This window comes from Urocitellus parryii, chromosome 8, assembly GCF_045843805.1.
Source record: "Urocitellus parryii isolate mUroPar1 chromosome 8, mUroPar1.hap1, whole genome shotgun sequence".
NCBI lineage: Eukaryota > Metazoa > Chordata > Mammalia > Rodentia > Sciuridae > Urocitellus > Urocitellus parryii.
This window is the reverse complement of record NC_135538.1, coordinates 148937057-150090489: the sequence shown is the minus strand read 5'-3', so window position 1 is coordinate 150090489 and position 1153433 is coordinate 148937057. Positions and strand designations below refer to the sequence as shown.

At 45.3% G+C, this 1153433-nt stretch overlaps 3 protein-coding genes across 6 annotated transcripts; 1 reads left to right on the top strand and 2 right to left on the bottom strand.

Moving 5' to 3' along the window:
• Window positions 1–201231: 201231 nt before the first annotated feature.
• Cdkal1 (CDKAL1 threonylcarbamoyladenosine tRNA methylthiotransferase) lies at window positions 201232–795931 on the bottom strand. 4 transcript variants are annotated; one of them, XM_077801468.1, is made up of 16 exons: window positions 795872–795931; window positions 789683–789726; window positions 769543–769717; window positions 767813–767925; window positions 694168–694252; window positions 615578–615674; window positions 602724–602772; window positions 583051–583171; window positions 529495–529598; window positions 438100–438266; window positions 410328–410473; window positions 361235–361415; window positions 332519–332581; window positions 254023–254106; window positions 251137–251301; window positions 201232–201576 (listed from the first exon to the last, which is right to left on the bottom strand). In XM_077801468.1, exons 2-16 carry the CDS (start codon window positions 789708–789710, stop codon window positions 201412–201414), a joined length of 1743 nt encoding a protein of 580 aa, XP_077657594.1. In that variant the 5' UTR covers window positions 789711–789726; window positions 795872–795931; the 3' UTR covers window positions 201232–201411. The 4 variants fall into 4 exon arrangements, with proteins under 4 accessions (XP_077657594.1, XP_077657595.1, XP_077657596.1 ...); XM_077801469.1 differs by lacking the exons at window positions 789683–789726; window positions 795872–795931 and adding exons at window positions 777545–777588; window positions 778459–778543; XM_077801470.1 differs by lacking the exons at window positions 789683–789726; window positions 795872–795931 and adding exons at window positions 777545–777588; window positions 778035–778444.
• A 23475-nt stretch (window positions 795932–819406) lies between these two features.
• On the bottom strand, window positions 819407–889738 carry E2f3 (E2F transcription factor 3). Its single transcript, XM_026402189.2, has 7 exons — window positions 889361–889738; window positions 830520–830631; window positions 829114–829333; window positions 827882–828040; window positions 824865–824979; window positions 823817–823952; window positions 819407–822919 (listed from the first exon to the last, which is right to left on the bottom strand). The coding sequence occupies exons 1-7, from the start codon at window positions 889736–889738 to the stop codon at window positions 822657–822659; spliced, it is 1383 nt and encodes a 460-aa protein (XP_026257974.2). The 3' UTR covers window positions 819407–822656.
• A 150356-nt stretch (window positions 889739–1040094) lies between these two features.
• On the top strand, window positions 1040095–1141572 carry Mboat1 (membrane bound glycerophospholipid O-acyltransferase 1). Its single transcript, XM_026402200.2, has 13 exons — window positions 1040095–1040325; window positions 1089494–1089639; window positions 1090703–1090780; window positions 1103227–1103322; window positions 1115213–1115268; window positions 1117413–1117467; window positions 1121097–1121280; window positions 1122196–1122388; window positions 1126829–1126932; window positions 1129664–1129728; window positions 1131000–1131132; window positions 1133646–1133797; window positions 1140368–1141572. Exons 1-13 carry the CDS (start codon window positions 1040227–1040229, stop codon window positions 1140492–1140494), a joined length of 1488 nt encoding a protein of 495 aa, XP_026257985.1. The 5' UTR covers window positions 1040095–1040226; the 3' UTR covers window positions 1140495–1141572.
• Window positions 1141573–1153433: the final 11861 nt, after the last annotated feature.

The window sequence follows — 1153433 nt, the reverse complement described above, 5'->3', positions numbered from 1 at the left end:
AATGACGTCTATTTCATTCCACCATCTTTCCTACCTCCATGCCCCTCCCCTTTCCTCCCTCCCCTTTGCACAATGTTCCTCCATTCTCTCCAGGCTCCACCCCCCATTATGGATCAGCATCCACTTATCAGAGAGAACATTCATTTGCCTTTGGTTTTATGGGATTGGCTAACTACACTTAATGTGATATTCTCCAACTCCATCCATTTACCTGCAAATGCCATAATTTTATTCTCTTTGAATGCTGAGTAAGATTCCACTATGTATATATAACACAGTTTCTTTATCCATTCATCTACTGAAGGGCATCTAGGTTGGTTCCACAGTTTAGCAATTGTGAATTGTGCTGCTATGAACATTGATGTGGCCACATCACTGTAGCATGCTGTTTTCAAGTCCTTTGGACATAGACCGACGAGTGGGATGGCTGGGTCAGATATTGGTTTATCCCAAGTTTTCTGAGGAATCTCCATACTGCTTTCCAGATTGGTTGCACCAATATGCAGTCCCACCAGCAATGTATGAGTGGCCTTTTTCCCCACATCCTCACTAACACTTATTTGTTGTTTGTATTCTTAATAGCTGCCATTCTGACTGGAGTGAGATGAAATCTTAGAGTATGCTGCAGTCCGGCTGCAGCAAAATAACCGGGGGGTGACAAGCAACTTGTGTAGATCGATACAGCAGGAGTGGGAGCCGTTTATTGTAGGACAGGAGGGGTATAGATACATTCCTCACAGCTTATCTAATTAACATAAACTAGATACAGCAGTCAACCAATAAGGAATCTCCACACTTAATGGCTCCCTGGCATTACTTCACAAACCACTCCCTTTGGCAAAAAGCCAGGTGCCATCCTGACTTGTTTACAGACCTTGACAAGAGTAGTTTTGATTTGCATTTCTCTAATTGCTAGAGATGTTGAACGTTTTTTCATATATTTCTTGATCAATTGTATTTCTTGTTCTGAGAAGTGTCTGTTCAGCTCCTTGACCCATTTATTGATTGGGTTGTTTGTTTTTTGGTATTAAGTTTTTTAAGTTCTTTATAAATCCTGGAGATTAATGCTCTGACACGTGTGCTCTTAAAATGTAGGCTTTCTATTCACCTCATGGATTGTTTCTTTTGCAAAGAATAAGCTTTTGAGTTTGGATCCATCCCATTTATTGATTCTTGATTTTATTTCTTGCGCTTTAGGGGTCTTAAAGAAGCCGGGTCCTAATCTGATGTGATGAAGATTAGGGCCTACTTTTTCCTCTGTTAGGTGCAGGGTCCCTGGTCTAATTCCTGGGTCCTTGATCCACTTTGGGTTGAGTTTTGTGCATGGTGAGAGGGTTTAGTTTCATTTTGCTGCATGTGTATTTCCAGTTTTCCCAGCACCATTTGTTGAAGATGCTATTTTTTCTCCAATGTATGTTTTTAGCACCTTTGTCTAATATGAGATAACTGTATTCTTGTAGGTTTGTCTCTGTGTCCTGTATTCTGTATCACTGGTCAACAAGTCTATTTTGGTGCCCATACCATGCTGTTTTTGTTACTATTGCTCTGTAGTATAGTTAAGGTCTGGTATAGTGATGCCTCCTGCCTCACTCTTCCTGCTAAGGATTCCTTTAGCTATTCTAGGTCTCTTATCTTTCCAAATGAATTTCATGATTGCTTTTTCTATTTCTATGAGGAATGTCATTGGGATTTTAATTGGAATCACATTGAATCTGTATAGCGTTTGGGGTAGTATGGCCATTTTGACAGTATTGATTCTACCTATCCAAGACCATGGGAGATCTTTCCATCTTCTAAGGTCTTCTTCAATTTCTTTCTTTAGTGTTCTGTAGTTTTCATTATAGTGGTCTTTCACCTCTCTTGTTAGATTGATTTCCCAAGTATTCGAGGCTAGTATCACCCTGATACCAAAACCAGAAAGAAAATTTCAGAACAATATCCCTGATGAACATAGATGCAAAATCTCTCAATAAAATTTTGGCAAATTGCATACAAAAACATATTTTAAAAATAGTGCACCATGATCAAGTGGGATTCATTTTAGGGATGCAAGTTTGGTTCAACATATGGAAATCAATAAACATAATCCATCACATCAATAGACTTAAAGATAAAAATCATATTATTATATCAATTGATTCAGAGAAAGCATTTGACAAAATACAGCACCCTTTCATGTTCAGAACACTAGAAAAACTAGGAATAGTAGGAACATACCTCAACATTGTGAAAGCTATCTATGCTAAACCAAAGGCCAACATCATCCTAAATGGAGAAAAATGGAAGCTATCTCTCTGAAAACGAGAACAAGACAGGGTGCCCTCTTTCACCCCTTCTCTATTCAACACAGTCCTTGAAACTCTAACCGGAGCCACTAGACAGAGGAAAGAAATTAAAGGGATGTGAATAGGAAAAGAATAGATCAAACTATCATTATTTGCTGATGACATGATTCTATACTTGGAGGATCCAAAAAATTCCACCAGAAAACTTCTAGGATGAACAAAGGAGTTCAGCAAAGTAGCAGGATATAAAACCAATACCCACAAATCAAATGCATTTCTAGACATCAGTGCTGAATCCTTTGAAAGGAAAACTACCCCATTCACAGGAGCCTCCTTGTGCCATTTTATCGTCAAGGAGAAAGAAACAAGAGCAGATAAGGGACAGCCCACATTAATTCAGATTGGAAGAGGAAAACCACCAGCCAGCAAGACGAACCATCTTAGCAAAGCATCCTACCAAACCTGACTCGTGTTGCTCGATGCTGAGACTCATTGCTCTAGGCCTCCTCCAGACAAGGATGAAATGAGCTTCTGTGCAGTTTTAAATGCAGGAGCCTCAGTTACTCAGAATGGAAATAAGGGAATGAGGAATAGATACACACATGGGTGCACTGGATGATTAAAACGAGGTCTTTCCAGCACCAAGCCTTTTGTAGGTTCACCCCTTGGGGTGAGGGTCCTTCTGAAACGTGCCGAACACTCTTGTGCACTAGTTAACAGACGTACGGACTTGGTCCAGCCCCTCTGAGGAGGTTCCTTTGAGACAGGGGAAGCTTTCCCTGAGGCCGACAGACCAGCGCCTTCGCCACGGGATGGGAGGGGTTGTCTTGTGGGTTCTCCCTCGGTGTCACCCCTCCCCACCTTAATGAGTTGAATTTTGTCCCCTCAAATTCACATGTTGAAGTCCTAAGGCTTGGACTTGTCAGGAGACAGGATCTTTCCAGGGGCAACTAAACTAAAATGAGGTCTTTAGGGCTGGCCCGAATGCCCCCTGACTGCGGTCCTCAGAGGGGAGAATTAGGACTGAGAGACATGCACAGAGGCCATCTTCAGCCCAGGAGAGGGCCTGTGTGCCCGCAGTCCAGGCAGGGAACCAACTGTACCCAGCTTGACCTCAGGCTTCCCGCCTCCAGGGATGTGAGACATGGATGTCTGTGGCTGAAGCCCCTCGGTTTGCGGTACCTTGCGCTGGTGGCCTTGGAAAACTCACACAGGCCCTCAATACCAGGAGGGCCGAAGTCCCCTCTCCCTTCCTCCTGTCCATCAGCTAGAGTCAGAACAACACTGACCGCACCATGTTCTCACCAGGACCTGGAAGCTTCCTTCGCGTCGCGCTGTGCGAATGGCAGAGTCTATAGGAGCAAGTGCTGTCAGACCACTCTTCCTGGATGGAACAATTCAAGGAGTGAGTTACTGTGGAGGTGGTCACCACTTGTGAGCCCAGGCTGCTGTAGCAGGTGCTGATGCTCAGACAGACCGGAGCGTCTACACCGCGCGCCAGTAGTATTCCAATGAGGTTTAAAAACAGGCACAGGCAGCTTCTTGCTTGAGAAGTGTGAATAACGGGACGGCCGGTCAGCAGCCTCCTCGCCGCTCCTTTTTAAAGTAATTTTCAAGGCAAGTGCCAACACAACCCTCTCAGTTGGCTGTTGGGGTAGTTAATGACTCCCAGCTCAAAAGGAATGACTTTTTTGAATTACCCACTTGACAGGACTCCCGGAGGCAACACCTTCCCCCCGCCCAGCTCCCCTGGTGGAAGCCAGCAACTGCGTTTAGTCAAAGCCAGTCCTCAGGATGCGCTAACCCCTGGCTTTGCTTTTCAAGAAGACCAGGTCCCCATCAGAAAGCAAATGAGCTTCTTGCTGTTTGTACGGAAAGTTTCCTGGTGGATAGTTCCTGCAGGCTGCCCGGCCCAAGGGCCTCTTCCTCTCGGTAGGTCTGAATGGCTCTCTGTGAGGGTTTTGGGGAGTCACTGGAAAGAGATGGAAGGAAGCTAAATACAAATTTCTGCTGGGTCAGGTTTGGTGGCCCTGTCCCTGTAGCAAAGTGACTTCTCCATGTGCCTCTTGGACGTGGAGAACAGTGACGCTGTAGGGATCAGGGCCAGGAAAGGACTTGGGCTCAGGAGCAGCCCGTGCAGAGGGAAGGGAAGCCTCTCGGGCTCAGGACAGGGGCGTGGCCGTGGTCTAACATCTCTCTTGTCTGGTGACATCCAGGGGACCTAGGGCCAGCTGCATAACCTATGTCCCAGGGCAAAACGAAAACATAGGGCTGTTTGTTCAAAAAGCAAGAAAAAAGGGTGATGGAAGGTTTTAAAAGAGCAGGCCTTTTCCTTTCTTCCACGGTGTCTCTCTTCCATTGTCATGGTGTATCTTTAAATGCACTGTTTGATTTTAATCAGAGGAAATCGACATTTTAAGTTATCAGTATGAATTTTACCATTCATCTTTCTATAAAGCAACGACACTTCTAAAAGGCATTTAACCATTTTCATCACTAACGTCATGCAGTTTGTACGTGAGATGAGTCTCGGCTGCTCTTCCCCAGGGACCCTGAGCGAGCCCCTGGGCCAACTGCCTCACCTGACTTTAGGTCCACTCCACCGGGCAGTGTGGGAGGAGGGGAGGGAAGGGGCCAGTGCGACCTCGCTCCCCGCCCTTGGCGCCCCCATTTCCAGCGTGTGTGTCTGCTCACGGTGGCAAGAGCTGGGGGTGGAAGAACAGGAGAGGGCTGCTTGGTCACCACTGCCTTAGGGTGCATTTGAGGAATCTCTGGTTGGAAGGGACAAGGTTCCCAGAGCCTGCCTCGCTCAGAGGGACAGACCTCACTGCTTCCCACTCCCTGGGACTCTGGCTGGACACTCATGCCCAAGGGTCAGCTGTCATTCTCTGCCCAATGGGGGTGGGGTACTGCCAGTAGCCAATGACCGTCCAGCTTAACCATTTTTTGGCTGCACTGTGATGTGGGAGCAATGTGTCTTTGATAGAAACCACACTGCAAACGGAATTTGGGTCTCTTCCCAGGCTAGCCATGTGTGGCACCCTCCTCTTTCCCGATGCTGCGCAGTGGCCCTGAGCCCCAGCTCCCAGTGACACTCCACAGTGTTTGATGGCACTGGACGAGGAAGGCCAATACATACCTAAGAGCATTTTTTAAATGGACGAGACTTCCAACCTCCGGAGGGCTTGTCCAGATGAGACCCCGCCAGAAGCCCAGAAGCACCTGTCTGAGACGGCGGGAGACACGGCTCCTGCTGCCTCTGCTCAGGGGTGCTCCCCGAAATTATCAAGACTTTCACAACAGAGACAACCTGGCATTTAAGCAAGTGGCAGCCCTGTGAGCTCAGGCCACTGCCCTGGGCCGCTGTGGGCCATGTGAATGTCCACTGCCGCCTAGATGGAGCAAGGCACCCAGCGGTCACCCAAGCTGACCCAAGGCTCTCACTTAGTGACCCGCGGGCCACCTCCCACGTTCCTCCCTCACCACTGCTGATGTCCCCGCGGCCTGGCCCCATTATCTTCCACTTGGTCTCTCTTCCCTTCACTCAGCACGTCTCAAGGTGCAGTAGCTCTGCTCTGAGGACCTGGCTTCTTTCCTGGGCTATTATTTTTTAGTTTGTCCTTCTGCCCCACCCCCCAAAGAAACTGTGTTGAAGTTCTGAGCCCCAGGACCTGGGACATGACCTTCTCTGGAGATGAGCATCAGGTCTTATATGCACAGACTCGGTTCTTAGGACCACTTTGAATTTTAACGCACACACCTGAAGGACGTCAGTGTTGATGTATCCCCTTTTACAGAGGAGAAAGGTAAGGCAGAGAGAAATCGGGGCCTTTCCTACAGATCACACAACTTCTCAGGAAGAAGGGGGATTTGAACTCTGACAGCTAGACTCCAGAGTCTCAGCTGTTACCCGCGGTTCTATGATGACAAGATATTTAATTTTAGATTTAGAAAGCCAAAAGGAAGTTGGAGCCCTACCTCACACCATATACAAAGAGTAACTCAAAATGGATTGAAGCTCTAAATCTAAGAGTCAGCTATGAAACTTAGAGAGGAAAATAGGTGTGAATCTTTTTTGATATTTGATTAGGCTACACCTTCTCAGACATGATACCAAAAGCACAAACAACAAGAGAAAAAAATAAAGTTGAACTTTATAAAATCTAAAAACCTTTGTGCACCAAAGAACACGATCAAGACAGTGAAAAGACAATCTACAGAACAGAAGAAAATATTTGCAAATATGTAGTTTACTAGTATGGTAAAGATTTAGTAGCCAGAATACATTTAAAAACACTTACAATTGAACAACATAAAGATAAACAACCCTATTTTAAAAATTGGCAAAGGACCTGAATAGATATTTTTCCAGAAAACTTTTCATGATAACTTACAAGCACAGGTAAAGGTGGTCCACCTCATTAGTGACTAGGGAAATGCAAATCAAACCATGATGTCATGGCTCCTTATACCCATGAAGACGACTTAAAAAATAGTAATAGCACAGGTCAGGTAGGGTGTGGAGAAATAAGAAGCCCGTAGCTTACTGATGGGAGTATAAGATGGTGCAGAAATGGTTTGGCTGTTCTTCTAAAAGCTAAACATAGAGTTATCAGATGGCTCAACAATATCACTTCTTGGTATATACTCAAGAGAAGCAGATATTTTTCACCGTGATATGCAAAAGCTTACGTATGAATGTTCATACCAGCACTATTGATACTCACCAGAAAGCAAAACAAACCATCCATGGGTGAGTTTATGAACGAAGATGGCACATCTATGTAATGGAAAAGTATGCAACCACACAAAGGAATCAGTCATTGGCACATCCTTCACCGTGGATGGGCTTGGGAAGACTTTACCATGTTTAAACAAATCAAGCACAAAAGGTCACATATCTTGTGATTTCATTTAAATGAAATAGATGAATCTCATGAGGTAGAAAGTCGAGGAGTGGCTGCCAGACACTGAGAGAGACGGGGGTAGGATGACTGACAGCAGACGGCTGTGAACTGGGTGCTGGCAATGGGTGTGCCGTCTGGTGAACATACTCGAGGCCACTGAATTGCACACCTGAAAAGAGTGGATTGCATGCTGTGTGAACGACATCCTCAGAACAGCTGTCACGGGTGCTGATAACACGATTACGTGCACGTGGTTGGAGAAGGTCCCTGCGTTACCTTATGGAGAAGGCAAGTTTCCTTTGCTTTGGACTAAAACTGCCCCCAAACAATTGAGGATTCAAACCACAAGATTGAACATGGATGCTCTGATTCAAGAGGCTTTAAGAGGAGTAGAAATTGAAAATGCAATGTTTGTTCTTATTGTCAAAAGAGACAGTGTGTTGACTGTTGGGTCTGGAGGTTTCTGACCCCTGGATTTGAATTTCTGTTAACAATGGGATGCAAACAGGTGATGCTGAAGCTCTCTCACCTTGGTCTTTAGTTAGGGAAAACTAGTACAACAGATGGCATGGAAATCCCTACCACTGCCCCTGAGTTCCCCCTCCCATGATTTACACGAGTGTGTCCACTCCTACACAGCTCTGAACACCCCGTGTAGTGACACGACTTTGTGGTCACACCTGAACTTTGACCTCCATGTTCCCACTGACAAAGGACTTTGGGCAAGCTGCTCCATGGCTTTGAAAGTGAGTTTTCCTACTGATCAAATGGGCAAAAATCATGTCTCCTTTTCTAGGGATGTGCCAAGATTCAACAAGGTATCTATCTTAAAGGACCTGGTAGAGAGTAGGTGCTCATTAAAGGGGCCGTATGGTGATGAGGGATGAGTGGGAGAATTTCCTACAGACCAGATAATGCAGGCTTAGTAAGTAGATGCTAAACAAACACACAACTGGATCACTGCCTTCCTTCGGGAGCACACCCATGAAAACACTCATCTGGTCCAGTGTTCCTACAGGGATGCTGCCACCCTTGGCTGCAAGATGCTCTCGTGACCTTGGAAGGTACCAAATGCACCTTCCAAGGTCACGGACACCAGCTAGGGGCAGGCTGCTCGGGGACATCATTTTTCTTTTGATTATATTTTCCCCTATTGAAGAAAATGCACTCGCACCGTGTTTTGCCAAACCGCATAATTTGCAGAATGAACTACAGCGCCACTTGGAAAGACCTCGTTGGGTCTGGGCCACTGCTGGAAAGTTGTCGTCCTCATTTAAGACCATTGTTTTCTCTGGCCAGTTGCCTCTCGTGTCCAGATGAAGAGCCTCTCTGTGGTGCCTGGAATCTTGATGTTGTTTTCACTTTTATGCTAAATTTCACCAAATTAACCCCCTCCCCCTGCCATCAAGCTCACCCTTGATTTCAGAAATAAAAACTGCTCTGATTCCCCGTTGCAGAGGCCTGAGCTTGTGAAAATCTCTCTCCCCCATTGGCCTTAGCCATCTTTGGCCTAACCCATCTGACCATCTGCTTCCGTTGGCAGAAGGAAATAGTACTTTTCTCCATTTAGAGTGATGCTGGCCTGGGGCTTCGCATCTATAGCATTTACAGTGTTGAGGTGTGTTCCTACTATCCCCACTTTTCCTAGTGTTTTGAACATGAAGGGCGCTGTATTTTGTCAAATGCTTTGTCTGCATCTATTGACATGATCATAGGATTCTTGTTTTTTGAGTCTGTGAATATGATGAATTACGTTTATTGATTTCTGTATGTTGAAACAACCCTGCCCTCCCGATGAACCCCGCTTGATCATGATGCACTATCTTTTAAATATGATTTTGTATGCAATTTGCCAGAATTTTATTGAGAATTTTTGCATCTATGTTCATAGGGGATATTGGTCTGAAGTTTTCTTTCCTTGATGTGTCTTTGTCTGGTTTTGGTATCAGGGTGATGCTAGACTCATAGAATGAATTTGGAAGGGTTCCCTCTTTTTCTATTACATGGAATACTTTGAGGAGTAGTGGTGTTAATTCTTCTTTGAAAGTCTTCTAGAACTCGGCTGAGAATCCATCTGGTCCTGGGCTTTTCTTGGTTGGTAGGCTTTTGATGGACTTTTCTATTTCATTACCTGAAATTGATCTGTTTAAATCATGTATGACCTCCTCATTCAGTTTGGGTAGTTCATATGTCTCTAGACATTTGTTGATGTCTTTGATATTTTCTATTTTATTAGAGTATAAATTTTCAAAATAGTTTCTAATTATCTTCTTTATTTCAGACGTGTCCATTATGATATTTCCTTCTTCATTTTGTACTTTAGTAATTTGAGCTTTCTCTCTTTTCTCTTTGTTAGTATGGCCAGGGGTTTATCTATTTTATTTATTTTTTCAAAGAACTGACTTTTTGTTTTGTCAAATTGTTTCAATTTATTAAAACAATTAATTTTTTTATTAATTACAGCTCTGATTTTAATTATTTTCTGTCTTCTACTATTTTTGGTGTCGATTTGTTCTTCTTTTTGTAGAGCTTTGAGATGTAGTGTTAGGTCATTTATTTTTTATTCTTTTAATAAATGCACTCAATGCAATAAACTTTCCTCTTAATACTGAATTCATAGTGTCCCAGAGATTTTGATATGTTGTAACAGTGTTCTCTTTTACCTCTAAGAATTTTTTTATTTCATCCTTGATTTTTTATTTCATCCATTCATCATTCAGTAGTGTATTATTTAGTCTCCATTTGATACAGTGGCTTCTATTTTTATTTTATCATTTATTTCTAATTTCCTTCCATTGTGATATGATAGAATGCACAGTATTATCTCTGTTTTTGGGTTTTTTTTTTAATTTACTGAGTTTTTTTGTGGCATAAGATGGTATATTTTAGAGAAGGAGACATGTGCTGCTGAGAAAAAAGTATATTTGCTTGTTGATGAATGAAATATTCTATAATGTCTGTTAAGTCTAAATTATTGATTGTATTATTTAGTTCTATAGGTTCCTTATTTAGTTTTTGTTTGGAAGATCTGTCCAGTGGTGAGAGAGGTATGTTAAAGTCACCCAGTATGAGTGTATTGTGGTCTATTTGCCTCTTGATATTGAGAAGGGTTTGTTTGATGTACATAGATGCTTCATTGTTTGGGGCATAAATATTTATAATCGTTACGTCCTGCTTATATATACTTCCCTTAAGAAGTCTGAAATGTCCTTCTTTGTCTGTTCTTTAGCCCGTGGATGTCTTCGCCCATGAGGTGGGCCTCTTGAAGACAGCATATTGCTGGGTCTTGCTTTTTAATCCAATCTTCCAGTCTATTTTGATTGATGAGTTTAGGCCGTTAACATTCAAGGTTATTATTGAGATATGATTTGTATTCCCTATCATTTTGTTTTATTTCTGGTTCTTGATAAAAATCAGAACAAGACAAGGATGTCCTCTTTCACTACTTCTATTCAACATCATCCTTGAAACTCTAGCCAGAGCAATTAGACAAAAGAAATTAAAGGGATATAAGTAGGTAAAGAAGAATCCAAACTATTACTATTGGCTAATGACATGATTCTATATCTAACAGAAATTAAAAGATCCAAAAAATTCCACCAGAAAACTTCTAGAACTAATAAATGAATTCAGCAAAGTAGCAGGATATAAAATCAACACCCATAAATCAAACACATCCCTATACATCAGTGATGAATCCACTGAAACAGAAATTAGGAAAACTACTCCACAATAGCCTAAAAAAATGGGAATCAATTGCACAAAAGAGGTGAAAGACCTCTACAATGAAAACTACAGGACACTAAAGAAATAAATTGAAGAAAACCTCAGAAGATGGAAAGATCTCCCATGCTCCTGGACAGGCAGAATTAATATTGTCCAAATGGCCATACTTCCAAAAACGTTATACAGATTTAATACAATTCCTATTAAAATCCCAATGAAATTCTTCATAGAAATAGAAAAAGCCACCATGAAATGTATTTGGAAAAATAAGAGACCCAGAAGAGCTAATGCAATCCTTAGCAAGAAAAGTGGAGCAGAAGGTATCACAATACCAGACCTTAAACCATACTACAGAGCTATAGTAATGAAAACGGCATGGTATTGGCACCAACATAGACTTATAGACCAAAGGTACAGAAGAGAGGACACAGAGAAAACCCCAAATAAATACAGTTATCTCATACTGGACAAGGGTGCCAGAAACATTGACTGGAGAAAAGACAGCCTCTTCAATTAATGGTGCTGGCCAAACTGGAAATCCATATGTAGCAACCTGAAATGAAACCTCTCTCTCTCGCCATGCACAAAACTCAACTCAAAGTGATCAAAGACTGAGACACTAGAACAGAGAGCTTGTGCCTAAAAGAAGAAAGAATAGGCCCAGATCTTCACCACACGGGCCCAGGATCTGACTTCCTTAACAAGACTCCTAAAGTGCAAGGAGTAAAATCAAGAATCAATAAATGGGTTGGATTCAAATTAAAAAGTTTCTTCTCATCAAAGGAAACAATTAATAATGTGAGGAGAGAGCCTACAGATTGGAAGAAAATCTTTACCACATGCACCTCCAATAAAGCATTAATATCTAGGATATATAAAAACTCAAAAAAAACCACCAAAAAAATAAATAACCCCATCAATAAATGGCCTAAGGAACTGAACAGACACTTCACAGAAGAAGAAATACAACTGATCAACAAATATATGAAAAAGTGTTCAACATCTCTAGCAATTAGAGAAACGCAAATCAAAACTACTCTAAGATTTCATCTCCTGTCAGAATGGCAATCACCAAGAATATAGGCAACAATAAATGTTGGCAAGGATGTGGGGAAAAGGTACACTCATACCTGGCTGGTGGGACTGCAAGTTGGTGCAGCCGCTTTGGAAAGCAGTGCGGAGATTCCTCAGAAAACTGGGAATTGAACCACCATTTGACCCAGCTATCCCACTCCTTGGTTACCCAAAGGACTTAAAATCAGCCTGCTGCAGTGATGCAGCCACATCAATGTTTATAGCAGCTCAATTCACAACAGCTAACTATGGGACCAACCTAGGTGTCCCTCAATAGATGAATGCATATAGAAAATGTGGTATATATACTTAATGAAATATTACTCAGCTTTAAAGAGTGAAATCATGGCATTTTCCAAAAAATGGTTGGAGTTGGAGAATATCATGCTAAGCGAAATAAGCCAATCCCACAGAACCAAAGGCCATATGTTTTCTCTAATATGCGGATGCTAATTCACAATAAGGCAGGGGGCACTAGGGAAGAATAGCGTTACCTTAGATTAGGTAGAGGGAAGTGAAAGGAGGGGAGGGGAGGGAAGAGGGGACAGGAAGGACAGTAGAATGAAACAGACATTATTACTGTATGTATATGTGTGACTGCATGACCAATGTGATTCTGCAACATGTGCACTCAGAAAAATGAGAAATTATGTCCCATGTATGTATGATCTATCAAAGTGCATAAATGCATTCTACTGTCATGGATAGCTAATTAAAACAAATTTTAAGAAAGGAAACAGTATTTGCTTAATGTTCATCCATTTGCTCAGAGGAGCCTTGTGGTGTTCAAGTTCAGACCACACCTATGACCTCTAGCTGAGCCAACAACCCAGTGTTCTGTATCAGATGGGTTTTGGTAGCATGGGGGTGTTCCAGTGCAGCAGGTTCAAGTTGATACTGTGTGCTCTGATCCCCACCCCCAAATTATAAATCACTCTAAAATCCAAAAGTAAAAACATAAACTAAGGTGAAATCATAAAATGGAAGGTATGGTTTTGCCCTGGGTATCTAATCAAACTCAGTGTTTTGAAACTCTTCTGCTAATTCTCAAATGCTCCCTGGTAATTAACTGAGCTGTTCAAACAAACAAACAACTAAGGAAATACAAAAACTTGACTTTTGTCTCCTTCCAAATAAAAATGTGAATCTACTCTTGGTAACAAGGAAAATAATGTGTTGGTTTTGATGAAATTCTCTCCTCTGTCAGACTCTTGCATCCAAGTTATGAAAGAGTCAAAAGTTAGAAAAACATCAATGGCCCTTGGAAGGCCAGGCTCATTCACAGCGTGTGAGATTGGGCCTCCCCCACACTGAAGCTGAGTGTACCCCCAGGGAGGTTTGCCCAAGAGACAGGGTAGCAGATCCACGGCTGGCATCGCCCTGGGCCACTGTAGCCCGGGACACGATGCCCTGCCCACGAGGGGCATTTTGCAGGCGACAATGGTAACCGCCCTGGATGTCAATCCCTCTCCCAGACCCTCTCACTTGCTCGTTATTGATTTATTATCCCTAGCTTGTCCGGACCCTAGAGCTATTTATCTTGTCACCATGGCAACAACTTCGGTATGTGCACAATCTACTACATAAATAGGGCTTCTCTTTATTTTCCCCTTAAACTGGCTTTTTTAAGCTTCAAAAAGATTCTGAGATCTGGGGAGCAAGTTCTGACACGTGTCCCCCTCCTCTCATGACTGCATGGACTTTCACCAGTCCCCTCCTCTTTGTCTTTGATGGCTGATGCTTCAGTCCCGGATGGAGCCGGAGGTGGGCAGAGAGGGCAGACTGGGAGGGAGACGGGAACAGGAGACACTGAGGCCAGGCGGCCAGGTGACGGCCGCTGGGTACCGCACAGGCCAAGGCTCACTGACTGCTCCCAGCACCCTGTAAGAAAGTTCTCCATGTTGATTTGTTTGGCTTTCTCAAGGGCCTGTACTCAGAGAAAGAGAACTGGGTGAATCTGCTGCCGCACACGTCCGTGGGATTAAATATAAAGTCCTGCTATAATAGAGACTTTCTCAGTCACATATATTAAACCTCATTGACAAAACGTCACATGTTATGCAATTCCACTTAGATGAACATCCAGAATAGGCAGATCCACAGAAATGGGAAGTGGAGTAGTGGCTGCCAGGCCAAGGGAACTGAGCCATGGCTGTGTCATGGGCACCAGGGCTTATCTGGGGGCGATGAAGATGTTTGGAAACTGGGCAGGACAGTCACACCAAATTGTGGATGTGCTAAATACCATTGAACTAATATATAGTTTAAGACGGTTGATTCTGTGCTAAGTGAATTTTAACTCTACCTTTCACAGGTGCAAACAAAACAGAAAACCTCTCAGGATGAGAAGAGAATCTGGACTCATCACTGAGAGCTCCCTGTAATGAGCTTAATCGTTACAATGCACATGAGATTCTAAAAATTAGAACCCCCTAAAATGCTGTTTGGTTATCTATAATGCACATTATGTATAAAACGCATATTGGATTGAACATAAAATATATTGGGTTTAAGAGATACCTGCCTGCCGACGTCAAAGCAGCCACTTTGCAACTATCCCCAGTGAATAAGAAGACTGCCTCCCGCCAGACGGAGTTCTCGTGAGTCAGGCATGAAATCGTGGTGCAGGGGAGCAGCCAGGTTGGAGCCTGGAAGCCCAGGTAGGTAGGAGCAGGGGCCAGGACCCGGATGCAGAATTCCAGGGTGACTCAGACCTCACAGGAGGACTGTTACCTGCAGTACCACGAGCCAGAGGAAGAGGGTCATGAAATGTCCCCAGGAGCATAGCTGTGGCCTGTCACCCAGTGGACAGTGACACTCTCAGATGGGAGGATTCGGATGATTTTGAGCAGAATGGCAGCCTTCAAAGGACTCTTCTTGCTGCTTTGCTGAGAAATAGGGCTCCCCAGGCACAAGCAAGAGGTAGGGAGGTGAGTGAGGATGCTGTTGTGTGTAACAGGAGAGACACAGGTGGCTGGGCCAGGCACACATGTGGGAGCAGCCAACATGGCCTGACCCTCCACAGACGCTCCTGGACCAGGGAGCCAACAGTTGGTGGTGGATTGAACATGAGAAATGTGATTGTGATACAGAAGTTTATAGCCCGAAGGAATAAGAGTGGAGTAAAGGAATAAGAGCTGAGGTGGGGAGACTGCAGGAAGAACAGGTTTGCCAGATGAGAATCAGGAACTAAGTTTCCGAATGTGTCAGGTTCAAGATGCCCAGGGGACATCAGATGGCAGTTAAGTCACAAAACCGAATGAGATCACCCAGAAGCAAGTGGCCCCATGTTTGAAAAATCAACTAAAAACCAGACAGCCCCAAGTGCTACACCAAGCAGGTCATTTATGCAAGGAGGGAAGAAGTCCTCACAGAGCTTTGGAGACTGAGCAGGTGTTGATAGGCCAGATCCAGTTTTCACCAGGCATCTCGAAATGGTACAAGAAAGAGGGCACCTACATGCAACAGGACGATGGCAGACCTCCCAGGACAGACGGGCTGATCCAGCGGGGAGAGGTGGGACGGTCACCGATAGCAGCTGGCTTCCTGCATGGCCTCATCTGCTGCAGGGACCCAGGGAAACTCAGCAACCTCGTCCCAGCTCACAAAAGGTGGAGGCACCCGTTGCCCATGTGTTTGTTCCATTCTATTTTATTATCTGGAATAAACACGTGCATTTGAGCCAGACCTTTGAAAAAAAAAAACTGTACAGAACACACAGCATGAGAATTACCAACAGGGTCATTTCTTACTCTTTTCAATCAGCAGATTGACAAGGTCCAGCTATAACGAACCTGATGATTGGCTACAATGAGGTAACAGTGGCCCCAAATGCCCATTCCCTTCTAACCAGCCCAAGTTCTAGAGGACCCTTAGGACCGGGCTCCCCCACCCCAACATGTAGCTGACGACCTAATTGCATTTGCAACACACACAAGAGAGAGAGAGAGAGAGAGAGAGAGAGAGAGAGAGAGAGAGAGAGAGAGAGAGATTGATTTTGCTGCCTGTTCTCAGAAGGTTTCAAGGAAAAAGCTCTTTGGGGCTCCCTGCAGGGGGTCGGTGGGTCCGTCTTACTAATTTCCCCCTTTCTTGTCTCCTACTTGCACAGGCTCTGAGTTGTTGACCCAGAGCTCCCACTTTTACTGGTAATTTTGTTAAAATCAGACTCTGCCTTTCATTGTCTGTGATGGTAGCACTTTAATTTACTGACTCGCTTAACAGGACCAAAATTACTTGGGCAGAAAGCTCGGCGAGAACCACTGATTGCTTTTCTTCCTTTCCTGGGGCAACACTCTTCCTTCTCCGTTAGATGGTCCTTGTCTTAGGAGCCAGATCTGTTGCTCAGCAGAGCCGAGGCGCGCTCTGGCCCTCATGGCCAGTGACTAACGGGAACTGGCGACAGGACCTGCTCTCCCAGAGCTGGCCACTCCAAGGCAAGGACGGGGGCCGGGGCCAGAGCGACTTGAGGACAGTGGAGAGGTCCCACGCAGCCGCAGTTCACGGAGCCGTGGCTTTATGTTAAGCTTGGCCTTCTGGGAACATCCTCCAAAAGGGCATCATGTTGAAGTCACTGCGGTGACCAAGATGATGTGCGGGTGGCACCACAGAAAGGAGGGAGTGACGTCCAGGTGACCTCACAGGGCTGACCGGTGGTGATGGTGCGGGCAGCAACCATCCGAGGGTGGCTCCCACAGCTCCCACCCTCCCGTGTGGTCTCAGGGTTTGTTTCTGTGACAGCTGGCTGTCCCGGGCTCACTAATTATTGAATTGCAGGTTTCGTTAGGCCGTGATTAAGATGGTGACCAGTGCTGTCCTACTTCCCAGAGGCTATTGGCAGTCTCTGGAGATATTGTGGGCTATTCCAGCTGGGGGAGGCAGGGGAAGTCTCCTAAGGTTGGTGCGTCGAGGACAGGTATGTGGGTCGGTAACGCACAGCCTCCCCCCCAGAAGGACTTTCCGACTCAAGATGTCAACGGTGCCGCAGCTGAGAAACAGTCAGAGTCACGGGCCAGTGGCCAGACTTGCGGAAATGATAGACCATTAGCGTAGCAATGTCTAGTTATCTTTTGCTCACGAACAGAAAGGAATGGATAAAAAGGAAGAATGTGAAATGTGGCCCTTGAATGTGGTTCTTCTTTGGAAATCCATCCCTAGGTTCGGGCCCACAGCCTGCTATCTGAAGAGTTGGCTTTCACTTCCAATGTTGATCTATTTGCCACCACCTCAGTAGCCACAAGGAGATGCCCATTCACACGAAGAGATCCTGTACAGTGCCCTGTGGTCAGTAAGTTCTGGAGAAAAACCTCCTAAAAATAGTCCAGTTGATGCATTCCGATGAGGTGCAAACCCGCCTGTCACAGCACCAAGGCTTCTAGACACATGTTGTATACTTTTTCACAAATATCTACTGGAACCTACATTAATACTGGACAACTCTGTTTCTTTTAGTGTCAGAAGTACCCTGAGTTAGCATCACAGAACACTCCATTCTCCACTATAGTTTCTTTTTAAAATGATTTCTTTAGTGCATGATAGTTATGCATAACAGTTGGATTCGTTTTGACATAATCAGACGTGCATGGAATTTAATTTGCTCCATTTCAGTTTCTGGTGCCTCCTCTTCCTCTCCCCTCCTCCCTCCCTCTCTTCCCTTTCTTCTACTTGACTGCTTTTACATCTATTTATTCATCTATTTATTTTTATGATATACCTACGGGTGGAATTCACTGTAGACTGTGCATTCATGGTATGTTGTGGTATAGTCACACGTGCACTCAGCATCGTCTTGTCAGATTCCTTCTGCATTCCCTCCCATGTCTCGCCCTTCCTTCCTCCCCCTCAATCTCCTCCTTCTACCCACTGCTCTTCCTTATGATGGCTGGTCCCTCCACCACAGTTTTCCTCCTCCTTAGCTCTAGCTTCTGCACATGAGAAGAAACATTCGACCCTTGATTTTCTGGGCCTGGCTAATTTCCCACTTAGCATGATGATCTCCAGCTCCATTCATTTGCCAGCAAAGGACATGATTTCCTTCTTCTTTATGGCGGAGTAAAATCCATTGTGTACATATGCCATATTTCCTTTTTCATGTTTGCTGATGGTCACCTGGGCTGGTTCCGTAACTTGGCTACTGTGAATTGTGCTGCTCTAAACATGGATGTGGCTAAATCCCTACAGCATGATGACTTTATTTCTTTTGGAAAAATACGTAGGAGTGGGGCAGCTGGGTCATATGATGATTCTATTTCCAGTTTTCTGAGGAATCTACATACTGCTTTCCTGAGTGGTTATACTAATTTGCAGTCCCACTAAAAATGTGTGAGCCTAGTTCCACCCACCCCACATCCTCACCAGCACTTATTATTTGTATTCTTGATGACTGCCATTCTGATTAGAGAAAGATGAAATCTCAAGGTAGTTTTGATTTTCATTTCCCTGATTGCTCTCAAGGTTGAACTTTGTTTCATATACTTTTTGAACATTTGTTGAAAAGTATTCATTTAGTTCTTTTTCCCATTTATTGATTGATTGTTTTGGTGATAAACTTTTCGAGTTCTTTATATATTCTGGATATTAATCCCCAGTCAGAGGGGTAGCTGGCAAAGATTTTCTCTAATTGCGTAGGCTCTCTCTTCATGCTGTTAATCATTTCCTTTGCCATGAAGAAACTTTTTAATTTAATGCCATGCCACTTTTGATTGTTGTTGTATTTGGGTGGGGACCCGCCAGGGATTGAACCCACTGGTGCTTAACCACTGAGCCACATCCCCAGCCTGTTTTATATATTATTTTGAGATAGGATCTCCCTAAGTTGCTAAGGACATTTCTTAGTGGCTGAAACTGGCCTTGAGCTTGCAATTCTCCTGCCTCAGGCTCCCAAGCCACTGGGATTACAGGTGTGCACCACTGTGCCTGGCTGATTGTTGGTTTTATTTCTTTAGTGTTAGGGGTCTTGTTGGGGAGATCAGTGCCTGCACCAATATCATTCATCTACAAATGGATATGCAGTTTCCTAGCACCGTTTGTTAAAAAGGCAGTCTTTGCTCCAACATACATTTTCAGCAGCTCTATGGAGTATCAGATGACCGTACCTATGTGGTTTTCTGTGTCTTCTATTCTACTCCAGTGGTCTCCGTGACTACTTGGATATTGATACCATGCTGTTTTTATTATTACAGCTCTGGAGTATAATTTGAGATCAGGAATTGTGATGCCTCCAGCATTGCTCTTGTTTCTCAGGATTGCTTTGGCTATTCTGGATCTTTTCTTCTTCCAAATGAGCTCCAGGGCTGTTTTTCCTAGTTCTGTGAAGGATGTCATTGGTATTTTGATGGGATTGCATTGCACCTGTGTAACGCTTTGGGTGGCACAGCCTACAGAGTTTCCTACTCTGATCATCATGAAGGGTGTGATAAGCTGGGCCCCTGGCATGTGCCCTGCTGGTGATGAAGGCACCACGGTGCCGCAGTCCTGATGGGAAGCTGACGTATCTTAGGATAAAAGAGAAATGCTGCTGAGCAGTCAGGAGAGCCTGTCCAGACCCCCAGCCAGTGGGAGAGGGGAAGGAGGGCAGAGGGGGCAGGACGAACCCTCATTCTGCAGACAGAGGCTGGACAACGTCTCCTCCACCACAACCAAACCTGGTCCCCTCCTCTGCTCCTTTCCATGAGGCATTTAGAGAAGGAGAAAGTGCAGTCCCTCTTCCCCCTCGGCTTTATTCTTTGAGCCAAGTTGTGACAAGCCACTGATTCCTACCCTATAAATTATTTAAAGTTCTACCTTCACATCGAGATGGAAAAATCAATCTCCCTGATTAAAAAGTGCCCAGCTTCACATGGCCAAATGTCTCTTTAATCTTTTAATTATGTCTGGTTACAGACAGCGCAGGCCTCAGAGAAGCAGCGAGGTAGGCTCCGGGATAACTGGGCTCAGAAGTCCCTGGAGTCCACCAGCCCCTCTGCTTGGCCATCAGTGCTTAAGGAGGGGCTCCTGTCGGGTACACTGCCAGACAACTGCCACCCCCCCTCAATACATCATCTCCCGTCACTCTTTCAAGGAAAGTTCTGTGGATTCTAATTTCTTCCATTAAAATAAAAATCCTAAGACCTACCTGGAGATATTGCTGGTGTGAAGAAAAGATCCGGGGCACTCAGTGTTTGCTCACAGGCCTGAGAATCCAACCACAGCTCACGGGCACAAACACAGTGAGCTGAGGCAACTTAGGCGAAGGCACATGTGTGCACGTGGACTCAGGGCACCGAGATGTCGGGGAGAAGCATGAGTCACTTCAACAGCCCACTCCTCGTGACAACTGCTCCTCCCTAGGAGCTAGATGGAAGCCAGTCCCAGAGGCTCTCCAGTGTCAGCAACAGATCACTGCATGCAAATCGAGAAGAGAATGGTCCAGGTGAGCCTTGCTGTGACTCTTGGAGAAGTCATTTATGATGTGAGTGGTTTGAAGATGCAGGGAGGTCTGTGATAACGCAGCTCAGAACCCACAGCACTTCAGATCCATAGACACATGGCCTGCTCTTGCTGACCCCACCTCAGCAGAAACCCTGGCTGACCACGCAGAGCTCCTGCACGATGGAAACCACTGTTGTAAAATATCCTCCACTGAGACGAGAGGCACTGTCAACTTCACAGCCCCCTCCTGGAGGGTCTTACAGGGGGTCGGCACCACTCAGCCCATGAGCCCTAGTTAAACAGAGGCTGGACCACAGGCTCCAGGAGAACTGCAGAGTGGACCCGCAGATGGCTCCCCTCACTTGTCCGTCTTTCCACTGTTGGGATGTTGGGCACCTAAGACACCCGCGAGTCCGAAGCTTCTGGGGTGACTGCAGGCGGCGGGCGTGGGGGGGGTTACTGGAAGTTCTGGGGTCCTCCATCAGCCAGCTCAGCTCTGCTCTGTGTAACAAGGGGAACGAGGGTGCTCACGGCTGGGGGCCGCATGGCAAGGTCTTGCTCACCAAGACCCTGGATGACAGGAGTTCATGTAGCCCTTGCTCTTAAAGGAGAAAAGCTTGTCTATTCTTGAGTTTTTCTAATCACACACACACAAAAAGATAATTTAATTCACATCTTCTATATGATGCTCACAATTTTTCTAATTTCAGCACCAGCTGGCTCAAAAAGCCAACCTTGAGCTGATTGAGACACCAGGTAAGCTGACATGGTTACACTGGCCTGATGAATTCCCTTGTAAAGCCAACTTTAAACAGTTGTATATTCGTGTACTTAAAATTTCATTGTATACCTCTTTTGTCTGAAGCCCTGTGCTAGTCTCTGGAGAACACATGCTGCACTTGCCTTTTCCTGTGGGATCGGAAGGACCCATGCTCAAGCGTGGCCCTCTGGCCTGACCTTATTAAAGCCTGCAGATTGACGGTAGTTAGCGCAGAGGTAATACCTGGAGTCCAGGGAGTAGACAAAATCCCTCTGGGGGAGGGTAAAACCCAAGCCAAGACCGTGCAATATCAGAGCTGGTAGAGGACCACCAAAAAGCATAGGTTCAAAGGGTCCCCACAAGGGAGTTTATTTTTAACAAAGGGGGGGTGGTGGTATTTAAAAGAGCCGGTGCTACAGAGCACTGAGGAATCAGTAAAAGAGAAGCAGCCATGGGTTTGTGGGTCCCTGGGAGCAGGGTGAGCTGAGCACCAAGGGGACTCTGTAAAGGAAAATCAGCCCTGGCCTCTAACTGAGTGGACAAAGCTGGCTAAAAGCTTGGCATTAAAGTTCCCTATTAAACACCGCATTGTCTGCTACCATTTACAGCCGCTGGGGCCTTCTGTAGTGGCCACGGTGCGGGCTGCCAAGGACTCTGAGCCATGGGGAGCAGAGACATCGCTGTCCAGACTGCAGCTGAGAGAGCAGCACCGAGGCCAGGGTGGCCGTGCATCGCCCAGCTACAGCATTCCTGCCTGAGCCAGAGGGTGACAAAGGAATGGTGTGACCACACATTGCTCCCGCCGTCACCATGTGGCCTCCAATGGAAGGTGTGGCTAGAGAACACCACGTCCAGCTCCGTGGTAAAAGCCACCGGCACAGGAGAAAACACATGGCCTCCGCCGGCCCCTCCATGCAGGGTCCCCAGCCAGAGCCCTCTTGTCATCGGAGGGGCTGCCGAGGGCAAGATCTGCCAAATGGACTCTTGAACTACAAATGGAGACAACCTGGGGCTTGGGACGCCTCTTACTTCACGCGCTTTCCCTGTTCTTCGCCGCGGTGTGCACCAGCATGGCCGGGTCTGAAGCACCACTGGGCACTCAGCTAAAGGGCCAGTGTTCCCGACCTCTGTGAGCATCCCACAAAACTGCAACCCAGGGGCTCCGAGAAGAAGACTGGCAGATTAGTACAAGCCAATAACGAAGGAAGTGCACTCCAAAGGAAGCAAGGGGCCCAGAGTGATTGCTATAGCAGGGAAATGCCCCAGCCCAGGGAATTCAAATATCTACTCACTCATCCATTCCACGATACGCACGAAATGCCGACATCCAGCCCGGCGTCACGCTAAGGAGGTTCTACGAGATAGCAAGAGGTCTCTGCATCTGAGAAGTTCACACCAGGATGGTAAAAGAAGAAAGAAGAGCTACCATTTATTTTACACTCATGTCCTCTCAAGAACTGCCCGTGGCCCTTTACCAACATGTGCTTGTTTGATAGGAAAAAAAAAAAAAAAAAAACAACACGAGTTTGGTATGATTACTTAGTCTAAAAGAATAGGAAATGGAGGTACAGCAAGATCCGGTCACTTGACCAAAGTCACAGACTCAACACACGGGATTCAAGCTCAGCCTTAGTGGCTACAAAGACCAGGCTCTTTCTCCTGCCCCATGTGGCGTCCCCAAAATTAATGACCTTCAACTTGCCCTCAGAGATTGCACAGACACACTCACAAACAATAACAGCAACACGCGTGTCACCATATCACTTCCTCGGGACTATTCTTGGCACTGCAGATGGCTTTGGAAGCCACACATGCCACTGGATCAAGTTTGAAGGGCAAAGATGGGCCAGTCCTCTGGGGAGATGTGTGGCTAGTGTTCCCATCATCGTTGGTGATGTCTTCTGTAAAGAACAGGACCACTAAGACATTCAGCGACTCACCCATTTCCACCTTCCCAGGCCCCTGGATTCCAAAGCTTCCCCCATGAGCAGCATCAAGAAAACTTGACCTGGGCATTTTTATGCCCTTAAAGTGGTTTTATTGCTCCGTAGCTTTGGGTTCACATTTCTTCACCAATACTATTTTTTTTTGCATAATCCTTTTCTATTTTCTTGTCAGTTTTCCTCACTAGATCACAAACCAGGGTCCATTACACGTAGTAGGTAACCACTAAAATGTTCACTGAGGGGAAAGGTAAGACCCTACTGATTCTTTTCCTTTTTGTTTTGTTTGTAAGGTTATTTATACGGTTCATGCTGAGTCCTGGGAGAATGGTCAACCAGAACCGAATGACAAACCCAGGCCTGGTCAGAACATCCAACTTCCCCATGTTAGTGGCTTAACTCATAAAGGAAACCTGTCTTGGCAGGTATCAATCCTGAAATAAGTGCTATAAAAATATGGCATCTAAACCCCCCACTCCCATTTCATTTATCAATATGTTAAGGCCAACATCCTTTTAAAAGTAAGCTTCAATGGGGCTGGGCACATAGCTCCGTTGGTAGAGTGCTTGCCTCACATGCACAAGGCCCTGGGTTCAAACCCCAGCACCACAGGAAAAAAAAAAAAGCTATAATTCTGAAACAATCATCAACAAAATTATAAAATTCATAGCCACTTGAACAAATGACACATGTCCCCCCCACATGCGCGCACGCGTGCACACACACACACACACACACACACGCTCACTTATCTCCACTCCATCCTGGAAGCCCACTTAGGTGTCAATAAAAGAACACAAAAACATAAGTCCACAAGAATGAACAGATCAGCAAAGAGGAAGGACATCCATGGACAAGAATGTCAACAAATATCTGCTGGATGGAAAGCTACTGAAGGAGCCATAACAACAGAAAAGGCTGCGCTGAGCCCACGGAGGTGGCACAACAGTACACAGACTTGTCATTCTTTGGAACAGAGGCAGGGGCCTGCAGGAGCTGCAGGCACGAGGTCAGGGTGGATTGAAAATCCATGTCCAGCGGTTACTCTTTAGATCCGGCTATCACCATTACTTCCTATCTCCAGGTGGTTTATACTCTCCAAAAATTGAACAGGCAGGCGCTGGTCAGGGACCCAAGGCTCAGAAGACGGAGAAAGAGGGCCCATTCCTAGAAGTTTGCTTATCAAATTCTCCTAGACATCTTCCTCCACCCGCCATTCCAAGGCTTGTGGTTCCCAAGGTGTTTGAAAGTTCCTCCTGTGGAGAAGTTAAAGGGCTTCAAGGAAAGACACACAGACTTCAGGGGGCCCAGGAAGAACGGGTGTCTCCCTGCCTTTCACGGAATCCCTCAGTCGTGAGCCCTGGAAAACCTTCACTCAGCACGTCGCAGATTCGAGAAGAGTGTCCAACACGAGAGAAGCCCAGGCAAAAATAAGGAAAGGGCAAGAGAGGCAGTCAGAGGAAGACACGCAAGGTAGAGAACACTCCAGAGAGAGCAGCTGATTCCCACCGAGATGAGAAACATCCCCTCCTTAAAACCAGAATAGGGCCATGAAAACTGGAACAATCCCAGAAGATGAAGATTTCCTAGAAATCAAAAATAGAAGCCCTAATATTAAAACTTTAGTAGGAAGTTGGGGAGATAAAGTGGACGAAATCTTTCAGACGATGGAGCAGGCATCAGGACGGAAAAGATAGGAAAATGTGAGTTTAATGATCTAAAGGGCCAACAGATGACCCATAATAGCCCCTCCGAGGAACGGGAGGAAGCAAGCTGACCCAGGAACAGTAAGGGAAAATGTCCTAGGTTTTTGGAGTGAAGTAAGGAAGAAAGATCCAACCAAGGCACATATCTTTGAAATTTCAAAACTCCAGGAAAAAAAAAAAAAAACACACAGTGCTCACGTAAAAACAGTTTAGGTGCTTGGAAGATCTGCAGAAATCAATGAAGCACTATTTTCCAAGTGATAAATGCATGATGTTACAAAATCACTCAAAATCCCCTTGAAGTACACAACAGGCCAGAGGATGAATGTGACCCAAAACGAAAAGTTCATCGATCTGACTTTAGATTCCTCATTACAACTCACCTTTAAGAAACTATCACACGTTGAGTTTTGGTGAGGTATCAAAGACTGAATCCCACAACTCTCTGAAAAGGTGATTAAAATATTCTTCCATTTTCCAACTACCTATCTGAGGCCAGATTTCCTTCCTGTTTTTCAACTAAAGCAACAAATTGCAACAGATTGAAAGCAGAATCCAGCTGTCTTCCATTAAACCATGCATTAAAGAGATTTGAGAAATTGTAAAAGCGATACTCCTCTTCCCACTGATTTTTAAAGTATTTTTCCATTGATAACACACTGTTTATGTTAACAGGAAACGGGGCGATGACTGTTATATCTAAAGGACTTCATAAATGGATAAAAAGTCATAGGCAATCCGAACGACATTGGACTTGTAAAGAGAAACATTGAAAGCTAGAAGATAAGGTTCAATGCCTTTAAATTCAAAGTGAGAGTTATTTTTAGCTGAACTTCCAAACAAATGCCAGGGCAGAATCAAGATATTTTCAGGCAGGAAAGTTCCCAGTAAACTTACCTCACATGCACTCTCTCTCAGGAAGGGTGTGCCACCAAAATGAGGGCACACAACAAAAAACATGGGAACCAGAAGGGAGAGGCTCCAACGCAAGAAGGAAGCCAAGAGGGTCACCAGTCTGATGGCATGAGGACGGCCTGGGACAACGGTGGTGTGCACCCCAAAAAACCAGTCGAGGTTGGACAAAAGACAAGGGTCTCTGAAAGGAGATCTGGACACACTGAGCAACTATCTGTCATATATGAAGATGTGGAAGATTTGGGGAAGAGTGTTGGAAGACTTAGGGACAGTTGTAAGCAAAGCCAAGCTGGTGAAAAACAAGGCAATTATTAACTCCAACAAAAACAAAAAGCTGTACAAGAAAGGAAAAGAAATTATAGCATAGTGTTGGGTCGGCAGAGAACAGTATTTACATAGTTATAATAATATAAACCTTGAATATTGATTTAACCAAAAAGAGGAACAAGAGGAAAGGAGACTTAAATTGTCACCAACTAGAATAGTCACTAAACAATGAACCAGTAGGGTAGGTAAATCATTTAAAAATTCAGAGGTAAATACCAGAAGAAACCTAAAGTTTCTTAAAAATAACTGCCTCTAGGAAGTAGAAAAGGTGATAAAGAGAGTGAGCCAGGGGAATGACTGTGTTTTTTCTTTGCTTTTATTTGTTATAGCCCTTCAGTAAAATTTTATTTTTAAAATGTGTGCATTTGTTCATATAAATTTAAACTGATTTTTGAAAATATTAAGGAGGCTTATGACCAATAAATTAGGTGTGTTTCTGCTCTAGAGGGTCATACCATGTAAACACAAGTCTAAGGAAACCGTGTGGACCGTTTTCTAATATTACAAAGCCTAGGAGATTTCCAAACCAGTCCAAATGTATTTGCCTCATCAATTGAAGAAACACTACAAATGCAAAGAGGTTGCCTAAATGGATAGCCCCACGTTTTCCCTAGATGTTCAAGAGTAACCCCCAAGGCTTCACCACCATCTGAGTGAATATTCGGACATGGCGGCAGGGAGACCTTGGGTGTTGGGAAAACCTGGAGTGTCTTTATGGAGTCCGATTCCACCAGGGAAGGCCCCAGGGACAGGTCAGTTAAGTACAGGAGTACATGTGCAATTTAACGGGCAGGAAGGAACCGTTCTCTTCCTGGTTCACAGAGGTCAGGTTGGAAAGGAGGAGAGTTGTAGAATGGCCCTGGAGGGTTCTCAAAACTGCAAATCTTCAGAAAACAAGACGCTAGGTCACCGGGATGTGACCTGCCCATTCAGCCCCAAGCTGCAATTCTGTCACCACGGCAGACATCCTTGGTGGACTGTTGACTGCCTGGGGCACATGGTCACCGCGCAGCAACAGCTAGCTGCTTTGGATGAACGGTGAGGATGTGTTAATGACTTTGATCAGGAGGGTCCATATCATTATCACCTCTTAATTACCTTTTGGGCAGTGGGAAAGCAACTGTAGAATATGAACATCAAAGATCTCTGGGACGAAGTTGCCCTGAAACAAGTCCCATCCTGCAAACAATCTTGATTTTGTAACGTTCTTCCTTCATTAATGGTCTTTTTTTTTTTTTAAGAGGTTACCTGCCATTAGTTAAGAAGCCAAGCTTGTGATTGATTTGGTGTCTGACGGTGCGAAGTTGGTTTCCTTCAGGCTGTATTGAGTCCTCGAGTCCCTGCAGGTAGCCTCACATTTATTTTGCAAATCAAGATCCAGGAGACACCTTTTAGGGCCACGATGACTTAAGACAGCAAACCCCGGTTTTCATTTGCCACAGCACCCAACAAAATGTGGTGCCTGGAACTGCCACACAGTGTGTCCCAGTTGTTTATTTCGGAGTTTATAGCAGTCTCACTATTTTGGGTTGAAAGTGAGTGCTTTTGAGATGCCTGTCAGGATACCGCAGTTGTATGAGGAAATGGATTAGACAGCTTTTCGTTACTAAAATGAAATACCCGAGGCAATCTACTTAAGAAGAAAAGGTGCTTATTTATTTAATTCACCATTTTAGGGATTCAGAATGTAAGATCAGGTGGTCCCTTTGCTTGGGCCTCTGCTGAGAGTGGTGGATGGTGTCACATCATGGCAGGAGCACGGGTTTGTGTGGTTTTGAATCAGAAGCACAGAGACAGATGCACAGGGCCAGCCTTCGCCTTTGATAACACCTCTCCCTGGAGAGCTACCCAGGGGACCCCAGGAGAGCAGCCTCCATCCCTCCAGAGGGCACACCCCCAATGACCTAAAGACCTTCTGCTAGGCCCCACCCCTTACAGTCCCACCCCCTCCCAATACCCCACCCTGGGAAACAAGCGTCCCACACACCAAGCTTTGGAGGACCAACCACTTCCAAACCACAGGCAGCTCTAGACCGTCTCTGCTTGCTCCACGCCACGGTCACCAAACTTCGTAAGCAGAAACACAGGAATCCAACTTGCTCTGTGAGCTTCACGCGCCCTCCCAGCAGGGTGGGGTCTCACTCTATTTCTTCTCACCGAGACCTCCTCAAATTCACACCCCGTCCTTTACCCATGGGAAGGGAGGAGCCCCCAGAACCTCAGTCCTGAGGTGTCCTGGGCCTGAATCTGCTGAATGGCCCGCCGGGGTGCCACGTGCCTCTCTCCTCTCTCCACAGCCAACCTCACTTGTTACTGTTGTGCCGCAAGGAGCTCTGGGGGCTCAAATCCTGAACTCAACTCCCATTACCTGTCCAGGATGCACCTGTCCTAATGTCCTCTGGCCCTCAATGGCAGCATTTCCCAGCTGTATAAAATTCCCTCTTCCGTTTTCCCCGTTATCTGTTATCATGTTTTTGTGTGTGTGCCATACTGGGGATTGAACCCAAGGGAGCTCTACCCCGGAGCTACACCCCCAGACTCGTTTATTTTTATTTTGAGACAGGATCTCGCTAAGTTCCCTAGGCCAACCTTGAACTTGGAATCCTCCTGCCTCAACCTCCCAAATCGCAGGGATCACAGATGTAGGCCTCTGGGCCTGGCCATCAGTTATGATACTCAATTCTTCTTCTCAGACAAATGATTTCTGTACGGTTGGAAAAATCCATTATCGATGCTACCAAGAGAAGTGGGAGATGCAGGAAAGAGAGAAAGAGGGAGGATGAGAGAGAGAGAGAGAGAGAGAGAGAGAGAGAGAGAGAGAGAGAGAAGACCAAGTTGTGGACATGCTGGTTCTTGAACTTCACCTTGATAGCTCTATTTTTACTGATTTTATCTGCTTCCTGGTTTTGCCTGGACCACAAGAGGTAAAAGAGTTATTGAAGTCCTTTACATTCACAAGCCCAGAGCAATCTAAGATTATCCCTCAAATCTGAAGTCACCATAAAACCCCACATGAGGAGTGGGCAGCTGAGATGACCGCAGACTCTATTATTTGCATAGGATAAAAATAGTTTAGAAAAAGCATCATCTAGATCAATAGTCCCCCTGATCTGTCTTCAGTGTTTCTGCATTATGTGTCTTTAAAAAAAAAAAAAAAAAAAAAACTAAATGGGTCATTTGAATTCTGTGGGAAAATAAACCCTGCAGAGAAGTGCGACTCTCTGGTCCAGTTTGTGTCTGTTCCTCACCCACGAGCAGGCCCCGAGCTCAGGCCTGGGCACTTGCTCTTTCCTCTTGCTGGTGGCTGCCGCCAGTGGACCCCTCATCACAGCCAGGCTGGGCCAGGGGACAAGTGTGACGTGTGAACACAGACAGTGCAGGAGAAGCCGGGCCTGCTCCTCCACTCCGCCCGCAGCTTCTCCCAGGGCCCACCCACAGCCTCTGAGGCTTCGTTTCCCCTGGAAATTTCTGGAAGCAGTCCTCAGTCGTGCCTGTGGCTGGTATCCGACCTTAGAGGGTGGTGTTTGAGACTGGCCCTCAGTTAGAGGATGTAAGTGAGGGCACCTGTCTCCCAGGTTTGCTCTGGGCATAAAAACCCAGGAGAGGAAAGAGATGAAGGAGAGGGCACTCGGGCTCCTAGACACCACCTAAGCAGAAACTGGGAGTGTGAGGTCAGGCAGGTGCTGCAGCCGAGCAAGAGAACTCCCCATGTTAAAGATCCCGTTCTTCTGGCCCTACAAACAGTAGCAAAAGCTAGAGTGCTGGACTCTGGCCTCAGGCTGCTCAGGTCTGAATCTCAGTTTTGCTACTGATTTGCCTGGTGACCTTTCCTAACCTTCTCGGTTGTTTTGAAACTTAACTGTTTGTGGGTAGTGCTGGGGATGGGACCCAGGGCCCCAGATATCCATGGGAGGCAAGCGCTCTACCACTGAGCTGCACCCCCAGCTCCTGGCTTTGGAAATTAAAAGTGATACTATAATAGAAAGTTTAGAACTGAATCCATCTCTTCTGATACTTAATACTACCTAATTAGTAACTGTCAGTAATAATAAGCTCTTGGTAAATTCAAAACGTGTTTGGTTGACAGTTACCATTTCCACACAGGCAAACCCTTGACATACATTTTCTCCAATTCTTATAACACTCTTTTTCTAAAAATAGTTTAGAAAAAGCATCATCTAGATTAATAGTCCCCCTGATCTTTCTTCAGTGTTTCTGCAATTTGTGTCTTTTTTAAAAAAACAAAAACTTAAATGGGTCGTTTGAATTTTGTGGGAAAATAATCATGTTGTTCCAGGAAGGAACAAAATGGTTTGCAATTCTACAAGTTGGTGACAAAAGGACACCTCCAAATTGCTTCTCCACCAAGCAAACCGTGTAAGTCTTCTGTCACACTGTGTAGCCTCCTTTTACGATGTCCAAATGTGGTACAGAGCTCTCAATCTCCTTCCGTCTCCTCCAGCAGCCCCCTTCAAACTTTGGTCGCAGGCTGGGAGACTCCTGTTCCCATGCCATTCACGTGGAGGACACAGCTCCAGGTAGGTGAGGGAGCCCAGGGAGACCAGGGATGAAGGGGTGGGGTGCAGAGCAGGTGAAGGGGCGGGGTGCGGAGTTGGAACCCTATCAGCATCTGAACAAATGAGTTTACCTGTGGTTCAAGGCAACGCACTGAGATTACACTGCACAGCACTTTAGGTACACAGTGGATATAATAGGCTTTTATGTGCTCCTAGACCAAGGACATAATCACCATGCAAAACTTTGTTTGAATTGGAAAAGGTGTTTGTTCCAAAGTTCCAAAAAACATTCTTAGCAATGAACTGTTAGGGCACAGCTGGCTCCTGGTTTGCAACTTCCTGTGTGATTGTAAGTCAGCCTCCTTGTTTCCCTCCCTGGGCCCGGAGCAGGTCTGACTCCACCAATACCGGCTGAGCCCAGCCATGGTCTACTTTGAACTTAGCGGACTACAAAGCTGACGCCACGGAGGCAGCCAGGTGCTCTCAGCAACCTGAACCCTGCCCCTAGCGCAGTGGTTTCCCAGGGCGCTGTGTTTGTTGGCTCATCTCTCCAAGAGACTGTGCCAGACCTTTGTAGCCCCAGAGATGAGCAGAGGCTACCGCCAGCAGGTGCTTAAGACTCACTGTTGAAGGAATAAATTAATAACAGGTACAGAGGGAAGGGTTTCCCTGCTGTCTAACTGCAGAAGGGGGAGGGGGAGGAGAGAAGGCATAAGAAAGGGCCACGGAAGCTGTCACCTCAGCGTTTATTTGCTTATTAACTGGGTTTGAAAAATCCCAATCACATCAGTGAAGATGGTAGGTGTCCAGTAAGAAGAACAGGAAAAAAAGAGAAGAGTTTATCAAACAGGCATCAGTCACAAAACAGGACCACGTTCCATTAAGGGAACGAGCCAGGCAGAACCACAAGTTCCCACTTACATGGAGCATCACATAATGGAAGCTAAAAATGTCCATCTCCTGGAAGTCGAGGGTGGGAGAGTGGAAGCCGGGGCCTGGGAGGGGGTGGAGCCGTGAGAGTCCAGGAAGGCCTGGTTCACAGCTACCCTGGGTGCAGTTGGGCAGGAGGAACCACTTCCTGGGTCTGTGGCACAGCAGGGTAACTGTGGTCCACCAGGGTACATCGCATATGCACTTCAGAAGAGCTGGTAGACAGGACTTTGAGTGTTTCCAGCACAAAGAAATCATAAATGTTCAGGCAATGCATGTGCCATCTACCCTGATCTGACCCTTGTATAGACGATGGTTTTCACCTGGAACCTTTTAGGCAATGACTGGGTCATGGGGGCTCCGACCTCATCAGTGGATTAATCCGCCTGTTGGATTAATCCATTGATGGCTGAACAGACTACTGGGAGGTAGGACCTAGGTGGAGAAGGGGGGTCACAGGCCAGGCCCTGGAAGGACTTATACATGCTCTGGTCTCCCTCCCTCTCACTGAGCGGCTTTCCTTGGCCACACCCTTCTGCCATGAGGTTTCCACCTTGCCTTGAGCCAGCCGTGGTCTGAAACTGTGAGTCCAAATAAACCTTTCTTCTTCTGAGTTGTTCATGTCAGGTATTTTGGTCACAGGTATGAAAAGCTGACTAAAAAAAATGTATATGTATTTAAATATCATACTGTACCCCACAAATAGGTGCAATTATGTCAATTAAAATATGTGAAAAATATTTTAAAGAAGCTGTTCCTAAGGAGCTGAGAGTTTCGCTGGTGACAAGGATTGTCTGTTTTCTCCCATAGGCAGAAGCCAGAGAAGACAAAGGGAGAGAAAGGGTGTTGGGGGGATTCTCATGAAAATCAACAGGAGGTCAGCAGAGGAAAGAGACCAGGGGTGGGAGGAGGGGGAGGGGGAATTGTGGGGAACAACACTGGCCCCTCTGTGTTGTTCTATTGTGTGCAGACATGAATGTGTAACAACAAATCTCACTCTAAAAAATGTGGAGAGAGGAAAAACAGTAAATAAATAAAAAGAATGTCGCTAGGAAGCTAAAGTTCACACACGACGGACCAAAGGACAATATAGCCTCACACACAATGAGTCTTGAAATTAATTGTTAGAGATGGAAGGTCAGAAAAATGTGAGGTCGGAAAATGCATCTAGCAGCGTGAACTGGAGGTCGGGGAAGATCTTGCTGCTGTGTGAGACTTGGGCTGGCCCTGGGAGGACACAGGGAAGAGCAGTGAAGAGGCAGAGTGGAGTCTCTCCAAGCATCTGTGAGACCAGTGTGTCCAGGGAGAGACACAGGCAGGGCATGGTGTGAAGCATTTGCACAGGACGTGGTAGCAAACAGAAGCAGCCCGGGAGGGTTTGGGCCAGGGCTCCCTCTCCATTACTCATCTCCTCCGTCCAGTGGACAAGGTGATTTGCACTGGCTGGAATCACCCGTGGCTGATAAGTTCACAGGGAGGTGGCAGATCAAAGTGGTAGTGGCAATGCCAGGCATCTCCTCCTGCATCCCAGATGTTGAAAAATCTCTCTTTCCCCAAGTTCTGTGACTTCCCAGAACCTGCAGGTAAAAGGCTGGGGACGGGCCGAGAGCGGGTGTGTTAGGAGAGGCAGATGGTGCTGGATGGGACCTGGGGTGGTTTCTACCTGTGAGCTTCTTCTTGGGCCAGATAAAAAAGCAATCAGAGAAGTATCCTCTGCACCCCAGAGCTGGGAGAAAACCTTCCAGCTCTCTAGATCCCCAAGATTTTCTAGAGGAAGTTAAGGATGAGTTTTTCTCTTTATCTCCAGAGATGAACTCTAATACACTTGATGGATTGTGTAATAATGGCTATCCACGGAAATAAATTTACCACCACACTTGAGATACCGTTAGACCATCCTGATTAGCTCAAAACAATAACTGTTTGGAGCCATTGTGATATTTGCAAAGTAGCAGAGCTTCAGCAAAATGAAAACATGCCATGCAATAAATACCTTCAAATTTTATGCAAATGACTCAATTTGAATAAAATAAACATTAATTAAGTGTACATATGCAGATTAATTCTAACTAGCCCTGTTTCCATACTTGGTTATTAACCATAATCTTATTGCTATTGGCCCTATCACTTAGAACATATTAACAAAGAATGCTTTAAATTTCTATGCATCAAATATGAAATATTATTCAAACAAAAATGTATTTTAAAATATACTATGAAGCAATAAGTAGTGATTTTATGAGACTAATTTTATGTTAACTTGAGAGTTTACTTGGGAATAGGGAAGCTCATGTATTTGTACGTATCTCTACTCTATTTATGCAGTCCTACTGGGTTGGAGTCTTAAGATGATTTCTTCTGGAATAAAAAAACAGGGATCTTCCACCAATAAATAAGCCTGTCAGAGCAGGTTTGGGGAAAACTTTAAGAAGCGTCTGATCTTTTGTTTGTAGACCAGTGTCGAATCATAATGGTTTTAATGAATGTCCGCTCTGCAGCCTGAATACATTCCAAATCACATTTCCCACAGACACGAAGGAAGAGTCATTGCTTACAAAATCCATTTTGCAGATAGAAAAACTGATTGCAAGAATAAATGACCTGGCCCAAGACAGATTGCCAATAACACGCACAATCAAATCAGCTGTCTTGACTTTGAGCTCCAAGTTCTTTTCACAAAATCTCATTTACGTCCAGGATGTCACCAGCACTGGGCAAGATCTTACTGAGCCTGGAGAAGGGTTCACAGGGGGAAACAGAGGATCTTAGGATGCGTCTCCGCAGCACATACCCCTTTTCAAGTTCAAATGGGGTCGATCATCAAAATCACTCAGAGGCCTTAAAGACGGGCAGAAATTGTGTCCTACAGCAGAGCAGTTAAATAGCATGTCGGCAGGAGGAGTCCTCTTACGCTTCAAGGAGCCAGAGGAGTCATGGCTGGCCGGCACAGCTCCCTGGTCTGCTCCCGTTTGGAAGCGTCCTGCTCCTGCGACCCTCTTTGTCTGTGTTTTTGTTTCCCACTTGCTACCTTTTCTGTCCCTTTAGTCTTATAAAAGCTCCCCGCAAAGGATTTTGAGGCTCAGGCAAGTTTGGGAAGCAGATGATCCTGGATGATTTTTTAAAATTCCATTTTAGAAAGAAAGAGGAGCAACTGGGCGGGGGCCTCCCTCTGGGGGCGGGTTGGCATTCGTGAAAGCAGTTGTCTGGACAAGAAGAGTCAGAAATAAAGGACACCACAGCGAGCATCCATGAGGAGGGGAGGTCGTCTCTCTCTCTCTCTCTCTCTCTCTCTCTCTCTCTCTCTCTCTCTCTCTCTCGGTGCTGGGCATGGAACTCAGGGCGCTCCACCATGGAGCAACACCCCCATTCTTTTTTCTTCTTTTTTGAGACAGGATCTCTCTAATTTGCCCAGGCTGGACTCAAACTTGCGGTCCTCCTCCCTCAGCCTCCCAAGTCTCTGGGATTTCAGGCCGTGCCACGGTGTCTGGCAAGAGGAAATGACTCTTACAAAGAAACAGAGCCAGGCTCCCCAGCTGATTTTCAAACGTCATTCTGTGACCCATGTTAATTCTCTGAGTGGTCTTCGGTGGGAAAAAATGACTCCTGATGAGGAAGGGAGCATGGTTTCTGTCCTCTTTCTTGCACGGTTTTATTAACTAATGTAACAATGAAATCCACCCCAAAATGTAATGAAATGAAACAATACCAAAAACCTCTATTTCTCCAGAAGGCTTGGTAGGGCGGATTAATTAGTCCAGTTTGGGGAGGAATGGGTAATGGGTTACATCCACATCATGCATTTACCAGTAAACCCACCCTGAATACAGTCATATCGATGAAGCACGCCGTTGGTGGTCATCCGTAGCTTCAGTCCTCGTTGTGCAAATGGACCCACATGTGACAGGCACAGAGTGACCACGCGGGAACATCTGTGCTCTGTCTGCCCTTTCATCACGGCAACAATCGAGAGGTGGAGTTGACAGGAGGACCCATCACCCACGCGTGCATGCACTCGGTCATCTCCTTCAGCAACGGGGGCTGCCTTGGTGTCAGGCGTGGTGCTAGGAGATGAGTGCAGCTGAGAATACGGTGGGCATGGCCCTGCCTGTCTAGCGTCCAGCCTCTGGCACTCTGGCTAGGGAGATGGAGTACCAGGCTGCTGGAGTCTGGATCTGGAGTGTCCCTCAGAGGCCCCTGTGTTCAAGTCTTGGTCTCCAGGCTGCTGCTGTGGAGAGATGATGGAAACTCAAGACGCAGGCCTGGTGGGAGGTTTGAGGCCAATGGGGCATGCTCTCAGAGGGGATGAGAGTATCAGCTCTCTCACATCCCAGCCAGGAGCTCAGTGATGTCGGCCCACCACGCACTCTCACCATGAGGTGCTGCCACGGGTCCAAAGCAAAGGGCCTCTTTGGACAGAAACCTCTGAAACTGTCAGCCCAAACAAACCTTTTCTGTTTATAAGCTGATCGTCTCAAGTATTAATCACAGTAACAGAAAGCTGACTGCCACATGGCATCCAGACTGTCAACGAGCAGAACACTGGGGGAAGCCAACCACCGCCTTAGCGGGTTTGGGCTGCTTTGACAGAATCCCATAGACTGAGTGGCTTAAATGACAAACATTTATTTCTCCTGGTTCTGGAGGGTGGCAAGTCCAAGAACAAGGCACTGGTGAAGGTCTCTTCCTGGTTTGCACTGTGTCCTCACAAGGCTGAGACTCTAGAGTCCTGCTCTTCTTACAAGGCCCCTAACCCCACAGTTGGGCTCTATCCACATGACTTCACCAAAACATAGTCACCTTCCCAAAGTCCCAGCTCCTAATACCATCTGTTGGGACTCGCCGTATGAATTTGGGGACATAAACATGCAACTATCCAGATGTACATTGTCCAAGAAGATAGGCTCCTCCCGGCCCAGATGCATCGTGAGTATAAACGGCACAGCAATCTTGGAAAACTCGGTGCACACAAAAACAGAGGAAAATATCGCATTAATCATTTTTGGACTGACGATATGTTTCATTGAGGATATTCTAGGGATATTTGTTGTGCTAGCTAACTTCTGTTTCCCACATCCTCTAGAACATTTAAAATCACTTCTGTAGCTTGCATTTACGTCGTACGTTCTGTTGGGTACTGGTATTCTGGTCTAGTGGTTCTCAAATGGGGAGACTTGGGTCCTCAGGGGACACTTGGTAGTATCTGGAGACATTCTGTGGTTGTCAGCTGGGGTGAGTGGGTACAAGTTGTTAAAAGCCCAGGATGCCGCTCGGTATCTTACAGAGCACAGGACAACCTTCCCCATAACAAAGAATTAGCTGCCCCAGTTATTGACAGTGCCAAAGCTGAGAATCCCTGGTCCAGAGAAATCAGTGAATAACATGCCAAAAGAGCTTAATGAGTGGAGGTGACGATCTACAAACCTGTGGTAATATGGAATATTTGTGACCCCGTCATCCATAAGTATGTTGTAGCATGGCAACATAGAGGGCCTGAGGCCAGAAGCATCCTGTATGTGTGGCATGGGACAAAAGGACATGGCTTCACAGAAGAGAATCCAGAGCAGCCCAGCTCAGACCCCCCAGGTGACGCAGTATCAGCCCAAGGAAGAACTCTGCCCCGTGGCAAAGGTTTGTAGTTGGGGCCCACGCTTGGGGGCTTGAGTAGTCCCGAGTCTCATCAAGTCCGAGGGTAAAGGCCTCTCTGCTTATGATTCACACAGGTTGGGAGCTAATGGAATAAAGATGTTGCAGTTCAGAAAGAGCCAAGTTTGGTAAGCAGCTCCTCCCAACCAAGTCTGTTTCCACCTGTGTGTGGTTTAAGGAAGACATTGGTTGAAATCAGTCCTCACCCTGGAACATTCTGGAAGGTGCTTCTCTTTGGAAAGCGTGTCCGATTTCAGCTGGTTATGTGCCTTGTGTCCTTTCTTCCTCCAAAGCACTACGGAGTTGTGACTATTCCAGCTTTCCGGCTGTTTGGATTTGAGTGAGGAGGGAATAACGTACTGGGATTGGGTGCACCCGGTAGTTGAAGGTGGGGATCTAAGGGTTGGGGAGCTTTGGCGAAAGGTCTGGGTCCCTCACTTCTCCCTCCCGTCCTCAGACGTCCTGGTGCACGGTGCTTACACAGAGGTGCCTCGGGCGCCTGCAGGAAAACCCTGGCTCAGTGCGTCCCCGGGGCTGGGAACCTGCAGCAGCCCTCTCACACCACAGCTCCCTCCCGCAACTGTACTTCTCCGACCTTCCCCGCCACAGGTCCTGCGCCCCTGCACGTCTCCTTCTCAGAGTGTGAGAGCTGCTTTGAGGTTTCCATAAATACAGCTCTCCCCCTCACGCATTTGCATTTTAATTTCCAGGGCACCTCGGGTTATTTCTCAAACAGGCACAAGGTGGTGTTCCTTCGACTCACCATCTCCAGACGTCAGACTCCACTTGCAAACAAAAACAAATGGGTTAGTGATGGGTGAAGAAAACGGTTATCTTGTTATAGAAACCACTTAAGGAAGACCAGGATTGGTCTGTAAATACTGGACTTCATCGTTCAACCACAGGAAGAAAAAAAGAAGCCACACTGCTGTACCTAACCCGAGGACCTCAGATGACCTCCAGCCCCCACCCTGGCAGATGCATCCTCTGCCTCTAAAGCTAATGATTCCCTGAAGCAGAACACACGGAGGAAAAGCAGAGTTTGGATAAAAACAGATCTCACTAAATTACATTGTACCTGTCACAGAAGAGCAAAGGGGACTCCCAACTGAGTGGCAGCAGTCCCCAAATACCCCAGGCTCCTCCTGCCTACATGGAAGGATTGCATTTCCCCACCCCTTGAATTGAGACCAAGCCTGGGGAGTGGCTTTAACTAATGAAACATGAGCTGAAGTGATGAACGTCACTTTGGGTCAGTTTTGAGACAAACAAGGGCAGCATGAATCATCCTGGATAATCAGATTCCCTCTGCAGACCCACTTTGTGTACCGCAGTGTGAAATGCTAAGAAACAGGGATTTGGGCTTTTTCCTCCCTGTGGCATACACTCACCTGTCCTGACTAATAAAACACATCACTTAATACTGAGCATCTTGTTTTGATCTTCTGTAACTTTTTCCAAACCATAATATGTGTTCCTCTGAAGCTAACCTGCAGGGGAAATTAATAGACACTCTTGAAAGGGATCATTTCAGAGAGAACAATACATTTAAAGCACAGAGAGCAGTGTTGGGAACAGTACAATGGTATTCTGATAACCGTCATTTTGACTGCCATGGGGTAGTTTTGTCTGTCTCGCCGCGTTCAACCTGGTGGCTTGCTCCACTTTTCATCGATGCCAATCCTACAACATTACTGAAGCCTGATTTTTTTTAAAAAAAAAGAATTTTTTTTTAGTTGTAGATGGGCACAATACCTTTATTGTACTTATTTATTGTTATGTGGTGCTGAGGATCAAACCAGGGCCTCACATGTGCCTGGCAAGCGCTGCACCACTGAGCCTCAACCCCAGCCCCTGCGGGATGATTTTTAATGGCCCATCTTTCCGTGCCCTGATTTTGGGTACAGCCAGCTCTCTCACTGTTTCTGATGTCCATGGTCTTCCCTGGACACTAGCAGAGGGGAGACGCTGGCCTGAAGATCACCCATAGCACCCGAGACTCGGCGTCCACTTTCCCATGCCCTTTTGCCCCAGTTGACCCTGAGCACTAACACAGTCACGCAGGCATGGAGACGGGATGCGGATCCACAGGGAGATGTGGCCCAGCTGCGGCACTGTCTTAGCTGGACGTCCCCTGGCACCAGGGCTGGTGTGGGCAGATGCCAGGCACCGCTGCCTACCCATGGCTGGAAAGCTCTTCTTCTTTCTGCTTTCCACTTAATTGGCTGTTCCACCAAGATGAAATGTGTACCTCATTAAAGAAAAATCAGACCATTCCACTACGTCTGTAATGAGGACGTGCCCTCCACCGTCTGTCCCTCCCGACCCTCGGCTCATCCTCTCTGGATTATCCACTTGAAAAGTTGGTCACATTTTCCCCGTGTCTCTATAACCTGCTTCTGCTCTGTTCCACGACTTCTCAGACTCACACCAATGTATCGATTTCCCACTATAGAACACAAAAAGTAGATTTGCCTTATTAAAACCTTACCCACATACAGCTTCAGTTAGTGTGTGCTGTGCAACGATCCAGCCCCAAACCTATGGGCTCAAAGAAACCATTTCCTTATGATTCTGCCATCAGCCACTGGAACTTGAATTTGGTCTCTGTGGAGCTCATTCCTGCAGCCGGGCAGTTCTGAGATGGTGGGGGCTGGACCATCTACGTGGCCCCCGGTGGGATGGCTGTCCCCTGCTCCTGGGTCCTCTGTCCTCTCACAGCCAGGCCTGCTCGCTCACACAGAGGGCGGAGGGTGGCAGGAGCCAGAGGATAGGTGCACAGGCTCAGAACTGGCTCCTGGGGACTCTGAACTCCTTTGGAAGGCCAGCTCTGTTGGAGGGTGGGGAGAGATCAGCTGCACCCCTCAACAGGAGCCATTAACTCTTCACAAAGAATGAAAAGAGAAGAGAAATTATAACTCTGTCACATGCACAGATAACATGCCGACCTGCTGTGGTGGACTGGCTCCTGGACATCCCGGGACACCTGTGGGACCCCTTGAACCTGCCCTAAGTGGTGGGATATTTGCATGTAACCCGTACACATCCCCCTCCACTTTCCATGGCTGTTACGTTGTGTGGTTTAGGGGATATGACAAAGACGTGAAGCTGCAGATGTTCAGCACAGGTGCAGTTGTTAAAAACATCGATTGGATTCAAGGTTGGTTGAATCCACAGGTGTGGATCCCACCACAGGAGGGCAGGAGGCCAGACCGCGCACACGCCACCCTCCCCTGGGCCGCTCCTTTACAGCTATGACCTCGTGGATATCACCACCGGATTGAACCGGCATTCAGCATCTCACCTGGAAGGATGGTATTTATTTACAATTAGACCTCACCGTGCCTTAGAGTCACTTTCCTTACTGAGGTTTTCCGCTCTGATCTACAGAGCCAGTGATTGTTTTATCTGTTTGCCTGGTTTGGGGCTTGGGCTCAGAACTAAGTCAGCTCCACGCCCTTGTAGTCAGCACACCTGCTCTGAGCACAAGCCCAGTCAGCGGCTCGGCAGGTTCTTTCCTCCACCATTATCCCTTCTTGGACAGTCCCCTCCCGGAGCCCTCTGTCTCTGGGGCCTGCCACGTGGCAGTCACTCCCAAGTCCCTTCAGTCATCTCTTCCCTAGATACCCTATTTCATGGCTTCTAGCATCTTATTTCTTCCTCCTCATCTTGGAGCACCATATCTTTCAAGAGAGTCCTAAGAAATATAAATTATTTTAGACTTTTTTATGCCGGAAAATGCTGACCCCATGGGCAGACTTGTTGGAGAGCCTGCATGGGAATTCTGAGATGGAAGTTATTGTCTTCAGAATTGTTAAGGCATTGATCTCCTTCCTGCCAATATTTTTGAGACCTCTGAGGCCAATAAGAGGTCTGATCCTTTGTAAATAACCACATTTTCTTCTCTGGACATTTTTAGGATCATCTCTTTATTACTGGAATTTGGAAAAGTGATACTGAGATGTCAATAGAGATGATTTGTGTGTTCATAAAGGTACATTGACTCTTTCAATCTGATAACTTTTTTACTTTACTCTGAGACTCCTCTTGAATATCCTTTATAGATACCCTGATCTTATTTTTTTCTTAAAACAATTTGTTTTGTTTTTCAATTTTTTAAACTTGATTTCTCGCTTTTTTAATGTAATATATTTGATGTGGGTTCTTTTCAATTCTAAGAGCTCTTTAAGTTTTCCAAATATTCCTTTTTAAGAACACTCTGTTCTTGTTTCATAAGTACAATATCTTCTATACCTCTGAAGGGTTTTCTTTTTTTTTAACACTGTTCCCTACATGGCTTCTTTTCTCTGTTATGTTTAATAATTCTGAACTTTGCCTTTTGTGTTGGGCATTTTGTTCAAATATCTGTTACTCTTTGACTGTCAATACTTAAGAGAAGTCCTAGACTGTTAATGGTATCCCAGAGTATACGGATGTGATTTGCAACTTTTGGGTTCGCTGTAGGGTGATCATGCATTTTGCTTTCTATTGCAGCATTAACAAATTTCCACAAACGTGATACCTTAAAACAGCACAAATCATATCATCCTACAGTTGAGTCCTACAAGTCAGAAGTCTGATGCCATCTCACTAGACTAAAATCAGGATGTTGACTGGGCTGTGTTCCTAAAGTTCTGGGGCCTCCTGAAGAGAACTCATTTCCTTCCCTTCACCAGCTTCTACAAGCCTCCTGCATTCCTTGACTTTTGACCCGTTTCCTCCATCTTCAAAACCGCAGCAGGTGTCACACGATTCTCACATCACATGACTCTGACCTTCTCCGTCCCTCTCTTCCATTTCTAAGGCCCCTGGTGATTGCAAAGAGCCCACCTGGATAACCTCGGGTGCTTTTCCAATGTAAGAGTCGGCTAACCATCTTAATTCCATCTCCCGCCTTAATTCCCCTTTGCTGTGGAACATACCATCTCCCAGGTTTCAGGGATGTGGACAGTATTTTGCTGAGCGCACGTCTGTAGACACTTTCTCCTGAGCTAATCAGCTGACGCGGGGAGGAAGCCCCTCTCCTCCAGCAGTGCCCGCAGGAGCCTGGCTGCCAGCATCCTAGGATGCTAGCTGGTGCTGGTGGTGCCGCTGTTTGGTTGGCAGATGCCCTGGCGGTTTCCAGATGATACCAGCACCCTGACCTCTGCCCAGTGTTCCCCAGCCCGGACCCTCTTAGTCATGGCCAAGGGGGAAGGATGGTGGCTGGAAGCGCCAGATTCCATGGGCAATCCAAGGGCCCAACTCACCCCTCACCACTCCTCCTATCTCCAGTGCTGCCCACACCCTGCAGAGGTTGCTGTGCCGGGACTTCTGAGCCTGTCCAGGGCTCTGTGACCCCATTCAGCCTAATCTGTGGCTTTGCTCATCACAGACTCTCCTGTGGCCTTCTTCTGTCCAGCGGGCCAGTTATTGCCCATCCACATACTATTCAGCTTTCAAAATATTGTTCTTTCCTCTTTTTTTCTTAATCCTTCTTATTGAAGTGTGACTTTTCATTCCTTCCTGTCTTCCCAGTGGGGCTCTGGGAGGGACTGGAGGAAAACTCATTTTCTTAAAGCTTCTGTCCTGAGCTGGACGTCCCCACGGTGTGGTTTTGAGAAGCCCCCAGTTACTGTGGCACCAATTACATCCTCTGTGTTCTGCCTGGCCACCCGTTTCCATTAGTTCTCATTAAACACCAGTGACAGGAGTTTAGATGTTTTTGTATTCCCTGTGAAGGAAAAAAAATGGATTAAAAGTGGCCATTACCAAGCGGCAACCTCAAAATAGTAATGTGAAAATAGCCTCCTTTGCCTGGTCCGAGGAAGGAGTTCCACGGGGCATCTGTATGAATTACCAGAGACCCCCGGGTCCAGGCCTTCATCCCAATACCTCTGAGCACAGCCCCAGGTGTACGTGATGGAGTCACTAGTGGCTTCTCTCTGTGTTGAAGCCAGGAGGACCAGCTCACCGCTCCTTCCAAATGTCCTGAGTGGGTGCTGAGAAGTCCCACCTCCCCATCAGTTTCCATGAAGGCGACATCGAATTCTCTGGAAAGCACTGGATAGAGTTTGCTCTGTCACATGCCGGTTCCCCTGTGGGAGCTGGTCAGATGAGTCACCTGCAGTGGACGTGGGTCTTCTTATCTCCTGGTGACCCTGACTGTGAGCGGCTTCCCCTTTCCACCAGCGCACGCCGTTTCTTTCGTCATACTCTTTCCTGCTAAGATGGAATGAAATTCGGTCAAATATTATTTTGACAACCCAGGTGGACAGGGTCCCGTGGGACAGCATGGCAGCTACCACATCCACCCCTTCCTGCAAGTATCTGCTGCCCCTCCTGGGTGCCAGCAGTCTATACCAGGAGGATGTCGGCGAGGGGAGCTGGGGCCAGCGTTGAGCTACCAGCGACCTTGGACACACGCACAGTTTGCTCAACACAGCAACTTGGCAGCCCTATCAGAAGATCTTGGCTGCTTCCAGAAACCTCCCACCCCTGGGCCAGTGTCCCTAGTTGTGTTGGGCTTTGTTGACGCCTGAGAGCGGCAGCGGCCTCCAGCACCGCGGGGACACAGAAGCCTGTTGCATTAGCAAGATCTGCTTCTCTGAAATCTCCTAATTAGATGTTAACACATGACATTTCACATAGCTCAGCGCCCAGAACAGGCAGTTCAACCCGCGCACTCAAAAGTTGACAAGTGAGAAACAAGGAAAAGTTGACAAGTGAGAAAGAAGGAAAGGTTATGATACATTTTGCTCCTCCAAAAAAGTTAGGAGATAAATTGTATACAGTGGTACTCTGTGAAGCCAGATTTACCGCTGCAAACTAGAACCTCATCTGGAATGTTTGGAGGGTGAGAAAACAGAAGGGGGAGGGAAAATCTTTCTGTTTAATCTGCTCTGCAGACGTAAAAGGAATGCAAGAGATACTTCTTAAAACCTCAACTAGCTGGGTGACCTTGGGCACAGTCTTCTCTGGAGACCTCGATCTTTCTCATTTGTAAACAAGGAGCTTGGATTATTTATACATTGAACTAAGAGGCTTCTTCCAATGTTAAAAACCTGAGATTTCGACTTAGGTGATTTTCACAAAGGCTCAGCTCCATGATACCGGCATTGATAATGGCATCCAGCTTGGAGTTAGCCCCATTGTACAAAAGCAGGTGTGAGAAATTTGTAATGAGTCAGGAATACACTGAAAGATTTAGCAGAAAGAAATAACATAAGGTTTTTTTTTTTATTTTAAAAAATGGCAATAGGATCGATTGAAGAGCTCTGTGCTTTGGGAAATTGCCATCCAGTACCAAAGGAGAGGCTAGTGATACCAATTCTTTCATTTCATTATCCAAGGCAAAACTCTGTACCTGCCACTGTGATTGGCCCACCTATCGTCCCTGTCCCCAGGAGATCTGGGAGTCCACAGGAAAGACACGGTGTGCTGTGCTCCACAGGCACCGCACCTCTCAGCAGGTAAATGCTTCATGACAAATGATCTTACAGCCAGAAAGATGGAACTTGAAAGAATCTTCAGCAGAAATTTTGAAAGCTAGATTTCTGTCTCGTGGGTGGCCGTGAAAGCCTGCAGGTTCGCTCCCCTGGACTGACGGGAAGGACGAGCCGTCCACTGCAGGTCAGCGCAGTTTTCCACGGCACCAGCAACTTTCCTGATTAGGAGTGAGTTCAATGGGCAGACGGAACAGGGTGCTGAGACAGAGCTGCCCAGGAGCCTCGGGGCGCAAGTTCAAAGCCCTGCTCTGTGAGTAGTAGCGAGCAGTTCAGGGAGAATCTCTTTCCTATTTGGACCCCAGTTTCTCTCCCGGTGTGTCACTCCAAGTTACATTCTTGGCAAGGACCTCTTGGGCAATGTGCTCTGGAAGAACCTCCAGCTGGACACAGCTTAAAGAGAAGAGATATCCAACTGCCAAGCTACCCTCCTATGCTCATTACCATCCACGAGAATTCACTCCACGGTCGGGGAACACAGACACCACGCTCCCAGAGCCCACGTCGTGCATGTTGTGAACCCAGTCACAAGGCCAGCGTTCACTCCACTCCTCGACACCCCATTCCTCTTGCTCACACTGCTGCCTGCCAGTGCTGGCTGCCTATCCAGAATCTTCCATCTGAATTATGAACAGTGGCCCCAGGGGGTCCTTCAGTGAGGACCGTGAGGCTTCCAGCACGTGAGCTGACATCCCTACGCTCCCCTTAGCATACGATGCTGACCTTTCCCTCTCTTTTTTAATGATTCTCTATTTTCCAGACAAGGTATTAGTTTGGGTCTCACTCTTCAAAATTCTTTAAATCTTGTTCTTTTCTATGACTATACTTACTCAGGATCAGGTGAAGCTGCAAATGATGAAACACTAAATAAAAAATAAACACTAAGTAAAAGAAGGGAAATCTTCTTTCTTTTTTTCTCATAGAGAAAAGCTGGAGGTAGGCGATGTGGAGGGCATTTTCAGGAAGTCCATCGATGGCTCTTCTGTCTTGCTAGACTGCTGTTTGCAGCACAGGACGTCTATCTTTGAGCCCAAGGTGGTTGCTCCAGCTTCATCCACACCTCAGCATCCTGCTCATCCTGAAAAGTGGTACCTATTCCTTTAAAGGTCGGCTCTGGGTGGTCACGTGATACTTGCATTTACATCTCATTGGCTGGAACTCAATCACGTGGCTGCCAGGAGGCTGGGAAATGGAGTCTTCATCTCAGGCAGTCAAGGGCAGAACTTCAAGGGCACGTGGTGGGGAAAGATCCCAGGAATCCACCCCAGATCACGCATCCTGACGAATCCTTCCACCGTCGATGTGTATGAGATATTTTTCTGGAAAAACGTCAAGATTAAATTAGGGGATATTCGATGGATTTAATGCCAACACATCCAGGCACAACTGTGTCCACCTGCCAGGGTGAGGCAGGTGAGCAGTGGCTATGGGTTAACCAGAAAAGCGTTCATGGATATATTTTACCTAAAATAAAACGATTAGGTAAAGGTAAAATTTGGCAGAATAATGAGGAAGCTTCTTTCAAGAATGAGCAGATTTTGCACTTTGGCAAAAAGAACAAAGTAAAAAGAGTTTTGTTTTTGTTTTTTTTCAGCGTCCTTCAATTCTAACTGACACATGCCCGCTCCTCACAGATTGCTGTTCCACCAGTATGGAATGGTGGGTGCACACATGTACACACACACACACACACACACACACACCCTGCACTGAGGTGTGCACTAATGTTTCCATGAACCACAATGTAAAACTCTAACAATCTGCTCTACTAACTCTCAGCTCCTTAAGGCAGCTGGCTACACATGCGGGAGTCTTGTACCAATTAAACGGAAATTAAATCTCCCAGGAGTGAGTGTGATTTCCATTCTAGTCCATAAATGCCTTGGAGATCATTTCTTGCAGAACACTATGAGGATCACAAAGAACATGATCCGTTTCTGCCTTCGAGGAAGTTCTACTCTGGTGGAGAGAGAGCCATATGCACACCTTCCAAGGAAAACACGCAACACGTTCTCCCACGCGACGATTCTGGGGGCCCAGGGGAAGCAGAACCTGGTCCCAGCGTGGGAGAAGGAGGTGAGAGATGGCCATAGTCAGGGGTGGAGCTGACCTACCTGGAGAGAAGCAGGTCGTCCCAGATGGACGCGGCAGACGGCAGAGGGCTCAGAGGGGGACCAGAGCAAACAGTCCAGGTGAGGGAGCCTGAGGGTCCAGAGAAGGTGGAGGAGACGCGTCACTCACAGTGTGGATGGAGTCCTTCCACGGAGGCCCTGGGACTGTGGAGATAATGGACATGGGCAGCTCCAGAAAGTTCAGTGGGGGAAACCCAGGGCAGGGCTGGTCCATGAGAAGGTCCTCTGGAGGCAGCAGGTCAGGAGCGGGCAGGTCGGACACTCCCTGATCCAGACAAAAGGCAGCCCAGACCAGAGCAGGCCACAGGGCGGGAGAGACAGTCACCAAAGGTGAGTGTCAGCTGAGAATGCGGCAGGGCCTCGGAGGAGGGGACCACTACATCAGCCACCAGGCCCCTCCCAGCCCAGGGAGGACAGTGCAGAATAGAGAGCAGGATCGGAGGCTTGCAGGGGTGAAGGGGGTCCTCACGCCATCCTCAACAAGGGGCGCTTTTTCTTTTCTTTTTAAAGATGAAGAAACTGACTTCAGGGCATCCTGGTGGCAGAAGAGTGTGCACCTGCTCTCCCTGACATGAGTGGCCTTAGCAGGGAGATCCATATCACCAGATGGAAAACCCCGAGTCCATCACAAGCTGGGAATCACCTCCAACCCGTGTCCCAGCTAAATGGCTGATGTCCCTAAGAATAAACGCCCACGTGACAGAAGGAAAAAACAAAGCACCCCCCAGAAAACGGACAAGGAACATGGACGATGATCGACACAGGGAAAAGCAGAAAACGGTTCTGATGCACCTGAAGAGGTATTTGACTCACTCACAACCAGAGAGAAGCCAATTAAAACAGCACCGATGGCCGTTCTCATCTCCACCCAGGAGGAGCACCGCGTCACTGGCCAGGCTGAGGAGAAGCAGCCTGCTCTGCGGGTGTAAATGTGAAGCAGTGGACCCTTGGAGATGATTTGATGCAGAACACGATGAGGATCACAAAGAACAGGCAACATGGTGGTTCAGACCAGCACCACTGATGCTCTGGTCCTCTCACCAGCAAAGCAAGCCGGCTTCGGTGCAAAATAACATAGTTCATAAAGTAGCACACATGCAGATGATAGGGCATCGTTATTTGTTACAGCAAAAGATTAAAATCAACCCAACAGCCAGCATGGGGAATAGAGTAGTTACTGTGGAATACAACGCAGCTGTGAAAAGGAGAGGGGAGGTTCTTTATGTCCTCACACTCAGCAGACTCCAGAGTATTTGTTAAAGGCAGGAATTCAGGAGGTGGAATATGGAGATATATGTTATCTTTGGTGTCACAGTAGGGGAATTTTCTGATGCAGGGAAAAAAAATACTGTAAAGATAAGAAACTAATAAATAATATTGACCTCTACAGGATAGACTTTTGGGATGAAAAAGAAAAGGAATCAAAACTAGATGGTTTAGCATAGACTTTTCTATTTTACTCATATTTCTTTACTATTTACGTATGTTAATAATGTCAAAAGAACTAACACGACAACATTTAAAATTACAACTGTAGCCAAGGTAAAAACTAGATGTTCATGGTCTTATCACGGCCCAGAAAGGTTTGAGCTAGTCAGACTGGTCAGGGAGCTCTTCCTGGAAGAAGCAGCACTTGAGCTGGATCTGAAGAATAAACAGGAGTTACGGGATCAAAGAGCAGGAAAGGCCTCGGAGTCACAGAGGGAAGCCTGCACAAAGGCCCTGGGGTAGAGGAACAGCTCTTATAAAGAGCTGAAAGAAAATGGCACAGCAGAGGTTGCCTGAGACCAGTAAGGCTAGACCCATGGGAGCAGGCTAGACCACATGGAGCTTATAGGCCACTGGGACACATCCTGCTGCTGTTCTTTTTTTGGGGGGTGGGGGGGGTACCAGGGATTGAACTCAGGGGCACTCGACCACTGAGCCACATCTCCAGCCCTGTTTTGTATATTTAGAGACAGGGTCTCACTGAGTTGCTTAGTGCCTCCCTTTTGCTGAGGCTGGCTTTGAACTCATGATCCTCCTGCCTCAGCCTCCCGAGCTGCTGGGATGACAGGCGTGCGGCACCACACTCAGCTCTGCTGCTGTTTGTTTATTCAAGAGTGTGAGGAACTGCTGAAGGGTTTAACTGAGCAGAATGAGAGGGCCAGGGGGGTTTTACTTCATTCAGGGCACAGTTTAAAGTCATTGTGGAAGAAAATAGTCACTATCCTTGTTCACAGAAAGAACCGTCGCTCGTCGGCCCCGGCCTCCCAACTTCCCCTATAAAATCACAGGCGATGCTTGCTAGCAGCATTCTACATATTCCAATTATGATCCATAGGTTGCTATTTGCTAAAAACATTACACAAATTGCACCAAGGATGAAGTTGTTATCGTCTAATTTACATAACTTCTCTTCGTCTCTAGGCAACATCATCACCCTGGCTAATGATGGCTCCGACCCTCGGAATCTTTCACAATCCGGTGAAATGAGTGAGGGAGCCCATTTCTCTGTGTGCAGGCCGGTATCACAGTCTATTACACCCAGCCAGGGAGGAAAACCATTTTTAATGCACCATTTGATAAGAACACTTAACCTCAGTATGTGTTGTAATTAGAGAGATAATTAGAACTGTACCAGAACCTCTTAAGACTAGCGACACATTTGATATTCACCTAGAATAAAATCTGCATGAACAGAGGCCAATCCCAGGAATGTTTCCCCTAAAACAACTTTCCCTGGCTTCCTCTCCCCACCCTAAAGCTTTGGCCGTCTAAGAAATGTAAAGAGAGAAGAACTTTATAGGTAGTGCTTATCACAGAAGGCTAATGGGTTCAATTCAAAAATGCTTTACAGTGATTTGAAAAGGAAAAAAAAAATCCTTAATTTTAAAAATCAGCTTCAGAGGCCAAGCCCAGAGAAGATGAAGGGAGCCGTGCACACAGGCAGCAGAACCTGCTCTTGCACGAATCCACTCGTAAATGTTAATATATGCATAAGAAAATTGTGTTCCTTAATCTCAGAAGAAACACTTATCACTAAGAACCCTTTAATTCTTTTCCTGTGCTTGATTTATTAGCTTATGAAATTATGTTAATAGCCTTCATGTTAATGGTTTGGGGGCTCAAATGACCTGATTTTAATAATGAAGTAATTTATGCAATAAATGCAATCAGCATCTATGAATCTCACTTAACAGAACATATTGGTGATGAGCCAATGCTAAGGCGAGTGACAGTCAGCAGGGGGCTGAGCGGGCCTGCTGCACAGAAAACAGGGCTCTCTGCAGGGCTTGGCGGTGGGCCGCTCAGGGCTCCTGACCTGCTCTGGACCACAACAGCTTTGCCAGAGAGGTTGAGACGGAATCAGAAATGAACTCACCGCTGTTCAATGAGTCGGATGCACCAGTAACTGGGGAGTGCATTTGCCTGGGAGGTGCGTGCCTGAGGGGAACACGAGGGTCTTTGTTGGTAGCAAGAGAGTTTCCTGCAAGACGTTTCCTGCACAGCCCAAGACTCAGCAGTGGACGCACTTCCCAGGAGTGTCCCAAGAGGACACCGAGGGAGACAGGAGGAATGGCCAACCCTGCATCTGTAAGATCCACACCGAGAAGGAGATGTGGGTACCAGAATCGCAAGCCGCTTTGGCTGTTGACAGGAGTGTGTCGAATGGTTCGAGTTAGTTGGTTTGTGGAGGTGGTTTTTTTCCCCCATTCCCTACAGATCTAAGCTCAGAAATAGTGAACATACCCCGACGTGTGCCCATCTTAGAGCGAGACGCGCTCAGCCCTGCTGGAGCAATGGTGTTCTCTCCCCTCTGCCTTCAGAGGTCTCCAGGGAGTAAGTTCCCGTGTTCTTATCTCATTACTTGGGTATTCCTCCCAGGAACTCATCTCCCTCCCAGATAGAATCCGCTAGACTGAGCTCGGATGTTCTGGAAATAAAGACACAGCCCACTCACTGTGCCACCCCCCACCACCCCCGCCCAGGTTGAGAAGAGCCAGTGGCCTGACAGAGCGTCCCCTCTCCAACAGGGTCCACAGGACAGCACCGCCCCCTGGCCCCGGTTCTCCACTCTGGACACGAACATCCCACAGATTTATTTACTTACTTATTTGTCGTAGTTGTAGGTGGACCGATGCCTGTAGGCACTTTTATGTGGTGCTAAGCCAGGGCCTCACACGGGCTAGGCCAGCGCTCTGCCACTGAGCCACCGCCCAGCCCTCATGCGTGACTCTGAGGAGTCTCCTTCCCGCCGCGCCGGTGTACTTAGTAAGAAGGAAGATCGCGCTTTCCCGGTCACCAACATGGAGAGACAGTACAGAGACCTAACCCCAAACTCAACTCCAAGTGACGGTGCTGGAGGTGGAGAGCTCCCGCTGTTGAGTTTTGAATGGAATTTTGTGGCTTTTCATTACCCCTTAATTATGATTTTTAGTTCAAGTGACATTCCCCTCAACTATTAGTACTCTCAAGCTCACAAGGATGGTTTCTTCCATTTTTATGGTAAACGTCATCCCCCAAGCAGAAAGAAAAAGGGAGGGGTATGATAGCCAGCTCGGGAACGGCCATCTCTGACTCTCCTTCCAAGTCCCTGGCTCTCCACAGCCCTCCCCTCCTTCCCTTCCATCCCTTCCCTAGAACGCCTGTCTCTCTGGACTCACACAGCACCCCACCCTCAAGGAACACTGTCCCAGGTAGAGGCTCTCTGACCACCTTGGGAGGGATGGCCACTATGCTCAGCCGGGGTGCTGAGATGCCCACGTGTCCAGAGACCCTGCACTTCCTGTGGCCCTGACGGCTCAGCTCCCTGCTTTCTTCCAAGAGTATCTTTGGAAACTCGGGAGAGTCCCACGCCTCTGACTGGCATCCTGGCAAACATGTTAAGAGTGTCACTCACCACCGCATCCTGTCCAAGGAGAGGCTCCAAAATGAGGCTTTGAAATCAGTTATTCACAGTTCATCTCCACCTTTCAAAAAAGGACCCTATAAAAGTCACCCTGCTCAGGCCAGGGATGCAACCCAAGTCCCTCCTGAGCGTGGGCTTCTCGTCTTCAGTCCACACCTTGTTGTGTACTCTTTGGGCAGACCCCAAGACTCCAGCTTGTTTTGTATTTAAACTTGTTCTGAAATGAAGGGGTGACAGAGAGGAGATTTACTATTGCTAAAATAACGATTTCTGGGTTTAGTGAATATATTTTTCCAAAACTGGCCAGAAATAGATCATTTTTAAATTTTCAGGGCCTATATATAATGCAGGACCACAGTGCTGTGGTGGAAAGGGTGGATTCTGGAGCCACGGAAGCCTGGATGGGGACCATCCTGCCCCTCCTCTAATGGCTGAGTGAGCTCCGGCAATGACTCAACCTCTGCGGCTCACTGTTCTCATCTTTAAAATGGGGATAAGGAGACCTTCCCTTTTTGACTGTAGTGCCACCAAAGCACTGGCAGTAGGTCTGGTATCGACTCAATGCCCAGGTGCTTGCTATCATCTGCTCTCAGGATGGTACAGGGTGCCAGGCCCCATGCTGCCAATCACAGGCCACTCACTCCCAGGCTGCAGAGCAGACCCTGGGACTCTCCAGGTAGCAGCAGAAGAAAAAAAAATGTCCTTCATCTTTTCACTTCCTCTCTGGGACTCATTCCCCTTGTTACCACTTAGGAGCTTTTTGACTCAGCGAGATCTTGAAAAGATGATCATCGAGACGCCGGTCCAGGGAGTTGGAGTTTCTGCATGTGGTGAAGAGCCGGCCGGATGAGCATGTGACCGCCACGGCAGCCCTCGGAACTGGAGCCCAAGTCCTGTGTTCTAGCCCCAACCCAAGTGGGTGGCTCTGTCAGCCCCTGCACGGAAACCAGAGCCCTCCGAGTCCCAAGAGGTGGAGCCGCTGGCCTTCTCCCTGCTGGGACCCCTTCCCACCTCGGAAGGAGAGATTGTGTCACAGCTTCAGGCTCTGGGGAAATGATGACAGGGCTTGTGGAAAGAATTAAAAACCATTCATCCAAAGCAGTTTTGCAACGCCGTCTGTGGGGGGAGGGAGGAAAGGTCAGCAATTCTCTCATTTCCACCCCAACGTGATGATTCCCCAACCTGACATTTCTTAATCTGAGTTTATTTTCCAGGTCATTAATTTGATTTCTCAATGTTTTGCAGCCTTTAAGAGTCTCAGTGAAAAACAACATCCTCAATATCTATCATCATTTCCACTTTTTTCCTTATTTTTTTTTCTCTTGTCATCTTTGATTAAAAAAAAAAAAAGATTCTGTTTTCATCACTATTTTGGCATCCTGTCTGACCTCTCTGCATTAACCCAAGCTAATTCAACGTAATAAATCAATTTCAGATCTCCTAAGAGACACCAACTAAAAAGCAAGGCAGGCCTATTTCCTAGACTGGGGAAGCCAAGAACAGGCAAAATTGAAGCTTATTTTTTTTATCTCTGTGGCTATTGTGCTGAAAAAACAAAAAGCCACGTTACCCACAGAACATGCAACATCACAAATGGGAAGCAGAAGGTGTGCGAAGTCGTACATCCCCCCAACATGTGCCTAGGTGCCTCCCAGCTCTCCTCAGCTGCCCGGGCAGGACTTTTCCCTGGCCCTCACCGTGACCAAGTGTAACTCCAGTTACAATCCAGACGACTCCCCTTGGCCTCTGATTTTGGCAAATCCATCTCCTAGAACACAGAAACCCCTAGGTGCACAAGAATTTAAATTCAAGAAAAGAGGGAGAGCAGCTGAATTCCAAGCACTTCACTGGCCCATGGTCCTGGTTAATTTGAAAGGTCAACTCCACAGGATTCAGGGACGCCAAGGTTTAAGGGCTTCTGGGTGTGGCCATGAGGGTGTGTCTAGGAATGATTGGCATGTGGGATAGCCAATTGGAACGGAGACCCTCCTAGGCCTGGGCAGCCCCATCCCATAGGAGGGGGATTGGAGGCCATAAAAGTTGGAAGAAGAAGGCAGCAGCAGATGATTGCTGCTGTGATCCTCTGAGGATGTCAGACCCCCCCCCCCCCTTCACTCTGCCAGCGATTCCCCTGTTGTTAGAGTCTGTAAACAAGTCAGGATGGCGCCTGGCATTTTGCAGAGGGAGTGGTTTGTGAAGTAAGGCCAGCGAGCCATGAAGTGTGGAGATTCCTTATTGGTTGACTGCTGTATCTAGTTTATGCTAATTAGATAAGCTGTGTGGAATGTATATACACCCCTCCTGTCCTGCAATAAACGGCTCCCACTCCTGCTGTATCAATCTACACAAGTTGTTCGTCACCCCCCCAATCCCCCATCCCCACCCCAAGATGTAGCTTTTGACTGAGATGTTGTTTACAGCAGTGTATACGTCTGTCAAAAGTCCTTGTGCTTAATACGTACGTTTCACTCTATAAATGTTTACTAAATTAGAAATGAAACTCAAGAAAGCCACCAGAACATAACTGAATCAGACATCAATGAATTCAAAGTTTGACTAGAAATTTGTCCTCAGTATCACACAAAAGGAGAAGAGATGCACAATAGGAAATATGGAGATAACAGATCGACAAGTGACAAACACCTTTGTTGTATGATGTGTTCATCAGCTTTTCATCACTGTGACCAAACTACTTGACAGGAGCAACTCAGAGAAGGGAGGTTGATTGGGCTCACAGTTCCCGAGTCTCAGTCCCTGGTCGGCTGGCTCCATTGCTTGGTCCTGAGTAAGCAGGAGGTGGTGGCAGAAGGGCACAGCACAGGGAAGCCGCTCCCCTTACGACAGCTGGGAGAGAGAAGGCAGGAGGAGCCGGGAGGAGAGCCGGTCCATGGGCATACCCCCTGTGGTCCACGTCCCCCTCCATGTCCCTCCTGCCTACGTTTCCACCACTTTTCATCAGTCCATTCAGCCTTCAGTGGATTGATCCACTGGCGAAGTCATTGCTCTCATGACTCACTCACTTCCCCAAATTCCACCTCTGAACACTGTTGCACTGAAGGGACTCAGCCTTCAGCTCAGCCGTGAGGGGATTTCCCAGATTCAGACCATCACTCACAATTTATAAATCAACTCGATACAGAGGTTAAAAGAGCCAATGTTTCAGAACATAATAGAAAAATATTTTTCCCAATTTCGAAAGAAAACATTAGGTCTTTGTCTGAAATCAACTCTAGAATGAATATGGTAAATCATTTTTTTACAAAAACCCTCTACCCAGATATTTTATGGCAGAGTTTCCAAGGCAATCATAAGAGTTTCAAGAAAGAAACATATAAACCTACAACAGAACAAGAATCAGATTCACATTAGACACTGGTAATACTGACGAAAGAATATAATAGACAATAGCTTCAAAAGTAGGAAGGAAAACTGTGAGCCAAGGGTCCTATACCCAGCCCAACTATTGCTAAAGTGTGAAGATAAAGATGTGTACAGGATATAAAGATAACCACTAAAGGCTTAGGCTTTTGTTTTGTTGGTCCTATGGATTGAGCCCACAAGCACTTTACTACTGAACTACACCCCCAGTCCTTTTTATTTTTATTTTTCATTTTGAGACAGGGTATCACTAAGTTGATGAGGCTGGCCTTGAATTTGCAATCCTGCCTCAGCCTCCCAAGTCATTGGAATTACAGGTGTGCATCACTGTGCCTGGCTTGCTTTTTTAATAGTTAAAAAATGAGAAATGACATAAGAAATCCATGGGTTATAGATAAAGGATGGCATATTCAAGTAATAATGCACTAAGACATAATTAAATGAAGGGATTAGATCTACATGTAGCAGTACTGATAAATCTCAGAAGAGCAAGTTGTCGCAGGATATCACAGCATGTGCCATAAGTGCACACTGACATCATCCACATCACAGTCCACATCGTCATCACAACGAATGCTCACGTAGTTCTTCCTGTGTACAGGCACAGGATAAGCCCTTTCTGTATTTTAACTCATTTAATGATCACAAAAAGCTCTGGGAAGTAAATTATTATACCATTTTATAACCTGGAGAACTACAATTTGGAGAGGTTAGATAATTTGTCCCAAGTCACAAAAACTAATAAATAATAAGATTAAATGTGAATCCAGGCAGATGAGCTCAGAGTGCACACGTGGTCCCCCACAAAACATGCTGTGTGCTCCTCGTGGAGTCACCTTCCACAGCAAATCTAGGAAAGCGTGGGCAGGAAGATAGACCAGCTTCAGGACGGTTGTTACCTCTGGGAGGTGCAAGAAGGAATAGAATAGGGAGAGATGCCCACCCCAGCTGAAGTGTTTCATCTCATTAAAACAAATAGAAAGCAACTGTAGCAAAGTATTGTCATGTTGAATCAGGGTGCTGGATGTGGAGTGTCTATTATCCTCTGAGATTAGGTACATGTGTAAAATGTCTTAAATAAAAATAAAGTCATAAATACCATGAAGTTAAAAAATGTCTCTCCAACCCAGCTTGTACCCTTCCAGTGAGGCAGAGGTCAGAGATGGGTGAATAAGGTCCTTGTTTCAAAAAGACTTCATGAAACAGAAATGCAGAGCTCCTGACCTGTGTCTGAAGAGCTGTAACACTCTTGCTGTTTGGTGCACGAAGTAAAATCTGTATCTCAAACCAAGATGGCAGTTCCCAAATTCATCAGGTTCATTACCGAATTATAAATCCTATCAGCCTCTACTCCACCAGATGAGTCAGGAGAACACTTTCTGGACTGCCTTTGGTTCTCATTTTGCTGTGAATTTGGGCCTCTGACTGAAAACCACAGCCAGGCCACCAAGATGACTTGTTTTTACAGTTTAAATGCAAACAGGTCTCCCAAGGAATCCACACCATTGTTCACAGTGTAATCCAATTATGATCTCTAGATTTCATTCCATCAGACCTACCAGAGAGATCTATGGCTAAAATTTAATTCTAGTACACTTCTCATGTGGAGGTGACATTTTAAGAATCAGCTGCATAATTAGTGTTCTTACTTTTATTATTGCACCAATTCATTTTTGCTGAATTCACAGAGAATGAGAGGTAAATCAATTGAGTATTAGCTGATTCCCTTTAACCAACTTTGAGTGCTTTATGCGAAACACAAGACTCTGTTCTAAGTGGGGGTGAACACAGAAATACACATGAAAAAAAGTCCCTGTTTTCAACAACTCTCTAGTTGGTAGACATGACATCCATATAAATAACCATGACGCAAACTAGAATATTAAAAATGCCTGTGAGACCAGGTGCAGTGGCCCACACCTGTAATCCCAGCAGCTTGGGAGGCTGAGGCAGGAGGATTGCAAGTTCAAAGTCAGCCTCAGCAACTAGGAGGTGCTAAGCAACTCAGTTGGCCCCCTCTACCCATGGTTTCTGCTTCTGGAGATTTAATAGACTGTGGATTGCAATGGGGAACATTGCCTAGTTACTGAACATGTTCAGACATTTTCTCTTATCATTATTCCCTAAATAATACAGAATAAGAATTTCTATGTGGCATTTCCATTGCATTAGTTATTGTAAGTAATGTAGAAATGATTTCAAGTCCATGAGAAAATGTACATAGGTTCTAGGAAAATGCCATGACATTTTACCAAAAGGACATAAGCATCCTTGGATTAGGTGTCCTTGGGGGTCCTGGAACAATTTCCCATGAAGGCCAAGGGAGGAGGATACATAGTAATCAGCCCACAGGATTCAGAGATTAGAAGACTTTCTGGCTGCTGAGAATTGAAAGCAGGTTATCAAGAAAGACTCCTTTGTGGTAATGAGGTTTAGGGGAGGTTTCCATAGCTACAGTTTCAGGAGCTGGACAGAGAGAGGAAACTTGGGGGCAACAGTAGAGAAACACAAGTGTGTTGACTGAAGATTCCAGGTGGGCATGAGGCTAAAACAGAAAATGAGGGTAGAATGGTGTATGGGTCCACTTTCAGTTACTAAAACAAAATACCTGAGGCTCTTACTTAGAAAAGATTGGCTCATAGTTCTGAGGTTCCAGTCTGAGATCTGGGACGGAGGGCGTACAAGACACCGCAGACTGTTCACATCCTGAGCAGGAAGCGGGCAGAGAGTGGAGAGCAGGGTTCCACACTCGTTCCAAGGCCCACCCCGGGACCCTAGGCCCTGCGGTGAGGCCCCCACCTCCTGAAGATCCACAGCCATTGCCAATGGCACACCCTGTGGACCACGCCTTGTGGACCACGCCTTCCACCGTGCCCTTGGGGGAGTACCCATCCAAAGTTGACAAATGTTACTGTGTAAATTGCTTTGGGCTGAAATCTCTGGAAGGCTGGCTGTAGCTGATTTAACACGAGGCTCTGTGGGGTCCCCTGGGAGGGTCCCCAGGGCTGGCCTGTTGGTGAGTGAGCTGCCCCTGAAACTTGGCTCCTGGAAGGACCCAGTTTCTTCCCCTCTCTGCTCTCCCACCTTGGGCTGGCTCATGCCCAGGAGTCAGGCAAGCCCAGCAGTGTCCCAAGACAGATTTGCCCTGTCCGTGACTCTGGAGAGCAAGGGCATCTTCACCATGGCTTCCAGAAGGCTCCGGCATCTGAGTCACACTCCAGAACCAATCTCTGACCAGTGGGTTGGGATCATTCTTCCACCTATCGGCACCTGCCCAAGAAGTCCTGCTCTGTGTGGGATAAGCAGATTATGAATGCTCCCAGGGAAAAGGAATGAGGGCAAGAGCTGGCCCTGGGGGGCACCCACAGTGGCCACTCAGGGCACCAGCGGTTGCCACGGGGCCTTCCACGAACTGTCAAGGTGGGCTGTGTTTTAGTTCGTCTGTCACACATGTGACCTAGATGGGCAAGTGCCTCACCAGGACTGGGCAAAGGCAGCCAGACTCTTCGTGGACACTAAGAGACACGCAGGACTTCGTTTAGGGAGATGAGAATGTCAGTGTTTGATATTCAGAGACTTGAGAGGAAGAATTTGTAGAAATAGATGGTTCATGTGCTCAGAAGGAGTGTGGCTTCTCGTCAAAACCACGACGTCTGGTCTCTCTCCCTGCACATGGGCCTTCCTCTGCCGTCTCTCTGCCTCTGGGTGGCCTGTCGTGAGGTGGGCACTGGCTGAAGGACAGCTGTGGCACTCAGGTCCTGTTCAAAGGCAGCGGGTCCTGCCCTCTCCTCCCCTTGGGCACAGAACCGCACTCTGGGTTGGACCTGCACCTCCTTTCGGAGGTACTCCGTCTCCCCGAGTGGGTAGCTCTCTCCCGCTCCCTTTTCTTGGCTCAGTTCCCCCAACTGGGCTCCGCTCAGCTCCTGCTCACCCCTTTCCTCTGCTCTTGCTGTGCAGACTGCCCCAAGGATGCCGAGGCCCTTCCAGGCACCCACAGGGTCTCTCCTGCCTCTCACTCTCCCTCCACTCACTGTGCCCAGGCACATGATATCCCTGCTCCTAGGCGCCCCAGGAAGTAAGATCGTGTAAATTTATTTTTACTTCTTACATCTCTTAACTCATCCTTGTCAAAGTTTTTCCCAGACTTTAAAAATGCCCACAGGGTTAAATTTAGAACTGAGGTCACCAAAGCAGCTCAGATGCTGGCAGAGAGCCAAGGCCTGAAGAAATCATGCTGCAAACTTGCATCTGCGGTCATGAGTGGCCCGTGTTAAACCACAGCGAGGACGAGGATCACGTCCCCTCCCTCCTGGGCCACCTGAGAGGCGTCCTTTCTCTCTGGCCTTCTCTAGTGGCTCTGCTCTGGGCCAGTTTCTGCCTGGGAATGGACCGTGGTGACCTCCCCAGGGGACAGGGAGGAGGAGTGCAGGCCAACTTCTGCCTAGCAGCTCTCCCTGCTCCATTTCCATTTCCCCTGCAATTTCACAAGTCCCCAAGGCTGCGGCCATAGCAGGGGGTGGGGGAGCCTCACGGGACAAGCTGTGGGGAGGGGAATGAGAGATGGCTGGGGAGAGAGAGGAGGGACAGCCAACCCGAGGCTGGTGGACTGCAGCTCAGCCAGGGAGCCAGGAGCTCCCCCGGCCTCAGGGACCCCTGTGTGTAGGAACCCCAACGCTGCCTGCTCTCAAGGCCCTCTCCAGTCCTGGCTGGGACCCAGCAGCATCGAGATGGACCCGTCTCTCTCAGCCCCTCCAGGGCAGAGATGGCGCTGGGGGCTGTGCCTTCCCACCAGCCCACGCTGGAGACTTGAACATACCTCCCCCAGGAAGAGGCTCCACGGGCAGGTAGGCGGGGTGCTTCCGAGCCTGGACTCTAGGGAAGGCCGCACACTCTGTGTAAGGCAGAGTCCATCCCACCGTCCCCACCCCACGGCGCCTGAGCTGCAGACCCAGCCTCCAGCCCAGCTGCTGCTCCTGAGGTTACTCCAGATGGCTGTGCCTGGCAGGGCAGAGCTGGGCCCCGAGAGGAGCCAAATGGCCCCTGGAATTTAGACCCATCCCCTCTGCTGTGTTGAGATGGGACGTCCCGTGCCGCACCTGAAGATTTCCTTGTCAGCCTCTTCCCCTAAGTGCCTCCAGCAGGTTCCTCCTGGTCCTGGACAAACACCAGTTCTGCCCATGTCATGGATTTCATCAATGGAACTGAAGACAAGCCTGTGGCTTCTCACCGCTCACAGCTTTCTTCATCATCCTCTGTCCGGATGGGTCAACAGCACGTTCCCGTGCACTGTTTGCTCTCTGACCGCCGCAGAGTCACCATGCTCTGTGGAAGCACAGGACACTGGCCCCAGGTTATTTTGTTCTGCAGAAAGAAGGTCAGGGGATCCTCCTCACCACAGTGAGATCCACTTCATCCCTAGCTCTTCCTTCTCATGGCTCTGCCCAAGCCTTAGCAGCCCTTCCCTAACTCATAACTTTCATCATAGAGACCACTAGTGATAAAATGTGCCTTCTCTCCACACTCGGTGTGTTCCAGCAGATTTCTAATCTGAAGCGAGGGACCAGCAAGTCACCCCTTAGGGTGGCCCTAGCTGGGGTGTGGGGTCCTGGGACCCCAGCTGTGGGAGCTGTGGGAGCTGAGACTCTCTCTGTATGGGAGGCCCCATATTCAGGATGAGCACAGCAGAACAGCACCCGGCTTTCCAAGAAGCCTGTTTAGAAAGTAACAAAGTTAAAGACACTATTTTCCAGATTTCAGAGAGTTCCCAGTAAAACCCGAATCCTTCATTTCAGAAAGTAGACCAGGAGAGTAGTGCGGCTGTTATTAAAAGATCCAGCCGTTTAAATTGCAGGCATCAAAAATCATCCAGGACCAGCCTGTCCTCTGGCTCTGTGCCCACAGTGTCCTGTGATTAATAAGAACATACATTTCCCTGTCCTGCAGGCTCTCAAGTCAGTAAGGAGAAAGTGTTGAAGGCCGCGTGGGGCCCAGGAACAGAGGGACTCTACTAGTGACCGTTTCAGCTGCACCTGTGGGGACTGTCCCGTGCTGGGTGCACACGTGCTGAGAAGATCAGGCAGTGGTGGTCTCTTCTAGATTCTTCTGCCTTGGGGCACAAGGCCCCGGCTTGCTCTCCATGATGTCTAGCAAAGCTTCCATTTGTCTCCTATGAAAATCACTCAGCTCCCCGCCCAGGGTGGTGCTGTGGGTAGACGGGCTCACGCCCAGCCCCCATGGGCAGTCCGTGGTGGGCCTGCACCTCTCTCTCCCAGGAGAGGGGAAGCAGGAAGGGCCGTCCACAGCATGTGGCCACCATATGCAGATGGAAGCTCCAAGTGGGTGGCAGTGTCCACCACCCATCCTTCTGTCATGGAGATGGACACTTGCTACCCACAGATTAAAAGCATTTCCCACAGACTCAGCTGAAATGTTGGATTCTGGCAGATGATTTGCAACTGGTGACGTCATCTGCTTAGTGGGACGCCGACAGACAGAATGTTTACTTCTCAGAGTGAGATTTCCTCATTGCACCGTTTGTGCCTTTTTTTTTCCTCTTATGGTTGTTAATCAAAACCTTTTAACTTTTAATTTTAAGTGAAAGAAGATAGCCTTTGAAAATGTGTCAATCACTTCTCTATCCCAGAGCTAGCAAATCCTCTGGGAGGTTTCCCTTGATCTAGGACACATAACTTAAAGTAAAGGAGTAAGTCCACAAAGACTCTCTGGTGAACTGGAGTGAACTGGCTGTGTTAGTCTATTTTCAATTACTGTAATGAAACACCTGAGGCTGGGTACTTATAAGGAAAAGAGGTTTATTAACTCCTGGTTCTGGAGGTTCAAGGCTTGGCCGCAGTGGCAAGGACTTCCCAGCACATGACATCACAGTGGTGGGGGTGCACGCAGGGGAAACCACATGGCCAGACAGAAAGCCAGAGTGCAAGGAGGGGGTGGTTGGCTCTTTTTGTAACAACTTTCTCACCAGAACTAACTCCAGGCTCCACAGGAACTACATTGTCCCTTTCCAGAGAAGCACCCACAGTGATTTATGGAAAGTCTAGAAAATAAACCAAACCCTGCTCAGCAGAGGGAGAAAGAAGCCCTTCTGGTATAGCTGTGGCCAGGCCTGCAAAGTTCTCCAGGCCAGCCAAGGGACACGAGGGGTGTCCTGGGGTCACCACTGAGCACAGAAATGCACACCAAGAGCTGTAGGCCTCGGGAGCCCAAGGTCTGGGCCAGCAGGGGTGGCGTCCCGGGTGGCAGGGTGGCGTCCCTGGGGGGCAGGGCACCCCAAGCTGCAAGTGTGGGCCTGCAGTGAGAGGGTGGTAAGGGCCAGTGGTGGGCTGCCCAGGGACTGGTCAGGTACAGCTTGTATTCTCTCCTGGAGGTGTTCCTGCCAGAACTAGTGATCCTGACGATTTAAAGGGAAGGATTGTGTGTCCTGCCAACTTCTGGAAGCTCCAGTCAAGTTTAATTTGAAAAACAAAAGAACACAGCCTCATTGCATCCAGGTGGGACTCTGGTCACTCAAGCTAAGTTAGAATTATAAATAAATAAATAAATGAATAACGACCCATAGTTCTGATTCGGCACAGAAGAACTGACCAAGTCCATATTCATCTACACCCTTCACAAGTGCTGGGAGGTTTGTGCAGTAGGACACAGAGCCAGCTGCCAATCTAGTCACTTCCATTGTCAACACTTGCAAACCCTCCTAATGCGTCTTTCTTTTCAACTTTAAAGAATGTGAGAGATGTGGCACCCGCCTGTGATCCCAGCTACCTGGGAGGCTGAGGAGGGAGGATAGCAAGTTCAAGGCTGGTCTGAGCAACTCTCAGCCTTTCACCAAGAAACTGAAAAGAACTGAGTAAGAAGAACCCCTGAGTCCAATCATCAGAGCTGAAAGAAGGAGAGAAAGAAAGGAGAGAGAGAGAGAGAGAGAGAGAGAGAGAGAGAGAGAGAGAGAGAGAGAGAGAGAGAGTCTGAGATTTAGGAGGATGCTCTGTACTGGGATTTGGAGACTAAGGCTGGATTTCCAGTCGGAGACCTCACTAGGAGAGCGCTAAGATAACTCCAGAAATAAATCTCGGCTTTTACCCTGCTCCTGGATCTCTCTCCCAAGCCCCTGCCCTCTGCATCTGACCACCAGGCCATATCTCCCCCAGGATGGCGCCCTTCAAAAGCAACATGGCCAATCGAGTCCAGATTAACCTTGGGTTTGGTTTATTTTCTAGACTTTCCATAAGTCACTGCGAGTGTTTCTCTGGAAAGGGACAATGGTAGTTCCCAGTGAGTTGCTTCAGGCCGGCCACCAGCCTCTGCCCAGCCAAACCGCTGCCCCTCCTCCGGGTTCTCAGGTGAACAGCTCCTCCAGCCTCCCCTCTCCGCCAGACAAAGCCCTAGAGTCTCCTGTCTCCACTCCCGCCACCGAGGCCTCGGGGACCTTCTCACCTTCCTCTTGGTCTGTCCGCAGTCTCCTAACGGGTCCTGTTCTTTCCGCTGTCTGTCACCAGAGCCATCTTTGAGCACCTAAGTCTGGTTTTGCCATTTGCTCCTGGGGTTCTCCGGGAACTCTAGAGGGGCTCCCTGACCTGGGCTGTAACGAGGCCTGTGGCCTCTTCTCCGGGTGCCACTCACCCCTGCCCTCAGGGCGACCACTCTCCTCCTTCCAGCTCTAGGACCAGCCTCCCAAGCCCCGGGAGGTCCCCCCCAGCCACCTCTTTTGCGTGCCCTTGTTCTGTCATCATGGCCCTGGGTCCGTTCCTCTGCTTCTGGCCTGGTGACAACCTACACAAGAATCCAGGAAGACCCTTCTCTCTGTGAAAAGGAGCACCCCAGATGTCCCCCACAGAGTGCTGGGTGGGTTTCTGTCCAGATCTCCGCGTGGAGTCCACCTGTCCGTCAGTCCCTGGGGACGGCTGGGGGCAAAGGGCTCGTCTTGTTTATCTAACATCCAGTGCAGCCTGACTTACGATCAGTACTTGGTCAGCATTTTTGGAAGGGAGGAGAGGAAGGGAGAGAAGGGGGGGATGAAGGAGGAAAAGGAAAGAAAATGAGAGGATGAAAAACAGATATTGTCCGGATGCTATTACCGCATTGTTTTCCTCTCTCCCTCTCTCTCTCTCTCTCTCTCTCCCTCTCTCTGCTGGGGATCGAACCCAGGGCCTCGTGCACGTGAGGCAAGCTCTCTACCAACTGAACTACATCCCCAGCCCTCCCTTCTTCTTCTATAAAACCCTTTCTACAGAAACTATTTTTATAAAATTAGGTGAACCTGATTACCAAAAGCAGTTCAGGAATTCAGTTAGTAATATTTTTAAAAGATAATGGTTCATATTGTACGATGTGGCCATTGGTGGAATACCTTGATACTCAGGTTAAAAACAAACAAACAAACCTGTTGTGACTATGATGGACATTGGCCTGATTCTGGCATCCAGACGCCCTTCCCGTGTCTGGAGGTGGCCCTGTGCCTGAGCCTTCTGGGGAGGCACAGCAGCATCCTCTCTGGTGCTACAGGGTTGGGTACCACGTTCCCAGCATCCCTTGCAGCAGGACCCAGCTCACGTGTCTAGGGCTCTCCAATGGGACGTACCCATGCGGAGCAGGAGCCTCTGATAGGACGACGCCAGGGCAGCACAATTCTGCCCGGTCCCCAAGTCTGGTCCTCCAGCCATCCTAGAGGCCTCTGGGCCGACTAAAAAGGGAATTCCACCATCTCCTTTATGCTTTTGGTTCTTTCTGTTGCCATGAGCAGACCCTGAACTTCCAGGAACTCGGTGGCAGTTGGTGAGTGCTTCTGAGTTCTCCAGGCCTTCCCGCGTGGTGATGGACACGGTCTAGTGGATCAAACAGGGAACGGAAGATTAGCGAATTCCTCAGTATTAGAGGAATTTTTCTAGGCAGATTATTATTCACCAAAGCTTCATTAGGGCAAGTTTTCTTGCTTTAAATAACATCCCTCGGTGCATGGTATCTGGCACTCAGTAAATACTCAGCATGTACTTGCCCAGTGGACTTATGAATAGATGTTTTTAATTCAGGACACTGTCACTGAATGTTATTATGTCACATGGATATGAAGATAAAGCCCTACACTTAGAAGAGAACCAACTGAACGGTCTTCAGGAAATCCGCTCACACATGCGATTCAATGATAAGCCCGCTCAGGAGTGATGCTTGTAGATGTTCTAGTGACCTGTTAAACTCAGCAGTTATTTACTGAGGGTTTCCTGGAGATGTTCAAGGTGGTCGCAATCGAGTTAGGACTTCTCCCAGGCTGCTCCTGACACCTGGCCAAACTCCTGATCTCTATGACCCTCGGTTTCTTCTTCAGTAAAATGGAGATGACAATCTTTCCTTGAAGGTTTGTTAACAAAAGCAAATGGCGTTGAGACCCATTTCCTTCTGACTTTATTATTCCTTTTCTACACTAAGTATCTTAAATTCATCTTGGCAACACCCCTGAGCACCTCTCTGCTCATGCACTGTGTTGCTGTGGATGGGAAGGGAAATAAGGCGTGTTCCTATTCTGAAGGATTTTGTGCTATGGTCAGAGGGCTGGATGAACCCAGGATCAGGAAATACCGTGAGGACTGTGATGGAAGCCAACCCAAGAACCATGGAGGAAGGACAGAGGATGGGCATTTAACAGAGGGAGGGGGGACAACTGGAAAAGGGTTGCAGAGGAGATATCCTTGAGGGCAGTCCCAAAGGAGGACAGTCAAGGGAAAGAGAAAGGAAGGGACCGTCTAGAAAAATGAGCGGCATGAGCAGAGGCAAACACGAGAACAGCTCTTCGGAGTTTCTGGGGAGTGAAGTTCAAGATGGCGTCGGAGGGAGCCAGGTGTGTGGAGGGAGGAGGGTCCGGTGGTGGATGGCTTTGTATGTAAGTTGAGGATCGTGGGGTTCTGAGTGACGGGGAGCCCTGGGAGACTGCCCACAGGGAGGTGTTCTCAAAACCTCAGTCTGGCGGTAGTAACGGGGAGGAACGTGGCACACCAAGACTGGGAGAAGGGGCCTGTTCGGGGCCTACATCCTGCTCCAGGTGAATGACCGCGTTGCTCCAACAGGGGAACCGGGTGAGAGCCAGAGATGAGGGAAAGAAGGGGCCTGTAGGGGGGCCGAGGGTCTCCTCAGGGCTCGCCTGTGTTCTGTTCCTTCACACTGTTATGCCCTGAAGAGGTTGGGGGATCGATGGCTGCCACGTGGTCACTTGGCACACACTCCCCACCACCACAGCGTCCATGGGATGATAGCCCTTCAGACGCCGTGCCCAGCGCCAGGTGTGACCGCATGGTGCCAGACATTGTCCTCTGAACTCCAAGATCACCAAGTCACGGAAAGGCCTCCAACACCTTTCCGTGTCAGCACGCGTCTCCCCTGTGCTATAAATCATCCATCTGTCTGGGCTTCGGGATAAAATATCTTACACTTTCCAGACAATCTTACTCAGAAGCTCAAATGAGTCTCCAGCCAGGATTTCTTTTCTTATTCTCACGCAACAGCGTACGGACATTAAAATCAAATGGGAAAAGGAGAGCCGACAGGATGTCAGGGTGAACGTGGGGGGACTCGGGCTGAGACCTGGGCTGTGGCTGCCCAGTCTGTCCAGTGGAAATGAGGCCAGACGGCTGTTTCACAGGGATTCACATTCCCCACCCCCTGAAGCCAATCTAATCTCGTCCTGGGGCTCACAGGCCCGGTCAGCAAGGAGACGGTCTAAATTCAGAGCCCGAGATTCAGATACGCTGGCTCAGTTCCCAGGAGGCCAGGTCAGGCTGAGAACCAATATTTCAGTGGCTGGGGATGAGGAAATACACATATCCAGTGTTGTCTGTTAGAGAAACAAACACGAAACCGCGAGACATTCTGTATTCCGCAGAGACTGATAGGGAAGCGTTTGGCTCGGCTGCAGAAATGCATCACTCTTCTCCGGCTTCTGGACTAGAACAAGTTTTGCAGAATATCCTCAGACTCAAGCTGAGATCTCAGAGGATCTCCGTGAATGAGGTCCTCGCGGCCCTGCCGAAGCAAGGCCCTGGCTGGGTAGCAGCAGGACCGGGCAGCTCTCGGTGTGATTGTGTAGTTCCATGTTGTTTAGCGAATGAAAACTCACAGAAATCAGAAGGGTACCTTTTGGCTTGGGGAGGAAGGTGGCTTTGCTGAGATTTGGCAATCCTCTCCGGGTCTTCTCTCAACAGACACCTGGAAAATACAGGCTACCAAAAAGTCAGTGTCTGCCGACCGGTGGCTTTCCTACTTATATCAGAGGACAGGGGCAGAAACCACAGTGTGACCGAATCTGCTCACCAGGGCAGGCTTTGGCAGGTATAACCGGGGTGGGGGCGGGTCACCTTTCCCTTCTTACCCCTCAAAAATAATGAATGAAAGCCACTTATTTATAAAAGGGGTTTTCCTCAGGGAGAGATTATGTCTGTGGAGCCCCGGGGGGCCCCCTTGGATTCCCCACAGCCACCGGCTTTTTGCAGGGCAGGCTTTGGCCTAGCACCTCCAGGTGTCCACAAGAAAGAAGAGACTAAGAAGGGAGGGAGCGGCTGCAAGATTTAATTGCAACTCTGACAAGCATCAGATCAAAGGAGTCTCTTCTGGGCTCTTTGATCTCTTGATAACCACATTTAGCACCCTCCCCTGGCCGTGCCTGGGGCAGACAGCCCTCCCATCCAACTCCCTTTCTAGTTTAAATAATTCAACTGCTAACCATTTTCAAAGGGGTGAAAATAAGCCAATGCTCTAAGATCCAACTTGCTTGCTAGATGGAGTAAAGCCCCTTCACCCTACAAATACCAGCTTGAAAAATAAAAATAAACACAGACAATCCTGCAAGGGGAAGCCTTGCTCCTCTACCTTATCTGCCTTCAACTTGGGTGGCAGAGGCACAGGAATGGGGTGATGACCACAGCTCAACCTCCAGGGGACTGGGTGGCTTCCCGTCCTGCTGCTGGAGATGAGGCACGGTGACCTGCACCAGCAGCCTGTCCCTCCAGAGTCCCAAGACAACTGGATGGATCCCCTCTTCCAGCTCCACACTGCTCAGTCTGTCCAGGGCTGGGTCTCACCACCAGGTGTGCCCGGAAGGTTCCATTCCAACGTAGCCTTATTAATAAAACATCAGGAAGGAGGAGAAGCCATGGCCCGAGAGTCTTTCCACCCCATGGTCGCCAGATTTTGGGAACAGAAACACAGGACACCCAGTCAAAGTTGAATTTCAGATAAATGACAACCAATGTTTTTGTCTAAACACTATTTGGGCCTCCCCAGCTCACAGCTGTCTCCTTCCCGCTCCCCAAAGGAGCAGGGTAAACCCAGAGGCTAGTGGAGCTGATCCAACATAAGCAGGCGTTTTTCATTCCAGATCTCTCTTTTCAAAAGCTCTAGATCTTATCCTCTAGAACGCTCTGTTCTGCCTTTAGAAGCAGAGCAGTGTGGGAAATCCAATCCCAGAATGAGGGGAGGGGGTCTTAAAGCCAACTGCAGGTAGTTACGGGGGTTCCTCACGCAGGTGAACCAGGGTCCGCTCACGATCTGCCCTGAACCCAGCCAGCACCACCGCGGGTCATCAAATCCTGACTGCCGTATCCCGAGGGCCAAGGTTCTCAACCTGGAGCTGCCTCCCGATCTCCAGGGGAGCTTGCTCAAGCCCAGGTTGCCGGTCCCCAAGTTTCTGCCTCGGTGGGTTTGGCGTGGGGCTGGAGAATTCCCAGTTCTTAGAAGTTCCCAGGTGAGGCTGTCTGCTGGACTGGGGTTCCACTTGGCGACCCCCCACTCTAGGACCCGAAAGGGGCCTTTACCAAACTGACAAAAGGTACTTGGACCTGAAGTCCAGGTACCCCTCTCATCCCCATTTGAAAACATCCCTCTCCACCTCCTTCTCCCGTGTGCAGCCGGCACCCACAGCGCAGCAGACGCTGCGTGAGTCTCGGGACCTTGGGTGAACGAGACCTGCTCTGCAGGAGCCCGGGGAGGCCAGGAAGAGGAGGAAGGGAAGGCTCTCAGGGCCTTCACCTTGAGGGGACTCCGGAAGACGGGGGATGGGGTCACCACCAGGGCAAAGGGCAGTGAGTCCACAGGCAGGTGGAGACCAGCACGCAGGCCCAGGGCGGCTCGTTCCCAGGGCGGCTGGACGACGAGTCGACGAGTCGGTGAGGGTGAGGTGGTCAGGCGAGCCACCGGAGATTGTCTTTATCTTCTTTCTTTCAAGCCAAAGGTGAGGTATTGGGTGGTTTTTAAATAGAGGGATGACTTCATCAGGCCCGTAACTCGGAGATATCTGAGTGGAGGGGGTGAGGGTTCCTGGAGGCAGCTGTAGCAGAATACTGTAAACTGGGCACCTCATAAAACAGATTTATTCCTCAAGGTTCCGGAAGCTGGGAAGTTCAAAGTCAATCTGATATGGAATCTGATGAGGGCCCAATTTGTGAACATGGCACCTTCCGAGGGTATCCTCATGTGGCCGGGGCCAGAGAGCACTCAAGGTCCCTTTAACAAGGACTAATCCCCATCAGGAGGACGATGGCCTAGTCGTCCCCAAAGGTCCTGCCTCCTGACCAGGGGGCTCTGGGGGTGCACACATGGCAGTTCACAGCAGGGATATCCAAGTAGGCGCTGTTGCATTTGGAGCCCCCTAGAGGTGACGAGTGTGGATGACAGCGGGACTTAGGAGCCGCGCCGGGAGCGAATACCGCCCTGGGACCACCCTGTCTCCCACCATCAGAAGGGGCCTCTCTGAATCTGAGGGAAGAGGATGTGAGCATATTTATGCTCCTGCCTAGTCTGTGCCACGAACCGTGCATTTCCGCTCCCGTAACATCCGTCTTCTTAAGGATTTTTTTAACTCATTACTAGTTGTTAAATTTACTTTCCGTCTCATTCCCAGACATTTATTTATTGTTCCAAAATCATCTCACGACTTACTCCCTGGGGCAGAAAATGGTAAATAAGTGACTGCTAAAATTCAGTGTGGCACATGACAGAATGGAGATATCTGCAAAGATGGCAGAGGAAGAAAAGAAGACAATTTCCAAATGGCTTTGAAATTAATTTTATGGAATTGAGCAGAAAAAGTTATTCCCTAGATTGAAAACTACCTCCAAGAAGATCATGTACTTTTCCTTTTTTTAAAAAATATTTTCCAGTGGTCAATAGACCTTTATCTTATTTATTCATATGTGGTGCTGAGAATCAAACCCAGTGCGTCACACGTGCTAGGCAAGCGCTCTACCATGGAGCCCCAGCCCCAGCCCTACTTTTTCCTTCTATGGTGCCTGACGTATCACTCTAGCACTGCACTTAGACAGCTGTTGGCAACTGAAAGAAAAAACTTTCTTAACATAGCAACCTCATTTGAATATCAAAATTCTAAAATAAATAGAGCAGTCTTCATGATCTGACTTTCCCTAGATAAAATTATTTTATTTGCTTGAAAACATTTTTAACTTGCTGTGAATGCGGCTGAGAGGTGTGGTATTCCACTACCGAGGACAAAAGCCTCACCTTGCAGAGGGGTCTAACGTCAAGTGGGGGTGGGTGGGCCTTGTGGAGTGGCTTCATTGAGGACACACAAGAAAAACACGCCCACGTTCAGGAGTTAAAATCTTAGAAGACAGACAGGTTTGTCTGAAGTGGCGGCGTTCATAGGAAAACTCGGTGGAATCTCTTGGAATAAGGCGAGTTTTCAAAGTCATCTTGCACTGACCTGATGCCATACTAAAAGGACAAAACCTTCTCAGGTCACCAGGAGTCCTGGGCAGCAGCTCCTGCCCCTGCATGGTGACCTCTGGCAAGTCGCAGGAGGCGCCACCCACTGTGGTGTCCACCAAGGGTCATTGTCTGCCTTGGAGAGCGGCCAGCTGTTCTGTCCATCACCAGACTGAGAATTCAAGGGTCCTTCAGAGCCCAGCGCCCGGCCCCAGAGGGGAAACCCACACCCCGCAGCCAGAAAACTTGCAAAAGGGAAGTCAAACAAAACTGATCGGGAACAATGCGAGAGAACAGACCAGAAATGGAAGGACTCACTCTCCCTCCTTCTGGCTCTTTCTGCTGCACTGATTCATGGTGGGGCCAGTTCCTGACTCATGCTTTCGACGTCACCCCTGCTCGTCCTGAGCTCAGGAAAGCCACTACTAGGGGGTTGTCCTGGTGCCACACCTCCCAGGGGCTGGCTCGATGTGACAAGCCAGGCGGGGCTGTCCCCCAGGCCCCCACCGGCAGCCTCAACAGCTGCACTTTGCTGGTCTCTCTCAACCCCTGGGAAATGGCCCCAGGTGAGTTTCTGGCAGCAGGCACCTGGGAGGGCCAGAGTGTCCAGGAAACAAATAAGAAAAAAACACCACTGCACATTTTTAGCAGCTGGGCCCCAGGGACGTTGTCACTCCTAGGGACATCACAGGATGACCCAGGTTGGTCACCGCTCTCACGTGCCCTGCTCCTCATCCTCGCTGTCCCTCACCTGGGGACTGCACGGGGCCCTCCAGCAGCCCGGCTATTTCCATTTTCACAACCGTCTGCACCTGAGCTCCCCACAGGCCCCTTTCCTTCAAGTACACAACGTGCCCAGGCCATCTAATTCCTCGTGCAGCTCTCTCTGCAGCCTCAGCCCCCGTCAAAGATCCCTTTCTTGTGGCGTCACCAGTTTGGGGCCAGAGCCACCAAGGAGTCACTTACGCTGAGGTGTGAATCAGGCCTGGAGGCAGCTGGTGGGAGGGGGCTGCTCCTGCTTTTCTTATCCCAGCTGAGGCTGGGCTTCCCAGCCTCCTCCTCAGCCTTGGGTGGCCATGAGTTACAATCCTGGCCACTGAGAGGAGGCAGCTGGGGTGTCCTTGACAGCGTCTGCCTCCTAGAAACAGACGTGGCGGCCACGGCGCTGCCCTGGCTCCTCCCCTCCCTGGTGGGCCCTCCCTCCCCTCAGGGTCTTCCTCTGGGGCTCTGCCCACTGGTCCCCCCCAGCTCCACTCCCTGCTCTTCTCCCTCAGGCCAGCCTGGAAGGAGTTGGCGCCAGGTTGATGGACTCACCACCTGGAATGTCTGTGGGCTGCTTGGCGCTTGGTGATGTGAGACTGACCGTTGACAGGTGCTTCCAGGGACAGTTTGGTGTCGTGAGCTACAGGCACAACACTGGCTTCCAGAACTTGATGGCCTGGCCTTAAGGGGACTTTACACCCACTGGTTCACACCCTCCGCTCCCCTGCCCCTGCCCCTGGAAACTACCAATAGGTATTTGGCTATTTAGATTTCTCATATAAGTGAAATCATGAAGTATTTGTCCTTTTGTGACTGATGTTTTCCTGGATCCAAATGCCTTTAGGGCTCATCTGCGTTATTGTAGGTAGGGAACCTCCTCCCTTTTGAAGACAGAGTAGTATTCCGTGGTGTGCCCGCCTCTGAAGCTCTACCTTCAGTTTTCACCTTTCTCCAGATTCCCAGGTAGACAGAGTCCCAGTCACCCTTCCCTGGAGGTCCAGGAGGATGGCCAGGGCTGGAACCTTCCCACGCTCCCAGCACTGCCATGGTGAATCTTGAATAAATCTGCTCTCGCCTCCCTGCTCTCCCGGCGCTTCCTCTGTTATCACTGGTTTGGGGCACAGTGGATGGTCAGGCCAGAAAGACCTGGTTCCTCTTCCACTGTGCGGGGGCTGGGGACTCGCGGGGCCAAGTCGCCTCATTCCTCTTGCCCTCGAATTCCTGGCTTGCAAAGCGGAGCCCTCTGTGACGTACTGCAGTAGAGCAGAGGCAAGCATCCACGCAAGCACGGGCCACGAGGGTAAGAGACATCAGCCACTGTCCCGCAGGGCAGACCACGGGGCAGGACACCTGGCCCCCAGGGCCACCTCCCCACACAGCTGCACCTCGTCTCCACAGAGCCCTCTCATCCCTGGGAAGGGAAACAGGCTTTGTCAGAGCCACACGACAGTCACCTTGTCCTTAAAGCTCCGTGATCTCAGCGGAAGAAGCTGGGACAGAAAGACAACTGTGGAAAGGAGACCAGGAGAGAGAGCAGGACCAGACAAGGGCACGATGGCCCAGAGAGGACCCGGATTCGTGTCTTTTCTTTGTTGCTGTTTTTGTTTCCTCTGTTTTAAAGATAAAGTGTCCTGTTCAGCTCTGATCACGCCTGCGGTGTTCACATTTATCAGGTTGAGATGCGTAACCGGCTGGGCACAAACCGCCATCAGGGGCCCCTGCCCTGTGTTTGGGCAGGAAGGGCCCAGCGGCCCGAGGAGGCAGGAGCTGAGTGCGAGGAAACCCTGTTGACTTACGTTTAGGACTGTTCCCAGGCAAGAAAACCACCTTAAAAACAAACAAACAGACACTCCGGGGTGTTCCCAGAAGAGACGCAGGTCGCAGGTCGCTTAGTCAGCTGGGATTTGGTTCTGCTCCTCGAGCTGCCGCAGGTGGCAGGGTCAGCCCTGAGTGGCGAGCCACACTGCCGCCTCCCGCAATCCGGACCACAGCCCTCGGGAAGCCGGGCCGCCTGGCAATTAGCAAAATGAAATTTCCTTCTCTAAAGGCCTGCCCCTGGATGCCGTCAGGAGTTACTGCTGACTTCTAGAATGTTCTGGAAAAACCGTGGTGGTTGGGATTTCAGAGTGGCTTCCTTAGGAGGAAGCCGTTAGAACTTTTCCCTGAAGAGAAGGGCGTGGGGTGGGGACGGGGACAAAGTGAGCCGCCTGACCTGAGGGAGGTCTCGGGGCTGGGAGTGGCCGGGGGCGGCCTTGTGAGTCACGCCACCCTCTGACCTCAAGCAAGAAGGCAGGTGCAGCCCAGCTCTGCCCACCTGCTCCGTGCCCCAGTCTGTGTCCAGCCCAGGGCACATGCAGCGGCCTGGGTCCTGAGCCTCCAGGCAGGACTGTCACAGCTCTGTCCACAGAGGGTGGCCCCCCGGGGCCCCATCTCCCCACCCAGGGCCCAGAGCAGAGCCGGCCACCTGCACACTGTCCATGAAGCTGGCACCCCCACCAGCGGGCGTCTGCTGCGAGACAGCACATCACACACGGTGGGTGGCAATATCAAGTCGGATGGCGATCCTGACTTCGTCCTTGTCATTGCTATCGAGGTCTGGCATTTTAGACTTCATTCAGCCACCGCCCCACACAGACCTGAAGGAGGCCGTCTGCACACACCGTGAACTCAGAGCCCCATTTCCAACCCATCCCAGTACGCAGGCTTAGTGCAGTGAGAGAGACGCGTTGGCCTGAGCGCCCCATCTTCTCCTCCTCCCTTCCCCTGAGCGCCCCATCTTCTCCTCGCTTCCCCTAGGGCTTATCCTAAGAATTGGGGCAGCAAAATGATGTGGAAGGGGTCAATCAAGAGCCCAGATGACCAATCACCTGGTGAATCAGCTCCTAAGTCAGGAGGCTGACTCTCCTGTTAAGGGTCACGTTATGTGGATCCTCACCCCAAATCCACACGCTGAAGTCTTTGCCCCCCATACCTCAGAATGTCACCTGATTTAGAGATCCGGCTTTCAGAGGTCACCAAGCTACACTGAGACATCGGTGGGCATTGTGGGGTGGGGGCCCTGATACAACCTGACTGATGTCCTTATAAAAAAGGGAGATTTGAACTCAGACCCAGGCGCACAGAAAGGACATCGGGTGAGGATAGAGACCAGGTGCTGCTTGGACAAGCCGAAGGTCACCAGAGATTAGTAGCCAACCACAGAGGGGCGAGCAGCGAGCAGACCTCTCTCACAGCCTCAGGAAGAACTGATCCCACAACACCTTCATCTTGGACTTCCTGGCCCCAGAAGAGAGAGGGGCGAGCAGCGAGCAGACCTCTCTCACAGCCTCAGGAAGAACTGATCCCACAACACCTTCATCTTGGACTTCCTGGCCCCAGACCATGTGTGAGGAAGCCACCCGGTGTGAGGGGCTTGTTACAGCAGCCCTAGCAAACTCATACATCTCCGTACTTCAAAATCCTGTCACCTGTGAGCAGGGCACTCTCATGACCAGAGTCACCAGACAACTTTCCACAGGTTTCAAGGTCAGCTCTGCTCTTCGAGAATAGTCTGTGACAGTCCCATAGAAATGAAAAAACCTCTTCATTGTTTATGATGAATCAAAATGTAAAGTCCCTCCCCTCTGGGGAAGACGTGTCCACCTCAATTGTGACCAGATCGGCTTATATCCCACACAACCACACAACCGTGGCCTGATAAGGATGGAAATGGTCCTCTTAAGCCCAGGAGAACCCCAGAACCATCCCCCTGGGTTCTTAACCTCCTTTATCCTGTGCTGACCACCTCCCCAAAGAGCCGTGTAGATGTGAATGAAAATAAGGAAAATATGTCCCGGATCCGTGACACCCACATCTCCTCCTCCAGCCACAGCGGGCTGCTTCAGACCCTCCGGTGCATTAACATCTTCATCGCTGATGGCTAAGGGGTGCCGCAAGAGTCAGGAAGAGGCAGGAAGATTCAAAGCACAGTTGAATCTCTGGGGCCTAGGATTGGGATTGCCAGGGTTCCAACGTGTGCAGCAGATTCCAAATGGAACCAGGTCTCCCTTCCCCGAGGGAGACTGATCTGGGAGCCTTCCTGCCTGGAGTCACACCCCCTGTGCCTCTTAGGAGCCCTGGGGCTGGAAAACCCATCTGCAGGAAGGCCAGGGGGCTGACTGGGTGCTGCCAAGTCGATTTTCTGGATTCGCTGTGGCAGACATCATCCCTGCGGTGACTATCCACGTGGGAGCCAGGCTTGGAAACGCTGCTCTTGGAAATGTGCCATTGGGAGGACGGGGTTTCATCATCCTCTCCAGGCCCTGTCCCCAGCATCGCAGCCGCCACCAACCCCAATATTTACATTTCCTCACATTACTTCCCTTTGATGTGACTTTTCCCTTCCAAGCTCCCAGGCTGAACTTTCAACAGAACTCCACCCAAAAGCCGCTCCCAACACGCCGGAGCCTGATACTGTTCATCACAGAAAACAGCTAGAGCATTAAACAGGGATAAGAATCGTGCTCTCCCTTCCTGTCCCTGAGGGCAACACCTCCTGTCCACCCTGCCAAGGGCCATAGCCAACACTTGGTCCTTGAGAGGGGGAGAGTGGCTGTGGCCGGTGGGACTCACGATGCAGTCCTCCAGGGGTCTCCAAGCAGGGAAGCCAGCAGCCACCGAGGCTGTTTCTGGGCCATCTTCAAGATTCAGGCCACAGGCAATGTGGCCCCGGATGCGGTGTGTGCCCCAGGAGCACACTGCAGACATGTCTTCCTCAGGCCTTCTCCATCCTCCCTGCAGTAGCTGTGGGGCTCTCTGAGCAGGAGCGTGGGGCCCGGAGCCCTTGGAGACAACCAAGTAGAGGGAAAGGTGTCTGTGGACAGACAGACCTGGGCTGGGGGGGCCTCTGCCGTCCGCTTACTGTCTGATCTTTAGAAAAGCACTTACCTTCAGGTCTGTCCTGAGGACTGAGGGGCTGAGGGGGAAAGTCCTAGGGTGGGGCGGGCAGTGGCCCACACCTATCATCCCAGTGGCCCGGGAGGCTCATGCAGGAGGATCATGAGTTCAAAGCCAGCCTCAGCAAAAGTGAGGTACTAAGCCACTCAGTGATACCCTGTCTCTAAATAAGATACACACTAGGGTTGGGGAGGTGGCTCAGTGTCTGAGTGGCCCTGAGTTCAATCCCTGGTCCCAGGGTGGACTCAGAGCAGGGCTCAGTAGTTGCTTGTACTGCTGGTGTGTTCCAGACGCTGGGTGTTAGGCCAGGGTAAATCCAGAGAGAGAATCTAATGGGCCTTTTTGGCCTGAAAACCCTCAATTTCCTTTGCAGAACACAAATATGAGAGCAACACAGGGATTCACATCTCTTCTTTGGGTGTTTTCCCTCGGTCCACTCCAGGTCCTAGTGGGCTCCTATGTACCTATGTTTTGTTCAACTCCAAAACTCCGCCCTCCTCCACTTGGTACACCACATAGAAAACCAGACATGAGACACAGAGAATTTTCCTGATGAGAGTGACCGTCCCTCCCTCACTTACAGGTGCTAGTAACCCAGCCCAGCCACCTCTCCCTGGCTTCCTGTCACCTGCACCCTGGCCTTCCGAACCTGTCCTCCACTGGTCTGCCCAACATCCGGGGCCCCTTGCCTTCCCAGCTCTCATCCCCAGTCCTGGGTGGTCAGCGCCATCTGCTCTCTGTCCTCTCATGCCCACGCCGCTGGGCAGTGTTGCAGACTATCAAGAGGCTGATCTTCCTTCATCATTCAGCAGGTACTTCTCAGGCTTCCCCACGGGTGAAATCTTTACTGGGCGGAAAAGGGAGACCCATCCACCAAGGCATCCAGTGAGCAAAGCCAAAGGGCTCTAAAGGGCACGGCGCAGGCAGGAGCCCTGGGGAGCAGCCGGCGTGCCTGGAGCCTGAGAGGCCCCGGCTGAGTCTCAGGGGCAGGGTGTGGGGCAGGGCTGGAGAGGCAGGTGGGTCCAGCCACCGCCCATCCCCCCAGGAACTCCCGGCAGGGTCAGCATCCTATCCTCAGAGAAGTGGGCACCATCCACAGAGGTAAGCAAAGGAGGGTCTTGACGGGATTGGGATTCCCTAGAAAAGCAGGCTCCCCCTCCTCAGCCCTGCAGCTGCCCACCCTGCAGCCCGTTCGGGGGCCTCCTAGGCATCCTGGGGGGCCTCCCATCTCCCCTCCGTTGCTCTCACCCTCAGCTCTCACCCCACCTTCCCCTGGTGGAAAGACCCAGGCCACTCTCTCCCTTCAGATGCATCCCACTGTGCAGCAGGACGGCACGTGGCCATCCTCACCGTCCTCATGCACCCCTCGGTGGCAGTAGTACGTCTGCAGCACCAGGCGACCCCCCACCACCCTTTCCAGGACCTGCCCATCGTCCAGCCTGACACTAGCCCTGCGCAGCCTTTCTCATTTGACTCCCGTCCTCTGCAGACTCCCCAGTAGCTTCCGTCCTGCCCCTGAAGGGAGGGACCTGTCCCCTGCCAAGGCCGGTCCCTCACACCTTCTCCACCTTCTCCAGCCGGCTCAGAGCCCTGGTCCTGGACACGGCCAGCTTCTGCCTTCAGTCTCTGCACTTTCCTTACCCCACTCTGAGAAGGGACCGTGTCCTTCCTGGGCCGACACCTGTGATGAATGAGCTGGCGGTTCCCAAAGCCTTCCTGCCTCGCGGCTGCTCCCTGGCGTCACCCTGAAGTCCCCCTCACTTCAAGACTCAGGCTCCGAGTGATCCTGCACACGCTGTCTGTCCTGCGAGTGCCACTACGTCTGCAACCCCAGGCACCATCAGCCCTGGCCGACCTCCTCCCTGACCCTCTGAAATTCTTTGACTCCTCGGCTCTCCATGCCGTGTCCCAGCTGCCCTAATACCCGATGCCTCCTCGTCTGTCTCCTTCCCTGCCCCAACCAGGCAGCTCCCGGGGGCAGTCCTCTCGCCCAGTGCCCGTCCACCAGGCTGTTTCTCCAGCAGCCAACTGGACCCTTCCACAGGGACAACCTGTTATCACCTCAAGTCAACAGCTCCCAGACCAAACTCATCCTTCCCTGAAGTGCCAGCTTCGTCAGCTCACGTCCCAAAGACCAGCGTGGCCACTCCCTAGTCCAGGCCCTAACGGGCACTTCCCTCAAGTGTCACAAGACCCTCTCAGGACAGACTGCATTCTGGCCCTGTGTGAGCCAGCCTACCTGTGCTCCTAAAACATGAGCTTGATTATATTCCAGTCCTCCAAGATGCCAGGGGATTGCAGAAAGCACATACGGAACTCCGAACAGTCCATGTTTTACCCCCTGTGCCCCACAGTACTGCCACCCAATCCCCTATTCATCTGTCCCTCTGTGTCTTAGCCCTATTCTTGTGTCATTGTTCGGTAAAACAAGGGTGACTTGAACACAAGCTCTGGGACCCTGTGACCATTGATCTGATAACCAAGATGGCTGCTAAGTGGCTGGTGGGTGGGTAGCATATACAGCATGGATACCCTGGACTGAAGGGCGACTCACATCCCAGGAGGGACAGGGCTGGATAATGCACAATTTCATGATTTAAAATCTATGAATTCTATATTCTGGAAGTTTCCGTTTGATATGTTTAGACTGTGGTTGACTGCAGGTAACTAAAACTTCGGAAAGTGAAACCTCAGATGGAAGACTACTGTATTCACCTGTTCAAACACAGACTCAACCCACATGGACACACCTTAAAACTGCCCAACAAAGCCCTGTGCTGGCCCTAGCACTCTCTCGGCCTCACCTATGACAACAAGCAATCCGAAACATCTCCAGTGTTTCCACGGCGTTCTGGGCTTCCGTCCCACCCTGCTCCCCGGGACTCCGATGTCCCTCGCACTCTCCAAGTTCCCTCCAGCAGATGTGGCTCCTTATGACCTTCTTACGTTCTCCCCTACTGACCTACCCTGTCCTTGGTGGCTCTGATGGGTGCCAGCAACTTCCCCTTCCGTCTCTTCTGCAAACCCCTCTTCCTTGTTTATAAAGGTGCCTGGAGACCCCCCATGGCCTGTCCTGGCTCCCCCCCACCCACCAGGTCTGTGGTTCCAGCAGGGCAAAGCCTGGGGCAATAGAAAGGACAAAGGGCCAAGGCCAAGGGCCCAGGGTCAAGGGCCCTGACCAGTCCCACAGGCTGCTCCAACACAACCTGCCATTGGCCATCCTGGGACTTCGCTTCCTCGTCTGTGACCCTAATGACTCAGATCAGAAAGTCTCCCAACCGTCACAATCCAACCTTGTCACTCCTGTGTCTGCCGCCCCCTGCGACAGTGCCCCTTGTTTACAGAACAAGTCTGCTGTTTCCCGGGCGGGTGACGAGGTTCTTCAACCAGGGACACGCGTCCACGACACGATGACACGATGGCCTTTGTCAGAAGGAAGAGTCGGTTTTCCCCCAACTTTTTCCTCATTGGCCCCTGACTCTGATTTCAAATGTGTGATCCAACGTGTGCTCTAAAATAAGTCATGGGCACAATAGGGACTTTGACACACAAACTAAGCTGCTCCAGGTTCATCAGCACAAAACAACCTGTGTACCCTAGAACCCATGGGCGTTACGCGGAACAAGCTTCAGAGAATGTCCCCATCCCTGGACTTGAGCACTTAGTGAGCCACAGGGGACACCTGTGGGCATCAGCCCATGGCCAGGTGGATACATACGGCAGAGGCGAGAAGCTTCCGGTGCTGGGCCCAGGTCATTTCTGGGTGAGCTCCCCGCACTTCTCCTCTCTGGAGGTCCCTGGGCTCCCAGTTCTTCCGGGGCCCTCCCTTGCAGCCTAGCAGAAGCCCCGCTCCATGCCCCAGCCCTGCCGAGGCCTGGCTGCTCTGGAAAGTCGGATGCACACTGGACCTCACAAGCAGACTCCGTCAAGCGTTCAGCCACAGATTCCTCTGGTGAAGTGCTGTGCCCTCAGAGTCAACTCTAAGTGTGCCTGCTCCTGGAGAAGAAGGAAGAGAAAGGATCCGTGCCCCACTCGCTCCCCGTGGGGCTCCCATCTCCACGTCCGCTGCAAACAGAAAGGTTTCCACCTGACCCCTCCTCCCCCCAGCACAAAGAGCCCCGTCACATGATCCTATCCAAGCTGAGTCTTGAAGGAAGTGAAGATCTTTTCCTCTTATTTGTTTTTTGTTGCTGTTTGTTTGTTGGGTGCTGGAGGTGGAACATGCTAAGCCCACATGCTACCTCCGAGCCACACCCCCAGCCCTGCTTGTACATTTCCAACTCTTGTCTGGGACAGAGGGTTATCTAAGGTTAATCTTGAGAAAAAAAAAATGCAAAGGAAGAGGGTTGTGATCCTAGCCTGCATATCCCTGCCTTTCTGCAGGATGTTTGAGCACAGGGCTCCCACTTTTTCTGGAGAAAAGACCCAGAACCAGGCATGCACACCCCAAGGAAGAACTGTCTCCACCGGTAGTCCCAGCATCACCCTCATCAGAAACTCCTCGGGGGCTTGTTAAAATGCAAACTCCGGACTTCATAGGGTAGGGATGTTGGAGGAGGGCTTGAGCGCTCGCTCTTGAGCACAGCGTGTATTTGGGCCCATGTGCTGACACATCTCAAGGACTCTTAATGGAAAGCACCATCCTGTCTTACAGGAACTTGAAGATTTAGGGCCAATTTGTAGGGAGTGTGGGAGACCCAGGGTCAGGTGGGGACAATTTGAAAAACAGAGGTTTTATTCATCACGTGAACGCACCACCTTCAAGTCATACTACCTGAATCTATTAATAGGTTCTACCTTCTCTGACTGGCTGGCACCCCAAACCTGTGCCAGTTTAGAAACTCTGAAAATAGGATTGCTGCCAGGCATTTGAAATGAGAGGCGGGCGTCAGGAATGTGGCCACCCCTCCTCGTGGGTTTGAACTTCCGCCCACAGTCACTTTGGGAATCAAACTCTGTGCACTGGTGGAGGAACAAGGGACGGAATCAAAGCTCTGCAGAGCTGGGCTCCTCCTCCTCCTAATATAGATGCCACTTATGCACATTTTTATATGCATACGACTTCCTTATGTGCCCGGAACCGGGAGACTTCCTGCCACAGTCTCCACCACAGATTTCTAGAATTCAACTAAAAGAGTCTGAGAAACAGACCTCTCCTGGTTTTTTTTTTTTTTCTTTTTTCCAAAAATAGTTCTCATATGGTGCATTTAGCAAGAGGGATGAATATTTTCCGACCTTGATTTACACAGATGTTGCTTAACTGATGGTGGGGTCATGTCCCAGTAGACTCGTGGCAAATTGGAAATATCACAAGTCGAAAATGCACTTCATACACCTCACCCCCCAAATATCCTGGCTCCGTCTGGCCTTCCTACACCCGCTCTGAACACAGACTTGCATTAGGGTGATCTCACATGCAGCCTGTTTATGATTTCATCGAATACTGGACAGAAAATAAAAAGCAGAATGGTGGTATAGATGGAAATCCTATGTTGCAGGCCAAGCATCTCTGTGTCTCTGTGTGGTCACCTCTACCCCCACACACATGCCCAGAAGACCACTATTCCTCAAGTCCACTATCCTTCAGTGCAAAGATAAGACCGAGCAAACTGTGCTTGCCGGAGCTGAGCTCTCTGGCACACAGTATCTCTGGTGTAAGTGAGCCAGCTTCAATCAGCTGTGTCTGCAAGCCGTGGGTCCCCTGGAAATCGGATTCCTGGGCCCTACATCCCACTAACTAGATTGAAGTCTTTGGGGGTGATGTGCCAGTAGTCTGCATTTTGCGGGGCGGGGGGTTCCCACAGATTAAACCCAGGGGCACTTAACCACTGAGTCACATCCCCAGGACATTTTTATATTTTATTTAGAGACAGGGTCTCACTAAGTGGCTTGGGGCCTTGCTAAGTTGCTGAGGCTGGCCTTGAACTTCCAATCCTCCTGCCTCAGCCTTACAGGAGTGCACCACCCTACTCAGCTGCATTTGAACTAGTTCCTCTGGGGACTGTGGTCATTGTGATGCCCCATTCCAGAGCACACGCCTGTAGGATGGCTCATCCAATGGGTAGACATGTTCTGTCCCAGAATCTGGGTCTGAGCAGCAGCTCAGCCTCCTAGTGAGGCTAGGCAGCCAGGCAAGGGCCCCGTCCTCCTGTTTCTGAAGTCTCTTACAGCACTGTAGTTGCTCAATATGGATACGAATGGAGAGAAGAGGTGCTTTTGATGGAGAGAAGAGGTGTTGGGAAGTCCCAGGGAGGGAATGGGCGGGTGAAGGGGCTCACGCTGATAGCGTTTTACTGTGACTCTCATTTGATCAGCCAGTCAATGGTGATTTCTGCCCATATTCTAGAGCCCCTGGGACGGCGGGTCTGGAAAGGCAGGCCCTGTCTGAGCACGCATGGCAGGCCCATCTGTATCTGGAGTCGGCTCCTGCGGACTTCTGCTTCACTCTTCCTCGTGGCCGAGGCCTCTCTGACGGCAAACTGACATGTAAATTCTCCTTTGGAAATTAAGTAACATTCTGCAACCTGGACACTCAGAAAAATGAAAAATCACATCCCATCTGATTCAAGTGTATGATATGTCAAGATCATTGTACTATCACATGTAACTAATTAAAACAATTTTTTTTAAAAAAAGAAATTAAATAACACTTTGGAGAGTAAGTGTAATAGATTTGTGACTGGGTATCGTCCCTGAAAAAGAGAATACTTTTTTTGTGGACTTGGAATCATGCTCATCTTAATGAACCTCGATAGCCTATGGAATTAGAAGTTCAGAAAAAGAAACATCACAACATATTTAGCGGCTGAAAATGGTCATCAGGACCAGGAAGGGCCCTGGGTAGTCAGGGAAGAGAAAGACTACTGCTCATGAAGTGGCTTTCCATACTCGTGATTCTGAGAACTATAGTCCTGCTTAGAAAACTGAGGAGTTGAAGTTCAGTTCTGTGTCCTAGGAGGAAATATTGGGCTTTTAGGATCACCTGACTGGTTTTTTGGAGTTCTATTCCAGTCACCACCTGACGCTACATATTTCAAAACAATAACGCTAGAGATAACTTTTTAACAAAAGAAATCATTTTAAAGGTTCATGTTGAGGAAACCACATGAGGAGGGCCTTATTCCAAAATAAATAAATAAATAAATCTCATTTTGGCTTCCCCTAGTCGCAGGATTATATGCCTGGCTGGAACTGCAGTTTTCCTTTAGTGCGATGGTGGAATTTCCACCAAGGTCAGAGTTCATCCCCCTAGCCAAGGTCAGACAGGGCGATGACTTGGCAGTAGAATAAAGGGCTCAAGAGGGATGGAAAAAACGAGATTATAAAAAACATTAAAATACCTCTGCCTCCCCCCAAAGTAAAGCATTTCAGCCTAAGACTCACATATATGATCCAGATTAGCAGAAATTTTTAGAAGCCACAGGAAAAAAAAAAATGGTTTGCTTTTACTGCTTTTTTCCAAAGATCTCCGAGTCTGTGCAGACACACCCAGTGCATTTGGCTGGGTCCCCAAACTCCAGACTCTGGTGCTGCTATAAAAATAGCTGCAAGCTACGAGGAATGAAGGGTGGGAAAACTGTGTGCCTCTGAAAGGGGCCTTGTTTGGCTTCGCCCTCAACGATTTTTACAAGTACCAACTCATTTGTCCACAAGGATAAATACAGTCACGACGATCGATCGTCACATTCGCAGGGCAGAGAGTCACAGGAAGGGAGAATCTCCCACAGTGTCACGCTTTGGGGGAAAAGAGAGAGAGAGAGAGAGTCCTTCCAGATGTTGCTAGATAATGCTGAGCTGTTTCCATCAAAGCCGTAGGAAGGGCATTAGCTCACATGGAAATAATGTGTGAAGGGGCTGGGAGGGGTTCCTGGGGCTTGCCCTGCTCCTGCCTGCAGCTGACCCCCCCTGGGCTGCTGCCCAAGGCTCACCGAGGTACCGGGCTGTGGACGCGGGTTAGCAGAACTCTGGTAGAAGTAACCTCTGTTGAAAAAGATAAGCAATTAACACCATCGGTTGGGCGGGAGTAAAAATGCCTCAGAGACTTGAGAACAGAAATCCCAGGGCTTCAGTTCCCACAAAAACGCTGAGAACACCACAGACGTGCCCGGGAGAAAGGTTCAGGAAAACCAGGTGGACTCATGTTCCCTCGGTAGAGAGAAAGCTGTCTTGCCTCCATGACCACTGGGTGAAATCTGCCACTGTCGGGTTGGACATTTTTATTCCTGTCTGTAATGAACAATCTTAGTAACCTGAATTGATCTTACATCATTTTAATTCTAATGAAATGTTGAGATTGTCAGCTCAAATTAAAATCTCTTTATTTCAGGGTGAGTAAATATGAAAGGGTTCTTTGGATTTAAGCTTTGAGCTTGAGTTGGGAGCTCCTAAGAAAATTATGCAATGCCCCCCATTCTGATATTTATAAAATAAAATTCATAAAAATACAGTCTTAGCAAGGTGTGCAGGCCTCCACCTTAGCCATGTGATGGCCAAGGACGGCTCCTGACCCCTGCAGGGCCACGTCCACACCCCGTGGCTGTGAGCAACCGCCCAGAACTCAGGCCTGATGAGACAGCATTCTGGAAGAGCAACTCCTGTCCTCGTCGCGACTCCAGTGGGCATGAAATTCTCGATTGAGCAGTTGGGGAGGATCCATCCGACCTGTCTGGTGAGCCGGGTAAATTGGGTGCAGAGCACTCGGGGCCCGTGACCCGCAAAGTCAGCTGCAGCTGGCAGCGGGCAAGGTTGCTCCCCGCTGTGGGTGTGTGGCAGCGGAGCCCCAGGCTGAGGGGAGGGTGGCTGGGAAGCAGGAGCCCTCAGGGAAGTGAGAGGTGGGAGCTGGGAGGAGGGAAGGAAAGGGCCAGCCACAGGGACACTGGCAGGTGAGATCTGGAGTGTTTCTCTAAGCTCTTGGTATCCAAGGGAAGGGGCTCTTACAGAGAGATGAGGTGGTGCAGCAGGCGGACGGGTCAGTCAGACCAAACCACAGTGGCCAGGTGGCCTTCAATATGGGCACTGTGAGGCCCACAGGAGGGGCTGAGAACGTCACGGCTCTCCAGTGACAATTAGGTGGAGGATGAGTTCTCGGTATGTCGGAAGGCTGTGGTGTGGGATACACTGACGCTAAGATAATTACCCATTATCTGAAATTCCGACTTAACTGGGTGTCTTCACCGGCTGAGCCTCGCAGCCCAGATCTACTTCGCTCCGCACACTGTGACCCTTGACGGCATGAGCGGTAAGGTCTGCAGCAGGGTTTTGACACACACCTCCAATTCCTTTCCTTAAGGAACTAGGGGATGAGGAGGGGACAACCTCTACTGGTGTGGCCTGGGAAGCAGCCTCCGTCCCTCTTGAGCTTGGACACCAGTGTGCACCCCATAGGTGGTTTGCAAGCCACCAAGCACACAGTAGGCCCTTTACTGTTCCCGGCCATGATGGCTAAGGTTTCATCTCCCTTATGCATTTATTCAAGCACAGTTGTTCAGAACAAAGTCTGCAAACCTTCGTGTATTAACCGCTACGGAAGCCTCTGTCTGCCTCCAGAAGACGCTTTGAAAGGCTTAATAACCTGTGTTCCTCAGTCATTCGGGAAAAGCTACACAAAACACAACACGTTCTTTTTTCTGTGTTTTCCTGTGCACCCTCTGCGTGGTGCAGGCTCCCGATGGCTGCACTCTGTCTCACATCAGGCTTCGTGGAGCCTGTCCCCCTGTCCCCGAGGATTCAGGGTACCGTGGACATCTTCTCCACTTCCCTTCTCCTCAGCTGACAGTCTCACCCTCTGCTGGGAGGTCAACAAACCCAGCTCTGCAGCGATGGTCAGAACCGCCCCAGCCAGGCTCCCTCTGCTGTGCCCCAGGCCGACATAACCAGCTGAGCGCAGGGAGCTTCATCAGGAGCAGAGCCAGGAAAGCACGTTGACTCCACCACCTGCAGGACACTCCTCAGAAAGCATGGTGGGAGGTGCAGCCCCTGCCATCGCAGAGAGGGTGAGTGCTCCAATGGGGGCACCCTCTCTGGGGACCCTGGAAAGAGGGTAAGAGGCTGTGGAAGGGAGTTCCACTGTGAAGGGCAGATGCAGGGCAAATCACCCCATTGTCTGAGGCAGAGGGGCCCAGGACCCAACTCTTTATGGTCCAGGGAAATCTGCCAGAGCCTTGATATGGAGGCTGGGTGGGGAGGGGAAGGAGCCGACGTGGGGAGGGGGAGGCCGGAATGAACCTGGAACTGGGGGCTAAGAAGGGCTGTCCCTCTATTTTTCTTTTATATGAGCACACATGATTTTTTTTTTTTTTGGTTTGGTTTTTTCCTTCCTACGCAGTCTTACGGGGCCAAGGTTGCATGGGTGGCTGCAATAGCTCGATACATCCTCATTAAGGACGGCAGCCGGAGTGTTCAGCCAGTTCCGTGCTTTGCAGAAACGGGAGGTGGGACTGGGAGGGATTGGCCACCTCCGTGGGGTGACATCTGAAAAGGCTGGCTGGGTCAGCACAGCAGATTGTTCGCAGCTTATAGCTTCAAATTAGATTATTGATTAGGTTAATTTTCCGTGGGATATTGGATTTGGTTTGCATTTCAACATCAGAGTTCATTAAATTTGCATTGCAGTTGATTATCTTCCATTAAGAAGCACATCTTGAAGTTTCATTACTGGGAAATGTATGTGCGTTGACACCCCCTTAGTTCCAACGCTGAGAAGGCAAATATAGGCGCTTCCTATTGATTTCATTGAATTTTGCTCCACAGCCTAAACCCATATTTCATTTTCAACCCCCTTTCCAGTTTCTTGAAAAATCAGCACTGCTCCCTGCAGCACAAAGTGGGGCAAGCCCAGAGACTACTGTTAAGTCCCATCAGTCCCTCACATAAAGGACAGGGAGACCAGGGTGCCCGAGGGTGTGGCTCAGAGGTAGAGCGCTCGCCTCACACGCATGAGTCTCTGGGCCCAATCCCCAGCACCCAGGGGGAAAAGCATCAAGTAATATTTCTGTCTAACTTAGAAAATACTTGACTCAATAACTTTTGAGGGCAATTTCACTTAAAAGTCTAGTTGGGAGTTGGGTTTTTATTCATTGGTTGGTTTGGTTAGGTCTTTGTGTTTCAAATACAACCATACCTACAGGGTGCTCTGTTCGGGGGTTTTGGTACAGGATATTGAACTTAGTGAGGCCCTGAGCAACTTAGAGAGACTTGACTTTACTACTGAGCCACATCCCTAGTCCTTTTAATTTTGAGACAGGGTCTCACTAAGTCGCTCAGGGCCTTACTAAGTTGCTGAGGCTGGCTTTGAACTTGTGATCCTCCTACCTCAGCCTCCCGAGCTGCTGGGATTACAGGTGTGCACCACCACGCCCAACCAGACCTGGGTTTGTCAAGCTGTATTTCAGGTAGATAACCCAGGGCTGATACATCTGATCACCACCACTTCACACTGCAAAAACTTTTAAGAAAGAATAAAAAGATGGTGAGTTACGGTTAGTTTTACAGATCCGAGAATCCTTCCCCCGGCCTTGGCTTTGGGAGAGGCAGGTGGCTTCCTCCTGGAAGGCAGAAGTGTGTGTTCAAAAGCCAATGAGAATTTCAAAGAGGAGTTCACAACCTCTGGACTTGTCTTCAATGCTCACTTGCGATAGACCAGTCCTCCTGGGGGTGAAGCAAAGCCGTGGAGACGCAGAGAACCCTCACTTGCCTTTTTCTTCTTGACGGTAGCACCAAGGAGGTGCTTGTGTTTGACGATGATGACAGACACCAAGCAGGGAAGGCGCTTGTGAGGCCAACCCGGTGTCTAGATCCAGAGGCCACACATTGTCTTGGGGCCTCTGATGTGAAATGGTGAAACACCAACCACACACAGGAACCCCACAGTCCAGCACAGGCAGGCGGTCAGAGGGAAGAAGCCGAAGGGCCTCTCCCTAAGGCACAGAGTGAGCTCGGATCACCGCTCTGTCTGCCTGTGCGGCCTCCTGTAGGAACTCCAGTTCCGAGCTGGAGAAGCTTCCAGACACATGCCCCTCCCAGGTCCCCCCAGGGCCCAGAGTGCAGGAGCTGTGTTGATGGGGAGACCCTGAGGACAGGTCACACCTCCAGGGCTCCCTAGCCCTCCTGGTGTATTGTCACAGCCACAGACTGAACGGGGGGGGGACCGGAAAACATGACCTGGTGACTAGAAGCGGTTTCTACTGCAATGCCTTCTGACATGACTGAGTGTTCTCCAGGAGAAACTGTGTGCACACAAGCTACGGAGGCCACGCAGGGCGTCCCTACACCAGGCGTCCCTGCAGACAAGGCCCGGCGGTGAGTGGGGTGTGCCCGCAACAAGATGCTTCCAAAGGTTGGAGCCCAGGCAGCAAGGGTCTGTGCAGGCTCAGCCCACTGCAGGAAAGCACAGCTCAGACCCAGATTCAGTTAAGCAACGTGTTCAGCCTTGACCAAACAGGGTCACCTGGGCTGGGCTGCAATCCAAATCCAATACCCATCCCTCTCCATACCAACTGATTCCAAATGTGAAGGGGAAGGGGACTCACTGTTTAAAAGTCTCCCCAGGTGATGCTAATTGAAGTCAGTTGAGACAAGCAGAGCTCAAGATGCTCTTAACTATTTCTGTTGGGGCAGGCAGAGCTCTTCTGTGGTGGACAGCAGGAACTTGGCCCTTGCTAGGCACAGGAATGAATGGCACCTGTCTAAAGGGGAGTGGAAGGCGGCAGATGAAGGTAGAAGTTGACATAGATGCTTGGGCAGCTGTAACTAGTCTGGTTATGAAACCTGGCTTTGGGTCCAGGAAAACAGAAGAGGGTCTGATCCCGTCTGCAGTAGGCAGATGGCTGTGGTTCTCCCTTCAAAGCCAGGTGGCCCGTGGCCAGCTCTGCTCCCTCAGTGCCAAGCTTCTCAACAGCGATCACAGCACATGCCCCCCCGTGCCCCATCACCCCAGAGGCTGAATTCATGTGGGCCCAATTGTCCCATGAAGTACCCTCCCTCTCCCATCACCCTTCCTCCTCTCCATGGATCCAACACAAAGATGTGCTAGATCTAGCAGAGGACCTAGCCCAGGCCTGTTTATCCATCCTGCAAATCCTGTCACCTTCCTCCTGTGCAATTTTGGGTATGTTGAAAACAATTAGTCTGGCAGACCGATCCCAGCTTGCCGTGCGGAGGAGGCAGAGCAGACCCACCCAGGCGACATGCGGAGGAGGAGACCGACCCACAGCAGCCCCCCATCTACCAACAGGTGGCTGTCCCAGCCCACTTCCGTCTACAGACAATGACCAGGACCAGGAAGACCAAAACCAAGGTCCCTGTAGGCCTGGTTACACCGGAGGCGAGATATTGGGGGTAACCTGCGGGAACACTACAGGATTACAGCATAGAGACTGTAACCCCGCAAACCCACACTGCTAGAGAGGCAAAGCAGGAAGTCCCATCAAAGCCATTTTGGGGAGGTCAGTCACCACGAAGCGATGTAGCATTTCCAGCCATCTGCAAAGCACCTAGGAGACGACTCCCTCCATCAGGGCTTCCTCCACCTTCAGAGAGCAGCAGATCTGTGTCCCCCGGTGGCTTCTGTGTCTAGCACAGCCTTCTAGGACTTGGAGATCATGAGTGCCTTCCCACGTGGCTGGACTTGTCTCTTTCACCATCTGAGCATCGCTTGGGATTGAACTGGTCTGCTAGCGAAAGTTCTCCTGCGATAGCTCTGGATTCTATGATTAAACCAGTTTAATCACCATCTGCTTCGAGTGTTGACATCAGCATTTTCTAGTTGAGGGGCACAATAAGGCCACGGGGTGGGGGGTTCACTTCTAGCTCTAACGATATTCTCAAAATTGACCACAGCGCTTCTCAAACCCTTTTCCCTTTGACAGTCAGGTTCTCTTTCATGCTTCTCTTTGTCTTCACTCTCAGAAGCCCCCCAGAGTTGTTCCAGAGACGCCCAGAACACAGCTTAGCCCCTCTCCGTGTCCCTTAATAAACCCTCTCAACCTGGGCTTGGATGATTCCACTATCTCTATGGATGTCGCCAGGCATTTGTGGGCTCCCAGGAAGGACTCACATTGCAGATCACACGGCCTTCGACTGTCTGACTGTCCCGTCTGTCACCTTTATTTACCCCCTGGTGCCCTGAGCTAAAATAATCAGCTAAATCTTCAGAAAACAGTGTTTTTCAAGGAACCATCGTGAAACTGTGGGATCTCTCTCCCACCACTGCTAACCGAGGACCTTCACAATCCGTGGGCTCCCTGCTTCCTCTGTTTCCTCCCCAAACTCCAGTTTCCAATGACCCAAGGTCTGGAGCATCCTCAGATACGCACTCAGGCCCTAGCTTTCGTGACAGCCACCCAAAGTGCCACAGCCCTGGTACTCTTGACCCTCCCCACCATTCCCAGGGAATGAGAGCTTTTGCATTTTCCAAGCAGACTCTAATGTTTAAATTAGGTTTTTGTGCACAGCAAAGTTGAGAGGAAGGTCCCCCGCCCCCATTCTCAACAGCCCCACTGAGGGATGCACTTGATACCGCTTGTGAACCAGGGCGTGCACGTGCTCTCCTGCGCCAGGGAGATCTGCTGGTCTCACTAAGCAGGGCCAGGTGCAGGGCGTCCAATGCAAGCTGCGTAGTCGTTGTGATAGCGTCCAATGCAGGGGGACGAGTTACGAGAGTTGCTCAGAAAGAAGAGAGCCTTGTCCCTGCTTCTTTCATTACATCTGGATTCCCCACTTCTCTCTGAAACACTCTTATTTCCAAAGCAAACACACCTCAGTCATGGCTCCCTGGTGAGCTTCCCCGCAGCGGGTGGACCGTGGCCGCCTGTGGACACTTGGATACTACAATGACTGCTGACTTCCTCAGTGTCCAGTTGGAAGAGGCCTCATTTTTAAATGATTCCAAAGACAGAACTCGTTTCAGAGAATGGTTTCTCAGGGAGCTCAGATGTAGCAAAGTGTGAGAATTTCGAGGAAGAGTTCAGCTCATTATTGTATAACCCCTGAAACTCCTGCTAAGCCACCAAGGTCAGAAAATATAACTTTTGAACACTGGAATCAAAGACAAGAAGAGGGCAATTGGCACTTGCTTGACACTTGTGGAAAAGCAGGTTTTTGTTTTTGGAATTAGGGTAACTTGAGTGACCGTGAAAGACTGAAAATTCTTCCTTCCATTTGGCCTCCCACAATGAATAAAGCTCATCTCAACAGGGTGAAGGAGAGTGCTTCCCTCTTTTTGTTTTCTTTCTTAAAAACAAAACTGGGTCAAGCAAGTGCAGTGGCACACGCCTGTATTCCCAGCCACACAGGAGGCTGAGGCGGGAGGATCGCAAGTTCAAGGCCAGCCTCAGCAACTTATGAGTCTCTGTCTCAAAGTAACAATAAAAAGGGCCAGGATGTAGCTCAGTGGTGGAGCACTTGCCTGGCCAGTGTAAGGCCCTGGGTTCAACACCCAGTGTGCAAATAAATAAGTAAAACTTGGCCAAGCAACTTAATTTTGCAAATTTCTATTTCAAAAAGTGTTATGCTTAGCTGGTAGAACTAAAGATGATATTTTCCAGATGTTAAAAAAAAAATCTTTTCTGTGGCTATTATCATTTTTGGACTTCGTTAGCAAGTACACATACACTGAAAAATGCTACAGTTCTTAAAAGACAAATTAAAATCTTTCCTGGGCAGCATCGTGGGCTAAACATAGAGGTAAGCGGGTTAGTTTATTTTAGTCATACGTATTGTCAGCTTTCCTAAACCAATTTGACCGCTCACAGGTGGCCTCCCGGGGCTGAGGCGGTGGTATGCATGTGAATGCGTCATCACCAGCTTTCCTGGGACAAGGGAGCCCCGATTCGTAGCACTGACTCATTTTTGTGGAGGATTTCCAGGAAAGCAAAGCTCATGACGCTGCTACAAACATTCACTAGTACACAGCACCCGGACACCCCCAGGTTCTGGGAGGTGGGTGCCGTCCCAGGTCTCTGCCTCTTTGGACACCTCACCAGCAAGTTTCTGGAAAGACTGATTTGAAACCTGTGTGGTTTTCCCAAACTCAGCAGCAGAATTCAGTTTCCTTCCCAGTGGGTATCAACCAGGGGCCACCAAAGTGCCATTTTGAGAAATGGAGCTCGCTCCGTCCCTGCACCTGCCTAGCCAGCTCTCACAACCTGAGCCCTCCCCTCCTCGACAGTGAAAATGCTTTCCAACATCCCCTAAGCAAACATCACGAAGCCTCTGTGGCCAGCGGAGACAGCTCGAGGCAGAGGATGTCCCTCTGGGCCACGGAGCAAAGGACAAGGAACGCAGCACCCCGGGAGTGGGTGTTCCTGAGTGGTACGGACTAGCCATTCCCGGGCAGAGCAAGATGCCCATCTGTGTACCTCTCGGGCTGTTCTTGGTAAACCCGCCAGACCCCAAGGCTAAGTACAGCTGGGTCCTCACACTCCCTGGGACCTGCCAGCTGGGGCACGGTCACTGTGTCCCCTTCAGACCGTCCTTGGCAGGGGAAGGGAAAGCCAGCCACTCTCAGGACTGTGAGTGGACAGATGGGTCTCCCCACCACACTTGCCCGGATTCCTCGCTCCAGACTCACTAGAGGACAAGCCCCTCTCTGTTTGTGGGCTTGGCTAAGTAGCCAGGAGTTAGAGGTGGAGGACGCACTCAGCGCAGGATTCTGAGGACCCGAGGAGGCTGAGGGCGACGGAACTCGGCTGAGCAGCCCAGGGAACCATATCAAAAGGAAGACACCGCGGCTCGTTCCCTGCTCCCTTGGTCACCCGTGGTCACCTGGTCTTGGGCGCTTTACCTAGTCTTCATCTGTAAGACAGGGAGTGTGAGCCGCTTCCTCGGGGAGACGCGCATTGAGTGGTGAGGGAGAATCCCCACCTGTTCCAAGGTCTTCGCGGGCCACGCACAGTCCATGTTGTTATCCATCTCGGCTGAGCAGGGCCTGGCCAAGACTCACAGCAAGCCCTCTAAGACCAGGGAAGTAGGCTGATTTCTCCAGCGTGGCTTCCTGTCTCCTCCCCCAGCCCTACCACTTGCTCTTAACCCAGTTTGTCAAATCCATGTATCAGTCTACCCGTTAATGACCTCTTTCTTCCTTTTAACATAGCATCGATTCCAGGCTGGAGGAATACGGAGAAGCTCTGGGCAAGAACCAGGAGGCAAGGCGTTGTCAGGGGGGAAAAAAAAATTAAAGCTAAAAATAGTTCATTGATTATCCAGGGAAAAGAGGATCTAGATTTGACTCTCGGCAGCTGTCATTTTTATTTCTGCGAGACGATCATGCCTCCTGCTGTTTTAACCCAGTTTTTAAGATTCATTTTACACAGTCCAGCGGCCGCCTGCCTGTCAGGAGTAATCTTTATTGCCCTGATGTATTTCATGCCAAGAGATTTGTCACTGCTGAGAACATCTTCCGGGGTCCATGATTTAATGAGTCAGCCTCTGTAAGTCGGTATGTAAGCAAGAACAGACCATCCACAGACACCCTCACATTAGCAAAGAGATGTCTTGTTTTTTCTTAATTCCTAAAACTCAGCTCCCCTCTCAAGATTCCTTTTTTCTTCCACTTGGGAAGTTTCCCCTCAGGCCCTGATGATGCACTCGGCAGAAGCGTCCGGAGGGGCCTGGCTGCAGGCTGAGGACCACAGACTCCCCACCCCGTGGGCACCAGCCTGCCCAGGGCCCGGGCCTGGAGGAGGTCAGGAGAGCACACAGGGCCCAGAGCCACACCAGCCAGGGCAGGTGGGATGAGCTTGTTGCCCTGCTCCCTCCGCCCCTTAGGATTGCCTCTGAGACCACCTGAGCCTGGTCCCGTCACGAGATCCCCGGTGGCCTGGCTCTGCACATCCCCCGGCTGAGGTCTCTACAGATGCCATCCACCTCTGCAGCCTTCTTCAGGTGGCCTCCTGGGCAGACCCGACGTCAGCCTTCCACCCTGGCTGTCCCCCCAGAAACCAGATCAAGGACCCAAGACACAAATCAGCGCATCCAAACCAAAAGGCAGAGGTAGTCTATTTGCCGTGTTGTGTCAGAGAAGGTGATGCCCGTAACCCAATGAGAGCGTGACAAAAGGGCTCATTGGGGACAGTTAGAAGTCAGCTCAGCCAGTGCAGGGACAGTCAGCTCTGACCCCCAAGTTCTGCCAGGAATCGGAGCTGTTATCGTCAGAGGAAGCAGCTGGGAAGCCCATCCCCTGCCTGGTAGGCCGGTGGGGGTGGGGTGGGGGTGTTCATGTTATGGTAGAAACGGATCTTTCCTCCTAAAGCTACAGCAGGGTGCACCCCCTGACGGCGCGGGGAAGGCCAGGATAAAGAGCAGCAGAGCAGGGCTGGGGTGTGGGCAGAGCACTTGCCTAGCATGGGCGAGGCCCTGAAAAAAATAAAAAATAGAAAGTGCAAGGCCCTAGCACCCCACAAATGACTCCGTTCCTAAGTGGGAGCAAAGGTCATGCAGTCTCCGATGCAGGGGAGCCCTCCTCGAGAGCTACGCCACCAAAGACAGGGTCCACAGGTGGTGACAACGGGTTTTTAAAAGGTCCTCTGCAGAAGTGACAGGCGGGTTTGGAGGTGCAGGAGACTTTGGGGCTTTTGTGGGGATTTGGTTTTGTCTGTTTCGACACAGGGCCTTGCCTGTAGCCCAGGCTGGCCTAGGACTCCTGGGCTACAGCAGCAGGCCCAGGGCAGGGGAGCCCTGAAGCAGGTAGAAAGGGGGTGTCCCTCAGGGTCTCTGTGCAGGCTGACCCCCCCCTCCAAGGTGCTGGGGGACAGTCCTTTCCACCTTTCTCCTGCTGCCGCTGCAGGGCCCCACTCAAGCCTCTTCCCCGGCTGCCCTCCCGCTCCAGGCAGGGCGGAGACCACGCCATCAGGGGCCTCGGGTTCCAGTCTGTGCAGGGACAATGGCCCAGAACCTCCCCTGCTCTTCTCTCCCAGCTCCCAGACAGTGCCCTGGCTGGTGTGTGCCTAGTAAAGGATGCCAACAGCAAGGCTTGATGAAGACCTGCTATTTCCTCTGACTCAAGAGTTTCAGATCAGCACTTACTAAAGGACCAATATTAAAGGAAAACCCCTCTGTTGAAGATGCCTCTTGTTATTGTTGAATTGTACCCCAGAAGTTACACCCCAGTCCTCATCCCCGGTACACGTGAATGAGGCCCTGTTTTGGAGGTAGGGTCTCAACGCAGGCGGTCAGGTGATGCTGAGGGCAGTAGGCTGGGCCCTCAGTCCACCGTGACTGACACCCTCCCAGAGGCAGAATGCCCTGTGTAGACACAGCCCAGAAGGTGGCCATGAAGATGGAGTGGAGATTGGGCTCACACTGGCACCACCTGGAATTGCTGGGGACAGACACTGGAAAGGCCAGCCAGGGTCTTCCCTAGAGGACTCCAAGAGAGATGGCCCTAACGACATCTTGATTTCAGACCTTGGGCCTCCGCAAGTGCAGGAGGACAGATGATTCTTGTTCTGAGTCGCCCGTCCGTGCTGATTGATTATGGGTGGTCCCAGACAATCAATGCACCTCTCCCAGTGCTCCCCACAGCCTGGGCCACGTCCCAATGCCACGTCCCTTTACATCCCTTTACTCATCTTCCCGAGGATGTGCTCCTTCCCCAGAAACTCCAGCCTCCAAAGTCCTCACTGTCAACAGTTTTTCCTGACAACTAAACCACACACTCACTGCCATCTGAGACTGGTACCGGGGGGCTCAAGTGGTCTCTGCCCTCAAGGAGCTGATGCTCTTGCCAGAGGGGGGCGGGGGGAAAGTCAAATCTAGATTTTAAAGAGTGAAGCATAAACAGTAACATCCAATTAAATGCCACAATGCAGGACAGCGCTCGGGTCCTGGGGGGGTTCAGAGAGAAGGGCTGAGAGGTGGCAGGAGGCTGGTGAAGCAGGGATTGTCACAGAGAGGACAAGGACGAGGGCTTGAGGCCGGACCACTGCGTGGGGGAGAGTCGTGCATCCACTTCCAGCTGTGGGAGGAGGGGAGTCCCAGGGAGCATCCCTTCTCCTGGGCTGTGGAGGGACTTGGGTTCCAAACAGGAGGGAGACCGTTGACCTCTAACTTACAAAGGGATGTGGTGGCTGGGCCAGGGGAGTCAGACTGATCTTTATGGCCCAGAGGTAAGTATTCACTCACAAAAAAACAATTCTCAAAAGACAAGGAGCAGCCAGGCCAGGTGGCAATCTGGGAGGCTGAGGCCGGAGGACTGCGAGTTCAAGCCAGCCTCGGCAACTTAGCAAGGCCCAAACCAACTCAGAGAGACCCTGACTCTAATAAAATACGAAAAAGGACTGTTGATGTGGCTCAGTGGCTAAGTGCCCCTGGGTTCAATCCAAGGAACCGAAATAAAAATGACAAGGAGCACTGCAGTATCATAGTGAGGTTGAAACCCTTCATCCCTCCCTGCCATGAACATGGCCAGCCTCACCCCCGTGCTGGGCAGGGAGGAAGGCGGAGGTGTCCAAGTGCCCACTCAGAGATACGTGCCACAAATAGCCCAGCAAGCATTCCTCCGCCAGGGGTTGTGGACGCCAGATGCTGTTAGCAGCTCGAGACCAGGGTGACCAGAAACAGGGACTTCGAGATACCCTGCAATCCAGCCCCCGGCCTCTGACTGCCATCATGCCTCTTGCCCATCTGCTGAGTGGAAAATTCTTCTCTCCAGGAATGGCCTCGCCGACTCCGTGGACATGCACCAGCTGCGTTGAGGCTGCCAAGCTCTAGAAAGTCTTTAAGATGAATTTTCAGAACATGGCTCTGAGTGTTTTGGTCATTCCAAAATCGGGCCCCTGGCCATTCCCAGGGGGCCTGGGGATGAGACATCTGAAAGGGTCACTGATGTTTCTGTGTCTGGCTGATCCTGTGGGATGTGCTCCCGCAGGCGACTCTCTGTCTTGGGTCCCTAAGGTTTTCAGAAACTCACAGCTGTGACTTGCAATGCACATCTGTGGCAGAGGGTCCCTCCCGCCCTCCCCACAGCCTGGCGCTCCACGCCCTCTGGCGCCTTCTCCTCGGGGTGGACTGGGCAGCCCTCCAGGATTCGCCACGGTGTCCAGGCAGTTCACCACCCACACGTTACTGTCCAGAAAGTCTGTGTGGTCACTTCACCACCTTCCTGCCAGGCCTGGGGAGGGGACTGAGCCACGTGGGCACCCTGAGCCGGGGATCCAGTGCCCTGTTGCCACTTCTGCCCTGTTCCCACACGTGGAGCAGAGCCACATCCAGGTCATCTCTCCTCCCTCAACACATGTCCTTGAATATGAACTATTTCTTACTGTAGATCAGGATCTAAAATTTTTTTTTCTGTAAAGGCCATATAAGGAAACACTTGTTGCTTTCTGAGCCATATGGAGAAAAAAGTTTTTTGTTCTCTGTACTTTGCCACCGCCGTGCTTCTTCGCCTTCCCAGGAGTGACTGGTCTGTCTCCTCGGTACTCAGTTCTGACACTCAGGCCTAGATGAGCATGGCTGTGTACCAATAAAACTTTATTTATAAAATCAGACAACGGGCCAGATTTCATGTGTGGGCCACAGTTGGCGGACTCCTCTTCATCTGATATGTGCATCTAGGTGCTGATGTTTTTGAACAGCCCATTACTATTTTAGGGAATTTTCATGGACAGCTAAGGGAAGCAGGTGGGGCCAGTGTTGTACATGCTCACTTTACATATTAGGAAACTGAGGCTCACCAATAACTTCTCTGATATGAACAGTCAGAAAATCACGGTGGAGACCCAGCCACAGGCCTTTTGTTTCCAAGTCCAATCCATCCACTACCACACCAGTATTTTTCAGAATTTGTCTCTCCCTGTGTAATAGGCACTAGGTGAAAGAGGAGTTCTGGGGTCAAATAAGTCTGGAAAACTTCACATTCATCAAGGTCATGGAGAATGTTCGTGTTTTCTGTAGATTTCTAAGAGGGGATTGTAATGCGCTGAGTTTTCCCCACACATCCGACACCAGATCCTTCTTGCTTCATGTCCAAGAAGCTGTTAGGATCCATTTTCCTGGACTGGAGTCTAGGAGACCCTTCACTCAGCAGAGAGAAGGGCGTCTGGGGAGAAGTGTCAGACGGAGACCCAGACAGACAGGTAGAGGCCCCTACAGCAGCCCACCTCGGACAGCCCTGGGGAAACTGTCACACCTGTGCCCAAGTTCAACCCAACCAAAGCCACCCAACCGAGCAGGGGGGAAAACGCGTGCCACCCGTGGGACACTGTGACCGCCCCTGGCGTTGTTCGTGTATCTGTTTTTGTTTATTCCATCCTGGAAGAAATCGATAATCTGATTAGTCACAATCCAAACTGACGGTCAGACCTCTTTTTCCCCTTTCAGTCCCTCACGCAGAGGGGACAGGCCCCGACTGGGATCTAGAGTGCAATTCAGTTAGAGTCCTAGTTCCTGAAGAAATGACTGCAATTAGTAGGATACCTCTCTGAGCCCATGAAGTGGGTTTTGATGATATTCTGAAGGCGTATGACTGGGAACCCAGGGAGGTCAGCCCCTGGACTGCAAACACCCCATCTCCTACAGGATTTGGGCGGGAGCGGTGCTCAGGGAACGGGATCAGGATGAGAATCAAAATCCACAGGCTCACTAGTGGCACAAGTGCCCGAATCCCCAGTGCTGGTCTTTCTGACAAACCAGGTTGGAGCCATAGCCAGGGCTCCCTTGATTGGCCTATTCACGGGGTCTCCTTGCTGGTCACCTGCACCCCCTCCCCAGCCCAGCAATGCTTCCCTGGAGGTCCAGGGGATGCCTCTTTCCTACTTCAGAGTCAGGAGTCTAAAGACGTGCACCTGCAAGTGTGACCTCATTTGGAGACAGGGTCTTTTTATACATGATAAGGTCTTGAGAGGAGGAGATTCCTCTGGATTATCCAGGTGGTCCCTAAATCCAAAGACAGGGAGAGGCACACAGAGGCAGAGGATGGAGTCACAGACTGGGGGCCCATGTCACCAGTCGCCTTGGCCAGCGAGGCCCCCACCTTCCCCTAGAGCCCTCAGGGGGAAGCTTGGGAGTGTCTTGATTTCAAAACTTGACCTCGGAGACGGGGAGCCAATGAACCTTTGCTGTTCTGAGCCACCAGCTAGCGATCGTCTGTCACAGCGACCACAGGTGCCCAATTGCTTAAAAAATGAACCCAGGTGCCCAATTGCTTAAAAAATGAACTTTTGTTAGATTTCAAAGACCGCGACGCACGCAGCCTCGAGTGTCCTGACCTGTGGTTCTGGGCTCCAGGTAGCACACCCTCACTCCAGGCCTGTGGACAGTCCTGGCCTCAGCTCCACTCCTGACTCTGAAGTAGGGCTTCCAGGGAAGCATTGCTGGGCTGGGCTGGGGGGGGGGTGCAGGTGACCAGCAAGGAGACCCCGTGAATCGGCCAAATCCAGTGGAGCAGGAGGGGTCACAAACGTTCACCAGGGACCTGTGTTTCACAAAGGGACAATCATGGCAATGCCACCAAACTCGGCTCGGCCTTGTGTGCTCAAGACAGCAGGCACATCTGTGCCCGCGGTGAGCATCTGAGCTACCATTCCGGGATTCTATCTGGCCCACTTCCTGGATCTGAAATCTGAAGTCCATCCTCCTCTCCCTCCCCATTTAATCTAGGATAATATTTTAATTTTGTTTGTTTCATCATCCCAGGGAGAGAAAAAAAAAAAAAAAACTTTACCCAAAGTTGATTCTTGTCTCCTCTGAGAAACCACAAGGGCCAGGGAGAACCCAGGAGCAGCACTGAGGAGGACGATTTGGCTGAGAAAATGACCTGGGTTCCCAAGACGCACTATTACACGGAGGGCTTTTTTGTTGTGTTTTGTTTTGTTTTAATCAAGTAGGTCAAAAGGCACCGCAGATTTCGAAGGAATGAAATGACCGAAGGCAAGTGTCCCCCAGGATTTGAACGGGCCCAATTCAATTACGTTTCCGGCAGGAAGGCACTTAATTTTTCTAATAAGCAGGTGTCCAGCAGGAGGCCCGCAGTAAGCAAGCTCTAATAAGAAAGCAACCGGGTGCTCCCAGTGGTCCCTTCTCAACTTTCGGGGTCTCGCACTGTATTTTTCCATTACAAAAGAGAATGGGAGGAAAAAAGAAAGAAAAAGACACAGAGGGCGGAGAAGGGAAGCTGGAAATTCCTGCCAGAACAGATCTGTTCCACCAAAGAGGCACCGAAGAGCACTCTTTCCCCTGCCCTGGAAATTCTAAATGCCACCGTCTCCCGGGAGCTTTGTTTCCCACTAAACATGCAGAGCGGAGGTGGGGACTAGCTGATAACATGGCCCTGTGCTGCGTTTGGCAGAAGCACTTCTTTTTCTTTTTTCCAAGAGCCGAACCAGGTTCTGGATCATAAGACCGTTAGAATGAACAGCCAGCAATTTTTTCCTCTGCAAAAATGTGGTGCCTGCCTCTTCTCTGACCTCACACTGGAGACGGGCCCTGGGGGCTGTAGCAGGGCTACACGGTAGAGTTTTGTAGACATCGCCGTTGAAGAAGGGGGCGCATTCATATTGCAATTGAATTTTGCCCAAGATGTATGTGCGCATCCCTCTGTGACTTCATAAATATTCCAGAGCGTTGGACAGAGAAAGGAGTGACAGTTGCAGTAATCACAGCCTCGCCATCATAAGGGCCGGTGGCCTCGAGGCCAGTCATGATTTGGGTCGAGCTCAGCCTGCTAAGAAGCCACCAGCAGAAGAGCCACGCCGGTCCCAGCACTGATGTCCCCCTGAAACTAAAGTATCGACTCCTGAATGGTAGACTCCAATAAAGGCCATAATTTGTCTCCAGCTGGTGCAATTGTTAAATTAGATGCCTGATGGGTCTCCAGAAGTAATATTCTCCTCTCAGCCACAGTGAAAACCATCCTGACTTGGGGACCACTAACTCAGCCCAGGCAAAAGGTTCTCAACTTGAAGCCTAAGATTTTCAACGACACTAATTTGCCATATGGAGGCATGAAAAAAAGTTCCAGAGATACATGGTAAACTAGGGGAGGAAAAAAAAATCTCAACAGAAGGCTTAAGCCATTTCACTATTGTAATAATTATTCTTCTAATGTTTTAATCAAAGGAAGCAGCCTGTCTCTCTCCCTCATCTATATTCAAGCCACCACACTTTGTAGGTGTTAATCTCCACGCCTTCGGGCTGTTAGAAGGGAGCGGAAATTGGCAGTCCCTGAGCCACAGAAGCCTGGAGAACAGTACCTGGCACTGCCCTTAATTATCTCGATTATGGTAATGTGTGTTGTTTGTCAACAGCTCGGGAGAGAAGAGCCGGGACTGCGAGGCAGTCGGGGAAATTGGTTTTTAGATGTAGGTTTGGGCAATAAAGGTTTTCTTTCCTTTGTAATTAAAAAAAAAAAACTCATTAAAAATGGATTTTGTATTTATAAGAGTGAAAGAAGAAACTAAAGGTGCCCCATAATCCCAGCTAGCATGTCTTTTCTTAAAGCCATTTGTCCAATGTGGTTTCAATAGTTTACACACTTCTTCCTCACAAGTGACCAAAATATATGTATGTACGTGTGTATGTGTATAAACACAGAGGATATAGGAGACGAAATCATTTATTTTCTGGGAGCTAAGTAAATACATAAAAGTCGCACTAAATAAGGTATAAAGTCAGTATCGCATACATTCAAAACCCTCTGGGGCTAGGCATTTAAGAACATAGAGATGCGATTTAGTATTCAGAACCCTGACCTTGGTTGTCCTCAGAGCAGAACATAGAACAGGATTCCTGGGTCCATCTTTTCGTTCCCAGTGCAAACAACCCTTCACGGAAGTGAATTTGACTAACAGCCATGGGACCATTGCCAGGCACAAATCGAACACATGCAGGTGGGTCCCCGTGTCCACGGTGGGCAGAGAACTACCCGTGCCCATTTCCTCGAGCCCTCGCTGAGGAAGGAGTGTTGAGCCCTTCGGTACCTGTCCAGATTCAACCTTTTCCCAGAATAATTTTCGTGTTCCCAGCATGAACACGGGTGGAACAGGACAAGCTGGGTTTGTTGGAGAGCTGAGGCTCCTGTTTCAACGACCCTCTGTCTGTTGGAATGAGCTAACCAGACGGTTGGTTCCCACCTGCCAGCTCGGGGCACCCCTGTGCTGCGGCTGGCCCGAGAGCCCGGAAGAGTAGGGAGCAGACAGGGCCTGCGTGGACAGGGGCACGCTCCCATTCTGCCCAAGGCACCAAGGGCACTGGCATCTTCTTCCTGAGGGGCCCTCTAGATGTGTGACCGCCTGGTGAAAGGGTCCCCAAACAGCAGCGTCCACACAAGAAAGAGCAAGGTGGCCGTGTGAGGCCTGGATCTAAGCCCCACATCCCCACGGAGCAGCTGGGGGCCTGGGCAGCTCACTCTCCACTAGCTGACCGGGTTGGGTAAGGCCTTTCATACCTTTCACCATGTTGAGTAAGTCCCCTAGCATTTCCAAACCACGTTCCCAATGCAATCTCTCCCGCGGGGTCACTTGTAAAAATTAAAACCAAAACCAGACAAGTTTTATTTTTAAAACGTTCCCAGCTCTCACATGCTGAGTGGATATGACGTTCCTCCCCGCTTCCTTTCAGAGCAACCCTGCCTCTTCACCCACAGGGCTCTTACTGCCACGGGGCAGGACAGGCCACCCTCGCTGAGCCATTCTCCTCCAGTGTCTACACACCAAGCCTCCCTGTGGAGCAGTGATCCGCTGCCTGGGTCCTGTGTCGGAACTTGATTCCACACAGAAAAAACAAGAACTGTCTCCCTGTAAAGGGTCCAAGAGAGCCGACTGAAGACCAGGGGAGTCAGGCACGGCAGCCTCTGCATCCACAGGGACCCGCAGATCCCAAAGTGCAGAGGGAAAATATCTGGGAAAAAATCGTGTCTGAAGTGAACGTGTACCAACTGGTCCCCGACGCCGGCTCTAACCAACTAGTTACAGAGCATCCACGTCCTGTGACCCAGAGATGCTGGAACGTACACAGGAAGACGTGCACGGGTCACATAGGACAAAGCCACCCTGTTCTATATGAGGGAGTGGAGCACTGGCGGGTGCAGCATTCAGGAACCGCCTATCACAACCCCCAGGATGCCCAGGGACCGCCACGTGACACCAGATGTCCTGACTGAGCACTGGGGCCTCGGGTTTGCCAGGTCCCCTGCTGGAGAGAGGCTGGGGGGCGGGGTGGAGGGTTTTCCTGCTCTGCAGTGGGTTGGCGTGTGGTGCACCATGACATCTGGGGTGGGAGGGGACCCATTCTCACTGTCACCTTCATTCTGTCCCCCTGGCTGCTAGGGCTGGGGGACAGAACAGGGGTGTCTGCTCTCTTGTCAGTGATAGTCTAATTCTGATGGGGTTGTCAGATACAATACAGAACGCCCAGGTAAACTGGAATTTCAAATAAATGACGAATAGTTTAGAACAAGTGTGTCCCAAAGACTGGTAAACCTATCCCTCCTAAGTGACTGCCGGGCAGAGGAACCATGGAATCATAGACATTTTTTTTTCTCTTTTTCAGGAAGAGGAACCGCTGAGCTCTCCTCTCACTTCTTCCCCTTATGTATGGGAACAGCCGTGGAGCAGGACGCCTTCGCTCACGGTGACAGAGCCAGGCCCAGAACCCCACAAAGGGGCCATTTTCTACGGGAGCGGTTTTGTGACTGACTTTTTTTTCTAAAAGCTATTTAATACAAAGCGTTCTCAGTTTTTCTGAATATTTGTACAAATGGCTGAGCTGTGATTAGGGGGTGCTGTGGGCACGGAGCCTTTGTGCGTTGGTGGCCCCCAGAAACGGCAAGGACTAAAAGGTTCGTTAAGGACTCCCAGGAGTCTGCTGACCACAGGAGGAAGAACAGGAGGGCGTTGTTCTGAGGTCACTTCCCAGGGTTTCCGCCACCCTCACTGGAGATACTTGTGCCTCCTAGTAAGGGGCGACTTAGAGAGCATTAGGAAAGCAAGTTGGCCAAGGCAAGACTTGTACCCAGAACACCAAACCTGAGTGTCGTGCTTGCTCTGGGTCACAACCCTGCCCTCTGCCTAGACCTGCCTGCAGACCCTGGACACTCCCGCACGGCGAGGCCCCCGTGGGCCCCCACCCACCACACGGCTCACGTCCTTCACTTGGGAATACGGAGACTGGGGTTGGTTTGGAAGCAGATCTCTAGCTCAAGGTCAAAGCATACAACAAACCAAAGTGTGAGGCCTAGTGAAAGCTGGGTTTGAAGGAAGGCAGGAGCCCACTGTGGGAGACTGGGGATGTTCCAGGCCTCGGCTGTGTGAATATAAACCAGGACTGTTTTCCTCTTCAGGTGCCTTCCACTGTGCCCTGGGAGATGCTTGCGACACCCAGGACATGATGAAAAGAACGCTGGGTGACAAGGTGGGTCTCGTCACTTTTCCCCACACTTGGGAGCTGGCCCAGCAGTTTGACTCCGTCCTGGCTGGGTCTGATGTCTGCAGAGTGCCCCGGGAGCTGTGTTGATGGCACCTCCTCCAGACTCGCCTTTAACAGCCCACAGCCCCCGTGGGACTTTCCCCAGAGTGTCCCACGGTCAGCCCGAGGCTCCCGGGCAGGCCCTGGGTAACTGCACAATCTCACACCTGCCAGTTCCGGAAAGTTCTGGAAACGGGGACTCTGTGCCAGACACTCCTTTGGAGCCCTCCACTTAATCCGGGCCTCGCTCTCCTGGCCATGGGGTGAGAAGAAATTCCTTGAACTAGTGAAACGTTTTGCAGCCACAGTTGGCGACCAGCAAATCCGAGAACCGATGCAGATGCGAGGCCCCGGGAGGTCTCGCCTGGCCTCTGCCGCCGGCTCGGGGCCTCTCTCCCAGCCTCACTGTGGGGCGACCTCCACCTCAGGCTCCCTGCCCTCTGCTCCTGGTGACCCTGAAAGACAGAGCCATGTGCACGTCCTCCCCGGTGTCTTCTCTCAGGGGACCCTCTGGCTGTCCCGGGAGGTGGGAGGACACACACAGACGATGAGCCCGAAGGCCAGAGGGTGCCCTTCAGAGGGGAAAGTGACCTTTCCCTGGACTACACATGTCCTCGCAACACCTCACAATCTAAAAGCAGCGACCAGGGACTATGGCCACAACTTACGTCTGGGCCCACTTATGGCCTTTTTACTGCTGGTCAAGGTCTGACCTGTCCAGAGCCCTTCAGAGGGACCGGACACCCTGAGATTGGAGGAAGGAAGCAGGTGTCTTCTATGAGCTTCCAGAACACCGCCCGCCTCCCCATAGCCTTGGTCATGCTTTGTTAGAACTGGTGGCTGAATCATCTTCGTGGGATATTTTGGAGAAGGAAGGCCCAGTGGGATGGAAAACCACCTCCCTGCCCTGACCAACACCGGTGTGCACAGGGGCCTGGACACAAGCTTCTCCCTGACCATCCGAATGTGCCTGCTTCTCATGTCTCTAAGAATTTGCTTCTTTTCCCCTGGAAGACGCTCACACCTTTTTTGCTACGCTGTGACTCACTCACTTTCTCTTTCTTTTTTCTTAAAAGTACATCCTATTATCAAACTCCACGGGGCAGAGTGATGGTGATATTTCTTATTCACCTGGCAAGGTTTATGGCTGAGATTCAACAGTAAAACAGATTCATGGAAAAGCACAGTCAACATATGTAGTACAAGTCTTGTGTGACCCGGGAGCCTTGAGCAAGGAGACGCAGCCCCAGGTGCCTTCAGCAATGGAGGACCCGGTGGAAGAAAGCAGGCCAGGCCTTGGGCTTAAGATCCAAAGGTCTGCTGGGGACCACAGTGACGGTGATTCGTTCAGATTCTTCCCTGTCTCAGTCTTCCTCTCCTGTGGGGAGGGGCAGGACACTGTCACATGAGAGTTTCCAGGGGAGCTGGTCAAACGGCCTTCCTGCTTCTGCCGTTTTCTCAAACACCAGGGAGCCAGATTTTGGGGTAATTTTTCCTGCACTTCTTTATCAGGATATCCCTGAATCTAATTTTCCCTAATTTTACATGCATACATAAAAAATAAACATACTAGCACCTTTATGGGATACTCTCATAGGAGAACTAATGAATGCCCAGAAGTTCTCATGGTGTGATCGTCTCAAAATTCTTCTTTGGATCTCTGTTTCCTACCATCATGAGCAAGTCTGCAAAAAATCACTGCTGACTGTCCTTAAATACTATGTCTATGGGGCAAATTCCCTGCAGTGCCCAGTTAAAGTACATCTGCATTTTATTTTTTAGAGGTGTGACCAGATTGCTTTCCTAAAGTCCCGTAACAATCATTCTCCTTCCCGTCCACACGAGGATCCCGGAGCACCCTCTCCCCGACAGCTGGCGGGTGCTGGAGGTTTGTCCGTCTCCTTTCCCTGGTTAATGGGTGTACAGTGGCACTTCCTGGTTACTCTGCATCTCCCTCACTACTGGGGCAGTTGAACATCTTTTCAAAGTGTTTCTGGAATATTTGAATTTTCTTTACTTTGAATTCTCTGAACTTGCTTAATGGCTTTTCTCTCCCAGGAGCCCAGACTCTATCAGGGCAGGGGCCAAGTGCTTCCGTTAGTCCGGTTATTTCTGGTTCCCAAAATATTTACTGGCAAACAGTAAATGCTTGATGAAAAATTATTGAGTGAACATATGAACATCCTTCCGTCCCTGCCATCCTCCTCCAAGGAGCTATATTACAGACACCATGACAGCATGTGCAGGGATGGACCAGCAAAGACGATGGCCACAGCACGGCCTCCACGGGAAGCCACTGGACGGCTGGACAAGGGTGTTACAAAATAAAACAGATAAGAAAGAAATGGACGATGACCACAACACTCAGCTTTTATTTAGCACCTGCCTTAGGCAGCACATTAAAAGTTTTTAGTAAATTCTTTTGTTTAATACTCACAATAAACCTATTAAGGGCTGGGGATGTGGCTCAAGTGGTAGCGCGCTCGCCTGGCATGCGTGCGGCCCGGGTTCCATCCTCAGCACCACATACCAACAAAGATGTTGTGTCCGCCGAGAACTAAAAAATAAATATTAAAAAAAATTCTCTCTCTCTCTCTCTCTCTCCTCTCTCAATCTCTCACTCTCTCTTAAAAAAAACCAATAAACCTATTAAATTTAAAAAATAACACTGTATGTACAAGTGATCCTAATCATTTAAGGAAATGCTTGTATAAGCATAGATAAATAACTGGAAAGATACACACTGAATGACTAACAGGAGTGTATTTCTCTGAATAGAAATGTACGGATCATCTTTATTGTCTTTTTTATACCTCCTTTTCTCAGTCTCTTTCACCTTCTATAATAAAAAAAAAAAGAAGGAAAAATTGTTAGCTATCCCTTAATGGTATTTTAACATCTAGTTATTTCTTTTTGTTGTTTTTAATAAGTAGTATATATATAATTTATATATCTTAAGAATATATATGTACTCTCTTGTACACACACACACACACACTCACACACACTCACACACATTCACACACACTCACACACAATCCTGCAATCGGCTGCTGAATACCCAAGGAAATAGCTCATAGCTCACTGGCCACCTCATTTTTCCTAGGTAATGTATGTCCCGGGGCTTGTTTCCCCGAGAATGAGGAATATTTGTCTCCTCTGTCTTCTAGGGTTGGCCTCGGGGCCATTAATCATTCTGTCTGGAGCCCAAGGAGAAGCGTCCAGGAACAGGGGGAGGGCCAGAGCCGTGGGCAGCGGTGATGAAGGTGCCCTCCGCGGGGAGGCGGAGGGGCCCTGATGGAGAGGCCATGTCCCACCTGCTGCCTGGCCACACCCTCGAGAGCGCTTCCTTCCCTTCTGTCCTGGGACGTGGACGGGCTGTTCTCTGGGTGTTCACGGAGACGGGAAAAGGACTGGAACCAGACTCCAGAACGGAAGTGCGGGACTGCCCACCCTCCACCTCCAAGTGGACACGTGCAAACAGTAAAGGCAGAACCCCTTCCTCCGGTGCTCTCCGGCGTCCTGCACCCTCAACAGAAGCTGCTGGGCGCGAGGCCCCTCCCCGCCCCGTGGACATCAGGCAAAGCCCAGGGTGAGTCCAGGGGCCCAGGGAAAGCCACACCCAGACACAGCAGAAAGGCCACAGGTCAGCCCGAGGGAATTAAAGTCTAACAGATACAAGAAGGTCCTCCGAGGACCCTGCAGCAGAGAGGCCACCGCCCCTTCTGCTGTGTGTCTTTCTGATGGCACACACCAGTGTGAACTCAGGTCAGGGACCAATGAAAGGCCACCTGGGGGCTGGGACCCGCACCCACCTTGTTATAAATCTGGGCCTGGGAGTTGTGTCTGCGGGAATTAACCGTCCCTCCTAGACACAGGGTTGTCCCAGTGGGTCAAGGTCCTCACCCAGGTAAGTGGGGAAGGGTGACCCTGGAGACAGGTCTTCAGCTCTCCATCGCCTCCGTCTCCTCCCTTAGCAGTGTAGCCTTCCTCAGAGAAGATGCCATTCACGGTTCACCCTGCACAGCAGGCACATCAACCCGAGTGTCCACTTGTGTTTCATGGAAATTCTACATAACATGGGAACCTTCCAATCTGAGGCCCCAGAGGACCAGGGACAGCTGTGCACTCTCATGCTTAGGTTGGATGAGGAGTGGACAGGGTCGGGGAACGCATGCTCGCAGAGCTCTGCTGTGATGGGAGTGAGCTGGGAACTCGGAGCCTGTGTCTTCACCCATAAGGACATGCCCTCCTCTGGGCACACAGAATCACCTCTCATTGAGGTCTCATGGCCTGCTTCAGGAGAAGGTCAGAGAATCCTTCCAGGGCCTGCTTCAGGGGAGAAGGGTGGGAGAAGGTCAGAGAGACCTTCCTGCCTCTGCTGTTTTCTCAAATGCCAACTGGTCCTACTTGGGGATGGCATGTCAGGAACTCTATCTCTGCCACGGTCTTCCTCCAGCCGATCCCAGGGCCCACTCCTGACTCCCCTGGCACAGTGCTCGAGGGATCTGTCCCTCACAAATGGGAAGCACCATACGCCATGGGCCCAGGAGGTGGAGCAGCAGTGGCCACCTCTCCCTGGGAAGCCCCTCCAGTGCCCGGAGCGCCCAGCACACACCTCCTTCATCCTTGCTCCTGAAAACACAGGTGCCGTGGGGGGCCACCTGCACCTGCACCTGCTCCGGGAAGTCTGGGAGCCAGAGGGATCCCCCCAGGGTCTGACGCAGCCATGCTGCCGCCGGGCTCTGGTTTATCCCAATGCCTGGGTTCCCCTCCCAGCCTTCCGACCACTCATGTCGAACACAGGCAGTTCCCAGCCCTGTGCCTGTTCCCTCGCGGCAAGATGGTGGTGCAGATGGCCCCCGGAGGACTGAGCGCGCTGACCTGTTGAAAACACGAACAGGTGTGCTGGGCCCACTGTGGTCCTGGCCTTTCACTGTTTGCTTTTAAGACTTCAGAGCACAGAATGGATGGAGGAACGCTGAATTTTAAAAAAGAAAAAAAAAAACTAAACTAAAACAATCCCCCCAAGCCAAGCCACCGCACAGGTCAGCTGTGGCCTTCAGAGACCTCAGGGGCCAGATCCCTTCAGAGTGAGCCAAGAAGACCAGCAGAAACCGAGAAAGAGATTTGCAAATTGGAGCAGAAGAAATCAGGCTGCGGGAAATGCAAAACTGCGTGTGGCTATAGTGTGTCACCTGTGACACCCCCACCCCACCCCACACACAGGTGTAGGGAGGAAAGGCCGTCACCTTAGGGGACATCCCAGGTCGTCTGGGAAGCTGAATCCCTCCATGGCAGAGAGTCACAGGATGTTTTTGGCGTTTGTAGAAAGAACTCCAAGAGCATTTAATCAGCAGATGAAACTTCAGGACCTTCGCATGCACTTGCTGGAGACCAACAGCATAATGAGGAAGGGGTGAGGGGTCCCATGAATATTCAGGGTGTTTTTCCACGGGAAGAAAGTTCCCTTTGCCCAGGGCTTCCTTCGTCAGGCATCCCAGGCAGACGCTGTAACCCGGACTCCGTTCCCCTTTATTCCTCGTGCACTGGGGCCTCTGCCTCCTTCTGGATTCCCGACTCAGGATATTCATCATTTCAGGGACTGACTTTGCCAGGAGCACTTCGGTATCAAACAGAAAACAAAAATAGATGCACTTCACAATGATCTGAGTGTTGTTGTGTTTCTGAATGTTTGATCCCCCCGATCTTTTTTTTTTTTTTTTATCCCTGCTGTTTGAAATAATCACCGGACTCTCCTGAGAAGCTTTAACTCACGTTAGACAATTAAACAGATCCCTGGCACCACCAGGGCCATCTGCCATCTGGGTGGCACGGGATCAAGGTGACGGAGCCAGAGGCGGTGACGGAGAAACCTTGCAGCTGTGAAGAGCTTTGAAGATCCATCTCCCCACAACTTCTAGTCCACATGACGCCCCTGGAGCAATCCTGCAGAAAACGGCCTTTTGTGCTAAGATTGCGTGGGCTCTGGCCTCAACCTTCTCTCTCACGTTTCTTAAATTAGAGGAAGACAGAGCTGAAGACGTCACTCCAAAGACGTAACTTTCTTGTCCACTATCATCACAGCATCGTGTGTTCCTGAGAACCCAAGGAATTGCCAGGGGCATATCGTAATGTGACAATCCAGGGACCCAGGAGCATCGGGGAGCCCCACTGCTCTGAGCACAGCCATCTGCCTGGACAGGTAACTCGGAGCCCTGAGAAGTTAACAAAGGTGCCAAGATGTGTGAAGGTGCAGGGGGATTCTTCTGCCTTAAAAAAAAAATAAAATCCTGTAACCGTACCTCTGCATCTATAAAAATAGGTATGCCTCTAGAAGCAATGGTGGGCTTTGTGTGCCGCTGGTATCAGTAGACACAATGAAATGGTAGCAATGCAGACACTTTAGATATTTGTAAGTAGTCTGGTTCCAGAAAAGATTTGGGCAGCTCAGAAGAACACATAATTTAAAATGAGATGTTAGTTTGCTTTTTAAATTGAGGTAGAACACATATGACAGGTGAGATATAGACCATCTTAACCATTTCTAACTGCAGAGCTACAGAGTGTTAAGCATATTCACGTGTCTATGCAACCAAAGTCCAGAACCTTTTCATCTTGCAAAGTTGAAATTCTATATCCATGAAACAACTCCCCATTAACAAGTTGCTTTTTGTAACCAGTTTGTGGATTACTTAATGAAAATTAAAAATACTTTTAAAAACATAGCATAGTAATGGTCTTTGCTGGTCTTTGCTGTTCCTTAAAGCTTTGGACTTGGGAGCATTTTAAAAAAGGTCAGCAAGGAAATCAAATTCAAAGACCAGCCCCGGAAGCAGTAGCATGAAGTCTGTTGCTCTAATATGTAAAATGCATATGCTGAGGTTCCATACGTTGCCAGAGCCAGGCCACGGATTTCACGGGAGGCCTGTTAGCAGGCTGGTGTAAACAGAGAAGGACAGGCAGTTACAGGGAGCCACAAGCAAATTTGCTGCCCCTGAGACCAGCCAGAAAATTAGTTTCAGGAAAGGCAGTGGGCAAGAGGGGTGCACGTGATTAAGGGTGTGTGCGAGAGGGGTGCACGTGATTAAGGGTGTGTGTGAGAGGGGTGCACGTGATCAAGACAGAGGAGCTGCGGGGGTGGAAGTAGATAGACCCTGGCAGGAGCCTGAGGAAACCAGAGTATCCTCCTAGAGTTCACAGATGGTAGGATTGTGAGCACTTTGTTTGACTCAGGCTGGGGTGTGAGAGTTTGAAGTCTCCAAATACTAAAAAATCATAAAGGTACAAGGAGACAGAAATGCTAATTACCCTGATGCCCTTATTGCATATTGGGTACATGTGTTGAGTTTTCACACTGTGCCCAGTGTTATAGTTAAAGCTTCGTCCCGGGGTTTCATAAACTGACTTCCAGACCACTCACGAATCATTGAATCAAGCCTTTATTGAAGCACACTGGTGGCGGCTGACCAGAACATAAAGCTGTTCCCCTGATCAGCCCCGAACAATTGCAAGGGCACTCCTTATAAACCTGAAAACCGCAAAAGGGATGTTCGGGGGTCCAGCCAATGCAAGCCAGCCAGGTTACAGAAGCGGGACAGTGCAGTCAAGCGGAGGGAAGCCTAACCAATCACAGGTAGCCCAGTCACCCCAGTTACAGAAACAGAGCCCCGTCACCCTAGTTACAGAAACAATGCCCCATTAGGTAGTTCCGTGTTCTTAAAGGTTTCTATAGCAAAAGGAAAAGAACATCTTGCCCCAGTCATGACTCTTCTACTTGGCATGGTTGTTTTACAGGATGAAGTCACAAAACAAAATGGAGTCACATTTGCTCCTACTACCACACCAGTAAACGTGCACAATTACTTTGCAACAATTAAAAGGGAAAACTAAGAACAATAGAAGATGCTGATTATAGATTCCAGAGCATCGAGGGGCGAGTTAATTCAGAGCAGGGTCACAGTCAACTGTTGCATGAATGAGGGAAAGTTCTGCTCCCCAAAGGGTCCTCCTTCTGCCTAAACCAGTGGGGACACAAAGAAAACACTTTCAAATCTATTCCTAAGCTAAGCACCTAGAATCCATATCCCAGCAGATCCGGTTTTAAATCGTATATGATTTTATGACATACAGCAATGTAGCGCATTATTTACGAAAATATACATGCATAGTGAGTGTGAAAACACACGGGAGGGAAAACAACTTCAGAATAGAACGTCTCTCCAAGGACAGAGAAAAGGTGGGGAATGGCTTCCACAAGAGATCTGGAAAGAGTCAATTGGATATTTACCATTTCTTATAAAATATGAAATAGATATAGCTAAATGTCCACATTTAAGCATCTGCCTCAGTCCATTTTCTGTTAAATATCAAAATACCTATGACCAGCCAGTGTGGTGCACTCCTGTAACCCCAGCTACTCAGGAGGCTGAGGCAGGAGGACTGCAAGTTCGAGGCCAATCTCAGCAACTTAGCAGAGATCCAGCCTCAAAGTCAAATAAAATGGGCTGAGATGTAGCTCAGAGGTAGAGCACCAGCTTAGCAATTCCCAGTACTGCAAAAATAGATGAATAAATAAATATCATCATATTATGTGCATGGACGACTACGTAACAACAAAGCCCACCATTATGTAAAACTATAATGCAGCAATTTTAAAAAAGAAAAAAAAATAAACAACAATAGCAAAAACCCCTCTGACCAGGTAATTTATGAAGAAAAGGAGTTTATTTGGGCCATGGTTCCAAGGCTGGGAATTCTACAATTCCCTCTGCTGAGGGCCTGGTGCTTCATCCTGGTGTGACAGGGGTCATCACATGATGAGACAGAGCAAGCTGCTAACTTGAGTGTCTGCCTCTTGTTAAAGCCACCAGCACCATCACGGGACTCTCCCTCATGACCTGGTCTAATCCTAATGACCTTCAAAGGCCCACCACCTTCAAACACATTGACATTTGACTTGGGGGATTGAGTGAGCTGGTGAGGGACACATTCAAACCACCCCAGTGTTCACGGTGGGTATCACTTATTCTCTGCTCTTGTTCTGCATGTCTGAAGTATTTCAAAGAAATTTTGTTTGTTTATGTAAGAAAGTGGCATTAGAAAAGAAATGTTCCTGGCTATAGTAAACTCTAGATGACTCTGTCAGCTCAAGGCAACGTCAATTTTGTTCAGGTGAAGATGTCCAGGATGTGCCGGGCCCTGGGCTCAACTCAACACCACAGAATAATAATAATAATAATGATAATAATAATAAATGCTTCAAGGGCACCCAGAGGCAGGGGCCACGGGAAAGGACAACAGCGAGGGCTGGGGCAGGAGCGAGGCCACACTGCTGAGCATGGGAATGAATGTGCTTGTCAGGCCAGAGTCCAGGAGTGGGAAGATCAGGCTGGCTAAGACAGGCGGAGAGGTCCACAGCACCCTGAGTGGAGGAGATGGTGCCAAGGTCAGCAGGAAGGACGAGGCTGTGCCCAGGTGTGGGAGAGACCCGGGGAGCCAGGCCCAGCAGTGCTATCCAAACAGACAGGCATCCAAGGGACACACTTGCTTCAGGGAGTGGGCCAGCATGGGAAGCTGGATAGAAACTCTGTTTGGCCGCACAGGACTGGACTGGCATCTTGCCTTCGAGTCCAGGGACTCTCCCTTCACACCCGATGCGTGGAAAACTGACTGCAATTGAACAGAGGCCCCAAACTAACTGGGGTGATCACAGCTTTCCCCGATGCCCAGGGAAAATGCCAGCAAAAGAGAGAGAAGGGGGTGCATGGGACAGCCCTGACCTAACCCTGCCTAACTCGAGAGCACTTCACCTTGGCCAGGCTGGGAACTGGGTCACTCACCTACGTCCAACAGCTCATGTAAGACTTGCAACCACCCAGTGATCTGGGTACTATGATCCCCATTTAATAGCGGAAGAGATGGAGGCTTAGAAAATGGGATCAAATCCCCACCTGCCTGAGTCCAGAGCTCACAGCCTCAGTCCTGGTTATTGATAATTTTCTTTTGTTCTCATCAAAAATCCTCACCCAGTCGCCCGCCTGACCCTGTTTCAGGTAGTGGAGGTGGATCGCTGCAGCACTGATGAGCTCGCTGTCCTCTCAGCAGGTACGTCTAGCTCGCCCTCCCATTCTAGGAGGGAATGTCAGAGTGGGGGCTGTTTTAGAGGGTGCCCCAGGAAACAGTCTGACCTTTTTTTTGAAGCGTGATGGGGGACTGCAGGGCTTACTCCAGCAGGACGCCTGCCCCCGGAGAGGCCGGCATTCCCAAGAGACACTTGCAGTTGCTTCTGATGTGACAAACCTGTGACGAGGACCTCCAAGCTAAAAGGACAGGAAGGGGACTCATCCGGTGGAACCCTGCAGACGGGAGGCCCGGGTCCGGCCAGAGCAGTGATTATTATTCAAGCCTGGGGAGAAAAAAAGTCAGCTCAAAAATTGCTTGTTCATGTCATGGTAAATCCTTAATGCTTTTAATGAAAATTCTTCTCCTTCATGAAATATTTTCTATTTTAAAGAACAGCAAATTAATACAGCGTTTCCAATAGCCTTTAAGTCAGGTTTAATTGGGGCAATTCCCTCCAGTGAATCGAAAGGTGACATTCGTCTTCATTGCCGGGTGGAATGTTAAACTAGAAGCAGGGATGAAATGTCAAGGTAAAATAATGCTAATAATTATTCTGAATGTTACCTTCTCCTTGACCTTGGAATTTAAAGGGCCAGAATGAAGGCTTTTTGTCAAAAGTCAAGAAGTCATCCAGAGACACTGCTGACATTTATGATTAATGTAATCTGGGATTATTGGGAGAGAAATGCAGAACATGATTAGCATCTAGTATCTCGGTAATTCATTTTTATATTATTATAGAAACCATATAGTATGTGAACATAAAAAGAGTGGACACGCTGTGGATATTCCTAATCTTCAGAAATTCAAAAAGGAAACCTCGAAAGATAAGTAAGACTTTTTAATTAAAGCAGCAGTGACCAAATAATTAAATTTATAGCTTTGTAGTAAAAGAAGGAAGAAAATGACCCCAGTCTCAGGAGAGATAATGATTTCTCATGCATAACATGTGCACACACCAAAAAAAAATGTGCACATAAAAGAAATCAAGCCCCTATCTGCCAGGACCCATCGCTTGGAGAATTTTCTGGTTCATTTGCAGTGACAAGAGAGTCGGGCGCAGCTTGGGGAAGGCTCCTGGGCACGGCGCCCTGAGCTGGCAACTCAGCCGCGCTGGGAGAGGAGGTTTCGGCTGAGCGCAAAGCACTTCTGCAAGGAGAAGAAGCCTTTCCATCAGCTGCGGGTCAACCATAGCTCTGGCCCGGCGGAGGGCAAAGGTGGGGCACCTGCCCTCTGTGACTCGGCTTCCCGCTCCCACACACCTCAGCATGGTCCTCCAATGATCAGAAAGAAAAAAAAAGATGACAGCTCACCAATTCAAAGCCAAAAGGCTCTGAGACAGAAAGACGGGAGGTAAAATGGGAACAGGGAGCGTGGGCACGCAGTCCAGCAGCATGTGTGTGCGTGTGTGTGCGTGTGTGCACCCGTGTGTGGCTGATGAGTGAACCAACACGTAGCACTTGGTGTGCCTAGAAGTTGGGTCCTCCATCCCCACCCCTCAGGACAGATGAATGGCAAGGAGGAAGAAGAGGAGAGAGAAAGAGGGAGGAAGGACGGCAGGAAGGAGAAGCCAGAGAAGAGAGACATACGGGCAGCGGCTGTGCCACCCACACCAGAGGGGTTTTTGATCATCCTTGGTGTCTCTGCAGCCGCTGAGACTGATTCTCTGGTCCAAGCCTCCACCTCCTGCCCCAGGGCAGCCTCACTGTGATGGTGTGTACATCCATGCGCACACCCATGCCCACGCATTCCCGGCGTAAAATCCAGTGGGCTGTGGAGAAGGCACTCCCCTCCTGGGGTCTGTGCTGCCTGCCTCAACCTGCAGACCCCCAGCACCACAATGATAGCTCAGGGAAGGCAAGAGAGGCATGATTTTGAAAGGGTCAGGAGCATTTCCCGTGCTGCATGCTATCCTGAAGATGTTTGAGAAAACAAAAGAAAGTAATATGCTTGCAAAATCCCAACAAACTTGCGGGAATTATGTGCAAAAATCTTACTACATCAGTAGAGCCCACACGAGGACTAGAAGAGCTTATAATGCATCCGGGATTTGATATGCGGCAACCATCACAGCCCTACTTATTCCAACCCCAGATGTGGCCACCTTAGATAAACACATCCTCCAACCAACGTCACCCAGACACAGTCAATGCTGAGCAGATGTAAGTGTGCAGGTCTCTGAGCATCAGACTCTATCATTGCCACGTGGCAGGTAGAGGTGGCTGCTGGAGGCCACCAAGACCTCAGCAAGTAGCTTTGTTCCATCTTAACAAACACTGGCTGCACACACGGCGGGCACTGCCCATGGCCCTGGAGTGTGGTAAGGGACGGGCTGCGGGCCCGCCACCCCCATGGTCTAATGGAGGAAGCAGAAAAGCAACACCGCCAGAAGAAAACATGTTGAGAGTGTGTGGGCATGAGTGGCAGAGGCCAATGACAGGTGGAGGGACGCTCCCCTGCGGGGGTAGGCAGAAGGACCAGGAGACCTTGCAGGAGGGAGCTCTTGAGCCGCAGCATTAAAGAAAGACTAGGCGTGAGCCAGGAGGAGAAGAAGCGGGGTGGATGGGGCGGGGGGCTGGTTGCCCCTAAGAAACACTGTGCACCCAGGTACAGCAGCCCCTGTCTCTGTGAATGGCACAATGGACCTGGGCCGTGGGACCTGGGGTCCATGCTCTCCCTGCTCTTGGTCTCTGTTAGAGTTTAAATGTGGGCAGTGTCTCCCAAAGTCTTGGTCCTCAGGATGGCTCTACTGAGAGGCGGTGGAAACTGTAGGAGGCGGGGCCTAATGGGAGGTCTCTAGGTCATTGTGGGTGTGGCTATGAAAGGGCTGAGGGAACCCCACACTTGCCCTTGCTCTCCCCGCTTCCCAGCTCACAAGGGAAGCTGTTTGCTCTGACAAATGCTCCCCACCATTGCCATCCAGAGCCCTCTGACCCAGGTGGACAGGGGCAGCAGTCATAAGAGTGTAGACTTAAGAGCCATAAAAACTTCAAAGTGAGAAAACACCAACTTATTTTAAAATATCACTCTGAAGGCCAAATAGAACAGGCACCCAAAGTCTGAGCCTTTGAATTCTGAAAAATCACCACATTCTCTAAATTCCAGCTCAGTTTGATAGATGATTTTTATGATTCCCAAGACTTATAGGGTAGCTAGTTGCTAGATTAATTTAACCTCACAAGGAAACCCCTCTCCATAAAATAATAATAATAATAAAATTTAAAGAGGTGCTCTGAGGCCTACAGATGTTACCATTCCATAAAATAATTTGTAAACCATAAGTAAATGTCCAATAGTTAACAGGAATATTCTGTTTTCAACTAAAAACTATAACCTCCATCCTGATAAACCATCTTACTCATGGCCCTAGAAGTTTCCTCAGTTGTTTCCAAACATCAAGTCAACCCACTAAGGGGAAAGACTTGTCAATTCTACTCTTTTTTAAAAAAAAAACTTTGAGACAAATTTGGTCGGCATGTTTTGTTTTCAAAAAATAATCAAAACTGGTTTTAGCAACAGAAACATTTGAGAAACATTGTTTGGATAAGTTTATTGTCTTGGGAAAGTGACAAAGTTGTAGAGGTCACTGGGATGTAATTTCTAGCATATGTATTTTTTAAAAGGCAGACGTGATTTTCCATCATATGATATCCTCGGGTGCACTGGAATGATGGAGATACAAACAGAGAACACAAGCATTTCACGTACTAGGGACACAGTCAAGATCTGATGGAATGCTCTTAGAATCTCATTGTTCTTGAGGTTTTAGGCCAAACAAAATGTAACTAATGCATGCAAACCAGCCATGTCATAACCAACTGTCCATCTGGTTGGGTTTTTCTAAAAAATAAAGAAAGTGATAATGTTTCTTATGTTCAGTTGTTGAAATTCCTCTGCTTAAATAATGATGCCAACTTTGGTACATCGATGGACATCAATGCAAGATCTCTTTAAAACCTCACAGTGAAATACCAGTTCCCACCCCACATCCCTTCCTACCCAGCCCACCATGACACCAACCACTCAGGGGGCAAGTTTACCACTGCAGTCTGTAAGGTTGATTCTTCTGCTGTCCACCAAATATATTCTCCTACAAAACTACAAAAGGTCATTTATAAAAGTCAACAGTAAAATTCACAAAACCTTGGTAAAAGAAAATCTGCTTTTGGAACTAAATATATTTTCATCAGAATCTGTACCAACGACCCCATTGCACAATACATTTGGTCAGTTCTATCCATCCCTACATGGCAAGGGATGGCCTCAGAGCAAACTTTTTAGCTGCATCCAGCCCTTAAAAAACAACTGAAAGACTTTGAGGATTAGAATATTTCTTGGTACCTCTACCAAGCAAACCCCTCTCCAAACATCTACATAGGAATTTTTTTAAATAGCTTTATTGAGATATAATTTGCATCAAATTCATCTGCTATAGGTTCAAAATTCAATGATGGCTGATTAATTTATGTAGTCATATAATTATCATATCACCATCATGATCCAGTTCTAGAACATTCCAAGAGGTTCCCATGTGCCTTTTTAGAGTTCATCTTTGTCCCATGTCCACCCTCCTATTTCCTTCTCTACAGAATCCCCCTTTCTGGGCACTTCCTTCCTAGTGCTCAGAGCCCTGTGGCTTCTCCTGCTGCTCTTCTTCACTGGGTGTGGTTTAAGGTTCACGCCTGTCATACTGTTAGGGTCTGTAAACAAGTCAAGATGGCGCCTGGCATTTTGCAGAGGGAGTGGTTTGTGAAGTAACGCCAGTGAGCCATGAAGTGTGGAGATTCCTTATTGGTTGACTGCTGTATCTAGTTTATGTTAATTAGATAAGCTGTGTGGAAGGTATATATACCCCTCCTGTCCTACAATAAACGGCTCCCACTCCTGCTGTATCAATGTACACAAGTTGTTGGTCACCCCCGGTTATTTTGCTGCAGCCAGACTTCGGCATCATACTGTATCTCAGTGGTTCCATTTCAATTGATCAGGATTCCATTGTGTGGATTTGCTACATTTTGTCTATCCATTCACCAGCAGATGGACATTTGTACCGTTCTTGTTGGGTCTGTTATAAAGAATGATGTTAAAACACCGTCAAATCTTTGCATGGACATCGGCTGTTATTTTCCCTTGGGTAAATACCTAACGGTATAATTGCTAAGTCGTATGTGAACTCTGTGCACTGGGTCAAGTTTCTCCCTGTTTTCACCAACACTTGGTATTCTCAGATTAGTGGGTGTACTATGGTAGTTTACTGTGGCTTTCATTTACATCTCTCATTGAGAAATGAGAACGTCCTTCCAAGTTCAATTTAAAAATTGAATGATTGTCTAGTTGTAACAGAGTTTTTTAGAAAAGATATAGCAGATATACAATGTATACAAATACATAATTTGCAGAAAGGCAGATTGATAGCTTGACTCTGCTGGCTTATTCTCAGTTTCTTAATGGTGTCTTTTAAAGCTCACGGAGTTTTAATCTTGATGAAGTGCAAATTATGGTTTTTTAAAACGAATTGTGACTTTGGACGGTACTTAAGACACCATGGGCCAACCCATAGTCACAAAGCTTCTCCTCTCTTTTCTTTAAGAACCTTTAGAATGGAAGCTCTTATATTTAAGTTTATAATCCAGTTTCAACTGATTTGGGTGAGTAATGTAGGATTTGGGTGGAGGTTTGGGGTTTTCTCCTCAGATCCCATAGAGAAAACTGCCAATTATTCTGGCATTATTTGTGGAAAAGTCTGGTCTTTCTCCACTGATCTGACTCTGTGCCACAATCAAAGCCCAGTAGAATGCAAATGTTAGGATTTATGTTTGAACACTCAGCTTTTGTTCTATTGATCTGGACACTTATCCCATACCATAATCTTAGTTATAGAACACTTATGGTAAAAGTGGAAATTGGGAGGTGTGAGTCATTCATCTGTGTTCTTCCTTGTAAAAGTTGTTTTGACTATTCTAAGTCCCTTGCATTTTCTTATACACTTAGATAAGTTTGCCAATCTCTATCAAAAACAAATGAAAAAGTACTAAAAATGAAAGCACCCTGATTTATCCTTTTGGAAAGTATTGTGCATAAATTTGTTCCTAATTTCATTTCTGGATTGTTTGTTGCTATTATAGAGAAACAATTAATTTGTGTATCATGATCTTATATCCTGGGACCATGCTGAATACTGTTACTAGTTCTGGTAGCTCTTTTGGACGGTCTAGGATTTTCTGCATGTAGGATCATGTTGTCTGCAAACAAAAACCATGCTGCTTCTTCCCTTCAGCTCCTCGCTGTTGGCCTGTTTTACTTCCTTAGTTAGCCGCTGCACAGAGGTTGAACAGGAGTGGTAAAAGCCTTCAGTCTCTGCTAAGCACGCCCAGCTGAAGACGTTTTTATACATGCGTCAGGTTGAGGAAGCTCTGTTGTTATTCCTTGTTTTCCTGTGAATGAATGGGTGTTGGATGCTGCTAAATGCTTTTCCTGCATTTAATAAGATTATCATCAATTAATCATGTGGGTTTGGTTTTTACTGTGTTAATATGGTATGTGACATTAATTGACTTTTTGATATTAAGCCAACCTTGCATCTCTGGAATAAATCCCATGTAGTCAGAGATATCATCTTGTTTTGTATGCTCCTGGATTGAGTTTGTTAATTTTTTAAAAAAAAGATCTTTGCATCCATGTTCTTGAGGAATATTGGCCTAACGTTTTCTCTTCCTGCGATGACATTGTTCAGCTTAAGTATGAGGATAATACTGTCCTCACAGAAACAGTTAGGGAGTGTTCCTTTTCCCCTATTTTCTGGAAGAATTCATCTAGAATATGTTTCATTTCATTTTTAAATAGGTGTTAGAATTCCCCAGTTTTTTTTTAAATGGGGGGGGGATTAGGATTTTCTTTGTGGGAAGATTTTTAGTTACTATTTCAGTGTTTTTACTGACTGTACATCTATCAGATTTCCCGCTTTTTGTCCTGAGTTAATTGTGACAATGAAAGCCTTGCTCCCTATCTAATCCGTCCTTCTTATTGCACTTATCTATGCACTTGTTCCCCTCGATTCTGTTCCTCTCTAGGGGATCAGCAGTGAGCTCTCTCTTCCTTCCAACTCTGATGGTTTCTGTCTCCTCTGTTTTCTTCTCCAGTTGGGCTAAAGATTCACCGGTTCTCTTCAAAGAGCTGGTGTTGGCTTCATGGTCTTTCCTATTGCGCTTTTTATTTTTTGCTTTTTAATTCATTGATTTCTTTTTTCCTTCCTTCCACTTCCCGTGGATTTCACTTGCCCTCCTTTTCATGGTGGAAGGCTAGATTGTGGATTCATGACTTTCTTTGTTAGTACAAGCTATCACTTTCTCTCAAAGTACTGATCTAGCTGCATTCCCAATTTTTGGTATATTGAGTTTTCATTTTCATTAAACTAAAAATATTTTCTAATCCCTCTTTGATTTTTTTTATATCCATATGTTACTGGAAATTGCTTTATTTAGCCTTTACATATTTGGAGGAGTCCCCAAAATTATTTCTTTTATTGATTTCTACTTTAATTCTTGTGATTGAATGATTTCAATCCTGTTAAGTTTTTTAAAACTTGTCTATCTTGGAAAGTATTTCCTTTGCACTTGAATATATATTATGCTGTTATTGGGTTAATGTTCTTTAAATTCCATGTAAATTAAGTTTGATTGTTCACATCTTCCATATCTTTACTGATTTTATGTTTGGTTGTTTCATCAATTATTGAAGGTAGGTTATTGATATTTTCAATTCTGTTGAACTTAACATTTCTTCTTTCTTCTGTCAGTTTTGGTTCATGGATTTTGGACCATTGTTATTAGATAGGTATACATTTATCATTGTTATATCCCCTCAAATGTTGATCCTTTTGTCATTATAAAATGTCCCCTTTGTCTCTGACAATTATTCTATTTTCTTTTAATTGAAAAATAATAACTGTATATATATATATATATATATATATATATATGGGGTATGATGTGATGTTTTGATATTTCCTTACATTATAAATCAAGCTAATTAACAGATCCACCATCTCACATATTTATTTTGTGGTGAAGACATATAAAATCTACTCTTTCAGCAACTTTGAAATACACAATGCCTTATCCTTCATCACAGTCATCACTCTGTGCAGTAGATCACTGGGCCATCGTCCCTGCCCCAGACCCCCCACAGCCCCTGGTACCCACCATTCTACTCTCTGCTTCCACAGGTTCAGTGTTTTTCAGATTCTACAAATAAGCGAGAGTGTTCAGTATCTGCCTTTCTGAACCTGGCTCATTCCCCCTGAGCCAAATGGCCTCCAGGTTCATTCACGTTGTCACAAATGATGGAATTTCCATGATTTAAAGGCTGCATAGTATTCCATTGTGTGTAAATACCACACTCTCTTTATCCATTCTTTTAGGTTGCTCTGTATCTTAGCTATTGTGAATAGTGTTAAAACAAAGGTGGAAATACTCTATCTGCACCCAAAGAAACACAGATATCTCCGCGGCACACTGACTTCCATTCCCCTGGATATGAATTCAGAAGCAGGATTGCTAGGTGTCTAATAATAATTTTTTCTACAGCCTACTTTCTCTAACTGAACACAACCATTTAAGATCTCCTATGGTTATACTATTTGCACGGTATATATTTTTCTACTATTTTCCATTCAGTCTGCTGGTGTCTTTGACCTGAAAGTACATTTATTCTAGATTGTCTATTGTTAGATCTTCCTTTTTCATTCATTCCAGGAAGCTCTGCCTCTTGATTGGAGTATTTAGCCCATTGACATTTAGTAGAATCCTTGATGTGGTTAGACTTACATCTGTCATTTTGCTACTTGTTTTCCATGTTTCAAGTCTTTTTTGGTCCTCTGTTCTTCTTCAGGATATTCTTTGTGTTAAATAGCTATTTTCTGGTGTTTTATTTTAATTGCTTCTTTTCTTTTTAGCTCTTTTTTTAATAAGTTATTTTGTTAATGGTTGCTCTAAAGATTACCTTGAGTGTCCTAGCACATAACATCTGCTCCCATTTGCTTCTGACTTAATTCTGGTACAGCATGGCAGCTGAGCTTCATACAGCCCCACGCCTCCCTCCTCTGTTGGGCTCTTATGACCCCAGGTATTACCACACACCCACAAGACCGTGTGGTAGTTCATGCTCCAGGCAACTTTAAATGTCTTTAAAGAACTCAAGAAATGAGAAAAGTAAATGTCAGTGATCTCTCACATTTTCCATTCTACCCTTGGCTTTGCTCTCTCCCCACATACTCCCTACCTCGACCTTCCCTCCCACTCTCAAGTGGCCAGCACAGGAAGACATGGCCATCACCTCAGAAAACATCAGACATCAGATTTCTGACGTGGGTCCTGAAGGAAGAGACTTTTCACGCTCATTTCAGGCGCCATCCTCGTAACTATCCCCTTCCTAGAATTGGTCTCCTGCACAATCTGGAGGGGAGCACTGCAGCCTGTAGTCAGGGTCATCTGTTCCCAGGGCAGCTCCGTGCCATTCCCGAGCCTCACCCTTGGACAGGTGCTGATTTTCTTCCTTCTGCACCTGTCCCTGGCAGCCTCGTTTCCTGGACATTTCTAACAGGTGGCATTTCCCTCCACCTCTGAGTGGCCGGTCTATTTCCTGGCTGTGATTCCTTAGAATATTCCTCCTAGACATTTTTGAATAAAGGGTTAGCAGGAGGATATCTTTCTGGAGTGCAAAAACTGAGCCCAGACTTCAATCTATTATAAACAACACCCAGGGGGAAGAATCCTTCTGAATTCCAACTGTTTCAACTCTGGGATAATGAATTGAACTCAGACTTCTAAGTTTGCATTCCACAAAGAAGTGTAAAATCATTATTCTTGGGCCTGATAAAACCTGACTAAATATTTCATCAAGATAAAATTATGGTCATTAAGAAAATATTCCAACATGCCATCCCTATTTAAAAACCTATGTATGTAATGGCTTCATCAGCATAAATACATATGTGCTTTCTGTGTTGTTCTGTTACTGCTATTACTATTGGTGGTTTGGGGTTTCTAAAAATATCGCCCATGTAACTAACTCCTCCCCTCGTTTAAAAGTGTGAATCCAATGTGTATATTTACGATATCCTTGATGGTAAGTTCAGTATAGTCAAAGCAAGAGAAAGACAAGAGAAGAGAGGGAAGGGAAGGAGACAGATATAAGCTGAGAAATGCTAATGAGAGTTGGGAACAATGTCCTGGGTCTGAACCCTGAACTTGACCTAATTATCACCCGAGAAAGCAAAACCTTGGGGCCCTGAAGTGAAGGAAAGGTAGAGAATGGGGTTCAGGAAAGTCTGCAGAAATCGTAGATTAGTTACCAAGATACTTTAATTTAAAAAAAAGAAAAAAGGTTAAAAAGACGTTCTTTGTCCTGTGAAATTAATGCCCTAAACAAAAGGCCCATTGAAATGGAAACCAGCGATATCTTCAGGAAAACAGAAGGTGTTTGATGCAGAAAATCACTAACATCCCACACAGCCATATTTTGTTATTGGCAAACAGAAAGCAATAGTTCAAAATTTATCAAGCTTATCAGTTCCACCTAATTAAGGATATAGCCCAGAGGGCACAGAAAACAAAACTCTAATAACTCACTTCTGAGCTCCTGGCCCCAGTGAAATCTAATATCCTCCTTGAAATGGGCTTGGTGGTCTCTGCTCATCTTGACCTTCATCAGGAAGGCGACCACTGGAGACTCGCTCTGCTAGGCCCGGGTGGGATGATGGAGCGATCCCTTCTCCTGTCTGCAGACCCTCTCCGGCAGGAGGGCTGCCAGAGGATGCATGAAATGTGTCCCTGGTCCTTCCAGGAGAAAGACGCCTGTGGGATCCGAGGGGAATGACTGAAGGCATTCCATTGCAGTCCCCGCCGCCTTCTCCCGCTCAGTGGACGTTTTCCCAGGAAAACCTGCCTGGTCCACCCACGCTCCAGGGTGAGGCTTCTGTGCTCCTCGGGGGCTTGGTGGGCGTCAGAGGGGTTCTGTAGCGCTCAAGTCAGAAGCGCTGGGAACATGGAGGGCTGCGGATCCCCACACCCAGAGCCTCCCCAGTTCCCTGCCTGCTGTGCCCACGGGGCAAGCTCTTTTCCTTTGGAAGCCACTTCATAGAGACCCCCCATGGAGGGACGGTCCACCTCAGGGCGCAGGTCTGTGAGACGGAGGCCGCTGCAGAGCTGGGGCCAAGTCAGGCTCCAGGACCTCGCTGCCTAGGGGCTGAGACTGGAAGAGCCCAGACCAGGGAGAGGCCAAGGCAGCCAATCACTTCAGGGACCCCAGGACAGGGGAGACCGGAACAGGCACCGACTGGGGCAGAAACGGTTCTGTCATCAGGACCAGGGCCGCTGGTGAAGGGGACCTGCCTCCCAGCAAGGTGGCAAGGACCCTGCACTCTACCAGGACAAGCTCTCGGCAATGTCCCTCACGTCATAACTGACCTCATTAGCACTCCTGGGAGCAGGTCCCCAGGAGGTGATGACCTGGAATCACCAGGCCCAGAGCCCACAACTAAGAACCATCAGTGGTGACTCACCCCGGGCTCCAGAGCCTGTGACCAAGAACCATCGGTGGTGACTCCCCTGGGTTCTCTGGACAGTGAAGCTGAGCCCCAGAGGCTAAGCGCACAGCACCTACGGTTACAAAGCTGATGTACAAAACGCAGTGCCCCCCTCAGTTCCTCCCTCGCTGTCCCCCGAGTCTTCCCCACACGAAGCTCTGACACACCAGGATGCCCTAGGCGGCCCGGGCCCTCCAGGTGCCCCTCGGCTCACAGAAGTCACTCCTTCGTGGAGAAGGACCTGGGACCGCATCCCGGAAGACCTGGAACACAACCTTAAGGAATTCGTATTTGTCCCATAGTCCAAGGCTCTTCGTATGAAAAACGTTCAAGGTCCTAAAATCATAAGAGTGTGGCAGGAGGTGGGGGTTGAAGAAGGGCTCTCTTCCTTGGAAGAACTATTTTTTTATTGTTTATTAATGAATTTTTTTTTTCAGAAGAGCAAAGTGATGATTGAGATCATGGTTTCCCAGGGACGAGGGTCCGGGGGTCCGAGGCCTGGTCATCTGAGGGCTGACACGGCTGTAGCTAAGCAACATTAGATGGAAGGGCTAACAGAGATTCTTCAGAAAACACTCCCCTGTGCTTTTCAGGTGAAAGACAGTCCTGACTCCAGATGACTTTCAGTCATAACTTGAACCTCAAGGTGCAGAGCGGACGGGACCTTGACGTTCTCAGACATCCCAGAGGGAGAGGCGCGTGGTTCTGTTTTGTTTCCTTTGTGGAATGGGGGGCGGGTGGAACCCAGGGTGCTCTCCCATGGGGCTACACCTCCAGCCCTTTTATTTCTTTATTTTTTATTTAGAGACTGCTCTTGTCCCAAGCATTGGGTCTCACTAAGTGGCAGAGTGTTTAAAAAAGAAAATTCTCAGAGAGATTGCTGTAGCTGTAGATAAAGAGCAATTCCACGTTTGGAAGCTGGAGAATGTCAGGACCACATCACCTTCCCTCCTGGGTCACAAGGAGCTTGGGATTCCACTTCTAAATCACTGTTTCTAACAACCGTCCTTACTTTCTTCTAAAGAAGCGGCTTTCCTTTTCCGTCCCTTCCACGCTCTCAAAGAAGTAAATGTCATCTTCCTTAGTATCAGGAAATCCAGTGATCCTGTGCTTCTGCCAATGTGACTCCCATCCTTCCCAGCTGGAGCTACCTTGTTAAGAGGAGGAATGCACACACACCTCCAGCCAAGTGCACTGGGGACTCAGGGACAGAGGGGAAGGGGAAGGGACCTCCCCCAGAGGCCACCAGGTGTCCTGGGAAATCACCCCCCAGGTCTGATTTGCTTCCCTGACTTTCTCCTCTTTACCAAAGACAACAAGGTCCGAGGGGCCTGCTTCCCCCCTCCTCCATGTGCAGGGCTAGCCCTCAGCAGAACTGCCAAGTCAGAAAAGTTTGCCTTCATCAGCCTCTGCCAACTTTCTGGCTTTGGGGCTTCTAAACATTGAGTCTGACAGCTAAGGAGTTTGCGGTTTTCAAAATATATTGCCTGTCTGGCGGTACGGTCCTTCCTTCTGCCCTAACTCTCTCCTATTTGATTGACATTTCCAGCACCCCTTCTTTGTCACTCCTGTGCTAAGAAGTGCATCTCACAATCAGGTCTCAGACTTCGGAATGTGGAAAAGTTAAGGCATCATCTCTCCCAGTGAGGCCGAAAGTGTAGAACACAGCTCCAGTTGTACAATAAAAGGCTTTATCAGAGATGATATCTTTAATCAATGATTTGGAAAGGTAAAGAAAGCAGAAGAGTGCTTTGCCCAAAGACACCTGTAAACTGGGCTACTGGGAATTTTCCTGTAAAACAAAACACTCGGGACAAGAGCAGACAACCCTGACTCCAAAATGGTTCCACAGTCCTTCGTATTTCTGTCTGTTGACAGTGCTTCTTGAAGCACTCATCTGTTTATATGACAAGTCGATCGATTTAGCACTGAAAACTGGCTGAAAAAGCTTCGGTTTCTACATACAAAATGTTTATTGTTAAAGAAAAAAATGCAGCTGTTGCGTGGCTTACAGTTCCAGCCAGGCATGTCGAAGATCACTTTACACCAGGACTCCCACAGGGAACTTGAGGAGCCAGGAATCATGGGCTCATTTTTCACATGAGCCAGAGAAGGGTTTTAAATCCCTTCTACACAATTTGCAGAACTCCTGCTAATGCAAACCATACTGTCTAAAGTTGGGTAAATAGCAAACACAAAATGACTAAGGCTTTTCAAAAAATATTCTCCTTTCACCAACCTTTAGGGCAGGAACCAGAATAGTACTTTGAACCCTCATGGATCCCGAAGCCAAGTCCCAGATCACTGCCTGGCTCAGGAACACTCTCTTTCACCTTGACTGTTTAGGAGGGAAAAATAATAATAATCTGCTATTACCAGCATCAACCTAATAGGGTTGTTCCTACTCTGCTTCATCCCAGCCAGAAGAGCTTGGCCAAGATTTCTGTTTTTCTAAAGGCTGAATGAGAATGGCTTACAAAGATTTGGTCTGACAGTTAGCGAGTCGGTGGACTTCAAATCACATTGTGTGTCTTGCTGTAGAATTAAAACATTGTAATCGAGACGTAATGTTTCTGTGAAACCTAATTTTGACCATCTAGTTACAAGCAACAGGCATTGTCAAACAGGAAATTCCATAATTCAAACAGACCATTTATCCATTTCTGCATTTCAGAAAAATCCTCGATGGGATTTGAGTTTTTCCAGTTTTCTTTTCTATCCATTGCAAAGTCCCCCTCTTGGCTTGCAGTTCCGTTATCTTGACAAAGGGATCATTGTGCCTGTCTCTGCCACCAGAAAAGCAGCTCATTTGAAAGGTTTAAGATGGCAGTGCTCCCACCCTCAGATGGGACAACGGACAGGCTCCCCCAAAGAGAAAAGATACAGGAACCCAGTGTCTACCTGCAGTGGAGCCAGAGAAATCCATGACCACAGCTACAAGGCAGGGAGACAGACAGCAAGGGGGAGGGCTGGGCAGAGGAGGGACGTCCATGGAGTGGAGAAGCAGGCCAAGTTGCCTCCTCAGAAATCCAGAGCGCCTGGGGGTTGCAGGCTTCCACTCCAGTCCCAGGGAGGTACGGGCAAGGCAGGCAATGAACGCAGGGGGTTGTCTGCCATTCCACCTGGGAAACAGGTTGACCCTGGTCTCCTTCTCCACCCACAGCCAGGGAACCTCCAGAACGGAGAAAGCTATCACCAGATCACTCCCCCGGCCCCACCGAATCCTCAAGATCCAGAGAAGATAAAAGCAATTCAGAGAGCAAAAGAAATCTTTAAGATATGACATTCCTGGAGCCAGAATAAGATGCTACTTTAAAATGATATGATAATGCTCTGCAGTTAGGAGCTTCTGGGAACTAAAATACAAGAGTCAGATGTACATATTCAGTAAAGCAGAAAGATAAGGCAGAGTCTCTAAAAATACATCTTGAAGAGGACAAAAAGAGGGAGAAAAGACAAGAAAATCAGGGATATGACGAGAATGTCTAATATTCACATCTCAAGAGTTCCAAGAGTAAAATAGAAAACATTGGAGAGAGCATTACATCATTATGATGATGATGATGATGATGATGATGAAGATGATGATAATCATCATCATCATCATCATCATCATCATCATCTAAGAAAAACTGCAAAACTGAAGTAAATGGAACTCAGCTCCGGTGCTCTGTTTAGAACACTAGAAGCAAAGAACAGATCTTAACTGCTTCTGGGAAGAAAAAAATAAATAAGCAAGGCTCCCCACCATGGGGCTGGACTGGGGGCAGCACCGGGTCTCAGCACCAGCATTAGAGGCTGGGAGGTCAAGGAGGACGCAGGCAGGATCACCAGGAGGAAGGGCAGCAAAGGAGACTGTGCAGCCACAGTATGGTGCCTACCACCGCCCAGTTGGTAGCATCACCATGAAACAGAACACCACCCAACACACGGATACGGTGCTTTTGAAAGTAATGGGACTCAATCAGGGAACTCAGTGACAACTCATTGTCAAGAGGTGCCAGGTGAAGTCAGGTGCACTCTAGGGTGGTCCCCAGCCTGCCAGACCCTGGGTCGTCCTCCCCTCCAACGTGGGAGCGCCTGTGACTCCCTTCTACCTACTGGATAAGGCAGTGGGGGAGGAGGTGGCTGGCGCCATGCAGGCCCAGATGGGCTGGCTTGGAGGTAGCAGGAAGGAGGGGCTGGATCTGCCCAACTTCACAGGTGAAAGCCTGAAAGAGGTCTTTCTGTTGGCCTCACAGATGTCAGCTTGAAGGTGGCAAGGGACGTGGGGTGGCCCGGAGGGACTGGGAGCAGTCTATGCCAGCAGCCAGCAAGAAACAAGGATGCAGGGCTACGTAGCTGTTGCCACGAGGCTCCTATTGTTATTATTACCATTAGACTCTGAAAATCATATCCAGGTATGATTTGAGTGAAAATACGATAATCTTTACAGAAAGTACCAGAGGAAGATTTTAAAGACTACAGGATTTGTTTCAAACAAAATAGGATAATATAGATAAAAGTATTTAAAAATTAAAAGTGCTATAAAGAGACAGGACCTGGTAATGAACTTCCAAAATCTCAGTCCATTATTGAATGTTTGTAACCGTACCCCAGCATTTGCTGTTGAGGCCCCAACCTCTCGGGTGGTTATATTTGGAGATGAAATTTGTAAGGAAACATTTAATGTTGAATGAGGCCCCAAGGGTGAGGTCCTGATCAGAGACTGTTAGTGTCCTGTCAGAGATACCAGGGGACTCAGCCTCCCAGAGGGTATGGGAAGGCCAAGAACAAGGACAAGGACAAGGACAAGGCCAAGGACCAGGCCTCAGGAGACCACGCCAACAGCCAGGAAGGGAACCTTCACCAGAAACTGAATCAGCTGGAACCTCGGGCTTAGACTCCCAGCCTCCAGAACAGGAAGAGGTGGCCTCTGTTGTTGCAGCCTCCCGTTGGATGCTCTGTAACAGCAGAGCTGAGACAGGTCCCGCTCTCCAGTATTTTGTAGTGGAGTATGATTATTTTTAAGTTCATTCTAATTAAATAAATTTACAGGATTTTTTAAGATAGAAAGTCCACTTGCTTCACGGATGGGAACAGATCAAACAAGAGCACCAGGATACAACGGGAATGAATGCGTCCGCATGGGGGACGGCAAAGGGGGGAAGGACAGAAAGGAGTCGTCTGGGAATCAACCACAGTCCCACACAAGGATGCCGGCCAGGCATTGTTTATCAATGAGAAGCTGGAGACCAACAAATGTCCACTAATAAGAAGGCCAGATAAATACGTCACGGCCTCACGTTGAAATAGTAAGCAGTCATTTAAGTGAAATATTATACAGTCATTTAAAATGGGGTTTAGAGGAATAATTAACGATTTAAGGAACTAGTAACAATGTCATCAAGGGGAAAATGCTATAAAACTGTGTGAGCAACACGATCCAAAGTGGGGTGTGTGTGCTCGGGTGTGGGCTCAGGAGCATTGGTGGATAAAAAATCCAGCAGCCCCTTATCCACAGGGGATATGTCCCAGCCCTGGGACGTGCCTGGAACAGCCCATAGTATGTCATACGGTAGCAACTGCTAAGCCTGAAGTCATCTGGAAGCCGCGTAAGCAGGGCCCTATCTCACATATCAGGAAGGCGGAGACTGCATTCAATCCCAACTTCACCTAAAGCGACCAAGTAAACCTTCCAATGAATGGTGTCTGCTTCCAGACCTCCCCACCTACCACACCCCTCTGCCATGCCCCGCTAGACTAGCTCTCTTCACCCCGCCCAGAGACAAGCCATCCTGCCATGAACTGCCTGCTGGTTCCAGACGTGGCAATGCCAGTGTCCCTCCCTCGGGTATCCAGCACCATCACCTCCTCCGAAGCAGGAACCTCAACACGTGGAGCTCCATCCCACGGCTGAGCACCTGCCCGCTGTTTGTTCAAGTGCACAGAGGGGAATACGAGATCTTGACCTGCTCTCTGAGCTCAGGGCACCCCGTGTTCCAGGAGCATGTAGCCTCACCACCGCAGTCCTCAGGGGGAGGGGAGGAGCATGCCCCCTCCCCCAGAAGGTGGCATGGGAACACAAGGACCACATGGGTGGCTGGCAAAAGCATACCGAGTTGATTGTATGTTTATCAACAAAACCCACCCAAAGTAAAGTTCAATGTGCTCAGCTGGAGGGGGTACCCAGAGATAAAGCAAGGGAGCTTGTGGGTGTTTGAACAGGTTGGTAAACACTGTAGCATTGCAACTCACCAGAGCCCACAGGGCATAAACGGTTACTGGGAAACCCCCACCCGCCACACACTGAGGAAGCCACCACGGAATCAGAAATGCCGTGTCCCTTCTCGTGCAAAGCCCTCTGTGATGTGCTAGGTACCACGATACACAGTGACAGCCCCCCACTCCCTACTTTCTAACAGTCCTTGGGACGTCGTCGTCTCCCCAGGGATTTGGCGGGGCCAAGTTCAGGTTTTGAACATGGAAAAAATCCATCAAGTGGTTTCGTGGGGTTGAACTGTGTCCACCCGTTCTCCCCAGAGGACACGATCCAGTCCTAACTCTGAGGGCCTCGGAATGGGGCCTTTTGGACACAGGGCTGTGGCAGACTCACTTAGGAAAGTTAGGATGAGGGCCTACTGTGTGCTGTGGACCCTGCATCCCGCGAGACTGAAGAGGAGGAGGCGCACAGACGCCTAGAGCACCAGGTGGCCTGGGAACCAGCCTGCAGCGCTGCATCCACCAGCCCGGGAAGGCCAGGGGCTACCTCGCTGGAAGCAGGATCTTCCCCGGGACCTGCAGAGGGCGAACCTAGGAACACCTGGAGCCAGAACTGCGAGGGAACCCAGCTCCGTTGACCTAACCACCCAGCGAGCGGCCCCGTGTCACAGCAGCCCTGGGAACACAAGATGCACAGAGGGAGCATGCTGTGGGGCTGCTGGACTCCAGCGGGTCCCGTCGACACAGCGCAGTGGAGCTGCCGGAGATTACGAGGAATAGGGCTGTCGGTGAGTTTCCTGTGCTTACACACAAATGTCCCATCTTCAGACAAGGGCAGCCAGGGTGCTGCGGAAGGAGACGTCCACATAGAATACAAGCATTTGGCAAATTGTGCTCCAAAACCTGGCCTATGTCTTGGTCATTAATATCCTCTCCACACAGAAAATAGTCCAAGTCCCCTGACATAGACTTTTGCCAGTGCTTTCAGAATTAAGGATGATGTATTGGGCAGCTACTGGGATCCAGATTACTTATGAGCTTTCTTTTATGTATAAGTTTTGCTTAATCACATGCCTTGACTCCAGGGTATGCTATGCTGTCGTAACTAAGGTGCTATGACAATGACCTAGAAAACCAGTGCAGCTTCTCTGTGAAAACCATTCTGCACAGGTAGATAAATCATGTTCCTGTTTGTGAACCACTGGGTCCCACATGACGCTCACATGCAGAATCGGGCCAATTTGGGATCTTGTGCTAATTAGTGCAAAAGTGGGCCCAGGAGAAGTTCCAAAGCCAGAATCTATGGTGGAGGTGGCGGCCACATCTGGGACCTGCAGCAGTGGGGGGCCAGGGCATTATTATTCAGCTTTGCTCATTTAGGCTTTCCACCGGGCACGGTGCAAACAGATGCTGTGCCGCGTGCGTGGCGATCTCATTAAGTGCATGGGCTGCTTTCCTAAAAGGAAAGGCAATTATTGTCCATCTCAATTGTCCCTGCTCGGCTTGTGTGAGGCATTTTAAGAATGCATTGCAAGACCGGAACCTGTGCGATTTTTTTTTTTTTAAAGAGAGAGTGAGAGAGGAGAGAGAGTGAGAGAGGAGAGAGAGAGAGAGAGAGAGAGAGAGAGAGAGAGAGAGAATTTTTAATATTTATTTTTTTAGTTCTCGGCAGACACAACATCTTTGTTGGTATGTGGTGCTGAGGATCGAACCCGGGCCGCACGCATGCCAGGTGAGCGAGCTACCGCTTGAGCCACATCCCCAGCCCTGTGCGATTTTTAAATAAAATTCAGAGAAGGTAGAATTCATGCCATAGCTAACCCCTATGTTCTCACCCCCCAGTTTCAGAAGCTTTAACTTTTTTTTTCTTTTGATCTCCTCTGATGTAACCGCCGAATTCTGAGAACTACATTAAAAGAAGACTTAGGAGTCTCCACCCCCAAGGAGGAGCTGATTAAAACTGACCGAGACCTCTGTAAACTACAGAACAGAGTGCCCAGGGGCCCTGTTCCTGTCTGGGACACTTGCTCTCCTTCACAGGTTCCCAAATCTGCTCACTGTAAGCAGAATGGGTCTCACTGTGCTTGTGAGGGTGTGGGTGGGACGCACCTCTGCCCACACCAGCCCCAGGCTCCTCTTCTCAGACCCTCGGTCGGGCTCTCTCGTTGTGGGTTCTCCAAGCCCAACAGTGCGACGGAGCCGTGGTGATGTTGGGAGACATGGAAAGCCAAGCATGAGATGTCCATGGTGGACATGATGGAAGGCCAGGAGTCGTCACGAACCTCAACAGAACCCCAGCCAGGGTGCAGCCTCCAGAGACGTGCAGCCTCAGAAGAGTTTCTGCACCTCTTCTCAGAACCTCCCAGGGAGCTCCCCACCGCCCGGCCACACAGCACCTCCAGCCCCGAGGCCAGGAGCAGGAGGATCCCACAGAGTGAGAAGATACGGTTTCTCCGGGTAACCACATCTTTCTGTCTCAGCATTTTAGAAGAAAAAGATGTTGTGGATCTAGCTCTCGGCAGAGTGCCTGTCTATGACCAACCAGATGAAAAGAAAAGAACTCCATCCCCAGAGTTTAGTCATGAATGATAATTATTATGAATATAGTCATCTCCTGATTAGTTATAGATGTTTCAAATACTTTCAATTAATATTGTCGTTAATTAATGTTAAAATCATTTAATGTAAGAGTCTGAGGCAGAATGGCTTAAACCCAGTATCCCTCAACCAGCCTTGGCAACACAGTGAGACTCTGCCTAAAACATAAAAAATAAATAAACAAAATAAACTGTAACCTGCACCCTGCATTCATCAGCTGAACATGTAGCAGATCCATATAAGGGAATATCGTTTGGCCATAAATAGGAATGAAGCACTGATGCGTGGATATGGAGTCCACACAGGTGCCCTGAACACATTATGCTAAGTGAAAGGGTCAGGCAGAGGAGCCCAGATCCTGTGATCATCTCTACACCAAACATCCAAAATAGGCAAATCTGGAGAGACAGGGAAGAGATTAGTGGTTACCACGGGCTAGCGGGAAAGCAAACAGCAAATGACTATTTCATGTATATGGAGTTTCCTTTTAGATTAGTGGAAAGTTCTGGAACTAGACAGCTGTAATGTTCACACAACATTGTGGACCTATCACTAAACTGAGCACTTGATGATGGCAAAAAGTAGTAAATTCTGATACATGTATTTTACCATGATTTTTTTTTTTTTAGAAAGGACTTGACCCCTGATTTTCCATCTCAGCATGTTCTTGGGTCTATCTTCTTGGATATGTTGCAGGAAATCTCTAACAAGCTACTTTGTGAAAATCTTTGCACAGGGACGTGTGTGAGTGGAGCAGAAGAACACTGTGTTGAGCACACCCTTGGTAGCCACAGCCACCCGGACACCAGGCCACAGGGACAAGATGGTAAAGGGGCGTCAAGGGGACGGCTGCACCCAGCGCACATCACAGCCCCCTCAGTATTCTCCCTCCACCCCAAAGCAGCTCACGAGATAAATTGCTAGTCACAATTTACAACCAGAACCTGACGCAGGAGCAGAACCTGTGGTCGCGTGTTCCTACTGCACAGTAGGGACTTCTGATGCAGAGGGCACGAGAGGCTATCCACAGGGTCTTGTAGACCCTGTCAGAGGCTCAACGTGGACCTGAGAGCCTGGTGGGGAAAGAAGGGCAATTTGCTTCAACATGCTGAGATGTTTCTTTTATTTTAAATCGTTTATATTTCAAACTCCATCTCTTATTTTTCTCAACAACACAAAGCATCAGCGTATCACTTGCCTCTCCGTTTTCAGGAATGGAGACTGGAAATCTTCATTTGAAACATTAACTCAGGGGGCCAAACTGGCAGCGTAATAGATTTCACAACTGCAGTGGCAAAACCTGCCTGGGCTTCCTCCAGTCAGGAGAAAGCTCTGTAATTCTTTGATTGATCCAGGAGCATTTAAGGCACAAATATATCTATGCAGAAAGCGATTGTGTCAGCTCCTCAAGTAGATGACGGGAGGAACCATTCATGCCAGCCCTGATGGTGCCTGTGCTAAAGGTGAGAATGATTGGCTGGGTGAGAAAGGACTGCTCAGACCCAGAGCAGTCAATGACACCTCGGAATTGCTTGTTTGAGCTGTGATCACTCTTATTTCACATGCAAAGCACACTGCATTAGCAACCAGATGGTACCTGCCTTTTCCTTGCTGGACTTCCCCGGGTTTCCAAAGATGCTGGTCTGAATGCGTCCACTTTCTCTGCAGCCTATTAAGGTTCAGCCAGCTGACAAGACTCCACACAAAGAAAAATGAATCCCAGCAGACAAGCACAGCTATCTAAGGGACTTAATCAGAAGAAAGGAGAGAGAGAAAGATCAGCTTGGACGTCAATATGGCCAATACCTTCAAGTCTCCTTTCTAACTCCTGAAAACTCATAAAATACCAAATCTGAGAGGGATGTCGGGGCAACGATTCCGTGTGCTGGATTTGGTCCTTTACTGACACATAGCAAGCGACCCACAGCTTAGGAACTTGGACCAACCACACCCATTATCTCACAGTTTCCGTAGGCCAGGGATACAGGTGTGGCTGGCCTGGTGTCCTCTGCTACAGAGGCCTCTGGTGGCTGCAGTCCAGGTGAACTGCAGGGTGCCGCCCGTGAAGGCTGCACTGGGCGAGGGTCTGCTCTCCAGTCCACCCCTCAGCATCCTGTGAGCCCCTCCTGGGCCGCTGGGCTCAGGGCCTTTGTTCCTCAAGAGCTGTTGGCCAGGGACCCCTGTCCCTTGCCACGTGTGCCTCTGCATACAGCAGCCACACAGGGCAGCTGGCTTCAGCAAGCAACGGCAGAAGAAGCAGGGACAGGGCCGACATCAGGGTCAGCTGCAGACCAGCCTCGGAAGCCGTTGCCCACGAGTTTTTCTGCTGAGCAGGAGCAGGAACCCGGAGCACAGGAGGGGAACTCGGCAGGGCCTGGGCCAGGGAGGCCAGTCACAGGGGCCGTCTGAGAGGTTTCCCACGCAGTTCCCCGTAGACCTGCCCCACAGCACCCTGCTGGCTTCCGCTTTCATTTCTTCTGCCCTGGAGACTGGTCACCTCCTGAGACGTCCAGCCTATTCCATTTCAGAACCCTAACTGCTTAAAGAGTTCTGATAATCAGCCACCTTCTACCGTCTGGACCCATGAGATCCTGGTAAATGCCCAGGGATTCTCAAAAGAACCTTGAATTAAGACATTTATGAAGGAGACGTTTAGAAAGGGGAATTTCACTCCCAAGATCTGGGAAGAGGAAAGAGCAAGAGTTACTGCTGGGCAGCTTCTCTGGGACCTCAAGCGTCACGCATGTCACAGGCCGGCTGCGGGAGGCACAGGCAGGCCCCGCGCCCACCCTCCCAGCCAGCCCTGCCTGGGTTCCCCAACTGCTTCTGGATGCCTGCAGGCTGACTGATTGTCCTCAGCGTCACCAAGGAACGCTGATCCACCCTCGACTGTGTGTCCTTACAGGTTCGGAGGCAGGCGAGGTGGACAGCTGCCTTGAAGCTTCAGGGCTACCTACAAAAGGGGACTCTTTGTAGCTTCAGAACCCTGGACATGAGTGGGTCAGGCCTTTCCATCAGGGAAAGCCCAAGGACCGCACACTTGAGGACAGGCCACATCACGAGCTTCTGGTCCTGTTCCCCAGGAGGCCGGGGACGGGGAAGCAGGGCTGTGGAGCAGGAAGGGCAGGAGGGAGAGGGGCCTGTGCCCACTGGGTCCACTCACCCCCCCCCAAAGTCACACAGGGTTTCTTGTGGGCCATGCACTCCCACGGCACCCCAAGGACCTGACCAGCGGACTGTGACATCATCCTCCAGCTTGGAGGGGGTGACTACAACCAGCCACCCAAGGCTGTCAAAGTCATGTGTCGTCAGAGAGCCGCTGGGTTCAGATGGATGTGGGGTGTGGAGGGGAGGCTGCAGCAGCTGCACCCAGAAGCAGGTAGACCCCGCCCACCGGCGCCCCCGATGCTGGGAAGGTGGCTCCGGCCGACCTCCAGGAGGGTGGTCGGTGAGGATGCCGGTTGTTGCCCTTGATTTGTTTCTCAGCTCCCCCTGCCACCCACCTGACACCCTCGGGAGCTGCGACCTTCCTGTCCAGGATGCCTTTCCTTTGCTTCTAAGGTGATGGTGAGCCTGAGGACGCCCCTAGAATTCATGTGTGGAACCAGATTCCTCAGTGCTGACAGCGCTCTTGGGTCTGGGCCGTGGGGATGAGCGGGTGGCTTCATGCCTGCCTTCAGGAATGAGTTACCTGCCGTGGGGTCCAGCCCTCCTCTCCCTCTGCACTGCCTGTTAGCCTTCATGCAGCACGTGACCTTTCACAGATGAGGCTGCCTGGCCCTGGACTTCCCGGCTTCCAGAACTGTGAACTGGGATAGGCCCCTCCTCTTTTATCCAGCTCTGGTGCTGTGTGACGAAAGTGGACAGTGGCCAGACACAGGGTGCACGCCCGTAATCACAGCAGCGAGGGAGGGTGAGTAGCAGGTTCAAAGCCAGCCTTGGTGACTTAGTGAGACCCTGTCTCAAGATAAAAAATAAAGGGGGGTGTGGCTCAGTGGTTACAGGACCCTGGGTTCAATCCCTGGTACAAAAATAAAAAAAGAAAAGAAAAGAAAATGGACTAAGACGGGTTACTTCCCCAGGATGTTCTAGTAAGAACAAATAAGGCAGCCTTGAGCCCTTTAGAGACATGTGAGAGTATGTGCAGGATAAGACTAACGTGAGCCCGAACCTGCCCTTAGATACCCTAAGTGCACCGTAGCGACTCTGAAGCAGTTTGGGAGAACAGAAATATCTGCACAGCAACCTAAATTAACACATGAGCTGTAGGCTGAAGGTTTCCAGAACCCGAGGATTAGCCAGGCCAGCCAGCTGACATCCCCAGTCCAAACAAGCCGACCTACACTCCCCACCCTGGGTTCCAGGTCTGCAAACAGCTCAAAAATTCAAGAACAGGAAATTTATTTCAAGTTTTGGTTTCAAAGAAAATCAGGGTAACTTTAAACACCCAATTTAAAACTGAAGCAGTCTCCACAAATTCAGAGTCAATGTTTCTTTTATGAGCCCCTCACTCCTGTTCACAAGAAACTGATGACAATATAGTACTTTTTACCTTTAGGTAAAGGCAGCCATCCGTTGGTATCCACAGGAGATCATACCCCAACCCTTCAAAGATACCAAAATCTGAGGATGTTCAAGTCCCTTAGATAAAATGACTTAGTATTTGCACACACTCTATGCACATTTCCCCATATACTTTCTCTCTAAATAACTTACGATATGTAATAAAAGGTTAATGCTATGAAATTTGTTGTTTCACTGTGTTGTTTAGGGAATAATAACAAGAAAAAAATCTGTACACATTTAGAACCCACACAATTATTTTCTGGAGAGTTTTGATGCACAGTTGGTTGAATCCACAGATGAAGAACCTGCAGGTATGGAGAGGTGGCTGCACTTTATAGAACACCCCTTGGCAAAGAAGAAGGGGCCATGGGAGTTTCTTCCCAGTCTTTTTTTCTAGAAGATAATGCATGGTGGGCTTCTCCAAACGTAGGTTGCATAAATCCTCGTGGTTTTTCAGCTGGTCTCTTGTAAGATGTGAGATGACAATAAAAACCAATCCATGCTTCTGTTTCTAGCCTGACTTAATAACTTACTAATTGTAATGGACTAAACACCAGGCACCGACTCACACCTGTCAGGGCTCATTTCTGTCACCATTCTGGATCCATTGTGTTCTGCGGAGAAGCATGCCGGGAAGAGCCCAACGGGTCACCCAGACACGGCGGACCCAAGCTTGATATCACAATCCAGAACATGAGGCCAGGTGGTCCGAGAGCTGGGGGACAGGAGAGGGGAGCTGCGAGTCAAGCAGGCACAGCAGGAGGAGTGCCAGAGGCCACCCAGCCTGGGCCAGTGACTGCGAGCTCTCAGTGATGTGTGATCGAGTGAGCCACAGTTGTGACACGGAATTGAGGGGTTTTTAGATAGTGCTGAGCTCAGCCTTAGATAGCCAACCTCCACACCATCTTCAAGTGGTGCTTTCTGGATACCCTGGTCTCTTCCGTCCTCACGGTTGGATTTGTGGGGTGACAAAAAGAGGGGACTGAGACAGTCTTCTAGAAATATGAATCCCCTAGATTGAGAAGTGATGAAGAGGTGAGGAAGTAGGACCCAGGGTGGCTTGATGAGCCCTGGAGCAGCCTCCTCACCGTCAAAGCAGCCCATCCTGGGAAGTGGGGCCAAGAGGGGTCAAGGGTGCTGGCCAGCAGCCAGGAATGTAAAACACGGACATGGCGGAAACGTACATGCTCTGAGTGTGATGCTCTTTCCAGGGCTACCTGAAACCTTTACGTGCAAGATGTTAGGTCGCAATGCCTCCTTCCACTGCCCAGTCACGCTGGTGAGATGCACCCAAGCAAGGCCAAGCGCAAGAAATGCCACTGAGTGGGGCACGTGTCTAGGGCCACTCAAAACAGCAGACAGAAAAAGCAAATCAGAGCTCACTTGCTCTCAGGAAGACTGCTCTGGGACAACACACTTACACCCTTGATTCAGATTCTGCCTATAGATACTATTTTTTTTTAATTTTGGTAAAAGGCACGTAACATCAAGATCGGCCATCTTAGCCACTGTTAATTGCACAAGTGAGCAACACAAAGCACATTCGCATCATGGCGGGACCATCTCCACCACCCATCTGTAAAAGGCTTTTCTTGCAAAACTGAAGTTCTGCGTGGGGTATGTTTCAGAGGTGCCCTCCACAGGGACCAGTACTTCCTTGGCTTCTGGTGGACAGGAAGCCTGGTTATTTATGGGCTCCGGTCTCTCCTCACCCCTTCCTCCCTCCAGCTCACACAGGAGGGCACGGGGCCCAGCAACCACCTTCGTTCTGTGTCTGCACATTGTCTGCAGAGACTCAGCACCGTCTGTCCCCACCCCCGAGTTTGCTAAGACAGATTTCTCCTCTCAACACTGTATTTATTACCGGGGTGTGAAGCGCCAATCTGCAGATGCCTCTTCCACCCGCCTGCTGTTAAGAGTCTGCTCAGTCACTGAGCCCTTCTGATTCCCTCGGCTATTGCATGGACAGGACAGGACCAGGTCCCTTCCACCCTATCTCCTGGCCTCCTGAGCTTGCTCTTGTAAGCCTTGGCTGGTAGCTGTGGGAACAGCGGCAGCTTAACCCTTGGGCTGCTGTGCTTTCACAGAGGACTGACTGTGCTTGCTGTCTCCCTGTGAGATTATCACAGCAAATTGAAGTTACTTAAAAAAAAAAAATAGGTGGGGGACAGGGGTGACTGTCACAATAGGAGACCAAACACTGTCAACAGATAGAACAAAAGGAGGCATGGAGCTCTTTAATTAAGGTTCTCCAAGGCAGGAGAATCCTCGCTGTAGTGACCCTGCTGTGCCTCTGCCTGATTAGCTTCCATGCATCTGCTCCGTTTCCTGGTCTCCATCTGTACTGAAGGAGAAATTTATTCGGGTGCCCTGCTTCCCCACACGATGACTCCAAGGCATCAGCTGGAGAGAGACTAATGGTGATGCGTGTTGACAGGGCGTCTCCTGAGCGACTGGCTGTGTGGACGGGCAGGATGACAGTGCCTTACACACACCTGGGATTCACACGTAGCCACGCGGTCCACCCAGATGTAGTGCCCGCTCCCAGGAATACCAGGAGTAGGAGGATGGGCCATGGCGCTGTGGAGTGTTCACAGCTGGAGACGGACCCCAGCTATCGGCTCGGCAAGGTCCGATGCCACAGAACTCCTCCTCACTTAGATCAAAAGGGCGTGCGAAGCTGGGGCTTTCTGCAGATCACAACGCAAGGGGCTTCTCATGTCCATGCAGGACGAGCGTGTGGCTTGTGCTGCAAGGATTCTTCCTCACCAAGAAAAGGACATCCAGGGCCCAAGGACTGGTCAGAGCTGTGCGGCAGAACCTGGTGTGCGCTGAAGATGTTTGGCTCGACGACTCGGGTCTTCAAAGAGCTCGTCTGCCTTTTTTGTAAAGGTGAGGATTTATTAAAAGTAATGCTCCTGGGGCTGGGGGTGTGGCAGAGCACCTGCCTGGACTGCGCCAGGTTCTGCATTCCAACCCCAGCCCTCGAAAACCAACAAAATAACAGAAGCAGCACTCCACAAAGAACCTAGACCTCTTCACTAATACGACATTCTGTGATTCAGTAGAGTTGATCCCATAAACTCAGGTTGTCAAGTTTGAAACAGGTAAGCTGATCTCTCTGTACCAACAGATACCTGGAATGTAAAACATTCTCCTAAAGTGGCAACTTGGGGTTTAGTTAACAGCAATGTGTATGTGTTGACTTCTTAGTGTTTTTTTTTTAATTTTTTTCTAGTTGTAATTGGACACAATGCATTTATTTTATTTATTTTTATATGGTGCTGAGGATTGAACCCAGCACCTTGTGCGTGCTAGATGAGTGCTCTACCGCTGAGCCACAATCCCAGCCCCTTCTTAATGTTTTGTGTGGTTAGGATTTTTTTGTTTAGTTTTGTTTTTTTACTGGAGATTGAACTCAGGGGGCCTTAACCACTGAGCCACATCTCCATCCCTTTTTGCCCTTTTTATTTTTTTGAGACGGGGTCTCACTAAATTGCTTAGGGTCCTTCTAAGTTACTGAGACTATCTTTGAACTTGCGATCCTCCTGCCTCAGCCTCCAGAGCCACTTTGATCACAGATGTGCACCACCGCCCCGCTGACTTCCTAGATGGGCCAAATGTACCATGGTAATGGAGGATGTGGGCATCCACGGAAACGGCTGAGGGGCATTTGAGAACTCTATCACCTTTGCATCTTTCCCATCAGCCCCAAATTATTCCAAACTAAAACATGTATTTTAAAAATTAAAAAGAAATAGATTTTTCTCCATATGTAAACAAAAGTGATATTTGGTTATACTGGGCATTACAACATAACGTCTTGCAGGCCCTCTGATCTCAGAAAAGACACCAATAGACCAGTATTGACCTTGCCACAGCTGTAAACATAACACGACCTTAGATCATGAAGTCACCACTTCAGCGCTTCCTGTTTTCTTGGAGGCACAGGAAGAACCTCCACCTTTGAAGGAGAATTCTAGATTCCATGCTTGAGCTTTGAGGGTAGGAACTGGCTCAAGGTACGGGGAGAAGACGACTCATCAGGTGACCAGCCTGGGAAGTCTCAGCACGAAGCCTTCTCAGCACCGGGAGCTCCCAAGCCCCGGTTTGCCTCCTGCACGCTGGGTCTCCACTTCTTGTCCACACTGGCATGTAGAGTAGGTGAAATCTGGTACAGGTATCAATAGTCTAGCCACCTCCCCCCCTGCTTTATAGAATTCATAATCGGTCACCTCCTAAGGGACTGAGGGATGGCTTCACCCATTCTCCACCGGAGACCTAAAGGTAGGTTTTAAATTAAGCAAGGATGCACAGGCAGAGGTACTTTGAAGCTGCATAATTACAAGGTATAATCACCACTGATATCATGACTCGTCACTGGGCCAGGATCACCCAGCTGCCTAAACCCGAAAGATTCTAAATTCCAAAGAGCCTGGCCTGGGTCTTCATGATTTAATTATGGACAGCCCCGAGTCCCAGGTGAGGCTGTGTTTAATAAATGAGCAGCTGACTATAAGCCCGTACACAGGCTCACTCTCCTCTTCGGAAAGAGAAAGGGTTTGCTTTCCAGTTTGAAAAGGGAAGAGAGAGAAGCCTGAGTTTATTCCTGGGAGACAGCAATGCAACTGTTACGTTCTGCTGTGTTCCATTAATTTTAAAGTAATTTTTCTAAATTAAGAGAAAATTGAGTGGCAAATGCTTCCTTTTGGAGACTGGTTCTCCACCAAGGGTTCCTGGGCTCAGACTCTCCAGCTGCCTGTGGGCAGGAACATCACATCTTCTCCCCTCTCTCCTCCTACTCTCCCATTCCCCATTTCTCTTGATCTCACCAAACCCCCAGGCGACTCCTTAAAAGCAGTTCAGGACAAAATAATAAAGTTCCATGCTGAATATCAACAAAATCCACCACGATGAATGGAACGAAGGAGAACTTTTCATTTCATATCTAAGATGTTAAATTGGGTGCTTACGATTCCCCCGATTTAGCTTTTTTAATTAAAAAATTCAAGCTTTATTCAACATTTGCATATTCATGCCTCTATAATATGCACTGATTGCATTAAAGGCAGGAAAAAGCATGTAAGTGCAGCACAAATATAGTTCCTCATCAGTGCACCGTCTATGTGTGCATAGATAAATATTTCCAAACAAATTAACATACGCCCGGCACAGGTGCTCCGGCCCCACGGCTCCCTCCAGCTATTTCCATCCCACAGTCCCTTCCACCAACTTCCAAGAGCCAGAGCATCAGTTTCCAAGTTGTATGACCTGGTGATCTGTAGGATTAGCGGCACCCCTGGCCACGATCAGAGGTCAGAGCCAAACAGCAGCAGTCAGGGGAGAAAGACCTTCAGCTGCGCCCGCAACGAAAACCCGAGCGCCCGAGCGCGGCTTGCACGGGCCTCGAAGAGCGTCAGGGGCGTGTGGTTGTTAATCACATCCCTGAGGAGTGAGGGCTCCTGGCCAGGTGTGGCAGCCACTGTCCACGGCCCACCGTGAGCCCTCTGACCTCTGCTTTCCGGACCCGCGAGTCTGTGTGAGGCCACAATGTGCTCAGCTCTTAGAAACAGGCCATCTTCCAAGTCAGGGCTTCGCAGACAACCTCGGGCCAGATGCAGCCTGGATCCCAAACAAAGGCCCTTGGAACGCGCACGCCCCGTTGGGACCTTAGCTCGACCACTGCCCCTGCTCTTCTGAGGGAGACTTGGACGTCCCAGCAGAGACCACTGACCTGCAAAGCCTAATGTCTACCCCCGGCCCTTGACAGAAGACCGTTGCCAGTTCTGACCAACTTCCCAGCCTCCCTCCTGCCAGGACGTCTCAGATCCTGTCCAGCAGGGGAGGAAGGGGACATTGCCTGGCTACTCCTGGGTAACGTCGATGTTAGAATCACCACTGGAACAGGAGCCAGGCAGGGGCAGCGCATGGGGATGGGGGGAGGAGGATCTCAGCTCAGGATGTGGGAACACAGGATTCGAGGTACTTCTGGGAAGTCCCATAAGAAGAGGCCTAGATGGAAGACCTAAGGTCAATCCAGGGTCAATTGCTTGTTTAACTCACATAGGCCTGCTGGGGTGTCGAGGGCCTCACAGCACCCGGGCAGAGTCCAGGTGCCGGGAGGAGCCCGGGCCTTGGGCCGTGATGGTCATTAGGAAAGCCTGTGCCTTCCCCGGCAGCCGGCGCCCACTCTGGGCTGATTAGCTCTCCACGAGACGAGCAGAGCCTGCTGCTATAAAGGGCTGGCGTTCCCCCGGCCGGCTGCCCTTCTCCTGTGTCCTCTTCTGCCACGAGATGCTCTCACAAGGCCACCAGCTCCAGGTGCCGTGTCCCTGGACTTCCAGAAGCGTGAGTAAGCTCGACCCCCTTTCCTATAAGTCGCCAGATCTCAAGACTCCTGGTAAAGAAACCGAGAACGGACCCAGACAGGGCTCTTCTCCTCTCTCGCTCCCTGGGAGCCGTGAGTTTGGATTCTGTCCTCACCAGCCGCCTCCCTGGGCTCCCGCTCCCCGGATCCCTCTGGGGTTCCTCCCGCACTCCTCTGCCTTCCTCCCCACCCCGCTGGCCCTTCCTCCTCCTCTGCCTGCCCTCGTGGTCTGCCGTCCGTCCCTGGACGGGGAGTTCCTTCCCCCGGCTTGGGTAGGTCCCCACAGTCTCCCAACAGCCCTGTAGCTCTCCACCCCGTGGCTCCAAGCTGCAGGTTCCAGGCTGGGTGTTTCCTAGGTCTTGACCTAGCTCCCCTACAGGGGAGCCCTGGTGGCAACTGAAAGTCTCAGGCACTTGTTCTTCCTGGCAGCAGAGAACGCTAACCCGGGACTCTGAGCCGCCGGCTCTGCATCCTGGCTTTACTTGCTGCGCCAGCTTTTCAAATTTCTTAATTCACCTCAACTTTGTCATCTTTCTTGTGCCTCAAAAGAGGGACAAAGCCCTGTTGGACCGGGTGTCGTCATGAGTGAGCGAGGTCACTAACAGACCAAACAGTTTGTGTCTTTCCAGGAAGCCAGAATTGGTGAATCACAAAGTCACGGGGGACCACATAGCCCGCCTCAGTGGCGGGTCCCTGGGTGCTGGCGGGTCTCCTGGTCCATAAGCTGGTGGCCTGGCTTTGGTACTCCCTGTACCATGTGCTTCTGATTAGCCTGATAAGCTCCCAGCTGGTCATTCTTACTGGGGTGGTTAACTTACCAGTTTGTGCCTTTATGGTCTGGCCAGGCAGATGGCGTGGCTTGGGCACTCGGGGGAAGTGGAGCAGCCTGGGGAAGGCCTGCTGTAGGGGGGAGAGGCAGGGGTGGGCAAAACGCTTGTGTTCCCCGCCTGTCCACTGGGGTCCTCCACCTGGATGCGCTCTGGGGACGCTGACTTCTGGCCCCACTGGAAAGTGAGGTGATGGAATGTGGCTGCGCTTTTCCCTGGCTCCCAACTCTGTGCTACAGGCTGAATCCTGCCCCTTCCTCTGGCTTCCGGGGTGTGGGAAGCTTACTTCACCTCCTGGCTTTTTCGGAACTCGAGCCTTCACGGAGGCTCAAGGCTGGCCTCGGGCTTACGTCTGCTTCGGGAGGGGAGGGACTTTGCTCTTCTGACTCAAAAGCCAATGTGGCCCAAGTATGGATCTTCAGAGGCCGACTTCAGAGTGAGCCCTGGGTCTTGGGTACATCGGCAGATGGGAAAAACCAGCGGCCTCTGGCCCTCCCTAGGGGTGACCCCGGCTGCTCACTAACGGGGGCATCTCTGCACCCCAGTTTCCGGCACGTTCCTGTGTTGGCGCTTGCCGAGGACATCCTTCAAGCCTTCCCATCTGATCTGATGAATCTTGCCCCCAAATGCGTTTGCTGACTTGAAAAGCACCCAAAGGCTGGGGTGGAGGACCCTCCTGCCCCTCCAGAGCCTTCCCCAGGGGTCGTCCTTGGAGCCCGCAGTGCACCTGTGTATTCCCACCCACAGGAGACGGCAGGAGGGAGGGGGAGCCCGATTCCCCGGGCAGAGCCAAGGATCCCCACGTAAGGATGGGACTCCTGGCGCTCTTCTTGACGGCCACCGTAGGACCAGGAGCTGCCCAGGAAGCTGGAGTGCACCCGGGAGCCGACCCGTCCCTGAGTCCAGGGGCAGAGCCCGCTGTGTCTGGCAGTAGGTAGTGGGGGCCGGGCCTGGCATTTGAACGGGTGTGGCCCAGCCCAGGTGAAGTCACAGGTAAAGGAGGAAAATGAAGCCTGACGCACAGCTCGGGCAGGGTGGTGGTCCGCCGCCTGGATGTCGCCGCCATCCTGGGCTTTGTACAGGGGACGTGAGGAGTTGCTGGGTGCCTGAGGCTGGGGAGAAGAGCGCCCGTCTGTGCTGGCCAGGCCCACCACATTGGAAGGGAGAGCACCTGGGGAGGACGTGGACGGGCGGCCGAGTGTCTCTGAAGGCTGCCAGGAATCGGGAAGCTTCCCATCCCGACTCCCAGGTCTCCTCCCTGTGCTTTGTGACCACAGCAAATGACTCAAAATGGCGCCTTCAGAGAGCCAGTCCCACTGGGAGTCGGAGGCCGAGCTCCCGTGCTGCCTCCCCTGGCGTGCGGGTGGGCAGCCTGGCACCGAGAGCTGAGCTGTGTGGGTGAGCGGGCGTCCTCCACTCGGCAAGGAGGCCGCAGGAAGAAAGGGCGGGCGGGACTGGGTGTCGCAGGCTGGGCAGGCCAGGGCCTGCGGGATGGTCAGGGCTGAACCAGTACTGCCCCCCAAAGGGGTTCCAGCCGACTGCTCCCCTTTAGGTGACGCTTCACTAGGAAGTAGAGGTCTATCTAAAAGGACAGCTCCAAGTCCAGGCCACCAGAACCTGTGAGCCTTATTTAGAGAATGTTTCCACCAGTGGGATTGAGGATCCAAGATGAAGTGACCCTGGACTGGGGGCGGACCCTAAGTCCAATGCCAGGTGTCCTCAGGAGCAAGGTGTTGGAGATGCAGACACAGGAGGGACTGGAGCCCTGCCCAAGTCCCATGCCCAGAGCCGCCGTCCGGAAGAGGCACGGGCCGAGCCTCACAGAGCCCCGCTCTGGGACGTGGGTTCCAGCCTTTGGACCCCCAGAGCTGTGCAGTAAGTTGGTCCACTCTAAGCCCCTGTTGGGGGAGGTCAGTTCTGGCAGCCGTGGGAAGCTCGGCAGCCCAGCCTCACTCGGGCGTGGGACCCGGGGGTGGGGTGGGGGGGTTTAAGTCCTTTGGGTATAAACCGGGGAGTGGGATAGCTGGGTCAAATAGTAGTTCCATTCCAAGTTTTCTGAGGAATCTCTCTACCAATTTCCAGAGTGGTTGCACCAATTTGCAGTCCCACCATCAATCGGTGTGCCTTTCCCCCCACATTCTTAATATTTATTGTTCCTTGTATTCTTGATGGTGGCCATTCTGACTGGAGTGAGAGGAAATCTTAGAGTGATCCTTATTTGCATTTCTCTAACTTCTAGAGATGTTGAGCATTTTTTCATAGACTTGTTGACCAACTGTATTCTATGAAGTGTCTGTTCAGTTCCTCAGCCCATTTATGGATCGGACTGTTTGTATTTTGAGTTCTTTACCCTAGAGGTGCAGGTGGAAAAGGTTCTCTCCCATTTTATAGGCTCTCTCCACGTTTTTGACTGTTTCCTTTCTGTGAAGAAGCTCTGGAGTTTGATTCCATCCATTTATTGATTTTTGACTTTCTTGTGCTTCTGACATCTGGTTGAGGAATTCAGTTCCTAGGCTGACATGATGGAAAGTTGGGCCTACAATTTCTTCTAGTCGGTGCAGGGTCTCTGGTCTCATGCCTAGGTCCTTGATCCACTTGGAGTTCTTTGTGCAGGGTTGGAGGCAGAGTTTTAATGTCATTTTGCTACATATGGATTTCCAGTTTCCCAGCACTATTGGTTGAAGAGGCCGTCTCTTCTCCAATGTATGTTCCTGTGCTTTTGTTTAGTATGAGAACTGTATTTGTGTGGGTTTGTCTGTGTCCTCTATTTTGTACCATAGCTCTCCATGTCTATGTTGGTGCCAATACCATGCTGTTTTGTTACTGTGGCTCTGTAGTATAATTTAAGCTCTGGCATTGTGATGCCTCCTGCTTCACTTGTTAAGGATTACTTTAGCTATTCTGGGCCTCTGTTTTCTTCCAAATGAATTTTATGACTGCTTTTTCTATGAAGAATATCATTGGAATTTTTATCAGAATTGCATTAAATCTGTATAGCGCTTTTGGTAGTATGGCCATTTTGACTCTTAATAATGCCAAGAATAAGGAGATCTTTCCATCTAAGTCTTTATTTTATTAGTATTCTGTAGTTTTCATTGTAGAGAGCTTTCCCCCTTCTGTTGGCCTGGGAGAAAAAATTGGGATTCGATCTATAGTGAATGGGACAGTTTCCCTAATTTCTTCAGTTGATTCATCACTGATATATGGGAAAACAACAGATTCGGGGGTGTTGATTTTATATCCTGCTACTTTGCTGAATTCATTTGAGTTCTAGAAGTTTTCTTGGAGTTTTTTTTTTTTTTTTGCGTCTTCTAAATATAGAATCATGTCATAAGCAAATAGGGAGAGTTTAAGTTCTTATTTGTTTTTTTTATTTTTTTAATTCTAATTAGTTATACATGACAGCAGAATGCAATTCAACTTATATTATACAAATAGAGCACAGTTTTTCATGTCTCTCGTTGAACACAAAGTAGTGCCACACCATTTGTGTTTTCATACAAGTACTTGGGGTAATAATGTCTGTCATTCCACCATCTTTCCTACCCCCATTTCCCCTCTTCCCCTTCTTCCCCTTTACCCTTATCTAAAGTTTGTCTATTCCTCCCATGCTCCCCCCATCCCCATTATGAATCAACATCCTTATATCAGAGAAGACATTCAGCATTTGTTTTGGGGGGATTGGCTAACTTCACCTTGAGTTCTTATTTGTGTTCCTCTAATTTCTTTTGTCTAATTGCTCTGGCCAAAGTTTCCAGGACTGTGTTGAATAGAAGTGGTGAAAAGAGGACCCTTGTTACTTTTTTTTTTATTTAAGAGGGAATGCCTTCAATTTTTCTCCATTGAGAATGATGTTGGCCTTGGGTTTAGCATAGATAGCTTTTACCATGTTAAGGTAAATTCCTGTTATCCCTAGTTTTTCTAGTCTTTTTGAACATGAATGGATGCTGTATTTTGTCAAAGCCATTTCTGCCTCTTGAATATCATGTGCTTCTCTGAGTCTATTGATGTGATGAATTATGCTTATTAATGTCCATATATTGAATTCCATCCTTGGGATGAACTCTACTTGATCACGATACACTCTTATTAATGTGTGTTAATGGAATTTGCCAGAATTTTTGCATCTATGTTCATCAGGGATATTGGTCTGAAGTTTCCTTGATGTCTCTGTCTACTTTTGGTGTCAGGGTGATACTAGCCTCAGAAGGAGTTTAGAAGGGTTCCCTCATTTTCTACTTCATGGCATAATTTGAGGAGGGTTGGTGTTAGTCCTTTGGTCGTCTGGTAGAACTCGGCTGAGAATCTGTCTGGTCCTGGGCTTCTCTTTGTTGGTAAGCTATTGACGGTGACTTCAACGTCATTGTTTGAAATTGATTTGTTTTAAATTTGTGTCCTCCTGATTCAATCTGGGTAAGTCATATGTCTCTGGAAGATTATCAATGTCTTCAGATTTTGTTAGAAATTATATTAAGATGTTCTAGTTATCTGAATTTCAGTACTCTCCATCATGATATTTCCTTTTTCATCATGTATTTTAGTAATTTTAGTTCTCTATCCTTATCAGCTTGGCAAAGGGTATATCAATTCCATTTTTTAACAACTTTTTTATTTTGTTGAATTTGTTGTTTTTTTAATTTCATTTTTTTAGCTCTGATTTTAACTATTTGCTGTCTTCTACTGATTTTTGGTGATTTCCCCCCATCCCCCAGAGCTTTGACATGTAGTGTCGGGTCATTTATTCATTGACCTTTTTTTTTTTTTTTTAATGAATGAGCTCAATGCAATGAACTTTCTTCTCACAACCACCTTCTAGTGTCTCAGAGGTAAATGAGAAAAATGACACAACCTATCAAATTCTCTAAGTATTTTTAAATTCGTCCCTTATTTCTTCCGCTATCCATTGGTCATTCAATAGTGTATTATTTAGTCTCCAAGGGTTAGAATAGCTATTTTTTATTTCATAATTGATTTATAATTTCATTCCATCATGGTGTGATAGAATGAAAGGGATTATCATTTTTGTGTGTATTTACTAAAAGTTGCTTTGTGGCCTAAGATATGGTCTATCTTAGAAAAGGATCCATGTGCTGCTGAGAATAAAGTGTATTCAGTCATCGATGGATGAAATGTTCTGTGCCTATTAAATCTAAATTAATCATATGTACTATAGCGTCTTTGTTTTGGAGGATCCATCCAGTGGTGAGAGGGGTGTTAAAGTCACCCAGTATTGTTGGGGTCTTTGCTTCTTGAAACTGAGCAGGGTTTTCAATATACATAGATGCCCCGTGGTTTGGGGAATAAATATATACAATTGTTGTCTGGTTAATGTAAGATTCCCTTAAGCACTGTGAAATGTCCTTCTTTGTCTCTTCTGGTTAAGTCTGGCTTGAAGTCCACTTCATCTGAGGACAGAAACCCCTGCACACTTACGAGATCCATGTGAATGATGTTTTTCCCATCCTTTCACCTTCAGTCTCTGGGTGTCTTTGCCTATGGGGTTGAGTCTCTTGGAGAGAGCATATTGTTGTCTTGGTTTTTTTTAATACAATTTGCCAGTCTGTCTTTTGATCTATGAGTTTAGGCAATTCACATTCAATGTTATTAATGAGGAATAATTTTTATTCTGTCATTTTGATTTATTTCGGGTTTTTCTCCTTGTTAGCAATGCAGTAAACCGTTTGTCCTCTTTCTCAAAACTCTGTCCTGGTTATTGGATGGGCATCTGGGACAAAGACTGAGCTTTCAGCAACAGCTTGGCTCTGGAAGGTCCCCCAAAGGCTCGTGAGTGGAAGTGTTCAGAGGTGGGCTGTTGGGAAGTTATGGGGATCAGGGCTCTGACCTATCAGTGGGTTAATCCACGGAGGGACTCATATTTGATGGAGGAATCAGGATGTGGTGGGAAATGTCGGCAGGGGAGGCAGAGTTGGAGGAAGACCCTCGCTGAGAGCAGGTTCTTGGGGTTCATACCTGGTCCCCTCTTCCCTTTCTCTGTTCCTGGTTGCTGTAAAGGGAGTAGTTTTCCTCCACCACACCCTTCTGCCATGATGCTCTGCCCCACCTCGGACCCAGAGCAATGGAGCCAGCTCACCAGGGACAGAGACCTCTGAATCTCCTCCTGGAGTTGCTCATGAAGGTATCACAGCAACAAAAGCCTGGCTGTGAAGCACAGGCTATGGCGTCATGTGATGGGGTAGTGTGTTTGGGGGAGGGGAAGCCAGAGCTGATCCACCCCAGTTAATTATCTGACCTGGGAAACCTTGATGAGCCTCAGTTTCCTCACCTGCACAGATGACCTAGTGATCATGACTGTGTCATCCTGGACTGGGAGGATGAGGCGAGGAAGCACACATCAAACACTTGGCATGGCGTGGCACAGGAGAGTCGTGTGAAATGAGATTCTGGGTCTTGGGTTGGTTTCCTTGGACTATTCCTACAGTGCACCTCCTCCCTTTGCTGGTTTTCACCTTCATTTTTCATCTTCATCAAATATCTTATTGTATGTTCTGTAGTGCACGCTTTCTAGTTGTGAATTCTCTTAACTTTTCCTTATTATGGAAGGTTCTTATTTCACCAATTCTGAAGCTTGATTTTGCAGGGTACAGTATCATTGTCTGGGATCCATTGTCTGAGTTGGTGTGTATGATCCCAAACCCTCCTAGCTTTGAGGGTCTGGGTGGAGAAATCGGCTGAGATTCAGATTGCTTTTCCTCTAAATGTGACCTGTTCTTTTTCTCTAGCAGCCTTTAAGATTCTATCTTTTTCTGTATTTTAAGCATTTTCATCATTGTCTTGGTGAGGATCTGTTATAATTTTGTATATTTGGGTCCTGTGTGCTTCCTGGATTTGATAGGGTTTTTTTTCATTTTATTCTTTAGGCTTGGGAAATTTAATGAGATTATTACATTGAAAAGATCGTGCATTCCTTTGGTTTATATCCCCAAGCCTTCATTTATCCCAATAAACCTTAAATTTGGTCTTTCCATGCTATCCCACATAGCTTTGAAGTTGTATTTATGGTCTTTTAACATATTTTTCTCCATGGTAAACTTTATTTTCAAGATCATATATTTTTGTCTTCATTGCCTGAAACTGTCTTCCAAGTGGTCTACCACGTTATACTTTCCATTGATATTTTAATTTGGTTTATCATTTATTTCATTTTGAGTATTTCTACTTTTTTTCAGAATTTCTTTCACTTTCTGTATCTTGATTTCCTTCCTTTATATCATCCTTTACCTTGTAGATCAGTTTAACTATGTACATCTTAAATTCCTTATGGTATTTCTTCCATGTGGTATTGGTGGACTCTGTTTATTGGAGTATCTTGGTTTATTTGGGGCAATTTGTTTCTTTACTTTTGTACACTGTTTGCATGTCTACCCATCTAGGTATGGCTTTAAGGCAAAGTTTCTATCCTGTGGATGTAGTGTCCCTTAAGGTTTTTAGTATCTTACTATGTAAAGTGAGACAAATAATAAAAAATGCAAACAACATACAACATTAAGCCAAATAGTTCCTGCTTTGTCTACAATGTTACTTGTCATAATAAAAAATATCATTTATTGCCTACAGTAATAAAAACAGTAAGTTTGCAAAATGGCTCACAATTTCAAATGGTGGACAGGGAGAGAACAAGTGATGTAGGATGGGATGATTATGAGGGAGGAAGAGAGGATAGAAATCAAAAATTAGAGGAGGAGAGAACAATAGAGATTGGCTGTTAGCAGAAAAGAGAATGAAGGGAAATATAAGTATACAAAGTAAAAAGTTGAAATAAAAATAACAAAACTGGAATATACTAATCAAACATTCTAGTCCTCAAAATACTCATGGAAAAATAACTGGCCTCAAAAATAAGGAAAAAACAAATATGGATATACATAAATATCCATGAGCTATTAATGTCACAATTAGAAAAGAGAAAAATCACAATTAGAATTTTAAGAATTGTTAGAGTTCAGAAAAGATGGAGATTTTCAACTTCCTCCCTGCCCTCCCTCCCCCTCCCCCTGCCATCTCCCAGCCTCCCTGCCCTCCCTCCTCACCCCCTCATTCCTTACCCTCCCTCCCTCCCGCCACCCCTCAGATGTGCCTGGCCCTCCCCAGCCCCAGGGGCACTCCCCTGCTGCAGGGACCAGGTCTGTCTTTGGCCTTGGGGGCCATGATACTCTTCCCCATGCTCTGTCCTCTCTGCTGAGCAACCAACCCGGCTCCCTAGATGACTTGACTTTCTGGGGGACTAGGTGTTGCAGCCCCTGCCCCCACCTGGTGGGAAGCACCCTCCATCTTTGAGCGTAGTCTGCTGTCTTGTTGGGGTCTGGTTTAGGGTGCAGAGGCTGCTGCCCTGCTCCCTACTTGGCACCCTGAGCAGGTGTAGGGTGCACAGTGGGTGCTCCACACGCCCTAACGGCAAACGCTCCCTGAGATCTGTAACACTTGGACATTTGTGCTTCTTCCTTCTGGGAATGACTTTTGGGACCCATTTTTCCCTCGAACTGTGAAGAGACTGCCTTTCAAAGTCCTCCACCAGGCTGTCGGGAATGACTTCCAGCTGACAGTACCACCCTCTACCTGCACTGCGTGAAACTTATGCAGTAGGTTAACTTCAAACATCTAACCCCCCTGGCAACGTCCTTCATGAACACCTCACTCTAAACACGTTAAAGCTTATGCAGCCATGAAGGTTGATTTTTTCCAGCACTTATGCCCCTTACAAGTACTCCTCATATCTAGTACTGTTGGAAGCACTGGGTGCCCCAAGCCATCAAACACCTGATGGACAGAGCTCAGCAAGGCAGACTCCGCAGAGGGGCTGGCTACCCCACAAAGCCTGGGCAGCAAGCACACCTGGGCAGGTAGGCCACCTGTTCTTACCCCTAGGCAGCACTGCCCCTGGCTCTGATAGGAGGAGCTCAGGGGCAGTCTATGCTATTGGCCGATTTTAAATTGGGGTGGGCCTAGGGATGGGCTGTAGTTAAAATGGCTGTGATGGGCTCTTGCATCCCAGTGAGGAGGCTAAATCCTACATTCTGAAAAGGGACCAGTGGACCTTCCGTTTCTCATAGGACCATCCAGGTCATCTAACAGTTTCAATTTTGTGTAATTTGGTTAATTCACCAAACCTTTGTTAAACACTGGGAGGCATCAGAGAAAAACGAGGTAAGGAACACAGTCCCAGCCCTTGAGTATTTCACACCCTACTGGATGACACAAGCTCCAACAGGAGATCTTGCCACAGAGGTGTGAACAGAACTGTGGAAAAGGAAACGGAAGACTGTGCAACTCCTTCTGCCTCGTAGTCGGTGAAGCCTTACAGAGGGGGCTGTGAGCAGGGTTCTGAAGGATGGACACGCCACAGGTTTGGCAAGTCAGTAGTTCAGGTGGCTGACATAGTGTATGCACTGTCTCGGGAAATAAGGAAACTTGGCAAAAAAGTGGGCTGAAGCCATGTGACCAGAAGACCTGACAACTTTGGAGGAGGAAGAGCTTATTTGGGGCTCATGGTTTCAGAGGCCTCAGTCCTTGGGTCCTGAAATGAAGTGGCACATCACGGTGGTGGAAGGGTGTGGAGAGGGAAAGTGGCTCAGGTCGGGGCAGCCGAGAGGCAGAGCCCTGATCAGCAAGGACAAGATAAACCCCAAAGGCACACTCCCAGTGACCCGCCACCTCCGGCCACACCCTACCTGCCCGGGTTACCACGCAGCTAATCCCTACCAGGGGATCTGTTTGCTGATTGGTTAAGGTTCTCATGACCCGTCCACTTGCCTCTAAACCTCAGGTTGTCTCATGTGTGAGTTTTTGGGAGAGCCCTCACATCTAAACCATGACCGACCTCAGGTGAACAGGAGTGAGTTGATTTGGAGAGGACTGAGGGGTTAGTTTGCAAGGCAGCTCGGTGGTGTAGACAGGAGTCCAGATGTTACGTGGCCAGCAAGCAGCTGCCAGTCACAGCTCATAAAACTGCCTTTAGCTTTAAGGTGTCTTAGTACAAACAACTGGAATAAGTTTATGGCTTGGAAATGATGGTTGGCACATGCACGAGGCTTGGATCAGTCCTGGACGTCAGAAGGCACTAGAAGGATCCCCCCGAATACATGCCCAGAGAGGCAGAGGGAGGGACCGTGGAAAGGATGGGAGGCCTATCACTTTCCAAACTTAGCCGCTAGTGTGCACATCACCAAAGATGCAGTGACACAGATGAATGCCCTCCAACAACCCAGTGTTTCTGCTGCTGCTGTGGAAACTGCAGGCCCTACCCATGCACCATGTCTGCTCTCTAGGGGGAGCAGAGAAGCTCTGCTGCTGAGGACCCTGGACACAGGCCACTCATTCGTCTGCCTCATGTAGGGAGGGCCCACCGTGACGCCCCCAGGCTCACCGCCCTGGTGAAAGTCACACCCCACCTCTAGAAATAAATGTTCTGGAGAGTCTCGGGTGGAAATATGTCCGGAAGATCAGGTGCAGATTGTTGAGCATTTCTGTAACACTTCTCAAACTTCTGTCTTCACTTTCCTTCTCTAAAAAGTTGCAGTAGGGGGGAGCCTCGACCTCAGACCCGGGCTCTGTCACTGTCTAGCCACGTGGGCTCAGTCACCTCACTTCTGAGTTCTCCTGTACAACAGACTATTGTAATGATCAGAGACTGGGCAGTAGAACAGCGCCTGTAACGACACTGTGCTTAGTACTAACACTGGTGCTGAGTACTGGGTCATTCTTACTATAACAAAGTCCTCTTGAGAGCCCTAAAGACCTCCAAAGTCTAAGGACAAGTTTTTAGAGGGACCGGCCTGTGGATGAGTGGTCAGGGTGACATCCTGAGGACTGGTCCCTGAAACGCCCTCCTCGGGTTCGCCTCCACCCTGACCGCCACATCTGTCCCTATGTCAAATCTTCCCTTTGTGGTAATTCTGTCTCAAGTCGTCTTTCAACCCTGCTGTGGAACTGACTCTGCTTCCCCAGAGGGGCCTGTGCTCAGCCTGGCCCTAAAGCAAGTTTTGGGTTGACGTTCAAGCTCTGGAAATGTTCTGAGTTCTTCTAAAATCACAAGCTCTCTGAAGTGAATCTATCGGCCACACTCTAAATCTCCCAGTTCAGGAGTAAGTAAAGCCATCGCATCTTTCCATTTGTCACAGTGACTTAACCACGTATTTCCTCGCCTCCTTTTAAATTAAAAGCAGCTGGGTTGTGGTGACATCCTGGCCCATCCAGACTCCTCAGGACGGCTCGACCAGACAATTCACTGAAATCAAAATCCTCAACAGGAGGATCCGAGATGGACAGGATGCCCCCAGCCCCGGGGACGTCGGCACCCTCAGCCCCACTGCCCACCCAGCTCTGGAGGAGGACCCCACTCGGAGCTCCCTGGGAGAGTCCAGCCCTGAGCAGAGGACGGACAGGAGGGGAAGGAGATGGTCTGCTAGGAGGCTTGCAAGGCCAGCCTCGGAGCATTTGGGATAATTCCCTCTCCAGTGTGGTCGGTTGTTTTTTTAGTAACTGAGGCAGAGTTGGCAGGAGACTGGGCAGTGAAGCTGTGGTCCTGCTGTTGACAGCCCCATCACCTGCTGTAGTTTCTTGTGAGGAACAAACACCTGGTAAGGGATGTGTTTTCTTGGTTATCCGAGTTGTTGGCCTGCAGCTGTTCACAACAGGCTCCAGGGACATGCTTTTCGGTGCTGTCCACTGCAGCATCTCCCTCTTCACCTGACTTTCTGACTTGAGTCTTCTCCTCGTCTGAGTCGGGGCTCATCAATTTTATCTCTTTAAAGAACCGGCTCTTTGTCCCTTTGTATTTTTCAGTCTCTTGGTCTCTATTTCACATTTATGCTCTGATCCTCGTTACTTCTACTCATCTTAAGTCTGGCTCTAGCTCTTCTAGCTCCTCCATGCAGCAATAGGTTGCTGACATGGTTCTGCTTTTCCCGATGTAGGTGTTGACAGCTGTGACTGTCCCCCTGGGCTGTGTTTGCTGTATCCTGCGGGTTTTGGTACATTGTCTCCATTTTCATTTGTCTCAAGAAATGTTTCTTTTTTGATCTTTCTTGATCTATTGATTGTCCAGGACAAGTTGTCTAATTTCTGGAGTTTTTCTTATTTTTAGTCTTACTGCATTGTGATCACAAAAGACACTTGATAGGATTCCAGCTTTATAACTTGTTGAGCCTTATTTTGTTGCCTGTCATCTGATCCACTCTGGAGAGTGGTCCATGTGCTGATGAAAATGTGTTTTTCATCTGGGGTACAATCTGTTCTTGTGGGCTTTGTCTAGATAACCCACTTTCAGCAATGGACAGATTATTAAAGTCCCCAACTATTATTGTAGTAGAGTTATTAATCACCCAAGGGAGATATAATTTTCATCATCTATCTGGGTCATGTGTTTAGAACTGTTACTTTTGCTGAACTGACCCCTTAGCGTTGCTTAACGACCTCCCCCGTATCTTCGGGCTTTTTACTGAATGCCTGTCTCACCCAGTGTGAAGTATGGCTCCTCTTTCTTCTGTATTCCACTCATGTGGAATCTCTTATCCCATCCTCACTTTCAGTCTTTTTAGAGATGAAGGGAGTTTCTTATAAACCACATACAATTGAGTCTTTTTTAATCAATTCACTCTACATTCCTTATTTGGAGAATTTGTCCCTGTAACATTTAAGGTGGTTATCGGTATGTCAGTTGTTACTGTGGTCATTTTGTAACTTGTTTTCTAGTTTCATCGTAATTCCTTTCTTCTTCCCCTTCTCTTAGTTTTCCCTTGTGGCTGTGATTTGCTCTAGTACTATGTTTTAAATCTTACTATTTTTGGTATCGCTATTAGTCTTGCTTTGTGGTTACCATGAGGCTTACAAAAGTTTCTTTTGATTATTACAAGCTGTTTGGAAATAATAGCAACTCAACATCATAAAGGGAAGAACAACATCAAAAAAAAACAGAAAATACACTGACTTTCAAAGGCTCTCTTGGCTGAGGAAGTAGTTCACCGTTAGAACACTTGTCTAGCGTGCACGAGGCGCTGGGTTCAATCCGCAGTACTGTCAAGGAAAAAATGCCAGTTTTTTTTTTTTTTTTTGTACTGAGAATTGAACCCAGGGGCTCTTCACCACTGAGCCACATCCCCAGCTCTTTCTCATAGTTTATTTAGAGACGGGGCCTCGCTGAGTTACTTGGGGACTCTCTACATTGCTGAGGCTGGCTTTGAACTCGGAATCCTCCCCAACTGCTGGGATTACAGGCACGCACCACTGCTCCTGGCCACACTGGAATTTTTGGTGATCCATTTTGATCTTTCTATACTGCTTGTCTTTAAACGTTGATGTAAGTTAACGTTTAGACATTTGGGGTTTTAGTTTTCATCCAAAAGATGTGGATGGCTTACCCACGTGTTCACGATACTGGGGCGTTCTGGATTAGTCTGCATAGTTACCCTTACGAGCGAGTTTTATACCTCCTGGGGGCTTCTGCTTACTGACGTCTTCCAATTTGAAGAACTCCCTTTAGCACTTCCTGACTGGTTTGTGGTGCCGGGAGAGACCCCAGGGCCTCATGCGTGCCAGGCAAGGGCCCTGTCACTGTGCTACACCCTCGGTCCCCTGCAGCGTTTCTTATAGGACGCGTCTGAAGACATATTCGCTCAGCTTTTGTTCAGGAACGCCTTTTCCATTCCTAAGGGGAGTTTTGATGGCATGGTATTCTGGGGTAGGAGGGGGCTTTCTGAAGTACCGTGACGATCTCTTGCCATTCTCTTCTGGCCTCTAAGGTTTCCTCTGAGAAGTCACCTGCGAGGCAAACTGGACAGTCTCGTGTAATCTGTTACATGCAGCCTTGGACTGCTTGATTATGATAGATTATAATGTACCTAGGGATAACAGGAGCGATGGCCAGTGTCCCATTGGGGGGTTCTTCTTCCTGCCCCAAAGAATGTAAGCCACCCTAAAATGTAAAGTCTCCACTGTGAATAACAAAACAGGTATTCAGAAATGATTCACAGATGCAAAGCCCCACATGGATCCTCATGGGCTCTGGAACTAGACAAAGAGAAGATGGCTCCGGTGGTTTATCTAGGGGGGTACATCAAAGGCGGGGGAGAGGTTTCGGGGGTGGAGGCTTGCTCTGGGATGTCTTGCAGTCAGCAGGTTGATGGGCATCTTCTCGGTCCCACCCATCTCGGGTGCAGAGTGGGATCTCTGGCAGAACTTGAGGGGGAAGTTCACTTGCATCAGGCCGTCAATCCCTGTGGGGGTGCCACGGGACATCCCCAGTGCCAGACTTACCCTCACAAGGCTAGAGTGCACAACAGTCCACACACAGCCCAGGGACGGCTGGTGACACTGGGTAGACTCTGGTGACCTTTGACTTCTGGTACCTGGACATTTATATTCTCCAGGTTCAGGAAGTTTTCTGTTCTCTTTGTATAAACTTTTCCTCTACTCACCTGGCACTTGCAAATTCTTCCCAACAACTTGAATATTTGCTCTTTTATTGTTTTCCCATGGTTCCTCTTTCATTTTTCTCTACTTCATGTTCATCCATTTTCTATTTGCTGTCCTATTGGTGCTTTTTTTGTATTTTTAGTTTCACTTAGTATATTTTTCAGCTCAAGGATTTACATCTGATTTTTTAAAACTATTCCCCTGTTTTTCCTTCTATTTTTCCAATAGAACATTGAATCTTTTCTGTTCTCTTGCAGCTCTTTGAATCTCCTTTAAAAAGCTACTTTAAGTTTTCCATCCAAGAGTTGACCCATCCCCGTTACTGACTGCCCATTTTCAGGCACTTTGACCACTAGATGAGGTTGGGTTTCTGAAAGCTCTTGATGCTTGGGGTACCTTGTCTAGGCATGGCGAAGGACTTGGTATTTTTTCTTGACTTCGTGATCTGCCCCTCTTTCCAGACTCTAAGCAGCTGCTGATTTTCTCCAAGCCTGTATCACTCCACACTTCAGCCCTGACCATACCTGCCGATGTCTTGGGGGGCACCAGAATCAGGAGGCACCACACAGCTTTGTAGGTTCAAACAGCAATTATTTATTCCCGATCTCACACCAGCCTCCACACACGTTCAGGGGCAATTCCAATATGTCCGATCCCAAATCCTACTCCAGGAGGCTTTTTCCAAATCCCATTTTTATCTCACGAGAACTCAACGGGAACAAGCAGCAGGAACACCCTAATCCCAGCAGCAATAATCTTCAACCTCAACTTCCCTAAAACTCCTATTGTCACGCCCTAAACCCAAGGATGGAGATACTTCCTGCAGGAATACACCCTAATCCTGGATCCACCCTGGTGATTGAGCAGGGTCACCTTTCCCAAACACACAAGCAAGGTCGCAGCAAATTTCCAAGGCAAGTCCATTTAACATGGGGTACACTGGCAAGGATTACGATGCGTCATACCTACTTGGTAATGGCCCTCAGCACATACCCTAAGAGCAAGCCTCCCTCGAGTCTGCTTTTAGTGCAATGTCTCTGGTGGGGCACCCGAGTGATGCATGGGACAGCATGTTCCAGAGTACCTGAGCAGAATTGCCTACCCCCAAGCCTCTGGGTAGCCCAGACATCTCATTCACAGTCAACAGGCTGTGGTCAGACACCGGGATTCTGCCTGGCTCTGGGCACAGTCACCATGGAGTGACCAGCCCAGTCTCCTGTGCCATGCCTGGGCTACCAGTAATGCAAAGCAGTGTCACACTGAGCCCACAGTCCGCTAGGCATGGCACTGGGGGATAGCCCTGTGATGGACTACGTGATACCAAGGTGGACTCGCAGCCCAGGACTTCTGCAGCCATCTACAGGTCTTCAGAACAGACGTCTGATAGACTGGGGCTGCATGTTTCCACTGGTACCAGGGATGTTCCAGAGGCTTTGACCGTGGGTTAGATCTTACAACAGCTCCATTCTGGGTTTCAAGGCAAAGTCCTGAGCTTAGTGCCCTCCTACCCTCTGTGAATGGAGTCTTGCCCTGTGCTTTGCTGCCCAAGGTTGGGGTAGTATTGGCAAGGCATTCCCCTTGACCACCAGGGCTGATGCAAAGCTGGCTCATGCCGGAGACTCACAGTTTCAAGGACCTGCCTAATCTTGGGGGGTACTCCCAGGCCCAGGTCCATACCATAGCTGGTGGTGATGCAGGCCAAAACACAACTGTCCCACCATGATAACAGGTCTTCACTTGGAGCCTCCCATTCTGTCCTAGCATATCTGTGAGCCATGGCAATGGCTATTCTGTCCATAGTTGAGGAATGGCAGGTGGCGGAGAGAGTCCCTCATCCACCAAGGCTGAGGCTGATCTGGGTCATGGCTGAGCCTCACAGTGTAGTTGGGATAGGCAACAGATTGCCCCCGACCAGCTCCAAGGCTAGCAGTAAGACAGACAAGACTGAAATCTGTCTCCCCAGCACACAAGTCCCCATCTGATGCTGGAGCAGGTCTGGAGGCTCCATCTGTGAGCTCTGGCTTGGGGATGAGGCCTTAATTTTCTGCCTGGTGCCACATCTCGCCATGGTGGACCTGGCTCTGAGCTCCAATGTGAAGTCTATGCCATCTTTTATGCCCTGCTCTCCAGTAAGTGGAGTCTCACTGTCACCTCTGCTGCCAGAGGATGGGTGATAGGTAGTGAAGGCGGTAAGCCACCTAGTTTAAACAATCCAGACTCACTCTGTAGGTATTGGCCTGGTGTTAGGGGTCATTAGGCTCTGCCCAGGTGCTGAGGTGGGACTGGTACTGGGTCTTAAGAACCAGTGCCCAGCTGATTCCCTCTCCCTCCCCCAACCAGGAGGCATCTGTCTCCATGCCCTTTGGAATTGGGGGAGGGGTGACACAAGGAATTCTTTCCTCTCTGCCTTTTTCAGTCTTTATTAAATTGGGCACCATCATCTCTCACTTGTGAAGATAGTTCAATGCATGAATATTTATTCAAACTGGTGTCTGTTGGAAGATGAACACGGCTGCCATCTTGCTGTCTCCTGGGTAGAATAGTTTGTACACAACTTCCTTTTCTGGCCAGTAGGTGGTGCAGTTGGCCTCAGACAGCTTAGTTGTCCAGCCTGCGTATGGAATGATATATGGGACACATAAAAAGTTAGGTCTTTGTAACTAACACTGTTTCATTGTGGAGTTCAACTTCTCTCTGCTTCTAGGCTTGACCGCTTTTGTCTGTCCCATTAGCAATCCCTCTCTCAACACTGTGAATTAATAACCTATTTCCAAATTTTGGTAACTTCAAAGACTTGTGTTCCAAGAGATGACTCCTGAACAGTGCCTGACCTCCCTGGTGGGAGGAAAAGTGCATGCGGGTTCTTCCCACTGAGAACACTCCATGCCTGCTAGAGTAGTCCTCCAAGTGCTGGTCCTGGTTGCTGACAGGTATTGGGTTATTGGAATATTACTCATCTGGTCCTACCATGTGCTGTTTCAAATTCTTTGAAAAAATTATCAAAAGAAATAACTGAATTAAATAGACCGGGAAAAACATTTTGATTTACTATCTCCCCCCACCTTTTATTCTTTTTTTTCTAACAGGTGACAGATTAAGTCAGAATAGGTGCTGGGGAGTGGCTGACAACTGGGGGACAGCAATTCTAGGATTTTGTCATGAGTGATGGCGGGCCTTAGTCTCCTTTCCCTGGCTGCCTCCCTCATGTGAAAGGGCAGTGAACTGACTCCTGATGTTTTGTGGCTCACGACATCAGAAATTAGTTCAGAGAAGTAAGAACCTCTAAGGAAAAAGCCAATGATGAATGGAAAAGTAAATTCGTTATTTCATAAATGCCAGCGATGGGAGCAATGGGAAAAGCTCGGCTCTTCCAGAAGTAGGTGGACTTCACCTGTCACAGCGCTGGAGTCCAAGTGAACCTCGATTCATTCAGTAGCCCCAGCTGCAAGTGTAGAGCCAAGGAAACACCGGGGCATAAACCCAGGGGGCACGGCTACTCTGGCACTGTGTGGTAGCACTTCAGGGCACAGGCAAAGGTGATCACAGGGTTGGGACTGCTGGAGGTGGGAGGCATCCACTGGTGGTCTTGCAAAGCACCCCTGTGGATAATGGGGACTTCTGTTTCAGACCACCCCCGTGTTCCTCGGGGATGAGGATATCAATATTTTGGCAGGCCTGGGTGGGTGCTGAGAGCCACAGCCCAGTTGGAATGGCCCCTGGCATTTAGCCAGAAGTAATGGTTGAGAGGCAGCCATTAAGATAATTAAGTTAAGCTGTCTATAATTGCTGTGACTGGATGATGCTGGATTGAAACAGGCTGTGTATTCAGTTGTATATAGACCCCCGCTGTCTGCCTCAGGCGCCTGCTACTTTGGAGTTCTTGCAGGGATTCCTGGGGAGTTCGTGTTGGTTGGGGAAGTTCTGGTGGAGGGAGTTGTGGTTGGTGTGTGGTGTGTCCCAGAGAAGGGACAGTTGGGGGAGTTGGGAAATAGTTTGTTCCTGCTTGAGTGGCTGGTGATTTGTGCCCAGCCAGACTGCGGCAGTGGGAGCCTGAACTTAGTCATTTTACTGAATAATGAGGTTGTAGTCATTTTACTGAATAATGAGGTTGTAGTCATTTTACTGAATAATGAGGTTGTAGTCAAGTTCACGTGGTTGAACTGGAGCCAGGGACATGGGTGTTTGCTTCTGGACTGCCGAGGGGAACTTTATGGTGGAACTATGGTTTCTAATACTGGGTCAAGTTGGCTAGCTAATTAAAACACAGGATTACAAAGCCAGGCGTGGTGGTGCATGCCTATAATGCGGCTCTGGAGGCTGGGATGGGAGGATCACAAGTTCAAAACCAGCCCCAGCAATGGTGAGACACTAAGCAACTCAGTGAGACCCCATCCCTAAATAAAATACAAAATAGGGTTTAGGATGTGGCTCAGTTATTGAGTGTCCCTAATTTCAATCCCTAGTATCAAGAAAAATGCAACCCCCTTCCCCCAGAAAAAAAGTTTAAATACATTTGTCCATTCACATAACAATCTTTCCTGTCTTACCACAGTGGTTTTTGGTTGGTTGGTTTGGGTTTTTTTTTTTTTTCCCTGTACTGGGGATTGAACTAGGGCACTCAAACTTGGAGCCACATCCCCACCCCTACTTCATATTTTCATTCAGATAGGGTCTCACTGAGTTGCTTAGTGCCCCACCATTGCTGAGGTTGGCTTTGAACTCCTGATCCTCCTGCCTCAGCCTCCCGAGCTGCTAGAATGACAGGCGTGTGCCACTGCGCCTGGCTTACCACGGTGTCTTGAGTGTGGGTCTGCCCACTGGAATCGAGTGGTCATTCTGGTCCAGAGCACACCCATGGGCAGCGTCCTGGGCTCTTCTAAAGAGTGGGGATTGGGTCACTTGGTGGGGGGCAGATCCTTGTACCATCACACAGCTTTACCCCTTCAGCTATGTCTCCATTTTTGTTCAAAGAGACCCGAGGTCATGATTTATCAAACTCTCGTTTGACTTTGTGATGCGGCCGAAGCCCATTGTGCGGTTACAGTGAGTAGGTGTCCTATGGGGGGACGCGCGCTCCTGTGCAGCAATCGCTGAAACGAAGGGTAAAACAGTATCTCCCAGTTATCTTTCCCCTCTTTATTTCTTTTTCTCCAGTTCCTTCCTGCAAGGAGGTGACAGATGATGTCGTGGGGTGGTGGGAACCCAGCTTGGTGTGGAGAGAGCAGCTTCTGAGCCAAGTCGGCCTCGGTCTGCAGATGGCCACCTGGAAGGAGCCGGCCAGCAGGGCCAACAGAACTTGTGCTGAGCCTCCTGTTTGGAGGTGTGGATTTTGATGGTGTGTGTTCTGGGGACTTCATATTCTGTGTAGGCTTTTTCCACGTTTTTGCATCCGGTATGCAAGGGACAGACGATTGGTCCTGCAGCGGTTCAAAGTGCGTGTGCCCTGGAGAAGGGGTGGGGGCCGAGCAGCACCGCTTGCCTGCAGAAGGGCTCTGGGTTTTCAGACGTCGATGGCACGGCAGGGGCGTGTAAGAGGACTTGCTCTCTAGACAGGCAGAGGGAGTCCTGGGGGAGGGGAGTTGGTGACTGATCTGTGATACGGGGCTGCTCTACCATGGGGTGTTCTGATTTGTCTTCAGGCACTTTTATGGTAAGCATGCCATTTTGGGGACCACATCCACACTAAGAGTCCTTGGCTGTGAGCTGGCCCTCTGTGGAGTCTGGGGTGAGATGTGAGGAAAGGGACCCTGTGCAGGGTCACCGGCAGGGTGATCCAGCTTCCAGAGCTCCTGAACTGGGTGCTAGACAGCAAGACACAGGGTCCTGTGCCGTCCTCCTCCACAGGACGTACCTTAGTGCCACAGGCACCACTACACAACCGCTAGGATGCCCCCAGATTTAAATGCAAAAGTAAAAAGGTGAGGATGTGGAACCTCAGTATCTTTCCTTGCTGGTGGGGATCAAAATGGCCCAGCGACTTGGAGACGGTGTGGTAGTTCCAGGAAACTGAACATCTTGGACCAATGATCCAGAAATCGTGCTCCTTGGTATTCACTCAAATGAGTTGAAAATGATCAAGCGCACACCCCTGCACACGCATTTACACCAGCTTTCCAATAACTGCCCAAATCTGGAAGCAACCAAAGGGTTCTACAGGTGGAAGAAACAGTGGTCTGTTCACACGATGGGGGTAAAAAGAAACGAGCTATTGATCCACAGCAGTGTTGACAAACTTTAAGTGCTATTGCTAAGGGTCAGAGAGAGGAGAAGCCAGTCTAGAAGAGCTATAAGCTGTATGATTCCAACTTGGGACATTCTAGAAAAGATGAAATAGAGATGAAAACAGATGGTTTCCAAGGTTGTGGAAGATGGGCAAGAGGATTACAAAAGTTAAGAATCGGGTTCCATTCCCAGTTTTCCAAGGAATCTCCACACTGCTTTCGATATTGGCTGCACCAATTGGCAGTCCCACCAGCAAAGTATGAGTGGCCTTTCCCCCACATCCTCGCCAACACTTATTGTTGTTTGTCTTCTTAATAGCTGCCATTCTGACTGGAGTGAGATGGTATCTTAGAGTAGTTTTGACTTGTATTTTTTAATTGCTAGAGATGATGAACATTTTTTTTCATATTTGTTGATTGTATATCCTCTTCTGAGAGGTTTCTTCAGGTCCTTGGCCCATTTATTGATTGGGTTATTTGTGGGTTTTTTTTTTGTGTGTGTGTGTGTGTCTAGCTTTTTGAGTTCTTTTTTTTTTTTAAAGAGTGAGAGAGTGAGAGAGGAGAGAGAGAGAGAGAGAGAGAGTTTTTAATATTTATTTTTTTTTTAGTTCTTGGCAGACACAACATCTTTGTTGGTATGTGGTGCTGAGGATCGAACCCGGGCCGCACGCATGCCAGGCGAGCGCGCTACCGCTTGAGCCACATCCCCAGCCCCTTTTTGAGTTCTTTATATGCCCTAGAGATTAGTCCTCTATCTGATGTGTGAGGAGTAAAGATTTGCTCCCAAGATGTAGGCTCTCTGTTCATCTCAGTTTATTTTGCTAAAAAGGTTTTTAGTTTGAATCCATCCCATTTATTGATTCTTGATTTTAATTGTTGTGCTATAGGAGTCTTATTAAAGAAGTTGGGGCCTAATCCCACATGAAGATTGGGGCCTAGTTTTTCTTCTATTAGATGCAGAGTCTCTGGTTTAATTCCTAGGTCCTTGATCCACTTTGTGCATCGTGAGAGAGAGGTGTTTGATTTTATTTTGTTGCAGATGGATTTCCTGTTTTCCCAGCACCATTTGTTGAAGAGGCTATCTTTTCTCCAATGTATGTTTTTGGCACCTTTGTATCCCTCTCCTTAGTCTACACTCAACAACTTAAAAACAGCATACTACAGGGACACAGGCACTATCAATGTTTATAGCAGCACAATTCACAATAGCTAAACTGTGGGACCAACCTAGATGCCCTTCAGTAGATGAATGGATTAAAAAATGTGACATATTCACAACGGAATTTTACTCAGCAATAAAAGAATAAAATCATGGCATTTGCAGGTAAATGGATGGTGTTGGAGAAGATAATGCTAAATTAGCCAATCCCAAAACAAATACGGAATGTTTTGTGATATAAGGTGACGGACTCATAATGGGGGGGTAAGGAGAGGGAGCATGGGAGGAATAGACGAACTCTAGATAGGGCAGAGGGGTGGGAGGGGGCATGGGGTTAGAAATGGTGGTAGAATGTGATGAACATCATTATCCAAAGTCACAAATTGGTGTGAATATACTTTATATACAGAGAAGAAAAGTGCTTTATAAGTGTAAAATGAATTGTAATGAATTCCACTGTCATATAAAAACAATTTTAAAAACCTACAAAAGTTAAAAAAACTGTATGACACTGTCATGATGAAAATAAGGCACTGAGCATTGTTTAAAAAAAAAAAAAACTCAGAATGAAGAGTAAACCTCAACACATGAAAACTTAAATTATCCCAGAGGTCAGGACGGAATGCAAAATGTTTCTAAATGAATCCCCAATACATGAAACAGCTTCAGTAAAGGGGTGACAGAATAAAGTGCTCAACAAATGAACTTTGGAAAGGAGTGGGGCCTAAGAATGAAGGAAAGGAACCGCAGAAGTAAGCTGTACTCTAGCCGATAACCTCCCCACGGGGTACAGGCTGACGATTCTGAGACTGCTGTGCACGTTTGTATCCTGGAGCTCAACGGAACTATCCAGGGGGTAGAAGATGGTGGGAGTCAAGTTCTCAGTGTTACGATGGGGATTTACACTTAAGCAAGAGAAGGCTAGGACTGTACCCGAGGTACTGGTTTAGAAGACAGTATGAACACACGTTTAACCTGGTGTAGGGACAGAAGGCTACATATAAAGTTGTTTCCATGAGTATACAGTGCAGTACGCACACGTTCCCTTAACATAGCTGAGGGAGTCTAAAAGCAATGTCACCCCAAGAGCAATAAGCACACCTAACGCCAGATCTTGGTTTCTAAAACCACTGTCTAAAAAGAAATTGGGGGTCCTTGGAGAAATGGATCCTCTTAAGACTGGTACAGGAAATGTGTAAGACGATCATGGAGTACGACGTCGTGCCAGGAGTAGAATGACCAGACAAAAAGCACCAAACTGACAGCAGTGCCTCAGAGGAACGGGATGCAGTGGAGACCAAAGAGCTCTGAAAGGCTAAAGGGGCACAATATGGGCAAGAGTAAAGGAAGTCCTACTGGCTTATGACCCAACATGTAGAGTAAGTCCCCAGGGGTCCCCACTAATGGAAACAGGACTGGACCAATGAGTGTCCCGTGCTGGAAAATTCCATACAACTTGTGTAAGGCTCCCCTTAGGTGGGTGCACACAATGGCTTCCTCTCAATGAGGGTTTTCACCCAGAGTTGGCCGGCCCCTGGGAGCTTACTGCATCCCCAGGATGGTCCCCGGGGGAGTTGACTATAGAGGGCCAAACTGTGAAGAAGGCAGTATGTGTTTGTCCTTGCTGGGCCCTCTGGCACCTGGGAGCCCTTCAGCAGGACGGAGCTGCTCCTGGATGTGGAACAGGGGTGACCTGACAACACCCATTACCACAAGGGTGGTGCTCCTTCCTTGTAGTCGGGGACCACCTGCCTCCAAATGACCTGAGGGGCTGGCTCAAGGCAGGCTATAACAGACCTCCTGGGTCACTCTGGGTTGGGGACTGTGGGTGTGAGGGGCATCATTGCCAGGAATCTGCATTTTTGTAAAAGTATCTCGGTGGTTCTTATGGCCATGTCAAGGCTGGAGAGTGCAGCCACAGGCTCTATCACGGACAGAAATAAAATGCTGTCTTTAAAAGTACATAAGCCATGCCACTAGGTAAAATTAGCTGCTTCTACAAGACCACTGATCTGGTTTTCCTCATAAGCCAACATCACAGATAACAGGAAGACAGATGAAAGCCAACTTCAAGGGCGTATCGGTTGGAGCTGTAGCTCAGTGGTGGAGCGCAAACGCATGCTTAGCAGATGTGAAGCCCTGGGTTCAATCCCCAGCACCAAAATAAGACACTTCAGATATAACCTAATCAAATCAAATAGCCATTGTCTGGATCTTGATCCAAAGAAACCAAAGGCAAGATGGCATTTCAAGGTGACCAGGGAGATGTGAACATGGTCTCTGAATCGATGTGAAGGGATCGGTTTTAATTTTGTTATGGTGCCTACATAAGGAGAGGCCGCTTCCCACTTTAGTTGAAGATGGAAATTACATGGAGATCATTTGCTTTAAAGTACTCGAGCAGAGACTAAGTGGTGGGGCCATGGGTCGGGGAGTGGTTGCTACAGTTGTGGCTGCTGAAGATGAGGGTGGGGTGCATGGGATTTGTTCTCAAGTGTTTAAAATGCTTGAAAATCTTCATAGCAAACCATTAAGCAGCTCTAAGGAAATGGAAATTCATGAGGCAGCAGAGTTAAAGGTGGATTTCTAGGAAAACAGTTTGGTGGATCCCCAAAAACCTAAACACAGAATTGCCACTTGACCTGGAAATTCCACTCTGCTTTAGATCCAAGAGGATTGTAAACTGGTACCCAAATACATGTGCACATGGGCTCACATGCTGTTCACAATGGCCAAAAGGTGGAAGAAGCCTGAATGTCCACCAATTGATGGATAAACCAAGTGTGGTATATACTTTGGAGTACTATTCAGCCGTACAAAACAACTAGCCATAAAAATTCTGAAGTTCTGATATGTTGCATCATGGGTGACCTTGAAAACACTACTCTAAGTGGAATAAGCCTGACACAAAGGAGAAATACACCTTAAGATTCCATGTACATCAGGTATCAAGGGCAAATTCATAGAACCAAGAACTAAGTTCCCCAAAATCGGCATAAGACTGGGGTGAGGCACAATGAGCCACTGCTTGGTGGAGGCAGAGCTGTGGTCTTGGGTAAAGGAAACACCTGGAGAAGGGTGGTCCCTGGCACTGTGGACGTACAGCGGGAGTTCTCTGTACCGTGGCCAAGTTTATGCCGCTTCACCCCAGTTTAACAATGGGAGCTGGCGGTCCAGCCCTGGGAGGAAAGGCTGAGGTGGGGTCATGACCTGCAGGTCTCGTCTCTGACCCTGGAAGACGTGTGGGCAGGTGTCTACAGAGCACTGTACTCTACAGGTGGACACAGCCTCTCGATCCACTTGAGCTTGCTTGATTCCTTGGAGAAGTGCTTTTTTTTTTTTTTATTTTTAAACGTGATTGTATGAAGTCAGGTCCAGAGTCTTTACTCGGGAAAAACTGTTGGTTTAATTGGACTAAGTCCACAGAATCAGACCGTGTTTCAATGTTAGATTATCACGACGCCATGATGCCCCTTAATTATTCTGTCAGATTTTTACTCCTCCTCCTCCACCTATGGGCACAAATGCCCTCCCTGATACGAATGGGCTCTTCAAAGTCTGGTGTCTACAGAAGTCTTGACATGAAGTAGGCCCAAACAGTTTGAAAGCTAGAAGATGCCCTACTCTGTGTCCACCCAGACCATAGCTAAGGTGCCATCTGGTACGCCAAGGGCTGGTACTTCATGGAAGTTGGGTCTGAGGCCTGCCTGTGTCCAGGACCGACCTCGGTGACTCTGATCTTTGTGTCCTGCAGGACAGTTTGGGCGTCTTTCCGTCCTAAACCTCAGTCTTATTCAGCGTCATGAACACTCCATCCACCTGCATGATGACCTTCCCTGGGGTTCACTCTGAGTTCAGGTTGTGGACGGGGAGACGTGCAGACTCACTCCGCAAGGCATGCGGCTCAGTGGTGACCTGTGAGGACACACCAAGAGGCCAAACCAGGAGCCAGACAAAGGCAGCTGTGGAAATGCAGAGTTTCCATTGTCCAAACCCTGTTACCCCAGGCCCACTAGGGCCTTTACCTAAAAATGATCTTTCTTTAAATGCTGTTTTGTTGTGGTAACATGGATGGAACCTAGGGGAGCTTAGCCACTGAGCCATATCCTCGGCCCTTTTCATTTTTGAGACAGGGCCTTGCTAAGTTGCTTAGAACCTCAATAAGTCACCGAGACTGGCCTTGAATCATGATCCTCCTGCCTCGGTCTACCAAGCCCCTGGGATGACAGGTGTGCCCCACTGCGCCGGGCTCAAATGCAGTTCTTAAACAAGTGAAACAGCTCTTTACTCCAAGAGTGGACAAGGCTTTAGCGGGAAGAGCTTAGAAAAATTCTTGGAAAAAAATCAAATTGATAAATGATAAAATCCCACTGTTAAGTTTATTCTCCTCCAACTACCAATTAACAGGAAAATTAGGGGTTTTTTTGTTTTGTTTTAAATAAAAGCACACCCAAGCCTGGGGTGGGCTGGACAACTGGGCAGTGACCGAGAGGCTCAGGTCTGAATCCAGGGCAGGGCACTCAGAGGGGACGAAGCCTGTCTGGGAAACGTGGCTGGCTGTGCTCCACCTGACCGCTGATGCCCAGCAGTGACGCGGGTGGTGCTGGATCCCCCCAGGAGGGTCTGTGGGTGCTGCAGATTTCTTCACGGGAAAGGAAGTGTCGCTCGTGGATTTCAGGAGGGGGGGAGGAGAACCTGAGGGCTGGACCACTTCTGGGCTAGCTGCTGCTTTCCCGGTTCCAAATGGCAGAAGAAACTGACGGTACAGGGGACAAGAACCAGAAGCTGACATGATGGAGCAGGCCCACAAAGTCCAGCAGGCGGCCAGCTGCCAAGGACGGGGGCGGAGACCTGGGCTGGAGGCAGAGGTGGGCTGGGGTGACGCCTGTCAGCTCTGTCTCCCCGTTCTGGTTGGTGGGTTTTAAACTGAACACCATTGGCCTCCAGCCCCGAGTCGGCCTCATGCAATGCCCTATAAGTGGGATTTATTAACACTCATTTCTCACCGTTATTGGTGACCTGTACATAGCAAGAACTAGAGGTTTTCCACTCATGATGTCAAGTTTTCCTTTACAATAAATGGGCCTCAATAATTCATGGGAAACCATGAAGTAAACAATTCTGGTGGCAATTAGCTATGCCAGAAGTCGTGAGATTGGGGGACCCTCTTGGTGAGTTCTGCCTCTGGGCCCTTCCCTGAAGAGAGGAGGCTGCCCCCTGATTGGTGAGAAGAGCTGCTTCCAGAAGGCCCTCTGGAGAACCCATCACCAAGGACATTTGCCTCTGTCCTTCCCAGGTCCTAGGTCAGGAATGGTGGGCTCCTCTGTCCTTCCCCAGGTCCTAGGTCAGGAATGGTGGGCTCCTCTGTCCTTCCCCAGGTCCTAGGTCAGGAATGGTGGGCTCCTCTGTCCTTCCCAGGTCATAGGTCAGGAATGGTGGACTCCTCTGTCCTTCACCAGGTCCTAGGTCAGGGATGGGGGACTCCTCTGTCCTTCCCCAGGTCCTAGGTCAGGAATGGTGGACTCCTCTGTCCTTCCCCAGGTCATAGATCAGGAATGGTGGGCTCCTCTGTCCTTCCCCAGGTCCTAGGTCAGGAATGGTGGACTCCTCTGTCCTTCCCCAGGTCATAGATCAGGAATGGTGGGCTCCTCTGTCCTTCCCCAGGTTTAGATCAGGAATGGTGGACTCCTCTGTCCTTCCCCAGGTCATAGGTCAGGAATGGGGGACTCCTCTGTCCTTCCCCAGGTCCTAGGTCGGGAATGGTGGGCTCCTCTGTCCTTCCCCAGGTTTAGATCGGGAATGGTGGGCTCCTCTGTCCTTCCCCAGGTCCTAGGTCAGGAATGGGGGACTCCTCTGTCCTTCCCCAGGTCCTAGGTCAGGAATGGGGGACTCCTCTGTCCTTCCCCAGGTCCTAGGTCAGGAATGGGGGACTCCTCTGTCCTTCCCCAGGTCCTAGGTCAGGAATGGTGGGCTCCTCTGTCCTTCTCCAGGTCATAGGTCAGGAATGGTGGGCTCCTCTGTCCTTCCCCAGGTTTAGATCAGGAATGGTGGGCTCCTCTGTCCTTCCCCAGGTCCTAGGTCAGGAATGGTGGGCTCCTCTGTCCTTCACCAGGTCCTAGGTCAGGAATGGTGGACTCCTCTGTCCTTCCCCAGGTCATAGATCAGGGATGGGGGACTCCTCTGTCCTTCCCCAGGTTTAGATCAGGAATGGTGGACTCCTCTGTCCTTCCCCAGGTCCTAGGTCGAGAATGGTGGGCTCCTCTGTCCTTCCCCAGGTTTAGATCGGGAATGGTGGGCTCCTCTGTCCTTCCCCAGGTCCTAGGTCAGGAATGGGGGACTCCTCTGTCCTTCACCAGGTCCTAGGTCAGGAATGGTGGGCTCCTCTGTCCTTCTCCAGGTCATAGGTCAGGAATGGTGGGCTCCTCTGTCCTTCCCCAGGTCATAGGTCAGGAATGGGGGACTCCTCTGTCCTTCCCCAGGTCCTAGGTCAGGAATGGTGGGCTCCTCTGTCCTTCCCCAGGTCATAGGTCAGGAATGGTGGGCTCCTCTGTCCTTCACCAGGTCCTAGGTCAGGAATGGTGGGCTCCTCTGTCCTTCCCCAGGTCATAGGTCAGGAATGGTGGGCTCCTCTGTCCTTCCCCAGGTCCTAGGTCAGGAATGGTGGGCTCCTCTGTCCTTCACCAGGTCCTAGGTCAGGAATGGTGGACTCCTCTGTCCTTCCCCAGGTCATAGATCAGGGATGGGGGACTCCTCTGTCCTTCCCCAGGTTTAGATCAGGAATGGTGGACTCCTCTGTCCTTCCCCAGGTCCTAGGTCAGGAATGGTGGGCTCCTCTGTCCTTCCCCAGGTCATAGATCAGGGATGGGGGACTCCTCTGTCCTTCCCCAGGTTTAGATCAGGAATGGTGGACTCCTCTGTCCTTCCCCAGGTCCTAGGTCAGGAATGGTGGGCTCCTCTGTCCTTCCCCAGGTTTAGATCGGGAATGGTGGGCTCTCCGTCTGTCTTCACTGGGGTCCTACAAGAGCCGGGGCCCCTGTGTGTGTTCAATCTCTCAACCCTTCTCCCTCCCAGCCTCCGTTCGGCTCCGTGGTCACAGACACACCTGCCTTCCTCCAACTAGGGCACCACGAGTCCCGGGGACGGGAGGCGGCACAGGCTGACCTCGGTGCGAATCAAAACACATCAAAGAGGCTGAGCTTTAAAGTTGTCGAGAAGAGGAGCTGCCAGAGATCAGCAGCTTGAAATCACGCTGACAGTGCAGGGGCTCTCCTGCATACCACGGGGAATTCTAATTCCAGTCTGTGAAATTGTAATTGCCTCTCGAGGAGCAGTGAGGGATCCTGGGTAAGGGACACAGCCAGGCTGCATGTCAGAGTTGCCACTTGCTGCCACATCCGATATCACTTGCTGTTACTCAAAAATCACTCCCGCCTTCCATATGGGAAGTGAACTGGGGAGTGAAACTAAATTAACAGAAACTGTCAGCCGCTCAGAGCGGCAGAGACAGCAGTGTGACAGGGGTGGGTGACTCTCATCAGAAAAGGCAACTTTTTCCCCTTTCTTTGGTTAAGATAAGGAATGGAATTTGTTTGTAAAACTCTTTAAGGTCTGCGGTTAGATGATGTCATTATTAAGCCCAAAACTCTCAGTCTGTGGCATGATAAGATTAGAGCTACCAGTTTCTACCCAGTGCTTCCTGGATAAGAGTGGGGGGCGGGGATAGGGGGGCTCAAAGAGTAATTAAAATAATGAAGATAAAAAGTGTCGAGTTGATGTTTGCGATGGACTCAAATTACCTGCTATCAGAGTTAAACTGTCTGAAAAATCGCTTCCTGGCCACGGTTGGCATAGAGAACCTGAGCTCCACATCTTGTTACGAGACACTGGAGACGGGGGTTACCTGCCTAAGGGAGGACCCCACCTGCCGTCTTCTAAACACGGAGCTCGAGCAGCGTGAAGAGGTTCTGAAATCGCACTTCCCCCTTCCCCAAAGAAATTACTTGGCTCCTTTTCTAGGAAAAATTTGAGACTGTAGCACTACATCTTTCTTCTAGAAATTCCAGAGAAGTCGGATATGAGCTTTACTTTTCCTCCTCTGACGGATTTTTGGGGTGAATTCCACGTGGTAAAGTCGACTCCCTGTTAAAGAAGGCTGGGCTAAGAAGATGCTGGTGCCCACTGTGGCCCCTCGGGGAAGACCAGTGGCCAGGCTCTGTCTTGCTTTGGTCACTGTTATTTTTGAGTGCTACTTTGTCATTACTGTCATAAACTAAAGTTGAGTGGTTTTTAAGAGACGTTTATACTTCTTTATGGGGTACAGTAGGATAATTCAATACACATATAATGTGGGATAATCAAATTGGGGTAGAAAGTACTTCCATTGCTTCCAAAGTTGAATTCCCTACTAGTTTCCAGTCATCTTGAATTTTTTTTTTTTAACCAACAGACACCTTACTGGGCTACAGGAAAGCCAAACTCGGCCTCCTCCTGTGCTTTGACTTCTCCTCGCCCCTCTTGTAGGCTTGCCATTCTTCCTCGAGGTCAACTCTGCGGCTCTGCTGAGTTAGCACGGGCAGCATTGGGGTTTGTGTTGGCTCTCCATCCCTTTCCTGTCAGGACAGGGTTTCCTGCCTCATCACTGAATGACAGTGTGTGTGGACACACCATATTTTCTTTATTTACCCACCAGCCTACTCCTGGTGGGCTTCGAGGCTGACTCTGTATTTGAGTCACTGAGAAGCCCCAGGTACACGTGGGAGGGCAGGTATCACCTGGGCAGAGTGAGTTCATCACCACTGATGCACACCCCATGGCAGGATGGCTGGATCACATAGTGGGCATGTTTTTAGTTTGCAAAAGAATCTCCACACTGTTCTGCGTAATGGCTGCACCAGTCTACATTCCCACCAGCAGTTTGTTGTTAGAATCCTTTTTTTTCCTTTGGGGGGGGTCCTTTTGATGATCTCTCACCCCAGTTATGAACGGATATCTTGGGTTTCCATTTGCATTTCCCTGATTAATGATACTGAGCATTTTTTCATTTGCTTTTGGCCATCTGCATGTCTAAGAAAAGTCTATTCAGATCCTTAGCCCAGTTTTTAAATAGATGTTTTAGCTTTTTAAATTCCTCATATATTCTGGACATGAATCCCTCATGCAATGAAAAGTTTGCGAATATCTTCTCCCATTCTGCAAGCAGTCTCTGATGGTCTCCTATGCGGTACAGAAGCTTCTTAGCTTGATCTGGTCTTCCATTTGCCTATTTTGTAGCCTGTGCCTTTGGTATCCTTTCCCCACCTCAAAAAAAAATCATAGCTCACCCCAGTGTCTTGAAGTGTTTCCCCTGAGAATTCTTGCAGGGATTTCGTAGTTTCAGGTTTGACGTCCAGGTCTCTGACCCATTTTGAGTTGATGTAAATAGTGAGTGAATGGGATCTAGTTTCGTTCTGCAGATACAAATCCAATCTTGCCAGTGCTATGTATTGAAGAGATGGCTGTGTGTGGATTAATTTCTGGCTCTTTTCTGTTCCGTGGGTCGGTGTGTTTTTGTGCGAGTACCCTGTTTTTGGTTACTGTACCTTGTGTTTTGAAGTCAGGTATTGAGATGTCTTCTTCCAGCTTTGCTTAATTTTCTTGCTCACATTTGATGTGGCTATTCTAGTTCTTTCATGGTTCCATGCAAAATCTAAGATATTTTTTTTTCTATTTTGGTGAAGAAAGTCGTTGGTATTTTGATGGAAATCACAATGAATCTACAGATCCCTTTGGGGCATATGGTCATTTTAAACAACATTAACTTTTTCAGTCCATGAACACGGTCTATCGTTCCATTTTTAAAATGTTCTCTGTAATTTCTTTCATCAGTGTTTTATAATTGTCATTATAAAGATCTTCCTCTCCAATTTATTTTTTGTGACTACTGTCCGTGGAATGGCTTTCTTGACTTTTCCAGCAGATTCATTATTGGTGTATAAAAATGCTGGGTTTTTTTGTACATTGACTTTTTTTTTATTGTTGGTCGTTCAAAACGTTACATAGTTCTTAATACATCATATTTCACAGTTTGATTCAAGTGGGTTATGAACTCCCAATTTTACCCCGTATACAGATTGCTGTATCACATCAGTTACCCTTCCATTGATTGACATAATGCCTTTCTAGTGTCTGATGTATTCTGCTGTCTGTCCTATTCTCTACTATCCCTCCTCCCCTCCCCTCCCCTCCCCTTTTCTCTCTATACCCCTTCTACTGTAAATCATTTCTTCCATTTGTATTGTCTTGTCCTACCCCTCCTTTCCTCTTATATGTCATTTTGTATAACCCTGAGGATCGCCTTCCATTTCCATGCGATTTCCCTTCTCACTTCCTTTCCCTCCCACCTCTCATCCCTGTTTAATGTAAATCTTCTTCTCAAGCTCTTCGTCCCTACCCTGTCCTTGTTTACTCCCCTTATATCAAAGGAGTCATTTGGTATTTCTTTTTTAAAGATTGACTAGCTTCACTTAGCATAATCTGCTCTAATGCCATCCATTTCCCTCCAAATTCTATGATTTTGTCATTTTTTAGTGCAGAGTAATACTCCATTGTGTATAAATGCCACATTTTTTTTTATCCATTCATCTATTGAAGGGCATCTAGGCTGATTCCACAGTCTTGCTATCATGAATTGTGCTGCTATGAACATCGATGTAGCAGTGTCCCTGTAGCATGCTCTTATTAGGTCTTTAGGGAATAGACCGAGAAGGGGAATAGCTGGGTCAAATGGTGGTTCCATTCCCAGCTTTCCAAGAAATCTCCATACTGCTTTCCAAGTTGGCTGCACCAGTTTGCAGTCCCACCAGCAATGAACAAGAGTGCCCTTTTCCCCACATCCTCTCCAGCACTTATTGTTGTTTGACTTCCTAATGGCTGCCAATCTTACTGGAGTGAGATGGTATCTTAGGGTAGTTTTGATTTGCATTTCTCTGACTGCTAGCGATGGTGAGCATTTTTTCATGTACTTATTGATTGATTGTATGTCCTCCTCTGAGAAGTGTCTGTTCAGGTCCTTGGCCCATTTATTGATTGGGTTATTTGTTATCTTATTGTCTAATTTTTTGAGTTCTTTGTATATTCTGGTTATTAGGGCTCTATCTGAAGTGTGTGGAGTAAAGATTTGTTCCCAGGATGTAGGCTCCCTGTTTATCTCTCTTATTGTTTCTTTTGCTGATAAAAAACTTTTTAGTTTGAGTAAGTCCCATTTGTTGATTCTAGTTGTTAACTCTTGCGCTATGGGTGTCCTATTGAGGAATTTGGAGCCTGATCCCACAGTATGTAGATCATAACCAACTTTTTCTTCTATCAGATGCCGTGTCTCTGATTTAATATCAAGCTCCTTGATCCATTTTGAGTTAACTTTTGTGCATGGCGAGAGATAGGGATTCAGATTCATTTTGATGCAAATGGATTTCCAGTTTTGCCAGCACCATTTGTTGAAGATGTTATCTTTCCTCCATTGCATGCTTTTAGCCCCTTTATCAAATATAAGATAGTTGTAGTTTTGTGGATTGGTTTCTGTGTCCTCTATTCTGTACCATTGGTCCACCCGCCTGTTTTGGTACCAGTACCATGCTGTTTTTGTTACTATTGCTCTGTAGTATAGTTTGAAGTCTGGTATCGCTATACCGCCTGATTCACACTTCCTGCTTAGTATTGTTTTTGCTATTCTGGGTCTTTTATTATTCCATATGAATTTCATGATTCTTTTATCTATTTCTACAAGAAATGCTGTTGGGATTTTGATTGGCATTGCATTGAACTTATAGAGAACTTTTGGTAATATCGCCATTTTGATGATGTTAGTTCTGCCTATCCATGAGCAGGGTATATTTTTCCATCTTCTAAGGTCTTCTTCTATATCTTTCTTTAGGGTTCTGTAATTTTCATTGTATAAGTCTTTCACCTCTTTTGTTAGGTTGATTCCCAAGTATTTTATTTTTGGGGGGGATATTGTGAATGGAGTACTTGTCCTCATTTCCATTTCAGAGGGTTTGTCGCTGATATACAGGAATGCCTTTGATTTATGCGTGTTGATCTTATATCCTGCCACTTTGCTGAATTCATTTATTAGCTCTAATAGCTTCTTTGTAGACCCTTTTGGGTCTGCTAGGTATAGAATCATATCATCTGCAAATAGTGATAATTTAAGTTCTTCTTTTCCTATTTTTATGCCTTTAATTTCTTTCGTCTGTCTAATTGCTCTGGCCAGTGTTTCCAGGACTATGTTGAACAGAAGTGGTGAGAGAGGGCATCCCTGTCTTGTACCAGATCTTAGAGGGAATGCCTTCAATTTTTCTCCATTCAGAATGACGCTGGACTGTGGCTTATCATAGATTGCTTTTACAATGTTGAGGTATGATCCAGTTATCCCTAATTTTTCTAGAGTTTTGAACATAAAGGGATGCTCTACTTTGTCGAATGCTTTTTCTGCATCTATCGAGATGATCATATGGTTCTTATTTTTAAGTCTATTGATGTGGTGAATAACATTTATTGATTTCCGTATATTGAACCAGCCTTGCATCCCATGGATGAATCCTACTTGATCATGGTGTATGATTTTTTTGATATGTATTTGAATCCAATTCGCCAGAATTTTATTGAGGATTTTTGCGTCAAGGTTCATTAGAGATATTGGTCTGTAGTTTCCTTTCTTTGAAGTGTCTTTGTCTGGTTTTGGGATCAGGGTGATGTTGGCCTCGTAGAATGAATTTGGAAGTTCTCCCTCTTTTTCTATTTCCTGAAATAGCTTGAAAAGTATTGGTGTTAGTCCCTCTTTAAAGGTTTTGTAAAACTCTGCTGTATACCCATCCGGTCCTGGGCTTTTCTTAGTTGGTAATCTTTTGATGGTTTCTTCTATTTCCTCTATTGCTATTGGTCTGTTTAGGTTGTCTATATCTTCCTGACTCAATCTGGGCAGATAATAAGACTTAAGGAATTTATCGATGCCTTCACTATCTTCTATTTTATTGGAGTATAAGGATTCAAAATAATTTCTGATTATCTTCTGTATTTCTGAAGTGTCTGTTGTGATATTGCCTTTTTCATCTCGTATGCTAGTAATTTGGGTTCTCTCTCTTCTTCTCTTCGTTAGCATGGCTAAGGGTCTGTTAATTTTATTTATTTTTTCAAAGAACCAACTTTTAGTTTTGTCAACTTTTTCAATTGTTTCTTTTGTTTCAATTTCATTAATTTCAGCTCTGATTTTAATTATTTCTTGCCTTCTACTTCTTTTGCTGTTGTTTTGCTCTTCTTTTTCTAGGATTTTGAGATGAAGTATGAGATCATTTATTTGTTGGTTTTTTCTTTTTTTGAGGAATGAACTCCAAGCAATGAATTTTCCTCTTAGAACTGCTTTCAATGTGTCCCATAGATTCCGATATGTTGTGTCTGTGTTTTCATTTAACTCTAGGAAGTTTTTAATTTCCTCCTTGATGTCTTCTAAAACCCATTGATCATTCAGCAACCTATTGTTCATTCTCCAAGTGATGCTTGATTTTTCCTTCCTTCTTTTATCATTGATTTTCAGTTTCATTCCATTATGATCAGATAAGATGCATGGTATTATTTCTACCCCTTTATATTGTTTAAGAGTTGCCCTGTGACATAATATATGGTCTATTTTTGATAAGGTTCCATGTGCTGCTGAGAAAAAAGTGCAACTACTTGATGTTGGGTGGTATAGTCTATATATGTCAATTAAGTCTAGGTTGTTAATTGTGTTATTGAGTTCTATAGTTTCCTTATTTAACTTTTGTTTGGTAGATCTGTCCAGTGGTGAGAGAGGTGTGTTGAAGTCTCCCATGATTATTGTATTGTGGTCTATTAGACTCTTGAACTTGAGAAGAGTTTGCTTGATGAACACAGCTGCACCATTATTTGGGGCATATATATTTATGATTGTTATGTCTTGTTGGTGTATGGTTCCCTTGAGCAGTATGAAGTGTCCTTATTTATCCCTTTTGATTAACTTTGGCTTGAAATCTATTTTATTAGATATGAGTATGGACACTCCTGCTTGTTTCCGCAGTCCATATGAGTGGTATGATTTTTCCCAACCTTTCACCTTCAGTCTATGAATATCTTTTCCTATCAGATGTGTCTCCTGTAGGCAGCATATTGTTGGGTCTTGTTTTGTGATCCATTCTACTAGCCTGTGTCTCTTAATTGGTGAGTTTAAGCCATTAACATTTAGGGTTATTATTGAGATATGGTTTGTTCTTCTAGCCATATTTGTTTATTGATGTTACTAAACCTGATTTGTTATCCTCTTTGACTACTTTCCCCCCTTTACTGTCCTACCTCCCATTGTTGGTTTTCAATGTTATTTTCCATTTCCTCTTCCTGTAATGTTTTGCCAAGGATTTTGTGAAGAGATGGTTTTCTAGCTGCGAATTCTTTTAACTTTTGTTTATCGTGGAAGGTTTTAATTTCATCTTCTATCCTGAAGCTTAATTTCGCTGGATACACGATTCTTGGTTGGAACCCATTTTCTTTCATTGTTTGAAATATGTTATTCCAGGATCTTCTAGCTTTCAGAGTCTGTGTTGAGAGATCAGCTGTTATCCTGATTGGTTTACCCCTAAATGTAATCTGCTTTCTTTCTCTTGCAGCTTTTAAAATTCTCTCCTTATTCTGTATGTTGGACATCTTCATTATAATGTGTCTAGGTGTGGATCTCTTATGATTTTGCACATTCGGCGTCCTGTAGGCTTCTAGGATTTGGGATTCTGTCTCATTCTTCAAGTCTGGGAAGTTTTCTCGTATTATTTCACTGAATAGACTGTTTATTCCTTTGGTATGGAGCTCTGTGCCTTCTTGTATCCCAATGACTCTTAAATTTGGTCTTTTGATGTTGTCCCATAATTCTTGGATGTTCTGCTCATGGTTTCTTAGCAGACTTGCTGAACTGTCTATGTTCTTTTCCAGTTGAAATACTTTGTCTTCATTGTCTGATGTTCTCTCTTCTAAGTGATCTACTCTGCTGGTAGTATTCTCAATTGAGTTTTTAAGTTGGTTTATTGTTTCCTGCATTTCTAGGATTTCTATTTGTTTGTTTTTTATTACCTCTATCTCCCTGTGAAATTGATCTTTTACTTCCTGGATTTGTTTGTCAATGTGATCTTTCATTGTCTGATTTTGCTGTCTCATGTCTTCCTTGAGACTCCAGTTCATCTGAAGCATGTATGTCCTGAGCTCTCTATCTGACATTCCATCTGTTGCAGCTATTACCTCTTCTAAAGTTGAGTTGACCTGCATTGCCTGTGGTCCTTTCTTTCCTTGTCTTTTCATACTGCTGGCGTTTCTTTCTGCTTGGTGAAACTGTTGTGTTTTTGAAATTTTCCCTCTATTTATTTATATTGCTCTTGTATAGTTGAAAAATCACCCTTGCAGGGCAGGTAGTGGCTGTGATCCTCCTCCAATTGGTGTGATCCGTCTACCACGCTGGCAGGCCCTAGGTCTGCTCTGCTGATCGGTCAAAGGTCCGCCTACCCAGCAGGCACGAGGGGCACCTCTGTCACTCCGCAGGTTGCTGGGCCTAACCTCCCGATGGGTCGCAGGTTCGCCTAGCTTGCAGGCACTGGGGGGGGGGCCGGTTCCGCCCCTCAGCAGGCCGCTCGGCCCGATCTGCAGGTGGTCACAGTCCCTCCTACCTTGCATATACTGGGGGAGGGGACGGGCCTGCCCCTCAGCAGGCCGCCGGCCCTGTCCTACTGGTGGGTCCTGTCCGCGTTCCCTGCAGGCGCCTGTAGCTGTTCTGTGACTCCGCAGGTTGCTGGGCCTGACCCGCCTGCCCGTGGGTTGCAGGTTCGCCTAGCTTGCAGGCACTGGGGTAGGGGCCGGTTCCACCCCTCAGCAGGCCGCTTGGCCCGATCTGCCAGTGGTCACAGTCCCGCCTACCTTGCAGACACTGGGGGAGGGGACGGGCCTGCCCCTCAGCAGGCCGCCGGCCCTGTCCTACTGGTGGGTCCTGTCCGCGTTCCCTGCAGGCACCTGTTGTACATTGACTTTTGTACCTCAATTTCTGTTTCCTGCCACTGTATGGCATTTATCGGTTCTCACACTTTTTGGTGGAATATTTATGTATAAAATCACGTCATGTGCCAACAGATGATTTAACCTCTTCCTTTCCTTGCCCAACTGCTCTTGCTGAGACTTCTGGGCTCTGTTTACTAAGAATGGTGAAAGGGAACATTCCCGTCTTGCTCCAGACCTCAGGAAATGGGCCTTTCCCTGCTTGGTATGACATTGTCTGGGTTTTCCTATGGGCCTTGGTATTCCGAGGTATGTTCCTCCCATGGCTAATTTGTTCAGTTTTCATTATGAAGGAATTTGAATCTTATGCTTATTCTGCTTCTACTGATCTGATCATGGTCTTTGCCTTTCATTCTGTTAATGTGGTTTATCATGTTTTGTTTTGTTTTTGTTTTTTTTGAATGTTGACTAGTCTTTGCATCTAAAGAATGGATCCAGCTTGATTGTGCTGTAGGAACTCTTTTGACATGACGATGAAGTCACTTTGCAAATTAAAAAAAATTTATTATATATGACTGTAGAATGCATGTATGCATTTTGATACATCACATATATATATACACACACACACACATATATATATATAAATGGGGTGTAATTACTCATTTTTCTGATACCAGTCATGAAGTGTGTATATGTATATATGCATGTGTGCGCATTCGTGCATGTGCATGTGTGTGTGTGTGTGGGGGGGGTGTATAGTGGTAATGTATCATTCTTCTATCATGCCTATCCCCATATCCCCTCCCCTCCCTTCACTCCCCTCTATCTAATCTAAGCTAACTCTATTCCTCCCTAGTGCCCCCCCACCACCCGCTAAGACATGACAATCATAAATATTCAAACCTCAAAATTTGCAAGTTTTTTTATTGGTAATGTTTGTATTAATGTTCACTAGAGACGTTGGTCTAGGTTCTTTCCTTGTTTTTAATTATTTCTTAATGTTGTTGGTGCCGGGGGTTTCACCCAGGACCTCATGCATGCTGGGTGAGACTGTACCACTGAGCTATACCCCAGGCTAGCTTTCTTTTTGCGGTGTCTTCGTCTGGTTTTGGTGTCAGGACAATGCCAGCCTCGTGAAAGGAGTTGAGCAAAGTTCCTTCCAATTCAATTTTTTCAAATAGTCTAAAAGGAATTGGAATTAGTTTTTCTTATGTTTTGTAGAATGTGGCAGTAAAACCGTCAGGTCCTAGACTGTCTTTTTTTTTTTTTTAGACGGGAGACTTTTAATTCTTCACTTACTATTGATGCTCTTTTGTATTTCTATGTGATTGGTGTTTGGGTTGTATGTATTCAGGAATTTGTCCATTTCTTCTAAACTTTCCAGGTTTTTTAGCACATACTTATTCAAAGTAGTTTCTTATGATCGTTTGTGTTTCTGTGGTATTTATCAGTTATAATGTCTCCCTTTTCACTTCTGAATTATGTAGTTGGGTCTTTTCTCCATGGTTTGTTTCACTAAATGTTAGCTTTTTGAAAATAGAAACAAACTAACTATTTCATTGAATTTTGGGGGGTGTTTTTTCCCCCTAAATACTGTGCTCTGATCTTTATTTCTTCTTTAGGTTTGGATGGTTCTTGACTTTCTCAGTCCTTGAGATGCATCCCTAGGTCATATGTTTGAAGTCTTTCTAGTTTCTTGTGTTTTACACCACTTTTGCCATATTCCACAGATTTTGATAAGGTGTGCTTCAAGAAGCTGTCTGGTTTCCCTTCTAATTTCTCCTGTTACCCATGGGCAGTTGAGTTTCCCAGCACAGAGGGTCAAACCCGGGGCTTTGCCTGTGGGAGACAAGTGCCCTACCCACGGGACTGCACCCCAGCCCCCCACTCGAGTTGAAGAACATGTCAATTTCCATGTAACTGTCTATTTTCCATTATTCTTGACTATGTGGTCTGACAAGACACATCATACTTCAGTTTTAAAAAACTTACTGAGACTTGGAGTTGAGAACTACCATGATCTATCCTAGAAAACGGTTCATGTAATGATCAGAAGTGGGAGTAGCGTTCTGTATCTGTTGGATGAAATGCTCTGTAAATGTCTGTTGGGTCCATTTGCTATTATCTCTTGTGATAGTTCAACATGGATGTTTCTTTGTTGATATTTTTCTCTGGTTGACCTGTCTGTTGAGGAAACTGGGGCATTGAAGTTCCCAATTGTTATTACACTGGAGTCTCTTTGGATCTAATTTCTATATTGCGGTGGTCCTGTATTTGGTACCCGTGTATTTACAGTTGTTACATCTTTTGGCTGAACTTATTCTTTTATTAGCATTTAATGAATTTGCTGCTGTTTCTTGGTCTTTAATATAAAGCCTACTTTGTGTGCAGCTACTCTGTTCACTTCTGGTTTCCATTCACATGCTATATTTTTTCCATGTATACACGTGTATTAAAATTTATTTTAGGCAACCTAGAGTTAGGTCTTTTATTGAATCCTGTTGGGATCCTTTTAAGCTTGAATATTTCAGAAGTTTTCACCTATTTTATAAAAATGGAGTTTTAGTGCCTTTCTCCTCTTCTACTTCTATAATTTGTAAACTTTTCTTCACATACGCCTTGTGAACTCCTGGCTGTTTCTGTTGTTAATATCGGGGATTCAATCCGGGGCATTTAACCACTGGGCCACATCCCGGGTTTTTTTTTTTTTTTTTGTATTTTATTTAGAGACAGGGTCTCGCTGAACTGCTTAGGACCTTGCTCAGTTACTGAGCCTGGCTTTGAACTTGCAATCCCCCTGCCTCACCTCCTGAGCCACTGGCCTGTGCCACCATGCCTGGATGCTGTTTTTCTATTTGGGGCTGGAATAATTCAAAAGACCTATCCTCAAGTTCAGAAACTACATCTTCCATTCATTCTAGTTTGCTGTGAGCTCTCAACTGGAATCTGTATCTCACTGACTGAGGTTTATAGCTACAACGTTTCCACTTGGTTCTTTGTGATTTCCATCTCTTGGTCGACTGTCTCATTCCACCCTGAGTTGTTTCATTCTGTGCTGTCCACAGGTATTCTCGTGCAGTTCTGAGTTTTCATAGGATCATTCTATTGAATTTGTGTCCATAGTTCGTAGGTTTCCTTTAGACTGGGCTCTATGCCTGGGGAACTTTTTTCCTTTGAAGTACCTTACTTCCATGTTTCTTGGGTTCCCACCTTGATGTCTGTGCATCAGGTGTCACAGTCACCTCTTCTGATTTTTTTATGGGGTATCTTTTTCAGGAAAAGGTCTTTTCATTTAGACGGGACATAGTCATTTGGCAGGTGATCTGGCTCTGGCTGAAGGTGAGCGCACGTGCAGCCCTGTGTGACTTGCTCAGCTGTGACTGCTGTCAGTGTCTAAGTGCCTCACGGGCAAGACTGAGCACGGGTCCACCTTTGCAGTGAACATGGTCTTCCAAGGCACATGTGCTCCGGTCCCATGAAGTCGAGCTCTGAGGGCACTGAGCTTGTGACGGCAGCTGCCATGGTCTGTGGTGCAGGATGCAGAAGACTGTCCCCAGGTGACACAGGGCAAGCACAGGTGATCTCAAGGGTGGTGACACCAGCATCCATACCCCCAGAGCCATATTGTGTGAAGGACACTTTCCCCATGTCCCTTGGGATGAATGTGGGAGATGCAGCCACATGATTGGGTGGGGCCTCTCCCTCAGGTCCTGTGGGATCAGCATGGTGACGTTGGGGTCTCTGGCACTGGCAACCACAGATTCAAGGTGGTGGGATGCAAAGAGGGCCTTCCCCAGCTCCTGTGGGTGAACGTAGTGGCACTGAGGCTTGTGGCCCAGGCAGGGTCTTTCCTGGAGCCGCAGGATGTGGATGTGGACTTCTTCAGTTCCCAAGGGACAAGCATAGGTGCTGGTGGAGCTTTGGGAACTGCCGCCTGTGGTCCCAAGGCTGTGGACTACGGAGGAGACCTTTACTGGTCTTGGGGCACGTGGGGCTGATGTAGGCACCTGCAGCACTGGCATGTGGTCCTGGAGGGTCAAGACAGGGAGGAGACCTCCTCTTGGTCCTGTGGAGTGAGTGCAAGTGACACTGGGGCTTTTGACATCTACCTGTAACCCTCAAGCTGTAGGACATGGAGTGTCCCCAGGTCTGGGGGAGCAAGTGCTCATGAGGCAGGGTCTCCGACATTGGTAGGCATGTGGTCAAGCTTCAGGACGGAGAGGACCTGCCCCAGGCCCCAAAGGATGAGCATCAGTGATGCCAGGGGCTTTCTGCTCCAGCACCACAGCCCCAAGGGGGGGGCTGGGCAAGAGGCCTTCCCTAGTTCCTGAGGGGCGTGCATGGGTGGGGGGCCCGTTTGTGGCTCTGCGAGCTGCCAGTCCTGAAACCCCAGGGTGCCGAGGCTTGTGAGACCGTCAAGCTCCTGCTGCTGCCGGGGCTCTGCCCGCTGGCCCCCAGTCGGGTGGAATCGAGTCATGGCTGTTTCAGTAGCTGGGCTCCCGGGGTCGGAGGGCCCATGCAAGGTTCTCCTCCAGGGCAGAGCAGTAGCTTGAGACCAGCCCACTGCCACACTGGACGCAGCCTGAGAACTGGGAACTCCTGCCGTCAGGGCTGCTGGCACTTCCCACCTACCTTTTGGGATGTGAGGTGTCCCCCAAAAACTCACGTGTGAGACGATGCAAGAAGGTTCAGAGGAGAAATGATGGGGTTACCACAGCCCGAACCCAGCCAGTGAATTAATCTCCCGATGGAGACAGACGAGTGGGATCTGAAGTGCTGGGTCTGGCTGGGGAGGGGGAATTGGGGCGTGGCGTTGGGGTGTATATACTTGTGTCTGGAGAGTGGAGTTGCTCTCTGCTTCTTGAACACCATGATGTGAGCTGCTTCCCTCTGCCACGCACTCCACCATGATGCTCAGCCTCATCTCGAGCCCCGAGAAATGGAGCTGGCCTTCTGTGGACTCAGACCTCTGAAACCGTGAGCCCTCAGATAAACCTTTTCTGATTGTGCTGGCCAGGTCATTAGCCACAGCAGTGAAACAGCTGCCTTACACACCTGTGGTGTGAAACGCCCTCCACCCGCAGAGCTGGAGCTGGCTGAGGTCTCCACTCCAGGTGGCCTCTCTGACTCTCTGTGCTATATAGGGTCCCCGTCACTTCCTTGTTGATTTCCAGATCCCCCTTAATGGCTGTCCTGGAAGGAGTATTTTCTTTCCAGGAGCAGTGGCACACACCTCTAATCCCCACAGCTTGGGAGGCTGAGGCAGGAGGATTGAGATCAAAACCAGCCTCAGAAAAGTGAGGCGCTAAGCAACTCAGTGAGACCCTGACTCTAAAATACAAAATAGGGCTGGGGATGGGGTTCAGGGGCTGGTCCTGGAGTTCAGTCTCCGGTGCCCGGGGTGGGGGGACAGTATTTGCTGCCCTGGCCGTGCTCTGGGGCAGAGCTGCCCACCTCTCGGCCCCCTTAGATCCTGTTTTCTTTTTGTGTGTGGTGCTGGGGCTTGAAGGCCAGGGCTCTCCCACTAAGCCACCTCCCGGCCTCCTGACTTGGGAATTTAAAGGCTGACTCTCGCCTGCCGGTGCTGAGTGAAGTTTTGGTTTCTCCACGTTTCTCTGCCAAGAAGTATTTTCCCCTCTCCAAACAAAAAAATTTGTTTGACATGGAAGCATTTTTAAAAAATCCTGTTTCCCTTTTTAAATCGCCAAATATGATCTTGCCAAACTCGATCTGTTGGTGGTCATGTGGCAGGAGCCACGTGAGGCCTCCTGGTTGGCCAGCGGGTCTGGAGTACACACAAGGAGCCAGCGTGGGACCGTCGGCTGAGGTGTGCTGGGTTTGCTCACTCCACGGGGAGGACCACGAGATGCACTGGTGTGTGTAGTTACACTGTAACCAGATCTTGGGGCTCGAGGGATGGATATTCAGTGTGAAGAAGAGAGATCCAAGCCAGTCACACCACCCTTCGCCATTTCTTAGCAAAACCGGAAGCCTGGGCCATTCAGCCCTTATTTTTTGTTAATCTGGTATCCAAATACCCGGAGACTGGTTCCTGTTCATTCATTTGCTCGTTCGTTCACCTGATTTCTCTCTCCACGCAGGAGGAGAGGCTCAGTGATGTAATGGGGACTCTCTTAAAGGCAGTTCAGGAGTGGAGCCTGTAGGTGAGCCCTGAAGCATCTCAACACGAGGACAATGTTGGGCTCCTTGTTCGGAAACGGTCCAAGCTGGAAGGTTGGCCTTGGACAGGTTGCCTCGCTTGCTGACACTAGTCTCCACCTGTAGGTAGGAGGTTCACCTCCATGGTCTCTGGGCCTCTGGCTCTTCCCCCAAGCTGAGGGAAGACTTTGCCATCAAGACAGGCCAGGTTCCCGATGGGGATGGGACAGACATGCACAGACCCCCTCTGCCATGTACCAAGAGGGCCTCTGTGCAGCCTTCCCAAGTCTCAATTCTAATTTCCAATATCACTGTAAGAAAGCGTCAGTTTCCTGACGTGCGGAGAGACAGAGGCTGTTTAGGATTGAGCACCAGAAGGCAGCTGGTGGGAATTTCTGGGGCTCCACGTTGGTGATTTCAACGTTGGTTCGCCTGCCACAGGGTTTGCTTTCAATAGGAATAGTTCGAGGGAGAGCTAGTGTCAAATTGCCTTTTTTAAAACTTTTGATTTGTATACTTCAAAGTATTAATTTCCTCAACGGGAACTACCACATTTTAGCTATAGGATTTTCTTATAGCTTTTAAAAATTCTGATGGCCCAAGGCAATCTGTTTTGGTAAGGTAACATTTTTTTGAGCTAGCACTCAACCAACTTCTCCCCCAACCCCAGCACTGGGGACTGAATCCAGGGCCTTGTGCATGCTGGGCAAGAACTTCACCACTAGCTTCTGCCTTTCTTAACATTGCTTGGGAACTCTCAAACTTTCTGCTTTAAAAGATCTTGGAGGATGTTGGGTTAAGAGAAAGAGAAGAGGGATCCAAATTCAAGGCTGGAAAATCTTTGTATGGAGGTCAGAGATCTTACACCTTAGTTTCTCTGGTTGTACATCCTCCTATTGCAGACGAAGACCTAAAACCAGGGACAGATGGAATAGTTAAGGCCACAGCGTGGCAGACCTTCCTTTGGTGGCTCAGCCATAGAAGGCTCAAAGCCCAAACCAGCCTGGGTGTTTCTCCATGTGAAACACCTGAAAATAGCATTCGAAAGACCTGGACCTCTAGGTAAGCCAGCCTCTGTAGGCTCCCCTCCTGCTCATTTCTGTTTGATTTCTAGTTTTACTGTCAGTCATGGGGACAGATGAGACGTGATGACGACTGCTCACTGGTATCTGCTGGGTGACACAGCGCCAGAACTGGGCTCACTCACTCAGGCCCTGAACACGGAGCCGAGACTGAAACCTGGCCTCTTTCTGCAGCTTTGTAGACAGGACGGGCTTTAACACTTTAATGGGTCAGTGATCAGGAATGTGGAGCTTCCTATGAAGTTTGGAATTGAGGGCAGTGGACCACAAAGTGGCATCTACAGAAAGCAGAAGCCCTTCTCTTACCTCTCCAATGACACCAAATAAGGATGTGGAAGTCACACAGGCTAGGGAACAAGACACAGAGAAACAGAAAACCAGGAACATCTGCCCTCTAAGATCCCATCCTCAAGATAGTTATCGCAGGTGGCTTTTCCGTTACGCATTCGCATCCATTTATTAAGAGAGTGTGTTCTTGGCAGGTGAAGTTCCAAATCCAGAGAGCTGGAGTCGCTCATTTAAATGGGAGCAGATGAGCAGAGAAGGTAGCAGGTGCTGCAGGGATAAAGGGTTGCTAGGGCCCCAGAAGCCATTCAGGGTGGAAGAGCCAAAAAAAGATTAAGGATCAAAGATGCTGAACTACAAAGACGGGAGCTGCCTCTGACGGAGGCACTCTCCTGATTAAAACAGTGGTGGGACCCACACCTCCAGCTTGAGCTTCGCGTTACAGCCACACTGCAACACCAATGCACCCCAGAGCCGCAACAACCCCAGTGTCGGTGACAGCAGTGCCCAAGACAAGAGCCGCCCCTCTGACTGAGCGGGGCCACTAACACTCTCCTGGAAGCCGGCCTGTTGGGAAACTGGGTCACAGACAATGCACAGAACCCAAGGGCAGAGGCTTAACTCTTCCTAAGCCTGGCACCGTGGTCCCCCAGTTGTTTCCCAGGGTTGGTGGTTGGTGTAGGGTGAGGACGGGGAGCTCATTAGTGAGAGTATCGGCCCCTCCCTGCCGTCACAGGTTGTCTTCCCAAGCATAGAGGAACCTGCAGCATGCAACACCTAGGAGCCCGCTTAGAAGCCTACACTAGCTCATCTTTAGCTGTTGGACGAAGCCCAGGCTCTTTAGCATGCCATCAAAACTCTTAACAGACCATGAACTTTCCCACGTGTATAATTGCTACTTACAGCTTTTCATCATAACAATACCTGTGTCCCCTTCCCTCAGCTGCAGGAATCTGTCAATTTGCCTATTCTAGGTACTCCATGTAAGTGGGTCAAGGCAGGGAGATTAGGGACCCTGTCTGCAGCCCTACTCCACCTTGACTAGTGGAGCCGTGAGGCTAAGGAACTCCCTTTCATCCTGCCCCTGGGAGTTACAAGAAGTGGGAACTTCCAAACAGCATGCCCACCTATCATAAGGAGCATGTGCAGGGACCCAGGTTTGACTTGGAGGTTTAAGACTCCACACGTACTGCTTCCATGCACCTGATGTAGAAGCCGGGAATGGACATCAAGCACAAGTGCACAAGGCATTACGGGCAAGTAACGGGCTCTGCCATCACCTCTTGGCATAAACCACTCCTAACAATAAAGCCTGCCAAAGGCGAACAGAACTCAGGAGCACATACAGTCCACGGATGGGTCTTGGTCAGCCTTGCTGTCGGGGTGCCGAGTATCTTCCTCCCACAAACTCTTAATTGCTTCTCTTTGTCTTGGTGAGTTCTGGTCACCACTCGCGTGTCTGCCACCTCCTATCACATGACAGGGGTCATATAATATTTGTCCACGTCTGGCTTTTTTCACTACAAGTTTTTTCAAGGTTCACTTGGGCTAATGGTGCAAGTGTGCTTAGCACGCAGGAGGTTCTGGGCTCCATCCCCAGCACCAAAACCCAAAAAGCTTTGTGTGCATTATAGCACACATCAGAATTTCACCCCTTTTCAGGGCTGAGTGACATCCCATTTTATATATGGACTGCACTTTCTCCGACTGTCCATCAGTGGACAGTTGGGTTGTGTTCGCCGTTGGCCATGCACAGGACACGGCTATGAACACTGATGTAGACATCTGAATCTCTAGTTTTAATTCTTTTGAAAATTTACCTAGGAATGGAATTGTCTCATGGGAGTTCTAGGTTTAAACTCTGAGGAACCACTATGCCATTAGCCAGTGACGACATTTGACATTTTTACCCCTGACTTGAGGGTTCTGATTTCTCCCCATAACTCGACATGTTCTTCTCTCTTCCCTTGTAGCCATCCTAATGGGTCTGTAAGATCTCACTGTACTGTGGGTTTGCTTTTCCCTGATGACACTGACGTTGACCATCTTTCCATGTGCTTATTGGCCACTCATATCCTTTTTTTTTTTTTTTTTGAGAAATACCTATTTAAATCTCTTACCAATTCTTGAATTGGGTCATTTTTTTTGAGGTGTATTTACTATATTCTGGATGTTGAGCCCTTTAAAAATGTTATTTGCAAATATGTTCTTTCACTGTATGTCATCTGCATTCTCAAGACCGTCCTTTGCGCCAAAGTCATTGAGTCCAATTTATCTTTCATTACCTGTAATTTTGGTGACAAAGTCATAAAATCATTGTCAAATCCAATGTTGTAAAGAATTTCCTTCAGGGTTTTCTTCTAAGAGTTTATTATTCTGTTTAGGTTTTTGTTTGATCCTTTTGGATTTTTAAGAAGGTATCGAGGAAGGTACAAACTTATTCCTGTGCACGTGTATATCCAGTTTTTTTCAGGAGCATTTGTTGGAAAAGTCTTTATTGTCTTGTTGAAAATGAATTGATCGCATATGTGGGCATTTGGTCTTACATTGGCTCTTCTATTTCACTGGTCTATATGTCTGTCCATATGACAGTACACCCTGTTCTAAGTAGTGTGGCTTCACAGTTGGGAAGTGTGAGTCCTCCAACTTCTTTTTCAAGGTTGTTGTGGTTACTTGGGTCCCTTGGCAATTCCAAATGAACTTGTGTTGAATTTTCCGAAAAAAGAGATTGCTTTGAACCTGTAGCCCTTGTGGAGCAGTACCGACAGCAGTGCGAGGTCTTCCTCTCCATGAAGGTGGGATACCTGCTTATTTTTTCGGTATTACTAAATTTCCTCCAGCAATGACTCTTGGCGTTCAGCATACAAGTCTTACACTTCCTTGATTAGATTTACTCCTGAATATTTAATTAAAACAGCCAAACACTTTTTGGATACTCTTGAGAATGGAATTATTTAATTTCTTCTTGGATTATTTATTGCTGGTGAAGAGAAACAATGATTTTTGTATTTTGGTCTTGCATAACTGTAACAAATTCACTTATTAGTTCTAGTGAGTTATCAGTTTCTTTGGGATTCTCTAGACATAGAACCATATGTGTCATCTGCAAATACAGAGAATCGTGTCTTCCTAATTTGAAAGCCTTTTACTCCTTCCACTTATCTGAGAGTGTGAAATAGTAAGTATGCATTCTTGTCTTATCCCTGATCTTAGGGGGGAAGCTTTTTAGCCTTTCAACGTCAAGTATGATGGTAACTTCAGGTCATAAATACTCTCTATTAGGCTGAAAATTGTCCCTTTTATTCCTTGTTTTCTAATCTCTCTTCATCGTGAAAGAGTTGAATTTTGTCAAATGCCTTTTCTGGTCGACTAGATGACCGTGTTCCCCCAACCCCTTTTGTTCTATTAGGGATGTGCTACATTTATTTTCTTGTGTTGATTAACACTTCAATTGCTAGGATAAATCACTCTTGGTCATCATAAATAATTCTTTTAATATGCATTGGATTCAATTTGCTAATATCTTAATTTTGGCATTTATATACTCATAAGGGATATTGGCTGGTTACTTCCTTTCTTATACCGTTCTTCTCTGGTTCTGGCATAAGGGCAATGCTAACTTTATGTAATGAATTTGAAAGCGTTCATTTCAATTTTTCGAAAGGAAGGATTTGTATTCCTCAACTAGAATTCACTTCTATAGCCATCTGGCCTGAACTTTTCTTTGTTAGGAGTATAATGTGTCTTTCATGCTGCTCAGGGGGGAACCTAGTTTAGGGGAAGAAAGTCTTGTCATGAGACATTTCCTTAAGAGGATCAAGCCCTGAAAACCAGAATTGTCCCAGGAACCCTCCCACCCCCAATATACCTAGTTCAATCTTAGGTTCACTTGTCAGATAGATTTACATTATTCCTGGTTATTTCAAACAAACTACTCTGCAAAGGTAAAGATACCAGACAGTATCCTTCCACAAGGTGGACCAGGACCTACCTTCAGGGCAAAGAGTATCATTAGTCACCTCAAGTGACCATGAGGGAGACAATACTCAATTTGAAAGCAGGTTGTGGGGTGTGATCGGAATCCCTACCTACATATATTCTATGTGGATGGTATGCTATGTGGTTCATACAGTCGGGCTGGAGTACAAAAGGTTTTAAGTAAACAAACATGTCTTATATCCTCAGATCTATTGAAAAACCATAATTTTATTGTTTATGGATATTGGGGTAAATACAGAAGTCAAAAGGTTAGGCCTTGGAACAAGTCTGGGATAACACGGTTAGCTATTATGATTAATTAGGCATATTATAAGCAGATTAGATAAACATAGGAGTTAAGATTTCTAGTTCGGCAGGTTTTTCTGGACTCCAGCTTCACCCTTACCTTCCCAGGGGCTCCCCCAACCTTCCCTGGCCCCCCCACCTTCTCTGGCCCCCCCACCTTCTCTGCCCCCCTTCCCTGGCCCTCCCCCCCACCTTCCCTGGCCCTCCCCCCTTCCCTGGGCTCTTACCTCATCAGAACACACAAGTGTGTTCAGACGTCCTTAGCTAGGAGAGCCATAGAGACCAGATGCACTCCTTGCTTGGACTTCCCCACAGTTGGGATGTTTGGCCACAGAACTCCAAGAAAGGTTTTGGGAGGAAATAATTGACAGGAACCTACTGAAGAATAACATCTGTATTGCCTTTTACCCTCTAGGCAGGCTGGGGGGGGCATGACTTGGAGGCCTCCCTACTCATCCGGCTCTTTTCATCTTGTGCCATAGAAAATCTCCTTGATCTTGGTTCGACACCCATATCTGTGCTCTACACTGTTCATTAATCTGATCTTGTCAAATACAGCTGGAATCAGTTTTCTTGGAATTTTTTTTCTTGACTGTATCTGTGAGATTCGTGCCTCAAGGAACTTTGGATAACTTTCTATGCTATATGGAATTGTGGGTGGTTATGCATTTATCAGAATTTAAAACACCCAACTATAAAACTGGGGTCACCTTTAAATAGCAGAAGTTATCAAGAAATGGGAGGAAATGGTATATCAATGGTCAAAAGAAGAGGGACAATCTTTGGACATGATCTCATGTCATCTTTCAATGACTCTCATTTTATAGGCAAGGCTCAAAACGAGGAAGTGGCCTGGCTGGAATTTAAACCAAAGTTTTGCTGGTGCTCAAAACCCCAGCTCCTTTTCCTTATATATCTGCCTAAAATTCATATTGGCAACAACTAGAACCTGAATCCAATTGATTCAGATCTTTAACTCCTATATGGTTTCAACACCATAGAAATCAAATTCAGCAATAAGCCAAGTGTAACTTATCAAAGATGTGCTACGGCCAAGTCAACTTGAAAGTAAGGGGGAAATATTTTGAGAAGTGAGTAGGACCCAAGATGAAATGTTAAGCATGGATCTTGTAAATTAGGTTGCAACCCTAGAGCAGACGTTTTCAAACTTCCTTGACTCATGACAAACTGGCGTTCTGTTAAGTAGGTAGGCTCTAAGAACTTACTAAGCACTTGTATGTGTCCTAAAATATCATAGCTATTTCTTAGGAAAAAACCTGTATCTTAAAGTATTTTTACTTCATATTAAAATGACCGCAATTATTAATGGCAGGTGTACATCTCCCAGGCACTGGGCCCCATCTCAGATCTTGGAATATGACAATTGTGTCCACTTCTGCTCCACATAGGTTTTTTTTACTGGATATGTGCTTCTTAATCCTAGCAGCCACTAAGAATAGAGTCTTACAAAAACATGGCATAAAAAATTGCATAAATTGATATTGAAAACTAGAAACCATTTTGAGCTATGAGCTTACATAGTATCTCATGCTGTTTCTTCAAAAATTTAAAATATCCCAGGGTACTCCTGAGCTCACCGCAGCAATCCAGGGTGCCTTTGGGCCTAGGTAAACCTCTTCATACACACACTTACATATTCTGCAGGATGTTTTGATTTATACAGTGCTTCTGATGTACCATTCAGTTTCTACAGTTGGATGGTTGTGCCAAACTTGAGGATCTCTCTTCCCCTTTTCCTTGGTCTTGGCTCTTCATGACTTTCCTATCTCCTACTTTACCTCATTTTAAAAATACAAGACTTCTTGCAGCTCCATTTCTAGCTTGAATTCTTCCCCCATAACATCTAACGTACCTTGAAATTTTCAGCCAGGCGTAGAGGCATACAAGTAGTGTTCTGACTGAAGCATACCTGAAAATCTAATTTTTAGACACAGGTTCTCAGTTGCAAAGCAAAGTTTTTACTAAGGAATTCTTTAGAGTCTCAAATTGACTATTTTAGGCTTAAAGCAGGGAATAAAAGAAAAAGATACTATTTGTTTAAAACATTTATCAAAGACCACATACATTCCCAGAGCAGGGCAACAGAGTTGAGAGTTGGGCTCCCCAGAACCCAGGGGTTCACGTGGTCAATCCTAGGTATCTGTGCTGGCAGCTGGTAGTGTTTAGGCCAGATGGGGGATGAGCAGGAAGACGTCCCACTGCACCAGGGCTGGCTTGGGAGTTGGGCTGGGAGCAGGTTCTGCCCCTACAGCTTCATAGTTTTCTGCCCTTCTGCAAGTTAACTTTTGAGTTTTAGGGTCTTCCCCTGCCCCCCCCCCATTAAATGGGAATAATATCTATCCCAAAGCTGTTTCTTCAGGACCCATCAGCACCAATAAAATGCAGGTTGTAATGTCTAGTGCATTTAAAGGCTGGACAGGTAACAGTTACCAACATTAAAATAGAGCTGGCCCGTTGAAGGGGAGCAGCAGAGCAGGTCTGACGGAGAACGGAAGAGGCACTAAGAGAAGGCAGAGTGGCCAGGTTCATGTCTTTTGCTGGTGGGGCTGTGGAACTGCTTCAGAAAACCATTTGGCAGTGTCTACTAAAGTGGACATGCTCAAGTGCTAAGGCCCAGTGGTTCCACTCCTAGATCGGAGTTCAACATCCAAACACTTAGTTGTTCCAGAACATCTTTATAGCAGACAATCCACGGTAGCCAAGAAACTGGAAACGACTCAAATGCAGATACATCAACACAACGTGGCCTTTTAGCCAGCAGGCTCTTCAAGGAACGTAAAGGAGCCGCTACTGCCCAAGACCCAGACGCATCTCCTTCAACACGTGAAATGTGTTTAGCGTATGATTCCATTATGCAAATGTCATAAAGGGGTGAAATGTCTCCAGGTAGAAACTGGAGATAAAGGGTAGCAGTCACCTTTTGGGGGTGAAGTTCAGGGTCAGGAGGACACAAGGAGCTGTCTGGGGCTGGCTGCAGTACCTACTCCTATCCTGAAAATCACTGCCCGTTACGTACCTTTTCGTGTTTCATGCTAAGTTTAAGAAAAACGACTGGCCAAAGCCTTGGTCTCTTAGCGAGGAGAGAGAAATAAGACGGAAAACATTCTGGCGCTTAGAGAACATAAAAGGAAACGTGAGGCACAATGGCCATCACCCTACAACCTGCAGGCCAGGTGAGGTGCCGCCATCCTCCTCTGGATGAGCTCACGCTTTAGCGACAATCCTTCCACCCCAGCGAGAGGCGTGCTGGCGGGGACTCCGCTCCTGGCATTTATTTAAGGACGCAGGTAAGAGACTGGTAAGTTGACAACATGTAGCCAGGGCTGATGATGCACGCCTGTAATCCCCCCATCGGTATTTCTTCTTCACAGATGAGGCAGGAAGATTGGAGTTCAGAGCCAGCCTCAGCAACTCGCCTGTGGAAGGTTTCACCCTGCCATGGTCGCAGCAGCAGCAAGAGCACGCAGCCCCGTACAGGGCTCTGAAGGTGACTGTCCTGGAGATGGGACTCTGTGCTCACATCCCACTGGCTAAAGAAGCCCCAAGTGCTGCCTAAGTTCAGGGTAGACGGGCTGCACTAGGGCAGGTAGGGACAGGTAGCCCCCTGGGGCCACACCCCCACCGCTCAACCCGTTCAGGTTCTTGTCTCTGGAGAGGTATTGTCCATCCTCCTCCCCCACCCCCAGCCCTCCAGCAGGAGATCTGCAGACCGCTGCCACCACCAACAGTGTGGCTGACCTGGTCTGTGGTCCAGGCCCTGGTGCAGGACGGTGGCTTTGCTCCCTCTTTGCACCAAGTACAGACTGGAGTTGCAGCCTCAGGAGGGTCCCCGACCCTTGAAAGGATCCTTGAGGAGGATCCATGGGGGGTGGCTAACAGTGGGGCTGGTGAAGGGATGGGTGTGCCCTTTCTTTCAGGCAGAAAGAAGGACAGAAGAGGAAAGCCCAGGGTGGGGTGGGGTGGGGGAGTGAGAAGGGGCGCAGGCTGCATGTGGACTCCTGGGAGAAGGCCTGCTTGGGACACCAACACCTTCAGCTATGGAGGAAGTCACTAGGTGAAGACTGAGGCATCAGACGGAAATAAAAATGTGACCTGATTGATCCAAAATACCCCAAAAGGGATGCCGTTTTGGACCAACCCACTCTTTCCAAGTCTGCTGTTAAGCGGACGGTTCTCGCCTCTCAACCCTGCCCAGAGTCCCTGAAGTAGCGGGTACTCTCCCGTCTAAAGGGATTCTTGTTCCCAAAATGGGTTTGTATATAAACTTCTCAGGTAACTGAAAAAGCACGAAGAGGAAGATACACTTAAAAATGTTTGTTAGGGATCCCAAATCCTTCCACCTGAGGAAAACTAGAGTTGCCCTAGAGTTGGGGTCAGACTCGACGGCCGCATTTTTGTTTCCAATCGCTTGCGTGTCTTACAGAAAAACAAACCCAACCCTTTGGCTTTTTTTTTTTTTAATTTGAAAGATGTGCTACACCAGCTGCGATTTGGTTTTGGGTCGAACAGCCAAAGGGCCCAACTCGGTGCGAGACGGGGTGAGCCTCGTCAGAAAGAGGCCCCGCCAACCGGCTGCCCTGGAGCCCCGGCGGGTGGCTCTCCTGTCCGCTGAGCATCTTAATTTCTCCTTCACAGACGCTCCAGCTAGCTGTGTCCTAAGTGTAGACCTTGACCAAGAACGCCAGAAGCAGAGCCAGCAGCGCCAGGCCCACGGCCACCCGCAGCGCAGGGTCCGGATGGAGCCCCTGCAGAGCGGCTCTGGGACTCGCTGCAGAGGTGGGGGGCATCGAGCTCGCAGCCCCGAGCCGCCTTCTGAATTCCTGTAAGAGAAACAGAAGGAGAAATGTTTTTTTTTTTCCTTTTGCAGGCAGAGTGAGCCCTGTGTGGTACCAGCCAGGTGCTACCTGGGTCCTTCAACACGGGCACACCTGAACACCCACGTGGTCCCCACAGGCAGTAGTTCATCACGTTCCAGAGCCTCACATGACTGAGACAGCGTTTATGCAGCATCAAGGCACAGGAGATGGAGTCGCCTCACAGACGGATCTTTTAGGAATGTGACTTTACCCTCTCAACAGAAGAATGAAATGGCTTCCAGGTTTATGTTTCTCTTCCTGTCATTCAGCAAACACATTGCTTAGGACAGCTTTGCAGCCAGTCTGCAGCAGCAGGAGGGGTCAGAGTCTCTCTGTGGACCCTGGCATACCGCACAAACAACGATCTTCTCCCAGACAAGGAATGGGTGGGAAACCACTAGATCAGGAACTGACCCTGCTGCTTTTTAGGTTTCTGGTGAGGGGCACAGAGAGGGAGGAGTCCCCGGAGACGGAGTGGTTCTGTGTGTCAAAGCGTACCTTGAGTCCTGTGGGAGGAGACTTTCACTTTCTGTATCTCCCTGGGAATCCCCGACTTCCCTCAGCCCAAACCTCATGGTGAGATGGAGGTAGGGAAGGGGCGGCTGAGAAATACTGCATAAAGGCACACGGAGGAGGCCACCCAGAAGCAGGGGGAGAGCAGGAACTCCACCACCCACGTCCCAAGCCCTGCACACCTCTGGCTTGGGTGGGGAAGCAGGACTTCTCCAGGCACAGCAGAGAACTGAGAAGCAACTGGTAAGTGTCCATGGCAGGGGGAGAGGACGGCAGAAAGGACAGAGAGAATGGAGCAACAGGTGAGTGAGTAAGGAGGAGAATAAAATAGGAAAATTCATGTTTACGACCCAATTTCCGAAGGCTAATATTTACATGTCATAGATGTGGGAAGAATTCTTATTTCGACTGTAGGAGACTAATTGCAAAACCAATAACGCTGTTGGCTACCAAACCATTGTTTACCTCTGTTCTCCTCAGGCATCTGGGCAAATACCGTGCAGGTCTCCCTGCACTCGGTCCTTAACAAGGAGCCAACTTCCCCACAGCGGGGGAGGCGATGGCAGGAGCTCCGTAGTGCACCCACACTCTTGCCACCTCTAGGAGACGGCACTTGTGAGGCCGACTTTTTGTACCATATTTTGGAGCTGGGAATGCACTGATGAGTTTGCACTGTGAGTTGTGAACAGCCCTCACACATACATGGCAGAGTACTCGTGGAGCTGAAAGACGGAAGGTATGTAAATTCCTCAAGAGCTGCATGGGCCGCATGGCTGGAGGGGGGCCTTGAGCAACGCTGGCTGTCACCTGAGCTTGCAAGGGGGGAATCTTGGGTAACTTTGGGTTCCTGCTGAGCCCCACACCTGCCCATTCTCAGATGGCATGGCACTATGAGAGAGCTGCCTAGTGCCCCCAGTGCATGCATACAGCGAAGGGGGTCCAAATGCACTGTTGCTGAGGTCCTGCTCCCAGGAGGAACTGTCACAGCACTGGAAGAGGGGAACACCACAGTTCTGCCCACTCTGGTCAGAGGACGGGTTTTTCAGGTGCCATCAGGGCAGAGACTCTTGCTGCAGAACTAGCTTCATCGGTGTCCAAGGACATTCCCATTACAATAGGAGACACAGGGAGCACCCCTACCTGCCTAAACTGCTAGAATGCTAATAAGACCAGATGTGTGACCTGCTGAGAGGGGGGGTCTCTACCTTTGATACCCGCAGTGAGGGTAAGGAAGACAATTCTGTGGTGTCCAGCTAGAAACAAAGGCAACACCTCCAGGAGAGAGCTGCCTTCTGAGAAGGAATCAACTATTCTTATGGGGTATGAACTATGCTTCCAAAGGAATATAACAGTGGATACCACAAACACTGAAATAGATGAGATCTTTAAATTCTTTATCAGGCATTTTAATGGGATAGAAAATAGTTACAGGATTTGAGGAAAATAAATGAGGATCTGAATTAGAAACAACAGGGAGATGCTGAAAACCTCAACAAAAGACAAGACAAAGTAGAAGAAAAAATATCTGTACTTGAAGGCAAGTAGATAAAGTTTAAGGGCCTAGAAAAGATATGGACAGAGATACAGGTCACTAAGAAAGCCCCAAATAGATAGACTTGTGAAGATTTTTCTGATCACATTCCAGTCAAACTGAAAAACACAAGATAATGTTCAAGACAAAAGTGCCAAGGTCAGACATAATAAAGGCATCCCCAGCAAAACAACAGCAGATGTATCAGGATGTCGTTCCCTCACCGTCTGGTAAGGTTTCTACTAAGAACGCGAAGAAAATAACCAAGATTAAAACTGGGAATTCAGGACCATCAGACCAGGCTCTCAAAAGACACCCGAGGGAGTCCTACATCTGGAAGTGACAGAAAACATGAGAAGAACAGAACTTTACTAACAGTCAGTAAACCACCAGGTGAAAGAGGGAATGGAAATAAAGAATCCTGAAAAGAGAAAGTCCTTATTGTAATGACACTGAATGTAAGTGGACTAAATTCTCCCACTAAAAGATACAGATGGAAAGTTAAGTTTCACCCTCTAAGACTGGGAAACCATGATCCAAGCAAGTGGAACCCTAAAGTCAGCAGGACCAGCTACAATGACCTCCTTCAAAATAGACTTGAAGATGAAAACTACAAGAGAAACAAGGTAGCCGTACACTGATGAAAGGATCCACAAGAAGATACAAACCCACATGCACTTAATGTTGAAGCAGCCAATTTTACCAAAACCTATTAAATCTAAAGAGACAGGCTCTGATAGCATATGGATTTCAACATGCCCCTTTTGTTAATGGGCAGACAACTTGGACAAAACAGACTCAAATGGACTTGATAGACATTTACAGAACATCCCAAGAAAATTCAAAAACACTGAAGTCATATCCTGTACCCCTTTGGATCACAATGAAATGAAACCAGAATCCAACAAACTGTAGGACTTGTACAATGCATGGAGACTAAACTTATTTTTGAGGCATTAAAGAAATTGGAAGGAAGATTTTAAACATTTCTCAAAGCAAATGAAAATAACAGTATACTAAAACTTGTGGATTCTATCTAAAACAATATTTAAAAAAGGACTGGGGATGTAGCTAAGTGATGAAGTGCTTGCCTAAGTAAAGCCCTGGGCTCAATCCCTGGTACTTTTAAATCAAGGAAATCATGTCCTGTTTTCCTTCTGATCACAATGAAATGAAACTGGAATCTAACAAGTCCAAAATTAAACTACAAAGATCAGAGCAGAACTACAGATTTTAAATATCAATGATACAATGATTTTTGTCTTTGAAAAGATAAACAAAATGGACAAGCATTTAATTATAATAACCAAGAAAAAGACCCAAATAAAGATGAAAAGGGAGACATCAAATGATAATAGAAATACAAGAGATCCCTGACAAATGAGAAGCTACATGCCATTTATGTATGTCAAAATGCATTCTACTGTCATGTATGACTAATTAGAACAAATACAAAAATACGAAAGATCATTAGGAATTACTACAAAAGACCATGGCAAATTAGAAAAGTAGACAAATGAACAAATTTCTGGACACAACAGGACACCTGAATGAATCAACACTGAGATAGGATCAGTAATAAAATCTCTCTATAAAGAAAAGTCCAGAACTGATGGCTTTACTGCTGAATTTTACCAAACTCAAAGACCAACACAAATGCTTCTTAAAGTACTTCCCAGGATTGGAAAGGAGTTTGTTATACAAGGCCAGCATAGGACACACCAACAAAACGATAGAGCAAAAGTTTCCACCAAAACACTAACAAGTAAAACTAAACCATGCACCCCGAGGCTCACTCACCAGGGTCAACTGGGATTCATTCCAAGGACTTAAGGATAACTCAGTCAATAAATGTCCCATTTATCATGACAACAGCTGCAGAAAAAGCATTTGATAAAATTCAACTTCCCTCTGTGACACAAGCCCTGGACAAATCGAGTATAGAAGGATCATACTTCAACCCAAGAAAGGCCCTACATGACGGAGCCATCCCCCCAGCCTACTGCCTGGGGAAAAGCTGGAAGCATTTCCTCAGACCAGGAACAAGACGAGCGTCCACCCCACTGCTCCGGTTCCGTACTCTAGGAGGAGTTTCTCCTGCCCAACTTCTTTGGCTAAAGACGCCACCAATAGACTACGAGAACTGAAACGAAACGAATTTGGTCAAGTGGGCTGACATGAAACCGGCAGCTTTTCTCTACTCCGATAACAATTATAAATTGCTTTATAACAAAGCAAAAACCTGCCCAAGGAAGCCTCTACAATGGAAAAAGACTACTAATAAAACAAACGGGAAAAGGGCTCCCATCGTCAGGGACTGGGCAAGGTAATACTGTTCAAATGGCCACACCACCTACCTCAACCTCCAGCTCAAATGCCATCCCATAAAAACACCGTCACAGGATGAAGAAAAAAATCGTACAGTTCATACGGAGACACAAAAGAGCCTGAATAGCTAAAGCTGCAGACATCTCAATTCCCGACTTTTAGACGGAGTCGCAGTGACCCAAACAGCGTGGCATATAAAAAAAGGTCACAGAGCAACGGAACAGAACATGGATCAGCCAGCAAAGGCCCAGAGCTGGAGAAGGAGGTGGAGCTGGAAAAACGGAACATGCACCTGCAGGAGCCTCGACTTGAGGCCCAGCCTTCTGTACGCAGACTGACCCAGAATGAACCCGATGTCCAGTCGCTTTGAAACTAGAAGAAAATATAGGGGAAACGTGAGGAGACGGGCTCAGGCAGTGATCTTCTGGACGAGACCCCAAAGCACAAGAAACAAACATGATGAATGGGATTACTTCAAACAATCTTACGCATGAAACAAAAAATAGTGAAGAGAACCTATGAAATAGGGGAAAAATGCCAGCTATTCATCTGATAAGGTGAATATCCAGAATATATAAAGAACTCAAAATACTTAAATAGTAAAGTTAAAAATGGGCAAATGATCTGAATAGACACTTCTCAAAAGAGCATTTTTCCATCAGTGCCACCAGGGAAATGCAAACCCAAATCATGTTATCCACTAGTACGATGGCTATTGTAAGTAGCAACAGCAAATGCTGGCCAGCATGTGGACAGGCCAGACACTGTTGGTGGAAATGTGAATTAGTACAGTCATAATGGAAAATAGGGAGATTCTCGAGAGAAAAATGGAACAACTATGATTCAGCTACCCCGCTTCTGAGTATATATCCAAAGAAAATGAAACCGGCACACCAACAAGCACTTACACACCTGTGTTCACTGTGGCACTATTTACAACAGCCAAGATGGGAACTGGCCTTGGAGAGCTGCCGCCCACAGATAAGGAAACTCTGGTTACGTACAAAATGGAGTATTAACTGGCCATAAAGAATGAAATCCTTTACTACATACATCATTTGCATTAAATGGGTAGAAGTGGAAGTCACTGCATTAAGTTAACTAAGCCAGACACGGCCAAGCACCGCACCTTCTCTCATGGGGAAGCCAAAACGATGCTGATCTGAAGAGAATGAGCACTAGAGATGAGGGAGTGCAGAGGAGGACCAGTGTGTGCTCCTGTATGGAGCACACCTGTATGGAGTGTATCAAAACTCAGCTGTAAAGCAGCGCTGCTCGCTTATCTCTGAGTTCTTGGTACTCAGGGTTCAGGACTGAACAACTGATCTGGTGGAGAAAATGAGGGCGTGTGATCCCATGAGAAGTGCAGCCATCGCGGATGTGCAGAGCTCCTGGTGGCACACGTGACCTGTGCTGTGTTTGGGGCCCTATTCCACATGCCTCATGAGTGGCTGCTCTGAGCAATCGGGAAACTGCAATTGGGAAGTGAAGGGTCTAAGGGGAGAACCGAGGCCAAGGAGGACGAGGGCCTCGTGCTATGTCATTTAGAGAGTTCACAAATGCCCTCCCTCAGGACTGAACCCAGATTTGGTAAGTCCTTCAGGACTCCCTCTGAGGGGAAAAAAAAAAAAAAGAAAAATTATGGGGCCTTTTTAGAGATACTGTACCTAAAGTAAGAGGGCCTGAACCTTCAGCTCCACGAGGTTTGGGAAGGACCCAGCCCTGTTCCCAGTTCAGAACGCTGGACCTTGGTTCTGTGTGTGCAACTGAAGAAACTGCCACTCGTGATGGGTAGGGCCAGCCCAGGGTCAGGCTGAGCCCAACGGGACTGGGCGAGTCTCAGCGTTAAGCATCTGGCAGGATTTAGAACGCATTCTGCTCCACAAACCTGCAGTCAGGTAACGGGCCCTTGGCCCCTCCTAATACCCTGGGACTTTTGATGACAATTTTATAAAATTTCTTCTTTGACTTCTTCCAACTCATTTGCCATAAAATTTTGCTCAAAATGTAAATCGCCCACTAAGCTGCCAGCGTAGGTTATCTGTCCTCACGTTCACCTTCGTCACTCTTCTCTGGGCATTAACTCCTTTATTTTGCTCAATCACTCAACATTTTAGAACCTAACGGACCTGCCAAGGTATTCTGATGCTGAGCCTCTCTCCTGTGCCTGGTGGGCACATCTGTATCCTGGAATCATGCAGATGCAAGAAGCCCCCCGACCTGCCACCCCTGCAAGATCAAGGCAGGTGTGACAACCAGCAGGGAGGGACAGGGCCCCCTACTTTGCTACTTCCATTATTCCCACTTCTTCCTGAACCAAGATATTGACTAAAGGAGACTGACACTGATTTAGTACAAGACTGAAAGTTTCTCAGATGACAGTGCGTTCCCCAGCCAGCTTTGTTACTAAACAAAAGCTGATCTAGAAATGTGGGTATGAAGGTATTCGAAGATGTAAATGCACAACCATGGCAGATTTGAGTCAGACGCAGGGGTTTTGAACAGAAAACAAATGTAGCACTGATAGAATAAAAAGTGCTTATAAGTGAAATTATAGAAAATGAAAGTTAACACAATGCACAGGGTGATGAATGTTATTAACTGACTTCAGAGGAAAACGTACTGTGACCAATGGTCCCTAAAAGGAAAGAGGAAGCTAAACCTTGTGGACAGAATCAACATTACCAATTCCCTCAAATTCAAGAAATTTTATTGCTTATTAAGCTGTCAACTTTAAGTTCTTAAAAAGCTAAATCTCAAACACTATCTACTTTTTTCAAAACAAACTTGAAACCAGGCCTTTGTTCAAAGAGATCGATGTATTTATCCAGTTTTAACAGATGAAGGGAGTAGCTGGTCTTCAGGGGGTCCCTTATTGTAGTCTAATGTGAAAGCAGAGCTTATCAAGTACTATCACAGCAGAAGCAAGCATGTACATGAAAATATAAAGACCTGTTAAGTTCAGAAACTAAGGCTCAGAATCCCACCAGAGATGAGGGCATTTGGAGCTACACCCACAGTCTTGTTCCCTCCATCTCTAGCAGGTACACATGTACCACTGGAGAAAGAAGTAGTGCCTTTACCTGGAGCACCTTCAATGCCATGAGGGGGACACAGGACCAACTCTGAGGGCCACTAAGTGCTTGAACTCCTGGGCTTCAATGCCAGGCTGCTCTGAAGGTTCTTATACAAATCATTTTTTCTCTATTTCCTCACTTGGAAATGAGAGCCTTTGTGCCTCACAGGGTCGTTAGTGGCATGGTGTCCTGAGCACTTAACGCTGCTCATGTCTTGTCAAGAATCTCTGTCTATGCCAGGGCCATGTTGTTTGGGTCACTACATAGCTTGTCTTGGAGTCAGGAATTGGGATTCTCCCAGCTTTGTTCTTTTTGTTCAGGGATTCTGTGCTGCTTTGTGAATTTTAGGATTTTCCTGGTTCCTAAAGAGCATTGTTGGTATTTTCTTGGATCACGGAATCTGTAGCTTGCTCGAGGTAGTATAGACATTTTAACAATGTTAATTTGTCTAGTCCCTGGAACATGGATATCTTTCCACTTTTTGGTGTCTTCTCTAGTGTTATATATACAAAGCAGTCTGTTGCTCAGCCATAAAGAATAAAACACTGACATCCAGGTGTGGTGGCACATGCTTGTAAGCCCATAAACTGTGGAGCTAAGGGAGAAGAACTCGAAGTTTTCAAAGCTAGCCTGGGTAACTTAATGAGATATTGTCTCAATATAAAATAAAAAGGACTGGGGATGTAGCTCGGGACTTGTCTGGCATGAGTCAGGTCTTGGGTTCCATTCATAGTATCACAAAAGGAAATACTACCATTTACAGCACAGTGGCTGGAAGAGGAGGGTCATCATGCAAAGTAAGGCAGACGAGAACTGCTGCTTCTCTCAGTATGGGGAAAGTAAAAATATTTGACCTAAAGTACCATAAAGACAGTCAATAAGACAGTCTGCTGGCTGTCTTATTAGATCGTCAGGTTGAAGTGACAGTCGTACATCACTAACAATAGGTGGTGAAACACAGCAGCATTGGGGCAAAGCTTGCGGTGGAGAAGTGACAAGGTATATTAGCATCTGCTGCTTCTGAAAATTACCTAAAGTACAAGGACTACAAAGTGTGGTGGGGGGAAAGTAGAGACACAGCGTGATGGGAGATGACTAGAGGGTGCTGAACACGTATGGAAAGATCACATTAAACGTCATGAAGGTGTGTTAATAACAGAAGAGTGCAGAGAAGAAACGCACACCCCAACACCTCAATTAACATATTCCATGGCAGCTTGGGTTCTAAGAGAATGTCGATGGTTTCAGGTATTCTCTTGCAACATTATAAAGTGACTGTTGTGTTTCCTTCTCAGACAGGATTGGTCCCTCCAGGACAGCTCTGTTCCTCATGCAGCATGCTGAAGAGCTTGGGTTTCGATTCTGGCAGACTAGAAAGGGGGTCCAAGTTCAGACGGCTCCATGGTCTCTCGCAGGAGGACTGAGCTCTTTGCCTAGTTCCCCTTCCTCTGAAGGAGCAAAACCAACCTCTCCCTTAAGACACTGCTGGAACCCGGAGGTTCGTCCTGGAGGGCTGCCCTTAGTTATGAACAGGAGTGTGCCTGGAAGACAAGCTCAGAGCCTCCTGGGGCGCCTGGCTGGTGAGGTCCTGTCTTGAGGAAGCTACACACGGTCTACCCCTTGCTCCCTGGGTTTCTGAGCAGGACTGTGGAGGGAGCCTTCTGGGAAAGTTCTTAATAACTCGAACCATCAACTGGGACATGAACTGTACAGGAAAACCTGTCTCAACTGCCTGCCCGTCCTGTGCTGGGGCCTGAGAGCTGTGTGGCCACAGCGGTGAGGTCTGCCCTCCTCTCCACTGATGTCCAGGACGGTGCTAGCTGAAGGGGGTCTGGCATTACCACCTGTTCCTATAGAATCTCATTTTATACAGGTACAAATATTCTCTTCATGTGAAATGCCACTCTTCTGCTGGCTGTCTTATTAGATCGTCAGTGATGTACGACTGTCACTTGAACCTAACACTACGTGGTGTAAACCCAGCAGCATTGGGACAAAGCTTGCGGTGGAGAAGTGACAAGGTATACTAGCATCTGCTGTTTCTGAAAATTACCATGAGTCAGGGCTCTGAACAACGCAAACTTGTTACAATTCTGTGGTCAGAAGTTCTAAAATCAAGGTTGACGGGGATGTGTGCATCCACGGGCAGGTGGCCCTTCCCTCTTTCAAAGCCGTAGCAGCAGGCTTTTTATTGTGACCTGTACATCAGAACCATCTTCCCATCTCAAGATCCCGAATCACTTTTCCTCCATTAGGTAACTCGTTGGCCACTTCCAAAGCCCAAGACATGGACAACGTGGGAAGAAGGTCACTACTGTGACCAATCTCTAGAGCCACCAGTGGTCCTGCAGGCTCAACCCACCAGGCTGCATGATCAATCCTATCTGCACCAGAGGATGCCCTCCAACAGAGGTGGGGCACTGCCAGGGACTGGGGCAGGCGGGAGCGTGCAGGCTCCGCATTCCCTCGCTACTGAGCTAACAGACCTGCTGGCCCAGCTGCTTACAGAGAAAACGGGCCTCCAGGGCCACCCAGATTTGTCCTGCTCCCAGAACTTCCAGCCCCAAGCCAGGCCTGTGGAGAGGGCAATCAATGGTGCTGAAAGGTTGTTAGCCTTTCTACTTATTCTTCTGCAGGAGATATTTGTGCTCTTTTCTTGGGGACTAGCTGGGTCTGCACCCCCAGTGGAAGGAAGTCATGCCATTCAGAGAATGCTGCAGTTCTCCAACTTCTCATAGAAATATTTATAAACTAACACACCTCTGGTTCTGCAGCCTCTTCCATAAGAATTCAGCAGGAAAGGGAGAGGACTGGTTCCTTGTGGTATTTTTTTTTTAAACCACCCGAAGTAGAAGGAAAGTGCCCTATATGCATTCTCTCCTCTACTCTCCAAAGTACCCCAGGAGTCGGGGAGTTAGCCCTGTTAAGTCACTTGCCCGGGAGAGAATTGGAAGATGGCGGCGGGGAATGAGTGAGCTGCTCTGTGCTCCTCGCCACCGCCGCCGCAGCGTATGTTGCTGCTTCTTAAAAGAAGAAGTAAAGATCATCAAAGGACTTCTGTCGACAAGGATTCAGCACCGTGTCAAGAAAAGGGCCTAGATGGAGTGAATCCGCCACGACTTCAGCAAGAGCAGTAAGGCTGCAGCCCCCGAGCTGCCGGGCTCCCTGGGCCCCTTCTCACTCCCCTCTCCGCCTCTCCGCTTCGCTTCTCCCCCGCCATCTCTCCTCCCACGCTCACTCCCTAAATCTAGATCTCAATCTCTTTCCCCCACCCCACCCGCTCTCTCGCGTGCCCAGTACCCAGCCCGCGCGGGGCCCCGAGGCGCTGCCTCCCCTCCCCCAGCCCGCACCCCCTCCACGGGGGTCCCGAAGGCCACAGCTTTGCCGCCACCGCCGCTGCCGCCGCTGCAGCCACCACCGCTGCCGCCACCGCTTTCCACGGAGCACCTTAGAACAGACTCTTAACCGAGTAAAATGGAACAGCTGATGAGATGAGTGACAATTTAAAATCTAAATGATCCAACATGGCGGCGGACGCGGAGAGATCAAGTCTCTAACCCCTTCAGGACGCGGAGAGATCAAGTCTCTAACCCCTTCAGCTGCACGGGCATAGGGAGAAGGAAACTGTCAAAATACTGTTCGCTCAGGACCACTAGGCACGGTTGAGCTGAAGTGGACCCCGGGCGAACGGTCTAGCCTTCTCAGAACACACCGAGCCCGAATTGGCTGCATTCTAGCTCAGGTTCGCCTGCTTCATGGACTCAACACTAATGATCCCGCTGAAATAACTAGTCGGCCCGCCTGAACTCAAAGAGGTAAAAGCCAACTGAGCACCACAGCCAGACCCAGGGAATCAGGAGTGACGCAGGACTAGCGGTGCAGGACTCCCAGCTATTGCTATCACCAGTGCTGACAACAGGTCCCTTGCACCAGCTATCAGGGGAGTTGCTGCTACCTGAGGGCAAATAAATTCGCTGGGGGCCCTCAGCCCCAAGCCCTACAAACTTAGGGTCTGAGGGAGGCAAACAGAAAGGGTGTGCCCAGGCACCCATGAAAACAGGGCTCCCAGGAGCAGCAGACCTGGCGTGTAGTCAGTATTGTGGTGAGTGTCACAGGTGAGCGGGGCCTGGCTTGAGGAACCACAAGAGAAGGCCCTAGGCACTCAGGATTAGAGACCCACACAGTCTGGGAAGAAGAGCTGAGGCACAGTGATTGGTTCCCACCTATCAAGAAGAAAAGCCTGGCCCAGTGGGCATAGCTCCACCAACTGGATGAGAAGTTAATCGAGCTATATGACTGCATTTATTAATATTATTATTTTTTTAATGATTATTATTAGTATTTTTTTTAATTTTATTTTCACTTTTTGTTGTTGATGTAGTTGTTGTTCTTTAACGCTCCTATTAATGGTTTCATTTTTATAAATTCTTTTTATTTTATTAGTATTACTATTATTTTTTAAACTTTAATTTCCATTTTTTTACTATCATTATAAAATTTTTTCTTTTTTTCTTTTTTTTTTTGTTGTTGGTTTTAAATTTTTATTTTTTTTATTTTTTTTTTTATTTTTTTTTTTCGTTTCTTCTTTCTTTTCACTTTTTTTTTCTTTTGTCTTCTCACTTCTTTCAATTTTCCTATTCCACCTTCCTTGAATTCTACCTGCCTACACTCATTCTCTTTAGTGACTTCTTCCCTCCCCTTCTAATATCTCTCCTCCCCAGAATCACACTAATTGGAGGAGGATCACAGCCACTACCTGCCCTGAAAGGGTGACTTTTCAACTATACAAGAGCAATATAATTAAATAGAGGGGGAAAATATCAAAGACACAACAATTTCACCAAGCAGAAAGAAACGCCAGAAGTATGAAACGACAAGGAAAGAAAGGACCACAGGCAATGCAGGTCAACTCAACTTTAGAAGAGGTAATAGCTGCAACAGATGGAATGTCAGATAGAGAGCTCAGGACATACATGCTTCAGATGATCTGGAGTCTCAAGGAAGACATGAGACAGCAAAATCAGACAATGAAAGATCATATTGACAAACAAATCCAGGAAATAAAAGATCAATTTCACAGGGAGATAGAGGTAATAAAAAACAAACAAATAGAAATACTAGAGATGCAAGAATCAATAAACCAACTTAAAAACTCAATTGAGAATACTACCAGCAGAGTTGATCACTTAGAAGATAGAACATCAGACAATGAAGACAGAATATTTCAACTTGAAAAGAACATAGATAGCTCAGCAAGTCTACTAAGAAACCATGAGCAGAACATTCAAGAACTATGGGATAATATCAAAAGACCAAACTTAAGAGTCATTGGGATACAGGAAGGCACAGAGCTCCAAACCAAAGGATTAAGCAATCTTTTCAGTGAAATAATACAAGAAAACTTCCCAGACTTGAAGAATGAGACAGAATCCCAAATCCTAGAAGCCTACAGGACGCCAAATGTGCAAAATCATAAGAGATCCACACCTAGACACATTATAATGAAGATGTCCAACATACAGAATAAGGAGAGAATTTTAAAAGCTACAAGGGAAAGGAAGCAGATTACATTTAGGGGTAAACCAATCAGGATAACAGCTGATCTCTCAACACAGACTCTAAAAGCTAGAAGATCCTGGAATAACATATTTCAAACGCTTAAAGAAAATGGATTCCAACCAAGAATCGTGTATCCGGCGAAATTAAGCTTCAGATTAGAAGATGAAATGAAAACCTTCCACAATAAACAAAAGTTAAAAGAATTCGCAGCTAGAAAACCATCTCTTCAAAAAATCCTTGGCAAAACATTACAGGAAGAGGAAATGGAAAATAACATTGATAACCAACAATGGGAGGTAGGACAGTAAAGGGGGGAAAGTAGTCAAAGAGGATAACAAATCAGGTATAGTAACATCAATAAACAAATATGGATAGAAGAACAAACCATATCTCAATAATAACCCTAAATGTTAATGGCTTAAACTCACCAATTAAGAGACACAGGCTAGTAGAATGGATCACAAAACAAGACCCAACAATATGCTGTCTACAGGAGACGCATTTGATAGGAAAAGATGTACATAGACTGAAGGTGAAAGGTTGGGAAAAATCATATCACTCATATGGACCACGGAAACAAGCAGGAGTGTCCATACTCATATCTAATAAAATAGATTTCAAGCCAAAGCTAATCAAAAGGGATAAAGAAGGACACTTCATACTGCTCAAGGGAACCATATACCAACAAGACATAACAATCATAAATATATATGCCCCAAATAATGGTGCAGCTGTGTTTATCAAGCAAACTCTTCTCAAGTTCAAGAGTCTAATAGACCACCATACAATAATCATGGGAGACTTCAACACACCTCTCTCACCACTGGACAGATCTTCCAAACAAAAGTTAAATAAGGAAACTATAGAACTCAATAACACAATTAACAACCTAGACTTAATTGACATATATAGACTATACCACCCAACATCAAGTTGCTACACTTTTTTCTCAGCAGCACATGGAACCTTCTCAAAAATAGACCATATACTATGTCACAGGGCAACTCTTAGACAATACAAAGAGGTAGAGATAATACCATGCATCTTGTCTGATCATAATGGAATGAAACTGAAAATCAATGATAAAAGAAGAAAGGAAAAATCAAGCATCACCTGGAGAATGAACAATAGGTTGCTGAGTGATCAATGGGTTTTAGAAGACATCAAGGAGGAAATTAAAAAATTCCTAGAGTTAAATGAAAACACAGACACAACATATCGGAATCTATGGGACACATTGAAAGCAGTTCTAAGAGGAAAATTCATTGCTTGGAGTTCATTCCTCAAAAAAAGAAAAAACCAACAAATAAATGATCTCATACTTCATCTCAAAATCCTAGAAAAAGAAGAGCAAAACAACAGCAAAAGAAGTAGAAGGCAAGAAATAATTAAAATCAGAGCTGAAATTAATGAAATTGAAACAAAAGAAACAATTGAAAAAATTGACAAAACTAAAAGCTGGTTCTTTGAAAAAATAAATAAAATTGACAGACCCTTAGCCATGCTAACGAAGAGAAGAAGAGAGAGAACCCAAATTACTAGCATACGGGATGAAAAAGGCAATATCACAACAGACACTTCAGAAATACAGAAGATAATAAGAAAGTACTTTGAATCCTTATATTCCAATAAAATAGAAGATAGTGAAGGCATAGATAAATTCCTTGAGTCTTATGATCTGCCCAGATTGAGCCAGGAGGATATAGACAACCTAAACAGACCAATAACAATAGAGGAAATAGAAGAAACCATCAAAAGACTACCAACTAAGAAAAGCCCAGGACCGGATGGGTATACAGCAGAGTTTTACAAAACCTTTAAAGAGGAACTAACACCAATACTTTTCAAGCTATTTCAGGAAATAGAAAAAGAGGGAGAACTTCCAAATTCATTCTACGAGGCCAACATCACCCTGATTCCGAAACCAGACAAAGACACTTCAAAGAAAGAAAACTACAGACCAATATCTCTAATGAACCTTGATGCAAAAATCCTCAATAAAATTCTGGCGAATCGGATTCAAATACATATCAAAAAAATTATACACCATGATCAAGTAGGATTCATCCCTGGTATGCAAGGTTGGTTCAATATACGGAAATCAATAAATGTTATCCACCACATCAATAGACTTAAAAACAAGAACCATATGATCATCTCGATAGATGCAGAAAAAGCATTCGACAAAGTACAGCATCCCTTTATGTTCAAAACTCTAGAAAAATTAGGGATAACTGGATCATACCTCAACATTGTAAAAGCAATCTATGATAAGCCACAAGCCAGCATCATTCTGAATGGAGAAAAATTGAAGGCATTCCCTCTAAGATCTGGTACAAGACAGGGATGCCCTCTCTCACCACTTCTGTTCAACATAGTCCTGGAAACACTGGCCAGAGCAATTAGGCAGACGAAAGAAATTAAAGGCATAAAAATAGGAAAAGAAGAACTTAAATTATCACTATTTGCAGATGATATGATTCTATACCTAGCAGACCCAAAAGGGTCCACAAAGAAGCTATTAGAGCTAATAAATGAATTCAGCAAAGTGGCAGGATATAAGATCAACACGCATAAATCAAAGGCATTCCTGTATATGAGCGACAAATCCTCTGAAACGGAAATGAGGACAACTACTCCATTCACAATATCCCCCAAAAAAATAAAATACTTGGGAATCAACCTAACAAAAGAGGTGAAAGATTTATACAATGAAAATTACAGAACCCTAAAGAAAGACATAGAAGAAGACCTTAGAAGATGGAAAAATATACCCTGCTCATGGATAGGCAGAACTAACATCATCAAAATGGCGATATTACCAAAAGTCCTATATAAGTTCAATGCAATGCCAATCAAAATCCCAACAGCATATCTTATAGAAATCGATAAAAGAATCATGAAATTCATATGGAATAATAAAAGACCCAGAATAGCAAAAACAATACTAAGCAGGAAGTGTGAATCAGGTGGTATAGCGATACCAGACTTCAAACTATACTACAGAGCAATAGTAACAAAAACAGCATGGTACTGGTACCAAAACAGGCGGGTGGACCAATGGTACAGAATAGAGGACACAGTAACCAATCCACAAAACTACAACTATCTTATTTTTGATAAAGGGGCTAAAAGCATGCAATGGAGGAAGGATAGCATCTTCAACAAATGGTGCTGGGAAAACTGGAAATCCATTTGCACCAAAATGAATCTGAATCCCTATCTCTCGCCGTGCACAAAAGTTAACTCAAAATGGATCAAGGAGCTTGATATTAAATCAGAGACATGGCATCTGATAGAAGAAAAAGTTGGTTATGATCTACACGCTGTGGGATCGGGTTCCAAATTCCTCAATAGGACACCCATAGCACTAGAGTTAACAAATAGAATCAACAAATGGGACTTACTCAAACTAAAAAGTTTTTTCTCAGCAAAAGAAACAATAAGAGAGATAAACAGGGAGCCTACATCCTGGGAACAAATCTTTACTCCACACACTTCAGATAGAGCCCTAATAACCAGAATATACAAAGAACTCAAAAAATTAGACAATAAGATAACAAATAACCCAATCAATAAATGGGCCAAGGACCTGAACAGACACTTCTCAGAGGAGGACATACAATCAATCAACACGTACATGAAAAAATGCTCACCATCGCTAGCAGTCAGAGAAATGCAAATCAAAACTACCCTAAGATACCATCTCACTCCAGCAAGACTGGCAGCCATTAGGAAGTCAAACAACAATAAGTGCTGGAGAGGATGTGGGGAAAAGGGCACTCTTGTTCATTGCTGGTGGGACTGCAAATTGGTGCAGCCAATTTGGAAAGCAGTATGGAGATTTCTCGGAAAGCTGGGAATGGAACCACCATTCGACCCAGCTATTCCCCTTCTCGGTCTATTCCCTAAAGCCCTAACAAGAGCATGCTACAGGGACACTGCTACATCGATGTTCATAGCAGCTCAATTCACGATAGCAAGACTGTGGAACCAGCCTAGATGCCCTTCAATAGATGAATGGATAAAAAAAATGTGGCATTTATATACTATGGAGTATTATTCTGCATTAAAAAATGACAAAATCATAGAATTTGGAGGGAAATGGATGGCATTAGAGCAGATTATGCTAAGTGAAGCTAGTCAATCTTTAAAAAACAAATACCAAATGACTCCTTTGATATAAGGGGAGTAAACAAGGACAGGGTAGGGACGAAGAGCTTGAGAAGAAGATGTACATTAAACAGGGATGAGAGGTGGGAGGGAAAGGGAGGGAGAAGGGAAATTGCATGGAAATGGAAGGCGATCCTCAGGGATATACAAAATGTCATACAAGAGGAAAGGAGGGGTAAGACAAGATAATACACATGGAAGAAATGATTTACAGTAGAAGGGGTAGAGAGAGAAAAGGGGAGGGGAGGGGAGGGGAGGGGAGGGGAGGGGGGATAGTAGAGAATAGGACAGACATCAGAATACATCAGACACTAGAAAGGCAATATGTCAATCAATGGAAGGGAAACTGAAGTGATACAGCAATTTGTATACGGGGTAAAAGGGGGAGTTCATAATCCACGTGAATCAAACCGTGTAATATGATGTATTAAGAACTATGTAATGTTATGAACGACCAATAAAAAAAAAAAAAAAAAAAAAAAAGAATAGATTTGAAAGAAATTCTAAATGTAAAATTCCCTTAGGGTATTTTTTGATAAAATGAAATAAAGCTTTAATTTGTCTTATAAAAAAAAAAAAAAAAAAAAAAAAAATAAATTTAAAAAAAAAAAAAAAAAAAAAAAAAAAAAAGAAAAAGACAAGTGATCCAATAGAAAATTGTTCAATCAGGCAATTGGCAGAAGAAGGAATCCAAATGGCCGGTGAACATATGAAAAAAAATGTATCATAATTGGCAACCCAAGTGAACTCTCAAGCACACATGAACTGTTCAAGAGGCAGCAGGCACGGCAGGTAAAAGGTGTAAAGAATTGATGCTGGCAGAAGTGAAGAATGCCACAACAGAGTAGCGACAGAAACTGGCTGTGTTACATCAAAAACAAACTTCAGAGTTTGCAAATAGAGACTGTGACCACTTTTGAGAATATGTTTATTGAAATAAAAAAAGAATGTATGTAAGGACTTTTGCTGCATCATTTTGATAATGGCAAATATGGAATCTGCTTGATCATCTGCCAGCTGAGAAATGAATAGATGACTTATGGGTGTGAACAAACTGCATGCTCCTCCTAAAAAGAATCAGATAGGGTCATATTGATGAGCCTGCAGGGATGTCCATCTGCAAATTAAAAAGCAAATTGCCCAGGGCTATGTATATGCTATGATACCACTTGGAAATAAAACCTAAACTTTATGAATAAAAGAAAGTTATGAAATTATGCTAAAAAAAAAAAAAAAAAAAAAAAAAAAAAAAAAAAGTCACTTGCCCGACTCACAGGAGGTGGACTGAGACGCTGGGTTTAGTCATCCTGGGCACAGCCCCACACCAGAGATAAATTTACAATCCAACATGAAACACCAGGCACTGCATGGTCACTAAAGTGACCCTCAGGATTGAGACCTTGTGGAGGCCATGGCGATTTATTTCCCCACAAAAGTTCATTCCAGGAAAGCCAGCCTCGGGTGATGCAGATGCACCTCAGCTGCAGACACTGTCTAAATGTCTGAACACACCCATGGGCGCACACGCACACACACGTTAGACGTGCTCACGTTAGAACACACAGAGAACGTGCTTAAATGAGGAACAGTGGCTCTGGGTCTGCTCAAATAGGAGCCCTGCCAGGGAGCTGCCACCTGTCTTCCCATCTTGCAGGGCAGCTTCTAAATGAGTTCTTCTGTCCCCAACACCTGCAAGTGCACAGCACGTGCCAGCTCCCATCCTCGAATTGAGAGACACCCTATCCCTATGCTTCGTGTCACCACCAGATACCAGGACACACAGGGGATTCAGGGTGCCTAGCTTTCTTTCTCCATTATTCTTCTAGGCACCCAAGCATCTTACTATAGGCTGGAATGCACAACTTGTCTCCAAGTCAGAGGTGTCGGTATGTTATAGTTCTTGAGCTCTGTTTAATAAATGTCACTTGTATAGCCCATCAGCATTATAGGCACCTGGAATATAAGAGGATCAACAAAATTGAGTTTGCAATTAATTAGGCCTTTTCACTTACAATTTGTCAGTCTCACAAGAGCACGTCGTCAGCCTTTCTGTCTCAGTTGAACATATACACAAGAAAATTACCCTGTTAATGTCTTGGATGGGTTTCTTTTGATAGGAAAGTAAATAAGGGCTTTGCTTATACAGCTGAACATAAGCTATCTACAGTATGATCAAATGAATTTCGGATTATATTCTGAATAACTTTGCCTCGACGTCTACCAAAGGACCAGATCTGATATGGCCTCTGCCCAATCATTACTTCCGTAAGATCCCATCTGCTTTGCGATGTGAAAACACTCTATCTCTGGGCTTATTTTAAAGGGTTCAAAACCTCCTGCGTTTTCCTCAGGGCTTGCTCAGACACTGAAGAGTTCGAAGAGGCAGCTGCTGAGGTTTGAAGACTCATGTCAAGATAGACAAGGCTTTGTAACAGTACCCCCCACACCAGGGCTCTGCAGAGCACCTCCTTCACCAAGCATGTGACCAAGGTAAGGACAGGATCTTAAGACACATTCTGTACTGCCATAAACTAGCAAAGGACAGTAACATGTTCTACTCATGTGAACTGCAGTATGGGTCCCTGGCAATAAGGAACCAACAGAGGTGGCTGCTTCATGAAGACTGGAGATTTCCCTCCCGTATTGGCACTGAACCCAGGGGTGCTGTACTGCTGAGCTGCCAGGCTGTCCTGGAACCCCCAAGCCTCCTGCGTTGCTGGGATTACAGGTATACCACCACACCCTGATAATGTTTTTAATTGGACACAATCTTATTTTTATGTGGTGCTAAGGACCGAACCCGGTGCCTCACACGTGCAAGGCAAATACTCTGCCACAGCCCCTGATAATGTTAACACTTTGTTAGCAAGTGAACTTAGACTGTTCCAATTTTTGGCCTGGTACATTTACCTAAACGAGGGAGGGGGCTTGGGGAAAGTATCAGATCTAGCATTAATAACAGTACAAAAAACTTTGCCAACAGTGGTGCATTACCATTTGTTTATATATAACTTCTCTAGATCCACAAAAGCTGCGAGGTGTAAGCTTTGCCCATAAGGTGTGTGTATTGGCAGCTTGGGGTCTCACCTGAGGATACGTTTACTTCTTCCTTGCCAAAGAGAAGGCATAGAGGTTTCCCTTAAAATTATTTGGGGCTGGGGATGTGGCTCAAGCAGTAGCGCGCTCGCCTGGCATGTGTGCAGCCCGGGTTCAATCCTAAGCACCATATACAAACAAAGACATTGTGTCTGCCAAAAACTAAAAAAAATTAAAGAAATTCTCTAAGTTGCTTATTTACTGGGTCAAAGTTTGGAATTACTTAGAAAATGTCATGTGAATCTCTTACTAACTAAACCTCAGCCTCAAGAGTGTATACATTCGAAGGCTCAGCTGGGCAGGACCTGATTCTACACTCATTCATGGGGGCTTCTGCATAGGGCATGAACAACATGGCAGCCCCCAGATCAAGTAAGCAGAAACCTAAGTTTAGCCTATAGTCGAAGGCAGGGTATTACCTGAGGGTTTGAATACTGGACCTTGACATGGTGCCCAAAGGAAAGCTGCCCCAGAGGTGCTACAGGGAGAAATGAGCAGGTAAAGCTGCTGTGTGATGCAGTTTTTCAATGATCTCTTAAACCACACCGGAAGCCCTTCTCATCCATAGAATGTGCACAGGAAGTGGATAATGAGGATGTTGATAAGCATAACAATTGGGTGCACTGAATTTAATCAATTCAACTCAAAATAATTAGTCCTAAGAGTTTCCTTCCACCTAGGTAACCAGGAGAGAGCTCAGTGGCAGATGTTTGGTTTGTTTTAAATGAAAAAGCTGCGTGTGATACGAGCTGTTATTGTAATGCCACCCTCTCCTAAGTTCCAAGTATCATTTTCAATGATACTAGAAATATGGTTTTAGCCTCATTGAGCTCCAGGAACTGCATAAAGCGAATAAAGGAGACAGCAGGTGCTTTGTTTTTTGTCTCAGAGAGTCTTGTAATTGACGAGCTAACATGTAAAAATGTTCCCTGCAGATCATCATGATAGGTAAATGCTGATAAGCCAGTTAAGAAAAATTACATACTATAATTCACTGAACTCAACCACTGGAAGAAAGCTCACATCTCTAAAGTTCCTTTATGCATTTTTCCAAAAATCGATTCCAAGCTATGCCCACTCCCCCTCATTTCTATTTTGAATACAGATACTTTTAATAATCTTTCATTTCAAGTGACTTACGTTTATTAAAGTGGTAGGCGGCCTTGAAGATGGCCCCCTATATTCAAACCCTCAGGTAATACCCTGCCTTCGGCTATGGGCTAAAGTTAGGTTTCTGCTTACTTGATCTGGGGCCTGCCATGTTGTTCATGCCCTATTCAGAAGCCCCTATCAATGAGTCTAGAATCAGGTCCTGCCCAGCTGAGCCTTGGAATGAGACTGCACACCTACAGCCTCACCAGACCTCTCACCCTCAGATACTGTGTGTGGTTTCAAGCTGCTAAATGGAGATAATTCGTTACATGGCAAAAGATGCCAAGAACAGGGCTAAAAACCAATTCACACATGCAGAAACTTACTTTATAACAGAGGCATTGCAGACCAGTAGGAGAAGTACACTTTGGATAAAATGTTCTGCAACAATTGGTGTATATGCCTAAAGCAATGAGATTTAACTCCAGGTATTTAAGCCACAAAATGTACTCTAAAAAGTCCTAACGGGAGGTTATGACAAGCCTCAAACAGAAACAATTGCTTTGTAAATAGCTGACTTTAGAGTACACACAGGAAGACAACCTGGAAAAAAGAACACAAGCAAATTTCAACCACCTCCTTACAGAGGGGGACCCACGCTGCCCCGCCGAAGAAAGTAGGGAAAACCCAGCAGCCCCGGTCATAGCATAAGACTGGTCCTCACAGGCTTCCCCTCCAGTGTAAGGAGCTGGCTGGTCTAAGAACCACTGCTCCAAAGGAGGTCACTCTGACACCCCTCAACCCAGAAGCCAAGCTAGTGCAAGGCTAGCAACTGGCCTGCTGGTGTGTCCTCACAGGCCCCTGGCTGTCCTGTAGCCTCAGGACGAGGGTTGCCATAGCCACAAGCCCACATCCCAACTGCACAAATGAGAACGTATTCCTTGAAGTTCAGAGCCTTAAGACTGCAACTACTACTGTAAAGGGCATGGTCACCTGCAGCTCTGGGGACATTCTATCAGGACCCTGGCTAGCACTGCACAAAACATGACACCACCTGCACTTGCCCAGCAGAATCTCAACATCTCCTGTCCAGCCCCTGACCTTCAGACTGAAACTGCTGGTGCAAAAGCCCAGCATTTCTCAGATGGTGCCTCGGAACCTGGAGAAGACCCCTGTCTGGGTTCTGCAACTCCAGCAAAGTGGTAACCACCGTTATTAAAACCATTGCCCCCCACGACCTAGAGAAAGTCCCCCTTTGGTCCCAAGGAACATCCCATTCTCTGGCTCTAGAACTGTGGCTGCTACAGGCATCTCCCACATTCATTCTGGGTGACTTGGGGAAGAATCCCCTTCCCATCCTCTGGCGCTGGGACGTGGCTGCTGCAGCCACAATCCTTGGTGTCACCTGTGCGGGACAGTCTTGTTCATGTCCTGCATCACTGAGACTGTGGAAACTAAGGTCAGAGGCTCCAGGCCCATCCGTGCCTGACATTACAAAGCTGCACAAGTATGTTCATGATTCACTGCAGGCCACACGACAGAGGCACTCAGGGACACGGCAGGCATTGGCCTCAGCTGGGAACTCGCCAAGGCTACACGTTGAAGTCCATCTATGACCAAAGGACCTACCCACCTGGTACCTAAGTTTCCATCTAAACAAAAACATCTTCTGAAATAAACTCCGTAAAAGTGACACAACTGTTCTACCTTTGCATTGATGTCTGGTATAAGAAATTTGAAACACAACATCCAAAGGAACACAGTAAGCTTCCAGAATATTCATACCAGTTGGAAGAATATCTATGAAATTCCTGACAAAATAATGAATGATCCTAAGTAGGATACAAGAATATGAGAAATTCACCAAAGAAATAGAAATCACAAAAAAACCACTCTGAAAGGCTCGAGCTAAAAACTTCCAATTGACAACAGGTACAGTAGACTAGAATGACCACACTGGCCTCTGCAGGGCCCAGGCAGACCCTGGAGCCTAGCCTCTGGTGCAGGACCCCCCTTCTGACCAGTGCACTCCCGCGAGAGCTGAGATACAGCCCAGAGAGCTCACAACAGCCCCCTCGGGATCCAAGTTTTCAGTAGGCAGGTTCACCCCTCCCTTGTCAGGGCCAGACACTGCTGAACCTTTGGCACAGGACCACCCCTTCCTACCACTAGACGACAGTGGGAGGTCAAGCCCAGCGGCCTACATCCGCCAACTCCAAATTTACACAGGTCCCAGGATGCAGTAGCATCCACTGAGGGACAGCAGCAGGTCTGGAAGCCCAACATCAAGGTGAGCTACAGACAATCTGCGGGGGTACTACAAGAATAGAGGGAAGAAACTGTAATCTCAGAACAAGAAAACACAAGGGAGGAAAGTGCCCCAAACCAACCAGGACACTGTAATAACAGAACCCATTGGACAGTGGAGTTGATGAAATGTCAGGAGTTCCATAATTAAAATGATCTGTGAATTAAAGAATGACCTAAATGAGCAAATACAGGCAAAAATTGATCACTCCAACAAGGAGATGAGAGACAAATACAGGTAGCAAGAGATTACTTCAAGAGAGAGAGAGACCCTAAAAAACAAAAAGTCAGAAATCCTTGAAATGAAGGATACAATAAATCAAATAAACTCAAAGCATCACCAACAGACTAGACCACTTGGAAGACAGAAGGTCAGACAATGAAGACAAAGTACAATCTAGAACAGTGAAGAAAGTCAGAAACCATGATCAGAACAGCCAAGAATTATGGGGCAGCCTCAGAAGACCCAATCTAAGAGCCATTGGGATAGAGGAAGGCAGAGTTTCAAACCAAAGGAATGCACAGTCTCTTCAGTGAGATAATATCAGACAATTTCCCAAACATGAAGAACAAATTGGAAAATCAAACACAAGAGGCTTACAGGACCCCAAATGTACAAAATCACAACAGAGCCACACCAAGGCACATGATAATGACAATGCCTGGCGTACAGAGTAAGGATAGAACCTTAAAAGCCACAAGAGGGGAATCAGATCACATATAGGGGGAGACCAATTCTTACCTCAGCAGACTTTTCCACCCAGACCCTCAGAGCCAGGAGATCGTGGAACAACCTATCCCAAGCTCTGAAAGACAATGGTGCCAACCAAGAATCTTATATCCAGCAAAACTAAGCTTTAGATTTGATGATGAAATAAAAACCTTCCAAGATAAACAAAAGTTAAAAGAATTTACAACTAGAAAGTCTGCACTATAGAACATCCTCAGCAAAATATTCCAAGAGGAGGAAATGAAAAACCGTGATGAAAATTAGCAGAGGGAGGAATTACACTAAAGGAAAATCTAATCAGAGGAGAAAGCAAGTCACGTTAAATACCAAAAATAAACAAAAATGGCTGGGAATAAAAATCGTGTCTCAATAATAAACCTGAACGTTAGTGAGCTAAACTCATCAATCAAAAGACAGACTAGTAGATGGGATTAAAAAAAGACCCAATAATATTGCTGCCTCCAAGAGATTCATCTCATAGAAAAAGACATCCACAGACTGAAGGGGAAGGATTGGGGAAAATCATACCACCTAAGCAAGCAGGGGGTTTCCATCCTCATAGCAAATAAAGAAGACTTCAAACTAAAGTCAATCAGAAAGGATAAAGAAGGACACTACATACTGCTCAAGGGAACCATACACCAACAAGACTTAACAGTTATAAATATACATGCCCCAAACAATGGAGCAGCCATATTCATCAGACAAACCCTTCAAGTTCAAGAGTCAAACAGACCACAACACAATAATCTTGGGTGGCTTTAACACACCTTTTTCATCACTAGATCTTCCAAACAACAGCTGAACGACAGAACTCAATCAGTAACTTAGACTTAACCAACATATATAGAATATTCCTGCCTTCAACGAGAGAATGCACTTTCTCAGCAGCACATGATCCTTCTCTAAAATAGACCATACACTATGCCACAAAGCAACTCTTAGCAAATATAAAAAAGTAGAGATACTACCCTGCATTCTGTCAGATCATAATGGAATGAAATTAGAAATCAAGAAACAAGATCCACTCCAACTCCTGGAGACTAAATATGCTACTGAATGAACAATGGGTTACAGAAGACATCAAGGAGGAGATGTCTTTTTAAGTTTTTAGAGGTGAATGAGAACACAGTACAACATATTTAAATCTCTGGGACACTATGAAAGCAGTTCTAAGAGGAAAGTTCATTGCATGGAGTTCATTTCTTAAAAGAAAAAGTCAACAAATAAATGACTTAACACTACATCTCAAAGTCCTAGAAAAAGAAGAACAAATCAACACCAAAGCAACAGAAAACAGGAAATAATTTAAATCAGAGCTGAAATTAATGAAAGAGAAACAAAAGAAACAATTAAAAAATGATAGAACAAAAGGTTGGTTCTTTGAAAAAGTAAATAAAATGACAGACCCTTAGCCATGCTGACGAAGAGAAGAGAAAACCCAAATCACTAACATACATGATGAAAAGGGAATATCACAACAGACACTTCAGAAATACAGAAGATAATGAGAAATTATTTTGAAAACCTGTACTCCAATAAAATAGAAAATACCGAAGGCATCAAAATTTTTCTAGAGTCATATAATTTGCCCAAATTGAATCAGGATGATTTTCACAATTCAAATAGACCAATTTCAAGTGATGAAATAGCAGACACAGCGATGGTGGAATGTGATGGACTTCATTATCCAAAGGGCACATATGAGGACATTTTCAACAGCCTCAAAAAACAAACCAAAAAACCCTTGGGAATCAACGAAAGAGGGGAAAGAGCTATATGATGAAAATTACAGAACCCTAAAGAAAGAAATCAAAGAAGACCTTAGAAGATGGAAAGATCTACCTTGCTCTTGGATAGGCAGAATTAATATTGTCAAAATGACCAAACTACCAAAGCACTATACAGATTTAATGCAATTCTGATCAAAATCCCAATGGCATTCCTCATAGAAATAGAAAAATTAATCGTGAAATTCATCTGGAAAAGCAAGAGACCCAGAATAGCTAAAGCAATCCTTAGCAGGAAGAGTGAAGCAGGTGGCCTCATTCTACCAGACCTTTAAACTATACTACAGAGCAATAGTAACAAAAACAGCATGGTATTGGCACCAAAACAGACTGGTACATTAATAGTACAGAATAGAAGACACAGAGACTAACCCACAAAACTACAGTTATATTAGGCAAAGGTTCGAAGAACATGCATTGAAAAAAATGGTGCTGGGAAAATTAGAAATCCTTATTAATTAAACTCCTATCTCTCACCATGCACAAAACTCAACTCAAAATGGATCAAGGACTTAGGAATACAACCAGAGACCCTGCATCTAATAGAAGAAAAAGTAGGCCCCAACTTCCTTATAAAACTCTTTTGGCACAAGAATTAAAATCGAGAATCAATAAATGGGATGGACTCAAACTAAAAAGCTTCTCAGCAAAAGAAACAATCTGTGAGGTGAATAGAGAACCTACATCTTGGGAGCAAATTTTACCCCTTTCACATCAGAGAGAGCACTAATCACTAGAGTATATAAAGAACTCAAAAAGCTAAACATCAAAAAGCCAAATAACGCAATCAATAAACGGGACAAGGATCAGAAGAGACACTTCTCAGAAGATGATGTACAATCAACAAATACATGAAAAAACGTTCATCACTAGCAATTAGAGAAATGCAAATCAAAACCACTCCAGTCAGAATGGCAGCTATTATGGAGACAACAATAAGTGTTGGCGAGGATGTGGGGGAAAAGGTACACTCATACACTGCTAGTGGGACTGTAAATTGGTGCAGCCAATTTGGAAAACAGTATGAAGATTCCTTGGAAAATTAGGAATGGAACCACCATTTGACCCAGCTGTTCCTCTCCTTGGTCTATATTCAAAGGACTTAAAAACAGCATACTCCAGGGACACAGCCACATCAATGTTTATAGCAGCACAATTCACAATAGCTAAACTGCGGAACCAACCTAGATGCCCTTCAGTAGATGAATAGATTAAAAAAATGTGGCATATACAATTTGGAAAGCAGTATGGATATTCCTGGGAAAGCTGGGAATGGAACGACCATTTGACCCAGCTATTCCCCTTCTCGGACTATTCCCTAAAGACCTTAAAAGAGCGTACGTACTATAGGAATACTGCTACATCGATGTTCATAGCAGCATAATTCACAATAGCTAGACTGTGGAACCAACCTAGATGCCCTTCAATAGATGAATGGATAAAAGAAATCTGGCATTTATACACAATGGAGTATTATTCAGCACTAAAAAATGACAAAATCATGGCATTTGCAGGGAAATGAATGGTATTAGAGCAGATTATGATAAGTGAAGCTAGCCAATCCCTAAAAAACAAATGCCAAATGTCTTCTTTGATACAAGGAGAGCAACTAAGAATAGAGCAGGGTCTAGGAAGAGCATGAGAAGAAGATTAACATTAAACAGGGACGAGAGGGGGGAGGGAAAGAGAGAGAGAAGGGAAATTGCATGGAAATGGAAGGAGACCCTCAATGTTATACAAAATTACATATAAGAGGAAGTGAGGGGAAAGGGAAAAAAATAAGAGAAATGAATTAGAGTAGAATGGGTAGAGAGAGAAGATGGGAGGGGAGGGGGATAGTAGAGGATAGGAAAGGCAGCAGAATACAACAGACACTAGTATGGCACTATGTAAAAACGTGGATGTGTAACCAATGTGATTCTGCAAACTGTATACAGGGTAAAAATTGGAGTTTATAACCCACTTGAATCAAATGTATGAAAACCTTCCAAGTCTTCAAAAAGACGTTTACATCCAAATACAAGAAGCTCAAAGTATCCCAACTAGCTTCAACCCAAAAGACTTCCAACAAAGGCGTATTAGAGTAAAAATATCAAAAAACAAAGAATTATTGGAACAAGAGATAAATGTCAAGTTGCATAAGGGAATAAACGTAAGACTTACAGAAGACTTCTCAGCAGAAACCTTATAGGTCAGAAGAGAGAAAACAGGATTATATATTCATAGCCTTGAAAACAAAAACTGTCAATGAAGAAGAATAAACCCAGCAAAACTATCCTCTAGAAATTAAGAAGAAATGACTCATTTTCTGCTTTTCTGGGAATACTAATTCCTGACCACCAGAACAGTCCTCCAAGGGAGCCTCAAGGGAGTCACAAGAACACAAGGATGATTTCCACCATCATGAAACACAAAGGCACAAAACTCACCAGAAGAACAGTACATAAAGGGAAAGTGGAAAATAAAATCTCAGCATGACAGAAAATTACTAAGTCACGAATAAGAAGAGAGAGTATATAAAATAAGCGTATATCATATATCTTGTCAGATCACGTGGAATAAAAATACAATAACAGGAATAATGGAAAATATACAAATGCATGAAAATTGAATGCCTGTCCTAAATGACCCAGAAGTTATGGGGGAAATTAAAGAAAAATGCATGCACACGTCACAACTCATCTATGGAATATGGCAAAAGCAGTCCTTGGAGGGAAGTTTACGGCAATCCATGAATGTATAAAAAACAAAGGCTTCAAATAAATGACCTAGTGATGTGTCTTCAAGGACTTAGAAAACCAGAAATAAACCAAACCTACAGTGAGAAGAAATAATGAGAGCACAAATAAATAAAAAGCTAAAACTATACCAAAAAAAAAAAAATCAATGAAATAGTTGGTTTTTTGGAAAGCAAAAACCCCCCAAACATTTAGCTACATTAACCAAGAAAAAAATAAGACCCAAATAAGTAAATTCAAGGAGGAAAAGGGAGACATTAAAATTGATCCCACAGAATTACAAAGGATCATAAGAAACTACTATGAACATTTATGACAAAAAACTGGGAACCTTAGAGGAAATGCATAAACTCCTGAGTACACACAAGCCTCTAAAACGTAGCAAGAGAAACAAGAAATCTCAACAGACCAATCATGACTAGTAAGATTGAAACAGTCATTAAAAATCTTGCAGCTAAATAAGCCCAGGTCCTGAAGGTTTTACTACCTAATTCTACAAAGCATACAAAGAGCAAATTTAAGTTCTTCTGAAACTACGACCAAACAAATGAAACAGGGCTGGGGATGTGGCTCAAGCGGTAACGTATTTGCCTGGCATACACGGGGTGCTGGGTTCGATCCTCAGCACCATATAAAAATAAAATTAAGATGTTGTGTCCACTGAAAACTGAAAAATAATATTAAAAATTCTCTCTCCCCCCCCTCTTAAAAAAAAAACTTAAAAAAATGAAATAAAAGGAACTCTTTTGTGAGACCAGAATTACTCTAATATCAAAACCAAACAATGATACAATGAAAATTATAGACCCATTAGCTGATGAACATCCTGGCAAACAGCACGTCGAGAAGACTGTACACTACGATGCAGCGGATTCATCCAGAGAGGGAAAGATGCTTCAACGAACTCAGATCAAGGAACACGGCTCAACACATCTCAGATCACATGGTCACCTAAGTAGATGCTGGAAAAGCATGTGATAAGATTCAAACTCCCCTCATGATAAAAACTTTTTACAAAGTGGACAGAGAAGGAACACACTTGAAAACACTAGAGGTGTCCATGAAAACCCATGGACAGTATCAGGTTGAATGAGGAAACGCTGAGAATATTTCCTGGAGGTCGAAAACCAGATGAAGATGTCCACTTCACCACACTGAGTACAAGAAGTCTTAGCCGAGAAATCCATAAAGGGCAAAATTCAATTATCCATGCTTCCAGGTAATGTGATTTTATACACAGAAAAATGTAAATGTTCCTCACCCAAAACAGCCAGAACTGATAAAGAAATTTGGTAAAGTTGAAGGACATAAAATCGACATACAAAAAACAGCAGCATTTTTATATACTAATACCAAACTTCCTGGAAGAGAAGTAAAAAAAAAAAAATCCCATTCACAATAATTAAAAAATAACAAGAGGGGCTGAGGCTGTGGCTCAGTGGTAGAGCACTTGCCTAGCATGGGTGAGGCACTGGGCTTGATCCTCAGCACCAGATATAAATAAATAAAATAAAGGTCCATATATAAAAAAAAAAATACTTTTAAAAACTACAAAAAGAAAAAAATGTATAGAAATACATTTATCCAAGAAGTAAGATCTATACAATTAAAATCACAAAACATTGATGAAAGAAACAGAGGTCACAGAAACGGGAAGATATCCTGTGTTTTTACATCAGAAAAATTAATACTGTTAAACAATTGTGGCTTCTCGGCGGGGATTAGTGGGCCAGCTGCGCCGTTTGGCGGCCGGGGAGCATGTTGACTGGGGGGTTTGGCGACACTGCAGGCCCTCTCGGAGCTCCGTTCCCTCTGCCAGAGCCAGAAGGCGGCGGCAGCGGCGCCTCCGGGCTACCGACCGCTGGGACCCGGACCTGCATCTGGTCGCTTGGGAGAGACAGTCAGGACCCACCCGTTGCATTGGTCACCCAGCAAAGTGAACGAACAGTCACCATTTGCATGGGATACCACCATGGCAGAGAACTGACGTCACGGGCAGAGGAGATAACTTCATTAAAACCAGCAGCAACAGGTGTGTAATCCCCTAGCCTTCCCTCTCCACACAGCGGGGAAACCTTAAGGGCCCCTCCCAGCTCTCCCGTAAGAGCCCCTCCCAACTCTCCCATGAGTGCGATAGCCAGACCCAGGGAATCAGGAGTGTCGCGGGACTCGCGGCACGGAAGGAACTCCCGGCTACCGCTCCCACCAGTGCTGACAACTGAGGTCTCTAGCACCAGCTACCTGGGGCACGGCTACCGGAGGTCAAGCAAATTCGCTGGGGGTTCTCAGCCCCAAGCTCTACAAACTTAGGGTCTGAGGGAGGCAAACAGGGAGAGTGTGCCCAGGAGTTCATGAAAACAGGGCTCCCAGGAGCAGCAGACCTGGCATGTAGCCAGTATCGTGGTGAGCGTCACAGGTGAGTGGGGCCTGGCTTGAGGAAACACAAGAGAAGGCCCTAGGCACTCAGGATTGGAGACCAGCCCAGTCTGGGAGGAAGAGCTGCTGCACAGTGATTGGTTCCCACCTACTGAGAGGAGAAGCTTGGCCCAGTGGGCACAGCTCCACCTACTGGAAGAGAAGTTAATCGAACTCTATGACTGCATTTATTAGTATTATTATTTTTTTTTAATTTGGGTTTTTTCTTTAATTTTCATTTTTTTTGTTGTTGTACTTTAACTTTTTTTTAAATGTTTTTAATTTTTTTTTTAAATTTTGTTTATTATCATTATTTTTTTAAAATTTTTTTCTTTCTTTATTTTCTATTTTTTTTCCTCTTTTGTCTTTTCATTTCTTTTCAATTTTCTTATTCCCCCTTCCTTGAATTCTACCTGCCTACTCTCATTCTCTTTAGTGACTTCTTCCCTTCCCTTCTATTATCTTTCCTCCCAAGCATCAAATAAATTTATAAGAGTAAACAGTAATTCAGCAGTCAAACAGAACAAGAAGTAACATGAGCAGCATAAAAAAGCAAGGAAGAAAAGGAGTACAAACAATGAAGGACAGCCTAAATATTCAGGAGGACCTAGAGTCATCAGAAAAATGGTCATATGAAGAACTCAAGGAATACCTTAGACAGATGGAATGGAACCTTAAAGAGGATATGAGACAGCAAATTGAAACAGTGAAAGAACACATTGAAAATGAATTACATAAACAGATAAAAGAAGAAGTTAAGCATCTTTATCAGGAGATAGAGATTATAAAAAAAAATCAAACAATAATTCTAGAAATGAAGGAAATGATAAACCAAATTAAAAACTCAATTGAGAGTATCACTAACAGAGTGGAGCAAGTAGAAGCCAGAATGTCAGATAATGAAGACAAAATATATCATCTTGAAAAGAGTCTAGCCAACTCAGAAAGGCTGGTAAAAAATCACAAGAAAAACATCCAAGAGATATGGGATAACATAAAAAAACCAAACTTAAGAGTCATCGGGATAGAGGAAGGTACAGAGCTTCAAACCAAGGGAATGAGTAACCTGCTGAATGAAATAATTACAGAAAACTTTCCAGAAATAAAAAAGGAAATGGATATACAAATTATAGATGCATACAGGACACCGAGCACACAAAATCACAGTAGACCAATGCCAAGACACATTGTTATGAAGATATCCAATACACAGAACAAAGAGAAAATATTAAAAGCTACAAGAGAAAGGAGGCAGATTACATTCAGGGGTAAACCAATAAGGTTAACAATGGATTTTTCATCACAGACGCTGCAAGCGAGAAGATCCTGGAACAACGTATTTCAAACACTGAAAGACAATGGATGCCAACCAAGAATTCTGTATCCAGCAAAATTAAGCTTCAGGTACGACAACGAAATAAAAATCTTTCATGATAAACAAAAGCTAAAAGAATTTGCAGCCAGAAAACCAGCATTGCAAAGCATCTTGAGCAAATCACTACATGAGGAAGAAATGAAAAACAACAACCAAAATCATCAGTGGGAAGTGCCTCGGTAATGACAGAGGGCGAGGGGAAAGATAATCATGGAGAAACAAACTAAATAAAAAAAAAAAAGGATAAATAATCAAACATGGCTGGCAGTACAAACCATACATCAATAGTAACTCTAAATGTTAATGGCTTAAACTCTCCAATAAAGCGACATAGGCTGGTAACATGGATTAAAAAAACAAATTCAACAATATGTTGCCTCCAGGAGACACATCTGATTGGAAAAGACATACACAGGCTGAAGGTGAAAAGTTGGGAAAAAATATACCACGCACACGGTCCTCGTAAACAAGCAGGGGTGGCCATCCTCATCGAATAAAATCGACTTCAAGACTAAGTTAATCAAAAGGGATAAGGAAGGACATTATATACTGTTAAAAGGAACCATTCACCAATAAGACATAACAATTATCAATATTTATGCACCAAATAATGGTGCTGCAACGTTCATAAAACCAATTCTCCTCAAGTTCAAGAATCAAATAGACCCCAACATAATAATTATGGGTGACTTCAACACACCTCTCTCACCATTGGACAGACCCTCCAAACAAAAGTTGAATAAAGAAACTATAGAACTCAATATCACAATCAATAAGCTAGACTTAACTGACATATATAGAATATATCAACCATCATCAAGTGGATATACTTTTTTCTCAGCAGCACATGGATCCTTCTCAAAAATAGACCATATATTATGCCATAGGGCAACCCTCAGTAAATATAAAGGGGTGGAGATAATACCATGCATTTTATCTGATCATAATGGAATGAAACTGGAAATCAATGATAAAAGAAGGAAGGAAAAATCCTACATCACATGGAAAATGAACAATATGTTACTGAATGATCAATGGGTTACAGAAGACATAAAGGAGGAAATAAAAAAATTCTTAAAGATAAATGAAAATACAGACACAACATATAGGAATCGATGGGACACAATGAAAGCAGTTTTAAGAGGGAAATTCATTGCCTGGAGGTCATTCCTCAAAAAAAGGAAAAACCAACAAATAAATGAGCTCACACTTCATCTCAAAGCTCAAGAAAAGGAAGAGCAAACCAACAGCAAATGTAGCAGAAGGCAAGAAATAATTAAAATCAGAGCGGAAATCAACGAAATTGAAACAAAAGAAACTATTGGAAAAAATTAACAAAACTAAAAGTTGATTCTTCGAAAAAATAAGATCGACAGACCCTTAGCCATGCTAATGAAGAGAAGAAGAGAGAGAACTCAAATTACTAACATACGGGATGAAAAAGGCAATATCACAACAGATGCTACAGAAATACAGAAGACAATTAGAAATTATTTTGAAAACCTATATTCCAATAAAATAGAAGATAGTGAAGACATCAATAAATTTCTTAACTCATATGATTTTCCCAGACTGAGTCAGGAGGATACACACAATTTGAACAGACCAATATCAATGGATGAAATAGAAGAAGCCATCAAAAGACTACCAACCAAGAAAAGCCCAGGACCGGATAGGTATACAGCGGAGTTTTACAAAACCTTTAAAGAAGAATTAATACCAATAATTTTCAAGTTATTTCAGAATAGAAAAAGAAATAGAAAAATAGAAATAGAAAAATAGAAAATAGAAAATAGAAAAAGAGGGAGCTCTGCCAAATTCATTCTATGAGGCCAACATGACCCTGATTCCGAAACCAGACAAAGACACCTCAAAGAAAGAAAACTACAGACCAATATCTCTGATGAACCTAGATGCAAAAATCCTCAATAAAATTCTGGCAAATTGGATACAAAGGCACATCAAAAAAATTGTGCACCATGATCAAGTAAGATTCATCCCTGGGATGAAAGGATGGTTCAATATACAGAAATCAATAAATGTTATTCACCACATCAATAGACTTAAAGATAAGAACCATATGATCATCTCGATAGACACAGGAAAAGCATTCGACAAAGTACAGCATCCCTTTATGTTCAAAACATTAGAAAAACTAGGGATAACAGGAACTTTCCTCGACATTGTAAAAGCTATCTATGCTAAGCCTCAGGCTAGCATCATTCTGAATGGAGAACAATTGAAGGCATTCCCTCTAAAATCTGGAACAAGACAGGGATGCCCTCTATCACCACTTCTATTCAATATAGTTCTCGAAACACTGGCCAGAGCAATTAGACAGATGAAAGAAATTAAAGGCATAAAAATAGGAAAAGAAGAACTTAAATTATCACTATTTGCAGAAGACATGATTCTATACCTAGAAGACCCAAAAGGGTCTACAAAGAAACTACTAGAACTAATAAATGAATTCAGCAAAGTGGCAGGATATAAAATCAACACGCATAAATCAAAGGCATTTCTGTATATCAGCGACAAAACTTCTGAAACGGAAATGAGGAAAAACACTCCACTCACAATATCCTCAAAAAAAAAAAAATAAAAATAAAATACTTGGGAATCAACCTAACAAAAGAGGTGAAAGATTTATACAATGAAAACTACAGAACCCTAAAAAAAGAAGTAGAAGAAGATCTTAGAAGATGGAAAAATATACCCTGTTCATGGATAGGCAGAACTAACATCATCAAAATGGCGATATTACCAAAAGCTCTCTATAGGTTTAATGCAATGCCAATCAAAATCCCAACGGCATTTCTTGTAGAAATAGATAAAGCAATCATGAAATTCATATGGAAAAATAAAAGACCCAGAATAGCAAAAGCAATTCTAAGCAGGAAGTGTAAATCAGGCGGTATAGCGATACCAGATTTCAAACTATATTACAGAGCAACAGTAACAAAAACAGCATGGTACTGGTACCAAAACAGGCGGGTGGACCAATGGTATAGAATAGAGGACACAGGGACTAATCCACAAAGCTACAACTATCTTATATTTGATAAAGGAGCTAAAAGCATGCAATGGAGGAAGGATAGCATCTTCAACAAATGGTGTTGGGAAAACTGAAAATCCATATGCAACAAAATGAAACTGAATCCCCTCCTCTCGGCATGCACAAAAGTTAACTCAAAGTGGATCAAGGAGCTAGATATCAAATCAGAGACTCTGCGTCTGATAGAAGAAAAAGTTGGCTCCAATCTACATATTGTGGGGTCGGGCTCCAAATTCCTTAATAGGACACCCATAGCATAAGAGTTAATAGCAAGAATCAACAAATGGGACTTACTCAAACTAAAAAGTTTTTTCACAGCAAGAGAAACAATAAGAGAGGTAAATAGGGAGCCTACATCATGGGAACAAATTTTTACTCCTCACACTTCAGATAGAGCCCTAATATCCAGAGTATACAAAGAACTCAAAAAATTAGACAATAAGATTACAAATAACCCAATCAACAAATGGGCCAAGGACCTAAACAGACACTTCTCAGAGGAGGACATACAATCAATCAACAAGTACATGAAAAAATGCTCACCATCTCTACCAGTCAGAGAAATGCAAATCAAAACCACCCTAAGATACCATCTCACTCCAGTAAGATTGGCAGCCATTATGAAGTCAAACAACGATAAGTGTTGGTGAGGATGTGGGGAAAAGGGTACTCTTGTACATTGCTGGTGGGACTGCAAACTGGTGCGGCCAATTTGGAAAGCAGTATGGAGATTCCTGGGATAGCTGGGAATGGATCCACCATTTGACCCAGCTATTGCCCTTCTCAGACTATTCCCTGAAGACCTTAAAAGAGCGTACTACAGGAACACTGCTACATCGATGTTCATAGCAGCACAATTCACAATTGCTAGACTGTGGAACCAACCTAGATGCCCTTCAATAGATGAATGGATAAAAAAAAATCTGGCATTTATACACCATGTGGTATTACGCAGCACTAAAAAATGACAAAATCATGGAATTTGCAGGGAAATGGATGGCACTAGAGCAGATTATGCTAAGTGAAGCTAGCCAATCCCTAAAAAACAATTACCAAATGTCTTATTTGATATAATGAGAGCAACTAAGAACACAGCAGGGAGGAAGAGCAGGAAGAAAAGATTGATATTAAACAGAGACATGAGGTGGGAGGGAAAGGGAGAGAAAAGGGAAATTGCATGGAAATGGAGGGAGACCCTCATTGCTATATGCCAATGTCTCGGCTTGGCACAGAATCATGAGCCACCACACACTTGTAGATTCAAACAGCAATTCTTTATTCCCGAACTCACACCGGCCTCTACAAACACGTTCTGGTCTAATCTCCAATAAGCCGCCGCCCCAATTTACCTACTCCACGAGGCTTTTTTCCAAATCCCATTTGAATCTCACGAGAACTCAAAGGGAACAAGCAGCAGGAACACCCTAATCCCAGCAGCAATTAATCTTCAACCTCCAACTTCCCTAAAACCCGTATTGTCTCAGACCGGGAATGCCCTAAACTTGTCTTAAACTGGGAACGCCTTAAACTCAAGGAGCGGGAAACTTCCTCAAACCTGATCATCTCTAAACCCGGATCCGCCCTGGTCTTTGAGCAGGGTCACCTTTCTCAAACACACATGCAAGGTCACAGCAAATTTCCAAGGCAAGTCCATTTAACATGGGGTACCCTGGCAAGGAAATATCGATGCGTCATTCCTACTTGGCAATGGCCCTCAGCAGCTATACAAAATTACATATAAGAGGTTGTGAGGGGAATGGGAAAATAAACAAGGAGAGAAATGAATTACAGTAGATGGGGTAGAGAGAGAAGATGGGAGGGGAGGGGAGGGGAGGGGGGATAGTAGGGGATAGGAAAGGTAGCAGAATACAACAATTACTAATAGGGCATTATGTAAAAATGTGGATGTGTAACCGATGTGATTCTGCAATCTGTATTTGGGGTAAAAATGGGAGTTCATAACCCACTTGAATCTAATGTATGAAACATGAGATGTCAAGAGCTTTGTAATGTTTTGAACAACCAATAAAAAAAGAAAAAATAAAATAACTTGCCTAAAGTGCAGAGATTTAACAAAGGTTTGTCTGATCTATTTTTTTTTATTGTCCAAAGTGAATTTTATGTTGTTACTTGTGAAACATTAAACAATCACATGACAGCAAACAAACAAACAAACAAACAAAACCAACAATCGTGCTACCCTATGTGATTTATATGGTCAATGGCTTCCATCAAATATCAACAACTTTCTTCACTGAAATAGATAAGCACTCCACAGTGAACTGCGAAAGACCCAGAGTAGCCACAGCGACCGTCATGAAACACACACCCCTGCGAGCTCGGAAGCCAGCTGATTCTCAACAAAGCTGCCAAGAACATCCAGGAGAGAGGACAGTCTCTTCAGTAACCAGTGCCGGCAAGACTGGACACACACACGCCAAGGATGAGACCAGTAATGAATGTCACTTACTATGTTAATTACATTAGTTAGTTTACTAAATGGTGCAGGCTCCACTATTTCCAAAGTCTGTAACTATTAGGAAATAACTGACCAAGCAGAAATACAAATGGTCAACAAACACACAAAAAAATGACCCACATCACTAGCAATTAGGGAAATGCAAATCAAAACCATGCTGAGATGTCTTCTCACACCAGATTGAACAGCAGTCATCAAGGGTTCAAATAATAATAAATGCTGGAGAGGATGTGGAGAAAAAGGAACACTCTTACATTGTCGGTGGGACTGTACATTAGTACAACCACTATGGAAATCAGTAGGAGATTCCTCAAAAGACTAGGCATGGAACCACCACATGACCAGCTATCCACTCCTCGGTATTGATCCTGAAGAATTAGTCATCTTACTGCAGTGACACATGCACACCCATGTTTACAGCAGCATAGTTCACAATAGCCAAACTAGGGAACCAGACTAGGAGTCCATCAATGGATGAATAGGTAAGAAAATGTGCTGTATCTACACAGACGAGTTTTATTTAGCCATAAAGAAAAATAAAATTATGGCATTTGCAGAAAAATGGATAGAACTAGAGGTCATGTGTTAAGTGAAATAAGTCAAACTCAGAAGGCCAAAGGTTGCATATTTTTTCTTTCATATGCAGAAGGTAGAGGCGGGGGGAGGAAAACAGGTGGGGGTACATCTCATGACAATCGAATGGAGATCAGTTGAGGAAAGGGACCAAGGAGTGGGAGGTGGGGAGGGAGGGGGAAGTGCTGGGGGGGGGGGGAAATGATACTGGCCAAACTGTGTCGTCACGGTGTGTGTATGTACGACTGTGTAACAAGAAACCCATCACTAGGTACAGCTGTAATGCACCAATAAGACATTTTTTTGGGGGGGGGAATAACTGGGCAGCCCCACTCCCACCCTGCTAACTTAATGGGCTTCCTGTCTCATGACTCTGCCCATTCTAGACAGCGTGCACAGTGTAATCAGGTGGTGTCTGTCCTGCTCTGGTCTGCCTTATCCACGGCAGACTTTACTTCTCTTTCTGGTTGGGTGAAACTCCACGGTATCACACACCACATTGTTCGACTGTCCATCTGCAGGGCAGGTGGTTGGCTACTGGGAGTAATGCTGATGTGAGGGACGGAGTCCAGACACCTGAGGGTGATTCTCCTGGGTACGTATACGGGAGGAGAAGTGCAGGGTCACACGGAGCTCTAGGGGGTTCTGAGCAGAGGAGAGACTCCACCAGGCTATACACATGGTACAAAAGGGACACTAGACAGGCAGAGGGAAATATTCTCAGATAACCCAGCACACAGCTGGGAGATCACCTCTCTCCAGAATATTTAAGAAGAAGATTCCTGGTGAATGCCACCAACCATACCGTAGAAGCTTTGTGGTAGTTCAGAGGAGTTGAACCTCAGATGAAGTGTGCAGAAGAAACAGCCACTCTGTGTCAGTGGAAAAGGGAACTTAAAACACCATTAAAAAAAGAATTTTAGGCAACCACCTTAGCAAATGCTATTATTGCTTATAAATATACCTGAAAAGACCAGTGACCACAACTTCTTATGGTATAAATGTGACTCAATTAATCAGGCTCCAAATCAACCTTCACTGACCATCAGTCATGCTGCCAATCCCACACCACCTAGTCACTGGCCACTGTCTCACATCATCGTCAAAACAGCCTATCAGCAGTGGCCCACACCTCAATCCCACATTGGGAGGCTGAGGCAGGAGGATGGCAAGATTGAGGCCAGCTTCAGTAAGTTAACAAGACTCTTAAGCAATTCATCAAGAGACTGTCTCAAGATAAAAAAAAAAAAAAAAAAAAAAAAAAAAGGGTTGAGGGATATAGTTCAATGTAGCTCAGTAGTAAAGCACCCCTCGGTTCAATTCCCAGAATCAAAACAAAACCAAAAAAAACCTATCAAATAAGTTTTATTATTCCCAATTTATAGACGAGACATACCTAGCGCGGCTGACCAGGAGATGCTGATGCCATCAGCAGGGGTAAAGCCAGAATCCCAAGAGCCACTGTCTGCCCCAAAGCTCACGTGCAAAAGGACTATGGTTATGACTGAGATATGGAGAATTGAGTCCAGGGTCTGGTGCCCTTTTCACTTTGTGACAGGATCTTGCTAAATCGCCCAGGCTGGCCCTGGGCCTACGACCCTTCTGTGTGCAGCCCGTGCCAAGCTCTGTCTTTTAAAGAGAATGTTCACAAGATGGAAGCCTTGGGCTCCAGGGGCCCATGGAGGGAAAATGCTAATCTTGATAAAGTCGGTAACAGTCTTTGCTCTTACGGGTCTCAGATCTCCCTCTCAGGCTGGAGAACTTGAGAGGCACGGCATCCTAATTTTAGAGGCTGACTTCCTACCAGATAACTGTCCCTGATAAGTAGCTTGACATACAGTTTGACTATGTTTTTCAGTGATTCACTGAAGAAAGGAGAAAATTTGTGTTTCCAACACTTCAAGTTTAAAACATTCAAACCATGTTAGAAATACACTATTTCTTTAAGCATGCTCAGTTTTATTTATTTAAGGCACAATGCAAAGTCAGGATTCAGAGTATGAGAGGAGAAGCGGACTGTGACTTCATCATCAGAAACGAGAAAGGAAAGGAAACTAAAATTTATGGTTAGAAGCAGGCCCTGCTCTAAAGTACTCATCCTTACGTTCCCATGAAAAGAATTTAACCTAACAAGATTGCTATCAGTTTAAAAAGGAGCTTTTGCAATCTGCTTATCAAGAGGTAAAGTGACTTCAAAGAGAAGGTTGAGTGGCTTGACTGATTTGTTTAATGCTTAGACTATATTAGTGTCCTAAGTTGAAGCAACAGAAAATTCCAACATATTATGTACTGCCTACTTCCCTGCTTCTAGAGAGTCTACCATTCCACCCTGCATACCACTGAAGGCCAAGTTCATTCAAAAAATAGGTGCTCAGCATCGACTCTCAGGTGGACAGTGTTCGGGGCCTGCAGCAGGTGGTGAACTGCCCTACAGGTTGCCCTGCTCCCATGAGCTTTCCCTCACATGGACATCTTACGATATGATTCTTGTGCTCAAAATCTTGCCCGCATGCATGGTAGAAGCTTCTAGTATTCATATATATCCTCTCCTTTTTGTTTATACAGAATGTATCTCCAAGACTCTTGAAGTCAGTGGGCCATGTGGATGGCTCTGGCCAATGGATGTGCACAGACACACCACGTGCCAGTCCTGTGCCGAGGCCGGGGGAGGCCTCCAGCATTTCTCCTGCTATGAAGAAACACAGTCCACCTGGGTCTCTCCCTGAGTGTGGACAGACAGTCCTCGACTCCAAAGTGCCCCTAAATAGTGCCAGACACCTGGTGTAAGCAGAAAATCTCTCTGTTGGGTGGCCAGGATGGGGGTTTCAGGGTTGATTTGTTCCTGCAGCACAGCCTAACTGATCTTGGTTAATACGTGTGCTTTGCCTAGTGTGTTAGGCACAAATCTTCTCTCTCTCCAAAACCCCGTGGTCCATCTTGATACTGAACATTATCTCTGTCTTCCAACTTCCCCAAATTGCTCACAGATATATTCCTGGGCATTCTCTCACTTGACTTATTTTCCTTTCACAGCGAGAAAAACCCCACCGTCACTTGTCTGATAAAGTCCTCCGTACTTCAAGGTCCAGTTCTGACCCCACCACGTCCAGGAGACTCCCTGTCCTGGAGACTGTTCCCCGTGTTGTAGACGTCACCATGCCGGCTTAGATCCAAAACACATCACCCAGCCTCCTTGGCCCCCGTGTTCCACAATCCCCTGTCATACCTGAGCGGCGCTGACCGGAAGGTGAGGAAGCGGGCAGGTGTGGGGCCTCCCCTTGGAAGCCCCTGTGTGGTTCTGGGTTCTGCTTCCCGGCTCCTCCAGGGATTCTGAACTAGCCGGTCTCCCTTTACAATCCACTTTCTATTTAAACTAGTGCAAATCACCCGACCCAGCGTTCCCCTACAGTTGCCAAGGACCTTCCAACCCCATGTGACCCGGTGCCATCCAATTTAGGACTTGACACATCATTGATTTTGTTTCATATGTACTTTGTCTTATTTTTCATTTGAGCTAATGTAACAGAAATGCCACAAGCTGGATAGCTTCTGAACAGCAGGAATTTGCTTCTCACAGTTCCAAAGCCTGGGAAGCTCAAGATGCCACCGACTGGTCTGGTGAGAGTGGCTTCCTGGTTCCTAGACCACCTCTTGCTGTGTCCTCAACAGGTGGAAGACACAAGGCAGATTCTGGGGCCTTTGTTATCAAGGCGTGGCTCCCCACCATGGCGGCTCCACCCGCACACGCTAGCCACCTCCAAACCCCCACCTGCTCACATCACCCTCCTGAGGAGGTTCCCAGGGAACTGGGAGACACCACATTCAGACCACAGCACCTATTTTCTCTTCCCAACTCTCCTCAGTGTCCCTCAGGGCAGGATCACTTCTTGGACCTTCGAGTTCTAAGCAGGGCTTAATGGGGCTGCATGTACTTTACCATCCAGTACGTTTGGGGAGTGAAAAAAGAACTGTCGTAATGACACCAGACCAGCAGGGACAAACTGGGACAGGGCCATTCTTGGCACTGATGACTGAGTAAAAGGCCAGGAGAGACATCTGAAGAAGCGTCCCTCAAAACGACGGCACTGAAGGCACTTCTGGACACCTGGGGTCATGGCACCAGGACACAACATTCTCCAGGCATCTCCCTCCTCCTGCTGCCAGTACGTCCTAACTGTTCTGTGACATCAACTTAGCATATGGGTAGTAAAGGATTTATTCACATAATTTTTAAAATAAACTAAGAATAACAAGGAACTGGAGAAACTTTTTGGGATTGGAGCCAACCTCTTGGCGTGGAAGGAAAATAGGAAGGAACACACCCTCATTTGCTTCTAACATGGTTAGCTGATCTGTTTGAAATTAGATCCACTTTCACCTGTGTTCACTTAATTATTAAGCCATTCTTAACCTCCTCAATGCAGTTTTCATATGTTTCAAATCTGACCCTGAACTAACAGACCTTTCACGCCAGTGGTTTTGGATGTAGGCTAGGTGGGAAGTGTTTTACTGGTGTTTTTCTAAGGGTCACAGGTTTGAGAACACAGTACAGTCTGTACATAAAACCCAGTGCACCGAGTGTCCTGCTGGCCCTTTGTCTGTGATGAGGAAACAGGCCACTCTTCAAAACTTCTGTTTCCTTTCAAAGTGTGGCCGGCTGCGCTGGTGCTGAGCCATCTAACCACCCAAGTGAATCCGTTATTGGGATCAAAGTCCTGCAGGAAGAGAAACAGGGGCAGCCAGGCACTGGGGGCAGCCTTGCCTTCACTTCGGAGACACACAGAGGGGCCAGGTCTCATTTTGGAATATCCTCCTTAAGAAGGACCCAAAGAATGGGAGGAAGAAACACCCGTCAGCAAGAACAGCCAGTGCTACGGGATCGCAAGCGAATCTCGGTCCATTTGCTCTTCTCAGTATGGGCAGGAACCTCCAAGTGGATCGGTTTTAGCTGCCATTTTGTAAGGAACCAATGGTGGTGAATACATTTGAAATGATACAACAATATGCTCTTTTGACCTTCGTTAATTAAATAGTGCCTTCACATGCATTACAAATAACGTCAGTAATGATGACAGCAATGCAGCAAACATTTACTGACTGCTAAGCTGTGTCTGTCTGATAAAGCAGGTGCTACAACCTGTTTGCAAAGGGGAGAACTGAAGTGGACTCTGTCCAAGATCATGTATTTTCATAAGTGGTGGAATAAGGACTCAAATGGTAATGAGAATCCCTGTTTTTAATTGCTATACTACACTGTATAGTGAAAACCAAAGGAAGCAGAGAAATTTTTTAAAAAATTAAAGTATTAGACATCAAAAGCCAAAAAACTGCAGCTTTCTAAAGCTATTGAGTTCTTTCATCACATATTTAATATACCTATTATGCATCAGGCACTTTGTCGACATTATCTAATTTAATCCTCTGTGAATCAGCTGTTATCTCCATTTCATAAATGAAGACACTGTGATTCAAAGAAATTGTACAAGATCATAGGAATTTTCTGTTGTTGTTTGAGATTGAACTCAGATTTACCACTGAGCTACTTCCCCAGCGTTTAAAAAAAATTTTTAAGAGAGGGTCTCAGTGAGTTGCTGAGGCTGTCCTTGAACTTGGCTCCTCCCCGCTCAGCCTCCTGAGTAGCTGGATGCGCACCACCATGCCTGCTTGTCATTTGCACTCCAACCTCGCAGACTCCAAATCCTTGAGCTTGTTCACAAAACCACCCCATCTCTTTCCTTAAAGTGATTTATTAGCTGGGCACAGTGGCACATGCCTGTAATCCCAGCAGCTCAGGAGGCTGAGGCAGGAGAATGACGAATTCAAAGCCAGCCTCAGCAATAGCTAGCAATGCAGCCAGATCGTGTCTCTAAATAAAATACAAAATAGGGCTGGGGCTGTAGCTCAGTGGTAGAGTACTTGCCTCGCATGTGTGAGGTACTGGGTTCAATCCTTAGCGCCACATAAAAATAAAGACACTGTATCCATCTACAACTTTAAAAACAACAACAACAACAAACAACATAGGGCTGGGGATGTGGCTTACTGGCTGAGCACCCCTGAGTTCAATCCCCAGTTCCACCCCCCGGCCCAAAAAAGTGACTTGATACCTCTAAGGAATGAACTGAAAAACAGAAAACCTTTGCAACAAAGCGATTTATACATTTAAAATTAGAAAATATTCTTCTTTCCAATATTTCACCAGGCACAAAACAGCTCCCTTCTTAAGTATTAACTTGAGAAATGCGAAGATTCAAGTGATCTGCTGTAAGGTGAGTGGTACAAGGAGACAGAAGGGTAGCAGCACGACTAGTTAGCCCTGAACAGGACAGGCAGGCAGGTGCTCCCGGGCTCTTGTCTTCTAGGGCAGGCACCCTCTCCAAGGCCGTGCTAAGGATCATCACCACTGATCCTGGTTTCCTCATCACTCTCTCTGCACATCCAGTCCAAGCTCACTACTTCCTGCAGTGGTCAAGGAAGACCTGAGGCAGGAGAAGCCAAGGAGCGGGCCTGGGCTGCACCCAGGGAGGGCTGCTGCCCATGGGCAAGCAGGCCGTGGCCAAGATGAGCGCCTGGAGCCTGCGCACCGTGCACCTCACAGCAGAGAGCGCAGGAGCAGCTCCTCACCATCCCCAGGGAGTCAGGAAGGACCCGACCAGGCAAGCCAGCTTCGGAGTTGAGAGCAGGAACTGCAGAGGGACGGGCGCTCCCAGGGTCCGGCCAGCATCTTCACGAGAGCCAAAGGCGGAAGCGACAGGTGTCCCCGAAGTGAGGGGAAAGGTGGACCGCCGCGCGCACCAGGACCACCGCTCAGCCCGAGAAGGGCCAGTCCGCCAAGGGCCAGGGCATGGACGCAGCGCGAGGGCCTCGTGACGGGGCAAAAATGAAGCAGAGCCGCTGACCGATTCCAGGTACGGGAGGGGCCAACGCAGACCCGGAGACCACCCCGGGGCCGAGGTGGGCGGGGGCGAGCCTTGTTACCCGTCCGAGCTTCAGGTGTGCAAGCTGCGCACAGGTCTGGGTCGGGAGCACCGTAGGTGACAGTACTGAAGCTGCGGAACCGTGCGCTTCAAAACGGTTCCAGTGGCAACTGTCAAATGTGCAGCGCATTTGAACCCAGTGAAGGGACCAAGGCAGAAACGTGGGCCTGACCGTGGGCCTGACCGTGGGGAGACCTGGATCTGACTCGCGCTCGCCTTCCCCACTCTCTGCTTTTGTGATTCTGGTGAAGCCATCATCCGCGTCCATTACTGCTCAGGGTCCTTTTGATCCTGATAAGCACCCAGAGGTCCAGGCTTGGGGGCTCTAGCAGCAGCACGCAGCATTTACCCAGTGAAAACTAAGGATGATTATTCTGAGATCTGATCATGGATTTTTTTAAAAGGAATCTTCAGCTTTTAGAGGTATTTATCTAAATGTGTCTAGGTAAAATAAAATGATAAATGGAATTTCCTTAGGGAAAACCAGGGTCGCGGTGCAGTGGTAGATGTGGATACAGATGACACTAGACTGGCTGAGGCGACGGTGGTGGTTGGCACCGCTGCATTCTTCTGGTCTGTATGCAGGGAAGTTTCTGCACTGCTGAGCGGTGGGGGGTTGGACAGAGGCGACACCACGTCGCCTCCCACAAGTTTTCCTCGGATGGAAGGACTGACAGCACAGTAATCTCCCAAGGAAATCTCAACCATCTAGAAGGATCATCACAATAATCAGGTGGCATCGAGTGCCCAGAAAAACCATCAGGCACTACTCTCGACATCCCCACACCGTGTTTCTCTCATTTCCTGTCCCTCTAGGCCCCTTCACTTAACACACATGCCCTTCTGCCATCCCCACATCATCTTGTCACCCTGTGAGGAACTACTGACACATAGACGGAGACATCTCCCTCCGAGGACGTGTCCTGCTGTGGTGTCTGAGGTGGCCTGGGAAAGCCGGGAGGTCAGCATCAGACACGAACACTGCCCCGGGGATGCAGAGCCCTCCTGCCCACGTGAGACTCATTTCCTAGAAAAGTGTGTAACAGTGTCACCAGAGAGCTGGCTCAAAAGTAGATCGGCAAGCTCTGCTCCCAGAGTTCCCGACTCAGGAGGCCCAGGCTGGGTCTGAGCACCTGGAGTTTCCACAGGTTCCTAGATAATGCTGCTGCGTGAGTCTGGGAACACACTTGGAGAATTACTGTCCCGCAGAATCTATGACAACTCTATGAGCCAGGTGTGGTGGCACAGCCCATAATCCCAGTTACTTGGAAGGCTGACGTAGGAGGATGGCAAGTTCAAGTCCCACGACTTAGCAAGAGCCTGTCTCCAAATAAAATGAACACAGCTAGGGATGCAGCTCGGTGGCAGGGCACAGAAGAAATTCTGCTGGGACTGGTTCCCTGGCACTGAGCACAACATCCAAACAGAGAAACACCTCTACTCCTGCCAAAGACAGCTCGCACTGCATGATCGTAGCTCAGATAATTAACAGAAATAGAAAATGCTGATACTGAGGGAGTCTTCAGTCTGCTCATTTTTTAAGGACCAATAGACTGGAAAGAAGGGAGAGACCTTCACATGCTGTGTACAGGGACAGCAGTGGGTGTCTCACACACACTGCTAAACATACACTCTTGCATCAACACCAAGACAGATGCGACTGTTGCCATGTAACAGGGGAAACAGAAGCCCTGAGGAGCTCTGGGCAGGGGTAAATTGGCGAGTCCAGGTACAAGCTGAGGTCCTAGACCCCAAGGCCACATTGCATCTGCACTGAGTTAGGCTGATGTCCCCACTCAAGAGCTCCTGCACCTTTACCCACTGTCAAAGAGCTCAAAATGCGTAGACACGATTATGACATCTATCAACCCCGTTAAACCCTATGAAAAGAGCAGGTTGTCTCTTCCTCGTTCATTTGTTTTGGTTCTCTTATCAGCAGAAACACATGTAATACTAGGAGCAATTCGCTAAGAGGCCCTTTTGATCCAGAAAGTTTGGCATATCTTTAAAAACTGACAGTAATGATGCAGAGTGAGAACAATGTCCATTTATCTATAGGAAGTCACATGGTGATAAAGACTGGCCTGGCATTTCCCTGAATGCACATCCCACAATGTTCCTGATTCTATGGCTCCACACAAGAGATAAGAGTCTATTTCTAGAAGTCCAGGTGGGACAGCAGCCACCGGACCTTCCTCCCCGTCGTCTTACCTAGGGCCCTGGGGCCAGGTGCTGAAAAAGGCTGGTGGCAGGGTGGGGCGGAAAAGTCTGGCCCCCAGAATATAAGTGAGGTCGTCCTTAGCTGTAGTTGGGGAGGGGTGAGAAGGGTGCTCGTCTTCCCTGTTTGTGATCACCACAATGTTTTAGAATGCCACCCTTCCACAGCACATAGAAGGGATTAAACCTGGCAACGTCTTTGAGATGATAATTTGCCATTTGTTGTGAAGTCCTACTCATGGAGACAACTTGAAATCAACCTATAAAAGTGCTCTATGTAGGAAAATGAGAAATAAAAAACTAGCCCACTTCCTTGAAAAATTTCAAAAGGATTAGCTAATATACAAAAAGCCAAGTTTCTAGCAATACAATTTAAATGCTAGATTACTGTTCCTCAAAGGACATCCATCCTAGCCTGTAAATAAGATTTTTTTTTTTAAATGAAACAACAGCAAGGTGAAAGGTTATATTTATCAGGTTTTTGCAGGATGACACCCGTCAGGATCTTGATGACAGACAGTCCATGCTATTCCACTGGGGTCACAGGGCCATGCATAGGGTTCCTTCTCCTATACCTGTCATACCCAAACTCCACTCCTGCTAGACATGAGCCCTCTGCAGCACATCAGCGAGAGCACAGATGGTCCTACCCTCTGTGTCACTCACTATTGCCCAAGCAAAGCTACTTTTTCTTCATTTTAATTAATATATTCTTTCAATTCATTTGAAGGGAAAGCTTTACAGAGATTAAAGCAATTTTGGAATCACCTGGCCAGGTAAATGTTTTTCTGTGTGTTAAGGCATTGCTCTGGACTTTTTTTTTGGAGCACTTAACAACTGTGATGGAGAAGGGACACCAAATGATGCTTAGAAATGCGATATACATTTTCATTTCACACTCCATCAGCTTTTACAACTGCAGTTCAATGAGATGTAAGAGAGGACTTGGCAAACAGCCACATTTACCAAGGTATAAAATAAGGGTCAGGTTACTTTTTCATAGAAAGAAAAAAACACATTGAATTTCACTCTCCAGGACGTTAGTGGTTCCCTGGCTCAACCCCAGCCAAAGGCACCATGCGGCTCAGCCTGGTCAGGGCTGCTCTAGCGCAGGCTCCTGCTGCGCCATAAACGGCTCCGAGGCAGGAGGACATTCAAGAGAACATTCTTTTCCTCATCCCCTTCAACTCAGGATCTACAGATACAGAAACAACGGGAACGGATCATCCCTGGTGGTTACATCTTTTACCTGCAAATACGGTGCCTGTCACCCTGTGCTGGTGGGAGCAGAGACAGTTCATTCCCTTTGCAGGCAGGGAAACAAAGCCGTGGGCATCCGCAGCAACACCCCTTTCTAATGCAGGTTTCAATCTGTCTGAAGGGACAAAGCCTCGTGCTATGTAAGAAGGGACTCCATGATGACAGCGGGAGCCTGGTCTGGAGTCCCATGCTACAGGCTGCCGTTCCCTTGCCAGGGGGAAGAAAGCGCCTTTACTTACCTGTGCCAAGCCGGAGACCTCTCCTTTTGCTAGCGGTTTGCTGATGGATGGCGTGAACACTTTGGCATCCGATACTGGCTGTCCTTTCATAAAATGCTTTCCTGATTCATAAATGTCCACTTCAACCATCTTCCCCATGAATGGAGGGTTCTTTGGCACTAAAACCTTTAAAAATTAGTTGTAAGAAAGATTAATTTTTAAAATAAACTTTTAGAACAGTTTTAGATCTATAGAAAAATCACAGAGTTCTGGTATGCCCCACACCTAGTTTCTCATATTATTATTAATTTCTTACATTAATATGGCACATTTGTCATAATGAACGAATCAAAATTGACAGAGTACTACTAACTAAAGTCCTTAATTGATCGTTTTTTGTTTTGTTTTTTTTTTTAGTTGGCTCCTCATGTCCTCTTTCTACCCTGGGGTCCCATCCAAGGTGGGCCCTCACTTGCAGATGCCCCGGATGTGATTCTGTAGGGTGGGAGGCATTTCTGGGAGGAGCCCCCGGCAGCAGGCAGCGCTCTCCAGGCCAGAAGCCTGTCATCCTCAGGCGTGTGGCAGGCAGGCCGGGGAAACCCCAGCAGTCAGCCGGCCACTCCTGGACAGGCCTTTGAGTCACTGCTCTGCTGTCCCAGGTGATGAAGAAAACAGACAATTATGATGAAAGCTTCTACTTTCAGTTCCTTCCAAATGAGCTGTCAGAGTAACAGTTGGAGTTGACACTTCAAATGAAGGCTGTGTGTGTGTGTGTGTGTGTGTGTGTGTGTGTACACGTGTGTGTTCCAGGAGAGGAAGGTTAGTTAACAGCAACTTCCTCAGTGACACCTCGGGCTGGTGTTCAGTGCTGAATGATGTCCCTGCTAATGGCCGCCACTGCCTTCTTTTGCTCTAGGAGGAAACGCAGTCCTGGGAGCTGAGCTCCCTGTAGAGCCGTGGTGCTGAAGGGAACTTTGGCTGGTTTGTAGGAAACTGTCAGATGGTCTCTTTCCACAGGAGATCACTGGTAAAAGTACTTGTTTACCTTGAGCAAACGTTCCCCTCCTTGGGGACTAAGCCGTAGTTTGTGTGCACAACGTCGCCTCACACTTCTATTTCAGTACTGGAGCAACCTGCCAGTCTTTTCAAGTTAGGATCCAAAACAACGAGGCTGACTGTAATCCAGCAATACTTTGATATTTAGATACAGTCTTCATCTCTGAAACTCATCTCATTTAGAAAGATAATTTCTATGACATTTCGGGCTTAGCTGTAGAGAAAAAAAAAATCCGACCAGAGCCAGAAGTTCCACGGCCAGTTTCTCTGGGAAGCAAAACTGGATCTTGGTCTTTCTGAGTTTGGTTTTCATGACCCTTGAGTATAATGCTTCATCAAAGTCTCCGAAAAAGGTCACCTGCGTGTGAATCACTTATGACAAGCAAACGAACCGAAAGAACTTCCGTTTCAAGATGTGAGAGTCCTTTTAAATCAGTTTTTATAAAATAAGAAAATCTCTAGAGCCAACTGTCCCTGCGAGATTTGGTACCACTCCAGGGGAAAATAAGTCCCCTGGATCTGCTGCCTTGGTCTGAACCAAGGGTTTTTTCTCCTCCGGTTTTAATCATTGGGAAAAGCCTGAAATGGGAGGAGGTGGCTAAGGAGGCAGGCCACTGCCTTTAAGATGAGGGGTCCCCTGCTGAGGCCAGACCCAGATGGCAGGGAAGGACGTGGAGAGGCAGCCCCAACACAACCCAGTCCCTCCCCGGCTGAGCAGAAGGCAGGCAAGAGCGTGAAGGCGCTCTCTGGGGGACGTTTCCTAATGAGGCTCAAGGCGGACTCACTGCTGTCCACTGGGGGCTGGCCTTGGGGAAGGTGTCCCCAGGGTTACCACAGACCCACGGCCAGTCTGAGATCACCGCACGTGAGCCACCAAGCCGAGGCCCCCTTAGCTACTGCGTCCGGCCTGCTCTCTCAGGCAGTGGCCGCCCCTGCCCAGCCCCTATCTGACCGCCCAGGCTGACCTCAAGAGCCTCCAGGACCCACAGCCAGGACCCACAGGAGAAAACAGTCTCATCTGACGAGGAAGAGCGAAAAAGCAGGAAACCCCTCGTGACTCTGAGAAAAGTAACTAGGATCCAGAAGGATCCACGAGTGTCCCTGACCCCCACAAGAGGCGCCCTGCCAGGGAGGGGCATCCCGCCTCCCCGATGGCCTCTGCCTGTTGGGCCCTGAGGGAGGCCCGTCTCCTTCAGGTGCTTATGGGTGGCTTTCCCACCCGGGGAGGTGGACCCACGAGGGCTGACATGGAAGTCAGGCTCCTGGTGGGGCGGGCAGGGCAAGGAGGCTGGCCGGAGGGAGCCCCCAGGGAAGGAGGCTGGACGATCCTCACACGGAGTCAGGAATGGGCCCTTCTCTGCTCCCAGCATTTGTATCAAGGCAGAAGTTAAAACAACAAATGCTGGAACTAAACAAAGCTGCAAGCCAGCCCACTGACCAAACAAAGACGCTGTGCATGGCTGGCAGTGAGAGGAAACCCTGCCCTGTCACGCCGATGGCACCCACGCAGACATCCTTCCTGTCTCTGAGCAGGTCTCCCCTCCCCAGCTTTGCCAGGCGGCGGGGATTTGGAAAAAGCTAACCGCCGGGTTCCAAACTCCCCAAAGCCGAGGGCTGTCCTGTCAAAGATAAGGAGGACTGCAGCACACTAAGGACTTACTCCTCTGTATCAATCGTCCTGGAGAATAAGCCACAAGACAGACCCCACAGGAACTTGCCTGGATTGATGCTGCAGAACGGCCTCACTGTGGCAAGATTCGACGCTTTCCCCTTCTGAATCCCTTCACTTAAACTTCCAAAACCCTTTCTAATTTTGCAGAAAACTCAAGAATTTATTGAAGTGCCTCTTACCTGCTCATAGAAGCGATTGTGTGCAACATAGAACTTGGAATCAAAAGATTCTTCTGTTACTAACACTTGCTGTCGTTCACCAATCTGTGGAAAGAAGGGGAGAGAAAAAAATGGAAAGATGAAGGCAAAAACCTGAGAATCCAAGAATAAATCCAGCCCAAATGGTCCTGGTCGCAGTCATGTCCAGCTGCATCAGACAGCAGACGGGCAGATACTCAGCCTCACACTGCTCCCATCACCGACTCAAGCTTCTTGAGAAACATGAACTGAGTGGTGATTTAACATTAGCATAGTATAAACTCTTATTTTCTTACATAGCTACAAAAAAGAACTTGACTGTATTTCTTCCTTCGGCATAGGATAATTAAAGCTTCTAAGACATACAGAGTCTTCTAGATATCACTTTGCTTCTTGAAATAAAGTCACAGAACAAGCCAGAACTAGCTGCTTCTAATCCAAATTCATGAAAATATTTTGGCGCTAGGAAAGGGTAGTAATAAACATTAATTTGAGTTATGAGGGATGGATCACTAAAGGAAGTGCCTCCCAAGCTAGTCTCTGGGTCTTTGTGTCCAACTCAACGGCTCACGTGATGCCCAGGTATTTACTTATTATATACATTTTTCTCTGCCACAGGCAACTGTCTCTGTTGCAGCCCAGACCTTGTGTTTATTTTTGTTTTTGAGAGGGAGCAAATATATGGGACTACATTTACAACCTAAGCATACATTTTTAATAAACCGAGAAGTCAAATCAGCCAAAACAATGGTAGAGTAATGTAACTATCCAAGAAAAAGAAAAAAGAAAAAAAGTCTACCATTCCCAAGTGTGTTCCACTGTGAGACACAGCATTTCAAGTGACAATGGCTTCCCCCCCCACCCCAAGATGGTCAAATGTCTGCTCTAGCAAACCATCTGTATTCAACCATGGTGCCTGGATTTATTTCTGCTGTTGCTACTTGATAAACAGACCCTCCCAAACTGATACACACCGGTAAGATGGTTTTTAAAGAGAAATTCCTACCCCCATCTGCAGGGACTTGTCACCACACACAGGCAGTTATCATCTAGGAAACACAAACACAGCTGCACTACGGAGGAACAATGAAGAAAGTCCAGCTCCCCTCGCCACTGCACAGTGCCAGTGTCCCAACATGCCACAGAGCACTCCCAGCTTGCACTCCTCCAGAATGGAGTCCTCATAGCAAAGGCCACACCGTTTCTGAGAGGATACTTATCAAGACTTTAAACCAAACTGTAACATTTATCTCCTTCAGAAAATCGGGTAGCCCAAGAAGAAAGTTCCAGAGCTTTCATGGCTCTGCATGTCAAAAAAGACGGGTGACTATGGGGTTTTGCTGAAGTGTATTATTCTTCTAGAAGGAAACCTGGGATGTTTGCACATTTCCCAGGGTGAGTTGCTTGTGACTCAGGATGAGTGTCTGTTGATGATTCTTAAGGAAATGTGCAATTAAGCCTCATCTAGCATGAGGTTTTCAGGAAATTAACAACAATGTGAGAATAGAGAGCCCTGCACACACACACTGCTTCTCTGCTCTCACTAGAGAGCATGTGGACAGCTGCGGCCACATTTTTGGGCTGTTCCATTTCATCTGGAGATAAGAACGACAGGGGCACACACACAGACAGAGGCCTGGGCTTTCCACGGGCAGGGAACTATTTGTAGGTGACTATCTGATACTGTTTGCCAGAGGGCTCGGGGACCTGTGTGCAGTGACTGATAGTGAGGGAGGACTCTTTTCCAGCCACTGCCCTCAGCCATGGACCTGGCCTCCCTGCTGAGGCCCTTCCAGTTCCCCAGGGTGTGGAGGAGGGGGCTGGGGCAGAAAGCCCAAGGGGCACAGGAGGCTAGGGCTTTGACCAAAAGCTCCTGCAACCCATCCCTGTTGCCCTAAAATACACTAAAAAACAAAACCAAACAATAAAGAATCTCCTGCATATTTTTTTATGAGTGAAGTTGTGTTGGAGTGAATATCAAATACAACCTTTAAGAGAATCAAGTATTTCAACAAATCTTAAGAGCAACAAGAATTATGAAGGGGGTGGTTCAGATAAAACTTTGGAAGAGGCAACTTGGCCTGGGTGATGGGGAAGGGGCCTATGGGATGGCAAACGTGCACAAGCCTCGATCCCTCTTCCAAATAAAGCACTTCCCTGCACTTCCAACTGCTGTCTCCCGGGCCCACAGGATAACAGTGTGGTTCAAGAGCCTCAGACAACGAGATTACCGTCATGAGCCCCAGTGTCCTAGGAGTCTTCTATTACCATGAGCAAGTCCCCAACCCCAGAGAAAAAAGCAGGGCATCTGGAGCCAATGGCTGAGCCAACTCTCCAGAGGCCACCAGGACCTCACCACCCAGCCTCCTATTATGCTTATGACAGGGATAATTCCTGGAAGGGGCAAAGCTCCTTTTATAGAGAAAGATGAGAGGACACGGGCCTCATCAGCATTGTGCCACATGTGCACTCACATGACATCTGCTGAGCAGCATCCCTGGCCACCTCACCACCATGGGGGGATCGTGGTACCCAGGCAGAGCCATCCACAGGGATGAAGGGTGCATCACCTTGAAAATGGCCAAACAAGATCCTACAAATACGCAAGAGGCTGAGAATCGTGGTTTTCATAAAATTCATGGTTGGCAACGCCATGTAACTGTCCAGCAGGGCCACAAAGCTGGCACGGGAACTGCAGGGCCACCGAATGCTCTGCAGGGCAGCTTAGGTGGCCCACGTTCACAGTCAGGAAGGCGCTCGCTCAGGAGCAGGAGCAGTGGCTCCAGCAGGGCCCAGGAGAGGACACTGAAGAGGGCTTCCAAAGCCCCGAGTGCCGCGTGTCCAGACTGGACGGGAGGGAGGGGGGGGAGACCAGGGTCTGTCTGTGCCTGGGCCTTCGCTTCCCTCACCTGAAAGCTGGGGAGCAGGGCGGAACTGAAGAGGAGGGAGATGGCCACACAAGGGCTGAAGTCTTGTCAGGCCCCAGGGTTCAGGGACTCGGGTGGAGGAAGGAGCTCTCTCCTCACGGCTTCTTCTTATTGCTCTTAAACCAGCAACTTGAGTTTTAACACCCACCAAAGAACACTTACAAAGTCAGCCAAGACTTTTCTACAATCCTAGGAAAGATGCCTCTCTTACTTCTTGTTTGCTTTCTTAAGTGAGCAATATTCCTAGTTGCTCAAACAAAATGCTTATTTAATGTTTTGTAAAGTGTCAACGCTGGAGAGCTTTCCCTGGGGACTTGACCCCACTGGACTATTCCTGCGGGGAACGGTTCCCTTCACAAAGCCCAGCTCCCGCACATCTGTCAGAGGACTTCCTAGGAAAAATCACTTTCTCCACTGACAGCTGATGAGTAATTCCAGGGTCTACCTAGCTTGTTAAAGTGGAACAAGACTGGAGGCACTTTCAGAAGTCCACAGAGCTAATTAAAGAAAGGGACGAGCTCCACAGGTGAGAGGTACAGATGCCCAGATCTCCACTTAGTACAGCTTTACCTTACTTTAAAAAGCCATTGTATTAAAAATCTGAATTATAGTCTTGTAAAACCACCTCTGCATTCACAGGTGATGAAATGGTCTCACTGGAGAGAGACTGTGCGTGACTGGGGAGCTCCTGGAGCTGCTGCAGGAAGAGTGAGTGTGGTCCCGGGGCTAGGCCTGGGTGAGAAGATTCCAGAAAAGCACCGTGCTTCTCTCTAAACCCCGGAGGCACAATACAAAGGCAGTCTCCCCTGGACAGCCCAAGACTAAGAACTTGGAGGGGGCTTGGCGATCTGTTTCAGAAGGAAGCAAGGTCCTCAAGACAGGTGATGTGCTCAGCCCAGAGAAGAGGAAAGCAAGTCTCGGAACCATTCTGCCACTAACTGCCTCCGGCCTCAGGGCTGGCTGTAGAAGACTTACAACATCACCGATCTAATTCTGCAGCATGTGACTTTTCCCTAAGTAGGGAAACAGCTGTGACAAACAAAAAGCAAAGTTTTTAAAATTCAATCTCTGGGTGGATTTTCCACCATCTTACATAATTGGCTAGCTGTGTCATTTGTGTCACATCTCTGCTTAAAATTTCCCAAGTGCCTGAAGTTGCAAGAAACATCAGTTCTAACCATATGGCCAAAGAATATGCATAAAACACACACTTGCATTAAAAAAGCAGTGGTTTCCAATAGAATTCGGTTGCTGAATGAATGCGCATTCAAGTACACTCTATGTCCCCATTTGTCCTGAAACCAACAAAATCCAAAAGGCTATATAAGGATTTAAAGAGAGGCACCGGAAAGAATGGTCTGAAGAAAGGCAGATGCTGCCCAAAATTAAACCAAAACATAAGAGCATTTGGGCTAATACCATCAACTCAGTAGGAAATGTTACTTGCATAAGCACTCTATACTAGAAAAAGCAAAAGGTTTCTTTTAAAATTATATATGGCTTTAAGCATCAACTTTGCATAAAGTTTACTTTTTTTCTACCTTCTCACCTTTGTTTTATATTTGGAAAACCTGAGATATGGTTTTAGAACATAATGTCAATTCAATTTCTATTTTCAAATACTGAGAAAAATTTCAATATTTCAATTTGACAATAGTAACAAAAAAATTACAAAGGTCAGATTATATGTATTTGAGGATCATGAAAGATAAACATTTCTTTCTTGAAAATAGTTATAAGGTAGTAAAGAAATTATTTTGCTTGCCTTGGAAAGTTTCTAATAATGACTTTTCCTATCCATTATTTTCCTAAGGCAAAAAAAGGAGATTAAAACCATACATCAAAAGTTCTTATGGTCATTTATATCATGTCCTAATAAATTTGAATTTTATCTGTTTATTCTACAAAGTATTCTGATATGCTACTTCTGTAGCTATTTTTTTAATTGTAGATAATAAAATACAACTTTTCTGTGTAACTCTGGGAAATGTCAAATGTCTTCCTTTAGCTGCAATCAAATTAGTTTTATTTTTTTTTCCCTAAGCTTCCTGGAACATGTTAAACTCAAGGCTGTGACCTTAAACTCTGAAATAATATTTCTAGTGTCTGTACAAGAGCCTGCCTCACTCACACCTTTAGACTAATTACTCAGTGTGCCGTGGCCAGCGAACGGCTGTGGTTACACTAGGAGAAAGTCTGGTCTTGTTCTTTCCCAGCAAATGAAAATGATAACCTTTCCATTTTGACTCATCACTCACAACAGGCAGAGCATTCGATGCTGGTCTCCAGGGTACCCTGTCATTTTCCTGGCTGTTTCTGTGGCCCTGCAGATGCTGGAATTAAAGAAGCAGGCCTAGGGCTGGGGATATAGCTCAGTTGGTAGAGTGCTTGCCTTGCATGCACAAGGCCTGGGTTCAATCTCCAGCGTGACAAACAAAACAAAACCCCATCAGGCCTCTTTGTGTTAAAAACACTCAACAGTAATAAGAGCAATGCCATTTAAAGTTTTTAAGTATTTATTTATTTATTTGGGGTACCAGGGGATTGAACTTAGGGGCACTCGACCACTGAACCCCAGCTCCAATCCTATTTTATATTTTATTTAGAGACAGGGTCTCACTGAGTTGCTTAGTGCCTCACTTTTTGCTGAGGCTGACATTGAACTCGCCATCCTCCAGTCTCAGCCTCTCAAGCTGCTGGGATTATAGGCATGAACCACCGTGTCCAGCTTAAATATTTAATACAGGCTCAATGGTTAGGTGCCATGAGTGTCTTAGTGGCTCTATTAATTCTTCCCCACATTTCAGAAATAACCCACACATGAAAATAAACAAACTACAGAACAGTTTGACTGTTCAAGAGTCTTTCCTTCCAAACCAGTGGTGCAAGCCACAAAGGCCAGATTCAAGGCAGTTCAACTGCATCACACTGATCTAAGAAGCTGTGGCTTCTGTGAACCCTGTGCTTTCTCTTCAATTGCTGGCTGGTTTTCTTCTAGCCATGTGCCCACTCTAGTGAGAGAAAGATAACTCATGGGAATCTCCTCCTAGTTGGAGGCAAAAATCTCGTTCTTCATAACAGAGCAGTTTTCACCTGCTGATGGAGAGTTCATAACAATGCCACGTACTTAAGTGACAAGCGATGACTGATCAGCCTCAAAGACCTACACTGAGTGCTGGCTGTACCTCCAGCTGGAAACACTGCCAAGTTTTAACCAATGCTGGCACATTGGAGATTCTAGAACATTCTAAGGCATTACCTACCATGCTTTTGTGGAAGTTTCAAATGGTGGTAAGAACATAACATGAGACCTCCCCTCTCCTTGCCAAGACCCAGCACAAGCACCTGCATCTCCTCTTCCCCACACTGTCAGGAGTACGGGAAGGTGCTCACACTGGAGCCAGGTCCTGTGGCCACACAGTGACAGCAAAATCATCCTGTGAGTTCTTACTGATGAGACCACGCGGGCCCTCGTGAGATGTGTGTGTGGAGCCCTTTCTGACTGAAAGCTCCTCCTAAAATGTGGGCGCACTCTGTTCACACTTCCCCCTCCTGGTCTTCCGCCGTGGGCAAGCCTGGACCAATCTGCTTTGGTGGGCTTCTCACTAAAGGCACAAGAGTGTGCTGTATGACTCAAGTACAATTTTGTCAATTATACCTCAAAAAAAAAAAAAAGAAAAAAAGAAAAAAAGAGAAGAAACTGCCAAATACTCATTTTTTAACCATAAATTTTATGTTGCCATAAAATGAGAAACTTTAAAATACTGTTGAAAAAATAGTTTGCAGTGATCCCCCCTCATCTGTGGGTTCACGTTCAGCAGTTTCTGTTATTTTTGGTCAACTACAACCTAAACATGTTAAATGGAAAATTCCAGAAATACACCATTTCTGTTGTTTGAAATACACAGTTTTCTGTGCTTATTTTACACAGAAATAAACAGTTTTCAGTTGTGTGCTGTTCTGAGTAGCATGACGAAATCTGTGTTAGCCACTCTACCCCACCCAGGACATGGACGGCTCTTTGTCCGGAGTGTACACACGTATGTGCTACCTGTTCCCAGGTTCAGTGGAATGAGGGATTGAGAGAGATGGTGAGGCCTCATCACAAAGTTTTTAACTCTACTATATTGTTATAATTGTTTAGTTTTGCTATCAGTTATTATTGTTATTCTCTTACTATGACTAATTAATAAATAAAACTTCATCATAGGCATGCACAGGGAAAATAAAAATAAGAACAGCATTTGGTACTATTTCTGGCTTTGGACATCCACTGGGGGCCTTGGAATGTATCCCCTGTGGATAAGGAAGGACTGCTGTATATCAAGTACTGTAATAAACAAAGTTTGAAAGTCACGGAAAGCCTATTTGCAGTAACGATGAGTTTTATATATACATAATGAGCTAGAATGCATGTAATATGTTATCTATTACTTACGTATTATACGTTACCTAAATAAAGAGGTAATATATAATAGGTATATATTATATAATTTATATAGGCATATGTAATATATAGGTATATGTATTGTGTGTATATAGTGCGTATATATAACTATACATTAAATATAGTATATATAATAGGTAATATATGATAGGTATATGTTACATATATAAAGACGCCTTACCAAACAGTAAGAAAACAATGGATGCTCCCCATAGAGAAGTAATTTAAAACAGAACATGCTGAAAAAGCAACCTAAAACATAAAAATCCAGATCATTTATATACATATGTGAAAAAGTTCTACCTCACTCTTAGCAAAGAAATAAACACTGAAAAAAGAAATACCCTTTTCCCCAAATGAGCAAAAGTCTGAAGAAGGAGGGCTGTGCTTCCAGGAAGAAGGGACACGGACGGACGGACGGACACACACACACACACACACACACACACACACACACACACACACACACACACACACACGGCACAAGAGGACACACTGCTGTCAGAGCTCCTGTTGGAAGTCCCTTCACTGGTGACACAATATGTGAGACAAAAACAAAGGTGGGGGTGGGGTGGGAGTAAAAAGAAAGGAAAACAAAAGAAAGAAAACAGGCCAAAGCTGAGTTTGAGAGCAGGCCAGGTCACCTGCAGTCACACTTGCAGTCTTTGCTCAGGCCTTATCCCAGGGCACTGCGAGGGGGCTGCAGAGAGCCCAGCACCTCCTGGCCACCACCACACTGTCCACAGCACAGGACCCAGAAGCATTCAAACAAAGATCCAGGCATCTGGAGGGCTGGAGAGAGAGGGAGGGGGGGAGGGGGGGGGGAGGGGGGGAGGGAGGGAGGGGAGAGGGACACTTCCAGCCCCCCTGGTGGCCTGGGGCAGCTCCTTCCATGTACTAAATTATAAGAGGCTGCGTAAACTTTGAGTGAATGTTTTAAATCATTAATTCAGAGTTGGTGTGGATGAGGGAAGAATTAACAGATTATTAGTTCAAATTCTGATGAGAAAGCTAAGGCTCCTTAGAGAATGTGACTTGGTCAAGGTCACGCAGATCACAGTGCCTAATCCATAATATTAAAAATGGATCTTGTCCTGACAGGTGTACTAAGCAAGGGGCAAATTGCTCAATTACTCTGAAACTGCTCAGTCCAGCACTGTGGCCACTGGCTACACACAGCTATTAACTACTTGAAATGTAGCAAATCCAGATTGAGATGTGCTAAGCAGCAAGTAAAGTGTACACCAGTTTCCAACACTCAACAAGAACAAGAGAATGTCAGACATCCATTAATGTTTACTTTGTTTACATGTTGGAAAGAATACTCTTGCCACATTGATCTCAATTAAATATATTATTAAAACTTATTAAAATGCCACCTTTTAAACTTTTCTTTTTTAACTGTGGCTACCAGATCATTTAAAATAACAACTGTCATTCATACTGTATTTCTATTATCCAGGGTTGTCTTAAACCATTATGTTGTTGTTTTTAAGGACTTAACAGATATCCCTTATTTTGCTATTTAGAAAGGATTTTTTTGGTCACTTTTCAAAAACAAAAATTTTAAAATTCACCAGAAACAAACTATCATTGTGGCAATCATGTGAATGCAATGCTTTCTTTGATTTTAGGAGAGAACATATACTTGTCAATAGATTATAGATTTGGGGCTGCTAACTTCCTCTGCTTCCATTTTCCTGGCTGAGTACAGTCGCCCTAAAATCTTAAGGCAAGGTCTACTTGCTGGTCGTTTGAGGAAATCCAGGCGGCCAAGGAGAGGCTATCTGAATCTTCCAATCTGTCACTTGCCATTTTGTATGGCTGCAAAAGCAACCATATAAGGGACAATGGCTGGCGTTTGGACTTCAAAGGCAGAAACTGATCATTTCAAATTAAATTTTCAAAAAAGTCAAAAATAAATGTCCAAAATACACACTGCCTTTGGTAAGGTAAATTTTTTATGAATCCCCCCTATTACCAAAGAGCTCAGCAGAGATGTGAGCCCTAAGTAACACGTGCAGCACAGCCCGCCATCTTTCAACCATTTGCCACTGGGGACTGCAGTGGAGGGAGCAGAAAGGGTTAGGCAGAAGTCACAGAGGGCCAGCTCTAATGGTGTCTAATCAGCATAACAAAGGACACGGCCACCATCTTTCAGCAGAGGGCAATACATCTCATTAAAGAAGACTGAATGACTATTGTGCTCTGGGCTCCCTCCCAGCCCCCCTTTCTTGGCTGGGCTCCGGGGACCCTGAGAGCTGACTGCAGAGCTTCAGCTTTATTGGCCAGGCGTTCAGGCTGCAGGCAAAGAGCCCGCTTGTGTTAGGTGCACCTGCATCTCCATGCTTTATTCCCATTCCTCTCCCGCTGCGAAAATGTCGCTTCCTCAAGCACATACAAGTCCTGTTATGCTCTTTATAGGAACATAATATGGAGAAAGGTCAACGGCCACCCAAAAAAACCCCGGAGTAGTCCCCCTTGAAATATCTTTATTTAAAAGAACACTGATTGATCTATGTTTCACTTCTATTTTGATTTTCTCTTTAATGTTACTTCCCCGTCTTAGACTCAATGAAACTAAACTGAAATTCTACCAATTTTAGTGCAACCAGTAATTAGCTGGGTGCACACGAGTGTACATGTGTACACACACACACACACACACACACACACACATGCACGCACCCACCGTGTGATATAAATGAGGTAGTTTGGTTCAGACCTCTCCTCCCTATTTCCTCTTATGACAAAAGTAAGAAAATACATGAAATGACCACAAGGAAGTGGAGGCAGCAGATAAGCAAATGGGTAGCTTTTGTATATGTTAAATCAAGCATTAAAGATGACACCTATACCAAGAATTTTTTTTTTTTTCTTTCAGGGAGATTATGAAGAAATTCAAGGAATTCAATGTAGTTTTTCATATCAAGCTACTTTGGGAGGAATACTGAGTGGGGAAAGGCGAAAAAGGATCAGTTTTTTTAATTTTAAAAAATATACCTTTATTTATTTGTTTTATGTGGTGCTGAGGATCAGCCCAGTGCCTTACACACACCAGGCAAGTGCCCTTCCACTGAGTTACAACTGCAGCCCCAGGACCAGTTATTTAATCTAAATAAATTTTCAATTCTGGTCTGTAGTTTTTGATCAGTGACACTCTTCCAAAGGGCATTTGGTAGGAGAGATGCTTTGATATATTTTAATGGCCTCTCCAGCCAAACACAATGCTGCATTGCCTACCTTCGCCAGAGCACTGCCATGGCGGTGAGCTTCTCTAGAAGGAGCTGTTTACCACAGACTTAGACAGGAACCCTGCAATCCTCCCCAGACTAAATAGCAGAAAGCCAGCCAAGTCACAGGAGTGGTGGGAAATCTCCTGAAGCCGTTCGGTGTGCCTGGGTTTCCAAGACCAGGAAAGATGTCTGCAGCACAGGAGCTGAGGCCTTGAGAACTTTCAAAGCCATGGCCTGGGGACCTGGGGTGAGCGGTTCCATGCTGTGATACTCTGCATGTGACAGCATACAGCTAAAATAAACCTTGGGATATCACTGAAATCCCAGAATGCCCTTCTCTACATGGTGAAATTTTCAGCATCAAAGAGTCGGTTTCCGCCTTCCAACCCCCAAGTGGAATTTTTGCTTCTCTCCCCCACTGAATTTTTCCTGTTAGACAGGAAAAATACATACAAACATGTACATATATTTACTTCTTGCCTTGAAGTCTTGTCAAAGTGCAGCATGCAAATGGAACACATTATAAATTCTATATTGCATTTTTTTGAGGGTGGGGGGGTACCAGGGGTACTTAACCACTGAGCCACATCCCCAGCCCTTTTTATTTTGCATTTTGAGACAGTGTCTCGCTAAGTGGCTTAGGTAAGCCTTATTAAGTTGTATTTGAACTTGAGATCCTCCTGCCTTAGACACACAATTTTGTAGTTTGGTCCCCAATCAGTGACCAGATCTCTCAAATGAACCATGGTCCTAGGGGGTAAGTAAGTAAGATTGTCTTCTATTTTGAGGCAGAACTGAGCCAATGGACAAGAACCTGAAGGTGACTAAACAGGGAGTCAGGGAACCTCTGGTCCCTTCTACCTTTGCCACCACACTAGCTTTTTTAACTGCAAGCAAATTATTTCACTTTTGGTCCTCAGTTTTTTTACCTGAAAAAAAATGAGGGAAAGGTAGGTGGGCTATCAATAGCTTGTAAAGTTGTTTCTGGGTCAACTATTCTGTTTCTAAACTAGGAGAACAGCAAAGTGTCCCAGTGCGTGCTGGAAAAAGGGAAGTATTCCTAGCTTTGCTGCAGTAGCCCTTCCTGTGGACACAGAAAGGGCCACTCAGCCTGAGAGTGTGAAGTCAGCTGTTAGAGTCTGTAAACAAGTCAGGATGGCGCCTGGCATTTTTCCAGGGGGAGTGGTTTGTGAAGTAACGCCAGCGAGCCATTAAGTGTGGAGATTCCTTATTGGTTGACTGCTGTATCTAATTTATGTTAATAAAGATAAGCTGTGTGGAATGTATCTATACCCCTCCTGTCCTGCAATAAACGGCTCCCATTCTGCTGTATCAATGTACACAAGTTGCTCGTCACCCCCCACCCCCTGGTTATTTTGCTGCAGCTGGACTGCGGCAGTCAGCCTCCCCACCAAAGCTCCTTCCTTTCCCTTCTGGTGCCCACAGAGTTTGAGGTCAAAAATTTGGCCAAAGGATAAACAGTGCAAAGCAAGCCCAACAGCAGGTGATGGGAAGAAAGGGAGACAATTCCTGGAAAAGCATCCGAGAGCTTTCCTGCTGCCTCCAGGTGGGGTGGGGGTGGGGTCTTGTAAGGAGCACATGCCATAGACATGCTGGGACATGCTGGGACCACAAAGCTGCTGGCCATAAGGAACAGCAGCCATAGGCATACTTAGTCATGTCTGGTTGCAATTGATAAGGAGCTGTAAGGGGCATTAGCCATAGGCACACTTGACAATGACTGGTTACAATCCATAGGGAGCACAGCTCTGTGGACATGCGCAAAGAACATGCCCTGTTGCAATTACATCACTTCACCACCATACACCACCGACTTGCAACTATATTTAAACCACTTGTCCTGCCACATCCATGAGGACATCAGTGAGACTGGCCGCCTTGCTGTCCATCCTCAGGTGGACTCCACCATTCCCTGATGTCCAGCCATTGGCTGGAGAGAACCTCTGGACAATGACAACATCTGCTCTTCAGCTAAGAGAAGTTGCATGGCATCGGAGGAATTTTAGGGCTCATGGTCGCTCTAGGATTGTGTGCTGTGCGTGTATGTTTAATCAGTGTACATTAAATGCTAGTTGGGGTGCTCCAGCACACCCAACAATTTTGCATTTGATGATTGGTTTGAATATATGCTTGCATTTAAAGGCAATCCGCCTCCAAGAACCTATTAACAATGCCACGCGAGATAGGTCTGTATTCAACTAAGGCCCAACTTTCAACGCATCTTCCATTTACAATAAAAAGATAGCTCTGTGAGCCAGACTAGATGGTGCATGCCTGTAAATCCCAGTGACTCAGGAGGTAGAGTCAGGAGTATCACAAGTTCAAGGTCAGGCTTAGCAACTTGGAGATACACTATCTCCAAAAAAAAAAAAAAAAAAAAAAAAAAAAAAAGAAAAAAAAAATTAAAGAAAAGGCCTGGGGAAAAAGCTCAGTGGTAGACTAAACTGAGGATTTAGTCAACAGTTCCCCCAAAAGAGGTATCTCTTTTTGAAATATATTCATGATTTTGATGGTACTCCTGGATATCTTTACTTAAGTAGTCAAGAGAAAATTTTAAGTCTAAAATTGGCTCTTTCCATTTGTTGCTTCAGAGCAGGAGTAAATTTAGAAAGCAAAGTAGTATGAATATATAGGAATTATTCAGAGTCCAGATGATTGTTCAACATGCTAACAAAGCAGAAGGCTGTGGGAGGAACAGAATTCTGGCCCCGAGGAGCACAGCTGGGCATTCCTCCCTCCCTCCTGAGGGACCAGTCCCCCAACCAGACAGAACCCTCTTGCTCCCATCTCAAAGTCATAACTCAAAAAGATGGTGGATAAGACAAAAAACATTTAATGCAGAAAAAGAGGAAAATTTTCCAATACTGATAAATCTGCAATTCAGTTTTCCAGAGCTAATGGAAAGATGAATTGTGCCGTGGGGAAAAACCCAAGCAGCTTCTTGTCATTTCTAAAACATGATCCTGTGCCCGCCTGAAAGAGTTAAGGCTGTATGCTGTATAAATATTTATCATTCTTCTTTCAAAAAGATAAGAAAAATTTCCTCTGCATACATGAATTTCAGATTGCTAAGCAAACATGGAGATATGGTCAGGGGGCCCATCCTCTTAATGAGGATATGGTAATGATAATGATTTTTTTTTAGCCTGCTTATATGTGATCAAAACCTAGAGTTTTGATTTTATACCAAGGCATGTGCAGAGCCAGAAGCAGTTAATGCTTTTAGAAGCATATGGATGGGATGACAGGAATACCATCAAGGGCTTAAAGTGGGACCAGGGTGAAAGATTCATTAAAAGTGATAAATAGGATATGCCTTTCCTAATGCTCTGCAATTGCATATTCAATACAGCAGACCAGTGACTATGCATTTTAACTGTCTTTATTTTTAAGAGAGCTGCCAGATTTTAATTACAGATTAAACAGTTATTTGCAAATGAGTACCTCTTCATTATCATATGAGAATCCTAACAATCAACAATTTTCTGTTACTAAACAGCACGTAGGACAGCATAAAGTTTAAGAGTAGGATGGGGGGCTAGGAGTTACTGCAGTAATCCTATTTAATTTGAGCAAACCGATTACCTTGACATTTTCAAAAATATTTATTTTTTAGTTGTAGTTGGACACAATACCTTTATTTTGTTTATGTATTTTTACGTGGCACTCAGGATCGAACCCAGGGCCTCACACGTGCTAGGCGAGCGCTCTACTGCAGAGCCCCAGCCCCAGAGCTACCTTGACATTTTTTAAGGGAAAGAGATGACCTGGAAGAAAGCTCCCAATATCCACAGTTCCACGAGTAGAGACTCTTCTTTACTCACTATTTCTAAAACAACACCTGGCCTATGAATGGTTCTTGAAGATTTGTTGAGTGAGTGAGTGAACTGCTATTAACAGGTGAGTAGCAGTTCTATTGTCAAGTAATGATAGTTTAAAAAAAAAATTCTAAATTGGGATCTGATCATCAATGGCATTTTTCTCAAAGGACTGAATTCTGTAATTTACTCCTAGGGCCTTAGAAGAATTTCATCCTCTGCTACCACCACAACAAAGAACAGCTCTACCAATCTTATTTCATGTAATTCCTTATTTGTCATTTTTTACATGTGAGTTTCTGATTCAAAGATGCAGCACAGAAATTGAAATAACTTGCTCAATGCTACTATGTGAGTTGGCCAGAGCTACCAGGTGGTGTTTTCCATAGTACACGATACCATCCCATCTCTTCGCTGCACAAGAAAGCATAAAACAAGCTCTTTAGGAGAAAAGAAAAGGTACTCTAAGAACCACTAATGACATATCCTCTATCAATACCATAAAGTAGAAAAAGATGGAAAATGAAAGGAATTTCCATTATTACCATTCACTCATCAGTAGAGAAAAAAAATATGGTCTCAAAAGGGCCATCTAGAATTCTCTGCTTTTTATTAGGTTAGAACATATCAACTACAGAACTGTTAATGTCAAAATGTGAATTAAGGAAATCTACATAGGAGATTTGCAGTTACTTAGTTCTCTTGTGACGCTATCACAGAATATCAGAGACTAGGTAATTTGTAAAGAAGAGACATTTCTCTCTCTCAGTTTCAGGGACTGGGAAGTCTAAGGTGCGGCACGACGAGGGCCTTCCTGCCGTGCCATAATGTGGTGGAAGGTAGGATGGCCGGGAGAGGCCAAGTGTGCAAGGGACCTGTGCACATCCTGCCCATGGGAACCCGCCTGCAGTGACAGCACTCACCCACCCACTCATGGGGCTGAGCCCCCACCGCCTGAGACTCCCACATTGGTGGTCAAGTTTCAAGTTTCTTGTTTCTCCAAACAAGAGCTTTGGGGGACACATTCTAACCACAGTGCTCTCTAAATTAACTTCGGCAAGATGTAGATACAGGGGCTTTCTCCTGTCAGGTTGGGAGAACTGGGGAAAATGGAAATCAGACAGAAATGGTCCTTGCTCATCAGGAACACTCTGCAGACAAAACCACAATTCTCTAAAAGATGCAACTGTTCCCTCTTTTTTTGTGGGGAGCGAGGGGACATACAAGATGAATAAAAATTAATGAAGCAACATGGGTAGCCAGAAGGGTCACTCATACCTCCCTAGTCAAAAAAGACCTGGGAAGAAGTCTTTAAATACAAAATAGGAAACTAGCTTCCTGAACAGCTCATCTGATTGCTTAGACAGTGCTCCTGAGGCTTTCTAGAACTCAGAGAAAGACCAGATAACTGTATTGAGGAGCAGACAACCCATCTCGGGTTGGCTGGCTTCTGAAAAACACCAGCAGGTGAGACCCCTGACTCCCTGGCCCAGGGTGTGTTCCAGGCCTCACAAGGACTGGCAAAAGGTGCTTCAAGTGTTGCACACTCACTCACACGAAGGCGGAGGGTTGGAAGGACTGATGAGAAACTTGAAGCCTCGAGTGGAAAAGTTTAATTCTCCTCCTCTGAACCACCATGACCAGGAGCCCGGGCACCACCAGCAGCACCTCTGTCCTGTGCTTATGGGGCCCGCCTCGTGGCACTACCAAGGGCCCCACAGGGCAAGTACTGTGTTATCTTCACTCGACACTCAAGGAAACCAAGGCCCACAGGGGTCTTTGCTAAAGCCACACAGTTTATGACCGCAAAGGTGGGTGATTTCCATGTTTTTAAAACATTCTAAAAGTCCAGGTGCTAGTCTTGGATTACTTTGGAGTGTGCATGGACAGAGACTGACTTGTGTAGCGGACGAAAGACGGTTTAATGCAGGTAACAGCTGACAGCTTAAAATATTCAGTCCCTAAAATTGTATTTCTGATCTAAAATTACAAATGTATGTTATAAGAAACAACTAGTCATGTGCTGCATAGCCACACTTCAGCCAACAGTGGACCACGCATGTGCCACTGGTCCTAGCCACCGGAGCCCTCTTGGTTGTATAAGCTCACCTTCTGATGCAGACAAAACTGCCTGACGATGTGGTGGACACATGCTAGGTGACACATGACCATCTTTCCAAGTCCTTTATAATTGCCAGAAAGCTACTAGGCAGTAAGCAAAGAAAAACCCCTGACTTTATTAAATTATTAAAACCAGCACCTTGAAAACCTACGAGAGCCTCTGGGGAATGCTTCCACTTGCTCTCACTAGACACCTCAGGTTCGGAGCCTGGCCTTGTCTCCCGAGGTTAAAGGGCCTAGCCTGATCAAGGAAGTGTTAGAGCCTGTAAACAAGTCAGGATGGCGCCTGGCAATTGTTAGAGTCTGTAAACAAGTCTGGATGGTGCCTGGCATTTTGCAGAGGGAGTGGTTTGTGAAGTAAATGGCCAGCGAGCCATTAAGCGTGGAGATTTCTTATTGGTTGGCTGCTGTATCGAGTTTATGTTAATTAGATAAGCTGTGTGGAATGTATCTATACCCCTCCTGTCCTACAATAAACGGCTCCCACTCCTGCTGTGTCAATCTACACAAGTTGCTCGTCACCCCCTGGTTATTTTGCTGCAGCCGGACTGCGGCATGGAAGGAAACCCCTGTATCTGCCAGCCCTGTAACGACAATGGGGCGGGTCAGGGCAATCTGTTCTACAAGCCTATTCCGCTGTCCCCTGCCCCAGCCTGGGCAGGCACCTCCCATCCTACTTTCTTAGCAGAGCTGTCCTGGCCTCCTCTCCCCTTGAAGTCGTGAGAGAAGACCAGGGTGCCCTGCAGCAGGGAAGAGCCCCTGCCCTCTGGGTGAGTTTACAGCAGCTACTGGGAGCACCGTCAGATTTCACTGTAGAAATGTTGTTGTCTGGTTCAGAAGTAGGAGAAACACTGGCAGGCTGGAGCCACCGTCCCCAGCGCCTGCTTGCTCTGCTGGTGGGCTTCCTCAGTGTGCAGAGGAGCGCCGGCCCTGTGGGCCTGGAGTGGCTCTGGGCCTGCTGCACTCCCTCCTGGAGCTTCCCGAGATCCACGCATAACCAGGTCTCTGGACAAGAGAGGACAGGCGCCGCCCCTTAAGACACTGACAGATGCTACGGCAAAGCAGGTTGTTGGGGTACCCCGTCACCTTATGCCTCCAAAGGTCCAGTGAGGGCTCAAGTAAGTTGTTGTGTGGAAACATTGTTTTGCTTATCAGTTTCAATCAGACTAATTCCTTTTGCAACATGACCACCTCCTTTTATCCAAATAGAAGGCCTTATATACAAAATTGAGTTAAAAACAATTTTTAAAAATTGTTTCAAATAAATGTTTCCATGTTTCAAATAAATATGGCAGCCTCTTGGGTTTAGAATTACACAGAACACACCGTGCTCACAGCACAGGCATACTGTGTCCACTGTCCCTGGAGTTACAACATAAGTGGCGGAGGAATAACCAAGAAACCACAGTCACTGTGCAAGAAGTAAATTATAAAAGATCCTCAAGTACGTAACTCCAGTCACTTCAGAACGAGGATGAGAAAGGCAGGCTCTGTCATCCTGCGTTTCCCCGGGAGACTGTCCTTCCCTTGGATACTGTGTGCTGGTCCTGTACTCTCCCCCTCTCCTCTGCCCTCTGCTGACACCACTGGCTGGAATTCTACTTTAAGTCCCGTTTCCTCAGCAGTTGACTGGAGAATCACCACCGGGTGATGAGGTTCGATGGAAGTGAGACTCAGACTTGAGGCGAGCTGCTCAGTTCTGCAGCTGTGACCTGGGAAGGGCTGGCGTTATCAACTAAAAGGCTGGAGGAGGCCCTTCAAAGTCTCATTTCAGAGTTGGTCTATTCAACGTTCTGGGTAGGTGGTAGGCTATGGGGAAATTTTTATCAAAAGTATCCTATTTATAGCACGTGTTTCCCTCATCAATTTTTGGAAAATCATCGAGTGTACCAGTTAATGAGGATTCTTGGGTTTCCATATGGAACCAATGTTTCAGGAGATGGAATGGTTCTGAGATACTGTCTAACAACGGAGCTACTGAAGAGGAAAAAACAGACTCGTTGAAAACCTGAAATAACGTCCAGCCAGGCCGAAGGCTGTATCTCACTCTTCAAATCAAGCATCTCGTTTTATAAATCAAGAGCTCGGCTGTGTTCAAAACGCCCACTTTCCTCATGTGTTCAGTTTTAGCAGTTAATGAAAGGAGAGTAGAAAAGACATCTCATGAATTGAAACTTCTAAACAGAATTCAGCAGTGAAATCAAACCTAGGAGCAATTTATAACCATTACAACCCAGAACTCTCTCTTCCTGTATCTGATAACAGATATAAGCTCTGCAAAATAAAGTGTGTGTGCAGGGTTGGGGGGGGTGTTGGTCAATTTATGAAAACAATCATTACCATGACACATAAAAACTGAATGTCATAAAAATGGAAATAAGGTGATACATCAAAGTGGAGGGGAAACCTCTAAGCAGAAGGGAAGAGACCTGGCCTGAAACACAATGTAGAATTTTAGAGATTTGCATTCTGCTCAAGTCTGCTTATATGAACTGAGAATACCCCCAAGTCTAAAATCGTATTTCAGTCTGATTCTAATTTAAGGAGAAGGAGCCTTGCTTATGCAGATAACTCAAGTGAACACCAAAGCTGGGGAGTTCTCCAATCACCCTTCTCTGAGGTTTGCTTTTCAGAGACCGACTTTCATCTGTGATGTCCTCTGCGCACTGCAGTGGCAGGAAGACCCTCTGCGGGCGCTGCTCCAGAGCACACCCATCACCCTTTATAGGCAGGCAGCTTCTGCACAAATGAATTCAAAGTCATATTTCTGTCTGCTTTATTTAGACTACAATTTGGAAAAGAGACCAAGCTGATTCAGACTCGGCACTGAGCAGACGAGCCGCTGAGTTAGCAGCCCTGTCTGTGGTAACAGCACATCTCTTAAATATCATCCTGGCCACCTCTCTGGACCTCGCTGCTTGGCCTCATTGCTGTACCACCAAGGTAATCCCCATAAACGTTCAAACAATCCAGGTTTTAAACCGATTAATGCAGAGAAAACTGTTCTTTACTTACATGCTCTATTTGGGTACATGCAAACCAAAGCCAAAGCCAAACCTTTAATGGGTCCCCTCATCATATAGTTTTAAGTGACATACTTAACTCCTGTTCATCTAAAGATATATGCCAGGAAAGGATTTCCATTTTGTCTTCTCATTTAACACATAACAATAGTAAGCACTGTACTGGCATTTGCAATAGGAATGCTTGGAACCCCCTCATGCAGTGTGAGTCTCTGGATGAGTGCTTGGAGATCCTGAAGGACTAAGTTATGGGTTGCACAGCTAGCTTTCAGGTGGGACAGTCTGGCTCCAAGTCTAAGCTCTAAGCCATCAAGTTGTGCTGCTGCTTTAATTTTAGAGCCAAAATGTAGTTACAGAGTCACACCCAAATCCTGACCTAATCCTGGGGCTGATTACTACAGGTGATTGGCCATGGAGCTACAGCCATTCCTATCTTAATAGAAGACCTTTGCTAAACCAATATGAAACAGTCACAGCTGCAGTAGATAGAAGTCAATGACACCTTTAAAAAGTCACAAAGGGATCAAAGAGACGATGGAGGAGCTGCCCAGAACACGTCAAAAGAGAATACCAAACGCACTGCCACATCTAAGTCACGGCGGTTGGGCTGGGTAAGAGCAGTTCAGCTCCTCCATGTCACGGAGTGTCACCGATGCTCAACTGGATCAACAGCCTCCTAATGGGATTCTTGACTCTATTTTATGTCTCTCTGATCCATTTTCCATAATCCATCCAGAAAGAGATTTTTGAAAACTCAAGTCTGGTCATGTCGAGGCTCCACTTGAAACTCTGCAGGGGCCCCCCTTCAGGAGAAAGCCCAGCACCTCACGATGCTGCACGAAGCCCTGCTCCATCCTCAGCTGAGCGCCCGGGAAGCCGCATGATGAAGACACCACGATTCATTTAACCACTTTCCTATTAATAGACACCTGGCCGGGTTCCAAGTTCTGGCTGTTACCAACGGTCACACGCGTCTCTTTGGATACACGGGTGAGCCTTTCTCTAGAAGTGGAATTACTAGGTTGAAGGAAGAATATTTATGCTTATGATTTTCACATGCACAGTTAAATTGCCTCCTAAAATGGCTTTATCAATTTGTACTTTCTCACATCGCTGATGAGAGCTTTTCTCCCTACAGCCAACAACACTGTACACTAGCAATTAAGAAAAAAACAACTCTTGCCAACATAAAAGATGAACAAATATTTTTGTTGTAATTTTCATTTTCCTAATTGCCAGTGAGAGGAAACACCTTTCATAAATTTATTGTATATCTTTGCTCTTTCTTCTGTTGTACCTCAATTACTGGATTATAATTATTACAAATATTTTCCCTGGCTTACTGCTTATCTTTTAACTTTGTTAGCATATCATTCATTATGTAGACGATTTTAGTATTTTTGTGCAAAAATTTATCAAAAACCCTGTTGGGCTTTTGATTAAGATTATACCAAATATGAATAAACCACAATAAAACTCACCATTCTGTATAAATAATATATCAATTAAAAAAGATTATACTGGCTCTGTAGCATAAGGGTGGGGAGAGCTGATGAGAATACTACACTGTCCTACCCAAGAGCATACTAGGTTTTCTTGTTTAAGTATGTCTTCTGTAATCTTCAGGAAAGTATCAGTTTTCATCACAAAGGTCTTGGACATTTCTCTCTCCTGTTAGATTTGTTTCCTGGCACATTTGCTCACTTTCTTCTGGGGATGAGGTCTTTTCCGTTGCATGCGTGTGTTTAAATTGTCCCTTTCTGGCAGTCTTACTTTTCCAGGGATTTCGTAGCCGGCACACATTCAATTGTCTTACTGTTTCTTTCAGTGAACTCTGTAGGGTTTGCTGTAATTGTCTGTGTGCTTCTCTGGACTCAGACTATGGAGGAGAACGAAAGCCATTTGCACACCTCAGTGCCCTGCTCCACTCCCCAGGACAGCTCTCTACCCAGTGTGCAGTGGGTGACTGATAAGTGCTTGGGCACTAGATAGAACCGAGTGCGGATTCAGCTTTCTTTTCTCAGAAGTGGGTTCTAATGCATGTCCGTTTTTCTTGACAAGAGTTGTGCTTCTTGAAGGGTTGAACCTAGAATTCTGCTATGAAAATGCCTAATGATAAACCTATGAGAATACAGAGAGGAAACGTCAAAAGCACTCTCCTAAACCATCACCGATGTCCTGTTCAAACAGAGCAAGGGGGCCAGGTCAGGTGGTACGGCCTATAATCCTAGCTACCGAGGAGGCTGAGGCAGGAGGGTGGCAAGTTGGAAGATAGCCTGGGCAAGTTAGTGACACCTCCCTCAAAACAAAAACTCAAGAAGACAGGCAGGAGCGTGGCTTGGCGGTAGATCTTGACCGGCACGCACAAGGGCCCCTGGTTCACCCTCCAGTGCTGCCAAAACAAAACCAACAGGACAAAACACAGAGGAAACCCACCATCAGCACCGTCCTCCCGCCATGGCCGAGATGCTTCCTCCAGACCTTGGGAAGGAGGAGACCTGGCGGCCTCTGTGAATACCGTATGCGAGATAAGCTAACCACTAAAGCCACTTGTCACTTTGCCCCCTCACCTGGGCGTGGCGGGGTGTGTCTTCCTTGGAGCCCAGCACAGACCTGGTCATCCACTGGGGCATGTGCCTGTCATTTTACGGGACAATGCTGAAGACAGGCGTCCACTCACTCCATGGGCTGTGTCCTGCACGGCAGCCCGTCTTCACTGCAGCTTTGTCTCTCGCCCTGTTTGTTGGGTATGAGTTTGTCCAGACTCATCAGATGTGGACGGCTTTTCTGTCACTAAACTGACAAAGCCACCACGGGCCACGTGAGTCAGGTCACACAAATTCCTGGTGGGGCCCAGCATTCGGAACTTCTGCTCACTTCTGCCACCTCGGGTGAACTTGGTCATGTCCTTTCTGTTCCTTCTTGGCGCCCGCCCTGAAGATTCCCTCCCTGACTTCTCTTGTGCCTGCGCTCCTTTCACCTGGTAAGAGCCCCCCTGCAGGGTCCTGCTCTCCTGATGTACGTAATTCCCTCCTTGCTTCTCGGGTGGCCTGGAACTTGGTCTTGCGTCCACCATAAAGCAGGCTTGTCTCGGGTGGAAAAGAACACACTTCACATTCATGTTTGGGTGAGGGAGGGTGCTTATCCACAGGCAGAGAGGAGGGGCCATGAGACAGGGAGAGACTGAGATGGAGAGGAATCAAAAGAAAGAGATGAAGAAACACGGAAGCTCTGTTGGTTCGTGGGTAGACATTACCTAAAAGAAAACTGCTTCAGAGCCTGCTATTTACAGGGCTGTGGGGACCACAGTGCATCAGAAGTTGTTTCATAGCTCTCTGAAACTACCCTGATTTTTAAATATTCCCTTCAGCCCTTAGAAACAGATGGTACACTTTTTATTTTCGGATTATCCCTTCTGACTTTTCCCAACTGAGGTGTATTACTTTCTGGTTTGTAAGACAATAGCTCTGAGTCCAAAGAAATAAGCAATCACACATAAATTTTTTTTGCTCATGTGTAATGAGGTCGGTTAAGTATTAAGAATTCTTCCCAGTAGTGAATTGAAATGAATCTGTCTGCAACCTCCAGTGCTGTCTGTATAGCATCCGCCCAAATGAGCGGTCTTTCCAGCCTGGCTGAGATTTAGGACCCTGAGGATGACCCCCTCTTGATTTCATTTTGGGGCCCTTGGTGAGCAATGCTGTGGAAGCAACTGCCACGTGGTGTCACCTGTGTGGGGCGTGGTGCTCCTGAGCCAGAAGAGGCTGGTGCATGGTGCTACACCAAGGCTGCTGGATCGCGTTGATCTCGACCTGACGATGCTCAAGCCACCAGCCGGTTCTCTGGAATTGGCTGCAACCTTTGGTGACACGCAAGATGTCCAAATGCAGCCTGGAATTACCACCTCACCATTCCTCAGGTTTGCTGAAAAATGAGAATGCAATGTCGGCCAGCCACAAAGCATTTGTAACCCAGCAGACCCTCCTGGGTGGGCGCAGCGGGAGTTTCTTTATCAGCACACGACAGTTTCAGGGGCTTCTGTAGAATAAAATGCCTGAGAAGCTCAACCATGTATTCTGACGTCAGCTCGTAGGTCCCCGAGCCTCTGTATGGCTCATGAAACCACTTAGAAAATAGATTTTATTCAATGAAATGAATTGATGACAGTCCTGACTTATTTCATTGGTACGAAGAGTGTGTTAGACAGGACACTGTCACCTGGCCATCCATTAATAATACACCTAGAATTTTGGTCACTTAATCAATTTACAGGCTTACAAGTTGTCTCTGAATGGACAGTCTCATGTCAAGGGAAAGTCAAGGACAGAATATGGAAACCCTTGCACTTGCCATAAATTTGATGTGAGAAGAGTGTGTGCTCTTGGTCACAGTGAGGCCTAAAATCATTAAATAACTGGTTATGCAGGGTAAGCGATATTGGGTAGCTGATTTTTGCTACAATCCTCATGTCTGTTCTACCTTGGTTGCCATTTTCATTCTAAGCTAATTAAATGTTTGCTGGTGCTTATAGAACAGTCCTCCCAAGTTCAATCATGATTACTTTTAGTGGCACATTCATCAGAAGTGGTTAAGTCAATCGACTGTCAGCTTCGACAGTGCACCGGGCAGAGTATTTTGGAAAATCAAAATCTAGCAGAATCATTACTCAAACTCCTCCCTGCGTGGCTCTAAAACTCCACTGAAACCTAAATTCATAAAACCTGAGAAGGGACAAAAGCTGATCACAGTCCACATTCCACGTTGGGCTCAGCGAGCCGCGGGGCCTGTCATGCTTTTCTGATCTCACAGGGTTTCACCCACATCATCTCTGCTCTCCGGGACAGCCCTCGGTAGCACCACCATCTCAGGACACAGACAGGAAACGGAGCTCCTGGGGCTCCCGACAGGTGGGGGGGAGCCGGCTGGGAAGTGGTGGAAGCAGGCGTCCCTTGGGGCTTTCGTCTCCAATGTCTCCAAGGGCGATTCCCTTCCGTCTTCACACCTGTCCTGGAGTCCGCGGGCAGTGATGTGGGCGCGAACAGGAGCAGCACTGGGACAGACGGCGTGCTGTGGTGGACGTAGCAGCTGCTCCTCCACCAAAGCCCACGTTCAAACACTTCATTGGAGGTCCACCTTTCCCTGTCAACACTCTCCTTGGTTTTTCCACCTAACAGTTTTCAATAGTTCAGTGTCAGATGACAAGGTCTGCTTTGGCTGATGTCCAGTGGACCAACGGACCTGGCCCATAAAGGAGGAGCTCAAAGAGTCGGCCTTCCACACACCGGGTGCACACGGCCACCGTGCACACGGCCACCGGCTAGGTCTACGCCGATTCATGCCCAGCATGTTAGATGTGATCCACTTGGTGCTACCCTCAATCTCTCCCTCTCCCTTTAATTAAGCCTTAAAATAGACAACAGGATTTCCTTCCCACAGTTCAAATCTCACAACCTGAAACTGGTTAATGGTCTCCCCTGACCTGCAGTCAAGTTCAAAACCCGCCTCCCACCACCCCGGCTTGTGCAGCTCGGCCTCGCAGCGCTCGACCTGCAATATCCTGCTTCTGGGCGATGCCGGACGCGGTGGGCTCTCTCTGCACCTGGGCCTGCAGCTGCCCTGCTCTCCTCCTTGGTTCAGTCACTAGGTCAGCCGGGACCACAGTGGAAGCTGATCCTGCACCAGGTGTTTTTCTAAGTGGTTCCCATGTGGAAGCTGTGACACACCTGAGTGACGCCAACGGCCCTGTGAGGTCAGTCTGCTGTCAGTCCCATGTTACGACGTGGAAAATACCAGCACAGAAAGGTCAGTTTCCAAAGGCCACAGCGGAACCCAGGGGAAGTAACTGCCAGGGCCTGGCTATGAGTCCAGGCAGTGTGCTGCCAGAGTGGCCTCTCACCAGGGAGGTGGCCTTCCAGCTCAGGCCTCTCCTCCTCCTGAAGACTCCCAAGTGGCCTGTCCTCAGGGGGGTGAGGACACTCTTCTTGGGACACTCAGAGCGGACATGGATTCCCGCCAGCCTCCTTGACCAAGCATTGAGCATCTCCCAAGCTCCCAGCACATGACCGGTGCTATGGAAAGGCCTTGCTGAATCCAAAGGCGTCACGAGAAGTGACAGTAGTATACTAACTCCATCCTTTACTAACACAGCTTTTTCTCAATGAGACTGTCGAACATTTCCTGCGGCATCAGGCAGAATAAATAAGACGGATAATTATAAAGAGTTTTTAAGACCCCAAGATGTACCGTGAAGCTATTTGTGTATCTGTTGTACCTATTAAGAACTGCTCCGAGTAAACAACAATCATTTAATCTTTTCATTAGCCTCCAACTAGTTTTGGCTCTTCTCGGGTCAGCCCCAGAACTCACAGGGTGATGTTCTTTTTATTGTTAAGGCAAAAAATTCAACACCAGGCGTTAGGAGGGCCAAGCAGTCACAAAGCCGGCCTCAGGAGTGGAGCAAGTGCCCGGAAACCCTTGGGACCACAATCACTGCAGCAGGCCGGGTGGCCCCTCCTCTCAGGACACCAGGGAGGGAGCCTGGGAGCAGCAACACGGGCACCGGATGCTCAGTCCCTCTGCGCTGGGCCTCGGCCCGGGAAGGCAGGCTGCCCCCCACGGACACGGGGGAAGGGGACAGGCTGTGCATCACCCTGATGGGCCACAGGGAGGCTGGGACTCATTCATTCCAGTCGTGAACGACCTTCCCGATGTGTGCTGTGGCCACGGGGACGAGGGGACATTCCCGTGGTGGGGCTTCACAGCTTAGTGACAGACATAAGCCAATGTCACGCGCACGTGCTGGCAGTGCAGAGGCAGACATGGGGACAGTGGCCTCTCTGGTGGCCCAGGCATGGCGCTGGTCCAGGGATTCACCCTGGGGTTTTTCTAGAATCTTCAGAGCCAGCGAGTGCCAGGACGCTACAAATACGCCATGGAGTCTGCCTGCGCCAGGTGAAAATCTCCACCAACGGAACTGCCAACCCGAGTCCTAGGGCCAGAGCTGGTCACAGGCCAAGCCCTAGAATGATCCTCAGCTCTGGGCCTCGTTTACAGAGGCACCGTTTTCTGTTCAGTGTCTCTTAGACTGTAAAGCCCTGCCTCTGTGCATTTTCAGGACCCAAGAGAGACTGAGATTTATGGGTCATTACAGTCCCCGGGGGATAGGTGGGAGTTGTAGCCTGCTCTGGCTTGAAGAGGGTCCCCTCAAAGCATGTGCTGGAAACTTGAGCACAACGGTGTTGGGAAGTGGCAGAGCTCAGGTCAGGAGGCCACCACTCCCATGGGTGGCCCAAGGTGATCACACTGGCCCCTGAGGGGGAATCTCTTGCACAGACACTCTCTCCTGCCCTCTGCCTTCTGCCTTGAGATGACATAGCAAGAAAGCAGTCATGGGGTTTGGGTCCCTTGACCTGGACTTCCTCTCCTCCAGAAATATGACAAATAAATCTTCTTTATAAAGTAACCTGTCTCGGGTATTCTGTCATAGTAGCACGAAACTGAGTAAGACAGATCCTGATCTGTTGTCCTGAAAACAACCCTATTAGGAAATGCCTCTGGATGTTCTGTAGACTCCTGGGAAAAAGCTGTAAATTAAGGAATCTTGCAAAGTCAAAATTTCGAAGAATTTAGCGGGGTTTGCAATTTCAGTACCAAAGAAATTTAGAAAAGAGATCCATAAGAATCAAATAAGCCATACTCATCAAAACCTAATTTAGAAATTTAGAAACAAAGACTCAAACTATAAGGACACTCTGTTTAACCAAGACAGCTGCTCAGAGTTACTGATCATCGCAAGATTCATGCAGCAGAGCCCTGGGAAGCTCCCAGTGTTCTCCTTGAGTCAACGGACAAACTGAAAACCCTCTTTATCAGGCTGAAGTTGGCTTGCAAGTGGCATTTTTGGAGTTTGAAACCAGTCTCTTTCCCAAGTGCATCTCAACCTCACCCCTCTGCTTCCTGCAGCGGACGCTTCTTCAGGAGCACAGCAGCAGAACCCAGTCCTTAGGTAGGGCCCAGTTACTCAGGGCCTGATGCTAATGCCACACACACTTACATTCAGGGCTGAACCAGTGACAGCGAGTGACACTTTGCATGTCCCACTCCAACATGCCTGTCCCTGCACCACAGCTTACCTTCTTTCCAAATGCAGCTTTTAGTAGAAAATGACAACAATCATGAGTCCTTTGAGACTTAAAATCTGAAACACAAACGTTCAAGCCTTAATAATAGCCTAACAAACTCCTCTCTGGGTCATATTATGTCTGCTTAATCAGGCCCAGCCGCCAGGGAACAGACGGGAGGCAGGGCTGGCATCGGCTTGACAGAGGGTGAGTTTTGAGGCTCTCATCTAACTTTACCTTTCATGTGTACATTTAACTTATACAGTCAAAAACGGAAATCTGAAAGATCACTCCCGTGAACATATTCAGGGATAAATCCTGCTGAAAGGTAAAGAGCAATTAGATCTCCGGAGCAGCATCTCACTGCGGCAGACACCTTCTTCCTTGCACTGATGGCGAGACGTAGTGTCTGCCCAAGGACAACTCCACTCTGCTTTCTCCAGGACACACGTGGTTTACAACGTGGCACTAGTCAGCTGCTTAGACTGGTCTTCCTACGTCTATTGCTGTGTAGAGACCCACCAAGGAACATGTCAACTGTGACACTGTCCCTTGTGCCCGACATTTGGAAGGAGGGGGAAACGCCGTCCTGTCAGGCACACGAGGAGGACAGGCCGTGTAATGTGAGCGTTTCACCAGGCCTTGGACCTGGACGAGCAGGTGGCTGCTCTGAGCCACTGCAGGCTGGTCTGGTGTCCCAGGAGGGCGGGCATCCTCCTCCACTTGCCTCCACGTACCGTGACCAGGAGACATCCTGGACCACAGGTGACTCATATTTTTCCTTAATTTTCATTTTCTAATTTTCCAAGGTCTGTTTTCTTATTATTTATTTATTTGCTTATTGATTGTGAGTTAGGGATGGAATAGAGGGTCTCACGTGGATGTGGGCCTGCTTACACTACCGATGAGCTACACCCCCAGCACAGTCTGTTTTCCTGATTCAATGAACCACTGTTTTCTGTGAAAGTAGATGTGTTCAAACACTGTAGTGAAAAACCACCCTCCTGCACCTCAAACCCAAAAGATAGAATGTAAACAAAAAGGAGGGCCGCTCCTGAGCCCCTGTAGGGCCCAAGGGACTTGCCTATTCCCCTCCACTGCAGCTTTCAGACTTTCATATACATGACTGATGGATTTTTTTTTGGTACTGGGCACTGAACCCCAGGGGTGCTCTACCACTGAGCTACATCCCCTGCCCTTTTTATTTTGAGACAGAATCTCACTAAGTTGCTGAGGCTGACCTTGAACTTGTGATCCTCCTGCTTCAACCTCCCAAATGCAAAAATATTTATAGGTCATCAATATACTACATTTTGCCAAAACGGTTCCTCAGAGAATTTTCAAAACCAAAAAAGTGAAAGGTAATCCAAAACCACAGGAACAATCCTGCACATTTGGCGCCCCTGTGGACTTCTGTACATTTCTTCTGGAAATACAGAATATGAAAAGGATCAGGCGCTCATGGCAAAGACCTCTTCTAGAGGACCAAGGGACTCACTGACCTCCATGGTACCTGTGAGGTAGACACACCCGAGACTCCATCTGTGATGAGAGAACCAGAGGGAAACTCCTCAGACTCTGCCTAAAGGTGGGGTCTCATTTTTCAACATCGACTAAGAACCGATGTAAGATTTCAGGGAAGCCATAACCAAGTGAAGCAGGTGTCACTGTGGAGCATGGAGGCTGTGGGCGCCGTGCTGGCCACACCGTCACGCACAGCACCTCACGGAGCAGGCAGAGGACAGGCTTGTCCTTGTGCTGGGCTTGAGTCTAGCGGTGGACCAAATGCTAGTGAGCAGAGACCAGACACGCCCACAAGTGTGAAGCGGTAACTGCCCTGGGAGCTGCTGGGGAGGGCTGGTCATCCTGGGGAGGCCCTCAGGACGAAGTCTGCAGGGTGGCCTGGCCCGGGTGGGCAGCAGTGCTGGGGCCCGAGGAACTGGAGAGAAGCCAGGCACTGCCCTTCCCTGAGGCGCAAGGCAGAGCCCCCGCAGGACCGGGCGGGAACGAGGTGGCAGGCTTGTGGGCAGGGAGCCCTTCCAGTTTCCCCTCGGGAATGAGATCTGGGCAAGGGCCCTACCTGTCCCCGGCCCCTGGGGCAGCTTTGAGAGGAGAGCACTAAGAAAGCAGCTGCTACGCTAGGCCAGACAGGAGGGCGGCCGGGCTGGCACTGGTGCCCAGGAGACCAGGCTGGCCGGCTGCCATCAGCATGGCGCGGGCCTCCTCTTCCGAGAGAGACAGAGACAGAGACAGAGAGAGAGAGAGAGAGAGAGAGAGAGAGAGAGAGAGAGAGAGAGAGAAGGCGCATTCCCTCGGGAGCTGCATCTATTTCTCTCAGGGCTGCTGCACTCGCTTTCAGCCATACTTTAGCAATTAGCCTGCTGATAATGTTGCAGACGTCATTTAAAAATTAAAGAATACATACATAAAACGGGTTCAGAAAACAAGGGTCGAGAGCCCAGTGGAAGGCAGTAAGTAAAATTCTTCAGATTATCCATTAGGCTGACAATGGTCAAAACAAACATATTTGGAAAGCGCGAGCTGTCACAACAAGTACTTCTCCTGGACAGATAGGTCCTGTTCAATGAGACATATAACTGCAATTGCAAAAAACTAAAAATGCGTAATTAGGGACATGTATTTTTCTAGCTGAAAAATAACAAATTGAAAACTTAAAAACTCAGTGGGAAATTCATGTGGATGCCAGCCTGGGGTGCTTTGCACAGGGTGTTCCTACTCGAGTAAGTTAAGTGCTCAGGTTCTAGAGAACATCTGTCTTGAGGGCTGAAAGTGACAAGGAGTGTCTAGAGGAGTGTCCCACAAGCTCTGACTGTTCTCACTCAGGTTTCAAAATAAAGAAGTGGGAATGCCCAGGACACCGGCGGACAGTCATAAAACTAACTGCATATCTGTGGCCCTGGGAACATTGCGGCAGGGGACAAACTCTTCCTGAGCTTCAGGGAGGAAGTGAGCCAGTGCTCGAGGTGATCTGGCTTGCAGCCTTCTTCATGCTCCCTGGAGGCTGCAAGCTGAGGGCAAGCTGAGCAAGAGGCTGACCTGTCACTGGGACGCCAGGACAATCCGCTACAAGGGGACCTTACGCCTCTCCAGATGCTGAACTCACCTAGGTGGGAGACACAGGACGGTCTTGCCCTTTCTGAATGAGGCAGGTCACCAACAGGCAATCCTCAGACACAGCCCCAGTCACACGCGGACTGTGTGCAATATTCAGCCACCTTAATACACTCACGTGAACATCGCACTTTCACACAGGCACATAACGCCTTGTCTGCTGACCTAAGGAGAGGGGACGGTAAAGCCAGGGAGAGGAACAAGCGCTTGCAAACAACCCTGGAATGGAGAGGGTGCGCTACCAGACCAGGCGATCGCTCCACAACTACCAAGAACAACACGCCTCTGAATGCCATTTCTTCCCCAGCCAACATGCACAGCAGATGCAGACCAGACTGCAAAGACATGGCTCAGAGCAGGAGGGTGCCACTGTGGAGTGCGGGGCGAAGTCCTGGTCCCTCTGGGCACACGGTGCTCCGCCAGTGTCCACAGCCAGGGCCAGGGAGGCGCTGCCTTTCTCAGAGGCAGTTTGTCTCAGTGAGGCCAGTTCCGGGGACTGGCAGATGTCGTGAGGAGGCAGAGGGCCACCGAGCAGCTGATTTTGGTGAGGCTGACTCAGAACCAGCACAAGCAGCGTGACTTCTCTGTTAGGGTCTTGACTTCGCCATTTTCTTCATGTCACTTAGGCAAAGACTATCGACCAACTCCAGCGAGGTATCCCCACAAGCACTCGGTTTCGTGATTTTAAGACACACTGTGCTTGCTTCATCCAGACCAACGAGAAGAGACCATCTGAAGGGCAAATGGTGACCTTCAAGAGCTGTTTACTTCCTGAAAGGCACAGAGCTGGAGACTTCGCTTACATTTTCCTTGTTTAAAACCCTGAAAAGCGATCGTTCCTAGCCTTGTTCCAACACTGCGACCTAGAGCGGTGGAGCCAATGTGCCCAAGGTCACGCAGCTTCTGGACCACTGAGCAGGTCAAACCGTATGCTTGCTGAGGTCTGCCAAGCTCGAGAGCAGCTCTTTCTGCTGCCGCCTAGCACCTCCCTAAACAGCAGAGCAAAACAGAGAACAGGATCCAGAAAAAGAACCCAAGGAGCACATGCTGGAAATCCCAGCCAGGGGGGCCGTCCACTGTGCTCCTGGGCCAAACACGCCGGGTGGCCAGGATTCTGATTCCCAGAGCTCCTACGCTGTGACCCTTGGGGTCGGGTCAACGCAAAGAGGACAGCACACCCCACTCTTGCTCCGGCTGTGAAGAGGGGTCTCTTCACCCCGCTCCAGTGGCTCTCAGGCCAACAGCCTGCCACACACCCTCGCTGTGCACCCTCTTCCTCAGAGGCTAGCTTTTCCCGGCACAACCCTTCCAAGTTCCCGCTCCTGACAGACGGGCTGAACCATCAGTCCATAAAAGAACTTTCCTCTCCCTCCCTCCCTTCTTTACAAAAGGAATACTCTGTTCAGAAATTTTTAAAACTTTAGAAAGGCATAAGAAGGAAACAAAACCACCTGGGATGTTGCCACCTGGACTGAACCACTGTTAACACTATGCTGTACACTCACACCAGTCTTGTTGGTCTAAGCAAACGTGCAGTTGTATACACCTGCTGGCTGGCATATATGTGTGTTATCTTAAATACTTGTAAAAGTCTTGACCTATCATCAATAAACATTCCCTCCCATCATTAAACATTCAGCTATAATGTAATTTTAGTGACTGCCTGGCATTATGATCACGAATGTGGCTGATTTATTTAACCCACCACCTATTACTGGGTATTTAGGTTGTTCGTTCTTTTCAGTACTGGGATTAAAGCCAGGGGCACTTTACCACTGTTACATCCCTAGCCCTTTTTGTTAAAAAACAAAAAAAAATTATTTTGAGACAGAGTCTTGCTCAGTTGTGGAGGCTAGCTTCAAACTTATAATCCTCCTGCCTCAGCCTCTTACAGAGCTGGGATGACAGGTTTGCTACCACACCTGACTTTAGGTGGTTCTTTAGGTAGCATTTTCTAACAGTTCCATGATAAACATCTCAGAGATTTGTTTACTCAGCTCCGTGGCCAGTTTTTTCTAACTCGTTCCTAAGCACATTTGGAAGACGCTGGTTCACCCTATAGGCTGCCCCTCTTACAGGGTTTACGAGCTTCATTCCTAGAAGGACTTACTACTAATGCAGGGGACATGGGTCTCTTAAACACAACGAATAATCACGAAACTGCAAAGTGACTTATAAGTGATTGAACTGATTCATTCAACAAATGCTCACCTCTACACATCTGGGGTCCTGGGGACAGAGCAGCAGTGGTGGCCCTGGTTGTCACGGAGCTTCAGCTGTCTCCAGACAAAAGACAAAGCCTTGGCAGCAGCCTAGAGAGGCCACAGCAGGCGGCGATAAGAGGTGACCTGGTGACCAGTCTTCCCCACCCCGCCTCAAGCCAAGCCCCAGCCTTCGCGCCACACAAGGGTCACCTGGCCTCCTGCCTTGTCCTCCTCCTCCTAGCTGGACTGGGTAAAACAGTCTTGTATCTCAAAAACTCCTTCCAACTGTGAAAAGAATCGCTACTAAAACAGCCACTTCTCAAAACCATCACACCCACCTACACCCCAGTGACAAATAGGGTCCTTTTGGAGGAAAACTAGAAAAAAAAAAAAAAGAGAAAATGTTTTCTAACATTTAAAAATATAAATTTAAATGTTTTCTAGATTATGAGGATTTGAATTATAATATTTTCATAACTAAGTTTCTACATGTTATAATACATAAACAATTTTAGTGACTATAAATGGCTACCAAAATTGGTCAACAGTCAATGGCCAACAGGTTTTAAATGAAAACAATCAAAACACATGGCAATTATCTTCTTAAAATGTCATCCTTATATTCTGATATTTTACAATTTAGCATTTAGCCACCACTGAAGCCTAACCAGAAAGTAATTTACTTTTCTATTACATGTAGATAAGAACCAAATGATCAAAACTTTTAACATCATGTCTAGTGGGACCCAGCTACATCTCTGCTTTAGGAACAGCAATACACTTTCTCTCAAAGAGTAAATACAGGGCTGGGGCTGGGGCTGAGTGGTGAGCACTTGCCTAGCATGTGTGAGGCACTGGGTTCGATTCTTAGCACCACATAAAAATAAATAAATTTTAAAAATTATTTTAAAAAAGAGTAAATACACAAAAACTAGAAAATTGAGACAAATTTTGGTCTTCACAAATACATGATGGAGATCTCCAAAATGGGCATACATGATCCCTTACTTGATTTGTTTGTTTAGGGTATATATAAAACACTATATAATTAAGGGAGAAATGAAGTTGTTAGAAACAAGGGGTACTGGGCCTCCTCTTTCCATAGAATGGGTTTTTCTGTATTATATCTTCATAATTAAATTACAAGCAAACCCAAGTCTTCTATGGTGTGTTTCTCCAGGATGCAGGTGATGAGCACGGTGTTTATCCACTCTTAGATGCGAAACACTTCCCCCATCTCTTTACACCTCACTGAAAACACATACTTCGGCTATTTCCAGTTTACGGATGAGGAAACGGAAACCGAGGAGGAGAGGAAGTATCTCTCCCAGAGGTGCACAGCTAGCTAACGGTGAGCTGGGAACTGAGCAGACACCAGCGTGCCTGGAACTCCCATGCCTACAGATCTGGTCCCCCCCTGATGGCCCTACGGGAAAAGCGCAGTGCCCTTCTGGAAATGTCTCGGAACATCTAGGAACCCCGAACTGTCACGGTCCCCCCCCCCCCGCCCCCTCCCCGGCCTCCAACGTCTAGTCCTCTGATTTACTTCTGTGATTCAGATCAGGAAAGAAACGCAACCAGCTAAAGCGGAGTACCCTCTCTTCCTCTTCTCATCACGCCCTCTCTCCGTGCCGGAAGGTTCCTCTGCACTGTAGGCAGTGCTTCTCTCATGAGCTCCCCTCCTTCCAGCCGGGCCCTCGGGTCCTTACCTTGTCCACCCAGCAGTTTACTAAGGGAGTTTTCTACGCAAAGCCAGTGCTTCTGAAGATAAACCCTGCTGCTAGGAGAGAACAATTGTATGTGCACACCAACGGAGGTGAGCCGTCCCATAATGTGATTAATATAAAGTATTACTATTGATGATTAAACAGCTGCTGTAATAGAACAAATCTGACATGTGCTCACTAACTTATCAGAACAGAGGCAGAAGCAATCCGCGTTCAAATGACATTAGGTTAATTCATTAACGTCTTAAATAAGCCCATTCAGAAGCAATTATTTTCTTTGTATTTCAGAATCCATGGTTAGAAATGACAATGCTTAATGATAAGAAAAGGAAATCGCCTACCTCCACCCTGCCAATGAGGTTGTCAATACAGATGACAGTGCTAAAAAGTCGTGTCAAAACACCATTAGAAAAAACAGGTTAAGAATATAATTGGGGGCACATACAAGTTACTAAATCATATATGTCTAGTTCATATAAAAATGAATTTTCAAAACATCACCTACTGCTGAACCAGCGAAATATGAATTATTCACATGGCTTTATATAGTAGGGGGATCAAAAAGAGAAGAAGAAAAGACTCAAAAATAAGTTTCAGTAAATGGAACAGGGTTTCCAACCTGCTGGTATTCTCAGGCAAATGAAAGAGCACCCACGTGCAAGACCACAGGCCCCAACACATCTGGTCCCCTGGAGCTGTGCAGCACACAGCTGGAATGGCCAGAGGAGGTGGCACAGGTCAAGGGTGCCCTGTTGCACAATGGTCTTGCAAGATAAAAAACGATTCAGTTTTTGAAACCAGCCCTTGCCTTCAAAATGATTTTCTGGTAAATGGAAAAAAATGGCATTAAGCATGTTACAGATATGACCAAACATACGTTATAATGTGGGGCAGTAAGTAAGTTCCAAGGTGCAGCTGGCAGAGGCTCTGGGGATGGCATAGCGCTGTGCTGCTGAGAGCAAGGACTGCCATCAGTAGTCGCTCATCTCCTGAACCTGACGCGGTGAGGCTTGATGAGCAAAGGTGCGGGGGTGACACAGGAAGGACCCAGGTGGAACAGGCTTGGCACGTGCAGCAGTTTAAGGTGAGAGCACTCTCTCAAGAGTACACCCTCAGTACTGGCTCCGTGCTGCACCCACTGTGCGCTCAGCCCACGGTGAGCGAAGCACGGCTGTGAGAGAAGGTGGCAGGTCCAGTTGGGCTGCCCTGCCCACCTGAAAGGAGGGAACAAGCCATCATCCACAAAGGACAACACGGAGACTACTGGGGACAACAGGCAGGACTCCAGGAAAGGCTGGAGAGACCTGAGAAGAGGAGCAGAAGCTCTGCCAACGAGAGAGGAGACCAGAAAAGACATCACGCAGGAAGCACCGAATGCTTTGCAGAGGCAAAGGAGAGACCAAAGGAGGCACAGGTGCCTTCACCTTCTAAGTGAAAGCCGCACTCGACTGCAGCGTGCACAGGGCATCGTCAGCAGAGATCCCACTCACCCAGTGGGGTGGTGACAACGACAGAGCAGGCAGATCTGCGCCCTGACAGTGGCCAAGGCTGAAGGTGGCCTGTGTGCCTTGGGGAGAGCCAGAAAGGTAAAAGCGTCACAGATTTCAAACCAATGCTTCGACTGTCCCGTGATCTCATCAGGAACTGTGTGGGCACTGTGGGAGACTGAGACAGAGTCGAGATATGGCTCTGGTCCCTGAAAAGTTACACACCACCCAAAGATAGTTCATGGTAAAATGTGAATACTTGCCTCCCACCTCCCCAAAGGGGAAGCAATGAGGGTGAAATGTTCCTGTTCGTTGCACAGTACCTCTTTTTTAGAGTCTAATTATGTTTTCATTGACTATTTTATTTATAATAAATAGTAGGGGCTGGGGATGTGGCTCAAGCGGTAGCATGCTCGCCTGGCATGCGTGCGGCCCGGGTTCGATCCTTAGCACCACATATAAAGATGTTGTGTCCACCGATAACTAAAAAATAAATATTAAAAATTCTCTCTCTCTCTCTCTCTCCCCCTCTGTCTTTAAAAAAAAATAGTAATTTTCCTGCTTTTATACTGGAAATAGTTAATTTAGTAGATATTTGAATTCTTTTGTGAAAAATACTGTCTGCCCTCAAGGTTCAGTGGACAAAACAGGCCAGAGGGCTTTGGCTGGTCAGGGTCATTTCTTAGGTAGACGAGATAGATGATTTAAGAGGAAAACACCCTTCCTGTCACCTCGGGGCAGTGTCCCAGAACCTCACAACACAATCTGCTTTTACCCTCCATCCACCCTGAGGCTGGGCCAGAGAGGGTTAAGCTCAAAATCAAGTTATTGTCACTTCTCTGGTTTAGTACAGCTTTTCTATAATTCTCCAGAGCTAGGCAGCTGACAGCATGGATTTTTATTGAAGAAATGCTATGACATTTGTTCTAAATGTCACATTTCTCCCCCACAAACTAAAAATAGCATGTCGCCATACCCTACCCCTAATAAAATCGTTGGCTTAGAAATGACGTTGATAAGCAAAACGAAGCATATAACCTTCCCACTCCCCTCCTAGAGATGTTTTATTTATTCCTGAGTAACATTTGGTGTCTTTGTAGGCTGAGATCAAAGGGACAAATCAGTGGATCTCACTGCTGAGGCACCCTGACAGTACGGGACTGTCAATTTAAAGCCTGTCTCAGGCAGGCACGGCTGTCAGTTGAGACGTGATCTAGTGAGTGACAGGAAATATCTGTAGAAATAATGTGTGCTTTCGTAGTAATGTGACATTTCATGAGCAGTTCGACTGTTTCCATTACTCTGATTTGAGTCTGGTGGAGAGAGGTGGAGAGCCAGCAGGGGGTATGGAAAGCCTGGCGGGATGGGACAGGCTTCCGGGCCACCTGAAACCAGGCTGCTGTATTCAATGAGACTTTGACCTGAGGCTTCACCAGATCAATTCCAAGGTCACTGGCTTCAGACACTGAAAGTCAAGTTTCAAGCCAGCTTGACGGAGGTCTTGGCGACACTTTCCTGTGTTATCATCTCAAGTGGGTTCGAAGAGGTAGCTGTGCCGGGAGAACTCAACGTGGGACGACTGCTCAGCCGTGGTGGAATTCCCTGGAGAGTGGTGGAACACAGGCCCCAGGGGCAAGGGCAGGCCATGAAAGCCAGATGGTACCAGGTGCTCCCTGATGAGTCAGGAGCCAGGAGTCAAGGGCGTAGGGAACCCTCTTTCCTGGCTTCTGGAAACCGTGCTGCTTGGCAAACGTGCAGTTCACGTGGCTGTGGTTGCCCACGACTCCTTACTTGAACAGGGATGCTTGGGGCACGCCTCCTTGTTTTGCTGAGGCGCACTTGGAATTTCCAAATTTCTTTCAGGGGAGAGATGGAATGGATGCCACTTCCCGGTGTTTGCACCTACCAGGCTCTTGACCTGCCTGGGTACAGTCACCGTCAGAAAGTTGGGAGGTGTCACCTGATTTTCACCTACTTTCATTAGCATAACTTAGGGAGCTATGTACCATACCAAGGGCTGTCAGGAATTTGAGGGCTCACAAAGGTGTGAGATGCATCACTAGCAAAGGTCAAAAGACCATTGCCCACAAATTATTGCAATCAGATAAGAAAAGTGCTATTTCTGATGTCTACTACCAAAAGAATTTCACTATGTAAAAAAAAAAAGTGAATTACATTTCCTATTTTGTGATAACTCCTAGTCTCCTAAATGTTTGCTTCCTGTAAGCTCCGAGGGAGACGGAGACATTTGTCTTAAGTATTTGCCTCCCTGGGCACCCAGCAGATATGAATACACACAGATGTGTCCTTTACAAGACTAAAGCTAAGACCTCTGATCCTCAAGATGTAAAAGTTCAGGCAGGATGAGGCAGGGGGATTGTGAGTTCAAGGCCAGCCTGGCCAAATAGCAAGGCCCTGTCCAAACAAACAAAACAAACAAACAAACAACAACTTCACCTTCTGCTCTAGGAGTTAACTAAGAACCCAGAACTCGTATAGTCTGCAGTTTCTGGATCAGGATCAGCGATCTTGGTTTTGGTCAGTGGCCTGTCTGCAGCCCAGTCCTGCCTCTCCATTCTCCTAGTTCTTACTATGTACTCTAAGAACTTTCCATCCGTATACATCTACTCTTCCAAATCACAATCAGATGATTAAAACTCTCACCATTTTCATTAATTTCAGAAATATAATCAGCATTTTGAAAAAGCCTGCAGCAACAGTTACTAGTTTAAAAAAAACACACACAAAAAAGAAAACCTATAAATTAAAAAAAAGGATGAAAATGTTTTTTTCTGGAATTCTATAGTATTCCGATCCTGTGCTTTCTTCAGAATAAACAAAACATTACAAAATCAGGTGCTTCTGCATTATGTGAAATAATCACACATTCTTCTTTATTCTGAGAAACTGGGCATGGATGAGGACATTGGGACTTTGATGACTTGGTGGTTAATGCTTCGTATTAGGTTGGATTTTCCCCCAGAGACGAGTCAGGAGCATCTTCCCCACTACCTGGGCCAGGGAAGGGCGGCCTCCAGTCCATGGGTGGAGGCCCAGCATCTGCCTTTAGGGCCCTGGGTGGAGGTGGTTTCTTTGACTCACAAACCTCTCATCCTGTCTGCCTTCCCATCCCCCTCACAAAAACCACACATTTATTAACCGAAGCTCCCAACTGTGACAGAAATCATAGTTAGGTTAATGGTACAGATGGTGTGAAGATGCAATCTAAAAGCATGATTAGAAACTCGGGAGCTAGGTAACCCAGGTTCCCCTTGGTTATGGCTGACCAGACAGCCAGGAGGAAGCAGCACGCTTTTGGTAATTAGCTTGCTTTTATCCACCCCTGTAATTAGAACATGCTCTTTCCCTACTTAATCCTAAAACAGTCATTAGATTTAATAAACCTTTCTAGATTGCCACAAATGAGAAAATGAATTAGTTAAAAAGTAAGCATTAAGCTGTATTAGCAATGTGAATATAACATCATGTGAAGAAAAATGTTTTTGTTTAATTATAAGGAATAAATACATCATTTTATAGCATGTTGCAAAAGATTCTTCAGATTTTTTTCTCCCTTCTTCCTCGAGGCGGTTCACGCAGTAGGGAAAACATGAGTGTTGCCTCCAGACCGCTGGCCTCCACGTGGAAGGGGTCGCTGATCATCCTGTCGCCAGTCAAATCAAGTCCCCTGACCCAGGGGAGAGGGCGGTCTTAGTCGCAGGGCGCCAGTGAGGGCTGGATGAGCTGGCCTCCCTGACCTTGAGACCTCCCCTCCCAGCCCTGCGTGACATCTCCCTCCTGTCCTTCAGCTCCACAGGCCTCCTGCCCCCAGGACACTCTGACAACCTGTAAGGAAGTTAGTTACCTACTGGTGCTACTTTTCAGATGATCACAGGTTAGACACTTTCAAAGGTAGAAGAGCCAAGAACCCAAGTTCTCCATGCCTCCATCTAACCACGCGTTCTCTGTACCGAAGGATTTTTTTTTTTTTTTTTCTTGCAGAGCTGGTGCTGAAACCCAGGTGACACACCTGCTAGGCAGGAGCTCTACTCCCAACCCAGGTCTGCTTCTATGGCAGAAGTGTCTGAATCACCCCAGCTCTGGGTTAAAGACCCAGGCGTGTCCTCCCCTGACCCTGGTGACGCACATAGTGGAAACCCATCTCTCGGCAGATGTGGTCTTGAAAGGGACATTGCCTGCTCCCTCCCCTGCCTGGGCTTGCTGAAGAAGCCCTCCTCGGTCACATCAGTAGACATTACCGCTGATGCACCATGGACACCGGCAGGCTTCTAAAAATGTAGCTTTGGGCCTGGATCAGAAGAAGGAATTAGAGAGGAAAGCAGAGGTTTATTCTGATCACAAGACTGAAAGAACCTTGGGTAGGAAGGCAAGTTAGAGAGTATCCTACAGAAGTCCGGCCTGGTGGTGCACGCCCGTAGGCCCAGGGACTTGGAAAGCAGAGGCAGGAGGACCACAGGTTCAAGACCAGCCTGGGCACTGCAGCAAGACCCTGTCTTAAAAATAAAAACTAAAACGGGCTGGGGCTGTAGCTCAGTGGTAGAGTACCATGGGTTCAATCTCCAGTACTGAAAACCCCACATAAACAAATAAATAACAACAAACCCCAAATGAAAAAAGCCTCTTACAGAAAGCAGTCCATCCTATGAATAACACCAGACTAGAAATGATTCTACATATGTTCCTTCTCCTCCCCAAACTACGACGATTCTGCAGGAAGGCAACTGGGCCCAGTTGGGACTTGGCACTCTATTTTGAGATGAACCTACCTGGAATTTACAGGCTAGATTGGAAAGATGAGAATCAGAAATCAGAACCCCTTCCCCCTGGGCTATGGGCACATGAACTTTTTTTTTTTTTTAATTTTGATAGAGGAATGTCACTCCGTGGAGATATAGGCTGGTTGTGTCAGCTGCACTATTGTTCTGATTTCAAAGTAGGAAAAAAACCTGACTCAGAAAATATATGTTGGAGCTGAGACAACTGCCTATCCCTGACACTCAGAGCAATGTTTGATGACGTTTTCTTTCACTAGGTGACTGTGTTACACATAGTGCAGACTTAGGGACAGTAGACAGATGTCACATTGGATGTTAGAAGAAGCAAATACTCTACAAGCCAATTCTCATGTACATTTATTTAAATAAAACCTTTACATCACTTTCTGATTGCTGTGCCAACAAACAGCTAGCCATTTAGGGATTTCTTTCCAGTTCTTTTGTTCTGCACTACTGAGGATTGAATCCAGGGCCTCAAGGGTGCTATGCAAGTGCTCTCCCCCTGAGCCACACACCCTACCAAGGAACTTCAGAAAGAGATTTAGCTCCTCTGTTCTGCAGAGTAGTTAGATAAGATGACGTCTGTGATTCTAATGCAGAGATCACTTGATTTCACTCTACTGTCACTATCACAGACTGCAAATGCAATATATTGTTCTCCGCTGAGATTGTCCTTGTCCCCTAAAAAGAAGCTGGGGATTGGGCTGGAGACGTAGCTCAGTGGCAGAGCGCTTCACACACACACACACACGCACATAGAAGTTGGGAATAAAGTGCTGCTTCATAGATGAGGTGGAATACAAGAGCTGGGTGTGAAGACAGGTGCTTGACCTACGGCATGGGAGAGAGTTCCAATTTCCTTGGATGCTGCTGATGCAGTCTCACAGGAGAAAAAGGAAGAAAACCTCTTTTTATTATAATGTGACAAAGCTTTGGAATTTTTACTCCAAAGCAGTTTTTTCTCAATGTGCAAAGATCAGCCCAGTAAATAAATATATCTACACTTTCACCCTATCTTACGCTTCCACAGGCCTGTGCTCTTCATCACTGGGAACAAAGCTGAGGACCGGCCCCTCTGACAGTGAGTGGGGAGAGCTAATCTGGAGTGTCAGCCTGTGCTATGCCACCCAGAGCTGCAGCCCCATGGCACGCGGAACACATTAAGCTCCTCAGGCTCCAGGTCAGCCCAGGGGATCTGACCAACTAGGGCTCCAGCCTGCACAGCAGAGCTCATTTGGGGCACCTGATGAGGTTGAAATCACTTTGTGTAGATCTCAGTCGCAGAGGGAAGGAGACGTCAAATGAAAATCTCTGAAAATACGTGAAGCCGTGGCATTCTCCTTGCCTGCCCTCTCACCCACCCCAGCTGTCCTGGGCTCGCTTCCTGGGTGCTCAAGAACAGCTGATCCAGGTGAGCGTGCACACTCGCCCTCGTACTTGGCACATGGAGCTGCTGTACAAGTGCTGTCAATTCCAGGGACTTTCCTTTACCTAGAGCACATGAGCAGGCTCAGCAAGCTCCCCCTCATGCGCCCTCCCAGCTCCAGGGGCATCAGGGCAACTTGCAACTTTATGCCCAGTTTCTCAGATCAGAACACCCAGGATGGAGGAAATTAGAGAACTTGTTCAAGAAAGCACAGCTGGATGGCGAGGTGATTCTACAAAATTCTATGCAAATGAAAAATCGACATGACAATTTTGGCACAGGTCTATAAGGCAGGATCTACAATTTGACATAGAATGGTCTTTCTAGTACACCATGCCCACTAAAGTCTTGCTGGTTCCCACTCCACACTCCTTCATTAGCCATAAAGAGTCCTCACGAACTGGACGGTGTACAGCCTGAGCCCTTCCAGACGGGCCGTCACCAGCGATCAACAGAGAGCAGCAACACACACCTCTGCCCTCCTGACCAAGGTCCCCGGAGACACAGGTTCTGCAGAACTAGGCATTAAGAACCAGCCTTGGTTCAGTCAGCAGTATCTTGGGTCAACTGGAAGTGCGAAGAAAGCACATGAAATGATTCCGTGGCACGTGTTCTATACATACAAGGGCGCAGCTGACCACGTTCACGGTCTCTAAAAGTGTATCAGTTTCTGTTTATTGCAAATACACCAGGAAACTGAACATCCACCGCAGGATGGCTTGGCTGGCAAGACCCAGCTAGAAGCAAAAGCCTGGCAAATTAAAAAACACCAGTTTCTAATTTGAATAATAGCATGTCGATTCTGTTTAAAAACAAGAGCTCAGCTTTGGTCTGAGGCTGCTATTCACCCTCATTTTTCTTCGGAAGGAAAATGAGAACTTTTGTGATGACATGCAGCAGTCAGGGTCTGCTTTGCACTCAAGAGGCAAATTTATCATGATAGACACAGTTGCTTTGATGACACACCACTTAAACAGAAAAGACAAAAAAACCCTTCAGACTTGAGAAACGCCGAGAGAAAAACAAACTTTTAGAAATTTATTACTGTGTGTCTTTAACTTTCCTAACACAGGACACACTGGCGTTTGCTATTGGCTGCTTTTATATTTGATCTTCTGGCAAAATTGCATTTTTAACTTCTAAGAAATAAAATATGACTAAATGAAATATGAATTTAGAGATTTCTGCTGCAGCATCTGAGAATAAGGATTAGGGCGAATCAGCAAATTAATTATGTTCCATCCACTCTGAGCCTGATAGGATGATTATTTGGCTGCGAGCTGCATAGATCATGCTTTCTTCTCTGTAACAACGCAAATTAGATATTTATGCTTCTATTCCAAACAAAGCAGACATGCTGTCTGGCAGGATTTTTTTGTGCACTACTTAGAGCTCTTGTCAGTAAAGCTATGAGTTTGATCATGTGGCACTCCAACCCGGCTGTACATAAACAATCTTTATGAGGGTCACCCTGCTTCTCATTTAAAAGTCAATAAATGTACCACTGCCATTACCAACTTCTAATAATTTTGTAAAAGTCATGTCCCCTTGCTTGCATCTGCACACAGGCTAGTTCCCATTACTCTTTCAGGCTGCTTTATGCCTTTCATCCCCCTTCTCCTCTGAAGTATTCTCTGTGTGCTCCCACCTGCTTCTGGACCAAACACGGCTCATCTGAAATCTCCCCAATGCCCAGCACGGACACGGAGCTGCTCAGATACTGGGCAACCAGCCCCTGTCTCCCGCATCAGCCTATGAACCCGGGCAGCCTCACTCACTGGGCACTGTCAGGGTGGAGAGTGCGCCTGGAGGTAGGGCTGGCCTCGGCTGAGCCCCACAAACCCTGCCCCAGGCGCTGGCCAGACTGGCTCCATCCACACAAGGCTGCTTCGGTTTTCCACCTGATATGCAGCTCTGCTCAGCACTGCCTGCCCTGGAACTGCAAGGAGAGGGGACCTAATCCTACCCATTGCCTCCATCTCAAGTCAGCGGCTCCTCTGTCAGGAGGGCAGGGAGGCCAGGAGGACCTGGAAGCGGGCTCCTGTCCTGGCAGTGTCCTGCCGGAGCCGGAACAGGCCAGCACATTACTGGGAACAGCCACGCAGCACTGGGGGCCTTCCCATGGCAAAGACCGGCTGAGTAAAATGTCATCCTCCTCCTTTGGAAAAAAATTCAGATCTATCAGGAATTAATTTATTTATAAAACATAATAAAAATTAAGGACTAGAATAATGGAATTCAAGAAAAATCTATTATTCTAAATCCATTATTCCATTTTACACTAAAAGAGACTTGTCCGCTTCCTGTCCAAGTCAGCCCTCTCCCGAGGTTCTCAACCAGGGTCAGGGTCACTGGGGGGGGGTATGTAGAATGGGGGTGGGGGTTGGTTGTTGGTGGGTTCCTGGCCTTAGTGCCCAGGGGCCAGAGATGCCAGATAACCTAAATGTTGTACGGTCCGCAACACAAAACATTGGGCTTTGGTGTAAATTCAAGACACATAAGGTTATCGGTCAAATGCCTGACCGCGTATTCCCACTTCTGTAGTCACCTCATTGCTGACCCCCACGCCGAGGACCTTCGAGGCTGAGAATTGCACTGACGGCTGTTGGCCACGCCTGCTGGCTGCCATGCCCACTCAGGGCCTGAGCTGGCTTCGCACCTCCTGCCTCCTGCACCCCGAGGCTCCCGGCCACGATGCCGGGGCTGCTGCTGGGCAGGCACATGTCATGCCGGGTCCCTGCCTTGCGATGGAGAGGACAATGAACGTTTGTTGAATGACAATTCCTGCCTGACGATGTCACCGACTGATTCATTTAGTGAAAGTCATTTATTAAGCACCCACCATGTGTGGGCGCCGAGTGAACTGCTGGGGCACACAGCTGCTTCTAGTCCAGTGCCAGAGGCAGAATGTCACCAAATAACCACAACCCCCTGCACAACCCTCAAGGCAGACAAGTCCAGAGTGCTCTGAAAGCACCTAAAAGTGCCCGTGAGCCCAGTGTGCATGTGACCGGCAGAGGTTCTGTGGAGGAGATGACGTCTGGGCCCGTGCTGCAGGGTGTGTGTGTGTGTGTGTGTGTGTGTGTGTGTGTGTGTGTTTGCAGGGTACTGACCTGAGGCCTCACACCTGGCAGGCAAGCGCTCTACCCTGAGGCCCGGCCCCAGAAACATGTGCTAGAGGAGAAAGAAGAGATGGAACCCACAGAGACCCAGAGGCAGAGAGAGCCTGCAGGATCAGGGACGCAGCAGCACATGAGGGTGCAGCGTCCCTCACCTGTGATCCCGGGGGCTCAGCTCAGACAGGAGGACCACAAGTGCAAGGCCAACCTCAGCAATTAAGTGAGGCCCTGAACAACTTAGTGAGACCCTGCCTCAAAAACTAAGGGCTGGGGGTGTGGCTCAGTGGTTAAGTGACTCTGGGTCAATTCTCAGCACCCAAAAAAGAAAAGCAAAAAGTATGAAGCAGGTCTGTATCCTCAAGTACAGAGTAAAGACGGGTGGCAAAATGAGAGGCTTGAGGAATCAGCAGAACAAAATTTTACGGAATCCGGTGTTTATAAATATGTTGGTGGTACCACGAGCACCCAACGTCTCGTGTGGCAGACCGTTCAACATTGAGGTTACTGAGCATCTCTGGCCCCTGGGCACAAAGACCAGCAGCCCCATCACCAACCAACACCCCACCCCCCGGGAATGACAGAGTGACACTGACCTGGTGGAGAACCTCGGAGAGGGCTGACTTGGTCAGGACGTGGACAAGTCTCTTAAGAAGGTGCTGTGGTTCAGTCGGCCTGGGTTAAAGCATCACCTTAAAGCTACATGCAAGGGAGGGGAACACGACAACCAGATGTGTCCAAAGGAAAGCACAGCAGCCTCCGCCAGCCTTCCCCTCTGGCCTCCACGCAGGTCCCGGGTAGGCACTGTGCCACTGATTGAGCTCCACTCATAAGCTTCTCCTTGGAACCTGCTGAATGTCAACTACCAGCATCAGCCCCCTGAGGGGCATCTGAAAACAAGACCCAGTCCCCACCTTGAGAAATTGCAGTCTGGTTGCTAAGGTAAAAGGGAGCCAGCACGCAGGGCAGTACATAATACCGTGTCTGAAAGGGTATCTTCCTCACGTTTCTGGGGCACGTTTGGCAATTAAGTGGGCCCTCTCTGTTCCTTCTTGATTTTTCATATTTGACCCAAATCCCCCGTTGGAAGAGTACACAAAGAAAACAAAGAAAGAAGTCAACAGAAAGCCAACCGAGCAGTGCTGCCTGCAGTCCCGGTCTTTCCCTCGCAGAGTTGTGAGGAAGACACCCCGTCACTCACCCGAGTCGGGGCAGGTGGCCTTCCTGCTGTGCTAGATAGTTTCGTAATCCACCCTTCCACTTGCTTTCAAGTATTTTCCACACGTGAAGCTTTTAAGGAAAAGCTCAGGGAAAATGATTTTGCACTGAATATAGACTTTCCCTCTACCTTCTTCAGCTTTATTTTGCTTTTCTTGGGACATGCTGATGACGGGAAATGACCCCTTGTTAGTTCTGCTGCAGTGCCGCCCTCTGCTCCGTGCGGTGCCCTTCCTCGACGGCACTGTTTTGCTGGGCTACAGGATCAGGAGGGGCACTGCGCTTCTGCCTCAGGGACAGTTCCCAGAGACCTGCGGGTCTCGGCTCAGTCACCAGTCATCAAGAGTAACATCTTCAAGGAGTAAGAGACAACTAAGAATGAGACTTGCCAAAGACATCCTAATGGAAAAGTTCTAGAAAGTCCTGTTACAAAGCAGAAGCGGTCACTAACACATGGGAGAGGACGGTCCGTAGTTCACACACTGGCTTGAATCCTTGTCTCTTGAGTTAAAATTGAGAATGGCCCGGAGACTCTCCTGTTGACAATTCTCCATGGTTCACACATCATGGTGGAGGGGCTTCTCACACCGCCTCCGAGCAGGCCTCACTGTGGAGGGCTGGGGCAGTGGGAGCGGGCAGCACCCCACTCTGCAGCAACAAGAAGGGTACCCACAGAGGAAAGGGGAGGTCACTGCTGGGTGAGGCAAAGTGAACGCCAGCTTTCTCCAGGCTGGATCTGACTTGAACTTACGCACGACAGCAGCACCCACTGAGCGAATCCGTGTGCGCGCCTCCATTATAGTATGTCTTTCCTTCATCTGCCCTGGGGAGACAGGAGGAGTGAGAGATGGGCACGAAGATCCTCATAACCCGGTATTTCCAACTGTCTAGAACACGGAGCGCATTACACAGCGATTGTTCAGAAGGAAGGGAAAGAAAACAGGCAAGAGATTTTATGAGTTCTTACCACAAATCGGCTATTTTCAGATTCTATTTCTCATAAAGAATAGAGAGTAGTTTCCCAATTTCTGAGAAGGTAAATGAGGGCCAGGCAGCCTAGGACGGTGCCACAGTTCTGAACAGTCAATAGGAGGATGCACGTTCCACGCCAGTCCCCCTGCTGCAAAGCTCTGGCTCTTCCTGCCACGTGACACTGCTGGATGCTGCAGTGCATCGCGAACACGGAAACCTTAAACTGAAGTCGTGCCTATTACGGGACGGCCCCCGGGAGGCCCTGGGTCACGTGGTGGAGGCTGACCGAATTCACCTGAAGGCATCTCCCTCTTCCGCATGTCAGAACATAGGTACCCAGAACATTTACCCAGCCTTCTCGGGGCAGAGCTAAAAGTGTCATGTGAAACAGAAATATGGCTCCCATAAAACACAGGAAAGGAGACCGCTGGGCTGACGCGGAGGAAAGACAGGGAAGGGAGTGGAACAAGAGTCCAACTGGAGCAAGACTAAAGGAACAGGGAGAGCGCCCTGAGCTGCTTCAGGAGTGTGTCCCCCATGGTGCATGTGGACCTGGCTGCTGTGACATGGGGCCTGCCCCCAGAGGGGCACCTGGGCACCCTGGCTCAGACGATCCTCGATCCTCGGCTCTGACAGGCACCTTCCCGGCTCCTCCAGGGCTGCTCCTTTCCTTAGTCTGTGTTTCTGCCACCTGAACATAACGAGCCTGAACAGCAATCCCGCTGTCACTTTACCCCATGACCAGGTCCTTGATGAAGAATTGGAATGAAATTATTGCTTTGGGGAGAAAACCCACCATTTTCTATAAGCGTTTGATTTAAAGAGTTCCCAAATCATAAAGATTCTCTCAAAAAGCAAACATCTCACATGGCTAGAGAATGACTCCAGCCTACTTTAGGGCTTCTGTGTCCTTTAATGACCTTCTAGAAGCCGTAACAGGCTGTGGGGGAAAAACACCAGGAAGCTGAGGAGTGGATGGCTCCTCCTTCCTCTGGTCACTCTGCAAATAGATAAAATCGTTCATCCTTAGTGATATGCAGGTGGATCAACTCTGATTAAAAATAAAGAGGTGTCTTGTTTCTAGCTTCAACCAGAAACAAAACAAGCTCAGGGTAGTAGGCTGACTACGAAATGAGGAATTTTTTAAAAGCCTCTCAGATTCATCATGGATCCGAGGTGAACCTTGGTTTGTGTAAAGCTGACTGACGGCATGATCCACAGCTGCCCCACCACAGTTAATCTGCATTCTGCAGGGTGGGATGGGTGCTGGATGGTAGTGGTCCACACTGACCCGGGCTATCAGCGACCTTGGAGACCTCTGGAAAGGGCAAAGGGCAAATCACTTACTGTGCAGCACAGGAGAGAGAGCTCAGAAGGAATTCCTCAGTGTTATCTTTATGATTTCTGATAGAGGCCAAAGAACTCACACACGAGTTCTGTGTTACTAAGGAAAACACTCGGAACAGTTATTGGGTGGGTATGGGCTCTTTTTTTGCAGGGGGGTTACAATTTAAGACAGGTGTGAAAATCAGAACAGCCCCTTGGGACCATCATGCTCTTGGTGAAGTGGACTAAGGGCCTCAACAATTCTACAAACCTCTGAATACGGACCCTAGAGAAAATAGTGGACACTTTTAAGTCTAAGGAGAAAGAGGGATGAAATGAACGGCGTCCTGGTTCTCGCGACCCTCTTCAGGAATGTGAGTTCTGAACGTGGAACGAGGTTTCAGATCCCCTGCTCAGTCACAGTTGCTAATGAGGCTCCTTCACCCACGTCATGCTTTCTGTTGAGGCTGTGGCTCCTGCCGAGCACAGGACTGGTGGCCCTGGTGTCCCTGGCATTACACATGCTCTCCAGAATCCAAACGAGCCGGTCCCCTTTACCCTCCTCAGTGCACGAGTGTTAACGCGAGGGACCACGCAGAGCTGGGCTCTCAGTGCCTCAAGCGGAGCCACTGACTCCAGGAATGTGACTCGGAACACCCTACGTGACGGCGACCGAGTCCCACTCACAGACACTATGGGCACACACGCAGATCTGCTGACACGAGGGACAAGTGGCACGAGGACGCTGACTTCACCGGGGGCTAACTGAGCAGAAAGCTCCTAGGAGGAGTCACTTCTCCCTGGTTTGGACGACCACACGCATGTCTGGCTGTCCTCTGGAGGAGTGGCAGCCGTAGAAGGTGCTGGAATACGTCCACAGATACCAGGATAGACACTCATAGGTTGGTTATGATGCAAAGAAACACAACAAGGTAGATGTGTGAAGAGTCGTAAATGTTTTGGGGTTTACATCCCTGAAAGAAGTTCCCTGGCGTTCTGTGGGTCTGCTGCACCCCCTTGGTCGACGGAGGGCGGCGGAGGAGGAAAGCCCAGGCTGGCCCACTGGCCCCTCTGCCGGCCTCCCTGCTGGACCCCGCCAGCGCTGCCGCAGCAGTGAGGCCCTGGCCTCCCAATGTCTGCCCTCCTCCCTGAGCTAACCAAGGGGCTTGCTTTAAAAGGTCTCCCTCCCAGCCCTGTCCACGCTTCAGGATGGATGTCCTTAATTTTAAAGACACACAGCCCCATAGTTTATACATTGCTTGAAGAAGGAAATTAAATTATGTTGTATTTCACTAGCATATGGTCCCTCGTAGGGGAAAATAGTTCTCACCCTCTGCTGTAGACCCTAGAGGGAACTTGTATAAGAAGAGAAATGCAGGCCCCAGGAAACACCGGTATTCATCATTCCACTGCTTCTTAAAATGGATTGAGACCCAGGAGGAGAACGTACCACTGGGCGCGCCTTATAGCAGATGGAATTCAGGAAGCTACGCTGACAAAACAACGGCACACGCGTCTTCAGAGTGCCGAGAAGTTCACAAGCCGAGGGCAGGTAGAACCGGATGTCTCTATTTCCAAGGCAGGAGACCAGGCTCAGACTGTTATATCCTAAAATGAGGGCTAACCTGGAAACAGGCTGGCCAGTTTGCACCATCTTTAGGGCCATCCAGCTGGCTGAGAGGCAGAGCGAGACTCCACCCCTCTCTCTCGCAGCAAAACCAGTCCTCTCCCAGGATGCTAGGACCGAGTCAGTGCCCTCGTTATATATGGGTTCCTACTTGGTTAAGTCAATGCAGCATTCTAGACAGTGGATGTACTTTCTAAAAATCAATCAATAGATGGGCATGACGTCATATGCCTGTAATCCCAGCAACTCAGGAGGCTGAGGCAGAAGGTTTGCAAGTTCAAGACCAGCCTCAGCAACTTAGACCCTTTCTCAATAAATAAATAAGTAAATAAGATGTAAAGTACTCCTGGGTTCAATCTCCAGCACTAGAAAAAGAAATCAATTAATATGATGAATTAAGCAATAATGGGATCTAAATTTTTGGAAAAAAATATTTTTTTTTTTAAAAAAAGTAGTTTTAAAATAAGAAATAGATGAACCAAGTACTAAATTATTGATTTTACTCTCAGAGTTATGTTTTCCATCTCAATATCTTCAACTCTGAGATGACAGTTTGTGCCTGGGTGTCGCGCTTTACATACTCTCTCTGTTGGAGCTGCTCCCGGTGTTTATGTGCCTAATTAAACTCACTGCAATCCCATTTCAAACAGAGGCACACTCACCTATTTCTCAACACAAGCCGCGATCACTTCTTGCTTCCCACGCATTATCCCATGATTGATTACTAGTACAGTGTGGGCCGCGTTCGCATTCTGTGGCTCACAAGCATTAATCTTCGCTCACTCCTCAATAGTATAATTCATTAAAATACATACTTTGAATTTGGGGCACATATAGAAGATGTAACCACACAGGAATACAGTGCTGTTTCAACAAAACGTAATTAATAAAACATAAAATGTGTTTTATGAAGTTATAGTTTTAATTTGCTACCTCAAGAAATATGCTCTAGCAATTTTGTACAAGGTAACTTCCCAGGAGAATTTAAATCCCTTACCCTCCCTCCTCTGGGTACTGAAAGGATTATGATTAATGCACACTATGTTTCTCCTAACTGGAAAAGGGCCTAGCAAATTTCAAAAACAAAATTTGAGCTACTGATGGGTACGATGGTCCTCAATCTGGAGCAAACTTTGTCTGACTTGTAATTCCTATCCTCCCTCTCTTGGCTTCTCTTTTTTTCTTGAAGTTATCACACAGCAGGGGACAGTGTGTCAAGAGTGGATCCAGCCAGAGGCAGCACAAAAGAGCAGAGCCACATGGGTCCCAGTGACCCCTGCAAATGGATGACCTACATTTGGTGCAAGTAGTTCACATGAGAAAAAACCAATCTGTGTTCAGCTTGAGTTTAACCTGTATTTCCAGAGGCAATCAGAGGGCCAATAATGCAAAATGGGTAAATAAGTGTGACAGGCACAACCACTCTAAATTCATACACGACGCAGGCAAAATTGTATGTGTTCATGTAAATGTGCACATGGTCTTCTTTCTCTTAATTCCTCACTCTTCATAAACAAATGTACTAGGGGGAGGTTAGTACCAGCAGAAACGGCATTAATGGGTCGCATATTAATATTTATGTTTTACTATATAAAGACCTTGCATACATTATGACTCTGCTCTACAAGCTGAATGAATAACTAATGTTACATTATGTATGGGTACATATTAGGCAGACATGTCTACACCGTCTTAGTTCGGGATATGATGAATGCGGCCTAGCAGAAGCCAGATGGTGCAGAACCAGAACCATCAATCAAAATGAAAAGACCACTGCGTGCTCCCCACAATGAGGTTCTCACAAATGGAGATTCTGCTCACAGACCCTAACTGGTAATAGGCAGGAAACGCCAAGAACCTCGCCGCCCTGCCCCACTGGGATAAAAAGTCACAGCTCAGGCTTGGCTAGACAAAAAATCTGGTACAGGAATACTGATCCTGGAGTCCTCAGATCCAGAGTCGGAAAATCCAAACAAAGCAGCAGCTCGTCCTTAAGTTAAAAAAAAAAAGGAAAAAGAAAAAGAAGAAGCTGCTTTTAAATTATTTTAATAACGTTTGCACTGATGACAGTATCTGTCAAACAGTCCCCATTTCCCTTTGATTTAGGATGGGACAGTGCCACATAGCAAGAAAGCAGCTGCCACTGTCTGCTTGACACGTGAGCGGCCTCCTGCCCCTTTCCACAGGCTTCATTATAAACAACCACATGCCTTCGGGTGCTCTGCAGCCATGCTCCACGGGTCCACGGGACACCATCTCAGTCTCTGTTATGTTTAATAGGAACGACTATTTCTGGGGCAGTTGCAGGCAGAAAGGCAGCCGAAAGATGTTTCCTGTTCCTTTAACATCTTTACATAAAAATAATATAGAAACACAAGGTGCTTTGTCTTCGCAGATGGCTCATGTGTGCTTAGAGAAACGTGGAATAATCCCCAGGTACAGCGGAGCCTCACAAAAAAATTTAGACAAATATAGAGGCTCCACCTTCTAGTAGTGGATGAAAAGGCACCTCCGAGTTCTCATTTTGTGAAGTTCTGAGGGGTGGACAGATGTGCAAGTGAGGAGAAAACTGCAGGAAACCCGGCTTCTTCCAGAAGATAATAATACATTAACAGTTACACACCTGAAGGACCAGGAAAGGGACGCACACGTTACTTAAAGACACTTCTGCTTTAAGGCAAAAACTGCACTGTGACCCTCGTAACTCGGTGTGCAATACAGTTTGAAAAGAGAACTTCTCTCCTACTTACAGCATTAACAGAAAAAGGACTGACTACTCATTAACATAAATAAAGATCTTAAGTTAGATCAATGCACTAAAGAGATTTGTAAATTTTTGCTATTTCCTTCTCTATTTATTATTATGTAGTTCTAAAATAGGACTGGCTTCCTAACATACACAAAATTTTGTTACATCATTTCCTTTAACAGCATGAGGATTTTGCACACCAGTAAAATTTTGCATGAATAATATCAGTTATTATTCCATTACTTATGTAAACTGTGATTTACTTATATAATTAATTTCCTTAATAGCAAATATTTGTGTTTCCTCTCTTACTAATAATAATGCAGAGAACATTTCATGAAGAGAGGTATTTCTGGTTAAGATAATTCTAAGGAGAATGGATTTTCAGAAGGTGAGCTACTGGGCTGACATGAACTTATGGCCCTCTCTAAAATGTATATTTTCATGAAACACTCTGTAGTTTCAACCCAAATCTCTTTGGCAATTTTATAGGTGAAAATAATACCATGTTACAACTGAAATTTGTATCACTGTAATTATCCATAGCTAAATAACTACTTTTCCTTTTAAAGTTTTATTGATGGCTTAAAAATAGATCATTCTTCTCTATTAATTCAATGATTTATAAAGTTTCCCACTTTGAAACATTGAATTTGTCCGATTACTTGGAAGTAATAATTGCACTCCTTGAAGATATTTTAAAATAAAGACTTTCAGATAGGTGTCTCCTGAAGCCGCTTCAAAGTGGTGAAAATCGGACAGGAGTAATGGCCCTGAGCTAATCAATAACATTTCTGCCTCTTTTTCAGCGTCAGGAATGTTAAGTGACAGCTGTCCTTCTCACTGACCCCTCCCGCGGAAGGAGCCTGGCTGTGGACAGCTGGCAGCCTGCTCCTGCCTCATCTGGGGCTCTCCAGCACATGTCAAGAGGCCACGCGGGTGAGAGAGGCACCCCTGCACACAGCAGACGGGTGGCCGAGGTTTAAGTGCACGCGGGAAGGTCACCGAAACATCCCAACAAATGGAAGTTACTCGGGTGGGGACGTACGCACTGTTTGGAACCAGATGTAACTGAGGCAAAACCCCTAAAAGGAAGCACCTATAGTGAGTAACTGGGGTTTCCAAATTCAAGGGTGTTTATGTCTAAAGTAGACGACAAAGAGGAAAATCACACGCACGTGCACACACTCACGGATCAGAGCTTGATCAGACACCCAAATGTTTTCTCACACAATCAACCTTTTCAAAACAGTAATAGTCACAACTTCTGCTCCTCGCCCAGACAGCACTGTCTCCAAGGTGGACAGTTACGGACAGACACCCACGTGGCACGGGCATCAGACTGAACCCCGGTGTCTCTCAGGTGCCATCCTGCACCACCGTGCAGACCTCAGACCCCGGCTTTTACCCTCACGAGGTGGCGGGTCAGGGGAAAGAGGCGCAAGAGCACCAGGGACAAGGGACCCAACTCCCCGCTTAGGGGTAGGGGTCTTCTGTGCGGACACGGGGTTTCTGACAGTAGGCCACTCACCCCACCCACTTCCCAACGAGCCACACTCTCCCTTGGGTGCTGGCTGCGAAGAGGCTGCCACGAAGCAAAGAGCTCCCCGGCCTGGCCACTTGTGTGGCTCTGAGCTGGGGGAAAGGGGCAGGCCGGTCCCAGACACCACCGCAGGCGCAGCGCCTGGCCACACGCTCCAGGGGCTGCAGCAGGGCGCAGGCCCCAGCCAAGGCAGGCAGCCAGGTGCACAGGTTCCCCAGCACAACCCCAGGGCCTCGTCACAGGGCAGAGGGCTGCTGAAAGGGGGAATGTGCTAGAGTTTCCATCACAAACTGGAAATGGAGGTTCCCCCGTCCAGTAGAAAGCAAAACTGGAAACCAACAAAAGTTCAAAAGAAAAATAAACAATGAGGGGGAAAAATAAACCAAACAACGAAACCACAACCGACAAAGAAGGAACGCCCCGTAGTGAGGGGCCGCAGACGGAGAGCACCCAGCCCCTCTGCGGTGGCCAGCCGCTGGCCGGCCGGGCACTGTCCCCCCCGCCGGGGAGGCGGCGGCGGATGGGCTCCATCCAGCTGGCCAGTCAGCCCCTGCTTCCCCTGCGCCTGCACTTCATGAGTTCCCCGACTACACTTTGCTACTTGATCATCTAAGGGACAGGTCTGCCACCAACGCCCAGAGCGCCGGGAGTGCTGTAGGGAGGCGTGTTTGGGTGGCGGCGTCCAGCGTTGTTAGGACAGTGCCTCTGCTTTCTCCCCTGTTCTTTTCAGGGATGGACTAGAGCTGGAAGGTAGCGCCTCGTACACCTTCATACAGTGGACAGCTGGCCTGTGTCCCACGACGGCCACCTGCTGAGCAGACCACGTGAGGAAGCAGCTCGTCCAGTGCAGGTGGACAGGGAGTGGACTGTGGCTCCCTCTGCGCTCAGGCTAGCGAGCTTTCTGACCCCTCCCACCTCGGGCTTGTCACTGAGGTGGCTTCTGGGAGAGTTTCAGTGCTATTCTAAAATGATTTGTTTCCCCAAACAAGACAACTTCAATTGGTTCAGAATACCATTTTCATTTTTCTCCTTCAGGGTTCTAGCAGGTTAGATTTCTTTTTGTCTAGTTGAAGGACCCTGGTAATATTTTTCAGTATTCAATCCCATGATTTCTTTAACAATGAAGACATTATCTCACTGCTAATATTCTTTTATAGATATTTAATTAGAGCAATAAATGTTTGATACAATTTGTAATAATGATCATTATAATAACTGAAATTTATTAAGCACTTACTGCATTCAGAGCACTGTCACACTCTTTTCAATACGTATTCCCTTATTCAAACCCAATGATATCTTCAAGGGAGAGGTACTACCTTTTAATTCCCGTTTTAGATATGAGAAAGCTGATCTCAGAGAAGGCGAATCATCTGACACACACCCAGGAGACAGTGGATCCAAATCCTGCATCTCCACTGAACAGGATCCAAGAGTCTCCCGGCCTTCCCTGGGCACAGGTCCTCACTACTTCTGAGCTGTCTCCTTCCCACTGTCACAGAACGTCAGCAGGGCACTTAGTGTGCTTGTCTTTTTTTTTTTTTTTTTTTTTTTTTTTGCAGGGGGAGGAGGCACTGGAGATTGAACCCAAGGGCCACCACTGAGCCACATCCTCAGCCTCTCTCATCTTTTTTCAACTTTGAGTCAGGGTCTTCAGTTACCCAGGCTGCTCTTGAACTTGCAGTCCTCCTGCCTCAGCCTCCCCAGTAGCTGGGATTCAGGCTGTGTTTGTCTTTCTGCCTTTGTTCCCCAGAGCCCAGCTTTTCTCTTCAATCACAGCAGTGACTCAGATTTTGTGTTTTTCTTATTAGACTGTGTGTGTCTGTTAGTGGGCACTGGGTCCTGAGCCTGGCAGTTTCCAGTGATCTGACACTGCCAGCCCTTCCCATTTTATTTGGAGATAGGGGCTGGCCACGTTGCCCAGGCTGGTCTCAACTTTGCAACCCTCCTGCCTTGGCCTTCCAAGTGGCTAGGATTTAAGGTGCACACCTCCATGTCTAGATTTAATATACTTTTTTTTTTTTTTTGAGAGAGAGAGAGAATTTTTCAATATTTATTTTTTTTAGTTCTCGGCGGACACAACATCTTTATTTTATTTGTATGTGGTGCTGAGGATCTAACCCAGTGCCCCGCACATGCCAGGGGAGCGCGCTACCGCTTGAGCCACATCCCCAGCCCTAATATACTTTTTATATAAGCTATTCTGAGGTTTCTTTACACAAAATAAAAACAAGTTTTAAGTAATAAAGCAATGTATTAGTAAGATGAAATCGCATTTATGTGCCAGGTAGTCAACCTGCAGAGGTACTAAAATGAACAGAAACATGTAACTCTGCGTTTCCATTAGATGCTTTAACACAAATGGTCTCACCTGATACACATTCCATGAAAGGCATTATTTAGATATGCATTTAGCAGTTAACAGAACCAGTGATCAGAGAAAACAAGGAACTTTTCAAGGTCATCCAGGTAGTTAAATGGCAAAGCACAAAAGCGGGTTCTTCACACTCTGCCGTACCATTCTTTTTATATTTAGTGGAGCAAGTTATAATACTTGTAAGAAAATTGCACTCATAAATTCAATGACAAGTTATTTCTTTTACTGTATATAAAAATAGAACATGTGTTTATTCACTTCATTAGAACTTTAAAATGGTCCAGTACAACTAAACAAGTCTACTATATCTGCATGTATGACATTTCAAATTAAATAGATATTGCTCAATGTTGGTAAGCCCATACAGATGTACGGCATGATGACAATTGCTGTATTGTGAACATTTGGGTTGTGCCCTGCTTCCCTCCTCAGAGAATTCTCTGCTCTCAGTCCCTCACACCTTGGTCAGGGAACCTCACCACCAGATCATGGGATGAAAACCTTGACTGGGTTTTCAATCAACACATGAGCCCACTGTCCCAATTCAGGGAAGTACCATGACCCACAGGATCAGGTGTAGTGGAACTCTGGTTGGCTTTCCCAGGGCAGAGGCCTTCTCTCTTTATACTTGTTAGAATGAGGAATGAGGTGTGGAGGTGCAGCAGCCACTTTGCTACCTCTAAGGACAGAAGCCTGAGAACAGCTGAAATACCAAAGTCTGCCAAGTGAGGCCTCCTGGTGACGCGACTGGAGCCCTGAATCAAACCCTGCTTAATGCAGAACTACCTTGACAGTCCAGTTAAGGAAGCTAATAGATTATAAACATAAGTTATCTCTGTTTAAAAGAGCATGAGCTAAATTGTTCACAACAGAGTCCTGAAGGAGCCAACTAAGACCCCCAGGGGAGTGTCGCATTCTTGGATGAAGAACGGTGTGGGTAACACAAGAAATTCACAAAGGCGGTCGACTCAGGACTGCTGCTGGAGTGGCAGAAACAGAAAGCAACTTGCGAGGGGGCCGGGAGGCGGCACGCAGAGACCTAGGTGAGGCAGGCGGGCCAGGGGAAGGCGTGAGGCTTTGAAGGGACACCAGGAGAAACGGGAAAGGGATGTGACTGTAGAAGCAGGCAGGGGCCAAGGTGGGGTGCTCACTGAGAGGGGAATGAAGGAAATGAAACCAATCTGTATATCTGTTCCCCTCCAACTGTTAGAGGCCATGCCACAGACGGGTTGCACAGACACGTGGGACCCAAGCACCCAGGTGACAATAGTGTGCCATCGAGTTGGAGAATTCTGAAGCCAAGCCCTTGTCCTAGAGCTGTGGAGTGGGGGCCCAGGTGAGCTGGAGGCCAGGTGCGCGTGGAGCGCAGCATGCCGGCGTGGGCCTGAGGTGCTGACCTGTTGCACTCAGGCAGCCGGGTGCAGGCCTGGTGCAGACGCTGCTCCACAGCCTGGAGCCCCAGGCATCACAAGCAGGAGAGCAGCAGTAGGGAAGGAGCGGTCAGGACGGCAGGGCTAAGCAGCAGCGTTGGTGCTCCTCCAAACCCGACTGGCACAAACACGGAGCAACGGTGTGGACCCAGGCGCTGCGGAAAGCCCTAGACCAGCTGGCTTAGGGGCCCTCGACCCCTGCAAAGTCCTTCCTCTATTATTCACACTTGAATAAACCCTACTCCTTTCACTCTTGCCCTCTGTCGTCCCATGAATTTTATTCTTTGGATTTGTGAGGCAAGAACCCGGAAAGAAGCTGGTGGTGATCTGCTGAGGTGTGTCGCACACTGGGGGCGCAGGCCCCTCTACAGCTGCACCAGGCCACTCGACGGCGTGGAGAAGAACTGAGACCCTCAGAGCGACGCCAGCATCAGCTGTAGCCCTGGTGGCTCTCACACTACAAGGTTTGTTCAGCTGCAGAGGCCTGCAGGTTACACAGACCCCACCCAACAGACCCCTGCCAACAGCAGTGGAGAATCAAGTTTCATCCCAACTCTCATTTTGTAACCAGGAACAGAAGAGAGAGATTTTAAGTACAGAATGTGGAAATCCTGCGGAACCACTGTCATCCACATACGCCGTTTCATTTCCTGTGAGTGCATGGGACAAAAAGATGCTCTGGACATCTGTACTCAAAGCACCTGTGTGGGAGAGAATTAGACCTTGGACAACAGACCCATTCTTCAAGTGAACTTTCTTAAATATCCACTCTGTGTCGACCACCGCACTAGTCCTTCAGAGCTTCCCAAGCAAACCCCGTCCTCAGTCTTGCAGGGAAGACAGACCAGGAGGGAGGGGAGGCAGAGATCGTGGGAGCACGTGAAAGGGACATCTAACTTTCACGAGAAGCTGAGTACAGAAGCCAGACAAGAGAGAAGGGGAGCTCTGCGTTCTGAAGGGGAAAGTAAAACAGGGCGCTGGAGCAGCAGCAGCTACTAGAACAATCCGCAGATTCGAGAACAGAGTGTAGTCTCATTGCATTTTGTACGTATCCTCATCAAAGCAGCAGGAGAGCAAAGTGGGTGTGGGGAGAGGTCGGTCAGCATGGAAACAGGAACAGCAGTTGGAGAGATAAGAAATCCAGGAGAGACTGCTCAGGTCTCCACGGAGGTAATGACCATGAAGAGGGACAGCCAGCTCTAGGTTGGTCATGGGAGTGATGGGGGAAACCTGATCAATCAGAAGTCATGGGTACCCGGCGGAGGAGCCCAAGATGGCATGGGCTGGGGCTTAGCTGCTGGGAGGCTGTGTTGACATTAGTCCTGGTGCTGACAGTGCCCGGGAGCGGGGCTGGGGCAGGCTGGGGAGGACAGTTTGTGCCCAGAGATGGTGAGGGTGAGGCTCCACCCAAAAGGAAAGGCAGATACTCTTCTCTGCTGTACGCACTTCAGGCATGCCTGGGAGCCAGGTGGGCCGCCTGGGAGCCAGGTGGGCCGCCCAAGAACTGGAGAGAGATGGCGGGAGAGGACCAGGATGAGGGTGGGATATCAACCCCCGGCGCACAGGACTGTTTTAATCCCTCACCTGAATACTGCGAAACATACACACTGACAAGAGTGCTGTAATCCTGGAGGGACGTTATTATACGTTCAAACTTTATTATCAGGAATACTCAGTTGGAAAGACAGTTTTTACAATTAGCTCAAAACCATTTGCTTTATTTCAGCATGATTCCAAGTGCTGAATGTTTAGATCTATCAAGGACAAAAAGCAAATATTAAGTCAGTAGTCAGTCTGGAGAGGTGGGGCAGACCAGAAGTGGGGCAGCTGCTGGCCTCTGGGGACACTCATCTGGTGACAGTGCTGTGCCCATGCTCTTGTTGTTCTGGGCCTCCCTGCAGACTTGGATGGTGGTTGAGTGGGAGGTATCGGGGTCCCCTTAATTTTTCAGAGCAAACTTTCAGGGTTTGATCTTATTGTCTTCAAGCAGTGAAGGGAGAGTGACCACACCGTCAGGCGAACACCCTGGAACATATTCTGCTAAGGATGGACTTGTGGGACAGGGAGAGGGGACCTCAGCCTGGTGCAGGTGCTCAGAGAACCACAGAGCACCTCCATTCCTCTGTGAGGTCTGTGAGCGGGGCCTGCAGGGATGCAAGGCACAGGACGAGCTTCCAAGAAAACCGGCTCATGGTGGTCAGCGACTTCCAGCAGCAGGACCAGGCTTAACCCCACGCACACTGTGGGTGGTGCACAGTGGCAGGGCGTCACAAGACGGGGGACAGAATGCAGCCAGAAGACAGGTGCTACTCACATCAGTGAACGCTGATTCCAGCCAGAGCCCAGCGTTAGGCACAGCAGGTGCATCTAAAGATGTAGAGAGCTCCACTTAAAATTCTCAACATTACTGTTCTACACCTCTTCAAACAACTAAACCGGTATTACTATTTCTTTTTGGTACTAGGCATTGACCCTGGGGACACTATCACTGAGCCACATCCCCAACCTTTCATATTTAGTTTTTATTCTGAGACAGAATCTTCTACGTTCCCCAGACTGGCCTCGAATTTGCGATCCTTAGCCTGCTGTGTGGCTGGGATTGCCGGGGTGCGCCACCAGGCCTGGCAGTTTATCTTTTATAGTCTCAAAGATTCAGAACAGAGACCTGTGCAATATAGAAATATTTAAATACCTATCACCAAGGTAAATAAAGTGTAAGTACAGAGGAAGCTGCGGAGTGAGAACACCCCGAGTCAGAAGGAAGGTCACCACTGAGTGGACCGCAGGTGCGAGGCCGTCCTCCAGCCCGCGCCTCAGTTAAGGCAAAAACAATGGATCATCCCAGCTCCAGCCGAGAAAACCACGGGACTTCAAAGGTAAGGTTGTGTTTCTCCATTCTTTTTGTAGTGGAATTACTGCCTGAGACCACATCAGTTGCAAGAACCGCATAACCATGTATTGGGTTTTAAACATACAAATTCCAAAATGTAGGATTCACAGAAATCCTGTCAAATTCTTATTAGGATTTCATACAGACTACGGAAAGCACATTGTGACCCAGATCTGGGAAAAATTATTGATCAATAGTATTTTCAAGAAACCATGAGCAGAACATCCAAGAATTATGGGACAATATCAAAAGACCAAATTTAAGAGTCATTGGGATACAAGAAGGCACAGAGCTCCATACCAAAGGAATAAACAGTCTATTCAGTGAAATAATACGAGAAAACTTCCCAGACTTGAAGAATGAGACAGAATCCCAAATCCTAGAAGCCTACAGGACGCCAAATGTGCAAAATCATAAGAGATCCACACCTAGACACATTATAATGAAGATGTCCAACATACAGAATAAGGAGAGAATTTTAAAAGCTGCAAGAGAAAGAAAGCAGATTACATTTAGGGGTAAACCAATCAGGATAACAGCTGATCTCTCAACACAGACTCTGAAAGCTAGAAGATCCTGGAATAACATATTTCAAACTCTGAAAGAAAATGGGTTCCAACCAAGAATCGTGTATCCCGTGAAATTAAGCTTCAGGATAGAAGATGAAATTAAAACCTTCCACGATAAACAAAAGTTAAAAGAATTCGCAGCTAGAAAACCATCTCTTCACAAAATCCTTGGCAAAACATTACAGGAAGAGGAAATGGAAAACAACATTGAAAACCAACAATGGGAGGTAGGACAGTAAAGGGGGGAAAGTAGTCAAAGAGGATAACAAATCAGGTTTAGTGACATCAATAAACAAATATGGCTAGAAGAACAAACCATATCTCAATAATAACCCTAAATGTTAATGGCTTAAACTCACCAAGCAAGAGACACAGGCTAGTAGAATGGATCACAAAACAAGACCCAACAATATGCTGTCTACAGGAGACGCATCTGATAGGAAAAGATATTCATAGACTGAAGGTGAAAGGTTGGGAAAAATCATACCACTCATATGGACTGCGGAAACAAGCAGGAGTGGCCATACTCATATCTAATAAAATAGATTTCAAGCCAAAGTTAATCAAAAGGGATAAAGAAGGACACTTCATACTGCTCAAGGGAACCATACACCAACAAGACATAACAATCATAAATATATATGCCCCAAATAATGGTGCAGCTGTGTTCATCAAGCAAACTCTTCTCAAGTTCAAGAGTCTAATAGACCACCATACAATAATCATGGGAGACTTCAACACACCTCTCTCACCACTGGACAGATCTTCCAAACAAAAGTTAAATAAGGAAACTATAGAACTCAATAACACAATTAACAACCTAGACTTAATTGACATATATAGACTATACCACCCAACATCAAGTAGCTACACTTTTTTCTCAGCAGCACATGGAACCTTCTCAAAAATAGACCATATATTATGTCACAGGGCAACTCTTAGACAATATAAAGGGGTAGAGATAATACCATGCATCTTATCTATCACAATGGAATGAAACTGAAAATCAAAGATAAAAGTAGGAAGGAAAAATCAAGCATCACTTGGAGAATTAACAATAGGTTGCTGAATGATCAATGGGTTTTAGAAGACATCAAGGAGGAAATTAAAAACTTCCTAGAGTTAAATGAAAACACAGACACAACATATCGGAAAGCAGTTCTAAGAGGAAAATACATTGCTTGGAGTTCATTCCTCAAAAAAAGAAAAAACCAACAAATAAATGATCTCATACTTCATCTCAAAATCCTAGAAAAAGAAGAGCAAAACAACAGCAAAAGAAGTAGAAGGCAAGAAATAATTAAAATCAGAGCTGAAATTAATGAAATTGAAACAAAAGAAACAATTGAAAAAATTGACAAAACTAAAAGTTGGTTCTTTGAAAAAATAAATAAAATTGACAGACCCTTAGCCATGCTAACGAAGTGAAGAAGAGAGAGAACCCAAATTACTAGCATACGGGATGAAAAAGGCAATATCACAACAGACACTTCAGAAATACAGAAGATAATCAGAAATTATTTTGAATCCTTATACTCCAATAAAATAGAAGATAGTGAAGGCATCAATAAATTTCTTAAGTCATATAATCTGCCCAGATTGAGGCAGGAGGATATAGACAACCTATACAGACCAATAACAATAGAGGAAATAGAAGAAACCATCAAAAGACTACCAACTAAGAAAAGCCCAGGACCAGATGGGTATACAGCAGAGTTTTACAAAACCTTTAAAGAGGAACTAACACCAATACTTTTCAAGCTATTTCAGGAAATAGAAAAAGAGGGAGAACTTCCAAATTCATTCTACGAGGCCAACATCACCCTGATTCTGAAACCAGACAAAGACACTTCAAAGAAAGAAAACTACAGACCAATATCTCTAATGAACCTTGATGCAAAAATCCTCAATAAAATTCTGGCGAATCGGATTCAAATACATATCTAAAAAATCATACACCATGATCAAGTAGGATTCATCCCTGGGATGCAAGGCTGGTTTAATATACAGAAATCAATAAATGTTATTTACCACATCAATAGACTTAAAAATAAGAACCATATGATCATCTCGATAGATGCAGAAAAAGCATTCTACAAAGTACAGCATCCCTTTATGTTCAAAACTCTAGAAAAATTAGGGATAACTGGATCATACCTCAGCATTGTAAAAGCAATCTATGATAAGCCACAGGCCAGCATCATTCTGAATGGAGAAAAATTGAAGGCATTCCCTCTAAGATCTGGTACAAGACAGGGATGCCCTCTCTCTCCACTTCTGTTCAACATAGTCCTCGAAACACTGGCCAGAGCAATTAGGCAGACGAAAGAAATTAAAGGCATAAAAATATGAAAAGAAGAACTTAAATTATCACTATTTGCAGATGATATGATCCTATACCTAGCAGACCCAAAAGGGTCTACAAAGAAGCTATTAGAGCTAATAAATGAATTCAGCAAAGTGGCAGGATGTAAGATCAACACGCATAAATCAAAGGCATTCCTGTATATCAGCGACAAATCCTCTGAAACGGAAATGAGGACAACTACTCCATTCACAATATCCCCCCAAAAAATAAAATACTTGGGAATCAACCTAACAAAAGAGGTGAAAGATTTATACAATGAAAATTACAGAATCCTAAAGAAAGATATAGAAGACGACCTTAGAAGATGGAAAAATATACCCTGCTCATGGATAGGCAGAACTAACATCATCAAAATGGCGATATTACCAAAAGTTCTCTATAAGTTCAATGCAATGCCAATCAAAATCCCAACAGCATTTCTTGTAGAAATAGATAAAAGAATCATGAAATTCATATGGAATAATAAAAGACCCAGAATAGCAAAAACAATGCTAAGCAGGAAGTGTGAATCAGGCGGTATAGCCATACCAGACTTCAAACTATACTACAGAGCAATAGTAACAAAAACAGCATGGTACTGGTACCAAAACAGGCGGGTGGACCAATGGTACAGAATAGAGGACACAGTAACCAATCCACAAAACTACAACTATCTTATATTTGATAAAGGGGCTAAAAGCATGCAATGGAGGAAGGATAGCATCTTCAACAAATGGTGCTGGGAAAACTGGAAATCCATTTGCATCAAAATGAATCTGAATCCCTATCTCTTGCCATGCACAAAAGTTAACTCAAAATGGATCAAGGAGCTTGATATTAAATCAGAGACACGGCATCTGATAGAAGAAAAAGTTGGTTATGATCTACATGCTGTGGGATCGGGCTCCAAATTCCTCAATAGGACACCCATAGCGCAAAGAGTTAACAACTAGAATCAACAAATGGGACTTACTCAAACTAAAAAGTTTTTTCTCAGCAAAAGAAACAATAAGAGAGATAAACAGGGAGCCTACATCCTGGGAACAAATCTTTACTCCACACACTTCAGATAGAGCCCTAATAACCAGAATATACAAAGAACTCAAAAAATTAGACAATAAGATAACAAATAACCCAATCAATAAATGGGCCAAGGGCCTGAACAGACACTTCTCAGAGGAGGACATACAATCAATCAATAAGTACATGAAAAAATGCTCAACATCGCTAGCAGTCAGAGAAATGCAAATCAAAACCACCCTAAGATACCATCTCACTCCAGTAAGACTGGCAGCCATTAGGAAGTCAAACAACAATAAGTGCTGGAGAGGATGCGGGGAAAAGGGCACTCTTGTTCATTGCTGGTGGGACTGCAAACTGGTGCAGCCAACTTGGAAAGCAGTATGGAGATTTCTTGGAAAGCTGGGAATGGAACCACCATTTGACCCAGCTATTCCCCTTCTCGGTCTATTCCCTAAAGACCTAATAAGAGCATGCTACAGGGACACTGCTACATCGATGTTCATAGCAGCTCAATTCACGATAGCAAGACTGTGGAATCAGCCTAGATGCCCTTCAATAGATGAATGGATAAAAAAATGTGGCATTTATACACTATAGAGTATTACTCTGCATTAAAAAATGACAAAATCATAGAATTTGGAGGGAAATGGATGGCATTAGAGCAGATTATGCTAAGTGAAGCTAGTCAATCTTTAAAAAACAAATACCAAATGACTCCTTTGATATAAGGGGAGTAAGCAAGGACAGGGTAGGGACGAAGAGCTTGAGAAGAAGATTAACATTAAACAGGGATGAGAGGTGGGAGGGAAAGGGAGTGAGAAGGGAAACCGCATGGAAATGGAAGGCGATCCTCAGGGTTATACAAAATGACATATAAGAGGAAAGGAGGGGTAAGACAAGATAATACAAATGGAAGAAATGATTTACAGTAGAAGGGGTAGAGAGAGAAAAGGGGAGGGGAGGGGAGGGGAGGGGAGGGGGATAGTAGAGAATAGGACAGACAGCAGAATACATCAGACACTAGAAAGGCAATATGTCAATCAATGGAAGGGTAACTGATGTGATTCAGCAATCTGTATACGGGGTAAAAGTGGGAGTTCATAACCCACTTGAATCAAACCGTGTAATATGATGTATTAAGAACTATGTAATGTTTTGAACGACCAATAATTAAAAACAAAATAGTATTTTCAAGAACCCTTTCAGTTCAGGGTTTTGGTTTTATAAGCTAAGGATCTTCACATTGAAACCATGCTTAGTCGGGCTAAGTCATTTTAACTGGAATCACGCAGTTCACGATGAGGTCCAGAAGCCCTGGAGTGTGGGGTGGGGAGAGGGCAGGCAAAGAGCACAGAATTCCTGCAGCTGTTCCTCAGAAAAAATCAAGATTCCTACACAAACTCCACTCGAGTGTTGAGGAGGAAATGGTCAGTCCCTCCAGTCATCAGTATTTACACGGCACTTCCATCTGCCAAGCACTGTGCCAGGTGTCAGAAATCATGACTCAACAAACGGACGGAACTGCTGCTTATGCTGTAGCAACTACGACTCCACACTAGCAAGGGCCACTTGGTCACTTACTGAGAGCTCACCGTGTGGCACGAGGGGTAGAGTCAGCATGACTATCAGTTACTTACTGAGCAGGTAGCCCACACTGGCACTATCCCAGATGCTCTCCATCTCACTGTGACAACCCTATAAACAGGCACATTTCTCCGACTCGGAGACACACATTTTCCCCTTACATTTTAGTTTCTCTGAATTGGAGAAATTCTCACCACTGTAATGATCAGTATATTTTTTCTTCCTATTGCCCTATAAACTAATGGCGAGTCTTAGAATTGATAGTGTTCTAGAGACTGAAATAGAGCATGACTTTCATTTTATACTTTCATTTCTCTTAATACTTCAGGAGAACACTGAAGTATTAAGAGAACTTATATCTCTTCCCAACATCACAAAGCTGACAGGTAGAAGAGTCAGAGATCTGAGACACCCATAGACAAACATAAATCAAAACCACCATAAGATGCTTTTTCCCCTATAAGGAAGAGATTTCTTAAAAGCTGGGTGATGCAGTGTGCAGGCAGGGAGTGGGGACGCGAGATTCCCACCCTGCTGGTGGGAACGTGTGTGCACTCAGTCCTGTTGAGCAGGCAGCAGCCACCTGGTTTAAAAGCGCCAGCTCCCCTCCAGCTCCACGCTACCATGTGGCACATGCATGCGATGACATGTTGTGACGCTACACTCTGCAGCATTCAGATTAGAACACTAGGAGACCCATCAATGAGTTTAGTTAAATAAATACAGTAAACGTCTAGTATAGAACGTATACCTGTTTTTTTTTAAAGAAATGAGGCAGCTCTTTGCACACTGACTGAAATTATCTTCAAAATACACTGAAAAGCAAGAAATAAACAGAAGATTTCTAGTATGTTGTCTGAATTTTAAAAAGGACATCTCTATACCCACAAAATGACTGTAAACTGGACCCAGTGGTGCACCCCTATAATCCCAGTGCCTCAGAAGGCCGAGGGAGGAGGATTGCAAGTTGAAGGCCAGCCTCCGCAACTTAGTGAGACCCTTTCACAAAATAAAAAGGGCTGGGATTGTAGCTCTGTTATAGAGTGCCCCTGGGTTTAATCTCCAGTCCCAAAAAACAAAGCAAAAACAAAAATATCCTCCAGAAGCATACGCAAAAACCCAGAAATAGTGGCTCCTCTGGAGAGGGAAACAGGGCTCTAGGGCGGGGTTTCCAGGGGGAGTGTCTGAATAAGGTATCAAGTGCACTTGTGACCTATTTCGTAATTAAAGCTGTGGGTCACTATAGGACATTCCCACATCCCACTCTGTTCCCATAGACAGAGCCCCAGACTGGGAATTAAAGGGCTGAGCTTCAGTTCTGTGTTGGCCGTGGGATGACAGGAAAGGCCTAGTGTAGTACGACCCAGAACCAAGAAGAGTAGAATACTCACATCACCTCACACACATCAAATCCCAGCCCACAGGGCTGGGTGGGAGGGAGGGAGAGGAAGAGGTGACCTCGTGCCTGAAGCCACCCACAGCCTGACAGTGGTGTCAACAGACACACACCAAAGCAAAGCAGTCACCATGCAGCCATCTCGGCTTTGCCCCCTCGATGGCAAGCACCTGACCCCAGCTGTGGGCCTGTCTGTCTCCCAGCAAAGGAACCCAGCTGTGAGGACGGGACAAGTCACACCAGGCGCCCTCAGGCCACACTGGAAACAGACAGACGGCAGACTCCACATCAGAAGGCAGAGTGACCCTGGTCTTGGAGGACGAGAAGAATGACGGCAGGAGACAGCCCTTCCCGTCCCTTCCTGTCCAGCAGTGGGGGGTCCAGGGGTCCCGGGCCCTCCCCACCCAGAGGGCAAGACTCACTGGGGAGAGAAGAAGCTGCACCGAGCGTTCCCGCCGCGGGAAATGGGTGCCACAAGGTGCCCCAGCGAACAGCCCACCAATTCCACAGCCAAGCAGCAGCGTGACGAGGGCAGACAGCAGGAGCACCCAAGAAACCGCAAGGCAGGCCACACAGGAGTGGGAGGAGAGTGAGGAGCACACACAGAGAAGGCTGGGGGGTGGCAAGAGAAGGGAGTGAGCTGAGAACAGAGGCCGTGGACAGGAGGGAGGACAGACGGCAGGACGTCATGAAAACACTCCATGTACCAGCTTCAAATTTCATTTTAAATCAAATTATAAAAGAAAATAAGAAATAAGGGGAATGAGGGCACACACCACTTCCCCAGCACGCCAAGGCCCTGCGTTCCGTCCTCCATCCCTAGTACTGCACTGAGAGAGAAAGAGAATACAAAGAAACACTTTAGAAGATCCCTCCTTAGGTTATGGATTTGTCTTACGGTTACTATTGCACTTTCCAGTAATTAAAAACGGAAGCCTCCTTTCTAACTGATGTCTGACATTCTGCTGGCTGTAGTTGTTTCGCGGCACCAGGGACTGAACCCAGGGGTGCTCTTCCACGGAGCCACATCCCAGCCCTTTTTGTTTTTCATCCTGGGTTAGAGTCTTGCAGAGGCTGGTCTCAAACTTGAGCTTCTCCTGCCTCAGCTTCCCCAGTTACTGGGATTACAGGCATGCACCACCTGTCTGGGTTACAATGGTAGTGAAATGAAAAGAACTTGAATCTTTGAAACTCCTTTACTTTTATTTGACATGTGCAAGTAAGATGCCTTTGAATTCTGAAGGCACCTGAAGGCAGAGTGTGGGGTCGTGGGAGATGGTAACCTCATCAGGAGAAGATGGTTAATGAATTTTCTTCTCAGATGTAAAAACTCTAGTTCCCAGTTCAAGAGAAGAGTGTTAAATGTATATATTTATAAGTTCCATAAAGGCTAACTCTAATTATGTCTTCCTAATCTTGCAAAAAAAACCCTAGAGGGAATGAATATTGGCTGATGAGAACATTTTGGTTCACTAGTCTTTGTAGATGATTCTGGAAGCTGTCTGATGCAGGTCAGAACCCAGGTGGAAGGCCTGTGGTCATCTGGGAGCCCCACACAGCTCGGGCCTGGTGAATAATGTGCTGTGGAAGACGAAGGCCAGGCCTGGGGCCTTCCCCTAACAGCCTCAGCCACACTTCACCAAACACTGGGCTCTCCACAGCCTTAGACTTCACAGTGGAGCTTAAAAAAAAAAAAAAAAAGAGACCTAAACATAGATTTCAGATGATCAATGAATAAATTTCTAGTATAAATACGTCCCTTATATTGCATGAGACATACTTCTACTGAAAAACACTCACTGCTTACCTGAAATTCAGATTTAACTGGGCATCTTTTATTTTTATTTGCTGACTCTGGCAACCTGCACGCCACTGGCCTCACATACCAAGTGGAGCGTGCTGGCCGTGTGTTACCGCAACAGGAGGGAGAGAAGCTGGTTGGTGGTAGTGCATGTGGCTGGGGAGACGCAGAGGAAGACGGCTGATGGGGCAGGGATGGAGCAAGCCCGGGACTGTCAAGAAGGAAAGGGAATGGTGCCAGGAGCGGTGACGGAGGACACTGGTGAGTGGGGGCAGAGTGGCAGGCCAGCAGCCTAGCAATGGTCGGTGCCCACTGTGGCTCCTGGTCCAACACAGAAACCTCTCTGAACCTTTGCTGGCCTCCTCCTGTGGAAGAGAACTTCACAGAGGCAGTAACTAACCCACGACAGCAGAAATGGAGGTACCTTTAAGCTTGACAAATAATCTGAAAACACAGGAGGTATTTATCTATGTGAGTATTTGGGTTAACTTTTAAAATCAGCACTTTTACAATGAATGTTGTAAAGGATTTGATCATGAACTTAGGTTTTCCTCTATTACTGATATTCCTGGGAGTGCTTGGATCACATGGTAGAGGGGAGAGAATATTCTACGAACTACTCATTCTTAAACCATGGCCTGGCAAACTCACTTCTGCATTATAATGGCTAATATGCCATAAAAGAAGTCACAAAGTTTACCTACTTATTTTCTTCCTGGAAGCTAAAAACCTCTGGTCTCCGGATGGCAAGAGAAGAATGTGAGTGCATACATTTAAAAAGTGCTATGAATGCTGACTATGATCATGGCTGCTTACCTGCACACAAACCCTAGAGAAGACCACTGCTGCTCTGTGGAAATACCTTCCATTCTCTGTTCTCTGTAAACAGAGTTCTGGAAGTTGTTCTGTGCAGCAGGATTTGTACCACAGGCTGGTGATTAGCACAGCTGGGGTCCTGGTCAGGGGAACAGGTCAGCACTTTGGCCGCTCTCACTGGCTCTGCTGCACCTCCCCATCTCCCGGCCCCTGGCCCCAGCTTTGCTTAGTGCTTTAAGCTTAGCCTATTTCTTTGTCCTTTAGCCTAAGGGTATCCCCTGCAGCCTGGGCTCTAGGAACTCAATGTCCACTGGACACTACGCTGCCATCCAGCAGTAAGAAGGCCCACTCTGATCCTGACATTCCCCCTTCCATCAGAGAATCTAATGCTGGGATTGTCATCCATCACACCTTGTGACGCAGTGGCTTGGAGGTGATAAGCATGGGCGTGGAGTGAGGCCGCTCTGCAACAGACCTGCTTTTATTTTAGTCTTGAACGTCTCTCTGTTTGCTAATGTGTAAAACAGGAACAAGAAGCACACTCACTTTAGAGAGCCGGTATAGGGTGAGTGAGTTGGTGTAGCACACAGAAAGCTGTTAGAATAGTGCAGTTATGTGGTGGGCTTTAGAAGGTAGCATCATCATCACCATCATTTAAAAAAGATCTCTGCAGCTTTCCTTCCCTTTGCCAATTCACGGGGTGACTGGCAGAGCAGATTCTGGCATCTGTAGTGCCTGGATACATCATTTCAACAGCATCAGACTGTGCATTTGTACATACTTGCCCGCCACCCATCCCTGCAGTGACACCACTGTGTATAAAATGTTGAAGTTTTAGAACTGTATTGCATTAAAAGGAAAAGGGAAAACATACAGGTACAACTTCAAAGTTAGGTCCAAGGCAACAGGATCTGCTCTGCAACTTGAACCACAAACTGATGAGGGTTACAAAGGGGAACAAGCTGTGGACCCTGGCAGAGACCAGAAGCAGGGCGTGGGCAGAGACGCTGGCTGCCACAGCTCTCAGCTGAGCAAGGCCTGCAGCTTCAGCAACCACTGTAGGGTCACCTGGAGAAGTGACATCTTAATAACCACAGGCGGATTCCACGCCAGGGGAACGCTTCGGCCTGTCTTTCATTCCGAGGCTGGGCCACTCATTTGGCCTGAGAGTGAGCCTGAGAAAATGGATTTCATGTTTACTGCAGTATTCACTGCCCTGTATCCCAAGGCCTCGACCTGAGCATGGTTTTCACATGAGGACACTCCATCAATTAGACATGTATCCAATATTTAGCAACATCCTTAAAATTACTTTTTAAACATTTTTTATCTTTGCCAAGGATGGGAAACAGAGTTAAGTGCACAACTGGCTTTGGGCCACCTGCTGCAGAGGACTGTTTTCAGCATGGCGTAAACACGCCAAATCCAGGCTTATTTCCTTATCTGCACACGCCATGAAAACCTGGTTATCTTAGGGTGCCTCATGCATTCAGACTATATTTGCTATTTCCAGACAGCAGATAGCTCAGAGCTCCAGGGGGCCAGCAGGCAGAGGCCCAAGATCACACACACTCTCTAGGGCAGCTCCAAGCACCCGGGGCAGGGGCACGTGATGTGATTCAAAGCCCAGAGGCTACTGAAGGCTCCACGATGCTGGGCCTCCTCAAGAGCCAGCAAAGGGCCCTCTGTCTCCAAACTAAAGAGTTGGGTGAAGTGACTTTTGATATCTTAAATTGCCAGAGAAATCTGATGAACAGAGAAATATAAATCAATAAGTGATTTCTGAACTGAAACTGCCTCTTGCATATGAGGTATGACCAGAGTATTTCTGAAATCTGATGTCACAGAGATTTACTAGGCTCTCAGGGAAGGAGGGATGGTAGAGTAACCCAAGACCTCTGACACACAGTTTTACTATATGCTTCTGCCCAAGCAAGGCCGCAGAAAACATTATTTTACATTTGCATTACATAATACTTCACTGTGCCCTAGTAGAAATGAATCCCAGATGTATCTGGAGTAACAGTTCTTAAGGTAGTTTTAGGAAGTGTGGATTACCAAAGCACATATGGATACCGTTTGTGCATTTAATACTGCAATTAAGAATTAATTGCGCTGATATGGTACTCACAGTCATTCCATTCAAGTTATGTCTGCAACAATCTTTCCTGAAGATAAAAAATGTAATAATTCTCAAAGATTTTAGTACTTCTATAAAATCTAATTATAAGTGAATCATGTGGGCTACTCTTGGTTCTGCGTCCTGTGTCTCCTGAGCACATATTTGCTGTCCCCTACCTGACTGCCCACACATGTTCGCTCTTTGTTTGTGTTAACCCCACCACTCTCTACAGCTCATTTACCCAATCTTAAGAACTAGTTGTTCCTAACAATTTTTAAGAGAAGTGCAATTTGTTCCTAAAACACCAATGTTTTCAAAAATAGGATATGTACATATTAATGTTTCTAAACAAAACATCTGCTTTTCAATGTAAATTAATCCCAATTCTCTCCCCCTGGGACTACTAGCCTGTACTGGGAGCTCTGGGCTTGGGTCTAAGTTAAGTGCTCTGGGACGCTGCACTTTTCGAGTTCCTCTGTTAACGACCTGCAGTCTTTACAGCCTGTCCTTGCTTGCGTTTAGTGTGCTGTCACTGCTCTCTGAAGCTCTGAGTTCCTGAAGCAATAGCCACCCTCTGTTAGGCTGACTGTGGCGCGGGTAACCGGGACTCGACCTTTGTAGAACTGATTTTTTGGGAAAAGAATGGGGTGTGGGTAGATGGGGGCTGAAGAAGTAATGGGGTCGGGGGAGAGAATGAAATAATGCTTTGAACGGCCTGCCTGGCTTTCTTGCAAATTCCAAGCTGGGTTCGAACCGCCCAGACCGGCACAGTGCTGGCGGAGCACAGCATTAGCTAGTTCTCCCTCCTTCCACGCAGAGTGACCTTACCAAGAGCACTCACTCAGAGCTGCCCCCTGGACACGCATGAATTTACTTAAGCTTAGCTGAGATAAATCTAGGTATGGAGAAAGATAGTTAAAATAACGGTCGATCACCAGACAGAGAGCAAAGCCCAACACGGAGCTATGAACCACATGACCCCTCAGCACACCTTCATCTATGACTGTACCTGTGAGAAGATGCCCTCTTCACAAGGCACATACAGCGCAACAGTGACAACCTATTGAAGGCTCACTCTAATGGTGGAGTAGATGTTAAGTCACACCGATGAATTGCATTTAGGGATTTACTCAAATGTCCAGATGTTGTAAACAGTCACAGAGTTAAACAGAATTTTCTTTTTCCTTCCAAGCATTTTCATATTTTATGATTTTATATTAGATTCTAAACATCTGCATATGGCTAATAAACGTAGATTTCCCCCTGAACACAGAATTCTGATAAAATCGAACAAAAAGAAAGAAAAAGAGACACTAAGATTTTCTTCAGGCCAAGGACACGCCACACATGGCTGGCATAAAGTGCTGTAATTGTAGCCTTCTCTCACTTGTGACTTACTTGAAGGAAACCCACGGAAGGTTGACCTTCTGTGACCTGGAAGGCCTCTGCCCTGCGACCTTTCCCGGTAGGGATTACCACATGCCTTCAGAAACCACAAGCCATGTTTGCTATTTATTAAAATCACGTGGGAAAGAATGCCTAAAATACAATCAGATTATCTACTCTTTTGGATTACATTTACTCATGTTCCCTTTTATTACAGATAAATGGGAACTGGCTCTGGTCAAGACTTTCTGTGCAAGTTTTTTTTTTTTTTTAAAGACTAGAAGAATTCCTGAAAACAATTTTTAAAAATTGGACATGCAATCAGAGACAAAAGTCTGAAATAAAATTCTTCCAATCTGGAGCCACTTTTCTTAGTGTGGGGAATGATGCATTTCCTAGGACTTATTCTGGGTACACTTTTTGCTTTGAGCTTTGTTTGCTTTTTGCAACAGCATTTCAGAGAAAACCAACTGACCACTTACAACCTCAACAAGGGCTTTGGGGTATGATTAAGAAACGCACCTGGACTCACTCGAACAACACGTTTGTTTAACCTGGTGACTTTCCTGTGTCTGGGGTGGGGCAGGAGCAATCTGGGCTGGGGGCAGGAAAGAGTGATATAGCTGACTCACCAAGAACAAAACAGTCGCGCTGGCTACCCCTGTAATTAGAACCGTTTTAACAGTTTCTAGGAGGCAAGGCTAGCATTTAAATGACCCACTATAATTTGGGATGAAATCCCAGGAAATCAGGCCAACTTTGGAGCAGGAGTGGCATTTTTTAGTTTACTCAGCATGATGAACCCACTGAATGCTGAGTGTTCCTCCCCTGGGACAAATGTAGGTCAAGGGGAAAATTAACTCTAAAGGGGTTTAGCCAGCAAGGAAGAGAATCGGAGCAGGCGCTCCCCGGGGCAAGGAGGGTTCATTTTACTTTTGCATCTTTCTTATTATGGAAAATTTCAATCATATGACAAGATACACAGGAGAAGCCACCATAAGCCCATCCCTTACCATGGTTGATCAGCAGTTGTCCCCCTTATTTCACTGTCCCAACTCACCCCCTCTTTGACTTTCAGAAAGCAAATCACAAGCAACTGGTTTGTGCTTTATAGAAGCTTTCATTTACAATTATGTGTGTTTTTCTGAGGATCACTCCAGCGAGCTCATTGAGCATGAGATGTTAGAACCAACGTTAACCACACCTTGTAAAATGTTTTCACAATAAAACCTATCTGCCTAGAACTAATTTGCTTGAATGTAATTGGGTAATTAAAATGACAAAGTAACTTGAAACACAACCCTCTATTATTTTATTTATGGGGAAAAACAGCATGCTAAATTGAGAACACAGTGCCTGTTACTTTATATGGTTCCAGTCTTGGTGGACAGGCCAAACAAGAGAAGAAGTCAAAAGTAACCTGGTTAGAGCTGCCTGGACGCTGCCTGAGAAAATGGGAGGAGGTTACGAAGGGCCCAGGGGCTGCCTACAACAAAAGTTCCCTTTTTCCTTCAACACACACACACACACACACACACACACACACACACAAACAACAACAACAACAAGAAACAGAAAGCCAGCAGACCAAACCTGGAGCTTCAGAAATCACTCATCAAGCAACCTACCTACTTACAATAATTTATGACCAAAGTTAAAGCAAAGATCAAAGGGAACTGCATCCAGCAGGGATATCCAACTCTTCATTGCCTGATGACTAATTTGTAGGGGAATGAAGTCTTCACAAGAGAAGCCAAAATAATCGGAGGTGACTTTGATACAGTGCCACAAAGGATATGAAGAGGAAGCCAGGAGGGCTGCAGATGGCCAGGTTCCATCAGGAGTTCTAATAAAAGAGTCATGGAATTTCCCTGAACTGCAAATTCAGGAATGTTAGAAGTGGGCAAAAGTTAGGCAAGCCAGGCCAAACCTTTGATATGTCACAGCCTGTGTGTGTGTTGCTGTGGCTAAATGCTAACTTTAGCCAGTGCTGTGGTTAATTAAAGCCTTTATCTCCCCGCTCCCTCCCCCCCAAAGGCAACAGCCCATCAGTAATCTGGCCAGTGGGGTTCCTTCTGCTGTTGCATTACCCATCAGCCTGCTCCGACCCCGGCATGGTCAGAGGTCACTGGCTCTCAGTCACCAACAAAGTTCTATGCTCTGCAAAGTGACTGATTTGGCTTCAAAAATGTTAAGTTGAAATGACTTAGTGTTGCCTGGCGCTACAGTCGCGTTCACATAAACATCTTTTACAAATTTCTGGTTCTTAAGTCAATGGTCATTTTAGAAACACCAGAACCATTCAGTCTCTTCGCTTCCATGAACAACTGGCATGAGCGCCTCCTCCCGAGGCAGACAACTCTGCTCCCAGCTGAGGGAAGCGGCCTTCACACCTCTTATTTTGACAATCCCCACCACATGTCTGCCTATAACTCCATAGAATAAGATTTAAGTTTATATTAGCATTTCAACTGTGCACATTTTTCCTTTGCTCCTGAAATCACCTCAAATTAGCAGATTTATTGGAACCTTACTTAGCTCAGAAGCTTAACACGAGTCTTACAGATCTTGTGATATGTTCCCATGAAGAGTTAAGCATTTTCTCAAAAATGAATTAAAGTATGTGATTTTTTTTATAAGGGAGTCCTTATCTTTTATAAATATAGAGTAAAATACTTAGAAATCTGGGAACTCTTCAAATGGGGAGGGGGTGGAAAGTGTGGGGTATAAAATGAAGCAAAAATGACTGATACTCTTCATAAAGCAAGCCATGGTACAGGGAGGCAATGACAGTTTTTGGTCTTATTCTGTCCAGAAAAACTTTCTTTTTAAAATCTGTTTATTTATTTATTTATTTTTGGTGCTAGGGATTGAATCTAGGGGTGCATTACCAGTCAGTTACATCACCAGCTCTTTTAAATTTTTTTTTTTTTTAAATTTTGAGACAGGGTCTCACTAAGTTGCTTAGGGCCTCACTAAATTGCTGGGGCTGGCCTTGAGTTTGTGTCCTCCTGCCTCAGCTTCCCGAGTCACTGGGAATACAGGTGTGCACAACCACACCTGGCCCAGCAAAACTCTTAATAGTAAATATTTCAGATATAATGCTGCACACGTTTTGTAAGGATTATCATTTAGCCAAATAACAACCAGAGCAATGGGTAACCAAGATTTGGCAGTCAATGTTTCAACTACCTTTACCAATCTAAAAACCTAGCTTACTCACTAGACTGTTTGGAAATAATACACAAAACTAACCAAAAACAACAACTACAACAACAAAATAGCAAAAACCAAACAAATACCCCAAATCTGTCTTTTCAGTTTTTGAGATGTCACTGGCATGTTGATGATTTTTTTTGGCGGTATTAGAGATGGAACCCATGTGCTAAGCAAGTGCTCTACCACTAAGTGACAGTCCCAGCCCTATCAATGGATTTTAATGTAAATGAAATATATTATTTTAGTTTAGAAATTCAAATTTTCTGTTATCTTTATAGGTGTTGACAATTTAAATTGAAACATAAATGTAACTGGTAAGCGTACTTTAAAATACGCATACCTTGGTAAAAACTGTGCTCTATGTTCAGAAAGACCTCAGTCTGAAGGTATCATTACTGAATACAATCCTGGAGGTTTTCATATTAAAATGCCAATCATCACCAATAACCAAAACCCGAGGCATGACAGCGTGCTCCTCTTACCTTGTGAGCATACGGACTGTAGGAGTGAAACACCCGAGAAAGGTCTTTGGTCCTGTGTTTCTTCTGTGGAAGAAAAAGACAAGCGTTGAGGTTGATGGTGGCACAGTCCACACGAGGCACACAAGCCTGCATCCATCTGTACAGAGATTTATTCAGAGATTCTTCCTCTGTGCAAGCTGAGGGGACACATGGGTAAGAGCAGAAACCAGTGATGTGATGGTCATGCAGATCACAGTCACAAAGCGGCTGTGCACCCTCTTTCTAAGTTTCAAAATTAAAACCAATTATCATCAAAAACTATCAAAAAACGCATGACTCAGAGACTGAAAGAAAAAATAGTAAAAATAAAGAAAACTCAACATGCATTTTGGTCACTTTTAATTTCACTGTAGCAACAAGTGCTCTTCCTCAGAACTGGCCACATGCATCCCCTATGGAGGCTCTGCCACTTGGTTCCCTGGCACAGCCTGAGCCCGTCTGCCTGAGTCCACGAGGTGAAAGTACTTTGTTCTTTCTCTGCTGCAGAGCCCAGGTGCTGTGCACAGTGTCCCTTACAGTAGGCACTCAATAAATGTTGGCTAAATTAATGAATAAGTACATCTGAGTTAGGCACACGACCTGACATCTGTAATGATGAGCACCTTTCAAGCTGAACAGCGCTATTCAAGTCCCCTGTCCACCTCCTGTGACAAGTGGGAAGTGTGGGCGTCTCTCATTACAGCCAACTAGAGCCACGGCTTTCTTTCTCCTCCACTGTGGCCTGCCCTCCCACAACCACTAGGAACACCTGGGGCCGAGTCTTCCACGTGTCCATGTGTGCACGCACACATCTTTAGAATGGATACGAAACGTTCTCAGCTGCTGATAATTTATTCTATGTAATTCTTTTCCATCTAGAATTAGCCCGCTGCCACATCTTAAAATTCTGTCATGAAAGCAGTCGTCCATGTGTCCTTAACCCTGCCCCTGTCCTGCTTCTGCTTCTCCTCTGATCTCCCAATCACCAGGTGCTGGGGCTGCTTCTGTCTGGCTTGGGAGAGAGTCCTTGCCTGGTATCCACCTGGCATCGGGGAGCATGCCCGACGTACTTGGTTACCCTGGTGGGCACGTCACCACACCTCCCCACACCTCCCCAGTGCTGGGGGGTCACAGCAGATCCCCTGCAGGGTTCTGTGCAACTTCTGCAGCCACCCCGCTCAACAGCACCTCTGATGTTCAAGTCAGTCGTCACACTCATCGTCTCCCAGAGGCCAGCGCACTATTCCAGAACTACTTTCAATTTGTGATGCCCACCGAGAGCCGTCCCTCCCAGATTCTGCCGAAATTTCTGCCCTGTGTGTCCTGCTCTTGGATGGTCCTTCTGACCCCTTGGCTCAGGAGTCACTTAGCCCTCCTTCTCCCCTGCAGAGTGCTGCCCAGTGGAGCTGCACCTTCCAGGGACTGGACGCAGCTCCCTTGGCTATGAAAGGCTGCTCTGGGGGCCTGGGGATGTGCTTTGAACAGATCACTTGCCGTCTAAGTTTTCATGAGCTGGCGATTCTCTCCCCCTCTCCTTTTACACACTTAGCTGATGTAACTATTCTTGGCTTATACTTCACGAATACTAACACTTCCCTTGTTAGAGGATTTGATATACCACACTGGGGAACATTTTATGTTTTCCAGAAAGGAAATGGTGCCAGAGAAGATAAAATAGGCAGCATATCAATATTTAATTTAGGAAGTGTCCCAAGGACTCGTCGGTCTTAGAAATGGTTGAGCTACTAGTTTAAGGTGGCAGATAGATAAGCAAGTTGCTTTGTGTGATCTTTGTGTGACCTTGGTGTGTGGGTTTGGCACCTCCGTGTTCACAGCCAAGAACCACATGCCCCCTACTCCTTCTGGTTTTGGTGCTGAAATGGAACCTGGGGCCTCACGTGAGTTAAGCATGTGCTCTACCAATGAGCTACTCCCCGAGCTAACGCCTTCTATCATAAGCGACTTTGCCTAAGTTCGGGAGGGAAGTACAAAGCGACTTGGAGTGGCCCAGGAGAAGCCAGCAGGGAAACAGTGTCCCCCAGCCCCGTTGTTACTGAAATCAACTTGGTCATACACCAGTAGAGTTGGCTGTGAATCATAAAGGCGGTGTGTGTTCACCCGTAATCTGAAAGTCATTGAGGTTCAGAAAGAAACACCCTGAAATCGTGAGTAACTATCCAGTGAAACCCCTGCTCCTTCCACTTGCTCGGTGACGGTGGTTCCAAAGCCAATCCTGGCCTCTGTCCTGAGTGGATGAGGATGAGGGGGCAACCATCAGCTGTCGTTTTGGGGATTTGCCTTCAGCATGTTCTCCACTCAGGCCGGGGGTCCTGCAAGCTGACAGATGGGGGCTTCCAGCCGCTCGGGAGTCACAGGGGCACAGCTGATCTCAGAGGCTCTGAGAGGAGCTCCCGCACCAAGTTCCCGCACTGCGGCCACTGGGAAGCTCACAGGTAACCCAAGACCAGGCCACTGTTACCAGCGAGCCCACTTCCCATGTAGCAGCTGCCAGAGGGCTACTCGGCAAGACCTGCTGAGCTTTGCCATCAGCAGTTTTAACTGAAACCCAAAGCTGAGCCAAAAACGGAATAATTGGGTATTTTCCTATTGCATCAGAGACATGTCTAAGTTACCTCCACCTTTCAGCCTGTTAAAACAAACACCACAGTCATGCAACCACCTGTTCATTCTCCAAGTGTTTGAAAAGTAAACACGTGAAACAAGTGCGGGATGAACTTGAGCGACTGTGGCCAAAGTGCCGTGAGGGCCACAGACGTTTCTCCCAGAACTGGACCAGGTCCCTGGAGTCACCTTCACCACTGAGCCAAGGCATGGGCCATGGTGGGGAGAAGATGTGAAAAGTGCATGCTGGGTGCTACGGTCTCCGCCGGGTCCCAAAGAGAGGCGTCAGTGTGCAGGTCTGGTAAACCCGAGTATCCTGGGAGGCAGGACACCCTCCCCCACAGGGACTGCACTTCACAAACTGCTTTTATTCCACTCTGAGCACCCAAGACGCTGATGACCCCGTTTCTTCTACTCATGAGTAAACCACCTTTCAGACAAAACCACACAAGACCAAAGGCCCCAAGGGAGCATTCTGAACAGCCCAGTGGCCAGATGACGTAAGCACTTCAATTTGACCAGAGGTATATACCAGAGCTCTGACCCAGAGGTGGCTTCGGATGAGATGAGGAGCTGCCGTTTGAACGTGAAGACATAGTCAACTGAACTTGACCAACAGTCACATACTTGTTCTGGTTTCCCATACAAATGCAATGATTTCTGTGCCCTTTCTCTAGTTGCAGATTACATCTTTCTTAAATAAAATACTGCTATAAAGTAAAGCTATAATATGGCCATGGACTTCATTAAAAAAAAAAAGATTTTCAAATGGTGCAGCCCAAAGGCTGAGAGCCGATATATCTTCGGCATGTTGGAACAGCATTGGGGTGTTCAGCAAGCCTGCATCACCCTTTATGGTAAGAAGCCCAAGGAGGAGGCTTGGGTTTCAACACACTCATTAGTTCCGGTTCCCTTGCTGGCAAAGACGGTAAGAAGTGGTTAGCTGGTCAGCCGGCAGTTAGCAGCAGAAAGGTAAAGATTAGGAGCCAAGACAGCTGCAGAATGGACACTGGGGTTCTGCCTGGCGTACCTCTGTGCCACGCAGGGTGCCCGACACACCGGGATAGTGATGGCCCTTGGGAACAGGGGAGCTGCCTTCTAAAGAAGTCCCAAGAGATACAGGGGTCAGGGCTAAACGGTAAAGGCTGGGAGTCCAGGACTTCTGCGACCCACAGTGGGGAGGCCATACCCTAAGGCATGGGGTGGAAACAGCTGGGAGGTCAAGAAAAGACAAAGTCCACATGGCGACAGCCAGAAGGCCGCTGGTGAAGAACTGGTCAGGCCTGGGAGAGCGAAGGCGAGGACAGGGGCTTAGCAATAGGGGTACTGGAGTAGGGACAGGAAGTGAGGTAGCCCCAAACCCTTGCCAAGCAAGGGAAGGCTTCAGGACCAAAGATGTGACCCATGCTGAGGGAGCTCTGAGTCTGCCCTGAGGTCTTCTTTCACACTTCCTGAACGGCAGGTTCCCGTGGTAGGATGTGGACATCCTGGGCCCATTAACTTCAGTCTGCCATGTGACAATAATTGGTTGGAGAAGAAAAATATTGTTGCCAACTGGACAGTTTCTTGATAAAAGTAAAACAAAACCCAACTGAGTCTACAGCTAGGTCACGCCAGGTGAGGTCATGCCAGGTGAGGTCACGCCAGGTGAGGGCTGTCAGGAAGCAGACTCACACAGACACAGGGGACAAAGGGAAGGGGCGAGGCTGATTAAGGAGCTGGCCTGCAGACACAGAGGGATCACCTGTTATCCCACCTTGCTGTCCCAGCAAATTGGAAGGCAGAGGCAGGAGGATCTCAAGTTCAAGGCCAGCCTGGGTAAATCAGCAAGGTCCTACCTCACAGTACAAAATGAAAAGGGCTGGTGACGAAGCTCAGGGGTAAAGCACTGGTTCAACCCCCAGGGCTGAGTGGGGAGCATGGCCAAGTGATGAGGACACATGAAGGGGCAGATGAACGGGCGATGAACAATCAGACTTGTATCTCCCAAAGAGCTTCCTAGTGGTGCTCGAGATGCAGGCCACGTGGGAGCAGGCTGGAGACCAAGGACAGAGGCACCCGAGGCTACCATGACTGTGCTGAAGGAAAAGATGGCCCAGAGGAGGAGGGCCAGGGAGAAGGTGGGCAGACTGAGAACTAGCCAAGAGGCGGGAGGGACTACAGTCGGCAACTAGTTACAGAGCAAGAGGGAGAAGCAGAAGACAAGGTCGAGGTTTCTGGATTGGCTCATGACAAGAATCTAGAATGAGAAGTAGGTCTGAGGACCTGGTTCAGTCTCCAATACCATGAGGCTGCAGTGGCTGGAAAACAGGAGAGGGAAGGAGGAGTCGATGTGAGGGCGGGTGCTCAGAGAGAGATGTGGCCACAGACCTGGGAGTCGTGAGCACCCTGGGTCATTTAAAGCAGGGCAGGGGCGAGATGACAGGCGCGTACAGAGCCAGGAGGAGGAGACGGGTTGAAGTCCTTGGAAGCAATGGCTCTGGACCCTGGGCGAGGTGTCCACTCTGAACTTCCCACACAAACTGAGGGAGGCTGGCGGCTCTCGGCCTTGCTGCAGGTTAGGTCGCCAGGAAACCCTCAGAGCACACCGGAGTTCCTTCCTGCCCCCGGGCTCTGATTTCACTGGTTCTGTGGACGCTGGCAAGCTTGAGGGTATTTCCAACATGTGGAAATGAAGCCACCAGCCAGGATCATCTCTAGGGCGACTTCCAACTCTTTAACCTCTGAGCTGCTAGAGCACCCGCTGCCTTTCAGCTGCTGCGCTCTGCCTTCTGGAGCCTACGGGCACGTCCTGCCTGGCCCCTCATGCCTGAAGCTCTGCCTTGACCTTTTCCTCGACTTAAAGATGCACTCCACACGTGGGATTCCTCTGCGGACACCGAGGCTTCGGCTGCAGGACAGGCTACTGCTATCTATCTAGTCCCTCAGCTGGTGAGTGCTTCTGTAAAATAAATGGAAAGCTACTTTAGCAAACCTGAACCTCTACTTTGTTATTCATGTACAGAACACCAGAGCTGCCCTAAGAGCGCTCGACAATACCAGCACTCGATCTCAGTCTTACTATTCTATTGTGCTGTGCTGAGGGTGTCGCTAAGATGGTAACACTCAGTCAAGATCCAGGTCGAAGAGGGGGGGATTCATCAACTTTAAAACGATGAACCACAAAGTTTAGAGATCAATTGTAAAAATCAATAATGTGAAATATGGTGGTGACAAAACAAAACACACAGAGAAACAGGCAAAGCCCACCACCTCACCTGCTGTCCCTCTACGCAGGGACTGAACCAGCCTTGTACCCACAGAGCACCCCCCCCAGCCCCTCTGCTTTTTCCATAAGGCATATAAAATACTTTCTTGTTTTTCTTTGAGAAATAACCCTCTGTGACAGTAGGGAAATGGAAGAAAAACAAGCTTAGCCTCTAGTAAGACCAGCAAAGTAACTGAGGTGGCCATAAGGCTTGGATGAGTCTTGAATTTCCTCATCTCCACCCAGCTGCAGCGAACTCAGGGACCGGGGGACAGTGTAAGCCTTTCTTAGAGGACACCCACATGGCCAGAGTCTAAGAGCACAGGTTAGAAAGTAGATGAGTCCATCTGTTCACCCAGCTGTGATGGTATTCGAAGACAATGACCAGGCCCACGTGGGAGTGCACAGCTGACTGTAAAGCCCAGCAGCAGGTCTCAGCCTTCTGGTTTCTAAACACACCTCAGTGGAAGGAAGGTGCAACCGTCAGCCCCTCAGGCTCCCAGGGCCAGGGAGTGGGGTGGAGGCAGAGCAGGTGCCACTTCCCTGGTAGGTCCTGAAGGAGGCGGCAAGGAAGGCGAAGGCGAAATCGGCACTACCTCAGGGTACCTGATAAGATAACGCAGAAACAGCCACACTTTGTCCTGTCAAGCTCACCTTGTTTTCTAAAGAGAACAGTAATTTACAAGAAAAGGTCATTTTTCAGCAACAAGGGCACGGGAGGCACCGAAGGAGAGAAGGTACTAGTTGTTGCTAAAATGAGCAGCCATTATAAGCAACGGGACAGAAACAGGCTTTCAACAGACTCAAATCCCTGCACAGCAAATGGACCAAGTCAGAGGGCACCAAGAAGCACACACTGCACAATGGCTCATTCACACGTCCTTTGTAGGGCAACTTCTGGGCGCCCAAAGTGGCATGCAAAACCATGAGTCACTATAAATATCAATTCCATATCACTGACCTTCACTCTGCCCTCTAAATGACCACAACAGGAGAGCAGGTTTGAACTCTTATCTGGATGACTGTAGCAATGCTTTCTTTCCTGGACTACCTGAGCCCAATCTGAAATCAGCGTTGGCAAAATATGGCCTAGGAGCCAAACACTGCTGGCCTGCCCGGCTCCTTTTTTTAAAATTTGGCCTTGGGAATGGAACCCAAGGGCACTTAACCACCCAGCTAAATTCCCAACCCTAAAAACAAACAAAAAAATTTTGTTTTCACATTTTGAGACAGGGTCTCACTAAGTTGCTTAGAGCCTTGGTAAGTTGCTGAGGCCTTCTTTGAATTTGTGATGGCCCTGCCTCAGCCTCCTGAGTTGCTGGGATTACAGGCCACCATGTCCAGCTGGCCTCTAGTTTTATACACTGTCCAATTGTTTTTACAACTTATGTAAAGTTGAACTGGAACACAACCACATTAGTTCCTCATGTTATATCTATGCTTTGGGGCTATACGGGCCAGCAAAGCGGAGAACATTTAGTAGCCGGCTCTGTTCTAGACTTTGCCAATCTCAGCTCCACATTATTCTTTTGCATTCCTGCCTGCAAAATCACCTGGGAATTGGGATTTGAAAAATCTCCCGAGGTGAACGTAATGTGAAGCCAGGGTCAGAAACTTTGCTTGGACCACCCCTTTACTGAGGCCAGAGTGAGTTTTTCTAGTGCACAGTCATCTCACGTCTTTAGGAACCTTCAAGGATTTCCTATTGTGCAAAGAATCAAGTTTCCAGTTAGCATTAAACCTTGTCCCACTTTTGCCACTGACACAGAGACAATGCCTTGCTCCTGACAGACCAGTGTCGTCCTGACTCCACATCTCACTAAGCCACTCCTTGGCCAAGAACCTCTCCACCACCTTCTCCACGTGGGTTCCTCCAAGCTGGATCCTCTACCCAAAGCACACTTTTTAACTATGGATTCCTGCAGCTTCTTAGCTGCTTTCATTGTGTTGACTCCTTGAGGAGGTGCTTGCATGTGGGAGATGTCAGTGAATCACTTGCTGGCCACCCCTTCATCCCACATTTCAGGGTCACCTGCAGAGGGCCTTCTACTTTCTCAATCTCTCAGCCCGGGGTACCCTTGCTGACGAGACCTAAACTCATGACACAAAACCACTTTTTAGTAACCTTGGCTTCCCTGTTTCTTTGTCTTCGTTCACGCTACAGACTCCCACCCTCATGCATTCTCCCAGTCCCCCGATCCCTGTGTATCTGTGGACTGAGACCACCTGAGCACCACCTGATCACTGCCCTCTGCATTTATATTCAACTGTGTTTCTTTCTCTTCCTCCTATTCCCAGCCAGGGTTCTGCCTCATTCTCACGTGCTCCATCTAAAATCCATTCTGAGTTCTACCACGTAATCCATTAACTGGAAATCCCATTCACACATCTCATTCCACACCTGCCGACCACACTGTAGACCCTGTACCAGTGCGTACACCAGACGAGGCTGCTGGACTCAACAGAGATTAAGAACCTGAGGAATACCATCAATGGATGTCCTTAACCAGAAACCAGACACAGCGAGTACTGAAATGTTTGCGTGTTCCTTAAATTCTGGATATTAATATTCTGCTCATAAAGTGGCTATGGCAAAGAAAGACCTGTTCGTGGTACTTAAATAGGTTACTAAATTAAATGTAAATTTTTACTGTGGATATAATTACTACTTTTAAAACTACAAATGGTTCTTTCAGGTGAGAACTGTAAAATACTCTGAATTTGAAACATGTTGCCACGGGATGTTGCTTTAATTCAATTCATACTGTAGCCATGAATTTATTAGCATGTTTGTACTCTCAAACTTTTTTCTCCAAAAAAGTTCTACATAGGATAAGGGAATGACATCACTTGGTATCTTGTGCTTGGTAGAAAAATATTAGGAGGGACACAAATTTTAAGTTTTTATTGTGGTTTACCTTACCTTAAATAATAAACCAACCAGTAACAGTTTGGAATGTAGTTAGATGACTCATCATCTCTCCATGTAGTGGATGCTGGTTTTGTTTTTACAACATACCCAAGCACCTGAGAGTGTAAGGATAAATATTGTGTCCCACGAAGGTCCTCCCTTCCCTGGGCTTACTTTGAAGAAACTGTTTGTCAAAGCAAAGAAAGAAAAGTTTAATCTAACTAAATTTTGTTTCCAACAATTTCAGTACTGGTTGAGTCCAAAAATCTGACATCCTTGGATTTCAGATTTCTGATTAGAGATATTCAGCAGTTAAAGTCTATAAAAATATTCCAAACACTGAAAACCTTGAATCCTGGTGCAAAGCATTTCAGGTGAGGGAATCCCAACCTGTGTTTCCCAGGTACAGCATTACCCAGGCTGGAAGAGGTTTCACTGTTACTTCTAGAGCATAAGACATGGCTCTAGTGTATGGCATGTCTTCCCTGGTGACATTCAGGAGGGTTAATAGTGCTAGTGGTGAAACTCCAAGGTTGGCTCCTTCCTCAGACACAGCAGGCAGCTTGGGGCCACAAACGTGCCATCTGTGTACTACGCTGCTTTCATTTCTGTCTTTAAGGTTCCATGTGATAAATTTTTTGAAATCAGGGAGGTAGGGGAGGTGATTTTAGCTTTTTTCCATTTGCTTAATAATGGTGTCTGATAGCTGTAAATTAAGTAAAGACTGTTTACAATTAAGCAAAAAGAAAACAAAAAAATGAAGTCAAGTTAGAGTTGTACCAAGGACAGAGAGTAACATTTTGCAACTGGGTAAGATCAATGCATGTGGGTTTTACTAATCAGCCTCCTAGAGTTTTGTGCACTTCTAAATTGTTGCTAAAGATAATCTGACTTACGGAGAGATGGCAATGTGTCCTTAGTGAATCCACCATTCAGGGATTGATCTAGGCGTGCAATGCAGGATTGCACAAACCCTATTAACACTCGCGCCTGGGACCAGCCTTCCAGAGGCGAATCCACACAGTGCCCAGGGGTAAGAAATGATGAAAAAAGAATAGAGAAAACGAAATTTCTGTGACCCACAGATAAGCTGCTATACAGCTCTAAAAACTGATCAAAACCAATGCATCTCCTTCGTGACCCTGAAAAGCCCCTGGGGTCACCCGCATTTGAGGAGAGCCTGGAAAACTGTTGTGTGCCAGTTATTGCTGCATCTATGGATAAGCACGCAACTCGTTTTTATGATGATCCCGTGACTGGGACCTGGAAGGTCAGACGTGACAATGTCGGTTTGATAACTCTCCTACTTTCCACATCTAATTTAGCACCTACTGTAAAAAAATCATTTCTATCAGCAATGCAACATCTCTGATATCGCCTCTGCCCCAGCACACCAATAACAGGAGTCTGAAATTCATTTCAGGGGTGGCTGGGCTTTTTGACCTATCTTCTCCTCAAGTACTAAGTCCAAAATAGACTTATTTTTGTTCCATATATTAAACATACATATTTTCTTTTTATCTTTGGCCTTTATGACAAAGGAGTCTTTATTTGATAACCAGCAGACAATTTAATATACAGTTCTATCTTCCCCATTCTCTCGTCTTTATGTCAATTCAGAAATCAGTCCATTCTATTTTATGTACAGCGAGAGGTCACCACAGAGATGGCCAGTGGGTGGAAATGTCTGAAGCTGGCTTTTCACAAAGTGGTATTTTCAGCCAGAGCAGGAAGAGTGCAGGTGTGTGTGTTGGGGGGAGGGCAGGGGAATGCAGGTGGGGGCCTAGGAAACAGGAGAGGCCACAGTGGGAAGAGAGAGGCTGAGCTCTCCCTGTAGCCTTGAAAAATCCCAGGTATGTACACAGCTCCTGTTAAAGACTGCTTCCTTGGGCTGGGCTGTGGCTCAGTGGTAGAGCACTTGCCTGGCAGGTGTGAGGTACTGGGTTCCATCTCAGCATCACATAAAAATAAATAAAGGCATTGTGTCCACCTACAACTAAAACATATATTTTTAAAGATATTTACTTTTTAGTTGTAGTTGGACACAATCCCTTTATTTTTTATGTACTTTTACGTGGTGCTGAGGATTGAACCCAGGGCTTTGTAATGTGCTAGGTAAACGCTCTACCGCTGAGCTACAACCGCAACCCAAAATCATATTTTAAAAAAATGCTTCCTCGGAGACTAATCCACATTCATCTGAGTAAGAAACAAGACGCCGGACCACGCAGATTCCTACACTAAGTGCCAGGCTTGGCCATTTCAGGAATGAAGAAATGGGCAGAAAATGATGCTCCCGTAGCCACCCCAGAACCCCAAGGCTGAAGCACTGCCGCTCTCTCTGGGGCCCTCTCCTCTCTGAGGGAGTCTGCAGATTGTCAGGGGCTGCAGCCCCCAGCTCTGCCAGTCTCCCCACCCGGCCCCGCTCTCCCTTCCCAACATCTGCAAGGGAAGAGCTGAGGGGAGACACGGCCCTGCCAACCACTTCTTGGGTGTCACTTGCTTTCTGCTTTCTCACCGGGACAGGATTCCAAGATAGGTGTGTGTGGTTTTCCTCAGAGACAAACGGCTTAAAATACATACACGTCTAGGATGGAAAACGACAGGAGTCTCTTGGCTCACGGCCTACCTGCGATGGTTTAAAGGAAGTGAACTTAAAGTGAGTACAATCAATGTCCAAGGCTGAACTTCTATTTCTCTTTCACACTTTGTTTCAATTGGTGCATTATAGCTGTATACACGGACTGGATCTGGGGTTACATATTTGTACGTGAACACAATATACAGCACGACAGTATTTGATCAATTTTATTCCCCAGCACTTCCTCCTCCCTCTCAACCTCCCCCTCCCTTGTCCCTTTCCTCTATTGATCTCCCTTTGATCTTCATGCAACATCCACCCCCATCTTCCTTTTCCTGTTTCCTCTCTAGATTCTACATGGAGAGAAAACATGGGACCCTCAACCTACTGAGTTTGGCTTATTTTGCTTAATATCATGGTCTCAAGTTCCAGCCATTTTCCTGAAAATGAAATAATTTCATTTTCCTTTATGGCTGAATAAAACTCCACTGTGTCTATCTACCACATTTTCTTTATCCATTCATCCACTGATGGACAGCTAGGCCGGATCCCAGTGAATCGTGCTGCTGTAACCATGGAAATGCATGCATCACTGCAGTGAGATGACTTCAATGCTTCAGGGTAAGCACTGAGGAGTGGTGTAGCTGGGTCGTATGACAGTCCCATGCCTAGACTTCTCTGACCTCCATATTGACTTCCACAGGGGTTGAACAGTCCCCCCAACAGTGTAAAGGGATCCCATTTCTCCATCCTCCCAGCATTTTTATTTACTTTCTTGATGACTGCCATTGTGACTGGAGTGAGAAGAAACCTCAGCATTGTTTTGATTTGTATTTCCCGTTTTGTTAATGATGTTGACCATTCTTTTATGTATTTGTCGGCCATTTGTATTTCTTCTTTTGAGATGTGTCTATATAACTCATTTTTTCATTTATTAATTGGGCTATTTGCTTTTTTAGCTTCAAGTTTTTTGAGCTCTTTATATATTCTAGATATTAATCCTCTGTCAGAAGAGCAGCTAGAAAGGTTTAATCCCTTTCTGTAGGATTTTTATTCATATTCCTAATTGTTTTCTTTGCTGTGCAGAAGTTTTTTAATTTGATGCTACCTCATTTATTAACTCTTGACATTATTTCTCGAATTTTAAGGGTCCTGTTGAAAAATACATTGCCTGCGCCTAAAAGCAGGAGAGTTGACCCTATATTTTCTCCTAGGAGTTGCACAGTTTCTGGTCTAATTCTGAAGTCTTGGATTCAATTTAAATTGATTTTTGTGCAGGATGAGAGATAAGGGTCCATCTAATTCTACAAATGGATAACCAGTTGTTTCAAGGCTATCTTTTCTCAAAGTCTTTGGTGCCTTTGTTGAGGATCAGATGATTACAGATGTGTGGTATGTTTCTGTGTATTCTGCACCATACAGTGTGTGTCTGTGTGTTTATTTTCATGCCAGTACCATGCAGTTTAGTTAGGTATTATGATGCCTCCAGCAATGATTTTTTGGCTTAAGATTGCTTCAGGAATTCTGGGTATTTTATTCTTCCAAATGAAGCTTAGGATGGTTTTTTCCTTAGGTCTGTGAAAAAATTTAATAGGTATTTTGATGTGGATTGCTTTGAATCAATGTATTGCTTTTGGTAGTATGACCAATTTAACAACATTAACTCTGCCTGTCCATAAACATGGGAAGTCCGTCCATCTTCTGACGACTTCTTCTTCAATTTCTTTCTTCAGGGTTCTATAGTTTTCATCACAGAGGTCTTTCACCTCCTTCATTGGATTTATTCCTAGGGTTTTTTTTTTTTTTCCTTTGAGGCTACTGTTAATGGAATTGTTTCCTGAATTTCTCAGCAGGTTTGGTACTGGCACACAGGAAAGCTATTGATGTTTGTATGTTGATTTTGCAACCGGCTACTTTGCCAAGTTTGTTCATTAGCTCTAGCAGTCTTTTGGTGGAGTTTTTGTGTCTTACAGGTATAGGATCATACCTTCTGCAAACAGTGATCATTTGACTTCTTCCTTTCCTTATCCCTTTAATTTCCTTCTCTTGCCTAACTGCTCTGGCAACAGTTTCTAGGACTCTATGAAACAGTAGCAGTGAGAATGAACATAGTTGTTTTTTTCCAGATTTTAAAGAAAATGCTTTCAGCTTTCCCCACTTACTATGAGGCTGAGTTCGGGTTTCATACGTAGCCTTTCCAGTGTTGAGGTAGGTTCCTTGTACCTGTAGCTTCTTCAGTGTTTTTATCATGAATGGGTGCTGCATTTGGTCAAAAGCCTTCTTGTCATCTATTGCAATTACCATGTGATTTCCATCCTTAATTCTGTTAAGGTGACAAGTTACACTTACTGATTTGTGTACATTAAGCCATTCTTGCACCTCTGGAGTAAACCAAATAGGCTGTTGTGTACGTCTATTATGTTGTTGAACATGACTTGCTGATACTGTATTAAGGATTTCTGCATTACTAAGTTCATCAGGATATGTCTGTAGTTCTCTTTCCTTGATGAGTCCTTACCTGGTTTTGGTGTGAGTATGATACTGGCTTCATAGTATGAAGTTGGAAGTATTCCATCCCTTTCTATATCAATTAATACTTTGAGGAATATTGGCAAAGTTCCTCTTTAATGGTTTGGTAGAATTCAGCTGAGAATCTATTGGGTCCTGGGGTTTTCATTTTGAAAGACTTTTTATTACTGCTTGTACCTCATTGCTAGTTACTGGTCTGTTAGGTTTTCTATGTCCTCTTGATTCAGTTTTGGCAGCTCATATCTGTCTGGAAATGTGTCCATTTCTTCTAGGTTTCCCAGAAGTTGGGTATATTTTTTCAAAATAGTCCCTAATGATCTGCTGGATTTCTGAGATGTCTTAGTTGATTTCTCCTTTTTCATCTCTATTTTTATTAATTTGGTAGGTGTCCCTTTTTCTTTTGGCTGGTTTGGAAAAAGACTCATCAATCTTTCTCTTTTCAAAGAACCAACTTTGTTTCATTGATTTTTGGGTGGGGGAGTGGGGTAGGGTACTGGGGATTGAACTCAGAGGCACTCGACCACTAAGCAACACTCCCAGCCCTATTTTGTATTTTATTTACAGACAGGGTCTCACCGAGTTGCTGAGGCTGGCTTTGAACCTGCGACCCTCCTGCCTCAGCCTCCTGAGCCCCTGGGGTTACAGGCCTGTGCCCCTGCACCTGGCATCATTCTTTGTTGTTGTTTTCTTTTGTTTTTTGCTTTCAACTTCATTGATTTCTGCTCTGATCTTAATTACTTCTCTCCTTTTACAGTTTCTGGAATTTGTCTTTTCACAGGCCTTCAGATGCATTATCAGGTTGTCAATTTGGATCTTTCTGATTTTCCTGCGTAGGCACTCAGGAGCTATACACCTTTCTCTGACTCTGCCTTCACAGTGTCCCAGAGGTTCTGGAATGTCAGGCATATTATACCACTATTCTCACTGGGGACTATTTCTCCCTTGATTTCATCTATCAAGCACTCATCATATAAAGGAGCATTGTCTAATCTCCCTGTGCTCATACAGCATCTGTATGGTCTGTGTTGATTTCTAACCTCATTCCATCATGATCTGATAAGATGCAAGGAATTAGATACTATCTTTTGCATTTGCTAGGAGTTGCTTTGGGGAAAGGCCAGACTTTTGTGGCCTCTCTGTAGAGGCTTTATATTTTCAAAGTGTTCATCACTATATTTTCAGGATAAGATTCACTCGTTCACTCAAAGATTTGTAAATTCTGCTCCATCCATTTTATCGGTGATTTAGTGTCCTTACCTTCATCCAGAGTCTGAATCCATTGGCTTCCTCGATCAGTGAGAGCCACTGCCCACCAGTAACTTCTTCACCGACCTTTTTATTTCTATGAAATGTCGGAGGTTCTTTGTCAATCTTTGCCTAGTGGCGGGGAGCTGTATGTTCTTTTTACTTCTTTTTCTTATTCAATCCCAGCATCTTCCAAGGTCTTTATCTTCACATGCACCTACATTAGTCCATTTTCCATTACTATCATGTAATGCCTGAGGCTGGGTAATTTGTAATGACAGTTCTAGGGCATGGTGCTGGTATCAGCTCCTCCCTGGTGAGGCCCTCATGGAGGATGTGACCACAATGGTGTGAACACACACGTGAGAGGGAGAGATCACACTGTGAGGCAGAAAGCCAAGCACAGAGGGCTTCCGCTGGGCTCCGCTCCCCTCCCCCGCCTCCCAGGGAGGGCAAGTGACTCTGGGCCTCCACTGAGCTGCAAGACAAAATTGCCATAAGAGCAAAACGTCTTGAAAGTCAGTATCATTTGGTCATAATAGTAAATAATTATATCAGAATTTCAAAATAATGTCTATAACATCAAGGAACAATAGTCAGAAAAAAGGAGTCTCCATCATTTTACTTAGTGGCTGTGCAAACGAGCTTCTCTGGGCCTCAGCTGACTGGTCTGCAGAGCACAAGGATGAGGATGAGGGATGTGGTGGAAGGCGACCAGGAGACAAGCAGGGAGAGGCTCAGAGCTCGCTGCTGCTGACACTCACAACTTTCAAGCTCTTCTCATGGTTCCCTGAAGACACTTCATTATGACAACCAAAATGAAGAATCGGGTCTGACTCCTGGGTTCTAAGGTCTCGGATGGAAGACGGTCCAGCGCACTTTACCCTCCACACTGCCTGCCTGCTCACACTTGATGAGTCTGTCCTTAATTATGAAATGCACATGATCCCAAAGGGCAAGAGTGAGCCAAGAGTCACATGTTAGGATGCCGGTATGTCCTGTTGACCTGAATACACGTTTGGCCTTAGCTCTGATACCTGGAGCTGTATTTTTAAGTCCCTGGGAAGATTATAAATAGAAAGATGTTCAACAAACCACAGTTAACACAGAAAAAAATATAGGATCAAAAAATAAGATATAGCACTGTAAGATTCTTTAATTTTGGAACATACTCCAAAAAGTCTACTCACTTCTCAAGTTGCTATTAAGGTAATAAAAATGAGTTCAAATTGAATATTATAATTTTAATAAATCAAGTTCATAAAAAGGCATAAAATAATTATGTAAATCCTTGCAATATTTTTGAAACTTGTATAAACCATGTAATCACTGCTAGAAAAAAGTTAGATTGAAATACAATAAAAATGAGTTTTCAAAGCATAGAATTTACATTCTCTATATTTAATATAAATCCCCTCTTTCTCAACCCTAATATTCACCACTATATGGCATCTTAGGAAAAAAAATTATAACCACCAATCTTCTTACTCTTTGGCAATTAAAAATTCATAAGAGGGATAGAAATAAATGCCAAAAGGAAAGCCAAAAAGCAAACATTTATAATAAGCTGGTTGAGTATTTCTTCTATGGGTTTTGTTGGTTGGTTTGAGCGACTTTCCCCGAGCTCACACAGCACAGATGAGGCTGCCACACTGCACTCCAGGTCCTCAGAGTGCACCGACTCTATAGTGGACGGCTCAAGACAACTGAAGTGCTGGTTCCCATGGCCATCCATGAGTCCCCAAACAGGGCCATCACTGACTTCTTCTTGAAAAGGCTTATGACTAACGAAAGACCCGTAGGAAAAAGCTCTCCACATCAAACAAAAATCTGTTTCCACCCTTATCTTTACCATCCTGAACAAAAACCAACCCAGGAACAAGTGGCTCCATCCTGGGTTAAGTCTACACCCGCTGAGTAAACAGGCTGGCTCTGGTCTGACTGCTGGATGTTTTACAGGGCACCGGCCACCTGTTACTGCCCCTACCGTGGGCTGCATCTCGAGGTTGCTTGCCACTTAATGATCAGATTGTAGACTCTAAGCAAGATGCTCAGGAAGGAGGAGTTTCTTCTCCAGAAGGGGCGAATTGGGTGTGCGTGGGGGGCTTCTACTTCAAAGGCCTGGTCCAGGAAGCAATCTCAGGACCCTCGGGAGCAAGGCTGGGGCGAAGGCTCGGTCTGTGCTTGGGCACTGCCCACCAGCCCTGTAAGATGCTCTTCCCTCCCACGTCTGCTCTGAGGGTCTGGGGGACACAAAAAGCCAGTGAAGGGACCTTCTGTTCAGTGACTTAATATTCCCATAGAACACACAACAGCGTTGCTGATGAGCAGCTCAATAAGTCTAGGGCTCAGAATCATTAAGGCCAAACAGGAATGTCTGTCTAGGGTTTTAGAATGAGTGCAGAGATCCCTAAAATCCACTTACTACATGATTTCCAACCCTGTCCTTTGCAATATCTCCTTCGCCCCCTCTCCACTTCATCCTCTACACAGTACTAGGATGAACTTTCTAGAACAACACATGAGCACTACTACTTGGTGCTCTCTACTGCGTCAGGACAGTTTAAAGCTCCTTAACATGGCTTTCACAGTGATGGCTTCTTGCTTGTTCTCTGGTACTGAGTATTGAATCTGGGGCATTTTACCCTGAGTTCAATCCCCAGTACATTGGCGCTCCGTCTCCAACCCTTTTCGTTTTTATTTTTTGGACAGGATCTTGCTAAGTTGCTAAGGCTGGCCTTGAACTCGCAACTCTCCTGCCTCAGCCTCGGGGCCATCTTCTCTAAGCCTTGCCTGGAGTTCCTGACTCATTGGATAATAGCAACTTTATTTTTGCATGTTGTCCTCCACCTCACCCAAAACATACATCAACCCCAGTAACACACCTTACTGCCCCAGATAAATGAATTTCATGCTCTTTAAATGTCCCGCATTTCCTTGATGCCCAGGTCTCTTGCCACGCTGCTCACTGTAACGGGCAAGCCTTCTTTCTCTCCCACACGGGTGCCCTCCATTCCTCAAGGATGACAGCATCTCAGCCTTTAGAAGTAAATTTTATAGCATCTGTTGGTTGAACCTGTACTTGTGAAGCCAGATTTAAAGTTAGGTAGTCAGTGTAGTTAGGTAAATCGGGTCTAATACCGAGTGAAATCTAAAATGGAGGCCATGCTGGGAATGACTCTGGGAAAACACAGAGGACAACTCATGGAATGTTAATGAAGTCCTGAAGAGGCCCTAGGCCAAAGTCCACCTGGAAGAAGTATTAATGAATAGCCCCCAGCAGATTTGGAGATAGCCCATCACAAAGGAGTGATAATGAAGTCCTTCCTGCTCAGACCACTTCTTTGGCCCACCTGTGTCCCACCCCTCAGGCCTTCCAACCTACATTCCATCACTGAAAGAACTATAAAAAGGGGAGACAACTGCACTTCCACGGATTCCACCCTTTGGGTCCCCTTCTTCCTCCGGGAGAAGTCTTTTCTGCTGTCCTTTAATAAACTTCTAATTTCTACTCTGACCTTGCCTCGGCGTGCTTCTTTGGTGTTATTCTTCAACATCGGGGAGCAAGAACTCGTCACCGGTCAACAGCGGTAACACTTGGTTTCTGTTGCGTACCAGGTATTTTATAAAGCGACACAGAAAAATGGCCTCGAAATTTCTAAAAGCCTAGAGATATAGGGACAGTGACCGCAGTTCATGATGAGCCGTGGTATAGATGTGGGCAGAACCTTACTGGGAACACTGAGGAATAGGATAACGGGGCTGGGGTGACCCGGGAAGACTAAGTGGAGGCCTAAATGAAGAGCACAGATGATCCCACTTCTGCTGGCTGCCCTGTCCCCAGACACGCAGGAGGGTGACAAAGGAGTCTGTGCTGAGAAGAGGAATAGGGAACAGGCTGAGCCCTGCACAAGGTCAGAGGATGCGGGTGCAGGAAGTGGCAGGGGGTGGGGAGGCACGGTTAAGACAGAGGGGTGCAGAGGCAGGCGGGGGCTCTTCTGTGTGATGTTTGGCAGGGGAACTCCTTGCTCTGAGCTCAGTCTCCTGGTACGTAAAGTGATCTAACAGTGGCCTTCTTCAGGGCTGCTGTGAGAAGGAGCTTCCATACTATATACAAAGTGCCCAGAGCCATGCCTGACATGCTCATGGCTGAACAAATGCTAACTCTACAAGCTCTGTTCTGTCCCTCTGATTGGGCCTGACAATCACTGTGCCTGCAGGGAAGCGTCTTGCTAAGCCCTAGGGTGATCGTGAGTCCAGTGGCACAGCAAACCCTGGGAAATAGAAGGAACCACAGATCAAGCAGCCCAGCTGTCTCCAAAAGCCAGACAACACTCTTAGATGGAAATACCCCAGAATGGGTCACAAATGTACCCCTGCTGCAGGGACAGGCTACCACAAATTTAGTGTTTCAAAACAGTCAATCTCTTATCTTGCAGCTAGAGGTGAAAAACAGAAAATAAATTGAATGCGATAAAAGCAAGGCTTTTGGCAGGGCTGGGCTTCTGCAGGGTCTGGGGAGAACCCACGGTTGCCTTCCCAGCTTCTCGAGCCTCTCTGCATGCTCGACCCACGACCTCTTCCTGGACCTGCAAAATGCACCCATCTGACCTCTGCTTCTCTCTCTCTTTAACTGTGACCCTCTTGCCTTCCTCCTGCAAGGATCCTGGTGACTGCACTGAGCAGCAACTGAGCATGCCCAGACAGTCCACAGCCTTCTCTCCACCTGAGTTGAAATGGAGTGACAATTCCACTGCAGGGGGTACATTCCAAAGGAACAGAAGCAGCAAGCCAAAGAGCTATCTGCCCTCCTGCTTTTCACAATAGCCAGGATATGCCACAGTCTGGGTGTCCAGCTACAGGTAAATGAACAAGGAAAATGTCTCTGCCTGTCCCTCCCACAGACAAATGCTATTCAGTCACAAAGAGAATAAATCCTGTCATTTGCAGCAACATGGATGGGAATGGGAGACACCATGTTCACTGAAATAAGGAGGGTCAGCAAGTGGGTGGACTTACCACCACAGGGAAACACTGCTAACCCTTCTGGCAGACCCCTTGACACCTGGAGGGGTTCTCCAAGTCTTGGACCTCTTAAAGATTTCATCACAATTTATTTCTCAAACTTTTTTACCAAGGTGAGTCAGGAGTCGATCGCACAGGAACAGAAGAGTTTTTAGACGTCAGTGCCTTTTCTAGTAGGCAGACTCAGAAGCCCAGCCACAACTGTAGAACACTGTTGGAATTAGGAAGACTTATGAAGGAAGACTTCATGGAGCAGGGAAGGCATACGTGCACAATTTACCGTTCATCTCCAAGTCTTACTTGGTTCAAGTGATTTCACTATCAAATATCTTAAATACAACTAATCTTGCAAAAGCTAAGAAAAAAAGTAGTTTACCCAGATCCTGACAATGCATTATCTACTTTTTTTTTTTTTTCTCATAGAACTTAAGAGTGTTCCACTCTTTTTTTCAGAACACGGTAAAGGACTGGCAAAGAATTTACCCCTTGCCTTACACAACTGCAAGTTTAGACCAGCCAGTACTTTATCCCTTTGGTGATTTACATGATTAAGAAAAATACATAATCCAAGTCACCTAGCAGATCTCTATTATAATACTTTCAAACACTGAAATTAATTAATATTAATGATAGTATTTATGTAAAAGTAGTTATGAGGAAAGGGGGAAACTATTGAAATCTACTTTCTGACACAGGAAAAATATATTTGGAGATTTGTGCTTAGCAGAAATGAAATCTCTCTCTAAAAACAGTGTATCTCATTGTCACGCTACAGGCAGAACAGGAAGCCGTCACTTGAACACGGGTGGTGGGCTCCACCTCCAACAATGACTTAGACCTCACCCTCACTGTCTCTCCTTGGGGCAGGGGAGGAGGGCAGGCAAGGAAACTAGAAGTAAATCCAACAGGACATAATTGTCACCATGCTCCAGCAGGGTTGTAGTTTAGTGGATTCTAGTTTCCAAAACTACCTGACACAGGCGAATAACAACTACTAATTTTTGGTAAATTTAGGAGTAGCAATAAGACTCACTGTACAAGATGTGTCTTGTCTTGACTGCAGATCTCTAAACTTCCATCTCTAATACTTAGTTCTTTTATGTAAGCTTCTGAATTGTATAGAGATAAACCTCCATGCAACAGTTTACTTATAGCATCATTATAGAAATACAGAGGAGTGCTGGGATTAGAGCATATCCCCCCAAAAGGTTGTTTTGAAGTCCTATATCCTAGCACCTCCGAGTGTGACATTACTTAGGAATAGGGTTTGGTAATCATTACCAATTAAGGAAAAGCAAACCAAAACTACACCCTAGATTTCACCTCCCTCCAGTAAGAATGGCAGCCATCGAGAGTACATACAAACAAGAAGAAATGCTGGAGACGATGGAGGAAGACACACTTTAACCTGTTGGTGGGGATGGAAATGAGGATAACGACTATGAAAATCAGCATGGAAGCTCCTCAAAATCCTAGGCATGGAGCACCTTACAGCCCAACTGTACCACTCCTGGGTATTTACCCCGAAGAACTGAAGTCATCACACTACAGTGACACACCCACACACCCACGTTTACAGCAGCACAATTCACAACAGCCAAACTAGGGAAGCAGCGTAGGTGTCCCTCAACAGATGAGTGGATAAAGAAAATGTGGTTATATATCAGCCATAAAGAAAAATGAAATCATGCCATTTGCAGTAAAGTAGATGGAACTAGAGACCATTATGTTAAATGAAATAAGTCAATCTCAGAAGGTTAAAAATCCCATATTTTCTGTCATATGTAGAAGCTAGAAAGAAAAAAGAATGTGCATGTGGAGTCTCATGAAAAAAATCAAAGGGACATTAACAGAGTAGTGGAAAGAGATCACTGACAGGAGAGGGGAAAAGAGGGAAAATACTGGGGAATGATATTGGTCAAGTTACTGTCGCACATGTGTATGTCCAAATATGTAACAACAAACCCCACCATTGGGTACAATTATAATGCACCAATAAAAAAATGGAAAAATTTACATTAATATTACTTATGTACCGATATTTTTGCAATTTATTTACCCATAAACATGCATATTAACACTATAAAATAAAAGGAACTTAAACAAGTCCAAAGATTTAGGGTGTTATGGATAGGATGAGTTAAGGTGAGGAGCAGGTGGGCCCGAGTCCAAAGGGACTGGTGGTCCTAGTAAGAAAGAGTCACGTAAGACACAGGACAGCGTATGACAGTCAGGCAGAGGCTGCTGTCACAGCCAACGAGCACCAGAGACAGCCGGCAAACCTCAGGTGCCGTGAAGAAGCCAGGGGGACTCCTCACAGGGGGTGGGGGTCAGGGGCCTGCCTTTGTACCTCTAGCCCTGGAGTGAGAGAAAATTTGTTTGATGTCTCCCAACTTCAGTGGCCCTGGGAGAATATCAAATAGGTTTACCAAAGCATCAGCTTCATGGGGAAGTGACCCATCCTAAAAACTAACCAAACCAAAAATTCATTAAAAAAATCCTAAGATCTTGATCCCTCAGGACAAAATAGAGGAATTAAATGATCAAGTAAAACCACTTCACAAGAAGGTCCCCGCAACCCGAACCTACAGCTGCTGCTTCGATCTGAAGTGCAGTCGAAAATAGTAACTTTCCCAGCAAGCGCCCCCCAAAAAGATTCTGCTTCAAGAAAAGGACAAGACAATCCGCACATCTAAGAAAGGACTGCTGTCCAAACTGCACAAAGAACTCCTAAACCGATCAGTAAGGGAACACAGATGTGCAAGGGACAGGAATAGACACCTCGTCTAAGAAAAAATACACAGGACAAGCCCAGGTGCGGGAAGACAACGCAGCATCAGCGCATCCCGCATTACCATACAACGTGCGGGTGGAGCTCAGCGAGAGGGAGCAAGCCCTGCTGGATTCCCAGTGCAGAAAACACTGGCCCAAATAAGAAGTGAGCTGCACACCATCCCGCACAACTACAAGGGCTAACACCAGAACACCGAGAGCGGAATGTCGCGGAGGATGTGAAGAAACAGAAGCGGCGCTCAAATGAAGTGAGCTGCCAAGCCAGGAAAAGCCACGGAGGAGGATCACATCCATTTGACTAAGTGCCAGAAACCAGTCTGAGAGCCACACACTGCTTGTTCCCAAACATGGAAGTCAGGAAAAGGTGAAACCAGGCCCACAGTAAAAGGGCCAGTGGCTGTCCAGGGTCAGGGGAGGAGGATGACCATGCAGAACAGAGGACTTTCAGAGCAAAGGAAGTGCAGGTGCTAAGCAACTCAGAGAGATCCTGTCTCTAGATAAAATACAAATAAGGTCTGGGGGTGTGGCTCGGTGGTTGAGTGCCCCTGGGTTCAATTCCCAGTACCTACGACCCCTCAAAAAAGTAAATTAACTAAAATTAGAAATTCTATGTGTGCGTTTGACAGCAGACCAAAGCAAATGAAGAAAGGATTAGTGAATTCGAATAGCACTTCACAAATTTTAATGATGCAATAATTAAATAATTAACTTGATTATTCAATTAATCTTTAATTAAAGATTACGAGGGATGGGGCTGGGGATGTAGCTCAGTTGGTAGAATGGTTGCCTTGCATGAACAAAAGGCCCTGGGTTCAATCTCTAGCATCACAAAAAAAAAAAAAAAAAAAGAGAGAGAGAGAGAGAGATCACGAGTGAGCAGGTACAGGACAGGACAGGGCACGAGAGTCTGAGTTTCTAGCAGTTTCCTATAGTTTGGATTTTGAACACACCCAAAGGCCCAGGAGTGGAAAGGTTGCTTCCCAGCTTGTGATGTTACTGGGAGGTGGGGGCAAAAAGTAGTCAGGTCACTGGGAGTGATGCCCTGAAGGGGACCCGGGGACCCTCATCCCCCTCTTCCTCTCTTGCTTCCTGGCTGTCAGGAGGTGAACGGCCTCCTGTGCCACACAATCCCACCATGGTAAAAGTGCAGCCACAGCCTGAAACCAGAGGGACCAACTGAGCATGAGCAAGGACATCTGAAACCACGAGCCAATATAAACCTCCCCTCTTTATAAGTTGATTAGCTCAGGTATTTTGTCACAGTGACAGAAAGCTGCATGACACACAGCCTCCTGGGTGGTAACTGGGGCTGCTCCTCAGGGTCCATGATGCCGTCGCCCTGAGGGCTCTGCTTTGATTCTGAATATGAAGTAACTAGCAGGGAACAAGAAAACATCCAGATAGAAATACAAAGAACAAGTGTGCAGAGTATGGGAGAAGACATACCAGACACTGAGGGACATAATGAAAATATCAACATATACAACTAAAATCCCAGAGGGAGACATGGGAGAAAATGAAGCAGGAAAAGAACCTCTGAGGAGGATGGTCGAGGTTTCCAGACCTCGTGAGAGAGCCCAAGGAAAGTCCTCCCAAGTGAGATGCGCCTGAGCAGCAGGCCACGCAGGGAGGGGCCGTCTCAGTCAGACCTGTGGGGGCAGCTTCCGTCTCACAGAAACCCAGGAGACCCTCAAGAGTTCTTGAGAGATTACTTCAGAACACACACACAAGAAAATAAAAGTGCAAACACAGATTAAAAGGGGGCAGAGGCTGGGATCGAGCTGTGATGAGCGCAGGCCCAGCGCAGGTGAGCCCCGGGTTCCAGGCCCGGCCCTGCAAAACCCACACAGGACAGAGCCCAAAAGGAAGAGAGGCTGCTGGACCCCTAATATTGATGGCAGTTCAGGCTGAGAAATCAACCCACTGCAAACACGCACTTCCCTTCATAAAACCGGAAAGTCCTCTCCAGAGGGCAGGCCAAGGAGTCGGAGGGCAGCCCGATGTCAGATTCACAGTCCCACGTGGGGTCATGTGGGGACGGACCTAGGGGTGAAAGGGATGAGGGAATTTGGGGGGCAACTTAGGATCCAGCTTACCCCAACAGGCAACTCTACAGATATTGAAGGAAGAAATAAACCAGTTCTGTGCAGAGTCTTCTAGAAAAATGTAGAAGAGAAAATATTTCCCAAGTCGTTTGATGAGGCCAATGTTACTCTGATATCAAAATCAAGAAGAGATTACAAGAAAACTACAGATCAATACCTTCCATGGACAAAAGTGCAAAAGTCTTCATAAAAATATTTCCAAACTCTCAGAAAACTAGGATGAGAAGGGAACTTCTCTAACCCCACACCTGCCACAGCTGACTTTTACTCTCATGCTGAAACGCCCTGCCCTCAGGTTTGAGGAAGATGAAGAGGGTCAGTTCCATCTGCCGGCACGCTGGCCATTTTGGCCAACACAATGAAAACAAGGAATAAAAATTCCGAGGATTGGAAAGGATAAAATACTACTATAACCATCAGATGACATAACAGCATACACAGAATCTAAAAATCCAGAAAACAATTAGAATTAAGTTAACAACACAAATAAAAGGTAAATACTTTTAAATCAGTCCAATTCTAAATGACAAACGTGAAAATAAACGCTTTTAATAATATCAAAGAGAACCAATAACCTTCACTAAGTTATGAGACTTGTGTGCAGATGGCTCTAACACATGACTGACACAAGCTGGGGAAGATCAAAATTGATGAAGACAGATTCTCATTCAGAAACAGGAAGCCTGATATGCCCATGGTAAGTGCTCTCACAATGCTCCACAGGATCCTCATCTTAATTAAAAGTCCACAGAATTTTCAGTAAAATTTGACAAACTTAGAAAAGCAGAGGAACAGGAATAAGTACAATAATTTTCAAGAAAAGTTGAGGGGCTGGGGATGTAGCTCCGTTGGTGGAGCGCTTGCCTCGCTTGCACAAGGCCTCGGTTTCGATCCCCAGCATCACACACACACACACACACACACACACACACACATTTACGTGGCAGTACCAAGACCTATGATGAAGTTATTGTGATCCACTTTGTGAGCTGACGGAAAGAGTAACAGAGACTGACGTTCCCAGATGGACCCTGGCCTACACAGACACCCAATTTACTATAAAGGTGACCCAGCAGAGAAGCGAGGAAAGAATGAAATTTTTCAATAAATGATGCTGGCTCAGGTGGAAGTCCTCCTGGGAAGGCACCATGACCAAGCCCTGGACCCCCTCCTAGTGCACCTGCTGCCACAGAGGAGTGAGCTCCAGGAGGCCACAGGTCCAAGGGTGGAAGCTTTCTAGAACAGTCCAAGGGAGGGTCTCTATGACGCCGTGGAGAAGGACACACAGAACGCAGACGGCAGGACACTAACAAGATGGGAGCGAGCGGCACCAGGCTCAAATGAGGAATGTCGCTCTCAGAGCACCAGGAGGAAGGCGCGGACAGGGCCGCAGGGGGCGGGAATCTAGAGTGGCCTCGATGTCACATACAACTCCTGGGACCTGGGTGGGGACAAACCCAACCGCTAGGCACGCAGGTGAGCGGGCAAAAGACCCAAACTGCACCTCAGGGGAAGGTACCCAAGTGGCTAGTGCACCTGTGCCCCATAGCACAGCTACAGGGGAACGTACAGCCGAGGGGATGCCACCACATGTGGACACAGAAACAGCCCTGCCAAGCGCTGCCACGTACATGGAGCCTTTTTTGTTTTATGCCTTGCAATGGGGACTGTAAAGTCACTCAACTACTTGGGAAATTTATTTGTCAAATCTAGGAAAGTCAATCCATTACATTTCCCATGACTCAGCAATTACACTCCTTGCTAAACACACAAAAAACCTTCTCACACCAGTGAGTAAAAGCAAGAATGTTGCCAACTGTATCAGTGACATTATTATTAACATGCTGAAAATATCTACTTCCATTTTAATAAGACGGATAATTCATGCTGTTTGCAATGGAACACTATCTGCCCATGAAAATGGTTAAGTTACAGCTACATTTAAAAACAGCCTAGATTCACCAACCTAATATTTAGGAAAAAAAAAAGTCAAATTCAAACACTGATAAATTCTTCCATTTACATCAAGTTTAAAAACAGTTCAAACTAATTTACAGTATTAGAATGATGGCATGTGCTTCCTCTGGGGATGGAAGAGGAGAAAAATCCATTTACAGCACGATGGGACCCTCTGCCAGGCTAGTACAGTTCGTGTGTGTGTGTGTTAATGGGGATGTACCTAAGCATTCACTTTATGACAACACCACTACAGATGCTGTGGGTGATTTAAGGCAGGAGGACCACAAGTTCAAGGCCAGCCTGGGCAACTCAGTGAGACACTGTCTCCAACGTAAAAAGAGTAGAGCACCCTGAGCTCCATCCCAGTACTATAGGAAGGAGGGAATGAAGAGAGGAAGAAAGAAAACCATGTGGCCTATTTACCAGATATCATCTTACCCCCCATCCACAAAAACCTATGGAAATAAATTGAAAATTGAGAAGGGCTATGGTTTGGTTTAGTAGTGGAAATATATTTATTTTTTGGTACTGATAGAATTGAGGGGCACTCGACCACTGAGCCACATTCCCAGCCCTATTTTGTATTTTGTCTCCGAGTCACTTAGCACCTCACTTTTTGCTGAGGCTGCTTTGAACTTGCTATCCTCCTGCCTCAGCCTCTCGAGCCGCTGGGATTACAGGCATGTACCACAATACCCCGCTCATATTTTTTTTTGATATTCATGTGTGACATAACAGAAAAACGATAACAACTCTAGTTTATTCCCTCTTCTATTATTTATGAAAGCATTTGAGGAACTGTGATAAGAATGCATAATTTTTTAAGTTACTAAAAACAATGGAAAATTTCCAGTATGAAAAATTCTATATCCTTTTCAGTTCAAAAATATTCTACATTCTCTTAAGGCTCATATTACACTTACCCATTTTCAGCCAATGAATCCAGAACTTAAATATTTGTTTCGAGACCATTAATCTCTGAGCCTTCTGAGAAATGGATTTATTGGATCTCAAACTTTTTCACACTTACCTTGAGTCCTATTATTCTACCGTATCTATGAATGTGAAGGGAGGAAAGTAAACTGTGGTTTGCTGTGAATGCCACATACATGGGACAGGTGGACGGCCAGACAGATGAGCAGCAGCACATCTGTTTCATGGAGAGGTAGGAAAACCATGGGGCTTGTAATAAATTATGAAAAGAGTCTTTTAAGTAGCAGGGAAATACAAAATCTTACTTGCTCACAGATGTGTGTGTGTGTCTGTGAGTGTGTGTGTGTGTGTGTGTGTGTGTGTGTTAATGGGGATGGAACCTGGGGCCTGCTAGGCTACTGCAACTCATGCTCTCACACACAGATATTTAAATATTTAAATGCTGCCTAATTTTGAAACATCCAACCATCTCATACATGCAGGCAGATACTGCATAATAGTTAATTTTTTTTTCAGGATGATATTTAAGCCTCTCTCCTCAAACGAAGAAAAAGGTGACATTTAGCCATCTTTAGTCACCGAAGGTCATTTGACTCTTCTGTGGTTCTTCCCCCTACCCTCTGCCTGATTCCAATTTGGGATTCTCAATTGAAACTCAAGGGTTACCCCATGAGCCAGGGCCCTTGGGTGAGCAAGACAGTTGCATTGCATTGGCACCAACTAATGCCTTAAGAGAAAACTATCTTACCACTTGTGCTGGCACCTGCTCCAGTTTTGCAGCAGGAGTTCCGGGTCTTGGGTAAAACTGGTTAATAAAGAGGCTTGGAAATTTGTACTCTTCAACCAGCTTCACCGTTTCTTGAAAATCCTCATCTGTTTCTCCAGGAAAACCACAGATGATATCTGTAGCAATAGTTATTCCAGGAACTCTAGAAAATAACAAGGCAAGAGAGTAAGAGGTTGACACGGCAAGCCCTAATTATTCCATTTCTCTGACAGGTTAAAAAAACCCACAACATTATTCTTCACATTTTATGAAAAGGAAATCTGCAAATCAGTTTTAAAAGTCCTAAATATTAAAATGTTGAGGCCGATCTCAAATTTGGGATCTTCCTGCCGTGAGAGTCCAGGGGAATAAAGGCTTGTGCACACACCTGACTACGGTTCTACCAATAAAGGAAACAACCACTGGTTGCCGTGGAACACTTGAGGAAGTTGTTCAATTTTTAAAAATTGGCGCAGAGTTTAGGACTGAGAATGTAACCTCAGATTATCGGAGAGACATGCTGTGGTTGGTCTTCCTTAGCTTCACTTTGGTCCATTCACACAGAACTGGGTACTTTTCCAAAGAGGGTAGCAGGAGAGAGACCGATGAGGCCCCACACACTTCTTATAGGTGCTCCACAATCCTCTCTTTGTAGACTTTCAGGTTACAAATTTTCAATGTTTTAAAATTTCATGATTTTAGGTCTCTAAACTTTCACACAAGGTAAGGCCCAGCGTAATCATTCTTTCAGTCTAGGAAACTATCTTATTTAATTTCTTCTGTAATTTTTCTTTCCTAAGGACTCCACATTTTTGAATGTTGAGACTTTAGGATTGGTCCTCAGTTTGTTCTTATTTTTCATGTTTTAGCTATTGTTCTATTTTCTGGAAGATTTACTTAAGCAACTCTTTCAACTGTAACTGAAAAAAAAAAATAAAAAAGCACTGACTCACGCCAGCAGTCAGTCCCTTTGTCCTCCAGGTGCTGGTCCTGGGTCTCCCTCATGGTTTGAGACATCCTATGAGAGGACAGTGACTTCTGCTCTCCCTTCATTTATAAGGGCAAAGCATTAAGAGCTTTCTATCCCAGAGTGACTGGGTAGCAGGCTGCCTTTGTCTATCACAGGCCCAATGGGAGGGTCTCCAGGTCATTTCTCTGTGGGCCAGTTTCTCCAAAGTATGCTACAAAGTCCTCTCGTACTTCAACAGCGACAACTTAACATTAAACTTTTGAATAAAAAACGTTTTAAAAGAGTTCAAAAATTTAACATTATTCTGAATCCATGAACAAGAAGAAAAAACCATTTCAAATCACACAATAAAAACCCATATCAGATTTCCTATCATATAAATATAATTCTATAGAGATGATTTCAACAGTTTGGGGGCAGAAGAGAGAATAGGGATGTTTCAGGGAGGAAAGTCAAATCACTAAGTTCTTCATACAGGCACCATCATAAGAACAACAGTTTTCCACAATTTGCACCCTCAAAGAAGCATGAGAAATTTATTTAGGAAATATTTCACTTCTGATTTCTGCTTTGTCTCATCTAGCTATTAATTTGGCCAAACTTTAATTAGTAAGACAAATTCCAAAGACTAGAACTTTTCTCTGTAGCAATAGAAAATTTTTTTAAATTTTACTGATATAAATGCATTTTTCTTCTTTAAAGGGCAATTATCAAAACTGCATTTTAAAAAGGCATAAAATCATATGCTTTCTACAGTAAGGTGCAATAAAAAGCCCACTTCTCTGGACTAACTGAAGCATGTGGAACAGGAAAGTTACATAAATAATATTCAATTAGCCAGACTTCCACTTGCCTTTTAACTACACCTAATCAAAAGAAATTCACAACTAAGAATAGAAGTAACAGATCCCAGCAGATAATGACAGAGAAGCCCGTCTCCCCTGGGGAATTAGAAGAAAAAGAATGCCAGTGAAAGACTGCAGAGACAGAGACAATTGGTCATTGTCCCAGCCTATGAATTGGAATGAACTTGGCAACAGGGCGCAGGGTATTCCCGCAGGAAAGCCCCATCCTGAGTCCTGATTTCCTCTGTCCTCCTTGATCCTGCCCAGCCGAGCTGGTAGCATTAAGCAACACCTGCTGACTCTGGCCTCGGGGCCCAGTGGAGTCATATGTTAACAGAGGGGATGTTCTGTTCACCCAGGTATTTGATAACTGACACAGAAAGTGGGCCAATGACTCAGGAGGGAGGGGTTGGCATGATGTAATGACTTATTCTAGTCAATATTTTAGAGCAGAAGCAGTTTAATTGGTTTCAAAGTATATAAGAACATAAGTTAATTTCTTTTTTAGATTTATATCAGCAAGTTTTTATTTAAAAAGAAAACACATGGCAGTAAAACAAAAACAAATCCCCCCTAAAACAAACGCAAGGCCTAGGGTCCCATCCACTAAACAAGATAAGCTAATTTCTTGGACCATGTTTTGAAAGTGAAGGCTACACAATAGCGTGAGGTGAGGCTCATCTATCTAGACATTAATTTTATATATGCAAATGATGCTACTTACACTCTTGAAAATCATTTGGCCCCTCAGGAACGCAAATCTCATACTGTTAATTTACGTAGGAAATAATTCTCCTATGTATGGGAAAATCACAGAAATTTGAAGTGGAGCAAATTCTAACAATATCACATGATTTAAGTAGCAAAGAAGAAATCATAAGGAGTGTAAAACAGAATATTAATCCAAATATGCAACGTGCTAATTCTGGATAAACACTGTGCTTAAGATGCTATGAATTTTCAAAACAGTCAAATTTTTAAAATTATCATTTCCACAAATTTACTGAAGCTATGAGTGCAATGTATGAGATCATTAGTTTATGTTTCAAATTTTTTTTAAACTTTCTATATTCATGTTTTCATAGTAGTTTCAGAGAATAATTCTGAAAGATAGAGATAAAAATGTTCAATTAGTTTAAGTAACAGGGAAATTTTGACCCATTCTTTTTTCTATCTTACATTATACTGGCAAAATTGGTTTGTTAAATAACTTGGAATGGAATAAGAAAGATTACAATTATGCACCTGACCTTATTGGAAGTAGTGATATGCTCAGGTAGGAAAATCTATCAGGAACACATAAAGGGAGGACGTACTATTTGCAAGCTCTAGGCTGGTATTAAAGAATCCTTAAATGTTTCAAGAGTTTATTATTTTGCCTAGAATAAAAATATGTAAATGTACACACTTTGAACACCTAAAATACTACTTAAAAGGTACTTTAATTCATCTCAAGACTTCCATTTGCAATTTGTTGTTTTACTGGCAAAAACATGAAAAAGGCGATGCTACTTTAAATCAATAAATTATGAGCTCTGAATTCCATGTGAAAAAAAGTAGGACCAATGCAAAGCTACTTATCTCCAAAGCCAGAAATCAGAGCCATCAAAATTATTAGGCATAACTAAAACATAATTAAAAGACATCTTTTTGAGTCCTGCCAAGATTTATTTCAGGACAATTATTCAAAACTTTTCATAAAAGTAAACTAGAGGTAGACAGGGAACACAATATCTTGAACTGAGTAGAGTTGAAAATATATCTAAATATGTGGTATGCAGTTAATGCACTTTTTAGAAATTCATAGAACTGGTAGAAAGGTATAGTCAATAATTTAAGGTATAGTCAATAATCTAAGCTTTTGTCTCAAGAAGCTAATAAAGAGGAGCAAACCTAACTCCAGGTAAAACAGAGATGAAAAAATAAAGGTAAGAGAAGAAATCAATGAAAACAGCAGGGAAAAAAATCAATAAAAGCAAAAGTTGTATTTTTGTAAAGAAAACTTCAATAACTTACTAAGGTACTAGCTGAGCTGAGAAGGAGGATCACACAGATGACCACATCAGGCATGAAGGAGAGGATGTCACCACAGATGCCACCAACATTAAGAAAACATTCAGTGTATCATAACAACTATGTCAACCCATTCACAATTCAGAAGAATTGGGCAAATTCTTTGAAAAATTAGGCTATAAAATGGGCTCCAGAAAAAAAAAAAAACAGAAAATCTGATTATACTATTACAAAATCGAATTTGTGATTTACCATCTTGTCACTGAGACAAAACAAGGCAGACTCAGGTGGCTTTAGGGTGAATGCTATTAAACATTTAAGAGACAGTAAAATTGACTACAGAAACTATTAAGAGAGACGGGAAAAAGAACCCATTTATGAGTCCAGCGTTACCCTGCTATGGGAACCCAAGATGAGCAGTGATTCTAGACCAGACTCCCTCAGAGCAGGATCAGGGATTCTTAACAGTATTAGCAAACAGACTCAGCGACAGCGAAGGAGGACTGTATGCCATGACCCATTTAACAAACAAGGCTGGTCTGACGCAGGCAAATACCCTCAATGTGATGAACCATACTCAAGGACTTTAAAAGGCCTCCTGGGAGTCTAAGAGATTCGGAAAACTCCCACGACCCAGCAGACATCCATGGCACCCGCAGCCCCTACACTTATATGTGAGAGACCCAGAGCGTTTCCAGGAGGACTGGCGATGGCCAGAGCATCTCCGTTCTCCTTCGTCAACCCAACCGACCACTGGGCGTGTCAGCACAGAGGTGGGGGGGGGGGGATGAAGGCATGTGCCCCCAGGGCAGGTGGCATGAGCTCATGCTCAGAGACTCTAAGGAACCCAGTGACCTTCCAGAATGAGAGAGTTGAGAGGCAGAGGACGAGGCCAACACGCAAAACTCAGCTGAATTTTTATATCTCAGGAATGATCCATCTGAAAATGAAGTCAAGAAAACCACAGAAGAACTAAACCTCTGAATAAATTTGAGAAGTAAAAGTGCTGTATGCTACAAATGAAAGAAATTTTTCTTAAAATTTGCAGAGAGAAATCAAAAAGAAAAATAGAGCATTCTCACTGAGTGGAAGATTGAAATCTCTTTAAAACTGGTTTATAGATTCAATGCAGCTGCTATCAAAACACCAGCATGTTTTTCTACACAAGTTGACAAGCTGGTTCCAAAATTTATATAGAAAGGCAAAGAACTTCAGAAGAGTGAAAACATTTTTTTTAATTGGTATAATGAATGAATCCGATGTAAATATTTATTATAAATTTTAATAAATACCAATACAATGTGGCAGCAGTTTTCAACAAAAGTGCCAAAGCAACTCAATGAGGGAAAGGAACACAGTGCTCTTGTTAATATGATGCTAGAACTGGGTGCCACATGCACAGCCCCAAACTTACTAGGCCCTTACCTAATACATTAGGTATCACAGACCCAAATGTAGGAGCTAGAATTATTTAACTTGTAGGAGGAAGTGAGGGAGAAAATCTTTGTGGTCTCAGGTTAGGAAAAGATTTCTTAGCTGTAACACCAATTGCAAAAAGAAAGAAAGAAAAGCTAGATAAACTGATAAATCTCTTTATAAGAAAACACTAAAAACTGAAAAGACAAGCCACAGATTAGGAGACAATATTCCTCAATCTTTTATTTCATGAAAAGACTTATTCCCGGGATTCATTCAGATCTCTTCGGCTCACTGACAGGATGAGGAATACAGTCCCACATGGGGAAAGGCCTGTGACCAAGGGTTCTCCACAAAAGTCTTAAAGAGCCACCAGTCGCCAGGCGAGGGCACCACGCCTGTCAAAGGCCACACACAACACAAGGCTCTTCAAAAAGGGCTGAGAAGTCGGTGCACATGCAGAGGAACTGAACCCAATCCATCCTGGGCAGGAAGGTGACCTGATGTGGTCACCTTAGAAAACACTGGGGCAGTTCTTAAAGAGTTAAACACAAAGAGAAATGAAAACCTACGGCCATGCCCCGCTCTGCACGTGGATTTTCAGGGTGGGATTCTTCCTAACAGGCCCAACCTGGAAACAGTCCAAGTGTGTGTCGGCTGTGCAAAGGAAAACAAGATGTGGCGTGCACACACAGTGAAAAGGTGCTTCAAGTAAAAGAGCCACCGGTGGAGCCTGCACCAGCCCAGATGGTCTCAAAAACAGGAGATGAAGGTGGACAAAAGGGCTACCTATTACTCCACTCCTCTGAAACTCCAGAAATGGCATACCTTGTAGGAGACAGAAGCCAGTCAAGGCTGCCCGAGACTTGGCGCCAAAGAAGGATTAAATAACACAGCATCAAGAAGCACTGTGGAACAATCATCAAAACCAGATCCTGTTGGTAGCTGCACCATAAATGCATTTACTACGAACCTTCACACTCTCTGCTCAACACTGGGCGAATGTCTGATGCTGTCTAGGTGAGACCAACAACAAATCTGTCAAACATTTGTGTGGGAGGCAGACTTTCTGAAGACACGGAAAGCAGGAATCCTCCATAATATGTTCTTCTAACAGGTCTCAGGACTTGAACTTTTGATGGGTATAGTCAATTAAATGTGGACAGAGAGGGACTGAAGGTAAGGATGCTGAAAGGCCAGGCTAAGGCTGCAAGGAATTACGTTCAGAGCCAGAAATCAGCAATAACTTGGAAGAAAACTTGGACCTATTTACCAAATACTATCATGTGACACTAATCAAGCAGTTCACTGACAGAGGAAATCTGAGAAACAATGCAACATTTTCACATCAACCTAGGAACTTTTTCAGCAGTTCTAAATTTTTTCATGATTTTATGAAAAAAATTCTTAAACAACTGGGGCTAAAAACAGAAAAAGCATCAAAACATTATAATAAACGTTAAAAAGCCATGAGTCACTCAGACCAAAAAAAAAAAAAAAAAAAAAAAAAAATAGGCTAGGTGGCTTGGAGTCCATTCCTGATCCCTTAACAGGGCTGGTAGTAAAACCTTCCCTCAGGTAAGTAAGACCTTCCACCCGAACTTCCTGCACACTATTCAGCCTTAATATGCTTCAGTTTTCTCTTCCATAAAATAGGTATAGTTAAAGGCATTCATAGAGAAGCTTAATTAATACATTGTTCAATATGGGGCCGACCACACAGTGCAGAACTGTATCTGCTACATTACTGTAACTAGGTCAGAGATGCTACCAAGTACCATTTATTACAGAAATACTAAGAGTCAGGCAATACGCTAACAACTTATACCTTCTTTAATACCACCTTCTTGTGAGGTAGATTCTATTTCAGTCTCCACGAGACATGACCATAATAACCTTAGATAACTAAGATTCAGAAAAGTAAATTACCGATAGTCACAGACAAGCTGGGGTGTGGAGGAGGGACCCATTCTGAAGTTTTCAGTCCCCATCCACAGCCATCTTCCTTTTCACCTGACTCACTGATGTGCTCCCTGCTTTGATGCTCTATGAGCACTAGGGGATCATAAATTAACAGAAAACAAAACCATTATTAGTAACAATACTTATATATCAATTTGCTGAAATACAGTACTGCCAGCTGGTATATTTGGAATTGCATTTAAAAAGAAGGTAATCAAGGTCCATCAAAGTCAAGTGAATTGTAAAAGGTCACCCTGAGTACTGCTGGTGGGACTGGAATTCCTACCCAAACCTTCTCACCTAGTCTGGGCCGGCTCTCTACTGGCCCTGTGAATACCAGGTGATGCAACCCCAAGATGGCTACTGGCTGAACTTATTCTTCCTAAGGTCATTGATTCTTTTATTCATTCATTCATTCTAATTAGGTACATATGACAGCAGAATGGGAGAGCAAGTGGCCATCCAATCACACCTGCTGGGTGCTGGCTGCTGTCCTGTGTGTCTTGCACTCAGTTGACCCTCACAACAGTCTAAGAAGGGATGTGCCGTTATCCTCCTCCTGAGGCTCAGGTGAGGAAGACACCTGGTGCTAATTTGCCTGGTACCCTGGGTGCACATCTTCCTGGGTCTCAGTTGCCTTCCTCGGACACTACTGCTTCCTCCTCTTTCTGAGCCATCCACAGACAGGAATACCTACACTGACCTGCTGCTTGATGAGTGGGAACGTCTCCCCAACCTAGGCTCTCCCCTGCCAGCACACATACGGCTCATGTTTCTGTTCACGTGCCTTGTGACCTGGTGCCACAGCTCCGTATTAGGAAATTATATAGAAGGATGCCAGTGTGGTGGTGCACACCTGTCAGTCCAGCTACTCAGGAGACTGAGGCAGAAGGATGGCAAGTTCTAGGCCAGCTTGGGCAACTTAGACTCTGCCTCAAAATAAAAAATAAAAGGACCCTTCAGTTCAAAACAGAAAAGAATTTATAGAAGGGGTATATAATCAGAATATAAAACATACTTACAGAGAGCTTATATAACAAGTTTGATTTTCTTACCACAAACAATATTCACTAAAATTGGAAGACACTGACATTTGGTGAGCTGGTTTATGTGTCAAGAAATTTTTAAAATGCTCTAGATCTGAGCAACATTCTGGCTGAAGCGAAACCTGACCAAGTCCTCCAATATCTAATGAAGAATCATACTTTGCATTTTTTTTTCTGTTTATGAAAGTGAATTATGATAAAACTGACTGCACTAGTAAAAACAGATCAATAGAAGTTAAAAACTAAAGATGATCTAAACTCAGGCAAATTTTCATTTAAAAAGTAATCAGCTAAAGCAGCAGTTCTACACAATATTTTGTTTTGAGAAGTTGCAATGCAGGAGTATTTTCCCATCCATCAGTTCATGCATCGTCCATCCACCCATCCCTCTGTCCTTCCAAGTATGCCACTCACTGCTGAAGGACACGGAATCACGCTCCTACTACAAGCTCATGGAAGGACCTGTGGATGTACAGAATATAATTCCGACAGCCGTACTTGTAACAAGTACCAACCTCGGGCATGCAAAATAAACAAGGGCATTGCCAACACTGCTCTTTTTAAAAATTTCACTCTAAGGTTCATTTTCTTGGTGTCTGGGCCCCCCAAAATTACACATAGAAACGTACATATACTTTTATGGAGAAAGTGTTCATAGTTTTCTTTTGAATCTTAAAGGCTTCTGTGACTCAAATACAATTAGTAAACATTTCTGTAATGCTTTTGGATCAACCAAAAAATGTAAGAAAAATGAACTGCAGGATACTAGGAAATCTTTGACTTAGAAACAAAAACACACAGATTTCATTAACATAGAAGGTAAAGTGTCTGAGTAATCTGAGTAGAAATGATCATCTTCATACAGTTAACCTAAGAGAAGATCACAAATGTAAAATGAGGCACCCTCCTGCCATTTATTATGTGACTCTAAGAGATGAAAACTGGCGTTTTCTAGCTTTCTAATGTCTCTCTAGCCCATTTCCTATATTAACATTCTCTGTTAGCAAACAGCAGTTTCTCTTACTGACGACACCCTGATTAAGACCATCAAACTCACTGATGCTGAACTCCTGCCACTTCAGTGAGGCCCACCGACACACTCCACATTCTCCTAGGATAAAGTTTCAAAGAGGAAGATAATAATAAAAAGACATTCACAAAACAAAGCCTCAACCTGATTTGTCTGGAAACTGAAAACAATAGGACTATAAATGTATTCCTGTTAATATATATCAAGTGTGACATATCTCACAGAACACCTCCAGCAATTTCTGCCCTGTACAGAAGTTTAAATCTACTTGTTGAAAGAAACTGTTTTCAAATATAGGCAAAACCTGCATGCTACCGAGTAATTAACATATTGTCATGATGTTTATAATTAAAAGTAGACTTTCAAAGACCTCTCCCTGACGAAAATTTGGTAGTTTTTAATTATTCCCTTTCCAAAATTTTTAGTTGTAGTTGAACATGATACGTTTATTTTATTATTTTTATGTGGTGCTGAGGATTGAACCCAGTGCTTCACACGTGCTGGACCAGCTCTCTACCACTGAGCCACAAACCCAGCCCTAATTATTCCTTGTTATTAAAAGTAACAATTCAACTTATAATAAACCAAAATAATCTAGGTGAGTCATTTGGCTAAATTTGGTAGAATTTTACTTTTTTGAAGAAAGAAGGGAATATGTGCGACAGGAGTGAAGGAAGAAATATACGGGGAAAAAAAATCAGCAAGGGTCTGGTAACGTTTCATAAATGTCTGGATACTGAGAGATCAGGATTAAAAGTGACAAAACAACAAAACTATTAAATTCCTGTAGCAAAAACTTATCAAGTATATGGGGAAATTGTTTCCCAAACTCAGAAAAAAAAACAGAGGCAAAAAATAAGGGGGCAGGTAGGGACAACCCAAAGATGTGATGCCACTGCATCTCGTGTCACCCATGACATTTCCAAGCCTCGTATAAATCCAAAACATACAGCTGGCTTCAAGCAAAACCCAAATGAATCATCGCTGTTAACTAAAAACTAAATACATACTGTGTTAAGTAAGTTTTTCATCCTGTAACATCATGCTTGTGTTCCACAGCAAATATTTTGGAATAAAATAAGCACAAAGACTTACAGAAGACCAAAGATACTGCTTTAAAAATTAAAAGTAAGCACACTGCGTAACACTGTTACAATATTTAAAAGGAGCCAGATTAAATTTCACGGAATTTTTACACATCTGTTATTAAAATCATTTTTATGGCACTGCTGGTTAAAGTGAAGGTATTTACTGTCTGCGGTACTGTTAACACAATTCTTATATGAGTTTTCCCGTTTCTATGGTAACGTGAATTATAAGGTTCAATGAGGCCGGATTCAGTGATGTGTATTTTTCTGTTATTCAAGGTGAAAAGGAAATGAAACATTTCTAACATTCATAAACGGCAGCAAATGTCTGAATTCCATTTGGAGATAAGATGATAATTACTAAAGTAATTAGAATTCTTCCTGGATGGAATTATTTTGCCCACAGTGGAAATTTACATTTGGGAATGAAAGCAGGGGCCGGTGTACATTCAGCATCAGTAATTAATTACAACCAAAACCAGGTCGCCGTTCTGATACCCTGGAACAGACTAGCTCCGCTTCCGCCTCTGCCGACTATATGAAAGGAAACTGGTCCCCGCCCCCAGCCCTGAAGTCAGAAAGATAAAGTGGGTGAAATCATTTTATTCAAGAGAAAATCCAATTACAGAAATAATCAACTTTTCCCTCTTGCTTTATTTTTTCATATTTGAAAGGGCATTCACATTAGCAGAACCAATTAAACGAATATCAGGACAGGGCACAAAACTACAGAGTTGGGCAAGTTTCTTAAATCTTTTAAAATTAAACTTTAAAAAAAACCACTTATTGAAATTTGAGAGACTTAAATCCAAAGCATAGCTCTCATTCTGGAAAGCGTAAATGGAAAATGACTAACCATCAGGACTTAGGAAGAAATAATTTATAAAATTATAAAGACAATGCAGTTGGTCCTAGTCTCCAGTTTACTGGTAGGAAGAAATTGGGCCAATTATTACTTTTTTTTTTTTTTTAAATTGGGGATTGAACCCAGGGGTGCTCTACCACTGAGATGCACTCCAGCACTTTCTATCTTTTGAGATGGGGCCTTGCCAAGTTGCTAAGGCTGGCCTCAACCTGCAACCTTCCTGCCTCAGCCTCCTCAGTGTCTGGGGTTCTGGGCCCTTGCCCTGCGCCCGGCCACATCATCACTTGTAATGGTGTGTTGTCGTCCAGAACTGGCACCTGGAGACACTGTACTGCAAGTCATGTGCCATTCTAAAGTACAATCTGTAGGGTACCATTACACTGCTACTGGTAGACACATACAAATGGGAATAAGTGTTGCACGTTTGCACACACATAAGGAGAGATGAGATGTTACACCTGAGTGATAGAAATGAAAAATTCTCTAAATCTAATACAGAATGCTTCATCATTACTTTCTTTATTACTTATTAGTTGAACTCACTTTGCTTTTTAATTCAGTTGACGCTGATCAGGTCAGAGGCTGGTAAACTAGAGCTCCTATGCCAAGTCTAACTGATGTCTATTTTATACATAAACTTTTTTGGGACACGCCTTGCCCATTCATTTACATGCTCTTTACTGCAGTTCCAAGTGAGAGCTGAGTGGATGTGACAGTTGCCACAGAGACCACATGGCCCACAGAGCCAGAAACACGGGCCGTCTGCCTAGCCTCCAACCGACCTGGTCCAGGACTCTGATCTTGGACATATGCTCCCAGGGACCTTGCAGGGTGAATTTGAGGGGCAGTGGCACACATGGCTCTCTAGTACCTGCTTTCTGAGTGACCTCCTGAGACACATCTCAGCACCTTTCTGGACTATGCACCTGGGGCCCAGCTCTGATGGACTTTCCCCGGGCACCTTACTTCCTCCCCGTTCCCTTGTTACTTCTGCGACATCCCATGAGGATCCAAGGGGGTGCTTCTCCCCTTCGTTCCTTGTCTCAAGCTTGAGGAGCTCCACGCCCCTGGTGGACAAGACTGAACCACACTCATGTCCACTGTGGCAACGAGGCAGCAACCCCCCAGGAAGCTGAGCTGAGCAGAGGTGCAACCAGAACTGGGGCGACGTGCAGGGGGAGCCGGGAAGGGCGGGGAACTGAATCCACGCACCCAGTGAAGCAAGTCTGTGTGCCTACTTAGTGGTTATAGTGATTAGTCTTTGTTGTGACTAATGTCAACATGAACAGTCTAAGGCCTGGAAGTTAAACTGCAGCAGAGGAGGCAGGCGGACTTCACAGGGCTTTATACACAACGAGGTTCTTCTGGGGGAAAGTCTGGACAGACATTACTGGAGAAACACGAGATGACCAAGCTGCTTACGATGGCGGCATCACTTTCTAAGTGAACATTTTTAAAAAGTGTATTGAGTGTTCTTGCACCTTAAAGTTCTATATCTATACATAATGAGAACGGCGAGGCCGAGCTGATGCTTACATTAAATGCATGAGTTCATGTGCAGAGTTCAGTTAAAACGTGGGGGAGCAGGTACCCCTAGAGACTGGGGAGCTGGGCAAGAGCTGTGGGGCGTCTGAGACTCCAGGTCACTGCTGCTCAACTCTGCTTCAAGACGGTGACCCCAAATTCATTCACTAAGCGGAAGACACGTTCTCCGGCGGCCCTCAGTCTGAGCATCCACCAGGATGGCTGTTGCCACAGAGACAGCAGGTGGCCCAGAGCCCTCCCCCTCGGAACGCCCATGACGCGCCTGTTCATCAGGCACTGTGGCTTGATGTCAAGGGCCTGGGACGCTTCAGGACACGGCTTCCTGGGTGCCTGTCGGCTGCCATTGTTCCAGCTCCTACGGCCACACAGCCACCCGGCGCTGCCCAAGATGGGCTTCGCTGACCTGCATGCCCTCCCCAGCTCCCGTGCACCCCACTTGCTTCCCGCCACCCAGCTGCTCGGGGTGGCTGCCTGCTTCCCACACTCCTTGTCAGCAGCCATGCTGGTGGGAGCAGATCCCAAACCAAGAACAAAGCCACTCTCAGGCAGCATCAGGGACTACAACGACCCCAGGCTTCGTGAGGGAACAGCACAGCCTCGGCACACAGATGCACTAGCACACTGACAGGGCACTTCCTGAACCTAGGAGAACAGGTGAGTCGGCGAATGCTGCTTGAGTGCTTACTCTGCCAGGTGCTCTGTTAAGTGCTGCTCATATCGTGGCTTGTTAATCCCCAGAGAAGTCAATCACACTGGAAAATTTTTCCTCAATTTATAGATGTGGCAGAAGCACAGAGAGGTTAAGTTACCTACCTAAGATCACACAACATTAAAGGTAGATTCTGGATCCGAGTCCTCACTGTCCATTTAGTGAGTCGGCGATCTGAAGTGATGAGCCGCCTCCCCTGATGGAGAGCTGTGGATACTGACTAGTGCTGGACACATTGTTCCAAAACGCCTCCTTTCCCTGAAACAGTGACCATCAGGTGCCTCTGTACAGTGCCTTTGAGACCCTTGCTAGATGCAGGAGAGCTGGCTGACAACCCACCACTGCTAAATAAAAACCCACTTAACGCTATCTTCACATGCTACCTCCTTCATCACAGGTTCCTCTAGTGTTGCAGAGCAAGGGCACTGGGAGAAGGTCCCTCCTCCTGGGGGTCAGAGCCACTGTACAGCAGAGCTGCTCTGGGATTTGGACCTCTGGCTCCTGATGCTTTACCCACACATTTATCATTGAAGGCAAGGAGGAGAAGTACAGAACACCTCTCCACAGAGCCCACTCCTGTGCCAACAGCCAACACAAAGTGAAAGATCAGACGCCAACAGGCTCGTTTTCAGTGGTGCTGAAACAAGGGAAAGACGGAACCCTGTGTGACGAGGGCCATTAGTAGGCAGAACTCACCCCTGGCTCAGCAAGAACACAAAAAATCCTGTTAATGTTTAACACTTTACTGCATGTCCCAAATAAAAATGCCATGGTTCTTGGCAGAGAAACTTAAGGAACATTTAGGAAACTCCAGTGGTCTCGAAGACAGACGCACAAACCAAAGCACCTGTCAATCATGTGACTAGAGTCAGCATGGCCACTGAGGCCCTGGAAGGGTCACTCACAAATGGCCCTTTCTCTACACTGTCTCCATCAGCAAAACAGGTGGCATCACGGCGTCCCTTCCAAAACTCATGCTGAAATTCAGTCTCCAGTGCTACAGCATTCAGAGGTGTGCCTTCAGCTTCGGGAGGGGGCAAGGTCCTGAGGGTCAGCACTGGTTAAGGGACCCCCGTTGAAGGGAGCCATCTCTGCTGCTGTCTCTTCTGCCACATGGGAACACCTAGATGGCTTCACCTGTGAGAAATTCAATTTCACTAGACCCCAACCTGCAGTGCCTTGACCTTGAACTTGTTAATCCCTGGAACCATGAGAAATAAATTACTATTGTGTCTGAATTACCTAGTCTCAGGTTATTTTGTAAGCAGCACAAATTAAGTATGAGACTAAAACATGAAAACCACCCTATAAAAGCAGGTGATATGTTTACTTTGCAGAGGTTCAGAAAGGCAAAGTTTTGCAAGGAGGAATCAGAAGTTGAACACTAACTCCTGCCTCTCAACACTGCTGATTCAGGCTGGGGGGGCCAGAGGTAGAGGCTAGAATGTGTGGGGCCCTAGGTTCCATCTCCAGTACCATGAGAGGAAAAAAAGGCTAATAGTCCTCGCAACTCATTTAAAATAATAATTAATGATTTTATTATTTAGTACAATTTATGAAGATTAATTAGAACATAATTAATATGCTGGTATTAATTTTTGCACGCACAGACAACTTTTGGTTTATGATCTGAGACCAACGTTTTGCCTGTGACCACCAGTGTATACACACAGCAAGGGTGTGAATGCACCCAAGGCTGCTGGCCACAGGCCAAGCGGAAAGGTCTCCAGGGAGACGCCTTGGTGTAAAGATGGTGGGCTGACCAAGTGTCTGTCAGCTTTTTCATCACTGGGACCAAAGACCTGATGAGAACAATCAGAGGAGAAGAAGTTCATTTGGGGCTCAACAGAGGTCTCAGTCCATAGATGGCAGACTTCATAGCTGTGGGCCCTAGACGAGGAAGAAGCAGAGAGCTCAACTGCCCAGAGTCACACCCCCAGGAGGGGGGTGATACCCACCTCCTCCAGGCACACCCCAGCTGCCTACAGCCACCACCCAGCTAATCCAGAGCAGTGGACTGACCCATCATTAGGTTTCACCTCTGCTGGCCCAGCACCGTCCCTGGGCCAGGGCCTGTTTAAATGCTTTGCACACATACTCATTTAATCCTCAACATGGTGGGTATTCTATTATCTCTATTTTTTTTTTAAAATATTTTTTTTTTGTTGAAGCTCAGAGAGCTTACATGACATCCCCCAGGTCACAAAGTTAGTAAATATCAGTGGTGTGATCTGAATTTAGCAGTGTGGTTCCAGATGATGAGCTCATCGCTCAGGACTGTGCGACCTCCCGGTAAATAAATATAACTCAAGTCATCATGTGTAAGTGAGAGCTTTAGAAAACAGACCACACGACACAGTGTGCAGGAGGCAGAGATGCAAGAGGCTTGTGTGACAGCGGTGTGCTAGTTCAGATTTGAGCAGCTGAGGAGGACAGGGCAGAGACAGGTGGCACAGATGCCCACGTCCTATAAAAATACAAGAGATGCATTCGATTCAAAGTTTTTCAATAGTCACAATAAGAGAGAGGTGAAATCAATACCTTCTTAAGCCAACATGTATACGATATCATTTTGACATGTAGTCAATATAAAAACTAATGGGAAATGTTTATATATATATATATATATATATATATATATATATATAGAGAGAGAGAGAGAGAGAGAGAGAGAGAGAGAGAGAGAGAGAGACTTGAAATCTGACATGTCATTTATACCTATGGCACATCTCAATCTGGACTATCCACAATCCACACGCTCATCAGACACGTGCCACAGGACTGAGTGGCCCAGGGACAGGCAGGAGCGAACACTCTGAGCAAGAGAAGCATGACGAGGGCATTCAGGTAAAACCCACCAAGCCCCGCCACCATGGGCCTGGTGCACACAGACAGGAGCCCTGGGCTCCAGCTAAGGACAGAAGCAGCATCAAGAGGAGCAGCTGAAGGCTGGCACCACAGGTTTTGGGAGGAGCAAGGTTTTCACAGCTGGGCATCAGGGAGAAGATTCTGGAGAGAACTTTCCAACCGAGCACAACCCCTGGAAGTGTGATGGACTGGGGCGAAGGCTGGGTGTGGGCAGGAGGTGGTGGGAAGAGGTGGACACAGTGATGCAGGGAAGCCAGACAACGCCAGGGTTCCAGTCCTGGAAGTGACCCAAAAGAGAAGGAGGCCATTAGCCCACATACCTACCCAGTGCGGAGAGACGGGAGACAGGTGACAGCCAGGGTTCATCTCCCAGGGCTGGAGGCCCAGGGCTGCTGAAGAAGTGCCCGAAGAGAAGCAGAGGGGAGGTGTGGTGGGGGCAGGGAGGCTGGAAAGAGGCATGAAGTCCTAAGATAAGCCAGAGGGCAGATGAGTGTGTGGCTGGATTTAATGAGGGAAGAAGAAGCCACCGCAGTCTCAGAATGGATTAAGACCGGGACACTTCGACTCGAAATGTTCCCTGGGAGTGGAAAAAACTGGAGAGAGAAAAATACTGCAGAAGAAGGGGGACGGGGAATAAGGAAAATACTTTCACCAGGAAGCTCAGAGCTTTCTAGTTGAGCATTATTTTATTTACCAGGTTCAAAATGCACACCAAACCCCCTCTACTCTTGGATTACATGCTTCAAAATTAAGTTCCACATTAAAGATTTGAAAAGGAAATATAAGAAGCTAACACTGTTTCAATATAATTTCTCAAAATCGACTTTACTGATGACCACAAAACAGAAAGGAAATTTAACTATAATAATGTGATTTTGCAACTATCCACAAATATGGTAGCCCAGAGATAAAACTGAACATCAAGTTCCTATGTGTCAAAAATTAAAAATGCTACCAAAAACTTTCATCAAATGATCCAATACCAAATGTGCTAAGTATTTCTATGCTAAATGGTAAGAAACCTTAAGAAAAAACTGAAACAAGAAAAACAAATATCATTTTTATAACTATCAGTGATAAAAAACCCCACATAGAAATTTGATACACAAATTTGTATAAAATTGGAAATTGTTTAAAGGCGTTAGATACAGATGGACACAACACAATGCCTTTAATTTTATGTGGTGCTGAGGATCGAACCCAGGTCCCGCCCGTGCTAGGCGAGCACTCTACCGCTGAGCCACAATCCCAGCGCCACGTTACATGATTTTAAGCTTGAGTTTTTTATTCAAACCTTCTGTTTCGATTACTTTTTACAAATTCAAATCTGCTGATGGTGTGCATATTCCCAATAAATACAACAGCGTGAGATTCCATACCGGCAGGACACCTGCTAACATCTTTTATTCATGTACGTGTTCTCCGTGCAAAGCAATTATATTATTTCAAATATTTTAAAATGTTTTCTATTACTGCCTAACATAACTGCAGGTTACCTAACAAATCATCACATTCCTTTCGCACTCTGTCTAAATCTATGAGAAAAAGACTTATTTGTGGTGGTGTGTACAGAAGTCAATAATAGCTTCCAAGTCATCTCAGCCTGGTTTACTTGCAACTGATTGCAGACATGAGAACACAGCTTCCTATCAAATGCAGGAGAAAGGTAGGCAGGCAGAGATTTGGTTGTTATTCTTGATCAGCTCGTTGGCACTGGTTCCCAGTGTTACAAAATCTGGAGAAGGTAGTGAGAGCTAAGAGCCAGCTGCTCCAGCTCTGCAAACCCTGTGGCCATCCCTGGAGTCCCTTGGAGGTCTACCATCACATGGGCGCTGCCCTCTCTGCAGCTCCTCACCCGCAGGTGAGGGCATGAAGGTACGTGAGGGCACGAGGCTTCAGAGGGGTGCTAGAAATTAGGTACCTGTCACATTCTTCTACATTTACTGAAACGACAGTTGTTTAGGTACAACCTGTGATAGAAACTGGTGAATCTGAAAAGTAATGAATTTCTGTACATTAACTCCAGGTCACATCTTACGGATAGATGATGTCACATCTTCCCAGTACAAGCATTTGAGGAAAGAAAGGCTAGTTTTGAAGATTAATAAAGAAATATTACTTTGGAAACTGAAACAATGATCCAAAGCATAAGATGGTTTAATGTACCTAAAACGATTTGTTGACGTCGTCCTCAAGCAAATAAGCATTGATGGTGAGGCTACTGGAGCCACCTGCATCTATAATTCACATGACATGAAATATTAACTGGAGCAAGCAAGGAACTGTTAATAGCTTATTATGTATTCCACCTCGTTCTCATCTCACTTTTCACAGTGACGTTGACTACTCAACAAAAACAGCATCGGATGGATCCCAACTTGACTGACATTCATCTCACAGAGAACAGGGCACACTCAGGTTTATCATGGGGACTCAGGCCTTTAGACCATTATTGTTTTATGACTGAAAAATGAGTGACTTAAGACAAAAAGCTCAACATCCTTAAACTTCATTTCTATTCATTCTCTAATAAATACCATCTGCTGTGTACTTTAGGGATATAATACCCGTCAAAAACTCCATCGTATTATGAGAACCGGCACCACGTTGATCTGAAATGCATATTTGAACAGATGTGTTTAAATTACATCTCCGTCTATCCACATGCATAAATTCAGAGCAAGCGTGTGTTGATTTAAAATGCATAAAAAAAGGGATTTGGAGATGCATCAAAAGTGAACAGCATCTCAACGGATCAAGGCTCACATTACGAAAGGTCATTACTAAAAATAAAGTCTGCATTTATTAAGGGTTGCACCGGGGGATGTTCATGGGAACTGACTTAATGTTTGCTGCACAAAATCAGCCACTGAAGCTATACTAATTTTTTACAACTCCTCATGTCAGACATTAAAACTGTCATGCATGAACAGAAAAAAATGGAGTAGCAGACATCAAAAGAGAAAATTACACAGCGTGTCTTCTGACTGACATTGGTTTATATGGTTCAGTCCTCCATGTTTCAACCACATTTTTGCATTATCTCTCTTTTTTTGCCTAACACTAACTCATTCAGAATGTAGTATTGTTCAGAAATCATATTTTTAAGATATCCTTTCAAAAGTTAAAATTGATCAAATCCTTTTGGAACCACAAAGTACATTAATGTTTAGCAAGAAACTAAACATACAAAAATATACAGATATAAAAGTATCCGACCTCTATCTGTCCTTTCTGTTCTATAAAGTGATCATTCCATGCTGGATTCTCTCAATGGCTGCCGATTCTCCTGAGATTAACAGTGTAAGAACAAGAAAACCAACTGCTGAGTGAAATTGGGGGTAGCCACGTCATCAACATGGACTAAGCTCATGCCACTTACATGAGACATGTATAAGCCCCTTCAGAAGACTCAGCTCTCAACTGAGAGGCTGAATGTGAGGATAAATGTACACTACTAATTCCTGAATATTCATTGCTAAATCATGCTATTACTACTGCTGGATATACCAGATAATATTTTCTTTAATCATAGGTGAGAAAAGTAAGGGTTAAATATAAAACAAGGAAGAGCTCTTTAGATTGACCATCTTTCAAATTCACCTTTATGGTACTGTGCTCTGTAAGGGCAGTTTGAGAAAAAAGGGATGGCCATGACAAAGGAGTTTCAGATGTGTCCAACAAGGGGATCTCTGAAACGCAAGAAGAAAATCAACATTTGCAGAGCATATCTAGTCTCTTAAGATGTAGATTTATGCTCTACTTTTACTGATACTCAGAAATTTCTGTGAAGCTTGAATTAATTAACCAAGGAATTGTAGTAACACAGGAATATCGCTGTAGAGATTTTTAATTAAAACCCTAACTATCTTCTGGGTTTATGTGCTGTGCTGATTTTTCCCTTCCAGCCCCAGCCACTCCATGCTCTCTCTGTGCTGCTGGGTGCACAGGAGGCTGGACCCCACAGAGTGGGTCCCAGGGGCACCAGACCTTGCACAGCTCTGCCCACTGAACTTCCTTTCCCTTCTTCAGACCCCAGGCTTTCTGCCTGGGCCTCCACACATATAGCACTTTCTCTTACTGCTCTTCTGAGTCTATTTGACTGGACTAGCTTCTGCTCTATTCAGACCTCAACGAGCTTTCTTCTAGAACATCCTTGAATTTAAACTTTACTCTGTGCTTCTTTCAAGCAGCTAAACCCTCTGTATTTTCTAATGTTCTATCACAATTAATTATTACTTGTTTTATTTCCCCCACTAAGACTCAAGTCCCTTGAGGACAGTGACCATGTCTGTCTCACATGCCACAAATTCCCAGGGTCCAGAGCTCAGTGCCTGGCACAGAAGAGGTGTTTCATACACTAGTAAGTCAATGGAAGACTTCAAAGTTCCTTTATAAGGAAGAAAAATCATTTTCCATAAATAATATCTACTGAGATGTGACTCTCAATTTTTTATCTGGGATAGTTGAAATTAAATATTAATGTAATACATTTCATATTTTAAGGTAAATGTAAATTGCATAATAAGCCTTCAAAGCAATTAATAAACTAAGGATGAACTATTGGAGAATGAACCAGTTTGAACAAGGCCATTAACTAGAGCTGAACTGTCTAACACAATAGGAGCTAACTACATGAGGCTATCCAAATTAAAGTGAGCTGAAAACAAAGTTTACGTTTCAGTTCCTCAGTTGTCCTAGATACCTTTCAGGTGTCCAACAGCCAGTATACCATATTTGACAGCATCGACGTAGAATATTTCCATCCCTGTGCAAAGTTCTACTGGATGGCATTGTACAGAGAGTTAGCAACTGTAAGTGATAGAACTTAAAAACAAACCCTTAAATTTTCCTTTCCTCATTTTATAAAAGTGAAATACCCAATTACCATGAAGAGTGAATGAAATGATGCTCAAAAACACCTGCTCTTTGTCTAACACAAGAGGGAGGATCAAATCAGCACCCTTCCTCTCCTCCCATAATGCAAAGGTACTCTGCTCAAACAACACACATCATGTGTCCCCTCCTATTTATGTTTAGGGCTGAAACACTGGTTTTCAGCTCATTCTGCAGGAAAGGGAAAGAGCTTGAAGGGCCCTGTAGAGACGTGGTGTCACAGGCCTCCTGTTTCCTTACTCAACAAAAACAGCTTCAGATTTAATCCTTATATATGGAGCTTCCCCTTTAGATTTTTTCCCCCATTAAAGAACTGTTAGTGAGGCAAAGCAAACAAACTTTAAAAATCCCCAAACCAACGTCCTGGAAGCTGTAACTTCAGGCAGGCGTTGTGAACCCAAGCAGAAAGGCCCAGCACCATCTGACTCCCCTGGCATCACCTCCTTCCCTACCATCCTTTAAATGTGCTACATGCACTGAGTTCAGGACACTGGAACGAACATCAGCAATCAATTCAAAAAGAAGCAATTATTTTGAGTGGTTTTACTTGGCTTTGACGATTTGACGAATTGACTAATGTCACTAATACTGCTAAATTGCTATTTGTAAAGTCTATGTCTAAATGGAAATGAGTAAAATTTGCCTGTTCAAACAATTTTCATGGAACAACTACAGAGAAGATTTTCAAAGCAGTTGAAAGAACACTAATTCATTACAATCTGACGTGGAATCTGCTATGATGTGCTACAACTGATGGTGGCTAAAAAATACATGAAACACAAAAAGGTTTAGATGAACGAATTACAAAGTTTGTGAAATATAAGCCTTTGTATTATTCCTCAGCAGGTATTTTGTAAAATATTCAAATATCATATATTATTACGTCGAAAGTACATTTCATTCTCAGAATAACTTTCATCAGTTCTGTAAACTTTTGTTTAAAAAAAAAAAAAGACTATCTTAACTCATCCCGCTACACAGTAGTTTGATGATTTAGTACTAGTACACTTTATAGGACTTTTTTTTTTTTTTTTTTTTTTTTGCTCATGACCAAGACTGAATTTTTTCCTCAGGTAGAGAACTGCCTAAAACCATTATTAAGAATCACTTGTAAGTTAGTTTTTGCTACAGACTTAATGTTTCTTAAGAAATTAAACCTAAAATAAATTTTGCATTCATGCTAAATGTATATTACAGTAAAGTCATTTTAACAACTAGTGTTAAATTCACAAGCGATATCAAGCTTCATTATACATTTACAATGACAACAAAGTAAAATGTATTCTCCATTCCCACAAAAAATTGTTGCAGATATTTTCTGAGCTCACTTATAGCATATTTCAGATCTCAATGCAAATGCAAAGGAAATGTCCATATTTAAAAATCCATTGAACTGTACCACTGAGAGAAGCTTACATCTATTTTCAATTGAAAGTGACTGATCTAATGTAGAACAAATAGAAGAATCTAGTAGAATTCTATAAATGCCTTTCAGTTGATAAATATGCTTAGTTCAAATAATGATATGCTTTGATCACAAATTGATACTAACATTTGGCAGCATGCATCTGTGTTAAGAGACATTTTCAAAGGTGAAATACATAAAACCTCATTATTTATCAGCACTGAAAAATCAATATTAACAACTGATTTTGCTGATAGGGAATATTAAACTTTTAACTGCATTGAGTAAAATGTTATCCCAAACAAAGCAATCCCATTCTTAATAGCAGACCTATATTTTAAAAAATCATATTAATATTTTCAATTTTATCAATACAAATGTGTTTTCCATCTTTAAAATATATATGTATAAATACATACATACAGTTTTTTACACATACAAACCCATCAGTATACATACATATACTGATGGGTTTGTGTGTGTAAAAAAAAGTATGTGTTCAATTTTTTTTTTTTTTAACCAAAAAAGCCTGCTGAGTAAAGATTTGTTCCCAGGATGTAGGCTCCCTGTTAACCTCTCTTATTGTTTCTTTTGCTGAGAAAAAACTTTTTAGTTTGAGTAAGTCCCATTTGTTAATTCTAGTTGTTAACTCTTACACTATGGGTGTCCTATTGAGGAATTTGGAGCCCGACCCCACAGTATATAGATCATAGCCAACTTTTTCTTCTATCAGACGCCGTGTCTCTGATTTGATATCAAGCTCCTTGATCCATTTTGAGTTAACTTTTGTGCATGGCGAGAGAAAGGGATTCAGTTTCATTTTGTTGCAAATGGATTTCCAGTTTTCCCAGCACCATTTGTTGAAGATGCTATCCTTCCTCCATTGCATGCTTTTAGCCCCTTTATCAAATATAAGATAGTTGTAGTTTTGTGGATTGGTTTCTGTGTCCTCTATTCTGTACCATTGGTCCACCTGCCTGTTTTGGTACCAGTACCATGCTGTTTTTGTTACTATTGCTCTGTAGTATAGTTTGAAGTCTGGTATGGCTATACCGCCTGATTCACACTTCCTGCTTAGCATTGTTTTTGCTATTCTGGGTCTTTTATTTTTCCATATGAATTTCATGATTGCTTTATCTATTTCTACAAGAAATGCCGTTGGGATTTTGATTGGCATTGCATTGAACTTATAGAGAACTTTTGGTAATATCGCCATTTTGATGATGTTAGTTCGGCCTATCCATGAACAGGGTATATTTTTCCATCTTCTAAGATCTTCTTCCATATCTCTCTTTAGGGTTCTGTAGTTTTCATTGTATAAGTCTTTCACCTCTTTTGTTAGGTTAATTCCCAAGTATTTTTTTTTTTTTGAGGATATTGTGAATGGAGTAGTTGTCCTCATTTCCATTTCAGAGGATTTGTCGCTGATATACAGGAATGCCTTTGATTTATGCGTGTTGATTTTTATATCCTGCCACTTTGCTGAATTCATTTATTAGCTCTAATAGTTTCTTTGTAGACCCTTTTGGGTCTGCTAGGTATAGAATCATGTCATCTGCAAACTTCAGATAGAGCCCTAATATCCAGAGTATACAAAGAACTCAAAAAATTAGACAAAAAGACAATAAATAACCCAATCAACAAATGGGCCAAGGACCTGAACAGACACTTCTCAGAGGAGGACATACAATCAATCAATAAGTACATGAAAAAATGCTCACCATCGCTAGCAGTCAGAGAAATGCAAATCAAAACCACCCTAAGATACCATCTCACTCCAGTAAGATTGGCAGCCATTATGAAGTCAAACAACAACAAGTGCTGGCGAGGATGTGGGGAAAAGGGTACACTGGTTCATTGTTGGTGGGACTGCAAATTGGTGCAGCCAATTTGGAAAGCAGTATGGAGATTTCTTGGAAAGCTGGGAATGGAACCACCATTTGATCCAGCTATTCCCCTTCTCGGTCTATTCCCTAAAGACCTAATAAGAGCATGCTACAGGGACACTGCTACATCGATGTTCATAGCAGCACAATTCACGATAGCAAGATTGTGGAACCAACCTAGATGCCCTTCAATAGATGAATGGATAAAAAAAATGTGGCATTTATACACAATGGAGTATTACTCTGCATTAAGAAATGACAAAATCATAGAATTTGGAGGGAAATGGATGGCATTAGAGCAGATTATGCTAAGTGAAGCTAGCCAATCCCTAAAAAACAAATGCCAAATGACTTCTTTGATATAAGGGGAGTAACTAAGGATAGAGTAGGGACGAAGAGCAGGAGAAGAAGATTAACACTAAATAGGGATGAGAGGTGGGAGGGAAAGGGAGAGAGAAGGGAAACTGCATGGAAAGGGAAGGTGATCCTCAGGGTTATACACAATTACATACAAGAGGAAGTGAGGGGAAAGGGAAGAATAATACAAGTGGAAGAAATGTTTTACAGTAGAGGGGGTCGAGAGAGAAGAGGGGAGGGGAGGGGAGGGGGGATAGTAGAGGATAGGATAGAGAGCAGAATTCATCAGACACTAGAATGGCAATATGTAAATCAATGGAAATGTAACTGATGTAACTGATGTGATTCAGCAATCTGTATACGGGGTAAAAATGGAAGTTCATAACCCTTTTGAATCAAATTGTGAAATATGATATATCAAGAAAGATGTAATGTTCTGAACGACCAACAATAAAAAACAAACAAACAAAAAAAACAAAAAAGCCTGCTGATTCCTAGACTAGATGCTTATCTAATGATCCTAATTAGCTTGAAATTCATGTAAAACCTTCCTCTCAAACATTAGTTATGCTCAAAACAAACTATGTAGATGCTGAATAATGTTCTAAACAGTAACAAGACATCACTGTGCAGGAGATTCCCACAGGGCACTGGGCTGGATGTGTCTTATTTTCATGACAGTCAGGATTTATTCTGAATAATTCTATAAAGAAAAACTGAGTGGGTTTTAAACCATCCCAGTCTTCAACCTCAGACTCGGACTCTTGCTTACTGAAAAACTAACTCTTGAAGCCATGTTTAATTATACTTTGCCATGACTACTTGAGATTGCTTTAGATAGAGAGATACTAAAATAAAATCCATACAGAATCTCAAGTATAAATATCAATATGCACAAACATTAACAGAATAAATATTTCGATATGAAAAATTCTTCAAATGCCATTTCAATTTTGTTCTATTTCATTATAATAAGCCCGGTAAAGACAGTATCTCCTCATATGTGATGTGTAATAATCTACTGTACTATAAACTTTGTAAATTAAAACATTTTTTTTGAAGTAATTGAGTTTACAATTTACAAATAAGATTCCTAAAATGAATTTTCGTCACCTTGTGGCCTTTTTTTTAAGATAGGGAAAATGTCATATTTGACTTCTACAATTGTATTTATCAAGTCAAACCAAGATTGGTTATTTTTTAAAATACAAGCAACAAAAATAATTTGCTAAGATCAGGTTACTTTTTTCTTTGCACTTACCAGCTCGTCTGTGAGCTGCCTTAGTTGGCCACTTACTTAAACTTAGCACGTGTAATTCCAAACATGGCGTTTTATTTTATAAATATTTTTTATTGAAAAGACTTGAAGGATGTTAAAGTCTCCTGTGATAAGACATCAAAGGCTCAAAGGTAAGACTGGAGCTCTCAAGAGGGACGATGACAAAGCCAACGCGAGGCTACAGAAGATGACATTGTCTCCACAGCCCAGAGGACAGAGACCACCTGGCAGCCCCAGAACTCCGCCTCACCTTCAGAACCCAGCGTGGTTTGGCTTAATTTTCTGTAACTTCTTTCCAGATTCTGAAGACACATCTGCTGAGGAGTCTTGTTTTGAGCAGCCGTGCTCTGGATCCCAGGCTTCTAGAACCCGAGCTGGGCTCAGTCCTTGTCCCGTCTCCTCTGTTGCCTTGCAAGTCCCCTCATGATTCCAAGCGTGCTATCCTTACACTGAAGGACCCCATCAACCCAGCTTGTCTTGTGGCTCCTCAAACCCTTTCTCTGGCTGGTTCCAGACATTTTCTGTTCCAAATTTCTACAGGGACAGGCTATAGCTGCTGCTTTTTCTTCCTCACTTTTAATTTTCTGGTAAGCACTCTATATCCTGGCTCCTGCCCCATCATGCTGATAAAATTCAGATCTCATTCCCGGCAAATCCGCAGATGCTCCTTTCTGTCCTAATTCTACCTGACCTACTTACCTACACTTGACACTACTGAACATCCACTGTAGCCGCCCATTTCACAAATGTACCGTGCACCTACATCCCAGCCAGGTCTGGAGCAGTGCTGATGGCCTTGAGCCACCATCTGCAAGTGCAGTGAGGAGGGACAGAGGCGGCAGGGCCTGGCCCACGAGGCAGGCAGGGAAGGTACCCAAGAAAGTGACACACCAGGGCCTCCTCTTGCAGCACTCCTTTCGTAGTTTGGCTTTCAGGCTGACTTGAAAACTACTCCCAGTGCTTCCTTCCTGAGGTTCTCCAAACCTCACAAAGTCTCTCCTCCACATCCAATGGCCCCTTCTCTCTCTTTTAAAGATTTTTGGGAACCTTTTTTCCAATGATATCAATGGTTTCTGTTCACCCGTGTTAGAAAACCTGGTTGATTTTAACTCATCTGTTCTGTTCTTTATAACTAGTCAAGCATTAGCTTAAAAAGAAACCCTTGGACATGTCCGCAGAGCTTGCTGTCCTCCCTACTTCCGCTGCCAGCTCGGAGCTCATCTGCAGACCCAGCTCACTGCTCAACACCTCAGCCTGCAGGAAAACATGGTCGCTTATTCACTGACTGTCCCGAGTCTAAACACACAGGCAGGGCTTCTGAGCCCTTCAAAATCTGGGTCCATCACAGTTCACCAGCCTGGCCTTCCACAACTTCCCAACTACAATCTCTTCAGAAACCCAACCAGGTTCCAGAGTGGCAAACTAATGCGCCCTGATGATCATGCTGCAATTGGCATTGGGGACACCCTCACTGGAGGCACCCCTCCTATCCAGCCAAATGCAAAAGGCAGAAACTCTTAGGAGATGATCTTCAATGGAAACCATTTGTAAACATTTATTAAGTGACTACTACAGACCTGGGATTATTTAAATGTTTGGAATATTTTTAAAAAATTACTTAATTTTTACAACAAATTGATGAAGACCGGTATAATCAGACCCATTTAGGAGACCAGAGAACTGAATGGTTAAGTAACTTGTTAAGCAAAACTGGACAGAGCCCCCAGCCCGCTTCTGAGCTTCTGGGGAGTAAAGAAATGATATGGAACACCTGAGCCTTCGTACCTGCAGCTCTCTCCAAAACTCAGGCCAAGCCACAGGCACCATCCCGCCCTGCACAGAAACCAAGAACCACAACTTCCCAACTACACTCCCAGCTGCCGACAGGCGCAAAATGGGCTGGGAGGTTCTGAGCCTGAGACGAGGTTGGGCTGAGCCAGGTCCACAGGTTGTCAGCACAAGAACAGCACCAGGACGGCAGGAAGGAGGGACTGAGGGGACAGGGCTGGCAGGAACCTCCACAGCAAGATGGCATTTCTCCAGACGGTCCCAGCGCATGGGCCCTGGCATACAGGGCTCTGCTCCTGGCTAGACCACCCAACTCCAATCTGGGTAACGCTACACAGGGGTCTTGGGAGTGCTACCAAGGTCCCAGGTCAGGGGACATCTTAAGACAACCATATTAACCCCAAGTACTTCCTCCCACTGCTGGCTGGGGGAGTCAGAGACGGGCTCCTCTGGCCTGGAGGGAAGCCAGCCTCCGGTGTAAACCAGCAGGGGGCCACGCGGAAGGCACCTGGGGCTCCTCCAGGAGCTAAGGATGCTCCCAGCCAGCCCACCGGCAGGAAAAGGCCACAGAACTGTCATGACATGAATTCTGTCAATTCCCAGAGGGCAGAGTCACCATCTGCAAGTGCAGTGAGGTGGGACAGAGGTGGCAGGGCCTGACCCAGTGCAGTGAGGTGGGACAGAGGTGGCAGGGAGACCACCTCTGTCCAGACCAATACCTTCATTCCAGAACCACGAGACCCGGAGGAGAGGAACCCGCTGGTACTAGCCAGACTTCCATCCACACAGACGGAGATGACGTGTGGGTACTATCCTAAGCCCCTCCATTTGAGGCAAGAAATAACAAACATGCAGAGCATGAAATGGGGCAACTCCTCCTGAACCCTGGCTTTCAGTGACACGGGACAGGCAGAGTGAGATTCGATGGGCTCTTTCCCCCGCCCATCAGGGCGAGGGGATGACTTTTCAAAGTGCTCCCTTTTAAACTTCTTGAAAAAACTTCCCATAGGCACACTTTGTTTCCCCTGTGGGGCTGGGGATTGAGCCCCAGGGTGCTTTACTGCTGGGCCTCAAGGGCCCTCCCTGCTCTTTTTTTTTAAAGCTGTAGTTAGACACAACACCTTTATTTTATTTATTTTTATGTGGTGCTGAGGACTGAACCCAGGGCCTCGCACGAGCTAGGTGAGCGCTCTACCACTGAGCCACAGTCCCATCCTTTCTCATTTTTGAGACAAGTTCTTGCTAAGTGGCTGAGGCTGGCCGTAGTCTTTTGCCTCAGTGTCGGAAGTGCTTGGATCATAGGGGTACTCTAAAACGTGGGGTTGATGCTGCCACGTTACCTAAAAGTTGGGGAGACTGACCCCCGTGTCACCACCACACTCTTGAGGGTGAGTGTGCTCCCGACTCCCACTGCCTACTTTCACTCTTACAGCATCTCTCTTCTGTTCACGTTCATTCTAAGAGTGATTCACATTCAAACCAGAAAAAGAACAATGAGGGGCTGGGGCTGGGGCTCGTGGCAGAGTGCTTGCCGAGCATGCGTGAGGCACCGAGTTCAATCCCCGGCACCACATAAAAATACACAAGTAAAATAAAGGTACTGTGTCCACCTACGACTAAAAAAAAAAAAAAAAAAAGAAAAAGAAAAATGAGCTTGAAGCCTCTAGTGAAATGCTGGATACAAGAAGCAAAAAGGAAAACAGGGCCAATCTCATTATCTCCACATTTTAAGTCTTGATCACTTAAAAGCGGAAGAACAATGAAGAGAAATCACAGGGCCCTACTATGTGCGTCTCCCTCTTCTCAGGCAAGCTGAATCTGCAGTGTCATCCAGTTACGGCCTAGCAGGCACCTGCCACTAGCTATGTGACTCAGAGCCACTGTAAGTCTCCGTTTTTGAAAGTGCAAATCGAGGACAATACCCAGCCAGTAGATGGGACTTCACCCCCATGAAGTCCATGCATCGAAACCCTAACCCCCCACACATGGCTCGCAGCCCGAGGTTGACGGAGTCGTAGGGGCGGGACCTGGCCCCCAGCACTGGCACCCTAACAAGGAAAGGGAGACGCCAGAGAGATCGCTTCCTGCGCCACAGCGGAGGACAGGCCAAGGGAGGACACAGCGGGAAGGCGCCAGTGCAGGTCAGGAGAAGGGCTCTCGCCAGAACAGAACCGGCCCCTGCCCTGACCTGGGACTCCAGCCCCCAGAGCCCTCAGGCAACAAGCCTCCGTGGGCTCCCTGGGTGGCTGCAGTCTGGTGGCCCGCGCAGACCGGCCAACCCAGCTGAGCGCTGAAGACGAGTCCTGGTCACTGGCCCAGAGCAGACTCCGACCTGGGGGGCGCAGCACTGCTGGGATCCTAGGAGGCGAGTCAGACTTGGGGAGGGCGACCCAACGGGAAGCCCTTCCAGCAGTCCAGAAGGACGTACAGACCTGGGCTGCCTGCACCCTGTGCCCCAAGGTCCCGCCACTCGCCTCCTGCAGACGCCTTAGCACCTGGCCACCGGGTCTCCCCTCTGCCCAGAGGGCCTTCCCCACTCCTCCTCCACACCCCCAGCCCCCGGGGTCCCCCAGATGCCTTCCTGTGTTCTCCACCCTACTTCTCCCCTCTGGTCGTACTCAGCAGGGGTGGCCCAGACAGTTCCACCTCAGAGTCCTGGCCAGGGCCTCCTGCGGACTGTGCCCTGTCCCCGACTGTTTTCCAGAACCAGGCTGATGATCAGTCTCCCGCTCTGTCCCGCCACCTCTCATCTCCCTGCCATCAGCACGTGCCTCGGAGTGCTGAAGGGAGGGGGACAAGGTCCCACGCAGGGAGGAGGAGAAGCTGGCCAGCGCATCCTGTGACCTCAGGTTGAGGAGCAGGGCACCTGAGGTGGCCTCGCTGGGAGGCCCTGTGTGGCAGCCAAGGACAGATTAGGCAGTCAGCACGGAAACTGGGGGGAACTGACCCCATGGTGGCCGATGGCACGCTGCAGAGGGACAAAGGAGAGCGGAGCAGCGAGCCACAGAGAGGGCTCAACAGAGACCCACTGCCACGTTCTCTGGCGAGGTTCAAGCCAGATGCGAAGAGTGGGGGTGCTGGAGGAGCCCGGTGGGGTCAGGATGAAGGACGCTGGGCTGCCGTTGGAGCCATGACCACACAGGACCACAGGTGCAGGCTGGCAGAAATCCAAGACCAGAGAACGGGGAGAGGCCCAGGGATGGGAGCACGTGGGGTGGCGCTCGCTGAGGAGTCTCCAGGCACCTCGAGCAGCGAGTCACCACTGTGACCAGCAAAATAACGCATAGACTCTCGTCCAATAACAGATCAAGATGCCCAGATGACCTGGGTGTCTGGAGAGGAAGCGTGTCCTCTGATAACATCCCAACAGGCACGGCACAGGTGTCTGGTTCCACACGCAGGCCGTCTCCATCTTCCTCCCCAGGGAATTCCTGGAACGTGCTCACGCAGTTGGCCTGCTCTCATGGGAACAGTCAAACACCGACCGTGACTCGACAGCAGGCCGAGTACGGTAAGACATCAGGCAAAGATGCAATCACAACCCTACAGTCACTGGGTGAAACGGTTCCAAGTTACCCAAGTGGGGAATTCTAGAACAAAGGTGAGCCTCGGAGTTTGCTTCACCCAATTCTCTCATTCCAAAGGTGGGACTCGGGATGGGGTTGTAGCTCAGTGGAAGAACACTTGGCTGGCACGTGTGAGGCACTGGATTCAATTCTCAGCACCACATTTAATAAATACAATAAAAATAAAGGTCCATCAACAACCAAAAAATATTTTTTAAAAAAGATGGGACTCAAGTGGAAGACAGAGTCATTTCTCCAATTCATCAATAAAACCTATTTCTTGCCTTCCAAATGTCTTCATTACCTATTTCAGTTGAACTCCACAAAATGACCAAAATTTATAAAGATATGCAGTGAATTTACAGTGAACCTAGAAAACAAATCGCAAATGTGCTCTACGCCAGCTTTATATTATCTACCATTAGTATATTACTTGCCACAATATGACACATAGACAATTAATTTTAACTTGCTTCTATGGTCTCTACCTTGAAAAAATAAACATTAAAAAACACCCTCTTTCTATGATAGTTACAAAATGAAACAACCCACGTATTTGAGGACAATGCAAAGACAGGAAGTAAACTCAACAAAACATCACACAACCTATAAAGAATCGTCTGACTCTATGGAATAATACTGGGTCATAGAAATGATGAGGAATGAATACGAATTAATAGGGATTCAGGTGTGAGTTCAGAGAACAACATCAACAGATGAAACTTAATATTCACTGTATTCCTTCTTCTCTAAAGTCTAAGCCAACAGAAGAGCAGGCAGAGGAAGAGCCTGCTGTCGGGCAGTGCGGGAGGCAGCACTTTGTCGGGGCGCACTTCTCTGCAGTCAGAAACGGCGACGGGGACTTGTAACACCCCTCTAGGGCTCGGGTCCAAGGGAATGGCTGAGCACCCAACTACTCCAAGAACACCCTGGGAGGGTCAGTGCCACGGCCTGCAGAAGCAGCAGTCTGAATTCTGCCTTTGGTCACCTCATTTCATCGCTCATTACCTTCCTATCGCCAAAAAATAAACAAACCAAAATCCAAGTGTGGAAAGAGAAGCCAGAACGGATGGCAGAAAGTTCTAGATGAAGACAAATGGATCTTTCCCAACCTGTGCTGATGCGGAAGAAAGATCCTCAGATTTGCTTGGTTGGCCGAGGCTCGGGCCACGGGTCACCTCCCCCCACTCGTCTTTCTTTTCAAACTTCTCTTTGGTTTTCAAACTATGAAAATGGGCTAAGAGAGTACCTTTACCAGTGTCATCAACAGCCAGACACGTTTTTAATTAACTACTCTTACCCACCTGCTTTTGTACATGGTTTTGTTTTTTCTTAAAGGTTATATCTGTTCTAGCTATTTTTTCTTATTTTTATTGTACTGAAGTAAGTTTTAAAGAATGAAAAGATGGATGAATATCCCTTCCTTTCTTCTAGAACTTTCAGCGCATCCCTTCTTTTGCCATTTGGAAACATGTACAACTGACCACGAGACAAGTGTCCACCCCAACCCTGGGTCTCTGTCCTCACTAGCAATGAAAGGCATCTTTTTCCCAGGTAGTACTTGGATAACGTAAGACCAGGTTTTCTGCCACTCAGTACTTGATGAAGATGTCAACAGATGCGGAAGAATACGAGGTCTCTGGTCCCAGCTGACTCTGTTCTTGATTTAGCCCGGCTCTGAACACACTGTGTGCCTGGACTTTTTCCTGCACGTGACCCGACACCTCACCTGCAGCGAGGGAGAGGGAACAGCTCCCCGGGGCCCAGCGATGAGGACAGGTGTGCTGTGAAGGGGTGGCAGGAGGAACTGTCTCAGGAATGGCCAGCTGTGACCCTGCATGCAGACACGTCAGCCCTCCGCATGACTCAGTCCTGTAACTGATGGCACCTGGCCTCTCCGACTGGCTTCTAGAGAGCCTGGGTGACACACAGTCCCGTCTAACGGTGTTTGGGACTGGAGGCCTGGGGCTGGGATAACTACCTTGACACTGGAGTCTGCCTACAATAATCGTGTCCTTTGGTTTCTTCGACTGCATTTTTTAAAATTCCTACACCTCACATGTGTCTCTGTAAACTGCTTTGATTCCCGAGTGCAGAAAAACAAATTCTGTTAATACATCACGATCGCACAGGCCCATGTCACCTACCAAACTGCTCTGTACCCTGTCTCAGGAAAGAAACTGATAATGCTTGTTGTTTTGTTTTTTTTTTAATTGACTCATCGCTAAAGTGAATCTTCATCTCATAACAGTGATGTGAAACGCAGCAGATATCAACTAAGAGAAGCTGTATTTCTTCTTTTCTTGGTTAAAATGTAACTGCCAAGCCTTGCTATTTTATCAAATCTTCACCTTTTTACTTAAAAATAAGAAAGGAAATGCCACCTATTACAATTCAACGGCAAGCCGAGGCACCCCGAGACACAGAGCCAGGTACCAACAGGAGAGCCTAGGGTCACAGTCACCTGGGCCCCTCCCCATGAGGTTCCGCCCTGTACTGCACTCACCTTCAGACCAGGCACCCTCTCATCTGACCGACACACCCACACCCACACCCACACCCACACCGGGGCTTTAACTCAGGGCAAGAATGTATCCCAAGGGGCGACAACTTCCATTTGTTTGTGAATATATTTTTTTAAAATAAAAAACTGCTACTATTGATGTCAAAGGCTAATGGTAGAAAAAAATGAATAAATTATGAGAAATATTTACCTCCAAACATTATAAGGAAAAAAGAATGTGAAACAAACTGCTCTTCCCCTGTATTTTTCCTCATGCCTTCACCCCGAGATCACTCTTCCCACCGGTGTTAACCCCGTGATCTCATCAACAGGCAGAGAGTGATTCATGCTGATACGATGCCATTCCTGCTCTGCCCTCGCCCAGAACAGGCTGGACAGACAGGAGTTTCTGTGAACCATGAAGTGTAAGGGTATGGACGAGGATTACGAAACAGAGAACAATGACGCCTTTCTCACGAAACCTCAGCAACAAGGAACGGCTAGAACTGAGCAGAAGTCACTCGAGCACCAGGCACCAGCGCTGCCCACAGGCCCCCGAGATGACCGGGCAGGGCCTGCGTGGTGTGCAGAACCTGAGGTCTCAACACAGCAAAAGGCACCGGGGCCGCAGGGCCAGGCCCTGGAGTCTGCAGGGACACCAGGAGGGAGAGCTTGACCTGAGGGGTCACCCCCGCCCTGTGCACACACACAACAGCAGCTGGGCTTACTGGTAACGGCTTAGAGCTCGGCCAGCTGACCCAAGCCAGTGTCAGGTCTGAGCATGAGTCAAGTTCTTGACAACCTGAATCAACAGTGTGGGTGCAGCCAACCCGCCACTGAGCTGAGTTCCCGCCACAATCTATTGTTAGAATTAACTGAAACTGATTACATCTCTCAGGACTCTGGGCAGCAGCCAGTCCATGAGACTCTTAAAGATGATTCACCCCCTGCAAATAATGCTCAAAATTAACTCTGTAACTAGGCATGAACCTGTAGAACAACTTGGAATAAACACTGTTTATTTTTATTTATTTTTAAGCTAACAGTAGGATGAGATAATGTTTAACACTATTTGAAGATCAAAGAGCTAATGCTGATTTTATGTGTAAGTAATTTCACACCAGCAAGGAGGAAGCAGCATTGGTGTTGGTAATCATTACCCTTCCACAGCCTGGCAGCTTGTCTAAAGAGTGCTGGTGCGTCTATCAGAAGCACATACAATTTCTGCCCAGGGACCACAACTGATGAAATTTCTTTCTAAACAAAATGTCTTCCTGTATTAGTCCTTTTTCTGTTGCTATAACAAAATAACTGAAGCTGACTACTTTATAAAGACAAGACTAGTTTATTTGGCTCATGACTTTGGGAGCTGGAGGGTCAAAACAGCATGACATCAGCTTCCCAGCAATGGATGCCTGGTTGTCTCACCATAGGCAAAGAAGCAGAAAGAGAACTGGCTGTGTGCAGAAAGGAGTGGTCACATGGAGAGACAGGAAGCAAGGGAGATTCAGAGGCCAGACTTGCTGTTCTCTTCTGAGGATACTGATGCCAAAGGCCCTCTGCTGGGCTCTACTTCCTAAAGGTCCCTTCACCTTGACACCACCACCCTGGAGGCCAAGCTTCCAGCATGTGAGCGTTTGGGGACACTAAACCATACACAAACGGCATCTGCACACTGGCCACCAGAGTCCCTTCCCTGTCATTTTGTTACTTCTTTTGCTTTAGGCCCCCAAAGACCCCGGTCAGACACAAATTACACTTAAGAAAGATAATGTTCCAGGTATTCTCACCAACAAAACTGTAATGGAAATGACGTTATATATGAGATGAGCCACCCGGGACCAGGACTGCAGGTGACCCAGGAAAGCGACGTTCACAAGAGGACAGACGGGCATGTCAAGAGGGCTCCAACTACTGGGGGTGACTTACAGTGTGGGGCTACGTCTGGTGACCAAAGGAAGGAGGGCTGCAGAACGGTGATAAGACTCTGGTCTTGAAAACAAAGACCCCAACTGATGACATCGTTCCCACACAGCCTGGTGGACATTCATGAGTGCACAGCTGTTGCAGGCACCTCACTCGCCATCCTTGGGAAATTCCACCTGCGCCCTAACAGCACACATTCGAAAACTCGGAGAAAACAAAACAGGAAAATGCTCTTGCTGGTTTTTTTCCTCCATACTGTTTCATGCATCTTGGAGTAAATGGTCCCGGAGTGTTGGATTCCACCAAATCTGCACCAGATTCCCATCTTCCAGGTGTTGATGGTGCCGTGATCCAGGTGGAGCGCACCCAGGTAGGCCAAGTCAGGAAATGTGATCAAGATTACAGATTTAAACCAGCTCAGCTGACCTAGGCCTGCACTCCATTCCTGCATCACCACCATTCTGACTGCAGTTACCACCACAAGAAGCCACGCTTGGGAGAACGTTCCAATGGTACTTCACCTTTCCCAGGTGTCTGGGCTCCAAGGATGAGGCTTTCAGCATTTTTCCTTTGGTCTTCATTTTTATTTAGATAATAGCATCTAGGACTCTGTTAGAGACCCCTTCTGTCAAAAACAGCCAAAAAAATTAAAAAAGCCACTGAAGATACAGGCTCTTGTCAGTAAGACCAACCGACTCCCACATTCCACTGACATTCTGAGTGAACAGACCCGGCCATAGACGTGAAAGGGAGGGGACAAGTCCATGTCTCTGGGTTTCAGGAGGAAATGAAATCAGACAGTGCATGCCTTCTAAGCTTCTCCTCCCTGGACATGCTTGTGACCTGCAAGGTGAACTGGCCAAACCTATCTTACCTTGAAGCCCCCACTCTCTTTAGAAGAAGAAAAGACAATTCCTCAGACTTCTAACTACGTCATTTAAAATACTGGTGTCAGAGAAGCACTTTTCCTCTGGAGATAAAGTATGTACTGGGTAACGTGTATTTTATTGTTTGGGGTGTGGAAGGGAGACCATAACCACTGTGCAGATAGAACTGTCAGGGGGCGGGGGGAAGCAAAAAGGTGAAAAACTAAGCAGGAAGACACTTTTAGGATCATTTCCTCGATGCTAGCAGAAACCAATTATATGGCCATGTTGCTATTTAGCATCTCCTAGTGGCCTTCTGGCACATGAAGCATTCTGAAGCATGAGTTAACTAGGCTCCATTTCGTCTACCAGAGTTTGGATAATGTTTCCTATGTACATCCAATTAATTGAGTAGGAAGGCTTTTTTTTTTTTTTTTAAGGAAAAACAAAAAAAAAAAATCACTGCAAGGCAGAGTATGAGCCCGTGTATTAAATCACCCACACCAGCACAGCCACAGGCTGTGTGACAGCTGAGTGACCCTCTGAGCTTGTGGCAATAGTATCATTCAGACTCCTACACCTACATCACTAATATCTGTGCTACGTAGCCTCAAGACTATCTTTTAATGCAAAATGAAATCCTGCCAGGAACTTGACATCTACACGCAGCACCTGACCCAGCAGCACGAAGAGTGCAACAGGGAAGCTCATTAGGGTCATGTGCTGGGTGTACAGTATTGGAACAAACAGGCACCCGTAGAAACCGTGTCTCTTAAGACACAGAAAGAAAAGGGACAGTTCATGGACTAGGAAAGTAGACACCAACTCATTAAAACAAAACAAAACATAACAAAAACCCACCCTAACAAACAAGGAGCACGGCAGGGGAGAGGGCAAGGGAAGTGGGCCATTTGCCACTGAAAAAGCAAACCTCCTTCACATGACATCTCTGCACCGGAGCAGCTGCAGAGGGTTGCAGACCACCGGCCCGCCCTCCCTCAAAATCCAAAAGTACTGATTAGAAACAAAAGTTTGTCGTGATCTGAATGAGTCCATTTTACCAAAAGCACCCAACGAGGACATCCCACCTGTACGGGAGCAGACCATCTGTGTGCCAGCGATGCCAGCCCCTCACAGGAGGCCGAGGCAAGCTCAGAGCAGCTGCGCAACCTACTGAGGCCGTCTCCAAATACAAAGGGATGGGGATGCAGCTCCAGGGTGTGGCCTAGCAGGTGCAAGGCCCTGGGTTAAGCCCCAGTCCAGGGAAAGAAAAAAAAAAGCATAAGCAATCCTTCCATTTATAACTTTCAGTATATAGACAGGAGCTAATCCAAGACTTAATAAAAGGCAATTTCATTTTTATAAAAATACATTCTACTAAGGCGACATGAAGAAAACAGAAATCAACAAAAAATTATAACATTACATGTTCATGTTTTAAACGATTTAATGAATTTTGGTTTTAGCACTTTGTTTCAGGCAAATTAGCAGGCAACTGCTTCATTTGGAATCAATTTTCCTTTATTTTTCTCAGCAGTTCTTTCATAAAAAAGAAAAAGAAACTATCTGCAAATACACCAGTGTAGAGTGCACAGCCTAACTGCAGGCACTTGACTGAATTATTAGGTGTATTCTCCTGGCTTGATATTATTTTCTGGAAACAGTCTTGGATTCTATGTTTAGCTACCTATGTAAGAAGTGCTGTTAATCCACACCTCTCTAAAGAGGACAACATTGTGGCAATTTGTTCTGGGGAAGGTGGAAATTCACATTACCCTATTGCTATGCACCCACAGGCCCTCCTCTGTGGCCCCATTGACTGCTGGCCCGCACGAGCACAGAGGCTGAGGGCCCTGGCAGGTCTACATTAGCTTTGAGAAGGTGGACATTATTCTTATTCATACAAATGTCAAATTCCTGCTGGTCACCTCACCTAACAGTGTTCATAACCCCAGCCTACACGCTTGAAAACATCTCAGAAGGATTAGATTTTATATTCTTTTAAATTAGGCACCCAAGAAAGGGAATTAAGAACAATTTTTGCTGCTAAACAGGGACAGCAATGCAGTATGAAAGTTGATCATTTAAAAAATACAAAACAGCTCAGCGGAACAAGCTTGCTTACAAAAACAATAACAAATCACTGTCGTCCAGAGAAGAATTAACAAGCCAGCTCCGGGGAGAAAACACTGCTTTCTATTCTACTGAACACCATTATTTTGCTCTGAAGCACGGGCCTGTCCGTGTGAGGCTCTGGAAGCAGGTGGCACCTACCAAGCCGCACCCTAGGCACAGGCATCTCTGCCCACCACTCAGAGCCTGCACATTTAAATGACACTGTTGTCACCTAGGACTGAGTGGTATCAGGAGTCCTAAAAGCACCAGTTATTTGCAAGAGAAAAAGAAAGAAACCCAGTGGAGTGGGCCAAACTGTCAACAGGAGGTCAAACTTGCTGCTCAATGAAAACATGCCTCCAGGAAGAAACTTTTAAGAAGTCAATATTTTGCCCATGATACAACTAAAAGACTGAATCACTAGGAGTGTATAAGAAACAGTCATCACTGGGCAGCAGGATGAAGGCAGTACTTTCTGAAGGATTTCCTTTTGAGGGGTCTCATGCGCACTTGGCAAGCGCTCTAGAGACACTGGCAGGAGCCTGTGTGAGGCCAGGTGTAGCGTCAGAGAAACCAGGTGCTCGGCGTGATTATTAAATTCATTCTTCTTAGGGGCAATTGCTAACTGAAACATGAGAAATTTTTAAAAGTTCATGTTGCAGTAGAGACTCTGGTGGCTGTTAGGATGAAGACATTGGATGTTCCCCAGAAGCTCACGTGCGAGACGTGGGAGGAAGTTCAGAGGTGAGAGGACGGGGTTGGGAGATCTTGGCCTCAGCACGCACCAGCCCTGACAGGGTTACTGGAGGGTGACGGTGGGCAGGCAGAGTGTGGCTGGAGGAGCTGGTCCCTGGGCATGCACCGGGGTTTCCAGTTTTCCCTGGTGAGCAGAGTTCTCCCTGCCTTCCTGTTGCACGTCCTGAGCTGCTTTCCTCTCCCACCACACCTGTCCACCTGATGTTCTGCCCCACCTCAGGCACACGGCAACAGAGTCCGCTGTCTGTAGACCCAGACCTCTGGAACCAAAGTCAAAGAAACTTCTCCCTCTCTAAAACTGTTCTTGTCAAGTCTTTTGGGCACAGTGGTGAAAAAGCTGACTAAAACAACGGCCCCTCCATACCCGTTCCCCTCTTCTTCCAGAAGAACAAAATTTGAGCTAGACACATAGACGCCTGGAATAGATGCTGTATTTCCAGGCTAGGAATGGCCAACGCCAACTAAGTGGAAGTGCCACGTAGGACATCTGAGGTGGTAGGAGGGGGACGCACTAGCTGGCTAGAATGCAGCCTTGGGGGTGGGACTTTAAGCAGTAGCCTGGGACTGGAGAGAGAAACTCCTGCTGAGGGGATGGGAACAACAAGGCAGAATCCTAAGACCCTGGATACTCTGGACATGCCACCGTAATATATATATTTTTATGTGAAAGAATAAAATACATCTTGCTTGAGATAATATTTTATTTTTGGTCACTCGCAGCTCAAACAAATTAAATCTAAGGTGTGATACTCTAAACCTAAAACTATGGCCTCAGTTTAGCCGGGCGGTAGGTTACCAGGATTCACATTGCAGAATGGAAAGTTAATTATTGTAGTAGGCTAGCAAAATGCTAGGTCAAATCATCACCTGCTAAGACTCAGAAGGCCAACTAAGGGCTACACCTATGCTGTAGCAGTGTCAGAAGAAAGAATGTCAACCGTCATCGGGGTCCTTCTGATTGCACTTAGCAATGAGGAACCCAGACAGGGTTACAGAGACTTAAGAAAATAAAACTTTAGCAAGGCACAGTGGGACACTCCTGTAACCCCACTGCTTGGGAGACTGAGGCAGGAGAATCACAAATTCAAGCCCAGCGTGGGTGATATTAGCAAGACTGTCTCTCAAAAAATAAAAGGATCTCTGTCTCTCTTCTCCCCCTCTCTCCCTCTCTCTCTCTCTCTCTCTCTCTCTCTCTCTCTCTCTCACACACACACACACACACACACACACACACACAGTCATTCCCTTGTGCCGCAGTCTGGTTGGGCACAAATCACGAGCCACTCAAGCAGGAGCAAACTTTATTTCTGAACTCCACCAGCACACTCCACACACGCTCCCCAGGAACTCTCCCAAACGCCATGTGGCTCCTCCAGGAACCACCAACCGGAAATCCCTCCTCCGGCACTTCCCCAACCAATGAGAACTCTTCAGGAATCCCTGCAAGAGCTCAACCGGAACTCAAGGGGAACTCCGTGAGAACTTAAAAGTCATCATCTTAATGGCTCGTTGGCGTCACCTCTCAACCACTACTTCTGGCAAAAATGCCATGCGTCATCCCGACTCGGCTGTGGCCCTCAACACCCTTGAAGACAGTTAAGACAATCACCAAGTTTTACAAATCTCCTATTGTTAATTCCTGTGTCTGACAGTCTAGAACAAATAAATATTAGTCAAATAAATGTTCAAGTTATGTCTTTGGGAAATTAATGTTGATTCATGAAGATTTTATGGGATCTCACTTCCAGAATTTAAATTGGCCAGATCTGGGGAATCTGAGGTTCACTCTTTAAAAACAGTCACTGTGGTCCACCACCAGCCTTCTTCCTACCGTCCGCTGTGGTCTTAGTAACAGTGCCTGCTGCAAAGCCAGGAGAACACAGAGGACTCCATGCCCCCTTGATTACCTCTTGGTTCTCAGAAAGAACCCAAGGTCCCAGAGTCGAGCACATAGGGAGGACGTGCCCCAGGAGCCTCCAACAGCACCAAGAGCCGACTCTCCTTGTTCCCTGACAGGTGATGAGGAGGGGCAGCGCTGGGAGCCATGACTGCAGGGGGCTTGAGCTCCATCTGCATATTTGGCTTCTGGATTCTGGGGGAAAAAAAGGATAAGGAGGATAAAGACAGGAGGACTTTGGGAGAAAGCCCTGGGACTTGGAGCAAGCGTCCCCAGGGCACTTGACTCTAAACAGGCAATTTTGTAATTCAAAACATCCTCCAGATTAAACCCTCATTGCTTGCTTTTAAGGTTTTCTTCTTTTGGTCCTGTTCTCATGCAGCTTCTTTATCTCTCCTAACCCAGCAGCCCTCAGCCTGAGGGAGGGGGAGAGTCAAAGGGAGGGGAGGGTGGCAGAGTAGGGTGCATTAAGGCATGTATAATTATTATTTTTTAACTAATGAGTCTTTTGTTTTAAATATCTTTATTTTATTTATTTTCATGTGGTGCTGAGGATCAAACCCAGTGCCTCATGCATGTGACGCCAGTGCTCTACCACTGAGCCACACCCCAGCTCTAAGGCATGTATAATTTTAAAAGTTCTGATTGATTGCATGGTATTGTTTTTTACAAAGTTATTGGTCTCTACAGTTTCCAAACATTATCCACTCTGGAAACAATCACAATGATAATGAATAGAGTTCGCAGAGTTAGAGGCTAGAGGCCAACTCTGAACTCTGCCAGCTGTCGGCTCTGTGACTCTGGGCAAGTCACTTAACCTCTCCTTATCTATAAATAGGGGTGATAATATTTTCTAACATGTGCGGTTGTGGGGATTAAAGGAGTGAGGCCCTGCAAAGCACTTAGCTCTTTGCTTTCAATATATTATAGGTTCAATTAATATTGCCTAAAAAGTATGCTAGCTATTAGGCAGCAGGGGATCACAGAAAACAAAGTCTCTAGAAGGAAAAGTGGGTTCCCTGAAAGGGAATACATCAGTTTCCCTGCGAGGAGCAGGATATTTTCTTGTTTATGAAAGAAAGCACAGCTTTAATTAAAACACTGAAAATATCACCCTGTCTTACTCTTCTGGGTTCCACAAGTGCATGCTTCCCAGTTTCTTGATTTGGGGTCTCTTGTCAGCAGTGTAGAAAGGTGTGGTGGGGGCGGGGATGTCAGAAGACAACCCGAGTGCTATGCTAGGAATCGGGGACACAGCTGTCAACAGGAGACCCTGAAGACTTCTGAGTGTAGACCTAGGACACTTCAAATGCTTTTGAACCCCTGTGGTGGTTGGGATAGAGAATAATTGGACTTTTTTTTTCTTCTTAATCCCCAGAGCACGTAGCCCAGCGCTTGCTTACAGGAGGTCACTCTGGTTGACAGGTGACCATTGGCACCTCCTGTTCCTAGAGCTGCACCATCCCTTGGCTTCCATCGTGCTATCCCTCCTAGGTCTCCTGCAAAGCCCGGCTCTGCAAAGCACCTGCCCAGAACCTTCCATCTCCTGAACTCGGGCTCCCTGGTCTCCTTCCTCTGGATGACCTCGATGTCCCCAGCTTTCTCCACTGCTCAGGTCTGGTGATCCCAGTCCCCGCCCTCCTCTGCCTCTGGCCCCCCACCCTCCCTATGTGGCTTTCCAAGCTCCAGCCTGAATGCAAGCCCAGCTTTGCCGCGCAAATGCCTCCTTCTCATTACCCCCATCTCGGTCACCCACATTGCCACGTCCTAAGACAGGGGACACCAAGGAGCCAGGTGGGCACCTGGTGGGCACCTGTGCGGCCCTCTTCCCCCTCTGCCGGGGGAACGCCCTGTGCCTTCGCTGGATGCAGGTTCCTGCTGAGGGGACCAGGTGGGAGGCGGTGGCTCAGCAGGGCTCACCTGAGCCTGGCTAACTGCAAGGCCCCGTGGGCACCTCAGATGTGGCCTTCCTCCTGTGTGGGAGCGCTGTCGCTGTCGCTGCAGGTCCTCGACTCCAGGCAGACAACCACAACCTGTGCGGCCAGAACCGGGAGGAGCCATGGCAGAAACTAGGGCTGACCCCTGCGGCTTGGCCCTGTGGCAGGCTTTTTGCCATTAGGAACCCGGACATTCACACCATAAAACGCAGAGTCCGCCAGCTACATGTGGGGGGCCATGTGCGCTGCACGAGGAAAGCACCCCAAGACCAGAGAAGGGCTCGCTGCTCCACAGACGGAGAAGGGACCCTGGTGGCTGGGCCACAGCACTCAGGAGGGAAGTGCCCCAAGGTTAAAGGACAGGAGCTTCTGGTTTCTGAGAAGGAGAACACAGTCATATCCCAAAGAAAGGATTTAGGGTGGAAGGAGCTTAGGAATGGTAGATTATTCTCTTGACCAAACTAGACACAAAATGGAAAGCTAGGCTGTCTGGAAGTCTGCTCACATTCAACCCGTGGACTAACTTTGGGGTAGTCCTCAAATCACATGGTATTGAGCACAGGATGCCAGAATCTATCTGGCATATCATCATCCGCATACAAACACAGTGCTGAGTTGAAAAGAAAGTGCATGTGTTTCCCTATGAGATAACTGTTCCCATGCTACCGTCATCCTCTTGAGAAACTCAGGGTGTGGCAATATAGGAAAGGGAAGAGAAGCTCTCTCCTTCAGAAGAAATCTGACAACAGATACAAGAGGGCCCCATCCCTCTGGGACACCTCAACCACTAGCTATAGAGACGACGAAGGCCCCCAGGGAACAGCTGTGAGGGGCTGCTCTGCCCAAGTCCCTCTGGAGGTGCCCACTCGGGGGGCAGCAACCCACCCGGGGGGCAGCTGGAAGCAAGCTTACTTGTCTAATCCTTGCTGAATCCTTCTTTTTTATTTTTTCAAGATCTTTTCTCCTATTCTGATAAATATTGCTACTTCAGTTTCTAAGCCACTAGGAATAAATCTGGATGGACAAATGGAATAAAATAAAAATTTAACAACTTTCATCAGATTCTGTTCCCGTAAGAGCACAGGGCAGCCCGACTAATGACAGGAAAGGAAAATGACTTGGGATGTTAATGAATTAGCATTATTATTTGCAGACAGACTGGAAAAGTAGGTCACCGGATAGGATAGGCCATGTGAGTCACCACTGTGACTCTGAGATCTCCTGCCAGCCTGAGCCCAGCTTCGTGCCCTTGTGCCCCTTCTGTGCATGAGTGCCAGGCGGAGAGGTCAGAGGATGACCAGCTCTCAGGGGAAAGCCACCTCATGGGTCCACCCTTTCTCTTCCTCCCCACGTGCTCACCAATTGTTAGCTGTGGCAATTCCCTGGGTAGTCTCTGTAAACTTAGATGTATGAGAACCCGTGTCACACACTAAAAAGGGTTAATGTTCTACAAGAGACAGGACAAATAAACTGAGAGGTGCACAGGACTTTGACAAGTGATCATGGCGAATTCTGACATTAACAATGCCATGGGATAAAAAGTCAACACAAGTGCTATAATAAGAGGCAACCTGCTACTGCTCACTAACTCATCCAAAATGTCTCCAAGCCCAAGGAGGACAGAGATGTTGACTGTTAGGCTCTAATTAACATAAACCAAAAAGACACTGCTACATAATCTGATTCACTTCTTAAAATGTATAAATCAATAGGATATCTTTCATAATTTTTTTCACACTTTTATGTGTGAATTTGAGGTTTCAGATTCCTTTACTTAGCTTTCGAACATATGCTTGAGAGAAGCACTCTGCAAGGTGTTGATTCCTGACCGAATGCTATTATGTGGCTTATGCTGGGGCGGGGTTTTGTGCAATCACTGCTGTGCAAAAGAGGGCTCCCCAGTTACAGCCCATGTCCAAGGCCACACAGCTTGGGAACCCTAATCATATCGTACTCCTCATAATGCACTCTAAGAATCCCAGAACTGCAAAGTAAGTATCTCAAAATCACCCTCCAAATTTTACACTTGAAAAAAAAAATCCCAGTAACATTTTAAAAGGAGAACAGTGAAACCAGTTGTGACAATTTATGAATGTAGTAAAATTAATGAGGTACTTATTAAAAAACATAAAACATTTTTTTTTGAATCAGAACTGCACCTCTTACTTTGTTCTAAGTAGTTTTTTTCCATGATCCTGTAAATCCCATTATGTACTTCAAGAAATCATCTTATTCATTTAAATAAAAACATCTAATTACTTAATGTTCAACTGGATTAATAAAACTGAAAAGAATCATTTAAGTCATGAATGTCTGCTCAAGACCAGCTGTTTTAAATTAGTATATTAAGTAATTTAGACACTCTATTTTCACAAAGGTTGCATGATTTAATAAATCCCCATATGCTTCAACATGTGCCAACACCACCAGGTTATCTTCAATCCAGCTGCTGTGGGGAGGACGGCTGCCAACGTTCCAACAACTGCAGAGAATAATGACTAGGCTTCAAGTTGGCTCAAATGTCAGCTTCCATGGCTCCCGGCTGAAGGGGGGCCATGTGCAACATCAGGAACATTAATTCAAAAGACTTCACCTCTACTGTTTGAGACACAGGGCTCACAAACACCAATGGATGCAGAGCTTCAGGTGAACTCCTAGTTTGGACTTTTGCCTTGAATCCTACAGGTTCTTCTGAAGATGGACTTTTGGTGGAAACAGTCGAGGAGATGCCTCCTCCTTCATTCCCGAGTGAAGAGCCGAGAAGCCTCTCGAGGAGGGAGAGAAAGGCAGAAGCTCCTCTTATTAGTGAAAATTCCATTACAAAAACCTAAAAAAGGTCCAAAGACTTTAGGGGAAAAAAGAAGGAAATGAAAAGGGCCACATTTATATGGGATTCATAGAGCAAACAGATAAGAAAGGAGCAAAGCTACCATTTTCAGTTGGGTGTGTTATGAACAAGTGCTGGGCGTACCAACAGGTCACCTTCTTAGGATGAACACACAGGGCACATCCAGACTAGTGCCTCCACAGAAGCCCTGAAACTGCGGTGTTTCCAAAACAAGCACTGATCTATCACAAAGCTGCACTAGTCTAAAGTAAGAAAATAAAGATCAGAAATCTGCTTCATATACTTCACCTCTGTGTAAACATCCACCATAATGGAAAGTTATTCACTGGGTCAGGGTCCTCCCAAGAGGACAGGAAACTTCCTCCCACTGAAGAGAGAAGCTGGAACACACCACCCCATGGCAAAGGGCTGTACTACTCCCACAAGCAACAACATGGACTGGAGGAAATAGACAATTTTAGGGTTCCAATGGGCTGCCTAAAGCTATGCAATGATCACTTCATTACATTAACAGCAATAATTGGACTTTTTCCAAGTAGAGAACCTGAAATTTTCTCAGTTATCTGCTATACAAAGTAAGTATATCATATTGGCTGCTTGCTATAGTTTTCCAATATATCTTAGTTACTATCTAAATGTGAATTTATACAGCAGGGTTGATTCTGTCCTTGCACACACACAATACATAGTTAATTTTAATCTGTTAACAGGCTAACTGGCTGGAGGTTTATCTGTATTCCAGGAATTAACAGCACTTAAAACTGAAATGAAGCTGGGCTGTATGGGAGGAGGCAAGGTCTTCTCCAGGCGTGTCCATCATCCTCTCAGACTTCTCTGCTCTGGGGATCACTGGGCAGAGAACTTTGTTCTAGGATCTCTAGCTAGTCACATACTTCTAGAAAAGCTACTCAGATGCCTCAGGTAGTTGAGAGTCCAAAGAAAAGACCCTGAACTGAATGTAGTCAATGAACGATGGGAAGAAATCATTTTCTAACGCCTCGATGTGCTCATCGTCTCTGACCTCCACAAAGCTCAAGGAGGCTGCTCAGACTGTTCAAGAAGCAGCAGATTCAACATGTCCATCTACAGAGCAATTGAAAGGACTGAACTTGTTGGCAAATGCTGTCCAGGTAAATAGACACAGTAATTCCACAAACTGAGTCAGTGCTCGCCCAAAGGGAGGCCAGAGCGGTGATGATTCCTTCAGCTCACTCCACCGCACAATGCAGCAGCCGATCTGGGAAGCCTCCGGGTCTGTTCCTCACCAGGGATGCATGTCTGCACTTGGCAAAGCCTTGTGCAAGATGTGCGAAGTGTGTGCATTACCGGCTGCTGTTTCAATAAGCAAGAGAAGGAATCTCACAGGTGTAACAATTTTTTTTTTCAATTTTGAACACATTCCATTCACCAGTGCCAGCGTGCCTTCAACGACACTCCTACATGAGACAAGTTACCTACAAAAGCTTGAATAACATTAAGGACAGGCCATAGACCAACAAGAGATGTTTAATATAAAAATCTGTATTCTTTAGCCTTGACCAGTTCTGTTAGAGATCCAAGAGTATTAGACATGGTAGACAGCATTGTTATTCTGCTGTTTTGAAGGCTGTATGTATATACGGACTATAATCATGATATCTTGGAATAAATATGCTTTCTTTCCACTACATTGAATATTTGAATGATTAGCTGCATTTGTGTGGATGCCCACCAAGTGCCTATTTCTAGGGTTAGGATAATCAAGAAAAGTCTAGAGGTGGAAAAAAAATTAAGAGATACATAAAGGAAAGATGAGAAAAGAAGAAAAGAGTAAACTGCTTACCATCGGTACAGAGCAACCATATCCATGTAGTTCTTCGACATGGCACAAAGGTACGTAATTATAAACAATAAGATGGAAATAAAAAGTTGTAGCTTAATCAAGAAAAACAGCAGTGGAAAAATTTATGGAAAGCGAGGAGACCCCAAAATACACCAAGATGAAAGACAAGTTCCCCGAGGGTGAACCGTGGCCTGGGCTTGGGAAGGTCTGGGGCCTTGGCTGGCACCTCTGCTCCCTGCCTCGCCTGATCACAGACCCTTCCCCGTTTAAGCAGGACTCTGAAGAACATGATTACGGGCTGCAAGTGTTCTTTACGGAAACTAAACCACCATTCACATCTGGGACTATGAAAACATGCCTTAACTTTGGTAAGTAGGAGTTTGAACTTGAAACACCAGAATCCTCCCGCCCCCTTGACATCACAAGTACTCAAGTAAATAACGGGGATCAGTGGGTAAAAGCAGCGACGTTCCAGACACTCCTCCAAAAATGCAAGTCGGTAGAAAATCACCCATTTTTTAGTGCCACGACTTGGTCCCTACGTCCATGTCAAAACCCACTCATGACTTCAGAAAGCCTCTCGGGGGACTTAAAGCAGAGCAAAGCCCATGCAGGTTTCATCCACCAGGTCAGGTATGAAAATAACCACGGCTCACACTTCCTTAGAGACTAGACAACACATGGGGCGACCTGAACAGGTGGCAGGGGACAGGAGAACCCACAGTGAAAGTGCCCAAGGGAAGGAAGGCCTGCAAGCCTCGAGACCCACCTTCTCCCTGCACCTTTTCCCGTGAGCTGCGCTAAGTTCCTTGTCCCCACCCACTTCTGAAAGAAGAGAAATGGTGACTTTCGAGAGCGCCAGCAGACTTACTTCTCCTTCAGGAAATCCACGACTCTCCGGAAGTCAGCCACGCAGTATTCTCTTTTCATGGCCATGAGCACGCTGTCGGAGGCGGACTGGACGGGTATGTGCAGGAAAGAGTAGACTCGGGGATGGTTCAGGATCTTCGCCATTTCCTTAAAGAAACGGAAGGAGAAGACATTAATCCCTGCAGCAAATCAGGGTGATTCCCGGAGATCAGCACCTGGTGCGTGCACAAAACAGCTGAAAATGGGCTTGAGCGCTCTCCCAGGGAGCCTCGGCTAGCGAGTTCTACCATGACATGTGGCGAGTTAGTATCCCTTCCAGGAGCCCAGAGAAGAATCCCTTCCTCAGGTTCACTCCTCACCTTCACTGTCCCTCTTAGGTAACCAAAAAAAAAAAAAAAAAAAGATATAGAATCCAAAGATGCCTAAAGAACAAAAGGATTTTGAAGTACTTCAAGGTAAATATCACTCCTCCTTCACCTCCCAGTTCCCGATTCTGCTTTATCAAGCAAGAAGGAAAACAGCAAGATTTGAGCAGCAGTTGAGACCTCGTAATCCTCTGCATTTGATTGGAAGAAGTTTCCAGATTTAGGTTAAGTCAACACATTTGTTGTTGTTAACATCACTTTATTATTTATAAAGTATTGTTAAATTATTACTTAATATCTTTTTTTTCTTATTGCACTTGGTTACTGATCAGGTATAATTTTGGTACCTACTATGGAAAGGCACGTGACCAATGAGATGTGCTGGTTCGACACTGGGTACCTACAGTTAAGATGCAGAGTTGAAGAGAAGGGAAAGAGAAGAAGAATCTCAGACACAAAGTTGAAGAGAACAAATTACAGTGAATGAAACTCGGAAACTCAATGTTTTAAAATCTCCGAGGATCCTACGTGGGTACAGAAGAGTGGCAGACGTAAAGCCATTTGCCCAGGCCGTAAGCAATGACAAACTGGGCCCTTCTCCGCCGCACACGGCCAGGTCACCCACGAGAGATAGACCACGCACAGAGTCCAGGAGGGACGAGCTGCTCCTTAATACCCTGTGTGCGCCCAGTGACTCCCAGCTTTGAAAGTTCGACACTTGCACATGTGTTATAGCCTTTGGTCCTCAAGACGACGCTGTGAAGGATCTTAGAGCCAAGAGCTGGCTGATTCTCATGGTTACCTCTTGGTTACCAGTCAGCCCTGCGCGGGAATCAACCTGGCCCCCTGCGTCCCCATCTTCCTTCTGCTCACTGGAAGCTCAGCGTTTCTACTGAAGTACAAGGAGACAGAGGAACTGAATCAGTCAGCTTCTTAGCAGAAGTTCAGTTGTTTTTAGGAACGTTCTCTCCATTAAGGAATTTGTATTACCAAATACAAGTACTCACAGCTATCCTTTATCTACAGTTTCTCCTCCAGAAATCCTGGGTTCCTGTGCCAGGAATCTCTGCATTACTAAACTGGGATCGCAGCTCACTCCCCACCCAGTGGTAAAACAGCGGTTCACCTTCACGGACTCCCATTTCCAGGCTGAGCACTCGGTAGCTGTTCATTCTGGCTCAGCACCGACTGCACAGGCACTGCTGGCAGAATGGCCTCGTCCCGCGTGCCCTACAGAAAACACACTGCCCATCCGCGCTCTCTGCTTCTCAGGCTTTCACACTGAACAGGATCCCAGCATGCTTGAGGAGAATAACTGCAAAAAGACCTAACGGGGTGGGGCAGGTGCACCAGCTTTATAGGCCTTTCAGTGTATCTACTATGGTGACAAATGACGTGTTGTCCCTTTTCATTGATTTTTTCTAGTTATATATGACATCAGGATGCACTTTTACATACTCACAAAGCATGGAATATAATCTGCTGATTCAGTCCCCAGCACTCCCCTGTCCCTTCCCCCTCTTCCTGCTCCCTCCCTCTACTCCATTGACCTTTCTGCAATTTATTTAGTTTTTTTTTTTCTATTAGTGTGGTGAACATATTTGATGTTGGGATCCATTGTGGTGTATTCATCATGTGCATAGAAAAATTCAGAGAGATTCATTCCCCTGTTCTTCCCTAATCCATCCCTCCTCCTTGCCACTCAATCTCCATGGTCTGTTCTACAGATCTTTCCTCTATTTTGATGAAATTCCCTGCACCCGTTTTGTCCTTTCCTCTCACCCCATTTTGGATTACCTTCTGCGTATCAGAGAAAACTTTTGACTTAATATCATTCTTCTTCCTGACTAATACTTCACTGTGTGTGTGTGTGTGTGAGAGAGAGAGAGAGAGAGAGAGGGGGGAGGGGGACAGAGAGAGAAAGAGAGAATATCACTTTTTCTTTATCCATTCATTTAAGGGCACCTAGGTTGGTTCCATAACTTTGCTATTGTGAACTCAGCTGCTATAAACATTGATGTGGCTGCGTCACTCAAGTAGGCTGATTTAAATCCTCTGGATATATACCAAGGAGTGAGCTACCTGGATCATATGGTGGTTCCACTCCTAGTCTTTAGACAAATCTCCATACTGCTTTCCAGAATGGCTGTACTAATTTGCAGTCCCACCAACAATGTATGAATGGACCTTTCCCCCTACATCTTTGCCAACATTATTATTACTTGTATTCTTAATAATTGCCATGCTGACTGGGGTGAGATGAAATGTCAATATTGTTCTGATTTGCATTTCCCTAATTGCTAGAGATGGTGAACATTTTTTTCATGTGTTTGTTGACCATTTGTATTTCTTTTTTTGAGAAGTGTCTGTTTAGGGTTTTTGCCCATTGGCAGACTGGGTGATTTGTTTTTGGTGTTAAGTTCCGAGTTCTTCGTATATCCTGGATCTGAACGCTCCGAGGAGCAGGTAGCACTCCTACATTTTTCTTCAAGCAGTTGCAGAGTTTCTGGTTTAATTCCCAGGTCTTTTATCTACTTTGAGTTAACTTTTGTGCAGGGTGAGAGTCGGGGTCAAATTTCATTCTCCTACATATGGATTTCTGGGTTTCCCAGCACCATTTGTTGAAAAGGCTTTCCTGGGCCGGGGCAGTAGCCCAGGGGCAGAGCACTTGCCTTACACATGTGAGGCACTGGGTTCGATCCTTAGCACCACATAAGAATAAACAAAATAAAGACATGCCGTCCATCTACAACTACAAAATATTTTTAAAAAGGCTTTCTGCCAATATAGATACCCACGACATTCTTCACAGAACTAAGAACACAGTTCACAATTCATTTAGAAAAATAAGACCATAAGACCCCAAATATCCACACAAGCCTCAGCAAGAAGAGCAAAGCAGGAGGCATCACAATGCAGTCCTCACGTTATACTACAGAGTTAGAGGGACAAGAACCGCATGGTACAGACACGGGGACCAGTGGAACAGCACAGAAGGCCCAGAGGCCAACCCACATGCGGCTGTCTCATACTAAACAGAGGTGAAGTGAGAGACGACATCGTAACACTTTATAAAACGAACTTGCCCGTAGCTTCTGTGCCTTGGTTTCCTCATCTATGAAGTAGAGGTACTGATAGTACCTTCCTCACAGAGCCCCTGGCCTACTGTGCAAGTAAACGATGGTGATCAGGTGTGCCTGTGGAGAAGACTGACACAGAGTCCCAACCTGCTTCCCATGAGATGATGTGGGGTCCAGGCTCCCGAGGCTGGGGAGCACCTAGCTCTGATGAAGCATGGATGCACTCTGCTCCGAGCTGGCTGAGCGCCTGGGCAGAGGGCAGGTAGTGGTGGCACGACTGTGCACCTGCGTGTGTATGCTCCCATCATTGGAGCTCTGACAGTGAGCAGCATGGAGACAGCGTCTATTGGAACATAAGGCCACTGATAATTCAGAGGTCCATGTCTCCAGGCTTCTAAGACACAGATGGCAGGGCCTGGGGAACTGGCTCCTCCCCGATCAACATGGCAGGGGTGCTGTCCCCCTGACCAGCTCATTTCACAAACTCCATGTCTGCTATGTTCCCTTAATATACTAAGGAGGGAAAGTAAATACTTGAATGCAAACAGCCTTCTTTTAAAGAACTGTCCTATACGTGGGTATGTTCAAATTAACCACCATATTTTACCTGGTTTTGAATACTTATACTACTGGCTACCAAAGTCCTCAGGATGTGAAGGTATAACGTGTGATACTTGGTCAGATTCCTTTACACTCACATTGACGACTCTCAGGGAAAGGCCCTGCTCTCCTGCAGCCTGTGATGAAGTCCACGCACGTGCACAATCCTGAGCTCTGTGCTTCTGTACTGGTTTAAGGTCATCTAAGACACTTTGTTAAGAAAAAAAAAACAAGGCATGGTGGCACCCACATGGAATCCCAGCAATTGGGGAGGCCAAGGCAGGAGGATCACAAATTCAAGGCCAGACTTACCCATTTGGTAAGACCATGTTAAATTGAAAAAGGGCTGAGGGCATTAGCTCACTGATAGATTACCCTGGTGCCCACAAAAACAAACACCAAACCAAAAAATAATTAGTTCTTTTAAAATGAGAAGAATGAGATATAGATGATATTATGTGGGTTTTAAAATTCCTGTTTTTGGCAAAATATATATTACACTTAAAATTTCAACTATGTTTAAGTGAACAGTTCAGTGACATTAGGGACAGTAAAACCCCGTACAGCCATCACCCACTAAGCATCTGCAGAACATTTTCACCCTCGCAATCTGAAACTCGATGCACATTAACTGCCACTCCCACTCCCAGCACCCCATTCCTGGCAAGCCCCCATCACCTGCTACCTCTGCATCAGACCATTCAAGGTGCCTCGGAGCAGCGGCACGCAGACTTTGTGCTCTGGTGCCTGGCTGACTCTGCTGAGCATGTTTCCAAGGTTTCCAAGGCCCCTTCCTGCTGTGGAAATGTCATGTTACTGGTTTTCTATCTGTTTTTGTTCAGACAGCTGGAAGCTCACGGCTCAGTGCCCGAGCTCACCACAGTCTCCACGTCTCTCTGCCGCAATCGCACCACACACCTTCTTGCCCAGGGCAGAATTTGCTTATCTTTACTTCTCTGTCTGCTTCTCAGTGCTGGCATGCACCCTGGAACTACAGCATGAGCAACGAGATGACACCATCGTGCAGCACGGAGGACGATTTCCAGCCAGTCCTGCAACACACCCAGGGAACAGTGGAGAAAGCAGTGCCCGTGTTCTCCGAGGTCCTGTTTCTAGAGTCACCTTCAACAGCCGCAAAGTCACACAAGTCCAGACAGAACAGGACCCGAGGCATATTTCATCCATCACTTAATTAATATCATTATAACAGCCATTAAGTGAATCACCAGGACCTGCATTTACACTCGGAGATTTAATAATAAATTACCACTAAAAGCATCTGAAAGGGGAGGAGAAAGGCTCAGAAGGGAAATTCCCATCCTTACCTCCAGAATGGACAGGACTGGAGGAGTGAACAGTCTAATCTACAGGTGACCTGTAGATTATGTAATAGGAAATTCACTTTTAAACTCTAAAGGGTTCACATCTTCAGGATTTGCGGTAAAGCAGGTTGAGAGAAAACATCCCTTTTAATGAGCTTTCTCAGACCTGGGCACGCGGGCGCCCCTCCCCCACACCTCTCCAGCTCAGCATCAGCCAATCTTTCTGCACATCAACACACAACGCGCAACTTCATGCTAATACCAAAAGGCTGAAAGTTGTGGTTGTACACACAATTTATTTTGAACTGACATCATTAGCATTTTATCTTATTTTAAAATTATTATTCTGCTCCGATAAGACCAAAGCCAAGAAAGCTCTTGTATCATGTCATGATTGTAGGGGCAGCTGCCCAAATCTACATCAAAGTCAAAATTCATGAAACTGAACACATACCAAAAAGTTATCAGTACTGTATTAGCTTAAGACAACAAAGAGAAAAGCTAACAGCAAACTGTTGTGATCCAAATGCTATCTATAACATGAATAGATACACTTTCCAAAAAGAGGCACAATCCACCTAGAATTGCCTTTTTTTTCCATTTAAAAGAAAGACTGAGGATGTGAAACACTAAAAGAACAAATTGACAGCTGATCAATTTAATGGGGAAAAGGCAGTTAAACAATCAGCTGAGATAGTTCTATTGGCTGCTCTAAAACGTGACATAAATAATTAAGGAGTCTAATGGAAAGGCAGATGCTAAAGATTCACTTTAAGATCACTGATCTATCTATGGTCTGATTATCCAAATTGAGGATTACCTTAGGTAACTGTACCTTCTTGTTGAAGGCAGAACACAGTACCGAGAATGGCCTAGTGATTTAACTGCTTTAGTTATGAGTGACTTGGTATGTATGCAGCTAAGCAAGACTTGGGGAACATCAAACCGTCTTTCTAGGATTTGGGATGAAAAGCTGATAACACGCCCCTCTACACTGTATGAGCAGATGAATGAATACGTAATCGCCTCCTGCTCAATATCAGGCGCTCTGCAGGAAGCTCCGAGTATCTCCTCCAGCTCCTCACCATGCAGGAGCAGTGCTCAACAGGCACTTCTGGGATTTCTTTGGCGATTGTATTGCTGTGTGCCAAGGACTCTGTAGAAGCAGTGGGATCCCATCTGTGCTCCATCTCTGGGGTGCAGTCTACTCCCCCACACTCAGGAGTAGCATGTGACTTGCCATGCCAATAAAATAGGGAAAGAAATTGCATATGCAGGCTACATCAGGGCTTTTCTCTTTCCCCCTTCTAAATTCTGGAGAGGAGACAACTTGTATGTGGACAATCAGTCCATGATGGATGTCCAGCCTGAACAAGAATTTTTGGTTGATATAAGCCACTGAGTTTTAGGGGTCATTTATTAACAACAGTTACCTTTACTGGCTCTGATAACTCACATTAAATGTCAACTTGATTGGGCTACGGGATGCCCAGATAATTGGTGATTTTTTATTTCTGGGTGTGTCTGTGAGGGTGTTTCCAGGAGGGACTACCATTCAGATCAGCAGACAGTAAAAGATGCTCTCCCCTGGTCAGTGGGGGTGGACGTCATCTAATCCACGGATGACCCAAATGGAACACAACAGCAGAGGAAGGGGGATTCTCTCCATAGATGAGACTGCCATCTTCCTTACTCTGGACACAAGTACTCCTGGTACCTCGGCTTTCGTTTATCTGGACTTACACCAGCGAATCCCTTGGTTGTTAAGTCTTCTGACTCAGGGCCAGCTACACCACTGGCTTTCCTAGTGCCCCAGTAAGCAAATGGGAGATGATTGGGCTTCTAAGTCTCTCACTGTGACAAGCTCATTCCCACAATAAACTCTCCCACCCGTCGGTCTACCTACCCACCCACCCACCTGTGTGCATGTGCCGTGTGTGTATTGTTTTATGGATGGAATGACGCATCTCACCTTACAGATCAAAAAACAAAAGCATTTAGAGACTGTTCAAATTCAGTGTCTATAATTGAGAGGAGGAGACTCAGTGGATTCAGAACTGAAGCCTGTCCAGGGAAGGTCCTTTTTCCTAACAGACTTTCAGTAAGTCTTAGAGTGGAAAAGCACTTCATTTACCAAGGTACAATGGGGGAGGGAAAGCAGGAATTCTGTTAGACCGGCAGCCAAGGTTTCACCCAAGGGAGAGCTCAATTTTGAATCATAAACAAAACGTTTTCTAGGCAAACAGCAAGAGGTAAGAGATGTGAACTGGCAGAAATGAAAACAGAGGCCAGAGTTCAGCAGCTCCAGGCCAACTGATCATAGGAAATTCTGGTCCCACCCCCAAACCTAACCATAAACACCAACAAAAAACCAGTCTGAGTTTTTTGTCCTCATCCTCATGATGCAATGAATTTAAACCACTCAACTATAAACAAATCAATTCACCAGTTTTTTTTTTTTTAAATCATGACTGATCATCCTGAAAAAAGGCCCAAGTTGCCCTCCTTTATGCCCAACAAACTGTTCTGTGACTGACATGAAGTGGAGACTGCAGGCCACTTTTTGGTTTGCGGTTTCCCAGTTCACAACTGTTCTTCGGTATGGAAAACAAATGCTTAAGATCCTAAATTGACGTGACTTTAATTTTGACAAATATATGTTTTATGTCATATGTTACATAAAATGTTTATTTAAAATTATTGTATATTTTATGAAGTAGCCCAGTGACATGCAATTTTTTTAGACTTCTATTCATCACTTATCTTGTACATTTGGAAAAAAAAGCCCATGGGGAGTAGTTAATGATTCTCTATGTATTTACTCTTGTAGTAAATGCACTTTTGTTTGAAATCATTCTAAAGAGAAATTTGTCCATTTGATGGTTGGGCTTATAGGATTTTACAGGGCTAAACTTGTTACATTCCTTTAGAAAAGGATGCATAACCAGTGCACATAATATAACAGGAGAACATTAAAAAAATAAATGATTTCCCATAATATAAAAGAAATGCCATATTCCTGTTAAGATGTTTGAAAACCAAAGATAGAAGAAATGCTAATCATCGCCCCTGCCCCCCCCAAAAAGAGATTATTAAAAGAAAAATTCATTACTCTTACATCATCTTGAAAGAACTAAATTATAAAAATGTATCTGATTCTATCGAGTGGGCTTGGGGAATGTGAAATGATTTTCAAAGACCAAAATATTAAGCTAACAATATTTCTTGACAATTCATCCTCAGGGATGAGCTCTATTTCTTCAAAAGTAGAGGAAGAAAACCTTTCTTCTAAACAGGGTCCAAATCACCCAGGCACTTACACCCAGGGGCTCCCAAGCTGGCACATTAGCATAACAGGAGGGAGAAATCTGAATATGAACACACACAGAGAAGCTGCAGAGAGAGAAATCAGCAACACACCTTCAACCAGTGCTGGGGTTCTGCACATCAGAGAAAGGGGGTCCCTGGAGCTCAGACAGGAGAATGGAAAGAATAAACAGACATGAAAGGAAGGGCTTGTGGGAGAAGAGCACAGCAATGAAGAGGAAAGAGAAAGGAGGAAGGAGGGCCCCCAGCCGGCCCCTCCCAAATCCACCTACTGTGAGCCAGGCTAAAACCAGGGACCTTGAGAAGTCCTTTAGATGGGGGACTAGTGAGGAACAAGAAGGCCCCTCCCTTCCAAATCACAACAGGGCTGCAGTGACGCTGGGGCTCAGGAAGCAGGCTGTCACATGTGACACCCCGACAGGCTGAGGGCTTTGAACTAAGGGACACAGGGCTGCATGAGGAGCAGGGTCTCTAACAGGCCCTGGTTACTCCCCCCAACCACAGGGTAGGGCTCTCTGGAGTTCCTGGTCTGAAGGAAATTCTTCCAAAAGAAGTGCTGTTGCCTTGGACTCCATCCCTAAAACCTCATCTCCCAGGGAGAACCAGTCACCAGAGGAGAGACACAGTCCCGAGTCCCTGACAAGCCCAGGCCGACTTTACATCCCTTCTTCTGGGGGCGAAGCAGAAGAACCACCAGAGAGACTGAATCTGTGCAATGAGACATTTGTCCCCAGGTGCTTTCCCCTAACTTGCCACCACCTACCCCAGAACCCTGAGGGAACGGGGTACAGGCCATGGCCTGTTACTGGCCTCCTAACCCCACTAAAGACCACTGGACAATAACAGCAGTGTAACAGTGATATAGCATTTCGCATCTGTGTCAGTCTGTTACCTGTGGCTGTACTCCATACCAAAGCTGGGTGATGTATGGTAAGGCCACAGCAGGAACACCAGAGGGCTCGCCTCTACCACAGAGCCCCTCTCAGGGAGCCCTCTGCTCCACTCTCCCATGAATGGAGGAACCAAGTGCCTCAGTCACCTCCCAAAGCTCCTCCTCTCAAGATTGCTGCTCTGGAGACCAAGCTCCCAACACCTTACACCTGAGGGCAAATTCAAGGATGACCAATTCTGTGTGCTGGATGCTGTTCTGAGTTTCATTCAGGAGCCACCGAGGCTCCGGACACCTCTGGAAGGTGGCATCTTTCTCATTTAAGACTCAGCAAGTCCATCACAGGCCCAGAACACAATGGTGGGGCGAGAATGTAAACGTCTTCCTTCCTGCCACTGCCAGAGCCAATGGGTCTCCAAAAGTCTACTTCCTGTGGACGCATCCATCTGTGGTCCTTCCAAACCCTGTCATAATTCTTGGAAAATAGACGAACTAATTTGCAGAAAAGTATTCACAACAAACCATTTCTGAGAGTTGGGGAGGAAGGAAACATTGGAGAGCAGTCTCCACAAAATGAGATAAATGCAGATGTTCCTCAGCTCACACTGGGTTAGATCCCAATGAGCACATCACAGAAAATATCAGAAGTAAAAACTCCACCCAACAGTCTACCCAACATCCTAGCACATCAAACACACGCTTGAAAGTGATGGGCAAGGCCAACCTTTACCTCTGGGTGGCGAGAGAGCTAGGAGGGGTTAGCGGGCGCACCCAAGTGGGCAGACCACCTGCTTTTATCTCAAACCTAAGGCAGGGCTGCCCTTCACTCCGATTGGAGGAGCTCAGGTGATGACCTACAGGAATGGATAAAGGCCAATTTTACAATTAGGGCAGGAAAAAGAAAAGTGCTACAACTGATTCAACGAAGGCTGAATGCTGACCATGCACCTGGGCACTCTCCAGGTGCAGGCCTGGGAGTGGTACAGCCTGTGCTGTCACCCCAAGAGTGTATCACAGGGCGCACCATGTAGCCCAGTAAAGAATCAAAATTCAAAGTCTAAAGTACAGTTTGTACTCAGTGCTTACTGCTTTTGTACCTTTGTAAAGTTGAAAATCATGCATGAATCCATCATGAATCAGGAACTGTATGTACGTGTGCATATATTTATATACCATATAATACACATTAAATGTAATTTGCAAATTTTACAATCTGCAAAATTTCCTTCGGTCAGTGTATCAGTCCATATTATAACAAAATTTCTGAATGCTTTATTTTAAAAAAAAAAAGGCTCTGGCTTACAAATAGAAAATCCAAGGGCCACATCCGGTGATGGCCCTTGTGTGAGCAGAGTCCAAGGTGACTCTAGGCATCACACGACAAGAGCCCGGGAGTGCATGTGTGTTCTGGTCCCTCCCCCTCTCCTTTAAAGGGGGCACCACCTTATCTGGTCCTCACACCTCCCGGAGGCCCCACCACTACACACCCCAGATAAAGTAGTTTCTGCCCTGTTAACACCCCCACTACTGGGACTAAGTTTCAACACAGGAACTCTTGGGGGACATACCTAAGTCCCATCCAAACCATAGCATTCGGTTTTATCAGAAATGTGTGGATACTTCAAGTACTTCAAATGCTTAAACTAAATGGCTTTTACTGTGACACCTGAAATTAGGTGACAAGTTCATGAGAATCTTTTGCTATTGAACAACATGAATTTTAAGTATAAATTAATAAAGAAGAATATAATGTTTTATAGGGCAACAATGAGCAACATATCTTCTCCCTGTTTCTACAACGTTTTCACTTGGTGAAACTGCCTTCCCACGTCGGCTCTTCAATTGGAACTAAAATGTATGCATTTCCAGTAAGCACGTGCCAGGCCAGCTCGTCTCAGAAGACCTTGTCAGGTCGTTTCTGAGATCAGAACCTGCTGCTTTTTAAACACTTGGGCTTCAAAGATAAAAATCAGACAGCTCTTCTGGCATGGGCAGAAAAGCCAGGAGAAAGTCCATTCCATGAGCCGATTTACTTTTTAAGACTTAAGCCTTTACAACAGTTATTTTTTTTAATCAGATGAAAATTGTAATTTCATGCAATTAAAATACACTTCTTCAGTTGAGAGGGAGAAAGGAAGACTTTTATTTTCCTCTTCTCTGTCATTCTGTAGCCTCTACAAATATAAATATCTAATGCACCCTCTTGGCAAGGTTCTGCCTAGTGATAACAGAAGCAGTCGTCTGATCACAAGCATTTGGAGATGAAATTTCATCACTGTTGTGGTTTGGAGATAAAGTGTCCCTCCAAAGCTCCTGATTTAGTGCAGGGAATGTTCAGAGATGAAATAATTCCAATATGAGAGCTATAACCTAGCCAGTGGATTAATCCATTTGATAAGACTACTGTGCTGGGAGTTAACTGTAGGCAGGTGGGGTGTGGCTAGAGGTGGGTCGTGGGGGTGTGCCCTTGGGGACTGTATCGAGTCCCTCCTCCTCCCGCTCTCTCAGCTTCCCTGCTTCAAGAGCTGAGCAGCTTTCCATCACCATGTGCTCCAGCTAGGATGCTGTGCCTCGTCTTAGGCCCACAGCAACGGACCAAGCACTGAACCTCTGAAACCAGGAGCCAAATCAACCTTTCTTCCTGAGCCGTTTTTGTTGAGTAATTTTGTCAGAGAAACAAAAAGCTAACTGATATAAAAATTTAGATAATTGAGCTTGATTTGCAAAGTTCTCTCCAGTTCTTTCCAATGACGGAATATTTCCAGTGATCAAATGCACTCTAAATACATAATATCAATGCATTCTACTTCTCGAACGGATCGGACAAACACAGCAAATCACAATGGAGATTTAACATAGTGTAGTAGACTCTAAGAATCTCCTTCTACATTAGGTGAGAAAAAGTGACTGCCAAATTAAACAATCTGGCTTTTAATATTTTAGAAGATGGCAGGAGTCTGAGAACACAGAAGACAGAGCAGCAAGAAATGACAGAACAACGTGTGACGCGCTGCAGTGACCCAGGACGGAGACGGGGGAGAACCACAGGTGGTTTTCTGTGTGTGCAGAAGATGACTTTGTCCCTTCCTCAGATGTCTCTAGGTCACTCTCCGTGGAATCCACCCACGTGCACAGTTCACCAGAGCAAAACGTGGGTGTCCCTGGAGGAATGGTGCCAAGCGGTGGGAGAGCATGTCCCAGATGAACAAATCCACACAAGGGACGGGTCCACCTGAGCCAAAGGAACACGTGGACACACTGTCAGCTAAGTGCAGGGAGACAGAGCCAGCCGTGACACCTGACACAGCTCACCGGAACTGAGGCGAGTGGGAGATTGACATTTGGGTGTTTAGCTTGATTTTTTTTAATAAACTAGTAACTGGATTTCCGTCATCACGGAGGACGCCAGGAACGTGTGGACTGTCTGCCCAGAGAAGCTGCTGGCTGCAGAGAGACAGGGTAAAAAGGACACAGTGTGGGTGGCAATTAGGCCCCAGAGGGGGCCACCAAGCCCTTCAGAGAGCACACACCAAGCTGAGGGTAGGGCTACGTGACCCGTTTGCCCAGCTAGAGTGTGGTCTTACTTTGGGTCCCATCCCTTCTTCCTTCCTTTGGGGATAGGAACATTCACTCTGTGCGCTGTATATTGGATATATAGCTTCCTTTTGATTTTTTTTTCTTTTGGTACCATGGATTGAAACTCAGGGGTGCTTAAGCACTAAGCCACATCTACAGCCCTTTTTTATATTTTATTTTGGGACAGGGTCTTGCCAAGTTGCTCAGGGCCTTGGTAAGTTGCTGAGAACTGACTTTGAAACTCACAATCCTCCTGACCAACTGGATTACAGGCAGGTGCCACCTGGCCTTCCTTTTGATCTTTACAGGTGCTCACAAGAGTTTGCCTAGAGCCTCAGGTGAGATTTTGGACTTGAAGTTGCGGAAAGTGATAAAACTTTCAAAACTATGGGATCCTTGGAGATAAGATAAATACATTTTGCATTGTGAGACGAACATGAGTTTTGAGGGGTCAAGTGGAGAATGTTATGGTTTGGATATGAGGTATCCCCCAAAGCTCCTGTTAATGCATGAATGTTCAGAGATAAAATCATTGGATTATCAGAGTTGTGCCCAGTCACAGCTTAAATGAGTGGAGGTAACGACATACAGCTGGGGTGTGGCTGGAGGAGCGAGCCACTGGAGGTGTGCCCTGGAAGGGTGCATCCTCCGGGTCACCCCCTCCTGGTTCTCGCTCTCGATATGAGGGAGCAGCTTTCCTCGGCTGGGCCCTTCCTACATGATGTGCCGACTCCTGTTAGGCCCACAGAAGTTGAGTCAGGCACCTCTGAACCCAAGAGCCCCAAATAAACTTTTCTTCCTCTAAGTTGTTCTTGTTGGCTGTTTTGGTCACAGAGACAAAAATAAAGCTAAATAAAACAAAGACAAATAATGAATATTACAAAGTATATACAGAGCCTGAAAAGAAACCCTTTTCAGGGTAAACAAGATGCATGATCAACTAACAAGATAAATCACTCAAAGAGGGAAGGATACTATTCAAATACCATGTTAGTGCCTAATCTTCTTTTAAATTTCCTGTGCAAAATAGAAGACTTTCAAAATAAATAAAAATTGTTTCTTAAAAAATTTTTAAAAACCTAGGGCCTGGGGATGTGGCTTAGGCGGTAGCGTGCTCGCCTGGCATGCATGCGGCCCGAGTTCGATCCTCAGCACCACATACCAACAAAGATGTTGTGTCCGCCAAAAACTAAGAAATAAATATTAAAAAATTCTCTCTCTCTCTCTCTCCTCTCTCTTTAAAAAAAAAATTTAAAAACCTTACATTCACTAGCCATTTTACTCTTGATATCCTTATACCAATTATAAAGTCATAATTCAATTCATCTTTTTCACTGAACATTAAAATATGCAACATGAGAAATTCCCGAAGTCCATTTCCAAGCAGATATACCGTGTGTCATCACTTGGTAATAAAACTTTTAGCCTGTAACACTAAAAGAGCATGAGAACACCGTGGTTTTAAATACAGCTCAACTTCACAGAATCTGTATGCCTAACCTCTGTTTTCTACTTATGTATTCATAGTACTTTGCATTGCTAAAAATAATCATACATTTCTGCAGTAAGAAAGAGCATAATACCAAACCCCATTTAGACTCCTGTGGATGTAATGAGGGAATCAGATTTTAAAATGGCAAGACTGTGACAGGAAATGTCTACCTTCAATCATCACAGAAACAGCTAACGGGCTTTTCCGTACGCCCCAGCACCTCCTGAGAACTTTAAGGAAAAGTCCCACCACACGTGAAGCCCGTCAATGAAGGGTCTGAAGAGTCGCACTTGTAAGCATCTCAAGCTGACTTTGTCAACCCTGTCCAACCTGGAACCTTCGCAACCTTCCAAGTGGACTGTCCCTCAGGATTCCCACTATGCGTAGCTGAGGGGCCACATCTGTGACACATTACAGAACCAAAGAAGTTGCCATGAAGTTTTTAGTGTTATTTTCAAAAACACACAATTTTTAATTTAGTATACCCAATATCATCTCAGTAATCTAAAATTTTAGATTCACTTTCATGACTTCAAATCATGTATTTATCTTTTTTTCTTCAGTCAGCGTAATTTAATTAGATTAATTTTTAATTAGATATGTAAGGAAACAGAACACATGGATTTTTTAAAATCATAGAATAAAGAAACTGGAGAGAAGCTAAGAGATCACATGGACCAGACTCCTGTCCATCATGCCAATGTTCAAACAAAAAAATTAAGATCTAAAGGGGTCAGCAGGGGACACAAAACTTGCCTAAGCCTCCAAGTTACAGAGTGCAAGAAGCAGAGTTAGAAACCAGTGGTTCCAGATCTTCAGCACAGTGCTCTTGAAGACAATGTGCACCTTTTAATTACAGATTTAAGTAAATTGCACTGACATGTATTCTAATAAAGTATGTGGTTTAATTATTGTGTGGTTCCATCTGCCATGATACAGTCAACAAAATTCTAAGTTCTGAATTATTTCCTTCTCTTGGAGGCTATATTCAATAACCCATTAGGAAAAAACTCACAACCAACCACAAACTCTTGTCCTTGTTGAGGAAAATACACTGGGTAATTTCTTGAAGGATATTTTCTAATTCTCCTCAAAAAGTCTATTTAACAGCAGCAACTCTTACACGTTTGCCAAGATTATGAAAGCCCAGTATATGTCGCCTAAGATAAATGATTGCATTATCCACTAAAAACGTGTGCAGAATGTTCACAGAAACACTATTTGAAATCATCAAAATTTGGAGATGAACCTAATACTCACCAGGAGAATGAGTAAACGAACCACGGTGTATTTCCACCACACAACACTTAACACCACCAAAATGGAAAATAAATTACAGAGACACACAACACAAACGACCCCTGTGGACTTTCCGTCACGCCGGAGAAGCCGACTCGGCTCAGCGCATGCCTCAGGACTCCACTGAGGAGGCACCTGCTAGGAATGGGCGAGAGGAGATCACACGCGGGCCTGGACACGCTCCGAGTGTCCAGGGGCTGGTCACAATCAGGAGAGCATTTGTAAAGATTCACAGAGAAGTGCGGTCACTGCACTTTGCTATATTTGTTTACCATACAGAAAAGAGAAAAACAAAACAAACGGGAAGGGGACCCAGAGGCTGGCTGGTGTCAAGCATGAGCCCTGGATGAAGCTGGCAGTTTGGGTCCATTGCCATGAGGGAAGAAACAGATGGACTCATTTATTCTACCTCCAGGGGCAGATTTCAACCACAGGAAGTTTTTCTTCCTTTGCACTACATAAAATACTTTTCTAATGAAAAGTAAATTTTATTAATACCTAATGACAAATGTGAGTTAAAAAATCACCACTACAGTTATAAGCAGTGATACATTTATACAATGGAATATTATTTAGCACTGAAGACAAATGGGCTATCAAAGGAACTTTAAATGACATTATGAAGTGAAAGAAGCCAGTGTGAAAGGCTGTCACTGCGGGATCCTAACTGTATGACATTCCTGAAGAGGCTGGCCTTGGAGACAGCAAGAGCAGATGGTGGGCAGGGCGGTGGAGAAAGCAGGGATGGACAGGTAGAGAGCAGGGCTTTCTAGGGTGGCCAGACTGGCCTCAGGATATTACAGTGGCAGATGCACACCACTGTGCACCTGTCAACAACCAGGAATGTACCTGGCAAGGCAGAACCCACTGGAAACAATGGACCCCGAGTCCACTGTCAGACTCCACTCACACCCAACTCCCGGAATCGCAGCCCTTTAGAGCACAAAAAGTCAACCAAATCCTCTCAGGTATTTCTGGTTTTAGCTAAAGATTCTTCAGGTCACTAATTTACATGGGGAATGTTTATTCTTTCCATGCTCAGCAGAGTTTTCAAATGTCTGACTGAAGATCTCCAGAACTTCTAGCAAGTTTTTAGTTATACTAACCAGTACCTACTTTATAAAATGACTAAGTCGAAAGGACTATTTCTACACTAGGAACAATACCTATTGCTTAAATATTACTTTGTATCCACACACCTTGCAGAAATGTTGTCCTGATGTTGCTGAACACATTTAACTTATGCAATGACATGTAAATGAAAAATCATCACGTATGAAACATGTACTACGCATGTAGAACAGATACTTTCAGAAAGAAGTCCTAAATATAGTGATGGGCTTGTAGGAAGAGGGATACACATGAAAAACACGAACTGGATGGTAAAATCAGGCACTGGAAACCTAAACTGAATGTGGGTAATTGCAGCAATGATGTCTACACTGCAGGATTCTCACATGGAGAAGATGGAGGTTCTGTAATTGGTCAGTGGGTTCATAGTGAGTTGGCTTGGTGGGGATGAGTCCAAAATAAAAGCGTATCTCTAATTTATCTTCCCAGTTAGCTCCAATTATAAACAAATAGATTTATCTTGAAGGAGACACAGGCATATAATAGAAATATCTATATTAATGCATTGCTAAAAACTGCCTTCCTATTTTGGAGCCACAGTCCAAATATCTCACTTCTAAGCTGTAACTGATTGCAAGACACAGTCAATAATAGCTTTTGTGGGGAGAAACAAACAGAATCATCACTATATTAACATTATATGTTAATTATAGACAATAATCTGAGCCTGAGTGAAAATAAAGAAAAAGCTTTGAAAACAAAACATGAATCATTATCAAGGTTGTGTGCCCTCCCCCCGCTAAGTGCCGTGGATCAAACCCAGGGCTCTGCCACGGAGCTGAGACCATGTTCTTCTGTGGCAGACTGCTGGCTGCCCACTAAGGTCTTCAAGAGCAGAAGTCCCATTTCCAATGAGACCAGGAAGACCCAGCTAGATACTCAGTCCCTACATGGCCCTAAGACCAAGACAGGGCCAGGAGCAGAAGAGGTCCTTCATTCCTGGGCACACCCATTAGCAATGGCGTGCCTTTCCTCAGCCTGCGACCCTCTGCTGCCCTGGATACAAACCGGGTGGTAAGACAAAGAGCCACCTTTGACCCAGAGAAGGAGCACGCAGTGAAGGGAGCAGAGCCTGCTTTCTGTGAAGTTCACTGTTACACTATCCTCTGCAGCTCCTTCGGGCGAGGAGCACCTACCCAAAGCCGTGCTGCAGGGAGGGCTGCAGTCCAGTGAGCGATCCCTCCGCTTGCTCAGGGCCGGGGCCTGCCACCCTGCCAACCTCTGACACAGGCTGACCCAATATGAGGCACGCCTGTCAAAGCAAGTGTCAGGGGGACCCTCTCACATCGATGGCCAGATGAGTTGGCACAAGAGCTCTGCGACATGTCCCCCCCCTCCCCTTTGGATTACATGTCTCATCAAGAAAAACGAGTCTCCAGGGCTTTAGAAGGCTCCGAGTTAGAGACCAGATGGAAAATTTTACATCTACCTCATTCAGCTCGATCCATTCAAAACAGAGGCTCACCTGTGAATGGACTGATCAAGATTCAGCAAATAACCCTGATCCAGATTCCGACCTTCTACTTTGGGGAACACTTTATTCAATCCATGTACGTGGACAGATAACAAAATCATCATAAAGATATAAGAAATGTGTTGGTCAGAAGATTGAGGGATATTAAAATCTGGGTTTACCTCCGCGATGGGGAGATGATGTACTGTGAATTCCAAATGACTCTTTGAATTCCTGAAACCAGACACCCAAAAGGAACGATATTTACCAAGCCCATATTACAAATTCTGTGCTTTGTAGATGTTAATTTCAAGATGGGATCTTTTTACTTTAGTAAAGCAGCATCAATTCCAAATGTCTTTTCTCCGATTCACAGAGGATCAACTGACGACCCATGTGCCCAGCGTTCCAGAGTACCATGAAGGCGCTAGGCCAGGTGCCCCACACCTGTCAGCCACCCAGGAAGCCGAGGCAGGAGGATCACTAGTTCAAGGACAGCCTCAGCAACTTAGCAAGACCCTGTCTCAAAATAAAAATATAAAAAAAAAAGGGTCAGGGGTGTGGCTCAGAAGTAAAGCATCCCTGGATTCAGTCCCCAGTAAGGGAAAACGTGTGGGGGGTGTGTGTGTGTGTGTGTGTGTGTGTGTGTGTGTGTTTATAAAGATGATGGCGAAGCAAAGGGCAGAATATCTATCAAAAAAGCTGGGGCTGTGGCTCAGTGGTAGAGCGCTCACCTCACATGTGCAAGGCCCTCAGTTTGGTCTTGAGCACCACACAAAAATAAATAAAGTCATTACAAAGTAAAAAAGCAAATTGGAAATTGAGACCAAGCACCTACAGGACACGCGGCACAGTGAGTGGGGGACCCAAGTCTTCTACCACAACAAGAATAACAAGATAACACTTTGTGGCTTTGGAAAAAGACTCAGTAAAGGAAAGGAATGAAGCAATTAATTGCCCTGGGCAGTAATGCAGGTTACTTTCTTGTGTGGTGTATCTAATGTAGTAAGCATTTTACTCTGTGAATCTCTGTGCTCTCTCTGACGGTGAATCAATTAACAGTGTTCTTCTGCTGTCAATAACCCACTAATGACAGGAGTTCTTCCTAAAAAGCTTTACTAGGGTGGAGCATCGTAGTGACCAGAGGCACCTTTGACACAGAACACAAACATTAAGAAAATGGATTTAACCTCACTTAGGAATGGCCTGACCGAGAGGCAAGCCATTTCCAGGCATAAATGACATTCCCTGAAGTAGCAGGAATGGGGAGGTAAAGACCTCTGAAAGTCCTCTCCTCCTTCAACACAAAGAGGACATGTCAAAAACTGTCAGCATCCACTTCTTCAGAATGCTGGACACAGACTCCAGGCTTGCAGCAGTCCACAGTCTTCATTCCAGGAAAATCAAGTGGCGTTTGCACCTGCCCCACTCTCCCCTCCTACTCCCTGGCTCCATGGAGCCTAGAAAGTCCAGAGGCTGCCAACATGGTAGAACCAACGGCCTGCCAGCCAGAGGATGGGAACCAGGGGGCTGGAGCTCTTTCAAAGTCTCATTCCCAGAAAATTGTCATTATCTGACCTGACTGGGAGTCCAGGACCTCTCCACTTGCACAGCTTGCTGTTTAACATGACCTGGCACTCACCCAGCAGGAACAGCCTTTGGCCCAGGGGCATTTGTCAAAAATAATCAGTTGTAATTGTTTATCATCAGAGTTGTCTATGGCTGTGTGGGCCAAACAGCAAGCAAACCAAAAAGCTTAAAAGGAAAATCTGGAATGTGATATTCATAGGGGACCTTGGAAACAGCGCCTTCTTCCCAGGGATCTTGCAGGTGCAGGTTTTACACGTGCTCAGTAAGGACCTGAAGAGGCGGTAAGCGCTCATCTTTGGATGAATCTGAGACTAACAGGGAGCGAAGGTGAAGGCGGAGCTGTGAGCTACCTGCCCTGGCCCTGCAGGCAGGCTCTCACGTGACATGGAGTACAATCTTACAAAATGAGTTCAGAAAAGTCACTAAACAAAAACAGCAGCAAACTCCAGGGAAGGGAGAGAATCTGGTTTCCAGAGCTACTACTTTATATTATTTCCAATGCCCAATTTCAATGCAAAAAAAAATCACAAAGCATGCAAACCAAACAAGAACAAACAATGCTTCCAAACAAGAAGAAATTATGGGCTGTTATGGTTTGGATGCGAAGTGTTCCCCAAAAGCTCATGCATGAGCAATAAATTTTTGGACTTAAGTTTTGAAAGCTGTCTTAACATTTTCAGGTGGATTACTTTGTGGCTGGAAGGGAAGATGAGGGATGTCGTGGTTCAGATGTGAGGCTCTCCAGAAGCTCATGTGAGACAATGCAAGAATTTTCAGAGGCGAAGTGATAAGAATATGATGGTATAACTCAGGTGGTGGACCCATCTGCTAATTAAATGGGCAGGAACTGCAGGCAGGTGGGGGTGGTGAAGGAGGGGGGTCACTGGGGGTGTGCCTTTCAAGTTCACATTTTGTCCCTGGTGAGTGCTGTGCTCTCTGCTTCCTGGTGCCACATCCCGAGCCGCCCTCCCCTCCCCACCCTTCCCCATGATGTGTGCCTCACTCGGGGCCCAGAGCAGTGGGCTCAGCCATCTATGCACTGAACCCCGGGACCATGAGCCCCAAATAAGCTTTCTTTATTGTTTTTGTTTCTATATTGTTCTTGTCAGATCTTTTGGTCACAGAGACAAAAAGGATGAGTAAAACACGGGGAAAACAGAGACATCAGAGCTACAAACCACTACCAATTTAGTGGATAATAGAAGCGGCTGAAGAAGTGAACTTTTCTTCCTGCAGACACGCACAACGTCCCTCCTCTACTCTAGGACCCCCGACTTCATACCAACTTTCCTCTTCTACACCATGAACCACCCGAGAAGCCGACCACCGGCCTAGTATAAAATATGAAGATCTCATTTTGCTAAGTTTCATTTTACTAAGTGCCGAGTTAGCAAGTGCCCGCCACAGCCTTCACAGGCCCTCAGAGCAACGCGACCAAGGCAGAGCGCGTGGCACCGAGGACCAAGCAGGAAGGAAGGAGCGCGGGTTGCTTAGGTGGCTCCACTCCCTGTGCCCAGGAAGACTTCACCAGAGCGTTCCTCGGTGGTCTCAGGTAACTGGCTTCCAGATGAACGAGGGAGAAGAGCCCACAATGTGGAGCGCGGAGTGTCAACTACACTGATCTGACAGTGACGTGGAGGCCATCTTAGCTACTCTGGTTAAATCAAGGATTCCCGGAACAGCACAGTGAAATGCCTTTTAGTTGCAAATTACACCATATACATCTCTAACGTCCTCCCGAATAAATGTAAATCTATACTGGACCACTAGAAGATGAAATGTGAATATCTGTATGTAATAATTCAAATAGGTCAATTTTCACGTTTCTCAAGTATGCTAGAATGAAAGCTATACACATACATACACATAAAAATAAGTAAAATACCACATATGTATATAAACATAGCTGTTAAAAAATACACGGTGTGGCATGGCTTCAGATAGCCGACTATGGCAACCATTTGCTCATAAAGGATTTGACTAAGCACTTTTCACTCACCACCTGACACCCATTCTATTCCTAGGTTCTTCTTTTCCAGACCAGAAAGTCATCATCTCTTCTGGGATTGAACATCTATGTGTCACTGCCTTTCAACAACAATAGGTAGTAATTTAGGCCAAGGGCAAGAGAAAAATAATCAATGATATTAATCTTTAAGAAATCCAGAAAAAATATACCACAGTGTGGACTAAAGAATTCTAGGATATCCAAAAATAGTTTGGACATTTATATTCCCACAGTGGAATATACATCCACGCACATGTCCACATAATCTTTGTAATTTAGAAACTGATCAGAGAGTTGCAGAGGGGCCCCGGGGGAGGCCTCCCTATGTAAGAATTAATGGCCATAAAGTAACTGGTAGGCATGGCATTTTCCACTGTGCTCCCCGGGAAGACAGAGGAAGCCAGTGTTTTTGACAAAGCATTCATCCACATTCTCCTCAGAAGACACAATAAGGATGGCAAGCACAAAGTAACAGCAGGAATGAAGAGCAACCGGCCCTGGGACCAAGTCCGTCTGTCAGTGAGCTCATTTCTCTTCTGGGTCCCTCAGTCAACAGGGATTCGGCCTTGGTAATGTCACACACCGAGGCCAAGACAGAGACAGCTGCAAGCTATGGACCCAGATGAAGGAAATTTGGCTTCGTGGGCAGGGCTGGAATTAGGGATCTGGACAGGGTGAAGTGATATCACAGGGACAAAGAGGCCGAGACTCCTGTATGGGCAGGGGTGTGAGCTCTTTGCTTTGGATTTGGGGTTTCTGGTGGAAGGGCCTCACTGAATCATTGCTGAGCTAAGAGCCAGATCCATCCAGGAAGCTGCAGCACTAGAATGTGGGGTGGAGCCTAAACCCTTGCAGGTGGGGATCAGCATGTCAATTTCACTTCTATGGGAAGTAGTCAAATCACTCAGCTGGCCAGGGGGGCCACTTCTTTGATCCACATCCCCTCCAGGGGGCATTCTCTGGACTTTGAGAACCAGGCTCCAGTAAAGCGCTGTGAAGTGGACACACGCGCACCCGCTTCCTGCACGTGGGGAGTCCCCACCTTTCAGAGGCACTTTGGTTCCCACTTTCTGGGTCTCGCTGACCTCTTGATATTTATTCCTGAAGCCAAGGTAAGGATGAAATGGACACGGGTGACTATAAATAGCAAGGAAATGGGGGCAACAGTCGGTAGAGGCACAGCCTGAAAAGCCTCAAAGCCCCGCAGGGAGAGGATGGCAGAAATAAAGAATGCCTCATTTTTATTTTCTCGCTCAACATAAATCATCTGATAGCTCACCCTTTTATTCATCAAAAAATGGAAAATACTTTGAATTCAACAATAAAGAATCTATTTACATATTTTTCTATTGTTCTGGAAAGGATAAAACCTTTGGAAAACAAATTTGTAAAGAGCCTGTTTGGACTGTTGAGTTCAGTGTGGAAATTCTGTACTGCTTTGATGGAACATAAGCACAGCGGGCACTAGTTGGCTATTATTTTGAAACTAGGAGACACTTTTCAGAAGTCTGCCAAGCCAAAGGTATTATCAATGTTCATAAACTACCTTGCAACAAAAGTCCTGGACAGGTATCTACCATCTTTCAGCAGATACATTCATTTTGCTAAACATACAATTAGGTTAGAGCAAAAACTCAGTGAACTAGAAGCAAATACAAATATCCAGGGTAGCAGGAGGCTGGCGGGTAGAGTGAGTCAAAGATTCCAACCAAAACCAGATGGAATATTTAAAATATCACTACTTGTGGTTAACCTTTTGATGACACGTAACATAAACATATTAAACCTAAGTCTTTACAGTGCCAAATATTTTAATTCAAGCTAAATAAAATATATAGCATAATATTAATGTAAATGTTAGAGCCAATATTTTCCAGCAAAATTTTATAAAGTAACATAACTTTTAACGTGAATATAGGAATAGTCCTAACTAAACAAATACTTCATTTAGAGTAATTTTTTAAAAAAATATTTATTTATTTATGTATCTTTACTTCACATTATTCTGTTTTTATGTGGTGCTGAGGATCGGACCCAGTGCCTTATGCATGCTAGGCGAGTACTCTACCACTAAGCCACTACCCCAGCCCCATTTAGAGCAATTTATTGGCCCTTCTTGAGGCAACTTGTAAATGATCACTAAAATTCTGATACCACTTTGACACAGGTCTCTTAAATTATTCATCATGTTACAGGGAGGATCAGAATAGCTTATGTAAAATTCAGATTGTTCTTATTTTCCCTCCTGCTAAACAGCTTTAATACCTTTTCCTTACCAGCCAACCCAGAAAACTAAAACTTCTAATAATTTCTCCTCCTTGAGTATCCACTGTTGACTTCCCTAGTAAAGAATCTAAACAGCAGTTAACAATGAGGAGGAGGAAGGGAAGAAGAGCCTACAGATAACAGAGCCTATTCCATGAGACTTGTAGTCAAAGGACAGCTAACAGGCAAGACCAGAGCTGTCTGCATTCAGTGTGCGCGGACTGGGGTATTAGCCCACAAAGGAAATGCACCTCCTTAAAGGTGGTACCAGCCTGGTGGAGCCCAGGGCAGTAGGGAGTCATGGTGCACCCTGATACAGAGAGAGGCCTATGGTGGGAAGGTTCAGTTAGGTTCCTGGAACATGAAGGATACTGGTAGAAAGCACAGTGGAGCTGAGGAGACCAACAGAAGTTCCCAGTCCACTAGCAACTGGGTCACCTGGTCACCTGGCGTTTCCAGGACTTAGTTTGTCATCAGTAACATGGAGGTGGAAACACCTGCAGAGCTCCCTTGCTGTGGGAGAGCGAGCACATGGGGAAAGCAAGCGCATGGCTTCCTGGGAATGCTACGCATGGGGTAAAGTGTGCTGATGTTATTACTGTTGCTCCTGTTGTCCAGTTTTGAAAATAAGTGACCAGAAACTCCCAGGGTCTTGCTGGCAGCAGCCACCACCACACCACCATCACCGGTCTCACCACACCTGGGCTCACTTGTTACTCTCTGACTGAATTAACACCATGGCTGGGGGCTGCCTGCTACCAGGAGGGCAGGGCTAAGCAATGCAGTTTCAAGAGGGATCAAATGCACAAGATGCTCAACCTTCTCTAGAGCCAGAGTCCCCCGAAGGGCAACACACCGGGATTACTGCATGAGGGGAACTGATGGGAAAGCAAACTCAGGGAGACACTGGCGGGCCCACCCCTGCCTTCGAAGCACACAGGAATCGGCGGCTTTCTCAGGGAACCTCTCACCCTCCGTCACCTTCTGCTGCCTGTCAAGGTCAGAAACTTGAGGGGTCAAAGCTGCTGACTGGGCTGGGGGCCCCAAGGACTTTAGGAAGGAGCTTCCTCCTTCATTCACTCCTTTACACTCATTTCTCTAGAACTAGTGGCAGGGTAGACACAGGGATGACAGGACCACATATGTCCTCAGTTCAAGACAACACCATTGTGACAGGGAAGGCCAACATCACACCCAATTCAAGGCAAGGATTTAGAAACCATCACATGTGACTATCGACTTGTTCCCAGACTCTCTGAGCTCTATGAACTCAACAGTATTTTCCAGGTGAAGGATAAAGTCATGCTTAGCACCTCGGGCTGATTCTGAGCAGCTCTCCTGGAGCATCTGTGGGAGGCCAGCAACGGTCACTCCTGTAGGTGGTGAGCAGGAGGACTGGATCTGGACGCCGCAGGGCTGCTGTAATCTTGCAATCAATTAAAATGCTGAGTTTATTCCAAGAAGTACTTGAAGTCACCTCAGAGCCAGAACGTGATTTTTCCCCCTTGTGTTTACAGTTGAACTTCTCTGACTTTAGCTTGCACTGTCCCTGAATCCATAATCGTATTTTTTTCTTCTCTCACCATGCCATCAAAAACCGCACACTGGAGGGGCCCAGCTCCCTTCCTACCAACCGCGTACCCAGCACGCTGCTGGGTCTTCCACGATGCATGCTCCACATTTACTGCAAACATGGCAAGACTGCCACAGCTTTTAGCATATTTCATTTTTACACAGAATCACTTGCTTTTTCAAGTGTTGAGTGAAAGTGTTAAGTGAAAGTTGACGTGTCTGTGAATTATTTTTAAAAGCAAATCAGAATCATCCCACAGGCTGTGAGGGACCAAACTTACCATAAAATTCCTATACCCTTTACTAGAAAGACCTAGCTGGGAAAATGTAAATAACACAATTGAAATTGCTATATTTCTTCATTATATATTTACAATTAAGAATCATATTGTTATTAACACTGTTCTCAGAATTTCTAAATTACATTGTGGATACTAAGGTGGCTATTTAACAAAAACCTCACAAATGTAGAACGAAAATCAAATCAACATGAATAACTTAAATGTTCAAATACGTATTTGCAATTTATGCATTAACTTTCAGCAATTTTGGTTGATTTGTTATTTTTCTGCACAAACATACAGCAAAGGTCACACCTGATTAAAAGTAAGAGACTTCCTTCCCCACTTCACAAGACGTTCTGAGAGCTCCGGACTGAGGTCCAATGTCATGAACCTATGGCAATTTCCTCTCCAATAACGCCCTGCATCCCAGCATGCACACTTCTTTGCCATGCTGGGCACTGCACGCAGGCCACTGCACAGGCCAGACTATGCTCCACCTCTCAGGTGAGGGAGCTACATCTGTGGACCTTTTAGTTTTTTGAGACAGGGTTTGGCTAAGTTGTCCAGGCTGGCTTTGAAATTGCAACCCACCTGCCTCAGCTTCCAGAGTAACTGGGATCATAGGCCTGCACCACCACACTCAGCTCATTTCATTTACATGGTTGTTCCCCTGTCCACACTCTTTCCTCAGATATTATTATTATTATTATTAGTAGTAGTAGTAGTACCAACACCATAAGGGATTAAACCCAAGCTATATCACCAACCCTTTCTATTTTTTGAATTTTGAGTCAGGGTCTCATTAACTTGCTTAGGAACTCCCAAAATTGCTGAGGCTGGCCCTGAATTTGTGATCCTCCTGCCTTCCAAGTTGCTGGGATTACAGGCATGTGGGCTCAGTTTACTATGGCATTTGTCATCTGTAACAGTTGCTATTTTTTCTAGTTTGACAACTAGATATGTAAGGTGAACGTCCTGGTCTGTGGATACAAAGATGAGACCAGGGGCCTGAGGGACTCCTCCTTCTCTGCTCTCAGTGATCACAGATGAATCCAGTGGAAGGGCATCACTCTGTGTTTTTTGATTCCAGTTTGTCCCTGGACAAAGGGACAAACTCAATACACCCCTCAACATAGGGTGCAGTATTCTTATTAACATGGCTGAAGGCGTTTGGATGACGTCATATTGGCTGTTGATTGCAAAATTAATACAATGTATTACCAGTTCTGAAGTAGGCAGGGAGGGGTGGAGGGGACCTTGGGTGTGGGGAACTGAAGAACTGCAAGGAGCAGACAAGCATCCGGGAGAAGGGGTCCAGTATTGGAAAATGTAAGGAGCATTCATTGATGAGGAGGAACCAGCAGCAAACCGCGTGGACTGACACAAGGGGATCTGAAAGACTCATTCACTGCTGTGAGGTGCCACCACCAAGGTGAAATGGCTTCCAGTGAAGCTGACGAGACCATCCCAGGCAGCCTCAGGTCGGGTGGGCGATGGTGTCACCAGGTCACTGTCCTTACCTCCAGATGCTCTAGGATATAGGGGGGGTTCGTCATGCCGAGCCTCAGCATCGCTCCCTCAGGAATGACTTCAACCAGGCGCCACAGGAGCGAGGGGAGGTCGGTGCCAATGTCCTTGCCGTAGGCCCCCGTGTCTTCACTGGTCAACCAGATCTCACAGACACCCTCTGCGAATCAAAGGAGATAATGAAGAGATCTGTTCAGAGCTGCCGCAGCCTACAGCTGCTCACCCTCCTAATGCAGCCTCCGACACCATGATGCAGGCAGTCTGCGCACTCGGTTGCAGGCAAAGCAGCCATCCCTTCGTGGCAGGGGTTATTAAGTTCGGTTTATGAACACCCCCAAGTCACCAATGTTGTAAATTGTCAGTGTGTCCTAGGAAGTGATTAACGCACACAGCCAACCGGTTCAACTGAGCTCCCTCCCCAGCACTCTGGTCGGGGCTAGGGCTTCAGGCCCACCTCAGAGAATACCCAGCTTATTGAACACCGTGAGCCCTGGAACTGAAACTGTCCCTGGAGAGAACAGGTACTGTCAGCAGTCAGCCTACCACCAACCCAAGGAAAAACGTCAAGCATAGCTAAGGATTAACTGTCAAATTACTAATTCCAAGGAACTACTTCCCTGTAGTAGTTTATTCCAATCTTTCTTCTCTATTCAGGTAAAAATACTGTTCATTTTATTGCTGTGTCCAAAAATGTTGGTTGCAGCATAAACGGTGTTTGTGTTGGAAGGCCATTCCCAGACTTTGTGCTCCCTATTTCCCACCAGTCAGACTTAAAGAAAGTGCATTTATATTTTTTTTTATAAAGAATCCTCTCATCAAATATTACAGCTTGCAAAAACATCCTTCCAAAAATCAAGAGGAAATCCTTTGGATCACCTAATGCCATTTCAAATGAATAAAAGAGAGTGAAGGAGAGTCACCCAGGGTTTCCTGTGCACACACAGAACACGTCTGAACCCATACTCAGTTAAAGGGTCAGCCTACTGCAGAAGGCCACGTGGCTCGCAGGCTAGCACAGAGGAACCAGCCTGTGGAAATGTCCATGCTCCATGACTTCCTGCCTCTGAAGAACCTCAACACACAGGCAGGCGCAGGAGCTAGGACGTCAGCCCAAACCAAAGTAGAAGTTTCTAGAAAGTGTCTTGACATTACCATTTTAAATTGACTTTAGTGGACAGAAGAGTTTCAAAACTGCATTTGAATTTTCCGAGCCAAGAAAGACAACAAATACAACATATGGCATTATAGGAACATGGATAAAATTTACAGTATAAAAAGGCAAAAAAAAAAAAAGATTTTTCTACAGCTTGGAGTTAAGATTTCTAATCACTATTCTTTGCTTTAGAGAAAGGGACAAATTCACTTTATTTAAAAAAAAATCTAATCTTCTAAAGCTCATATCCCCACCCCCCCCATGCTGGGATTGAACTCAGGACCTTGCACATGCTGGGCACACACTATCACTAAGCTACACTCCAGCTTTTCCCTAGCTTTCTGAGACATACACAGCCCCACCCACACCCACACAACATGGAAAATACAAAGATAGAAATACAATTTTAGTTTTCCAAATTAAAGTATCACTGTTTAGCAATGAGAACAGAAGATCTCAAAAGAGGGCTCCAGTTAAAAAAAAAAAAAAAAAAAAGATGTTTTTAGTATAAAGTCCTAACCAGGCCTCATGGCACATGTTATGATCCCAGCTACTCTGTAGACTCCGAAGTCCAAGTTCAAGGTCAGCCTGGGAAAATTAGGTGAACCCCATCTCAAAATAAAAAAAAGGGATGGGATGTACTCAGTGATACAGCACCCCTGGATTCAAATCCTAAGATCCCCTCCCCCCACAAAAAACCAAACAAAATAACAGTTGTGTTGTGAATATAAAGGTTTTCTTTAATTTAAATATATAAGCTCCAGAAATAATCAATCTTTGTCTAGTTTTAATCATTTCATAAGAAGAGTATGGCATATCACTGGCTACCAAGAAAGAGGCTGGCATGTCTACTGGCTATCTTTGTAAGTCTTAAAATTTTTATAAACATACTCTGTACACGAAATAAATACTTTTCTATTTAAAAATGAACTGCAATTAATGGTGTCATTTTAAATTCTTAATATTATATATGCCATCAGACTCTGGACTCATGCAACCTTTTAAAAAAATACTTTATCATAAAATCCACTCCAGGAAGAGAAATGGTGAGCAACAACACAAACAGATCTCAAACATTCTCAAAGAGGTTACAAAAACAGGACATTATCCATGATTTTCCAGTTACTGGCATTTGAGCAACACAATATGAATATTTTAAAATGAACAGAATAATTTTAATTTATAATTTTTCCATCCAAATGGTTCCATGTTATGCCTCCTGTGCAGAGCGAGATTCTGGAGCAGTGCCTTGCTGCTGGAGAGGAATACAGAGGGAAAGTCACCCTGAACAGCATGGAAACAGCAGCCATGCAGAAAACCAGTCAGCTCTGGGAATGGCAGGGGTGGGACCCACGGCCCCCTGGTGGGCTGAGACTTCAAATCAGATCACCTAAGGGGGAAGAGCTGTAATAGGAAATCAGCAACCACAGGAACAACAGTCTTTACCGCTCTCATCAAGGCTGCTAAAGTACCCCATGTAACAAGGACCTGGTGGAAAACAAAGAACTGAGAGCCTGTGCAAGTGGGAAGCCCTGGACTCGAGAACCCTGCCAATTCAATCCAAAAAAAGTGTGCCAGTAGGTCCTGCTGCTAATCAACGGGAGGAAGCCCAGGTTTCAAGCATCAGTTCTAATGAGATTCGATTCTTCCAATCGTTGGGTCACAGAAGGCATTTCATACTAAGGTAAAGCTAAGTGTGGAATCCCCAGGCCCGACATCCTTTTTTCTTGGGAAGTCCCGTGATTACTCATCTGGCAAGCAGTTCCTGTCAGGCCAGGCTTGCAGAGGATATCACTGGGGAACCTGCGGGCTGCAGCAATCAGTAATGGACACACACTGGGACACACTCATGCTTAAATCTGCACACTTAATTGGCCATACTTATGGACAGAAGCACTCGCCTCAACAGCTTCGTTCCTGAAGGACTTCAGTTAGCAGCTATATTCCTTTGCACATTCATTTCTTTGTACGTCCATCAAAAATTTATCAGGCCCTTACCTACTATGTGCCCTGCAGCTCTTCCAGCTCATGCCAAACGTAGAGGTGCCACTGAACTTCTGCTATCTAAGGCTGGCTGTCATCCAGGAGCTAGAAAGGGGACTGAGAGTCAGACAGGGGACCTCGTGTGCAGCCCTACTGGTGGTGGGGCTGGAAGGGGTGGCCTTGTAGAAGGACTTAGATGTGAGCCAGCTGGGCTGCCCTCAAGTAGATCTGATGTCAGTCCCAAGGAGAGGGCCCCACCCTGCACTGTAACTTGGCCTTTGATTAATCCTTGTCCAAAAAACCCCCCAAAAAAACGAACACATGAAATTGAAAAAGAAATACAAGAAAAACTAAGATATGCAAAGTGTAAGTCCAACTAAAGAAATACATGCAGCCAAAGAAGTGCCGGTGGGCAAGTGGGAGACAGAAATTAGCTTTCCATTCAAAGAAGATATATCACTTTCTGAAAATTGTTGATCTCTCCAGTTTGGTTCATTTTCCCCAAATCATCCAGTCTACCTGACTTTTCTAATGTCCATGAGGTTCATCAGATCATCCATCATTTTTAATCCCATCCACAAGGCGTTAATTTTGGTAAGAAGCAAATACGAGGAAGGTAAGTGATGCACGGTGCAGGAGGAACCCTTTGCAAAGCTGAGTTACCAGGCTCTACTCTCCTCTCACAGGCAACTGCAGATCAGCCAGCAGTGCAGACAAGGATACTTTTCCCTGAATAGAGAGCAACCTCAACAGCTAGCTAGATTCCAAACTATGCTCCATAGTAATTTGATATGGCAGAAAATGGAAAAAAACAGAAAACATAAAAGGTTAAAATAATAAAAGATAATATTCGATAAAATTGTCTCACAATAACAAAAAAATCAAACTTTGCCAAAACTCAATTTTAAAAGCTTATGACTGACTGCAACTTTTCCTATGTATGTGCTTCACTGTAATAAATTAAAATACAGGTAAAGACTGGTTTCAACTGATAGAAACAGGATGCTTCTCTGGCAGCTCTTGCTTTATGGCTGGGGAAAGCTTCCACCATAAATTGTTTAATTATTCCACAACGAGTTTCTGAAAGTAAGGGTTGCAAAAATATAAAAGCAGCAAGCCACGAGAGCGCGGCAGTTAAAGGACACTAGATGGCAAGAGGACCTGCGTTAATCAAACATCCTCAGAAACCTCCTTCCTTTCTCCAGCTCACTCTTTCCCTCTGCCTCTGACTCCTGTTCTCCATTCCCACCTTTAGCTTTTCCATTCCTCCTCTCAATCCCATCCACGATTCCTTCCCAGTTCCTCCAGTCTTCATTCCCCCAATAAGGAATACAAATCAGACTTTATGGGCTTTTTCTTTTTAAAAATTTACAGATTCCAGAAATAAATATGACCCTCTATTTGAAAGGTCTGAAATTTTCTTCAAGAGAAACTTCTATGTTACACACACACACACACACACACTCTCTCAGGTGCCTCTTCAGCCTACTTATTTAATACCAAGTTAGATAATATAATCCTTTTTGTCCCTTTTAATACTAGTGGACACTCAAAATTTCCATGCTGTTCTGTAGGTAAAAAAGGACTTAGATAACCTTCTTAGGCCCAGTTGTAAATCTTGAGCCACATCCCCTTGGCCCATGCCCTTGTAAAATGAGGGACACAGGCAAGTGCAGGGAAAATGGGCACAAAATTGTGCAGCTCCACCTGGCCCCACCTCCAGCCCAACTCCTGATACAGCCCTTCTGTAAATATCGGACCCAGCCCAAGGTGGGGCTGCTTACTCGCACACAGCTCTAATTCTCCCTTGAATGTGCATCAGCCTTTCTAAATAAACCTCCATCTATGCCTTAAAAAATTATTAATGACATCATAATAGAACCAAACTATGCTGTTATATAATTGATAAATCTGACAGTAACCTATCTCACAGGCCCCCATACAAGTTAATTGTTAACTAGCAAAATCCCCAAATATATGTTTATAGTACCTTTACAAACTTTCTTAAAAAGTCTTAGTGACATCAGTGTTTTCTCCTCCCTCCCTCACACCCTCCCTCCCTTCTTTCCTTCCTTCCAGGTTCTGGAGATTGAAGCCAGGGTCTCCTGCATTCTAGGTTAAGAGCTCTCCCACTGAGCTACATGCCCTGTAATTCTTTTCATTTTGAATAATGTGAAACACAGAAAAGTTTCAATAGAGTCATGAACACCCGCACCTCCGTCACCAGCCTCTTCAGTAAGGTTCTGCCGTGCTGTGGGCCCCCTCTCCATACCCACGTATGCAGGTACCTTTTTTCTGAACCATTTGAGAACAGATGTGGACATTATGGCACTTTAAACATGTCACATATATCTTCTATGATCAAGAGCATTTTCCCTCATAAGCACAACCCCACATTGCTCTCAGCAAGCCTAACGGTGGGGAAAACTCACTGCAGCCAGAATACCTGTATCCCTTGGGACTCAGATAATCTTAATAGTCACTGCAGTTAGATCTCTATGCTTTAAGCACATCTTGTCTTCTCTATCTAAAAGGCCTCTGTACTCTTATTTGCATAGTTAATACCTCTCCAAAACCCCTTTGTGACCACTCAGACCAGTTTAAGTGCTCAGTTCTCGTCCTCTCCCCCACCTTGATATAACTCTGTAATCCAACATGTTGCAGTGATTGGTTTGTCTGTCCTGAACAGGATACAAGCATCCCACGGGCAGAGACCTGAAACTCTTACTAAAACACACGTCCCTGGGGTATACAGTGGTGCCTACCACATGGTAAGCTCTTGCTGAATTTTGGTTCCATCAGTCTATTTAAGAGGTTGCTTGCTATAAAAAAATCCATGTGTTTGGATCAACTAAGTTCACTTCAACTTACATTTGAAAGGCCCCTCCTCCTACCCACAAACACAAGTAAACACATACGTATACACACAGAGAATGTGCACAGGAGCGCAGGAGGTGGCGGGATAGGCCTTGAGAAAACCAGCACAGTAGCTGGTAATTTCTGTAGATCAGCCATGTACACAAATTTACTCAAGTTTTAGCACTAACTTAAACAGCTATAGAATAATTTAGAGAGCAAAGAAAACTAAAGATGTAAAGGGCTTTTCATTATTTGGACTATTAAACCTCATTACGAAATGAAGGATAGAACTGAAAATTTTCAAGAACAACTTCTTCATGACTCAGGTTTTCTGGTCCTGAAGGTCTTTCTCAAAAGTGACCTCCACCCAAAGTATAAATGGACCCTGATATTCTTTCTTTATCATTAAGGAAGTTCAACTCAACATCAAGTCTTGTTTTCTGCTTTTTACTATATTCTTTTGGGTTCAGTTTGAAGGGGCATCAGGTATACAGTTTAGGTCCTCATACAAGTGAAATGCCTTTCATTCATTCATTCCCTCCTCTGACAAGCAAAACCGAGTGCTTGTTATGGGCCAGACCCTGCTCTCAATTTGAGAGATAAAATCTGCCTTCATGAAACTGACTCAAGCAGGAAGGGCAATAACTAACACTTCAATTTTAAAAGATAAAAGGTATGGGTGATAAAGGAATGGAGGAAGACACTGTTGTTTTGTGACAGGAACAGTGGAGGAAGACTTGTGATGACACAAAACCCGAGGGAGCCAGCCAGACTAGCAATCTGAAAGAACAGCTCTCCAAGCAGAGGGCCTACCAGGACCGAGACCCGGCGACATGTGGCAGCAGTTCCCATGCCACACCAAGAGGTCAGCGTGGCTAGGTCGAGTGAGCGACAGGCTGGGTTGGGCTGAGGCGTAAGTGTGAAATGGGAGCCTGTGTTACAGAAGTCGTTACAGGAGGCTCAGCCTCCCCGGGATGGCCAGGTGAGCAGAAATGACAGGTGATAAGCTCTGTGTGGTCAGGTGTGATAAAGAAGCCACCGTCTACTATGCTCGCCAGCAAGAGCTCTCAGGGACTCCAGGTGCAGACAGACTCCTGAACACCGAATGCAGTTCTGCACTACAGGAGCGGGAGAAGAGGACGCAGCCTCACAGTCTCTCTAAATCATGTGAGTTTCTTTAAATTTTATGGGGGAGGCACAGGGAATTTAGTAAAATTGAACAAAACGTATGAAACAAGAGACAAACAGAAATGGGCAGGAGTAGAAGGAATCCCGGCCAGCACCACCTGCCTGCCTTCCCCACGGTGTCACCGCAGCCGAAGGGAGGGTGCTGGTCTGTTTCTCCTTTTCATTCTTCCTTCCTGGCACACAGCCCCAGGTGCACATGTAGCATCATTTACATTGAAAACCCACAAATAAACCAACACTTGCCACAAACTTAGAGTCTCACAGAGGTCGAGCCACAGCTACAGCTTCTGGAGGGACAAATTAGAATTTGTAGAACAGAAGGTCTCTTGGGAGGAGAGAAAAGGAAAGGAAAGCAGACTGTCCTCAAGCCCCTGTTAACCACCCACCAAGCAACAGTAACTCGGGTCACACCGACTCTCCCGAACTAACTGAGGTGGTGAAGGTGACGGGCCACAGGTGTATGTATGGGCACGTGCTGCTCCTATACAATGCAAGAGCAGAGAGCAGCTCTAGAACAAAGAACCAGTCAAGTCTGAACGTTCTTCAAAGCAGGAAGGAGTTCTCCTTTGAGGAAAAGAAGACTCATCAAGACAGGAAGGTTAGGGTTATCATGCATCCCGTTCCCAAGGATTGGACCACTTGCCTCTTCAATGTAAAATCTCTAAGAACAAAGCACTATAAACACTTGCAGATGGATTAATGAAAGGTGCCTTTAATATTTATTAAGTTAGGGGCTGAGACAACTCACAATAGCAAGACTGTGGAACCAACCTAGATGCCCTTCAATAGATAAATGGATAAAAAAAAAACTGTGGCATTTATACACAATGGAGTATTACTCTGTGTTAAAAAATGACAAAATCATAGAATTTGGACGGAAATGGATGGCATTAGAGCAGATTATGCTAAGTGAAGCTAGCCAAACCCTAAAAAACAAATGCCAAATGTCTTCTTTGATATAAGGAGAGTAACTAAGAACAGAGCAGGGAGGAAGAGCATGAGAAGAAGATTTAAACAGGGATGAGAGGTGGGAGGGAAAGGGAGAGAGAAGGGAAATTGCATGGAAATAGAAGGAGACCCTCAGGGTTATACAAAATTACATACAAGAGGAAGTGAGGGGAAAGGGAAAAATAATACAAGGGGAAGGAATAAATTACAGTAGAGGGGGTAGAGAGAGAAGAGGGGAGGGGAGGGGAGGGGAGAGGGGTTAGTAGAGGATAGGAAAGGCAGCAGAATACAACAGACATGAGTATGTCAATATGTAAATCAATGGAAGTGTAACTGATGTGATTCTGCAATCTGTATACGGGGTAAAAATGGGAGTTCATAACCCACTTGAATCAAAGTGTGAAATATGATATATCAAGAACTATGTAATGTTTTGAACAACCAACAATAAAAAAAAATAAAAAATAAAACATTGTTGTAAAAAATAAATAAATAAATAAATTAGGGGCTGAGATTGTGGTACAGTGGTACAGCACTGTATGAGGCACCAGGTTCAATCCACAGCACCACACAAATATAAATAAAATAAAAGTATTGTGCCATCTATAAGTAAAATTAGTTTACAAAACATATTCATTACAATAGAATAACCTGCACTCCAATAACCAGCTCTATAACTTGTCCAAAGCTATGCTAACCAAAGTGGTATCTACAGACCTACTTGCTACCTACAGTGCAAACTCTGGCCACAATGACGACAACACATTAGTTTAATTAAAAGGAAATACTGTGAGGACTTCCACTTGCACACCTAAAGGATTAACTGTTACAAGAACTACTTCAATACTGCGAGTCATAAGAACAACTGGCAAGGGGATGGGGATGTGGCTCAAGCGGTAGCATGCTCGCCTGGCACGTGCAGGGCGCTGGGTTTGATCCTCAGCACCACATACAAATGAAATAAAGATGTTGTGTCCACCAAAAACTAAAAAATAAATATTAAAAAGAAATCTTTCTCTCTTAGAAAACAAAAAAAATGAACTGGCAAAGTCCATGACCCAAAAACCAGACAAGGAGCAGCCAGCGGTGCACAGGTGCCATTCTTGAGAGAGAAACAAGGTGAGCAGTGACGTTCCCACCACAGTGTGGAGGTGTTGCCCAGTGCAGAAAGCGGGAAGCTGAGCAGAGCCTGCTGACCCTGCTGAGCTGATGAGGTCAGCACTGGAGTTCAGAAGGCAACGATTCACAGGATGGAATATTACAGAGGAGAAGAGCAGAGATACACGCCCAAAGAGCCGCACGCGCCACTGAATCCAGCTTAAAGGGAAGAGGGAGGAGGACTTGGTGTCAAACTCTGCAAGCTGCAGTGCAGTGGGCAGTCACCCCGGAAAACACTGCAAACATGAGGCAAAACAGACTCTTCAGACAGACAAGGCAGAAAGAATCAGAAACCAGAAGACTCCATACACCCTAGGAGAAAACACATCTTTATGCAGAAGAGAAATAACACAGAAAGGAAAGGAAAATATCAGGTAATACATAGAGGAATAATTTGTATCAGAAATGGTAAATGAGTGGGAATATATAAAAAGTACTTTTCCCTCAATTTTTCTCTCTCAAAATATAACTGATTGTTTAAAGCAACACACTGTTGGGTCTGCTGTCGGGAGCTGCCACGTAGGAACCAAGTGCCCCTTAGCCTTGAGTGACAAGAATGTGCAGGTGGGGCAAGCCAGCCACAGGCTGCGTGGGTGTGAACTGTGGGTACTGAGCGCACAAAGTGGACTGGATCGACATTGCCCCTCTTTTGGGGCAGGCCTCGCTCTGCCATGATCCCCACACAGCTCATGAGATGAGCAGGGCCTCCCCAAATGTCAGTCCACCTGCTGACACCAGACATCATGAAGCCAGACTCAACCCCCTGAAACCTGACCCCTCGCCTCACTTGAATGGCTTCTCCCCGTAAAAAGGTTCAGAAGCACATGTTCTCTCCTCCTTTCTTTCCACGGATCCCTAAGGTCAGAGGAGCCGACGCAGGACCCAAAGAAAAAGGTATTTGTCTGTCTCTGTGTGGTTATTTCCTCAGTGTTTTAGTTGTGAGACATCACAGTCTATACATTATTTTAAAAGAAAAATAAGCACAAAGGACAAAAGAAAGGAAAATATACAATTATATATCACACACTATAACTAAAGTAGTGAAATATTATTTAAAAGTAGTTTGCAAAGGTAAAAGGTATATATTTCAACCCTAGAGCAATCACCAATCAAACGAAAGGTACAGCAGCTCGGGAAGCTGAGGCAGGAGGATCCCAAGTTCAAAGCCAGCCTCAGCAACAGTGAGGCGCTAAGCAACTCAGTGAGACCCTGTCTCTAAACAAAATACAAAATGAGCCTGGGGATGTGGCTCAGTGGTCGAATGCCCCTGAGTTCAATCCCTAGTTCCCCCACCCACCCCAAAAAAGGTACAGCTAACATGGAAATAATAAAAATAAACTTGAACTTTAATACTCAGTTCAAAAGAAGGTAGGAAAAGTGGCAAGAAGGAAAAATGGTTTATTATAATCCATGTCATTTCTTTAACTCCAGAGAGAGAGAGGTGGAATGGGACCAGGGAGCATGAAAATTGTTACCTTTAATTCTTTCTCCAAAAAAAGTTTGACATGAATAAGATAAAGTGTTAAGATATGATACAGACTGTAGTTTTTTAAATTAAACTGTGCCAATTTTTGTAGGTTTTATGTTGAAGTCATTTTTAACTTAAAATTTTACTGACAATAATCTCTGATTAAACAAATGTCAGTGATCTTCATTTTTCTATTTCATAAAATGCTTCAAAAGAACTAAGCCGGCCAGTGTAGTCAGTGTGTATTGAAATTAGTGGCCCTATGAGCATAACTGAGTGTAATCCCATTTATTAAACTTGACTATATGATGCTAATTGAGAGAACTAGTAGTAAACCTGAAAATAGAATGTTAACTCTCCTCCAGCCCAAGGGGAAACCATAATGCTATTTAAAATAACTCCCTCGTAGGGGGAAAAATGATAATTTCTCACCACTAAGAACTCAACTCCTCAAAGAAAGGTCAAATACAGTTGCCTGGTGACACCAATGAAACAACAAACCAATGGTCTGGCCCAGGCCTCACCTCACCCATCCAGGGCTCCCGTGTGCACCTGGGGATGAGGTGAAATTTTAATAATTCTGGACCTGGAAGAGAAGGGCAGCTACATCTCTGGGCTTATCACCCTATTCACTAACAATAGATTCTGTTGCATAGACATGTTTTGGCACTATGCCTAACACAATGCTTATTGGAGGGATTCATCAATGTGTTTTAATAATATACACACAATTATGGGGGGAGATGTACTGGGGATTGAAACAGGAATATTTTACTACTCAGCTGCATCCCCAGCCTTTTTATTTTTAATTTTGAGACAGAGTCCGGGTAAGTTGCCCACGCTGGCCTCAAGCTTGTGGTCCTCCTGGCTCACCCTCCTGAGTGCCTGAGAGTACTAGACGTGCACCCCTGTGCTTAACCTCAGAGGTAATTTTTAAAATCAGAATTAACCAGATAGAAAATGCCAAAAGGTTTTATCTACTTCATTTTACAAGCACCAGTTCTGAGGATCAGAAAGGCTGAAAGATTTATCCAAAGTTATATAGTACCTTGTAGCAGAGGAGAAATTAAAATCAGTCTTTTAATTCCTAGAAGGATCTTCAACATAATTGTTTGTATGTCAATTCAGGGACTAAGGAGAACACCTATAAAACATCGGCTATAATACGGTGACATGAGACTAACCAACCAAAGACTCAGAAGACAGATTTAATATCATTAAAAATAAGAAATGACCGATGAAAAATCAAAACAATGTGTAAAAACATGAAGCACATGAAAGCATAAACCAGCACTAGCCCTCACAAATCCCAAGCACATGGGCTACTGAGCACGTGAGGTGCACGCAGTCCAAGCTTAGAGGTTCTTCTAGGTAGAAAGCACACACCAGAGTTTGAAGACTTGGTATGAAAAAACCAACTCCAAATATTTGATGAAGTCTTTCTATATTGATTATGAGTTGAAATGATTACATTTTGGATATACTGGGTTAATTAAAATGCCTAGCCTAAATAAATTTCTTCTGTACCTTGTGACCTCTTAATATAGCTGTTAGACAATTTTAAGTCACACACATGGCTCATAGGAATTTCTACTGGACAGCACTATTACAGACTGTACAACAACCTGGGATGAAGAACTAAGAATTAACATGAGCTGGACTCAGTGGTGCACACCTATAACCTCAGCAGCTTGGGAGGGTGAGGCAGAAGGATCACAGTTCAAGGCCAGCCTCAGCAACTTAGTGAGGCTTTGTCTCAAAAACTAAAAAGGGGTAGGGATGTAGCTCCATGGTTAAGTGTCCCTAATTCAATCTCTGTTTAAAAATCAAAGAGAATTAAACTAAATTTTAACTTTAGAACTATATTACAAATTATACTTCCTTCTATATAATTATCCTACAAAACCAGAAAATTCTTCATGCCTAATAATTTGACTAGTAGACATAAGCCACATACTTTAAAGAATTTGTACGTCATTCACAGATATTAGTTTTTATTTCCTTGACTGTTGACATTTACTGAAATTCAGAAAATTATAGAGTTAATAAATAAAAACACTCCATAAACAAATCTCTGGCTCTACAATAAGCTTGTTGTGTATTATTTTTTAACTTGTCTTGTTCAGAAAAAAATAAATATCATTAAAGCACTGAGGTTGACTTAATAAAACCTCAGTGTTCTCAACCCTCTCCTAAAACCCATTACAAGGAAACTCTCTACCTTTCCTTCCTCTTTTGCAGCCAATGTTTTACTGTGACCCACTCCCACCACAATTTTAAAAGACAATTGGTACTTGTGGTAATTGCTCTGGCCCCAAATTAGCCAATTACAACAAAATCATTTTTTTCTTTTGTAAGAGTGCTGATTGTGTTTTAAAAATGTTTGTTTACCTCTATCAAGTCTGTCAATTCTCTTCTAAGAAAAATAATTTTGATACTGCAAACTTGAGTTCACTTAAATATTCTACAAAAACCTTGTGAAAAAAACAAAGTCCATTGTATATTCTGCAACTCCCCAGTTGTTTTGTGTTATTTCATGTCGCCTGGGCTGGTTCAGGAGTAAGCTGAGGTCCTAGAGGGTCTCTATAATTCATCATTTGTCTTGAAGATTTCCAACAGTGTCCTATGGAGAGGAATCACTCAGTGAATGCACAGGAGGGAGGAGTTGGCAGAGAGGAAACAGCGCTGGGTGACCGACCTCAGATGGCGTTGATTGTGTAGGGCCCCTTCCCTCATCTTCAACTGAGTGACAGCTTCAACAGACAAAGAGATTTTTGTCAGTTTTGTTCACTAATGTGTCCCCTGCAATGCAACACTGTGGGCCCCAGTGAGGGCTTGTTGACTGAATGAGGAATTAATTAAAAGATGGGAAGGAAGAAAAGCATGAGGGACTGCAGAAAGAGACGACACTGGACCAGAACCAGCGGCACTGAAGCCAGAGCCTATAGCTGCAGCTCTGGGATTGGTTCACTGAGCAGGAACACAGGAGAGTGATCGTATTTCAAACAGAACACAAGACAGATATGCTTATTCCTGATACAGAATGAATCACAATCAGAAAATGCCTACCATGTATTTATTAAACATAACACTAAAGAAATTGTAGAAATAAATTGTCTATTATCCCCGTTTCCTACTTATGCACTAATTATCATCTTTGATAGACCCAAACGTGGCACAGCCACCAAAACAGTAAGAAAAATTTTTGAGAAATATGAAAAATTGAGACGATCTTAGCCATTGAACTAATCAATTTTCCCCCTGAAATGAGGGAAAATTTATTTGAGTTGGAAAAAGACAAGAGATTTGTTAGACAACTACTTGAAGGACAGTCTAGACAGAACTGCACTGGCTACTGCTTTGTTCTAACATAACTCCAGTGTTTAGGTTTGGGTGTGAAGTGTGCCCCCAAAGCTCAGATGTAAGACAATGCAAGAAAGTTTATAGGTAAGAGGACAGGGTTATAAGAGTCTTATCCCTATGGGGGATTAATGCACTGATTAGGTTAACTGGGGGGTCACTCCAGGCAGGAAGGGTGTGGCTGGAGAAGGTGGGTCACTGGGCCTGCCTCTGGGGTGCGTGTTTCTTCCTTAGTGAGCAGTCTCTCCTTCCCTCTCCCTCTCCCCTGCCCCCTGCTTCTGGGTGCTTCCCTCCACCACACTGATGTTTTTGCAGTTGGCCGTTTAAGGACTAAGACCTTGGAAACCATGAGCCCCAATAAACTTTCCTCCTTTAATTACTTTTGTTAGGCCTTTGGGGCACAGTAGCAGAAGAGCTAAGATACCCAGGAATTTGACATTTAAAGGATCCATCCGGAAGATGAAATGAACCAGCAGCCAGATGTGAAACCCATCCCTGATGGGAAGCCCAAGTGTCCCCACCTTTTAGTACTCCCTAGAGCGTACTTCACCTACACTCTGTTCTTCCTAAAGCTGCTTGTTTTCAAGATGCAATGAAAGTGGAGCGCAAAAGACTTTGGAAAAAAGAAGGGGAAACTTTTAACTGGTCTTGAAGGGGAGAAAAAAATAAAAACACTAACCCAGAAGCTTAAATGGTTTATGTAAATTGACCACAACATACTTTTCATTATTACCTTTGGTTATCTCATAGACATCTACCTTTGTATTCAGAAAATACTTTGAACTAAGTCTGTAATTTAGTAATTTAATAATTGTTCTCTTTTGTACATACTGGAACCCACTTCCTGACCCACTCTTCAAGGTTTGGTGACTTTTAACTCATCTAATTGATGTCACATGTGTAAGCCAATCGATGTTCCCAAACTGTTGGATTGGCTTTGACAAGTGAAATATACTCTACAAAATTACTGTAACTTGATATGTATTTTTGTTAAAATTTTTTGTTAAATTATTTACCATATTATTTGAATGATTTATTGTAAATACGATTAAAATATATCTGTTGTTTTGTGTATCTATATATCAAGGTTGATTTCCCGCCCTCCTCAATAAAAATACAAGTGTACCTTAGAAAAATAAGAAATCCCAGGGATCGAAGTAGGAAGACTACAAGCCAGCCAGGAATATTTTCTAGCTGATAAAGTAAGAAAGTGCTTGAAAACTCTGAAAGAAATCAAAAGACCACAGGAGCCAAATTGAAGAAGCTCTCAATGGTAAGTCTGGGACAATCTGAGCAATAAAATCAACCACAAAAGTAATGGACTATCAAGTATAGAACAAAATAAATACTTATGAGTCCACACTTATAGAAATAAATATTCAAAAACAAAAGTATGAGGGCACAGTTTTTCCACATTATCAATTGGTAAATGTAAAAGGAAAGATTGAAAAATAGCTGTCAGCAAATATCCCAGTAATTACTTGTAGGAGAAAAGAATCAGCAATGTATGGCAAAGTTTGTGGGCAAGAGTGAAGAGGAAAGGGCATTTGTATAGTGTTTAAGTTTTTTTCCTCCTAAAATACTTAATAAAATCAGAAAAAAATCACAACTTCATACGGAGAAACTGGGCCCCTTACCTAAGTGACGAACATCAAGCCCACCAGAAATGAAGTGCTTGCTCATCATGGACCCTGCAGCCTGGAAAGCACTCATCAAAAATGCCCAACCTGAATTTAGTCACATGGAAGCACCCACGGAGGAACCCATGTTGAGGGAGGTTCTAGAAATAATGGGCCGATACATTTAAAAAATATCAACATTATAAAAGAGTAAGAGAAAAGACCTGTTTCAGACTAGAGGTGACGAGACTCAGTCATGACCGTGGATCCTGGGCTGGGTCTGGGGCCAGAGAAATGATGTGAGTGGGACAGCAGGAGAGTTTGGGACAGGGGTGGCAGATGACGCAATAGCATGCTGCAATGCCAAGGTCTGACAACTGTTCAAGGTCATATGAGATACTGACATCCTAGGAAGCTGGAGGAACAGTAAATGTAGACTCTTCACCTATTTTTTTTTTGCACCACTTTTGGAAGTCTGGGTCTTTTACACAATAGAAGTGAAGTAGGCTGAGTACTGGGTTGAGATGAAGGGACAGGAGGACATGGACCTTTCCCTTCCTCTTTACTCCAGAGGCTGCAGGCAAAGTGCGAGTAGCACAAACCCAACAGTCTTTCCAATTCATATCCCAGCACCAAGTCAAAGCTTGTCAATTTAAAGCAGCTGTTAGGGCACTTCCCAAAATTACCACCTTATTTAAAAAAGAAAAAAAAAATTATTCTTCTTCAAATAAGAAGCATCACACAAAGCAGAATTCTTTTGTTCCATATCTACAAACAGAAACTAAAAGACCAGCCTTTCAAATCATCACAGTACTGTCCTCATCACAAGCAGATGGGGTTCTTGAAGCAGTTGCCCACAGGCCCCTTGAGAACTACCCCAAGTGTATACACACTTACACACGGGCGACACAACTTCAATAACACACAACTGAAGAAAATGAATCTGCACAAGATTTGAAGTTAAATGTTTACAAACTAGGTAAGTGACACTGTAAACAGGGGCCAGAGAGGAGAAAGTGGTCATGTTAGCAGGTAGGAAATGAGGCATTCCATGTTTTTGAGGTAAATTCAAACCATATTACATCTCCACATCTTATGTCTTCACTAATAGAAACAAGACTGCAGGGGACAAGATGTGGTCGTGTGAAGGAGTCAACACAGTATTCCTCTCTTCCAAAGGGAGAGCCCAATCACTGGCAGGCTGGCAGCACATTTCTTCATGGAAAACATGGGGACATATAGCATGCAGCTAGCAGAACATAATGCCAAGTCCGCACACCACGCAGGGCAATATTAACGGTCACAGGATAGAAGGGAAGAAGGCGGGGTTGGAGAGTATCTGACTACCTAACAAATGTAACACGATTCAGCCTGAGACAACCAGGCATCCATGGTAACTACTGATTAAAGAAGAGCACATCTAGAGAACATTCCTTATAAACTGCAAAGCTATCAAAAGCCGTTAGCAGTAAAAATGATGTGAAACATTTGATTTAATAAAGTGTATGTAGAAAGCAGAATTAAATTCAGGACTTGAAATATTACAATGGCTTGATAATAAGCCCTAAAGGTCAGAAAATAGCCTCATGAAATGAGAAAGGAAAGTTCACAAATGAGAAAAATCTGCATAGAAGGACCTTCCACTTCCTGGTAGTCTGCTCCTTACTCATTAGAGATTCCACTTATGAATAACCCAGTGAGCACCACGTGCTGGGCACCATGCAAGAGCACAGCGGGGAAGAAACCCTGCGCACAGAGGGCAGGGCCACCCCAGTGTCACACAGCAGCAGAGGCAACTGTATCAAAAACGCTCAAGTCTGAACAGGTGTCTCCATCTAACTCCACTCCTCCACCGAGAGATGAAATCCACTCCAGTCCTCTGATTTGAAGACTGCTCTCAGCGTGCTGCTCTCCTGGACCCTCCCAAGTACTCATTGGCCTCGCCCCCTAGGTCAAGGGAGGGAGTCTACCTCCTGCTCCTGGTCTCTGTCTACCCACTGGGATCAAGGCCATAGTCCAAGTAATGCCTGGAATGTTACTGGTATTTCACACATTAACCAATTGTATTTTACCACGCAAATAAACTAGCCTGAATTGTAGAATTTGCTATTGACCACAGAATTGCTGTCAGGGACACCAGAGCTATTTTTCTATAAAAAGGCCCTCAAATTACAAAATATGCAAATTATCTTTATACCAGCAATGTACCGAACAGTCTAAGATTCTGAGTGCTTAAAAATATTCACCCAACTGGGATGATTTCAGATTAAAGAAAATAAGGACTGTGCAATTACACACACTTACCTTGACAAATAGAAAGCAATCTGTGATTAGAACATGGCAATTAGTTACAAAATGCTTCACATGGATTTAATTACCCATCAGTCTACATGTAGCTTAATTACTTTTATCTCATTGCATCAGTAAAAGATTTCTGCCTGAGGCAACTGCCAGTCATATATTTATAAGGCTTCTAGACTTTACAGTGAATATATTATAACATTCAGGCAAATGTGCTAAAGTTACAGTCGCAGACATTCTTAATTTTAGGCCTCTGGTTTTAGTTCATGACTACCTCATCCTTTTTAAGTCAACTACCACCAGCTTTCAAACTCATAATGTCACTTATTTGGCTAAATAACTCTCAACATAAACTTTACCTTGGTATACTCTAGTCCTATAAGAATCAGAAGGAAAGATCTTTGAAACCCAAACAAGTATCTTTTTGCCCTCAAGCCAAGGGCACAGTATGCTCCTGCAGGAGGTGGACAATCACATTCACAAAGAAGGTGGCCCTCTTTCTTCAGGATGGCAGAAGAAAGTCCTCTTAGTCCATGCTACTCTGCTGCTGATTTTGGAAAGATGGGGGCTTCCTGGGGTGAATTTTTTGAGATTCAGAATATAATAACTGTCTTCTTTCCCAAGCCCCACCTCAAGCAAAAAGCTTTGAAATCCAGCCAAGCAGGGTTTGGTTCCTAGCTCCTCTGCTCATTAACTCAGGTCCCCAAGCAAGTCACTTAATGGGCCTGAGGGAAAATACTAACCATCTCCTCTGACTGCTGAATGCAGTAACACAATTAACTTCAACAACACAAACAACATCGAGGCCTGTCGCCTGGCCAGGATGTAACAATACTGTTGGGGGGTTCCCCAGGAGAGGCCCGCGTGGACCACAGGAACCCATCAGAAAACGTGCTCTCACTGGAACCAAGTTGGAAATGCCTTCCAGCGTCTTTCTTTCAGGAAACGTGTTTGAGATTGGTTGGAAAATTCATTTCTCTAAAATGAACTTCGGGACTCCAGAACTTGGTATGAGGGGAATCTACCTTCGGCCTCGTTCAGATCCCCTGAAGACCTCCCTTCTGTTCAGGAGGGCAGATTTTGGGGCAGGTGGCCTGGGCCAGTTCAACTCAGGGACTCCAAGGAGGCTTTCCTCAGGGCTCACAGGTCATCAGGAACCCTCTCCAGTTCCTCTTTTACCCAAAGTTCCTTTCTACTCACTTAAATATAAATAAAAATGACAGGAGACGGGTCGGGTGCTCCTGTGTGGAGAGCACGTTAAAAAGTTCAGATGGGGGCTGGGGGGCAAGATTGAGCAGGCCGCGGTGGGAGGCATCTGGGGTGAGTGTGAGCCTGACAACCACATCTTGACACAGCAGCTTGGGGCTCATGAGAGAGTATACAACAACTTAATTACAGTCATAGAAACCCTAAAAAATTTTAATTCCTTTCAAAACCTTTCAAAATTCCCTCCTTGAATACATTTAACTTTCATACTATGAATTCATTTTCCCCATTATTGACCCTCCATTGTCATGGCTTGGAACTGGTTCACATGTCACCATGATGTTTTCTACTACATTTGGAAGAAGTAATTGGAGAGAGAGGTACATGATGCCACGTATTATGGTTATGGGTGGTCACTAAAGCAGAGGCAGAAAAACCCCGATGTTTGAGATGCAAAATAAATAAATGGAGATGATCTATATTGTAAGATCAATCCATTGAGGATTTTATGACTTTTACTGCATTTATAACTTTAAAGCAAGCAATAGATAGTTGTTGAAAAAAATATCAAGTCCCCTCAGGTAAAGGTCATTTTTTCTTCCCATTGCAGGTCACCTAGCTCTTAGCACAGTGACTCTAGAGCTTTATTACTACTGTCACTAAAGGAAGGAAAGCAAAGGGGCAGAAGTGAGGGAGACACTCAAATACTTCACCTGTTACAAAAAGCACTTAAAGTTTTCCCCAGTATTACTGTGGTTAAGGAAATCATGTTTTAGAGGTAATCAGAGTCACAGAGACAAACGCCACCCACATGTAAAAAGAGAATGTCCTTGCACTTTTTACTCCCATTGGTAGCGTGCTGGCAGGGTGCTTACCAGCAAAGGTGTAGTTCTATGTGGAGGGCGACTCCTGGTTCTACCTCTCCCGGGCAGTGAAGAGCACACACTAATACACCCTGTGAATGTGTCTGTGACGGGCACAGTGGTACTGGATGATTGTCCTTCACTGCCCACAAGTCTGCAAGTCAATAACACAGCACAGCACCTGGTACCCGCACAAGGCCAAGGGTCTTACAGTCCCTCTCCCAGGGGAAGTGACTTCAAGGGTGAACTGTAACTAGGAAACACCTCACAGATGGGAAGGAATGCACATTCCTATATGTCCTGTGGAATGGTGATTCAGGGTAGAATAGGCTTTAGCATTTGCTTGGGGATGGGGGCGGGTGTTCTGGCCTGAACACTTACCAGCTCGGTAGCCTAGGCAGCCCTGACTACCTGGACTTAGGTCTTCCCACCTGTGATATAACAGTAATGGTAATACCCCACCTGGAGAAGTGGATATAAAGGTTACATGAGATCACTCATGTAAACAACAAATGTCAGCCACTGTCCTTAGTCTGTAAGATACCAAAGAACGGGGAGGGGATAAGAATCCCTTCCAGGTCACAACATGGGTCTTCTTAGCAGGACCCGGGATCATTGCTTTTGGAAATAGGAAATGACAATTTGTTTACTAAGGCATTTGAGTTACTCTGGAATTGCAATTTGGAGGAGAAAACTACTTCTTAGACAGTAAAGTTACAATAAAAGGGATAATTGTGGCATAGCCTGTTCAGACCTATAGGCAGAAATTGCCCCGTCTGCAAATGGGAACTACCCAAGCACAGAAATAGAGCTGGGTGCAGGGCTTGAAAAACAATAAAGTTAATTAAAAGAAAAAAAATACTTTTTATAGAGTTCAAAAACAAGTTAATTTTTCTCAAATTCACATTTATGGTGCTAACAGTCAAGGAGTTAAAAAAGCAATGAAATAAATGCTTAAAACCACTTCAACTGACTTCTCTTAAATAGCTTTCATTAGTGTGGTTTGAATCTTTTTTAAGTCATTAAGTGTTTACAAAATTAGATTTTTGTTTGAATGCAGTTTCTCTTGGTACTTTTTGTCATCAACAGAGAAGTTCAGAAAGTACTTACACTTTTCCTCCAGAAAATGCAAATCAACTTGATAAAGAAATTACCCTGTAAACCAACTTTATGAAAATAATTTAAAACTAATAAGAAAACACAGTTTTAGAGTATTTAAACAAACCCTGGAGTCATAAAGCAGAAACTGAAACCCTTTAAAAAACAATGTACAAAGGCTTGGAGCCTTTTCCCTTTGTATTCTGTGCATAAAAGGGGAGGAGGTGTTGACTCCAGTCATGGCTTGGCTGATGAGCCCTAAAGGGGGTTATCAGGGCCCCTGGCCAGTGGGTGGACACATCTGCTAGTGACCCTAGAGGTGGACAGGTGGAAAATCTTCAGATGTCATCTAGCAAAACTTAAAAATAATACATTGGCCTGCTCTCTGGCGGCCTCAAAACAATAATAATGCCTAACTTGATGATCATGAATTTGAAAGAAAAAGCTAAATATAAAGCAAATGTTCCTGCTAGTAACATGAAAACACACAGGGCCCAGACAGGAAGTCTCGTCCCTGCCCCTTCCACCATCTCGCCTTCCGCCCCACGGCCCCTGGGGCACCACCTCTGTTCTCCTTTTCATTTTCTGTTATGCTGGGCCATACAGCAGATGCTCTCATTGGCGCCCAGGTGAGACTGTACCAGAGGAAGAATGGGGCAATATCTTTACATGCCCCCTCCTCATGGAAGACCTGGCTTTCCCCCAAAGAAAACCCAGCTGACAAATGGCTGCATACATTAAAGTCATCTGTTGCCACCATCTGCCCAGGGAAGATACCCACTCAGCTTAGACCCTTTGAGTGGGGATTTTTGCCACCACTGGGAACCCGCCATATGGAGGAACTGCCAGGAACTAACAACGGCTGGAAGGAGAGGCTCACTCCTACTTCACAGCGCTAAGACTGGGGTCGGTGGATTTTCATTAGAAGATGTCATGAATATTGACACATCAGCTTTACTGATATTATCCTCAAGCTCAGATGCAACTCAAAACAATATCCCAAGATAATATGAATCAGGACTCAAGTTCAAGCATAATTTGAGTTGAACAGATTTCTGTATGAAAAAGGTACTCCCCTGCCCCCCCACCTATTCTGGGTTCTCAGCATCTGATTTATAGAAGAATTTCAGACATCTCAGAGACAGTCTCTGGAGGGAAAATGATTTTAATTGGAGCTTATCCAGTATTGCCACACTTTAAATATTTGATTGTCAGGTCTTGGTTTCTTCATCTGAAAACCAAGGAGTGTAGACCAGACTATCTACTCAAGGTTTCTGGGTTCAAGATTCCGTTGACAGGGACATAGGGAATGGGTCCACTTCTGAAAACAAGCCCCACGTAACACATGGCCTGATACTTCAGGTGACTCATGGATCCTCGGAGAACAATCTGTAGAAAACTCCTGGATTGTAATGTTCCAATGGGATGTTATGATCAATGTGCCTAACGAAACATTTTTTAAAACAAAGGCATACTGAATTTCTTCACATGCCCGTTTCATGAATGTTGAAGGATCATTTGCAAGACGCTATTTCCTTACAGCCTGCCTAGGGCTCCCATGCACTCATTCTGCATGACTGTAACATAATTCTCTTTCAGGCAAGGATGGCCAGTATTGACTGGCATAGGTCTTAAGTATTACATAATCTCCCTGGCCTGAGACTTTCAAAGCTCTCACCAAACATTAATAACATAGCTAATGAAAACTAAATAAGATCTTCAGAGACAAACTATTCCCCTTTTACATCAAACACAAGCTATTCACTTTGCAAAACAGAATTAAGACTGGTTAAGAAAGAACCAACTACCAATAGATGATAGTTCAATTAATATCTTCTAAGATTTTAATAAAAATTAACAAAAAAATTATATTAAGGTCAAGATGACTATTAAAGAAAATAGAATGTAATTAGGATGTATAGTTCTTCTGAATTTATACTATGAAAACACCCCAGGGTCAGGGGAGAATAACTCTTATCCCTGGATTCAGGCCTACCAGTTACCATGGCAAAGAGGAAATAGTAAAGCAAAAAAGCACATCTCTGATTTTAAAAAATCCAGGATGCAATTATTCAAATATCCTTCACAGTCCAAAATCCTAGAGCCTACAACACATATTCCTGTCCAACATAGGTCAAAAATTTTCATTTTCCACATAGCTATACTAGTGCAGTTGAAAATTGATTAAAAAGTAATATTAATGCAAAAGAAGAGTACTGGAATTGAATTATTAATAGGCAATACAACTGTCAATGTTTTTGTTTACCATTCTTCACTGCCCTTGCAAACAATTTCAAAATGGGAGGCGCCGAAGCATGAAGATTGTTTGCAGCCATCAGATTTGAAATCACAGTGCTGGGAATTGGTGGGATTCTTGCCTCCTTGGGTTATCAGACAGTGTGAACTCTCTTTGAAAGCAGACTATAAATTCACAAGAGAGTCCCTTGCCTTCCATCAAGGACATGTTTTAAATGACCCCCATCTGCCATTTCAATGTATTCTTCCCAAAGAATTCCATAAATATTTAAAATAAGAAAGGCACTGTTTAAACACAATGAATAGCTTATGAAATTAAAGTTGGCTGATGGATTACATTGTATACATAATACACCATAAATAATGACAAAGAAAAGATGAGTAGCATTACTAAACGCATCTCGCTTCTCTTGACATTTCTTAAGGAATATTCAGAAGACACTTAGGTATGAAGGTCGAACGAACTAACTGACATCACAGGGTGAATAACTCTGTAGAGCCACACCATTCCAGCTGTGCATATGCCCTCTTGGTACAATGTTCCACTGCGAAGGCCGACACTGGCTTTCCAGCTCTCAAGAAGTGTCCACCTACTACCCATATGCAGAAGAGTCACAGTAGTAGTGGGGCACAGATCTCGAGGCCTGGGTTTTAGTTTCTTGTATTCAAAAGGAAACAACATTTAACACTGGACATTTCTACTGACAACATTCGATGTGCATTAATTAAATGAGTGTGTGCAACTATTACCAGGTCCAACCACAGGTTGCACTGACAATTTCTCAGGAGAAATGCTCTTTTTCTTCCTGGATCTGGTCCGGCAGCCGGCTTGCAACCTTTCCACTCTGCTGCGCACCCCCTTGTTCTAACTCCACCTCAACAGAAATGAAGAACTGGCACCTCTTCTCCTTGGAAGTCCTGATCATTTGAATTTTCTGTCCAATCAAATAATTTCAACATCTTTTAAGTTTTCTCAGGTCTCTTTTCTAACCCATTTTCAATGACTTTCTCCAGGGTGTAGCAGAAAAATTATTTCTCAACATTTACACTGCATACCCCAGGGTAATGTTAAATCTTTCAAGAACAATATCTCCTCGACATAATCTATGTGTACTACCCAGATTTTATTTCTCCTTTTGGGTGAGTGCCAAGCCCCAATTTTTTACATAAATAACTCTTCAGTTCAACATACCATAGAGCTATTGATGTGCTTGACCAAATTTTCCACAGCTAATTTAATTCTTCTATTCTCTTGATGCCTCCAATTTCTCCTATATTCATGTCATGCTTCAATACCCTTTGTATGTTTTCATTCCATTTACTAAATAAAATGCAACATTGTTCCAGTCTAAAATCATCTGCAGAAAACCAACCTCAGCCTGCTAACAAGCTCTGATATCATCCAACATTCATGGATTCATTTCTCTAAAAGTTTTATGGGAAGAAAATGCTGAAACTTATCAACACTTTTATTTATGTCTACATAGTTAACACTAACTTCTTCCTTCTCATTTAGATAGACCATCACCACTTCCTAGAATAAAACAAAGCTGGGTAAAGTATTCCTCAAAATGCTGTAGAACTTTCTAGCCAGTACCTTCAGCTAGATACTTTGATTACTAGTAAAGGGTCTAGTAACTTCCCATTTGCTATACACTATTTCATGGAACAGATTCCATCAATGCAAAATACATCTTTTGTTTCAAAATGCACTAAGGAAAAAATGTCAAAAATGCTTTCACCCATTATAAAATTTCACCAACTGCAAGATGCATCTTCATTTAGATGTAAAAATAAGTGCACCCTAGAATTTACTAAACAAGGTGCTCTGATTTTCTGCTATGAAATAGTAATGTTCTATTATAACTATATCCTTGAGCATACTAACATGGTATTTAAAATGTAAGTTCCAGAGTTATTGACATGACACAGGTCAATCTACTACTAAATCAATACTCTCTTAGGTATTAAGATGTTCAAAATTCTAACAGTTTATATGTATATACTCCCCCACACCCAATACCTTTTAAAGTCACTTTCTTTCTTCTGAAACCTCTGGCTTGTCTCAATAAAGTATATTTTAGTCAAATACCATCCCTCCTAACAAAGAACTTATGCCTAAGGCTTAATTGAAGGCATGTGCCTTAAATACTATGCACCTATCACAACATGCCGTCTCAGATGATATACAGATGCAGTTTAAATTATAAAGTATTTGGTAAATGATGGACATTTCATTCTATACATTATTTAGACTCATCAACCCAAACTTTACACAATTAACAGTACTCTAAGAAAAAGTAAACTTTAAAATCAGGATTTATTTATAGCCTAAAATGTCAAAAGGCTTTATAATGATTCCTGCTGTCTGGTTTTGAACGTGGATTCATGACGGAAGTGCAGTACACCCTTTGCATTTTAGTGGGCAGTGATTCATCTGAATATAAAATTTGTTCCTCAAATAGTATCACAAGGTTGAATTAAGTCTGATAAGGTTTTGTCCCCCCCCCCACTGGCTAAGGTGGTATGACTTCACACAAAACCAGTTTGAAATATGTGCAAATATCCTGTTACACGCTATTCAAAGTGCCTGGAAGAACCCTGCTCTGGAAAGCCCCTGGAGGTACTTCACCGAGAGCCACAGCATTGGAACAAACCAAGGCCTGCAGAGGAGCTGCACATCAGGGCCAGCGCCTCCTGGCCTGAGGAGAGGGGTCTGACGTACTCTTCCAGCCTAAAGGAGGAAAACAGCTGGAGTCTGCAGCTGTCGAGCAGCTAGTGAGGGAGGGGTTGAGCTTCCCAGAGCATTCTCTCACCTGGGTGCTGTTTCAGCCATGTGTGAAGAACAGAAACCCTAGAAGGTAAAGCTCAAACCCGAGAAGTTACTTCACCAACAGGAATGAAAAGAAGTGATTCTCAGTAGTTGTTGCCAGATGTTAAAAGGTAACCTTGAAGTCAAGTCACAGAGCTGGCCGGGAAATTAAGGCTGACAACTGTCTGGAGGAAAATAGGCAATGATGGACCACAGGGCCCTCCGACTTTGATTCTGAGGTCAAGTTGACAAAAAGTAAAAAGTCAAGATTCCTAGAAAATGCATTCAGGTTCCTCTCGTTTCACTTGAAATTACTGTGAGACATAAGCTTAAAATAGACCTGGAAAGCCAGAAGCAATGACATCTTGGGGCCTTAGTCATATCTTCACATGAAAGGAATAAGCACCTGTCTTGCTGGGGTTTGAAGGGCTGAAAGATCCTGATGTCAGGCATCTACCAACACCCATACCTAGTCAACTCTTCATAATGTCCAGCCATTATCATCACTATTTATTTATGTTGCAGTTCTGGGGGTCAAACTCAGGGCCTTGAGCATGCAAGGCAAGAGCTTTACCACTGAGCCCCATTATTATACATATTATTTTTTCTTTTTTCTAATACTGGGGACTGAATTCAGGGAACTTTGCCACTGAGCTGCATCCTCAGCCCTTTTTATTTTTTGAGACAGGGTCTTGCTAAGTTCCTTAGGGCCCTGCTAAGTTGCTGACGCTGGTCTCAAAATTGCAATCCTCCTGCCCCAGGCTTCCAAATTGCTGGGATAACAGGCATATATCACCACATCCAGCTGGTTGCATTATTTTTCAATAAGAAAATTTAAAGAATACTTTAGATTATAGATCCACTATATGGAGTGCAGGAAAGGCAAACAATGAGCAGAGGTCCACAGATTCTAGAAGCAGTTTTTTTTTTTTTTTTCATTCTAACTGCTTTCTTGGGCACATGGTCAATAAACAATGATAAACTAGCATCACTCTTTAAATACTAAATGGAACTGTGGATGCCAGTAAATAACCCTAAAAACAACAAAAGCAGTTTTGGTTTAGTTACTTCCATATACAGTCAACAAAAATGTGATTGTTTGAACCTATTTTAAGATTTTCGGATAGAGTGCCAGGGATCGCAACAACCTGCAGCAGGACCCGGGAGATCCAGGCCAACTAATTCGCGTGGCCTGCCCTGCGGCTACAGAAGGCGTGGCACCTCAGTGAAGCCATTAATTAGCAAGCAGGGAGGTTAGGGACTGCCATAGGTGGAATCTCGCCAGCCAAGCCCACCGCCCACGCCCGGAACAGGCCCAGCGTCCTGCCAGCATGGTAGTCACGACACCCCAATTGGAATAGGGACAGAGCAGAGCCGCCTTCCACTCCCGGAACAGGCCCAGAGAGACGCCAGTGTGGTAGACACGTCACCCCAATTGGAGTAGGGGCACAGCCGCCGCCCGCACCTGCAAGGGAGACTTTTCAACTATACAAGAGCAACATAAATAAATAGGGGGTAAATTTCAAAAACACAACAGTTGCACCAAGCAGAAAGAAACGCGAGCAGTATGAAAAGACAATGAAAGAAAGGACCACAAGCAATGCAGGTCAACTCAACTTTAGAAGAGGTAATAGCTGCAACAGATGGAATATCAGATAAAGAGTTCAGAATATATATGCTTCAGATGATCTGGAGTCTCAAGGAAGACATGAGACAGCAAAATCAGACAATGAAAGATCACATTGACAAACAAATCCAGGAAGTAAAAGATCAATTTCACAGGGAGATAGAGGTAATAAAAAACAAACAAATAGAAATTCTAGAAATGCAGGAAACAATAAACCAACTTAAAAACTCAATTGAGAATACTACCAGCAGAGTAGATCACTTAGAAGAGAGAACATCAGACAATGAAGACAAAGTATTTCAACTGGAAAAGAACATAGACAGCTCAGCAAGTCTGCTAAGAAACCATGAGCAGAACATCCAAGAATTATGGGACAATATCAAAAGACCAAATTTAAGAGTCATTGGGATACAGGAAGGCACAGAGCTCCATTCCAAAGGAATAAACAGTCTATTCAGTGAAATAATACGAGAAAACTTCCCAGAATTGAAGAATGAGACAGAATCCCAAATCCTAGAAGCCTACAGGACGCCGAATGTGCAAAATCATAAGAGATCCACACCTAGACACATTATAATGAAGATGTCCAACATACAGAATAAGGAGAGAATTTTAAAAGCTGCAAGAGAAAGAAAGCAGATTACATTTAGGGGTAAACCAATCAGGATAACAGCTGATCTCTCAACACAGACTCTGAAAGCTAGAAGATCCTGGAATAACATATTTCAAACACTGAAAGACAATGGGCTCCAACCAAGAATCGTGTATCCAGCGAAATTAAGCTTCAGGTTAGAAGATGAAATTAAAACCTTCCACGATAAACAAAAGTTAAAAGAATTTGCAGCTAGAAAACCATCTCTTCAAAAAATCCTTGGCAAAACATTACAGGAAGAGGAAATGGAAAATAACATTGAAAACCAACAATGGGAGGTAGGACAGTAAAGGGGGGAAAGTAGTCAAAGAGGATAACAAATCAGGTTTAGTAACATCAATAAACAAATATGGCTAGAAGAACAAACCATATCTCAATAATAACCCTAAATGTTAATGGCTTAAACTCACCAATTAAGAGACACAGGCTAGTAGAATGGATCACAAAACAAGACCCAACAATATGCTGTCTACAGGAGACGCATCTGATAGGAAAAGATATACATAGACTGAAGGTGAAAGGTTGGGATAAATCATATCACTCATATGGACCGCAGAAACAAGCAGGAGTGTCCATACTCATATCTAATAAAATAGATTTCAAACCAAAGTTAATCAAAAGGGATAAAGAAGGACACTTCATACTGCTCAAGGGAACCATACACCAACAAGACATAACAATCATAAATATATATGCCCCAAATAATGGTGCAGCTGTGTTCATCAAGCAAACTCTTCTCAAGTTCAAGAGTCTAATAGACCACCATACAATAATCATGGGAGACTTCAACACACCTCTCTCACCACTGGACAGATCTTCCAAACAAAAGTTAAATAAGGAAACTATAGAACTCAATAACACAATTAACAACCTAGACTTAATTGACATATATAGACTATACCACCCAACATCAAGTAGCTACACTTTTTTCTCAGCAGCACATGGAACCTTCTCAAAAATAGACCATATACTATGTCACAGGGCAACTCTTAGACAATACAAAGGGGTAGAGATAATACCATGCATCTTATCTGATCATAATGGAATGAAACTGAAAATCAATGATAAAAGAAGAAAGGAAAAATCAAGCATCACCTGGAGAATTAACAATAGGTTGCTGAGTGATCAATGGGTTTTAGAAGACATCAAGGAGGAAATTAAAAACTTCCTAGAGTTAAATGAAAACACAGACACAACATATCGGAATCTATGGGACACATTGAAAGCAGTTCTAAGAGGAAAATTCATTGCTTGGAGTTCATTCCTCAAAAAAAGAAAAAACCAACAAATAAATGATCTCATACTTCATCTCAAAATCCTAGAAAAAGAAGAGCAAAACAACAGCAAAAGTAGTAGAAGGCAAGAAATAATTAAAATCAGAGCTGAAATTAATGAAATTGAAACAAAAGAAACAATTGAAAAAATTGACAAAACTAAAAGCTGGTTCTTTGAAAAAATAAATAAAATTGACAGACCCTTAGCCATGCTAACGAAGAGAAGAAGAGAGAGAACCCAAATTACTAGCATACGGGATGAAAAAGGCAATATCACAACAGACACTTCAGAAATACAGAAGATAATCAGAAATTACTTTGAATCCTTGTACTCCAATAAAATAGAAGATAGTGAAGGCATAGATAAATTCTTTGAGTCCTATGATCTGCCCAGATTGAGCCAGGAGGATATAGACAACCTAAACAGACCAATAACAATAGAGGAAATAGAAGAAACCATCAAAAGACTACCAACTAAGAAAAGCCCAGGACCAGATGGGTATACAGCGGAGTTTTACAAAACGTTTAAAAAGGAACTAACACCAATACTTTTCAAGCTATTTCAGGAAATAGAAAAAGAGGGAGAACTTCCAAATTCATTCTACGATGCCAACATCACCCTGATTCCGAAACCAGACAAAGACACTTCAAAGAAAGAAAACTACAGACCAATATCTCTAATGAACCTTGACGCAAAAATCCTCAATAAAATTCTGGCGAATCGGATTCAAATACATATCAAAAAAATTATACATCATGATCAAGTAGGATTCATCCCTGGGATGCAAGGCTGGTTTAATATACGGAAATCAATAAATGTTATTCACCACATCAATAGACTTAAAATTAAGAACCATATGATCATCTCGATAGATACAGAAAAAGCATTCGACAAAGTACAGCATCCCTTTATGTTCAAAAGGCTAGAAAAACTAGGGATAACAGGATCATACCTCAACATTGTAAAAGCAATCTATGATAAGCCACAGGCCAGCATCATTCTGAATGGAGAAAAATTGAAGGCATTCCCTCTAAGATCTGGTACAAGACAGGGATGCCCTCTCTCACCACTTCTGTTCAACATAGTCCTCGAAACACTGGCCAGAGCAATTAGACAGACAAAAGAAATTAAAGGCATAAAAATAGGAAAAGAAGAACTTAAATTATCACTATTTGCAGATGATATGATTCTATACCTAGCAGACCCAAAAGGGTCTACAAAGAAGCTATTAGAGCTAATAAATGAATTCAGCAAAGTGGCAGGATATAAGATCAACACGCATAAATCAAAGGCATTCCTGTATATCAGCGACAAATCCTCTGAAACGGAAATGAGGACAACTACTCCATTCACAATATCCCCCCAAAAAATAAAATACTTGGGAATCAACCTAACAAAAGAGGTGAAAGATTTATACAATGAAAATTACAGAACCCTAAAGAAAGATATAGAAGAAGACCTTAGAAGATGGAAAAATATACCCTGCTCATGGATAGGCAGAACCAACATCATCAAGATGGCGATATTACCAAAAGTTCTCCATAAGTTTAATGCAATGCCAATCAAAATCCCAGCAGCATTTCTTGTAGAAATAGATAAAAGAATCATGAAATTCATATGGAATAATAAAAGACCCAGAATAGCAAAAACAATGCTAAGCAGGAAGTGTGAATCAGGCGGTATAGCGATACCAGACTTCAAACTATACTACAGAGCAATAGTAACTAAAACAGCATGGTACTGGTACCAAAACAGGCGGGTGGACCAATGGTACAGAATAGAGGACACAGTAACCAACCCACAAAACTACAACTATCTTATATTTGATAAAGGGTCTAAAAGCATGCAATGGAGGAAGGATAGCATCTTCAACAAATGGTGCTGGGAAAACTGAAAATCCATTTGCATCAAAAAGAAGCTGAATCCCTATCTCTCGCCATGCACAAAAGTTAACTCAAAATGGATCAAGGAGCTTGATATTAAATCAGAGACACGGCATCTGATAGAAGAAAAAGTAGGGTATGATCTACATACTGTGGGATCGGGCTCCAAATTCCTCAATAGGACACCCATAGCGCAAAAGTTAACAACTAGAATCAACAAATGGGACTTACTCAAACTAAAAAGTTTTTTCTCAGCAAAAGAAACAATAAGAGAGATAAACAGGGAGCCTACATCCTGGGAACAAATCTTTACTCCACACACTTCAGATAGAGCCCTAATAACCAGAATATACAAAGAACTCAAAAAATTAGACAATAAGATAACAAATAACCCAATCAATAAATGGGCCAAGGGCCTGAACAGACACTTCTCAGAGGAGGTCATACAATCAATCAATAAGTACATGAAAAAATGCTCACCATCGCTAGCAGTCAGAGAAATGCAAATCAAAACTACCCTAAGATACCATCTCACCCCAGTAAGATTGGCAGCCATTAGAAAGTGAAACAACAATAAGTGCTGGAGAGGATGCGGGGAAAAGGGCACTCTTGCTCATTGCTGGTGGGACTGCAAATTGGTGCAGCCAATTTGGAAAGCAGTATGGAGATTTCTTGGAAAGCTGGGAATGGAACCACCATTTGACCCAGCTATTCCCCTTCTCGGTCTATTCCCCAAAGACGTAATAAGAGCATGCTACAGGGACACTGCTACATCGATGTTCATAGCAGCACAATTCACGATAGCAAGATTGTGGAATCAGCCTAGATGCCCTTCAATAGATGAATGGATAAAAAAAATATGCCATTTATACACAATGGAGTATTACTCTGCATTAAGAAATGACAAAATCATAGAATTTGGAGGGAAATGGATGGCATTAGAGCAGATTATGCTAAGTGAAGCTAGTCAATCTTTAAAAAATAAATACCAAATGACCCCTTTGATATAAGGGGAGTAAACAAGGACAGGGTAGGGACGAAGAGCTTGAGAAGAAGATTTACATTAAACAGGGATGAGAGGTGGGAGGGAAAGGGAGGGAGAAGGGAAACCGCATGGAAATGGAAGGCGATCCTCAGGGTTATACAAAATGACATATAAGAGGAAAGGAGGGGTAAGACAAGATAATACAAATGGAAGAAATGATTTACAGTAGAAGGGGTAGAGAGAGAAAAGGGGAGGGGAGGGGAGGGGAGGGGGGATAGTAGAGAATAGGACAGACAGCAGAATACATCAGACACTAGAAAGGCAATATGTCAATCAATGGAAGGGTAACTGATGTGATACAGCAATCTGTATACGGGGTAAAATTGGGAGTTCATAACCCACTTGAATCAAACTGTGAAATATGATGTATTAAGAACTATGTAATGTTTTGAACAACCAAAAATAAAAAAAAATGATTTTCGATCTTGGAATTATGACAAAGGGAAGTCAGAATTCAGGAAAGGTAAGGAAAGATGAAAGTTCCCAACGCGGAGACAGTGATCCCGGGTCGTGCCTTGTCTCTCAATCAAGAAAGGAACCTCCTGGCTTCCCAGGCTGCTCACTGTGCCTCACCTCATCCTGGAGCTCACGCTCCCAGGTGAAGACTCCGTGTCCCACCCAAAAGTCCACCTTTCATCTGGTCTTCAATCTTCATATATGGTTCTACATTTCAATGTCTTCCTGGAAATGACATCATTCAGGTTTTGAGCTCAGATCCTGCCCTTGGCCCCTGTCATTAAAACACAGCTAGACATATGCAGTCTGTGTACCCTAACGAGACGTTTCTTAGGCTAATTGCTCACTGATCTCCTTTGGGGACTTGTTGGTAAACGATAGCAGCCGATTCTGGCTGATCCCATGGAAAAGGAATTCAAAGGATACCGAGATGCGGTTCAACACCGAGCTCCAGAGAATGCCCAACACAGTACACAACAGGCCCAAAGAGCAACTGTCGACATTCCTGTTGTTCAAGGATCCCCTCCTGCAGACACTTCACCCCCAAGGCCAAAGCCACTTCCACCACTGGGGCCAGCAAAAGTGATTCTAGGTAGAGACTCTGTCCTCCGCTAGCTCCTTTCTGGATTTAGAGTTGCTCGGTCCCATTCTTGTAGATCAGTTATCTAAGTTCTAGTGTAGGGAGTTGGTTGTCCTAAGGCTGGAAATGCCACGATTGCAAAAGTGTTAAAAACTGCCAAGAAGCCAAAATACCACTAATGCCCCCGTACAGGGTTGTCACACGAAATAGGTAATTCCAACTGAAAACAGCCTAAGAAAACAGTGTCCATTTCTTCATCCTGAAAAAGACACATGCTTTTAAAGCAAATAATTAAATCATAAATATTGTAAGGAAATATGGTTGAGACACAGCAGAGCCTCCTATCCTGGTGTAAGTGCACTAGGAATAGTGGCGACAGGTGATCCACAGGGTTCTCAGTTTCCACCTGCCAGGCAGTACTGGAGGTGCTGCCGACCCCACACTGACTCACCCACACCTGCTCACTGATGTCCCTGAATGTGGCCTTATCGCCTTCCTCCCCCTTGGCCACAGGAAACACCTGCCCACTGACAGGCTTTCTTGGTGGTTCTGAGAAAACCCCTGTCCGCATGAGGCACGTGCACCTGAGAAGAACCCGCTTTGCTTACGAGCACTGGTCAGGAAGGGCACAACTCCAGGATGCGAGGGGCGTATCCCTGCTCCTGGCCACAGCAAAGGTAGAAATGCCGTGCACCCCAGGGCTGTGCTCCTGCCAACCACTGCTCCTCCCACGCATAAACCAGTGAAGTGGCCTGACGGAGGGTCTCCTCAGGCCCCATCACAACATGGCTGTATGTGCCTTCCATGTGCAAACCATACCTAGGGACAGGAATGTGAGTGAGCCAAGAAGCCGAAACACAGAAGCAAAAGAAGGATCGCCTGCAGCCAAGACAGAAAGCTCGCTTTCACACACCCGAGAAACCATCAGGACAGACTCTCAGTGCTTAGATCTAGGCTGGATGATAGAACGCCAAAGTCTCACTCTTCTTTAAGTGTGTGTGTGTGTGTGTGTGTGTGTGTGTGTGTATGTGTGTGTGTTTGTATATGTGTGTGTGAGATGTTATGTAAAAGACTGAGCATCAGCAGGCTGCTTTACTGGAGTACAAACCCCAAGACCACAAACTCATCTATCTTCCAACAAATATAAATTCAATATTAGGAGGATCCTCATTTTGCTTTTTAAAATAACCTTTTATGAGCACATGTACAATAGAAAGTTCACATCAGGTAATGTTTGCGATATTTGCATGGTATTGTCTTAATCTACTCAGCCTGTGACAAAATGCTCAGACTGGGTCATTCCGGGCTGACAGAAATCATTCCACATAGTTCTGGAGGCCAGACATCTCGGATCAACTGGCCAGGGGATTCGGTGTCTGGTGAGTGCTGTCCCCATGGATGACATCTTCTGTGTGTTCTCACCTGGAAGAAGGATGGGGCTCTTCCCTCAGGCCTCTTTTCAGAGCCCTCAGGACCTGGTCACTCCCCATGGGTCCCACTGTCTAATACTGTCACTTGGTGATCAGGTTTCAGCATATGGGTTTGGGAGGGACACAAGAACTCACATCACAGGAGTCCTATTCAATCTCCTAAAAACACGTATGATGAAAACACGATCATGAGCATTCGTTGTGCATTTGCACATGAAATGCTTTTGCTCACTCGTTAGTGCAATAAACATATCTCAAAGTCTGCTAGTCGAAATGACTTCCAAAATATTGTGCAGACTGGTTGCTTTCTATTAATTAGCAGCAGAGGTCCCTCCTTCACACAAGACCTGTCAGGGAGGGCCTTATTGTAAGGACTGAGGTCTACCTGAGCACCATCAAACAGACACACGGACAAACACTCCCCAACACACACACACACCACACAACACTTCACTGGTTAATCACAATCTCTTGAACTTCTTAACGCTTTGCATTTTTTCAGCCCTAAAATATAAATGTCCTTTTAGATTACACTAGATTTAACTTAGAGGAAAATCGAGGGACTCTCCCAATTTCTCCACCAACAATAAGGTTTCCAGTGTCTCAAGTATTCAGCTGAGATCTCCAAGAAGGCCCTACTCTGTGCAGGCAATAGTCTATCTGCTTCTTCTCAACTCAAACTTCTTTTTAATCAAGTTTTTTTTTCTTCTTCTTCGGACTTTCACACTCACAACCATTTGGTCCAACTCAGTGCTGCGCTGTTATTTCTTTGCCCATCTGCCCACTTATTTGCAGTTTACCAATGGCCTCTCCAATGTATGTAGATCTTCCATTTCTTTTTCCGTCCTTCAAAAATCTTTAATTTTGAATTAGTTTGACTCACATAGAAGTTGTAAGAATAACAGAGTTCCTTGTATCCTTTATTCAGTTTCCCCAAATTATGTTATCTTATGTTACCACAGTATCAAGTATCAGACCAGGTCACAGACAATTCTCATAACTACAGGTCTTATTTGGATGGTACCAGTTTTCCTATGAATTCACTCTTCTAGAAGGAAAGAGAACAATTTTGTATATTTCGTTGCATTACAGATTCATGTAACAGTTAACACAGAACTGTTCCATCACAGCCTCCCGAGTCCCCTGAGCTATGCCTCCTGGTCAGCACTTCCCCAACTCTAATCTGTCAATCATTAATCTGTTCTCCATCTCTGTAACTTTGTCACTTTTTTAATATGATATACAAGTTCATACAGAATGTAACCATCTGAGATTTGCTTTTTTAAAAAGCTCAACATAGTGTTCTTAAGATTTGATTATTTGGCTACATATATTGATACGTGCTTCTTTTATAGCTTAGTACTACTCCATCACATGGATATACCACAATTTTCTTATCAGTAGATTCTTACTTTTAGTAATGCAGATTACTTGCATAATGTATGCAGGCCTCTTTCAACTGGCTGAAGAACCTAAAATAAAAAAAGACTGGTTCCTAGAAGAGTAAGAAATTACGCCTCAGATTCAAGAAGGCAACACTGATGACTCCTGTTGAAATATCCAGCCCATCTTGCCTTCCCAGTTTCTACCATTATGTATGCCAATTCCTCAATTCCTGTGTGCACACTTGTATGTGTACACACACAGATAATCAGATGAATTGGTCTTATTTCTTTGGAGAACTTTGACTAATACAGTATTCTAAGATTGGAAAATAGGGATGTCTACTCTCATCACTTTTTAATTTTCCCCCATTATGTAAATATATATGACTTTAAACAAATTTGAAATGAATATATTTCTTTTACGTATCTGCATATTGGCCAGCCAAAGATTAAAATTGAAATTCAATATATTTCAGCAAGTATATTCTATAAAAAGGAGTTAAAAATAAGTGAACATATGCCTGCTTTTATACCCATCATGATAAGCTAATGAAAAAAAAAATGTTCAGGCCTGTAACTTAAGCTTAGAAGTAACCCCTCAGGGACACAAATGAAACTCAAACTTTGTTAAAGTGGTACCATAATGTGTAGTCTTAAAGACCTTTCAGGGGACTATGTCACTGATAAGAAAATTATTAATATATTCTATACAGTAGCAGAGATTTTTAAAAACCTGCTTCCGTGTTTTAGAAAGATGATGTAGGAATACCTAGGTAAAAATCATTCAAACCTTCATGACAAATTTCTAATGACCTTCTATTATTTGCAGGTACTGCCCTAGGCTTTGGGGGTCTAACAGTGAAAACACTATCCCACCCCACAGCTCACAGAATCTACAATGGGCTGGAGTAGAGGGAGGTGGGGGAAAATCACAAATGCATAACAAAGTCACTCACTGTAAATTCTTGAGAGGGAAATCTCGGCATGAGATTGAGAGATGGAGGTGCAGATGGTGCTGGGTGCCACTTTAGAGAGGAGGATAAGGAAGACCTGCATGGGAAAGTGACGTGTTGGAACAACCTGAGCTCTTCAAGGCAGGGGTGACCTCTGGCTTCCCACAGGGATGAACGGAAAGCAAGGCACTCAGAAATCTCTCCAGGGAGGCTGGCCCCTGGGCCTCCAGCTTATTTACTGGGCGACCTGGCTGTCACAGGCACCTGAGGCCACTGGTGACTGGCCTCGCTCAGCAATTCCTGAATCAGGACATCACTTCCACCATGTCCATTTCCAGACTCCTGCATGCCTCACCCTGCTTAGGAACTGAAGGTCTGATCCGAAGCCCACCCCCTCAAACCCTTGTCATGAGCAGAAACGAGGAGACTGCCTTCAGTTCCAGAGGGGGCTGGCCTTTACCCAGGATCCCACCCAAGAGAGCCCTCTATTCCCACCCAGGCAGGGAGAGTCAAACAGGGTTAGTTAAACTCCACTTCAGAGGAAGGAAGAAGAAACAAACAATAGTTTAACAGAAAGTTGGGGGGTTGGAGGGAAAAGAACACTGGAAAATTTTATGAATTTGAATGAAACAAAAATAATAATAAAACTGGTAAAATCAACAGCAGAAACAGAGTCTTCTTCATATACTTTCACTCAATACAAAATGGCAGTGGATCATGGTTACATCAGTCACCATGTGGTAGAAAAATATAAGAGCTATCAAACTATTGGGTGGTCTCTCTCAGATGAAAGTCGTCAGATCCATCTGACTTTGATCTCTCATTCACAGAAATAGCCTGGAGAAAATTCTCCACCCAATAAAAATAATAAATCTCAGAAGCCACACACTGTAGGCCAGAAAGCACCTCTGGTGAGAAATCATCCTTGCCAATGCCCTCGGCGAACGTTAACCACTTCAGTGCTGGAAACACCACCAGGAAAACCCAAAGACATCAGATCTCAGCCACAGATCTCAAGGCTGGGCGGGCTACAGGAAGGGGGAAGGAGAGAGAAAATCTATAGAATTCTCTATACCAGAAAGATGTTATTGCCAGGAATCCTTCAGGGAAACTGTTAGGTGCAACCAAGAATGTAAAATCCAGAAATTAAATTTTAACTGTCTTCTGGTCTAAAGGCCAAACTAAAAGAGCATGAATAACAGGTTTACAGTAATACACAAGCCTGACTTACAAGGTATCAATTCTCTTATTATTGGTAAATTCATGAACAAATACATTGTAGGCGACTTTGTCCACATAAAAGATGACTGACACATGCAAAGCTAGAATGTGTGTGGGGGGAGATAATTCTAGAGCAAAAACAAATACCCTTTCCAAACTCTTCCAAGCCTCTGTGGAGGTAAATATGTGGTGGCAGCATCCTGTTCTAGAAGGAGCAGAGAGCAGCACATGGGGCTGGGAACCTGAGTTGACTCTTGGTTTCACAGGTTAGTGACCACGACTTCACTAGCACCCAACTTCTCCTCGTGAGAGCCTCAGTTTTCAGCTGCAAGGCAGACTAGTGACCAGGGCTGCTACGGTTTAAAGACGCCCCCCTAAACGTGCACACTGGGAATTTAATTTGCGGGGCTGGGGTGTTAAGAGGTGGCACCTGTAGGAGTGAAAAGGCTACGAAGGCTCTGCCCTCGTGGACGATTAATGACACTCTTGCAGCAGTGGGTTTGTTAGGAAGGCACCTCAGCCCTCTCTGGCTTTTTCTCATGCTCTCTTCTGCCACGTGATGCCTTTGTCACGTAGTGATACAGCACAATGGCCCTCGTGAGCCATGGCCCATCAATAGAGGACTTCCCAGCTTCCAGAACTGCAAGCTGAATATACTTTCATGTTTATAAATTACAGTCTGTGTTCTTCTGTTATAGTAGGCAAAATGGTCTAAGACAGTGTCTAACTCACTACCAAGGTCGAGTTAAACAATGATTGGGTATCTGGCATGTGACCCTCACTATTAAAGCTTTTATTACTGACAACTACTCCAGAATCATCTGTTGACATGTTGGTAAACATGGACTCCTTAATCGATGGCTTGCTGCATTGGCTCAGCTGGTCACTGAGGCAGCAACAGGGTTTTCTGAACAAAGCACTACAGGCGGAGTGGCTCTGAGGACAGAAATTCCTGGTTGGAAGCTAAAGGCCTGCCTGCCTCCGCTGGGGCTCTGGCAAGCTGCTGTCTAGGAGATGCACCCCCTGGGCATCCTATCTCCAAATTTCCCCCTTTTGAATAATAATAGTCATGCTAGTTTAGAGCTTCCCCAGCTGACCTCACCTTTACTTGATGACAAACCCTAGCTTCAAATAAGATCCAGCTCTGAGGTATTTGGGGTCAGAACTTCAAAAGACAAATAGGGAGAACGATTTACTCATAACACCAGGCTCCTTCACCAGAGGCCAGGAACCAGAGCACACAAGGGTCAGACGTGATACCTACCTTGTAAGTCCAGAACTCCCACCTTGTACTCATCTGGCCCCAGCTACAAGTCCAAACAGCTGCTTCTGTAGCATGAAACGATTTTCTCCATAGGTAACCCTGCTTCCTTCCCGTAGGACTCCACATTAGATTCAAGTTTCAAATCAACAATAACTGATTTTCCAATAGAAACATGTCCCCGAGACTCCGAGACTCCTGTATTTGTGCTGGCTAACATTGGCATACCACCCACAAGGGGAATGCATGGTCCCACTGAGATCTACCTCAAGGACACACAGCAGTACCCAAATCCTCCTCCACCACCACCATCCCATAGGAATTACCAGACATACTTGCTACATTCAAATCTCCAAGGTGCACCCCAGACCCAGATTTGCACACTGCAGAGGGCAGCTCTGGACAGCTTTATGTGTCACCAGGAGCCCAGGTAATTCTTACCAGGGACAGCTGGGAAACACGGGATCAGCAAGGACAAGGAATGGCGGAAGAGTGGTTAGAACAAGAAGTGCCAGGAGGAGTGACCTGGTGGAAACCAAAGGGAGAAATGGACGGCGGGGACAGCGACTGCCTCCCTGACATGGAGCACTGGAACCCACAGGAAACAGGGACGGCACACACAGTCTGCTCCAGAAGGCTTCTGTCCCCTGAGCTCATGCCACTAGGAGAAACAGGCTGCACCCAGCACACTGAAGCAAGCCCCACCCACCCCCAGTAGGGAGGCAGGGGTGGGGGGGTGGGTACCTGCTGCCTGGGCCCTGGCACTGCATGTCTGCCACCACAGAGACCCGCCCAGCAGGGTGTCAGGGTGTCGCTAGGGTCTCAGGACTCTCAGCACCCCTGGTACAGGGGAACAACTTCTCCCTGCAGGTGGAGACTGCGAGGGCAGAATCTGGCTCACTGTGGGTGGTCTCTGTGGCTCCAAGTATTGAAATGTGTGTCCAACCCTATCAGCAGGCCAAGCCAGGCAAGTGCCATGTTAAAATAAAGCTGTGCCCTAAACTGACTTCAACCAAAGCATCTACAGCGTTAAATAAAATTCATTGACAGCATAGGCAGTAATAATAGACAATACTAGAGGCTTTTTAAAGCAGTGTCACTGGTTTAAAAAGCTAAACCACAGTGAATAAGTAGACTTGTGGATTAATTCTAGATGATGCTGAATTGAGATATGTTCTTTGGACAGCCTGAGCCATTTTTGATCACTTTACCAACTCTGATTACCTAATCCCATTTTCCTCTTGCACTGGATGTCTGGAAAGATCTCTGAGCTCTGTGTAAGCTGAATACTGTCCTACAGAGGCTTAAATTCAACAGGAACATTTTTTATGTCTCACTTCATACACACAAATCACACACATCGACGTATTACAGCTTATTTTAGCTTAGGATTTTAATTGACACTGTGCATTTTTATTTTATATAGTCTGCTTACTAGGAAAGGATGCAACAACCATAAAGAAGATCCAACAGAAAGAGAGAGGACTCATCAGAACACACCAGGTCAGCGCTCACTTGGACGTACTGGAGCAGGACACCCGAGGATAACAGGAAGAACAGCACTCTTCAGGAATGAAGTGGGACCAGTATTCCATCAGAAGTATACATGGTTCTCTCAGAAAGAACAGCCAAGAATCAATTATTTAAATTTTTACAAAAACATTAACACAATTGCTCTGAGATTGACTACAATAAAATGAGAAAACAGACTGTAGGGAGTCTACTCATTAGAGGATTGTTACTTGGGATAAAAATGCTTATTATAGGAGCCAATTTCTTGTCAAGTGGAGGAAACAATTTTCCCTACAGACATGGCAACATCTGAAGATCGTATTCTGCTTCATACTGTGTAAATATGTTATTTCTTTTAGTCTTCATAAAGAACTGAAGGATGAGAAAAATTAGTATTTATGTGAAGTGATAGAGCCACTATTAAAATCTAGATCATTTTGCTTCCATTTGATTACAAACAAGATTCGGAAAGGAATTTTTGTAACTGTTCAATTAAATTTGTATTGAGGTGCTGGGGCTCAGCGGTAGCTCATTTGCCTCGCAAGAGTGAGGCACTGGGTTCGATTCTCAGTACCACATGTAAATAAATAAAATAAAGGTCTATCAATAGCTAAATTTTTTTTTCTTTAAATTTGTATTGAACAATTCCAATCCATCTTTAACTCTTTTTTAAAGTTGTAGATGAATAAAATACCTTTATTTTATTTATTCATTTTTTATGTGGTGCTGAGGATCAAACCCAGTGCTTCACAGGTGCTAGACAAGCACTCTATCACTGAGCCCCAATCCCAGTCCCCCCCATCCATCTTAAACAACACTTTTATAAATAACACTAAATATTTTCAAGTAAATCCACTTAAGCTCATCCAAATGTGATAAATAATACACTATTCAATTCTTACTAAGTTGATTTTGCATTTTTAAGATTTCACTTTTTGCCTTTTAGTGAAAATTACACTGGCCTTTACCTCCCTTTAACAATTCTAGTGTTAGTAGGAAAAACTCATCAACTTTCAGGAGCCCCATTACAGATTTGGGGTGGGGGTTGCTGGGGCTCAAAGCAGGGCTTCACATGTGCTAGCCAAGTGCCATGCCACTGAGCTGCAGGCAGATGCCACATTTCTCAGATCCCACCCGTGGTGCTGGGCCTGCTTCAAGTGGCTCAGCTGGATTCCAGGAGGCCTTCCCTCCACAGTGTAAGGAGCAACCTGCAGGAGGCTGGGAAGCAGAAGCCAGGCAGCAGCCAAGGCCCTCTGAATGAACTGTCATGGTTAGAGGAGGTGACAGCAATGCTGAGATGCTAAGGGACCCGGCTTCCCCTCCTCTGGCCAGCTGACCATCATCAGCCTGAAGCCCAGCACCCACACCGGGCAGCAAACACACACACACACACACACACACACATACATACACACGGAAGCTGCTGCTAGGCAGAGGCGCAGCTCCCCGCCCACCCAACTGGGGGCCAGCCCTGCCTAGATGCTGACTCTCCACCTGAGCCTGGACCTCCCCCTGCTCCCTTTTGCTGAGGAAGGTCCACTCCCATGACACACCACCCCGCATCTCACAGTGGCTCCGCCTCCTTGCACTGACCTGGATGACATGCCATCTAGACCACAGTAGGCAAGGAAAACCCAGTGCTGGTGGGGGATTGTTTGACTACTACTTCCTCTTCTTTTTGGGGGTCGGGGGTAGCAGGGATTGAACCCAGGGTGCTTTACACTGAGCCCCATGCCTAGACCTTTTTATTTTTTATTCCGAGTCAGAATTCATTTTTTCTTCCGTTTGGTTTTTGGTTTTTGGTTTTGGGAGCATGTTGCTGTGCTGACTGGTTCATGGACATATATACGAACACAAGCTTGTTTCTTTTTTCCTCATTTCAGTGTTTTTTATGGTAGTTGCTTTTCCTTGCCTTGTCCTTGAAGGTTGGGGTTTTTGATTAGTACACTTTGGTTTGTTTTGTATTGTTTTTCACTTGTTTCTTTCTCTTTCCTTTTGTGAACAGCCAAATTCTGTTGTTCGTTCTGTCACACCCCCTTTACTTTGTTAATTCTATTTGTTATCCTTCTTCCTTGTAACCATCACAAGCTGCATCTCTTCCACATTCTCTGTTCACTTTTTGAAATGGTGAAGTTTTTTACCTATCATTTTATTTTCTCACAATTAACTGTATTCTTACCATATATTAGCACTAGTTGGTTTTTATAACTGCTGCCCCCACCACAGTGATGACTTTGCAATTACTACTACTGTGGATGACAAAGTTGACACCTATTTGCTTTAATGTCAGAAATAGTGTATGGTAACTTGTTTTTTTCTGTTGGCAATTGCTGACCGACCTTACCAAATCTGCTTTTTTTTTCCTGGCAATATGCAGTATTATATTGCTACATACAGCACAAGTTGTGGTGGAAACCAACATTTAGTTTAATACTGTGCCCTGTTTGCTGCAGTGTTTACCCTGTTCAGTAGGCGGCTGTGAACCTACAAGGACACTACAAGTTCACAGGGTAGAAACTCTGCTGCTGAACTCAACCAAACTGCGCCTTGCTCCATGTACAAATTAATGACACTCAATCTTTAGTACTATTAATATAAAGAAAAGAAGTGACAAAAACCCACAGTAATGACCAGCCCCAAGAAGAAACAGCTAGGAGTGGGCCCCGGGTTTGACCTACACAATTCCTTTGCTACAGCAAAAACAGAGGAACAACACAAAGGCTGTGGACACTACACCTACAAGGAACTCTCAAACCGGATCACTCTAGGACACATCAGCACTGGAGACTGAGCCCCAGGAAGGCACCCACGTAAGAGTGGACCAGAAATGCAAACTAAACAACGCATAAAACTCAACACCCGAATACAAGGAATATGATAAGGAAAGTTAACACTATCTACTTCGTAATTCACCAGCAAATTACTTCCCAAATATTGAAGTGGATGAAGAATCACACAAGGAATTCAAAAGAGTCATTATAAAAATGATCAATGAATTCCAAGAGAAAAACAATGGAATGAACTAAGGAAGTCAGAGATATGAGAAATTCAAAACGGGGACAGAAATACTGAAAAAGAACCTAACAAAAATGTTGCTAATGACTGGCCCCAGGGTCCCTTTCAAAGTCACCCATGCCCTTGAGGACCAGAACACCTCCCACTTGACCCTACATATAAAGATTCCCAACCCCCAGATGGCACCATCCTGGGGAAAAACCTTCCACACATGGTTCTTTGGTTCCACATACAGCATTTGGACACTGGGTTCCTGTCTTTCCCTGGGTGTATGGTGGCCATCTTTGCGCTAGGGATCACCCACAGGTGGTGATCTTATCAGATATTTTCTGGGGCTGCACCTTTCTCTGCCCATGTGGAGTGATTTTCCCATTTCCTGCATGCACACGGTTGTTGAACGGCCTTCCATATCTGGCTTGCAAATAAGGAGAAGAGATAAAAGGGGAAAAAAACAGCCACAGGCTCTCTCAGCTCCCTGGAACTCACTTCAGTTGGATTTGGCGGGTGGAGCGGGAGGAGGGTGTGGGATGAAAACTGGAAACTGCTTCACACTCAGAAGTACGCATTTCCAGCAGGAGAGGACAGAGTCCCTGCTGCCCACTCTTGCTCCTGCGAGCGACATGCAGGTTCCTTCTGCAAGTGCCTGCCTGCCACGTGGCTAAAGGGTGGGGGTGAGTAGCTGCTACTCTGCTAAGAACTAAAATTAGCCAAAATTAACCACATCTTACAATCAAAGCCTCCCCCTAGAAGTTGCAAGCCCTCAACACATTCCAGAGTTTCAAAATAATTACACCAAATGGGTTCTCCAGGGAATTTGCTAAATATATGGGAAACAATTTCTTGTGGCATTGAACTGTTCAGTATTACTAGGATCTCTTCTTCATATTCACTTTTTGGGTTTATAATTACTAACCCTAAAATGATTTATGTTCATCTTGATGAGAGCAAGAAACCCCAACTCCAAACAGGTTTCTAAGTCTTTCATTCCTTAGTGGTAGTTTTGAGCACTTTCAAATAAAACATTTTCTATTCAGCAGCAGCACTTTCCTGACCAGAATTCTCTTCTTCTCAGTCACTATGTGCAAGTATATGGAAAAATACAATTATGATTAAGCAATCAAACTAAAGCATACAGGAGCAGAACATCATCTCATCTCCTCCAATAAATATGTAAGAAGCACTGTAAAAGCAAAGCTAAAAGGAACATCAAGACCAATCTCTGCAGACTTCTAAAATGATGCATATTACTAATGTTCAATTATAAAATCTCAAAGGAACTCAGGCTGAGTAAAGTAACGGACATGCACTTACCAACTCCACAGCACTCCATTCAAGAACACATCTCCAAATGAGGGTGCTTGGCAAGATTAAAGGAGGTAGTGTTTCAAAGACCAACATCCCAGAAAAGCTTTGAAATCAAAATTAAGACTTTCAGCATTAACAGTGTGTGTGTGTGTGTGTGTGTGTGTGCGCGCGCGCGCGCGCGTGTGCGCGCACGCGCATGCGTGCATCAAGTGGGCAGGTTGGGTTTCTAGTGTGGCTATTTGAATACAGAAATTTGGCACAGACTTGGTGAACAGGACTGGTAGGTAGATAGGCTAAAAAATAATTTGTTTTCCTCACCCTGAAGTCACAAATTGAAGTGTGCTCATTTTCCTTCAGAAGTCACTGATTTCCCATCAGCTGAACACTGTCCCCATGTAGAACACAGTGACAGCAGAGTGAAGGAGGATTCCCACCTGTGTGCACAAGCCCAGGTGGGTCACAGCCAAGCCCATGCCGGCTCACTAGGTGGGTTTCAGCTCCACACATCACCAGTTTAGGTGCCCAAATGACCTGCTGTCACACCTCACCAGGGACCATTCTTCTATTATTGCCATTTTGAAATCTTTCTCTTTTTGTGCCTTTTGGTATGCCATACATTCTTACATATCACCATGATTTTACTCTGCACTCCATCTCGAGATTTTATTGGCATTATGGTTCTCAATGTAACATACATGCCAATAATTCCAAATTGAGATCTCCAGCCGAGATTCCTTTCCTAAATGTCAGTATAGCCATCAGCCTCCTCGATGGGACCTGTTTGTTATCTCCTGGCCATTTCACAGTAATGTGTCCAAACCAAAGCTGCAGAACTTCTCACTTGAATGCTAGCCTCTTTCGTCTTCCATATTAAATATATTTCACCTTTTCCATAACCTGGAACTGTTCATGCCTCCCTCTGTCTTGCTCCCCTCTGATTTCTAAATTCAGTTTATTTTGCCTTCTAAATACATCGTACACATGGGTGTGCGCATGGCGGGGTGCCTTAAGCGTTCCTCTCTCCCACCTCCACTTCCACGGTGCTACATCAACCACAAGTGATTTCGTCAAGTAGGTTTCTATCGGGTTCCTCCCCTTACACCTGGGCCCCTACAGTTTATTCTCCACACGGCTACAGATATTTTTAAAATGTAAATAAGTTGTCATCTCACTGCCCAAAGCCTTTGGTGATTTCCCATTGTTCTTGGAATAAACTTCAGAATCCCTACAAGGCCGTTTGCTATTTCCAATGCAAGAAGTCAGGGTAGTGGTGGCACTAGTGGTGCCCGGAAGTGAGAAGCATCCGTCTTCCTGAGTGCCAGAAACTGCTTCGGGGCTGCGGAAATCAGCAAACTACACACCTGAGATGGGCGGATTTGGGGGTATATGTGTTAAGATCAAATAAAAACATGAAACAACAACAACAAAATCACAGATGGAACACCACCAGACCCTGCAGTAAAGGCAGCAGTCACATCAAATGCCATCTCGTATACACAGGACATCATGAAAAGGTGACAGCATGGCTGGGCTCTCGCACAGCCTGCTGCAACGGGTTCTCCGTCTCAGAGCGAGCCCAGCGAGGCTGTCCCCTCTGGGCTTCAGAGAGCACAGATGCTCCTACTTTAATACTTGAACTCCAATGGGCATTATCTCTCGTCATAAATATGAAAGACGACACATCCCCATGATTTCCAGTACTTGATGGCTATAAATAAAAACCATTATGAATCACACAAGCCCTTCATGATAAAGATTTTCCATTTAATTTTAATATTCAACTTCCAGGAAAAAATTTACACATATGCTCACACGTCCACAGACGATTTCCTTAAGGAATGCTGTCCATTTCCTCGTGGTTCCCAGCACATTTCTTAGAGACACAATGGTAAGATTTTGAGGAACCAAGTTTGTGTTTATTAAGAAATACGCTATTGAAAAACAGGCGATCCCATAAAGAGAAAGCTGGAAAGGACTCTCCCCCATGGATGGTGTTCAAAATGACCAGGGGAAGCTCCTGGAGCAGCTCCATGGAACGACTCTCTCCCGTGGTCACCTTTAAGAGCAGCCTTTTCCACTCAAGTCGCAAGGAGTGATGTGCCACCAGCGGTACCTTCTTCAGGGGCTGTTGCTCTAACGTGCTTACTGCATATTTAAGGGGGAAAGTGGGAGCCACGTGAGAGGTCACGAGACAATAAGGAGCAGGCCAGGAGCTTCTCGCTGTTCCATGCAGGAGAATGATGAGCACTAGCAAAGGTGGGGCCGTCTCCCCAAGGCAGAGCAGTCATCATGGTTTTCAGTCTACTGCTTCAGCGGTTGGCCTGGGAAGTCTGCCGTGTGATTCCAGGTGTGCATTCTTCACCACTTTCCACGCACCTGCAGTGCACACTTGCTGTCTGAAGGAGGATACTTGTGGTAGAGAATGAAGGGGGGCCACTGTTGAACTTGACTTTTTCTCTGAATAATCCTTGCTGCAGGTAGAAATGCAAGGATGAGCAGCGCACAAGGGTCCAGGGCAGGGAGAGCAGGGGGCCCAGCAGCACCTCCCGTCACACACCTCACCCAGCACACTGTGAAAGCCAACGCCTGTGCTGCTGTGCTCAGGTCTTAGCCTCTGTGCCTCGGCATCCTCACCAGCAGAGTGGGGGTCCCAGTAACGACTTCGTGGAGTACTGTGACTAACGAACAACACTAGCAGTGCAGCAACTGCTTAGTCCTGCCCCTGGTCAGCAGATCCTCACTGAACGGTCCCCCAAAAGCAGCACAGAATTCACTGCAGCAAGAAAGCACACACGATGCTCTACCAGTAACACCGGGTGACGCAGGGTCAAGAACCAGCAGAGAACGCAGGACACTGTCCAGGTTGCCCTGCGCTGACAAATGCTGCAGTATGCACCCCACAATGCAACCTCAGCAACGACGCACCCGTAGAAGATGTCTATTGCGCACAGCCTGGGATTGTGAGGTCACAGCTCTCACAATCCACTCAGTGTCCCTCTGAACATCCCTGCATTCTCCTAGAAGCTTCTGGGGGACACCTCATATCCAAACCCTAACAGTAATTGACTTAAAATATCATCTCATTCAATGACCCTCATAATGGGACGAACCATGATTGGATTAAAGTCACATTGATTCATTTTCCTATTGAATCCACAGGGTTTAGAAAGAGGAATTGGGTTTCCATCTCTCCGACTTCAGATGACAAGAATAGTCAAGAGTCAATCAAAAGTCAAGAGGGGTCACTTTAGAACTACAGTATCTTCATAAAAACAAGCGCACACTTAAGAGCAGCTTAGGGGAAACTCAGCAGGAGGTCGCTCTTAGAAAGAATGTCACACTTAGGGAATCTGCTCCAGTCTCTGTCCAGTCTGCCTAACATGTCATGCAAAAGATGCTCACTACAGAGGGTAAAAAGTCTTAAGGAACGAGAACCCACCCCAAACATCAAGGAGAGAGGGAGGAGGAGGGAGAGAGATGAGCAGGCAGAATGAAACACACCAACTCTAGACGCAGAGACCAAGGACAGGGACAAAGACAAGCAGGACTCAAGCCAACAAGAGCCAAGGTCAAACAGTAAAAGAAGCCAAGAAGTCTGCCATGACCGAAGACAGCCATCATGAGCCACATTCACCCAGAGGAGCTGAGCCATCCCTCCTGCCCAGGGGCAAGTGAGAGAGTTCCGCGGAAGCAAAGCTGTTCCCTGAGGAGCAGCCACATTTCCAAGGTCTTCTCTGCAGATCCAGAAACATTTCCTCAGCTCGGCTGACCTCCAAGTTGTTCCATGACCCCATCTTAGAGTTTTAATGTAATCTTAATTGCTTAAAATGTGTTTTAATCAAATAATTAAATGTATTTTTAACTATGGTTAGCAAAAGAAAGCTAATTCATGTTCATTGTGGGAAATAATGATAATAAACACTCTAAATGCACATTGAATATAAAACTAGAATAACGTAGATATTTTATTTCAATTTGGTCTACTCTTCCATACAGACACAAAGAAACTATATCTTTCCTCTACATTTGATTACTAATATAGTTCCTTACAAACAAACAAACAAACAAAAAAACCTGACCACAGCTGGCATGGTGGCGCATGCCTATAATGCAGCAACTGGGGAGCCTGAGACAGGAGGATCATAAGTTCAAGGCCAGCCTCAGCAACTTAGCAAGGCCCTAGCAGTGTAAGGGGATCCCGTCTCAAAATAATAAAAAGGCCCAGGGATGCAGTTCAGTGGTAAAGGCTTCTGGGTTAAATCACCAATACAAAAAAAAAAAAAAAAATCCTGAATGCAAAGCTGAAGATTTGGTGGAAAAGAGACAAAATCGGAGCTATTTCTTGGAAGACTTTCCTAAGCACATTTTTTTTCTCCTATGTACAGCACCTGGCCGACCACCACATTCCCAGGCCACGGAGGCTGCGTGCAGGGCGTGCAGCCTCCGGCTCACTCCGGCATGACACGGGAGGGCAGCCTCCCCTCATGCTGCGTCTTCCTGTCCCACTCCTGAATGCTACATCTCCTTGGGGTTAGAAAATGTGGCCTCTTAAGTACCGACCCATGTGACCCAACTGACTTCTGAACAAACCCCTATAACTGAGTCATCTTTCGTTAAAGTTGGGGTTTTCTTGGTATTAAGAGATGCGCCTTTGGGAGTCCATTGGGTCCTGAGGGAGGAGGTGTTAATGTCCTTGTGAATAAAGAAGAAGAGGGGCATCTTCATTCCTTCTGCAAGGGAAGACTCAACCAGGGGCATCATCTCTGAAGTCGAAGGGAGCCCGTATTACACATGGAATCTGCCCACACCGTGATCTTAGATTCCCAACCTCCAGACCTGTGAGCGATGAATTTACGCTGGTGATAAATCACCCCGTCTGAGGTGTTTTGTTGTAGCAGCCCAACTGGACTTAGGTGCAGGTCCAAGTAGAAACACTTGACACTACCTTCTGAACCCAAGATCATTTTAACATGATTGATGGCCACAATTCTCTGAGAAGTTTATTTTGACCAAGGTGAGAAGAGAAGAGAAACAGAGCATGAACCTGGTGACCCTTCCGAGTAGTGGCCTGTCTCCAAAGACAGGTGTTAGGGTCTGTGAACAAGTCAGGATGGCGCCTGGCATTTTGCAGAGGGAGTGGTTTGTGAAGTAAGGCCAGCGAGCCATTAAGTGTGGAGATTCCTTATTGGTTGACTGCTGTATCTAGTTTATGCTAATTAAGATAAACTGTGTGTAATGTATATATATACCCCTCCTGTCCTACAATAGACGGCTCCCACTCCTGCTGTATCAATGCACACAAGTTGCTCGTCACCCCCCGGTTATTTTGCCCAGCCAGCCGGGCTGCGGCAGACAGGGACAAAAACCCAAACGAAAGAAAAAGTTAACAGAAAAATCAACCTCGTGAGTTCACAAACCAAACACCGTTATATACATTTGTTTCTAAACCACAAAATTCAAACTGTCATTATTGATATAAAATGTTCTTTCGGTTGCATTTGAGTAAATGCAAAAATATGCTTTTTACATCAATTTGGCTATTTCCAAATGTTGTACTCATTTTATCACAACTTTCTTATCTGTTCTCTCAGACCATTTTTAAATTTCACAAAATGATTCTAAAAGAAAAAAGCCACTTTCAATGCCAATCCCTTCGTTTTCATTTGTATGTGTTCCCTTTCAATCGTTGCCCAGAGTGTTAATTGTTTTTTTCAATGCGGCTCCAATGATGCTGTAGACAAAGCAGTAAGTGGCAGCATATCAGAGGCTGCAATGGAGAGAGGAAAATAAGGTTTCTAGCTTATTAAAAGGGCCACAGGGTGACAAAAGTTAAGAGCAAAACTTGAGGAGCGCCTATCACAATCTGCACGTTTCCACCACACGAGCACACATGAGCATGTGGGTCTGGGCAGTGTGGTGCCTACAGGGGGCAGTTTGTTATGGGAAGTCATTCCACTCTTTCCAGGAATGATCATGAATAGTGGCAGTTTAAGGATGTTAAAGAGACGGAGACATGACAGGCTTCTCACAACTGCCAATGTGAGATGTGACTTGCAAATTCTGAAACCCCCTAATGGAAATTAACAACAGAGTCGTGATGAACACCTACTAGATGAATACATCCATCTAGCTCTCATCTACACACAGGAACAGAAGGCACTGAATTCATCCTTGTGACAGACATTTTAAAAATGAGAAGAATTCTAAAAGTGAGTAGCTAAGTAATATGGGGAAATGGAAACATGCCTCTGGAAGAAATCTGTAAGAGCATTTAGATAAAACCCAGCAAAACTGCAAGTAAGTATATTCATTAACCTAAAGTAACTCACACGTGCACAAAAGGAAGTAAACATGCGTACGGTCCCTGCAATTCCCTATTTATAGCTGGAAACAACCCAGATGTCCATCACCAGATGAAAAAATTATAAATTATTATTAAAATGACAGAAACTGATAAATGGAGCAACATGGATAACTCAATAAAATGAGTGAAAAGAGTAAAGCTGAAAAGAATCTGAGAGTACAAAACCATTTTTCATATCAAACTTACATCCTTCTCCCCCTCGATACAAACCTAATTCACAGCAGCAGCTATTTCTGATAAGCAGCAGGAAACAGAACCTGGTACAAGATGAAAGGGAGCCAAGTCCAACTTTACCTTAGCATATTATTTATTTACCTTAGCATATTATTTCAGATTCGTTAAAAAAAAATGAGTGAGAATCTAAGGAGCATGTGACAAAATCAACACTTATTCGTTCTCTGGAAAATCCACTAGTGAGCTCTATTTTAGATGTTATTTCCCCCAGCGCCTCATGCATGCCAGGCAAGAACTCCACCACTGAGTCACACCCTGGACCCAGAGTACGTAACCTAGTGGTTATGTCTATTTGCCCAAAATCCAGTTTAAAAAGTGCATAATCTTGTCTAAAAATAAAAACAGCTACTTGTCTGAACAAGGGGCAGTTATTATGCCTGCAACACTCAAACACAAGATAAAAGGCTTCTTCCAACTTCCCCACATGGAAAATCTCTGATTCAGAACAGCAAGTTTCGTAAAATAGAGTATCATTCAAACTTCTTTCAAAAACAAAGCAGCACGATTGGACAGTTTTTGAAAATTTAAGGTGCCAAAGCCTTTGTTCCCCGCTGAAGTCACACAAAAATTGTATATTATGTTTGAAAGCACAGAAAAAAGTGTAAGTTATAGACCACTGACTTACAAATCACTAATGTTACTAAATTTATCACCGCTTACTTAAAACGATAATCCAACTGGTATGATAAGAGAAAATAATTTTTCTTAAATATGCTTATTTACCAAAAACAACTGACTAGAAATAGTTGAGGTCAACAGCATGGTGGACTGGGAATCATCCCATCAGACTAATTTCCGACCAGCATTTTAATCCTAAGCAAAAGCCAATGAACGAAGTACCACCCTTGACAATTCCATTCTCCCTCCCACGAAATGTACTTAGCACTCAATTACACAACCCAAAGTTTAAAGTATGTTTCTCTTCCATGTGTTTAAATTTCATTTATACCCACACCACTTGGGTGCTTTGACAAGGACTGTATCAGCCTGAGAAATGTCAGCCTGAGAAACGTGAATCTCTGTTCTAGTAAGAAACATCCGAAGTGATATCCCAATCTTTCTGCTCACTAACCGGCACAATACTGCTACTAGCAGCAACAGGCATCAGTTACTGAGCAGGCAGACCATGCCCCGCCCTGTGTCAGCCATTGGATCCCTTCTGTACCTCTGTGACTATTACTGTCCTCACACTGCAGAATGGCAACTGAGGACACAGATGGTAACTATCCTATCCCAAGGCACACAGATTTTGCAAACAGGGGAAAATGCTTCATCTGACAGAGACAACAAACCTTAAAAACAATATAAATAAGTAGAGCTATGGCTAGAACAAACATTTGAACAAGGAGACAAATATACTGCAACATTCATATCATCTTTCCCCATGGTCAGCCCCTCTCACTCAGATAATCCAGGCCTACATTCCTGAACATACATCCCCTCATCGTCAGCATGACTGTGGGAAAGCGGTTGCTGAAGGCATAAAGCTAAGTCGAATATGCCAGGAAGCACTCAGCTTCAGGTGGGGGAGCCAGGTCCCTGAGAGCCAGTGTTCCTTTGCTCTGAGGCAAACACAGCCAGCACCTCACCCAGCAGAGAGGCTCTAAGCCACACTCGGGGCAGCAACTCAATGCCCCGAGTTGCCCGTTTACTGACAGGTAAAATCCCACAGAACGTAGTACGTTATGAAGATGTCCCCATGCGCTGCTTTTGTGAGGCCAAGTCAAAAGTATCAGCTATAAGCAGTGCGGCAGCCACAGCCTCACTTGGGCTCCTTCCAGACCCACCCACAGGGTCCTGCTGTGTTGCTCCAGCAGCTGTTCCTGCTTACCTGAGGTGGGGCAGGTGCAGACAAAAGAAGCATACATTCTGCACCTGCTCCCTTGAATGCAGCTCAGGTACATCGTGGGAGCGACCTTTGTGTGCCTGTCAGGAGGAGCAGATGTTCGGCGGAAGACCAGGAGGTTCTCACCCACTTGACTTGGCCTCAGTCTCATTCATTCAATTTAACCAATCTGATCAAACTCTATTGACAGATGCTTAAGGCAACTGCTTCCAGAAAGTTTGGCTTATCTAGAAAAGCACTGACAGAAAACACTGGCACAAAAGAAATGAGAACAGCTTTAATAATCTGTCTTTTCATCTATAAATATTTCATTATTACCACACCTAAGAAAGTTTCAAAATAGTCAATTTTGTAATTGTGCACTTTTTAAAGTTTCTTTGATTAAAGATCCACATGAGGTCAACATGTCACAATCCCCTATTGAATCTCTTTTAATCTGTCAGAACCCCCAACGTTCTCCCCACTCCCTCGGAACCACTCCTCACTTCTCTTTGTTGAAGAAACTGTCCTGGGGCCTGTGAACTTTCTCACAGTCTGCATTTTGCCACCTGCCTCTCTGAAGCCTAGCTCCGCGTGACCCCATGGTGTCTGCATTACCTTCATCAAACCTAGCTTTTGAGTAAGGTCTGTTCTTTTCATGATAGTGGTGGAGGAAACCACTAGAAATTACCAGAGTGCTTCCCACCAGCTGAGCGTTTCCCAAACAACTTGTTGTGAGTCGCCTGTGCACTTGTTACAGATGTCATCCCAGCCCACTGGGGAAGGGGCGGAATATAGAAAATACACTTAGAACTATTATTCCAGATGACTCTATTTTAAGGAACATTAAAGCCCAACAAACTCTGAATGTCACCAGAAGGTTCTAAGATGCGTTACGTTTATTTTCCATCAGATTGTTTGATATCACCATTGCAGTTAACAGGAAAACGTGAATTTCTAAATGCTTCTCTTCCCTGAAAATGCAAGGAATTACTTACTGCACACTGATCCATCCCCTATGTTGCTGAGCCCGTTTTTCCTCATGACACTTCAGTGTTCTAATCTGGACACCAGAGACGCCTTCACTAGAAAGGAAGTTCTGGAGAAGGAACTCCTCCTTCCTGAGCATCTTGCTTAGAGTCTACAATCTGATCATTAAGTGGCAAGCAACCTCGAGATGCAGCCCACGGTATGGGCAGTAACACGTGGCCGGTGCCCTGTAAAACATCAGGTGGCTGCCCCAGGGAGTGCCAAGGGCCGCAGAAACATGCAGGTGTTTTGTCTCTGCATGGCTATCATCTGCTTTCCTTGTACATTTCACTAGCTGATTTGAAAAATCTACATAAAATCAAACACAGATCTTGAGTTCTGACACATGTAGACATCTGTGTAACTCAAAATACTCTCAAGTAATAGAACAACACTGGAACGGTAAAGTGACCCAAGCCCGGTATCAGACCATCCCCCACACCCACACATGGAGGCAAGAAATACTGTGACGCTTCTCCCACCATAGGGCAGCTTTGGCCACCAGAGGCCTGCCTGAAGGGACCACATTTGCTGTGCAATGTTTGACTGAATACGGAGATAAACTCATGGTATTGTTGAAAACAGTAGTTCATTCCTTATAATTACTAAAAATATTTCATTGTGAGAATAAACTTGACTTCACTTATTCTTGATTCAATTGAGAGATACACAGACTAAGTTTTGGTCATAATAAATATGACTTTATGACCCTTTAAAAAATTTCTCTTTGGTCAATTAATAGAATTAGTTAATAACATAACAAATCTGTTTATTTGTCTAAGAAACCGTAAGACCTTCTTCCAAAGTGCTTAGAAGGCTCAGTTCCCAACAACAGTGTGCAAAGGAGATGGTGCGAATCAGCTGACCACCCACACTAAGGCCACCTTCTGTGCTGCCGACCTTGTCATTTTGGTGACTGCACCAAGTATAGCCATTATCTGAAGTGCAGTCCCAACTTGCATTTCCCTTGTGAGTCACACTGTTGAAAACTTTATGTACTATTTGGTCATATATCTTTCCAAATATTTTGCCTATTTTAAAATTCACCCATTGTCTTTATTAGTGAGTTGTAAGAATTCTTTATATCCTGGATATCAATCCTTTGACGTATCAATTCACTAGGTATATTTTCTCCCAGGCTATGGCTTTAATGACCATTGTCACAGTGCTTTTTAACTTTTCTATTTTCATGACACTTATAATAATGTGGAGCTATCACTGTAACGTCCAAAACATTTTTGTCACCACTAACAGAAATTCTATATCCATTAAACGCTAATCCATTCAACACTCACTCCTTCCTCTGCCCAGTCCCTGGTAACTTCTAACCTACATTCTGTCTTAATGAATTTGTCTATCCAAGATGTTTCACAGAAGTGGAATTACACAACATCAGCCTTTATAACGCACAATATCCGTATAAGACTTTCGTGTTTCACTTAATTCACTTAGCACGATGGTTTTCAGGTTTATCATGATACAGCATGTATCAGAACTTCATTCCTTTTTATGGCTGAATACTACTAAATTATGAGTATATGAGATTTTTTTAAGTGGGGGGGGGCAAAATGAGGATTGAACACAGAGCCTTGTGCATACTAGGCAAATGCTTACTCTGCTACTACCCTCAGACCCATGTAGAATAGTCTGTCTCTCCATCCAACTGTTGATTGACACTTGGTTTTCTTCAACCTTTTGGCTACTGTGAAACATGCTACAATGAACACTGGTATATGAGTACTTAAATTACTGTTCCAAATTCTTTTGGATAGACCAATGCATCTTTTCATGCATTAATTTTTAAAAAATGTCTATTTAAGTCCTTTGCCATTTTCTAACCAGGTGATTTGGTATTTTTTTTCCCATTCTATAGATTATCTTTTTGGTTTCTTGATAATGTCCTTTGCTATATGACAGTTTGACATCTTTATGATATCCAATTTATTTTTTCTTTTGTTCTGTACTTTTGGTGACATATTTAAGAATCCATTGCTAAATCCAAGGTCAGAAAGATTTAGCCATATACTTTCTTCCAAGAGTTTTACTGCTGAACTCTGATATTTAGGTCCTTGACCCAGTTTTTGTATATGGTATGAGCTAGGGTTTAACACTATTCTCTTATATGTGGAACCAGTTGGCCCAGGACCGTCCACTGAAGAGACCACATTCCCCACTGAATGGACAAGGTGCTCATTGAATATCAACTGGCCACTAGTGAATGGGTTTAGTTCTATCTAGGCTGTCAGTTCAACTCCGCTAATCTGCATCCACTCCCAGGCAAGTGCAGCGCTATTTAGATTACCACAGCTCTGCAGTAAGTTTTGTTGGAAAGTGTGAGTCCTCCAATTTTATTCTTTTAAAGGTTGCTTTGGCTATTCAGGAATCTGAGGGCAAGCTTTTCTCTTTCTTCAAAAAAAGCTGTTGGAAGTTTGGCTTGAAAGTGTGGAACACTGGGCAGTGCTGACATCTCATCAATATGAAGTCTTCCTTCCCATCCCCAAACACGAATGTCTTTGCCTTTATTTTGGTGCTCTTTAATTTCTTTCAGAAAAATTTTATAGTGTTCAGTGTATGATTTCTCAACTCCTGCAGTGAATTTATTTCTAGGCATTTTATTCTTTCAGCTGTTAAGGAAACTGCTTTCTCAATTTCCCTTTTAGGTTGTTTGCTGCTGGTATAGAGAAACACACCTGATTCTTTGTGTTTATAACAAAAACTTTGCCTAATCATTTCTTAACTCTACCAGTTTTCTTAAAAATTCTTATGGATCTTCTGAACCATTTTACTTTCCCTTTCCATTTTCGATACATTTTCCTTTGTTTGGGGGCCTGAGTGATCTGGTCAGCGATCCCAGGCCAATGTTGGAAACGGGTCCCTGGTTGTTCCTGGTCTTAAGGGGAAGCTTTCATTCACTCTTCCTCAAGAGAGCAGATGGTACAACTGAGACCTTTAGAGATGCCCTGAGCACACTCGGGAGGTTCCCTTGCATTTACAGTTTGAATGATGTTATCAGGATGAGATGTTTAGATTTTCTTGCATGCCTATTCTGGGTCAGTTGAGATGATTCTGTTACATGCTGTATGACATTAACTGATTTTCTTACATGAACCACCCTTGAATTCCTCGGATAAATTCCCCTTGGGATGGTGTATACAATCCTTTTAAGGTACTATTAAGTTTCAGTAGCTAATGTTTTCCTTGCAGATTTTGCATCAGTACTCATAAGAGATATATATCTATGATTTTTTTCTGATATCTTTTTCTAGCTTTGATATCAGGTTGGCCTCAGAGAATGAGTCAGAAAATGTTTCTCCTCTTGCATTTTTTGGACGATTTTGAGATAGACTGGTGTTAATTTTTTTAAATGTTTGCCAGGCTTCACCAGTGAAACCATCTGGTCTTGAACTTTATTTGGTACAATTACTTTCTTATTAAAGTCTGTTGAAAGGTTTCCTCCTATCATATTATTATAAAACTTTTCCAATACACAGAAGAAGTTGAAATAATATAACAATTTCACCACAAACCCTACATACCTACCACCTGGATTCTACAATAAACATGGTACCACTCTTATTTACCACATAACTATCCATCTAGATTTTCTTTTATGTATTTCAAAGGAGGATGTACACTTCTCACCCAAACACTGTGGCAAGCACATTGTTAGCTAGAGCTGCCATGAGCCACATGGGACTATTTCCTTTTAAATTAAGTAAAATGATATAAAGAAAACAGTTGCTCAGTCATAGCAGCCACATTTCAATGCTCAAGGGCCACATGCATCTCGTGGCTCCATAACCACTGGAGAAATGGCCCATCATATCCACTGATACCCACATCCAGAGGGAGGGAATTACACAAGGTACATATAGCAAAGGCTGAGAACTGGGGGGTCCATGTTTGAATTCCACCCACCATAGCAGAAGAGGGGCATCTGCCTGCAATCAGTCACATCTGTGTTGGCTAAAAATGCAACAAGAGGGAGAGAGATCACACCCGGAGCAGGTGACAGGAGGCTCAGGCTTGTAGTTCAAACCCCACTCCCCACAGTACCCCTTCCCATACAGCCACTTAGCAAGAGTCAAGGTTGAAGATTTCCTTCAAGATGGACTTAAGAAGGTCCTTTTGGAAGGGGGACAGGTACTACTGCACGTGACAACTCATAGTAGTACTTGTAACACCTAACTTTACCTCTACCTCAAAAGTGACCACAGACGTCTCTTCCAAAGGATGAACAAAATTATGAAAGATGAACAGAAAAGTGATTGTATAGCATAGGAAAGTTTTAGCAGAAAGAGGGAAATAAATGAAGGTACTAAAGACATTAATTCTTGTCAATATAAAGTGTAATAGAAAAGATAATATTTTTCAGGTTTTGAATCTTGTTCTTGATATTCAAAAACACACTGATATGCAAATTTGATCATTACACACTATACATGCATTGAAATCAAACCGTGCCACACAAACATGTACAATTACTATGTGTAGATTGAAATTTAAAAAAACACTGATTCTAGGAATTAAAGGAGATTATTATGGAAAGTCAATGACACAGTAACACATTTATACAAAAGTCGAAGGGTCCTCAAACTAATGAATAGATAAGCAAACTACAGTATGTGCATATGGTGGAACAGCATTCAGAAACGAAAAGCAGTACACATCCAATAACATGGTGAATCTCAACCACATGATGCTAAGTGAAAGAAGCCAGATAGAAAGGGATTTTAGGGGAACAACAAATCTTTTCCCTCCACCTTCCTAGGCTTTCTCGATGGACCCTCCAAATTAGACTAGCAAAAGACAAAAAAAGTAAACAAGTGTGTTTAATATAGTGTTTGTGACAAGGAATCCTTAATAAGGAAATGAAGACCAAGAAATGGCAAACCTGAGTTTGTCATATAGGTGTGATGAAGAATGTGAACTCATGGGGAAGTTTGGACTGGAGGCAGGGACCTGGAGAGATTCAGCAAGGCCAATCCACTGTGCTGCACTAAGCCTCTGTCTTGGAAGATGAGGATGCTCCTTTCCTCTGGGTGTAGGGAGAGCAGCTTGCATCACGATCTTATGTCCTGCTCCAGGGCAAAGTCACACAGTCCTACCTATACCAGTCCCTTCTCAAACTCCTTCAGCTTTTGGATTTCAAGATACCTTATTTTGGAATGGCATGTTCTGAACCCCATCAGGCTACATACCATGTGACTCAATTCATATAACACCTAGAAAAGTCACAAAGACAGGAATAAGTACCAAGTTTTGCAGAGAGAAGAGGGTTTAGGTATAAAGGACAAGAATGTAATTTTATTGGGTGATATGATTGGTCTGCAGTTGTGGATACAACTTCCAAAAAGAAGATATTTTAAAGCATATGATTAAAAATATTTTACAACTCTTTTGAAGGCAGAAATAGAAAACTGGAGATTACATAAAAATGGATTGAGGCGGACAGACCCCAGAAACAAAACCATAAATAAAGCAAAGTGCTGGAAGATAGAGAAGACATTTCAGACAGCCATTGCAGGATACGTGGAGCCCAAAGAAAAGTAGAACTAACATGATTGTTCACCTAGAAACCCCCAAAGAATCAACGAAAAAGCTACAGGATTAATAATTAACAAGAAAGTTCAATCAAACATCTAGATGAATATAGCAAAATCAATAGCTTTCCTAGCTATAAGGATCAAGTTAGAAAATATAAGGGAGTCCATTCACAAGAGTGAGCTAAAAAAGAAACTCTCAATAGCAAATGAGCAATACTTGGAACTTATGAAAGTGTGTCCATGTGTCACACTTACACAGAACACACACTTATGAGCATATAAGGCAAAGAGGGAATCCCAAGCCAACTTGTTTCATGGAGACCTGGACTGGCAGCATCATCATCATCCTGGAACCTCAAAGAAATGGACATTTTCAAGCCCCACTACAGATCCTACTGAATCATACACTCTGGGGATGGGGTCCAGCAACCTTTGTTTTTAACAAGCCTGCCAGGAAATGGGGGTGTTCCCTAAAGTTCCAGGAGAAAGACGCTGGTACTGTTGGTTAGAGGATCACATTTAGAGAACAGTCTAAGGAATGTCCAGCTACAGGGAGGACAATGCACTAGACCCATGGTGGCCTCCCTTCTCCACCTGCATCTACATTGTCTTGAAATAAGCTCCAGATGTATACAGAGTTAAGTGCAAATGGATCAGTGGGTCAGTGGGAAAGACAGACATGCAGTAGGCATCTCCTGTCTCCTCAGAGCTAAAGGTCCCTTGGCACAGCAGCCCCTCACCACCCTCCAGTTTACTGTGTGTTCTCTTCAGCCTGCTCGGCTGCTCAAGTGTGAACGAACAAGGAAGTTAATATTTTTATCCTCTGGGGACCTTTGTAACACAAGGGTCATTATTTGAAGTTTAGATAATCAACATTCAAATGTGTTTTCTGACTCACACTTTAAATTCAGGAGGTTCTGTTGTACATATAATGAAATTTATAAAAGAAAAGATCATGAAAGAGTGTATTCTTAACCATAAAAATATATGACTATTTGGCTTTTGGCTACCTATTTTTAAATTATGAAAAGTATTGAGCTTTTTGATAATATAAAATATGCAGAAGTAATTACTACTACCTCACATGGCCACTCTATGTATTCTGGAGACCTTGGCAAACATCTTCATGCTGATGCATTAGGGAATTACTCACAGAATCTCCAGTAAGAGAAAATATATCCCTTTATGCTTCTCTCTCTCTGCTTCATATTCTCTCTCTCACTCTCACACACACACATACACAGAGAGAGAGGGGGGGGGGTATGCAGAAGGCAGAATTTATTTATAAAAATATTTTCTAGAAATCATTCAGCTATTAAGAGAATTAAAACCGTGGAAGGGAGAGGGGATAAAAGTAAAAAAATAGAAAATAGGGAAAAGCTGGAGATACATCTTTATTACAAACGCGGTCTTGTGATTTGGGAAGAGGCTCTGGTCCACTTCCTGCTTGGGCAAGCTGCTTCTGGGACTCAGCATCACCCCAGTGTGGGCGGCACACCTCAGGGGTCAGGAGTCCAGGAAGACGGGTGGCTTTTAGAGGCAGGCAGGTAAGAGGAGTCAGGGGAGGGCTGCAGTGGGCAGTCCAGGAAACTCAGCCAGGACAGGAAGGCATCTGCTGCCTCTGAGTACAAAGGAGAACCAAGGTAACTTTCCAAGTAACTCTGACCAGGATATACATTTCTGCTTTCTGAATGAATCTTTGAATCTCTCCTGTTCTTCATCCAAAGTAGGAATAATGAATACACAAAAGGGGTGTTCTGTAAACGGCATAAAAACTGCTACCTTCCCTCACAAGCAGGAAGTGTCTTTGTATTGAGAGTGTTTTGTAAGCACCTGGGAGCAGTCTGAATCCCAGAGAGGAACTCTGCTTTTGACCAGGGAGAGCAACACTTCACACTAATGGAGCTTCCCACTGCTTCTCTGCTGCAGTCCCCACCTGTGGGCAGGAGGGATGTGGCTGGAGGAGGTAGGTCACTAGGACAGGCCTTTGGGATTACGTTTTCCCCTGGTGAGCGGAGCTCTACTTCCTGAGCAGCTTTCCTCCTCCACGCCCTCCACCATGATGCTCTGCCTCACCTCAGGCCTAGAGCCGAGGAGCCAGCCGGCCTCGGACCGAACCTGTGAACCATGAACCAAAGTAAGCTTTTCCTCCTCTACGTTGTTCTTGTTAGTGTATTGGTCACAATGACAAGAAAAGTTGTTAAAACAAGTCTGCAGGAACATGGGCAGGGCAGGTTCCCAGTACAGAGAAGGCTTTTGTAGGTCACAGCTGAGAGAAGATAAAAACAGACAAGAAGGGCACTCAGCCCTGCTCGCCTTACTTCCCCAAGTCCCAGTCCCACTCTATTCTACTAGCAAAATTTACTACATGGTATAAAGACATCTTTCAACCTAGAAGTGGTGATAAGGTGCAACAATAACTACAACACCAAGTAGAAAAAGTAAAATGTCATTAAATACCCAACAATGTCAAGAAGGGAGACTGTTTCTGGTGAGAGAAATCAGCAAATTCCAAACCTAATCTGAGACACATGGAAAAGTGTGGGCAGGTGCATTTGTCAGGAGCAGCAGGAAGTGGGGTGGCCAGGGCTGAAGCCGGCAGCAGAGACCACAACCACACCAAGCCAACCACAGACACTTCAAGCACTCAGGGGGCAAGTCAAAATGGCTGAGTAAGAGGTTCTGCTTCCAAGAGAAGAAATGCTCAGTTAAGTGTGATCCCAGTGCCCAGCTTTAAAGCCAGGGCCACGTCATGAGTTGTGCATGGATGAGCCATGGTAGAAATGCACGCAGAACTTACTCAGGGTGACAAACAGGTTCTCTGAGTTCAAACCAAACCACAGCTGAGGAAGCAGGGTCAGAGCCAGCCAGGGGAATGTACAGTGAGTCACTAGTCAATCAGTGACATGGGTCTCAGCCCTACGACAAAGCTCAGGCTGGCCTGTTCAAGATCAGTAGTTCTCGGTTTGGTCAGCCTGTGAGGACTCTGAAGATTCCAGACAGCACTGACAGAAAGAGAGGGATCCAAAACTCCAGGGATGTTTTCAAGACACTAGATGAACAACCCCTTAAACCTCCTCAGGCTTTAGATGACAAAGACCTGTGTGTGACATTCACAGACCTGTCAGGGTCAGCATCACTATGCTCATTAAACAGCTGAGGTATGTTCGTGCCTCTGAGTCATAACTGCTGTTGCAAACCTATTTTGGGTGAAGGGTTCCATATTTTACATCACTGCCTGCAGGAAAACTTCCCTAACCACGCAGGTCTTCCCATCACAGAGCCGATCAGGCCACAGTGCAAATGCTTATCGATTCTCCTGTGTTCACAGTGGTCACACCATCGTCCATTAGACATGCACTCCAGGAGGCTAGGATGGCACTGTTGCCAGCAGGACTTCCAATCCCAGCATATGCTAACTACACTGTTGACTGAGTAAGGGGACTGGCTGCTGCCAGCTGACTGTGCTAGCACATAAAGTTATAATATCTACAACTCCAAACCTGTAATGAGAAGCCTGGTAATAGAGAGGAGAGGAGAGAGAGAAAGACATTGACCCATGTGTGTCGCACGAGGGCCTGGACAACCCTTCAACTAATTGTTTTGACAACTTAGATGTGCTAAAGCAAAATACTCAGAAGGAAAATGACTTGTCTCATCAAAATGAGGAAAGAAACAAAATGTCCAATAATCCTACAGTGGGTTCCAAGGTTGTTTCTTTCTACTTTTACAATCAGAAGATACTCAGTTTGCAAGAAACTGACAAAGTATGCCCGTAAGATGCCAACATGTCTGAATTTTAAAGTATGCAAAACACTCTCTATAAATTTGTCATTTTAGTAAGTTTACACCTAGGGGAAAATAATGAAAGCAAACAAAACATGAAAGTAATTTCTCATCTTTGAAATCCACACACTGCCCCCTCAGACACATTACAGAGAACAGGCTAACCTTCATATCTACTTCTTATGAGTATAGGATCACACCTGGTAGCACTGTGTGACCTCAACAGATCACCCGGGTGGGCACTGGTCCCTATGAATGGCATTAGGACAATGCAGGCCAATGCTCTTCTCCCTTTATTTACACGTGTCAGGCTGAGGTGGCTTTCCAAGGAATATGAATGGTCCCAACAACTCTATCAGGAGGATATTATTATCGCTCTTTTACAGATGAGGAAGACGAGACTCGAAAGTTGAAGAAATTTGATTCATAAGATCACATGGCTGAGAAGCAATAGAACTGAATTCATATCTGAGTCTGGATATATTCAAAACTTATACTCTTTCTAAGAAATCATCTCCCACATGCTCAAAATAAAAAAGCTTTAGAAATGAAAAAATATTAATCAACTTAATCCATAGTATGGAATTTCCCACCAACATAAACAGTCATTTTTCCTAAAATACATCTGCATCATAAGAGACAATTTCTCAAGAGCTTTTGCTCAGGATGACTCTACAAGAGGCAGAATAGGCATCCTGATGTTTTGATGTGCTGGTGGCAAGTAGCAGCAGCTCACCCCAACTGTCTGGCAACATCTTCACACAAAGGATACACTGAATTCCTGCTCTAAGTGGAAGAATCCGCTTCTGAACTCGCAGAGACTTCTGTGATCACCAGTCCAGCTCTGCCAGGTTGAAACTACAGGTTCTCAGATTCATTGGCAGCAACCCACCAGTGTGTTCTGACCCTGAGTCAGCTTCAAAACCCCAGCAGCAGCTGGTAGGAATGGGAAGCTAATTCATTACAGATGGTAAAACGTGAATTGCATTTTCATTTATTTACATTTTCCAAAATTTTGAATCTGCAGTTAGATTGTCAAATTATTTTAACTTGTAAGTTTAGCCTTTTTCAATTCAGTCCATGCTCAATAAAAATTAATGTTTATATGTTAAAAATTCTTTCAACAAGCCCAATTAGTCCGATATTCCCACAGTTTATATTTTAAAAGCTATTTAATCTGGTGAGCCTCTTCTGAATGTCTTATGATACAGATCACACACACAGGACAAAATTAGGCCTAAATCATGCCAAATGTTTCAAATAGAACTATTATATAGGAGAATAATGTTCAGTACCTTTGTATTTTCCACAATTGCCATGTTCAGTAATGTGAGACTAATAAATTAAAAAATTGTGAGATTATTAAATAGCTTTATAGACCCTTTTTTCATTAGTTAAGGTAATAGGGACAGAAAGCACATTACTACTTAATTTCTAAAAGCCAAATGAAGAGAGAAAAGCATGTGCCCAAATCAAATGCTTACAGCGCTGCTGCCCCCTCCTGGAATCAGCCATCCAACCCCCCCAACCACATCTCAGAAACAATAGCAACATGAGATATTTTAATTCCAAGTAGTGAAACATTTGATAAAGAATTCTAGGAGTTAAATTTTTCCTTCTATCAATTCAAAGGTCTATAAAGATATACAATTATCAGGTCATGAATGACGATTCTCTAATCCCCAGTTAAACTTGCTACCCACTTATTAAGGAGGGAACGTTCATTTTGAAAGTCTTTAGCCTTCTTCCCATCAGTTCAAAATCCCTCGATTTTTTTTGACACGAACTCCCCTTTTTCCTTGTTGTGCCAGAATAGGAAATGTCCCTAATCTTTTGCTTGTCTAACCATATCATTATCATCCTTTCCCATCTCCTTTGAAATCTCCCCAATTAAGAGGCCTCATATCCAGGAATATCAAATTTGGCTTGTTCCTTCCCTGCTCCTTAGAACCCTGAAAATGCGTAAATAGCTCGCTGTCAAGACACTGTTTCCTCCACAGAATTCCACCAACCACCCCAACGTTTCCACTCTCCGGGGCACCAAAAGGTAGTTTTTAATGGGGCTTAAGCAAGGTCCACTGGGGGCACAAGGTTCACCCCATCCCAACCGCAATGATTTCCCTCCACATCCTATAGCCCAATGCCCGCGAAGTCAGTACAGACAACTCTAGTCCAACCAGTGTGCTTTCAAACCAGAGCTTCCCCATTCAGGGCTGCTACACGAAAGCCCCTTCTACACACAATTCTGGATCTGCCACTACTGTTCCTTACGCCCCACCATGACATCTAGTTCCACGGATTTCCTTGCCACATCTTAGCCAATTCACTGTGATTCAACTTGCTCTGTAGTTCCTCACTAGAGCCTCCTGGATGTTTTTTAAAAAAAAAAAGCCAGGTTACTTACATATTTTAAGGTTCAAAGAATATTAAAAATTAAGCATGGTCAAGACCGCATTATAAGAATTAGACTATGAAACAAGGCAGTGCCTTAAAAAATTCACAGAAATAAATATAATGACTGAAGGCCATGGCAGATGTGAGACTGGGTCAACGGATCACCTGTGGTGGCCCTGCTCAAAGGTGCTGATCCCCAGCACTGGCTGGGAATAACAGAATCAACATGACTGTGGGCTGGGTGGGGGCAGAGCTCAGTGGTAGAGCACTTGCCTGGCATGCACAGTCCCTAGGTTCCATTAAAAAAAAAAAATCATGGGTGGCAGAACCATAATTTCTTGGCTATGTGAAATTTGGGAAAGTTCTTTCATCTCTTTGGGACACAGTATCTCTCATTTGCAAAGCAGGCAAATTAGACGACATACTTAAAAAGGACTTAGGGAGACCACAATTGTACATATAATCAAGTTAGTGCCTGGCACATAACAATCCTACAATTATGATCATCATCATCTTCATCATCATCCTGTGTTTCCTGTGATAAAGTTACCGAATCTCTGACAAGTCTCCTAGGTGATTCTTATGTACCCTAGAGTCCCAAGAGTAACTGATTAAACTGTTTTCTCAAAATAACCAATGAGTCTCTAGTTGTCATATCAAATGATCACTCTGGAAACCGCATGCTTCTTAATTCTTTGCAAAACAGACTCCTCCGCCCTCTTCAGCTGTCTACTCTGGTGTTTGGCACCCAACCTTCCCTTGAACTTGAACTGGAAAATTGAATCCAGGTGATAATTTGGAATGGACACCTCCACAAGAAAAAGGCAACATGTCCATCTCTTCAGGTTGCTATAACAAAATACCTTAGACCGGGTAATTTATAAAGACAACTTTTTGCTCAGCTCTGGAGGCTGGGAAGTCCACGAGCAAGACACCAACCAGCAGGTGCGGAGTGAGAGAGAGTTCCTTCCTTGTAGATGGCAGCACCTCTGTGTCCTCCCATGGCAACAGAGAAGAGGGGATTCTACAAGATCCCTTGGGTCTCTTTTCCTAAAAGCTTGGATCCCTTCCGCCAAGGCTCTGCCCTCCTGACCACAGTGCCCACCTGTCAATGTCAGCACATCGGGGGTTCGAGTTGAGCGTGCAGACTCAGGAGGGGCCTTTGCACCACGGCACCCCAAGGAGACACTAAACCCCAGCTGAAAGTCCCCTTCCCAGCAAGCTGCATCCGTCTTGACCTCTTGTTACTAACACACCTTTTTCCGATCACTCAGGTTTCTAACATGTCATTTGCAACTGGGTTCATGTCCTCATTCTCCAATATTCTAAAATCCATGAGTCTACCTCCTCTCCATTAACCATTACTGAAGTGTAAGTCTGTCACCTGTAACACTGTGACAGCCCTTAGCGACCTCCTTTATCTCCAGTGTCTTCCCTTTTCAAATCGTCTTTTACATTACAACCTAAGTACTTTCCTATAACACAGATTTGTCATGTGTTCCGAGTAAAAAATAAAAAGGAAGCCTTGATTTTTCCCCCCAATAAATACAAGGTCAGTTAAGCTTCTTGGCACGTGGCTTCAACAGCATGACCCTGAGGAGTCCTGGGCCCGCTGCCATGGGCCTAGCTATTCAGTGGGGCGGTACTCCCTGCCACATGGCGCATGTGCGTATGTTCAGAATTTGCTCACACCCTTTCCCTAGCAGTGAACAGGAATATCCTTCCCCATATTACCATCTTCCAAATCCCACAGGCCCTTTGAAACCAGCGTAAAGGTTACCTCCTACAACCCAGTAACAGCTCGAACACCAAAATTCATCTCTCTCCACAAGGATGACCCTTGCTAAATCACTACTTAGCTCTGAGAACAATTTTGATTATCAAGACTACAGTAAATTAACCTTTTGAAGAGATAATCAGGAAAGAGCACATTAGGAAGAGTTCACTCAGAGCAATAAAGAAAATATTGCTGTTCTAATATATACATTTTAAATTAAAATATTTTCAACAATATAAATTGTTGAGTAGGTTTTCAGACTGGCCATTCCCTTCTATAACTAAAGATATCTAGAAGTTATAACTACAGTCTCAAAGGAATATTCTTAAGTCTGTTCTCTTGCTCCATGTTTGGGCAAAACAATTTTAGTATAGGCATCTACTTGAGCACAGATCAAACCATTTGTGAGCTCCAACTCTAGTATATTAAACATTCTTTCTTCACAGGTAAAGGGGCAGATTCTTTATAAATTAAGAGAATGGTATAGAGCTGTGACATACAAATTCAACAGCGATGACATCAATTGCATGGAAAATTCAGATTCTGGCTCAAATTAAACAGTAAGTGAATGAAATGGATTGTCCTGATATCTGTCCCTCAGTATGGAGGAGCCACTGAGAATCCACCTCTAAGACAAAGCCACCTTCCAGGAGGACTGACAGAGGAAGTACCAGAGAACAATGAACCAGGGTCATGGTCAAGGGCCAAGAAACACCAATCTACTGGTCTGATCCTGCTAATCTGTTATTTGATTTTACTGGGGTTTTTGCAGTGTTGGTGTAGAACCAAGGCCTTATGCATGCTAGGCCAGAACTCTACCACCAAACCCCTCAATACTGCTAAGTGTGTTTATTAGTTTTTGTTTTTACTATTGTTGCTTGTATCTACTTTAATAAGAAAGATAGTTGTGAGTTAGCTATATTCCCTAGAGTTCCTTGTCTTGGGTTCAGAAACCCTGAAGAATTCATGGACAGATGTGGGGGAAAAGCTTGAACATGGATGGTGAATAACAAGATCACAACTTTGCCTTCACATATTTCTTGCCAAAATTTAGCAATTCTACAACTATTAATATAGGTGATAAGTTACAGATATTCGCAGTACCTGTGATTTTTGTCCATAAGAAATGAAACACTTTCACATCACATTACAGTTATTCCAGATTATCTTGAAATACCATCCACTACTTTGAAAATCTGGTAATTATTAGCCATGCAAATACATCTTGTTATTTAATGTAGTGATAAGGAAGCAAACATATTCCTATATAGCAAAATACAGTTTTCATGTAGCAATAATATTCCAATGTTTTCTTTTAATCGTATGAATTTCATCATAGGCATTTAAAAATATCTCCATGAAAAGAGCTCCACAGGCGCTTTCTCCTAACTGGTTCAGGGCCTCAGTCAGCTGGCCTTTCTCATCCGTTATCTAGAACGGAGGGTAGAAGGCCTTCGCAGCCTAAAGGAAAAGGCAGTGCAGTAAAGATGAGAAAAGCACTTATCCTTGTGCCTTCCCTGCATAGGATTTCCTATGAAGATAATTTAAACATCAGAACACGGGTCTTAAGCCATTTTTGTACCAAGAATTTTCTGTTGATGAACATGAGCCACAGCTGCAGTGACCCTGTATGAATGGCAATGCACATGCCCTATGCTGAGTGCACCCTATGCTGAGTGCACTCCCGGGAATCCGCCCAGGTGTGTAAGGTAAAGGGCGATTATCGCCACACTACACATGAGAAGCGTGGTGGACAGGTCATCTACCAAGTCTCTCTCACATACACAAGGAAATAGTCCTGATATTTTAAATGACAAACATAAAGGAATAATTTCAGGAGAGAAAGTACTACTGAAACACCTTCCCTGGCTACACAGCGTGCCACTTAGAAGGAGTTTTCAGCCACTTCCCATTGCTGTTCTAAATGAATTTATTTATTTTTAAAAGGGGGGGGGGAGGAGAGGGGCTGAAATATATTTTATTCACCTATCAGACTTATTCAATATAAATGTGTTAAAAAAAATTAGCCGGGCCTTTCTAGGTACTAGACAAGCCTATAACTCTTTTTCATAAAGCCTGAGGGGTCTGGACACCAGGTTGGGACATTTAGGTGGCAGCTGTGTCACCAACAGAAGAGCTCTCCACATCACCGCAGCATTGCACTGGCAAACTCACCTCAGGGACCTACCTCGTCACTGCAAGCAGCCAGGTAGGTTCTACCAGAAGCTTGCATATTTTTTCATATATTTTTGCGTTTTCCATTTTAGGAACATTCATGGTAAGGACATGAAAAATGAATGGGAATTCTTTTACAGAAAAAAATTTTTATTAGGGCATTTCTATTATTTACAGAAAACTTCTGGAAGCACCAAGTCTGTACATATAGTACACTTGTGCTTGGAAAAGAGAATGTGAAATCACTAATGGCATAGACTCTAGGGACACTCCCCAAGCTCTTCTGACACACTGCACTGCTATAAAATAGTGTATAAAAAGTTGACCATCGGATGTTACTTTACTATCACTAATTGTATTACAGATATGTACTACAGGTCCCTTACAAATATTTCATATTAAGATTAATAAAGCAGTCATATATAAACTATGTACCAACATTGGCTGCTGCCTTCAATATGGTATTTTTAATATTATATGAAAATATTAAAATTAATGCAAATTCTAAGCATTTTACTTCCGTAGACAACAAAAAGCCAAAATCAATATTTTCTTTCTTTTGCAAAATTTTAACTATTCTTATGTGCCTAGGTTCAGTGGCACTTAGTAATCTTCATATTATTGTAAACTGTCACTACATTTTCTTATTCTGAAACCTGACCGAAAAATAAGTTTTTGTTATATCTGATACAAAAACTCCGAACTGCAGAAATAAGGCATACAGTTTAAAAAATGACCAAAGAAAATGCACTTTAGCAACTATTTACTCTTTTAGACATGCATTATACTTCCACTTAAAAATTATTTTGATGGACAAAGTTCACTTGGCTAATGTAAACTAGACAGTTATTCTATTTTATTAAAAAATAACTATAAAAATAGTAAGCGACTTAGAATCAGTGGTGATGTAAATGTTACCAAGGGTAGTTGGCATTACTAAGTAAAAAAATCGACGAGATGATTTGTTTTAATCTGTTTCACATTGCCAGGGTTGTAAATTACATCATATCAACCCCACTGTGGAGAGTGACTCCCAACGAAAATGAGATGAGATACCAAACAGATGAAGTGCTGTTCAAAGTCAATGCAGCCCAGACTTAGGGGACAGAAGAATTAATGAGGAAATGAGAACCTACCAGATGGTGCCTCCGCGCTGCTCGCTGCACATCCGCCACCTCAAGCAGCTTCTATACATGCAAAGCCCCAGGGCCCCACCTGGTAGCAGCATAATTACCCTAAATGTGCACTTATGTTTCATTACACCTTGGCCATTACTATGCGCACTGATTACAAGTATCAATCCCTTTCATTTTCATACACCTCTGCAGTTCCTTAGCATTCAACTGTGAAAACTCAGCACTCTAGTCACTTCTAACACAGGGCCCATGCTGATAAAACCACAGAGGGTAAATTATTTGTCACTCTACAGGGTGCCAATTCAGTTTGATAAGGATGACATCATGCCCATTTTACCAATAACAATGGCACTAACAAGAACGTGTAATCAACAAACCTCAGTCCTCTGCTAGCCCTGGCAGGTGCAACTCTTTTTATGCTAAAAATAAGCCAACATTAGCTTCCAGCTCAAAACTATTTCTTTTATCACAATGCTAAGCAGAAGTTGGCTTCCAGAAGGCAGGCAGCTGCCGCTGCCAGGCCGCTTCTGCAGATGCCTGCATTAATTGTATCAAGGCCATACTGAAATAAGTGCTTATTCAGCACAATGGCTATTGGGGAGCAGCTGGAGGCACAAGACAAACTGTCTTGAAGAGAGTGCACCAACCCAGTGTGTAAATTACAATGATGAAGCACAAAGAGAGTCCACGTTTAAGGGTCTAATAGAACTGCACAACAGTGTGGAAATTCAGCGTTATCAGTGGAGTCCAGGTCTAATAAATAAGAAGCTCACCCTTTCAGATTTCACCAAAACCACTTCCAGAATGGAGGCGATATTTAAGTACCCTCTCGACAGAGCAGAAATAGGAAAGTCTTCATTAAAAATAACAGCAGTGTAGACACTGGCCTGCTCATGGGTACCAAGTGCAACTCCCCTCAGGTAAGTGTGTGTGCACCTGTGTGCCTTTCCATTAATTAAATACAATGTAACAACAGCCTTGCTTATTACAAAGAAGCAACATGTGTCTTTCAAAGGGACAACCTGGCTAGCTTCCCTCCCCATCCGCTTACTTACTGCTCATTCATGCCCCTCTCTGTACAGCATTTTGTGTTCATTTCCTTCCATCTGGTAATTTTTACATTAGTGAGGAGAAATGAATTAATGGTGATCCAAAGCTATTCTAGGTGACAGGTAATTATGGAGCTTCCAATCACTCCAGTCTGGAAGTGGGTAGAGGACAGGCATACATTAAAGATCCTGCTCAAACAGTGCAGGCCAGGGAGGAGGATGGAATGTAAGGGGAGAAAAATAGGTCAGGGCCAGACTGTGAAGTCCTGTGATTCTCCCAGCTTGGCCACACTCCTGCATTAGTTGAGAAATTGCCCTGAAGACAGAGTGGTCCTAATAATGCAATCTACCCGGCCAGGCTGCTAGCTGAGATTTAGATTTGCACCAGAGACAAGACTCCACAACACAACATCCTTCAAGCACAAACATACTTTCCTAAGTTTCACAAAATGACACTATCTACACTGCAAGGAAAGAATCACACTTTTATAAACTGAAAGGAACTCAAATCTGAATCGCCAAGTACTGACCAATTTTCACATACTAAAGCATTAGATTGTTCTCAAGCACAAGTATCCAAGTAAACTGTTCTTCCACTAATACTCTGCTTTCTTTCAGGTGACATTTTGCACATGGAAACAAAGACTTCATAATTTATGACTAAAAAATTGTAAGGGGCTTACTCTGTATACACTAAGATATAAAAGCTGAGCTGCTGGCTAAGCTCACTCATCAGATAAATGAGCTGATCCTCCATTTGGGCCTCTGAGTGTAAGCTATTCAAACACAAATTCAAACCTCAGAAAATTAAATTGGCTTCTTCCCACAGACTGTCAAGGTATCAAGAAACAGTTAAAAATAGGAACAGTCTTGAATGTCAACCATCTACCTATGTCCAGTTTATGTTAATTCTACCTAAATGCTAAAAGGTATTTTGCATGAGGAGAGTGAGCCAGGTTTGTGGAAGCATTGCCAAGTATCTCAACAATATAAGTATGTCTATATTACTCTGCTGCTATAATAGTTTTCATTTTTACGTAGCATTTCCCAGCAAAATAGCCATGATGGTAAAATGGTTTTACTATCATATATGAACCATCACATAATCTGCAATCCCATAAAATAGCAATTAATAGCACGTCTTCATTCAAATGATAAATGGGCAAATTGAAATATGTCTAACCGACTGAATCACAATGGACACAACTTGAGTGATTCCACTTATTATCACGTGGTCTTACAATAAAAAAAAAATATCTGCATGAATATTTGAGGAATTAAAAAATGAACTTAAAAAAAGAATGAAAACAAGTATCTGGCATAAAACACATACCAGCTCTTATGACCAAGGGGTCTTAATAGTTGATTTCTTCCCCCCTGAAACAGTTCGAGTGTTTTTGATATTTGACAGATATATTAGCTCTTCGGCGTCATTTATCATGTTTATTTTTAATAGGTTTTGCTCAGAACAGCTGCCTCAGATGCTAATCTTTTATTTTTTTCTTGGGCCCTTTGTTAAATATTTGAAATAACTATTCATTAAGAGTTGCACATTTATTCAGGCCTGTTGTACAACTTGTGAACTGGAATTAGCTTTTATTTTATTTTTTATTCTATCTGCTGGCCAGACTAGAGAAACCCTGCTGTTTGGGTTCAATCTGTCAAGGTTCAAATTATCCTCCAACTGAGAGCTAATCAAGGGCGTCTGACCTGGTTTGCAAATAAACTAGGAACAAAAGTGCGTTTATTTTTCCTTTCTTCTGAGTATTAGTTCTCAAAAAGTAAAGCAAAATAAGAGAAGATCACAAATCCAATTGCCTAAAATTAAAACCAGACGTAACTGGCAACTGAAGATGAACAGGATTTATTCAGTATTTCTGATGTACCTAGTTTTCAAGCTATGAATCCATTTTTAAATAGAAATTGGTTTGCAAATACATTTCAAATTAAAATTCACAGTCCATTTAATGCAAGTCTGTGGCATGAAGAGAACATAGATTTTAGGCAATCAGGCTATTCTGGTGAGTTGACTGGAGACTTCATGGATCCCAAGCTTTAAATTAATAGGTCCTTGTAGCAGAACTAATCTTTCTGCATCATTAATATCATTACTATATCCATTTTATGTACGTTTCTAAAATATGAAATAAAAGGTTTTTAAACATTTCCAATGCCCATACTTGGCAGGCATTTTTATAATTTCAGCAGCATTTTTAAAATGTATCCTACTGGACTACTCACTGGGCTTTAAGTACTGTGTATTTAAATGCTGTCATAGTCATACTTACTATCAGATACACTAAAACACTTTTTGTGTATTAAGGTTCCAAGACACTACAATTATAGCTTGGGTCTGGTTTTCAGCATTTTGTTTATAAGAGGTATCTGATCTTTGCAAACAGCCTAGGAGGACAAAAGGGAAGCCCCGGGAAAACATCAGAACTTTCAAGAACATCATGACTGCAACCCCAGTAAGGATAGCCTCAAAAAGGATCCCAACTGATGAGATGACCCATGAACTGCACCATAGCAACCAACATGCTTGAAACCCCAAGCCTGTAAACACAACATCTGCCCCACAGGGGGCGTGCCACAGGGCACAGTGCACCCAACCACCAATCAGAATGCTATCTCCATGCTCCTCCTCAGACTTGAGGTATAACCTGTCTCTGCTTCAGTAAAACAGGGACAACAAGTTCCAGCAGCTGCAATTCACCAGCAAAGAGAAGGATGAGATGGGAAACTAGGGGCAAAAGCACAAAGGAAATTATTTGATACTCACTGAATTAGACATTTTTATCAACATAAGGACCACAAAACAGCATCATGTCTGAGTTATATTACAATCACACATTCAGTCATCCAAAACAATCATCACAAATAAGAAAAGAGTGAAAATAAAACAAGGAATAAAATCATGAATGTGCAAAGGTTTTTGTTTTATATTCACTGGCAGGAAGATATAATGAATACTATGTAGCATACAAAATCAATTTGTATTTATTTAGGGATAGCAGTTTTGATTGCTGGAGTCCACATTTGAGAAAAATCAGCAATATACTGCCTGAATATATGGTGTCAAGAATTAGTTGATATTTGATTTAAAAAACACCTTATTGCCTAAAAGACTGGTCCAGATTTCCATTTTGTGTGTCCTTTATTGAGAACAAGACAGTCAAAACTGAGTAGCACTTTGTGTTTTGGCAATATTATATTTCAGTAAATAAAAAATGTTTCAAACTTGCTACCAAGTCATATTTAGAAATTGCAAATTATTTCTAATGTTCCAACGTTAACTACAGAAATTGTAAGGAACATTTCACACTCAATAGGTACTTGACAGACATTTGTTAAATAAACAAATAATAGTAAAAACAAGATTAACGTGTAAACTAACCTTGGCTAACGTGCTCAGGAAAAAATCTCAACCATTTTCTGCTATTTATACAAAGTAAGCTATCTGAAAAGTCATCAATTTAAGTCAAGAAACATACAAATAAATGCAAACTACTAGTCATTCTGAACAAAAACAGATTTTTAAAATTTACAGGGAATGGGTATTTTCCAAGTGACTACAACATTTGTAAATTTACAAAAAGCAAGTACTACTTGAAAGTTAGTTTCAAAAAATATTGTTTCAGAGACATTTGAATATCAGCCTAATACTGTTAGAGAAGTTATTCAAATTATTCTCTACTTAACACAGTGCCAAGTTTCTCCTACTCTAACCCCTTTTTCTTAAACTCATTGCATAGTGCATTACATTTTAAAGTCAGTGCAATGGTAACCAAAGGTCAGACAATTGCATGTAAGTTATTTCAAGTTGGAAAAATAAAGCACAGCTGTTACAGTGAACAAATGGATCTAAAACAGAATAAATCACTTAAACACTATTTGCAGCAACCCCGTTTTTCAAAAGAAACATTCTCTTTTTAATTTCAGGCTTTTTCAACACTTCCTGTGTAAGAGTCACTTTGTTTCAAATATTGCCTCGCTTGCCGTTATTTGCTTACATAATATGGATGGGTATACATTACTATCCACAAAATAAACAGTCTTAATTGTGCCCAATCCAGACTGTCCTCCCGAAATTACCTCACATCTGTGAACAATCCGTCTTTCCCTCATTACCAATCAAGGGTACTAGCTGGCTATGGCTTCCACATCCAGGAGCCACACTAGACATTTACACGGTTCGTTCTGAGAACACTCACAAGCCTGGTAGGGAAGGGAAAAGATACAGTTTTCCCACTCTGCAGTTCTGCGAATCCTAAGGGCACACAGGCGTTCATCCAAAACACATTTATGGAACATTCACTGTGACATCAAGATAACTGAAACCGGGCTGGGATTGTAGCTCAATGGCAAAGCACTTGACTAGCAAATGTAAGGCACTGGGTTCGATCCTCAGCACCACATAAAAAATAAAGGCATGCTATCTATCTAAAACTACAAAAAAAAAAAAGATAACTAAAACCAAAAGTCCTTAGTGCAAAGAAGGTGGAGTATAGGATATAAATATTAAATAAATCACCTGGGTGTGGTGGCACACACCTGTAACCCCAGTGGCTTAAGAGGCTGAGGTAGGAGGATCATTAGTTAAAAGCTAGCCTCAGCAACTTAGCACGGCCCTAAGCAACTTAGTGAGGCTGTCTCCAAATAAAATACATAGTGTATGTGTGTGTGTGTGTGGGGGGGGTGGTGGCTGGGGATGTGGATGTGGCTTAGGGGTTGAGCACCCCTGGGTTTAATCCGTAGTACCAACAAAGCAAAACCAAACAAATCACTTTAAATCTTTTCAACACTATCACAGATGACTAGAGAAAAATTTCTGTGTGGCTGGAGAACTGACTACGTGGTGAGAAATGATGTGAGATGACCAAACATGAAGGGACATCGTGTCATCCTTCAGTGTGCTCCAAGGACACCCGTAGTGGCACAGTTGGAACCTTAAAAATGAAGACTCTGGGGCGAGACCCAAGATCCAGCAAGGTAAGATTTGCCTGTGAGCAAAATCCCCAGGTGGTCTGAATAGACTTTAAAATGCGAGAAGTGTGCTCCCGCGTGGCCCACTGATGCTTTTTCAAAGGGAGCTCATAAGCACGTGTGTATGTACACAAACATGAAAAATTGGGTCACAGAGAACTAAGTAGTTTCTTAGGTACTGATTTTCTCCTGTCCTCCCCCTTTCTTGCACTCTTATGCTGTCAACAACAAGAACCCATTAAGCCTTTTCTAAGAGTCACAGACTTAGCACTAAACATTTAGTGTCTATACTAAATATCTACTAAATATGCCTTATCCTTATTTTTCAGATTGGAAAACTGAGGCTGAGAGAATAACTAACTTTGTGCGGGCTGCAGAGCTAACAAACTATGGAAATGGAACTGAGCCTCTCCTATTCTTAATCAAAATGAAAAGGCCCCATAAGCTTACCTGAAAAACCACTCTCATCCTGAGTGGTCTAAGTGCAGGCTTCAGGCTGTCTGCTACCCGGCCATTGGCTCTGTGAGGTTAGCTTTCTCTATACTTCACAGTTACTGCTGATAGGTCAGTAATTCTTAAAACATTGATCTGAATATTACCACATATTTAGTTTAATGGAAAACAAGTCCATATTTACCTAATTTTAAAAGCCAAGGGAAATCTAAGGCATAAGGATATCTTACCCTGACACTACACTTTTTAAAGATACCTAACACAATGTATCCATTGGTACATGATTCACCATACCAAAAGTCAGTGGCATAAAATAACTTGTTGGCATTCTACAATCTGAGCTAAGCCTGGTTGGGCAGGACTTTTAATCAAAGTGGCGGCCAGAACATTCACCAGGGCTTCTTTATTCACATGTCCAGAGTCTCGGTTAGGCAACTGCAATGTGTCTGGGCTGGCTAAGGCATCACTGCTGGTGGGGACAGCTGGACCTCCTGATAAGGTGGCTCAAAGTTCCAAACAACACTCCACAAGAACAGACCCCAGACCACAAGTGGTTAAAATGCTTTGATTCTGTGTTCCCAGAAAATCCTGTTAATACAGGCATGTTCAGAGGCGAAACGACTAGATTATGGGGGCTGTAAACTCACGGGTGCATTAATCCAGGTGGTGGATTAATAATCCGAGTAGCCTGCTGGGTATCCCATCTTCTTGTCCCTCTGCTTCCTGGCTGCCTTGAGCTAAGCAGCTTTCCTCCGCCACACCCTTCCCCCACAATGGTCTGCCTGGCCTCTGGCCCAGAGCAGAGAGTCAGCTGACCAAGGACTGAACCTCTCAAACGCAATCCAAAATCATCTTTTCCTCCTTTAGTCCTTTCTGTCAGGTATTTTGATCAGAGTGATGAAAAGTCAACTAACACACTTATCAAACCTCTGCTTTCATTCTCTCTAATGCAGGACAAGACATGGTCCATCAATCCACACAGATGGGCACATGTGCACAAAGATAAGGCTAAGAGTCTTCTAGGTAGTCAATGGAGGCTTCCAAATAAGAGTCTTCCTGGAATTTTCAGTACCAAGTGCCCATTTTGCACAGAAGGAAAAAAGAATTTGTATCAAGATTACATTATTTAAAAATATATTAATGAATTATGTAATAATTATGTGATACATAAAATGAACTAAGTTTTAATAGTTCAAATACTTCCCATTATACACATGGTGTTTAAACCCCGAGTCGAGTCCAGCACACTGCAAATGGCAAAAAAATATGGCCCATTCTAATCAATTAGCTTTTGGCCACTTATCATCCATGTGCTTGGTTTATTTATTCTCTACTTATTTCACAGTCTGGCTTCAAGCTCTGACTCTCATCTCTTTTAATGAAGGCTTTCTGGCTATCTTTCTTCATTTGGCCCTCCTTCATAGGATGCCACCATGTTTCTGGGCTCCAGCAAGTCTACATGTCAGGTACACATGTGTGTACCCAGATCCTATATCAGACCTGACTCCTGAGATGTCGCGAGTCCACCTGTCCTCATCACTGGGGAGAGTCTTCAGGAAAAGCAAATGTGTTTCTCACCTGTTTCACCAGAGCACGTGACCAGGCGAGCCTGGGAGACAGAGGACATCTGGAGCACAGGGCCTTGACGTCATCCTCTCCCCAGGCTTTGCACTGGCTCTTTCAGGCCTCGCCGCCCCTTTCCTTAAATGTTGTCTCCTTGCCTGCTCTTTTCCTCCCATATCCTGGGGGTGTCTAAGATGCTTCTGGCATTGACAGTGAGGAGCTGATGGAGAATCCAGATACCCTGGGAGCAAGCTGGTGTGGGCACTCAGCTTGGGAGACACCTATCGCCTAGCGTTCATGTTCCCTGTCTGAAATGAAAAGGTTGACAGAACTGCAAGTATTTAGCTCTCTTCATATAACTGTAGGTAAGACCGCAGAGCTAGGCAGGAAACAGGCAGGGGACAGGAAGGGGACAGCCAGGTGGCATACAGATTTCTCCTGCAGGAGATGTTTAATACAGCTCATTATTTGTTGGAAGAAAATTCTCAGAACATCAGGCTATTCTATAATCAAGGAAAATCTACCAATTCCACATCATGTACAAATAGATTTTAATGTATCAAATATTTCAAGTAGTCAATTCTGTTTCTCTATATTAACCAAGTAATAGAAAGTAACTGTTATTTAAAATAGAAATGATTTTACTTTCTGTTCTCAAAAACTGATCTAATATGTAATTCCTTAAAAACAAGGTTTGTTGTGCTTATGTAGTCTAACAAAAGTGATATGCATTCATGGAAATTCAGGAAATACTGACAGAAGGAAAAAAAAACTTGAATGTGCTCTTTGTCCAACAAAAGTAACATTTGGGCTTAATTTATCCTTGTTAGTGTTCTCAATTCTTTCTGTTTATTTCTCTTTAAAAATGGTTGTGATGCTATAGTTTATAATTTTACAACATGACCATTAACCAAGACCACCATTATTCCAGATTACTATGAACTGCGTAAACATTACTCACAAGTATAATATTCCACCATGCAATATACCAAACCTAAGTGCTTTCCAAAATAACAGGATTGGAAATTTCCACTAAAATATAGAAATTTAGAATTTCTTAAATTCATTCTTCTCAAAGAGAAATACAAAAAAGGTATAATTCATCTCAAGGAAAAAAAAAAGATATGTTCTAAAATTATACAAATTTCCATATTATTCCTATATATACAAATGAGTTAATTACTTGGATTATGTTGATACACAGTGAAAAATTATTTCCCTAATATAGGCATGTTTCTTTTATAAAAATGTACTTAAGGGAGTTAAAGTTCTCCTTTTTCTAATTATAATTATAACAGTGTGATATTCTGTTTTGAAAACCTAACTCAAACTGTACCAAAAACATGATACTTAAAAATGAGATGGGGGTAAAAAAAAAAAAAAAATCAATAGACTTAAAAAAAAAAAAACACACACACACACACACACAACAAGCTAGTCCTCAGAAGGGATCTGGGCTAGTGATTCCTAAACTGTTGGGAGTTTTAAACTCAACAGTCCCACAGTTGGGCTGTCTCATCTGTCCAAGCTGCTATGACGAAACATCCCAAGACTAAGTAATATTGCAAATAGCATAAATGTATTATTGCTCACAATTGAACATTTTGAGCAAATAAGTGGGTGTATTTAATCAAGACAGTTCTCTAGACAAAAATTTCTAGAAGTGGTTTGTGTATCCAGTGCCTCCCAGTCATATAGAAGGACTCAACGAAAATGCCCATTCCTGGACCTACAGCAAGACTACTGCATGAAGCATCTGGCCAGACACATGCATCTCAGATACTCTCTCCAAAGATCCACAGGTTAATCTTAGAGACAGCAAAGTTTAAAACTCACTTCTACATGGAGAATTACTATCACACCAATATTCACAATCCTTAACTAAATAATGCAATATACCGTTTGCATTGTTTATGGTTATCTCGGCTCCCCAAAACACTGAAGTAGTGGAAAACTTTGGGACATCATAAGTCCACAGGATAGAAATGCTACTGCTTCAGACACATACTATTAGGTAAGTAGACACACAAACATGAAAATGAGAACAAATCATCACAGACAACCAAGATACTCCAATAACAGTAGAAGAAATGTCACAGAAGGAGTTTAGAATGTACATAGTTAAACTGATCTGTGAAGTAAAGGATAGTATAAGGAGTGAAATCAGAGAAAATGCAGGAAGTGAAACATCACTTCAGTAAGAGATTCAGTAAGAAATCCTCAAAATGAAGGAATCAATAATGCAAATTAAAATTCAATTGAAAGCATCACCAATAGACAGATAACTTGGAAGACAGCTTCAGACAATGATAACAAAATATATAGCAAAATATATAGTCTTGAAAACAAAGTTGACTGTGGAGAAATGATGTTAAGAAACCATGAACGGGGCTGGGGATGTGGCTCAAGCGGTAGTGCGCTCGCCTGGCATGCGTGCGGCCCAGGTTCGATCCTCAGCACCACATACAAAGATGTTGTGTCTGCCGAAAACTGAAAAATATTAAAAAAATCTCTCTCCCCCCCCCCTTTAAAAAAAAAGAAAAAAGAAAAAAGAAACCATGAACAGAACTTCCAATAAATATGGGATAACATGAAAAAACCAAATTTAAGATTTTGGGGGGATAAATGAAGGCTTTGAGATACAAGCCAAAGGAAAGCATAACCTTTTCAATGAATTAATATCTGAAAATTTCACAAACCTAAAAAATGAAGTGGAAAATCAAATACAGAAGGCTTACAGGACCCCAAATATAGAAAATTAAAGCACACCCACACCAAGGTACATTATTATGAAAACGCCAGCATACAGAATAAGGATAGAATTTTAAAAGCCGCCAGAGAAAAACAACAGGTAACATTTAGAGGAAATCCAATCAGGATCTCAGCTGATCTCTCAATCCAGACCCTCAAAGCCAGGAGGTCTTAGAGTAATGTTTACTAAGCTTGGAAAGAAAATGGATGCCATTTAGTTTTTGTTTGGAGGACCTATCCAGTGTTGAGAGAGATGTGTTAAAATCGCCCAGTATTATTGTGTTGTGGTCCGTTTGATTCTTGAAATAAAGAGCTATAGAACTAAAACATACAATTAATGATTTAGACTTAGCAGACATATACAGAAGATTTTACCCAAAGACTGCAAACACTTTCTTCTCAGCAAAACATGGATCCTTCTCTAAAACAGATCATATCTCTTTTTTTTTTTTTTTTGTTTTGATTTTTGGTAATTGTACACAATAAGTCTATTTTATTTATTTATTCATTAATTTATTTATTTTTATATGGCGCTAAGGATTGAATCTAGGGCCTTGTGCATGTGAGGCGAGCGCTCTACCGCTGAGCCATAACCCCAACCCCCAAACTGACCATATCTTACACCACAAAGCAACTCTTGACATATACAAAAACAAGGAATAATACCTTGCATCCTATCAGATCATAATAGAATGAAATTAGAAATCAATGAGAAAATTTACAACAGGAGCTACTCACACCTAGAGACTAAATAAATATGCAGTTGAAAGATAAATGGATAGCAGAAGAAATTAGAGATGAGATGAAAATACACTTAGAGGTAAATAAGTGAATAGTGATACAACAAATCAAAATCTCTGGGACACTATGAAGGCAGTACTAAGAGGAAAGGTCACTGTATTGAGCTCATTCATTAAAAAACAGAATGTCAACAAATAAATAACCTAACATTGCATCTCAAAGCCCTAGAAAAAGAACAAATCAACACCAAAAGCAGAAGACAGGAAATAATTAAAATCAGAGATGAAAACAATGAAATTAAAATAGAAATAATCCAAAAAATTGACAAAACACAAAGATGGTTCTTTGGAAAAATAAAATTGGTAAACCCTTGGACAAGCTAACAAAGAGAAAAAACTCAAACTGCTAAAATTTACAATGAAAAAGGAAATACCACAAGAGACACTACTGAAATAGATGATAAACAGAACCTATTTTAAAACTTTGTTCTGTAATAAAATAGAAAATCTTGAATACTTGGAATGGATGTAGCATTTGACCCAGTTATCCCACTCTCCTCAGTCTATACCCAAAAGACTTAAAATCAGCATATTGACTCAGCTCAACTCACAATAGCTGAACTATGGAATCAACCTAGGTGTCCTTCAACAGATGAATGGAGAAAGAAAATGTGATATATATACACAATGAACTATTGCTCAGCCATAAAGAATGAAATCATGGCATTTTCCACTAAATGGATGGAACTGGAGAATATCATACTAAGTAAAATAAGCCAGGCCCAGAAAACCAAAGGCCAAATGTGTTTTCAGATCTGCAGATGCCAACTCAGCTAACTCGGTTCTGATCTGTGGATGCTAAGGAGTAACAAAAGTATTTTGGATTAGACAAAGGGGAAAGCAGGGGGAATTGGAATAGGGAAGATAATATGAATGGGACATTACTATCCACGTGCACTCAAGACTACACCACCAACGTAATTCTACACCATGTACAACCAGAAGAATGAAAAGTCATTCCACGTATGTATGTCAAAATACTTTCTACTATCATGTATAATAAGAACTAAAAAATACTTTTAAAAATGAATAGTTAAATAAAGACTGTGTGGCCCACAAAGCCAAATGTGTTATCTCGCCTTTTAAGAAAATGTCTACTACCCTTGGATCTGTGAGATAGGAAACACCCTCGAACACTGAGTTAGCAGGCAGATTCCAGCTGGAACCCAAGGGTCAGAGGGAAGACCTCACTCAATGAGGCCTCACCGCTCCTCCAGTGGAGGCAGCTGTGCCTCGACTTCAACATCATGGGGAGAAAGCATTCCCTTTATTGCTAAGAAAATCTGAATGCCAGTGACAGAAGCTCAGAAATCTGAATAGGTAAAAGCCAAGTAATGACACCGTTTTCTTGTGGACAGCCTACACAAACATTCCCTGAAATCAAAGTGATTACTCATCTCCACTCATTTGAACTATCTGATAAACAGCCATTTAAGCACTGTACCCCCATCCAGTTACAAGTAATACATACATTACATTTTCTTACCTCTCCCATAATATTTATTATTTTTAAATTTATCTGTGGTACCAGGGTTGAATTCAGGGTTGTTTAACCACTGAGCCACATCCTCAACCCTTTTTTGTTGCCTTTATTTTTATTTTTTATAGTTATAAATGGACAGAATGCCTTTATTTGTTTATTTTTATGTGGTGCTGGGCAAGCACTCTGCCACTGAGCTACAGCCCCAGCCCCCTTTTTGTTTTTTGAGACAGGGTCTCACAGCAACTTAGTCACTGACCTTGAACTTGTGATTCTCCTACATCAGCTTCCTGAGCCACTGGATTAAAGGTGTGCTTCACCATGCCCTGCTAAAAATGACTACTTGAAGTCATGTTTTTGTATGAAATACCTTTTAAAAGTTAGGTTTTTATATATATCTTGGATTTTTTAAGAAACAATGGAACAAAAAACCATATAGACAACACATCCAGAGTTTCCACATGTTACCAGTCAAAAGCATTTCTAATGTATTATTCAATGTCGCCCAGAAAAGGATGTATGAAACATTCCTCCTAGTATTCAGAGCATAGGAACAGGAAGCTTCTCGTGGTAATCCCTATTTCCTTTCACATGCTCACATCAAATTATGTAAACCATGCTATTTCTCCATTCTTCTGCAGAACCTGAATTCACCAAATGGTAAAAATTATCTTCCCTTTTCAAAACACAGTACTGCATTTTACACAATTTTTATTTTCATGGTCTATTACATGTAATCATTTAACACAAGCTGCCCAAAATCCGATTTGGAAGTTGACAATGTATGACAGACATGTAAATTAACATCATTAATCCTACAGAAGAAATGGATATCTCAATTTTATTTGAACACAGCCCAAATGAAAAGAAAAAGGAATTAAAGACATTTAATTTAACTGCCATCTACACTAATAGAACGCAATTATTGGCCTCTCTTTGGTCTTGGATCAAAATCCTCATATACTAATGACTAAAGGTGATGAGTCAAATGGGGCGTGGCGCGAACCATACAATTCAACAATCTGCAGCTTCACCATGGAAAACCAGATACTGCTCATGTCCTTCCTTATCTAAAAGGATAAGCAATGTTTCCAGCTCCATTTTGTAATTCATCTTGTATTCCATGGACAGCATTCTTCTCAAGTCTTGAAAGAGAATTCTGTCTTAATTCCAACATTAATAGTGAAATCTCTGGGCATCCGGATACGTTCTTCCTATTCTGAACATTTCATCTTAATTTACATGGCCATCCCATAATTGGTTTATGCCAGCTATCTTGCAGAGGATTTTCAGATTACCAGAGAGCAAAAAGCAGCAGCACACAAATGAGCTCCAGAGTCGCACAGGATAGCTATAAAAACAGCTCATTCATCATCTCTCCATTCTGATTCCAGAGACAGCAGTGAAAGGTGGCATTTCCACCCCACTCGCAGAGCACACTGAGAAGCTTGCTCCGCCACCTCCACAACTGAAACTGACCGATTAGCTGCTGGAGAAAAATCAATACAAATATCCTAGAAAACACCAGCTTGCAAATTCATTCTGGCCCTAACAAAGTCCTGGTCACCATTTGACATGTTTTTCTAGCTATCTGAAATGCAGCCATGTCACACCCTTGCAGCCTTAGGCCCCAGAACACAGTTAAGGCCAGGCATGTTTTTAAACCCTCATCAGAAGAGGGGAGGCAGGAGGAGGTTGGTCAGGAGGGCAGAGGATCACTCCCAGTGAGACTAAGATGACATCCAGAGAGTGACCTGGATTTTGCATTTTGCACTCAGATGCAGGTCGGGCCACAAAAATGAAAAGCACACTAAGAGGAAAAAAGTAGTTGTTGAAATTCCAAGGGGGAGTTATATCAGATACATTCTACCAACTTTCTATCCTAAAATATGAATGAATCCCAGTGAAACTCCGCATCATGAAAAACCACAGGAATGGAATCCTAATTAGAGTAAGTTATACTCTGTGTACGTGTAATATGTCAAACTTAAAAAACACACACACACATTCATATATGTATATATATGAGAGAAACTAAGGTTTCTTTTTAGAAATTTGTTTCACTTTGATGCTATCCATTCAACTTTATTGAACTCTTTCTCATTTTCGGCAGCTGGATGCATGATTGGCATGATCTTAGTTCTCTTGGAAGCCCTTTCACATTCAGGGCAATTTTGTGATTGTTTCCCTCTCTACTGAATGCTCACGTGCCTTGGTGAGCATTATACTACAAAATAAATTTTAATAAAAACTTTTTATAAATATGCTTCTCTATAGGAAATTGTGATTTTATTGCACATTCTATGATGTCAGAAAACTCGGATTCCAACCCATATTCCACACACTTTTATAGCTTTAAAAAAGACCAATGTGTGTGGCCGACATAGTAGCTATTTGAAAAGCTCAGAAAAGAAAATGCCACCATAAGGATAGGAACTCGAACTACTACTGACAGTGTGGGGCCTGAAACAGTCCTAAAATGTGCTGACGACATAGACTTTTCATTTCTGATCACCTTTCACAGAGTCATGCTGTGAACTCACTATAGGCAGGCAAGCTAGTCATGGTAGAATATAGAATGCAAGGGGTTTTTACCATTAACACCTGAATTATTAAAGAACTAAATATAGAAAAACAGAAACAAGAAAATGGTTTGTTTCTCATATTTACCTTTATAATTATGCTGAACAATTTTAAAGCTTAAAGAGGAATTTTTATAAGATTATTAAAATCCCAATGTCTATGAAGGAAAAAAAAGATGACTCTCCCAGACTGGGGATGTAGCTCCATGGAAGGGCATGAGCAATGTCCGGGGTCTGACCAGCCACCACCGGAAGGAAGGAAGGAAGGAAGGAAGGAAGGAAGGAAGGAAGGAAGGAAGGAAGGAAGGAAGGGAGGGAGGGAGGAAGGGAGGAAAGGGAAGGGAAAGGGAAGGGAAAGGGGGGAAGGGGGGGAAGGGGAAGAAGGGGAAAGGAAGGGGGAGGGGGAAAGAAAGGGAGGGGGGGAGGGGGAAAGAAAGGGAAGGGGGAGGGGCAAAGGAAGGGAAGGGGGAGGGGCAAAGGAAGGGAAGGGGGAGGGGCAAAGGAAGGGAAGGGGGAGGGGGGAGGGGGAAAGGAAGGGGAGGGGAGGAAAGGAAGGGGAGGGGGAGGGGGAAAGGAAGGGGAGGGGGAGGGGGAAAGGAAAGGAAGGGGGAAAGGGAAGGAAGGGGAAAGGGTAGGGGCAAAGGAAGGGAAGGGGGAGGGGCAAAGGAAGGGAAGGGGGAGGGGCAAGGGAAGGGAAGGGGAGGGGAGGGGGAGGGGGAAAGGAAGGGGAGGGGGGAAGGAAAGGAAGGGGAGGAGGGAGGGGGGAGGGGGAAAGGGAGGGGGGAGGGGGAAAGGAAGGGGAGGGGGAAAGGAAAGGAAGGGGAGGGGGAGGGGGAGGGGGAAAGGGAAGAAAGGGGGAAAGGGAAGGAAGGGGAAAGGGGAGGGGGAATGGGAAGAAAGGGGGAAAGGGAGGGGGAAAGGGAAGGAAGGGGGAAAGGGAGGGGGAAAGGGAAGGAAGGGGGAAAGGGAGGGGGAAAGGGAAGGAAGGGGGAAAGGGAAGGAAGGGGGAAAGGGAAGGAAGGGGGAAAGGGAGGGGGAAAGGGAAGGAAGGGGGAAAGGGAGGGGGAAAGGAAAGGGAGGGGGAAAGGGAGGGGGAAAGGGAGGGGGAAAGGGAAGGGAGGGGGAAAGGGAAGGAAGGGGGAAAGGGAAGGGAGGGGGAAAGGGAAGGGAGGGGGAAAGGGAAGGGAGGGGGAAAGGGAAGGAAGGGGGAAAGGAAAGGGAGGGGGAAAGGGAGGGGGAAAGGAAAGGAGAAAGGGGAAAGGAAAGGGGAAAGGAAAGGGAAAGGGGAAAGGAAAGGGGAAAGGAAAGGGGAAAGGGGAAAGGAAAGGGAAAAGGGGAAAGGGGAAAGGAAAGGGAGGGAAGAAGGAAGGAAGGAAGGGAGGGAGGGAGGAAAGAAGGAAGGAAAGACGGAAAGGAAGGAAGGAAAGGAGGGAAAAGAGGGAGGGAAGGGAGGGAGGGAGGAAGGAAGGATAATGCTAGCAACTCAGTATCTTTAAAATGTGAGCTAATAGACTGATGTTTCCTACAGTGGTAAGGGATAAGCCCATCCTTATCATGAACTTGCACTTCCCAAATTTAGAAAATGAAGGGTAACTGTCATACTACCTAGTTTATACACAGAGAAGTTTCTATTCAACATATTTTAGAAGTAACCGAGAAAGCTGTCATTTTATGGTCATCACTCATGTCACTCTTAGGGTATTTCAACAGTCTCATGTGTAGTACAATACACCACTGCTAACTTTTGGCAAGTTCATTGAATCACTCGCCTTAACTCACTTGAACACGAAAACCTGAACTCGTAACTGACATCTCCTAAAGAAACACAGTATACCTCTGTTGCCCAGAGGACAGTGCTAAAGAAACAGAGGGTTACATTGGATGGCTTTAGGAGAATTCTCCAACTGGGTCAAAGCAACGATGTTTCCTTTTTTCCCCCATCATATATATAAAACATAACTGTGTCCACAAAAAGTCACCATCATATCAAATGTTAGCTTCAGTTACAAGTAAGGATAGATACCAGGGAATGAAGAAAATAATGTCTCTCATAAACCACCATTATGCAGGTTATATTTTTCTTTGTATGTGTGTTCTAACAAAACTTTACTTGTGAACACTGAATTTGAATCATAATTTTCAAAACTCATGGTGTATTTTTTTCTGGAATTTTTTCATTTTTTTTCCCTTTTAGTGGTATGTTACAGTTCTACATAGTGGGATTTGTTGTTCCATATTCTCACATATAACAATATAACAATTTGGCCAATCAGGTTTATCAATTAAATTTTCAAGTACGATAAAGTAGAAAGTTTCTAAAAATTATATGTGGTTGCACTTGAAAACACACAATGTTGAAAAAGTACTAATTTGTATGCCTTCTAATTTGTAGTTAGTAGATAAATCACCTATGTTTAATATCCTCATAAACTGACAGATACATGGAATAGTAGCAGTAGATAAGAACATTGGCAAGAATACCAGATGCATAAATTAGGTTTCTAGGTGAATTCTTGCCCCTTCTGAAAAATCCTTCAAGTCTTCATGCTGCAGAGAAGACACTCACCCCGGCCTTCCTCTGACTGGCAATGAGACTCACCGTGTCTCCTGTTTCTATTCAAAATCAGCTCAGTATGAACACAAGGTAAGAATAAGGATATAAAATCAGAAAAAAAATGTTGGGAGGAGTCAATAAATCAACGAAGGGTCTCTTTCTCTGTACTAAAAGAAACATTCCAAATTCGTGTTGATAAAAGCTTTGGCTAGACTCGACTTTACAGAAAAGGGGTTGGAATGCACACTTCTGAGATACAGGGTATGAGGTACTGAAAGCAGCCTTCCAAGCCACTTGCTCAAAGGAAAAGCACATTGCCAATAACTATCAGCCCACAAGATTATGAGACAATAGACTAGCTGATGTAGGATGACAAAACACCACTGTTCCACACATACACATTACAAATAAGGACAGAAGAGGAAGTTCATGTCTAAGCAGTTATGTGTCAATACCACAGTTACTCATGTTAAAGATAAGTCTCCCTCCACGCTCAGAGATACCAGCCAATCACACTTTCCAGCAGGGGACAACTCAAGAGCACTCTGTCCCTCAGATCGGCCCGTCAGGACCGTTCTTCCCTGAACCAACAGTCCCCCAGAGAACAACAGTGGCCTCCTCTGTCCCTGGATGGGCAACCTCCGTTTTCCTTCAGAGACTCCTGGACACCCTACTGGCTCTGTTTCCTAAATTGTCAAGAAAATCACCAAAAAAAAGGGGGGGGGGGAATCCGAGTATTTCTCTCAGATCTCAGAGGCTGAAGAATTTAACTTTTTTTTTCTTTTCCATGGAGACTAGAGGTGGGGTATAAAGGCTCTGAAATGTGACATTTACCTTGGAGTAAAAAGAAAACAGTAAAGCAGAAAAATATAAGATTTAACCTAAGTGGTTAAATCTGACAACATCTATTAAGCCGCAGTATTTGTCAACTTCAGAAAGCTGAAGCAGCAGGTATCTAAAGTGAATAATACTTAAAATACTGACTGTTTCAATAAGAAGACTAATGTCACACACAATTCTAGAAACACTTACCTTGAAAAGACTGTTTGGCTCTATCTACTAGTTCATCAATGGGATAACTGGCCAAATTTCCTCTGGCGTGTTTAGTTTTGCAGTAGGTACATGCATTGAGACACCTGTTCAAATGATAGCAATAGATAAGACTCAGTTTTAAAAACAATGTGTACATAACATGAAGAGGGACAAACTAGTCTTACTTTAATAACATTCACTTACTTTATAAGACAGACATAAACAATGAATATCTGAATGTCTCGAGTTTATTTTATTCCCACCAGGTGAAGCAAGTTGCAATTTGTCTTAGTTTAATGGTTGTTACAGACCCTAATGTTATCTTAAAATACAAATATCCATGAGAAACAAAGTTCATAAAATATTACAATTATAAGTCAAAAGAAATTCAACACACTTTTGTAAACCCCTGATATTTCTTCAGATCAAATAAGTAGAATATTTTAGTATTTCTTTTACATACTTTTTTATTAGACATTGTTATTAGGTGTCCACAAAATATATAATATATATTATAAACATATTAGGTATCCAATAAAGCAAGAAATTCAAGAATGTTTAGATGTAAAAAGACTGGGTTATGAGAGTCTTAGCCTAATCAGTGCACTAATCCTCTGATAGGGATTAACTGGGTGGTAACTACTGGCAGGTAGGGTGTGGTTGGAGGAGACAGGTCACCTGGAGTGTGCCTCTGAGGTTTATAACTTGTCCCTGGTGCAGGCAGCTCTCTGCTTCCTGATTGTCATGTCCTGACCTATTTGCCTCCTCCATACCCTACCGCCATGGTGTGCTGGCTTGTCCTGGGTCCAGAGGAATGCAGTGGACCATCTATGGATTGGACCTCTGAAACCATGAGCCAAATAAAATTTCCCTCCTCTAAAGTTGTTATTGTTGAGTCTTTTGTTCACAGTGGCAAAAACAGTGAAAAAGATAGAAATGATAAAGCAAATTCATGTATATATCTCATTACTTAAAGGCTACATAAGTATGTATATATAAAATACACATACATTTGTTATATAGATTATGAAATTTATGTGTATTTACATAATATTATATATATATATATATATATATATATATATATATGAATAGGCAACATACCATTCTTTAAAGAAAATATGCCATTAGAAATTTTTCTCTCCTTGAAATAAAAACAAAGTATTAAAACACATCCAGTGATCATTCTCTGGAATTGTATTAGTCAAAGTAAAGAAGGGGAGGGCTAGGGGCAGCCCCGTGGTACAGTGCTTGCCCAGCACACACGAGTCCCAGGGTTTCGTCCCCAGCACCACACCAATACACATTCACCCCCCCCGACACACACACACACTATGAAATAGAATGACAATATTACTTTTAGAAATTTAAAAATAGGCATTTCCCAGGAAGTTTTAGACATGATTTAAAAAATTGTCTTTCTGTTGACAATGTTGATTCTACATTTATAACTATAAAACTTAAGTAAACTTCTTATTTCAAAATAAACAGTGACAACATAAAAAAATTGTTGAGCTTCATCAAAAAGATGAAGCTCAACAACACTGATCAGAACAAAAAGGAACATCTTTTTGATGATTCAATTTTCATAATAAGCAATAAGGTTTTTAAAAGACCATCATTATACATGCTTTGGGTTTACTATCAAGAAAAACTGGAGTTTTAATAATTGAAGCTGAACAACATGTGGTTTTACGGATACATAACCATAAAATACATACGAATCCCTGTCCTCAGAAATAGACAAGGCCTTATCTCTGGAAACCTTTGCATGGCCTTGTAAGGAAGGTAACACACTTCGAAACATGTCTTCCTGTTGAACCTCCACCCCACCTTACACTTCCAGCACCCCCTCCCTCCTCAGCAGTTCACATTTAGTAAACATAAACTGTGGCCATCTGGCAAGAGGCTCTAACCCTAACTGCCGCAGGTCTTCTCCATCTCATCTCTGGGTTTCCCTGGTCTGGAAGACACTGCCGCCTCTGTGGTCTCTTCTCTTTAGCCCCTGACCCAGACACTGTTGGAGACACTGACATACATACACTACCTCCTGCGGCCCCTCCGGAGGCCACTGCTACCATCTCACAGTCAAGAGCCCACTCAAGGCCACCCAACAGCTAAGATGCAAATCCAGGCCTGCCAGATATTAGATGCCACAGTTTCTGTAATGAAGCCATGATGGACCCCAGAATAAGTGTATGTCCACTACCCTGGAGCTGGGGGTGTGGCTCAGCAGGAGACCATGTGCTCAGCAAGTGCCAGGCCCTGGGTTCAAACACCAGCACCAAAAAAATTCCAAAACCAAAAGAGCAACAACAAATCCCAGATATATACAAATGCAAAATTCAAAAGATAAGGCAGGCAATCGCCCAGCAGGAGGCAAGATGGCAGACTGCTCACCCTCTATGATATGAGGTACTGATCCTTCTAGGGGTGAAGCTATTTATTTAACACAGGTGTGTCTCCTTTCCTTTTGCGAATCTAAAGCCAGACCTCTCATCTATTCACTGGTCTGAACTGGTTACTTCCACCCTAGCTGCTCTCATCCAATGTCTATTTCCCATCCTCTTGCTGGATCTGCAGCAAAACGTGTCTCCTCATCCAACTTGCCATGTTGTCTGCAGCAGCCCTGAGCTGGCACACAGAAGACCCTCCTCAGTGTCTGAGGTCAGCCGCTCAGTGCAGGGGCACCTCCTGGGCTGTGGCCTCTCCACCTCCCAACACCACCTCAGAACTCCTGATCCTTTCTTCATGTGTCCCTTTAACAAAGAAGAGCTCCATAAATTAAGTGGACCATCTTCTCAGCAGCTGCTCATGTTTCTGACTTCTGTTTTTCTTAAAAGGTTCTGTCCCATGGGATGCCAGTGGCAGGAAGGGAATGATGGCAGAAGGAAAGCAGGGAGAAGGGGAACATGTTTAAACATTTATAACAAAAATTGATAAACGTAAAGCACTTAGAAGAGTCCCTGCCCCTAGTAGTGTGGTCTGTAGGTGTCAGCCACTCATGGTTCAATGCGACTGTTCTAAGCAATGCTGTAAGGAGACAATCACATGGCAATCACACATGATGTTCCCAACTTTGTGGAACAGATGTGCTGCTGATAGCTTGGCTTAAAAGTCAACTGTGGAAACCAAGTCATATTTTCCTACTGTCTCATTTAATAAAGGTAGAAAGGTATTCTCATGGAAAAATCACTCATTAAAACGTACTAAAAAGTTTAAATAAAACACGCTGATAGTTTAAAACATCACATTCAAAATAACTCAGGAAGTGTAAATATTACAATGAGAATTCAAAATATTCTTCACTAAACTATTTTCCAGGGGTTAAAGTTGTTGACATGATATTTTTGGAGTCTCTACTCTTTATCATATAAGAGGAATTCATTCTTATCCGTGGTAGTCAAAATCATGTTTTGAATTATTAATATACTTTTATAGTGTTTATTCCATCATATTAAAGTGAAGGTTTCTAAAGTGGACATTTCTTTAAGCATGTCATAACAGGAAAAGCTCAAGCATTAAATCTGCTAAGTCTTACTTTTAAAAAGGACAGAGCTTTGTTATAATGCACAGGAAAAACACACGGTGCCAAATCAGAAAAGAATGAGCTTTTTGATGCTCAAAAACAATTTTTTAAAAACCAGGATTTGTGTTGACCCATCGTTTCAACATGTCAAGCTTCCCTTAAAAATAAAGAACTTCATAAATGAAACTATCTACTAAGGGTTCCTATTATCAGCAAACAATTAAATAATTGTCTAAGAGTCAAAACACTGAGCCAGTTTCTTCAACTTTCAGAAAACAAAAGATCTTTCAAGGTTGACTGTTGAAAGCCAAAACCAAAAGGAGAGGGCTGTTGAACTACAAGAAGATGCAGAGTCCTAGCAGACCCCCCTGGGACCCCAGGATCACAAGCCTCCCAACCTTGCTGTTAGGCCACCAGCCAGGAAGTAAGGAGTCCTAGAAGCAGTGTAACCCTGAGGTCTTAAAAACACATTTGTGGAAGAATATTTTTAAATTACATATAACAATAAATTCACAAATTCTAATGTTCCAAGGGATTTAAAACATGTTATACAACAATTTAATACACAAGTACATAAAGCAAATAAAAACTAAGCTTTTACATATTTAGTTTTTTATTTTTTTAAAGTGCATCTTCAGATATCACAAGTCTGGAATAATTTTTTAAAAACCAGAATTACACTCTTAAAAAAAAAAAAAGTAACCCTTACTGCCTTTTTTTTTTTTTTTTTTAAATGAAGGAGGGTGGCCGATATGACTCAGGCTTCTGTTTCTCCCCTACTGCAGGTCAAGGATGTATCTGAATTTGTAAAAATTATTTGATTTCAAGCATTAATACTTAAAACTGGCATATTCTTTTCACTTTTAATCAACCGACAGAATATAAAATCTTTCTCAAAGCTTCAAATGTTACAAAACAATAAGTCCTCAGTAAGCTAAATCTTGCAAAAACCATACTGTAATCTGGTCACATTCTCTATATTGAGGCGTCATCCAGCAAAGGAAAAACTGAAACCCAAGAACAAAGAGTTCACACAACCCAGGCTGCGCCAGGCTGCATGGTTAAATATAGCCTATTGTTGAGTCCTCAACTTGGTTTTAAGTTCTTCCAGGAGAAGTCCAAACTTTTTGACCTTTCAAACAAATGCAAGAGACAGTCACATCAGCAGAACATGATTAGATCTTCAAGTGATAGTTCATTGAAACCTTTTCACCAAGATCAAAATCCTGAACAAAGGTGAAGGGTGCACTTGGTGAGCTAGCAGAATACAGCTCCAAGCCCTCAACTCCTCAGGGACTGTTGCCAGGAACCCCTCCCCCCATCAGGCTCAGGCTTCTCCCCACGCCACAGTCTTCATAACTGAATTTTATCTTCAATTGTGCCATTTCTGGAGGTTTTTTTTCCTGCACTAGAATATTTGTACTACACTCTGGTTTGTCCTTAGATCATATAAATCTTTCCTCTTCTACTAGAATATCTATGAGAAATAAAACTACATTTGCATTGGAATTTCTCTTTGTTTCTTCCTACTTGGTGTATTTTTTGCTTTGAAAAGTGCCCTTGTATTTGAACTCCCCTGGTTTCTCTTTCACTTTGCCTAAAAGAATTATTCTGATCATCAGGACCCAGCAGTGCTTATAAAATTCAGCACCAACTTTAAAATCACTTTGGGAGGAAGGGAGGTTAATAGTAGTAAAAGACAGTTTCTGAATGTTCGCCAGACTGTCAATTACACATTTTATGTTAACTGTTTCATTGATCATTGCAATAATCTTGATAAAAATATTCTTATTCCTGTCTTCTGTATAGGAAACTGAGGCTCTAAAAGACTCAGAAACTTGCAGACAGTTACACAGAGTCAAAGAGCCTCATCAATCTTAGCTGAAACTCCTTCAGCACCAATTGTACTCTGTGCTTGCCTAGTCACAATGACTCACGGTGTGTAATACATGGAGTGTGTGCTTATCTTAATATTATAAAATTACAGTTTACTTAAGGAACAGGTGTATATTTTTACCAGTTTTAATATCTGCTATAGCATTTACCAAAATACCTTATATACTATTAAAACGACAATAAATACTTGAAGCTGTTGGTGAATTCATAATGGACCACATCAACTTCGAACCAATACTTTGATGCACAGCCAGGAAGCATTGAGGGAAAAGGTGGGCAGTGAGCCACAGCAAGACAGGACAGGGAGTCAGGAGTGTAGGAGATGCAGGGCAGTCATATGGATCTTGCCAGGCTAAAAGATCAACGCTCGGTCAAGAGGCCAGGACAGGAGGCTAGGAACAGGAAAGTGTGAAGACTAGACTATGAGACCAAAACCCTACCCAGAAATGCACCACAATCTGTCTAGCATGCCGAGTAAGAGAAATGGAAGGGCCTGGGGGTCCCCCAAAGAGCACCCATTTCAGTCTTGACCATTTCCGTGGTTTCCAGAACTTGGGACACCAAGTAACACATTTAAAATGCACACACAGGACATCAAATAGGATATGAACTTTCTGTTTTGCCAAGCGAGGACATTCTTTTTCAGAAGTTAGATGATCTCACACTACACCACTCCTATTTTATAAGAAAGAGCCTAGCATAGAGTTAGGAGGAAGGTCATGATGAAAGCCCCAACACACAGCTTCATGAGAAGCCCAATCCGCTGTCCCCGCATGTCTCACCTCACCACAGTCCAGCGAAAACCACCAAGGTCCCCAGAACCGACGGCTGTGGTGACTCTGAACAATTACGTGTTTGTGTTACATTTCTGGGGAAATCTTTGCATCAAAGATATACAGGAAAAAATGAGCAAAACAGTGGCTACCTGTAACTGAAAGGCTAGTCTGAATCAGCTGATATTCTATTGGTAGAGACGTAAAGACCTTTTAACAGGTAGTAGTGACAACACCAGCAACTTTAAATTGTTCTGTTTGTAGTCAATCCTTGACTGGAGCTCCACTACCCCTAACACGAAGACCCATTTTCTGAATGTGTTTACAAAAACAGCAACATAAAAGATGGAACTGTCAACTGAAGAGTGCACTCTTCCAAATTTTAACCTCTCCCACCTACACTGTTATTTTTAATTTTCTAAAACAATGGCAGCAGTCAAAGAATTAAGGCTAAGATATTATCTGTCCCTTCCAAAGTCAGCAGTAGAGACAGCTGCAGTTGCCAAATATGATTTGCTGATAAAGTTGGTCCTTGGAGCTGGAGAGCCCACAGAAAGCTGCAGATCTCAATTAGTTTAGGAATGACCAACCTGGAAATCAAGGAACTTTCACAACAAGAACATTATCTCCTACCACAGCCAGAGATTTCAGTTACACAGTGGGCATATAAATCATGTATAAACATATGATTCTTTCATGTCAGACATGTTCCTAATATCCTTGAGTCACACTGGAGTCATACCCTGAGAACCTGACCTTGCAAACATTTTAAATTTAAAATGCAGTCAATGCACTTACCTATGGAGCACCGTGGCTCAGCAGCACAGCGCAGTTCAGAGGGTCAGTGGTCTCCTGTTGAGGGTGCGGGCCTACCTGGGAGCTGTGGCTCACTGAGCTGGCCAGCCTCCCCAGAAGGGATTCTACCACATACTGCTAGCTCAGGGAAAGATCAGAAGTCAAAGTAACAGTTCTTACGGAATGTATCACTTTCACATGGTCCTAAAGTCAAAGCATCCTAAAGGAACTGTCTGTTCACTATGCAGTTAAAAAGCTCAGTGGCACAGCATGTACTCTGCATGCTCAAGGCCCTGGTTCAATCCCTAACACACACAAAATATACACAGACCACCAGGTAGAAGTCTGCACACATGTAAATCACCCACAAAAGTGCACCTGCACTCAACTCTTCTTTCCACCTCCACCACAGCTATCCCTGAGACCTAAGAATTTCTTGGCTTTTAGGCCTGGTTTTACACTTTTTAGGTACAGATCCCTGGCTCACTCACCAGATATAGTGAATCAGGGTCTCCAAGAATATAACAAAAGTCACATATTTGCACTATTATTATTATGTTTGAGTCATTATATGCTTGAATTTTTGTGATAATACTAGAAATTAACATTTATTTCCTGGTGAATTAATAGTTGATGCTCATCTGCTATTAAACCAAAACTACATTTCCAAATATTGCAAGAGTCAACATGTGGAAAGTAACCCGTAGCAAAGACCAACGTAGGGGTTAACCCAAAGACCTGAAGAGGCCATATGCTAACTCTACCAACCAAAAGGCCTGAATACCGATCATACAATAATGGCCTAAAAGCACGGGTATCAACGAGGAGAGCTATTGTTTCTGCTTCCTCAGTGGCTCTAGAGACTGACGTCTGCCAAGGTGAAATCTCACAGGAAACACTGGCTGGAGCTAATTCTATAGCATGTAACAGGTACCCTATTTTGGCGCCTGGGATAAAAGGTATTGTTCTAACACTGGTCAAAACATCCTGAGAAAAGGGGGGGGGACCAAACTTATATTTCAAGAGTGCTGGAACTGTAAAGCTAAATTCAGATAAATTCCTAACTGTGTGGGAAAATGACTGAAATTGTTTTGGTCAAATAATGGAGAATTACATCAGGAAGACCAACAGGGACTTCAGTGGGAAAGCATACCTAAGCACTTCCACGACTGCCCTCCACTTTCACTTCAACACATACTCCAAATCCGAGGTACACTTCCAGCAAGACTACAATAACGGAAGCAGAATTCAAATGCCTGTCTCCACCTTTTGAGTCTACCACCCAAAGCAGGGCCAAGACAAATGCCATTTACCAGAGACACCCGTGAGGGAGCGAGCAGGCCCTCTGCTGAGCGGCCCCTGGCCGTCAGGGTAATTCCCAAAGGTCAATGACTCGAGAGTTCCTCCCACAGGCCTCTGCTGCCCAGTGGTCCAACGTGGGGTCTCCCTGGGACGCCACACCCTATTTCCTTGACTGACTCCAAGGATCTGTTGACTCTGTAATAGCTCTCTCATTATTAGCATGAGGGAAGAGGTCAAAACTACCCCATGAAATTCACAATTCTGTCCTTTACAAAGAACCATGGATTCTCAGAAAGAGCAATAGAAGGCCTGCCTAAGATGGCTGAGGTCCTGGGTCCCATCCCAACACCCAGCCAAAAAAAAATTCAAAATGAACACCGATGGCAACATCTTTGAGACGAACAAGATTCTACGGAATGAATGTAAATCTTAACACAATCATATCATCTCAATGGCTAGCTGGCGTCACCTTTCAACCAAAAATGCCATGCATCATATTACTTGGCTGTGGCTCTTAGCAGAAAAGAACTTCAAGTGGAGACAAAATGAAGAATGACACAAGGTGCAGCCTGCTTCTCGTCTAGAGTCACACAAGCTGAGGCTGACAGCAGAGAAGGGACAACGGCACTGTGACAGTACAGCCTTCTTGGCCTTTCTAACCCCAAAACACTAAGGCTCCAGCGGGGTTCAAACCAAAGTCAACAGAACAGAAAGCCTAATGAGGAAGTCCAGCTTAGGTCTGTGACAGCAGAAGCTGGCCAAGTCAGAGATTCACAGGAGCCGAGACTGGAAAGCAGAGACAGCCAGCCCCCTCTGCACAGCTGTCCCTTCCCAAGGACCTGCAGGAAAGCATGCGCCACCTAGCAAGGCAGGCCAAACTGAGCAGCAGCCCAGATGCTACAGTAGAGGCTGAGGTGGGGCCAGGAACTCTTCACAAGGCCCAGGAGTAACAATGGAGTCTGCTAGCTCTCTGAGAAACCTCCAGGATCAGACAGGATGGCCCGCAGGGGCTCTGGAATGCTAACTGCAAATGGAACTGATCACAGCAAATCCACTGTAGTCCCTCACCTGGGTTTAAAGGGAGCTCCCCCAAATCACACACACAATGTCTAAGTCAGTAATTCTTGCTTACTTTCTGCAGTGCTAGGGTGGAACCTAGGGCTTCTCACAGCAAGGCAGGTGTTCTACCCCTGAGCTGCACCCCAGTCTTGGTTTTTAAACTGGGAGGACAGATCAAAGCACAGACTGTAGCACTTTAGGAGTTCAGAGGTGACATTCAAAACTTTGCCATGCCCTGCTGTGCGACAAGCCTGTGGGCCCTGCTGGTCAGCCTTGCATTCATTCCAAGTGGAGCTGCAGTTCCCAAAAGGGTGGTCACCTGGGGTGTGGCACAGAGGGTAAGGAAAGAAAATAGACTCTGGGTTCTCCCACCAGTACAGGTACTCAACATGCCTGGAGTACGAAAGAAGGACCAGCGTGTGTTGCTTTGTATCATCCTCCCCTTTTTATTTTTGTGGTGCTGAGGATGGCACCCGGGGCTCAAGGATACTACGCAGGTGCTCTATCACTGAGCCACACCTCCAGTCACATTATCTTCCTCTTAAAAATGGGAATTCTTAGATAGGCACATGGTGCACATCTATAATCCCAGTGATACAGGAGGCTAAGGCAGGAGAACCCCAACTTTGAGGTCAGCCTCTGCAACGTAGTGAGGCCCTAGGCAGCTTAATGAGACCCTGTGTTTAAAGAAAAAGAGCTGGGATGTAGTTCATTGGCAGAGTGTCCCGGGACTCAATCCCCAGTTCCAAAGGGTGGGGAGCATGCATTCATCTTGCACTTGCCTCACCATTATGAAGAGAGACACATTTGTCATTCTTCACCATTATGAATAGACATACATGTCATCCTTCACCATCAGCTGCAAGAACATGAAGAGAGATATCAGACCAGGGAGGATGGACTGTATATCACCCAGAGATCCTGGTCTTGGCACCAGATGAGACTCTAGGTGTCCCTGTTTGGGAAGGTAGGAAAGGGTAAGTCTTCGTTAAGAACACAAAAGGAGGGACAGTGTATGTGGTCGTCTGGGAATTAAAGGTGTACTTCGTGTTAAGGATAATCCCTGAGCAGTAACCTGAGTACTGGTTTTCTCCAGGACTAGACAGCTTGAAAGAAATGAACCTGGCACCAGTTCTGGCGTAGAGCACGCTTTTCCTCTTCTGATAAGTGGCGAGTTCAATGCCAATCAACATGCGACATTATCATGGAACCTGGAATCAGCTAAGAAATGCAGGACAGGATTCCTATCAATAAAATCACTGTGAGAAAACAGTGCTTTAGTCTCAAAACAGAGTCCCTTCCTTTCAGAGACGGTGACAAGTCTGCACTCAGGATGAGTTGATCCTCAGACTATAAGCTAGGAGAGCTATCACCACAGAAACCACAGAAGAATGCAGTCAAGGCGCTGGGTTAGGTGCAGCTTTTAATCTCAAGTTACACCTGTCATTGCATCCCATTATCATCAGGTCATCTATGACCTGCAGTTGAAAGATGTGAACTAAATAAGCAACATATTCACTAAATCCACTGAGACCCTCAAAGAGCCAACTAAATGGTGCTTGCCACAATAATCTCACATGCTTCTTAACCTAAACAGTTCTCTTTGCATTTGCAATCCATGTGCCAACTTTGAGAAATGCCAAGTATTGGGTCATATGAGATTTACAAGATGAACAGAGCATCCTTGTCCTCAAACTAGAAACGTCATGACCCCAAAACTCTATAAAATATATTCTGTAGGGAACAGGTTAGCTTTCCTGAATTGTGGGGTTTGCTAAAACTTAAGAATCATTAAAAAAAAAAAAATCAGAGAAAGAATCCCAAACTGAAGTTATTCTAGCTCAACCTTCTGGTTTTATAAATAAGAAATGAAAACCAAGTGATTCAGCTAACTGATTTAGTAAAAAAGCCCAGGTTTCCTGAAATGCAGTTCGATACTCCACACTAACCTGTCTTCCACAGCAAAGATAAGGTTGAGATGTGCCCCAGTCCCCCCACAACAGTGTAGAAAGAGAGGAAGGGGGCGGGGGCGGAGGGAGCATTCTCAATGTTGGTGGAAAAATAGCTTCTTTTATTGTGATCTTACTACTTCAGGTGTCCTCTGTCACTTTCTATTAGTTTGTATTAGTTTTTAAATTCAGTTCCAAAATGCATGATTCTAAATTTAATTTATCAAAATAAAATCTTCTTACAAATTCATCGTCTCTGAAAACAAAGCATCATAAATGGAATATTAAATAGAATCTAAGATTACTGCTCTCGACTTAATATCTGTAAAGTGCTTCAGAGACCTAGGAACAAAAGATGGCATTGTACTTTTGTCTGTAACTAGTTCACCTTTATTTGGAGAAAGTAAAAACATAGTAAAAGTAAAAATGCACATCTACTATTAATTTGTTGATAATCATTAATTCTATGGGTCTCAGAAATGAAATGTGCTAATGTCAATCTCTTCCATACTCTCAGTACAAGACCTCAGATAAAACATTTGATGTTATATTTTACTTTCTTATTTCAGTCTTTTGTAGACTGAAATAAGAAAGTAAAATATAACATCAAATGTATTTAGGACTCCTGTTCACAGTATTCTACCTAAGTCGAGGGTTCACCTACGTAGCCTTGTTCGCTCACCAGTATGACTGAAGCTGAAGGGCAATGCCTTGTGTCTCACCTATCCAGGGACAATTGGTGAAATAAGGAAAGGAGGCGAGGGCCTAAGGTAACTCGAACCCACAGCACTCACTGCATGAAGTATGCAGGAATCCAAATGAACCACTAAGGACTGTTCTAGAAGAGTGGATTCCTTTCGGGCTTTGCTGGTGTGTAATGACAGACTCTCAACAACAGTGGACAAAATAAAATGTGGCAGATGGCGAGAAAGCAAAGGGTAAGCTGAAAACAGCCGAGTAGCTCCTCGAAGAGCCAACAGTTGAACTCCCAGATGTCCCAGGATTCCACTCCTGGTCAAGTGAAGGCAGGGACTTGGAGGTTTGCACAGCACGGTTCACGCGCAGTAGCCAAGCTATGGGAGCAACCCGAGTGCCGCCCTGGGGAGGTGTGCACCAGCACATTGTGGTGCACATATACAAGTAACAGCACCTGGCTTTAAAAAGTAGAAGGTGACACACAGCACATCCTGGGTGAATCTTGAGGACATCTGTGAAGTGGGAAAGCCACACACCAAGAGACAAACACTAAATGATTTCACTTTCGGGGTACCGAGAACAGTTGATTTCAGAGATGGGAAGCAGAATAGTATGTAAGGGAGCAAGTTTCATGAGACTAAGTTTCAGGTTGAGAAAATGAAGAGGTTCTGGAGATGGATGGTGGTTACAGTTACACAACAAGAACACAGTTAATGTTTCTGAGCCAGACATGTGAAAACAGTAAACACGACCAACTTTATATAATGCATATTTTGCCACAATTAAAAAAAAAAACAGTAAAGACTGGTTACTGACATCGCACCATAAAACCTTCTAAAGAAAATTCTATAAATACTTCAAGAGTTCACTGATCACCTAACGATCAATGAACCCAATATTATAAATGCCTGCTAAATATCAACACAATATGATGAAAGAGGAAATGTAGTCCTTTTTATAGAATTAGCTCTGTTATTCCTATAATGACTGCCAACTAAATCTCATGTCTAAATATAATAAAAGTTTTTGAAACAGCAGAAATTGTTCTTCCTAGTTCGAGGTTGTTTTTCCCACACTGGAAGACAGCAAGAGCGACTCCACGTTTGCTGTTTGTGTTTCGTCACCACTTTTAGACAGAACAAGAGGTCTGCTGCCTACACACCACTTCTCAGCATCAACACCCATCTTCTTATGCAATTTTAAGTTCTGTTGGCAAGCTGAACACATTTTTTCCCAACCACAAACAAAACTTCTTTTGATACTCTAAGTGAAGGTTCAAGGAAATGTTTTCAATAAAAAGGCTATTTAAAAAAATAATGTGGAAGGGCATCCACAGTCTTTGGAAAATATAAGTGGTAACTTGGTGAAACTTGAGTTCTAGATGTATGTCATGCAAAACTTGGTAGCTCCTCATGGGAAAAATCACCTATACTTATGTCTTCAATTAGGAACTTCACAAATGACAAAAGAACTCAAAAGTCCAAAATGCTTTAAAAGAGGACGGGGGATTACTGAGTATTCCATGCAATTTCATAATTTCATGAACTTTTTCAAAAAATAGTTTAAAAACTTCTTTGCAATTGCCCTTGATAATAAAAGTGTTTAGCTTTCATGGATCATTTCTTAGAGGTGTAGAAAATTGGCTTCTATTGAAAACAGCTTAAACCCTAGCAAATACTTTTGATATCTCATAAAGAAGTTTTGTTGCTAAAAACCCATCTGTAGCACTAGCTTGTCACAAAGATGAACCACAAAAGTTGCAGGGACAGCACAGTTAGGGTCTGGTAAAAGTACTGTACCTGTGTGAATTAACCCATTAAGTCCTGAGTTTTCAATTCCACAAGCAGTTCAATGAAACTGACTCAGCTGTATTAAAACAGCTGGGAAATCAAAATGTAGAGCTTATTATATAATTTATAACCATTAATGATATTAATGACATCACCAATGTTTATGAATATTATCCCTCATCATTTGCCTATTACTTCTCTCAAAAGAATAGAATCATAAAAACAAATATTCCAAACTTACCATCAGTGATATATTTGTTGCTCAATTCCATAAATGGGAAAGGGGACATAATGGGTTGTTAATCCTGAAATCCAGCCCAAGAGGCAGGTTCTAATATCATTTCCTGTTTCACAGAGATGAAATTAAGGCATGGAGAACAAAAATAATTGGACAAATATCAAACACATCAGACACCTGGTTAAGCAGGAAAGCCCAGATGGTCAGACTGCAGGGTCCGAACTCAACCTCGGCACACACCAGCCATCGGAACCCACTGGGGGAAATGGATGATTCTGATAACACTGAACAAGCTCTGTAATTATGACACACTGTAAAATAGTTCAGCTTACTTTTTGATCATAGTTTTGTTGGATCTATTGTTTGTTTTGTAACTGTGAGGCACTGTACTAGAAGAGTATCATTCACAGGATTAGACAGTAATAAAATCTAGATTTTTTTGGTACTGTCCAAAATCAAGGAGAAGGTAAGTCAAAGATGAAGGGCTACTCCTTTAAAATCTCCTAATTTTGCAATCGATACACAATATAAAAATAAAGCCAAGGAATCCAGTACTTCAAACAGCAAAGGAATAAACAAACTTTTCAGAGAATGAAAAAGGCAGGTGACTAATGAGAACTTTTATGAACGCAGGGTCAACATTTTCAACATCTTAGCCTCAAGACGTTGAGGTATAGGTAAACTGTCCAAAATAAGAGGTGGAGGAAGGACAGAGCTGACGATAAGTCTGACTCACAGGCATCTCCCAGCAAAACAAAAACCACCAGACATTTATCTCTTAAAAACAAAAGACAATGAGTCTGGCACCAGCCTAAGAAGCAAGAAATACCATGTGCGAGTCAGACACTCGTGTGTCATTTAAAAATAAGAAGGGGAGAAAGGCACATGATGAGAGAGCACTTCTGAATCTGACCTTCTGTGAAGTACACAACTCCATTTATAACTTCCCAAAATATTTCAAAACATCTGAAAATAGCAAGTTTCACAAGACAAGCTAGAAAGAAAAGAGACTGACCCTATGTAAGTCAGAGGATACAATATATTGTAGAAAGAAATTGCTATGTTTAGGGATTTAAAAAAAAAAAACACTGGTCACAATGGCTATATTATTTTGAGTGGGTTCTCCTCCCTGTATGGAAGTGAACTCTAAAAGGCTAAACATCTCTCCCCAAGTCTCCCTGGCTGAGAACTGTCTCAGAAAAACCTTTCCTCAAACTCCAGCTCCTATCTCAAAGTAGACCGAGGGTAGACACATAGATTTAAACATGGATTCTGCTTGAAGATGACAACATGAACTAACTACATGTACCAAGACCACATCTTCTGGAATCAAATTCAGTTCTTCTCTATGCATAGAGACAAAGAAGCTCATGTCTCTAAAATGTAATCTACCTAAAATGTCCCAATTAAAAAAAAAATAGATGGGCTGGGGAGAGAGCTCATTTGGTAGAGCGCTCGTCTAGCATGTATAAGGCCCTGGGTTCAATCTCCAGCACCACACAAACAAAAAAAAAAGATGGAGAAAAGACCTAAGTCCAACAACAAATAAAAAGAAAATTGCAGGGGGGGCGCTATCTATAGAGCATGCCCATATTTGGAATTTGGCAATATTTTATTAAGTCAGAACTAATAATCAGAGAGGCTTTATATCAGTAAATTGGAGCCATTTAAGATTCATTAATTACATTCGTATTGTCAGCAACAGTTTTAAAGTATTTACAGTAAATACAGCCTGTCACTAAGGGATATGCTTTCATGTCACACACAGTGCCAAGAGGAATCAGGCAGTGCTTTACGAGTTCACAAGAGCTGCTTTAAAAGCACAGTGTGTGACACAATATTATTACTTACAACTAAAGTGCCAAACAAAGTAAGACCCAACCGAAGTTTCTGAACACTCTTTCCTCTGTATGTACTTGTCCTAGACCAGCAGTCATCTCTCACAAACCCACACATCCCCATTTGGGGTAGGTTCTCTGTGTAGCTTCTCACCTGCACCCCTTACTGGGAAACCTGCAGGCTCAACAGAATTCAGTCTGAGAACTCGGGCTTACTGAACCAGGTTTCAGGTGATCTTGTCAATCAAATCATGCTCAACACACAATCACCGAACATATAAAGGGTATTTGCAGAATTCAGAAGTGATTAAACAATGACTTTAAGAGTATGATCCGGGAGAGGAGAATGGAAAGGAACAGAAGGAGGAGGAGAACTGGAAGAGGAGGTACGCAGAAGGGAAGTGAAGGGTGAAGGCAGGAAAGTAACCACGTTTCCAGATCCTCCCAAGACGAGCTCTGGTACTTGCTCTCTGCAGCCAGCTCCCGAGACACACTGGCAAGAAACAGCAGAGATACACACACTAACCTAACTCCGCTCACTACTCCACTCAAACCCTCTCCTAGAACGAGCGCATACCTCGTTAATCTTCTATTAATTATCACAAATATGCCACTGCAGTAGCCTTTTAAAACAGAAGGGACAGACGGAGTCCCCCTCCATGGCACTAATACAAATACGTCATTCTTGCATCTGCCGAGCGGCTCCCACAATCCCACCTGCTGGAATTCATGCCCCTGTAGGCCCTCCTCTTCAGTGTGGCAGACACTTAACTTCTAGCCAACAGCCCTTGGGAAAGGTGACGCAAGGCCACTTGGACAATACATGCTGTAGCACTGCAGCTTCCGGGTGTGAGGGAGCTAGCCTTCTCTGGCTCTGGAGATGTCACTGTCACAGTGTAAACTGCCACTCTGTTCAGGCAACACTGCAAGGGGCCGAGGGAGGCCTCTGGCAGACAATGGGATCCAAAAACCAATAAGGACACACCCAACCAAGATGGAAACTTGGAGAAGCCTCTTTCCTTGGCCAAGACTTCGGAGGAAACTTCAGCTCTCAGACACTGTGCCTGCAGCCTGGCAAAAAACCCAACCCTGTGCACAGACTCCCAACTTGCAGGTGTGGGGAAGCCTGTTTGAAAGAGCTATGTTGGGGGGAATATCACATACACTGGTAAAAACTATGACAGAGCTTCTAGACCTGTCACATCTTCTACGTGTATGATCACCTGAGGGTCGGGACACAGTCACATACTTAGCCTCGCTGCAGTCCTGAGTGCCTAAGGCAGGCAAGAGAGGAACTGTGGCTCTGCTGGCCCCTCCCACACTGACCCACTGGAGGGCACATGCACTAGTGATCCTGCAACTCTCAGCCATCACCATGGCCAGCCACAAAAATGACCTGAAGCACCATTTGCTAAACTGTAAGTTGTGGTAGACATTTCAATGTTAAAACAGATTAGAAAATACCAGAGTGCACCCTTGTAAACACTGGCTATATCAACTCAGTTCAATTCTATAACAACTGACTCAGTTGGCAACCCATCATCAGCTGGAAAGATCCAAGAGATGGGAAGGGACACATGCACTCGTAGCCATATGTAAGAAAACATGACAGGACCGCAGCAAGAGCCACCAAAGGAAGGAAGAGCCCTAAGTGGATCCAGGAGGCCACCATGAAGGGCATTTCAGACAAGCCTCGAGTAAGAAGGCAGCATGTTACAGACGGACCAGGGCCGTGGCCAGGAGTGACACCGCCTCCTGCAGTCAACAGCCAGCGCATTACACTGACAGAGAGGGAAAGGGGTGGCAGAGAAAGAAAAGGAGAATGTGAGCCTGTGTGTCCCCAGCAGAGGCTGTTCATCAGACTGCAGAGGCCGCCGAACAAGGCTGACAAGCATCTGCTTTGCTTATGAGAGATCCAGAGCAGAAGTTTAAACACACCAGGCCCAAGAATGGGGTGCTGTGTGCAGGTGGCCTGGTGCTATGAGAGTCTAGAAGTGACATCTGAGCAGCATCCCCAGGGCTAGGCTGATGTCATCACAGTCGGGAGCATGGAGAGTAGGACTGAACGGGACCCACACACTCAGTGATGTTTCTATCTGGCTGATCCCATAGAGAGCCTCCTTTCCCACTGGGCCTCTTCACGTTTTGCAAATAAACCATTTCAGTGAAAATGAATCAGCATTAATCAAAACCAAATATATTTTTGTGACTCGAAATTTGTTTATCAACATGACTTCATTAGAATGACTTTTCAAATGGCATTATGATCTAAAAGGCATTACATCATAAACTCAGCTCAATATCAGAGGCTAGCACACCTTCTCTGCAAAGTAAGTAGATCAAGTTTTAGGGTCAAAATCCCCACCAAAGGGTAGGTATTTACAAAACCAGTCAGTGGGAAGGGTTTGGCGTGAGCCATACACGGGTGACCCCTAATCTCTATTTTTTTCCACTGCTTTCCTTCCCATAAGAGTACAACACAACCCTTCTCTGCACACTGGCCTTTCATGATTTGATTCTGTCCTGCTTCCTGGAGGGTGAACTGTATGCCAGGTACCAAGTTAAGTTTATTACCTCCAATTTAATACAATAGCTTTTGGAAATGAATGGTAAGAACACAGAAAAGAGAATCCTGTCAGCTTTGTCTTCAAATGAAACCCAGCGTCTTCTCACCTCCACCATTAGCATTCAAGCTGCTCATTCAGCAAACAACTCCCAAGCACACACACTCTGTGCCTGGACAGGTTCGAGGTGCCCCAGACACCACAGAGCAAGACAAAGAACCCCTGACCGAGGGGAGCTTGCATTCTGGTGAGGCATGATGTCCACAGCAGTAAACCTAATAAGTCAGTGCCTGGGCTTTGTGGAAAGGAGAAGAAAAAGTGGGCTGGCGGTACCAGGGAGGGGGGAGGGGACTTTAAATGGTTGGGGGAGGCTAGGCTCCAGTGGCCAGGAGACTGCTCCAGAGGAGGCTGGGCTGGGGCTCCCCCAAGCCTCTGGCTGCAGCAGCTGGCCTGCTCCGTCTCCTTCCATTCTGATCTGTTCCCAAGTGTCCTCATATGGCAGCCATGCCCAGCGAATCCCACCAGAGCAGTCTCACTGGGACCCTACTGCCCTCCCCTCTCATTTGAGGCTGGTTTCGCACAGTGGCCTGCACCCAGAGCCATGCCAAGCACCTTCCTCTCCCAGGCCTCTGGCCACGGTCTCAGACACTCTTCTCCAGACATCCACGTGGCCGTCTCCCACACCTCCTTCGCGTCTCAATACCACGACCCCAAAGGCTGTCTTCCAAACCCCCCTGTCCAACAGGGCCTCTGTCGCCCTACGTTCCCCAGGCCCGCTTCACTGTTCCCCATTATGCGTTCTGCTGTTGACATTTCTAGATAGGCGCCATGTGTTCGCCTGCCTCTCCTTCTAGAATCCGAACTCTGAAGACAGACACTGCTCCCAGTACAGCCTCCTAACACCTCCAACAACAGTGCCCAGCACATAGAAAGCCCTCAATACACACTTCTGAATTAAAATGTCTATGAACAAGGGAAAGAGGCACTACCTTATAGAAGAAGAACTAAAGCTATCCCAAAACCATGCGGCCACACCAGGTCTCGGGCTTAAGTCGGCTGGACACCTTGCCAACCGCCTCTTAAGGCCTGGCCCTGGGAAGCTGCAGACAGAGAAGACATCGGGAAGTCCACTTGCTAGGAAGGACCAGGTCACTCTAACAGCAGGTGACCTGTTGCTGAAGAGCACCAGCCTGGTATTTCACAGCTTTGGTATAAGCAAATGAATTACCTAATTGTAACTGCCTCATCTATAAGTCCATAATAATATAAGTTCTTAACCTTATAGGGTAGATGGGAAGAATAAAGAAGTTAATATCCGTCGATTGCTTAGAAAAGACCCGGAACAGCATAGATTTCCTTGACTTGACTGATTTGATGATTGAACTGAAATGGCTCCCAGGCATGACAACCTGACCTCAACTAGACTGAAGTGCAAGTAGGTTCACCCAGGAGAGCAGAAGAGGAGTGACTCGCATCAGAAGCCCACCTGCTCTCCACCTGCTGTGCTCCCGTGGGAGGAGCTGGGGGGCCGGAGATAGTGCTGCCTACATATTTTCGGGCCCAGGAGGCTCTGCTAACTTTAGGGACTTCTAGGGAGCAAAGAAAGCAAGAACATGCTCTTAAGATCCACCCTCCCCCCTGGCAGGCCACACAGTGGATCTCGGCACGTAGAGGGTGTCCTAAGTCTACACAGGTTCCAGGCAAAGAAAGTCTATTCTGGATGGAGCCCCAGGGCCCTAGGCAGCGTGTGTCTGTGTGCGGCCTCACTGATGGGGCTGGCTCTGCTGCACAAGGCTTCTGGTGAGGGGTGGCCCACAGAGAACTCCTTAAGCACTTAACAAAAGTGATCACTGATATTTTTCGACATATACTTCTATCTTCCTGTTCCTATACTCAACATCCTTTTCTAAAGTAGAATATAAAGAAATTCATGTACACTTTAAAAACTTCACACTTTGTATTTTAAAAAGAACCTCATGTGATTACTGATAGAAGTGTTTAACGTAGCACAAGATGGCATATGTCATGCTCTTTAGATTGCACCCATGAATACCTGGTCCCCTTAGCCTACTGGGCTAAATATTCTGCAAGTAAAGTTTTGTGAAACAAAGTTCAGACATCAGTCTGACCATCAGGAGCACAGAATATAGAGCCCCCCACCGCCCAAAATAAAAAAATTGCCAGTAAAAATGTATATGCTGTGATTTATTTTATTTTTTAATTTTTTTTTTTTACATGTTGATGGACCTTTATTTTATGTATTTATGTTTATGTGGTGCTGAGGATTGAACCCAGTGCTCACACACGCTAGGCAAGCGCTCTACCACTGAGCTACAGTCCCAGCCCCCTGTGATTTATTTTAAAGATAGAAAATCACTGTACTCCTAGAAGCTTGGAGTCAGGGGATGTTTACAATTCACACCTATCAGATATTCTTAAAAGATATAGTCTAATCAATTTGCCTGTCAATATGAGAGAGATGCTTGCTTAAAAGTCAGCTGAAATTTCTCAAAACAGCCCAGAAGATAGTCATCTTAGTGAGAATCATCCCTTAACACGGGTCAAAAAAATAATTCTAGATTAAAGCATTTAAGCTTCCAGATAATGAAGGCTGCATTACTTTTCCATTAAGTCAAAGATTTGTAATAACATATGTTAGCTACACGAAACAGGAAAATATAGAAAATATATTTTATATGAAAATGATAGGCCCAGATGAAACAAGTTCCTTCTGAGACACAAATAACTCTACTTCAACCACATGATTAAAGTACAAATCGGCAGGCACCTGTCCCATCCATACGCTAGTTAAGAACATACGGGGAGCGAGGAGCTTTCCCAAACACATTCCATCTGATCTGAATTCTGAACACATGCAATAATCAACCTGTCTCACTAGGATTAATAGCTTCTCTCACTACCTCAAGGGTACCATATCCCCTCTGTGACTTCTCGGGAACAGAGCACTTAAAAAGAAATACCCTACTGGTATGGCGTAACATACTTAAGAGAACGTTAATCTCTATGAATTTATATAAATTCTTAAATGTTTGCTTAACTTTAAGTATCTGTTCTAACACAGCCTCCTCCCTGATTCTGAATGAGGCCTTATAAATTTGAGCCACAGTGGGTAATTGTGTAATCATGCTTGTTTTCAGTGGTCAGGATACAGCCCTACAACTTTTTTTGTTTAATCCGTAACTTTTTTAAACATTGATTCAATTAACGGGACAAGAAAGTCATGGTAGCTCAATTTTAGTAAGACGACTCACCAATTTTCTTAAATATAAAACAGACAAAAGAGATAATTGGTTGATACTTGAATCACTATTTATAACACCATCTGACAATGCTATAATAATCTGAGTTCAATGCTCCACAGCATGTAATGACTGAAGTGTGAGACACATGACATTACGATTAATGTGCAATTTGTAGGATTTATTCCGGAAGCACATCTCAGGTGAAGAAATTGCTAACTCCACTGTGAGACATGTTGGCCAAGACCATAAACTAACCCGACAGACCAAACAAGACATTGGGAAACCTCTGAGATCAGCGCTCCTCTCAGAAATGACTCATGAGCTTCAGGGAGCTCTGGAACAGCTGGCCCCACACTAGGGTGGAGAGGACTAAGGGGCTGGCGACGGGGACGAGAGCCCTGGAGCAGGTGAAGACCGTTCCTCAAGATCAGGAGGATGGAGGGTGGACCTTCGGGCTGAGACACACTCGTGCAGACTGGCACCACCATAAGCATTCCGTGAGACAAGCCATCTCGTCATTAAACCTTGATAAAAGCTCCTTGGTGATGTCAATCAGGAAAACCCTCAGCCACCAACAGGAAATCTGTGAGCTCCTGGACCACCAAGAGCTGCTGAGACAAATGGAGCGTCTGCGCTGCCCGGGGCCAAGCAACAACGACCCAGTCACCGTTCCAACTCTTTGATTCTGGAGAGAGGAGCTGGGGATCAAACCCAGGGCCTACCCAGCTCTCCCCTGGAGCCACACCCAGCCCTCCAGAAAGTACTCTTAGAACACCTAAAATTTCCCATCTCGATTTTTTAATTCAGTAGCATAAAAATTTCCCATCTCATTTAATGAAAAACATACAGTGGCATAAAATTTCACACCCACTTTCCCTGATCATCTAACAAATAGACAACATTTAAAAACCTGTCATTTACTCTGAAGAGGTGGTATATGAATGAAAACTTAAAAGACTGAGCAAAACCCCACTTCAATTTTTAAAAATGAGTGGCCCGAGAACAGTTTATATGGGCTGTTCACACAGAACTCCTATCTTTAGTCTACAGGTACATGTTTTTTTTATCAGAAACAATGAATGCTACAAGCAGAATTGTAGAATAAGTCCTAAGGTCTGGTTCCAATTATACCAATAGCTACGACATGATTTTTATCTTCATTTTCTAATACATAAATAATTCTGATTCCTAGCTTTTGTAATTTCAAGAATAAAAGAATGGTACGTAACAGCATAGTACATGATGCCACAGACCTCATAGAATGTGGGGTCCTTCCCCATATCCTGCCCCCACAATCTACTGTGCAGGCTAATTAAAAATGCAAAGTGTTAAGACCACCACAACAAAAATAATTAACTCACCATAATACTATAGAGTTATTAATTCTTAAAATAATAATGATGTAAATAACTTTTATTCAAGAAAGGAGGAAAATGACTAAAGAATGTTTCAATTGTTGCAAATTATGTAAGGACCTACATGAATTTCACAAGAAAAGGGCTAGAAATGGCTAGTTAAAGCAATCTCAAGCCAGCATTAATTTTTGGCATTTTCTGATGCAATTAGATTACCTTTGCTCTTTTATGATACATGAGTTGGGGGGGGTACCATATTCATTAATTTTATTGACTTAGAGACACAAAGAAATTAGTTTTTAGAATGATATAAGAAAATTCTCATCTTCTAATATTAACTGAGATACAAGCCCTAAGGAAATTTTATGAGCTCAGATTCCCCTTTCTATATTGAAGCTCTGCTGGGTAATGATAAAAATTTGCATCTATGGGTAAACTGTAAGTATAGGTGGTTACTAGCACATCTCAACACTGATAAACTCTAGGGCTGACTTTGCCTGGCAGCAGTGTTCATTTCAGAAATAGAATACCTTGAAATCACTAAAGGAAAATGACAACCAAAAACTGCACTGGTTTTAGTAGCAGTTCCCTCCAAATTTGCATTTACATGGAACCTATGTCAGCTACAGGTCACTAAGAGGAAGTAAAACTACAAAAGGGGCCAGCCCTAATCCAACCACTGATGTCCTTCAAAGAACAGGGAAATTTGATCACAGATGCAAAGAAAATGCCTTAGTTATCCATTACTGGGACCAAAAACCTAAGAGAAACAACACACAGGAAGAAAGACATTTTGGCTGATGGTTTCTGAGATTCCAGGTCATGGTCAGCTGGCTCCATTACTTTGAGTCTGAGGCAAGGCAGAGCATCATGGTGGCCAGAAAGCAGAGAGCCAGCAAGAATGGAACAGGAACAAAGTACACCCTTTTAGGGCACACCACTAGCAACCTCCTTCCTTCATTTTGTCCCAACTCCTGCAGTTGCTGCCACCTCCCAAGAATGCCATCAGATTATTAACCCATCAGTGGACTCATCCACTGCTGGGGTCAGAGCCTCTGATCAAGTCACTTCCCAAGGGCCCCACCTCTGATCACTGCTGCACTGGGGACCAAGCCTTCAACACATGAGCTTTTGGGGGACATTCTAGATCCAAGTCAGAACAAAAGGCCACGTGAAGATAAACCCAGAGCTATACTGTCAAAGCCAAGAATTATCAGGCACCAGAAGGGGCAAGGTAAGGAAGGATTGTTCCCCTAACCTACATCTTGATTTGGGATTCTAAACTCTGGATCTGTAAGAGACCAATGTCCCATTATTTTGAGCCACTATGTTTGTGCTACTTTGCTATGATAGTCATAGGAAACTAATACAAGCAAGTATGTGCTCAGAAAACCGATCTCCATGTTAAAATTAGCAGGCTATGATGTGCATACAAGAACATGACAAGTTAACAAACTGCTAACAGTGATTATCTCTGGGTGGTAGACTGGCTGACTTTTATCCTACTATTTATGCTCTTTCCAAATCTTCTAAACCTTTTTTCAATAAACATGTTTACTTTTGTAATCAGAACAAAAGCCAATAATGGTCACCCCATAAAAAACAGTAGAGAGCTAAGCTAATCAGCATGCAAGCCTTAAAGAAAAAACATGCAAAATCAGAAAGGACAAGAAATTAAAAACCATCAAAATAGAGGGAAACAGGCATTTTAAATAAGACACTACTTTATTCTAACTTAAGTTAAACGATTTTGAAAATCAAGATTAAATGGGTAATTCTGCAGAAAAATACACTTTGCCAAATCTGATCCCAGAAAAGACAAGAAGTCTAAAAAGTCCAATTACCATAACAGAAATAGAGAATCTAAAAACTTCTTCCACTCAATCCTTGGAGACTGGATGATTTAAGTGCTACATAAACTATTCCTAAAAACAGGGAAGATAATATCCAAAACTTTGCTTTCTGTAAGATTTTAAAAACTGACAAAGAAATCAAAAAAGAAAACTGCTACCATTTGCAGAAAAAACAATATAAAAGTGCTAAATAAAAACCTGGCAAAAGACTTTTGCTTCTGGCCAAGGAGTAAGGGACTGGATTTACCCTCCCTCAATAAATTACTAAAAAATGAGAAAAGATAGATGAAAAACATCTACTGGACGAAAGGCAGTGCCAATCAGTGGTAAGAGGAGAGAAGAGAAATACATGACCCAGGTCTTCTAATTCTGCAGCACACTGTGTAATGGCTTCCAGAAGTCAGAGCGTAGACGGGTGTCCAACTAGAGCGGGCACCCTGTCCACATGAGAAGAGGTGCACAGCCCAATCAGCCCAGTCAGTGGTGGCAGGGCCAAAGGGGAGCAAGTTTCGGGGGAACTCTGGAGAGAACTCCAGACAGGCCTCCTACCTACCAAAGGGCCCACAGGAAGGAAGCCCGTAAACAGAGAGCGCCTCTCACCCACTGGGAGAAATGACCTCCCAGGGCACAGGACAGAGCAGAGTCAGTGTCCTTGACAGCCCTCACAGTGGAGGAAAGTTAGCCCTCCACTAAAAGCTAGGCTGTACCTGCCTGTCGTAAATTAAGAGCAACCCAGCAAAGACCAACTGTTTCCCAGCAACTTAACTGTGCCCAAAACACTGGGAATAAAAATAACCAGCACCCAATGACACAAAATTTACAGCCTGGATCCTCACAGACAATTGCCAGACCTGCTAAGAAGTAGGAAAATGTGACCCATAATGAAGAGAAAAATAAGTCAATAGAAATAGAATGAGAGTGACACAGATGATGAAATTAGTCAGCAAGAGTGCAAACAGCTAAATACATCCCATGTGTCCCCAAGGTAGAGGACTCAGGAGAGCCAGGAGAGGAGCAGACATTTACAAAAGATGCATAAAAGACCCAAGTCGAGCTTCTAGAGATTAAAAAGAGAATTATAGAGAAGAAAAACAAATAGATGGGAAAATCAGCACATTCAACGCTACTCCAAAAGACTAAGGAACTTGAAGACAAAATAGGAACTCGGAATGAAATACAGAGAGAAGGCTGGAAGTGACAGACTGTGAGCTGTGGGACCGCAGGAAGCAGGCAAAGTGCCCCATACAACCCCAGTCCTGGGAGGGGCATGGGGGAGAGTATGGGGTGAGGGTGGGGGGGCATGAACAGGGATTCGAGGAGGAAACACCCGCCCAAAGTTCCTGAAATCTGACCCAACTCAGAACTCATGGAGAACCAGGAAACTCAGCGAATGCAGGGTAGAAACCAGAGAAACCACAACAACAATCCTAGTTACAACGTCACAGCCACGGACAAAACTTTAAAACACCCAGAAGAAAAAAAAAAAAAAAAAAGTGGACCATTTTTATAGGAACAAAAATCAAAATGACAGCTGACTTCTGATCAGAGTAATGAAGGGGTAACAGATGGCGCAACATCCTCAAAGTATTCCACAAAAAACAACCTCCAAGTTAGAATCCTGAGCTCACTGCAAGTATCACTCAAAAATAAAGTGACGCAAGGATGTTCTCAGACCTCCAGGAGTTAAAGGGATTCAGCAGCCACAGACCAGCACAGAAATGTCAAAACTTCCCAAAGAAAAAGGAATAACACAAGGAGATCTGGACCCTCGGAGAGGAATGACAAGTGCCCAGGCCAATGAAGGGTGTGAGTTCACGCAGAAGAGCTGGACGCCTGCTTGGAAAAGATCTCCGATAAACATTCGTCTGCTGTGGACAGAAATCATACCAACTGTGCGGTCCACGACAGAGAAGTGAAGCCGAGCGGGAGGAGTGCCCAGGTGGCTGCAGCGTTCTTCAAGGACACCCACGGCGGACAGTGCAACACCCCAGACCACAGAGCTGAGGACAAACGCTGTCAACGGGGAAGCAGCTACTGAAACAGGACCAAAATGAAGAGGTAAAGTAGAATAGGAATAGACCAGTGCTGGATGATGTAAAGAAACAGTTTCAAACCCGAGGACATTGGCTTGTAATGTTGTATTTGCAACGAGTCAAAGGAAAGAGTGAACAAGATGCTTTCTTTAGGGACACATAACTGATATTTACAATTAAATAGCATAGTGCCTGGAATCTGCTTCAAAACAATCCTGGTTGGCTGAAGACACAGGAGAAGGAAAGGTGGGGGGAGAGAGATGAAATAATGTGGGTGGTCCCTTGTTGGGGCTTGCTAAGAACTTGAGGGTTCTTATACTACCTTCTCTTTCCAAAGTGTCTAAGGTTTGTTATCGTTTTTCAAATTTTAAAGGAAAACAGGGGATGAAAAGATGTGGAATAGTAATATGTAGAAAATGTGGACAAAAAATGACCAAGGTCAGTCTGTGGAGCTGTCCTCACACAAGTTTAGATGTGATTCGGAGCTTCTCTAGAAATGTCCATTTCAACCAACCTGCTACTTCTCTTTTCATGTATTAAAACTTTTTTCACATTATAAAATTTCTGAACAATTTCTATTCCTAAGACATCAAAATTAAAAATATCTTTGTTCGGGCTGGGGCTATAGCTCAGCAGAGTATTGCCTAGCACGTGTGAGGCACTGGATTCAATCCTTAGCATTACATAAAAATAAACAAAATAAAAGCATTCTGTCCATATGCAACTACGAAACAAATTTCTTAAATAAAATCAAAATTAAAAAATTGTTCTGCAAGAGTTAAATATCTTAAAAGAGACAAAAATCAGCTAAGAATACAGCAAAAAGAAACAGGCCAATCAGCCTGATTCTGTCACTTGGTAGATTCGAGAATGGGAGCAGTACAGTGTACCTTCTTCCTTCCTAAGCTTATTTATTCTCAGTGGTTATCTGTTTGGCTGATTTTATTCAATGCAACTGAATAAATATTTATTGAGTATTTACTGTATGAAGAACAAGTGAGAAAAAAACAAAAAAGGACAAAGGTATGCTGTCTCCTCAGAGACCAGGAAGAGAGTACCTCATCCCCACCATTTCTACAGCACTAATGTACTGACATCAAATTTTCTGTTCACAGCTGGCTGAGACAGATTACTACATGGCATGCTGCATTACTGATTTTGATACCAGCAAAAGACAGCCCAAAAAGTTGAAAATTTCTAGTTACATAAAGTAAAACAAAATTCTTCATATTATTTTAAACTACAAACGGTATGGCCCTTATGCTGATGAGTAACGTGCAGTGCACACTGAGTCAGGGAAGGTATGGCCCCAGAGTGACGGCTGGGACTGGGAGCTCCAGCTGCACACTCTTAATTAGGAAATACTGACCTTAGATGTCTGTTACAGTAAGTTGTTTTGGAAAGAGTCCTCAGGCAAAAAGATCATAGATTTTGTTATGCTTTCCACTGTAAACAAGTTTTTGCTTTCCCTCTGATAAAAACACTGTGGTTTCTGTAAGCAACATTAACAGAGCTGGAATGCATGCATGCTCTTTGCCTTCAGAAAAAGTTCTTCTGGATTCGACTTCAAGTATTACAGAAGTTATACATAGTGAAAGACAATCATACAATCAAGAAAAGAATGTGAAAGATCTCACTCAGCCTAAAATCAAAGAATAGTAGCTACTTAATGACCAGTCTGAATTTCAGGAGGTCAATTTAAAAATTAGCCTTATTTTGTAAGAGAAAAATCAGTGTATTTTTAAAATTTTTACTTGGGCAGGGGGGCGGGGGAAGCAGTGCTAGGGATTGAACGCAGAGCCTCATGCATGCTAGGCAAGTGCTCTGCCACTGAGCCACACTCCCAGCCCTCTGCATTTACCTTCTGCAGGAATACAGATCACATAAACCGTACCTATTACAGTCTTGTACTAATGACAACACATCCAGCTCCACTTTCATTCATCGAGCCCAGATCCAAATCATCGCCTGTTAAAAATTTCCCATAAGCATCTCAAACATACAGGTCCAAAACTCACTAACTTACCTTTGTCCCACCCCGATCTCCCCTTCCTTCTGAGCTCCTTGGCCATAATACAGTGACAAAATTTCCCAGCTAGAAACTGTGAACACCATCTCTCCCTATTTCCATCACTTCCCTCCTTTCCACATCCCATCAACTAGCAGTAGGAGGATACCTTTTTCTTCTATGAAGGACTGCACAGGCTGACCACAGTGGCACACACCTATAATCCCAGGTATTCAGGAGACTGAAGCGGGAAGATGAAAGATTTGAGGCCGCCCTGGACAACTTAGTGAGACCTTTTCTCAAAAATAAAAAGGGCTGAGAATGGTAGAGTGTTAGAGTGCCCCGAGTTCCGTCCCTAGTACCAAAACCAAAACACATCGTGAATACTTTTGCAGGCCAACCTTTCCACGACAAAACGCAATATCAAGGTTATTAAGTACCTCCTTATATAATGAGAGAAAACAAATTACAATAAGCTTTTCATTGACAAAATTTTAATACAAATACTAATTCTTAGCACAAGCCTATTAATAAGAAGGCAATATTTATTCTTGTAAAAAAATTTACTTAATTTAGGTTCAAAGGTAATGAACCTTATAGTAAAATGGATTAAAAATGTTCATCTGGGCTGGGGATGTGGCTCAAGCGGTAGCGCGCTCGCCTGGCATGCGTGCGACCCGGGTTCGATCCTCAGCACCACATACCAACAAAGATGTTGTGTCCGCCGAGAACTAAAAAATAAATATTAAAAAAAATTCTCTCTCTCTCTCCTCTCTCACTCTTTCTCTAAAAAAAAAAAAAAAAAAGTTCATCTGTTAATAGTGATATGTAAAGAGACTTTTTTTTAGTTCATCTTTTAAAATCCATGTTCAAGACTAGGTATGGGCTGGCATAGTGGTGCACACCTGTAATCCCATGGCTGGGGAGGCTGAGTCAAGAGGATTACAAGTTCAAAAACACCCTCAGCAACTTTAGGTGCTAAGCAACTCAGTAAGGCCCTATCTCTAAATAAAATAAAATTTTTTAAAAGGCTAGGGATGTGTCTCAGTGGTTGAGTGCTCCTGAGTTCAACCCCTGGTTCCCCCCCAAAAAAACAAGGCATGGAACACCATATGACCCAGTATATCACTACACAGTATTTATCCTGAAGAATTAAGTCAGAATACTATAGCGATACATGCATACCCACATTTAAAGCAGCACAATTCACAACAGCCAAACTATGGAACCAGTCTAGGTGTCCATCAATGACTGAATGGATGAAGAAAATGTGGTACATATATACAATGGAGTTTTGTTCAGCCAAAAATAAAAATTATATCATTTGCAGGAAAATGGATGGAAATTGAGACCATCATATTAAGTGAAATAAACCAAACTCAGAAAATCAATGATTACATGTTTTTTCTCACATGGAAGCGGGGGGGGGGGGGGGGGGGGAGTGGGAGTGGGGGGGCGATATCTGACGAAAGTCAATGGAAGATCCATAGAGAAAAGGACCCAAGGGTGGGAAATGGTGAAGGATGGGGAAGAAATGGGAAGTCAGACTGGCCAGATCATATTGTTATATTGTGTGCATGTACAAGTATGTAAAAACAAATCCCATCATATGTGCAACTATAATGTACCAATAAAAAAACGTGGAAGGGGATAAAAATGCCTTTTCACACAGCTGGCAAATATTGATAAAATAAAAATTCACAAGCATGTGATTTTCACTGGACAAATTCATCACTTGGAAGTGTAGAATTCTTCACCTTTGTCTTTTAACATGTATTTACAATGCAAATTATTAACATCAATGAAGGTAGGTGAGAGTTCCTTATTGAACACTTAAATGAGTTTTAAAATATAAAAATTTTCTTTTCTCTTGTATTGAGTTCCAAAGAAATGCTTCTAGGACTCAAGTTTGGTCTCAGAATTGTTGGGGCGTGGGTGCAGGGGATTGAATTCAGGGCTGCTTTACTACCCAGCTACATGCCCAGCCCTTTTGAACTTTTTTTTTTTTTTTTTTTTTGGAGAGACAGGTTCTAAGTTGCTAGTGCTGGCTTCAAACTTGCCATCCTCCTGCCTCAGTCTCCCAAGTCACTGGAATTACAAGAGTGCACCATATCACCCTGAGTTCAGAATATTTATCTGCTACAAATTTGGAAGAGAACAACAATGCATTAAGTATAGCAAGCAGCTTGACATGACTTAGGATAGAAATGTTTAAATGACTTTCAAGTCAGTTTTACACATAAGTATTATTTTGCTTTTTGGTTTTAACTTAAATATTGTTAAGTCTTCAGCAAAACCCGACTTCAAAGCTATGTAATGTTTAGAAGTAGTAATTGAGGGTGCTTCTTCTCCCTCAGTGGGGGGGGAATCACAGTAAAACATTGGCACTGCTAAGATACCAAAATGGTGAACCTTAAGGTCAATTCAAGATATTTAGTGTCACCGTCTAACAATTCATGGAACTGATAAAGGACAAGGCTTCAAAAGCAAACAAAATCCACCAATGACACTATTGGTTCAACACACGACAGTCTAATATTTTCATCAATATTTGAATAATACCATGAGTATAAATAATGAATAACTAAATAACCAAATACAAGAAATAAAATATATTCTTTAAATATCCTACATGTTTACAAATTTGCAAATTTACAACTTTTTCTGGACACATCTCTACCATCGTTAGTTTTAGCTCATCTTAGCAGATTCCACTTCAGCTGGAACTGAATTAGTGCTTTCTGAACCTCTTTGTAAATATTCTTACTTGTAGCTGTTCTACAGAGACTATTCAGAGAAGCTAATTTTCATTAATTTCAAAATTGGCATTGACTTCTCTAGTAAACAACTGAGTAGTACTGGAAACATATGTTGACTAATCAAGTTCTGAAGACAAGCATTTGAAACCATTTACCTTATTTTCCAATTAACTGTTTCTGTAGCTTCCTATGTGCTCCAATCTTTGGGTAAGTGCTCTCACCTAAAAGTTAATAGTTTATTTTTGATGGACACACTTCATTGCTACAAACATAATTTAATTATATTACAACTTTCCTCATTTTGCTAATAGGCCAGTCAGAAACTTAGTTTGGTTGTAGTCTTATTTTCTTTTTTTTTTTTTTTTTTTTTTTTACTTTTATCAAGATACTCTGCTGTGAATTCTGTGATTTCAACTTTAATTTTTTAAAATTTTTTTGACTGTTACTTTCCTCTGAATTGGGAGTATCATGATCAGTGCTGAATCTGCTAATTCTAAAGCATATTGTATTCTCTTAGCACCACTATAGTTGTCTTCTGTTGTGGCATAATGGGTATGCCTTGCTCATAAAAAATAAAATGAAAAAATGAGATACACATCCACTCAACACGCTGTTTAGTTAGTTATAAGTGTGATTCTTGGTGGGCCAAGAAGCAATGCGAATACTGACAGCTCCTGTTTCAGGAGTCCTGAAACCACACACGTTCAGCAATTCACAAGGACTCAGTGCTGGGGAGACAGCTGCATGCACAGCTATCAGCAAGAGGAAGAATGCACCCAGTGAAGGCCAGGAGTCTAGGCACAGTTTTCTGTTTCTCCTTTCAGGAGGTGCCACAGAGAACACACTTCTTCCAGGAGTGAAATGCAGGGACACCTATATGGGATTTTTCAGCTTTAGATAGCCCAATCCAGACTCAGTTCAGGAAGTTTATTTGCAGTTGGTCTCAAAGGTACAATGACTCGTCATAACCGTCAGAATGGCAGACCCCAGAAGGAAAGCAGATGTTCTGTAACCTAAGCAGGCAAGCCAGTCTTAAAAATGTAATGAAAATTCTACAAGCTAGGTTACCAGGTGCCATCCAAGAATCAACCTCACTCCCATAGCCTCAAGCCCATGCCTGTCCTTCTGAAGTTGACAGCTGCAAACCTGCTTCATAACCCCTTTCCCGAGCAGCACCACGTGCCTTCTCTGCTGCTCTGTCCAACTCTGCCACTGTAGCCCCATAGCAGCCAAAGACGAGTTAAAAATGAGTGTGGCTATGCTCCAAAAAAAAAAAAAAAGAAAAAAGAAAAACTATTTATGAATACTGAAATTGGAGTTTCATGTAACTTTCATGTGTCACCAATTTTTCTTTTGACTTTCTTCCCAATCTATTTAAAAATGTAAAAGCCACTCCAATTATGAGCTGTACTAACACAGGCAGTAGCTAGATCTGGCCTCCAGGCTGAAGCGTGCCAGCTCTTGAACTAACCAGTTACCTTTGCCCTTGAACCCAGTCACTCTTGCCTCTCACCTTCTACTACCTCTCCCTGGGTCCACATTATCATCGTTTGTTTTCTGAAATTTAAAATTCACCACTCTATCATTGTATCCTGTCATTTACTATAGTAGCAGAGTAGGCCCTCAAGATAGTTTTTACTGAGTGACTATACGAAAAATCCAAACTCTAAATTGCTCCAAAATCCAAAACTCAGCATTGACTTGAAGCCAATGCTAGTATGGAGAATTCCACACCATAAAACATAAGGTGTACATGAAACAAATGAATTTCATGTTTGAACTTGGGTCCCATTCCCAAGATCTCACATTATTCATATGCAAATACTTCAAAATCTTAAAAATTTTTAAATTCAAACTACTTGTTTCCAAGTATTTTGGATAAGTAATATTCAACATGTACTGCAATCCCTGAACCTCTGAAGATATTTTTGAAATCTGTTGTACGTCATTGTAAAATAGTAGAGTGCAGTTGTATTCAGATCTACAAAAGTACCACAGATGTCCACAAATGAGAAAATAATTTTCAAAATATTGGAAATTTTTTTTTGACAAATGATCTAAATGTCACATTTCATTTGTTTTCTCTAAGCAGAACTAAAATTAAAATCCATCCATCCTTTTCTAGTGCTCTGCCTTGGTGCTACACCATTTTAAACAGGTCGTACATTCTCCATCTCATATGTACATCACCATATAGTCTTGTTTCTTAACTGTTTTTTACCTTCTCCCATAGTTATTTCTCCCAAATATAAAATTATCTTCTGTCTTCTTCATTACTAAAACCACACCAATAACACTGGCTCCCTTGATTCTCCCAATCTAAAGCCCTGTCTCAACTCTCCCAATGGCACAAACTTCTTTCTCCTGAAATTGCTGTAGGTTTCTGATGAACTCTTTACCGTCCATTTCAATGGCTTTAAGTTCCCATCAATTGTTCACCACTCTGCATCCTTGAGACTTCAGCAAGACATACCACCCACCAACCTCAGCAGTCACATGCCAACGGCCCTCCAGACTGTGAAAGCCCATGGTAAAAGAGAAAAAAATCAGAAATTTCTATTAAGCTGTTTATAAATGGCTGTGATTTGAGGTATTTTTAAATTGACTCTCAAGTCTGACTTTGTGGTAACCCCTTGTAATCACCCAATTGAAAAAAATGATTATTTTTCAGTGAGAGAGAGAGAGAGAGAGAGAGAGAGAGAGAGAGAGAGAGAGAGAGTGTGTGTGTGTATACACACACAGACTACAAAGGTCTTTTTGTTCAACTAATAAAACAATATGACAGGGGGCTGGGGCTCAGTGGTAGAGCTCTCCCTAGTGTGTGCAAGGTCCTGGGTTCAATACTCAGTACCATATAAAAATAAATAAATAAAAAACAAAGGTATTGTATCCAACTACAACTAAAAAAATATTTTTAAAAGTATGACAAAGGCTGAGAATACTTAAGTATTATATTTTCATTTTCCTCCCTTTTGTGAGAGGACTGGATGAATAGAAGGACACGTATATGCTTTTAGATTTGAGAAAGATAAAGACAAAGTATTTTAACATGAAGACAAATCATTTGGAAAAGAAAAAACTCAATTTTTTAGGGTAAACAGAAAATATTGCAAGTGATAAGGAAACACATCTTTGAAGAAAATACTATTCGATTAAGTATGCTGCATAATAGCAAGCTTGAAAATGTTTAACACATTTAAGAAGGATACCAAAATAATCTCATTCCATTATTCCAAGGATGTAGAGGGAGTGGGAGAGAGAGTGTGTTTACAGCTTTTCCCTCAATACAGTAAATACCGAATATGATTTTTCAAAATTCAACATCCTCCTAAGACACATGTATTGCATCATCTCCTATTGTTACATAAAAACTTCACAACAAACACTGAACTAAAATTAATATCATGTCTAATGAAGGACTTAGAGCTAAGGGCTCTGACGCCTGCCATGTGAAGATGTAGTCAAAAAAAGACAACGGGCTGATGGGCAGGCGGAAAGGGACAGCTTGAGGTGTCCTCTGCGATATAACAAGGATAGCAAAATATAAAGGAGAGGGTCTTTACGGTGCATGTCCAGGTGTACACTGGACAATCCCTTCACCTTTGCCACGTGGAATCTTTCCAAATAAAACGCCAGTACAATGGAAACAAGCCTGCTTTGGTGCCATCCACACACCTACCAGCTGGTACTGCAGGGTAAACTATCGCCTAAACCACCAACAGCATCAGCAGGACAGTGCCTCTCATGATCACCCTTTATGCTGACCGGCTTCCGTTGCTCCATTACATTTCCTGTGATTCCGAGTTAATTTCCAAGTTGATACCTACAGAGGATCATCAGAGCCTTGATAATACGTCTGACATGCTGAAGGCTGAGATACCATTTGATGACACCAGGGAGGTACAAAGGGACAGGGCTGTGAAGGGCACCTGCTGCGACTCTCCTCTGCACCTTTAGGAGTTACTATGCCTTATGGTGAAAATTAACAGGAAACTCTAACAGCCCTTTATAGGCAGCCCACCCAGGGAACAGACCCCGCAGGGCGAGAGCATGTGATCCCTGGGCTTAGACCTCCAGCCAAGGGGATTAGGGAATGGGAGAGGAGGAAGGAAGTCAGTAAGCATCACCACCAAGGCCAGAGGTTTTTAATATGGGTTTCTGAATCCCTAAGGGTATCCATATGGGTTTCAAAGATTCTGTGACTCCCAGGAGAATACACAGAAACATTTAAAGTGCTATGTGTATTGTCTCCCCCAACCTTTTGTGGTGGTGGGAGGGGGGTTTACTTGGCCTTTGGGCAATTAGAAAGAGTTGCTTTACACTTTTTTTTTTTTTTTAAACTGTGTGTGAGTTTAAGTTTTCCTTTCTAATACCCGAAAGTGAAATGCTGATTACAGGGGCCACAGCAGTCATCAGAAATTAAAACTAGGGGAAAAAAAAAAAAAAATCAGTAAAAGCAATGTATACCTTGATGCAGATATTCACAAAAAGCAGCATATTATAAGGATGGCATTAGTAATGCCCTACTGACACACAGTGGGGCTGCACTGGGACTTTCTACCTTTCCCGTTTCTTACACCTGTAACAAGCATTGACAAGTACTAACTGAATCATGAATGGTATCTGTGAACAGAGTCGGTTAAATGTCAGAAATTCAGAGATTCCTAACAGCTGGGCTACCCCTGAGTGCCTACTATGTGCCAGTGACTGCCTTAGGGGACTGGACACAAAACCTGGAGCGCACACATTGCAGCCAGGGATGGCAAAAGCAGCTGCTTCCTGTGGCCTGCAGCACCCGGAGATCTGGGCGCAGGCTGCAGCTTCCCCCTCCGCCCATCTTTCTAAGAACAATAGATGGTGGGGGGTGAGGATAGATATCATTTAGGGAAAAAGAGGAAAGAATGATGTCATCAAAACAGGAAAAAACTCCTATTGAGGGTCAAAGGAATTAAAGAGGCTGCTCATGACACTTTGACAAGTGCTACACACACACACACACACACACTAATAGGGGTCACTCTTCCAAGCACATGGTCAAGATGAATCACCAGTGAATACCAAAACCTGAAGGGCTGTACAGTATCTTTTCAGATGAAAAAGGTTAAATTTAAACAAATCGTTCTGAGAATAAAAACGGCCAAAGACTTTCGGACGTCTGCCCCTCCTACTGCACAGATCAGTGTGACCTTTTGCTGTGCAGAGCAAGGAAACCGCCAGGCTAGGGGACTCGCATGTGCGAGTCACGCACAAGTCAGCCTGCCTACAGGCCAGACCATGCCGTGTGCAACCGTGACGCGCTTGTTCCAACGCCATTCTACCCCTGCCAGCTCCTACCTCTGGCAGCAAGAGAAGAGTTTAAAGTTGTCTTTTGAGGAACAAATGGAGATTGGCAACAGTTCCCAAAATGGAAGTACTTTTGTTAATGGGAAATGACACAATGTAATTAAAAAGTTTTATTTAATAAATCATGGCACAGTCCTGTCATTTCACTGTCTTATTATTATTATTCTTGTATTACTAGAGGTGACAATATTCTGTTCGCTACTGAGGATAAATCTAGTCATCCTTCATTTGCCCTCAACTTTGTTCCAAAGCTCATTTCACCTCAGATACCCAGACCCAGTCTCAGTCCAGGTAACTTTGCTTCCTATTTAAATAAGGAACAGACTTTTGCATAAATTTCAATCTACCTTGGTTCTCCACCTAATCATTTGTAAAGGTGTTTACACACACACACACACACACACACACACACACACACACTTGAAAGAATCTGTTTTTTAAAAACTATCATAGTAAGATTGATTGCTGGATAGCATACTGTTCTACATGTATAGAATTATATAACTACCACCAAAATAAGGGCTCAGAAGAGTTTCATTACCCCAAACAATCCTTCACGCCATTCCTTCATAGGAACTCTGTCCTTGTCCCACACATGCACACTTCTTACCAAAGGAAACCACTGATCTCCATCATTAGGATTTATCTTTAAGGGAAGATCATGTAAATAAATCATGGGACTGGCTTTGTGGTGCACACCTAGAATCCCAGTGATACAGGAGGCCAAGGCAGGAGGATCTCATATTAGAGGCCAACCTTGGCAATTTGCCAAGGCCCTAAACAACTTAGCAAGACCTTGTGTCAAAATTAAAATTTAAAAAAGGGCCGAGGATGTGGCTCAGTTGTTAAACACCGCTGGGTTTAACCCCTAGTATCAATCAATCACAAGGCTTGCAAGATTGATCCAAGATGTTGAGGGCCTTGATCATTCCTTCCTTTCTATTGCTCAACAGTATTGTACTGAAAGGATGAACCAGTTCATTTATCCACTCACCCCTTGAAGGACGTGGGAGTTTACTTTGCCTTGGGGCAATTAGAAAGGGAGCAGCTTTACATATTTTTTTTTTTTAATTTGTGTGTGAGTTTAAGTTTTCCTTTCTCATATCCAAAAGTGAAATGTTGGTCATAGTATATGCCTACCTTTTTAAAGAAACTGCGAAACCATTTCAAAATGTCTGTACATTTGGCCTCCTCAGTAACAGAGATCGAGCATTCCAGAGGCTCAACCCCCTCACCAGCACCTGAGCCTCAGTATGTCTTCTGTTCACAAATCTAACAGGTGGCTTTAGAATCCCCCGTGGTAATGATGTGAACAAAAAGGCTTTCCATATGCTGTTTTTTATACATTCTCTTTGTAGACTCGTCTGCTCAAGTCTTCCATTTTTTTTAATTGAGTTGTCATTCTACTATTTTGTGAATTTGGGATACAAATCCTAGGCTGCATATGAGATTTGCAAATAAGATCTTGCACTAGGCCGTGTGCCTTCTGTCCTCCTAACAACGTGGCTCCCAGAGCCGGGGTTGACTGTAAGAAGACCATCTTCTGTCCCCTCTAGCCTGTGCTTCGGTGTCCTGTGCACGAACTCTTTGCCTCAACCACAAGTTGCAGAAATACTGTTTTATTCTTTTCCATTTCCTATTATAGTATTACATCTCTGTGGTGTTTTATATTTGATCTTGGATCTCTTTCCACATATGTAGGAAATTGATAAAGCTTTATAAATGTGTGTGTGTGTGTGTGTGTGTGTGTGTGTGTGTGTCCCCAACTGTTGTGTGATTTAGCAAAACACTGCTTTCTCCCTTGAAAGGACTCTGGCACTGACCATGCCTGCTTCTGGTCTCACCACCTGCTTCTGTGACTTTTGTGCCCATCCCCTGAGCGCTACCATGTCATCCCGAACTGTTAAGTCCTCTCAACCACAATAGGGAAGTGTGATTCCTCCATCTTCACTCTTTCTCAAAACTGTATTAGGTAACTATTTTCTATAATGTCCATGTACAATTTAGAATCGGCTGGAAACTACTTTAACTCCACACAGGAACTGGAGGAGATGCGACATCTTCATGGCGTTGACACTGCCAAGTCACACACACCGTACGGACTATTTGCCTAGGTCCCGTCGCTTTCTCAGGTTGGAAAGGTTTCCACATACAGATCCTATGCAGTTTGTTAGATTTATAACTAAATGTTTCACTTCTTAGAGCTGTGTATTATCAAAATGTTTTTAATTTCAGCTTCCAATTATGCATTGCTAGTATATACAAATAGTGTGCTAAGCAGACTGAGTTCTAAGAGCTTTATTGTGAACTCCCTGGGATTTGCTATGTAGACATCACTGAAGAGGTATCATTTTTATCTTTTCCTTCTCACATAACTGACATAACTAGTACAGACTTCTTCAGGAAGAAGAACTCAGGCAGTTACTACTCTCAAATGCCATCCCTAAATAAATACAGGCTGGCTCTAAGGCCAACTCACCGTCAACCACTCTCACCCCAGTCTCTTTCCTTTTCCCTTGGAGCTTGCATTCCCATCCACCCAACATGTCCCATATGCAGCCCACCCAGGCAAAGACCAGCTCGACATTCTGGTGTGTACTCCTTAAACAAGAAAAGCAGCATACTTACTGCTTCTGTTTATTTTCAAAGAATAAACCAAATTTACTTGTAAGCTATTTAGCAAAACACCAACTTGGCAACAAGTCACAGTGAAAACTAAGTTTATGTACCAAAAAAGAATTAATGTTAACATGAAACCAATCAATTATGGTGTTTCTCAGAAAAGTAAGACTTGAGAGTATCTGGAGAGGTGCCCCATCAGCCCACCTCCAGTGCTCCAAGCCAACTATGCCAACAGAAGGGAACTTGAGCGGCTGTTTTCCAATTCTTCCAAGGATGGTATCATTCTAGAAGCTTGGGAGAGCAGCTATTTCACTACAAAGAGTGGCTTAGGTGTAAGTTTAAGCCGAGTTCTCTGAGAACACAAACGGTGAGAGGCTGTGTGTTGACATGGTCAACACTCTGGAAACAGCAGGAGACTTCAGAACAAACCACATCACTGACATTTGGAACCTGAGCTATGAGAACTCTTTACTGAGAGCTTCCAGGCACTAGCCACTATTAAGGGCTAGAGATGAAAAGACAAGAAATTATAGGAATAAAGACAATGGTGGGTCCAGAAACAGACGGAGAGGGCAAGCACTAACCAATTCTCTCAGGAAGAGGACACCAAAGTGGCACGAAGACTGGGATTCTTGTGAAGACATGCAACAGCAAAAGGACAGCCCTTTATCCAGGGGATCCAGGTCACACTTCAGACAATGACTGAACATTACGGGCACAGCCATGCCATTCTCTAGTATTCTGACTTATGTGTACACTCAATGCTAGCTAACATCTTCTAACCATGTCTTGAACACCATGAAAGCTTCTAACGCATCCATCAGCCCCCAAACCCCTAAAGGTAAAGGTGTGTCACCTGTGCGAGCAAATCCTTCTCCCAAAGGAGATAGCAATATGCAGGCCACCAAACCAGGGGATGATAGGTGATGACCCCGAAGCCCAGAGGGCCTATGAAAGAAAGATTTTTGATCTCTAAAATCCTTTCCAGCTCAGTCTATGAATGTGCGACTATGCCAAAGGGGTTTTAATTATCTAAAAATAAACCTGTATTAAGAAGGTGTGTGGGCAGTTGGGATATGGCCAGGGGGCTACAAATAATAAAGGAACTTATTGAATATTTTGTAAAAGCTATCCCTAATTAAAAGGGCTTTTTTTCCATCCCTTATTAAAAAAAGCTTCAGACTATTCTCATTGGTTGGCAAAAGATCTTAAGCAGCCCAGCCCCTTAATAAATGGCTTGAACCAAACTTCTGCTGACAACGTGGGCTATCGAATTCCCCTCTGCCCATCCAAGTACTTGCCAAGGAAACATCACAAAGGAAGGATCCAGAGTCCACGTATTAACAGCAGAAATGCTCACATTCACCTACTTCGTCCTCATCTACCACACGATAGCAAGGTCCAAAGAGTGGATTTAAAAGGAAAAGACTGGAGGTGCAGAAGGTGGGAAGGTGGGAAGGAAACAAAGCACTGATTTAAAGACAAGGAAAAGACTAAAAGACAACAGAAAACACATGCCTGAGACCACCAGTCCATCCAAGCTGCCCAGGATCTGGAGGCTTCCAGCTTCAGCAGCCTGTCAGACACAAGCCAAGCAGCACTGGGAGGGAGGGAGGGAGGAAGAAAGGAAGAACGAACGAACTGGGCGGCACACTGCTGCTGCTGCTCAAATAAGCTCTCATGAAGCACCTCAGGAACATGCCTAGGAGGGAGCCCTAGGCACCGCTGGGTACTGGATTAGGGTGTAGGAAAACAAGGTGGTCCAATGAAAAATTAAAGACAAGCCCCAAAGCATCTACATTATTCTCGATCTTCCATCACTCACCCTTGAAAACCTACATTAAGAATTGAAAGTTAACAGTGTGCTCAATATGCCCACTACATTCCAAATAGAGTAGAGTATCTGGACACAAGGCTTGCATAAAATTAAGAAAATAATTTTCATACATTTTTATGTGGTGCTGAGGATGGAATCCAGTGCCTCACACGTGCTAGGTAAGACTCCACCACTGAGCAACCACTCCAACCCAAGAAAGCTAATCATTTAAAAAATTACTAAAAAAGCAAAATACATAAGTTCTTGCCAACTCATTCACACAGACGACTCTCAGCCAACCATCAGGTAGCCCGCCGAGCACCCGGAAAACCAACCCACTTTCACCAGCCGCAAAACCAGCCTCATTGCCCACCCATGGGTATGTGACAGAGGAACATCTCTAATCCCAAGATGCATTCAAGGTGCCACATCAGGAGGGCCACTGACACTTCATTGCATTCCTTTGCAGACAATGAAAAATTAAGGTAAGAAAATGGGTGGGAAAAAAATCAAACTCAAAATAGAAACAAGGAGAAAAAGTTGCAGGAGGCATAAAAGGGCTTCAACAATCTCTGTCCCTAGAAGTGAAATTAGAGCTGCTTATTTTGGCAGAATGTGCACAAAATAAATGTCTCAAGGACCACGTGTTGCCTGAATTCCCGATTAAAAAACAGTACGCGATAATGGTGGGTGAATTCTCAGTGGCAGTCAATTGCCAAAGTGGGGGTGACCAGCTAACAGGACAGGCACTTGTGCGCAGGACACAAGACTCGTCACCAGGCTCCACAGCAGGGGCGCAGCTTTCCATTCTCTGTGGTCAGGCACAGAACTCTAACTCCCACCCATGTGAAAAGACCATATTCCTCCAGTAAAACAACACTATTTTCTTTCATAAACTTTCATAGATGTGAGGGGCGGGGAATAGGAGTTGGGGAAGAGGAGGCAGGGACGGACAGACCAGAGGAGCCACTCAGACAGCTCGACTCCCCAGCTGCACCACAGAACCAGACTTCACGGGGACCTGACAAGACAGAGGCCATTCACAAACCCACATGACCTCGCAGTTTGTGCTCATTTCAAGTCAGCCTGGAGAACTGCAAAAACACACATCTCACCTCACAAAGCTATATACATTGTTTAAAAACGACCCTGTCTTCAAGTTTCTTCAGTGGAGTTAGAGAAAAACAGACATTCCTCAGAGACTATTTCATCAGATAAAGCAAATGAGGTCTTAACTGCATGCACTATTGCCTTTCTAAAAAGCCAAACAAAACATTCTGCTTTGTCAGGGTTAGAAAAAATAAAACAACCAGGCTACCATGCTGAGATGCAGAAAAATAAAAGCAACATGGTTTGGAAAATAAATATGAGATATATATTATTCTTGACTGGAGAAAACTGACAGGCCGCCATCCAAAAATTACATGTGTAGCCAATTATACATAATTAAAGTTGGGCTGCACAAATTGGGGTATTTTTCCCCCTCCTAATGACAGAGCTAGAAAAGTGGTTTTCTTGAAATTGACAGATGGTGCCTCTTTAGACACACCTACACCTCCTGTGCCCTTCCAAGTGCAACTCTTTTCATGCATCCCAAACTCAAATAGAGCCTAAAAAGAAAAATAAGACAGGAGGGTAGAGTACTTATCTCTCCGTGTAAAGCTGTATGATTGAGGAGTCCCATGGTTTAAAAAAATCATCACTGTAAGCAATTCAAGTTCATTCCACCGATGAGCTAACTGCATTTCAAGAACGTCTGACACAGCACAGGCTGAACATGTAGCAGAGGTTCCCCCAGTGCACCTCAGCTTGCCCAGCTCGGTTCAGTAGCCCAAGTTCTCCCTTCTCTGTAAAAAACTGGTGTCTATGACGTCCTTCTCAGATTTAATAGGCTACCTGCTAGATGAGTCTCAAACTTCACCTTTAGCTAAACTACCACAGAACCAATCTGTGCACAGAAAACCAGGTATGAGCCACTGACCTTGAGGTTTAATAGAAAAGGCCTGGTCAGCTGGTGTGGTTGGAATCACAGCTCTGCTGCTTCCTGGCTCTGTGATCCTAAGCAAACTGCAGTGTCACGAAGCCTGAGGTTTGTCTGCACACAGTGGCCAGAGTAATGAACTTAATTAAGTACTGAAGAGATACTACACCAGACATTATGCTTATCACCTTAACATGATCTCTTCTCACAACACTTATAGATGAAGAAGTTGAAATCAATGAGGGGTACAGAAACCCACATAGTGTCCCTGCAAATGATGAAAGGATCATGGCCAGATGGGAATCCACAAGACCTCCTCCCACCTTCTAGCCTTCCCGCCCCTGCTCTGTTCCCTCACAAAATAGCACCACCTCGACCCTCTCTTCATTCCTGGGCATGACGTGACCTGCACAGTTCAGCACCACTGTTACTGGGTGTCATTTGTGATTTGGTTTTTTGTTTGGTTGGTTTTTTTCCCCCTTTGCCTAAACTGACCTCTGAACCCACTTTGGAGACAAATTTTAATACACAGCCTAACCATTACTTTCCAATGAAACCCCTCTAACTCATCCAAACCATCCATCATGGTGCTAAGATAACTTTGTTCACTCCAGAATTCCTTTGTTTACAATGTTACAATTGAACTGCTTTGTGCATGTATCACTTCCTATTTACCCAGAACTCTCAAAGGCATACAAAGGAACCCATATTATAGTCTCAGAAATAAATAAATGTTCAACTACTTTTGTAGAATAAATGTCCAAATGCAAAAGCCCTTCGATTTTCTCAAAAAGCAAATCCAAACAACTTTTACATGTGAAATAAACTAATTTTTAAATTTACAAATACAGTAAACTCGCTAAACTGTGAAAGTATTCTGAGTTGTTCTATTAACGTGTGCCCATACCATGTAGACTGTGAACTGAAGGTGTGTTAACCATTCTATTCAACTTTAAACTGAGGTTTTTATGTTGGTGTGCCTAAATTTAACTGTCTTTTTAAACCAAATTTGAAGTCTTCAAACTACATAGATTTGTCAGAGAAGTTAAAAGCAACATGTATCTAGTGAGGCCAACAGACCCCTCTAATATGACAGAATATAAATGATTCTCTGACTCAGTGCTAGTAAGAAACTTATAGGTGCATTTAAAAGTATAAAAAAATAATGATTCCATAAAGGAGAATTTACAAAGATTAACATTAAATCCCAATCCTGATTCTGTCTAAACCTTGTTAACTGAGCCACTAGCTTCGAAGACATTCCCAAGGCTGGACTGGGGAGTTGTGACACTCAGGATGACTTCACAGGTTGAGCCAACAGTGCCATCCACTGTCCTATGAATGAGCTTCCCCAACACAGCCTTATAAAGCACCACAAAGAAACAGTACCTTCAACTGCCATCTATACGCTATCTAGGGAAAATACATTTGGGGACTCCCTGGAAGACATCAAGAGAGCTACAAATTTCAGGACAAGTAACTTTTGGATAAAAGGGTAAAAAACTGCCACAAGTTCAAAATGGCCATAAGTAGTACAGTTTCACAGATTTAATTAAGTTTCACTCCATTCATAGTCCAAATTAACATTCTTTTTTTCCTCAAGGAAACAATTATCCATAGCAAGAAAAGTAATTAGAATTATATCCCAACTCAGCCAGAAAAGTTTTCCTGCATTGGAGTAACCCTGCTGTCACTGAAATGCTTAACAAATATTTATGGAATAAACACTGTGAGACAGTAGACTAGAAGCTACAGGAAAGACCAAGACGGGGTTTTCTGCAGTGTCCTTTGTCAAGCATCACTCACAACAGAAGAGGTGAAGCAGGAGACGGAACTGAGGGTGGTAAACAGGAGGAGTCCTAAACCTACAGACTAGTTCCCGCAGAAAGGATGAGAAGAGGTAAAACCAGATAAGATCCTGGAGAATGTCGGCAGAGTCCAGAAGATATAGCAGCATCGAAATTCTAAGGAAAAACTTGCTATGTGAGGCTACAGACAAGTCAGCAGGACCCGTCCATGTCCAGAAAAAGATGGCCCTAAGAGGTTGCTAACGAGGGACTTGGCCAGCGTTCGACTCCCAACCCCAAACACAGAGCTCTTCTTCCGTACCGTCTGAATTGTCCAGAACAGGGTGGTGTCACACAGTTCCTGCCCTGCACAGCCTAGAGGGGAACACGAGCCAGAGCAACTCTGGACTCCTCTTAGGGAGGTGCCAAAATTACAGTTATAACTTCTAGATTTCACGTTTCACAAGTGCCATGTTAGACCAACTAATGTACTTTTGAAAAAAATTTAATGTACAGAAGATAAAGACCAGAAATTGGTTTAGGCTACCACTCTAAGAACAGTCATGCTCTTTCCAACTCCATCTTTTACTGTTGGTCAGTACCACAGGCTTTGCTAATTAGCCTATTAAATGATAAATAAATTTTCATTTTGGAAAGTAGTGGTTAACTAGTAACCATAGTAGTTACCGAATGGCACAAAAGATGAGACAGGTTCTTAGTAGTGAAATCACCTGGGCTCTAAATAAGTGGATTGCCTAAACATTTTCCAGAATAGGGTGAAAAATCTCACAACACATAAGCCTAGACTGTTTCTCAAACCATCTACACTGACAGACCAGGGCTGTTACTTCCAACCTTTTTTAAACTAGTATTTGCATAAAATACAGTAAGAATGAATGATGAGACGCTGTAGCAGTGTTCAACTGCCAAAGAGTTCTAAGATTCCTGCTCTCAGTTTCTGTCCATGTCACAAACCAGCAATCCACCATTAGTGACATGACACTGGTCCACGGTACACACTTGGGGCAGCACTGGCCTCAACCAGTAAGGGTGTGAGCCACTCTCACCTCACTGGGCAGAGGATTCTGGCTGCTGAGGCCAGGTGGTCCACAGTGACATAGTCCATGACTCATCTGGCTCAGGAGAGCCTCACAACCACCCAACAACTCTAGGAATTTTATGTGACAAAACTTGGCTTAGGCTGATTTGCAGCCATCGGTGCCTGATAGACAAAAATGATCCCAATCCACAATTTTATATCTGACAAAGTCTAAATTATTTTTAGAAAATGTTTTATCTTGAGAAGTTGCCTTGGACAAAGGTGTCACAAACAGTTGTCCCTAGGACAGTACTGAGGCTTAATGTCCTACCATCATGTAAGCAGACTTAGAACAGACCCGTGGTTCATGTGAGAAGAACAGCTAAGCAACCATCTGGAGTGAATAGAAACACAGGGAGCTCTTTGCTCTGGACTCCACATTAAGATGGAAGGCAGGCATTAACCAATGAGTGTCCAATGTACTAGGATGCACAGTCCTCTCCAAATAAGAGGTCCCAAACAAAAGGGGAAGTGTCACCCCAGGACAACTTCAAGCGCAGCATCACATATACTCAAACTACCATAGAATCCCTCGCCACCTCCACTTTTTAAAGAACAGTTGTATTTAAATACCTCGAAAGTAGTTCTTCCACAGAATGTGAACTTCAGAAGATTGTAATTTGGGATTACCATAAAAAGACAGTACTTGGGGTTCCTGCTTTCCACAAAGGTGCTGACAGCAGTGGACCAAGGGTCAGGAGAAGCAGCCTGTTTTACTCTGCGGCTGCCACTGCATCACAGGGAGGCGCAGCAACAGGACATCAAGTGTCTAACAGCTCTTCAATCCAGAGCTCTAGGTGGTGCTGCTGGTTCCCTGGCCCTGGCAAAGACAGACGTGTGGGGACCTAAAAGCACGTTCCCAAATGCAGAATGAGATCAGGTGATCAGGCAGATGCAGGCTGCCCTGTGTTTACAGTGGCAAGTTTCAATATTGGGTCCCTGTTGGTTACCTGTTGGCCTGGGAAGTGCTCATCTCTGTGGGTGCCGCAGTGCCTAACACGGTAGCTGGTAATGTTGTAGGCACATGATAGTTATCTTTTCAAAGGTACTATAAAACACATCTGTTAGTAACTCTTTTGTATTTTAATCATTAGAACCAGAAAGTTAACAAAGTGTTATTGACAGTAATATTTAAACAATTTCATTTACATGGAATAAACCTGCATTCTGTTCTTTCACCCTATTCAAACATTTAGAGAGAGCCTGTATATCCAGGACTAGAACAGAGATGCCTAAATTCTACACAGTTCAAAAAGAACGTGTAAACATTTGAGTTAGAATGTTTCCACAGCTAAGAGTTATGAGGGGAGAGCACAGATGCTCTTAAAATGATACTGAAGTATGTATTTAAGGAAAATTGAATTCCTCTGAAAAGTCCCCATACACCATTATTCCCCATGTCCCATTGTATCACAAGGCGGGCAGGACTTTCTAAGGTGTGCTCAACCCAGGGGAGGATTCCAAATCTCCCAACTAAAGATAATCTGGTAAGGGTATCTAAAAAATGACAGAACTTAACAACTACTCAGCAGCACCCAACGCTTGACTTTGGAAGATGAAAACTACCAAGGGATTGTCAAAAAAAAGATGACTTTAACAATGATAGAGAAAGCAAAACAGATTTCCCAGTGTCCACCTTTTTATTTTTGTCCCCTGCACCACCCCTTACCCTTGTCTCACACTCCGTTCCTACTGCTAGAAAAAATAAAGAAAGCACACAAGTGGAGCCTCTGACAAAAATTGAGATTCTCAACCTCATCTCACTTCTTCCACGAGGCAAAGTTGATTCCTAATTATGTGGACCACAACACTTGGTTGATATTTTGTTTTTTAAAGTCTACACAAATATCCACACATACCCTACCCCATTGCGCATCAGAACGATGACCTCACCCTGCTGATTTAATAAGAATGAAACACCTGCATGAATCTTCAAGTCTCCTATTTCCGCTGCAGAAACTCGATTATTTCCACCAGGTATTTAATTAGAATCCAATGTGTTTAGATATAGCTTCCGGTTCGTAGAAAATACATAGGATAGAAAGACAGCTGACCCTCACCACCAAATCAAGAAGGATAGAAGCAGGTAAGGCAGGAAGGAAGTGAGGGGGGTAGAAAGCTGACAAATCCAGATAGGGACAGTGACGGAGAAGAAGCCCTGTCTTATCAGTGTCAAAGAAACACTACCTGACACTAAACTGAAATGCTCCCCTTCACTTGGCCTGGAATCATGAAAGCACTGATCTGCTGTCTGACGACCCTTTAGTAAAAACAAACTGACAACTTGTTGTGCTTGCTCTCATTCTGAATTCCCATCTCTGGGGAGCAGGAAAGCAGCCCTTCCCACCAGGGCCGACTCCTCCTCCTGGGCCCTGGATCCCATGTAAACTGTTCCTTCTGCAGGGCACCCCTGAGCCTGGCCCATCTGCTGCTCCTCCTGCAGGGACTCCTGAGCCTGGCCCATCTGCTCCCCAGCAAGCCCAGACGGAGGGAGGGAGGGGGGGAGGGAGGGGAGGGAGGGAGGGGAGGGAGGGGAGGGAGGGGAGGGGAGGGAGGGAGGGAGGGAGGGAGGGAGGCTTTCTATTCTCTAAAGACCACCTCTGTTATTCCACGGTGGAATTCCTCTATACTTTGATTTCTCACCTGGTTCTCACTTTCTCAGTCTACAACACCCTTCATGTCCTGAGGCATGGGGTGCCCTGAGACACTGCAAGGCAGTCAACTCTGACTGCTGGGGGACTCAGCAGGACTCCTGCCTCCTGCTCCCACCCAGACACTCACGAGCCACCCTGTGTGCTCCCTGGGCTCCCCCAGAAGCCTCTTTCTGGCCTTGCCATCCTACCGCCAACCTTTCTCTGGAATTCCAAACCCACTATTGTAAACTCCACCAGAGTACAGTCTATGTGCTTCCCACCCCCAAACTACCCTCTGCCCTCTTTCCTTCCCTGCTGGGTGACCACGATGGCTGCTAAGCGCTCTTCCTGCCCCCCTCTGCCCCTACAGCACCCACCTTACGACTGCTGGATGATTCTCCTGATGCTTGGTCTGATCATGGCTGCCACCTGCCCCAGCTACAGTGGCTCCCCCATCCTCTATGGCTTCACGCTGGGGCAACTAGATTATCTACATAAAAAATACTTTTGTCAATTTTCATCTGTATGCTTGGAACTCCAGGTAAGAGGAAACAATCATACTTCTCACATAATAAGTGAGAAAACTCACATATTCTATTTCCATGCCTTTATTGTTTCTCTCTTCCTGTATTTTCTCTTCAAACCTCGAGCAATAAGCAGGACAATGGGCCTCCAAAGATGTCCACCTTCTAACTTCTAGAAGCTTGAGTAGCAAAGGGGAATTTCAGATGCACGTGGGATTAAGTTGCCAATGGGCTGACATTAAAACCGATGATCCGGGAGGATTCCAGTGGTCCAAGGAAGCCACTGAAAGTATAAGAGGTAGAGGGAACATGGAACAGCCACCAAGGGAGGAGAGTGCTGTGGCCCTAAGAGCGAAGCAGAGAGCCCAGAGCAATGGGGGCAGCCTGTCGGTGCTGGAAAGAAAAGAAACCTGTTCTCCCCAGAGCCTCCCAATGCAGTCCTGCCAACCTGATTTCAGCAAGAACTATGCTGGACTTCTGTCCTCCAAGAACATGCAATAATAAATTGGCATTAAGCCACCAAGTTTGTGCTAATTTCTTACAGCAGCCATCAACATAGAATACAGCTCCCTTAGCAATTACCAAAGCTCCACTGAACTTTTAGGAACCATTTGAGAGGTCATTAAAATGCAAAGATTATTCTGTTCCCACAAGAGCCCTCTCTGCTGACTGTACTAACAGGACTCCAGGTTCCTGGGAACTCTCAATCCCTTCTGAGGACATCGGTAGGTAAGTCCATATTTGTCACTTCCTTGCTGCGCAGTTATGAAGCCACTTAACCTCCGTACCTTAGCTTCCTCATCTACATATTTAAAAGAAAATCTCTTAAGGTGTTGTGAGGATTAATTATAGGAAGCAATATATACAGTCAACATAGCAAACAAATAGAAACAGATCAATGAACAAAAAGTTAAGGAAGAATATGAAGCAAAAAAGATGTTATTTTAAAATTAAAAGGGCCCATATAACTGTTTTCTGTATCTTTCTTTATAATAGGAATAATTTGAAAACAGGACTAGCAAACCTATTATACATACTATGATCAAATAAGCAGTCCCTCCAGCCTATCCACATGTTCAACTTCTGCCTTGAAGAAAGCAACTAATATTCCTTCTATAGTTTTATCTTAGAAATACAGTGGAGCATCACAGCTCTGTGCAGTCTCATGGTAGCTTCACAATTCACCAATGCATGTAATAAAAGTGGGGTGCAAATGGGACGCTCTTCTTAAATGAAAACTTTGTATGAAATAGCTATCTCACTATTGAAGAGTGTTAGGATTGTGGTAATAAGAATAATTTTCTTTTTTTTAACCTTTATTTTATTTTTATGTGGTGCTGAGGATCAAACCCAGTGCCCTGCATGTGCTAGGTGAGCAGTCTACTGCTGAGCCACAACACAGTCCCTAAGGATAATTTTCTATTGAAAAATTAACTATGCTTATAACAATTTTAAAGTATTTAAAAGCTAGTGTTTAAAAAATAAATAAAAAGGACAGAGCTCCACTGGCAGCAAAAAACAAAAATAGAAAGTCAAGCTGCGGTGATACAGAAGGATGCTGTGGACAGGTATTCGTGAGGCTGCCACCATGCATGAGCATGTGAGAGGGTGGCAATTACTGTGACAGGAGGAGGAGCAGTCAGCAGCTTAGAATCCCAATTCAAGACGACGTGCATCGAGGTCTCTCATTATCCAGGTGTGTTTGCTAATGTACTTATAAAGGACCAATTCTATATTCTAGTATGAAGTATTAGGAGAAGATGAGAGGGACAGCAAATTCCCAGTGAGCTCTAAGTAGCTTAGAATAGAGTTCCATTTGAAGAAAATACTAAATCCACAAGGAAAATTGAGAGTATACGTGAAAAATTTTAATCTAATGCTATTTAAATGGTTACCTGAAGCATTTTTTAATTTGAAATGTTAAACATTTAAAAAAATAGAAATTTTTTTTTATTTTAGTATCTAGCAACAAAAAATAATGGCCTTAAAACACTTATTCAACAAATATTTACTAAGAACTAAATTTGTACTAGACACTGAACTTGGAAGTAAGAAGGTGAAAATAACTGGAGTACTGCCAGCACCCAAGAGGACTGTCAATGAGGAGGTCCAAGGGCCATGTCTGCCGAGCAGGGAAGGCTCTGGTGCACAACGGAGGAGAGCGAGTGACCCAGTCGTGAAGCAGGACCGCCCTCCAGGGACAGCAGACATGACTGAGCACTGAAGGATCACGGGAAGGACAGCCATGTGCAGAAAGCCCTCAGAGTACAGAAAGGTCTAGAATGGGACAGTGTCAGGGACCTCAGGATGACCAACCACGGGGAGCAACGTGTGCAGACAAAATGGAGAAGCACAGGGGTTCTAGAAGACAGCTAAGGTAGGTACGTCATAGGCTCAAAGCAGGGGAAAGCTGTCTTGAAGACACACATAGATCCTGGTCCAATAGGGGCTGACAGACAGTGACATGGTAACACAGACAAAGGAATGTGTCTGCCCAAAAGGGAATTGATGTACAAAAAAAAAAAAAAAGATGACTCAAAAACATTGTGACTTGGCCCTCTAGGCACTGTTGGGAGAAAGCATGCTTAGGCAGCAAACTAAAGAATGACTTCCAAATACTTGAAAGAATTACAAACGTCAAGGATTACTGTCCAGTGGGCAAGGCAATCCACACTATGAAGAAAATATAGTATAGATATAAATGAGCATACGTGTATTTTTTATATGGTGATGAAAGTTAGAGAGGAAAATGGGGCAAATACAGGGAAAGCGAACAGGAACACGGCAATCTTAAATAGGAAACCCAGGAGCTGAAAGAGGCACCGCTATGTCCGGGAAGAGGAAACGGCAACACGAGAAAGGGAACAGAAACCCCTGTGCGGGAGTGTGGCTGCAGCCAGGGGAGAGTGCCAGGCGCTCGGCCAGGGGACACCTTGCTTCTCACTGTTCACTCTGGTTAGTCTCTGGTTTCCCAGCTCCTGGAGTCTGGGTTTCTGATCCTCAGCGCTAAAGGCCAGAGGCTGGGCTACAACCAATCCCCCAGGCCAACTGGGAGCCACCCCAAGGGGCTTGGAACTGAAGACCAGATTACTCCTTTAGCCTTCTCTCGCCTTTGCCAACAGAGTGAAGGATGAACCACGGTGCAGTGAGACTGGAGAGAGATGAGCCGAGGAACCCAGCTGCCACAGAGCAGGAGACAGACAGGGGAGGATGCTCAGCCCACCTGTCCTCGGGGGAAAGGAAGGGGAAAGGGGCCCAAGGCCAGGAGGCAAGTGGCAGTCAGGAGACAGCAGGCCAGCTTAATCCCTGGGGGACACGGGCGCTCCCAGGGCTCCCAGAACAGAAGCCCCAGGTCGCCTCGGATTTAGAGAAAATCTTCCTTTTTCAAGAAACCAAAATTAAATCAATGCAAGAATTAGTAACTAGAGGAAGAGTTATAATCAAGAAGGATTTTAGACAAAGGTGTGGAAATTAAAAATGTACTTGATAATCATAATCATGTGGCTATTTTTTTTCCAGTTTAAAAGAATGACATTTTAAAACAGCATCAGGTCTTGGGATGCAGCTTAATGCTAGAGCACTCACCAAGAGTGGGCAGGACCCCAGGCTCCACCCCAGCACTACTAAAGTACCCTAACAAAATAAGCACTTCAAATAACTAATAATGAAAGCCTGTGTTTTGGACCACATTTACCATGACCCCATTGAACAAATAAGCAAAGTCGATGGGTCATTAGCTCTTCCAGAGAATGTTCTTTTTATAAAAGATTTTAACCAAGGACATAGCTAGAAAATGAAACCTGTATTTACTACCAAAAATGAAAAGAATATCAAAGACACAAAATCCTACTGCAAACATGTAATCTGCAGACAGAAAACATTTTAGAAGAACCTTATAGCCACAACTTTTGAACTTTTATGATTTTTCTTTCCCAAGAAAATGTTCAACTACTTTTCAACATCACATGTCCAGGGTATTAAAAAAAAAAAAAAAAAAAAGTGAGCACACAGAATACTGGATATTTTATGAGTAAGATTGAGAGACACTTACCCAGTATTGATGGAAATTATTTCTATCAGTGGGTTCTTCCTGATCTTGGGCAAATCCAAGCGAGCTCCCCCCAGCCGCTTTCCATTATCTTTCTTCTGGCCCAGAAGTCGCACAGAGTGGCCTTCAAATCAAGAACATAAGTATACATTAGTGAGTTGCACAACTCCACTTTAATTTTCCGCTTTCAACAAATGTGCTAACGTTTGCATTTAGTTTCGTCTTTTATGAGGGGAAAGAAAAAAGCACCCTAGAGAAGGTGTGGTCATTTGAACCTAGGAAAAAGTTCAGAAGAAAAACAGCTGTGTTCTAGGTCCGCAGTTAAAAGTGTTTTGCTTACACTAAGTTGCATACTCATGTTGTATACTTGAGAAACAAAGAGACAAGTCCTCGGAATAGAGTCCCACAGGTATGAATGCTCTATTGAAAACAAAAACAAAAACAGAAGCCCCTCAAAGCAAACAGAAAATCAAAGAATAATCAAAAGCCAAGATAAAATTGCATTTTATGGTTCGATATTTTAAAACACTTTTTAAATTTATTTTTATAAATTGTCACATAAGAAAATCAGACTACTACTAAGTGCCATTACAATTTTATAACATTTAAGTACTAAAATAATTTAAGGCTTATACAAAAGATAGTACTAAGAATTTGCATACCCCTTTCACATTCTTCATTTATCTTACCAGATTTGTCATGTGGTTTTTTATGTACAGTACTATTTTCTACAACTTTACTCAGACATATGCTGTATCCTGTAAGATTTACCCAGTGTGAGCATACAATTCAATGATTGTAAGTGAATTTATACAGTTTTGCAATCAACACAATTACCCAACTTTAGACCATTTCTGTCACCTCTCAAAATAGTCCCATACCAAATACGGCACATTTTGCTGACCCACTGACCAGATGATGGATATTTGGATTGTTTCACAGAATGGCCGTTACAATAATGTCTCTATGGACATGTTTCATTTCTCTTGCACATATTCCTAAGAGTAAAACTGTCGAGTGGTGAATCTATGTTTACCTTTTTAAGAAAGACGCTTTTCACAGTGGTGATACCATTTTGTATGCCCACCTTCATCAGGAGATTTGTGAATATTTTCCCCCAGACTGTGGCTTGAAGCTTCATTTTCATGATGGTAGCTTCTATTTAAAAGTAAATGCTTTACAATTCAATGTTCAGTTTTTCTACTTTTCCTTCCATGGCTCATGGATTTGTTTTCATATCTAAGAACTCATAGATCTGCCTATCCCAAGGACGTGAAGATTGTGTGTTTTCTTCTTATGTGCTTATGTTGAGGTCTAGGATCTACTTAGCCTCTTCTCTGTACAGTAGGGGTCTGAGATCACTTCTCAGTCAGCTGAGACCATTTCTCTTCCTGCTTCCTCTTTAATGGAATTGCTATCACACTTAATATACATAGTTGCACAAAGCTAAAAACAGCGCTATAATTTTCATTTTAAAAGAGAAAAAAACATGAAATACATACTTATAGGAGTATATTAACCCACCTGTATACCGTTTCTAGCACTTTCTGTTGTTTCTTGAAATTCATGTGATACTACTTCCTTTCTGCCTGAAGAACTTTCTAGTATCTTCTAAATCAAGTCATTTAGCAACAATCATTCTTTGAGAATATATTTTCCTTCATTTGTGAAAGATAATTTTCATTAATTGGTTACTAATTGCCAGCTTTTTCTTTGAACATGCCACATTCCTTTGACATTTTTGACTTCTCATGTTAACTATTAATCTCATTGTTGTTTCCCTGATAAGCGTTACTACTTCTCCTTTCAAAATTTTCACTTTGCCTTTCAACAGTTTGCTGATGGGAGTCCAGGCATGGATCTCCGATTTTTCCATATGGAAGTGAGTTAGCTTTTTTGATCCACAAAGTTTTTCCTTAGGTTTGTGATGTTTTCTCCCAGTAGGTTTTTGTTTTAGTTTTTGAACTCTTCTCTATCCTAGTCCTCTGCGGCTCCCGTGACATTGTGTCAGTGTGCTGGATGTGGCCACAGAGCTCTCTGAGGTCGTCTACTCAAGGTTCTCCAGAAACACAGAACTGAGAGGCTACAGAGAGAGAGGGGAAGGGATTGATGAGGGAGTCCGCTCACTTGACGGTGGAGGCCAAGAGTTCCCACGATGGGCCATCTGCAAGTCAGAGAACAGGGAAGCCAGGAGCACGGCTCAGACCAAGCACAGAGCCTCAGAACCCAGGAAGTGGATGGTGCAAGTCTGCAGTCAAGGCTCAGGCTAATAGCCCTGGAAGCAACTGGTACCAGTCTCAGAGATCAAAGGCTAAAGAATCTGAAGTTCTGAAGTCCAAAGCCAAAGAGGAAACAAGTGCTCCAGCTCTTGAAAAGAGAATGAGAATCCACCTTTCCTCCCCCATTTTGTCCACCGGGTCTCCAGGTGACTGGATAGTCCCCACCCACCCTGAGGGCAAATCTTCACCACCCAGTTCACCAACCCCCAAGGCCATCCCCTCTGGAAGCAAATCACAGACACACCCAGGGCATCTTCATTGCTCTAATCAAAATCAAAACCTCACAGCTTCCCTTTCAGCAGAGGGGGAAGGCTCCGTGCCCGTCACAGCATGGACAGTAAAGACGCTTCACCAGAAAGCCGAGTACCCCTTCATCCAGTCAGCGACATCTAAAGTCGGCAATGAGAGAGGTCCTGCTCACTTGAGTTCTGCTCTTCAGACAGGATCACTTCTCTCATCACTCTCCACCGTGACTGGTAATTTGCCACCTGGAAACCTGCAGCGGGGCCCCGACGAAGGCTTCAATCGGCTTCTGCGCTTTTCAACTCCAGATTCTCCACGTGTTCCTCTTCACAATTTCTATTTTCAAGTCACTGTCACAATCCTTTTCTTGGATTTTTCCACTATGCCTTCCCTTACTTTCTTGAATCCTTGTCTTCTAAACCCAACCCTGTTGGTCACTGAGGAACAAGGATCAACTATTCTTCATCAGGAACATGGTTACGCTCGATTTCTTTAAATGAATCATGACAGCGTCTGAAGACTTGACCTCTTGGATTACATATCATAGCAAGTCGAAATCCACATCGCGCCCCCCAAGGACAGTTGATCTGTGGAGACTAAATCTACTAAGCTCTTCCTCTCCACAATGGATGGTTGCCGATATCCCCGTTTCGAGAATGGCTTCCTCGGAGTCACCTCTGTACTGACAGTGTTTTGTGAAGTCAGACTGATCACACTCGTTCTTAAACACTTTGAGCAAGGCAGATTCCTACTTTCTACCAATGGCTGAGTAAGCCAGTGAGGGCACTTCATGTTAGGGCCATTTCCAATTGGCCCCACCTTGTCTTTTCTCCCTGGCACCCTTGGGTCCTCTCCGGGGTCCTGTGGATGTGCATGCAGGCTCCATCAGGCAGACAAGGGTTGGTGGCTTGGGCCCACTCCAGCCTCTGCTCTGTTCATGTAGAAGCTCCAGTCAACTGAAAGTACGTGGAGAGCTTCTCAAACTTCCTATCACTGTTTCACCTACAAGAATTCCCTGTTAAACCCAGGCTAGTTCGCCTGTCCATAGTTTGTATATCAAATGCCAGCAACCTAGGTCCAGTAGAGTTGCAGACCTTCTCTATTACTTGCCACCAAAATCTCCACCATAACTGACAGTTCCCCAAATCAACGGAGCCATCTCAGCAGCAGCAAAAAAAAGCTCCTCACTTTTACAGCCCGCTTCCCCCTGGTTGAACGAACTTGTCCAGCAGCTGAGAAAACAGGAGCAGCCCCGGTACAACACCACAGACTTATACTGTTTTTAAAGAGACTTCAGTTGTCATCATAAATAAATTTCTCAATTTGCTGAATGCTTTTAGTCAAGTTCCAAAATAAGGCATAATTTGCTTTTGACCATTTGTACAGCTTTATTGTGACTTTTGGGGGGTAATTTGTTGAGCTCCCAATGCAATCATGCCAAAGGCAAATCAAAGGCAACCTTTATAAGGCAATCATTTAAAATAACTGCAGATGCATAATTAGTGCAGATATAAGATTCTAAGCAATTATATACACGTCTCATCACCCCTCATTTCAGAAAGACAGATTGCTTAAACATCTCCTGAACAGACAGCTTCTCACGACCAGAAGTAATAAAACCATCAGTCACAGCCTTTTTGCACTAATCACTTTAATAAGAAACATTAAGGAATCCACTCATTCTATAAAGTTTTACTTTGACACAAGAACACAGCTAGAGTCAAGCAAGTGTTTGGCAAACCAAATTTCAGAGATTTTCAAGGAAAGTTGAACTCTTCAGTCAAAAGTCCAGCGGTTGGGCAGGTGAACAAGACTGGCATGACTACACCATAGTTTTCTGAGAGATGCCCAAGGTACAGTCATGGCTGTGCAAAGGCATGTCATGTTCATAGTAGGATGAGACAAATTTCATTATATCCCTGCTAAGACTCCAGTAATATGCAGCCTGCACTAATAACATTTGATAAATTATTCATCTTCACTATCTACATGCAAATAAAGGAACATATCTCTGCCTGATGATATAATGAGTTATTTTCCAATCCAACGATTCATTAGAGAGCAGCAGACCTAACAATGAGTCTCAGGCTTTTTTATTCTTTTAAATTGAAAAATACAGTACACTAAAGACAAAGTAGGAAATCATAAAAGTTGCTTGTTCTATCTGGCCAAAGGCAAAAGAAAGGAATTTCATCCATATAACAATCATTTTTTTAAAAAATGGAATAATGAAACAAAACTTCTGTGATCTCCCACCTCTTTCAAAAATCCTATTTCATATGAAATTCCTGGTTCAATTTAATTCCTTAAAACCAGAAACCACAGAAGAACATATTGTAAACATCATCTAAGCCATGTGCAAGCTGTCAATCCTGGAGCCACCCAAACAAACCACCTTGACAGATGAGGAATAAAACTGAGGCCATGTCTTAAAGCATGCATCTCTCTAGCAAGAAAAGAAGAAACAAGGGTTCAGGGCCAGAGAAGCACACTGAGGGATTCAGAATGCGAGTAAAAAGGAAGTGTGGGAGCAAACTGATCTCAAAACGGACACTCGAAGCCCGAGAAGCACCACACATTGTTACCACCAGACACCCACACCCCTCTGTCTGACCCCTTCTCTAGCCAGCGAGGCCCAGAGCTGAGACGAAGAAAGGATGGCAGCTCAGCAAGCAGCTCAGCAAGCACCGACTGTGGTGAATGTCACCACCCCTCCTGCTGAGGAAAGGGGCAGGAAATAAAGAGCGAAATATCCCTTGACATCATTTCCACTCCACATAAGGAGAACCTGGAGGAGGAAGTGCTAGTGGGAAGACAGGGAGGAAGGGTGCTCAGTGTGACAAACTGACACTGAGAACATGAGAACACGAGGAGGTGGAAGTGACAGAAATGGAGACACTCAATTCCAATAGCAGGATGAGCACCATGGCTGCTGGTACACAGATGGAAACTCTGCGACGCTGCATCTTTGAGATCTTTTATCTCATCCATTTTAAACGTAAATTCATGTCTCTTCTCATCTAAATAATGGTAGTTCAGTGCTTTTATTGACCAACTTTAATAAACATCTCATTTGGAACTTGTATCACATAAAATCCAACTCTGATGAAACTAAATTTATTTTAAACCTCAAAAGCCTTCAGCAGGTATTTATAAATTGGATACAAAGCCCCGATTCCATGCTGATTTGTACATCTGATCTAATCCAAAGAATGTCACTAAAGCATTTTATCAGCCGAGATTATTATTTACTGAAAATTTCTGTACCAAAACTCCAGTTGTTTCTATAATTCCCTGTTGCGTCCACACTCCTGAATTCATAATGCTGAAAACCCTAGGTGAAGTGTACCCAGGCACTGGGTGTTACTTGCAGTAATCGCCGTGTGCCAGTTGAATCGAGGTTTGATGTTGTCCGTAAACCTTTAAGAGCAAAGATCCTTCCTGAACCCCACAGAGTCGGCCGCACTGCACATTGCTAGTGCAGAGGGAACCCACCCCACGTGCACTGGGGAGCAGCCCGCTGTCACCCAGAGAGCCGGCCCTGGAGCATGCGTGCACCAGCTAAAGGTCAGAAATACGCTTAACCACGACCCGTGTGCTTACTGACTGCGTGATGGCCTCGGCACACTCTCACTGCTCTGGATCCCCCAAGCTCCAGGGGGTGGTGGAGATCGGCCCCAGGCTGCACTACTGGGCACAGAAACACCAGCCTTCTCATCTGGCAGTGTGGGCTCCTGCCGATTTTTCCCCATTTAGTTTTTTCTCCTCATCAAGGATCTATAAACTGGCCAGCCTCTCCTCCAGGACTTTGTTCAATCTGTCTAATTGTGAAGGCCATTCAGTGTTCCCTTCATGTGACCACCCACCTCACCACCAGAAAGCGCTCTTGCCAGGCCATCTTGGTCTCTGGCCAACGGCACTCACTGCACAGATTCCGCCCTGTAGGTTACACACCCAGAAGACCCAGCTGAACTCTAAGCTCTGGGTCAGCCTGTTGGAAAACGTCCCAGTAAAGCAACCCAACACGATGCTGGGGGCAGAGGGCAGGAATAGATTGGCAGAAAATTCAGGCGGAAAGAGTAATCAACACACTAAGGACATCCACTCTCACTTATGTAAATTTGATCAACTGGACTTCCATTTGAGATTACCAGATGAGAGTGATCAATTTAATCTGTATTTTTACCAAATATTCAGCATTGTCACTGGACATATCTTTCCAATTTCACAGAAAAGCAAAAGTTGTTCTCCAACTACTCCATTCAATAGAAATCCTCACTTCCAGTACTTCTCAGGGGAAAAAAACATTTTCTGATTCCATGCAAAAGTGAAAACCTCTCTTGAAGTATTTAACATCTTTAAAGAAGAAAAATTAAACAAAAAGTTGGGCTGAATGGAAGCAGCGGGTTTGTCACGGGTCTGGGTTTCAAAACTTCACACATATTGAAGTCAGAATTGACTCAAAAACATCTTCCCGATTCAAGCCGCAATTCTTAGCTATTAAGATGAGACAGCTTCTCCTTCAGCCAGTAGAAAAGGTTTAAATATTAGCTACAACAGCACCTAGAAAAAGATTTTAAAATGAGAAAATAAAAATAAACTGTCCAAAGAGACAAAAGTCCAAGTACAAATCAATGCAAGCAAAGAGAGGCCACTCACGATGGGACTCTCATCATCTCTGCTGTCTCCAGAGCCAGGCTGAGGACAATGAACCCAACAGCTCACCTTCAGGCAGGTGGGCTGGGAGGAGGGCAAGGTAAGGTCACAGTACAGTTTATACCTCTAGAAACATGAGGATCAGTATCCAAACTCCTACTGCACATAAAAAAGCACCCACACTGATACCAATAATGTGGAATCTGCCTATGAACAAGGACATGGAAAGATGAAAGCATTTGTTGGAACGGAAGGTTCTTAAGCCATTTTTTCTTCCATTAGCTTGTTACAGCTGATATATGTAAGTTATTTGTAAACAAAAGTCATATGATAAACAACCACATAAGCAAATGCCCTCAGACTAATGAGGATGCCTTCCAGAGGCAAATTACAATGAGCAGTTAGCTTTCTGTCTCTATTGTATTCTGTATAAGCAGATGTACCCTTTATGTCGGGGAGGTTTCTGCATACCAACTTACTTCTGGGAATGTAAACCAAATTTGTGCATCGACACAGTCACAAGCCAAAGGACTCCCATCAGCAACTCGGCATTAGTACTGAACCTTCACAGAGCTGCTCTGATCACTCTGCCTTACTACAAGAGACTGGGCTCAATCCCAAATTTGTTCAACAGCTCCGAAACTTCAGTGAATACAACACAACACTATGAATGCCCCTTGTCGGTACCTAGAGCAGCCACACAGCAATGAAGGGCAGCAGCACTGCTCATGCCAAACCTGCATTCCCCAGATTACCACACCAAACGAGAACAGCAGCAACCACCAAAGGTGGCATTCGAGCCTTCTGAAAATGAGAACCGCAGAAGACAAGAAACCTGGAGCCTGCAGTCCTGCGGACCTTCCAAACAGAAGCTCAGCTTCCCACCGTCAGCCACAAATGAAAATGCCAAGCCCCCTCCTGTTACTGTTCCAGTCTGGCCACCCCCAGGTGTGAGACAGGAAGGAGAGGAAGCCGGGGAGCCGTCCCATCCACGCATCTTAAGATGGGCCTGAGTGTCCCATGGCCTTTCAGTTCTGATCCGACCCACAGCTGACACATCACAACCAAGAGCCGCCCGCTGTACTGTGCGCAGGACACGCAGGAGCAGAGGGAGGGGGAGGAGCTCCCGGGGCCTTCAAGCCAGTCTCATCCCTGCACCCCTGGGGAAGAGAGTTGGCATGGCCTGCCACAGAAATGGTGAAAGCCAAGTTTAGAAATGCAAGAAAAACAAAGACGATGTGAATTTTCTGTTGTGATACATTAATGAGTACATACAACTGAAGCAAAAGCTTCATGATCCTATACATAAGTTTAAACAGTATTTATTAATACTTCAGAAGTTAAATACAAAATAAAGACAGCCAAAATACAAACACTCATGTCTCCCCTAAAAAATTCTGTCCTGAGCTACCACACTGACTTCTGCACTCAGGGGACTTCAGATCTCCAGGAAAATCCACTGGTAAATGACAGAAGATCTGATCAAGGATTCCAGGTGGAGCGGGACCCAGGAGGGAGCCTTGGACTCTCACAGGAATAAAATCAGCAAAGCTTCGAGGAGAGGTGACAGGACACCATTTTTATACAGGACCGTGTGTACTTCACAGAATGTCTGCCAGAATTCCTGTTGTTGCCCATTTTCCACTTCTTAAAACCAATCGAGTTAAGGGCCTTTCACTAAAGCAGACTGCCCTGAAGAGATTAAGACCTGGCACCAAGAAGCTGCACAGAGAAAAGACACACCTTTGAAAATAAAAATATTCCAGATATTTTTATTTACAAAATAATTTACAAAAATTACATGGGCTCAAGATTCTGAGCTCTGGTCAATAGATGAATCTAATGTTGTTTTAAATGGTTCAAAATTTTAAGAATTGACAACTGATGAGTATGAACTGTTAAAGATTTAAAATTAGCTGTATTAAAATACTTCTGGTTAGAGCTGTGATACTTACCTGGCTTAAATGCCTAACAAGAATTTTAAAATAAGCCATTCTCTTAAAGAATGTGCAAAGGTTTTCTTGACCTAACCATTTAGCAATAAAAACCTATGTGTTTTACATAAAAATTTCAACAATTACCCTTAAAAACACACATAGACAAAATAACTTCCTCTGTAGAATCTCATTAACTTTTTATTGGTTAAACCGTATTTTTTTATTGATGACTATAGTAAAAGAATACTTTTTACCCACCCATTTCCCAACTTAAGCACCTTACAGCAAGAGAAGGCTCAAATTTTCCACTCCAGACTTTTAAAGAAAAAAATCTTGATAAATAAAGTTGTGTGGGGAAAAGGTTTTTTTTCCTACCAAAAAAAATGCTTTCACACTGGTACAAAATTAGATGGCAAAAAAACCCGAAGAGGGAAAAAGAGATCAGACAGAAAATGAGATGTGTGACCAGGCAAATGCTTGGGAGGATTTGGAGAGAACGAGAAAGCAGCATCCTAGATGACAGGTGTGAGGAAGGGTTTTACAGTGCAGGGGCCTCCCCGTCTCCCTTCCCTCTGTTCAGGATAAGCAGCTTCACAGAGGAGAAGGCATATGGACTTTGGAACCAGAGGACAAGGTTCCTCTCACCTTAAGCCAAGGCCTGGTCGCACAGCCAGTAAGGCTGAGCTTCGGAGTCCAGATGGAGGGCGAGAGCACATGGAGGGTTAGCCGGAGGAGTAAACGGTAGTTATAGCAGCCACTGTAATGACTGCCACTGGGCTCCTAGGGAGGCTGACAATGTCTTAGTGGGGGCAGAGGGGAGGTGGCTGGTACTGGGGATTGAACCCAGGGACAGTTTACCACTTAACCACATCCCCAGACTTTATACTTTTTTATTTTGAGGCTGGCATTGAACTTGAGCTCCTCCTGCCTCAGCCTCCTGAATCCCTGGGCTTACAGGTGTGTGCCGCCACACCCAGCCCCTAATGATGTTGCTTAAAGCAAGGCAAGCAGGCCTTTAAAACATTTAAACACTAAGTTAAAGTCAAATCCCATTTCATTTAAAAGTTTGGGGGGGCTAAGAAATGGGTCACAAATAATTGTACTGATAACAATCATATTTGTGAATAATTATTAGATATACAAAAAAGATTGGATATGTAAAAAAGCCATTTCACTCCCATGAAATGGCTCCATTGCTCTGTGATGTGCTTTCATGGACAGGAGGGAAGGAGGCTAAGGTGGCACAGGATCCTGGGTAAGCTGGGTGTGTGCACTCCAGGGCAAGGTGAGGACCATGGCTATTCCACCTTGCACACCTAAGTGATGTCAACAATACCCAGATGTAAGAGTGGCTCACATGGCCAGGAGTCTAGGTGGAAGGCCACAGGAAAGACTCACCAACCAGTTTCTCCAGGTTCTGATCAACCAGCCTGCTGTCCTCCCTCTCTGGCCAGGGGACCAGCAACCACCCACGACAATCACTGCTCCAGGTAATAGGTATTTGCTTTTGTTTGGTTGGGGAAGTACCAGGAACTGAACCCAGGGTGCTTAACCACTGAGTCGCATACTCAGCCCACTTTATATTTTATATTTGAGACAGGGTCTTGCAAAGTTGCTGAGGCTAGCTTTGAACTTGCAATCCTCCTGCCCCAGCCTCCCAGGCCACTAGGATAGCAGATATGCACCACCATGGCCACCCAGGTGATGATTCTGTTTTTATCACCTCAAAGTACCTTTTTCCTTAAAAATTATCACCCAAAATAAATCTCAAAGTCTTAAAAATAAATGTGGCCCTGGATGGAAATCAAAGTTGCTCTGGAAGTTCCTGAGCAACACTAAGCACTTCACAGCCTCCTGCTGTGCAGAATCACAGGGCAACTGAGCCCAGCGAAGGCAAAAGAATCCAAGAGCCAGGCTCCACCTAACACCAGCTCAATGCAGAGCTACCCCACAGAAAATGTAGAGAATACCCGCCACAGCTTCGTTTTGTAAACAGGAAGGAACAGAAGAAGTAAAATGTGGCAAATAGAGACTGGGAAGTGGGACAAACTCTAGTCACATCCTAATCCCTTTTGCTAGAGATCACTGTCCAAAATGTCAGCATCTCATTTCCAATGACAAACTCTGAACTCAGTCTTCCGTTACAGACTCACACTTCAAGAACTTCAGAGTTGGGCTGGGATGTGGCTCAAGCGGTAGCGCGCTCGCCTGGCATGCGTGCGGCCCGGGTTCGATCCTCAGCACCACATACCAACAAAGATGTTGTGTCCGCCGAGAACTAAAAAATAAATATTAAAAATTCTCTCTATCTCTCTCTCTCCTCTCTCACTCTCTATTAAAAAAAAAAAAAAAAAGAACTTCAGAGTAAAGGGACCTTCCATGTCATACAATTTACAACCCAGGAAACCGAGAGCAAATGAGGCTCTGTGGGCTGCTGGCAGTGACCCTGTCGGTGGCAGGCACAAGTGTCTCAACACAGCTCTTCGCAGGCTCAGTCTAGGACCCTGTCTTTAAGAAACGGTGTACCTGCGTTTTTGGAGTTACAATAAAGATTTAATGTGTTCGAGGCCATTTTTTATAAGGACATTTCAATTACTATGTCTTTATTACTCAATAAAATGTATACTTTGATACAAAATGGTGGCACTGAGATAAATTTCTACCTAAAATCCATAAACTTCTATCTAAGATCCATTCACAGTTGATATATTAACTACAAATTCTGCAAATGAGTTTCCCCCCCTCAAACAAGGAAGTACGTGAAACTGGTTTTTACTCGTGGTCTCAGAAGGGATTGTAACATACCTGTAAAATGCTTTTAGTGTGTTACAGGATGAAGAAAACGTGTACATCAACCAAATATTACAAATGAAATGTCAGAATCAACATGAGTCAATAATACTTCAGTACTGGGTTTTCTAATCAAGGTCCATCCCACAAGTGATTACTCTAACAGTAAATTATTTAGAGAGAAAATTGAATTTAAATTTCCTATAAAGCCACATCTAAACTGTAAAATTACTCTAAGCTGAAAAGTTTTATATTCACTTGGTTGTGAAATAAGTTATTTCCTTGACAATAAAATCATGGCCAAGTCTATTCCACACTGTGCACCAAATAGAAGTTAGTGAAACACCCATGTCATCTTATAAATTATAACTTTTTTTGTGTATTTATCTTCCTACCAAAATTTCAGATACTGCAGGACCTGGTTTCCATTCGTTTATGGAGCACTCAGACATAAAGTAATAAAGGAGAACTATCAATTTAACTTACTGTTTAAAATGGTCAAAACAGAAAACACCCCAGTGCACCTATTGTTTCAGCCCGTTTGAAAACTGCAATTAAGCTTGCTAGCATTTTTTCCTAAGTTCATACCTCAACTATTGTGATTATATTTTGCTAATTGAAAATAGGAGATTCTGTAAATGAAAAACATAACCTCTTCAGGTGCTTAATAACACATATGAACAGTAGAAATTCATTTTAAAAAGATGAAAAAAATCTTGTCTTCTTTAAGCGTGTTTTTTTTTTTTTTTTCCCCAGTTCCGGGAATTAAATCCTAGGCCTCTAAGCTACACCCCCAGCCCTTTTTATTTTTTATTTTAAGACAGGGTCTAAGTTGCTGAGACTAGCCTCGATCTTCACAATCCTCATGCCTCAACCTCTAGATTTGCTGGAACTATAGGTGTACATAACTGTGATTTGGCTTAAATTTCTCATTTTAAGAATTACATTAAAATTCTTACAAATATATTTATTAGGCTGAGGATGTAGCTCAGTGGCAGCATGCACAAGCCCTGGGTTCAATCCCCAGAACAAAAAGTTAAACACACACACACACACGTATGTAAGTGAACATGTTTTCTGTGGGAGTTTCAAAACACAAGTAACTGATTTACTGGGGGGTGGAGGGTGTATATGTGTTTGTGTGTGTTTCTAATAATACAACTCCCATTAAAGTACATAGGATAAAATTAGATACAACACAAATTTTGGAAATGAGGTTTTATGTTATTTATTTTGTAGTAAAAATTAATGATTGAGAACCTTAGAAGTCAAATTGGCATATCTGAGTATACTGAACACCTGAAATGAAAATGATTAATATACAGACATAAAACTTAAATATAAACTGGTTTACAGTAACAGTTTGCACAAAATTCTAGAAACTAATAATACATTTTTTAAGTAGTCTCATCTTTATGCAATCTGCCAAGACACTACCAGGTTCACAAGTTTAAGCATGTAAACACAATTTAATGTTAGGGAGGTCCTTGTCGGCATTTAAACAAGGCATGATGGGCTACTTGACCAGATTGGTAGAAGAACTTCTAACAAAAGGAGTGGTCCGTGGAAAGCCCAGGAGCCTTGGTCTGAATGTCCTTTGTCTTCAACAACCCAGTCCAGTAATGCATCTTAACAGCGTGTTATTTGCCCTAAGACAATCCCCTGACTCTATTCCACACTGTGCACCAAATAGAAGCTAGTGAAACACCCAAATCATCTTATAAATTCTATCACTGAAGCAAGATAGTTTCAAACAAGAAAAAATGCATCTGAGTGGAAAAGAAAATGTGAGTGGTGAACACAATAAAGCCGCACATTAATTAAATTTAAGACAAAGAAGAAAAATGTAAAACAATTCTGAAGCCGTCATAAAGCAGCAGAATCACCTGGGAGACAAATTTACACATTTATTTGCATTCCAAAATGGTTTAAAGGTCGAAAAACATTAGACAAAGTTAATTAGCCACTTGTACTAAGAGAAAGGTAAATAGGACCATTTACACTGCCTAAGGAAGACTTTTTCCAACACGTTAATTACACACACCAGAGCTGATAAATAATACCCATGCTGGTGAGTATGTGTGTGGCTGGAAGTAGGACTAACCCGTTGGCTAAAGAGGTCATAAAGTCAAAATATATAGACGAGACATCACACAGTGTTTCCTCTAACAGAGACGCCTTCCCAGCCACGATGTGAAACCAAGGCACAGAATAAGGCAACGTGAAAAACCAACTCAAGTCCTGGGCGGAATTTTGCTCCAGGGGACCAGAATGAAATTTATCTCCTCTTATTTTGAAAAATATTATGACTTGAAAAACTGTTACCAAAGAGATAATACAAAGAAGTTCATTCTAGAAAGAACGCATGTATACGTGTGGAAGACAACTACAAAAGAGATAACAGAAAGGAGCAATAGCCAAGGAGATGAACGGACTGCATTTAAGAAGTGAAAAAGTGCCTGGCCACCAAACCAACCACAAATGAACACCTTGCATGAATTAAAAACAAACAGGTTCACTGGGAAAGAGCTAAGTGACAGGAATCCCTGGCTCCTTTAGTTATAGAAGGGGAAAGTCATCACCTATTCACTCACACCAGTGAGACTACCTCCCATTCCTAACTGGCCAAACCAATGCACACCTTTTTCTAGCGTTCAGGGTGTGTGAGATTACACGTAACAGGATGCATGAAAGCATATTTTCAAAGCATGTACCAAAAATAATGGTATTCTAGTGAAAAAGCACATGGTTTGGGGGGGTCAAAGACTGTCCCACTTCCTAAGTCTAGAAAACCTCTGAAGAGAAATTCACCCTGGACTAATTGGGGTGATGAGCATCATGGGGGTGAGGGTGGGGGGAGCCCACACGTGATCCACTTCTGCCTGCACACCCTCACACAGCCTGTTTGACAGCAGCTTACACTCAGAGAAGATGCCACACGCCGAGCGCAAAGCCTGATGGTGAAGATCACCAGCAATGGCTTACCTAAGAAACAGCTGCCTGAGAAGCAACCCGGGAATTTAGGTCAGTCTAACCAAGATGGCATCAATTACTGAGAAGTCAGAGAAAACAGAAAATCAGTTACACTTGTAGATTAGGCCACACTGGGAAAATCCTGCATTACCGCCACTTGAGGCATTTGGAATTAGGCTGAATGAAATACCAGCAGACATATTAAGAACAATAGGATCTCTTTCAACAGGGTTGACAGGAGAGAAAATATGACTTAATAACAAATATTTTTCTGATTTCAATAGGCCACACTGACCTGCAATCATGTGCTTCTGGTTATCCAGTTAGACTACAGTTTTACAAAGATGAAAATATTTTTAATGATTTTAGTGTTGTTTAGGGACTTCACATATAATTACTCCTTTCAGATCTTTCATACCAAAATAAAAGCTTTTAATGATCACATAAAAGACTAAAGTGAACATGTTTTTAAGAAAGATGTGCAGGGGCTGGGGTTGGTGGCTCAGCAGTAGAGCGCTTGCCTCGTACGCGTGAGACACTGGGTTCGATCCTCAGCACCACATAAAAATAAGCAAAAACAAAAAAACGAATGTGCAGTCTTTCAACGTTGCTTATCTTTCTTCCCTTAGACTCAGTCCTGTAACTTTTCAAAATATCAAGAATTACACAGATTCATTATAACCTGACAAAACCTAAAGCAAAAATTGTCAGGAGATAAAATTTTCAGACCCACTTTGAAACAGTGAGGAGTTGTTCAAAATGAACCCAGGCAACGAAAATGGCTTCAAAGACACAAAAGCTCTCAATCAACACGGGAAGTACACAGCCCACCACTGTCCAGGATTGCTGGGCAACAGGATGCAGGAAGGCAAGAGCAGTTTTCTGTTTGGATTCAACCAAAAGAGACAAAAATGAAAACGAGTTCTGTATGACTGTGTTCATGACAACAGAGTTGAGTCCTTATCGACGTATCTTACTAACACAGTTTTAAAACATCACTTGGTGTCACAGAAGCAACAATAAGAACTCAAACGGTCTGTGGCAGAAGCTATGCATCCAAACCCTCTTCAAGGAAGAAGCCAGCAGGGCCCAAACATGTTGAGCAGCTTTGAACACAGCAGAGCCTGGTCTCTCCGTGGCTACCTCCCTAACAATTATGGTAGCAGCAAACCAGATGTCTTCTCTGCATAATCAAATATTTCATAAAGGGACAACTCCAGACAGTTGGGGCAGGTTAGAAAACGGGAAGAGACAATGCAATACTGGGGGCTGGAAACAGGACTGAAGAGGCACAGACAGGAACAGCTGGAAGATCCCAAACAAAGAAACAATACAGAGGGTCACCAGACAAAAGCCAAGGCTCTGGGGCAAGAGAAGCAGCCAACCCAAAACAAGACAAGAGGGAGCCAGAGATGGGGACAAGACTCCTATCACAATTCCAACCTCCTACTGGCCAAACACAGGGAATGACAGATGGCAGGGATCCGACCACGGAACCCATGCAGGTTCATCTCCATGAGCAAAGATCAAGGTGGGGGTAGACCTGGAGGGGTAAACAGCCCACTGCTGCTGCAAACTCCAAGATAAATGTAAAGCAAATTGAAAATACTATGTAAGAAACATCAAATAGATCACAGGCTAGAGCTAGGAGTACATGAATGGCATTAATATAGGAAAAATGGAAATGGAAGAATGGAGTAGAAAGCTAGTAGGATCATGCTGCAAAGGACCAAGATAATTTGAAGGTATCAGGCTACCACAAAGGTACACATGCAGGTCAGTGAAATAATCCCGGGTCAAGGGCAGCAGCTCGCGAGGTCAGATGGAAAGGAGCATCACTGATGAATTAGACCGGTTTGTCTGTCAAGCCACCCCAGCATTAAGTGGGCAGTACAAGGTCAACACTAACAAGAACTGAGCCCCTAATATGTTCTGGGTTCCTCAAAATCCACATCCTTCTAATACTCTCCTTTTTAAAGTAAGAAAACAGCCTCAGGAGAATATCTCTTTGAAAGACAACCAACAACTGGCTGATGGCTACAAAGGCCACATTATTTCAGCAACAAGCAGCTGCCTTGAGGGAGAACCAGGAGAGACAAAAGAACAGAAGTTCACCTCCAGGCCCTGTTTTCCATCAACCAGGAGATCCCAGACAAGTCACCTGATGCCTTCATAGATCACTGCAAACCAAGGGCAACTACCAAAATTAATCCCCCATTTCCCAAACTATCTTTTCCCACTAATAGCACTTAATCCATCAGCTTTCCCATCCTCAAATCAAACTGGCCAATGAGTATTCCCAATCACCTTGATCTTCAACTCCTCGCTTCTTGCAGACTCTCACAGCCTCTCCAATAAATCCAATCAAGTCCAAACTCACCAGTGAGAAATCATCCCTAGATAACCCAGCCTGGGAACAAAAGGCCTTCTATGAGTTCCAAAGAAATTACATCTCTGCAAGCCATCTGGGCAACTTCTATGAACGTTGATGCCAATCAGTAATTTTTAAAATACTATTTCTTGGAGCAATTTTAGGTTCACAGCAAAATTGAGCAGAAGTACAGAGTTTCTATAAACCACTGCCTCCCCACTACCAATATGCTGTACTAGATTAGTACATTAATCACAAAGAGTCTACACTGACATCATTACCAACCAGAGCCAATGGAGTTCACTTAGAGTACGTTCTGTGGCTTTGAACAAGCGTACAATGACATGTGTCCACCATTAGAGTATTATACAGAATAGTCTCTGTCCTGAGCACCTTCTGTGCTCTGCCCATTCACTTCCTCCCTACCCCCACCCACAACCACTGACACTCTGACGCCTCAGTTCACCTTTTGCAGAACATCATATACAATGTGTAGCCTTTTCAGATTGGCTTCTTCTAATTGGTAATAAGCAGTTAGGGACCCTCTATCTTTTCAAGGCTTGGCAGTGCATTTAAGTGCTAAATAGTAGTCCACTGTCTAGATATACACCAGTTTATTTATCCATTTACTTATGGAAGGACACCTTTGTTGCTTCTAAGTTTTTGCAATTGTGAATTAAGCTCTTATAAACATGTGCAGGCACACATTAGCTTCAGACTGACTTAGGTAAATATCAAGGAGCATAACTGCTGAAGAACAGTTTTTGTTAAGAAACAGCCGAACTGTCTACCAGAGGGCTGCGCCATTTTGCTTGCCCATCAGAAGAGTTCCGTTCCTCCACAATGCGCTGGCATTTGGTACTGTCTGTGTTTTGGACTGTGGCCATTTTACTAGGTATGAGCAATGTAGTCTTGTTGCTTTTACTTGAAATTCGCTAATGACATATGTTGAGCATCTTTTTTAAATGCTTGACTGCAGGTGTGTATTTTCTTTGCCAAAGTGTCTGCTAGATTTTTGTTCATTTTTTAATTGTGTTGCACATTTTCTTACTGTCCAATTTCAAGAGTTCTTCACTTACTTTGGATACAAACCCTTTATCAGATGTACTTTTTACAAATATTTCCTCCTATACTGTGATTTCTCATTTTCTTAGCAGTCTTTTGTAGAGCTGAAGTTTTTGACTTTAATGATGTCCAACTTTTCAATCATTTCTCTCATGAGTCAGACCTTTAACGTTGTATCTAAAGTCACTGCATATCCAAGGTCACCTAAACCTTCTCCTATGGTATCTTCATTACCATTATTTATCTTTCTAAAAGTTACTGAAAGGCCACTGTGTGTCTGGTGCTCAAGACCAGATCAGGCAGCAACCTCAAGCATCTTGAGGCACTGCTGAAGCAGCTCATCCAACAATCTTGAGAACAGTGCTTCTCGATGACAGCAGGGAAATCACAGTGTAATGTCAAAGTACAGGCTTTGGATCCAGAGGATCTGGCTGGATCTTTGTCACATACTAGTCATGGGCCCGGTGTCTCAACTCAGTGGCAAAAATGAGCAAAATATTTAAACCCATTTTACTTTACGGTACTGTCGTAAATATTACAACAGCGCACAGACGATGCTACTCTCTAGATAGTCCTGGGACTGGAGTGGAGTTCAGCAGTGAAGTGGTAGCCCAGCATAAGAAAAGACAAGGTTTCCATCCCCAGCACCTCAAAACATCACCAACCAACAACAACAACAAAAGCGGAAGGTGCGTGCACACACACGTGCGGGGTGGGTGGGGGGGTTCTGCAATACCTTCTCCAAAGTATAATTGTGAAAATTCAAAGTAATCACTACTATAAATTTTTAATTCTGATAGTTCATATTATTTTGGAATTTCAAAAGATAACTAAGGTAAGTATCATTCTCAGTTAATAATCGTCAATCTCAGATAAACAAAAGTTCAAAATTAATGCACAAAGACATATGGAAGACATTGGACACAGGACATGCTTCATTGAGCACTCGCTAATGAAATAATCAAAGCACAATTCTATTTTCTAGTGCCACTACCAAATTTATACCTGAAAGTCTATAAAATAGTACTCTTAAAATGAGAAACTGTAAATCTCTGATGTGAATAAAATCATTTCCAGATTTTAAACTGATTAAATTCTGTCTTCTGATCTAAGATTCAAACTAAATCCATTATATAGAAAAATAAAATTTAAAAAAATTGACTAGAGCCTACTTCATTGACTCATTTGTATGGCAATCAAACACATACTTCCTGGTCAATGCATGAAGTCAAGGACAAAACTGAATGATTTTAGATGTAAAATAACTTTTATAAAGATGGCCCATAAGTGTGAACAGAGAAGTGTTTTTATAACATGGTTCAGAAAATACATGTGCCTGCTTATCACACTTTCAACAATTACCTTTAATTGTTTCCTCCACAACTTCCACCACGCGATCTATCTGTTGAACCTAGAAGAAAAAACAAACAGACAGCAATGGTAATGGAGAAGAAAACGTACTCACGCTTCTGCCCGAGTCCTAAGCACATCAATGCTGGTTTCCTTTGATTAACACATTTGGAGAGATTATTTAAAAATTCTATACTAATGTTTTGTGTAATAATGAAGTATGAAATTATCACCATCTTCTTCCCCAATGATGATTGAAAACAATAATCGTACTGCTTTCAAACAAACTGCCTGGATAGACTATTTATGTCTCAATGTAACCAGAGATATAAATTTAAGTTTAATTAAAACATGTCTCCTCCCACAGAGCTTTAAGCAAGAAAGGATGCCACGACAATCTACCCAAAAGGACATGCTAATACTAAGGAGTGCTATCCCTAATGCTGTGCTTTATTGTTTTAATTGTTAAAACCCTAAGAATCTCTACCAGGCATTCAAGTCCACGAAATGCAAGGTTGAATAACAGGCTCCTGATCCTGTGCCGTGGCTGGAGGAGCCCTCCCAGGGTGCCAAAGGAACACAGGACAAAGATAATAAAATCAGACCAAGGAAACCAAAGTGACTTGAGTGACAACGGGAGAAGCCCACCAAGCAAACTGCAGAAGGATGGCTCGAGGTCAGAAGGAAAACGGAAAAGGCAAAGTAAAATTATGATCCAAGAAGCTAGAGGAATAATCAGGAAAAGGTCAAGGCTGATTCTCTAAAGATGCTCAAATTATTATTGTCTTCATACAGAAGAATCCTATGTGCACTGGAAAAGTTAAAACCAAATACGACTACCAAAAGAAAACAGCAGCAGGGCGTGGGGGTGCACGCCTGTAGCCCCAGCAGCTCAGGAGGCTGAGGCAGGAGGATCTCGAGTTCAAAGCCAGCCTCAGCAAAGGGAGGGCGCTAAGCAACTCAGTGAGAACCTGTCTCTAAATAGAACACAAAATAGGGGTGGGGATGTGGCTCAGTGGTCGAGTGCCCCCAGGAGTTTCATTACTAGTACTCCCCTCCAAAAAAGCAAACAACATTCCCCTCCTCTATTTCCACTCCACAGATAAAATCACTTTATGATGAGGCATGAGGTATTTTTCTCATGCTGAACATTCATATAAAAAGTATTTTCCTGGGCTGGGGCTGTAGCTCAGCAACAGAGCACTTGCCTAGCATGCGTGGGGCACTGAGTTCGATCCTCAACACCACATAAAAAATAAAGAAATAAAATAAAGGCATTCTGTCCATCTACAACTACAAATGTTTTCTTAATTTTTTTTCCCTGAATCTTTCTATAGTGCTATTCTTTTTTTAAAAATGACAGTGGAAACGTGTGTGCGCGCGCGCTTTGCCCCATGACTTTTCTCTACTTTTTTCTTTGTTCATCCTCATTGCATGGATGTTGCAAAATGTATTCATCCATAATCCTACTGATGAAAGAATGTCATCACTCTACAATAATGCTATGAAGAACTTAACTGAGAAGAACCTGTTCAAAAATTTTTATTATAAATACAATAGCAAGTCTCCTAAAATCTCCTTTCAACCTCAGTGTCCTACAGGAAAATAGGGAAAGACAAGCATGCATAAACCCTGCCCTGCCAGAGGTAAAGTGACAGAGAGGAGGAGCCAGCAGTGCCGAAGGCTGCTCAGGTGGTAAGTACACACAGCCCAAAAACGAACATGTGTTTAGAGGTCGACAAACTTAGAGGAAGTGAGCTCTGTGGTAACAAATCATAAATAAAATGGAGACACTCACAGCTGTGGGCAGAAAGGGAAGGAGAGAGACTCCAGGTAGCTGAGGACATGGAGACTCCATGTGTTTTTGTTTGGATCAGTGCATTTCTTTCTTTTCTCCCTTTTTCTTTTTCTAGTTTATATGCTAAGAGGAGAACAGGGATAGAGAAGGAAGAGTTGAATACAGGAGAAAAAAATGATGGTGTAAGGGCCCTGAGAATGGGGGACAGGGAGCAGGCTTCTTGTGAAAGCAGAGGTCAGAGGACAGCAGGGGAGCAATGCCCATGCTCCCGGGGGATGAGGGAGAAGGCCAAGCAAGCTCTCGTCTGCTGGCCTCAGTCTGTCTCAACAGAGTAAGAAATTCATGTGCTAAGAGTGAGAAAACGTGAGGAAAAAAGAAGGGAGTGAATGTCCACAATCGCCTGTTATAAGAGCAGGAGTGAGTGGGACTAGGAACTCGTAAAAATCGTCAGGACTAAGAAGCAAATATCTAGCAGTGAGTTCACTACAGCTGACCCTCTCTCAAGGCCTAGCGGCTTCAGTACAGGAGGCAAATAGGTCGATTCAAACTTGCCGATTCCATCACTCACTCATCATTTATTGATATCTGATGTATACCACAGATCCAAAGGGCTAGAGAAGCAGCATTAAGAGGTTATGGAAAAGACTAGAGGGAAATGGAAGGTAAAAGTTGACTGTGCGTTTTGGATAACATGAAGTTTGGAAAATGGGTGAAGAAGTACAACCAAAACGAAGAGATGAAGTGGGCAGGGCTGGGGCAAGAAGGGGAGGAAGAAGAAAGAAAAAAAAGAAAGTCAAGCAGAGGGCACAATCCAGAGTATGGATACAGGCATTTGGTCTTTTTGAGTAATCCCAAGTTCCAAGATCTGGTCACAGAAACAGGTTGCTGAAAAACAGTGGAGCTGAGAAATAAGGAGGAGTGAGGTTAAAGTTTGGTGGGAACATCAAATAAGGGACGACACTGTCACTGCCCAGGGTGACAAACAGCTGGGAAGGACAGGGAAGAGCTGTCCAAATTTTCCACTGAATGTAGATGAACAACCAAGATATCAAATGATAATATTGGTTGAAGAATAAGAATGAAAAGAGCAAAATATGAGATAACTCGGTTGCGGGGCCAGAACAAGAGTGCTCTCCCATGCACTTGGAGATACAGAAGTTCAAGGGAGCACTGCACCCTGCCTTGGACCACCTCAACTAAGAGGCCATACTGCCAAGGAAGAGAACATGTGGAGGAGCAGTCTGCTACAAGTACGGTGAGTTAAAACAATAAAAGTCTTGGAAGAAAACAGACATAAATCCACGCCAACCTTGGATTAAACAATGATCTCTCAAATATAACAACAAAGCATGAGTAATGAAAGAAAAAAAATAGATAAACCAGACATCACCAAGAGCCAAACCTCTTGGTCCATCCAAGGACACCATTAAGAGAGAGTAAAAAGATGCAGAAAATGCAAGAAAACTTTTACAAATCATGAATCTGACAAGGGCTGTTTATAATTATGAGAAGTCCCATGACTCAAGAATAACAGAAATATCAATTAAAAATGAGCAAAGGAGCTGAACAGACGCTTCTCCAAGGAGATAGACAAATGGCCAATAAAGAGATGCTCAGCACCATGAAGCCAATCAGAGGATTCGAATCGTGACAACAAGCAGGAGACTGGGATTTTATGCACATACAATTTAAAAAAATGAAAACATTCTGGAAATGGATGGTGGTGAAGGTTGCAAAACAGTATGATCATGCCTCATGCCCCTGACCTGTGCACTTAAAAATAGCTAAAATTGTCATTTTCATCATGCATATTTTACAATTTTAAAAAACCACCGAGATGAGCTCTCACTTCACACCCACTGAGGTAGTATCCTAAAAAAACACTGATAACAGTGATGGTGAGGACAGGAAGCACTCCTAATGGAGCTAGACTCAATGCAGCCAGTTTGGACAGGTCTGCAGCTCCTCAGAGGGCTGACCAGCTTCCCTATGACCTAGCAATTCCAATTCCAGACATACACCCAAGAGCAATTACAGTTTCAGTACACAAAAACTAGTGCACAATGTTCACAGCACTATGCAGAATGGCCAAAGATGGACACTCAAGCACCCTTCAGCTGATAGGTGGGTAAACAAAACGTGGCATATCTACACAATTCAGTATCGAGTCATAAAAGGGAATGAAGCATTCATACAGCATTACACTAAATGAAAAGGCCAGACAAAAAAGGTGACATGATTCCATTTATATGAAATGTCCACAAAGGGGAATGACAAGAGGCTAGTGACTGCCTAGGGAGAAACAGGGTGCTGAAGAGTGCTGGGTTCCTTTATCCAGTGATGACCACAACGCTGAGCATACCTAATACCATGTTACCCATATAACTGGAGGCACCGTCCAGTGTGTGGATTGCATCTCAATAAGTGATGTGGCCCAAAAAAAAGAGCAGAAGGTGGTCACCTGTTCTAGTGTCAACATCATTAAGTCAAAGGAAATTTTCTAGATTAAAGAACTAAGAGACCTGAAAACTAAATGCTGCTGTGGAAACCTGGATGTGCTCCCCACCCCTTTTCCTATAAAGGACATTACTGAGACAAGTGACAATAACCATAATGAAATAAAAGTTTGTATACCAGCTTATTGTATTTCACCAACGTGAACTTCGTGATCTTGGTGATGACCTGCCTTTTTGAAATACACAGGTACTCAGCAAAGGCACCATGCCTGCAGCTTACTCAAGAGGATCAGGAAAAAAACACATGCATATGAAAACAGAACAAATTTGTTAAAACAGTAATATTGGGGAATTCTGGGTAGAGGGCATATGGGAAATCTTTGCTTACTTTTACAAGTTTTCTATAAGTATATAATATCAAAATTAAACGTTTCCCGGTATATGTTTACGTATGCATAGAGGAAATGAGGGCAGTTCTTTTACCCTGCTGGTTGCGCAGGATATGCTTCAATTAATATAGCTGAAAATATATTCTGATTTTTAAAAAGCACTCCATAGCATTTGTATTAAGGGTGAAAAATTCTGTATCGCCCACACATGATAATTACTGGCTGTTATGAGAAAGTCTAGGGTTTAAGAGTCCACAAAACTTAAACAGGTACAAAGTTGGGCGGGGGCACCTAGTTCAGCAGTAGAGCACTTGCTTAGCATGCTCTAGACCCTTGTTCCATGCCCAGCGCTGGAAAAACAAAAACAAAAAACAAGTAAGTACTTGATGAAAAGCAGCACAGTTGAAGCTCACTAGACGATTCCCAGAACACACTATGTCCATTTGCATTTCCAGTGAAGTGGGCAATGGAAGAACCAGAGGGGGAAGAAAAAGTAAGGAGAAACGACAAGAGAGAGAGAGAAGCAGGGAGGGGCGGGAGTGGAAGGAGAGCTCAGGAGGTGGATGGGGGTGGGAGGCAGGAGAGGGGGAAAGGCCAATGTGAGCAGGAGTACAGACCCAAATTCACACACGCTGACGAAGAATAGACGGAATCATCCTGGGAGAAAAGGAAAGCTGTTCTTAATTAATACTATAAATTGTAGCCCTGAATACACAAGAGCTTATTCTCTGGCATATAATTCAAATAAAATAAATAAAACAGTATCTCGTGTCCTTCAGGCACTTAGTTATAAATACACAGAGAAAAAGCAGGCAGTGTGTTCCATTACTGACTCCATATGTTCTCAACAATGAGGAAAGGAGCTAATAAACAACTCATAAATAACGCTTATGAGTCATTCTGCCGGGGAACTTTAAATAAAAAGAAGTTCATAAAAATATTTTATCCCACTATTATCAACTACTCCAAATTTATAACTGATCATGTATTGAAGAAACAAGGCTAAACAACGGCGCCCAAGGCCAGGAGAGTGCTGCTCCAAAACCTCCCCACTGCTGGGAGCAGAGCGGTGCCTGGCGTCCTCTGCAGTGGTGGAGACGTCCCCAGGCTGGGCTGGTCCCAGTGGTCACTGGCCACACGTGGGTGGCACAGACCTGAGGCAGGCTGCTCTGAGGAGCTGAAATTCTACCAACAGAAATCTGGATTGAATCGTCGCCTGTGGCTAGGCAGCCCATGGCAGCACTCGCTCTGGCCACCCAGGAAACCAGTGCACATCTGGAACACAACTCTGCCCACTAGGCTAGAAAAGAAGTCCACTCACGTGAGGCCATCAGAGAACAAGCCGATGCCCTTCTCCTGTCCGAGATTCTCCTCTAGCATCCATGAAGTATCTCCCCACACACCGAACAAATAGGGGCTGGATAAGTGAATGACTGTAAGAGCGCAGTGTCAGCCGTGCTTCTTCAACAGCGGCTTGGTGTAAGGCGCTCTGTGATACCTCACAAGCACTGTCACCATGGGTCCTCACATGCACTAGTGAAGACACTGCCATTTTCAAGGCCGGAGGGACTAAGGTACAAGGATATCCAGCTAAATTTCTGCCCCAGAGTCTCAGATCTTGGGTCCAGAATGGCAGACAGGTGGCCTGCTTTTGAACTTCCTTTTCCCTATGAACACAGAGGCCAATCCAAATAATGGGAGGATGCTACCCAAGTGGCCCCAGACCTTCCAGGTACCCCAACACCACTCATCCCCCTAAACTCTCCCCACAAACTCTCACGGTATGAATGCAGTCACCTGAGAAGCTAACCCTGCACCGCACACTGTTAGAGAAACTGGGGGCATCATGGTGAAAAACGGAGTCCTCACTTCACGGATCTTTCATTCCAACTGGGGAGACAGATGCGGTAACTGAAAATTGTGCTTTCCTATCCTGACAGATACTGTAAAGAAGAACGACATGGGAATGGTAAGAGGTAGGCGGGACAGCTCTGCAGTAGTGTTGCAGGTGACATCGGAACCGGCAGCATTAGTCCTAAACCACACAGCACTGGCATCAGTGAGAGCTGGAGGGGGCTGCGGGAGGAGACAAGGACCCAGAGAGAAATGATGAGGGATTATGAGGTTAGAAGGCCAGCACACGAGGGACACAGTGGTAGGAGATGAGGCCAGATACCCAGGGGAGGAAGATGATGTGATACATCGTAAATCCCCCAGTCTGGATTCAAGTCTGCTTGCAAAAGAAAGCCCCTGGGAGTTAACAGAGCCACATGAAGACTGCTCAGACCAGTTTACTGAGAACCTGCAGGGACTCTGCTTAGCCACGATAGTGTGACTCACTTCAGACTTGTATGAATCTGGCTGGGGCTTTACAGTCTCTTGATGTTATCCCAGGACATCTCAAACTATCATAGAAGGGGCTACAACATCATAGGCACACAAATGCACACAAAAGAAATTTCTCAGCTCTCTTAATCTTAGATCAATTTTTTAAAAATCTGTCATTTTCATTCTAATAAAGAAATACCAGACCAGAACTTCAAAACCACCCAGAAATCCAGGTCTCTTTAAAGGAATAAACTGGTCCGGATTCGTTCTTTTAGATGTGAGCTCTGGCATTCACAGCATCACTGACAGAGACCTGTCCTTTCCCCCTCGGGTCTTCCTGGTGCTCTTGGTGAAAGTTATCTCTTGTTGAAAACAAAAGACAAACAGAAGCATATATGGTGAACTTACTTCTGGACTCTGTTCTGTTTCACTGCTCTGTGCGTCTCCTTGTCCCAGCACCATGCTGTTTTCATTACTGTCACTTTGTACAATATTTGAAACCAGAAAGTGTGATCCCACAACTTTTTCTTTGCCAGGATCATCCTAGCAACTTGGGATTTTCCGTGGTTCCATGTAAGTTTTAGAACTGATTTTATGATTGCTGTGAAAAACTGTCATTGGCATTTTGATAGGAATTGCATCAAATCTATTATTACACACACATAAAAATCCACTCAAAAGAGGTTAAAGGCTTAAACACCAGACCTGAAACCATAAAACTTCCAGGAGAATAATTGGGGAAAAGCGTCATGATGCTGACCTTGGCTAAGACTTTTCAGGTATCATACCTAAGATTCCATTAACGAAAGCAAAGATAAGCAAAGGGGGCTACATCCAGCTCCAAAGCTCCTGCGGCTTGCAAACAATCCACAACGGAAAAGGCTGAGTGGGCTGGGAAGTCGAGAACACTGGGACTTGTGAAGACTCGTACAACTCAGCAGCAGAAAACCAAAGGGCCCAGTTAAAACGTGGGCAAGAGTCAGAATAACAATCTTCTAAGGAAAGAACACAGATGGCCAACAAGCTCATGTAAGGTACCCAGGGTCACCAATCTCCAGGCAAATGCCAAGCCAAGCCACTGAGGTGCCAGGGCACACTTCTTAGGATGGTCAGCAGCGAGACAGGAACTAAGGCGTGCTGGAGGGGTGGGTGGGAGGGAAGGGAGCCGCGCACCACCAAGGGCAGTGCAGGATGCGGCAGCCCCGTGGGAGAGCTGGGGAGGCTCCTCTGTAAGACTAAGGAGGGATGCGCCACAGGACCCTGCAAGGCTGCCTATGGATAGGCAGTCAAGGAAGGGAGATCAGCACCTGGGAGAGACGCCTGTGTCTCTGATCACTCCATCATCACTCATGATAGCCATCCTGAAAAAAAAAAAAAAATAGGTGCCCTTTGGCAGATGAATGGAAAAAGAAATTGTAGTCAACATAAATGATGGAGTACTATTCGGTCTATAAAAAGGACCACCACCAATGGCCAAGGCATGGATGAACCTACAGGACCCTCTGCGGAGGACAATAAGCCAGACGCAGAAAAGCAAGTGCTGCATGATCTCAGCCATAGGTAGAAGCTAGACACGAAAAACGGCCAAACACACAGCAACAGGGCACAGCCCCGGGGTTACCAGAGGTGGGAAGGAAATCTGTAGAAGGAAGTCAAAGAGTGAAAACTCAGTCACTCACAATGATTAAGACCAGAGACCCGGTGGGCCTCCTAAGAACTGTGGTTAGTGACGCCATATTACAATGAATTTGCTGAGAGGGAGGTGAGGTGCTCCTATACATGCACACTCCATAGCAATCACGGCAGGGGAAGGACAGCAATCTGCTTGGCTACCCTAACTCCTCTCTATTTACGTGTACCAGATCCACGTTTCACATTATAAATGTGTCTGGTAAAAGAGGAAGAAATAATGTCCCATCTTTGGTCAGAATTATACATGTAAAAAAGTCTTCCCCATCAATTATATATTCAACTTTTTCACTTTTACCGTAATGAGGATTTGAACCTGTAACAGCATCAGGAAGGTCAAAGTTTGATGTTCACTTCTCTAGAGAAAATGTTTTATCTCTAAAAATTTTGCTCTAAGCTGTTAGGAAAGTCCCTACCTTAAATGGTATCAGAAGAGAACAGAATTTTCACATCTGTTAAATTTGAGGAAGTCCATGGCAGTCACTGAGCAGCAGCAGCAAAACACAACACTACATTCCAGGCACCAAGCAGAGCGATGGTTAAGTACCTTGTGTGAGGTCACTGGGCTAGGAAGTGGTACAGCAGGGCGACACCCCCGGCCCCCGAATCCATCTCTTAACCACAATGTGAGTGACATTTTAAAATGGGCTCTGAGTTTACGTGTCCTTCAGGTACGGTGCTGACACCCACCTCCCTCATTTTCCCCAGTAACTAGAGGGTCAAAATCTGGAATATGACAGAAAAACTATTAGAAGACGATGCAGAGATGAACAGAAAGAGTTTCCCAAACTCTGCCCTGGCACCCACACCCTTGTTAACGTGCCAGGCCGACCTGGATCTGCTCACCCTTGGCAGCATGGCACGTGGCAGAGACAGGTTGCATTTCAGCCTGTTTCAAACGCTGACTGCCTCACACACGTGATTTGCAGAATCCAAGTGTCCACACTGAAGCAGTTACTGCACAGTCTGCACCTTCAGGATTACGGCAGCCAGCCTGAAAGGATGTCGAAACCACTGCAAGCCGACCCAGAACGGCCCCGAGACGAGCAGACACCTGTGCTCTGCACACTTCCTCGCTCTCCCAGACAAGGCCCTCTGCCTGCAGGGCACACAGCTGGCGTGTCTGGAAGTTCTGTCATTAACAAACGCCATCTCTATTAACGTGGATACCGCATAACTGAGAATTAGCCCCACTCTAGGAAGAACTAACTGCTCCTGACCAGTCGACATTTCCAGGCAACTCCATGAGTTGTAGGGATCATCCCACTGAAGTCGCTAGGAGGCTGGAGAAGTTCTGGACTCAACCAGCCATTCTGTCTCAGAACCAGAATGCAAGCTCTTTGGGGACAGGGACCTTTGGTCGTTTCATGTTAGCTGCACGGCCAGCACCTAGAAGGTTCCAACCACCAGGTCTGCATGCAGTAAGACCATCTGGTCACCTGGGGAACAGGTGCCGTGTTGGGTGTGCCCTGACACAGGACAGTCTCAGTGGAAGTTTATAGAAGCGCAGAATCCAATTAAAGCTGTTTCTCCTTCCACCTGTTAACACCTTCCATCACAGGAGCTGTATGAAGAAGTCTCATTCTTTACTCGGCCTGCAAATCAGCTGTGCAATACAACCCCAAGCATCCTGCTAAAAACAGCTCCTCATGCCACTGAAAGTAAACTTTTTAGTACTTAAGAACTACTTTTCCAGGCCAGGTTTGTACCTCAGTGGTAGAGCACTTGCCTAGCACATCTGAAGAGCTGGGTTCGATCCTCAGCACCATATAAACAATAAATAAAATAAAGGCACTGTGTCCATCTACAACTAAAAAAATATATATTTTTAAAAAAGAACTACTCTTTCTTAGCACAAAATAATGTGATTCATTTTTTCATTTTATTGTGACTTACTATAATTCAGAAAGTTTCTAATTTTGCAGCATTTCTAAGAAATCTAATCAGAAACAGTCCTCTACAGGCATCCAATTAAAGATAGTTTTGGTTTCCTAATTTTTTTTTAATTCAGTCCTGTGTATCCAATCTTCATATATAAAAAGTCAATTAAGACAAATAAGATGTCATACAGTTTCCACAATAAAAAAGTTCTATGAAAGGGTACTGACAAACACTTTGATAATACTTCATGCTGGTGAGTATAAAATCAAATTACTACATGAAATGTTAATGACATATAATTGTGGAGACATTTTACAATATGCTAAGTTAAAATAAAAAGCACATTGTGGGAATTAATGTATTTTGTGTATTTCCTAAATATCAGGAAATGTTTATATGGAACAATAAAGAAACAAGTGATGGCAAGCCCTTCAATAGACCATCAATGCATGACATCAATAGTTAAAAAGCTCATGTAAAAAACAGAATATATACATACAAAACAATTTGAGGTTGCAATTAAGCAAACGATGCAAAGGTTAAATTGTTCACAGGAATAAACAGTCATAATAATTGCGTATAGAAACATGAATTTCTTTACACTCATTTTTCAAAACATGTGTTCTTCAGTTATTTCTCCCATCATAAAGGAGCCAGATAAAATAAATCCAAGGAATGCTAATGGCAATGAAATGGGAATATGAGACAGAAAAAAGGGGTGTCAGGGAGGCACTGTGTCTCAGCACTGCAAACTGCCTCCCACAAACAGCACCAGGCACCCTCCCTTATGCTAGGAATTCTATTTTCTTCTTTCTCTTTCGGTGCTGGGGCGCAAATCCAGGACCTCGAGCAAGCGCTCCACCACTGAGCTACACTCCCAGCACCCCCACACCATGTTAGAATGTCCCCTGCACCCAAACACACAGGAAGCTCTTCCTTGCACACAACAGAGTTCAGAAATACCACTATAAGGTACACAGAGAAGAGGCTTTTTCTGTTCCCCAGAAAGTCTGCTTTTCCAGCCATGTAATTCCTTGGGATGAAACCCAAGATGAGCTGCAAGCATGTGCACATTCCATCCTAAGAAAGAGCTCTAACTATTTCCCATTTCCCCACCGCAGCAGGGTTCTATTTGCAGAGTTAGTGCAACATGAAGAGACAACTAAGGAGGCCCATTTTCATTTCATTCTTTAAACCAGGAGAATCACAATGTAAATAGACAAATGGTGAAAACAAACTAGAGTCACCAAACATTCAGGCTGTTTGTTTAAAGGGAGAAGGTTTGTTCAAAGATTATTAAATTTGCTAGGGGGGCAAGAGCTTCACAGCAGAAAACAAGCCCATTACATGGAGAACCCAATACGAGACCTGTCAGGAGGGTGTCAGAAGAGGAATCCCCATTAGCAAGCTCAGTGCCAGCTGCCCATGTGAACCTTTCTAGGTACATGCGGTATTTTAATGTATTTCAAAACATTAATAAAGCCTGTGCTAAAGAGGATCGTTGGTCAGCTTACAGAGCACTGCCTACTAGAAGGCTTGGAAGGAAGTGCCACTACTGGAAACCAACACTGACCGACTGCCCACTACACATGGCTTTCAGTGAACAGAGAAGGCTCCAAAGAGAAGGGAGAAAACAGGGCAGGCTGCAGGCTCCACAGAGCCACTGCCGCCGGGGACAGCAAGCCGGCAGCAGGACAGTGCAAGGCTGAGGCGGCAGCCAGGGAGCACAGCATGCGAGCCCACTGTGCTAGCACTGTGGGGACAGCTGGGAAAGACGGGAGGAAAACGAGGAGGACTGAAAAGTGGTCCCCGTGAGGGTAGTAATTAATTCCCACAGAGATTTGGTCTTAAAAAGATCACACATAAACCTAAAAGCAGACTCTAAACATAAAATTCTTAACTGCATGCTGTGAGGGTACTGACAGGTAACTGCACGCCCAGCAGGGGGGCCCAGGGGCAGGGTGGCACGCAGAGGGCAGGACATGTCCTGCTACAGCCGAGGCGTGGGGTAGGGCATTCCAGAAAGGCACCTAGCACTAGAGGTGACAGGAAGTCCAGAAGATGGGAAATGGAAAGGATATGGAGAAAGACAGCAAGGGACAGAGACCAGGTCACTCAGGGACACAAACCCATGGCCATGTTTTAGACTGTGCTACTCTTTCTGAATGAGAAAACCCAGAAAGTTTCTGTGGCAAAATGAAAAAGTTAGATGTGACCACGTTTCCAAGGCAATAAAGGAAACAGGTCTAGGATAACAGGAAATGGCATGTGGCTCCGATCTGCTCACAGCAGAAGAGTGGCTTCTGCCACAAAGCGCCAGCTCACCCCGATGATGCTCAGCCCCTTGAGGTAGTCCTGGCGAGGCTGCGCCTGGGGCACACACCCGGCAAGCACGACTTTCTTGTTCTCCTCTTGAGCTTTTCTAAAAGATAAGGAAAGAACAGTGTGAATTCTTTTGCTCACAAATACATCCTTGAAACTGCTCTTAGTACAGGTAGGTCCCCAAGAATAACAGGCTGTCCTGAACCCAGGATGGTCTTACAACTGCTGAGGAAAGCAGACTTCTGCACTGTGCACCACACCACTACGAACGAGAGCAGACCCGCCTGGCAGTGGCCTGCACCCTTATCGTCTCATGACCAAACAACGATCACACAGAATTCACACGGATTTGAACCATCCTTGAAAAACACATTTTCCAGGTACACATGATGACCCTTCTAACTAGGTACCTATTTAAAATATTAATACAAATGGGCCTAAAACCATACATCATCTTTCCTAGTTCTTAGATTAATATCAAAGTAAATTACATCTCAAAAGATTCAAACAGGAGAGCAGAATAACTAGAAGGTGTAACATCCCCTCTCCTGGAAATTCCCACTTCTTTCCGACACCCTCCTCCCATTTCTGCTCCCTAGAAAACCTACAGTTATTGACGGCTTGTGCTTCCTGCCAGCCTGCCACCCACGTCCACACCAGCATCCAGCATAACCAGATTCCTGTGGGATACAGACACACAAACATGTATGCATACACACGTATCCACACTCAACATTGATACACACGCACACTTGACTATTTCAGAACGGATTTCTGTGATACACCAACCTGGATGTGAAATCCACGATCAGTCACACATTTCCCTAGCACAAACTCTAAGTATGATGTCGCTCGCAGGGATACATGTCTGGCCGTTGGAAATTCCTTCACTGCCCAGGGAGCTGGAGTGGACATAGCTCCTTGGGGCACACTGCACCCAGCAAACACTGCTCTGGGGCTAGAGACAGCAGGGAACCCAGCAGGGCTTTTATCTGTTCCTAGAAACTATTCATATCCTCTACACACTTTCAAATTAAACTTTCAGATCTTCAGTTCTTCTGTGGGGATGAGAGCTTTGGGGTGTTCTGGCGCTCTTGTTTACCTTAATTTCTGTGTTTTCTGCACAAATCTGGGTCTCCTGGTGCCCCAGCACACTCTAGGTTTCTGAAACCCAAGACAAAGCTGAGGGTGTCCAAGCCCAGTTTATGGACCTGAGACTTTCTTATGAAATGGCCAATCACAACACCTCGCACACTGTGTGAACTTTTCAGGAGCACACCTTCACAACTGCAAGTCAACCAAAACTGGGACTAACAGACTAGCTCTTTGTGATAAGAGAACCACCAAAATCTGGGAAGTACAAAGAGAAAAATTCAATAAACAGAGAGCAAAGTCCTACTTTAAGAGCACCTGTGAATGCTTCATTTCAGGAGCTTCTTAGAGTACTTTGATATAATTTTCCCATTGAGAATTCTGAGAAATCTTGTTAATAAATGTTTTTAAATATCCGACTTTGGTAGATTGCACAAAGCATGCAAGAGAATTACTGCCTGTTCTGCTACTTTTTATCAGTATGAAGCACATCACTGCACACACACACTTTCCTTACAGTAAGTGTGAAATGCACCAGAAATGGAACATTCCTTCCATTTTCATTAACAATCTCTATGAGGAGGAGGTGCTTTTCCCAGGAACTTCAGCCATGCCACCCGAAGTCACCACCAAATAGCCAAGGAGACGCTGACCACCCACAAACCCACACACAGAGCCTGCTTCCTAGAAAGTGAATGGTCGATCCCTAACTATTCAGTGTCTGGGGACACGGGACAGAAGAGGCCCGGAGCCGGTGAATTGTGGCACAGAGTGGATGAGAGATAAAGGACAAGGAACAGCACACGGCATCAGGGAAGGAGCTTTCAGTGACAGAGGGCCACACCAGTGACCAACAGGGAGGGGACGAGACTTGTGCAGCAAGAAGACAGGAACCAGCCTGTGGAGACACCTGGGAGGGCGTCCATCAGCAGAGGGAGAAGGGCACAGGACAGAGGCGAGGGCCGACCAGGGACTTGCTGCCACAGGGACAAAGACACGAGGCAGAAAGCAGGCCCCTGGGAGCCTGGATCAGGTGGTGGGACGGTCAGGGATGACCGGGAGATAGGAAGGACACCATCAGAAATTCCACAGGAAGGCAGCTTCGGAACAGAGATGCCCGACTTCACAGTTTATTAAAACACTATTCCAGGCTTTTGTTGAATTTAGCTTGAAAATGGAAGAGCAGACCAGAACTATAATGAAGCCAAAAATCACAGCCCAGTCATGGAGCAGTAACGTCACACTGTATATGGGACCAAGCAAGGCAGCAAAAGTTTAAATGCAAATTCTCAGAAGAGTCTTCCTTTAAACATTCTCTTCATACATCCTATTCTTGTTCTTTAGGAGCTTTGTTTGGGTTAAAAAAAACCTGAATTTTCTTTTTTTTTATTTAGATAGGTACCCAGCGCAGACATTTTTAAAAGCTTTTATCCTTCAAAATATGAATGTTGATAAGAACAATATCTTAAGAAAGCTTAAAACAATACAAATTACCATATCTCCCTTTATAAGGCCCCAATGCTAATTAATTTAATGTTTCATACTCCTGAAACATTTCCAAATAAAAACATGGCATACCCTTGTCATGAGCACTAATTCGAGTAACAGAAGAGATAAGAAGCCTTTCCTCTTCCAAGCATCACACATAAGAAACAATTTGCAGTAAATCTTAAAATTCATGGCATCATCAAAACTACCTAATGCTGCCCGAATACCATCCCCTTATTCCACAGGTCAGGAAATCAAGATGCAGGGAGATGGAGGTGGTCAGCACTGCAGCAGGACATCCTAGTTCCTTGAAGAGCACCTTTCTAAACACAGGGCCCACATGGGTTTTCACTGTGGCCAACACTGGAGACACATCCCTTCATTAGAGCAGCGCAGAAATCGACAGAGCTGCGACACATGCCTTGACTTCCAGGTAGAAAGAAACGCAGTGGAACTTCTGCCAGCTCTTGCTCAAAAAACAATACTCTAACAGAGCCATCAATTCATGGGCTAAGAAAAAAAGGCCGATTCTCTACAGGAAGCAGGTAAGGACTGGCCACGGAGTCCTCTCTGAATTCTGGAACCAGTCGGGGGCGGAGGGGGGCTGGCATTCATGCAACTGCCTGCCACTGCCTTCTGCTCTAGAAGCTGGAGAGTTAGGCTACGAACTGCCCACAGTTGAAATAAAATCACAACAGGATTTGGTGGGTTTCTCCATCTGAAAAACTCCTCCATTTACCTACATGTAACTGGGGTGAATGTTCAAACCCAAGAACTGGGGTTCTGTTCAAACCCAAGATCACAAGACCGAATCTCAGGATCACAAGACATGATTCTATATTTTGTGCTATGTGAGAAGATACTGTAATAGTAAGGGGATTAGTCTGTGTCCAAAAAAGAGCCCAAAGGTTGTCATTTCTCCATGTCTGTGACAAGGGCAGCTAAATGGCGCCTCCCACAGATGATCAAGACAGTCCTCTTAGATTCACTTTTAAAGAAATGGCTGCTGTGCCTAACAGAACAAACTGCCACACCTTGATGAAGTGGCCACATGAACCAGGGAAGAAGTTCCCCTGGGGGCCATGAGTGTGGCTCGGTGGCACAGTGAGAGCTCAGCATGCACAAGGCCCTGGGGTCAATCCCCGGTGCTCATGGGGGCATGCACACAGAGGACCAAGTTCCCCCTTGATTCCCAGTTCAACCAGGTTCCTTTATTATGCTTACTGCCAACACCTGTGGGAACTATTGCTTATTAAAAAGTAATTCAGCATTTCTATTTTCATTCTACCACTCATTTGTGGACTTCATGCCAGATACAAGAAAAAAATGAAGATAAAGAGTCAATAAAATCAAGTTCAGTTTAGAGGAAGAAGGAAGAAATAGGCTTGGAAGCCGTTTCCCTCACATGAAGGACAAGAAAGACCCAAAGGCATTTGATTATTTGGGACTGGCTGACTTCACTTAGCATCATCTTCTCTAACTCCATCCATTTACCTGCAAATGCCATGATTTTTCTTTTATTGCTGAGTAAGATTCCATTGTGTATATATGCCACATTTTTTTATCCATTCATTTATTGAAGGGCATCTAGGTTGGTTCCACAGTTTAGCTATTGTGAATGGTGCTGCTATAAACATTGATAGTGCCTGTGTCCCTGCAGTATGCTGTTTTTATATTTTTAAGTCCTCTGGGTATAGACCATTTTCTCTGATATAAGGAGAATGATTCGTAATAGGGTAGGCAGGGGGAGCATGGGAGGAATAGACAAACTCTAGACAGGGCAGAGGGGTGGGAGGGGAAAGGAGGGGCAAGGGTTAGAAATGATGGTGGAGGGGCTGGGGTTGTGGCTCACTGGTAGAGCACGCGCCTAGCATGCAGGAGGCCCTGGGTTCAATCCTCAGCACCACATATAGGTAAATAAGTAAAATAAAGGTATTATGTCCAACTACAACTAAAAAATATTTAAAAAAAAAAAATGATGGTGGAATGTGTTGGACATTATCCAAAGTACATGTATGAAGACATGAATTGGTGTGAATATACTTTGTATACAGCCAGAAAACATGAAAAACTGTGCTCTATGTGTAATATGAATTGTAATGCATTTTGCTGTCATATATGAATAAATAATGTTCACAATTGGAAAAAAAAAGGAAAGAAAGAAATACCCAAAGGTAGCAAGGAGGACTAAAAGTAGCCCTGGCGACAATCTGCATACACCACTGTCCAGACCTCAGGGTAGCATGATTATGGACAGAGGCTTCCCTGAAGCGAAGACTCCCAGTAAGGTCAGGTCAGGTACAGCGGTGAGGGGCTGAGACCAGAGTCCTGTTCCACCGAAGCACAATCTGTCACTGCTGTTGCCCACTTGGTGTAGCAAGAGGCTGTGAAATACTTTGTTTGAAGAAAGGATTTTGTGGCTTTATTTTAAGGGAAGGAAAAAGAACAAAAACACAGACTTCTGTGAAGGGGTTTAGTTGGTTCACTTTAGGAAGGCACTTCAACATGGCACACAGGAAGGTTTTTAAAAGCAGTTACAGGCGAAAGTGACAGAGGAGAGGAAAGGACTGGACCAGAGACAGGAGAGCCAGGAAGAAGTGGCAACATGTGGCTGAGAAGTCATAAAACATGGACTGTGGTGCCTGCAGGCTGGTCAAGGGTGACAGAGAGGAAGTAGATGAGGAGCCCCCGGGGGTCAGGCAGCCTCGGGGCTCCATAGGGAACCCACTGCAGACAACAGCAATGATTCCTTGGGCTTCTGGGACGGTGCTCATCTCTGAAGCCTGCCAGGATGGACATCAGGAACCTGACCTTCCCCAGATACCCTCACAGTCCAAAATCAGGGAGAAATCCACATAATCCTGGGAGGCTAGCAACGTCAGACGGGCACCCACAACTTAGTGAGTGGTGAGGCTGGTCACTTGGTGCCTGAGCTCATTTAGCTCTAGGTAACCCTACAGTGTCACGTTTCGGAACCTGCAGGATCACACCCTGGAAAAACACTGGGACACCTAGTTGCGTCACCTGGAAAGTCAGCTTGCCTCTGTGGCATGCGTTTCCATTTCTCCAAAACCGAAACCCCAAATCCTTCATAATGAAGTGTGCAGACTGTCCACCTTCTAAATGTACCTCAACAACTGTTTTCTGAAAAGCTGATGGCCGTGGGTTTCTCCGATTCGGACGTTCAGCAGAAACACGCTTGTACAAACTAAAGGCAAACCAGCAAACAGCAGGTCATCCTTCCAGTTCTTCCCAACTCTCAGAATTATTCCCAACATATCTGCTCCCTCCCACTTGGTCCACCAAGAAATCCCACTGATGGTACCTTGGAAACATGGGCAGGTTCCAACCACTTCCCCCAGGTCCCTGGCTGAGGCACTCATGTCCCTACCCTGCCAGCTGCCACCTTTGTGCCCTTAGAGGGCAGTCCCCACGCAGCAGCAGAGGGGTCCCGCCAAGACAGAAGCCATAATTCAGCACCCCACCCCTCAAGGTCTACAGCTCATTGTCTCACAAAGGTTAACCGCAGGTTCTTGCCTGGTGTAATGGTGCACACCTGTTATCCCAGGCACTGAGGAGGCTGAGGCATGAGGATTACTAGTTCAAGGCTAACCTCAGCAATTTGGTGAGTCCCTCAGCAACTTGGCAAGACCCTATCTCAAAACAAAAAAATAAGAAGTACTGGGGTCAAGAGCCATTAAGTTCAATCCCTAGGGAAAAAAAAAAAAAAAAAAGAGCAAGGAACCCCATGGTCCTTGAGAAGAGCAACAGGGTAACTGAGCAGGTAAGACTGCAGACTGGAGCCAGACGCCCGGGTTCCAACAGCGGCTCTGCTATTTACTTTGTAACCACAGGGGAATTACTTAACCGCTCAGAGCCTCTGTTTCTTCATCTACAATAAAAGTTCATACATTTAGAGGTTGATGTGCTAATATATGAAAAGCATTTAGAAGGGGATGGCCCTTGGGAAGTGCTTGGTCAACATTCACTGTTATTTAGGAGAATTGTGGAGATCAAGTGCTAACAGGAAAAGTTGGACAGAACATGCTTATGAGAAAGGAGCTAATTATAGCACAGGACGCACACTGTCTTACTGTTATACAGAAGGTATCAAAAAGGTGGACACATAGGATCAATTGTGAATAACTATTTCCACCATAAGGAATTAAGAAGATAAAGAGGACACCTCAACATCATTCTTAAACAAGAGAAACCGGCCCTGGCAGCTGTGAAGGGATCCATCCCACAGCCCCTCCACGGGCGTCATCCCAAGACCAAGTCCAGTCTATGCAGGCCAAGGACTCACACGCCTCCCGTCCACCTTGCTAGTGAGCTACAGAGACCTGAGCCTCCAACACCCAGTGCTGGGCAAGAAGCTTGCCCAACTGAACAGATTTGACCCGAATGGTCCACATTCTGTACAGTATCCTTTAGAAATAATGAGGCTTCCACTTCCCTTCCTCAGAGGCAGAGTCCTCCTTACCCAAAACTTTCTGGTGAACCAGTGGAAACCATTCTTTTATTAAACTCCACCTCCAAACGAGCTTCCACTGATTTATCAAATACCTTCATCCCCTGCACTAAGCTGCATCCCAATTCATCATTCGTCAAAAAGGAAAAAAAAATGTCAGTCTTCTACAGGAAATGTTTGCAAACCCCAAGAGCTTCCATTCCCCCAGGGACAGCACAGTGAGCCCCAGGGGCCTGTGGGCGATCACCTCAGATAATCCCTGTACTTAGGAAATCTCCCCTCCGTAGGAGGCACCAGACCTTTCTCGTCTTGTCATTTCATTTAATGAAGACGAAGCTGAGAATCACAAAGATTAACTAGGCGGCCAGAGGCCTCAGTGAAGACGAGGTCAGCCTGGAGTCCGCCATTTTGGCCATCTGCTTCGACATAGTGATGCCCTCAACCAAGGGTTGCCCAAGCCACGGGGCTCTAAGGCCCCATAAGAGCTCATCTCAGTAGGCCAGGTGTATGTTCTTCTCCTCAATGTGCCAACTTCTAATCTATGTCACCATTCCTGACTCTCTAATCTATGTCACCATTCCTGACTACTATGCAATGAATCCACGGAAATTTCTAGAGTAAACAATAAAAATCAACAACTGCATTTGCAAATCATCACCCAATATTTATTTGTTGGTTATAGTATATGTGATATACGTAGAGGCCCACCAGCTGCCAAGGGAATTTGTGCTTGGAGGAACACATGAAGTTGAGAAGACCCCCCCACACAAAAAAATTAAAGTATCAAAATCCAGATATACAAATGAATACTTTCAAGACCAAGCCTAATCTGATTTTTAAAAAATAAAACTTTCCCATGACCCCTATTCACCCCAATTTAGTTACTTTTCCACAGTGCAAGCCCTCAGCAAGCCCAGGCCCCTGTTCCTGGGTCTAACTGCCACATTTACTGAATTCATCCTCTAACTCACACATCTCATTCTACAGTAATTACCACGATCGCCAAAAATGACTAAAGTCACCAAGGCAGCGACTCCTTCCAGCTTCCAGGCTGGGACCGTGTTCTTGTTCTGATCTGACAATAAGATTGACTGACTGTTGGGCACTGCAGAATCACAGCAGTGGACGACTGATACATTTATTCTTCTGCAAACAGGCAAACTCGGAACAGGTTATAGGAACACTGTTCTCACTATGAAAAGGAGAGCTGGGTCTGTGTCTTAATGCTTATTTTCAAAGCAAATACGAGCCTGTATACGTTCAGCTATTCTCAGTTTATATCTTAAAATAATACATATTCAAGATCCTCCCAGACCAGCACATTGTACAGGTACTTTTCTTTTTACCTTTGCATGGCAATTTATGGAATGAATGAAAATTTATATGTAACCAGCCGTCTGTTGATGAAGACAAAGACTCCTGTTACTTTAACAACAACAAAAAAAAAACTTTGGAATAACCATACGTGTATAAACCTCTATACAATTTCCTAGAATTGCTGTGCAAATTGATCCAATTTAAAAAAAAGAATGTCTAAAGTTAAATGAAGGCATCAGTCTACCTTATTTTAGGGGGAAAATTTATAGTTCTGGCTCCTTGAATTAAAAGGCTAAAGCTTGTAAGATAATTCTAATGTTTTCTAGAAGGAAAATGTACACTTGGGCTTTGTTCTGGCTCCCCCTACCTGAATACTACATGAGTTGGAGGACTATCAAACCCCGGTCCAGGTTCTGGTGGAAGACCCAGCCAAATTTAGAGCTTAAAATGTGTTTAAAGCCCATAGAAATTTATGAGCAAAACTTTCAGTTTTTCACATCCTTCTTCAAAGTCACTTTTCCAAAGAGGTACTAATGTAAAAGCTGATCCCTTGGGAGAAAGGTGTAAGTGAAAAGCCCTTTGTTATTTAAAGTGCTTTAGAAAGTAGCAAGGCAAGCCTCTCCCAGAAGTCACCTCTCCTTGGAAAGGCCAGCATCTGCAGGTATGGTCTCCTTGGCTCCTTCACCTAACCATGAAACCCATCACCTACTGGACAGAAGCAAAGAGACCAACCCCCCTTCAGCAAGCCACCACTGCGGCAGGATCAAGAGGTGTCACTGAGGACCATATGTATTTTAGGACACTTTTTAAAACTCATTTTTAACATGCTCTTGGTTAACTAGCTAATTCAGAAAGTACTGGTGTTATGGGGAAATCATTCAAAAGGTTCTGCACTGATTCAGAACACTCATCCTTTTGGGGGAGGGGGGCATGATACAGGGGATTAAACTCAGGGGCACTCAGCCATGAGCCACATCCACAGCCCTATTTTGTACTTTAGAGACAACCTCTCAGTTGCTTAGCGCCTCGACACAGCTGAGGCTGGCTTTGAACCCGCAATCCTCCTGCCTCAGCCTCTGGAGCCACTGGGATTATAGGCATGCGTCACCACCCCTGGCTCACTGGCCCTTTCTGTAGAGTTCTCTCCCCTACCTGACCATAAGCTCCTTAAGGGCAAGGCCTAGACAGTTCACCTTACAGGACTCAAGAGTACATTTTCCAGAAATATTTGCAATTTAACAAATGAAAGAAAAGCTGATGACCAGAAAATAAAACTAGAATTATTAACTCAAGTTGTGATTAACAGCTGTGCTCTGTCTCTCAAGGAAAGATCATAGAAAGAAACAGACATTATTACTGTATGTGTACACAGGACTACATGACCAATATGATTCTGCAACAGGTACACTCAGAAAAGTGAGAAATTATATCAGATCTATGTATATCAAAGTGCATAAATGCATCTATGGTCATGTATAACAATTGAAACAAATCAAAATTTTTTTTAAAAAGGTCACCCTTAAAGAGGAATCCATTTTTTTCATCATTTGAAATAGAGAGGATCCAATGAAAGAAAATTTATTTGGTTAGGGTCAACCTCATTTATCTACATTTGAATCTTACAGCAAATCCTTTACCTTCATTTTCACAAACAGTTTATAATTACTGTAGAACTGTTGAGAATTTATTTTCTTGATGTTTAAACACCACCCCACCCCAACCCTCTCCTTTCTGCCCCTTCCATTTTCCCTTCCCTAACAACACAAGAAAACTATTTCCATTTTGTCATCCCAAGAGTAATACAACTACAGGTTATGACTAGTCTGTCCTCAGATCAGAAAGTCATTTGTCACAAGCTAAGTAACTTAATGCAAATTTTTATAACCGCAGAGAAGGAAAAGGGTTCGTTTAACAGCAATAGTGTCACCATGCACCCCTGTCCCAGAGAGCATAGCAATTTTAGTTAAAGAAACGCTGCCCACCACTGTGTGAAAATGTCCCTTGTCCACATGAATGGACACACAGCTTGTCTGTTGGCAATGCCAGGCGAAGGACCAACGCAGACACCAGTTCAAAGCACCAACTGAAGTAACCAAGACGGCTGCACTCACCACTCGGCAGCGTGATGCCGGCCACACTGCCCACCAGGTTCAGTAGGACCCGTGTCTCCACCACAGAAGGAACTGAGCTCAGCGACCATTCAGAAAAGGCGTCAGCCTCGGCCCCGGCAGCTCTGGAAGACAAACACCGGGGAGAAGGCCTCTTCTGGGTTCCATTTCCCACCTCCCTGGGCAGTGGCCACAATAAGAAGCCCACCACATCCACGTGCAGCAAGCAGGACGTTTTTACCTGGTCAGTAACAGTTACCGAGTGATCCCTGTGGGAAAGGCATGATATTTGGGATCAGAAATCACACATGCTCTAGGACACCAGGTCACACCTCCGGAATCCCAGGGACTCGAGAGGCTGAGGCGGGGTGGTGCCAAGTTCAAGAACAGCCTAGGCAATCTAATGAGACCCTGTGTCAAAATAAACAGTAAGAACCACCGGGGATGCTGCTCAGTGGAAGAGTGTCCCAGGGCTCGATCTCTAGCACCACGAGCACCACATGAAGAACAAAATGTATGCTAAGGGTAAGATTAAAGAGCTGGTTTAACTACACAGTCCTATTAATTATCCAAGCAAACAAAGCATGTCATTCTTGGGATGATGCTTTTTTAATTATTAGGGCTAGCTGACATCGGTGGTTGATTTAAAAATGCCATTTGTCTCTGGAGATTTTTCTCTGAATTCTACTGACATTAATCATTACGTGTCCTTTAAATAACTGAATTTCCTACTAGTGAACAGAAGTGAGCGCCCCGTACAGGCACATCACACACACGTGCACACACAAGACCTAGGGGAGAGAGAGAATGGACACTATTGCTGAACACTGATTAATCACAGAACTAGTAAGGGGCCACTTTTTCATTTCTACACACATAAAAAATAAGCAGCCATATAAATGACATTAAAATTCTTCATTTGAAGCTAGAAATAAAAGTAATGGAGTTTTCAAAGAAATAGGGGAATTACACTCAGAATTACCACAGGGATCACTGTGGTGGAGCAAGTTATAACTGGAACTACAGTGGCCCTGTGACCATAGCCTGACTGAAAACGCACGCAAGGGTGCAGGGGACTGGCTTCTCAATCCTTCTAAAAGGTGAAGCTAAATAACATGGTCTGAACTTACAAAGGAGTGGCAGGCAAATAAACACAAGTAAGTACCTGTGTCTCCCCAAAATTACAAAGACAAAAAAGGTACACAGAAGTAGGAGCCATTCTGTGACACTGATGGAAAACTAGGGGGAAGAGACTGAGCAGCCCAAATTACAGGGCAACTCATAAGATTTTTAAATGTGACATTTACAAAGAAAGCCACAAATCAAAGGTGAAAGGGGCTGAGCAAGCTGACACCCATGATTACAAATGGACAGGGGACTACTGGAGTCCCCTCTTCACAGCAAGCAGCTCACAGAATCAGCCAGTCGCTGAGCGCTCAAGTGCATCTCCCAACAGAGGAGTGGAAGCGCCCACACACAGGTCCCTGAACATGAGCACTGCATCCAGGGGAGCAGGAGAGCATCTCCACATGACTTAGCGCACTGCAGGACTCAAAAAAAGCACACCTCGGGACCATCCAATCTCCTATCCCAGGATCTTGTCATCTTTGGAGATGCAATTGGCAAAGTTCAGAAAAGCCCATGGGTCTTTAAAAGGTAAATTATAAAGGAAAAAAAAATGGAAGGAAACCTGTAGATTAGGAGAGAGTCAAGATATATGGCAGGTTTTTTTAAGCAACAACATTTAGCTTTACTGCCTAAGAACTAACATTTAGGGGCAAAAATCAAAGAATAGTTATAATAAATATCAAAGAGTGGCCACTTTTGGAGGTTGGGACAGAGCTGTGACTTTCATGGGACCTCAGAAGGGTTAGGAGTCGTGGCAATGTCTTACTTCTTGACCTGAATAGTGTTGCATGGGTGTTCGAGTTAAAATAATTCACCAGACTATACATTATTGGGGGACTTTAAATTTTTATTGCACATCATAATACAAAGTTTAAAAATGAAATACTTTCATAAAAATTACTCTAAAACTAGATAACCAGAGACTTCCCACAAAACAAAAAGAGGAAGAGAAATAAGCTGTGGTACCTGCCTCCGAAGTCTTTGGAACCTTCCTATGCATCTCAGAACCCACACAGACGTGGTTTCAGCCCATGGCATATAAACAGGATGTCACAGTTCGCTGGAAGAACCCTGAGGCACACTCTTGGGAGGCACAGAAACTGCACTGGGTTCTCTGACCATCCCCAAAGTGACAAGGATGGCACTGAAGAAACCAACTAATGCAGAATTGTCACGACGGGGATTTCAAGGAGCACCACAAACCAGACTGTTTTCTACATTCGGTGGTAATTAAAACCTACACTATTGAGAAGACTGTCAGGAAAAGCAAAGGCACAAAGGTTCATGGCCCACAGCTCGGGAGCTCTCCTTCCACGCTGTGTGTGCCTGGGCAAAGTCATGGGTGCTCTTTCTGAAAATCAAACAGCTTCAAAGACAAGCTGTGCTACAGTTGGAATGCCAAGTTACCCCAAAGGTGCGCATGAAAGGCTCAGCCCCCAGGGGGTGCTCTAGTGGGCGGAGCTGTGGATCCTGAGGAGGAGGGGCCTGTGAGAGGCCTTTGAGTCAGAGGACACACCCTTCCCAGCTCCTGGTGGAATTGCTTTTGCTGCACCATGTTCTCCCTCCATGATGCGCTGCCAAGGCCCAAAGCAGGGGGCCAATCCATACAGACTGGAGCCTCCCAAACCAAAACTGACTCTTTGTAAGTTGAGGGTCCTGGGTATTTCATTTTAGCTGCAAGTTGACGGTCCTGGGTGTTTCATTTTAGCCGTGGGGGGCTGGCTTGGCACATTTCAAGAAGGAAAAGCCCACAATGACCATCTGAAGACCTCAATTCAGATCCCGGTGCTGCCAGGAAATAACAGAAAAGCAAATCTCTTCTGTCTTAGTTTTCTCACATTTTAAATGAAAATGATTAAATAAGATGAACCCTGAAACTTGTTCCAGCACTGAAGAATCTGTGATTGTGGTAGGAAACACTGGCTCCCACAGGCAATAATTGCCACCAAAATCAAATAGGATTAAGAAATACCACAGTAGCAATTGACATTATTAAATTTCTTTCTTTTCCAAATAGTAATGTTTTTTAATTAGAAAAAGGTAGAATTTATTTGAGCCCACCCCCAAAAAGCTGCAATCTGTGTACAATTTCTCCACATCCAGTTGAGACAATCCTTAGTATATTTGAAAATTAGTAAACAAAAATGTAAGAACGAAAGTCATCTTAACATCTTGAGTTCTATTTTCTTCATATATCCATTTGTAAAAGAGGCAATGGTTTTTAAAAGCTAAAAGAATATGCTATTAGAAAACAGACAATGAGGCTGGGGTTGTGGCTCAGCGGTGGAGCGCTCGCCTAGCACGTGCAGGGCCCTGGGTTCGATCCTCAGCACCACATCAAAATAAAATAAAGATATGGTGCCCATCTATAAATAAAAAGAAAACAATGAGTTCAGCTCCCTTCCTTTTGCCCCGGGTTTGTGTTGTACCAATGTCAACCCAACACATCAGACCCTCAACAATCCCCAGTCACGACATTGAGGCCCTAACAGAAGAGCACAAAATGAGAACCGAACGTCTCTGTAGGATCAAAGGCAAAGCCTTAGGGAGTGGTCCTGTGAAACCAGCAGTGTCCCCGAGAGAGGGACAACAAGGACCCAGTGTCGTGCTTGCACTCCTTACACTGCTGCAGGCTCTGCCACAACCATCTTCACAGGCATCATGTGCTCCCTCTTGAGCTCCTGAGGCAGAACCCAGGAGTCAGAGGAGGGACACGTACTTCACACACCAGGTACGGGCAGGCCAGGGGCGTGAACAGACATGAGATGCAAGAATGAGAGATGAACCAACACTGGGCCCCACCACCAGCAAAATGGGATCCTTGGAGGACTCACCCAAGGGGTTGGAGGAGGGGATCCCCCCGCTGACACAGAAAGACAGGACTTCACATTAAAACCTGAGAAAAGAACAGCTCGATTCAGGTCACCTGTGCAGAAACAGGAGGCCTCAGAGCTTCATGAAGGTGGGACACTTCATCTGGGGGTGAAGCCCAACTCTCAAGGCCTCGTCTGCTACTCTACCATGATGGCTCACAGAGAACCAGGAGAAGGCAAAAGGCACAGCTTCTAGATTTCCAACAACCCATACCAAAAACGGGGGCTTGTGCTACACCATAAATGGCCCCAGTGAGACTCAACTCTCCCTCTCTCAGTAAGGTGTTTGGGTGCATGTTACTCGCCAAAACAACAAAAAAATCTATAACTATGTGAAGAATGCTTCCAACGTATCATTTTGAAAATAAAACATTTTCTTTCTAACATGGCCTTCCCCAGTTAAGAGTCTCAGGAAATAGAAATGGAAAGAGCTGCTGTTTCTTCACACCATCGCATCTAACAAACTACATGACCTCCTACAGATCACCTGCCCTTACTCCTCGGAAGCCCAATGCTTCTGCCTGTGCACAAGATTCCAGCCCTTTGATCATACTGTTCCTGTAATCACCCTCTTTCCTTATACTAGGCATTCTGTCCCTGTACAATGGATCACACCCAACAGTATACAAATATCCATCTTAAAAATATGTAATAAAAACTCCTTCTTGATCCTACGCCTCACCCTACCCAATTCTAGCTCCATTTCTGCTTGCCATTGTAGCAAACCTCTTCTGAATGCAAGTACAGCCTCACCTCATTCTGTTCAAACCCACTCAAATCAGTCTTGCATCCCCACCCTCCATTAAACCTGATCATAAAGGACCACCACCCGCCCGCTTGGCAAATGCAATAGACCATGCTCAGCCTTCACTGGACTCAGTCTCCCAGCACATTACACAGCCGTATGCACCCTCTTCTGGAAACATCCTTCACTAACACTCTGGCCTCCAGATCAGTGCTCCTCGGCCGCCTCTGCTGGTTCTCGTTGTAGGTCGTCTCTCTGCCCACCCCGACTCCCTAATGATGTCCTTTAGTCCCATGACCTTATACACCACCTACAAGATGACTTTTCCCAAATTTGCATCTCAAACTCCGATCACAAATAACATATCAACTGAGCTACTTAGTGAGCAGCTCAAGCAGCAGACACGAAAGAACTCTTGGGTTCCCCTTCCATGTTCATCCCACCCCACACAAGATCTGGAAAAGCTCCCCCCGTTCTTTCATCCCAGATGAATGACACCAACATATGCCCAATATCAACTTGCCTGCCACCCAAAGCAAAACTAGAAGTCACGCTGCATTGCTCATATCCCACCAGCTACCTGCAAAGGCCCCCGACTCCTTTTAAGACAGAAAGCCCTTCCAGCACACCACTGTCCAGAAGACGGCCGCCTCTGGGTGGCTCTCCAGTCACGAGCAGAATGATCTTAAAATCTTATTCTTCAGCGGGTGCAGTAGTGCACGCCTGTAATCCCAGGGGCTGGGGAAGCTGAAGGAGGATGATCCCGAGTTCAAAGCCAGCCTCAGCAAGGTGAGACACTAAGCAACTCAGTGAGACCCTGTCTCTAAATGAAATACAACATAGGGCTGGGGATGTGGCTCAGTGGTGGACTGTCACCGAGTTCAATCCTCAGTACCAAAAATCAACAAACATCTTATTTTCCAGGTCTTCACAAATTTCTGCTGTTGCCGCATTAGTCCCATCTCCGATGTCGCCACCCTCAGAAGGCCTGCCCTGACTACTCCATACAACACAGCCCTTCCACTCCACCACTCATCGTTTAAGCCTGATGAGCTTTTCAAAACCCAAAAGATACTTTTTAAGTGTTTGGGTTTTTACATCTCCCACCCCCATGTGGGTGAGAAACTAACATCACAGTATACGCACAGCCGGAACAGGGCCACCCTTTCCCAAGATGCCAAATAAAAACGCATGGCAATCTAGGAAATCCCTTCCCATCGAGATGATTAGGCTCTAGCCTGCCCTCGCCTCACACTCTACATCTCAGTTTAAAGATTACAAATGAAATGGTAAAATAAACCTATACCACAGCAAAATGCCACGTTCCATAACACCTCCAATTTTTTTCCAATATGAAGTCTCTTTTAATGCTTATTTTTCACAAAAGCAATATATGTAAGCTAGTGAAAAAAGATAAAAATACTGATTAGTAAAAAAATCAATTTTTCAATTCTTAAAATATGCCATGAATCATTTTCCTTGAAATTATATTTTGAAAAACAGGGTAACTTTATTGGGAGTCCAAATGCATCCAAAGCTCACATCACTGGCTTGCTTGAACACCCTGAAAAAACTGAAGGCCAGGTTCACTTCTCTCTCATTTTGGTTTGACAAAACCAAACCAGGCAGGTGAGTCATTTTTCAAACACATTTATTGTGTAATAACTTATTGAACTAAAAAGCTCTACAGGTAGAGGGTATGTCTGAATTTTATATTTCAACTGTAATTATTATATTTCTTGAGCTTAGATTGCTTTGTTTTTAGCAGGAAAAGTTAACATGCACAAGTCAAAGTCAATCACAAAAGTTCGATCATTATACCTTACATCAACTCTAGTTCTAGTATTTACCTGTACCACTTCTTACCACACTTTCTGGGGACCCTGAAAACCCTGTTGGCTAGCCTTGCAAACATTCTCCATGAATGCACTTGCCCATGAATTATTCGAGTAATGAAAAAGGTGGTCAACCTCCTGACGTGGTAGGTATGACTCTAGAGGGTGAGGATCAGGAGTCGAGAACAATCCTCACCATTCCCATCTTAAAAACACCCCATCATTTCTTTAAAAAAAAAAAAAAAAAAAAAAAAAAACCTTTAAGATACTAGGAATGTCAGTAGAGGACAGAAAAGGGGAACTCACCTCTACACAAGAAAAAAAACCTTGTTAGTGAGCTCTTACCCACATTCCACAATTAATCCAACCAAAGCTCCAGAAGAAACAGCTTTAAAGGAAGCGAGTAACGGCAGAATGCCTAGTCCCAGGCGTGGGCTTTGCATCAGGCCAGAGGGAAGCCTCTTACCTGTGCTTCCTGAAATAATTAAACATGCTCTTTCTGCTACAGACATCAAGCTCATTGGAAGAGGTAAGAGCCACACAAGTGAAAGTCTTTGATTCTTAAAATCTTACACAGGAAAAAGTGTTTCATACTGCAAATAAATAGCACTTTTAAAATTATCTAACTTTTTCTTGAAGACCAAGTGTCAGATTGAACATTGGCTATTATAGTGTTCACTCTCCAAGGGCTTAAATCTGACTGAGTGCTGAATCCAACATTGTTTTACACCTTCCACTGACTTGGCGCTGACACACCAGCACAGCCTGGCTCTGCACTCTGGTAACCATGGAAGAAGGGTTACCTGAAGCCCCCTCGGTCTTCAGGTAATAACTGGGGGGTTTCCTCCAGTCCTGATCACTGCAACTTTGGACTCGAGATGTCCCTTTCTGCTCTCCTGCTGCCCCTGTTCAGCTCCTCTAGACAGTACTGTGCCCTGGTCAATTCTCCTGGTTTATGTGCCCGTCTAGCACTAGACTCCAGGCAATTATGATCGTCTCCTCGACACACCTGGTTCCTCCTAGCAGTGGTCTCATTTTGTCATCTGTCCTATAAGGCACTGTGCTCAGGAAAGAGTCCTCCCCACACCAAAGTTCAAAGCTGGGTTTAAAAAAAAAAAAAAGTGGGCTAACTCAGTCATGAGTCCTCACTCCCTGGCTAGTGAACAGCTCTTGCCCGAGTCTGGAGCTCCAGGATCCGACTGAGCCAACTGGTGTGCAGTCCATTCTTGGGGAATGGTCTTCCACTGAACTAGGACGACAAGTACAGGAGGGACCTCTTCATCAGCTGTCCTTGGGGCTGCACATGTCATCAAACTGCTGCTACTGCAGCACTACTGCCACCATGGAGGAAGACTCCAGAACAAGTAAGAATGTCAGAACCCAGAGGCAGAAGGCCCCTTGCCACCTTAACTTCACGGAGCCCCGGAGTTCATCAAGCTAGGACCACCAGTCTCCGGACTTCCCCTTAAGCCAGATGATGAACTCTGATGGGTCAAGCTCGAGTCGAGTCGTCTGTTAGGTACAGCCAAAGATAATCAAGCTGAAATCACTTCCTGCCATCAAAACGTAGCAAAGCAAGTTGTGAAACCGCACTGGCGGACACCCCGTCTAACTCTGGTGCCCTTTATCACTACGGTGTCATCAGGCTTTCTTAGCCAGTGGGGCCAGGCTCCCCACCACGCCTCCTTTGATGGTACTCGGGTGGTCCCAGAAACCCACGCTGCCATCTTGTATCTGCACACTTATGACTGTGACAGTGCTCCGAGACCAGGAGCCACCGCAGCTCATATTTGGCTCTGAGGTACTAGAGGTAGTGGGATGTTACAGGCACACCCCTACTGGATGAACTGACATGCTTCAAAACTAACGCTGTCTGCCATCACTGAGTGCCAGGGGACACGTCCAGAGCACAACCTTGCTGCATCTTTGACCCGCCCCTCCGTGCTCAAATAAACTCACATCACATGTGACCTTAATTCCACTAAGTGCCACACCTCTAGAGAACAGAGGCACGGCCCCCAGTTCCCAGGAAAGGAGTGTTCACAGCCAGTGAGAGAAAACCACATGGGAACTCACAGGTAAAGGAACAAGGACCACAGAGACCCAATGTTCTATTAGAAATCACAGCTACTCAACCAGACCCAGAACCAGACATCTGGATTCCAATTCCCAATTCAGGGCTTCTCCACAATCTCATAATGCTTCCAAGCTTGGCCAAACAAAAAAATAATCCATTATTATATATTCAAGTAAATCAAAAGCCTTTCGGCACGTTAAGGAGAGACGCACATAACGCACATTGCCTTATACATTGACTTTTATTTTTCCAAGTGAGCTTCAGTGTCCAACTTATCTCCTCTTCCAGGCAGGATGACTGCATTTTATTTAAATTTAAATATATGTTACCTATTCAAACGTGTTTTAGTGGAGTCACAATCCCAATTGATTTTTATGTATCTACTTTCTACTTTACAAGAACAATGATGCATCTCAGATTTATTAAATTTAAGGAGACCAAACTTGTATTTTTTTTAAGGCTAAATGCTGTAATTGCCTTAATGAAGTAATTATCATGTAATGTTGATTTCACCCAGCAGCCTTTTGGTTATGAACCTAATTATTCTGGGAAATCTTAACTTTGAGCTCAGGAAATCAACGGTCTTTAGAAACTTATTTATAAAGGTTAATTCATGTGGGGTTTTAGTGAATGTCACAGTTGATTCCAACATCCATGTCACTCAAGATGATTATCCCAAGCCAATCACTGTAAGTTCACCTCCTCTGCCCATACTCGGGAGAGAGCAGCCTGCAGCCACTGTTGACCAATGATAAATGAAGAAATTCTCACTCACTCTTCAAAGAAAGGCAGGCCAGTCTCTGTCCCAGGAGATATAAAGGAGGAAAATAAGGATACACTTGTTGCTCTTATCCTCAGATCCCAGAAATTACCAGGTTTAAAGGAAAAGCCAAGACAGAGAAAGGCAGGGGACCAATCTGAGTCCCTTATGACAACACCGAGTTCAGTTAACCCCCTCTGAAGCCTCCTGGGACCTCCCACCATGCAATGTAGTCCTCTTCCCCATTGTTGAGGAAGTTTCCCTTCAGAGTTCTATTACTTGAAGCAAAAAGCATCTTCACTGGTCAAGTGGTAAACTCTACTCTAGGGACAACAAGCCCTCCAAAGGAAAGACTATAAACCTACAGCATTACCAAAGGAATCCTACAAAGTTCTTCTCCTTCACTAGATGCTCAAATACTTGCTGCAGTGCATGGGTTTTCTGTAGAGCCCGAGGGACTCCAACACTCTCCCTAAATAAACAATGCCTGGTCCCAGGCGTGGGCTTTGCATCAGGTCGGATGCAAATAACATCTGATTTGGCAAACTGTCAAGAAACTAAAAAGTAATTCTATTTATTTATTTATTAATTTATTCATTCATTCTTTTTCTATCCCCCCCTCCCAACAGTTATTAGCACCCAACATACTCTGGGATCTGGGATAGAGCTGTGAACTGACCATACATAGTACCTGCTCTTGGAGCCAACACACAATTATAAGAACATAAGCAGCTTCCTCGTGGATTTGGTTCTCACTGTAAAAAAAGCATGAAGCACCCAGGCAAGTTCCAGTTTCATCTGGAAATTATGACCCATTCGGCAGACATAAACAAGATGGTCTTGGTGAGCTTTTTTACTCAAGTAGGGTGAAAAGACAGAAAAAAAGCCATGAGATTAAGAAAATCTGAACAGGGAAAAAAAAAAAATCAAACCAAAACTACTGAGAAGTATAGAAGAAGGAAAGATACAGAAAGACCAAGATTACAAAATCACCCCACACACATACTCACCTTCCAAAAATAAAGAGATGGGAAGTTAAACAGCATGTTTCAATTTCACCACTGGAGAAGCAGGAACTTGGGCAGAGGGAGATCAGCTTAAGGAGGTCTCCAACCCGAGATCTCCCAACACCTTTTCAAGACTCAGAGCATGAGAAAAGATCAGGTCCCCAGCCCACATGGGTGTTTCCAAGCCAAAGCTCACTCTGCCTAGGCCACCCACAGAGGCCCACTGTCCTACTAAGTCCACCTGTCACATGAGCGGGCCGAGAAGTCAAGGAACAGTGCACCTTACCAAAAAAGACAAATTCCTGCAACCCTTTCTATTTCATGAAAAATAAGGACTTGTAAGCAGAAAAGGAAATTGTTTAAGAAACAAAAATTCTAAGGTGCTAGATGACAATTTCTTTAATTAACAGAAAAAAATAAATTTTCAGTCTTTCCATACTATGCAAGTTTCGGACAGATGCTATTAGGCAATTAAATAACTTGGACTCATTTGCTCAAAAGAAATAATCACCAAGTAGCCACTAAATTAACAACTTTAAGTAAAAAAGTAAAGTAAATGACTTATCAGGAGAGCATCTAACTAATGGGTCACCCTTCTAGTGTGTAGTTTATTTTAGAAAAAAATAGGTCATTGCAATTTTTAAGTGCTATGATATTGCACTTTTAATATTCTACATATTAAAATGGTTCCGGAGTTCAAATCATAGATCAATGGTAACATCACCATAGGGATGTGTGAGATTAAGCTTTAATCCACAGAACAGAGAATTTTTATCCAAAGCTCTTCTGAAATGTTCATTTGAAAAAATATCTAGCAGAAAGCTTTAAAAAAAAAAACTATAAACATTTATTTAATTTGCAAATGTTTATTTAGTGATGACTTTGTATATACAGAGACACCATACCAGCCACAATTAATACCATTTAAAATACAGTTGTCAAGCTGGGGGTGTAACTTTTGCCTAGCACATGCAAGACCCAGCATTATATTTCCAACACTGAAAGCGCGCGCGCACAGACACACACATCCGTCAGTATCTTCAGGTGCTGGTTCCAGGATCCCACATGCCAAAACGCATGGATGCTCAAAGCATCTTCCCTAAAATGTCTCGTTACCTGCATGTAACCCCTGCACACTCTCCACATGCTTCATGTCAACTCCAGATTACTTGTAATAACTAACACCATGGAACAGCTGCAGATGTATTATAAGTGCTATATAGAGAGATACACTATGTTGTATTAAAAACGCAATAAGGAAAAGAGACTATGTGCTCAGAACAAATGCAATTGTTTTTCAGTCCCAAGTTGGGTGGCTCCATGGGGGAAGCCACAGAAGGGGGACACTAACAACAGGAATCACCGTCAAACAACTGGGAACACTGGCAAGGCTCGGCTCAAGAGCACAGTGAAATGGCCATGGCTCCTACATGGGAAAACTGTCCTTGTCTGCACCTCTTATCCCAGCACATGACTAGTAGCTAGCTCTTTGTCACTCTGAAAAGTGTCCCAGCTTAGTCACTGAATTATGGTCACCTTGCCAAGGTGGGTAAGCAGACAGGTGCTGTATGGTAGCTAGTTACCATAATGCCAAATATTGCCTAGATTTCTTTTTTATGTTGTAGATAAGAATAAGCTACCCTTAGATAAAATGTAAAGACTCCGATGTTATATCAACATGATAAAAGCATTCTGTGATTGCTGAATAATAACTTTAAAAGGGATTTGTTTTCTTAATTCAAACGCCCAGTAGTCAAATATTCCATCATTCTGTGCCACCAGATTAATGGTTTGCAACTAACCCGGGCAGATCAACAACCACGTGACCACAGAAGGCACCAAAACACTGGGGCCACTTGCCAGGCTGCCACAGGAACAAAGGCCTAGCAGGTGGCCATCCACTGATCCAAAGGAGATCAGGCTGCACAGATCACCACCACCCTCACTGCATAATATTGGGTGTAACACAACCCCTCATATCCAATTTTCAAAATTAGGACAAAATCATTTTTAATGACAGACAAGCCCCAACAGGAAAAAACAATAGTCCAAGGAATGCTGCCAAGGACCCAGTGAAAGGGGCCCCTCCCAAGACCCAGAGGTGGCACTGACCCAACACCCTCACCCCAGTATTTGTTCAATGAAGCAGCGCAGTATCTGGAACAATCCCGAGGCCTCATTAAACACCAGGTGGTATACCAGGATCCTTTTTTTAAGTAACAGATGGCTCCAACTTTTCATCTTTATGATGCACGGCACAGGACTTCCGCGAGTCCAACTGTCCTCCCAGACCTTCATGCAAGTGGGACGATCACTCATGTGACTCATCACTTCACATCATAAAGAACAGGTGAGGCAGATGCTGCGCTCCTGGGTTATTTATGACTTGGCACAACAGACGTGCAAATGATGCATGCAAACAGACGTTCACAGATGTACTCAGGTGTGGGCAGGCACTTGACGGTATTCCATTTCCCCAGTTGTAAAGTTAGGGAGCCAAACTAAATGAGCACTTTGGTTTGAGTAAATAAAGCAAAATGTTACAAATCATAAATAAAGACCATGAAGAGAAAGATGTGTCCAATGCCATTTAAGCTTTGAATTGTAGGATATTTGTACTAAAATTTAAAAAGGCAGAAGCTGGTTGGGTCAGCCAATGAACTTCTGATCACTACAACAGCTCTCTCCCCCAAACACACACACCTCCGTGAGCTCCAAATAACTTATTACATTGTATTGGTATCATTGTTTTATTGCTGATAATTCATAAATTAGACACATTAAGAGATTAAGTTTTATGATAGGTCCGTTTCTATTGGAAAAGACATAGTATAGTATATACAAGGTTTAGCATCATCGAGTTTCAGGCAGCCAGAGTCTTGGAACTATCTACCTTGGGCCAAGGAGACCAGTGCACATCAAATTCATCCAAAAAGAAGAGGGGCCGGTTCAGACATCAGATGATTCATTGTCTCCCTTTCCCACCACACCCTCCACAGCCAGGGTCTACCCACATGGGAGACCAGACAAGGTTAGTGAGGGCACAGCGTCCTGTCCCATCAGCGGAGTTACATGTGACAGAGGAGTCTTCAGGGGTAGCACCCTAAGGCTTTTTGTTCAAAGGGCCCACCTGCCCCAACCTCAGGGACCTGGTCTGCCCCACCTCGCTCTGTCCTATGAAGTGGGGGGAATGTGTGCTTTCTGGTGGCTGCTGGTCCTGGACATGGGCATCCATGAGAGAGACGTGGCCTAAATGTTTGGCAACATTACTCACTGCTCACTGCAGACCCACTCACAGAGCAGCTCCTCTGCAAACACGTACAACTCAACACACCAGGCACAGAGACAGAGACCACAAATAGAAAAACCCTCCACAGGCTTGCGCCAGGCGGCACTGCAGACACGCGGACACCAAGGAAAATGGTTTAGGTTTTCACACAGACTCAGATTTTCTCCAAGGAGGTAACAGACCCCACTAAAATGCACAAACTCTATATAGATTCCTGATACATTTTGGGTTTGAGAATTGAAATACCGTATTATTACTACCAAGCAAAAAATGTGTCCTGAATTCCAAAAAATATTTGCAAAGAGTTTTGACTGAACTGTTGATAAGTGGGGACCTTCCTGGGACTACTTCTCTAAACGTCTGCATGTCTACATTTGTCTTAAATTTGTGTGGTATTTCAATTACTATCACTAACCCTGAATGTCACACAGTCTATACTATTTCAAAAACAGTAGCTATATAATAGTCGTGACTGGTGCTATTTTTTATAAAACATATGTTTTATGGAAAAGCTTAAGTAATTATGTTACTATGCCAGAAACAAAATTTCATTTATTGATACACATCCTTTATCTTAAATGCTTATAACCAGAAGTATTTCAGGTTTTAGAGTTTTTCAGAGTTTGCAATATTTGTAGAGACTTTACCAAAAATTTGAAATTTATGGTATGCAGGTACCCATTATGCACTGATCCAAAAATCTGAAATCCAATACACTCCAAAATCCAAGTTTTTTAATATCATGTCAGAGTTCCAAACATTTGACTCAGAGCATTTTAGATTTTTGAATTAGGAACATTCAAAATATACCTGCTTTATAACAAAGAAACACCATATAAAAATATGTGCTCAATGATATTAAACAAAACTAAAATGCCATAAATATATTATCATTTGTAAAATGAGGGGGGAAAGTCAGTTTATTTTTAAATATCTGCCTTTGCTTACATATGTTACACAGGCCCTATAGGTTAATTAGTTCCCACTGAGGTCTGCTACCTAGCATGCCTGGCAATTACAAATTCCAGGATCATTGTTTCTACAAGTTCAGGAACTTGACCATTTTGTACCACACTTGCAGGAAAAATTAACACATGGAGTAAAGCTGACTTTTAAATTTACAACTATTAATTATCATCCTCCTCCTTTTCTCCCCTTTAGCCTAGTACAATGAATAATTATTGCAGGCTACGCACATTTTAATTGAATGTGAATTGTTATTCTCCTTTTTGTCAGGCTTTCTGACCCATTGATTCCAAACTTCGTGTTCTGTTGCAAATTAAACAGATGACCACCCGTGCACAATGGGTACTTGCATACCATAAATCCAACAACATACACAGGCTCAGGGCACTGCACTATCTCACTCAGAATTCCATCTTGACACAAGTGAGGTTTAATTTAAGGAACAAGGAGCAGAATAACTGTTTTCCTGGCTGCTTGTCTAGGGACTTCTTCCTTGGATCTTTGTTTTCTGCTCACACTGCTGTCCCCTCACATAGAACTTAGCTTGGTCCAAGGCGACTTGAACCAAGAGCCACTCATTAAATCTAGAAGAAGCTCCTCACCTACCATGCCCCTCTGGCTCCTTCAGCTCCACCCCCTAGATTCTCTGTTGCTTGAGCTACCAAGCACACTCCTCCCGGTTTTCCACTGCTACTCCCTCTGCGGAGAAACTTCTTTTCTTAAATGCTGCCGTCCCCACTTCATTCAGTTGTCTGCTCCATCAGGTCCTCTCACCGAGGTAAGGCTCTCTTGACCAAGCTTCACAGAATAACATCCCACATCCCCCAAGACTCGTTCACTTCTTCACAGCATTTGCTACCTGTGTTGCCCTCCTTTTCCAACTGCGATGCAAGCTACATGAAAGCAAAAAATTTGCTTTGGTCACTGCTGTATCCCAAGGATTTAAAGTACTTCATAAAGTCCCATAAGCATTTGTTTCCTTCCCCACAGTAAAAAGTACTGTATTTTATTCAGTGCTGAAATCACGGCGCCTAAAATAGTGCTTAATATTTGAGATACTAAATAACCACAATACAGGCCTGCTACTTATGATCACTATGGTTGACAGTGGCGCTAGAGATGGAACCCAGTCCCTGGTGGTGGTGCTGGGGATTGAAACCAGGGCCTGGTGTATGCTTAACTATACCCCCAGTCCCTGGCCTTTTGTTTTTTTGAACTGGGAACTGAATTCAGGAGTACTCTACTACTGAGCTACATCCTCAGTCCACTTTATTTTTTGAGACAGGGTCTTGCTAAGCTGCTTAGAGACTTTGTAAGTTGCCAAGGCAGGTTAAGAATCTGTGATCCTCCTGCCCCCGCCTCCCGAGTCACTGGGATCACAGGTACGCACCATGACGCCTGAATGGCCTGCTATTTTAAATGCTCTCAAATTAAAAATAAAAGAATTTTTAGTGTTTAATCTTGATCATGTAAGTTCACTAATAACTAAAACATTTAAGGAATTATCAAAGTTTAAGTTAACACCATAGTGAACCATATGTGAACACTTGGTACATTAAAATTATTCCTGAAAATATGTAAAATTATATAGTATCAAGTTTTTACACTACAATTATATTCTTCCTTCCAAAAAATGTTATAAAAAAGATGACAAAATTTTTATTTTATGATTTTCACCGACATACTATATTTTGATTGTTTAATAGTTCTTTATGTTTTCTTATTAATTACGATAATCTTCACCAGAAAAAGTTGGCCTCAAGAACACAGTAACTTTCACCCACTAAACGTCTCCCAAGGCCAATGTGTTAGTGGTGATGCTGGGAGACGATGGAAACTTGAGGAGTTGAGGCCTAGCAGGAGATCCTCAGGTCATTCTGGGTGTGCCCTCAAAGGGCTTTAGCCCCTTCCTCTTCCACTTCCTGCCCATGAGATGAACAGTTTGTTCCCCTTTTGTACCACCCAGCACTCACCGGTGACCTAAAAGCAAGGGGTCCGGCTTACCATGGACCAGAACCCATAGAGCTCTGAGCCTATGAACCTTCTCTTTATAAGTTAGTTGTGCCAGGTATTTTGTTACAACAATGGAAAGCTGACTAACACAGACCAACTGTAGCACAAGACATTATGAAAAATTTTATTGTATGTAAGTGGGATAGTGCTTTCTTCAATGGGATATAAATGCTCTGAAATTTTGACAGAGAAGATTAGCATGTGCAACAATGGCACATAAATTCATGAAGCATTGCCTTTTGTTTGTTTGGGGTATGTGTGTGCACGGGGTATGAGGGTGAGGTGGCGATTACTAGGGATGGAATCCACAGCCTGACACTTTCAAGGCAAGCACTGCACTACTGAGCAACATCCTCAGCCTTTTTAATTTCAAGACAGGGTCTCACGAGTTTCCCAGGCTGGCCTTGACCTTGTGGTCCTAGCCTCCTGAGAAGCTAAATTATAGGCACGCACCACTGCGCCTGGCAGCATTCCATATTTTTGCCTGTGCAGAAACATCATACTACTCATTAATATGTACAATATTGCACATTAATTTTAAAACCCTGAAATTAAATTTAAGTACAAAAGTAAATCTACATATAATTATTTAGAAAAAAAACAGTACTAATAAAATGATTCTACTTTATTTTACCATTAACTCATTTTAGTACTATTTTAAATAAATTATTTCAAAATTTACCAATAGGATAATAACTAAAATATTTTCAAAATCATCAAACAGCCATGTGGATTTGGAAAAGTATTATATGGCTAAGTAGTTATTCGGCTAAATAAAAGTAGTTACGTCGCATAAATGCACCGGTAGGAACTTTTTCCCCCCTTTCTTTTCTGGACAGAGCCAACTAAACCAAGGGTTAGTTTTGTGGTTCCTGGAAAGTGCCAGTTGACCATTTTAGATGTAGAGGACAACACAGTCCATGTTAAACCTACTCAACCTCCTGCAGCAGTATGAAAGCAGCAGAGAGCGCATATTAGCTGACCGGTACAAGGCTGTTTCAATAAAACTTAATTTACACACATAAGCAGCAAGCTAGATTCATGCTGAGGGCCACAGTTTGCCAAACCCCTGGTCTTCATCACTTACACCGGAGTAACTTTTTTAAGCCCAGAACCACCCAACTTTGGAATGGTCACATGCCAAAAGTCAATTTTGTTTTTAACATCGACTATGTTTGCAAAATTTATTCCAACAGAAATTATGTAACACCTAGTTGAGGGATTCTAGATACATAAACAGTCCTTCCTCGCTCTTCCTCCGCTGCCCCCACCACAAACAGAGGAACTCGCGTTCCACAGACCCGGGTCCTAAGACTTGGACTCCAGAGCGCACCAGGTAGAGACGGAAGGCGGCATGCGTGCTGCCCCTCCCGGGGTGCTGGTCGCTGGCACCATTCCTCTGCTCCTGGCCACTCTCACAGAGCCCACTGCTGCCCGCCGCTCCTCACCACCCACCCTGACAACTTGCCACCATCTGCCCTCACTCCCAAGTGCCTGGAGCTTTTCAAGATGTCTGCATTCCATTTCTGCATCTCTTCTCCTTTAATAAAGCTGATCTCTACTAAGAAACAAGGAGAAAAACCAATTAAATTAAATAATTAACCTGTGAACATTTTCTGTCCTTTAACTGGCACAACTTCTGCCCAGGCACTTCATAAGGGTGGTGGGGTGACAAAACACAGTCCCAGGGCTGGACCATGTGGGGGAACCCGAGAGCGTGGAGGGGAGGCCCCAAACAGCACAGCCCACCAATCCTGCAGGAGCCTTCTGGTCCACTCCCAAGGTCTGTCCTTCCTTAGCACACCTGCCCACCTCCGAGCCACATATCTGTATTGGAGAGTCACTAACTCAGGTGGGTAGGGAAGTAAGGGAAGTGAATGAAGGCACAACAGAGAACGAGGTCAGGACCAACTGGAGATGGAGGGGCGGCCACCCCACAGGTCCTACCAACTGCAGGAACGCAGGAGGGGCACATGAGCAGTCATTCTAGGCCAGAAACAGGTTTTAAAATGTGAAACTGTCCGATTCTTAAATCATGTGCAAGCCAAAGAAAACTCATGTATGGGTTCACTTGGGCCCCAAGTCATCTGCACTTAATCGTTGCTCCATGGAGACCCCGTCCTGCCCACTGCAGTTCTCCAGGGTGGCAGCAATGTGTGGGCAGAAGCCGTGGGTAAAGGCCGCAGGCGGGGTGCAGGTTTCTTCATGGATCAGCGACAGATCTGACGTTTGAAGGTAGGCAACTCTCTAATGGAACCCACAAGTGATAACATCTCTACAAATTTGCATTACGCTATGAAAACTGGGAAAAGAATTATTCAGACATCCATCCCCAACAAATAATTAAAACTGCTTTCCTCTCCACAAAAGCCAGACGTGCTCATAAGTCTACAAACGTTTTTAGAAAAAGATAACACAAAAGGTTTAAAAATCCCCTAAAGCACCCGTCTCAGATGTAACCACTGTACACCATTTGGTGTTGAGTGATTTCAGTCAAAGTGTAAATCATTTTGAAATACATCCACACAAGTCCCATCTGGCCCTGAAGTCACACCAACAGAGGCTCAGTGGGCAGCTTTCTTTCCCACTCCTCTGTATATGCTACTCCCTGTTCAGCTGCTATCTTGCCTCCATCAGTAGACTCTTCCTGCAGCAGAAGGTGAATTTCATGCTATAAAACAAATCTGAGCTTGCCATGAAATTTGGGCTACTTAAGTTAGGTCGGACCTGTCACAGGTCGGGCCTGCCAGCTGCCGTGCAACTCCTGTTCCAGTTTCTGCCTGGACCTGTAATTACTTATAGTTTGCACCTGTCAAAATTCTGCAACAATGACTCCCCTTGTTTCTCGGGGTTTACAGACGGTATTCAAACTTAAGTGTTTCAAAACCAACGCTTAAGGCACACATATGAAGGGGCTCACTGTCACTCAGTTCTCTAAACTTTTTTTTTTTTTTTTTTTTTTTACAGAAGTAGAATAAAAATGAGTGGAAAAAATAAACTGGATTTTGACAGTAAAATATTAAAGTAACCAATCTCCATCTTCATGACCATAGGAAGTACCCATGAATTCTTAAAAAGAAAAAAATGCAAACGATTAATGAATCCAAAGGCAGACCCCTCAAAGCAAAGTTTAGAAATGAAGGCGATGGATGATACATTTTTAACATGCGGTCTGAAAACACATTTCACAAGTAATACAAAAATATAATAAGCCAACACCATCATCTTAAAAGACTCTTTAGTCATTACCACTACAAATGAATCCATCCTGGGGGGCTAGAGGTTAAATAATTCAGTGGGCAGGTAAAATGAAAGTCCACCTCCTTCAAAAGCAGGCTGCATAAGCAACACTGAAAATAGCTCTGTGACCACTTAGCAAAGAAGTGTAAATGAGTCTTCTCACCCTAGCCCATTCTGCCATAAAGCTCTGCTTTGCTGAGCTTTTATTATCCTAAGTTATGCAACTCTATCCAGAAGGTGCCTATTTCTTTAAGAAATCAGCAGCCGTGGGTAAACAGGGTGCATCTGGTGAACACATGTCCATGAGCAGGTAAACACATGATTTCAGTAATTAGTTCCAACACCATCTGTCAAGCAGGTAGTTCAAAACCTACTCAACAGGAAAGGCAGTTTGAAGCAATTTTTAAGCAAGTACACTTCTCGTCTGCTTAATAAAAGTAAAGATCAAAATACAAACCTGGAAACCTGTCTGCCTCTGCCCTGAATTTACCCAGGGCAGAGGCAGGCAGCTTCGCTCCTATAACTAACGAGGATACTGCTGCACTGCTTAAGAGCAGGCTCTGATTAATTATCCCCAGAAGAAAATTTCTTATGATTAAAAGTGGCAGTAATTTATTCATCACTAATCAATAACTAACAAGACTAGTCTGTGTAATAAATTAAAGCCTGTCACCTGTCTGCAAAACCGCCTCACCATTAATTAAGGAATAAACCACTCTGGTGACAAATGCTTTGAAATATTTCTCAATATCATTAACTCAACTTGAAAAACAAACTCTGATGCAAAAGAACACAGGGAAAGAAAAAAATATATAGCAGAAGAGAAACAGGAATACAAATCCAATTAAGGATCTGAAAAAATTTGGCTTTAAGAGACTTTAAATTTTCATTGCAGTTCTGCCTTGATGTATGTCTAGAAACTAACGGCTTTTTCCTTTTGACTTCTATCATTTAAACTTCCAAAATGAAGCTCACACAGTGGGGCATGCCTGTAATCTCAACTACTCTGGAGGCTGAGGCAGGAGGATTAAGTTAAAGGCCAGCCTCAGCAACTTTAGTGAGACCCTTTCTCAAAAAATAAGAAGGGTTGGGGATGTAGCTGTGTGGGACAACACCCCTGGGCTCAGTTCCCAGTCCTGCAAAAAATTAACAGCCAAAGTGAGGCAAGACAGACCACCAAGGACCGACTTCTTCCAGATAGATTTTTCTTTTAGATTCAGTTCTTTTCCCTTATCTTTACCACAGTTTTTACCCAAGCAATACTGACATAAATTTCACTTCCTTTGTCTTTCCATCTCTCCACTATGAGACTGAACTATCAAAAATAAAATTACTTAGCATATGCCCCTGATAAGAAGTAATGAGAACAGCAAGTCACCTCTGTGGTCTCCCTTCCAAAAACCCCTAGTGCTACTCTAAACTCGGGAGAAACATCAGACAAAACCAAATTGAGGAACTTCCTACCAAACAGCTGACCAGCCCCAAACTGAAGAATAAACTCGAAAACAATCTGAAAACTGTCACACTAGGGAAGACTAAGAGGACACACCAATTAAATGCGATGAGGCATTCTGGATGTGATCCATCCAGAAAAGGGGCATAAGGGGGAAACTAGTAAACTCTATAAAGTATAGCATTTGGTTAATAGTGACAGGCCAACGCTCGTTTTTGATTGTTAAAAAAAAAAAAAAAAAAAAAGGACCATGGTATTAGTAAAAATAGAAACACTGAGTGCAGATAGATGGGAATGTTCTACGTCCTCTTTGCAACTTTTCACTCAATCCAAAGTTAAAATAAAAAGATTACCTAAAGATGTGTTTAGTGCCAGGTGCAGTGGCACACGCCTTGATCCCAGCAACTTGGAAGACTGAGGCAGGAGGATCATGAGTTCAAAACCAGCCTCAGCAATTTAAGGAGGCCTTGAGCAACTTAGACTTTGTAAATAAACAAGTTTTTAAAAAAGGGCTGGGGATGTGGCTCAGTGGTTACGCACCCCTAGGTTCAACACCTGGTACCAAAAAATAAAAAAGAATGTGTTTAGTGAAACTCTGAATGTCTCTTCAACCAAAATCCACTATGCTACAGCCAGGAACAATACAAAGCACCATGACAGTGGAGGTGAACACCCATGGCAGCAACATAATGCTGGGCAGAAGCTCTCCACGTACAGACACACAGCTCAAGGACCTCGGTCTGAAACAAGGAGTCTCAGTGATACCAAGTGTTTGAGTTATTTCTGTCACAACAGCTCTAAGTTACTTTAAAATCCTCAAGAATGAGATGTGTGTGTCCAGGTCCACTCTTCAACTCTAGGGCATTCAGGCAGGTGGGCCCCAGGCTCTCTGATCAGAATTCAGTGCCCAGAGAAACCCATGACTGATCACATTCTGTACAGCAGAATGGGACCTGAGTCTGGAGGAAAAGCAGCTCACCTGTCTGAAACTTGCTTAGCAAAAACTATGTTTTGCAAATAACAAAGCTAACTTAATTTAGGGCCGATTTTATTGAAAGTATTTCCAACTTGACATCCAGGTATGGCCTTTCAGAAACCAAATGTAATTGTTTGAAAATTTTTTATTCTTTTTAAATGTGATTTGGGGGTGGGGAATTATTAAAATAGTCTGACTCAAACATCCCCCAAAACCACATAGCCCTTAACAGCAACTCTCAAGCAACAACCGTTGCTTTTAATTAAAATTAGTTTTCCAAAACGTCAAAAGCAAAATTTCACATGAAGACATTTTTTGCAATGATCATTAGTTCCAGAGGCATCGTTAGATTCCCCACTTCTCTCTAGTATCTTCATTTTTATCATGAATCCCCTTCTGATCAACTGTAGGTTACTTAAAAGAAATTCCTACAAATTAATGGGCAAAGTTTTTTTAATTAAATTCATTTTTCCTTAGATGATGCAATTTCATTTTCCAAAAATTGGCTCCTCTTTTGATCCAACAACAACAACAAAAAAAAACTGATAAGATCGCTATTGAAGAAAACAATTTGACATTTCAAACTGATAAGCCAAATCAGAAATCAACTGTCTTAGGAAGTCAGGCTGATGCATGGTGCATTTTTAGATTTCAAACTATTTTACCTAGAGAAGCAAATGGTCTGCACCTCTCAGTTTGTCCCAAAATAACATCATTGTATTTCAGTCACATTCAACAGGCCCTTCACACTAAAAGTCTGCCAAACATTTTGTGGTTTCCAATCAGCCAGTGCTAGGGAACTGCCAATATTCTTTTGAGGTTTTTTTCACCTTGAGTGAACTGGCACAAGGAAATGACATTCTACTGAGCCACTAGCGGCACTGCTAGAAGTCAGATTATCTTCGTGGATAAGTTCTGATAAAGCAACACATACGATTTTTTTTAATCCCCCTGAGCACACATGGAAAAATGCTGAGACTGATTACAAGTGATGTTGTCAAAATCGAATGCCACATGTACAACCAGAAGAACGAGAAGTTATACTCCATTTATGATGTGTCAAAATGCATTCCACTGTCATGTATAACTAATTAGAATAAAAAGGAAAAAATTGGGGGGAAAAAAAGGAATGCCCCGTATCTGCATCATGTGACATTTCTGATACCTACGGCTTGCATCAAGTCTAACCGGGAAAATCTGGAAGGAAGCAGCAGGCAGGGTCCTGGGTGACTACAGAAGTTAAGGAGAGGGCTGCTCAGCGCTCATCACATTCTATCCTCTGTAACGTGTGACTGGAACCCACGAGGACCTTTCAATTCAACAGATGAAGCCCCCCTACAAGCTTCCCACCATGCTTTCATCTGAGGTTCATTATTTCTGAAACAAGGAATGAAGTTTCAGAGAGCAAGGAAAGAGCTGACCATCTAAGAGCCAGAAGGAATTCTGTGGCCTCTGCAATCAAAAGCCCCGAATAGTTTCAAACTCCATAGGCAAAGCATACGAAAAGATATAACGACAACTGACGACGGAGGAAAGCTACCGTCACTGCACGACTCATATCATCTCATGATGTCCAGGCTCCAGGCAAAGCTGACCAGCACACCCAGAAAGGTCAGGAAACGTGGAGCCTAAGAAACACATGGAGATCACTCCTCTGCTGGCCATCGTAAACCTTCAGTCACTTTGACATATTAATCTTCAACTTAAAATCCCAGCAAAGGATACTGACAACTGTCCTCAGCTCCGTGTCCCTCACAGGAACCCTAGAAATTCTGCTAAAATCAGCTTATGTGGACGTCCAGATGTCCCAGTGCTCAGAATCAGCAGAAGCGACCACACTTCTCCAACAAATCCCTAAAACGGGCTTCTACCACATGTTTAGAAGGCACACAACAAAAACTTAAAGTGAAAAACTTAAAACGCTTAAGTGTATGCCCAATTTATGTATGTTTGTAAATAAGATACTTGTATTACTGCACAATTGACTTTGAGTTGAAAATAAAGTTTTTAACATATTCTCGGCCCGTGCCATGTACTTTTTGACCTGGCCTAGGGACATGTGCACCCCACTTTGGAGACAACTACAGGAAAAGACAAACCAGGCTGAGACTGTTTCCTTCCCAAAGGCCTTGGAGCCCTCTTAGGTAGGCACTGGCCACTGAAAACCGTCACCGCTCAGAAGCGCTGCTCTGTGCCTAGGACATCATCTTCCTCGAAGACTGGGACTAGAGAGGCGCAAAGACATCAAACCACTAGCAGCAAGGCCGCTGGCCAAGAACACTAATAAGGAAGTTCAGTAAAACGATGGACTACATTGTCTGGATTCATTCTGTCACCTAGCAAGGTACCCGAGCAAGCCTCGTCTCAGGCCATTACTCAGAGCAAGCTCCATTATCAATCACCCTCCCCAGCATCACCAAGCAGAAGGCAGGCTGGCCCGCAGACATCTGCACACACCTGCTCCCAGCAGCAGGACTGCCCAGGGTCTGCTGGCCCAGAGACACCCAGCCCCAGGGCAGCACTGTGAATTCATATTTCCTGCAGGAAGAAGAGCTGCAGAAAGCCAAAAGAAGGGACAGAAGAAATGGCAGCTTTCAAATGCAAGCCACCAAATCTCTTGGCAGGCAGGGCCCTGCAACATAGAGCCCCTAAGGACCTCAAAGCCACTATCATCTATTACTTATGGTAATTCCTGCTTTTCTGAAAATCTGTATTATTGTACCTGATCTACATTTCATCTTAAAGTATATTGATTATATTAGAGCAAAATATTAGTCTTTCATATCCGATTTTTTTTCATATCAATCGTTGATTTGTTTTTACAGTAATAAAGGTACTAAAGCAGGCAATACTGGCAACAGAATATTACTTGATGAATTCACATGACATTTGCAAAACTTCTCTCAAGGCTTGTACGTTGAATTCGTTCATGATTGTTTTCATGAGCATGCTTAGAGCACTTATGTCTTTAGAAGTCCTTTCGTGGCTAATTCTCAACATACGAGCAACTCACATAAGCACACCTGAAAGTATGAAGTCTATAGTAAAGACACTGAAATGAAAAATAATCCAAATAATGTAAAATATTCTATTTCACTTATAATCAAAAATACATATTAAAACAATGAGCTACCATCCTATTTGCCATTAACTTAGCAAAAATGATGATGGTAATACAAAACCACACGAAGGAAGGGTGTCCTCACATTATCACACTACTGGTAGGGAGGCTAACTCATTTATCTATTCGAGAGAGCAATGGGGCAGTCATTAAAAGTGCTTTATTTTTGACCCAAAATTACACCTTCAAGAAACTGACCTACACTTAAAAAAAAAAAAATGATACTCAGAAATGATGGCACAGGTTTATGCCGAACGATACTCAATTAATTGATGATTACAATACATTTATAGTAGCAAATGGAAAACTCGAAAAAAAATCTAAATACTCAACAATAAGAATACCTACATATTATATCCTTCAAATGAAATATCACAGTCATTTAAATATCTTTTAATAAGTTTAAGTGGCTTTTTAAAGGAAAGATACAGAAATATTTATGAAACAATTTTCTCTCTATAAAAAGAAACTATTTCTAACCTCATACCCCTTCTCTCCCTTCCTCTCCAACCCTTCTGCCCTATCTAGAGTTTGTCTTTTCCTCCCATGCTCCGGCTCCCTATCCCACTATGAATCAGCCTCCTTATATCAAAGGAAACATTTGTCATTTGATTTTGGGGGATTGGCTAACTTCACTTAGCATTATCTTCTCTAACTCTATCCATTTACCTGCAAATGCCATGATTTTATTCTCTTTTATTGCTGAGTAATATTCCATTGTTTATATATGCCATACTTTTTTTTATCCATTCATCTATTGAAGGGCATCTAGGTTGGTTCCACAGCTTAGCTATTGTGAATTGTGCTGCTGTAAACATTGATGTAGCTGTGTCCCTGTAGTATGCTGTTTTAAGTCCTTTGTATAGATGGTGGAATGTGATGGTCATTATTATCCAAAGTACATGTGTGAAGACACGAATTGGTGTAAATTTTCTTTGTATACAACCACAGATATGAAAAATTGTGCTCTATGTGTGTAATAAGAATTGTAATGTATTCTACTGTCATACATAAATTTAGAAAATTTTTTAAATTAAAATGAGAAACCAATACAGAAGGTTGGAAAAGCAGACTGTGGCATGTTAGCCACAGCAGCAGAGGATACAGATGACTTTTAAACTATTTTCCAAAGGCTCTATAATTTGTACGCTATTTTATAATTGGCAAGAAAAAAGTTTTAAAATCCATGAATCAACACCAACCTTCTTGAAAACTGGGTATTTTTAACACAAGGACCAGCTTCATGGAACACAAGCCACATACAATATAAACAGTTTATCATACATTTCTGGATAATTCTGCAATTTCTTTGAAGATCAATGTCACAAAATAACCTTAGCAAACAACAGACAATGGTAAAAACACCACAAGCAACATTCAGCAGTACTCAGGAAATGGGCACTATGGGTTTCCCCAGTGGTTTTTGCTCTTTAACGACGACTGTGGGGACTTCAGGTTTCTGGATCAGCATGTAGGAAGCTTGGAAGATACTGCTTCCTCTTCCCATTACGTAAAAACTACACACCCTGGGATCAGTTAACTCTCTTAGCCACATTACAGAAAGGAGGTGAGGGAACAGGCACTGCCTTAGGATCAGAGCGACCGAGAGAGGCAGGTGGAACAGGCGCACCCAGTGGACCTGCCCAGGAGCAGCGCTGGGGCAGGAAGCCCAGGCTGTCTTGATGGGTGGCAGGAGCTCCCGGGGACAACTCCGAGGGTTAATACTCCGCAGTGCACAGCGACTCCTCATGGTGGCCCCACACTTGCATCAGTTTTACTTTCAGGATTCTTGATCTGGTTCTCAAAGTCATTGTCTGAGAAAACCCCTCAGGCTTCCAGGAAGGAAAAGGGAAAGGGGGCCATTTGGAAATGTACCACAGTACTGCCCCACCCCTTTTTTTGGTACCAGGAATTCTACCCAGAAGCACTTAACCTCTGAGCCACATCCCCAGTCCCCACCCCCAACTTTTATTTTTTTTTTTGTCAGAACACTTGATCTTATTGGAACACTTTTAAAGTATACAACATAGTCCATGAACATAGGCATCTTCAGATTAGGACGAAAATGAACAACTTAAGGAACCATCGGGAAGTTTTCAAACATCTGAAGACTTGGCCTCATGTTGATTTGCCTGAATACAACAAAAAATGTAATTTGGAAATGGGAAAACACAAGTCTAAAACATTAACTACTGGATCAACTTGCACATTCTGCTCTCAGTGTAGACAAGGTCCCAGTAACCAGCTTCCCAGCCCTTTTTTGTTTGAGACAGGATTTCACCGAGTTGCTCACAGCCTCGTTGAGTTGCTCTGGCCAGCTTTGAACTTTCATTCCTCCTGCATCAGCCTCCTGGGATTACAGGTGTATGCCACCATGCCCAGCAAGTACTTGGTACTTAAACTCTGCACCCAGGAAAAACCAAGCAAAGCCAAACCTGCTGGGGTTGCTCGAAGCCTGAGAGACCTGACCGCAGGGGCATACCCACCTTCTGCCGACTCTAGCATCCAGGCTCTGCCAGAGGGAACCAGAAGCACCATGAAGGTCACAGTTCAGAGGCACAAGCTCACCCAGACACTGAGACCCATTCATAGGACCTCAGAGCACCCCTCTCTGCCCCAGCATCTCATGACCACATTCCTAGGGGCCTACTGAGAGCAGTTCCTTTTCCCCTGGGGATACCATGACCAGGCACCAAGGAAACATAAGGCTACTGAAGACAAAAAAAAAAAAAAAAAAAAAAATTTGAAGAGACAGCCAACACCAGAACCAAAAAGATTTGGCAGAGATGCTGGGATTATCAGAACAGGAATTTAAAACAATGATCAAGATGCCAAGTGCTCTAGTATATAAAACAGTATGCAAGAACAGGTGAGCAATGGAAAGATGCTCAAAAAGACACACCCAAGAGCAAAGCCACTATAATAAAGGATGCTTTTGATGGTCCTCATTATACTAGGCATGGCTTAGTGAAGACACCAAGTCTGCGCTAAGTGGGACTGAGGCTATCCCACTGGAAAACCACAGAATATGCAAGAAATGGAGGGTTGCAAACAAAATGCACAACATACACTGGGATGCCAGTGCAGAAAGAGAGGTAAAGGAATGGTACAAACACCTGAGATGTTCCGCAACAATGAGTTCACAGTCATTCACGGAATGACTGTGAATTCATTTAAATTCCTATTCAAATGACAGAAAACCAAAGACAAAGGAAGCATCCTGAAAGAATCCAAGGGGAGAAATACTTTACCTACACAGAAGCAAAGATAGAAATCACAATTGATTTCTCTACAGAAGCCACATAAGCTACCAAGGAACTAACCACATGATTGTATCAACTATATCAATCACTTTGAATATCAATGATCATTTAAACTGGTAAAAGAGATTGATAATCTTTTAAAATCAGTGACAAACAGGAAAAAAACAAGACTCAACCATATGTCATCTACAAAAAAACCCTTTAAAGATGAAGACACAAATATATTAAATAGGTGGAGAAAATATACTATGCTAACATTTATCAAAAAAGAAGCAAGAGTAAATATATTAATTTCAACAGAACAAACTTCAGAGCAAGGAAAACTATCAGAGAAATGAATGAATCCAGTACTGAGAGAGATTTTTTCACTATCAGAAATGGGCAACAGCAAATAAAATATATATATATCACATCACTAAGGGCACAGTGGAACTCAAAGGCACCATCAATCAACTGGATACAATTGACATCCATAAACTACATCAACCAAAACATCAGAGTGCACATTCTTCTCAAGATCACATGAAACATTACCAAGAAAGACCATATTCTGGGCCATAAAACATACCTTAAATTTTTTCAAAAGAAGAAATCACACGATGTCTGCTCTCAGACCACGACAGAATAAAAGTGGAAATCACTGGACAGTAAGCTAGCTTAAAAATCCCCAAACGCTTGCAAATTAAACAACATACTTCTAAATAACACGAGTCAAAGGCAACTTCTTGATGAATTTAAAGATATTAAATGAAAATGAGAACACAACTGATCAAAATTTGTGAGATGCAACAAAGGCAGTGCTTAGAGGGACATTTATAGCCTCGTACGCACACAACAGAACAGACCTGAAACCCATCACCTAAGCTTTCACCTTACGAAACTGAGAAAACAGGAAATTAAGATCCCAAGTGAAGAGAACATATATTAAAATCAGGACAGAAATCAATACCATTTCAAACAGTAAATCAATAGTGAGAAATCAATGAAAGGAAAAGCTGGTTCTTCGGAAAGATCATAAATCCCCAAGTCTCTTCCAAGGCCAACTAAGAAAAAACAGTGGAAGCAAATGGTCAGTGATCACACAACACACGAAATGTTTTGATCAACAAGTGACCACACACATGATGAACCATACTTATGGCGGAGCTTCCTCAACATTGAGCAGAACTCAAAATTCCCACCCCCTTTTGAATCCAGAACACGCATGTTACATAAAGGTTCACGGTGATGGCAGGGTACACAAACCTCCTGCATCACCAGTTGTACAAAAGAAGGGTGCATACAATTTCCCACAGTACATATGCTTGATAATGGTAATGAATTACTATGTTACCAGTTGATGTATCAACCATGTTACACTTTAGGTCACAAGTTTTCAGTGTGCAGCTTCTGTTTATTTTTTTTAATTACCATAAAACAATATGCATGTTATCCCAACAGCATGCATCTCATATTTACCATCTCTTGACTGCAACGTTTTCTTCTCTTGTGCCTAATTTAATCTTGTGTTGTTTTGTTTGCTGTGGCCCTGTGAGAAGTAGGCTATATCATACATACACACACAAGAAATGTGTGTGCATATTCAACAGGTGTGCATGTATGTATGCATATATGCTACACGTATGTACATGCATGCCCCAGCATAGATGTGACCAAGTGGTGTCTGTGGAAGGTATGCAAGCCTGGTTCAACATTTGGAAATGAGTGGATTCATCACACCAGACAGAGGAAGAAAAATCACATGAGCCTATCAATAAATGCAGGGAAACCCTCAACAAAATCCAACACGCATTCATGACAAAAAGCCCAAGCAAGCCAGGAATAGAAAGCAAGTTTCTCAACAGGAGGAAAAAAACTAAAGAAAAACCTCACAGCTATTGTCGTACTCAATGGTGAGAGACTTAAACTTTCCCCCACTAAGATCTGGAACAAAGCAAAGGTATCCCCTCTTGCCACTCCCTTTTACCTTCATACTAGAAGTCCTAGATTATTCAACAAGATTGAGAAGAAAGGATTAAAACTCTTTTTGTTCACAGATAAAATGACTGCCCAAAAGGATTGACAAAAATTACTCCTAGAGCAATTCACTATTTTAGCAATGTTGCAAAATACATAGATAATATACAAAAAGTCAATCACTTTATTATATGTCAGCAATGGACAAGTGAAATGTAAAATCAAAACTACAATATTCTACAGTAACACTCAAAAAAAATTGGTACACTTGGTCCTTCAATGACAAGGGTTTGAACTGTGCAGGGTCCACTTTACACATTCCCCCACCACCACTTAGATTTGTAACAATTGGGGGAGGGAGGAACCTGCAGATAACGCATGTAACCTAAAAATACTAAAACAAATTAAGAAAAAGTTACATGTTATGAATGCATAAAGTGTATGTAGCTATATTTTATCCTTTATTATCATAAAACACACAAATCTATTACTAAAGGTTAAAAATCATCAAAACTTACACGCAGAATGGACAATGCATGGTACCATTTGCCATGGAGAGAAGCTTGCAGAAGCGTAATGTTAAGCGTAATGTTAATGTTACCACCTAACTGAGGTGGTGCAGGGTTCACTGGGAACACTGCAACACTCCTCATGGCCACATGAGCAGCACTGCTCTCCGGTAAACTGTACTGCAGTAAAATGTGACCTCCACAGTTCTTGCACACTCTACACCATATACAGTACATATAGTATATGCAACAAATATTTTGATTCACTGTTACCAGTAAGGTTTCTGGGAGACAAAAATTGTCCATGAATTTTTGACTGGGGAGAGGGATGGCTCCTCAATCCCTGTGTTATTGAAAAGCCAACTGCACTTAGGACATAGATAAGGGAGATAAGATATACACAAGATCTATATGAAGAAAACCGTAAAACTCTGACAAATAAATCAAAGAATTGAACAAATGAGGAGATATTCCATGTTCATAGATAGGAAGGCTGGATAGTTTCCAAATGTCAGTTCTTCCCAACTTGACATGGAGAGTCAATGAAATCCCTACCAAAATCCCAGTATGTTGTGTCAAAGATAGCAACAAGCTGATTCTAAAGTTAACATGGAGAGGCCAAAAAACTAAAACAAAAAACTGAAGGAGAACAACAAATTCAGAGGAATGGAACTACTTAATACTTTACCAAAGTACAATAATCTAGACATACTGTTAGTTAAAGGAACAAAACAGAGAGCCCAAAACAGACTCCGGTACATATGGACAACTGACCTCTGGAAAGGAATAGACCAATACTTCACCCACACAAAAATCAGCCTAAAATAGAACTCAGACACAATGTACAACACAAAGCCACAGAACTCCAGAGGAGAGGGACATCTACATGTCCTTGGGTGTGATAATGTTTCTAGAAACACCACCAAAGGCATGATCTGGGAAGAGATCATGAATCCAAAACAGCACAAAACAAAATACCAGAAAAGGAAAAGAAAATCTGCTCCTCAAAAGACATTCTCAAAGAAATTAAAAGACAAGCCACAGATACCAGGAGCTCAGGAGGCTGAGGCAGGAGGATTGCAAGTTCAAAACCAGCCTCAGTAACTTAGCAACTCAGTGAGATCCTATCTCTAAATAAAATATTTAAAAGGACTGGGGATATCATTCAGTAGATAAGCACCCCTGGATTCAATCCTCAGTAGCAAAAAAAAAAAAAAAGCTACAGACTAGAAGAAAATACTTGCAAAGATTTATCTGATGAAAGACTAGTCCAAAATATACAAAAAAAAAACGAAAATGAAACAAAAAGAAAACATAATTTAAAAAGGAGTTAAAAACCTTAACATACTCCTCACCAAGCATATAAATAAAGCAAGTAAGCACATCATATATCATGCAAATGAAATTAAAACAATAAAATACCACCACACACCTTTCACACTGGACAAAATCCACAACCCTGGCAATACTAAATGTGGCAAGAATGTGGAGCAACAAGAGCTCTCATTCATTGTTGCTGCAAATGGGACATGATACTCACTTGCAAGACAGTTTGGCAATTTTTCTAAACATACTCTAAAACTAAACATAGTCCTAGCAAAAGACCTAGCAATTGACCTCCTTTGTATCTACCTCAGAGTTAAAAATTCATGTCCAAACAAAATCCCACACATGAGGTTTACATCACCTTTACTCATACTTAAAATTTTGCAAGCAAGATGTCCATCACTGAGTAAATGGATAAATAAATCAGTACAGATAATGGAATGCTACTCAACATTTTTTTTTTAAGGAGCTATCATAGTATATTCATACCATTTCATGTCTTCATACCTGCACTTTGGATAATAATAATCATCACATTCCACCATCATTAATTACCCCATGCCCCATGGTGGTAATATACTATGTATACAACCAGGGATATGAAAAATTATGCTCTATGTATGTAATAAGAATTTTAATGCATTCTGCTGTCATATACATTTAAAAAAATAAAAATAAATAAAATTCACCAGTTAAAAAAGGAGCTATCATGACATGGAGGAAAATTATATCACATTACTAAGTAAAAGAAACAGGTCAGAGAAGGGTACAAACTCTGAGACTTCAACTATTTGATTACCTGAAAGAGGCAAAACTATGAAGAGAGTAAAAATGTCAGTAGTGGTCAAGGGCTAGGGATCAAAAGGCAGAGAAGAGTGAATTTTTAGGGCAGAGAAATTACTCCATGATACCATACTGGTACATAAATGGCATTACACATTTGTCAAAACCAACAGAACATACAACACCAACAGTGAACCTTAATGAAACTACCTTGGTAATAGCAATGTGTCGATTAGGTTCATCAATGCTAACAAATGGACAACTCCCGGAATACTGACAATGGAGGAAGTTGTGCTGGTGTGGGGACATGGGACCTGTAAGAATTCTCTATGCCTTCTTCTCCATGTTGCTATGAACCCAAAACTGCTCTAAAAAAAATCTCTTAAATCCCAGCAGCCTGCAGCAGGGCCCCGGAGATCCAGGCCAACTGATTCGCATGGCCTGCCCTGCGGCTACAGAAGGTGTGGCGCCTCAGTGAAGCCATTAATTAGCAAGCAGGGAGGTTAGGGAAGGCCATTAGGTGGAATCCCACCAGCCAAGCCCACACGGACCCTTGGGCCGAGCACGGGATCTCAGAAGGGGAAGGAAGCGGTACAGTCCCATCCCCCATAGCGGACACTCCACCGAGGCAGTCAGCGGCCACCATCCGGGAAAGCTGAAGGATACACCGCCACTCTCCTTCAGAGTGCAACATCAAAACAGGTCGGTGTCATTCAGCTCACCCCCCAGACAGCGGGAATTCGCATAAAATCTCTCCTAGGCTTGCCGGGAGAGGGAGTATCAAGCTGAGCCTCCATAAAGACTAGGGGGAAACCAGAGACACCTGACCTCCAACCCTTCCTCCCAGTAGCAGCCAAAAGGAAACCTGGCTAGCCAGCGCTGGGGGAAGGGCAAGCAGAAAAAATCAAAGTGATAGAGTGCCAGGGATCCCAACAGCCAACAGCAGGACCCGGGAGATCCAGGCCAACTGATTCGAGTGGCCAGCCCCGCGGCTACAGAAGACGTGGTGTCTCAGAGAAGCCTTTAATTAGCAAGCAGGGAGGTTAGGGACTGCCATTAGGTGGAATCCCGCCAGCCAAGCCCACACGGACCCTTGGGCCGAGTACGGGATTTCAGAAGGGGAAGGAAGCAGTACAGTCCCGTCCCATCCCCCACAGAGAACACTCCATCCAGGCAGTCAGCGGCCACCATCCGGGAAGGCTGAAGGATACACCACCACTCTCCAACAGCTTGCAACATCAAAACAGCCAGCAGCAGGACCCCGGAGATCCAGGCCAACTGATTCGCGCGGCCTGCCCCGCAGCTACAGAAGGCGTGGCGCCTCAGAGAAGCCATTAATTAGCAAGCAGGGAGGTTAGGGACTGCCATTAGGTGGAATCCCACCAGCCAAGCCCACCGCCCACGCCCGGAACAGGCCCAGCGACCTGGCAGCATTGTAGTCACGACACCCCAATTGGAATAGGGACAGAGCAGAGCCGCCTTCCACTCCCGGAACAGGCCCAGAGAGCCGCCAGCATGGTAGACACGTCACCCCAATTGGAGTAGGGGCACAGCCGCCGCCCGCACCTGCAAGGGAGACTTTTCAAGTATACAAGAGCAACATAAATAAATAGGGGGTAAATTTCAAAACACAACAGTTGCACCAAGCAGAAAGAAACGCGAGCAGTATAAAAAGACAAGGAAAGAAAGGACCACAAGCAATGCAGGTCAACTCAACTTTAGAAGAGGTAATAGCTGCAACAGATGGAATATCAGATAAAGAGTTCAGGATATATATGCTTCAGATGATCTGGAGTCTCAAGGAAGACATGAGACAGCAAAATCAGACAATGAAAGATCACATTGACAAACAAATCCAGGAAGTAAAAGATCAATTTCACAGGGAGATAGAGGTAATAAAAAACAAATAGAAATTCTAGAAATGCAGGAAACAATAAACCAACTTAAAAACTCAATTGAGAATACTACCAGCAGAGTAGATCACTTAGAAGAGAGAACATCAGACAATGAAGACAAAGTATTTCAACTGGAAAAGAACATAGACAGCTCAGCAAGTCTGCTAAGAAACCATGAGCAGAACATCCAAGAATTATGGGACAATATCAAAAGACCAAATTTAAGAGTCATTGGGATACAGGAAGGCACAGAGCTCCATTCCAAAGGAATAAACAGTCTATTCAGTGAAATAATACGAGAAAACTTCCCAGAATTGAAGAATGAGACAGAATCCCAAATCCTAGAAGCCTACAGGACGCCGAATGTGCAAAATCATAAGAGATCCACACCTAGACACATTATAATGAAGATGTCCAACATACAGAATAAGGAGAGAATTTTAAAAGCTGCAAGAGAAAGAAAGCAGATTACATTTAGGGGTAAACCAATCAGGATAACACCTGAACTCTCAACACAGACTCTGAAAGCTAGAAGATCCTGGAATAACATATTTCAAACACTGAAAGACAATGGGCTCCAACCAAGAATCGTGTATCCGGCGAAATTAAGCTTCAGGTTAGAAGATGAAATTAAAACCTTCCACAATAAACAAAAGTTAAAAGAATTCGCAGCTAGAAAACCTTCTCTTCAAAAAATCCTTGGCAAAACATTACAGGAAGAGGAAATGGAAAATAACATTGAAAACCAACAATGGGAGGTAGGACAGTAAAGGGGGGAAAGTAGTCAAAGAGGATAACAAATCAGGTTTAGTAACATCAATAAACAAATATGGATAGAAGAACAAACCATATCTCAATAATAACCCTAAATGTTAATGGCTTAAACTCACCAATTAAGAGACACAGGCTAGTAGAATGGATCAAAAAACAAGACCCAACAATATGCTGTCTACAGGAGACGCATTTGATAGGAAAAGATATACATAGACTGAAGGTGAAAGGTTGGGAAAAATCATATCACTCATATGGACCGCGGAAACAAGCAGGAGTGTCCATACTCATATCTAATAAAATAGATTTCAAGCCAAAGCTAATCAAAAGGGATATAGAAGGACACTTCATACTGCTCAAGGGAACCATACACCAACAAGACATAACAATCATAAATATATATGCCCCAAATAATGGTGCAGCTGTGTTCATCAAGCAAACTCTTCTCAAGTTCAAGAGTCTAATAGACCAACATACAATAATCATGGGAGACTTCAACACACCTCTCTCACCACTGGACAGATCTTCCAAACAAAAGTTAAATAAGGAAACTATAGAACTCAATAACACAATTAACAACCTAGACTTAATTGACATATATAGACTATACCACCCAACATCAAGTAGCTACACTTTTTTCTCAGCAGCACATGGAACCTTCTCAAAAATAGACCATATACTATGTCACAGGGCAACTCTTAGACAATACAAAGGGGTAGAGATAATACCATGCATCTTATCTGATCATAATGGAATGAAACTGAAAATCAATGATAAAAGAAGAAAGGAAAAATCAAGCATCACCTGGAGAATGAACAATAGGTTGCTGAGTGATCAATGGGTTTTAGAAGACATCAAGGAGGAAATTAAAAAATTCCTAGAGTTAAATGAAAACACAGACACAACATATCGGAATCTATGGGACACATTGAAAGCAGTTCTAAGAGGAAAATTCATTGCTTGGAGTTCATTCCTCAAAAAAAGAAAAAACCAACAAATACATGATCTCATACTTCATCTCAAAATCCTAGAAAAAGAAGAGCAAAACAGCAGCAAAAGAAGTAGAAGGCACGAAATAATTAAAATCAGAGCTGAAATTAATGAAATTGAAACAAAAGAAACAATTGAAAAAATTGACAAAACTAAAAGCTGGTTCTTTGAAAAAATAAATAAAATTGACAGACCCTTAGCCATGCTAGCGAAGAGAAGAAGAGAGAGAACCCAAATTACTAGCATACGGGATGAAAAAGGCAATATCACAACAGACACTTCAGAAATACAGAAGATAATCAGAAATTACTTTGAATCCTTATACTCCAATAAAATAGAAGATAGTGAAGGCATAGATAAATTCCTTGAGTCCTATGATCTGCCCAGATTGAGCCAGGAGGATATAGACAACCTAAACAGACCAATAACAATAGAGGAAATAGAAGAAACCATCAAAAGACTACCAACTAAGAAAAGCCCAGGACCGGATGGGTATACAGCAGAGTTTTACAAAACGTTTAAAGAGGAACTAACACCAATACTTTTCAAGCTATTTCAGGAAATAGAAAAAGAGGGAGAACTTCCAAATTCATTCTACGAGGCCAACATCACCCTGATTCCGAAACCAGACAAAGACACATCAAAGAAGGAAAACTACAGACCAATATCTCTAATGAACCTTGACGCAAAAATCCTCAATAAAATTCTGGCGAATCGGATTCAAATACATATCAAAAAAATTATACATCATGATCAAGTAGGATTCATCCCTGGGATGCAAGGCTGGTTTAATATACGGAAATCAATAAATGTTATTCACCACATCAATAGACTTAAAAATAAGAACCATATGATCATCTCAATAGATGCAGAAAAAGCATTCGACAAAGTACAGCATCCCTTTATGTTCAAAAGGCTAGAAAAATTAGGGATAACAGGATCATACCTCAACATTGTAAAAGCAATCTATGATAAGCCACAGGCCAGCATCATTCTGAATGGAGAAAAATTGAAGGCATTCCCTCTAAGATCTGGAACAAGACAGGGATGCCCTCTATCACCACTTCTGTTCAACATAGTCCTCGAAACACTGGCCAGAGCAATTAGACAGACGAAAGAAATTAAAGGCATAAAAATAGGAAAAGAAGAACTTAAATTATCACTATTTGCAGATGATATGATTCTATACCTAGCAGACCCAAAAGGGTCTACAAAGAAGCTATTAGAGCTAATAAATGAATTCAGCAAAGTGGCAGGATATAAGATCAACACGCATAAATCAAAGGCATTCCTGTATATCAGCGACAAATCCTCTGAAACGGAAATGAGGACAACTACTCCATTCACAATATCCCCCCAAAAAATAAAATACTTGGGAATCAACCTAACAAAAGAGGTGAAAGATTTATACAATGAAAATTACAGAACCCTAAAGAAAGACATAGAAGAAGACCTTAGAAGATGGAAAAACATACCCTGCTCATGGATAGGCAGAACTAACATCATCAAAATGGCGATATTACCAAAAGTTCTCTATAAGTTCAATGCAATGCCAATCAAAATCCCAACAGCATATCTTGTAGAAATAGATAAAAGAATCATGAAATTCATATGGAATAATAAAAGACCCAGAATAGCAAAAACAATACTAAGCAGGAAGTGTGAATCAGGCGGTATAGCGATACCAGACTTCAAACTATACTACAGAGCAATAGTAACAAAAACAGCATGGTACTGGTACCAAAACAGGCGGGTGGACCAGTGGTACAGAATAGAGGACACAGTATCCAATCCACAAAACTACAACTATCTTATATTTGATAAAGGGGCTAAAAGCATGCAATGGAGGAAGGATAGCATCTTCAACAAATGGTGCTGGGAAAACTGGAAATCCATTTGCACCAAAATGAATCTGAATCCCTATCTCTCGCCGTGCACAAAAGTTAACTCAAAATGGATCAAGGAGCTTGATATTAAATCAGAGACACGGCATCTGATAGAAGAAAAAGTTGGTTATGATCTACACGCTGTGGGATCGGGCTCCAAATTCCTCAATAGGACACCCATAGCGCTAGAGTTAACAAATAGAATCAACAAATGGGACTTACTCAAACTAAAAAGTTTTTTCTCAGCAAAAGAAACAATAAGAGAGGTTAACAGGGAGCCTACATCCTGGGAACAAATCTTTACTCCACACACTTCAGATAGAGCCCTAATAACCAGAATATACAAGGAACTCAAAAAATTAGACAATAAGATAACAAATAACCCAATCAATAAATGGGCCAAGGACCTGAACAGACACTTCTCAGAGGAGGACATACAATCAATCAACAAGTACATGAAACAATGCTCACCATCGCTAGCAGTCAGAGAAATGCAAATCAAAACTACCATAAGATACCATCTCACTCCAGTAAGACTGGCAGCCATTAGAAAGTCAAACAACAATAAGTGCTGGAGAGGATGCGGGGAAAAGGGCACTCTTGTTCATTGCTGGTGGGACTGCAAATTGGTGCAGCCAATTTGGAAAGCAGTATGGAGATTTCTCGGAAAGCTGGGAATGGAACCACCATTTGACCCAGCTATTCCCCTTCTCGGTCTATTCCCTAAAGCCCTAACAAGAGCATGCTACAGGGACACTGCTACATCCATGTTCATAGCAGCTCAATTCACGATAGCAAGACTGTGGAACCAGCATAGATGCCCTTCAATAGATGAATGGATAAAAAAAATGTGGCATTTATACACTATGGAGTATTACTCTGCATTAAAAAATGACAAAATCATAGAATTTGGAGGGAAATGGATGGCATTAGAGCAGATTATGCTAAGTGAAGCTAGTCAATCTTTAAAAAACAAATACCAAATGACTCCTTTGATATAAGGGGTGTAAACAAGGACAGGGTAGGGACGAAGAGCTTGAGAAGAATATTTACAGTAAACAGGGATGAGAGGTGGAAGGGAAAGGGAATGAGAAGGGAAATTGCATGGAAATGGAAGGCGATCCTCAGGGTTATACAAAATGTCATATAAGAGGAAAGGAGGGGTAAGACAAGAGAATACAAATGGAAGAAATGATTTACAGTAGAAGGGGTAGAGAGAGAAAAGGGGAGGGGAGGGGAGGGGAGGGGGGATAGTAGACAATAGGACAGACAGCAGAATACATCAGACACTAGAAAGGCAATATGTCAATCAATGGAAGGGTAACTGATGTGATACAGCAATTTGTATACGGGGTAAAAGCGGGAGTTCATAATCCACTTGAATCAAACCGTGTAATATGATGTATTAAGAACTATGTAATGTTATGAACGACCAATAAAAAAAAAAATCTCTTAAAAGAACTCACTGTGGAAAAGATGAAAGAATCATTTATTAATTTCATTTTTAAGAGGATGATACTATCAATAAGCAATTTTCTGCTAATAAATCAATCTACAAGTACAGTCATTCCTTGTTATCTGTGGGGATTAGCTCCAGGACCCTCCAAAGAATCTAAAATTTGTGGATGACCAAGTCCTTTACATGAAAGAGTGCAGTATTTGCATACTACCTACATACATCCCTCCATATAAAATGAATCAACTCTAGTTTACTTAACACCTGAGCAATGTGCATTCTATATAAATAGTTACACTAATTGTTGAGGGAATAAAGAAAAAAGCCTATACATGTAAAGTCACAATTTTTTGAGTACTTTCCATTCACCGTTGATTGAATCCCAGATGTAGAACCCACAGATAAGGCAGGTAGGCTTTATAAATAGAACTAGGGCTCCTTAAATTAATGCTGAATCACTACAACAAACTTTGGAAATATTCAATAGGGTTATATTCCCAAGACTTAACTTCTAACCTCTTCTGGATATTTAAGGATTTTTGGAACAAAAATGAAGTTTAAAAATCAACTCCTTCACTTCTTAGCAACATAAACTCAAGGGCTGACACTTCTCTAAACTTGAGATTAAACAAGTATAGTGCATAAAAGTGCCTCTTACTTTGCTCAATAAAAGAAACAAACTGTTTCACTTAGTGGAAAGAAGGGATAAAGAAGGGAATAGACTTAAATCCATTCATTCTGTATTTCAGAGGCAATTTAAGCTGAAGATACTGAAATAAAAAAGAGCTCAGAGTTATTAAGAGGAAATATAACCTAACCAAAAATTAAAACACAGAGGGTGTCGTACAAGTATGGAACTTCAGGATGCGTCAAAGGAGAGTGAGTTGACTACCTGGGCTGGAGGTTTAGGGAAGGCTTTAAGAAGGACATGCTGCTGGATCTGGATAAAAAGTAAGCGTCATCCAGAGAAGGAATGGAAGATCATTAAGGACAGTGACTGTTATGGCAAAAACCAGACTTTAGGTGCGGTGGTGCACGCCTGTTATCCCAGCGGCTAGAGAGGCTGAGGCAGGAAGATCGCCACTTCAAAGCCAGCCTCAGCAAAAGTGAAGCACTAAGCAACTCAATGAGACCTCCTTGTCTCTAAAATACAAAATAAGGCTGGGGATGTGGCCCAGTGGTTGAGTGCCCCCGAGTTCAATTCACAGTAACCAAAAAAAAAAAAAAAGTTTCTTGCTATGACTAAATCACTGTGCCCACCTTCCCCCAAATACTCATGCTGACACCTAATCATGAACGCGATGATATTAGCAGGTGTTGAGGTCATGAAGCTGAGCCCTTGTCAATGGGATCAGTATCCTTATAAAAGAGGTTCCACAGAGCTACCTTGCCATGTCTATTATTTAAAGAAACTATATAGTGCCTTCTGGGAATCCGGAAGCAGGTCCTCACCAGACACTGTATCTGACAGCATCTTGATCTTAGGCTTCCCAGCCTCCAAAACTGAGACATAAACTTCCATTTTTTTTTTTTTTATAAGCCATCGACCCTATGGGATTTTGTTACAGCAGCTCTAGCAGACTAAGCCAGCCTACAATGTCACTGGAAAGGAGGCAGGATCAATACTATCCCGTGAGCTCCACCAGCCCTTGCACACACCTTCCCTCACTCCTGTAGCAAATGAAAACTGACCAGGACTGGAACCCTGAAGAAATGCCTTTCTGCTGGAACCCACCTTGCAGACTCCCCCTGGCAACCTCTACCTACAAAGCAGTCGGTACACCAGTTACCAGGACAACTGTCTCATGTCCCAGGTCCAGGGCTAAAGCAAGGCAAAGGCAGATCAGGAGTGGTGAGAAATGATAAATGACAACTGCGAGTTGTCTTTCCCATCAAAGAGTACATGAGACTCTGCTCTATTCATCTTTTGATCCATGGCCCTTAAAACAATGTCAGGAGTAAAATATTATTTGATAAGTCTGTAAACCTCAGAATAATGGAAAGAACACAAAATTTCAACTCAGGCAGAGTCTGATCCCAGTCAGCCAGGGCACAAGGCGGGTGGGTTGTGCAACCAACAGACAAGCAGAAGGGAGAACTGGGTTTCCCAAAGGTTAGGCAGGCACAGGACCACCGCTGCCTAGAGACTTCTGAAGTCCAGATGGCACTCTGCAGGAGGCATCTCCATGCAGAGGAACCTTCTAGAAGAACTGGGAATACATTCACACCACCCTAAAACAGCTAAGGTAAAGTAGGCCAGCAGTGAAGAGGATGTGCTGCCATAAGCAGAACTCAAGTCCTGTGTCATTCCCACCCCATTTCTCCACTGTCCACAGAATACCATCTGTTCCTTTAAGGTACTAAATGCTTTAGTATCTTTGGTGTCAAAAGCTGTTACATTGCCTTCTTAAAATTCACATCCTGATGTCCGAAAACATTGATAAAACAAGATGCCTCTTTGTGGACAGCAAACAAGGAGCAGAGCTTTAATTCTGGCCTGATAAAACAGCTTCACCTTGCTAAACAGAGGCAGCACTGATGGATTTATATTTTTTTCAATGTCTTTTAATGTTCAAGATTTGATCCAAGTGACCTGTCATGCCACGTTTGTATATAGAGCAGTATCTACAAAGCAAAGATAATCTTTTAATCAGAATAAAGTGCTTTCAAGAGAAACACAGACTCAGAGGGAGACAGCATTTACTATTAACAAAATCTTGCTTATACAAAGAACCACTCCAGAAGGATGACAACCTATAGCCGATATTTCAGCCTTCAAAAGGACTAATACAGAATGCTGTGGTTAATAAAGTGAACATAAGGAACTGGACATTGCTAACAGCATTCTACTGGCAGGAAATTCTTCTTACTCAGTGTTCCTTAGTTTGGTATGTATTTATTTCTTAAAAAAAATTAAAACATTGACTTCAAACATAATGTAGGAACTTTAAAATCTAACACTTGGGAATCTAATCTAAAAAAATTAAAATTCTTCATTCAGAATCAACATTGCTAACATGATTATTTTCTTAAAAATATATTCTCCCAATACATTTCAAAAGTGGTATTCATTAATTTCTCAGGAGCTATGCAACCTGCACCTTTGCATAAAGCATTCAACACAGTAGAACTAGATCTGAAGCCCTCCTTTAAAAAGTGCCACTTACAGCTGAGCACAGGGAGGCACATCTCCAGTGCCTAGCAGTGTCCAACCGACCCGGACTTCTGAACAAATGGCCAAAGGGTCTCCCCAAAGAGCAGTATGAACTCCAGGTAGCCCAGGGCTTGGATAACAATGGCATTCTCTTTACCTCCTAGCCACAAAGTCTGATTACTAACAGGAAAATAACTATCCACTGCTGCTAAGTGTAAAAGAGCCTTTGTGAGCTGGCTTCAAAGAGTCAAACACTGCTCACATTATCTCCACCCCCAGCACTAATCTAGGCCTCACCTGGAAGGGCAGGGCCGAAATGGTAGAGAGGCATGGAAGGAACAGCCGGAGCCAAAAGTGTTCTTGGAGTGTTTCCTACTGTCTGCAGTGTTTCTCCTTTAGTGCCTGGGAATGAAGATCCTAGAATTCATTGGAGACCTGATTTGGACTTTTGCCTTAAAAAACAAAACAAAAAAAAAAAACTTCCCAACTAGGCCTACCCCAATATTATCCAATTTAATACAGAGTTCCATTCTAACACTCTAATAAAAATTTAATAGGGAGTATTAAACAAATGCAGGAAAGCCATCAATATAATAAAAATAAGACCTAGGAAAGAGTAAGTCAAAGAGAAATTAGTGGACTTAGAAAAAAAATCATGCAATTAGAATTCACAGAGGAAACAAAAAAAGAGCAAGAATAAAAACAGTATTTAAAACTAAAATCCAAGAGAACTTTCCAGAAAGTTAAAAAAAAACAAAAAAAACACCCTATATTGAAAGGGCTATCCAGAACCTGGAGAATTTACATGGAATGATCGACTCCAGGGCACATCCTGTAAACTCTTAGGCTTCACTTCAAAAAAAAAAGGAGGGTAGAGCGGGAAAGGCAAGCATTATTTTGCAAATAAATTTAAGGGGCATCAGAGTTATCCAAAACAAAATGAAATGCCACGTACAATGGAGAAACAGCTCTTTTTCAAATTCAATTAAGAATAATGAAGTTTACATCCAACTAAGCTCTGCTTTAAGTATCAAAAGAGTTAAATATAGAAGAATCCATGATTGCTTCTTAAAGAATCTCCCAGAGGAAGAACCCAATGCAGTCAGCAGATGTTAGGGAGTAGATGAGCTCATTCACACATGTAACTGTGGATCTAAAACTAAAAGGTGGAGACATTAATCTTTACCTCATGAAGATACTGTACAATGTATCAAAAAGTGAAGATAAAGAAGATGGATATGCAAATGATGCATGTTGCAACAAAGCAGAAATATGAAAGGGGGGGATAAAAAATTCAATGGTAAGCCAAAGTTAGGCAGATCATCATTAAACACTGACACAGCTACAGCGAACAGTGAAATAAATAACGCGATATAGGCAATCAAAAAGCATGGACTAAAAGAAATACAAAACTTTCAAGGCTGAGGTTATGGCTCAACTGTAGAGTGCTTCCTCAGCACATATGAGGCATGGGTTCGAACACATAACAGTAAATAAATAAACGTATTGCTGGGCGAAGTGGCACACGCCTGTAATCCCAGCCGCTCAGAGGCTGAGGCAGGGGGAATCATGAGTTCAAAGCCAGCCTCAGCAAAAGCGAGGTGCTAAGCAATTGAGTGAGACCCTGACTCTAAATATATTAGAGAATGGGGATGTGGTTCAGTGGTCAAGTGCCCCCCAAGTTCAATCCCCAGCGCCCACAAAAACTAATAAATAAAAACAAAGGTATTATGCCCATCTACAACTAAAGAAATTTTTTAATACAAAACTTTCTAAATAGCATTAATTAAAAGAAAATACATCAAGAAATATATAGGGCTGGGGATGTGGCTCAAGCGGTAGTGCACTCGCCTGGCATGCGTGCAGCCCAGGTTCGATCCTCAGCACCACATACAAAGATGTTGGGTCCGCCGAGAATATTAAAAAAAAAATTCTCTCTCTTTGGGGCTGGGGTGGTGGCTCAGTGGTAGAGTGCTCGCCTAGCATGCATGAGGCACTGGGTTCGATCCTTGGCACCACATAAAAACAAACACCTAAAGATACATAAATAAATATTGATAAAAAATAAACCCAAAGCAGTATTTCTAAAAAAAAAAAAAAGAAATATAGAAAATAAAAAATACATATAATAGAGTTGAGATCAAATATTGCAGTCATGTCAGTAAATATAAAGAATCTTAACTTGTGTATTAAAAGGAAAACATTTTAAATTTAATTCACAAAGATACAACTATTCTATAGAGACAGACATGCCTAAAACTAAGCAATTCAGAATATATACAATTAAAGGTGTAAGAGTAAAAGAAATTGAAGTTAAAGTGTAAAAGACTGGGTATTGTAAAGTTTCTAAAGCTGCAGAGCCTGAGTTAAAATGTAAAGGACCAGGTATTGTTAAGTTCTTATGCTACACCCAAAAACCTAAAATTCCTGTAGCTCTTAGGACAATTCCCAGGACTGCCCAGTAGATATTCCCCCTGACCATTTAGTTGTTTAATAACCTAGGACCCTGTGCAGCTTGGCACGTAGGCATTCAGGGCCCAAACCAATCAGTTTGAATGTATCCCCTTCCTTAGGATTGACCTATCACCCCCACCTGACCTGTTCCCGCCAATGAAGGTACTAATCATGTTCAGGAATTGTTGTTTGATTTTCCAGCAGTGTATGATGATTTGTTAAAGGGAACCATGACGTATGTAAAGTTCCTGCCCTCCCTAAGAAGTGTACTTAAGCACTGCTCAACCCCTGCTCGGGGCTCTGGGCCGCTCTCTCCTTGTTGAGTGGAGCCCCAGCGCGCTGGATTCTCAATAAACCCCCTTCTGCGGTTGCATGAGTTGGTCTCTTGGTGGTCTCTTTCTCCGACGTTCGCCGGACCCTTACAAAGGTACTAACTAAGGTACGGCAGGCAAGAGAGCAAAGCAGAACTCCAGCCTATGAGAGTGAAGCACGAACAGATGCATACTATAAACGATCAACAACCAATGACCACACACATACACACACACATCCCAGAGCCAACTCCACAAAACAAAAGTGAACCTGCAGAAGAAAAGCAGTAGCTGCTGGACACAGTGGTACACGATTATAAACCCAGAGTCTTGGGAGGCTAAGGCAGAAGGATCATGAGTTCAAAGCCAGCCTGGGCAATTTAGGGAGATACCGTCTCAAAATAAAATATAAAAAGGGCTGGGGAGTGTGGCTCGGTGGTTAAGCACCCCAGGGCTCAATCCCTGGTGCCAAAATAAAGGAAGGAAGAAGGAAGAAAGAAAAGCACTAACAAGAGGAGACTTTAGTTTTTAGACATGCTCCCATGCGATACATTCAAGCAGCACAAGTGGGGGTGGTAGACAAGAGGGTGAGGCAGATCTCGGGGATCTACAGCACAGCCTAGCAAGAGAGTACACTGTCCACTCAAGCACCTGTTGAGTACTCTCCATATTAATGACACACTAAACCACAAAGAAAGTATCCCCATATCACGAAGGTCTTCAAAGCAGAAAATGTTAAGGTAGTGCTGGTGTGGGGACTTCTATGGTATAAAGCACAAGGCAGTAAGATGAGAAAGAAAATTAAAAAGGAAAAAATTTCTTCCTCTAAACAACTCTTGGGTGAAAAGGGAAATGTAAACTGAAATTACAAAATTTCTAAAAACTATGCTGAGTAGACTATGCATCAGAATCTCCAACACTTTAAGCAAAGAAATTTAATATTGATCAAACTTATCCATTAAAAAAGAATAAAATATTAATTGCTTAGCTCAAAACTCAAGGGAGGGGCTGGGGTTGTGGCTCAGTGGTAGGGCACTTGCCTAGCACATGTGAGGCACTAGGTTCGATCCCCAGCACCACATTAAAAAAAAAAAAAAAAACGGTATTAGAAAAAAGATTCACGATGATAGAAATACTTCATGGTCAAAAAATATTTTAAAAACTCAAGAAAGCAACAAAGGAAGCAAAAACAAAAACATCAAAATCAATGACAGGAAATATGCATAAAAAGAAGAAACTTAAAATTATGAGATCATTTTAACAGACTTCTACTCAAATCTTAAAACTAACATGACATAGGTCATTGCTTACAAAGATATAAAGTACCAAAATTGTCCTCATTAGAGACAGAACAGTTAGAAAATTTTCCACAGAAGATAGAAGTTTATTTAATAATCATCCCACAAAAAAGCAGAAGACCCAGGTAAGTTCACAAGAGAAATTCTACCAAGTTTTCAAAGATCAGACAGTTTCAATGTTCTATAAATTGTTCCAGAACGTGAAATATGAAGAATGTCCTAATTTTTTTTCTGAAGCAAGTACAATATTAATACCTGAACTCAATAAAGACTTTAGAAAAAATTCTATGTACACCAATATAAATGGGTGTCAATGCTAATATTTTTAGTATTTTTGCACAGAGAAATCAAAGCAAATGGAATTCATAACAATAGTGAGAGGTTGCTTTGACATTAGAAAACCCGCTAATATTATACATCATATGAATAACTATAAGGGGGAAGATTTATTTATTTTTATTTATTATATATTCATAATTATTTCTAGAATGCTCTCAATACAATTCCTCACCCACACCTGATACACTCAGAAAACAGAAATTTGAGGAACGTCTCTCTCACACACACAATTTTTTATTCCAAAACCAACATGTTATTTAATGAAGAACACACTGATGTCACCTCCAGTAAGAGGAATCACAAGACCAAGATTATCCATTATCTTATCTCCACCACTTTAATACCTCTAACTATTTTCCAGAGCAATTTAGAAGAAATAAATAGGTTGGAGTATTAAAAATTGGTGAAAAAGAATTAGAACTATTTGCAGATAAAATGACAGTATACTAAAGAATCCTGGCAGGGGAAAGATGATAGAAAATAAACTACAAAGAACTTCTGTTAAGTAGGATAATATAAAATGAACATAAAGAAACACTAGTCTTTATTTAGAAAAGGGTAACCAGTCACAATGAGACAGAAAAACCTCTATATGAGGTAGCAAAAACATTTACTACAGAAACAAAAGAACAGAGAAATAATTGTAACAAGATACATCATAAATCTGGACTGGGATAATATCAAACACGGCTGAAAGACTCAAAAGTAGGCCTGAATAGATGCGAAGCTACCTGCTGTTCTCAGAAAGGATGACCCGACATCATAAAAATGTCACTTCTCCCAATTTATTGTAATTTCTAGTTTACTCATAAAAGTAACAACTAGGTTTTTCATGAACTGTGACAAGACATCAAAGTTCCTTTGAAAAATATTGACATGAAAGAATAATCATAAAAATACTTTTAAAAGAATTTCACGGCAGAATGACTCCTAACAAATGTCACATCATAATATAAATAGAACTTCCACACACCAGTGTGGACGGAACACAGATAAACAAACGTGTGGAATACAACAGGTTGCCCAAAAGAGACCTAACGGGAAATGTGGGACAATCGAGATGGCATCTCACACACTACAGAGCGCTAGGACACCTGGACAGCTGGACAGAGGCACAGGCAGACCCCTATCTCACACCATACTTGAGACGCCACATGGTCTTCTTTATTGTAACCAAGCCTCCCAATAACAAGTGCTAGGAGAAAACATGAAGGAATCTCCCTTTAGCCTCAGTGTACAGAAAGTTATGACTAAGCCTGGTCTACAACATAAATAACTTAAGAACCTGTAAAAATGAAGGCTAGGGATATAGCTCAGTTGGTGCTTGCCTCCCATGCACAAGGCTCTAGGTTCAATCCCCAGCACTACAGGGAAAAAAAAACTGTAAAAATTGAAACAGGTTTAAAAAACAGATCCATGATTATATCTATATAAGTACATATGTATTTTATATATACACACACAGCCAACCATATGAAAGGTGTTCAAACTCACAACTAGAGAAATAAAAATTAAAACCCTGAGATACCATTTCTCTACTCTTGAATAGTGAAAACTATAAAGTATGACAACAATGACATTTTCATTTGAGAGATTTAGGAAATGCCATTTTCACATACTGCTGGTAAGAATACAAGTTTTTACAACCCTTTAGGAGAACAGCATGGTGTTATCACACGGTAGTCACCGCTGTATCTGCAGGGAATACATTTCAGGACCATAGGTGGAAGCTTCAAACCACAAAGTTTCAAAATCTACATATACTATGCTTTCCCCCATATTTACATAACTATGATAAAGTCATTAGGTACAGGATGTAATAGTAACAAATGACAACTAATAAAATGGAATAATTCTAACTATGTGATGCAATACAAGTTAAAAGAATGAGGTTTCTCTGTCTCAAAGTATCTTACTCATCTGGACTCACCTTTCTTCTCATAATGATGTGACAATGTCAACATGGGGAGACGAAGGGAGGAGAATGATGCAGACACTGTCATGCAGTTTAGTTACTAAGTAAAGGTTATATGAATGCAAGCAATGCAATACCCTAGGAGTCCATCAGGAAAAGCTAATAAGTGACCAACAGGTGGGTAGAATACAGAGTGGATACACTGGAAAAGGGATGATTAACATCCTAGGTAAGATGAAACGGTGTTGCGCAAGATTTCATCACATTACTCAGAATGGCGCGTAATTTAAAACTTATAAATTGTTAATTTCTGAAATTTGCCTTTTAATATTTTCACACTATGATTGACCATGGATAACTGCCACCACAGAATGAGAAATACTGATGAAGGACAACTACCCCTGTTCTGTAAGTGAATTTAACTTTCTATCCAGCAGTCCTCACTTTAGCAATGCATCTTGAAGATATATCTCTAATATAAAAATACATACAAAAAAGTTTGTTCATTGGAGTATTAAGAACTGCAAACTATTGGAAATAACCTAAATACCCATATGTAAGTAGTTGAATAAAACATCATGCATCCACTTGATAGAGCAGTTTTCCACAACAAAATATCCCTAATATACTCATTTAAGATCAAATGGAAATTCTTTTAATTACATAGATTTTATACATAATCTGTCCAATTATTAAAACTAACCATGAGTCTATGCTGACATATTTAATTGAATAAGTAAATACGGGATGAGACAATCCTTCCTTATAAAATTCTAATAAATGTAAATCCTATGATCAAAACAGAAAACCACCACTCAACTCACATTCTCAAAAACAAAAGTCAGCTAGAAAGTGGGCAGAATCCATACTGGCATACACAGGATAACAGATCAAAACTGTATTGCAAATTTAAAAAAAAAAAAAATCCCATTAGTGACAGCCTCAGTGTCGCACTCCTGTAATCCCAGCAGCTCTGGAGGCTGAGGCAGGAGGATTGCGATTTCAAAGCCAGCCTCAGCAAAAGCTAGGTGCTAAGCAACTCATTGAGATCCTGACTCTAAATAAAACATAAAATAGGGCTGGGGATGTGGCTCAGGGGCTGAGTGCCCCCGAGTTCAATCCCCAGTACCAAAAAAAAAAAAAAAAAAATCACATTGGGATGACAAAGGAATGAACTAACCTAAATAACTCATCAAAAGTCTGAAAAGTTGAGTTTAGTGGTGTTCCCCTATAATCCCAATGACTCGGGAGGCTGAGGCAGGAGGATCACAAGTTTGAGGACAGTCTCGGTAATTTAGCAATAATCTGTTTCAAAATAAAAAAAGCTGGGGATGTTACTAGTTTCAATCCCTCGTACTGGGAAAAAGCAAAAGAAAAAAAAGGGGGGGCATAAATATTATATTTTCACTAGCAAAATTTATTTTTCACAGGAGAATGGGTAATTCTGAAACTAATAGGATTGAATAAACATTTGAGCATATGAGATGATTTGTGTTTTTCACTGATACAGAATAGATATACATCTAAGAAAAGGAAAAAGGGAAGAATAAGTCTCACGAACTTGAAACAATCAGAGGGAAAAACACCATCATGTTTTTCTAAATACAGAGATAAAACAAAAACACCTTTAGATTTTTACACACACACACACACACACACACACACACACACACACACCACCTAACTCCGTCCAGTAATAGTACTACTACTTAGAAACAAGAACACCTCCGCAGCAATGACATGCCAAGCGTCCAGCTCTTGGCACATCTCCTGATGCAATTCACCAATGAACGGAACCCAGCTCCTTGGAGAAATGGCCCAATGCAGGCCTTAGAGGAAAATGAGATGAGCCCAAACTTAATCTTTCAGAGTCAACAAGTAAGGAAATGTCCCAAAGACACAAGTGTATTAAAGGACACAGAAGCACTACATTACAGTGTGAATGGACTCAACTCTATCCAATTACACACTTCAAAATGGGTGAGAAGGCTTTACAAAGCAGTTCAACCTTGTGCCATTTGCATTCATAGTAGGCCAAGCTCAATTTGTTGTTAAAATTCCATCTCGGGAAGGGGAAAAGAAATATACAGAAACTTAAAGAAGTTTCCACTGGCCAAACTGGAAGCAATTTGAGCAATCATAGGATGGTAATGGATCACATCCCATAAAATAAGTAATCTTAAAGACATACTGGTATAAATGAATGAATGACAGAACAAATGGAGAAAAATAGTTCTTTGCAGTAAAATTCCAATTAACAACTGGAAAAGGCAGGCTGGCAATAGATGAATCACCACTTGATAAGTCTCATGGTTTCAGTTATTACAGGAATAACAATGTTTTGATTGCTATGATCATCATCAATGTTGCCAAAACTGTAAGGGTAAAAACAAGATGGACAGGATGCTGCTTCCCAAACAATCATAAAATACACATTAATTTCAAAAACAAAGATGGCTAATTTTATGATGGAGAAAAATGACAGTTAACCATCCTAAGTAAAAGTAACACCCGATTACTACATGTTAAAGTTAATTAAAGTTAATGAGTACAGAGATGCATAGAGGGCTCGAGTCTCCTTGGTGTGACATACACCAAGACTAACACGACATTCATCACACCTGTGCACTTAAGGCAACGCAGAGCATCTGAATGTCACAGGAAATGTTGGGCCAACTCAAATGGAGCAGTAATGGAACCTTGCTATTGAATATTCTTCAAAGTGTCAAGGTCATAAAAAACAAGGACTGAGGGACCATCCCAGACCACAGGAGACTGACATGACAACCAAATGTAAATGCAGGCCCCTAAATCAGATCCTACACCAGAGAAAAGACAAAATTTGAATAGGGTTCATACAAAAACCATTGTATCAATACTGACTTCCTGGTTTGATAATTGCACAATGGTTATATAAAACTTTTAAATAGTGAGGAATAAGTTTAAGGAAATCGAGAAGTTTAAGCAAGGCTCTGTACTATTTTTTGCAATTTTCAGTAGGTAAATTAAAAATTAAATTAAATTAAATTAAATTAAATTAAATTAAAAATTAAAGTTCCAACAAGATTTTTTTTAAAAAAAGAGAATTTTAATATTTATTTTTTAGTTTTCGGCGGACACAACATCTTTGTATGTGGTGCTGAGGATCGAACCCGGGCCGCACGCATGCCAGGCGAGCGCGATACCGCTTGAGCCACATCCCTAGCCCAAGACTTTTTTTTTTAATAAATGATACTTATTATAGCCAATTATTAGGGAGAAAACCAAACCAAACATCCATCGACAGGTGGATAAATAAAATTTCAGGTACATAAACCTAGAACACTGTGAATCCGTACACAGGAGCATGGACTCACAAGTTAACAGGAGGGAAAATTTTACCCGTATTGAATTATTCCAGTATCTACAGAAGGAGAAAGAAAGGCAGGCAAGGAGGGACAGGGAACTGGAGGACAAAGAGGAGGAAACAGGGGGAGGGGAGGGGAGGGGAGGGGAGGGACCCATTCCCACTTGTACATATGATAGAGGGTACAGAATGGTTGGTGACAAAGCTGGTTTCTTTTGAAATTTCAGCTGTGAAAATATATTACCTACACCAAGGGTAAAAGTACATGTAGTGAAATGTTAGCATCTGGGGAACCTGGGTAATATACATACAAAATTTCAGTGTCGATTCTTTTCATTTTCTGTTAGTTCAAAATCACACTGAGCCAGGCAGGATGGTGCACGCCTGCAACCCCAGTGCCTCCAGAGACTGAGGCTGAGAAGCTCAAGGCCAGCCTCGGCAACTAAGTGAGACTCTGCCTCAAAATGAAAAATCCAAAGGCAAGGGATGCAGCTTAGTGGCAGGGCACTACAGGTTCAATCCCCAGTACCAAAAACAAAAATTATGTTGAAATTTAAAACACACCCAAAAAAAAATGGCCTCTGCACATGGCATGAGAAACTGAGGCCGCCTTCTAATGAAGCTGGAAACCTCACCACCTCACCCAGGACCAAGCCGTTACCCTGAACTCAGCCGAACCAAGAAAATAAGGGAGACGAGCAGCTACACTGGGATCGGATAACATCTTCGAGCGGCCAAAAAAAAAAAATCAATCAATAGTGGAGCTATGCTTCCGTGAAGGCTCTTGTTCTGAGATAATAAATTCTGTTTACTGGTGGGCTAAGAGAGTTGTAAAATGAGATACACAGAGTCAGCCTGAGTGCAAACTGGAATAAGACCGAAGATTTTAAAAAACGAAGCACATTCCTCTCAGTTCAGGAATCCCTGCCCCAAAGAGCGACCGACCACATTTACCTCGCCTCACTACCACCATCTGGCTGAGCCTGCTCCTCTTACTAACCCACCAACTCCTGAGATCAGGGATTGCATCCTGTCATTCTCCGAATTGCCAAAGCCTGTAACATGTAGCTTGCATTCAACAAATACTCGTCAAATTAATGAATGCCCATGCTCATCAGAATATCACATAAAAATGGCTGGTTGAGTGTGGTGCCAATCATCATTGCTTTGGGAAATCCTTAAGAATGTCATTCACGACAAGTACATTTCATTTTTAGGAACAGTGAAAACTGAAATCAATTGCAAAAACTATTTGCAACCAATGGGAAAGACACTCACTCCATACATATTTAACGCAGTGGCCAGAGTACAAAAACATTTACTTTAGATAAAAGCATCAATCCCATTACATTAATATCCAAAATTTCTCTCTTCTGACCAGCCCTAAAATAGAAAGATGAGCCAAGTGATCTGTTATATGAGTGGTAAGATGAAGCTCTCATAGTTCAATATTAATTGACAAAATGAGCTAGTTTAATATTTAAGCAGCAACAAATAGAATCCAGACACCTTAAAAATATCACAAGGCACATTTTGTGTGTTTTAAGGAAGTCAATAAAGAGTCATGTCGTCACAATCACTAGTAAGTCAAAAGTGCTCTGAAATCCAGTGGTGGATAGATCCTCGTGCTGCTTCTCACCTGGGCAACTCAGCGTGAGCAGATTCTAAGATCAGCAGCTTCATAGTGCCTTAATGCCTGCCCACAGAGGCAAAGGCCTAAAATAGCATAAGGAAAACCCGCAACAAGACTTTGTACTACAAACAACATTGTGACAAATGACATTATGTTCCTATCCTGGAAGGCAGGTGATTTCCCTACCAGTAAGGCATAAAACACAGGATTGCTAGCTCAAGGAGCATACATATTTTTGTAGTATTTATTGAAAAGTTGGTTTCCCAGAAGGTCATAGCAATTCACTCCTCAACCAGCAATGTACCCAGGCAGACCCATTTCTACACACCCTCGGGAGCAAATAACCCATTTTGAAAAAATCTAGTGGGCCAAAAAAATAGCATCTCATTTTAACATGCTTTTCCCCCAACTACTGGTAAAAATGAGAATCTTCACGATTTTATTTGCCACTAGCAATTCCTCTTCCATAAATTGTTTCTTTATATCCTTTGGATATTTTTCAATCAGGTTGCCAAACTATTAACATTATTTATAATATGTGGCATACCTAACATGTATATAACGTCATGTATATCCCTATAACATATGAGGGTGTCCCTATTCTCCTGGGTTTTGGGGTTTTTTTTGGTTTTTGCTGAGGGTGGTCAGGCCATACAGAAAATTTAATTAGGTGGTTTAACCTATTGAATCTCTCTGGCTGTGAAACTGAGGTTGCAACTGCCACTCTGTGGTCAAGTCAGGTGCAAGGCATCTCCCACTGCACAGGTCTCTCCTGTATGAAGAGTTCCACGCGTCCTGCACGGGTTCTAAAGCCCCACTACCATGAAAACAAAAAACATGTCTACAACGTTTCCCTGGAACCCAACTGCATTTTATTTCCAGGTATTTCTTGTAGAGTTTCAGGAATCCAACTTCTGGGAACGAACAGGGAAGAGCGTACTTTGTTTTATTAAGAACTTCAGCGAGAGTGGCTGTCCCTTTTGGAAGGGCACATGGGCTTTGGCTCGGGGGCTCTTGGCTAAGCTGCTGAGGCTCCGCCCACATCACAGTACCTTCGCAGGTTCCCTGTCGCTCTCCACACAGGCCATGTCAACAAGTCTTCGAGTAGGCATGCCCGAGCATTCCACCTTGAAGTACATATCATATTGCCTTTCTGTTTCTTCTATTACATTCAGAGCTTTGTGTTAACTTGTTTGTAATTAATACATAGGTAGATCATAACACTCTCGTGGGTTTCAGTCAGGAATAATAAAGGTATATTGCAAAGTACTTATTATAAAGGAGATCAATAGCTCTGATCAGTTTCAAAAACACTTTCCCAGATCTACAACACGTCGACTTTTCCCATCAGATTCTAGGTGTCTGACCCTTCCCTCCATCACCACTAAATCAGATGAAGCTCCTCCCCCATTTCCACCAACCCAGGCCGTCTTCAGCCCAGGACCCAGCATCCCTGCTGCATCCGTGTTCTCTAAGACCAAGCTGGAGGCTCCCCAAGTCCAAGCTCGAGGTTCCCCAAGTCCAAGCTCGAGGCTCCAGTGGTTGCAGGCAGTGGGACAGTGAGGGTCAGAAACTCCGGCACCACTGGACCATGATCACTACGAGTTGTGAAAGTCCAAGTTATACTGTATACCATTCAAGTCCACTATTAGTTATTACCAACTAGGTTTACTTCACATTTCTCTATATACAAATAATCTTAAATGCCAAGGTAAGTAACAAAAAGCTTGCAATCTAGAAGAGAAGCTTAAAGTTTCTTAGAATTTTCTCAGTGGTATATCCAGTTCCACTCTCATGTGTTTGAATAATTTCCATTTTTTTAATTAACTTGATCATTGACATAATTTCTTTGTTAGTCATTAAAATGGTAAAAACATTAAAACAGTGAATTAGTTAATGTTTAAACTATGGGTGACCAAATTAGAAAATATGTTGACTCAAACCATTTTCTCATTTAAAGAAAAACATGTCTTTCCTTTCAGAAACTATCATAAAATATTGAAAGGCATTTAAGGAAAGCACCAAATTAAACTTTAGTTTTACTATAAACCTGCTTATCTGATCCCTCTTGTAATAGAAAAGAAATTTATGAGCTTGAAAGCACATCATTGGTTGGCACAAAGGATGAGCTGTTGACTTTTAAAACATATTGTTAAGGAGATCCTTGACATCCACTTTAATTTGTATTTTTCCTAAAACAGCTTCTATCATGTGATTATGTCAGTTTCTTTCTTAATGCACCTACACTGAAAAAAAGCAGACAGGAATACAGTCGATGTGAGAAAACCACCCAAGCAGGGGCCATTAGAGCACAATCCCGCCCAGCAGTTCCTGTCCACTGGTAGAACTCTACAGGAACAGGCAACCAGGATGCACTTACAGAACCTGCAGACGGTGTTCTGAGGGCTATCTGACACCTGTGACCCCCTCCAATAGCTCCAACCCCACCAGCCCAGTCAAAGCTCACAGCAACCCCCTCCAGTTGGCTAGATTTTCAACGATTTCATCTTATTCTCTATTTCCTTCGGGTTAAACACAAAAGGTTAAATTTGTATCTTAGTGAAAGAAAACATTGTTCTCAGCTGTAATAAACTTCTTGCAATCATACAAAATCTTCTTTTCTACCATTTAATTACAAAATGATTTTAACTTCAGTCAACCGGTTTTTTCCAATTGGTTTGTGCTATCAACTCCTTTAAAACTTCTAGTTTCTACACCAGGATTATAATTACTGCCTCAAGGAGCTGGATCTCAGAAACAATGAAATATCCTTTCTTTATAAATTCCATTTTCAATAAGATCACCGCACTTAAGTGTAGAAAATAAATGCAATTCCCAATTTTTTAAAAAAAGTCTGTTTATGGAATCTCAGCCATGAACTTTCGTGTATTTTGATGTTACTTCAAAGACTAATCAGGGTAAACAAAAAGAAAAAAATTTCAAGTGTCAACTGTTATTTCTTAAATGTTGAAGTAAAGGAAATTGGGGAGGAGGGTCTTTTGTTCACAAATGATGAACACCTCCAATTCATTGATCTTGTGAAGTGATAAATAAGATGTGTATCTTGCCCCGAAATTTTTGAGTTCATATTATACAAAATTAAATGTGTATGTATGAGATTTTACATCAGCCATTTGGCTTATCATTTTCTAAGTAGTGTATTTTTGTTTCTCTACTTCAACCTTACTGCCTTTATGTGGACTGGGGATCTCTGCTGTGCATCCTGGTGACCAACTACACACACGCGTGTATGTGGTGATGACGCGCAGTGTAACAAGGTCATCAGTCAGTACCCCTCTCCTCTGCTCTACTGACCTCCTCGTGATCTTCATGCGATCAGCACCACCTTTCTCTTCCTTTTTCCTCCCTAGCTTCTGCCTCAGAGAAAACACGACCCTCAACCTTCTATGTCTGCTTTATTTTGCTTAAAATAATGGTCTCGAATTCCATCCATTTTCTTGCAAATGACAATTTCATGTTTATGACTGAACAAAACTCCATTGTGGGTAGATACAACATTTTCTTTATCCATGCATCTGCTGATGGACACTTAGGTGGTTCCATATCGACAGGGACATGCATGCATCCCTGTAGTAAGACCAATTCCTCAGGATACATACCGAGGGATGGTATAGCTTGTCAAACGGTGTTACCATGCCTAGTCTTTTGAGGAACCTCCATACTGATTTCCTTAGTGATTGTACTATTTTATAATCCTACCAATAGTATAAAACTATTTTACCTCCACATCATCTGCAGCATTTATTATTGTTTATATTCTTTTTTATTTTTTTTAGTTAGCTGGATGCAGTATCTTTTGTGTGTGTGTGGTACTGAGGATTGAACACAGTGCCTTACATGTGTGAGGCAAGTGCTCTGCCACTGAGCCACAACCCCAGCCCCTATTGTTTGTATTCTGAATGACTGCCATTCTGACTTCTTGTGCCAAATTTTAGACCAGTAACACAGATATCAAGTCAGTCCCTGGAACATCATCCCTTTCTTCCTAACAGAATTCCACTTCTATTGGATACAACAATGCACGGGGACAAGTCAAATGCAACCCATTTCCCAGCCGAAGTCCTCTGAGGTGGTTCCAGACAATGAGATGCCAGCGCAGGACATCCTGGACAGCTCCTCCCACGGAGGGGCAGTCTCAGCTGGCCTGCCCCCTTTGCCACTTCCTCCTCTTGGCAAGGTGCATGTGATGGCCAGAGAGTAGCAACTGAAAGGTAAAGACCAATAAAACCACAGAAACTGGAGGCTCAACTGTAAACCAAGGCCAGCAACTTGCTAGTGTGCACTTGGCAACATAATAGAAAACTAAATTGTTATTAAGGCCTCTACTTTTTAGGTTTTTTGTAACACATAGCTGAACTTAAGTTCAAAGTAATACAATCTAATAAGAAAGTAATACAAAAAAGGATCCCTGAAAATCCAGAGGAGGGAAGGCATTAGTTCTGACAGATGGCAGTGGTGGAAACAATCAGGAGCATAAAGGAACAGAGAGCAAACATGAGTTGGCGCATCCATCTGAGTACCTATCATTGTCACCCTCTATCTCAGTGCAGAGATAGACCAGAAGACACAGTGGCTGCCCCCAAGGAACTTGGAAAAAAGATACAGATGAAGAGATTTTTAAAATACAGAGTTGCTGGGCTCAGTGGCATACATCTGTAATCCCAGCTACTCAGGAGGCCGAGGCAGGAGGATCGCAAGTTCCAAGCCAGCCTCAGCAACTTAGAGAGGCCCTAAACAACTTAGCAAGACCCTGTCTCAAAATAAAATATGAAAAAGATCTGAGGATGTGGCTCAGTGGTTAAGCACCCCTGGGTTCAATCCCTGGTACCAAAAATAAGATTATTTATATAGGGCAGTCACACAGCTGTGGACCGTGTCACACCCACAAAGGTAGCACCCCATCTTCTTCAAATGTGCCACAGGTACTGGCTGCAGCACTAGAGACATAAAACAGTGCAAGAGGTAAATGTACTCTTCGGAAGTAACTATGGATGAAAACCCTCCTCAAAGCATTAAAGGACTTTTATTGGCTGAGAGCAGAATTGTGTTTCACCTATGGATCTTATTTCTCCTGCACTGCAACCCCTATCCAGCTTTCCAGGGTCTCAGAAAACCAGGCCTTACTGTCCTCTAAAACCCAAGCCGCCTCATGAATGTGGCCCAGAGAACAGGAAAGCTGAGTGCAACCAGGAGTAAGGAGCAAAACAGTTGATATTTATACTTTAGGAGCGCGCACTGCGGTTTTAAAGGAAACATCTTTTACTTCATTTATTATCAGTTATTAAACACTATGGAGTGACTAAAAATCAAGAAAAATTGTGTTGCCACACTTGGAGCACAGACTAAGAGGAGGCAAAAACCAAGAGTCTTTCTTTCCCTCCCCCCCCCTCTGTTGTATAAACACACACACCAAGAATAAGTAGAATGTCTTTCAAACCAAAACAATAGGAAATCACTCTTGGCTGAAAGAACAGGCTTAGATCATGTTGATTTCTTCTTTAATCCTGCTAGAGCAAGTTTCTGCACGCTCTCCGGAGCCTACACCTACAGAGCTGTTAGGACAACAGCCAACACATATATTTAATTACGTAAGTACTCAGGGCTATCAGCCAGCTGTTACCAGTACATAATACACTGACCTCTTTCACTCACTCTCTTGTATAAAATGGCAAAAACAAAGCAACTGTTGATGTGACAGTAATCATGAAATATGCAAAGTACCAGTCTCCAAAATAGACTGGAGATAACTACAAAACTTAATTTTGCATTTTTAAATGATTTACTACCCCTGAACTGCTTTTCTGTTCCTGATTTGCAAATTAAGTTACTAATTTTTTTTTAACTGTGAACTTATTCTTTCATATTGTGTTTGTTCTTTTTAAAAGTCAACCATGAACTCAACTCTGAAATATAATTTTCCAGTTTATTTCCAGACAGATTCCTTCCTGGAACATGGCATGTGATCATCTTCAACCTTCCTTCCTTCCTTCCACATCCATTCACCTCTCACTTTCCATCGTCTGGGGACAAAGCCCACAGAGGAAACTGAGCCAAAACCTGCACTGGACACCTAATTCTTGCCCCTCACTTCAGGAATTCATTGAATGATTCCAGGAAGCTTCTTCCCCCAGTGATACCAATGTCAACTCCAAATGAGCTCCTGCAGGTGGGGAAGACTACAAAGTCCCAGCTACCCCAGAAAGCAGATTCAACACAACTGCGACAAACACACACGTGTGAATAAAGTGAGTTCAGAAGCCCTAACCCATGATACCAACTTGTCCAGATAGATTTGGCCTCCTTCAGATCAGTGAAGAACAAACAGCTCTATGCTACCTATTTACCAGGCACTGTTCTAGACACCATAGATGCCTCCCCGAAGGAGGGGGACAACCTCACCAGCCTTACAGCTCTGTCTCCTCTCAGGAGATCCTTCCTAAGTCAAGTAGATCTTTCCAAACTTCTACTTCTTCCCTCACAACAGCTGATTAATTTGTTTGTGGGGTTTTTTAATTTCTTTCAATTTTGGTGGTATATCTGGTATTTTTTGCTCATTCATCAAAGTGAACAATTTGATACTCAGATGTGAGGCAATGTTGTGATATTAATGTAGCAATATAATTATACAAATTCTAATATTCCTAACAATACATTAGCTGTAACCTGTTGATGCAACAACAGAATGATGGTTTTTAAACTCTTCCCTCACCCCCCCAAAAAGAAAGAATCCATTTAACCTAATTATACAAATATGCATGGAGTAATTGTAATTGTGTGCCAAACTCAAGGCCAAAGGCTACCAGGTTTTCATCCACCCTCCCTACTCGCCGACTCATGATGAGATGCTTCCGTTAACCCAACTGATGGTGATTCTGAAGCTGGCCCATCTCTTCAGTTTGGTGGGGAGAGTAAGAACCTGCTGTTCAAGCCCTGCTCTGCCAGCATGACCAGGGGACTGTGCCCTGTCATAACTTTCATTCGGAAGGTAAGTTGGACCAGTGGTAACAAACACAACTTCTCACCTCATCTAGGATGAGAGGCAGGTTTCTTTCTCTTCCATAAGCAAATCATAAAAAGCAAAGCAGGACTTTTTTTTTTTAAGACGACCCTTTGATATTTGAAAATTAGAATGTTTCTTCCTCTTTTTGGAAATATACATCCTGTCTTTGACAAGGGACTCCACAGTGATCTTGGGACATCATTCTTACAAGAGTCAATGAGCAGTCTGTTAATTGTCTGTTTCCCAGGACAAAGAAAAACAGAGTAGTCTGAGAGTCAAACTCTATAGAAGAGGGCTTTCCTGAGGTCAATCCCCTGACATCAAGACTCACAATCTAGAAAAGAGCCAAATGCTAAAATAATAAAATGCAACACGCAACAATAGATCTTGGCCTGGGGCGAATGCAGCCAGAACCACGGGTGCTCGCTCACCTTGTGGACCCTGGAGGCGGGGCAGTGTCTCCCAGGTGGTACTGCCTGTGACATCAGTGCCAAAGTGCCCTACAGGAGGCGGGTGGGGTGAGTGAGCAGGTGGCTGTGGGTGTGCACAGCACATCACACATCTAGGAGAGAGGAAGAGGACTGTCCAGGACAAAGAAAGGGTATACCCAAACACAGCAGGTGCTTGGAGACTTTACGCCTGGGAGAGAGGATGCAATCCTAAGGGGAGGAGCAAGAGAAAAGGTGGCAGAGATAAGCAAGTAACAGACTTGAAACCACCATGTTGTACCAAGATGTCAATCTTTATCCTAGAGCTGAGGGGGAAGGACGACAGTGAAAGTTTGAAGATGAGGAAAGCATGAACTGGGACAGAAAAGCCGCTGAAAATAAGCTTCCACCTTACTGAAATGTTAAGTAAGAGTGGAGGATAATGGGGACCGCACCCCAGAATGGGCAAGAGCGAGGAAGAAAGGAGGGGGTTCAACAGGCATGTGCCTGGGCTGCGATCATCTGATGAAGCAAAAGGACACAGTGTGTCTGTCACTGCAGGTTCCAAGAACACTCATCAGGCACAGCAGCAGTGCAACGCCAAGCCTGGCCCGAGAGAAGGGGAAGGAGGGCGAAAGGACAGGAGGCGGCGGCCTTGAGCATGGGTAATGGACAGGACAGAAAATACCAATCCATGAAAACCCCCAGCTGGCCTCCAACAAGATGGCGGTGACAGCAGAAACATCAGCTGGGGACAGGGCGAGGTGGACCCGGAGGTGGCTCAGACATGGGGAGCTGAGGTTTCCACCGGTCATCACATGAAGAAGTCCAGGGAACACTGTGGATCTCAGAGACAAGGGTCAGAAACATACTTGGATGAAATCTATCCATCAGCATCTGAACAGTGGACACAGAAACAGTAAGAAAACAAACTGACATTTAAGCATGGCACTGTGGAGAGAAAAGAATCATTATAGGCAATACCTGATCAATAATGCATATTAAGTGAAAGAGTACAACATTCTGAACTTTCCGTACTGGAAACTGTTGGGGGACGGTGGCTGAAGTATAATGACCACAAAACATGGACTGCCTGCTGCAGCTGCTACTGACACTTCAACACAGGAGGAAAGTCTAAATGGAAATAACTAAGTAAAACACAACCTTCTCCAAACAGTGTTAAAAAAAAAGTACAAATGAAAAAAAAAAATCTAGCCAAAGTCAAATTAAAACCCAGTGTGCTTTTATCTTCCAATGCCAAAAATTTTTAATTAAAAATTAACCAAGAGTTTTTACTTATAAATAAATAGCCTGACTACTAGTGAGTCTGGTTAACAGAATCAGCTGGGGGTTTTATTTGCTTTTAAACTCCATAATTACTGACTGAAAGGGCATTCACTTCTCTATTCTTAAGTCAGCATTTTTGAAGGCAATTTATCTTATAAATTCAAGCTGGAATAATATTCCTGTACCTCCCCAATTTTAAATTATCAATAAGAACTCAAAAGATAAATAAGAACTCAAAGATAAATGGACATAAAACAAGAATATTCTCACAGTAGAAAAGAGCATCCAACAATTTACAAGTTTCTTCAATGGAATGTTCTATAAGGAGCATTTACAGGAAACTATAAAAAACAGTGTTACAAAAAGCAGGTCTCCTCTGCCAGACACACACTTTTCCTCTAGATCCACTTCTCCCCGATTTTCAACTGTTCTTGCCAGGAACCCAAACCCTCCCTCTGGCATCACCATTTATTTCTGTAGGCAAAGGCAGTTCAAAGAGCGAGTGGCTCTTGTCTGTCCACTATCAGTATGGCTAAACCACGGTGCCCATTTGGGTTAATAATGCACAAGGTCAAACAGAGGTTGTCAGTTCATGATCAAAGCAAGCTGGCGATTCTTTCTGTCATTTATACAGAACACACAGGATGTGTTTATTTTTACCAGCCTCTGAATGACCTCCTGTAGGTGGCATGGAAAAGATCCCACATTTCTATAAAGCACTAGTCAAAGGACTTTTCTTATTTGATACTCTCATTAGGAGCAAATTTTGTTTTTTTAAAACTTTTGATCTTTTCCATTTACTCAAGAGCCCCTCAAGTTAAAGGCCATCTTGTCTAAATCAAACTGGAATAATGGAGAAAACTCGGACAGGGCACCTGAGAAACGCTCCAGAGGAAATGTCCTGCCTGATAAAGCACAGTGCCCTGCACGCTTCCTTCCAAACGAGTGCAGGCAAAAGCATTCAAGTTCAAAGGGGGCCCCACAAAGTCGTTCTTACCTCTATTTTTGCTAAACTCCTACTCTTATTAATCTGAACAAGAAGGCACTGTAAAACCTCAGGAAAAGTAAATAAATGAATGGGGGCTGGGGTTATAGCTCAGTGGCAGAGTGCTTGCCTCGCATGTGTGAGGCACTGGGTTCAATCCCCAGCACCACATAAAAACAAAATAAAGGTACTGTGCCCGTCTACAACTAAAAATATTAAAATATAAATGAATGAAACTCAGCCCATGGTTGTCTTTTGAGGAATTCACAATTCCTGGATCTTAATCAAAGAGACTGTCAATCACACGAAACACAGAAATCCCTCAGTTCTTTTTCTTTGCTCCTGCGACAAAGAAGGGGTCTTCTGCCTAGTGGCTCAAGAGGTAAAATAAAGTGACAAATTACGAAAGCAACTATTAAGTACTAAGAGTACTCTGGACAAGAAAGAGAAGCAGAAAGGAGAGGAGAGCCAAGTGCCAAGGTAGAGTGTTCGCCAGAGGGCACAACCCTGGGCTCCACCCTGGGCTCCACCCAGCCCAACAAAGAGGGTGCAAACTCGAGCACCCTGGGTAAGCGGTCCAGGTCAGGGAAACACAGGGCCCACCAACTAGTGCAGTTTTTTAAATGAATTTGGGCAAAATAGATCAGGTGCTTCAGAGGAAGGAGACCATACCATTGCACTCTTCCTGACTGCGTTTTACCCCCCTCTCGGGAAAGGAAGAAAAACTAAAATGCCTATAGGAGAGAGACTGCAGGGGACGGCAGAGCTGCGGGGCGAGAGCAGACAAGTGTGAGAGTGATCGGGCGCAGCGAGGTTCATCAACTCCTCCCTCCTCTTTGCCAGGAGGTGGCAAGAAGCATGAAGACACCAAAATAAATCCAGGTGCTTGACAAGAGTTGGCAGTTTGTCACTCCACGCCTCCAAGGCAGCACCGTCACTGGAATCTAATGTCTTCTCAATGTTAATTGTTATTGTACCTTTTTCAGAAAATGTTTACTCGGGAAACAAATCCATGGTTAACTAAAGCGTCACCTTAGAAAGAACTAGTTGTAATGATCAAAAGGCTTCAAAGTCACTAAAATATACTTAATCACATATAAAATTCTTTTTAATTTTTCAATCAAGCATAACAGTAGACCAAAGGAACCTGTTCCTGCCACCCTAGTCTGGTGGTAAAATTACAAGTTATTTGGGCTGGGGTCGTGGCTCAGTGGCAGAGCACTTGCCTAGCACAAGTGAGGTACTGGGTTCGAACCTTAGCACCACATACAAAAATAAAGACATGCTGTCCATCTACAACTACAAATTTTCTTGTTAACTGCAAGCTTTTTGTATGGGTCATTCCTACTTCCCTTAATCATTCAACCACCGTGTCATTACTGTGAACCATGTTTCTGATACAGCTCACACATGCTGCACAACCAACCCACAATATGTGAACACTTAAACTTTTAAAAATGGTCTAGAAGATACTCTCCAGCTACCTTATACAATAAACATGGGAAACAATATTCTCTGGGTTCTATTCTTAGGGGGTAGCGATAGCAATAAAATATCTCTATTAATTTTTCTTTCTTATGGGGAAAATACATAAGTTGAGAATATAGCAGACTTCTCAGTTGAAAAAGTAAGAAAAGCATTCTCCAAAGTGAATAGCATCTAGTGGATGCCATCTCTGCTCCAGTGAAACTCTCCCTTCTCCTGCCTCCCAGCGTCATCCGGCCTCAGCTCAGGAAGAATGGTACCCAGCCATCTCTTCTTTGCAGTTTTAAATCTGTTCAATTCATTGATGCCTGCCCTGCCTCAAGACTACAACTGCTTAGCGACATCTTCATCTGTGAAGAAAATAAAATGGTTAAACCCACACAATAGTCAGACTGCCTGGGTTAAAATCCCACCTCCACCGTGTATGAACTGAACAGCCTTAAAGAACTTCATCTGTCAGACAGATGTTACTTCATCCCTAAAACAACACTAAAAATGGAGTCTACCACTCCAACGAGCTGCAAGAATTATGCTCCATAATACACAACTCATGAAAGTGCAAGGAACGGCGCCTGCCACGCACAGGAAAACGCAAGAAGAGCCAAGCACAGTCATGACCTGTTAATATATTCCACTTGATTACAAAGAGCACGTTCCAAACCAAAACAAGCCCTCCCTCAGCTCCCTCACGGTGACCCAACCTTCAAGGACTCCGGTGCACTGCCTAGAGCAACTCTTGTGCAGATGCAATGTTTCAACGGCAGCAGTGTTCACGAAAGCGGAATACCAGGCCAGAGCAGTGGCACCTGCATGCAATCCCAGTGACTCAGGAGGCTGAGGCAGGAGGATCATACAGTTTGAGGTCAGCCTCAGCAAGACCCTATCTCAAAATAAAAAAAAAAAAAAGACGGGGGCTGTAGCTCAGGGGTAGAAAGCTCCTGGGTTCCCGGGTTTGATCCCCATTACCAAAGAAGGGACAAGGGAAGGGAGGAGAGGAAAGCAAACACCAGGGAAAATGAAAACCAGGTCAATGGTACAATGGAGAAACAAACAGTGGCAAATTCATTCAAGGAAATGCTAACAGCCCGAGTCATTTTACACCCACCAAAACGGATAAACCACAAAGTACAATGTGAGGAAAAGAAGCAAGTCTCAGAACAGTGTCCATGGAATCAAGTTCAAGACGGGATGGACAGTGAGGTTAGAGGTACGTTGGGAAGACGATCGAAGGCAATGACTCAGAACGCAGGAGAAGGACGACTCTCAGGGTATTACTCCAAGAGGGACACGGGGCAGTTTCTATGGTTCTGAAGTGATAATTCTCATGCTGGCTGGTTTCTACCCAGGTGGTACGTGTTATTTTAAGCTGTGTCTGTGTAATAGATTTCGTAGTAAAACCAGTGCGGGGAGAGTGAGTAGCAGGGCAAAGCTAAGAAGCAGAGAACCTGAGGAGGCCTAGGGGGAAGGCAGGGGGAAGGCAGGGTGGACAGCACAACAGGCCCCGGTGGACTTGGGGTGGTTTAAACCCTGATGAAAGGCGCCAGTGGACTGGAGAGGCTGAAGTGGAGAAGAGGTATCCCAGGAGGTGGGTGGGATGAAGACAGAGCGCCCCTGTCACGTTCCTGAGGGAATGGCACAGGCAGGGCCTCTGCACCCATCTGCCCCAGGCCCTGCCACTCCCTGGGAGGAGCAGCAGGAGCCAGACCTGGCGACTCCACACAATCCCTGGGTTCCAAGAGGACCACAGGACCCACAGCCATGCACTGCCACCACCTGCTGGGTAACTCCGCAAACACCCACGTCACATCAGAAAGGTCTCCACTACAGCTTCAGTCTTCAAATTCAAAACAGTGAAATCTTATAAGCCCAACTCGGACGCTGACACCATCTCATCATTTATATTGATGGCCGGAAACTTTTAAAGGCCAGTTAAATGATTTTAACTCTTTCCCTGATTATTAAAAATAGGAAAATCAGGGCTGTGGATGAAGCTCAGGGGTACAACACCCGCCTAGCATGTGTGAGGCACTGGGTTCGATTCTCAATACCACATATAAAGCAAAGATTCATTGACAGCTAAAAAATATTACACACACACACACACACACACACACACAGGTAAAACAGAACAAGTTCTACCTACTTAATGGAGTTTCTAAAGTGGTCTTCGGCTGGGTTCTTCACAGTGCAACTGTTCAGGAGCCACAGATCTGCATCTGATGCGTTTTCTAGGTTTAGGAAACAAGCACAAAAGAAAAATTAAGTATCACTTTTAATCAAATCAAAAACACCCAAGTGTTCACCCGGTGGCATGGGACTGCTGGGGAGGGAAGAAGGTAGGAGGAGGGTGGGCGGCCATCGGGAGCAGTGGACATGAAGGTGTGTTCCGTGCGGCCCCTCGGCATGTCAGCATAACAAGCACAGCAGTCCCTCCCCCGTCTCCAGAGCTCCATTCCACAACTTCCGACCCAAAGCGAAACGGGCCCAATCTGATCCCTGAACACAAAATTAGTTTTCAGTGGCCCACGCCTGTAATCCTAGCGGCTCAGGAGGCTGCGGCAGGAGGATCATGAGTCCAAAGCCAGCCTCAGCAACTCTGTGAGACCCTGTCTCTAAATAAATACCAAAAGAAGACTAGGAATGTGGCTTAGTGGTTAAGTGCTCCCCAGTTCAATCCATGGTACCAAGACAAAACTTAGTTGTCATTTATTTATAATTTCAACACTTTTCAGGCACAGGTATCAGCATACACTGTGTATTCTGTTGCTGGAGAAGTTATTAAAAGTATCACTTGTCTGCCTTGAAAATTAATGTCACCTCAAAATGAGTCTTTCATTACTATCACCAATTTGATTAAATACAGTTACACACTATATATGGGGTGTACATACATGTATATAAATCATTATTATAATACTGTCACTGGCAACAAGAAATAATCCAAACTCATGCTTATTTAAAGTGAATTTTCGGGCTAGGGTTGTGGCTCAATAGCAGAGCGCTTGCCTAGCATGTGTGAGGCCCTGGGTTGGATCCCGGCACCACAGAAAAAAGTCAACAAAATAAAGGTATCATGTCCACGTACAACTAAAAAAAATTTAAGTGAATTTACAAATACCTACAACTTTGTTCCTATTCTACCTTTAGTTTAGATACTTTTGTTTCCCAACAGGACCTTAGACATTAAAGGAGAATGACTTAAAGGAAGGAAAATGAAAACGGAGCCCCAGAGCGCTTCAACAGCACTGCAGTAAGACCCGAAGCCGGGTCAGATGGCTGCAGGACTCCCAGGACAGACAGGTGTCCCGGTGCACTCCTTCCCAGGAAGGCAGATTTGAGCGAAGGCTGCAACTTAGTAAGAACTTCTTTCCCCTCAATTTTAAAAAATGATAGTTTTTTTTTTTAATAAAGAGGCAGGATCAAAAAATTCTTGAAATAACAAAAAGCAAGGCGAAGGCGTTATTACTCCTTCAACCATGAGAATTCTCCGTCTCATCTCACATCTTCCTCTCACTCCCCCACCACCACCCTATGGTCTGTTTTGTCACCAATTAGCTTTCTCTGAGACAAATCTGATGTCACTTCCCGGCTCAGATAAAGAAGAGTATTCGCCAATATCCTCTTAGGTCCCTCAGTTCTCCCCTCAAGGCCACCTGAAGGTCCTTCTTCTAACACCAGTCTGACCCCAGGACGGAGACTCGGCCTAGCCAGCTCTAGCCACCTGCTGTCCCCACTCAATATGCATTTTTCCCCCGCTGCCCCGTCCAGCCAGGGCCCTCGGCCCAGCCTCCCGTCTCAGCTGCAGGCTCGCCGGCTGCCTCGGCTCCGCACCCCCATCACTGACCGTGCAGAGAATATTCTTCCACTTTAACATTCTGTACTAAGATCATCCACCTTTCCAGGCCAGGCCGTCTTGGCGCTCTTAGACACTGAAGGCTGTATTCTAACCTGCTGTTCTCTCAATGTCCAAACCCCAGTGCCGAGATGGGTTCAGACCAGACACTCAAATGGCCATGGAAGACCCGAGGTGCATGTAGGTAGGGGACGCGACGGGGGACGGTGGGATGCTGTGGAGCCACGTGCACAGGGCACCTCCACCAACTCCCACCAGCCTCCCAATGCTCTGGAGGCCAACGTGGCCTTCTGAAGTAACTTCCAAGAAGTGTGATGTACTTAGATGTCTACTACGGGACTTCTCCCTTGTTCACAGCTAGATCCCCACCACTTAGTCAGTGCCTGGAACAGGGCAGTCGCTTATTAAATATTTTACTGAATAAATGTTGGATTTAAAACACATCACTACTATGAGCAATGCACTACAGACAAGAAAAACTCGTGGATACCTGTTAACTGATGATTGAAAACATGTAGCAACTGCACATTAAAAAAAAAAAAGCTACACTAACGACAGAACTGTACCAGATGCCAGCTTGCCTCCTGGTCCATCCGTCCATCCAATTACCTTCAAATTATCAGGAAACTCATGCCACAGGCACTCAAGGAAAACTCCAACAATAAGAGAAATTAGCCTACTTTGGAATTTTGCCAATGGTGGCTTTCGAAATAAAGATCATCAATATTATGCTTGATGGTCCAGTAATTGCAATCAACAAGAACCCTGTGAATATACCAAATGCAGACAAAATTACATACACTTTTAGAGCCCCCCCCCCCCGCCCAAGAGAGAATAAGCCTTCTCCAATGAACACAGGAAATTCCTAATTGTTTCTCACTCAATCTGGAGTTAGTACTGAATATTGTCACAAAGCGGCTCTACTGAAAGGCTTCAATCAGTCACACCGCAGCCAGCACACACTAAGGATCTCCCAGGAGCAGGCTCCAGACTAGCTACCCGGAATGTGGCTGCAAAGAGACCCTCCTCACAGTCTTGATGTCTGACACATGAAACATTAAAATTTAAATTAAGTCGGGCATGGCAGTGCATGCCTGCAAGAGCTCGGGAGGCTGAAGCAGGAAGATCGTGAGTTCAAAGTCAGCTTCAGCAGAAGTGAGGCACTAAGCAACTCAGTGAGACGCTGTCTCTAAATAAAATACAAAATAGGGCTGGGGAGGTGGCTCAGTGGTTCAGTGCCCCCAAGTTCAATCCCTGATATTCAAAAAAAATAACAAAAAGCAAAGAAATAAACAGAATCATGTGAAATGCCAACCCATGATGATGATTAAGAAGGGTAGCAGAGAAAACCAGGGGTGCTGACTCGAAGAGCCCTCCCTCAGGGGTGGAAATGATGGGAAGGAATCTGCCATGCAAAGAGAGAAGGAAGAGCACACCACAGCGCAGAGGCCCTGAAACAGCACCACGTTCACCATGTCCTAGGAAGAGGGAAAAGACCGGTGTGTGTGGATGCCTGGAGAGTAGGGAAGAAAGGTCAGAGGCAGGCAAGGCCCAGAGTCTGTTGGAAAATGAACAACTTAGGATTTTATTCTAAGTGTAACAGAAAGTCACCACTGGATTTCCAACAAGAGCTAATTTCTACTTCAGGAAGAACACTCTGGCTGCACTGTGAAGACTGTAGACGGACAACAGTAAAGGCAGTGGGGGAAAGAGAGTAAAGGCAGTAAGACAGCTAAAAGCTGTTCCTAGGAGTACATGAAACACCATGGTAACTGGGATCACAGCTATGGCAAGAGAGAGAAGCGGGGGGGGGCATATTTTGAAAATAGAGTGTGTTAGCTTTCCAACACTAACAAAATACCTGCGATTATTGACTTATAAAGAGAGGGTTCATTTTGGCCCAGCTTTTAAAGTTCCAGGCCATGGCAAATTGGTCCCCTTCTTTTGGGCCTCTTATGAGGAAGCACATCAAGGAGGGAGGAAATGGAAGAGCAAAACCGTTCAACTCATGGCCAGGAAGCAGGGGAAAAAGAGGCCAGTGTCCACAGTCCACTGACCTCCCTCTAGGCTCCACTGCATCCCAATAACACCTTCCTGCAGGCCAAACCTTTCACACACGGGCCTTCAGGGAACATTTGACCAAACCAGAGCACAGTAACGAGAAGCCAGATTAAACAGGAGACCCGCAGGAGCAATCGAGTCAGGTTCCGAAGCACACAGGAAGGATTCCGCCTGAGCAGAAGTATGCAATGCCGTTGGCCGAGATGAGGGAGGTGTGGAAAGCAGGATTTGGGAAACAGGGAATCATTACTTTTGTTTCAGCCATGCTATGTTTGAGATCCCTATTGAATACCCGGCTGGAAACACACATCAGCCTTTTGCACGCATAAATGGAAGCAGGGGGAGTCTGACTAAAGACAGACTGAGAGGATCAACAGTCTACTGAAGACACCTGAATAACTCAAATTCTAGAAATGGACAAGTTCACCTAGTGAGAAAGTATGGAAACAACGGGTGGGAGTGGTACGAGGCAGAATCATGGGTTATTCAGAGGTCTGGTAGGAAAGTTAATAATGAGAACGAAGCTGGGTGCAGGGGTAAGCAGGCAGATACTCGGGGAGGCTGAAGCAGGAGGATCGCTGGAGCCCAGGAGGTCAAGACTAGACACACAACACAGTGAAACCCATCCCCAAAAAATGAACAAGATAGAACGAAAGCTACTAGGAAGCATGATGTCAGAGAAGTCCAAAGAAGAAAGTGCTTTTGAAGAGGAATTATGTCAAATACCACAAGTTCAAGAACAACCTAGGGATAAATATTTACACTACTAATAAAACAGGACAACACTTCCTATTTTTCATTTTCCATTCTCAATTTCGAGTATTAGATTACTCTGCCTGATCCCAAATCATCTAGCTATGGCCCTTTTTACTAAGTAACAGGAAAACTCACTACAGAAGGAAAGTGGATAGGAAAATTGTGTGCGGCTATTCGCCAATAAAGTGGCGATTCCATGTGGCCTGCCCCGTTATGAACATGGTTCTAGCTTCTAAGATGGTAGATGGTATCCACACTATCCAATCTGTGACCACTTTTCCAGAGAGGTGGGAGGCTACATTCACGTTCTTACCAGTTGTAAGAAGCGTCCCCATTTCAAACACCCATGTGGAGGAGCAGGGGCAACACACCTGGAGAGGAAGAAGCCACCAACTGACAGCCACCTGGAAGTGACCACATCCAGAACAAGCAGGGAACACTGGGAGACTGCCTTTCAGGACTCCACGCCCAAAGCCCAAGACGGCTGCAAGCAGTCTGCCACCTGTGGATGACTTGGCCTTGTAAGGACAGGCTCAGAGGTGGACACCCATGGTCTGTGTCAAGCACCTAGGAGGGCCTCCCAGGGCCACAGCAGGAGCAATACTAGAGAAGAGCAGTTAGGGAAGGCGACAGACGGGTGGTAGAAGGCGCAAGGCTCGGGGGCAGGCTTGATGCGGACCCAAGAGGTCCACCTGCAGCGGGATCTGGCCTGCCGCCATGATGAGCCTGTACCCTGCTGAGGAGCAGAATGTTGCCAGCGCCAAGCAGGATGATGGTCTGGCTTGGAAGCCTGCGACTTCAGGCTGGCCGGAGGGGACCTCAAGATCCGATTTCCCAGTCCTTCACCATTGTGAGTGGCACTCCAATGAACAGCACTGTGCACACAACAGTTTGCGCTTTTCCCAGATTGACTCAACAGTCCAATCTTTTTGGACTTCAGTCCAAAGACAAAGAGCAGGTTCACTCCCTGGATACAGGCATGATTGCACAAATGGTGCGACTCTGCATTGTGTACAACCAGAGGAATGAAAAATTGTGCTCCATTTGTGTACAATGAAAGGAAAAGCATTCTGCTGTCATGTACAACTAATCAAAAAAATAGATTTTAAAAAAAATTCACAGGAATTATGTTGTCATATTCCCCTCCGTAAGGGTGTGTCCCTGTGCCCACCCACCAGTGAGGCTCGTGAGTGTCGTTCACACTCAACCTTGCCTGCTGTTATCCAACTCCAGGACTCTTGCCAGTCTGGTAGGGAGCAGAGACCCAGGGCAGGATTAATGCGCTTCTCGCACTATGAGCCGAGCAACAGCTCTTGGCACTGGGTTTTTGGTTTGTTGGGTTTGTCACCATTTTCACTTGTTCTGATGCTGTGCCTGTTTTTCTGTCAGGCTAATGATATTTTCAGCCTCAGTTCACTTATGTGGACAGATCACAGAGGACATTAGCTCCATATCTGTCAGAGAAGTCACAGTATTTCTCCGGGCAGTCATTTCACCTTTTTATAGATTCTTTGTACCTTATTATTTCTGAGATATCAAGTTCATCAGACTTTTATTGCTTCTGATTTGTAACTCATGGCATTCCTTCTAAGGAACTCACCCATGTTTTCCTCTAACCTACATGTGGTTTTACATTCAGATCTGTCATCTTTTAGGAATTTAAACATAGTCCCATCTTCTCACATTAAATTGGAAAACATTTAAAAGCATGATGCTACCTACAGCAAGCACAGAAAGGAGGTGAAAACCTTTACCCTGCTCCTGGTATCTACACGGTGACACACTGAAAGTCATGGGGGAACAGCCACCCTTTTACCCTGCTCCTGGCGGTCTACACGGCTGACATACACTGAAAGTCGCAGGGGAAACAGCCAGTGTTAGAAGGCACACTGTAATTTCTCCTGCACCCTGCTTGGGCACATATACCACATGCACATGTGTATGCACATAGCACAAACAGAAATGTCAGAATGCTCACTGGAGACTACTGACAAAGCGAAGACCCTAGCAAGCCCACGTGTCCATTATAAAAGATGGATTAATAAATACGGGACTGCAGCTGGAATAGCAGTAGCACTTTAAAAGCAGTGTGGTCTCTAAATGCCAATTTGCAATGACCTGTTACATCACTGGGTGCAGCAAAGCAAGGGGTGGAAGACCACACGAGCATCTCACTTGCGCTCTGAACAGGGAGAGAGGCATGTTCTGTTGTGAATAAAAAAAAATCTCAGAAGCATGCACACAACGGAGGCATCTGCCTCTTGGAAGTTAGAGGTACCAGGTATCCTCCAGTGGTCTATTCCTATGAGCCATTTTAAATTTCTTTTTCTAAGCTTTGCATGGACATCGCTTTTATAATTTTTTAAAATTTTAATCCTCAACAGGGACATGAGGATACTAAATTGATATTCACCTGCATTGTTTGAATTTTGCAAGCATATATTCCTTTTTAAAGTTTGCTTTCTGTGGGGCTTAGAAATCAATGGCTCCTTTCATCTTAAGGTGAGGACAAACTATTTCGTGCTGTGATCCATCACAAAAACAGTGGCCTGGTACATATTTTCCAGGGACTTTCCTCCCCATGCTAAAAGCTTTTGTATCCACTGAACGGAGAAAATGAGGGCCATCAACAAACCAGCCACTTTGAGTGGGAGAAGAGAGAAACTACTATTTGTCTTAATCAGAAGTAACTTTCTAAACTCATATGCTACAAATTATACTTGAATCCAAAGCAATAAAAACCTGATTAGTAATGAAATCGCCAACATTACTGAGTAGACCTCATGTGTCCAGTGGTGAGCCGACCGTGTCACAGGCCCTGTTCCCTGTAATGCCCCCAATCTGACATGGGTTCACTCCTCCAATTTGACACAAGAGGAATCTAAGTTTAGGAAGGAAAGTTACTTGCCTAAACATCACACAGTGTAAGGGTGGTCTGGGATTAGAAGTCCAGACAAACCGACTCCACAGCCCGAGAACTCGGGGAATTAGCAGGCCTCATTAGTGGCTCCGTGTCCCTTGATCAAACCTAAAGCAGACGATGTCTGGAAACAAAACGGAGAAGTACCGCAGGGTCTTGAGGGTGTCTCAGAGTCCTTCTCAGAAGACTAACAATCAGGCTGCAAAAGCGGCCGTCTTGCTATCACCAGAATTTCTGTCAGCCCTTGGTCCTTCTGTAATCAATGGTAATGGCAGACAGGAAGGAAAGGGACAGTTCATGATGAGGGCAGGACTGTTACCCCGAAGCCCAGGGGGCCTCACAACCCCCGAGCCCCTCTCCCCTCTCCCCGCAGGCTTCTGCCTGGCTCACAGCAGCTCCCCCAGGAACACACAACATTCCTCTGACAGCCCACCAGAGAGGCAGCACAGGTCAGTAAGGGAGGCTCCTGGTAGCGTTAAGCCAGGAGGTGAGCAGGCGACTCGAACACAAGCTCACCAACAACAGACAGGGGAGGGTTGGGGCTCTGGACCCAGGGCACATTTTGAGTTTCTTGCTGGAGGACAAGTCACGTCCAACCAGTTCAAATGTCCACTCCACTGAATCATGCCCAGCGAGTTTATGTACACAACACACATCACTGCCAGCCCACTCAAAACTTACGAGGATGGAGTATGTTCTCATAAAAGAGGTAAAAGCGCCTTTAAGGTGTAGCTAGAAAATTAACTTCTTGAAACCAATACAAGACAAAATAAAAATCCTGGTCAGTGAACTTTTTTACTCTAGATGTCATTTATGGGACTGTATAAGGCGGAGCATGTGGCGACCGTGTTGTCTGAATCTGTTTTCTAAGAGCAGTCACAGCGATTCATTAGATTCATTAGGAAGTGTTCTCCCATCGGGGCAGTGACTGAAGGCTCCCCTAGCCTCCTGGAGGCCTGGGGCTGGGGCTCAGGGTAGAGCGCCTGCCTGGCTTGTGGGAGGCCCCGAGTTTGATGCTCAATACCTCATATAAATAAATAATTCACTGACAACTAAAAATATATATAAATTTTTAAAAGGGAAGCAGAGAAAGAAGAGGGAAGGCAGGATTCTCCCTTTAGCTAGCCTGGGAGGAGGAAGTGGGAGGAGGAGGAAAAGGAGAAAGGAAGTCTGAGGAACCTGCGGCCCCAGTCTGAAGCTCTCCCAGTACAGATGCCCTCAGCTGGGCGGCGGGGTCTGCAGGGGAGTCCCGAGGTCTGCAGGGGAGTCGCGGAGGCAGAACACGCAGTCCCACAGGGAAGCAGTCTTTCTCGGGGATTACTTGCATAATGAGTTTGCTCTTTTAAAATAGTCCTGCTGAGCACTTCCCAGAAATAAGATAAGGAAACTGAGGGTCAACTTGAACTCTGTTTGAAGGAGGGAAAAAAGGCTTTTTTTAATGTGAAAAATAACAGCAGGCAAAGTTCTACCAATAACTACGGAAAAATCCATTATATAGCTAAGTAATCCTGCTCACAATCAAGATGAGGGTGCCCAACACACCTTGTACTTACTACATAAGAACACTACTAATAATCCCATCTTCATTTCTAATTAAATATCTGTTGATCCTCGTAATGACTTGAGATGTTACTGTGTCTAAAGAATCACAAATCAGACACCTGTATATCAAACAGGTTTTATAAACCAAGAATGGATACATATTTCAATGTATGCTACAAAGTCACTCATGATCTAGCCACCACCCCTCCCCATCCAAAGCCACAGCTCACCAGCCCACCATCTTGCAAGCTCTTTTCCTGCCACACAGACTTTGGGACCTAATATGTTGATTCCAGAATATGACGATATCCTCTAACCTGTGGACTGCACAGAAAATCTCCTTCCTTATTCAAATATTATAGAAGTGATTTACCAAAAATAATCCTATGTAACCAAGGAGCAAACCTTAACAACCATAGAAACTCACTCACTAGTAAACTGCCAAACATCTGATTTCTAGTCAGATTATACTCAGCTGTTTAGCACAAACCAGTAATTGATCTGCTCAGAATGTGCATTTCCAGGATCAGCCAAAATTCTAGATAAAGGGAAGGGTAGATTATCTGCTGAATAGCATCTTTAATGCAAAACCCACTCTGGGTTTTAACCCAGCAAATTTACTGGATCAAAACAATGACCAGTTTGGTAATTTTTAAAAAAGAAAGATAACTATAGGAAATTGCCAAGACAAAGAAGATCCAGGTCAATAATAAAGTGTTGACTCTAAAGTGCAAAGAAAAATAACAAAGATCTTATAAGTAACATGACGACACTGAATACAAAGAACAAGGTAGCTTGAGGCCAGGGTCCTCCTCCACTTTTCAGTGGTCATGCCACACTTGTGCTATAGACTTTGAAAATGACCTGGCCCTCACAGAGAAGCAAAGCAAGCCAGCTGTGCCAATGCTACATTCACAAGCAATATCACCATACACCAGTGTCAAGCTTTCTAAAATCACAAACATGTTTTGTCAGTTTGAGACAAAGGTAAACAGCCACAAAGGAACAATATTGCCTTAAAGGACCATTTGGGAAAGACGAACTATCAGAAAACATGAGACATGTCACAGAAGCTGGGCACTTGTTGAGGAAAGAAGTGGACATTTAATTATCTGACATCCCTGCACACAGGGAAGGAGAATTATCTTAATAAAATTACCAAGATCATTTAAGTGGAACTTGACCCCTAGAATGCACTGATAACACCCTTTCTAAATTAATGCTAACATCCTCAACTCCAAATCTGTAATTTGGCTTCAAAAAAACTGCACACAATAGGAAATATTACAATTCACTGATAGAGACAAATAATCCAATTTAGAAATGGGCAAGAGATCTGAATAGATATTTCTCCAAAGACATACAAAAAGCCAATAAGCACATTAAAAATATGGTCTACATCATTGGTCACCAGGGAAATGCAAACCAAAACCACAGTGAGATAGCACTGCACACCGACCAGGAGAGCTACACAGTTTTCATAAAAACAGATGTGCTGGCAAGGACGTGGGGAAACGAACCCTCAGCCACTGCTGATCAAAACGTAATCTGGCAGCTCCCCAGATTTTCAAACAGAGTTAACTCATGGTCCAGCGATTCATCCCCTCAGTACAGGCCCTAGAGAAATCAAAACGCGTTCACACAAAAACTTACACATAGATGTTCACAGTAACATCTTTCCCAACAGCCAAAAAGTGGAAACAAATGTCCGTCCACTGTTCAATGGATGAACACGATGCAGTAGTATTCATTATGGAATATTATTCAGCATGAAGACGACATGACAGGCTGATAGGCCAATACCTGCTAAGATGCAGAGGAATCTTGAAGACATTACGTGAGGTGAAAGAGCCGCCAGAAAAAACATGCTATGTGACTCCATCTCAATGACATGTTCAGAAGAGACTAATGCAAAAGCCAAAGTAAACTGGTGACTGCCTAGGACTAGGGAAGACAGGGGACAGCTAAAGACGGTGGAACTTCTTTATGTGGTGACAGCAATGTTTTAAAACTGGCGACCAATGTTAGTGATGTTAGCAGACACTAGTGACACACTGAATTTCATATCCAGTGTATGAACTGCATGGCACCTGAATGAGAACGTCGATCGCGCTGTTAAAAACTAGAGCACCTAGGGACGAACTCGGGCCACTGGGTCACAAGGCTCCCCTTCCTGTGCTCGCTGCCTGAAGGTCTCTCCCAGCATCTGCCACAGAAACTCTGACTCATCTCTCATAGATGGGCTTACACGCACCTCCCAAAAGCAGCTTTCTCTACTCTTTTCAGAAAGAGGAAGGCGCAGCTCCCCATGTGCACGCAGAAGGGCTCGAGGCACATCCCGGCATCGATCCATAAATAAATGGTCCCTCAGTCTGTGGACCCTTAAATCCCCGCAGGCTCAGAACTGGAAGACGATGTGCTCCGATTATTGATGAACGAACAAACGAATGTGAAGAGACAAGCAAAGACCAAGGAGGCAGGGACAAGAGGAGCTGGCAGGGAAACAGGCTGGCTGGCCGTCCAAATCGAGAACTCAAGTTAGGTTGGTTCCATAGTTTAAAAGCTGTTGTGAATCGTGCCACTATAAACATTGATGTGGCTGTCCCTGCAGTATGCTGATTTTAAGTCCTTTGGGTATAAACCAAGGAGTGGGACAGCTGGGTCAAACAGTGGTTCCATTCCCAGTTTTCTGAGGAATCTCCACACTGCTTTCCATATTGGCTGCATCAATGTGCAGTCCACCAGGCAGATGAGTGGATAAAGAAATTGTAGTACATATACAAAGTGGAATATTACTTATCCTTAAAGGATGAAATCATGGCATTTGCAGATAAATGGATGGAACTAAAAAATATCATGCTAAGTGAAATAAGCCAATCCCAAAAAACCAAAGCCGAATGTTTTCTCCGATAAGCAGATGCTGATCCATAGTGGGAGGGTGGGGGTGAGGAACTTTGGTTTGTGTAGAAGGGAGTGGGGGGGGGGCCTGTGGGGATGGGAAGGATGGTTGAAAGAGACATTATTCCCCTATATACATGTATGATTACACGACCAGTGAGACTCTGCACCATGTACAGCCAGAGGAAGAAGTTGTGCTCCGTTTGTGTGCAATGTGTCAAAATGCATTCTGTCATGTAAAAAGATAAAGGGAAAAACTCAAAAATTCAAACTAGAGAAACACTTTCAGTAGAAAGCATCAAGCTCTAATCGAGACTATTTCCTCCAAGGGATCTTCTTTTTCTTATAGGAAGAGAGCGACCTTGGATTCTACGGGATATTATGTACCTATTAAAAAATTCATACTAAATAAAAGATCATGGAAAATGCTTTTTCTGTGTAATGGATGTTATGAAAACTTATACCTTTGTGTAATCAAAGAAAAAGCACAAGAAAAGAAACTGCATTAAAAACAGACTAGAAGAAAATGCACTGAGATGTTTACAGCATCTATATTTAGATAATGGAACTTGAGTTCTTGAAGTCTGGCCTTCCTAGATTCTAGATGCTTCTAGGCATGAATCTGGACACAGAAAGGCCAGTCTTTCCCCCCCAGCCTGACCCCTACCACCCAGAGGTTTTCACACGTCTCTGGCAAGGTGCTCAGCATCACCTGCCTGGCTGATCTGGAGAGCTGGCTCACGGCCCAGGGTCTTTTTCATCCAGTTGCACAACAGAGACCCACACTGGGACCCAAAGAGCTGGGTTTCTTACATATGCCTTGAAAAAGGCTGTATCAACAGATCAGTGAGGACCCGAGGTACACTGTTGACTGTGGGAAACGGGGCTCCAGAGGGAAGGAACTGATGCCCAAGACCTAATACTTAAAGTTCTTTTAACACTAATAATGTGGTGACCGAGTAGAAATGGCCGTCAACAAAGAGAAGAGGCCACGGTTCCCATGTAGAAGCCCAGTACAACTGTGACCCCAGTGACATCAATGAAGTCTCCGAGCGGGTCAGAGAGGACTCCAGTGTCGGCTATGATCCCTGCGCTGTGTGCATGCGGACAGGACTGCACCACAAGCTTGAAGATGCATGAGAGAAGTCACATTGAGTGAAGGATGCTGATGTCACCAAAGACGTCAAACAGGCACCAGGGTGGCAAGGACCACTGCACACCAGGGGCAAAAATATCAAGGTGGAATAGGTCAGAGGAATAAGGGGTGGGCAGGACTTCACAGAGGAGCGCCTGCTGGTTGAGCAACAGGACAAAGGACTCCGAGGTGGTGAAGTTTAGTGCGATTAAACACTGAATTTCCTATACATTTTGGTCTTGACTGTGGAATAAGTTAGAACTAAACAGCCACATTTGCACAGCATCTTACCACCTGCAAAGCATTTTCAAATATAATGTATCTCTGAGCGCCCCAACAGCCCCATGAGATATTTATAATCCCCATCTCATGGATGGGGAAACAGGGACACAAAGAGATCTTCTGACTTGCGGGTGACTATGGTAAGCCAGAAGCCAGGCAGCAAGGCCAGGAGGGGGCCTAGGCTCCCCAGGAGGGATGAAGCCCGCTCAGCTGCTCCATCTGCTTCCTGCCCAAGGTTAGGTCCAGTGAGGTGAGCTGACGTTGCCCAAGTACAGGGATTATTTCTTCTGAAATGTCCAAAACAACTAGGCTATGCGTATTTTTCATCTGTTTTTCTCTAGGGAAATTTATTTTTATATTTGGAATGTTACAATTTTCCTCTTGCCACTCTTCATGAAGAGATCTAGCAGCTATCAGCAGGGAACTCTGAGGACACCAACCCAGAGGAGCCTGGCGGACCTTCACATTCCCCTCCCACACCAACTCAGTACAAAGCCACCAAGCCACCGGGAGGAGCCGAAGAAGGCAGCTTCAGGAAAGGGACCCGACCCCAGGGGACAAGGAGTCAAAACCCAACAGAGGAGCCAGGCATGACATGGGCATCCATGCCTGAGAATAAGCAAGGTGGGGTGGCCACAAAAGGGAGCACCCTGGCACAAGATGTCCATCTGAGCCAGGTGAAAGCGTCCACTAGCACAGGGTGCCCGTCACAGGGCCAGAGAGGCCAAGGTGGCCGGATGAGCGCATGCAGGGACAGCCAGTATGGGTTGGCAGATCTCAAGGGCAACAAAATGGGCATCTGCATGAACATCATCTGGCCTAGGCAGTCACAGCCCAAGGAGGTAAAGAAGGTATCCAAGCTGGGCAGGAGGTCGCAGCTGCCCAGTGTCCACTGTGAGAACATGAACGGGGTGAGGGAGCACCCATGCAGGAAAACAGCCTCGGGGCTTGGAGACAGCCTCCCCACCACAACCCCTGAAGGGTGAGGAGCATGTCCTCTAGAGGGGCGGCACCTGTGGACCACAGGCGTCCAAGAGGGGTGAAATCTAGAACAGGAAGTTTACAAGCCTCAAAGAGCCTTCTCATAAAATCCATGCTAACTACCAAGGGGGCAAATAATTCTTACAGTTTAAAAAAGAAAAAAAAAGCAAACACCACCTTAACCAACAGTCAAGGTCAATGTCATCAATAAGGTAATCAATCAAAGGCAGGCAACACTTGACAGGATGCACTGCGAGGAAGACAGTATCACCTCTGGAGATGGTCCCAAAGATGCACAGGGGAACCTACTCACCGGGAGACAGCTGGCCAACCCCAGTCCAGGATGATCACTCCAAGAGCTGCCCAACAGGTCACGAATGTCAAAGGCATAAAGGAAAGACAGAGAAACTCCTTTCCAGATTAAAGGAGTCCTAAAGACGTGGTAACTCAATGCAAAATGTGATTTCTCGCTATAAAGGACACTACGGGAAAGACATGAACAAGGTTTGAGCCTTAGGTGGGAGGATTACCTAAATGTCAATTTCCTATCTTTGATGGCTATATGGTTTTGTGGATGATTTTATAGGAAATATACACTGAAGTGTTTGGGATGATATGGCACTGGGTGACGAGTTGATTATCAAATGCCTCAAGGAAAAATGACTTGAATTGTTCTTACAATTTTCTGTAAATATTTTTCTCTTTTTAAGTTTTATTTGTGAAACAGAAGAGATTAGACAGGATGCTCTGCAGTGTAAGAGGACATAGTTGCCCCCCACAAAAAAAAGGAAAGGAATGAAAGGCACCCTAAAACAAGGAACATGGCTTTCGACCACGTGGAAGTATTTTCTCTAGAAGTAAAATAAGGATCAATGTGATGGGAACAAAGTGAGGACCAAGAGACACTCTGAAAAAGTGTGCTTTAAAAATGTTTATATGAAAGGAACATTTTAAAAGCCAAAGAGAAAAAGGAAAACTTGCGTGTAATTATGTTCATAAATCTCTCCCGATACAGAGAGAAAGACATCGAGTTGATTCGGAGCCAGGTGATGTCCACAGTGCCCTAAGCACTCTGTCTTGGATATTCAGACTTTCCCATTTTATTATTCATCTACTACTCTATTTCCAACTAAAAAATCATCCACTTTCCCTGTATAGTAAAAGTATCTATAAAGCTTCCAACACCCAGTCATGATAAAAACACTCATAAAACTGGAAAGAGACGAGACTTACTTCAAACACATAAAGTACATCTATCAGAAACCCTACAGCTAACATGAGACTTAACAGTTGAGAGACTGAATTCTCTCCGGACATGAAGAATAAGGCCAAGATGTCCAATCTCACCATTCAAATTCAACACACTACAGGAAATTCTACCAGCAAAACCAAGAAAAAATGCATGCATATCAGAAAGGAAGGGGAAAAAAACCTGTTTCTATTTGCAAATAGCCTGGTTTTCTATGCAAAAAAAATTCCAAAACACAAAAACACTCACAGAACTGACAAATGAGACCAAGATCACAAAATACAAAATCAGTGTGTATGCCCTAATGACAAATGAAATTGAAACTAAAAAGCAATATCCCTTGGAATTACAGTTCTTCAAAGAAAATGAAATATGTACTTATCTACCAAAATATGTTCAGAATTTATATTAAAAAAGCATAAATTTTGGAAAGAAATTTTCTCATTACTGTTTTAATAATTTGAAAGAACTAACTATGTTTTTGGACTGGAAGGCTCGACATGGTAAATAAGGATGCCAATTCTCCCTAGATTAACCTCAAAGTTCAAAACATTCCTATCAAAATCCCAGCAAGGTTACTGTCAGACTTAGACCAACTTACTCCAGAATTTGTTGGAAAAGAAAAGTTCCCAAATAGCCAAAACATTTTGAAAACAGAGAATCAAGTGGGAGGAACCAGTGTACCCGATTTAAGGACTGAAATAGCTCCAGCAACCCAGACTTTGCGATTAAAAGTGACACGGGAGATCTTCCCAGGAAACAAGAAGCCCAGATCAACTGAGAAGTTTACTCCACAGCCAGAACAGAAAGCAGGCGATGCTCACATCCTGGCGGACCAGTGACTATTCTGAGCTTCTAATTCTCCCCATCCTAAGCAGGGGGGTCTACTGCGTTCCTTATGTGCTGCAATCTGCTAGTGTTCTGACAGCACACATCTTCTCCTAGACTTGGGCCACTTAACAAGCTACAACCAAACCTAATGGAGAAAACTAAAATCCTGGGCTTTGAGGTAGATACACTTGTGGCTAAGAATACACATTGTCACTCTTAAAGAGACGGTGGCCTGCACAATGCATTCCTGAGAAAGAGGATACACTTGGACTCCAGTTAGATTTTACAGATGTTGGTTAGCAAGCCCAGTGACTACTCCCAGACTCCTCGGCCCTCCAACCTCACTCACATTCACAGCCCCCTCCCCCAACACACAACACAGTCTGAAACCATTCTGGCCATGAGACCAGGGGAAGTCTGCTGGGCTCCAGGTTCTCAGGAAGGCCTTTGGCTCCTTGGGAAAATGAAGAGGGGCAAGTCAATCCATGTCCCCTTGTCACATCTCCAACAGAAAGCTGACGCTCAGAGCAGGAGCAGGATCTTGCAACCACTAAGGCAAGGCAAAGGAGCTACAGACCAAGAGCCACAGTCGCTGCAGGCAGACACCTCCAAAGTGTTTCCTTGTAAGAATACACCCTCATTCACTCAAGCTACCAGTAATTGGTTATTCTGTTACACACAGTGAAAAGCACCCCAAACTAAAACATTTAATAAATATTCAAGTATCATGAATGCACTAACACTAATATTTCTAGTGCCTTTTTCAGTGCTTTCATACATACCCACTTGATACGCTGTCGCACATTCTCATGTCATACTTCACCTAGCCTCTCTGGACCTCACTTCCCCTCTCTCATCCAACGTGCACTTTGAGCGCCTACTGCATGTCAGATCCTCCTCTAGGTGCTGGGTCAACAGGCTGATGGAAACTTAGCAAGACCCTGCTTCTATCCAGCTCAGTTTCTCGTCAGAAGATTATTTGCAAAGTAAGACAGGTGGGAGATGACCTCTGCTAACAAGGCACTGAAGCTAGGCTCCACACATCAGGAAATAAAGGAAGGGGCTTCTGAATGGTCAGACTGTTTAGGAGGGGGGGGGGGACAAAAATGAAGTTAGAAATAATTACAAGCCAGGCACGGAGGCACATGTCTGTAATCCCAGCAGCTTGGAAGGCTGAGGCAGGAGGATCATGAATTGAAAGCCAGCCTCAGCAAAAAGCAAGGCACTAAGCAACTCAGTGAGACCCTGTTTCTAAATACAATAGAAAAAAGGGCTGGGGATGTGGCTCAGTGGCTGAGTGTCCCCGAGTTCAATCCCCAGGACCAAAATAATAACAACTACTACTACTACAAAATACAAGGGGTAGGAAAAAAATGTATATGCTCACTCACATGTATAAGCCCTTGTACCACCCATGCAAGGTACCTACAGGAAAGAAAGCACAGATCCCAAGTTAGACTGTAATGGCTGGGGACCAGAAGCACACTTAAGAGGGTTTACACACAGTGCTGCTGTTTCAAGCCCAAGAAAAGCTGAAAACCTAACATTGGTCAAAGAGGTAAGTCTCCCAACTACTAGTTTCACAGAATCTGACTTGATCTTTTTTTATATGACAGTCTACATTTTCTTTTGAGGCATTTATAATCTTTACTACAACAAAATCTATTTACGTTGAGCTCTACCCAGAAGCAATTCATTGATTGTGGATGCTTAACTTTTACCTAAGCCCACAGGGAAAATGAATCTCAATATTACAAATCACTCAAGAAGGTTAAAATACACAGAACACATCTCAGTCCAAAAAGACTAAATGCTTATTAAACTGTACCTTATAGCAATATATTGACCTTTTTATACACTATATAACTGGAGTCATCAGAAGGCCCTAATTTTCAAGGATTGAAAATTACAAAACATTCAAACCCTTTCAATTAATTTAGTGAACTGCACTTACTTCCCTATGAGAACTGTGGGAAACACACTAGACTTGTACACAACACACTACTGAAATTCAGGCTTAAATTTCTTTTTTCTTCTGGGGTGGGGTGCTGGGGATTGAGCCCAAGGCCTTGTGCATGCAAGGCAAGCACTGCTCCAACAGAGTTATATCCCCAGCCCTTGACTTTAACTTTTGCAAAAAAGGTAAAAGGAGCCAGGCATGGTGGCACATGCCTCTAATCCCAGCAACTGGGGAGACTGAGACAGGGGGATCGTGGGTTCAAATCCAGCCTCAGCAATGGTGAGGATTTAAGCAACTCAGTGAGACCCTGTCTCTAAATAAAATACAAAAAAACGGGCTGGGGATGTGGCTCAGTGGTTGAGTGCCCCCAGGTTCAATCCCTTGTAACCCCCCCCCTCAAAAAAAAATGGAAAAGAAAAAGGTAAAACGGCTGCATCCTGCTTGAACATTTTAATATTAACAGTAAGATTCTCTCTGACGGCCTTCTTATATTTCATAGAAAAAAGAATACAGATAATGATAGCTTTGCAATATATTCAAGAGAAGTTTGTTGAGGTAGAAAAGAATATGTAAGATTAGTTATAAAGACAGATACAAGTCTCATCTAAGGTATATTCTTACAAAAAGGTAGACCTTCCCCCACAGAATCAGAATAATTTTTCCTAGGAGTTCACTTTCTGTAATAACTTTATCCAGAATGCTTTGAACTTTTATCTTATTGTAACCAGAGCATAGACAAATATTGTCTTTTTTAATTAGGTGTGCAAGATATTCCAGGAAATCATCTTATTACTCAGAAAACAGATGAAAAGAGAATAAGTTATAAACCATAATCTATGTGGTCTATGCCAAAAAGTATAAAAACCTTACGAACAGAACCTCATTCAAACAAAATTATTATGACAAAAAGGCCATTTCTCTTCCATAGTATATTCATACCCATTGATATGAATATAATAAACTCAATTAAATTGCCAGGAACTTGGGCTTCTGTACACTCTGTAAAAATTCAGTACTACACAGAACACAGAACCATATATAAAAGGGGGGAAAAGTGCTAAGCAATCCTATGTAATTTGAACTTCTCAAATGTTCACACCTCAGTTTTTCCCCACTTTTTCCTTCACTTGTAGACATGGATGGTTGTGATTCATTCTAGCCCTCAGATATAATCTGCGAGACTGCAGCCCAGTTTTGTGCGAGTCTGTGGGGCGCAGGGTGATGGTGGGTTTTAAGAAGGCATTAGGATGAGAAAAGCAAGGACTGAATCACAAAGGCAGGACCTTGACGTTGCACATGCAGGATGCAGCATCAGCTACATGCCCATCGTCTGCCAAGTCTGCCCCAAGCAGGAGGTTGGTTATGTGAAACATCTTCAGGAAGGAAGAAAATACTGAGCAGATAAATAACAATTAAAAAACCTGTCATATATAACGGCCCCCCTTCACTCACAAGGGGTGAACACGGCATGATGGGGCGCGCTGGTGGCCGTTCCCATTGGTCTCGGTTTTGAACAGCCTCCTCCACTGGAAAGTCAATAAACAGAGCAGAGAGCTAACAGCAGCCCCTTTGCACGTCCCTCACCTTCAGGAGCACTCCAAAATACCCAACGCCTACTTGGAAAGTCTGAAGCCCAATCCTTGGAATTAGGTAGTGAACTTCCAAACTGCACAGGATCTAGTATCAAGAAAACTCCAAAAGAGCTACGCGGCAGAAGCTCTCCACTCTCTCAAAGAAAATGCACCAATAAAACAATGATCCTAAAACATCAACAACAACACAGCCACACTTTTCCCTAGTACAGATGCATATATTTCCTTGCTCTGCATTGAGAGCGTTCCTTGTACTATGGCCTACACTTTTCACATGCAGAAATTCATTCAATCTGTACAGCAAATCCACAAGGCAGGTACATGACGATTATCCCCATTTTACAGATGAGGAGACTGAACCTACATAACTCACCAAGGTCACACGTTACAAAAAGGTGGGACAGGCATTTGAATTTCATGCTCTGGCTCCAGACTCTGCAATCTTAGCCACCAAGGCTGTTAAATGCATTCAAAAGCACCAAGAAATAGATGAGTAATAAAATAAGGAGCTGTCATGTAAATCCGTTTTTCTTCATGTCAAGTACCTTGCATTAGAAAACAATTCTTCCCTATTAACTTCCACGTGCTTCATTTTGTAAAACATACAGCAAGCATCCTGCATCATACAAACATTTTTAAAATTGCCACACCCTTTCTATAAAATGTATCAGTAGGATTTTAACAAGATTTGAAAATAGAAATTTGCCTTTCTTACCAAGTTTGGAAAGTACCCTGAAAAGGATCACTTTGGGGAGGGTGGGGGCAGGGAAGGATTGAACCCAGACGCACTTAACCACTGAGCCACATTCACAGATCTTGTTCTTTATTTTGTGACAGGGTCTCATTAAGTTGCTTAGGGCCTCCCTCAGTGGATGACCTCAAATTTTCGATCCTTCTGTCTCAGCCTCCCAAGTCTCTGGAATCACAGGCATGCACCATAATACCCACCAAGAATCACCTTTTAAAACCTTTCATATCTGAAGTTAGTGCTACAAATAAGTCTAGGCTAGCACGTCATAAAACTGTCACATTCTATTCCCCAAATCCCAAATGGATCAGAGCATAAACTTATCAGTTTGGTTATAAAATTAACTTTCAAAAGTTATTCTTCTCATATAAGGATATATATTTTACCCAAACTTTAAACTCTTTCTTCTGTTACTAAAAAATGAACAGGCTTTCTGTAACGACCAAATTTGACTAGAACACTTCCTTTAAAGAGAACCTACGCTCACTTTACCCTGGAAATAAAGATTTGTACTTTATTATCTTATCAACCAACAAAACAATCTTAACGTACAATTTTCTTCCTCCCAAATCCACACAAAAACAGCATCATTAGTCACCCTAAATATGGTAAGCGCAAAAGTATTTTATTGAAAAAATAAAAAGCTGGCAATGACAATAAATGGTTTCCTTTTTGTTTGAGATTAGTCTAAAAAACACATTTTCTAATGCAAAAAAAAAAAGCCATTTATGTTCCTTCATTTATAAAATCAGAGTTGTGCTAGATGACAGCTAAGCTATCAGATATTATGATTCCACTTAAAAGTGAATAGTAAACTTCGGGAGGCAGTAAGAGTGGAAAGCGCTTTAATCACCAGGAAAAGAGCATAACAACAGATTCACTGAACCCATGGTGAGCTAGAGCGCCCGGCAGAGCCGACGGAGGAAAACTGGCCCAAAGAAAGAAAGAAAATTGCCACCATCGTATTTTAAGTAGAGAAGGGACCCAACTCTATACTCTTCAGGAAAATGACGTCCTGGGAGAAGAGGAAACAGAACTAAAACCACTCCTGGGGAGGAGCAGGTGAGCAAGCCCTGCCCAGACCAGGTACCTCGTGGAAGAGGACAGACAACCCAGGAATGGGGACACGCCCTGAATGAACACCGACTCCACCCCAATCTGGAGCCAGGCCTGGGCAACAAAACATCTGCTATAGGTCAGGACAAAACTGCCACGAATTTTTGAAGATTTACACAAATCAAGTAGAGCACTCGTAATGAATTTGGAAACATCAGAAAGAGTCTGTTTAACTTCACGCACAGGAATACTCACACACACACACACGCAAGCATTTTCTTCCTCTGCCACCGAGAGTGTCTAAAAGAAATGACACCCAGTCACAAGTACACCTAGCACCCAGGTCTTGGCTTGCACTCCCATTCTCCAACAAACAAAAACCAAACACCCAGGGCTTTTTGGAAAAATGGTTGTTTCTGGGGCTGGGGCAGGAAACGTACAAGGCGAGTCTAGAGCGCTTAGTAGGGCCAGACAGAAACCAAAACAAAAACTGATGGGGATATATCAAAGGGACACAGGAGCAACTGAAAGATCTCCCAATGGCCAAAGCTGGAACCATCAACCCAGACAACGTCATAACCCACCGTGTTAAATAATGTCAACTCGTCTACAGCAGCGTAGATACAAGACTAATAAACGAGGAGAGGAAGTGACAGATCTCCTGTGCAGAAGTCCACACACATCATGTAGGTAGTCCACTCCAAAGGAAGGAGGACCTAGCTCCCCAAAAAGTGCAGTCTGGAAAGGGGTAGGATCACGTTAACAGCAGTGGTCACGAAGCCTGCTGACAGCACAGACCCAGGAGGAGGGGAGATGAACATGGCACTTTACTTGTGCACTCGTCCTCCAAACAACCCGTAGACCACATCAGTCATAAGACGATCCCAGAGGAGCTCCAACAGAGGGGCGTTCTACAGCAAAAACTAGTGCAAACAAAGAAAGTCTGAGGACTGTCGAAGGGAAAGGAGCCCACAGGGAGGAGACAAGTGGATGTCATGTGGCATCCTGGATGGCATCCTGGAACCAAAAAGGGACAGTAGGCAAAAACAGAGGAATACGAATCAACCACAGACCTGGTAGATAAGGGTGCTTCGCTGGGGTTCACTATTTGTAACAAACCATCACTCGGATGTCAGGTGCTAACAGAAGCTGGGGAGGAACCTAGAGGAGCGCTCCCCAGCGTCCACTCCATGGTCCTTCATGTCTGCATCTGTGCCGAAGAATGAAGTTATTAAAAGGAGGAAAAAAACATTAGAATCTAAAGTTCCTTCCATCACAGACACAATAAGTAAGGGCACTAGTTTTCTAACTTTCCATGAATCCAACAGCGACCATCAAATGTTGAAGAGAATACTGCTCAGAAACGCAGCTTCCAGCCCGCACCGTCACACCCCAGATGGGAGGCGATGGTCGAGAGATCTGGCCTCGGGAGCCCCCGCTTTCCCACCTACCTAAGGGAATAATGTTGACTCCGTGGATTTGAAGATTAAGGAGCACAGCTGCCTTTACAATGGATTCAGCCTGTGTGAAAGCTTAACAAGGGCTACAGATATGTAGGTCCTTTAGATTTCTTGAATACAGAAAAATTTTCAGTAATTCTAAATTCAATATTTCTAAAAGGATGTCACGGATGTGGAAATGGAGCACCTTTCACCATCTTGTTAAGGACGTATCACCCGGTCCAACTATTCCAGATTTTACTGTCTCCCAGTGCCCCACCCCAGATACACAGGGCCACCTGTCGCCCCTGGACTGAGCTTCCTCCTGCTCCTTGAGTGTGGGGGTGCAGGTCAAGTGGCCTTCACCCTCGCTGGGAACGGAGCCCGCTTCAAGCACTACCTGGGCCTTACCTAATGGGGATGGGCAACCCCCTGAAACCCAATTCCCCTAATTTGGATAGAACATTCTATTGAACCTCTTTTTGTGTCTCCCCCTATAAAAATAAACAGAATCCGGGTGCCAGCTCTCTTGCTCCTTCCAGGGCTGGAGCTGACCCATGGGTCACTGAGCAGTCCTGCCTTAGAAACTTATGTTCGTGTGCAGCGTGGTTTCTTCGCCGATTTCTTAGTTATCAATACAGCCAGCTCCTTGAACCCAGTTCATATCGAAGCCTGGCCAGCTGATGACAACTTAGCAGTTTACATTCACAGAAAATAAGCTTTTGGTCCTAAATTTGGTTTCATCCATTAACCAACACACATGAATAGTACAGCTAAGCACGTGGCAGGAGGAAACTGAGAAACTGTCTCAACAGGGAGTTTGCTTCCACAGACAATTTGCCTATATATTGAATGAAAGGGAGGGAAAAAAATTGTTCCGCTTCATTACACGAAGTCAAAACAGAGAGGTATTAAGTCATTATTTTGTTTTCTTCTTTTTGGTACCGGAGATGGAACCCAGGGCATGGCAGATAAGCACTACCAGAGCCTCTTCCCCAGCCCACATTAAGCCACTTAAGACAATGTGCTGTGACCTTTCCAAGTGAGTTGAACACATGCAGAAATTACAAGGGCATTTAAAAGATGTAAGAACTTTCAAATGACCAGAGAGCAAAAACTGTCAGATCGACTCAGAAGGGCCTCCTCAGATTCTTCTGAAACTGCCCAGCTCTAGAAGACCTCAACAGCCATATCCATGGAACTCTCTGGACTGTAACAGACTAACAAGGCACGTGGACACAACGCAACAAGAGAAACAGAACACTTCCAACTCGATCTGCTCAAAAAGGGAAGAATTCTCAAATTGGACATGCAAATTATGTAAATGATAACTTGCAGCACTATAGAGTGAATATACACTTCAATTATTTGTAAATACTTCGTGAATACCAGGGCTACTTGATGAAAATGGCTTATCACTGACAGGCGAAATGGCCCTACGTGATTCTTGAAGCCCAGTGTATACACATTGTAAAATGACCAAGTTTAGCTGACTGGCACATGTATCACCTCACATAGTCGTTTTTGTGAACACTTTGATTCTTTGGGAGTTTTTCAACAATATGTGGTTAACTATAATTGCCAGGTTGTACAACAGATCTTTCATACTCAGTCCTCCTATCTAACTGAACCCTCAAAGGAGTTTTATAGACTAAAAGAACGTGAACAGTGCCTTAAGTTTCTGAAGCTGCATTTGGAATTCCAGTCTAAGGCTATATCTCACTATCAATATCGAGCACCATGAGGGTAACTAAAGTATAGATTAAATTGAAAGGAAACACATGCTCACGGACTTTACAAATGTGATCTACACTGAAATTTACAGCAATGTAAGACATTTGTACTCATCGATATCATGGAAGCACGGGGAAGCATCTTCCCGGATGAGACCAATAAATTGAACAGTTGGTGGTGTAATTCTAGACTCAACTACAACATGTGCCTTGACACCCATATTTTTAAGCCACAAATTTGATTAAAATATCAATGTATAGCATTGCACCATCTACCCACTTTGAGGCAGACTTATCCGCACTCTGCTGGACCAGCCCACCACTCAGTCTTATGGGTCACAGCCCACACCACAGGCTCATCGCGTGGCCAACTAGTGAGGTCATCTGACAGCTCAACACCACAGGAAGGACACCGAGGCAGGCCTCCCTAGAAATAAGTGCAGGGAGCCTCATGCAAACCTAATACCATGCAATTAAAGGGCTAACTCTCAAAAAAAAAAATTTTTTTTTTTTTTGGTTCCAGGGATTGAACCCAGAGGTGCTTGACCTCTGAGCAACATCCCCAGTCCTTTTTCATATTTTATTTAGAGACAGGGTCTCACTGAGTACCTCACTAATCTGCTGAGGCTGGCTTTGAGAACTCGCCATCCTCCTGCCTCAGCCGCCCAAGTTGCTGGGATTACAGGCGTGCACCACCCTGCCCAGCTTGAAGCAACTAATTTCTAATAAAAGCAGAGGTACCACGTGTTACCTCCAAGGGGCTTTTCTTATTTATGAAATTAAAATATTCAACTTACCTTCTAAAATGCCCGTACTTCTTAGAGTTACATGCAGAAAAAATGTAAGGGACTAATGACAAGGTATCCAAGATTCTTTAAAAGTCTTCAGCAGAAACAAAAAATGAACAAGTGATAACTTTAATGACTGAATCTGCTGACAGGTGTGGAGGTTTATTCAACTATTCCCTCTGCTTTTGTGCAAGTTTGAACTTTTCCATAATAAACTCTTAAATACGAAAGAATACAAACATATTTAAGAATTTGTATGTGATGATGCTAGCATTTCAAATTAGCAGAGGAAAGATAAATTACTCAGTTAATGGCACCAGGATATCCAGTTAGTCGTGAGGGGGAAGCCGAGCTGGACCATCCATCACACATAGATCAAAATCAATTCCACGTGACAAAGGTTCAAATGCAGGAAAATGAAACCAATAAAGTAACAAACGCAATGAGAATTACCACCATCGTGGAATAGGAAAAACTTTGATAAACTCATCTGAATAAAAAAGTACTTTACAGCAAAAGTAACCATAAACAGAACAAAGGGGGCAATGTGTCAGAAAGGGCTAATTTCCCTGACAGATGACCTTCAAATTAGTGTCACCCAACAGAAAAACAACGGAGGGATGTGGACAGGTCATGGGAAAGGAAATAAAAATGGCTCTTAGGAGGAATGCAAATTAAGAGACACTGAGCTGCCATATTTTATTCGTCAGATTCGCAAAGATCAGGAAAGCTCACAATGTAGTATGTTGGCGAGGCTCAGGGGAACTAGCAGGTTCGCCCACGGCTGGTGGGAGTATAAATTAATGTAATCTCCACAGAAGGCAATTCAGCAATATACCTATTAAAATTATAAATTTCGTACCCTTTTGACCCAGTAATTACACTTTCAGGTATTTATTCTAAAGATATATTTATTCACACATACGTAAAACCATACATGCAGACAAGGTCACGGGAAGCGCTGCAGCACTGTCAGGAACAACCAAAAGAAGCAACTGAATGTCCAGAATGAAGGCCCGGTGAAATAAACTGTCCCTGCATCCAGGCAACAGAATGCAATGCCACCTAAACGGAGTGAGGAATCTGCAATGAACTAGTCGAAGTGGTCACTAAGTTGTATTAAATGAAGCAGCAAAGCACAACCTTTGTGAAAAAGGAGAAGGCAAAAACAAGTATCTGTACTTTTGTTCTTCTGAACCCACACACACAACACTGGGTCTCTTCAAAACAGTAGCTAGCAGATGGATGGAGTCATTGCTGCACATTCATTTGACCCGTCTCCACCCACCCTGCACTAGGATTGAACCCGGGCCTCACACGTGTAGGTAAGTGCTCTACACCTGAGCTACAATCCTGAGCCCCTCCTTTCTTGGGGGGCGGGGGCAGGTACTAGAGATTGAACTCAGGGACTCCTGACCCCTGAGCCACATCCCCGGCCCTATTTTATTTAGAGACAGACTCACTGACTTACTCAACACCTCTCCATTGCTGAGGCTGGCTTTGAAACCACGATCCTCCCACCTCTGCCTCCCAAGCAGCTGGGATTACAGGGGTGTGCCACTGCGTCCAGCTTGGAGCCCCTCCTTTTGATTCTTTTGAATTTTCTATTCCATGAATAAATTATCCATTCAAAACAATGTTTTTCATATTCTTGGTTTAGCCCAAAGTTGTGGCAGTGCTAGGAGACACAGTCTTGAGAACATACATTAGTAAATTGCACTAGTTGACACATGTGTTGGTGCTGGGTCACAGGGAGAACCTTCCTCACCCAATATATAGCCAAAATAAAGTTAGCTCCTGAAAAATGACTATCATTTTAAAATCACCTTTCATCTGTAATTAGCTCCTTGGAGACTACTGAGGTAGCAGGCACAATCAATGTATTTACAGGTACAAATTACCAAGAAACAACGCACAGTTTGCCTGGAGGATTAGATAGACATCAATGGAAGGAAATTATTCTGGAGCAGTTAGCTTGGACATCTCTGGCCAAAAAGAAGTAAGGTAAGGCAAGTGGTAAGAAGAAAGTAACCAGGGCTGGGGCTGGGGCTCAGTGGCAGAGCACTTGTCTACCATGTGTGAGGCACTGGGTTTGATCCTCAGCACCACATATAAATAAAAGTACATCAACAACTAAAACATTTTAAAGAAGAAGAAAGTACCAACAGAGAAAATGTGGAGAAGTTTCATAGGCATGAAAGACAAGCCCAGAAATTACTGAGGAAACAGGGACAGTCACCTACCACATAAAACCACTACAGGTAAATGGTGTCAGGAATGCAGGGCTAGTCTGCATGAAAACATGGAATGCTCAACACGGATTCCTTAGGCAGTCAGTGCACACATGGACGATTAAACATGCAGTAAAATTAACTGCTACCATGGATACTTTACTGCTGTCGAGGAAATTCCAGAAAGCAAAGTAAAAAGGCAAACAGAAAATATGAAAGAAAAGTTAAAAGGCAAAGAGGACCTTTGGAGTCACTGCCGCACATACTTTTGACCCCTCCCCAACCACCCTACACTGGGATTGAATCCAGGACCTCACACATGCTAGGTAAGTGCTCGCCCACTGAGCTACAACCCCAAGCCCCTCCTTTTGATTCTTTTGAATTTTGTATCACATGAATAAATTATCCATTCAAAGCAATGTTTTTAATATTCTTGATTAACAACACAGAAAAAAATAAGGGCCTGGAAATAAAGAACAGAACAAGAAAACTTCCCTAAGACAGGAAGTTTCAAACTGACAGAATTTCAGAGTCCTAAGCAGTACCTGAAAAAAAGAAAAAAAATGGAAATACCTTTTATTATTTATCATGACTAAGTCTAAAGACCAGGTTCTGAAGAATTTTTGATAGAGAAAATATACCCACAGAGAGGGAAACTTTGAATTCATTCATATATTTAAAAATTTGGAATATAACAGGAAAGAAAACAAAGCTGTAAGAAAACTACTTTCAATCAAAAAATTGAGACTCACTATAAGTACAAAACATTCTCAATCATGAAAGAGAACCGACTACCACAGAGCTTTTCTGGAAGCATCATTCAAGAACTGGACTAGACTGGACAAAAGTGAAGTTCATTGCTCCATCTCCCTTCCTTTTGGATTTCAATTGTATTTTTTCATCCAGGTAAAGTGTGCTCACAGGCAGGAGGCAGTGAAAGCCGGACCTCTAGGTTACTGTCTCACAGCGAGTTTGGGCCTGAGGAGGGGCGAGGGGAGAGGGCAGGAAAACATACCCACACATAATTTCGAAGATGTCCAAGAGCCCAGGTGGAGACAGCCGCAGAGCAACAGCACACGCGCCCACTGCCACCACACGCAGCACGGTGACTGCAAAGACCCCTTGCCCCAATCCAAGGCAAGGCATTCTGCCATCAACTCATACAGAGCAAAACTATTTCTCAGTGCAGCTGGAGAGCAAGGAATCACAGACATGAAAAGGAATCCATTATAAAGGTCTGAAAATTTTAAGATCCTCTTTATAATAATATTGTCCCAAACCAGAAAGCCTATGAAACATATTTCTTGAAAGACTTTTGCCTCCGTGAAAAGCCTTCACCCCCTCTCAATCTGCCAGCTGTGGTCACAAACCACACACACCAACAGTTTGATACCATTAAATCGAAGTCACACCACACAAACTTTTTTTTTTTTAAACAATTATGTGCTTTTGCCACAGCACATCATCCTTGCTGCGAGTGAGTAGGTGAAGACCCCAAACAGGCACCAGGGGGCTGCATCCTCATGGGTTGCCCAAGGTGCACCAGCTCAACCGTTTGACTAAACAAACTGAAAGAACCGGACTGCAGGCAGCTTCAGACACTCCCCTCCTCGCCCCATGCTCAGAAATCAAAAGCTAACTGGCCTGCTCACTACTGGTGCCAGCCACAGCTCTAGCAGATGGTGCCATTAAACGAGGAAGGTAGGTACCTAATGCAGCTAATGACTAGCCATATGTCACCCCGAGGCAGGCTGCTTGTCAAGGAAGCAGCACACTGGGTTTTACTGACTTGTTTATTTTGGGATCGAGAACATAGTACCGTGTAGCTAAACAAACTGATGCTAACTTGGAACCAAAAAAAACTAAAGGAGAAACAGACATTCACCTTTTTAAAATTTGTTCTTTTTAGTTATATGTGACAGAATGTATCTGAACATATTACACAAACATGGAAAGTCACTTCCTATTCCTGTGGCTGTCCATGATGTGGAGTTACACTGGCCATGTATTCATGTATGGACATAGCAAAGTTATATCCAATTCATTCTACTGTCTTTCAATTTTTTAAACTTTCAATTTCCAAAAGTAAACGCAGGCACACTAATTTCACTCTATCAGTGAGAATTTATGACCAGTTCAGAAACTGCCTCAACTTTGGCCATGGGCTTCAGACGTTGCTTGAAGTAATGACACTGTTCACAAGACAGACACCAAGTGCCTTCTTTCTTCTGCACAGCTTTACCGTCCTAACAGCAGTATCTCAGCCCACACTACACACATGGTAATTCATTTCAGGAACAGAACACACTTGGCAATCACTGGGCTGTTTTTAAAATATCCTGAGCTATCTCCGTACCTACTAAGCACTATCTCAATAAACCCTTATCATTCTTAATGAAAAAGGTTTAAACAAATACTAACAGGGATTCAAAGTGTTCATCTGTATTCTTATGAAACCCTGCCAAGGAAAATGGGCAAAATAGCTATCCCATCAATCCTGCTTTTTATAGTGTCAAATTGTACTTCAGGGGCAGATGGTTTTATTTGGAAAAAATGGAACTCTGAATCTTCCAGTGCTGACATTGTGACACCAGGTATCATATGATATAAAAAAAAAAAATCTAAGAATCGATGGATCCTTTAATAAAAGCATAATTGATAAAATATTCATTTAAAAATACATAACAATTTCATTTAGGATCAAGTATGATTATTGCAACAAAATAAGTTTGGGCATTTCAATGGAATTACCTTAGCCCAACAATAGGGGGAACATAAAACCTGGGCTACATGGTTCCTCGGTCCATACTTCACCCTTTTTTGGTCATTGGAAGAGACTGATAACTTAAGAACTACTTTCCTGTCTTTTTGCTCTTTCACTCCAGAAAAAGAACGTCTTCATCTACTACAACCCGAGTGTGGCGAGGAGTGAAGGACTCGCTGAGGGGTCAAAGTTCCAGGCACAATCCCTGCTGAATGCCAGTGGCCCCACATCCCACATCAACCAACCATAGTCTAGAAGTCCAAATCTCCATCTTTGAAATGATACTAACACCACGTACCTCACAGGACTTGGTCAGAGAACAAGCTGAGATAATGCACGTAAAGTGCCTGCATCGAGTCAGGCAAAAGGAATTTAAAAAGTAAAATGCGTCAGTTTATAAGGATCACAACAGCCAGAGTAGCCATCAAACCCTCAGCAGACACAACAGCTTTGCAGTTTTTACCCTGAGCTGGAACAGATTTTATGAAGCACTTCAGGAAAGTGAGTTCTCTTTTCCATTTTACATGCAACTTCTGTTCAGCATTTTAGGATAAACTCTCATCTGACTGAAAATTTCCAAGAGGCTCCAAGAAGATCTCAAAATTCAATAAATAGCATAAAAATATGTCCTTAAAACATATTGTGCTTCAGAATTGAGTGCTGACATTGTGACACCAGGTATCATGCTTCAGAAGCTTCTCTTCGATTCTTCACTTTTCTCATCTTGCATTTTTTCCACCAACAGTTCTTTGGGGAACTCAACTCCGACTTCTGGGACCTTCTTGAAAGTCCACACACTCAGCCTCTCTCTGGGCCCAACCCTAGCAAGGCAGTCAGGTGCATCTCTCCTGCCTCTCCCTTGCCTGTGTTGGACTGTTTAGATGGAAGAAACCTGGAGAGAGACAGATCTCTCATGGAAACAAAGTATCTGTCGGTATCACATAATGGTTCCAAATGGCTAAAAACAGGTTCCCATCATACAGAAAGGTTTTGATTTTCTAAGTACTCAAAAATGGGGGGGTTTTGGTTTGCATGATCCTAACCCATTAAGGGCTGCATAAATACATGGTCTCAAATATGAAATTAAAAGCTCCCACCTGAAATAATCAAAATAGTTAACACACACAAAATGATGGTTTTCAAAACACTCAATATTACACAAATAACCCCGGAAAGGTGGAAAAGAAATGAGGTGGGTCTCACACTGCGCCACCTTGTTGCCATGACAGCCAGAGACTCCCCGAAGTTGACCAAGGCAGTCCAGAGGTCTCTGCAGACACAGTGAAGGGCGGGAGAAATCAAAGTCGGCAACAGTCTGCAACAAAGTCCCAAGGTCCACCTAGTACTCATCAGTGCCCACGTGTGAGCAAAGCACCCAAAGCTGGCGGGAGGGTGACCTCAAAAGAATAAAGGCAACAGTGCCCAGAGCTCCCCCAGGGCTAGGAAATGCCTGTTCTTTCCAGCAAGATGGGAAAAGTTCATGACTCATGTGGCCCTGGGCACGGTGCACAAAGGAACCTTACCACAAAGCCAGGGAATGGTTAGCCTCTGACTGAGCATGGCTCCAGTCACGCTCAAAAGGTTCTAAGCATTTCCGAGGAATTTCACTGTGACCCAGAACACCCTCCAGAATATTTACAAGAACAAAAAAAATCCAGCATCCAACTATGAAAAATTTGTAAAGTTTAGAATCTAATCGAAAATAACCAGGCATGCCAAAAAAAAAAGGGGGGGGGGAATATGATCATAAAAGAAAAAACATCAGTAAATCAAAACTGACCCAGAATTGACAGATGTTAGAAGTCGACAAAAACTTCAGCAAGTTATTGTAACTACATTACCTATGTTCAAAACTTAAGTGTTGACCTAGAAGATCTTTCCCCTTAAGGGGAAAAAACAAAAGACTCAAAATGAAGTTCTAGAAATGAATCCATCTCAGTCTGGGTTCTTCACCTGAGACTTAAAACCTTCCTTCAAGATATCCGAGTCACCACTCACCCTGCCCTGTGTGTGGCTGATGTCATCTTCTGTTAACCTTTACTAGTGGCAATGAACTACTACAAGTGGCCCAGAGAATCCCCTGGATTCCAGATAGCATCTCCTCCATTCCCTGTGTAACAACGCAACTTCTCCTTGGTAATCACAGTCACTCCCACAAGCAAACTGGCTCCTGTGCCCACTGGTTCAGTGGGATGAGGACCCCACATGATCAAGCATCCACCATCTTGCAATTCAATGTAACCATTGAGTGTCCACGAATGGAAACAGTCTCCACTGAGGAGACCACAACCTCCAAACTGGCAGGCATCAGTGTTTCCAGGACAGAAAGCAAAAGTCCCCAAGAAAGTTACCAGGCATCACAGCGAGTAGAGCCACTCTCTTCCACCCCTCAATTCCCAAAGCCATGAACTACGGCTACTAGAGAAACAGCACAGGTAATGGCTCCAATTCAAAGTGTATACTATACCCTGTAAACAGAACCTGGTCCCTTCCTGGTTTTGTCTCTCTCCTGGCACTGTGATGGCACATTCAGTGAGCCCTTCCACCTCTCACTTAGACCAGCCCCTCTGACTAATGGGGCACATGGCAAGGCCAGGGTTCTCCAAGGGCATGAGCCCAGAGCTACCACTTCTCTGCTGTGGAGCAAGTTCCTTGACCAGAAACACCACCATGCACAAATCAGTGGATAAGGTTTTCCAGGTCCACAGACGGTGCTGCTGTCCGAAGCATCCTAGGTAGAGGACTAAAACCTATCCAGAATGTGTGGCCGCTCCAGTGAGGATATTGCTCTTTGCCCTCTCCATGAAGGAAGAGGTCCTTAACCCAAGACCAGCAGCTGGCTGGTTCCCTTGGAGAACAGTGTCACATCAGGGACTCAGTGTTGGGACTCTACGGTTGGCAGGCCAGGCACTCAGCAGCGACATTAGCTAGGCGAGCCTCGTTACACACCAACAATAGTCCTGCTCCTGGAATCCATGAATAGCCTTCACCACCGCCAACACGGCCATTTCTTCACTGGTCCACTGAGCAAGGCCTAGGGTGGCTAGACAGAGGCCCATCTGTGCGCTTCATTAGGAACAGTCTTCTCTGCAGTAGATGCTCTCTGGTGGGCAAAGAGGTCCCTTCCTTAGATGTCCTTGTCCTCAGTGTTCAGATCCCATTTGTTCCGAGACTATGACCATCCAGGCAAAACAATGTCTGCAATGCAGACATCTGTCGCTGGTCATCTCCTACTTCAGACATTAACAGGCAACAAAACATCCTGCTCAAAGTCCTGCCCACTGGGAGGATTCTCCTTTGCCATTGTCCTTCTTGGTCAGTCTTGGGTGGGGCTTTCGTGCTCTTTACTTTTCAGTAGTACCAGCATTGTCCAGACCCATTTGTAAATCAGGCTCAAGTTTCTTTCTTCGTCACTCACCTGGTCAAGAGTGTCATCCAAGAAAGCCACAGGCATGGATCCAGTGAAAGGGGGAAGTATAAGCTGGCATCAAAGGAGCCTGAGCCATGTCCTCAATGACTTATCTTCACTTCTGCACCTACCCAAACTCTTATTGATCATTTCCATTTGATAACAGGTTGCTCTTCATACAACCTAAGGCTAAATGGGTCAAACACCACTAACTCATGATGGGAAACTGGATGGCAGGCTCGCCCACATCTCAGGATTAGATGTTCAGCCTCTAGCAAGGCCAACAGAAGGCCAGGAACTGTTTCTCAAAGGGAGAACCATTATTCGCAGAAAAGGGCACAGCTTTGCTCCAAAATTCCTAAATGTCTCCACCTCGAGTCTCCACTGGTGTTTGCCAAAGGCAATTAAAAAGCAGAAAAAGGAAAAGGTAGGAGAAAAAAAAAAAAATCACCGACTACAATCTTCACTCACAGTACCACTTCTTGTTTCCAAACTCAGTGGGATATAGCGCATGCCACTCCCCAACCCTACACTCCTAAGGTTGAAATGGAACAGTAGGGCTACAATCCCGTTCATTAAGAAAGCTCAGTGATCTTTCTGCCACTACATTGAGAAAATGGAGGTGACCCTCTTCTTTATATTAGAACACACATACAATGAATATGATTGAAAGGAATTAGAAGCCAAGATGGGTGAGAATGAAGAGCCTCGCTGCTCCACAGCCAGCCCACAAAACTGATGTCCCAAGGAAATAAGAGAAACAGCAGGTGAGGCAGCTGGACCTCTCAGGAAGCATCCTCTGAAGAATCGGAGGAAGGAGGACACATGGACAGAAAGGGCAAGTCCTCCGATTTCCCACACAAAAGAGAATCGGCAACTTGGCAGTTTGCCACCAATCCTCATGACAACATAATCCCGCCTCTTTAAAGATGGCTGTAAACCAATAACCAATGGGGAGCCTGAAATTCCAGGGACCAAGTGACAGTGAGCTAACCCCATGCCTCCCTTCCCAAGAGCCGGCAGACCTTTCTGAATTAACTACAGCACATGGAGGCATCAAATGCCTTCGAAGCTGGAGATCTTATGAGTTAGTTGCCTTTCCAATTATAATGGAAAATGAAAACTGAAAATCAGGAAAGAAAAATGTATTTATTTAGTTGTAGATGAACACAATTCCTTTATTTTTATGTGTTGCTGAGGATTGAACCCAGTGCCTCACAAGTGCTAGGCTCTACCACTGAGCCACAATCCCAGCCCCAGAAAAAAGTTTCAATGCTAAGACTTAGCAGTCACTGGACATCAGAGCCGACAAGGCATCCCTTAGTGCTGACTGACACAGTGGGGAGCAGGGATGTGGCAGAACTTCCTGTCTTTGCTCCCACACTCTGTATCTTTAGCAAAATCACTGCAGCCCTTTGAGGCTCGAATTCTTGTCTATAAAATAGTATAATAATGCCATCTATCTCCCAGATCTCTCGAGGATTACATACAAGTACACATAAAGCTCTCTGCCTGGTGCCTCTTATACAGCAAGTCCTCAAAGTTGCACTAAATACTACTATCAACTGACCGTCAGCAGCCCTGACCTTCAGCAGAATTGTGAAATCAACTTTTCCATTAGGTACGCCTATCTCCTTTCCCAATCACACTTAACCATCTGGCAACCCAGTAACAATGATGTGTAACTAACAAACATGAAAGAAGAATGGTGCAGAAAAAGGCACTAGGTTAAATAAATAAAACCTGCATGCCAGGTTGCAGTAACTCATTCAATAACTTGGCACAAGTCTCCCGATCTCTATGTGCCTCCATTTTCTTAACTATAAAACAAATTTAAGCTAAATGTTGTCAAGACTTCTTTCCTCCTTCATGAGTCTACAATGCAATAACTACATATTGAATTTCTAAGTTCTGTGTTATTAGTATACTTCTGATCAGTCCTCTCAAATTTTATTACATAAGCAGCTCAATACCAGAGAAGAGCCGAGTACTCAATCCCCTCTTTTCCGAGGATAAATATGATTCCCAATTTTTCTTCCCTCCATCCATTCAATTCAAAACTTTTAACTTATCACTTATTCTCCCCCTCAAAAAAACTTTAGTTAAAACTTATACATTATTTCTGAAATAAAAATGTTATCCTCAAATTCAAACATTAACCTACCTATAAGAAAAAAAGAATTTAAAAAATCAGCCTCATCCAGTGGTTCATACTTCTAATTCCAGGAATTCAGGAGGTTGAGGCAGGAGGATCACAAGTTGAAAGCCAACCTGGGCAACCAGGTGAGGCCCTGTCTCAGAATTTAAAAATTAAAAGACTGGCCAGGCACAGTGATACCCCCATTATCCCAGCGGCCTGGGAGGCTGAAGCAGGAGGCTCACAAGCTGAAAGCCAGCCTCAGCAATTTAGTGAGGCCCTAAGCAACTTATTGAGATCTTGTCTCAAAAATATATATATAAAAAGAGCTGGGGATGTGTCTCAGTGGTTAAGCATCCCCGAGTTCAATCCCTGGTACCAAAATAAAAAAAAAAAAAAAATTAAAGGACTAGGGATGTAGCTCAGTGGTGGAGCAGCCCTGGGTTCACTGGCCAATGGAAAAAAAAAAATCATGATCTTTATTAGATGGTCCCAAGTAGTGCTACTGCCAAGTGATCAATAGCATCGGATCAACCTACATTAACTCAAAATTAAACAAATTGGCACCGTTCACATTTAATTGTATGTTTCTGCTCTTTCTCAGAGGTACTGAGGCTTTTATAATCATGTACAAGGCATTCATCAATAACACTGATTTTCTCAGTAATCTGACCTAAGTGTGGGCCCTGGGGAGAGCAAGATAGGAAGAAACTCAAGACTCAGCAAAACCACCTAGGAAACTGCCAGCACCCTCAGGGATCCTGGATCAAGCTGACCAAAGGCACTACTGAAACATTCAGCACACAAAATGCAGAAGGACACGCTAGACGTTGAAAGGGCATGCCTTGCTTCATGCAATACTCATCCCCATCCAACCCTGTACAGGAAGTGATTTTTATAAACCTAATCCTTTAAATAAACTAAGGGTGTTTGCTAGCCAGAAATAAAGAATGTATAGACTATTACAGAATAATTTATCAAACACAAACTTTCAATATTCCCCTCTATTCGGGTTTTTTTTTTAAACACCATCTTTAGATTAGCTCAAGGCAAACAAAGCCTTATAAAAAAAATAACAGCAAATACCATATATATTAATATGTTGTGTATTATTTAATTGCCATCTTATTTAAAATGTATTTCAAAAGGCAAACGGAACACTCATAATGAAAGGAGATACATTTGGGAAACTATTTAAGGACTAATGCTTAGTCACCACCTCAAAAGTGGCATTCATCCCGAGAGCCTGCCAACAATAATGGCTTCAATGAAAATGACAGCATCAGACTGCTCAAACACAGAGGTCTCTTCAATGCCTAAAACTCTTACTGATGTATTTACAATAGGTGTGCTCACAGATAGCAGAAGGCAAAACACAGGGTGCCATTGCAAATCCCAGAGGTCAACAGCCAGGAACCCCATCTGAAAAGGAGACCTGCATCAACTCGCTGTCCCAGCAAGCTGTCCGACACACATGTGAACACATGATCTCTAACAAAAAGAACTGCCACATCCACACAACCATTACCGCAAAAAGGACCAAGGGATTGGGAAATCATCCATTAATGCCACAAATAAAACCTTCAAAAACGCAAGAGCCAACATGAAGTGCATACAGTTAGTGTCAAAATTAGAGAACAAGTCACAGGCATGGTCCCCTCTGATCTAACTACCAAGAACGGGATTCCTGTGGACAGGATTTGATACAGCACAGCTGCCGGAACCTCAAACACGCCACCCACCATCTCCAGTTGAAAAGGTAAACTGTCAGACATGTTGCTGACACCCTGACAGAACACTCAGCTAATTTCTAGAAAAGAGAACCAGTAAACCAGATGTGCCGAGATTAGCTTTGCATCTCAACAGTCAATTCCAGAGTCGCACATGCTACAGAAGACTTAACATTTGCTCACTCACTGTGCCTTAAGCTATCAAGACTGATTTTATGCAAATTTTCATCAAGTGTAAACGAAATTGGGTTAATAATCATAGGTCTAGATTCCACATGCAAATTTCATTTAAATACCTAAGACACAGTTATCCTGGGAACCTGACCTGCCAGACCCCTTTTTATTTGGCACACAATGTAATCTTTCATACGCACAGCATTTGAACTCTTAACATACAAAGCTAAATAAGCTAAGTCATTATGCAAATTTTACAAAACTCCTTTGAGAAACACAAATGAAAAATACAGGTGGTAGTATTTGAATAAAGCATCCAGTGTTTGCATGATTGAGTCAGTTTGCATAGGATGGGTCAGACATAAGCAGATCCAGGGAGGGTGGAGGGAGGGCAGGCCTTCTCCAGAAACTTTCCATTCTGAAGATGAAGCAAACATGCACCTTCAACCTGAAGCACCTTGGGAAAATCAGGGGAAGACACACAGCTGAAAGAATTTATTTCCAAGTTTAAAATGCTATGAGTTTATTCTTTGCAAATTGTTAGCTAACATTTATTATCTGTTAACTAATAACTCTGGACTTATATTTTTAAGATGTGATGAAGGGGAGAAAACTTTAGATATCTGTACATGCTTGCATTTGTGTAAAATATGGAAGGACACAAGAAACTAATGTTTTAACCTGGAAAGGGCATGAAAACTGAGTAGATAATATAAAAAAAGACTACAAGTATTTTTAAACCATGTAATGATATAGCCCACTTTAATATCAATAAAAAATGTAAATAAAATGATATGACAATATCACAGCAGAAAAGACTAACTACAAAAGTTAAAAATGTAATTTTAATATTCCAACAGATTATAATTAAATTTGAGTAAACCAAAAGGCACTGAAGCTCTCCTGTAATTTTATAGTATTAAACTCAGTTCTCGTTATATACAAAACCCCCAGAGTTTTGTATGAGTGGAAATGCCAGTGTTTTAGGTCTATGAAAAATAAATGTCCCCTTCATCTTCCTGGGGCAGAAATCTTACAGCATGTAGTAAATCTATTTTAATTACCTTCATTCTCAGTACCAAAAACTAGTTAATTATTGAGTTGATAAAATCAGCTATTTGAAATATTCAATCTGATTCTAGTTTCATATGTATATTTTAATGAACAGACATTTCTCAGTAGGCCACTTTTATGAGTTTCAAACATGTCTATGCTCATGACAGGAAGTCATGTCATTAGTGACCGGCTTCAGCAAGATGTGTCTGACATACAGCACATGCCACACTTAAATGCAAACGCTCAAAGATGGCTGTAAAAAATGGCTGTAACCTATTTTTCAGTCATCACTGTATAGTCCTCAAAATCAATATGAAGCTCAGTAAGCTGAGGTTTCAGTTATAAAACAATTTTGCCTTCTGGGGAGAAAGAAAATTGGTGTGTGACATTAACAAAAGCAAATTTTGACACGAAAGTAGCCCAAGCCACTGCTTTCCCCAGGTTCCAAATTACTTTCCATGCTTCCTGCAACTCGAACCATCAAAATGTAAGGAAATGCAACTTCACCTAACAATGCTTCTGAAACCCTGCAACCCTGGCGAGCCCGGGCTCCATGCACCCCAGCCCAGTGACTCTACAACATCCAGGCTGCCCTTCCCAGGGTAGGCTGAGGTCTGCACCCGAGCTCCAGCTACCATGCTCACAGCAGATACCAGAGGACACCGAGGAGGGAATGATGGGAGACGAGGGAGGGAGAAGTAACCCAGCATCCCCCTGCTTTTAAATCTAGTGGTGGAACCCTAATGGGTCTCCACCACGTTCCTCTCACCCTGCATTTGTGACATTCCAATCACATCTAAAACCCTCAACGCCCAAAACAGTCCCTGCTAGGTATCCATTTAGCAGGACACACTGAAACATTGCAACAGATTAAGAAAAAAGGAAACATATCAGGCAGGGCCTTCAGGAGAAAACTTATAAAACTAGGCTACTATGAGCACCTCGACTCTGCCCAGAGTAGGTCATTTACATGCCTAGTCTAATGGGTAGGATGGCCTTAGTAGGTACAACATACCAATCTTCACCTTAAAGATGAAAAATCAGACTCAAAGTTCAGTGGGCCGGAGAGCAGTCTCATAACAGCTGAATGACACGCAAGAATCCAGGTACAGGCCGCTGATGTTCATAGGACCAGCCACAACAGTAAGCAGCAGCAGCCCACTGGTTTTGTATCCACTATTTCTTCCCCATAGGAAGAGCTTCCAGTGCCTTGAATATTTTAAATTCACTTGCAACATGTAACAATCCCATGGAACAGAGGCCGTCACCTTCCTGTAGATGAAGGATCTGGGAGAGGCTGAACAGTTTGCCCCAGGTCACACAGCGCATGAAGCAGCTTAGGGCCCTCACTCACACTCTTAGCTGCTACCCTGCACCCCTCTCCAATCCCTGCAAAAAAGCCTTGCAAGTCCACAGTCCTGAGGAACTCTGTGAAGCTTTAATCTTTTAAAAAAAAAAAAATCATTCTGGGCCTCAATTCTTAACACTTCACTTCCCTAGGAGGAAAACTACCTAGCCAAATGATCAGCAGGATATTCTCTTCCTGAAACCTGGGCTCCATGCTGTGAATCAAGAGCACCCCCCACCACACACACCCTTACAGAGCTGAGGGGATGACAAACAATGATCTAATCAAACTGGAAGTAAGATCCTGGGGTGCTCCAGGAGAACCACCACCACAGAAAACCTCGAAAACCACTCAATTACAGAATTAGAAACAACTCTACTTGCAAAGTTAAGGTTTTCAATTTCATTGACTTTCAGTAAGAAAACTGATTACGCCTAAAATCAAACAAAATTATCTAAAATCTTTTCTTAGAACACGTGTGAAAGAGAAATATAAAAACAGAAATGAACCACTACTAAAGTAAAAAAGCAACATTTATATGCAAGGCACTGTGACAGTGTATTTTAGTGGTTCTGATTAATGCGATCTGGCCTGAATGTTTGCTGAGGTTGTTTCCAGTGCTGAGGATCCAACTCAAGGCCTTGAGCATGCTAGGCCAACAGGACCCTGAGCCACACCCCCACTCCCAGCCTGAGCATTCTTGAAGTGTGAATCTGAAAACAAAAGAAAACTCGGATGTTGCTGGGTACCACAGACACAGAAAGACCACCAACACTTTCATGCAGCACTACCTCAATGAGGAAGAACAAGGTACCGTCTTTTTGTAGTCAAGTTTTTACACTGCCAGGAACAAGACCTTTTCATGTAAAACCTGAAAAGAAAGTCTTACATTATAAGATTTCAAAGTCTTCATTTCACAAAATAAAACTTAAGTACATATCCTATAAAACAAAAATGGATAATTGCTAAACTAGATTGGAGACATGTTGATTAATTAACCACCAGAAAAATAACCGCTGGTTCTCAGGAGTGTATCTATGACAGAAGCAGCAATAAAATGCAAAGTACATGAAAATGTTTTAAAAGGCAGTCTCTCTCCACCCACCCCATGCAAGTCAGTAAAGGAGATAGAAAACAATAAACAAGGTTCAATCGAAGTATAATTGGACTAATTTTCCCTCTGAACTTTTGAAAGACTGCCAAAGAGACCTAAGCAAAAGGGGAAATTTTTTTCAATAAAATTTTACCTCATAGCCACTGAAAGTAGGAGTGCTAGAGGGAAAAACCAAAAAAAAAAAAAACTTCAAAGAGATTCTGTGATCGAAGATGCCTTATTCTCGACTACCTCATCTCAGAGATTAAAGAAGATTTTAAAGCTGTTCCATGGACATAGAGATCAAACATTTATAAATGTTTATCATTTTAAGTCCTAAATTCAAAGGTGGGCTCAAAGCAGTCAGAGTACCGTAAGGAGGAAAGGCGTCCCGGTGCAGAAGGCAGCTGGGGAAAGCATCCTCTGGGTTATGGGGAGGCAAGAGCATGGAAGGCCGGGTCCTCACTCGGGGCCCCCAAGGGAACCACAGCACTGTGAAACAGGACCAGGGATGCCTCATGCACCTCCACTAGGACTCCACGAGCCTCAGTCATCAAAAGAGCACATAGCAGCTGTGCCCAGAGCCCAAGGTCAGCACATAAGCCTAGTTAGGGCCTCTCTTCTGAAGACCTCAGTTCACATGTTCAACTTTGGAAAGTCTGTAGACAACTGCCGAGTGATATCATCCCAGTTAGCTTTCTACAGAATGCCCATCCCTTCATGAGGAAGGCAGGAGGGGGGTGAAAAGGGAGAAAACATTCGATCCCCATCAACAGCTGCTTGCAGCCAGCTACTGAAAGACATGTCCACATAGGTGCTATTGCAATCAGACACATTTCTTATTTTTAAATATTAATCTGAAAGATTAAACAAATTTAAAGTGGTAAGACAGCTACACTGACCTTTTCACTATTTTATTTCCCATCAGTGGATACTATTATTACATCATATAACAAATATGACATTCCCTGAAAGAAGCAAGAACCTTTTCAGCATTGTTGGGTTTTTGTTTTTTGAGGGTTTGGTTTATATTTTTGGTTGGGGCAGGGGGAGGGGTACATTGGTTTTTGTGTTTGTTTTCTGCCATGCCCAGGACAGAACCCAGGGCCCCATGCTAAAGAACTCATAAGCTCGTTTTTGTTGCCTAAGCAAGGGCAGTATTTAAAACAAAGTAAAGCTACAATATAAGTGAAGTCGGATGACTTTAGTATCTCCCCTCATTCTTCAAGGTGAAGCCTTGAGCCCTAAGGCAAGCCATCACTAATCCCTCTGGGTAGGAAGCTTTGCTCATTGGCCCACAAGAGCCTCTCTCCTTGACTAATTGCTACTCCTTCACTCACTCTATTTAACGCCTACTGCAGGCTGGCCGCACTTCCAGGTTGTGCCACAGCAGTATCAGCAGACAAGGCCCCTGCTCTCTTGCAACTTCCTCTGTAGTGGGGATCAGTACCCAAACGAAATACAAAAACAGAGATGGAGAAGGCTATTTTATACAGAGGTAAGAAAGGCCTCTGATTAGGCAACACTCCAGCAAACACCTGAAGGGAGGGCGTCGGCCAGAGTGCAGCCACGTGCTCAGTAAGTCCAACCAGGAGGAAATCAGGAGTGAGCGTGGTGGCAGGAGATGAGGCCAAGAGAGGTTCAGCTCATCCGACACCTCAGGACAAATGAAAAAAAAAAAATTGTGGCTTTCACTCGTGGCTATTGACATTTATTTAATTATACTAAGTACAATTTTAAATTCCTCATTGAACTAGGCAGGCCACACGTGGCCAGAAGCTACCATGTTAGCCCAGAACAGCATTTCCACTGCTGCAGAAAGTTCTATTGGATGGCACAGAGCAGAAAAATAAAATAATCCGACTCAGGTCTTTGGACACCCCGCCCCTGTGCTTGTATTGGAACCCAGGGCCTGGCACGAGCTCTACTATGAGGCCAAATCCCAGCCCCCAACTGAGGTTTTAAGACTCTCTGGCTACTGTGTGGGAAACAGACTGTGGAAAAGCAGGGCAATCGGGTTACTCTACACTAGGCAAGATGAGGCTGGGCCACCAAGGGGACAGCCTAAGAGTGGTGATAAAACAGAAGGGGATCTGGGCTGGCTGGATGTGCTGACAGACGGACGTGTGACGTGAACACAAGAATAGTCAGCCTCTAGCCCAAGCCATCAAAAGGACACAGGTTCCTCTCACTGAGGCAGGAAAGTATAGAGGAGCAAATTTAGGGGGGAGTCTAACAGTTTGTACCTCTTAAAGACCCAAATTCAGATGGTATGGAAGCAGAGGTTCCAGAGTTCAAAGGAACTATCTGGGAAGCATAAGCATATACAAAGTACTTAAAAGCCGTGGAGCGCCATAAAATTCCAAATTAAATGAGTACAGGGAGGAGAGGTAAAGCATAGTGCCTTGGGGCCTTCCAACATGTAGACGTCATAAAATGAAGGAGACCCAAAGCGGCTTCAAGGAGCAGCCAGTGAACTAGGAAAAGAACCAGCAGCCAAGGAAGAAGAGCAGTCAGAAGGCCCATGAGACAGCCGTTCTCGAAAGAGTGGCCAGGGTGGCCAATGCGAACAGACACAGTCTAGAAGACAAGGACCAAGAGCCAGGGCAGAGGTGCCTCCTGTGACCCAGAGACTTCGGAGGCCGAGACAGGAGGATCGCAGGTCCAGGCCAGCCTCTGCAACTTGGTGAGGTCCAGTCTCACAAGAAAAAGGGCTCAGGATGTAGCCGAGCACCCTGGGTTCAATCCCCAGTACCAAAAAAAAAAAAAAAGGATAAGGACTGAGAAATGGCAGTCGCATTTGGCCACAAAGAGCACTGGTGAACTTGGCAGGGCATTTTGAGTAGAGGGACGGAGAGGAGAGGAGTGGAGAGAGAAGGAGCAGCAGCAAGTATACCAACTCCTCATAGAGTCCTGCCATGAACAGGAAAAAAATGCCATAGTTGGACAGGAACCGCCCAGCAGGACGAAAGACGCCCAGCAGAGAAAGGAGCCAACTGCAGGAGCAGGTGAGCGGGAAGTGCACCCGCGGCCTGCGGGGCTGGCTTCCAAGGGAGCACAGGGGACCAGTCCCCAGAGCTTGTGAAGCAGACCCAGGCAAGTCCAGCGGGTGTGGCTCTACCACCAGCACCTCCCACACTGACAGCTTTTCAAAGGAGCAGGCTGCTTCAGTCATCTTGGTGCTAACAAGCTGCCACACACTAAATTATTCAAGAGTGTTCGTGTTTTCTCTCTCTCTCTCTCTCTCTCTCTCTCTCTCTCTCTCTCTCTCACACACACACACACACACACACACACACACACACACACAGAGAGAACTACCCAGGGACCTTGGTTGAATCCTCAACCCATGTAGGACTTAGTGTCAGCTCTGAACTGTGAACCCCGACATTACACAGGAAACAGGGTCACGGCCATCACCCCCCACATCCCTTCTCCCATCCTCTTCCTGCACTGCACTGCTCCTGGGTGGGGCAGGAGGGCTAGGTGTGTCCGCCCTGCCCCAAAATGACTTCCAGCTTCTTTCATTAAAACCCCAAAATGGCCACTAGCCACTATTCCTACCGACCTCCCGGACACTGACCACCCTCTTTCCTCAGAGCAGACTACCCAGTTCTGATCTCCTTAGAATAAAATTGATCCTCTTTGCCTTCAAGCACACTGTAGAGGGCCTCATCCACTGTGACCAGACCTGACCCCTGTGTGTTCCCCCAACACCTCCTCCCCCCAGACTTACAGACACCACAGACCCTTATTCACAAAAAGCCTTTACAATTTGCAGATTTTTAAAATAAGAATGAGATTAGGAACTAACTATATAAAATGTAATTCAATTTCCTGAGCCCCATTCAAAGAGTAAGGATATTGAAAACAAATCAGATGTGAAATGCGAGTAGCTGCATTAAAGGAAACCAGCAAACATCTCAACAGAACTGATGTTCATTAAAGGAGCCAATCAAGACCCTCTACTGCAGAGTGATTCCAGTCTGCTTCCTAAACGTACTTTCCCCACTTCATTTTCAATAGAGAAGTCTATGCTTATTAAATCAAAAATCTGCCAGAGATACAAAATCTTTAATCTCAAAAATTTTGTGAGTAGCAAGAAGTGTTGAAAGGAGTTCTCTACAACAGCATGCTGAAACTAATTGGGAGAGGGGGCTTTTACTAACAAAAGTGTCTGATTAGACAAGATAATGCAATACATCTATTATATCTATTGAAACAATACCATTCACACCACTATAACCAAGACTCTTAGCATTTCCATTATAAAAACCTGTTTTTCAACTCTGCCACCTGCCATCCATTTAAAAAAAAAAGTGTTCTCCCATAGCATTCCAGTGTTGATCCTGAAAACCTCCTACCACCACTCCCAAATGTTTTTGTTCCGTGGATTATCATGCAAATATTTCAAGAGTGTATTTTGTCTTTCCACCTAGTACTGGCCAGATTCAAACATGAAGGTTTTAATGTGCAGGCAAGGATCACAGGATCATTCTTTCCAGAAATACATCAGTATGTACTGGAAGTCAATTTGATATAATCTTAACATTATATCTGAAATTACTCTCACACCAGAAATAGGAACTTCAGATATTTATGATACTGAAGACATCAATATTGATAAATCTGACTCCAGGAGGGGAAAAAAAAAATCTAATCGGGTAATGTAAAACAGCCATGTGAAAATGAACGGCGAGGGGGAGGGGTGGCTAAATTCATAGCAAGGAAAGGCAGTATGCAAGGGTGAAGAGAACACCAAGATGACAAAGCCTGGTTGGAATACACCCATCTGTCCTCCAGGAGAGTTAGCCACTAAACGATGCCATAAGGCAAGGCAAAGCCGACTTTCCCAAAAACCGTATCCCCAGGTTGGTACTGGGGTTGAACTCAGGGGCACTCTACCACTGAGCTACAGCCCCAGCCCTTTTTGAGACAGGATCTCATTTAGTTGCTCAGCCTGGCCTCAAACTTGCAATTCTCCCTCAGTCTGCCAAGTGTGTTTTGGTGTGTGTGTGGGGGGGGGGAGTCAGGTGTGTACCCCACTCCCAGCTATACTGTATTTCAAATGAAGTAGTCTTATTCATTATCAGGAGCTCTTAATCTCTCCATCACCTTACTCCAAAAAGAGCATCACTTGGAGAGACTCAAATATTCTTAAAAAGAAGGATGTCTCAAACTTGAGGCAGACACCACCCTGAGCAGCAGGACCTCTGGCAGCCTAGAGGAAGCTGGGGCATCCATCACCCGACTCACTAAAAACTAACAAATGCTAAAGAGACTGATCACCAACTTAACCCTAGAGATACAGACTCACATTGGCCAATGTCAGATTTCCCAGCAAACAAGCCTTTCAAAAATTACTTTAAGAAACACTAATAAGTGGTTACACTGTCCAGATCAACACACATGCTTCCACAGGAACAAAGACAAAACCACCATCTGTACTCAGGAGCATGGACACCTGAGAGAGAACTCATCACAAATGACCACTTCATAAATGGTTTCAGAATATGCTGGATTCCAAACAAATCATATGGATCTCAAGTCTAGAAAACAACCAAAAGCTTGTTCTAAAGAGAAAAAAATCCTTATGTTGGGCTGGGGATATAGCTCATTGGTGGAATGCTTGCCTCACATGCACAAGGCCCTGGATTCAAGCCCAGTACACCAAAAAAAAAAAAAAAAAATGTTTTTTAATTTGTTAAAGATGCACCTATACGATTTAAATAAGACTGCTTCACAGTAAGTCAGGAGAAAACATTAAAAAATTCTCTTAAGTTACATGTACATGTTTAAAATTTCCTTAAGTACATGTAGGGATGACTGACAATTCCATCTTTATTCCTAAATTTATGTATTCAAGTCAGCCAAAACACTTTAATCTTCTCCTTGGGAGAGTGAGGGCATCACTTTATTTGGGAATCATCTATATTTGCCACCTACAAGTATGAAAAAAGAATCTTCTGCTTTTTTATATTCCCCAGCATAAAGCATAATCTCATATTTGGGTAGTTAATATTTTACTTCCTATAAATGAAAACAATCACCATATCTTGTGGGGAAAAAATGATGTTTACAAGGTTAGATTCATAAGGGGGAAAAAAAAACTTCAAAAACCAATTGTGAATTCTTTTTGGTGGTGCTGGGGATTGAACCCAGGGCCTTGTGTATGCAAGGCAAGCTCTCTACGAACTGAGCTCCATCCCCAGTCCCAATTGTGAATGTTCTATGTTATTCTATGCAACTGGATGTGCACTGTTTTAAAATAAAAAAAAAAAAATGGGCTTTCTAAACCCAGAGTCCACAAGAAAACTATTGTTTTCTGACCATGCTTGATCCTTAGCAAGAAGCTCATATTTGTGCAGCGCTCAGAACAATGCCCAGCCCGTGGTAAAGGCCAAGGAAGTTTCAGACAGTGCCATGAACTACTCAACCGAAAAAGGGTCAAAGGTTGTGACATTATTTACTGACTTGTATTTTATTGCAAAAGTCAAAACTCGTACTTTCAAGTCATTTGCTATAAATTATATACCAGTAAAGGAACTCCATACTTGGGCACCGCAGTCACCGAGGGGCAGTCTACACTGGCTGGCAATCCCCACGCGCCCGGATTCTGAAGGCTAAGGAAGCCGTCATTGCTGACCCCTTGCCTGTCATACTACTAGGGTCACTTCAACACTGACATTTAATGAGGAACAGCATTAAAAATGAAGGCTAATGAAACTGGTGACAAATTAATACTTTGACGGAGTATAGGGGATTTTTCTTCAAGTGTTTGCCTGAAGTATAACAAAAGGAATTTGATCTGTCCAAATCATTATTTTAACAAGGGTCTTAAAAGGATGACCGCTTTATAAGAGGAAAAGACAGGGCTTCATCTGAGGCCCCACAGCATCCAACTCAGTGTCCTGTACGTAGGAAGGCGACACTGCCCAGGCCTGCGAAAGGACTCCTGAAATTCTTCTTACCAAATACAAATACTTTGATTTAGTCAAAGGAAAGTATTCCTTTACAAAACAATGTGAAATGAGAACAAGCTTCAAAGAGAAAGTCTATGGTATCTTTATTCAAATATAAATGTGATCTAACTGATTTTTCAAATTATAGCACAGAATTATGGAAGTCTGACTTTAAAAAGTGTGTCTCATCGGAATCCCACCCAGGGTTTCACAACATCAAGACGCAGGTGAGGAGGAGGAAAGGGGGTGCTCTACCACATCAAGGGTGGGTCCCCAAATACATCTGGGCTTCTCTTGGAAAAACTGATAATTGACTTGAAGATGCAAAAGGTACCAAGTACCAGCAAAACCACCTAAGCATGAGTTGAGGGCAAGACAGGGGCCCTGGCCCAGGAACAAAAAGATGCATCCAGAATGCCTCACCACAGAGCTGGGAAAGGTGACCAAGTAAAGGAAGGTCATCTTTAAACAGAAGTGACAAGCAGCACTGTGAAGACAGGGGCCCTCGGCCACCCTGCAGGCCCAGGTCGAGGGAGGAAGTGGGCGGCCCGTGAGCAGGAACAGCAGTGGCCCAACAGCACAGCAGGCCCTCGGCAGTGAAGATGCACTCTGAGGCCTCCCAAATTCATCTCCCTCCCAAGTGAAGCAGACAGGAACCACTGCTCACAACCAAGGGACTGGAACCTGCGCTCCATCCCTCCAGCAGACCAGTCCTACAGGCATTATTTTCATTTAATTCTCACAACCACGCCACTCTATGAAACTGATATTATTCTCACAACAAGCTACCAAATGTCATGGACTTTCGGGTGCTTGAAAACAACTGAAGCCCCAAATGTTAAATTCACAAATGTCAAGGATCTACTGCAGGTGTGCCCAGTCTCCCAGAGTACGGGGACCCCACATGGTAATATAATACTTTCAGCTGCTATTGACTAATTCAGACACACCCACACCCAGAGATCCCACCCCCACGCCTGCAGTCCCAGGGCCAACTAGCCAGGGCTGTGAGCGCAGGCTGGAAAAAGCATCGAATCTTTACACAATGAGCTTTGCTGAGGCCTGAAGTACTTTCACTGCAGACCACAGCAGACTCAAACCGTAAATTATCCCATCCTAGATACCCTCCTCCCCCGCCAGAGAATGATGGCATTTCAATACCTATTCTGTGAGTTACACAAGTTACAAACATTTCAACCACTAAATCCGTTTGACACCGCCATCCCTACACACCCTCAAAATGCTCATCCTGCCTCATCACCAGGATGGAGTACTAGTACAAGCATGTCAGGTACAGGGAGGGGAGACCGTCACACCACAGGGACTGAAAGTGCAGACTCTGAAACCAGTGTCCCCAGCTCCATCCTTACTATCTGACCTAGCCCAGTCCTTTACCCCTTAAATCCCTCAGAGGCCACTGGAAAAACAAGAATGGAAAAGAAAACTTCCCAATTCTCCAAGTTGGAGAATGAACACATGTGCAGCAGCTAGGAGTGGCACACGGTAGGCGATGTAGAAGCCACCCATCCAAACACAAAGCTGGGCTGATACAGTTTTTGAACAGAGGAGGACCTTGCCAGAGAGATGTTGAAACATTTAGCATGACTCCTCACATGTATGTACAAAGATGTCGTCTTCCCCGCCAGCCCGAGTGGAGCCTCAGCTGGGCCACAGAGCTGCTGGCATTCTTGCACAACGCCTCCTGCCACTGCCCTTCCACATTCATCTCCTGGTTCCCGACATTAGATCATCAACACCCACCGTGAACAGTACTTAGTCCTAAAGGCAACCATCAGAATTTGGTACTACAAGTTGCTTTTGGCAAATGTTAATTCCTTCATCGGATGTCAAGACTTACCCAATGTGTCTGCCAAAAGGAATTAATCAACAAATAATTGCAGAACACAAATAAAAAAATGTGTGTCAAGAATTTCGTTTCAGGGCTGGCACACTGTAAATGTGAGTTACTAATTCAACTAACACCCCTCCTTAAAAAAAAAAGCACTCAATTTTCTACTTTTAAGGCAAAAAATGAACTTGTATTTGACTGCTAGCATACATTTTTGTTGCTAGAAGCAAATGGAATTTATACATGTAACAAAATGAATAAATGTCCAAAATATTTTTGATGAAAGAACCCAGACATACAGGCACACACCAGAACTCCATTTATGTGTCTCACAAGAATGAGTAGGGGCAGAACACTTAAGATCTGTGCATTTCAACATAATTACACCTGAATTTTTTAAAAATTTGAATAGCAAATGCATCCATATATACACTTTGTATGTAGTGTAGATATATCATACACAATTAGCAATTCAGGTGAGAGAAGATTACAGTAATTGCTTGAGAAATACAGAGCCAAAGATTTATGAGTTGCGGCCCAGGGAAGACGAATATTTTTATCTATTCTATTATAGCTAAGCACAAATCCCTGTCCCTACCCATCGTCTTTACATCCTCCTATTGTGTCGCTCAGGCCTGATCACGGCTCCTTCTTCCACTCATCTCCTAGTCTGCAGTCGCTGCTTAGACCACGATACTAATGGAGTTAACGAAGAGCAAGACTATGAATACCCAATCAAAACAGCAATGTTTTTATTAAATAGACCAGCAGCTGTGTGAGCAGAGACTTGTAAATGCATCTGTTCTACAGGACTCTATGTTTAATTCAATTTGTTCACATCAGAGCAGCAAGGCCCTCTAACTATGGCTAGACAAGGAAACGGTTTTGCTAAACGGAACCCTGCGATCAAATGGTGTTTGTCAAAAAAGAATTGCACCTCTTGGTTCATTCACTCCCTCTCTCGACAAGCACTTACTGAGCACACATTCCATTCCAGCTGTTCTGTACAATGCTGAGAACACAAAGAGAAGCACAGGCTGCTGGAGGTGATAGACATCTGAACAGATGGTTATAATACATTGGCAGGTTCAATAGTACACAGAGGTCTGGGGAGTACCATGAAAGCCCAGAGCAGGGCAAGATTTCCTTTGAAGGTTAGAGCTTTTCTGGTGTAAAAAGGCAGAAAGGGAAAATGAGAAAATATACACCCACCCACTCCACCGGATACATGGGGGCTTCGGCTATAAGGGGAATGCTTTATTTCTAAATCTGGGTAGGTGGTATACAACTGTGCCTTCTCTAATTTTTTTTAATGCTTTTCTCAAACATTTAATAAAAATTTTAATGCCACAGTATCTGTATCCTTTGAAAGCCTCCATCATCAGCAGCTCCATCTCCCTCAAATAGCTTTGGAGATGCCAGTGTTAGCTCACCAGAAACGAGGTGAAACGGGGGACTGACAGGCTGAAGGGTCCTGTCATAGCAGCCATGCCTGAAGCCTTCACAGGTACACGGAGCCCGGCCCCCAAGATATCAAAACACAGTAGGAAATTAAAAAAAAAAAAAACAGGTATGCAGAACATATTCCAATTTCATTTTATACATATACAGAAGAGGTTAGATATATACCTCTGCAGGAGAAAGTTTTATCAGAAACAATGGACTCCATTCCCGCTGACCATTATTTCAGTGGACATTTATCGGACATTTGCTCCACGCCCGGCTGGTCTAGAGGCAGGAGGTAAGCAGTACAGACACTCTAAAGGGAAGGGGGCCTACAAGGACCAGCATGCAGCCCACTGCAAGGCATGGAACAGAGCATGGGGAGGCAGCAAGGGCCTGGCGGCACCCAGCACCCTCATGGGCCACACTAATAGATGCACCTCCCAGGGGAAAAAAAAAAAAAATTAGATATATAGTAGAGTAGTATTCATAAAATGAAATGCTGAAAATTCTGAAACAGTTAATAAAATAGTAATTGATGTGCCAAAAAAAAATTAAGATACTTTATAATACCTGGTGTGAGATTTCTCTCCTATAATAAGATTATTCTATTCCATAAATAAGAAATCACACCATTTCACCAGCGCCAACTTAAAGGGGTAAAGAGAATAATTTTCTGTAACTCATGTCAAAGTTCAGAGTGCCACTAGGAGGCTAAAATTCTATTATCTCAGGCCCAAATGACTGACAAATACAATCAGAGCCTTTAAGCAAAGGCCAACTCCTGTGGCTGGAGCAAAACACATTCCCATGTAAAAGTTAACTCAGCAACTTACTCCTTTTCTGTTCATACTACAGTGCTTACTGAACAAGGGTCTTAGAATCAATTCTCTAGAAATCTTCATTTTTTCCATCCTGAAAAGATACTATTTAGTACAATATAAAATAAAGCCCTTACACATCTACATCAATACCTAAGTGAATTTAAGGTACTTTAGAGATTAATTGCTTTACATGGGCTTTCTCTCCTCTCGGATCCCACAGTTCCTCACAGTAAGAACAATACTACTGCTAAAGCCCCTCCTCCCCCCTACACACACTGGAGAGTTTAAAGGTAAGGGGCAAGACAGATTTGTGATGTTTTGATAGAGCGTGTTGCCATGGAAACGACTGGCTTGTTCCTCATGAAGCACCATGACCTCACTGCAAATGAAAACGGAAAAGGATGATTTCTGAGGATTCGACTGAGAGAAAAATTAATGGCTAGGAAAAAAAGGATCCAAAAGCTAAACACACAATCTGAAAAATACTGCAATGTCAAGCACTGCACTGAAATATTTTCAAAGAACTTTTAAAAGCTCTGACCTTCAAAATAGGACTCCTGTAATCAAAAAGAAAAACACAATTTTAACATAAAGACAAACCATACAAATGACCTGGACCTGTGGTTTCTGAATATATACATTACAACCTCAATCCTCATGGGCTACAAGCGAGCTGCTGTGGCAATGCTATAAATTGAGTCCACATACACCCACCCCGCCCCCCACCAAAAAAAGCAACCTTTTTTTTTTTTTTTTGCTTTCTGTGGTGCCCTGTTTATACAGCTTATCCCTTATCACACTGACAAGACTGGGAACCACAGCAGATGGTCCCCCCAGACAGAATTCTAACAGGTTTTTTGTGCAAACAAAAGATAAAGAAGGCTACAGCAATGATTTACTGATATCTAAAGTTGAAAACTGACAAAACACAAACTGCTTTTTTTCTTACTGTTTGAACTGTTTATCCTTTAAACTACTAAATAAGATAAATACGGCCAAAATTAAATGTGACTTTAAAACTACAAAACCAAATACCCAGTTTAACAGCCATTAAGCTTTGTCTTTGAGATACCAAAATTCCTAAATCACATTAAAAAAAATTAGCCTCCATTCCTTTTGTACCAGCAAAGGGGGAAATATTTGTAAATTTTTTGTCTTTTTAAGTTCTATTTGGTTGGTTCATCCTAAAACAAACTGTTCATCTGGGCTTTTCTTAAGAAAAATACATTCAAATTGAAAATTCCAAAATATTTTCCCCAAGAAAAGCACCCTAAAGAACAAATCTAGAATCTTGGTTGTAGAGCTAAAGTCCATTCTATTTCAAAATAATCTACCAACTGAACATAACACCAAATGGAAAATGTCCCAACTACTCAGCCTTTAAGATGAAAGAATGTTTACACACCATAAAACAGAAGCTCCCTCCTGACAATCTAACTGCAAAGAACACTGTTTTTATGGTATACCTGGAAATCCAGAAAGGGCCCCAAATGATAATATATAATGAAACTGACAAGCATCTGAAATAAACTACCCAGACATCAAGCAAAAATACACCAGACAGACCCACAGGGCTCTTTTAATGTAGGTCATGATTGTCAGACCATAGCAAAAACATGGTGACCCTTGATAAAAATTAACCTTGATTATATGTAATCATGCACATATTTTGCTCTGAGTAACCAGACTTCAGAAGCAAGTCTATAAGGCTGCAAGAAGTGGATCTTGGTCAGCTCTGAGCTGCTTTTCAAAGAAAATGTCTGCCATCATATTTCTATCCATGGAGGAACAGGGGTAGCTTCCTCTGAAACGGCCCTGAGGACTCCATCCCATACCAGCTCAGATGGCATCCTCTCACCCCTGAGGGGCATAACATGGTGGTGGGGGGGGGGCAGATTATAGAAGCAAATTAAAAATTGGATCAGGAATAACAGCCCCAATCATCTCTTACATATTAGCTTTGGGTTTTAAAAAAAAAAAAATCAGTCTCTGACTAGAGGACAGGTGGTATTAAAATGCTTATTCTCCAATTAATCCTCGCTAATACAGTATTCTCCAAAATCTTTCAGGACCACCAAATTTCTCCATGCAGAACCAAAATGAATACATTCATGTGATAGTTTATCTACACATAACTAGTTAGTTTGGATGTCAAAAGCAAACACTAACAAGTCAAAATTTGTAACCTGAACCAGTCTGAGCCAGCTAGTTGTACTGCCTTCCAGAGTCACAAAGCAGATGTTTGATTGTGCTAGCCAGCTATTACACACGAGAACTGAGAACAGGACCAAGAAGGAGACTGTGCTCAAATCAGTGCGAATCCATTACTACTGGAAGAGTGGTGGGTCACAAAGCTCACCTCTGGAGGGCATGCATCATTCAACGGAAACAATAGGTGTTCTCTGTACAACGTTTCCAAATCCAATCTAAAGCCACTGTACCACGAGGAAAGCACATATTTCTTCTGATGTTGGGTATACCCAAGATTCAGAAAATGCTAAGTGTATTAAGTATAATCTAACAGTGGCTATTTGATGTTCTGTATCCAAAACCTAATATAGTGTATTTCTGAACAGAAAAATAAATTGCCCAACATAAAAGAAATCCGATTTTTATTTTTACATCAAAACCATGGCATTGACTTTAAGAGGAGACACAAAGCATCCTTGATAGAAGAGGTAAGTAAAAACAAGCAATCTATTTTCTTTAAACATACTAGGTTCACTTCCATCTGCCATCTTTTTATAACATGAAAAGTCCATAGTTGAAATTACGTTTGCTAATAAATATAACTTAAGAATTTTCTTTAAAATGAAACTGCAAACATTATGAAAACTGTTGCTCACACACAGCACCAATCACATGCTATTCTCGTTATGGTCACTACACGCTTACTCTCAATAGATAAATATCAAACACTGACAAGCACAGTAAAACACTAACACTGAAATCCATAATGGAAATTTCCAATCTGAAAAAGATCTTTAAAAAAAAAAGCCATAAACAGGAAACGTGCAACAATGAGTTATACAATGTAGCCCTTACAATCCTGAACCTACTGAATGTCATCATATTAGGAGGAAACTCTGGCTACACTCTAATTTAATACTTAAATGTTAATATAATTTCCCCATTACTACATCTGCCATGAATGTTTCTTAACCAATCAAGAACAAGTGGTATGTGAGGAAAATCCTCAAGAACATCTTGGTTACATAATCACAAACATACATCACTCCCCACCCCCGCCAATGTTTTTTAAATTAACGTCATGTTTTAAATCTTTAGGATCATTTGACAAAAATAAAGTGAGGCACTAGATTTTAAAATATAAAAATATAACAAGTTGACTTGCATGGCACAGGAATATATTTAAAAGTACCAAGTTTACTTAAAATATGCAAAGATTAAGTCCAAAAATAAGTTCCTTGGCCACTTTGAAACATGTGACTGCAAAACCAGGACTAGGTCAAGCTTGTTGCAAACACTACAATGCGGACCCGTTTACATGAGTGATAAAGTGTAAGCAAGCACTCAGCACATCTAGAAACACTGCTTCGGAAGGGTTATGACGGAGCCTGCGCACTGGCTGAACCTGAGGTGTTCAGGATTTAACCATTAATTTACTCCATATGCTGGACAGAATGAATGGCTGCAGGCTGGATGCAGACTACCACACCAATACTGAATGCAGACTTCCATGCAGGTTGGTAGTCACTCCAAGTGGCCCTCCGCAGGCACAGAAGGTGCTCACTGGGGCTGAAGCTCTGCAATAGAGCACTTGCCTACCATGTGCAAGGCACGGATTTCAATCTTCAGCACCACATATAAAGGTCCACTGACAACTAAAAATGTATTAAAAAAAAATTGTGTCACAAAGTCATCTCCCCAAAATAGCCCCCAAATGGGACTGCCTTGAGGCTGAAGCATGAGGTATGCTAGAACCAACCTCTGTCTTTAGTCTGGAGAAAACTTGCTACCTAGGAACCAATGAATTTAGTTGCTTTCACCAGTGTCTCAGGAGAAGTCAGAATTAAACTGCTTGAAGCTAACCTGGCTGCTCCAGAGCCAACTGCTCTTGAAGCAGCCTACAGTCTGGAGCTTCTTTTTAGACCTAGAGGCCAAGTAAGGGTTCCATCTTCATTTTGGATGCCTCACTGAATTTCTAAATTAGTCCTTCCATTTTTAATAACTCCAAATTATTTTTCCATTTTTTAGGAGTATAAATTTCAGTCCTCCTGAATAATCAAAAGCTCAAGATAGTAGGCCCGACTTATGCCAAACAGGTTTATTTTCCAAAAACAGAATTCCATGTAACCTTCAGAACATGAAGCAGCACGAGTAACTACCACCCAGATGCTCAGATATCCTCTGGAACTGCTCTCCAACATCGAGGATCTGCCCTTTCCATTTGTACCTGCAGTAATCTGTAGTGCTTCTTCATTTAAATAAAAGTTGTAATACAAACAATCTTCTTTAGAGTTCCCCCCACCAAAAAAATTCAATGCATTGTGTACATAAAAGCAGACAGGTCCCCCCGGATTAGTAATCAATCCTTTCACATTGCTTCACTTCCTCATTATCCACCCAACTACCAGATAAGTGAACAGAGAGGAGGACAGGCGGACAGAGAAAAACAGAGGTCTTCTCACAAGGGGAGACTGTAGTGTTCACTCCTGAATGCAGATCATAACTGGCAAATGAATATCTAATAAACGAACTCATAAGGCACCACTCAAAGTCCACTTTCAACTCATTCACTTTCTTGATGCTAAGCAAAGGTACTGGAAGATTACACAGCTTGGTTCAGATCCCAAGGCAAGTTGGGCAACCTTGCATGCTCTAGGTCAAGAGATGCTCCTCGAACATTGAGCTTTTTCCTTTTTTCTTTCTTCCTTCTCCCTGCCATCTGCAGTGTTGATTTCTTAAGTTCAACATAATTCTGTGGAAATTTAGATAGGCTGTCCCTTCCAGAAACATGGTGGGGAGCAATCCCTTCCCAATGAGGGGCTTATATTTCTGAAAATCCCCGAGCCAATAGAATATATTTTGGGGGAATTTCAAGATCTAGTGGTGAGACAGAACATGCAAGACAGAAGCACAGGAGCCACCTATGGAAGCCCGTATCAACATTTTAAAACTTACCAGAATAAAGACAGCACACCAAATATAAGGACCCTCAGGTGACGCTTTACCTTTTCAATCCACAGCAATGGCCACTACACTTGTCAAGTTCTCTAACCATTCCTCACTTTCTACAAAATTCAGCCCTTCCCTGCTATAGATTCAAAAGCATCTCTTTCGAGTTGCAGCAGATAAAATGCATTCTAAAAAGATTTCAGTGTACCTGAACCTTTTTAAGTGCAGTCGGCTTTATCAGATTCCCGTTCTCTAAGGTCTTGCCAGCCCCAGGACCCTCCAACATAGCTTCATCTCAACTCTGACCCAAGTACGAGGGTCCAGTACCACTCGCCAAGGCTGAAAAGTTCAAACTTCTACACGTATTCTATCAGCCACTTTTCTCCCCTTTTAATTCCCAATCCTCAATTTCCTCTTCTCTAAGTCTCAAAAATGGGCACTTTGCTACAAAGGAGAAAGCTTTAATCACTCAAACTATATATAGAAGTCAATATAGTACAACCCATTGGAATCCACACAAAGGATAACTGCATGGAGGAGGGGTTCCAATTTAATAGCTATTTTCATATTTGGATAAAGGGTTTTTCCAGACTCAGTAACACCTTTTAAGCTTAAAACACCACCAGCACTCAGCACTCTGGTGGCAGGCAGTTGGTGCCAACTGGTATGACATGGTTAGACTTCTCAGTGGCCCGTGATCTGCACCAACAATGAAGTCTAACTGACTCCAACTGTTCCTGGCCGAAGTAAAAGCATTTCCTTGGCAGGTGGCAGAGGAACGATGAGTCAGGAAGAAACACTCCACACTGGCCAGGCGCCTCAAGGAACCACCAGGAAGAACCCCAACGTGAAAAGAACCAATTGAGGAAACTAACAAAGAACAATGTGCCTATTTTATTCCATCACTTCAGACATGAAATGTATACTTACAGGGCCCATGAATCACAGCGCTTGAAAAGCACCAATAAGGCCACTTACTTTAGTTTTTGAGGCCTTTTTATGAGCCTGACCAAAGAACAACTTGAAGTAGAAAGGTGCTACATTTAATTCTTCCAGGTGTTAACTCATGCCATGTCAGGAACCCAACAGCAAACTTGACAGCAACACAAATGAGAGACCACTTTTGTATAGTTTTGTTTCCCATAAATGACAAATACTGATACAAATTCATCTAAAATAACCTAATTGAATGCTTACTGTGGTAAAATAAGGGAGTAGTAGATACTATGAATGCAAGGAAAAAGGGGACTGTCTGCACTCTGGTTCAGGCTAACAGCAGACAAATATACAGTCAGCTGTATAGAAGCAATTACGTGCCAAGAAGAAATGAGGACAGAGTAGGTCACAGTGGTGTCAAGGAAGAGCACAACCAGGAGGGGTCATGGTAAGGAGGAACAGTTAGAAACGTTCACCACCCCCAGAGACCCCCCAAATATTGCAACTCCTAATTTTTTTTTTTTTAAATGCAAGAGTGGGGTGTTACTGGGGATTAAACTTGAGGGCACTCAACCACTGGGCCACAATCCCAGTCCTATTTGCATTTTATTTAGAAACAGGGTCTCACCGATTTGCTCAGCACCTCACCATTGCTGAGGCTGGCTTTGAATTTGCAATCTTCCTGCCTAATCCACCAGAGCCACTGGGATTACAGGTGTGTGCCACCACGCCCAGCCCTACTCTCCTTTTAGGAGATCACTCCACTCTGCCTCACTGGCTACCAAAAAAGCCATCTACTAAATATCCTACTTTGCCTCACTTCCCAATTAATACTCGACATCAGAAAAAGTTGTGCAGAAAAGAAACAAAAATCTGAAGGACATTTCAATAGATTAAAATGGATTAAAAACTTGTTTAAATCTGATTTTATCAGCACACCAGTTTATTTCAGGGATTCAAGTTTAAAACACTAACAAATTTTCTTTTTTGTTGGCGTCCCTGGGTAGGCTCAAATTCATTAATTTTTAATAACTATCATTTACCAACTATTCATTAACCACCACCACACTGTAATCCACTTTAGATCAAGAATCACAGGCTCAGAGTCTTTAGAAATACTTCTCTGATCATGTCAGGTATGCCAATTTAAAAATTGCCCCAAGTTTGATATTTAACAGTGTCTTTCAAAGCAAAATTAGACCTAAAATTGGGAGACCACAATCTCAAGACAGACATGGTATTACCTCTTTCACAAACAGGGCCAAAACAAAGAAATATTCCTCTTAATAATCATTTTCTATAGAAAGGACAGAAACAATTTATAAGAAAGAATATAAATTAGGAAAAAAGGAATTAGTCATATTTAATAAATATTAATTACTTCTACAGAATTTTCGTTTGAACAGATTTTTTTTTATAGTTGAGTTCTCCCTGCTGTTTGGGGGCTTGGTCTCCTTTACCCCATTTCCACATAAGGTCCTAAATTTCTCAACCACATATTATATACCATTTTCCTACCATGGGGATTTTTAAACACATAACCCTCAAAGTTCAGGAAATTTAAAAATTGGGTGTAATAGAGTGGTTTACCTCTTTAAAATTGCCTATGACATCCAGCTTTCATTCTTGTGAGATTTTCTCATTGGCATTAAACAATTTTTTTTTTTTAAATCAGAAGATGTTAATAAGCCCTTGCTTAATAAAACCAATGACCCAACTCCCTTTCCTAATTAAAAGCTGACAGTACTTGGAGTACTTACTATTTGCAATGAATGTTCAGACATAAAAGTCTTATTAAAATTATGTCTATTTTATAATTTCCTCTATTACTAATGCATGCTTAAAGAAATTGATTCTGAGATACATTTTTCTTGTTCTTTTCCAGTCCTTGACACAGACTGGTGAGTGGTACTATGGACTAACAAGCAGATTCAACCAACACAGATGATTGAAATTAAAAAGCTATAACATATTAGCATATCTAGGCCACACAGAGGGTCATGAGGTAAGATCATCAGCATAAATTAGCACATCATTACAAGGCATCTAGAAGAGCCATACCAAATCTGCAAGATAGATCTTTTTTCATAATATATAATGCTGTTTGATTGGATTTCTTTTAATCACAAGTATTATTTGGAGAAAAAAATACACTATATTTTACTTTAACTCCTACCCCGAGATGCAAATTGGAGAATGCAGAGGACCCAGGGAGGCTCAGGGAGAGTGGGGTGGGAGAAACTGGTGGAAAGCACTTTTGAGATATTTGACTATCTTTGTCATTTTGTGCAGAACAAAGGTTTTTAAAAAAATTACTGAATATGGCCTGGGGTTGTGGCTCAGCAGTAGAGTGCTTGCCAATTATGCTTGAGGCACTGGGTTCAATCCTCAGCAACACATAAATGTAAAATAAAGATATTTTGTCCACCTAAAACTAAAGCATAAAATATTTTTAAAAATACTGAGTGAATTTTTGCTTTTTCTAATTTCCTTTCAAAAATCTGGGACCATGAAGTCTGGGAACATGAAGCTACCTAGGAAAATACATCATTGTTATTTACCCAGTCTGTAGAATCTTACACCTACAAAAAGAGGGGGCACAATCCAGACTCATTTCTTGTTCAATCATCAAAACACCACTCAATCTCTACCAGGAATAACTCAAGATGTGGCCTCGGCACTACTGAATGTCACAATACAATCTTTACACTTCTCAGGGTATCCCCAGCTCACAGGACCTCTGTCAAATACTGGAAGAAAACATCTAGAAGGCGGTCTTTAGCTACTAACTACTGCTGAATAATCAAATCCTCTTAATTATGCATTCTTCAACAACTCAGTCACATCACACACGTATCACATTACTAACATCAACAAAGGCAGCAAGGAGCGTGAACATTCAAATGTGAGCACACATACTCCATGAACCAAAAACCAGCACCTCACTGCCAAGTGTGTTTTCACGTCCCCCAAGTGCGCAGGCACACACGTGCATACACACGATAACTGAGGCAGCCCCTCAGAGGTAGGAGGATGGGCTTCTCATGGGTAGACACACAACTGTGTCCAAGGCATTGTATCCTAGTAGATGATTTTTAGAGCAAAAGCCGAATATACAAGTTATACTTTTAAATAAAGGAAATAAAGCGCACCTTACAGTATCTTGTATTTCTAACCTTAACCCCAAAACGAGAGTCAAGAATTTTATGCAAGAGGTGGTTTGTGCTTTTCTATTTCTGGTTTTAAAAAAAAAAAAAAAAAAAAAAAAAAAATCACTGGCAAATGCTGTTTACAGTGAAAAAAAAAAAAACAACTGCAGATAGTCCTAGACATAAAAATATTTTACTTGTATTAACCTGCTTGGGTCACAAACTGTATTAGAGGTAACATGCTCCAAGAACAGCCAACGGGAGGTTTAAAGAGGAGATGGATTCAGCACATCCTGCTGTATAAATAATCCTCACTTCAAGTCAAATTCGTATTATCTCATTCTTGCATTTCTCACTAGAAAAGCTATTCGTAGAACCTAGGTTCTCCTTTTTAATCACACAACTGCCAGAGGAAAATCAAGCTCTGAAAGGTTTTGCTAAATTTTCAAAGGTACTTTAATATGAAATGACTTTCCAAAATGGATGAACCTAGGTAGTGTGACCTAAAAGCCACACAAATCATTTATTTATGGCTGTTATGTTTTAATCACGGGATTGTTTTTAGAGGCTTAAAAAAAATTAATGGTTTTGCTACACAAAAGCAACTATGTTTTCCATGACACATTAGCTGTCACATTAAGACAAGGTTTTATCATTAATTATGCTGGATTAAACATGAGTTTATGTCTACAAAATGATTGTTAAGTAACTGAATTTCCAAACCATCTCAAAATAAAAATAAAAGTCCTAGGAAACCATACATGAATTAAAGACCCATTTACAAAACAGAAAATTAAATGTAAAAAATATAACCTCAATTTAAGACATTTGCAGATAAGACATCCAACACATTATTTCCTCAAAAAGCAAATTAATTAAAATATTAAACATGAGTCAACAGTGCCATCTTTTGGCATATTTAGGAACTAAGTTCAAAATATCTTTAATGTACACAGATAAAAACATTTTAAAATTTCTTGCTCTATCTCCTTTAACTTTAGAGTGTCTAAACTTAAGATTAGCTATTTTAACTTATAAATATGTTCAAAAACTATTACCTTGTTTTCACTTCAGTTTCATGAGGTTGGTAGGTCATCATCCCATCTTAACCGGGTTTGGAAAATGTTAATGACTGATGCAAAACTCCCTCAGTTAAGAATGGCTGAACACTACTGGCTCAAACTGCCTCTTTTCAATTTCCAACATTAGTTCATTAGATTTATGTAATGAGCCAAATCATAATTATGTTCCAAGTAATGCACACATTTCTATATTGCGTAAGATTTTGCAAAACAGTTTTATTGTTTTTACAATGTTTCTTTTATACATTTGGCAAGGAAAGATGTTTATGCTTAAACTATTACATGAATACATAAACCCTGACTGCATTCACGTAGCTATTTACATTTTACAAATGCAAAAAATTTTGTGCAATACAGTATTCTTATCTATGTCGATGAGGAAAAACTACAGTCTTTTCTTTAAAACCAAAAGTCCTTCCTTATGACTTTCATAATTCACACCTTGTCCAAGTCACAAAAATGCTGCTACAAATGAGACAGAAATGATAAGCATCCAATACTCTCCCTGCAGCTTCTTGGCTTAATTTCACCTCATGCTGTTGTCCACACACCATTTTCACTGTCTCCCACTTTCACTCCTCAGTGATGTCCTGAGCAGGGTTAGCAGACCATAACATTTGTCATAGAACATTCTCATAACTCCTTTGTAAACCAGCTAACAATTCACAGAGAAAGGAGAAGCTATTCCCAGTCATCTATCCTTAGCTTTCATTCAACTATTACTATAAATTTTACTCAAATTACAGTCAAATTCTTTGAGGTTTTAAAATCAAGATTAAACATATGATTTCACCATAAGTTACACAATAATGCAAAAAGATCAGAAAGACATTACATGAAGACAAAATGGCCATTGAACTCACCAGAAGGGTGACAGCAGAGAGCCCAAGGGCAAGCTGTGTGCACATCTCCTCTGAAGCCCAACCCAGGATCAAAGGCAGGCATTAGACACTGACTCCAAAACGTACCTGGGAGGCTGTCTGGCCTGAACTTCCTCAGAGCACATTCAAGAGAAAGCACAGCATAGACACGGAAATTGGCAAACTAAATGTGATTTAGTGGGAAGACTGAAATAATATCCTAAGATAAGGACCCCAAAGCTTTTCCACCTTTAGGAGGGCTGGGTGCTCACATTTAAGAGCAAATAGCTTACAGATATTTTCTAGGGACTCATTTCCTTCCCCTATTTCTGGGTGGATGAAAATTCCATTTTGAAAGCCCTTAGATTTGTTTTATTCCCCTAGAAAAGAAAAATGTCATTCTCATTCCCATCTTTATACTGGGCTGTTTATCAATCACTGCAAGTAACCCAAGTTTTGAATACAAGAAATGCTCCCAGACCTTTTCTCTTTCTGGGAGGTTACAGGAACACAAATTGAAATATATAACTTTACCGTATTAATTTTAAAGGAACATCAGAATTTCTAATACTAAATTCAATCCCATTAAATTGAAAGCAAAATCACTGCTTCCAATTTAATAGGAATGGATTAAACTAGACTTCTGATTACATATAATTTGTAGTCTGTCAGGAAAAGTGATGGTGTAAGGATCTTATCCAAGACATGTCAAGACTGCAGAATGGACTTGACAGCCACCTCAGCAGGATGCTACTGAACGCCCCGAGGGACTCGCACACACCATACATTGAACCTCCTGGATACACCTCAATCTTTCATTATTTTAAAGTTAAACATAAATTTATTTCCATACCTTATATTCAAATAAGTGTTTTTTACTTGTTCACTAATGCTCACAAACACCCAAATTCCAATTTTGCATGAGGAGCCATTTTTAATGCCAGCAATATCAGCCAGTGAACACTACATACCCCGACTCATTCATTCTTCAGAAAGGACCGTTATCTTCATTACTGAGGCACAGATACTGTCATCTGCCCAAAATTACATGGCTAATCAATGGCAGTAGTTTTCCAGTCTGGCTTAATATTAACAACTGGCTGACATCTGCTCTTAATCACCGAGCAACAGCGTCTCTAAAATGTCAAAGGTAAAGATGAGCAAGACACAAACAACTCATCATAGGAAAAAGAAAATATAACAGATCAATTACCCTAAAAAAAAGGAAATGGAGAAAGAGTTACTTTCTCCAAATCGGGGAAAGAGGTGAATGGCAAATAAACAAGAACTTGGTACCTAAAATGATCAGGTTAGGACAAAAAAATAATCATCACATATTGTCACAATTATCAATAAAAAGTCCTTAAATCAGCATAAACACAGCACCTATGGAATTTAAGTCTGATACTATATAAAAATTCTTTGAATGTGGGCGTAGTTGTGTACACCTGTAATCCCAGTGGCTTGGGAGGCTGAGACAGAATGACTGCAACTTCAAAGTCAGCCTCAGCAACTTAGCAAGGCCCTAAGCAATCTAGCGAGACGCTGCCTCATCTCAAAAAATAAAACAGGCTGGGGATATGGCTAAGTGCTTAAGCACCTCAGGGTTCAACCTCTTAGACTAAAGGGTGCGGGAGGACACCTTATAAACTTAAGACACCTTAGAAATTTGAGCATCAACAAACTATGATGAGGCAAAATCAAGTCCCTGCAGATGTTTGATGTTCAAATCATCTCTCAAATTAGTTGTACCAAATACACGTTGGTCCAGCAGGGAGGGGCAGCATTTTGAAGTACAGCGTAATCCATTCTGTTGTACTTTTAAACCTCTTTAACCGGAGTACACTAGTGCTTCTGAGAATCAATGAGCTCAACATCAAATCCTATGCAAAGGTTACTATTTCCTATGTGTGGAAGTAACAATGATAAAGGGAATAAATACTATCCTCAGACTCAAGAGCCCTGCCTTAATGTTCATATGGACAGTGACCTGACAAGATCTAGGGCAAACAGGGCAACAGAGCAGTGGGCATCAAGCAGCAAGCCAGTGTCTTGAATCTTCCTGTACCTGGCTTGCACCACACATGGCAGCAGGTGTCTGCACAGGATCAGGCTGCCTCGGAAAATGCAAATTTGTCCAATTCTTATAAATGCTAAAATTTTTTGAGGAAAAAAAATAAAGCATCAACTACTTTAACAACTTCTGATAATTTTACTATGGGACTATTTGTGACATGAAACCCATTTTTCAGACAACAGTGCTGACCAGAGCAGTGATCGTGTGGTACAACACTGCCATCTATCGTTCAAGAGCTAAAAATCATAGCATCTTCAACGCCATTTCATTTTAAACTGAATGCCAGAAGAGCCAGCAATATTCTACATGTTCAATTATCATCCCTGAAGGGTCCCCTGCCCCCCAGAATTAAAGATGTAAGATAATTTTTAAATGACACCTTCATGGTAACATCTGCTCTTTTTTTTTTAAAGAAAATTAAGATTTTAAATCTTAATAAACTTCATATTTATTCATAAATAAACCTTAATAAATGAACCATCTAAAAAATGTTTTATGAAATCTCCAAGAATAATTTTAATTACTCAGTGATTAATTAAATATCAAGTTTCTGAAAATTTATGGGCATGATGACTTATTCACAAAAATTCTAATACAAAAGAATGTTTTAGGCTGTTCAATTTCAGAAGGCAAGCAATTTTTGAAGGACTAGAAACAACAGTTTAATGCTACATACAGTTTACTCACAAAAATTAACACAAGTATGTGCTAAAGTATTACTACCACGTTACAAAAAGTACAAACCAGAAGTGTGAGGGACTGAAAAGGTCAGGCCAAACTTGATCAGGATAAAAAAATGTTGAGTTCACAAAAAATAAAAAGATGAACTTTTCGCAGAACTTTAGTAGTACAAAACTTTAGTAGTACAAAAGTTTTCATGAAAGAACATGAAAACTTTATTAAGATAAAGTAAGCTGGGTGTAGTGGTGAGCCCCATCCACTCAGGATGCTGAGGCAGAAAGATCACCAAGTTCAAGACCAGCCTCAGCAACTTAGAGACACCCCCACCTCAAAAAGGTTGGGTTCATAGGGGATAGGGCTGTACTCAGCGGCAGAGCGCTTACTGAGCATGTGAGAGGCAATGGATTCGATCCTTAGCACCACATAAAACAAAATAAAGGCATCCTGTCCATCTTCAACTATAAATTTTTTAAAAATTTTTTTAAAAGGACTGGGTTCAATTCCTAGTATTAATAAACTTCAATATAGACCTTATTGTAGGAATTTGAATCAGTTTTTGTAATATAAAATATAACTCCTTATATTATAAAAAGCCACTTCTCACATTTCTGTGTCATCTTGGACTCACTTCAAAATAATGTCCTTAAAAGGTCTTAAAAAAAAAAAAAAAAGGTAAGTTTCTATGTAAATCTGATGTAAACTATATTTAAGAATTCGTTTTAAAAGTACCTTAAAATTTTTTTGAAGATTCATTAGGAAAAATACTGGTTACAATATGCCAATAAATCGATATAGTGTCTTTATCACAGCACTCTTAAGAAACGTATCCATTCAGGTCTATCTGCAGTCACCTAACAATGTCATCACACTTCTGCAAGGTGTACTTATTCCTGAGGCCACAAAGGCCACAGTGAGTTCTCCACAAAGTTATGGATCAGGTAGCAATCAATTATGTGTCAATGGCCTGTTGAATCGCAGCATTTTAAGACCCAACTGTATACATGGTTTCCGTTACATTTGCCCACATCCTTCCAAATGAAGGGGTCATTCGTTAATACACAAAACACACCATGCTCTAATTTTCTTACATTCGTTTCATTGCCGTCTTTGGTTTTACTTAGAAAAATCAAGTCTGTTCTCTGTAATTTCCACTTTAAAAATGTCTTTTAACCTCCATAAATTGAGGCTCATCTTCCACAACGTCAACCATCTTTTACTTTGTCACTATTTCCAATCTACTTTCCTCAATAAGAGGGAAATGTGGTGTGAAGAGCAAATCCTCTTAACTCAAATTCCTTCTGAGATCACAAAGGGACTTTTCCTGGCTCAGGCTAGCCATTCCAGAACTCCAGTACAGGATTCCCAAATTTCATTCACCTGTAAGACAAGGTCTGGTCAAAAAGAGGCTGCATTTACTCTTTTAACCCCAGTTGTGTATTAGACATGCCACAGTGTCACATGCTAGAAAAGTCTCATCCTACATTTAGATATCTCCAAATTACTTTCTCTCCCAGATCCCAATACTGTGAATTGTTTTCTTTTTGTCATCCAGAAAGATAAAACCCCTCTGAGACTTTTCTCCTTAAAAGTTGAGAGAATGGTCAGAAAGTCCCCTGCCACAATTCCAGAGTCACCTCCTGGAACAGTGTGTACCTCCACCACCCTGTGTTATCAGATCCTCTCTAGGCAGCTTGGAATAAATTCTCAGCTTTCTACATGAGAAAGGGGACAAGAACTAGAAATGCATGAGGCTTATGAACAACCTTAGTTCATATAAGTTAATACAGGAAGATTCCCAGGAACCAGGAGAGGTGCCAGCGAGCTGCTGCAAGTCAAGCAAGTGCTTTAAATAACGATCTCAAGTCTACAGTCTTCCCATACACGAGAGAGATCTTTGTTCTATATATATCTACAGATATATAAATATCATATAGAATATAGAAATAGAATACAGAAATCTAAGTATATTAAGTAAAAGCTTATAAATTTAGCTTGAATACCCACATGAGGGCAATTTACACACCAGCAGATACAGCTCCTATTTTAAAGCATGAAACATTTTATTTATCTTTATATAACCCTATTATGTCCAACTTTTAAGCCTTAAAACACTGTTGAAATTCAGAAGTTAGACAAAAAAAGAGGGAAAAAAAGAATCTCATGAAAAGGGAAGGGAGACCACTGAGGTATAGAAAACGTGAATCAGGGGGAAGGAAGGGTCAGGTACAAGGTTAAAGAAGAAACCAAATTATGCTCTGTGCAGGCGAGAATGTACCACGAGGAAGCCTGTTACACATGATTATAATTCACCAATAAAAACTTTAATTTTTAATAATGCCGAGATTCAACTACATCTATAAACTGACTATTTCAGACACTCTGCACATGATCAGAGTATAATTTATTTCTTCTATAATACCAGATGGATCTCAGAATCTTATAAGGCATCATCTTTGACCTCCAAAAGAAATTCTGCAAATGTACCCTAGCTTATTTTTGTTTTATTCAATTATTCTCTTATGTGGTGCCAAAGATTGAATCCAGTGCCTCACGCATGCTAGGCAAGCACTCTACCACTGAGCCATGACCCCAACCCCCATTTTTTTTTAGTATACTATTCAACACAAAACTAAATAGCTCATTATAAACACTCGTTACTATTACATATGGTATGATATGAAATCAAAACCCAAAATGTCAGGATATTTTTAAATAACTTTTTTTAAGACAACAAAGTCGGGCCTTTATCCTCAAGAGCATGCTACATAAAAATTTCAAGATACAGGAGTATTTTTCAGACTGTATGACATGATACAATATAATCATGGTGAAGATAAAGGAAAAGAAGTTTAAAGAGCAAGTTAACAGCCCTGCACTAAGATAAGCCGATGGTTTTATTACCACCGATTTCCACAAAAGGTTCAAGATTAAAAAAAAAAAAAAAAAAAAATTCAAGGTTTTTCCACGTATTTTTCCACTGGTGATGACTTTGTATTTTTATTAAGGAGGTGGGGATGGATCAGGCAGGTCTCAGCTGACACTGCTACCTGTGACTAAAAAACTCACTTCCAACTCCTAACTCGGCAATGAGACTAATGTGAGCATGCTCCTGTGGTGCAAATGCAATAGTATCTACCCCCATTTCCCCTCCCAGGACGGAAAGCCTTCTAATAAAGGGTCACATGTAAGGAAGGCTCTCAGGAAGGACAAAATCTCAAAAATGTTGGGCGCAAAAATTACTCTGATAAAAGCTGTTACTATTGACAGATTTCCGTCTTTTGCACAAAGATGAGGTGGCTAACACAAGTAAGGCTGTATAGGCAGACACACCTGTGCCCAGTGTCAGCTCAAGCATGCACTAGCTGGGTGAAGTGGCACAGTCCACTGTCTTCTCCAATCTCCATCTCACTCTAAAACTGAGGTACCTCATGCCAGTTATGTCAGCCGATTCCTGCAATAACACAGTAATGCCCAACACACGCTGCCTTACAACCAAATCAATGCCCCTCCTAGGAATGTATACAAAAATCCTGTCCCCACTGAGAACTGCTCTGCCCAAGATAAGCATAACATGCCTTGAGCTTCTCAATTAGTTGCATTCTAGGAGCTGGAGTCTACTGCTTTCTCACTTTCCACAAAATTAACTTATCACTGTATTTTATCATAAAGGTAAACTCAACATATTAGTGTGAGACTGGGCATGGTGGCACACACCTATAATCCCAGCAGCTCAGGAGGCTGAGGCAGGAGTATCGCAAGTTCAAAGCCAGCCTCAACAACAGCAAGGCACTAAGTAACTTGGGGAGACCCTGGCTAAATAAAATTCAAAATAGGGCTGGGGATGTGGCTCAGTGGTCGAGTGACCCCAGTACTCAAAAAAAAAAAAGTACTGGGGAGTACTCAAAAAAAAGGTTAGTCTGAAATGTCAAGGTTGCCAACTCTGACATAAGGAGGCAAAAATCTGTCACTTTTTAAAAAAACTACATACACTCCTACTTTATGTGCAACAAGCATGATTTCTCTAAACACAAAAGGGTGGCTCTAACATCCTTCAAATTCTCATGACTAGTGTGGTTCTTGGATGTTTTTCTTGTGCAAACTTTTCCATACAGATATCCCATTGACCTCAGTTAAAAAAATTTAATGATACTTCAAGTTAAATGGTCTGAACTAAAGAACATGCTATATTAATCACTCAATTTTAGTAAGTTCTATACCCAAAAAACTAATGTTTACTTTATGAAGAGAATTTTTCCTTAATTCAAAAACATAAGATGCTACACTCTCACTTGACATCATTGCAAAGTATTCAGAAGATACAGGTCATAAAAATGCCTTTAAGACAGTAGATCCTGCTACCATACTATACAATGGAAAAATAATTATGAGCCCGAGATTTACTAAAATAATTTCTAGATTTGACATGGAACCTGAGGCTTTTCCTTTGCCAAAAACCAAATAAACTTGCCTGCTGAAATCCACGGCTAGTTCATTTCACATCTCTACACCTCCTAGACCTGTAACATGTGACAGGTTCAGAAAACATTTACTGAATGAACGAACTATACGCAACTTGTACAAAGAAACTATCAAGAATTTTAACAGCCAGCAATTTAAAATAATTGTTTTCTTGAATGAAGGGATTCCAAAATGAACAATTCTGACTTAGCTAAGCTTATTCACAAATATTTCATATGCATTGCACACGTTATTCTCTTGTTTATGAGCTAGGGCCTCAGTGTCCTTGAGATGGACTCCCCCCCTCCCCACTAACCAAATACGCGTACTATCATTCACAGCAGGTAACTAAAAAGTACACCTAACACAGCTGTATCTACCACAGCCATATCCAAAAGAGTGATCCCTGAAGTACTCACCTTGGAAGACTGAGCCTTTATTTCACTACTGGGTTAGAAACTGGTGACAAATTCTTTAAAGTAACGTTGTTCAACACATCACGTACCTCACTCAGATCTGGCCTCTGTCCCGACTATTGCTAACACTAAATATACTCTCAAAATATGAAATTTGCCACCAATGACCACACCAAAAATAATCTGCCAGCATCTCCAAAGGAAAAATTCAAAAGCAATAACCAAAGCATTACTGGGAAAACAGTAGCACCTATAAAAGTAGTTTACTTGAAAAACACATTCCTGGAATGTGTGCATTCACAGCATACCTCTTAAAAAAGCAATATTATCTGCAGGGGAAGTTTTACTACTTCATGATTCTAATTTAATCATGTTTCCATGCATCCACGATATCCTGAGTTTTAGGGACTAATATCATTTCTCCTCTAAGTTTCATTCTTTGAGATGACAGGTAAGCAAGCACTGTTTTCTAATACTTAATCCAAAAGTTATGAACCAGCTTTTTCTTCAAAACCAAAAAGTTTGAAAATAACAGCCAACTTCCCTGAGCCTTTATAAAGTTTTACTATGAATTCTTCTCAACTCACAGTAAAAGCAACTTCAAGTAACTACCCACACAGCTGTTCCTTGCAAAATAGTACAAACATCTATAACTGGCAATTCAGAGCTAACTTTGATTTAATTTTCTGTGTACTGTTTTCAATAATCTCTGTATACGTTACACATAATCTACATTTTGTACCTATTTATATCAATTACACATTTGCTATTTTAGGTCCATATTTTAACAAACACAAATTATTAATTTCTATAAACTCCTACTACTCCATAATAATGAAACCACATAGACATAGGTAATCCAGAACTCATTTATCTAAATAGCAGATCTATAGAGAGCTGCGGTGGAGCTCAATGCCTAGAATCGGCAAGTTCGAGTTCAATTCTAAGTTCCAATACAAAAAAATAAGATTTCATTCCAAGTGCCTGACAGAAGCAATCTGGTTTGTATTTCCTAGGCCTCGGGCACCTGGACCAGTGGAGGAAGCAGTCCTGCATTCTGTTACACATCAGCCACCTCAGAAGGAAAGACGGACTGTGAGCGTCTGCAGCAGCCACAGTCAACAGTATGATTATCACAAACAAGTGTAGATAATGCAGGTATGTAAGAGTAACATACTCATCAGCAAAAAAGAAAATTTTATATTCAAACAATTTTTTAAATATTCCCAAATAAGAAATCAAAGTTATGTGTGCAAAGCAAAGCTTAACATTCTTAAACCTATAAGGACTGCTCTTTTATACCGAAGACAGCCATCATCAGACCAAACAAATGGACTAAATTTAAATCAAAATATATTAAGTCAACATGTGATATCTTTTTAATGTTTTAGGAAATTATCTTAAAGGCTATTTTCTTAATAATCAAACCATACCATTGAAATGTGTTAAGGCATGCTCAGAGTAAGAACTACTAATGAATAAAAAATAATATTTTTTTTGTTTTTGTTTTTTGGGGTTTTGTTTGGCAGTAATGGGGATTGAACCCAGCCCCCAGCCAGGCACACTCTACCACTGACCTACATCCCCAGATCTTTTTATTTTGTCCTAATCACAAGGAATCAGACAAACTCAGAACAGTCTACTAAATAATAGGTCAGTTTCTTTAGAAGCGTCAAGGTAATGAAAGAGGAAAAAGAAAAATGGAGGAACTGTCACAGATTCAAAGGACCAAGGAGACATGACAATAATGTAAGATGGGACCTGAACCCTGGAACAGAAAAAGTAGTTAAAGGAAAAACTGGGAAGACTCTAAAAGGCTGTGCAGTTTAGAGAAGAGTACTGCACGAGTGTTAATGTCCTAGTTTATTAATTACGTAACAGTTATGTAAGGTGGCAACACTAAGAGAAGGTGGGTGAAGGGCACACAGAAGCTCTCTGCAGCTTGCTACTTCTCACGTTCTAAACTTATTTTAAAATATATCCATTTATTTTGAAGTAACTTTAAAGATCCTTAGTTTTCTAGGTATAGTAGCTATCATTATTTTGCCTTAAAATCATTACGTTATGCTAAATACTTGTCAATTGCTGCAACCAGACTCTTTGAAACCTGTAACTGAGACTTTTAATACATTACAGAACACATTACCTGTAATTTTATAGCCATAAGCAGCTAGCTGTCCAGCCATATATTCTCCATCTGAATTATTATGTGAGCAACCCCATGTTCGTATCCAAATTTTCTGTATGCCTGGAATAGTGCTGTTTTAAAAAAATAAATAAGCAGTCTCATTAAGTGTTTTTAAAAAAGAGGCAGTGGATGATTTCAGAGCATATTACACAAAAAAGCAAACTACAATTAATTCACTGGCTGTTCATTAAATGCACCAATTAAAAACCTGTTACAAGACGACTATTCAAGATAAACCAACCACAAAAGTTCAAGAATCTCTATGTTAAAAAAAGTTTAAAAAAAAAAAATTCAGACAAAAACACTTTAATATCTTTTAGATGTTGATGGACCTTTTATTTTATTCATGTATTTATATGTGGTGCTAAGAGTCGAACCCAGGGCCTCACACATGCTAGGCAAGCACTCTACCACTGAGCCACAACCCCAGTCCCCCTGAACTGTATTTTTTTTTAATCATGATTTTTTAGTTGTAGGTGGACATAATACCTTCATTTTATTTTTATGTGGTGCTGAAGACTGAACCTAGTGGCTCACGCATGCTAGGCGAGTGCTCTACCTGAGCCACAACCCCAGCCCCCTGAATTGTGCTTTTAAATCCTGCTACTGACCATACTACCATTAATTTAACTTCAAAAAAATGCACAGAAACTGAATCTAGCAGTAATAGCAAATGAAATATCAAATATATCTTTTCAGACTCCTTCATATTAGCTACAATCATTATCTATTTTAAAATGAACAATTTAATCAAAATTAAAAACTGTCACCCTACACCATTATTAAAAGTATTCCATCTAGGTGTGATGGCACACACCCATAATCCCCAGCGTCTTGGAGGCTGAAGAGTACAGGTTCAAGGCCAGCCTGAACAATTTAAGAAAACCCCGTCTCAAAATTAAGAATAAAAAGGGACAGGGTAGAATGCAGCTCAGTGGTAGAATGCCCCAGGTTCAATCCCCCATAGTGCAGTTTTTAAAAAGTACTCCATCTATAAAAATAGAGTTTAAAATATAATATTTTTAGGAAGGGAAAAAAGTTTCGTTACTTTAATAATTTCAGGTAAAAAGAAACTACCTTAAGGATGTATTCAGAACAAATATTATAAACTTCAGTCATAAAATAAGCAATTTTTAAATTTATAAATTCTAAAAGCTTAATGTTCCAGACAAAAATAATCAACTATATTAAAACTCTCTCAACAATATGCTGAACAATTGTAGAGCTCCTTTAAACCTTACAATTTGGCAATCCTTCTTGGCAATGTTGCCTTAGAATCTTACTGACCACGGTCCCACCGTAACAGTGGAAATGGTAATAACTCTGTGCCCAATGCCTTAAGCTGGTCTGTAAGTATTCACTACCAAAGATCCAAAACACCTCATAAGAAATACAAATCTCAATAAAAATTCTAATTTAGAAGTACCACAGAATTACATACCAATTGCAGTGAAAGAAGTTTCTATTCTGGGCCCTGCCTTCCAAGAACATCCAACTGCACATCCTTTTCTTTAACCAATCACCTTGCCTTGCCAAATTCAAAGCCACTGAAATAGGGGGTGGGGGAACTCATGTTTCCTACCACAAGTCCAAAAAGCCCAAAAAAGAAACCCTATGCAGATCACACAGACTAGTCCTGCCAGCATCTTGCCAGAAATTAAGCTGCACACGTTTCCAGGAAAGCTTACCTGTCACTTGGCGGACTGTTCTCCTCTTCTGGGAACATCTGGGTATTGCGCCTTCGCACTTTCGGAACCACCTGCCTTCTTGAAGAATGTCTGTCTTGTGGCTTTGAATCTTCCTGGGACACAATGTCTTCTATGTCATCCAGCAGGGTATCACAGGATGCAGAAGGCATCTTTTCTATCACATAAAGTCAAATAGCACAAGCTTATGAAATCTGCTTAACACGACACCACCTATTACAAATTTTCAGCAAACTAATCAAGCCTGTTAAGTCCACTTCAAGTTTAGAGAAAATGCAGGGGATAAACACAAGGAGACGATCAGAAGTCACACCGATAATGGGACATCCCAAGATTCAACAGAACTATTTCCTCAACAAAGCGACTCCATGGAGAAAAAAGTAAGGAGGAGATCTTCAAGATTAAAGGAAAGGAGCCAGGCATAGTGCCAAGTGTCCATAATCCCAGCAGCTCAGGAGGCTGAGGCAGGAAGATCACAAAGAGCTCAAAGTCAGCCTCAACAAAATCGAGGTGCCACGCAACTCAGCGAGACTGTCTCTAAATAAAACAATATAGAGCTGGGGATGCGGCTCAGTGGTCCAGTGCTTGGTACCACCTCCCCCACCCCACCCCACCCAAAAAAAAAAAAAAAGATAAAAGGAGATTTAAAAGATTTTAAAGCTCAAGACCTCCACCAGCTTAGGAAGGCTGCCATCGTTGACAATAGCTACCATGGCCTCCAGGGCTTGGAAAAACTCAGTGGCCTTCAGGCCAAGCCTCAGCAGCTTCATGTTGTGTCCCTAGGGGTTGCCACTCTCTATGGCGACTGTGGCTAAGTCAAGATAGGCACATGCAGATGTCTACGGAAATTATGACTGCATGAAAGACTGAGGCGATGAGGAAGGCCGCTGTCTTTCAAGATGAAGAAAGATCTTTAAATATAAAAAATTTCTTTGAATTGAGTTCCACGGAAGTTTCTCACTGACCTGTGTCAGCTAAGAAATCATTCCTCTAATTTTGTTAAAAAAAAGGTCTAACAACTATTGCAACTCATGTTCTTATTTTATCCAATTATAATAAACTTTGGGAAATAGTTAAAAAATCAGAACATGAGCTAGATATTAGATGAGGATATTATTATAAATTATTGTCCTTATGTTCAAAACCAGTTTTTCTTTATAGTTGGACTTTATTTTACTTATTTTTATGCGGTGCTGAGGATCGAACCTAGGGCCTTGCACATGCTAGGTGAGTGCTCTACCGCTGAGCCACAACCCCAGCCCTCAAAAACTATTTTTATTGATACATATTGAACACTTCAAGGTGAAATATCGGGTTTATAATTTATTTTAAAACACCTCAGGAGGCAGCTAGGGTCGTGGCTCAGTGGTAGAGCACTTGCTTAGCAAGCAGAGGCACCAGGTTCAACCCCCAGAATCATGTAAAATTGTATTGTATTGTGTCCATCTACAACTATATAATATATATATGTCCACCTCAGATTTTCTTCAGGGGGGTAAAAAAAAAAAAAACAGATTAGCCAGGGGCATTGGCATATGCCTGTAATTTCAGCAGGAGGCTGAGGAAGGAGGATCACAAGTTCAAAGCCAGCCCCAGAAGCTTAGTGAGACCCTAAGCAACTTGGTAAGGCCTTGTGTCAAACAGAATAAAGGGCTGGGGATGTGGCTCAAGTGGTTAAGTGCCCCTGGTACCAAAAAAAATAAAACGTTAAAAACATTTGTAACTCTTAAAATTAGAAAATAGGTAAGTTTCTTCTGTTAAATGTTATTTTACTTTTTATACCTTTATTTCACTTATTTATTCTTCTGTGGCGCTGAGGATGAAACCCAGGGCCTCACACATGCTAGGCAATCACTTTGCCACAAAACTACACCTGCAGCCCAACAACAGCTATTTGGTATTCATTAGCTCATGATACCTGATATAATGAATACCAAATTCTTCAGAATTAAAGATGTGGACACAGCTTCCAGGTAGACACACATTCCTCACACAAAGCACAACTTTGGAATCATACGTCAAAGAAAACATGAGACTTTGAAAGGAGAAAGAAGGCACACTGGCTAGGGAGCTCAGAACCCAGGAAAAGGTCAGCAAGTTCTTTGGGTTCTTTTGCCTCCTATATCCAAACTTGAGCTGAAGCAGCCAGCAGTCCAGGATGCCCACAGGTGCAGACAAGCAGGTCCAACAAGTCGGCCTCTCATCAGGAACAGAAGAGGGGAAGCTTGGATCATCGCCGCTCTCCCCCAGCCTCAGCTACACGCACTGTAGTCCCACCCGCAGGCAGTCATAGGGTCAAGTGGGGAGCCCGACTTCCCCCCTACACGATGCCCTGACATGCCCCACGAGAGTACAGTCACAGAAGGCCAGGCAGGGACCCCAACTTCGGAACCAACCAACAACGAGGCCCACAGTTGTCAGTGTAGACCAGACTGGAATGCGAGTCTGGAGCCCTTCACAGGGTCAGCGCAGCAGACAGCCCAGGAGGCACACGCAGCACTAGCCTCCCTCTATGGGGAGCAGGTGGAAGCGGAGGGGGCTAATCTGCCCACAGAAGACAAGGGCTCCCACGTGGGATGTGTCCACGCCTACCCACCGCCTGCTGACCTGTTCTCAGCCGTGTCACTGAACGAGCATCCAGAGCCTGTGTTCTCAGGCGCCTCAAGCCTTTCTGAAGGTCCCTTCTCTTCACTCCAGATTCCCATCTTTCCATTCATATCACTCAACTAAGTGGCTTCCAGCCAGGCTCATTTTGTGCCCTTTGTAAAGAGTTCTTTACCACAAATTATGTGCTGTCCATCAGACAAACGAGTGTTTGAAACTCATCTAGTTTTATTGTAAGAAATAACCCAAATGTCCACCGTTAGGCCTGGATGTAATTAACATACATAATCCATGGTCAAAGTAGGACTGTCAATCCCAGCCCTCTCCTTCCCTAGAGCAAGACAAAGCACAGGACCCAAGCCCCACTCCGCCAGTCACCTGTCTCCTTGGCCACAGTGATCGGCTCAGGCTTGGTCATGACAAGCCCAGCCAACCAGAAAGGACTGCAAGGTCTTCTGAGCCACAGCTGGTAGAGATGGCTTCTCTACTCCTTCAAGTGGCTAACCTGGAAGGATGTCAACTTTGGGATCCCAGAGGCCATCTTGCCTGCCACGAGGAGGAAGCCTGGAGAAGGAACAAAGCCTAATAGGAGGCAGGGAGAGAAACAGCCCTACTGAGGCCATTTGAGCACCTGGACCCAATCAGTGCTTGAACCCTGGTGCAGCCCACTTCTGCCCACCACGTGAGCCACTAAATTCCCTGGGGCTTAAATTAGTTTGAGTTGGGCTTCCTGGTCTTGCAAACAAGAGCCCAGGTACAGCCCAGGTAAAGTGAAATGAACCAAGTTTCAGGCTTTTTTGTTTAATATTTTTTAGTTGAAGATGGACACAATACCTTTATCTTTATGTGGTGCTAAGGATCAAACCCAGTGCCTCATGCGCGCTAGGGGAGCGCTCTTCTCTTGAGCCATAATCCTAGTCACCAGTTAGTCTTTACCAAGTTACTCTTGAAGTCACTCTGGGAAAAAAGTCTTCAGCGGAATTTGGGAAATTCTGCTTCCTTTTATATGCACTGTGTACTGATTAACAACTGTGAAGAGCTGCAGTGAGGAAACTTTAAACTCATTATCTTAGGAATTTTCTAGGATTTCCTTTCTTACAGATCTCCTTAGACTGAAAGATGGCACTGAAACTGCAGGCCCGACTGGCACAGCCCGTCCACGCCCTGCCCCTGCACAGACGGTGCCTCCTGCCTTTACTGGGACCCGGTCTGTTCACCCCAGCACTCCCCCTTCCAACCACTACTCCTGAAGGCAATCCTTCCACTCTCTAGGCCAGCCCGGACTCCAGCGTGCTCCCTCTCCCCATCACTGATGGCCTCCATGGAATCTAGCGATGCACACTGTTTCTACTACCTCTCTCATTGAGAAGACAATAAATCCCTCCCATGGACCCACTCCTCCTCTCAGCTCGCCTTTAAAGAGAAGCTCCCTGTATTTACTGTCTCCAATTTCCCCCTCCCATTCTCACGGACTCACACCCACCACTACACCACTAGGCCCTCAGGAAACCCTCCAATGACACAGACCCTGACCAACACTCAGCCGTCTGATGAGACGCCATTTGTGGCATCTGCAATACCGACCACTCTCACCTCAAGGCGCTCTTCTCCACGGCCCCAGGATGCCCTTGCCTCATCTCCTCCTCCAGGGCCAGCCTCCAGGGGCTGCTGGCTCAGTCCTCCTCTCCCCCGGGACGCCCATGGCTCCCTGACAGGAGCGCTTCTCTGTTTACAGGCACTCCCGGGTGATCTCATCCCGTCCTGTGGCCTTGAAAGACCCACTGTGTGCTTACATAACAGCCCGCTCTTCCCACTCAGATGTCCGACTGCCTGCTGGACATCCCTGCCTGAGTGTCCATCAGCCATTTCAAAGTTCAACAGTCAGCAAAGAAAAAAAAAAGTTCAACAGTCAGCCAGGACTTCGGCTCTCCAGGCTTCCCCCACCCCGACGGCCCCACCTCCTCATACCTCACCCCAAATCCAACCCACCAGCAAAATCCTATTGGTGTTACCTTTAACATCTACTCAGAATCCACCTGTGAGCACAGCCCTGTCAGTCACTCCTGCCTGGAGGGCTCTTCCCCCACAGCCGAGTCCGCTCACCCCAGCCCCTCACGTACAGCGAGGCCTTTGCAAGCCACCCTCGCCAACTTCCCATCCCTCCCCATCTTTTTTTTAACCACATACTTCATCACCTGCTTACGTGCTTTTGCTGCCTCTTTGTTCTAGAATATTTACTCGTGGGGGTAAGGGCTTTTGCATGCTTTGTTCACAGCTTTATCTCAGGAGCAGGCAACTATATCCAGCACCAGGTTCTAAATATTTTAGTGTAGACAGTTTTTTAAGATATGGAGCTGGCTACCTCCCTCTTCCACCTCCCACTATTTCAAGTTTGGGGGGAGGTACTGGAGATGGAACCCAGGGGCACCTCCCAAGCCCTTTTTGTAATCTAGAGACAGCCTCTTTCCAAATTGCTAGGTGCCTCCTTAATCTGCTGAGGCTGGCTTTGAACACATAATCCTCCCGCCTCAGCCTCCCAAGTTGCTGGGAGAACAGTCGTGAGCCACCACGCCAGGCTTGGGTATTCTGAGTTAGCCAAACTCGTCCGACTCCAAGGCCTTCACACGTGTCCTCCCTCCCCTGGACATTCAGCCCCCGGGCCCTGCCTGGCTCGCTGCCCGCTCCTCTATCGCCGATTCCTCCTCGGCCTCACACTCCCACCCCCGCTTGTTGCGCCCTGCTTCCTCACGGCACGCACTCACACCTTCCACAGGCCTCGTGTCTCGTTACAGCTCACGTTCCATAGACACAGGTGTCGCCTCTTTTCCACTCTCCCCAACACCTGAGGACGCTGAGCACACAGCAGCGTGTCACAGTCATTACCTGACTACCAAGCTTGCTTAAATAGAGGGCAAGGTCATGCCTTTCAGCGTTTCTGAGAATTACTGAAGGACTACGAATAACCAAATGACAAATTAAAAGCAATACTTTTGTAAAAAGTACACAATGTTTACATCCATACACAACTGTGTACAGATCCACCGAAGGGAAACAGAATGGAAAGAGGGGTGGAAGGAGTCTACTGTAGGAGACACCACGCCATTACAGACTTAAGGAAGCAGGGAGTATTGCTAAGCTCCTTACGTTATAGAACTGGAGTCCAGAGTGGAGCTAAAATTAGAAGGCAGGCTTCCTCGCAATACCATGCTCTTCCCCTATGGCTCGGCCTCACTGGCAAAGAGCAATGCAAGAATCTAATGTATCACCAAGGGGCAACACGTGCCAGAAAATGGGAAAAGGCAAAACAGGCGATTCACTTAAATACAAACAGCGGGACACATGGGTAGACACCTGTAGTTCCCCAAAACTCGGGTAGTTGAGGCAGGAGGATTGCAAGTTCCAAGCCGGCCTAGGCAACTTGGTAAGACCCCATCTCAAAATATAAGAGGGGCCAAGGATATAGCTCAGGAGTAGGAAGCCTCAGACCAGGTTCCCAGATCACAAGAAAAAAAAAAACAGCTAGTAAAAATGGGAAAGTATGTACAACTGAACTAAAAGCTGATTGTTTCAATACTTGCTATTTTTCTCCACTTCACAGATTACACTGACAAAAGGCCTTTACCTGAAAACATGTATAAAATGGGTTTCAAAGGGACTGCAGGGCAACTCACCAATCCATCTGAAAGTTTGAAACTTGTATATCCTTTGACCCAGCAATTCTATTTCTAGAAATTCCCTCTAGCTGGGGACAAAGGAGATGACTATAACGTGACGTAGAGGTTCCTAAACCTGGCTGCATATCATGACACATACTCACGGTGATGAATGAGATTGTGTAAGTGGAAGTTCTTACCTCAAACAAACTGATAGAAGGAATTAAGCCCTCAAGAAAAATTTTAATAAGTAACAAAAATGAAAGTTTGGGTATAAAAGGAAAGGAAGACAACATTCAAATAAGGCAACAGAATCATACGAAATTTTTCTCAAAGGCAGAGGCAATCAAGTCTGATAAAGGGAATAGAGTCAGTGAGTGAAAAGGAGAAATACTGACAACAGACACTATCCTAGAACAGCGTTCACTTACCTGGGAGAGCCTTCAGGACATCACACACCCAGGCTCCCGTCTGACTCAGAATCTCCAAGAAGAGAAGCACAAGAACTTAAAAGCCGCCCAGGTAAGGCTGGGGGTGGAGCTCAGCGGCCACTTAGGCCCGGGATGAATTCCCAGCACGTGGAAAAAAAAAAAAAAATCCCTCCCAGATGCTGGCCCTAATCATCCCTAATTGAGAACCACAGCAAGGCAGGCACACTCCCATAATCCTAGCTGCTCAGGAGGCTGAGGCCGGGGGATCTTGAGTTCAAAGCCAGCCTCAGCAACTTAGAGAGGCTCTAAGCAACTCGGTAAAAAACTGTCTCTAAATATTTAAAATATAAAAATAGACTGAGGATGTGTCTCAGTGGCTAAGCACCCCAGGTTCAATCCCTGATACCAAAAAAAAAAACCCCACACAGTTCTCCTTCAGCAATGGTAGAAGCCCTTTGAGTGTTCATTCTAGCCACCTGAGGAGCTTTTGAAAATTAGCAACAACTTGTGTTTAATCCCCAGCACCAATAAAAAAGACAAAAAGAAAATCACCAACAACTAAGCCCGAGACGTGTCCCGAGGTTCAGGGAGGGGTTTTATGAAGTAGAGAACACAAAGTGAACAGGCAGCACCTGGCCCCCTGCCTGATTTCAGTCCAAATCGTAAGGATAAGCCCAGATCAGTGGTGCACACCTGCCATCCCATCGACAGAGGATGAAGCAGGAGGATCGCCAAACAACCCAAATTACAAACTACTCAAAATAAATTATAGGCGAAGGATCTGAGCAGACATTTCCAAAAAAAAGATACACAAATGGCTGATAAACACATGAAAAGATGGTAATCCCGTTAGCCACTAGGCAAATTAAAACCACAATGATCAACCACTTGGAATAAAATGAATAGATCAACAATATTGACAACACTTGAGTAAGATCACCCAGAGAGAAAAACAGAGGTAGAAGGGGTACAGAAACAAACCTCAAGGAATTCCAAATTTCACTGTCAAGCAGAGCAAAATGAGCCTATAAGAGAAACCAAGCAGCAGCTCCCAAAGAAGGTAAGCATGCCAAAGATGGCAAAAGAAGAGAACATGTGAAGGAGGTGAATATGGTCAGCACTGTTGAATAAAAATGAAAGACTAAAATAAATGAAAATGTCCCTTGGACTTAGTGATATAGAAATCATTGTGTTTTCATGAAATGATGGTAAATTACTAAGAAATTGGGCTACTTTTCTGCAATGCTAATGTGCAATATGGCACTCAAACATAAAAGATTTAGAGTAAATCAGTACCTTAATTATTTGCAATTAGTCTCAAGTCCTCTTGAAAGATGAGTCTGGAAAATAAAAACTGATTAGAAAATGCAAGTCCTCAATACGCTCACAAAACCATTGTAAGGGCTCTTCAAAACTACCTAAAAGGAATCACGCTGCCTAGGAGGGCCTTTCTGTACAGCGGGGTTAATGAAGCTGCACGCCTGGCTTGCTGCTTACAGAGGCTGTCTGTGCAGACACCTGCCTACCTGCATCAGGCCCTCTGACAAGATGCTACCCACTGCTGCAAGACCTCGGGCGGTCGCAGTAACCCACAGCTACACACAGGAAGCTGGTACCGACCAGGCGTGCAGATCGCCTTCCAGATCACACCAAGGAGACGTGTCCCGAGGTTGGGGGGGGGGGGGGGTATGGAGTAAAGGACACAAAGTGAACAGACAGCACCTGGCCCTCTGCCCGACTGAGTCCAAATCCTTACTAAGGATAAGCCCAGATCAGTGGCGCACACCTGTCATCCCCGCGACAGAGGCTGAGGCAGGAGGATCGCCAAGTTCAAGGCCAGACTTGCAGTTTGGCGAGGCCCCGTCCCACCGTAGGAAACGGACGGGCTGGGCTGGGGCTGCGGGGGAGCGCCCGGTGTCGACTCCGGTCCCCGGCGGGTCAGCCGGACACCTGCGAACGCCCCGTCGCCCCACGAATCCGCCACGCAGACAGTGGGAGGACAAATGAAGCAGGCCAACTGCGGGCCCGGGATCTGGAGGGCCAGACGCGCCGGCCACGGCTGCGGCCGAAGACCCGATCCCCGCCGACCCCGGTCCCAGCTGGTGGCAGAGACTGAGAGCGATCGGCGCGACCACGACAACCGCGGAAACGAGGCTCTGCCACAGAAGTGGTGCAGGTCACATTTTGACCGCAGCAGGGAAATAACACACCTTTCCGAAGTGGGGGGAATCTACCCGCCGCTTTCCGGAAACGGCACGGAGTTTACAAGGAGCGCGCCATGACACTTACGTCCCGCCACGTTGATGTACGCATGCTCGGCGACGGTGGCCCTGAGAGGTCAAATTGCGTCACTGCTGAAAGCGCGACTCCCGGTTGAACTCTACTTAGGAATGCCTGTCTTTCCAGTTCCTTTGGTTGCAAGAGCCAAAATAAGTCCCCAAGTCCTCAGAGGTCTTAGAATCGCCGACTGACTAACTCCCGAGCTCTTGTAACTTGTCAGGAACTCTGCGAAGCACTTTACATAAACATTATCTCTCTATTTATTTATTATTAGTGTTCCTGGCTTACACCCACAGTTCCTCTACCAGAGTGATGCTCCCTAGGCCCAATCCATTTCTGACTCCCAGAGAAACTGCTGTCCTCACTGTATTTTGGTAGTTTGCCCAAACTTTGGTAGGAAGGATAAAGAAGAGTTGGGAGATTAAATCTAATATGAATCATTTAACACCCAAGGGTTGTGTTGAGCATTTCTTTACTTAGAAGGCAGTTCCTAGGTCCCTACAATGGAGTGTACTGATTCTGACCTTTATATAAGTTATCTCACTTGATTAGTATTTGCCCAAGACAGTATATTTATTCGACTTTGTTTACCAGAAAAGTTTCTCCAGCTTAAAAAGTGGAGGAAGCAGACTGTTAACAGGAGTCATAAATTGTGTCCTCTGCCCCACTTTGAGTATCATCACAATTTGAGGCAATTATTTTGCAAATGTCTCTCCTAGTATGTCTTTCCTAGAATTCCTCATCTACTCCAAATGCCACCTTTTAATCATCCATGCCCACAAGACAATCTAAATGGTGACTTGGGACCCACCTGTAGCCCTTACCTACTAGAATGATGCATGTGTAAATTACCCTGCTTCTTTCATTACACCAAAAGTAGGCACTGGCTTATCTTGGTTGTAATTCCACTGCCTAACACATAACCTTGAATTTATAGCCTCTCAATAAATATTTGTTGAATGAATGAATGAATGAATGAATGATTCTCCTTCTTTTCCCCAAGATCTAATTGAATTGGGTTAAGAAAATTGTACTGAGCGTGTGCCCCTTAACTGCAAGCACTGTGATAGGCTTTGGAGCTACAGAGGAAGAAAGAGACTTCCATGGTGGTTGTAGGCTACTGGGAAGAAGCAGTTTTGGTAGAGAGTGGCAATCACTGTGAAGGAGGAGCGCACAGGACAAAGGTGTAGTGAGGGAGAGACGCAGATTCACTCCAGGATGGGGGAGAGCAAACCCATGGAGGCCTGGAGCTCTGGACGGTTCAACACTGTAAAGCAGAACGAGTGAGACAGGAGAGGTCAGCTGGAGAGGGGCAGGGCAGGAACAGATTCAGGTGAACCTGGTGCAGTAAACCATGGACATTAGCCCTAGTCATGGGTTTATTAGGCAGCATGCAGTATCTGAGCAAATATCTCAGGAGAACAGGTTTGAGGACAATACTTCAGGCACAGAGGAATATCGAAGGCCTAAAGTGGGCTGTTAACTGTGAGGAGTAGGGAGGGAGGATAGACCGGGAGAGCTACTGAGGAGGTAGAATCAGCGAGACTTAGTGATCTCTGATTGTAAAAGGAGAAGATGCAAGAATGTCTCCAGGTTTTTGGCTGAAGCAACCAACACAGATTCCTCCTCCACGAAATCTGCTCTTCAGATACTTTTAGTCTAAACCATTTGAAAAGCCAGGGACCCTGCCTCTAGGAATCTATCTTACAGAAATGACATATGTTCCAAGTGTTTTTGAAGCATCTCTTATAATAGCAAGAGTAGAAACCCTCTCCAGCTCCTCAACAGAGGATTGCCTACATGCATTTATAGTATTTGTACAGCTGTTAGAAAAGAATGAGTTGCTTTTAATGTGCGACACAAGATGATTTCTTAAATGGAAAAAGAAACTTGCAAGAAAGGAAGTGCAGGGTTGTATATAGTAATTGGAGTAAATATACGTATTATTTCTAGCAGGATAGATAAGTAACTGGGTATGGGGTTGTCCCTGAGATAAAGCACTAAGAGAACAAGGAAGCTCAGAGGAAATGTTCTTTTCCTTACTTTATCATTTCGTACCTTTTATGTTTTGCAAATGTGTTATTTATCCAAAAAGTAAATTATAAAAAAACAGATTTTATAAGAAAAATTAAAATATCATTTGATAGTTTATCTGTTGTATTGTAATATTATTCAACAATTATTTTGAGATTCAACTTTACTTTATTTATCCAAAAAGTAAATTATAAAAAAACAGATTTTATAAGAAAAATTAAAATAACATTTGATAGTTTATCTGTTGTATTATAATATTATTCAACAATTATTTTGAGATTTAACTTTACAGTAATATTTAAGTTTTAAATCTCCAATTTGGTGAGATAAATTTAACATAAAATTTATCATTTTAATTATGTTAAGTGGCAATTCTGTGCCATTAATTACGTTCATTTTTGTGTAACCCTCACTACCATCCATCTCTGGAACTTCTTCATCTCCCCACCCTTCTTATTTCTCTCTCTCCCCAACTACTGGCAAGTGCCCTTCTGCTACCTGTTTTTTATGAACTTGACTACTCTAGGTGACTCATATAACTGGACTCGTACACTATTTGTCCTTTTGCAACTGATTTATTGCACTCAGTCTAATACCTGTGAGGTTCGTTCATGGAACATGTCAGAATGTCCGTCCTTTTTAAGGCTGAATAATATTCCATTGCAGGTATAGACTACATTTTGTTTATCAATTTTAAACTTTCATGCTTTATTTCTCAAATCAGATTATAAAATAGATACACCAAAAATAATACACCTCATTTTGTCATTGTTTTCTCAGCCCACAATTTTACACTAATGCTTACTAAATGTTTAGCAGTGGGCAAGCCAGTATAAAGACACATTAAAATGCAAATGAACCTATAAAATAATGGGGAAAGCTAAATTTGGGGAGAACTTTTAAATGTGTACCAGTAACCATGTTAAGCCTTCTTTGTGGATTACCATCCTTATTCATCCCTAGAGCTTTGAAGTAGCCCTACTTAGTTCTAGTTCCTCTCTCTTAGGCTATGCTGTCAATTGTTTTAACAATTTCAATCGTTTTAACAATTCTATATGAGTACTTCACAAGAAGCTGTGTACTTCCATTAATAATAATGCAAAATTTCAAATAAAAAATATTGGCAAGAAAACAGAAAGGAATGACAGAGAATGTGTGGAATAAAATCCATATGCCTTCAGAATGATCTGATGTTTTATGTTAGTCTGACAATGAAAATTGAAGGGAATTGTGAGCAATAATAAAATTAGAGAATCCTTACTATCTCAGACATGAATCAAGCAAGAATAAAATAAGAAAAATTTTAAAGTAGGAACAAGTATTTAGATTTTGCTTATGATTTGAGCATTAGCCATTGTACTTATAAATGTATGTCAATCAATATCCTTTTATGATGAATAATTCATGTATTTAATTCACTATTGAAAAGTGATTTTAAAAAGTTAACATGAAATTTTCAGTGTGGAATATTAGATACACAGTAGAATAAGATTTAAAACAGGTTAATCTAGTTCTTATGTCAGAAACAGAAAGAGTAATAATGCTGTTGTTAAAGTTCAGTAAGTCACTGTGCATGCACAAGTGACTTTATATTAGCTTTTCATTGCATATGACAAAAATCCAGCCCTAATGTTTTTTCCATTCTAGAGACAGACCCCAGGGCCTTGTGCCTGCAATGCAAGTAGGCTATCACTGAGCCACATGCTACTTACTACCCAGCTCCAATTTTTTTTATGTAAGAGGTGAGCTTGGCACATGTCAATCAGTGGTACATTACATAGTGATTTGAATTCAATCTAATAAATTGGGAGTCAGAATAAAGTTCCCCACCTGGACACCATACAACTAAAGTAGTTTTTCTAGGAGGATTTATCAAGTGTGTTACACAAATCCAAAAAGAAAGATGTTGATGGTAAAGACAGAAGAAAATAAAGAAGAATGTAATAGCTAGGTCAAAAGAAAAATGAATGAAATGGATGAATGCGTCAATGTGGAGGGTAAAAGAGAAGGCTGCTGCTGTTCCTAAATAAACTGATCGAAGGTAATAGAAAAGCTTGACATGAAATAGCCTCCTTTGTATGTGCGCCGAGTATGCTCCTTGTAATGTGACCACTAGGGGTCAGAGTGCTATACTTCTAATATCAGCCATCCTATCAGTTTATGCAAACCTGTTTGGTTCAATTCCATAATTAATTCTATCTTTCACTCTCCCACTCTCGGTACAAGTCGTGTAGAGGCTGTACAAGTGGCCCGTGGCCCAGGACCTCGAAATGAGAACACCACATTCTCTTGCCAGAGGGCATGTAACCCACACCAGACCAGAGCACATTCTGGGCTCCGCATCAACTGCAAGAATCCGAGGCTGAAGTTTCCAGACCTGCCATGAGGAGGACTCATGCCTGACACCAAAGCTATTTCAGAGGAAAGCAGGGGTGACTGACGAAGAGAGAGGTCAGCAAGTTCCAAAGACGACCTACGGCCTCTATACCCGGTGTACCCGGAGCTGAGCGCTTCAGTTTTGTGAATAAAAGTCTCCACTTTTCTTCCCTTAAGCTAATTAAAGTGGATTTTTATGATTTTTAACCCAAAGAGTTCTGGCTAAAGCTCCTATTCTCTTAAAGATTAAAAATAACAATATGAGTCAGGTGCGGTGGTGCACGCCTGTAATCCCAGTGGCTCTGGAGGCTGAGGCAGGAGGATCCCAAGATCAAAGCTGGCATTAGCAACTTAGCGAGGCCCTAAGCAACTTAGTAAGACCATGTCTCTAAATAAAAGATAAAAAGGGTTGGGGAAGTGGCTTAGCAGTTAAGTGGTTAATCCCTGGAATAATAATAATTTGAATCTGTTGTCTAACTCTCTAATTGCTTATAAGTGTCAGTGGGAAACATGTTTTCTCTATCCTTCTGTAATGCATGACTCAATATATAACAAATTTGTTAAGTTATATAACAGCACATTTATTGCACATATGCAGTACACTAAGCACTGTTCTCAGTGCTCAGGAAACAAAACATACCAATGTCCTGCCCTTTTAAGCGTTTATATGCTAGCGGGAAGAGACGGACCAAACAAACATGACGTTAAGAGCGCATTCCATGTTCAGTGGTGATAAAGATGGCCAAAAAACGACAGCAGATTACAGAGAACCAAGAACCAGAGCTCGAGGTTTTTAAGGATGGAGGTCAGAGTAGGTTCATGGAGAGAAAAGAACCTCTAAAAAAAAGGCTTGGAAGGGGTGAGGGAGAGAGCCAAGGAATAGTCTTTTTCTTGGACATTCAAGGAAAAGAGTCCAGCTGGTGAAAGAGCCCTGATAGGAGAGTTGTGGCATCCTGGAGGAGCAGTGGAAGCCCAGAGTGCTTGGGCTGCAGTGAGGCCGAGTAGTAACAGAGGAGGTCAACGGAGATCCTGCAGACCGTGAAAGAAACCAGATCGTGGAGAAACTCATCCTTGGCTTTTACTAGGAAAAGAAAAGAATGCAGGGCTGGGGTTGTGGCTCAGCCGCCAAGCACTCGCCTGGCACGTGCGAGGCCCTGGATTTGATCCTCAGCACCACCTAAAAATAGATAAAATAAAGAAATGGTGTTCAACTACAACTAAAAAAAGAGAGAGAGAGAAAGAAAGAATGGCAAAAGAAACTCGGGGGCCAGTAGAGGTCATGAGAAGGAGGTCGGTTAGCAGACGGTCCAGTCACACGGGGGGGGGGGGGGCAGGGAGCTGGTCCCATGGTGGCTCCAGTCCTGGTCTTTGGGGGAATCTCCCTGCTGATTTCCAGAGTGGCTGCACTAGTCACAGTCCCACCAGCAATGTAGGCGTGCACCTTCCCCCACAGCCTCGCAGCAGTGGTGCTGTCTGAATCCCATTCTAACAGGAGCAAGCAGAATCTCGGTGCAGTTTTGATATGCACTTCCCTAATCACTAAGGGTGTGGGAGAGCCTTTCCCGTACTTCAACCATTTGTATTTCTTCTTTTGAGAAATGTCTGTTTAGATCATTTGCCCATTTATTGATTGGATTATTTGTTTTTCTGATGTGAAATTCTCTAAGTTCTTGGGGCTGGGGATGTAGCTCAGTTGGTAGGGTGCTTGCCTTGCACGCACAAGGCCCTGGATTCAATCCCCAGCACCACAAACAAACAAACAAAAAAATTGTAAGTTCTTTCTATATTCTGGATATTAATTCCCTTTAGAAGAACAGCTGACAAAGGAACAAAAACTACCAAATCGTGCTATGTCTATGTGTAATAAATACACCACAATGAATACCACTTTTATATATAACTATAATACACTAATTAAATAGTAATAATAATAATAATAGAAGGAAGACAAGAAGAGGACAGCAAGCAGATCAGGGAGGGAAAGGGAAGGTACTGGAGAATGAGACTGATCAAATTATGTGCATGTGCAAATATGGCATAATAAATCCCACCTTTCTGTATAACTAAGATGCACCAGTAAAAATGATAATAATCCAGGAAAGCACCAACAGTCCTGTAGGAGGGAACTCAAGAGAGTTGAGAGAAGTGGTTTGACTGGGGACATGTCTAAAGACACTGCCCACAGAACTCTCTGTAGTTTGGATTTGTCATAAGAGAGAAAAAGAGAAATAAAGATGACTTTAAAGGTCTAGGCCTGGACAAGAAGAAGGAAATCTCCCTAAACAGAAACTGAAAAGACGCAGACAGAGATCATCTGGGAGTGAGAAGGCTGAGATCAAGAACTCGGGATTTGAAACTTTATAATCTTTCTACCTGACTTTTCATTTTGAAATTCAATTTTAGAGTTCATAAAAGTTGCAAAAATAATTACAAATAATTCACCTGTGTCCTTCGTCTGGCTTCCCCAGATGATAAGGCTCCATGAAGCCGGAGCACGGCCATCCACACAGGGAATTCCCAGGATGCTACTCACTGTCCTAGTGCAGAACAGTTCCTCATCCTTCATCTTTCATGACCTGGACACTTCTAAAGAAAAATGACCAGTTGTTTTGTAAAATGTCCCTCCCTGGGAGTCCTCTGATGGTCCCTCACAGCTGAACTCGGGTTGTGGATTTTTGACAAGAACCCACAGAGGTGATGCTAAGCCCTCTCCACCAATCAGGTCAAAGGCTCAGCTCGGTCTTGTGAGCAGGGAGACCCTTCGAACGTGGTCTCCCCCATCACATTACCACTGCTCCCTTGGTTATTAACGAGGGTCTGGTGCGAGGACACTTGGAGATTATGTAAGTGTCGAGTGCCATAGTGAGTGACTGCCCCCTAATTGAGGCACCCTTTAATGGTACTTGTAGGCAATGATTATCACCGTGGTGTTTGCCAAATGGTGCTTTTCCATTTACACCACTCCCACTTATATTACTGAATGAGCTTTCCTTCTCACTTGTCTAGTAATTATGTATATTAGGATGGACTCATGGTATTTATTTTATGCTATGATTTGTAATCCACCACTAGCATTATTTAGTTGCCGGTATTATTCCAAAATTGGCCATGGTTAGGTTGACTTCTGTATTCTTTTTTCCATGTCAAAAAAAATCTAGATATACATAGACATGTACATAGTATATGTCTATGTATATGTTATGTATATCTATATCTACATTTTTTATCTATATACATATATGTATATATATATGTGTGTGTGTGTGTATACCACACACACACACACATTTTTCCCTTTTATTCTGTAACCACAAGAGGCTTAGGTTCATCTTGCACCTTCTCTGCCCCAACCCTGGCATCAGGCAATTCTCCAGGAATCCATGGGTCCCATTAGTTTAAAATAGCATTTGGAAATGCCCAAGATATGGGCACCAGACATGCTCGTGACATGAAGACGGCATTGTCGTGAGAGCGAGCCACCTGGAGGGGCAGTTCTGGAGCAGTGATGTGGGGGAGAGCCCAGCGGGGGGATTCCAGGATGAAGGGGATCCAACAGAAGGAGTGCAGAAGGCTCCTGGAAGGTTTGCTGCAGAGAGGAGCAGACTGGGGGTACAGCACGGAGGAAGGGGGTTCAGAAGGAAAGAACCGATGTTTAAGAGAGGAGGACCAGGAGCCCACTCCTATGCTAAATAGGAACGGCCTGTGGAGGTGGGGAGATGGATGAAGGGCGAGGAGGACAAGCGCTGCAGGGGGATGCCTGAGAAGGGCCACTGACTCTCTGTGACTTGTTACCCCACTTATTTCCAAAGCACCTGTCACACCACTGTAGGTACAGACGCATGGGGAACGAATGAGAGTGGTTTACTTACTCTTCAAAATCAGATACCTTTGGCTGATGTTATTTTCAAATCCAAATTTAAAGATGTCATTTTCCTAAGAAACTAGAGCTTTCTAGAAAGACAGAAGTGACTGTCAATAGTCAACTATAATATACTGGAAATGTATTTTGCTGGCAAGAATCAGCATGTGGTCACTGCCAGGAAGATGTGGAAAGAGAAAAATCTCTCCTCTCTCTCTCTCTCTCTCTCTCTCTCTCTCTCTCTCTCTCTCTCTCTCTCTCTCTCACCATAGAGCAGTCATGGTTTTTATTTGGGGATAAAACACATCACTAAATGATCTCTATTGGTTACATCTCTCACTGGCTTCTTTCCAAATATTTCCCTGCAAGTGATGAATCTGTAGGAGAAATTCAGAGATTTGCAATTCCACCAAGAGCAAATCTCTTTGAGAGTGATCGAGGAGAATAACAAAGGTCAGAGAGGGTTTTACTACTGAGAAACTCTTTGTCAGAGAACTGAACAGAACCCTCGAAGCCACTGATTTCATGAGAATTTACTCCCTGAACCTACAGAAAAGGCAGATTTAAATTGCAACAGCTGGCAGAGGAGAGAGCAGAGGAGAGTATTCAGTTTCAGTTTATTTGTTTATTCTAAATTTCTTCAAGAGCCTCTTTGAGGTTGTCCATTCAATAGGAGAGTAAGAGTAGAGATCAAAGAAAATGCAAGCCAGGAGAAAATAAAGGAAACATTTTGTTTTAATTTTGTTGTGTTCTTATATTCATCCTCTACAATTTCTCAAATGGTAAGAAGACAGTGACTTGTTACAGCACTTATTTTCAAAGCACATATTTGATTATGTTATGTCTAAATATGGGCAGAATTCACATCCTAAATGAATTTACTCCCAGCAAAACTACTCCCTGAAGTCGATTGTTTTTTACATAATTATGATGCATGGTTATACAAATGACATATGTCAGTTTATTGAATTGATTGTTGATCAGATATCTGAACTAATGGAAGAAAACAATGGTTAATCCAAAATAATCTAATGTCATTAATATTTGATTTTGAAGAAAGAATTGTCAGATACCTATGAATCTTGGTATTTTTAACAATCTAAGATCTTAAAATCTTCGAACAAAGCAAGGAGAACACACAGAGTAGAGACAGATGACGTTCAGAGCCAGGTCTTACGCGTACTGACCTTGCAATAACCGAGTGGGAATCGATCACCTGGAAGTTTCCCAGCTTCCTTATCTATTGTACAGCTATGTGCGTCGGTGCTCGGTTTCCTGTCGGGAAGGACCTCCTCTTACTTACTCAATTCTGGGCAGGGATGTGCCACCTCAGCCTCTATATTGGGCATGTAACTAAGACCAGTTCCTGGAGCCTAGTATCCTCCGGCCACTGCAGAGGATTTGGTGAGTACATATGACCTGGTGACCCATTCAACCCACACTACCCTCCCTGGAAGAGAGTCCACGAAGGAGCACAGGCAATGGCCCCAAGTCCCTAGTTACCATTGTAATCCGACATAGCCGTGCCCTCTGACCCTGACTGATCCGTCTACACTAGACTTCTTACCAATGTGGGCAAACCAGAGTTCTTTCCTCATGAATGAGAAATTGGGACTCAGAGTCCAGCCTCCTTGCAGCGTATGCCCAGTGTCCAGTACCTCGCTCTAAGAATGTTAGGAAAATACCCTGTGACTGTGGGAGGAGAGAACGCTGTTCTAGAGAGAGAGTGGGGGGAGAGAGAAGCAGCCCCGGGGGAAAATGAGTGGAGCATTCCTGATTGATTCCGGAGGCCAGGCTGCATCCTTGGTTCTCTAAGGGCTCACCTTTGACCCTTCAAATTCATTTCCTGCTGGAAGCCAGCTCTAGTTGGTTCTTATTGTCAGTCGAGAGCCTTAACTAATCCTGCAGCTCCTGAAGGTGTCTTCAGAGAAGTCAGATGAATGTATTGATCCAGGGTTGGGATTCTGGGAGTAAAAAGACAGGAAGGGAAGGAATGCAAGAGACCATTGGGAATGTAGTTTCTATGGCTCAACATGGGGGTCAAGTTGGGTTGAGAAGAAGGAGAATCCAAAATGGGGGTCAAGTTGGGTTGAGAAGAAGGAGAATCCAAAATGGAATAAACACAGCTAGAACAGGTCTGATTTGGAAGGCACTATGAGTCTGCCGCCCTGTGGGTGTCAGAAATTGAGAGGAAGGAAAGCAGGATATATTCTAAGAGTGAGATGGCAAAGTAGATGAATCCTAAATTGTAACCAGATCCAGGATGTGGCTGGGAGAGTGGACTGTCGCTGTAGGAAGCAGTCGTTGTAGGAGAGAGGTGGGGACTGTGAGGCTAAGAAGACAGTGGCTGAAGTCAGGTAGAGAAGAACGTGTTTTCTAGAAATATGCTAATTGACAGAATCAAATTATATTGGAGAGTTTATTCTCAGTGTCAATAAATTGAGACTGAGTAGATGAAATATAATTGTATAACAGGTCCTGACACCAACATATATAAAATTAGTTGATAGCTGCAATAAATTAAATGAGGTAGAGGATATGTATTTATAATGCATTTAAGTAACCTCTAACTCCCCCTCCAACTTGCCATGGAAACATAATTTAATACTGAAAACATAAGAAAAAAAAGAAATTACATGAAAAAAAAACCTCAATTTCTTTCTAAAGAATTGACTTACCCTGGAAAAAACTAAGAACACAATAAAAATACATTTAAAAATAATAGTTGGGGTAAATTACTTTGTGAGGCTGGTGCTGGGGCTCAGTGGCAGAGCGCTTGCCTAGATGTGTAGGACACTGGGTTCGATCCTTAGCACCTCATGAAAATAAATAAAGACAAGCTGTCCATCTACAACTACAATACATAAATAAATAAAATAAAATACCTTTGCAGAAGCACGTCTCAGAAATCATAAAGTGCAGGAAAACCCTGTAGAAGAAAATATATGCCTTTAAATTATTTTATTATTAACAGAAAGACAATTAGTTAAAACGTTCCATTAAAATCTTACAAAAGGGGGCTGGGATTGTGGCTCAGCGGTAGTTCGCCTAGCGCAGTGGGCGGGACCCAGGTTCGATCCTCAGCACCACATAAAAATAAAGGCATTGTGTTGTATCCATCTACATCTAAAAAACAAATATTTTTAAAAAAAATCTTAGAAAAGTAAAATGACTTGATTGTTGATCAATCAATTCACTCAACCCTGAGTGAAATAAAACTAAAAGCATATTAAGTAAATTAACAATTAAAAACACTTGACAAAGAAAGCCCAAAGCTGGTTTTTAAATAAAGACCAATAAGGGGCCGGGGCTGGGGCTCAGTGGCAGAGCGCTTGCCTCGCACATGTGAGGTACTGGGTTGGATCCTCAGCACCACAATAAATAAATAAATAAATAAATGATATTGTACCAACTACAACTAAAAATATATTTTAAAAAAGACTAATAAAATGAACAAGTGATAAATGTAACACAATAAAAAGTAAAAGCACAATACTTAAAAATGAGAAGGCAGATGTGGCAAACGTCCAAAGGGACATGAACTTACAAAGGAAACAAAATCATAAGAGAGCTTCTATAGAAATAGGAAATGTTGATAAAATTCGCTTTGAAAAATAGCAAGAAAACCTGCAAACAACCCAGTGTCCTTCAACTAGTTAATATATAAACTCTGGTACATAAATACAATGGCATGTCACCCCCCCAAAATGAACTTATACATACATCAATGTGGGGGGAATCACATTGTGATTCATGAAAGAAGCCCCATGCCAGTGGCTACACAGTACACAACATCTTGAAAAAAGGTAAAACCTAAAACAGAACAGAGCCTGACAGGAACTGGGAACAAGGGAGGGACTGACTAGCAAAGTTCCTCTGCCTTCCCCACCACAGTCTCCGCTGTATTGGTAATGGTATTTGTTGCCTGACTGCATATGCATTTGTCAAAACTCTTAGAAGAATGTACTAAAAATAGTGGACTCTACTGTGTACAAATTATACTTCAACAAACCTAACTTTAAAACTTTTTGAATGGACAAAAATATTAAAGAATAATGCTAGCTGCGCGCAGTGGTGCATGCCTATAATCCTAGCGACCTGGAAGGTTGAGACAGGAGGATCGCAAGTTCAAAGCCAGCCTCAGCAAAAAAGTGAGGCTCTAAGCAACTCAGTGAGATCCCGTCTCACTAAATAAAATACAAAATAGGGCTGGGGATGTGGTTCAGTGGTTGAGTGCACCTGAGTTCAATCCCCAGTACCTCCCCCAAAAAAGGAATAATACTAAAAATTAGTAAAAACAGTTTTTGTGCTCTTCTTCTTTTTTTTTTTTTTTTTAATGTGGTGCTGGGGATTGAACCCATGGCCTTATGCATGCAAAGCAAGCACTCTCCCAATTGATCTATATCCGGGCCTCATAAAAAAGTTTTTATTTAAAAAAAATTACTATAACAACAAAAATTTAAATTATACATTTTTTTTATTGTTAGATAGGGTCTCAGTTGCTTAGGGCCTTGCTAATTGTCAGAGGCTGGCCTCCAACTTGTAACCCTGCCTCAGCCTCCTAAGCCTAGATTACAGGCCACCAAGCCTGGCTAAATTTTAAATTATATTTAAACAGAAATCTGGAACAAAAGAAAAACTAAGGAAACCAAACTTTTTTTTTTTTTTTTAAATTGAAATGGAGCCTTGTTATGTTGCCCAAGCTAAACTCAAACTCTTGGGCTCAAGTTTACCTAAGACTATAGGTGCATGCAAAAAAAATTGTGAAAAAACATTATTTTTGTCTGAAAAAAAAAAAATACCTGGCTACTCCCACTGACTCCAGAGGCTGAGGTAGGAGGATCTCAAGTTCAAAGCCAGCCTCATCGACTTAGTGAGGCAATACCCTGTCTCAAAATAAAAAGAGCTGGTAGCAGGGGGATGTGGCTGGGTGGTTAAGTACCCCTCGGTTCAATCCCCAGTACCTAAAAAATAAAAAGAGAAAGAAAAGGTAATACTTTGTTACGGACCCTTCCTTTTCCAATAGTGTGGCAAGAGCGTTAGAGGTTGCTGTAGTTTGGATCGGGAGTGTGCCCCAAAGGCCAGGTGTTAATGGCTCGGTCCCCAACTCTGCTCTGTTGGCAGTGTGGAACCTTGAAGAGATGGGAGGTCTTCCTGGGGCGTGTCCTTGAAGGGGACAGTGGGACCTCCTACTTTTCCTCTTCTGTTGCATGCTGGCCATGAGGTGAGCTGCTCTGCTCCACCACATACTCACCATCACGCTGCGCTCCTCGGCACAGGCCCGAAAACCATGGAGCCAAGTGATACTGGAATGAAACTTTTAAAAACACAAGCCAAAATAACCTTTTCCTAATGATGAGTTGATTTTCTTGGGCATTTGTTATAGTAACAGAAAGCTGACAAAGTGTGTGGGGGGGGAGGACTAATGATTATTTTTCTTTCTTTTTTGCCAGACCTGAACTTTGGTTAGTGTTCACCTTCATGCCATCCTCTAGGCAAAGTCAGACGACCAGCCATAGACCTGGCTCTAGGGGCTTCTGTCTCTTCTAGCCCTCGGTGTAAAGGCCTTCATCTCCACATCTGTCTTGAGGCAATTCTAAATGCCATTCTGGGGCCGGGAGGAGAGGCTAGTCTGCTCCAGGCCCTCATTCCAGCCACACTTTTGTAAATGGTAATTGGCCACTTTGTCAGGCAGAACTGCATTAAGGGAGGTGGCTGGATGAGACCTAGGGGACCAGGAGTCTTTTAAAAATATTGATGCCAGCTCTTAGATTTCAGAAGAGCCACTTTGAACCAAGGCCCTCCTTCTGCAGCTGTGACACAGGCCACAAGACACAGTCAACACGCTCCGAAATTCAGACATTGTTATACTATGTTCTCTAACATTTCAGACTTTTACCAAAAAATGGTCCTAGTCCCTAAGATAAAACGCATGATAGTCACTCGGCCAGGTGTTTCCTATTTCATAAGAAGAGTGAGGATGATTAACTTTCAGCCTAGGACAGAAAGGTCCTCATTCTTCTTGAAACTACCCTTAGTTTATATGATTCTGTAATTCGGTGCCTTAATTTATGCCCAATTCCAGTATAAAATCCTTCACCATTAGAACTTCTTCTTGGATACAAATCACAGAAATCACAATCTGAACTGGCATAGATTTTTTTTTTTAAAAGGGATGTTACTGGCTTATGTAACTGAAAAACCTGGGTTTTCATCTCACATCAATCAAGGCTGGTTTGGGATTAAGGTTAAACAGAAATGCCATTGATTTTGTGTCTTGAGAAGGTCTCCAGCTCCAGGGACAGCAAGATGACAGCCTACAGTGACCTGATTCAACTCGGTAAAAAAAAAAAATTCAAGTGTGCCTTTAGTAATCCCGGCATTATCTGATTTGTTCTTATTCACTTGATTGGAGCACATAGCTGTCCCTGAACATGTTTGTGTATTGGGATATCATTCACACACCTCATACTCTACCCCATGTGAACTCTTTGGAAGTATGGGACATGGGGTGGTGCCACCTACAGGGCCTGGCTTCCCAGAGTACAGTGACATGAGAACAGGAAGGCGGAGGGGGGCTGGACCCCCAAACTGAGTTTAGATGGCATGGCTGATTTCTCGGGAAGCCACCTGAGGGGTCTGAGAGCTCCAGTTCTGTAGAGTCTACAGTCACCCCTGGGTGGCCCTTCTTGGAGACCCTGGTCTTCTACCCACGCTGAAGAAGGCTTGGTCCTAGGTTATATCCACTTCTCTACCTGGCTCTGGGCTTCCTGTGTCGTAGACACAAAAGACGATTTTCTGAATCTCCTCATTTTCTACCCACTCTCTATCTGTCCTGATGTGAAGTCCGTCATTCCCCAGCAACATTCTGGCTGACTGAGAAATGTCCCCAGCAGGGCTTCCCCATCAGAACCCTGTCATAGATCTGATTCACAGGCTCCTGTCCTGCAGGGTCAGGGTTACGAGCCTGACTTGGAATCAGTTGGTCCTATCCTCGAATCTTAGTTGTACTTTTAGACCAAGATGCAAGAAAAGACCACTGATTCCAATTAAAATCAAATTAAAGCAAGCTTACTATTTCAACCGGCCGGGCTGCCTCTCCCACCCAAAACTGCGGGAACAAGACAGCCCGGCTGGTGGAAATAATAAGGTTGCTTTAATTTGATTTTAATTGGAGTCAGTGGTCTTTTCTTGTGTCTTGGTCTTTCATTTTGGAGGCCCCAGCGAGATGGCTCCCAATTGTAAGAGAAAATCAGGTTGGGTCTATCACGTACCACGTTCTAATTCAGTGAAGGGGTGCATCACTTACATTCCCTGAACTTTGCTTTGTTTTGTTTTTTTGTTTCAGTAGCTGGGATTGAACCCAAGGGCACTCAAATACCGAGCCACATCCTCAGCCCTTTTTTTGTATCTTAATCACAGGCAGCGTCTCACTGAGTTGCTGTGGCTGGCCTTGAACTTGAAATCTCCTGCCTCAGTCTCCCAAGCTGCTGGGATTACAGGTGTGTACCTTTAATTTCTTAATTTAATAGATGGGGATAGATAATATTATCCCAATGAGAGTTGTGAGGAGTATAAATGTGATGTCTGTCTAAGGAGACAGAATCTATGTCACTTTCTGAAAGTCTCTTATGACCTAATAAGTCAATATGGGAAAAATGCTTTGAGGTGTTTCTTGGGGCTAAGGCTCCAGGAGTGAAGTTCGACTATCAAGATACTTAGAGGAGGGTCGATCCTGTTCACTGCGCCTCTTTAGTCCTCAGAGTGGACAGGTCTGGGTGTGCCTGATTGGACAGGTGGGAGTTAAAGGACGAATCATGCTGGGAGAAGAGGGAAAGAACGGATGAAGTCAGTGCTGACGGACAAGCAGGGTGCAGTGCGAGCGGCTCCCGTGGGCTCCGGGGCTGGTCCATGGTGACCCTTCCCAACCCTACACTCAGACGGCAGGTGGTTGGTGGAGTGCATCAGCCATGGGAGGTGGAATGTTCCCACCACAGAACCTGGCAGCTCTACAAATCCGACGTCCCACCACCCACAACCCAAAGAACAAACTGGCGACCATTTACCAGAAAAAAAGTACTCCCAGAGTGGCTTGGACAATGACCACCGAAGGGAGCGTTGTTTTGGGGGTTTCTTCTTCTTTCCTTTATGCTTTTGGGAAGGTCCCTTTATTCACTAATGGTTTTTTTTTATAATATCTTTATTTTATTTATTCTTATGTGGTGCTGAGGATCGAACCCAGGGTCTCGCACGTGCTAGGGGAGTGCTCTACCGCTGAGCCACAATCCCAGCCCCTATTCACTAATGTTTTTATGTGAGCAGATTCTTGAACAAATGGGGGCCAAGGATCCAGCTGCTCTCGAAGCCCTGACAAGTGGAAGCAAGGCCTGTGTTCAGTGGCATTGGTCACAATAGAAACAACAAATGGCCTTCGCCTTCCCTGCGAGGGTGCTGAAGGAGCCTCCCTCCGAGGGACCAAGGGAACAAGGGACCAGGGTCCCCAGCCCTCGCTGCACCGCAGGATGTCGCTCAGGGGCCCAATTATCTTCCAAGAGAGCAGGGAAATTCTCTCTGAGGTGGTGACATTTAAGCAGAAGCCTGGGATGAGAGGCACCAGGGGAGGGAGGATGTGAGGCTGCGAGGGGAAGCCGTCCAGGTGCAGGGCAGGGCAGAGCCAGGCCCCGGGGTAGGAGGGAGGGCCAGGAGCCTGCCGCACAGGAGGGAGAGGGCTGCATGGGGAGGAATTAAACTCAGGCAGAGATCAGCTCTGCCAGGCTTTCTGTGCCCTTAATCAGCAAGAGATACGTACTGCCCTCCAGGAATTTGTCAGGGATTACAATGTCAAATTTCCTGATGCTCCACATTGACTAAAGCTCGGTTGACAGATCCAATATTAATAGAGGATCGCCTTAAGGGTATGGAGTGCATGCTTGTCTCTAGAAATCTATCGGCGGGTTAAGTCAGATGAGCGGGGAGCTGGCCTGCACTGATGAAAGGTTCTGGGACTTGGTGCCATGTGGCCAGATTAAGGGACATGTGGCAGCTAGTAAGTAAATGCCCCCAGTGATCCTTACCTTTGTATATTCTCCTTCCACAGTGACACTGGCTGGCCTGCGTCCTCAGTAGGAGACCAAGGAATGACATGTGTGACTTCTGAGGCCAGGTCCTAAAGGGCATTGAGCATCTGCCCTTTTGTCTCTTGGGTCATTTGTTCTGGGGAAGTGAGTGGCCCTGTAGAGAGGACACTTAAGTAGTCCTGTGAAGGAGTCCACGGGGAAGTCCTCCAGCCAATAGCCAGCGCCAACATGACAATGATGAGCGTCGGCTCAAGCAAGTCCCCACCCCCGGACAGCCTTCAGATAACCCCATCTGGCCAACACCTGACAGCCACCTCGGGCAAGGCACACTCCAGCCAGCTCCCCAAACCCTGACCCTCGGAAGCCCCATGAGAGAATAAAGGATCGCTGTTGTCTTAAGGAAATGCATTTTGGGGTATCTTGTTATCCAGCAACAGATTAAAGCATCCATTAAAAAGACACAACTGTAGTAACCTCTTTGCTGTGATGATGGAAATTTCTCCGAAGGCTTCTATAGCACTAAATGAAATAATATATATCGATATTTTAAAGCATGAAATGAAGTCATAGCATGTAGTAGAAGCTGAGTAAATGTCACCCATTATCATCATTAGTTGCTATTACTGTGATTACTATGATTTTTATATTTCAATTTTAACCAGATCAGCTTCTCCTGTTTTTCAAAATCATTGAGTGGCATGGCAATCCGGATTGTGAGAACACCCCACACCCAGACATTGTCCTGGACGGATTTTCTCCTTCACTCTCCATATCTGGTCATTACGGTCTAATGATCCTGTCTGCCAGGTACTTTAGACTATTTTCTTCTTCTCTACTCCACCGCTGTGCTTCGGCTCTCTATCACCTCCCATCTAGGCTATTAAATAATAGATTCGAAAATGGTTTCCTGCCTCTAATCTTCTTCCCTTTGAAACTGTTCTTCACCCTGCAGCCAGTGGCCTGTTGGCACATGTGCAGAGGCATTCCCCTCACAGAATCCTCGCTCTGGCCCCCGGCAGCTGCAGGAAGTCCAGTTCCCTCAGCAGGACCCGTGGACTCCAGGCCTGGTGCCTTCCTGCAACGCCCTGGTTGGTGGCATCTGGCCTGTCTGGAGGCTGCTGTCCTGCAAGGTCTGCTGGGCTTTGCTCTGTGGGTCTAGATCAAATAGCCCCACCCACAGGAAACTCTCTGACTGCCCATCAGCGAGTTCAAGGTCTCACCGCAGGAAAGCACTCCCGAGGATGCAGGTGACAGCTGGGTCACTCGGCCAGTGGAGAATTGGAGCTGTCACCCCCTCAGACCTGGACATACAGGTTTAAAGGTGACATCAGGGCCTTTCCCACTCGGGATTCCGCTCTCAGTCCCACGTCAGCAGACTGCATCCCTAAACCTCTGCTCTCAGACTAGCACTGCCCACGCCCCAGAGAAGCACGTTTCCTTACCTCGAATCCATGACCTTGAAACAAAAGGAGATCTCCTGACCAGAGGCCATGAAGTTTGGGGAGTGGTGCCCCATCGGTTCCAGGATTGTGTACCGCTTCAGCAGGGACAGGTGGAGGGCAGAGACTCTGAGGAGAGAGAGAATTCAGATTCATGATAGTGGCACATCCTTCTTCTGGAGACGAACGTGGCAGGTTCCTGATGATAAATCGCCTTCCCTGAGGGGCCTGAGCCTCCACTTTCCGCCTGTGTCTCAGATCTGGAGGGTCGCTTGAACTAGCTCAATATTTGAAGCAAATGACAGCTGTACAAAATTTTGTGGAATAAATAATCCATACCCTTTACATTTTGTAGCCGTAGAGGTCTACACACAATAGGCTGGTAACACGATGCCGATTCTTTCCATGAACATGGAAAAACAAATTTGTGAACAGTTTTTAGTATTATTTATCTAAACATGACTAAAGTTGAATTTAAATTTCAAAAAGTCCAACTTAAATTTCATCTTTAAAAATGGTTTGATTTGAGGGGCTGGGGTTGTAGCCCAGTGGCAGAGCGTTTGCCTAATGTATGAGGTACTGGGTTTGATTCTCAGCACCACAGATAAGTAAATAAAAATAAAGTTCTATCAAAAACTAAAAAAAAAAAAAATTAAAAAAAGATATGATTTGAAAGCTCATTATTTATTAACTTTAATTTGTATAAGGTCATTTAATAGATAGCTTTAAATATTTTGGAAGAAAACGACATTTCCTAAAACCTTGTGTAAAAAATAATTAAAAAAAAAATTTTTTGGTACCAGAGATTGAACCCAAGGGCGTTTAACCACTGAGCCATATCACCAGCTCCCACCTCTTTTTTTATAATTTATTAATTTTAGTTGTTGATGGACCTTTATTTTTTATTTATATGTGGTGCTGAGAATCGAACCCAGTGCCTCCAAGATTGGAGGCAAGCACTCTACCAGTGAGCCCCAACCCCAGCCCCACCAGCTTTTATATTTTATTTAGAGACAGAGTCTGCTAAATTGTTTAGGGCCTTGCCAAGTTTCTGAGTCTGGCTTTGAACCCCTGATCCTCCTGCCTCAGGCTTCTGGGCTGCTGGGATTAGAGGCGGGTGCCACCATGCCCTACTGAAAAATGATTTTATTTCCCAATATTTTAATTTACACATTTTGATAAAGACAACTTGAATTTTGTGCACATTAAATATAATTATGTTTTATTTCTAATCTCAGGCTATTACTGTCAGATCCTAAATTATGTGAGAATTTTTATTATTATGTAATTAGTGTTTTTGGTGAAATAAGTCAAGAAAAATAAAATCTATGAAATAAACCCACAAAATCTACGAATTACATGTCTATGCTTATTTTTTTTCCCACATCTAAACACAATAGGTCCATCATAGATGTCCAGACAGGTGCAATTCTGGTTAAAGCCAGAGCACAGTTTTGCACACTTTAAAAATGTTTCTTGGGGCTGGGGTTGTGGCTCAGCGGTAGAGCGCTCTTCTCGCATGCACGGGACCCTAGGTTCAGTCCTCAGCACCACGTAAAAAAAAAAAAAAATGAGTGAAATAAAGGTATAAAAAAAAAGAAAAAATAAAAAAAAATGTTTGTTGTTATAAAGGGGCATTTATCTATCACAGCAGAAGGTTGATATAGTTACATGCATAGACATAGGAGGATTATTTACACATATATGAACACATAGGTATAAAACACACGTGTGTGCACGTGCGTATGTACGATGCACACGTACACATGTGATTCACACACACACACAACGCCCCCATCGCTCTCGCCTTAGACTTTGGGAAGCACCTCACCCTTCCCTGGGGCCCTCTCGTCATCTTGTAGGACACGGCTGTGTCTTTGGAGAGCAGTGATCGTGACTTTCATCTTTCACCCTCTGTAGTCTTTGCTGAAGTCTAAAGTCACCCCTGGCTCCTCCTTGACTTATTCTCTCACCCAGATATCCAGACAAGCCTAACTCGCCTTCCACACTAGGCTCAGAAGAGCACGTCCAGGGTCTTCCTGGGAGTGAGCCATGCGCAGTACGCGGGGCTGGGGAGGACCCAGCAGGGCTGTGCTCCAGGTCAGACTCTTAGCCCTCGTCATGATGACCCCTCTGGGCTCTTCTCCTTTTTCCTGTTTGTTGACAGTGAACTTGGAGTTTCCTTAGAAAAAATTCACTTACCTTTGAAATAGCATTGAAGCCACTTTCTGCTCTTTGTGTTTTGTTTACAATTTCCCTGCAGGTCTGACCCTGTAAATGTTTCCTTTTCCAGGAGTCTCCAGATCTCTGACATGCTGCGTAAGCCTTCTAGACTTCCAGGGTCATCATGAATGGCTGCTTTTACAGGATCCTTCTTGATGCTTCAGCAGGCGTGGGTGCAGGGAGGGACTCATCTTTATGCTTAACACGACATCTTAATCCCGACTCATCCACTGGCGCTTGCTATCTCATGGCCTGGTACTTCTTGTGAGCGTTAGACACCCATGTGCTTGAGTTCCCAGTAGGTGTGTGCACACACACGCACACACACACACAGACACACACTGCTGTGCTAGTGTTGTACTAGTCTGTTGTTTTATGTTTCTTCCTTAAGTATTCCACCTTCCTCCACCTGCTGAACTGCTACACATCCTTTAAAACTTGACAGACTGTAACATTGTTTTCTGCAAAAAATCACTAAATAAATAAATAGATAGATAGATAAATGGAATTTCTCGGATGCTTCAGCCTGACTAAAGCCCCCTTTTCTAACGCCTGTATATGATGTATCTCCGAGATTGTCAAGGGAAGTATTTGGGATGAACTTGCGCTAAAAATGATTCCCTGTTGATCTGAAATTCAAACAAAATGAGGTCATTTAAAGGCTTTGCTTTCTAAATGTGGCCGCACTCCGCTTCTCCTGGCGGCCACCTGCACAGAGTTCATGTGCTGGCACGTGTGCCTGTCCCCAGCCGCTGGGAGCTCCCTGAGGGCAGGGCTGTGGCATGTTTTGGTGAGCTGCTGGGAGGGCGGCAGGGTGGGGACCATGTCTCCCCTCCCCGGCCATCTCTGGTTTCCTAGTGGCTGGCAAGTGGTCTGACACAGTAGGGCAGGTGAGTTAGGATCTTTTGGCTGCAAGTAATGGAAACAAACTCAAGCCCGACTCAGCAATGAAGGGTTTCCTGTAAGGAGAACTCCGGGGCCAGAGTGGCCTCCAGTCATCTGCTGTGGCTGAGTCGTCTCTCCCTGCCTCTGTCCCCACTGGGCTGCCCTCTCCTCTCGCTGCCAGGGCTCTCGGCTGCTCGGTTCACATGGAAGAGGACTGAGCAACCCTCCTGAATGGTTGTACCTGGGCTGTGTGCAATCATCTGAGCCCAGGAAGCCGGGGCCACGTCACATCAGGGGCTCCTGTGGATTGATAGTGGGGGAGGCCAGGTGCTGAGAAGGTTTCTGCTACATAGATGTTGTATTAGGCTTCTCCAGAAAACAGAACCAATGGGGTGTGTGAGTGTGTGTGAGTGTGTGTGTGTGTGTGTGTGTGTGTGTGTGAGAGAGAGAGAGAGAGAGAGAGAGAGAGAGAGAGAAGGTTTATTTAAGGCATTGGCTCTTGTGATTCTGGTGGCTGGCAAGTGCATAATCTTCAGGGTACACGAACAGACTGGGGACCCAGGGAAGGGCTGACATAGTTCAGGTCCACAGGCAGCCTCTAAGCTCAGTCTTTTCTGTTCAGTCCCTCATCAGATTGTATGTGGCTCACCCACACTGATTCTAGTGTTAAGCTCCTCCCAAACACCCTCACAGAAACTCCCAGGTCCCGTTGGACCATGCATCTGGGCACCACGGTCCAGCGAGGAAGAAGATAATTACACAGAAGATAATTTCAGTGCTCGATAAACAGTAGTTGGGTATGTGGGCTCTCTCTCGTCCAGTGAGGAGGTCCACAGAACAGGGTAGAGGAGAGTGTGGCTGCAGGGTCGCTAATCAAGACCTCCGGAGACCAAGCAGGAAGCAGGTCTGATTTTATTGCACAGTTACCATGTATATATCCTCAGGCAGGAGCTAGGCAGATTACAGGCAGCCACCAGTGCAATGTCTGCTAACTGTCCTTGCAGCGACCAGTCGAGGAGTGGGCTGTGGAGCAGGCGCAGGGACCGCAACACATGGCCTCATGCCCAGGGCTGTGCCTACAGGGTAAGCGGCCTGCTGCTCACACGCCTAGCGGGGGAGTGGCCTGTCACTCCGATGCCCTTAACGGATGCCATGTATGCAGTACTCCATGCACTTGTCCCCATAGTTGGGTGGAACCACCTTTGTTCCCATTTCTCTATGAAGACCCTCAGAGGAATTGTGATTAGGGATCTCAGCACCAGAAATGGTCAGGCATTCTCCTGGGCCCTGGTTTGTTGTGTCTGGTGAACCCTAAATCATGGAATGGTCCATTTCTCTTCATATTGGGTCTAAAAAGCTGGAGTTGAGACCAGTGTGGTGGCACACACCTGCAATCCCAGCGGCTCTAGAGGCAGGAGAATCGAAAGTTTGAAGCCAGCATCAACAACAGCAAGGTGCTAAGCAACTCAGTGAGACCCTGTCTCTAATAAAATACAAAATAGGGCTGGGGATGTTGGCTCAGTGGACGAGTGCCCCTGAGTTCAATCCCCAGTACCCTCCCCCTGTGCCCCAAGAAAAAGTTGGAATTGAGTTACTGTTGCCTTTTTAGCAAATGCGAAGTTACTTCCATTCTGTACACTAAACTCATTCCTATCCACACATCATCTTTAAAACTACCTTCATTTTCCATTTCTTAATTGCCTCACTAATTTGTTTTTAAGTTTACTTAACAGCCCTTTATGACAAGAGTATGAATACACGGAGAAAGCAGTTGTCAAAATTCTTGTTCTTTTCATAGAGCAAAGACCAAACTTTTTCATTTTTAATGATGCTGAAATGAACAATTGGCATTTTTAAAAGTCGTCACATGATCTGATTCCCACATCCTTTCCATTCCGGGATTCCTGTTTACACTTCTAAAAGGAACTCGGTGCGCGCCATCAACCCCTCACCCAAGCTCAAGGAAAGTCAAGCGCTCAGGCTGCAATGTGTTGTCAAACACCTCCAGGCACTTTTATTTTTTTTTAAACTAGTTTAAATTGCTCTTCTCTTACCATCTTAAAACATATGCTCTTTATCTCAGATCTTCAAAAATGCCGACTTCTAACAGGGCCCTTTGTTCAGGGGTGGCAAAGCTGAAGAGCCAGGCGCAAACCAGGGAGTTGCTGGGCAGCCACGGCTTCAGGAGGAGACGTGATGGTCTCATCTGAACTGTCCAACCCACATGGCTGGAGAGGAGTTTTCCTGAACATTCTGGAGAGTCTCCTTCCCTCTGCCGCCACCTGAGGGGTGTGGAAGGCTCAGGGGAGCCATCTGCTGTCTGGGTGGCCGCCAACAGACTCAGGTGGCAGGCCGAGACAGAAGGCCACAGAGGAGGTTCTGCATCCCCCTGTCTATTATCAGGTCACCTCTGGCCTGAGTGAGGAAAACACAGCCTGTTGGGTTCAGATGGGAGATGTCCCCAAAGCTCATGTGTGAGGCCATGGGAGAGGGTTTCGAGGTGAGATGGCGGGTTACGGAGCATCAACCTGGTCGGGCATGAATCTGGGAGGGGTTGACCAGTGGTGACGGTGGACAGGTGGGCCGTGGCTGGAGGAGGGTGGTCCCTGGGGGGATGTGTGCCTTTGGGGCTTGGTCCTTGTGGAGGGAAATGCTCTCTCTGCCTCCTGGTGGCCACGTCCTGAGCCACTTCCGGCCACCACACTGTTCCTGATGTTGTGACGTCCAGCCCCGGGGAATGGAGCTGGCCTTCTGTGGCCTGGACCTCTGAAACCACATGAGCCCAGAGAAACTTTTCCTCCTCTGATTGTTCTTGTCAGGGCTGACTGTAGCACGGCCCTAAGCCAGAAGTTTCCACAGAAGTTTCTAGAACACTGCTGGCTACGAGGTTGGTTCGGGTGATCTGTTCAGTCAAGCCACAAAATGGCCTGAAGAAGTATGCAAGGGGAAAGTTGGTCATTTTACCAAAGAGAATATCTTTGTGATTTTAACTTAAGGAGGTAAATAATTAAAGGATGGGGAATGTATATGGAATACATTTTCCCTCAAAGTACAAAAAATGGGGGGGGGGGGGAAGAACACCGGCCTAAAGAAAGCCTTAGACTGAATTAAGTGGCTATTTCCAGAAAGTATTTATTAGGAAGATGATTTGCTCATCGGCTCTTCCACTAACTGTGGGCTGTGAAGGCCACAATTGTAGCACCGAGGCCTTTGGTGCCGAGTACTAGCTCTGGGTGGCAGCAGCAGGGATGACCGGCCGCAGGGGCAGTGGGCAGGGGTCTCCGGGTCACTCACACTCACTGGAGAGGGGAGAGTGAGGGAGGGCAAAGTGGGCATGGAGAGTGACGTGTGGAGCCGACGCAGTCAAGGGGTGATAACGGGGTGTGCCTCACGGGTCCCGCACGGGCTGCCCAAGCCCAGGGCCTGGGCCCACGCCCAGCTAACAGAGAGAAAGAAAAAGAATGAGAAACAAAGAACAAAGAAAAGAGGAAAAATCAGCAAGAAAAATCAGCAAGAAAGGCCTTTCTTACTCCAGACTTTTTTCCCTAGTATTTTCACAAAATCATCAGAAGGAAGAAGGCACCAGCCAGGGTCAGTGACGTCTCGGGCTCCGGGCCTTGCTCCTCCCTGGCCTGCGAGGTTGGCCCCTGTCAACTAGCCCACCGTGCCCAAGGCTTTGTGGGGAAAGTAAAGGAACAGCGGAACCCAGGACCTGGAGGAGAGCGGCTTTGAATCAAGGCAGTTCCTGACCCTCTCTGCGCACATCTCTCCTACGAGGAGGCGTGAGTAGAGTCGGTTGGCACAGTAAAAATCTACCTTCCTCTGTCTTCTCGTTTCTCTTCTAGGTTTTCTGTGTCTGACTCTTTTAAAAGTGAACTCTTTCCTTCTCTTAATTCAACTCTCTCTCTATCAGAAGCACTGAGGGAGCGTGGTGGTCCCCTCTAGACAGATCATCTGGACAGCGGCCATGATTAAATCAGAGCACACTGGCTCAGGGGACATCATGCTCGCCCTTCTACAGACCAGTTGGTGGTCCAAGAACCTGGCAATCCCTCACTTTGTCCTTCCGGCATCTGGGTCCCCAACATCAAAAAATCATTTTAAATCATGTAATCATTTAGCACACAAAAAGATGACATGTAGTATCAATGTGTTTGATGATCACATAAGTACCCGTGAGCTCACCTCTGAAGAAGCCGTCTGTACTGTTGCATTAAACTGTGACCAACCTGAAATTTATTTTTTCATGGATCATCCTTTTGTCAACGACATGCAGTCTTTTTTTTTTTTTAAGAACTTTATTTTATTTGTTTAGTCTTTCTTTTCTGTGGTGCTGAGGATTGAACCCAGGGCCTCACACATGCTAGGCAAGCACTCCACCACCGAGCCACAGTCGCAGCCCCGCCATGCACTCTTTTTTTTTTTTTTTTTAAAGAGAGAGAGAGAGAGAGAAAATGAATTTTAATATTTATTTTTTAGTTTTCATCGGACACAACATCTTTGTTTGTATGTGGTGCTGAGGATCGAACCCGGGCCGCACGCATGCCAGGCGAGCGCGCCACCGCTTGAGCCACATCCCCTGCCCCCGCCATGCACTCTTGATCAATGCCTTGCGGGAAGTCTTCAAGTTGGGTAATGACAGGCCTCCAGCCCCAGCATTGTTCTCCTTCAATATTTGGTTGCCTATTCTGGGTTTTTGCCTCTTCATATAAACTTCAGAGTGTGTCAATATTCACAAAATAACTTGCTGGGATTTTGACTGAGATTAAATACATAGCTCAAGTAGGGAAGAACAGATGTGTCAAAAGATGAATTCTTTCCAACCAGGAACATGAAAGAGCTTTTTATTTATATAGACCTTGGGTTCCTTTCATCCAAGGTGGTAATTTTCCTCATTTAGATCCTGTACAGTTTTTTAGGTTCACACCTACTTATTTCTCTTGATTTCATGAAAATGTTGGTGTTTTTTGTTGTTTTTTTTTTTAATTTTAAATCCCAGTTGTTCATCACTGGCAAATAGGAATACAACTGAAGCTGTGTACTAAACTGTACCCTGCAGTATTGCTTTGATCACTCATTAGTTCTAGTAGGTTTTTCATTGTTGTTCATTGGGATTTTCTGCCTAGAAAATCATCTAATCTGAAAACAGTTTTATTTCTTCTTTCCCAGTCAGTTGACCTTTTATTAACTTTACTTGTCTTATTGCATTAGGACTTCCAGTATGATTTTGAATAGATTAATGTAAAGAAATATCTTTTTTCTCTGTTCTTAATTATAGAGGCAAAACATCTAGTTTCTCACTATTAGATATGATGTGAGCTGCCAGTTTTGTTTTTTTTTTTTTTTTTATAAATCTTCTTTCTAAAGTTGAGGCAGCTCCCTCTACGTCTAGTTTGCTAAAAGTGTTTCCGGAATGGGAATTTCTATTGGTATTATCCCATGATGGTTCTTCTTTAGCCTCTTGATATGATGGATTACTTTAATTGATTTTTGAATATTGACACAGCCTTGCACGTCTGGAGTAAACTCCCCACTTTATTGTTGTGTAATTCTTTTGACAGGTAGTTATATTTGATTTATTTTATAGTTTGTTGAGGAGTTTTGCTTTTATCTTCATGAAAGATCTTTGTAGCATTCCATTCTTACAATGTCTTGTCTGAGTCTGGCATTAGGGTGATGTGGACCTCATAGAAAGAGTTAGGAAGCATTTCCTTTGTTTATGTTTTTTGGTCTGGAAAAGATTTTAGACAAATGGCATACTTTCTCCCCTAAGAGTTTGGTAGAATTCACTAGTAAATCCACCTGAGCCGAGTGCTTTCTGTTTTGAAGTTTATTTAAACATTGAGTCAATAATTTTAATGGATTTTGACCCATCCAGATCATCTCTCTCTCTTTGTATAAGTTTTGGTTGATTATGTCTTCAAAGAATTGCTCCATCTAGTTTATTAAATTTGTGGGCATAAATTTGTTCATAATATTCCTTTTTTATCATTTTAATGACCATGAGGTGTGTACTGCTGGCCACTCTTTTACTGTTGTTTTTTTCCAATGAACCAAATTTGATTTTATTGATTTTCTCTATTGATTTCCCATCTCCAACTTTATTGATTTCTGCTCTAATTTTCATTAGCTCTTTTCTCCTGCATACCTTGAATTTAATTTGTTCTTCTTTTTCTAGATTCCTAGGTTGGAAACCTAGATGATTAATTTTAGATCTATCTTCTGACCTGATGTATACATTCAATTCTGTAAATTTCCCTCTAGGCATAACTTTGACTTCATTCCACAAATGCTGTTAAGTCTTACTGTCATTTTCATTTAGTGGAAATACTTTTTAATGTCCTTAGAGATTTCTTTGATCTATGTGTTATTTAGAAGTGTGTTAACTTCTAACTCTATGGATTTTCCAGGTATCTTTTTTTTGGTGGGGGGTGGGAAGTACCAGGGATTGAACTCAGGAGCACTCGATCACCAAGCCACATCTCCAGCCCTATTTTGAATTTTATTTAGAGACAGGGTCTCACTGAGGTGCTTAGTGCCTCACTATTGTTGAGGCTGGCTTTGAACTTGTGATCCTCCTGTCTTAGCCTCCCAAGTTGCTGGGATTACAGGCATGCGCCACCGGCCGGTCTACAGTTATCTACCATGGATTTCCAGGGTTGTTTTTATTGGCGAATGTTCCATGTGTGCTCAGAAGGCATGTCTATTCTTGGTCGTTAGAGGAACAGAGGTGTCAATTAGATCTAGTTGATGTTGCTGTTTATTCAACTATGTCCTTGCTGATTTTCTGCCTAGTGAATCTGCTAATTGCTAAGAAGAGTGTTTAAGTCTTCAACGGTAATAGTAGATGCATCTGTTCCTCACACTGCTATATATTTTTCTTTGTGTATTTTGACACTTGCTGTTTAGGTGCACACACATTAAGCATCAATATGTCTTCTTGGAGGACTAACCCCATTATTATTGTGTAATGGCCCTCATCCCTGATACTTGCTTTGCACTATAGTATGTTTTGATGAAATTAATATACTTCTCCAGCTTTCTTTGGTTTGGAGTACTGGGGATTGAACTCAGGGGCACTCGACCACTGAGCCGCATCCCCAGCCCTATTTTGTATTTTATTTAGAGACAGGGTCTTGCTGAGTTGCCTGGTGCCTCGCTTTTGCTGAGGCTGGCTTTGAACTCATGATTCTCCTGTCTCAGTCTCCCGAGCCGCTGGGATGACAGGCGTGGGCCACCGTGCCTGGCTCCAGCTTTCTTTTGACTAGCACTTGTATAATTTTCTCCATCTCTCTACTTTCTTTATTTAAACTTATTTTATCATGGTAAGAACACTTATCATGAGATGTGCCTTCTTAACAGATTTATAAGTGTGCAACATGAAACCATAGGCACAATGCTTTACAGCAGATCTGCAGAATTTAATCATCTTTATAACTGAAGCTTTAGACTTATTGACTAGTGACTTCCCATCCCCCCCTCTACAGCCCCTGTAAGTCACTATTCTACTGCCTACTTCTAGGGTTGGATTCATTCTGTCCCTCTGTGACTGGATTATTTCACTTAGCCTAAGGTCTCCAAGATTCACCCAGGTTGTCACACAGGGCAGGATTTCCTTCTTTTTAAGGCTGAATAATATTCTGTTGTATGCATGTGTCGTATTTCTTTAGCCATTTGTTCATTGGTGGACACTGAAGTTGTTTCAACATCATGGCTGGTGTGAAAAATGTTGCCATAAATATGGGTCATAAACATCTCTCTGAAGGCCCGATTTCAACACTTTCAGATAAATACCAAGAAAAAGAAGTGCCGAGTTATATGGTGGCTTTATTTTTAATTTTTGAGGACCTGCCATACTGTTTTGCATAGCAATCCTTCCATCTGACATTCTCACCAGCAGTGGCTCAGGGTTCCAGTGTCTCCACAGACTCACTCACGTTTATTATCATTCACTTTTAATAATGGCCATCCCAACAGGTGTGAGGTGATACCTCACAGTGGCTTTGATCTGCATTTCCCAAACGACGAGTGACACCGAGTACCTTCTTGCGGGCATGTTGTCCATTCGTATGTCTTTGGAGAAATGTCTCTTCAAGTCATTTGCACATTTAAACAATCCAATTATCTGGTTTTTATTATTTATTTATTTATTTGCTATGAAGTTAAGGGAGACCTATGTACTCACTGGACAGAATTCCTTATCAGACAGGGAGTTTGCCGATATTCCCCCCCACGCTGCGTGTTCCCTGGGCTATGCAGAAAGTACTTGGTTTAAGTGGCTTCCACTTGTTTCTTTTGCTTTGTTTACCTGTGCCTCCAGCGTCATCTCCGGGAAACCACTGCCCAGACTCAGGTCACGGGGCCTTCCCTCCACTTTCTTCTAGGAATGTCAGTTTCAAGGTTCACCTTGAGTCTTTAATTCATTTGGATTGATTTTTGGTGTAGGTTAACTGTCCGAATGTGTCCTTTTTGTTTCCCCAGTATTGGTAGTGGAAATATTTCTCCCCAGTGTGTATTCTTGGCACCCTTATCAAGGATCAGTTGCTGCACCATCGCTCTCTGTCTTCATAATGTCCCACGCAGATGGATTACTCTAGGTCTGTAATGTGCATTGAAATTGGAAAAGGTGATGCCTCTCTCTCTAGTCCTTTTTTTTTTGTTGTTGGGGTCCTTTGTGTTTCTAAATACATTTTAGAATTTTTTTCTATTCCTATAAAAATGCCATTGATATTTTTAATAAGGATTGCATTAAACTGTAGATTCCTCTGGGTAGTATTGATATTTTAACAATATTAAGTTTTCCAATCTATAGTCACAGGATGGCTTTCCCAGTAGTTCATGTCTTATTTAATTCCTTTCATCAATTTTTGTTGTTGTTTTGTTTTGGTACCGGGATTGAATCCAGGGACACTTAACCACTGAGCCACATCCTCAGCCTTTTTTATTTTGACACAATCTTGCTAAGTTGTTCAGGGCCTCACTAAACTGCTGAGCCTGGCTCTGAACCAGTCCGAACCTCCACCTGAGCGGCTGAGCTGCTGGGATTACAGGTGTGTGCACCATGCCCGGCTCCTCAGTGTTTTGTACAGTTTTTCAGTGTACATGGCTTTCACATCCTTTGTTAAATTTATTTCTAAGTATTTTATTTATTTTTGATGCTGTTGTGAATAGGATTGCTTTAATTTCCTTTTCAGATAGCTTGCTGTTAGTGTACAGAAATACAACTGATTAGTGTTGTTGATTCAGCATCCTGAAACTCTATTGAACTTATTTATTAGTTTTAAAAGTGTGTGTGTGTGTGTGTATGTGTGTGTGTGTGCTCCTTAGAGTCTTCTACATGTAAAATCATGTCATCTACAAGCAGAGACAATGAAGCCAAGTCCTCGTCAGGACACTGCAGAACAGCAGCGTGGACAGCTCAGGCTTGGCACCGGGCTTCCGGACAGGTGCAGGCCTACCTGAGGTGCACCAAGCCAGTGCCACAGCACCCAGGGGCACGCCGGTCTGCTGCATCTCAGTGGCCCGTCTGCTGCAGAGGCCCACAGCGCTGAAGCTCGTAATCACAGCCTCCACCATCCAAGGACCTCTGCCTTCCCCTTCCTGACCAGCTGGGAGAGAATGGAAGTGGGCGACCTGGATGGAAGTCCAGGCTCAAGAGAGTAACCAACAGCATCAGTACTTTTCCAAACCCTGATTGGCAAAAACTTGGACCAAATGTATTTTACCCAAGTGCTACATAACCCCTAGACTACCACACTCAGGGGGCAACCTCTGGCAGGTGCCCTCTTACCCTGGGGACTTCGGTTTCTACTCACACTGGAATCAATTCTGCCCTTAGACTCACCACTCATCCTCGTGGGACTCCTGAGATAAAAACCCAGAAAGAAGAAATTGTCGGTGAGCTGCTGGGAGTCTGCCCAGCACCGGAGGGCATGGCCCACAATAAAGAGCTGCATCACTCAAGGGTAGCGGGGAAGAAATGGGCTTTCTTGGCGGCAGAAGACTGCAGCTTGCACAGACTTCACCCGCTAACAGAAGCAGAGAATCAGGTTCCATCTCAAACTGGTTTCAATGATTTTCCCTTTTGATTCAGATCTCTTTTACTTATTTTTCTTACCCTATCTCTGGCTAGAACGTTTAGTGCTATATTGAACAGAAGTGGTAAGAGGGTCAGCCTCCCCTTGCTACTCATCTTGAAGGACAAGCTCTCGGTTTCTCACCAGGGCGTGGTGTTGGCTGTGAGCCTTTCCATATAACCAAAGTGGATCTTTTGTAGGTAACACAGTTGGCTCCTGTTTTTTAATTCAGCCTGACAGTTTCTCTTTTCCTTTTTATATTTTTAGTTGTAGATGGACATAATACCTTTATTTATTTATATGTGGTGCCGAGGATTGAGCCCAGTGCCTCACACATGCCAGGCAGATGCTCCACCATTGAGCCCCAGCCCAGCTCCATCAGTCTGACAGTTTCTTAACAGTGTGAATCAGTGTCTTTAGACCACTGACATTTTAAGTGATTCTTGATAGCATGGGATTAATACCTACTATATTTGTTACTTTTTCTTAAAGTCACTCTTTGTTTTTTTTTTTTTCTTTAACCCTTTTTTGTCTTTCCTAATTTTAAATGAGCATTTTTTTAAGATTTTTTTGAGAGAGAGAGAGAAAGAGAGAATTCTTTAATACTCATTTTCTAATTTCGGCAGACACAACATCTTTGTTTGTATGTGGTGCTGAGGATCGAACCCAGGCTGCACGCATGCCAGGCGAGCTCGGTACCGCTTGAGCCACATCCCCAGCCCCTAAATGAGCATTTTGGATGAGTCCATTTTCTTCCTTTCTTAGCACATTGCTTATAAGTAAGTATAAAAGTATTTAGCATGCTTATTCATGAAGAGTTTTAGTATTTGACATACAGTGTGCGGTAGACATTTACAACTAGTCTAGATCTACTTTATGGAAACACTATAGGTAACTTGATAACCTAAAATGCTCCAAAATCTGAAAAATTTGAGTGGGGCATGATTGATGTCACAAGTGGAAAATTCCACATCTGACTTCACATGAAAGGTCACAATCAAAGCACAGGTGGGCTGGGGATATAGCTCAGTTGGTAGAGTGTTTGCCTCATATGCCCAAGGCCCTGAGTTGAATCCCCAGCACCACCCCAAAAAAAAAAAAAGAATGTAAATCACATGTGTACAAAAAATAAAGTTACCTTTGGGCTCTGTGCATAAAGTATATATATATATATAAACCATAAAAAACGTAATGTTTAGACCTGGGTCCTATTCCCAAGATACCGCATTGTAGATATGCAAGTATTCCAAAATCCAAAAACTATCTGAAATCAGAAGCACTTTTGGTCCACATTTGGATAAGCACATTTGGATAAGGGATATGCAACCTGTCTTCTGCTTTACTGGTGGTGCAAAAGTGTATCCTAATTCTCTTTCACATCTCTTGTAACATTGCAGTCATTTTCTTCACTTATCCATAAATTATAATCTTCTTATACACTGCCATTATTATTTTAAACTCTTATCTATTAGATAAATTAGGTAAAAGAAAAAAAAACCTATTTTGCCTTCATTCCTTTCTTTCTTTTTTTAGTTGAAGATGGACACAACACCTTTATTTTATTTATTTATTTTTAAGTGGTGCTGAGGATGGAACCCAGTGCCTTACGTGTTCTAGGCAAGTGCTCTGCCACTGAGCCCCAGCCCCAGCCCCTGTTAGTCTTTCTTACAAGGTGGGTCTCCTGGCAACAAACTCCAAGAATGTTTGGAGGATGATTTTGCTGGGTACTGAATTCTCTGTTGGGGGCTTCTATCTTTCAACACTTCACATATTTCAGTGAACTCCACCCTGCTTGCATGGGTTCTGATATAAATCTTCTCTTTGCTCCTCTATCCTACTGCATTCTGCCCCCACCCCACCCCAGGGGGCATCTTTCAAGGTTCTTTGTCTCTGGTTCTCTGCAGTTTGACTATGAGATGCCCACATATCAATTTTTTGGTATTTATCTCCCTTGGTGATCTGTGAGCTCCCTGCATCTGTAGTTTGGTTCCTGTCCCTACTTTTGGAAAAATTCTCATCTCTAATAGTTTGAATATTTGTTCTCTTCCACCCTTTTCCCCACTAGGATATTATAGGTCTTTTTATGCAAGTCTCTTCTCTCTTTTGGTTTTCAATTTGTGAAGTTTCTATTGACAGATCTTCAAATTCAGTGATTCTTTCTTTACCTCAACACGTCTGGTCTACTGATGAGCCCAACCAAGATCTTCATTTCTGTTTCCATGTTTTTAATTTATAGATTTTCTTCGCTTTTTTTTCCCCTTAGGATTTCCATTTGCCTGCTTATGTTGCCCATCTGTTCTTATAGAAAGCCCACATTTCACATTAGGTCCCTTAGCCTGTCAATCACAGTTGACTTCCCAGTCAATTCTCAAACGTCCGCCATGTCTGAATCTGATTTTCACGCTTGCTTTGACTCTTCAGGCTGTCTTTACCTTCTGGCATGCCTCTTAATTTTTGCTGAAAACCAGACATTATGAATTGGGTAAAAGGAACTGAAGGAGGCGGGGTTTTAGCATGAGGTTTTAGGCTTTTCTAGAGACTCCTTTCAACTATAGAGCCTGAGGCTTGCGGTTCTTTCCCTGTCATCAGACAGACGCACTGATGTGGTGGTCAGATGTGGGGAGAGGAGGGAGGCCTTCTAGAACCTCTGAGCTGGTTTTGGTCTTTTAGTGTCTCTGGACTGTGACCTTCACATGTCCCCACCTGCTGCATTGGGTGGGCTGGCTGGGTTACCAGGGGCTGGATCTGGTGTTTTCTTTCTCCCCGGTTGGCGGGGTTAGGGTAAAATAGTTTTCTGGAGGGCAAGCCTTTGTTAAGGAGACCAGAACGCTCTGGCTACCTTTCCCTGCCCCCTGCCCCGCCAGAAGCATGATGGAAATTTTCTCAAATCTCCACTTTGAGGACCTGGTTGAGTTAGTGGAAGAAAAGCTCACAACGGTGTGCGGGCTTCCCCCAAATCTGGTCCTCAGATTTTTCTCTCTCAAGATCGTCTTGTCCAGGCTCTCACTGTCAATCGCTTACCCTATAGGTTTTCCTACCAAGTGCTGGTGCCGGGGGCAATCTCTGCCTGGAGAGCTGTGCTTCATGGGAGCCACCTGTCCTCCGTGCCCAGGTGGTGGTCTGCATCTCACTTCTCAGGTGCACCTACAGGACAGCTCTCGGGTTCAGATGTTGAGTTTTCTTTCCCCTTGTTGCCACCTGTTGTGTACAATCCATGAGATTAAGATGATTTCTATACTTTTTAAATGACTAAGCAAAACCAGAATAAAACTTTACAACAAGTGAAAATTACCTGAAAATAAAATTTTAACATCCATAAAGTTTTATTGAAACATACCAATGCTTTTTTATTTACATAAGGTTTATAACTACTTTCACATACGGGTGCAGAATACGGTAGTTTTGACAGAGACCTATGGCCCACAATGCCTAAAATATTTATTTCCTAGCTCTTCCCAGAAAAAAAAAAGTATTTCAACTTTCTGCTCCATGTCTCAACATTTCTTTATTTTTCTCATCTCATTTTCTCTCTGTGCTACATTCTGGTAATTTTGTCAGAAATATTTTCCAGTTTATTATTATTTCTTTCGCCGTATCAAACTATTGATTTGGTCATCAGTTGTTTCTTGGAATTTCTTTCAACAGATGCATTTTTACTTTGTAATGTTTTCTTTCATCCTTTTTCTAACCTATCTGGCAAATTACGTCCATCTCTCGTTGCTCACTCATTTCTCTGGTGACATTTCTTTAATCATTTCATATATGTTCATTTTACGCTCTACATCTGATAATTCCATTATTGGGATTCCTAAAGGTTGAAATGTGTTCTTTGCTGCTTTGGCGATAGCTGTGGCTTGTTTCCTGGGGCCCTCGGTGACCTCTGTTGGTCAGCTCATACTTGGTGGGTCCAGTCTGAGGGAGGACATTCGGAACGCCTGGTCCACACAGGACTCACCTGCTCTTGCTGGAAGCCAGGGAGATGCCCATGACCTGGGAGTGCTGGAGTCCTTTCTGTGACCTTCCTCTGCTGCCCGTGACCTTCCTTCTCATTCCATGGAACTGGTGGCTGTGCCGAGGAGTCTCTCTCTTCTCACATGTGTGCTTCTCAATCTTCCCTTTCAGCTCCATTTTCTTTCTTGATCTTCTCCTTTGGGACTTTCCTGTAATCTTCACAACAAACAAAAATCACGTTTTCTGTTCCTACCAGATGCTTTGTCATGGGGGGCCCCTGGCCGTCTGCCCCATTGCCAGAAGTTGAAGTTCCCTCCAGTCCTTTTTTTTTCTGTTGTCATTATTATTTTTTTTACAAGTGATCTTGGCCCCCAGTTGCTGGCTGATCTCCTTCCCAGGACCGTGTGTGCGGACTTCTGCACTCTCTGCCTCCTCCGCTCCCTTCATCCCACCTGTCGGCCTGCCCCTCTCCTTGGCATCTGCTCTGCCTTTAACAGACACCCAGGCTCTGAGTCAGCGGTGCTGGTGCGACTTCCTCTTGACTAAAGGAACTCTCATTCTTTGGTTTCTGGCCAAGGACAGAACTCAGCTCCTGGCTCTTCTTAACTCTGGGGTCTCCTTCCCCGTGTAAACCCACCCCAACCCCATGCCCAATTCCCATTCCCACCCGTCGCCACACGCTTATTTGGTGGCAGGCTTTAATTTTTAGAGCCTGATGTCCTGATTCCAGATCTCTCCTGTGGACCTGCCATGCTCTCTCTTGTTCCTTTGGCCTCCAAGTTCTGCTCAAGGCTAAATGCTTCTCTTTCTTCATTCACAGCGCTGCCCGGGTACGGTTCTTTCGTTTTCGGATGGATTAGTTATTCTGCAGCTGTTGCCATCAGTTACAATGGCTGTCAAGGAAGAGACAGGCACAGAAAACTACTCTGGAAACCATAAAGCCCCCTACAATGCTTAGGACCATTCAGGAATGAGATGGTATAAATCAGGCTGCAGCTAGGCAAAACCCCCGATTTTGATGATGCAGAAAAAGTGTCTTGAAGACTTCCGAAGCCGGAAAGTGGCCCATCCAGGAAGGGAAGTCTTTTAAGGAGGAAACGGAGAATCTTATTTAGAAGCTGCTGCCAATTTGATTCTTCCTCTATTTAAATAGAACCTGTCTATTTTTATCCAACACTGATGACAAAAGAAACACCAAGTCCTCCAAAGCTCTTCTTCGAGAGGATTCTCATCTCCCCCACTTCTTGTGCACAGAGGAAGAGGGATGACGGCCACGCCCTTGGGAAACCTGGTGAAGAGTGAAGGGACAGGCCCAGGGTCTTTAGAAGCTCGGGTTACTCCAGAGTGACCAATGATCGAGGCCAGCCAGGCTCCAGTTCCGGGAGGAAGGCTAGGAGGAGGCAGGGTTCCCGTGATGCTGGAGCAGAGGACCAGCAGCCTTTGGAGATGCAGCAGAAGAGTGTGGAATGAGGGGTCTGCGCACCTCTCCTGGATGGAAAAAAGGAAAAAGAAAAAAGGCGCTTTGTGGGACGTGAGGTTGTTCCCATCAGACTCTGGGGTTCCGTGATCATGGCAGCCGCAGTCGGGATGGGAACGCCAGACCCTGTTTTGCTGGTTCCTCTCAGTCCCCTGGGTTCAGTTCCTGTGGCTCTGTCTCCCAGATCCGTGTCAAATCAGGCTCGATGGCTAAGGTGACAAGGACAGAGAGGCCCTGTCCTTGGGCTAGGCAAAGCTTGACATATTCCGCGAGGGCACATGCCCAAGTCCTGGGGCGGCCTAGCAGAAGCAATCCTGGGTTCCCACGCTGCGTCCAGGCAAGTCCCTGACAACACGGGCCAGCGTGGGGATTTATCCCCACGGCACGTCCCAGACACGTCACTGTCAGGAACTCCCCAGCCAAAAGGGGATGGACCTTTATTTTATCCATCTATTTAGAAGTGGTGCTGAGAATCGAACCCTGTGCCTCACACACGCCAGGCAAGCACTCCACCACTGAGCCACCCCCCAGCCTCCCCAGCTTTCCGACAGAATGTCTGGTGTTATAAGAACGTGGGAACACTTCACATCCCTCCGACTTCAAGATCCAGATATCAGGGCCTGGTGAAAGGCTTCTGCTCTTGGCATTTTTTGTACTTGGACCTTCTACTTCTGAGGGGCACTCTCAGCCCCTTTTTATTGTTTTAGTTGGAAACTGGGCCTTGCTTAGTTGTAGAGGCTGGCCTTGAACCTGGGATCCCCCTGCCTTGGTCTCCAGGGTCGAGGCTCTGGGCCTTGCTTAGTTGAGGAGGCTGGCCTTGAACCTGGGATCCCCTGCCTTGGTCTCCAGGGTGGAGGCTCACACCACTGCACTCGGCTTGTTCTTTGCAGTACAGGACACACTGCAACCCCCCGCTGGCCTGTTACTGTGACTTCTGACGGACTCCAGCTGGCGGTTCTGGGCAGTCGCTGTCGGGCCTCTTGTTAACATCCTGGGCCTCCTCCTGACTTCCTGATGCTTGACCAACAATTCAGTCCTGTCGTTGGCCTTCCCATCAGCGTTGGAGCCTAGTGCTAGGTTGGGGCTCCCTCCTCTCTGGATCCCAGGGGTTGGAACTAGTGGTTTCTTCCATGGGGTCATGCTCACCCCGGAATCTTCTGCGACAGCTCCTGCCTCCGGGTGCACAAGTCTGAGCTCAGGAGTGGCTCAGTGCTCCTGCAGCACCCTTTGGTGCTCCGGGGCGACTCCAGTGGCTGCATCCACCCCACCTGTCCTCCCAGGTCTTGCGCCAATGGCTTCAGAAAGAGAAGTTGGTCATTCAAGACGTCCGTATTTGCTTCTCTTAGCTCAACTTGCTTCTCCCCCAGGTAATGCAAACTTCCTCTTGCTGACAGGAACGGTGCCTTTTTAAATTTGGAACCCAGCACCTAGAGCAGTGCCTGACATAGAGTCAAAACTTCATGTTCGAAGAGCGATTGAACAACTGAATAGGTGAACAGCTCTTTCCCTTCATGGCCTGCGGAGGAGGAGACGCAATTAACTTTCCCCAAAGAATCTTACTTTCTGCCTTGATGACTGAGAACTGCTTCCTAAACTTCCCTGTGCACAGAGCCCGTTTCTAAACAATACTCAAGCAGGCTGAATTCTTAGGATACTGACACACCCCAGCCCTGTGTCCATCATGCTAAAGAACACAGCCCTATGTGATCAGCTCCAATTCACCCTGTCCAATTTTTCAACTGCTTTCCAGGGTGGACAATTCTCTTGTATTTGCCAGCCTTGTCCCCCGTGGGTAGACCACTTGGAAGAAGGACTTTGTATTGCTTTTGTTTTTTTCTGTTGTCAGTTTTTATCACTGGCTTGACTATGGGCTTGAACACCTGCTGATCCGACCTGCAGATCACTGGGTAGGATGACAGATTTCGGGCTTCCAAACTGGGCAAACAGAACTCTTCCCAGAACTATAACTGAAATGCAAAGTGTGGGGGAAGAGCAGGAAAGCACACACGAAAAAGCTTCAGTGTCCACTACGTCTACGTCCCTGTGTGCTGCCTTTGGACAGCTCCCCGCACCCCAGTCATTTTTTAAACCACAGAGCACTCATTTGCAGCATAGGAATATCGCATGTAAATATTAAATGTTTATTCCATGCCAGGCACCGTTCTAGGAACTGAGGTCACAGCACTGAATATGAGAACCTCTCCTCACTGAGCTTATGTAGGAGAGAGATAACAGATATATAGTATGAAGTAGTAAAATACTGAGCACTCACAGAAAGCACGTTCTTCTAGTCTAAGAGTGGAAGCAACACAGATGCCCATCAGCTGAAGATGGATGAACAGATGGATTATTATTTGGGCATGAAAAAGGTTGAGGTATTGATGCAGATGAACCTTGAAATCAGTAAGCTACAAAACCAGACCCAAAAGATCACATGTTGTATTATTTCTTTCATAAGGAAAACCCAGAATAGGCAAATCCAGGGGGAGAGAAAACAAATTATCAACTGCCTGTAGCCGGGAAAGAGAGCCATTGCTTAATGGGTACAAGGTTTCCTTTTGGGGTGAGGAAATAATTCTGGACCTGGAGGTGATGCTTGTACAGTATTATTAATGTATTCAACATCATCATGGTAAATTTTGTACCTACTATATTAAAAAGTTCCTGGCATATGCCATCCATCCCACAAACCTTCTATATTATCTCTTACAGTGAAATAATAAAGATGTCTCTCAAAACAGAAGACCCCCGGGGTAATGATGGCACAGGTGTCAACCACTGGGATGGTCATGCAGCCTTTAAGAGCATGAACAAGATACTAACATGAGGCTTCCCAGGATGCAGAGTGGAAGGAAACCATGTTAAAACACACATGTCCACGGACACAGGTTTACGCGTGTCTGGAAAGTGACAGGACTGGAGGTCAGCACCGGGCCAAGGAGAGCAGGTCACCTCCAGGCAGAAGGTCAGGAGCAGGCCATGTTTTCGTTATGAACTTCATTCCTGCTACATGGATTTTCCGGGTGAACAGTCACAGCACGTCGAGGCTCTGGATGACAAACTCGGAGTCAATCCCGGGACCCAGCAGTCAAGCACCCTGACCCACTCAGAGGGGGGTACTGTAAGAAATGCAGAATCGAGTGCACGGGAGGTGATTTCCAGAGTTGAGAACTAAAATGTATTGGCTTCACGCTCCGTATGAGAGGATCAACTTGACCTGGTGTCATTTTCTCAGTGCAAAAATCCCCCTTCGATGCTGGGGAGTGGGCTCCACAGACAGGCCCCAGGGACAAGGCGAGCTGTGCTGCTCAGAGAGCAGAGCCCCCGTGGGCGCCCGGCACCGCAGGGTCCCGGTGAAGGGCCAGGCACTTGGTGGAAAACGTCTGCCCACCGGTCCCTGGCTTTGTAAACAATGTGTTTAAAAGTTACGGTGGTTCAGGAGCACAAGACAGTACCAAGAAAAGCCATCCACAAGTCTCAACTCTTAAAAAAAATCATTTTATTGATCCTTTACCATACAAAATTTATTCAAATTACATCCATTTGAAGTGGTAAGATCACAGCTAGAGAACAGGTCGCCCTGTAACAAATCTATTTACAAAATCCATCATAAAAGCTTTTTTTGTTGCTGTTGTTTGGTTTTTTTCTTTTTTTACATTATTATATTACATACTTTCTTTTTTAAACTAGGGTACAACACAAAGCTAAACTGATTAGTAGGTTGCCTACTCCCAATCTTGGGAGAAATACTTCCTTTTTTTACAAAATCGCGTACCCCATAGGAAGAAGCCCCCTCACTCACCCTGACGCGTGCCACCTGACCGGCTCCGCGGGGCCCCTTCCTGCCGCGGCGCTGCCCACTCGGCCCGCCAGGCACGCAGAGGTCTTCCCTCCTCTTTCCTGAAAGCTAAAGCCTTAAATACTGCGGTTCTATTTACAGATCTACACGGACGACAGAAACGAAAACGAGAACCACAACGAAAAACGCAAAAAAGGTCAACACTCTTAAAAAATTACAAACCAGCTAGAAAATATTCTGGCAGTGTTTACAAATTAATTGCTATTTTTTTTTGTACAAAATTGCTAAATAATGAAAAAGGTGAGTCGACTACATGTCCACTTAAATAAAGCGATCGCTATGCACAGGTCTGTACATATGAACACACGCCTAACACTGTTTGACAGCTCATGTGTCGCCCGCTGTACACTCTAGTTTCTAAGGCTCACGCAGTCATAATCCGCACTCGCAACTCTTAGCCATTTCGTGTGTGAGCTTTAGTAGCAGCAACTCAATGGTACCAGGAAACCTGCATACTCAGTACTTAAAAGGAACACAAACACTGTAGTACCCACCCACTTTGTGTGCCAGATACTAGGTGAAAAGAAAGGGGTTAATGCAAACAGAAAGACAGCATGGACGTCTCATGAACGTACACCAGGCAAGCCCCATAACTGGGAAAAATCTTATGCACGAAGGAACTTTTAAGACTTATTAGTATTCCTTTCATTTTTTTTTTAAACAATAAATACGGCATTACATTACGAAGAGGTTCAACGAGAAAGTCAACAAAACACACAACAACCCAGCCGGGGGAGCTCAGTCTTTAGACTTTGGGGAAAAAGATCAGCTCTGTGCAGCTGGCGAAGAGAATCACACAAAGCCGGAGGCAGAGGCAGCTAACCGGAGGACACAGACACAGGAAATGGGGAACGCTTGGCATCAAGGGTTTCCCGCACAGGAAAATCCCCACAGTGCATTTCCAGTAGGCACTTAACACAGAGTCCCCGCCCTCCCCCACCCCATGCTGCGTCTCGGACCACACGGCTGTTCCGTACCAAGTCCAGTGTGTGTGAGGGAGGCCGGGGATGGAGGCTGAGGAGGAGAGAGGAGAGTCTGCACCTTGGTTTTTCTTCCCAAGCACACACCACGCATACCCACACACAGAGCTTAAAGTGCTGGTGTCGCCTGTCTCGACCCCACCACCACTTTGCATATTGGGGAAATCTACCTAGAGTAAACTGGCCGGGGTTCTTGTGGTTTTGGAAAAGGTTTTCCTAAGGGACATTTTCGATTCGGTTGGACGCGTCGAGTGCCCACCGTGTGCCCACGGGCGGGCCGGGCACACGGCGTCTCCACTCAGCTGTTGGCTTGGAGGTTTATTTCTCAAGACCCCTCATTTCCGCAGCCCTTGCGTCCAAGGATGGATTTGAGGTACTGTGCCACACTCCCAGGACAGGGCGGCCACGGCCACCTGTCCCCAGGAAGGCCATCTGGGACGTACATGGCCAGAAGGATGTGCAGTGACAGGAGGCCTGTGGCTGGGACACCGTTCCTGAGGAGTCGAGGGGGCGCCCTGGCCTCCAGCGCCGGGTTCCCCACCCTCCCACTCCCCTTCATCCAGCTCACTCCTTCATGGGGAAGGGGCGCGGGTCGGGCCAGGACCATCCACCCGACAGCGGGGCCCCGTCTCACCAGCTGAGGGAAGCGCCCTGCAGAAGGCCGTTCCCGGGATGCCTCCCCCCCCCCCAGGCCTCTCCATCTGACCCCACCCTGAGAAGTGGTCTCCCTGAGTGTGGCATAAGAGCCCTTTCCCCGGGCACAGGGGCCCGGGAAGCCCAAGGACGGAGGGGTCCATGCCTGCTGCTCCCTGGGACTGCTTCGTCGTCTGACCTGCTGTCCTGCCCCACAGCCTCGAGTGTCAGCGTGCCCTGGGCTCCCCTCCCGGGAAAGGAAGCCAGATGGGACATTGCTTCCTGCAGAGGCTGGTGGACCTCAGGTCACACAGGCTCACGAGGTTCTCTCCCTCTGCTAAAGAAATACGAATTTGCAAAAAATGCTTCAAAGTAAACAATTAAACTGAACGGTGATGGGAGCCACAGGAATGCTTCAGTGGCGGCTAAAAAATATCGAAAGTCTAGAACAATCCACAAAGAACACCTAAGTAGGCATCTGCTACAAATCAACTGGAAACTCACAATACGCTGGGGACGGGGCTGGGAGTGGTGTGTGGAGGCAGGAAAACCCACAGCAGCTTCGAGCGCCAGAGCTCCAAGAGCTTCTGTGTCTGCATCAAGTACTCTGAGAACAGGTTCTTCATCCGAGAGGCTGCGGAGGATCTCGCGACCTCCTGGTGGGACACACAGTCCATAGCTTAAACTGAATTATGACAGTAATTTAAATATTCCTAAGAAGAGCTGAAGAAATCCATTTCATACTTTTGCATAACTTCAAGTTTGCATCGGCTGCAGTTCCATTCCAGATTAGCAGACCCCAAAGACATGCATTCTGCAGAGAAGGCACGGCTTGAAATGCTGTTAAGGAAGATTGCTGTTTCCCAGCGGGCCAGGTGGCCAGACCCCATTCTACAGCCCATCCGTCAGGCACAGCAAGCCAATCGGGGGGGTGGGGGGTGGGGGCAGAGGGACAGGGAGAGGAAGAGGAAGAGGACAGGTGAGAGACACCTGATTGCACATTTTCTCACTTGTTGACTCGTCCAGGAGATTTTGGAGCCTGGGACAAGGCAGGGCTTTCCCAAGGGAGCCTGCAACTGTGCGCTTAGACAATTAAGAAAAAAATTCATTAAAATGTCAGCTTTGTTCCGAAGTTTGTAGTTTACTTCATGGTACTCTCTTAGAGGAACAAGGTGGGAAGGGTCAACACTGCATGACAGACGCTCTGGTTCCATGATAAAAAAATATCCGTTTATCAGGAGAGTTCACACAAAGCAGGATCAACTACACATGAAGTCTTCCACCAGCGGGAGCTTTTCCAAATCGTAAGCGTCGAAGAGATCGCTGATGCCTTCTTCCTCGCCCAAGCTCAGCAGGTAGTCCTCCTGGAGCAGGGGGGGCAGCAAGTTCACAAAGGGCCCTTCCAGGTTGGAAGGGATTTGGTCCTCAGTCTGCTGTAAGAGGTTGGCGGGGGAGGCCAGGGGAGAGAGGTTTGCCATAGAAACCGAGCAATCGCTATGTCCTGAGTTGTTTGAAGCCAAGTCTGAAAGGGAAACAATGGGTGTAAACAAAGAGTTAGGAGAAAAATCAAATTCATTTTTCTGGAAGAATGAGTAGGTCACCGTGGCTCTGCTCCCCAGGACGGCTTTCTGGTACAGATCACCTTTTATGCTAACAGGCATGGAAGAGTGTGTCCTAGCCTAACTCATCCTTTCAAACACCCACCGTCAGAAAACAAGAACCCAGCGGCTTCAAAGACTGGAGGCTAACGAGTTCAAAGACTTCCCTCCAGTACCTACTCATTGTTTTGAGAAAAACAAAACACACAGAGTTAAAAGTCGGCTCCCTGGTAGGAATTCACTAATTTTAACTTCTTTTTTGAACGACCAGCTTATTAGAGATATTGCCTAGAATAAGACACATTCATTTGGAATCTCCATGGTGAAAAGGGTGGTCTTTTGCTTTACCAGCTCGGGTGCTGTGTATTTGCTCAGTATTAAATCAGACCAATTCACTGAAATCACTCCTATTTCTGCTGCTATATTAGGAGATGGTAGGGTAGAAAATGCAAAAAGCTTTGTCCTAGCCCCAGGGGGGGAAGGAGAAGTTAGGTTTATTTTCCCCCTATATCCTGTCCCCACCACGGGAGGGAGATAAGACAAAAACAGCCAAGCCTCTTCTGTCCTGCACAGGGTTCAAAGGTGCATGGCCAGGTGCAGCTGATGCCCTCCGAGAGTGGCACGACCTCGGTCCTCACTTCAGCGGCTCCCAAAGCACTGCTGATGGCAGAAGCCTGAGGGACTCTGGTAGCAGAGGAGGAGCCATGTGCCCAAGATCATCATTCTAAACTGTAAACAGCCTGACTCCAACTACTCCCTCCGTAACAGGAGAAGTTCCGACACTCTCAACATCGTTTCCGAAAGACAAAAGGGGTCTTTACCTTTGGAAGTGGGTTTAGGGATATTCCCATTGTGGTCTTGGTTGTTTGCTTTCATTGGACTGTGGGTCTCAGTCTCTTCTGGACACAAGTAAACCTCAATGGGTCCTTGGGTACTTGCCAAATGTATTTGTAGGCTCTGGGAACAGAAGTGGGAGAAGTTCAACCCAGAAGCTCTTTAGAAATGAAGACCTCAGCCATTTTCATCTACCAGTGGACTGTGAGGGTGACATTCATTGTTCCTTTTGGGTCTTCAATGGTGGTCTAACTCCGGGGACAACTGCCAACCGCTAGAGCAGGGCCAGCGGGCTACAGCCTGAGGGCCGAATCCCAACCCCTGACTGGCCATGCAAATAAAATTTTTACTGGAACTGAATCAAGATGGTTCTAGTCGTTTGTGGCTGTTTTCATGTTACAGCGGCAGAGTTCAGGAGCCAACAGCCGGCACAGAGGGTGCACGGCTCACAGATCCACAGCCAGGCACCATCTGGCACTTAGACCACAGTCTCTTTCTATCTTCTATGCAATCTCTGTCTTATAGTTTAGGTCTATATTATCAAAGAATATCCAAAAGCAATCACAAAAATATACTCCCACTTTCTTCAATCTTTCCATTTCCCCAAAGCCATTTTTAAGTTCTTTAAACACTATGAGTGATTTTTTAAAAAAAATCTTAAAATGTGCTAGGTTACGGAGATACTTGAAAACACGGGTATCTCTGTTCATGGTGGGGGCCCACGCACAGGGGAATCGATGTAGAATTTCCCGAGTGGTTCTAACTGATCAGAACCAGCAGAGAGTCAACTGTGAACAAGAAAGCAGGAAGGGACAAGGCACCTGACAGCTCTAGTTGAATGTCCCGCTAGGTTGAAAATAGACTTTTTGGATATTGAACAAACAGTGAACTGTTAAAATGTTTTTAAATTTAGGGTTAAGCAAAATAAACTGTCAAGTGCTCAGCCGGGGCAGACGCCGACCAGAATCCCTGGTTCTTGAGCACCAGGCCCCGCAGAGGCCCCTCTGCAGAGGCACACAGTTGCCGGCTCCTTACCTCTATTGAATCAGGCACTTCAAGTCTTGTTTCTGGAGGGGCTTTCACAACTATAACAGTTTGGTCTTTAAGGCCACTAATTTTTCGAATATCTTGATATGTAACATAAGCTAACGTAGTGAGCGTTAAGGAAATCTTCGTCTAATTGCCTCGAACACAGCCATCATGAAATATGACAAACAGACACATGGAAAAAATTCAAACCACTGTGTGACTCAGAAGAATACATATGCCCCTCCTTGCGAATCTTCAACATATGGGGTTCCTCCAGTGAGTCTTTATTGGTTGATGTTGTAGACAACAAAAGACATGTATACTTTACCCTGCCCATTTCTCAAAAAAGTCTATGGCTATTTCAAGTATTACAATAAACACAGAAACAGAAGAGTTAAATCATCAAATAAAAAATCAAAACTCATTTAGGTCAGGGATTTCAAAGCCAGGTCCCTTTGGCCAAGGGTATTCCATGAACTCTAATAATAAAAGTATTCTGTCACTCAAATTGAATGATGGCTGATCCCAAATTGCAGGAAAAATTTAAGGTCTACCAATCATGATTTTTTTGGAGCTCCAATCACTTCTTATGCTATTAGTAAGTGCCAGCAGCCACCAAGTGAATGAATAAGTAGCAAACGTCTCAGTGTCAGAACTCCGAACGCTGCTCAGGCAGACGGCTTGTTTTCTTAAGTGCACCTGGGCTGGTTGTGATTATATATCACCTACAGATAAGTGTCATTATTTCTGTTAGAAAAATTATCCTTTGTGTGATATTATGAACTCTGCAGATTTCAGTGTTCATAAGGAGGGAGCAGCTCCCGGGTGCTCACAACCTGAATGAATCGGAGCAACACTGACGGAGGAACATTTCACTACTCCTGGGAGAAACTTCTGAGTATTGCACAATTCTTTTTAAGTGTCCTGCAAGCCCAGCCTCAAGAGACATGGTGACAAAATACAGCACTTACTTTTACCTGCACTGTCAGAGAACAGGCTGCATGGCTTTCTGTGCAAGGGACAGGGAGGAACATAATTAATGTACAGTGTATTTAGCCGATTTCTTCTTATATAAACCCACAAAATATGGGTAGGATAAAACAGCAAAGTCAAGTCAAGCATTTCTGCAGGCGACACAGCTAATAGGGTCTGTGATCCAGCCTGTGTCGGGGCCTCAGGGAGCCTAGGTAAGTGGTGTCCCTGAGAACTGGAGCTTCGCATACACTGAAGGAAGTACTCGTCCATGTCCCGGGAAGAAGCACAGCCACATGAAATCTGCACTCGCACGTGGGGACAACTATCACGGACCCTCCTCTTCAACTCTCAGCCATTCGGACCACAGGAGGGTCAGCGTGAGCTCGATGGTGACTGCCCTTCCAAGAGTCTGGGCGATGGGTCGTCACTGTCCCACCAAGGAAGCCAAATGGGGCCTTTGTAGAAGACCAGAGCGTTCTGGTCCTTTCTGAGAGCCCAGGGAAGCCAACCACCAGGCTCCCACGCTACAGCCCGCTGTCAGAAAGCAAGGTGACGAGGACTTATTAAAATGAAAATTCATCTACAGTTACTCAACATGATGCAGGAAGAAAACTTTCAACACATTTGTGAACAAGCTGCTCCAAATTGGGAAATGAATGGCAAACTGAAATAAATTGTGCAAACACATTTTCTAATCTTCCAAACTTGAAAGTGCTTCCTTTGTGGCTCCCTCCCGAATCTGCTTCTCGGGTGAGCCGTCCCCTGCAAGGACGCTTTTATGTTCTGCAATAAAGGCCCCAGAGAAGGCGAACACAGGTGACAGTGGCACCGGCCACATGCTCCAGAAAGCTGCCAATCAGGTGCAGCCACAGAGCACTGCCCAGCGGGCGCCCCACTGAACAAGGAGGGGAACTCACTGCTGGTCTCTCCCTAAACCCACTCGGCACCCTGGGGCTTCAAGCCGTCACCCCTCTTCTCCAGCTCACAAATGATCAGCCAGCAAGGTCAATCCTCTGGTCAACAGGAAATGAACAGTTGCAAGTTAAAAAAAAAAAAAAAAAAAAAAACAAAAAACAAAAAACAAAACTGCTGGAATTGAAAAATAAATGTCCCCAGATCCTCTAAAACAGGGTCTGCTAGAAATGAGACCCGAGGTGAATATGGGCAGGACACATTTTATTTTCTAACAAAGATAAACGTGGAGTCATCAGAAGATTGAACCTAAAGTTAGGGATGAGGTAACATATGAATTGTTTTTATCTGATCACTGAGAATATTGGCAAATCTTGTCGACATAATGAAGTGAACTCCCTCTTATTTTGTTTGTGGTAAGATGATGAAGAACAAGTTTTCCTTTGACAGTCAAAAAAAGTGTCAGTAAGTTGAAAATAAGAATTGGCTTTTCATACTTTTATTTCTGAGGACTAATGTTTGAAGAGGAACAGGCAAGTTGAGATTTCTCAGGTCTTGGGGTGCTTGTGAAATCAGTTCTTGGAATCAGCATAATGCACTTTCAGGGTTAGAGTACAATTTTTCTATTCTCTTCCAAACCCTTCCACTATAGCCCAAGTGGAGAGATGCACCAAACTCTAATTGCTACAGTGTCTGATGGAAAGAAAATAGAATGTGAGAACCCCAACAGTGACAGCTAACACCCACCAAAAATCTGGGAAGCCAAAGATGAATCTGCTGAGTGTTGTCATTAATATTAATACTGACACTTTACGTATCTTTTAATAGTGTGGCATTACGCTATGAGCGTATCCATATGTTCCAACCACACATGAATATAATGCTTTGAAAAACAGTTCCCTCTTGGCTATCAAAATAGATAATGACAGGATCCAGTCGGATGACTATCTTACCATAAACACTGACTTTGGAGGAAAAGCTAAGAGAGTTTGCACACACAAGGGTGTACAAACACACGCATACACACCCATTTGCACAAAACCACAGTAAAATCTACCTTAGGCATAAGTCAGACTGTGAACTCTGGAAATAGTCCAGAAGGCACAGCCCCAGTGAACCGGCGGCACAAAGGATATCTTTGATTCTCTGAATCCTCGGTTAACAGTTTGAGGTCCAGGGTGCAGCTTTGGATCAGTTCATCTAATTTCTTCTCTTCCTGACTGAGCTCGGTCACTTCTTTGGACAGGCCTTGACACTGGGCCAGCATGCCCCCGTCCTCAGACAGACTGCAGCCCCTAAAACCCAAACACAGACTCTTTGTGGCTACTCAGGAGAGAGGGGACAGGGAGAGCTGATCCTTCGGGTCAATGTCCCCTCTTACCACAGGAGATCACGGTGCTCGTTAACCGATTGTTAAAGTGAGAACCTTAGGTATGGTTTCCATAAACACAGCCCTGCGCTCCTCATACCATAGAAACTAGGTGAAGAGGCAGAAATTCAGAGGGCAAAAAGAGTGCAGCCACCTCGCTCCCGACTGTCCCCACCCGCCACAGGCCTCCTGGGAGAGAACGGGGGAAAAAGCATAAAAAGACAGATAGTAAGATGGAATGGTTCGAAATTCAAAAAGACGTCATCCATAAGCACAGAAGACCCAGGTAATTTCCGGGGGTCTTACACCAGCAGCTAAAAAGAAGGTAAGGGAAAGAGATGTGCTAAGTATCTGTAGGAACAAAGGCCAGCACTCAACAGGTTTCTCTAAAGCACAGGTCAAAATGGGTCACCAGACCATCCGATTCCAAAAAGCGCCAGAAGGTTATCTATTCATCTTATAATGCTTGAAATCTATTTTTTCGAAGCCACCCTAAAACAGATTTATTCCTGCTGATGTGCTGTGACAGTTCAAAGCTGTACTTACAAAACTCTGGCTCTTTAGAGGCTCTGCCCAGGATCACGGATGACGGGCGTGTGGGCGAAATGGGGACAAGGGACACCATTCTTCTTTAGAGAAGAGACTGGGACAGGTGTGTCTCGCTTAACTGACACAGAATGGGAGTCAGCCCACCAGAACCGGGGACACACACTCCGTGACGGTGTGGTTGTACAGCCCTCATCTCCAAATCCTCTTAGAGACGGGCTAGACACGTGTGAACTCTATCTGATCACACACGCGAGAGGCACACCTCAGTGCCACGGAGGAACGGTGTTCCATTAACAACTGCCTCCTGGACCTCGGGTCCCTCACTCGATGCAATTCAAACGGAAATCCTTCTACCCTGACAGTACCGGGATGGGAGCTGTGCATGCACAAGACTTTGCACTTCTGCCCAGGAAGCCGAGGAGGGAGGAGCCGGGAGCGAGGGCTACTCACATCCACTGCACGTTGTTCTTGGATTTCTTCTTGATGAGGTGGATGCCCTCCAGCACGTTGGTGATGTCGTAGATCCTCCTCTTCTGGACCTTCAGCACCTCCGCCGCCTTGTTCAGGTCCAGGACCCCGTCCGGCGACTGGCTCAGCAGCTGAATGAACTTCTTGGTGAGCAGACCCAGGGACGTATCATACCGCGTCTTTTCTGAGGGAGATTTTGGAGCTTAAAGAAAAACAAAACCCGAGCGGGTGGGGGATAGGGGGAGAGGTAAAGAAATGAAGGGTTTCTCCGCAGTTCAGCAAGCCCTCGTCCCGCTGCAGCCCAAGGATTAGCATCTGAAGCAAAGCTCTTGTTGGGGTCCGGGGTGGGGTTGCAGAAAGCTATGCCACTGCTTTCCTAGAAAAAGGGAGGCTGATAAATGCCTGTGTGTGACCGTAGACTCTCCCTGGACTTTTTAAAGTGGCTTCTACTTTGGCTTACCCTACTCCCTGGATCTAATGAAGTATCTCACACACAGTAGGTGCTCAAAACGATCTGTTAAATGAGTGAAAAAACTCTGTAGCCTCTGGGAATTGCACCTGTGGGCTGAACCCGAGGGACAGGGCCACCCTCTCTCCAGGACAGGGTCTCAAACAGACTCATGTCAACTGGCCTTGCCCGCTCCGGTGTGTGTGGAGTATTTGAAACATTTCTCAAATGTTGATGAAGAACACCGGGAAAAGTCTTTCATTGACTCTTTCCATCTCTTGCAAATGGAATTTCCTTAGTGAATACTGTCTTTATCATGGTATAGGTGCAGGACCCAGGTTTACGTTCAGCAGTGGGTGCACGCTGCGGACGGCCTAAAGCACAGACTGCAGCTACAGAATAAAGGGTAAAGTAGCTCTCACATTAAATAATGCCAATAATTTGCAAAGCGGCTACTTGGCTATTTCTAACCCACTGGCCTCTTTCTCTCCCCAAAGAAAGGATGACAGTGTTTGATGGGAATGGGAACTGGCTGCAGTGTATCGGGTGCAATCGGTTCTTCTGCACCACGTGGGAGGCTGAGATGGAGGTGGGCACAGACATGACTGACAGGCACAGTTCATCGACACCCGGCTAGTCTCGGCGTCTGCAGTCATGCCCAGGAAGGGAAGTCAAAATAAAATTTGATTATAGAACAAAGATAGGCCAAAAGCCTGTCTCCGAGGGCAGAGTCAAACTGCCTTCCACTAGAGAAGTCTCCCCACCCCGAGTCAGTACTGGGGTGCTACAGGGAACGTATTCAGTTTGGACAGGCTCAGAAAGAGACGAAAAATGAACCAATCATGCCAGAATTGTCCACGCCTTGCCACCTTCCAGCCACAAGCTCTGCAGTGGGGACCCCACACTGAGGAGAAGAGGAAGGACGGGGAAGAACCCTTACTTTTTGGACTGTCTGGACTTCGCAGCGCGGCTCTTCCTTTGCCCTTGGGGGTTTTTAAACCATCTGAGAGGTACTGGTGGCCGCTGTCTCCCAGCTCCAGCCTTCGCTTCGCCTGTAGTGAGAGAGTGCAATGATTGTCACCAGTCAAGCCGACGGCCACAGAAGGCTGCCGCACTCTGCCCTGCCAAACGCTGCCGGCTCTGCCAGCTCTCAGCCCTCCGGGCTGCCTCCAGGGGCCAGGCCGCACAGAGCGCTCTCTGCACCCACAGCGGTCGTGCGTTCTCTCGATGGGCAGACCTGGCAACCCTCGTCAACTGTTCAGGTGCCCCTTGGCTCACTGAGCCACTGATTCAACATCCGTGCCAGGAATGGGGCTGGAGGCTACGAACATCACAGGCTCGGGCCTGACTTGGACCCCCTTCCGCCTGCTCCCCAAACACGGTGTATTTGTATCCTAACACTTATTGGTTTTACTGTAGAAGTTACTGTACTTATCTGTTTCTCATTTTAAGGCAGAGACTGTTTCCCATTTATCTTTGTATACCCAGTGCTTGGCGCAGAGCCTGGGTTTCTGTAGGCATTCAATCATTCTCTATTTATTCATCAAAAGAGTGACTGAGTGGTAACACAACTAGCCACAGACTACAAACGGTCCATCATCAGAAAAACAAATACTGCAAATATGCAACCGTGGGCTTCAAACCAGGGTTACTTTCTCCAGTTTATCACCGAGCCTGGCAAATGAGAAGCCCTACATTTTTAACTTAATTCTATTCCACTTTTAAATATCTGGGCAGTGTCTTGTATGCACTGGGAACTGTGCTTAGGGTACAGAGGTAAGCAAGACCGATGAGAGTCCCTGTCTTCCTGGAGCTTACAGTCCGTCTCGGACTGAAGACCAATGACTAAGAGGTGATGTTAGGTACCAACTGCACAGCCAGGATGTGTGTTCAGACCCAAGTGGCTCCAACCAGCCCCATGTGGAAATGGCGTACGTGGGCTCATTGTGGGGAAGACACTTCTAATCACGCCCCGTGATACGGAAGAACAGTAATGACTTACAAGAAGATGAGATACCCAGCTCCCGAATGAAAAAATGACCAACTAAACCTTCAGCAACCCCTGCCACTAGCTCATCTGAATCCACATGGGCGGTGGGTGTAAAATACACGCTGGATTCCAAAGACACGGTACAAAAAAGGGACACAGGAGCTGGAGATGTGGTTTAGTGGTAGACATTTTGCCAAAAAAAAAAGAAAAAAAAGAAAGAAAAAAAAGAAACAGTACAATCTCCATAATGTGACACTGATTCCACATTAAAATGAACTTTGGCCTTATAACATCATTAAGCAAGTACAGCCCTACTGGTGATTACTTCACCTGGTTCCTACATGTTGCCCCGTGGCCTCCATTTGGGGCCCATATTCTCTGTCCACTAGATCTGGACAGCGCTGAGCTATGAAGCTATCTGTATAAGGGCAATTTGGTAATCTGCTTTCTTGTTTTGGGAGCAGGGGGCCATGCTAAGGATTGAACACTTGAGCGTGAGGTAAGTGCTGCTGCTGAGCTCTGTCCCAGCCCAGCAAGCTGCTTTCTCCACGTCATGGTGCCCTCCCAGTTCTGCCATGAATCCTGGGGTCGGGGGGCCCTGTTGTTTTGGGTGGCCTGGCAAACACTCCAGCTTTGTTTGGGGGCCGACCTTCCCCGTCCACCCGGATCACCCACACATAGTCACCCAGGCTTGGCTAATCACTGTGCTCCATCCTGTCCCTCCCCTGGTGAATGGGTTGGGAGGCACGTGGCCAAGGCTGGGTGAACAAGGGACAACCCCAGGAATTTTCCTGGAACTCCTGGCAAGCAGTTGTGTCCTTTCCAGTAGGGCTGATAAGCCAGGAGCAGAGGCTACCTGGGAAGGGAGCCCGCAGGGGAGGCAGAGGGAGATGGAAGGGCATTCCAGGCTGGGATTGAGCACCGGGCTAGGGCCGGACGTGGGGTGACTGCTGGTCTTCCCCAGTTGCAGTTTTATGACCAACAAAATCTTCCTTTTGTCTTTGTGGTGCTGGGGATTGAACCGAGGGCCTTGTGCATGCGAGGCAAGCTCTCTACCAACTAAGCTACATCCCCAGCCCCCAAAGTCTCCTTTTGGCATCAGCTTTGAGATGGAACCTGGATGGCGGCTGCAAGACTGAGCCAGGCAGGCGGGGCTGCGAGGGGAGCTGGCAGGCCCGGGGAGAGCGCCTGATGGTGGGGGTCCCTTCCCGTGCTCAGTGGCCATACCACCTAAAAGCAGATCAATGGCTTCGCTATGGAAGCCGTTTCTTCTCTGAAGAAGGCGATCCAAGAGGACACACAGCTTATCCTTTGCCCAAGCTACAGTCAATAGAAGGCGGACAGAGTTGGAAAAGATTTGAGACCTAGAAATCCTGGGTCCCTGGGACTATATTCTCCACCAAGCCCACGGTTCAAGAACCGCCCCTGTCAGTTTCTCCCTCCATCCCATATTAGTGGTTCAAATTGACTTGAGGCTCACAGATGCATGAAGCCACAGGCTAGGGACATTCCCAGAGGTCTGCTGTCAGAGACTGGGAACTTCAAGGACCATGGCTAGTCTCCAGGTGTGATTTGGTGACTAAGCCTCCAGATGAGATGACCAAACCTAAACCTCAACACCAGATTAAAGGCACTTTTACTGCCAGAGAATCATTAAGTTCGGAAAAGAAAGGCCTCTGACATCCCAGCCTCTCAAGGGAATCAATCACTAGGCCCACCCACAAGTCCACACTGGAAATAAATGAGGAGACCACAGTGGCTCCATAACCAGGCCCATCTCCGCCCAGTGGCTGGTGCTCCTTGAGAACGTGAGCAACGACGGCAGGTGACACCTATACGGCGTGACCCCTTCTTGAATGATGTTCTCTGGAGGGTCGTCCTTTATTTTCCCTCCGGTGCTTCGTGGATGGGGAGGCTGACCTGGACTTGAGGACTGCAGGCTACCTGGGTCCTGGGTCTGAACGGGGTGCGCTGACTGCAGTCCCTCTGGGGGACAGGCTGAGCACTGGTATACGGTGGAGCAGGATTGTCTCAGTGCGCAGCAGATCCAAGCACACACGGATGAGGTGGCAGGATTTCAATAGTTCAGGTGGTCTCTGCCTATGCTGCCCGGCTCTGGGCTAAGCAGCAGAGCCCATAGAAATTTCAACTTTTGCTGGCCCAGAATGTGAGAATCTTACTGAATGGAGAGTTGTGATGTGGTGACCTGCATTTGTTCTTCGTCTAGTTTTCTGGCACACAAATCCTAAAACCCTTGGACTCTCCAAAGTGATTTTTAAAGAATGCTAATGAGTTGACAGATGGCTGGTCACCGGGAAGACCAAACCATGACTGAGGGTTGGGACTTCTGGCCCCATCACCAAACCCAAGGTGGTGAGGTGGATTGGGCTGAAGGTTGAATGGATCACCAGTGGCAAGAGCTTAAACAATCACGCCTGAGTAAAGAAGCCTCCACAAACTTGAAGACGGAATTTGCAGAGCTCCTGGGTGGCTGCACACAGGGAAGGTCCTGGAGGGTGATACAGCTGGAGACGGAGGAACTCCATCCATGGTCCTCCCGTCTCACCCATTCATTTCCTTCATAATGTCTTTATAAGAAACAGTCAATAAAGTATTTCTGAGTTCTGTGCATTGCTACACCATGGCAGCTGTACCCTGAAGAAAGCTCACAAAACCCTGATTTATAGTTGTTTGGTCAGAAGCCTGGGCCAGCAACCTGGGGCCTGTGGTTGCCTTGGGAGAGGGGTCAGTACCTGACAGTACCTCCAGGTAGAGAGTCAGGACTGAGCTGAACCAGAGGACACCACGGCAGAGCCGCTGGCCCACTGGGTGTCAGGGACACCATCCCGATTGGTCACAGAGGTCTTCTGAGCTGACTGTGAGTACTGACAGTGTCTTGTCCCTTGATATTCTTACAAGAGGCACTCTACTGCCCGTAAGCACGGAAGTGATCTGTCTGGTGCTACTTGGTCCCATGAGCAGTAGAGACTGGATATGCAGAACTCCCAGGGCACCTTCCTGCAGTAATTTCAAGGGCAACTTTTACTGTAAACGAGGCTTGTGCTGACTTTGGAACCTCGGCCCCTGTCCTGACAGGCCCTGCTGTGAGTGCTTCTGAAAACCCACGGGCAGTGGGGAATGAAGGCCCGTGGCAGGCAGGCGTGGGTGAGGGCGCCACCTGGCTTCTGCCTGCCGGGCATTTGTTGCTCCTAGTTTTTCCTTTGGGGAGGCGACTCTTCTGCAGCATGGAGCTCAGGAGGCTTCTGACTCTCCAGACTAAGGGCAAAAGGCCCGCGATTGCTGAGCATTTCAGGATGAGCCTTCCCGCCAAGGCTGCAGAGGCGAGTACAGTGATGTGGAGGCACCAGTCGCACAGCCCATAACCAGCACACCGTCACCCAGTTGAGCCTGGGACTGTGTGAGAACCACTGGCTTCTTTTTGCGGGAAAATGCTGGTAAGATGGAAGCTTGAAGCCACTTGGCGACTGAGTCAACACAGAAGAAAAGCCTCGTTCAGAGCCCAAGACAGGCTGGCCCAATGCCCGAGAGAGGTGCTCCACGCAGCCCCAAGGTGGACAGTATACTTGTAATTGTGTGAGCCAACAGAGTCCCTGTGGGGGCAGGAGGCAAGTGAGCGAGGTCACTTCCACTGTGATCAAGAGTCCTGACGGATATGGACTGTTAGTGATCATGACTACACAACAAACCCTTGAGTGCTTACCACCACGCATCATGTTGACTGCTTTCCATCGGATTATCTCATTCTCAGGCAACTCCATGAGATTGTTATTATTATTACTTCCTATTCAGGAGAACACTGTCATCTAGAGCACCTAAAACAATCTGCCAAGACCCAGTGCTGGCAAGTATGGTCGCTCAAGTCTATACTGCAAACCACTTCCTGCCCAGTGACCTGGGAGGCTGAGGCAAGAGGATTGCAAGTTCAAGGCCAGCCTCAGCAACTTAGTGAGGCCCAAAGCAACTCAGCTAGACCCTGTCTCAAAATAAAAATATAAAAAAGGATTAGGGATGTAGCTCAGTGGTTAAGTGCCCCTGGGTTCAATCCCCAATATCAAAACAAAAAACAAACAAAAAAACCTGACTGAAAAGATGATTGTGGAAACTTGCCATATAAAAACATTTGGAAAGCTATATTAAATTGACACTGTGTTTACAGAGAATCTGAAAAAAAAATGCATTCATAATTAAACAAACAAACAAAAACAAGACTTTATACCACAAATGAACATGACAGTTTAAGTAGCAAGAATGGGTATCCATGGAAAGAAAGTGTTGCTCTTATTCCTGATCTCTAGCTCCCTTTCTCAGAGATAGGTACCACTAAGATACTTGGCTATTCTTTCCGATTGTCTATGTTAATGTAAGTTTGTGCACAGACATCTAACACCACGAGTTTTCAAACAACGGTTCACACAAATGGTAGCACGCCACATACTATTCCACAATAACCCATCTCAGGAGTTTCATGCCTGTCGGTGCGTACAGAAGGACCTTACTTTTCATAGAATGCTGCTTTGATTCAACGCTTGGTCCCTTTACTTAACCATAAATATACTAATGGAAATTCAACACTCCTCTACTATAACCATTTCCCCGTAAATATTCATGACTCTGTGGCGTATGTACACATCTTGCACCGAGCCAGAGAGAGGTTCAGGATTTACCTGAGGATTCAGTTAACAAGTGACAAGGACCAGCATCTGAACTGTGGTCTGTTCAGCGTTTGTCAGTGGCCGTGACTTCCTTGGTCTCATGGAGAAGTCCCTCCTTGCTGTATAGCAGTCGAGGCTTCCGCTGCATGATTTCACAGTGACACCTGCTCCAGGTCTCCTGTCAGACCTCAGGCCCAGGTCTTAGGTGGCTCAGAGTCCCCAGAGCCTTAAACAGGGCATCATGGAGTCGTACCTCTTATTCAGTTTGTATGAACAAGGAATTCCTGGAGTTCTTTGATGGGTAAACCACAAGGCTCCAACAGTACCCACCTTCAGGGGACAGATGTGTGTGTACGTGTGTGTGTGTGTGTGTGTGTGTGTGTGTGTGTGTGTGTGTGTGTATGTTGGAGTTAAAAGATTTTTAAAAAGCATACAGAGGAAAATTTAAAGTTGCTGACTTAAAGGTGGAAACTGATATGTAAAAAAATGATCCTATGGGGGTAAAAACTGTAAATCTCATAATAAATTTTCCATATATCCATAGAGGAAAGAATTCTGGAAGGATCCACATAAAACATTAAGTAATGGTGGCCATGTTATCTCTGGGAAGTAAAATTAAATATGGATGACAACTTCATTTTGATAATCTTGAAACATTTTATTGCATTTTAAAAGTATCATGTCTATTTATATACATTAAATCTATATCACTCAAACTAACAATTCCAGAGTATGTCCTGAACATTTACATTATTTCTACAGTTTGTCTATTAAAAACAACAATTACTTGAATATTTGCATTTTTCCACAGGCGTCTAAGTTAAATGCCCAATCTCAGAAGAAAAATTCCCTAAGTCATTGTACATTTATATAATGGAATGTTATGTAATTAATAATGATGTACATCTACATATGCAAGTTTTTTTTTAAATAGCTGTGAATAGTAAAACAATTTTTTGGTGGGGGAAATAATATGCATAGAAACCAAGTATCTGAAGACCGATACTATACCCAATAGTATGAAAGCATTAATCTTTGAGTGGTAGGCTTATGGTGATTTCACTTTCTTCTTACCTTTTCATACTCCAAAATCATTTTAAAGTAAATGTGGGCTAAGTGCATAACAAGAAAAGCAAAAATGATTTTCATTTGGGATTAAACAAAAGAAGTCTGCTGGTTTATTTCTTAGACTGTCGAAAGGTTTAGGTACCATTCAGTGTGTGCAGGTTTAAAACGGATGGGACATGCTAACAGAAAGGGCATCCTTGCGTCAGGGTGGGACCCAAATCATCCTTATCCACCCCACAGTGAGCCCCAGGAAAAACATGAGATCAAGAACAAGGCATGGCCTACCGTGTATTAACAAACCAAATGCTAAAATAAATTCCCTTTCCCCAGTGAATAGGAGATCTGGGCCAGCCTAGAACTGAACAGATGATATAGTTTGTTTCAAAGTCAAAGATGAGATGGAGTACTTTGAACAGAAGAAGGAAAAGAAAAGGAAAATAAAGAGCAAGGACAGAGTGAGCCCACTAGGGAAAGGATCCACAGGAGGGGATTCCACCGTGGCAGGGTCGCACTTGGACTTCATGCACTGGGCAAGGGCATGGGATTTCAAGAATACCTAGTTTCTAGATGTGACCTCATGCCAGCTCAATCTGCCATTTTTCATCCCATTCAAATGTTTTGTAAGTGCTGCTGTGTGCCAGGCCCTGGATGGGCATGTGATTTTAAAGGGGGCTCAGTGGTCCCTGCTTAAGAGGACGCAGGAGGTGGCGAGGCTGGAGCTGGGCCTCTGATGGCAGTCGGCTCTGTCCTGCAGGAGGGAGTGAAGCAGGGTCATCTCACGGGCTGTGCAGGCACCGAGCACAGAGACCTGGGAGAGGCCTGCAGTGGGGTCCTCGTGGGCAGGAAGGGGCCCTGGCACACCAGGACAAAGGTGGGGACACCTCACGGTCCCCTACACGCCAAGCTCCAGACTACACTCCCAGGGCCGACTAGCAGAGGTGAGTTCCCCGGGCGAGATCTCAGGTCTTCTCTGAGCCTTCTGCTGTGGGAGGCTGAGTTCAGAACCTCCCCACGGGCAGCACCTGTGAGCTCCTGGGTGAGGCGCCTGTCCCCAACCAAACCACTGGGAAGAGCCAGCCCTGAGCTCAGGGGGCAGCAGCGAGCCCTCCCCACCGTCTCTCACTCGGGTCACTGGGGTGGATCCCACATGCGGTCATTTTTCTTGACTTATTAACTAGGGCATTTTAATGTCACGATAAATTCTACCTGTGGGCTAATTTGGGGTGGTGGGGGGAGAGAGAGAGAGAGAGAGAAAGGTAGGTAGGTTTCTAAAGGAAAAGAAACTTCACAGTGGCTCTACTTTTGAGATAGAAGCCATTCACTTATGAACTAGTGTCTTCCTTTCTGCAATGTATACATTTATTCTGTTTTTAAGTATCATTTAAGATAGTTTAAACATAAATAGATGGAAATGATTTGCGGGAGGCAGATCATCGAACTAGGCATTGAACCCAGAGGTGCTCTACCACTGAGTTACAACCCCAGCCATTTTTATTTTAAGACAGGGTCTTGTTTAAGTTGCTGAGGCTGGTCTCAAACTTTTGATCCTCCTGCCTCAGCCTGCAGAGTTGCTGGGATTACAGGTGTGCACCACCATGCTAGGCTGACCCGTTTTTTAAAAGCTGGGCCATCTCAGAGGAACTAACATTGCCATTTCTCCTGGTGGCTTCCTCTGTGTCCCTAAGTAATATGCTCACATAGACATTTCTTTTCTTTCTTTCTTTTTTTCTTTTTGGTACTGGGGAGTAAATCCAGGGTGTACAACCACTAAGCCACATCCCCAGCCCTTTTCTGTAATTTATTTAGTATTAGGGTCTCACTGAGTTACTCAGGACCTTGCTAAGTTGCCAAGGCTGGCTTTGAACTCACAGTCCTCCTGCCTCAGTCTCCCAAACTGCTGAGATTACTGGTGGATTATGATGTGCAGCTGTCCTTCAGCAACATCACCCACTCCTCCCCTCCTCCCTTTCTCCTGAGCCACCTCATCACGTCAGAATAATGAGAAGCCCGTGCTGCCCACGATTGTACTGAGGGGAACAATGCACTGGAGTCAAGTTGCCTTTCTTGTTCTCCGTGGCGTTTCCAATCCCGCTCGTTGGCTCCACCGCACCCTCCAGCTCTTCCAGCTCCCCTCCTTTGCAGAGATTCCATGAGATCCCCGCGTTTCCTGCTGCTCCTGACCAGCTGTTCCCAGGCCTGTGTGTGCCTGCTACTCTGCCATCTCCCTCCACAGCTCACAGGGTTGACGCCTGGGGTGGACATTTGTCACTTGCTGTCCAGTGTCTGAGCCTTTCTCCTACAACAGGAAAACCTCCACTTCACCCACCTTTGTGGGGGGCAAGCCCACCCCCGTAGGGCTGGAAAGCCCCTCTCGCCAGCTTCCTGGAAGCTCAGCCAGGCCTGCTCCCGGGTGGGCCCAGCACAGCCCCAGAGTGGCCCTGGCCCTGGCGTTGCTCCTGCAAAGCACAGCAGTGGAGAAGGCTTGGGGTGGCCACGGGCTGTGGAAGCTGCGCCCCAGCCTGGGAGGTTCTCACTCCTGCCCGGTCTCCAGGCTCTTGTCTTCCCGCTGATCCTTTCAATAAATCCCTTTTCTGCCTTAATGAGCCAGAGTTGGTGCCTGTTGCTTGCAACAGACTCGGCTTTCTGATTCCACGGTTAATCAGCTGCCTTCCTGGGACACATCCCAACAGTAGTATGGAAGACAAATTTTCAGTCCTTATTATTATTACTTCACACTTGGTCGTTTGACTGGGAATTCGAGGCTGCAAATCAGTGGCCTCAGATGCAGAGGGCATTTGCTCCACTGGTTTTATGCTTAGTGATGATGAGAAACCCACTGCATTTGCATTCTCTGGAAGCCATATGGATATTTTTTGCTTTTTCTCTTTTTGGTGCTGGGCATCAAACCCAGGGCCTTGTGCATTCTAGGCAAGTGCTCTACCACTGAGCTACATCCCCAGCCCTGATTTTAAATGTCTCTAGAAGCTTCTAGGCCTAACATTTACTGTAAAAATTTACTACAGGTGTCAAAGATAAGCATTATTTTCCACTGTGTGAAGAACACATGGGCACTCCTGGCCTTTAGCTATGAGCAATATTTATATTGTAAATCATTCTCTCTTATTGTCTATCTAATATGTCAGGAATTCCTAATTTTCTTTGGTCTATTTCCTGGTCTTCTTGTACTAGTTATTTGTCTTAACATCAAATTTGGTTTCCCCCTTTTTATTTTAGGCAGTTAGATGTTTAGTCCTCAAGGGCAGCTGCTTTGCTCTCTGACTGAGCTATTTCTATACACCCTGTTCTTGTTTCATGAAAAAATGCAAGTGTTTTTTTTTCCTTTTAATCTGCTTTGTCTCCAATCATCGTTCCCTATCTTTTTAAAGCGTAAAGGAGCAGGATTTATGAAACATGAACAACTCTCCCAGTGCGAGAGGGGACTGAAGAGCAGCTTTCCCCGTCTTTCCCTGTCTTAACAACGCTGCAGCTTCTTCTCCAACCGTCAAGGCATGCTTCCTGTCTGATCACATATAAAGATAAAGCAGTGCAGTGACAACCAGGAGCTACATGAATGTGGACAAGTCTTGTCAATCTGAATACTTTTAAAGTGCCCGAAAGAGGACAGTTCAAGTTGGGGTGGTGTCCTTCAAGGACAGAATACAACCAATCTCCTTATTTGCAGACTTCTCAACAATTACGTCTTGGAGGGAAAAACTCTTAGATGCCGAACATCTATTCTCCATAAGGACCTCCACAAGGCCCCTCGTGCCCTTGGCTCTACCCCGGAGCTTCCATGACTCTCCAGGACAGATGGACACTCTGGCCACAGCTCCCCATGTTCTACTCAATGTTTCCTGCATCTATTTTTGGTGTTCCAGAGATCTGTAGAATAACCTTGTTCACTTAATCTCTTGTTTCCAAAGATTAAAAAAAGGAAAAAAATTATTTTTTTTCCATGGGGTCTCTAGGGAAGACGCAGCATGTACAGCAAGCTGCTTTTCCGAAGCAGAGGCATCCCTCTGTATTGAGTCTCATTCATCAGCCAGTCACACCAACTGTCCATTACAGGTACTTCATACTAATAAATGAATTTACACAGAGAGACACTTTCTTTTGCATGAAATAATTGCTAATATCTCTCCTACCTATCTTTACCCTAACAACTGAATATTGATCTTAAAAAGTAAAAACCTCTGGGGCTGGGATTGTGGCTCAGAGGTTGAGGCACTGGGTTCGATCCTCAGTACCACATAAAATGAAATAAAGATATTTGTCCACCTATAACTAAAATATAAATATTGGGCTGGGATTGTGGCTCAGAGGTAGAGTGCTCGCCTAGCAAACATGAGGCACTGGTTCGAACTTAGCATCACATAAAAATGAAATAAAGATATGTGTCCACCTATAACTAAAAAATAAATACTGGGCTGGGATTGTGGCTCAGCGGTAGAGTGCTAATGTAGCAGGACAAACTGTGCACTTAAACTGGTAACTTATAAGAGGGTTTAAAATGGATTCGTATTATCAGATTTGTATGGTGCCATCTCTCTAAAATTGCTGCTAACCTTTAACATGTAGATATTGCCCATAAAATGAAATGTGAGATTCCTCCAGGCATCTCAACAGCCCATAGCCCAGGCGGGTGGTCAGGAAAGCGGGGCCCCAGCGCCGCCCGCCCCCTGCCCCAGTGCCCAGCGCTCCTAGCCGGGCGCTACTCAGGCTGTCGGCACTTGCCTTCTGAGCCCTGATTTTCGGTCTTTTATCTTGCTTCATCTCCAGGATGATGGCCCAGGAGTTGGCAACGTTTTCCGTAAAGGGCAAGGTAGTGACTAAGTGGGGCCTTGTAAGACGGCGCTGTAGCTCCTCTGTGTAGCAAGAACAGACTGGGGCGGCAACTAGTGGGCGGCCACGTTCCCACAAAACCTTAAACACAGGCAGCAGGCCACATGTGCCCTCGGACCAGCCTGTGGGTCTTGGGATAAAGTCCCCCTCCAGCTGGTTCGTTTTCCTGAGAGCTTACCAAGCTGCTCACACCCAATTCTAAAATTCCATGAAGCGAGAAAGCCAAACACTTGTTCAGGTATTGGAATTACAAGTCCCTGCCATGCTTAGTCCTTGGAGGACCAGAAACATGGACTAAAAATAAAAGCAACACTGAGCAATCCCTTTGAAGAGCTGGACCCAATCCTGCAGAGAACAATGAGTGGACTCCTTTGTATGTCCTCGCCCATTCAGAGCTAAATGGTAGTTTGGGTACAATGAGGAGCTGTGAGCAGGTTCTATACGGGCTGACGGCTCTATTTTAGCGGAGCTATGGACTGTTCCATTCTAGCACCAGCACCCTGGCTGTCGGCAGGCTTTTTTTCCATTGAGACTTTCCCGCCTCTCTCCTTTCTTATGCTGGGGGTTGAACTCAGGGGCTTCGCCACTGAGCCACATCCCCAGACTCTGTTTCTGTTTTTATTTTGAGACAGGGTCTCGCTAAGTTACCCAGGCTGCCTTCAAACTTGTAGTCCTCCTGCCTCAGCCTCCGGAGTAGCTGAGATTGCAGATGAGCACCACCAAGCCCGGCTCCTTCAGTGAGGAGTTCTTGACGCAGCAGGAGAATTTCTGAAGCTAACCCAGAGCCGCTCATGGTGCATGCTTCAGCATGGACTTGCTGAATGGCTTACGCACAGGACTCGTGCGTTAAACCTCAGCAAAGCACATGCACCAGTGTGGCTCAAAAGGGCAGGTATCTCTGTCCTGGTGGAAACAGTTTTGCAGACTATCCCCTGTTGCAGGGGCATAAAAAATGAACTCCAAGAAGTAATGATACCTTTGGAAGACGTATGAACAGAGAACTTTCAGATAGTCAAATGTTGCTTTAGGGAAAATAAAGGACAGGAAGTTGGGTTCTGCCATCCTACCCCATGCCAGGGACATACAATACTTACACAATGACCTGAGGGCCCAGGGTGCTGTTTTCCTGCTCACTCAACCTTCACTTAGTGGCAAACTCTATTCCGGTATTTGGAATCCCGGCATTGGAGGCTGGAGTTCCCAGGCTGCAGCACCGTGAGGAGCAACTGTGGCGGAGCTGGAAAACCTCTTGAGCTGAGGAGTGAGATCAGAGTCTGGGCAGGTCAACATGGCTGGACCCACAGAGCACCGGGAGGAAGGGAGGGCCTTGGAGAGCTGTTGGGACCTCGAGGATCCGCAGAGCACTGGGCACAGCAGACTGCTTCAGCCTGGGAGCTCAGAGCTCCTGCAGGGCCAGGAACTGCACCCAGACCAGAAAAGAACCACGAGACCCAGGCCAAAGTGCTGGGAGGGTGCTGGCCCATCAGGGAGGCGAGAGAGCCCAGAATAAATCTAACATCAAGTTGTTCCTAACAACAGGTCGGAATGACACTCAAGAATGTTTACAGGGAAAAACTGGAAACATTTCTTTAAAATATGGGACAAGACAAGGATGTCTACTCTCACCACTCCTATTTAATAGAGTGCTAGATGATAGGATCCTATATCTAGGAGGTCCAAAAAATCCACCAGAAGACTGCTAGAGCTAATTAAAAAAAAATGACAAAGCAGCAGGTTATGAAAATCAATATACAAAAAAAATCAATGCCTTTCCTATATACCAACAACCAATCTGCTGAGAAAGAAATCAGGAAAACAGTTTAATTCACAATAGTCTCAACAAAAAAACACACAAAACCCTAGAAATAAATCTAACCAAGGAGGCGAAAGACCTCTACAACGAAAACTCTAGAACCCTGAAGAAATTGAGGAAGACCTCAGAAGATGGAAAGGTCTTCCGTGTTCATGGACAGGCAGAATTAATATTGTTAAAATAGCCACACTATCAAAATCAACATACAGATTCAATGCAATCCCCATCAAGACACCAATGACATTCTTCACAGAACTAGAAAAATCAGTCCTAAAATTCATCTGGAAGGACAAAAAAGACTCAGAATAGCCAAAGGAATTTTAAGCCAAAAAAGTAATGCTGGAGGCGTCACGATACCCGACTTTAAACTATACCACAGAGCTATGGTAACAAGAACTGCATGGTACCGCATAAAACAGACATAAGGCATTGGTGCAGAATAGAAGACACACCCAATCACCGGATCCTTGACAAAGGTGCCACAAACACATTGGCAAAAAGAAAGCCTTTTAAACAAAGGTGCCAGGGCAACTGGTTATCCATATGTAGAATAAAACCAGCCCCCAGGCCTCATGTGTCACCCTACACAAAAACAAACAAAAAAAAACCTCAAAGTGGATCAAAGACCTTGGAATCAGACCAGAAGCTATACAATACCTAGAGATAATGGTAGAGTCCACACTTCAGCATACAGACACAGGACCCCTAAAGCTCAGAAAAGAATGCCAAGAGTTAATAAATGGTACAGCATCAACCTACAGAACGGGAGAAAATATTTGTACTATCTAGAAAATATAAAGAGCTCAAAGAACTTTACACACATACACAAAAATCAAATAACCCAATTAATAAATGGACAAATGAATTAAAGACACTTCTCAAAAGAAGAAATACAAATGGCCAACAAAGACGTGAAAAAATGTTCAATATCATTAACAGGGAAATGCACATCAAAAGTACACAGATTTAATCTCGAGCCAGTCTGAATGGCAGTCATCAAGAATACAAACAATAATAAAGTGTGGAAGAGGATGTGGAGGGACTGTGAATTAGTATAACTGCTATGGAAATCAGCAGAGGGTCCTCTGAAGACTAGGCATGAAACCACGGTCTGACCAGCTCTGCCACTCCCCAGATGTATCCTGAAGAATGAAAGGCACATGTAACACACAGTGATCCATGCACACCCGTGCTCGAAACAGCACAATTCACAACAGCCAAACTATAGAAGCAGCCTAAGTGTCCATCCATGGGCGAATGGATACAGAAAATGTGGCCTATGTACACAATGGAATTTTATCTAGCCATAAAGAAAAATGCAATTATGGCATTTCAGGTAAATGAGTCCTTCATGTTGGGCAAAATAAGTCAAACCCTGTTCTATCTTGTGTGTGTGTGTGTGTGTGTGTGTGTGTGTAGAATGTGTAACAGCAAATCCTATCGCTATGTACAACGACAATGCACCAATTTAAAAAAAAAGGCAGGAAAAATATTTATAGAAAGACAAGGCTGGTATCCAACAAGGACTAGCAGCCTTTCAATATGGTCATAGAATGATCAATCAATCAACTGAAACCTGCTCAAAAAACAATACAACATTAGACTTAGTACACAAGGACATAGAAAAAAGTTTAAGTAATTGCATCCCACATTTCAAGATTTTTAGTGGAGACATGGCTAATATAACCTATAGGTCCAAGAAGCTCCATGAATCCAAAACCAAACCAACAGAAAGAAAGCTACATCAAGCCTTGCTCAAAACCATGATAAAGACAAAACTTTTACAAACAAGGAAACAAAAATGACAGCACATCCTAATTTGTAACAATGTTATCAGGAAGCCAGTAGAACAACACCTTTACAAGTACTGAAGAGCCCGGTCAAACTGGAATCCCATGCCTTGCAAAAGTATCTTTCAAAACCCAAAGGCAAAATGAGACATTTGCAGAGAATTCTTCACCAACAGGCCTGCACTAGAAGGAATACTGAGGGAAGTCTTTTGAGTAGAGGGAAATGATGGTAGATGAAAATATAGATATACAAGAAAGAATTCAGAGCATCAGAAATGGTAACCACATGGGTAGGTATGTAAGTTTTCTCCCCCTGGTATTTGAATCTCCTTAAAAGACAACTCTCTAAAAATATACATAGTAAGTTGTATTGTGGAGATCACAACATATGTTTCAGTAAAAGGCACGTCCACAATAGTACAAAGGGAAGGAGGGGAGAAATGAAGTCGGTACTAAGAAATACGTAGACAGAGGCCTGTGCAGTTAAAGTTAAAAACCATCCAAATAACTTGCTCATTAGTAAGGGAATGGTTACATAAACCATTCTGTATATACTCTCCTATTACAGAACATTATGTAGATCTGGTTTTCTTTGGCTAAAGTAAATCTCTGCTTTACCTAGCAAGGAAAAAAGAAAAAAGAAAAAGCAAGTGCTAACTATGTGCAGTGCAGTTTCACACATAAACACAAAGGCAGAGGGGCTGGGGCTGTTCCTCTGTGTAGAGGCCTTGCCAAGCCTGTGTGAGGCCCTGGGTTCCAGGCCCAGAATGCAAACAAAATTCAAAAACAACCATGGTCAAGACACACAGAACAGGGCTAAGAAGGAAGCCCACCGTGAGGAGGGCAAAGAAATTAGTGAAATGTGTGTGAGAATGTATTATTGTTGTAATTCATTTTGAAAACTGGTGAACAGGGTTTGGTGGTGCACATAAATAATCCCACAGGCTTGGGAGGCTGAGGCAGGAGGAACACAGTTCAAAGCCAACCAGCCTCGGTAATTTAGCAAGGCCCTAAGAAACTCAGCAGACCCAGTCTCAAAATAAAAAAGGGCCAGGGATGTGGCTCAGTGGTTAAGTGCTCTTGGGCCAGAGAGGTTACCAAATATTAGAGGAACCAGAAATTAAGGTGAGGGAGAGGGAAGGCAGGCAGGGCCACTGGACAGCCCAGCTTTGGATGGCCTCCATGGAAACTGTCAGCAGCATCTAGTGAAGCAGGAGCAAGACGGGGGGCAATGGCTGCTTCCGGTGTGGGACCACTGGACTCTCCTTCAGTATCAGCCCTGCACATAGCTAGGTAACCCCAAATCTTCAGAAAGGAAACTAAAAAGTACCTGATGCTTACTGGGTACTTTCATATTGATTCCATTAGTTAAGAGGAAAAAAATCTTTGATTTGTTAAGATAAAATTTTCTTTTTATTTAAAAAATATCAGTGCAGTCAAGATGTCAATCCTCAGATGCATTGACTATTTATGAGCAGTGACATAACATGTTGGTAACCGGAGCTCGGGAACATTCTCTTCCCCAAGGCAGAGTGGTTCTCGGTTGGCACAGCTGGCACCAGGGTTCTGGATCAATACGTCTCTGCGGATGATCCCTACACTTTCATCCCTGCTGCTCCTCCTCCCACTGAAGTTCTTCCTGGTTTTGTCCTTAAAGAGCAAACAACTACCGTGGGCAATCTCCCGCAGACCCCACTTCATGTGGTCCCCAGAGGCATCTGCAGAGTTAAGCAAACGAGAGCTGGGAGAACCACCCTGGAACACCCACTGTGGGGCGAAGGCACAGGATCTCCATCACTCCCACTGCTTTTCCCATAACTTCCAGAGAAAGACCCTGGCCCTGCTCCGCTGGCCCTGGCAGTGTGACCAACAGACCTTCCAGCTGCCGAGCTATCTCAGCAGAGGACAGAACGGGGACCCCTGGAAGGTGAGCTACACTGAGACAAGCTGGGCTGCAGGATGCAAACTCAGCTCTCCTGAAAAACGACATCCAACGAAGAACACAAAGTGACCTCTGACTCCACGGGAGTTTCTCTTACAGGCTGAGGACATGCAGAAGCCTCTGGGAGCAGGGATTGATGCTGGAGGAGGACTTCAAGACCCCTCTGTCTGAGGATGCAACAAATGCATCTTCTTTTAGATCTTCTGGCCAAAGAACATAGCCATCAAAGCAGGAAACGCATGATTCCTTGATTTGTAACTTGGCGACTCCCGGGGAATGGCCACACGGGTGGTACTTGAACTCCATCACACTGATGTGGGCAAACATTTTGGTAGAGATTAGGGCTCAGAAGCCTCTCACCACGGAGGGATCAGGAAGAGGTCTTTGTGAGCTTTCTTTTCCTACTTCATAATGTGCCACTACCTTTGAGGTCAGAAGAAAAATCAAAGAAAAAGTCCACTGGCCGCGATGGCTAATGAACACATGTGAAACCATGCTCATTTTCCAGATGCACATAAAAAAGATCTTGAAAACACACTAAGAAAAAAAGTTTGGAAAATGTAGACAGGAAGCCAAGTGATTCCTAGCTCTGCTGATACTGAAGTTGATGAACATGTAGAAAGAAAAATGTTTTCAAATGAATTTTGGAGAAAAAACAATGCAAGGGTGTTGGGCAGGAAAGGGCCAATGACAGAACTTACACTAATGATAAAATCAACAGCAAACCAGAAGTTTGTCTAGAACACGCTCTATCCAGCATCGCGGGTGCTTTTTAAAATTTTATTTTGAAACAGGGTCTCGCTACATTGCTAAGGCTTGCCTCAAATTTGCCATCCTCCTGCTTCAGCCTCCCAAGTAGCTAGAATTACTGGCACTCGTGAAAGTAGCACCTGATAATCTCTTCACCATCCTACAATAGTTCGAGGTATTAGATGCTGCTCAGAGAGCTGCTTGCTAGTTGGGAGGCTGAAGAGAGCTAAGGACCTCAGAAAGTACACTAGCGGAACCTCACAAGTGGCAAAACAGCGTTTCCCTCAGCGATACTTATTTCTAGATGTAGACAAGGCAGGAGTGGAGGAGAAACACTCCCATCACCTCGGAAGCTGCCTCCTTGAGATCCTCCTACAGCTTCTTCCTCTGGCTCGCAGTTGGAACCGCTCACCTGTGGCCAAGTGAGCTCATCACCCTGAAACGCACTTCATTGATGGCTGACCCCAAATGACCTTCAAAGAACTCTGCAAGTGCTCTTACCTAGAAATTCACCTGGGGATGCCCACTACCAACTTAACTTTCCGCATCGAGTCATTAGAAACGTAAAGTAACTATCAGGCTGTTTTTAAAGCAACAAATCACATATCTTGGTGGTAAATGAAACTTCATGATTGCCACAAAGTTCACATCTGAGAACATTATTTATACATTACAACCACCTAATTAAAAAAGGCCAAGAATTTTATTAGATATATGGCTAATGACTTTGGTCTTTTTTCTTCCCCAACCAGTAGACTGACATTTTTTTTTTTCCCCAAAAATATACTTGTGTTTGTACCTGTGTGTAGCGTTGCTCACTGGGATCTGTGCACGAGCATGTAGGCTGTCACGTCGTTTCACAAAACGCAAGAGGAAGAGACAGGACCGTGTGAATCACATTCCAGGTTAGGAAATGCTCTTGCTGATGCCCTCAGACTGGTCTACACAGGAGGATACACCCAGGGCAGAGACGTTCAAAAGCATGTCGTTTCCATGGGTATTAGTGTATAATTCTTCTTGTCAGTTTGCAAAATATAAGTTATTACTTTTTTTAAACCAAGACTGGAAGAATGGTAAGGAACTTGGCCAACTTACAGAGCCCTCCCTGAGCCTCAGTTTCTTCATTCACACAAAGTGAAGGAGGTCTAGAAAATTCCCTGGAATGCTTTCCAGGGCTTGAGTGCCCGTCACGCTGCCTGAAGCCTTGCATGCTAATGAAGTTAACGAGTTTCCCGCTTTTTTTCTTTATGCTTTCCACCTCTGTAAGACTGACAGAACTTGGCAAACACTAGTTCACCAGAAACTTTTTTTTTTTTTTGCACAGTGCTGGGGACCAGGTCCAGGGCCTCTCACATGCTAGGCTATCACTGAGCCATACCCCAGACTGGCCAGAAACTTTGACCAGATCATGTTGGGAACACAAAGTAAGGAAAATGTGCTTCGACAACCGTCACAGAATCCTAAGAACACTGACGAGCACCCAGAGGCTCCTGACTTGGGCTCAGTCTGTAGCCACACACAGCACTTCAGGAACAGCCTGAAGTTCAAGCCGGGATTCCCAAGGGCTGAGTTCTAGAAGTGGTTGGAGTTGTAAAAGGGATGAAAGTCGAGTACTTCCCCACCCTGTCACCACACAGCTCAGGACCAATGGCACCGGGCACCAGCACCCTTGTCAAGGTGGCTGGGCCACCCTGCCTCAGGGCCCATGATGAGCAGAGCCTGTCTGCGGAGAAACAGGATGTCAGGTTTTCACCCCATCCCCATTTTCCCTTTAGCCAACTACACAGAACTCACCACAGGGAAGACTGTGCACAACCAGTGAATAAAACCATGGACGCTGTGAGGGGGACACCCAGTGCTGCTGTGGGGGAGCGCACTGCTGTCCCAGGAGCTTGCTGACAGCAGAGGCTCCAAAGAGAGTTCGGATCAATCTGCTAACTGCATCCAAAGGGAGCCAAGTTGGAAAGTCCAGCCCTGACCTCTCTGGCACAGATGGCCATTGGCATTTTATCGCTTTGCTTGCAGCCAACAAAACCAATCAGCAAGACTATTACAAGGAAATACGGAGGATGTGGATGGAAACGTTCTGCAACGTGGGTTCTTCAAAAGACAAGAAAGGCCTCCGCAAGGGGCCGATGTAAGCTTCAGGCAAGATGCTAATTCAACTACGCGCTTCTTGTTCGGATCGGGCTGGCATTCAGGACCACTGTTTTGCATGTGGTACTTTGGGTCCTTGTTATAATAACCAAGCTATTTTAAATCAAATGCACAAGTCCTGGTTCTCAAAACTTGGCACTCAAGCCCTGGGAAGCATTCCAGGGAATTTTCTAGTCCTCCTTCACTGTGTACCAATGAAGAAACTGAGGCTCAGGGAAGGATCTGAAAGTTGGCCAAGTTCCTTACTCTGCCTCCAGCCTCTAGTTAAAAAAAAAAAAAAAAAAAAAAAAGTTATTGGAATCAATGAGAAGAATTAAAAAAAAAAAAATACCTGTCCCGATGTCCCAAAGTTTCAAAGCCATCAGGGGTTTTAATGTCCTGAAAAACTGAACCCTGGCTGGCGATTAGGGTCAGAGGTGACCACTGTGTTTGGGTTCTCTGCCTTTCTCCACCAAATGTTAAGTCCCATTCTGGAGGGACTAACAGGCAGAGGTTAACACGGATTCTGTTCTGGTATCAAATTATTTTTAACAGCAGAGGGAAAAGGGATGGGGAGGAACAATGATGCTTTTGTGGGGTGAGACAAGTCTCCAATGCTACAAAACTTCCTAGCATATTATAGAAACCAGTTTTGCTGGTTTTTAATTATATGACAAAGGAAAATACTGATCCGGTCGGCAGAATTTTGGATGGAACATGTACTAGTCCAAGCACTAGTGACTTTAGGGACAAAACCCACAGACCTTTCCTACTCTAAGAAGGCCGGTGTCAAAGAACAGATACCGTTGTTTCCTGGTGATCTTTGCATCTTTACCTGTCAAGAAAATAAGGACAAATCCTATCCACTCAGAAGGCAGTGCTCGAGGGCTGTGACGTGCTACTACAAAATTAAAGGTAACTTCCAAGGTCCTGGGTCTCAAGGTGGAGCACGCCCAGAATGATCTGGAGTTCAATTCAGATCTGCGGGGCCTCTCCGCACTAGGGCTCTGACTCTGGAGGTCAAGGAGGAGGGTCTGCGTCTTGGATAAGTTCCCAGCTGACGTCGATGCTGCTGGTGTGGGGGTCACCCAGAACCCTCCCTCATCTGCAGAGCTCACAGAAGGCACGGTCCCCGAATAAATACCAAGAGATGGTCCCACCCAGCTTCACACTCTGTGATAGACATGGCTACTCCGAGTGGAGTGAGATACTGTCTTAAGGTAAATCTTGGGATTTACGCCAAGATGCAAAATTCTGTCATCTCCCTAGGGAGGAACCCACAGGTGGGTCCAGTTAACTTCAGGAACACACACTACCCTCGGAGAAGAGAGTGCAAGAGCCGTCTTAAGTTAGAGAAGGACCTTAGCATTCTTTCCAAAAATTGTTGACCCATAACTTCTTGTTTTACAAGGGACACTGGCTATTTTTCATTTACAAAGTGTTATAATGGTGGCATTTAAGTGGGGGTAGAAATGGGCTTTTTGACTAACTACTTAGGGCAACTGGGTGGCCATCTGGAAAGAAAGTTGAGCCCACAGTTTACAGAGTGGCAGGATAAACTTAAACGGAACAAATACTTAAGTAAAAATAACAGTAATCAAATTCTGAAGGAGAATGGACCCAATCTTCTATGTGTGTGTGGAGGGGACAGTGGAAGGTGCTTCTGTGACCTGAAACCCGAAGCCAAAAGAATCAAAGAATGAATGGAACAATGCTACATAAAAATTAACTTCTGCAGAGGCAAACAAAAACCTCAAAGTCTAAAGAAAATGATGGACCAGGGAAACACTGGAGATTAGACTGAGAGCTTGTCTCCCAGTTCAACAAAAAGACCAGCAAACCAACAGGAGAGGAAAGCCAGTACAGAAATACCCAGCATGGGAAGGAGGCCGGGGCAAACGGACATTTTTTTAAAAAAAGAATCTTTTTTTTAGCTGTAGATGGACACAATACCTTTATTATTATTTTTTTTAATGTGGTGTGACGATGGAACCCAGTGCCTCACACATGCTAGGCAAGTGCTCCAGCGCTGAGCCCCTGCCCCAGCCCCAGGCCCAGCCCCATGCATTTTTTAAGTATGCAAATCTAGAACATATCGATACAATGCATTTTGCATCTGAGATTGGCAAAACCCCAAATGTGTGCTGACTCACTCTGTTAGTCAAGCCCCCTACAAGTGCAAGATGAAAGAATCCACAGGAAGGGCAACGGTCACGGGTGCCTGTGTCCATGCCGCCAGCCCAAGCCCCAAACCCCTCACAGGACTACCCTAAAGGTTCCTCTACACACATGAAGTGACGCTCACACTAAGTTACCACTCTGTAACAGAAGAAAGCAGAGAAAACCAAAGAGTCTGTTCAGAGGGACTGGTTTAATGACTCCAGGCCATCCATACAAAACAAAATTCCGTACAGTCTTTAAAGATATGAAAGAAACCTCTGTAGTGACCTGGAAAACTTACTTTAGTGTTTGATGTAAAAACAAAGTACACAATGACATCTAGCTGTCATCTTCTCTAAGTAAGAAGAAAATAAGAAACATTAATTTTTGAATTCACGTGAACAGTGGAATAAAACCTATGAGAACTTAATGAAGTGTGACCTGTTAAAAGTCAGGGGAGGACAGGGTGAATGGGAGCAGGTCAGACAGCAAAATTTGGCAAGGTGTGACCTCTTATAAGTATTTTTATAGTAGCTATTGAAATCAAATTATGGAACTATGTAAAAATGAGAAAACCAGTTACATCAACATTTTTTTCTTTACATATGTTTTTGTACAATCCAAAGTTAAAAAAAAAAGTACGTAGCAAACATGAGTCAAGTGATAGGGTTACCAGTCACAGGCCTCCAGGAGGCCAGAAATCAGACGGTAAACTCCACTTCCAGGCAGGGCTGTCCAGAACCGCGGTTACTACAGCAGGTCTGTGCAGATGAAGGAAGCCAGGCTTTTACCATTTACTGGATCATTCAATTTCTATAAATACTCTCTTCCAATTAAGCCGATGAATTCACATTTCTTTGCAGTCGGTGCTTTTAAGTGAAGCTCAGATGTCTGATGTGGAATTCTCCACCGTGGGGTACCCCCCAGCCTTGTTTTAACAGACAATCAACGTAGGCACCCAGTGATCCACTTCAGGAATATAAAATACCCCAGATCCGACAAGATAATGCAATCTACCCTTCCCCTCATCTCAGACCTGTCTCTTATTCAATTCAAATGAGGAAACACCTAAAATACAATAAGGATCACACCAGGCACGGGACCAGGTTCTTCTTCCCTATGCTGGTTTTCAAATATTCCCCAAAAGAACCTATTTTAAAAAGTATCTCCCATGTTCAGATGTCACATGTGTACATAAAATAAAGATGAACACATGACCTGCTCCAGGATGTGACAAGGCACCAGAGGCCCATCTCTAGGACTGTCATGCAAAGGGCCCAAGAGCAAGCCAGCAGGTGCGGCCGCTCCTAAGCTGACCCCAGCCCCAGGAGACTCCAGGAGCACAGACCAGCAACAAGGCAGCAGGCCCAGCGACACCACGCTCCTTGGAGAGCTGATGGTCATCTCTCTGGAGCTGTTTCTAGGCTTTGCATGGAGCTCTCACGACTACCAAAGCAGAAAGAGCCGTTTCCACGCTGGCATTCTCAGTGCCTCGGCCAGCTCCTAACTGCCAGGGGTCATCTGCCTGGAGAAAGGCTGGGGATAGGCAGGGGCAAAGACTTTCCATCAACCCCAGAAACGAAATGAGTGAAATCCTATCCACGTGTCACCAGGAAACACAGTGGAAATGCGGTGGTCACGTACCACCTCCAGGCCGGGGCAGGCTCTCACTCACGGCATCCCTGGGCCAGTCACTTGCCCTCTCTGGGCCTCCTCACCAGACGAGCCTCAGGATGGTCTTCCCCAGCCCTCTGTGCTGAAACCCAGGCTGCTGATTCTGACAGCTTGCTGTCATTGGAAAACCCAGTGACTGGCAACAATAAATTATGGCAGTGACTGCTGGTGATTGTCTAGGATGAGGAATGGGCAAACGGCTTCATGGCCCGACCCTTTACCCATTCGATCCCTGAGTGTACAGGAGTCTCTGCATGGGACGGCACAACGCAGACACAAACTCTATTTCATCCAGCCATTACCTCGAGGCCAGATCAGTACAAATCACTGCCGTTCCGGGCGGCAGGAGGAACCTGCCCGGACTGCTGGGGGTCTTGGTCTGGGGCCATGGCACTACTTCCCAGACCTGCTCAAGTGCAGAGGCCCAGGCAGAGAACACAGTGGCTTGAGGTTATGAACGCAGTCATAAAAAGCAAAATGGCAAGACCTAGCGGCTCCCTGTATCTCTCCCATACACACACGCCCTGTAACTCAGCAGAGCTCAGCTCATCTGTCCCTTACACCTGCTACCACGAGCACTGGCTGGCACTGTCCCCTTCAGTGTGACTGGGCCCAGGGCGGCTGCACTCCCTACCTACCAGCAGCGAGCCAGTGGGGTCCAGCGGCTTTTGTTAAGACCACGTGTTTTTACTCCTAAACTCTCCGACTCCCTCTCCATGTCGAGCTGTCGCTCCAATCAAACATGACACGAGGCTGGATCACAAGTCTCGCTTTCCATTTCCTAGTCTGGGAACGGGCATTTTACGCTGGAGTTAGCAGGGACTCTGACCTCCAGGGCCACCTGCTGGAGTCACAGACAACGCCCGCCCCCTGGCACCCCAACCCCTTCAAGGGTGGTCCCAAAGCTTCTGGTGAAATCATTCAATGAAAAGAATTAGAGCTAACAGAGACTGAGCTGCCACCGTAGGTCAGGCTGCTGTGCTGATCCACGTCATTTCACCTTCCCCAAACTTCTAAGTCACCGAGGAGAAACTGAATGTCAGCTAGAACGTGGCCAAGCGGAGAGCGCCCTTCTAACGCCCAATTTGCAGTGCCCCCAAGAGTGAAAATGCATTCCCTCACTGAAAAGAGGCACTGATTACAAGAGGCACCGCAGTCTCCGCACAAACGTAGAGGCCCACGTGATGACTCCCACGTACAAATGAGGGAAAACGCACGTTTGAAACATGGAGACTGTCCGCATCCAAGCACTCAGCCAACGGAGGATTGAAAATACTTGGGAAACCGGTGTCTGCATTCAACAGGTACAGACTTCCTAACCAACACTCCCTGAGCCACACAGTGTAACACAGCCTCAATCAGAGTTCAGTTAGAAGTAATCCAGAGATAACCAAAAGCTTGTAGGTTGCGTGAACATCGTGCCACTTTATACAAGGGGCCTGATCATCTGTGGTGTGCCATGGCCTTCTGCTGCCGTGACAAAATGCCTGGGGTAGTCGACTTGTGAGGAGGAAGCTTATTTTGGCTCATGGGCTCGGTCCATGGGCACTGGCCCCACACTTTGGGCCTGTGATGAGTGGCCAGGCATGGTGGGGAGGGCAGGGGTAGCAAAGCTTTCCACCTCCTGGCACTAAGAAAGCAAGGGCTGGTTCCCCAAATCCCCGTCAGGGGCCCCTGGCAACCCAATTTCCTTCCACTAGACCCCACCTCCTCAAATCCCACCACCTCTCTAGTGCCACAGACCGGCAACCAAGCCTTAGCAAGTGGTCTGTAGGGACAGCAGACACAAGCCACAGCATGTGGACTCTAGTACCAGAGGGGAGTCCTGGAACCACGGACACTGAGAAGGACCCCTCCAAGGGCTTGCTTTCCTGGGAGGAGGATGAGGTGGGCACTTGTGTTTAAGGCTGGGTGCTGCTGTCACCAGGGATTCTTGGGCAGGAGGACAACACATCATGCCCTGCTCCCCTCTCCCTTGAGGAGGAACTTGAGACCTAGAAGATAAATTTGTCCAAGGGCCAGGAAGCAGAGGCCAACACAGCCTCGCTCAAGACGCACTGGGCACCTTCGACTCTTTCAGCCTGGCCACTGCTCTGGGGCACCCAGCCTCAGAACTAAGCCTAGAGGCCCCAAGCCCCAGATCCCAGTCCCACCACACCCAGCCATGACTCAGGGGGACTTTCCAGGACCATTGGATCAACTCGAAGCCTCTTCCAAGACTTAATACCAAACTCTTGAATCAAATGGTTAAGAAAATAGGCTTTCTCTGTTTGTTTGCTTGTGTGTTTTTGACATTAACATCTCATTTCCAAGGATCCTGCTTCTAAATGAGCAGGATCTCTCCTGCCTGTCCTTCCAGATCCAGCCACACCTAGTGGCCGAGATGAGAGTGGCCATCAGGAATCCTGCTAGATCCTGGGCACTCTTGTTTTCTGAAGGAACGAGCAAGCAACAGACAGAACTTGTTGAAGGCGTCCACTCCAGCTGCCGTGAGAGATGGACTTCTCAAGGGTGGAAAGGAAGTTTACTTCATGAGAATGGACTGGTAGGAGTCGCCGGGCACATAAGCAAGTTACTCACCCTACACACGTGGACGGTTCCCACAATGTTCAGGACACCACGGGACAATGACATGTCAGTCTTTCCCCTGAAGGGCTTGGCAATGCTCAATAGTGGTAAAGTGCTTGATCTGAAAACCAAACCATTAACCGGATAATTCACGTGAAATGACGTTTAGTCTGAGGAAGATGTGCGACAGGCTACTGAGCACCACGGTTCTCGAAAAATGTCATTACTAATCCCAAACTGGGAATTTCCGACAAAAAAGTGTGACCTTGCAAAGAGTAAGGTAGGGAAAGTCCTGAGCTGGAACGCATGGATCCAACCCAGGAACCCAACCAAGAGCAAAGGAACGCGTGGACAGGGACCGCGTGGACCTCGAGGGTCCAGGGAGTCAGGCCCAGGGTGGCGGCACCGGGCACCACCCCTCCCCATGCCCTGCCAGCGATTCTGGGGCAGGTCCAGCTTTCCTTGTTGACAGACTTGCTTCGGTTTCCTTATCTACCAAAAGAAGATGGCGGTGACCGCGAGCCACCTGCTGAAACCCAAGGTTTCAAAGGCTAAAAAACATATAAATAAACCTCCAACAAGGATTTGGGGCGTCTGTAAAAATGATGATCGGGTGTTCAGTGAAGGCTCCGTCTGCCAGGGCCAGTGCCGACCAGAGCCCCGCTGTGAGGGCACACCCAGGAGCACTTCCAGCACCTCCCAGCCCGGCTCCTCCTCCCGCTACTGCACGACGGTCAGCAGCCATCAGCGTGGCCTGGTGCAGACCCTTCCGGCACTCTAAGCCTGGCGTTAGGACTAAGAAGGACCCACGTTACCAGGACAATGGTGAAATGACACCTGACACGGGAAGAGCCGCTCACTGGAAAGCAGAAGGGGATCAATGTTTCATTGAGGTGAAGCCGCAGCTATGAGGAGGCGGAAGCAGTCGCCAGGGCCCCTTGGACACTAAGGACACAGTCCCCAGCGCCTGCCCAGCACATCCAGCCAGGTCAATGACAAAACAAACCTGCTCCTTCTCCAGCCAAGGCCCTGACCAGCAGGCAGACTCACCCAGGAGCAGGAGTCCAGGACACCCCAGGTTGCATGAGGGTGAGGCCTGGTCAGCAAACCAGGGGGAGGCATCCGGGGGGTCAAGACAGCCCTGCCCCTGCCCTCCCAGTGCGGCCAGCAGCTCAGCAGGTCCTCAAAGGGCTGAACAGAGCAATGACGCGGCCAGCACGGTGGGGACAGGAAGGGAAGCAGGGACTCGGGCGCTCTCCTCCGACACGTGCCGCAGCATCACTCAGGACAGTCAGAAGGCGGAGGCTCCCGGGGCCCATCCACCCCAGGGCGGAGAAGCACCACGGGGCCCTACAGTGGGACACTATTAAGTCACAGGGGGAAGGGGATCCTGATACATGCTGGGACACGGTGAGGGCAGAGCACTGGGCTCAGAGCAGCAAGCCACGCAGAAGACAAGGCTCTAGGTTCCTCTCAGAGTCGTCAAGTTCAGGAGAGAGCAGAACAGGGCACCAGGGCCGGGGAGGGGGGAAGGGCCGCTCCTGTTAGAGATGGCGACAAGTTCCAGGAACGGTGATGATGGCTCCATGACACAGAAGTGTACCTAGTGCTGTTGAGCTGTGCGCCCCCAAGGGCCACACCACTAAGTCACATGGAATGTCCGCTTTCCACAATGAATAAAATAAGGACCCCTGAAGGGTGGGAGCTGCCCACCTGTGCACGCTGGACAGGTGCCCCTGCCCAACTTGGGAAAAGCCTTGCTGTTCAGCAAGGAGCACAGCAGTGAAGGGGTCAGAGGGCACGTGACACTGGTGGTTTCTGTGTGGGAGGTAAGGGGTGCTGGGTACGATACCCTGGCCCGAGGAGGTACCCTTGTTTTCCCCACTGGAGTTTATAACCAAAACACAACCCTAAAGGAAGAGAAGGATCCATACTGGTCATAAATATAAGTATTCTCATTATATGAACTTTTTTTAAACAATTTTTTTGTTGATTTTATTGAGGTGCAATTAACATACAGTAAGATTTACCAGTTTTGTGTGTGTGCATGTGGTGCAGGGGATTGAGCCCAGGGCCTTGTGCATGCGAGACAAGCACTCTACCAACTGAGCTCTACCCCCAGCCCCTCATTACCTAATCTTAAATAGGATGAGGTTTGAGAGGTAACTGAGATGTAAGAAAAAGTGACAGGGGAAAAGATGGCTGCTGGGGACGTGCCGTCGCACTTGTTAAGAGCACATGGAAAGAACTGCAGAATGAAAATCAGATCAGAGAGAAATGGACGAGTGTACTAGTGAATAAAGGGTCAGAGCAAAGCAACACCTGCGCGTGGCTCTCCTCCCTGAAGGGCAGCTAGCTTCGTCCACCCATGTCCACACTGGCCTCTGCACCCTGCAACTCAGATCACCATGCAAGTGAGTTTGCATTCTGCTTCACACTGGCAAAGCAGTTTGTTGCTGCTACTTATTTATAATGTAATTCCCCCGATGGCTTTAAAAACAAGGGAAGAAATATTTTCAAACAAAAATCATTATTTATACAGCTGGAGTTTCCATTTGGTTAGGAAAATTAGTAGAAAAATGTTTGGTAAGAATATGAGATAAGTTTTGACCGTTCTACAAAACCTCCTTACCGTCAGCTTCCCAATCCCCTGTCCTACATTCCTCAGTCAAGAAGGGTCACCCCAAGTCAGGGCCGGTCGTGGGTTCTTATCTTGGCAAGGGGGGGTAGAACCTTTGAATCAGCCACAAGAACAGCTCCATTACGACACCACTCTAACAGGCACTTGCTTCCCTTTGAAAATGGACGCGAGCACCTGCTTGCTTGAGTCAAGAGAAGCCGGTTGTTCAGGCTGGGGTCTTTGGAGCAGAGCGCAAAGGAGACATCTGGCAATTATCTGGCTAACTTAACCAGATAATTCATGCCTAAAAATTCCCTCTGCTACCCCCATCGCCCAGACTGGGGATGCTCATGGGAGAGCTGAACAGGGTAGCTGCCAAGTCCCCTTGATGTGCGGCCAGGCCACACCTGGGTGGGCTGTTCCAAGGGGGTGGCTTTTGCACCGCAAGCCACCCTGGATCCTTGACGCCCCTGAAGGACCAGCAGGGTTTTCACAGTACTAATTTTAACCCCTGCCTAAGTGCCCTATGCTCTTACAGGACACGGCTTTCACACACTGAATCTAGTCACCAAAAGCTGCAAACGCACCCCGGGGCCCAAAAATGAGCTGGGAGCGAGGTTTTAAGTGTACCTGCTTCTGTCAGAGCCACGTTGGAGAGAGAGACTACAGCGCTCTCCACCAAGACATCCTAAAAGGAAACGGACTGAGTAAAAATGTACCGGGAATGTGTAAGATCATGCAAATAGAGTAGCTGGAATTTAGAAACAAGCTTGTCCTTGTAGCCTGTCAAAGACATTAGACTGACACCCTCTGGCTGACAGAGCACTTCATGCTTTTCACAAAGCCCCAGAAGACTGTTCAAGGTGACCTGGCGAGAGGAGCGTCTGTCCCATTTCATGGATTAAGAAAACAGAGCCCTCAGATCTGCTCAGGCAAAACTCAAGTCAAAGTGAAACTTGAACCCAGGTCTTCTGATCCAAGCTTCCTGCCCTTTCCATCCCACCATGCCTAAGGCTAAAGTTAACTTAAAGCAAATAAAAAATATCACGTTACCCAGGCAAACCTGTGGTATTCACCATCACGAATAGTCTTAGAGTCACACATGTCACAAAATAAATCTTACCACCGCGCAGCTTGAGGCTGGGGAAGGTGGAAATGAAGAAGGCTGCTGCTTCCCAACGGCCCTACCGGATCCCAGGCAAGGGACTTCACCCATGTCCCTTCCACATTAAGCAGATTATGAGACTTGGTGGCCTCAGGTTTTCCTGTTCACAGGTACTTGGAAGGGAGCTTGTTAGTTTTCTTCTTCTTCTGGACGTCAGACACCTCTCCAATTCAGTGGCTTTCCATCCTCCTTAACTGAATGAAAGCTTGGTTCTAAAACGCTTTCCAATAACTTTCACCCAATGCAATCAGGAGGACAATACATTAACTCTACAGGAGAAACTCGTTTGGGAAGGATTTAATGTTTTCTGTGGTTATTACATTGCTTAGTGCCATTCCCAAACCTGATGGGCATCAGCCCATCTTTACACCCTTTGCACAGATCAAGGATATTGGAGTAAGACGACAGAGTAGTCCTGCCCTGGACTGAGACAAGAACCATTCCTTTCGAAGGGATGCCATTTCCAAAGCTTTTGAATTTTGCTCAAATCACGGACCACCTGAGCTGCCTAGAATTCCATGAAGGCGGTGCCGACCAAGAGACTTCGTTCCTCAGTGGGATGTCCCAGCCAGGAATACTAACCTATGGAAAACATTCCTGCTCCCTAAACGGACCCAACTTTACAAAACTCTTCATATTAGAAACTCACTGGAATTCCGCAGCTTATATCACAAGGAGTGTGTCCGCTTGTCTTTACGCTTTCTAACCCTGCCTGGCAAGCTTTTGGGGAGACGCAGGAAGGGCTGGGTCACTTAACCACATCCCCAGCCCCCCGCCCCCTTTTAATACGTTATTTTGAGGCATGACCTAGCTAAATTGTTTAGGGCTGCACTAAGTTGCTGAAGCTGGCTTTGAACTTGCAATCCTCCTGCCTCAGCCTCTGAGCCGCTGCTCCCAGCCTGCCCGGAAATATTAAGGGGCTTCTAATGTGGGAAATCATCCAGCACACAGAGGTAGAGGAGGAAAACTTAGAATCTCCACTCCAACATAAATACACTAAGAGTTCAGCCGAGTAACTCTCTCATAAAGAAAATCCTTTAGTGTCTTAGTTTGGAAAAATTCTTTTCCCAGGAGGTAGGGAGGGACAAGAAGCCAGGAAAGAGCCATAATAATAATGGTCACTACCACTACTACTAGTACTACTCTTATAACAAAAAGAGCCCAATTCTTACCTCCTGCAGCTCTTTAATTATGGTGTGTTCAATAATTCAATTAATTTTAGTAATGCTTATTGTTCCCTCTTTTTGAAAAAAGTTAACGAATTGGCTTGGTAACCTCCTCCACGCCTCATTATTCTAAAGTGGTCTGGTCCTACTCTCAAATCAAAAGGCCTAGCAATACTCGTGAAGTCTCCAGACAGGAAACCCGGGTGGACTCCTGATGGTCTCACACGACTGTGGGCACATTGTAACCCACCGGGCCTCTAGTTCTTCCTCTGTAAGAGGGATGTACCTCCAAATGACTTCAAACAACAACTCAAGATAAAAATCAACATGAAGTATGCCTAAATAATCGAGCAGGACCTCACCCGTCCGGGGCCACACCCATTTGCAACTGGGGCTGGTGCCAAGGGTTCTGGCCCTGTGTTCCCGAGCCCTTCTCCCCGATGACAAGGCTGGAGCTGGTCCCTCTCTCGGTTCCCAGCCCCCTCCATCTGCCAAGCTGTCTCTGCGCCGGGTTGCCTGTGGTGCTGCCCCTGGTGCTCGTCCACACCAAGGGTGGGCAGGAAACCAGCAAGGAGGGTGGGCATTCAGCTGCCCAGCCCCCTTCTGGTCCTTAAGAAAGCCAAGCGCAACTGTACACCAGTTATTTTAAAAGCATTTTAAGAGAAACCTACTTCTCTCCATAGTTTACAGAGAAAGAACAAACAAGATATGTTCAGCAAGGGTGAAAAATCCAGTTACATTTAGATGCTGCCCGTGGTTTGAGATTTAGCACAGCAGAGAAGAAGCCGAGGGGTACTGTCCATCTTTCTTTTCACACCTCGGTATCAGGTTACACATCGAAACCACAAATTCTAGCATCTTCAATTGAGAGATTCCCAGGTCTGAGAGGTTGATCCACCTCCTGATCACAAGATGTTAAGCAACCAGTCCACAGCTTCTTGGCGCCCCCAGCCCATGTGAAGTTCTCCAGAACTCAAGCCTCTGACTCTTACAGGGGCGCTTCTTTTTTTAGACAACAACATGATTTGCTTGTGGTTATTTTCCTTTAATAAATTTTTGCCACAAGTGAATCTAGGCTGTTTTTAATTAAAGTCTTAACCAAAAGATTATCTGGAAAGCCCTGTCCCTCCCACCAAGGAGGGCTGTCCCAGGATTTTCCTGCTCAATCAAACCCTGCCATGTCCTCTCACAGTCCTGATGAGTCCTCTTCCAACCCACCTCCAAGAAGGGCCTTTCGCAAAAGGGCCACCCTGACATTAAAAGAGAGGGGAGGGGGCAACGGACCCAGAGCATGGATGGGGCCATCCGTTAGGACAGGTGACACAGGTGACAGGGCCTCTCTTACCCAGATTCCACCAGGGCTCTCAGCTTTTCTGTGCATAGACTCCCCTTTGGCTTCTGGTGGGGACGATGGGCCCTTCTCAACCTGACATTTTCATATATCTAAAATAAAACACAGGATTCCAAAGAAACCCTCTGTACTGACATCCACCTCTTCACAGTTCAGAAAGTTATGATGCAGTGATATGTGTCTCAGGACACAAAAAGATTCAGTTGCTGCTGGGTGCAGTGGTGCACGCCTGTAATCCTAGTGGCTTGGGAGGCTGAGACAGGAGAATTTTAAGTCCAAAGCCTTAATGTAAGTTCAAAACTGTAAGTTCAAAACTGCAAGGCATCCAGCAACTCAGTGAGACCCTGTCTCTAAATAAACTTCAAAATAGGGCTGGGGATGTGGCTCAGTGGTTGAGTGCCCCTGAGTTTAATCCCTGGTACCAAAAAAAGAAAAAAAAAGAAAAAAAAAAGATTCAGTCGCAGGTCAAAAACTGTAGTTTTGAAATCACGATGAATATAAACAACATTTTTAAAAACATTACTGTGGTTAGGAAGTCACAATGAGCGTGAGCAGAATGTCAAGATCCCTGCAGCCAAGCGTAATATGCGATGAAAACGCCTATATCTCTATGGGTGATGATGTCAAAATTCTCGGGTTACTGCTGACATTCATCGTGGAAGGAAACGCTAAATCCCAATTACAGGGTAATAAAAGAATATCTTTAATTCTACCCAGGGATCCATGTAAGAACCTGGACTGTGAACTGGTCTGTGACCCAGGTAAGGTCTGGCTCATTTTCGATTCCTGAGATCTCCTTGGCAAATAGGTGAATTTAACTGAGCCGTTCACAAGGAGTCTGCATTAAAGAAAACGACATGGGGAAGTGGCTCAGGCAGCTTCACGGAACTTCCAAACCCAAGGCCAGTCGAGTTCCTCACTCACAGATCACCCCGTGTCTGGTGACACCGAGGTGCCGGGTGAACATGAGCCTGACTTCCAACAGTGGTGAAGGATCAGAAAAGAAGACATGGACGCAGGGCAGTGGCCACAGAGTGGAGGGCAGCAGGGGTCTTCTGAGGGACGGCGGAGCCGGGATGACAGGGCACCAAGACACGGTGGGGAGACTGGGCCGGCCATCTGGGCAGCACCTGGGCCATGCAGAGGGCCCAGCAGGAAGATGCGCAGCTGCTGGCCGGCCTGGCCCTCCTTCCCGCTACCTTCCCAACCACTCTGCACCCCGGGCCCCTGCTGTTCCCCACCCGCCAGACACGCTGTGCAAGGCTCCCTCACCTCCCACGCTCCCCCCACCACCCCGTTCCTCCCCAGCCCATCCCCCGCCTCCACTGCCCACATTTCACCCTCCAGGCCACTGGTGTGACCGAATACTCAGGGCAGCAGTTGTTCCCCGTCATCTCACTCCACCACGGCCTCGGCGACAACCTCACCCTGAAGCACTCCCCCCTTCATCTCTGCTAGTCCATGTCATACTGCTTGTGTCACGCAGGCCTGAACTGTCCTCAGACGACACACGCCTCATGGTCTTGTCTTCTCACGTGACCGAAGCCGCTTCGGGCCTGCGAGGGTCCAGGTCTTCTCCAGGACGCACGGGGCCGCAGGAGCTGCAGAGGCCGCTGGCCAGACTTGGGGGAGATGGCCAACTAATGCGACAGACCCGCCTCCCCCAGGCCCTAGAGGCAGACTTCAGAAAGGTTCTGTGACAGCCATGCGATCTGGAGGCCCAACAATCACGTTGGAGTGGCTGATGTTTCAGATCAAGTGCTTCTTCGCGGGTGCTGTGGGCCGAGTGTGCCCTCCCCAGATCCTCACACTGGATCCTAGACCCCAGTGCCCCAGAATGTAACTGTGCTTGGAGACAGGGCACCTAAAGAGCTGGCTGAGTTAAACTGAGGCCATCAGGATGGCCCTCATGCAATGTGGATTCACAAGAGAAGGAGAGTGCAGGCCATGTGTGGCCAGACGGAGGGCCATGGGAGGCAGGCAGCCTTCCAAAGGCCAAGGAGAGAGGCTGCCACACCCCGATTCTGGACTTGCAGCCTCCGGGACAGTGAGAGAATAAATTTCTGCTGCGTAGGCCACCTACTCAGTGTTCTGCACAGCAGCCCTACTGCTTCCCTAGAGAAGAGGTGTCTACACCGAAGTGTCATCGAGATCAGAGACCACGAGGAGGACTGGGTGCGGGCAGTGGAGTGATCCTGAGAGGCAGGGGTTGGTCACTAGGGGTGTCTGAACAAGGCCAGGACCACAGGTAACAGGGGCTTCCCAGGAAGCACCCCGCAGGCCCCGCAGAACTGTCCAGGGGCGCCAGGGTCATCTCTTCAACGGCTCCCATTCCCCCTGGTGAGGCTGTCCCTGGGGCAGCCACTCCCGACCCAGGCTGCCGTGGGTGTGCGGTGGCACCACACGGGGCGGTGATGCCCGAAGGAACAACCCTCAGGGAGGCCACCCTCCGCTCCCTGGGTGGGCCTGGAGGGCCTGTGGGCGGAAGGCCACACTTCAGGGGCCAAAGTCTCTCAGGTGGCTGGCGGCAGCCAGAATCTGCAATGAGCTCTGTACCATCAGGTGGGGTGCTGGCCTCCTCCTTCCTCCCCAAAGATGACCCTGGTGTCCTGGGTCACTGTGAGAGGACCTGTGCCGCTCTCTGGCACACCCCCGTCAGCACTCTGGAGAATTCTGTGCCTTAAATGGGCTTTTCATGGCCTGGGTGTTTGTTGTTGTTGATCCAATCATACTGCCATCAACCTGTCCCACTTGCTACCTGGGCCTCAATTCTAGAGTTAGTTTTCCCCCTTAGGAAGAGCTGGGGGAGGCGTCTGATCACCTGGCTAAAGTTCTAGGTCAGCCCCAGGAACCCCACCTGTAAAAAGGATTCTCTCTGCCTCCCAGCTGTCCCCCAGGAATGAAGGTGACAGGTCAAACATGGCACTTCTGAATGTCACATCAGATCACTGATTTTTAGTTTACTGGAGTTACACTTTAAGACAAATAAGTATGACTGAAAAACAAATTTTCTACTTCACCTTCTGAAACTCATTTCCTTCTGTATGGCAACCAGTTCTCTGAGAGTTACGGCTTAAGCCTGGTGTGAAGTACAACATCTGAGACACAGTTGTGCAGGGAGACATCCCACAGGGAGGGGGGTTTCCCAATTATGCTAAGTCCTATCTTTAGGGTGATGTGGCAACGAAAACCACGGAACATCACATCAGAATTTCAGACAAATAGCAAAAATTTTTTCAATAGGTTTATCCTAAACATTGGATGGTACTACTTACACTAAAAAGGTTATTTGTTGTTTATCTGAAATTCAAATTGAACTCAGTGTACTATATTTTATATCTGGAAACCCTATCAATATTTCAAAATAGAAAAAAAATCAGCAAAATTAGAATTTAAAAGAATTTACATTTAAAATAAGACTCACTGTTTTAAATTCAATTAACTGCAAAATGCTCCAAGCAGGATTGATTAGCGTACCCTACCCTCTTAACATAGAGGACACACACATTTCATAACTGATGGTTCATTGCAGCTGGGGTAGTTCAATTTGAAAGAAATTAAATTGCTTAAAAACTAATATTAAAATTCCCCCAGGAATCAATTTATAAGAACAAAAGCCATGTATTATTTGTATAGAAAAGAGCAATTAAAATGTAGTAAGAAACACATTTCATTTGTAGAGCCTCCACTGTTTAGTGCTTACAGAAACTAAAACATCATTGTGGGTTATGGTCCTGGGAAAAAACTGTGGAGAAAGATTTCTGATTTGATCTCAGACTTTTATATATTTCAAACTACATAGGAGAAGAGAAATGGCTGACTCTTCGTCTTCCTCCTCCCCTCAGTTTGAGAAATGGTCCCAGATTTTCCAGTGATATTAGGCAAAGGTTGCCTGCAGAGAAAGGCCACCTGAGTCCAGCTTCTTAACCTCCACACCACAGCAGGCCTGTATCCTGGGGGATACATCCCAAGACCCCGTAAACATTTAAAAACAAAGATGGAACCGAACCCTGAATATGCTATGATTTTCCTACACACAGAAGCCTAGGATACAGTTTACAGTAACCGATATTAAAATAGAACAGGTATTAACAGTTAGCTCTGGAAATGTTCTCTGTGTCCCAGTCCACCCCCGAGTCTGTAACCATCCTTACTGGCAGCCAATGTCTGGGCATGACTGGTTTCCGGGGATCCCTGGCTGAGGTCATCATATGAGCTTGATGTCTTCTGGGGCAACACGTGGTCCTCAGTCTGGACATGTGCTCTTTTCTCATGGTCCACCCCCAACTCCAACGCCTTTTCCTCCTCCTCCTTTTTTTTTTTTTTTGTATCAGGGATTGGACTCAAAGGTGCTAAACCACTGAGCCTCATTCCCAGCCTTTTTAATTTAGAGACAGGGTCTCACTGAGTTGCTTAGCTCCTCACGGTGGCTGATGATGATCCTCCTGCCTCAGCCTCCCGAGCAGCTGGGATCACAAGCATGCACCACTAATCAGATCACTACCACGCCCTGCAGCAGGACTTTTACAGTCTGAGGTGCGACAGCAAAACCAGCACAGATCATTTTCCTTCTTCACAGTTTCACAGACAGAAGATTCACTCTTACTGTGGATCTTAGTGACCTCGGCACACCTTCCCCCTTTACTGAGCAGGGAACTTTCACCTTTTCACTCTTCTCTTGGGCCAATCCAGACTGTCGGCAATGCCACTTCTGTGCTCTGAGCCCCCTAACTGAAACCTGGGCTACTCTAACAGGAGCACGCGTCGCAAGGCTGGTGGTCGGGGTGGTGACTGGAGTGGCCACGGAGTGACCCATGGGTGGGCAGCAGGGGCGGGCCACAGGAAGACGTGAGAGTCCATGACGCTGCTCCAGCGGTGTGCACCTGAAAGCTGACTGTTTATTTCTGGAGTTTTCCATCTGTTTTTGGAATGAAGGGAACTGGAACTGTGAAAAGTGAAACGCAGATAAAGGGGACAGGGCACTGACACTTGGGGTCAGCTGACTGTTTTAAGGAGGGACTGACCTGTGCATCGCAGGATGCTCAACAGCCTCCCTGGGCTCTCCCGTTGAGATGTCAACAGCACCTCCCGGCCCCTATCACCACAACCAAACAGGTCTCCAGAGGTTGCCAAATCACTTGGGGCACATCAGTCCCCACTGGAAAACCACTGATCCAAGAGGGCTTTAATAACTTGGATCTGCCCTGGCAATTATATAGTTCTGAGCTCTCAGAAATATTTAAAAACACAATTTCAGGGTAGCTTAAAATAACAGTGAAACACGACAACAAAATTTGCACCAAATCCGCACTGACCAAAACTGTCCTAAGTATACTTACAGGATGATTAAAATAAATAGGTCTATCTCCTAATGGTGCCTTTTGTTCTCTTTATGTAAGAAAAGCTGTGTCTCGGCCCTACTCTCTGGCTGCACACTGCACACAGGAGGAGCCAACCTTTTGCACCCTGTGTGTTCCAGAGGGGCGCTCACTCGGCCCAACCCCTCAGCCGAGAGTAGGTCATTAATTGCCCCATGTTCCGGCTGAGGACACTCAGGTCCAGGAAAGTGAAATAACTTGCCCGGAGCTTTCCCAGCTTTTGAGATTTTAAACTCAATCCATTCCAAAGTCCAAGCCCTTAGCCACACCCCTCACCTGAGTGTGTGTGTGTGTGTGTGTGTGTGTGTGTGTGTGTGTGTGGCGCAGGGATCACTAAATGTTTGATGCAGTTTAACTTGGAAATAACAGTGCCTCATAGTGCAGCACACTTAGGTGTGGAAGGACGGGGACCAGAGTCCCAGCACCCAGTAGCAGAATTACTGGCCACTTGGGCAGCAAAACTTCCCCGGCGTCCCCAAGAACTCAGTGGCCTCAGTGAGTGCCTGTGGCTTGGAGCAGCCTCCGGTTCCCTGGGTGCCGCGCCGTCTGGCCTGCATACAGCTCAGACCGACTCACAGTTGTCACGGACCTGCATTTTGTATTAGTAGTTTCAGAACCAAACGACTGTTCTGGACTTCTAAGAGAAAAAGGGCCACAGACAAAGTGCCCTAGTGACTCAGTCAGGAAAGCACAAATGAAACAATCTTCGGGTTTCAAAGCCTCATTGGGGGAAGAAGTAGCTCTGGGAGCAGACACAGGGAGGGGTCACGATTCCTATGACATGATAAGAAATGCAATTGGGTCGAAGTCGGCTCGATCCATGGGGGAGGCAGGCAGCAGTGGGAACTCTCTACCTCACCATAGATGCAAAACCAAACCGAACCCCAACAGGCGATACTGCCTCACGTAGAACTTTTAATTCTAGATGAGTTTCAGACACAGCACCCCCACTTTCTTCCCCCAACATCACCGTGGAGAAGCTGCTGATAGGTGGCTCTGGGCGCCAACAGACGTGACTATTTGAAGAGAAAAATGTCTCACCCGTAGTTTCATGAAGCCACATTTAGATTCTAGGTCTAATTTCAACAGATATCAGCACAGCAGGGCTCAGTTACAGTGGACAGATCATTTGTCAAGAATGGAAAAAGCCAGGGTGCCGGGCCGTTGTAATGGGGGGGTGTGGAAAGGAAGAGGCCCAAGTACGGTTTTAAAGAAAAATACAGAAAAGCTACAAACAGTGAGCTGAGTTCAAGTTTAAGCCCTGGGCAGGAGGGAAAGCCAGCTGGCCAAGGCCAGGCCAAGACTTCAGGGTCGCAGGCACCAGCGGTCACTACCCGTGCAGCCTGGGCTGCCGTGTAGCCACAAACCCAAAGCCACACCAGGTGACCAGACAGACACCATCAGTGGGGAGGGCTGGGGATGGAGCAGGCATTCTGGCCAGGACTGCAGATGGAAGAAACACACTACATAAACGACAAAATAATTATCCACTTACCCTTCAATCTAGAAGGAACCTTCTAGGCTTTCACAAAACTAAGATTGTAGTCATGCAGGGGAAGTGAGAAGTCTTTGATCAGGTGTCTTCTATTGTACAAGACAAGATCGGGTGATGGAGGCCGATAAATAAATGAACAGCAAAACACAACCATATGTTTATAAAGGCCTCTAAGATTTAATTCCCCTAACTTATACCAGCAATTGTGGAAGAAAAGGTACATTCAAGGACTTAGTATATGAAAACAAACTTGCCGATTAATTATTTGACCACGAGAAATTCACTAAGCGTCTAATCATTCATATTCTAGAGTAGTATTTCCGCACAGCTATTCTGTTAGATATTTTAAATTATAATTTCAAATGGACTCATTGTCACAGGCCTTTGGGTCCACTTTACACACAGATCAATAGACTACTACTGATAAATAGGGTTAGCTTTCTACGGCTCCTGGTGGGAGCTCAGTGGGCCTTCTGTGGGGGAGGCAGCCTTCAAAGTCCTCCAAAGAAAATTACTTTCCTGATGCTCATCCCTAAGAATCAAGCGAAGGCACCAGAGAGAATCTAAATCAAGAGGCAACCACCTGAGGGGAAGAGGCTTAGAGGTCGGGATGATTGGTTTAAATACACAGGAATCATGCCCCGGCTTAAAGGCGCCTCCCCAGCAGAGCTGGAGACTCTGGATCTCGGGGGACCTCTTCCTCCACTAGACCACTAACACGTGCTGTGTTTTCTTCAAGGTGGTAGAAAACTCCTAGGGCAGGGTGGGTGCGGCTTCTCCTGCCAGGGAGCTCCCTGCTCAGTGTCTGGGCTGGGAGATAGGTCACAGGACCACCCACCCCGCAGGGCACCCAAATCCAAGGATGCTCAATCCCTGTGTAAAATGGTGTAGCCGTTGCCTGTAACTTGCCTGCTTCCTCCTGGGCACCGTCAATCATTCTGCATCACTTACAAAACCCGATAGGATGTGAATGCCATGGCGGCAGCTGCTACCTGTATTATTGAAATGAAAAAGGTCCGTGCTCCTTTAGTACACACAGTGTTTTGATAACATTTTGTATCCTGTGGGTTGAATCCACAGATATGGAACTTACAGACATGGAGGGCTGGCTGTCCTGCAAACCACACCTAGACCCACCTCCCTAACAGGGCCACGGAGGGTTCAGCAGCCTCGTGCAGACGAAGCAGCACCTGATCAACCTCTCTCCTGCGCCACTTGAATTTCACTTCGGAGTCCCACCTGGACTCATGTCCTAAGTCTGAGCAAGTCTCCTCGGCAAGGCTAGTTTTCATGTCTTGCTGCCCTGATGTGTAAGTCCCAGCGGCTCAGGAGACTGAGGCAGGAGGATCACAAGTTCAAAGCCAGCCTCAGCAACTTAGTGAGGTCCTAAGCAACTTAGTGAGACTCTGTCGTGAAATAAAAAATAAAGAGGATGGAGATGTGTCTAAGTACCCCAGGTTCAGTCCCCAGTACCAGAAAATGAGCAAGACAATGCAATTGACATAGTAACCGTATGATGCTTTTATCATGATTTTAGAACATACTCCTTCGGCTTATTAAAAAAAATGCAGACCATAGAGCTGTATGCCACGTTGTGGCGGCTGCAATCTCATGCACCTCCTGTTTATGGGGTCTTGAGACATCGAGAGGCCACCCACCTACAGCACCTAGGCTGACGGAGTCAAACCTGCAAGCCACCATCTTTACTGCTGTATTGCCCAATGACCCCTGGCGCAGGATATGTCCTCATCACCAGGTGACATGTGACTATTCATGGCTGTCTAATGTAGCAGAGGTCTTGTGAGGTTGTCTGTTACCCAGGGCAAACCTAACTCTGCTAATGCCACTCACGGCCACAGGACATGGAGCAACCCCGGTCACCCACCCTAGGGCCTGTCCGTGTCCTGGGAGAAGACTCCATGTCCGGGAGCACAAGTGCCAAGAGGCTCCTGAGTCAAGCACAGTGGTTAAGGTCGAAGAACCACCCGGACTTGATCTGGAGTCCTGGTCATCATGTTCACAAGTGCAGCTTTGCACACATGCATCAACAAGTGGCCTCCTTGTGCTCATCCACAGACCAGGACGTTGGTACCCTCTAGGGTTGCCGTAGTAGAGGAACAGTACACATAATATGCTTACTGCCATTCCCAGTGCAGGAAAAACGCTCTAAGAGCAGACAGTTCTTAACCTCCTCATTACCCTAAATTCACACGGGATGGGAGAGAGGGAGCCCCACTCTGTAAAAACGCAAGAAAGTATATTAAAGAAAACTATAACTTCACTGAAAAAATAGTATGAGGAGGTGGATTTTCCCTGTTTATAGAGCTCCTCTACTTGAAGCAGTGAGTAGTATACACTCACAAGCACACATGCACACGCTCAAGCACACACAAGCACACGCACACACACTTTAATATGGTGAAAAGTGGCATTTGGAATTGAGGAGTGGCCTGCACCATTCTGTAAGAGCACTCTTGTAAATGGGAAAACCATGAAGTCAGATCTTTGAAACCTACACACACCCTTCCAAGGAAGTTAAAGGTCAAAATAATAGAATCATGAGGTCAAGAAGAAAATACAGGAGAACACTGCTATACTTTGGGGATTAGGAAAGTTTTTTTCAAAGCCAGCCACCAAACCCATAAACTGCAAATGGTGTAATTATATCTATGGAATGAATACAACCTTCTACAGAGAGAAACACATCATATATAAAATTATACGAAAAATGGCAAGCTAGGGGAAGAATCTTTACTACACAGGTACACCACAGAAAGCCCACTATCTACGAGTCACTGAAGGTCCAATAACTCAATAAGAAAACTATAAATAGCCTCGCCAACAGAAAACAGAGAAATGCAAATGGAAGCAAGACGCTTTAATTCACTTACCTATTATCTTTCATTATCTATAAAAGATGACGATAATCACACCCACTTCATAGGGACAGTGGAGTTTAAATTAGTGAACTTCACATAAAGTGCTTAAAACCATTGGACATTTATCAACATTCAACGGCAATGTCGCCAGTAGCAGCGACAGCAGTGGCGGCAGCAACAGGGATAATGAAGAAAACACAAACACGAGATCCCGCCTCGCATCACCAACAAAACCCCCGCTGGCCAAAGTGCCAAAAGAGGCCCCCTCGGTGCTGGTTCAGCCCTCCCTGGGGACAGTTTGGCCCTCCCTATTACCAATCTACCTGCACTTTAATGTCTGTGCTGAAGACACAAAAGTGCAACTCGCAGGCCGGGGTGTGGCTCAGTGGTAGAGTGCCAAGGCCCTGGGTCCATCCCCAGCAATGAAAAAACAAAAAATACAGCCTCCAGAAATACACACAAGCACCAAAAATATAGACAGTCATATGCCATCTAATGAAGTTTCAACCAGTGACAACCACATATACAGCCTTGGTCTCATAATATAACAAGGAGGTGAAAAGGCACTATCACCTAGTGACCATGTGACCACCCTACGACAGCATTACTCATGCCCGTGTAAACAAACCTACTGCATAGCCAGTTTAAAAGTTTATACATCATGCACAACTTCAGACAGAATGTAATACTTGATAAGAAAATGACAACGTGTAATCCCAGCAGCTCAGGAGGCTGAGGCCAGAGGATCACAAGTTCAAAGCCAGCCTCAGCAACTTAGTGAGGCCTAAGCAACTTAGTGAGCCTCTGTCTTGAAATAAAAAATAAAATGTGGCTAAGTACCCCAGGTTCAGTCCCCAGTACCAGAAAATGAACAAGACAATGCAATTGACATAGTAACCATATGATGCTTTTAATCATTATTTTAGAACATACTCCTTCAAATTATAAAAAAAAAATGCAGACCACAGAACTGTATGCCACGTTGTGGCGGCTGCAGTTTCATGCACCTGCTGTTTATGGGGTCTTGAGGCATCGAGAGGCTGCCCACCTACAGCACCTAGGCTGACGGAGTCAAACCCGCAATCCACCATCTCTAGGGCTATATTGCCCAATGACCCCTGGAGCAGGATGTGTCCTCATCACCAGGTGACATGTGACTATTCATGGCTGTCTAATGTAGAAATGTTCAAAACAGTTACAGTCAGCCCTACCAGAGGACCGTCAGAGGGGAAATGACTGAGCACGTCTGGGCACACCCACGCAGACTACTGAGCACCAACACACTGATGTGGAGTTGGGCCCCCGACCTGCCGAGCCAGACCCGCAAGCCACCAGCCCTTCTCCTGTATTCTAAAACCATCTGTACTTTTACATAAAATATCCATTTGCAAATGGATTCAGAGAGGCCAAGCTTTCACTGGGGTTACCTCTGGGAAGGCAGCAGGACTAGGAGGGAATGAAGAAGGTGTTCTTTGATTTAAAAATTAAATAAGCGTATGCTAACAATAAGTACTTTCTCTAAAGAGAGGAGACAAAGTCAGTTCCTGCCAGCCACAGAACTGGACACCCAAGTAAACGGTAATGTCCACGCGTTCCTTAAACAGCAGCAGTGTCCCCCCCCCCCCCCCCCCGCAGGTCCACTCCAAAGAGAGCCGTCATCACAGCCGGAGGAGTCTAATGGGATCGTGCCACTCACTTATTCTGACTCTGCTCATACCAATTTCTGCAGTTCCACCTGACAGTTATATTTCTCGGGTGAATGAATAAGTTTATCAGCCCTCAGAACCACCTACCACAAAGCAGTCTTCCAAAGCAGCAGATCTGAATTCAGAACCTGCAAAATTGAAGGCTTTGCTATTCCAGGGAGGTCTCGCTAAGGTGCAGACATTGCCAGAGACCTACCTGCACCGAGACGGGCAGCCAACACCAGGTCTCTTCCTCGACAGGAAACAAAGAGTAGAACTTGGAAGAGCTCAACTTTCGGCCACTGTTACTGTCAAATGTGACACGACCTTACTAGAACCTTCTGACAAGTATTTATGAAACTCAGCGGCCAGAGTTGCTCTAAGATGCCGGTTTCTTGTACTCCCCAAGTCAGAGGGAAGGCTACATGTGGGTTCCCACAGCTGGTTTTGGACAGGATGGCAGCCGCTGAGTCAGGCCAGATGGGTGGGTGGGGGGGTGTCCCGGGCCACACCCAGGCCACCCTTACTAAATAGAGAAGAGAACCGAAAACCGGGGTGAGAGAAGCTCGTCCCAACACTGTGAAGCAAGGCCGGAAGCAAGAACTGAGCACTGCCACCTGCCTTCCCACCCTCTAGAGCACCGTCAACCACAGCAGGCAAACTACAACTGTCGCGCACCAGAGCATTTGGGCTGAAGGTGGACAGAGAAAGAGGAGATGCCCGTCCGTGCCTAGGGAGGCATTTTTAGAGAATCAACACAAACCTGGACCACGGCAGAGCCTTCAAACCCCTCAAGCCTCCTGAGGACGCCGTCTTCTTTCAGAAGGAGCTACAAACGGTCCGGACGCTCTCTGAATGTGGCTGTAAACACCAGTGGTTGCCAATTAAGTGATGGCGCTGAAGGGACAAGTTACTTACAAGCGGGCTAGAGCAAAGAAAAGTATTTCTACCAATCCGATATGAGTTTTCTATTATTTTTACTTTTTAAATACATCATCATGAAAGATATCCAGGAACTTTTTTATAATTGTATGCTTTTAAGTTTGATTTTGTATTTCTTTGCCAACAGAATTTCTAACCCATCTAGGCTTCGGATACTCTAGCTTTGGTTCTAGCTCATAGGATCGCTATTCCTACTCACTCAAACTCTGAATAACCTCAAAGTTCCTCCTGAGGGGACCGTGGTGCCTACGTGATGCCTTCCCTGTACTAACAACGATCTGCACGGGGCAGGAAAGGTACCAACCCCTCGGAGCCCCGTTCCCGCTGGATGCCCTCCCCTGGCCGACCACTCCACCTACTCCTCACAGGATCCTTGAAGACCAAAGCCTGGACAGGCAAGGAGCGGCTCCGCTTCATCTCCAGAAAGCCTCCCAGTCTCAGGGGCAATTCGATCACAGAATCAAAGATTTTTTTTTTTAAAGCAATCTTCTTCTTTTTTAACCTTTATTTTATTTATTTTTATGTGGTGCTGAGAATTGAACCCAGTGCCTCACACGTGCTAGGCAAGCGCTCTGAGCCACAACCCCAGCCCTGGAATCAAAGGTTTTGAATGGCACTAGATAAGGACAATTTAAAGGAATTAAAAGAAACAAAATGACTGTCAAACAAACATATCCAAATTCCTTGGAGAAAGGGGGTAGAAGAGGCAGTTTCCGCATTCATTGGATGACGGAAAGCCAAGGCTGAGGGTTTCTGACACACCCAGGCCCTGCGACTGGGATCCCTCCCTCGTTCAGGAGGAAGGGCCAGCCCAGGGGAGATCCAGAGGTGCTGCCGGCTTGGGCGTCTGGACACAGCCCTGCCTGGAACCTGGCAGGAGTGCTGCACTGGGTTGCACACAGCACTCAGCCCAATCTAAGCCTCGGGCCTTTCTTTCCCCGAAGGCTGTCATACCTGATGCATCAGAGTGACCGGGGGCTTGTTAGACCACTCGCTGGCCGCACCCCCAGAGCTTCTGACTCCATGGGCCTGGGGTCCCACCTGGAAGCTTCCACTGCTAACAGGCCCCCAAGTGACGCTGCTGGTCCAAGGGAACACATTTTAAACCCACTGTTGTGACAACAGTAACAATAACAACCAGACCAGACCCCAGCAAAGACCAGACTGGGTATCTAATAGACAGCGAAATCTCGATCAGTGACGACAAGACCACACAATGGCAGGGAATTCTGTCTGTCCTAACACAGTCCCTTGCACCCAGGAGGGAGGAGGTGTACACCGCAAAGTCCTCACTGGCATCCAGTGCCTAGCGCAGGGCCAGGCTGAGCCGGCACCAATGGGCACTACTGCTCCCAACCCTCATCATAAACCTGCAGGGCAGGGACTCGGACCTTCCGCCTCGACCTGGAGAGAAAACAGCTCAGAGAGCCAGTGACGTGCCCAGGTCATCAAGCTACCCAGTGGTGAAGCCAGCATGAAGAACCAAGCCGGGAAGCTCCGGGGCAGAAGGTCTCTCTCAGTGACCCCGGCAAGTCAATGATAAATGCAAAACTTCCTTCCCTGAACTGCAGACTTTGATCTTTTCTTCTCCAAGATACAGATTAATATTATTACACATTAATATTATGTCCAACCATAAAAAGGACAGAGCTTCAGCTGGCCACAAAGAGCACAGGTTCTCTGCATTGTCCACCAAGAGTGGGCGCAGCGAATCATAGCTCTGGGGTTTCCTGGGGCAGTTCAGTAATCAAACCCAGCTACAAGAAACCATTTGTTCTTAAAATTTATAATAGTTTAAACTTTACACGTACACTGTATTGAGCAGATGCTTACGTAGTTCCTATTTCTGCCCTTTCCTCAAGGTCTAGTTCGGGGGTTCTCAATCAGTGGTGGTTCTGCCCCAGAGGATTTTTGGCAGTGCCTGGAGATGGTTGCGATTGTTCTAGCTCGGGGTGCCCTGGCATCTAAGTGAAGTCAGGCATGCAGCCAGACATCCTAAATGCACAGGTCAGCCCTCCACCACAAAGAAACACCAGGCATCAATGGGGCTGAAACCCTGCCGTCAATCAACACCTCCTGAAGCCTCCTTTGTCCTCTCCCAAGTTCAATGCTTAAGAAAGTTCACTGCTGATTCCTTATGGTCCGCATTGCCTTCTATCTTACCTTAATTATTAGAGAATATGTTTCATCTCCTGTCTCCAGATAACTCATTGAGGGCCAGAGGACCACTGAGTCACCCTGAATCCTCCCCGGTACCAGGAACTAAGTTTTCACAAATGTACAAAGTGAGTGTTCAATAACTGTTGTCCAACTGTTGAAGAGAGCAAAAATCCCGAGTTTAGAGTCCATCCACACTCAGCACTTCTCACCCTGGGGTGTGGATGGTGGTGGTTGGGGGGCAGCAAGGAACACAAAGTGCATTTGCTGTAAACACTATCTCACTTCATCTTTCCAGCTGGGAAGAGGACAGGGTCATTATTTCTGGTTGGTGTCACTCACAGATGTAATTTGTGAAAGGTCACATACTGGTAAGTAGCAGAGCACAATTCCAGAGGCACATCTGCAAGTCCCATGCTCTTTCTGTAAGCCACCAAGCTGCCCTGGGTCTCCAGACTGAAAACTTGCACCCTGAAGACCACCCCCAGAACTAGCATGTCTGAGACACTAACAAGGGAAAGCAACGTGAAAGGCCGGAAACTTTACTCCATTATTAGTGTGGGTGTCACAAGTGTCGCTATGCAATACAGCAACAAAATCAGCCAATTCCAGGAGGGCCGCAGAGAGGCCTCAACAGTTACATCTTTAAAATCAATTATAAGGATATTTAGAATTGACATGACTGTTTCCTCCAGAAGAGTATTCAGACTCTCATTTTTAAACTTTAATATGATAGAGCTTAAAAAAATAAATTTTTATATATTCTTTTTTTTTTTTTAATCAGCAAAATCAGTGCATAGGAAATTATAGTAAAAAGGGCCATCTTGGTTTGGGACATAATTACGTGACCTTCCTTTATGCACAGCATCTCCAGCTGGCACAGGCTTTGAGAGGTTGCAAACTAGGGCTTTGTCAAAGCAGCTAGGAGCCAGGCACAGACCTGGTAAATCATGCAATAAATAACATCTGGTGGTTCGTCTCTGGGAGCCCTGACAGTATCGATCTCCCAAAATCCACCTGCTGAATTTGTCTCCTTTTCTTATTACAGAGGAAGAGGAGACAATGATGAAGGGTTTCTGTGGCACCACATTCCTTCCCCTGGACACAGGGAGATCAGTTCTGCTCCTGTCCACTAGGACTTCCACTAGAACCTCCAGGCCTCAGCCCCAGGCCCTCAGAAACCCCGTGGGGCCACAGCGTCACAATCAATCCCTCACCCCCATCTAACAAATCCTGCTGCACTGAGCCCAGCTCGGCCTCGTCCATTCTTCCAGCCTCAGCAAATGAGCATCTTGGGAGACAGGATCTCCCACTCCTCTCCCTCACCCAGGCCTCGAACCCACCGGCCTCTTCACACCCTCACGCTGCCGTCCGCTTCCAGGTTCACCAGCTCCATAGCACCCACACTCCAAATGACATGCCACGGTTCTCTTCCCAGTCACATTTCTGGCTCTCCCCTCCTGGTCATCTGGTTCAGGTAGGCCCGGATCCAAAAGAAGGGAAAGGCTTCCCATGGCTTAGGGGACTAAATCTCTCCAGGCAGGGCATGTACCCCTCGGGGTCCCTTCTCCATTCACCCCTTTGGGTTTTGAGTAACTCATCTTTGGGTGCTGTGCTTGGAGATGTCCTGGAGATCAAGTGGGTACCACAAGGCAGGGAGGTAGCCCTGCGTCCCTGGGAACAGGTCTGCTCTCCACAACCAAGGAAGCATTGAGAGGAGGTGCAGGTGCATGGATTCTGTAGGAGGCTCCACCCTGGCGGGCACAGTCTCATCCAAGAGCCTGTACCTGTGCTCAAACACCTGCGGCGGCGCTCTCCAGGGTTTCAGACCAGGTTGACTGCTCAGCATGGAGCCTGGAAATCTACATCTGGAACAAGGCCCACAGGCAACTCCCATTACTGGTTGAGCATACCTAATTCAAAACCACGAAATGCTCTAGAATGTCCATGAGTGTCCATGTCCCTATAAGTAAAACTGTCACATCATGAAACTTGTTTCAAGCACAAAATTATTAAAAGTACAGTATAAAAATGACCTGCAAGCTATGTATCTAAGCTATTTGTGTAGGAAACACAAATGCAATTGAGGCTGACTCAAGTCCCACCAGAAGATTATCTCATTATGCATATGCAAATATTCCAACCCCCCCCCCTCAAAAAAAATCTCAAACCTGAAACCTTTCTTTTCAGTCTCAGATGGCTGATCCTCACCCTGCATCAGGGGAACTTGGAAAACACTGGATTATTCTTTCTGGGCTCTTACTGCATACTTAACACAAGGCCAGAAACCAGAAGATGACAAGAGAATAAGCTGAGACCTTGCAGCCAGACTTCCCGGGTTTAATTTGGTTGTCCCACTTATTAGGAGGGCCCTGGGCCAGCCCCTTAACCCCTAGCTGTCTGTTTCCTCTGGTGTCAAACAAGGATGGCGATAATACCCACTTCATAGGTTGTTATGTGGATAATGTGTGCTCGGTCCAGGGCCCTCCATGCACGTGGACACTCGGTAAACATCAGCTATTATTATCCCAGACCAGAGACTGCCGAGTGGCGGCCCTTGAGCCAAATCTGGCCTAGAGACCTATTTTGTTTGGCCTGCACATTTTCCTTTTTAATTGAGCCAACATTTTAGAACTGGTAGATTTCTGGCATTTTGAGAAGGTTGAGAATCTGGCAACACACAGGGCCTGTCGACCTCACTGATAGCTCCATTTCTTCTTTGTGCAAGCACAGACTCCCTCCACCCCACTTACTTCCTGCCTGGCCCTTGAATGAAGGCCACTCCTACTCTAGACCAGTTTCATCCACATGTCCTAAACGTCTTGCTGCTCTCACATGGTGACTGCAGTCCAACTCTTCCCTCCTTATATTAGCCGACTTTCTGCCTCCCCACCACCAGCTGTTTCCCCAGCCAGGAACTGCCCCCAGCCTCCTCTCTGCCTAGCTCAGAGGTTCGAATGGAGAAAGCACGTTAAAACCATGTGGGACGTCAAAATCCCTGTATATACCCCTCAGAGATTCTAAAGAGTCGGGGTGAAGTGCCAGTTATCAGCATTTTTTCAAAGCACCCAGGAGATCCTAATGTGCACCCTGATGTGCTGTAAGATTGACAGCCAAGGGAGCAGTGGCCTCCCATTCGCATGGCCCAGCTGGAGCCTGGTGACGGCTGCTCTGATGCTTCCTGTGGACACCATACACCATACACCGAGGACTAGATGGGTCTTGTTCTCTCTGGACTCCTGTTCGGTCTTGCTCACACATCAACTTGTGTTTAAGCTCAGCTCCCCAAATACAGCGTCAACTCCAGTGGGCGGACAGCCTCCATGTGTCCCCAACAGGACCCAAGAAAGGACTCTTGGTGCCTAGCAGGAGCCCCTCTCCTCAAGCAGCTGCAAGGTGACAACACAGAGGGTACCGCGGAGCGAGGGAAAGGCAGGTGGCTCCTGGGAGGGCTTGGGTTGGAGGAGTGAGTCACAAGCACCCAAGATTAGGATGCCAGGCACCAGTAACTAGCCAGGGAAGCTGGGGCTCTGTGCATGGGACTCAGGTTCTGTAAAGTGGCCTTAAAGGTACAGGGGGAAGGAGAACAGCAAGGGTGTGATGCAGAGTGGGAGGAGAGACCCCTGAGCAGATGCGCTGGAGGACAACCTCAGCCACGAACCAGAACCAGCACCAGCACCCAAGCCGAGGAGGTGAGGCTGCGCTTCCTCCACCGGAGGAAACCCGGCAATTAATGCCGCAGCCCCGGAAGCATTCACAGAAGGCTGCAAGTCTCACCCTTTCAAGCCAGGCAGAGGAAGGGAAGGAGGCCCAGAGGTAGGTCCATGCCCCTGGGGAGACAGACACAGTGGGGACTCCATGAGTGCCAGGGTCCAGGGGCTCTGCGCCCTGGCATCTACAGCACAGAGGTGAAATTCTGTCAAGGGTGCCATTTATTAGCACATCGAGTCACAGGAAAAAAAGGCTCCATTCACGACACCATCTCCACTGACAGCACGATCACAAGCAGCAGCTTATTCCATTTTTCTCCCAAGTCAATGGACAGCTTGTAAAGAAATACAAAGACCCTAAATCCCAAGGACCATCAGGCAGATCCGTGGCTACAGGGCCCCCCTCCCGTCTCCCCATTTTTAGAGGTGCCATTTAGGGCTGAAAAACACACGGAAGCTTCATTAAGCAAATAAATCCCAGGACAACCGGTGGCCCCAGTGCGCATTCACCTTCTATCCAAGGAACTCCCAGGCTGGACACTGGTCTGAGCCCCTCCTGGGTGAGACCCCACTTACTCCTCTCCCTGGGCCCCACAAGGAGAGACAGGTGAGAAAATGAAGACACTGCGGACGTCTCTGCCCAAAGTCTCGACTGGTCAGTGAAGGCAGAATGAGAGCCCACTCACTGCAGGGCCATCACCTGACCTGAACTCAGCTGTCACTCCCTCTGCCTTTTACACGCCAGCCTTCTCTCCAAGGGACTGCTGGATGCAGAAGGGCGCAGAGGGGACACCCCCTCTTTTATGTTCCTTGAACGTCGAAGCATCGGAAATGGCGTCAGGCAGAGGCGGCGGCCCTGAGTGCAGATCTTCCGCACATCCAGATCATGAAGAGCAGGACCGGAAGAAGCCTCTCACAGCAGTCAGCCGAGAGCATGCTAAGGAGCCACACTGCTCTCCAGGTGGCCAGGCCAGAGCTGGTTGGGAAGGCCAAGGGCCTTCAACTCTGCTCTCTCAGACAGCCTCTAGATTCCAAGTCTTCCAGAGGCAATCAGCCTCCCTGGCAACCACACTCTCATCAATAGCTGCGTGACCTTACTGGCTGCCAGGCCCTATCTGTGCAGGGCGCCTTCGGGCCTGTGAATTAGAAGCCACAGATCCCTGTCCCTAACTGGGCAGTGAACTGCATGTTGGACCGTTTCACTTTCAGGCTTCAGGGCTTGAAGCAACTCTGTTGTGAGCTTTCCCAGTTAGTTCCACAAGCAAAATACGGCATTTAAGGAAATTAGGTCTGGATTTTAGGGGACGATGATGTTCTCTGCAAGAGTTAACTCATCAGCCACTTTGTTAAAGCAGAAATCTTCCCGAAGCCAACCACATGGGAAGAGAGTCAGTGTCACCCCTGGGAGGAGGGCAGTCACTCAGGAGCTCCACGCTCTGTCAAAACCTCCCAGGCCAGAGCCGTGCTGCGTCCCTCTCCAAGAGCTTCACAAATCCTTTTAGGTTCTATTCTCTGTCAAGGATATTCCTTACTTTGGGGGCTGCAGACGTGCCACGTCCATAGAAAATAATCAAATGTGCAAGTATCAAAAATTCAAAAACACTAATATTACTTTTGACGCCAACTCATTCCTTTCATATTTTAACTTCACTTTCATGTAACATCTAAAGTCACCTTGCTTATTCTGTATCCTTGGGAATAAGTTGTCAATCTATACTCAATTGTTCAAAGGACACTTTTTTTTTTTTATGTGCTCATTAAAGAAATGTAACCGATCCCGACAGAAATCCGAAATGTGTTCTAGACATTGTAATTTTCCCATATAGGGCCCCTATGACATGGTTCACCCTCTCTTGGCACATGAGGCTTCTTCTAAGAATGCAAGTGTTCCGTTTCAGTTCTGGCTTTGCCACAAGCTGGCTAGTGACCTTGAGCAAGCAATTTGACTGCATTTAACTTCCTCACCTGCAAGAGAAGGGGACGGGGTGATGAGGACTCGAGTTGTAGAGCACTCAGTGTTGACTTCACACCATGGCAAGTATTAAGTGTTGCTGATGCTAACCTCAAGTACTGTTCTTAGGGACTGTCCAGTTGTAGGATCGTTTTCTGGACACTACAAACGGCCCCAGATAGGTGTGCTACCGCCACGGACAGCCAATTATTTTTTGTATCCCCTCCCAAATTGCATCAGCTGTCAGTTCTCACTGCTATAAAGCTCCAGCTGAATTAAAACCCCCTGCCTTAGTTTACAAAGCACAGTGCAGGCAGTGCTGGGACCCCATCAGGGCACCCATGGGTCCCATCACTTTGCCAAAGTTACAGTGTAGACAGCTGTGGCAGCCAGAGACCTTCGAACCTCCATGAAGTTTCGGGTGGGAGGAGATGAGAACACATCCTTATACACCGTAGGGGAGTGTGTCAAGCAAGTCTTATCCAGAAAATAAAACGGACTTCCCTCCCACTGAAGTAAAACCCCCGAGGTCACCCCTGTTGGCCCCGCCCCTAGTCGCCATTTTCCGGGCCCCCACCTCAGTGGGTGCTTTTTGTACCTTCCATTGCATAACTTTCCTTGGCGAGAGATACATTTCCTCAGTCACTCTTAGAAGGCAGACAGGACCGAGGGAGGAGGAAGGAGATACATTAGTGGTTTCCTACATTTACTACTTTCCCAGTTATCTTCCCTTCTTGGTCCCAAGAAAAATGATTAGCAGAAAAGAAAGCTCTTCAGCAATGGTAAATACAGCCCCTGAAACACTATTTTTAACTGCTAACAAGCATGAAAATACACATTAACCACGTACTCAGTACCTCCAAGAATTCAGAGAAGTCCCCCTCTTTAAGAAACAAAATGAAACAGAATCTGATAAGAACTGAAGTCCACCCCTCTACCTTGCACTCTTTGGAGTAGTTTCTCTGAGGGGCTTGATCTGCCGAGTGCAGGTGACTGATTTCCACCTATCCTAATTATTATGAGAAAGTAGATGGTTAGGGGCTGGGGATGTGGCTCAAGCGGTAGCGCGCTCGCCTGGCATGCGTGCGGCCCGGGTTCGATCCTCAGCACCACATACCAACAAAGACGTTGTGTCCGCCAAAAACTAAAAAATAAATATTAAAATTCTCTCTCTCTCTCTCTTAAAAAAGAAAGAAAGAAAGAAAGAAAGAAAGAAAGAAAGAAAGAAAGAAAGAAAGAAAGAAGATGGTTAAAAGGGATTGGGAGTTGGTTAGCTTGGGAGAGCGGATGTGAGTGGTCATACACACAGGATATTTATAAATCAGGTTAAGTTAGAAAACCAGCCAGAAAATAAACCTGTGTATCTGAAGCCATTTGCCAAATGGTTCCAAGTCCCTGCAAAGGGGGTTAGGGTGTGGGTGGTGCATCTTGAAGATGGTAGTGGAGAGGAGTTAAAGGAAAACTACTGCCTCAGATTTGAGAAACCACAGGCCTCCCCCCCCAGTCTCCAGGTGTTGTTATTTATTCACATCTCAGCTTAGAGTATTATTTTCTGTTTTCAAGTTAGCTTTACACAGCCCCACATTAATCTCGGAATCTACCTTTCCAAGTATTACACAAGGTGGCAATTTATAGAAATACAAAAAACCCCTTTCCTGCTCTCAGGCTGAGTTGCCCTGCTGGGTGCCCCGGTGGAGGGCACTTTGTTCCTAGGATGACCAGAGGCGCCTGGGACCGGTTATAGTGAAGTCATTGGTACTGCCCTGAGTCTGGGCCGTGGGTTATATTAAAACTTCCATTTTGGGGTATGTAGTGACTAAAAATTCTCTGTCAGCTTAAACTTGGCATCAACCGTGTATCTCAGCAGCAAGATTATTGAGTACAGAACCACAGGAGCGGAGCCGGCATTTTTCTTCTTTTATACTCATGCAGGAAAAGAGACCCTGCTGAAATAGCACCTCCGGTTCCTCCCTTCTCAGATGAACATTTCAAGCATCGAGAGCTCTTTCCCAAAGTATCATCAGCAGGTTGCTATGGTTGGATTAAATTAAATCTGATGTGACAGGCCACTGCCTCTTGCATTAATAGATCCCAAATTTTCTGGAAGAATGAAATATTATCAGCTTCTTTCTAGAAAAATGAAGAGGCAGAACATGATGAAGCCCGTCTGGCTCCAGTAAAGAGCACTTCTGACCTGAGGTTTCTTTGGAGTTCGTCAATTTCCAACAGCTCCAAATGTAAGACTGGATTTATGTAGTGAAAGTAGTAAAGGTTGAAAGTTCAGTTCTCACAAGGGCCACTAAGCATAAACTGCATCCTAAGTTGGCAGGCCCATGGAATCATGGGAAGCAGGAACCCAGGTATTAAAAGTAGAGGATGAGTTGACCTAAATTTGTCACAGCCCAAGGCACCCACTCGGGAAGCTCAATACCACCACCTCTACCACAGGCATGCCTTACTGAAATATCCCTGTTTTATCCATCGCTAGGATGACCATGGTTTATTTCCTTAAAAACCTAAAATTATGTACGTATAAATCAATTACATGCCACTTTAGAAAACTTTCAACTATTCTGTTCACAGGTAAACAAAGGAGCGGCAGGCATGTGGCCTTATACCATTTCACTGTTAGGAAAAAAATTACATGTCTGAATAATGTTATAGAAATCTACTCTTTGCCAGACACTGTGCTATTTTAAATTCATTATCACATTTAGTTCTTTAAAACAACCCTGAAGTTCGTATTGTTATTGTCCTTATTGTACAGAAAAGGAAACTAGTTTTGAGAGATTAAGCTATTTGCCTAAACCAGACACCTTGTAAATGACAGGAGGCTGTGCCAGTAAGCCTCCCTCATCTATTTCTCTCCCATTAAAAAAGGTGAGGAATTTGTTCCTGGTTAAGTTCTTAGATGTTCTTGAGACAGAAGTTGGAATCAAAACCAGATGGATCTGCAGCTCTGGCCACATGAAGAATTCTCAAGATCTTCCTGGACAGAAAGTATTTTGGTGGGCCTGGCTATTCACAATCACTTAGCTATCCCATCCGGTAGCTCCTGCTTAGGGAAAGAATATCAACAAATTTCAACACTGAAATAGAAGTCTGATAAAATTATGATAAGAAAAAAAGAAATCAAACTTCACGTGTAGTGTTTAGGACTTTGTATGCACCGACTGCCTACCCCTCCCAGAAGACCCAGCAATTAAAACACAGACTAACCAACTATTCAGCACTGCAATCTTATACAAAACTGCTTCTGAATACTCATAAGTTGTATTACATACATTTATTCATGTAATGAAAAATTATTGTGTGGTACAAATTCTAACGAACATATATTCTTGGAATAATAACCCCTCCACAATGGGGATAAAGTTCTGAAATAACTTGGAAGGTGGTGAAGGCAAATTTTTATACTTTAAATACTTAAAAACGGCAAACTACATAAAAATTCAGTCAGTCCGTCCTGCAGACGTGGTCCAACTAGCATTCTAAGATTAAAAAAAAAAAAAAAAAGGTTATTTAGTGGTTTCACAATTTCCCATTATCAAAACTACCACCCATAAATCTCAATCTGATCCAAGAAGTATGTCAATAAGCTGTTTGTTTCAGGTTAGGTTTATGATGTAGTAACAGAACTGTGTAGGGGGAAATATGCTTAATATATGTCCAAGCATGTTTAGGTCAAATAGCAAGACATTTAATGCCAATAAAACTGTGGAATATTCTTGGAACTGAAAACCCAGCACAGAAATACTGTAGAGTAAGCAGGTACTGTACTCTGCTTCCCCCCTGCTGGCAGACCCTAGTCACTAAAAGAAACGATGAGCTTTTTTGACTGAGACTGTATCACACATCTCTGGTACTGGAAAGCACTTCAGATGGAACCCGGGGAGAAATTAGGAACAAGGAAAAAATTAAAATTGCAATTATTCCCACACCCACCCCATTTCCCAAAGTGCTGCCCATGTGCAGACTTTCTTACAGACTCCCGCAAAACCTGGATTCTGCAAAAAATGAACCCATTTGGAGCTAAGACCAGGTGAGGTCCACTACCGGTATGATCAAGCCACCATTTATCGAACGAGCCTGGTTCGGTTCTAGCCTCATGGGGCCAAGGCTCACCACGAGGGTGCAGACCAGGAGGCATGGAGGAAGGGAATGAAGGAGAGAAAAGGAAAAAGGGTTAGACCTCCGGGCCATACTTCTTTCTAGTACCAACAAAAAGAGAAGCCGCATACTGACCTAAATCATCTCTCAAAGGCGCTTTATAAATTACAGGGACAAAGGGAGGGGGTGGCGGGTGGCCTGGGAACCCTACAGACACCCTACCCTCTGACCCGCCCCCTCCCCCTCCAGCACAAGGGAAGGAAGACAGAAAACAGAGCTCAACTCGGCCATGGGCGAGAAGCCCCTCCGGTTTTCAATCGCCCATCCCTCGGCCCCCCACAAAAAATCCCCGTAAACACCATACCCACCCCCCGGGGCGGCCACTCCCGCCCCGGGGTTCCTAGGACCCGAGGCCGGGGCATTGACTTAGTTAGATTTTTCTTGCTTACTCATTTCCCTCAAGCACCCAACCCCCCGTTCCCACTCCAAAACCCCGCTCACCCGCCTACCCTCGCGGCTCCAGCCCCCACCAGGACCCGGCGCCCCGCGGCGGCGGCGGCCCGGGCCGTCCGGTCACTAACCTGCTGCTGTAAGGGCATTTCCGAAACCCGCCTGGCTCCGGGGGGAGGTGGGGGGCCGGCTGGAGAGGGGGCCCGAGGGCCGAAGACCGGCGGCGCCGGGCGCGGGCGGGCGCCGGGGGTGGGGAGAGGAGGGAGGTGGCGGTGCCGGGGGCGGGTGCGAGGGCGCCGGGACCGTCCCAGGCCAGGGAGCCGGCGAGCAGGAGGAAGTGGGTGCCCCCTCTCCCCCTCCAGCCGCCGCCTCCTCCCCAGTCACAGGCGCGTCCTCCGCGCACGTGTGCGAAACGTCACCGGCGGGTCCCGGAGAGAGGGACAGACCCAGGCGGCGGGACGGGAACCCAGCTGCCCCCGCCCTCCGTCGCCGGGGCGCGGGGAGGGGGACAGGGCGGGGAAGGAAGGGGCCAGGGGAGAGGCGGGTCAAGGGCAGGCCCGGGCCCGGCGTGGAAGGCCCGGGCGCTCCGGCCACGCGGGCGCCGCCGCCGCCGCCGCCAGGATGCGCCCAGGCCGGAGCCCCAGCCCCAGCCCCCTGCCCCCAGCCCAGACAGCCCACGCCCGGGCCCGCACCCGGCTGCCAGCCCGACCTCCCCCGGCCCCGGCTCCCCGCCGCCTCCCCAGCCCCTTTGTTGCGCAGAGTTCCAGATCCCAAACGTGTCAAGCGAGCGCAGCGGGGGAGCCCCCTGCGCTCGGCGCACGCCGCAGGGACCCCCGGCCGGGCCCGGGCCTCCGAGGCCGGCGGGGGTCAAGCACCCCAACCGCGCCCCAGTTCCCACCCCCCGGGGTCCCCGACTCCCCAGTTCACTACTCCCTCCCCCACCCCTTCTCCATCCGGGGCGTGACCCCTTCCTACGCCCGAGAAAGAGGAAGCTTCGAGTTGGAGGGGAGGGGAGGGTGGGGGTAGGGGAAAGTGCAGGAAAAGAAGGGGGGGCCGCGAAAAGTTTTGGAGTGTTTGGTGTGGTTCGCGCCAAGCCGGTCCCCGCTGCCCCGCGCGCCGGGCCGGGACCCCTCGTCCTCCCAGGGCTGGGGGAAGCACACGAGTCTAACAATAAGCCCGCGCTGGAGGGGCAGCCTCCGAGGCCCGCGGCGCTCGGCCTCGCGCTCGCCCAGGCGGCCCGCCGCGCGCCCACCACCCCACGCGGGGCGAGCCCACCTCCCGCCTGGGCTGGGGACGGTGGGGAGGGAGGGTATTACCGGAGGGCCGCCGCCGCCGCCGCGTCCTAGCGCTGGTGGCTGCTGCAGCAACCCGGCTCTGCTGGAGGGTCCGTGCGGCGTGGTGTAGAGGAGGCTGCCGGCGGTCTGCTCCGCGCCGGGGGCACTGGGGAGTAGGGGGCCGGCGGCGACCGTGCCACTTTGGAGGGAGGAGGAACAGGAGGTGGTGGAAGTGTTCGTGGTGAGGATCTGGATGTATGCGCCCGGGGCGGCGGCAGCGGCGGCGGCGAAGCCGGGGCTGGCTAGCAGTGCCCTTTTGTCCATGGAGGCTGCAGCGGCGGCGGCGACGACAGCCGCCCCCTCCCCACCCCCGGCGGTCACCAGATACTGCTCCAGGGCGGGCTGGATCCCCTTTCTCATCTCTCGCTCCTGCTCTTTTTAGTGTTATGGAATATTAACGTATTGCTTTCAATTTCTTTATTATTTGCAGTCGGAGTTTCCAAGTCTCTCTTTCTCTCCTCCCCGCCCGACGCTTCCGAGCCCCCTCTCTCTCTTTTCTTTTTATTTTTCCGCACCGCACAAGCCCCGGGAGCCAAAAATAATCGGGGCTCTGGAGAGAGGAGAGTCCCGGCCGCAAGGATATCAGGCCCCGAGGGGGGATGGAGGCGTCGGGGGCAGCCGATGCAACGGATTGAGCGGCGGCGGCTGCCGGGGTGCTGCGGCCGGCAGCTGAAAAATGGCTCCAGGAAGCTGCTGCTGACAATGAATGAAGGGATACGGTTTACGCGCCAAGGTCCTCCCGCGAAACTCGGATTTCCCGCCGGCTTTTCAAACCATATTTGCATATCCCCGCCCCTCAACCCGCCGAGGATCGTTCCCACAGCCCATTGGGTCTCTACCTCCTTACCTCAGTCCCAATCGTGGAGCAAGGCCGCGAGTAGTTGGTTTCGATTGGCTGCCGTGCGTCATGGTTACCGGGGCGACAGGGGCCCTATTTGCATAGGCCGCTTTGATTGGTGGGGAACAGAGGAGAGTTTTTAGGGGGCGGGGCAAAGTCTTCCCTTCTCTCCCACGGAAGACCACGCCTGGTCCAGGCCCCGCCCCTGTCCCCGCCCGCCGGGCCGGCACTGCTGACCTGGGCAGGGACTTCGCACCCCGCAGACTCAGTGTGGATCTAGTGTGGAGCCCAAGTTTCGCTTTTGGAAATATTCAAGGTGACCAAGGGGACAGTTTCGGGAACTCTCTTTCCTTTGACCGGTCGGTGTAATCGATGAAAAACTGCAAGAGATTCTCCCAAATATGTGCCAAAGGCAAGTCTGACCATGCGGACGAAGCCTGGCAGGTGGGAACCGAGCCCTTTAAATCGTGGGGTTTCCCCTTCCTGAAATCCAACCAATGCCGCAGCGAGAGCTGAACCCGAGGCGAGGCTGATAGACAGAAGCATATGGGCAGACAGAATCGTGGGGGCAGAAGGTTCGGCTGACGCGATTGTGGGCACCATTTAGCTTCCATTCCAGATCATTCCTGCTCGCTGCGTTGTTAGCCTAGATCTGTTTTAAGTAAAAAATTAACTCTTTGTCAAATGAAATCTTACCACCGTATTGGTTGGATCCCAACAGGCAACTCCTCTGGCCCACGCAGAGCACTTAATCAGGGCTAACCTAGAACTGATCTGCAGGCTTCTAATCCCCCCAGCAGTAATCCCAAGAAGTACACGCTTTCATGATGACGTGGTGCTCCCCACGAATGCCGCCGCCGGCACCAGCGCTCCACACCCTCGGTTTCCTAGGAAGTTTTCCCACCGAAAGCAAAACGGTGACCCAAATCCATTCCAAAATACTTTAAGAAATATTTTTTTTTTCCTTTCAGTAACTAGAAGTTGTCAGTAGGGAAGTATTGTAAATGATTATCAAGCTGACTTCTGTACTGGTGCAAGTTTTCAAGGGTCTTAAAATTGAAACCTCTTGTGAGGCTGAGCGGGAACAGGGACCCCTGCAGGAATGTGGGGAGAGGCCTAAATGTGAAGACCACGTCATCATCTACAGTTCCAGCCACTGAGAATCCTGTAAAGCAGCTGAAATAGTGCACGCATGATGAAGAAGATGGCAATATCTTGAGCCTTTTCACCATTATTATTATTTTCCCCAAACTCATATACTCAGTCCTATGAAGGGTCAGACCACATAGGTCAGTTCAGGCTAAGGCTCCTTAATACTTCAGTTGTGTTCCCTTTTCTGATACTGGATGAATTAAAAGTACTATTAAACCCTGCGCCAGGCTCAGTAATATTTTGGTTTTGGATTTAACAAGCAGAAGATTGATGGCCTAGGATGCAAACATTTGTTGACACTGATAGGACTGATTCTATCTTCAGGGCAGATAATGGTGGTATTCAAAGACAGGAATTCCTGGTTGAGCTAGAGGTATAATTGCACATCCTTTATCGCATTCCATCAGTGTCGCTTTCCACTACAGTATTGTAGCTGCTTGTACTTATCATCTGCATAATATCACTGAAGTATGCAGTCAGTGGATGTGGGTGGGGGCGAGTTATGGAGAAGGGATGGTGCCACTCATACAGTTATAGACCTGCATCTTACATTAGAAACAACCTGGGACCCCAGCCTTGTGAAAACTTGGGTTCTCCATAAGTGATTGCAGAAAGAAAAATATAACAGCCGCAAGAAAGCAAGAGTTCACAATCCAGAGCCATACTCGTGATTCTGGTTTAGCAATGTTTTGAATGTAGGGTCTTTGGTAGAAAAAAACAGATGCTTCCGCATTTTGTGTCTGGTGAACTCCAGGGTGAGGAGGAGAAGGGAGGCATTCCAAGAGACAAGAGGAGGTATTGGAAGATAACGTGCTAAAATGTGAGATAGGCTATTTGTCTGTTGAGAGGTAGCATGTAAAGAGAATGGGCTTTTGAGTCAGAATGGTCTGGGTTTCTATTCTAGCCCTGCCACCTATTTGCTATGTAGCTTTAATCTTTAAAAGCCTCTTTTCTCATAGGTTAAATGGGAACTCACCTTGCAATACCCATATTGCAAGGTTGTGTTGAAAAGAAGCAATAATAAATGTAAAGTGTCAGTCAAGTAGCAGGTATTCAATAAGAGGTGGCGCTTTATGATTCTGCTTATTTGTGCAGTCATATTGTAGTTCATTCTGACTCCCAGTTTCTAATCTTCCTAGAGCCCCTGGATGTCTACTTGCTGGAGCAGCTTAGCTTTGTCCCAGACTAGGAGTGCAGTCATGTCCCCGTTAGTAGGGATTAGAGAATCCTGATTCAGAAACTCAGGATAATAACAAAAGTCAGTTCTGCTGTTCATCCCACTCCAACCCGCTCGTCTGTTAGTGGCCAGCTTCTGTCTGCTTCCTAAGTCTCAGTGTTCCTTACTTCTCCTCAAATGAATTTCTGTAGTGCTAGAGTCAGACCCTCCTCTCTCCTTTTGCCCTGATAGCTTGTTCTCCAAGAATTACCCTGTTTTGTTGGTAGAATGGGGCCCCCAAATAATATATGTCTACATTTTAATCTTCATAAGTGGAGATGGTGATCTTATTTGGGAAAAAGGTCTCTGGTGATGTAGCTAAGAATCTCAAGATAAGATTATTCTGAATTATCTCACAGTGAGTTCTAAGCCCATGACAGTGTCCTTAAAACAGACACCCAGAGAGGAGGAGAAACATAGGGGCAGAAATCGGAGTGAGCAGGTACAAGCCATCAGAGGCTGGAAGAGGTGAGGAACAGATTCTCTGCTAGAGCCTCTGGAGAGAGCAGAGCCCTGCCAACACCTGGATTGTGGACTTCTGGCCTGCAGAGCTGTGATGGAATGCATGACTGTTATTTTATGCTACCACGTTTGTGGTGATTTGCAGGGCAGCCTAGGAAACCACACAGCCTGTTATCCTGCCTACCTGAATCTTCAAACCTCTCAACTCCTGCTCACTTCATTTTGATTGAGACAAGATACCCTCCTTTCTGGACACCAATGATACAAATTGCTAATCTGAGATATAGACACTGTTGATTTTCCTAAGTATGACCTGCTGAGGAGAAAATGCAGATTCACCTAAGGAGCCTGTGAAAATGTATGAGCTTCCACCTGCTGAATCAGAATCCTTTGAGGGAGGGCACAAGGGTCTGCATTTCACAAGTCCTTCTAGGTAATTCTTTTTGAGCACTAGAGACTGAGGATCAGGCCTTCAACTAACTTTTGACTTCTTCCTGTTATTTCCCATTGCTACAACTAGAATTGCCACTCCAGTATCCAGAGTGTGTGTGTGTGTGTGTGTGTATGTGTGTGTGTGTGTGTGTATAGTGTGTGTATATATATATATATATATATATATATATATATATATATATATATATATTCTAGCTTTTTGTCTCTGTGACCAAAATACCTGATGAGAACAACGTAGTACAGGGTAAGTGTATTTTGGCTCATGGATTCAGAGTCCATAGTCCGCCAACTCCAGCACTCTGCATCCGAGATGAGACAGAACACCAGGTGGAGGGGTGTGGCAGGGAAAAGCTGCTCAGCTAATAGCAGCCGGAAAGTGGAGGGGGTGGGGGAGGAAGGGACCAGGGACAGAGATAGATAGATACCTAAATAAAGTTTGGTATAACAATCTTCTCTGAAAGTCTTCATTTTCAATTTAGAAATATAATTTTGCCAACGTCCATAAGGTCTATAGAAATTTCTCCCAAGAAACAATCCCATTCAGCAGTTCTGTGATAACTCAATATTAAATCTTCAGATGGAAAAATTATATTCTAGGTGATTAAAGAAACTGAACATAAGTATAACGAGAGTTTAAATTGTGCCTTTCATTTAGCTTAGCCAAATCTGCTTGCCACATCAGATTTAGAGTATGTAGCTTTAAATTTTAAGATCTGGAGAAAACTAGTTTAAGAGCTTAAGGGTTTTATATGGCAATTCAGTTAGTTGCCCACAATGAAATAACATTCTCTGTTTCATCTTCCTGGTTTGGAAAAAAAGAGGAGCATATTCTTAAGTCATTACCACATCAAACACTAATAACAAAATTTCTAAGAGCATATCCTAGAAAATTGACCATTATAGTTATTGTAGACAGTGGTCTAGATGCCAGTGTGGAATTTTTTGTCTTCAGTTCTTTGACTAGGAAGGTCCTGTTTGGATAGAGCTTCCATGTTTTTAAATAGACCCGGGATGAACTTCTGGCATATAGCAATGTTCGGGATCCCAGCTTTGGAGTCCATTCTCTGGTAGGGATCCAAGAATCTGCATTCTGAGCAGGGTAACTTCAATGCAGGTGGCCACAGAACACACTTGGAGAAACACCTCCATGTAGAGTCTCTGCACTACAAATTGGCTTCTTTGGCAACTGTGGTATAGAACACTCCCTTTTATGCAACCCATGTCACCATTATTAACAGAAGGATTTGTTCAGGTTGTACTGTGACTGGGAGTGGCCTTTTTTGCTAAAGTTCTTGTTCAGTTAACAAGAAATGTGATTCAGACAAAATATACCAGGTGGAAAAGAAAGTTATTACACCAAAGGATGCATTTCCTTGTTGTTTTGAAACAGATTCTTAAAATACAGATAAATAAAACCAAACCGAATAAATATATGGCTTAATGGGTTATTATAAGATGAACACCCTTGTAATGAGCAGCCAGGTACAAAAATAGAACTTTCCCTGCCCCCTTGAACTTCTTTTCATAAACCCCATCCTGAGCACAACCCCTTCCTCCCACCAAAAGTAAGGACTAGCTTGACATTTATAGTCTTCACCCCCTTGTGTTCCTTCCAGTCATCATCCCCTGGGCCTGCATCTCTAGGAGTCCTGATATAGTCTGGCCCATTTAAAAAATGTTGAGAAGTCTTGCAAGTCTCTCTGGTCAATGGTTTCTCAGCCATCCCTTTTATTTATGCTACAATGTATCTTGGAGAATGTAATGGGCTGAATGTCCCCCACTGACAGACACACACACACACACACACACACACACACACACACAAGGTACATCCATCAGAAGTTATGAATTTCACCCTACTTAGAAAGGGGGTCTTTGTGGAACAGTTTAGGTTAGGATATCAAAAGGAGATTTAGGATGCACCCTAAATCCAATGTCAAGAGCCCTTATAAAAGAAGAGAAAAGGAGAAACAGAAAAGGCCAAGTGAAAATGGGGGCTGGCACAGAAGTGGGAACATCCAAAACAAGGGATTGCCGGCAGCCACCAGCAGCCACCGGCAGCGGGGAGAGAGGAGTGCTGTCGACTCCAGAAGAATCTATTCCACAGGCTGCAGAACTAGGAGGGTGCCGCAGTCCGGCTGCAGCAGAATAGCCGAGGGGTGACGAATAACTTGTGTACGTTGATACAGCAGGAATAGGAGCCATTTATTGTAGGGCAACAGAGCTATTTATACATTTTGCACAGCTTATCTTAATTAGCATAAACTAGATACATCAATCAACCAATAAGGAATCTCCACACTTAATGGCTAGCTTTTGTTACTTCTCAAACCACTCCCTCTGACATTTTGCCAGGCACCATCCAGACTTGTTTACGAACTCTAACATTTCTCTGGCAAAATACCAGGTGTTATTTTTGACTTATTTACGGACCTTAACAGGAGGGAACACATTATTCAAATCACAAAATATGTAGTAACTGATCACAGTAGTTCCAACTCATCCAAGGAACGGTGGTCACTTGACCTCCTGGTCTGGGTCGGGAAGGTTGTGCACTCCTGGGTGCGGTCCACGGCGTCCACTGCGATTCCTCCCATTTCCTGCACAAGGCACACATTTCTATGTGGTTAGTTTTCTGGGGCTTTGTCTTATGGCCATCTCCAGGTTTATCTTTCTTTTCCTCTAAAACATTGATTTTTGAGCCCACTGTTGGGTTCTCATTGGAATAACGGCACACAGGCAGATTTTTCCGCAAGCATCACAGAGAGGAGAATTAGGAGCTGTTTTCTCTCCAGATGCTCAGCATTTGCAAAAGTGACTTGAAGACGAGAAGGGTGTCGGGGTCCTGGGTTCACTGAGGCAGTGATTGCAAAGAGAACTGGAATAGCAGGAAGCCGAGGAGCACGCTACCTTTTCATGTTTGGGCGTCTTGCTGTACCTCTTTCTTGTGGGTTTTAAACAGGGAACGTTGTTGGCAGCACATCTTAAAAGGGCCTGTGGGTAGAAAATTACGTTTTCTTTTCTACCTTGGTTTCCTTGACAGCACTCCCTCTTGGTTCTCTTTCGACTCCTCGGGCTTTCTGGATCTCGTTTTCATTTTCTTCTTTATTTCCTTTAAAAGCTCTTCTTCCTTCTCTTTTTCTAGACATTTTCCATGGATCACCTTTTTTCCCTCATGGCTAAATGCATTTGAGGTAGCATTTATTATTTTAACCATTTGTCAGTGTACAATTAAATACATTCACAATATTGTGTGAGCATCACAACTATTTGTACCCCCAAATTTTTCATCATTCCCCAAGAGAAACTGTGTTCCCATTAAACAATAGCTCCCCATGCCAGCTTCTCCCCGTCATCTGTATCCACTATTATAGTTTCTGATCCATGAATTTGATTTTTCCAGGTACCTCATATAACTGGGATCATGCAATCTTAGTCCTTTCATGTAACAAAATATGTCAAAATTCTGCTTCGTTTTATGGCAGAATAGTGTTCATTATATATGGATCCAGCATGTTCTGCTTATCTGTTTGTTCCTGACACTGGGTTGTTTCCACCTTTGGCTGTTGTGAATGATGCTATGATCGCTGGAGTACAAATAAACCCCTGCTCTCAGTCCTTCTGGATGCATACCCAGGAGAGGGATTTGTGGGTCGTATTGTAGTTCTATGTTTAACTTCTTGGGAAACTTCCTAGACAACCTTGTTCTTACCCAGCTCCAACTATACTGTATGTGATGTTGTCCAATAGAACTTCCTTCAATAGTGAAAATCATCTACAATTCCATACCATCGAATATGGTAACCATTAACTACATGTGGCTAATGAGCACAGGAAATCATAACTAGTATGGCTAGTGAACTGAATTTTAAAGTTCTGTTTAGCTTATTTAAAACCACAAATGAAGGGGTGGGTTGTGACTTAGTCGTAGAACGCTCGCCTAGCATGTACGGGGCCCTGGGTTCGATCCTCAGCACCACGTAAAAAATGAATAATAAAATAGAGGTATTGGGTTCAGCTACAACTAAAAAATAAATACTAAAAATATTAAAAATAAAGATATTTCTTTATTTTATTTTAATCACATGTGGACTAGTACACTGAAAGCATAAATCTACAGGCTGTTTGAGTTTTTATTTCTAATCCAGTCTTTTTTTCTGAGTTTCAAATACATACTCTCACTGTTTCCACTAATGGTTGATTCCAAAAGATGCAATCCCAAATGCTGAAATCCAAAATATCAAAATCTCTAAAATCTAAAATCCATAAAGATCAAGAGCCCAAAAATATAGTTCTGGAAAAAAATAATGTAGAAAATTATTTCAAAGACACTGATTTACATTGTTTAAAAGGAGTTATATTTGAGAAATGTAAAAACATGAAAGGACATATCAGAGATCACTTTACATAATAAAATGGGCAGTAATAACTTTGCAAGCAAAACCCTAGCTAGTGATCACAGAGCCCCATATGTGACGGCATGAGCAACTGAACTATACTCACCAGGAAACAGATAAAAACAAAACCAGTTAGAACTCAAAAGTCTGTCCACAATTACACTTCAGTGCTAAAAGTGACATGGAGATGGAAATGCACGGCCTAGCACACCGTGAAAACTAAAGCTAACAATTTGGGAGGGGGGCACTAAGTGAAGAAAAATGAAAAGAAAAAGCAAACAAGAGAATTCAACATATGAGAAAGTGTATTACAGCCTCAGACAGTGGGCAGCTGCAGGAAGCCTGGAATTTTTTTGCGGGGGAGGGGGGTGCTGGGAATAGAAACCAGGGGTGCTCAACCAGCCCTATTTTATATTTTATTTAGAGACAGGGTCTCACTGAGTTGCTTAGCATCTCACTGTTGCTGAGGCTGGCTTTGAACTTGCATCCTCCTGCCTCAGCCTCCTGAGCCACTGGGATTACAAGTGTGTGACACCGTGCCCAGCAGCAACCATTAACTATCTTTCCAAGTCTGCTGTCAGCCTTTCTTTTTAGGGCACTGTTCTACATGCATGGCTCTTTTTGAAAGTCTTGTATGATTTGCTGGCTACCAATGTGACAATTATCTACTAAGTGCTTCCATCTTCTCTGCCACACTTCTAGGTTTTGGGGGGCGTGCAAATCTGTTCCACACGCAGGTATACACAGAGCACATATTTGGTAGGAACAATACTGGTGGTGGACCATCAAGATCGCCTTGCCTTCTTATCCTACTGTGCACATAATTATATTTGAACCAGTCAGTAACTTTGCTGCTTCTTAAGGAAAATGTGCCTTTAATTCATTAAAAGCTCCTGGAATTTCACCAGTTGGAAAGAATGCCAATGCAGACAAATGATGCATTTTTAAACTCTAGTTTTCAACCTCGTTGCCAAATCGAGTGGCCGATCCACTCATCTGAATTTTCTGCCAAATACATTGGGCTGAATGGAAAAAAACAAACTTGATTGGTAACAATTTGAAATTCACTTTAGAAACCTTGATTGGACCTAATTCCGTATCTGTCATTATGGTTCAGGTATCCAGTTTAAATCTATTTTCTTCCACAAAATCCACCAAATATCCAGATAAACTTGTATATAGTACTGTGAACTTTCGAGTCATCAGTACATAAATGTGCAAATAAATTCTAGATTTTTTAGGTCCAATGGGGACATGAATCATATATAGTTAGTGAAAGAAAAAGAGTGGGGGACAGTCTTACAGGTGCCATCCGTTAGCCAAGGTGAAGCATGCACGAGTTTGACTATGTTAGGATTTAGCGGTGAGCAGAAATCTATCTCCTTCAACAGTTAAATCACTAACCAAGAATAGTTCACCATTTAATGTGTTTTGTAACCCTGGAGGAAGCTCTCTATCAGCAAGCATCTTTGGTTCAGAAGGTCGCTGAGCTTGTTGAATTCTTTTTGTTCTCTGACGAAGACGTTGCACAGTGCTCGGTGTGAAGGGCAGAAGTAGCATGTGACTGAACAAGTCAGCAGGGGGATTCCTTGTCTTTTTAACCTATGTTTTTACTTCTATGATCCTCAAACCCTCACTGCTCCATGATGCGTGGTTGTGAGCTAGAGACTGTACAAGTATAGCCCAACCATTTGAAAATTTGGTTTCTGACTGGCCATTATCTTAAGCAGTTGCCTGGATTCACAGCACCAATGACAACCCTAATACACTAATCCCTTCCCAAAAATTTGTCTCTCTGTGACTTTGCCTTTTATATGACTTTGCATCCCTCCCAGTCAGAACGATGATTCTTGGGACTTGGGCTTTCAGGATTTCAACATTCTGGATTTATCTTTTGGGATTGCAATATTTAGCTTTAGAGATTTGGGTCTCTCAGGATTTCAACACTGGGGATTATGGCATTTGGAATTGTGTCTTTTGGGATTATGAGCCAAACCCATTGGAGAGACTTTATTTGAAAAGATCATCCTCTGCCTCTGACCAGCCAGCTTCAGGGGGGACATTCTGGAGCAGGGAGGGAGGAAGGTCCTCCCGCCAAAGAGCAGCTGCGTCCACGCTGCTGGTGACTGGAGGAAGCTGAAATTCTGCATCCTCAGGCCCTGGCAAGGAGGGTGTTCCAGGAGCAGGACGACGAGCAGAGGCTGAAGAGGAAGTGAAGGGAATAAGGGGAGGAATGAAGAAAGGACGCTCCGGGGCCATCTTTCCTTCCAGTTGGTTTTATCTGGAGTTGACCTGATTTTTTTCCTGCCCCAGATGGTGAGAATGCCATCAGGAACCGTGAGAAGCTCAGTCCTCCCGGCTCCCACTAGTCCCGTTCTTGGGCGGAGTCCCAGGTTGGAGTCTAGAATCTCCCGGTTGCAGCAATGTTCCGAGGTGGGGCTTTGGGGAAGTGACTGGACCCTGAGGCTCCGGCCTCATCAGTGGGTTAATCCATGGAGAGCTGGATGGACCACAGGGAGGTGGTAAAACTGTAGGAGGTGGGACCTGGTTGAGGGAGGAAGGTCCCCGGAGCCATGTCCTGACATTTCTTGTCCCTGGTCTCTTCTCTGTGTTTCCCAGGTGCCATGAGCTGAGCTACTCTCCTCCGTCACACCCTCTGCCCTGATGTTCTGCCTCATCTCGGCCCAAAGCAATGGAGCCAGCCAACCACAGGCTCTGAAACCATGAACCAGAATAAATATTTCCCCCTTGAAGCTGATTTTCCCAGGTATTTTGTTACAGCGATGAAAAGCTGACTAACAAGGGGCCAGGGGAGGAAGGGGGAAGGGAGGAGAGAAGAAAGGAAGAAAAAGAGTGAAAGAGAGAAACAGAACCTAATGGAAAAGTTGCTCCCTGTGTAGTCATTCTTTTAGTTTTGGACTGCAACAGGAGATCATTTGTCCATCACCTTAGAAAGCCTTTCTTTTCCTCTTCTCAGATTACCAAAGGAGGTGACCTCAAACTGGAGGTTCGATGCCATTCCCTACAACGGGGATACCATTTCCTACTTTTAGACATGCCTTAGTAAATATTTGTCTATTGATTGATTATGTCTACGTTGCCCATCAAACCATATCCACCCCAGGTATGTAAACATCCTGCCCCGGCACGCATTTCCTACTTGTCATGTTGAATAGGAAACAGAAGGGAACGAGGCCAGGGAGCCGCATGTGTTACCCAGACGCTCCTGAACCACCTCACTGTGCAGGGCTGATGCGCTTCAGACCATCCAGCGTCAGGATCCCCGTGTGTGAATGAGTGGCTTTCTGCAGGGAAGAGAAGGTGGCCGGAAGGGGCAGGTTAAGAAGGAATGTGGGGAATTATTGGAAGAACTTCTGGTTCAATTAAAGAATAAAACCTACAAAAGAAAGGAAAAGAAAAATAGGCCAGGGGCCTTTTTATGTCCAGAGCATGTTGGTGACCGTTTCACAAGAGCTGAGACTTTGTCCTTTTCATTGCTGACATCCCAGGGCCCCAGCAGGCGCACAATAAATTTCATTTGTTGAATGAACAAAACTCTGGAAAGATTCATGGTCTGTGAGAACACCCATTCGACCTGTGGTGTTTCAAAAAATCAAAGTTTTTTTGTTTTGCTTTAGATGTTGGATTCTCTGTTCAAACAACCCTTGCTGAACAGAGCTACTTGGACACAGGTCCAGACGGGAAGTCCAGTGACATCCGGCCTCCTTTGTCACCAGTTATCATCCCTGGGTCTGAGGAGAGGCACAGGCTCTGGCATCCTTGGGAAGCTTCCTGGGTGGCTCTGACGCGGAGCTGGCCTTGGAAACCGGCTCTCAGGGACCACAGGGCACAGGCCCGAGAGGCTCCCTGGGAACTCTTCATGTGGCGCCCTTCACGGCTGGAGTTGGTGTTCCCCTGAGATTTCAGCAGTCATTTTCCTACCTCTGACACTGCAATGATATGTCTGTGGTCTCCTAGAAAGAAAAAAAAAGTCAGCCCTCAGAGCCGACTTCGCCTCTAAGGATTGCCAGAGTTAAAATAGATGCTCAGAGAATGTCTGTCGGCCTGGTCTTGCTGTCTCAGAAAATGTGGGGATAAGGAAGAAAGAAACATTTTGTTCTTTTCATCCTAGAAACCTCCCCACCTTGAAGTGTCTCTCCCAGTCTCATTTTCCATCCCAGCATCCCAGTGGACAGAAGGGGACAGGCGTTTTCCCTCTAAGTTTATACACTGGGAAACTGAGGACCAGAAATATTCATTAATCTGCTTCTTGTCAAAAAAAAACAATTTAAAGCAGAGCTTGAACTGGCTTCCACCGGCAGGTTTACAGTGGTCAGCTCTCCTTAAGCATCAGAAAGAAAGGTCTTTTTTTAGGAGAGTAACTAGAACAAGTCCTTCCATAAATGTCTTCTAGTTAGCCGAAAACTGATAATACATGATTACGATCCAACCTCACGGTTTTGTTGAACCGCGAACGCATCTACTGTTTTACTTGAAAGATTATAAACTTGATGTCATTTAATGTTATTTTATGCACTTTGGGCCGCTCAGCCCTTTTATCAAAATGCTATCTTGGACGCTTCCTCATTAGCAATATCCACACAGTATTTTTCCCATTTATTTTCATCTACCTGGGTCTCTCCAGAAGATTCTAATAAGCTTCCCTGGTAACTAAATTCCTCTGTTTTCTCCCCGGTACCTACTAAGGAATGGACCTTCTCTGAAAGGCACAACATTTAATGTCTTAGTTCACACTCTGGTTCTCAGACTTTTCTAGATGACCTTGAAAGGGCATCAGCTCTATGGTGTCCTTTAATATCATGGGAACATGTTCATCATGACCCAAACCGTGCGAGGAGTTCCTCTGAAATTTATCCCAGATTTGGGTCCATATATCATAAAAATGAGTTTATTTATGGACAATGATTGTGTGAAAATTTCTGTAGAAATACAGAAAATTCTAATCATGGCGGCACTCCCAAGCAGCTCTTCTCAATCTGAGCATGATTTCTTTTGGTTTTGATCAGGATGTGTGATGCATAACTAATGGATTCCCACCGCCATCTGGCAGGCTGCGTGAGTTCACAGCTCATGTTACAGCAGAAGCAAGACCACGGCCAAACTGAAAGCAAAAGTGGGCTACAGCACGGTCTTACCTGAGCAGAGAAAGTCCACGTCGGGCTACCTCAGTCCTCTCTTCCTTTAGCAGTTAGCCCTGTCTGCAGTTTTTCAGACAGGGCCCTTTACCTGCCCTGGCAGAGGTAAATCCTAATTTCCAAATTGTTCAGTTACCAAAGAAGAGTGAGCTTATTTGTAGTGTTCCCAAGCTTTCTTTAGTTTGAATCATCCTTTCATCACTAATTATTATAACACAATTGAATTTTATTTGGATGATGGATTCTGAGGACTTCACTACTCAGAAGATGCTAAAGTATATTCTCTAAAACTCAAAATTTTATGTTTCATAATTATAGGAAAATATCTTGATTAACCTGCTTGAAACTCTCGTTCCTATCATTAGCTCTTCACCTTGAGATGGGTCACCAGATGCTTCTAAGTAATACTGGAGCCAATGAGGATGCTGGCAGTCACAATTACTTTCAGGGTAATTTATGGTCTTAATAATTCTTCTGTGAAACATTTGTTCCCTTAAGAAGTACTTACTGCCATGTCTTTTTCACATTATCCCACTCCCAGGTTGGAAATTTTCTCTGCATCATATTCACATATGCAAGTCCGTAATATATTAGCCATTCCTGTGATTGTAAGTCACGGCGAGCCAACTCAGATTGGTTTAGAATAACAATTCTATTTCATTGATTTTAAAATCTGCATTACAGGGCTGGGGTTGTAGCTCAGTGATAGAGCACTTACCTCGCAAGTGAGGCGCTGGGTTCGATCCTAGCACCACATAAAAACAAATAAAGGCATTGAGTCCATACACAACTAAAAAAATAGATAGATAGATAGATAGATAGATAGATAGATAGATAGAGAGAGAGAGAGAGAGAGATAGATCTGTGTTGCATTTCTTTTCAATATCGCTGACACAAAATGTGCCTAACAACTGGTGGCACATCCCAGTTTCACTGCAAGTGTATTTTACATAAACACATACGTAACATGATGGTGCTTTTTTAAACTGATGGTGTCTGAGACACCATTTACAACAGGTTGTGAAAAGCCTGTAATAAGGGTAGGTCTCAGGGGTTATTGAACGAGGAGCTCAGACACCACTGGAACTCTGACTACGACCTTGGCTTCCCTCTTTGGTTGGCTTTATTTCTTTTCAATGCAGACTGGCTTCCTCTAAGTGGCAAGGGACAGGGCTGCCAATGACTCTCTCATTTTTCATCTTACAGATTCCAATAAGACTCCAGTGGAGGCATTGATTGTCTTAACTGGGGTGAGGTGGCCACCCCTAGATCGGTGTGATCATTTTTGGCCAGGAACACGTAGTCATGCAAGATAGTAAAGACAGCAATGAAGAAGACAGGTCCTAGAGTGGCCATGGGTTTGGAGTGGCCATGGGTTTTGAGTGGCCACGGGGGATACACTTCCCAGAAGCAGTGAGAGCGATGCTGGTGGACTGTGCCATTGATGTCCTCCCCTGACACATCTCTATGAACAGGTGACCAGCTGTCTTGGTTGGGCAATGTTTAATCTTTACCAGTTTCTCGTCCTGCTCTTCATTCTTATGACAGCTAGAGTCTCTCAGTCATACTCAATTCTTACTCATAGCTCAGCCCTGCCTAAATTTCTGGACAAAATTAAAGGGCCAATTTGGAAAGAAAAAATGAGATGCTTATAAAATTGTTCCTCCACTTTTTTTCAATCCTAGCGAGAGGACAATATTTCTTTGAATGCATAGGGGAAAAAAGACATATGCATAGGGTTTGGTTATAGTAGAATATGACTTCCAGGTTGTGTCTTGGAGGTTAGAAAGCTAGAGCTGCTTTTTAGACTCCTTGGTAAGAAGCTTCTACCAGACACTTGGAAGGAGAAGTGAATGCATGAGCTGGCAGCCCACAGAGCTAGGGTCCCCAGGTGGTGAACCGTTCCTCCCAGGGCTCCTGTATGGAGGCACAAGTGTTTGGTGTCCAGTGATCTTGGAAGGAGCTGAGAAGTTTCCCAGTGTTGGAAAGGATCCCGTATGGTTAGGTATTTTTCCTGATGACATTATACCTAGCTGTGTGGCCACCAAATTTAGTTCTGATCCCCTTAGAAATTCTGCAAGCTATGCAGGGTATGGTGATGCATGCTAATCCCAGCTACTTTGGAGTCTGAGGCAGGAGGATCCCAAGTTCCAGACCAGCCTGGGCAATTTAGAGGGACCCTGTCTTAAAATTTAAAAAAATTTAAAAGGTTGGGGATGTAGTTCCATGGTAGAGCATCCCTGGGTCCAATACCCTCCACAGATAAACCGAAGGAAAAAAAAAACAGAAATATGTAATCTTAGGTAACAATAATAAATCCATTTTAAAAGTTTAATTTGTTATATATGACAACAGAATGCATTACAATTCATATGACACATATAGACCTCAATTTTTCATATTTCTGGTTGTACACCCATTTCTTTTGAAACTAGCTAGAGTGGATTCTGCTGTCTGACACTCAGATCCCTGCACTCTCACACTGTTAGGAAGAACAACAGAACTTTTCATTTCGTCCTAGAATATGAACAAGTGGTCATCTGGAAAAGTAGTCCATGGGGTCAATGTTCTAATCTTTTCTCCTTGACACCCACTTCATAGGTCATAGCACGTTCACCTCCGCCATCTCATGAAAGGTTGCCCAAAATGTCTGGTCCCTATTCCTGATGCAGTGGTGGGAATAGATACACTTCCTTCAAGAGGTTGACCCATGGTCAAGGACACGCTCAAGAGTCCAACTTGCTAATCCATGACATTGGTCAAGTTTTCTAACTCTTCTGGGCTTCAGTTTCTAAAGAGAAAAAAAAAACACTTTTCTTAAAGAATCATTTAGGGAATAAATAAGGCAATCTATGAAGAACGTTTGGGACGCTGCCTCAGGTACCATAAGCCCTCATCAGCGTTGGCTCATGATCGTTCGCCTGTGCTGGGACACGAATTGGTACCTGCTCTTGGAGAGCAGTTGGGCAGCATCTATCAGAATGTCTGTATGCTTTGGGCTCAGGAGCTGCTGTTTGCAGGTAACCTACAAAAACACACTTGCTGAAATGCCCACTGGTAGGAGATAGTTAAACTGATTATATCACACATTACTCTACTGTGTCAGCCAATACAAAGAATAATGGAAATCCACATGTTCTGGCATGGAAAGATCACTCAGACGTGGTTCTTATGTTCAACAAATATTTATTGAGGACTTGCTGTGTCCTGGATGTTGCAGGTGCTGGGAGTTAGAAGGATCGCAGCCTGGAATAGCCCCTAGTATGATCCAAGGAGTGTTCAGCCCTCGTCCTCACCCGAGGCCCACTGTGTGCTGGGCTGGGCTCCTCTGCCCAGGCTGTAGAGTTGTCAAGCTGGATTTTCTCAGTCTATCCAGTGGGTGCACCGGGACTTGCTTTCCTGCACCACCACCTTCTCGTATCCTGGTCCACAGGGAGGACCTCCGTCTTGCAGGTCTATGAAGGACCAGGGCAGGAACAGGAGCCTCATCTGCCAGGGAACCAAAGGCTGCCAGCTGCTGCCATTCACCAAAGGGCAACTAGACCAACAGCTGAGGTGTTCAAGTGGCTGCAGAACCCCTGTGGACATTGTCTTGGTCCCTTAGGCCACCTGGTGCTCCAAGGCAGGAAGATGACTGTCTCCTCTTCTGTCACCATGGTTACTGCCAGTCCTGCCCCTCACTCCCAGTTGCACAGATTTCCTGGCATGTCCTGTCCCACTAAGTGCACCAAGTCCATTGCTCTACTTCCTCTTCCTGTCTAGTTTCTGGAGCAAGAAAATTGGGGTCTTCATTTTTTTTGAGTTGTTAAAAAATGTATGTATGTATTCTAATTGGGTATATATGACAGCAGAATGCACTTTGATTCATTGTACACAACTGCAGCACATTGTACACAATTCCAGTGCCACTTTTCATTGCTCTGTACACGACGTAGTTGCACCACATGTGCAGTCACACATGGACCTAGGGTAATGATGTCCATCTCATTCCATCATCTTTCCTGTCCCCACGCCCCCTCCCCACCTCAGCTGTTGGTCTAGTTGCCCTTTGGTGAATGGCAGCAGCTGGCAGCCTTTGGTTCCCTGGCAAATGAGGCTCCTATTCCTGCCCTGGTCCTTCATAGACCTGCAAGATGGAGGTCCTCCCTGTGGACCAGGATACGAGAAGGTGGTGGTGCACGAAAGCAAGTCCCGGTGCACCCACTGGGCAGGCTGAGAAAATCCAGCTTGACAACTCCACAGCCTGGGCAGAGGAGCCCAGCCCAGCACACAGTGGGCCTCGGGTGAGGACGAGGGCTGAACACTCCTTGGATCACACCCCTCCCTCTCCTTCGCCCAATCACAGTTCCTCCATTTTTCCAATCCCCTCCCCCAGTCCTGATCAGCATTCACTTATCAGAGAGAACATTCCGTGGGCTCTTCAGATTTTATTCCCAAACTACTGTTCATGACATTAATTTTCAGTTGTGAATATTTCAGGGCTTTGATTTTGATGTATAACACCAAGATCTGGTAACTAAGGGTACGTTGATTTGTCCCAGAGTCTCTGGAATTCAAAGCTTGGCCTGTGAGTCACCTGCCCGGTGCCCCTACCCAGTGCCTCCTGACCCCCCTTCCTGACTGTGCCCGTGGTGGGGTGCGACTACCAGCACTAGACACGAACAACGGCCATCTGAAAAACACAAAAGGAAAAATACCAAATACAAAATCGTAGTGATGGATGCCACCAAATCCTCTCCCATCCCACAGAGAAGGGAATTGAGGAAATCTGCCTGGCTTTGTGGCTGGGGACTGGAGATTGACAGCGAGTGAAAACAGGCTTTCTATTTTTACTCTGAAAACTTCTTCTTTCTGTTTCTTTGAATTATTTGTAAAAATATTTTAATGTTATCTTCTGTAATTAAAAAACACTGATTAAAAAACAGTAACGGAGGGCTGGGCTGAGGCTCAGCGCTAGTGCACTTGGCCGGCGTGTGTGAGGCGCTGGGTTTGGGTATAAATAAACAGAATAAAGGTCTATCAACAACTAAAAGAATTTTTTTAAATGGATTTTTTTTTTCCCAAGCAGGCCATAATTTGGACCTTGGCCTTGGTGTATGAGTCTCTGCCCTTCGACCCTTGGACCTTCCCGTCCCCTCACTGTGCTCAGCCCCAGCTCAAGACCGCCCTTCCTCTGGCTGACTCCTTCTGGGCACCTCCCAGTGCTCCCCTCCTCGGGAAGTCCTTTTGGACCTCTTCCTCCTTCTCCCCTCAGGCGGGGTTGCAGTCTGCGGGTCTCCTCCACACCGTTGTCAAGGTGCTTAGCAGGTGGTGAAATCTGCATGTGTGTTTATCTTCCCCTCTGCGCTATGACTTTTGAGGCTAGAAGTTGCATCTCTTTCATGACTCTGTCTCCAGATCCTAGCACACTGCCTGGTCCACACGAGTGTTTAGTCAATGTTGATTTAAATTTTGTTCCTGCATCCAAGCCAGAGTATTGCTGCCCTGTGCACAAGAAATATTTGCAAATGTAAACAAACAATAACACCAACTCAGTTTATCCTTCTGAGTGACAGTTCTTTATCTTCCTTATCCCATTTCTCACATCCCTTGTTCCAACCTTTCCTCACATTCCAAAGACCCAACTCCCTTTCTCCTTAATTTACTCCTGGAACACAGGAGGTCAAGAAGGACCGGCAAGCTGCACGCGATGCTCCCTGTCAGAGTGGGAGCCACGTCGATGGCACGGTCAGTCAATGACCACCGAGCAAGGAGGGAGCTGGGGACAAACACCCTGACCTTCTTCCCCTTGCCGAGAGGAAGCTCACTGGTGTGGTTCCCGCACAGCCTCCCACACCACAGGAGGGAGGTAGAGTGGATCAGCAGAGGGACGGCGGCCAGCGAGTCCTCCAAAAGCTCAATGTCTGACTGCACTAAAAATAGGCAGCAGGGTGAAATGATGAGCTGTGCTTCAGATGACCCTGGGGACTGGAGAGAATGGACCCAGGGGAGGCAGGACTGGGGATGGGGAGACCCACAACCAGAGAGGCGGCAGAGGAAAGGGGGACCGTGAGGCTGGAACCCGGCTGAAGAGGGAGGACGAACTTGGAACTGTTCAGGAGGCAAACGTGTCGGGTCTCAGGGGTTGGACGTGAGGGATGAGGCAGCGAGGAATCTTCAAAGATGCTCCCAGGTCTCTAGCCCATAGTGGGTCCAGAGAAGAGGTGCAGACCAAACAGGAGAAGGAAACTCCGTTGGGACTGCGGAGCATCTAGATAAAATCGCTTAGCAAGGCTTTCCCCCCACCCCGCAGAGGCTTCAGTGCAGGAAGAGAGAGGTCCAGGCAGCAGGAAGAGGTCCAGGCAGGGGAGGCAGTGGAAGGTGTGGAAGTGCACCGTCAACGAGGGGGGGACACGTGGGAGGGATGCCTGGTTAGTCAATTTTTGTCACTGCTCCACCCTCATGGGCTGTACCTGCACCAAGATGGCTATGATGTCACCAGGAGATATCATCCTATGGCATCATCACATACGCCACCCGTCACCACCCAGGGGTCCTTATCTGGCACGTGACTATAGATGGAATCACTCAGGGAGGGGTTGGGAGAGAGGAAAGGACTCTTTAGGAAGACTGAGAGACCGAGGGCAGATGGTAGTGGGGAGAGAGCGGGAGGGGGAGACATAGAATCTGGAAAGGATTTAAAAAAAAAAAAAGAGTCAAAAGATCCAAGGAGCCTAAGGTTTGGGCACTTTGAATTCCTTCTCCTTGAAACTTTCCTTTCTTGGCTTCCTGGTTCCTCCCCTGGTGTTCCTCCTCTTCTGTCCCCTAAACATGTGCACACTCCAAAATCTCATGCACCTCTGATGCTCCTGACCAGTGTAGTGCTTATTGACTTGCTCAAAGTGAACTCTGAACCCGGGAGAGTGCCCGAGGCCGGCCTCCAGACTCTCCCGAGATGTGAAACTATCCTCTGGGCCAGGCTACACCCCTCTGAGAGTGACTTGTACCTGGGCCACTGTGGCCCTCTGTCACCTCCATGTGAGATCTCTGGTTCTCTCTGCCTTCTTCGCTTCCCAGTTAACATCTTTACATGTGCCAAGAAGAAGTAACGATGTCAACAATATAAAATAATTATTATAAAGAATACGTCGTTGGAAGTAGGGCCATGATCAACTTCCTCTCTCTGTGTCTCTCCTATTCCTGCAAGTTTTGTACACATCCATCCATCAAAAAATGCAGACAAGGACCAAAGAGCCATTAAGATGGGGGGGGGGGGGGCTGAGCAGGGAGGAGGGTAATGTGGAGGCCTTATATAGGCAGGCTGTGCTCCTCCACGCTTCTCAGTGGAGGTCTGGGCTTTGCTCCTCTTTCTCCTCTTTGATGTGAAGAGATACATTTTGATGTTTTTTGAAGTTATCCAAGTGCACCATCATGCTCAGTGGGAATGGGATCGCTGAAGGACGGTCAGCTCTAGAAGACAAGGTCTGAAGTCCGGAGACAGCTTCTGGAGTCCTGGGTTTGCCGGCCAGATGCCTTTGGAGAAGCAGCATATGAGCCTGGGGCTGGGTTTATTGTCGATTGGTGGACTATTACATCCCCACAGCGGAACAGTGATTACCAGGCAGATTCCCACCTCCAGGAATTCATTACAACAAATGGCCCTCTCTGTCTTCTGTTAATCCAATCTCCAGTCCACGCTGCTGCGCCATGTCAGTCCTGCTCGGGTGGAAAACGGATGGCCTCCATGCTTATGTAACTTGTAGTTGAGTGCTTTCTGCTCCAGCCATGCTTATTTGTGAGTCATAATTATGTGTGTGTTAAAACACGGCTGCAAGCTGTGTGTGCCCATGTGGGTGTTTTATGTCTGGGTGTAGTCTACAGCCTGGGAAGCTAAACCTGTTGGTGAAGGGATTTTCATTTACCTAAAAGAAAGATCTTAACACTTAGCAGAGATCAGATTAATTTCAAGAGGTTATTTACACGCAAAATACAGCTTGCCAGCAAAAGAAAGTGTAGCTGGATGGGGGCTGCCTTCCCTCCTCCTAGCTACTTTCTGGAGATAAAGATGGCAGGGCAGCCTGGGGTTAGTCCTATCTACCTGGTAAACCTGGTGGGTCGTCCACCTCTGGAGGGGGATTAAACATCTTTTTGAGTATAGGACAGCCAGGGGGCATAGATGGCATCAAGTCTTGGGCTCTCTGGCAAGCTTCCTTGTCCCTTAAAAAGGAGGACAGTGGCATCTATGTCTTGGGGTTGCTGGAGGCTGGAATGAGTGAGGCCCCAAAGGAGTTGCAAGCCCTGCTCGTTGTGGAGCTTGAGGGGTGTCTTGGAAGGGTTCCTAAACCAGGAGCTGACTCCCCCAGTCCTGCAGAGGTGTCCCAGGGAGTCCCCTGGGGCTGTTCCCTCGCTCTCCATCTTCTCCTGCGCGTCTCCCCTGTGGTGGTTCTCACTTGAAAGCCCTGATCCCAGGGTGGCTCTGCCCTGTCCTTGCCACGTGCTAAGGGCAATTCCTGCCTCTCCTGGCCGCCAGTGTTTGTCTTTTGTTGGGCTGAGTTTCTTCCGCCCCCGCTCCACCCCCAGCCCCGCAGGCACCGGGCTCTGCTGCCTCCTTGCCAGGGCTGGTTCTTTTCATCTTGCTCAAGTTCGGGCAGCTCTGTCAAACCCCCCGTCTGCTCTGATGGAGTGTGGGTGACTTCGTGACTGCCTTCCCACCTTACCGGGGACCAGTTGTTTTCCCCAAGCTGCTGGAATGTGTGTGCTTGGCATTTGCTGTTTCTCTGCCCCCTGGGTGTGGCAGGGGCTTCTCTAGGCCGTGTGCGCCCTCCAGGAGCTCGGTGCTGATTTCCAGCTCAGGGTTGGTTCCTCCTGGGGCACCCCATCTCCCAGGCTTTGGCACCCCTCTTCAATCAAGAGTGTGGCCCTGGAGCCTCTCTGCCATGGTCTTCCTTCCATTTGATTGACATCCGGCAGCCATTTTTACTCAGTGCAAACAGAGAACAGAAAAGATGAGGATAACCACAAAGAGTGGGGCTTTGAATTTTTAGAATATTGATGACAATGTTCAAGCCTTTGTGACTCATGAGAAAAGAAGTTGGGGTTGGAGGTCCTCCAAGAAGCTGCTCTGCTGAGCTCCCCAGGCTCTTCTTCCTGGACCACCCTTTGGAGGTTGGATTATAGCCCTTTCCTCATTGGACGACTGCTGGTCCATGTTGGAGGACTTGCTTTTACTTTTTTTCTGTATTTCCTTAGGAATTTGCTATGAGGCAGACTCATTTCTCCATATTAATCTAGAAGCTGTATTTTTTCCTTTTACTGTGGATGAGACCCTACTCCCCATGAAGTAGAAACCCTGGCCTTATTATGCTATGATTCTTTTTTGGGGGGGAGCGTTGGCTGTTTCCTTACAAGGCTTTGCACATCAATCAGGCATAATTTCCCTTGAACCATCTGATCAAATGGTATCATACTTTATTTCCAGCTTTCCAATATCATCCCAATAACCAAGGTAATGGTAGAGTAGGGAATTGCTTCCATGTGCCACACAAGCTAATTTGCAAAAACCAGCCACAGAAACAGGTCTCCCTCGAGAGCAGTGATGTGTGGAGTGATGATCAGCGTAGGTTTTAGAGCCAGATTGCTTGAGTCCGATTTCGGTCTCTACCATTTCCTGGCTCTCTGTGAAAACCTGAGCAAATTCCTTAGTTTCCTGTACTTCTTTTTCTCATCTGTAAAATGGGATGATAAGCACGAATTTTCTCTACTTCTTAGGGTTCCTGTGAAGCATAACCAAGTTCTTTGCATGGCTTGTTTAGAGTGGTGCTTACCTCATTGTGCCCATTTAGTTTGTGACAGCTATTCTTTTTTTTTTTTTTTTGTGTGTGTGTGTGTGTGTGGTGCTGGGGATTGAACCCAGGGCCTTGTGCACGCGAGGCAAGCTCTCTACCAACTCTGCTATCCCCAGACCCTCATCTTCTTTTATTTTTTCATTGTCAATTGTTTAGTATCTAACCTCACAGTCCTCCTGACAGAAAGAGAAGGAGCAACAGGAAGAGGGACAGATGAAATAAGCAGCGATATTGAAACTGGGTGTTGGGTCCATGGACATTCATGATACTAGTATCTCCTTTTTATGAATATTCATTTTCTATAATAAAAAGTTTAAAAATCAAACGAGGTGCACGCTGGGAATGTGCCAGTGTGGCTCAAGTGCAGTGAGATGGGAGTGCTCGCGGACTCCAGGTGGGAAGCCAAATTGCCACCAGGTGCTTGGGCAACGATTGGACAGGGACCATCAAGAACCTGAAAGGGTCTGCTGCAGTTACCATTGCTGCATGGGAAACTATGCAGAAGCTTGGCGTAACCGACTGTTTCATATGGATACAGATTTGGTGGCTTAGGGATTTGGGCAAGCTAGATGGGTCTCTGCTCACAGCTCCTAGTGCATCCGCTGGTAAGGCTTGGAGCCTGGGGCTGCTCGGCCTCTGGGTTGGAGCCTTCTGAAGCAAGGCTTGTTCACTCAGTCCGGTGCCAGGACTGGTATGACGCAAAGATAAGGACCCCCGTGGGCCAGCTCCCCCTGCCCCGAGCCTCACGTGGCCCCCAAGTGGCTTGACTTCCTGGCAGCTTGGTGGCCTGGCCATTTGGTTTCTGTGGCAGCTCAGAGGTCCAGAGCCAGCCCTTCAGGTTCAGAGACCACTGAGCATTGGGCCTGCTCACTCTATCATGGGGGCTGCCAGGAGCCTGCCTGGATTCCAGAGTATGGAAAATAGACTCCACCCTCCATGGGAAGAGTGTCAAGGAATTTTGGGGTCAGTTTCATAAACTATCATATTTACTTTTTTTTTTTAATCCAGAGATTTTACTTGTAGGAATTTATCATAATAAAATAAATAATCCACAAGGGGGAAAAGCTAGGGGTGCAGGTGAGTGGGAGAACAGGGTCTCGGCATGCACCAAAGTGGCGGTGGGGGGGAGAAGAATAAAACTTAATGCCAAAATGTTATTTTAGTAGAATTTGTAATTATAAAATTCTTGAAGTAAGCTTAATGACCAACAATAGGAAAATGAGTAGATAAATGTTGGCAAACCATGAAGATATCATAAAGCCATTTAATTGATGTCAGAAAGATTATTTTTTGAGACGGAGTCTTGCTGAGTGCCCAGGGATGGCTTCATGTTTGCGACCACGTACCACCAAGCTTGGCTAAGAATTTTTTTTAATGCATAGGAAAGTGTTTTCATTTTTACATTAAATGATAAATGTAGGGTTCATATTAGGTATAACATGATCTAAAATGTCATAAAATCTGAATTATTAAAAATTGTGTAGACAGAGACAAGAAGGTAATATTCAATTATTAACAGTGAACATCTCTAGAAAGATTAAGGTCAATAAAATATTTTCTTTATAGGTTTCTGTTTTCCCCCAAATTTCTACAATTCACATTATTACTTTTGTGATTAGAAAAAAAAAATTATTAAAAAAATTTTAAAAAATTCATAAAATGTTCAACATATTTAGCTGGGCACACGCCTATAATCCCAGCAGCTGAGGCAGGAGGATTGCAAGTTCAAAGCCAGCCTCAGCAATGGAGAGATGCTAAGCAACTCAATGAGACCCTGTCTCTAAATAAAATACAAAATAGGGCTGGGGATGTGGCCCGATGGTCGAGTGCCCCTGAGTTCAATCCCTGGTACCAAAAACAAACAAACAAACAAAAAAAAACATAGTTCAAGTATTTTTTGCATCAAGGAAAAACAGTGGCTCTTAACCATTTTGCTTATTACAATTGAGTTGAAATTGATTTGATAGAAACTGGAACTTAATCCACGGGGTGACTATAACAAAATGCTATAAACTGGGTAGTTCACACATGATGAAAATCTCTTTCTCACAATTCTGAAGACTGGGAAGTCCAAGATCATGGCCTAGCAGATTTGGGTGACAGCCCACCTCCTGGCTCTAGGCTCACTCTGGGGTGTCTCACATGGTGGAAGGGGTGCTGGGTCTTCCTTTGGGCTTCTTTTAGGGGGGCACCGATCTCATTCACGAGGGCTCCCTGTTCGTGACCTCTCCACCCCCCAAAGCCCTCCCCTCAGGGTTAGGATCTCAGTATGTGAATTTGGGGGGAATACAAAGATCCAGACCATTGCAGGATCACCAAACGGATACCCCTGGACCCCCAAAGAGGGGATGGACGAGGCTGACGGGGAGCTGGACCTGCAGTGTTTCCATGGACCCAGTTTTGCCCTGTCCCTAGCTGTTCCTCAGCCGGCCCCTCCACTGCAGGACAGGAGAACGGCTCCCAGCCCGGGAGGCAAGGTCTGGATGCGGTGTGTGTGTGTCACAGCCCGGTGTCTCCTCCCCAGCTGCTGACTGAAGAGGAGCAGCTAAACCCCAGTCCCCAGCCCAGCCAGGAGCTTTCCTCCACAGCAGACTCTGCTCTTCAGCCTTGGCTGTGTCTACTCTTCTTCTCCCCCACCTCGTCCTCTGTCCTGACCTCCGCCCACCTCCTGAGCCCCAGGGAGTCCTCTGCTGTGCCTGCTGCTATGCCACTCCGCCTTCCAAGGCTGTGAACTGTCACCCACCTTTCCCATCTCACTCCTCATTGCCAAGGGCATGAGGTGAGTGGATGAAGTTGGTTCTAGAATCTGTGTCTAGCCTCCCCAGAGTCACCTGAAGCCTGTCTGCCCCAGGTCCGTGGCCTCCAACAGGACCCTGCCAGCTACCTGGCTTTGATTCTCAGCCTCCAACCTGGACAGATGGTGCTTCATATCTGTGGGGCCTGCCTCCAGGGAGTCAACCAACTTTGCATCAAAAAATATCTGGAGTTGGATGTGGTGGCAAACACCTGTAATCCCAGCAACTGGGAAGACTGAGGCAGGAGGATCCCAAGTTCAAGGCCAGTCTCATAAACTTAGTGAGGCCTAAGCAACTTAGCAAGACCTGTCTCAAAATAAAAAGGGCTGGGGATGTGGCTCACTGGTTAAGCACCCCTAGGTTCAACCTAGTACAATTCAAAAAATTGTATCTGTACTGAACATACATAGAACTTTTTTGCCTTTATACCCTAAATAACATAGTACAATGACTATTTACATAACATTTACATTGTATTAGTTATTATACGTCATCTGGAAATTTTTCAAACTCTATGGGAGGATGTTGCAGGTCATGTGGAAGTACTGTACCATTTTATACAAGGGACTTGGGCTTCTGTGGATCTTCTTATCTACATGGATCTTGTGGATGGATGCCAAGGGACAACTGTATATATTTTGGCTCCAATGAATAACCAATGTGACTTTGTTTCAATTGCTCTATGATGATGTATTCTCTTGTTCTTTTCTTAAAGCTAAGATATCTTTGGTTAAAAACAACTGTCAAGTTCTTGTATATGCTAGGAAGTGCTGTACCATTGAGCTACACCCCTGGCCTTTCTAAAAAATTTTGCTTTGAGACAGAATCTAAGTTGCCCAGGCTGGCCTCAAACTTTCGATCCTCCTGCCTCAACCTCCTGAAGAGCTGGAATTTAGGCATGCACCACCATACCTGTACCCATCAGTAAATTTGATCTTTAAACTATGGATATAGTTTTCCTATAATTTATGTAATACACTATTTTTTAAGAAAGATCTCAAACATTTTATCAGTTGATTTCATTAGGCCACATTTTAAATAACCTGGTGCCAGAGCTATGTGTTATTCCTGAGTTTATTTTCATAAGAGTTTCTTGGTCTAAGTTAATCCTGATAACACCCTGATGTTAACATTCAGTTCTCCCATACAGCCTTCTAAAACAATTTTTTTTTGTTTAAAACAATAATAATTTATTACTTGTCACAGTGCGTTGTGTTGTGTAGGTGACACCCCTAATGGTTTTCCTTGGGCTCACTCATAAAGATGTACTCAGGAAGGTCCAAATGTCTATACTCACAGCAATTCATGTGGTTGTCAGCTGGGGTTTTGCTTTCTGTGGCCTCTCGTATACTCAATAGATTAGACCAAGCTTCTTTGCTTTACATTCTCAGAGTATTATTCCAGAGAAACAGGAGCAGTAGCTTCGAAACTGCAGGATCTAATGTTCCAAGTAAGTTCTTCCATATTCTTCTGGGCAGCACAGGTAATAAGACCATGCTTTGTTCAGGTGTGGAGAAGTAGGGTCCTTCTCCTGTTGGGTCAGTGAAAGATGGTAGCCATATTTTCAATCTTCCATTCATATATGTCTTGTCTGCATTGACTACTTTCTTGTTTCTTATGAGCAAATATTCCAGTCATTTAGAGTTTGTTACTTGTAGAAAGAGGTAACTTTTGGAAAATAATAGGATTTAGTTTCTCCCATAGTGTGTGAGAAAGCACAGTTTACCAGCCCTACTTACAGCCTCACAGAATTTTGAAAGTGTTGAGGTTCATTCAGTATATTAAAAACTTCCCTGCAAATTTCTGAGCGGATTCTAATCAACCTAGAAGAAATAAGCATCCTCAATCCTAACTTCATGTAAGATCTCTGAGTCTTCTAGAACAATTTTAAACCATCAAAACTACCCATATCTGCCAGAATGCATGCCATGGGGCCTTTTCACACATTGCCACCTCATCTAGCATGCAAGACACTAGCACCAGCTGTCTACTTCCTTACTTTCTGGTTTATTTGGTATTGTATGATCTGGGGATTAGGGGCAGGGACGGAACAGAGTTTTAGGTAGAAATGGAAAAGGGTTATGATGAAAACTCTGACTAATATAGTTAAAACATTTGATCCTCTTAAAGGATTTTCAAATTGGGAAAGATTTTCCTCTCCATTCCAACCCAAGTCCTACTACGACATTGTTTACAAACTCCAACAAACCAATAAAGTGTCACCATGGCCATTAGCAAGTACTCTAATTCTCCCAGGGGAGCCCTGAGGTTGCCTGGGATGATTGCCACTTTGCAGCTGGTCTGACCCTGAGACTTACTTTGGCCAATACATTGTGAGTGGAAGTAAGAATCTACCCCCTCGGGGCGAGACATTAAGGAGCAGGTACTTTGCCATATTCTGACCCTCTGCTGGGTTGGAATGGAGCCTGCTTTATTCTAGCTCCCAACTGCCTACACCTGAGTCTTCCCACCTGCATTGACAGGTAGTAGGACAGAGAAACACACTTATTAAGCTTCTTGCACTGCAGGGGTGTTTGTTAGGAGAGCATTATGTAGCACGGTACCTCTGGGAAGGAAGTAGCTGGCTAGGTGATGGATGGCCACGTGCATAAATAGATACAGACAGACAGATGTTGAATCAGACCACAGTAGGTGCTATTTGTGGGTGGGACTCCAGTTCTAGAAATCAAGACTCGGGACTTCTCACTCTGGTGTTGATCAACTTGTTTACCAGTCACTATCTTTGCATTTGGGTCTCCCCTCCCTGAATTATATTGTGATCCTGTCACTTGTAGTTTTTATAAAATATTTTTAAGTTTTAAAAAAGACAAACTATAATGCAATTATAATGCAGGATATACAGTATAACTCAATTTATGCTGGAAAAAGTTATATACAATTAGAGAAATGACTGGTGTACTGTATACCAAACCATGAATGTGGAGGAACTTGGTGACTTTAATTTTCTTCCTGTATACTTAGGCTTCTTTTCTTTTCTTTTTTAAAAAAATATTTATTTTTTAGTTTTTAGGTGGACACAATATCATTATTTTATTTTTATGTGGTGCTGAGAATAGAACCCAGTGCCTCACGAATGCTAGGCGAGTGCTCTACCACTTGAGCCACATCCCCAGCCCCCTTATTTTCTTTTCTTTTAACAAATGCAAGCACAGGTCATAAACTTGTGTTATCTTTGTTCTGATCAGTCTCCCTTGCTTTGGGTAACTGAGCTATCTCCCGTCCACGTGGCTCTGGATGTCCAGTGAACTAGGAGAATTCCTCCATCCTCTTCTCTGCGTTCCCTCCCCACTTAGCATAAAGTTGAACATATGCCCATGTGAACCTGGTGAATCCGACACTCTCCTGGGGTCAGAATTTTGACACAGGCACAAATGGATGGGTGGCAGTCTTAAGTTCGTAGTGTCGAAAGGGACCCTTGGAATTTCTCTCGTTTTTATCTCTCTTGATGGTTTTAGGAACTACTCTAGTTTTTGGGTGACTCCATTTCTTCTATTTGTTTTACCTTTGGTTTAAATGAGCCTTTGAGGCTTGCAACAAAAACATCTTTACAGTCATAATTGTATGACTTGTTTAGCTTTAAAGAGTAACATGATAAAACATCAAATGAATTCGCTTTCTCCTCTTGCCTGTGAAGAGTTAAACCATGGAAGCTCTCAGGCCTCTGACTCTTGCTTTCCTTTTAGGCAAGCCCCCTTTAAGAATGAATATTGTATTGTCCACAGCTAGCACTGGAGGGACGTGTGTGGACAGCCTCAGGTGACAACTGGGACTGTGATGGACACGTGTATGGCCTTGGTCCCCTGGAGTGTGTGTGAGTGAAGGCTGTGTGGGTGTGACAAGGAGAGTAGTGGGCCACTGTCCTTCCACCCAGCCAGCCACTTCACCCACGCCCCCTGGTTGTGGTAGGTGTACTTGCTACTTCTGGCTCCTTCCATGTGGTGACTGGGATTGCCTAGGCACTGACCACCCTTCCCAATAGTTTGATCTGATGCATTTCAGCCTCCTCATCTTTTTATGTCACGGCTGTTCCAGGCACAGCATCCCCTGTCTCTTTCCCCATTCAATAAATGTTTGCTGATCCATTACCATAGGCCAACCATGTGGCAGGGTTAGAGATTCAAAGCAAGTCAGATAGGTGCGGAGCCTGCAGGCTGGTGAGGACCAGGGAGAGCGTGCCCAGACTCCGAAGGAAGCCACGTGAGATGACACTGGAGAACCCTTCCTCCTGAGGCCGGAGGCCCCATTCCACAGGTGTACAGGATGGTGGTCATGAGTGCAGCTCCCAACGCCCTCTCTGTCCTCTTTACAGGCACTTGGTGAAATTGTACTTCGCTGCTTTAAAATTAGGTACAGCCAAAGAACTGACCGATAAGATGTGAGCGGGAGTAACACACGCTTCTTCTGCACACAAGTCTGTATCACTGAGTGCATAGCTTGTCCTGGTGAGGCTCTGGGAGGCTGGGTCCATTAGTCAGGGTGACATGGGATAGACTCCTGTCCCACAGGGGCCCAAGATAGACAATAACATAAGCATGAAAAAAAAAAGCCACTTTGTTTGAGGCCACTGAGATTTGAGAGTGTTGGCTACCTCTGTAAATCTCAGTCTTCCTGATGGATGCAGGAGCCGTCTCCGAGACGGGCAGGCGTTTCAGTGGATGTGGATCAGGCTGTCCAGTCTGACGCTGGGCTGGTGGTCCTGGGTGGCCTGCAACCCCAAGTGAGCAATGACAGCACTGAACTTGATCTAGCTGGAGTTAACAGTCCTCTCAAGTTCTGAGTATTTGCCCCTAAGCTTCAAGGGAGGTGCCACCCCATGTCATTTGAACATTGAAATATGAAATCCCAGCAGCTGGTATCTTTGGCCACAGTAGGTCCACATGTGGTGGAAGGAAGGGGTCCACCCTAGAACCAGGGTGAGGACTGGGCAGCAGCACAGCCCTGGGCACACTGGTGGGCACACTGGCATGTGCCGATGAGGGTCTCCAACCTTGAAATCTGCCCCTCCCACATAACCCTGTGCTCAGAATCACCTGCACTTCTGAGAAGCGTTTCAATGGGAAAAAGAACGGTGTCAACATCAGGAGAAATTAATAAACTGTGAGATAAAGCAGGGTGGTCGTTTTCTTGACTTATTAGTTTGGCAAGATATTTTAGAGTATCCTGTGTTGTCAAGGGTGATTGAAGTGTAAATCGCTAGTCTTTTTGCGGACTGATGAGGTAATAGATATGAAAAATCATATTAGTTTTTCTTCCTGGTGTGGGATTTTTAACCAGGCTGCCCACATAAAGATGACCTCCCTCCTTGCCTTGCAGCTAGGAATGGACCCATGTACGTTCTGGTCCGTGGGGTGAGAACAAAAGCAATGTAAGTGATATGTTGAGTCCTGAGAGAGCAGGCGTGTGGTCCCTTGATCCCTCTGTCCCTTCCTGCCACCAGGAATAGAGATGTGATGACCAGACAGGAGGTAACCAGTGTTGCAGAACCATGATAAGGGAAGAATCTTGGTCCTTGACAACATGGGACCAAAATCACCATGCCAGCCCTGACTTCATCTACAGTATCAATAGACTCCTCCATTATTTCAAGTGCTGCATGTCACAAGCGTAACCAAAAAATATCCTAACTAATGCACCAGAATCCCCACTTTTGGAGCTTTACCCTAAGTTAGTAATTGAAGATACATGCAAATATTTAGGGAGTGATGGAATCTGTCACAGGACTTCCTATATATGTTAAATTTGCAAATAAACTAGTGGCTTGGTTAAATAAACTGTACTTTATACAATGGAATACTATAAAACCACTCAAATTATTATGTAGAAAACTATTTACTGTAGAACAGACATTTTTTTTTAAATACACATATAAGACAAGAAAACAATTACCAGTGTGTGTGATCTCGCTTTTCCCTCTCTCCACCTGTGAAAGAGAATTCCACTCTGCCCACCAGGTTTCTTTTTCCTCTCCCATTCTCTGTGGAAGGACTGACCTTGCAGACAAAATTCTTTGGACTTTTTTTGATGAGAATTGAAAAGAAAGAAGGAGAAGAAAGACAAGGCACCTTGGATAGGGTCAGAGGAGGGTGCTTTCCGAGGGGTTTTGAGAAGTGAGAGCTGAGCCGTCATGTGGGAGACCATGGGTGGGAGAAGAAAAGGGCATTTAAAAAAAAAACTGTACCTGTGGGTCTCCTGCTTCCCCCAGATATTTGGGCCACAATGACCTCAGGCTGCCAAGCCACACAGCCTTTATCTGGCTTCTCTCTCCTCCAGACACAGAGGGGAGGGGTCCTGAAGACGCTACCAGACACCCAGGCTTTTCCTCTGGGTGGGGAGAATTCCACTTTCTACTTTTTGGTTTTTGGATACTATTTTTCCATTTGTAATTAAGAAACAATGCTAAGATTCGATTTTAAAAAATGGTTCCTGAGTTTTATTCACAATTGGCATAACTTGGAACCAGATGCCCAGAGCAGGTGAGTCACAGGTCCACTGTGGCGCCTCCGTACAATGGGATTCTGCTCAGTGGTAAAAAGAAATGAATATGAAGCCACAAAAGTCACGGAGGAAACTTGAATTACTTAGTGACAGAAGCCAGTCTCAAGTGGCTCCACACTATGTGACCCCAAGTGTAGGGCACCCTGGTTCACACCAGCCCTGTGCCGATGACAGGTAACGTAGGTGGTTTCCAGAGGTCAGGGCAGGGAGGGAGGAACCGCATAGCTCAGGGGACCTTGAGGGCAGCAAGACTGCTCTGATGATGCTGTCACTGCGGATCCATGTCACGCCTTTTCTGAATTCATAAACTGCACAACGCCAAGGATGCACCTGGTAGAAACTGTGGCCTTGGCTCTAATGATGGGTCAGCGTGAGTTCATCAGTTGTGACTGGGGTCCTGCTGTCTTGGGGGGTGTTGACAGTGGGGGACAACAGGTATGTAGGGACCTCATGCTTTTCATTCAATTTTGCTGCTAAAAATTACTCTTAAAAAAAGGAAGTCTTTTTTTTTTTTAAATTTAAGTTCCAAACATTGTGTTGACCACAAGAATGAAAAAGAAAAAATAGTCATTGAGTCCTGGTAACAAAGGTAGAGGCAGACACCGTCCCACACGTCCCCTAGCACAGGGAGAAGTGAAGGGGGTGATAAGTTCCTGCCTGTGCTGTCCCCAACCCACTGCACACATCCCTCTCTGCTGGAAATAGCCATCAGCTTCACCCAAGCCCAGAGCTACTCAGAGCAAGGGCAGGTGGTGTTTGCTAGTGGCTCACTGCCCTGTGTGGGGAGGATGAGGGGCGTTGGTCCACTATCTTATTTCTGGGGAAGATGGAGCCATAGACGACCCATGGACATCGGTTGAAGTCCCTCTCTCTGTCCAGCCAAACCCTCACCATAGGTGGCCCAACGGACTTCCTGTCCCCACTCCTGGTTTTCACTCTCAGTGGGACTAGCACAGCCCCGCTGGCCAGAGCCTGACCACTTTGCTCTTGTGTACAAAGAGCATGAACTCCGCCTCTGGGACCCTCGTCTGTAGAATGGCCCACACCTGACGGCTGAAAGTGACAGCTGACCAGATCCTTCTGTTGTCCCACCTGTGCCACCTCCGTGAGGAGCAACAGGTGGAGTCCAAGGTCCTGGCAGGCTGAACACGGAAGAGAACATAGAGGCTGCTCTGCTCATTCACGTTAGTGATAATCGATAGACCCTGGCTGGCTTGATCTTTGAGCTACCCATGTCCTGTTCTGGATAGTGAGAGGAGAGGAGCCGGGCACCCATGGTCAGCCCCCTCTGGAGGACCCCCTGTCACCTGCTGCATTGTTTAGAGAGCTCACACCCAGCTTTGCCTCATGAAGTGTATCCCAGAGACTGACATGGAGATCACTCTCTAGGCAAAACTGTAGTTCTGGGCCTGTGGGAAGGCTGGATGGGAGAGGCCGTGATTACGGTGGAGGGGATATTCCTGTTGGTCACATGGAAGGGTTAGTCCTCAGTGGGCCACTGAGCTGCCCAGTCATCTGGGTGACGTGTGGCATAGTTTTAGAGGAATGAATTTTCAGGTCTGCTAGTGCAATTGGCTATTGTAACGCAGGTGCCAGCCAGAGACACAAGGTCCTCAGTAAGGAGATTCGGGAATCTAGCTGGGCTACAGCTCGGGATACACAGGGCTGGGAGACTTCCCAGACGGATAAGGGCATTGTCTTCGTACCACCTGAGGACGTGCATGTGTATATGACAACATATGCCACATTATTAGAAATCCAAACAATGTAGGCTTCCAACAATAATGGCCATGCTGGTTTGCATAAATTTATAGAATGAATTTAAGGAGCCCAAAGGTCATGTGAATAAAAAATCAGAAAAAAACATAGTGGCCTTAAGACAAAAAGCAATTGACAATCAAAGCCAAGGTTATTTCTAAGCATGGCACATAAATGGGAGCTGGGAATTTGGGGGCTAAACTGACTTTTATTTATGGAACTCTATGCAAAACAAAAATATGAGCTTCTTATTCAAAATTATCAATTTCAGGACAGTGACACACAGCATTAAATCAAATGTGGGATTCCTCTCAGCCCAGGGCCTCCTGCAACCATACAAGTCACAAGCCCATAGAAAAACTTAATAAATATAAATAAGTACCCACATGAAAATTTAAATATTAATAAAATGAAAGTTCTGCTTTAAAAATCCCCAAGTCCAGGGCTGGGGTTGTAGCTCAGTGGTAGAGCACTTGCCTAGCATGTGTGAGGCCCTGGGTTTGATCCCCAGCACCATATAAAACGAAATAAACAAAAGTATTGTGTCCATCAACAACTAAAAAATAAATAAATTAAAATTAAAATTAAATAAAACCAAGACTGTCCCTGGGACTTGCTGGTTAGAAGGGAGCAACGCAGGAGCCCCTGCCACAGAGACTGCGGATCTTCTTTCTCTGCTTAATCCTTTTCGCTCTGCCAGATCCTCAAAGTCCATAAAATTTGCCCTTAGGATCCCTCTAGCTACCAATTCATTTTTCTCATTTAGTTCACAGCCAAACGTCTTAGAAGACTAGGCAACCATTGCCACCTCTCCTCTTACTCTGCATAGGCATCGTCAACATTTTAAAATGGAATTTTATCCTCTCTCAAATCCACCACACCTTTCCAGTAGGGGCCAGCTGTATGGGACGGGAGTGCATCTAACTGCAAGCAGCAGAAAGTCACGGCAAGCAGGGATGTAAACGCTTATTTTTTGGTTGCATTCCAAGAGGTCTGGAGGTGGGCAGTTGTGTGTGTTGGATCGGTGACTCAACAACGGGGAAGCCAGCAGTGTGCTTCCACCAGGTGGGTGTAAGATGCCCCCATGCCCTCCCTGCCCAGCTCCTAGAGCCAAGGATGGAAGAAGGTTGGGAGGACAGTGCCAGTCCTATCTAGAACCCAGTTATAACTAAGTGACACAGATTACCCCAAAGCTGAGTGCACAAAACAACCGTCCCATAATGCCCACGGATTCTGAGGCACAGGGATTTGTGCAGAGGTTGACTGTGCTCTGCCATGTCCTGGTCTCAGCTAGGGAGACTTGAAGATTGGGGTGACTCGATGGCTGGTGCCACAGCCACTGAGAGCCACCCTCCCTCGAGGCTCTGGTGGGCGATGTTGTCTGTTGGCTGCACATCTGCCCGTGGCCCCTCCCTGTGGTGTCAGGGCATCAGCAGGTTGGGCTTCCTCACAGCATGGCTGCTCACTGCCAGGCTGTTTTCCAAAGAACAGGTGGAAACACATAGCGTTTTTATGATCTAGCCTGAGATGTCACCCTTGGTGTCAGGTCCACCTTAGTGTACCATTTAAGAGGATGATAAAACTCACTCCAGGACCTGGGGAAGAGGAAGGTAGACGTGGTAACCTTCTCATCCTGCGAGGAGTTTTAGGATTACATTGTCAGACCTGCGCACGGGGTGGGAGACACAGACGTGGTTCTGTTGGACAGATGGACTGTGTGCTGACTGTGTGTTGCTTTCCTGAAATGAACCTGTTCTTACATCTCAGTGACCACACCATGTCACACGTGCATGCCGAGTGGCTGGGGAGGGTGGGGAGGACAGCTGATCTTCAAGTCTACTTAGTGGGAGGTGAGGGGGCAGAGGCAAGGAACGTTGGCTAGGGAGACGACCAGGGTTTGTCACCCTCCCACCATGGCCAGATTCCACCTGTCCCTCCTCTGGGCGCTCTGCTCGCCACACATGCCTCAGAAGCACCTGTCAAGCTGCATCGTATTTACAAATTTGTTTTTTTTCTGCCAGGTTCCGAGCACTTTATTCCTGAGGACTGGAAATGATCTGTCTTAGGATCTCCAAGGCCTGTCGCTATGCCTGGTGCACGTGACATTTAATAAAGCCCTCATGGCCTAAGGAACGGAGACCCAAGCACCAGAACTGAGTGGAGCAGCTACTGGTCTCAGATGACAAGTAATTTTTGTGGAAAGACACAAAGAAGTCCGGCCCCAGCAACCTCGTGGCTAAGCTGCCTGCTGGTCTGGAGATGGGGAAGGACCCCATGCGGGGGAGGCCCTCTGGAGAATGTCAACCACACCCCCCTTCCCTGAGAGGAGGCTTCGCCACCGACATCATATGTGTGCCTCAGAGCCCCTGGGAAGTTCAGGAGGGCAGGTGTTGTCGCTCCCATTTGGAAAGGGGCAGACGGGTGAGAGGACTGCTCCAGCCCACCCGCAAAGGACAGGCGTGCAGCTCTACTTGCGAATGAACCACACGTCCAGTGTGAGTCTGGAAGTCTGTGCGATGCAGTCCAAGTACCTCCTGCTGGGTTGCAGACTGCTTTAATTGAGGGTGCAGTTTCTTAAAATAACCACTAAGTCTGAAATTACGGGTTTATACCCACTGCATCTGCAGGGGTGAAGAGACACCCCACACCCACCAGCCCCCACACACATGCGGCCTGCTCTCCTTGTCTGTGGTCTCTGTGTCTGTGGGTTCCACCAAACGTGGATTGAAAATATTCAGAAAAAAATTTTGTTTGTACTCGATGCGTACATACTTCCGTGTTGTCCTTATTCCTAAACAATCCAGTCTAACAACTATTTACCCAACATTTACATTGCACTAGGTATTATAGTAAGTAATCTAGAGATGATGTAAAATATAGAAGAGGATGTGCATTTTTTTAATGCAAATACCATGGCATTTTACGTATAGATTTGAGCGTCCATGGATTTTCATGTTTCATCCCAGAATCAACGCCCGGCAGATACTGAGGGACGACGTCATGGACAAACACACACAAGTTCAGTATCATTACCTTCAAGTCATAGGATAGGATCACGTAAAATGATGTCTCAGAGAAATAGACATGGTTTTCTTTGGACATCGTTCTTCTTACAAGTTGGGGTAGGGAGGTGTCTGTTTGAAAGCTTAGTTTCACTTGATTATTATTTTGTTATCATTATTATTATTTTTTTTCCTGAGGTGCTGAGGATGGAAGCCAGGGTCTTGTGCCTTGCTGGCGAGAGCCCTACCCCTGAACCCCTCCCTCCAGCCCTCTTAGTTCTTAAATGCTTGGCTCGGAGCCTTGACAGTAGTTGAGACACGCAAGAATTGTCTCTCGGGAAGAAGGAGCAAGAAGGAGACGTGAATGGTGTTAACTCTGCACCATGTCGTCTTTGCCAAGGTCCTTGGCAGAGTCCTGGGGACAGGAGAGTCACACTCAGGAATGTTGGACCTCAGTGGCCCAAAGTTCCAGGGCAGCTCCGAGCTGAACTGTCAGAAGTCAAGTAATGAGAAGGTGAAAAAGACATTCTACAGCGAAAGAACGCAAGCTACCCATGTTCATCAAGGCACGTTCCACGTTTCTGGGGGAGACAACCTGTCTTCCTGAGCCCTGCAAAGAGCGGCTCAGAAGAGGAGAAACCAGAACGAGGGTCCCCCGAAGACCACGTCTGGGCTAGTGGTTGTGCAGGACGTGGCTGCGACGCGGGAGACCAGGTGAGTCAGTATTCCTCACGCTCAAGATCGTAGATAGAGCCGTGACCACTTCAAACAAGTAATTTGGATACTTACCATCTCAGCCCAATAAGAGATGGCAAACTTGGTGCTGAGGTTGTCAGCCCCTCCAGGACTGTGGCCTGCTGCAAAATAAGGCGCCGTGTCTGTTCACCGCTGTGTCTCCCGGGTGCCCAGCACAGGGCCCTCACTAAGTAGTAACTCAGTGAATGTGGTTTCAGTGGACAGCTCCGGGTAGAGGCAGCCATGGCAGGTGACAGGGAGCAAGTTCTTGACTGAGGTTCAATCAACGTGTCAAAAGTTCCCAGGGAGACCCCATTAGAGGTCAAGGTTATGAAGTGAAGCACAGGGTCTGAAACAGCTGGATGGTTCTCTCTCTCACCCTCAGAAGAATGTGACCCTGCCCCTGGCTGGAAACACAAAGGAGAGGGACCCGTAGTGGTGCTCAAACTGCATCTGGAAGGACCTTCCATGCCTCTGGTAGCTTCTTAGAAATAATGATATCTAAGATCTCCCCCTGGAGTTTCCCACTTGAGCAGACTTTTGATATGGCACCAGATGTAACGACAAGTACCCAGAAGTTGGGCGCGGCACGTGCACTGAGTCTTTCAGCCGCTGACTGATGCTTGTTAGGATGTTCCGTGACAACACTGATCGTGGTGAGCGAACCTTGACCTGGCTGCCTAGGGAGAACCACTTTCAGTTTCAGACTCCCGTCTTCTTCCTTATTCAATTGTCACGATCCCTGACACTTGAATATGAGGTCAAAGTTTCAAAATCTACTTAACTACAACAACCTCCCGTGGCCGTGGAACACGGTGGACGATAGATCAAACTGTCATCTCCCTCGGTGGTGCCATTTATCATGGCTTCAACTCTTACCTGTGAGCCCACTCCAGGCTCTCTCTGCAACCGAGAACTCCTGCTCGAACTCCGTCGTGTTCCTAGTTCATTTAAAACGTGTTTATTGAGCATCTTCTAGGTGCCAGGTAGTATAGGCTGAGGGTGAGATATAATAAGGCACGATCTCTTCCCGAGGAGCCCACAGATGGTCAGAAAAGACGTGTACCCAGGATCCAAGCTCATCAGTTCTGATAAAGACATGACCAGAAGGTTCTGGAAGCACCAGGTTTGGAGATGGGGTGGAGGGAGCTTCCTTTAGGACATGATCTTTACGCGGTCGTTTCCATTTGGCTAAAACTCAAAATGCCAATGACGGAGTCCACGCTGTTCTCTGATACCTTCGGTGCTTTTTCATTTCTCTGTTTCTGTAAATGGCTACAATTTCCCCAGTGCCTCAGGCTCAAAACCTGGTGATTCTGTGTGTCATCCCGGGCGCCGTGCGGCCATGAAGCCCGATCAGCTCTTCTCTTACACTTCAGGCCCCCCAAGCCCAGACTCTAAAAATGCCTGGAGACCTCGTTTCCTGCCTTTAGCCACCACCATTCCAGGACCCAGGAGTGTCAAAGTCCAAGACTCGAAGCCACCAGCCAGCTAGAGCTGCCCACCTGAGCACACCGGGGGCCTCCCTGGGGAAGGTGGAGCTGGCTCCCGGGTGGCACCTCGGGCTCCCTGACCGTCTGCAGTGACTGTCCTGGAGAGAGCTGAATGTGTCTGTGTTGAAGATGAAGAGGAGAGGAGGAATGAAATACCTGCATCCACCTGTGAAAATATGTGCAGTGGGGACAGCGGGTGTAACAGGAAGAAGGGAAGGGCACAGGAAATCCCAGCGGCTCACCAGGAAAGCCAGCAGGGGAGCACTAAAGGTGACATGAAGGGACACGATGCCAGAGAGCAGGTGTTAGTGACCTGTGCTTGGTGCAACCTAGGACCACAGCCTGGTGGCCTGGGGCAATGGGAGTCCACTCCCTGACTGTTCTGGAGGCCACAAGGCTGCCACCAGGTTGTCCATGGGGCCACACTCCTGTCTCTGCAGGCTCCGCGGGGGACACTGTTCCTGGCCTCTGGTGGTCCTGGGCTGGGGCTGCGTCGCTCTGGTCCCTGTCCCCGGGACCACGTTGGCTTCTGTCCTGTTTGTGTGTTCTTTGCCTCTCTCTCATAAGGACACATGGGGTTGCATTTGGGACTCACCTAGATGATCCAGAATGATCTCCCTGTATCAAAGCCCCTTTGTGCCATAGAAAATCACATTTACAGGATCTGGAGAGTACAACATGGTAATCTTTGAGGGAGGGGGGTAAGATTTAGCCTACCACAGTAATGAAATAAATTTTACACATGACCCAGGCCTATAAATCTGATCTACTGGTTGTGTTAGAACTAGAGCTGGGTTTTGGAGATACAGATGAGGCACAGGACGGGTCTTTGCAAGGAACCAGCACATGCAAAGGCCCTGGGGCCCCTGTGAAGATGAAGGGAAGAGGGGCTGGATATGTCTGTGTGATTTTTGTGGTAGTGAGAGAGCAGACTGGCTATAGAATTAAAGAGGGAACAAATAACAGGAGAGCTTGAGCAGCTGAGGGCTGGTTCTGACAGAAGGGCCAAGCTGTGGTGTTAGAGGAAGTAGTATCTTGGCAGCTGGTTTGTAGGAGGTCTGATCTGTCCCATTCTGTTGTCGACACTCCATTTCTGGCTCCGACATTGAAACGACTCAGAAGCTTAAACTAATGGTCCAGATCTCCAAATCTCACCTCTGGACAGCATCTCAGATTCTCCTCTCCACCTACCACTCACAGGTCTAACCTTGGATAGGGCTGTAGATAAAATCTAAAGGACCCGCCAACCAGGTCCCCTAAGTACCTCTTCAGCCTTACTCGCGTCTCTTTCCTCATTTCCCAGCAGCCCCCTTTCAATCCTGTGATGGGCCGAGCTCAGTCCTGCCTCGGGGGTGTGTTCCTGATGTGCTCCCCGCTGCCTGTGCTCCGTCCCTATTTGCAGGGCCAGCCCCATCTCTTCCCTCTAATCCCAAACTGAAGGTGGAAAATCTGCTTAAAGGAGGCTTTCCACTGCGGCCTGCGGCCTGCTCACATAGTTTTTCACTTGCTTACTGTGGGCTTCTCATCATCTTCACAGAGGAGAGCCATTTCTTTGCCTTTGCGCATTCAGTAAGCACTTAATGAGCACCTACAGTGTGCCGGGCACTGTGCCCAAACTGGGAAACAGCAGAGAAGAGGAACGGTGTGCTCCCTGTGGTCAGGGATCTCACGTTGCAGCCGGAGGTGGGGTCGGGCGGGCGGCGACACAGGTGCTCAGAGCACCTCAGGCGGAGAGGAAGCCCTGGAAGAAGAGTGCAGCAGGTTAGGCTGGTGGACAGGCACGGCCGGGCCCCGTCATGAGGGGCCAGGGAAGGCCTCCTCAAGCCGACAATGTCGGAGTGCGTCGTGAAGGAAGGAAGGAAGCCCCGAGGTAGGAGGGAAGTCTTGGGGGGGGGGGCAGTGCTGAGAGCCATTGCCAAGTAGGAATGACGCATGGCAATTTCTTTGTCAGCCTACCCAATGTTGCTTAGAGGAAGGACTCTCCATATTGGACCCAGGTCATTGGCAGTGACATTGCATGTAAGGTGACCTTGCTCAAGGACCAGGGCGGATCCAGGTTTAGGGTGTATCCTGCTGGGATTAGGGAGTATCCCGCTCCTTGGGTTTAGGGTGGATTCAGGTTTAAGGTGGACCCTGCTGGGAACAGGGCATATCCTGCTGCCTCAGGCTCGCCTGCTCCTAGAGTTCCCCTTGAGTTCTCATGGGATTCAGAGCCCGGTGGATTTTGCCCAACGTGGATTTCCTGAGAACGTGCGTGTAGAGGCCGGTGACAGTTGGAGAATAAAGAGTTGCTGTTTGAATCTACAAGGTGTGAGTGGCTCGTGATTTTGTGCCCAGCCAGACTGCGGCAGGGCAGAGCAAACTCCCAGGCTCTGGCTGGGACTCAGGAACAGGCCGTCTGGGAAGGCAAGGGCCGCAGCACCCGGGAGACGCCTCGCAAGCCCTTGCAATGTCCCCCATGTGAGATGACCGTGGCGTGAACGCGAGGAGCAGAGGGGAAAGAGAAAGTCGGTCAGAACCTGGATACACTTTGAAGTAGAGCTGATGGAATTTTCCGGCAGATTAGAGGTGGGACGGTAGGGAAGGAACAGTCAAGGGCGGTTCCCGGATTTTTGTTGTCCCCTAAACAACCAGCTGCGTGGGGTCTCCCTGGACCAAGTTGGACCAAACTTCAGAGGAGAAGCTGGTTTGGTTGTGGTGCGTTGCGTTCTGCCTACTAGGCGTGCCGGGGAAATGTTGAGGAGGGGCCGGATACGAGTTTGGGGTCTAACTGGGATGGTCCTGGGGAAGTCCTGGCATTGTCAGGGGACAGATAGTGTTTACAGTCACCAGAAAAGTGACATCTGCGGGGTTGATGAGGAGGGTGAGACCTGGGACTGAGGGCAACTAGGGCCCAGCCGAACAGGAGGACAGGGAGGGAGGACAGGGAGGAGGCCAAGGGGGTCTGGGGACCCAGTGGAGCAAGCTTTCCATGTCTGTTGTGTTAGCTCTTCTCTTTCCCCTGAGCATGTAGTAGATGCCACCTGAATACCTGGTGTTTGTTGAACGAATAAGAAATGAGGTAAAGTGAGCGCCTTTGCTGATCTAGCTCAGGGGTGATTCTTAGTTTTGAGATGGGGCTCGAGCAGATGAGCAGGACTTCACAGAGCTGGGACCCACCAAGCAGGGACTCACCAGACAGGCCCCAGAGGTGGCGTGGGGACAGAGGGCCTGGGGGACGCCCTCAGGGGCCTGTGTGTCCTTCTGTCTGAGGAGAAGAGAGACAGACTTCCCCGCAGCAGGCACAAAGGGATTGCCCAAGTATCCTTGGAGCCACCCCTGACCACTCCCCAGATGAGCTGACTCTTGGTGACTGACCAAAGGTCAGTTACCCACCAGGCTGATAAGTCACAGCAGTTGATAAGTCACTGATGAGGGCTGGTCCTTCCCCTGCCTCCAAGAGCATCTTCCTGCCACCCTCTGTGCCGCAGAGAACTGAGGTATGAGCTGCAGCGTCTGAAGCCCCGATGTCACAGCAGGGAAGTGCCCTGGGAGCTCCTGCCTCTTCCCAGTCCTTCCCCAAACTCCTGGTTCCGCAGATGCCGGTCTCCTCGGGTACCACAGCTGTGCATCTGGGGAAAGTCAAGGCTCACACGTACCCTCTGGGTACGTGGCAGGCATTTCAGCAATCAAGACCCGGATTCAGAAACCACGAGGGGCCACTGTGGTCCACAACCTGCAACACTGACCACCCAACAGCTATGCCTGGAGAGAAGAACACGGTCGCTTCCCAGGGTCCCTGGGGGTATCGGTTCCAGAATCTCCACGACGCAAAAGTCCTCAGGTGCTCAAGTCCCTGATAAATAGTGGGATATTGGCACAGAACCTCTGCCCACTTCCCCAGGCTTTAAATTCCCTCCCGATGGCTTAAAACACCTAAGAAAATGTAAATATTACATAGTAAAGAGTCACTACATTGCATCCTTAGGGAATAATTAATTATAAGAAAAAAGTTTGTACGTGTTTAGTAGGATGCAATTTTCAAAAAGTATTTTTGATCTGCCGTTGGTTGTGGTGCCAGAGGATACGGGGGGCCAACTGTATTTAATTCAAAGAAATGAACATAGAATAGTGGAACCTGGGACGGCATCCCCCTGAATTCAGGAGAGGGACAATTTTGGAGTGATGGGATCCACTGGCTCTCAGTGTCGGGCTGGTTGGTTTCCTAATTCCATTTCTCTTCCTTCTTCCTGCACAGGTGGGTGACCGTGATCAGGAAGAGAAGGCCAGTCAGTCAGCACTTCTCAGAAGTGTGATCCTTCTCTGAACTGGACCTTCTGTTTTAGGAACACAGCGCTGGCTTCTCTGTAGACCACGCCCTCTCCTAGACCGTGACTACGTCAGCCTGCTCCAGTATTCTGCCCTCGGGCTCAGCCTCGTCCAGTTCCTGGGATCCAGACCAGCCTGGCAGGGTCTTCAGGCTCCACCCGCCCGCTCCCTGCCCGTGCGGTTTGGATGCAGTCTCAGTGATGGTAATAGTTCTGTTTATGGGCATCCATGCCGGTGCCAGGCTCCAAGCTCGGTGCTTCCTACTCATTACACCGTTTACTCGCCACAGTGACCCTGCCAAGTCTGTGTTCTCAGCCCCGTCTTCAGATGAGGCATACACAATTCAGAGACCAGTTAATTAACTCAGCCATTAAGTGGTAGATTAAAGGTGAAAACGCCACTTAGTCTCAGTCCAGACTGCAGGTCGCATTCTGCTGCCCCAAAGTCTTCCTGTCCCTGGTCAATGTCCAGGACTCTTGAAGTGGCCCCACAGGCTCCGCCTTCCTGCCTCCCCCTCACACTTGCGCCCTGGCTCCCCCTCACACCTGCGCCTGGGTTCTGTCCCGGATCCTGACCTTTACTGCTGGGACTTAGGCTCTGCCCTGACCTGGGTTTACTTTGCTGAGACTTTCACATCCATCGGGGGGCCTTACCCATTTCCTCTCCCTGGGGGCCAGGCTTTCCCAGAACCAGGAACCCCACTCCTGCTTCCCTATGTGCATGGCCCCTTCCTGGATGGTGGTGTGTCTTTTCCTCGTCCTCTGCCAACCCCCTTCAAGGGGCTGAAGAGCCTGTCCATCCGCCCATGAGGTCTTGCTGCGTAGAAGGCCCACATCATAAACGTATGTTGCTTTGACGGCTATGAAACTGTCTGGGAGGTAACCTCTGTGTCCTGATTGTCCATTCTGCACTCCCCCCCAGCCTCATGATCTCCCATTGAGTTTTTTAACCCCGGTTATTATTAATCAAACTCCTGATTTATGACCTGGCTTTGGGTTTGCTGTCCGAGATTTGACTTGACTCCCCGTCTCTGCCCGGGTGAGACAGCCGTGCCCAGTGACCTACTCCAGCTCCTAGCAGTCTTGCCCTGGAGGTTTTGCCGGACCCCCGCCTCTCCTGCTGGAGATTTGAATGCTGGCCCCCGCCCAGGGCAGACCCTATCTGTGGTTTGGACAGCTGACTCTTCTCCTTGGGGCTGGGCCAAAGCCAGATTAATCCCTCTTGCTTGGTCACTGCCAATTCTGAGCTCGCTCTTTCGGGGCTCACCCCCGACGGAGGTCCCAGGATGCCACCATCACAGAGCCCAGCTTTGCATCCACATCCACCCACCTCTCAGACAGTGCCTGGCTGAGCCACCGGACTCAGGTCTGGGGGCTGTGCGGGGTTCCCAGGACCCAGGGCCTGCTTTCCCCTCCTGTGCTGCCCACCCTGCTCTTGGCCCATCCACATATGGACCCACTGACACCAACTGTCTCCTGAATCACCACTCATTGTGTCACTCTGTGGAAAAAGGTTCCAGCTGGCCAGACACCAGCCAGGCCCGGGTCTCCGTGACACTGTCCATCTTGTAACTCCACCACCCCCATCGCCTGTTCCAGGAGCTGGTCTCCCTGGGGCCTGGCTGCTCCTCACCCGCCCCCTCTCCCTGGCTCTGATGTTCAAAATCTAACGTGCCCAGATGGGAATGGCGACAGCCTGTGGTTCCACAAGCATGGTGTCTCCCTGGGCTCTTCTCACGTGTCTTGCGACCATCCACCTCCACCATGCGCTGATTTGCATTGATTTCTAGAAGCTTCGTTTTCGTAAGTCACCTCCTCCCTGGGGTTTCAGGCTCCTTTAGGGCAATAACTGTCTTATCTTGAACTAGTTTAACACGGACTGAGCCCTTATTATGTCCTTTGCCCATGCTGATCCCAGGGTGGGGTAAGGGGACAAGGTCCAGCACACACAGCATCATGAGTCAAAACAGGCCTCACAGATAGAGAGATCATGTGATGGATCATCCGGATGGAGAGCAGGAGGTTTCCTAAAACCATCAAGCTATTTGATTTCTTACTGTCATGGGAAACTGGAAAGTATGATCCTGATTCTTGTTTTTTTTTTTTTTTGTTTTGTACCAGGAATTGAGCTCAGGGGCACTCAACCACTGAGCCACATCCCCTGCCCTAGTCTGTATTGTGTTTAGAGACAGGTCTCACTGAGTTGCTTAGTGCCTTGCTTTTACTGAGGCTGGCTTTGAACTTGTGATCCTCCTGCCTCAGCCTTCAGAGCTTCTGGGATTACAGACGTGTGCCACCACACCCGGCTGGTCCTGATTCTTGTATGCTGTCTAGTTCAGCTGCCTAGTTCAGCTCCTGGTGTGTGTGTGTGTGTGTGTGTGTGTGTGTGTGTGTGTGTTTAACTTATTTTAAGGTGTAGATGGACACAACACAATGCTTTTATTTGTATGTGGTGCTGAGGATCGAACCCGGGTCTCACCCGTGCTAGGCGAGCGCTCCACCACTGAGCCACAATCCCAGCCCCTGGTGTGGGATACAAGCTCTGGCTAGCAGTCAGGCCAGACCCAGAACTTCCAAGTTCCAATTTCCAGCTTTTGTGTTTCTATTGTTTTTCATTGGAACCTTAGCCTTATAGAGATTTGTGATGGAGTTAGCAAATCTCCAAGAATCAGGGAAAACACAGGATAATGTAGGATTAACTGCCAAGTAAATGATACAGGCAAACAGTGTACCCAAGGGTTCCTCAGGCTAGGCCCAGGAGGCCACGTCAACCAAATCTCTCTTCTTATATCTGGGCCCCATATTGGCTTCTACAAAATGTTTATCCTCAATAAAGGCTACTCTGGTTTTAAAGAGTATGAAACCTTTAAGAAGTCCAAGTATTCTGATCTTTGTGATATCGAGAAGGCAGGGTCAGAGGAAGGAGAGATTCTTCTTGTGGTGTAGGCTTTCAGAGGCCCTGGGACTGAAGTTGGGCATTAAAAGACAGGTAGACTCTAAATGCTATGAATGTGCTTCCAACCACATCAAACTCAGTCATGTGATCAAAGTCGTTACCTAATACACTGATGGACATTTTTTTTTTTGGCCCTCACGTACACATCAGTACATTTCGTGGTGTTAAAATAAAGGTATTATAATAATAGCTAACCAGCATTGTCTCCTGTTTGTTTCCTGCTCCCTGCTTCATTCCAGATCCTTACTCTTCATTCCAGATCCTTCCGAATGCATACTTGGCTTTGGTATTCTCAGTAACAGTCAGGAGTCTTCCTCTAGCAGGACGGCCCCTCTCCCCAACACTGAGGGATTCTGTTGACTTGATTCCTAGGGAAGCTGATGGAGCTTTGACGGCACTGCTGGTCCACAGGTGGGTGGCTCAGTGGCTTCTAGATAGTTATGGGTGTGGCTGCAGTCAATTGCCACTTGACAGAGCACTTGGCCCCTTTCTCGCAGGAAGTAGAGCCCCCATGAGTTCCATTCACGCCATGAGGACCGTAATCCAACCTGCAGTGCATCCTCGGGCTCGCTGCCCTGAAGCAGAGTACGCCTGGAGAGATAAGCAGAGGCCTGAGAGCAACGCCCAGCTAGCGGCGACTCCAGCTGCCATGTTGGTCGGGAGGCCGTGCACAGGGGCCCCGGGCTTTCCTGCTCATTTCCACAAATTCCAGGCCGCAGAGGGGGTGGAAGAGAAGCTAGCTCCTGTGACTCAGCCATCTCATGGCTACAGTGGTGTCCAAGGGTGTGTGACAAGCTCCAATTATGCTCAGCTTGGGGTGAGAGTTTTTTTCTTTTTTTTTTGGGGGGGGGGTCCATTTGCCTGGAGCTTCAAATCAGACTGTTTGAAAAGCTAGCTAAATTCAATGCCATTCACATCTACAAAGGTTTTCTATTTCTTGAAAGGTCACAAGCTCAGCGTTCTCCTCTTCAAGGAGGCAAGGCACCTTTCTGGGACCCGAGAGGAAGTGGGAAGAACCCTCCTTCCTTCCTTCCTTCTGGGAATCTGGAAAATCAGTTCTCTCATTTCATATGTTCGAGTAAAGCCCGAGAAAGGGGCTGGCTGCACTCATTCAAATTATAAGCAGCCAAGCCAGGGGCTGCTGTGGTGTGCTTGATGTCTACCATTATGTAAAATGGTCAGGACAGAGTGCAGAGTTCAAGCTACCACCCGTCACCGGGGATAAATTGCCTTGCACATTCTCATGTACCCAGAGAAATTCATAGCCTTACTTATTTATTTAAATTTACATTTTCAACTTTTTCATTGACAGACATTAAATACGATCAGGGTATACAACAGGGTCTATTTTTAAATAATTGCTACTCCTGGCACCTCATAAGCACTTTGTTATTTCAGCTTCCTCACGACGCTGGGAAGTGGGTGTCACCAGCACTGTTTTGTAGGTGAGGGTTCAGGCAAGGAAGCCCAAGGCGGTAGAGCTGAGCTCTGAATCCACATCTCTCAGAAGCCTCTACTGTCAATCAAAGGCCAGCTCACAGATCGCCCCTTCACTGTCTGTATTTAATTGTAAACAGTACATTTTTGATCAGGGAGACCATGGCTGGATCAGTTCAGTGTCCTACAAGGCAATGCACCCTGAAGAAATGCCTCCTTTTTCAGAAACTGCACTAAGTTAAAGAGCAACCCTTAGGATCAAGAAAGAGCTGGAAACTGAGTGCCAGTCATGGGAGGCATTCCGAACATTTTACTTATTTCCTGTCAAAAGCATATTTAAAAACCAGAGACTCAACTTTTCTGTCACCTAGGCACGAACAGGCATTGCAAAGGTATCTTGCTATAGAACCTCAGGGAAGTTATTCTCCAGGAAAAATAATAGTTATTTAATACTGGCTGAAAAAAGAAAGTCAATTTGTCAATTTTAGCCTTACATCAGGGATGGACAGATGGCATACACCCCCGCCCCGTCCCAGAAGTCAGGAGTGGAGAAGGTGAAACTTCTACACTGGGCTCCCAAACACCTTTGCACTTTGATTTCTGCAGTGCTTCATGCTCCATTTAGTAACTTGACTGCAATACAATCTGTGTTATGAGGATTTGAGCACATGTCTTTTAGCTGGTAAAATAAATGTCTTCGTGAGCTTCAGAAACACAAACAGGAAATTGATTTATACTGAGAAGCAACTAAGGATTAGAAAAAAAAAATTCAGGTGTCAGAAAGAGAATTGACATGTGGGAAGAAAACAAGAACAGGATTACAAGGAAGACAGAAAAATAACAACATGGAGAATAAAGGTTAATAAGCAAGCTGGTTAGGTCTCAGCTTCTAAAAATGTGAGTTGGTGCCATTCTCGACTGACTGATAATTAAAGGATTGGATCTGACTCTCAGCTTTATCTCTGATGTATGAGACTTTGAGAAATGCAATTATTCCGTGACTCAATTTCTTTATCTGTAAAATGGAGTTATTGAGCCACCTACCTGACTCTCCTTGTTGTTATAAAGATCACCAAGATAAGGATTACAAAATGCTATAAAGAAATCCACTGCATGATAGATATGGTTCCTCCTCTCATCCTAAGCCTTGCTGGATTTCACTTTCAGTTTTCTCTAATCAGACTTTGCTAAAGCAATATTCTAAGACAAAACTGCAGGTATTCAGCCAGTTCCCTGTTCTGGATGATGACTTCCATTCTCCTTTATTGCAGTTCTTCTTTGGAACGCATAAGGAATCAAAAGTTAATCAGTCACCCCCCAAGGATTATAAATGAAGCCTGAACTGGAATACCTACCTAAATTCCTGTGTCTTAAATTTCAGGTGTATGTAAGAGGATATGGGTTTTGAAAATAGGAAATTGGATATTTTATCTTGTGGCGCACAACTTATCATTGTTACATAAATTCTTAGTGAGAATATTGATTAAGAGGAAAGATAGAAAAAATTGGAAAAAATCAATTCATTATTGTAGGAAAATAAAGCGGATTGCCAGTACCTTGTTGTGCTGACTTCACAGAAGAGTTTGATGCCATTAGAAGATTTGGTCAATTCCAAGTTCTTCTGGGAGTTGTGGAAGACTCTCTCTAAAACGTCCTGAAAACAAGGGCACCTGCTCGTCGATGCCAGATGAGGCTTAGCTGCTGACAGTCTTTTCAGGGCTCAACTGGTGAAAGAGTGAGATGAGAATTTCCCAGTGCAGCAGCAACCATCTTAAAAGGGCATCATCCAGATAAACTTGGAAAAGAGACCATGGGTTGCTTGGAAAGAGGATGGAATGGGGATCTGCAGGATAGAGTGTCGGATCTGTCATTCCTTTACTTCCTGCCTTCATCCTGATGTAGAAGGCAATTGGCCCAATTCACGCCTCACCATGATGCTCAGGGCCGGCCGAGCTCTCTAGCCTAGAAGAGAGGAGACTGGCCTGCCATCTACAGAGACTGGGATGAAAGAGGGTAGACCCACCATGACTGGAAAGCAGAAGACATGCTAGGAAACAGGACTTCGCCCCGTGCAGGTGACCTCGCTGCATTGGAGACACAGAGGATGACAAGCCAAGTTGGGTGTCTAGAGCCAAGTTCAAGCCCAGGTCTGTCCCAAGAGCACTTGAATAAAGACCTTTTTTGGTGGTGGTGGTGGGGTCTAGTGAGGGGTGAACTCAACCCCTGAGCCATATCCCAGCCCTATTTTGTATTTTATTTAGAGACAGGGTCTCACTGAGTTGCTTAGCACTTCCCCGTTGCTGAGGCTGGCTTTGAACTCGTGATCCGATCCTCCTGCCTCAGCCTCCTGAGGCGCTGGGTTCTCAGGTGTGCACACGGCGCCTGGCCTTGAATAAAGACTTCTGAGCTCCCACTGTGTGGCGTCCACTCCACTCCCGGTTCTCGAATGGAACCTGTGACTCGGGGCTGGCCAATCGCTGCCCTGAATTCCCCCTGTAGAGGGGGCTCCTTCAGAGGTGATGGAGGTTCCTAGAACCTGGATGAATCCAGGACTCAAGTGGGAAGTACCAGAAAGATATTTTTCTCCTGAGATTGCTAACAGAAGGGATGAAATGAGCCTGGAACTGCCAGGGGCCACCACGGAGCACCTAAAATAAACCCATCCTGCAGGAAGCAGAACTGAGATGAAAAAAAAAAAAAAAAAAACCCAGAGTTTTGAGAATGATGTTAGAGCTGCAAGACCCAGGCTAGATCAATGTGGCACTAGCCCTGAAGTGCCCAGAGAGGAGTCAATGGGTTTCCTTCTCCTCCCCCTCAGCCGAAGAAGCCAGTTGGCATGAGTTTTTATGTCTTCTGCCACCAACACTGAGTTTGATACGGAGACAGAGATGGAAAGACAGCTCTCCTGATTCTCTGTGGTAGACAGAGCCACCAAAGGCATCCGACAGTGTGGTGGGGGGAGATCACAGATGGGGGAAGAGCAAGAGATGCATTCTGTCTGGGGGAGTAGTCTTCTGAGCCGGGGAGGGTAACAGTTGGTGACGAGCTTATACTCCTACTGACCATAAGACATACAGTCTCTGTTCCTCACCTGCCTCCAGCTAATTGTTCTAGGAGGACCCAGTGGTCTGCAAAACACTTCTGGCGACCCCTTTTCTTCTCCGGTTTCCCCTGTCTGTGCGTTTCCACTAACCGGTGGATAGTGCTGAAGACGGCACTGTCACGGAACAAGCAGGGGAAGTGGCAGGACAAGGTTTTCCTGTCCTTAGGACGCCGTCCTTGACGGAGGGCCCTTCCAGTGTGCAGAGGGGTCATGAAGGAGCGGAGACCGCGGAGACATCTGTACTCATGGCACCGTTAAGTCTTCCTCAGGGCTAGACGTACTCTTCAGGAAGATCTACTGAAAAGTGCCACATTCCGAGTTTCGCTGGCCCCTGTGTCCTCCTCCATGCCGGACAGCCTAGGTCAACTTTCAGGGACAGCTTGGGTGGAGGGCTGCTGAGGCTGTTTTGTATTGCATGGTTTGCAGGCTAAAGACTGGCAGAATTCTCTAGGACAGCAGACCAGCTCAGGGGAGGCAGAAAAGCGAGGTGGAAAGATGTGGCTGCAGAATCAGAAGGCTCTGTTTTGATTTCTTAATGCACCTAATCAAGATAATGTCCTCCTCGGCACACTGACCATCTCATGTGTGAAATGAACATGACCAGACCTCGCTCCCAGGATTTCTATGAGAAATGAACGGGGTCGAGCGCCCGTCACGTTGCTTGTCGAGCCGGTGGTCTGTCCTGACCTGAAGGAGTGGACGGTGAAGGGCTGTGATCAGCGTTCGCATCCTGTTTGACTTGGGTGCTCCTTCCCAAGCCGAGAGTATAAGGATTAGCCAGACCTCCACTTCTGCTCCAAGCTCAGTGCACCCCAATGTACTCCCTTCTGTCCCCAGATTGCGAGGGGAGGAGCTCCTGTTCACACTTACAAAGCAACAGGGAGCTGGTGGGGCCGGCGTCCAGCTGGGATCACAGGAGGGAGGGCAGATTAGAGTGACAGGTGGCTGGGAGAGACAGCCTTCTAAGAGGGTGAGGGGCTGCCTCCCAGGCTGCAGCAGATTCACTGGCTGAGGTCCGGGGACAGGTCTTGCCAGTTTCAGGGCACGGCCCCCTCCACTTGGCTGATTTGGTGACACATTGTTACTGAATTGTCCTTGGAGAGGTCCCCCTAGAGGTCTGTGGAAGCTCCCTGAAGGCAGGAACCTGATCTTTGATTCATTGCTCTGCACGGTGCATGGTGCCTGTCACAGAGGAGACACGCAACCAAGATTTAGGAGGGTCTGCAGAAACAAAGGAACCCAGAGCCCAGCCTGCCTTCTCTCCCCGAGCGCCCCCCAGGGCTCTGTCTGATTTCTGAAAACCTGACGAGTAGATTGCAAGTCTCTGTGCCAGATGACAGGGCTATTCCTCACCCTCCCTCCTTGGCTACCCGGATTAAGCATCCACAAACTTAAGCCAGCTCTGAAGATGCAGGCTGAGATATCATTTTTTTGTGGGGGGTGTATCAGATATTGAACTCAGGGGCACTCGACCACTGAGCCAGATCCCCAGCCTTATTTTGTATTTTGTATTTTTTCTTTTTTAAAGAGACTTAGTGCCTCTCTGTTGCTGAGGCTGGCTTTAAACTCATGATCCTCCTGCCTCAGCCTCCCGAGCTTCTGGGATTACAGGTGTGCACCACTGCACCCAGCTTGAGATATTCTTGATAATGAGTCAAAGGAGATTAGACTGTGCAGATAAAAGCCAAATGAACCTTCTGGTGGTTTTTGCTTATTTGTTTTGTGGTAGAAGGGGTTAAACCCAAGGGTGCCTTACCACTGACCTGCATCTCCAGTTCACTTTTGATTTTGAGAAAGGGTCTTACTAAGTTGCTGAGGCTAGCCTCAAACTTGCCATCCTTCTGCCTGAGCCTCCAAAGTCTCTGGGTTTACAGGTGTGTACCTAGGTCCTTGTTTTGCTAGAGCTGAACAAAACATTCAAAGAGCTTAATTTTCAGCTGGATATTCTGCTACATTTATATGCCTATTATTGAAACACTTCTTTAAATTTTTGCAAACTGAAACTCCTTCCCCCAAGATGACAGTAGCTTCGAGACTTTGTTGCTTTTCTGTCGCACCAATATCCCACCTGCTCCTTCTTCTCTCCTGACCTCCATGTTCTCTTCCATCCTCAGCAGATACCTTCCTAAACTAAAAACATCTCACCCAGTTGGAAGGGCAGGTAAGTGCTTGATAATTGAGTGGACCCCTGTGAAGAGCTTTCCTAGAAGTTTGAAATCTTCCATTTCCTTTTGCTGACCTCCATTTCACAATGGGATAAGGAAATCGAGCCCATGTTTTTAAGGTGTCACATACCAGCCAGGTGCACGGCATGCATCTGTAGTTTCAGCTTCTTGGGAGGTTGAGGCACGAGGATGGCTTGAGCCCAGGAGTTCAAGTCCAGCTTGGGCAACTTAGAGAGACCCCATTCCTCCAACCCCACAAGAAAGAATAGAAAAGCAAAACACCTCCCCAAAATTGAAGTGAGAGAAGAGGAGAATAGATATTGGGTAGGTAATCGGCAGCTTCTGTGCAATCATCATTTCACCTGAGATGAGTATAGGAATTTAACAGAACTTGTAGGGTTAAGGAGAAATGTTGGTGTTATGGTTTGGATGTGTGTTTTGAGGTGTCCCTCAAAAGCTCAGGTGTGAGACAATGCAAGAAGGTTCAGAGGAGAAATGGTTGTGTTCTGAGAGTCTTAACCCAATCAGTGCATTAATCCCCGGATGGGATTAACTGAGTGGTCAGCTGAAGGAAGGTAGGGTGTGGCTGGAGGAAGTGGGCACTGGGGACATGGCTTTGGATATATATTTGTATCTGGCAAATGGAGACCTCTCTCTCTGCTTTCTGATAATCATTGGAGCCGTTTCCCTCTGCTACACTCCTCCGCCGTGATGTTCAGCCTCACCTTGAGCCTTGAGGAATGGAGCCAGCCTTCTATGGACTAAGACCTCTGAAACCTTGAACCCCCAAACAAATTTTCCTCCTTTACAATTGTTCCGGTTAGATCTTTTAGTCACAGCAGCAAAAAAAAATTGCCTACAACAATTGGTGAGACCCACGGGGCAGACCTGTGGAGGCCAAGCTTCAAGGGACAACTTCCAGAGCCACCTGCAGGGCTGCCTGTTGGCCGAGGTGGCTTCCAGGGCCAGAACCTCATCCCTCCCCACCAACCAGGACGCTGCTGATGGAGAATAACCCAATGTCTCCACCCCCGGGCCCCTGCTGCCTGCCTCCCTCCAGCTCTGGAGAGGTGAGTCCGTCAGAACTCACTTCCTCGGAGGAAATCGCCTGCCGAAGAGTCTGGGAAATGAAGTTTTTAGTGTTTGAGGCTTGAATTATACAGAAGTGGATTGGAATGAAGTTGAGTAAGCCAATCTGCAATATTTACCCCAATATTTTAACCTGATCATTTAATCCGAAGATTTGCCATTTACCACCACTATACATCCATTTCATTATAAATCCATTTTTCCATTTAATGAACGATTTTCAAGTGCATGCTCGTATAAGGACTATGTTGGATACTATGTGTGAGCGATTAGGATGTTAAGGGCTGTACAGGGGTGAAATTTCAGAGGCCAGGATGATGAGGGCCTGGGAAGTGGGTTGTGGAGAACCGGGGTTGAACCCAGGCTCTTTCTTACTCTAGGCCTGGGCTCTGCCTCTGAGCTCATCCTCCACTGTGGGCAAGCCCTGTGCTTCAGCCAGTCCTTTCCAGTAAAGACCCAAGTCTCAACACGGTCAGATCTCCCCACACTAACGGAAGCTAGAATCTGAACTTTCATGCAAACTCTTCACATTTATCTTAAAACAAATGGTTTTGAAGCACTACTAACTGGATGCGTTAGAATTACTGGAAACTTTAAAAAAAAATATTGATGCAAACCCCAGTCTTATCAAGAGAAGAATCAAATGAATCGAACTGAAGGCCATTCTGCAAATACCTGCCAATCCTCCCCAGGACTGTCAAGGTTACCAAAGCCCAATCTAAGAGACTGTGTCAACCAGGAAGAGCCCATGGAGAACACATAGCTAAACACGATGTGCGGCACCGGCCCATTGATCGTGGCAAATGTACCATGCCAGTGGGAGACGCCAACGGGAGGGGAACTGAATATGAGGTGCAGGCAACACCCTGTCCCATCCTTTCAATCATTCTGTAAGCTTATGACTGCTCTAGAATTAAAAAAAAAATCAAAATCAAGTATTGATGCCTAGGACCCTTCCTAGACAGATTAAAGAAAAATCGCTAAGAGGGTGGGACCCAGATACGGATGTTCTGGGGAGAGCCTCCCAGGTGGTTTTAATGTGCAGTTGGGGCTGAGAATCAGCGCTTTACATTCAGCAACCGATTCATATATTTTAAAACACTGCGAGGGTAAAACAAAACATCTGTGGGGCCATATGCGGCCTGTCGCCACCAGTTTGGGAATTCTGCTCTAGGCTTTCAAGAAAACCATGGTGTATTTAGGGAGAAACACACGTAATCAAATACAAGTTAGCGACTGAAATGTGCATGGTGCAGAAGCAGTCCCCACGAGGCAGTGCGGTGCCGTGGAGGTGGGAATCAGGCGGTGGTCCAGGTCACTGAGGTCCCTTTGTACAAACTCCTGGCATTTCCCCATCGCTCAGCTATTTTTCTTTCTCTGCACCTTGTCAGCTATGATTGTTCTCTGGAAGTGGGGGTAGGGGAGGCAAAGATGATCCGCTGAAGGACGAGGATGGATCAGCCTTGCTTCTCAAAGAGTGGTCACTGACCAGCCGCTGTACTATCGCTGGGAACTTGCTGGGAATGCACTCAGGCCTCATTCCAGACCACTGAACAGGAATCTGCATTTTAATAAGGTCCTGGAGGGATTTATAGGGACAGGGAAGCTGTCAATTTGAGAAGCTCTGATGTAGAAGAAGTCCTGTCCATCAGGAAAGGAGCTGTGGAATCCATTCCTGACCTGAAGGAGGTGCCCAGGAGAGGGGAGGGGACAGCAAGAGTTTAGTCCTGAGTGTTCGACTCCACCTTCAGGGTTGGGTAGCATTGTGGCCACCAAGAATCCTGGGGGCAGATTCTGTGTATCCTTGGGCATGTTGGGAGGCAACTTATCCCTTGATGATGAGCCACCAGGTACCAGGACAGTAGGCAGCATTGGCAGAGGGTGGATCTGGTCTGACTGTACGGGGGTGAGAGGGTGCACCAGGGTTCTACAGCCTGCACTTGGCCCTGAGAAGAGTAGAGGCTCCACGAGTCAGTGCAGGGCGAGGACAGGGCTGAAAAACGAAGGCACTGGGAAAGACCCCTGGGCTCAGAATGGGGGGGGGGGTGCTTCAGAATCTGGGATTCTCAACCACAGGTGTCAGAGGCCACGGGTTTCTGCACCTGCTATCATCTTGGTGGTTACTAGTGTGGGATCTCCAGAAGCCTGATTAGGCAAGTGACATCTCAGCAGAGCCAATAAGGAAACGCAAGCTGCCACCTCCCTACAAACGCCCTCTTGGGAAGCGCTGGGGTGCCTGAGCTCCTTTGAAAGGGAAGAAGAGGAACTTCGGGCCTCGTGGGGAACTAGAGCCTGCCCTACCTTCCTGAAAGTAGCAGTTTTAAACCTAAAGAGTCTGGATTACCTTTAACTGGCAAGGTGGGGTGCTCCCACTTCAAGGAAAAATCCAGAGAAAATGAACAAGGTCATATACGTTGGTGTGCCTTTCCACGTGGCTGCCCCAGGAAGGATTTGTTAAGGCTGAGAGGTGAGAGCATTAGTCAGGAGGACCAGAGGGCACGCGGGCCGCCCAGGCGAGGCACGGGGCTGTAAATACCTGAAGATAGTCCAGAGCTTCTGACCCTGGAGGTGGGGTCAGGCTCTGGAGGACTTTGGGTGCCATGCTCTTTGAATTTTGCTTTTATGGGCAGTTGTGGGGAGGAAGATGGGCACTATGGAATTCTAGGTGGACCTAGAGCCTCACTTCAGAATTAGCAGTCTGGCACCACTGTGGAAAACCAGCAGGGGCAGGAAGACACAGGCCAAGCAGGAAGCTAACAGATGGGGAAGGGTGGAAATGAGTGAAGGAAGGAGGGGCAGGTTTCTCTGGTGGTGCCTGGGTGGCTGGAGCTGTCATTCACTGAGACAGCTGTCACTCACAGTCACCAGGCAGAAAAGAGTGACCCCTCATGGCCTTGACCCTCACCTGCAGAAGCATCACCTACTGTTCAACCTTTGGGCTGTTTCTAACATCTTGCTGTCAATGGGCTGCCACGAACATTCTTATATATATTGTTTTTAGAATTTGGAGTTGGGAAGGTCTGGGGCTAGAGCTCGGTTGGTAGAGCCCTTGCCTAACATGTAGAAGGCCCCGGGTTCAATCCCCAGCACCACAGGGGGGAGAAAGTATAAAATTGGGAGTTTGGGATGAATGAGACTCTATATCCTAACTATGATCATCTTGTCAGTATACAAATCATTTTATAACTCTTTCCAGTATGGCCCTGTGGCTTCCTGGAAAGGCCCATTGCTTTATAGCCCACCAATATTGTCTGTTCACTTCCGTGTTCACAGTCCCAACATACTGCACTCTTAGGACATAAATCAATTTCAGCTTGTTGAGAGGTATCGTCAAGCACAATAAAATTTCAGAGTACTTATCTGAACACGTAGTAATTTGCGATTTGGGCAGCATCAAACTCAAAGAGGGTTTGGGCTCCGTCATAGAAGCACAAAGGTCAGACTTGAACAGTGAATTTGGGAGTAGCACAAAGACATGCGATTGACTACAGCTATAAAGCTGCCTCCCATCCCGTGGAAAGCACCTAGTTATGTAACGACCTATTTTGGGGCTGCTTCTGATTGGTTGAGCTTAAGCTTTGCTTTTCTTTAACGTAGGGATTTACGTGAAGTAGCTCCAGTGATGTTTAGCTTCTATTGGCAAAGCCTCACCAGGTTAAGGGCACTAGGAGGCAGACTGGCTTTGTCTGATCACGGGTTCTTCAGGCCTGCTATCTATTTCTTTCTTTTAATATTTTTTTAGTCGTCGATATACCTTTATTTTATCTATTTATTTATATGCTGTACTGGGGATTCAACCCAGGGCATCCCACCTACCAGGTAAACGCTCTACCTCTGAACCACACCCCCACCCCCACACCTATTTCAATTAACTTTAACACCCTAATTTAAAAGGTCGATCTTAGGGCTATTTATTATTTTAATTTTTTAAAATTTGTTTTAATTAGCTATACATGACAGTAGAATACATTTATGCACTTTGATATATCATACATAGATGGGGTATAATTTCTCATTTTTCTGAGTGCACATGTTGCAGAATCTCATTGGTCATGCAGTCACATATATACATACAGTAATAATGTCTGTTTCATTCTACTATCTTTCCTGTCCCCACATCCCCTCCCCTCCCCTCCCTTCACTTCCCTCTACCTAATCTAAGGTAACTCTATTCTTCCCTAGTGCCCCCCCCCCCACCTTATTGTGAATTAGTATCCGAGTGTTAGAGAAAACATGTGGCCTTTGGTTCTGTAGGACTGGCTTATTTCACTTAGCATGATATTCTCCCAACTCCAACCATTTACTAGCAAATGCCATAATTTCACTCTTCTTTAAAGCTGAGTCCATTGATTATATGTACCACATTTTCTTTATCCACTCATCTATTGAGGGACACCCAGGTTGGTTCCATAGTCTAGCTATTGTGAATTGTGCTGCTATAAACATTGACGTGGCTGCGTCACTACAGTAAGCTGATTTTAAGTCCTTTGGGTATAAACCAAGGAGTGGGATAGCTGGGTGAAATGGGGGTTCCCTTCCCAGTTTTCTGAGGAATCTCCACACTGCTTTCCATAGTGGTGGCACCAATTTGCAGTCCCACCAGCCATGTGTGAGTGTGCCTTTTTCTCTACCTCCTCACCAGCATTTAAAGCTCGATTTCCATGGTCAATGGTGAGGCTGTGAATTAGTATGTATTATGTCACTCTATTTTCTCATGCTACCCATTCATCTCCTTTGATATTTTGATAATAGTGACTGCTATCATTTAGATTTTAAGTGTCCCCAAAAGCCTATGTGTTAAAGTCTTGGTCCCCAAATTGACACCATTGGGAAGTGATGGGATCTTAAAAGATGTGGGGCCTCTGGGAACGTCTTAGGTCATGGGGTACATGCCTCTGATGTTCCTGCTTTCCCTTCTCTCTGGGAGGTAAGTGGTTTTTCTCCCCACACTTCTGTGAGCTGCCTCACCACAGGCCTGAAAACAAGGGGGCCAATGACTCTGGAGTCAAATCTCCAAAACTCTAAGCCAAATAAACTGTTTTTCTTTATAAGTTGATTATCTGAGGCATTTGTTATAGTGACAGAAAGCTGACTGGCACAGTGACTGTTGACCTTCCATATTTAGAATATAATATTACCTTATGGCTTCTAGTTCTAAGAGCAGATTTTATTGCACTGTATGATATAAGGTAATAACATATTTCTTGATATTAATATCCAGTTATCCCAGTAATAATAGTTGCTTGATGTCCCTTTCCCTGTTTGTATTCTCTTGGTTTTCATTGTTTGTTGGTTTCTGAAATGAACAACTACTTCTATTAGAATATACGACTCTTCTCTCTAACCTGCTTCTTCATGGAACTCATTCTAATATCTTGTCAAAAGTGATACAGTATTTTTTTCCTTCCATATTTGCAACTCTTTATTATAAATAATGATGGACAATTTTTCTAGTAACATGTATGTATCTACACATATATCTAACTACATGACTGCCTGTGTATGAACGTGTGTCTATTTATTTGAAGTGAACATCACCTCGAGACTTTGTCACCATCCCAATATAACAGATGTCGCAGCCGAGGACTGGCTCACCCACCATTTCCCTACCCGCCCCCAACCCCGAGGTTCAAGCTGCTCACCTCTCCACGGCCAGCATCGTCCAAGGTCTGCAGCTGGGCTCAGCAACCCCAGCTGCAGCCCGACCTCCTGTACCTTCAGACTTTACCTGGAAGGTGGCTTGGTCTGCCCATGACAGCCACCTGCTTCCTGTCCCAGGGCCACTTTCCCTGGGTACTCGGAGAACCCTGCCCTTCAGGTACTGTGTCACTTGGTGGGCTGGTGCTTGCCACCCTTCTTACAGAAAGTGCAGCGGGTTTTAGGAGCGTTCACCACGCTATGGGCTCTCCATCAGCTCAGCAAGCCCTGACGTGACACACACAGGATAACCACAGAGGCTCTGGTGACAGATTCCTACTTGGAAGCTGAACATTTCCAGTGTTCTGTGCTAAGTGTGGACGTCACTGTCAGGTTTAAACACACACTACTAAGAAAGAGTTCCTAGAGTCTTAATCAAGAAAACATTCGTATTTAATAGATACTGTCTTTGCACTTGTTCATGTAATTATACAGCTTTTTTCTGTCTTGTTAATCAGAAGCATTGTCTCCGTAATGTTTTATTTCAACATTGGATTATCAGCCCGAGTTCCTGGAACAGACCTTACCTGACCGTGGGTGATGATTTATTCTTAAGTGTTTGGAATGATTTTATTTTTTCTTTCTTCTTTCTCCCTTTGTTTTCTTGCTTTTTTCTTTCTTTCTCTTTTCTTTCTTCCTTTGTGTCTAGACTGATAATCATAATTTTCTTTTTTGATTTGGCCTTAGGCTTGGAAAACTATTCCATACTTAGCTTATCAAATCATTTCAGACACACATTGTATTTTTCAGTTTTCTGAAACAATCGATGTCTGATATAATTATTTGTTATTTGAAAGACCTGCAAATTCAGCAGGGACAAGCTCCCTCCTTTGGTTTTCTTCTAGCTAATTAGCTTTCTTTATCCTACAACAAGCCTATGATAACAATGAGCTTTTTTGGTGCAGGGTGAGGTTGCCAGGGTTGCTGGTGGCCCTGGGCATGGTATAGAGAAGTCCCTAGAAAACCTGGTGAGCGCCTGCAATCCCAGTGCCTGGGGGGGGGGGCTGAGGCAGGAGGATCATGAGTTCAAAGCCAGCCTCAGCGACTTAGTGAGGCCCTCAGCAATTTCAGGAGACCCTGTCTCAAAATAAAAACTAGAGAGTAAGCTCAGGTCCATCTTGCCTACCCACCGGAGTTCAGGGCCTGGCCTACATCCGCCTCCACTGACCTGCGCAGGAACCCATGCCCAGGATAGGCCCAGGTCCACCCCACTCACCCCAGCCACACCACCTGAGAGCCCAGGCCTAACCCACTTCCATCTGGAGACACTGCAGCCACCCCCATGGCCTTCCCCTGCAGTAGCCTCTATCTCGTGACAACACACAAGGCCTAGAAGCAGCTGCATCTTGGAGCAGGCCTCCCAAAGTCAGTCTAAGGCCCACCCTTTCAGCCCCACCTCTGAAAGACATTGCATCCATCTTGGGGCACCTCCACTGCTATCTCTGTCACCTCTGCTATTGCCGCCACTACCTTTAGTTCCAGTAGCATCCATGTGGGTCACTGTCAGGGTCTGGAAGCCCAACACAAAGTGAGGCACAGATAATCTGCAAGAATACTGCAAAATCATAGGTTAGAAACTGTAATACCTCAGACCCACACTGCAAGGAAGGAAATCCCATAGACAACAGGAGAAAACAAGGAGGAAAGGGCCCCAAACCAACCAGGACACTGTAATAACAGAACCCATGGGCAGCAGAGTTGATGAAATGTCAGAGGAGGAGCTCAGAAGATTCATAGTTAAAATGATCTGTGAACTAAAGAATGACCTAAATGAGCAAATACAGGCAAAAATTGATCCCTCCAACAAGGAGATAAGAGAGCAAATACAGCAAAATCAGCAGAGGGAGGTATGGATCATACACACACACACACAGATCAGGGAGCAAATACAGATAGAAAAAGATTACTTCAAGAAAGAGATAGAGACTCTAAAAAAATCAGAAATCCTTGAAATGAAGGAAACAATAAACCAAATAAAAAACTTAATATCATCACCAACAGACTAGATCACTTGGAAGACAGAACGTCAGACAATGAAGACAAAGTACAATCTGGAAAATAAAGTTGGTCACACAGTGAAGAAAGTCAGAAACCATGATCAGAACAGCCAAGAATTATGGGGCAGCCTCAGAAGACCCAATCTAAGAGCCATTGGGATAGAGGAAGGCACAGAGTTTCAACCCAAAGGAATGCACAGTCTCTTCAGTGAGATAATATCAGACAATTTCCCAATCATGAAGAACAAATTGGAAAACCAAACACAAGAGGCTTACAGGACACTCAATGTACAAAATTACAACAGAGCCACACCAAGGCACATGATAATGAAAATGCCTGGCATACAGAGTAAGGATAGAACCTTAAAAGGTGCAAGGGAGAGGAATCAGATCACATATAGGGGGAGACCAATTTGTATGTATCCCAGCAGATTTTTCAATCCAGACCCTCAAAGCCAGGAGATCATGGAAGAACATATATATACCAAGCTCTGAAAGAAAATGGAAGCCAACCAAGAATCTTATATACAGCAAAACTAAGTTTTAGATTTGATGATGAAATAAAAACCTTCCATGAGAAACAAAAGTTGAAAGAATTTACAACTAGAAAGCCTGCACTACAGAACATTCTTGGTAAAATATTCCATGAAGAGGAAATGAAAATCAGCAGAGGGAGGTATCCACTAAAGGAAAAACTAATCAAAGGTGAAACCAAGTCAAGTTAAATATCAAAAATAAACAAAAATGGCTGGGAATACAAATCATGTCTCAATAATAACCCTGAATGTTAAGGACCTGAACTCACCAATCAAAAGACATAGACTAGCAGACTGGATTAAAAAAAAAAAAGACCCAACAATATGCTGCTTCCAAGAGACTCATCTCATAGGAAAGACATCCACAGACTGAAGGTAAAAGGTTGGGAAAAATCATACCACCTACATGGACTGCGGAAGCAAGCAGGGGTTTCCATCCTCATATCAAATAAAATAGATTTCAAGCCAAAGTTAATCAAAAGGGAAGGACACTTTATACTGCTCCAGGGAACCATACACCAACAAGACAACAATTATAAATATGCAGGCTCCAAACAATGGAGCCTCTACATTCATCAAACAAACTTTTCTCAAGTTCAAGGGTCAATTAGACTATAACATAATAATTCTGGGTGACTTTAACACACCTCTTTCACCACTGAACAAAGAAACTATAGAACTCAATAATACAATCAATAACTTAGAATTAACTGTCATATATAGAATATTTATCTCATCCTTCAAAGAGCAAATACGATTTCTTCTCAGCAACACATGGACCCTTCTTTAAAATATACCATCTAATATGCCACAAAGAAATTCTTAGCAAATACAAAAAAATAGAGATACAACCCTGCATTCTATCAGATCATAATGGAATGAAATTAGAAATCAATGATAAAATAAATAAAAACTACTCCAACACCTGGAGACTAAATAATATGCTACTGAATGAACAATGGGTTGCAAAAGACATCAAAGAGGAGATTAAAAAATTCTTAGAGGTGAATGAGAACACAGATACAACATGTCAAAATCTCTGGGACACTATGAAGGCAGTTCTAAGAGGAAAATTCATTGCATGGAGTTCATTCCTTAAAAGAAGAAAAAGTCAACAAATAAATGACTTAACACTATATCTCAAAGTCCTAGAAAAAGAAGAACAAACCAATACCAAAATTAGTAGGAGACAGGAAATAATTAAAATCAGAGCTGAAATCACCGAAATTGAAACAAAAGAAACAATTTTAAAAATTGACAAAATAAAAAGTTGGTTCTTTGAAAACATAAATGAAATTGACAAACCCTTAGCCATGCTAATGAAGAGAAAGAGAAAGAAAACTCAAATTACTAACATGTGATGAAAAAGGAAATATCATGATACATACTACAAAAACACAGAAATACAGAAGATAATTAGAAATTAGTATGACAACTTATACTCCAATAAAATAGAAAATATTGAATGCATCAACAAATTTCTAGACTCATATGATTTGCCCAAATTGAGTCAGGATGATATACACAATTTCAAGCAATGAAATAGAAGACGCCATCAGAAGCCTAGAAAATCCCAGGACTAGATGGATACACAGCTGAGTTCTACAAGACCTTAAAAGCAGAACTAACCTCAATACTCCTCAAATTATTTTGTGAAATCGAAAAAGAGGGAGCACTTCCAAACTCATTCTATGAGGCCAGTATCACCCTGATTTCAAACCCAGACAAAGACACATCAAAGAAAGAAAACTTCAGACCAATATCTCTAATGAATATAAATGCAAAAATTCTCAATAAAATTCTGGCAAATCAAATACAAAAGCATATCAAAAAGATAGTGCACCACGATCAAGTGAAGTTCATCCCAGGGATGCAAGGTTGGTTCAACATACGGAAATCAATAAATGTAATTCATTACATCAATAGACTTAATGATAAGAATCATATAATCATCTCAATAGATGCAGAAAAAACATTTGACAAAATACAGAACCACTTTGTGTTCGAAACACTAAAAAAAGTAGGGATAACAAGAACATATCTCAACATCATAAAGGTTATCTATGACAAACCCCAGGCCAACATCATTCTAAATGGAGAAAAATTGAAAGCATTCCCTCTAAGAACTGGAACAAGGCAGGGATGGCCTCTTTCACCACTTCTATTCAACATCGTTCTTGAAACACTGGCCAGAGCAATTAGACAGATGAAAGAAATCAAAGGGATACATATAGAAAAAGAAGAACTTAAATTAGCACTATTTGCTGATGATATGATTCTATACCTAGAAGACAAAAGAAAATTCCACAAGAAACTTCTAGAAATAGTGAATGAATTCAGCAAGGTAGCAGGGTTATAAAATCAACACCCATTAATCAAAGGCATTTCTGCATATCAGTGACAAATCCTCTGAAAGAGAAATGAGAAACACTTATCCATTTACAATAGCCTCAAAAAAATACTTTAGAATCAACTTAATGAAAGAGGTGAAAGACCTCTACAATAAAAACTACAGAAGGCTAAAGAAAGAAATTAAAGAAAACCTTAGAAGATAGAAAGATCTACCTTGTTCTTGGATAGGCAGAATTAATTGTCAAAATGATCATATTACCAAAAACATTATACAGATTTAATGCAATCCCAATCAAATTCCCAATGACATTCCTCATAGAAATAGAAAAAGTAGTCATGAAATTCATCTGGAAAAATAAGAGACCCAGAATAGCTAAAGCAATTTTTGCAAGAAGAGTGAAAGAGGTGGCATCACTATAGCAGACCTTAAACTATACTACAGAGCAATAGTAACAAAAACAGCATGGTATTGGCACCAAAATAGATTTATAGATCAATGGTACAGAATAGCGGACACAGAGACAACCTCGCATAACTAGTTATCTTAGATTAGACAAAGGTGCCAAAAACATACATTGGAGAAAAGATAGCCTCTTCAACAAATGGTGCTGGGAAAACAGGAAATCCATATGCAACAAAATGAAATCAAACCTCTATCTATCACCATGCTAAAAACTCAACTCAAAGTGGATCAAGGACCTAGGAATTAAACCAGAGACCCTGAATCTAATAGAAGAAAAAGTAGGTTCAAATCTCCATCATGTCAGATTAGGCCCCGACTTCTTTAATAAGACTCCTATAGCACAATAATTAAAATCAAGATCAATAAATGGGATGGATTCAAACTAAAGACTTCTTCTCAGCAAAAGAAACAATCAGGTGAATAAAAATTTGCTATTTTGGGAGCAAATTTTTACCACATGCACATCAGAATAGAGCACTAATCTCTAGGATATATAAAGAACTCAAAAAGCTAAATAAACAAACAAAAAATAACCCAATCAATAAATGGGCCAAGGAACTGAACAGTCACTTCTCAGAAGATGATATATAATCAATCAACAAATATATTAAAAAAATGTTCAACATCTCTAGCAAGTAGAGAAATGCAAATCAAAACCACTCTAAGATTTCATCTCACTGAAGTCAGAACGGCAGCTATTATGAAGACAAACAACAATAAGTGTTGGCGAGGATGGGAAGAAAAAGGACACTCACCACTGCTGGTGGGACTGCAAATTGGTGCAGCCAACATGGAAAGCAGTATGGAGATTCCTTGGAAATCTGGGAATGGAACCACCATTTGACCCAGCTATCCCACTCCCTGGTCTATACCCAAAGGACTTAAAACAGCATACTACAGGGACACAGCCACATCCATGTTTATAGTAGCACAATTTACAATAGCTGAACTGTGGAGCCAACCTAGATGCCCATCAGTTGATGAATGGATAAAGAAAATGTGGCATAGATACACAATGGGATACTATTCATCATTAAAAGAGAATAAAATCATGGCATTGGCAGGTAAATGGATGGAGTTGGAGAAGATAATGCTAAGTGAAGTCAGCCAATCCCCCAAAACCAAATGTTGAATGACTTCTCTGATATAAAGATGCTGATTCATAATGGGGTTTGGCGGGGGAGCATGGGAGGGTTAGATGAATTCTAGATAGAACTAAGGGGAGGGAGGTGAAGGGTGGGGGTGTGGGGGTAGGAAAGATGGGGGTGGAATGAGATGGACATCGTAACCCTAAATACATGCAAGAAGACATGATGGTGTGAATCTACTTTGTATACAAACAGAGACATGAAAGATTGTGCTCTGTAAGTGTCATATGAATTGTCATGCATTCTACTGTCATATATAACAAATTAGAACAATAATAATAAAAAAAGAAGGGCCAGGGATGTGCTCAGCAGTTAGATGCCCCTGGGTTCAATTCCTGGTACTAAAAATAATAAAACAAAACCCCGGTGGGCTATCTTTCAAGGTCCCCCCTGTGGAGCCAGGCCTGCGTTTCTGCCAGCTCTGTTAGTGCTTGTAGTTCACATTTTTGAAAGCTCATCCATTTCAATTTGTTTATCAAGTGTTTTTAATATACAATTGAAAATTTATTTCTCCATTTCAGTGAAATAAAAAAAAATGTTGGTTTCAATGATAATAGTTTTTCCCATTATGCATCTGGGTTCTCCTTTTTCATTTCAATGATTCACACTTTAAAAGACTGTCAGAGGATCTCTTGTCAATGATTCTAGTTTTTTTTTTCCCCTCTACTTTTTACTTAAGCCTAATTTATTTGTTCTCCTTTTCCTACTTTCTCTTAATGACTTTCTTTTAAAAAAGCCAGTAGTTTAGAAGTTTCATAAAATAAGAAAAATTATGCCTCACGTCCACAACCCAAAGACAACTTTTGTTGTTTTGATGCATTTATTTCTTTATTATTTACATAATTATGAATGAGCTCTATTTATATCTTGCTGATCATGTATGTACATTATATAATGTGAATATACTTTCTAGAATATATTGGGAATTTTAAAAAGAACATATTGTGATTTTATGGCAGATTTCTTTTTCTTTTTTGCTATCATTTTAATTTTAATAAAGTAGATAATTTCGTATTACGTAGAGAGCAAGTCCATCCAGTCATTGTTGATAAAGTTTTAGAAATATTTTCTATAAAAAGTTTAGTATTTGATTGGGAATTAGTCCATTATAACATAACTTCTACTGGTGCAGAGTTCCCATCCTCACCCCCATTCTTATTGACTCTGAGAAATTTTAAAAATACATAAAAGTACAAAAAAATAAGACAAGCTATCCATACACCACAATCCAGAATTAGCCAGTATCTTCCTATATTTACTTGCAGTCTTCAAGAGAAATGGATGTTTATATATAAAAAGCTGAAGCCCCCTCCCTACCCTATCTCCCATACTTATTCCCTACCCCTCTCACTGGAAGATTTCTTTTGTGATGAAGATCATTGTTTAAGAGATCAATTTAAAAAACTTTTAACCAGGCGTGGTGGTACGTGCCTGTAATCCCAGTGGCTCGGAGCTAAGCAACTCAGTGAGACCCTGTCTCTAAATAAAATACAAAATACAGGCGGGGATGTGGCTCAGTGGTCGAGGGCCCCTGAGTTCCATCCCCAGTGCTGCCCCTCCCCATTTTTTTGGTGATGGGGATGGAACCCAGAGCCTCTTACATACTAAGTACATGCTCTACCACAGAACTACATCCCAAGGCCCTAGTTTAAATGTTTAATGAGTTCTGATTTTGTTCTTAATAGCTTTTGAAAATATTTCTTTTAGTTGTTGATGGACCTTTATTTTATTCATTTATTTATAAGTGGTGCTGAGGATCGAACTCAGTACCTCTCATGTGCTAGGCGAGTGCTCCACCACTGAGCTTCGACCCCAGCCCTGATTTTGTTCTTTTTTGTCCAATTCTCCTCTTCCTTTGGGACTATGTCATGTAGAATCTCTGTCCTTTTTTTCTTCCTATGAAGACATTTCTTTTACCTTGTCTGGTGGATATTTTTGGCCACCCATTCACTAGAAAAAAAAAAATGTCTTTTAACTTCTAGGATTCTACATGTCTGTTAATTCTACCTGATTTATTTCACTCATCAGCTTGATACTTTCTTCATTAAATGCAGATCCTCTTGATTTGTCCCGTGGAACACTGACATTTCAAATTTCCATTCTGTTTCCGCCTGTTTCTTCCTCGTGCAGGGCTCTGTTGTTCTTGGTCTCCTGTTTGCTAGAACTTTCTCACCCCACAAAGCTTGTCTTCATGTCCGTTTCCTGCCGCAGTCCGGCTGCAGCAAAATAACCTGGGGGGAGGGTGACGAGGAACTTGTGTACATTGATACAGCAGGAGTGGGAGCCGTTTATTGCAGGACAACAGAGGTATTTATACATTCCACACAGCTTATCTAATTAACATAAACTAGATACAGCAGTCAACCAATAAGGAATCTCCACACTTCATGGCTCGCTGGCGTTACTTCTTAAACCACTCCCTCTGCAAAATGCCAGGCGCCATCCCGACTTGTTTACAGACTAACAATTCCTGTCTGGCAACTCCTCCATCACCCAGACAGAGGGGCTGCCACGCTCCCTCGGGGTTTCCCAGCCGTGGCCCTGGGCTCTGGTTTTGTGGGGCTGCTGCCACAGTGTGCCTCCCACCAGGCCATGAAAGAGCAGGAACCCGTCCTGCAGTTCTGGAGGCGGGAGGTCTAGAGCCGGGCCGGGAGGGTGGGCGCCTCTGGAGCTGGGCGGGGAGCGCTTCCAGGCTCTGCCAGGTTTGTGGGTGGCTCCTTGTGCCCAGGTCTCTGCACATCGTCTTCCTTCCATGTGTCTCTGTGTCCAAGTTTCCCCCTCTTTAGGAGGACACTGGTCATTAGGGCCCACCCCGTGACCTTATTTTAACTCGATTCCCTCTTAGAGACCTTTCCCCCCCAGGTGGCCAGCCACATGGTGAGTTTTTTTTGGGGGGTTAGGAGTTCAGCACATGAATTTTGAGGGGGTCACAATTTAACCCACAATAGCATATTTACAATTTTATAAACAGTTAAGGGAATTCTGGAATCCTACGGCTTGGGAAATAGCAGTTTAAAAATTTGCAAATGGGTCCCCCCCAAGCCTTAATGTGCGTTCTATGGTGATGTGCGTTCTATGGTAAGGTGCGTTCTATGGTGATGTGCGTTCTATGGTGATGTGCGTTCTATGGTAAGGTGAGTTCTATGGTAATGTGCGTTCTATGGTAATGTGCGTTCTATGGTAAGGTGCGTTCTATGGTAAGGTGCGTTCTATGGTAATGTGCGTTCTATGGTGATGTGCGTTCTATGGTAAGGTGCGTTCTATGGTAAGGTGCGTTCTAGGTAAGGTGCGTTCTATGGTAAGGTGCGTTCTATGGTAAGGTGCGTTCTGCGAATGAGGAGTGATTTTCATGGAAGGGCGTTTTCGTTGGCAGGAAAGGCTGGGGAATGATCCTGCAAACCACTGCTTCACATTTGGTTTGCTTATCTCTTTAGGAGTTGGGTGTTTTTATAAAAATTCAAGAAGTTAAACATTTGGTATATGATGTTTTAGGGGATATTCAGTTCAATTCCATTCAACAGATTTTTTTTTTATAATGCTGGAAATTGAACCCAAGTACTTTACCACTGAGCTACGCCCCGAGCCCCCAAGAAATCTTTATTAAGTACTTAGCATGTGTTGGGCTTGGCAATTGAACTAGTACCTTTTTTTTTTAAAATTTTCTTATCAAATATGTCTTTATTTTAGCTCTTCTTTCTTCTTGCATTTGAGGAGTTTAACAGTATGCTTTAAACTCTTGATTTCCTTTTGAGATGAAGATCTTATCTATTTTGATAAGATTTTCTAACATTTTCGAACACTAAGTATTTAAACACAGAGCTTACTCCTATACATTTCTCATATAAACTGGTGAACTTTCTCTCCTAATGGGGAAAGAAGGGGTCAAAAGATGTATGGGTTTTTTTGGGGGGGGGTGGGGGGAGGAGAGGAGTAGGCATTAGGGATTAAACTCAGGGACGTTTTATCATTGATTGACATCCCCAGCCCTGCTTATTTTGAGACAGTGTCTCACTAAATTGCTTAGGGCCTCAGTAATCTGCCCAGGTTGGCCTCGAACTTGTGATCCTCCTGCCTCAGTGTCCTGAGTCACTGGGATTGCAGGTGTGCCCCACCACACCCAGCTCCTAAGAATCAAAAGGTATTTTATGAAGCTGCCTCAGGGGCAGAGGTATGGGCAGAACCATCTGGCAGCAGTTTGTGTGTGTATGTGTGTGTGTGTGTGTGTGAGAGAGAGAGAGAGAGAGAGAGAGAGAGAGAGAGAGAGAGAGATGCTGAGAGCCATAGCCGAGTCTGAATGACGCATGGCATTTTTGCCAGAACGAGTGGTTGAGAGGTGGCCAGCTAGCCATGGAGATGATAATGGTTATGTTAAGCTGTGTGTATAAGACCCCTGCTGTCCGCCTCGGCCTGCTCCTTTGGAGTTCTCCCGGGGATTCCCGGAGAGTTCCCATTGGTTGGGGAAGTGCCGGAGGCGGGACTTCCAGTTGGTGTGGGTGTGTCTGGAGAGGAGCCGCGTGGGTGGCGTTCAGGAGAATTCCCGGGGAGCGTGTGTGGAGTGTGCGGGTGGAGTTCAGAAATAAAGTTTGTCCCTGCTTCAGTGGCTCATGATTTGTGCCCAGCCAGACTGCGGCAAAGAGAGAGAGAAAGTGAGTGTGTGTGTGTGTGTGTGTGTGTGTGTGTGTGTGTGTGTGTGTGTGTGTTTGATTTGAAGAAAGCCATTGCGCCTCTGTTCAGGTTCCCTTTCCCAAGCCTGGTGTGCCCACCCCTGTGCTGTGAATTCTAGCTGCTTCTGACCCACAGCTGTTCTTAATCCATACCACTGCCCTTGGCGTGGAGCTGTCTCCCCTGGGAGTCACAACCCAGTCTCTGTAGCCAGTTGGTAACATCCAGCGGTCCCAAAGCTCTGGATGAAGCTAGGCTCTGGCTGAGACCACCCCTTGTCCGGCTCTTCCCTCCTGCCCTGTTCTGTGTTCCTCCCTCCTCTAGGGCAGGTGCAATTCCTCCACCATTCCTGGCACCAGAGTCCCCATCTCAGGTGTTGCCCAACCTTAACACAAAGGGGTTCTGCAGGGAAAGCCAGGAGAAGACCACGGATTTATTGTCACTGTGTTGTGATGGGTGTATCAGGGGATCAGATCCCTTGGTGGCTCTAAGGAGAGAAGTTAGAATCTGTCTTTCACATGCCCTCTCGCTGTCTTCTGAGAAGGAGCCCACTGGAGGCCATTTTCACTCAGCAGATGCAAGGTGGCTATTGGTCCATCACCGTGGGGAGTGTCCAGGCCAGTGGACAAGATCCAATGGCGGCACTGCTTCAGACTCTGGTACAAAATGCTTTGCTCAATGCCTTCCTATTAAGTGTCTTCTCTGGGAATTGTTAATCCTGGTTACTTGTGAATCCTTCTCATTCATATATTTTTATTGTATTTATCCCAAAGAACTAAAGTCGGCATAACTGTCGTGATGCCTACCCACACATCAGCTCCGCTCCCCATGGCCACGTCATGGAACCAGCCTAGGGGTCTGTCAACAGATGGGTGGATAAAGAGAAAAAGCGGTGCATATACACAATGGAGTTTTAGCCATTAAGGAATGGAATGATGTCATTTGCAGGAAAATCCAGGGAACCAGAGAATATCAAGGTAGGTAAAATAAACCAGACTCAGAAAGTCAAGGACCAGATGTTTTCTTTTTTAGGGAGGAAAAAAGTAAAAGAGGATTATGAGACCAATCGAGGAGAGGACGGGGTATCTGGGGAAGGAAGGAAAAATGGGGCAGGTGTGTAGGAACGAAATTGACCGAATGACGTTCTGTGCGTGTGTGACTGTATCACAACGAATCCGCTATAATGTATCGTTATAATGCACCAATTTAAAACCTAAAACTTTTTTTTTTCCTGTTTCTGTCTTGTGCTGAGAGGTGACTACCTGAAGTTTGGGGCCTCTGACTCGGGAGAGGTAGAGAGCGTGGGAGAGGAGAAAAGTGGAGGAGAAGAACAGGTCAGGAGGCCGGGGGTGGGGTGGCTGGGAAGAGTGTCTCCTGCTCAGGGGTGAGAAGCAGAAGCAGCTCCCCCCACGTCCTGCATGTCCTCCCCCCGAGATCAGTTCACGACCTGGCCACCTCTGTGCTCTGCTCCTCTGACCCGTTCCTTTCTCTCCACCTGGGTCGTGCTAGCATCGTTTTCCTCAGTTACGTCCCCTAAATGTTTCTCCAGCCCACTCACTCCTCTCTGACTTCTGTGCCACCAACCCTGCCTACCACGACGTCACACCTGGGCTCTGTGAAAGATTCCCAGCCCTCACCTCTCATCCCCTCTCCACACTGTTTTGTGGAACACAAGCTCCATCCTGCGGTTCTCCAGGCTGAAATCCTGCCACAGGTCTCCGTTTGCCTCAGGCTGAGGCTCATCGGGGTCCACCCACCCTACCTCTTTTGACCTGGCCCATCCATGTGTTCTTGCCCCATTATTAAGAGTCCCTCCTCACATTCTTCTCATAGAGTCACTCCTTCCTCAATCACGTGTTCCCTTCATTCACCCAGGCTACCACCCTTCTTCTTCCTGCCATGCTCCTTGTCCCCAAACTGTCCCTTCACCCAGTGGCCCTGTCCCTGCCTTGGGTTCCAGAGCGTCTCCTCCTCTACATGACACCCCATTGTCCTTCATCTTTCTTCCCCTGGGGACTGCAGGAGCAACCCTGTCGGGAACCCTCTTCCCTTTGTCCACCATGTTCTCAGTGCCAGGGCTGTAGCCATCCCACACTGGGCCTTTGTGCCAATCAGGTGCATCACGCAGGTTTCCCTCCCTCCTTTTGGTAACAGCCCTGTTGCCAAAATACCAGAGCTGGGCTCCGTTTCAGCTCCGTTTACTCTTGCGCTCAGGTGCTGTTGTGTAAAACTCAGGCCACGTGACCACACGGAGACCTTGAGAAGTCAAAGCCACACGCTGCTTTTGGGGACCTAAAACAAGAAGGTGCCCACAGGTAGATTTGGTTTAGTTCCTGAGACTGTGTGAATGCCTCGTTTATCATTCCTCTGGGATCCTTTAGAACAGATTGATGACATTTCAAAGCAAGGAAGTCAAATGTAGCCCAGTCTCATAGCCTGAGGGAGGGCCTGGAGCAGAGAAAAATGGTCTGGGAAGAGGGGAGGTGGGCAAATAGCAAATGACCACCAAGCTAATAGGACCACCTTGCATTGTGTTGAAGGATAATTGGGATTTTTTTCCTTAATAAGTTGTATGCAAAACAGTGGGGTATCCTATAATCTACAGCTCCACAGGTTTGATAGCATATGATCAGTTCAGGATTGTATTCAGCTCCGTGTAAGAAAAACTAAATTAAATTTGGTAAATATAGTTTGCTTTTCTCACGTGGCAGGAAGCACGCAGAGCCAGGTGGTTCTGGGCTGGCCTGGCATCTCTGTGATGGGACCCATCATGATTCCCACGGACAGCCCGGTTCCCTTCTATTTTTCCACTCTTCTATTCTCAGCAAGAAGCTCTCTTCCACGTGGTTCCCTCACAATAACAAGAATGGATATTGGGTCGATGACGAGCCGTGTTGACACCCCGTGCTTCTCTGTATGGCCTAATCTGTTTTACTGTCCCTGTTATATTTAGGTTGGATCTTCTTGTTCTGTATTTTCGGTGTGCTGTTCCTTTTTTCGCAATCTTAAAAACCACTGCAATTTAGCTTTGATTTTTGTTTCTTAAGAACATCATCAATGCTACATCAATTCTATTCTTGAAAAGGTCGTGGCTGGGCACGGTGGCACATGTCTGCAATCCCAGAAACTCAGGAGGCTGAGGCACTAGGATTGCGAGTTTGAGGCCAGCCTCTGCAACTTAGTGAGGCCTCCATCCCCTCCCCAAATAAATAAACAAACAAACAAATAAAAGAGCTGGGGATGTGGCTCCACGGTCGAGCACCCTGGGTTTCGTCCTCAGCAACAAACAAGTGCACAGCCTAGAGGACATGAGATCATTTCTTCTTGCTTTGAGGTCTTGGGGGACGTGGCCAAGTCCTCCACAGTGCAGAACTCGATGCCTGTGATTTTGCTGTCCCCGACTGTTTGGTAATTATTTTTGATTTCTGTGATAAAAACATTTAGATTCGCTTGGTGTTTTGGAAGCTTGCCTTTTTTGTCTTTGTTGTTGATCTCTCTCTCTCTCTCTCTCTCTCTCTCTCTCTCTCTCTCTCTCTCTTTGCCAGAAATGCCAACTTTTTACAATGGATATTGTCAGAAGGAGGTGATTTGCACTGATGTTTGTGGGATCCACATGGACCTCTCACATGGAGCTCTCATGTGGAATGATTTATGGTGGTCTAGACCAAGATGGAGTCCGTCAGTGCCTTCCCTTTACCTCTCGTCTTTTATCAATGGCCTTAATTTTAAAAGCTTCTATTTCTTGCTAGAGTTTTATCACTTATCAACCATCTACTACAATAGGAATCAGCACATTATGGGCCACAGACAGAATGTGACCCATCACCTGGTTTTCGGTTTTTGTTTTTTGAATCACCTGGTTTTGTAAGCAGAGTTTGACTGCAGCACAGATGTGCAGGTCTGTGGCTGCTTTCGTACAACCAGACAGAGTCGAGAAGTTGTGACCAAAATCTTTGCTATCTTACCCTTTAAGGAAAAGCTTGCTCACCCTTGCAATTGAGTCTCTTTGAATCTACAGCACCCAAAGTTTGCATAATCTGTCAAAAGTCACCCACCTCGTAAGCTATGCCAGGCTCTGCATCATTATTTATGATTCCCCTCTTTTATGTAGGCAATGCCACTTACACCTCACAACAACTCCTCACTCTTCTTTTGTGGATGAGGAAACTGAGGCTTGGTAGCCTGTCCCAGGTCACATAGAGGGTGAGTAGCAGAGCAAGGACTTCCCTGTGGGTCTGTGGGCAACGGCTCCGCCTTTCTCATGCAACCCTGCCTCCAAGTACCGTATGGGTACCTGTGTTTCTTCTTAAAGGTTTTCCGAGGAGCAATGATATGATCCTTGCTTTTAAAGTTGTTCTTAAAAATAATACTGAGCCCAGATCTCTTTACAAGTAAAAGTAAGGAAAACTGCCTGTGGGCTGGCGCTGGAGAGCCCCGGTTTTATTCCTCTACTGCTACTTTCTTTCTAATCCCCAAGCAGGTGACAGTATCATTGACATAACAGGGCAGGAACAGGGTAAGCCTGAGCTAATTAAATTAAAGTCCTACCATTCCCCCTATTTTGTGTTTCCAGATTAGCAGGCGATCGATGCAAAATTACTTCTTTTACGAGTTCACTCTATAGCCCCCCCTGGGTGGAGGGGACTCAGAAGGTTGAAAAGAGAAACTGGAAAAGACTCTCCTTCCTTTATTTCTTCTTGACCTTTGAACACACACCACTGCGGAAGGTAATCATCATTTTATGATGTCCAAAGCTTCCTGCTTCACCCAAACACAGGAGGGACGTACAGAGCCAGGGGGAACCCTCACTCAGGCTGCGCTGTGCTGGGCTATCATCCATCTGGTCTGTGGGAAGAAGTTGGCAGCCAGATGGAGGTTAGTAGAAGTGGGGGACAGCATAGCAGCAGGAGTAGGAAAAGCGGCTTCGAGAGAGACAGAAGCAGGACCCCCACACACACCTCCAGCGCAAATCTCCACGTGAGTCTTGCAGGTACCGGCAAGTGCCGGGACACAGACACAGACACAGATGCCACGTGGCTGAGGCCAGAGCCCGAGACAAGATGCCTAATGTGTGAGGTTGTCATGGTGCTGGTTTCACACCTGGAAGAGTAGAGGCCTCTCCTGAGGGTTCACCAAGGAGATATGCAGAGATGAGGGCGCCTAGCAGGACTCGAGACTGGGACCCAGGCGCACCTGGGCACCTGCCAGCCCCTGCCGGCACGTGACAAACAGCCTCGGAGGTGAAACCTCCAGCCAAGGCTGCAGATGCTGGTCATGCATTTATTTACAAGTTGGTCTAAAACAAAACATCCCAGTCAGCGCGAGTGGCATGTGCTAGCTTTGCCCGGCACACAGGAATGCATGTGCCGGTGGCTGCTTCTATCAGGTGGTGTTTGAAGGCTGGGGGCCCATTCTGCAGAGAGCAGGAAGGAAATTTTTAGAAACCTCATGGGACAAGGAGTCCCCTTCTAATTATATTTCCGCAGGTCTCCTGTTTTCTTCCCAGCCTGCCCTGCATCAAGCCCTGGGGTACTAACAAGTAGCAGGTGAAATTCACACCAGGCAGTCTGCCAGGGTTTGGAATTGACACCCATAATTCCCAGCGGGCTATTTTTGCAAAGGTGTAAAGTTTGTTCTCTTAAATTACTTTGAACCTACTTCCCATGATTTTAGAGACACTTTTAGCAGGACCCAAAAACTCTGGCAGAAGGTGTGAGAGGAGATTTTGATTACTATAAAGATTCATGAAATTAGTTATGACACCAGCCTTAAGAACCCCAAAGATTGTGGTAGTCATTGTTATGCTTTTTCCTTCAGAAGCCTCTGCAACAGGACAAATACATCAACACGTCACTTATTAATTATCTTTATTATTATTCTGCAAGCTTCCACACACCACTGAAAAGAATAATTTGCAGAATTAGTGGGAGAGTCTAATGATGCATTTAATGAGAGAATAATCAGGTGATGTTTCATCTGTATTAAACAGAATAAACAAGGAAATTCATTCATGAAACAGAAATATAGTCTAGGTCAGAGTAGAGAACATTCATGCTGTAGGAGACCAGCCCCAAACACTTCAGAGCCACTGATCCCAAAAGAGTGACCGAATGCACTGTGTTCTGGCTCATTTCTGTGTGGTCATGGCGGTGCAGGAGAGCTCAGCCAATCGGTGAGCATTCAGGATTTCCACCACCATGAACACGAACACTCTTAATCCTCTTTCTACTACTATAACAAAATCCCACAGATTAGGTAAAGCATAAACAACAAAGGTCTACTTGACCTACAGTTCTCAAGGCTGGGAAGTCTAGATCAGGGGCCACTACCTGGCGAAGGCCTTCTTGTTGCATCATAACCTGGCAGAATGCATCCCAGGGGAATGTGGGGAAGAGAGAGGGAGAAGGAGAGGGGGCCAAACTCCCCCAAGAGCTGATCCATTCTCACGAGCCCTTATGACCAGTGGCCTTTCAAGGTTTACGGTGGCAGTCGACTTCAACATGAGTTTGGAAAGGGACCTTCAAACCACAAAAGACAGCATTTTCTACTCATATGATGAACAACAACAACAATCACAACAAAAACAACAAATGCCTGCATTTAAGAAATAGCTGATAGTGGGAAGAGGACAAATAAAACATGGACAGATTGTATTTATTTTTATTTTGCTATTTTTAAGTGCTAGAGTAATCGAATCATCCCACAGGAGGGGGGCGCGGTGAGGAGGCCCGTGATGCAGGCAGGCTGTCTAGACTGGCTCGGGGTTGGCATGGCATGGAGTCTCCCAGCAGCTGGCCGCTGGGGCCTGCATTAGCCAGCTCATTCCTTTGACTTGGGTGGGGGGTTGCTAAAGAGCCAGTGTCCAGACAGAAGGAAACCTGGAGTCTGGGTAGCTTGCTATGAAAGGCCACATTCTCCAAGGTGGCAGGTGACTGGCTGGGGAGGTCGGGTTTCCCAGAGGGGGTTCTTCTGCACAGTCAGGGAGACATGGGGTGGTGGCTGGGAGAAGAGGAAGCTCTGAGGATACCAAGGATGTTCTCCTACAGCCAGGAAAGGTGGACTCACCCATCTCACCATGAGCTAGTGGTCAGTCCAAGAAGGACAACAAGATATGGTTCAGGCATCGCCCCCCCCCCCCCCCCCCCGTTTCCTGCAGGCTGGGAACTAAGGAAATGCCTCTGGATTTCAAAGGCCTACTATCAATGTGATTTGTAAAAAGGGGTGTTGGGGAGGCACAAAGAATCTAAGAAATAACCTGTTGTGGGTGAGTCCTGACTTTGGCATTGGCGAACACTGTCGATCAGGGAGCCTTGGCCTGGGGGCCACAGAACAGACTGAACCGTGGTCTCTGCAGAATCGTGGATGCAGGGAAAGCCAGCAGATGGTTTACAGAGATCTGGCCAAGGCGCTAATAGCAACAGAGCCCAGGGCTTGCAACTGCCTCGTCAGCTGAAGCCCCACACGCAGCACAGACGAGGGAGCGGGCCTTTCCAAGGTTACCCGAGGACAGGCTCTGGCACCCGAGGCCTGGCTGGGCAAAGCAGATTTCCCCTAATCTCCAAACACGTGGTCACGTGGGCGCAGCCTCACACATTCTCTAAGGAAGGCTCTATTAGTCTGCATAATTTCATGCTCCTGGGGTATTATCTGCAATGTTTGGGTGATATGCAGAGGTCACCAAATTACAAAAGTTGACATGGCTGTGGCAGTCATCTCCTGACACTAACTTTCTTGGTTTGTTTCTTTTTTTTCTTTTCAATCATTGATTATGGCTGTATTAAATGAAACAAAACTGGATGGATTGTTAAGAAAAGCTTACACAAGCAGTTTCCAATTACAAGGGCAAGTGTTGGAGGCCCTTAAAATGTGTGTGTGTGTGTGTGTGTGTATACATGCATATACATACCTATATACACATACACACATATATAAATTATAATAAAGACTAATATTTATATATAATACATACATATATACACATACATCATATATATATATATATAAATTATGTTAAAGACTAACCTTTTATATATATATATATGTTATATGTGTATCCCTGATCCAAAATACTTGTAACCAGAGTGTTTCAGATTTTAGATTTGTGATATTTGTCTTTACACAATGAGATATCTTGGGGATGAGACCAAAGTCTAAACACGAAATTCATAGCTTGAAGGTGATTTGTAGAATATTTTTAGTGTGCCTGCAATTTGACTGAAACTAGTCACAGGTGTGGAATTTTCTATGCATCAATGATCAAAGAGTTTCAGACATTGGAGCATTTTGGATTTCAGAGTTTTGGGTTAGAGATGCTCAAGTGTAAAGATATGCCTGGACCCCACCCACAAATATTTTGACGGTCCCCATCCCACCCCCATCCCTTTCCACTTGAGTTTATTCCGTTAATATTTCCGTTACAGTGGTAGGTAGTTATGGAAAACAGATAATACATTCCAGCAGCTTAAATAAGAAGAGAATGATTTCTCACATGGGAAGGGATTTAAAGTTGGTAGGTTTCATTTTAGCAGTCAGACCACCCCAGGGCCTCCCTCGGCCTTTCCTTTCTGGCTGCAGGATGGTTGCTATACCTGGAGCCGTCTTGTCCAAGGGGGGAGGGAAGGGGCAGAGGGCCATGTCCACATTCAAGCATTTGCCTTCTTCTGTCTCGTGTCCTGACCTGGGTCGTTTGGCTGTGTTCAGCTGCCGGTCTCCAGCAGGAAGTCTGGTGGAGAGGCTATGAAGACTCTGGGGACAGCCATGGAGAGGGTCTATCACAATTAGGATCTGGGAAAAATGACCAGCTCTGGTGGTCGACCCCCACGATTGAGATCACCCTGCCTTTAAGATCAGATTGTCACGGCTGAAAGCCCTCACTACGTGTTGGTCTGTAGGGACACCCTCTGATAGCACGCAAGAAACTCATGCCCAAAGACCAGTCTTCGAGGGGCATCAAAGGCCTGGCTTGAGCTCGTGAGGTAGCAACGGCGGTGCCTTTCAGCAGTTTTAAATCTGAACCTGCCTTGGAGGTCACATCTTTATTCTCCAGCAGTTCCACTGCATATTTGACAGTGAGTCAAATTTTGCTGAAAGGTAATGAAGAGGGAAGACTCAGTGTCTGACAAGAGCTTCGCTGCGTGAAGCAGATGGGTAGCTGCAGGGGAGCCAGGGAGTCCCGGTCAACGGCAGTGCAGCCGTGATAAGCGGTTTTGAAGGAGTCCTTCTGAGGATATGCTGAAATAACATGCAGCCGTGTACACATCGTTAGGAGCTGCTTAGGAATGGAGCAGGGGCTGCCTCTATCCAGTCATGTGACCTTAGGCAGGTCATTAATATTTCTGGGATTTTATTTCTTATGTGTGAAATGATTAAGTTAATTAGAAGACCTTATTTATTTGTCTTATTATTATTATTATTTTTTTAGTACTGGGGCTTGAACCCAGGGCTTCACGTCTTCCGAGCACATGCCCGAGTGCTCTTTTAGTAGAGAAGATGATGATGTTTCCATAAAGGCGGAATATTGATCTACACATTTACCTAAATGAATTAAAGAATATATGGCCCAAAGTTTGGATATCATAATTAAAGTTGATCATCGCAATCAAAAAGAGAAGGAATAGTATTATCTTTTCTTTTTTAGATGGAAGTTTAATTTTTTATTCTGTATATAGATTTTAAAATATGACCAGCTTGGCAGACCACAAAAGCCCACAAATCTGACATTAATTGGCAACATTGAATATGTATGTTCAAATACTCATTCAGATGTAGAACTTCCAACTAACGACTCAACAGTTACCAGCATTTCCACCAAGATCATATTTATGAGTTGTTAAATCTGCATTTCTTGCCCAGATCTCTCAGACAGCCTGCTGAAGGCGTTTAAAATTCAGTTCATCTTCGGCAAACCTGCTTCTCCTGCTCCTAGTTTTCGAACTCAATGAATGGACTCTCCACCCAGCCTACTGCTTATCTCTTCTAAATGTTTCTGGGTCTCTGGAACTCCCCGTGCAGCCGTTGCCACCAACCTGCCTGGTCCAACTCTGTGTGATTGGGACAGCAGCCACCTACCTGGGGTCTCCCATTTTCATGACCCTTCTGAGATGCAAATTTAATGATCCTCCATTCATTACCTACTGATGGAATGTTCCCCATGCCAGGCACCGGGGATGTTCCCCGGGATTCGGTAGTGGCCATACACAGTCCCTGCCTTCACAGGGCTTCCATTGTGGAGAGACAGGCAATAAATAAGAGAGCAAGTGGATTGTAACAATAATAGGTAGAGAAATGTGCCCTGAAGAAAGACGAGGAAGGGAGGTTTCTGGGTGGTGGTTGGGGCAGAGGCTGGGGGAGATGTTTGTGCAGGATGAGGGAGGAGGCAAACTAGAGGACCACCAGAGGGAGAATGTTCCAGGGCAAAAGGCCCTCACGTGGGAGGTGGTTTCTATGCTCACAGAGGCCAGGGGAGCTGGAGAGGAGGGAGCCAGAGACCCAGGGGAGGCGGAGGCAGGGAGGCCCAGCAAGACCACCATGCCAGGTCTTGGCCGCCCCTGAAAGCCAGCTCGTGAGGTAGCAATGGCTGTGCTTCTCAGCAGTTTTAAACCTGAACCTGCCTTGGAGGTCACATCTTTATTCTCCAGCAGAATAAAGGAGACCGGACTCATGTTTCCAAATGACCGAGCTCACTGCGGCGGGGGAAATAAACCGTCAGGGCCCAAGAGCGGTTTCGGGAGATGGGTGAGGAGGCTGGTTCACAGTTCCAGCAGGAGATGACCGTGGACTTATTTCATTGTCTTTCTTGTCCTGGGAAGAGACAGACTCACACCTTCACCTCCCAGACACTCCAGCGGCATTGCATTCACACCACCAACCACCTATTTCTAGAACCTTTTCATCTTTCTAAACTGAAGTTCTGTATCATCAAACAGAAGCTCCCCATTTGTCCCTCCCCCCCAGGCCCTAGAACCCACCGTTCTTCTTTCTTTCTATAAATATGACAACTTTTGGTGCCTCTTGTCAGCGGAGCCACGCGGTATTTGTTCCTTTGGGATGGGCTCCCTGCAGTTAGCATAATATTCTCAGGGCTCGTCTGTGTTTTGGCGTGTTGGAATTTCATTGCGTCTCACTTAAGACTGAATAATATTCCATTAGATGTATGCACCACATTTGTTCCTTCATCCACGGATGGACATTTCACTTGTGTCCATTTGATAATGCTGCTAGGATGTACAAGTATCTCTTTGAAACTCTGCTTTCAATTCTCTGGGATATATACCCAGAAGACAGATGGCTGGATCATGTAATTCTGGTGGATTGATTTTGAAAGACGAGATAACAAGAATCTACTTCTTTGCTTAAAAATTTTCCGTGGCTTCCTATTGCCCTCAGGACAAAGTCGAGAGTCAGTTTAGTAAGGTTCAAATTTGCTACATTTCAGACAACAAGAAAAAAACAGACAAATGGTTTTGCATCAGACTAAAAAGCATCTGCCCAGCTAAGGAAACAATCAACGGAGTGAAGAGTCAGTCTCTGGAGAATATTCACAAATGTATGCATCTAAAAAAGCATTAAAATCCAGAACATATAACAAGCTACAAAATCCCAAATAATACAATTTTAAAATGGGCAAAGAAAACCCAGATGTGGTGCTACACAAATGGAGTCCCAGCTGTGAGGGAGACTGAGGTAGGAAGATAGCTTGAGTCCAGAAGTTTGGGGCTGGCTGGAGCAACACGGGCAAAGGACCTCAACAGACGCCTCAGGATAGGAAGAATTACTCAGCATCCCTCATCATCGGAAATGCCAATCAAAACCACGTGCGGTGGCTCCTTATTCTCAGCAGAATGGTTATTATCAAAAGGGAAAAAGAAATACTGGGGAGTGGGGATGTGGAGAACTGGGAAATCTTATGCACCGTTGACGGAAATTTAAATCAGTCCAGCCACTATGAAAAACTGTATGGATGTTCCTCAAAAAATTAAAATAGAACAGGCAAGAACACCAAGATATCAAGAAATCCCACTACCGGGCACGTACCCAGAGGAAATATAATCAGTATGTTGAAAAGATATCACCACTGCCATGTTTACTGCAGCACTAGAAACACAGACTGCACACAACCTGTATCAATGGGTCAACAGATGAAGAAGGCACGGCACTAGGCACAGCGGAGTACTACTCTGCCATATAAAAGAATGAAATCCTGACATTTGGGGTGTGGAGGATCTTACGCTGCATGAAAATAAGTCAGGCCCAGAAAGACAAATAGCTCATGATTTAAGAGTGGAGAGAGGAGTGGTGGTCACCAGAGGCTGGGGAAAAGTGGCAGGGAGGTAGGGACAGTAAAAGATTGGTTAAGGGGTACTGACTCACACCGCCACAGGAGTAAGATCTCTTTTACACAGAAGGGTGATTACAGTTAGCAGTATCCTGTCACATACTTCAAAGTAGCCAGAAGAGAGAATTTTGAATATTCTCGCCATAAAGAAATGGTTATTAGTGTTTGTGATGATAGATAAGCAAATATCTTGATCTGACCATAATGCCATGTTTGAAAGTAACAAAACACCATTGTACTCTCTAAACATTTGCAATTATTGCATCAAAGAAAGAAAGGAAGAAAGAAAGAAAGAAAGAAAGAAAGAAAGAAAGAAAGAAAGAAAGAAAGAAAGAAAGAAAGAAAATCCTGTATGGATCTCGTCTTTACGAATTTTCCACTCTCTCCCCACTCCCACTCTCTACATTGTAGTAAATTTCTTTAAATTCCTAGAATCGGCCATGCCAGAACCACCCCACCCCTAGTCCAGCTGATTTGCCCTTGACCTTCATTCTCCAAGAGGGCTCTGTCCCTCGGAGCTGAGGTCAGGTGGGGCCTGCGGGTGCCACCACCCGAGCCTGGTTACCCCCGCGTCTCTCATCCTGCAGGGCTGCTGTGGACTAGTCAGTTTCCCTTGAGCCTTGAGCGCTGTGCCTGGCAGTTCCTCAGACCTCTCAGGTGGAAGAGAATCTATTGAATAAAGGAACAAAGAAAGACGAAGAATGTTTCCATCCCTCCAGACACAGCACTTTAAAATATGAGTTACAGATTAAAAGGTGTTCGGGGCCAAACAGAACACCCTAACGCGGGCCACCAACAGTAGGGGAACCCGTGGCCTGCCACAGTCATCCTGCACAAGGGGTCACCACCAGCCACACCTGGCCATTAAATGAAAATCAGTTAAAGTCCAGCACGGCTTAAGTTCAGTTCTTCCATCTCCCTTGCCACATTTCAAGCGCTCTGTAGGGAGCCACCTGTGGCTACTGACCGCCAGTCATGCTGGGCAGCGCAGACCCAGGACAGATGGATCACCACGGAAATTTCCGTTGGCCAGAATTCCTCTAAGGAGAATGTCTCACCAAGGGCAGACAAATACCTGGAGTACCCCAGTTTCTAACTCTTGTTCTTAAAAAGGCATCTTCAGGTAAAGTCAGATGCTTGGAGAATGTAGCACTTGGATGCCTCTTTGCAGAAATGAGAATCCATAGGACAGAATGATCATCCAGAGGACAGAATGATGCTGAGGATGTTGATTATTACCTACTTTCCATGGTGAAATCTTTATAAAAGCCCTGTAGGAAAAAAAATCTCTCTGATCTTAGTGTCAGAAATAGTTGTTTGTTGCAATATCACATTTATTCTGTAATTAATCACATTTCCATCTTTGCACTAGCTGCTAAATGTTTAAAGTCACACTGTGACCCAGCTCTAGCAGGTGAGCCAAACCTCACTCTGTGCCTAGTGGGACCCTTTCCTCCCTTTAGAAAAGTCATGTGACATATGTTTTGTAACTATGCTATTTTTTGTGTGTGTGGATCTAATTTACTTATTTTGGTGCTATATAATATTCCATTGCACTGAATTTTAATTCTCCATCCCTTTTTGTTTTTGAGATATGTGGGTAGTTTCCATTTTTCTTGATGACAAGTAATGTCAAGGGATGCACCTGTGCATCTATGTGACCTACTTGTGGGAGAGTATGCTGGGAGACAGGAGGCTGGGTCATAGGGAATGTGTATGTACAATTTAGAGGAGCTGCCAAGTTATTCTCCAAAAGTGCCATTTCAATTTTCATTTCCACCAGCTACATCGGAGATTTTCCTCCTCACATGCTGTTATCATTTGACGTTATTATAATTTCTCCCATAGAATGGGTTTGAAATAGCTTGCTTTGGTTTGCATTTGCCCTCCACCCCGGAGACTGTGTCTGCTTCTATCCTCCTTTGCTTCATTTGGCTTCTTCCTTGGTGACTTCCCGCTGCCCAACCTTTGCTCATTTTCTATTGCAATATCATTTTCCTATTGGCTGATGGGAATTATGTAAGCCCATTAAAAAAAATACAACCGGCTTTATTGGATATAATGCACATGCCATGAAGTTTACCCTTTCAAAATGTATACTGCTCTGCCTGTTAGTATATTTACAAAGTTATGCAATGATCATCACTTTCTAATTTTAGACCATCTCTCCAAAGAAACCCCCCTACCCATTAACAGCAATGCATTCCCTCCCCACCCCCCCAGCCCCAGGCAATCACCAACCCACTCTCTGTATCTATAGATTTGCCTATTCTGGACATTTGTTATAAAGGGAATCATGCAATAAAAATCCATTTTGAAATAAGATGGCAGGTTCAAATAGTTATTTTAATGAATTGCAGGATAATTTTGCATGTTTGAATTTATGTAAGTGGCCTACTGTGCTTAGATGCATTTTACTTCCATCTAAATGTCATTTCTTATTCCAACGTAAGTTATGATGAGCAAATATGTATTTTTAAATCCTGGCTTCCCATCCCTGGCATCTTTCACCTTCAAGGATTCCCCAGAGATCAAAATTTCCCCTTTGAAAAGCACTGGTCCAGAGCAAATCATAGTCTAAACACAGCTCTTATAAGAGCAGAGCTAAAATTCAGTTTTGTTTACATTTGGCTGAACTAAAAGGGGTCATTTCAAGAAAGAGTCAAGGACTAGAAAAGGAAATGGCTTGGAATGAGTCTAAAATATTTAATGTTTAAAAACTGGGGTCCTCTAAGAGAACTTCCAGCTATTGTCAACGGCATGATTGAAGAGAAATGGAGTGTTAGGGCATCCAGCCAAACCAAAGTTCTTCAGAGACGAAAATCATGAAGTACATATTTCTATGTATATATAATACAGTACCGGGTGGGAATGAGAATGCAGATCATGAAATCCCTCTAGGGAATACATGCTTTGAAATCTAAAAGTGGGAGTGGGGGAAAGAAGGGATGGTTTCTGCAGGAGGTGAAATCTATACCCAGAATACGTTAACCCACAAGACAAAAGGGTTAGGTTAGTGATGTGAGTTTAGTTCTAATCAGTAAGTCAAATACAATGTTCACATATTCTGTTTTTCTATCTTTCCCAAAGCAAACAGTGGAGGTGGTTGATAATTTTCCTTGCTCATTCTGATACGGATTTAAAGTTCAGTCTTATGTGGTTTTCCGTGGAAGTCTTCTCCCTATTTTTATTGCCTTTTGGAAACACAAGGTATTTCAATGTGCCTTTCAATGTGAATGTGGTGTTATTTACCCCTCTAAAATATAATCTCTTCTAAGATGCTTTGTAACATATATAGCACTTCACACATCTCCACAGGGGCTTAACAAATGCTATTCACTGCCAGAGGCAGATAATGCCCATGAAGCTTGCTATACAGGCCCACGTCTTCTCCCAGGAAGGATGTGCATTTAAGATCTTGGAGTATGCAACGGAGCTAAGCTTAAGTGCAGTTTTCTTGACTTGAAACTTCCACTTATTTCTCACCGGTTAACCTCATCTATTTATCCTGCTTTTAAGTAGAAAATTGTCAAATCCTCTAGCGATCTCCTGGTGTAATAAGGAGATTCAAGAAACATCCCCGGGAATGCTTCAGTAACAGGGGGAGCTCACTCTACACCAGAGAGTATTTTTAAAGGACCGCAGAGTATTACTTCCAGGAACATACATAAACTCAGTCTGCAGGCAAGGTGCTTTCCTGTCAAGGGCCCCGGGTCTGTGTTTATGTCTCATTTGCGACGGGCTGCATAAACACGGACACCCAGCGTGCTAACGTACTTAAAGTAGGTTGTGCAAAAGACTTGAGAATGTTATGCATTCTCTTATTTTCTTTATTAATTTGCTTATGGGGATTTTTTTTTTAAAGAGATGAGCAACAGTAAAGCTTCTTTTGTAGACGTACACACTTCGAAGTATTTAAATGATCAAGGTTCAGTCAATAATACCTAAGGTCTGCACCCCAGGTACTTACCAAAGAACCCAGCAGTTAATGGGCTGCCAAACGCACAACAGAAGCAATTAATATCCAGAGAGGTGGCTTCCAGGACATGTGAATTATATATTTTTCTAGATCTTTCCACTTCTGTTTCTGCATTATTGCATGACCTAAAAGCAGCCCTACTGTTCCGTACAGGTGGGTCTCAAACCCTCTGTGTACCAGATTCATGAGCTGTGAACACTGCTCCCCTCAACGCCGAATTTTGATTCAGTTATTCGGAGATGGTGCAATTGTTTGTTTATCAAGTAGCTCCAGGTGATTTTGATAAAGTGAGTACCACTGACCATTGGAAAACTGAGTGGGAATACACCAAACTTCTGTATGCTATCTACCCCTAGATTACATTGAAGGTGGATACAATAATTTTTCATATGGAGAAATTTTTTGCTTCTCTTGAGAAACTGTTTTTTTTTTTTCCTTAGGATGCTATTTGATATTTTTTTTAGTCAGCTGTTTCATTGCTGTGACCAAAAGACCTGAGAAGAACAACCTGGAGGAGGCACATTTTATTTCATGCTCACAGTTTCTGAGGTCTCAGTCACTGGATGGCTGACTCCATGGCTTTGGGCTTGAGGTGAAGTGGAGCATCACGGGAAAGGGCGTGGTGGAGGAGAGCGGCTCAGGACCTGGCAACAGGAGGCAGAGAGAGATCCCTCCCCAGGGACAAATATCAACCAAAGCCACACCCCCAGGGACCTGCCTGCTCCAGCCACACCCTGCCTGCCTACAGTCATCACCCAGTTAATCCATAGCGGTGGATTAATGCGCCTACTAGGTTACAACTTTCACAATCCAATCATTTGCTCAGAAAATTCTTGCATTATCTCACCCATGAGCTTTTGGGGGATGCCTCGCATCCAAACTCTAGCAGTATTTCCTGTAGATCTCTTACCTAAGAAATTATATGACACATTTATCTGGGGATTGTTGATGGGAAAAACTTTGCTTCTAAAAAATTAATGTTCTTTCAATTGATGATCAAAAGAATAAAAATGATCACTTTTTGGGTCTTGGACCACAGGAAGCCCAGGGACTCAGCAAGCCTGTCATCACACTTTCTCCCCTGATTCTTGTCATGGTGTCTTTCTCGGTATGACTTCTGAACGTTCTTTCTGATTTATTTATTTATGTATTTATTTTTTAGTTGTCATCGTGCAGATAGCTCTGCACTAGGGTGCTTTTTGAGAAGCAGGAAGGAGAAATTATAAAGAGTAGATAAAATATCTAAAGTGGTTGTGGGTTCATCATGTGACCAATAGTTCTCCACTTCCTGAGCTCGAATGCCAGCCAAGGCCCAGAGTCCGCCCGGGTTGCCTTCTGGCTCATCACGTTCTTCAAGCTGATCTTTGGTTGGTCTTATTTCCTGTGAGGGTATTGTCCCAATCGAGCTGGACCCACATGACCTTTATCTTCACATTCCCAATAACTCGTCTTTACTGACTTTCTCAAACTTAACAGTGTTTTATGAATCCATTGTCTTCAACAATGTCAACAATGCCGGATGTTAAACATTGACTCAAAGGAAGATTGCATTGATTTCCCCTAAGATCCTCATTTCCAAGAACCGGAAACAACTTAGGCATTCTTCAGAGAGCAATGGTATGTCCATATCTTATGTGAATTATGCTAAATGAAGGAAGCCAATCTTAAAAGATCACATTTTATTGGATTTCATCTATTGAGATATTGAAAATGGAAAAACTATAGGGACAGAGAACAAGTTGCCAGAGGTTGGGGTCAGGAGAGGGGTCTGACCAATAGGGGAATCTGAGAGATTCTTTAGGATTTGGGAACAAAGAGTTTTGTAGAAGAATCTTGTACATGCGTTAAAGAACATAAGCATTCGTTAAGACTCAGAGAATTGCACACCAACATGGATTCTATCATATGTAGATTTTGATTTTTGTTTTAGTCAGCTGTTTCATTGCTGTGACCAAAAGACTTGAGAAGAACAACCTGGCAAGTCACAGAGTAGGAGGAAATATTTCCAAAATATGTATTTGATAAAGGACATGTATCCAGAATATATGAAAAATTTTCAAAATTCAATAATAAGAAACAATCAAATTAAAAGTGGCAAAAGATTCGAATAGACACTTCATCAAAAACACTATACAGATGCTAACTGATCACATGAAAAGATGCCCAGCATTGTTATTAGTCAAGTACAAATTCAAACCTGATTAAATCTACTTATTAGAATTGGTATAGAAAAAGGGGGGGCATGCACGGTGGCACAAGCCTGTGGGCTTGGGAAGCAACTCAGTAAGATCCTGTCTGTAAATAAAATACAAAAAAGGGCGGCATGTGGCTCAGTTGTCGAGTGGCCCTGAGTTCAATCCCTGGTACTATACATATATATATGATTAAAAACTGATAATAGCTAGTGTTGGTGAAGACGTATAACAGCTGGAATTGGTGGGAATGTAGGATGCTTATGGCCATTTTGGAAAACAGTTTGGTATTTTCTTAAAAAGTTAAGCATACCTCATGATCCAACAATTTCACATCTATGTATTTACCAAGGAAAATGAAAACATATGTTCCTATAACAACCTGGACATGAATAATTATAGTAGCTTTATACATAATTGCCCCGAATTGGAAACAACCCAAGAGTTTTCCTGGTGAATGAAAAAGCAAACTGTCACCCATCCACAGAGTGGAACGCTACTCGGCAAAAAGAACAAGCCATTGATATATATGCGGCAACACGGGGAATTTTTCAGATGTGTTATGTAAATGAAAGAAGCCAGACTCAAAAGGCCACGCAGTGGATGATCCCATAATGACGTACAGAACAGGAAAGCCTGCCCTAACAGAAAGCAGAGCAATGGCTCTGGAGGCAGGAGGAGGGGTTAGTTGCAAAGGGACAGGGGATGGGGTAGGACCGCTGTGTCTCTTGATAATGGTCACAGTTACACGACCACATGCATTTGTCAAAATCAGGAGATGTCTGCACAACAGAGTGCGTTTTTGTGTGAGTTATGCAGTGTGATTGAAAATCAGTAGGTTCTTAGCCGAGAGAACCTGACACTGTGAGTTTCACTTTTACTTTCAAGTTTCTTTTCCAATCAATCCAACACGTGTTAAGTGTTTCCATTTATTATCTTTCATGCTGAGCATTTCTGGAGAAGGTTTTGTGTTGTTGAGATTATGGCTGAGAGGTAACAAAGAGGGGGACTATTTAAGACACAATCTCACCAGCTTAGAAGTGAGGAGACTAATAAGAACGCAGACAGGAGGATGGCGGTTTTGGAACCTGGTTGGCAGCCGAGGCATATACTCAGGGACAAATCAGGGGCACCTAAACATGAGGAATCCTGTTTTCGTGAAGTTTTACCCAACGTGGCTACTTATAAAGAAGGGCACCATACGTTGTTCAGTCTCGAGGCCAGGTCCCATCTGTCTGTGTCATGGCCGTGGGGATGGAAAGAGAAGGATAAATCCCAAGACACTGAAACAAAGGGTGGGGGCCACAGCTCAGTGGCAGAGCGAGGACCTGGGTTCAACCCAGTCCTGAAAAGGCAGAACCAAGACCCACAGAAGGAATAAAGTAGAGAAGGATTAGAAGAATGCGGTGACGCATGCCTATGATCCCAGTGTCTGGGGAGGCTGAGGCAGAGGATGGTGAGTTCAAAGCCAGCCTCAGCAACAGTGAGGCGCTAAGCAACTCAGTGAGACCCTGTCTCTAAGTAAAATACAAAACAGGGCTGGGGAGGTGGCTCAGTGGTCCAGTGCCCCTGAGTTCAATCCCTGGTACTACTACTACTACTAATAATAATAATACCAGTATTTTCAAAGTTATGATCTTGCAAGAATTTACTGTTCATAAAGAGGACAAACTTCTCAGAAGTGTCAAAATTCTCAGGGGAAACCCTGCTTGTCCTGGGCCCTGTGCGGTTTGGAGGGAGAAGGGACCATCTGGTGGGAGATGGCTCTTCACGCCAGTTGCTCTGGGCTCCTGGGCTGTTCCTAAGAGAGGCCAGGAATCACCTGCTGTAGAGCTTCGCCCTGGGGGTCTGCCTGGAATGCCCTTCCCCAGAGGTCACATGGCACCCCACACCCTCTCCACTTGGCACTCCAGCTCCACCTCACCTAGAAGGCCGGTTATTCATGGTCTGTCTCCCCACCCCCCAATGCACGCCCCCAGGGGGAGGGGCCTAGCTCTTCTGGTCATCCATGCATCCAAGCACCTACAATAGCAGCTAGATGTAGAGGCCAGGTACTGTGAATGACACTACTGAGTGTGTGCTCTGACCACATCCCTGGCCATGTGCTTACATCCTTGACGAGTTGGCATCCTCACAGTTGCCTTGCGGGTGTTATGGGTAAGTTCCCATTTTACAGAGAAGGAAACTGGGGTGCAGACTGAGACAGACTGAGACGGACCCATGTAGGCTGTGAGAAGTGGAGCTGGCATTCAGAACACAGCCCCCAGAGCCTGGGAACAGGCCCTGCTCGGGCTTGATTGGCAGCTGGAGGGCCAGCGGATTCCTAGTTTATTGACTATGAATAGATGAGACTTCCTGGGTGGACCTGCCATGGAAGTCTCGTGAAGTGACCCAAAAGAAACCTAGCACTGACCACAGGAGGGGACAGGGGCTGGAAGTGACCTGTGATGTTCATACACCCAGGAAAGATAATGAAAGTGAAATTTGAACTCAAAACTTTTCTTCACTTCTCCATAGTTCACGAGGAATCCAAAGTTTAAAATCGCATCTTTACAAAGGTGAATGCAGTTTGAAGCCCTTTCATTCTCCTTTATTTTGGGGGAGGGAAGGGTGTAAAGTCTCCTTAAAATAAAACCCCCTTCATGCTGGTGCTTACAGGGATTGTCTGACCGAGTCATTGCTTGGTTTCTATTTCCCTGTATAGACTGGACAATTTGTTATTCTTTTTATAAAAATCTCTAAGAATCCCCTAACCAGAGGGAATCAACAACACAAAAGTAGTTTGGGGGGAAAATCTGAATCTAGATCTCGGTTTTTCTACTTGTAGCAGCAGTTCTGATGACAAAAATACTCCCAACCCCCTTGGACCTGGATTGGCTCTTCCGGTCCATGCGTGGGGCAGGGTGACCTTTCTCTCGCTTTTGATGACCGCCCTCTGGTGGCTCCTGGGGACTCTGCAGGTCTCCATCTTGCTCTAGGGCTCTTTGTGAGACAGAGCTTTGTCTGGCGCTCTGGGACAAGCTCTGGCGGTACACTTCCACCACTCAGCAGCCTCCGGTGTTCTCCAAGCTCAGGGGAAAATATGTTGCTGTTATTTCTAGATTTTATTCTTTGTATATTTTTATGCCAACTGCTGTTACTGCGACCAATTTTAGTTGTAATTCTTTTTCTCTTCCTAGTTTGTGGAGGATAATTAGTAAATGAGAGCAGAAAAAAAATTAAGTAGCTTTAGAAAGGCTTCACATTTAAAAATCCCAACTTCATTCCTTTCCCAAGCAGCTAGATTTTTTTTTTTTTTTTTTTTTTTTTTTTTGGTAAAAATACAGTGTGTGCTGAAGGCTGAGAAATATCAAAGGTTTTGGGATTGTGGGTTCATTTCATTTAGAAGCTGTCTTATGGTGGGGCAGGGGGAGGTACAGTGTGAGGTGAAGAGGACACTTGGCTAAGTCCTTAAAAGCTGTCCCATCAAGCATAGACCCTTGATAATATATCCCCCTGGAAAATAACCGAATGTGTATATAGTCATGGCTTCAATTCATTATGCATAATGGCTGCCATTTTAATTTTACTAATCAAGGGACAATGTCTTATGTTTAGTTTGTGAAAGGTCTTGGGTCTTTGGAGTCAAACAGAACTGAGTTTAAATCTAGCCTCTGACAGTGAAGACTGTGGCTTTGGGCACATTACTTAATCTCTGTTTGCAAAAGAAGACACAATCTCCACTTTGTGAGCCACGTGGCACAGAGGAGGTACCATGTGAGGTCCTTGCCCCCAGCCGCCACTTAGGGCCTGGGTGAATCCCCCTTCCCTCTGCTGCTGTACCAGGATGTGGTTGGGAGGGAAAGACTCGCACTGCAACATCCAATGGCCAAGAGGTAAGGAGTTGAAAGTTACTCCATGGGTACACTCAATCCGCCTCCTGGTGCTAGCAATCTTTCTTTATTTGCTTGGAAGGTATAAATTTGGGATTGTCGAATCTTTCAGGTTAGTTGAAACTTTTTTCTAAAAAGTCGTTATTTGGCAACCCCTAATCATGAAGTTTGCTTACGGCCTTGCTATGGCTGAGGATGACTTTGAACTTGCCTTCTTTGGTTGGAACTTTCTCTGAGGTTGCCACAGGCACGTCCACCCTCTTTTGGTGAATCTTGCCTGGTTCAGGTCTATCATCCCCTCTCTGGAATTCTGAAAACCGTAGCCTTCTGAAAGCAAAACGTTATTTTTATAATTCTTTGGCAGCAAACCCTAATCTGGGCTGGTGTGAGACCACAGTCTTTAGTTACTCTCCTTCATGCGTCACTGTTCATTATGGGATGCCACCTCAAGCCCTGCACTGGATGTGACGTTAAGGGACAACTCGTGGCCTGTATTAACCTTTAAATGAAAATTCATCTGCTTCGAAACACATTTGGCTCTACAGTTTGGTTCAGAGCTTATGATTCTCTCTGTGTTCTTATGTTTTAAATATGTATCTTTAAGTAGCATTTAGCTGGGTTTGCTTTTAATCTAATATGGTGAACTCTATTTTAAATGGAAGCTTTTGGCTACTAAGTAGATATTTCTGATGCATTTGAATTTTTCTTCTCTCTCTCTCTCTCTCTCTCTCTTTTCTTTCTGATCTTCCCACTACATGGGTGCTCTCCTCCTTCCTAGTGTTGCTTGGATCAATTGAGTTTCCCTTTTTCTTTTCCTCCCAAGGTTTTGCTCAATTAGCTAGGAAGTTGTACCCTTTTGACACTTTTTATGATTGTTTTTGAGATATTTTCATGCATATTTAACTTACAAAGTCCAACATGAATCAGTGTCTTCAGCCTGGACTTCAAAACTCCAGGGTCTTTCATTGCTCTGACTCTGATTACACTCGACCCATGTGCACACAGAATGTGACTGAATTTGGAAATAAGGCTGTTGACCGTGTAGTTGGTTAAGATGAAGTGGTGCTGGATGAGCATGGGTCCCTAACCCAGTGATGACTGTCCTTATAGGAAGTGGAGAGGACACTCAGAGAGCCGGGTGGGACAGATGTACGTGGGGAGCCACCTGTTGCCCCTGGGCTGAGCCTGCTCCCCCAGCCTGGGGCCATGAGGGTACCCGTCTGGGAAGCACCCAAAAGCTGTGCAGGGCAAGTGGCCTTTACGGAAGCCTGCTTCAAGCCCTACCTGGGCGTTACCTGATGGGGATGGGCACATCCCCAGCTCTTTTTCTATTTTATTTTGAAACAGGGTCTCACTGAGTTGCTCAGGGCCTTGCTGAATTGCTGAGGATGACTCTGAACTTGCCATCCACCTGCCTCAGCCCCCCCAGTGCTCCCATCATAGGCGTGTGCCCCTGCGCCCAGCTTGTGCTTTGGTTTTCTCAGCTATAAAGTCTGACAGCAGCCACACCCATTATCCATGGTGAGCTGACTTTGTGCGTGGTGTGAGACACGGGCTCCATGATGTTCTTTTGCCAATGGCCACCCAGTAGGGGCTGAGTCATCTGTTAAAAAACCATATTAAATGATCTTGGCATCCTTTTCAAAAATCATCTGGCCTTAGATATCTGCTTTTATTTCTGGATTCTCAGTTTCATTCCATGGACTGATTACTGTGTAGTACATTTCAAAATGAGAAAATTTGAATGTGCCAACTTTGTTCCTTTTTAAGATTGTTTGGCTATTCTGACTTATTTGTAATTCCATATGAATTTTGGAATCAGTGTGTCAATTTATTTTTTTAATATTTAGTTTTTAGTTGTAGTTGAACACAATATTTTAATTTTATTTATTTATCTTTATGTGGTGCTGAGGAGTGAACCCAGGGCCTTGCACATGCTAGGCAAGCGCTCTACCACTGAGCCGCAAACCCAGCCCAGTTTATCAATTTCTATAAAGAAATTTGCTGGGGACCTGACAGATATTGCTGAGAATCTATAGATCAACTTGAGGACTGTTGCTGTCTCACCCATTCAACCTTCCAATCCAGAATCTCAGAAGTTGCATTTACTTCCATTTTCTTTCATTTTTTCAGCACTGTTCTTTAGTTTCAGAGTATTTTGTGCCTCTTCTGTTTTTTTTTTATTTTTTTATTTTGATGCTATTGTAAAAAGAATTCTGTTTTGTGGGGGAGGGTGTCAACCCCAGGGCCTTGTGCTTGCCAGGCACTCTACCACTGAGCCACATCCCCAGCCCCCAAAATAGAATTCTTAATTACAGTTTTATGTTGTCCATCGTGAGCCTATAGAAACACAACTGGTTTTTGTATTTTGATCTTATATCCTGTGCTTGCTAAATTAATTTGTTAGTTATAATGTTTTTAATGGAGTATTGTGATTTTTCTATATATGAGATCATATCATCTGTGAAAAGAGATAGTTTTACTTCTTCTTTTCCAACCTAAATTTATTTATTTTCTTGCTTAATTGCATGGTGATTCCGTGTGGAATAGAAGTGGTAAGAATAGACATCTTTTCCTCTGCTTGACCTTAGGAAGAAACCATCTGTCTTTCATCATCAAATGTAATTTTAGCTGTGAGTTTTTGTAGATGGCATTTATGTGTTTGTGTAAATTTTCTTCTATTTTTAATCACAAAACAGTTTTGGATTTGCAAACACCTTCTCTGCATCTGTTGAGATTACCTTGTGAGTTTTGCTTTTTATTCTGTTGACGTGTGTGTGTGTGTGTGTGTGTGTGTGTGTGTGTGTGTGTTTCTGTGTGTGTGTTTAAATTAACTGAGGTTTGGATGTGAAAGCCACTTGGCATTCCTGGGATAGTCCCACCTAGCTGTGGAGTATCATTCCTTTCTATGATATTGAACTTGGTTTGCTGGTATTTTGCTGAAGAGTTTTGTATCCATGCTCAGGAGGTGGTATTGTTTAGTTTTCTATACTTGTAGTCCTTTAATTTCTAGTAGTTTCATTCTCTATTTTCTTTTTCAAGGTAGCTTAAGATTTGTTAATATACTGAGATGTTTGAGGAACCTGTTTTTGGTTTCATTGATTTTTCTCTCCTGTTCTTATATTTGCTATTCACTAACTTCTTTCTACCCTTGAATGTTTTCTTCCTTCTGCTAGTTTTAGGTTTTCTTTGCTCTTCTTACTCTGTGTCTTAGGAAGAAGGTTAGGTTATGAGTTACCATCTTTCTCTTTCTTATACGTGTTTGTGATAACAGCTCTTCCCCTAAGTGCAGCTTTAGCAGCATCTCGTGGTAAGTTTGGGGCACCGTGTTTCCCTTCGTTCACTTTCAAATATTTTCTAACATCCCTTTTGATTTCTTCTTTGACTCAGCTCCTCCCTTCCTCCTCCACCTCCTCCCCCCTCCTCCTCCTTCTCCTTCTTCTTCTTTTTCTTTCCTGGAACATCCTTTTGTCATTGTATCTGAAGAAATCATCACCAGATCCTGGGCCACTTAGATTTCTTCCAGTGTTTTCTTCAAGAAGTTTTATAGTTTTGCTTTTTTTTTTAAGTGAAGCAAATATTTTATTTAAATCAGTTGTCAAATCACAATTTATCCAAATAAACATAACGCAACCTTGATTTACAGTTTTGCATTTTACAGTTAGGTCTCAGAGCCATTTTAAGTCATTTTTTGGTGAAAGTTATAAAGTCTGTGTTTAGGTACTTTTTACTTATCTATTTGCATGTGGAGTCCAGCTGCTTCAGGGCTGTTTGTTGAGAAGTCTACCCTCGTCCACTGAATTCCCTTCACGTTTCTCCACTTAATTGTCTCGTTACAGATTTTACATCTTCAGGAGTTCCTCTAGGGCTTGTTATATATATATATTTCTTTTTAACCTTGCCAGAATCAATCAGTTTTCATGTATCTGTGAATTTAGTTCCAGTGTGATTTAGAGTGAAGATTCCTACTTAGCTTTATGCACGTTCCTTTTCCTATTTTGTGGTATCACTGTTTCACACATTATATTTATAAATGTTATGAACCTAACAATATATGATTATGATTCTTATTTTGTATGATGCTTTGTATTTTAAGGAAGCTGAGGGAAGAAGTCATGACAAGCATGTGTCTACAGCTTTTGTTATGGTGAGTTTGGTTGTCATTGGTGGTGATCTCAGGAGCACATTTTCCTTTCTGACATGTTTCTTTTGTTCTTGAGAAGTTGAGTTACCATCTGGAGCCATTTCCTCATCCTGGGACAGCTTTGTTCCCACCCACCTCTTTGTGCTGTTATTGGTGAATGTGTTGCTTTTACCCATGTTACAGCCTCAACAGTGTATTCTGTATGTCATCTTGTATAGTTGCTTTATAAATCAATTTAGGGGGTGGGGAAGAAAAATATGCATCACGATGTTTTCACTGTTTTTTTAATAATTGCATAATTAGTGTTAAGATTGCCCTTTGTTTTCCAAATGGATTCCAATTATCATCTGGAACCAGTTGCTTTTACTCTGAAGAATTTCCTTTAGTTTTTCTTATAAGGCTATCAAATATTCAATTTTTGATCATCTGTGGATGCTTTTATTTTGCTTTCATTATGGAAAGATAACCTTACTGTATAGATGATTCTTTCCTTTCCTTTCTTTCCTTAAAAAAACTGCCCCTACCCCTGTGCTGGAGGTGAAACACAGGGACCCTCACCTGCCCCACTCATCTCTGCACCCCCAGAGCCAGGAGGTAGGATTCTGGATTGAGGGCTCCCCCTTCATGCACTTGGAATTGTCATCCACCGCTCTGTAGCCTCCATCATTTCTCCTCAGAAGTCAGATGTTGATCTTATTGCTCTTCCCTTATAATTGATGAAGAAATTTTCTCTTGTTTCTTTCAGGATTTTATCCTTGTCTTTGAGAGTTCAGTAACTTTACCATGATGTGTCTGTTGGTGGATCTCTGGTCATCAGTCTTATTGGAGTTTACTGAGATTCCTAGATGGATGTGTAGATTATTGTTTTTCAATTAGTTGGGAAATTTTCTGTCATTATTCCTTCAAAGTATTTAAAAAATTCCTTTCTCTGCACTACATTTGGCACTCCCATTACACTCAAGTCAGTGTGTTTAGGGGTGGCCTACATTTATCTGGAAACTAAAGAAAATAATGCCTATCTATTGACCTTTCTTGATTTTAAAACTAGTTTTCGTTAATATTTATCTGTAGCCTTTTATACAGGTGTTTTGAGATTTACATGTGGTGCCATAAAGAGGACTACTTGATTAAAAAATAATAATTTGATGTTGAAATGAAAGAATTATTCCAGTCTACAGTTTCTACCTTTGGTATGTTAAAGGATAAAATAGTCTTTGAGGACAGAGATTGTATTTTTGCTGTATTTTCCTTGCTGACATTGGTTTGGCTGACCCTCTGTCCTGACCATTAGACATGAGAGGACTCTTTGGTTTGCTGAAATGTTCTGCAACAGATATTTTCATCTTGCTTCTTCTATAAACAATGAGGTCTAGTGCTCAGCCCCTGGTTGGTTGCTATCTATCTTAGCTCCAATCAGCCCTTTTTACTTTGCAGCTGAATTGGGGATGAGTTAACCGGGAGTGGCTTCCCAGTCTCGGCTGCTGATTCCACAGAGGTGTTTCTTCTGGGGAGGATCAACAAGTTCATCTCAGCCCACTCAGAATGAATCAAAGCTGAGACCCCTTATTTTTCTTTTTCTTTGCATGAAGCAGCCACTGTGTAACTTCTGCAAGAGAATCAGTGCATAAAATGCCACTGAGCTTTGATAGGATCTTTCTTTCTTGATCTGGATAGTTTGGTAGGCAAATGGTGTACTCTTTGATGTCAGTTTTGGTTCTCATCCCCTCTGAAGAATGGGAGCCAGCAGTAGAGGATGCAGTTGGAGGTGATGGTGGATTTTTAGCCTTGATTTCTTCCTTTTTAATTAAGAAGAGATTCTCACTGGAAATTTTGAAACACTCTGATTTTCTTGCTGGGCTCTAAACAAGGTCAAAGGGGGCATTTTGACATTGTTTGGGGCTAGTGACAATCCTCTAACAGGACTCTCCAGAGCTGCTCTGTTGGGGTGGGTCATACATTTTGCAAGGGGTATCTCATCCTTCTCTAAGGGGTTAAACTGGCTAATGCCTCACTATGTTCTGAGTTCAGTCTCACAGTCATTCACAGTACAAATAAGAATGTTATTCAAACAGTTTCAGAGATCTCAATCCATAGATGGATGACTCCATTGCTGTAGTCCTGAGGTGAGGCAGAACATCATGGTGGAAAGATGTGGAGGAGGACAGCAGTGCAGGACGTGGCCAGCAGGAAGCAGAGGGCTCACATTTATTGAGTTTTAAAATCTCTGCCTTTGGATTGCATAATCTAGGTTGATCTTTCATTAAGTTTGCTAATTCTTTTCTTTTCTTTTTTAACCAGTTCAAGTTTCTGTTGGGCTCCTCTGCTGAATTTTTCATTTCAGTTATTATACTTTTCAACTCTAGAATTTTCATATGGTTCTTTGTCATAATATTATCACCATACTTTATTTTTTAGTCATGGTTTTCTTTAGTGATTCACACAAATTTATAATGGCTACATTGAAGGTTTTGCTAAGGAGTGGCAAAAGTCTGGATGCTCTTCCCCCAGACACTTCTGTTGATTTCTTCTTTACAGTATATAAATCATGGTGTTATATGTCTTTGCATGTCATGTGGTTTTTTGTTGGAACTGGGCTTTTTAGATGTTATTGTTATATTCTTTTTTTTTATTGGTCGTTCATAACATTACATAGTTCTTAATACATCATATTACACGGTTGATTCACGTGGATTATGAACTCCCGCTTTTACCCCGTATACAAATTGCTGTATCACATCAGTTTCCCTTCCATTGATTGACATATTGCCTTTCTAGTGTCTGATGTATTCTGCTGTCTGTCCTATTCTCTACTATCCCCCCTCCCCTCCCCTCCCCTCCCCTTCTCTCTCTCTACCCCTTCTACTGTAAATCATTTCTTCCATTTGTATTATCTTGTCTTGCCCCTCCTTTCCTCTTATATGACATTTTGTATAACCCTGAGGATCGCCTTCCATTTCCATGCAATTTCCCTTCTCACTCCCTTTCCCTCCCACCTCTCATCCCTGTTTAATGTAAATCTTCTTCTCAAGCTCTTCGTCCCTACCCTGTCCTTGTTTACTCCCCTTATATCAAAGGAGTCATTTGGTATTTGTTTTTTAAAGATTGACTAGCTTCACTTAGCATAATCTGCTCTAATGCCATCCATTTCCCTCCAAATTCTATGATTTTGTCATTTTTTAATGCAGAGTAATACTCCATAGTATATAAATGCCACATTTTTTTTATCCATTCATCTATTGAAGGGCATCTAGGCTGGTTCCACAGTCTTGCTATCGTGAATTGAGCTGCTATGAACATCGATGTAGCAGTGTCCCTGTAGCATGCTCTTGTTAGGGCTTTAGGGAATAGACCGAGAAGGGGAATAGCTGGGTCAAATGGTGGTTCCATTCCCAGCTTTCCAAGAAATCTCCATACTGCTTTCCAAATTGGCTGCACCAATTTGCAGTCCCACCAGCAATGAACAAGAGTGCCCTTTTCCCCGCATCCTCTCCAGCACTTATTGTTGTTTGACTTCCTAATGGCTGCCAGTCTTACTGGAGTGAGATGGTATCTTAGGGTAGTTTTGATTTGCATTTCTCTGACTGCTAGAGATGGTGAGCATTTTTTCATGTACTTGTTGATTGATTGTATGTCCTCCTCTGAGAAGTGTCTGTTCAGGTCCTTGGCCCATTTATTGATTGGGTTATTTGTTATCTTATTGTCTAATTTTTTGAGTTCTTTGTATATTCTGGTTATTAGGGCTCTATCTGAAGTGTGTGGAGTAAAGATTTGTTCCCAGGATGTAGGCTCCCTGTTTATCTCTCTTATTGTTTCTTTTGCTGAGAAAAAACTTTTTAGTTTGAGTAAGTCCCATTTGTTGATTCTATTTGTTAACTCTAGCGCTATGGGTGTCCTATTGAGGAATTTGGAGCCCGATCCCACAGCGTGTAGATCATAACCAACTTTTTCTTCTATCAGATGCCATGTCTCTGATTTAATATCAAGCTCCTTGATCCATTTTGAGTTAACTTTTGTGCACGGCGAGAGATAGGGATTCAGATTCATTTTGGTGCAAATGGATTTCCAGTTTTCCCAGCACCATTTGTTGAAGATGCTATCCTTCCTCCATTGCATGCTTTTAGCCCCTTTATCAAAAATAAGATAGTTGTAGTTTTGTGGATTGGTTACTGTGTCCTCTTAGTACTGATACTCTCCATACTCCAGGGCTTGTTATTATTTAATTCTTTATTTGTTTAGTGATCAACTGGATTATTTTGGAGCAATTTTTAACCTCTTCCCTGGTGCTAAGACTGTGATATTTTCCCTGGGGGCTCAGCTTTGATTATGCACACAGTCACCCTGAAGAGATGGTGGTTTGGGGCCTATTTGCTTATCTCTTCCCCTAATAACCATTAGCTATTAAATTCTCATTTCTGGCAGATTTATTCTTTCCTACAATGTCCTGGGTCATATACTGCTCCACAGACTAAACTGTACTTCATATGTTTTCCTCAGAAAACTGGAAAGAGAGCTGGGAGAAGCCTGCTCAGACTCAGAACAAATCTTGAACACTGACCTCAGAAACTTTTCTTTAAAAAAATAAAACTGGGTTTGATTTATTTATCCAATTGATCTAACAACTTCCTTCCAATTACATTTCATGAGAATCTACACTGTTTTTGAGCATACCTAGACTTGAACTTCTCTACATTCTTTTGTAAATAAAGTCTGTTCCTTTGGGAAGATAATAGGAGATATATACCTCCACCTCAGTCTCTCTATATATTTACCTGCTTCTCTCCCCAGGTAAATCTCTGAACCTGGCTCTGGGGATGGGGTTTGAAAAAATGGCATGCTTCTCTCTGAGCAACACCTCCTTAGGATCTGTGTTCTTGATAGGGAGGAGGCAGTGGTTCTACTACTTCATAACCTGGGACAAGGAAAACTAGTCCCAGTATTCCCAGCAATGCCATACCCAAGGTACAGCCCTCACCCACAGGTGGAGATTGGGTGGGCGAAGGCAACTCTCACTTCTCAGCCACTCCTCTCTGGAACTTGGTCTCACCAACAGAGAGGTTGGGAGGAGCATGAGAAGTGCTGACAGCCCACTTCTGGGAAGACAGACCTCTGACTGGCACCTCGGGGAGTGGGAGTCCTGCGATCTTGGCTGAACCGCACTATCTCAGCTTGACTGATCTCAGCTTGCTGAGTTGGAGTAGAAAGGGGGTCTCTACTCAAATTCCACATTCTTGCTTACTGAGTTTTAGTTGATTTTCCTAAGTGAAATGTTCTTCATTTGCTCCATGTTCTTGGGTCCATTCCCAGAGGAAATCATCATTTTTTTCTTTTAAACAATTTTCACCCATTTTGCCGGCAGAGCAGGTCTGCAGATCTTGGGCTTTTGTGTCCCTGTTAATGCTCCATGAAAGGTAAGTTTAATTTCTTTATGATGATCTGTCATTTATCTTTGGCTGCTTTAACTCCTCTTTTTTAAACATTGAAAAATAAACTTAGATTGTCAAAATATGTCTTAATTCATACCTTCAGTAGAATACACTGGTGTTAGATGTACAGTTATACAATCTTTTTACAAATGTACTCAATTGTTAGCTGCTACACAAATTAAAATATAGGATATTTTTGTCACCACAAAATTGCCCATTTGCAGTCAATTTTTCTCCCCTGTTACCAGGCCCTGCAAAACACTGTTTTGTCTCTATAGTTTTATTTTTTCATAAATGTTATTTAAAGGGAATTGTGCTATGTTGTACTATGTATAGGCCTTGAGTTGGGCTTCTTTGGTTTAGTGTCATGTTTTGAGATTCATCCTTAACAGTTGTGCGTAACTGTAGAACTGCAGTTTGTTTCCCTTTATTGACAAATCCTATCTGATTGTATGGGTTGCACAAGGTGTTTATCTGTTTGTCAGCTGAAAGACATTCAGGCTGTTTCTATAAAGTTTTTGGTGATAGTGAATAAAATTCTTAAAATACTTAATAGGAATATTTAAGATGTGCGTCGTCATTCATTGTTTCTTCCTTATTTCTCTTTCCTTTGCCTTTCTTTCCTTTTCTTTTTCTGAAGATGAAGCCCAGGCCCTTGCACAGGCTCAGCCTGGTCTCCACAACTGAGCCTCATTCCCAGCCCCAGTTTTCATTGCTGTTGAGTAAATATCCAGGAGTGCCTTCTGGTGAAGGTAAGTTCAGCTTTACGAAATGTGGGTTTTCTAAAGTGACTCCACCACTTTACATTCCCCCCAGCAATGAGAATGTTTTTTTTTTTCCAGGTAGCTTCTCTGTTTTTTTGGTGCTCTGAATTTTTACCACATTGTGTTCAGGTATAGATGTATTTGTATTTTTTTTCCCAAATTGAAGAATTTAAACTTTTTATTCATTCTAAGAAATTCTTAATTTTTCTTCAAGAGAAAGTTCTGTAATTTCAATTCTCTTCTTCAGAGCTCTTATTGCATGTATTTTAGGTTCTCTTACTCGAAACTGCCCATTTCTGAACCTTTCTTCCACATTTTCCATTTGCTTTTACTTTGGGCCAAATTATGGGACATTTCTTCGTGTCTATCTACCAATTTACTAATTCTCTTCTCAACCGTCATTACTGCTTTTTATGTGTCTACTCAGTTTTTTCTTCTTTCAACAGTCAATGTTCTTTCTCAAATTTCTGTGAGGTTATTTTTTCAGATCTCTCTAGCTGTATTGAACTGGGGCTTTCTCCTTCCACATTTTCAAATTCCAACTTTTATGTCTTTAAACATTTTATGCGGCTATCGCAAACTCTGGTAGCACGACGGTGTCCCGTCCTTCCAGCATCTGAAGTCACCAGCAAGTCTAACTTCCTTTTTTTTTTCTTAATATTGTTTTTAGTTGTAGATGGACACAATCCCTTTATTTTACTGATTTATTTTTATGTGGTGCTGAGGATCGAACTCAGTGCCTCGCACATGCTAGGCAAGTGCTCTACCACTGAGCCACCACCCAACCCTCTAAGTCCTTTTCTGTTGCTTCCAGGACCTTATTATGGGGTTTCCTCCCTCAGAGCTTCATTATTGGTTGTGAACTCGTATTTTCAAGAACTGGATCTATGGGAATCCTGGGAGGACTGAGATAAGAATGTTTTCCTCCAAAGAGGATTTTCATGGGTTTGGTTTGGGCCCTGGGTGGTTATGATAATTGGGGACTATTTTAATTTAATTTTCAAATCTGGGGATTGAGCCATTGCCACAGATATTTAATTTCAAAGCTCACATCCACATGTGTATAAAGTTACAAACTGTCAGAAGAAACTCCCCTGCCCCCAGATTCACTGGTAGAGATAGATTTCCAGTTTGCCTTCTTTTCTCTATGGCCAGGGAGCTTTGCTGCTAGTTGATACTTTCTCAAAGAACAAGGCCCTTGGGCTGGGGATGTGGCTCAAGCGGTAGCGCACTCACCTGGCATGCGTGAGGCCCGGGTTCGATCCTCCGCACCACATACAAAAACAAAGATGTTGTGTCCGCCGAAAACTAAAAAATAAATATTAAAATTCTCTCTCTCTCTCTCACTCTCTTAAAAAAAAAAAAAGAAAAGAAAAGAACAAGGCCTTGGAAGGACCTAGATTCATGAGCCCTTGGGAATGCCAGGCTCAGAGACCTGTAATCACCTCTGGGGGGACCATGGCTGAGCACATTGCTCCCCTGCAGCTGGGAGAGAGCTTGACAGTTCTAGAATTAGCATTTGCCCCCAGGGAAGTCCCAGCGTCTGTCTGCACACACCACTCTGGTTTTAGAAACGTTTTCCTTTTATTTTCCGCTGTAGGGAGTAGAGGGTACCAACTAGGTATTTATTTTACTCTTCACCACAGAGCAATGCGTTTTAAAAGTTTTTGTTTTGTAATTAGCCCATTACCTGGGAATTTTTCAGGGAAATGACTATTTAGAATATCTAGACAATTATCCTCCTATAAACAGAAACTCTAATTGATTTAGACATTTAACTATGAATGGATAATTAGGGTATCACAAATTAATGTTCATTCATGTTGTTAAGGATGATTTTGGTGTTGTGTCTGTGCAATATTTCTAAATGTCTCTAGGTAACATAGCGTGTTCGGCTTTCCCAGGAACTTGCAGAATCGGGCTCCAGAGCGCTTGGAACCGGCTATCAGTGACAAGGAGTTCCTTTCTGCTGCTGGAACCCTTGCCTACGCACAGCACCGTGTAACTGGTGTCTGTCTAGGTAGATGTGGGAGGTGACATGTGCATATTATTTTAGTTTTCTTCTCCCTGATTGCTAATAATTGAACATCTTTTCGTGATTATTTGTCATTTGTAATTAACTTTGGGGTAACGACAGTTTCTACTCTTTGTCCATTTTCTATGAGGTTGTTTCTTTCTTATTGATTTATAAATAATCTTTGAATGACCCTTTTCATAGTCTAAATATTTCCCCTTTCTGCATCTTGTCACTCTGTTTGAGGCACACAAGAGACGGAATCAACTTTTTCCTCTGTGACTTATGCTTTTGGCTTTTGTTGGTGGACTTCCATCTAATCCTGAAGGAAAACATATTCTCCTAACCTGTATTTGGATCCTCCCTGACGGAAGGATCTCAGAACTTGTGACCTAGGACTTATCCTCCTCCCCATTTCCAAGTTTCTGTTAAGTAAAGGTCATTTTGTTCTGGGGATGGGGAGAGGTTTCAGGATGGTTGATAAATCTTGCCTAAAGGCCATTTGACACCAGGAAGACCCCTCTTACCCTTTGAGTCTTGGTTCAAAAGCCCTTCTGTAAAGTCTTTTACTATTTACCCAATTGGATTCAACTTACACTTATTGAGCACCTTTTATATTCTTGGATCTTTCCCAGAAGCTCAGAACATAGAGTTGAACAGAGTTTATCTCAGTCTGTTTTGTGTTGCTATAACAAAATACTAAAGACTAGGTATTTATGAAGAAAAAAGGTTTATTTTTGTTCCCAGTCTTGGAGGCAAGGAAATTCAGGATCATGGGGCTAAGAGAGTTTGTATTCTGTGGAGGACATAGATTTAGCCACTCTGAGCACATCTTTGCCTGTGCTCTCCTGGGTTATACAAACCCCCACCATGGTCATTAACATTTTGGGGGATGTACAGGGGATTAAACTCAGGGCACTTGATCACTGAGCCACATCCCCAACTCTATTTTGTATTTTATTTAGAGACAGGGTCTCACTGAGTTGCTTAACACCTCACTTTTTCTGAGCTGGCTTTGAACTCACAATCCTCCTGCCTCAGCCTCCCCAGCTGCTGAGATTACAGGTGTGCGCTATCACGCCTGACTGTGGTCATCATCTTAGCAGAATCACCCATGCATGGTTTTCCTCTCCATCGTCAATCCCATGGTCCACCTCCAGTGTCACCAGACCTTGCTACTTCTCATTACCTGTGCAGTGACCTCCACCTGCCTCCTGGGCTGGGTGGTGGCCTCTGCCTGGCCCTGCTCCTGCTCGTCACTCTCAGCCAGTCCACTCTCCGCATGACAGCCAGTGTGATTTGCTAACATGCGAGTCAGTGCCTGTCACACTGCTGCTCAACCCCCACCCGGGGCCCCCATCTCACAGGAAGGATGCCGCAGTCCGGCTGCAGCAAACTAACCTGGGGGTGACGAGGAACTTGTGTAGATTGATACAGCAGGAGTGGGAGCCATTTACTGTAGGACAGGAGGGGTATAGATACATTCCACACAGCTTATCTAATTAACATAAACTAGATACAGCAGTCAACCCATAAGGAATCTCCACACTTAATGGCTCGCTGGCCTTACTTCACAAACCACTCCCTCTGCAAAATGCCAGGCGACGTCCTGACTTGTTTATAGACTCAAACAATTGCCAGGAACCATCCAGACTTGTTTACAGACCCTAACAGAAGAAGAAGCCAGAGTCCTTCCACCTGTGCCCTCAGGACCTGCCCCACGCCTGGTCCCTGCAGTGTTCCAAGCCCTCTCTGGCCTCCTGGTCTTGGCTTCCTGTGGCTGAGCCCCTGACCCCCGGACGGACTCCATATCCACACACGGTGACTCCCTCACTGCCTTGGTGTCTCTCTCCAGAGGTCACATTGTCATCAGGGCCTTTGACATAGGTGGACTTGGAAAGTCCCCAAAAGCCCGTGGGTTAAGGCTTTGTCCCCAGCTTGGAGCCACTGAAAAGGGGTAGAACCTTTAGGGGTGGAGCCTATGGGAGGTTCTAGGTCACGGAGCTGTGCCCTTGGAGGGGACTGTGGACCCAGGCCTGTGGGCTTTCTTCCCGTCACCCGGAGGTGAGCGTCCTCCTCCCCAACATGCCCTCCCCACGATGGCTCCCTCGCCGCAGGCCCAGAAGCAATGGGCCAGTCGACCACAGGATGAAAGCTTCACCACGTGAGCCCAAATCCTCGATTCTGTCTGGAAGTCGGTCACGGCCATCGTGGTGACAATGACGGGAAGCCGGCCAGCAGGCGTCCTGACTAGCCTGTAAAAACAGCGCTCGCCTCCTGCCCCCGATCTCTCAGTCAGTCAGCTCTTTGGCTGCTGCGACTGAAGGGCCCGATGAGCTGTCGAGGGGAAGAGTCTGTCCAGGTCCCTGGAAGGCCGGCTCCGTTCCTCGGGGCTTGAGTGAGGCTGGACATCCAGGCGGGAGAGGGAGGCAGAGGGAGACAGAGAGTTTGTACTGTCCAGATAAAAAAATGTGTCCCCCAAAGCCACGCCCCCAAGCCCCACCTCCCCTGCCAACACCCGTCACCCATTAGTGGCTGATCCCATCAGGGGGTCGTATCACTGATGGGGTGCGGGCTCTCACCACCAGGCACTGCTCCTCTGAGCCTTCTTGCACTGTCCACACCTGAGCTTCTGGGGGACACCACAGCTGAACCCTTACAGCCACCGTCACCTTATCAGCCCTCAGCACTTATGGGTCTCTCTCTCTACCACCCCAGGGTGGGGTGAACAGGGTGGGCTCCCGGTGCCTGTGGACAGGGCTGCGTGAGGGGCAGGTCTAAGGGCGGGGGAGGGAGACAGCTCGAGGTGACAGCCCTGGACACTGTCACAGATGTGGTCCTCGTGAGGAGGAGGAGGCTGGAGGTGGACCAGACGCAAAGCCACAGAGAAAAAGGCGGGACCGGCCAGGGGGACTTAAGCTTTGATTCAAAGCGGGGAGCGCAGTGACACAAGAAAGGCTCAGCTCCACTCCCATCCTTGCCGCCCTCACGGTGACTCATCTACTGACTCAGTCACACTTCCAAGTGCTTTGATTTTCCTGTCAGTGTTTAGAGGCAGAGTAGAAGCCCAGGGAGAGGAGACCTGCCTCTCTCTCAGGCACCAGCTGCTCTTTAGGCCAACGGTGTGGTCACATCTGCTGGGGATTAAATATTTAAGAAGGATCTCCCAAGAGGAAGACGGTAGCTGGATTTTAACCCTAGTTGTCACAGCAAGAGACTGTCAGTCAGAGGACAGGCCGCCAAGGTGGCCTGCGTCTCACCTGCAATTGACGCATTTTCTGCTGAGTGACAAGGAGTCCAGCTTTTCATCACAGGTGGGGCAGGTCCCCAAGCCTGGAGCCCCTTCTGTAGTTCTGCGTCTCCTTCCATTTCTGCAACAGCTGTGGGGATGGAGGCACCTAAAGAGACGGCAAGGGAAAGGTGAGGGCCTAGGCGGGAACCAAGCCCTTGAGAGCTGCCCCGTGGGCGAATTCTAGAGATGACCCCACACTCGGCTGTCAGAGAAAGTCAGTGGACTCGTTTCTCTGTGGTCAGAGTGCAGTGCCCCCTCCAGATTCCGTTGTCCAGCTTCTCCAAGGACCTAACATTGTTAGAGCCAAGAGCCACTGGTGATAACACCAAGGTGGTGGGCAGGGGTCAGGCGAGGAGCACCAGGGCAGACCCACAGGGTGATGCCCGGGGCCCGGCTCCTGGGGAAGGGAGGAGTGAGGAAGGACACCAAGAATCATCCTGATGTGCTGAGTCTCGCTGGAGCATGAGTGAACTCAGTCTTACCTCTGTGCCTTGCACCAGCAACCCACAAGACGGTGGGACACCAGCCCTGTTTCTGGAATGATTAATTGAAAGCACAGAACCCAAATCAATATGGCGGATGAAACCAAGAAGAGTAAAAGATGTTCTGCTCCTCTCAAAGGCCTTCGAAACACTTTATCCATGGCAACTGGCATTTTGCAATGACACTCTTCCCCGTGATTGCCGTCAGGAAAAGAGCAAAAGCAGGAGCCTTTGAAGATGAGCCTCCCTGGCAACCAGGCCCATTTGCCCGTGTCGGGGACAGACTGCAAAACTGGTCCTCTCTGTGTCGGGATGCATTTAATAGGACTTTGGTGTCAATGGGGTGTTTTGATGATGTGTGGGGCAGCGAGACAAGGGAGCTTAGCAGCCCCGGACAGTTGCCATAGTAATGACAAATGCCATTTTTCAGCTCCATTAGAATATTTTTAGAATTAAACTTGCTTAAATATTGTGATAGTGTTCTCTCTAACATAAACTGAAATACAGAAAATTCATGAATTTGCTTAATACTCCTCCTCACCAAGTCCTTTAATGAAGATACTTAGGAAGAGTGTCTAGAAATTTAAGTCAAATGAGAAGCTGTCACTAGAGTCACTTTTTGAAACCATAATCCAACCAACACCTTCATTTTTCTTTATTCCAAAAACTATAGCCCCTCTTCTGAAATTGTCGTGAATTATGGACACCGGGCTAAACCTTGCTCCAGGATATGGAAACGTAGCAATCTCTTTGACAGACTGAAAAATCGGTAGGTAGCAAAGACCCAATCTTTCCTGACTGAATTCGACCAAATTGAAACCAACCAAATTCAAACCTGTCACCGTGAGGGCCATAAATATCCCACATGGATTGAAATACACGGTGTGCCACCCACTTCCAGCATTTTCCAGGGCCAAGGCAAGAGTACCAAGGTAGGCTCACACGACAGTGGTCTAAGAGCATAAGCCACGTTCACAGCTTATTGGTGACATTTGGTCTCTCCTTTGATAGTGACAAGACACTTGGCAGGCAAGGTCCAATTTGGGATTCCTGGACTACCTGATGCTACACACCAGCATAGGATGGCCGGAGAGGCTGGTCCAGCCCCAGCCCACCCCAGCCGCCACTCTTCTCTCCCTGCATGGGCTCCGTCCTGGACCTCAGAGGCCGCTCTGCACATGGCCTGCGTGGGGGCACCCTAAGCTCTGCCTAGATAAGCTCTGTGCACCCCACCACCTCCCCACACCGCCCATGCCCGCTGCAGGGCCGGGAGGTTACTCTGGCTCTTCTGTCCGGAAGAGAAGAGGCTACTGTGGGACCTTGGAGGAGGCCTGGAGGCCACTCGGGAGGGGAGTTCTTGGGTCCATGGAGTGTGACCCACTAGGGAGAGCTCTGAGTAGCTGTGCCCGCGGAGCATGGCCGAGGAGAGTGAGTTGAGTGAGCCCCCTGGCCCCCAAAGTGCAGGGCAGGGCGCCTTCTCACCCACCCCCGGGAGGTGCCGGAGCTGCCTCGCACCAGCTAAGGGCTGAAGCCCCCCGACCCTCTCACTGGGTCGTCTGCTCCCAGGGTGCCCTGTGTACCTGCCTAGAACCGTGACTTTTATGGGCTTCGGCCCAAACACGAGGACATGCTGGGTAACCTGCCCTCCCACGGCCAGCCCTGCGTTCCCACCGGCTCTCCTGTCTGGCATCAGTGGATCTGGGGGGGGCCAAGGCCCAGCCTGGCTCCCTGTGCACCTGGCCTCGCCCACAGAGCTCTTCTGCTTCCCTCCCGCCGGCCGAGTGACTCACCCGGGGGTGGAGTGGGGAGGCCACCACACCTGGGACTGCGCCCTGTGCATCCCGAGCTGTCATTGTTCTGCTCTTTCATTTGATTTTACTATTTGAACCAACGCAGTCAAAGAAATGAGAATCAACTCCTTGCTGACATTTCCTCACTCACTTCGTATCAGGAGCTGGAAAATGAGATGAAGAATGGCCTCTTCTTCTTCTGTCTCGTTTTTTGTTTTTTCCAGGGGGGCCTCTCCCTTTCCCTTGATCTCTGCTCCCTAGCTCATTTCCTGCCGGGGTAATTTCAGGTTCTACCTGTTTTTTAAAGTTATGAATCATATCAGTGACTCAAGGCCAATTTTGGTAGGAGAAAAAAAAATCTAAGCGAGCTTTCTGGAAAGAATCAAACCTACAAGGGAATGTGAACTATTATTCTTGGAACTTTTGGCAAACACCCACTAGAGCATCGTTCACTCGTTCATTCAGCAAAACTATGTTGAAAATATGCTCAATGGGTGGTACCACATGTAAAGGCAATTAAAAACGTTTCTCTGAATGATGCATGGATTTTTAAAAGTTTGATTCTTGTTTTTATAGGGTAGAAAACAGAAATAGTGCAACTGTGTTGCAATTAAAAAGGACAAGAAGATTATAGTATTATTTAACCCTGAGATAATATAATGTATACAATTTATACATTATATACATTATATTACATGTATACATAAATTACATATCTATATACATTACATACATTGGTGATTTTCTAAATCACCAAGCTAAAGGAGATCTTAAAGATTATACACATAACTTTTCAATTTCACTAATGAGAAAAGGGAGGACCAGAGAGGGTCAATGAGTTTCTCAGGGTTGCCCAGCTGGTCAGTCTGTAGCAGAGCCTGGATTGGAATCTGAATCTCCCATCTTTTTTATGAGCAAATGCCCCCTCCAGGAAAAATCATGTATGATTTTTGTTTTGTCTATTATGAAAACGAGATAGTATGTACTAAATAACCGAAAGAAGTAGAAACTGTTATAGGAATTCCTGTGCTAGGAAAACAGAATTACTGTGTAAAGTCAGCAGGTTTAAGAACCTGTGTGGTGTGCTGGTGTGCATCTGAGGTCCCAGCTACTCAGGAAGCGGAGGCAGGAGGGCACTTGATTGCAGGCTTTTGAGGCTAGCCTGGGCAACATAGCAAGACGGCTTCTGGGGGCCGGGGATTCACTCCAAAAGGTTCACTCTAGAAGAACTCTGGGAAGGAAGATTACGAGTTGTTTTACTCTTTGACCTCTAGGTGGGGAAAGAGATTGCATGCTGATGGTGATTTCCTTAGAGAAAGAGGATCATGATCTATCAAAGACTAATTTGTTTTATAAAATTTTGTTCCATATTGACAAATTTTAATTGCACCTCATTATGGGGCACAGAGTGAGGTTATGATGTATGTACACAACGTGACATGATTACATCAAGCTGATTACCATATCTATCACATCAAATGCTTGTGATTTTTTGTGGCAAGAACACTTGAAAATTTACTCTCAGCAATTTTAAAATACAAAATGTGGTGTTATTAACTAACGTCAGGCGGCTGTGCAAAAGACCTCACAAACCTTATTTCCCCCGTGACACTGAAACTTCGTGCCTGTGTTTGCCGAGCCTCTCCCCATTCCTCCTGCCCCAGCATCTGGAGACCACTTCAATTTCTGCTCCTGTGAGTTGGGTTGTTTTAGGTTCCACATGTAAGTGAGGACACACGGTGTCTCTCTGTGACTGGCTTTGTTTTTCACTTAGCATACTGTCCAACAGGTTCATCCATGTCACTGTGAATGACAAAACGTCCTTCTTTCTCAAGGCTGAATAGTATCCCTTGTGTAAACATATACTTTCTTTATGCAGACACTGCGTTGATACTTGCTATTGTCAGTGATGCTGTAAGGAGCAAGGAGTGCAAGCACCTTTCAAACACTTTGGATGCATTTTGGAAGTAGGACACCTGGGACATATTGTAATTCTGGTTTTAGATTACTTTTTGGTGCTGGGATTTGAACTCAGGACCTCACATATGCTAAGTGCATGCTTACCCACTGAGCTACATCTTCACTCCTCTCCTTGGTTTGTTGAGGAGTCTTCATACCATGGACTGATTGATGTTCCTATCAACAGCGCACAAGGGGTTCCTTTGAGCCACACCCTTCACAGCACTTGTTACAGGTTGTCTTCTTGATAATGGCCATGCTCACAGGTGTGAGGTGATACTTATTATGGTTTTAATTTGCATTTCTCTGATGATTCATGATGTCGAACTTTTTTTTTTAACTGTTGGATATTTGTTTGTCCTATTCTGAGTGATGTCTATGAAGGTCTTTAGCTCACTTTTGAATCAAGCTCTTTGTTTTGTTACAAGTGAGTTTCTCATACGTTTTTGAATACCAACCCCTTATCAGATGTACGACTTGCAGATATTTTCTCCCAGTCTACAGGTTGTCTCTTGACTCTGTTACTTGTCCCCTTGGCTCTGCAGAAGCTTTTTAGCGTCGTGAGATCCATTTGTCTCTTTTTGCTTTTATTGCCTGAGTTCTGGGGGTCAAATCCAAACAGTCGTTGCCCATACCCATGTGGTCTAGTTTTAGCCCTGTTTCCTTCTAGTAGTTCTATCGCTTCGGGTCTTAAGTTTCAGTTCTTGAACATTTTGTGTAGGTGTGAGATGGGGGTCCAGTGTTGCTCCCTGGCCTGTGGGCACCCACTTTCCCCCAGTGCCCTTTATTGAGAAGACCATCCTTGTTCCATTGTGTGTTCTTTGCACCTTCATGGGGGTTCCATTGACTGTGAACGTGTGGATTTTGTGGGATCTCTGCTCTGTTCCATTGGTCTAGGTGTCCGTTTTTATGCCAATTCCATGCTATTTTAATTATTATAGCTCTGTAATATGCTTTGAAATCATGTAATGGTGATGCGCTTTTTTCTTTTTGCTCAAGATCACCTTGACTGTTGTTTTGTTGTTGTTTGTGTTTTGTTTTTTGGTACCAGGGATTGAACTCGGGGGCACTCGACCACTGAGCCACATCCCCAGCCCTATTTGTATTTTATTTAGAGACAGGGTCTCACTGAGTTGCTCAGCACCTCGACATTGCTGAGGCTGGCTTTGAACTCACGATCCTCCCTTCTCACCCTCCTGAGCTGCTGGGATCACAGGCGTGGGCCGCCATGCCCAGCTTGACTATTGTTTTTGAGTTTTTTTGGGGGGGAGGTATCCCTCTCGGTTCCAGGATTCTTGGTGCATACTCAAAATTCATGGATGCTCAAGTACTTTACATGAAATGTCATGGTATCAGCATATAAGTTACATATGCCCTCCTGTGTACTTTAAACCATCTTTAAATTACTCATAATATCAAATTCCATCTGATGCTCTGTAACTATTTGCTCTACTGTGTTGTTAGGGAATAATGACTAGGAAAAGTCTGTACATGTTTAATATAGCCTCTGTTGAAATTTTTGAAAATACTTAAAAACACTCTCAATTCACATTGTTTGAGTACATGGTTGGAAAAGCTCTGGCCACAGACAGCTGAGTGCATGAGGTCAGCTCATCACCAAAGTTGCACCTTCACTGTCTTCCTTTGCTATGGAAATGTTTTTTATTTATCAAAGAATAATTTTAATTTGTGACTTAAGGGGAAGTCTAGATTTTCCATGTGGGTCCTTGGAAAATGATAAACATTTCCAAATTTCTAGATGATCAATCTTAGAGGATATAAAAATTCAGATATGAACTAAGGTTTAGTTTATAACAAAAAATAACATCATTATAAGTATGCTGGGTTTTTATCCTGAGTTGTGTCAATCTGAGTAAATTGGGGCTGGGGTTGTGGCTCAGAGGTAGAGCGCTCACCTAGCATTCGCGAGGCACTGGGTTCAATCCACAGCACCACATAAAAATAAGATACAGATATTGTGTCCACCTATAACTAAAAAATAAATATTAAAAAATAGATTTGAGTCAATTGGGAACAAAGAAAATGTTCAGATTTGATGGAAATGAATAAAAAGTGAGCTGAGTAAGAAGAGATTCAACTGAGCAGGAGATATAAAGAGGGGCTTTTTGGTTATTCATTTTATTATTTATTTATTTATTTATTTATTATTTTAGCACTCAGTTATTTTTCAATCTCAAATGGCTACTCTATGGGGAAAATAAAATACAAAATCAATTATATTAACTTGTGAAATTACACAGACTTCCATAATGTCTTGGGGCATTTTCAACTTTAATAATTCAGATTTAAGGAAGAAAGAATTTCAAAGCCAATTTAGAATTTCTGTTTATACTATAACACAATCCTAACTCTGGATTTGAGTATCTTTGAAAAAGAAAAAAATGGTACCGTAAGCGAGAAGGAAAACATGGCCCTTTGAAAGTAATTAAAACCCATGGACCAGGAAAAAAAATTTCCTTTTGCCTGTGAATACTGTTTTTAAAGTATGACTTCTGTGCTCCCAAACCAGGTATTTTAAGTTTAAAGTTAAAAAATAATAGCTGCACCTTTCAGAAGAGGTATAGAGAGGACTTCCCTGTATCTGTGACATTGTCCTTTCTTTCCAACGTGAAGGAAACACGGGGGAACTGGAGGACCGTGACGTGGGCAGGGTGGTGGCCGGAGCCTGTGGTTTTCCTCTCTCTGCTTTATGGTCTATTTGAAATACAGCGGCTTCCCCAAGACCTGGCCATTTCCTGAGCCACGTGTGCACCCTGGGATCATGGTGTTGACTTAACAAGGGGACATCTCACCACAGAAATGGCAGGCGGAGTGGCTGGAACTTCCAGATGACTACGAGGCTGGAGGGGGCTGGTGGAGGAGTGGGGAGTCTGAGGCCCCAGGACCTCCCTACAGCACCCTGGAGGCTCGCTCACGGCAGGAGGCAGGAGGGCAGGAGGGCAGGAGGGCAGGAGGGCAGGAGGAGGGCAGGAGGGCAGGAGGCAGGAGGGCAGGAGGGCAGGAGGGCAGGAGACAGGAGGGCAGGAGGGCAGGAGACAGGAGGGCAGGAGGGCAGGAGGGCAGGAGGGCAGGAGGGCAGGAGGGCAGGAGGGCAGGAGGCAGGAGGGCAGGAGGGCAGGAGGCAGGAGGGCGGTGGGACAGGCCACAGGCGTGTGGGGCCATCTCCCCTTGGAGCACGTCCCCTCCCTGCTGGGCATTGGCTTTGGGGAGATATGGCCCTCTCCAAGGGTTTAGGAAAGGTGCTGTGCCCGCCCAGCTGGTGGGGAACTGTCACTTGGTGAAAGGTCACGTTTAGATTTTCAGAGGAGCCAGGAAGAAAGGCCAGGGTTTCAGAGGCAAAGGGTCAAATGCCTGGCCCCAGTGGAGGACGTCTGACCATGTCGTGACCACAGTTTGTCCTCCTGTTCGTCAGGGTTTTGTGGCTGTGACCAAAATACCGGACGAGAACAACCTGAAGGAGGAAAAGTCGGTTTTGGCTCACGGTTTTGGAGGCTGAGTTCACGGTCAGCTGAGCCCACTGCTCCGGGCCCGGGAGAGGCAGGGCCTCATGGCGGGAGGAGCAGCGGTAGAGCAGCCCAGGGAGCAGCAGAGGCCCTGCCTGAGGGTTAGGGTTGGGGGAAGGCACAACAAAAACCGTCCAGAGCTCTCAGGATGCTGTTAGCCCATCTCCAAAGTTCTGTGACTGGACAGCGCTGCCCAGCTGGTTGGTGGCCAGGAAGCAGAGAGAGGGAGGGGGACGGTGCCTCAGGGAGGACGCACCCTTCCAGGGCACACCCCAGGGACCCTCCCCTCCAGCCACAGCCGCCTGCCCACTGTGGTCACCACCATCCAGTCCATTCCAAGGAGAGTGGACTGACCAGGTTCAGCCCTCGTATCTGATCATGGCACCTCGGAACACTCCAGCCTCAACATGCGAGCTTTGGGGGACCCCTCATCTCCAGACCTGAATGTCCTCCTTCGGTCTCCCAGTGTGGTTTGGAGGGGAGCAGCACAGGGAGCAGCAGAGGCCCTACCTGAGGGTCATGGTTAGGGGAAGGCACGTTAGAAGCCATTCAGAGCTCTCAGGATGCTGTTAGCCATCTCCAAAGTTCTGTGACTGGACAGCGCTGCCCAGCTGGCTGGTTATCTGGTCACTCCGGGTTCCTTCTAGCAGCAGATGCCACATGAGGTAGCTGTGTGAAACAGAGAGGCGGGTTCTTAAGGTCTGCTGTGAGGGTGACTGTGCTAACCATTTCTCTGCAGGAATCACCCGGTCCCTTCTTCCTCATTTAAATATAAGGAAACTGACTCACAGAACTTTAATAGGGCTGGTGGCATAGTTCACTGGTAGACTGTGTGCTCGCCCCGGGTTTGATGCCCAGCACCAGAAAAGAAAAAAAAAAGTTCAAAAAACTTGAAAAAAAAGTTTCATAGCAAGTGGTGGAGCCAGGATTTGAACTCAGGTGTCTCATGCTACAGGTGGGGCTATAGCTTGGACACTGAAAGTCGCCAAAGGTCTGTGGGTTAATGGTTTGGTCTCCAGGGAAGTGCTCCGGGAGGTGGTACAACCTTTAAGAGGTGGGCCATAATGGGAGGTTTTAGGTTATTGGGGACATGTCCACAAGGGGTGTTGTGGGACCCCAGTCTCTTCCTTTCCCTTTCTTTTGCTTCCTGGTTTATGAGATGAGCTGGAGCTACCTTCACCAGAGGCTCAAAACAAGGGCACCACTTGGTCATTGACTGCAACCTCCAAAACTGTGAGCCAAGATAAACAAATTAATTGCTTCGGGCATATTTACAGTGATAAAAGCTGACTCACGCACCCCACCTTCCTAATCAGTTCTAGAGGGTTCTGTCTTACCCTAGGTCCTCCTTAGGGGTGGAGGGTGAGGTATATGGAGACGCAGAGGAAGGCCGTCAAGGCAGCTACAGGGCTGGGAGAGAATGTAAGGTCCCTCTGCATCCCGGGAACTCCCGTCTCCGAGGGACATTGTGTAGTACCCCCATCCCTCTCCATCCGCCATGTCCCTCGGTGTGCAAAGCTCGCACTTTTCCAGAAGCTTCCTGATGGACCTACTTTCCCTCTAGTTATCCCCCAGAATGGAATCCACCAGTGTGGTTAGTGAGTACTTGAAATGTGGCCAGCAAAACTGGGGAACTGCATTTTATATTTTATTTCTTTTTAAAAAAAATTTTTTTTTATTGTTGGTCGTTCAAAACATTACATATTTCTTGATATATCATATTTCACAATTTGACTCAAAAGGGTTATGAACTTCCATTTTTACCCCGTATACAGATTGCTGAATCACATCAGTTACATCAGTTACATTTCCATTGATTTACATATTGCCATTCTAGTGTCTGATGAATTCTGCTCTCTATCCTATCCTCTACTATCCCCCCTCCCCTCCCCTCCCCTCTTCTCTCTCGACCCCCTCTACTGTAAAACATTTCTTCCACTTGTATTATTCTTCCCTTACCCCTCACTTCCTCTTGTATGTAATTTTGTATAACCCTGAGGATCACCTTCCCTTTCCATGCAGTTTCCCTTCTCTCTCCCTTTCCCTCCCACCTCTCATCCCTGTTTAATGTACATCTTCTTCTCAAGCTCTTCGTCCCTACTCTGTCCTTAGTTACTCCCCTTATATCAAAGGAGTCATTTGGTATTTGTTTTTTAAGGATTGGCTAGCTTCACTTAGCATAATCTGCTCTAATGCCATCCATTTCCCTCCAAATTCTATGATTTTGTCATTTCTTAATGCAGAGTAATACTCCATTGTGTATAAATGCCACATTTTTTTTTATCCATTCATCTATTGAAGGGCATCTAGGTTGGTTCCACAATCTTGCTATCGTGAATTGTGCTGCTATGAACATCGATGTAGCAGTGTCCCTGTAGCATGCTCTTATTAGGTCTTTAGGGAATAGACTGAGAAGGGGAATAGCTGGGTCAAATGGTGGTTCCATTCCCAGTTTTCCAAGAAATCTCCATACTGCTTTCCAAATTGGCTGCACCAATTTGCAGTCCCACCAACAATGTACAAGTGTACCCTTTTCCCCACATCCTCGCCAGCACTTGTTGTTGTTTGACTTCATAATGGCTGCCAATCTTACTGGAGTGAGATGGTATCTTAGGGTGGTTTTGATTTGCATTTCTCTGACTGCTAGCGATGTTGAGCATTTTTTCATGTACTTATTGATTGATTGTATGTCCTCCTCTGAGAAGTGTCTGTTCAGGTCCTTGGCCCATTTGTTGATTGGGTTATTTGTTGTCTTTTTGTCTAATTTTTTGAGTTCTTTCTATACTCTGGATATTAGGGCTCTATCTGAAGTGTGAGGAGTAAAGATTTGTTCCCAGGATGTAGGCTCCCTGTTAACCTCTCTTATTGTTTCTTTTGCTGAGAAAAAACTTTTTAGTTTGAGTAAGTCCCATTTGTTAATTCTAGTTGTTAACTCTTACACTATGGGTGTCCTATTGAGGAATTTGGAGCCCGACCCCACAGCATGTAGGTCGTAGCCAACTTTTTCTTCTATCAGATGCCGTGTCTCTGATTTAATATCAAGCTCCTTGATCAATTTTGAGTTAACTTTTGTGCATGGCGAGAGATAGGGATTCAGATTCATTTTGTTGCAAATGGATTTCCAGTTTTCCCAGCACCATTTGTTGAAGATGCTATCCTTCCTCCATTGCATGCTTTTAGCCCCTTTATCAAATATAAGATAGTTGTAGTTTTGTGTATTGGTTTCTGTGTCCTCTATTCTGTACCATTGGTCCACCCGCCTGTTTTGGTACCAGTACCATGCTGTTTTTGTTACTATTGCTCTATAGTATAGTTTGAAGTCTGGTATCATTATACCGCCTGATTCACACTTCCTGCTTAGCATTGTTTTTGCTATTCTGGGTCTTTTATTTTTCCATATGAATTTCATGATTGCTTTATCTATTTCTACAAGAAATGCCGTTGGGATTTTGATTGGCATTGCATTGAACTTATAGAGAACTTTTGGTAATATCGCCATTTTGATGATGTTAGTTCTGCCTATCCATGAACAGGGTATATTTTTCCATCTTCTAAGATCTTCTTCTATATCTCTCTTTAGGGTTCTGTAGTTTTCATTGTATAAGTCTTTCACCTCTTTTGTTAGGTTAATTCCCAAGTATTTTTTTTTTTTGAGGATATTGTGAATGGAGTAGTTGTCCTCATTTCCATTTCAGAGGATTTGTTGCTGATATACAGGAATGCCTTTGATTTATGCGTGTTGATCTTATATCCTGCCACTTTGCTGAATTCATTTATTAGCTCTAATAGTTTCTTTGTAGACCCTTTTGGGTCTGCTAGGTATAGAATCATGTCATCTGCAAATAGTGATAATTTAAGTTCTTCTTTTCCTATTTTTATGCCTTTAATTTCTTTCGTCTGTCTAATTGCTCTGGCCAGTGTTTCGAGGACTATGTTGAACAGAAGTGAAGAGAGAGGGCATCCCTGTCTTGTTCCAGATCTTAGAGGGAATGCCTTCAATTTTTCTCCATTCAGAATGATGATAGCCTGAGGCTTATCATAGATTGCTTTTACAATGTTGAGGTATGATCCAGTTATCCCTAATTTTTCTAGAGTTTTGAACATAAAGGGATGCTGTACTTTGTCGAATGCTTTTTCCGAATCTATCGAGATGATCATATGGTTCTTATTTTTAAGTCTATTGATGTGGTGAATAACATTTATTGATTTCGTATATTGAACCAGCCTTGCATCCCAGGGATGAATCCTACTTGATCATGGTGCACAATTTTTTTGATATGTTTTTGAATCCGATTCGCCAGAATTTTATTGAGGATTTTTGCGTCAAGGTTCATTAGAGATATTGGTCTGTAGTTTTCTTTCTTTGAAGTGTCTTTGTCTGGTTTCGGAATCAGGGTGATGTTGGCCTCATAGAATGAATTTGGAAGTTCTCCCTCTTTTTCTATTTCCTGAAATAGCTTGAAAAGTATTGGTGTTAGTCCCTCTTTAAAGGTTTTGTAAAACTCTGCTGTATACCCATCCGGTCCTGGGCTTTTCTTAGTTGGTAGTCTTTTGATGGTTTCTTCTATTTCCTCAATTGTTATTGGTCTGTTTAGGTTGTCTATATCCTCCTGACTCAATCTGGGCAGATTATATGACTTAAGAAATTTATCGATGCCTTCACTATCTTCTATTTTATTGGAGTATAAGGATTCAAAATAATTTCTGATTATCTTCTGTATTTCTGAAGTGTCTGTTGTGATATTGCCTTTTTCATCCTGTATGCTAGTAATTTGAGTTCTCTCTCTTCTTCTCTTCGCTAGCATGGCTAAGGGTCTGTCGATTTTATTTATTTTTCAAAGAACCAACTTTTAGTTTTATCAATTTTTTCAATTGTTTCTTTTGTTTGGATTTCATTAATTTCAGCTCTGATTTTAATTATTTCTTGCCTTCTACTTCTTTTGCTGTTGTTTTGCTCTTCTTTTTCTAGGATTTTGAGATGAAGTATGAGATCATTTATTTGTTGGTTTTTCCTTTTTTTAAGGAATGACCTCCAAGCAATGAATTTTCCTCTTAGAACTGCTTTCAATGTGTCCCATAGATTCCGATATGTTGTGTCTGAGTTTTCATTTAACTCTAAGAAGTTTTTAATTTCCTCCTTGATGTCTTCTAAAACCCATTGATCATTTAGTAACCTATTGTTCATTCTCCAAGTGGTGCATGATTTTTACTTCCTTCTTTTATTGTTGATTTTCAGTTTCATTCCTTTATGATCAGATAAGATGCACGGTATTATCTCTACTCCTTTATATTGTCTAAGAGTTGCCCTGTGACATAATATATGATCTATTTTTGAGAAGGATCCATGTGCTGCTGAGAAAAAAGTGTAGCTACTTGATGTTGGGTGGTATAGTCTATATATGTCAATTAAGTCTAGGTTGTTAATTGTGTTATTGAGTTCTATAGTTTCCTTATTTAACTTTTGTTTGGAAGATCTGTCCAGTGGTGAGAGAGGTGTGTTGAAGTCTCCCATGATTATTGTATGTTGGTCTATTAGACTCTTGAACTTGAGAAGAGTTTGCTTGATGAATACAGTTGCACCATTATTTGGGGCATATATATTTATGATTGTTATGTCTTGTTGGTGTATGGTTCCCTTGAGCAGTATGAAGTGTCCCTCTTTATCACTTTTGATTAACTTTGGCTTGAAATCTACTTTATTTGATATGAGTATGGACACTCCTGCTTGTTTCCACAGTCCATATGAGTGATATGATTTTTCCCAACCTTTCACCTTCAGTCTATGTATATCTTTTCCTATCAAATGAGTCTCCTGTAGGCAGCATATTGTTGGGTCTTGTTTTGTGATCCATTCTGCTAGCCTGTGTCTCTTAATTGGTGAGTTTAAGCCATTGACATTTAGGGTTATTATTGAGATATGGTTTGTTCTTCCAGCCATATTTGTTTATTAATGTGACTAAACCTGATTTGTTTTCCTCTTTGATTACTTCCCCCCTTTACTGTCCTACCTCCCACTGTTGGTTTTCATTGTTGTTTTCCATTTCCTCTTCCTGTAATGTTTTGCCAAGGATTTTTTGAAGAGATGGTTTTCTAGGTGCAAATTCTTTTAACTTTTATTTATCGTGGAAGGTTTTAATTTCATCTTCCATCCTGAAGCTTAATTTCGCCGGATACACGATCCTTGGTTGGAACCCATTTTCTTTCAGTGTTTGAAATATGTTATTCCAAGATCTTCTAGCTTTCAGAGGCTGTGTTGAAAGATCAGCTGTTATCCTGATTGGTTTACCCCTAAATGTAATCTGCTTCCTTTCTCTTGTAGCTTTTAAAATTCTCTCCTTATTCTGTATGTTGGGCATCTTCATTATAATGTGTCTAGGTGTGGATCTCTTATGATTTTGCACATTCGGTGTCCTGTAGGCTTCTAGGATTTGGGATTCTGTCTCATTCTTCAAGTCTGGGAAGTTTTCTCGTATTATTTCATTGAATAGATTGTTTATTCCTTTGGTTTGGAGCTCCATGCCTTCCTGTATCCCAATGACTCTTAAGTTTGGTCTTTTTATGTTATCCCATAATTCTTGGATGTTCTGCTCATGGTTTCTTAGCAGTCTTGCTGAGCTGTCTATGTTCTTTTCAAGTTGAAATACTTTGTCTTCATTGTCTGATGTTCTATCTTCTAAGTGATCTACTCTGCTGGTAGTATTCTCAATTGAGTTTTTAAGTTGGTTTATTGCTTCCTGCATTGCTAGGATTTCTATTTGTTTGTTTTTTATTACCTCTATCTCCCTGTGTAATTGATCTTTTGCTTCCTGTATTTGTTTATGTAGTTCCTTGTCAATGTGATCTTTCATTGTCTGATTTTGCTGTTTCATGTCTTCCTTGAGACTCCAGATCATCTGAAGCATGTATGTCCTGACCTCTCTATCTGACATTCCATCTGTTGCAGCTATTACCTCTTCTAAAGTTGAGTTGACCTGCATTGCTTGTGGTCCTTTCTTTCCTTGTCTTTTCATACTGCTCGCGTTTCTTTCTGTTTGGTGAAACTGTTGTGTTTTTGAAATTTTCCCCCTAATTATTTATATTGCTCTTGTATAGTTGAAAAATCTCCCTTGCAGGGCCGGTAGTGGCTGTGCTCCTCCTCTAATTGGGGTGATCTGTTTACCGTGCTGGTGGGCCGCTAGGCCTGCTCTGCTGGTCGGTCGCAGGTCTGCAGGCGCAGGTGGCGGCTGTGCTCTGCCCCCACTCCAATTGTGGTAACGTGACTACCACGCCCTCGGGTCGTTGGGCCTGATCCAGATGCGGGCGGCTGCTCTGCTCTGCCCCTATTCCAATTGGTGTGACGTGTCTACCATGCTGGCAGGCCTCTAGGCCTGTTCTGCTGGTGGGTCACAGGTCTGCCTGTCTCTGGCAGTGGGGGGAGTTGGGGGTCGAGAGTCCTTTGGCCCTTACGGTCACGCCTACGGAGAGATTTTGAAGTTTCCTGGTTGTTTGTATCTGATGTGGGTGGGAGTCACACACCTGCTAAAGTAGATTCCGCTGGGAAGGAATCTCTTTGGCCGAGCTTTGGTGACTTCCCCTCTCTGCTATGGCGGGCCCCTGGCTCCTTGCCGGAGTGTCTGAAGGGAGGGGTAGAACTGGTTTGTCTCTAGTCTGACACGATCTTTGGTTTTAGTTCCCAGTTCGCTATTTCGTAAAGGCTTGGTTATATTCCCTTCACGTCGTCTCAGCGGGGGAGCTGTTCGCCAGGTGGGCGGGGCTGTTAGCAGAGCCCGGAGGGCATGGCCATGTGCTGGGCCATGCAGGGACCCTTCTAGCTGAGTTGGGCCGCCGGGGGCCGCCTGAAGAGCGGGGCCGCTGCGGCTCGGCTGCATGGCTAAGATCCGGTCAGGCGGTGTGGCTGTTCGAAGAGCAAGAGCAGGGCCTCCCGGTAGAGCCGGGATGGCGGGGGTGTCTGCCAGTTCGGGCAGCCACTCCGCTCCGGGCCGCCGCCGCTTGCAGAAGCTGCTGGTGGCCGGGGGATTGGACCTCTGCACCTGCCGGGGGGCCACCTATAGAGCCGGGCAGTTGCGGCCGCTTGGTTAATAGCCGGGTGGTGTGGCGGCCGCTCGCAGAGCGAGAGCCGGGCCTCCTGTGAGAGCCTGGATGACGGGGGCCATCTGCCGGTTCGGGCGGGGCGGGCCTCGCAGCTCCGGGTGCCGGCTGCTTGCAGAAGCGGCTGCTGGCTGCTGGACTGGACTTCTGCACCCGCCGTGGGGCCGCCTGTAGAGCCGGGCAGCTGCGGCCGCTTGGTTAATAGCCGGGCTGGTGGGGCGGCCGCTCGCGGAGCGAGAGCGAGGCCTCCCGGGAGAGCCCGGATGGCAGAGGCCGACTGCCGGTTCGGGCGGGGCGGGCCGCGCAGCTCCGGGTGCAGGCCGCTTGCAGAAGTGGCTGGTGGCTGCGGGACTGGACTTCTGCACCCGCCGTGGAGCCGCCTGTAGAGCCGGGCAGCTGCGGCCGAGTGGTTAAGATCCAGGCAGGTGCGGCGGCCGCTCGCAGAGCGAGAGATGGGCCTCCCGGGAGAGCCGCTTGCAGGAGCGGCTGATGGCTGCAGGACTGGACCTCTGTGCCCGTGTGGCCAGCCAAGATCCACTTCTCTGGGACAAACTGTCACTTCCAATAAACCTACCAGTTCTTGGCAGCTCTCCTCTTAAGGGAATTTTGCTAGAAGTTCCTCCGTAGGTAGGCTGCGGCTGTTCCAATGGGTCTTTCTGATCCCGTTAAAGTGGAGACATTGGAATCGCTGCTTCCTCCCTGGCCGCCATGTTGGATCCCCCTATATTTTATTTCTTGATTAAAATTTAAAAACTGAAACAGTGTAAAATATTTTCCCACTACTATTTTGGTAAGACTATATTTCCCTTTATCCATGACGTCAGTAATGAGGTATTGTTCTATCACACACACTTGTTAATTGTGGGCATCATCTAATATCTACATAAACATCACCTACCTAGACGGTCAGTAGACTGACTCAGTTTGGATGATTTTTCTACCTACACCAGTGTCCGTAATGTGTCTATTTCAATATTTTATGCAGAGAGCATAAGTCACAGAGATGTAAATCATAATTGGTAATTAAATGGAAACATTATTTTAATCAAACTGTCTTCATTTTTCTCGTTTGCTACCTTGTCCTGTTAGTCAGAATTCTCCAGAGAAACCGGCAACAGGAGATATGAACGGGATTTAGAATAAGGAATTGGCTTCTGCAGTTCAGGAGACTGAGAAGCCCCACGACCTGCAGTTGGCAAGCCGGAGCCCAGGAGAGCTGTGGGTAGAGTTCCTGTCGGAATCTGGAGACCCACAAACCAAGACAGTGAGTTCCCATCCAAGGACAGAAGGTCAGCGTCCTCGCCCCTGTTGGCAGAGAGAGCGAATCCTCCTTTCCTCTGCTGTTTTATCCTATCTGGGCCCTCAACCCATCGGGTGATGCTCATCCACATCGTGGCATGCACTCTGCCTCACTCAATCTCCTGGTTCAGAGGCTGACCTCCTCCAGAAACATCCTGACAGACACACCCAGAGATAACGTTTAACCAGATATCGGGGTACCTTGTGGCCCAGTCAAGTTGACACATGTATTTAATCATCACACTGATGATTATTTGTTTTTGGGGGCGGGTACAGATGATGGAACCCAGGACGTTGTGCATGCTAGGCAAGAGCTCTGCCACTGAGCTACCTCCCAGACCCTTATCTGTCTGTCCTTTTTGTTTGAGATGGGATCTCACATTGCTGCCCAGGCTGGCCTTGAACTCCTGGGCTCAAGCCATCTCCTGCCTCAGCCTTGAGTAGCTGAGCATAGGGGCAAAGCCTCCGTGCCCAGCTTAGTTATTTGTGAATAACCTTCAAGTCCTCTATTAAGCATTGACAATCTTAGGGGCACGTTCAAGGCCGCAGCGTGGCATCAAGCCTGCTGTGGCACAGAGCAGTCAAGATGCTGTAGCTCTTGGTTAAGAAAAAAGGGACACTGGATATTCCTACGCTGGAGATTTGTGATATAACTTAGCATACTGGAGGCTCTGCAGTATCTGGTAGAAAAGAAAAACTGAAGAACTGATTTAAGTTCATATTTCCCAATCTTCTTTTTCCACTGAGTTTTTAGTTTTATGTTGTTTCACCAACAGGAGAATCACTGACACGGTGGCTGCAGGGCAGTTTGATGACTGGTCCCATATTAGGTCAAACTCCAGGCAGGGAGGTCTCGGCAGCACTCTGGCCTCTTCTAAATAATGCACAGTTCTCTGGCCTCCGGTGGGACGTGCCTAAAAGACCAAACACACGTCACAATGGGGGGCTGCTTTTGGCAATGCCTTGTGGAAGGGCAGGTCTTCTGGAGCATAACCTGGCGGAGGTGACAGGAAGCACAGAGAGGACCGTGCATTTTGACCATGTGGGAACTTATATAAGGAAATAAGCCCAAAGAACTTTTAAAAATAAATCTACATGTTCCAGGATAATGATAGCAGGGATATTAAAAGCAAGTGAAATTGCAGGTAACTCAAAGGTGTTAGAGTCTGTAAACAAGTCAGGATGGCGCCTGGCAAAATGCCAGAGGGAGTGGTTTGTGAGGTGGCGCCAGTGAGCCATTAAGTGTGGAGATTCCTTATTGGTTGACTGCTGTATCGAGTTTATGTTAATTAAGATAAGCTGTGTGGAATGTATATATACCCCTCCTGTCCTGCAATAAAGGGCTCCTACTCCTGCTGTATCAATCTACACAAGTTGCTCGTCACCCCCCGGTTATTTTGCTGCAACTGGACTGCGGCACAAAGGTTCAAGAGGAAAGTAAACCTTAAACAAATGGACCCAACCTCCCAGGAGCTGTCCCGCCATCTCCAGACCCAGAGGGCGCCTCGCTGTGTGGGAAGTGGGTCTGACCCTGTCCACTCATCCCCTTCACTCCATGGCTTATCCTCTTAGAAGTCTGACGTCTGAGCTGAAAAGACAATCTTTCTACATTTCCACAAAGATCACTCTACGATGCCTAAAGAATTGTTAAGCAACACAGAACTTTCTGACAACCTGTGGACATGAAGACCAGGAGTCGGCTCTCCAACTCTTTCTGCTCATTTCATTCTCCACCCTAGAGAGATCACTGCTGCAATAGCTTTCCGTGACCTTCCAGAACCTTCTCATGCTCACATAATCAATCACAATCATTCCAGGCACAGTAGTGCACACCTGTAATCCCAGCAACTCCAAAGGCTGAAGCAGGAGGATCATAAGTTCAAAGCCAGCCCCAGCAACAGTGAGGCACTAAGCAACTCAGTGAGACTCTATCTATCTCTAAAAAAAAAACACAAATAGGGCTGGGGATGTGGCTCAGTGGTCAAGTGCCCCTGAGTTCAATCCCTGGTTACCCCCCGGAACCACTACCAAATCAGAATCATAAATACAAGCAAAAATACTTTCCTGGTATAGAAATTGGTTGACACCACACATGGTACTCTGTAACCTGCTTTTCCATGTAATAGAAAGCTTTCTATATCTACAGATCTATTTCGTTTGAATGTCTACCTTTTCACTCATGTAATGGCATAGAGTGATTTATTCTGTTATGGACAGTCCTGGACATCTGGATCACTTTTATTTTTTAAATATTTCAACCAGTGCTGTAGAACATTACATTGGGCCTTAGAGCAATAATATCCTGTGGCTCATGCAAGATGAGGGAGAGGTGCTGAGCGAATTGGAGACACAGTGCTCCATGGGGCAGGAGAAAAACCCTGCAAGGACTCATGTACCCACCGTTTAGGAAGGTTTCCGGGGGTCTGTAGACAGGGGTGTACTGATATCTGCCCTCCTTATCCAGGACAAATGGCTGCATCTTGTATCTTCTCACACAAAGACGGGAGGGAGCATAGTGCCTGTCGGCCTCTGAGTTCTAGAGGGAAATGTTCTACCCTGACAACAGGGCTGCCACTCACTAACCGGGAGGTCTGCAGGCTTGAGAGGGTCCTGGCGTAGGAGAGGGCTCATGTGGGCCGTGAAATCCAGCAGATCTTATGGTATTGGAAGATCAATGGTTGTAAAAGCTGCAGTGTGGCTTTTATGTGAAGCCCTGGGTGGAGAAACACACATCAGGCCTCTGGGATTCTGAATGATACATGACTCTACAATAAAGAATGATGTTCTTTTTGCAAAGCAGCCCTGGTGGGTCATTGGTCTGCAGAGATGAATGCCTGGGTAAGGCACAGGTGATCTTGCAACCAGAGCTGCTGATTAGGATGGGTTTGTAGAAACACAGAATCTAGGAGCTGGAGAGGCCCAGCCAGGGTCCCTTGTAAGACTGACACGGTGCGTCTGAGTCTGAGATTGAACTTGACCAGGGGCGAGAGGGCTCCGTGAGAAGGTAGCGTCAGACTCCACAGCACTGCCACAGTGCACCAGGGCTCTGCCCAGCCCGCACCCGGGCTCCATGGGGTCCCCGCAGGACAACCCCAGAGAGATGTTAATGAGCAGCTGCTGCCGCCTGGGGGCACAGGCTCAGAATCAGAGGGGCCGCGTTTCAGCCTCATGGGGAGGGCCTTGAAAGACTGCCGAGGGGGAGACCTTCTCAAGTGGCCGAAGCTCCTCATCTGTTTTGTGGGGAGAAGGGTTCCTAGGTGACACGGCCGGCAGATCCCTGACCTCAGCCAACGGCCTGGCCCAGGAGTCAGGAGCCGGGTGGAAAGCCCTGGAAGGCTGGAGATCAGAAGGTCTGGGCTCAGCTCCACAAGGCCAGTCACCAGGAGTGTCCTCCGCAAGGACCTTCCTCTGAATGTCCGATTTTGTTGTTTTTAAAAAGTTGCTTTGGCCGAGCGAGGTGGCGCACACCTGAAATCCCAGAGGCTTGGGAGGCTGAGGCAGGAGGATCACGAGTTCAAAGCCAGCCTCAGCAACTTAGTGAGGCTCTAAGCAACTCAGCGAGACCCTAAATAAATAAAAGCCTCTAAATAAAACACAAAAAGGGTGGGTGTGTGGCTCAGGGGTTAAGTGCTCCTGAGTTCGATCCCCAGGACCAAAACCAACAAAACAAAACAAAAAATTGCTCTGGTTATTCCACATTCTTTGCTCTTCTATTTCAACAGAAAAGACCTGGAATCTAGATGTGAATTTTCTTGAATCTATAGGTCCATTTTGGAAGAACAGACACGGTGATTAGCAACACAGAATTTCTTACATCTCTGTTTTTTTATGTATTTTGTAATTTTGAGTGTAAAGGTCTTGGGCAATTTCTAATGATTTTTATGTATTTTTCTATTAGATAACTGAAAAAAAATAGTTCCCAGAAAATACTCTGGCATCTTTGTAGCCCAGAAGGTTTGGTTTCCACCCGTCAAAGGCTCTGGGTCCAGCAGAGGCAGGAAGAGCTTCAACTGCTGACAGGGTACAGAGTTTGGGGCCAACATTTGTGGGAAATGCTATTTACAGAACAATAATGGGAAGAACCCGAGGGGGGAGAGACAGCAGCCGCAGGGGGCTGGGGTCTGAATCTCTGCAGGATCGGATCTTCACAGACAGGGGCTGCTCTCCAAGTGCACCCTGTGGCCTGGCTGCAACAATTTGTGCAAAAGAACGACGCAGGACTGGATTATAGCCCAAAGAATAAAACAAACGCTCGGGTCCATAATGATACAGATAAGTGAATAAATAAGTAAATGGAAGAGAACCCGCAGCTTTCTTATAAAAGAATAAATTCACAGAAAGTGACAAAGAATGTAGAGGGAGGCCCTAGGACCCTCCCCCGGTTTCCGCAGTGATAATCTTGCCTGATCTGAATGATGTCAGTTCCAGGAAAACAGTACTGGCACTCTCCACAGAGCTCATTCAGGTCTCACCAGTTTTACACGCACTGAGTGAGGTGTGTGTTCACACCTGTGCACGCGTCTGTGTGTGGGATTGGACCCAGGGTGTTCTATCACTGAGCTGCATCCCAGCCCTTTCTTTCCGGGTCTTGCTAAGTTGCTGAGGCAGACCTTGAACTTGCCATCCTCCTGCCTTGGTCTCTGGAGTTGCTCAGATTATAGGCAAGGGCCACTGTGCCCGGCTAGTTCCGTGCAATGTCACCACACGTGTAGAAGTATATAATCCCACTGCAGTCAACACGCAGAGCTGTGTGCCACCACATGCTCCCTCACACGGTCCTGCGATCACTGAGCTCTGGCAACCATGAATCCATCTATGCCTGTGATTTTGTAATTTCAAGACCATTTCGTAAATGGAATCACACAGCATGTAACATTTTGACATAACCTTGTTCACTCAGCAAAGTTTCCTTGAAACCCAGCCAACTTGTTGCATGTATCAACAGTGAGATCCTTTTATTGCTGCATAGTATTCCATGGTATATGAATGTACCACCATTTATTTAAACATTCACCTGCTGAAAGATGTTGAGGTTTTTAAAGACAATGGGCAAGTGCGAAAGAAGCTGTTATAAACATTCGTGTACAGGTTCCTGTGTGAACATAAGTTCCCATTTATGTGACATAAATACCCAAGCGTAGAATTGCTGGGTTGTAAGGTGAATCTGTGTTTCCTCTTTAGGAGCTGTTGAGCTACTTCTCAGGGGCTGTGCTGCTCCATGCCCACCAGCAGTGTGGCCACAGCCTGGCTTCTCCTGCCCTGTTGGCACTTTCTGGTGTCTCTCGGTTGTATATCAGCCCCTCACATAGGTGTGAAGTGATGCTCACTGTGGCTGAACTGCGTTTCCCTGGTAGCTGACGATGCTGATCCTCTTTCCCTCGGTGCATTCTCTTGGAATATGCAATGGTTCTTCCATGGTTCTCATGAGTTTTGCTCTCCTAATTGTTCTTTTTTCCTGTAATTTTCGCAGTTCTTTCTATCTTCAAGGTAAATATCGTCTTGTCTTTCTAGCCTCTTGGGAGGGTCCCTCACAGGGAAAACTTTTTCATTTCACGAAGACTCAATTTTTCCTTTTATGGATCATGATTTGGGCATCAGCCTGTGAACTCTTCACCTCGCCCCTTGTGACGTTGTAAAATAACAAGAAATGCAGATTCGCTTCTCCCCCAGGTTCCTGGCGCAGGGCTCCCAACCCCTCCACCTTCCTGGGTGGAGGGACGATGGGAGCAGCTTCTGTCTCAGCATGAGATCCTGGCTCACAAAAGCTTCTCGTTCCTTGGAATTTCCTTTGCTTTCCGTGATGGGCCTCTGTCAGCTACACCTGAGGTCACCAGGTGGCTCTTGAGGCCCTCCACAGCTTCAGGTGGCAGAGGAACAAACACCATCACCAGATGGCCGTGGCTTTACCCCCCTCCCTGCCCCTTTGCCAGGGGAGGGAGAGGGCTGGAGGCTGATCATGGCCAACCTCCGTAAACCCTGAGCGATGGGGTTCAGAGAGCTTCAGTATCCGTGAGCACAACCGCATGCCAGGAGGTAGGAACACCCCAGGTCCGGGGGACCCTTTCAGACCTCCCCCAGGGGACCCGCTCATCTGGGTAGTAATTCTCATCTGTAAGATATCCTTTGTAGCCAGGGCAGTGGCTCACACCTTTATCCCAGGCTTGACCCTTGATGGTGCTTGTTAAATTGGATACACAAATGTCACCTGGTATTAGAAAATAAGTGTCTTAGGTACCTAAGCAGTTTTTATTTGGTTTCCAAGCTCAGTATCCTCCTTAAATCTGGTTTATTGAGGTCGAGTTTACATAGAGCAAAGTGTGCCCTTTTCTTGGGGTGCATGCCATTCAGTTCATGGGACTTTGACTAGGAGGGTGTGCAACACCAGCAACAGTCAGACATTTCCATCAGATCAGAAAGTTTCCTTGTGACCCTCAGGCCTCTCCCCCCAGAACACCAAGCCTGCTCCTTCAGTTTTGCTTTTCTGGAATTTTATACCAAGAGAGTTGTATGGTAGGTAGCCTCTTGTGCATGGCATCCTCCACCTAGGGCACATCCGTGTTCCTGTGTGTTTTGGTTTACCTTTTTCTTATTGACTAGTATTTCATAGCACAGATGTACCACCATTTAAGGATAAATCAAATGAAAAAAAAATAGAATGAATCATCTATCAAAGAAAAGGAAGGAGAAGAAGAAGAAATAAAAGGAGGAGGAGGAGGAGGAGGAGGAGGAGGAGGAGGGGGAAGAGCAGTGTACCTGTAATCCCAGCAACTCAGGAGGCCAAGGCAGGAGGATGTCGAGTACAAACCAGCCTCAGCAAAAGCAAGGTCCTAAGCAACTTAGCGAAACCGTCTCTCAAAATAAAAAGGGATGGGGATGTGGCTTAGTGGTTAAGTGCCCCTGGGTTCAATCTTTGGTACCAATTTTTTTTTTTTTTTAAAGAATAGGTGGCATCTTCTAAGAAAAGAATCAATGCAATGAAATTTAAACAAGTCAAAGGAGGGAAGAGAAACTATAATTTCTCTCCAGCTCCTCATTAAATTAATCTTAATGTCTTCATTGAATGCCATGCAAGTAGGAGGAGCCGATATTGAAAAAAGTACCTCAACCAATCTTTTCTTAATTAAAAAAGAGACTTTTGTATTTTACTTTTTGTTGGCATATAATAATCGTACGTATTTATGGAGAACGCGGAGACAACTCGATACATTTACACAAGGTAGGAGGCTCCAGTCAAAGTAACTGGCGTCTCCATCTCCGCAAACGTTTATCATTTCTTTGTGCTGGGAACCGTCGACCTCTTTTCTTCTACTTCTTTATGAAACAGATGACAGATTGTTGTGAATTACATAGCTCAGTTAATCTTGAGGAAGTTTTCCCCAAAACTGAGAAGAATTGGTTCCTAGCCACCAAATTCTTACTTGGCTGATCTCACAAAGGACCTGGGTATTGGCTTGGCCACACTGTTAGGTAAAATACACTGCCTAGGTGTGGTGCCACTGGGTGATGTGACCAGGTTCCTTCTCTATGCAGATGGCAATAAGAAGCAGAGGTGGGTGCTGGCAGAGTTCATTATTATCACTGTTTGCAGTCCTGGGGACTGGACCCAGCAGGGCTCCACTGCTGAGTATCCCCAGCTCTCTTTTACATGTATGTAGATATGTTTTTAATATTTAAGAGTGACCTCAGACTAATGATCCTCCTGCCTCAGCCTCCTGAGTAGCTGATATTACAGGCGTGTGCCTCCACACCTGACTTTATCAAATAAACTATTCCTAGTTTGCTGTAACCTCCTTTTTCTTCTCCTTGAGAACAAAAACCAAACTAATCCAAAATATCTGTACGACCAGACCCCTTGGACACCCTTTTTTGGGGAACTCTATTCTGGGCAACTAGAATTTGTCTTTGTGCTGGGTGGCTCTTTGGTCTTGCACTGGGTGACTCAACCTGCCTTTAGGTCCACGTTAGCATATACACTCTTCTCTCGGCTGCCGGTGGCCGTCCTTACTGTCCCCAGGACTAGTGTCAGCAGCTGCAGGAGGTGATTGTTTTGGACTAAACCCCAACCGACCAGGCTAAAAATCAAAATGGAGTCACTCATGCCAAACTCCCCCATCGCCAGCCCGACACGAAGCTGTTTATCTGACCTCCTGAGACACCGGGATCAGGCAGAGAACTGCCAACTTGCCCCCAAAGTCCAGTTGCAATCCCTGTAGCAATGAGACTTCCTTCCACCTGAAACCACCTGTTCTGAACCGGTCAGTTGTTTTCCTGCTGTTCTCTCTGCCTGTCCGCACCTGTCAGGGAGAGGACCTGGAGTCACCCATCTGCTTCCTTCCTGTAGCCCTTCTCTGCCTACAGAACCAACCCCCTTCGCTCAGATCATCAGAATTTACGGAATGAAGTGTTGCCTGATTCTAGACCTGAAAACAAAGCCGATTAAGACCTTCACACACGGCTGTCCTTTTGTCCTGTGGCCCCAGTCCTCTGCTCTCTGCCTGATGGTGTGAGTTCACCGCCACCTCCTTAGGAAGGTCTGACCTGGAGACCCTTCGGAGAGGGCTCTCCTGCTGGGTCTTCTCTTTTGAGACCCTTTCTTCTCGAATCGCTCCTCCCCTGGATTCTCCTTTTTCCGTCTCAACAACAAAAATCTTCCCCACACCAAAGGGCAGTGAGCCAGGCGGAGTGAGTCCCAATGTTCTGTGGCACAGTCGATGGCCGTGGTCGGTGACCTACTGAAAGTCTATGAAGAACTAGGACGGGCTCCAAACACCGAGAAATCATCCTAAGACGGGAGTGCTGTCACCCTCCGGTCATCGCCCACTGTGTACGCGAGTCACCCCTCTGTGCTCCCCAAGTCGGCACGATTCTATGTGTGGGTCTAAAGGAAAAACCCGCCCCCGGAGTTCCGATGGCCCCGTGGAGGACTTGGCCCTCAGCCTCCACGTCCGCCCTTTCTGAACCACTGCTGCCACAGCTGAGTCCTGAAGTCAGAAAGTCGCGGTCTCAATGACCCCGGTGGTGACAGCGCTGAAGCCCGTGCGAGGGTCCCATCACGATGGGGCTTGTGGGACACCATGCGAGGTTTCCACAGCCAGAGTGTCACAGCCACACCTTTGTCAGCTGCCACCCCGGGCGGCCAACTCCTGTGGGACACGACTCCAGTCACTCTTCCTTTCTGTTTTGGCCAAAGCTTTTTGTAGTCACTGATGAGAAGACACCAAGGAGACCCACGTCACCGCTCCCCCTCCTCGGTGACCTGGAGGAAACGTCATTTGCTGACCTGTGAAACGGAGCCGCCCGGGAGGCCACCTTTCCTGTTTGAACATGACCTTGAACTCTGCGTGCTCAGACCCGTGGCCACCCAGGAGGGCCCACGCCTGTGATCCCAGCAGCTCAGGAGGCCGAGGCCGCGGATGGCGAGTTCAAAGCCAGCCTCAGCCACTTAGCCAGGCCCTGTCTCAAAACAACGACAAAACCCCCCAAAACAACAACAAGAAGGACAACGACAACCACACACACCACGAAACAGACGGAGACGGGGCTCAGCGGTCAGCCCCGCCGGCAGCGCTCTCCTCTGAGCAGGCGCGTGGGCTCCCAGAGGGAGACCCCACACCTCCTGGGTCTGGGGGGCCACTGGGGAGGACATCTTCCTCCCTCTCTTCACCCCGGGCCTTGCACTCTCCAAGGGAACCCCCGGCCTCCACTCGCCTCCTCACGGGCTCCTTCCCACGCGGAGCTGAGCCGAGCGTGGCGCCTGGCACAGGGTGCTATCGCCACTGGCCACAGCAGGCTCCTGAGGACCAGGGCTGTGTCCCCTCTTAGATCAGGGAAAGGTGTCACCAGGAGGGTGTGTAGCACACAGTGGTTCCCCCGGGCGCCAGTCCTGTCCCTGGGACCTGGGGCTGTCAGGTAGAGTGACAGCTGTCAGTCAGCTGGCCTGAAGGAGGGACGTTATCCACAGGATCCTGGGTCCTGAACGGACGGCGGCAGGAGCAGAAGAGTCAGCGTCCAGGTGGTGAGGCGCCAGCAAGACTCCGCCAGCCTCTGCCGGCCCTGGAGGCCGAGAGGCTGAGGGCCAAGGAACATGGGCAGCCTCTAGATGGGAGAGAGGCAAGAGGACAGGTCCCCCCTCAGCCTCCAGTCCAGAGGGGCCTGGCTGACTGCCTGACCTCAGCCCAGGGACAGACTTTGCACCGCTGAAGTGCAGCACTGAGAGGTACTGTTTTTGGTGTTTTTAAGCCGTTACATTTGTGGTGATTTGTTACAGCAGCTGTAGGAAACTGATCTGAGAGTCCACTGGCTGCCACTTATTAGCTTTGTATGAATTTTGTGAAATTGCTTCATCTTTTTATCCTCCAAGCAGGGAAGGCAAAACATGAACTTCAAAGGACTCTTATCAGGATTCAAGGAGATGGCAACAATACCCAGTTCATTGTCCATTAATTCTTTCTCTCTTTGTCCTGGGGGATTTAACTCAGGAACACTTGACCACTGAGCTACCACCCCAGCCCATTTTATTTATTGATTGATTTTTGAAACAGGGGCTCACTAAGTTGCTGAGGCTGGCCTTGAGCTTGTAATCCTCCTATCTCAGCCTCTGAGTTGCTGGAATTACAGGCACGTGCCACAGAGACTGGCTCCTTAACTCTTTCTTATAGAGATGATCAGTTCTAGATTTTGACTGGATCCAGGCATTTCTAATGTAATATCCTTCACTAATAATGTTAAATTTTGCTTGAAAACATCAAGGAACAGGGAGCTCACTCCATCTATTCTATTTTTAGGCTTGCGATTGTCGCAAACATATTTCTCTACAACTTTTATGTACGAGTTTTATTGTGTGTTTTGAAATTAATTAGAGTAAATAACCACATGGACATGTTGACTTATAAGGTGCTGAAAATTAGAAAAAGACTTTCCCATTTCAAGAAGATTTCTTTTGTTTGAAATAGTCCTACCGGTTTCTTAATGTGGCATTATGTTGTCATCAATCGGAAAACTGTTGTACATCTGTGATGTCTGCAAAGCGAACAGCGTCCCCTTCCATGCAGCCTGTTGCCCAGTGCACCACCTACACACATGAACATGGCACTCTCAGGCAATACAGATTTACACAGAACACTTTTAAAGAGTTTTCCCAAGAGCTGGGCATGTAGCTCAGAGCACTTACCCAGCATGTACAAGGCCCTGAGTTCTATCCCTAGCACCACCGAAAAAAAATTTCACTTTAAAGTGATTTCATTTGCCATTCACAAGGATGTGGATAATGGGAAATATTATTTTAATTTTATAGACGAGGCAACTCAGGTTTTTAATTATTTATCGATGACCTAGGGTGCAGCTCACGGGTAGAGCACTCACCTAACCTGCAGGACACTCTGGGTTCCACCTGAGCACTAAATAAAGGATTGCTGAAGGGGTGCCAAGACGGCACAGGGAGGCTGTGGAGAACTCGTGGGACTCCAGCTGTTATCTAACAAATTCCCTCCCTCAAGTGTCGTGTCGTTGGTGAAGTCAAGAGAATGGCTCTGTAGTGGCAGACGAGTCTTTGACTAAAGTCTTTGTAAGACTGGGCTGTTGGAGGACCGTGGGAATCTATGAGTGACCCCTGAGTGCCAGGGGCTCTATCTTATGTCACCCCATTCTCTTGTGCTAGAAGGAATACATCCTTTCTGCAGATGAGGAAGAGACTCACTGGGGCGGGAACTTGATCAGATTCTGCAGCCAACTAACACCGAGGGAGAGGCGGCTACGGCACGGCACGCAGTTCTGAGTCCCAGGCTCCGATTTTCCTTTATAGACATCAGGCCAGCCGCACAATGGGGCCTCCAATAATCACGCACTGCAGGCTTCCTGAGACTTTTATAAGTCAGTATTTTTCCCCCATGTACTTGGTCCCCCCCCCCCTTTTAAAAAAAAAAATCTGAGTTAACCAAAGCCTGTAATTCAAACTGTTTCTTTAGATCCTGTCTTTTGGTGATCGTTTACAATTAAGAAATAAGAATTCTTCCCTTGAACACTTCCCGAGAGCCTTTTTCCATTCCTAAGAGCACTTGCTTATTAATTGATCACAGGTACTCCATGATGCTACCGGAATTTAATTTAGGGACTCCCGGGGAGTCAGCATCCTTGATAAAACAGAGGACACAGAAATCTTGATCTTGTCACTGATCTCAACTGAGAATATGTTTTAAAGTCTCATTTCCCCCCACTCGACACACAAGTCACCAGATGCTGGGATTAAGAGTAGAAATAGCCTTCGTGATTATTTCTCCTTTTCTCCTTCATTTTATCGTGAGGAAATTAACTCAGAAGCGTTAAGTGACTTAACATAAACTCTGCAGTGAAGACAGGTAAGTTAGAATTAGGAAACAACAAGGTCAACATATTCAAAACGGAGAGCTGACGGGGACCTCCGTTTTTGTTGTAGCCTGACCTTCATTTCTCCTTTTGGCAACAGAACCCTGTTTTTCTGGAAATGGCCGCAGCCCCCTTAGTCTGGAGGATTGGGCTGAGCTAAGTGGATCCTAGCTGCCCAGCAGGGCGAGTGGCTGGCTGGCCACACAGAGGGTGAGGCCTCCCGGGTTCAGAGGTGCACACCAGGCGCCCAGAGCCCAGGGGACTCGGTTCTGGAGCTTCTGTTGGGAGGCCGCACTCCAGGGCTGCAGAAGGGAGAGAAAGGGAGGCCACCCCAGGCTGCAGGCTGCAGGAGGCTGCGGGAGGAGGAGCCACCCCGGGGAGGCAGGGCCTGAGATGCAGAGCCCAGTCCCCACAGCCCTGGGACCTGGGGCGGGATGGAGTCTGCAGCCCCTTGAAGCTCACAGTATCTAATGCTAACAGTTAGCGCCACAGCACACCTCCTCCCAAGGATGCTTGAACTGGGATTTCTGTCATTTAAAGCTAAAAGAAATGAAGAAGACCCGGCCAGAGAAGCTAGTGCATGCCAACAGGGCTGGCAGACCTAACAGCCCCATAGCTACTTATCTGGATTATTTCCAGTTCTGTGCGATGGTTTGCAAGAGAGACAGACAGGGACAAAGACCCGTCCCTCAGGAGGAGAGGCAGGGTGGGAGGGGATCTTGACAGGACAGTGTTCCTGAAGGGACAGAAGCTTAGTCAACAAAAGTGAATGCTGGGGCAAAGATCTTTCCACACGCTCAGGCGCTGCACCTGGCTCATTCTCTTTCCTTTGGCAGGACCAGCCACGTGGCTCAGAGTTTCCACAAGGCAGAGTCACAATCAAGACGGGCAACAGTTTGAAACAGTGTCCTCCGTCCACCGCGTCCATCATGGGTTACATAGGAGTCCCATGTGTTGGTTACTTACTTGGGAAAACTGATTGACACAGAATGTTGACTCCTTAAATAGACCCCCTGCCCCAGCCAGTTAATATGGAGAGCAGGATCAGTCTCCGTGCTGGGACGTTCTGTGTGGCCTGGGACCACGTTGGGAGAGGCTTTATAAATACGTTCAAGCAATGTCTGAGCAAAATGATCGTGGTTTCCTATTTCTCTTCTTACTTTAAAAGCAATTTCCTGCCCCTGCTATGGAATGTTGTGAAGTTTATATCATTGACTTCAATTAGCAAGATATTTTTATGCTTTTTTTTTTTTTTTTCTATTTCGGTGGTGCTGGAGACTGAATCCAGGGTCCCAAGTGTGTTAGGTAAGTGCTCTGCCATTGAGTCCCGTCTCCAGCCCTTGATTTATCCTTTTAACCTACCATGATAAGCCATCGCTGGGCCTGGCTCTAGTTGTGATTAATATTGATGTATTTAGTTTCTATATATTTTATACAAACTTTTGTTATATCCCATCTCACTATCTCATACTGATGCATGTATTTCCTCTAATAAATCACTCTGAGAAGAACTATGTCGTATCAAACTCCATATGAGCCGGGCATGATGGTGCATACTGTGATCCCAACAACTTGGGAGGCTAAGGCAAGAGGATCATGAATAAAGGCCAGCCTCAGCAACTTAGTGAGACCCTATCTGAAAACAGAAAGGGCTCGGGATGTGGCTCGGGGGTTAAGAGTCTCCAGGTTCAATCTTCATACAAAAAAAGGCAGATGGAGCAAAGATCATACCAGGTGCTATTTACTAGGGGCTTAGAGGCCTGTTGTGGTTATCAGCAAGACTCCAAGGAAGGAGAAAGGGGTTTACAAACCCAGCTACACAGAGGGGGTCTGGGGCCAACCAGAATGTAGCTGGCCTTTCTCAAGAACTGTTACCACGTCTAAAGTTAGTTAAGAAATGTTAAGGTCTGTAAACAAGTCAGGATGGCGCCTGGCATTTTGCAGAGGGAGTGGTTTGTGAAGTAAGGCCAGCGAGCCATTAAGTGTGGAGATTCCTTATTGGTTGACTGCTGTATCTAGTTTATGTTAATTAAGATAAGCTGTGTGGAATGTATATATCCCCCTCCTGTCCTGCAATAAAGGGCTCCCACTCCTGCTGTATCAGTCTACACAAGTTGTTCGTCACCCCCCAGGTATTTTGCTGCAGCCGGACTGCGGCAAAGAAACAGTCTAGGCACTAGTGACAGGTACGGCCCTCTCAGGTGACTATCTAAATAACTCCGTGTGAACTCTAAGGTCTGGCGCGTGTGCCAGGGTCACCTGGAAGGCCAAATGGACACTGTCAAGACGCCTGTAGGTACATCCAACTGGATCCCTACAGACACACAGCGTGTCCTCTATTTTTCCTTGTTTTTAGAAAATGAATATGCTTTTTAAAAATAGCAGCAGCAGGTTCCAGGAAAATTGGAGAGAACAAGGGATCCCCACATACTCTACTTCCCTTCCCACCCCAGGGTCCTCTGTTTCTTTGTTTTTTATTAGTGTGGCACATTTGTTGCCATTGATGGGTCAATATTGATACTTTATTATAAACTAAACTTTAGTTTGCACTAGGGTTCACTCCCTATTTTAAAAAAATTTTTAAATATATTTTCTAGTTGTAGATAGACCTAATCACTTTATTTTATTATTCTTATTTTTTAATGTGGTGCTGAGAAGCGAACCCAGTGCCCCACCCATGCTAGGCAAATGCTCTCCACCCAGCCCCAGCCCCCGCCGCCTCTTTACCTCTGGCTTGGTGAGAGTCCCTGGGTGTGCTGTGCCCTAGAGATCACATTTCATTTTCTCCCACATGGACAGGTTTGCAGACATTTTCTTGCCTGTCATCCCAGCAGCTTGGGAGGCTGAGGCAGGAGGATTGCAAGCCCAAGGACAGGCTTGGCAAATTAGTGTGACCCTGTCTCAGGATAAAATTGAGAAAACAGGCTGGGGATAGAGCTCAGTGGGCAAGCTCTTTGTTTTCATGTCAACAAAGAAAAAAGACAAAACAGCCTTATGCCTTAAAATAACAAGAGCCTGACTGTGGCTCTCCTTGGGAGGATAAGGCAGGAGGAATGCTGCTGCCTGCAAGTTCAAGGCCAGCCGGGGGAACGGCAAAACTCTGCCTCAAAAAAAGAAAAAAGAAAGAAAGAAAGAGATAAAAAAGTCTGCTGGTGGAAACAGTGACGTTCGATGTTTGCCGTGGAGGCGTCTGAAGATCTGCATGTTCAGCGAGTCGCTGCAGGAATGCCGTGTGTGGATGGTGGGAAAAGAAGCCAGTGAGGACAGAAAGATCCGGAACAAAGGCTGACATCAGAGCAATGTCCCACCGTGGGCACAACCTGGCAGTGGGCAGAGGACTTTGCCCAGAGCGTGGGATCTTTGGCTTGCGGGGTGCATCTGAATTCCGCGGCAGCGTGACTCTGGCTGCATCTGGGGTACACGTGTGTCTGCACAACACGCGGCTGTCAGTGTCACCTTGATGAACCAACATGCTGAGCAGGGATGCTGGCGGGAAAACGTGTTGGGAACCGCCTGGGATTCCCGCAGGTGCACCTTGAGGGACGCCACTTCTGTGCTCCGTACGTACGAATGCAAATCACTTTTGCAGTTTAATGTCCCAAAGGCCGTGAGTGATCCCGTCCCCTCCCCCGCCCCCTTTTCTCACACCATGAGACCCTAAGAAATGACGAGAATCCAAAGTGGGGAAGCTCGGTTCTCTTTTTGGTAACGATCTAAAAAGATGCAGTCATTTTGCTGTGGTCCTGATGTGCCCCTGAATTCCCGCGCCTAACACCATCTCACTGTGGTGGGGTGGAGACGTGGGGCTTTGGGAGGCCGCTGGCCAAGTCCGATGGCACCCCGATCCCAGACTTCCCAGACTCCCGCACTGGGAGCAGCACCTTTCTGTTGTTGATGAATCACCTGGTCTAAGGCCCTTTGTCACAACAGCACAAAGAGACTAAATAGAGCACACCATCTTTCAATATTGTACCCAGAGTAGCTCCCCTTGGCCATCAGAGGACCAGCCCAAATCATCACCCATGGCCTCCGGGACCCCCATGGCCATCTCTCTGGCCAGCTGGCTCAGGCCCCTCCTCTCTCCGCCCCTCACTCTGCTCCAGCTGACTGCCAGGCCTGCTCCTGTCCTAGGGCCTTTGCTGGAGGTGATTTTTCTTTCTAGAATGTTCTGTGTGTAGAAATCTGCTGTGTTACCTCCCTCACCTCCTTCGATGCCGCCTGCCGCTGACCCTTCACCCTGCCTTTCCTTCCCCTCCCTGTGCATTGTCCTCATCTAACACGGCGATATTGGGCGCTTGGTTTACGTCTTTCCCTGGTGGTGCAGGCTCTGGGAAGGGGAGGATTCCGTCTGCTGGTGGATGGAGCATATCCCAAGCACCTAGCACAGTGCCTAATACATTATAACCCTTAACAAACCCTTGCTGAAGGCCAAATCCCTCTGCACAAACAAAAGCCCTGTTTCTGCAAGTGTAAATGGGAATGCTGATCCGGGAGAAGTCGATGGTCAGTTGAGCCTGATATCCCCTGTGGAATGTGCTGGCCTGAATACCCACGAGCAGATTTTTGTGATGTCTGGGAACATCAGTGATTGAGGTATAAGATAATCAGACAGCATTGACCAGTAATCATTGACAAATGTTTAGAAGAGAAACAGTACATTAGGAGTTTGCAAAAAGAGCCCCGTGAGGGTGTGACAGCCCACGCCTGTAATCTTGGGAGGCTGAGGCAGGAGGATCACAAGTTCGAGGCCAGCTTTATCAACTTTGTGAGACCCTAAAAAACTTAGGGAGACCATGTCTTAAAATTAAAAAATAAATAAAAATAAAAGGGTTGGGGATGTGGCTCAGTGGTTAAGCCCCTCTGGGTTCAATCCCCAGTATAAAAAAAAAATAAGGGGAAATAAAAGGGGCTGGAGAATAGGGGCGAATACCCAGTTAGGGTTCACTGTCAGGGTTCACTGTCCACTCAGCACCTAGGGCTGGCCGTCTAACGTGTTGACAGAGGGCCATGCGGGCTCAGAACAAAAGCTGGGTCATGAGGACTTACGTGAAAAACAGAAGGGACAGTCATGGGTCTGGCTGCTGCACCGGTTGCCAGGAAAAGTCCATCCATTCATTCTACAGCATGTTGTGCTCACTGCTGTGTCCACCCTGGGACTCGGTCTGCGGGACAGAGTGAAGAGCCGGGGAAGTGAAGATGGAGGGAGATCCAGACCATCTCCAAGGAAGAGCCAGCAGGCGGCAGGTCAACACGGCAGCCGCCTGTGGCCACGGCTCCAGGACCCGCGGTGGGATCCGAGAGGGAGTGGCCCAGCGTCTCCCTACGGAGGACCCCAGGTGTCCTAGGAACCCCAGGGCTGCAGGGTGGGAGGAGAGTCCAGCTTCCTTCCCCTGCGCACGGTCGACCGTGGAATCCTGGTAGCCTTGGTTTTTGTCTCTTTCTCTATTCTCAGCATCACACTTGATCATCCACAGGACATTTCTTTGGCCATAGTGATTATTTGGGGCTCAGCCAAAGAAGCAGGAAATATGAAAAAAAATATAAAGTCTCTGAATATCCACGAGAGAATGGCGAGGAGTGTGTCCACTTACAGTCCAAGTACTGTTCTCGTTTCTTCAAGAAGCCCTTGGGCACTCGGCCAAAGCCTAGTGACACCGAGGCCAACTGTGACGTCCTCAGATCACAGGACAATCCAGGAGGGTGGCAGGCAAGATGACAATGACTGAAACATGGAGCAGAAGCAGCGATGGGAAAACCAGCAAGTGGACACAAATGGACACAGGACTGAGAAGGTTGGCCTCTGGCTGTGGGCTGGGGCCAGACGAACCTGACCTGTCAAGGGACTCTGAGACACCACCACGCGGCAGGATGGGGTCTGGCCAAGCAGTGCCCAGAGCATTGACATGACTCAGTTCTGACCACTGACCCCACTTAGATATGCAAGGACATGCAAATTGTCTCCTCTCAAAAAACCTAAGCTAAAATGTCAGCTCCCAGGTTCCTCAGAGGACTGGGAATGGAACCACAGTTTGACCCAGCCACCCCACTCCTCAGTGTATACCCAAGGGACTTAAAATCAGCATCCTACAGTGACGCAGCCACATCAGTGTTCACTGTCACACGCCGTCCCTGGGCTGGACTATGGCCTGATGAGGGGACAAGTCTGCTCCCGTGGCACCCCCACAGGGACTGATCACCCGATGCACGTGAATGTCCCCTCAAGCTCTGCCAGATCCCACTGGCACCTGAGATGGGTGTGACCTGCCAAGATGTCAGTCAACCAGCTGCCTGCAAGATACCAGGAAGCAAGACTCCGCCCTCCAAACCTTATCCCCGCCTTTGATGTCCCTGATATAAATAGAGCAGGCGCAGGCTCCGTTTTGCCAGAATACAGAAGCTCCATCCTCTGACTGGCTCGCCTGTCCTGCCTTTGTTTTTGAAACTACTTTCTGTGTCCTGTGTTTTTTTGTTGGTCATTCTGTTTTTATTAGCTTTTATTTCTCAGCCAGCCCATTCCACTGAGGGGAACCCATTCCCAATGCCTGTGCAGGCATAGGCAAGAGTTCATAGCAGCTCAACCTGGGTACCTCCAAACAGATGAATGGGTAAAGAAAATGTAGTGCATATACAAAATGGAATATTACTCAGCCATAAATAAGAATGAGATTATGGCATTTTTCTGGTAAAAGAATAGAACTGGAGGCTGTCATCCTAAGAGAAATAAGCCAATCACACACACAAAAAAGAAGATCGTATGCTCTCTGATGTGCAAATGCTGACTCATAATAGGCAGTGGGGAGGGAGGAGTGGAGGTTCACTGGATTGGATGGGGGGGATGGGGGATTGAGAATGGGAAAGACAGTGGAATGAATTGGACATAACTTTCCTATGTTCATATATGAATACACGACCCGTGTAACTCCACATCATGGACAGCCACAAGAATGGGAAATTAAACTCCATGTATATAGGATATGCCAAAATATATCTACTGTCATGTATACCCATAAAGAATAAATAAAAACATTCCTCATTCTTTAAAAAATAATGTCAGCTCACAAAGGGTACGCTTCACCAAGCAGAATTGATAATACTTCTTGAACAGTTACAAGGGCTGGGGATGTGGCTCAGTGGTTGAGCACCCCTGGGTTCAATCCCTATATGGAAAAGAAAGAAAGGAAGGAAGGAAGGAAGGAAGGAAGGAAGGAAGGAAGGAAGGAAGGAAGGAAGGAAGGAGGAAGGAAGGAAGGAAGGAAGGAAGGAAGGAAGGAAGGAAAGGAAGGAAGGAAGGAAGGAAGGAAGGAAGGAAGGAAGGAAGGAAAGGAAGGAAGGAAGGAAGGAAGGAAGGAAGGAAGGAAGGAAGGAAGGAAGGAAGGAAGGAAGGGAAGGAAGGAAGGAAGGAAGGAAGAAAATTGAATTTGGGATGTTTATTACCTGCCCCTCTTCTGTGTTTCAGGCTCAAGTGATGAGCACTGAGAAGCTGTCCAAAATCACTTTTTAAAATATTGCTCTGAGTAGTTCTAATTGATGGAGTTTTGTAAACAGGCTTTATTTCTGCACCCAGTTATAGGTAACTGATTTCTGCTCTGCATTCTCTGGGGACTGCTGTCTTTCAGAGTCGTTACCGGTTCAGTAGTCCTGGCTCATATCAACATCTCCTGGATGTGATGGGCTAGCTCACTGAGATGATTTGTCTTGATTTATCTCAAATGACTAAATGATACTGTGTTCTAAGGGGGAAATACAGTAACTCTGCCAGTAGGTAGATGGGGTAGCTGGTCAGTTGGTTTCTTCATTTTCTGAATGTGTAAAAATATAAAAACAATGTTTAGCTGTAGTCCCAAGCTTGGAAAACATGTTTGACTGGCAGGTAGCAATATGCATTCCAAGTAAACACAGATCAATTGAGCTAAAACACAAAGAAACAGCACTGATTGCACCTACATTCTCTAGAGTTTTGTGCATAATCCTTAAAGAAACTGTTAAAAACAAAAACAACAACAACAACAACAAAAAACCCCAAAGTGGGTCTATTTTGGCCCTTCTATGTGTTAGATCTCAAATGTTAATCCTGGAGTTTAATGTCTCAGCAAGCAATCATTTCTGCTGTTTTCCTGAAGGTGGACTCCTAGTATAATAAAAAGATTTCTGATAATTAAAAGCAACAGTGGGATGCCTAAGTCTGAATTCTACTTTTGCTGTGTGCCAGCTGAATAACCGAGCAGCAAGTGACTGGAAACTTGGAATTATGAATAAAATGGAGATGATGACTTAATAATTAAGGTGGTAATAACACCTGCCCTTCTGATCCCTTAACAGTTGTTGGGAGGATCAAAGAAAATGATACAAACGAATATGCTCTGAACACAGAGTATCATTACACAGACACATTATTAAAAGGGCCATTTTATTTTTACATGGTTCTATCACTGAAGGAGGTTTTGATTATCTTTGGTAGAATCTCGACTGGTCACAGTCGAATCATTGACATCTTCTTTTTGAAGGCTTATACCTTTCGTGAACTTTGAGGATGGTCTTAATTCACTTTTGCCGTTGTTGTGTCTGGACTGGCGTGTGACCGCAGTGAGTGTTTCAGTAGTCCACGGTATCGCCTTCCTGAGCAGGATGGAATCTTTTCCAGGTCTTGGTGCCAGGCCTTTAGCTGTCTCAGGATGTGCGGCGGATCTCCTGAACAACATTCATGTTGAGCATGGTTCCATAGGAAGGTTTAAGAAGCTGGGTTTGATAACAGGCCTGGGCACCACCCCCAAGTGCCTGGAGTAGCTGTAATGCCCTGACCACAGGAATGCCATGACCAGCTCCTGTTTTAGAGGAGGCAACGTATGCCGACCCAAAGTCCAGGCTCCGGGATCAGACAGATGAGTTTTATTTAACCTCCCTTAATACTTCCAAGTGACGTGAGCTCCCTCAGCCTGTTTTCTGTCTACCACGAGAGATGAGTAGAATTCCACCTGGGTTGTCACAACTGGCAACTGAAACAGCTGCTTTTGAAAAGTGGAATCTAACATGGTTACGAATCCACCTTGATGTGGGATGGAAACAGATGACCATGGTGCAGCTGTTAGAATCATATCCCGCCTCAGAGGCCTGTTCATGGGTCGTGGGCCTGACCCACTCTCTTGGTCCTGGGTCATCTAATGGTTCTTTTAGCAGTAATTGTACTAGTGTATCAGTAAAAAGATTTTGAGTTCTGTGACCTTTTCTTTACAGGATCCAAGCATAATTGCTGCTTTTTCCCCTCCTGTGGTGCTAGAGACGGAACCCAGGGCCTCTTACATGCCAGGCAAGCCCTCTACCACGGAGTTACATTCCTATTGGTTTCTTCTTTCTTTTTCTCTTGGGACAGGGTCTTGGGAGATTATACAGGCCTGTCTTGAAAGGAGATCTTCTTTCCTCAGCCTCTCAAGTAGCTGGGATGACAGGCGTGTGCCACCACGTCTGGCCAGTCACTGCATTTTCAAGTGAAAATTTCAGACTATATAATCTGTGTTTTGTTGAGGGAAAGACCACCTTCGGAGGACTACCCCCACCCCCTCTATGCCCGCCTATGTGAAGACTTTTCTTGAAAGTCTCAAGAGCCTAGACTGGCTCACGAAACAACCCACGAACTGAAGCATTTGCTTCAGAAATATGACGAAAACTGGCCTACTTCTGTTTTCTGGCTATTTGCATTTAAGTGGCTCCCCAAGCCCATTCCCAGTTTTTTTTTCAACTTTCTCTTTTTTCAGACAGGGCCTCACTATGTTGCCCAGGTTGACCTCAAATTCCTGGGTGTCCCCCTTAGCTGGGACTGCAGGTGCACCCCACCCTTCCTGGTTCTTTTTCTTTCAAACAATACTTTCAGGCCCCTTCCCATCTGAAATGCTTCATTTAAGCTGTCATCTTGCTCAAGACAAGATGGACACTGCTTCAAGTCTGGTCATTTCCCAGGACTCTGAGATATTTACTGAGTCTGCCTAGCCTGGCCATCCTCAAGTCATAGGCCTGCACGTGTGTGTGTGTGTGTGTGTGTGTATGTGTGTATGTGTGTGTGTGTGTGTGTGTGTGTTTGTGTGTGTGTGTGGGGGGGAGGTGGGAGTTTCCTTGTGTAGTAAAGCAGGGACTGTGGCTTGCTGATGATGTCCTCTGAAATGTCTACTAGGTCACGCAGGGTGGCAGCAACATTTTTACCCCTCTTTGGCAGAGGACATCGATGGAGAAATTCTGGCCTGGAAAGTTGCTGTTGGGTGCAATTGTTGGTGATGAAACCCTGAAACCTTGGAGAGGGCAGCAGCGGCCGCTGTCCTGGGGAGGAAGTTGGTGCCAGTCTTGACAGGCTCTCAGGTCAATCTGAAGCTGGGGGCCACTTTCAGAAGGTCTGCCCCAAGTCCCCGCCTGCCTGCAGGGTCGGGTGCTCCCCCAGCTAACCCTCGTCCAAGTGATGGCGTCCAGATGTTTCCCAGGGAAACCCAGGGGCCACAGGCGCTGGGTTTGGGCTTCCTACCCAGGTTACCTTCCCAGAGTGCCGCTTCCAGAAGGCTTCACCACCTCACATCCGGAAATTCCTGGAAAGGGTCGGCGGGATTTTTCTGGATATTTCTTTTAGACACGGGATCTGCCTGCGTTGCCCAGGCTGGTCACTCCTGTGCTCTGGCCATTTTCCTGCCTCCCTCTCTGTAGTAGGGACTCCAGGCTGCACCACCATGCCCAGTTTAAGATTTTTATATCTCTCAAAACCTATCAATAAGTGGGAAAACTTTCCCAAGCGACACACGGGTGTTGGGGGCCTGGGACGATGTGAAGGGGCAAGGGACCCTTATTTAGGGCCGTTCCATTCAAAGACATCACGACCACGCGCATCTTGGAACGGTAAACGCGCTCCTGACCCGGGTAAAGTCATTCTCCACCCAAAGCGACGCAGCCATCCGGAGTGAGCGGTCCTCCGAGTGTGCGTGAGTGGCCCGCGCCTGCGGGGATCGGGGGTCGGAACAGCGGCCGGACCCAGCGAGGCAGGTGCCGGGGACCCGGGGTCTCCGCGGCTGGAAAGGAAAGCGCAGGAAGCCCGGGTGGGCGCCGGGACCCGAGGAGGGCGCGGCGACCGTGGCGAAACCCGGACAGGGTGGGGCCGGGGCTGCTCCCGGGTGGCAGGCGCCCGCACCGGGTGCGACAGTTCCGTGGGCGGGGAGAGAGGGCGGCGAGCTCCGGAGAAGGAAGGGGCGTCGCCCGCCCCCGGGGCCGCGCGCACCAGCCTCCGGGCCGGGCGGCGCCCGCGCGTCGCTGTCCCCCTGGGCCGCGGAGGGCGGGGCGGGGCCGGGCTCCCAGTCCCCACGGCTCCTCCCGCCCGCCCCCTCCGGGCGTCCCCGGCCGCGGGGCCAATGGGCGCAGAGAGGAGGGGAGCGGGAAGCGCGGCGCGTTCGGCCCGGCCTCCCAGGCCCGTGGCGGCAGCGCCAGCGCCAAGTTTGCGCCCAGAGCGTTTTCGCCGGTGCGCGTCGCCACCCTCCCGCACGGTGCCCCGCGAGCCAGGCCGAGGCCGCCCCTTGGCACAGCACCCGGGCCCGGGAGGAGGACGCCCCGCAGGGTGGCGCGGGCTGGGGCCGGGGCAGCCGCCTCCCGAAGATGCAGGATGGCACCAGAGCCGCCGCCGCCCCGCGCGTCCTACCGCACCACGGGCTCCACCTGTCTGCACCCGCTCAGCGAGCTCCTGGGCATCCCGCTGGACCAGGTAACTGCGCCGCCCGCGGGCACCCCGGCGCCCGAGCGATCGCCACCCCGAAGTCAGGAAAGTGCGTCGCCACCCTGCTTCAGGGAAAGTGCTTCCACCCGTCCCCCTGCCCCGTACTGGACAGGTGGGCTTCTTTAGGGCAGGGGGTAGGAGGTGGGAGTACCGGGGATAGAACCCTGGGGCCCTCGACCACTGAGCCACACCCCCAGCCCTATTTTGTATTTTATTTAGAGGCAGGGTCTCACTGAGTTGCTTAGCGCCTTGCGCTCAGGTCAACTCTGAAGGACTTCAGTCCGTGGCTTTGAACTCGCGATCCTCCCGTCTCAGCCACCCCAGCCGCTGGGATTACAGGCGTGGGCCACCAAGCCTGGCGCTTTCTCTCTCTCTCTCTCTCTCTCTCTCTCTCTCTCTCTCTCTCTCTCTCTCTCTTAGTTGGTTTTAATGTTCTTCTTTCTGTAAATGTACTAAAAAATATTCTGTACACCTGCATGGCAAGTTCGACTGAACTCCCCCCCTCCCCAAGTTTTGGTTTGTGTTCAGATTCTAAGATAGTCTGATAAATGAATCCAGTGTTTCCTCCCTCATTGTAGTCAGGTTTTTTGTTTTAAACTTTTTTTTTCAGTATTGGGGACTAGACTCAGAGGTGCTCCACCATTGAGGTGCATTTTAACACTTTTTAAACATTTAAATTTTTTTTTTTATCTTTTATTTTGAGAACGATATTGCTAAGCCGCCTTGAATTTGGCATCCTTCGGTACCTGGATCCTCCCTCCAGCGGATCGCTGGCTCAGCCAGGCCAGCCAAGTCTTTATTATTTTAATTTAGGTGATCCCGACTGACCTGCAGACCTCTCATCCACGGGTTTGAATGAGAGACCTGGTTGTAGACTTAATCAGTGAGCCTGGGCCAACAGGTGTGACTGCTATTTTGTGTCCTGTGTGATGCCATCAGAAAGTCAGGAGTGAGGAAAAGGGACACTTTGTTTTCTGAGGACCTGGTTAATTCCAGAGGTTGGAGGCTTGTGAGTGGGAGCAGAGGGACCCGGGTAGCTCTGGGGCTGTCCAGGAATTGTCTGCTGCCATTACAGCCTTTCAGGCTACCTTCCTTCTCCTGTTCCTTGGGGGCCTGGGGCTGGACCAGCTCTGTGCTGAGTGGACCCGTGCAGGGCGTGCTGGAGAAGCGCCTGCCTCTGTGTTTTGTGCTGTTTTTGCAGGGTCCCCCGCCCCCCCCCCCCCTGCTCTTTTTCATTTTCTGACAAGCGCCTACCTGCTTCCCTTTCCACTCTCATTCCTCCAGCAATGAGGAAGCGGCCCTGGCCTTTTGCCCTGTTCAGCTACTGTTTACTGAGCCACCCTCTCCCTGGCCCACTCTGAGGATCTGACTATTGCCAATTCCAGAGAATCAGGAACTTGGGAGAGTGTCTGTCGAGGGCATGGATGCCTTCTTCTGTCTCTCTTCAGCCTGTGAGGCCGGAGAGGCCCGGGACACAGGCAGAGGCAGGCACAACAGCAAATACTTTGTTTCTGAAATGGAATATAGCTCTATCTTGTATTTCCTTCAGGGGGATTTATTTTGTACTTATCTCTCCACTTCCTATTGGAATTTATTTTATTTGCATTTAAAAAATTGTATCCTGCACTGCTAGAGAAGAGAATCCAGGGGGCTTTTCGTACAGAGATATGGATGAAAGACCACACAGGTCATGGCTGCGAGGTGCTGGTGTAGAGTTATTAACGCTTATAACTGCATTCACCTGCATCCCCCATCTCCTGGATCTCTGATTTTAATTTATGAAAAAGAATGAAGGAACCATAAAGATATTTAAGATTGAGAGGAATTAGGGGATTTCTGGAATGAGCCCAGGGGAAAATGTGTGCCAAGGAAATGACACACTTGGCATCTGCTAGGTCTTAGGTTGTCCTGGTCACTTTCCAACAAGGTCAACTCTGAATGACTTTTTTTTTTCTTCCCCGAGGATTGAACTCTGGGGTGCTTACCCACCGAGCTACATCCCAGACCTTTTTATATTTTTATTTAGAGATGGGGTCTTGCTAAGTTCTTTAGAGACTCACTAAGTTGCTGAGGTTGTCTTTGAACTCTCCATCCTCCTGCCTCAGCCTCCCAAGCCGCTGGGATTACAGGCGTGCACTGCTGGGTTCAGTCTGAATGACTGTTGGTGAAAGAAGCACCCATAGGGCAGTGCCCCAGGCAGCTTAGCTTAGACCCAGGGCAAACCCAGACTGTAAATAATGTGGTCTGAGGCTAAACTGTGGCCTGAGAGTTTGGGAGCTTGGTGTGTTTTCTTTCACTCTTTTGAAGCTTTCTAAGGAGTTGGATGTCAGACCCGTCTGGATGAATTCCTGCTTTGCCAGCCAACTACCTTTGTGACCTCTGGCTGGTTCCCTACCCTCTCCGAGCCTCCGTGCCCTGTGTGTAAAGTAGGAGAGGGCAGTAAGATCTACATTTTGGGACTGAGAAGTTTCATACAGAGAGAGTGCCCCAGGTTAGGAAGATCCTTGCCTCAGGGTGTTGGCAAGGAACAGGATTTAACTGGTTGAAATGAGAGACTTCCATGAAGTGCTTAGACTGGTTTAGGCAGGGAACCAAAGACAGAGGGGCTGGGGTGTGGCTCAGTGAGCGCATGCTTGCCTGGCAGGCACAAGGCCCTGGGCCCCACTCCCAGCAGGGCCAGGAAAAGGATGTTGAGTTACCCACATCTCCAGCTGCTGGGGAAAAGGGAAGAAGTCCATGGCATGGCCCCGTGGACCCCTCCCCTACATCCTGACCGGGAAGCAGTGAACTTTGGCCCTTCTCTTTCTGTCTGCTGGGGCCCTTCCTGGGGCACAGGATGGGGACCAGTGAGGTGAAGGGTGGAATGAGTAGCCCAAGATAAGCTAAAAATGATAAAACGCACAACAAGTTACCCAAATAGTTCTTCATGTGCCACTTAGAGTCATCGAATCGTCCCCTCAGGGTCTTGGTAATTCCTGCATTGACTCATAATTTCTGATTGATTGGTTGTCCCTGGGTCGGGGAGTTGATGATCTGCAAAACTGAACATCTTCTGAGCATCTGGTTTGCAAATGGAGAACTCGTTATTACTTTTCATCTGGTTCTTCCATTTGTCTCTTTAGCTTCTGGGCACCCTTAAAGGGTGCCTGTGTACAGTGATATGTATATTAAGGATGAAGTTGAGGTTTCTAGGGACTTTTTAAAATGTTTATTTTATTTATTATTTTTTTTTTGTAGTTGTAGACGGACAGAATGGTTTTATTTTGTTTGTTTTTGTGTGGTGCTAGGGCCGAACCCAGTGCCTCACACATGCTAGGCAAGCACTCTGCCACGGAGACACACCCTCAGCCTTGTTTCTAGGGACTTATACCAGCCAAACTACTGAAGATGTTAAAGGCAAAGTCACTGTATTTAGTTAGAGACAAATACAATGTAGCAATTCAGATCAGAGTGTAAAGGAAACACCTGAGGACTTGGGACCTGTTCTGCATTTTGAGCGTGCTCTTGGATTATTTAGATACAAAGCTGCACTCACCCTGGGTGAATGAGGCAGGAGCTTTTCTTTTCCTTTTATGGGGAATCAAAGAGCGGAGAATGGAGTTCTAAACGTCGTCTTCTCATGCCTCCCCACTTTGCTCTGGTTGCCGAGTGTGGCATGATCTGCAGTCACTAGAACCTTCTAATGGTGAAAGATGATTCCAGACTGATCTTGTAACGTTGCTGTTATTAGTTTGTGTGGTGCACCTGGAGGTCCTGGGAACTTGGAAAGCCGAAAAAGAGACTGTTTCCCAACCTTGAGGTCCTTCTCCTGGTGGCCACAAATTCTGGATGCCAAGGATATCTGGTATCTTTACCTGTCAGGTGCCCTCAGACTGTGAGTGCCAAGGGTCAGTTCAGTCTTTTTTTTTAATATTTATTTTTTAGGTTTAGGTGGATGCAATATATTTATTTTATTTTTATGTGGTGCTGAGGATCGAACCTAGTGCCCCGCGCATGCCAGGCAAGTGCGCTACTGCTTGAGCCACATCCCCAGCCCTCAGTTCAGTCTTAACCCAGGATTTTACCCACCCCAACAATTTAGGGGGAAAAAAAGGAAAAATAGATCAGGAAGTAAGAATCTAGGAACTGATTTTGAGATTAAAGCAGGAAAGATCTAGGACTGTCAGGTGAGCTTCTGTTGCAGTCCCATCTGGAGGAATGAGGACCAGCTTTAAAGACCCGGCACTCTGGACCGCTGGTGACCGGTGGTGACCACAGTGGGTTTTGATCACCCCATGGGGGCCATGACCTTGGTTTTCTCTGCCTGCCCCGAGCTTTCAGTCACCTGGCTGGTTCCCTGGGTCGAGCTTGGAAAGGCCAACCTTTAGTCCCGTTCTTATCTAAGTGTTGCCCTTCACTGAAAGCTCGGCTCACATTCCACAGTCATTATTAGATCAATTAAATATTTATTCAATCCTATTAGTACCAGGTACCTGGCTGAGTGGTAGAAAAGGAAGGATTAAAAAAAAAAAAGAAAAAGAAAACAAGAAACCCCCTAAGTTCCCCGTCCTGGAAGAGCTCATCTACCAGTGGAGGAGTCGAGACCTGTGCTAAGTATACAGGTGGTGCCACTCAGAGGTTTATAGAAGGTGCCCGGGGAACAGAGAGAGGAAGCCCATAGGCCACAATGAACGCCTGTAGACTTTGCTGTTTGCATTTAACACTTGGCAAATGCTGTATTACAAGATCGTGATCTTACTGGGTTCATATGCTGAGCTCCAGACTCGTTTGAGGAGTCCTTGTGGTCTGGGTTTTTATCCTCCTTTCCATTCTCAGGACATAGTAGGTGCTCAGTAAAAGCTGATCATGAGTAACAATATATGCCAGAGTCATCCATCATTAAACTTCAATGTAGAACACCTTGTTTCTTTTTTTTTTTTTTTTTTTTTTTGGTGCTGGGGTGGAGCTGGGGCCTGGCACAGGTTAAGCACCACCCACATCCCCTGACCCACATCCCCAGCCCCAGGAGCTTCCTTCTTAAGGTGGACAGTAGACCGTGTTTGTGGAGGAAGCTCCTCCGCCCAGGCCCAGCCCTGCTGTTCTCCAGGCTCCCGCGGCTGTGCCCCGGGGTTCTGCCTCCAGCAGCCTGCCCTCACTGGGCTTTCCAGGCGGCGGGCTCCCGTGAATGGCGCACACACAGCAGGCCGGGCGCGTCACCTTGGAGAGGCCCCCTTCCTTCCTTCCTTCCTTGGCCACCGTTGTTTCTGCGGCCTCAGGACTGACGTCCCCATGGGCACCCGCTCCTGGTGTGATGTGGAGAGGCCTGGCTTAGGGAAGGAGTAATTTGTCTAGGCTGCAGGCGCCGCAGGGCCATGACAGGTGGGGATGAGGCCCGCGGGAACACAGAATTGCCACCAGGTGGGACACACACCCCGACCAGGGCGCCACGGGTGGAGCCTGGACAGGGTGCCCTGGAGCTGGGGGACCTGTACCCACATGGCTAAGAACCGAGCCAGGCGGGGGCAGGGGGCGCAGAGCCCGGCCGCGCTGGTGGAGCGTGGGGGCCTGGCTGTCACCTGAGGCAGGACAGGAGTTGGGTCTTGAGGGATGAATAAGAGTTTGTGAGGCCAAGTGGGGAGGGCCCTGCTGGGTGGGAAGAGCCGTGAGGCCTGAAGCCTGCCTCCTCCCGGGAACCCAGTGTCCCTGCGGGTGACTGCTTGGTGCCCAGCGTCCCTGCGGGTGACTGCTCCTCTTGGTGCGGTTGTGTGGACTCTGGGAATGTGGGATGCAGAGGGAAGCAGGGCCCCAGGAAGGCACTTGACCGTCAGACCAGGGGTCAGCAAGCTTTTCCTACAAAGGGCCAGACAAGGAATATTGGACCATACAGTCCCTGTCACAAATGCTCGACTCTGCCTGGGTGGCATCAAAACAGCCATAGGTAACATGTACGCTGTTGGGCACAGTTGTGTCCCCTCCAACCTCACTTAGGGATGCTGAAATTTGAGTTTCATGAAATTTTCAGGTGTCATAAAATTTTCTTTTTTTGATGTTGTTTTTTTTTCAATCCTTTAAAAATATAACTGGTGTAGTGGTGCATGCCCACAATACCAGTGACTTGGGAGGCTGAGGCAGGAGGATCGAAAGTTGGAGGCCAGCCTTCGCAACTTAGTGAGGCTGTCCTTCAAAATAAAAAATAAAAAGGGGAGGGGATGTATCTCAGTGGTAGAGCCCTAGTGTGCCCAAGAAATTGTTGTCATTGAGATCCAGCCTCTACCTACTGATCTGAATAACAGGCCAGGAGACTCCGTGGGCGATTCTTGTATTTTTTGTGTTTGTTTTTTTCTTTTTTTTCCCTTGTGGTGCTGGGGATTGAACCCAGGGCCTCATCCGTGCTAGGTAAGTGCTCTACCTCTGAGCTACATCCCCAGCTCCCTGGTGATTCTTTTGCCAACAGAAGTTGGGGACTCATTGCTATGGCCAAGGGAAGGCGCTGGACTTTTTTAAGTTGTTCAAGGACTTTCATTTTCTGAAGGGGTGTAAGAGGCGGCCTCCAGGAGGAAGTGGGGGTTCTGGGGATGACTGAAGGCTTTGCATAGTCTTCTTTTATTTTTTGGTACTGGGGATTGAACTCAGGGGCACTTGACCACTGAGCCACATCCCCAGCCACATCCCCTTTTTGTATTTTATTTAGAGACGGGGTCTCGCTGAGTTGCCTAGGGCCTCCTAACCCTCTGAGGCTGGCTTTGAACTCGCGATCTTCCTCCCTCGGCCACCCATAGTCTTTAGGGGCTGATGCGAGGGACTGTAGTGGACAGCTGAGCGCCAGCCCACTGAAGGCCGTTCAGTCCTGGGGCCCGAGAGGTGCCCGCCAGTGTCTTTCCTGTGAGCGCCACTTTTCAGGAGCAGAAGCGAAGCATTGGAAGTCTCCAGAAGGCTTCGGGGAGTGAAGCTTGGGCCTTGAGAGGTGCTGACAGTGGTTGGAAGTGGATCCAGCGCCAAGGGAGCTGTCTGGAGATGAGGGCCTCGGAGCAGGTGCCGAGCAAGTGAGATCTGGGGCCGAGTCCCAGGGCGAGATTTCTGGTGACGCCTCTCTGGGCCATCCTGAAGGCGGCATGTGGCCACGAGGGGAGGGTGAAGGTCAGCTCAGCTCAGCGAGCTCAGGAGCTGGGACGCGGGGCACATTCCCCTCCCAACACTGAAGGTGCCCGTGCATCTGGGATTGGAAGTGTCGGGACTGTGGAGGGAGCCTCAGATTTCCAGCAGCAAGACCAGAGAGTCCCCCTGCGGTGCCATCAGGCACTCGGTGCCACTGCCGCTTAGCGCTCCTCATGCTGGGAGGCCAGGTTTAGGCGGGTGGTGGTGCAGCAGTGGGGGATCTGGAGCGGCCTGAACCTTTTGGGAGGGACTTTGACTTTGCCGTTGTGGTGGGGACATGGGGCAGAGGGAGGTCAGCCGTGGGAGGGAGCAAGGCGGGTGACTCAGGAGGAGGAGGAAGTCAAGAGCAGCGCCCAGATGCCTGGGGGAAGGGTGGAGGGCCTTCTTGGGGAGGGTGAGTTGGAGGGTGCAGTGGGGCAGTGGCCACCTTGGTCCAGCCTCCAGTGGCTGACCCCATATCAGTGTGCGGAAAGTTCCTTTGTGATTCCCAAGAGGTTGCATGGGGAGGTGGGAGGTGGGAGGTGGCTTTCGCCAGCTGCTCAAGGGCATGGGTGTGTGGAGGGGGTGGGCTGGGGCACTGGACTCCCTCCGTCCGGCCCCTCTGCTTTCCAGCTGAGGAGCCTTTACGCAGTGGGAGGATGAGCAGCCCCCGCCCTAGGGTCCCTGGGTTAGCCCAGGAGGTAGGCTGGCCCCCTGGAAAGTGCTGGCTGCCCGCGTCATCTGGGGCCCTGATGTGACGTCACGGAGGGGAGGGCCAGCGGGGTGTGGTACGGCCATCCCCGCCCTGGCATGCAGCAGAGGCCAGGCACCTTGGGGCTTTGACCTTCCTGGTGGGCAGGTGTGGCGACCTCAGGTGACCCCCGTGGCTGACCCTCGCCACTCGTTATCTCATTTAACTGGCCTGACGACGCGGATAGTCACTCCTCACATTTTGAATTGGAGAGCAGGTCCCTAGGCTTGTGTGACCGCGTGGAGCCCTGCAGCTGCCAAGGGCAGAGCTGGGCTAGGAGCCAGGCCTGGTGCTGAGGCCGGCGCTGAGCTGGCTCCTGGTCAGCGCTGCACGCGGGGCAGGACCTGCTCCTCTCTCTGCTGGGGACTTTTACTTCCTGTCCCTCCAGGACCCTGCAGCCTCTGCTCACACTCCCCGCCCTGGGCTCGTCCTCGTCCTGTGCTGGTCCCTGAGGCTCTGTGACCACCTCCCCCTGGCCCTCTGTCACCTGGGCCTCCCCCTCCCAGGGCCCCAGGGAGCCCTGAGCTTTTCTTTAGTGTCTGCACACTGTACAAACCCCCGAGGGCCGGCCGGCTGGACACAGCATCTTCCTATAGCCTGAAAGGAGACCAGATTTGAGTGAGGATTCGTCCTGACAAGGCAGAGGAAGCCAGCCTCTAAATAGTTGCATCCATGTCTCGAGTACGTTTGGTTTTCTAAAAAGAAAATATGTATTCTTGCCCGAGCGAACATCATTGTTTTTGTTTTGGTACCAGGGATTGAAGCCAGGCAGGGGTGCTTAACCACCGAGCCACATCCCCAGCCCTTTAAAGAAATATATTTTATTTAGAGATGGGGTCTGGTTGAGTTGCTTAGGGCCTTGCTAAGTTGCTGAGGCTGGCTTTGAACTTGCGATCCTCCTGCCTCAGCCTCCCTAACCTCTGGGATTACAGATGGGTGCCACCCAGTGAACTTTTTTTTTAGCACGTATGATGAATGCTAATACTTTTGTAACCCACTTCTCATAGTTTATAAACACCGCACCCGTGTTCCACCAAGTCCGTGAACACAGCACCATTTCCCCTTGAAAGTGCTGATTGATGAAGCCCATTTTTCTTGATCTTCACAGCATCCTGTCCACTCTGTACAGTTGTGCTCTTACCTTATGTTTCTGATGTCTACTTATTGGTCTTTCTGCTCCCCTAACTCTGAGAGGCTTCAGCTGTTACTTACTGAGCGCTGCGTGCCAGGGATGGGGCTAGAATGGGGATCAGGGGTGAATCGGGGTCTGGGTCTCCTAGAAGACAAACCTTCGAGCACTTGTTCAACTGCTGTCAAGCCTTGCCATATGATGTGCTCCCTGCCTCGGGACCTGTGTGTATACCCTTGCCCAAGGACAAGGGGCCTTCGCATCTACAGGCTGGTCCACAGGGTGCTGGGGGACAACTTCCTGGAGTAGCCACTGTAGGAGAAGAGGACAGGTAAGAGGAATTGGGGACAATTGGGGACAATCAGAATACCCCAGGAGGAAGCTGTTGGAGCAAAGGCCGCATCACTCTCTTTAGAAAAGAGTGATACTCTGTGGGCAGTGACCACTGTCAAAGAAATACGTGTCAAGGATTGATTTTCAGGATCTGATTGCCTTTCCTTAGCGGTTCATGAGTTGGGCCACATCTGCCTACACATAGGAAGGCGCTCCTCTGAGCTGCCCAGACCAGGTGGGCTTTATAGGAGAAAAGGCAGAGGGAAGTGGAAACAACAAACAAAGGGCAGATTGGATGAACACAGAGAGGGCTTCGCCTGGCGCCGGGGCCCAGGCCTGTCATCCCAGCGGCTCTGGAGGCTGAGTCAGGAGGATCGCGAGTTCAAAGTCAGCCTCAGCAAAAAGTGAGGTGCTAAGCAACTGAGTGAGATCCTGTCTCTAAATAAAATACAAAATAAGGCTGGGGATGTGGCTCAGTAGTTGAGCGAGTTCAATCCCCAAATAAATAATTAAGTGAATAAAAGAGAAGGCTTCTGCATCATGTGGGCTCAGGTTGGCTGGGCCCCTTCCTATTGGTTGCTGTGGATGTTTTGGGGGAGAATTGGCTCGTTTTGAAGTTCACCCAGCACCATGAGCCCTTTCTGGTTTGGTCTGATCTGTTGAGGTCTCGTGCAGGAGGCCAGTACAAAACAATGGCCTCCCATAAATTCTATGTAATGCCACTGAGAATGGATGTGAAGCCCCTTTGTATGCTGAGTAGGGACTAAATTCATATTTGTTGAATTAAAATGGAATTTTGTTTACATTTGTGGTTTGGAATGAATGACGAAATTAAAATAAAATTGGGAGCCAGTTCTTTTACCAGCTGAGTTGGGCCTGTTTGTTATGTGGTATCAGAATTTCAGATCAAATAGGCCTATTATGAATTTAAAAGTTAATTCGTGGCTCAGTTGCTGATAGTTAAATGTTAATCTTGGGTTGTTTAATTATAATACACTTTCATTTCCATTGTATGGAGCTGAAAGTTTCATCAAGGGCCGCGACAGATGCAGTTATTAACATCATTTTTTTTTTTGAGCTAGTTGTCTCAGATTCGTGTGATCAGCAGGTAGAAGTTTCCCTTAGGTGCCAAGTGAAGTCACACCTATAAGATACTGTCAAGTGCTCTGTAGTATGGTCTCTGAATCACATTTACAAAAGCAATTTCAGGAAAAGACTCTACTCAGAGATGTTCAGTCTGGAAATCTCTTTTTATTTCTTTGGGTAATAAGAAATAGGGGTATTGGGGATTGAACCCAGGGGCACTTGACCACTGAGCCACATCCCCAGTCCTATATTGTATTTTATTTAGAGAGAGGGTCTCACTGAGTTGCTTAGTGCCTCACTTTTGCTGAGGCTGGCTTTGAACTCACAATCCTCCTGCTTCAGCCTCCCAAGCTGCTGGGATTACAGATGTGTCCCACTATGCCCAGCTGGAAGTATCTCTCCTACAGCAATAAAGAGGATTCTGTGTGTGTCATTTTGTAGCAGTGGTTGTGAGCTGCCCAAGGAAACTTCTATTTTAAGCAAGTGAGCCCTATCAGTAAATGAGATAAAGGGAAGATTTGCTGCGGTCTTATTAACGACAGTCCCTAGTAGTTTGGCCAGGAGCAGAAGGATGGAGAGTCATCAGTGGGGAAATAACTTCCAGGAGTTTGTACTGGTTCAAAACGTGCTTTATTAAAAGGCTGCTGTCCCCCTGGGCTTACGAAATGTGGCCATCTGCAGTGAGATGAACTCATTAACCCACTTGTAACATGTTTCTTAGTGATCCTAAAATAATGTGGGCTTGGTGACTCACTTACCAACTTCCTTGTAATAGTGGGGCTCTGGAACTTTTTAAAGTTACTAGACATCCATCTTTTCTGCGTTAGTGATTTGAGGTATGGGTCTGAAAGTCTACAATGGGCTTCAGACAGTTTAAAATATCGCCTTGAGATTTCTGGACTGATATTGCTGGGGATTTCCTAACCCTCACATCACATACGCATTCCATCCACAGGTTTATTTACCCAAACAGTGACCCAGAGCTCAGGTTCTGGTTTAATTTGGAAACAGCATGGGTACATTTGAAAAGTTCAAGTTCAGGCCGTTCTAAACTCTTCTTTTCAAACAAGGAACTAAAATTAAAAAAAAAAAAATGACTGTGTTTTTTTTCCCCCCTCTCCACTCTGTCTCATTCACCCCTGTGCAGCTCTGATCCGGAGCAGATGAGTCAGCAGAGGTACCCGGCAAAGGTCGCCCAGGCCGACAGGAAGTTGCTACACTCAAAAGTCACTTTATGAAATTTCATGAAAGTGGTTTAACTGCGAGGGTCACTGGGATGGAACTTTTTTTTTCCTGGTGTTCTTTTTTGCTCTTTGTTTTAAATCATTTACTGTTTGGATATTTTGTGTTTTACCATTTTTTTTTTTTTGGTTTTTTATTTGGTATTGCTACAGTTTAAAAGTAAAATTCTAAATTTCTGACCTCGAAGTACACACACTTAGATTTATTAAAATCACAGGAGGAAAAGGAGATATATATATATATATATATATAGACTGAAAAGTCAGCCTCTGCCCCCTCCCCGGTCCCCACTTTTCTAACTGGCCAGTCTCTGCACTCACCGGCAGCCCCAGGTACATCCTTTCAGAGAAACCTGATGCGTCTTTCTGCTCTGTGACCATCTGCAGTGAGATGTTATCACGCTAAGTCAAATAAGCCCATCTCTCTGACGTGGGTGAGAATCTGGGACCCTTCTCCTTGCATTTCCCCATCTTTCAAGTGAACACGGTCTCTTGGTCCTGACTCCTGTCCTCCCGTGCAGAGCTCTGGAGACAGAGACTTCCTTTCCGCCTTCTCTGGAAGCTGTTTTGCTCTCCCAAGAATCACCTTGGCCTTAGCGCCCTCTGCATATGCTGCCCTTTGGGCGCCTCTGCTCCCATTGCCCAGGACTAGGGACGGCTCAGGGTCTCCATCCCAGGGCCACCTGTGAGAAGGAGAGCCCAGGGAGGCAGAAGCCTGACATGAGGGAACTGACTCTGGTTTTAGGTGCAGACAGGGAAGATCCTCGGATGCTCTGTGCGTCCGGGATCTAAGTGGCTCTGCCCTTGGTAGGGTTTCCCCAGAACCTGCCGTCTCCCCTCCATGGCTCCTTAAGGCCAGTTCAGCTCTGCCGTTCCAGGACCCTTCACGGTTCCAGGACCCTCCACGGTAGTGTGCAGGTTCGTTTTTAGATCGTGAGGGCGATCCTGTAGAGAAAGGCTTCTCTTTTTATTTTTTTTTTTTCCACCAGCAATGTGGAGCTTAGCCTCCTTTCTGCTTTCTAGAAGATAACTGACCATATTTTGAAAAGTGTCTGTGCAGTTCCTTGGCCCATTTATTGATTGGGTTATTGGGTTTTTTTTGTGTTAAGATTTTGGGGTTCTTTATATATCCTAGAGATTACTGATCTATCTGATGTGCGTGTGGTAAAAATTTGCTCCCATTCTATAGGCTCTCTGTTCAACTCATTGATTGTTCCTTTTGCTGAGAAGAAGCTTTTTAGTTTGAATCCATCCCATTTATTTTTTCTTGATTTTAATTCTTGTGCTACTACTAGGTGCCCTTCAGTAGATGAATGGATAAAGAAAATGTGAGATACACACACACACACACACACACACATACTGGAATATTACTCAGCATTAATAGAGAATAAAATCATGGCATTTGCAGGTAAGCAGATGGAGTTGGAGATTATTATGCCAATCTCAAAAAAATCAAATGCTGAATGTTTTCTCTGATATAAGGATGCTGATACATAATGGAGATGTGGGGGGAGCTTGGGAGGAATAGAGGAACTTTAGATAGGGCAAAGGGGAGGGAAGGTAAGGCAGAGGGCAGTGGGGTAGGAAAGACAGTGGAGTGAGATGAACATCGTTACCCTAGGTACATGTATGAAGACACGAATGGTGTGACTCTACTGTGTGTACAACCAGAGATATGAAAGATTGTGCTCTATATGTGTACTATGAATTGATTTGCTTTCTGCTGTCGTATGTAATGAATTAGAATAAATAAAATTAAAAATAAAAGATTACTGACCACTGTCTACAACAATAGGCATGAATTTACCTGCAGGCTGTTTAACCAAAGGGAAGCCAGTCAACATGATAGAGATTGATATTCAGAGAGCCACTTTGTACAAGTTGTGGAGAGAAAAACAAAAAGAGATTTTTACTTTTCAGTTTTTTTAAAAAATATATGGGTCCTTGGATAGAGTTTCCAAAGGCACACGGAAGATCTTGTCTTTCCTTAGTTTTAGCCTTATTGAGGTAATGTCTACTTAATTTTATAATTAGGTTTACTAAGTTGCAAAACCTAAGTTGGCTTTATTCTTTTCATCTTTCCAATGACGTATTTAGATTGTTGTCGATACATCTTTATCTGAATGCCCGTGTGGTTATCTAGGTTTAAAAGATAATGAGGCTATAAACTAAAAACAGTCATTTCATCAAGATCTAGGGTGGGGCTGTTCCTCCCTGATCAGGAATCATGAATTATGGCTGCAAGTCTTTGCTGGTTAAAATTGCAGGGAGAATTTGAAGAAAAGGAGTGGGCTGTAAAGTGATTTAGAAATTGGACAACTTATGACTTTTTATGAGGGCTGAAAAGCCACCTCTTGTGTACTTGGCGACCTTCAAACATTTATCAGAGTAATGTGTGTCTAGATGTGGTTCCCTGTTGAGTTTCAAAACAACTGGAGAAGGTAGAAAAGAGTAAGAAAATTGGTATAAGCACAGCTAGCCTGCAGATTGCCCAACGAAAGGACAGGAACTTAAATTTAAGTCAGTGAACTGGCTCAAAGGGCAGCAGCCACAGGAGCCCAGAGAGGACTCCCCAAGACCTTGGAGGGCAGGAGAGGTGGCCCCTGCTCTCCTTTGCTGAAGAGGGCCCTGCGGTGACGCCCTGAGGGGAGAGCCTTCCTTCTGCTGCTTTGTAATGACCCCTTTTGAGCTCAAGAGAATGTGTTTCTGTTCCCACGGTTCATTTGCCAAAACCAAAATACTTAGGTGAGTACGACGTAGCTGTTAGAAATCTCCAGATTTTTTGAATCTTATTGACTTTCCCATTATTGTCACATCAGCTAATTCACCCATCGAAAATGAGTTTTTCAGTATCGTGACAAGATTATCTGACCATTGTCACCGCCTCATTTTAGAGAACATTTCCATCTCCTCTGAAAGGGAAGCCCATCCCTAGCCGTCCCCTTTTCCCCCTGCCCTGGGCCTCCTCCTCCCCCCCACACCCCAGTCCTGACATCTGTCAATCCACTTTCTTCCCATGTAACTTTGCCTTTTCTGGATGTTCCACATAAATGGAACCGTAGGGCATGTGGTCGGAGCGACTGGCTTCTTTCCTCTCCGGGGTCTTTGGTGACTTTGGATTGCACGCCCCTTCCTTCTCTCTTGTTTCATCTGTGGGAGTATTTTGAGGCCTGGATTTAAGGTCTCAGGACTTCCGCTAGGCACCCGGGGCCTTCTCCGTCTGGCTCCTGAACTGCATTTCCTGCTTTGGATTCTGTTTTGCCACACAGGGCGTGTGAAGGCGGCCCCAGACCCTCAGCCTCCGGGGAGTCTTTGCACTTTTGACTCTAGCCAAGTCCCCTCTAAGCACACATCTGCTGTCTTCCTCTGTGGGAGGGCAAGTCTGTCTTTCTTCTTGTGAGCCGTCTCCTGTTAGAGGCTTCAGTGGGATCCTGGTCTCAAGATGTGTCTTAGCTTCGTGCAGAGCCCCTTTTCTTCCTGCGGTGGGCGTCTCTGTCCAGAGGCTCCGCTCCAAGCTCTAGGCCGCGTGGTTAGGCAAACACCAGCTCCCACGGTGTTTGAATCTCGGATTTTTTTCTTTCTTGCATTTCTGGTTTCTGAGGAATTCTTTTACTTTCTTAGCTGTTCGGCTGTGCAGGCCTGGGAATGACCGGTCCATCAGTGCATCAGCCTAGCTAATACAGGTGGTGACCTACAAGAGTATTGATGGGTATGTGAAGAGTCAAGGGTTAGCACACACACTTGAATTTCCTTGCTTTATCAGGTGAGAGGGTCTGTAGGACGTGACACTCCATCAGTAACAGGTGCACCCAAGCCTCATCTTGGCTCCTAGTACCATTCTCCAGCAGAAGGTACCACGGCTCCTTGAAGGAATAGCCAGGAAATACACACGAGGAGTTTGGAGCATTTTGTAAGTGTTGGAAAGTCTGGAAGTACTCCAAAACAAAACCCATGAATGATAATGGGATGTCAAGTGGATATAGGAGCAGTTGAAACTGGCCAAAGCCGGATAATTTAAGCAAACAAAGAAACATTAACCTAAAGGAGTACAGATTAAAGAGGTAGAGGTTATAGGTAGTATAGATGATAGAATTGGAAAATAAACATCCAGTGAGTTCACATTTGATATAAATAAATGATTGAGTAAATAAGCAATTGTAAGAAAAAAAGACAATTTGGAATTCCCTGAAGAATTTCAAATAACTTCTTTAGACTCTCTGCCTTGAGGAAGGGGAATACATACGTAGCCACTTGCTACCCAAGAGCGCCGTGGAGGAGCTGGACCACACACCACTGTCCAGTGCTCCAGGCAGGCCCACATCAGCACCGAGAGCTGTCGGATGTCACCCCAGGTGTGATGTGGGGGAAACGGCCCTCCACCTCTGTGAGCTCCCTTGCAAAACCTCACAACACCGAAGCCTGTCCAATTTTGAGAAAAAGAGCAGACGGATTCTGATTGGGTGTTTCTATAAGATACAGGACTAATAGCACTGGGAACGTGCGGCCAAGGGAGGCCTGTGACCCTTGGCTGCTGGACAGCAGAGAGGGAGACGAAGCGGCCACTCTCTTTTCCCAGGGCTCGCCTCCAGTGACCTAACCTCCGCCTAGTCCCCACCCCGGAGGGTTGCACCCCCCAAACAACAGGGACCTCAGAGACCACCCAAACAAGCCCCTCGTGCCTTTGCCCTGCCCACTGAGACATCCCCTCGTGAAGTTTCGACCCAGGCACTGCCATTCTGCCTCTTCAGGATGCCGCCTGTTCTCCATCCAGCCTCTCCTTGTCACAGGCCATAGACAGTATTGTTTCAGCCACAAGAAGCCATGCCAACCTCTGCTCACGGTGATGCAGGGATCCAACACGGTAGCCTCTATCTTGCCTCCATCACGCATCCCCAGCCCCTGAGTCATTCAGATAGCCAAGCTTCTCATGCCAGACGTTGCTGCCTGGCGGTGGACACGCTAATAGTGCTTGAGAGAGTTCAGGAATATTCTGGTGGGCCCAGCCTACCTTTGTCTAATTTAGCATGTAAGCCCCTCCCTCTTGCCTTGATGTGCAGGGATCCACCTGGCTTGCTGATGGCCAACACACAGTTCTCTTTAGAAGTCCCTAATAAATGTCACTTGGTGCACTTCTGGATCTGAAAAGAAATTGCCTCTGCCTTCCGTCTCATGACACCATCGGCCTTGGGTGCCTTGTTCTCATACATTGGGACTTGGTTTTTCTGAAACAAGGAGTTACGACATTCCAGTGGAATCAAGGTGGAAAAAACTCCCAGCCAGGGAATGAAGGTGACATTTGTTTTCCCCCTGGGGTGTCCTGTGAGCTCACCTTGATCCAGAGCAGCGGGAATGGCTGGAACAGGACTGTGAAGGGCTGAATGGGAGGCCTAGGGCCAGTGTGTCTTGGACGTGTGGCCTTGGGTCAGCTCTTTCCGCCGGATTCCTTATCTGTAAAATGCACTGATAATCCCTGCAGAAAGGGCTGGTGTAAATATGGAACGAGGTGAGTGGCCTGGGAAGGTTTCAGCCGGCTGTTTAGTTAGCACAGAGGTGTTGGCTCTTACCACCCATCGCCAGCCCATGCGTTCTGAAGCGAGTGGAGAAACAGGTGTTGCTGTGGCAACTCTAAACTTCATAAGCAGTTTAGAGTTCACTTTGAAAGGGTCCAGGCTGGACATCTGTCTTCCTCCCCTGGACCCTCTGGGATGCAGATGTGTTCTTAGAACCACCTTAAGGAATGGAGAGGTGTCTGGGTGGGGTGGGCTTTGGAGGAAGTTAGTATGTAGAGGACAGAGCAGGCTCAGTGTGGGAAACAACAGGGTTTTAAGCTCACAGCAGAAAAGATGGGGCAAAAGTAGGCTGCCGGAAAAGATGTGGATGACAGAAAGAAAAATGTTTTGATTGTAGTGAAATGGGAAGGTGGAAATCTCATCAGATGTACCCAGGAAATATGAAGAGACTCTCAAAGGAATGGGTTTATTCTCAGGAACAAATTACTTCTGATCTGTGAAGTCCCGGGGTTGCTAATCGAGCTGTGTTCATGGCCACCGAAGTGGCTTTGCTGTGAGAATTCTAATAAATAAATAAATCAGTTGTTTTCTGAAACAGGCCGCCAGCTACCATTTCTACTTATTTTCCAACCATTGGGTATAAAAAAGATATCACTTCTTTCTTCTTTTTTTGGTGGGGGGGGGGATACCAGGGATTGAACTCAGGGGCACTTGATGACTGAGCCACACCCCCAGCCCTATTTTGTATTTTATTTAGAGACAGGGTCTCACTGAGTTGCTTAGCGCCTCACTTTTTGCTGAGGCTGGCTTTGAACTCTCAATCCTCTTGCCTCAGCCTCTGTAGCTGCTGGGATTACAGGCATGTGCCAACACACCCGGCTCTTTCTCACTCTTTTAATGAAAAAAGAACACACCTCTGGTTCCCAAAAGGTCTGGGCTGTAGGTACCCCCATAGACTCTTGCTGGGTAATAGCTCTGCCTTCTGCCTCTGGCCGCAGTGCTCCCGTGGCTGTGAATAAGGCTTCCACATAGTTTTCTGGGTTGCTGGTTGTGCTAAGTGCTTCACGTGGAGCTCGTCATCGAAGCCACAGAACAGCCCAGCTTGCTTACTTCTTAACTTTCCTCCCTGAGAGCCCCGGGCCGAGTGACTGTTGGGTTCATGGCTGGGCAGCACAGAGCCAGGATTTGGCCATGCGGGTTCCTGCCCTGGACTCTCACTGGCTTTATGCCTAAGGGCAGGAAGAGGAGCCTCGGAGCAGGATGATTCAGAGACTGGGTGAATGTGGGAATGACTCAGGTCACTAAGTACTTTGGAAGTGCCCTATCCGGCTAGTCCGGTGTGGTAAATGACCCAGAGGGCTTGCTCTGCTGTCTGGTGTCACTGCAGCAGGACAGGTGGCTGCAGCAGCCATGTGTGTGCAGTCGGAGTCACAGCCCGCCTCTCCCCAGGGTTTTTTCCTTACTCGGCTGGGCCCAACCCTCTTCTGACGTCCCTGCCTACCCCGAATTCTGCTCCTAATCCGGCTGTCAGCCCCCGTGACTCCCGTCCAGTATTAATGAGCAAGTCACTGGTCAGAGGGGCGGCCTTTCTCAGTGTGTAAAGACAGAAAGATCCTAGACATGAAGGAGTAGAGGAACAATTAGAGGAGGCTGGGATTGTGGCTCAGCGGCAGAGTGCTCGCCTGGCCTGTGCGGGGCCCTGGGTTCGATTCTCAGCACCACATAGAAATGAATAAATAAAATGAAGATATCGTGTCCAACTGCAACTAAAAAATAAAAATGAATATTTTTTTAAAAAATTAAAAAAAAAATTAGATTCAAATGTGATAGATCCCAACTGCGGACCCACAACTGTTCAGAGAAAGTGAGCTCGGAAGGAAAGGAGTGCGGGGTTCTGAATAAGAGTAAGTCAGGCCAGGAACCCCGAGCCACTGAAACTCAACACTAAGAAGACTTGGTCCATCCGTCTGTCTGTTTATCTTCTCTCTGGTTTTAGAAACGTAGTCACCAAAGCGTAGCAGGAGTCACGGTGACCTTGACTCTCTCAAGCACCCCGAGGATCAGGACTGGGGAGGGTAAAGGAAACTTTTAAAGTTTCCCCATGTGATTGTTTCCACACAAGCCCAGCATTATCTTCTTTAAAATCTAAGAAAAAGCTCTCACAAAAGCCAAAATATGGTGTCAGCCAGCGGCCATCAATGGACAGATGGAGAAACAAGCCCGGTGTTAGGCAAGTGCCGTAGCATGAGCCAGACTGAAGGGGAGTAATCGGAGGGAGGGGGAAGGGTTGGGAAAGACAGTGGAATGAACTGGACGTAGCTTTCCTATGTTCATATGTGAACACACGACCAAGGAGACCCCACGTCATGTCAGCCCCAAGGGTGGGAAGTGATACTCCATGTAGGTACGAGATGCCAAATACACTCTGTCGTCACAGGTGACTAACAAGAACAAATACAATAAAAACAGAAGGAAGGAAAGTCTGGTGCATATGTGCCACGGAACAGCATGCAGCCAAAGGAAGGAGGAAGCCCCACCACTGAAACGCCACCGAGGAGCCAGGAGAACTCGCTGTTGAGTGAGATCGGTCCGCCCAGAAAGACAGGCAGACGCTGCAGGTGTCACCTACAGGAGAAACCTGAAGAGCTGCGTGCAGGGTGGAGAGGGCACAGACACTGCAGGTGTCACCTACAGGAGAAACCTGAAGAGCTGAGTGCAGGGTGGAGAGGGCGCAGACACTGCAGGTGTCACCTACAGGAGAAACCTGAAGAGCTGAGTGCGGGGCAGAGAGGGCAGGCGTGGCTCCCAGGGCTGCCCAGGGAAGTGCCCCTGGCCACGGGAGGGAGCAGGTGTCAGGGAGGGAACGTGGGTCAGAGAGCTGCAGCGTGTTGTGTCACAGTGGATACCCAGGTGTCACCCTCTGGAAAACTGGTGGCAAAGGACCGTCCAAGTGTCCTCAACCCCACTCACGGGAGTGTGCGAGGAAATACTGCTAATGCTCAGCTCAGCCGTTCTGCAGGACCTCATCCAGGGTGAGTAGACATTCTTGGCCAATTAAAATTCCTAAAATAAGTAGAGGAGTCCTGCCCTGATGCAACAGGACTCGGGGAGTCCTACTAGTTTGTCGAGGCAGGGAGAGGGCTCGCAGGGTGTCAGCTGAGAAAAAGAAGGGAATCCTTAGGACTCCACGGAAGGAGGTACTGGTGCCGACACCAGACGGCCTGGCTGCTTGGGAACATTCTAGTCCTCAAGCCAAGGGGGCTGGAGCCCGAGGCGCAGGAAGAAAAAGAGTCGGGATATCATGGAGATGGCGGTTCTTAGGACGGCCAGGGGAGCTGGCAGCAGAGGCTGGCTGGGGAGGTGAGGTGACTTCTCTCTCCTTGGGCCACGTGAAGGTGGAAAGCAGCTGAGGAGACAAAGCCCTGTAGGCAGGTGTGCCCCCACCTCCTGGGCATCCAGCAGCAGGCGGGCCAGGAGAGGGAGTGAGCCGCCCTGGTTCCAGGGAGTGGACGTCAGCTGAGACCACAGCAGAGATGCCCCTGGGGACAGTCCTGGTGGAGTGTGGTGGGTGCAGGAGCCTGAGGGAGGGTGGCCCACTGGGAATGGCAGAGGAAGTGGTGAGTGGGAGTTCCCAGGCCCGAAGGTCCCTGGCACAGGCGGGCGGAGGTGGCTGGAGGTGGGAAGAAGCCGTGAAGAGCCTGGTGAAACGGGATCCACTCTGCACTGTTACTCTTTGGAAAAGCCACGTAGGTGGAAGTGGTCAACTGGTGGGTGTCAGATCAGGCGAGGCGTGCAGTGACCCAAGGAGGCAGATTTAAAAGGGCTGCTGAACAAGGCTTTATGAAGATGTCACTCCTGGGCGGAACTCGATCAGACCCACAGAGGGGACAGGATAAGGGTCTGAGGAGGAACCGCACAGAAGCTCGTCTGGACTGGACTTTTAAGGGGCTTACAGCAGGAAGGGAAGGGCTTGGGGCAGGAAAAGGTGTTTTTAGGGTCCCTTGCCCCCTTGGAGTTGGTCAGGGGAGTTGGCTGAACTCCAGGATTGGCCAGGGGGTCCTGCTGATTGACAGGCCTTAGGAGATCTGGCTGATTGACAGGCGTTTCCTCCTGCATCTGATTGATGTTCCTTTCCCACACGGGGGCCGCTTTGTTCTAAGTCGCCACCAAGTCGCCACCACCGGCCTAACAGTGGGTTGGGGCCCAGAGTGTCCCCAGGACCTCAGGCCTCCTCAGAGCCTCACAGCAGTGACCCTGGCTTAGTGCACTGATTCCCGGACACTGGCTGCCCCCCGTCACCTGGGCACCTTTTAACACATGGTCTTTCTGCGTCAGAATTTCCTCGCGACGTCCCCGTCTAAGATGGCAGGATCCAAAGAGCTACTCCACCCTGCAACGCTGCCAGGGGTCCTGCTGAGGGCGTGGAGGGGACACATGGTTTTCAGGGCTCAGCTACCGGGTGCCGTGCGGAGGTCTCTGAGACGCCCCCTTTAGGGATTCTTGGCTCGTTCCAAGGCCGGGAGTGTGGGGGGCTCTTGTTCCTTTCATCCTTTGCCCACGGTTCCTTGTTCCTACCCTGGTCAGGGGCATGTCTGAGCACCCCTTAATCCTTCTGGGACCTTTTACAGTTCACGGAGTTAGCGGGTGCCCCAGGTAGTGTCGCAGACTTAGGTAGGAAAGCTCCAGTTGATTAAGTTTCTTCCTTCCTTGATCTGACCAATGCGTTATTCTTTCCACTTGTTTTGTCTTTAATTCCCAGGGACTTTTCACTTAGCAACACACACGACTGTTTTCCTCCTTTTCTTCTTTGTTGAAAGTAGAGAGAGTGCAATCTCTTCTGATTTTGTAAATGGTTTTATGTTTGTGAAATAAAAATGTAACACTCTTTTCAGAGGGGAAGTGAGGAGCAGAAAGTCCATCCCGGGAAACCCCATCAGGGACGCGGATGGCGGAGGAGGTGTGGAAAAACCAGGCCGTGTTTTATGTACTTGGTTGGGGGAGTTTGAGAATAGCAATAATCTCATGCCCTTCCTCATTTTGTAGATAAGAAGGCTTAAGCTCATCGAGACTTGATCCCTTGCCCAAGGACACCCAGCTAGCTAGTAGCAGAACCGGTTGCCTGACACCAAAGTCGGGCTCTTTGTAACTTGGCATGCTAACCACTTTGCTCATCTCTTTAGAATTAGTAAAATGTGGCCATATTAAGAAGGCTTGGCGTCTGAGTTAGGTTAGTGCAAACAGGTTGTTGCTCGGTGTTTAAACATTCCAGGCAGTTTGGGAATTCTCCGTCAGGGCCTTGGGAGGACTTTATATTAGTATCTGAATGAGCAAGTTGTGGTTGTCAAAGATGTTTTGGAGGAATAAACATACAAGGTTATTTTTATCCCAGAGATGTTTAAATGTGTATTACATGTTTCCAACCAACTTGGTAAATAGTTTGTAACCATGTTTACAGGCTGAAACTGAGCGGCTCGAGATGCCAATAGCTTTGCTTTGCCTTCTGTGTGTCAGAGTGTGGAACCCGTTAAATTAACTGGAATTGATCATTGGCATTGACCCAAGGGGCTGTGGCTTTTCTTCTGAATTTCTGGTTAGTTTGTTTCCTTCCAGGAGTAGATGTCTTCTTTCTCCTGTGGTTTTCTGAAATCCCAGTGCTGATAAAGTTTCACCCCTTTACATAGTTCAAGGGGAGCCTGGGGTAGAATGTTCCCATTTTCAAAGGTTCCTGCAGGGCTCTGCCCCAAACTGATGGCCTTTCTTCCTGCCTCGGTGGGGCCCAGGGGGCCTTGGCAGTGTGGTGTCTCCATTCCACACAGGACACCCCCACCTCGTTCTGCTGTGTGCCTGGTCCTGCGCCCTGGCAGGGAGGGAACTCAGGGCACCCGCGTTTCCAGTGCTCAGACCTGCTCAGTGGAAGAGGACCCGGGCTCGGGGCGCTCCGACACCTCAGGGACAGTGGCATGGGAGCCGCTCATGGGGAGAACAAGCTGCAGCCTCCTCTTCTCACCTGGCCCACAAGCAAGACTGTGCTCTCTGCAACAGCTAGCCTGTTCCTTTCTGCCAGTCACTTGTTTAGGTGAGGGAGTGAGTCAAGTAGAATTGGTCTTAAGGGGTCTGCCTCACCACCTCTGAGCCTTGGGGAACTTACTCTACCTCCCTGAGTTTTCATCTGTTAAGTGCAGATAACCCTAACTCATAGGTTTGCTAAGAGGATGGGATGCAAGTAAGTGCAGAGTGCTTGGGTCCTAAAGAATAACAATGTATTGTCACATATTAGGCACTGTGCTAGGAGCTAGGTATTAGAGCTCACTAGAGAAATAGAGCCAACAAATGTATCTATTTGATTGTCTATTACCTATCTATCATCTATCTATCTATCTATCTATCTATCTATCTATCTATCTATCAATCATCTATCTATCTGTCTATCTATCTAACTACCTAGGTTGATTTATTTTAAGGAATTGGCTCACAGGACCCTGGAGGTTCAGCAAGTCTGAATCCGCAGATAAACTGGCAGCTGGAGACCCGGGAAGAGCAGTGGGCCCAGTTCAGGGGCCGGCTGCTGGAGGGTCCCCTCTTCTTCTGGAGAGGTCATCCTCTCTCTGCCAAGGCCTTCTACTGACTGGGTGAAGCCCACCCACTTAAGGCTGATCTGCTTCATTCAGTGTCTACTGAATTAAATGTGAATCTTATCTTAAAAAAAAAAAAAAACCTTTACAGAAATATCTAGAGTACTGTTTGACCAAATATCTTGGTGTCCTAGTTTAGCCAAGTTGGCATAAAAAATTTACCGTCTTTCTTACAAAGATGAATAAAGCTGTTCCCAGGCTAGGGGAGACTCAAACTCTCCTAACACACACACACACACACACACATACACATACACATACACACACACACACACACACACACACACACACTGCAGTTGAAATGCTAGATTCCACAGATACCTAGAGGTGGTGAGGCAGACCTCTAGCCCAGCATGTGCGCACGCCCCAGGGCCATGAGCCTGGGAGAGATGTGGCTTGGGACGTCTACTGTTCTTTTGGTGGAGGGTGGTTGAGGGAGGACAGACTTAACTGGTCACCACAAACTTTGGAGAGTTTCCTAACACACAGGGGCTAGTCATCCTCCCACGGATGGAGTCCTAACCTCCAGCTGTGGCTTGGTGGCCACCGTCCTGCTCTCCAGCTGTCTGCCAGTGTGGCCTTCCCATGGTCTACACTGGATTGTCATGAGCTGTTCTCTGTCCACCCATTGTGACATGACATCACCTTAGACAGCTTCTGGTCCTCCGCCAGTTCCCCCTCAGGGATGCTGCCGTCACTGGTGCTGGCTTGGATGGCGAGGCTGGGCTCCCACGTCGACACCAGCACCCACCTGGAGGCCTCCTCGCGTGCCCTCCCTGCACGGGTGAGTCTGCGGTGGGTCCCACCTCCTTCTGCTCATCCTGCTTGGAATTACTGGCCAAAGATCCCACAGAGTCCTAAAGTACTGTTCCATTTACGTGGCAGAGATATGAGCGAAGTTGTGGAGCTGGGTGGCGACCCTTCTGGCCAGGGCACTGTGGTGGAGTCACAGTTGGTCATTGCTGGTGGACTTACACTTGCTGAGGCTCGGGCAAACACATTGACCATACAGATTGCTATTTATCTGTTTCCTGTGACCAGCACCCACATAAGCAGGATGCACATGGTGAAGGATGGGTACAGAGCTGTTGAGTTTAGATCCACAGAGCAGGCTGTCCCGGCAAATTCCAAGTAGACTCAGGAGCCAGGGGAGAGAGCCTGGAGAGTGTCCTGGTCAGAGGGACCCTGGTGCCTCCTGAGCTGTTCCCGGCTTTGCTGGATGTGGTATTTGTTCAGCTACAGCCTGCTGGGGACATCTGCTCTGAGTCTCAGTGAACTCTTTTTAAAAACTTTTTTAGTAGGGTCTTTGCAGAACTCTACCTTCTGTGAACACGTTGCCTTTTCCAGGTGGATCCTGTGTAGATTAGGTGACAGTTTATGTTGGTCACATTCCAGACCTGAGGACAGGGTAGCTTGGCAGGTGCCTTGAGTAACAAAGGGGAACAGAGACCAGGGGCCCTCGGACTGCTCTCTGGGGAGGAGTGGGAGGCAAGGCCGGGCAGTGTCATGTCTATAGTGCACTCTATATTCACTTGTTCTTTTAATAAATGCAATGCCAGCCCTTTCCACTGTGGGACAAAATCTGTATCCTCATCCATATTTCTAATGTCGTCTGAGGTTGGGAATCAGTGGAGAAGTAATGCGGGTCTCTGCTGCGTTGCCTCTATCAGCTGCGGGCACTGCCAGCAGGGAGGCCTTGTGTGACCATGGAGCCAGAGTGGGGGTTCCTGCACCCTGGGCTGAGCTGCCGAGTCCCAGTCTCAGGTGGAGCCTCTGGACAGTGCCCCTGGGGCTTGACCTGTGAAGGGCCCGAGGACAGGGAGACTGGCCAGCCTGTGGCAGGCACCAGAAAGGGGGTCAGAGAGCAGACCCTCAGCACATGACCCCGCTCCCCAGAGGAAGGAAGGGTCTCCCATCAGTCAGTCCCTTGGGCGGGGTGACTCTGGGAGAGGGGAAGTGGGAGGAGAGTTGCTTCCAGTGTTCTGGAAATGAGTGGTCCTTGTGTGTGGGCCCAGGGCAAAGGGTAGCACCTGCTGGACACGCTGCTGTCTGCACGTCTCCTTCCCTCCACCATCCACCTGTGGAAACCCAGAGCCGGCCCAGGTGGTGTGAAGAGATGGGCCTGGGGAAGTGTTAGGCCATGAGGGCACTGCCCTCCCGATGAGAGGGGAGGCCAGGGCACTTGAGGACATGTAGAAGGTGCCATTATGGGGAAGGGGCCCTCACCAGACGTCGGATCTGCTGGGCCTGGATCCTGGCCTCCCCAGCCTGCAGCCCGGTGGTGGTGGTGGGGACAGTAAGTGTCTGTTGTCTGTACATGGCCCAGTCCCAGGGGTTTGGTTAGAGTCGCACCAATAGGCAAAGAGACATCACGCCCTTTCCCCGTGTCGCTCAGTTCTCCCGAGAGCCTGGGAGAAGGCCTTCACACTCCTATTTTACACCTCAGGAGTTGAAGCAGTTTGTCCAGGGTCACCCAGCCATCTCTGTAGGTAAGCAAGGACTCACACCCAAGTCCAGGCCACCCTGTCACACCAGGCCGCCTGTGAGAAATGGTGTGTGCCAGTGCCCCTTCCCTGGGGTCACCACACATGTACGACACCCCTGCAGCGAGCCGGGGCACTAAGCCACCATGTGCCTACAGATTCTGCAGGTCCCAGGCTCTGTGCCAGGACACGGGCTCCGGTTCAGATGGCCCTTCTGGACTCACCTGGTCCCTGGAAAGGCACGTGCCCTCCCCTTAGACACCCCCAGGGCCTGGTCTCACGCGAGGAGGGGCCGAAGGGGCCTCAGTGGGTGTGGTAGACGGTGGACACCCCCACGTGTAGGGGCGGCTCCATGCTCCACAGGGTCTGCACGCAGAGACGGGCTCCTGGGAATATTGATCTAATTGAATAAATCTGGGTCACTTTTCCTCCACTGAAGAGTTCAAGAAAGAAGAAAACGCATGAGAGAAGAGGCCAGGAGGAGAAAGTCGAGTAAGCTGGGGGCGGAAAGGAGTGTGGTGGGCTTCCTGCTCCTCCACCAGGTGCTCCCATGCCTTCCGGGGGCCATGGCCACCCAGCTGTGGCCTGGGCTTCCTGTCTTGGGGTGGGACTGAGGATGGGTGCCCGCCCAGCATGGCCAGGGTGGCCTCTGGTGTGGCCAGGCTGTCATTCTTCACCCCTCTGTCCCCACTGCAGCCTGGGAAGTGCCCTCCGTGGGCAAGTCCTTGTAGGCAAGACGGAATCATCTGGTTTCTATTTTAATCTGTCACTAGCACTGCCTCAAACCGATTGGTTCAAGGGAATCGTTGGCTGGTGTTTCCATTTTAATTATGTGTCTCGTACGATCAGTTTGGGCCACATCAAACTGGTTTCTGGTCATTTCATTTTGTTTCATTCTTAAAATTTAAGTTCTAATTAAGCCTTTCTACACCTCCAATTTGAAATATTTTGCAAGTCTCCCTAAGAGATGCTGTTTATTAAATGAAAGCTTTAATTAAATCAGTTTTCCCAAGTATGTCTCTGAATTTAAAAAAAAAAATAACAAGTCATCAGTCTGGAGTGGTGGAAGGGAGAGGGAGCCTCCTGTTGGAGGTCAGCAATGCTGTTCAAAGTCCAGCAGTTCCACTGACCGTCAAGGCGGCTCAAGGTGGAGTTTTGTTGTCAGGTGCCTTGTCGGTGCATCTTGAGCTGAGTTAGTGAAACCTCGGAGCAGCTGATTGCCTAAGGGTCAGAGAGTGGGAAGTGGGTGACCCAGAGCCGCAGGGTTTATTGAAGCAAGAGGCAGGTTCTGAGCTGCCTCTGGGGCCTGGGGTCTCCAGGGAGGCCCTCAGGAGTGGAGGGGTGAGCCAGGGTGGAGAAGGGCAGGGCTGCTGGTCAGAGAGGGTGGGCAGGAGAAGTGGGGCTTGGCTGGGGGTGGGGATGGCGAGGCCAGGGAGAGTTCTGGGGTGACTGGGGAAGAGGAATGAGGGGGTTGGTGCCAGTTTCAGGATACCAAGGTACAGCGGGGGTTGTTGACAGGTGTCTGTTCTGGGCAGTGTGAAGAGCAGTCCCATCTTTAGAGAAGACACGGTGACAGAGACGATGGAGATGACAGCACACAGGTCCTTGTGGTACCAGGGTACTTGTCACGGGGCAGTGTTCCACATGAGACATCCCAGTGGCTACAAAAGGAGGGAAAGAGCCGGTGTCTTTCCCTGCCCGCTCTCAGGGGGAAGTCACGCCATTATTGATTTAATGCAGCCCTTGGGGAGTCCCCGCTAGCTACTGGACAGCCAGCGTGTTTGGTGAGCTGAACTCGGAGGAGTGGATACTTGCTCGATGCCTCTCTCCCCGTCCCTGTATGGAGTGCCGGGATGATGTGTGTGTTCACACACTGCCTGCGTAGAATCAGCGACTTCATATGAAGCAAGTCACTTAATCATTCCCTTCAAATAGCATGGCCTGCTCCCATGAGCTCTTACTTTATCCCAGCCAAACCACAGTCATACAAATTTTTGAGTTAGAAAGGAGCATACAGAACATGAATGCCATCTCCTGATTTTCCTAGTTGGAGGGTTGCCACCCCAAGGGGTGAGATGAGTGGTCTGATGCTCCATTCATACTGGATGTCACTGTAGCCCACGAGGTGCCTGTCTCAGCTAGTTATGGCCGTCCAGGATTAGGGCACTAGCGTCCCCCCTCTGACTCAGGTGCACTGGGAGGGGCCATTGTGTCTGGAGCGATAGCAACTGCTCATTTTAATGTCCACATTTCCTGGAATTCTATGACACTTTTCCAGCACTGGTATGTTTGGGGGCTTGGGCCTTGATCAGGATTGCAGCGATGGGACTTCATGGTGGTAGGTCTCCTAGCAAGCCTAGCTTTTGCTTGGAGAGAAGTGGGTTCCTCGTGGGCAGCTTAGAGTCACTCACTGAGCAAAGGTGAAGCACCCCCCTGTGCTGTGCCCTTGTGTGCTGTGTCCCTCCACCCCACCCTCTCCCTTCCCCACAGGATGTAGATTCCTGGGAACTAACTGGAGCTGCAGCGGTTACTTCTGCTCGTACTGTGGACTGGTTTAGTTCAAATGTAAAAACAGAAATAGGAAAACCACAACAGGAGACAGGAAGTTGCATCTTGGTTTAGCTGAGTTCCTCAGGTGAGTAAAAAAAAATTGTTAAGTCTACTGGAAAAACCTTGTGTACGCGATCAGCCTAAAACACAGAAAACCTAAGTGCGTCCCCATCACGTGGGGACAGCGGGACTTGAGGGCTGCTTTGGAGTGTGGGAGAACCTTTCGGCCACTGCAGGGCAGGCGTCTTGCAAGTGATGCACCAGGTAGCTCACCTGGCCAGGGTTCCTCCGTCCTGCCTTCAGGGACCTAGAGAAACTGGTGTAAGTACAGGGAGGGGTAGTGAGGGAACAGGGGTGGGGGACAGGCTTTGGGGAAGGAACGGAAGCCGGACAAACTGGAGAGATGGTCAGAGAGAGCGACGTGTAGGAGGAGGCCAGGACACCTGCCGGGCTTCCAGGAGCCGCAGCAAGGAGCCCCACTCTGTGCGGCACCCCCCCCCCCATTTCTTGGTGATTTAAGAAAGTAGATGTGGGTGTCATCATGGTGTCCCCTAGGTAGGGACCTCGCTGTTCAGGGACAAGTGACACCTTCCTGGAGAGCCAGGGCCAAGTTGCTGGCAGGAGGTGAGGGGGCCCCTCCTGTTCCCATGGTTGAAATGCCCCCGGGACTTCCTCTCTGTGTCCTTCAGAGCAGCCACCAGCGGCCCACGGTTCTTGGTGGGTGGGACTGTCGAGTGTTGGAGGTTCTCGTAGGTATGAAATGGCTTGGTGAACCGTCAAGTTCCACCCTCCGCAGAACTCAGTGGTGAAACCAGACCTCTGTGATCTCTGAAGTGGAAGAGGGATGCGTAGTAAATGTCATCCTTTCCCCTGGTCTGATTTAAGGACTGTTTAAAGCCAGAGCTTTGAAAAATAAAGTAGTGATTCCTGGAGTCAAAATCATCATCCTTATCATCATTGCAAGCTCCGAGCGCGTCCTTGCAGGCACCACCCTACATATTCATATTTACCTGTTTGATGTATTAAGACCTCCCTCCCAAGGGGTAGGGCAAAGGCCTGTTTTGTAGATGGGGAAGGACAAAAGCAGTCGGTGAGTCCCAGATTTGAACCCAGACAGGCTCCAGATTGGGAGCTGGTGGGCACGACACTATGGTATTCACCCCGAAACAGAAACCCAAACCCAACCCATGCACCCCGTGGTCGCACTCTAAGAGCTCTTGGCACACACCCGTCGTGAGGCGGCTGGGCGACATGCAGGCATCGCAGCCACGGAGACCTCTTCCAGCGAAGGACGTTGTCTCTCCAATTTCTCTTGGAGAGAAACACAACTGTCTTTTAAGGACCTAAGCTTAAAATACCGCAGTCAAGGAGGAGCGAGGAGAGAAAGGTCATTGACCGCCTTGAAAATTCCTCCTGTATTCTTTTTGTTGGTTGGTATTTCTCGGAGGGGACGGTGCTGGGAGAGGGGGTGGTTGTGGACACAGGCCGCCCCCCCCCCCCCCGCGAGGTCTTCCCTGTGTGTCCGGAACGTTCTCCACGGCGGTTTTCCTGGGAGCTTTCTGTTTCAGCTGTCTTATTCCATGGCATCTCCAGGGTGGATTCATCTGCCTTTCGTGGTTGTCATGGCTTTACTTCTGACACTCTCCGCACCGCAGAGGTGAAAATAGAAATTAAAGGGATTTAAAAAACAGTGACCTTTTGCGTTGGCTGTTTCTTTTTGATGGTTTCCATTCCATGTGAATTCTCTGAGTGGAACTGTGTCTAGGCACTCTGGATTTTCCCCAAGTTCCTCACAAGAGGTGGCCCTTCAGTTTTGAGACTGGATTCCCTCTCTCCTGTCTCACTCAGCAGATTGGTGGCCTGGGTACCTGCTAAGCTTGTTCCCTATTTTCCTTTCAAATGTCTTGGTTTTCTGTTAGCTGGACAGATAAAAACTGTCTTAGTTCTTTTTCCATTGCTGTAACAAAATAACCCAAAGCTGGATACTTATTACACAAAGAGGTTGATTTAACTCACAGTTTTGGAGGCTGAAAGCCCAAGACTCGGAGGCCTCACACGTTTGGCCTCTGGTGAGGGCCTCCTTGGCTGGGTCACAACATGGTGGGGAAATGGAAAGGGAGCCAGCTGCGTGCAGCAGGGAGCACGTGTGGGGTGACCTCACTTACAACAACCTACTTTTCTAAGGATTAACCTGAGTCCTGCGAGAAACACAAAATCCCTTCTGAAGGCAGCGCCCCCGGGGACCTAACCACCCAAACCTCTGGCCGGTCCACCACCTTCACCATCACCACACGGGGGACAAAGCTTTCAGCACATGGTCATTTGGGAGACAGACTGCATCCAAACCATGACCCAGGGAGGACATATCGGTGCAGCTTGAGTGAAGTGCACAAGAATCATGATCAGAACTCGCGGCTGCGTTTCGTGTGCTTTTCTCAAGGTCCTTCCAAACGCTTTCATTTTATTTGAACCCATAACTCTGCACAGCACCTGGCATTGTTATTCGGCCCATCTTCCACTGGCACCTGCGGAGGCCTCAGGGAGCATTGGGCCCAGGGTTTCCCGGACCAGCCACAGGGGCCGTGCGCAGGTCCCTGGGTGGGAGGCCAGTGGCTCTCCCTGTCTGGCCCATGCCTTGCTCCTGTGGGACAGGGATCACGGGGCTGGGGGAAGGGGTGGCTGAAGCCAGTTTGCCTGAGCTTCTCAGCTCTGGAGGAAAGCACCAAGCAGCAGCCTTCCTGTGGGTGAAGGAGAGTGCTCAGCAGGCCGGGGCCTTTCTGCAGAGCAGGGAAGGAGCTGAGTCATGGGGGTCCTTCTTCGGAGCTGCCAGTTTGGGGAGCCACTGAGTGGCACCTGTCACGGTCGTCTGGCCTCTGTTCTGTCCTGGTTGTGTCCACTTTCCTTCATCCTGCTGTTCATTCATCCCTCAGGAATCCTGCAGAGACGGACAGTGGCTTGCTGCGTGCCCGGCTCTGTCCTGGGTGCTGGAGCCCAGAGAGTGCTGAGCTCTAGGTGCCTGTGACGGAGACGCCCATGATCTGTTGGGAAGTGATGAGACTGCGCTGAAGGTTTCCTCCTGACAGCGGGCTGAGCGGCCCAGGTCCTCTCCACACTTCACAGCTGCCTTGTGACAAAGCCGCTGTCACTGCCCCGTCTTGGTCTTTCCCCTTCTTATCTATTTCCCTTCCCCAACATTCTGTCTTCTCCCTTCCTCCTGGAGCCACGTGAGCCTGAATATCTGCCTGCACCTCCTGTCTGCAGACGGCCCTCGGTGCACAGCCTCTGCCTTCCACTGCGCCTCCTCTTCGGCCAACCCGGTCTGGGTTCTCTTCTGTCCCCTCCGTCCATGAACAGCCAAGTGCCTTTGGACGCACCGCAGGTTGCTTTCCAGAATGAGTCCTTAACCCTTTGGATGACTTATTTCCACTAAGTTTTCATGTCTTTAATAAAAAAAATCCTGTTTTAATGTCTATGATTATTTTATAAAAATTTGAGATTTAAATCTTAGATTTACTTTCAGAAGTGGTTTTCTTTTATGGAAGCAAAAATTGAGAAAATACTAGTTGTTATTACTCAGAGGACACAACATTTCAACTCTGTGTGATAAGGCTGAGAATTGAATCCATGCCAGGAAGCTAAATATGTTCATAGGTTTCTACCCCTTTTGTCTTTCTCACCCAAGTTTTTCTGCATCCTATTATGTTGAAACACACCCGCACGACACACGCACGACACACACAGACATATACAGTACATATGCATGTATATGTACACATGTTATAATTGTGCTATTTCCCAGATGGCCCCACAAGACCTCTGTTTTGTAAATGTTAAATGTTGTTGTGTTTCATTTATATGCATACATATGTGTGCATATTAAATATACTATTAATAGTAAATTACTAATTATTAAATGTGCTAATCATGTCTGTAAGGTCAATGGCACATATGCATATGTATTTTTTAATATTTGTGTGTATTTGCATGACTTTCATGCCTGACTTTTCATTGTAGTTCTGTTTAGAATTTTCTCTTTTTTTGGAACAGAAACTGAAGCCTACAGGGGCTCGAGGCTAACTGCCAATTCGGGAAGCAGAAAGGCCTCCCTCAGGTTCTGGTTTGCTTTAAGTAAGGCAGGGGGCCCTAATTTGGAAGGTATAGTGTGAAGAATTTTAGCTTCCCTGGGAAGCAGTTTTTATAGCAGTTTGTATGCAGCATGTTTAATCACTTCTTTTATTTTTCTTCTTTCATGATGTAATAGGGTTCTCTGGCCAGTGTTGCTGTTTGGGTTGGATTAATGGGGATAACTATCACGTTTTCCATTTAACTTGGGGGCAAGAATGTGGTTTGAAAGAGATCAGATTTGGTTTGCATTAATATCTGAGCAAAGATATATAAAGTAACCTTGATCACCAAAAAGTGGCACTTGTATCTCACAGAGGAACACTCTTTAAAATTCAGTTTTAGTTGTAGATGGACACAATACCTTTATTTTCTTTTTATTTATTTTTATGGGGTGCTGAGGATTGAACCCGGGGCCTCACACGTGCTAGGCAAGCGCTCTGCCACCTGGCCACAACCCCAGCTCCAAGAGGAACGACCTTGAAGAACTTGCTCATGACTCCCAAGCATTCCATGCTCATGCATCAGCCTTTGTGTGAAGGTGTTCCGAGTGTCTGAGAGAGGCCATGTTACTTATGGAATCGAGAGAAAGCACTGTCTTTAGGACCCTGTGTTTTCGGCTCTTGCTCTGTGTTGCCTTGATCTACCTTTTAAATTTTCTCCTATCTTGCTGGCTCCTGAGCACAGCACTCGTTCATTCATCAACCTGTGAGACCCCAGTAGGTGCCAGGCAGCACGGGTGCAGTGGTGGAAAGGGCCGGTGTGGCCTCTGCGTTGGGAAGCTTTTTGCCCAGGAGAAGAGGTGGTCACAGAGAGAGGGTCCTGTGCCACGTGGGAAGTGCTGCGACTGCAGGAAACCGAGATGCTGCCACGTGGTGGTGGCAGGGCACTTATCTTGGACTGGGACAGCAGGGGGGATTCCTGGAAGAGGTGACACTGAGCTGAGGTCCAAGGACCAAGGAGGCAAGGTGGGAGGCTGGGTAAAGTGAGAGGCAGGGAGATGAGTTTGATGGCTGCAGGAGTCATCCAGGTGAAACGAATGGCGGCCAGAATCAAGGGGGATGGGGCGTGCTGTGTGTGCCAGGGGGGTGGGTTTTACACAGAACGGGGAGGAGGAATGAATAGTGTAGGAGGTTGGTTCTCCTCGGGGGGATGGAAGAGGGTGATCCACTTGTCTGGTTTCTAGTGTCAACGACTGGGTGGTGCAGATAGAAGACCAGCAGGAGGAGCAGCTAAGGAAGAGGACGCTGGGCTCTGTCCTGGACAGGATGCAAGTGCGGTGTCTGTGGCTTATCCAAGCGAGGATTTCGGTGGCGCTGGGGTGTGTGCCTGGGAATTGAAGGGAGACATCTGGGTTGAGGTGAAGATTTGGAAGTCCTCAGCTGGTGTCTGCAGGCACGGGGTGGAGAGATTACCTTGGTTAGAATAGGAGCCAGCCTGGGTCGGCCCCTAGAAAGGCACCATGATTGCAAGGTGGGCAGCAGGAAAAGGGACACACAGTGACCAGAGAGTCAAAGACAACAAGAGAATGTGGGGTCAGGGAGTCAAGGAGAAGGAGCAGAGAATAATGAGCATTGTAGAGGCTGCCCGGGGTCTTGGCAGGTGAAGACTGGCCTTAGCAAGGGAGGAGGGAGTTGGGGACTTGGCCGGAGCAGTCATGGAGTGGCAGGGCAGCGCCATATTTGTGGCATGAAGGAGAGGTTCCAAATGGAGTGGGAGTTCAGAGATCCTCTGGAATTAAATTTTAAAAACATAAGTCCCCCTCTTTCTTCTGTGACTCCATAGAGAGATGGAAGGCAGGAGAGTTAGTAGGCAGCTTGCTTGCTATTTTAAAAAATTTTACGGTGTAGTTGGTAACTTGTCTGCTATCTTCTGTGGAGTAGAGTAGGTCCTTTCACACAAGGACGCGCAGATATTTCCACTCTTGGTCTGCATCAGAGTTCTTATTATACACACGTATTTTGGAAAAGGCAATTAATCACAGAAGCTCAAAATAGCTTAGCTCCCAGGGACCAGATAAATATTCCTATTTTGACAGTTCCCCATTCCACAACGGCCACCCAGCTTTGGGTACATTCCATTCTTAGAGATGCGACGATGGTCCTGTATCCCCGAAGGCCCCACAAGGCCTCTTCTTTTGTAAATGTTCAGTGGCATTGGGTTTTGTTTTCAAATTGAACTAAATAAAAATTAATTTTGTTTTGAGACTTTTGAGAATTTCACAACGCACTCTGAGATAATTGGTCACACCCTGGGGTATTGCATAAGGAGATGTAGCCCTGGCTCTGTTTTCCCTGGTCCCGGAAGACCTCACTCATGGTCATTTCTTCCACAGCGAGTGGAATGGCTGGCGACAGGAGAGCACAGATGGCTAGGGAGACACTATCTTTGAGTGATGGAGTTTTTCCTTGGGTCCACCAGGACAGAAAGTGTGCCAGGCTAGTTTTCTGTTTAGCAGGCAGCATCGGTCATTGGGGAAAAGTCACTTGGGAGTTTGTTTTCCTCGCTCTCTTCAAATAACCTTATTTAACCTCTTCCTTTTATCCACTGGGAAAACGCTGATGATATTTGTGCCGATGCCTCCTTAGTGATGTGAGACAACCAGATTCTATGTGTGCATACTTGCGAGGAGAGAGACACACACACGCAGTGACAGAGCATTAGAAAGTTACTCTTTTTGTAAGAAAGGTGACACTCTATAATTCGTAGCATAATTGCCTGATGCTGGTTGGGCTTTTTTTGAAAGAAAAATTTATTATTTCCAATGTAAATTGAAAAGTCTAGGAATTTAAGATAAATAATGAAGAGATTAAAACTTGAGGAATGAATGCGCTGTCTCTAAAGCGCAATGATAAGCCCACGTTTCCCGTGGGAAAGAAGATGGGCTGATTGCATGTGTGCGTGAGGACACTCTGGTCCTCTGTGCAGGAGCTCGTGAAGTTGCTAGGCCGCTGTGGTTCTGGGAAGGGCTTTTCATCACTGATGTGCTTTCTATTGAGGGTGGTGCAGGGAGTTGGCCATCTGTGAATATCTCTGGGCTTTCCTCTTCCAAACCACGTTGGGTGAACAGTTTAATGGAATAAAAGAGATGAGTGTATGACCAGTGTGATTCTGCAACCTGTACATTCAGAAAAATGAAAAATTGTACCCCATTTGATTCAAATGTATGAATTGTCAAGATCATTGTTCTGTCATGTGTAACTAATAATAATTAAAAAAAAGAGATGACAGTGGTAATAGCCAGCATGCAACTGCACACTGAGTGCTGTGACAGACTCCGTGCTGGCCACATGACATGTGAATTCTGTGAGAGTGGCTGCATTATTCCCATGTTACAGAGTGTGTCAGAGACTCAGGCTAAAGGACTTGGCAGAGGTTAGACGACTAGGGTTCGGGTGGGAGTCCATCTCCAAGTGTCTGCCTCATAGCTGTGTTCTAAGTCTCTTCCAACTCCCAGTTACTGTTGACTAAAATCTATGTGTCGTTCATGCAGTGACACTCGCCTTTTACAGAACACTCTAGTAGCCGAGAAACTAAAATAAAACTATTATTGGCCAGAGACCAATAATCAATGAAAAGGTGCTCAGCCAGGAATCAGGCAAATGCAAATTGAAATGAACACAAAACCAGTTTTTTGCCATCTGATTGTTGAAATTAGCAGCTTTGTACATCCAGCATTGGGGTGGGGTGGGGGGGAACGCCCTTATGTGATTGGTGCAGTGAAAACCAGCTTCAACCCCTGAAAATGTCACTGGCAATATTTATTAAAATATTAAATACTATACCATTTTATGGAGCTAGGAATTTATCTCCAAGGTGTAAATCCACCAGTTCACAAGGACATGGGGTCCATGGTTTTTATGGGGCTGTTTGTCACAGCAAAGAACTGGAAACAACTTGGAAGTTGTAGGATGGCTGAAGAAATCATGTCACTTCCATATGGCAGTTTCGGGCAGCTCAGGAGCGATGCTCTTTGCTTTCCGTCTTAGACCTGGAGCCAGTTTGGAAATCAGACACGAGAAGCTGGGAGCTTAGACATTCCCTTGAGTGATGGGAGCCGCGGGCCTCCACAGACTTCCCACTGCTTTGCCTGTGAACAGTCCGCGGGCTCCTGGTGCTGATGAGCAGGTCCCACAGGATCCCCGGGGCAGGACACCCAGGGAGCACAGGGTGCAGAGGGCCTTGGTGCTGAGGCTGGCAGAGGTGGGGCAGAGCTGGGCCTGCCCACTGCCTTCTCTGCCCCCATCAGCTGGTGGACACTTCCTCCCTCCCTGGGCAGGCCAGGGTGGACAACGGGGGGAAAGGTTTCTTCTGTATTTGTCCTCTGTGGTGGCGTGAATCCTAAATGTCCCCCGAGTGCCGTGGGTTGAAGGCTTGGTCACCAGCTGGTGGCAGTGTTGGGAGGGGGAGGGGAGGTGGGCCCAGAGGGGAGAAGTGAGGTCACTGTGGGGTGTGCAGGGGGGACCCTGGCTCTTCCTCTCTCTCCCTTTGCTGCCTGGCTCCCATGAGATGAACTGACCTCCTCCGCCACCATGTTCTTCCACACCACAGGCCCACGGGGTGGAGCCACGTGGATGGGGACTGAAGCCTTGAAACCATCAGCCAAAATAAATCTCTTCTCCTTTAAGTTGATTCATCTCAAATATTTGATCACCACTAATATTGCTAAGAGCCACAGCCAAGTAATATGATGCATGGCATTTTTGGTTGAAAGGTGAAGCCAGCTAGCCATTGAGATGATATGATTATGTGAAGATCTGCATTCATATGGATATTGGACTCCTGCTGTCCACCTCGGCCTGCTACGGGACTCCTGGAGAGTTCCCATTGGTTGGGGAAGTGCGGTAGGAGGGAATTCCAGAGGAGAAACTCTCTTGGGATCCAGGAGAACGCCTCTTGCGTCGATTGGCCATCTTCCAGGGAGCATACGGGGCATTGGCGGCAGTTTCAAAAAATAAAGTTTGTTCCTGCTTGAGTGGCTCGTGATTTTGTGCCTAGCCAGACTGCGGCATAATAGACCCTCCAAAGAGATGAAGTGGACATTACATGATCTCTATGAGAATCAAGGGATGGAAATGTTCACCCTCCTCCCCGTGCTATGGAATAGCATGCAGCTTTAAAAGGTCCAAGTTAGTCGGGCGCAGTGGTGCATACCTATAATCGCTTCAACTCGGGAGGCTGAGGCAGGAGGATCTCCAGTTCAAAGCCAGCCTCCGTGAAGGGGAGGCACTAAGCAATTCAGTGAGACCCTGTCTCTAAATAAAATACAAAATAGGGCTGGGCTGGGGATATGGCTCAGTGGTCGAGTGCCCCTGAGTTCAATCCCCAGTACCAAAAAAAAAAAAAAGGGACCAAGTTAATTAATATGACTTTTCTTGGAAATATGTCCATCTTCTTAGTAGTGAAAAACCATATTACGTGGTAACTTTTATACTATGGTTTATTAAACTAAAGGAGAAACCCCCATATATGAGAATGCTTTTGGATTTTTTTTTCATATATAGAAAAAAGCAGTAAAGAGCATCCTCTGATCTGCTAAGAAGAAAGATGAGTGAGAGGTGGGTGTAGAGGTTGTGGATGGGAGATGATGGACTTTTTCATTTGCATCTCTTTTGTATCATTCAATTTTAAAGTGAGCATTTGTTGATTTTATTATTAAATGAAATTACAGAAAAAATAAACTGTGTGGCTTCCTTTGATTGACTTCCTGTAGGCGTGGAGCTAACAGATGCAGGAAGAGGACCTGAAGTTCTTGGGTTTCATTCTGTCCTGGGAGGCAGAATCCTGGTTTGGTCAGCCGGGGGGCTTTTACCCACTCTCTGTGGACCCGTTGGTTTCCCTGCCCACTTTTAAACCTTCTGCAGAAAGTTAGGCCCACAACGTGCCAAGCCTTTCCTGCCGCCCTCTGCCAGTTCCTGACGCAGGCGTGTGGAGTGGAAGCAGAGTGCCAGCCACACGCTGTGAGGCTCTGCCAGCAGCCCGGATGCTCTATCCATCAGAGAAGAATGGTCACCAGAGGTGTCCTTGGCTGGGCACGTGGGTCCGTTTCTGTAGTGGAAACAGGTCTGTCGCCAGTGTCAGGAGACTCTGGCTGTAGTAGCCGCTTCTCTCTGGGAACCAGTTTCCTTACCCCCAAAATGAGGGCCTTGGGCCTGAGTTCTTGTCTGTTTCGTGCCTGTGATTACCGTGACGTACACTCACCAAAGTGCCTCTCGCTTCCCATTAGTGGGGTAAGTCGAAGCTGTGGATCTCAGCCCTGGCTATGCGTTAGAATCACCCAGGGAACTCTGAAAGAAAAGGGTGCCCTCACCCAATTTGATCTGGAGGGGGCCCTAGCACCCAGCCTCAGTCTTTTCTAAAACCTATACAGCTCGCTGGTGTTCTAGTGTTCAGTGTTGGGAGCCTGCGTCACACGGCGGTCTGCTCGTGGACTTTAGAGTTTGTAGTTAAGCTAATACTGGAGCCTTGTAGTTCACAAAGCACTTTTTTTATGTAGCCCTGAAAGTGTGGCCGTCCTTAACCTGAGGTTACTTCTCTCTGTGGAACCAGATTGAGTGATGACGACTCCGGACTCCGCTGGGTGGACTTTGGGCAGATGAACAGGTTTTCTATCTGTATCTAAATCACACACACACATTATCATACATGATAGGTGAAATATATGTGTGTATTATTCACACTATATCCACATTATGTAGATCATATGTTGAATACATGCACAACGTTTCCGTTTCATTTAAGTTGATCAGCATTATGCATGGGCATGCACATAAACACACTGAGGTCCACTCCTGTTGCCTGTGGTCTCTGTCTGTGTGTAAAACTGACGTGCCCAGGCTCCAGTCAAGATCGCAGAGTCGTGCCCAGACATTCTGCTTCCTCATCCAGTGGTGTTCCCGCCAGCAGTGTGGACTCCTCACTCCCTCTGGGCACCAGGGTTCTTCACGGGGGCCCTTATTCCTCCAGGGGCCCCTTGGCCCTGCACCCTGTTTTGTTTCCACCCCGTGTCCAGGGGTGGAGAGCCTCAGGTGGGCGTGCTAGGCCTGAGTCAGGATGCTGTGCTTTGGTTCTAGAATGTTCCCCAATAGCACACTGTGAAAGGCCGGTCCTCAGCTGATGGTGCCATTGGGGGTGGTGGAACCTCTAGGAGGTGGGCCTGTGGAAGGAAGTTAGGTCTGGGGGTGTGCCCTCGAAGGGGACTTGGGGACCCGGCCCTCCCTGGCTGTCATGAGGTGAGCAGTTCTCCTGCACCTGCTCCTGCCGCGGTGAGCTGTGCTGCCACAGGTCCAGGGCAGCAGGCCCCAGCGACTGTGGAGCTCCCTGACCCTCAGCCAGATAAGCTGCTCCTCCTTTACCTTGTTCACCTCCAGGATTTGTCGCAGTAACAGAAAGCTGACTAACACATGGGGCGCGTGAGACGCGGTCCCAATCCCGAGGCTCAGGGGCTGTCTGACCCAGGCCAAGTCACTTAGAATCCAGGACTCCAGTTTTTCTTCATTTGGAAAAGGAGATGTTGGGATTAGGCGGGAGGCTGAGTTCAACCCTCATGTCGTGGCTGAGCAGGTAGGCTTGGGAAGCAGCCCCCCAGAGTAAATTCCACGGTAGCCGCCGATGAGGTGTGTGATTTGGGGGAAAATTTCTTTTCTATTTTTTTTTTTTTTTAGAGAGAGAGTGAGAGAGGAGAGAGAGAGAGAGAATTTTTTTTTTAATATTTATTTTTTAGTTCTCGGCGGACACAACATCTTTGTTGGTATGTGGTGCTGAGGATCGAACCCGGGACGCACGCATGCCAGGCGAGCGCGCTACCGCTTGAGCCACATCCCCAGCCCCCAGATTTTCTATTTTTTTGAATATATTTTTAGTTGTAGATGGACACAATATCTTTATTTTTATTTGTTTATTTTTATGTGGTGCTGGGGACCAAACCCAGGGCTTCTTGCGTGCAAGGCAAGCGTTCTACCACTGAGCTACAACCCCAGCCCTTGGGGGTCAATTTCTTACTCCCATGACTTAATTTCCTTATCAATAATATGGGTGCCTCCGAGACCTCAGAGTTGGAACGTGAAAGGAGGTATACAGGCAGAGGCCTTAGGCCGATTCCTGGCCTGTAGTTCGTACTGGAAACCCTGGGCCCAATGATGGAAAGGAGGAGGGGGAGGGGGAGGGGAGGGGAGGGGAAGAAGATGACTTTATATTCACCAACAGTAAAACTGACTCTAAGGGAGGTTTTCTCCCCAGAGGTGGTAACCGACAGCTAGTTTGTGCAAGGGTGTCTCAGGGCTTCTGCATGATCCCGGTTCTGTTCTGTCTTCTCTGCCTGCTGGGCCAGGGGTCTCAGGACATGATGTCTGGGTGGGAGGCAGGCTGCAGGGGATCCTAAAAAGATTTCACCCATGTATTTCTGGGTGTTCCCTTGCCGTGGCTAAACAGACAGCATGATTTTCTCCCCTTATTTCCACTTGAGTCAGTTTTTAAAGAGGTTTCATTCCGAATCTCAACCAGTGAACGTGGCGTGATATTTGCAGAATGAGGTGAGCCCTCGTGTGCAATCTGAACTCCGACCAGATAGGTAAGGACTGTTTTTCTTAGGATGAAGAGGGATTGTCTTGTTCCAGAGGGGCTGGGTGGCTCACTGTGGACTGGAGATGGCGAGGCCTGTGAGTATACAGACTCCAGAGAGGGAGAGTCCGTGGTCAGAAAGGACTTTGACCCCGGTAGGGTTACTCCGGATCTCCTCCTGTACAAGAGGGACCTCGGGAGGTGGTCACATGCAGACAGCACGGGACTCAACTTTCACTATGGGAGCTGGCGCGAGGAGGAGCGCTTTGAGGGCTGTGCCTTGGCTTCCCCAGCAGTACATCGAGGGTTGATTAACTGAACTAATAGACAGACGCGGGGCATTCAGAGTCACAGCAGATGGTTGTTGAGCTATTGTACACAATATGTGCTCAACAATTGCAGATTGTCCCTGCTTGAACACTTTGGAACAAAGGCCCGAGGGCAAGGGACGTTCTGTGCAGGACTAGCCTGGATGGTGTGGGGGCAGCAGGCAGGGGCAGCCGCGGGCCTGCTGGGCAGCTGTGTGCTTGGCGCCTCGGGCCCCTGTGCCGCCTGTGCAGAGGCTAACGCGGGCCCTGTGGTTTGGGTCCTGCTGACTTTCCACCTGTAGGAGCGAGGACAGTGAAGTCTGTTTCATTTCATGTGTTTGAGCAGAGAATTTTTATTGGGCCGTGTTACGGGCTGATTGCACACGTTGAAGTCCTAACTCCCAGGACCTTGGAACGTGGCTATATTTGGAGATGGAGGGTCTTTGAAGAGCTGATTCAATTTAAATGAGGTCATGAGGGTGGGCTGTAGTCCAGCCTTGTAAGAGGAGGAGATGAAGATACACACAGAAGGCAGGCCACAGGAGGCCACGGGAAAGGACAGCCATCTTCAAGCCAAGGAGGGCCACCCCAGCAGAACCAACCCGCTGCCACCGAGCTCTCAGACTTCAGTCCCGAGAACTGAGAGGGAGGGCATTTCTGTGTTGGGGCCACTTAATCTGGGGTGCTTTGTTATGGCAGCCCTAGACAGCTCATGCAGACAACCAGGACATCCTCCGAGTGGAGGTGCTGCCTGGAGAGGCTGGGAGTGGGGGAGGCAGCACAGGAGCAAGACCGCTGGCCGGTTTATCCCGTCTCTACCACGCCCAGACTGACTGCAGCCATTACCGTCTGTGACCCGTGTCCCCCTGGGTGCAGCAGAAGCTTTTCACAAGCCTTACCCCGAGCCCCACTCATGGAGCACACTCCGCAAAGGACATTCTTGGTTGTGATGAGACAAAATGTCCATTGAGGGGCTGAGCTGGTGGCTCAGGGGCAGAGCGCTTGCCTAGCATGTGGGAGGCACTGGGTTCAATTCTCAGCACCACATAGAAATGAGAAATAAAGGTATTTTTTTAAAAGTACGTTGAAAATTTGGCTGTGAATTATGTACGTTGATGATCCATCTTAAAGAATGTTTGCTTCTCCACAAGTTTGGGAAATGGTGGGCTCTTTATAGATTTAAAAATGTTCGAAGGAGTTGACAATGAAAGTATGACAAGGATCTCTTTGAAAGTGCCCAGTAGTTGGAGAGTTTGGTACACTTTTTGTCCTATTGGACAGAAAGTATAGGGTCTTTAGTGCTCTTCCCCCAGCCACATTTATTCGTAAGGGGCAAGGTAAAAGAGTACTGTTGGTGGCGGCTTGCCTTAAATAAGGAATTGCTTCATCAGCTGACTTGGTCTTGGAGCCGTAAAGCAGTGTTGCTGAGAAGAACATTCCATGCCAGGACCGTGGTCTGCACCCCATTGGTGATCCACTGGTAAACCCCTATGGGAGGGAGCGGAAAGTTAAGTTTTGCTATTTGTTAAAAATAGCATGTTTGCATCTGTGCATTAGGGGGAAGGTAATTTTTTTTTTCTTTTAGCTCCAGACAAGGTTTGTTTCTTGTTTTTTATTTGTTTCTGTTTTGTTTTGTTGTTGATCAGAAGCCCCCACATAATGCCTTTCAGACTACATGAGAGGGCAGAAAGATTGAAGACTCACACTGGAAAACTGCAGCACAGTTTCATTGTGGTGGTGAAATAAGAAGTCAAACATTTGGGCGTGCGTTTCATTTCCTTGCAGCAACTTTGAAATCTTGCAAGAGCTGTGGAAATTGAGCTCTTGCTGAATCCGAGCTATGCCAGCCTCGCTTTGTTTAGGAATACGATGGAAACAGCTGTGCTCCACTGTTTCTCGATGCAGAAGGGCCCCACAATGCCCTCATTGTCGCCAGCATATTGTTGCCTGTCACCAATGAAAGTGCCCCTTTCTTTTCTGCTCCAGAGGCAGCGGAGCCACAGGAGAGTGGAAACTTTGCACATGTTTCTTTTAAATGTGAAGGGTTATTAAAGAGTATGATGGCGCATACTTTCTCATTCTCTGGCCACCCACGTGGTTGCTCTGGACATTTCGCTGACTATAAGAAGTGGACACTTATTATTATTATTTTTTAAATAGGTTGACTTCTTCCATTTCTGGCTAACTCCTTCCTAAACTTCCTTTGTAGTAGGTGCTAATAAATAACAACCCAGAGGATAGACAGAGTAAGAATCAAATAAGGATTTTGTGTGTGTGTGTGTGTGTGTGTGTGTAACAGACTTGGATTCTAGTCATAGCCTTTTTTGGAGAACCCCAATTTGTGTGTGTGTGAGTGTGTGTGTGTGTGTATAAAATTTTACAGGGAATTTTACAATTCAAAATTGCACAAAAGATTTACAAAACGAAGACCTAGATCCTGGTCACGCTGGTATAACAGCTGTGTTCAATCTTACATGTCCTCTCTGCTCTTTTCCGTATGTTGCTGTGGATTGTTTTACGTGGTTCTGAGTCTTCGTACTGCTGGATATTCTGCTGTTGATTAGTTTATAGGAGAATGTCTTTCATTTTATTACGGGTGCGATTTTAATTGATGGCATGCTATCCCACGGAGGGATTTACATCTAGTGTCCTCTATTTAGGTTGCTTTTACTTAGTTTTGTCCTGTAAATGATACCCTGTCATTTTGGGGGCATTTAGCTTTTCATCTCTTGAATAAATTTCCAAGAGTCAGTTGAAAGTTTTGGCTGATAGCCAACACTACCACTTTTACTGCAAATAATGCTCAAGTCAGTATATTTGTGCAGAACTTTTGTACACATTTCAAGTTCTGTTAATAATAGTAGGTCTAAAATTCATACAGATATGCTCCAGAGCGTAACTTTTAAGATCTCTCCCCACTGAAGTTCGTGTAGCACTCAAGTTTCATTGCTAATGGGACAATTCACTTTAGCATAACCTTGGTTAACTGAAGGAGCTGTCCACGTCTCTACTTGGAAAAGATCTGAGCTCTGAGGGAGTCATAGACCATCCTGGCCTTCCTTGCTGGCCTCTGCTCAGTGAAGCTGTCCTTGTGGTCTCAGTCTTGCCCTCTTGTTGCGGCCTCTGCGGCTGCCTGCAGCCTTCCTTGGCTCCCGGGGGTCAGTTCACACTGTTCTTATGTAAGTCAGCTTTTTCTTGCCACGACCAAAACACCTGACAAGAATAACTTAGAGGAGAAAAACGTTTATTTTGGTTTATGGCTTCAGAGGCTTGAGTGCATGGTCAGCCAGCTCCATTTCTTTGGACTGAGATAAGGCGGAACTTCATGGTGGAGGGGCGTGGCGAAGGAAGGCTGCTCAGCTCATGCATCCTGGGAGCAGAGAGAGGGGAGGATAAACCATCCAGGACATGCCTCTAGAGCCTGCTTCCTCCAACCAGGTCCCCCGTGCCAGTAGTCCATTCAGCTCTCAATGGATGATTCATCTATCAATCCTTAAATGGATTAATCTACTGATGAGGTAGGAGCCTCATGATCCAATCAGTGCCTAAAAGCCCCGCACCAAACCTTGCTGGACTGAGGCCTGTGCTTTCAAACATGAGCTTTTGCACATTTGGTTTGGATACCCCAGTTTTCAGTCCAACCCCAAGAACTTTTGAGGTCCACGAGGTCTCACCTGGCCTCTGCTCTTCATACCCAGGGTCCAGGGTCTGCATTTGACACCTCCTCAACCTCCTGGAAGCAGCGCTCCTCTGAGGCCACCTCCTCTCTTCTTCCAGAAACCAGGCAACCGTCTCCTCTACTGGGGTGGCCCCGCCAGGCCTCCAGGCCTCCCTAGGGATTCCACCGGTTTCAGTGGTCGTAGCTCCCTGTCCTCACCCCTGCTGTCCGTCTCCAAGTGCCAGTTCTGTCCACCCTCAGACTGGGGACATCCCTCCTTGAACCTGCTCACCAAACTCTCGATCTCCTTTTGTGCAGAAAACCCGCCTTTCCGTCATTCAGAGTTTTTCTTCCTTTTCTTAATTGTTAGAAAATCTGTTATTTTCTTCACCTTTGCTTTTGATTCATGAAGATAAGCTTTTGGAATTCAAAGGAGAAAATTATCTTTCCCAATTTTCATTTTGCAAACTGCTTTGACTTTTAGATTTGTCTTTGCTTTAGGTTTATAAAATTATACTTAGGAGCAAAACCCCAGAGACGGACGGTCCTGGGTTGCATTGCTTCTCCCTACAACAGAAGGATGCTGGGAACTCGGGTTGCTGTGTAGACGCTGGGTGGGAGGCAGACTGGGTACCAGGCGAGTCTGAATGGCGGGGACAGCCATGTCACCTGCTCAGCAGAGGTGACCGCTTACTGGATTTATTCTGGGCAAAATTTTGTAGCTTTAGAATAATTTAATAGAAAGTGCCAGGCACTTTGAGGGTGACCACAAAACTGGAATTTGAGGTCAAACTTGATTCTCTACTTCTGTGGGCAGGTGGGGCCTGGGTAAGCTGCAGGCCTTCCGCGGCCCAGAGAGCCCATTTTAGGTCAGCAGTTAGGCCCAGCAGGGGACACCTGCTCGGTCGCAGCTGGCAGAGAGTCTCCTGTCTACCCCCGAGTGGCGTGCCCAGCTCTGGTCAGCGGCTGTGCCCGCCAGTGTTGCCACAGACCTCAGTAGCTCATGGCGACTCCCTTCCCTGTTCTCTCAGGTCTCACAAATCTGGAGACTGAAATTCAGGGAACACGGGAAGGCAAGAGTGGAAGGAGTAGGGTTTATTCAAGTGTGACAAACAGAAACAGAACTCTTTAAGGGGCAGGAGGGGGCCCCCATAAGGGCTACTACTCCAGTGTGGTAGTCAGGAGTTCATAGAGCCCTCGGGTCAATGCTGTTGTTCCAAGTTTAGGATAATCGGGGTTTGGAAAAGTACTAATGCCTTTGGCTAGCCCTTGAGTCTGCACTTCCATTCAGGCCTGCCCCACCCTGCTTTCTTGCTGCTCAGCAGGAAGTGGGAGGTTGAGGTCATGGGATCATGGATGCTCTGGGCTTGGACTTCTGCAGTGGCACTAGGGGAACAGGCGTCCCCTACTGGCTGTGGCCTGTGCTTGCTGCTTGAGCTCCAGCCCCCCTGGGCACCTGGAGGAAGTAGGAGGCTGAGGTTGTGGGATCGAGGATGCTCAGGGTTCCAGGCTGTGGTGCATCTGCCTGGCCCACATGGGCCCTGCCTGGCTGCCGCTTTGTGACAGGTTGGTGCATCTTCTCTTGCCTCGGCCCTGGCTCTCTGTGCCTCAGGCCTGCACTGGCATGGTGGACTCCAGGGGGCCATGGCCCCTGCTTGCACCCGCACTCCAGCCAGCCTGCGCTGCTGCAGCTTCTCCTTGGGGATTAGTGGGATGGCTCAACAGCTGGGGAACCATGTCTGATTGGAGGATGCAGGGGTTCTTAGCAGGCTCCATACTGAAACTGATCTTATAAGGAAGTGCACAGATGGAGCTTGGAGAAGATTCAGGAGCTTGATGAAAGTTTGGTCAAGCAAAAAATCTTTCTCAGTTCCGAAGGTACCATGCGATTATTTTTAGGTTGTCTTCTTTTCACATGAGCTCCTTGAGGGCAGGGAACAGGCTTTCTTTCTCTTCTATCCTGGTGGTTCCTAAACTCGAGGATGCTGGAGATCTGTTAGAACATCCGCTCCTAGGTTCCACCAGGAAATGTCTCCCTCCGTGGGCCTGGGGAGGCCGAGAGTGTGCATTGCCAGCAGGTTTCCAGATGAGGTCAGGGCTGCTGGCCTGGTGACCACACTCTCGGGAACCACTGGTCTGTTCCCTGTGTCATTCCTTGTGTGCGGATGCTCAGTAGTTATTGGCCAAACCAAAACGACGGAGCAGATTTCTCCACAGTTGGTCTCTTGAGTAAATACGTTCATGGAAGTGCAGGTCCCTGGGCCAAGAGAATGAGAGAATGTGATTGGTCATCTCAGAGCATCCTGACCTTTTGACTTTCCAGTTGCTGATTCTTTCTCATGTTGTACCTTGCAAAGTTGATCATTTCTCTCTCCCTGTGAGTGAGTGAGTGTGTGTGAGTGTGTGTGTGTGTGTGTGTGTGTGTGTGTGGTGTTAATTTAGCCTACACAAAAGAGGTGGCCACATGTTGCATAACAGACTCCTACGTCACTCTCTGTGCCTTTTAAGGTGAAAAGTGAAGGTGAGCTGCAGTGAGCACAGGTTTTTGGGGACAATGGTGGGGTCTAATCTCCAACTAGGGAGGAAAATAGTTCACTTTTAATAATGAAATAAAAATTCTTTGAAGGCAATATTTTCTAAGGGTCCAAAGTATTGTTGCTTTTTCTTAGAAAAACAGAGTGGGCTCAAGTGTTCCTCCAGCCTTACCTCCTTGTGCAATCCTAATGACTTATTAACGGCTGCAGTTTATTAGAGCATGAAAATCCCCTGATGGAAAATTGGGGCATTTATTCATATTTTCAATATTCTTTGATTAATTGCCTTCTAAAAATGAATGAGTAGTGAAGTTTTCATCCTGCCTACATTGGAGAATTTCAATGACTTTTCTAGTTTTCATTAATGGTTAAGTCACTCACTGTTTGATTTGTATTAATTTATGCTAGGAAGATGCACGTTTGCTTGTTCTTTAAAAAAAAAAATCTCTCCTGTATTTCAGTGAATCGTTTTATATTTCCCCTTAGTAAAGTGTGCATGTGTATGGGTTAGTTCCAGGGGGGTGGAACCCAGGGCCTTGCCTCTGCTGGGTGCTCCCGCGACCACTGAGCTCCACCCAGCCCCTATGTGAAAATGTTCTTGAGAGAGAAACCACTGTGACCTTTCCAAGGACATTTGTAGCTACCTTGCAAAATTGGCTACTCGCACTGTGGAGGTTTCACGCAGGTCTGTGTCTCTTTTGGGGGGGGATTTAGTGTCTGATCTTGACCTTAAGGAATGCTCTTACTAATTAAAAATGAGAAGATTAAAGTCATAAAACACCTGATGACCACTTCGGAGAACACTGATTTCTTGGGTACCAAACAGGGGAACACTCGCCCAGCTTGGCATCTCTGAAGAGCACCCTCCCCTCCTGGTCCTGCTGGGGCTGGGAGGAGACCTCATGGGTGCCTTGTGCACTAGGACCCTGTGCCCTTGGGGGAAGCAGCCTGGTCACCTGTGGGCCTGGAGGAGAAGCTGGGGGTGTCCCTACGAAGGCAGTTACCTTTTTGTCTCTCGTTCCTCCTCCAAACCTCGACTGAGGGAAACCCAAAGCCCAGTCTGGGATGCATCTTGATGCAGCCCCTGAGAGACAGCCCGGGCGGATCCGAGTGGGCGAGACCGTGACGGCCCCCTTCTCCCCAGGTGAACTTCGTGGCCTGCCAGCTCTTCGCCCTGCTCGCCGCTCTCTGGTTCCGCCTCTACCTGCATCCTGCTAAGAGCAGCCCCGCCGTCCGGCATGCCTTCGCCACCATTTTGGGCACTTACTTCGTCATCTTTTGCTTTGGCTGGTGAGTATGCGCCTCAGAAAGGCTAATGGTTGTCATTTGGGTGTTTTGAGGGGATGTTCTTGGTGGCACACCAAGGGAAGAAAAGGACAGGGTTGTAAAAGAGTGTGCTGTGACATGAGAGTTGAAAAAAGGTTTGCATCATTGTAAAGCATTGCAAATACTTTACTGTAAAATAATGGGGATGCTGCAGGAATCCCCATTTACTATATTAAAGACAAAGAACTAGAACCAATAAGCTGACCACCCACTGGAAGTCAGGACAGTGACTTTTTTTCCTTAAAATCAGGCTTCCGCAGCCCCCTTGGGCCATGTCCGTGGAAGCTGGAAAGTTCACTTTTTCCCCTGCTGCGGGCCTTTCCCAGCCTTCCTTCGCAGACCCTGGTGGGTTTCTGACACCACTCTGGAGCCCCTGGTGTTAGTCCTGCTCCGGGGTTAGAACAGCGGCTTCAGACAGGCCTGGGGAGGTGGAGTCATCCTCTGACAGAGCAAGACCTGTTAGAACCGGCAGATTGGACTTCACTGGGTATGCCTGGCAGTGCCAGGGAGGGGCACTTCTTTGACATTTTAGGAATTTCAGATTTCTAGAAGTGTATCTTAAGGAAATCTGTTCAAGGTCTGAAGGACCACTCCAAATCCTTCAACGAACATTTGGAACAGGACTGATAATCTGAATCAGCCACCAGGCGAAAGTCTCGGTGTCTGGAAAACCTGGTTTGGATCCTAGTACTTTAAAATAAATGAATAATGTCCTGAAGGAAAAAACCTCATCTCTCTGGACTCTGCATCATATATGGATGTGAAGAAATATAAGCAGTCCATTTATGGATTTGTGACATTACGGGCTGTAACTGGCAAATTGTGCCATGACCCGTGTCATTTCAAGATGTAGTATCTTCAATTACTCAGAAAAGTGTCCTTGATATATTTTCTCTCTTTTTTTTTTTTGATATATTTTCTCTTACACACTGATCATTGCCTTTTGGCAGGGGGAGGGGAGGCTGAGTAGCCAGAGGGTGTGTTAATATGAAATATATTCAGTGTCTCCCTCCCTCATGTCTTAAAGGTACTCCGTACATCTTTTTGTGCTGGTGTTAATGTGTTATGGAATCCTGGTCACCGCAAGTGTATCCAGTATACACAGGTAAGACCCTGGGGTTGAGCAACCCAAGATAGGTTTCTCGTTGATCTTTGAAATGTACAAAGTTGTAAGTTCCCGGTTTCCCACGGTGGTGTGTCTTAGCTCCTCCAGGATGTCTGAGGGAGGGATGGGGGTCTTCAGAGAAGGCTCTGTGAAGAAGGTGGGATGTACCTTGGGCCTTGCATGAAAGAGTTCATCAGGATTAGGCAGCTCAGTTTGTGACAGTCCCAAACTGGAAGTAAGTTAGGTGTCTTGGTGCAATACTACCCAGCAATGAAGAGGAGTGAGCTCTGAATGGACACAACAACATGGACGCATCTGGAGTTAAGTAGGCTGAATGAAGGAAGCCACACAGATCAATTCCAGAAAATGCAGACTAATCTCTAGTAACAGAAGATCAGAGGTTGTTGCTAGGGAGGCGTGATGCAGGGAGACCAAGAAGGGGTCAGAAAGGCATGGGGGATGCAGGTCTCCGCCATCTTTGATTTGGTGATGGTTTTCTGGGTGCACACCCAAAACTCGTGAAGCTGTATACTTAAAAAAAAAAAAAGGTTTTGCTATGGTATATTTTTTTATTTCAAAGTACAGAAGTAATTTATTCTACTTGAAGGCTCTGTGCTTGGACAGTCAGTGAGTGGGGCTATGTTTTGCAAGGTCTCTTTCCCATGGTCTTCCTGGAAACTCAGTGCTGACTGCCTTTTGGGGGACACTGGGGTGTAAGTTCTGTGAAAACCAAGGCTTCTCTCTCATTCACCGCTGTATCCTCAAAACCTAGAAGAGCACCTGGCACAACAAGGGCTCGATAAGAACTGTGGGACGAGGGACTGCAGCGCTTTTAAAAGTTACTGACCCTTTTGTGGCTTCTTTTCTGATGGCGTGTCTAAAAAGTACGTGTCTTTCCTCAGCTTCGGTGAGCTCCCTGATTAACAAGACTCTCAGCACTATCTTTTTTCTTTTTCTTTTTTTTTTTATTTATTTTTTTATTTTTTTATTTTTTTATTTTTTTATTTTTTTTTATTGGTCGTTCATAACATTACATAGTTCTTAATACATCATATTACACGGTTTGATTCAAGTGGATTATGAACTCCCCCTTTTACCCCGTATACAAATTGCTGTATCACATCAGTTACCCTTCCATTGATTGACATATTGCCTTTCTAGTGTCTGATGTATTCTGCTGTCTGTCCTATTCTCTACTATCCCCCCTCCCCTCCCCTTCCCTCCCCTCCCCCCCTCCCCTTTTCTCTCTCTACCCCTTTTACTGTAAATCATTTCTTCCATTTGTATTATCTTGTCTTACCCCTCCATTCCTCTTATATGACATTTTGTATAACCCTGAGGATCGCCTTCCATTTCCATGCACTTTCCCTTCTCACTCCCTTTCCCTCCCACCTCTCATCCCTGTTTAATGTAAATATTCTTCTCAAGCTCTTCGTCCCTACCCTGTCCTTGTTAACTCCCCTTATATCAAAGGAGTCATTTGGTATTTGTTTTTTAAAGATTGACTAGTTTCACTTAGCATAATCTGCTCTAATGCCATCCATTTCCCTCCAAATTCTATGATTTTGTCATTTTTTAATGCAGAATAATACTCCATTGTATATAAATGCCACATTTTTTTTATCCATTCATCTATTGAAGGGCATCTAGGCTGGTTCCACAGTCTTGCTATCGTGAATTGAGCTGCTATGAACATCGATGTAGCAGTGTCCCTGTAGCATGCTCTTGTTAGGGCTTTAGGGAATAGACCGAGAAGGGGAATAGCTGGGTCAAATGGTGGTTCCATTCCCAGCTTTCCGAGAAATCTCCATACTGCTTTCCAAATTGGCTGCACCAATTTGCAGTCCCACCAGCAATGAACAAGAGTGCCCTTTTCCCCGCATCCTCTCCAGCACTTATTGTTGTTTGACTTCCTAATGGCTGCCAGACTTACTGGAGTGAGATGGAATCTTAGGGTAGTTTTGATTTGCATTTCTCTGACTGCTAGCGATGGTGAGCATTTTTTCATGTACTTGTTGATTGATTGTATGTCCTCCTCTGAGAAGTGTCTGTTCAGGTCCTTGGCCCATTTATTGATTGGGTTATTTGTTATCTTATTGTCTAATTTTTTGAGTTCTTTGTATATTCTGGTTATTAGGGCTCTATCTGAAGTGTGTGGAGTAAAGATTTGTTCCCAGGATGTAGGCTCCCTGTTTATCTCTCTTATTGTTTCTTTTGCTGAGAAAAAACTTTTTAGTTTGAGTAAGTCCCATTTGTTGATTCTATTTGTTAACTCTAGCGCTATGGGTGTCCTATTGAGGAATTTGGAGCCCGATCCCACAGCGTGTAGATCATAACCAACTTTTTCTTCTATCAGATGCCGTGTCTCTGATTTAATATCAAGCTCCTTGATCCATTTTGAGTTAACTTTTGTGCACGGCGAGAGATAGGGATTCAGATTCATTTTGGTGCAAATGGATTTCCAGTTTTCCCAGCACCATTTGTTGAAGATGCTATCCTTCCTCCATTGCATGCTTTTAGCCCCTTTATCAAATATAAGATAGTTGTAGTTTTGTGGATTGGTTACTGTGTCCTCTATTCTGTACCATTGGTCCACCCGCCTGTTTTGGTACCAGTACCATGCTGTTTTTGTTACTATTGCTCTGTAGTATAGTTTGAAGTCTGGTATCGCTATACCGCCTGATTCACACTTCCTGCTTAGTATTGTTTTTGCTATTCTGGGTCTTTTATTATTCCATATGAATTTCATGATTCTTTTATCTATTTCTACAAGATATGCTGTTGGGATTTTGATTGGCATTGCATTGAACTTATAGAGAACTTTTGGTAATATCGCCATTTTGATGATGTTAGTTCTGCCTATCCATGAGCAGGGTATATTTTTCCATCTTCTAAGGTCTTCTTCTATGTCTTTCTTTAGGGTTCTGTAATTTTCATTGTATAAATCTTTCACCTCTTTTGTTAGGTTGATTCCCAAGTATTTTATTTTTTGGGGGGATATTGTGAATGGAGTAGTTGTCCTCATTTCCGTTTCAGAGGATTTGTCGCTGATATACAGGAATGCCTTTGATTTATGCGTGTTGATCTTATATCCTGCCACTTTGCTGAATTCATTTATTAGCTCTAATAGCTTCTTTGTAGACCCTTTTGGGTCTGCTAGGTATAGAATCATATCATCTGCAAATAGTGATAATTTAAGTTCTTTTCCTATTTTTATGCCTTTAATTTCTTTTGTCTAATTGCTCTAGCCAGTGTTTCGAGGACTATGTTGAACACAAGTGGTGAGAGAGGGCATCCCTGTCTTGTACCAGATCTTAGAGGGAATGCCTTCAATTTTTCTCCATTCAGAATGATGCTGGCCTGTGGCTTATCATAGATTGCTTTTACAATGTTGAGGTATGATCCTGTTATCCCTAATTTTTCTAGCGTTTTGAACATAAAGGGATGCTGTACTTTGTCGAATGCTTTTTCTGCATCTATTTAGATGATCATATGGTTCTTATTTTTAAGTCTGTTGATGTGGTGAATAACATTTATTGATTTCCGTATATTGAACCAGCCTTGCATCCCAGGGATGAATCCTACTTGATCATGATGTATAATTTTTTTGATATGTATTTGAATCCGATTCGCCAGAATTTTATTGAGGATTTTTGCGTCAAGGTTCATTAGAGATATTGGTCTGTAGTTTTCCTTCTTTGACGTGTCTTTGTCTGGTTTCGGAATCAGGGTGATGTTGGCCTCGTAGAATGAATTTGGAAGTTCTCCCTCTTTTTCTATTTCCTGAAATAGCTTGAAAAGTATTGGTGTTAGTTCCTCTTTAAAGGTTTTGTAAAACTCTGCTGTATACCCATCCGGTCCTGGGCTTTTCTTAGTTGGTAGTCTTTTGATGGTTTCTTCTATTTCCTCTATTGTTATTGGTCTGTTTAGGTTGTCTATATCCTCCTGGCTCAATCTGGGCAGATCATAGAACTCAAGGAATTTATCTATGCCTTCAGTATCTTCTATTTTATTGGAGTATAAGGATTCAAAGTAATTTCTGATTATCTTCTGTATTTCTGAAGTGTCTGTTGTGATATTGCCTTTTTCATCCCGTATGCTAGTAATTTGGGTTCTCTCTCTTCTTCTCTTCGTTAGCATGGCTAAGGGTCTGTCAATTTTATTTATTTTTTCAAAGAACCAGCTTTTAGTTTTGTCAATTTTTTCAATTGTTTCTTTTGTTTCAATTTCATTAATTTCAGCTCTGATTTTAATTATTTCTTGCCTTCTACTTCTTTTGCTGTTGTTTTGCTCTTCTTTTTCTAGGATTTTGAGATGAAGTATGAGATCATTTATTTGTTGGTTTTTTCTTTTTTTGAGGAATGAACTCCAAGCAATGAATTTTCCTCTTAGAACTGCTTTCAATGTGTCCCATAGATTCCGATATGTTGTGTCTGTGTTTTCATTTAACTCTAGGAATTTTTTAATTTCCTCCTTGATGTCTTCTAAAACCCATTGATCACTCAGCAACCTATTGTTCATTCTCCAGGTGATGCTTGATTTTTCCTTTCTTCTTTTATCATTGATTTTCAGTTTCATTCCATTATGATCAGATAAGATGCATGGTATTATCTCTACCCCTTTGTATTGTCTAAGAGTTGCCCTGTGACATAGTATATGGTCTATTTTTGAGAAGGTTCCATGTGCTGCTGAGAAAAAAGTGTAGCTACTTGATGTTGGGTGGTATAGTCTATATATGTCAATTAAGTCTAGGTTGTTAATTGTGTTATTGAGTTCTATAGTTTCCTTATTTAACTTTTGTTTGGAAGATCTGTCCAGTGGTGAGAGAGGTGTGTTGAAGTCTCCCATGATTATTGTATGTTGGTCTATTAGACTCTTGAACTTGAGAAGAGTTTGCTTGATGAACACAGCTGCACAATTATTTGGGGCATATATATTTATGATTGTTATGTCTTGTTGGTGTATGGTTCCCTTGAGCAGTATGAAGTGTCCTTCTTTATCCCTTTTGATTAGCTTTGGCTTGAAATCTATTTTATTAGATATGAGTATGGACACTCCTGCTTGTTTCCGCGGTCCATATGAGTGATATGATTTTTCCCAACCTTTCACCTTCAGTCTATGTATATCTTTTCCTATCAAATGCGTCTCCTGTAGACAGCATATTGTTGGGTCTTGTTTTTTGATCCATTCTACTAGCCTGTGTCTCTTAATTGGTGAATTTAAGCCATTAACATTTAGGGTTATTATTGAGATATGGTTTGTTCTTCTATCCATATTTGTTTATTGATGTTACTAAACCTGATTTGTTATCCTCTTTGACTACTTTCCCCCCTTTACTGTCCTACCTCCCATTGTTGGTTTTCAAAGTTATTTTCCATTTCCTCTTCCTGTAATGTTTTGCCAAGGATTTTTTGAAGAGATGGTTTTCTAGCTGCGAATTCTTTTAACTTTTGTTTATCGTGGAAGGTTTTAATTTCATCTTCTAATCTGAAGCTTAATTTCGCCGGATACACGATTCTTGGTTGGAACCCATTTTCTTTCAGTGTTTGAAATATGTTATTCCAGGATCTTCTAGCTTTCAGAGTCTGTGTTGAGAGATCAGCTGTTATCCTGATTGGTTTACCCCTAAATGTAATCTGCTTTCTTTCTCTTGCAGCTTTTAAAATTCTCTCCTTATTCTGTATGTTGGACATTTTCATTATAATGTGTCTAGGTGTGGATCTCTTAAGATTTTGCACATTCGGCGTCCTGTAGGCTTCTAGGATTTGGGATTCTGTCTCATTCTTCAAGTCTGGGAAGTTTTCTCGTATTATTTCACTGAAAAGACTTTTTATTCCTTTGGTTTGGAGCTCTGTGCCTTCCTGTATCCCAATGACTCTTAAATTTGGTCTTTTGATATTATCCCATAATTCTTGGATGTTCTGCTCATGGTTTCTTAGCAGACTTGCTGAGCTGTCTATGTTCTTTTCCAGTTGAAATACTTTGTCTTCATTGTCTGATGTTCTCTCTTCTAAGTGATCTACTCTGCTGGTAGTATTCTCAATTGAGTTTTTAAGTTGGTTTATAGCTTCCTGCATTTCTAGAATTTCTATTTGTTTGTTTTTTATTACCTCTATCTCCCTGTGAAATTGATCTTTTACTTCCTGGATTTGTTTGTCAATGTGATCTTTCATTGTCTGATTTTGCTGTCTCATGTCTTCCTTGAGACTCCAGATCATCTGAAGCATATAAATCCTGATGTCTTTATCTGACATTCCATCTGTTGCAGCTATTACCTCTTCTAAAGTTGAGTTGACCTGCATTGCTTGTGGTCCTTTCTTTCCTTGTCTTTTCATACTGCTGACGTTTCTTTCTGCTTGGTGCCACTGTTGTGTTTTTGAAATTTACCCCCTATTTATTTATGTTGCTCTTGTATAGTTGGGAAGTCTCCCTTGCAGGGCGGGTATTGGCTGTGCTCCTCCTCTAATTATGGTGGTCTGTCTACCCCGCTGATCGGTCGCAGGTCTGCCCCCGCTGCGGGCACGGGTGGCGGCTTTGCTCTGCCCCCACTCCAATTGTGGTAACTTAACTACCATGCCCTGGGATCGTTGGTCCTGATCTGGATGTGGGTGGCGGCTCAGCTGGGCCCCCCCCCCGCTCCAATTGGTGTGACGAGTCTACCGCGCTGGCAGACCTCTAGGCCGGTGGGTCGCAGTTCTGCACAGCCCCCACTCCCAATGGGGGTACCTAACTACCTCTCCAACGGGTCGCTGAGCCCCCTCCGGACCCGGGCGGCGACCCTGCTCCACCCCCACTCCAACCAGTGTGACGCGACTGCCTCGGTGTTACGTGTCCACCCCGCTGGCAAGCTACCTGGCCTGTCTTGCCAGTTGGCGGCAGGTCTGCCTGCCCTGCTTGCTCGGATGGCAGCTCCGCACAGCCCCTACTCCAAATGAGGTTACTTGGCTGCTGCGCCGCGGAATCGCTGGTCCTATTCTATGCGTGGGCGGCTGCTCTCTTCAGCCCCAGCTGCGTTTGGGGTGTCATGGCACCACGCCGGCGGGTCACTTGGACTGCTCTGGGCGCAGGAGGAAGATCCACTCTGTCCCTACAACACCCCGCCGGACCCTGATTGAGAAGCAGTCACCGCCGGTTCCCTAGCCTTGGGCCAAAGCAGCTTAGGTAGCCGGAACCCCGCCTCTCCGATCTGATACACTCTCCGCTGGGAGCTGGCTCCAGGGAGCGACCCCACGGGTTTCCCAGCCCCAGGCCAAAACTGTTCCGGGAGTCAGAACCCAGTCGCCCCAAGCTCAGCGCACGCTCCACTTGGAGCTGGCCTCCGCCGGCAGTCTCCGCAGTTTCCTCAGACCTGGGCCAGGTTAGCCCCGGGAACCCGAATCCAGCTGCTCAGTGCCCGGCGCACGCCTTGCCAGGCACGAGCCTCTAGGAGTATTCTCCACAAGATCCCCCGCCCCGAGCCTGAGCAGAAAATCTGTCTGCTAGAAGCAGGCAAATACCAGCCTGTTATCACCTGTTCGTAGTTGAATGGGCTGAGATCAGTAGAACACGGGGATGATTACATCATCTCTCCGAAATGGCGGCTGCTGTTCTCCACTGTGGTCCGACCGGTGTCTGGGGCCAAACTGGGCCTCTTCTCTCCTCTGTTTCAAAGCCGGAACTCAGCGCTAAGGGCTCCGATGTACCACAGGCGGGAGCCCCCCCGGATCCGTATCGCTGTTCCCCTGCTCCGGCACCCTGCCGCTCCCCGGCGTGCGCCACAGACTCCAGCCGCGGGGCGATCGCCTGTCAGGCTATGCGACCCTCCGTGCGGGGAAATGGAGCTCTCAGAGCCGAACTTCGCACGATGGAAATCTGTCCACTAGATTCTGGAGCACCTCAATTTCACTTGAACTTCCTAAAGATATCCTTCAGCCGTTTTGCATCGTCTTTCTCCCACTTAGTGACGCGGCGCCCTGGGGTGATGCAGTCCCTTCGCCGCCATGTTAGATCTCCTCTCTCTTTTTTCTTTTTAAAAGCATTGAAATCTATCCTTGTAGTATTTGATTTTATAGCTACTCGTGGTAGAGTTCTGGTTTTCAGAGGAAGATGTTGTTGCCTGCTTTTCAGCTTTACCTTCGTTCTGCTGAGTGCCCGAGGGAGCTCTGACATTGGAATTGTCATCTCTCTTTTCAACGGCCTCCTTGAGAGGACAGTGTCATTCCTTCCAAAAGGGAAATAGGAAATTTGTTTTCTAGTTTGGAAGGAGTTGGTGTTGGAAATACTTCCTAGGATGAAATGCTCATAATTTTTTTTTTAAAGGATGGTGGGGTGAGTGTGAGATTTCTTATTTTTTCTAAACAGAATTCCGAGGGCAATCATATGATTAATAGTGATGCTGATTTCTATTGCGTGTTTCCAACTCCCTCCCCACTGGAGTTAACAGCTTTCCCGATACTTACGTAAGGCTGGCGGGGTACGGGCCCTGTTTCAGAGGGTCGAGGACTCGCAGGCACACTCGTCCCAGGTTTCCAGGATTCCCTTCAGGGGCTGACTTGACGGAGGAGTGGTTTGCGGCCAGGGGTGACTCTCTCCCCAGTCCTCTTGCAGTGGGTGAAGGCTCTGCCTTCAGAGTAACAAGGAAAGACGCCCCAGGAAGCCCTGCCCTTTCCCTCTGCTTGGGTGCTTGCCAGTGTGGGAAGGTGGTTCCCAGTTCAGTGGGTGGACTTGGTGTCCATTAAAAAATAAAAAAAAATTCTGAGGTTGTTTCCTATCGATTCAGGGAAGGGCCCTGGAGCGCGTTAGGAAGTCAGGTCAACAGCATCTCTGCCCGTGGGATCTCCCACCTGTGAGATGTGGAGTCTGGGGACTCTGAACACCAGTTCTCTGCAGGACCCTGATGGAGTGATTCTTGGTGTCTTCTCCTTTCTCTTCCCTGAGTCACAGAGCTCTGTCCAGTGGCTGGGAAGAGGAGAGAACTGGCATTTGCTGCCATTGAGAACTGACCCTTTTCTGCATTGATGCTACCCAGGATTTTGTTTAGAGAGTTCTTAAAGGAGCCAGGTCTGTCTCCTTCCCCAGCCACCGTGTGGGGCAGGAGGCATAGGGATCAGTTTACCAGGTGTGGGCCAAGTGGAGCAGAATATGGTTTGTATACCCGGGACAGAGGCACCGTGCCACAACAGTGCTACTCTCAGTCCCTACTCTGTGCCACATCCCAGGACAAGCTCCTTTGAAAACATATGACATTTCACTATTTTAAGGACACAAACTATTCGTCAACATAGTATTTAACATTGCATCTCTTCGTTTCACATATATTCCTTCTAAGACAACTCTTTGGGATCTTTATGTATATACATGCTTTCTTCTTTATTTTTCTGAGATGTGGAACTGAAAGCTCGGAGAGGCAGATAAGTGGAGTTTGACGGATTTTCACGAAGTGAGCAAACACCTGTAGCCTCCAGGCAGGTCAAGAAGAGAACAGGATCATCGCTCATGGGCCAGTCTCTGCCACACGCCTCTTTCCTAAAATAATCACTCTGCCAACTTCTCACACCACAGATGACCTTGCCAGGGCTGGGATTTGAACTTGGATCAGTCTGTGTCCAGAAGACGTGTTTTCCGTGCCACTCCTGGATTCCTTAGATTTTTCAGGTCAGGCTGAGGCTTGAATGCTTCACCCTGTTGTATTAGGAGTCAGCTGGTCCTTGACAACCCAGGGCCTATTGGGATGGTTGACCTGAACATGTTTTCCCTCCAAGCCAGGTTCAAGCCTGGGGCTAACTTCTGTTAGTGACTGGAGTGGTGGCTGCATTTGAACTGGGCCTGGAAGAATCTGCCTTTGGAATCGGCCTTGGGCTTCTGCCTTGGGCTCATGAACTGGCTGAGAAGGGGGATGGGTGCTGGAGGGCAGGAGGCCTAGTCCATTCTGTTCCTCCTGCTGTTCTTGAGGGGAGAGTTTCCTTAGCTATTTGCTTTACTGACTGTCTTATAGGGTTTGGGATGAATCCGTGGCAGGAAAAAATCTCCTTGTATAGTACCCATTGAGTATTCCTTACCCCAAAAGCTTAGGACAAAAGTGTTTCCAATTTTGGAGTTTTTTTTCAAATTTTGAATATTTTCATAGACTTTAATGGTTGAGCGCCTCAAATCAAAAACATCTGAAATCAGAAACGATTTAAAATTTTAAGCTTTTTTTTTTTTTTGCACCAGGGATTGAATCTAGGGGTGCTTAATTACTGAGCCACCTCCCCACATCCCCAGGCCTTTTATATTTCTTATTTTGAGGCAGGGCTTTGCTAAGTTGTTCAGGGCCAAGTTGCTGAGCTGCTGAGGCTGGCCTTGAACTTGGGATTCTTCTGCCTCAGCCTCCAGAGTTGCTAGAAATATAGGCATGAGCCACTGCACCCAGCTTCAAAATTTGAAACTTTTTAAGCAGTAACATGATGTTCAAAAAGTTTTAGATTTGGAGTGTTGGGGATTTCAGAGCACTTCAGGTTTCCATATTTGAGATGGTCAACCTGTAACGTCTTTGTAAATAATGGTAAAAAGAGCTTATGCAGTGATTTAGTTTACAGAGCTCCTTCACACTCCTGACTGGCTTTTTTGCTGCTGAATAATATTTTATTACCCTTTACTATTTCCTAGGTTGATCTCATCTTCATGAGTTATTTTAATGTGAATGTGTGAATTTCAATATAATTTAATATCAGAATATTCATCTTCCCTGTTTTATGGGAAAAGTTGGACCATCTGAGTGTATGTCTGTATCTGATGGTCTCTGAACCATTCAGAAGCATTTAGTGTGTCCGGTTCGGTTTATTTATACTAATAGTAACTGAATCACCTACGTGTCAAGCCAAGGTTGAGAGGCCCAAGGTCAAGTGCGTAGGGAAGCAGACATCTATGTAAATAACTTTCAGCACTATAATTATGTAGGTTAGCAGGTAGCACTAGAAAAGTGCAGACAGTGGAACCACATGTTGTGTTGAGGAGCAGGACATGGGGTGAGGTGGGTGGAACAAGACCATGCCAAGTGACAGGGAAGAGGTGGCATTGGAGCTGAGCCTTATCTGATCAGTAGAGTTCCGGATGGACTGTGGGATGGATGGACCGGGGAACTGCAGGCCGAGGAATGAGCATGAAGAAAGACATCTGACCTGAGAGTACAGGGTGCAGCCGGGGAACAGGAGCAGGCCAGGGCACCTGAGCTCAGGTGACCGTGAGGCCGGTTGCAGGTGAGCTGAGAATGCTGAGCTGGAGAGCAGAGTGTGAAGCACTCGTGTGCTGTCTGGAAGTTCTCACCTGCCTGGGGAGTGGCATCCACTGGAGACTTTCACAACGAGTAGTATTCGTGTAGTTGTTCACTTACCAACACACACGACCATCTTTGCCTTCGAGTAGCTTACTCACAGTTAAGGGCTCAGTAGTTCCTCAGAGCGTCATGGTCTGCTCAGGCTGCTGTGGCCAAGTGCCATAGCTGGGTGACTTATAAACACACATTTCTTTCTCCTGTCTCTGGAGGCTGGAAGCCAGATGTTAGGCAGTATGGTCAGGTCCAGCGAGGGCCCTGCTCTGCTGAATTCTCTCTGTATCCTCATTGCATCTCACAGTGGAGAGAGAGTCGGAGAGCTCTCTGGGATCCCGTCTATAAGGGCATTAGTCCCATTCACTAGGACCTTCCAAAGGCCCACTTCTTACTACCAACACATCAGAGGATTTCAACACGGGAATTTGGGGAGGACACACACATTCAGCCCATTGCACACATTATCAGGCAAGTTTATTATTACAAATTGATAAATGTTGTGAATGACAAGGTGTGTACGTCTGCACGTGTGTGTCTGTGTGTGGTCTGCCTATGTGTGTGTTGCTGGTTTACACTCATAGAGGAGCAGACGGTGTCTCTGAAGGAAGCTGGGGAGGGCCAAGGACAGAGTGGCCATTGAAGCCTGAGGTGTGGGTAGGGAGGGTCCTGTGCAGAATTAGCCAGAGGGGTGGCAGAAAAACAGAAGCAGGCACACCAAGAGAACCAAGCCTTAAGGAAGGGCGTGGTCAGGGGTAGGTGGTGGTTTGTGTTTTGTAAAGATTATCATGTGAACAAGATGGTTGGTCAACAAGAGGGTCCCAGTACAAGACCTTATGGGTCAGCAGTACCCAGTCCTGGCTGATTGTTGGAATGCCATGTGCACCTGGTGCCACTCAACCAGGACAGCTGGGGGAGGGCCCAGGCATCCCCAGTTTGCTAAGCTCCCTTGCTGATTCCATTATGCCGTCGGGACTGACAGCGACCACCGTGGTCCGAGCCGAGGGTGGAGAGGTGAGGACCCAGGATGGCCTGGAATGTCGCTGGACCAGGTGTGACTGACCGTTTTCCTGTAGAGGGTGAGGGAGAGGAGGAAGAGAACATTTCCTGAGTGCACTGTTGGTCTGCATAATAAACTGCTCTTCTGTGTTTTTGCTCTTAGATACACTTTTTTTGTGGCGATGGGATACCTTACAATATGTCACATCAGCCGAATATACATCTTTCACTATGGAGTGCTCACTACAGATTTTTCGGGGTGAGTATCTTAGTTTGGGGACTAGGACTGACTACTTTTGACTCAATCTCGGAGGGTCTGTATGTATCAAGTGTGCATAAGAATTATCAGGTGAGTTAAGTCAGTTGGTAAGATGCTGTGTGAACAGGGTGGAGGTTGAAGATTGGGTTGTTCTGTGGGATTATAAACTGTGCTCAGCTGTAAGGTCAGGGTCACAACCTACACCCTAAGTGTTCTGTCCCACTGTCTTTTTTTTTTTTTTTTTTTAAGCAGTCCTATTAGAGGGTGGCCAGACCTTGCTCACGGTTGTCTGACTGCTCTGTCACTACAGTGGCTGAGCTGAGTCATTGTAGTGGAACCCTGTAGCTGGCAAAGCCCAGAACATTCACCATTCAACTCTACAGACACAGTTTGCCTATCCCTATTCTGAGGCCTGTAATGCAGGGTTGGTGCTCACCCTTCTGGTTAATGACCTAGAAATTCTTCCTGGTGAATTGAAATAGCTGTTACCCTGAACCTTGTGAGTGTCCCCTGGCTGCTCTGTCTCCTCCCTGAGACGCCCCTAGACCTCCAGCTGCCAAAAGGTTAATGCACGGGACAGCGTGAGGCCCCCAGCCTTGGCCTGGTGGAGCCCCCCTGTCCCAGCTGGTCGCCTGGTGAGGACCGCAGATGGTCAGTGTTCTGTTGAGGTTAGCGGAGGAACAGCTTTCTATGAATCCTGCAGGATGAGCAGTAAGCAGAGTTACCCCTGGTGACATGCATGTCATCCACCTACTTCCCTAGGGACTTGGTTCTGTTCCTTCAGGTGGCCTGAGGTCGGGGAGAACTCGGGTGGTTGGGTTGCATCTCATTTGTTGAGTCGTTGGTGAGCAGGCTGGAATAAGGGGCTGCACTCAGCTCACGGGTGTGAACTTTGCCATTGTGCAACTCACCCGTCCCCCCAAGTTAAGTTCACGAGGGCCAAAGAGTGTTGCTTTTGGACACAGAGACTGTTACATTCAAATCTTCACCCTGTGGCTTGGGCTTCTTTTCTTCCTCAGGCCGCTGGGATTTTCCCTGTTTCTCTTCCATCTGGGGGTCTCTACCCCACATGGTAAGAGCACACTTCCCAATTTTTCTGAAATAAGTTCACAAAAATCATTTTATTCTTGAGTGATATGCATTGCTATAAAACACAGTATGGGAGCAACAAAGATAATAAAATAGCCAGAAAGTGATACTATTAAAAATAACCCTATCTCCGCACAGTGTTTAATCAATGACCCCCATGCTCGGCTTTCACCCCAGAGCCCACTGTACTAAAAGGAATTCTTGCTACTTAATATCTATTCAATAAGGGAATTAGCTAAATACTACAGAATTTGTTGGCGTATTTTTCAATGTTTCCAGGAGACTCCTTCTAATCATCCAACAGCCATATTGGTTAGGATGATGAACAAAAAGCTTTGGCTTTGGCTCAGACTACATTAGTACCTGTTTCGTGTGAATATCAGCCTCTCTTTTTCATGCAGTCAATGTTCATTCATTCATTTCTGCGACAATTTTTGAGTCTCCAGTGTGCTGGGTACAATGCCAGGTGCCAAGGACACTGAGTTCCTGGTAGGAGAACAGGTGTTCCCGGCACATGGAGCGGCTGGCTCTGCAAGAGAACAGAAGGGTGAGGCAGGTGCCCACCGAGGCCCTTCCTGGACAGCGGCTTCTGTCATCAGGCGTGATCAGTTCAGCAGCCTGGTTGTCACTGGACTCCATCTGCTGCTGCTCGTGCCCATAGCCACCCCCTGGACCAGTGCGAGTCGGCAGCACCTTCTAGCAGCTGTCCTTCCCTCCCCTTGCCCCTTCCCCAGTCTCTGTTTTCTGTACCTGCCAGAGTGAGGTTCCCCACTGCAAAGCAGTTGGGATCTGGATCTGAATATCTCCACTTGCTTTCCTGCCGCCTCCCGCTCCCACGCGTGACGTGGAAAAAAGCTCATGGTCCACACACGCTGGGTTACTTCTGTGCCTCGAGTTCCCCTCATCAGAAAGCCCTTCGCTGTCTTCGTCAGCCTGGAAACCTCTTTCTTCGTTTCTTAAAACCCAGCTCAGAGATCGATTCCTTGCAAAGCGTCCATGGTTGCCACCCTCTCCACCTGCCTTGGAGTCATGCATTTTGGACCTGGGACAGCAGGATGCCTCTCAGCCGGGCTCGCACTGGTCAGGGCCACCCTTGCCTGCTCATCAGGGTCATCAGCTGGAGTATGGCATGTTCGTAACCAGCAGGTGTGGGTACCCCCCCCCATCGTCAAGAAGTCCCCCAATCTGCTGTCAGCACGCTGGAGACCCAGAGGTGCTGAGGAGCTGACGGTGTGTCTCAGGCCAAGGGAACCAGCCAGAGACCTAGACTGGTGTGTCTCAGAGCCTCAGCCTGGTGTCCTCATGTCTGAAGGCAGGAGAAGACGCATGTTCCAGCTCAGACAAAGAGGAGGGGAGGAAGAGAAAATTCACCCTTCCTCTGCCTTTTTGTTCTGTCCAGGCCCTCGGTAGACTAGACATTGCCCAAATGCTCATCTCTTCCAGAAACACCCTCACACACACCTCAGAAACAATGTCTCCCAGCTGTCTGGAGACCCCTTACCCAAGTCCACTTGATGCACGGAGCTAGCCATCTTGACTCACATATAAGCTCATGAGAGATGGATGTGGAAGCAGAGATGGTGATTGTTCTAAAACTAGATTGGGTCCTTGGTAGAGTCACAAAGCAGGGTGAGCACATTAAAAGTAATTGCTGTGGAGTGAGATGTGGATGAGACACCGGAAGGACTGGGAAGGCGTCGTAAGCATCAGATTTCCTCACTCAGAGGCTTTGCAAGCATTTGTGCCATTTCACCTTCTTAGTAAAGGCTCTGGAGATGGCGGATGGGGATTTTTGTAACAGAGATGCTGCCATTCAGCAGATCCGCTCTGCAAGGAAAGGCTTGGGTCCTGCCTCAGACCCTTGTTCTTTCATTCTTCAGCAGACACTGACTAGGAACCCTGGATATACCAGGCATGTCTGCAAGAGATGGAGTGAGTAGCCTGCAGGATCAGTGTGCACGTGTTGATTTCAAGATCTCCTAGAAAGTGAAAATGTGGCCATATCGTTTTGTGTTGGGTTGACAAAGTATCCCCCTAAAATTCATGTTCACTCAGACCCTCAGACTTTTTCCTTATTTGGAAAAGGATCATTGCAGATATAACTAGTTTAGATGATGTCATACTGGATTGGGGTATGCATTGGGTCCAATATATCCCTGTAAGAAGGCCACAAAGGACAGACCACAGGGAGATGACTATGTGGGAAGATGGAGGCAGAAATTGGAATGATGTAGCTGGCTGCTAGGGAATGTCAAGGATTGCTGTCCATCACCAGAAACCAGGAAGAAGCATGGGACAGATTCTCCCTCAAAGCTGGCAGAAGGAACCGACCCTGTTGACATCTTCTTTTTGGACTTCTAGCTCCAGAAGTGTGAGAAAAGGATTTCTGTGTTTGTAAGCCACCCAGCTCGTGATGATTTGTTATGGCAGCTGGAGGATACTCATACACACTGTTCCTCATTCTTTACCTTTTCATGTATTAGTGGCTGTCTCCTGTTCCTCCACGGTCCCTGTCTCTGGCTGCCCTTGTGATGCCTTCTCTTCCATTTGTTTTGTCAAAACCACAAGTGCTTGAGTAATTTAAGCTTCTTTTTAATGCAGTCAAAATTGTGGGCAGGTATCAAAAGGGAAACCGTGCAGGGCATTTGCGGACAAACATACTTGTGAAATAGGGTGACTTTGGGGTTGACAGCAGGAGGATGGAAATCAGGTCCTGTCAACCTCGATTTCAGAAGCAGAGTCTCGAAATTGGATTAAGAAATCTCTGACGTCACACACAAAACTGCAGAATATTTGAACTAGAAAGGCTCTGTTGTCAGGAAAGAATACAAAGAAAAGGCATCTGCTGCCTGAAAATCACACCTGGTTTAGTCCTTTGGTCACTGAGTGGCCAGGCATTCAGTTCTTGGAGGGTGTGTCTTTATTATCATCTTTTCATAGATCACGTTGAATGGCATTATTTTCCTCTATCACCTAGGTCCCCACTGCCTCACTGACATATGTCCCTCTTCTTGGAGTATGCCAGTGTCTGTTGACAGATAGAGGGGTCCGTACCACCCGGAAATTGGCAAGATGTTTTAAATCGAAAATTGCCAATTAGAGAGGTTCTGTACTATCGTGTGTTCTCATTTTGAGCGCACAAGCAGCCACAGATTCTCTTCCAGAATGGGATTCATCTAACCCCACTGTTTATTTCAGTTGAAATATCATGTGTAGGATTTTGCGGAGAGGTGAAGTAGTGTCTTGAAGTGGAATGTGGCATTTCAGAGCAGCTGGATGGGAAACTGTTCTCTTTGGAGCAGGCCTGCAAATCTTAGTGCTTAGCACATTTTATCACACCTTCAGAGTGAGAGCACAGACAGGAATCGAAAATGGCATTGGATGTGATGAGTGATTTTGTCAAACAACACATATAGAGGGTTTTAATTTTGGAGAACACATAAACTTGTACTTTAGGCTATTCCAGGAACTTGCAATTCTATTTATCCTTCTAAAAGTAGTCAAGTTCCCATGGGCAGGGCTGGTGACAATAGTAAAATACATTTTTATTTGTGCTGCTAATATAATCTATATCAGTGCAGGTAGGGGTGAACATCTGTTCCGTTTTTCCATGACTGTGGGCTGGGAGAGGCACCAGCATGGTCGCTGTTCTCCCCGGGGAAGCTCAACAGTTGCAATAAAGCTGATTCCTTTTAGGCTTGTGATTGTGAATGGATTCTTCCAAGGGCAGCAGCAAGAACTCTATTTCCTTTTTGCAGTTTCAGCCGGATTCAGGCAGGTAATTGCTCCCCTCATGTTGGTAGTTCGGTTGCCCAATGTGTGTTTTGAAAACAGTATGAAATGAAAACTCTAGACCCGGCCAGTGGGAGGATCAATTGGTAAAACCCTCTGGAAGGCAATTTTGCCATAAATTTCCAGTGAGAGTTTTCAAAGAGTTCCTATCTCATAATAGTCTAAACGCTTTGTAGTTGTATTACTGTAAAGAAGACAAATCTATTTTATTTTTCACAAGGCTGTTTGACTGCTGTCAGTAGTGAAAAACTAGAAGCATCCCAAAACAATCTAAAAGAGATGAATGATCAGATTAAGGTACCAGCGTGCTTCCATTACATAAAAACCACAAGGCAAAGACATGTGTCAAGATTCCATTTTTTTTTTCTTTGTGGAGTTGCATAGAAAATGAGTGAGAGGAAATAATGAAATATTAAGACAGGTTCTGTCTGGGGGGCCGTTATTGATGATTTGAATATTCATTTTACTTATTTATATTGCTACGATAATGAAAACCCTGGAATGTTATTTAAATACATTTGCATGCATATTAAAGATTCTGGTGAACTGCAGCGAGTGGGACTGTTGAACAGTGGCCACTGGTTTCCTGTTACCTTTTCGGAGGACAATAGACACCCTGTTGGCCTGGCCTGCTTTCCAGAGGGGACCTTTGCCCTCTTGTTCCACAGACAATGTTTTTTCCTATCACTTTATGACATTCTGGTCACCCCGTTTGCCCAAGCCCAGTATGTTCAAATAATTGGGTTATATGGTATGGAAAAAAGATATTTGCAAAGAAATTTCAAGATTTGCTTATTCCATATTTCTTCTTCAGGTCACTCTAGTTTTTTATAGTCACGGGCTATTGAATTTTGCAGACAGAAGTGACACTGAATGTACCTGGTGGGTCACCTGTTAAAGTGAACACGGGGTGATTTTGTTGAGTGCTAAAGAATAGAGGTCAAATCTTGGAAAGGTGTGTGTGTGTGTGTGTGTGTGTGGGTGTTGGGGTTGTCCTTATTCTTTTTACTCCAAACATCTTCATCTACCTGTTTTTCTTCTTCCTTTCTTCCGTTATCTTTCTTTCTTTTTTTATGTTTGATTTTATTTGTTCTAATTAGTTATAAGTGACAGCAGAATGCACTTGGATTCACTGTGCATAAATGGAGCACGACTTTTCATTTCTCTGGTGGTACACCATGTAGAATCGCACCATTCATGCAATCATACGTGTCCCTAGAGGAATGACGTCCCTCTCATTCCACCATCATTCCTACCCACATGCCCCCTCCCCTCTGCCCAATCCAAAGTTCCTCTACCCTTCCACCCTCCGCCCCATTATGGACCAGCATCCTCTGGAGTTGGAGAATATCATGCTAAGTAAGCCAGTGCCCCCAGTCTAAAGGACAAATGTCTTCCCCCATGATATTTCTTTGTTTTTTTTCCTTTTCCTTTTTAAAAGCCAGAACGTTTATCGGGCGGCTAATTGTTGAAACTCCCAAGATGAACTGGAGGCTGCCACAGCTGCCCGCTTGGGTCAGGAGTCCTTCCTTCAGGGAATCCATGCCTGAATCCGCTGTGCACAATCTTGGATGCCTCATTCGACCAGCCGGTGGTGGTATTTTGTCTGTTAGCCTTGGCATCCAGTTACACTTTCTCTTGCACTTGGCAGAGTAACCACACTCACCATAGCTCGACTCCAGAAGGTTCTAGGCCTTGGAGCCACAGCGCGGCACAACGTGTGCGTCTTATTAGGATGCTTTCCTTATTAGGATCACCTTCCCTTTGGCATCTCACTTCTGCCACGGAGACCAGAAAGACACCCCACCCCTCATTATATTTCTTTACCTAAATTAGACTAAGATTCTTAGGTTTAAGAAGGAAACTATGACTTTATTTCTTTATTTTTTAATCATGAAAAAAAATTGCTGCAGTGAAAGGGAGGTGGGCTGCCTCCAGCATGCTTGGCCTCAGCCCTTGGTTTCTGGTTGGTCACAGAATCCAAGGAGCCAAGTGCAGGGCCTGTGACTGGGAGTGTGTGCAGACTAGGGATGAGGAGGAGAAGATCCGAGTGCAGCTCAGATGCAGCCCAGCCTCCCTGTGCGCAGGAGAAATTCTTTGGCTGCATCAAGGAGCCCCGTATGAATGCCCCCCTGTTGCCAAAAAAGAACAGAAATTCTGACAGAAATTTGTGGCTTTTCGATCTGCGATCTGCTTTATCACAAGTTACCAGTGCATTATGTTTTATGAATTCATGATCACCTGTGAGTTATTAATTCTTACTTAATTTGTCAGAAACTTCTTTGGATATTTAAATCAGTAACAATGTAGTGTTGAAATCCAGACTGGATGAGGTGTGATAATATTTGAGACAGAGCTGTTCTATCTATTTAATTTTTTTCCATAGAAAAGAACGTCTTTTCTAAGTCATGAATAATATGGTTCTTACGTAGATCCAGACGCACAGATTTCATCTGAAACATGAGTATTTTTGATACAGCAGTAGGGGCTCAGTACTACCGTCGCATTGGTCCGGATCCCCCCTAAGCAGGTGCCAGGATGGGAACAGATGGGTGAGGTTGTTGGAGGAAACATTTCAGGGGAATGGCAGCCAGGAGACTGAGATGCAGGCTTGACCCCTAAGAGGAGGCAGGAAAGGAGGGAGCTCCTGGACTGCAGCAGGGTTCTAAGTCTGCCACGTTCCCTGGAGTCCTGCTGCCAAGTTCCCAGCGCAGAGGAGTTGCCTGGCTTTGGAGGGCGTGGTCTAAGTATCCAGGCGCTGCTCATTCATTGGCTGGCGCAGCCCAAGGGAGGCGTGGCCTCTGCGGGAGCACCTCCGGCCTGGGTGCTCCCCAGCTGAGAGCCTGGAAGTCCTGCCTGTGGGTCTGTCTTAGACTGGTGGTTGTTTCCCAGACATGGAATTCGTTTTCTCCAGACAGAGGGCAATAATGTTGTATTTCTACAGTTCAGAAAGGTGGGCTAACCCAATACATTATCTCTCTCTTTTTTTTTTCTACCAATTTTGGGGTCCTAAGATGGAAGTTATGAATCAAATACATGGTAGACACTTAATTGGTTTACAAATGGAGCGATTGCCAGAGAGCCCACCACCCATTTTAAAAATTATGTGCTGGGTTTTGCGTGAGGAAGGCTGGTTCCTAGGGTTTCCAAACTTCCAAACAAAACACAAAACAAAAAAATGGCAAAAGGCATTAGAAAGAAAACCATCCTGCTTTGAAGCCTGATTTGAAAACTGTTTTGAATGCCTTGCTTACAGCGAGTCCCTTGAAGAAAATCAGCTCAGCCCAATCCGGGTGCTGAGTGCAAGGCTTTGTTGGACAGCAGAGGATGAGCCACAGAGTCCCATTGGTCTGTGAGACCCACTTGGCCGTGCACAGAGCTCTGGTGTAGCCCTGAGTCCTGGGACCAGCACCTCTGTTTTCTGGAAGAGCAGGATTTTCTTTTCTTCTCCAGGGTGAGAGTGTGGTCTGCGGGAGCATCACTGATGAGCATCTCCTGAGACCCCAGCCCGAGTGTCCTGGTGCCCTTGTTGGTCATTCTCGCCCGTTTTGGCAGGACGCAGAGAGGCCCTTCCCTCCTCCCCTGGGCAGGCTGCCCCCTCTTTCAACATCTTGCTCGGCATTAGGAGTTTTTCATCTTTTGGGTCTTTCTTGTTGCTGTTGTAGGTGGACACATGCCTTTACTTTGTGTGTCTATTTTTAGGGGGTGCTGAGGATCCAGCCCAGTGCCTCACTCGCGCCAGGCCAGCGCTCTGCCACTGAGCCCCAGCCTCAGCCCCACGTGAGGAATCTTGTTTTAGTGGTCCATTGGCCATCGGGCTTTTGCAAACGAGATGTCAGTTTAGGTGTAAAGGTGAAGATTCCCAAGGGTGGTTGTTGACAACTTATTCAGAGTGGTTTAGTTATTAGTGCATATGCATGACTTACTTACTACATGCTTGTTATTTTAAAGGGATGGAAAATAAGAGTTAGAATGAGCAGAATTAGACAACCAAGTGGACTCACAGAGAAGGGGTGAATGTAGTTGACACTTGTCATATTTGGCCAAAAGATGGCTGGGTCCGGCCGCGTCTTCCCACACTGCTGCACGTGGCCTGCTGGACGCTGTGGAGCATCCTCTGGATCCAGGATACTGTGATAAGACGTGGGTCAAACCCTCAGCCTTACAGATAACAGGCCGTCTTTCCTTAGGGTGTAAAGAGAGCAAATCCAACAAGAAGCCGTAAGAATAGAAGTCAGAAAACCAGACTAAGGCTGAGGGTGTGAAGGAGAGCATGCAGTCAGAGCTGTGGGGTTTCATCTTGTGGGCCGTGCAACAGCCCAGTTGCTTGTGTCTCCTTCTAAAGTCATGTCAGAATCCTCTCCCTCAATGCTGAGGCATTGGGCTGTGGCTGCTGGGTCTCAAGGGTGGAGCCCTCATGCATGGGGTTAGTGCCCTTGTCAAAAGGGCTGCAGAGTGCCTTTGCCCTTCCTCCCCATGAGGTGACGGAAGACAGCCATCTTGGAAGCTGGCCCTCAACCAGGCCCTGGGTCTGCCAGGTGGCCTAGGACTTCCAGGCTCCAGGACCGGGAGAATACAGCCCACCATTTGCAAGCGCCCAGTGAGTGCTATTTTGTTATAACACCTGAAGGAACTTTGACAAGAGTGAAGCTGTATCACAAGTTCTAAACTAGGGGAAATGGAAAACCAGATGCCACTTTTCCTTTTCTTTTGAAACTGGGTCTGGCTGTGTGGCCCAGGCTGGCCTTGAACTCCTGAGCAAGCGATCTCCTGCCTCAGCTTCCTAAGTAGCTGGGACTAGGGACATGTGCCACCACTGCACCTAGCTCCCTTAAAAACGTTTATGATAGCTTTGTTGAGATAGAATTTGTATCATTTGAAATACACAATCCAGAGGTTTTTAGCATTCTCACCCAGTGAAGTAACAAAGCGTAGCCACGACCATAGTTAAATTGACATTTTCATCACCTACTTAAAGAAAACCCACATGTATCAGCCATCATACCTCTTTTCTGCCCACTTCCCTCAGCCTTGCACAACCAGCAGTCTACCTTGTTTTTCCATGGATTTCCTTATTCTAGACATTTAATATATATAGAATCATAGAGCTGGTGATTTTTTTGTGTGTCTGCCTTCCTTTTTTACTGCTGAATAATATTCTATTGTATGGACATACCACATTTCATTTACCCGACATTTGGATTACTTGATGGACATTTGGATTACTTCTTTGGGCTGTTGTCAGTAATGTTCTCTGAACATGCACATGCATGCTTTCTTGTGGACGTATTTTCATTTCTCAGGGGTGTATATCTAGCAGTTGAATTTCTATATCCTAAGGGAACTCTGTTTAACTTTTGAGAAACTATCAGACTGTTTCTGCAGCAGCTTCACCATTCACATTTCTGCAAGCAGCACGTGAGGCTCCAGTGTCTCCAGACTCCTGTCAACACCTGCTGCTGTCTGTGTTGTGGATCCTAGCCTTCCTAGTGCTTGTGTGGTCGTGTCTCACAATGTGATTGTGGTTGTGAGGTTGTGGTTTCAATCTTCCTGTCTCTGATACATCCGTTAATTAATTATCCGTAACTATTGTTGTGCATCTTTTCAACAAAAAGCTGCTTATTGGCTATTTGTGTATGTTTTTAGAGAAATCGCCACTCATTCTTTTTTCATTTGAAAGTTATTTCTCTAGTAGGTTGTGAGAGTCCTTCATATATTCCAGTCAGGTGTATGATTTGCATATTTTTTTTTGCATTCTGTGAAGTCTTTTTACTGGCTTGAAGGTATATCTCTATGAAATTTATTTTTTCTTTTGTTGCTTGTGCTTTTGATATTATACCTAAAAAACCAGTGCCCGATCTGAGGTCATAAGATTGATACCTAGGTTTTTTCCTAAAAGTTTGGCAGTTTCAGTTCCTAGATTTAGGTCTTGGATTCACCTTTGAATTGTTTTTGCTCTTTTCATGTGGACATCCAGTTGTCCCCATCGCAGTTTGCTAAGAAGACCTTTCTTGCCCTCCCTTATTTATGCTAACATCCTCTCTGACATGCGTGCCGCTTCTGAGGCAAGTTTTATTGGACGACTCTTATTCACTGAAGGTTGGCACTAGTTTTGTCAATAAACGGTCTGTTGACCGAGAGCTGCATTTTACAAACCCGACTTTTACCATGTAAAAGGTAGGAGCATTGCCTCCCATAGAGCCAGGGCTATGAGAACACAGTTGGGTGGAAAGGCAGGTTCGTGTCATTTAATGAGGAAGGCGTTCTGTGAAATGTCTCACTGGGTGGCTCTGTCACTGTGTGAAGACGAGGGTGCACACACACAGACCCAGATGGTCTAGCCTAGTGCACCCCTGGGCCATGCAGTAGAGCCTCTTTCTCCAGGGCTGTGAGCCTGTACAGAATGTCACTGGGCCATCGTAGCACAGGGCAGGTGTGTGTGCACTTTTCACATCTAGACAGGTTTGCACGAGCATCACCACAGACATGCCAGTGACACGTTGCACTGTGGCTTTGTGACGACTGTGACGTCACCAAGGTGTCGGAGTCTCTCAGCTCCACTTTCATCTTCTGGGACCACTGTTGGCTGAAACATCCTGACGTGGCACACGACTGTGCAGGTCTGTCTCTCCAGGTGGAGCCTGGTTAGGCGTCTCCCCAGCCCGGGCTTTCCATGTTGGTGTGTGCTGGAGTCCCTGGCCATCTTGTAAAATAGATTCCCATGTCCGGGGGTGTGTCGCTGAGTTGCTCCAGGTGAGGCCCAGGGGGTGGTTCTGGTCCTGGGGCCTCGCTCTCGAGAGAGACCCTCTAGTGTGACTCCTCGTTCAGTGTCATTACATCTACTTATTTAATGCGATTTGGAAGGGAAATACAAACTGGATATTGTGCATTGTCCCGTTTTGAGATTTTATTGAATAAACTGCAAGATGAAGACCACCACACAGAGAAACAGGGTTACAGCTTCCCCCGGATGGGTTTTCTTCATCGTGACCTTTCCATCTTCTTCCAGGCCCCTGATGATCATCACTCAGAAGATCACAACCCTGGCTTTCCAAGTCCACGATGGTGAGAACAACCACCTCCTGTGGCCCTCCGAGCTCTCCTTTGTGCGCCCCAGGGTTTAGACAAGTGCCCGTGGACCTCGCCACCTCCTGTTCTGACTTTCCAAGTCTCTTTAACCTGTCCCACTCACCACCCTCCACTCCCTGGGGAATCTGTAGTCTAAATGTGCTGAATAGTCACTCCGGGAACAGTGGGTTCTCTGTTTATCTTTGCAGTGTTTTAAAATTTGTGATTCTCTTTGAATTCATTTCCAAATTGCTTAAGAAATGGAAACCTTTTGCTTTGGTTTAATCTCCAAAAAGCTTATAAGGTAATTAATAAATTAAACAGCATTGGATGTTTAATCACTTTTTAATAGTAGATCTTTTTTTGATGGAAAATTATCTACTGGATAATCATCTAATGGATAATCATCTTGAAAAATCATCTAATGAGATTAGCCTGACCCTATACAAAGCCCGGAGAAGGGCTGGGGTTATGGCTCAATGGTAGAGCACTTGCCTGGCATGTGTGAGGCACTGGGTTCAACCCTCAGCACCCCATAAAAATAAAACAAAGGTCTTGTGTCTAATACCTTTTAAGTCCAATATCAATTAAAAAAAATTTAAAAATTGGGAGAAGGAAGAATGTGTCGTTTTTCCAGCAAATGAGATTTACACTGTTCACAGTGGACCCAGGGAAGGGAGGAGGGTTACTTCAGTTGGAGGGAAGATTTCTACCTGGCTTTACCAGGTGCCAGGTGCGTTCCTAAAAGCACCTTCTGTGGACTGTGCAGCTCCGGCCGGTGCGCTTGACTGTGGGGTGTCTTCCCTGGGTGACAGGTGGAGAGGGTTGTCTCCAGGAGCTGGTTTTCTTGTTAATCCTTCCATCTTCCGAACGGATGACACTTGGTCCGACCCGGTGCCCCCTGTTTGGTACCGGGCTCTCTAGTTGTTCTGTAGAGAACTGAATCGTTTTAGATCAAGATGGAGTCTCCCCAGGGGAGCTACCTCCTGTTGCCCAGCACCGAGAGGTCTCCCGGGTGGGAGGCAGGTGGGGACCAGGGGAGAGGAGCCCTGCGGACTGAGCAGCCGTCCCGACCGGCAGCTGGCGTCAGTGCCACTCGGGTTGCTCGGTGGTACTGTGAGTTGAGATCTTAGGGGGAGACAATGAAGAGATTTTTTTTTCTTTCTTTTTATTTTTTTTAAACATTGTTTCTTCTTCTTTTTTTCTTTAAATGGACTTTTTGCCTAGATTTGATTTTTGAAGTGTTCTCACCCCCACATCCACTCTCTGGGACGTCCTTGTGCGCGTGGTTCATCGGCCTCCTCTTTTCTTCCCCGTGTGTGGGAGGAACAGGGACACTCCAGGGACACTCCACAGGCGCTCTGCCTTCTCTGAGGCGCGCTGCGGTTCCTTCGTGGTTGGTGACCGTCACCAGCCTTAGCCGGCCAGGCAGTCCCACAGTTGACTCCTTGCAGTGACTTCTCTGCAGTCCACACGGCCATTTTATAGGGCGCACCTGCCCTCGGGTTGGAAGGTTCTCTGCTCAGGGTAGGCTTTAAGGAGCAATCTGGCCGTGTCTTTGTGCTCTCCTTGTATCGGGGTGAACTTTCTACTCTTGCTGGACAGGGAAGTCCCACTTCTGTTCCCTCTGGTCCCTTTCCTGCTCTCAGCTCATTTCAGGACCCCAGCCAGCCTCACCAGGGAGGTGTTTGCACCTGCAGTCTGCGAGGGGCAGTTTGGTTCCCTGCCTCCGCGGTGACATCATACGGGGGAAGGAGCCCCCGGTGGAGGAGGGGCAGGGTGTTCTGGGGCCCGCTGGGGTCTGGGTCATAGTGTGCAAATTAAACAGAAAAGCTGGGAAGGCTCCCTGTCATTGGAACCTGCAGAGACTTTCCTTCTTCACCTAGGCTCCTGGGCAGCTCTCTGACCCAGGGCACTGCCCACCCCATGCTGGGGATAGAACCCAGGGCCTAGTGCATGCTGAGCCCGTGCCCCACCACTAAGCCACGTCCTCCCAAGGATTTTTATAAAATGAAAACCAGGGGCTTTATGATTTGTGAAGCAAAAATAATTTGCCTTTTTCAAATAAGTTTGGTAAGACTCATTAAGATGAGCCGTCTACTTCACTTTAAACGTCGTATTTCTATTTTTTTTTTAAATAGGATTAGGTCGAAGAGCTGAAGACCTTTCTGCTGAGCAACATCGACTTGCAATAAAGTAAGTTAATATGTTTTACAGTCCTCTGCAAATCAGTCTTTAGAGACTGTCCTCATTTTTCTAATATCTGTATATTAATTCTGTAATATGAATATTATATTGTTTATTTATCAGATCTATTGATGGATGCTTGGATTGCCTACCAATCTTTGGCTTTGACAAGCAATCAGTGATGAATAACCTTGTACATGGATTATTTTTTAAAAAATTTATCTGTTTATTTTTATTTTTTATTTGTTCTTTTTAGATATGCATGATAGTGGAGTATATTTTGACATACTATACGTACGAGGAATATGATTTACTCTAATCAGGATCCCATTCTCGTGGTTGTGCATGATGTGGAGTTACACTGGTCACGTATTAATGTATGGACATAGGAAAGTTAGGTCCTTATTTCCCATTCACGTCCCCCCTCCCTTCCCTTCATTCCCCTTTGTCTATTCCGATGAACTTCTATTCTTCCACCTTCCCCTTTATTGTACGGTGGCATCCACATATCAGGGAGAACGCGTGGCCTTTGGTTTGGGGGATTGGCTTATTTCACTTAGCATGATAGTCTCTAGTTCTATCCATTTACCAGAAAATGCCATAATTTTATTCTTCTTTGTGGCTGAGTAATATTCTGTTGTGTGTGTGTGGGGGGGCTGAGGACAGAGGAGCTGCCCAGCGTGGGCTAGGGGGGTACCCAGAGCCCACCGAGGGAGGGGAGGCGGACCAGGTGGTTTCCTCATGGAGAAACTGGGCTGTGGAAGCCGCAGAGAACCTTTGGAAGATTCTAGTGGATTCTGCCTCCACTACGCATCTGGGGGTACCAAGGAGATGGGGCACAGCCTCGGCGCGGGGTACCTGGGAGTTTCAGAACGCCTTTCCCCGTGGTTCCTAGCCGCCCCGAAGCCTTAAGCAGAACTGTTTTCACCAGATTTTCCCTGCCATCCCCCTGGCCTGTTATTCAGGGCCTCGTCTGGATGCCAAAGCAGCCAGCAGACTCGCCGCCCTAGTTTATGTGGCTTCTTCCAAGTGGAAACTGGTTCCACCCATCATTTGTTTGGGGTTTATTTTGGCAACCTGGAGGGTTTTCCCTTTTCAGATCATCCCAGTCAACTCACAGACTCACATTGGGTCAGGTTCTCACCCTGCCTTGTGCGCATTTACCTTCATTTTGTGATGTAGACAGACAAGGGTGATAGAAAAAAGCATCTCCCAGCCTCCCAGTAGCTTCTGCCCCAGGCCCAGCCCTGGGCAGTTACAGCCGTGACCAGCAGAGGGCACCACGGAGCCCTGAGCCTGTTCTGACCACCTACCTGGTCAGTGGGTGCTTTGAACCAGGTTGCTCTCTTCCCTGATTTCCCTATTTGCCCATTCTGAAGAAAGGTGGGAGACCACGGAGTTTTCAACTTTTAAAAAATCAAAAACTGAGTTAAAATTTGGGGCTTTGTAGTTATAGATAATAAGTGAGGTCCATTTCGACATCGTCATAAATGCATATGACATGGTTTTCTCCATTTCAATCCTCCGTACTGACCTTTCTCTTCCTTCCTCCCTCCCCCTGCCCTGTATTGGTCTTCCTTTTATTTATTTATTTGTAACTGGTTCATCATAGTTACATATAAAATTGAAATGCACGGTGACATAGTCACTTCGGCACCTAGCGTAATCTGGTCAACTTTATTCCTCTCTTCTTCCCCTTCCCCTCCCCTCCTCGCCTCTGTCCCCATCGGTCACCTGCTTCTGCTCTGCTGTTCTCCCTTCTAGTTTTGCAAGATTCCTTTATTATGATGATCATTCATGTTTTTTTCTCTGGCTTCTGCACATGAGAGGAAACCTTTGACCCTGGGCTCTCCGAGTCTGGCTTGTTTTCCTTATCACGGTATCCTCCAGTTCCATCCCTTTTACCAGCAAATGACGACTTCACTCTTCTTCATGGCTGAGCAGAACACCACGTGTATGTGACCACATTTTATTTACCATCTGTCTCCTGATGGACACCTGGGCTGGCTTCATGACTTGCTGTTGTGGATCTCGCTGTGATACACATGGGTGTGCCTGTGTCATTATAGTAGGCTGACTTTAGTCCTTTTGGGTAAATGTCAAGGAGTGGGATAGCAGAGTCGTATGGTGGTTCCTAGTCTTTGGAGAAATCTCCATATGGCTTTCCAAAGTGTACTAGTTTGCAGTCTCACCGACAATGTGTAAATGTACCTTTTACGCACGTGCTCCCCAGCAATTACCACGATTTGTATTCCCGGTGACTGCCGTTCTGACTTGGGTGAGAGGAAATCTCAGTGTAGTTTTTGATTTGCATTTCCCTGGTTGCTAAAGATGTTCAACATTTTTTTCCTATACTTTTTTGACCATTGGTGTTTCTTCTTTTGAAAATGTCTTAGATCTTTCACTCATTTATTAAGTGGATTATTAGTTTTTTTGGTTTTAAGGTTTCTGAGATCTTTATATATGAGCCCCGAGTTGAAAGAGCAGCTGGCGAAGATTTCCTCCCATTCTGTGCTCTCTCCGTGCTCTCCATGGTCTTCCTTGCTGTGAAGAAGTTCTTTAATTTAATGCCATCCCACTTATTGATTATTGGTTTCATTTTTTGAATTCTAGGAGTCTTATTAAAGAAGTTGGTGTCCAGGCTCATGCGTTGGAGTGTTACCTGTTTTCTTCTAGCAGTTGCACTGTTTGTAGTACAATTCGTAGGTCTTTGATTGCTTTGAGTTGATTTTTGTGCACGGTGAGAGGTAGGGACCTGCTTTTATTCTTCTCCACATGGATATCCGGTTTTCCCAGCACCATTCCAGGGGCTGACTCTTTTCCAACTTTCGCTCTGGCACCTTTGTCAAGAACCAGATGACCGTGTTTATGTGGATCTGTCTCTGTGCCTTCTGGTCTGTGGCACTGGTCTTCCTGTCTGTCTCTCATGCCAGGTGCTCTGCTGTTTCTGTGACTGTCACTCTGTCGTATAATTTGAGGTTGGGTATCGGGGTGCCTCTATCCTCAGTCTTGTTGCTCTGCGTTGCTTTAGCTCCTCTGGATCTCTTATTCTCCCATGTAAGTTTGAGGACCCTTTTCAGTTCTGTAGAGAGTGACCTTGTTGTCTCGATGGGGACTGCACTGAGTCTGTAGGTGGCCTTTGGCCATGTGACCATTGTGAGGACACAAATTTTACCATCCATGGACATGGTAGGCCTTTCCATCTTCAAGGTGTTCTTCAATTTCTTTCTTTACTGTTTTACGATTTTCACTGTAGAGGTGTTTCACCTTATTAGTCACATTTATTCCCAAGCCTTTTATTTTATCTTGAGGCTAATGTGAATGGAATCGTTTTCTTGGTTTCTTTGAATTTTGTGTGTTGATCATGCATCTCGAAACTTCACTGAATTTGATCATCAGTTCTAGAAGTCTGCTGGAGGTTTATAGGATCATGTCATCAGCAAACAGAAATAGTTTGATTCTTCTTTTCCTGTTTGTATTTCTTTAATTTTCTCTTCCTGCTGGATTGCTCCAGGAAAGGTCTTGTCACCTTCAGTCATCCACAGAGATGACGACTGTGTTTAGGATCCGCTCACTTGCACCTCCTGGAGGAAAACCAAAGACTAGAGAGTTTTCAACTGTCTTCTTATTTTTCACAGAGTGAAGCCCTCTTTTTTGGAATACTTAAGTTACCTTCTCAATTTCATGAGTGTCATCGCTGGCCCTTGCAATCATTTCAAGGACTATGTAGCATTCATCGAAGGGAGACATACCCACATGAAGTTGCTGGAAGTGAACGGGAAGCACAAAGATTTCCACAGCTTGCCAGAGCCTTCTCCAACTGTAAGTCTTTAGTGCCAACTGTTTACTCCGAGTCCAGAGGACAGATTTTGCTGCCAGGGTTGACTCACTGCTTGTTTTAGTGAACAAGCCAGGGCTGGGGTGCAGCTCAGTGGGAGAGCATCTGTCTAACGTGCATGAGGCCCTGGGTTTGATCCCCAGCACTGCAAAAAGGGAAGCTAAACAATTCACCAGAGAGCTTGGCCAGTAACTTCCCTCACATTGGTTTAAAATGCCAATATTGGTGTTTATCTGCAGGGGTTCTCAGTGTTGGAGGACTTAGCTGGGAGTAAGGCTCTGTTCCCGGGACCTAGTACCTATCATCCACTTCCACCCAGGCCGCCCCCTGGGGACGTGCTCTCAGTAGGCCATACTGCAAATAGAAGTCCATTTTCATGAAGTTGGAAACTATGGGTCTCCAGAGTGACGTTTCCTGGAATGTCGCAAAGACTGGGCAGCGTCATTCTGTTGAAAGGAATTAAAAAGTCAGTGTCATTTGTTTCTAGAAGGGACTGCACCTGAGCCCCCCGGGAGGCTAACGCTGTCCATCACCTGCCCACACACCGGCTCAGGTGTCCTCCCCCTGGCCTAGACTCCGCTGTCCCTGAGCCTCTGACCTTCTGGCTGGGAACTCCAGCACGTGTCCTGGGTTCTGAAGGTTATAAAAGCAGAAGGCAAAGTGTTGTTTCTTCCTGATGGGAAATCGTCTCCCTGCGACGCTGCCCTTCAGTCTGATGTTGTGGATAACAAAACCACCTGCCCTTTGTTGGTGAATACGCTGAAGGAGGTTGTCATCTGTGCTGGACACGGGGGTCCTCCGTGGCCAGTGTCAGGGCAGCACCCTGTCCACGTGCTCTCGGTGGAGTTGCCCTCCATGCCTGAGTCTTCCAGTGCTCACACTGGTTATCCCCGTTTCAGGGAGCTGTGATGCACAAGTTGTGTGTCACGCTGGTGTCTCTCCTGCTGTTCCTGACGCTCACCAAGACCTTCCCGGTCACCTGCCTGGCCGAGGACTGGTTTCTCCAGAAGGCAGACTTCCCGACGCGTCTCTGCTACCTGTATGTCGTCATGCAAGCCTCAAAGCCCAAGTATTATTTTGCGTGGACGTTGGGTAAGTTTGCCAGAGGGGCCTGCTCCAGCCCGTAACCGGAGGCTCTTGAGCCAGGGTCGTTTTTGACTTTCCAACACAGCACTCATCTCCTCCTCCCACCATAAGCCCAGTCATCGCGATAGGGGACAGCCTGTCCTGGGTGCTGTTAAACCCAGGGCTATGAACACACGTCAGAACTGGGACGCTCGGTTCCACCCGTCACACTGGGCCACTGAACACGGAGGAGGGTCAGGGAAAACCCCAGAGGGGTCTGATTTCCCTCTGGTTTTCCTGGATGCTGTGTAACCCAGGAGGCCTGCTGAGTGCGTCTTACCTCACACATGCTGATTCAGGCTCACTGCCTTAAGAAAGTTAGTTTTATATTCAGTTAGACGCCAATTTCAAGTTTTTTCAGTGTTTAAGGTAGAATGTTCAATTTTATTTGGTCTTATCACACTTTTTTCCCCCCTGTGGGGTAACTTGGTCAGTATTAAACTTTTTTGAGGGGGGTGGGTACTGGGGATTGAATTCAGGGGCATTCAATCACTGAGCCGCATCCCCAGCTTTTTTTTTTTTGTATTTTATTTAGAGACACAGTCTCTCTGAGGTGCTTGGGGCTTCACTAATTTGCTGACGCTGGCCTTAAGCTTGCTATCCTCCTGCCTCAGCCTCCTGAACTGCTAGGATTACAGGTGTGTGCCATTGCACCTGGTTTTTGAAAAGTTTTTGAGGTTGGGTCTCCCCAGTTATGGAGGTTGGTCTTGTACCTATGACCCTCCCACCTCAGCCTCCCAAGTTGCTGAGATTGCAGGCACGGGCCACCCACGGTACCTGCCATGTGCTGTTATTTAATTGTGGTGAAATAGACATAATACAAAGTTCACTCTTTCAACCACCGTTGAGTGTACGATTCAGTGGCACGAAGTACGTCCACGAGGCTGTTCTGCCATCGTCTCCAGAGCTTTGTCATCTCCAGGTGGAAACCCTGTACCCATTCAACCCCAACTTCCTATCCTTCCCAGTCCGGATTATCGTAAGGGCCCACGTGCCCACGCCCAGCGCCTGGCGGTCCTCCTGCTCCGTTTGGCCGGAGAGGTCTGAGGCAGAGACCTTCCGAGTCCACAAAGCTGGGCATCTTGTTTCTGATTACGTTCAGTTTAACTCGGGGAGTTTGGTGAGCACAGGCTTTGGGCTGGGAGGAATTCAAAGCTGGGTGAGACGCTTTCCCTACCCCAAGATTGAGACGACCTGGGGGACCGTGGACATGGCCAGCAGCCAGGCAACAGGCCTAAGGGCGGTCAGAGCCCAGAGACCACCATCCTTATGCATGGGGCGTGGGGAAGGCATCGTCCCATTCCTCCTTCTGCTATTGCTTTTTTTTTTTTAGTACTAGAGATTAACCTCGGGGACACGTGACCACTGAGCCACATCCCCAGCCCTTTTTATATTTTATTTAGAGTCAGGGTCTCACTGAGTTGCTTGGGGCCTCCCTAGGTGGCTGAGGCTGGGATCCTCCTGCCTCAGCCTCCCAGGCCACTGGGATTCGAGGTGTGCGCCCCAGGCCTGCAATCGCTTTACTGTTTAGAAATGAGGCTTTCTTTCCTGGCCAGGTGTTAGACCTACTCAAGGTGGGAACCCGCTTGCCACACTGGGTGTGGTTTCATCTGTAAAACAGTTAATGGTTCTCTTTAACCTGAGTACGCGTGGGCATCTGCGCAGCAGAGAACACCGTGTGTCCCCCCGCCCCTTTCCTCCTTCTCCCTCCTCCCCCCATCCTTCCCTCTCCCTTTTTCCTTTCCTTCTGCTCCCCTGTTTCCTACCAGGCCTGGAGCCTGGAGGAGGGAAGAAAGGCCATCCTGTGGCCTCCGAGGGAAAGTCCAGCTTGAGCCGGCTGTCCAGTAGGACCTGGGGTCACAGGCAGCGGGGGCGCCTGCATCCTCTGGCCTGGAGAGCGCCCCCAGGGAGGCCCCGTCCTGGAGAACCCTCCCTGTGGACCCCCCTCCCAGCCCCCCACCCTCTCTTGATCTTGTTCTGGGTGCTTTGTAGCAACGCCTCATTGGTTTCTGTCGCCTCCGTCTGAAGTTGGTTTCGGCTCAGGCTGGAGCTCAGGCTGGTCTGAAATTAACCTTTGTATTATTTATGAATAAAGAAGCCATGAAGAGTGTATCAGGGAATATTTAAACTGCTTAACCGAATAATGGTTGGATCCAGCTCTTTAAAACGCCATTTGCATATAATTGATGTACTAATTATAGGCGATTATGAATTTAATCCTTCAGGCCGACCTCTCACGGTGCATCTCAGCCGAGCCTCACTAGCTCCAGTTACTGTTTATGTTGAAATAATAAAATTATTTTCTTTGGACTTAGCATCCAATTTTGCTTATTCTCCCCCTCCTGTCGTTAGTGCTAATTAGAGAGCCTCAATTCCAGCCCAGGCTGCGTTCTAAGGATCAAACTCCAATACGAGGGTGTTGAAGTGAATGGATCGGAAATAATAGGTCAGAGCCACGCACAATCCAAGGAAGTTAGTTTTGGACCCGGGTACTCACTACCTCCGACTGCTCTGGGACACAAAGGTGTCCCAGAGAAGCCACTACAGAGTGGGGACTTCGGACCTTGTTTCAGAGGTGGGGGCCTGAGAGTCAGGACCTGGAGTCGCTCACCACTTGCTCTTTAGAGTGGCTCTCAGCTGACCAGGTTGTGCCGTCAGAGGCCCAGCATTTGGATTCTGGCATCGTTCCCCTCTGCGTGGTCTTAACGTTCATCTAACACTAACCTCAGGCCCCTTCATAGCCGCTGAGAGGTGGCCATGCTGGTTATAACAATGGCAGCCGGGCGGGGTGGTTGTGCACACCTGTAATCCCAGCCTCTTGGGAGGCCAAGGCAGGAGGATGGCAAGTTCAAGGCCAGCCTGGGCCACCTGATGAGACACTGCCTCAAAATATATGATAAAAAGGGCCGGGGGTGTAGCTCATGGTAGAGGACTGGCCTGGCACGCACAGAGCCCTGGGTCCCACCCAGCACTGCAGGAAGAACATGGCAGCCAGCGTTTGTTGCGGGCTGCCTTGGGCCAGGCTCGGCGCTCCGTACTCCACACACTCATTTTCATTTAATCCTTTCAGCAGCCCCTTAGGATCGGTGCCATTAGTGTATCCATTTTCTACATAGGGAATGGTTCCGAGAAGGCAGACGGCTCTCCGGGGCCGGGCACACAGCCCACAGCCAACCCTTCCCTGGGCCACCTCTAAGACGGTTGTGAGGACTGGAGAAACGCTGAGCAGCTGTGACCGCCCAGTCCCGGGATGACTGTCGGTCACTGTCCTGTTCTTTCCGTCTGACCAGTGCTGGGGGTGGCAGCAGGCGCTCAGGGATCACTGCGTGGGCCCAGCTGCAGGCAGCCAGCTCTGGTCTCAGTGTCCACGTGGCCTCAAGGGCCCTCTCCTATGTGGTTCACCTCTGTTGGTCACCAGCTTGTCTCCACGCGGGTAGAACCGCAGACGCCTTCTGACACTCTCTCATTTTGGTTGCCTTTTTCTTTGACTCTTGGTCACTTGGGAGGATGACACAGAAAGACTCAGTGCTCCTTCCTCCTTTCTTCCAAAAGGAAGCCAATCACTTTACAGTGGGCCGAGACGGGGAGGAGCACCATGGGGTCGCCAGCTGTGCCCAGAGTGGAGGACGCAGAGAGGGTTTTGTTTGTGTCAGTGCAGGGGTGGAGCCCAGGTCTGGCACAGGCGAGGCCGGCGCTCCACCACGGAGCCGCACCCCGGCCCAGGACAGGTGGCTCTCTTTGGACAGCTCTTCTGCCGCCATCTTGGTTTGGCCATGAACTCTTAGAGGGAGGAGTTCTCCACCCTTCCTCCAGGTCTGAGACTACAGTGCGGGGATTTAATTAGTTTGATTGATTATTTTCTGAAAGGATTCTAACAAAATTTGAAACAAGATAAATGAAAAGAGAAAACTAGCTTCTTGGTCATTGTCCTGAGGGTGTGTCAGTCTCGGTGGGTTTCAGGAACACTTCGTTAGCGCATCCCCCCGCGTGTGCCGGGCTGGTTCCAGTGATGGCTTTGGTCCTCTGCTGGGTCCCCGTTCATGCCCATCTCTACTCTGAGCGCGGGTGTACTTGTGTCTCTTTCTCGCGCCCATCCGGTTGGCCAGTAGGTCCTGCTGTTCACGTCTTCATGTCAGTTTTTCTCTCTGATTCATCCTCGAGGTCACCATCTGGGATCCTCTGGCGTCTTTCCTCCTGGCAGGTCTCCCTGGTGCCAGGGGATGAGTGAATGAGAATCAAGGTCCCCAGACAGCCAGATGGATGCTTCTGGTTCACGAGACCAGATCCTTTGAGTTTGTTGGTTCCTTTCCCCGGGAGCCAGCACCATCTCTCCATGCCCAGTTAGGCCAGTCTTCCAGCAGCACGTGACTGTCGTTCGCGCCCTAACTTACTGTTCTAAACCCACAGCTGATGCGGTGAACAACGCGGCTGGCTTTGGGTTCAGTGGCGTGGATAAGGACGGCAGGTGCTGCTGGGATCTGCTGTCCAACCTGAACATATGGAAAATAGAGGTGAGTGGGTCCCCCACGTTTTGCTGCTGCATGCAACAGCCGGGGCAGGTGGTCTGCCCTGAGCGCCGTTTCCCTGACGTTCCTCAGCAGATGACCAGGGGAAGCCGCTCTGGGAAGGCCAGGTCCCGCAGCCCCTGGACATTTTGCGTCTCTGATTCCCCCCCTTGTTCCTTTGAAGATCCCCGCCTTCTTGATAGCTGTAATGCTTCAAGGAAGGACGACACCAAACTCTGGGAAGGAGCCAGGAACACCTCTCTGCTGCTCACATTCCTGTTCTTTTGGCTGGAAGTGCACTGTCCTGTTCTCTAGCTTACATCCTGCTTGCTTCAGCAGAGTGCAGAACCGGAAGCTCCTGTGTCAATACGGCAAGTGTTTTCTGCGGATCCTTTGGAAACAGTTGTCATTGTTTTCTTTTAAGGAGAATGGTCGTGGGCTGCGGTGGTGGCTCAGCGGCAGAGCGCTCGCCTTGCACGTGTGAGGCGCTGGGTTCGATCTTTAGCACCACATAAAGATAAATAAGTAAAATAAAGGTCTAAAAAAATACAATAACATTATTAAGGAAAAAAAAAAAAAGAAGAAGAAGAAGAATCGTGACGTCCAGCCTCCGGGCCGCTGGATCTGTGTGGTTCTGCTTTCCGGGTCTTTATTCTGGACCGCGAGGGTTTGCACAGGTTGCTCCTCACACATGGTGTCCCTGGCCGCCCCACTTGTGGTCTTCTTTTCTCTGTTAGCGAGAGGACGGTCAGCAGGGCCAGCCCAGGGCCTTCCCTCCTCCCAGCTGGCTGGTGTTCTCGGCACACCCAGCTCCACGTCCCTAGCCAGGTGGCTCCTGTCTCTGCTGGGCTCGGTTTCCTGCCACCAGGGCAGGCACAGTGCCCGGGGAGAGAGTGGGCAGAGGGGTCGTGGTGGGTGCAGGAAGTCAGGGATGTGGGGAGATGGGTCGCCTTCCACCCCCGCAGAAGCTGGGCCAGGAGGAGAGTGGGGTGCTCTCCTTTCCAGGGACTCAGGAAAGCCCCCCAGGCAAGGACGGCCTCCACCCCACAGAACAGAGGGGCTTGGGGGAAGGACGGGGTTTTTATTTCTTCTCCTTCTTTCTCTCCTCCTCCTCTTCCTCGTTCTGCTCTTTTCTGCTTTTCTATGTATTTTTAGGAAGCATAGACACACTGGTACCTGTCGTCCAACCACATGGCCGCACAGTCAACTCACAGTGTCCCTACTCACGCCAGAGCCAAGCCATGCTGCTGAGTGCCCACCAGGGACAAAACCCTCATTCCCGGATAGGTCTAGAGGCCCGGGGGCCCTGTGGGCGGAGCGCCTGGGCACACAGACAGCCGGGGCCCAGCACTGCTCCTGAGAGAGGAAGGAAGCCTTGCCTGTGGGTTGCCTCCGGGAGGTCAGAAGCAGAGTTCCAGCCTTCACAAGGACTGTCCCGGGTTTGGACAGGCCCCGAGGGCCGTCTGTGTCATCTCCTTTCTATTTAGAGTGACGTTTCTCCCTTGTCCACTTCTGAACTTCTTCTCTCCTCTGGGCTCAGGGACCCCCTGGCGCTGGGCAAGTGTCCTTCAGAGGGCTCCCCTCCCTCCTGGCTGCCCACAGTGTGCCCACGGTGCCCCAAAGGACCGTCCTCTCAGTGGGTGTGTTCAGGGCCTGAATTATCAGTTACGTGTTTATCATAAAAGGAAACCAGAGGAGAGAGGCGGCGTCACCATGGTGTTGGATACAGAACATGGCAGCCTGGTGCAGTCAGGGTACCGTGAGGCTGTGCCCTAGAAAAATGGGGAGCCAGACCCCTTAGTGTTTTAAAGTAAAAATAACACAAATCTAACTGTTTGCCTGTAATCAGTCCATCTGTCTGTCTTCCACCTGCATCTGTCTTCCTCTCCCCTTTCACTGCCTGCTCACTCCCTTCCCGGTATGTGTCACCCAGTATGTGTCACCAGGCCCCTGTGTGGCCTACTAGGATTTTCTTGTGGTTCATAAACTTCAGCAGGAAGACATGGCGCCCCACTTCCGCGGGCGCTAGGAATCATGGTCCTCCTACGTGGGCTCCAGGCTTTTTAGCCCTGGCCTTTGGTACCACAATATACATATTGTAATGAGAAGACCCAGTTGACCGTTGATTTGGGGACATCTCTCCCTCGAGGTGGATTGGCTTTCATCATGGCCGGGATCTTTCCTGGTTTTCTTTTCTGCACTGTGATCCCTTCATGCGTGAAGCCTCTGACTCTTGCAGACCCAGCCAGAAGCTTCTCAACTCTTGTAGCTCTTTATAGAATTAACTGCCAAGAGTGACCTGGTTTGTACGTGGCCCCAAATGCAAAGATGACAATTACATTTAAACTGTCTCCCTAAAGGCGTTAAACTCACAGGATCGCGCTTTTCCTCTGGTGCATTTTCTTTGTGGAATATTTTACTTTTAAGATTCAGATGACTTAAAAAATTTTTTTAATCAGAGCGGAAGGGAAATCCACAAAATGTTCCTTCGGTTTTCCTATAATTTGAAAATAAAGGTGGAGAAGAATTCAGACTTTGAAGCCAAGGTTTCGTTGCCAGGTTGATCTCATAAACACCAGGAAGCCTCCCTGCTTGGATGCTGCAGCCCTGCGGCTCTTGCCTGAGACGGTCATTGTGGAACACCACACTCGCTCTGCCGCCCGGGAAATGCTGGAGAGGACTTTCCGAGACTTGGTATTTCTGCAGCTAATGATAGGTGTGATTTTCTTCTCTCTAGACTGCCACGAGTTTCAAAATGTACTTGGAGAACTGGAACATCCAGACGGCTGCGTGGCTGAAGTGGTAAGGAAATCAGAAGCAGGCTCCTGACTCAGGACACTGGGGCATGCTTTGAGGGACATCCCAGGCCATCGGCCGTCATCTGAGTAGTAGTCTTCTGACCCTTTTGTTTTGTGTTAATATCTATGTCCTATAAATGAAAAAAAAAAAGTCGAAATAAGTTGATTTGAGAAGGCCACAATGTAACATTTATTTTATCTCATACTACTGTCATTACTGTGTGCCAGTCATTTATCCTACAAATTAGCTTCATAAGATGTTGATCATTAGCCCCACTTTACAGATGAGGAAAGTGAAACACAGAGAGGTTATGCAACTCACTCAAGTGACAAGTTTGAGCCCAAATGGTCTGTCTGCAGGATCAGGCTCTTGTCCTCTGTGCTGTGCTGCTGTTACCTCAAGTGACAGGTTGCAGTCAAAACACGGGTACATTAAAAATATTGTATGGAATCACCTTCAGGGTATGCGTGCAAAGTGTCTATGAAACAGACAAATGTTGTGCCTTTGACTTGGGTCCATCCCCAAGATGGCTCGTTGTGGATATGCAGGTGTTCTAAAATCTGCAAACATGCGGAATCCAAAACACCTCTTGGGATACTTAACCCATGTCACTCTTCAAGGCAGATTCCTGAGTCAAAAATCTGATGGACAGGTGAGGCCTGAGCAGGTCATGTGACTGGCACGCTGATTTTTGTGCCCGAGTCCTTGTCCAGGAAAGACTGAGTGAGGACATCCATTTCTCAGGACCCTTCGCCGATTCCAAAATTTTCAATGCAGTGGCCCTCACTCAAGTTCCCCCAGATATGAGACCACGGTTGGAAACAGTTAGGCAGGAATCTTGCTCAGGCCTTCGTTGGGGCACCCTGGGCCCAGGCCATGTAGTCTATGAGGTTGGACATTGATCACATCTGCCAAGGCCGAGGTGTGGTCATTTGTCTGGTCGGGCTCAAGGGGCCCAGAGCAGCACAGGCTTTGTGGTTCCATAGCAAGACCCTGGACAGCCCGAGGCCAGTGCCCATCAGAAATGGCTTCTGCAGGGCCTGCTCCAAAGAGGGGCAGGTGCAGGGCAGGTGCAGGGCAGGGGAGGGCAGGGGCAGGGGCAGAGACAGGGGCAGGGGCAGGGCAGGGGAGGGCAGGGGCAGGGGCAGAGACAGGGGCAGGGGCAGGGCAGGGGAGGGCAGGGGCAGGGGCAGAGACAGGGGCAGGGGCAGGGCAGGGGAGGGCAGGGCCAGGCTCCACATGCTTGCCTTCACTGTTCCTTCCTCTCTTTGCAGCGTGTGCTATGAGCGGGTTCCCTGGTGCCCTACGGTGCTGACCTTCGTCCTCTCCGCCCTCTGGCATGGCGTCTACCCGGGGTACTACTTCACCTTCCTAACTGGAGTCCTCGTCACGTTAGCAGCTCGGGCGGTAAGCTGCCTCGGGTGTGGGGTCTTCCCTTCAGCGATCTGGCGCTTGGATCTTTGTTGGTATCTTTTAGGTCCTGGTAGAAATTGGGGGGGGGCGAGAGGGACAGTGGGAATGATATTTTGAAAAATCAAACAACAGACAAAAATCTTCCTATTAGAGAAATACTTCGTGTACCTGTGATCATTACAAAGACAACCATTTTATTTCTGTACCATTTACAGAGGGTTTTTGTAAAACAAAAGGAATTTTAGGAGCAATATTTATTACCTTAAGAGATGAACACATTTTAATTATTAAAGCCTGCGAAGACACAGTCTACTAATTATAGACGTTGATGATTGTTCACGTTGGCTCCGTATAACTTCAGTTTGGTTATGTACTGCTTAATTTAACAGTTTTTAAAAGATTTTTTAAAAAGATGGACACAATATCTTTATTTTATTTATTTAAAATAGATAAAAATTTTTAAATTTTGTTTTTATGAGGTGCTGAGGCTCATACCTGCTGCCTCACATGTGCAAGACAAGTGCTCTACTGCCGAGCTATAATTTTGGCCCCTAATTTAACCTTTTATTATCCCGAGTCTAGAGAGAACTCACAGGGCAGTGAGACAGCCCCCACAGGGCAGGAGCTGTGCCCTAGGGGACCGACCTCACCTCTTACGGTCTCGAGTCCGATCCAGTTAACTTTGTGTAACATTATTTGTGAATTTCACAAATCGAGTTTTTGTGTGTTTTTTGTTTTTTGTTTGTTTTTTTGAGAAGCCTCTAGCTTGTCCTCGGTTGTTCCTGCCACTCGATTATTAGAAAGCCAGGTCTTAAAGGAGTGAAAAATGTGATCGTCTTCCAAGAAGACGAACGTGCATAGAAGTACTTGCAATTCCAAGTGTTTCTGTGGCCACATGCAGGGTGATGGATTTGGCTTAGTCCCAGCCCTTGATGGTGGTGGTGGTCTTTCTTAGTTCAGACGCCAGGAGTTTTAAATGACACTAGTTGCAGTCCACTTTAGATGTGGATTTCAGAGCCTTCGATGCATTCATCCTGTGAATCTGTCAGGAGCCACACACGGGCATCGTAGGTGCCGCGTTATCCCAGCCCACACGACATTCCCCTGGGGAATTCCTGCCTTCGCTGGGCGGAAGCGTGCTGGGGTCCACGGGCAGACAGGGCAGAGGGCTGGCTGCTGTTTGCTGGTTACAATACTTTTCAAACTGAACGCATTTGCACTTGCTTGCTCACGACCAGCAGGGCGGACGGGTCTCCTCTCCCATCCATAACAAAGCTCTGATGAGGAAGGACCGCGAGAGAGCTTTTTTTGGGGGGGCTTGGAAATCTCCCTCACCTTCAGGTGGTGGAGGGGAGAGGGAGGGTTCATGGAGCAGGGTGTCCGTCTGTTCTAGAAGGAGATGGAACTCCACAGTCAGGAAGTCTGAGGCCGGGGGGAGCCACCTAATAGTGTCCCACGGAAGCCCAGCCTGGTCTGCCCTGGAGAACTCAGGGGGCCAGGCTCCCCTCCTGTGGGCTGCATGGCCTGTCACCGTTCCCGTCCTCAGGAATCTGGAGAGGAGGTGTCCCCCGGAGGCACGCCAGTCACAGTGTCTGAGGAGTGGCAGGGGGTCGCCCTCTGACAGCCTTTCCCACACCAGGGAGCTGTCTGAACGTCTTCCTCTGTAGGATAGGGACGAAGGTGCTTCCTTGGTGGGCTCTTGGCCCAGGCGTGGCACCTGGAGCACCCGTAAGTGGCAGCTGTGCCTACTGTTAGGAAGAGTGACGTGGTTTGTTCCACCATCACCCAAAGGAAACAATCAGGGGACAGCGGAGAGATGTATTGACTAGGGAATGCGTCACAGAGCTGTTTGTAATAGCAAAACGGGAGGTGAGAAGACAAGCTAGCTCCCACGATTCACTTAAAATCATGATGGAGAGTACTGTTTACTGACATGGGAAAAGCCCATGGTAGATGGTTAAATGAAAAGTCCATGAGCGATAGTTAACAGGAGTGCCATTAAGAATACAAGTGGGATACCATAGAAACAGGAAACGCTTTGCAGGGCTGTTGTGTCTTTTTTTTTTTTTTTTTGAGGGGGTATTGTGGATCGAATCCAGGGGTGCTTAACCACTAAGTCACATCCTGGCCCTTTTTTAACATTTTATTTTAAGACAGGGTCTCACTAGGTTGCTCAGGTCCTTGCTAAATGAGGCTGGCCTCAAACTTGCAATCCTCCTGCCTCAGCCTCCAGAGCCACTGGGATTACAGGCGCATGCCTCTGCACCCAGCGATGTGCCAAATTTTTAAACAGTGCTTTTTTTCTTAGGAAGATGTTTAAAAAAAAAAAGTCTTTTTTTTTTCTTAGTTGTTTCTTAAATGTTTTTCTACAGTGAACCTGTATTTCTTTTTGTCAGTAAGGAAGGCCACCCTGGTATCTTCAGGGGGGAGGAGAACTCTGGAGGTTGGTGATTTTCGGCAGCCCGTGTTCTGTCTCTCACCCGCCCCCTGCCCTGCTTGACTTGCAGGTGAGGAACAACTGCAGACATCACTTCCTTTCTTCCAAAGCTCTCAAGTGTGCGTATGACCTGGTGACCTGGGCTGTCACTCAGCTGGCCGTCTCCTACACGGTGGCGCCCTTCGTCATGCTGGCCGCGGAGCCTGCCCTCAGCTTGTACAGGTGAGTTCCCTGCCCTCTGCTGCCGCCGGGCAGACTGCTCTGTGGTCTGTGGTGGACTTAGAGTCGGGTGGGTTCCATCAGCATAGTGACACTGAACCAAGAATTCCCAAAGGGGACCTTCCGAGGAGGCGCCTGCCCCAGGACCCCACCACACCCCATCAGCACCTGCGGGGAGGTTCCAGGGAGCGCCTCAGTGTTCCTGGTGCCGGTAAGGGGCGCTCCAGGCAGTGAGGTGCTCCAGGTTAGAGATTCTGCCTCCACTGCTCTCCCTGGCCACAGTGGGGATCAGAGGGCCGGAGCCGGGCCCAGGTTTGCATGGTCTGTAGCAGCGCTCTGTGTCCTTCATGAGGTGCTGCTCTGGGGGGTGTGCACGGGGGTTTGTTCTCCTGATGCACGTGGTGGAGAGGGGTGTGTGGGATTTAGGGTCCAGAGGGAGGCTCCCACCAGAGGTGCGAGGGGTTCCCGAGTCGGACCCTGCGCTGCCAATGCACTGCTGACCTGCAATTGCTTCCTTTTCTTGTTTTACACTGATGTTTGATCTGTTGTGTTTTCCCACCACTGTGAAATGGTGGGGCACCGAGCCTTGGAAACTTCCTGTGTCGCCTCACCGTGAAAGGAGGCCAAGAGTAGAATCCACCGCAAGTGTGGTGGTTGGGACTGTCCTTAGAATTGAACAAGGAGGATTTGCAGAGGGCCCAGGCCAGAACCTATGGTCTGAATTCAGTAAATGTAGCTTCATTACTGCTGAGCAGCACAGGCTTTTCCAGGTACTGTTTTGAACATAGTATGGCTACAAAGGAAAGCGACTTAGAAAAAAGAGACACAGTGCAGTCCTCAGGGCTCAGGAAATGACACTTCAAGTTTTGATGCCTTGTCATGCAGAATGCTTTGAACTAAAGGAGGGCCAAGGTCTCTCCTCGCCCCCCTACCCAGCCCCAGTCTCTTGCCCTTATTTTTCCTCCCGAAGTGCAAGAAGGGGCTTTCTCTGAAATTCTCCTATTTATGTAAAGGCTGGGCTTTTTTGCAAGAAAAATTGACGTGCATCCAACACCCTGGCAGCCTTTGTCCCAGGGGGTTGCCTGTCATTCCGGCCTGTTCTCCCCTAAGTCCTTTGTTCTCCCTCTGGAGCTGCCCACAGCTTCACCCTTCCCTCCCCGGTGAGAGGATGTTTAAGCTTCAGCCATCTGGCCCTTGACATTCTTCACGGGACCCCAGGCACAGTGCACATGATAAATCTCTACCCCTTTCTCCTGTTCATCTGTCTGCCTGTTTTCCGTTTGTTTCTGCAGACCCAGATCCTGCATAAACACACCTTATTTGTGAGCTGAGGGTTCCCCGGACTGGTTAGGAATGGATTGGAACTTTTCCTGTCCACTATGTGTATCGGTATCCATAAGTAAGAGGATTTTCTTAAGATTATAGGAAAAGAAGGTGGAGGGAACTTTACACACTCATCAGTGAGGTCTGTTCGGCTACGTGTGTTTCCACGGTATAGTAGGTGATGAGCAGTCACACCGGGGTGACGTGGAAGTTGTGCTGGTCACGCACCGTGTTCCTGGGATGCCAGGAGAGCAGGAAGAGTTACCATCTCTGCAAACCGGAGCCCTCAGTTCAGCCGCTGCAGCAGGAGGAGCCTCTTTGCTCTGTACTAGGAAACTTGACTTGAGCACCCCTCCCCGTGCTCCCCAGGAGACCACGCCCCCGGGCTCCCCCAGAGACCACGCCCCCGGGCTCCCCGAGACCACGCCCCAGGCTCCCCCAGAGACCACGCCCCAGGCTCCCCCAGAGACCACGCCCCCGGGCTCCCCCAGAGACCACGCCCCCAGGCTCCCCCAGAGGCCATGCCCCAGGCTCCCCCAGAGGCCATGCCCCAGGCTCCCCCAGAGACCACGCCCCAGGCTCCCCCAGAGACCACGCCCCCGGGCTCCCCCAGAGGCCATGCCCCAGGCTCCCCCAGAGACCACGCCCCAGGCTCCCCCAGAGGCCATGCCCCCAGGCTCCCCGGAGACCACGCCCCTAGGCTCCGCCCTCTGCCCTCAGCTGGCTGGAGCCCCTGTCCCTTCCTTGGGGCCGCCCCCTGTCCAGCCTCCCTTTCCGTGTCCTTCTGTCAGGGCCCTGGATCAAGCAGGCATTTTCCCCGTTGCCTTTGCATTGTTAGTTCCCTCCGGCGAGGTCTTCAGCCGCGGGAGCTCTCGGCCTGGGCTGTCCAGATGTCGCCATGGGTGTGGGTCTGTGGGTCTGTCCTGCTTGGCCTCCTGGTCCCTGAAACTCCCAGGTGTGGAGTTGTCTGCCTCTAGGGCAGGACCCCCTGCCCCCAGAAGCCCCCGAATTCTAATCACGAGATTTTTCCGGAATGTATTTGTCATGTTACAGCAAAACTGTGTGTGTCCCACCGAGTCCATTGGATCCCTACAGCGCCCTGGACGTTGCGCAGTGGACAGGTCATTCGTGCTCCCACGGAGGTGACAGCCCGATGGGAGAGGGAGATAAGGGTGACAAATTATAAACACACCCTGAGACAAAGATTCGGGAGTCTATCTACAGGAATCTGACCCTCCCTGGGGCAGAGGGCAGCTCTGGGCGGAAGTGGCCTTTCAGCTGGGCCCTGGGGCAGGGCTCTGGGCTGTGCTTCTGGGATGGGAATGGCATGGAGAGGCCCCTGGGGAAGGAGGAAGCTTCAGACCTTGAACTCCTGAGAAACAGGGATGTGCACAGATCAGTAAAGTGCGCAGCGGTGGCTGGGAGAGAGGGGGATAGGCTAGCAGTCTCCCCATTCATCCCGTGAGGAAGTGGAGACCCAGAGAGGGTGCGTGGAATAAAACTCACACAGCAACCCAGAATCAGCTCTGCGTTTCAGACTCAAAGTTCCTTTAATGGCAAGATCAGCAGTGTAATCACTAAAAATTTGTTGAGGAGAAGCTATTTTGGAAGTAAATTGCTGCTTGCAGATCAAAGTAAGTTAAGACATGTTTATGATAACTTGCATTTAACCAACTAAAGTGTGTGCTAATTCCGGCACTTAGGTGGAATCAAATTGTTGTCAAGCGGCTTTCCATGGCTTTAAAAAAATAATCTAAAATGCGTTTTTAAACACCTTTGTTGAGGATAAAACAAAATATTTTTCCAAATTGGTCCATTAGAGTTGATGTCACCTAAAGTTATCTGGCATGTATGATAATACGTGTAATCCATACTCTATGTGTAAGCTCCCTGTCTGCATCAGCCCAGCCCAACAGAAGCGTCTGTGATGGATGACATGTTCTTTTCTCTGGGCATTAGATGGCCCACGTATTAGCCACGAGCATGTGTGACCATTGAGCATTTGGAATGAGCCTTCAATCCCATTGAATTTTAACAGCCACCTGTGTACCCATGGCCATTGGAGATTGATTGCACCTCCAACGTGTTTTCAGAATCTCTTGAGAACCTCTGAATCTGATGAAAGAGTCAAAATCACCAGCCATTCAGTGGAGTGAGCCTCGGTTGCTTTCTGGGTCTGCACCTCACGGGGCTCCCAGCTGTCACAGGCCACCAAAGATAGCTGTCGGCAAACCTGTTTGTCAGCATGCCCTGCGTTGCTCAGCCTTCAGGCCCCTCCTGTGCTTTGTGTTTGTGTCTGGTCGGCTTTCAGTCTAGAGTGTCCTCAAATTACAGCTTTAAATCTCTCAACACTTTTCCTTTGAATTGTCAGTGACTCTCAAGTTTAATGAACACTTGACTGTATTATTATTAATATTATTATTATTTTTTTTTTACTGGAGATTGAACCCAGGGGGGCTTAACCACTGAGCCACACCCCCAGCCCTTTTCTGTATTTTATTTTGAGATAGGGTCTTACTAGGTTGCTTAGGGCCTCGCTAAGTTGCTGAGGCTGGCTTTGAATTCACGATCCTCCTGCCTCAGCCTCCCAAGCCGATGGAGTTATGGCTGTGCACCGCTGCACCTGGCCACTTGACTGTATTCTGAAAGAAACTTTCTGTGAAACCATTTTGAAAATCCAAATCCTCATACATTAATTTGTCTTTAATTAGATAATGCTTTCTTAAATTCAGCGTGTAGGAATGTGGGAAGAAATTTTGCAGATGGCAGACTCCTTGAGGGCAAAGATTGTGCCTTCTTCACTTTTGTGTCTGGAGGATTTGGGTCAGCACCTTGGCCTGCTCAGGAAATGTTGAGCTGAGTCTTTCTTTAATAAAAGGATGAAACAGTCTTTCATTTTTAATTAATAAAATTATAAAGTATAGGATACATCTTATTCTCATCATTAGGACCCCATTCTTTATAGTCCTAGAAAAATGTGGAATCTCAGAAGTGGTTACTAAACCTCTCTAGGGAATCAAAATTTTGCCAAAGTATTTGGATTTATTTAATTAATTATATTTGCAGTACTAGGGATTGAACTCAGGGGTGCTAGATCACTGAGCCACATCCCCAGCCCTTTTTTATTTATTTTATTTATTTCACTAAGTTGCTAAGGCTGGTCTCAAACTAGCAATCCCTCTGCCTCAGCCTCCCAAATCGCTGGGATTGCAGGCATGCATCACCATGCCTGGCTGCTGTTTGGATTTAATCTAATATAGTTGCTACCATGCCGATTTGGCCATGTATAAAAGATTAATGCAAAACACCCGGACAAAGTGTATTTTAGGTGTGTAGACTTGGAAAGCCGTAGTTACCTATGGCTAGAGCACATTTTGAGAAAACCTCAGTGTATATGTGTTAACCAGCATGTTTATCTGTGGAGCCCTTTTTCACCCTCAATAATGTTCTTAGAAGTAAATTAGATGATTAATTGCTGTACCTATTCACCCTTTGCTTCTGGTTAGGTGAGCATTAATCATGTCCAGTCGGTCCTCTGTATCGATGGGTTCGGTAGCCATGGATTCAACCAACCGTGGATGGAAAATAGGTAGAAAAAAATTGCTTCTGTCCTGAATGCATACAGACTTCTCCTCTTGTCATTACTCCCGAAATGATGTAGTGTAACAAGTATTTGCATAGCACTTACACTGTGTAAGGTATTATAGGTAATCCAGAGATGATTGAAGTACTTTAAAGTACTCCAGAGTACGTGCGTATGTTATATGCAAAGGCTGTACTATTTCATGTAAGGTGCAGTACCTTTGGGGAATCCTAGAACCAATTCCCATGATTCCACAGGAGGATTGTTCTCTTGTTATCATTGTCCCAAGAGAGGGGGGGGAGGCTTATGTCTTTTTGTAGATCCTGGTTTAATGCTTTACACTTTCCTTTTTCTTTTTTTGGTGTGGTCCTGGGGATTGAACCTGGGGTGCTTCCTCATTGAGCTACATTACCAGCCCCACCCCTCCTTTCTTTAAAAACTGTTTATTTTGAGACAGCCTCTTACTGATTTACTTGGGCCTCGCTGAATTGCTGCGGCTGGCCTTGAACTTGCAAGGCTCCTTCCTCAGCCTTCTGAGCTGCTGGGATTATTCACCATCGTGCCTGGCTAATGCTTCATCATCTGAAGCCATAAATGTTTATTGAAACATTAAATGAATGAAAATCTATTCCTGCTCTTGACTCTTCTGCAGACCACTGTAGGGAGATTCCTCCTGCTGAAGGAGGGGGCAGCTGAGAGCATTTCCTGGTACTCCTGTGCCTAACGTTCTACTTAAAGCTGAAGAATGATGCTTAAGTCATTGTGTTTCCCCCTTCCTCTCACACTATTTCTCTTGAATCTTAAGACGGTGTTGGAGAGCTGGGCACGGTGGCACATGCCTATAATCTCAGTGACTTGGTAGTCTGAGGCAGGAGGATTGTGAGTTCAGAGCCAGCCTCGGCGACTTGTCGAGCCCTAAGCAACTTAGTAAGACCCTGTTTCAGAATTTAAAAAATAATCAAAAGGGCTGGGGATGTGGCTCAGTGGTTAAGCGCCCCCAGGTTCAATCCCTGGTACCCCCCCCCCCGCCGCCCCCCCGCCTTTTCTCCTGGAGAAAGCACCCATTCCAGCATCCAGATGGATCCGGAACAGTTCTGCTAATGTCGGCTGTTTCTAAGTACACACATTTATTGATAGGCTGTGCCCAATAAATATCAGCATCTACATCGTGCACACTGCTGAAGGATGTGTGTGTGTGTGTGTGTGTTTTTTTAATGAAAGTCAGAGCTCAAGCATAATACTTGTTTCTTAGTTTGGATGGAACTTATTTTCAGGATTATAGACCAGTTTTCAAAATCAGAATCCTTCATGAGACACACAAGAAGAACCCCTCACACTTAGGAAGAACATACAGGGGAAAGTATTTATTAAATTTGTGTTGAGAATTGGGTTGGAGTTGGTTCTTGTGCATTTTGAATGTTGAAGATTTCTGGCTTATGGAGCGACTTCTCTTAGTCTGCTTATTATGTTCCTGGAGCAGTATGACGCTTGTCTGCAGATGGCTGGTTGGTTCTCTCTGCACAGCTTTGAGGGACGGGCAGGGCCAGCCTGAGGAGGCTCCTTGGCACCTCTAAAACAGTGTCTCCACTTGCCTACTGAAGATGAGGTGCTCAGGAGGTATTTCCCATATAGGTCCTTTGAAGTATAACTTTTTTTTTTTTCCCTAGGTCCATGTACTTTTACTTACACATCATAAGTCTCCTGATCATACTTTTTCTGCCAATCAAACCACAAGCTCATCTTCAAAGGCAGCCTCAGACCACAAATTCTGTTAATAAGAAGAAAACAGACTGATACCTCCAAGAAAGCCGAACAAGTAAAATTGTAAGACATTGGGGAGACCAAGAAAGGGCTCGAAGGCTCTCCAGTGACTTAGAGGCCATGTTTACATGCTTTTTGTTTGTTTGTTTGTTTGTTTTAACTGCAGGGAGTATTTTTGTGAAGCCTTTTTGTACAGTTACATTGGCCATGTGCAGTCTATTTGTTTTAACATTTTCTAGGACCTGTCAGTGGCTGGAGGTGGGGAGACAGTCCGTCTGGGCTGCCGGGTCTTTGCCTTACTGACATGGTTTTCATCTGCTGGACTCTGGATGCCGCAGGCTGGGCATTGGCTCCGGAAGTTAGAAGGTGATTGCTGAGAAGATGTCACAGACATGGCGGTTCCTCAGCAGCTCCGACCCCTTTGATGTGTGACATTACTGGTTTGTGGATACAGTGACTACACTCAGCAGACCCTGGAGGAGAGGGATCATGGAGGACTGCCCCTGAAAACTTGAAATGAACTCATGTGCCCTCAGAGAGGCTGCATTTCCCCCAGGAATGGAACCCTTTCCCTTCGTTTTTCCTGAACTGAGCCAAGATAGGAAATGAGTACCTCTCCCATGAGTGCCCAGAGCCGCAGAGGGAGCTGCCATTTCCGTTTCCCATGCACCTGCTTCAAGATGGCCCCAGGAGACACCGAGACCCCGTCCCAGGCAGCAGAATGCCCTTTGAAGCAATAATCCCTTTAAATCGAAATTGAAAGTCACACAGAAGTTTGGTAAGAAGCAGAAGATGATTCCCTCGCTCCCCTCTTTTCATGGAGGTGTTAATGATGGTGGCTGCAACGTCCACACAGGCTGATTTTCCATTTTTCCATTTTGTAGCTGATTAAATCCAGCTTTGTTGAAGCTGACTTATCATATATTAGAAAGCAGAAATTTAAAGTCAGTTTTCTTTTCTGTCTTTGTTATGAATGTACCATGGCTCCTTTTGGGGACTACTATTGGGTGGTGTTCTCTGTGGGAGAAGAAAACATGCTATTAGATATTGTGGAAAATAATGAAGATAATAATGAAATATATGCTGCAATGATGTGCCTTCAATCAAACAGCTTGGGGGGAGAAAATTTGTTCCAATGAGATGGTAAAAGTTAGTTTCTCACTGAATAAATACTATGTTTCTGTATAAAGAAAATGTTTCTGAATGTAAGCTTTACTTTTCGCTTCGAAATAACCGATATTCAGGAGTGTGTGTGTGTGTGTGTGTGTGTTAATAAATGTGCACAAAGTTTTATTGTTTTGTAGGACCTTTCAGCAGTGTGGCTTTATTTCCCTAAAATGTGGGCATTGTGGCATGCTCAGTTTTACTATAATGTCAGGCACTTGGATGGTCTTTCTTTCCAGTCTGATTTGTGGTCTTTATTCCCAGTTTTGCAGGTAGGGTCAATTTCCTCTCTAGAGGAGGAAGCTGATAACTGGACATTTGCTAAGTGCCAGGGCTGGTGGTAGAGCTGACCTGTGGTTGCTGGCCCATCTTGTGACAGCCGGTGGCCGTGGGTCTTCCCACGCAGTGTCCTGCGGCTGCTTCTCTGAGGATCGTGGATCCTGGAAGTGACGAGCTCATCCTTTCAGTGCATTTTCCGGATCCTGGTGCTGGGGGAGGGGACAGTCGTCCTTCCTCTGCAGCCGCGGGGCGTTGGTCTCAGGACCCTTCAGATCCAAAGTCCAGGGACGCCTAAGTCCCTTTAACAATTAAATTGTTTAGGGAATAATAATAATAATAAGTGTTAAGCACAGACACCCTTCCCCACCAATGTTTTCAGTTGGTGGAAGCCAAACCAGCAGAGGAGAGTGGTGGTGGGGCAGGGGTGCAGAAGCGGGCGGAGGCCGAGGGAAGCAGAGACCGGGCGGAATTGGAAGCTGGAGGAGGTAGGACAGCAGGTGAGAAGCCAGGGGACAGGAGAGGCCCACATAAGGAGTGCATGTGTGCCGGGGCAGGAGGCTCCCAGGGCCACCCTACTCCACAGTGCAATCCCAGGAGGATCCCAGGCAGGCCAGGGATGTAGGTGCCTAGAATCGATCAGTCTTTCCAACACGAATACCTTGAGGTGCAAGACCAGGCAACATGCGCATCTTGCCCACTAGTGAGAAGGGTCCAAGTCACCATGGGCAGGACACGTGTGCATTCTCCAGGGGAGTCTCTGAGCTCTCCGTGTGATTTCTGGCTGTATGGTTTATGGTCAGGTGTCACTGTACGTGAGTATCTTCATTTCTGGGAGAAGAACTTTGGTAAGGAGAAGAGAGGTGACCGCAGGGTGGCCAGCTTCTCAGTGTGACTCTAGTAGGTACTAAAAGGACAGTGCAGAGACAATAGACTCCTGCCCGTTTTCTCCTGAGGAATGTTTACCCATAAGAAAAATGTTCCAACTGAGGGTCAGAGTTCGAAGACGTTGGGTCTGTTTTTATTGCCTTAGATTTCTATGTTGTCCCAAAGGTAATGTGCACTTAATCAAAATGTGTTGGATTGGGGAGTTTCAGTGGAAAAGAAATACCTTTTCTGTTTTCTTTCAAAGCCCAATCTGAAGTGCTCTATTTTAATGCATGCGTGTGTGTGTGTGTGTGTGTGTGTGTGTGTGTGCACGCCACGCCCTCCCTGCTCCATAAGGAGCAAGAATATTATTCAGTAATTGCAAAAAGTAGTAGATATTTCTGTTTGAGAATGTGACTGGTTAAGGGAGGAAAAGGCAGGAAGAATCGAGTAGGTCAAGAAGAGAGGAATTAGCAGGTGGTGCCCCGGAATTGGAGGGCTGCTTGGCCACCATTACTGAAGGTTCCTGGTCAGTCAAGGAGTGGCTGGTCCCCCTGGTCTTTCTGGACTCCTCACATTGGAACCACAGCCAAGGTTAAAAACATCGGTCACAGTGTGGTTGCTCCAGGGGCTGCACCTCCTCTCTCCCCTGGCACGCAGTGTGGTGCCTGTCACATAATGAAGATTCAGTAAGTGTTTGTCGATTGAATGAGGGAGTGAGGGGATTCGTTCAATGCATCATTGCACTTGACAGCTTTGATTGAGCTGCTTCTGCACTGGGAAACATCATTTCTGCTTTCCAGAATTAGGGTTTGAAATAAAAGCTTGTGTTTTCAGGGAATTCTGTAAGCAAGTTATGTGAAATCATCACTCAGGCAGCCCGGTTGACACAGCCTGAACCTGCTTGGTTAGTCCATCCGTTAATTAATGCATCTGCTTATTTATCAGATGTGTCAGGCCTGGTAGGGGATGGGCACTCTGCTATGCACTGCAAGTAAAAGATGCTGAAGACCCCATCTCTGCCCCAGACATGGTCAAGGTAGGCTCAGAAAGATGCCGTCCAGAGCTGGGTGCTATAGGAGCGCCAGGAGAACCCCAGCAAGCAGAAAAGGGAGAGTGATTGGTGGCCTCATCCTCATCTTCCGCCAAGTGCAGAGCATCCACATCTCACAGTGCTTAAAGGTGACACAGTGCAGGAGCATCACTGCTCTCTGTGCTCCATCCAGGTGAAGTTAGCCTTACCCTTACCCTGAAGTTGCCCATTGACCTTGAACATGCCCATGCCGGTCAGTGCTGTAGCTGCCAAAGGAGCAGTTTGTGCTTTCATGGTTGCCCATGGAGGTAATTTCCAGGCTCAGCAGATGCCTTCATGAAGCCAGGCAGGAAAGACGTTTTCTAGAAAAGTCCCAGCCCAACGTGAGCTTTGTCTCGTTCCCTAAACTTAGTTAAGGCTATCTACTATATGCTAAGAGGAAGAGAATCAGCATTCATTGACAGCTATTTTCATTTTTAGTACCTAATCCAGTTCTGGGAACTTGGCAGTATTTTCTGCTCTTTGCAGAAATGGAAACCAAGCCATGGAGGCTGGAAGTAACAGGTGTTGAAAGATGAACTGACAACAAATTTAGTTCCAGCTCTAACTGGGTCTTTCTTTTTCCTGATTCACTGAAACAGCCTCTATTCTATGACATAGAACGGGAGCTTCCAGTGGGCAGTGGGCGACAGTGAGTTTGGAAACAGGGAACAGTAGAAAAATAGCTGACTGGGTAGCATCAGGTTATTCGGGTTATTTTTGTGTGTGTGTTTTGTAAGGGACAAAGAAGAGGGACTTCAGATTACACGAAACCAGGTGCAGTGACACCTCCTGTAGTCAGGAAAGCCTGGCTGTGTGGATCTCACCCTGCCTCCTCAGCACGAGTGGCACCACTCAGGTTTGGCCAGGTCTACTGGGGCTTGATGCTGGAGCCAGACCCCAATAGAGGCCTCCCTTAAACTCTGTTGAACACAGGTAATGTGCCTGAGGTTGCACAGCTAGTCTGTGGGGGAGCCGGGCTTGAGTCCTGGGGTGGCTGACTCTGAGGTCCATCTCACTCTCCGTTGCAGAAGCACATTGGTTTTCAGAGAGACAAAGTTTTAGAGTGAAAGTAACTCCAGCCTCATCTGGTCTGGGTTTCCAGAGGCCGACTGGCTGGCCCTACCTGGGGAGCTTCCTGAGTATGCAAGGAGAGGGGCAATAGGAAGGGGGCCAGGTGGATAGCTGGGCCTCCCTTTCCCTGGTGAGGTGGAGGTCAAGCCAAATTGTTCGATTACGGTGAAGAAATGGCCTTTTGGACCTTCTACCATTGATTTTTGCCGCAGTCTGGCTGGGCACAAATCACGAGCCACTCAAGCAGGAACAGACTTTATTTCTGAACTCCACCAGCACACTCCACACACGCTCCCCGGGAACTCTCCCGAATGCCACCCATGCGGCTCCTCCAGGAACCACCAACCGGAAATCCCTCCTCCGCCACTTCCCCAACCAATGGGAACTCTCCAGGAATCCCCGCGAGAACTCCAAAGTAGCGGGCTGAGTCGGACAGTAAAGGTCTAATATACAATTGAATCAATCCAGCATCATCTTAATGGCTCGCCTCTGAACCAATACTATTGGCAAAATGCCAGGGGCCATTCCTACTCGGCTGTGGCTCTCAGCAGATTTTATTAATAAACGGCCTTTTATTTGGTATTGACATATTTTGAGATATGCAAAGGTTGTCTGAGACTTGGGGTGGCCCTTGTATGCTAGGACCCTGCTTCATTGCCAGAGAAGTCAAGGGCACTTTGGTGAATTAAGGCATAGACAACTCAGGAGCCAAATAAGAGATGACAGAAATGGAGGCCTGAGAAGAAGGAGAATTGTCAGTGGGTAGACAGGTCAGGGTGGCCTTTAAGAACAGGAAGGTATTTAACTGCTGATTGTCGTATAATTTTCTCTCTTGGCTACCAAGACTTCTTTAATTTTTATTTTTGCAGTGCTGGGAAATGAACCCAGGGCCTTGTGCACACTAGGCAAGTACTCTATCCCCAGAGTCTTAGAAAAGGGCATACTTGATTCCGGTTTTGCTTACTGTTAAGAGAAAAGAAAACAAACTGAATAAGACAGAAAATACAGTAGGAGCTACAGATTGGAACAAAATCTGTGCTGACTAAGCTTCCTGTGAGAATCCCCAGATATACTAGCTGTGCTGGTCAGCTTTCCATTGCTATGACAAAGCACCTGAGAAAATCAACTTAAAGAAGAAAGGTTCATTTTGGCTCATGGTTTAGGTCCTCCAGTGCAGTCACAAGTTACACCTGCCTCCCTGTGCACTGATCTGGAGGAGTCACCAGATGCCAGGCAAGATTCTGCCTGGTCACCTGTCACGTTGTCCCTGCCATCTCCACACTGCTGCTGGGGACTTCCTGGACAGCTCATCTGGCCCTTGCTCTTCATGAAACCTCCTGTTAGCTCCTGCTCTCTGCGGCATGACACCCAGACCTTCCCTCTCCCCAGCCTGGGTGTGCCCCTTGCTTCAGGCCAGTGTCTGCCCCAGTGGTAAAGCACCTCTCTAGCAGAGAGCTGTTTCACTTAGTTCTTCATTCTGCTGCCCAGAACTCCCCCATTTCCTTCCTTCATAACTTCCCTCCTTCCTTCCCTAGAAATTTAACTCAGAGGCACTTAACCACTGAGCCATCTTGCTAACTCCCCTCACTTTTTAATTTGAGACAGGGTCTCACCAAATTGCTTAGAGGCTTGCTAAGTTGCTGAGGCTGGCCTTGAACTTGTGATCCTCCTGCCTTAGCCTCCTGAGTTGCTGGGATTACAGGGTTGCTCCACACCTGGCTAAGACCTGTGTTTTCTGAGCAGGCACTTACCACAGCAAAAAGAGCTCAAAGCTGTGCCATATTCAAGAGAACCTGGCCTCAGAGGGAAGAGGAAACATGGAGCTGTTGGCTGGCTGGCCTCTACATTCTCAAAGGAATCCCTTGTACAAGATGCCATTCCCCTGGGAAGTCCATCACCTCTGGGTTCTGCTCATGGGCTGACTGGCTTGATCCCAGATGTCTCTCCCCACGGCCCAATGCCTGGCCTCCCTAAGTTGTGTTTCTTCGAATCTTTGTACCTAGTACAGCCCTGTCTCAAGAGGTCTGGGGACAAATGCACAGGTGAGTGAATTCCACTCACCACAGCAGGTTGCTCCTCTGGCTGAGGGAGGGTGCCATCTTAAAGATGGATCTTGGGCTTCTTGCCCTTGCATCTGGAGACCAGCTCTACAAATGGCCCCAGCAACGGGCCAGCAGCTCCATATTTTCTCTTCCTTAAATCCAGGATTTCCCTTGAACATGGTGCTGCCTGAACTCCTGTCCCCTCGGGGCTGGGTGAAGTAAGAACAGTCTGCCGAGAAGGCGCCCGGGGTTCTCCAGCCTCTGGACACCTCATTTCCTACGTCTTGGCCTTTTACAGCTCCTGGTAGTGGGTGATTCTGTTAAAGACTGTCGTGTTTCATTAACTGCATAGAAAGAGTGTCATTCCCTCCCAGGACGGGCTTTGTGCAAGTCATCTCATTGCACTGTCACAACCAAGAGCCATGCATGGCCTCACGGTCCCGGAGGCTCCAGATCCAAGGCCCAGGGATCATCAGGGCTGGTTTCTCCTCAGACCCTCTCCTGGGCTTGCAGATGGTAGACCTCTCCCTGTGCCTTCTGTGGTCTTTCGTGCGTGCACGTGTGTGTGTGTGTGTGTGTGTGTGTGTGTGTGTGTGTCTCCTAAACTCCTCTTCCTGTAGGAACTCCAGTCATATGGGAGTAAGGCTCACCATCATGAGCTCATTTTAACTCTTTAAAGGCCGTATCTCCAAATGCCGTCGCTTTCTCTTGTATTGGATAAAACTTGGACATTTGAACTGAGGGAGGATACAGCCCAGCCGGGCAGCCCTCTCGCTGTTACCATGGTAACAGACCAGCCCCCTGGAGCGTCATTTTGTATTTCTCTGGAGCACCCGTGGGGTGTGGTAGGTAGGATCTGATTGTATTGTAAAGAAATGGGCTTTGAGCATGCCCGGGTGCTCCTGTTCTCCGGGGTCTTATCAACTCTTCCCTCCCTTGAGATGAGCAGGGATCTCCCTTGGCCACATTCTCATGGGTATGTGGTCTCACCAGGCCTTTATTTTTTGCCAATCTGATCAGTGTGGAAAAATGTGCAGCAAAAAGTAGCTCTCCTTCCTCTGCCGGCTAGAGCTTTCGGGTTCCACTCCCGAGAAGCAGCCTCTGTCCCTTCTTATACGGCCTGAGAAATGCTCTGCCCTGCGTCTGGCTCGTCAGCTTGCTGCAGAGGGGCTGTGTCACAGGAGCTTCCTCAAAGGTGTTCTTAATTGCTGCATAATATTCTGTGCATAAACATACCATAAGTTTGAAAAATATTCCCCTGATTTTGGACACTTGGTTACGAGTTCATTTACAAATAATAAAAATAATAATAAGTAAAAATTAAATAATAATAATAGTCTTTCTAGAAGACCTTGAAAATACATAAACAGAATAAGGCATCCATTACCCCCAAATCAGTTGTTATTTTACCTCTGGTTTTCGTTTTGTAGTTTTGGTTTGTATTTCCAGTTATTCTTTGGTATACTTACTGTTTTTCACAAAAGTCTGATACTTCCCATAGAGACTGGAGTTTTGATTTCTCGTTTAACTGTGCAGTGTCAGCATGTCCCTTGCCCTGGACACGTCGATCCCCTTCTCTCTGCTCCAGGGAGCACCCGAGGAGTGAAAACAGGGAGGCTGACGTGAGAACTGGCTTAGACATCGTCTAGCAAGTTATTTAACTTTTAAAAACATAAATCAATCTCCCACCTAGCTCTTTAGACCTTATCAGTAAGAGATGACTTTGAGATGTCTTATAATTCATCACTATGTGGTGACTGAGTCCTGTTTCTCAGAACCACTTAAACTGGTAAACGGGAAGGGTCAGTTTGTTTACCCTTCTAGAATGGGGGACACACTTGTATAGGAAATATGCCTATAGGTTAAATGGCTCTTTCATCTATGAAGTTGAATAATTTCCCCCACACCTACCAAACATCTAACAGCGTGAGCTTCCCTCTTTCCCAGGTTTATCAAACCTCAAAGGCCATTAAATATTATTTATCAACTGCAATTAAAAAAAGTTAGGAAATGAATCTCAGTAGGAACACTAACAAAATACATCAATCTCCCCCAAATTTCTGGACCTTTAAAAAACAAAAAATCCTACTTCAATCCCCAGTACCCCTCCCCCCAAAAAATCCACAAATATATTGTGCACTAGTAGATTTCATATGAATAAAGTACTTAAAATAAATGTAACGTTTATTTTGTTCCTGCTAACCATAGCTGGGGTTGAAACATGGACTTGAAACATTGTAGTTTTGATGTTTCAACACTTTTAAAAACTTGAAGCAATGATTTGCAAACTGGGTCCTAATGATAGTCTTTTTTTTCCCCTTTTAACACCCATAAGCACAGAACAGGGCTAAACCAAACGGTCAAGTCCACGTGTGCGTGAACTCCTGACTGTAACTTGAACTTCAGACCTGGTGGGGGAAAGTGTGAGAAAAATATTTCCAAAAGAAAGCACCATTTAAACCCTCACGTGCTTCCTTTTGGAAGTTGCTGAACTGCTGTTTCCTGTGAGCCTGAGACAGTGAAGGTGATAGGATTACAGGAAAGTGCTGAGAGACGTTTGCAAAGGGAGCAGGCTGAGGGTCAGGACTGGGGACAGACCTGCCAGTGGTTTTTGTTGTTGTTGTTTGATTTGTTTTTGAAATGGGTCTTTGCTAACTTGTCCTAGCTGACTTTGAACTCCTGGGCTCCAGCACCCTCCTGCCTCAGCCTCCTGGGAGTTGGGGCTGCAGGTGTGACATTGCCAGCTCCTGCCTGGGTTTCTGCTGAAACAGGTGAGTGGATGATGTCACCCAGCTTTAGAGAATCCGATCTCAGCCTTATTTGAAGTCGACACTTTTTGGTATCTCCTTTTTAAAAAATATTTTTATTAGTGGTTGATAGACCTTTATTTTATTCATTTATTTATTTGTATGCAGTGCTGAGAATCCAACCCAGTACCTCACACATGCCAGGCATGCGCTCTACCACTGAGCCCCAGCCCCTGCAGTATCTCTTCAGGTAGGTTTGAGAGAAATCAAGGGAGCAGTCTTGAAGCGCATGAGAAATAACGGAGCCCTTCTCAATTATGAGTGACAGATCCTCTCTTTCTATAAAGGATCTGAAATTCTTGACCTGGATGGGATTTTTCTTTTCTTTTTTTTTTTTTGAAGTGGTGTAAAGTAGTGACACCTTGTGGCCATTCGGGGAATTTCAGGCGGCTCTTCCATGTTGAATTACCAAGTCAGCATTCATCCTTCCCTCAGCCACTGAATCCCCGACAATGCCACCTTCACCTCTCTGCTGCTCATCGTGAACAGCAAGTGCTAGTCTGTTGCATGTTCATGACCGATCCCAGGGGGTCTAATACTGAATGGATTCCCGGCCAGGCCCTTTCCCTCCTCACAAACAAACAAAAACAGGAGGGGTGTGGGTGGCCCCCGGAAGGAGGCCTTAGGGGCAAAGGGCTTTGTTTAAGGTGAGCTTCTGCTTCCAGCTTGCAGTGTGCCTCTGGAGAAAGAGAGCCACCTCTTCACACTTTCCCTCTTGGGGGATAATAGCAGTGATTGTGAGGGTCCCTGAAGTAAGTGACAGTGAGTTACTGAGCTGAGAGATTTCTGCAGTGGTGGCACAGTGACAATAACCAAATCGTTGGATTGGGGGCCATGGACATCTGTTGGGCATTAACGGTACCATCTGCGAGGGATGTGCATGAAGGCAGGAGAGCAGCATGCTGGCCCCTGCTCCAACACCCTGATCTGTCGTTTCTTCCACGTCGGAAGCGCTCTCTGTCTCAGAACTGAGCATCCATTGCGGTTGTAGCGTGGGCTCTCATGGTGTGGCCGACAGCTTTGTGGTAAAGTGTCTCGTTTCCTGGGTAGTACGTTCCGAGTGGCCAATTTCTAAAGAAACATAGACGCATTTTGGATGTTCTATTTCTTGGTTGGTATTTCAGTCTTATGGTGGAGGCAGTTGAGCTAGGTTCTAAATTGGGAAAGACACAAATTGACAGGCAAATAGTTAGGTCTCCACTGTGTGTCCAGCAGGTGCAGTGAATGAATTCCTTGCTCCCATGTGGGAGTCCAGCACAAGCCTTGGCCTCCTGTTTTTTTTCCTAGGTCTCCCTTCCCAGGTCATTTGTTTCTCAAAAAAATCCAAAACAGGGAACTTGGATCAAATTCACAAATTCAGTCTATGCCTTCCCTTCACCAGGGAAATATTAGAAAGCCACATTTTTTTTTTTAAGGCAAGTCTATTTTTCTTTCCTTCCTTCTTTCTTTCTTTTCCTTCTTGTGATTAGTTTTTTAAACACTTCAAGAGTAGTTTCAGCCCCTTATGGAAAGAGTAACATTCCAGTTCATGGATTCATCCATTCCATGTTCTATCTGTGATTTTGTTTCTAAAGCCCTTTCCCACCCACTCTCCCCGTGGTGTCCCCACAACAATCTGAGGTCAGCTGAACCCGTGTTCCATCCGTTTCTAAACTGGCAACCTGAGTCCTGAAGGAGTTGAGTGGCTTTCTCAAAAACAGCTTTCTAGCCTGAGATGGTGTCAGCGTTGGGATGCTGGGTCTCTTTCTGGGACCTAGTTCTGATAGTCACAAACTGTAAGTTTTAAGAACTATATATATATATATATATATATATATATATATATATGTATAAAATCCTCCTTGTGCGATTAGTTTGAATGGATTGTACTCAGACTTTCTTTTTTTTAGGCTTTGTTAGTACCTGAATATTAGTCCCTTTAGCGAGAAAGGCCAAGGGGTAGTCTTGGGCTGTGTCCACAGACCCTGAGCTGAGGAGTGAATTTTCAGCAGAAGGAGTTTGGGAAGTGACACTTGGAAAGACTTAGAAATGGATGGGGAGGGGTTCGGAGATGAGCTCGAAACCAAGGCGGGTACGTTAATTAGTAGATCACCTCTGTGGCCACTGGCGCTCAGTCTGCTGGGGACTGTGTAGAACACATCTCAGAACCGTGCCACCTGGGAGAAGAGGAGGCTGGTGTTCCCAGGTCAACTCTCATCTGTCATTGAGACCACCCAGCACACTGCATGTCCCAGGGCAGGCATGCTCACTCACTACCTGGAGGGGCTTCTTGGAACGGTTGCAGGGACTAGGGTAAGGAGCTGCCAGGGGCTCAGGAAGGACATGCTGGGGTGTAGGTGCAGTACTCTGGCCCTGTCCCCTGCATGGATACACCTGCTCTTCTGCATCCTATGTGATTACCGACTGCGAGTCCTATGTCTGCATCATGCCACATGCCTCTACCTGTCACAGAGACTGGTTGAAAATATGTGCAAATGTGAAAAAGTAACACCCTGAGAGAATTCATTATCAAGTGTCAAAATGAGTAAAATGAACCTTAAGCTCTGTAAGAGTTTAGAGAAGGGAGATATCACCTCGACTCCTTGCTGAGGAAGAATGCCAGGGGTGGAGGGATTCGGGTGGGGAGAGTGAAGAAGGAATGGTGGGAAGTACAGGCATCTGGGCTGCTCATTCTCAGACAGTGGAACGGTCCGCCCCCTGGTATCAAGGGAATGCATACATATAGCCTAGAAGAGAGAACGAGTCTAGAGGCTGAAGATGGGTTGAGAAGCTGGATCTAAGTTTAAACAAAAAAAAATTGACACCTTATAAATACAAAGTGGGCAAGATGTGGTTCCTAATAATGAAACAGATGGGGGTACCATGATTGAAGTTTATCACCCTCAACTTATTTGAGAAAGGATAAACTCGAAAATATGTGAGCAAATCATCCATAAAACTAGAAAGAAGGAAGTTAAAAGGTAAGAGGAAAAAAATGGGTAAAATGGAAGGCAACCATAGAGAGGCCCGATAATGCTGAAATCTGGTTCTTGGAAAGAAGTAATAGAATTCGTAAATTCCTGTGCAGACCGAGAGAGCGAGGTGGAAAACAGGCATAGCTGTTAGCAGGACTCAGAGAGGAGACAGTGCCGCAGATCCTGAGGTGAACGGGTACCTGACCTTAAGAACAGCAGGAGCAGAGTTGGACAGCAAAGTGATAAGTCAGACGATGTCAACCTCTCCTCAGAAAATCACAGCTGACCAAAACTGACACAAGAAGAAACAGAAAGGTGACTGTGAAGGAAAATAGATCTACATCCTCCCCCACAGGAAAGCTTTAATCTCAGAAATCTCAGGGGTCAGTTCTTCATGATATTTAAAAAAAGAATCGATGCTAAACTTCTGCAGTCCTTTCAAAGAAAAAGGATAATCTCTAATGCTTGAATAACCTTGATGCCCAAATATGAGAAACATTATAAGGAAAACTACAGTTGAATCCTACTCAAAAATCCTAAAAAAAAATAAATCCTGTAATATGTAAAAAGGATAATAAATCTTGCTTAGATTGATTTATTTTGGGAATGCTAGTTTGGCCCTGCCGCAGTCTGGCTGCAGCAAAATAATGGGGGTGGGGGGTGGGGGGGTGACGAACAACTTGTGTACATTGATACAGCAGGAGTGGGAGCCGTTT

Excerpts from the sequence above, each read along its gene's own strand:
- Mboat1 (XM_026402200.2), top strand. The coding sequence starts at position 1,040,227 with ATGGCACCAGAGCCGCCGCCGCCCCGCGCGTCCTACCGCACCACGGGC. Across the intron at positions 1,089,640-1,090,702 it reads GTCATCTTTTGCTTTGGCTG|GTACTCCGTACATCTTTTTG; the intron begins GTGAGTATGCGC and ends CATGTCTTAAAG. Across the intron at positions 1,122,389-1,126,828 it reads TTATTTTGCGTGGACGTTGG|CTGATGCGGTGAACAACGCG; the intron begins GTAAGTTTGCCA and ends CTAAACCCACAG.
- E2f3 (XM_026402189.2), bottom strand. The coding sequence starts at position 889,738 with ATGAGAAAGGGGATCCAGCCCGCCCTGGAGCAGTATCTGGTGACCGCC. Across the intron at positions 829,334-830,519 it reads AAGTCCAGACAGTCCAAAAA|CTCCAAAATCTCCCTCAGAA; the intron begins GTAAGGGTTCTT and ends TTTTTCTTTAAG. Across the intron at positions 823,953-824,864 it reads AAGTGCCTGATTCAATAGAG|AGCCTACAAATACATTTGGC; the intron begins GTAAGGAGCCGG and ends TTCTGTTCCCAG.
- Cdkal1 (XM_077801468.1), bottom strand. The coding sequence starts at position 789,710 with ATGATTTCTGAGACGTGCTTCTGCAAAG. Across the intron at positions 583,172-602,723 it reads TGTGGAGGAAACAATTAAAG|GCCACTCTGTGCGACTTCTG; the intron begins GTAATTGTTGAA and ends CTTGATTTGAAG. Across the intron at positions 251,302-254,022 it reads ACAATCGCTTCTATGAGCAG|GTTTTAGTGCCAAAGAACCC; the intron begins GTAAGAGGCACT and ends TAATTTTTAAAG.